The sequence below is a fragment of the Lineus longissimus genome, chromosome 3, assembly GCF_910592395.1.
Source record: "Lineus longissimus chromosome 3, tnLinLong1.2, whole genome shotgun sequence".
NCBI lineage: Eukaryota > Metazoa > Nemertea > Pilidiophora > Heteronemertea > Lineidae > Lineus > Lineus longissimus.
In genome coordinates, this window is record NC_088310.1 from 24,233,613 (window position 1) to 25,243,742 (window position 1,010,130).

At 39.9% G+C, this 1,010,130-nt stretch overlaps 56 protein-coding genes, 1 long non-coding RNA gene and 2 other non-coding genes across 86 annotated transcripts; 34 read left to right on the plus strand and 25 right to left on the minus strand.

The window, feature by feature from the left end:
• Positions 1-1,189: 1,189 nt before the first annotated feature.
• LOC135484310 (glutaminyl-peptide cyclotransferase-like) lies at positions 1,190-45,339 on the plus strand. The gene is made up of 7 exons (XM_064765657.1): positions 1,190-1,323; positions 6,877-7,023; positions 31,840-32,112; positions 33,242-33,406; positions 42,548-42,647; positions 42,832-42,963; positions 43,285-45,339. The coding sequence occupies exons 1-7, from the start codon at positions 1,240-1,242 to the stop codon at positions 43,434-43,436; spliced, it is 1,053 nt and encodes a 350-aa protein (XP_064621727.1). The 5' UTR covers positions 1,190-1,239; the 3' UTR covers positions 43,437-45,339.
• Positions 45,340-59,716: 14,377 nt separating this feature from the next.
• LOC135484321 (neuropeptide prohormone-4-like) lies at positions 59,717-183,466 on the plus strand. Of its 4 annotated transcripts, none has more exons than XM_064765672.1 (6): positions 59,717-59,963; positions 146,688-146,835; positions 166,634-166,669; positions 179,796-179,933; positions 181,485-181,598; positions 181,758-183,466. In XM_064765672.1, the coding sequence occupies exons 2-6, from the start codon at positions 146,697-146,699 to the stop codon at positions 181,946-181,948; spliced, it is 618 nt and encodes a 205-aa protein (XP_064621742.1). In that variant the 5' UTR covers positions 59,717-59,963; positions 146,688-146,696; the 3' UTR covers positions 181,949-183,466. The 4 variants fall into 4 exon arrangements, with proteins under 4 accessions (XP_064621742.1, XP_064621744.1, XP_064621741.1 ...); XM_064765674.1 differs by lacking the exon at positions 59,717-59,963 and adding an exon at positions 145,025-145,143; XM_064765671.1 differs by lacking the exon at positions 59,717-59,963 and adding an exon at positions 145,238-145,493.
• Positions 106,810-107,262, minus strand: LOC135484867 (uncharacterized). The gene has a single exon (XM_064766562.1). The coding sequence runs from the start codon at positions 107,260-107,262 to the stop codon at positions 106,810-106,812; it is 453 nt and encodes a 150-aa protein (XP_064622632.1).
• On the plus strand, positions 109,042-111,108 carry LOC135484869 (uncharacterized). Its single transcript, XM_064766563.1, has 2 exons — positions 109,042-109,690; positions 110,717-111,108. The coding sequence occupies exons 1-2, from the start codon at positions 109,042-109,044 to the stop codon at positions 111,106-111,108; spliced, it is 1,041 nt and encodes a 346-aa protein (XP_064622633.1).
• Positions 116,361-116,789, minus strand: LOC135484870 (uncharacterized). Its single transcript, XM_064766564.1, has one exon. It carries the CDS (start codon positions 116,787-116,789, stop codon positions 116,361-116,363), a length of 429 nt encoding a protein of 142 aa, XP_064622634.1.
• Positions 124,465-124,851, plus strand: LOC135484871 (uncharacterized). The gene has a single exon (XM_064766565.1). The coding sequence runs from the start codon at positions 124,465-124,467 to the stop codon at positions 124,849-124,851; it is 387 nt and encodes a 128-aa protein (XP_064622635.1).
• A 1,757-nt stretch (positions 183,467-185,223) lies between the features above and the next one.
• On the minus strand, positions 185,224-186,924 carry LOC135484322 (NPC intracellular cholesterol transporter 2-like). Its single transcript, XM_064765676.1, has 4 exons — positions 186,793-186,924; positions 186,347-186,454; positions 185,755-185,927; positions 185,224-185,553 (listed from the first exon to the last, which is right to left on the minus strand). The coding sequence occupies exons 1-4, from the start codon at positions 186,860-186,862 to the stop codon at positions 185,464-185,466; spliced, it is 441 nt and encodes a 146-aa protein (XP_064621746.1). The 5' UTR covers positions 186,863-186,924; the 3' UTR covers positions 185,224-185,463.
• A 2,773-nt stretch (positions 186,925-189,697) lies between these two features.
• LOC135484316 (hepatoma-derived growth factor-related protein 2-like) lies at positions 189,698-195,260 on the minus strand. Its single transcript, XM_064765663.1, has 4 exons — positions 194,897-195,260; positions 194,564-194,614; positions 193,249-194,328; positions 189,698-192,960 (listed from the first exon to the last, which is right to left on the minus strand). Exons 1-4 carry the CDS (start codon positions 195,167-195,169, stop codon positions 192,889-192,891), a joined length of 1,476 nt encoding a protein of 491 aa, XP_064621733.1. The 5' UTR covers positions 195,170-195,260; the 3' UTR covers positions 189,698-192,888.
• A 174-nt stretch (positions 195,261-195,434) lies between these two features.
• Positions 195,435-201,258, plus strand: LOC135484319 (tRNA pseudouridine synthase Pus10-like). The gene is made up of 13 exons (XM_064765665.1): positions 195,435-195,472; positions 196,121-196,255; positions 196,557-196,763; positions 197,001-197,035; positions 197,350-197,461; positions 197,700-197,761; positions 197,924-197,969; positions 198,540-198,613; positions 198,805-198,890; positions 199,165-199,601; positions 200,008-200,150; positions 200,440-200,539; positions 200,760-201,258. The coding sequence occupies exons 1-13, from the start codon at positions 195,440-195,442 to the stop codon at positions 200,796-200,798; spliced, it is 1,509 nt and encodes a 502-aa protein (XP_064621735.1). The 5' UTR covers positions 195,435-195,439; the 3' UTR covers positions 200,799-201,258.
• A 376-nt stretch (positions 201,259-201,634) lies between these two features.
• On the minus strand, positions 201,635-205,128 carry LOC135484318 (ice-structuring glycoprotein-like; the record flags this gene model as incomplete). Its single annotated transcript, XM_064765664.1, has 1 exon — positions 201,635-205,128. A coding segment is annotated over one exon (2,739 nt), but the record flags the coding sequence as incomplete, so codon positions are not given.
• A 10,722-nt stretch (positions 205,129-215,850) lies between these two features.
• On the plus strand, positions 215,851-588,290 carry LOC135484320 (neurexin-1a-like). Of its 4 annotated transcripts, XM_064765666.1 has the most exons (20): positions 215,851-216,648; positions 336,021-336,167; positions 344,832-344,995; positions 347,656-347,682; positions 361,099-361,254; positions 375,025-375,814; positions 481,751-481,968; positions 486,694-486,802; positions 490,506-490,589; positions 512,444-513,250; positions 550,496-550,615; positions 555,189-555,364; positions 555,666-555,837; positions 568,791-568,829; positions 572,952-573,086; positions 575,306-575,423; positions 576,504-576,597; positions 579,879-579,929; positions 580,742-580,905; positions 581,117-588,290. In XM_064765666.1, the coding sequence occupies exons 1-20, from the start codon at positions 215,919-215,921 to the stop codon at positions 581,763-581,765; spliced, it is 4,950 nt and encodes a 1,649-aa protein (XP_064621736.1). In that variant the 5' UTR covers positions 215,851-215,918; the 3' UTR covers positions 581,766-588,290. The 4 variants fall into 4 exon arrangements, with proteins under 4 accessions (XP_064621736.1, XP_064621739.1, XP_064621737.1 ...); XM_064765669.1 differs by lacking the exon at positions 579,879-579,929; XM_064765667.1 differs by lacking the exon at positions 568,791-568,829.
• LOC135484315 (uncharacterized) lies at positions 467,004-474,589 on the minus strand. Its single transcript, XM_064765662.1, has 3 exons — positions 474,291-474,589; positions 467,293-474,185; positions 467,004-467,187 (listed from the first exon to the last, which is right to left on the minus strand). The coding sequence occupies exon 2, from the start codon at positions 473,803-473,805 to the stop codon at positions 467,827-467,829; it is 5,979 nt and encodes a 1,992-aa protein (XP_064621732.1). The 5' UTR covers positions 473,806-474,185; positions 474,291-474,589; the 3' UTR covers positions 467,004-467,187; positions 467,293-467,826.
• Positions 588,291-597,346: 9,056 nt separating the features above from the next.
• LOC135484323 (uncharacterized) lies at positions 597,347-635,759 on the minus strand. Of its 3 annotated transcripts, none has more exons than XM_064765678.1 (11): positions 635,597-635,759; positions 616,846-616,925; positions 609,453-612,326; positions 607,154-607,298; positions 606,693-606,805; positions 606,173-606,320; positions 605,308-605,588; positions 604,859-604,973; positions 604,291-604,566; positions 603,353-603,433; positions 597,347-603,114 (listed from the first exon to the last, which is right to left on the minus strand). In XM_064765678.1, the coding sequence occupies exons 3-11, from the start codon at positions 612,282-612,284 to the stop codon at positions 602,915-602,917; spliced, it is 4,191 nt and encodes a 1,396-aa protein (XP_064621748.1). In that variant the 5' UTR covers positions 612,285-612,326; positions 616,846-616,925; positions 635,597-635,759; the 3' UTR covers positions 597,347-602,914. The 3 variants fall into 3 exon arrangements, with proteins under 3 accessions (XP_064621748.1, XP_064621747.1, XP_064621749.1); XM_064765677.1 differs by lacking the exon at positions 635,597-635,759 and adding an exon at positions 632,560-632,645; XM_064765679.1 differs by lacking the exon at positions 635,597-635,759 and adding an exon at positions 621,167-621,219.
• Positions 635,760-639,702: 3,943 nt separating this feature from the next.
• Positions 639,703-648,690, minus strand: LOC135485166 (isoleucine--tRNA ligase, mitochondrial-like). The gene is made up of 21 exons (XM_064766948.1): positions 648,392-648,690; positions 647,815-647,934; positions 647,334-647,499; positions 646,883-647,034; positions 646,698-646,747; positions 646,342-646,389; positions 645,904-646,056; positions 645,422-645,707; positions 644,929-645,019; positions 644,530-644,675; positions 643,967-644,127; positions 643,660-643,762; positions 643,167-643,369; positions 642,874-642,976; positions 642,468-642,593; positions 642,108-642,239; positions 641,718-641,821; positions 641,309-641,460; positions 640,833-641,032; positions 640,423-640,570; positions 639,703-640,155 (listed from the first exon to the last, which is right to left on the minus strand). The coding sequence occupies exons 1-21, from the start codon at positions 648,581-648,583 to the stop codon at positions 640,016-640,018; spliced, it is 2,976 nt and encodes a 991-aa protein (XP_064623018.1). The 5' UTR covers positions 648,584-648,690; the 3' UTR covers positions 639,703-640,015.
• A 150-nt stretch (positions 648,691-648,840) lies between these two features.
• On the plus strand, positions 648,841-653,670 carry LOC135484325 (G protein-coupled receptor 137Ba-like). 2 transcript variants are annotated; one of them, XM_064765680.1, is made up of 7 exons: positions 648,841-649,326; positions 649,815-649,858; positions 650,223-650,457; positions 650,793-650,945; positions 651,448-651,573; positions 651,828-651,943; positions 652,212-653,670. In XM_064765680.1, exons 1-7 carry the CDS (start codon positions 648,913-648,915, stop codon positions 652,438-652,440), a joined length of 1,317 nt encoding a protein of 438 aa, XP_064621750.1. In that variant the 5' UTR covers positions 648,841-648,912; the 3' UTR covers positions 652,441-653,670. The 2 variants fall into 2 exon arrangements, with proteins under 2 accessions (XP_064621750.1, XP_064621751.1); XM_064765681.1 differs by having other exon boundaries at positions 651,828-651,892.
• A 4,736-nt stretch (positions 653,671-658,406) lies between these two features.
• LOC135484327 (uncharacterized) lies at positions 658,407-661,465 on the minus strand. Its single transcript, XM_064765685.1, has 2 exons — positions 661,283-661,465; positions 658,407-660,869 (listed from the first exon to the last, which is right to left on the minus strand). The coding sequence occupies exon 2, from the start codon at positions 660,843-660,845 to the stop codon at positions 659,241-659,243; it is 1,605 nt and encodes a 534-aa protein (XP_064621755.1). The 5' UTR covers positions 660,846-660,869; positions 661,283-661,465; the 3' UTR covers positions 658,407-659,240.
• Positions 661,466-661,562: 97 nt separating this feature from the next.
• On the plus strand, positions 661,563-670,255 carry LOC135484326 (zinc finger FYVE domain-containing protein 1-like). 2 transcript variants are annotated; one of them, XM_064765683.1, is made up of 11 exons: positions 661,563-663,101; positions 663,533-664,049; positions 664,547-664,761; positions 665,056-665,153; positions 665,395-665,509; positions 666,000-666,100; positions 666,238-666,355; positions 666,725-666,895; positions 667,051-667,228; positions 667,580-667,684; positions 668,039-670,255. In XM_064765683.1, the coding sequence occupies exons 1-11, from the start codon at positions 661,755-661,757 to the stop codon at positions 668,269-668,271; spliced, it is 3,198 nt and encodes a 1,065-aa protein (XP_064621753.1). In that variant the 5' UTR covers positions 661,563-661,754; the 3' UTR covers positions 668,272-670,255. The 2 variants fall into 2 exon arrangements, with proteins under 2 accessions (XP_064621753.1, XP_064621754.1); XM_064765684.1 differs by having other exon boundaries at positions 661,567-663,101; positions 667,592-667,684.
• A 1,697-nt stretch (positions 670,256-671,952) lies between these two features.
• LOC135485167 (DDB1- and CUL4-associated factor 4-like protein 2) lies at positions 671,953-675,210 on the minus strand. The gene is made up of 4 exons (XM_064766950.1): positions 674,315-675,210; positions 673,704-673,871; positions 673,314-673,428; positions 671,953-673,121 (listed from the first exon to the last, which is right to left on the minus strand). Exons 1-4 carry the CDS (start codon positions 675,080-675,082, stop codon positions 672,934-672,936), a joined length of 1,239 nt encoding a protein of 412 aa, XP_064623020.1. The 5' UTR covers positions 675,083-675,210; the 3' UTR covers positions 671,953-672,933.
• A 1,054-nt stretch (positions 675,211-676,264) lies between these two features.
• Positions 676,265-678,144, plus strand: LOC135485168 (RRP15-like protein). 2 transcript variants are annotated; one of them, XM_064766951.1, is made up of 5 exons: positions 676,265-676,370; positions 676,585-676,826; positions 677,002-677,087; positions 677,244-677,439; positions 677,805-678,144. In XM_064766951.1, the coding sequence occupies exons 1-5, from the start codon at positions 676,271-676,273 to the stop codon at positions 677,955-677,957; spliced, it is 777 nt and encodes a 258-aa protein (XP_064623021.1). In that variant the 5' UTR covers positions 676,265-676,270; the 3' UTR covers positions 677,958-678,144. The 2 variants fall into 2 exon arrangements, with proteins under 2 accessions (XP_064623021.1, XP_064623022.1); XM_064766952.1 differs by having other exon boundaries at positions 676,588-676,826.
• Positions 678,145-679,547: 1,403 nt separating this feature from the next.
• On the minus strand, positions 679,548-686,951 carry LOC135484328 (stress-induced-phosphoprotein 1-like). Of its 2 annotated transcripts, none has more exons than XM_064765686.1 (13): positions 686,931-686,951; positions 685,751-685,960; positions 685,224-685,365; positions 684,562-684,712; positions 684,188-684,413; positions 683,464-683,590; positions 683,094-683,196; positions 682,681-682,801; positions 682,187-682,283; positions 681,608-681,769; positions 681,271-681,377; positions 680,935-681,104; positions 679,548-680,526 (listed from the first exon to the last, which is right to left on the minus strand). In XM_064765686.1, the coding sequence occupies exons 1-13, from the start codon at positions 686,949-686,951 to the stop codon at positions 680,448-680,450; spliced, it is 1,716 nt and encodes a 571-aa protein (XP_064621756.1). In that variant the 3' UTR covers positions 679,548-680,447. The 2 variants fall into 2 exon arrangements, with proteins under 2 accessions (XP_064621756.1, XP_064621757.1); XM_064765687.1 differs by having other exon boundaries at positions 680,488-680,624.
• Positions 686,952-692,602: 5,651 nt separating this feature from the next.
• LOC135485170 (phospholipase A2-like) lies at positions 692,603-696,655 on the minus strand. The gene is made up of 5 exons (XM_064766960.1): positions 696,476-696,655; positions 694,635-694,747; positions 693,725-693,893; positions 693,437-693,568; positions 692,603-692,879 (listed from the first exon to the last, which is right to left on the minus strand). The coding sequence occupies exons 1-5, from the start codon at positions 696,616-696,618 to the stop codon at positions 692,846-692,848; spliced, it is 591 nt and encodes a 196-aa protein (XP_064623030.1). The 5' UTR covers positions 696,619-696,655; the 3' UTR covers positions 692,603-692,845.
• Positions 696,656-697,194: 539 nt separating this feature from the next.
• On the minus strand, positions 697,195-700,228 carry LOC135485171 (F-box only protein 28-like). The gene is made up of 4 exons (XM_064766961.1): positions 700,115-700,228; positions 699,390-699,638; positions 698,893-699,097; positions 697,195-698,564 (listed from the first exon to the last, which is right to left on the minus strand). Exons 1-4 carry the CDS (start codon positions 700,220-700,222, stop codon positions 698,023-698,025), a joined length of 1,104 nt encoding a protein of 367 aa, XP_064623031.1. The 5' UTR covers positions 700,223-700,228; the 3' UTR covers positions 697,195-698,022.
• A 198-nt stretch (positions 700,229-700,426) lies between these two features.
• LOC135485172 (large ribosomal subunit protein uL11m-like) lies at positions 700,427-702,276 on the plus strand. The gene is made up of 4 exons (XM_064766962.1): positions 700,427-700,567; positions 701,001-701,096; positions 701,415-701,508; positions 701,772-702,276. The coding sequence occupies exons 1-4, from the start codon at positions 700,427-700,429 to the stop codon at positions 702,035-702,037; spliced, it is 597 nt and encodes a 198-aa protein (XP_064623032.1). The 3' UTR covers positions 702,038-702,276.
• A 500-nt stretch (positions 702,277-702,776) lies between these two features.
• On the minus strand, positions 702,777-707,393 carry LOC135485173 (ribosomal RNA processing protein 36 homolog). Its single transcript, XM_064766964.1, has 10 exons — positions 707,111-707,393; positions 705,986-706,817; positions 705,622-705,637; positions 705,372-705,432; positions 705,048-705,125; positions 704,863-704,929; positions 704,443-704,547; positions 704,136-704,210; positions 703,713-703,830; positions 702,777-703,227 (listed from the first exon to the last, which is right to left on the minus strand). Exons 2-10 carry the CDS (start codon positions 706,700-706,702, stop codon positions 703,088-703,090), a joined length of 1,377 nt encoding a protein of 458 aa, XP_064623034.1. The 5' UTR covers positions 706,703-706,817; positions 707,111-707,393; the 3' UTR covers positions 702,777-703,087.
• A 797-nt stretch (positions 707,394-708,190) lies between these two features.
• Positions 708,191-708,262, plus strand: Trnaw-cca (transfer RNA tryptophan (anticodon CCA)). Its single transcript has one exon. It is a non-coding gene; the product is annotated as a tRNA-Trp (tRNA).
• Positions 708,263-709,885: 1,623 nt separating this feature from the next.
• Positions 709,886-729,201, minus strand: LOC135484330 (uncharacterized). 4 transcript variants are annotated; one of them, XM_064765689.1, is made up of 9 exons: positions 729,088-729,201; positions 725,074-725,246; positions 720,776-721,126; positions 719,352-719,778; positions 718,211-718,267; positions 717,362-717,399; positions 716,320-716,429; positions 714,254-714,347; positions 709,886-713,415 (listed from the first exon to the last, which is right to left on the minus strand). In XM_064765689.1, the coding sequence occupies exons 2-9, from the start codon at positions 725,188-725,190 to the stop codon at positions 713,356-713,358; spliced, it is 1,254 nt and encodes a 417-aa protein (XP_064621759.1). In that variant the 5' UTR covers positions 725,191-725,246; positions 729,088-729,201; the 3' UTR covers positions 709,886-713,355. The 4 variants fall into 4 exon arrangements, with proteins under 4 accessions (XP_064621759.1, XP_064621760.1, XP_064621762.1 ...); XM_064765690.1 differs by lacking the exon at positions 729,088-729,201 and adding an exon at positions 726,312-726,689; XM_064765692.1 differs by lacking the exon at positions 718,211-718,267.
• A 2,012-nt stretch (positions 729,202-731,213) lies between these two features.
• On the plus strand, positions 731,214-744,375 carry LOC135484332 (uncharacterized). Its single transcript, XM_064765693.1, has 10 exons — positions 731,214-731,329; positions 733,859-734,006; positions 734,245-734,335; positions 734,503-734,582; positions 734,804-734,880; positions 735,146-735,332; positions 735,566-735,862; positions 736,158-736,329; positions 736,535-736,711; positions 737,424-744,375. The coding sequence occupies exons 2-10, from the start codon at positions 733,899-733,901 to the stop codon at positions 739,988-739,990; spliced, it is 3,756 nt and encodes a 1,251-aa protein (XP_064621763.1). The 5' UTR covers positions 731,214-731,329; positions 733,859-733,898; the 3' UTR covers positions 739,991-744,375.
• Positions 744,376-745,379: 1,004 nt separating this feature from the next.
• LOC135484334 (CAAX prenyl protease 2-like) lies at positions 745,380-748,782 on the minus strand. The gene is made up of 9 exons (XM_064765696.1): positions 748,628-748,782; positions 748,122-748,227; positions 747,842-747,922; positions 747,522-747,582; positions 747,129-747,187; positions 746,769-746,877; positions 746,527-746,595; positions 746,205-746,267; positions 745,380-745,967 (listed from the first exon to the last, which is right to left on the minus strand). Exons 1-9 carry the CDS (start codon positions 748,732-748,734, stop codon positions 745,759-745,761), a joined length of 864 nt encoding a protein of 287 aa, XP_064621766.1. The 5' UTR covers positions 748,735-748,782; the 3' UTR covers positions 745,380-745,758.
• Positions 748,783-748,850: 68 nt separating this feature from the next.
• On the plus strand, positions 748,851-758,101 carry LOC135484333 (C-1-tetrahydrofolate synthase, cytoplasmic-like). The gene is made up of 20 exons (XM_064765694.1): positions 748,851-748,941; positions 749,415-749,616; positions 749,893-749,952; positions 750,186-750,262; positions 750,523-750,760; positions 750,955-751,066; positions 751,235-751,404; positions 752,723-752,778; positions 752,913-753,223; positions 753,496-753,725; positions 754,010-754,112; positions 754,443-754,660; positions 754,923-754,991; positions 755,182-755,293; positions 755,482-755,663; positions 755,896-755,996; positions 756,392-756,569; positions 756,734-756,841; positions 757,136-757,288; positions 757,566-758,101. Exons 1-20 carry the CDS (start codon positions 748,907-748,909, stop codon positions 757,653-757,655), a joined length of 2,805 nt encoding a protein of 934 aa, XP_064621764.1. The 5' UTR covers positions 748,851-748,906; the 3' UTR covers positions 757,656-758,101.
• Positions 758,102-764,138: 6,037 nt separating this feature from the next.
• Positions 764,139-771,332, plus strand: LOC135484872 (fibropellin-1-like). The gene is made up of 7 exons (XM_064766567.1): positions 764,139-764,222; positions 765,826-765,971; positions 766,167-766,300; positions 766,846-766,898; positions 767,150-767,306; positions 767,694-770,616; positions 770,987-771,332. The coding sequence occupies exons 1-7, from the start codon at positions 764,139-764,141 to the stop codon at positions 771,330-771,332; spliced, it is 3,843 nt and encodes a 1,280-aa protein (XP_064622637.1).
• Positions 771,333-774,192: 2,860 nt separating this feature from the next.
• Positions 774,193-777,152, plus strand: LOC135484338 (uncharacterized). 2 transcript variants are annotated; one of them, XM_064765700.1, is made up of 3 exons: positions 774,193-774,403; positions 775,301-775,503; positions 776,478-777,152. In XM_064765700.1, exons 2-3 carry the CDS (start codon positions 775,339-775,341, stop codon positions 776,811-776,813), a joined length of 501 nt encoding a protein of 166 aa, XP_064621770.1. In that variant the 5' UTR covers positions 774,193-774,403; positions 775,301-775,338; the 3' UTR covers positions 776,814-777,152. The 2 variants fall into 2 exon arrangements, with proteins under 2 accessions (XP_064621770.1, XP_064621771.1); XM_064765701.1 differs by lacking the exon at positions 774,193-774,403 and adding an exon at positions 774,417-774,712.
• A 1,214-nt stretch (positions 777,153-778,366) lies between these two features.
• Positions 778,367-796,136, plus strand: LOC135484337 (rho-related protein rac1B-like). The gene is made up of 3 exons (XM_064765699.1): positions 778,367-778,977; positions 782,598-782,656; positions 793,356-796,136. Exons 1-3 carry the CDS (start codon positions 778,740-778,742, stop codon positions 793,869-793,871), a joined length of 813 nt encoding a protein of 270 aa, XP_064621769.1. The 5' UTR covers positions 778,367-778,739; the 3' UTR covers positions 793,872-796,136.
• A 33,878-nt stretch (positions 796,137-830,014) lies between these two features.
• Positions 830,015-839,294, plus strand: LOC135484873 (fibropellin-1-like). Its single transcript, XM_064766568.1, has 8 exons — positions 830,015-830,168; positions 830,497-830,666; positions 830,927-831,057; positions 831,452-831,582; positions 833,588-833,755; positions 837,825-837,972; positions 838,355-838,790; positions 839,262-839,294. Exons 1-8 carry the CDS (start codon positions 830,015-830,017, stop codon positions 839,292-839,294), a joined length of 1,371 nt encoding a protein of 456 aa, XP_064622638.1.
• Positions 835,773-837,545, minus strand: LOC135484336 (amiloride-sensitive sodium channel subunit gamma-like). Its single transcript, XM_064765698.1, has 2 exons — positions 836,145-837,545; positions 835,773-835,921 (listed from the first exon to the last, which is right to left on the minus strand). Exons 1-2 carry the CDS (start codon positions 837,436-837,438, stop codon positions 835,854-835,856), a joined length of 1,362 nt encoding a protein of 453 aa, XP_064621768.1. The 5' UTR covers positions 837,439-837,545; the 3' UTR covers positions 835,773-835,853.
• Positions 839,295-839,526: 232 nt separating the features above from the next.
• LOC135484335 (fibropellin-1-like) lies at positions 839,527-846,557 on the plus strand. The gene is made up of 14 exons (XM_064765697.1): positions 839,527-839,703; positions 839,871-840,109; positions 840,211-840,438; positions 840,614-840,864; positions 841,071-841,828; positions 842,039-842,289; positions 842,519-842,623; positions 842,880-843,020; positions 843,109-843,227; positions 843,498-843,728; positions 843,973-844,113; positions 844,331-844,454; positions 844,717-844,933; positions 845,168-846,557. The coding sequence occupies exons 1-14, from the start codon at positions 839,606-839,608 to the stop codon at positions 845,493-845,495; spliced, it is 3,231 nt and encodes a 1,076-aa protein (XP_064621767.1). The 5' UTR covers positions 839,527-839,605; the 3' UTR covers positions 845,496-846,557.
• Positions 846,558-855,655: 9,098 nt separating this feature from the next.
• On the plus strand, positions 855,656-864,037 carry LOC135484339 (collagen alpha-6(VI) chain-like). 2 transcript variants are annotated; one of them, XM_064765702.1, is made up of 11 exons: positions 855,656-855,776; positions 858,234-858,252; positions 858,568-858,743; positions 859,146-859,320; positions 859,954-860,181; positions 860,459-860,787; positions 861,006-861,312; positions 861,610-861,913; positions 862,314-862,573; positions 862,920-862,972; positions 863,878-864,037. In XM_064765702.1, exons 1-10 carry the CDS (start codon positions 855,735-855,737, stop codon positions 862,955-862,957), a joined length of 1,878 nt encoding a protein of 625 aa, XP_064621772.1. In that variant the 5' UTR covers positions 855,656-855,734; the 3' UTR covers positions 862,958-862,972; positions 863,878-864,037. The 2 variants fall into 2 exon arrangements, with proteins under 2 accessions (XP_064621772.1, XP_064621773.1); XM_064765703.1 differs by lacking the exon at positions 862,920-862,972.
• Trnak-cuu (transfer RNA lysine (anticodon CUU)) lies at positions 859,747-859,819 on the plus strand. The gene has a single exon. It is a non-coding gene; the product is annotated as a tRNA-Lys (tRNA).
• A 2,153-nt stretch (positions 864,038-866,190) lies between the features above and the next one.
• Positions 866,191-871,593, minus strand: LOC135484343 (zinc transporter ZIP9-A-like). The gene is made up of 7 exons (XM_064765709.1): positions 871,383-871,593; positions 870,109-870,214; positions 869,447-869,656; positions 869,111-869,185; positions 868,685-868,770; positions 868,283-868,417; positions 866,191-867,974 (listed from the first exon to the last, which is right to left on the minus strand). The coding sequence occupies exons 1-7, from the start codon at positions 871,476-871,478 to the stop codon at positions 867,729-867,731; spliced, it is 954 nt and encodes a 317-aa protein (XP_064621779.1). The 5' UTR covers positions 871,479-871,593; the 3' UTR covers positions 866,191-867,728.
• A 47-nt stretch (positions 871,594-871,640) lies between these two features.
• On the plus strand, positions 871,641-873,879 carry LOC135484346 (enhancer of rudimentary homolog). The gene is made up of 4 exons (XM_064765712.1): positions 871,641-871,743; positions 872,090-872,192; positions 872,521-872,641; positions 872,961-873,879. The coding sequence occupies exons 1-4, from the start codon at positions 871,741-871,743 to the stop codon at positions 873,094-873,096; spliced, it is 363 nt and encodes a 120-aa protein (XP_064621782.1). The 5' UTR covers positions 871,641-871,740; the 3' UTR covers positions 873,097-873,879.
• Positions 873,880-874,737: 858 nt separating this feature from the next.
• LOC135484347 (enhancer of rudimentary homolog) lies at positions 874,738-878,200 on the minus strand. 2 transcript variants are annotated; one of them, XM_064765714.1, is made up of 4 exons: positions 878,084-878,200; positions 876,370-876,460; positions 876,115-876,235; positions 874,738-875,532 (listed from the first exon to the last, which is right to left on the minus strand). In XM_064765714.1, exons 1-4 carry the CDS (start codon positions 878,084-878,086, stop codon positions 875,439-875,441), a joined length of 309 nt encoding a protein of 102 aa, XP_064621784.1. In that variant the 5' UTR covers positions 878,087-878,200; the 3' UTR covers positions 874,738-875,438. The 2 variants fall into 2 exon arrangements, with proteins under 2 accessions (XP_064621784.1, XP_064621783.1); XM_064765713.1 differs by lacking the exon at positions 878,084-878,200 and adding an exon at positions 876,748-877,187.
• Positions 878,201-878,351: 151 nt separating this feature from the next.
• Positions 878,352-884,359, plus strand: LOC135484342 (nucleolar complex protein 2 homolog). Of its 3 annotated transcripts, none has more exons than XM_064765706.1 (12): positions 878,352-878,504; positions 879,060-879,927; positions 880,261-880,485; positions 880,772-880,960; positions 881,176-881,315; positions 881,476-881,587; positions 881,984-882,199; positions 882,507-882,650; positions 882,919-883,032; positions 883,299-883,429; positions 883,657-883,734; positions 883,940-884,359. In XM_064765706.1, exons 1-12 carry the CDS (start codon positions 878,488-878,490, stop codon positions 884,142-884,144), a joined length of 2,439 nt encoding a protein of 812 aa, XP_064621776.1. In that variant the 5' UTR covers positions 878,352-878,487; the 3' UTR covers positions 884,145-884,359. The 3 variants fall into 3 exon arrangements, with proteins under 3 accessions (XP_064621776.1, XP_064621775.1, XP_064621778.1); XM_064765705.1 differs by lacking the exon at positions 878,352-878,504 and adding an exon at positions 878,526-878,762; XM_064765708.1 differs by lacking the exon at positions 878,352-878,504 and adding an exon at positions 878,572-878,611.
• Positions 884,360-885,751: 1,392 nt separating this feature from the next.
• LOC135484345 (uncharacterized) lies at positions 885,752-888,209 on the minus strand. The gene is made up of 4 exons (XM_064765711.1): positions 888,089-888,209; positions 887,632-887,793; positions 887,299-887,412; positions 885,752-887,175 (listed from the first exon to the last, which is right to left on the minus strand). The coding sequence occupies exons 1-4, from the start codon at positions 888,139-888,141 to the stop codon at positions 886,983-886,985; spliced, it is 522 nt and encodes a 173-aa protein (XP_064621781.1). The 5' UTR covers positions 888,142-888,209; the 3' UTR covers positions 885,752-886,982.
• A 113-nt stretch (positions 888,210-888,322) lies between these two features.
• Positions 888,323-890,829, plus strand: LOC135484344 (E2F-associated phosphoprotein-like). Its single transcript, XM_064765710.1, has 5 exons — positions 888,323-888,494; positions 888,699-888,889; positions 889,110-889,226; positions 889,516-889,723; positions 890,124-890,829. Exons 1-5 carry the CDS (start codon positions 888,424-888,426, stop codon positions 890,404-890,406), a joined length of 870 nt encoding a protein of 289 aa, XP_064621780.1. The 5' UTR covers positions 888,323-888,423; the 3' UTR covers positions 890,407-890,829.
• A 1,765-nt stretch (positions 890,830-892,594) lies between these two features.
• Positions 892,595-917,387, minus strand: LOC135484348 (cilia- and flagella-associated protein 61-like). 4 transcript variants are annotated; one of them, XM_064765717.1, is made up of 29 exons: positions 917,246-917,387; positions 916,827-916,997; positions 916,327-916,622; positions 916,101-916,227; positions 915,720-915,852; positions 915,167-915,202; positions 913,838-913,997; positions 913,438-913,614; positions 913,030-913,187; positions 912,736-912,875; positions 912,458-912,566; positions 912,217-912,287; positions 911,775-911,979; positions 911,452-911,589; positions 911,190-911,258; positions 910,611-910,867; positions 910,256-910,354; positions 909,729-910,072; positions 909,284-909,399; positions 908,487-908,660; positions 908,238-908,286; positions 907,944-908,113; positions 902,440-902,563; positions 899,560-899,636; positions 896,428-896,532; positions 895,742-895,845; positions 895,410-895,500; positions 894,939-894,998; positions 892,595-893,591 (listed from the first exon to the last, which is right to left on the minus strand). In XM_064765717.1, exons 2-29 carry the CDS (start codon positions 916,967-916,969, stop codon positions 893,451-893,453), a joined length of 3,873 nt encoding a protein of 1,290 aa, XP_064621787.1. In that variant the 5' UTR covers positions 916,970-916,997; positions 917,246-917,387; the 3' UTR covers positions 892,595-893,450. The 4 variants fall into 4 exon arrangements, with proteins under 4 accessions (XP_064621787.1, XP_064621786.1, XP_064621789.1 ...); XM_064765716.1 differs by having other exon boundaries at positions 908,487-908,672; XM_064765719.1 differs by lacking the exon at positions 915,167-915,202.
• LOC135484349 (adenosine receptor A1-like) lies at positions 900,986-907,642 on the plus strand. Of its 2 annotated transcripts, none has more exons than XM_064765720.1 (2): positions 900,986-901,201; positions 905,247-907,642. In XM_064765720.1, the coding sequence occupies exon 2, from the start codon at positions 906,106-906,108 to the stop codon at positions 907,120-907,122; it is 1,017 nt and encodes a 338-aa protein (XP_064621790.1). In that variant the 5' UTR covers positions 900,986-901,201; positions 905,247-906,105; the 3' UTR covers positions 907,123-907,642. The 2 variants fall into 2 exon arrangements, with proteins under 2 accessions (XP_064621790.1, XP_064621791.1); XM_064765721.1 differs by lacking the exon at positions 900,986-901,201 and adding an exon at positions 905,078-905,122.
• Positions 917,388-917,583: 196 nt separating the features above from the next.
• Positions 917,584-923,388, plus strand: LOC135485175 (crooked neck-like protein 1). Its single transcript, XM_064766971.1, has 12 exons — positions 917,584-917,686; positions 918,075-918,227; positions 918,557-918,851; positions 919,317-919,618; positions 919,845-920,006; positions 920,301-920,429; positions 920,574-920,786; positions 920,947-921,093; positions 921,328-921,522; positions 921,815-921,970; positions 922,206-922,298; positions 922,493-923,388. The coding sequence occupies exons 1-12, from the start codon at positions 917,630-917,632 to the stop codon at positions 922,703-922,705; spliced, it is 2,115 nt and encodes a 704-aa protein (XP_064623041.1). The 5' UTR covers positions 917,584-917,629; the 3' UTR covers positions 922,706-923,388.
• Positions 923,389-926,239: 2,851 nt separating this feature from the next.
• LOC135485176 (uncharacterized) lies at positions 926,240-930,158 on the plus strand. The gene is made up of 5 exons (XM_064766972.1): positions 926,240-926,341; positions 926,855-926,991; positions 927,288-928,401; positions 928,650-928,834; positions 929,068-930,158. The coding sequence occupies exons 1-5, from the start codon at positions 926,290-926,292 to the stop codon at positions 929,143-929,145; spliced, it is 1,566 nt and encodes a 521-aa protein (XP_064623042.1). The 5' UTR covers positions 926,240-926,289; the 3' UTR covers positions 929,146-930,158.
• A 1,086-nt stretch (positions 930,159-931,244) lies between these two features.
• Positions 931,245-934,443, plus strand: LOC135484351 (uncharacterized). The gene is made up of 4 exons (XR_010446445.1): positions 931,245-931,336; positions 932,548-932,636; positions 933,297-933,582; positions 933,789-934,443. It is a non-coding gene; the product is annotated as an uncharacterized LOC135484351 (long non-coding RNA).
• A 10,523-nt stretch (positions 934,444-944,966) lies between these two features.
• On the minus strand, positions 944,967-947,398 carry LOC135485730 (carbohydrate sulfotransferase 15-like). The gene is made up of 6 exons (XM_064768119.1): positions 947,367-947,398; positions 946,909-946,998; positions 946,493-946,667; positions 945,965-946,151; positions 945,583-945,730; positions 944,967-945,180 (listed from the first exon to the last, which is right to left on the minus strand). The coding sequence occupies exons 1-6, from the start codon at positions 947,395-947,397 to the stop codon at positions 944,981-944,983; spliced, it is 831 nt and encodes a 276-aa protein (XP_064624189.1). The 5' UTR covers position 947,398; the 3' UTR covers positions 944,967-944,980.
• Positions 947,399-949,566: 2,168 nt separating this feature from the next.
• On the plus strand, positions 949,567-952,874 carry LOC135484874 (carbohydrate sulfotransferase 15-like). The gene is made up of 6 exons (XM_064766569.1): positions 949,567-949,631; positions 949,957-950,158; positions 950,668-950,751; positions 951,046-951,217; positions 951,422-951,765; positions 952,291-952,874. The coding sequence occupies exons 1-6, from the start codon at positions 949,590-949,592 to the stop codon at positions 952,551-952,553; spliced, it is 1,107 nt and encodes a 368-aa protein (XP_064622639.1). The 5' UTR covers positions 949,567-949,589; the 3' UTR covers positions 952,554-952,874.
• Positions 952,875-953,403: 529 nt separating this feature from the next.
• LOC135484352 (maltase 2-like) lies at positions 953,404-958,926 on the minus strand. The gene is made up of 8 exons (XM_064765723.1): positions 958,352-958,926; positions 957,637-957,816; positions 956,759-956,907; positions 956,304-956,549; positions 955,938-956,059; positions 955,534-955,729; positions 954,783-955,103; positions 953,404-954,467 (listed from the first exon to the last, which is right to left on the minus strand). The coding sequence occupies exons 1-8, from the start codon at positions 958,821-958,823 to the stop codon at positions 954,099-954,101; spliced, it is 2,055 nt and encodes a 684-aa protein (XP_064621793.1). The 5' UTR covers positions 958,824-958,926; the 3' UTR covers positions 953,404-954,098.
• Positions 958,927-960,067: 1,141 nt separating this feature from the next.
• On the plus strand, positions 960,068-962,521 carry LOC135485178 (complex I intermediate-associated protein 30, mitochondrial-like). Of its 4 annotated transcripts, none has more exons than XM_064766975.1 (4): positions 960,068-960,344; positions 960,677-961,228; positions 961,466-961,654; positions 961,938-962,521. In XM_064766975.1, the coding sequence occupies exons 2-4, from the start codon at positions 960,746-960,748 to the stop codon at positions 962,160-962,162; spliced, it is 897 nt and encodes a 298-aa protein (XP_064623045.1). In that variant the 5' UTR covers positions 960,068-960,344; positions 960,677-960,745; the 3' UTR covers positions 962,163-962,521. The 4 variants fall into 4 exon arrangements, with proteins under 4 accessions (XP_064623045.1, XP_064623046.1, XP_064623044.1 ...); XM_064766976.1 differs by having other exon boundaries at positions 960,068-960,257; XM_064766974.1 differs by having other exon boundaries at positions 960,071-960,318.
• Positions 962,522-963,495: 974 nt separating this feature from the next.
• LOC135484354 (microtubule-associated protein 10-like) lies at positions 963,496-968,489 on the minus strand. The gene is made up of 2 exons (XM_064765724.1): positions 968,395-968,489; positions 963,496-967,874 (listed from the first exon to the last, which is right to left on the minus strand). The coding sequence occupies exon 2, from the start codon at positions 967,838-967,840 to the stop codon at positions 964,730-964,732; it is 3,111 nt and encodes a 1,036-aa protein (XP_064621794.1). The 5' UTR covers positions 967,841-967,874; positions 968,395-968,489; the 3' UTR covers positions 963,496-964,729.
• A 6,509-nt stretch (positions 968,490-974,998) lies between these two features.
• On the plus strand, positions 974,999-978,184 carry LOC135485180 (uncharacterized). Its single transcript, XM_064766980.1, has 5 exons — positions 974,999-975,097; positions 975,413-975,973; positions 976,279-976,443; positions 976,718-976,933; positions 977,187-978,184. The coding sequence occupies exons 2-5, from the start codon at positions 975,428-975,430 to the stop codon at positions 977,808-977,810; spliced, it is 1,551 nt and encodes a 516-aa protein (XP_064623050.1). The 5' UTR covers positions 974,999-975,097; positions 975,413-975,427; the 3' UTR covers positions 977,811-978,184.
• A 383-nt stretch (positions 978,185-978,567) lies between these two features.
• Positions 978,568-983,650, plus strand: LOC135485181 (betaine--homocysteine S-methyltransferase 1-like). Its single transcript, XM_064766981.1, has 8 exons — positions 978,568-978,728; positions 979,553-979,683; positions 980,223-980,329; positions 980,650-980,841; positions 981,307-981,643; positions 982,033-982,163; positions 982,479-982,588; positions 983,383-983,650. Exons 1-8 carry the CDS (start codon positions 978,712-978,714, stop codon positions 983,507-983,509), a joined length of 1,152 nt encoding a protein of 383 aa, XP_064623051.1. The 5' UTR covers positions 978,568-978,711; the 3' UTR covers positions 983,510-983,650.
• Positions 983,651-985,100: 1,450 nt separating this feature from the next.
• On the plus strand, positions 985,101-986,870 carry LOC135485183 (large ribosomal subunit protein mL66-like). Its single transcript, XM_064766983.1, has 5 exons — positions 985,101-985,272; positions 985,687-985,718; positions 985,986-986,102; positions 986,299-986,422; positions 986,698-986,870. Exons 1-5 carry the CDS (start codon positions 985,101-985,103, stop codon positions 986,826-986,828), a joined length of 576 nt encoding a protein of 191 aa, XP_064623053.1. The 3' UTR covers positions 986,829-986,870.
• A 1,177-nt stretch (positions 986,871-988,047) lies between these two features.
• Positions 988,048-990,764, minus strand: LOC135485184 (radial spoke head protein 9 homolog). Its single transcript, XM_064766984.1, has 5 exons — positions 990,442-990,764; positions 990,095-990,263; positions 989,543-989,672; positions 989,106-989,252; positions 988,048-988,899 (listed from the first exon to the last, which is right to left on the minus strand). Exons 1-5 carry the CDS (start codon positions 990,666-990,668, stop codon positions 988,739-988,741), a joined length of 834 nt encoding a protein of 277 aa, XP_064623054.1. The 5' UTR covers positions 990,669-990,764; the 3' UTR covers positions 988,048-988,738.
• Positions 990,765-990,865: 101 nt separating this feature from the next.
• Positions 990,866-993,156, plus strand: LOC135485185 (uridine diphosphate glucose pyrophosphatase NUDT22-like). Its single transcript, XM_064766986.1, has 3 exons — positions 990,866-991,447; positions 991,823-992,028; positions 992,509-993,156. Exons 1-3 carry the CDS (start codon positions 990,977-990,979, stop codon positions 992,696-992,698), a joined length of 867 nt encoding a protein of 288 aa, XP_064623056.1. The 5' UTR covers positions 990,866-990,976; the 3' UTR covers positions 992,699-993,156.
• Positions 993,157-994,107: 951 nt separating this feature from the next.
• Positions 994,108-1,006,241, plus strand: LOC135484356 (bromodomain adjacent to zinc finger domain protein 1A-like). The gene is made up of 24 exons (XM_064765726.1): positions 994,108-994,435; positions 994,601-994,876; positions 995,213-995,407; positions 995,519-995,710; positions 996,124-996,211; positions 996,428-996,641; positions 996,929-997,116; positions 997,336-997,431; positions 997,686-997,824; positions 997,994-998,146; positions 998,356-998,679; positions 998,913-999,078; positions 999,259-999,390; positions 999,581-1,000,604; positions 1,000,861-1,000,967; positions 1,001,298-1,001,419; positions 1,001,587-1,001,679; positions 1,002,016-1,002,263; positions 1,002,458-1,002,639; positions 1,002,824-1,002,984; positions 1,003,192-1,003,308; positions 1,003,534-1,003,695; positions 1,003,917-1,004,050; positions 1,004,432-1,006,241. Exons 1-24 carry the CDS (start codon positions 994,323-994,325, stop codon positions 1,004,741-1,004,743), a joined length of 4,938 nt encoding a protein of 1,645 aa, XP_064621796.1. The 5' UTR covers positions 994,108-994,322; the 3' UTR covers positions 1,004,744-1,006,241.
• The last annotated feature ends 3,889 nt before the right edge of the window (positions 1,006,242-1,010,130 follow it).

Below are 1,010,130 nucleotides of genomic sequence, written 5' to 3' on the forward strand. Positions count from 1 at the left end.
GCCTCGAAAATGAAGAGACTAGAAAGTGAAACTGAGGGCTACACCCAAAGAACATCTGATAATAGTGACACGGCTTTGCAGGAAGATGGAAACCGTGTGTCGACAGAATACTTGAAATCGTTGAAGGGGCGCGTAACGGATACTACCTGGACTGAAGAGATGGAACCAACAACAAACAGTAATACCACAACTACCCGTAAGAACTTGGAGGACGCATTTGCACCACCTGGATCGTTTAAAGTATTGGACATTGGGCCCGGCATTAGGCCTCCAACTATTCAAGTTACTGATCATTACAAAATACTCCACGATGTTGCGAATTCGGGAAAGATCCATCCAAACTCTCGTGGTGCCCAGGAAACATCTGAAGACGTGTTGATGACTCCTGGTGAAGCGGTGATGAAGCTTCACGGCAATCTCTAAATGGCAGTGTATCGTGTCAGTTGTACACATTGACGACATTATAAATGGAGGAACATTGGGAGTGCATTTGTAAATCTGAAGTACATTTTGATTACGCGTGCTGACATGTGGAGGGGTGGGGGAGGGGTGAAAAAAGATTGTTAATTGGAACATTTTTTTATTCTCCTTAACGTCGTTATCCAAAAAGTATGAAAAGATGTGACGTTCAGGTTATGATAATACAAGTTGGTTGATTTCGAACATTAATAAACTAAGCTTGTACAAAAGCAAGTTTCATTGGTTTTTTTGCACCATTAGGCTTCAACTTTATACTGTATTATACACCAGTATCGACTGACAATCTTTTTGCGTTCGTACACAGGTAGTGGCCCGTACTCTGGCGTCGTGGAGGGAGCTGAAATGTTTGGAAAAGAAAGCATTTTCAAAACGTAAACGTAAAACGTAAAAATGCGAAACCTTACTAATAAAATTGTAACCAGAAGGGAATTCCAGGGATTCCCAACGCTATTCATCATCATCGTCATCGGGGACTCACTTTCGACACCGCTACCTATCTTTTTCCTGCAACATGCTATTTCATTAAGTAGAACATGTTTATACAGTAATCATCGTTCTTAAAAGTATTGGAACAGTAAATATATTACGCACTATATAACGCAAGGGTAATCCTCGGATACCCCCTAGTCTAAATATAGACTATCACAGATAGAGCAATTTGATTGGATCGCATGTGAGAAATCTAGAAATCACTCCGCTGAGCTACGCGGAAGTCGTGGGTGCTCTTCGGTCGTACACAAATTTGAGCAGAAAGGGAAGATGTCTTGGATAAATACCTTCCTAATTTTCCCATCTCTGCTGACCCTGGTCTTCAGCGGTAAAGTTCACTGGAAGGACGAGCATGTAAGTCCACATAACTCATCAATTATCCGTATGTCTTGCTGAATTTCACTGATGATTCCGACGAAACTACATTGTCTTCTCTACCAACCATTCAATCCATTCCATGTACTATCTACTAAGTATTGTAGTAGGCATTTGTGTACTCCCAACACTGTGGCGACTGTCACTTGTCTACTTACTGCACACTACTAGTACTACTGCCCAGCATAAGTCGTGACAGTCATTTGTCCTCTTCTGTCACGTGTCCACCGACCATCCTTGTCCAAACTCTTTCTGACAGGTCATCATAGGCCTATGTGACGTCTGTCTCTCCGACAATGGAATGGTCAAGGGCTGCAAGAGGTCCCAGCCCTGGTTCAATCCCAATTGTATTGGCGTGCGATCGTGGGCATGTCTCTGATGTCTCTTTTAGTTTATAGGCCTTTTCGAAGAAGACGAATCGGCCCCAAAACAAATCAAATGCGCACACTCTGTCAGAACACTTCAAAGGCCTGAGCCAACTTCGGACAATGCCTAGAGACACAACGACTCTTTGTTCAAGGTGAAATGCATGACTGGTCAGCACCATAACAAACTTCATCAAATTTGTCTATTGATTGATTACATTGAGAGTGTGACTTAAGGAAAGTCGTGTGTCTGATTGGTAAGCTTCTGTTATGAAGGAATAGTTTGTCAAGCTACATGACCACCTATGACTGAGTCAAGTTTCTTCTCTCATGGAGTCATTTTAACAGACAAGTCTAACCTGATAAAATGATAACATATCATCGGAGCATTACTGGTCAAATACAGCGGCGCATTAAAGTTGTGTGCCAGACTGGTACAATGCCTTTGGTGTTGAATAGGAGATCTCAACATGTACTTGTACCTCATTTCACATTGCTTTTGTCAAGTGATGAATTGGAATGGTCATTGAATGGAAAGTCTACATTCAGATTGGTGATTTGCTATGCAGTTGTACATTTTTGTAAGTGAGCAGTATTTAATCTTCAACAGTGTGCACACTGATTCTATTTTTTTTAGTTTTAAAAAAAAATAAATTATGAAATATGAATTGCTTTATTGTACACACTTCAATAAAAGAAAAATGTTGAATTTCCGCTTTCTTCTAGATTTACATCAAGTTATGCCCCCAATTGTTTTTAAAGAGCTCATGTGGCACCACATACTGTAGTTCGTCTCAATTTCATTTCACCAGCTGAACTTCATCGGCAACAGTTTGCAATGTATGTCTAAACTAGAGAAAAGAACTGTTCCTGCTGGTTGCCAGACATTTCTGTCCATTCATTAAAAGTATTGTAACACTGTTACAGCCTATGTCTCTAATTAGTTCTACACTGTGACTGTTTTTCCTATTCTCTAGAGATTCTATTGCGTTGTGTATTTAATTGAATTAAAAATTTAACAAGCCATAATTTCATGAAGAACAACTGTGGAGTAAAAGACAATGGTAGATGTAGATCAATGTTGCTGAATGACTTTTCACAGTGCTGAAAACTGGTCTAAAACCCATTCCAATGCAAGCGCTGAATAATAACCTATATCTACAACTTTTCACTAATATTACGTGTACGTCCTTGCACCATGTGCGCATCAAATGAGTTTTATCGTAAGACAATACTCCACATTGTTACCATCAAAATTATATTAGGCACAACCAAATAGCGCTTCCCAAGTTGATCTAAATAGACAGTCTCGACTCCTTGTGTTACGTTCAGGGAACCTAAGACCCCAATTGTCAATTTACCCGAGCATTACATCCCCTTGTGAATCGTTATCTGAAGACTTAAGTTAACACTTTTGATTGTCCACATTGATGTGATTTGATATTCAGGCTTGTCACGAGAACGTCAGCCGAGTGGCTAGCTTGTAACTGTCTTCTAAGCTAGCACCTTCTATTAACTTTCATTTGCCTCAGCCAACATGGCCAACTCATAGCTTTCCTTCGCCAGCTCCTTGGATTAACTTTCATTTGCCTCTGACAGCCTACATGGCTATATAGCCCATAGCCGTCTTCAGCTACCACCATTGGTCAGCCTATCCATTTGCTTCTGCCAACACAAGCACTCATCAAACTCAAAATTGGTTTTGCATAATTTTCTATAAACATGATCCTCTTAAGGGAAGCCTGACTTCCCATCATCAACCCGTTAAGGACTCATTAGCTATCAACTGGACATCTGCCAAAGAGATTGATTGTGGCTGTGGTGTCTGTGAGTGTGAGGAAACACGCAGCTCATTCCATGTTTACTGCAGCTTCATGACTTGAATGAATTCAAAATCAAATGAACATGTTTCAGACCACATAGGACATGTACTTACAGCTGGGCTGGAAACAGTTGACAATTTTATGAAGTCATCATTGAACAAGGATCCTTGCAGGGATGCGCAGATGCATTTTTGTGCAAACCTATTTTTAAGATGATTCAGGTTACCCTTTTAAAATCTTGTTTCGTCGAATGAGTGGGTGTGAATTCACAGGTTAGTATAGCTTGTTCAGGCTATGTCGCCTTTCGGGGATCTTTGCCTGACTGATCAAGAGATGCTGTGAAATGACTGACCAAATGTCTGGCCTAACTTTGTTGCCAGGACGCCCTTTAGAATCTATTATTAGCTTGGTGATCATTGCGTCCACAGGCATTAATGGAGGATCCGATCGTTGTTGATTGATACGGAACGGCAAAATATCAATTGATTTGAATGCTTGGTAATTGATTGGGTATTTTCCCATGATTGGCTATCAGATGTATGATTATGGTGTATTTATATTTAATATCTTGTCAAGATATTACTGGGAGTCCATCAGTTGTTATACTTATGCCATGTAATGTATGCCGTGATCATTGCAAACCGTTACTCCTCTCTCTCAGGGATTGACAACAGATCATCGTCCAATAGTTTAGAAGTCTCACACTCACATGTCTCGCAACAAGAAATAACATATTTCATCAGTTATTTGGTCTATAGTGAGATGAATTTGGTTTCTCGCTTGGAGCTAGTTGCCTCATTGTGACAAAATAAATTTATTACTTCATCCCGCTGATCGCGTTGCGGACAGTCTTTTGTTGCAGTGCTATTACCAAGGAATACTTCATCAGTTGACATCTAACGGCATAAACGTCTCACCTTTGATATTTGGTTTGATATTTCGCATGAAAAAGGTCATGATGACATAACCCTAAGTCAGGCAAAGGCAATGAAAGGTGACGTAAAGAAGGCAAGTGATATTTTGAAAAATGCAATATTGTGGCTGGAAGACATCTTCGTACCTTTTGCATTAAAACTAGATGTAATTAAAGAGCATAAAGTACATAGATTTAAAAAATAATCTACCCATTAATCATCTTTATTCATGATCAAATAAAAATAATCTGGCTTTCATTCAGCATGTTCAACTGCAATTTTACTGCAGCCCTTATTCGATGATTCTGGATTATTCAGGTAATGAGCTTCTTTTATTACTGAAATGAGGTTGATTATCTTGGCTGGCAGCTTCCTATTAAATCGGTCTCAAAAATATCAACGCACAGAGAAAGAAAAGAAAAATTGCCAATAGACTGTCGACTGCATGATCTCTGAAACATTTTGCCAAGTGTTTCATTTGTGGTGGTCTACCTGAAACCATAACATTTGTATGTGTATACTTTGTGGGAACTACTGGAGCTGCTACTTTTTTGTGATGAAATTTTTACCTCACTTGTTTCATTACTGTCAGTTGTGCTAACACACTCAAACATTATGACATCTTTCATGAGTCATGTGTTTGCTGTTTCTGCAAATATTATCACAGGGCGGTAACTCATTTTGTCCACAAGGGTGGCTTCAGCTTCTACATAGAAAGGTCACTGCTTTTAACATTCGGGGATCAACATTTAGGGATTCGTGTTGCTGTCCTACTGGCCTGTATACTCATCCAGCGGTGGCGGACCCAGGAATTTGGGAAAGGGGATGCATGCAGCCCCACCCAGAGAGGAAAGGAGACCTGTGTGATCTCAAAAAAGGAGGGGGCAATTTGTGAGTCAAATATGCGTTTTCCATGCATCTGAAGGCTGTGATAAGAAAAAGTTCTTTGCTTCCTGAGGAGAGACACCCTGAGAAATCATTACTCTTCACTGGTGCACGGCCACTTTCTGCAGCTGCCAGAAATGCTAGTTGACAATGCTATTCAAAATTTTCGAAGGGTTTGAAAGTAAGATGAAAGTAAGAAGGAAATGGAGTGTTTGTTTTCTGCATGGTTGAAGCATTACCAGATCCATCAATTACCTCAGATGCGTAACTGCACTAATAGCCAAGTTTTCCGGCCTACGGGTCTCTAAATCTTCCTAAGGAAAAGGAATGAAATACAATGTAGTCTGATAAAATATGTAATCACAGTGGCATGCAGAAGGTCACGAATGTCGTCCTTAACCCTAAGTAATGGGTTCTTATCTTGTTCTTTGTTGATGCTTGCAGTGCCCTCCAGAACATGGTACGTGAATTTTTTTGTCGTAAAAGAATACCCAGGTTTTTGTTGGAATCACGGCACGGAAAAAATGGCTGTGGGTCAATATCATGATATTATTCGCAAAATCATTCATCCTGCAGGATGGAAGATGAAAAGATGAGTTAGATGTGTTTGGGTGTTCAACATCATGTACATCTCTACCGACTTCAGTCTCTCTGCCTGGGATCTGTGTTAATGCTCCATCATGCCTCCCCAACTCATGCACCAACCAGATAAACGCAGAGTAGAATTTGATAACTGCCGATCAAAGTCAAGTCAGTGTCAGTCGACTGATGAAATGGATTCTGTTGTAATTGGGTTTCCTCTTTGCTGACTGGTGATTGAGTTATTCTTTGATTACATTTGTTAGTTGGCTTGTGACTTGGAACGTGAATAGAGTTCATTGTTAGTTTCGGATCACATGTGGGTGAAAGCGTTCATTGTCCTACTGCATCCGAGAATCACCCGCTGTAATACTGCTCAATTTTAAAAAGTTAAAATCTTTTTTACATTACCTTTAGTAGGCCCTACCACTCTTGCACTTTTTCCCTCTAATCCTCCTTGAGGCAATGAGAAGGTATGATGAACCCAGCTACCGGAGTAGCTGTATAGGATATCATTATCACTGTTGATTGCAAAATCACTGAGATAGTAGCTTTAGAGACTATCTTTATTGTATCGTAAATTGCTTTCAGCTTATGTACAGATTCTGCTATTTCTATATATGTAGCCAGATTCATAGTGCAGGTATTCCTCCAGCACAAACCATTGACATTGTGCATGCACTTCTTTAAAACTTATTAAAGAATGAAATATCCAACAAAATTATTGCATCTGGCTTGATCCATTAGCATTTATACTTGGTTGGTATGAGCTGATAACCGGTAATGCACATTATTGTTAGAATATCATCGATTAGACATTATTTTGTTTTACTCTGTGCTTCTGAAAGTGGAAGCAAAAAGCTACTGAATGTACTGAGCTACACATCTACCATCCCCTAAAAATGCTTTTTTGTTCATATCTAGATCAGCATAGAGTAAACCAATGTATAATTCTTCTCATTTTAGGAATTTCATAAGTTCAAGGCTATAAGTTCTAAAGGCCGACTGAACACCTTGTCAGCCCTCTCAGGTCAAGATAAATTTAAAGCCGAGTTGAACCCTATGCTTATTGAGCGTGTGCCAGATACCCCAGGACACGATTCTGTAAAAAAGGTAAGACAACATTTTACTAAATTAGGAAAAAAACACCATGTCTCCTTCCTAGCTGAATTAGATGATGCAAATTGTACCATTCAAGATGGCGATGAGAATAGTTGGAAGAAGTCATATGTACAGTCACACTCAGCATCAGGGGTTTATTTAGCGACATCATGTTAGGGCTGTGACTTCACCCTAAAACCTCAAAGCATTTTCAGGAAACTTAAGTATAGACTCTTTATATAAAAAAGAGTTTTTATTGTCATTGTGTATGTTGTATGTATTGGCCAGCACATTCAGATGCATACTATTTGATGATGAGTCTTTCAAATTTTTTAGTAACCATACCGGTAGAGGCAGTGCATTGGTAGAAATTATGTGGAGTTTCGATTTGACAGGCAGGCCTATGAAATATTCAGTACTTGAATATTGTACTGGTTACTCGACTATTGGTGAAGACCTTATGAATATTCTATGGACCCTTCGCGTGAAAAAATTGATATTACTGGGTAGTCATCATTGTTTGCACCTACATCAACCTTCAGTCTGGAAAAGTCGAGTCACATTCTGAACACTGGTGTTGTTAGGTTGTTCAAGTTGGTAGTATGATGGGTAAGAAATCTATGTACTGTATGTAGGTGAAGTTATGAAAATAAAAAGCAGAAATAGTTTGGAAAAAGAATAAATAGAGCTGTTAAAGTTTTGGATTTTTTTGAAATATCAGTCTCTAAGGGTGTTTGCCTCGGCTGCATTTATTTTTTGCAAAATGTTACAAATTATATCTATCATTCCACTTTCACATCCAATTGACAAGTGACAGAACTTGTCACCTTTCTGACATTTGAATTGTCTTTAAGTAGCCAAATTGCATTACATGATTTATGACTTTCCAGCCCTTTAAACGAAACAATATGAGAAGATGAGAAATGGTGTTTTATTTCACCCTTAAATTGCCTCCATCACAGATGTCAATTGTTCGTATGGAAAGATGCATTGTGCAGCTGGTGACCAAGGAAGAAGATGACATAGGATAAGATAATGAAGACATATGACCCAAAAGAAATTTGCTCGTCCAACATAACAGGCCATCGAGGCTTTCAAATTGCGTTGGAAGGCAACTCTGGTTTTTAGCTCACCTCTTAGCAGAGGTGAGCTTATCCCATACCGTGGCGTCCGTCGTCCGTCGTCGTCGTCGTCGTCGTCGTCGTCGTCGTCGTCGTCGTCGTCGTCGTCGTCGTCGTCGTCGTCGTCGTCGTCGTCGTCGTCCGTCGTCCGTTAGCAGGGCACGTTTCGTAACTGTTAGAGCTATTGAGTTGAAACTTGGTACACATGTACCCTTATGTAATGACACCTTGGAGACCAAGTTTCGGTCCGATTCGTTTCATGGTTTGGCCACCAGGGGGCCAAACGTTTAAAGTGAAAATATGCAATATCTCCCTTAATAGTAGTCGGGAAATTTTGAAAAAAATATGGTAGGTACTTCTAGCAAAGGTGCATCATATATCCTCCGGGTTTTTGATTTGCCCTCCTTTTCAAGGTCACAGAGGTCAAATAGTGTAAATTGGCCGTTAGGATGTAACGATGGCACGTTTCTAAACTGCAATGACTATTGATCCCAAATTTGGTACACATTTACCCCTTAGTCGGGTAATCTCAGGGACCGAAGTTTGGTCCATTATGATTCACCACTTGACCACCAGGGGGCAAAATCCAAAAACCTTAAAAATTTGATTATTCCTTAACTTCTTGCCCGATTGCCACCAATTTGATATCATGGGTACATCTAACCGCCATACAATATATGTCACACAGGTTTTTAATTTGACCTTCTTGTCAAGGTCACAGAGGTCAAATGGCGTAAATTGGCCGTCAGGCCGTAACTATGGCACGTTTCTTAACTGCAATGACTATTGATCACAAATTAAGTACACATGTACCCCTTGGTCAGGTGGTCTCAGGTACCGAAGTTTGGTGCGATCTGATTTGCCGCTTGGCCTCCAGGGAGGGGGCCAAATCGTAAATTCTTCAAAATGCCATTATTCCTAGTATTACTTGCCTGATTGGCACCAATTTTATATCATAGGTACATCTAATTCTAACAACCATTCAATGTGTCACCCGGGTCTTCTTTGATTTGACCTACTTTTCAAGGTCACAGAGGTCGAATGTACTGTAAATTGGCTATTTTGGGGAAATTGTAATTGCTTGGACCTACATCAAACCTAACACTACATGACACAATACCATGCTCTTTATCCATCTTTCCTCCACATGAGGTGAGCACAATGGCCCTGGCCATTTCATTCTCCTTCAAAAAATGTTCTGTTTCTGGTAGAATATCATAAAATGCTGATTTCTGCTTGTTGGAAATGCTAGACTCTTGCTACCACCAGTGGAAATTACTGTTCGATTCAAGTGGCAAAAGTTTGAAATTATTTCTTTTTCAGGTAATTATCATAAAAGCTTTAAAACTGAATCTACCAGTTGTATCCTGGCTGAGGGAAACTGAGGGTTTAGAATTCGGCCACTGATTTGGTTAAAATTGCAATCACTTACTGTGGCTCCTTTGCAGCGACCAAAATAGCTCCTTTGCACACCGCTTAAGTGATGATAGTTGATGAATCTGGGTAGCTGATCCCCTAGGACCATCCTGAGCAGATGACCTGGTGTCACCTGCTGTATCATTATATCTATTGTTGATTGCCTTGGGCACCTGTTTGACCATCAAGTGCGAGATCCAATTGTTTTTATCCTTGTAGGGTCGATGGTTACTAATAACCTATATGATATTGGCTTGGTCCAGTGGCTGACCAACTGGCTTATCATGATTTAATGGCTGGAACTTCAGGAAACCTAATAAAGGAAGGAAAATATTGGTACAATTACATGGTGGAAATTATATGGTGGATCAGCTAGAAGGCATTGCCTTGGCAATGTGGAGATGACCCCTTCAGGTTTCACCCACAGCACCACAAAGCAATTGATGTGGTTGCTCTAGGCAGGTCCCGAGGATGAAATATCAGAACTTCTGCGGTAGACAAGAGGTGACTGCACTGCGCCTTATGTTTGATTTCCATGGGGTTTCATTGGAAATGTGGGTTACTCGATCTGTCCGTCAATATTGGATTCTATCAGGTTCCTCTAGGAAAATATTGCGCTGAACACTAGCAACTGCTTTAGAGGTAAGGGAGGAAGGCAATGTCCCAGAGGAAATCTGTGCTGTTTGCCACTTCATCCCAAATGTACCACATGTATATCTGATTCTGGCCTTGGAATCCAAATAGTTATCTCTTTACACTCCATGGTGGTAGATTGCCAATAGTGTCTCTATCACTCTTTGGTGGCGGATGTGCTATGTTGTTACAAGTTGTTCACTCCAGGGTGGCAGATATAATTTATTCAACCCTTCTTCTCCTGGGTCTAATGGTCTCCTGGGTCTAATGTACCCCTATAGTGTTCTCCTTCACAGTCACTGCATGACGATCCTCGATGGTGGTAGAAAAGGCTCTAATGTAACTACAATTCCAGCACATTTGGTGGCAAAGGAGGTTTAAGCATTGACCACTTTCTTATGGCTGGGCAGGCCAAAGTTGAGTATTGTTATTTCTCCACTCATGGCTGGCATCACTCCCTCTAGCTTTTAGCCTATCACTTCTTTTCCAGCATTCAGCCCTCTATTAACCTCTCTGAGCTACCATGTTGTTTTACTTTCCTGTTGCAGTTGGCTCTATGTTCACCTCTGCCAAGGACACTGTGTGATACGTTTCCCCGATAGTCTAAAAAAAGTTCTATGGTAAATTTCTAGTTGATGGAAGCATTGAAGAGTGACACCTTCTGTAATGATTTTCCGATAAACTCGTTTAAAATTTCTGACTGTCCTAGCTTATTGCCTCATTGAGATCTAATTGCATGTCTTCTTGACAAATCACCATCAAAAGCCATTAATTTTCCAATAAACTCCCTAAAACCATCCTTTTACTATGTCATTTAGTAATGCTTTTGGCATTAATTTCAGTTTAACAAGTTGTCAAGCGGAAAGTTTCGACAACACTGGAAGTTGATGGATATCGTAAACTTGGTCAATGAACTAATTGTTTTTTCTAGTTTGTTCTTTTTGAGATTTCCAATATCAGCAAAATGCTTTATATTCCACTTCATCTAATGAAAATGATTTATAACAGCTGGCAGGCTCGAGATTTAGGGCTTCAATTTAGGTGCATGGTTGATGGTAAAGAACTTCACTAAACAGATTAAGTTTACAACTCCTTAAACTCCTTGTCTCGCCTCTTCAAAATTTATCGCCAACTTGAACATAGCTTTCTTTTCACAAAATAAGTGTCACACAATTGCAGAAATCTCAGCAATCCTGCTAATGAAGTCTCTCTGATTAATTTGAGATACTATGCCTCCAAAATAAAGAAGTCACCAACAAGATGCTCTTAGAGATGAAGTGTTGCTCAGTTGATTGGGTGATGGTGGATCGGATTCCTTTGCTCAGATTGCATCTGCTGCTTGGTAATTAACTCGAAAGGTTTTATATCACAAATTGGTCCATTCTTTATCAGTGTTCCGTGTCTTATTGGCGATGAGATATGTTGCTGTGTGTGATGTTGTATTAAGGAGTGCAGAAGTTATGATGAAGAGAATGGCATAGTTTCATCGTTATAAGGCAGGAAAAGTCAGATTGTACAGCATTTTTCTGATGATTTCCTGGGCTGCTGAGGAAATTTAAAAATATAGCCTCTTCGGGAAAATAATAAGCCCATTCAGTTTCGCTTCTCATTTGAGAGAGCAGAGAATGAAGATGTTATCACCTTTTCATTACTTGTGCAACCAGGATCTACCTCCAACAACAAATTTGCCAAAAACAACCTAACTCGCCCGGAAAACGGATGAAGGTGACCGTTGTTGTAAATGTAAACTAACAACATCACAGCTGATATTTCTCTTTACTCTTGTTGCTGAATGCCTTGGTCATCTCTCACGACCTATACACCTAGTGTCAGCTGTAGTGTCAACCTCATTGCAATCCCACTATTGACTTTTCCTCATGCAACTAATCGCAAATCAGAAATTCACATCACACACCAATGACCCATAAAACTTAGCGCCAATATCTAGAAGGACAATTTATAGCTTTGTCTTAACAGTTGGAAGCCCTCGCTGGCCGCCTTAATAGACTCGAGGCAATTACGTTAAACACCCCAGTGGCTTTGGAACCAATCTTCAGTCGGTGGACGGGTATCTCAGCCAGAAAATTGACAGGTTCCGAATGTTTTTACACTCCTTCATGGCAGAGTGGAGTGATTTATTCATCAATGAATCTCCATACTTAAACAGGAATGAGCTTGTTTGCTGTGGACTGCTTCCTTACCCACGATCAGACTCGATGTGAAGATGGCTTAGGGAGGTTGGCCGCTCAATTATGGAGTTGCTTCTACCGAGGTTGGTGACAAGAGAAAAGGTTATTTGTCTCTGGATGATCAATGAAAATGGCTGTCTCCAATTTTTGAGGGGATAATTTGCCTGTTATTGGGTGGGTCATGATTAAAAGTGTGCTGTTACTGTCAGACAAAGGAAAGTGGCACAAAAACTACCCTTCACGACGGATTGAAAATGGTGCTGAAAGGTGCTGTTGCTGCCAATCAAAAGGAAAAGGCAAAAAATGGCACCTCATGCAATGGTGCTGAGAAAGGTGCTGTTACTGCCATACAAAGGAAAGTGGCACGAAAACTACCCAACACAATGGATTGAAAATGGTGCTGAAAGGTGCTGTTGATGCCACACAAAAGGAAATGGCACAAAAACTATCACCTCACACAATGGATTGACGTTGGTGCTGTTGCTGCTACACAAAGGGAAATGGCACAAAACTAGAACTACACACAATGGATTGACAGTGGTGATGTTGCTGCTGAACAAAGGAAAAAGGCACAATACCAGAACAACACACAATGGATTTTAAAAATATGTTAGTCGTCATTAAAGAGCCTTTGTAGAACGGATCGAGCCAGGTCACTGATCCTTAGTCTAATCAACATCCTGAGGTAGATTGCCATTATGGTAATACCAGAGCGGGATACGGAATGATGGAAAAAACAACGAGAACTGGTGAATTAGGTCTTTCAGTCCTCGCTGGTCTTGGGCGGAAACGATTTATTTTCAGAGATGAGTCAGGAAAGCCTGCGGCTACAGTTTGGAATAAGAATTGACAAATGCGCTCAAGCCATTAGAAAACAATTGAACAATTTGGTCAATACGGTAGCTGTACCAGCAGCCATAGGCATTTATTTTTAATAAATCTTTAATCTTTTTATTGAAACTCTTATCAATATCCATCATATGTTGTATAACAGCAGGTGGTGTCTTGCTGCTGGCTCATGAGGCCATTTAATGTTTAAATAATTTCAGTTGATGAAAGTTTGACAGTATATGTCGCAAAAGTCTTGAAAAGTGACTTTTTGCTTTTTATCGTCCCCATCCTGCTGATTATTTCTATTATTTTATATCATTGGCCATTGGGGGTCCGCCTAGAGCAACATGAGCCTTGAGATAACATCAGCCTGTCAGTGTTTGTTGCGGTAACCTATACCAGTCAGTATGATTGGCATATAAATGATGAATGACCATTCAGTTGACTTGTACTCTGAATGGATAGAGGGTATCATAACTTCCAAATTCTGTTATTGGATAGGTTTGATAAAACCTCAGTTATTAGCTGCGCTTACACCACGAAATATTGGTGGACCAATTGCACTTACACCACCACATTGCCGCGACAAATTGGTTCGGCAATCCATTGCCGATACAAATTGCCGAGCGAATTTGTCCCACCAAGCTTGATGGTCCAAATTCACCCGGCTTGTTAAAAGCTCGGCTTTGTCGTGGTGTACGCGCAAATGGATCGGCAATTAGCTAGTTAGATGGTTCGGCTCCAGGCGGCGCTTTCGAAATGGCGCTTTCTGCGCATGCAATTTATTGTTTGCGCGCCATCTGTAGCCGGATTTTATAACTAGCTGCAGCGCTGGTGTAAGCGCTTGGTGGATTTTCGATGGTGCGGCATTGGTTCCCGAACCAAGATTGGTGGTCCATTTTCAGGTGGTGTAAGTGCGGCTATTGTTGCCAGTGGTCAAAAGAGGGGTATCTCAGGCAGGGCAGCATGCCCCTTTCCTTTAAATGTCGGCCTCAAAGCTGTACCATTGGTGGTGAAAGTTTCCATTGATGTGAAATTAAAGCCATATCTATCATCTACTACATATATAAAAATAGTTTTGCCTGAATGATTTCATCTTGCTCTTCATGTTCACTGAGTACCAAGTCAGACATGAAATTGGGAGAGATTTCCCTGCAGAAAATGTGAAAGTCAATAGCTGGCTATATTGGCTAAATTTAATCCATCAAATGTGTCATCGTGTTTCTGACGAGAATTGGAAAATAGAATCTCATTCCAAAATTCAACAGTACAAGCTAAACCATATTTCTACAGCTTTATTGAGGAGGATTGATTATATTATTTTTTCACTTCGTTTTAGGTGAATGAGAGGGGTAGTGGGCATATCTCCTTGTGATGAATGCAAGAAATGTGAATTCTTCAGAATCCACTATTTCTCTTTTCAATAACTTCAATTTTATTATCTTAAAGATAGCTGTAGAACAGCGGTAATTTCAAGAAGATTGAGTGTACATAGCCTCAAGCGGTGGTTAGATCGAAGGGTGTGGCAGGGTCTCTTTAGTACTGATAAATGAAATATATGTCCAGGGAAGAAGCCTTCAGGCAAATGTTTAACCCAAGCTGCTTCATCCTATGGTTTCCAATAGCTCAAGCTTGATTCATAGAAGCGTTCTCCTGTATCGTGACTTTGGGCTATTCTGAGAATTCTTAAATATTTCAATAGCTTAGTATAGGAACAGCTCTGTGTACCCAAGTGTTCATTGTTCTGTAGGCAAATAGTTGGCTCCTAATTGCCGGAGGTTTGTTGTAATTCGGATCTTTGAAACTGTCTGTCTTGGATGATTATTGGGGTTGATGCTGTGTATTTCCTGGTTATTTTTAGGCTGTTCCTAGGGAGCAGAGTTACCGAGTTGACCTCAATAGGCAATGTCAAACATGTTTATAATATTTCCATTGGAAACTGAAACATTTACATTAAAGAAGCCTCATTTCTTCCCTTATTGAAAGTTTGACAGTCAGTCATGAGCTTCGTCTAGCCAATCACTGACTAACTAATTAACTAGTCATGAATCTGTCCAGTTAACCAATCAAGAAGCTTATTCACAATGCAACGGCTATTGGAATCAGGCTCATCAATGTCGACTTGTCAACTGGTCAATTGACCTGGGACCCCCCCCCCCCCGGCCCCGGTGACTTTTAAATCTCATTAACTGCATCTTTATAGGAGTGGTTTACTCTGGTCTCGCTAACTCACTCTCATGGTCACAGTCTGATAGTTGTTAGAACCACTTTGCCGGTTGTTGAACAGGAGAGAGCTCAAGTAATTCTGGCGTGTGTGCCATAAAAAGCAAATTCTATATTGCTGCTTTGTACTTTTGCGAACCAAGTTGCGAGTATTAATTGCTTTGGTCCATTTAATATTGAATGCCATTTTGTAAAACTTTACCAGAAGCATTTTAATGGATTTCTTTTAGAATTAGCTGTACTTATCCATTGGCAATCAATCAATTAGTACACCAATCAATGGTGATTAGATTAAATCAATTAATCATGTGATCAGCTAACCACCTATCAATCATTTTATTGATCAATTAATGCTGACAAGTAACTCAGTTTATCGATCTATCACTTAAAAGTGAGCCAAGGCATTGAAGATTTTGTTCGGTATATGAACTGTCAACATCTCAGTTTTGAGGAAAGATGTTGATATTATTGGTATGAGATTTTGCCAGAGATGTGGCATCCATAATACAATCCCTGGTTCTTTGAGAATTGTCACAATATTAGCGTAACATGTTGTTTTCCAATTTCTTGAGACAGGATATCTCAATGACATAGGAACACAGACACACAAGATTATGAATCATGCCATAAATTAAAAAGATCCATAACAAAATGATTTGAAGGGCAGTTACGGGCCACAGGGGAAGTTGTTTGATTTGGTTTTGAAGCTGCAGCTGCACATGGATCTGAGCAAATCAGAATTTGACAGTTCAATCCCAAGATATATGACAGAGTAAGAACAGTATCAGAGAAAACGGGTCTGATTAGATCAGGTCTAAAGGTCGGTGGTCTCATTGGTTTCAATCAGATCTGGATGGAATTGTCTGGACAGGGTTGATGGAATGTACCCATACTTCATACTTTTGTGTCTTCTGGACATGGCAATTTATGTGCTTTATCTTAGTTTTGCAGGGGTAACATCACTATGGTACCAAAGGGATAGCATATATAGTATACATTTCTAAAGGGATTATGCAGTAACGTCCTTCTATTTCTACTGTTAGCACAACATTTTTTACTCTTTGCTGGGTTGAATTCATGTATTCATGCAAGTCCTAAGATACCCAAGATCTGGGATATAAGGTTACTTAAAATTCCTCATATGTCACTAAGTTGATTTTTCTACCCTATTTATGCAAAAATACTGCAACGTGAAAAGACATTCAGATCGCCACCAAGGGATTTTTCATGCTTGTGTTGAATACAGAGAAGTATTGATTGTTACTTGAACTCTTCTTGAGTTGTGCTTTGGGGTTTAGTTGCAAGCAACTAATATTTCAATGGGGCACTACCAAATCCTTCGTGGAATGAAGTTTCAGTACAACAAGGTTGGAAAACTTTTCACTTTATAGACAGAGCAGAAATGTCTTACATGTTACCAAGCTATAAAATTCTGCAGGAAAGTCAATGAATTTTTTTAAACAAATTTTTGAATGAGTCTGGCATGCTTTTTTAACTTCAGATAATAGTTTCTGCCGCCTCATTCTTGTCAAGGTGATTCTCAAAAGGTGTGTGCAGTGATGTGATCCTGTAGAGGTATACTGTGCTTTCTGTAGCAGCCAAGTATCTTCAGGCAATCGCTGACCTTTTGAAATGATTTGATCGTAGGCGTTGATCTGAATTTCAAGGAAAAGCAACAATGTAACGCACAATACCAACTATGTTTATATCAAACTTCTTCCAAGAAATGAACAATGCAGCTACAAACCACAAATATACCAGCAAATTAGCAGATCTTGAGACACAATAGAAAATTGTGAAAAAAATCAAAACTTTGGAAACTTAGGAGGACTTGCAGGAATCCTGTTGGCTATTAAGCTATTATAAGCATGCCATAGAAGCCATCACCTGTTGGTAAAAAAACATTCAATGTGTTCTCTGTAACTTTATTGGATAGCAGCTATTGGACAAAATCTCATAGCTTCCCTGTTCATCATCACACCATTGTTGCATTAACATCATGTTACAACAGGTACTTATTGAAAAAATGAATTATCCTAAGTTTATGCTAGATAGTCTTGGAATAGCAAACTTTGGTTGGTATGGAAAGATACTCAATATGGTCCCAGGAGACATGTTGCATTACAGTCAGCAGTTCAGTATTCTAGAGGTGATAAAGTCATGATGCTTCCCAGGATCTTTGGCCAAGGATCAGATACATTTTTTTAACTATGTAAGCTGTCATTTGTTAAGATTGGAGAAATGTCCAGATCAGGGCTAGAACTAAAACACCAAAGCTGTGCTCAGTGTATTAATACATGGCAGGGCTTCTTGTGACAATCAGAGCTAATCTTGGGCAAATTTTCAGAATCTTTGTCTTCAGTGTGATTCTCACGTTACATGGCTTAAGAGGTCTAGTTGTTGAGGAAGTCTCCTCTTGGTTCCTATACTGCTTTGTTGGGACAAACAATTCCTTTGATGAGTTTTTTACAACATTCTTACAAAGTGCTAACATACATGTGACTCTACATAGCTTGCTAATGATATTGACTTGCAAGTGCCATGGCTATCCATCGGGGTGGATGAAAGAGATTACTAGTGTATGAAATGAAGGTTTTTCCTATATTGTGATTGTGTTGTTGACAATAGCTGGCAGGCAGCCAATGTTGCAAGTGCCTCACAATATCTCACTATATTTCAGGTGTCACAAGTGGGTACCTTTTTACACGGGTTTTGAAAGACAATGTCACATCTCTTACTTATTTTTTCGTCTTAGTGATGAGATAAAAGCCATTTTGAATTATAAAACATTCTTTTGTGCATGTACAAAAAACTGTATAAGCTTTGCCTCTTTATTTCTATAATTTCAAAAAGAAATTCTTAAAAACCCCAACAGTTTATCTAAAATGCTTGTGTCAGATCAAGACAGATTTACTGGATGTTTTAATATTCGCTTTAACTTGAAGTAAGGGGTTCTTTTGCCTGGCTTTGTGTATCTAGGTATAGTCTGAATCCCGGGGCTATATTTCAAAGTCTAAGAAACTTTACATGCTTTCACATGAGCTTCATTCATTTCTTCATCATTTCTTCATCATTGTTCCTGCCCTCACCAATTTGTACTCAAGAACAGGGGATTTTGCTTGGTGAGACAGTCATTTTCTATTGTAAAACCAACAATAGTAGCCTTAAAAGATAATGTTCTTGCTTTTGAAAAAATATTGTAAATTTGTGGCTCAGTAATGATCTTGGAGAGATGATTCAAAAGGAATATCGGTATCGTAGTCGACAACTTCATTTCATATGCGTTATTTTGAAAACTTTTTCTATTGGCGTGGACCCAAGTACCAATCGACATAGAGGAAAAACTCGACATTTGTTATTGGGATATGAAGAGTTTCTAATCAGTCTGTAAGCCACTTGAATTCTGGTGCAGCACTTGTATCTGCACTTCTCCAGACGTAAGAACTGAAATCTTATCCCTCTCTTTCATCAAGCAGGCAACCATGCAAATTTTGTAATTATTTGTGATGACTGGTATAGTATATTTCATCACTTAAGCAAAAGATTTGCCATGGTTGAAACTGATACCGATTCATATAAAAATGTGAAGTAGTTGAACTAGATTTTACCCTTGGCATCAAATATCTGCAGTGAGGATGGAAGAAATATTGAAGTGCTTCATTGGAGAAGGAAACACTGTGCAACAGTTATTACAAAATCTTAACCCTTCTGCTCCCCTTGATCCACAGAGCAGAACATAAAATGACAGCAAACGACAGCAAACAAAAAGTCAAGAAAAATCATTCCTCTGTTAGGAAGAAGCCATGCTCCAAAGCACCAGATGCAGTTGATCTTATAAAAGGTTATGTAACTAAAGAACAAGAATTCTGTGAGACAACCAATGCATGACAAATATAACTCTGACTTCTGTATGAACCTAATAGCACAAGTAGTGATGATGATGGAGTTATGAAAGGAAGAAAGGCTAAGTCTCAACATGCTCAAAAGGGATTTGTTAATGTTCTTAGAAGGTCTACAGGTTTCCTTCATGACTAATGCATAGCTGATGGCGATGCTTGATAAGAAGAGGGTTGTGGTGATAGAGACTTGTGTTGACACCCTTGTCCTTACCCTGGGGCCATTGATAAGGCTGATGAAATTTGATTGCTTGGTTCTCGTCAGCCATTGTCAAGAAATGGGATGGATTCTTCATCTTTCATCCTCAGTAAAACTATAAGTTTCGTGGTGAAAAACACAAATTCATTGAAACCAATTCATCAGCAAATCGTGGGTGTGGTGAAAACATGAAGCTTCTCCATCTGTAAAACTAATGGGTCATCAGATATAAGGATGATCTCTTGCTTAGACGGACTATTTATAAAAATAGCTTTCTGTGAAAATCATGTAGGCGACGCAATGGAATTGTAATGGTTTTCCTGTGCTCCAGTTGCAATGGTGCCGGATTGAGGATCTTGTGTTGGCATTTTCATGTCAGTTATTGATTCGAAGGGCCTTTCATATTTGGTTTCGAGTTTGACACTATCAAGAGCTTTTTTTCTTATTTCTCCCCTCTACCAGAAACCAAAACATTCCTACACTCGACATGTCTTTCTGGTAGATCTTAAGACTTAACTGTGATAAAATTCTTTACAAACTGGTATTTAATAACTGATATTTCAAATCTATAACTCTATTTCCAAGTAGCATTAGTTGGTCTTACAAAAACTCATGTCATAAAAGAGGGGATCCGATATGTTCTACATGTTCTATACTGAAGCTTGCCAGCCTTGCCAACAAAACGTAAGCTAGGCTGGCTTAAATGGTATTTCTTCAAATGAAGATGAATTAGATTTTGAGGAAATTTTAAGCTTGGAATTTACTTTGAAACGCATTGGAAATATTTGGACATTTTGGCCATAAATCATGATAGCTTGACCAATTAGCTTCAAATTTTTCGAAACGGGGACCATGATATCCTTTTCGAACCTGTAAGGACTCTTTCTTCCTCCTTAATGCCCACGTCAACAGAGTCAGTCTAAAAACTGATCAACTTCATCCCAACGATAAATTGACCACTCTATCTTGTATCTCCAATCACGGAAAAAAGCACTACCCTGGATACCTTTCTTGTGGAAGGAAATCTCTGAAGATCCCCAGGCTTCGATTGGCATATACATGGAGGACCTCCATGGCATATACAAGATAACTCCAAGACTGATGGCACATCTATCAGATATTTATGAGGTCGATCCCAATCAAATTGTCGACAAAGCATCCCCCACTATAGATATTGGCGTGAGAATTGGCATCCATTTCTTCATTGGAATCCCAACTGACTCCTTTCTCAGTCCAATAAATGAAAAATCAATGTTGTTAAAGTGGGCCACAAAAGGCAAGCCAACGACTCTGTTGGTTTTCTTAATCCTATGTGGAAGTGGTAGCTTGTGGGGTTTTCTGTTCTCAATGTAAGAAGTACGGGTTGGAATATGCAACTTTACATGTGGCCTTGATAATCTACAGGGTGACCCAGTTTGGGTGTCTGATGATGCCTAAAAAATGTATGGGGAACTTAGGTGTCTAGTTTGGTAATGTTGGGTTATTACCAACAACTGCCTTCCCTCGCAATGTGTCACCAAGAACAGATTCACAACAACTGCCCTTGCAATGTGTCACCAAGAATAGAATCACTAATCAAAATGACAGATGATTCATAGAAGTCAGATTCTGGGATTTTTCAGCAGAGACTTGTTTAAAATTTGCATGCGCTCTGGAACACCCTGTGTTTCTTCGTAGTAACTTTGTATGGTCATTCAGCCCCAAGTAATGTTTGTATGCCTTTTCTCTTTACAGGTGAGTTTGAAAGATATGATGCACCATCAACTTGGTGAGTAGATCATGCCATAGAAGAAAATGTCTTATCCATTTGAATCTGCCTCTTAACTTCGAGACCTAACACAATTATTTGGATAAAACTGTTCCCCACAGTGGTGAAGGCAATGGTAAGGATTCAAGTTACATGTAGGATTCAATTTTAATGGCTGCCGACCAAAAGTAAGCGCCAGCCAATTCTCCAGACGTTGCTGTGCTTTGGCAAGCCTGAAAGTTAAAAAGTTTTTGTATTAATCTTATTTTGCTTTGGAAACAAGAAGCCATTGGGCTGCTATAAATGATATAACATTTCTGATACATCCCGTCTGATGTATCACTTGTGGGTATATGAGTTACAATGAGAGTAACTTTTATGCAAAGGACATGAAGGGTTAACAGAAATAATCCTACCATTCCTGTATGTGGGAGTTTAGGTCTGATGCCAAAACCAGAAATTGTTCTGCCACAAATCCAATATCCGAAAAATAGTCAAGGATCAACGGCAGTTTAAAACTGATTGATCTTGACATCTGTGTTTAGTCCAAATTGAGTTTATATAATGAGAAATGATATCCAGACATGCTTGAATCGTCACACAAACTGGTCAATAGGGCCTTTCAGAAATGATGTCAATGGCTTGCCTGAACAAACTGGTAGAGGCTGTCAGATATGATGCTGATGGATGATTGAATAGCCACACAAGCCATGACTGACTGTTCAAAAATGCTGCCAAGGCCTGCATTAGAAGTATTGATTGAATAAATTTTGCTTTAAATTTTGTCATCATGCTGTTTACATAGACAATAGAGGCATAAAGACGATACATTGTACAGCGAGACGAAATACAATCAGAATGATTCCAACAGCTGAGTTCATTGATCCCTGAGGCTTATGTTACTTTCAGGATGCTAAGGAAGATGAAGTGACCGAAATTACATGTACTATATCTGCACTCCTCCTTGAGAGGCTCCAGTTTTCGATCATGATGTGGGACTAATTACCATTTGAGGACTGGATTGTCAGTAATACACTGCTAAATTCGCTTCAAGTGAGCTTGAACCCAAATCGCACATACCAGACAAGAGAAGAACATAGATGTCCATGATGAATAATGCATAATTTAGTTATCTCCGTAGATATGGGATTCGGAACAATTCCGCTCACAGGCTTTTGGTCTAAAAAGATCCATTCGGGAGCATTATTCTGTATCTGCTTTGTAAACAAATGCTGGTTAGATTGATGGCCTGTATTAAATTTGGCATGGTGCAGTGGTTAAGAAATACCCACCATCTTTGTTAAATCCCCTCCAAGGTTATACTTTGCAGGGCTTCAGCATAACATCTGCTTGACTAATAGGTTACTCTCCTACCTTAGTTACTTTGACTTTCCTTTCATATCAACAGAGCTCCTCACAAAGGTTTAGCTAGTTACTTTATAGGGTGCAGTTACTTTATAGGGTGAGGTCTGATTCCAGTACAGCAGGAGACCGTTTTACGAGTTTGCCGATTTCACAGACCTTTGGTCAGTCACTTTTGCCTAGCTGATAAATTTACTGCTAAATTAATTTGTAGTGAGTGGGAACTGGCCTTGAGTTTGCCCATTTGCAGTGATTGAAGAAAATGACCACAGTTCTGCAAATTAATTAACAGCATTTCATCTTCGAAGGACCATCATAAGTGATTTTGCGCCAACAACTACTGTTGGGAAATAGCTATAAGCTAGTATTCTTGATGATCTGTTTATCCTGTCATACACTCCATTATCCCCCTGAGGCTGACCAGATTGCTTCCTTAGATACGCTAGTATTAATCCAAGCAACACCCGTCATATCCATCACTGGGACAGGGGACCTTTTTCATGGTAATTATTATCTACTAACGATGGAGTGGTGGAGCGTATGTTTGCAGAAAATAATGGGGTTCTTGCTTCACATCTCTGCCAACAAGTTCCGTCATGGTGTTGCTGTTTATGGTCTGATGTTGGTGGTTGTGGTTGTGATATCTTGTTTCAGTAGTCAACCAGGCAACATTCTCCCCCTTGTAAAAAAATGGCAGGAGGAGGGACTGGGGCAGTCCGTTATTAGCCTTACCTGATTCCAACTGTTTAACCTGAATCCAACTAAAATAAGGGTGACTAGCCCGAATTCTGACAGCAAATACCCGCCAAATCTGCAGTACCAAAGAAGGCCATCTCTCCCTCTCCACTCACGACCGTGTGCACAATCAGATACGTCCTATAGACTCTACTCCTTTTGATCGAAGTTCAAAAGCTTTAGGAGTCAAAGCCCTTCAGCCAACTCTGTCAAAGCAACCAAGTTACTAGCATGCAAGAGCCAAGAACAAAACAGTATCTTAAAGGGAACTGGAACCGCCGAGCGATTTATTCAACTTTTCGACTTTCACCGCCCGAGAAAGTCAAACTTCCAACTTCCTATTCGAGTTCAGATTTGTAGCTCCGCCCCCAGTGCCCGAGCATGCGCAGTTCAATTTGTTATTATTGAGAATCATGTGAGAATCACGTCAGTCATGCGATCTTTCATTCATGAGTTTTCGTAGTAAATTCCATAGTAGTGACGTCACTCAATGATTGACAGCTAGGCGCCATGTTTCATTCATGCCTCGTTCTGATCACCCGATACGCGGGAAATGAAAACGAGGTCATACGAACTGGCTTGGCGGTTTCAGTTCCCTTTAAGCCTGCTTACAGGTTTATGTTCTGTGCTCACGCGCCATCAGAGAATAAACATAAACTAGCACGACACATCTTTGCTCAGATTGCATGATAATTTGCTGCTTTGCTTTGGTTATCAATATTACATGGAGCTTTATCTCATCAATTCTTTTCTTAGCTGTTATCTTTTCATGGACAAGAATGCTATTACGTTTAACCCTCTTCTGCTTGTCAATTGTTAGAAGGCAGTTTTAGAAGGATTCACATCCGACACTTTTCTTGGTCAGAGCCTGTTGCTTTGATCACTATGCCACTTGTGAAAATGTACTAATATCGTAATACATTATAGTCAGGCCACGGTCTGATAAATCACATATGTTGTACGTCATGCAATCCAAGCGAGCTGTATAATTGAGGTATTTGAGGTTGGTCCGCCAGAACGACTGACTTGTGGTGCGGCAAGATTTCGAAAGTCTCTGAGGGCGTCAATCGTACGATGCTAGGAAACCTCATTAATGACCCAAGAACTGCAGCTGTGCGTGCTAATGACTGGGCCGCCCACGGTGCTTGGGGAGTACGTATTGTAATTCAAATCAATGATTTACTTAGGCTAGGTCCGAACTCTGTGGCGTTGACATTTATAGGGTTGGGTTACAATGAGAGGAGGGGTTTTCATCGGGCAGTTTTCTGAATTTTGGTACTGTCATTCATTGATTTGACGGCTTCTAAAGTTCTAGATTCGTCATGATTTTAGGATCACTTGGTGTCACACACCTATCGTCAATCCCGATTGAACATGGTGAATGATATCGAATGACCTTGTGCATAGTATCTTTTGCAGCTTGCCCTTCGTCTTCCTTATGCTAGCTTGGTCTGAAAATTCAGGACCAGTCTTAGATCCATCAAACTAGAGCATGTTGCCTTATGCATTCATTTATCTATCAAGTGTCAAGATACATTCGTATCTCTTGCATCTTACATGTCTTATGACATTATTTGTCTGACATGTAGCATTAATTATCACTCTGGGGATCATGATATTCTTTTAGATGTATCGAAGACAAATTAGTTACATCAAGTATAAGAATGCAAGTTATGATGATCGAAAAAAATGGACTTGGGGCATGTCTGCTCTCTTTATCTATTTCAGTACAAGTTGGTATTAAGAAATAAGTTTTAAAATCCCTGCCTTCTGAGTACCCAATCTCGACTGGGTGGAGAGAAGTAAGTTGGGTTAAGAGCCTCACTCAAGGACACAAAGATGAAACATATGACCTTTCTGCACTCTTGCTATGCCACTGTTCCCCTTTTGTTTTCCTCATTTAGCAACCATGTCTTCAAATCAAGCCCTCTTTGATTTACCACAGAATTCCCTACTCTAATCACTCCGTGTGAAACACCAGATGGAATTTAATTACCGATGACAGTTTATCAATTGGTTCATGCCGTTGCAAACCTTATCTCGTGTTCAACACCCGAGCGATTGATCACTCGAACACTGTCAAAATTAGTGAAATTAAAGCATGCTTAGAATTCGTTCAAGTCTACAACTCGAGAATTACGTCAAAGTCATTAAAATGATAGTTTTACCCGTGGGATGTTGATTAGCCCATTTCGATGTTGTAATCACCTGGGACACTAGCGACAAAGTGGAATCGCCTCATCCAATTTAAATTTTGATTGGTAGTGAATCTCAAATGATTTGTGTTCGTTGACTTGGTTCATGAGAATCTACAGTTTTGTGCCATAATACCAGTTGAGTTCATCGGCCTTATGACACTTCAGCCAGGAAGCTGGCATGGTGTGTAGGTGTTTATCGAATTTACTTTACTTGGCCTTTTTTCACTGTCTGAAATGGCTAATATGACAGTGTCAACAATCTGCTGTTCCACAGGAGATCATCTCATTTTCAATCTTCAGGAGAGGAAATGATGTCGTTAGTGTGAGATGAGGCAACGTGATTGACTGGATTGGATGGCAGTTGACATCCAAACTAGCCTTATCATTTGCTAGGAGAAGCAATCATAGACAAGTCTGTCAAATCATCTGTTCGCAGTGCAATATGATGGTCTTGGTTGAAATATCAATCTTATCACTTATCTCTCTTGGGTCATTTTATCATTTGGCCTGTAGCCACAAGGAATCCAGTTACTGGAAGCCACCAGGAAAAGGACAAGACAACGATGGACTCTTGATGAAGGAGAGGCTGTACCTTCTGTTCCCCTTCTTGCCCATGGGCTACCCTGCGTCAAAATAGCTGAGGAGAATCCTGATACTTCTACTCTACACTACTCTAAAGCTGAACTAGGCTAAGCCAGGCAGCCTCCTCTCGAATCTAAGAGAGCTTCAGAATTAGGAAAGTGCCAAAATACATATCATCTGACAGTTGATTTATCTGGAGAAAATCAAACACCGTGCTCAAAATATACGGCTCGGAAATTGCATTCTCAATCATAGAGCTCTCCTTCATCGTATCTGGGATATTATTACCTCTGATGCGGAGCAATCCAATAAAATGCGCAAGACTCTTTGATGAGTTGTTGTTCAGAGTTCTTGAAAAGGCATCGATCAAGTTCAAAAGAAATCTGATATTATTGCTGTGGTTGAGTTGGGAAAAAATTGGTTCAGGTGGAATAGTTTGCTGGGATAACCACTTGACGGAAACTGAAAATTGCTGTGTTAAATCTCATAACTTGTTTGGAAATGAGCCGATCTATATGTAAATGTTAACCCGGGATGGTTCAAGATGATGAAATAATGAGTTCATAACATTGAGATTGGATTACTTGCATTCAAAATGATATTGGATTTAGACATTCCCTATTAAGTATATGTGTCAGAAAGAGCTAACGTACACATGCAGGTTTATACTGCACAGGTCTATCAGCAGACCATTGTGATGTTGTTGGCCTGTTATATAGGAAGAACTTCTGAGAATTTTGTTCAACTAATATTAACATTATTCGTCAAGGCTTAATGGAGTCGGCATCAGTCTCTCTGTACATGTCGATTCAACCGAGGGCCTTCCTTTCTGCGGCTGATATTCCTCCTGCAATATCGTAGCCTTTGTTTACATTCCTTAAGCTAATCACAGACAAGAGAAGATATCGTGTTCCACCTCCAACATTGTTCAAACATGGTAAACTAATTGTATTTACCTAACCGCATATTATGCGCTGAAGTCGCTGACTGTACGATGCCATGCGGATGGAAAGTAACGAAAACCAATGAAACCCTTTGTTTTATGAACGAAATATGTTGTGCTTAAAAGTGTGCAAATGGTCACGAGCTGAAGTGAAAGCATTATCTCAGTTTGGGTGTCTAAAGCAACCCGCAAACAAACAATATTTGTCATGGAGTCCTGCAATCATGATAAGGTGCGACATCTCGTGTTTGCGGTGGTCATCACAGTTGCCTGCGGCATTGTGACCTACATTCAATGTCAAACCTAACAAGAACCACTTACACCGGCAGACAAAAGATATTTTTATTGCACATCGCAGTGATAATCGTTGCAGGTCACAGCAACCATAATTGCTTATTTGCTTTGGCGCTTACAATCTATGATCGTGATTCTGAGACCTACGTATACAACCACTCTATTTTACAGCAAGCAATATTATTTTCCACTTCCCTCTTTGAGAGTTGGTCTCATATCAGGTGGTAATCACACCACAACAAACACGACAAACCACTGCCTCCCTAGCAAATATTGACCAATCAATAGCTTCTGATGAGGGTGTGATGTCATCGATTGTTGCCTTAGTCCGAACACATGTTTGACGTCTCTCATGTCGGCCGTCGTGTCATGTGAGATGGTTTTGAATAGTGCTATCTGATATGTCGGCCTCCTGATAAAAAACGGTTTTTGAGGAGGCCAACATATCAGATAGACATAGTGGTCACTGTCACAGGGCTTCTGCCGCCTGGTATTTACTTAGAAGAGGATTCTTTCTAGCTGTTGGATATTCTATTACATTGCGGTGTATGTAATATCACACCGGGCAAATCAATGTTCGGGCGCTGTGCGGGAGGTTGAGGTGTTAGTTAGACATACTGTAATTTGCTGAAATGTATGTAAATGTACTAGAGATTTCGGCAACATTGTATGAAACGATCGTTTTCTTGTTTCTTTGTTCATTACTGCAGAATAATGACTGTATTACATCATAAATACCCAGATAAATGCCTTAGATAATGTTGATCTATTCGTTCTTCTTACAAAACCAGATAATTACATTCATTACCAGACACAATTACTTCTCTCGTTATCTCAGCTGTAACTTTATTCCTTCTTTGATGAACTTGTAATTGTATAAGAAAATCATTAAAGTTGCTTACAAAAGAATTAACCCATTTCATTGTTGTTTTAAAGAAGATTGGGGTATTGTCGATTCATCTTCTTCATTGTTGTATCTTCAAATTCTGTTTTTGTGAAGATGAGAATAGATTATACCCGTTCCCCCAGCTGCTTTTGAACTATACACTGTCAACAAATCCTTCCAAACTTTCTACTCTAACATTTCCCTCATAATCATCTCGCTCCTGCCCAATCCACTCATCCTGTTGCCTCCAACCCCCTGAGATGCCATTGCTACACTTCAGGAATGGCAGCCATTATCACAAACTAAATGCCTACCTTCAGGAGCGAGCTGAAAGCCATTAGAGTAATTGTCTTGGGCTCCTTACCACTTTCTTCTTGACGTTTCTTACTTGTAATCTGCATTCGTGAAGTGGTTACGGTGAAGTGTAACAATTATTAACTCCCCAGTGAGGATATCGATAGCTTTGGTGTTTGCAAATGAAATTGTCATTATCGAATTGTACAAAGCAAGCTATCGAGTGTGAGTTTTTTTGTTAATAGCAGATTTGACTACCTGCTAACAAAATACTCCCAATGACAATGACAATGGCAATGACACCCATAATTTTATTTGCCATCCAAAAGTCGAAACTTCCTGGAGGTTGCTACCGTGTACCAATAATGCTCAAAATATTTACCGTGGTAAGAAATTACAGGAATAGTTGATATCTTGCTAAAAAAAATCAAATCGCTCTTCCTCTGATCTAACGGGGTCCCCGAAACTAGGCCGGCAAATCGACAGATGCAGGACCAATGCCTCACCAGAGCTTCCGTTCATAATGTCCCTTTCCCTAATCCTTTCTTTGATAGCCTATTCGAATAACTGATCCTACTTAAGCGCTGCTAGTAGAGCTGCTAATGTGCCATCTGGACCCGATCTCAGATATTACCGCCAAATTGCCCCCAATAAAGTGCCATTTATCATGATTTAGTTGATGGCCATCCGATGCCACACCATCCTGGAAATCTTTGGGCGCTTTTTCCTTTGACACTTTGTCAGTCATTGCTGATGATTTGCAATAAGTCCTTGGAGATCGACGACTCCAGTTGACCATGACCAGTGAATTTCACCATTTCCTGTCAGCATGCCATAGATTGTTGAGATTAGGAGGAAAATTTTATTTGTCTGAGAATGTATATTAGGTAAATCCTGATTTATCTGGGTCAAGGGGCAATGTTAATAGGGTAGATTTGGTCTCGCGTTCGATTTTCTTTCAAAGAGAAAGTAAAGAGAATTCAAGATAGAATTGATATTCAATGTTGACCATGATTACCAGGGTAATTGAAATAAATGGGGAATGACAGTGTTTCTTCAATCCCATAAAAAGACCCACGGAAAGTGCCACCATTTATAGCCAAGATTTCTTCATCGACTTCTTCCTCGATTGTGGTAAATGTCATCACTGGATGAAACGCTGCTGTAAAAACATCCGATCATGAATAAATCTATCGTCAATTCATTTACCGCGCGCGTGGTATAAAAATAGACATCGTCCTGCCTGAGATAGATATATGCGGGGGCAGTGCAGATTAAGTTTGGGATTGGCCCGACGTCATTTGTCAAATTATATTGCTGGATTTTTCGGTATTGTTATTTTGAGCCTTTTATAAGAAACTAACAGGCTATTGTACATTGATTTTTCTTGACATTTTCCCCGTCTGGCCAATTCTATTTTATTTTGTTTCCAAAGCTGCAAGCCACAGTTGAATCATTCATTGGCTTACATTTTGCCATTTAGGCAAATATGTGACCCGCTCTACCAAAACTAGGCGCTTGTCGCATCTGAACTTGACAGGTTTATACGGACTTGTTGTTCATTTCCCTATTGTAGACCTTTTGTGAAATGTGACCAAATCAGTTTGTAATAGATTTCACAAAAGGTCTACAATAGGGAAATGAACAACAAGTCCGTATCAACCTGTCAAGTTCAGATACGACAAGCGCCTAGTTAGCTCACCTCTTAGCAGAGATGAGCTTATCCCATACCGTGGCGTCCGTCGTCGTCGTCGTCCGTCGTCCGTTAGCAGGGCACGTTTCGTAACTGTTAGAGCTATTGAGTTGAAACTTGGTACACATGTACCCTTATGTAATGACACCTTGGAGACCAAGTTTCGGTCCGATTCGTTTCATGGTTTGGCCACCAGGGGGCCAAACGTTAAAAGTGAAAATATGCAATATCTCCCTTAATAGTAGTCGGGAAATTTTGAAAAAAATATGGTAGGTACTTCTAGCAAAGGTGCATCATATATCCTCCGGGTTTTTGATTTGACCTCCTTTTCAAGGTCACAGAGGTCAAATGGTGTAAATTGGCCGTCAGGCCGTAACTATGGCACGTTTCTTAACTGCAATGACTATTGATACCAAATTTGGTACACATTTACCCCTTAGTCAGGTGATCTCAGGGACCGAAGTTTGGTCCAATATGATTCACCACTTGACCACCAGGGGGCAAAATCCAAAAACCTTAAAAATGTGATTATTCCTTAACTTCTTGCCTGATTGCCACCAATTTGATATCATGGGTACATCTAACCACCATACAGTATATGTCACACAGGTTTTTGATTTGACCTTCTTGTCAAGGTCACAGAGGTCAAATGGCGTAAATTGGCCGTCAGGCCGTAACTAGGGCACGTTTCTTAACTGCAATGACTATTGATCACAAAGTAAGTACACATGTACCCCTTGGTCAGGTTATCTCAGGTACTGAAGTTTGGTGCGATCTGATTTGCCGTTTGGCCTCCAGGGAGGGGGTCAAATCCTAAATTCTTCAAAATGCCATTATTCCTAGTAATTACTTGCCCGATTGGCACCAATTTTATATCATAAGTACATCTAATTCTAACAACCATTCAATGTGTCACCCGGATCTTTTTTGATTTGACCTACTTTTCAAGGTCACAGAGGTCGAATGTACTGTAAATTGGCCATTTTGGGGAAATTGTAATTGCTTGGACCTACATCAAACCTAACACTACATGACACAATACCATGCTCTTAATCCATCTTTCCTCCACATGAGGTGAGCACAATGGCCCTGGCCATTTCATTTTGGTAGAGCGAGTCACATATGTTTAAAAAATAGGGCTGAATCCCAAAGGCAATAAATTTGACAAGTTAGTTATGAAGGCTTTGATACCTTCACACAACAATCATGACAGTTGCAATTTGCCTGAAGTGAGACAAAAATCCAGATGTCTAGAATTCGTATCATCTGTTGTATAACTCTCTTTTGACTTTAAATCAGCAGTTGATAGAAAAGTTCAAACATTTTTTTTTTAATTGGCAGATTTTGCATCCGGTTACGCATGCGCATGAATAAGTATCCATTGGTTACGGCTTGGTTACCTTGGTTACTTATCAATGATTCTAAAACATTGTCATTTAAATACCAGGGTTTCCTGTATTATACTGTAGACCATCTCTATTTGAAGGACACCATTGGGGCTGCCTTGATAACAAAAGATAGAAGAGAAACATCATTACTTTGAAGCAGCAGTACCCTAAAATGGTTGATTTCTCTTGTCTTTTCAGTATATAAGAGAACGGATGGAAAACGTCAACTGGGACATCCAGGAGGATCATTTTGAGGAAAGTACGCCTCTCGGGGTGAAGCCGTTCACCAATATCATTGCCACTCAGAATCCCCAATCCCTCCGTAGACTGGTCCTGGCCTGCCATTATGATTCCAAGTATTTTCCCGGCTTCGAATTCCTTGGAGCAACAGACTCAGCAGTACCCTGTGCCATGATGCTGGACCTTGCTCGATCGATGGACAGATACTTCAAGAAGAAAGATATGGAAGGAGTAGGTTTATTGTCATAGGTTCTGTTCTGCTAACATGGCTAATCAAGTGCTGGTATTGTTGACTAGAAATTAATATCAGTCAAAGCTATCAGCACTCCCCGGAGCTGTTTTGGCTGACTTAAATGTTGTATTGCTTTCGCATATAACTCTCTTCTGGCATTTATTGTCACCATGTTAGCATCCTGACAGTTCATGATATCGATATTATTGATATAAGTAATAATCTTTCTTTGCTGCCTGTGACTAACTTACGTCTACCCACCATCCATATTGATATATAAGGAGTCCCTGAGGGAAAAGACTTGTTAGATATGCGTCAGCAAGTGTGAGCGTCATTGCTCCATTCAAGACTTGATGCTGCCATGTCGTGTCAACAATCACCTCGTAAGGGATGATCGGATGAAGGAGGGGAATGGTCTTTTTTGGGAAACAAAAGAGGGTCTTGATTCGAGTACCTATGCATCTCAAGGTCTCAAACACTGAACTTTAAAGCTATTTTTCAACCTTATTTTCGAACTTGCTTGTCTTAGAATTCCCATAACCTTCAACTTTGACAAGCCCCTGACAACGTTTGTTACAGTTCTTAGCTATTTATTCCAAGCTTGATAGATATTGCTTGGCCAGATTTATCTCCCCAGGGATCTCCATTAGGCTAAAAGGGTACAGGTGTTCTCTTCCTCTTCCTGAGACAGGGCATGTCTTCTTAGGAGACCAAAATGACATGTCCCTTTCAAGTTTGAAGGCATTGTCAGCCTCAAAGCCATGTTATTAAAAACCAATGATAGGGTAAAGTTTCATGGTGAAAACTTTGAAGCAACCACATTTTATCTTGAGGGGCAAAGGGTTGTCATTGGTCAAGTGCATGTTCCAGCTTAACGGAAACCAATCCGGTGATGCGAATACAAATTTGGTGTTGTGAACAGCCTGAGCACAATTCTTAAGTAGTTTTAAAGTTTTTCACAGATAGATATTGGCTGCTAATAGTATCTAACAGTTTGTGTTGAAGCTGACATGCCGACAATTGTGGAATTGCAAAATGAGTCACCTCCAACGTAACGATATTTACTACAATCAGCTAGTCCAAATAAGGAGTGTGAACTGGGATCACTTTCATAATTCATTGTTTTAGGTACCAGAGGTGTCGCTACAATTCATATTCTTTGACGGGGAGGAAGCGTTCGTGAAATGGACGAATACAGATTCACTCTATGGAGCACGCCACCTTGCAAAGAAATTCGCCAACACGACGTACCCAGATAATAATTCAGATAATACAACTTTATTACACCGCATAGTAAGTACATTATCACCTCAGGGGATAGGAATGAAACTAGGAAGTCTTAATCTAGGTATTGTTTTTATGGAATTTAAACACCCCACTGGCACGTCTCTGTGCTGAATTGAGGAAGGTGGTGCCGATATGTAGACCTAAACCTTACGTGGCTTTGTCCAAAGGTTTGGAGCAGAATTTGAACTCCACCTGACAGTTTTTCCCATCAAATCTTTGTCTTTAATTGGTACAGCCCAAGAAGCCTTACACTTTTTTCATAGCAATGAAACAGTGTTTTGTGTAACCCAAAGTAGTCCCCAGATACCAATCCTGTAAAACACAATTCTTTTTCTCATCGCCAAGATGACAAACACTGGGCTCTTTCATGAATATCTTGCCTTGAAATTACCACTTTGGGAATAATTAGTGCCAAGAGCCTGAAATGTCAGCCGGGTTGCTTGATAGGTTGGTTTTCAGTGAACCATGAAAGAGATGAAATTAGTGTGCAGTATTTGCAGTTCCTGTGATATGTTGGTTCTTGTATATCAAGCCACCTGGTGTCAGCAGAAGGAACGCCAACGAAAGTTTGAGTTTATAGTAACTTCATGCAAGAGTTACTGGAAAAATGTCGAACACTTTCAGAAAAATTGTTTACTGATGTAATGAAACAGAAGAAGAATGAACATTTTGCAGGGAAAATCTGCCCTCTCCTTTTACTTAAATCGAGCAAACAATGACATCCCTAGCAGAAATGATTTTGCGTCATACAAGAAGATTGGCAATCCTCTGAGAGATATGTTACAAATGACATGTTTGACCGATGCGATTTCATTTCATGGTTCTTGTCAGCCACTTTTAGGAATTAGGTGCAGGTTTTCCTTCAACTTTCATATTTCATCATCAGTAAAAGCATGATTTTCCTTCCGTAAAAACTTCGTTGTTTAGTAAACTATAATACATTGAAAATTTTTCATCACCAGGGGTGACAAGAACCATGGCATTTACTTTCAGTGGCCTAATATCACTTCAGTATCTCTAGTTTCAAGAAATATAGATTCCATTCTCTGTTCCGTCCCTACAGAACTATGAACAGTACTTGGATTATTTGACTTGGGATTATTCCGTAAGAGTTCCCTTGGGCAAAATATCCGAAATGTGATCACGTTTGCCTCAGCCAGACTAGCGTTATCTGTGACAAATGGGGCTTTTATCTGCGAAATGACAACGACGACATGGGTGAGCTACGTAATCGAGACTGCGTTGAGAATCTCGGAATTGATGAGAAATATATGCTTTATAAAGGCTTCTGTGATGTTGGTTGCTATCCTTTCAACAGAATACAGGTCTCTGATAAAAGCCTTATTTGGGATGTACCGTACTCTAAACATGTTTAACACGTTGACTGCCGACTACGAGTTATCTCGTAGAAGTAGGTCAGTCGTTTTCGTCGACGACGAGTTATCTCGTAGAGAGCCTACAGATTTCAGTGTGATATAAATTAGCCTGGAAATGGTGAATGCATGCTATAATCATTGCCGGCAGCACAGTACGACTCAATATGCATAAAACATACATTACCAGGGCTCACTCTTCTCTACTGGAGGTAATAATGCTCTATCAAATCCAGCTCGTAGCTGGCACCAGGATGAAGCATTTCTTTGGATTGGCCAACTACGAGTATACTCGTAGTAAGTCATATTTTCACCTTAATTGCCTTGCAGTCAACGCGTGCATGTGGTATAATTTATACCAACCTGATATGCCTAAATATTCATAAAATAACCCAAATCATAATACTATCATGGCTCCGTCATATTGCATAAATTAGATATTTGTAGTCACTCGTAGTTGGCAAAATGTAAGGAGGCATTGTTCACTGGTGCCGCACTACCGACTCGTAGTTGGCAAACCCCATGAGGTGCTCTATCCTGGTACCAACTACGAGTGTTTTAAAAGTGATTTAATTACCTCCGGAGGTGGAGAGTAAGCCCTAGTATACGTTTTTTGTACTGCTTATACATTGCCCAATTACTGTACAGAGCTCGTAGGTTGGCATATGGGATGGGCCAACAATTTTGGGTCAGCAGTCAACGTGTTAATGCTGAAAAATTTATTCTCACTTCAACAAAGCTGCAGGAGTTCTTAGTATATAAGGCGGCAATTCAGAGCTGATGCATAGAAGCCAGTAGTGTACCTATAGCCTACATGACTGACTATGACAATAAATTCTATCTGTGCAGGTGGTCCTTGAAATATCCTGTTTATCCGAGCGGTAATGAGCCCCTGCCTTGATCATGTTGATGGAGTTGTGTTGTTGAACTCCTTCATCATCATATCACAAAAACAAATTTTGCTTTGACATCCCACTCACTCACTTAACTAGGTGATGCAAAAAGGATTATATACTTTTGCGTTTGAATAACTCCCAAGATATCAACCATAAGCAACTGGGGTTTAGTATCATAAAGATGAAATAACAGTGATCCTTCAAGAGTCAAACTCTCGACCTCCTGATATGAACCAGCGCTCTATGCCACTGAGATCTCCGATGATCTTGCCCATTTTGTGTCATTCAAACTTGCCTATGGAACACTTTTGCATGTTACTCCATTTGGGCTCAAACACAAGAGTATCCCTTTAATTTTCTAAAGGGAGAACTGAGTTAACAGCTCGGCCGCCAGGCGGCGCCCTGACCGATCCCGCGAGATCGCGCCGATCTCATGCCGCCATATTCAGTCTTTACTCTTGTGCTTCTACGAAGCACATCGTTTTTTCAAAGCTGCCGTGAATTCGATTTAAAACCAAATTCAACCAGCCAAGTCTAGACGATTTTTGGGTTCATTCACCTACGGAGTAGACCGCCAAACTAATCTTGGCATTAGTATTGTCCAGTCTATTTAATTATAGACATTTTCTTAGCTAGCTTAGTCGACCCGGCTCCATTATTTTGATCTTGGTAGGGTAGAGTTAAGTAGGCTATTCTCCGCTCTATTGTAATGAACAAGACTCAGATCCATTGCAATAGTGTTTAATTCAAGTAGGCATGTTTTCCTTTCCATTAATTATTGCGTCCTTTCTGGCCTACTTGGGGTTCCCAGTGTTTTTATTGTCATTGGTACCATTTTTTATATGGCGTACCCCTCCGACGGCATCCTTTGTCTCACCACAAAGGAATGCGTCTGGTGGCGGGAAACGGGCCGCGAAGACGCCTAAACCCTCTTCCGGTTCCGTTTCCGGGCATATAACCCGGAGGTCTAGCAAACCTCCCGCCACCAGCCCTTCCGTCAGCCGAGTTCCGGTTCCGGCCGCGGCTGCGAAGGATGCGGGATCTGACATTATTAATGTCTGTGGTCCCAAGGGAGACTTACATCCAATAAGTCTCCAAGGGTTTAATATACCCCGGACCTCAGGGAACCTTCCGGTTCCCCTGTCGTCCGCTCCCCCGAGTACAAGCCCTTTGTACCCGCGGGAGCACCCTGCTTCCGGTCCGCCGATTGCAGTTCCGGTTACTGACGCGGGTTCCCGTTTTTCAGTAACCGAAGACTCTACTGGGGGTTTTTCTCAGTCTTTACTGCGAAATAACCCCAGTCCTCACGGACACAGTAGAGTAGGGCCGGACCTTATAACGCCACCTCCGAAACGCCATGCGTCTTCGGTAACAGCGTTTCCGCCCTCCGTACCTCCTTCTAAAAGGGCTTCCGGTAGCTCCATACCGGCGAAGGAGTTACGGGCATTTCCGGTTTCGGACTTCGTCCTACCGGAAATGCAGGCACCTTCCTACGTTGGCCAACCTCTTGGGTGGAACCAACCGGAAGTGCCACCCCCTCCTCGTAGCAGAGGCGTCGTTCCCATGGAACGAGCTACGCAGAGAGGACATCTGAACTCTAGTTCAGAATATGGGCAACTTCCGCTTCCGGAAGACCCATTCGCCCGCACATACGGCTTCCAGGGTTCGCTTATGCGCTCACCCTCGCCTCAACCGCCCGTCGTTGAGAGAAGCCGCACGTCGGGTCCGGAACCCGAGTCGGGACAGCAACTGTCCCAGCTCATCCAGATGGTAGCAGGTCTTTCTGATAGACTCAGCCATCTGGAGCAGGGTTCCGGTTCCTCTGGTGCGCCTGGTCCCATCGGATACCCACCATCCGACTCCTCTATTTTAGAGGAATTTTCTGAGAACGAGAGTTCTCAGCCAGGCTACCGCTCCCCCAATCAGGAGGAGCTGTCACCAGAGGAGGCCAGTATCCTGTCGGATATGAGGACACTCAGATCCTTGATCAGAGCGTACCTCCCGCAGGATCTGTGCCCTACCCCGCCGGAACTGCCAGCCTTGTCAACACCGACCTTTTCACTCTGGGGACAGGAAGTGGATCCCAATCCACAGGTTTCTCAAGGCTCCACTCGGGCACTTGAATTCCTTCCTCCCTCCCCGTCGGTGTTAGCAGTCTCTGAACTTTTGGAGCGTACAATCAGAGACTCACAAGGCGCCCACCAACGTACTTCCATCCCTGTCCTTCCGGCAGTCGGACCGGAAGCTTGGTGTAAACCGGGGAAGTTGTTCACGGCACAACTTCCTCCCGTTAGGCAGTACCGCGCTGACTATTATCGAGTCAGCTCGGCCGGCTGTCCAGCTGCAGCATCGACTTCCATATTAAAGGACGATGTACAGCTGGACCAACTCGTGCCTAGGGTGACCTCCTCCTCGGCTTACCGAGACCATAGAGCACAAGAGGGTCTGGCCAAAAACACGTTAGCGGTGCTCTCCTACGCAGAGCACACTAACCTGGCCCTAGCCAGATCCCTAAAAGATAATGAGTCACTATCTGATGACACAAAATCGCTTGTGACATCCTTGTCACATTCGATTAGGCACGCTATTGCGCTGTCCGCCAAGACCGCAGCAAATAGCGTCCTACTCCGTAGAGACGCCGCACTGGGCTCTCTCAATGTCATCAGATCCCTCCAGCTGGAAGGGGCCTTAAGAACCGCTCCTATGGACGGTTCTTTCCTGTTCGCAGATTCTGTACAAGAGGCGGCTCAAGCACAGAAAGATTGGGACAAATTATATGCCCCCACTGCGACACAGAGGGCCAAGACCTCTCTACCTAACGCTAGAAAGATAGAGAGGCCCCAGCAGGCATCGGGTTCAATCCCGTACGCCAGGCAGGTCCTGCCTAGGCCTACCCCGCCTAGTCAGCCTGCTCCTGCTGGATCCTTCCGAGGGGAAGCGGAGGGTCGCCGGACTGGAAAGAGGAAAAATACTTCCTCTAACCAGGGTGGATCCGGTCCGACTAAGCACTCCTTTCGCCCAAGGGGTGCTGGCCGGAAGAGGTGACTCCCCCCTCCTTTCTCCTCCCGGACGCAAAAAGGAGCCGACTCCGGTAGTCGGGGGCCGTCTGCAAAAATTTGCAGACATTTGGGACGATTGGTGCCCAAAGGGGTCCCCAGTCCCAAACATGTTGAGGTACGGAGTGAAACTAGATTTCAACCGTACCCCCCCGACTACCATATATCCAACCCCAGTTCAGCCACCGAAGGACCCAGTCAAGGCCTCTGCCCTCCAAGCAGAGGTCGCGACATTACTGGAGAAGCAAGCTATCCAGGTCCTTCAAGATCCATGCTCCCCCGGCTTTTACAGCCACGTTTTCTTGGTTCCCAAGAAAGCAGGGACATGGAGGCTGATCATAGACCTTTCCAGGTTAAACACCTTCTTGAATGTTCCTCATTTCAAGATGGAAACCACCAGGTCTATAGCAACGGCGATACAGCCCAACGATTGGGCGGTATCAATGGATTTAATGGATGCGTACTTACATGTACCGATCCATCCAGACTATCAACACTTCCTTCGATTCCATTACGAAGGAAAGACGTATCAATTCAGGGCCCTGCCGTTCGGTCTGGCATCGGCACCCCTAATTTTTACGATGATAGTCACAGCCTTCGTCGCTCCCTTTCACGTGATGGGGTTCAAGCTCCATCACTACCTAGACGATTGGCTACTCCGTTGCAAATCGCGGGAACTACTACTGCAACAACTTCAGGTTCTAAAGCAAAAAGTAGTTTCCGCAGGTTGGATTATCAACGAAACAAAGTCAGAATTCATACCATCCCAAGACTTCGTTTACGTTGGAGTTCGGTTCCTTACGGCCATAGGGAAAATGCTGCCCCCCCTAGACAGGATAAAGAAAATTCTTCATCTCGTCGCAGAATTCAGAGGAAGGACTCAAGCTCCCGCAAGGCGATGCTTGAGCCTTTTGGGACTTCTGAATTCGGCAGCAGACCAAATCCCCCTTGGCCGTCTATATATGCGTCCCATCCAGATGTTTCTAATGTCTCTATGGAAACCCCACAGGGACCCATTAGACAAGTTGGTATTGATACCTCAATACCTACTCAAGAACGTCTGGAACTTCTGGGAGTCGGAGACTCGTCTCCAAAGCAGTGTAGATCTTGCTCCACCGCCCCCAGAAGTGTCCCTGTTCACAGATGCTTCCCTACTAGGGTGGGGAGCACATCTGAACAACGGGGACATGTCCATAAGAGGTCTATGGACAAGGGAGGAGACCATTCTTCCAATAAATATATTGGAAATGAAGGCTGTCCTTCTTGCCGTGAGGGCTCTTTCCCTTCGCCTGAAGAATCGGAGAGTAACCCTGTTCTCCGACAATTCTACAGTAGTAGCATATGTCAGGAGACAGGGAGGCACAAAGTCCGGCATTCTTTGCCAGCTAACTTGGGAGCTTTACCATCTTTGTGCCGACCTTGGAGTATCGATATGTGCCAGACACATACCGGGCAATCGCAACATCCTTGCCGACGCCCTGTCCCGTCAGAACAAGCTAGTTCAGACAGAGTGGACACTCCATCAGGAGATTGTAGACGACCTTTGTCGCCTTTGGCAATCTCCGAAGGTAGATCTGTTCGCCACCAGGCTGAACAATCGCCTTCCCATCTATTACTCTCCACTTCCGGACGAAGAGGCCCTGGAAGTCGACAGCCTTACAGCCTCTTGGGTCGGGCTGAACGCATATGCGTTTCCACCCCTCCCTCTCATCCAACCAGTCCTGAACAAGATCTTGACCAGCCATCCGGTGAGAATAACTCTCATCGCACCTTGCTGGCCAAATCAGGCCTGGTTCCCAGCCTTGCTGGAGCTCCTGATAGATCACCCCAGGAGTCTTCCTACTTGGAAGCACCTCCTGTGGCACCCCCTGGGGAGATGCTACCACCAGAACCCTGGATTTTTCAAGTTTCACGCCTGGAACTTATCCAGTTGCATCTCCACCAGAGAGGCTTTTCGGACATCGCTGTCAAGCGCATGTCCGCACCTCAAAGGGGGTCTACCCTTGATGTGTATCAAGGAAAGTGGTCTACCTTCACTTCCTGGTGCAGGGAGAACGGAGTTAATCCGATCTCTCCCTCTATATACAGATTAGTTGATTTCCTTATTGAATTATTCACGGAAAGACAACTATCTGTCACGGCTATAAAAGGGTACAAGTCCGCCATCGCTTCTACCCTCCGTGTTTTAAGCACCTGGGATCTTCGTTGGGAGGACCAAATAACCCCTCTTTTCAGAGGAATGTTATTAGAGCGTCCTAGACCGGTTCACAACACCCCTAAATGGGACCTTTCTGTTGTCCTTAAGGTGCTCATGAGGCATCCTTTTGAACCCATGTCTATTTCATCCATGAAATATCTGACACTCAAAACGGTCTTTCTAGTAGCCCTGGCTACCGCCCAACGGAGATCAGAGCTCCATGCACTTTCTTTTAAGAAGCTGGGTTTTAGAGAGGGAGGGGAGGTTATCCTGGCTTTTATACCAGGATTTCTGGCGAAGAACCAGGGACCGGCCGCCTCTCGGCCCCCGGTTACTATTCCCTCTCTGTCAGGAACGATCTCTTATGATCTTCCTGACAGAACTTTATGTCCCGTCAGGGCCCTAAAGTTCTACATAAATAGGACAAAACCTCCCGGTATCCGCCAGGGGAGAGAGCGTTTGTTTTTGTCCTACAAGGAGGGAAATAAACGAGAGATAGCGGCCGCCACTATTTTAAGGTGGATTGTGGAGACTATTCGTCTTTCCTACAACACCTTGAAGACTTCCTCTGATCTTCGTGCGCTAGCTAACATCTCAGCGCACGAAGTTAGAGCACTAGCCACCTCCTGGGCTAACTACCGAGGAGTTGCTCTTCAAGAAGTCGTTTCCGCTGCATGTTGGAGTAATCACTCCACATTCTCTCGTTTCTACCTACGAGACGTTTCTTCCCTCGTAGATGGCATGCACACAATCGGCCCGATTGTGTCTGCGGGGCATGTTGTTTGATCCTGGCTAGATCAAAAAAGGGGGGGAAGCCCGATTGAAGAGTCAAACGCGCATCTTGCGCCATTTTTGATATGCCCTATCTTCAACATCCAGGCAACCCCTAGTAGACTAGAAAGGACGCAATTTCTTATTGTTGTTTAGCAATAATTCATTCTACACCCTTCAACATGCCTTACTTGCTCTAAGCTCTGTTGCCGGAAAGAAGATGGTTTTATTACGCAATTCTAGCGCTTTCCGGAGAATGGGTCTATTACTCTCTATAATATGATTGTAATTCCGAGATCAAAATACCGGTCCTCCGGTTCTCCCCATTTCTTTCCCCTGGCGGTCCTCCTTAGCTAATATGCCGGTGGTGCCTCCTGGATGGAACAACAGCTCAGCCTTAGGTAAGTCCTCGTTTCCCACCTCCAATAGGTTGCTGGGATTCGATGCAAAAGTGTTCCATAGGTAAGTTTGAATGACACAAAATGCCCATTTCCTTACAAGAAATGGCCATTTTGTTAGTTCATACTTACCTATGGAACACGGCCCTCCCGCCGTCCCCACAAACGGGACATACTCTTTATTAACGCTCAAGAGTAAAGACTAAATATGGCGGCATGAGATCGGCGCGATCTCGCGGGATCGGTCAGGGCGCCGCCTGGCGGCCGAGCTGTTAACTCAGTTCTCCCTTTAGAAAATTAAAGGGATACTCTTGTGTTTGAGCCCAAATGGAGTAACATGCAAAAGTGTTCCATAGGTAAGTATGAACTAACAAAATGGCCATTTCTTGTAAGGAAATGGGCATTTTATGTTATAAATCACATTTATCATATTTCATGTCTTTATTCTACTTTCAGGATGTTATGGTATTATTAGATCTCATTGGAGCACCATATCCAAAATTCTGGAGTTTTTTCAAAAACACTCAAAATATATTTGAAAGGTTTATTAAAATAGGTAGGTTTAAAGGCAAACGCTGTTTTTTAAATGCCATGTCTCTAGGGTATTGATATTGTTCACATATAAGTAAGATTAAGAATCACCAGCAGATTAAAAGGGTGAATTAATGTAATCAGTTTGGGTTCAGAGTCCATACATTTTGTATTGCAATCCTGTTTATTTTGACATTGTCAAATTTCAGAAAACAAATTGATTGACAAAAAACAAATACATTTAACTCCTGAAACAAAGAATAAGTACTTCTCCGATGACAAAGTTTATCAAAGTCAGAGTGGAATGATAGAAGATGATCATATTCCATTTTTAGAAAGAGGTAAGTAAAGAAAGTTCAAAATTCCCCTGAAATTGGTTTGCGGTATACAGGCGGTCTTAAAGGCCGTTTTCTACTCGAGCACCACAATGAGAGGTTATCATACTACACATGCCATGCATCATGGTACTCCATACTCTAGAAGCTACATTGTTCATCACTCATGCAAAGTGTTTAAAAAGCCACAATGAATGTTGTTAAAAATGGGTTGTTAGTTTTATAAGATGGTACACTTCAACATCGCAATGTTTTTGGGCAACGTTTTGGTTCTCTTCTTCAATAATCTTATAATTTTTCAAATGTTTCTGTCTTCTTCTTTTTCAGAGGTGCCCATCGTCCATTTGATAGCTTATCCGTTCCCAGACCAGTGGCATAGACCACAGGACACAAAAGATTTCCTCAATTTTAACACCATAAATGATCTGAATAAAATACTCCGGACATTTGTCGCAGAATATCTGCATCTTGATGTATAAACAACTGACCCTTTAAAACTCTGAGATATATTTTTGTTGATTAAAGCTGCAGGGTCTGGTTGTTCAAATAATGTTGTATCACTAACTTGGTATTAACTTCAATTTAGCGTTTTCTACTTCAGTTTCACATTTGAAGAAATAAGCTAGGGCTTGTATATGATTGAATTCTTCCTGAAGGTGCCTCTTGTTTTCAACTAGTGACTCCATCTCTTCTAAAGATTGCAAACTTATATAACAGGAGGAGCTCCCTGCTTCTAATTCCCTATTTCTCCTTATCCATAGGGTATAAATATGAAATATATCCATAGCCAATTGATTTAAACTCGAAAAGAAACAAGCCTCCCTGGTGGTGGAGAGGCAAACATCATTAAAAATCGATCATGACCACTTTGTTTTCTGTGTTTTATTTGGGAGCTTATGCATGTATCAATATAAACTTGTATTTTATTTCTATACAGCTTACTACGTACTATAAGAAGGCCTCCAAGTATATTCATTACTGTTTTCGATATGGTGCATTGATTAATCCTACCTGATTTTTTCGGAAAAATTATTTTCAGTGAAATCAGTTATGCGTTAGAAAGGGGGCTTTGCTTTATAGAATCAAGTATTTTTAACAATGCAATGTCTCATATCATAGTTTCAGACGTGTTGTACAGATGGCGACAATGAAAATGTGCAGTTCTGTAATTGCTTTATCTACCTGCATTCGCAAAGAACCAAACCAAAATCAATAAAATCATTCCCTATGCAATTTACTGTGTAAATTTTGATTATTTTGTCTGTGAACCATTCTTTCACATACACAATGAATTCATCGCCGACATTGAATAGCAGTGATATTCTATATATTTTCGAAGGCATTTAACTCTTTCAGTGCCAAGGACGTACATGTACGTCCTAAATATTAAGGTATTTTAGTTCCTCCAGACGACACCAGATGTCCCCAGCTACTCAAATGTGGTTCATATGGTTTCTCTGGCCTGGGGCGTCCAAATTGAATAATTTTTTCGACTGAGAGGGTGGGGTGGGGTTTGCCACCCCTCATTTTAGGTGAAAAATGGTGAAAATCGGCCAAAAATACCACTCCCTCAAACAAATTTAGAACATAATCCTAGTATGCCCCTACTTATTACTGCTGTTTTATTGAAACAGGAGGTAAAGACAAAGGTTTTGAAGAATTTTGATGAGTGTATCTCAATTATTTTTGTGAGATTTTGGGTAGTGACAATGCCCAAAAATGCCCAAATCCTTGGCACTGAAAGAGTTAATAGTCAGAGTTTTGAAATTGATATCCCACCTGCATCTGTACGACTTTTGATATTTTATAGTCAGTAATGTACAAATGTACATTGTTTTAAGATGTAGTTGTTTATTTACATTAGAATAGATTTTTTTCACATGAAGCTCTAAGTTTAGAAATACAGTCAAACCTCTCTACTGAGGACATCCTCGGGACTGATAAGCACCGTTTTAATAGAGAGATGTCCTGATAAATGAGATCAAATTTAATGAAAACAAAACCAATTTTGGTGCATAAACTACACTGGACAGCAATGCTTTCTTTGCTTTACTTGAGCCACAAGAATATACGATGAATACAAATGGCCTAGGCCTACGTACTGGTTACGCCATGTATGATTACAGTTTTCATCCTTTCATTCTGGTAATGGGAAAAAAATATCTTGGACATTCAGGAAGGGAATTAGTTTTGTTAGTTGTTATGGATAACCGAAAAAGACATAAAAACACTCTGTCATACTTATTTGCATACATGTAAGGGCAAGTTGGGTATTAAACTTGAGCATGTGGTGTGAAAAAATTCCATGATAATGTTAATGATGTATATTATGTAGCATGTAAAGAAGTGATATTGAATGAATTTGCATTGAAAATCAAAAAATTCTTGAGTTCGTTTTCTTGTTTAAGGCAAGTCCTCGTTGCGTCAAATGTATGTCCTACGAGTTCAAATTTTATTTGGTCTGATTGTGTTCTTTTGTCTCTCATTGTGTTGGCAAGACGGCAATTTCCCTTTCAGTCTGGTTGCTACTCTTTCACCTCATTGACAGTTTTGGCACGACAGAGTTACAGCCAGGCCTGATTTGGTCTGGTGTTCACAGTGTCTCATCTCTCATCTTCTTGAGAAGTCTGGGACGCAGCAAGAAGTGAATGGTCTAGTCATGGCTGTATGGGAGCGTCCATTAAGTACGTACGCACGAAAATGCCAATTTTAAGACCCCCCTCCCCTGTATGCACCTTGTACGCATTGCCTCATACCCCCCCCCCCTCCCCCTGTGCGTACGCCTATAGAACATTGAATTCCCTAGCAGACGAACAGACATAGTACCTGATTTTGCTACATTGTGGCGCCACAATCGGATTGGCGTCGTAATGGCAAGTCGACTGCGCAATTTTTCTCCGACGGCGACATGCATTACCGGGAATTAAACGGCGCTGGAAATTGCTAAAACATTTTAGTCGGGTAACATCCGAACCCAGAAGCGTATGAGTTCACACATCTTGTGAAGAAGAAATTTGATTATCCAAATAAAAATAAGAAAGAGAAGATTATTATGATAATATTTATTTTTTATTTGTTCAAAAAATGGTTCTTGGGTTGCGTACGTTCGCAAGACCATTAACCCCCCCCCCCCCCTGTACGCATAGTGTACGGATTTCATAGACCCCCTCCCCCTTAGTGCGTACGTACTTAATGGATGCTCCCTATCATCTCTCTCACAGTTCTGGTGATTCGGTAGGGCAGCCAGGGCCAATTTGGTCAGGATGTGACTGTCTCTTTTCGTTTGCCTCTTGGCAGGATGATGGGGTAGCCAGGTCTGATTCGGTCTGGTTGTACCTGTCCCATCACTCTCACCTTGTTGGCAAGATGAAGGGCGAGTAATGAAATTTTTTTGTCTGGTTGTGACTGTCTCAACGTGTTAGCAGGACAAAGAGGCACCAATGTCCAATTCGGTCTGGTTGTGACGTTCCATCACTCACCGTTTTGGAAAGACAGAAAGCAGCTAGGTGTTAATTGGTCTGATTGTGATGTTGCACCGCTCATCATGTGTTGGGAAGATGGAGGAGCAGCCAGGCCCGATTAGCTCTGGTTGGGCATTTCTCATCTCTATTACCATGTTGGCAGGATGGAGGGGAAGCCAGTTCGATTCAGTGTGGTTTTGACTGTCGCATATTTTTCCCGTGTTCGCTACATAGAGCTGCCAAGCCCGATTTGGCTGAGACTGTCTCATCTTTCTCACAGTGTTTGTAGGAAGGAGGCGTATCCAGGTCCAATTCGATCCGGTTGTGTCTCTCGGCGTGTTGGAAAGACGAAGGGCATGCCAGGTCCACTTTGGTCTGGTTGTGACCGATTTATATTTTTCACCGTGTTGGCGAAATGGTGGATCGAGCAGCCAGGCCCATTTCGGCCAGATGAGACTCTCATCTTTCCACGTTGGCAGGTCAGAGAGGTAGCTAGGTCAGATTCGATCTTGATGAGACTACTGCATCACTCTCACCGTAAAGGCAAAGTGGAGGAGCGACTAGGTCCGATTTGGTCTGGATGCTACTGCCTCATCTCTGTGGCCGTGTTGGCAGGACGGAGGGGTAGCCAGGTCCGATTGGATCTGGTTGTGACTGCTCAAAACCGTGGTGGCAACTGTTCCGTATCTTTCTCGAGTCCAATACGAAAGAGAAACCAGGCACATTAAAGTCCGATTGTGACTCCCAGTTATGACATAGACTGTCTCATCTATTTCGCTGCGTTCAGGAGACCGGAGGGCAACCTTGTCCAATTTGGCCTAGTTGTGTTTGTCTCCTCTTCTTATCATGTGGGTGAGGCGACAGGTTAGCAGCCATGGCCGAATCAGTGTGGTTTAAATTGCCCCATATCTTAACAATTCTGGGGTACCAACGGTGGTTTTACCCATATTTCAGCATTCCGTACACTAGACAGCTCGGGAGACCTCGACTCTTCAACCTGTACCAATCTATCATTCTGTGTTCCGAAACAACAAGGAGGAACACTCAAAAACAAATACCCGAGACAAAAATGGTAAGCTGTCGAAAACGATGATGGTTGGGGCAGCCATTGTCTGCTCAGTTTGGTGGGGACTGTCTTGTTTCTTGCCCGGTCGCCAAGACGGTCTGTCATGCGCCATGCCCGGTTAGGTTTGGTTGTGTTTGCCCATTCCTCTCACCGTGTCTGCGATACGGCGTTGCAACCAGGCCCGATTCGATCTGGCAGTAAATTGTCTAATCTCTTCCAACGTAAACACACTGACTGTCTCATCTCCGTCACTGATTCTGGCGAGGAAGATGGAACACCACAAGTAGACCGAATTGGACTGAATCAGCTAAGATTTGACCGAAACAATTCTAATCTGATAGTTTCCCGGTCTTCTCAACAAGGCTAGAGCGAGGAGACACAGCAAAAACCTCAACGAAATCGGACCTCGCTACTGCGATGTTCATTCCGCTAACACGATGGGAAAGATGAGACAGTCACAGCAAACCCAAATCGGACCTGGCTGCACTACGTCCTGCAAGCACGAAAAGAGATGAGTGACAATCACAACCAGATCTAATCGGAAGTTCTGGTTGTGACTGTCTCATCTCTTCACCGTGTTAGCAGGACAGAGGGGTGGCCAGGTCCGATTCTATCTGGTTGCGACGAGGCCCGAGTTGGTGTAGTTGTGACTGTCTCGTTTACATCTCCTATGTAACATCGGTGTTTGTTATTCCATATTATAGACAGCTCGAGAGACTACGAATGTGGCAACAGGATGAACACAGAAAATGGTGCGAATCTACTCTCAGTGTAATACCAAACAAAATGCTATCAAAAACAGACACACTTAAAACAAACAGTAAACCGTCGAAATGGTGACCGGTGGGGCAGCCAGGATCCGCTCAGTTGCCGTGGCTGTCTTCTGTCTCGCTCTTCAAAGCGATGAAGCATGTGCCAGACCAGATTAGGTTTAGTCCCATCTCTCCCACCGTGTCTGCGACACAGGGGAACAGAAAGTCCCGATTCGATCTTGTAGTGACCGTCAAATCCCTCTCGCCGTAAGTACACTGACTTTCTCATCTCCGTCTCTGTGTCGACGACTCGATAGACACCCCAGGTCCGATAAGTCTCTGGTTGTGATTGTCACATATCTTTTGTCGTGTTTGCAGGACGGTGGACAGCTAAGTCTGATTCGGTCTGACTGTGATGTTCCATTTCTCCACCGTGTTGAATATCTCTTCACTACCGTGATATGCAGCCGTGTTCAATATGGTCTGATCGTGACTGTATCTCTCTCGCTATGCTGAAACGGTAGAATAGCCATTCTAATTTGGCCTGGTCATGATTATCTCATCTTCTTTATTCGTGTTGACAAGACAGGCAGGAGCAGCCATTGTCAAACCAGACTGATTCAAATTCTCCTCTCTTCAACAGTTCCCATACAATGAGGAAACATTCATAATACGGACAACACACAACAACGTTAAACCGACGAGATGCTGGGGCAGCCACAATCCGCTCAGTTTGGTTGTGGTTCTCTTGTCTCTCGTACGATGCTTGCAAGACGGTGCGATAAGGCGGGACATGCGCAATGCCCGGTTATGTCCGATTGTGACTATCCCATTTATTTCTCTGTGCTGGCAGGACCGAGACGTCTTGTCCGATTCGGACCGGTTGTGACTGTTCCATCTCTCTAGTACCTGTGCTGGCAGGACGAAAGCGTAGCTAGGTCAGATTCACTCTGGTCGCGACTGTTCCATCTTGCTCACCATATTTGCGCGCATAACACGGTGGTGCTGACAGCCCGATTTGGTCTGGCTGTGACCATTTCATCTCTTTCACCGTGTCGGCAGGACGGAGAGCCAGCCAGCTCCATTTTGGTCTTCTTGTTACTGTTTCATCTTATTCACCGTGTTGGTGACACAGTGGCGCTGCCAGTCCGATTCGTTGTGACCGTCTCATCTCTTTCACCGTATCAATGGATGTCCAATCTATCTCGGCAGATGGAGGAGCAGCAAGACCCGATTGGTAGGGCGGAGGCCAAGACAGTTCCATTTTGGTTTGGTTGTGACCGTATCATCTTTTTCAGTGTTAGCAGAACGGAGGGCCATCCAGCCAGCTTCATTTTGATCTGCTGGTGACTGTCTCGCCTTTCTTACCGTGTTGGCGACGTGGCGGAGCTGTCAACCCGCTTTGGTCTGGTTGTGGCCGTCTCATCTTTTTCAGTGTTAGCAGAATGGAGGGCCATCCAGCCAGCTTCATTTTGAACTGCTTGTGACTGTTTCGCCTTTCTTACCGTGTTGGCGACGTGGCGGAGCTGTCAACCCGCTTTGGTCTGGTTGTGACCGTCTCATCTTTTTCACAGTGTTAGCAGAACGGAGGGCCATCCAGCCAGCTTCATTTTGAACTGCTTGTGACTGTCTCGCCTTTCTTACCGTGTTGGCGACGTGGTGGAGTTGTCAACCCGCTTTGGTCTGGTTGTGGCCGTCTCATCTTTTTCACAGTGTTAGCAGAATGGAGGGCCATCCAGCCAGCTTCATTTTGATCTGCTGGTGACTGTCTCGCCTTTCTTACCGTGTTGGCGACGTGGCGGAGCTGTCAACCCGCTTTGGTCTGGTTGTGACCGTCTCATCTTTTTCACAGTGTTAGCAGAATGGAGGGCCATCCAGCCAGCTTCATTTTGAACTGCTTGTGACTGTCTCGCCTTTCTCACCGTGTTGGCGACGTGGTGGAGCTGTCAACCCGCTTTGGTCTGGTTGTGACCGTGTCATCTCTTTCACCGTGTTGGCAGGACGGAGAAATAGTTACAATCACGTTACATCTTGTTTTGCAGATGAAGGAGTTGCCATGCCCATTTCTTTCACCGCGTTGGCAGGACGGAGGGTAGGTAAGGTCCGATTCGATTCGATCTGGTTGCGACGGTTCCATCTTGCTAAGCGTATAGGCAAGACAAAGGAGCAGCCAATCCCGATCAGGCTTGGCTGTGACTGTCTAATCTCTTTCACCGTGTTTGGCAGGATAAAGAGGCAGCCAGTTCCGATTCGGCCTAGTGGTGATATTCCATCTCTTTCATCGTGTGACGGGCAGTTATATCCGATTCGGCCTGGTGGTGATGTTCCATCTCTCACATCGTGTGTAGAAGACAAGGGGACAGCCTGGTCAATTTTGGTCTGATCGTCACTGGCTTATCTCTTTTGCTGCGTTGACATGACGGTAGGGTGACCATGTCCAATTTGGCATGGTTGTGATTATCTCGTCTTCTTATCGTGTTGGCAAGACGACAGTGCACCAGCCATGGTTGGAACGGTCTGGTCTCATCACTTTAACATCTCTTTTACAATAAACAGCAAGAGAGACCTCGACTTTTCAACCGGCGGGGGAAGCAAGACGCAAAACGGTGGAGCATGTGAGATGCCAAGTAGGGTTGGTTGTGACTGTCCCAACACACCAGCCGTGTCTGCAATAAGATGAAGCAGCTCGATTCGATCTGGTAGTGGCCGTTTTATCTCTCTCACCGTACACACAGTGACTGTCTCACCTCCATCGGTAACGTGTCAGCGACACGTAACGATGGAAACCCCAGTTCGGATTAGACCCGAGTGTGATAGTCATTTATCTCTAATCGTGTTTTGATTCAGTCTGGCTGTGACTGTCACATCTTTCTGCAATGTCTCACTCGGTCTGGCTGTGACTGTCTCATCTTACGGTGTTCGTAAGGCGGTGTTGCCGTCATATCCGATTCCAGCTGACTGTGACATTCACATTTATTTATATTGTTAAATGAAGAGCCAATGTAATACTTGTAAGCTGCAGCATATCATGTCGATTAAATAGTGTTCCGGCGAAAATCGCATCAATAGCTTCAAACAATTGATCTGAATCGATTTCGCAAAAGCCACCAAGAGTTATGTAATCTACCCGAGTTCTAAACTCGAACTATGTAACTGATTATTACTAGTGGCCGGCCCTATTGTATTCTGACCAATTACGGTCATGGTTCTATAGGGGCCATGGCCGTCAATAGCTCAGATATTAAATCGCATAATGAAATTCTTTGTTCCCTGGACATTCTATCCTTGAGGACTTTTCAAGCCTCTACACCGGGATCGGGACAGCCAAGCTGTCGAAGGGATTATGACTTAACATCATTGACAGTGAAATTAACCATATCAATTCATGTCAGTTGCATGCTGTCGTTATGGCGCACTATTCATATCTTGTCCACAACAGGGCCCACAGCTAACTTCATACCAAGTTAATTTGCGTAGGCATGGGCGTCGGGGGTGCGAAAAATGCAACACTTGTTTTTTTATATGGCGGCACTAAGACATAAATACTTTGTACCTAGATAATACATGAGACATACTTTGGCTTTGAATTAAGTACAGTCATATGCATCTCACCTTTATTTGGTACATATAGCATTACTGAGTAATAATCGCTGTATCGGGCGGGCAATATGCGAGTGTTGCATTTTTATAGATACACCCAGTAGATGTTTTGGAGACACTGAACTGTCTCCGTTGTTCATTTAATCAATCAGATCAGGATGAAACCGCTAATGACGAGCGCAGCTTTATCAATAATCAGAAGTTTCTGCATCACTTGGTGATCAATCTAACAAGATTGCTGGCGTGAGAAGACATGTGACGTTTGGTCTTTTTCACAGGTGAGCGAATGGAATCAAAAGGCGTTGGGATAAAAACATCTCTTTAAAGTATTCCGGTATCACTCGGTCTTGCCGTGAAGGTGATGGAATGCCACGTGCTTACTGAAGTACATGTACTTCAAACCGCTAAATATTCGCGCCTTTTGTTGCGATTCGCGAAGATTGAAACAATATTTCATTAATACAAAAATGTTTTCTTCTTCAAATTAAAAATACATTCAAACTGTTGAAATTGCTTGGAACAAGCCAATGTGTTTGTTTAGCTCTATAGGATTGCCGCTGGTCCCATGAAGAGGTAACCCTTCTACTCCAGGGGATCGAAATTAGGTGAAAGGTGCGACCCCTGTGCTTGGATACTAACTGTACATGCATGATAAGAAATATCGAATGCCTGCGAGAGTGAACTGATCACCGGCGAAGACAAGGTTCGACACGACTATCCATCTCCCAATAAATTACCTTAATCTTGGCCATTTATGTAGATTATCTATACCAGCTAAGAGATAATATGAAGTAGAAGTGCCTTCCCTAAAGTTAGGCTAAATTGCGGCAAGCCCATCGCCATACTTAGACCATTAGCCAGATCTTGAGGAAATTGGTGCTCGAAGGTAACCAGAAAGATGTTATTGTGTTGCTGATTAAATGCTGTTGCACCGTCAGCAGACATCGCCATAGTATGAGCCGAATCCGTAAAGATGACATTGGTGTGTCAGCAATTTACGCTTCTGTGGTTCGGTTTTGAATCCATAGTCATAGCATTACTATAGTATATCCCTAACCTCTCCCCTTTTTTCATTTACCAGGCTGAATTATGAGCACGAATCTTCCCAATAACTCCCTGGTACCAACGGCACCAAATCAAGCGTATCGCTGACAGCATTTTTGAGTTATAATTTTTTGAGGCCACTTCAAATCGAACGCATGTGTTGCCTTTTGCACGCCACTAATTAAGGCGTTCTATACGATCGATCCGAATTTACCAGACAGGCAGGGATCCCCGTATTGCGAGTTGTTGCCAATTTGGTGAGTTGTCGCCAACTTAAACCCCTCGAAATTCCACGATTCGACATGAAGTTACCACGCTCGTGATCTAATTATACAGCCTATCTATCATGAAAACAGTATTTTTCTCAATTTCTTTGTTTATGTTCGATAGGCACGGCATCCTTCCCGCCGGATCTTTAGCCCACTCCTAGATGTAGCTGCGGCGGACATGACTTGGATATTAGTGGCGCAGCAGCCCGGCGAAAAGTTGCGACGATGTATAGCCGGATCGAGTCAGAAGAAGCGACAACTTGCAAAACGGGGATCGTTGCCTAACTGTTCACTGTCAGTCTCTCCTGAAAGGGAGGAATGACAATACTGATGGAAGGCCCCTCAAAGGAAGGTCTTGACTCAAAAGAAAGAAGATACCAAATGTCGATAGGCGATAGACGCTGATGTATCGATCCTTGCTAATTGGTGGGTTTCTCATGAATGCAGCACTGTCGACAGATATTATGTTGTTTACGAGTTCGACAAAGAATGTGATGCGAAGAACAGTATTAATATCATCGATATTAGTCAAGCCGTTTGAAACGCATGTGACATGTCTTGATATCGAGCTTCTTTCAATTTCCACGTCGTCTTCTTATTTTACAGCTTTTATATTGTTGGGCGTTTTTAAAAGTTAAACATTCCGTGGATATACTGACTTTAATCACGATAACCAATGCTTGGAGCAGCTATGTTAGTTCATTATTTCACTCCTAGGTGGCCGAACCCACTTCCTTCAGTCCTGCCATCTAGGAGGCAACTCACCAACGAAAAACTATTTAATCAGTTAAGAGCAGTTGAAATGATTGTCTGGTTTATACTCATGTCAAAATATTTGGTTTAGGAAAAGCCTTTTTGCGGACACCTTTGATTTATGTGATGTGTGAGTACCTTACCTATCACGATAAAAGCAATTTAATCTGCCCCTTAACTGTTGTCACTATTAGCCAATTTTTTGATTTGGATCACGGCCTATGAGGCATGCTGTCGTACTTCAAGCACCGCGTTACATACTTTTCTAGAATGCGCACAGACTTTTCTAAAGAGTTTTAAAAGGGTATTACTAATAAGAAACAAAGAGTGCTATTTATCAAGTCTTGTCAATTTCTGTAGTAATGATGTATATACCTTTAGATTATCATGATCAGCAGGGACGACTGGTCATGCATCACTGTGATCAAGCAAGTGTGAGCGGAATGTAATCAGAGCTCTTCCTCTTCCATGGCCTGGGCGCATGTTACTTGAGAAAAGTAATGCCAATTATCAGACGGGCGTCTGGCCAAGGAACAAATCGTTGCTGTTCATTTTGTAGAAGTGTGGTAGTAATCAAACAAACTGAAAAAGGAGCTGTAAACCATCTAATCTACTTTAAGTTGTGTTACGAGAGTGATACATTGGATTATACATAAGATATACATGTACATGTATGAGAGTCAGGGTATTCTTCACTTGACACGGTTTATTTTACTTGTAATTGCCTCATCTATCGTGTCTTCGCCAGCTTTAGAGTTAGAAAAGGATGGTGATCCGTATCGAATGCATGCTGCACTTCCTTGGGGCAAAGACAAATTTCATCGCAGTGGTTTTAGAATTTAAGCTTTGAAAGAGTTTCCTATACCTTAAAAGAAGCTTATGTCCATACCAAAGTCTCTTAACAGTCGTTGCGTTGCGTGTGCACTGATGCAATGGTATTCCTGTATTAATAGCATGCATATAGATTAATATAAATAACTGTCAGGCCTACAAGAATACGAATGGTAACAAAATACAACCACGGAACTGAAAACCACACTCGCCCCTTACCGTAACCTGAAGCTGCAGAGAAGGCGGCGTCCTTCAAGCAGCTAAGTGACCTATGTTTTCGTCGCCGAGTCAGGAAGCAATTTCGCTTGACCGGGGAAGTATGGATACGTTCCCAGCTGTGTTAACTAGATGAATTTTTTTTTCGACGTGGAAGCATTGGGAAAACCTGTCTTTTTGCTGTAGGTTTGCCTCAGCTGTTATTTCGTTTCGAAATGGAGTCAGCGATTCATATAAATACATATAATTTGAATACTAAAAACCGAAAATTTATTTTTTCTGAAATTTTCGCGAGTCGCAAAAATAACGAGGCGCAAAAGTAACCATTTACAGTAAATTTTACAGATATTCTTTTATTTATGAGTCAACTTCTACGTTCCAGAAGGTGAACTTTGACTGTTGAAAGCGTTGTATTGAAATTGGAAGAGTGGAGTATCTTCAGTACTGCTGTTTCTTCCACCTTCTGATGGTCATCGATCTGCTTCAGATTGGGGGACTGATTCAACGTTTAATGAAATTGACCAGAGACCGTGCAAAATGGACCATTGTTCCTGATTGTATCTCTTTTCGTTGGTGATTTGGTGGTCAATAATGAGTACCAATTTAAGCTGCATGGGGCAACTCCAGACGTGACCACTTTCTGATGGTCATCGATTTGTTTCAGATGGGTGACAGATTTAACGATTAATGAAATTGACCAGAGACCGTGCAAAATGGACCATTGTTCCTGATTGAATCTCTTTTCGTTGGTGTTTGCACCAAATCACCAAGTCAATAACGGGTACCAATTTAAGCTGGGGCAACTCCTGATGTGGATCGCTGATTGCTCAGTTCGCATATTCCGACCCATGGTCGTATTGGCAGAACATTTTCAGGAATAGTGTTCAAGGAAGTTTGGTACTGTAAAGTGATATATCCATCGTATATCCGACCAATCGATCGAACGCTCCATGTTATTGAGGTCGGATTAGTAAAAAAAGTCAGGCATTTTCAAAAGAGAAATTGCCCATTCCTGGTCAGTCTTTGCCTCATTGCAACATCTCTTACACCTATTCCAGAAAAAGTCTGGCGAAGAATATATCTGTAACAAAAAATCTATTTCTAGGAGACTTTATTGGGCTTTGACAAAACCTTCGGGAAAAAAGGACCTATTATTAGTGAGTTTCCGCAATGCTCACGAACTACGATTACGCTTTACGAATTCTTTGTATTAATTTACATGCGCTAATGCAAATAATTCGTCTTCGTAAATCGTAACTCGTGAGTGATGCGGAAACTCACTAATTTCTGGCTGCAAAGGTATGGATCTTACACTGTTTGACTGCCCATTGTATTGTCATATCTATCAATACCGGGTCCATCTTCCGTAAGAACGACTGAACCGTGAGGTTGGGTCGAAGCCCGCCCGGTCAGTTCCTCCATAATATAAAGTCGCTGTTGGTGATATCTGGATAGATGCAATGAATTGTCAGCATGTAGGCAATGGTTATTTTATTTGTCAGGCCGGCGGGAACGTTTCAGAATATTTTGATGATGCAGTTATAAATGAATGTAGCCTGAGAGAGTTTGCCACATAGTGTACATGGTAGAAATCAGTTGATGCCCCCAACGCCGCACCTTTATAATTTTGGAGTATGCAACTGTAATTCTAAAAGTGTGCATTGCGGTGCATTTCATCCGGTGAAGGTTTCTTGTAGGCAATGTTTTAATATTTAATCCGGCGAACTATGAAATGATGTCAGAACTATTCATCATGTCCATTGTTCAAAGCAAATATAGCATTAGGGAAATGGCATTACACCTTATAAGTGCTCAGCAAATACTACAGAAATCCACAACTATTTCGCTAACCAAAAACCAACAAAGATAAATATTCCGGGCCTACTATAGAATTGATGAATTTCCGAGAACCATCTTGTTGAAATTGAAATTTGAGGGTCGTGTCAGAATAAGACGTACTACATGTACATGTATATACATGCAACCTGAAGTTTAAGAACAAATCATTTTTCTGGATACGTTTATACACTTTTTACCCAGGCTTTTTGATTTGGGGTTACAAAAGTTAGTCTACTCTCTGCATGATAATCGCTAGTAGAATGTCCTTGCTAGCGGCAGTATGAGGTTAATTTCCTTTCTTAATATCTCGAGTGGCACACGAGAAACCCAACAGGAGACTCGCGCGTGGATGGAGAAGCGACATGCAACAAGATTTAATACATGTTATATATTACTGCCGTCATTATAAAGAAGCCCGAATTCGAACACGTCAAGCTCATTTTGATGAATCACTGGTTTCTATACTGCTACACTCCGAAATCCCGGAGCCTATCTGAAATGAATTTAACTCACAAATATATTACGTACATACATGAACAAAAAATAGGATCATGGAAACAATGCCAGAGACTTATTGTTTTGATATTATGGTTTTAGGCTATTGTAAATAATGAACAAAAACAATTACAGCATGCACAAGCGGCGGGGGTATCGAAGTACTTTCAGCATAGCAAATGGTTTTAGAGCAGAAGCTCTGCGATCCCCTGCATGGCCCCTAATTAGTTTGAACGAATAAAGTTTCTCCCCAGACAGCACGTACGATTTTTCATTTTCAATACTAGGAGTTCAATGTTGATTTTTTCTGCCCTTCCCGCAATAATAAATTTACATGTGGGACACCATTTCTTTAAATGTTAAAGCATTCAGCTGACAACTCGGTACGGAGAAGCCCGGGAGCTATCCGTTCTGAAAAAGCAAACTTCCTCTGTATCGAAGTATAAATGGGCGAGATGTGGCAGCGATCCATTTTTCATGTATTTCGACCACGTTTTAGTATCGTCTTCGTCTTCTGAGGAATAGCTACATATGTATTGTCACTGGCAAATCGTCAGTGGAGACGGTAACTTTCCCACAATCTCGTGTTTTTGAACAACTGGAAATGGTTTCAGACACCACTGACAGTCTTATCTCAGTAAGTAAGCCAGTAATAAGTGGAAGTTTGATAATCTATCCGGGTCGGTAGTGACATACGGATACACGACGTGTTATCATTAGCAGGGATCATTAGTGGCAGTCGTTTCATTCGCGGGTGTCTTTCCGGCAAGTTGCGCCGACCACTTTGCGCCATCTGACACGTCGAAGGGAAGAGTTTCTTCTAGGCTATCAACGTTATTCTCATTTTAATGACCTAGCTCCGACAGCGGTTATGAATATATGATTTGAGAAGCGCGCCAAGTCTAGACTGACTGACCAATCCGCCCAGCCAAAAGTAACTTAAGTTAGTTATGAGATTTATTGATGAACTCAAAACGAGATCAGTGTGAATATGGACCAGGTAGGTATCGAAATTAGAATTTATGTCCCGGAAGTAAATTATGATATTTATGGAGGAACTATATGTACCTTATCCGCATTCGCATTTATTTTTTATGCTGAACCAAAGCCAAGTAAAATGCATATTACAGTAGAACCTCTCTATCACGGACACCCACGGGACTGACAAATGCTCTCCTTAATAGAGAGGTGTCCTAATTAGAGAGGTCAAATTGAATGGAAATAATCAATCTGGGACCAAAACTAGTGTCCTTAATAGAGAGGTGTCCGCTAAGGGAGGTTCAACTGTACATTATTTACCTTATTGCGTTACACTCGCTAGAGCTCGAGAAAGATACTGGTTACTAGATATATGTAGGCAACATAACGTATTCCACTCTTGGCAGTTATCACCGATGGTAATTCAGATAGTGGATAAGACAGTAATGACTTTACGGCCAGACTCCGACATTCTATTGGTCAGATACGGCCCATAACTACTAAGCCCCCGCCGACAAATTGTAATAGAGTTGGCGAGCATGACAACAGCAGTCCCCTGGGTTACACGGGGTATAGGGGTCATGCCTGTTGCCCGCGCCATTTATTGTCGTAACGGCAAATGATAAAGGAAATACCGTGATTAGAATCGGAGAGGTACATGTAGGATTACGATAGTCTGTTGTGACAGTCTTAGTGCTGGACCTATAGTGTGCCCCTTTATAGAAATTCTGAGAATACAAACATATCCTTACTCATCTTACCACATATGTTACTAATCATAAAAAGCCTACTGTTTTGGACTGGACATGGAGCTGGCGCGACCTGCAAGAACTGTCAAGTGTCTTGTAATGGGAAATATCATTACAGAAGTAATTTTTAGATATCAACATTCTACCTGACTTATTTAAGATAGAGACGCACATATTTGCAGAAGCGCTTTGCTAGTGGTTTCTACCATCCTCTTTCAAATAGTTCCGAAGCAGTACAGGGAGTAAGAGCCGCAATTAAGATCAAGATTCCGGCAAAGTTTGCATCAAAAATATCAGAAATACATCCCACCTCAAGATTGCCTGGTATGCCATCTGGTTAAAATTTGAATAAAGAATCTATTCAGGTTTCATCAGATGAACATTTATATTAAAATATTCATGCCAGATAAAATGGTACAGGCAGTTTTCTTTAATCAGACAATTCGAAGGCATTGGGCGTCCTTGTTTGCAACATAAGTAAAAATGAAACATCAGCAGTATTCGGAGTGCTACCTTTAATCCACAGTGCGAATCAAAACTTCAAACAGACAAACAATTTATCCGAAAGATACAAGCTGTATATAGAATTCTATATAATTGTTTCAATGGTATTCATTTGACGCCTCGCGCTGACTCGGAGAGACTCGTTGCTTAGGAGATTAGCGCAGTACGCCCGAATCCAAGGGATTTCTCGTGAGCGGTATTGGTAATCGCGCAACCCGGATCAGACGTAAGCGCCTGACGTCAGCTCCGGTGTCCCATCCAAATATTGCTGTAGGCTCCGCCAGAGACCGCCGCGCTTCTTCGTGGGTAATTTATAACCTGGTTTCCAGTTGAACTTTCCCACTTTGAAGCATATTAACTCGGAAGGAACGCCAAAGAGACTGACGTGTCGTTAAACAGTCGGAAATAATATCATTATATCGCACGGATCAACTAAAAGACAAGGGCGGGTGAGTTTTTATTTCTTATGGCACTTTCATGCCTATACTTTTTGGCTTTTAATTTGTAACTTCAACGCTTTTACCTGAACCTCTTCCCCTTGTCCAAGACTTGAATTATTCGAAGGTTTTCCGTATTCAACCGATGACTTTTTCATCAAAACGTATGAATTATATTCATAAAGAGATAAGACGTCGCCATTTTTTAATCAAGGTATTCCAACTAGGAGTCGCATTAAGAAAATTAGAAGACCGCAAATGGTACGAACCTGAGATTATAGATGTTAACTGAATCTTTTGTGAAAATTTTTTTATTCAGATACTTTCGCTCTCGACAATCTTTGTTAGTCTTCAACCTGAATTTTGACACGTTATTGTCTGCGATTCATCGAGGGCCGGGTTCAACAAAACCTGGTCGTATCGCGGTTTAAGTCATAACTGTGATATCCCATCCTATAATGTTTCGCCCGAAGATCTCATCGGCCTCGAAACAGTCAGTGATAGAAATAACTAAAGCTGAACTGCACGTTCAAAACCAGAGCACCCCATACGGCAATATTAAGAAATTCAAACGACCGAAAGGCCCTTCTGAGTACGGCCTGAAACATGATAGACCTCCAATGCTTCGATGCGCTTGATTTCACAAACAAGCAAGCCGTAGGACGATGCAGACCTTCGCAGAGAATTCTGGAAGGAAAAAAATAAAAAGTTCCTCTTATCGGGACTCGAACTCGAGACCTCTAGTTTTATTTGCCAACACTCTTATCCTCAAGGCCACTGGGCTGCTTGAAATGCCTGTCGTTTTATACGCCTTTATGGAATGTGCAAAAATTTGTGTGTAATCTTTGTTCAACATCTTTGAGCGGCTTCCAGTGGGCAACTGCAACAAGAAAGTCATTTTTTCTTTGCTGTGCGTGATTATGTATGCGGAGTCAACGTTTTCTCTTAGCAATGTTCACCTTTGTCTTGGTATCTTCTTCTATTACACGTACCTGAGAAAATTTCTGGTTCATCTCTCAAAAATAAAGCATAATCGCCATTCATATAAGACATATTTGCTGGCAGCAGTTCATAAGAAAGCCCCCCTAGCTCAGACGGTTAGAGCGTTTGTATTCTGAGCCCGAGTTCCCGGGTTCGAATCCCTGGAGAAGATTTTGATTTTTTTTCTCTTCCATGATTCTCCGAGACTGTCCGCATCGTCCTGTGGCTTGCTGGTTTGTGAAATCAAGCGCATCGAAGCATTGGAGGTCTATCATGTTTCAGACCGTATTCAGAAGGACCTTTCGATCGGTTGAATTTCTTACTTTTACCGCATGGGACGCTCTGGTTTTGTGCATGCAGTTCAGCTTTAAAAACATTTTAGGAACAACATTATGTAGTATGTTATTCGGACAGACTGATAACCGGTGGTTTCAAGATACTTTTTTTCAGCAGAATATAAGCAGTTCCAAATGAGGATATCACCCGTATTTTAAGAACCAAAAAGTTTTTTCAAACATACAACAATACAATAACTTTATCCAAAAGAAGCCCCATTCGATTTGGACAGAAAGATGTAACAGTGATTTTCCAAATCCTTGGCGATGCTATTAAGTGATATTCGATGCTGTGTTTACCTTATAAATGCATTCCTTTTTTGTCTGTTTGAAGTTCAAAATTGTACTACATCCACCAATAATGTAGAGCGCGAATACTACACATGTGTGCACATGAGTTATTTTGGAGAGAATTTTCACTTAATTGCAGTTTCAACTAACTTTAATCATATTTAATGTAAAATTTATCATCCGATTGCGTGCAGGGAGCAGTAAAAGTTCAACCAAATCCATCGCATTAGTCTACCCGCGCGCGTGCATTTGAACGCTGTGTGCTGCATGTGTATACTAGTTTTACATCCTGTCCCTTTGGAGTATTCATAAATTGATTATCTTTATTAACCACGTGAATGCCAAAATGATCATAAAGCGTGAACTTTTTGTTTTGAAAATACCAAGAAAAATGAAACGGCCAGGGGCCATTGTGCTCACCGTATACATCTTTTATTAGGCAGGATCATGCTTAGTTTAGAGGTGAATATGGTGAACACAATCAGGCATAAAGACTTTTTTTAGATGTGTATTGATGTCAAGTAATAAGACAGGGCAGTATATATAAGTTTATGATCCAACCAATAATTGTCTATGACATCAACAAGATCAATATCGTGTGATTGCTAAGAGTCCCTGCAATAAAAAATTCATCGAAAAAAAGTCATTAATAAGCGAGATATTGCACGTCCTACTTTTTCAGTTTTGACCCCCTGGTGGCCAAATCAAGAATCAGATCAGGCCAAAATTCGGTGTCAGAGATTATCTGATGTAGGGGGTTACATGTACCAACTTTCAAGTTCATAGCTTTAGCAGTTAAGAAACGTGCCATAGTTACACTCGAACGGTCAATTTACGCCATTTGACCTCTGTGACCTAGAAAAGGAGGTCAAATCCAAAAATCATAGGAAATGTGATGTATCCTTGCTAGGAGTCCCTGCCATAAAATTTTATCGAAAACAATTCACTCAAATAGGCAAGATATTGCACTTCTTCCTTTTTCCGTTATGGCCCCCTGGTGGCCGAATAAAGAATCAGATCAGGCCAAAATTCGACATCAGACGTTATCTGATGTAGGGGGTTATATGCACCAAGTTTCAAGTTCATAGCTTTACTGGTTAAGAAACGTGCCATAGTTTACACTCTAACAGCCAATTTACGCCATATGACTTCTGTGACCTTGAAAAGTAGGTCAAATTGAAAACCCGTAAAATATGTGATGTATTCTTCCAAACAGTACCTACCATAAGAATTTTATCGAAAACAAGTCACTTATAAGCGAGATATCACACTTTTTAGATTTCCACTTTTGGCCCCCTGGTGGCAAAGTTAGGAATCAGATCGAACCAAAATTCAGCGCCAGAGGCTATGTGATATAGGGGGTTATATGTACCAAGTTTCAAGTTCATAGCTTTAGTGGTTAAGAAACGTGCCATAGTTTACACTCTAATGGCCAATTTACGCCATATGACCTCTGTGACCTTGAAAAGTAGGTCAAATTGAAAACCCGTATAATATAAAATGTATATTTGCTATGAGTACCTACAACAAAAGTTTTATCGAAAACAAGTCACTTATAAGCGAGATATCACACTTTTTAGATTTCCACTTTTGGCCCCCTGGTGGCAAAGTTAGGAATCAGATCGAACCAAAATTCAGCACCAGAGGCTATGTGATATAGAGGGTTATATGTACCAAGTTTCAAGTTCATGGCTTTAGTGGTTAAGAAACGTGCCATAGTTTACACTCTAATGGCCAATTTACGCCATATGACCTCTGCGACCTTGAAAACAAGGTCAAATTAAAAACCCGTATAATATAAAATGTATATTTGCTATGAGTACCTACAACAAAAGTTTTATCGAAAACAAGTCACTAATAAGCGAGATATCACACTTTTTAGATATCGACATTTGGCCCCCTGGTGGCCAAACAGAGAATCAGATCGGACCGAAAATCAGTGTCAGAGGTCAGCTGACCTAGGGCATTTTGTGTACAAAGTTTCAAGTTCATAGCCCTAGCAGTTAAGAAACGTGCCACTGTTAGGATACGACGACGACGACGACGACGACGACGACGACGACGACGACGACGACGACGAAGGACACAGCGCTATCGTATAGACTCCCCTTACGGTGAGCCAACAAGAACACGAAGATGTATTTATTGTGTTTGAAGGTCTACGACGTCCTGTTCAAAAGTTAAATTATGAAAGTTCGAGATTGTTCAGTCATGTACTTTTAGTACAAGTAGAAGGCATCAGATATAAACAGTTCCAACGTTGTTGCTGGTCACCATTATAGATAGTTAAAATATGAAAGTTCGAGATTGTTCAGTCAAGTACTTTTAGTACAAGTAGAAGGCATCAGATATAAACAGTTCCAACATTGTTGCTGGTCACCATTATAGATAGTTAAAATATGAAAGTTCGAGATTGTTCAGTCAAGTACTTTTAGTACAAGTAGAAGGCATCAGATATAAACAGTTCCAACGTTGTTGCTGGTCACCATTATAGATAGTTAAAATATGAAAGTTCGAGATTGTTCAGTCATGTACTTTTAGTACAAGTAGAACGCATCAGATATAAACAGTTCCAACGTTGTTGCTGGTCACCATTATAGATATTATCTACCGGTCAGTTTTCATCAGTTGACGCGTCTGGTGCCGAATCTGTATGCCAAGGATAAATCAAAATCATTTTACGCGTTCACTGTTACCCTGCCGAATTACCAGTCTATATACCTCAGCATACATGTAGCCTAGTCTTCGGACATCTGCGTATTCTGGTCACACTATCTCCCCTTCATTTTACGGCTGTGTTTATTGCAAGCTAATGACAGGTTCACATGATAGGAAGTCATCGCAGGTGAAATAATTCGAGAAGTCGCCGCCGGATTGTATTGTCTTCAGAGAACTTGCGGTTTCTTCGGCGGCTTCTTCAGTACTGGTCTGTTTTCAACTTAAGCGAACTTTATCTTTCCAATAGAATTTCATCTAGTAGGCCCTATGTTTACTGGAAATTAAATGGACGTAATTGTTTAGGAGGACATTCTGCATAATGGATCATTTGATTAAGTTTCGTATAGAGAGGTCAGCTTTTAATCACCAATAAGTACCTGGTCGGACGAGACCCATGTTGATCAAAACACGCAGCGTCAAAAAAGAAAAATGCCAAATTTCATGAAAAACAAGATATACCCAGTCATATTTTGACCGTTTCCGCAGGTCTATATCTCATCTTGGTCGCAAAAGCAAAATAACATGAAAAGAGTAAATATAAAACATCTCCTATTACATACGACGACAGCGTTGAAAAAGGCTTTAGTGACAGAAGTACTGATGGTAGAGGTTGGCTTATTTTGCCTTTCAGTGCCTTTCGTTTAACATCCGCTTCATTTTATCTGTATCACCAACAAATTAAATGTCAAAGAAAACTTATAAAATTCCTATTGCTCAGTTTAAGTTTTGTTGATATCATTAGCTACAACCATCGAGTTTTCAATGTTGCTCAAAGGTATATTGAACACGTGTGCCGGAAACCCCAGCTCTTACGCTCGTTCGTGTTTAAGTTTAGATGCCGCCTCCAATTGACATCACGTACACTTTTATTGGAATTAAGTGCTTTCCTACAATAATCATGACGTGTCATGTTGGGCTGGTCGATCAAAATAGGCTTTACATTTTTTGAACGGATTTATTATAGATTTAGTAATAATATCAGTTCTCAAATAGAATTCTGGTCGATTTCCAAATATAGCAGCCGAAGGAATTCTGTGATTCCCTACGTCACAAGCAAAGAGAACTTCATGCCGTGTTGTCAGATCAGATGCTCCCAGTTCGGAAGGAATGAATGTTAACGCCTTATATAAGTCCATTATATGGGCCGACATAGCATCCTTTCTGGAGTTGTGCCTTTTTTTTCGAGGAAATATATACCTATATGTGTGTGTCTTTCAATTTTATGACCACCATTCCTCCCCCTACTTTTTGATAGGCATGCTTGTATCAGATAAACCCAAGCGAGAGGTCCGTTAGCGTGGGACGGCAAAGACACCATCCACTGGTGTTGGGTTGTGAATCTGGCTCCACACAAACGTTAAAGAAATCCCAAAGGCACTGAATGTACATTTCATCTATATTCTCAACTACAGAATACCATTAGGCATGTGAGAGTGCACTAAATTATGCATTATTAGATTTTATCTTTGTCTATATAAATGAGTCTATAACATGAAATTGGGCATAATTCCATCACCAGTGAAATAAGATGGGATATCATTATTAGGTGAATCATGGCACGCCTCCATTTGATACAGAACAGCCATGTTCAGAGAGTGCTTACTTAATTAATCATGCACGTACATTCAAAGGAAAAATACACACAGGATCCTATCATTGGATTCTTGTTCTTTGCAACCAGTGGCGTAATGCCAAACAGCTTTATACAAAATAGATACAGTTTCCTCGAAAGTTTTCATTAGTGGGCGGAGGACCCCGAAAGGTCAAAGGCACTGAATTCCCTTTCCAACAGCATCATTTCAGGCTGAATAAAAAAAGCCTTTGCAAATAAACCATTCCTATGGTGATATAATAAACATAAGAGGAAAAATCGTATCGCGTATTGTCGGCATTACAAATTTATGAATCAAACACGCGTCGTCATTCAATTTGACAATCGTACATGTGTCTTACTCATACATCCTGCCAATCTCTTTTTTCACTACTAACTTTTAGAAGACCTGAAAAAAAATCCACCCACCTGTTGAACTCACTACGGCCACCTATTTCACCACTTTCATTACAAAGACACTGTTAACATTATCTTCGAAAGATATTTATGATCAACTAAGATTACTTCGATAGTATTCATGAATGCCCCTGCTGTTGGCGTGACACACTTGGAGGAGGATGGTATCACTTATAAGAGGTGGAGGATGCCCTTGAAGTCACTACTAAGACATTGCCAATATCTTATCAATATCTTGCTATGTTTAGAAAACGATGACATTCAAACTGTCTTGCTGCACATCTCCACAAAGCTATAATATTGGTCAGTTTCGTCTAGGTTATGTAAAGAGCGCTCTCTAATTCCCGCCGAGTGCTTTTGGTATTCCATTCGTTGTATGCTTCGCCAGGGACATAACACTATAGAATAAAACATGAGCCAACCCACTTAATAACTTCCCGTATCTTAATGTGATGTTCCTCATCTCCCAATGTGTTTGATCTTACAGTCGGATGTAGCATTCAACACCCCCCAGGAACCTCACTATGCATGGTGGTTATTTTCTAAATTTATTAGCTGGTTGTTCCCTACTATAACATGTTGTCTTCTTCGGTACTTTGAAACCCCCTCTACAACTGAAACGTTTGGCCAAATGATAACTGCTCTGAGAGACATCTGTTTTGTCATCAGATCATTGAGACTATCCCGGGGACGAAAATAAACGCAACGAAAGACGAAGTAGTGTGCTGAAAAGTATAGCTTTGTGATGAGCTTTCTATTCAGAGTGCGAAGTTGAAAACTAGCTACAATGATACCAGTGGTCCATCAAATTTTACCACTCGTTTCATTGATCGTAATGTTCCAGCACAACTCGAGATCCAGGCTCGAGATACTCTTACGCGTTAAATGGTCAGCGGATTCGGGAATTTACAGCCAATATCTACTTGGCTACCATCAAGCTGTATTATTAACATGCTTTTGGAAGCCCTTGTAATACCCGTATACGTATTATAATTGTCGAGAATGAGAACAGGTGACGGGGTTCCCACGTTTTAGATGACAAACATCATGCCCACCACTGAATATCATATCCACTGACCACGTGGAGTCGATCCAAGACGAAAAAAGCAAATAAAAAGATAACTTTACGGCTTACACTCAACTGATCAGTCATCTAACTTTCATTCCAACCCTCCTATGTATTTTTTTATTTATTTGGGTCCCAATATCGGCAGTGTTTCCCAGGAATGCTCCCCTAACATTTTGGTAGACTGGTTATTTTGGCTGCCCCTGGAATATCAGTCTCATTCCTTAACGTACCTCACACTTAGTAACCAATATCATTGTCATTCAAGATCATACCTAACATTTAGCCGACCCGATGGTTCCACCAAGGCCCAGAATTCGGGCCGTTTGATTACTGCCCAACTGGTGAATAATGTAACGCGACCACCTCTTTCATCGCCAATGGCCATGCATGTCCGACACGTACAGGGCATACCCCCATCGTAAAGAGAACCTGTTTAAGCAAAATCCTTTAAGGCAATATTTTTTTTGTACTACCACTCACGGGGTGTTAAAAAGGTCGGATACCTCATTAGTATTTACAAGTTATCATTATCACGCTAGCCTTTCTAAGTTCTTCGAACCGTTTTCGGAGGTTAAGAGGCTTTTTTACACTAGCAAACAAGATCACGCCTACTGCATGCCATATTATGTTATGTGTTTGAGTACATTCCTTTTGACCAGCCGACTAGTTGGAGGTCAAGGGCTGCCATGTAATGTTTCATCATTGTGTTCTTGTTTTTTCTTTGTACTGTTTGTCAAATAGGGATAGTTTTTATCACTCTTTTTGTTTCAGAACCTTGAACATATTGAAAAAGGGACCAAAATGTCCAGTGACAATTACAGGTACACTCTAAACTTCGCGATTCCTCCCATCAGCCTTGACGTGTCAACCAAATAATATCGTGATTCGAATCAATACTGTATGTATCATTTTGCCAGGATACACAATGTTTACCACCACATACCAATTCAAATCCACACCTCTCTCGCCTCTTACGTATCTCGCTGGCAATGGTTGCCTACACTTGAGACGCACTTGCCTTCCGTCAAGCCGCTCAGTGATCTATATTTCGGTTGTTGAGTCAGGAAGGAATCTAGCTATCAAAAGTGAAGATGCTACTTTCCAGGCGTCACTGGTTGTTAGAGACTCTAAAGGCAAACGGCCCTGGTTTGCATATTCTAATCCTACTAAGCAATTAAGAATAAGGCTAATACATGTAGTAGTAGTACATGTAACATCACAGTGAAGTACATTTGATATTTAGCGGAATTTGGTATGTAACTGTCGAAACATTATTTCCTTGATTGTTGTGCAACACAATTTAGCGATATGGAGGTTTTCTCTCAAGAAAGGCACCATTAGGCCAATGTTATTCATATTCGGAGGTTTTTGTCTTATGAAGAGACTAAATGTTTAGCATATTGGGCGATATTTTTCCATGTATTACATTTTTTGACATCACGTGTTTCTCAGCATAATTTCTGAATACTTTCTTTCCCGGTATACCATCATCACCATAAATATGGAAACAACCATTAGTTTCTTTGAATGTTAAGTTGCATGGTTTTCTTCTAGCTGTGAAGACCCACATGAGAGCGATTAAACGGAATACCAAAGTGAAATACAAATTACTTGGCCGCTCTGCATCCATACCAAAGTGAACGAACTGTTGTTATCCATAGGGTGTTTATATCGGGTCTGCCCAAAACCCAGACTATCAATCCCGAGTCTGTGTAAAATGTGACAACTGATCACTGGGCACAGTCGGGAGATAAATCTTTGGAATCCCGCCCCGGGTATAGAGAGGGCAGTCATTACCAGCAATACACAAAAGTCATCAGATGCGACTTTAAAGTCAGCCCACGTCTAACTCCATACAAGAACTGCAGTGTTAGTTAATAAAACCGTGTCAGGGTGGCTTCGTTACTGCGGAGAATAATGAGATAAAAGAGATTCATCCTCATCACTTGTTCAATATCAGCCACATTATAGCCCCGAACTGGAGTCTGAGCTGTCGCGACTTATCATTGTTTGCATGCGTTAAAGTCCAACTCCCGCGGTGAAAATTAGTAGCGCTCAGGTTCTACTCTCATCATGCTATGCTAGATGAAGTACGCAATGTTTCTGTCAAGCAATACGCATAATGGCAGCCGTTCTGTAGAAGCAGTATTCAACTTGCTACCCCATAGGCCTACATCCTTCCGATCACAGGCCAGCAGAGATTTACCTTGTTCTCTCAAGGTTCCATGATTATAAAACTCCATTCCATTTATGAAATAGGCGGTGCTTAACTATGTATTAAAATTATTATTATCAAAAACATTTTTATAGCGCTTGACGTTGTTAAAACTTCTAAGCACTTTACAATTTATAATAAAACAATAAAACATTAATACATGATAGAATAAAAGTCATTACTAAAGAAAACGTGCAAGTGGGATTTAAAAAAAAAAACAACAAAAAACAACAACAAAAACCGCAGTGCTTGGTGCACCGAAATATGGACACTGCCTCTTACAAACTGATGATATTGATAGGTGGTGAATACTTTCTGCCAAATTACATGCATGTTTAAAGGCTGAGAACTTGGTTTCCGCGGGATACTTACGCAAAGAAGGTCTGTCATAGAGTACTAAGAATGCCGATGTGAAAGACCGATGGAAGTCCCCCGTCTTATAGTTCTAGCCTATTTTGAGATTTGCAACTAGGGATTCATTAAACTTGGATTTAATATTGCATATTCTAAAACAGCTGGGTTCAGAATGAACCGAACATACAGTGTGAATGCACTACGTGCCAATGAAGCCTCGTTTTGAATTCAGCGATTATCATTAGGTAACCTTAACCACTTGTGTTGGTGAAAAATTTGGAAGCATTTAAAACCACATTATTCGATATTTCATTTCAGATTTTTTTGAATAGAAATTGATACCTCACTGTCGGTATTGATTGTCTCACCAAAAGCTCCTCGGTTTTGGTCTACATTTTAGCTCCACCCTCGCGGTTTGGGTGAGACAACCTGAAGCCGAATTTGTACATTCAGATATGGGTATGTGATGCATGCCTTCGGCCCATCAGTATACCTTAGCTGTCAGGAAATGAGGTCAGTGAGCGTAATAGTACTTTACGTTAGAAACAGAATAGTGCGGGTTTGATTGAGAGGATTTCTGCATGTTCATAAAATGCCTATTAATTAAACACATAAAATATTAGATCGTGATATTCGATATGTTAACGCCATGAATTCATGGCACAAAGAAAATGCACTCCGGATCGGATTCCACACTTTAAACTCTGAATAAATAATAGACTACCTGTTACTAACAGTTACCAGGTTTTTATTGTTATTAAGTACTTGCTAAAGTGATGATTGGAGTGATCAGCGTATTTGCTTGGTACCAATGGTTTCGGCATGTTTTAGCAACAAAAATGCGTATTGCTTTATTTCATTGTTTTGATTCATGTCAGATCGCAACAAATCGAGATTGCTGATGTCAAATTAATTTTTATTTACCACAGTAAATAACTGGTTGTTCGTGATGAGGTAGAGCATATAGCCCATAAAGCAACTTCTCTCGGTATCAGCGATCGATAAACAAAGAAATGCTTTTGGCGAAAAAATTTATTCACTGAAATGGCAACGTGCTGATACTTTTGATAGTTTGCTACAGCTTCTATGTTTATAGGACTGCATGTGAAGCATTTCTTTAGAAGCTGCACATGTGAAACAAAGTGTTCGGCCAAGACCATGAGCGTTTCGCCTTATTTCCCTTCCAAAAAGTGTATAATCAACGTTGCTATTTCCTGATGTTTGGTATAAATTTGTTTCTTTAGTAAGCGAAAAATATTTATTTAGTAACCGCCGAAGTAAATTCTCAATTCTACACCATGAAAACACTGAATGCTGCTTATATTCACTCAACGTTCCACCACAGCTCATGCCTGAATGTTGTCTGTTTCAATACACGATATATCGTGTTCCCTATGGAGTTTTACCACTATGTATCACCTGGTCCCCCTCCTTGCAATTACAAAGCCTGTACGAAAAAAATCCCAAATCGAAAATAAACTCATAGTGGTTACACATTTCCTGGATAAAACCGTCCCCTTTGTATATTGCGCTTGGGAAATGGTGATTGCGTGCCGCTGTCAGTTAAGGCTCTCGGCTCTCATTTCTGTCCGTTATTTGGACCAATGTTATAAACATTAAGTTTGTTTCTGCCACTCTGCAGGCTGGATCTTAAAAACAAGGAAAGTATCTTAATCGATACGTCACATTTCTACATTGGATGTTTGTTTTTTTTAAATCAAATGAGGACTCGGATACCGCACGAAAGCCACAAAAAGGTGTTTTTAAATTATGTCACTGTCATATTTTTTCCCATCATATTTATACATGGAATCGAAGCCACTCGTCTTCTCACCTTACTACCATCAGGCAAACCACTGACTAACGACCAATAAGTTACTTTGAGTCCCCCTCACAACAACACGTTGTTTTGTTTTTGGGGGATTACTCCTTTGGGAGAAGAGAACGGCTTGTTCGCGACATGCTGTCGCCACCCCAAGATCCCGGAATCATTTGTACCGTCCTCTTGTGAATGGTAGCACCAGGCACTAATTGAACTAGAAATGTACTGCATTTTCAGGCGTTTGATGGAATCTCTTCGAAAATTGACAGTAACATTGAACTCAATGACAGGATATGCCTAGGTTATTGTACACGTCCTTTTATAGCCAACGACGGCAAGTGCGAACTATTAGCACTTGGTCGGTTTCGTATTTCACGTGACTATAAAGTCTACGTGTACACATAAGCAAAGAAAGCGCATCGGGATTTGGAATTCGAAAAATTTCGCCGTTTTCGAATAATCATCTTCACAATTTGTAGTTGTGGTGTAAATTATCGACTCAAGGTTGGGTGAAAATACCCTATAGCGTTGTCGCCATGATATATGTTCTGCTTGGTTTTGAAATGCCTTTTATTTCGGTGTTATTCCCAAAATATGATATGCATCACGTTCAAAAGTCCAATGCATTGAAATTAACAAGTGCAATAACTGATTCAGAGAGGTACTCTAAATCTATGCTCTCGTGCTTAGGTCGACTCTCAAAGTGTTCACCGAACGATATTATTGGACTTTTCGCATCATTGCATAAAAGTATACGAGTTTCTCTATGCGATAATTCATAGCAATAATTGAGATAGTACTTCCATATCTTAACTTGCGTTTCACGTCATATCTTGAATATCCGTTGGGATGACCTACGCCGTAAATATATTTCGACTCGAGGTCTAACTCTTATTATGATATAGGTTGATTATGCAGAACTTTGTCCTATGAGAGACTTGGCTTGAAGATAAGAAGTTGCCTTCTTCAGAATATTGAGCTGAAAACTATACTATTTCACAAGAACGATGTTCGTTTACTAAATGTGCTTTAATAAGAAATGGAAGTAACTTCAATATAGTTGCATTTCATTTCCTGTGATAATACTTATGACGTTAAATAAATCCAAATATTTTTTTCACTCGTTTTTTTTCTGCTCAAAATGAAGCAACATCATCGTCCCAAAACCTTTTTGGCTTCGAAACATTTTCAGAATTTTGAACTGACTCTGAAAGATGAAAATTTTTCTAATAAGTCCAAATTATTTTTTCACTTGTTTCTTTCTGCTCAAACTAGTAAGAATTATGGATTAGCTGAAAATGTGAATTTTTTTTCTTTAAGCAAGCCTGCCGCACCCAAAATCGCCGGATGTGGGTAAAAACGGGCCGCACATGTAAAACTCTTAGCACCACTAATATTTAAGTCAATACTTTGGTTCATACATACAGGTATGTATACATTTAACATCAGTGCTATGTACAATTTTCAATTGTGAGTCCTCTTGACCACTCAAAATAACCAGAGCTACCACTACACTCTTTCTCTTACTGTTGCAGCGATCCAATATATAAGGCAAAAATTAGTAAACCTGAGCACAGCATGTTATTCTCTCGCCAAGGATAATCCCTTGACTAATGGCCAATGACTCCAGCTGACGGTTATATGGAGGCGACGATGTCAAAGAGTGTGCACACATTTATCACACAGGTGATAGTTGGACACAGCCAGGGCAGCAGACTCAATGCTTGAAGTATGTTGTTGTCCGGACGATCCATCCGAGGGATGATCTGTTTTATCCCCCCTATGGATAAGGTTAGTCTGCTAAAATGACGGCAGACCCTTCACCATAGCAGTCTGTTGATCGATCAACGGACCGAGTTGTAGCTATGTCCTGCAGGGTACATTTGATTAGTGGGGAAGGCCACCATCCCAACATATCATGTTGCAGAAGGAGTTGGTAGTTTAACAGTACCATCTAGATTTTGGTAACAGTAACATATTGGTTTGTTTATGGAGTATACGTTGCATGTTGAAGTAGATTGAACTCGAAATGTCGGTTTGTTTTACAGCTGCCCAAGCTAACTAAGCTTCGCCGTGATCTGCTACGAAACTTAAGACGTGTTAAAAAATAAACGTTTCACATACATTTTTGAAATGTAGCATTTTCAATACATCCAAACAAGCATATCACATAAATACTAATGCTCATTTCACTGAAGTAAGCTAAACACATGCATCTCCGCTAAAGAAAACGAGAACAATGTTTACCAGGTATCTAGGGCTCTTTCAAAGGATCAATAGTCGCCTATCAAATGATCAACACGATCATTCTTGCCCAGATGCAATTATCAGTCTGTGTCATTTTGTGCTGCGCAACAAGTGGATCCGTTTTTTGCCAAAGTAGGTATTATCAGATAAACTACCTGCTGGTGTATTCTATTATTGAGGTGCCGAAGGGTGTTTTTCTCATTTGCTCTACATCCGTGGTTGTATTAAGTAAATTAGTTGATATGTTCTCCATCAACTTGCAAAATACTTGGTCGTTCAAATTGGTCAAAGAGATATGTAGGCTTCACAATGCCTAAGGTGGCAGGTGATAAATGTTAGAATATCAGGAACATGAAACCATCCATTCCCTACTTCTCTGATATGAACCAGAATTTTCATCTGTTTCATGATTCATGTTATGTTGTCAGATTCAAACGTGCATGCACTAAATGAATGCTTAATACATGACAAGATATACATTTGTAATAATCTCATAGAGATGTACAAACACAAGGTTTTATATGATATCTTTCATGTTCTTGTCCAGACAAACATCCTCTATCGCAACGCTAATGGAAGCTAGTAGTGTTACAAAATGGATGGGATATTTATGAAGGTTGACTGACTTTTGGGACCAATGCTTCCCCAAACCTGATTTCCTTGTTTGTAATGTCGAGTAATGCTGTTATTATTTCATGGGAGCCAAACATAACGTTAACGCTTGAGGGGCGGAATAATAAGCAGGTTTCGCATCCCCAACGAACAGTCGGAGTAAAAGTGCATCTAAATGTACATAATTGACGACTATTTTTGAAAACTTTCGTTATCCCTCGTACAACTTATACAGAAAATGATATCAAGCGTCAATTTACCACGACCCTACATAAAAGACAAGGTGATCATTGGACTCCATCGTCTTTCCTTTAATATGACACGCACGAGGCCACGGGGAGCACGAAATCGAAATGCGGAAAGTTAACTTGCCGTCCGCCAAGATAAAAGTCGTGAAACCTTTTTTCCTTAATTGTTTCGCAAATTGCATGTATGAAAGACGCAAAAAATGGCGGCTGACAGTTAACGTGAATTCATTTTAGTTTGTACCATGTCTCCGTTCCATTGAGAAACAGAATTAGGAGGTTTTGGATTAAGAAAAAGAAAACTCTATCATTTGTCGAGCTCGAACTGTGGATGTCATTCCAACGCGTCAAGGCTTTGAATAAACCCGCTAGTGTACAGGCTACCCGTCAATTTATGAATCGAGAAGGTCATAATTGCATGACGATATGAGTGCTGGGCAGGCAAACACTTTGCTGTTCCTTCGGGAAATAAGCCAAGTGCTTCGTCTGGATTATTCAAGAGCATACCCAGCTCGTATATCAAGGGACCCGATACCGGTTCTGCTACGGACCTATCTGCTTTCGGATTTGACACAATTCGACCAATTCAACAGAGTCTACATTCCATCGCATATTATAAAAATATGGTACATATGGTATGTCTCAGTTGCATGGTGCTCCATCCGCAACAGCATCCAAATAACCAACATACATGTACATGTAGTTTGTGGAAAGCAGTGTCAGGTAGAGAAAATGCGCCGCATATTCTTATAAGAGTCAAAGACAGTCACAGTGTCAATTCTGATCCAGGGGATGAATAAATGGGTCAAACACTGTATACTGCAGAAAACCCAAAGTTAATGAGAAATTGATTATGACAGATAAGGGATGACTCCAGTCGAGTCGCTTGCACAAGCGACTTTGCAATTATACACTCTGCATGAAGTGGGGTTAAGTTATTAGAGAATTTTTATCTAATTATATTTCACATTCTATTGCTGTAGGCTGGGCGCGCGCAATGGGAGATCTGTGCTGTTAGAAATGGTTAAATATGTATAGCTTTGGAGCTGTGTGGAATCTGTTGGTCGATACCAAATACTGCGTGCACATGATATGACGAAAGAAAGGCCACGAGACAGCATAATCTTCCTTTGTAACCTAAGTGCCATAGGCACTCAGCAGAGAATCAGTTTATGTTATATTGATCTTCAAGGCTTAAAACCAACACTAGACTTCTAAACATACTTGCAACTCAGGACAAGCTCCAATAATTTGAGCATTCATAAATCTTTGAAACTGCCATATAATGATCGACTGATCGTTATGAATCTTCTGAATCAGAGAAACAACGCGTTACGAAAGACACATGTTCCTCCGTTAAAATTCGTTTGCCTCCTTCTAACATTGTACAAATAGCTCTATCCACCATTTCAAGGGGCAAGAGACAGATCCGCGTCCAACTGCCGTTTCACCTTTGATGCATGTTAGAGTAGTTTTTCATTAGTTGGTCAGTGCTGAGAGAAGTGCCTGCCCGCTGCTGCAGTGTATCATATTCAACTGAATTATTCAGTTGTTGTGCGTGTCAGAAATACCATGCAGCCAGAGTAGGTTTTTGTACCACGCCATCTGCTTCAGGTTGGCATACTGAACACCGACCCAACGATGTGGTATTTCACCAGTTTAACCCTAGCCTTCACCACCGTTTACTTTAGACTTTGGAAGAGATGTTGGCAAGACTAAACAATGTCGAGAGTGTAAAATCGACCTTAAATGAAACGGAATAGCATTATGGACCGTTTTACATCATATCATGTGTTGATAAGGTGGATATTCTTCATTCTTTTCAATTGCTTTGACCCCTTGAATTCACCTGAGATGTAAACTGTACTAGGAAGTACATGTACATCATCTACGTCAGTCTAAACCTGACAAATTCCCTTATACCTAACACAAAATAATAAGTTGTATACACTCCGCTGGTATTCGAGCACACGCATTTTAGCAATGACTGTCATCAAGGTTCCACCAACAGTCAGCAACTGATAAATTATTCAAGCATTTATCATATCCCGTTGGCGAGTTAGGGAACCGGTGCTATAACCTGAACGCCTGGAAGTGCCCGTGGTCTCAACGGCGTGCAGCTGTGATCTTGCGAAGCCATCGAACATTTCAGTATATTGCTGTCTGTAGAAAAAAGGACAAAGTACATTCGGTGACGTCAGAGTACCGGTACATTGTCACTGGGTATACAAGGACACTTCTACATCAGTGACGTAATACCCCGCACTACAGTGTATTTCGAATGGTCAAGATTTTAATCTGCGCAATTTGAAAGTGACATACATGTACGTTTAAAGTAAATTGATCATCTTTTTTGAATATTTTAACTTTAATGCTGATTTCATATTAATAACCCCAACCGTTGCATCAATGAGACGCCGGTCTTCATCACCTTGATGTGGGGGATTCTGTCGTAATACTTAAATAATGAAAAATATAAAATTGAGAAGAAGGCATCCGCTTTAGTAACATAACTCGCTGGCGAAAGGTTAAGGGCTACCGCATGAAAATCACAACGAAGATCTATGACATCCAATTCCGTTGTAATTAAAACAACTGAGAAACAGTTCATTAACATCATAATCAAAAAAACTCGTCAACGGATTAAACTAATCAATCTGCGCACTACAGTTTCTGACGGCATGATTAAGCTTTAATATCCTCATTATCGGACATGGATTACGAGAATAGGCGATGCGTCCAGCAGTGTTCAATTCCTGTCAATCCTCAGGAGGAACAAAAGAAGTTAAAAACTATCGCCGAAGAGTTAATAAAATGGAAATTTGCCAATGCCCTGTTGCGATATTTTTAACAGGACGGACAACTTTAAAAAGGGAAGTAGCCGATATGATGGAAAGACGATGGAATTGCCTGCGGGCTAGTCAATTCATGTTAACATTAGTTCCCTCGGATGTGGATGGCTTTTCCTCCTCAGGACAGAGACGGGAACCTGCAACTATCACCAAACCATGAGGTCAGCCGACAACGATGACCTCAGTCATATTGAAGTGTAAGAAAGAAACATTTTCCCCAGGTTTATTCAAATGCTTAATAACAAACTTTAACCAAATTATCCATACCAAACTGATGAGTCGTTTTGGGTCCACATGGTAAAAACGATACACGAAAACTCTGACAATGTCTATTATTCCACTGTACTTCTCGTTGCATATCGCGGTCCCCTGCCGATCAACTCAAACTCGGGTAGTTTCCCTCTCCCCGGAGCAGAGCAAATTCAAATGATATGGCGTGCTATTCCGAGAACTGTTCAACCCCCGCCCCCGGGATATCCAGCATCTATCTGCTATGAAATTGACGAGTCAGGACTAGATAGTCCACGTTCTTCCTTTTAGTTTTTCTTCTGGATGATGGGTAATCGCCAGAAGAGCCGCTCCAACTCTCCAGTGCGATTTCAAAGCTTTTCTAATTTAAGTTTTCATGACAGGACTGGGAACATCTTGTGCATACTGCCACTGGGAGTAGCCTCAGTTACTTTGAAATACTTGATATTCTACTAGATCAAGGTGACTTCTTTATTGAAGAAACGAATGTCATGGGGCTATTTCTTTGAATTAACATCACTCGAATGGGTCGTCCCATAACTTCTAACAACAGCTCAAGGTTCTTTGGCCCATGTTCCGTACCATGTTTCCTGAACGTCTACACGATTTCAAACCTTAGACCACATCCACACCGACTATCTTAGGCCGGTCTTTTTTTTCATGAGTCCCAAATTGACAAGCAGACTGAAAAAGCTTGTTCACACCTTTCGAATTCTATGTTTTTAAGCAATCAGCTTCATGTAATACCAAAAAGAAAATTAGAAAATAATCGGAAATGTTATAGCGGTCCCCCAGAATTCTTCAACAGTGATATATGGATCAAGTAAGCAAGACGAATTACTCGAAGTGACATCATTTAGAATGAAGATAAGAATATGACGTCATAGCTGTAGTTCTGACCACGACGAGGCTGCGCCTGCCCGGTGTAAGATACTGATTGTACATGTAGCTTATCCATTTGGTGGGTGCAAATAGGACTGGCAACTATCTTTAAGATTACATGTAATAATCTTTGTATCTTGTAAGCAGCAAGGCAATAAAAGTCCATGCGGCCTGGTCATGGCACACGGACATGCTTTGTTTGCGGGGATTACTGCCGAGTTACGCGGACAAAAAGATGCAATCTCATCACATCACCAGTCAATAGCAATCCACACAATGGGACCCGAGAAGCTGAACTGAGAAAAGAATGCCACCGCAAAACAGCCGAACAATACGAAACGTTCAGAAAATGAAACGATCTGCCGGATGTCATATGAAACCTCCTCGCAAAACCATTAGAACGATTGAATTGGATAACATAGTTTTTTTGTTCGTAGTGTTTCAAAAAGGGCTGGGACTGCTTTTTCGTTGCGATGCTGCGTTGAGTCAGACGATATGAATTCCCGCAAAGAACTTGGCAAGGATCGAATGTCGTGAATCACATCATTCTGTTTCATGATAGATGACTGCAAAAAGCAAGATATTCATCAAGTAGCAGAGTTTCGACAAGAGATGAGTTAGATTCAATACTAATTTAAAACTACTAGTTCCCGTTTCATTGTTTCTTACACGACTGTTCGTTCACCTTCAGCAATCCTTTAGTTGCTTTAGTCTGAGAAGTTATGGCCAGCTTATTTCCCTACAGCAGTGCTCCGCCGCTGCTTTGCTTTGGTTTCAGTTGCAATTATGATATAATCCAACGCGAGAATTGAACTACGGTAGGCCTATGCACATATGACACCACAGACCTGTGCTTCGTACTTTCTGCTCGTTTTCGTATTCCGATCGCACAACCGATAAATTCAAATTTAAATCAAAATTAAAATTAAAAAATGTCACTTGTGATACATGTACATGACTGTATCTGCTGAAAATGTGTTGTGAAAATGAACAGGATAAAACAGGATATTGTCGTCCAAGATGTTTATGATATTAGTCCATTTCGATCCGTCACTTTTTTCATTCTACTTGTAAAGTAGCCATATTTTTTTTCTAGACAGGATGATTTATATTCATCACGGGATTATGAGCAAAAATAGCAACGCTGACGTCAGGGATTAACTGGCTTAATATAGACACAGTAGATTCGTGATAATCCTGCACTGACCCGAGCCTTTAGGCGTCCATAGCACGTCTCTTTTATTGCGCGATAAATCGCTGATCGGAGCGCTTCAATTTAGCATACGTTGTCCATACTGATGTCAAATGTACGTATCTTAACATGACTTACCATCCGGCACAACTGCTGTGTACTGAGACTACACATCGATGTAAAGAGTGTATCTTTGTTTCGACGCGAACTATACGATCATATCGAGTTCATTTGTAGAAGTAACGTCCTTCGTGTAATGACAGAAAACAATTTCACCCTATGAAATACATTTGCTGACTTGGCTATGTAGCAACTTGACCAGGCAGTATCCTTTTAAGTCTGACAATGTCACCATCCTGAATGTGTCTATCAATCAAATATGGAGTCAACGATCAAATACGACAATGAGAAACTCAACCAACAGTTCAAAATAGTTTTATATCGTATGATTATAAGGGTATTGTCGAAAAATACTTTTTACATGTTTTTATAAGGTTGATTATCGGCATCTGTAGCTTCTACCAATTCGCAATGACCCCCTGTTGATGTAACGGCCTGTCCGTGGCATCACATATTCTACGAGTGCCGTCCGCGAACGAGTTAGAAAGTGCGCTTAAATCTGTCATTGGTGAAATATATTTGTCTTATATTAGTCTGTAATCTGTTGAACGCATCTCAGGGGTTACATCTTGTAAGGCGCTAAGTAGTAAGTGTCGATATAACACATGGTGTTATAGGGAAGATGACGGGAACATGAGGTGTATAAATCAATGCGATTATTCGACTTCAATTACGACTAGACATGACACATCAGGAAAACGTCCCCATCAAGTGTAATTTAAATACTGTTATCATTTTGAGAGAAAAATATATGAATAACAAAGTTGCGTTTTTCCCGCTGATTGCAACGGTATGAAACAGAGGTGGGTAGATAATTATCTCAAGGTGAGACTTCGTATCTAATATTGAGACTTCTCGGATCTAAATATCATGAAGTAAGGGATCTCACCGGCGAAGCAGTGATACCATCAATCTATCAGAGTTGGTTTCACCGACACATTTCTAGAGATCACTTAAAGTTGGGAAGATTACTTTTAGCTGCAAGGCTGCATCTTAGCCCTGGGGCCACACGTTAAAATACTAAACGAACAAATATTTGGTGCATGGAACTACCTACCCTAAATTGTTCTGAGTAAGTCTGCCGGAATGTGGGATATCTACGTGTAATACATTACAATAATTATTCGAACTTTGCCATTATCTTTTTAACTAAATGCACCAGCACAACCTGAATTTGTTTTGTATACGATTCAATTATCAGTAGAACTGATATACTAAAATGCTATGTTTACCTAAAATTATAACCTATCGCGCCTGGGCTATCTCTTGAATTATTAAACAAAGCTGCAGGAAAATAGAGAATATGCGTCGCATCCTTTTTTTATAGTTATTTTAGAACGGCAGTGTCAACACAGATTCGAATATGGCTCGAGAGAATATTCGCCATTAGAACGAATCGGTGGGAAGAGGCGCTATGCTACATGTACATCACACGAAATATACTATCACATAGAATATACTTTCACACGAAATATACTATCTCGAGCAGTCATGTGATGGTAACGACGATACCCAGATTTTGAAGAATCGTCTGCTTGGATAAAGCTGCATTGTATATGTATAATATACTACAATTGATGACTTTTTATTTTCGTTCTGTGTGTTTTGCTGCGACAAACTCAATTATTCAAAATAAATCGATATAAATTCATAACACACTTAAAATTCGTATCTCTCATTCATTTTTTGATTCGGTTCAATTTTACTCGGTGAAAATGAACCCTTGATTCCCAGGATTTGATGTAGCAGAATGTGCTGACACAAAATTGATTTCAAAATAAAAATTATTATTGGTATCATTGTTCATTTTGGAGGAATTTTACGAGAAATATTTTGATCACAAAGTCATAGCTGACCCAGCTCCTTAACTGTGAATATTAATGACCTTCCGAGTCGTCCTTTATTATATATAAGCTCCTGCCTACTGTATACTTTTAACAGAACACCAACAGTTATCGTTCTAGTACCCAAGAGACACAGACGCTCTTGATCAGGTTTTGCTTAGGATTGGGATTTGGGCTAGGCTCGATGAGCAAGCCACGCGGCATATTCCCATGATGGACTTACATTGGTAATCCCATTGACAGTGGACAAAGCAAGGGCCAGACAAGTAGACCAACAATGGAGCGGTCAATGTCATAAGCATTCTTCAGTGACGAGATCGAACACATTTTGATATTTCAGGCCCATTACCCAAATGAAAATCGACTTTTCATATAACACATTCATAAAAGCCCCGATTCAAACCATCCTACGGAATGGCCCACCTCGAACGCCTGGAATCGGTGTGGACTTCAGTTTGTACGGTTCGGGTTCAGGGATCACGTCCTTCAATCTCGTCTCCGAGTAGACCCTCTAACGCTTAGATTGTCTTACCTATGCACTTATTTTACCCTAGGAACGATGAAATTCTAGTAAGAGTTTCGGCCTCTGAACCAGGGATAGGCCCGGCCCGGTCATGGCTTGACATTTGAAGAATAAAAACATACATATTTCGGAATCATTCTCCAAAACACAACTAATCTCGAGTTGATATATTATTCGCATTGGTCGCCTCTTCTCATTGCAAGCGCCGCCATCTTATCCAATTTTCGCCTATTTTCTCCCATTGTTCACGGGATGATTGCATATTTGTATGGCTATGCCGGCAAATGAAAAGATGGGTTATAACTCTTCATCTTCACCATTATTGTTACATCTTGATCATGACAATCTACATTCTCATGGGAGACGTATGTCAAGACGCACTAATGGAGTCTGGTGTTGCTCTATAAGCTCTCAAATGTGTATTCAACCATAACCCCTACATGGAATGCATTGTTATTTGTTCTAGCTTTATTAGTTGATGGGATGTGGTTCATTTTTATAGCTATGCCGCAAAACGCTTTTGTGTGGATTTCGAAACATTAGCCTACAGGGTGTTGTTTTAAGCTGCCTTTAGTCAAAGGACGCCATGCCGTGGAAGCAGGGCGTTGTTCATTTCCGCAAGCGTTGATACAGGAAATTATGAAAATTTGCTGCCTGTATGGCATCTATGACACTACAATACATATATAATTTGTATTGGAATGTCATTGCTGATATAATATTCTATGGTCCGGGATGACTCCTTCAACGTATACGTACTACGACTAACAAAGAAGAACCCGAGTATGTCGTGTCGACTATCTGTCATCATCTGTAACGCAATTACGTTATCCGGCGATGAGGTCAGATGATTGGTTGCCGGAACGAACCTTGAAACCCAGCCAAATGAACGTTTATCTACAAGGATAAACACGTATATTATGTACTACATGATACGGGATACCTACTACATGGACATGCACAGACAATGACAAAGATAGAAGAAACCGCGAATGCTATTACACACATGCTTCATCGCTCAGCAACGTACATGCACATGTACATGTACTCTGATATTCTGCCATGAGGTCAGGCGATTGTTCAATCAAGACGGCAACCTTAAAAACCAGCACAATGAGAAAGAAAAAAACGATGTTCATCTTAGGAATACTGGCTAAAGGACACCACCTGGACCACGGAGCTCTTGGGCTCTGCGGTGAAACTCCCCAGGACCGACAACGGACTGACTGTCTTGCGTGTATGCGTCTCAAAAATTCCGAAAGCAGAAGAAGAAGCTTCCAAACCGCCATGACTGTTGTTTCTGTACGGGATACCACATACTCAATATCAATGACAAGCAGAGAAGAAACGTTGAACATCTTGTCAACAATCAATCATTATCAGTACCATGATTACGTTACCCTGCGATGAGGTCAGGTGATTGGTCACAGGAAGCAGACCTACTATAAGCCGATTACCTCCCCATCTTGTTGACTAATCCCTCTAAGATGCATTGTGCTACAAGATGCCATTTGGCCGGATATTACAAGAATCAAGGAGTGGATTGACATTTGAGTGTAGGTGACATTCGATGTTTTAAAATTTTGTTAAAAACATAACGATTTGCTTGGTTGCGTGAATTGAAGCCGTCATTTCCTGATTTGATACCCGGGATTTGATGTCTTTCGAACAATGGTTTAAATTTGAAACCATAACATTTTGTTCTCATTTATTTTAAAGGGGCTTGAGTAAAGGGGCGAAATTGGTAGTCTTCAGATAATAAGTATGCAGAGTAAGAGGGTCCCATGTTGCATTTGATTCAACGGCGGTTACATTCATCATAGTACACGCGTGAACAGTTTGGATTTAATGTGAAGTCGGAGAGAACCCCGTCACCTACTTCGTGTACCTGGTTTGTGAAGTCACCATTCTGAGTAAAAAATCGAGTACACAAACTGAAAATTTATTAGCGTTGCAGTGATAGCGGCTGCAGATAGAAGATGTCGGTGTCTGTAACTGTGAATCTGTATAATGAAGAATTGTGCCAACAGAACCCTGGCTTAAGTCAGTCTCTTAAGTCAGTCTCTTTTGAATTAAAGATGAACTATAATGGGTCGGGTGTAATTCTCAATTGATTAGGTGCCTTGCAAGACAAGGCTGAGACGGTGCCTTTACCTGACGTTACGACGCAACTTATATACTGCTGAATGATTCCTGAATGTTTCAAAGTTTCAAACCCTGTGCACACGATTCCTCAGAACTGCTGATCCCATCACTTCCTGAAAACAAGATGACTAAACCTGATGACCTGTTCCTCAGTCGATAAGCAGTTAGCTTCCATTACACCCGTTAGTCATGTCGACTGTTAAATCATAATTAAAATGACACTCTAGGTACATGGCCTTATTGCTCAGCGGGGACCGGGATGATGACTTTACGACAGGTTGGTCCCTCGGTATGTCATCAGTATTCGCCCCGCTTGCTGTTCGATCATGGTGCTAATATGTTACGACTTCTCATATCCAAGTCCGTAGCAAACACCGGAGTCTAGATGACACATCTATATCATGGGTGCAGTAACTAGTCTCGCCGCTGATCCTTCGTTTTTTTTACATGTCATACCGGAAGAACGAAGGAATTTAGATAGAACTTTGAATTTCAGTCTAAAGATCTGTCGCGGAAGACCAAATGTATAGCGATATCAAGGTATTTCAATACACAAGATGCATGGCGGCTCTTCCCCAACGATTTAGTATGCAAACCATGTGTTTGCGACCTATCCTGCCAAATGTCATCGAATTAATAAAAATCGCGTTTGTTTTTTTTTATTTCCTGTATCGGAAAACGAACATAATTCATTGTGCTGCGCAGTATCTTTAAATAGATCGATGTATCGGGAACATGATGATTCATTCACAGTATTCCAACAATTGCTTTCAAAAATGATTATTATTGCTGTAGAATATAATGGAGTTTCAACTGTTTTGTCAACAAATATAAAAAGGTTAGTTGTATTTCAGTGAAAATGCATTTCAAAGCAAAATTCTAATATTATGTTGGCTGTGTTTGGGAAGTTTGCAACAAGTGGAATGTACATATAAACTCGAGCAAATGTATATTCATGAAAATGCACATAGAAATATTTTCAACAACTCAGGTATATGCTAATGAACGTTGATAATGATGCATTATTGCGAGACAAATGTATTGTCTATCGGGATTCAATTTGATACAAAATAGAAAAAAAGTTTGTTTCACTTCATAGCCACGGGGTAAGAAATCGTATTAGCAGCATAGAACCTATATTTATGAATCATAAAAAAAATTGTAGAACACCCGAATCTAACCTCAATTAAAACTTTCAGGTCAAAGAAGGAAGCTGATGCCATGAACGATAGTTGTAGAGTCCTAAACTAGGGCAGGTCTGGGACACATCAAAAAGTGTAGGCCTTTAATACATTCTACTAAAGCAACTCTATTATGAACAGACTGTGTACTTTCAGACGTCCTCCACACGTCCCTTACCGCATTGGCTATCAAGGCCAATGCTCCTACATGTTGACACATTTTCCTATATGGTTCGAGCAAAGGTTCGAGCCACAATGTTCTCCTCTTTTAACCTATGGTAATCTAAAGCACTTTGAACACCTACAAATTAATAACAATGTCTGAAAGATGATAGGAATAATGGTAAAGATCACCATCACCATATCAGTGTCATTACACATCGATTCCTCCTCCCACCTTGATACCTATCATTATGGAATAATAAAACTAGAATTAGTCTTTCCATGCTGAGTCAATACTTGATTTACTTAAGTTTTATTACATGCTTGATAAAAATAAGCAACGTGTGGTCGTGCGGTTTAAAATCAGTGTCTACATAATTAAACATCTTTATTCCCAGAGGCAAATTTTAACATTCTGACTTAACAAGACCTAACCAACCAGCGATAACTGCTTCTAAAGGAATAGTGAATTGACAATGAAGGGATAGGTCAAGATTTTCTATGCTTTGAAAAGGAATCCATGTACATGTACATGTTCTGATGTACATCCCATCTTCCGTTTGATCTATGTAACACCCGTGTCTACTACCTAACGACGTCGGCCATCATTACCCTCACTCTACCAGGTTATCATTTTAAATAGGATCTTATGTAGTTAGGCATATTACAGTTATTGTCAGAGTACATGTATCTCCATTAGCCTCTTCTGCGCATGGAGCTGCTGATACAAATTGGTGGTCAATTCCGCATCAATTGACCAATAGATTTGTTCTCCTAGAGAATTGTGTCCGCTCTTTCGTACAAAGTAGTGTGCTAAGGAGGGAACCAGATGTCGGGGTTCCCAAGAAAAGTTTAGAGTGCACACTTTCTCGGTCGATGCATCGATCAGCCCAACATTTTATCATGCGTCATGTCGGGCAAGAAATTCCGTAACGAGATTTGCTGAAAAAATGAAGTTCATATTTTCATGTTTTTGCTCCACATGTAGTTCCACTGATTCTTTAACTCCTGAACGGATTGATAAAACGTTGCGCCATCGATTTCTTCCAGAATATTTTGTTGTCTTTTTTTTATAAAAAGATAACAGTCTAGTTCTAAGTATAAACATTAAAAATTGCAATATTTTTTATTTAATTGGTTTGATGTGAAACTACCGTCATGTCATGATACCGCTATTGAGGGAGATTTCATGGAAAAGTGAACGGCGTCACATTTTATTTAGTGTATCGTAAAGTTATACATATTAGACAGCATTAGACGAAAGAAAATCGTTTGTTTATGCGAGGTGCGATGATTGCCTTGAGTAAAACACGGAAGCCTTTGATATTTAATCTAGACAACACCCTGCAGTCATCGGGACATTTTAAACATGTAGGACCAGGGAGTCGGATGAAGCATGCTGGTATTATTTCTTTGATAAAGACGACTGCTTTAAGGCAAATCTCTCTGCATAACTACATGTAGTTTGATATATGCTCGTTTTCATCTAATTTGGATGATACTGGGACATAATCGCCAACAAGTTTGTACAATCAGAGAGAATCCATTAAGTTTATTTTAGCCTACCGGCCACCTTGAAATGTGTTACGTGGGGTCAGTGTCATCGAGATATGCCCGGATGACCCTTTGATAAGAATGTAAAACAATGGGAATTCAGGCCAGGTGTGACCGGGGCCCGCCTGGATTCTTTTACTGCAAGGTAAGGGACAACATAATGTAATGTGAGAGTCTCCGTGGGTGTTCAATATGTAACAAAACTGTTTCCACAGGAGGCAGTAGAGTATCATTAACATCTTATCCTCTTACCCGACCCAGATACAATATAAAAAAAAATGTATATCATTCCATTGCTCTATTTCCACCCTCATCCGCTTTAATTTTGGAATACACTGCTAATACCTACTTTTCTAGAATACCAATAGACATTCAAAGGAAATTCGAAATGAGTTTCAATTAAACTTCTTCTCTTACCATGTCATAAGACCATAACCATACCGTCGTCCCAACTTCATACTTTTTCGAATGTTACTGCGAGACAGCTCCGATGGCTAAGGTGATTTATCGATAGCATTAGTGGTTTTAAGCAGATGGGTCAATTAGTCACCGAAGTCATCTACATTAATGCTTTTAATTCTCGTTTGTCCATCAGAGGCAGTTAATCAATGGATGCCGTGAATGTAAAGTGTCTGTGCCCGATGAAGCGCACGTCTTTGTCTTTACTTACTGGCGATTGCGAGGAACCTCGTGAAACATTTCAATAGCATTAATGATCAGTAGTGACATAATAATTTTACTTGCGGATCAGTAACCAGTTTAAGCGATGGGGACGCAGAAAACAATCCTTAAAACCGCTGAAAGAGGGTCTAGTATTACACAGCCAGGAACCATGGGTTCCTTTGTGATCTTCAGGTGACTATCATTCGTCATGATATATTTGAAGTATTCCGTTTGGAAAATAAACTGCTGCAAGATATTGACTGTATTTGCTCCGCGGGCCGGACTTGCTGTTGAATCAAAAAGAAAATGGAGTCACACTTCAAATTTGGTTTTGATGCAGTCGGTGTCATTTTACTTATATAATTGCCCAAGTTAACTCAAGTGTTAGTGTCAAAATATCGACAAATTATTACGCTGAGAAAATGTCCTGAATTAGAGCATACAATGGCCTCATTGACTTGTATGTTGCGTGCATTATGAGGGTATGGGACCCTTTGGAGAACGAACTCACAGTAAACTTGTTGAAAAACCAGTTAATCAAAAAAATTAGCATTTAGTAAACCACACTGGAGGAAGGAATCACATTAAAACCACTTGATGGAAAATATAGCCTTGGTGGACCACACTTAAAAGTGTAATGACTCCCCCAACGATTTCTATGAATCAATACATACATGATGTGTATTTTAACCAAGTTACATACTTAAAGTTGATGTACAAAGTCAGTGTCATGTATCAGTTGAGATGATTCTGCACTCGCTGTGAACTATGGAATCAATTATTGGGGAGAAAAGTTTGACAGACAGATGCAGCCAACGTTATTTCCTAAAGCAATGCAGGCCTACTCGAAAGCACCTTGCATCTAGGACTAAGGGTAGGTCTCTCAAGGAGCCTTTGTTCGTTTCTGTCCTTTCTTGAAAATTTAATTCGTCTCCTTCGCAGTCGTGAAGACATTTGAAGTACCGTAAGTTAGTTTTCCATGAAACCTTGTACAAAGAGGTTTTTATTGATTTGGTGAAATATCTAAGCCAGGTCACAGTGAATTTATCATCTTCCTAAACCCCTGTTGAATAAAGTTAAAATGTGATTAGATCATCACCCTTTGGGGGTTAAATCCAATAATTGAGACGACAGTCTTCCATGATAACATAGCACACTCAAAGCAAATCTTTGGATTGATTTGAATATGCGTATGTCTCCTGGCTATCAAATGTCTACCGAGTCCTCGAACACTGTGCAAACCAACCGCGGGCAAATGCGGACTTTCCTCGCAAGGCGGTATTCTGTACGCCGGAACCTTTACTGACCATAAGAAAACCTAATTAGCACAACCATACAATTCATTTACGGAGACTTGGTAGATATCAAGTTCCAAATGGATGGCTAATGAATTGGTTCCTTGCCTAGATTTGGCATTAGCTCGTGTTTTACAGGTTCTCGTTGAGCCGCAACTCACCATATTATGTTTGCAGAAAGCATATCGGACGAGGAGACATGTGTACTCGATCCATTTCTGGAATAAGTGGGTATTACCTTACCTGCTATCGAGGTACAACAGCATTTATCGGCACATATACTAACTGACAGATTTTTTCCGTTACGAAGAGACGATCCACTGCTGTTTTTGAAGTGCCATCCAATGTTTTTGTTTTTTAGAACGGGACTACATCGATACATAATCCTCACCGAACGTTATACATTGATACCTAGTTGAAAATTCTAATGGAAGGAACTGTATTGTCAGTATCTTTCCTATTTTGAAGCAATGGTATAACCGGGTTGAAGCAATGATATTGGTATAACCGACAGTCAGACCTTGACTCAAATATGTTCCTGCAGTGGAGCGCATTTAGACACATCGTCGAATTATAATAATTCTCAATGTTTGCAATGAAGAAAAAGATTTCACAAAAAATCATTTTTTACTTAATACAATACAGATGCTCTTGGTATAAACACTGCAGGCAACACTGGATCAATTAACACTGATGATACATCGCGCTAATGAGGATCCCGTGCGAGCAATTCCTTGCACTTTCTACGTCACCCTGGTCTTCTTAAGTGCGCTCTCATCACGATCGTCTCAAAGGTTCCTTTGACTCTACCGAATAAAGTCAATATGCCTAAAGAAATCGCGTTCTGTCTCTCGAGCTCGCTGGTCTTTACCCCTGAGACATAGAGATTCTGAGAAGATACACAGAAAGTTTGTATTTAAACCATGTTTTGATGGTTTCTATGGCACAATTATTTCCCCTGCCCGGAGAATACAGAATCGTAATCACAAATACACGAAGTATATGGAAGTAACATTTCCGCTAGAGTAAGGCTCTGGCGAGGTAGAAGTCAAAAGATGCCACCTTCGTAACTTAATTAACGATGGTCTAATGCAGAGAGTAAAATATAGATTTACTATTAAAAAGTATACAAAATGGCTGCATCAAAATTATTTAGTGGTGTTGATAAGTCGTACAAGTGAATAGTTGTTTAAAATCACTTCACAGTGCGACAAAAGGTATTCATGACAACGCACCAAATGACTTCATGTACATGTAGTAATAAAAAATGTATGATTCTAACATCATTATGAGAGTCTAATTTTGTCATAAAAATCATTTTTGAAACACTCGCACTGAGGTCATATCATGGTTTATGCACAAGAATATCATAACACGGTTTCTTTTTCTGAAAAAAATATTGACAGCACCTTCAACATGATATGTGGTTATCCACAGGGAGATCAAGTACGCCAACATCTTGTCTTAGTTTTTTACAAGTTTGAATTCGCCAGTGACTCGATAGGCTTACATTGAAAATACTGATCCGTCAACATCACTAATTCATCCATCTATTTGATGTGACAGATCCGGCTGATTCTTTTTTAAATATCTTATGAAAGCTTCAAGATCGACTCATTCTTTTATGCAAGTGATTCGTGAATATTTGATTAGAGTAATACCCACAGAAAGAAACTTCCGAGGGACTCACGGTAAGAACCTAATCAATGCGACTAGAGCCAGTTTCATCATCTTGGTCAAAGTTTAAAAAAGCCGAGAATCCACCTGCATAAATCAAACCTGGACAAAATCGTAGCCTCTGCTATGAGTGAGATGCGAAGTGACGGAAAAACAAGTCCACCGGCAGGCACTTCCAAATATATAAATCAACTATTTTAACTGCATTCCCCCCAGCGGTATGCTGCCGCCATTGCAATATGAACTGTGTTGTATCAAAGCGCTTTCCATTCTTTCCCCAACCTGATCAATAGACAATAGTCTTATGCAGAGATACACCAGTCTAGCAAATATCTATGAAATGAATATGATCCTGTTCACAAAATAATCTACCACAATGGTTATTCTGCTAACACAGATGGTTGTAGCCTCCAGTGTAGGCAACGTTTCAACCTTAATCAAAGTGTGGAGAAACAGATCGAAGGAAATGACTTCATAAGCGCGACCTGTTTATGGAATAGTTACCAATAGCCACTACCAGCGTCTTTCGAATGACGTACTTGAAACCACTGGTAGTTGTAATACATGTGCATCCTTCCATTCTCCCTCTAATATAGTTTGAATCCATTGATATTCCATGGGGCAGGACTGACAAATCGCCTGAAACAAATCAAATTGCTTTCTTGGGCAGGCTAATCTCTATAGCCTGATCAAAATGAGGCACGTGTAATGATATGATATCGCAACAGGAAGCTAGACAAATAGCTTTACACTTGGTGGTCGCCTAGCGTAGACCGACACAAGGCTGACATTAACGGAATGGTGTGAAAGAGACTATTTATCCATACAGACAAAGTCCGGGTATTAAAAATTCCATTAGGTCGAAATTGTATGGAGGCCATTGCCATGCAGTTAAATTGATCTCCAAAGATAAATTACTAAGGACTGATTTCCAAAGGAATACCTGATATCCGGTCACTCTTTTCATCTGATCACGAGTAAAAGTGCTTGGATTATTTTTTCCTTTCAAGTTTCCTCTCTTTCTTGTCCAGTCCAATAATAAAAAAAACGAGATTCTGAGAAATAGCTTTCACATCGATCACAATAAAACTACAAATATGTTTTATTGGCCAATTTCCTGGAGCGGATGGGATGCAAGGGGAAGTGCCACATGGTATCATAAGTTAAGAGTGGCAGAACAGACATTTTTGAAACCTTCCTAAGGCTTGCGGAAAAAATATGTTATCCGGTAAATACTAGTATCATTTGCGGGTGTGATAGAACTGTGAAGCATTGCATGGTTATTCGTGCGGGCGCTAAATTTTGCATCTTTGATCAAGAGTGCGATTCGTAGTGCAGACAGTAAATTGTGATGACTAATTTCTTGAGTACTTAACACCAGGATCTTTTCGTACATCCCTTGTACATGCACCCACATACGAATGTGCAGACCTCAGATGCAGCCATTCCTTCACATAGCCATTGGTTTATCTAAATAGCTCGGCAAAATCGCGTTCCATCAGCCAATACGATCCTCCTGAGGATCACCATATTGGATATATGGGGATGTAATCTTGTAACCACTTTAACGCTAGGAAGTGTCAGGGGTTTATATGGACGAGACGGGACTTTCAGAAAGTGGTACTGCAATATGGAAGAACAAATGAATCGTACGTTGCATAGCTTGTATTGGTATATCTGGATATTGATGTCTGATGTCGAGTAACGCGTCATTTAGATAAGTGAAGTTTACAGTGAATTTTACAAGGCCCCTTTGATTGCAAACAAAAAGGGAGTTTGAACTAGAAGAGCTCCCCACTATCAACCAAATTCATACCGTGATCGAGTCATGCACTTCATTAGAATACTGTACTTAAGTTCAGTTATCGATAATCGGATGAACATAGTATCATGAAGTACGAGACTTCAATCTTAAATGGTAAAAAAATCTTTGATTCCGGCTTAATATGTGCCCAAGCAACCAAAACACGCGACTTTTGCCGTACTTTAGATCTAAAGCGAGGTACAAAGTCGCATTTAATCATGTAGATGTACTGTACTACATTATAAGTATGTTTCGATTGTGCCGATAAAGATCACAGATATTTAGATTGTAGACTCATTATAGGTAACTCCCACATCATTTATTTCAAGTGAGACTAGAATTAGCGCGGTACTCTTTCCAATGCCAGAAGACCATACGACTTTTTTTTCACGGCCATACCAAATGTAACAGTTTACTTAAAGCAAAATCATTTGCAAATGACTGGACTTAAATTTCAAGAGGTTTGGCGATAAATAAATTCAAATGCCTCAAATGTAAAAAGTCAACTTATCAAAATCGTCACTTAATAGAACTGCCGGAAGGGAATATTGTTTGTGGATATCTTATTTCCCAAGTTAATACGTTCTTTTCTCTAAGTATCAAATTGTCATCAGGGAAGGGCCAGCATATAAAAAGTAAATAACTGAGGGCTAGCGCCATGTAGGTGTATCTAGATGAGTCAGATATGATCAGCCAAAATTGATATTCAAACTAAATGAAAAAAACCTGGATAATCGATGCTCTGAAAGTATCATAAAGTTGAACATGTATGAATCGACTTTCCCTAAAGCTACACACAAATCAATATACATTGCCGTGCTTACACATCAAACAAACGATACTTTTTCATTCACAGATTCTCATAGAGTGATGCTGGGGGCTCATCGTCAACATGATAGAAATATTAACCTTCGGGGAAATTTTTCGGGAATAACCTTTGTGTATACTGGTCGAAACCATATATGAAGACATACCATAGGCAGACATACCAAAGGTTGTTTTTTTAGGTTTGTTAGGTTACGTTACAAATCAGCAGGACATTTATCTAGGATTCGAAGTTGGTATAAATAACACGTCGACACTGCTCGCGGTATGATCGACTTTACGTCATACACTATTCCGGTTCCAGTCAAATATTTCAATCAGTTGTCAAGAAGATACTTTGGGTCCTAACTACACTTCCGTTCCCAACGGCATATCATATGCACTCCTTCCTATTGGTATGGAAAACATAACATCGCTACCTGTGGAGAACTGGATGCCCGATACAATTCACAATTGACAGAATTACCCTCACAGACCCCTTCACATGAGTGAGCGACGGATATTTTGCTGAAACTCCTCAGTCAAGGACATCGTTTCATAAACCGTCCATTTAAAAACATTTCGATTCGTACAATATGTTGTCAATCGTTGTCATGCCGCATCCCAATCGCATCAATTCAGTCATGGTATGTTATTTGTCAATGTGATTCCTTACGCCAAGACACCCATCGTCATATTCCGGTCGGGTTAAAGTGTCGGAACCTGCTGGAATAGGCGAAGGAAATCGTTACCATCTGAATGAACCTCAATACCAACTAGATGTCGGTGGCAGTGTCATCACCATATTGTCGATAATTGTGAACTGAGTGAACTGATCGGGAGGGATCCGAGGCTAGAGACTTGTCTGCGCTGACAACGTACAACCACAGTTTTGTAGATCAGATTCAGTAACACTAGTACAAAAAAGGTTTAAGAGGTAAACCAACGCACTCTGAAGGAAAATTCGAGTCTTTTACAGCGGATTGTCCTCTTGATACCCAACCCTACAACAAAATCAATTCCTCCCACCAAAGTTGCCGCAGCACACTCTTTCTCCGTCTAATGTATACCCTGAATATTTAAAACCAAGAATGCAAAACATGCAGCAAATTTTTAACTTAAAATTTCGGGTATTGCACTTTTACGTCAATGTTTATGTACATGTATGCCTGCATTATACGAAGTAGAGAAGACGATTAAAAACACTGACAGCTGAAACAGTTATTAAAAGTCTATGAATGCATAGCGAAATGTCACTACATGGCTTTGTGCCTTGCTTCAGCTTTCATGACAACTGGTTTAGCACAATCATTTAGAGTTCCTATAAAATATAGATATGCTACAACTACCCAAGAACTCCATTCCACGTGGTTTCACTGGTCAATTGCACTTGGTCGATTTTCGATTCACCTCATTAATGGAATGCATTTAGTAATATGATTTATAATAAAGAGAGTTTATGAACGTGATAAAGTGGATTGGATGTTATGGTATTGAGTGCAATGTATTTAACTTTGGTCATGAACTCAGTTGGTGGTCTCTACACAGAGCTGGTATGGCAGAATTTATAGTTTGAAATAGTGACGTTAAAAAACTAAAAAAAGAATCTTCTAAGTTCTTAAGTAATGGTCATGATCTTTTCTCAATAGAGATGTTCGCTGAACAAGTTCTTTATGGTGTTCTTGGGGCCAGAAATTAAGATAAATAATTTTAACAAGAGGCCCAAGGGCCTGGCGCTCAGCTGAGTTAATATTATTAATATCTTCCCGGTGTTTAGTTCATTATGCATGAAAATGGCATGCTCCATGGTATTTGATATCCTTTTGCGTTCACTACGGTACCAATGTTTTTGGTTGACATAATTATGCCACTGTTCATTCCTCAATCCTGACCATAATTCGGGTGAAATCATCGTATGAAAATATTTACCGAAACATGAAGTTTATGCTATGAATGAGGATACTCATTGTCATAGCCTCGTTTACAAGTACGAAGTATTTTCCCGCGAATATTCAAAACTGCTTGGCTCCTTGCCAGTTAAATAACATGTGACTATACACAAAATAGAAAACTTTGATGGAAATTGTAAATCATTTTTTTATCTATCAGGGGAAACAAGCTGATGATGATCAAATAAATCATTCATGAGAAATCGTTTTGTTGCTGAAGCTTGCATGACAAAGTTAATGCTAAACCTTTTCTTGTGCTCTACTGCGCCACCGTAGTTTTCTATTTAGACCAGCGATGACGTCATTTCTGGTGATTCCCTACGTTGTCCAATGAGCGCTTTTTAAAATGTGCCATTTGGTATTGTACAGTATGCAATTGCAATGTATTTTTTCATCGCTGCCAGTTGCCGAACAGAATGCCGTAGTTCCCTCAATTTCCAATCAATTTTTATGGGAGTGACATTATTGTATTGCTGAGAATGTCTACTTTTTACTCATGAAAGAATCGTAGAACTAAAACTTAATAGGCGAACAGAATCATGCCGATTCACTGCACATACTGTGGGAATTCTCCACTTCAAAATACATCGGCGATGTCATCGCGAACAGAGCATGCACTTCCGATATCGTTTTCACAGAAATGTGGCCAAATTTTCAAGAACTAATTTCTGAAAGTAGTCCCTAAAGACCTTATGACTACCACTGAAACAAACTGGTGATAATATCGCCTACCAGACTACTTTTTATGCAGAAAATTGGGTACTTGAGTGTCATTGAGCTCCAAGATTATTGCACATGACGTAAACAACATGCCGCCATTTTGTCTCCGCTTCGGTATTTCGTACGCCGCTTATAATGCACCTTCTCAATTAAAACCAACATAATAAGGCCTTACATCGTTGATTGAATAGGAACACCACACAAAACACAATAAAGTGGGGGTACAATCGATTACGAAGCTGAAGTGAACAGCAATTTATTCCTGGAGCTACTGCTTTTGTTGTGTTGCTGCCATGTTTTGAGAACTGGCAAATAGGAGACTTCATTGATGGCTGACGTCATCGGGCGGGAATTTGAATCGGCAGAAATAATTAAAAGGCAGGTAGCGCCCTCTCCTGTTAAAATTTTGAACTTTTTCTCAATAAAATAGATTTTAAAGAATTTTATCTTAATATTAGAGCATATTTCGACTCATTCTGCTGCTCCTAGGCCGATATAGGCCAGTTTCCTTCATGCACTCTCGCTCGCAGGAAGTAGGTCGAATGGCGACAAATTTTGTTTTGAAAGTAGAGTTTGACCAGAAGTATCCAGAAATGCAAAATTGAAGTCTCTAGGTCTTACAGTTACAAAATGTGCACCATGGGTTTAACGGACGGATGGATGGATGGATGGATGGACAGACGGACGCCACTGAACAACTTATTTGACAAGCTCGGCTGACTTAGTCAGCTGAGCTAAAAAACATGCATCAGTACACTGTGCATAAATTTATGAAAGTGTCGGGGACACAAATAAACTCCAATACCTCAAAATTTCTCAACAGATTCAAACCAGTTTCGGTGAAACATGGAAGGAATTTGCTGGCATGTTCGTAGGAAAAAGTTGAACAGCTTGCTGAACTATACCCGAACTGGCTATGCAGTAACTAGCTGATACCCCATTGGATCGAATATGAAAGTATCAAAAATATGTCTCCGTGCCGTTGTCATTTTCAGATTGCTTTGCAAGAGCTGTTCATTGTTTCTATTCTTGGCATGTTCGGAAAAAAAGGTTTATGATGTCACTTTAAGTGATTTCAGGTTTTTGTCATTACTATATCATGGTGCTCGAAAGATCTTAATTATATCTGGCCAGTGGTGCGGTTTTCTATTGTGAACAATCGCCCATCCTTGAACGTTCCTCTCCCTCTTGTTATTGACCATCCTGTCCAGAGCCAGCCTCTGGGTTGGCCGGTCCATGGAATACGGCCCCAAGTGATACGGACGTGATTAACAGATTAAACGTCAACAATTGGTTAACAGCTAACCAAACAATGGTCTGACATCAGATCTCCATTAGTCATCTCATTTGTCATCCGATTAATTAGTCCCGGGTTAATATAGAGCGGCCACATTGCTTTGGTCATTATTACAGTATTCATGGGTAAATATTAGATCCGCGTTGCTTCATTACATGGGTCCCATTGTTGCATTTTTTATAAAGTTTCAATTCGCATCACGACAGCACATCCAACTTCATCTGTTTAACCATTGACTCTATAGATCTATATTAGCGTGGTTTAACAGACAACAGGAAATTTGGTGGGTTCTACATTATCAAGATGGTCAAAAATGGAGGAAAACAGGCTTTTAAAACAACTGGACTTTTCAAATCACCATTTACTCCACGTGGTGAAGTTGTATGTGCGTGACTACATAACAAACATGACAAATGTTTTGCCGACAAAAATCAACCATATTTAGAAAGACACTGACTAAGGTCTACCCGATTCCAATGGCACAAACATGAAAAATGTTTTGCCGACAGAAATCTACCTTTTCGAGAAAGTTCCAGACTAAGAAGACCAACCCGATTCAAACAGTGTAAACTTCAAATCCAAGGAGAATATTTATTATTTGTTGATTTGAAGCCCATTAATATATCTTCCCGACATAATATCTTTGTTCAGCACACAAAAAGGGATGGTAATTTATTTTATCATTCATAAAATGTTTTAATAAGAAATAGTATATATTCGCGAGGTCACTTTCGCCTGAAGTACAATTCAATTCGTCTTTTTCCGTTTTCAATTAACCCGAACAACCTTTCTCGTCAATACTCGCGAAAAGATGGATGCACTTCCTCAAGTCCACGCCATTGAGTGATTGGCACAGGAAGCAAATGAAGTGCTCCATGTGATGCAGCTCATCAAACGGCTGGTCATTTGGAGATTTTACACCAAGCACACGCACAATATTAACAGAAGGACATGTTTATTCACTGGCTGCACTCATGTCCAGAGATGGATTTGTATCCTCAAAGTACACTCTCTGCCAAACGTAAAAGCAGTACGATTTGTCCTGGCGTCGCAGGATTGCATCACTGGAGCTGAAAGTTTAATGTTTTTCACATCATGTTGTCCCTAATAATGAGCTATCCAAGCGAGAAAAAGCGTTCAAATAAAATTATCACGAAGTTTTGTTTTTTTTCAAAAGAACAGATTCTGGACAAGCATTTTGTGATGATGAAAGTTCGATATCAGCTTGCTTTCCCACCTCCATTTTTGTATGAGTGTTGGGGAATTAAGACTTCTGTCAAGATCAACGCATACGTTTTAGAGTGGCAAATACACGCAATGAACTACGTGTACGATGTACGAAAGCCGTGTGTGGTGTCATCGAGTCCTGGGTTGCGAAACCAGCCTTTTACCCAGTCCAAAACTTGCGGGTCTAGATGGCTTTACTGCTACACATTTACTTTTGACTTAGAGTGTACATCCAACAGTTCTATAACCCAATCATGTATCATGGCAACAGTCATTTACTTGTTGATGGTTGCGTGTAACCAACAGTTAACGAGAGGCAGACGAGGCAGAGCCAAGTAAAACTTCTGACACTTTAAGCAGCGACAACACGAACAAGGAAATTACCAAATGGCGTCCAGAGAATATACTGGTTAGTAGAGAAGAACATGATGTCAGTGAAACCGCTTGAGAGGTGGAATTATTAGTTGGAACCTGGCCGGTAATGGGAAGGTACCCGCTACCCTGGTTATAATCCCTGGGAGAACGTTTCTGGCGGAACAGGCAATGTATTGGCCGCCAACATCGAACTTGTCTACCTATTTATTTGAAAATGTTGAACCAGCTGTTTCATTTTAGCCATCTGTGTCTTTTTTGTTGCTATTTAAGAGGTGAAAGGGTTAGATCTATATCAAAGACGTTTTATTTCTGATAAAATTCGTGGCAATCTCCAGGATATCATCTTAAGTATCTAATCGGTAAGTATTAGGATACTAGAAGTGGTGAAGTAGAAATGTGATTCTATTCGATATAAAGGTGTATTAGCTGTTAAAACACATTAACGTTTATCACAAAATACACTTTACGAATCATACTTCAAAATACATGCATGTTTCATTTATTTCTCTTTTCATGTGATGGCTTCCTACATCTGCCGATTAAAGGTATGTAAAGTTTCTTCTTTAATGTCGACTTCTTTGTATTAGGGCAACTATTTACTTAACCATTACATGTATATATGATGAAGAATCTGGAAGATAGTTCTTAACGAAATCACGGCAAAAGTTTTCCGGTTTGCAAAGTTTCCCACCCAAACGATAAAAGATAGATGCACGGATGGTACTATGATCTTCAATAAAAAGCGTACATGTCATCTCACCTCATCACTTGTTTTGGTGAAATTCAGTTAAAAACAAAGGAATCACAAACGCCATTTTGGCCACGGCAGTACATGCACCTTTGAGAATTGAGGAGTAGTTTGCTCTTCGTCAAAATGATCGCCGCTAAAATATAGCAAGGATCCCCTACTGGTCCCGTCCCATCGTACATGCAAAGTGAAAAGCATTCGCATCGTGAATTATGCATATTTATGAGAAAAATCGAGTTGAGGTATAACGGGTCCGGCACACGGGCATACCAATCGAATTAAACGCAGAAGGTCAGGGGAGAGGATTAGGTTAGTGAGTGAGCAGAGGCACCACTATCCTGATAGGGTTGGAAGGACCGGCCACGTCATCCAAAGTGTGGCGATTAACTTCGCCTTACCACGAAACAAAAGTGGTAATTAGTTACATTATGTTGGATGACCATCGCAAAACCAAGGCTATAAGCGGGAACGTCCAGAAAACCATGTTAAATTAGCTCAACGTCTTCAGTCGAGAACATTTTACATGTTTTGGCAAGTAGGAAAATAAAAGTGAAATGATTAATCAACAGCAGTTCCCTTTTTCGGGCCTCGCTTCAGGGATTGATGTGTAAGTCTCAGTTTAAACAGCGATTACTTGGATTAACCTTCCTTTAATATTGCAGAAGAGGCTTATTGGATCTGATCTTATTGTGACATTTATTCAAAAACCTAATCTCCAGTAACCTTTATAGAGCATCTAAGACATTATCAATACGAAAGCGAAAAAGCTGAAGTTCAATTTCTAATTCACTAAATCTATTGTTGGAGTGCGTCGGGAAAGTAGTTGCCTTGTTCTTGTGAAGGTGCCGTGTCTTAATACATTAATAAACCAATGGATATTTCCAATTTTCGATTAATTACCAGACAAATTGCATCAGGTCTCCTGGTAATAGTTTAGTTTCCTTCCATCTCCTTAAGACAGGTGTGGCATCCATCACAGAAATTCAGCGCAGATGCTTCCCGGATGGCTTGAGCAAAAACCACAATGCGTTGAGCTCATTTGAGCACAGTCGCCTGAAGTCGTCTACGCTGGACTCGAACCTAATGGTTTCAAATGATCGCAGCATATTATGCTTGAATCGCAAACACAATGTGTTTACTACATCTTGTGTTGAACGGATGTCCTTTTACCCTGATCTAGTTACGATGAAATGTTCGTCAGCAGTTGCTTGCCGTCAACATCGACAAGCAGGTGTTATTTGGCTGACATCACAAAAATTGTTTCGCAAAGAAAACAGGGAAAAAAGGAGCAGAGGCAAAAAAACAGGAAATGTTCGCAAGGTGAAATAATGATGCTGTATCACTAGATTAAAAACACAGGCAGCTGGTTCCAGCAAATCAGAACGATTGCCTGTACTGTATTTGTAGCATATCTGAGCAAGCTTCTTTCATGCCACATGCCAAAAAGGACTCCTTTGGTTTTTCATTCCAAAAATGAATCCATTAATGAATTGCTAAATGAATTGCACCTGCACTTTGTGTCGTGTTACCACCAATAACACCACCACAGTTCAGATAACTCGAACTCGTAATTGCTATTACTAACTTGAGACGTTTGGATTTCTCTTGCCACATGGAAACGGAGACGCCCTTTCCATGAGGTTCACGGGGGGAGGGGGGTAGTGCATAGATACAATTTCCTACGCTTTATTTTTTGTTTTAGGGCGAGGGTATTTGGCGATGTTTTCCAACCCACTGTCTTTAAGCTGGTATTTATGAACACGGTTTCTGGGTTTTTTAGCTTTTGAAAACTTTAAGCGTTTTCGGCCAACACATGCAGCCTGCGGGTGTATTTCAGCGAAATGAACCTTGTGTTTTTTCAGAATCTCATGAGGGTGTTTCATGTCACAAAAAAACTTTACGAGGATCTCATTTGTGTTGGCCGAAGGTATTTAAAAAGCTCAAAAACCTTTCTATCTAAGAGAGTTTGTCTTTTTATCCAGGTACTCTTTTGGCTCTTACATGTATTTCAAATACAGTTATGATAGACAGAGAGAGAGACTGCCAAAGACCTAATTCATATTCTGAATTTGCAATGGTGGCAGATCTTGACACCCAGCTACATAAATCCAGTGTCAAGTTATACAAAACGACAAAGAGCTTCACTGAGAAAGAAATTGATTAGATTGCATCTACTCTAGATTATTGTTTAGCACTACATGTATACTCAGACTCAATAAATTCGAGCATAATCTCTACTTAGTGGAATGGTATGAACAAAAGACACATAGATGCTCATAGCCAACCTATATAGGGATATCGACCGAATTACTTTTCTTTATCATACTTCTTTAATAGCTTCTTGATGTATAATTCACGAGATAAGCGTTCATTTCTCCCAGAGGAACAAGTCGAAAATTAAAGAATGCTCTTTGCAGTAGTAGGTTGACGAGCAGAAGACGCTAAATATGATGGCAGTAACAAATATATTATTCAATGTACTGATGGACGATATGCCCGGACCGGGATGATATGGACATGGTGGAAACGTGTGTCTTTTTCTGCATACCGTAACCGACATGCAGAGCTGAAGGGACGAAGACGGCTCGAGCGACGGCTTAAACGCGCCTGAATTGTTATAATCGATGAACTGACAACCAGAGTTTTCACAAAGTAACAAATAGTTTGAAGATGATGTAAACAACATTAACGGTGACGATTATTTCTGTGATGTTTTTATTGTTTCGTAGTTTATCTTTATCTATGACAATGATGATGATGATGGTTTAAATCTGTATCGACGTCCCCCTGAGTAGACGGTACATAGACAAGTAGCATTATATCTAAGCATTATTACAAAGATTCAGGGACAAATAAGTTAAACATGAGAGAAAAATGGCGTGAGCGTTGTTACCAGCTCCGCCTTAGCCGGAGGTGCACAAGCAAACTGTCTTGGCCTATAAGTGGAAACTGGACACGACAGATACTGCTTTGGTTTTGGATACTGTAGTGGACACACGACACCTTCCGTCCTCGCACTCAAAAGAAAACTGACGACTGACTCGTACGCATCTCCACACGTTATCTATGACAATGATGATGATGATGGTTTAAATCTGCATCGACGTCCCCCTGAGTAGACGGTACATAAACAAGTAACATTATATCTAGGCATTATTACAACGATTCAGGGACAAATAAGTTTTATATGAGAGAAAAATGGCGTGAGTGTTGTTACCAGCTCCGTCTTAGCCGGAGGTGCACAAGTAAACTGTCTTCGGCCTGTAAGTGGAAACTTGACACGACAGATACCGCTTTGGTTTTGGATACTGCTTTGGTTTTGGACTCCGCTATGATACCGTTATCGTTTTCGATCCCGTTATCGTTTTCGATCCCGTTATCGTTTTGGATTCTGTTTTCGTCTTGGATCCCGAATTCGTTTTGGATCTTGTTTTCGTTTTGGATCCCGTTTTCGTTTTGGATCCGTTTTCGTTTGATCCCGTATTCGTTTTGGATCTTGTTTTTCGTTTTGGATCCCGTTGTCGTTTTGGATCCCGATTCGTTTTGGATCTTTTTTTGTTTTGGATCCCGTTTTCGTTTGATCCCGTATTCGTTTTGGATCTTGTTTTTGTTTTTGATCCCGTATTCGTTTTGGATCCCGTTCTCGTTTTGGATCCCGTTTTCGTTTTTGATCCTGTATTCGTTTTTGATCCTGTGTTCGTTTTGAGGAGTTCAACCAACAAGTTGAAGAGAACCTGGGAGAAGCAGCCATGAAAGTCCTAGGCAAAAGGCGACCACGGAAACAGAAGAGCTGGATAACCGACACCATCCTGCAGAAATCTGATGAGAGACGGCAGCTGAAGCAATCCAGGTTCAACTCACCCCAGGACGGCGACGCTTACTGTAACTACCGGACCATCAGCCTGATAAGCCACCCAGGTAAGATCTTGCTGAAAGTGATCCTCAAGCGCCTGCAACCGCAAGCCAAGGCAATCCTATCTGTTTAACATGAGAGAAAAATGGCGTGAGCACAGGATACGGACGACGACGGACGACGACGACGGACACAAGGCTATCGTATAGACTCCCCTGACGGTGAGCCAAAAATCCAGGTTCAACTCATCCCAGGACAGCGACGCTTACCGTACCGTCAACAAGGAAGTCAAGAAAGAAGTCAGCAAGGCCAAGGGGAGCTGGATCCAAAGCAAGTGTGACCACATAGAGTCCAGCCTACGTGCAAACAACGCCAAGGTGGCCTATGACACAGTTAAAGAGCTCACCCAGCAGAAACAGCGCCGACTGACGTGCATTGACGATGCCGATGGCAACCTTCTTGCAGAGAAACCTGACATCACAAAGAGATGGCATGAGTACTGCTCTGAGTTGTACAATTACCAAATTACAGCCGAGCAGGAGGTTCTCCAAGAGCTCAAGGACAAGACGACAGAACAGGTTGATCCAGACCCCGAAATCCTGGAGAGCGAAGTCGAAGCAGCTCTGAAGAGTCTGAAGCTTGGCAAGTCACCGGGAATCGATAACATCCCTACAGAGCTCCTTGCAAGCGGTGGAGAAACGGTGATCAAGGCATATACTAGGATAAGCAACCAAGTGTTTAGGACCGGGAATTGGCCTAAGGACTGGACAACAACCATCGTCATTCCTATACCAAAGAAAGGAAATCTACGTAAATGCAACAACTACCGGACCATCAGCCTGATAAGCCACCCAGATAAGATCTTGCTGAAGGTGATCCTCAAGCACCTGCAACCGCAAGCCAAGGCAATCCTATCTGTTTAACATGAGAGAAAAATGGCGTGAGCGTTATTACCAGCTCCGTCCAAGCAATTACAATTGCCCCAAAATGGCCAATTTACAGTACATTCGACCCCTGTGACCTTGAAAAGTAGGTCAAATCAAAAAAGATCCGGGTGACACATTATATGGTTGTTAGAATTAGATGTACCTATGATATAAAATTGGTGCCAATCGGGCAAGTGATTACTAGGAATAATGGCATTTTGAAGAATTTAGGATTTGGCCCCCTCCCTGGAGGCCAAACGGCAAATCAGATCGCACCAAACTTCGGTACCTGAGATCACCTGACGAAGGCGTACATGTGTACTTAATTTGTGATCAATAGTCATTGCAGTTAAGAAACGTGCCATAGTTACGGCCTGACGGCCAATTTACGCCATTTGACCTCTGTAACCTTGACAAGAAGGTCAAATTAAAAACCTGTGTGACATATACTGTATGGTGGTTAGATGTACCCATGATATCAAAATTGGTGGCAATCGGGCAAGAAGTTAAGGAATAATCACATTTTTAAGGTTTTTGGATTTTGCCCCCTGGTGGTCAAGTGGTGAATCATATTGGACCAAACTTCAGTCCCTGAGATCACCTGACTAAGGGGTAAATGTGTACCAAATTTTGGATCAATAGTCATTGCAGTTAAGAAACCTGCCATAGTTACGGCCTGACGGCCAATTTACACCATTTGACCTCTGTGACCTTCAAAAGTAGGTCAAATCAAAAACCCCTATGATATGTGATGTATCCTTACTAGGAGTACCTACCATAATTTTTTTATTGAAAACGAATCATTAATAAGAGACGTATCACACTTTTTATGTTTAAAGTTTTGGCCCCCTGGTGGCCAAGTCATGAACCAGACCGGACTGAAATTCAGTGTCAGAGTACCTCTGACCTAGGGGGTCATGTGTACAAAGTTTCAAGTTCATAGCACAAGCGGTTAAGAAACGTGCCACACAGGATACGGACGACGACGGACGACGACGACGACGACGACGACGACGACGACGACGACGACGACGACGACGGACACAGGGCTATCGTATAGACTCCCCTAACGGTGAGCCAAAAATCCAGGTTCAACTCATCCCAATACGGCGACGCTTACCGTACCGTCAACAAGGAAGTCAAGAAAGAAGTCAGCAAGGCCAAGGGGAGCTGGATCCAAAGCAATTGTGACCACATAGAGTCCAGCCTACGTGCAAACAACGCCAAGGTGGCCTATGACACAGTTAAAGAGCTCACCCAGCAGAAACAGCGCCGACTGACGTGCATTGACGATGCCGATGGCAACCTTCTGGCAGAGAAACCTGACATCACAAAGAGATGGCATGAGTACTGCTCTGAGATGTACAATTACCAAATTACAGCCGAGCAGGAGGTTCTCCAAGAGCTCAAGGACAAGACGACAGAACAGGTTGATCCAGACCCCGAAATCCTGGAGAGCGAAGTCGAAGCAGCTATGAAGAGTCTGAAGCTTGGCAAGTCACCGGGAATTGATAACATCCCTACAGAGCTCCTTGCAAGCGGTGGAGAAACGGTGATCAAGGCATATACTAGGATAAGCAACCAAGTGTTTACGACCGGGAATTGGCTTAAGGACTGAACAACATCCATCGTCATTCCTATACCAAAGAAAGGAAATCTACGTAAATGCAACAACTACCGGACCATCAGCCTGATAAGCCACCCGAGTAAGACCTTGCTGAAGGTGATCCTCAAGCGCCTGCTACCGCAAGCCAAGGCAATCCTATCTGTTAAACATGAGAGAAAAATGGCGTGAGCGTTGTAACCAGCTCCGTCTTAGCCGGAGGTGCACAAGTAAACTGTCTTCGGCCTATAAGTGGAAACTGGACACGACAGATACCGCTTTCGTTTTGGATACCGCTTTGGTTTTGGTTACCACTTTAGCTTAGGACTCCACTTTGGTTTTGGACTCCGCTATGATCCCATTTCGTTTCGGATCTCGTTTTTTGTTTTGGATCCCGTTTTCGTTTTGGATCCCGAATTCGTTTTGGATCCCGAATTCGTATTGGATCTTGTTTTCGTTTTTGATCCCGTATTCGTTTTGAATCCCGTATTCGTTTTGGATCTTGTTTTCGTTTTTGATCCCGTATTCGTTTTGAATCCCGTTTTCGTTTTGGATCCCGTTTTCGTTTCTGATCCTGTATTCGTTTTGGATCCCGTTTTCGTTTTGGATCCTGTTTTCGTTTTGGATTCCATATTCCTTTTGGATCACGTTTTCCTTTTGAATACCGTTTTGCTTTTGAATACCGCTTTGGTTTTGGATACTGTCGTGGTCCCACGACACCATCCGTCCTCGCACTCAAAAGAAAAACTAACGACTGATTCGTACGCATCTCTAAACTTTATATATGACAATGATGATGATGATGGTTTAAATCTGTATCGACGTCCCCCTGAGTAGACGGTACATAGACAAGTAGCATTATATCTAGGCATTATCACAAAGATTCAGGGACAAATAAGTTTAACATGAGAGAAAAATGGCGTGAGCGTTCTTACCAGCTCCGTCTTAGCCGGAGGTGCACAAGTAAACTGTCTTCGGCCTATAAGTGGAAACTTGACACGACAGATACCGCTTTGGTTTTGGACTCCGCTTTGGTTTTGGACTCCGCTATGATACCGTTATCGTTTTGGATCCCGTTATCGTTTTGGATCCCGTTATCGTTTTGGATCCCGTTATCGTTTTGGATCCCGTTATCGTTTTGGATCCCGTTATCATTTTGGATCCCGTTATCGTTTTGGATCCCGTTATCGTTTTGGATCCCGTTATCGTTTTGGATCTTGTTTTCGTTTTAGATCCCGTTATCGTTTTGGATCCCGTTATCGTTTTGGATCCCGTTTTCGTTTTGGATCCCGTTTTCGTTTTGGATCCCGAATTCGTTTTGGATCTTGTTTTCGTTTTGGATCCCGTTTTCGTTTTGGATCCGTTTTCGTTTTGGATCCCGTTTTCGTTTTTAATCCTGTATTCGTTTTTGATCCTGTGTTCGTTTTGAGGAGTTCAACCAACAAGTTGAAGAGAACCTGGGAGAAGCAGCCAGGTTTTGGACTCCGCTATAATACCGTTATCGTTTTGGATCCCGTTATCGTTTTGGATCCCGTTATCGTTTTGGATCCCGTTATCGTTTTGGATCCCGTTATCGTTTTGGATCCCGTTATCGTTTTGGATCCCGTTATCGTTTTGGATCCCGTTATCGTTTTGGATCCCGTTATCGTTTTGGATCCCGTTATCGTTTTGGATCCCGTTATCGTTTTGGATCCCGTTATCGTTTTGGATCCCGTTATCGTTTTGGATCCCGTTATCGTTTTGGATCCCGTTTTCGTTTTTAATCCCGTATTCGTTTTTGATCCCGTGTTCGTTTTGAGGAGTTCAACCAACAAGTTGAAGAGAACCTGGGAGAAGCAGCCAGGTTTTGGACTCCGCTATGATACCGTTATCGTTTTGGATCCCGTTATCGTTTTGGATCCCGTTATCGTTTTGGATCCCGTTATCGTTTTGGATCCCGTTATCGTTTTGGATCCCGTTATCGTTTTGGATCCCGTTATCGTTTTGGATCCCGTTATCGTTTTGGATCCCGTTATCGTTTTGGATCCCGTTATCGTTTTGGATCCCGTTATCGTTTTGGATCCCGTTATCGTTTTGGATCCCGTTATCGTTTTGGATCCCGTTATCGTTTTGGATCCCGTTATCGTTTTGGATCCCGTTATCGTTTTGGATCGCGTTATCGTTTTGGATCCCGTTTTCGTTTTGGATCCCGAATTCGTTTTGGATCTTGTTATCGTTTTGGATCTCGTTTTCGTTTTGGATCCGTTTTCGTTTTGGATCCCGTTTCCGTTTTGGATCCCGTTTTCGTTTTGGATGCCGAATTCGTTTTGTATCTTGTTTTCGTTTTGGATCTTGTTTTTTTTTTCGATCCCGTTTTCGTTTTGGATCCGTTTTCGTTTGATCCCGTATTCGTTTTGGATCTTGTTTTTGTTTTTGATCCCGTATTCGTTTTGGATCCCGTTTTCGTTTTGGATCCCGTTTTCGTTTTTGATCCGGTATTCGTTTTTGATCCTGTGTTCCTTTTTAGGAGTTCAACCAACAAGTTGAAGAGAACCTGGGAGAAGCAGCCATGAAAGTCCTAGGCAAAAGGCGACCACGGAAACAGAAGAGCTGGATAACCGACACCATCCTGCAGAAATCTGATGAGAAACGGCAGCTGAAGCAATCCAGGTTCAACCCACCCCAGGACGGCAACGCTTACTGTACCGTCAACAAGGAAGTCAAGAAAGAAGTCAGCAAGGCCAAGAAGAGCTGGATCCAAAGCAAGTGTGACCACATAGAGTCCAGCCTACGTGCAAACAACACCAAGGTGGCCTATGACACAGTTAAAGAGCTCACCCAGCAGAAACAGCGCCGACTGACGTGCATTGACGATGCCGATGGCAACCTTCTTGCAGAGAAACCTGACATCACAAAGAGATGTCATGAGTACTGCTCTGAGTTGTACAGTTACCAAATTACAGCCGAGCAGGAGGTTCTCCAAGAGCTCAAGGACAAGACGACAGAACAGGTTGATCCAGACCCCGAAATCCTGGAGAGCGAGGTCGAAGCAGCTCTGAAGAGTCTGAAGCTTGGCAAGTCATCGGGAGTTGATAACATCCCTACAGAGCTCCTTGCAAGCGGTGGAGAAACGGTGATCAAGGCATATACTAGGATAAGCAACCAAGTGTTTAGGACCGGGAATTGGCCTAAGGACTGGACAACAACCATCGACATTCGTACTTAATTTGTGATCAATAGTCATTGCAGTTAAGAAACGTGCCATAGTTACGGCCTACGGCCAATTTACACCATTTGACCTCTGTGACCTTGACAAGAAGGTCAAATTAAAAACCTGTGTGACATATACTGTATGGTGGTTAGATGTACCCATGATATCAAATTGGTGGCAATCGGGCAAGAAGTTAAGGAATAATCACATTTTTAAGGTTTTTGGATTTTGCCCCCTGGTGGTCAAGTGGTGAATCATATTGGACCAAACTTCAGTCCCTGAGATCACCTGACTGAGGGGTAAATGTGTACCAAATTTTGGATCAATAGTCATTGCAGTTAAGAAACCTGCCATAGTTACGGCCTGACGGCCAATTTACACCATTTGACCTCGGTGACCTTGAAAAAAAGGTCAAATCAAAAACCCCTGTGATATGTGATGTATCCTTACTAGGAGTACCTACCATAAATTTTTTATTGAAAACGAATCATTAATAAGAGATGTATCACACTTTTTATGTTTTAAGTTTTGGCCCCCTGGTGGCCAAGTCATGAACCAGACCGGACCGAAATTCAGTGTCAGAGTACCGCTGACCTAGGGGGTCATGTGTACAAAGTTTCAAGTTCATAGCACAAGCGGTTAAGAAACGTGCCACACAGGATACGGACGACGACGGACGACGACGACGACGGACACAGGGCTATCGTATAGACTCCCCTAACGGTGAGCCAAAAATCCAGGTTCAACTCATCCCAGGACGGCGACGCTTACCGTGCCGTCAACAAGGAAGTCAAGAAAGAAGTCAGCAAGGCCAAGGGGAGCTGAATCCAAAGCAAGTGTGACCACATAGAGTCCAGCCTACGTGCAAACAACGCCAAGGTGGCCTATGACACAGTTAAAGAGCTCACCCAATAGAAACAGCGCCGACTGACGTGCATTGACGATGCCGATGGCAACCTTCTGGCAGAGAAACCTGACATCACAAAGAGATGGCATGAGTACTGCTCTGAGTTGTACAATTACCAAATTACAGCCGAGCAGGAGGTTCTCCAAGAGCTCAAGAACAAGACGACAGAACAGGTTGATCCAGACCCCGAAATCCTGGAGAGCGAAGTCAAAGCAGTTCTGAAGAGTCTGAAGCTTTGCAAGTCACCGGGAATTGATAACATCCCTACAGAGCTCCTTGCAAGCGGTGGAGAAACGGTGATCAAGGCATATACTAGGATAAGCAACCAAGTGTTAAGGACCGGGAATTGGCCTGAGGACAGAACAACATCCATCGTCATTCCTATACCAAAGAAAGGAAATCTACGTAAATGCAACAACTACCGGACCATCAGCCTGATAAGCCACCCGAGTAAGATCTTGCTGAAGGTGATCCTCAAGCGCCTGCAACCGCAAGCCAAGGCAATCCTATCTGTTTAACATGAGAGAAAAATGGCGTGACCACAGGATACGGACGACGACGGACGACGATGACGACGACGACGACGGACAAAGGGCTATCGTATCGACTCCCCTTACGGTGAGCCAAAAATCCAGGTTCAACTCATCCCAGGACGGCGACGCTTACCGTACCGTCAACAAGGAAGTCAAGAAGGAAGTCAGCAAGGCCAAGGGGAGCTGGATCCAAAGCAAGTGTGACCACATAGAGTCCAGCCTACGAGCAAACAACACCAAGGTGGCCTATGACACAGTTAAAGAGCTCACCCAGCAGAAACAGCGCCGACTGACGTGCATGGACGATGCCGATGGCAACCTTCTGGCAGAGAAACCTGACATCACAAAGAGATGGCATGGGTACTGCTCTGAGTTGTACAATTACCAAATTACAGCCGAGCAGGAGGTTCTCCAAGAGCTCAAGGACAAGACGACAGAACAGGTTGATCCAGACCCCGAAATCCTGGAGAGCGAAGTCGAAGCAGCTCTGAAGAGTCTGAAGCTTAGCAAGTCACCGGGAATTGATAACATCCCTACAGAGCTCCTTGCAAGCGGTGGAGAAACGGTGATCAAGGCATATACTAGGATAAGCAACCAAGTGTTTAGGACCGGGAATTGGCCTAAGGACTGAACAACATCCATCGTCATTCCTATACCAAAGAAAGGAAACCTACGTAAATGCAACAACAACCGGACCATCAGCCTGATAAGCCACCCGAGTAAGATCTTGCTGAAGGTGATCCTCAAGCGCCTGCAACCGCAAGCCAAGGCAATCCTATCTGTTTAACATGAGGGAAAAAATGGCGTGAGCGTTGCAACCAGCTCCGTCTTAGCCGGAGGTGCACAAGTAAACTGTCTTCGGCCTATAAGTGGAAACTGGACACGACAGATACCGCTTTCGTTTTGGATACCGCTTTGGTTTTGGATACCACTTTAGCTTCGGACTCCACTTTGGTTTTGGACTCCACTTTGGTTTTGGACTCCGCTATGATCCCGTTTTCGTTTTGGATCTCGTTTTTTGTTTTGGATCCCGTTTTGGATCCCGAATTCGTTTTGATCCCGAATTCGTTTTTGATCTTGTTTTCGTTTTTGATCCCGATTTCGTTTTGGATCCGTTTTCGTTTGATCCCGTATTCGTTTTGGATCTTGTTTTCGTTTTTGATCCCGTATTCGTTTTGAATCCCGTTTTCGTTTTGGATCCCGTTTTCGTTTTTGATCCTGTATTCGTTTTGGATCCCGTTTTCGTTTTGGATCCTGTTTTCGTTTTGGATTCCATATTCCTCTTGGATCACGTTTTCCTTTTGAATACCGTTTTGCTTTTGAATACCGCTTTGGTTTTGGATACTGTCGTGGTCCCACGACACCATCCGTCCTCGCACTCAAAAGAAAAACTAACGACTGATTCGTACGCATCTATAAACTTTATATATGACAATGATGATGATGATGGTTTAAATCTGTATCGACGTCCCCCTGAGTAGACGGTACATAGACAAGTAGCATTATATCTAGGCATTATCACAAATATTCAGGGACAAATAAGTTTAACATGAGAGAAAAATGGCGTGAGCGTTCTTACCAGCTCCGTCTTAGCCGGAGGTGCACAAGTAAACTGTCTTCGGCCTATAAGTGGAAACTTGACACGACAGATACCGCTTTTGTTTTGGACTCCGCTTTGGTTTTGGACTCCGCTATGATACCGTTATCGTTTTGGATCCCGTTATCGTTTTGGATCCCGTTATCGTTTTGGATCCCGTTATCGTTTTGGATCCCGTTATCGTTTTGGATCCCGTTTTCGTTTTGGATCCCGAATTCGTTTTGGATCTTGTTTTCGTTTTGGATCCCGTTTTCGTTTTGGATCCGTTTTCGTTTTGGATCCCGTTTTCGTTTTTGATCCTGTATTCGTTTTTGATCCTGTGTTCGTTTTGAGGAGTTCAACCAACAAGTTGAAGAGAACCTGGGAGAAGCAGCCAGGTTTTGGACTCCGCTATGACACCGTTATCGTTTTGGATCCCGTTATCGTTTTGGATCCCGTTATCGTTTTGGATCCCGTTATCGTTTTATATCCCGTTATCGTTTTGGATCCCGTTATCGTTTTGGATCCCGTTATCGTTTTGATCCCGTTATCGTTTTGGATCCCGTTATCGTTTTGGATCCCGTTATCGTTTTGTATCCCGTTATCGTTTTGGATCCCGTTATCGTTTTGGATCCCGTTATCGTTTTGGATCCCGTTATCGTTTTGGATCCCGTTATCGTTTTGGATCCCGTTATCGTTTTGGATCCCGTTATCGTTTTGGATCCCGTTATCGTTTTGGATCCCGTTTTCGTTTTGGATCCCGAATTCGTTTTGGATCTTGTTTTCGTTTTGGATCTCGTTTTCGTTTTGGATCCGTTATCGTTTTGGATCCCGCTTTCGTTTCGGATCCCGTTTTCGTTTTGGATCCCGAATTCGTTTTGGATCTTGTTTTCGTCTTGGATCTTTCTTTTTTTTGGATCCCGTTTTCGTTTTGGATCCGTTTTCGTTTGATCCCGTATTCGTTTTGGATCTTGTTTTTGTTTTTTGATCCCGTATTCGTTTTGGATCCCGTTTTCGTTTTTGATCCTGTATTCGTTTTTGATCCTGTGTTCGTTTTGAGGAGTTCAACCAACGAGTTGAAGAGAACCTGGGAGAAGCAGCCATGAAATTCCCAGGCAAAAGGCGACCACGGAAACAGAAGAGCTGGATAACCGACACCATCCTGCAGAAATGTGATGAGTAACGGCAGCTGAAGCAATCCAGGTTCAACCCACCCCAGGACGGCAACGCTTACTGTACCGTCAACAAGGAAGTCAAGAAAGAAGTCAGCAAGGCCAAGGGGAGCTGGATCCAAAGCAAGTGTGACCACATAGAGTCCAGCCTACGTGCAAACAACGCCAAGGTGGCCTATGACACAGTTAAAGAGCTCACCCAGCAGAAACAGCGCCGACTGACGTGCATTGACGATGCCGATGGCAACCTTCTGGCAGAGAAACCTGACATCACAAAGAGATGGCATGAGTACTGCTATGAGTTGTACAATTACCAAATTACAGCCGAGCAGGAGGTTCTCCAAGAGCTCAAGGACAAGACGACAGAAAAGGTTGATCCAGACCCCGAAATCCTGGAGAGCGAAGTCGAAGCAGTTCTGAAGAGTCTGAAGCTTGGCAAGTCACCGGGAATTGATAACATCCCTACAGAGCTCCTTGCAAGCGGTGGAGAAACAGTGATCAAGGCATATACTAGGACAAGCAACCAAGTGTTAAGGACCGGGAATTGGCCTAAGGACTGAACAACATCCATCGTCATTCCTATACCAAAGAAAGGAAATCTACGTAAATGCAACAACTACCGGACCATCAGCCTGATAAGCCACCCGAGTAAGATCTTGCTGAAGGTGATCCTCAAGCGCCTGCAACCGCAAGCCAAGGCAATCCTATCTGTTTAACATGAGAGAAAAATGGCGTGAGCACAGGATACGGACGACGACGGACGACGACGACGACGACGACGACGGACACAGGGCTATCGTATAGACTCCCCTAACGGTGAGCAAAAAATCCAGGTTCAACTCATCCCAGGACGGCGACGCTTACCGTACCGTCAACAAGGAAGTCAAGAAAGAAGTCAGCAAGGCCAAGAGGAGCTGGATTCAAAGCAAGTGTGACCACATAGAGTCCAGCCTACGAGCAAACAACACCAAGGTGGCCTATGACACAGTTAAAGAGCTCACCCAGCAGAAACAGCGCCGACTGACGTGCATTGACGATGCCGATGGCAACCTTCTGGCAGAGAAACCTGACATCACAAAGAGATGGCATGAGTACTGCTCTGAGTTGTACAATTACCAAATTACAGCCGAGCAGGAGGTTCTCCAAGAGCTCAAGGACAAGACGACAGAACAGGTTGATCCAGACCCCGAAATCCTGGAGAGCGAAGTCGAAGCAGTTCTGAAGAGTCTGAAGCTTGGCAAGTCACTGGGAATTGATAACATCCCTACAGAGCTCCTTGCAAGCGGTGGAGAAACGGTGATCAAGGCATATACTAGGATAAGCAACCAAGTGTTAAGGACCGGGAATTGGCCTAAGGACTGAACAACATCCATCGTCATTCCTATACCAAAGAAAGGAAATCTACGTAAATGCAACAACTACCGGACCATCAGCCTGATAAGCCACCCGAGTAAGATCTTGCTGAAGGTGATCCTCAAGCGCCTGCAACCGCAAGCCAAGGCAATCCTATCTGTTTAACATGAGAGAAAAATGGCGTGAGCACAGGATACGGACGACGACGACGACGACGACGACGGACACAGGGCTATCGTATAGACTCCCCTAACGGTGAGCAAAAAATCCAGGTTCAACTCATCCCAGGACGGCGACGCTTACCGTACCGTCAACAAGGAAGTCAAGAAAGAAGTCAGCAAGGCCAAGGGGAGCTGGATCCAAAGCAAGTGTGACCACATAGAGTCCAGCCTACGAGCAAACAACACCAAGGTGGCCTATGACACAGTTAAAGAGCTCATCCAGCAGAAACAGCGCCGACTGACGTGCATGGACGATGCCGATGGCACCTTCTTGCAGAAAAACCTGACATCACAAAGAGATGGCATGGGTACTGCTCTGAGTTGTACAATTACCAAATTACAGCCGAGCAGGAGGTTCTCCAAGAGCTCAAGGACAAGACGACAGAACAGGTTGATCCAGACCCCGAAATCCTGGAGAGCAAAGTCGAAGCAGCTCTGAAGAGTCTGAAGCTTGGCAAGTCACCGGGAATTGATAACATCCCTACAGAGCTCCTTGCAAGCGGTGGAGAAACGGTGATCAAGGCATATACTAGGATAAGCAACCAAGTGTTTTAGGACCGGGAATTGGCCTAAGGAATGAACAACATCCATCGTCATTCCTATACCAAAGAAAGGAAACCTACGTAAATGCAACAACTACCGAACCATCAGCCTGATAAGCCACCCGAGTAAGATCTTGCTGAAGGTGATCCTCAAGCACCTGCAACCGCAAGCCAAGGCAATCCTATCTGTTTAACATGAGAGAAAAATGGCGTGAGCGTTGTTACCAGCTCCGTCTTAGCCGGAGGTGCACAAGTAAACTGTCTTCGGCCTATAAGTGGAAACTGGACACGACAGATACCGCTTTCGTTTTGGATACCGCTTTGGTTTTGGATACCACTTTAGCTTCGGACTCCACTTTGGTTTTGGACTCCGCTATGATCCCGTTTTCGTTTTGGATCTCGTTTTTTGTTTTGGATCCCGTTTTCGATCCCGAATTCGTTTTGGATCCCGAATTCGTTTTGGATCTTGTTTTCGTTTTTGATCCCGATTTCGTTTTGGATCCGTTTTCGTTTGATCCCGTATTCGTTTTGGATGTTGTTTTCGTTTTTGATCCCGTATTCGTTTTGAATCCCGTTTTCGTTTTGGATCCCGTTTTCGTTTTTGATCCTGTATTCGTTTTGGATCCCGTTTTCGTTTTGGATCCTGTTTTCGTTTTGGATTCCATATTCCCTTTGGATCACGTTTTCCTTTTGAATACCGTTTTGCTTTTGAATACCGCTTTGGTTTTGGATACTGTCGTGGTCCCACGACACCATCCGTCCTCGCACTCAAAAGAAAAACTAACGACTGATTCGTACGCATCTCTAAACTTTATATATGACAATGATGATGATGATGGTTTAAATCTGTATCGACGTCCCCCTGAGTAGACGGTACATAGACAAGTAGCATTATATCTAGGCATTATCACAAACATTCAGGGACAAATAAGTTTAACATGAGAGAAAAATGGCGTGAGCGTTGTTACCAGCTCCGTCTTAGCCGGAGGTGCACAAGTAAACTGTCTTCGGCCTATAAGTGGAAACTTGACACGACAGATACCGCTTTCGTTTTGGACTCCGCTTTGGTTTTGGACTCCGCTATGATACCGTTATCGTTTTGGATCCCGTTATCGTTTTGGATCCCGTTATCGTTTTGGATCCCGTTATCGTTTTGGATCCCGTTATCGTTTTGGATCCCGTTTTCGTTTTGGATCCCGAATTCGTTTTGGATCTTGTTTTCGTTTTGGATCCCGTTTTCGTTTTGGATCCGTTTTCGTTTTGGATCCCGTTTTCGTTTTTGATCCTGTATTCGTTTTTGATCCTGTGTTCGTTTTGAGGAGTTCAACCAACAAGTTGAAGAGAACCTGGGAGAAGCAGCCAGGTTTTGGACTCCGCTATGATACCGTTATCGTTTTAGATCCCGTTATCGTTTTGGATCCCGTTATCGTTTTGGATCCCGTTATCGTTTTGGATCCCGTTATCGTTTTGGATCCCGTTATCGTTTTGGATCCCGTTATCGTTTTGGATCCCGTTTTCGTTTTGGATCCCGAATTCGTTTTGGATCTTGTTTTCGTTTTGGATCCCGTTTTCGTTTGGGATCCGTTTTCGTTTTGGATCCCGATTTCGTTTTTGATCCTGTGTTCGTTTTGAGGAGTTCAACCAACAAGTTGAAGAGAACCTGGAAGAAGCAGCCAGGTTTTGGACTCCACTATGATACCGTTATCGTTTTGGATCCTGTTATCATTTTGGATCCCATTATCGTTTTGGATCCCGTTATCGTTTTGAATCCCGTTATCGTTTTGGATCCCATTATCGTTTTGGATCCCGTTTTCGTTTTGGATCCCGAATTCGTTTTGGATCTTGTTTTCGTTTTGGATCTTTTTTTTTTTTGGATCCCGTTTTCGTTTTGGATCCGTTTTCGTTTGATCCCGTATTCGTTTTGGATCTTGTTTTTGTTTTTGATCCCGTATTCGTTTTGGATCCCGTTATCGTTTTGGATCCCGTTTTCGTTTTTGATCCTGTATTCGTTTTTGATCCTGTGTTCGTTTTGAGGTGTTCAACCAACAGGTTGAAGAGAACCTGGGAGAAGCAGCCATGAAAGTCCTAGGCAAAAGGTGACCACGGAAACAGAAGAGCTGGATAACCGACACCATCCTGCAGAAATGTGATGAGAGACGGCAGCTGAAGCAATCCAAGTTCAACCCAACCCACGACGGCAACGCTTACTGTACCGTCAACAAGGAAGTCAAGAAATAAGTCAGCAAGGCCAAGGGGAGCTGGATCCAAAGCAAGTGTGACCACATAGAGTCCAGCCTACATGCAAACAACATCAAGGTGGCCTATGACACAGTTAAAGAGCTCACCCAGCAGAAACAGCGCAGACTGACGTGCATTGACGATGCCGATGGCAACCTTCTTGCAGAGAAACCTGACATCACAAAGAGATGGCATGAGTACTGCTCTGAGTTGTACAATTACCAAATTACAGCCGAGCAAGAAGTTCTCCAAGAGCTCAAGGACAAGACGACAGAACAGGTTGATCCAGACCCCGAAATCCTGGAGAGCGAAGTCGAAGCAGCTCTGAAGAGTCTGAAGCTTGGCAAGTCATCGGGAATCGATAACATCCCTACAGAGCTCCTTGCAAGCGGTGGAGAAACGGTGATCAAGGCATATACTAGGATAAGCAACCAAGTGTTTAGGACCGGGAATTGGCCTAAGGACTGGACAACAACCATCGACATTCGCACTTAATTTGTGATCAATAGTCATTGCAGTTAAGAAACGTGCCATAGTTACGGCCTGACGGCCAATTTATGCCATTTGACCTCTGTGACCTTGACAAGAAGGTCAAATTAAAAACCTGTGTGACATATACTGTATGGTGGTTAGATGTACCCATGATATCAAATTGGTGGCAATCGGGCAAGAAGTTAAGGAATAATCACATTTTTAAGGTTTTTGGATTTTGCCCCCTGGTGGTCAAGTGGTGAATCATATTGGACCAAACTTCAGTCCCTAAGATCACCTGACTGAGGGGTAAATGTGTACCAAATTTTGGATCAATAGTCATTGCAGTTAAGAAACCTGCCATAGTTACGGCCTGACGGCCAATTTACACCATTTGACCTCTGTGACCTTGAAAAGTAGGTCAAATCAAAAACCCCTATGATATGTGATGTATCCTTACTAGGAGTACCTACCATAAATTTTTAATTGAAAACGGATCATTAATAAGAGATATATCACACTTTTTATGTTTTAAGTGTTGGCCCCCTGGTGGCCAAGTCATGAACCAGACCGGACCGAAATTCAGTGTCAGAGTACCTCTGACCTAGGGGGTCATGTGTACAAAGTTTCAAGTTCATAGCACATGCGGTTAAGAAACGTGCCACACAGGATACGGACGACGACGGACGACGACGACGACGACGACGACGACGACGACGACGACGACGACGACGACGACGACGGACACAGGGCTATCGTATAGACTCCCCTAACGGTGAGCCAAAAATCCAGGTTCAACTCATCCCAGGACGGCGACGCTTACCGTACCGTCAACAAGGAAGTCAAAAAAGCAGTCAGCAAGGCCAAGGGGAGCTGAATCCAAAGCAAGTGTGACCACATAGAGTCCAGCCTTCGTGCAAACAACGCCAAGGTGGCCTATGATTGACACAGTTAAAGAGCTCACCCAGCAGAAACAGCGCCGACTGACGTGCATTGACGATGCCGATGGCAACCTTCTGGCAGAGAAACCTGACATCACAAAGAGATGGCATGAGTACTGCTCTGAGTTGTACAATTACCAAATTACAGCCGAGCAGGAGGTTCTCCAAGAGCTCAAGGACAAGACGACAGAACAGGTTGATCCAGACCCCGAAATCCTGGAGAGCGAAGTCGAAGCAGCTCTGAAGAGTCTGAAGCTTGGCAAGTCACCGGGAATTGATAACATCCCTACAGAGCTCCTTGCAAGCGGTGGAGAAACGGTGATCAAGGCATATACTAGGATAAGCAACCAAGTGTTAAGGACCGGGAATTGGCCTAAGGACTGAACAACATCCATCGTCATTCCTATACCAAAGAAAGGAAATCTACGTAAATGCAACAACTACCGGACCATCAGCCTGATAAGCCACCCGAGTAAGATCTTGCTGAAGGTGATCCTCAAGCGCCTGCAACCGCAAGCCAAGGCAATCCTATCTGTTTAACATGAGAGAAAAATGGCGTGAGCACAGGATACGGACGACGACGGACGACGACGACGACGGACACAGGGCTATCGTATAGACTCCCCTAACGGTGAGCAAAAAATCCAGGTTCAACTCATCCCAGGACGGCGACGCTTACCGTACCGTCAACAAGGAAGTCAAGAAAGAAGTCAGCAAGGCCAAGGGGAGCTGGATCCAAAGCAAGTGTGACCACATAGAGTCCAGCCTACGAGCAAACAACACCAAGGTGGCCTATGACACAGTTAAAGAGCTCACCCAGCAGAAACAGCGCCGACTGACGTGCATGGACGATGCCGATGGCACCTTCTTGCAGAAAAACCTGACATCACAAAGAGATGGCATGGGTACTGCTCTGAGTTGTACAATTACCAAATTACAGCCGAGCAGGAGGTTCTCCAAGAGCTCAAGGACAAGACGACAGAACAGGTTGATCCAGACCCCGAAATCCTGGAGAGCAAAGTCGAAGCAGCTCTGAAGAGTCTGAAGCTTGGCAAGTCACCGGGAATTGATAACATCCCTACAGAGCTCCTTGCAAGCGGTGGAGAAACGGTGATCAAGGCATATACTAGGATAAGCAACCAAGTGTTTAGGACCGGGAATTGGCCTAAGGAATGAACAACATCCATCGTCATTCCTATACCAAAGAAAGGAAACCTACGTAAATGCAACAACTACCGAACCATCAGCCTGATAAGCCACCCGAGTAAGATCTTGCTGAAGGTGATCCTCAAGCACCTGCAACCGCAAGCCAAGGCAATCCTATCTGTTTAACATGAGAGAAAAATGGCGTGAGCGTTGTTACCAGCTCCGTCTTAGCCGGAGGTGCACAAGTAAACTGTCTTCGGCCTATAAGTGGAAACTGGACACGACAGATACCGCTTTCGTTTTGGATACCGCTTTGGTTTTGGATACCACTTTAGCTTCGGACTCCACTTTGGTTTTGGACTCCGCTATGATCCCGTTTTCGTTTTGGATCTCGTTTTTTGTTTTGGATCCCGTTTTCGATCCCGAATTCGTTTTGGATCCCGAATTCGTTTTGGATCTTGTTTTCGTTTTTGATCCCGATTTCGTTTTGGATCCGTTTTCGTTTGATCCCGTATTCGTTTTGGATGTTGTTTTCGTTTTTGATCCCGTATTCGTTTTGAATCCCGTTTTCGTTTTGGATCCCGTTTTCGTTTTTGATCCTGTATTCGTTTTGGATCCCGTTTTCGTTTTGGATCCTGTTTTCGTTTTGGATTCCATATTCCCTTTGGATCACGTTTTCCTTTTGAATACCGTTTTGCTTTTGAATACCGCTTTGGTTTTGGATACTGTCGTGGTCCCACGACACCATCCGTCCTCGCACTCAAAAGAAAAACTAACGACTGATTCGTACGCATCTCTAAACTTTATATATGACAATGATGATGATGATGGTTTAAATCTGTATCGACGTCCCCCTGAGTAGACGGTACATAGACAAGTAGCATTATATCTAGGCATTATCACAAACATTCAGGGACAAATAAGTTTAACATGAGAGAAAAATGGCGTGAGCGTTGTTACCAGCTCCGTCTTAGCCGGAGGTGCACAAGTAAACTGTCTTCGGCCTATAAGTGGAAACTTGACACGACAGATACCGCTTTCGTTTTGGACTCCGCTTTGGTTTTGGACTCCGCTATGATACCGTTATCGTTTTGGATCCCGTTATCGTTTTGGATCCCGTTATCGTTTTGGATCCCGTTATCGTTTTGGATCCCGTTATCGTTTTGGATCCCGTTTTCGTTTTGGATCCCGAATTCGTTTTGGATCTTGTTTTCGTTTTGGATCCCGTTTTCGTTTTGGATCCGTTTTCGTTTTGGATCCCGTTTTCGTTTTTGATCCTGTATTCGTTTTTGATCCTGTGTTCGTTTTGAGGAGTTCAACCAACAAGTTGAAGAGAACCTGGGAGAAGCAGCCAGGTTTTGGACTCCGCTATGATACCGTTATCGTTTTAGATCCCGTTATCGTTTTGGATCCCGTTATCGTTTTGGATCCCGTTATCGTTTTGGATCCCGTTAACGTTTTGGATCCCGTTATCGTTTTGGATCCCGTTATCGTTTTGGATCCCGTTTTCGTTTTGGATCCCGAATTCGTTTTGGATCTTGTTTTCGTTTTGGATCCCGTTTTCGTTTGGGATCCGTTTTCGTTTTGGATCCCGATTTCGTTTTTGATCCTGTATTCGTTTTTGATCCTGTGTTCGTTTTGAGGAGTTCAACCAACAAGTTGAAGAGAACCTGGAAGAAGCAGCCAGGTTTTGGACTCCACTATGATACCGTTATCGTTTTGGATCCTGTTATCATTTTGGATCCCATTATCGTTTTGGATCCCGTTATCGTTTTGAATCCCGTTATCGTTTTGGATCCCGTTATCGTTTTGGATCCCGTTTTCGTTTTGGATCCCGAATTCGTTTTGGATCTTGTTTTCGTTTTGGATCTTGTTTTTTTTTTGATCCCGTTTTCGTTTTGGATCCGTTTTCGTTTGATCCCGTATTCGTTTTGGATCTTGTTTTTGTTTTTGATCCCGTATTCGTTTTGGATCCCGTTATCGTTTTGGATCCCGTTTTCGTTTTTGATCCTGTATTCGTTTTTGATCCTGTGTTCGTTTTGAGGTGTTCAACCAACAGGTTGAAGAGAACCTGGGAGAAGCAGCCATGAAAGTCCTAGGCAAAAGGTGACCACGGAAACAGAAGAGCTGGAGAACCGACACCATCCTGCAGAAATGTGATGAGAGACGGCAGCTGAAGCAATCCAAGTTCAACCCAACCCACGACGGCAACGCTTACTGTACCGTCAACAAGGAAGTCAAGAAAGAAGTCAGCAAGGCCAAGGCGAGCTGGATCCAAAGCAAGTGTGACCACATAGAGTCCAGCCTACATGCAAACAACATCAAGGTGGCCTATGACACAGTTAAAGAGCTCACCCAGCAGAAACAGCGCCGACTGACGTGCATTGACGATGCCGATGGCAACCTTCTTGCAGAGAAACCTGACATCACAAAGAGATGGCATGAGTACTGCTCTGAGGTGTACAATTACCAAATTACAGCCGAGCAAGAAGTTCTCCAAGAGCTCAAGGACAAGACGACAGAACAGGTTGATCCAGACCCCGAAATCCTGGAGAGCGAAGTCGAAGCAGCTCTGAAGTGTCTGAAGCTTGGCAAGTCATCGGGAATCGATAACATCCCTACAGAGCTCCTTGCAAGCGGTGGAGAAACGGTGATCAAGGCATATACTAGGATAAGCAACCAAGTGTTTAGGACCGGGAATTGGCCTAAGGACTGGACAACAACCATCGACATTCGTACTTAATTTGTGATCAATAGTCATTGCAGTTAAGAAACGTGCCATAGTTACGGCCTGACGGCCAATTTATGCCATTTGACCTCTGTGACCTTGACAAGAAGGTCATATTAAAAACCTGTGTGACATATACTGTATGGTGGTTAGATGTACCCATGATATCAAATTGGTGGCAATCGGGCAAGAAGTTAAGGAATAATCACATTTTTAAGGTTTTTGGATTTTGCCCCCTGGTGGTCAAGTGGTGAATCATATTGGACCAAACTTCAGTCCCTAAGATCACCTGACTGAGGGGTAAATGTGTACCAAATTTTGGATCAATAGTCATTGCAGTTAAGAAACCTGCCATAGTTACGGCCTGACGGCCAATTTACACCATTTGACCTCTGTGACCTTGAAAAGTAGGTCAAATCAAAAACCCCTATGATATGTGATGTATCCTTACTAGGACTACCTACCATAAATTTTTTATTGAAAACGGATCATTAATAAGAGACATATCACACTTTTTATGTTTTAAGTGTTGGCCCCCTGGTGGCCAAGTCATGAACCAGACCGGACCGAAATTCAGTGTCAGAGTACCTCTGACCTAGGGGGTCATGTGTACAAAGTTTCAAGTTCATAGCACAAGCGGTTAAGAAACGTGCCACACAGGATACGGACGACGACGGACGACGACGACGACGACGACGACGACGACGACGACGACGACGACGACGACGACGACGACGACGACGACGACGACGACGACGGACACAGGGCTATCGTATAGACTCCCCTAACGGTGAGCCAAAAATCCAGGTTCAACTCATCCCAGGACGGCGACGCTTACCGTACCGTCAACAAGGAAGTCAAAAAAGCAGTCAGCAAGGCCAAGGGGAGCTGAATCCAAAGCAAGTGTGACCACATAGAGTCCAGCCTACGTGCAAACAACGCCAAGGTGGCCTATGATTGACACAGTTAAAGAGCTCACCCAGCAGAAACAGCGCCGACTGACGTGCATTGACGATGCCGATGGCAACCTTCTGGCAGAGAAACCTGACATCACAAAGAGATGGCATGAGTACTGCTCTGAGTTGTACAATTACCAAATTACAGCCGAGCAGGAGGTTCTCCAAGAGCTCAAGGACAAGACGACAGAACAGGTTGATCCAGACCCCGAAATCCTGGAGAGCGAAGTCGAAGCAGCTCTGAAGAGTCTGAAGCTTGGCAAGTCACCGGGAATTGATAACATCCCTACAGAGCTCCTTGCAAGCGGTGGAGAAACGGTGATCAAGGCATATACTAGGATAAGCAACCAAGTGTTTAGGACCGGGAATTGGCCTAAGGACTGAACAACATCCATCGTCATTCCTATACCAAAGAAAGGAAATCTACGTAAATGCAACAACTACCGGACCATCAGCCTGATAAGCCACCCGAGTAAGATCTTGCTGAAGGTGATCCTCAAGCGTCTGCAACCGCAAGCCAAGGCAATCCTATCTGTTTAACATGAGAGAAAAATGGCGTGAGCGTTGTTACCAGCTCCGTCTTAGCCGGAGGTGCACAAGTAAACTGTCTTCGGCCTATAAGTGGAAACTGGACACGACAGATACCGCTTTCGTTTTGGATACCGCTTTCGTTTTGGATACCACTTTAGCATAGGACTCCACTTTGGTTTTGGACTCCGCTATGATCCCGTTTTCGTTTTGGATCTCGTTTTTCGTTTTGGATCCCGTTTTCGTTTTGGATCCCGAATTCGTTTTGGATCTTGTTTTCGTTTTGGATCCCGTTTTCGATTTGGATCCGTTTTCGTTTGATCCCGTATTCATTTTGGATCTTGTTTTCGTTTTTGATCCCGTATTCGTTTTGGATCCCGTTTTCGTTTTTGATCCTGTATTCGTTTTGGATCCCGTTTTCGTTTTGGATCATGTTTTCGTTTTGGATATCATATTCCCTTTGGATCACGTTTTCCTTTTGGATACCGTTTTGCTTTTGAATACCGCTTTGGTTTTGGATACTGTCGTGGTCCCACGACACCATCCGTCCTCGCACTCAAAAGAAAAACTAACGACTGATTCGTACGCATCTCTAAACTTTATATATGACAATGATGATGATGATGGTTTAAATCTGTATCGACGTCCCCCTGAGTAGACGGTACATAGACAAGTAGCATTATATCTAGGCATTATTACAAAGATTCAGGGACAAATAAGTTTAACATGAGAGAAAAATGGCGTGAGCGTTGTTACCAGCTCCGTCTTAGCCAGAGGTGCACAAGTAAACTGTCTTCGGCCTATAAGTGGAAACTTGACACGACAGATACCGCTTTCGTTTTGGACTCCGCTTTGGTTTTGGACTCCGCTTTGGTTTTGGACTCCGCTATGATACCGTTATCGTTTTGGATCCCGTTATCGTTTTGGATCCCGTTTTCGTTTTGGATCTCGTTTATTCAAATGAATATATATGTTCGGGCCACAGACTTTTATCCCTTCAATTTTTCGACCATAGATTTTCACCAGTCCGTTAATGCCTGTGACCAGCGTATTCTGTGTTAGAATCACAACCCTTGTTGCCCTTTCAGCATGTTTTTTTTTTTATTGATAGATCAAAGAACCAGTTGGTTAAAGAAAAACATTGATGCAGATCAAGATTTAAGTTGTTACCTACAATAAATATTGTCCTAAAAATTAGAAGTGTGAAAAATCATGATGTAAAGGTGATCGAAAAAATGAAACGCTGCCACAGTGTTTGTCAAGGATGGCGATTATCAGCAATGACGGCAGAAGTGCATGAAGCAAAACGAAAGCAATATAATTGTTCATGTATGTATTGGCGTTAACAGCTTATTGAACAAATGAACCGTTTTTGCAACAGATAATCTGAAACATCAAGCTTCAAAAAAACTGAATCTTACCAAAAATACTCACGCTGGGCAATTTCACTACAAATACATAGAGCAAAATTGCGGCTTTGACACTATTGATTGCGGTAATTTCTTTATTCTTTCGAACTTACTGATGTATTTGCCATGGTATTGCACACGACTTATTGCCAATAAATCTCAAACTACTGGAAAAGGCTGATTAACTCAGAAGGCACTCCTAAAACGTTCCTCTAACTCATTCCCTTTCGACCGACGGCGAGAAATCGTTTTCTCTTTAGGTGTTAACAAATGAGCCAAACCCAATTACCTTGTGCCTTAATCATCATGAATCCCAACAGGATTGGAACAATCTAGTCTTCAGTTCGAAAGGAAGCAGACTGTTCGTTTAAATGAGAAAAATAATTCCGCTATATCATTTACTGTTTATTTTAGGAAAAACATTTAATCGAGTTGATGTACCAATCTCTCTATTGCTACTGTTATTGCTTCTGGTTCTACTGATGCATCTGGTGCACTGAGACCATACCTTTCCAATAGAGAGAAAGAGAGAAAATGTGTCAATCTGTCTTTCAGTGTTTCGAAACAATGAAGGGAAACACTCCAAAACGATACCATGGCGCCATGGCAAGGTACCGGACTGCTTATCGAGAGGTTGTGGGTGCGAATCCCTTCCGGGCCACATTGTTTGCAGGTTAAAGTGATACGCTTACATTAATGATAATAATAATCACGAGACTTACATAGCGCTAAATCCAACTGGTTTCAGTCGCTCAAAGCGCTTCACATTATTTGCTCACTTACATCATGGCCCAGTCACTGAAAGCTCCAAAAGACTTTGATTTTAACTTTGCAAAAAATCCTGGTGATAATGTATCAGCGGGAATGTCGAAAATCGTAAAGCCTTCAGCTACATTTTTCGTTGCGTACTTCGAAAGTCGTCATGTGATTTTTCAGTATTTGCTCAAATTAAATTTGTAGAGTGCACTCGACGCCTACTTGACTTCGTGATTGTAAAATGATCCTATGGTAATTTCTTACCCTAAGAATGAAGATTTGTTCATCATTTTCAGAAAAATAGAGACTTGGCTAATAACTACTCTGTAGTTGCTATCGACGGAGACCATGCCTTATATTTTATAATTGAAATTGCCTCCTGCGCACATCTTCAACCGCAAACAAGACACTATTGGAGTAGAATAATGGGACGATCTAATCAGAGCTAATTAAGCAGAGACTTAGTGAATTAATCATTCGTCCTATATGTCATGATTGTTTGTTGTGCCTGTGCCTGTATTCCATGACAAGGAGCCATGACAACGGCAACAGTTTGCATTGTTGCACATTGTTTACCATGTCCCAATGACGGAGACACCAGTTTGAAAGTTTTTTCAATATCCTGGATTCAGGATGTTGAACCTATGGTCGAGTTACTCTAGCTGATGTTAAGCTGTTGGACTTTTTTGATGTGAGTTTGTAAAGATCATCAGCTTCAATTAATTTAGGCTTTGTAATTTTTGTACCTCACGGGTCTACCATTCCAAAAATTGTTAAGCAATGCCCCTTTCACGTTTTAGTTACTCTTTATTTTAACCTTCACATTCATTATGGACCGACTTCGGTTCGATGAAGCGAAATTTCAATCCAACACTTTCTTTAGCTTTGAAATTTTGAGATTACTCCAGGGAATGTGAACTATGTTCGGTCTTTATTATTTGGAGGTTTCAGCGTCATTGTGACGCCACACATGATAATTCCTATACTTGAAAGCAGCGACTTTCTAATTGGTACACTGTCGACATTCATTTCGACATTGTCTGGTGTATGACTGCTTCGGGGAATTTCAATTCTGAAATTTGTTTGAAATTTAGATGGAAGTAAAGGCAAGTCAGCTAGCAAAGGCAGTTATATCAGACAATCTTCTGATTGGTCATGATCGGATAGTGTGTTGAATAGAAACAACCAATCGAGAAAAGCCTTATACGTGTAGGCATACATCTTACATGTTATCCACTGAATAATCCCGGTATCATGTGTGCAGTGCTGCATACATTCCTATCTTGTTCGATAATTCAATTTTTTTTCTCAATGCAAATTGTCTAGAAGGGAAATGAATCACCAACTTCTCAGATTTCTTGCCCAAAGCGATCGTTCCTTTAGTCCAAAGAGCCAATGGGTGCATTAATATTAGCAATCTCGAATTTATCATGTTATAGATTCAATGTGTCTAATTTGCATGCATAATTCATCTAATCCCTGTTTTAGCGAAGATGGCAGTTTTCCTAATTCAGCTTGGCATGTAGGGACTTTTCCATTATTGACCCGCTGCGGCAAATTGGTGAAACTAATTTCAATTGAGTAGAAAGAAGTAAGGCAGTATTGAAAGAAAACACATCTTCAGTTAACGTAACGGATAGTATAAAAATCTTCAACACACGAACGCATGAATGCACACAGGATTACAGAAATCATCTCTGTTTTGTTGTCGGGCATCTTCAATTCGTTCTCATGAGATATCTTGATAGGTCATGTAACCATAGCCCGATCCTTCATCATGTGTGTTCTGGTGCAGACACTCTTCCCCTCCGTGACTGCACATGCGACTTCAATAATTCAGAGGACCAGTACCCAACCAACAAGAAAAACAAGCCAGATTCATAAAGTTATATGTGATATATACCGTACATTAAGACGATATTATACATTTTATGACGTAGTGTACGGCTGAGCAATACCTCATTCTAATGCATAGTCACGCTTGCTCATAACAGTAATCCTATGAGAGGTTTAGGGCGTCCAGATTGGTGATCCTTAGTACGACAGCATCAGTATCCGCTGGCTGTTTGTCATGATTAACCATTGCATTCATTCCTTTTTATATGAGTAAGACTGATTGAATTGGGCATAGTGGTATGGTTACAGTGCAAAGCAGCAGCGGTCGTACACTATGAGTGTGTAGTGTTAATGTGCAATGTACACTAATTGGTCGTGTATTAAACCAAATACGAAGCAATGTTCACAAAATTCAGTTTGCAGTAAAATAGGAACCTGTGCTTTATCTTCGAATATGATAATGAATCCTAATTTTACACAATGTATCTTCGACTAAAAAATGTATTTGTACATATTCATAATTATTTGTTTTCTAAAATTCGTGATACAATACAATATCCTTGAATGAAAGAAGCAAAAACACAAAGTGTACATAAAACGTGTCGTTACACACTTTACAAACACAATTACGACATGTAATTTTAGAGTAGGCCTCAGTTCCGTATAGCCGTGAACGGGAAACTATCCTTTCTCTTACTCTTACATCTAAATTACAACAGCAACCAAAATTGATCGTAGTTTATGACTCAAATCGTGATTGGTCCAATCTTATAGTTTGTTCTACCGTGCGTGTCTTCCGCTGAATTGCCCATCAATTTATTTTCTCATTTTCCCAGGAAAAATACTATTCTGAATATTGATAAGCTTATTAAGTCCGTCTGCTTATTATCATGATATAGATTGAATCCCAAAGAAAATAGAGAAAATTATGAATTGTGAATATAACTGTGGACGTATATACTACAATCCGCCTTTGTAGCGTAGCTTTCACAGTTATTCTGTTGGATTTGGGATGTACTTTTTGGGGACAACCCATATTTGTGCAGAAATGCACGTAAGAGGTGTGGGTAGATGTAATGAATCATTGTGCACTTGTGCCTTCGCATTGGATTATCAACAAAAACAGTGAAACCAAAAAATCGTTCATTGGTTCTTTGTCACCACGATTGCCTGGGAAATCGGCACTTGTCGCCAATAGAATAGTTGACGTTCTAAGGAAAGCGATATTCCTATTGAACCAATTTGAGCAAAGAAAAAAACAAGAAGCCACATACAGACATCACTTCCGCATAATAGGCAGCTGAAGATTGGGGTTGGGAAATACCAGATGGGGGCTTGTACATTTCACGAGCTACTTCGCTTTGAAATTCTTAAGTATGGTTCAATCGATGGTTTGGATTTGAGCTGAAAGACAGCTTCTCGATAAAAGCTTTGCGCCGTGACGGGACTCATTCGCGCAGTCACTTTGCCGCGTTATAAGCTCGAGGAAAAAGGTCTAGCGGGTATCCGTGCCGTAGCCTGAACACAGGAATGTCAATCGTGTCTTTAACTTTGCAACTTTTGACAGCTTAAGAAATGGTGATCAATAAAAAGATTAAAACCGCCTCTCAATCTGTGTTTGAGTCTCAGTCTACATTTGAGAATCAATCAAAGCTTATATAGGTAAATGGGATTGGTTTGGTTTTATATCTAGCATGAAATAGGTGAAATAAGCTTTTACTGACACAGAACTCTTTCTATGTTGACTACCTTTGGATAGATTATTCTTGAATAAATGCTCATGCACTCACTCAAGTGCAGTTTTGAAATGTGTAATCATATGTTTTTTGCCATTTGTCTTTGATTGGATAAAGGGTCATCATTGGCGTCCATGGCGTCATATGAGGAATAATGCCAGTTATTTCTCTCTCTTGCATCAAAAAAATACATCTCTGAAAAAAAAGTGTCACACGGAAATCCCTCTTGCAGCGTGAGAAACACTCGGAAGCACATACATAGTGCGTTTTACATGTATGTGGTCTATGCTAGTATCATGACAGGGAAACTACGAATACCCCGCACGGCTTGTATACGTACCCGCAGTGCACTCGCATTGCAATGCACATACATACGCCTAATAAACTCAGTTCATAAAACAAGCAACTGACAATCAAAAAAAACATCATTGCAACCATTAGGCAGTTTGTAACTTGATATCAAAACGTGTTCTAATTGTATTTTTGTGTCGATTACGGCGATAACTTAATTTATAAGTTACAATAAAATGCAAATGAAATTTAGCATCAGCGTAAAACGTGATAGTGCGTAAAATTCGATAAAGTCGTAACGATGAAGTCAGAGACTAAAAACGACTTTGCCATTCAGGACGTTGTAATTGAATGAAACGACCAGGGGCCATTGTGCTCACAGGTATTTAGGTAACGACTTAATTGACAATGAATGTTTCTTGAGATATGACCGAGGAAGACTCTGAGGTACTACTAGTATCTTTATCCTAATCATAGGGCACTTCATATGTCACTGCAGTTAAGAAACATGCCATAGTTAGGCCGCCAAACAGCAAATTCACGGCATTTGACCTCTTTGACCTTGAAAAGTAGGTCAAATCAAAAACCTGTATAATATGTAATGCATCCTTGCTGGGAGTACCAACCATAACAACTTGATCGAATACGAATCACTTATGAGCGAGATATCACATTTCTAGGTTTTCACTTTTTGCCCCCTGGTGTCCAAGTCGAGAAGCAGATCAGACCAAAATTCAGTGTCAGAGGTAACCTGACCTAGGGGCCTTGTGTACAAAGTTTCAAGTCCATAGCCCTAGCAGTTACGAAACGCGTCACAGTTGCGCTCAAACTGCCAATTTACGCCATTTGACCTCTATGACCTTGAAAAATAGGTCAAATCGAAAACCTCTACGATATGTGATGTATCCTGGCTAGGATTACCAACCATAAAAATTCCACCAAAAACAAATCACTAATAAGTGAAATAACACACTTTTTGTGTTTTCAGTTTTGGCCCCCTGGTGGCAAAGTCAAGAATCAGATCAGACCAAATCTGGCTGTCAGAGGTCAGCAGACCTAGGGGGGTCATGCATAAAAACTTCCAAGCTCATAGCCCTACCAGTTAAGAAACGTGCCACAGTTACACTCAAACGGCAAATTTATGCCTTTTGACCTATGTGAGCTTGAAAAGTAGGTCAAATCAAAAACACGTATGATATGTGATATATCCTTGCTAGGAGTACCTACCATAAAAATTTCATCAAAAACAAATCACTAATAAGTGAAATATTACACTATTTATGTTTTCAGTTTTGGCCCCCTGGTGGTCAAGTCAAGAATCAGACCGGACCGAAATTCTTTGTTAAAGGTAATCTGACCTAGGGGGTCATGCATACAAAGTTTTGAGTCCATAGCCTTAGCGGTTAAGAAACGTGCTACTGTTTTTGCAATGGGATACGACGGACGACGACGACCACCACGGACGACGGACACTGCGCTGTCATATAGATTCACCGTACCGATGAGCCAAAAGCCTACATTTACAGTCAATTATTTCATTTAAATTTAAGATAGAGGCCTCCTATTAACGTTTGCTTATTGCTGCTGAATCACTTACCTGAGCTGCTGAATCACTTACCTGGGCTGCTGAATCACTCACCTAGGAATTGGGGAGATAGCGGCCATAACGGAAATTACCAATCTATTGGGCTAGTTTGACCTTTCTGTTCATAGTCAGGCAGGCCTGCGTGACATCAACTCGAAAATTTCACCAAAAAGGACGATAACCTGAAAACAAAAGTCCAGTTGTTTTGATTCAGATACCGTGTCCACAATCACTTTATCAGAATGCTTTTCGTATTCCTCGCATATTTGTAAAGGAGATGATAGACTATTGGTGAAAGATTTATGTCATGCCGGAGCTCTATCGGGAGGCCCGGAGGGGGCAAAGAAGTTGCACATTCCCCCATCAATCAACCACCACAAAGATAGGCTTTTTAGGATACTCCCGCTGGGAGGACACTTCTGAGAGGATCGTGATCGGCTGGTCAATTAACTGGAAACTTAATCTTGGCACATTAATTCAGTATTGTTATTCGAGTCCATCCAATAGCGGATGGGGCACCCTCGGGGTTGGGCCTGAAAGGCATCCTTCGGTACCAATTCTGCAGCCTCCTCATATTTCTCACGTAATGGCGGTTGCATGAGCGTTTGTGTGCTTTTTAAACTCTATGTCAAACGAAACGAAAAAAGGCACTGAAGTGAATTGACTATTAACTACATTTCCAAACTCGCTGTTCGAATACTAAACCTTTTTCTTTTTTATTCCTATTCATTTTTGATGCGTCGAGGTATTTCCTATACGTCCACTCGCGACCTTACTCCCTCAAGGGAAATGGGACAAGGCGAATCAATGTGAAAATTTGAGGGTGAAGGCGTGTTTTGCCCCATATAGTGCCTAAATGTATACTTTCTCATCGCAACAAATGTCTTTAATTTGAACAACCAGGCAGTTGTTCCGAGTATACAAAGGGTAAGCTTGATTATTAGTTTCGCAACACTCTGGTTAAAGAAGTGTCCATAACATTATCCTAGACGAGGAACGGCCATGTTCATCAGTTCAAGGAAAAGTTGAAAAAAATGAATTCGATATCTTCCGATTATGTAAAAATGCACTACGCTGGCGTGTATAACCAGTGCCTACAATGCGGCCACTTTCGTGTACAAAATTGCTAGTGGGACACAATGTACACTTTTTACACAAACGGGCCGCCTTACGCATTCAATTCCCAACTTGCTAGTAGCTAATACTGTCGTTGCTTCTGGGGCGAGTAAATCAATTCAGGGCAAATTTCAAGGTCAACGTGACACCCCGACTACTAAGTACTTTATGTAGGTAAGAAACAGTTGTGTGCAAATCACCAGGGATTCGCCATTAATAAGTCTTGACGCCTAATAGGACCTTTATTAATCATAGGAGATATCGTTGCTGTTGGAAAATTGAGATACTGACAAGTTGCAGTTAACTGAATGGAGGATATAAACCAACGCATTGTGTCAAGCTCTTCAAGGGTTTTGATCCATGTCAACAACTGTAGGGATGTTCTATACAAAAGATGAGTAACCATTAGTGCTAACTATGCTTCGAGGACATCTTATCGCGATTCTGCAATGCCATACTGCGAAAGTCTTGCAGTGATGGTTTAGATATTTCTAAAAATAACTGTTTTCACTTTCGCAGCGACATTTGAATTGAGATAGAAGCAAAGAGTAGATTCCATGGGGGATTGTATGATAATATGTAAAAAGGAAAAAGGAACGACTTAATCCAAAGCCTGATGAAAATGTAAAGACATTTCAGAGAGGCATTTTGTTATTCAAGTTTTTTTACCATGTTCTGACATTTAGCGAGAGATTTTCAGCAAAACAAAATCCCCGGCCTTAGACCTTACCCTCTTCCTACTTCAACGACCTTTATGATTGCACAACGACCGATCGATGGAGCAAAATAGGGATTACGGCGAAAATATTTGAGGGACGGGAAGGGGTAACACTTGCCCTGTCGACTTGCCCAAGGCTAAACATTTAAACATGTATAGACTTGATTAGGATGTTTTATAGGCCGTTGAGACACATTACAATGAAGTGAAAGACTGAAAAAACATATTTTCCATCACATCAGTTGTACTAGTATACCTTTTAGCGCCTCATTTTGAAAAGACGTTTTCCAATACCAAGCATCATGTATCCGATCACTTATTGTTGATTGATTAAATGATTGATTAATCCTTAAATTCAATGAGTTAGATTGTTCAGTTGGGCAGCAACTAACGACTAATAACATGCAACTCATTATAGAATTTCCCAAGTGTGTCACTCAATTTCAATTTTATTTCCTGCGGGAATCGGCTGTCAATCGAATAAGTCAAAGCTGAAATGCATCTTCAAAATGAACCAACGCCATGTTTGAAAAAAGATAGCCGCGCCGCCGCACGGCTTTCATTGTAAACACAATTTTAAAGCGACTGTCTACCCCCCCCCCCCCAACCCCTTCGTTATATACATTGCATAGTATATAATAGACTACTCCAATGGGCGGTTGCGCTGTCATTAATTTTTCTGGAGCAAAAGTGACAACTTCTCGCGATGCATTTCAGTGTCAATCTATATTTTAATATAAATGAGGGTTCAAGTATGTATCGAAAGCTGGGAACAAAAATATTAGATAGTATCGGAGAAAAATTACACAGAAAGTAAATAGAGTGGGCCTGTACATGGCTACAACTAGCTATAAATTCTAGCTATGAATATGCGCAGCGTAGGCCTGAGCTCAATAGCGCCACACAGAGAAACCCTTCACTAAAACTGCAGGTTGACATGAAATTCACCGACCACACGGATCATGAAGAGCCAGTGTTGTAGGCGTACACTTACAAGTAGACCTATGCAGCTGAGTAGCTATCATGTACCGCTGTATTATTTGATCATTACTTCTGACGATAAAAGTATCTTACCGAAAGCAGATTGAAATGGTCTTACCTTATAAGAATCTATGAAACATGTGTCCTCTGCGCTGCACGAAATACGTTTCATTGCACGCAAAGTAGGTCATGTTGTGAGATGACGGTACAGTGCATTTCATGACACGCCCCGTTCCTCGAATGTCTATACGCTGTTCCAAAATACGTTTCGCTACAGACTATTACCCAGACACCGGTTCACATTGAGTAGGGTTATCTCGTTTGGGCCAACATGATCCTGTGCAGCAAACTAATCACCAGTTAGTCGCATGAATTTCACAGGATAAGATTTTTTATTGCAGCTACATGCAGTTTTATGAATCGCACTGTATATACTTCATTGATATACTATCTACATGTACATAATGTACACATACATGTATACTCTACTCATTTCTTGATGCGAAGTTAAAGAACTGGACTCTTTATGATGTCCTGAATGCAACCATCGAATGGTGCATTACATCTTTTGACTGCCTTCGTCACGACCGGTCAATCCGTTTCGCCTAAACGGATTATGCTACCGCATTTCTTCCTCAATTCAAAGAAGCAACTCAAACAGACCACAATCTCTTTTACCTTTTTTGAAGTTGCAGGCTACGAGGTCTGAATCAAAAATATATATGGCTTGAAACGAAGTGACATGATCATCAAGCGAATTTCTTGACAGATAGGCCATACTACCAAAGACTTCCCGAGTTGTGAAATGTAATTTTTGTTTGAAGTCCGGAGGAGTTTTTATGAAGGCCTTGTTGTGACCATAACATCTTGGGCTACCGTTTTTATACGATTATAATCACTCACCCACTATTATTTTCTAATTGGATTTCCAAGTTTGCAAATACTGTAGATGAATTCAGCCGGCCCTCCATGGTAAACACTCTTGGAGTCAAGTTGCTGTGCTCAGTCGGTTTTCGAGATACTTGTCATTTAGCTTTCTTTCATCACTCTTCATTACCCCAGCCCTGACAATGGTTACAATAGCTTTGGCTGTGGTTTATCCATGCCCTGTGTAGCACTCTCGGTTCGGTCAATTCATTATCTGGTAATTCGACACGCTAATCTAATATTTTAGCAATCTCATTTCGACTTAGTTGTCTGTGAGGCTAAGGGTTAGACAGTCGCATCTTACAAGATCTTAAATATTCAAGGAGCATGGAGGAAATCGTGGATAAACAGTTTACCATTCTGGTCAGCTCGATTCAACTTTACCTTCGTTACTCGTTACTTTCGTAAATCAAAGGAGTAGGCATTTTTCTACAGGCAATTTAACTGGCATATCAATTTTTACCAGTGTGGAAAACCTAGACTGTAGCAGCCACTTATAGAAACCTTCAGGCACCGACCCCCTTTTGTGCCAAATCGGAATGGATGGTTAGAATTAATTTGTTTCTTCCATCTTCGGTTTTCATGTGGACGTTCCTTAAAAAGGATTTACACCGCCAAAGTTCCAACACATTCCTCTACGGTAACAGTTGCGAATTAGAGTGTCCGCACTGTGTAGCAATAAGAACACCTCAATTTCATTCTATGGTTAGCAGAGCACTGGTCGGGAAAAATAAGTTTTCAAATCACAATTTCGAAAACATGTGATTTCCAGTTATATGACGCGAGTTTTTCCTTTTATTCCTGTTCATAAGTCGAGCAGTTCTTAGGCTGAGGTTATCAGGGTCCAAATGAGCCCTATGGCTGACTTGCTAACATGCATGGTACAGATTTATCAACTCATAATGAGATAGCGCACTGGACCTTACATGGTACCTTGCGGACCAGAAGGAACAAACTGATTGTAACGAGGGAAATAAGAACATATCTTGGCGGCAGTCATGTAAAAAGAACACCTGGTTCCTTCATTCGGCGGAAGATTGTCAAGACCAAGAGCAATCTTGCCAACGGAATAAAGTATACAGCTAGAACAACAACTGGCTGTAACAATGATGACGTGTTGGGCGTGACTGAGTAGGACAACCATAAAGAATGTAAAATTCGACCTGCGATTTCCTCAGGCATTGTACTTCACGTTTGTATCTGCTTTCCTTCTGAATGCGAAGAGTGAAATTGCACACACGTCAACTGCGAACTAGTGAAGGGTCTATTCCATCCAACTTAGAAACTCTGACGATTTAAATTTCAAAAGATCCTTCTCTGTGAATAATAATTTCTGGTAAAGGTGATAGCATATCATTGAATTAATTTGGTGGTTTGCCACACAATCTCGTAGACAGTTTCCTAAGCGTAGTATGCAGCTAACTACATGTACTGTAAAAATGGTTGTTGGTCATGTAGAAATTTCCATAAACCAGTCTAGAAATCTTCTACGAGTTGTTTGCAGAGCGAGGTGCTTTGAGATGACGCGGCAATGATATTCGCTCTTACCATTCGCCTCACGGAGTTCATTCTGATTGCCATCCAGCATAATAGTCTTTGAAATTTCTATCTAAATATCGTGAACACCTCAAAGTGAATTGTCTCCATACAGACGTAGCCTGGTATCATTCCTACTGGGATTAAAGACAACCTGTGGAATATAGATTGGAATATAGATCAACGCTTTTTCTACCTCGCCGACAAAGTTAGTTGCCTCACCCGAAATGGAGACATTTCACGACAGAGGAGACTACATGATTCCTTTTGATAATCAGGAATTGGTTGTTGGGCTTCTTGGGAATAAACCCATGTTAAGGCCAATGTTTTCTAGATGATGACAGGTTGTATCTGACCATTCTCCTGTTTTCTACAGCTATATGCTCATCATGAATAAGATTTGTGGGACCTGTTATCCATGAGGACGATATATCTTGCTACACCGGTCGTGAAATGGAACCTATGACATGAGTGACTAACGATGACAACCGTTGTACGGTTTTCAAAACAGGTCAAATTAACCTTGTCCATTTCACCACTCTTTTTAATGAAATCTCAACGGGATATCAATATCCGGAGAAAAAGAGAAACATGCAAATGGCTCCTCCACTTCGACGCAACCCACCCGTTCAATGACTCATCTATAAATAACGAATAAAGATTGAATTAGATGCTCTGCTGTTAAATAATGCACGTGCTACTCTCGTTCTTCATTGCCCGCTACTTATGGCGGATTTCATTTGAAATGCACCAATGTGCGTTTCTCTTGGCCGAGGCGTGCTTAATTGGTGTAGGTGTTCCCCCTACGGCGTCCCCAAGTTTTTGCAACATTTTACTTTCGAAATGAAACATTGATGTGATGAAATTAGTTTCAAAATCAGAAAGGCACGTGGAAATAACCACATTTCAAGATGGATTCCATGAACGAAATTCATCTTGATCGTCAAGATGTTGTTATATCGCTACATCTCGCTGCATCTCTGGACAACGCTGACCCAACTCAACATTATGTGTATAACAAAACGGGTCTCGCAACCTACATGTATGAAGTTTCATCGCTGACTGTCTGAAAAATATACTAGAAAACAACTGTGCTACGTATGTCAAACGCATGAGGATCCGTATGCTTCTCACGTTACGACCATCATTTTGCCATTCCTCCATTACCCAGCCTACACCACTGTGGCATTACTATATTACTATCCGGAGAGCCCAGTGTGTTATTCCAATACAATATGATGCATTGCCTCTTCTAGAGCTTTCATTTCGTAATTGAATTGCAATGATAGCATCGTTGGAGGATTGGGTCACCAATCGAAGTCCCGTCACCCAGTCTCTGGACGAAAGTTGATTATGAAGAACACTACAGCGACTTCTTGTCTCTTTTGTGCCCGGCTTGATCCATGGCGTGACGGGGAGGTGTGGCTATGGATCAATGCTTCGAAGGTACGGCTAATGAGCTTTTTAAAAATAAGACATGATGCTCTATAGAACGTAGCAATGCTTGACTAGCATCGATACATCAGCCATAGAGAGAGTAGCTGGCTAACATTGTGTGGAAATGACCAATTGGATTTTTGAATATTGTACTCGGGACTCTCTGTCTTGGGACTGTTACACCGGCTTGTAGAATTGGGTGATTGAGTGGCGATATGAACAGGGTCAATTTTCAAGAGAAAGTTATCAAGGGAAATAATTAGCAATTATTACTATCGCAAAAATAGCGACACATCATCGAATACAAGGGTGCAAATGATCCGCAGTGATTAATGTATTTAATCAATTAATCAATTAACTCTGTTGGCATTTTCGATGATGTTTTATACACACACACATCAAGGTTTGAATTTGATCGATAAATCTAATAGATTTGTCTGGTTCCGTTTAACAAGATTCCAATTAAGAATATTGAGAAATGTTGAGTTAAGATATGTGTCAGCTGGGAGGTTGCCCCATGTACAGTTGTGCAGTTGTTTTGCAATGTAGAAGGATGTCTGAGTTTAACCGCTTTGACTCCTCTTTTATCCGATTCGTATCAACAAAATTGCAAGTGTTCGATCAAAGCCACCCTTGAATTTAACTGCCTTCAAATGGTGAATACAACTTTTCGAGATGAGGCCGATTGCGACCTCGGTATCTTCCCCCAGTGTTCACTTATAGCCAGTCTTTGTGTTAACTTCGTCTTTTTACTAACATATCATATTCGCAGCTAAGCAAATGCTCAAGTATTCATCGAGCGCTTTTCGATTGCTGATCCTTCAATGTCTATTCAGGAATAATTCATTCTTTCTTTACATAGAACTTGTTTAGTTGTCCCAATGTTGTCATCAAATGGCTATGAATCGTTGATGGATGGTAGTGGAGGTGAAGTAGAAGGGCATGGTGGTGAACTTGTTTCAGAATTAGGTGACAGTTCTACACTCAATAGCGTATTTAAGTGGGAGTAATGTATCGTCACCGTAATAAAATAATTGCCCAAGTCTTATTTTCTACTTTTGAGAAAAATGGAAAAAACTCATTAATTTCCTAACTCTTTCAAAATTATTTTGCAGCAAACTTAGAATAAGATGTTCAAACATGACAATGAACATGCAAATGATGATATGTCTTACTGGTGTTACATAACGGGTCAAGATGACTTGAAACACAATAGTTTCAATAACATTAACATTTTCATGAATCTGTACATGCACTGTCACATACAACAGAAAGCATGAAAACGCGATGAATGGGGAATTCAGTAAAAATAAAAAATAAAAATTGTTAACGGATTGTGGTGGATAGTTAACGTCACACTTTGTTAAAAAATCAGCCGAAATGCTAGCCCGATTAGTCACTATTATCGCGGAGGAGTATGCATCATTCTATTCCTGAAGAAATAGTAATAGCTAATGGTAAAAGCAGTTTAGGTACCTGAAGGTGGTACCTTTCTACCCCACCATCGCCCACGGAAAATGATAAGTGGAACGATATGATAAAAAGTGGTGATTTCTATTACTTATGAATACAATTTGCCACACGAAGTGCTGGTCATACCCAGAGGACGACTATGCTAATCAAATCCATCTAGAGGGGGATACGACTCATCCTTATAGTTAACAATGGTCTTCAGGCGTTTGGGAGATTGCCGCAATGTGTCATCTCCCAAAGCCAGATTTCACAACCTATGATTTGATTTCTGCTGACTGTTCCAATGCTAGGGCTAGAGAAAACTGGGATTGATGGTGCAAGTCGCTCTTAGATACAGACCTCAACAGTGAAAAGCGTTACATGAAATTTGTCATTATTCATCATGATAATCATGGAAAATGTAATAGATTGTAAAAAAACCTTCTCAGCCAGTGAGGATGCAACTGGGAAGGATTGTATGCCCTTCAAATGTCAAACGTGACACTTCTTGCTGACACATGCCAGGTCATTGTTTGTTCGTGTTTTGTTGACAGGACATGTAGTGGGTGCTCAAGAGCAATGCAGGTGAATCGTCCCAGTTTTTCAAATCCCTCATTTCGAACGCACAACGACGCTTATTTTGACCATTCTACTCAGTCATTCGAATGAGCCAGACAAGGCGTTTGGTCGTACATCTACTTCCACACACTTTTGAAACGAGTGAGAGGCGGGAGTATGTGGGAGGACGGGGAGGGTAGTGTTTATCATGCCATACAAAATTCACGGGAAGCATCCATAGTATTTTCAATCCAGAGAGCTGTCTGGGTCCAAACATATGATCATTTTTGGCTATGTATCTGAAAGGGCAGATCGACAGAAGAGTTTGCGCTGTAAGAGTACATGTAGCTTACTTGCTTCAACTTCAAAATGGCTTCAATATGGCTAGCTATGTCTGATGAAATTAACCATTGACGCAAGTGCCCATGCTAACTACATGTCTATCACGGTTGATGGTTCAACGGTCAAATAAACGTTAATGAACGAGTATGGAAGCCATTAATCATCTTGGCGTTGGGGATCTGTATACGAAATCATATTTGCTTTAGTTCACTTAATTTGCTTTTATTGCATTGCAGGACAACGTAGTGTTTGGGGTCGTCTCAAAACCAGACAGTGGATAAAAGTTGCTATTTCTATGGAATTGACTCTTGTAACGCATTAAATTATAACTACCTGCATGACATAAATTGACAGTTTGATCACTTCAAACCTACTTTTCAAATGGTATGGTATACTTACGTTCAATTCATTCTATACTTTACAACCAACTTGACTTTCACCAATTATACTACAACAGTCTAATTCTAGCCCAAACACCACTTTTCATCTGGAATCGATTAAAACTGGAGGGCATGTCACAAATAGTGATATCCTGTCCGAAGCAGCAAACCTATTCTATCGTCGCACAGAAGAGAACTTTAAACGCGAACAAATTCGCAAAGAACCTAAAATACATGACATGCCTACCCTATGTTGTATCACCTGTCACACAAGCGGTATACCATAAAATCTCACTTGTCCTTCAACATAATACACCATATCTATCTGAGAGCACTCAACATGCCCAATATATCATTAAGATTCGCCAGGAGATCATCTGACCAAAATATACACAAAATTGGGAAATTCGTGTAAATGCATACCGTCCTGCAGAAATCATTGGAACAACCACACAAACGTGTGTTCACTCTCAATGCTCAAGCCAGGAACCGACATTGAATACATGCATTGCGCGAGGGCTTATCGCGCGCATTACGTCATCAACAAGAGTGGATTACCACGGTGGGGAGGTTTCCATTCAACGCGATTGTGTTCGAGTCACAAAGGGCTTGCGTAATCGCAGACGACATGTATTTTGGCGTATGAGTGTGCACTGGGGCGCGAGCGTAAAATAAGTGACCCTTCTATTAGCATGTTTAGTACGTATGCAACATGATTATGGCTATTGGAGTTGGGGGGGGGGGGGGGAGTGATTTCATTTTGTACCTCTGAATTTAGTATACATGTATAGCATCTACATAAACACTGATAGTTCAAGGCGCATGTTTATCTTAAAAACGTTATATTGACGGACGTTAACCACCTTTTTCGGACATAGCTATAAGTTTCACGGTCAGCGATTTCTGAATAAATTATGGAAACAAGCCATTTCATAAAAACATCTACAACATGACTCTAACGGTTGGCAACCTTACGAGTTCAAGAAAATAGTTAGTCAGTTATGAAATTGCTCTCGACATGTCCCCTTACTTTAACGAGACGATCCCAAAATTAATGTTGTGACTCTTGTTTATATACACAGTCACTAGGCTGTCCATTACTCATCGACTTTTCCAACAAGCAGCATTATTTCGATAAATAATTTAAATCAGTTTGTACTAGTGAGTAGAGTTTGAATGAGAAATGCTGTTCTACATGTAGATCATAATTTATCAGGGGACCATGATCATCCCATCGAAAGTTTAGGCCGAATTCGGCCTACTTTGTCGTGTTTGCTGAACATAATCGACTTCATCCACTGACACTCGTGAGGGAAGTATGCTTATTGTCCCGTTTTAGGACCACCCTGTATGGTAACATGATGGTCATTTTGGTCGTGCTTTCCGTATCAAGCTATCCAAAATCGCTTTGTTCACGCAATGTATAATTTATCAATTTTAAAAATGTGTTTCGTAAGACTTCCTTCTGCTTAAAGTAAACGAGATCAAAGTGGCGAAAATTGTTCCAAAGACAGATTTATTGACAGGAAATTCATCAATATTTATACACAAAAATCTTTCACGCGATCCATTACACGACATGATTTCTGTAGTTTATTTACGATGTGTTTGCAAATACAACACACACAAATGTGCGGCCTTCGTCAATCTATGGGCGATCGCCTTGAGAACATTTTTGGCAGTCGGTAGTTTCATTGCCATTACGTGGCAGAAGCCGCACTACTAGCACTAGCCTGGGGAAGCCGCACTATAGCGCTGGCACGTTGGGGAACATAAAAAGTAATTTGAAAGAACTGAAATAAAATCGTGACCTGAAATATTCATGCGTCAAGGCATGTGCATTTTCGAGGGACATGTCGTTCAGAATTAATTCTTGTCCGTGGGTAAAAAAGGCTGTTTACAAATGCGATATTGGCACAGTTTGAAAGTTCGACGCAGAAAGCTGTGGATTCTCACGACTGATGCAATCTTCAAGTGTCACAGAACGAACAACGCTGTGCTGTCAGCTGCTGGTATTTGTTTATATTTGTTTCGTTAGTGGAGAAGTGGTCCAATGTCCCAGACTATAGGAACATAGCAAGGCATTTTCAAGCAAATAAAACAAACAATGAATAATGACTAATCGTCCATTCTACAATTTGACGTGATATATCAAATTTCGCTGCTTAAGGTTTCCAGCTAAATTACATTACTAGTGAGTGTCCACTACAAATATGAGTGTATAAGGGTATCCCAAACAGAAGTTTAAAAAAATTCAGATATCATATATGTAATAACAGCTTCGTATTCATTAGGCGTACATGTACTGCTTGTTTGAAGCTTGGCTACAATATGTTGATGTAATTAAGGTATAACAACGACCTCTCGAAAAAAAGAGTACAGTGGGTGTATTTTCATCCTATTGGTGCAGGCAAATGAATAAAGTTTCCGTCTGATAAATCTAGACGTGGGTGATCACAATAAACGAAGTCTCCTGTAAGTGCTAAACGGCTAAATTTCCTTACATTCCTCATAAAACTCCGCATTGACGCAGTGTCGTGGCTAACTCATTGGCCCAGTGGCTAGCCAGCTTCCTAATGTCTGTCAGTCTTCAGATGTATCAATAAAGCGCGTGTGTTGCAAGATGATTTCCCCTGATGGCCACTGTTAATATCTGGTCCAAAATGTGTTTAACACAAGTGGCTATGATATCTCCTCGCATTGACATGATTTCATTATGCAAGACTGAAGAAGAGTCTCTAGACTTGTGGCAATGAATATTGTCTTTGATCGTTATTATTGAAGAAAAAGACGAAAGATGACACACAGTATCGCCTCAATATTTCTTCAATATTGCCTGAAAACACTGTTTAAACTAATTGCGTCAACGCGCCCGTTCCTGATTGGCATGGAAGCGGGATTAGCCATGTTAGCCAGGCGGGGGAATCTATCACGATCACTCGCGAGTTGCTGGAGGGGGGGGGGGAGAAAAAGTCAACCCACACGTTTCAGATCAGCGTATTTATTCAAATCATCGCCGAGAAATTAGCCCTTACAGTTCAGGAGTGTACTCAGTTGATAGGTGAGGAGCGAAAGTATTCTGTTAAAGGTAAGGAATAAGAAACTGAGTTGGGCGTCGCGAATCTGCGTTCTCGGGGCAGCCGCGGATCCTGCGATTAATCTAATGCAATTGTTGCTGATCGTAGCCAATCGGTTCTTGAGTTCGCGCGAGTATCGACCCGTGAGCTTCAATAATTGAACAGACGGCAGCGGTTTGTGGAGGCAGCGCAACCGATAATTTCAGGCCGGGCAGTAACCATTCCATCATTTTTAGCACGTAGTCAGTTGTGCGCCTATCCTGTGAGATCACATCGGCATACATTGTGAAGCACTTTTAGTAGTTCAAGTTATATCTGGATTTTAAACTTTCTGGAAGAGGCGGGAAACATAATTGATAACGTGAGTAGTTAGTCTAGTTGATTTGTATGATGATTGTCGCGTGTGAGTTAATGATGAATATCTTATTTGACAATGAAAGTCACCAGTGAGTTACATGTAATTGTCATTGAAATATTCTTCTAACAGTCGCAAATAGCCATCGGGCTGTTTCTCGAATCTCGAATTTTTTTGCGCGTCCATAGTTTCAAACTAATAACTTAAAAATGTACACAAAGTTGATAGTGCGTCTGACCACAGAACAATTTATTATCGAAAACTCGGCCAGTGTCTATCCAAATTGGTCTTTTTGAATTGGTTGGAATGAGCAAGTGGATACTTTTGTCTGTTTCGTGAATCCTCGGTCTTCGATCAATGAAAAAAACTTATGTCATTTTTGGAAATAATGCTATTTCGTGTGAAATAAGCTGTGACCCACAACAGAAAATAATGTCATTTCAATTTTACAGTTCTATTTTAATTTTGAAACAATATAGATGTAAAACAACCAATTTGTAGGGATACCTGTATATCTTTTTTTAGTGATATTTTATAGGAGCAAGGCGACCTTTGCATGTTATGATTGATACAATATGTAGTTAGAACTGTGTGCAATCCAACATCGAATAACGGTTTTATCGTGATGACCTCTCGTTAAGTTCAAGAGGTTATCTCACAGTAACCACATTTGTACTACCGTTCTAAACGATTCAAGAATAGTTTTAGAATACTAGATGGAACCTCGTGATTGTCCAGATGCCGGTCCATCATCAATGTCATGTAGGTGACGGCAGTCTGTCCGGTAAAATGTTTTTGAATGTTTTCGTTTTAAATTTCCCCCTCATTGGAAACGTTGAAAGATAGCTTAACATGCTTTTGTATCAAACAGACGTACAGCAATTAAAGAACGGCCTGGTCAGGCCCAGCTTCTTGATATAGTAGTAGTACACTATTATTTTCTATCAATTTGAAACCCACTGACGAATACCTTTTGAGATCACAAGTAGGAAATGATCAAAAGGAATTTTGCAATTTCGGAAAAAACTCGCAAAGTATTCATGAAAATAGGGCGTATTTTGTATTTCAGGTTGCGTAGAATTGAGAGAGACAGGAAATGGGCAGTTGAATATTTTAGAAATTGTACAGATTAGTGTAATTTTTTATTCCATTTAATTTGATTGAAAAAAACTTAGAACCTATGCCTTCCTCTAATTGCAGGTCAGAGCTATGAAGGTGTGGGAACAAGGCGTTCTCCTGGTGGTGGTGGTTGTGGCAAGTGCAGCCGCGATGAAAATAGACCTAGCCAAATTAATAGACCAGCGCCATCACAAGCAACAGGCGGCGAAAAGACTAGGTCCAAATGGAGGTAGGTCGATATCTACCCAGATATTGCTGTTTTTTGCTCATTTCCTTTGTATCATCATTCAAAACTTACTGAAAAGGGTCGCTTAAATAGTTGCGGCAATATTAACTTCTGTTTACTGGCATTTCAATGCGTATAGCTTACCATTTGCCTCAAAAAGGACAACGGATACCCTCCTTATCATACCAACACTGACACGAAAGTGTTCTCTCAACTGCTTTACGCATACATTCTTATACGGAACGTAGATAACATGGCCAGTAAGTGCCCGAAACCAAGTCCTTAATGAGATGATTGGTTCCTTTAAACTTTTAGCTTCTTTCAAAATGGTGGATAGATGTTCTCCAGAAGAACGTTTAAATTTATTCTCCTCGGGCAGAAATTTATTTCACGTCGAACTGATATTGTGTGAGATTCAGGTTGTGTGTTTTCTTGTGTTCCCCTCCCTATGGTGATGTCGTTCATTCGTGTATAAAATAGTGACGTACAAACATGCATGTTGTCAGTTTAGAATGCATTGCGAAAGATGCTGACGAATTGAGTGTTCATAAGGATGGATGGGAATTCACGCTTAACTCAGTTAACTTTCATACCGATTTATGCGCTTTTTGCTTCAGTCCCAAAGTCATCTTAGAGGAGGAGACTTTATGACTAACGAACCACGCCAATAAATCGGCATAAGAACTTCATGGATTGCAAAGTATTGATTTATTTAGTCGGTCATGTAATCCTAAATACCTTCTTGAATAACTAGGGATACTGTCAACCATCGAGCAACCCTTTTGGGAAAAAATCGTGTAGTGCCAAACGTCCTAAACCTGTTAACATTAAGATTTCTGTTTACCAATTCCAGATAGTCATGATTTTGTATTATTTTCCCTTAAGCCTGATATAGGCTGACAGGTTCAATTAAATTTACCGGGATTCGGTAGCTTTTCAGTCTCCATTTCTCCAAACCGCAAAAACGATAGATCAAGACAGCTTGTTTTGTATCCGTTTCATGTGTCTAACGACTTCCGGCCATACCGGTAATGCACAAATGGCAGTTTGATTCAAAAAATGAGATTGTCGCAACTTGTGGTTTATTGCATCCTAAGCCCAAGCCGTGCCCGGGTGGGTGGATGGACCCATTGAGAGTTCTTTTCACAGCCAGGACGAAGCGCATGAACTCCCCATTTCTAAGTGAAGCTTAGTAATGTCAGAGGCATTGATTGGGTCTCCGTGTCCTCACCGATATGTAGAAAGACAACTTTAGTCAATATCAATCTGACGTCCAATATAACGCATATACAAGTTGTTAACGTCCGAAATGCATTTTCAATTTTCCTATGGGACATGGGGGCGGGTGGTTGCCCACGCGTAATCACTGTAAGTTCGCCCACGCGTAGGCATTTCCTCGAAAGAACGGACACGGGATCAGAATATATAAAAAGCACTACGAATCTTTTGAAGCCATTGTTTTTTACTCGTGGATAATGGCTGTCAAAGTTTATCAACTTTCTAAAATTGAATCACGATCCGGATATTCTAAAGAAGTTCCCCGGCGCCTGGCATTAACCGGTAGTTTTTCAGTTTTTCTAACCGGCCGACCACACATTCCAACAATGCTGCAGTAAGCTCCTGGCTCCAATAAAGCAGGGGTCTAATTACTAATAACTAACTTTTTGTCTGAGTTCGTGAGTTGTATTTTTTTCGGGGACAACGTCTTCCAGAAATAAGCAAAATGGACTTGTATATTTACTTAGCATATTGAAAACGGTAACGATATATCACCCGTTTGAATAATTTATTGAACTGATATTTTTAGCTCTTTGGTTCATGCAGAACAGCGAAATTTTATAATTTCCGTATTTTGAAAAATTTAAAGTGAAATAGATACTGAATAGATAAAACACCAATTAAATTCACTTTTAATGTATTTTGTGTCTCAAATTTCATGACACTTCTGAAACTTAATATTCTCAACCTTGTTGCTTGAGCATGTTTATAAAAATATCTTTAAAATATTCAAATCATACCTATACATGTACATTAAATCAGTTGCATAAATTATAATCCGTCAAACGTTGCTTTTTGCTTTTGATTTGGTACTAACTATCGATCAATCTTAATCAGTTAAATGGTCAACTGGGAAATTAGTCGCATAATTACCAAACTCGTGGCAGATTAATCATATTTTACTCTGGCGTATCAGATCAGATGACTACTCAACGCAGAAAAATGTGACAAATAAGGACATCGGTTACTACCATCATCAAAGAATCTGTGTTAGGTGACCGAAAAGTGATTGATATGACGACGGTTCATTCATTTTTATTCATATTAGCGGAAAGCTAGGTATCGATTTCATTTCCGGAGATCGGATTTTTTAAAACAGACGAAGCAAATGGTGAGGAGTTTTTGACAGAAAACACAACTATTGAGTGAGGGAAAAAAACGGAGAATTCGGAGAAACATGTAATTTTTACAGCACGTCAAGTCAGAAGGCAATGCTATTTTTCAAAACCATTTTTAACTTTATATTACACGCCATCGCGATATAATCATCGCTTCGAAGGATTATTAGCTTTAGCTTATTACCAGCCATCGCGGGATAAGTTAGCGGGATTACGCAAGCTACGTTCGCCTGCATCTCTCAAAGGGCTTGAGAGAACACTCACACGAGATGTTACTTCCCTATCATCAATCCTAAAACTAATAAAGTCGTCAGCGTGACCTGTAATTCATTTCCTGTTTTAATGGCTTCGAAGCCATAAATAATTTTTGATCACCTGATTTTGAAATAACGTGCACTTTACGTCACGCTTGTGACTACAAACATTAAATAAACGGCTTTGAAATTTCGACTTACGCACCGAAACGGAGATTTAATTTCATCGTTCCGGTGTTCAATCCTTCCGATCCAATTACCCAAATTGGTGGTCAAGTTGTTGATATCCCTAGTGATTTGATCACCACGTAAACCCGACCAAAAACTGCGTTAACGTCCATGGTGCGACTGGTTATTCCAAAAAGCAATTATCATTGATAGGCTGTATATCAAAATAGACGAGTTATTATGTTTACAAATTCACAGCATAATTTGTAAATAGTCATTGTGGAGTATTTCGACAGAGCTATCACGCGTGGTCAAATATATCAGTTAAAAAAGAAAATGTCGGTAAATAGGCTGTCACAGGTACAGATTTGAACATTCTATCTAATCAACATTGGAAATTATAAATGACGCTGGTATCAAGAGACTGTTGACAGAAATAACCTTTGAGGGGTTGCTCTTATCCTATTTAAGAAGCAACGTGCACGCACTGTTGATACCGTGTGTATGTCATCACTCATACGAGGCAGCTAGAACCCCCCTCAAAGTATTTTTATGTATTCACCACTTAAAAAGGTAGCCTGTCGATAGCAAAAATGAACTGAGGAGTTCAAGAACACATTGTTTAGGTACATTTTCAACACGATTTTACATCGAATTGTAAAAGCTTTATCGAATCTCGAAGAAGGGTGTGTTTGATTATCCACAAGACGATTCAATCGTTGGAAATTATAGCATCAACTACGCCAGAGTTGATGTCGATCTCCTCTCACGACCAAATAGCTCGCCTAAAAGCGGATGCTTATAAATTGACATTGACTAGAAGTGCGCGTCCTGATAACTACAAGATATACATTAGTCTCGTTGATAGTGACACTACTTGATCTTCCTACTTCTGTTCTGTCACTTGGAACCCCATCGCCGACATCACGTGATGCTGTGCTTCCGTTTGCCGTTCCCAGAGGGGAAGTAGAGGACACTACAGGAAAAGTGATGTTGTCTTCAAGTATGTACAACTTGTCGGTTGACAGTCGTGTGTACCCCCACGCAATACGCAGGAGTTCACACCAGTCCTTCTTAAGCAGGATGATGGTACACGGACATATACCGTTTATATCGCCAAAATGTTAGAAATATATTATAGGCATAGCCATACAAATCAAGTAAACTCTGATTTGGCGTAACATGGAATTCTAGACGGAAAAAACATACCAGAAAGCGCATGTAAAAACGCAGATTGATGGTCCTTCTCATCACCCTTCTATGCAAATGGTCAGCAGATCATTTCTCGAGGCATGTCCAGCTCTTTCACATAGAATACACGTGAATATCTGCAAAGAAAACCAATCTTGGTCACAATACGAATCAACGCTGCGTGGCAGATATGCGCATGGGCAGCAGATGGATTTTTCTTTAGAAATCCCAGTTACATCAAAGCTCAGTTATTAAATAATTTACAATTTCCTGCGCAAAAGATGTGTCCGGCGGTAGGATCTGAGAAATGGCACACCACGTGGTCAATATACATCGCCGATAAAGTCGCATAAAAAGCAACACTATGCAACATATGAGGTAGTCCTGAGGCAATCGAGATTGTCTTGGTGAACCCAAAGAAAACTTTATGAAGAACTTTGTGTTACCGGTACCGCTTTCTTCTATTGGATCTGACTTTTTGACTCATATTACTAGTATCAGGTGATGATACGAAATGTATACGTCGACATTCTGCTTTAAAGATACTCGTCTTCCCGTCTTTAGATAGTTGAATAGAACTAGAGTTAAAATTGTGCAATTGATTCTTGCCACAATAACCAAAGGCAAGCTTTGTAGATTGCCATGAACTGTGGCCATCAACGCTTTCTAAGCAATCCACCATAACCTTGCTTTCAACACCCCAATATCTACTTCGCCGCGGCCAATGCTTGATCTTAGCGCGGACTTCTACAGAGGTCCGTGATCTTAGCTGTTAGACATTTTACCTCAGTCTGATACTTTGCCGACCACTTTAGCCAATGTTTACTTAGGCAGGTGGCCAATGTGTCTAACGTATAGCCTGGTCGTTGTCCTTCGCCTCGGCAAACATGACCACATGGTGATTTCAGGGTCAGTTTGGTTTGCGCTGAAAACATAGGATGATTAACAGCCATCGCCTACATTGCATTAAAGGTAGGTCAAGTCGACCTAGTTTATCATTGTGTAATTAAGGCCAGGCGACTAAATCTGTCTCCAGCGCGCGGTCGAAAGTTGTACAACGTGCAAACTTTAAGTATCATATCTTTGAAGCAGTGTATAAAGTCTTTGACTGATCACAATATTCACGAGTTTTTTTCGCGACACTTACTTTATACACGTTAGACGTCTGACCAAGTGTCATCCATTGGATACTTGGCTGTCATGAAACTGCGCTAAACAAAGAATAGATTCTAAACTAAGGCGTCGAATCCGATAAAAAAACAGAAAACATAATCATTGACGCCACAGCTTACAATAGTTCCTCCCGTGACAACTTTAACTCTGTCGTTCTAATAACACCAAAAGAAGGAAATTGATTTGAAATAAGTTTATTTTCCGCAATGAAAACATTTACTCTGTGAAAGGTGAAAGGCAAAGTTCGCTATAGCTAGCCGCCCTTTTGATTGCAACAAGAAGTATCCAATTTAGAACTTTTATGCCCGATTTCACCCATCATGTCTTTGGAGTTTTATGCATGCAATGGGATCGATTCAATGCAATTAGTCAATGAAACGAATTTGATGGATTATTCTAGAACAGTATAGTTTCAAAGAAATGTTGTCGCTTCGACTAGCCTACCACACATAATTTTGCAATGCATTGGCTGCTACTTGTTTTCGCTTCGGCTCAAAAGAATGAATGACAGTGCCACCGTACGTGGTAGTCTATCGGGATGGCCTTGAAACATGGCGGACGGTCGTTTAAAAAATGGCGGCCGGGTGTTGAATTGCAATGTCTGAAAGTCCAAGTATAACGCAGATATTCCAAGATGATTAAAGGACTCACACCAAATCTCCAGTGTCATGTCAGTGGCTATAAAATCGTTTTTGTAGAGAATGGATTGGCGCTAATAGGCCGCTTCTATATCGGTTCAATGTCTCGGATGGCGTTTTATGGTCGGCATTCTGGAGTATGGTTTAACATAATGAAAATGGACCAATCCTATATTGACCCATCAATGGACTCCAAATAGTTTCACGTCAGAGGAGGGGATAGGTAGATCTGGTCGATGTATATAGAAAGCGTTGTTTTAATGGTGGGGGGGGGGGGGGTTCTTTGTAATAAACCAGATGTAGAGAAATGCTATTTGCTTGGGCAAAATGATAACGCCAAGTGTTCGCCGTTTTTGTTGAAACATGACAATCAGAACAGACATGACACGTCTGTGTTCTGTGGCCACATTCTTCTAGTTTTTACCTTGGTAATAAAGTGCGCCAAACAGTCATTTACTGGACGCCATGTGGTAAAAGATACGCATCCCGGTCTCATTAGCTCGATGCGAGGTTGTAACAAGGTAAATAGTCGCTTCTTCCTCTCGACCAAATAGCAAGGCAGATGGGACGTAAAAAGCTATGTAAATAGCGAATACTTTAGCGCAGCCGCTGTTGAAAAAATACGATTTTTTGTCCAGATTGCCTAAACACTACGCTAGGGAATAGGGCTCGGTAAACAGTCGATTGGCACAGCATGTTTAGGTATAGAAGCCGTTTTCTTTAATTTTGTCTTCTTAATGAAAATGGCGCGTTGAATTTATAACAGCTGACCGTTCGCGAATTATGCATTACTAGCAAATTGATCCTTCTGTATTCAAAATACAAATGTATATCACTGTTCCAGAAAAAAGCAGGAAGTACAGTCTGCAGATGCTGCATGTGACATCCAATACACACATCGAACAAATTTAAAACTTGAAATGTGATCATTGGTTTTATAGTTAAAGGTCAGTTAGCTCAGTTACCCAGTACATTTCAAGTAACCAGTTATACCTGATACACCAATATCCTCCTCCAAGATATATCTTGCCTAATCAATCTCATGTTCAGTCTAATTATCTTCGGTTAATTAGATTCTATATAAGGCATTATATTTTCGAAGCCAAGATACTGATGGCTATCCTATAGCACCAATAAAAGTTAATTGCGTAAGCGGGGGAGAAACAGAGACGACACGATCATTTGAATATTGATGAGGTTGGAGGGAACCAGCTCTCAGTTAGGAGAAGCATTTTTTGCTGTGGATATTTTATTTGGACTTGTATTGAACACATACTTGGAGTAGATCTTGGAATCAATCCGAACAATCTTTTGAAAATAAGTCGTGTTGGCACTTCCAGCTGGTAGCAAATGTGCTGAACTTTGTAACATTGAAACTAGCAGAAATTTTCTGAAATCCTCGATTCTCACATTTAGGAAAGCCTACGATGCCAGAGAGAGTCGCACTCTCTACTATCAGATGAAGATGTTAGTTTCAAAGTTTCATCACCGACCAGCAAAGGTTTTTTTTATGATACATTGATGCTTCAACGTGTCGAATAATCACATACATGTATACTAAAAACGTTGCTTAATATTTTCTTTAACGAAATGATCGAATGTGCAGACTCATTGGAAAGTTACAGCTTGATCATCTGTCCTAGCTTAAATCAACCAAAATATTCATTGTGTAATACACTAAACGATGGTGTAATAACGCTACATCTATAATAGCATTATTTTTCTCTATCAGTCTTATCAAAATGTCCAAACTGAATTATAGCTTATGTTATATTCCATAAGCGTGATAACGTAGACGTGATTTCCAGATAAAAAAACAACTCTATCTTGCAGGTTTAGAAGGCTCCGACTTCTAATGATAATTACATGCACTTTATCGCGATAAATAGCAACTAATAAGGGCATTGTGGAAGTAAATTACACGTTCATTGCAATCTTAATAGATGGCTTCTTTAGGGAACGATTTTGCGACCATAACCACTGTCATGTTTGCTTTCATGGGTTGCTACATGGAGCGGGTGGATGTCTTGGAGTGGTACTCGCAGTAGAAAACAGTATCAGGTTTACCTTTGGTTTGCCTCTGGTAGAAGTGACGAAAAACCTGCCACAAACATCAAATATGATAAGGGATGGGCTGACCCTCACTGGTGTCCTAAATTTGATGCCGTCTCTTGTTAGGTGATATAGCAACAGTGAGGTTTGCTTTGCCTTATCAAAACCAGTGAACAGAGGACCGTACATCCCCACGGGTATCACTGAGAAGGAGAAGCATTGCCGGCGTCCTTTCTTGACATACCTTCTCTGATACAAAATCTTTGTTTAGAAGGAGGTTCATGTGTTAAAGCAAAAGAGTGCATCAAGGCCCAGTGGAACTAAAATGCAATTTTGACTCATCAGCACGACATTTTCAAGAAGACTGGCTTCAGAGTAATTGTTTTTCACGATACCCAAACGGCAGCCTATGTAAAGTAGCCATTTTTTTCCTTACCAATACTTTTTGTCACTATCGTACACGGATGCGACATCCAGGCGACATTTCAGTCAAGACGGCATTGCCGCCGTGTCCGCAGGGATCGTCTTCGCTGCATTAAGCGGAAACATACCGACGTCTGAATGATGACATCAACTTCTTCAGAAAAGAACTGATTACTAGAGACATGATATAAACTTAACCGGTACCCTAAATAAACTGCTGGCACACAATGGCAGCTGTCGCCCGAGGGAATACTAGTAGCGTGTTTGATTACCAGCGCGGCGCTTGCGCGAGTAAGCGCCAGTGCGTTCTTTTTGGTACTGGCGCCTCATCTCGCGCCAGACCGAAGTGCCGCCGCACGTGACTTTTGAGAAAAGATGGCAGACGATCTTGTAAATGCCGGCTTTGCGATATATACAAATGTGTTTATTGCATGATACTGCAGTTTTTTGGCAAAAAAAGAATAGCTGATGGAAGAAATTGCCGATATCAGAATGTGAAAAATTGGTCAATAAGGTTAGTGAGTATTTTTGTAGTTTACGCACACCCTGTCGTCGTATGTCCGGTCATTCTTTTTAACGCTACTTCACCCTAAAGTTACTCGGGCCTGGCGCGAGAGCGTTCGGGCTCAATACATACTGGGTATGCGCTTCAAGGCGCGAGATCCACTGCTTACCGAAGTGCTGAGCTAGAAATCGAACACGCTGTCGTAGGCGCTTCTTACTAGTTCCCAGGTTGGTAGCGAACCGCGTTTCAGGATAAAAATTATCGGCATCAGGCCGATTGGGTATCCTTCTTTTTACACTTTTGTTAAATTGCATTAGAATGTTAGGGACAACTTCTTTCTTGTCTTTGGCTAATAGTGTTAAAATAAACTTGTGAATCGTCAGCTATGGGACCCATAATAGAGCTCGTGCACTTCTCTCTGTTCTCTGCTTATGATGAGTTTTGAATTTATTCAGTTCGTGTTCTGAAGCGATAAATCAACATCTTATGCGTTGGGAACGAAATGGTTTTGAGTGGTAAGTGCACCGCTACATCTGTTTAGCTCCCCACTTCATGCGAAGAAAAGATAGAAAAAGCTTGCAAAATAGCTATGTTTGGTTTCTAGTATAATTATGATCAAATAAACGATATTTCTATACTAACAATAATCTTATTAAGGGGAATGAGTTTACGTGATTGCAAACGTGAGCAGCGCTGGCAATTACCCGAGTTTTTCTGTGCAGTTGTTAGATATAAAGTATATGGGTTTTCTTGGCTGATCGATGCCGGATTACCACCATGAGCGACTCGCACCAAGTGGGCATTTCTAGACTGACGTGAGGTAGCGTGAACTCTATCAGTAACAATGGAGACAAAAATATTTACCACGATAACTCCGACTGAAAAAGAGACAAATCAACCTTCAGTAAGAAGGAAAATATAGCTTTCAACAAACCAACACTTCGCTGTAATATTCGGCCATCAACAGCAGGTAATTTCCTTTTACATGTGATGAAATATCGATGATTTATCGTCAATCAGTTACGGATTGGTTTGCCAAGATAATGGACGTGTACACTGTGACAGTTATCACCTGAGTCAAACACATTGGTTCTAGTTTATCATGTTTATTCCTTCCTGGGAAACCTGGCATATGATAGTCATTGAGCGCGCTATCTCCTCGGGCCATTATGGTACGCGACACCTTGAAGTAACCTTTACCAAGGTTGAGAAAGGGATCTCTTGATTGTAAATAGATACTGTAAACTTTAAAAGTGGTCGATCCTTTAGCTCGGATTAAGAAAGTATCTTCGTCCTATGGCTTTGCACGTGGGTCGCACTCCCACCCCGCCACTTATAGTTAGAGAGACAGATGAGGAATAAAAATGCCAATGCTCTCGGCTGAAACTTAACAAAACGATATGGAAAGAATAGTCAGACATTTTTGTTGAAAAAAGAGTACTTCCCTCAAGTCATACATGTTTCGGTTGTTGTCATCATATTCAAGCCAAGGAAAAGTTCAGACTCTTGATGATACCTACATTTTTGGCTGAAATTAGTTTTCAATACTAAAAGAAATTTGCCCGATACAATGGTTGACGTTAATGCTACGTACGAGTTTCGTGCTAGCGATGGACAGACGCCATTATACTATATAAGCATGCAATATTTGATGAAACATATCAACAGGAACCCGATCTATATCAGGCTGAATCAGACACCACGAGTGCATACCAAATTGAGTGGAATGAAACCCATTAACAAACCATGTTTGAAACTGCCTGGTGTATCAAAAGCAAACTAAAAGCAATTAATATTGTCAACTTAGAGCCGCTATATGTTTACTTTTGTAGCATAACCTGGAAACGGGTTGTGCTGTCATCACGCAGCGTATCGAGTTAATGACCCGTGTTCTCGGCTCAGGACATTACATACAATATCGTAATTGTGTTTATTAGTTTGATAATACTTCTCACGTTTCCTGAAAATTTATTATTTTATAATCCATTAAATTAAATTAAAATGCTAAGGACCCAAGTTATACATCATCCTTCCGCTGCAATCTTTCATTCCTAGAGCCACTTTTGGACTTGCATGTATTTCCCGCATACTGATTTAAATGCTGATATGTATTCAGTGCGGTATACTGTACCGTAAGGTCACCGCTCACTTGTTGGACTGCTGGTCGTATACATGTTGTCGTATTTGTACATTCCATCGGGTTTCACGTATGGCTTATCGACTTCAAACCCACGCTAAAACGTCCATTATTTCCAGCCTCCCACTGGCCACACTTTGGACCACGGGCCGTTCAATCCAACCTAAGTCTGCCACGTACGAATCAGATTATTGTGAAAAGTACAAACCCAACGTCACGCAATCCAATTCAAACAATATTCATCACCTTTTTGTTCTAATACAAAAAGCACCATCAGATTCTAAATCCATTTCACAGTTGGCTATTTCCTAATTGCAAACCAGTAAATCAACATGGTGCGCTAATGCGTATTTACTTTGTTAATAGTTTCAGGTGCGACATTGACAAAGTAGTAGATGTGCCAGTTCAGCCCAGTTTCGTTTTGTGCTATTAACATATTTCAAATGACACGTGACATCTGATATGACGGAGTGCAAGGTCACACCGGGTGCTCATTTTTTGGATCAAAAGGATTTTATAAGTGCCACAAGTGTTTATCCTGTGCATTTTACTTCATACATAAAAATGCTGCAGTTATGTCAATCTAGAAGTTGCCTCCACAAGGTTAAAAGTTTCAGTTCACTCTTAGTTTGTTGTCCCTAATTCTAAAACACTTTAGTAGCAGTACTTCACTTTATATCATTTAAATCATTTAATAATTTATTGATTATGCCTAAAAAATATATCAATTAAGCAGGGTTAAGAATAGAAACTGATGCCTTGCTGTCGGTTATCAATTATTCTCCCAAGTGGCCTGAGGAAATTAAACATATTTGTACACTATGAAAGACTCAATTCTGCACGGATCAGCTCGGGAGGCAACCCACTTGAAACTGCTGACTGCTGAAGCCGTTCAGTATCTTGACGTCTAGAACAAAACCACTTTGGTTAAGTCATTCTATTCTCCGATCGATCGATCAAACAACAATAGATTTAATCTAATATTCCAACAATAAACGTGACAGAAGGTGCTAAATCTAACTTGCCTCAGCAAAGGAATGAGTTTTCTATTAATTGTGCTACTCGGAGGTTGAGTCTGTGCATTAACTGCAGCTTTCTCACCGACTTTCAGTTCCTTTTGACTGCCGTTTGAAAATTAAATTTTTTTTATCTTGTCCCCAAAGGTTGAAGTTTTTGGGGAAAGCTTACTTTGCTAAATTATGAAAATTTGCCACTCAATTGTGTACCAGTAAAGTTATTGGAAAATCAGGTGATGCACACATTCATAGCTCAATTCATAAATGTTTTGTGCCCATCGTTTTGGCTCTGGAGCACGATCTACATTTTGTACTTGTTAAGATCTGAGCTTCGCAACCAAAGAGGATAAAGAACGTTAACAACGTTCCACGATGAAATACAATTGAATCATGGGTAGGGACCCATTTTTACCACGAGCTGTGCAGTGTACGTGCTATTTGAACTATGCTCCATGAGATTGAAACGAAAAGTAACCAGAACGCAATATGTCGGATGTTTGTCTAAGTTGTTACAGATTGAAGAAGCTTTCACTTACATGTTAGTTAACACATAACCTTCAATCTCCAAGTTTATTCGAATTGGGTTGTTACTATCATGTAACCCTCTTCAACTGATTGGATATTGATACTTGAAGGGAATTCATATCGACATATTATATTATCAGTACTAACCCTGTCAGAAAAACGAACTCATTTGGATTAGCTATAGTTAGAAGAAAGCTCATTAATTAAGATTTCCATTATATTCTGGCATGGTAAACCCTAGCCATAGCATTTATTCATGGACAATATCGCTCATGAAACCATTGTAAAGCTTTCTAAGTAATGTAAGGTCGTTTCTGTTGAAGCTAAAATAAAATCTCCAAACACCACTTTGTTGCCACGTGCTGGTGCATTCATACTGATGATTGTACTGAGAATTTATTAAACCTTCCGACATACTGGCGGTCTTGTCCCATTCCGGCTTAATTGGCCAGGTTTCTTTAACTGCAACATAGCAACCATGCTGCATGCGAAGAATAATAACTTAGTTGTATTAAAGTAGCCATTATGTGACGTTTACGTGCGTGGTTCCATTAGGGAAGGACAACTAATACGACTAAAAGGCGAAGGACAGTGAAAAGTAAACCACTTTCTCATCCGCCACTACTGAACAGGTTGCACGGTAAACGGAAATGGTAATTTCATAAAAAACAGTTATTGTAATTTGATTGCAATACCATGCCATGTTTTCATACAAGCTGTCTAGGTGGGCCGTCCTACCTTACCATTGGCTGACCAAGACATTGGACGTCCAGTTGTTCAGTTCATGGATGTAAGTCTGAAGATTACAATTTACTGTTGAAGTAACAGTTGAAGAACATATTTTGTAATTTGTGCATCGACATAGATTCATCCTGACTTTGACCGGGTTCGTTTCCGTGACTGGCTGCATTACATTATGTTGATGATCCCTCAGCTTGCGTCCTTATTCTGGCCTTGGTTCCTTTCAGGTAAGTTTAGCATGCCTTTTGAAGGCAAGACTAGTTCGCTCAAAATTTGAATTTGAGATTATTTCTCACATATTCATTGAATGCAAATTTCAAAAACCATGCTTTGCACACACTACATAAAAAAGAAAACTGCACGTGCCCCTGTTCATCTACAATGAACAGGGGCCGGCTAACAATTGACCAGTCTAGAGAACGAATTTGACCTTTATCTGCAGTACCGTTGGTATAACGTAACATCATCTGAAAAAGACGTGACCTTGAGAAGGAGGCACTACACTTATACATGTTGCAGTTTGTTCCTTGGCCTAGGATTTGTCATTATTAACTGCATTCTTTGCCATAAATCAAAGGAAATAGCAAAGACGTTTGACTGTACTGGCATCAGCTAATTATGATAAAGTGTTCCATTATTTTCTATTCAGCTAACTGCATAGCTAAGCGATATTGCTTACTTCTATGAATCAGTTTCTGACATTTTACGTTACACAGCATCTAGTAAAAACAACTGGCCATTGGTTGTAAAACGTTTTACCCATTGATAGTGGAAGGATATTTGGACAGTTCCGCAGGTTTTATTCTTACTTCTTTGACATCTTTGATAACTTTTTTCTTCTGCATGTGACCACTAAATATCAAGCATGATTGCTAAAAGAATCAGCTCTTGTGTCAGTACAGACAGATCCCCTGAAATTCAGGTGAAGATCGACAAATAAACAAGAAATTAGGGTTGCCACAATTAACACAAATGTAGCCATAGAGTAAAATGAGAATGTACGTAGTACGGTGGGGAGGATTTTGCTCCATCAGCAACGATTTTTGTTTTCGTGGAATCTTGCCACTGTACAGTGATTAGATTGGAGATATATAGTCTGCTCTGAAGGTAATGTCCAGGAGACAGGCTGTGGGTGATTGATGTACAGTAATATACCACTTGCCATAAGCTTGAGGCAATAAACTCAATCTAATTCACTCCCCCTTCGAGATAGACGCAGTAGTGTCTGAACAACAATGCCAGATCTTATAAATAATCTGGAGGGAGGCAATAATTGATTACTTGTATTCGAGATTAAGTTATTCTGTGATAGCCTGTGGTACGATGCTGCTAGCCATGGGGTGTATGGCAGAAGGTCGCTTGGCATTGTACCCCCGGTGGCCCAAGGCCGCTGGCGAGCATCCTCAAACAAAGTCGCGAAGAATTTATTTGTACATAACAGGGTGTCCTTTGCAATGACCGAATTCTGCCTCTACAACTACAACTTCGTGTTTTCTTGTGAGTGGGTCAGCTAACTGCCTCTCTGTTATTAAGTCTATATAACACTGATGCCGCCAGGAATAATTTTTCCGAATTCCTTGAAGAAACAGCACTATGTGTACAACCCTCCCCACTGCTTAAACGCCATATGCAGATGAACTTTTATTACAACCACATATTAGAGTGGTGGAAGAAAAATCCTGGTGGACATCTTCTTGCACTTAATGCAATTAGGTGAGCTTGCCATTGGAATATATTTTTTCAGTCGGCTCGTTTCTCGGTGAGTCGTCAGCCACCTCCAAGAAATAATGATGAGAAATGACTTGGAGGTTCAGTGACATATTTCTGAAGCAAAGCTAGTTTACTAAATCTGACTTTCATAAAATAGTAAATTGTGTTACTTTTACCAAGAATCGATAAACATGAATAACAACACAAAGACTATATCTTGATAATAGAATGATTTTAAGTTCTTTTAAGTCACTTGAAGAAAGAAGATCCGGCTACTTTTTCATGACTTTACAACTGACCTCATTATCGTGATGTGGGCAGCTACATTGCTGATGCGGGTAAGACTCATAGTATCTTCTTGTCAGCCACAGGATTGCAATCACTAGACAACGGCCCTCATTTTGATTGCTACATCCCTATTCTGAGTTCAATCACGCCGTATCATTTTTAATCATCCGCGTCAGTTGCCTCGAACAGCCGTGTCATTATCTTTAATTAAATCTCGATATAAAGAAAGAAGTTGACTTATCTGGCAGTTTATGCCATAAACAATGCGAGAGGAAGCCCCTTGTTGGAGTATCTGTGATTGAACAATGTGTCAAGAATATGTGAAGAGTATTAAGACGATAAGACATGTTTAATACACCATCTTATGGATGTAGATTTCGTTCATGTATGCAGCAAGTGAGGGATTTAGAATTATTGAAGAGAATTGGGACCACATTCGAAGTTTTGGTATGTCCTTGTGATAAATCGTAAGACATCAATTATAAAAACTTATAACTCATTTTGAGCAGTAAGGGCATCATATAAAACAAGTCACCAATGGCAATTGATCTCCTGTAAGCTTATTCGTAACAAGTGGACTTTGTGTGGTACATTTTTACTTTCGGTTACGACTATCTTTCTGCTAGGCTATCTCTGTAAGATGAAGCGCTTTATTGAATCCGACAGCAAGTTTTTTTGTCTTTAATATGTTTTCTTTATCTCTGAAATTAGACCCAAATGTTATGAGGAAATAAACAGACAACAAAAGATTTGAAAACCCAGTGTTTGAAAGGACCTTATAATCGAGGAAAATCATGACTAGCTGGCGTCATAAAGTCACGACGAGTGATTGAAGTATTTGACTTTGGAAATGAGACTCAACACACACCAGAGTGTACTGTCAACGCAGGGAAGAACCTCATCATTCAAAGCATCGGCAGTTAAATCATGATGCAACCTATTGCATGGTGGAATTAACATTGGCAGCTCAATCAGTCTGACCTGACATCTCCTTCTACGCTATAGTTTGTCTGTCGGTGGTTAACACCAACATCTTTTAATTTTGAGAGATGTTGACATTGTGTCATATCGTGAAACCTCTGCATGTTAACTATAAACAACCTTCATATGGGTATCAGGAGGAGAGCAAGCAAATACACTTTTACTTTAGATTAGGTACGAAATATTGATGTGCATCAGTCGAAAAGTTGAGGTCTGCAACATCACGATAGCGTAAATGACGAGTATAGAATGCATGTAAAATAAGCTACAAGAGCACATGATTTCGTTCCGTATAATCAGAAATTGGGGAATATTCTAGCCACCCAGATAAGTGGTAACTCTCAGAAAGTGTCGATCTACGATATTAATTCAAGATACAATTATTTCCCAACGAAATATTTATGGGTATTTCTGTATTGTTGTTGACGTTTTCCCAAGATACATCTAAATCTTCCTGGTTGATTACATGGTTTTTTTAGTATGATATCGCATTCACCAAACAGTTGGATAAGATAAGCCCTGGGCATGACTCTTCTCATAGAGTTTCACATGCGCCCGCTACTCCTGGGAAATCCAAACTTAGATATGTCAGCCGATGCCTTGTCTCTCCCAAGTAATTACTCTCATCATAGCGCAGCGGGTCCAACCGCTTATTTCCCAACCATGCATTATTTAGGCGATGAAGAACGCCTTTGCTTGCTCAGTCTCATCACAGTTGTCGTCTACGCAGAGGGTATTATCAGACTTTAATATCAAGTGATCTGTCTGGCATATGGGCAGATATGAATGAAGTCTAGCAAATGCTTTTACTTCAATTTTGTATACAAAGACCAAGAGTAAATGTGCATGGAGATTTAGATAGAAGCATTTGCTAGTCTTTATTCATATCACCCATGGTCTTTGGGAGCATCTTGATCGATTTTTCATCGATCAGAAGTATTTTTCTTACATTGTAAAATTAATTGAATACTTACACTCTTGTCAGACTTGGCGTTTGCAGGATTAATGGCCCTGATGGCTTCAGAGTTTAAGCAGATAAAAAGCTTTTGCTTGAAATGCTGTCAACAATGTTAATCTCCACGCCATCGCTGTTACTTTGCTGCCTACAAATGACCCACAACCAACCAAATTATTCATTTCTCTTTTTATTGTCTTTCGACTTAATAAATTGGTTGGATGAGTATCAGGCTAAGTGTTGATAATACTTTCACAAATCGCGGGCTGCAGTGGATGAGACCAATGCATTGCAAACTTGTGCATGGCGTGTGTATTGCTAAAGATTACGTGATTAAAAAAAAAGAGAATTGATAGTTAATAAGAGGTGCTTTTCACCGTATATTCAAGTAAAATAATACCGAATTATAAGATAGGAACTTCACTTTCCTGCATCTGAACAAAATAAGTTCGATTATATCTCCTCAGATTGTCCTCGGTTATCTAACGGAAACTTGTCTTCTTGATTATTAATCTACATGTAACAATTTACTCAACCTAACTCGCCTTACCGCAGGAAAAAAATGACAGTAAAAAATCTGACAACTGAATATGATAACTCCGTGTAGATTCGCTTAGATTCTCGACATATAGTCAACGAACCAGCCTCACAGATGTGGGTGTAGGACGTGTTCCGAATACACCGATATCAGGGGACCCCCGTAACTGTCCCTTAGGGGGCCATTCGAACATTCGTTGAATATAAGAAGACACTCCTGGCAATTTTGCCCATTGTCGTTAAAGCACTTCGCAATGCAAATCTGTTCCCAGTTTATTTCGCGATGTCCTGTGAATACCAATTGGTCCGTATCTTGTCTGCTTAGCTCTTCGCTTTCAGAGTGTATCGTAGCAGGCGTTTAAGATAACACCGGTAATTAGTTATTACAGACAGAATACTAATTGATGGAGTATAAATGTCCGGTTATCATTCTCCTTCATTTGACTGGTTACGTGCCTGCACTGCCGTGTAGACGATGTACACAGTTCATTACAGAAAATGATCACAGAGGTGGCGATGGTAACATCCGCTTGGAAATTATAAAAGCCTGTTGCCCGGATGAAAAGAGAGACGTACACATCGATGTACACAATGATGCTTTTTCCACTCGGCAACGAACCTGGCAACCATCTTCTACTAAAACGAACTGCCCTCAACTGTCTATTTTACAGAAAAGTAATGGAGAACCTTACGTACAATATAGAATGTAAAAAGAGTGTATATACATATATTTGACAAAGATTATTTGCATTGTTTTCAATCGGGAATGCTCTTGTTTGTAATTTATTATATATTAAGTGGAATTTGTTGTTTGTAATTTTCTACATATTAACTTCTTGTTACCTTATTTTTTCTTTTTGCCAAATAAAAGTGGAAGGTAACACTGTGGTTTACAATTATGATATATAGGCTTGGTGTTACCTAAGTTAGAGGCATGTTTGGAAATTTATTGAGTTTGAAGTGTGAGCAAGTTAACAATGCACTCACCAGTGGATTTCAGTTTATGCACAATATTTCTTTTTTTCAGCAGGATAGAGAATGCCAAAAGGATCAGAACACGTTATGATATCACACATAGATTATAATTTCATTTATATTCGTGTTTTGCACTATTAATAATTCTGTTCACTTTTTCTTTCCTTTTCACAAATTTACAGCAAAAGGTAAAAAAAAGCTTATACGTGTAATATGAAAGAAAGAGAGTAACTCTCTCTTTCAAAATTGGTGTGACTGTGTAGGTAGTCAGTTGTGCTATTGTGTAGGTGGTCGAGTCCTCAAGCAATAGATAACATCAAATTGGTCGTAATCGTTAGACATGTATCATCTACATTGTTCCATCAATATTAAGGCAACATAATTTGAAACATCTCCCACGAATCTTCAATGAATGTGAATTTGATGTTATTTCATTGCTTCCAAAATATTATCAGATTCCAAAGTAATGTCCAACACTTAGGAAATCCACTTCCCTGCTGAGTTTTTGCCAGTCAATTTAGATGTATGAGAAAGTCAATGTTCATGATAGAACGTGGGGAACACCAAAATACAAGAAATGCATACATTCTTATTGGTCAAATTATGCACTAGAGGTAACAGAAAAGTATGCAGCAGTGTTTACCAGGTACGCTGCTAAGGGGCAGCCATCCGAGAGGTTTATCTCTCGATATCTTTCCTTACTTTGGAATTGATTACTTCTACTATGTGGTCGATATTCTCGAACCATAGCGGAATTATAGAAGCTGTTAGTGCAATGTACGTGAAACGTGTCAGTCACCGTGTAGTATGACCAAGAGGGCAAAGAGTTTTGGCACAAATGCGAAAAGTTAATGAAGTATCTTAAATGGACTAAATCTGTAACATATGAGTTTATGGGATGGATTCTGGTTTGTGAATCCAACGTAATCTTTGCCGTGTTTACAAATCCGAATGTCCAATACATACTTCGAACAGAAGTGGATGTTCAGAACAAAAATCTCCAAGTTGGATATTTTCGCATTTGGATCTTGACTCCTTGCCTCAATCCTGAACCCTCGCTCATGTAGCTTTCCCTCTTTTCCTACTTGACCTTGCCTCTGTTCTCATTTTCTTCTTTGTTTACCACTTTGTTTTAGTTATATGGGGAACTGTACATATGAGTCTATATAAACGTGAGTATAGGAATGGTGTCAATGGATGCTTCACTTGTGGTTGTCTATAATTTTTTATTGCCAAATGTGGGAGCGATGAACATGCCTTTAAATGTAACAAGTGGCAAATAGGGGACATTCATTTTCAAATTACGCTATATTCAGAGCTCGATATTTTTCTTAGTTTCAGCTGTAATAATGACATTAAAATATAATATCAGTGAAGTACATGTAGCACATGTTTATACTTCTCAAATAAATGTCTCGGTTTGGTTGAACCTTTAATGCCTACTCCGTTCGTCAATAAAGTTAAGAATTCAACTCAAATTAGAAAAAAATAAGATTTGATTAAACAATAGAAGACAAATATGAAAAGAAAATTGCATGAGCGGCTGATCCGAGCCTCCAGATAGCACGAGGTGATTTTCTCTGAGTCTGAAAGCTCGAGACCACAGGAACACGATACGGCGAACCGGTATAAATTAGAATGCTGAAAAAAAGAAAAAATATTCGAAGAAAAATATAGAGAGAAAGATAAATTTTCCCTATGAGCCACGGAATGTTTAAGCACATAAACCTGCATTATTCTTGAGGTCTATAATTGTGGATTTTTTCGCATTACCTTTTTAGTATCATTTTCAACCCATTTATTTTCATAACCTCATGATTAATATAATGTAAGAATTATTAGGGATAAGCTGCGTGATACTTCAAAACAAAATGTAAGTGAGTACTGCTATCATTCTGTTCTTCATTCTACAACAATTGACAGCTTCAATTAGAAGTACACTGAGTCTATTCTAAAAACACAATTTCCAGAAGAAGTTGCAAATTAGCTTACGCAAATGAGCTCTCATTCTAAAATTCAATTATGTTCAAAAATCCTGGAAAGTTGATTAGGCCCCTATCAATTGGCAATTCGATAATTTGTCCTTTCCGACTGATTGCAAAACAGGGAAAATGATAAAACACATGATTAGTGGCAATCGTTTTTTTAAACTCCGTCACTCACAAAAAACTGACATTGTCACAAAACGAGCAGAACTTCTTTATGAACCAAGGCAGTTGCAATCAAGTATACACAGACTAATCATACTCTCCAGTCACAAGAGCAGACCTGTAGTCAAGGTAAATACCTCGCGAAAGGAAGGACGGAGGTTCAAGGCCCACAGTACAAAACCTATTTCGTCTCGAAGGATTCTATTTTAATTTCAAAATGACCAAATTAGATTAATAACCTCACACTGTTTGTTTAATGCCAAATTTTGTGCCAAAAACATATCCATATTTCTCCCACTGTTTTGACAAATTCTCCGTTTCAGGAATGTCGAAGATAATGCTTTCTTTATTTCAGCGATTATGTTAAGTAGCCAAAGTACATCTATAATCATTCGCACTATCCTACAAATTCGGTGTAACAATTGGTATTTGAAATTTTACGTGGGCATAAAATATATTCAGCTTGTACGTATTTCCAACTTTTGGGCCAGAGGTTTCCTCGTAAGATTATCATCTGTCACTAAAACCCATCCTACCTGTCCTTGGGTGTGTACACCAATGTTTTAGCAGCTGTGTGTATAGTAGTGAAGCTGGTAATAGCATCTGCATTTTACTTATTGGGGGTAAAAAGCAAGAGTTATGTGGTAAACTGGGTAACACGTGTGCTATGAGTGTGTCGCCCTTGCTACTCAAGCATTGTAGCTCCCGACTCATATGTCTGATATACGAAATCATGTTGGTATTGATTTTGTGTGCCGATTCATTTTCTTGTTTCATTACTGTCCAAAATCGACATTGTTATATCAAATTCAGCAAAAGAAACGCCGGCTACCGCAAATAGATCTGAATGTGCAGCTCTTTGAATACTGCCCTCAAAAGTTAATAATTTAATGTAGCTATTTTCAAGAATGAACACACATTTTTTTTCCTCAGCTTTCCTTCTCCCTGAATGGATGTTACCTCCGCATACAATATTCATTGTTGTTGTCGCTGGTCCTACACGCCTGAGTCAGCTTCAGCCGCTTCTTCTCTTCACCACCAAACTGATTGTGAACTATGCGCGTCACTTTGCACTAGCCACTTTGCTTAATGTGAGGGTACGGTTTGTAAAGTAGTGTCATCCTTTGTGCAACTGTCTTTCCATTGCAGCTTATCAATGAAGACCAATTCATTATTCGAGCCTAATCAGCCGAAATAAGGAAGATACTTTTTTTATAGGCTGTGAAAAATTTAAACGGTTAAAACACGATGCAAAATTGGAAGCTTTTTAATAATTACTCTTGGACAAATGCTGCCAAAGATGGAGCTCGAGCCGATTTATTTTTCATTCCGTTACCGTTATTCTCACTTTAGTGTTTTGCAACAGATTAGTGAGAAAAAAATATATCTATAACTAGAAAACGAGACGAGTGACTACATGTATAAACACGACACCCATAACAATATTTTGATTGTGATCCAGCAATGGGATGTGATTTCTGATATTTAAAATTACTCAGTACATGTATAATTAGTTGTTGATGCATTATGTCATTCGCAAAGGTAAGTATGTTTCTCATGTTTACTAAAAGTTGTTCAAATATCAAGCCTGTGACAAAGCTTTAATGAGGTCAAGACAAAAATCAATCTGATCACAACAATATACGTCAACAACCAACCATATGTACAAATCATATAACAGAGTTGTGGTCGAACGCAGTTAATGTAACATTAACATCGAGTCACTCCGAAGGTGAAAAGATGGAATCGCTCTAAAGTCTCACTAAGCTGTGGAAGCCGTATTAAAGTCGTAATATCATTCACGCCAATTTACTTTCTCGAAGTACGGACAACTTGCAACCTGTCTGAGACTTCCTCAGGGAGTAAACATATTCTTGGATTGAGATTACCCTTGGGTTGAGAATGAGACTAATGCTCCTGCTTGCTGAATTCACCTAATGAAATAACCAGACGCGCCCAACCTTTGCCTGGAAAAACTAACATCATATGTCACAACGTTCCACCTAATAAATGATGCTTCAATGCCTTTTCAAAACATATTTATTAATCAACAACGCCGCAATAACTGCAATGTCGATGCAGTTTGCTAACTAGGTGTGTCAAATTTAGTTGTGCGGTTATATGAAGTGAATTAATGGTCAAGGGCGGGGTTCACCGATCAATATTTTTCGTGTGCATGGTGCATTGAGGTGATTTTATAGCGCAAAACTGGCTGTTATTTAATTAGTTTATCAGCGACATAGAGTAGGATGATGGTAGCATGATTTACATCAATTGGTTCAATTGATGAGAATCCTTAGGTGATAGCATGCGTACCCCGGCCCCTCCACGATTTTTCCTTCCAATTTTCATCCTTGACACAAATTTTGGATGAGTTAAAAAATATCTAGAAAAAGGCTAGGTTTATTTGACTTAACAATAGGCGTTGGCAAGAAACTTGCGTTACTCCTCTAAATCTCGTGGGAGTACGGCATCTATTTTTGTCGCTTGATAATTATGTTTTGATAAAAATGAGTGGTCGTAATCAGAATATGCCTTAAACATGCGATTTTGAGTGGTCAGTAGCTGAGTGCATTTTAATTATTAAACCAATGATATTAAACAGGCGCTAGTCACGAACTTCAGATAGGAATAGTTTCCATGGAAAGACACTTCTGATTCATTATTAACCACTGAAGGTTTGACGAGAGTATTCAATACCAGTCTTGCGCATGTACGTTTTACCTACTTCATTATGATGGCTTATAGTGTAAACATAATGTAATATTTTGCTGTCAAGACTAGCATGTCCTACCTAATCAAAAATGCCAGGTATCAGCACAAATTGAAAAATTAATTGTGTAGGTTTGCCGTGTTTCAGCTGACTCAATCGATAACACACAACGTCCTGATAAATTGAATACAAAAAATGGTTGAAAAGAACCTCTTCCATCAAATCAAAACAGACCAACTCATATTGATACGTCAGAATTGATTTTGGCTATATCTTGTGATCAGCGTATTTTATCATGCTTAAAGAAAAGTCTCCAGCAATCAAATTCATTTTGAGAAGTGAAAAATTGATTTGCGAATTTGCCTACTCTTTTTTGTCGTGTTTACAGCTTTACACACCGATTAGGTTATGTATCAATCTCCTAGCCTAGCCATTGGTAACGGTTGCTAAGTGATACTTGCACCGTGTGCTGATACATTTTGCCTCTTCCGGGTGGGCCGAGGCAAATGAAGCGGAGTCCTCTCATTGGGAGATTGGTTAATTATGTAAAGTTTGGCCATTTCTCGTTGGGATGTACATGGCTTACCTTGTTTATTCATCCATGATTGATTCAAGAGAACATTCATTGAACTAACTTAAACTTTTTAACAAGATATTTCCATCCCGAACAACACCGTGATGGTGCGAGTGGTTTCTTACGCAGGCGACCGATGCATGTATCTGCAGTGTGATTTACTCATAAAACACAGTGGGCGTCAATAAACAGGAACGGTCAAACGAAATCCTGCATTGATTCAATTTTGCATAAGCTGATCCCTTTTGCGAAAATGAGTTGGTCAAACGAAATATTGAAGGGATAATGGTATTACTTAGGCTTACTGGGCATCTGTGACTGCGCTAAGTTGGTTAGAGCCGCCCAAGATACTCCACTGAAGGTGTAATGCGTAGAAGGTAACTAAAAACCACCAAGGCGTCTTCAATTTGCACTTCTTTGTGATGTGATGCTCGCAGCCAAAAAAGTTCAGCAGGGTTTGTCATGTGGGAACACCAGTAAAAGCAATCCTATCCTTTTGCAAAAACTGACGTGGGTATGAATTATTCTAAGATCGAGACTGGTAAACGCTTTAACTGTCATTGTCGGAGGGACTACGTTTCTTTTAAAGAAATATCAATGCTGTGCTATTCTTGGGCTACAATCAACTTTTTTATCAATGATGGTAGGTTTTTTTTCGATTCTCCACACAGGCCAAAGGTTGATCCAAAGCGTCAGCAACTTAACAATGTGATAATAATGCTCAGTGTGGATAGAATTCTAGCGACAGCGGGGTACATAACACTTGCGAAAGTGGCATATAAGGCAAAGAAATTCACCTCCTTCGAAAAAAAGTACGATGGCGAATGATAGAGTTGAAGACAATCATGCTGAATAGCATTCTGTGAAAAACACTTCAAACATCAAAACATTCGACACTCATCGTGCGCCTACGTTTTCTCATAAGCAAACATTGCCTTCGTCATTATGATGATGTCAAAACACCTATAAAAGCCGCCGATTTTAACTCTGCCGTCGTCGCACTCGACTCATTGTCAGATTTGCTCAATATACCTATTTTATCGCCGCAGTAATGGGTGGTCCGACCGGTAGCAATATCCTGTCGAACGGCATCTCCCTCTTAAGTTTGTCTCATCAGTTTACTGTTCATATTGGTGTTGTTCAAATAGCTCTTGATCAATATTAGCAAACTTGTGTAAAGATCATCGGATAATACATAAGGGAAAACACGGAGAAGTTTCTTTTTCATCTTAAAAAGTCCTTATTGTACTGCAATTTTGATCAGAATGGCATTTACAATGTAACGACTTTTACATCTGTACTCTTCATGTTTGTGACACCGCCAAATATCCCGCTGCGTCACGTCATGCCGAGTGATTTATATACACGTGCGCAACAGTTAAGAAATGCGTAACCATAGTCACTGCAAGTCAGTGGGCGTTGCATCTTGACACCGATTTGACACTTCGACTCTAAACGACAGCAGATATGGCAGTAAGTATCATCTTAACAGGAGTATTGTAGATGCAGTCGGGGCCAACACGAAAAAAGTTTATTTCCCTTGTCAGGCTTCATCATGTTCGCCATGATTGTGTAAATTCGCACAAAAACATGATTTGCTGAGACTCACGTAAAAGCAGGATCAATAGTACAATCACAGTCCTGCATGTATTTTCATCAGCCACCAGAGGGTACACTTCCAGTGAGAGCATCTGGCGATTAATGGCTTTAATATTACAGGGCTTTCATTCATAATATGGTAGTGCAAAAAATGAATTGACTAAACTATTGGTGTCTTTAAAATTAAGCAACGCCAAAATATCACTCAAATTTCTTCGGTTTATTATCAGGTTCGTCTGAAAATACTTTCTTGAATTTCTCAAAATGCATTCTAATTTGAGATATTGAATTTGAGATTTCTGTCTGATTGATGATGAAATATCAAATTTGAATGAATAATTTACAGCAGCAAATTTGGCAAACCAAATATATTAGAATATATTTCAAGACCACCTTGATGATAAACCAAAGAAATTAGAGTGATATGTTGGTGCAGATTTTTTTTAAAGCTACAAATGGTTAGATCAATTTTATCTTTCCACTACCATTTTTTAAATGAAAGCCTATTGATACAGTAGTAAGGCAACTGGACACTTTGAGTGTGGACCTTACCATCCGCACCTTTGACAAACTGATAACTTTCCTCGGAGTGTAGCTTACTCCATGTTGTCTGTGGAGAATGTCGTGCTAACCAATCATTCTCAATAGCATTCCGCGAAGATGACGTCACTGCAGATGCTGCCCTCTATTTCCCCATCGCTGAATTACAGGCAATGTCGGACAAACATGCGGTTTCGTAATGGATTCAGGCTTTCTAACTAGGGCAATTGGATTCAATCTGGCACATGTCCGAGTGTTGGAAATACTACATAATTGTTCTGAATATTTCTCTCTCTATGGTATCATTCATGCTAAAAACAATGCAGGGTCAAAGATAATTGACTTCGAAATAAGCTCAAATGCGTAGAAATAAGTGTCGATGTCCGACTGTCACGTGACTAAAACGTCATCAATATCTTATTCAAATGACCTTGTGAGCTATAAATAGTAACATCGCGGAATGCTATAGAGTACGTAGTGATCAAATGCACAGATTCCAGAGCGATGGTAACACAGACACATGGCAAATTAGGAGAACAAAACATTCTCTCCGTACTTTTTCCCTAACCCCTAATTACGTACGACTTTCATTAGTACATCGTCAACAACATTGAAGAAAAAATGATATTGCAGCTTCTTCGAGTATGCTGAGTACGCGTCACTCATAAAGAAATATAGGTGGCCATTCACTATCTCAGAGGCGATCCTCATGTGAGTGAGACCTCAATGTGCACGAGTTTGCTTTAGGCATTAGGTATATCCTCGCCTTCACCCTTGGATCGGACCATCAGGGATTTTTTTCTTGCTTCAGCAATCGGATCATCTCTACTCGGCTCCGGTCGCTTTACCAAGGGAGTTGATAAGTTGTGTTATCGATATAAATTACATTTGTGTCGGGATGACGGATGGTAGCCACCAACAGGTACTAAATCGTTGAATAATCTGAGTAGAACACGAGGTTGATACCGTGTATTATTGATAGGGCGGCATAGTAAAGTGCACTAGTCGTCAGAACGACGCAGGCTCTCCAGAAGAAGATCTTTACTGCTTCCCGCAGATACCACTTTCCACCATATTTAATCTGGCCATTATTACCACCATTCGTTACCATCCGCGGACAGAATGCCGAATCAGAAAATTGCGTCACCAATCCAAGGTCGAAAGTCCAGATACAATTTAAAAAAATTTAAGTTATGATCTAATATTCAGTTTGTGTACATGGACATGTTCATGTACATTCGTTAACAGATTCTTTGTAAGGATCTCAACTAAGAATCTAACAAGATCTTGTTACGTATGTGAATGTTCATGCACACGTAACTGAATAGTAAGATCCTAGCTAAAAATCATATCCCATTCTGTATTTTCGACCTGGGATACCATCGCAGACGTTTCCACCAATCATTCTAGCGTTGTACTTAGTTAATTCATGAAGTTCAGAAACGTGTTTCCGGCAGCCTAATAATGTTATCTATGTTGCAGCAGCACGATTAGTTAGTTATTAAGAGTATTTGGAGAACAAGCGGGAGAGAAAGACGGGTTTAATTGAGTAATCAGGTTCATTCGTGAGCGCACGCTTCTTTATCTACTTCAGAACTGATTTGTCGTGATGATGCACATAATGAGCCTTGCACTATGAAAAGTCATGTAGACGTCCCGTCAGCCCCGTCAGTTTGACAGCGATCGCGAGTTTTCAGTTGTTTGGTACCCAATGTCGACAAAGTATGAGGGGGAGACAACTCTTGAAATCAAATTTCCAACTTTCAACTGAGACTCAGACGGAAACGAGAGAGACGGCGACTGGCCTTTTTCGCTCTTTTGTGATACAAGACTTATATCCTTAGAATGGTTTGACATCACTCATCTTTTGCGAAGAAGCCTTTGCTATGAAAACAATTCGAATAAGAGTGCGCTGTCGATGTTGATAAAGAATGTGACGTAGCCACACTGCTGGGGGTCAAGAGACAGCGATAGAGCCGTCACGAATAACCCTCATCGGTGATAGGCTTGAGGAATGTGGTCGTGTCTCCCAAGATACTGTCATGTCAGATTCCAAGACCATCTGCTATCAATTATTCAGTAAGAACGTCCAAAGATACTCGTGAGGATTCAACCTTCCACGACATAGCGCACGAAATAACCCGACAAGAGCCTATTATTACAACAGATTACCTCTCAAATACCCAGGAGGGTTCCCTGGGTTGCAGTGACAAAGCTGTCATATATTCGATCGTGGAGAGCATATATATCTTCCCAGAACCTACTGAGAAGTCTTTTCCTTCTTACAGTCTCGACAGACACTCCGCCACTAACGTGATGAGTCCATGTATATCTAAGTTTTGGTCGCGCTTCTCGGGATCGAAATGACCGATCACAGCGCCGGTAATTCGGCATGATTTCCTGATAAAGCATGTCGCAGAGATACCAAAGTAGGAATCTAGAAAGTATGACACAAGCCACAAAACATAATTTTGTCATTGGGACCGCCAAATCTAGTGGTCGTGGTCTGGGTACCGGGGTGGTCGTGTTACCGGGGGCCTTGTAATGGTAATTAGAGAGGAAACCATTCGGGACCAGCGATTCTTGGTCGTCATAGCGGTGTGGTCGCGTTACCGGGGTGGTCGCCAACCCGGGGTTCCACTGTACTACATGATGTGATTTCCCAAATGTGGATTTTAATTGACTCTTCAAAATGACTTATTAGCACCGTGGTTACCTCGAGAGGTTCAAGTTCCAGGTTGAAGTTGCATCTTAACATGCTAGACTGAGACTGCAAAGCCCTTGGTGTCAGGGCCATCGGTACGCTTCCCAAGAAAGGTGAGATTTTGGACTTAGTAAAGTGCGATGATGATGTCAAATGGTGCCAAGTTTGGGCTTAAATTGTTTTTCCATCCAGCTCATTTCTTTCGGGATAGGTTTACCTTCCCAACAACGGGTCAAGCAACGTATGTTCGAGTCTACCATGTTGAATATTCACAGGAATTAGAACTACATGATGAGTACAGAAACCAGAGTGTGTCCAAACCAGTATTCAATGTCTTAACCTCCCACGGTCTCGAGTTTGGGACCCGAATGTTCTGGCTGTCATATTTTAGACAGTCTGGCCGTGTACATATGACATAAATCTCGCGGTTCCATAGCCAATATCGCTATGCGATCTATAACCAAGTAGTTGGTACATCAGTGTAAGATGACAAATGAGCGTCTAAATTGGTGTCCAATCGACAAAAGTCATAACCCGACACTTCCAACCGACACATGCGCCTCAAGTGCATGATTAAAGGCCAATCTTTCTTTCTAATCAGATTTTGAAGAAACCCAGACGAATCAGCAGTCGAAAGATGTGCTGGGTGATTTAGGTAAAATTCTAGGCAGCTCAAAATAAATCGGCCTTTGAATACACATTCTCATTTCTTTGCCATTTTATCAGCTTTCGGGTTTGGTGGAAAAATTACTCCCATCTCTAGAAAGAAGGGAAAGCAACTGGGCATAAGGTCCAACAGTTTTAAATATCCCTATCCACCTGTGAGAATAACACTCACACAGGCTTTTGGATAAAACACAAAAGCTCATTTTCAGAAGAAGCACCAAAAATAATTATATCTGAGAAGCACAGAGCTGAATTTATATTGCAACTGATTTATTTCATGCGACCGATGTCATCTTTGTCAGCAACAACCCCAGCACTCTCTCGCTGTCTCCCCATCCCGGTGTCTTAAAGTATCATTTCCCTCTCTAATCAAACGGAACAAGATCTCCTGCCCCCGGCTACACAAGATTGGTACCCGCCACCAATGTTGTGATCTCAATCAATTCCATATTACAAGTTTAAGTAGACGTTATTGTCTACTATTTATCATGATTTGAGCTCAAGTACTCGTCCGCGGTCGCTTCCGCCGAGTGGCCCGAAGATACAGACTAACGATATAATGGTCACTAGAAATGCACTTACGGAAATGTTGGCTGACAATGGCGAACTTCAGGGCGTTGTTATGCGAGCTAACCAGCAAGTTAGTTTTGTTTTATTGGCTGTCTACATTCATTTCCAGCTCCCTCCGAAAGCGGTAGTAACCGCCACTCATGATATTTCAGTCTGGCCAACTTCGAATTAAGGGATCGTCATATATTTCGCAGGAGCTTGTCAGTGTCTGCCAAGTGCAGAGACGCAACACATAACAAACAAGTAAAAAAGAAAGGTTGTGGTCAAGATACTGGGTTGAAAAAAGAGGAGGTTTTGGTCGGGATATTACCAGGGTTGATAAAATAAAGTACATTGAATAGCAGAAAAGAAGGTTGGTCAAGATGAGTTGTGATATTTTAGTACAATGAAGACCAAAAAAGATAGTGCCTATTGACTTTTCTAGACATGATAAAAGTGAACTCTCAAGTGAACATTCTCCAAATTGTATATTTCATACAATAACATAGAACGAATTCGCTGGTAATTTCATGGCTTACGTATACTGTGGTTATACATTACATATGTCTTGCGATATCAAGAATTTGTGAAAAAGAGCCTTAAAAGACGAATGAATTTCAATGGAACAGTTCCCCCAGTTCGTCTTCCTTGTCATTTGCATCAAGATTAATGCTGACAAGAAACCAGTGTCAAACTGTTGAAATTATTGTGTTGCTTAATTATTAATTTGAGTTCAGAAAATTGGATTTATTTCGTTCAGAGTATAAAAGGTGTTTTTAGAATTCATCGGGGCGCCAGTACAGAAATCTGCAGCTGGAGACGGTGAGTGACGAAATTGAATATTGCTAGGGAATTGATCCTAATTTCATTTTTAAAACCTAATTATAAAATATTATTATTGTAAGAACAGTGTTACATAAACACTGTCAGTTCAATTCATCGCCCACGTGATTGAACAGATACTGACGATATGTTGTAAGGTTTCGATGGAGATTATCAATCAGCTATCGCAAACTTGAAGATAAACTTAGAGTCTCTATGGAGGTATTCAAAATAGACAACTTCTTTAGAAAACAATTCAGCAAATTGACGAAATTGACGAAATTTTACAATTCTGATCATTGTGACAAATGGACACTTGCCAATAGGTTCGAGTATTGGGTTAAAATTTACAGTCCCCGATCGGAAATGACGTAGTTTGATCGCATTCAACTATAAATCCATTGAACAGTGGTGCTTCGTTAGTCAACCGATGACCTTTTTTGGGGTGTGATCGGGGATTGTAAACTCGTTCCGAGTATTGTAAAATGTCGTAACGAGGTTCTCATGTCGTAACGAGGCTCTCATCCAAATACAAAACAACCAAGTAAACAACGAACGCGTCACACAAGATAACCGAATGAAGTGACACAAGTGTCGCCCAATCTAATAAAAGCGTTACCCAATGCGTTAAAGTGCCAAATGTGTTCAGAACAGAGTGAAAGCGCCGAGAGATTCCGACTGCTCGTCACCCCAGGCAACCAATATGGCTTACCGCTCGTCATTCCAACGCGACTCATCCATAAACTATATTAATTATAAAACAGATTGCAATTTGTAAATGAGGGTACTCATTTTAAGGCTGCATATCAAATGGTTTGTGGGTGATTAGAGCCGTCTCGTGGGCCCAGTTCTGATGGGAGCAATAACGAAAGTGCTTTCCAAATAAATTTGGACCAGAAACTGTGCACATTCAGTGTTGTTGATGCGCTTGTGGCGAGGGTCTAGTTATAGTGCATTGCACTATACTAACAATGTGTACCTTACCACCAATAAATGCAATTATCAGTGGTAAACTTCCGGGAGGACTGCGCATGTTCATTCCCGCCACGTCTTTTTGCAGACGAATTTCGGCCATTTCAAAATGGCCGAAATTTATTTTCGCAAACTATCTTTTTGGACATGACAAAATAGTGATGGTGTCAAATTGACACAGAAACTTCTATATTTGACATAACTGACACTTTTTTTACACTGAAATGACATACACCGGCTTTCTTTGTGCCCCACTCTATCTCCGGCCTAAATCTTTCAGGGCAACTAAAAATCAATTTATACGAAAGTTGCACTTACCTTTTCACGATCATCACAAAAATGTACGGACTAACAAATCCAATACCGAACTGTTTAAACGCATCACGTTAGGTACATATTATTTGGTCCATGCACACTTCTATATTCCGGAAATGTCGCAACGAGTGAAATACGAGTCGCGCTGACCCTTCTCTCGTACAATATGAAACGCCCTTCATTGATAGGCCGGTCTCAAAGTGCTGAGCCTCCGTTACGCTGTTCAAAATGTGTTTAATGCGATAATATTAACCTGATTATTGTATAATCATCACGATTTTGTAAACTGAAATTATTATGACATGTTTGTTTCTGATGTCGTCTGAGTTATATTCACCTTCTAAGATATTGACAACTTCCAATCGTTTGCGATTGAAGACATTCTACACGCAGCTGCATTAATCGATAGTAATAATCGCTTTCGAAGAGGACATATTTCAACAATGCGAATGCCTTCAAGAGAGAGACCACGCCGGCTATTGAATAAATTCATGGAAATGCGAAATACGAAATTTTATTACACTCTAACCGTACAGAATATAGTTACAATTTTTAAATTGCTATAAATGTAGTATATCATGCATATGAACATAAGATTCCATTTATACATGTATGTGATTGATTTATTGTTGATAAAAATATAGAAAACGACAAAACTGACTCCTCATAGCGACCTCTTCTTGTTTCTTTGCAGATTATAACCCCTGTGACCTACTGGAGAAGCCGTTCCCCTGTAAAGATGCAACCCAATGTATCCCCATGAAGTTCGTCTGTGATGACAACTACGACTGTGACGACGGCAGTGATGAGGCGCGTGGTCTGTGCACAGCCAGTAAGTTTCACCAATACCTTAGTTTTTTAGTTTTTTCTTGGCACTGATATGTCTTCAAGATAGGCTGTTCCCCTAGTACTACATGTGTATCACACAGGGCTGGCTGCCTCCAGCTAGGTTGTTCCCCAGTACGCCTACCATCAACATCGAGGAAAGATTATAAAGCTGAGGTTGTCCGCAAGTAGGCCTAGAATTCTCCTATCCAGGAAAACTTGAGACGTGATTTGCTTTGAGTAAAGACAGAATTCAGTGCAGCTGTCTCAAGCCCATTGAAATAGGCTTCGATCCGCTACGCTGTACACTGGTAGTGGGAAGGGCCAGCCCGTTACTGTCTCAGTGGCAAAGGCCATTTATGAAGAACATGGTCCTCCCCAGAAGATAAACAATATAGGGCCACGGTAATCCGTATCACAATTGTCACATCTTTACGAGCCCGTCACTGTCAAGTGCTGCTATTTGAGCTACGACATTGGAACTATAGGCTTTGCCTAAAATTTAAAAAATCACGACCGTTTTTAGGGCGGGCGACGATTTATAGCAGGAACCCCAAACTTGCCTAGTTGATCCGTTATCCATAAGGCATCTAGTGCAAGTATGAACAGAGACCGAGCCCGTTCGACCCTTCACACGTTTTTTACCCGACCCGGACTCGACCCGGGTCGATTCCGCCGATTTTGGATAGTGGAAAAGGGGCTTATGAGACATGGCCACTCAGCACAGGCAACCTACGACTCATTATAGTTGATAATGAAATACATAGTGCGTTTCTGTGTTGTCAGCGTTGCGATGAGACGTGCAGAGGCTTGCCCCTAGAATATGAAAATTTAAAAAAATCCTGTTTTTGAATGTTACGATCAAAACCGTAAATTTCCCTCTTGATGAACTCTCCCATAAAGATTGATAACCAAGTATATTTCTCACAATACATGATGACTTCCTTATGAGTCGGAAACTTTCAGAATTGTTCTTGAATCGGTTTTTTACATGGATCGTGTAAACTTATCACTTGAGACAGTTCCATATTGTTGTCCTTAATGACTTTAGAACTTTATTTGACTTCGAGAACATTTATTGGTCACCAGAAGTGGGTTTAAGAGCTGTTGCTGAGAACCGTTAGAACATTTTTATTGATCTCGAGAAATGACAATGGTACAGGTTTGTAATATTTGACTCTATCACAACAATGCTCTTTAATAGAACACTCTTAGAAATATATAGTTTTTCCAGGGGGTTTCCCTGGCAACTTTATATGAAACCTTTCTGTGTTTCCTATAGAATAGCCAAAAGCTGATGGAGACGGAATACCTCTTAAGGTTTTTCTAGAAAACTGGTTTTAACCCTTTCCAGTTTTCCAAGAGCTCATAAACTGTGAGACGAGGTATGTTCTACTCTGTGGAATAGAATGGTTACTTTTACATTTACATTTGCCTTTGAAAAAAAACTTCGAAAAACCTTGTTTCTAGGAGTGCACGGGTCGCAACTGTTCCATTGATTTAAAGGGATACAAATATACAAAGTACACCCTTAATCTCCTATATCATCTTTTTTCAGTCCGACGTCCCCCAGCAGACGACATGAAAAAATTCATTACCAAAGAAAGAGCCTGGATCCTGCCCCATCTCCTCGGCAATCAAAACGTGGAAAAAATTGTGCATTACCTGGCAGGTATGTCTTCCTTGAGGTGAAGTAACCATCTATCAGACTGGCGTCCTTTTAGAGACCAGTGATTAGGGCCTAGCTAGTTACCTGGAGTGGCTTGAAGCATCACACACTTCATTTACGGAACTAGTTTGTATTATGATCCTTTGTTCATTTTGATTTCAGTCAGCCCATCGATAGATGTTTTCAGAAGGCGCGTTGGACTTAACAGGGAGCAGTACAAAAACCTGCAACTTGCTTTGAAGGCAATTCAAAACGGCGACGAAGAAGCACTGCAGAAGATGGGAATGCCTGATAACGCCTGGGAAGAAACCAAGTTCATGTTCGGCCGCTTGCTGAAGAGTGGTTTCTACTGAGGAGGACGACCGGAACCAACAGTACAATAGGTGTACAGATTCGACATTACCCACCATGTAGAGAGGTCACAACAAAGTGTAATTTACTGTAGGATTATTTTCAGACTTAAACTTCTAACTTTTATTATACCCCATTGCCGGAGTACATTATACGACACGATTTGCCCGATACATTGTGGTAGCATCAGTGGTGGATAAAGGTGAAAATATTCCTAGCTCTTATAAGTAGCCTTTAAATACCAGTGTATGGAGAAGAGTGCACTAATGTTAATGATGTTATGAGTCCGATATGTACTGTCATTTCGTGTGATTACGGTCAGCCATTGCCCTGAGAGGGTCTGGACGCATGAGAGATTCTTGGGGGTATCTTGATCGGTTCACCTCAGTCATTCCAAAAATTTTCCAACGGATACGGGGAACATATCGTAACATTTAACAAAATGAGAATAAAAGTCTATTTTATTACCCAAATCTGTCAGATATTTTATTAAACGCCGTATGTAAATTTGCTTTGCCTTGTGACGATACACAGCTAATTACGTCAACATCAAGGATTCACCGAACTTTTTGAGGTTAAACCATACGAGTGATCCTCCTTAATTAAAATGTGTGACATGGAACTCACCCCTGGCGATAAAAAGATAAAATGATTCGCGTGGATAGAGATCAAATTATCGCTTCGTTTTATTACGAGTAAAACGGGTCTCAACATAATGAGATCGAACAGCTTCATGCATATCACATTTCCCCGAACACGTAAAATCCATGCTGAATTTTCTAACTCCTTTTACCGCCAGTGGTGCTGATTTGATTCCAAAATGGCCAGATTTGCCCGCCCTGTGCCATTTTGGAAACAGAATGACTAGCCTGTTCCATAAATCAAGTTTTCCGTTTCGCCTGTTCCCTCTGATGTGCCATCATGCCGCTAGGGTATCCATGGACCCGTATCCATTGCTTTTGCGCCCAGCAGAAACAAACTGGCTTCATCTGAGGCTTGAGTGCCCAGTGTTGCGTGGTGGCGACTTTGGGAACTAGCGAACGTTTTCCATTTGGCCCTTCAGCTGACTGTGATTACTTTGAGCCGGACGACGTGCTTGACCGAAATACCTGTGTGTATATAGACATGCTTATATTTATAAATTGTATAGATATTAATTCAGTTTCGTGTGCTAAAAATAATCCCAACGTGCACTTTACTCTTCTTGAATTAATTATATCACTCACGGAGATGAAACATGGAAAAGGGAGTTGAGTGAGATCCTGCGAGGCGGCTGAACAGCGCCACCTATAACAAATGATAGGCCGTAGGATTCTGAGTGGTTCGGATCAGTTTGGATGACATCACTGCCGTAATTTATGCACAGAGAGAATTAATTCTTGCAAATTATCTGGACAGAGCTAAACGGTCATAAATTTAACACATGTATTCGCACAATGTTCCACTACTCTCTGTAACACATAAATAAGAATAAAAATCGACGTGTTGGTTATTTTGGAATAAAGATGTTATTCTAGGGATGAAGAGTGCGACCTTCCTGCATTGTGATTATGTAGACTATAAACTTCCATTAGCAAGACTAGAAAGATCAAAATATAAGTTGTCTTTTTCTTTCCACCCTGATGACGATTGCAAACGTTTCCGGTCAACTCACGCCTAGCAGCGGTTTTATTCGTTAGAATTACTCAGAATTCCGAAGATTTGGTCACACAGGTTCAGTTTCTAGACCATTGAGTTTGACGCTGGTTGGCATCAAAAGAGCGCATTACGCCTTTGAGACGACTATGGTGACCACGAACTGCAACTGCAAAATACCACCGGGCTCCCCAGATTGATGATCAATATTGACCCCGCCGCATACATATTTAACCAAATGTTCTCCTAAACTCGAATACAAAGTAATATAAACATTAATGGTTATCTCTTTGTGGTATATTTTATATCAATTGGTGATTTAGGAGCCGGCGAACCATGCATATTGCCGTTGCTCAACCGGTAGCTTGGCGGGGCGCGAAATTTTTTTCTGCAGGATACTTCTGCCATAGTGTACATCTGACAGCCAATCAGAATTCAAGGCAAGCACGTGTCTTTGTTGACATCATCTTTCCACATGGCGCAATAATGTCAACAATGCCACGTGTTCTGATAATCTTGGAAAGAACAAGTTAGCAAATGGTTAGAGGAGTATATTAGCTAAAATATATTTATTTGCAGTATCTTAACATGTATTTTCATTGTCGAGTGGACTGTATTTATTGGACTTGTCTGTTAAAGGCGCACTGTGCTCGGCAAAATAGCCGAGGTTGAATGTTTATCTGTCAACCGTGTAACTAGTTCTGCTGTATATGCATAGGTGGCGCCACCATTCAATTTATTTTGTTTGCTTGTCAAAATGTGTTTTATACAATTCAACAATGTTCAAACTACCAAAATAGGCCTGATACCTTCAACAGCAGACATCGGATACACTGTCCCTTTAATAATTATCAACATTGGCAACACTGTCAGTGTCACTGCCCCTTAAAATTTCACAAATCGCGAGACATCGGATACACTGTCCCTTTAATAATTATCAACATTGGCAACACTGTCAGTGTCACTGCCCCTTAAAATTTCACAAATCAATGCATGCACTGCAATGTAGCGATCAGATCAGCTGATGCCTCTTTTGTACGCATAATATCATCAATTTTACAATGAATCTGTGCAATTCATTCCTAAACACTACGACACAAACCTTGAGTTGAGCATAATTGGGGTCAGACAATGAACTATTGTCACATTCACAGTTGAAGTGGCACTCGGCATGCGACTCGGTATCGTCCATTGTATTTGCATTATCATGCATAAATAAACAGTGTGACGTCAAAGATCGCGCCAATTGTGATTGGCTGTCAGATGTACACTGTGGCAGAAGTATCCTGCAGAAAAAAATTTCGCTGGCGGGGCAGTGACAACCGGAAGTCAGTTAATCAGTCACCCGCGGAAAGGTATTGAAATGGGAACCGATCCTGGACCGTCAGTATAAAGCAAAGGACTGGCTGAGTGTCGACAGAATGCTCTTCGAAAGAAACTGAGGGATATCGTTGGTGTCGGGTGTGAACAGAAAGTGGTCATCGATGATGTAGCTCATTTCAGTAAAGTTTTGAGGCCAGCACGATAACGAACCAGATAGATGAATAGCAAAGATTTTATCAACGAAAACATTCTTGAAACACGTACAGTATAGTTAAAATCAAGGTTGAACGCTAAAGAATGGACTAAGACAAAGACAAGATTGATAAAAACATTGTTAGTTTTAATTTCACGTTTTAGCCGAGAGTCTTAATTATGTGTATTGAATTAGAGAAAACAATTTCAAAAAAATTTATATCTACGACTAGGTAGATAACATCAGAATTATTATAATTATGATAATTATTGCTTTCACCATCTATCGATGTGCAATACATATAACACTACTATGTACTGTACAGTGTCAAAGCTCTGGGTACACCGAAATGATTCTGCTCTCCGTCTATGCGCTCTTGATCTCAGCAGGCACGACAAAACAGAACAGGTCGTTGCCCTTGTCATCAGCGAGTTCCCATTTTACAACCACAGATACCTGAAAGATGTTAAAATCTCGGGTTAGAACAAACTTTGCGAAAACTCCTTCGTCACTTCCATAAAAAGCCGTAAACAATGGAGCCAATAGACAACGCCACTATACTACCATGCGTCGAACTGCCGTTCAGAAGCGATGCATGTGTAGCGACATGCACCGTGGTGACTGAGTAACATTTTCCTCTATTGAATAGCTTCTTACCTGAGGGTACAGTTTTGAGACGTAAATTTGATTCTTGTAAGTCTGTTCCGTTCCTGAGACTGTGGGGCAGGTGACGCCAGTTTTGCAGCCGTCAGTTTGCGGGATAGGGAATGCAATAGGTACCCTTGCAATGATACCATGGACTGAAGCCGTTGCCGAGGTAGACACGACAGCTGAAATCGCAAGGAAAGTCATTGCAATAATATATCGTCGATTCGTATATATATATAGCCTACGTACGGTGTCTATAAGCACCGGAAACGGGCAACAGAACAGACGGATGACAAAAGGGCTAGCTTCGCCGCATCATTGGCCACAAAGGATTCTACATCAGAATGTTTTCAAAAGGTTCCGATTTGGAGAAAAGTGTGTGATTTAGAGTATTTGCCTCCATAGCCAGCTTGATGGAGAACGATAGTTGAATGACTGAACAAATTCTTTCATCAAAGCCGGAATGACTGTATCTAACAAAAAGAAATCTGCATAAAGGCGACCAAACTCATCAATGATTGCAAGTCTACCGATCAAAGATAAATATATTGTGCTGTTCCAGAATCGAATAAAAACGGTCAGACACTTTAATTCAACTTACATGGAGTAAAAACAACAGCGACGGTTACATTTGTTCCTTTTACCAATGGGCAAGGGAAGGCAGGACAGTTGCTAACGTCAACCGATGTAATATTGCCGGTCTTGGAACCTAAATGAGAAAACAAAACACGTCAATGTCACCCTATACATATTTTAAGAGCCGTCCGTTGCGAATTCTCTTTGCAAGCTCCTAAAGCGGTGGTGCATTTTCGATTTTCCGCCGTCGGCGAAAACGACGGGCGCGGTGTAGGAAATGAGCCTTTGGTGTGATTATTTGCTAACTGCCCGGCGATGGCCAACGTCTGCTGGATGGAGACCAGGATGATTCTCGATCCATCAATGGAGAAGAAATAATAATTCACAAGAAATAATTCACAGTAAAGGGCAAAATATGTCGGGAATTTACACCCAACTAGACACATCAACTGGCCAAGGTATTTGACTTACCACAATCCTTGAATGGGACTTTGTCCGCCAAAGCGCATGCGATGATGGCTGCCAAGATGAAGAACTTCATGATGTCTCTTTAAAGTACCAAGGTAATGCGGTTTCGCGAAGAACACGGTGATAATTTGTAGGTGATTGATAAGCACCATCAACAGCCGATTTCCTTATCTCATTTTCAACCAATGGGAAGGGGCCGGAAGAGATGCTGATTTCTCTGGTGACGAGACCGGGTGCGATACCCATCTGTAAGGTTCCCTTGATAACAGAAGGGTATCCATGGTTTGGGAGATAAGTCATGTCGAACTCTGCGTTCCCAATCTATCATACATTTGTACGAGTTGGTATGCTTAGCACCCCAGTTTTGCGCTAAATTGGACAGATGCTTCCGCATTCGACGTGCTAGACTGATTTGCCCATATTTGCAACTACTTCAAGGTTTCGAAATAGACCGAGTTGCTGAATAATAATGGACTGCGAACTATAATGCTTCATCCACGGAGTAGCAGCAGTTACACCTGACCTGACACTTTATTTGAAAGACTCTGCTTGGACCAAGGCGACCAGGCTACCGTATAAGGCGCTTAATGTATAACTTCCATTATCACTCCTATAGGCAGCTTGACCTGCCCTGGACATGCTGGATCATCCTGGCTGGCACCAGCTGTTTTCTGAATATACTCCGCCTCTCGATATATCAAGAAGTACATGTATATGTATGTATATGAGGTAGGAGTCTCAAAAACCTGAATCTAAAAATGTGCTGGATGAGCTCGAGCCCATATTAAGTTAGTTCAGTTGTCAGTCAGCTGTAGATAGGATGTACCGCTTCTGGTTGATTCTCACAAACTAGGCGACCGAAATGATGAAATTTTAGATAATATCAGACGGCAAGATAAGGCGCGATATCATACTAGTGAGATAACATCTTAATCTATTTACCTCCCTGTGTTTTTCATATTCAGAGTTTGCCAAAGTTCCGTTGGGAAATATAAAGTAAAGACATGCATTCCCACAACATCAATGGTATTATGTCACCACCTCACACTAAACCAAGAGCTCCTGGATCTCGTTTTTTCCCCCATGGTCATTTTAAAACGAACAAATAGGGTGAATAAGTGTGGATTCGGGCTGAGTCTGGGACTGAAAATCCTAGTTGTTCATTAATTGTAGCGACAGCGCGATCAGTGTTGCATCTACATGTACATTCAAAACCCAGGACATGGTTTGTTTTCTTTAAACTGCTTGTATACTTGTGCGTGTTTCTGGTTGAAGCTGGCACTCCAAAGCCTCACTGTACAGGCTTGAAGGTATGGAATCGTTAGAACCAAGCCGATAATTAAGGAATGCATGATGCATGGCCTTATGTCGTATATAGTGTTGCGCTTAGGATTCAGAAAAGTCACTGGGGTAGGAACATGAAGACAATAGTAGGGCCTATACGACAGCAAACTGAAATGTGGGGGAACTTCGTTAATTAAGCTTACCAAACAGACTTATAGGAGTGTCTTCAATCAGTCTTACAAATACACTGAAAAACACTCCAATAGTCAGGCTGATACGTCTTAGAAATGCCTTGTCGGCGATGGTTTATTTAATTCACTTGTCGTATACACAATTCAACTTTTATGTTTTTAAATCCTTTTTTATAATGAAATTAATGATAGGTGCCAAAGTGAGAGACAATATTAATTAATTAAAAGAAATTTGTCATTAGACAGAAACGAAGTAAGTGCCGATACTTTTAATGTCACAATCGTTAAACTATTTGCGACAGCAACACAACAGAAATTCTAGCCGAGACAGCAATATCACCATGACAATTTGAAGTCTCTCCTTGTCCCGGGATCCTTGCTAAATCACGACAGTGCCACTGGCATCTTGGAAGGCGTTCTACAACTGGTATGGAAAAGACTACGCATGACTTTGCGACCGAACTTTGGCATCAATACGTAGACGAGTTACCCGGGAAAAAGCTATATGTTCCCTAGCAGGCGAGATGGTCGACTCTTGGTAAAATAAGTATCCCGGGTGACGACTTTGTTTCGTGTCCAAAGCCAAAGGTCACGCGGCAACGATTAGGCCGGATGGAAATGTTGGATGTGGTGGGTTGAGTTGTATTTTCCACACCCCAGGTGACCTCCACGTTTAGGCGAGGATCGCGACGGTACAGCTATATTGTTACGATGCAGAAACGGCATCACAGTAGAAATCAACGTTTCTTCGCACGAGACGAGACGGAGAACTAACATGGACACAATAAAAAAAGCAATTATTCATTCACTGAATTTGATGAGTGCATGTAGAACTTGATACCATTTCATTGATATAAACAACTCCTGAAATTATAAAGTCTTTGCTGGGCGTGGCAGCTCGGACAGATACCGTGGTTTCTTGTTCCATCTATGAGTCATGAGTATCTAATCATAGACGCGCAATAAGCATCGTCCATCATTTTGTTTCCGCAGATGATATTACATTGTTCAATTGATCATATATATTAGCATTGGAAGAAGTCACACGCAACCTCCAAAATCTTATAAACGAACAATTGCTATCATTATAAAAGTCGCTGCATTGCAGACACACGAATGCCGGTAATCCTGGTATCAAATTATTCTGATACAAGTATCAGTTTTTCGGACCATCAAACTTTTATCAAATGACCCATTTCGTAAATGTAGGTCATTCTCAACGACAATGTGGCATTTTTGGCATTGTCCATTACTTAAGCGCCTTACAACTTGAGACCTGGGGAAAAAACACAAATATCCTGTAGTTGACGAAATTGATGTGGATGGAATTCGATCTTATGAACAAAAGAATGTCGATCACCAGATAAAGAAGGCATTCTGATGGCGAACATTAATGATTGAACAACCTTCTCAGAAAAAACACAACACTGCCATCCACTTTAAAATACTGTTTTATTATATCATCACACTAATAACATAAGTTCCTAACTCACTTTTTGGCCAAATTGAGATTTTTTTACAGAAATAGCTCCCCATAGCAAGCCGCACTATCTGGACTATATGTGCCTCAGTCAAACAACCAATCACGTCACAGATTACATATTAGAAAAAGCATTTTCGCCTGACTCAAGCATTTGACATCGGCATTTTCTCTCTGACATATATTCTGTGACATAAGCATTTTTCCACAGTTTAAAAAATACTTTTGTAAGGTTGATTGAATCGTAATTGAAAATAAACACAAGTTTTTGAAAATTTGAATAGGTTTTCTTTGATTTTCTCAAAAGTACAGAAAACGAGCTAGGCACTTTATGTCATTGAGGATAATCACTGATTGACTTGATAGAGAACAATGGATCACTGCACAAATTAACACTCTACACTTAAGTAATATTACTTCACGACTGTACTGTTGTCATAAAACTTTGACACCCCAATCAGTGTGCCCGAGCAGCTAGCACACTCTCTATTAGACACTTGTTATGGTATCAAATTCATTATTATCATTCAGTCACAGCACTATAATAAAATGGGCTTAACATTTTCAAATGCTCATCCCCTTTCTGTCTACTTATTATATGAACCACCCCTGACTACTGCTCCTTTGTGATTCATCTGTTAATCGATATAAATAAACTTAGGTTTCCTCACACTTCAATATTGGCACAACCATATTGGACAAAAGACCATAATAATGTTCAAAGAAAAGAAATGAGATTTAGCTCCATTTAATACTTCAAAAACAATTCAACTGGCGTAAAACAATTAATATTTAACCATGATGAAATAGAAAACATGCAAAACTTATTACAATAAACTTGGAAACAAGTTTTGACAGTAATTGATATGGGTATGCACTTATGTAATGGACTGTAAATCATCCGCTGGCAATGAGTATTTCCAAAAACTTGTTCCTCCAAAACATCAGTATTAAAACTGTAATTTGAGAGCAGTGTAGTAGGAAAAAGTATGGGATTGGCAAGGTAATAAAGTAAAGCCTAATGCCCTATTGGCTTCGCAGAAAATTTTTCTTTTTCCAAAAAACGAACTTCTCTCGGTTAAAACAGCGACAACATTGGCTTTTTGACAAGATATGCTTACAGTTACAAGTCCATTCATAAGTGCATGATGAAATTCAATAATTCAATAAAACTCTAAATAAATACGTAGTAACATTAGATTAACTCTTCATATTTGAGACCAACTTATCCACAGACAAAAATAATTACAATTACCAAATTTCAAATGACTATACAATCAAAAGCGTACATTCATGTACGATGCTACAGGAATGCCACAATAGAACAAAAGGTGCATAACATAAAACGGTCGTCAATTAACAACTGAAGGTGTCAACTAAATCAGAAATGTTGACAAAATATGCAGAAAAGGTGATTAGTAATGATAAACATAGAGTACATGACTAGTTTTAGATTTTGATATAACACAAACCAGCTGGGTGCATCAAAAAGCTAATTGTTCAAATACAGGCTCACCCTCCTGGGATGACACTCTATCAATTTTTATACAGTACAAACTGAAATACTAAAAACGGGCAAATCTGTTGTTTCTACCATACAGATGCTCTCTGATCAATTGATAAATATTTCTATTGATATATGAGCAGATACTACCAGTGTACAGTTCATTCTATTAGGACAATGGCTGCAGAATACTTGAAAGGAGCTTAGGAAGAACAGTCATATACTATACATTCACTATTCACCAAACAGGTCACATGAGCTGTACATTACCGGTACTTACATTAGTCAAACTACAGGGTGAAGCAGAATAATTTAGGTTACAATATAGAACATATAGAACAGCACATTTAGACAGTATTGAGTTTGTGTAAGGTTTATACTTAATAGCATTAAAAGCACACAAAGTTAATCCAACCTGAAGTGCCATACATTTATATATAAAGCTATTTTCAGTGCTACATGTACATGGTGCCAGCAAAGACAGAAGACCAACAATATGCTTGTCTACATTCCATGCAGTTATACATCTATATTTAGTATTATAAAAGATAAATGCTTATAAATGCATTAGGCTTCTTCCATGAAGGCACAATCATCAACCATTCACTTTTCAAGGACAGACATAAACCAATAGGCCCTCACCTGACACCACATTTTATTTTCAGAAAACAGGTCAGTAACAATACCTAATCAACATCACTCCTTGAAGCAGTGAATGATTACCTATATCCTTAAAAAACCTTTGCCAGCTCTCGGAGTGGTGAAATGTAAGCATCGGTGTCTGTCACCTCTGAGGTCTTGATCCTGGTATATTCACATGTATGTGATAGGTGTCCTCCGAGTTCCCGGTTAACTGTTACAGTACAACTCACCCTAATATTGTCCATCATCCTGACATAACCAGTGTTTTTAAATATTCTCCACCTCTCGATATTTCAAACAAGGTACATGTAGGGGTATCAAAACCTGATCTCCGGATGATTTTCCATGTGCTCATGACTCAATATTTTCAAAGAAAGAACACGGCTTTGTTTACGTCCAATTCTTAACTGCCCAATGCAGTTTATGCTTTACACCAAGACAAAATTTATATTTTCTGGTTACTTAAGTTATACAAGCTCTGCTGCACTTTTGGGGAAAAAGTCCAGTATTTGAGTGAAGGTTTGGATAGAACCATGATTCTTATTATCCTTATTAAGACAATTGAGTAGCAAACTATATGTAGACCATGTTTAAGTGATAATCTTTCCTTTGAAAACTGTAGGCCAGGTTGAGTATAAAGTAAATCTAACTGGTCTTCAAATAGTTTTAAAATCTTTGGCAAGATTCAGAACCACAACCCCATCATAAATGCATACAAAATCCTTTCTAATTTCATAAAACAGGCTAAGAGACCTGTCATGGATGCGCCTAAGTTCAAATGCACCTGATTATACAAAGGTGCATTTTCAATCAAATTACAAACTTTGAAGCCATTTTTCTCAAAATGGTTATACACATATATATGGTATAATTTTGCAAATTTTGCATGATTAACCTGCTGACGCAACACATTTCGCTATTTCAATCTTTCAATATTATGCTGCTAGGACCCCCACTCTCTGGAAGATGTACTGGTGCCAGACAGCAGCGATCCCAATCTACCAATTATCAAGGAAGTCAAATCCGGTCAGTGTCTTCGACTTATCACTACCAGTTGAAGTTGTATCATCCTGGAAAGACAATCAACGTATTAAGGAAAACTATTCAAGAATAAATATAAGGGGTAATAAATAAACTGAAATGGTTTTACAGCAGAATTAGCTCAAATTTTATTCTGGCTGCAATCGTTCATGAAACAGTGGTAACTCCAGAAATATTGGAAAGGGGGGCTGCAGCCCCAGCCTTGGGAAAGTCAAAGGTGCGATCTTGGGGGTACCTCTCTAATTTCACTCATGTCACTATAATACTGTAATATTTACTGTACAACATATGGTTGAAAATACACCAATTTTACTTACTGGTGCCTTTTTGTTATCAATGGTGCCATGTGGCTCATATTCATCATAGAAAGGTGTGGGCTGGGTAGTAACAACAGTACTCGTGGCCTTCTTAAATGGGGATTCGTCTGGAAGAAGAGCTGTTGATGACGAGTTGCTACTTGAACTATCGTGTTTCTTGCGAACAGGTTTGGCAGCTTTTGCTGGTGGTTTGGAATCAGTGCTACCAGAAGAATGTAGCAAGGCAGTGGTCTCATCCTTCTTAATGCTTCGAATTGGAGAATTTTCAACACTGCTGTCATTCGAAGCCACAAAGTTATTGTTCCTGTTCACTTCAACAAATTCATACGAGTCGTCACACTCAGGTTCGTATTTTGGTTTGGGTTTGGTAGCAAGTGGTATCGGAGGTGGCCTCTTGTTTCCGGAAGGAGCAGCATTTGATGACTTAGTTGGAGTATTCACCATTTGCCTACTGGGGGCATTTGCGACTGGTTTCTGTGGAGTTTTTACCATGGGTTTGGGAGCAACCTTTACCAAAGGCTTTGTTTCTCTTGAAAATACAGGGCTACCAACAGGACTGTAGTTAGGGGAAGATTCCTCAGACTTCTTAATGGATTCACTGTCACCAAAGGGTTCAGGTGGGCTATTAGCTTTTTTCTTTGAATCGTCATCATCGTTGGAGCCAAAGGAGATGTGGAATTTCTGGAATAGATCATCAGCCTCTTCATAGTCTTGAGACTTATCAGGTGAAGCCATGATTTGGTCAACAGGAGAAACATCATTCATACCACTGTCAGGAGAAGCTTCGCCACATTCCTCATAATTAGCAGATTCTTCACCACACTCTTCATAATTAGCCGAGTCAGCAAGATCTTGCTCCATTTCTTCAGGAGTCTTGCCCAAATCGTTCATATCCAGTGGATATCCAGAATCTCTGCCTCTATCAGCAGCGAGGAATGGAGAATCCCAAATACTTTTACCCTGTTTTGCAGGATTGAAATTGATTTTCTTCAAGTCAGGTGATCTTGGTCGTCTCTTTCGAGCCTTTGCAGCTTTCTCTTTGTCTTCCTCTGTCTCAAACAATGGCATGTCCAGTTGACTCTGTAAAATAGGATGTTTTAGAAAGTACATGTATAAGACCATGTATTATCAATGATGTACATTGCAAACATGTTTCATTTTGTGTCATTTCAGTTATTAGCATTAGCAACATCCTATGATGGATGGGATATCAGAAAACTAACTATGTCCCTGGCATTTGGTTATTCCAAAGAGGAATATTCTCTCAATACAGCAAACTCGGACTGTGAATGAACAGAAGTAGGTCTTTACTTGCCTTGGTCTCCCAACAAAATGGTCCTGAATGTTCATCTTGCCATGTCCGAAACTGGAAAGAAAACCAAGAGATCACAAAACAAGATTTGTACATCGTGCAAGCAAGAAAGTGCATGAAGTGGGGGCTGGAAAATAAACCTTTCATTCAAAGAGGTGTACGGTATACGGTATGGTAGGCCTCTGGGAATCTGCCGATATGAGAATTTTAGGTTGATGTAACAGAGTTCTAAATAAGGCTGGTGCCAAAGGCAAGCACTACGCATGATGCGCACACACATGTATGCAAAAGTCACTGTGTCTAGGGCTTAGGCCGACACAGCTTGATCGAACTTACGTCATCATCGACAATAATTTTCTCTCCACTTCCTAATTTCAGTTTAGGAAAGTATTCTGGTGGATCCTCCCAACGGGAATAGGTTTTGTAGTGCTCAAGGATCTCAGCCTTGATGACATATTCATCAACAACAGCATCCCTTTGTTCAAAACTCATCTGCTCCCATTCAGCCCCATACATGGACCGGACAAGCTCCTGATCCTGCATCACCTTCCTGGCAAGAGGTCCCAGGGATGAAAAGTATTCAAAGACTAATTGGTCTGTTTCAGTCATTTTGCTGTTTTGGCTGAAGATATCAAGCAAAAAACCAAAATCTATTGATTTTTCGTCAATTTTCACAAACTTCCTGCTTCTTGTCCACCATTTTGTTTTCGCAGTAAATTTTTCGATATTTTATCATAAATTACACTAATTAGAATAGTGACACAATAGTTATTCCAGTCATCAATTTTAAAAAATCTTTTAGTCGTTATATGTGTAAGAATATTATTTAAATTGCAAGAAATCCGCAATAGTGGACTTCTTAGGTGCGAAACTTTCAAGATGTCAGCGCCCAGGGCTTCATTTTCCGATGGGGTTCGTTTCAAATTTATCTTTTTACTCCTCAGTTCCTTTCAAAAAATAGTATTTGTGAACTTCCGAATGAAGATTAATTGTGTCTCCTTCAGATAAAACCATCTGTAGTGGTGTAGCTTGCGTAAATTAGTAGATATATCCAAAACAATTTTGTGTCCCATTCGCATGTGTGGTCGAGCATGCAACACATGCAACACACATGTATGTCGGCTATGTAGTAATGACTGATGTACCGTACATACTGCTGTGCATGGGCGTCCTTTCAGTTGTATATTGATCAGGTTGATAGCGAGTTCATTTCACACTACCCATTAATTTCATTTCAGCAGTAAGAACTAAAATTTCCCTCATCCTCAGTCGAGTCGGAGTGGTGTGGCAATAAATAGGCCCTCTGCCAGATATGTAGGTACCACCTGACCTCGGCTCGGGTCGGGAAAACAAGCTATCCTGTCAACTGTGCAGCCTGCCTGAAGAATTCAGAATTTTGGTGGTGGATTGTACAATTTGCACATAATTGCTATGCGCAAACCGTACCATCATCATATCTGCATAATCTGGGACCAAACTTCTGACGTGTCATACACACAGATTTCACCATAACTATATGTAACCATATTTTATTTGATTTTGCATTTTTCTTTTGCACAGTTGCAGCTGCTTGTGGGAGAAAATGAAAGCATTGGTCAGATCTACAAGTCACTTCGTGAGTGGGGCTGCTGCCCTATGTGTTCATTGAAGTATCTTGGAGAAAAGCAACAAGAAAAGTTCACATTTTCACAGAAGGTAGGTTTTGTTCAGTTCTTTACAGAAATACTTGTGCTTCATGTGGCCTTAACTACGTCATCCATGTACCAGCCTAACTAACGAAAACATTGGAAGGTAATAGATTAGAATATCTTGATCCGAATAACCTTGCCATTTCCTAATCATATTAAGACAAAGCCTGGTTCTTGGTGTGCAGTCCAATCCTTACCTATGTAGACCAATTGATTATGATAAATACCAGCATCCACTTTGCAAAAGATTAACAGAAATCTCTGATCTAAATATTAATTTCTGTTTTATCATTGCATTTCACTTTCAGGAGATCCATGCATATTTTTCAAGTCTATGTCCAGCCCCAGTGCCAGCATTTGTTGAGGACACTTGCTGCACTTGTCTTGGCATATTGCAAAAACTCACCACAAAAGAGTTTTTGATGGAGATTGACAAAAAGGTTAAAGAGGGAAATAATGTATACACAGATTTCAGAATTGCGATCAGCCTTCCTGTTGCTGCTATTGTACGAGAGGTGCGTATGAAAAAACCCAGAAAGGAGTATGCTGAATGTGGCATACTGCCGTAACTTTTTATCAGCTTACTTCAGTTACCCACAGTGCAGCAATTCTGTTTCATTGCGTTGCAACTTAACCCTACCTTTATGGAATCTTACATGTTTGTACTTGTTAAATTCATTTTAAACAACAAAATGTCCATGTATCATTTACTGCAATGTAAGAATAACAGTTTTTTTAACTTGTCATTTCAGCATGCAATTTTGGTACTCTTGATTGAAAACTTTCCGTAAGTGTTAGTTTCGCAGAGAAGTTGTTAGTATTCTTGTGTGCACAAAATTGAACAATGGCTACGTTTTCCAGTGACACTCAGTTCATTAAAGATTAACATTCCACTATAATTATGATGAAAAAAGAAACTACATTACAGGTCAGTTTTAAAGTGTTGACAATTTCAAACTTTCACAAAAACAAATATTCACTCTTAAGTTTGTAATTAACTAAGTGCATGTTCTCCAAGAAAGCAACAAGTAAAAAATATTGAATATTTTTAGCAAGCCGGGTCATCTCTTTTATGATAACTAATGATAGCTTTTTATCCAGGCTCACCTACAAGGTGCAGAAGGAAGATGACTTTGTGGCGATAAAGGATGCTTGGAGATGGGTTTGTCTCGATCAGCTGAGTGCAATACTGAAGATTCCATGTGATGCAAAGGTACCCACTACTAGGGAGGTTCCATTGGGATGGTAAAATGTATACATGTAGAAGTAATAATATTTTTGACTCCACACAATCTGCTGAAGAAGTCAGCAAACCAAAGTTTTCTCTGCCTCAGTGCCTAGAGTGCTGTTGATATGGGATAGAAGAAGAAGATAGATGCAGTCCAAGCCAATCCTGAATGTTTTGGTGGTAGATTTTCTGAGATGCATTATGTGCCTTTTACTTTTTTCAGAGTCCCTTTGACATCACACTGAACTTTGAACATGAGGGTACCAAGAAGGAGTGCGATTTCCTGTAAGTATTCTTCTGATCTTGTAATATTTGATTTGTAATAAAAGTAACCTAACCTAATGATGAGGATACTGATTTAAAGGCAAGAAGAACTTGTATTGTACCAAAGGATCTGAAACAAGTCATTTGAATCCATGCCTTTATCAACCTGTTTCTCTTTTCCAGCAAGTTTATGTGTCCACATATATTCCAGGAAAGAAAGAACAACCGCGTAAGTTTTGATCACACATATACACAACATGAGTAGTTTGTGTTCTTTAATACACCACCAATCCATTTCTAGGTTGATGGTTTTTAACTAGCAGTGAACCCTAACACCATTGGCAATTGAATCCTCATAGTAACTATCTAAAAGGTGGCTGAACACAAATTCCCTCTCTTTCAGTCCTTGAGCACCGCAGATGAAGGTTCTCATAGTGCATCAGCCAATGCATATGGTACTATGCATTAGAAAACTACCTGGATGAGTCATAGTGTTGTCAACCAGCAGCAAGCAACTCCTTTTCTTGAAGAAGTGCTGAATATTTAAAACTTTACTAACCTCAATTTCAACTGTGGTAGAGATTTTGTCTCAAAGCTTTATGAGCATTATATTTATAGGTATGTCTTCCCAGGTGTCTTGCCAGTCAAGGAGTTTAGTTCCAGATACACAGACTTAAGATCTACAGTCACCGGGATGACAGCCTGTGCCAGAGAACCAAATGAAGGAGAAACTCCCAAAGTAGATTTCCTTTGCAGTAGCTAAAAAACCACTCAATTTTTTTGACATCAACATTTTCAGTTTGGATGGGAAATGTTCACCAGGATGAACGTCCGCAGAGCTGTAGCCACAGTCAAATATGCGTCGTTCAAACAGTAAGTGGATGTACATTTTCCATCTTCCAAACTCAATGCATTCATCATAAGAATGCAAATATTCTATATAAAAGAGCATTTGACCTGCTCTGGCAAAAGTAGGCACTTGTCACATTATAGAGAAGTAGAGAAATAAAAGGATTTGTTCTTTTTTAATAGGAGATTGAAAAAACCATTATCTCTTTTGCTAGTTACTCCCAGTGCCCACCAAAAAAGCTCCAAGGCCCAGCTACATGCGTCGAGATCGTTTGTTCACATGAACCTATTTATATTTGTGGTAAGTGCTTCAATTGAACATCTCCATCAAAGGCACCCTGACAACTGACAAATGCTGTCCTTGATAGCGAGGGGTCCTGCTTGTAGAAGTCAAATCAAGTATAGAAATTACCAATTTGGGACCAAAATCATTGTCCCTAATACAGAGGGTGCCCTGTACAAACCAGATCTCCCCCAGTATGAAGTAAAAATTTATCTGATTTTGATTTTAATTTGGAGCACTATCAAATTCCTGTCTAAAACAAGCATACTATACAAACTGTATTTTCTTTCAGGCCGGTATAACAAATACAGTCGTGAGTTGAGCCAGACTCCTTGGATCATTGACGGAGTCAGAAAAACAGAGTTTTCAGTTCAAGAAAGGATCTGCGGGGCATTGGAGGAAGCAATACAATGCAGTGACCACCGATTCTCATCAGCGGGCCGGGAAGATGTTGATGTCAGAATGCTTGGTACTGGGCGTCCTTTCATGGTGGAGTTCATTAAACCGAAAATAGTCACATTCTCTCAAGCTGAAATCACCAAACTTCAGAACCAGATTAATGCGAATGCAAAGGACGTCAGAGTGACTGATTTGCAGATGTGCACAAAGGAAGACTCCGGCACTTGGATAAAGTCTGGCGAAATGACCACTTGTAAATCATATACTGCACTTTGTTGGATGAAGGAAGTCGTGAAGCAATCTGATCTTGACAAACTGAAGGAAATCAAGGTATGTTGATGGAGTCTTTGCAGGAAGAACTACAGCACCAAACAATAAGACTTTACTGCAGGAAATGTTTAGATTGAGCACAATGTTACCGAGGTCAGCATATTCTTACTAAGATGATCATCACTTCACCCTGAAGCCCATGGTAATGCAGTATGGAGAATCTCGCTTTATGGACACCATTGCCTGGCAGACACCGCAACCTTACAGATATGACCGTTCAGTCCCGACTTTTAGCTCACCAGTGGGGAGCATCTGTCGGTCTTCGTTCGTTAGCGAAGCACGTTTTGGGGGAAGATTGCTAAAACTTAACATTATGGAAATTTTTGGCAGTATGCCCAAACATTATGTTTGGTGTATTAACCCTTTTACCTGTGAAATATGTTTACAGGTATGCTCTTATTTGCAGGATCTCACACTTGACCAGAAAACACCAATCCGAGTTCTCCACAGACGTCCCCTGGCTGTGAGAGAGAAAATGATTCACGGCATCTCTGCTACACGCGTGGATGACCATCTCTTCACAATGCTGATCAGGACGGGAGCTGGAACGTATCCTTTGGGTTGAAAGTTGACCTTTGGTTTATGATTTCAATGTTTACCTTATGAATAGATTTGATACTTTCCTTTTCTTTAACTATCGCGATATTTTATTCATACAGTATTCTCATTCTATGCCGTAAGCAAATGTTGCCAATAGCTTATATAAAGTCCAGTTAGCTCCTGAAAAACAATGCTACAAATACAATGACTCCGAGGTAAAGGTTATTGATTGAGTCTTGGTGTGCTCATTGTATAAATTGTCCAAAAAGTGATTAAAATACCTTGACCCTTCCTTAAGATACATCAAAGAGTTTGTCCATGGAGACTTTGCCAGAACTAAACCAAGTCTGAGAACGATTCTCGACTCTGAATGTGACATACTTGAACTTGATGTTGTGGTAAGTTGTCCCAATCTTCTTCAGGGCTTTTCTGGATCAGGTATTTCCATCGGTTAATTGGTAGTGTTGCTAATTATGAAAACTGCAACTGATATTCATTTCACACCATACCAACTATAAGACCATTTCTGTTGCTTGTATTACCAAGAACAAGGACCTCTGACAAGCAGTAGTTTTTATATTGTGTTCAGGACTAATCATGTCTTTATCATTATTGCAGGAGATTGAGCTTGACTGGCCACCAAAAATTGATGCTTAAAGGAGGACACTGTCAATATCAAGGAACAAGACATTCTTTTCCTACACTTCATGAAGTTCCTTTGAAGATTGCCCCATTGGAAACACTATTCATCGACTGGAGCAGGCTATCTCCAAATGTCAGGGAGGATGTGTACACAAAAGCAGAATAAACTATCACTCTACCCTAACGTACATGTACTGCAAGGCCCTGGGCCTAATCAATGTCAATGGTTTCAATTGACACTATAGTATTTGGCGTAATAGATGTCTTTGCAGTTGGCATCAACACGAAATTCAGGTTTATTCATATGGAAGTAAAAAAAACGTTGTCAATCAGATACATACATGTATCTAGCTGCTTTACTGCTACATAGTGTCTGGTTTAAAATAAGAGTTTAGTTGTCTTAATGTATTACTGCATCCGACATGTCAGAACCGACAGCAATGTACATCTCTTGAACAGTAAATGAGTAAAATCACATCCTTTTCGATTTCTTTCAATGCAATAACAATCCACTGAGGACTGTTCTCATTTATACCAGACAGTGTGAGGTCACTAAACCCCTGATAAAAAATGTGTCTTTCAACTGGCTCTGAGTGACATGCACAGATGCTGCCTGGAGGCCTCAAACAAAAGTGCAGAGGGGGAGATAATTCCGACCAAACCCAAAAACTTCTGGAGACTTTGAGACAGCAAGACCATATCCATAGTAGTTTGGGATACTTTCACAACCTATCCTGGATGGAGACATTGGAACAACCAGAGTACATGCAGTTGGAGACACTTCCACCACTCCTGCCATTGCCAATTATTAGTCAAACAAGACAAGGCAATTATTCAAACAAGACAAAATATCCATTTTTACTTCAAGCAATGAGTGTATTTCCGATATCAGTTTGAAAATATACATATTGGGTAGGTTAAAGATTGCTAACATAATCAGTAATATATTTCACATGTATCAGTGAGAATATTGACAAGAATGATAGCTTAAGGCTTTAGCAATACCGGTATCATGATACCAAAGGTAATCAAGAAATAGGTGTAGGCCTACAAGTTAAATGTTACGGTCTCGGTTGGTATTAGTGTCTAGGATAATGCATGTATGTACATGTACATTGCGCTATCAGTAAGTTTTCAGACACAAGTGGCCCGTATTCACAACTGTTAATTCATATATAACAAATAGCTGAAAATTATTACTTATACATATACTGGCGGCTGAATAGAAAGTACTGAGAAATATACTTCACACTAGCTGTATCCCGGTGTTCGTCACTGTCACGGTGAACAACTAGGCTACTTAAATGTTTACTAAATAAAGGTCACAAGTTCTCAATAATAGAGAGTGCTGAGTCAGGTTAATTATTGAGAAACTAGTCAGTTAGATTATTTCATTCAATTTCATTTATTCATTTTCAAAAACGTATGAATTTTTGTGAAATATGTATTTTGAACAATGAAACGGCTTTTTAACGTCCATCACTTCGCCTATTCGAAAGTTGTATTATTCAAAGGAGATACTCTTAAATCATAAAAATTACAATACTATACTGCCAACACACCATGCACTGCTATAATCAAGGGTCACAAAAAGGAACTTCAATATTTAACAGCATCCTTTACTGACCAGCCTTGCCACAGCTTGCACCGGACGACTTGCAGCAGCAGCAGCAGCAGGTACACTTCTCACAGGTACATTCACCACCCTTGGCACAGGCTTCACAGCACTTGCAGCCACCGGCACAGCAGCTGGACTTGGCCTTGGACTTGCAGCAGCAGCAGCAGGTACACTTCTCACAGGTGCATTCACCACCCTTGGCACAGGCTTCACAGCACTTGCAGCCACCGGCACAGCAGCAGGACTTTGCCTTGGACTGGCAGCAGCAGCAGCAGGTACACTTCTCACAGGTACATTCACCACCCTTGGCACAGGCTTCACAGCACTTGCAGCCACCGGCACAGCAGCAGGACTTTGCCTTGGACTGGCAGCAGCAGCAGCAGGTACACTTCTCACAGGTACATTCACCACCCTTGGCACAGGCGTCACAGCACTTGCAGCCTCCGGCACAGCAGCAGGACTTTGCCTTGGACTTGCAGCAGCAGCAGCAGGTACACTTCTCACAGGTGCATTCACCACCCTTGGCACAGGCGTCGCAGCACTTGCAGCCATCGGCACAGCAGCAGGACTTTGCCTTGGACTTGCAGCAGCAGCAGCAGGTACACTTCTCACAGGTGCATTCACCACCCTTGGCACAGGCTTCACAGCACTTGCAGCCACCGGCACAGCAGCAGGACTTGGCCTTGGACTTGCAGCAGCAGCAGCAGGTACACTTCTCACAGGTACATTCACCACCCTTGGCACAGGCGTCACAGCACTTGCAGCCACCGGCACAGCAGCAGGACTTGGCCTTGGACTTGCAGCAGCAGCAGCAGGTACACTTCTCACAGGTGCATTCACCACCCTTGGCACAGGCGTCACAGCACTTGCAGCCATCGGCACAGCAGCAGGACTTTGCCTTGGACTTGCAGCAGCAGCAGCAGGCACACTTCTCACAGGTGCATTCACCACCCTTGGCACAGGCGTCACAGCATTTGCAGCCGTCAGCACAGCAGCAGGACTTCGCCTTGGACTGGCAGCAGCAGCAGCAGGTACACTTCTCACAGGTACATTCACCACCCTTGGCACAGGCGTCACAGCACTTGCAGCCACCGGCACAGCAGCAGGACTTGGCCTTGGACTTGCAGCAGCAGCAGCAGGTACACTTCTCACAGGTGCATTCACCACCCTTGGCACAGGCGTCACAGCACTTGCAGCCATCGGCACAGCAGCAGGACTTTGCCTTGGACTTGCAGCAGCAACAGCAGGCACACTTCTCACAGGTGCATTCACCACCCTTGGCACAGGCGTCACAGCATTTGCAGCCGTCAGCACAGCAGCAGGACTTCGCCTTGGACTGGCAGCAGCAGCAGCAGGTACACTTCTCACAGGTACATTCACCACCCTTGGCACAGGCGTCACAGCACTTGCAGCCTCCGGCACAGCAGCAGGACTTGGCCTTTGACTTGCAGCAGCAGCAGCAGGTACACTTCTCACAGGTGCATTCACCACCCTTGGCACAGGCGTCACAGCATTTGCAGCCGTCAGCACAGCAGCAGGACTTTGCCTTGGACTGGCAGCAGCAGCAGCAGGTACACTTCTCACAGGTGCATTCACCACCCTTGGCACAGGCGTCGCAGCACTTGCAGCCACCAGCACAGCAGCAGGACTTTGCCTTGGACTTGCAGCAGCAGCAGCAGGTACACTTCTCACAGGTGCATTCACCACCCTTGGCACAGGCGTCACAGCACTTGCAGCCTCCGGCACAGCAGCAGGACTTGGCCTTTGACTTGCAGCAGCAGCAGCAGGTACACTTCTCACAGGTGCATTCACCACCCTTGGCACAGGCGTCGCAGCACTTGCAGCCACCGGCACAGCAGCTCGACTTGGCCTTTGACTTGCAGCAGCAGCAGCAGGTACACTTCTCACAGGTACATTCACCACCCTTGGCACAGGCTTCACAGCACTTGCAGCCGTCAGCACAGCAGCAGGACTTTGCCTTGGACTTGCAGCAGCAGCAGCAGGTACACTTCTCACAGGTGCATTCACCACCCTTGGCACAGGCGTCACAGCACTTGCAGCCGTCAGCACAGCAGCAGGACTTTGCCTTGGACTGGCAGCAGCAGCAGCAGGTACACTTCTCACAGGTGCATTCACCACCCTTGGCACAGGCGTCACAGCACTTGCAGCCTCCGGCACAGCAGCAGGACTTGGCCTTGGACTGGCAGCAGCAGCAGCAGGTACACTTCTCACAGGTGCATTCACCACCCTTGGCACAGGCGTCGCAGCACTTGCAGCCACCAGCACAGCAGCAGGACTTGGCCTTGGACTTGCAGCAGCAGCAGCAGGTACACTTCTCACAGGTGCATTCACCACCCTTGGCACAGGCGTCGCAGCACTTGCAGCCACCGGCACAGCAGCAGGACTTGGCCTTGGACTTGCAGCAGCAGCAGCAGGTACACTTCTCACAGGTACATTCACCACCCTTGGCACAGGCTTCACAGCACTTGCAGCCACCGGCACAGCAGCGGGACTTGGCCTTGGACTGGCAGCAGCAGCAGCAGGTACACTTCTCACAGGTACATTCACCACCCTTGGCACAGGCGTCACAGCACTTGCAGCCTCCGGCACAGCAGCAGGACTTGGCCTTGGACTGGCAGCAGCAGCAGCAGGTACACTTCTCACAGGTGCATTCACCACCCTTGGCACAGGCGTCACAGCACTTGCAGCCGTCAGCACAGCAACGACTCACACAGCAACTTTCTGGAAAGATAAAGTGAGGACATATTGTTAAATTTGTATCAGTATTTTCAACGGGGTTATAATTCAGTGAAGTGGTATCATGCACTGGCCGGTATCATGGAGTTTGAAATATCCTAGGATAGGATGTCCTGGGAGCAAAGGATTCTTTTATGCGCTGTCATAGCCTCAGTAGAACCACTTTACCATAATCCATCAGAAAACAATGGGGCCAGACACTTTTTCCAGGGGGATATCATTTTCTACTTCTACACACCGGGTCCTAAATGCATGTCAAATGCTTGTGAGGCTACATTCATTATTATAGGCTACAATATGCAGTGACACTCTAAACATTTGTTGGCTAAAACCATGTAACTTTGGTTTTAGTTACTCTGCCAAGGCCTACATTTGTACAGGATGAGCATGAAGTCTCCCCCTAAGAAAATATTGATCAGGCAACCACAAGAAAAAGAGAGGGACAATCCAATATCATGGCCCAAGGCTGGTTGATGTGGCATATAGCGGCAGTTGGGCAATACAAGACAATTAAAATATCTTACAAATTATAATAATGTTTTGTGGTAGTATCAATGATATTGGTCCCGCGAGCCCCATTAGGCATTGACTTTTCCAGGGTGTGAAGACATGCTAGTAAAAGAATGACCTTTACAGGCCTACAGATTGGTGCTACACCCCAGGCCACTACACTTCCAAATTCACAAAACATACCCCTGGCCACTCGCGAGATTATATCTTTATTGAGATATTTGAGAAAAAGGAATTATACGCCAAAAGCTGAGTGATGTAGCCAACACAAAGTAAAGTGTTCAAGGATACAGTTAACTGGTTAATGCTTAAGAGTAAGAGTAACCAGTCTAATGGTGGTTACCCTAAGGTTATTGCAAGCATAAAGTACTTACTTGTCTCGGTATCCGATGCTCCCTTTGATGCCATCGCTAGTTGTTCTCTGTAATGTTTTTCGTCAGAAGTCAGCTTCCAAATCTTGAAGTGTATTTCAGAAAGTTTCCTCGACCTCTCCAGCAAATTTGGTTTCACAATGTAATTTAAGAGAACGCCTTCCCCTTATATCTGTCTGATATGTGAAACTGTGAAACGAGTGCAGAAAACTGGGGAAAACCGTTCAAGGCAATCTATTAATTGAAAGGGGTATATGGTAGAGAGACCCCGATAAGTTTTAGTTAGATTTTACTTAATCAATCGTGAAGTTCAATATAACTCAATACTCAATCGTTCCTAAGACTGTGGTCGAGTATACCGAATCGTGATTTGGTAAATGCAGGTTCATTTGAGCAAAATTCCCCAATTTCCATAAACCTAACACATCTGTGTGAAATGGAACTCACCCAATATGGGAATCACGGTGTTATGTGAAACTGCAATGTGAAGCATTGACGTCAGCAAGGTCGAAACGTGAAATAGGGCCGGGTGCAAAGCTTAAATGAGCGCAACACAGACGACTCCATTGTGCGTAACAGGTATCAATGAAGTTCACAAACTTGTGTTGTCGAAGATAATGTCAAGATCTTGTACTTGGGCAGTGATGAATCATGTTATTTCTGTGAAAAATGAAGACATTTTTTCGAAAAGCTGACTTGAAATTGTATTACTCGCATTTCGATCGAAACTTTTTATTTCACGATTCAACCTTACACACCTTGTCAAAATGGATCCATCGGATGACAGGAATACCTCCGGTTCGTGAATCTGCAATGGGAATACAAATGTAAAGATCAATAAAACGTGAAACAGTGTGCTGAGTGCAAAAACTGTGACCTGAATGACTGTTGGCACTTGATCAGGTGATTGTGATTTATTTTCGTCCAATTGAGATGACATTTACATACTTTCTGGAATGTTCTCAATTTGGATATCACCGCATATGGAGACCAATGGTTGAAATGTTAAGAATCTATTGGGGAAAATGAAACGACACTTTTGAAAATATCCGAAGTCTCCTCTTGAACAAAACAATGAGCCATTGTCTTTCTTTCTTTGGGGGTGTTCCCCCCCCCCCCCCCCGACATGTCACATCTCGACAGTAAATGAAAGAAGATAAAACAAAACTGCCATTTGAGATTCTTGTTAATACTTTTTTGTATCAAAAGCAGACTATACAAATATGTAGGCAAGCGCAAAGTGGACCAGATTAAGTAGACATGGTACCCAATATAGGCCTACAGCATATCTGGAATAAGCCACTTCCCTGACTGTCTATAAGTCACGTTGAGACGACTAATTTGACCCCAAATACCCGGGCCGACCCCTGCCTACATAAATATATTTATTTTAGTTTTATACTATAATGTAAGTTCAAGTTCTAGTGAGCACACACAACTGTTTGACAGTCCTGGCTGCTCCACCATTGTTGTCCTAAGGTTGTTGCTTTTAAATGAATGTCAGCCTGACGTTTAGCATCGAAAAAAGCCAAAAATGATGAGTTATCGCATCCTCATCAAGTATATAATGGTTCAATGTTCGCTTCTCCGGCTCGCACATAAATATGGCTGGAGAAGCGAACATTGAAGGATGCATGGAGTAGATCCATCCCGCCACGTGTAGCCGCAATGGGATGACGACGACATGTATACTTGAATAGTGTGGTCAGTCAGCCCTGTCGTCTTCGAAGAAGTATTTTATCAAAACTTGTCTGTCAAACACATTGTACCCGCAGTTCGATCCAACGTCACTATAAGCAGGAATCCAGTTTGAGGTCATAATGTGAAAGCTGTCGCTCGCTGGCCGTGTGCAAATTCAATGGTGTGTACTTGTATGTTCAAGTTATCAGCTGCATAAATAATTTTATCGATTTCTTATCAAAATGATTTAGAAAGAGAAAACAAATAGTGATTAATCAACTGTGTGGATAAAGGTCGCCTCGACCAGCCTTTTGCAGGGTCGGGGGGGGGGGGCTCTTGTCTTCCGTCAACCTGCCTCCCCCGTTCTATCTACGCCCCTGCTGCTTATCCAGTGATCAGAGTTCGACCCAAGGCATGTGTTGTGGTCAAGCGACAGAAAACCAAATTACGATATGAGAGTAAAGGAACACTCAATGATCGAGGCTTTGGTTGGAATGTTCCTTTAACAATACATAGCCAGGGAAGTTTAGAAAGGGCCAGTTAGAGACTGAAAGGTCAGGAAGAAACACACAACGAGGGAGAGGTTGGAATAGCCCTTTAGCATAAGAGAGATGTTTAAAAGGGCCAGTAAGAGATTGAGAGGTCAGAAAGGACCGCAGAACGAGGGACAGGTTGGAATAGTCCCTGTAGGACTATCCCTTGGAACTTGGAGATGGGCTATGGTTATTGTCCTTTCTGTAGGTATGTTGCAGGCAGCATAACTCAAATATCTAAAATCTAAATACCAAGGGAAAGAAACGCATTATAAAAATAAAATATAAAGAAAAAAAGAAAAAGAAAAATGTTGTACACAACCGGATTCGAACTCGCGACCTTTGGATCGAACATCGTATTCTGCCATTTCTGACGAGCGTTCTAACCAAGTGCTCTAAAGTTCGAAGACTTCTGACGTCATGTATTTGTCGAAATCTGATTGGCTGAAAGTCCCTGTACAAATGTGCACTAAGGTGCTCCAAAGGGTCAGGAAAAAAATTCGCGCGCGGGGCGGGGGCTCTATCTTCTGACGTCATTGCAGGACGACGTTTTTAACGAACAACACTGGAAGGAGTTAAAACATTGAAAATGGTTCACAGCTATTATTTATTCCTAGTGTAAGCGCTCATGAAAGTCATTGACGCGATTTATTATAATACCAATATACCTACAATAAATGATATCAGCAAATGTCTTTAGTTGGCTATTCAATACCTTCTGTATCTAAACAAGGCCTAGCAGGTCAGCGGATCAGCAATGGAGGTGGAGGTGAGGTTTATTCCTGCGTGCATACAGGATTCAACAGAATACAAAGTCAAGTAAATACATGTACATGTAAGGAAGCCCCTCCACATCTACCGGGTAGACTCCCGGGGCAGCCCATTGCGTCACTCTAATTGGATTTCCTTATGGGTGAGGGTGAGGGACGAGGTCGGTCCACTGCGTCCGGAGTGTACTACCATGCAGGCGGCTATGGGCCAACAACTCGTATCGTCGCTACACAGAGTTACAGAAACTCGAGTTATATACCCTATTGATATTGATCAGCATCATTGGAAGGCTAATCTCAAAATATTATTACCACAACATCTATATTTGATAAGGAAAATCCTTGGCGCAAGCATGCCAATGGTCGATTGGGAAGAAATGTTATTGTATGTTGTTGTATGCATATCAATCACTCTTGCACGAATTTCACCCAGGCAAAGGACTGATTCAGGTAACAGAACCGAAGTGCAATTCATTTGGAGTAATTCACACTGCTATTAAGGTGACGTAATTATTTGTTATCTATCAATTATAAAACCCGCATAAATCAATTAAATGAGGGGCGGCCCGAGGAGGCTTCATGTAGCTTATCCAGCGTACAAATAATAGATGTACTGGGGTACAGCATGCGCACGGGAAGTTCTACGAATTCGCTTTCGTCCCATTAATCAGTTGCAATCAAAATATATTTAATTCTGCTACATGTAAAACCGTAAGACAAAATACAGTGTTTAAGACGATTTCAGACCAAATTTTGCTATCGTGAAGTCGAAAAAAATTAGACACGTTTAATTCTGGTAGGTTCCATCCGATTTCTTGAATGAACGGCGCTCACCATCTTGACCTCGTCGTCGGAGAATTCGGCTGGTACTTTTCGCGCCTTTTTCCTGATAGAGTGGTAAGCGTTAGTAGTGGTGTGTTGATAACTCCTCTTCTCGGCATCATTTGATGACATTATATTCTCGTTATGGGGTGGCAGCACTTTCGTCTTCCCATCATCGACAGAACGCGTGCAATTTATGGTTGTCAGTGTGTCGGTCGCATCTGAGGAATCTATAGGACTTCGCACATGTGAAGTTGCGTTTGAACCGTGTGATATCAAGACCATTGCATTTCCCGAAAAAATACCCAGTTGAAAAAAGTGATAGCTTTGGATATTTGTGGTGTGTATTCTGGCAGATTTATTGGAGGAACAATCTCGATATAGATGCGATTTGAGTGTCCACGTTTTCCCGCACTGGACGAAGATGAAATATTTGGATACACTTTGCTTTGTCGGTGACGCTCCCAAAGGAGGCCGGTACGTGCTTTAGAAAATTATTTTTGGGAATATCAACTACTGCTCTTTAGTTCAGCTCATTGGAAGCCATTCTTGCGGACTGTGTTGATGAATGTTCTATAGGAATCCGTGATTAATCCAACTGCATGTCTAGTCCATAATTTTTGATAGGTTTTTACCAGTTTATGCAGTTGTTTGGAAGCATAAGTGGTGTTTGGAAGTTCTTGGCATAATTTCAGTGGATATTTCGCAGAATTTGCTTTTAGGTGTTAAGGATATTGAATATAGTTTTTGATCTTGTGGATGATAGTGTATACTGTGAGGTAAGAACTTTTAGCAGAAAACATTTAGGGACAGTAAAAAAATATTCAGTTGTCATAGGCTTTGAACATTTAAAATATTTTGGTCACGATTTTGGTTTACTGTCAACACCTTTGTTTTTACACCTAATGGGCTATTTTGCAAGTTTCATGGAATAGGGTAACTGATTTATCATTATAGGAGTTGGTGTCTCAGGCAACATCGGCCCGATCTCAAGAAACATCTGCCCTCTTCAATTCAATGACACAAAAGTTGGTGAAATGGGCCATATTTCCCATCCTGGCCAACGTACCTAGGGTACAGCATATTTTGTCTTTCTACGGACTTCTAAGATGCAATGAGTATGGAGATGCCATCTGATGATTAGCCAATGTGTAGCATAAGCCATAAATTTTCAAATGGAAGCAATGTTTTATCAAAAATAGGGCTCAAATATGAGGGATGGGGTGGTATATGAAAGTACTGTTGAAGATGAAATAATTCTATGCTCAGTTGAAAGTATGAATAAACAAATATTTTTTGGGGGGAGGAGCGAGTTGGTGATTTACTTGACATTCACATGTTCCATTCAGTGTAACAAACATGACAGGAAGACCGGTGGTTTCGTATTTATTACTGGTACCATTCTACTGTTGTTCCGACATAGTCTGACCTTTTCTTTCATATTTGGCACATTAATTGATTCGAAAACTGATATTCCAAAATTTGACAGATTTCACGAATAACTGCGACTTGTTGGTAATGAGCCCAAAAAGTCTTGAATTTTAATTAGTTGCTAATTCCAAACATAAACACTACAGGTGTAAAAGTGTCTTGTACTTGTTGCAAGAATTGAGAGCAGGAACCCTGAATCATTGCTCAAGATTCTTGGTAGTTTTGAAAATGACCTATAGGGGAAGTGGAAGCTCTTGCTGACACGAACTGTCAGCCTGACTGGCATGGGCCAGGGAATTGAAAAAAGTATGGATGTAGATTTGATTATTCTCTCAAATTTGTTATGTGGTGATGGGAAAATATGGTTTGGTTTGGGAATAAATTTGACATGTACCTTGACAGTTGAATATCATATATAAACTTTAAAATTTGTGGTGAATTGAATTGCATTTTTTACTTGGTTTATTACATGGTGGGTCATGAGAGTCTCTTAGGAAAACTTTCCGGTCTGCTAAACTGACTCTCAAGGACTGGTTCCAAAGAGTTGAAAGTTGAAGTTGGGGCTTATAGTCTTATATCATTAAAGTTCAATGTAAAATGTAATGTAATATTCGTGTAAGTTGTGTTTGCTTTCTCTGTTACATGAAAAATGACTCAATTAAGAATCCACTTTCAAAAAACCGATTTGAAGCATTGGACTTAACCGTTATTAAACTGGCAGATATAAATGGCTGTGACAGGATGTAATGGTGTAGATACAAATATAATAGCAATAGATTTGTGAAATATTACATGTTTTATGACATGAAGTTGAAATGGGATTTTGTGAAAATGTATCTGCAATAATGTATACTGAGTGTAATGCATTTTATGCAATTTGTGATAGGATTATTGATAAAAAAACTAAAGACGGATGAAAACTAAGTTAACCCAGGCTATTTAAAATGACTCATCTGGTTATGGTTTGAGGTAATCATAACATGCTCTAACATGTCCAATATGTTATTCTCTGCACTTTTCAAAGTCCTGTTTATTTTCAGCATCATTTCGTTGGGTTTTGAATCTAATTCAAGGTCTACCAGAAACATTGAAAGGGTTTATTAAAGATTTTGATGAAATTCTTAAAAAGACAATGCTTTTTGACATCTTGGTGGTTGCATGACACCATGACCTTTGTAGTAAAGGGTGTCCAACATGTCAAACTTCGTATTCCTCAACACCCGGGGCAATGCATTATGCTCTGCTAATATGCAGTCGCACTTTACGATGACTCAAAAGTAATACGGTTGACTCATTAAACAGTTGGTTGAATATCCGAAGTAACCCCACAGCACATTAAACCATTATAACTCACATATCACATGCATCTTATCTTAAATAAAATTAAGTGTTTTCATCAAGGGAATAATAAAATTAAGGAAATTACATTAGATGAACAATTTCATTTACGCACCTTTCTTTCACTAATTACTTTTAGAGAAGTTATAAAAATGTAAGTGGCGCCTTCGGAACGAGAAAGATGTTGGTGAAATAGCGATTCAGTTATTTGTTGTACAGCATTTCAGATGTGAAAAAGGAATGTGATGTAATTCGTATGGCAATTGAAAAAGATATACATGTACATCTTATCAGTTTTAAGGTTTTAAAGTTTGAATTTTTCGGAAATTTAGATGAAGTAGGCATATTTTGAAATAAAGCATCCTGAGATAAATTCAGGCCTGTCAATTTCCTATCTCATATGCAGTACATACAGTAGGCTAGTGATGTGGGAGGAAAATTACTGTTACTCTTTCATATGCGCATCAAATGATATAATGTGACAGTGGGCTACCATTAATGAAGTGTGAATGCGATGTGTACATGTTCTGGTTTAGTATGCAGTATTAGTAATACAAAAACTTTTCATTAGTGTGGGAAATTATATTCAGAGCATGCAATAATGTGGTCCAGTGGGGTTCAATATATTGCTGGTCCTAATGTTCCCTTAAACTGCAAATGAACATTACACCTAATTAACCCTTTGTGATGTTGGATTAACTAACCCAGGTAATATCCGGAATTGGGTATCAAGATTTTGATTGATGTTTCTGTTATTTTATTTTACTTCATTCGTAACAGAAGCATACAAAGGTCGGTTTTCCGAAATAGAGTCGAGCAGTAAAGCAATCAGAGGAAAAGCAAGTGAATTTCAACTGTGCTGGATCTTCATCATGCCTGATCATGCCTATCACCAGTATCATCAACACAGACCTTTGGATATTACTATCAATAAATAAGAATGGTTGTTAGAGATATCCGTGTTTGTGGGTACACAATTAGGCTTTTAGCAATTTCATCATGATATAAAAAGTTCATAACAAAAAATATTTTTAGATAAGGGTGGATAAATGGAACATTCTCCATGAGTCTGTCCGGTTTGTACCCATGGGTCCAGTGGTCATGATTCATCATAGTTAATGTTGAGAGAATCTACATTTAATGATGAATAAAACATGATATCATGCAGATCCCAGGAAAAACTTGATATTACTTGTGTAGGCATGTGGACATGTTTGAATATGTATTTTGAGGTAACCCAGGGATGGATAAGGTTTTCCTTGTTGGTGCACTAAATCTGAAAATAGTCTGAAAACAGAAGAAAATTTAATTTCTTTATGCATTGTTCTAGCCATCAAATGTTCGGTTACAGGTTAAAAAAATTATTGCTGGCGTTTAGTTCATGTTGCTTTCCTGGTTGAGCTATTGCTGCTCCATATGCTCAAACATGTTGATCGCAGTTGGGGACCAGCTTAATCACTCTGTACAGATGTGTACTGCGACTTTTGCATTGCGTTTAGGATTATGCCAGTGCATATCATGGGAAAATTACTCAAAAGATCAATAGACTATGTTTTTTACTCGATAAATTAGAAGGAAAAGAAAAATATGAACCGAAAAATATGAACGGAATCTACAATGTGTCTCTTTGGAAAATATCTACCTTAAATTTCTGAAAAAATGGAAAAAGATTTTTTAAAGCACTCCAATTTTTTTATGTTTAGTATTGATTTTCTAACATGGAGGGTACCAAATGATTTTTCCAAAATGAAAGTGGCACTAATGTTTTGAAATTTCTTTTTTGGTTGCAATTGATTAACAATATTCACACTCAGAAAACAAGTGCTAACAAGAGGTAGGCTTTCAGAGACGATATCTGCGAATCATACTCAGTTCGAGTGCTTCAGTGATTGGCTTTGATTAAAACTGTGGTATTGTTTTCTGGATTTGAGAGCTGTATTAATACTTATTTTACAGGACTTCAATTTTTTAGCTTCAGGTGTAGGTGCTGAGTTGAAACTCCATATTTACCCAAAAATACAAAATAATTTTATATTTCATACTGTATAAACTGAAATTGTTATTTTTCAAATACCAAAAAGGCTCTATTGATTACGAGTCTGATTACGAGTCTTTGTCATGTTTGTATAGAGTTTTTGATGAACATTTTGGGACCTGGGTGTTGAAAAGGACATCATTTCGCTCTATTGCAAAATGATACTTTTTAATTTCACACATAATACAGAGAGTGGTGAATGGAACTGCTCCATATAGCATATCTATCGACCAATAGTTTGTGATGCCAATTTCAGCAAGTCAAGAGAATGGGTCAAGTTTTAAACTACTCCCAAGTGCACTTGTGGATGCTGATCTAAACCATTTCAGGCATTGATCTTTGCGCTAGCTTGACAAAAGAGAATTTATGACTGGCCAGTGGCAATTTAAACGTATTTCATTTAGTGATGCAGCTTGTGATAGTACTTAGCTTTTGATGAACTGGTGGTATAAATTTGAGGTTAACTGCGCCTAGTTCGAAGAATACTTTTATTTTGAGCTCGTTATCAGTGCTTCCTCTAAATCCTGGATCCACCCCTGCAGAGTTGTCTGTGGCTCTGTCATGAATAAATGAATAAATGAATGAATGAACAGGAATTGTGTTTGCCGACTACACAGTCATGACAGCATCAAGTTAGGGTGTTGGGTGTCTATTTCAGACTTGTTGTCATACTTGAACAAGATATGACTAATACTTACTGACATTTTCAAAATATCATCAGCTAATTTGTTGAAGCTGTAGGAAATGCAGTGTAATTGTTATTGTGCCGAGTCCAAAACTTCCGCAGTGTCGGGTGGTTGATATCACTTACAAAGCCTGCATGATTACCCAACAGACAAAAACACGATGTGTTTGGATCAGTTTGAAAGACAAGGTTGATTGGCGCTGTATGGTTTAAAAGTAACATCCTCATTTACAATCGTATAATTTTCAATGTCTTTGAAACAAAAGAAAGAGTTACATACACTGTAGACAAGTTGTTTTTGGATCGCTATGATATCTTATGCTGCAATGAGCAATAACAAGATCACCAGTCTGCAAGAAAAATTGCTCATTGATGAGTGTGCAGGGTCTTGTTGCTTCAAGATATTGTGTATTATTTGTTAACTTTGTGTAATATCATCTCTTTTTCTTATCATTACAGAATTCAGTGTGAGGATATATCAAAATTAGAATATCATTGTTGAAAAGTATGGCAAAAGGATATAATAACATTCGTTCCTGTTAAATTGTGGCCTTTGAACAAACAAATAATACTAAGGTAGGCAACATGGCCTTCAGAGTGTTTCAAAGTGCCTTTTATTTCGTCTGTGGATTAATTCTGTGTGTCAACGGATTCGAATTGGAAGGCTCGCAAAACTCGTTTGCAAAATTTCAAAAATGGAACCCATGTCGAAACAGTACAATCAGTTTAGAATTCAAAACTGACGAACCAAATGGGTTGATTCTTTACTTTGATGATGGTGGTCACTATGACTTTTTTGAGATTAAACTTGTAGGCGGTGTGGTGCGGTTTCGGCTAAATCTCGGCCATGGTGCAATCATACTTGCTGCTGGACAGAACTTGAACAACAACAATTGGCACAAGATTGAAATCACGTTGAACGGTGGCAAGATGACATTGCAGGTTGATTCATTGACCCATTCCAAACCGACAACAGGATTTGACCAGAACTTTGGTAACATCACCAACAACAGTGATGTCTTCATTGGGGGTCTTCCAGAAGCGTATGATAACAAACTTGGCCAGTTAGCGCTACCGTCTGTGGTATTTGAACCCCACTTACGAGGTTCGATCAGGAATCTACTCTATTCGAATTGTTCTGAAGCTCAGATTAGGCCCGAAATGACTGGGTTCAAAGGATTGCGCTTCAATACTGAGGTGGATGCATGTCGGGAGAGTAATCCTTGCTTAAACAGTGGAATATGTATAAGCACTGATAACGGAGCGCTGTGCGATTGTTCACAAACGGAATATGTCGGCGAGAATTGCGAAAAAGGTAAGGGAACTTGATTTTCTTTTACATTAGAAAACATCGTTGCTGTATTCTAAAGTTTATTTGGCCTGTATGTTTCTTGCACAGTCTAATCAATTTTGAGTGCAATTTACTTTCCTCTAATGAGCTGAAACCTACTTGGCTGTGTTGTGAGATCTTCGACAATGAATAGACTGCCGTAAAGACATTTTCGCCTGTCTTCCTGGGGATGAAATGTGTTTATGGCCTAACATTAGGTTTTAACGACCAAATATTCTCTTGCAACAGTGTATAAGAAGATGATGTACATTTATGTCAAGGCAACCTCGCAGCTGCTTTGTGGTGATATTCTGAACAACCAACAATTCTCTGATTGCGCTTCAGGTAAATCAAATCAAACAAGTAAAAATGGATTATGTTCAATACAGTTTACTTCATCCCCTGCTTCAAAGTTTTTGTTTTATCCCCTTCAAGCACAAAGCAATCCATGAAACAGGCACTTGTAATGATGCTGTGATTTCGATTTTTCATCATTTGTGTAGATGAAACCTTCTAGATACTGCAGTCGTTCTATTGAACATATTGATTCTGGATATTTCCCGCCAAGAGATCAACGCTGCAGCCACTTTCCCGCCAGCTGACATGTTCATTGTATTCTCAGACAGGCTGTTGCCGCTGGTATTTGCATTGGCCTTCGATGTACTACATACTTAGGCTGATAGATCAGGGTAGGCGATCGATCAAACAGTAAATACACCTGTAGGTCTAGTGATAAATTTCACTTTTAGTGATGAAATGAGTCCATTATTTTGAATTATGGTGAGATACATGTATACACTGACATGTAGGGTCTTTTATATAAAGGCAGAACACGGAAAAAATGATTTTTAGGAAACGCTTGGTGCTTTTCTAATTCTGTCAGGCACATTTGTCTGGTGTCGATTGCATTCTTTCCAGTTTATAAAGACATTATCACTAATATAGTTGACATAGTTGATAATTAAGCTTATGTGAACATAAAGGTATGCTATATAAGGGGTTAAATAAGGTGTCAAAGAATACTTTGATGTTGTCAGGAATTTATCACAGGCTTTGACTCATTACTGCAATACTGGTTTCCACATATCGATTTCCCAGCAAACCAAAATTTCTCACTGAAAGGTCGATACTCTCCAGAATGTTCCAGATCTTCTTATGTCTCATTGTATTATTTATCTTTCCAAATATTCAGTTCGCCCAGCTATAAAAATTGTTGTTTGCTTCCAATGAACCTTTCCCACCTTCTTGCAAATTCTTTGTTTGTTCAGATCAAGTATTCTGATATTTTTCTTCAGTGTGTTAATAGATTTCAATGTCGATCTTTTTCAAGTGAAGAAGGGTAAATATATTGTTGGTAACTTCAAAGGAGTCTGTGATGGTTCAAATGGGATCTGGTATTTTCAGTGCTAATTGGATCCAATAGTACAATTGCTACAAGGCTTAAATTTTGGGATATAAGATAATTTTCAATCTTATGAGTTGATATTACTATGTTAATACTTGTGTGAATATCCTTACTAAATTCGAGAAAAGTTTGTGTGTTTGTTTGTTTGTGCGCTCATATCTCCCAGACCAAATGGCTGAGCGACCCCAGATTTTGCATGTATCATTTAACGGGTCCCGAAAATGTCCTTACGAAGCTCGATTTTTGAATTTCCAACTAACATCCGATATAACGCCGTTTATTGGTTTTATCTAACGTTATTCAGCTTGCCCGGGCGGCGATTTTACCTTCGCGTCATGCGCGTCACGGGCAACGTCACTCCCGACACAGCCTGATCGCGTCACGGCTCCGACGTCAGGATGGGTCTGCTGACGTCATGACGTCACAATGCGACGTCTCGAGCCCTTTCACTTCAGACAAAAGCTTTTGCGCATTCACACACAGCTTGGTGATCGATTTCAAATCAAAATACAGATACCTTCAAATAAACTTGAGTTTTTGTTATTTCTGTTCGTTTATCAATACATCACTTACAGTACACTGAAACTCTGATGATGGTGGCCACGGGTACAGTGGACTAGTTTCACAAATTCTCCATCATGATAGCGATGTCTACAATCATGATCGTATGCAACGAAAATCGCTTGTTTTCTGTTGCGACAAGAATCTGTGATCACAGCAACCTGTGACCAATATCAACCCATCAATTAATTCAATTAATATAAGTCTATTGACAAGGAAAACCTAAAAGAATGTCATGTATTTCAACTCTAAGTCATTCTCCGTTTTTCACGGGTTGCCTTATGAAATACTCTTTTCCCAGCATAATCACCCGTTTGAATAAAATATGAATTCATTGTAATAGACTGGAACAGTTTATCAAAAACTTATGGAAATGTGGCTGTTTGCTGAAAAAACTATACCAGCTTTTCATATTTTATTCAATCTGTGGCCAGATTGTGGGTTTTATTAATTGTTAGTATTGAAATCTCGGCATGTAAACTCGCGCATCAACCATTAAAATGTTGCTGGTTATTTATATCTTTAGAATAAATGACAGAAGTTGTTTGTTTATATTGTTTGTATTCATGTAGTTTATTTATGAAATAATATTTTTATAGATGTAAATGTTTGTGCCTTTGTGAGATTGATATGTTACAGTTTAGAAGGAAGCATTTATGTGGAATACTAATGGTGCCACTGTTCAAATTGAAAGTAGCTTTATATGGTGTTATTTCTACTTTCCATACACTCTTCGAAATGAATGTTATTGAACTTTCGAAAAGCCAAGTTATGGTTTTTTAGCAAGCACAATCGCCAACCGTCAGTTTTCAGCTCGGTTAAAACCCCATCGATGTTTTTCAAAACTCCCATTAGGGTTTTTCTTTTCACCGAAAAACTCCTAAGTGGTCCATATTTGTGTTGGCAGGACATCTCAGCTCAGGAACTGTTCCAATTGTACCTTCAATAACAGTTTTAGAGGATAGATTCCACAATCAGCATATTTTAGTTTTTCCTCAGCCGTTGCTGCCGCACTAAAATTCTGTTTCAATTCCTTAAACATTATGGAAAATGACTGATGTACCTTCTGCATAATATGGCAAGCAACCGGAAAAATATTGATTGATAAATGGATTAAAAAAGTATTCGATTTTTTTCTCAATGTCTCTCAATGTTTTTGGTATACAATTTTTCTAAAATGACATCCATAAACATTGTGTTTTACCATAAGTGCTTTTAAAAGTACTCTGACATTTAATCATTACTGTGAAAACCTCTATAATTATGACCAGTATCTATCCCTTTTAAAATGGCAATACAGCCAAGGGCTATTTAGCCAATATCAATGAAAAGACAGCTTCTCTGATCTGATGCTATTGTTGTGGCTCACGAAATTTCAATATAATCAGCTAGTGTTCTTAACAACCATGTAGGCTACTGTAAATGTCATCATGCAAATCTCAAATTCCACTAACTGTCAAGTTGCAGTATCTTCCATCCAAGCTCCCTATGCTCAAGATGAATATCTTCTGAAGAGGAATAAAACATTTAAAGAACAAAATATATGCACAACTTGGGCATTAAGAATGATTCCTTTCATTCATCTTCCTTTTGTGTTTAAACTACGGAGACTAATTTTGTGTTAGACAAGTTTTTACCATCCATTCTTCGCAAAAAAATCATATCACTCGTTTTGGTAACACAGAAATGTCTCTCTTTACTGAAGACAGTCATCACACGAAACCGAAACCAACAGCATGTAGTTGATTGGCAGCTGCCATTGGATGTAAGCCATCAATTTGCTCAAGGGCACATTGATTACTTGTCAGGTGTCTTTTAGCAAAAACGACATCAGTGATCAGACCTTCAAACGCGTCTTTGATAATCACATGATGGTTCACCAGGGATCAAAGAACCACATGATTACATACAGCAGCAACACACATTGATTGTTACAAGACAATGTCAGGGCCGCGCTTTGTCTATTTCTGGTGTCACTTTGTGTAATTTATTCTTTTTTACCAAGTTAACAAGTAGGTTTATGTAACTTATCATTACAAATGGTGAGATTTAATTTGATGGGTCTTCAGGTGATGGTCGATATGATGGAAAGCATGATTAATGCTGGCTCGACTTCTTCTTCTTAGTGTTCCATTTTCTTTTAAATGGTCTTTAAAAAACAAGTGTATGGAATCATATTACACTGGACTATTCATTCCAAGATAAAAAATGTTGATGAAATTTAATGTACCTCTTTTAATGTATATATACATGTAAAAGAGTATGGCTTGCAGTTAAGAAATTTCTGGTTGTGATAAACTTTTATGCACGACATGGTGTAATCTTTAACAACCAGCGCATGATCTCTTTAAATGTCGCATCATCATCTCTTTCCTTGTTCATAAATGTCAATGAAAGCATCACATTACTAACAACACTCGCATCTATGGCGGTGTCCTCTGTATGGAAATCCACTTACCGCCATTATATACAAAGAAAAAACATACTGACAAGATAGTATATTTCCATTAGTTTGAACAGCAGTTTCAATTAAACATGTTAAACCCCAGGGATTATATAGTCCCAAATGCCCCAATTACTCCAGTGTCAGACATTGTTAGATTACACTGCTAAACACATGAAATGCCAGTATACACAGTGTTTTATGATGATGAATGATGATATTTTCGCTCTTAAATCAATTTTTTGTCACCATGATTTGAGAAATGGTGATGTGAGATGCAAAGTTCAGCATAGCTTGCTGTTTTCCTGTGCATCTTCGAGGCTGGAGTCAACTTGTATGAGAGATACAATACAGTGTGATAGTTAATGGCTATGTTTTTGTTATTGATGCTGTAAAACTATGAATTTATTATCAGAGGCCTACTTGGTTTGTTAGAAAAATTGGACACCAGCTGTTGTGTAGCCAGGTTACGAATAATATGTATGCCAAGTTTCAGCGAATTCACATGCATAATAACTGTACTACGGCACTGCGTATCTGATTTTCATCAACAACCAATAAATGAAATGAACACGAATGGTAATCCTAAAAGGTTCAAAGAAAAACAGTTTTGGGACTGATGATGTTGGTGATTTCAAATTCAGATGTTTGAATTGAAAGGCTGAATTGAACAATTGAATGAAAATTCAATTTTCCACTTAATCCTCTTGGTCCCGAATAATTTCCCAAATCACACTTTTTTCAACCTGATTTTTGCCTACTTTAACACAAATGGGCATATTATTCCCAAATCGGAAGCAGGATGTGCCACGTGCGTCGTCACTTGGAGCTGACTAAATTCACCACAATTCTGCCATCTTGGACTGTTTATCATACATGATATTACTCTTTATCATCTGGCTTTATGTTATTCACTCTGAAACCAAAGTCTCCTTTTCTCCCCTCTCATCATGACTTGGCTGATCAATCTGGACAAGATTTCCTCAAATTCGTCCATAATTTCATGGCTACCTTGAAAGCTTTCTTAATGATGGTTAGACGTATTTTGGGCAAAGATTACTGGTTTTTACTTAAAAGGGTATTGGGCATACCAGAGTTGTGATTGATGCCATCAGCATTGCATCATCAGGCATGTTCTCAGATAATCTGAGAGGCTTTTTGTTGGGAAAATCTATTAGCCGACGAAGCCGGAGATTAGATATTGCAAATTGTTTTTGATTGAGAATTCTTAAAAAACTCCTGCTGATGTGAGCCAATGTTATCTTTTAGTCAAGCGATAAGTTGAGATTGCTGAATCTCATTGTGAGAAATCTTTAGGCAAGTCAAACTCCATGAGTTTTGTTTTAAACTGGCCCTTAGAATTATGAATAATTAATTTTTAAAGCTTTAGAAGTGCTGAAATTAATAGATATAAGTCAAAATATGATACCTGTTTTAAAAAATATTTTTGTTGCTATTCAAGTAGAATACATTTCTTTTTGCTTACAGAATTCATTTGTTTTTCTGAATGATCATGACTCAATATGAATTTTTCGGTTGGGATACATGTTTTCTTTTCAATTTTCTTGGAAATGCAGGACATTTTTGACCAAGACCAAATCTTCTTTTAAACGCATCATTTTTGCTGTTGTTCAAAGAAGTGTATCAATTTCTGGTGTTATGTGCATGATCCCATAACGCTCGGGAGGCCAGGGAGATTTGATACTAAATTTCTTCTTTGTTTTACAATATTCAAAAATTGGTTGTTCTTATATTACGCCAGTATGATGACGCGTTCCCCATGCTTGCGAGAACAACCAAATATTCTTTTTATTTTGAACTATCCCCAAGACACATGCATGCAGTGTGGATATTATATTACACAAGCAGAGTGATTCTTTTTGACAATTTCTTATGATGTACTTTCTCTTCAAGGAGTTGACAACATAGAAGGAGACTCAAAAACAATGCTGCAACTTGAACAAGGTTCTATTTTTGAAGAACTTTCCATAAACGCATCAAATGATATGAAATCAACACCTCAGTAAATCTTCTGGGAAAATCATGTTCAACTTCACATATCGGATGTATATGTTTACAAGCTTACTACAATACATGTAACTTCTTAATCAGTCTTCTCTGGACAGGTCCCAACGGTCCACTCGGTGGCCGATTAATGACTTCGCCAATAATTACCAATTAACAGTTGCTAGATGTTGCATGGTAAACAGATTAGTCAATGGCAAGACTTCCATACCACCAGTTAACTATTCTAAGAAATTGTTTCGACCAAAGAACATGATGGCTCCCCATCCCATTCATAAATAAGTAATTTGGTCATTTAAAGTGATTGGATGACAGCTCCATTGGGAGCTTATACCTAAGGACAGTTTGTCTTGACTTCGTCGACCTGGGAAATTGGTATACCTTTAGGAACCAATAGCATTATAAATGGCATTATTACCAAGCTGTCAGATTTCCAGTCACCTTCCATTCTACAGTAGCAGTTCCCATCATCAGTTAATCCATAAAATTAAAAAATTCAGAAGCTGACTGAATTCTGTGGCTTTTAACCTTTTCACCGTATGAATTCCGGCAAGCTGCATTTCTGGTATCAACCTTGCTGCAATGCAGCTGAAATCAAAATCTAACACCTATAACTGACTGGTGACTAGCTTCTACCATCCGTGCAAGAGATACAGCACGGAATGTCACAAACTCCCCGGCCAATGCCTACCATGGTTTATTCATGCAAGAACAGCAGCAATAAATAATTGGACTGTTCATCTACCACACTCCTTGTTGGTGTTGGAAGTAATAATTGATGTCTTAGGGTGTTATGGTTATAAATAATCCAATAGATTTCTGGCAGGAACCAATTATTGATCTATTGTTTGTGAATACCATTGATTATCGCAAAAGGACATCCCACACTGAAAATTTGCCGGACTTGTTTTATACTTGTTGTAAGAGATTGAAAGTCCTCATTATGCTGAAGTTGGGGAAAATCACCTTTGTTTTATGCATTGTCTTGCGGTGTGATGAAAATCATGAATGTGATTGCGATTTGCTTTTTATGATTTTCAGACAATGCATAAAGCGAAAAAAATTTTCAATATAGAATGGAATAGTGGTTCTGCAGCTCAGCTGGTGGAAAAATTTCAAAGGTTAACATAGCTTTGTTTTCCTTGTAGCAATTATTCAAAATTAAATTATTTTGTGAATGTTCATTTTAAAACTTTAAAAAAGATCTTCTATAGTGTTTCTAAATAAATTATGATGTAGCTTTAATCGTTTGATTTCTAGGGTGCTAGTGTGTATAGTCAATTGTTTCATTTGACAAGGCCAATCTGTCAATTGAAGATATGATGATACCAGCCTCTGGGTTGCTGGCTGATGCAATCCCCTATTTGCTTATGCAACACAACTTGAAAAAGCCCACAAAGCCAGTTGTTTATAAAAATTGCTTTTAAGGAAGGTATGATCAAGGTACTTGTGGATCAATGACCGTGATTGTTGTTCTGGAAATATTGAATCTGTGTCATTGACAGAAAATTGGCACTAAACCTGATATGTCGGATCATGAATCACTAGCTTATGAGTTTATGTCAACGCAGGTTGATCCCTCGTTTGGGAGAAGAAAAGATATGTAATTATGAGGTTGCAAACTGGCACTTCAGGCAGAAGCTTCAAGTATGTTAACCAACATGTATAAATAAGTTGTTTAGTAAACCATCTAAATATAAGACCTTTAAGATCATTTTGTCATGTTTGTCAGATGTCACAATCGCATGATTATGAATAGAAAAGCATGTCACACTAAAAGTTTATTCTCCACGATTTAGAAAAAGTCAATATCATCAAAATGCTTGGGGCTTTTATGCCAGCATTTTAAAAAGTGAGCGGTTGATACTACCACAGAAACCAGTAAATTTGCTCATGGCACCAAGTTATTTTGCCCCGAGCAGTCATATTTGAGGAAGCCATGGTTGCAGAAATACATTTTCAAACGACATAAAGAACTTTTTTTTTAATAACAAACTTTTAATGCTATTGGCTGTGACAAGTTAATTTACCTTTAGGGTGTCATTACAAAAGACAAAATCTGAAGGAAGCGAGGTATTCGAATTCAATTAAAATGTACCATACATTATAATAGTGTTGCATTATTGATGAAACGCACCACAGACTCTTGCGTGCAGGATGAATACCTTCGTGGTAGGTGAACAAATAAAAATTTCTTATGAATATATTCAAATGAACGCCACAAAGTTTTATTGATATATAATGGAATGTTTGTAATCTGAATCATAGATTCATACATTCAGTTCATAAATGAACATGCCGATTCCTTTTGTAATGTTACAGTGACTTTATTCAAACAAAAAGCCTTTATAATAACTGATGAATAGATGCTACGAATAATGGAATGCTCTGATAAGAATTATACTTTAATTTTTTCAGATTTTCTGCTCGTTCATGCACTAAATAGATATTTTTGCATCATTTCAGAATCAGACTAGTTTTGGTCACCATGCAATGCTTAGCTGTAGAACATGTACCGGTAGGGGTGGCATCTGTCTTAAAGATGTGTTTCCAGTCTTCTGACCTATATTTTGTGAAAAGTCATATCGTTTTGAATGAAGAAACATAAGTAACCGTGGGAACTGAGCAAAATATATATTTTTGTAATTACACAACGGAAGGATTGCTCAGAAGAAATAGAAATTGAACATTTTCCCAGCAGAAAAGCCCAAAATGATATCTTTGTTTTTGATTGCCTTGGTGTGAATTTGATTTGTGGGAATGCCTCTGGCTATTGCGGGATGATTTAACAGTGAGGAAACACCCTTTCATAGACATCAAAGGAAGTTGCTGTCTCGCTCTGTGAGAAAAAAATACAAGTTGATAAGATGAAATTAATCTGAGCCATGTCTCCCGTGGCAGTGACAGATTTAGGTTCAATTGTAAATGGCTGCGCTGAAAATGTATTTTTCTAGGAATTTTATATTTTAGCGGTAAATGTGAGCACTTTTTGTTGCACAAAGTAGTGATTGTAATCGCCGGTTGCAGTGATTTCAATCACTTGTTTGCATGATGCTTCAGGCACAATAGACAATTATCTGAGCAAACCAAACTCGGTGGAAAATCCATTAGTCATTACTACAGCTCCATGAATAATAAATGATGAGAAAGAGGTACCGAATGTTACTTTCCCCATTCCCAACTGGTTATGATTTTTCTCATTTTGAGACACAATCCAATGGTTATTTAAAAATATTCTTCGCAGGGTTAGAAACTGCCATTTTTTAGTTGCCGGGGAGAAAATGTACTGAAAAATAAGTACCAATATTCCATGATGATAAAAAATACTGTGACGGAAGTGTTGGATTATCTACATTTTTTCATTTTTTAATGCATCAAATGCAAATGCAGGAATTTCGAGAAAAGGGGCGACCAAGTGAAAAATAAGAGTTGCCATGCAGATCATATTAGATTTTTTTCTCAAAGAAGCTGGGGTGTGTGTCAAGTACAGCATCTGGAACGAAACTGCATGATGTTTAGAGTGAAACACACAGACATCCAATCTCAGCTCATGCTCACATGCAAAGAAGCAAGGTTCGCAATAAAAATTAAAAAAGACAAACAATAATTGTTTTCCTAAATATATATGGTGTTATTTTGTAATTGTTGTATTGTTCATTTTAAATTTTGCATTTCTAACAATAAAAGATAAACAATGTCGAATGGATTGAAAAATCTTCCAATATTTTATAAACAGAAAGTATTCAGGTTTCTTTTATGTTCAGTACTTATATTTGATTGGTTGGGTAATCCAGGGTTACATCTGTAGCTTGGAAAATATCGGGAAAGGTTTGAAAGATAATATGCATAAATTTGATATTTAAGCTGTAAAGGGCACCCCAGAGAGAGATAATTATGATTTTGTCACAGATATACTCATAACCCTGGAAGCAATTTTGAATATATAAAAAGGTCCATGTTTAGTAAGGTATAGTTATGCAAATACAATGTTTATTTCATTGTTTCATGTTTCCAGCCAATAAGGTTTAGACACAGGTGTGGCTGTTTATGTATCACAAGTGGATAGGATCGGCAATAATTTGCATAAAGGCATATTCGTACTTTGAATTAGAAATATCACAGGTCATGCCAATAACTTCATATCAAATGCACATAACATATTTTGAAGTATCATGTGGCATTTTATGTGAAATATTAACCAAACAGAGTGCAGACATTGATTTGTCTATCCGAGATATCAAGGAGGTGCCAGTAATGAAAGTCTTTACAAGTGCGATTTCCCACCATGGGATTTAAATTAGTTTGATCCAGAACTTTGAGAAAGGGGTTGCACACTGGTATTTTTTTATGGTCATTATCCCCGATTCATGGTCCAGGTCAATTTGGAAGACTTTCCGCAAGTAAAGGAATGAGGTGCCTGCCCCACTGATTGTCACACCCTTCTCATGACTGGTGCTAAAACTTTTTCTTTAAAAAGAACTTGCAAAAGTGATAAGTACTGCATTGATGGGTAAAATATTGTATAAATAATGAGTGGATTAATTGACTGCTTCTTCTTGCGGGTTTGAATCAAGAACTTTATGAGGATAAAATCCATCCATCCCAATGTAAGGACATGATGTGCACCTGAAATAAAATGTACAAAAAATCTGTGCAGATAACAAATGAGAAATTGACTTAAATTTAAAAAAGTTATTAACAGGTTTTTATTATACATGTGTGGGGTAGGTTTTTTTCTTGATGAAAAATTCCCTTCTACAGTATCTCCAGCATTTACACCTGACAGCAGTTAGACTATTTGGTTGAAACCAGACCATATTTTTGTGTTTGTAAGAAACATACACTTGCATGTTCAAAGACGATGGAAGCATTTTGTTTCTGCAAAATTAAGTTACATATAACATGTATAAACACTGTTGACTTTTGTGTTGAAACCACACCTCAGGACCATTTTCCATCGCCAGAGGGGGATGCACGGTTCACATGAATCATCAAACATATGCGGTATTGGACCGGGAAGACAAGTGAGCAAATTGGCTATGTCCCATGGTGCCAAGATAAATGGCAAAGGTAGATGGATCGCTGGTTTTGGAGAAAGGTTTCATTATGATGTCTGACAGAGTTCTGATGAGATGCTATAAGCACTTATTATCGGTAATCATGGTATAGTTTACGATATCTCTTTGGAATGACACAATTTTGGAAGCATCTATCTTGATATATAGGTCCAAAATTGGATGACTTTTACTCTGAGCCATTCAGAGTAAAGTACACTGCACCTCTGTCAAACCTTTATCAGCACTTGTGTGGTGAAAGATTTGTTAAGGTCAGAACAAAAACTGACATTATGTTCGATTGCTTGTCTTGTAAAAATTACTTATAATGACTGCAATTGCATGTTAGCACTAATCTGATAGAACATGTATATAATGAGACTATGTACTTTTGTTTCTGTTTTCTAAGGGAAACCGATATGTGGTTTCAAAAAAGACAAAACCTTGCAACCCGTTGCACTTCTGTCATGTCTAACATGTCTAAAGAACATTCTTCATACTGTAGCTTGCGGCAGACTGCAGAACAATCCAAGAGTTCTCTCCAACTTCCCCACTCATGGATGCTTTTTTCTTGTCGCCAGCGGATGGACAAATGTTTTGTGTGATGTTCTTAACATCAAAAATACCAATTCCTGCATTAATTAATGGCATTCGAGTGGGAATTATAATTTTTTACACATGAAAACTTTGCTGAAAACTTGCTCGTGGCTGCAGGAGTAAACATTTGAAGTGTTTGTGTTCTGGTTGAAATAAATGTCATGTTGAAAGATATGACAAACATGTACATGTTCATGTAGTTGTCAAAACATATTATGGTTTTATCCAGCAAAAAGCAGTTTAGCTCACTAATGGACACCTGTAAATGGGCTATTTTTGTGGTTGTGACCTACCAATTCACCTATTTTTACCTTCTCTATTATCATATTATCTGAATATTGTGACCTTCATACTGACAGAATAGCATATCGCTCACAAAATGTTAAAAAACTGAATACAACAATGAGCAATACATTAATCAGGTATAATCACTGTAGCTGCCTATAACTGATTGGCCGAGCAATCACATCGTGATAACTTCGCTAACCTAATCAAGTGTCATCCATCTGGTCATTGCTTATTCATAACATACTAATATGGTTGTAATTACTGCATTTGTCAGTTGCATTGATTTGTACCAGGTTATTTGGACAGCGGTGGTCTCATCGTTAACTCTTTAACAATATTAGCATCGCCATGTGGACGCAGTCAGTCTGGTCAGTTTATTGACCATGATATTTTTAATTGTGCTTTCTCTGCTTGTGGTAAGATTCAAGTCTAATAACTACTATTCGAATTCAACTTTTGGTTCAATCTGCAAGTCACACAGTGCAATGTGCGCGGGGTGATATATTGCCGTGTAACCAATCATGGTCCATCGTTGCCCTTGGGGTCACAGGGACTCACAAGCATCTGCACCACGGCAACATCAAAATCCACCACAACAAAGTGAGTAGCTTCCTCCAATTCCATCTAAAGGGTCACTTGGTACATGTACTTCCAGATAAAATTACTGATAAAAAATACGGCTAATAAGTAGAAAGTGTTATTCTCCATCCATCTATCACTTTTAAAGCTGCTTATATGTTTTTCAAATACGCGGATACAAAGTTAGACATGACAAGGTACCATTAATCATGCTCATTTGTAAGTATGCTTCTTGCTAATGTGAACATCAAGCATTAAGCTTTTTTGCTTGACAGATTAAAGTAATGATACAGCAGCCTATGTTTCATAAATTGTACTCGTATCAGGTTAAGTACAGATCATTATTCAGTTCCATGAGTTTCATGACTTTAATCTGCACCAATTAAGTGTACAGGGTAATAATTTTTATAGTTACAAATTTTTAAGAGGGCCTCGTATTTCGATTGAGAATGTCAATATAAGTTAATGTGAAAATTAATAAAAATTATCAAAGTCAAATTTTTTGGGGGCTGATGATGTTTCTTCATTTTGAGTAGAACAAAAAAATGAGTGAAAAAAATATTTGGACTTAGAAATTTGGTACCGACGATTCTTGCTTGGTCGTCATAGTGAGGTGGTCGTCAACCGGGGTTCCACTGTATATCAAAACCTTTCAAAAATGCAACATTTCTTGGGGTAAGTAATGCCATCCTATCATGTATTATATCTGTTACATGTTTCTGTAAGATAAAAAATTGATGCAATATGAGAGACAAGCTTTTTAGAGCTGTGTTCTCTGTTCCTGACATGACTAACATTATTGCTGAATAATATTAAACACGTATCTTCTCTGTCAATGTTTGTAGAAGGTGAAGAAAAAAATTGTTTTCCGTAAAACAAGTGTGGCAAAGCAACTTGTCACAGGGCGTCGATGTTCGACTCTGGTGGTGTTATGTAAAGGAGATATTGTGTCATTTTGTGAATTTTTGCCTAATTTGTCACTTTGCAAAGTGGGTCCTGCAAAATTGAAATGATGAATCAAAAATTTGTAATGGGAGGTCCATTTCTTGGCATTTCCTGATCTATATGCAAGTTAATGTCATGAACTTCTTGAAGGGGCTTTGCAAATGACTGTGGTTTCTATTGCAGAGGCGTTGCCATGACAACATGACATCTGTCGCAATTAAAACAATTGCAGCGGCAGCTGCTGTCGGGTTGTCATGTTGTCATAGCTACAGGTCGCAGCAATTAATCTCTCATTTGCGAAGCGCTTAAATGTGCTTCATCATTCCAGTGATGATCCGAGCTGTCATCATCATTTGAATTATCCCATTCTGGCCACAGATGATGACAAACTCCTCATATGCAATTATCCCCTTGGCTTTATTGACTATTGCATGATTAGTTGTAATCAGTATTTATTGATGAGTATTGCAGCGATAGATGCAAGGTTAGGTTGTGTTGTCTACCCCAGCATGGGGGTCCAGCGTGATTCACATTGCATTTGAAATTTATTGAAATGCAAGTATTGTTACCAACACTATTGCACATCTTCAAGTAAAACCTCAAGGTTTTGATGAGCTCAGTAATGTTATGCAATTCTGGAGGCCTTACACGTAATTGTGATCTCTTATCATCCAAATTTGTCACCATGAAAAACACAACATTGTACTTCAAGGTATGCTGCTCACAAAAAAATGAGCCAATGGGCAAAGATACCTTGCATACCACTACTGTTCTTTTTCGAATGCCGATGGGATGGATATCGCCATCGGAAGATTAACTCTGCTTTTTCGTTTTCGCCTTCTTTTACTTGTTCCTTATTCATGTGACTGGTTGTGTGAGAAAAAATGTTTACCATTAGTGGATGGAAGGGCAATTCATTGTGCAAAGGATAACCTAATTTTGAAGCAGGGGAAAATGCCATCTGGGTATAGGTCAGATGAAAAAATGTTGGTATAAATTCACAAAGTTGCCGAGTTTCTAGTACAGTGTGCAATTTTACACATGCAGGAATGTGTCTTGCACATATGAGCATCGTGTAAACTCTTCCCTCTTTTTTAATACACGAAAATGAAGAAAAAAAAAGTCACCTGCACCATCCCGTTTATTCCTCTTTTTGAAAGGTTTTAGCAATTCTGTGAAACCCCTAAACCAATTAGTCACCATAATTTATGATCATCAGCTCTTTGTTGGTTTAATGTTTCATTCTGCGTCTTTACATTGCAGTAACAGAAAAAATTAAAAAGATTAGAAGCCAAAGTGTAAACCTTTTTGTAGCCAACAAAGAAATCTGATGTCAAAGAAAGCCATCAACCTGAGTACTGAACTTGAAAGTATCATAAGATGGCACAGGAAGATCCCGACTTAAAGGTTTTTATAGCCAGTGATCTTTGGTCTCAAGTGCTACGAAGTTCGTGCATCGCTGGCAAGGTTTAATCTCTTTGCTTCTTTAAAAACAAGTTGAAGTGTGATCAGGTGAGGGAAGATTTAAGGTTTTCAGTGTTCTTGCAGATCTTTCAGTCCAAATTCAAAATTTCGAAAATCGAATATTTTCTTCAAACACATTTTACCCTGCCAGTCAGTTTTATTCCTGTTTTCTAACCATTGAATTTCGAATGCAATGATAGGTCGTAACCCTTGGTACGATTTACAAATTCTGAAAGTTGTTTAACTCAGTTTAAAATGTCTTATGGTAGAAGGAAAATACAGAATGTCAAGGATAAAAGATTTGCTTTGGGGTTGCCAGTAGTCTACCCTTTCTGACATTATATCACGGTTGTTGAAGGAGCAGGTAGTAAAAAATTAAGGTTGCAAGATCACACTGCCTCATAAATCTGATCAGGATCTTCCAAGTGGCGCCCAAGTTAGTTTCAACCAAGCATGCTGGAATTTTCTGTACATTTCTATATGAATCTATATGTAGTCCATACCAAACAGAACCTAAAACGCACACCATCAATGTTCCCAGCATTTCATCTATGGGCAGATTTAATTTGACACATTAATGGATTGAAATGGATACCTTACTTTTTGTTTCTTTGACAGCAGTAAATGGACATTTGTTTGCCATCTATTCTGGCTGTGATGGCTGCCATGACAGTTACAACCAGGCGAGTCTATAGCACCGTCAATGGATGTAGTTACCCCAAATCTATGGACACATTCCGGAAATTAGTATCGTAAAAATTCTGAACAGATTCTGACTAACAAGATTCAAGTACCTCTGCAGAGATGGTTATAACATATTCCACTGCGTTGATCATAATATGGCAATTTCATATCGTATAGTGATATTTTTAGGAATTTTTTATGCATATCAAACAGTACGATCTCAAAACATGTCAATTTATTTCAGCCCTTTTAGAAGAAGAGGCAATTTGAGTAAAAAACAAGATGAATGGAGTTACATGTAATTGGTGATGCATGCACTGGGCACTCAAAAAGGTGTGGGACGTACCTCTAGGTGGGGACACCATCAGTAATTCAAGTACGTGCTGTCTGTATTCTCGGTTTGTGTAAAAATTAAGAATGAAGTGGTCATACGCTGAACAGTGCCTCTACCTTTGCCAGCCGAGATTTTTGGGTTGATTCTGCTCTCTCAGCGCAGGACCTGGCATGATGCCAATGTGTAGGCCACAAGCCTTGATGCAAGCGGATGTTGCAGCAGTCATTTGACATCAATTTGAAATTGTAAAAACGGAACCTGTGTTACAATGCCATAGATTTTAAGGTCCATTTCTGCGAGAAAAAATTGTTATGTGTAAGTCATTACACCAAAATATCTTAGTTGCTCGGTTGCCGATAATGTTAAAATTAATACTTAGTGTGGGTTTAAATAAACAAATGCAACGACTCCAGTCTATTCAATTTCTATTTAATACTTAGTGAAAGTTACACACAAAAGCTTCTGCTAAAACTATTGAATTTAAAGCCTGAGGCAAAGCAAAACTGTGTTCATTTCTACAGATAACATATTACAGTAAATGCCAAAGAAATTTGCAAAGGTTTCCATCATTAACTTTACCCTCGGGTTTCTTTGGTCAAAATAATGTACACTCTTACAAATAATACCACATTGCTAGATGTTGATACTTCGTTGATAATATATGAGGCTTTTCATGAGATAGCTTCCATTTGGATGGGTGTTAAAATTAGGGACGTTGCTATTAGATCTGGCCCTCCAGCGGTCAGAGGATGACAAGGCTCGATCCAACCAAGTCTGAATTACTCACACGAAGCAGAAGAATGCCCAAGGCCATTTCTTGCATTAGCTGTTGTGGCTGTGGGTGGCATGCTGCAAGAAAGAGTGTCATTTTACTCAATTTCCCATTGTTACTGTGATGGAAAAATTGTCATCAAGTTAAAAACATCACTCTCTTGTTTTGTCAGGATGCTTTACTGTTGAGTGCCTTGGTATAATCATGCTTCAGTTTGTCATCAGAGACTTAGCTTCTTTGAGTGAGTCGTTGATATGTTGTTGGCCACTCTAAAGCCTGCAGCACACTAGCCGCCAACTTTGGCGACAAGAAGCGTTCAGCTGACGCCTCTCGACGCCCAAGTTGGCGGCCAGTGGATCTCGGTCAGAGCACACCTGCCCAGAATCAGCGTCCAGTAGCGTCTTTTCCGCCACTTTAGGCTGCCATTTTGAAATCATGTGACATCGAGACGCAAGCTGATAGGCCATAGCCTCGCCGCCGACGCCAAGTCAGGCGGCCATCCGTAGCACACCTGGCTTCTTCTTGCGTTCAAACGCGGCAACGCGCGTCAAAAATCAAACATGTTAGATATTTGGCATTTAGTTGCGGCAAGTGGCGGCAAGTCGCGTCCGCCGACGCCGTTCGTAGCAGACTAGGGATTTTTCAGGCGTTCAGGACTCTTGCGGCAAAAAACGCCAGTGAACGCCGAAGTTGGTGGCTAGTGTGCTGCGGGCTGAAGAATCTGGCTGGGTGTTGCTCTTTAGAATTCCCAGTTCCCAATTCCAATTTAATTCATATGAAAGAAATCGCAAAGTTTTGTTAAATGTCGCCTACATAGTGACAATTCATTATGGACAATGGATATGTGATCTTCCTCTTCCATCATAAAGGTTACCAAACTTGGTTTTCCAAAGAACTTCAGCCATATTTCCTTCTTTTGTGGTTTCTGTGGCATAAAAAACCTGCCTTTGGTTCCCTAAGCAATTCTAGCGCTCCTCAAATGAGTGAATTCTTGGGCATGTCCATCTTCACTGTACAAAAAAAATGTATCTCAAACCACCAAATCAAGCTGGTCCACCCATTAAACATGTAGAGATGATAATACAACAAAAACAGGTGAAACAAGTTCAAGTCCATTAAACATTTTTAAAGAAGCTAACCGCTCCCAGTTTTGCTTTCCTCTTGCTAAAGATGTTCAGCAGTGATGGTAGTAAATTTTATCATGATTTACTTGGAAAGCTTTTTTTCAAATTGAATAAAATGGGTTTCGGGAGACATTTAAATGTCAGGGTTATCATTGCTTGTGGCAGACAAGAGGAAATCTCATTTATTGTCTGTCAGGATAGATTCTAATTGATTCAATGATATTCTCTGCATGCAACTTTGGTATAACTGGATAACTGCATATTGATTGTTTCCCTTGTTTTGTTAGTCCATGATCACTGAAGAAGATACCAGCTCCTTACTGACTCGTATGTGACTTTAGGCCATCACGGGAGCCAAGGGCACATTATTAAGCAGTTAGCTTTAGCCATGAGCCTTCTGGCCTTGCAACTTTTTAACATGTTCAAGAGAAGTGTAATACATGTAACTGCTATTGTCTTAAAATACTCAAGGCCACGGAACTCAAGTATAAATTGTGTCTGTGACGATTGACATTGGTTGCCTTTTCTATGTGTCAATGCACTTTGTAGAAAGTGCTACTATCAGGACAGAGACGTTTTAAAGCATTGTCACAATATGAGCCATTTATCTTATAATTGACTCGCACAATGATTCGACCCCCAATACTACTGGTTTTTGCCATACAATATATCACCAAGCAATATTCTTACACAGTCTTGAGACCAAACTGCTGCCAGCACTTTTCATTAGCATGAACCTGAGGGAGTTGATATCATCTGAGGTTGCGTGAATTAATATTTGATGAAATCAGAACTCTGTCGAATTATTTGCACTGCGATTGCCATTTTGCTGCATGCATTTGCAGTGATTTATTTTAGTCTGCCAGGGAAATTAATTATATCAACACTTACTGCATTTGATCATTTCATTATTGTGCCATAAAATATGCTTTGTGTTGATGTCTTATGTCGTTTTGCTTGTCGAGATGCAAGTTTGATAGTGAGACAGGGTAAATAGCTCTTTTGGTGAGAAATGCTAGATTTTGTAGAATAATCTTTTGATGTTAAAGTCATTTATTTATCATATTTGTAGCTGATATGATTGTGCTTTATAGCTTAATTGAATCATCAAATCATGAAACTGGTAAAAGACCAGAAACATGTATTTCGAAGACAATCACATTATAGTGTGGAGTCAGTGGGATAGCAGAAAATCTTCCCTTATGAGCTTACATGTTTTTTATGACACTCAGAGTGCGACAGAAAGTTGCACCATTTATTGGCAATTTTCAAAAGTGCTCTCCTCCCCACATCCTATTGGATGATTGACTTCTTCCGGCATTTAGAGTTTCACAAAAATTTCCTTGCTGTTCATTTTTCATAATCGAGCAAAAACTAGTCGCCTGATAAATCAAGTGACTCATTAATAGTTGCGGAAGTTCCTGCCATAACAAAGACGATTATTACCACGTACAATGTTCAACTCCTACCTTTTACGAAGTATTAAGTCTAGAAATCTCTTGCTGCACAAAAGCCGCTTTAATTTTAGTTTCCATAGAAACCTGTCATTAAATATAATCCCATCAGAACTTTTATAACGTAAAGAGAAAACCACATTGTGGGCTAAGATGGCATTTTTTATTCAAGTACAGGTGAAATTCAATTGAGCTATGTATGATTGATCATTACGGCTCTTTGTCATGAAATAGAGCAAATAGTATGACTTAGAAAAGAGTATGGGATTTCAGAAAGATGATTATCAATGTCCGAAAAGCACTTTTGAGAAATATTTGGCAAATTTGAACCGACTCATTTTTGCACTATCAGTTTCAGCTTATTGGTTTCATCCAGTTTGAGACTTGCAATTTTAGAGATCTGCCTCATCCCCTTGAAAGAAAATGAATTTGTATTTCATGAGTTTTATAATAGAGGAATAGCAAGATGAGGGTATTAGCATCCTAATGGTCTTGGTTAACATCCTATGGAAATTGATATTGAAAAGATATGTCCACAAATTGTCACAAATCATTGCCAGCATCATACATCCCTTTCTAATTTTTCACTCGCTGAGATAGATGGAATTGATTTGAATGCTACATGTGACAGTAATATCAATGTTTTCAATCAGAACTGAAATCTTTTATATGTATTTGATGATAAAGATTGCTTGAACATTGTTGAATTACTTTAGTTTTATCAGGCAATCTGGGGGCCACCAATACGGTATATTTCAACTTCAACTTTAAACTTTTGAATGAACGAACCTCACTTTTAAAAAGCCTTTTAATAATTCAAATGTCCACTTACATTTCCCCTGCAACAAAGCTCAGAAAGTTCAAATTTTTTTATTCATATCTCCGGTGGAACTTAAATATTGACTAACAGTCAAGACTCCGACAGACATAAAGTACCATGGAGTAGGTCCTTATGACCAGTCTACCCTCCTTCTCAATTCATCTGTTGACATGATGCATCGATATTTTACCCCACTTGACAAAGTTACCAGATATCTGCCTAAAAAATTTAAGTCGAAAATGATGCTGTGGCCATTTTTGCCAATTGGACTTATTTCGTCAGTATGTTGTAGTGCTAGAAGTTGTCAGCTGCAAGGAGTTTAGGGGATTTCATATATGAAGATTGTCACTTTCCAATTTGTGTGAGTCAAGAAATTCGAATGAAGACAATGGTAAAAATTCACCAGGAAATCCACCTCACTGAAGCTGTTCAGATAAAAGTGATATGCACAGGCTGGGGCTGGCCAAAAACGGCTTCAACAACAAAAGGGTTGAAGAAAACTTTTTTATTTTGTTGCTGCTGAAACACATCCTGTTCTTTTCTTATTAGACCTAATGTTGCATCTCAGTTTGCAAGATGATCCTAAGTACCCATCCCCTTTGGTATTATCAGCAGCTAAGTAGGCTATTTTCTAACATGTCTTAATGTCAAAGACCAAATCACTAGAAAGTTGTGAAGAAACGCTGATTCGAATAGATCTAGATTAAATTGACAAACATCAAGGAAATGACAATTTCAAGAATTTTTAAGTGCTTTTTAAGAGCAATGTTCAGCTGTGATGTACCATAATCAGAGAAAAACAAGAGGGCAACTTTGTGACACCATGGAAGATAGAAAGCGAGCAGAAAGTATTTGGGCCTAGAAACAAGGTATTTAGATTATTGGAAGCTGTGATTTAAATCACATGCGACAATAATTGCTCATTTGCGGTGGTCATCAAAGGTCAGTATGCATGTAGCTACGATTAAAACAAGCGCGATGCTTCTGAAGGCACTGTATTCTAAACTTTCTAAGATAGTTTTATTTTTTGAAAATAAACGTCCTTGGAGACGTGTCTCCACTTTAAAAGTATATTAATGTATTTCCCCTATTCTTCTGTTCTAAACTTCACCTTACTAAAGATAGCTCTGATACATATTACTCCTCAAGGCATTCCTAAGCATGTTCAGCAGAAAAAACCCTGATCTTTGTAATATGTGTGGCTTTCTTTTATTGCTCCACGCAAAGTTTCTCAATAGAGGCAACATGAAAGAAAGTTTGATTGCCGTGAGATATATTTTTTATGTGTTTCTTATGCTCTGGTTTCATTTGACATGTTTGATGTGGCAAGAAAAACGAATATTGGTGAAGCCTTTTAATCTTGTGGCTGCGTTGGTTTCACTATTGTCAGTTTTTTATCGATAGCCAGTTTCCTTTGGTTACTTTTGATATCTAAAGGAGCTTTTTTAATAATATTACTCATACCTTTTTATTGTTTTGAATATCCGTTTAAACTCATGTTCTTTGCATTTGATGTTTTCAGGTAAGATATCAAGAAAAACAACAACTTTGAAGGTAAACCTTTATTATTATATATACTTTGTACAACTTCTTAACAAAGTAATGGGTTTTTGAGTTACTGCCCCCAAAAAACTAATCACTTTCAATCACAATCTATGATACTGTTCGGTGACGTCGTCAGTCCAGCAATTGCTGTCTTGTTAAATCACTTACGAGGTGGCAGCCAGTCCTTTAAACATGATCAAGCTATTTATCAGTCATACCTTTGAACACAATACTCAATGTTTCATATCGAACGCAGGAGATTAGAGTCGTTGCGTGCAATCAAGTAGCTGCGGGATGAATGTTCCGTGTGATTGGTAATGACAGTTTCCTGTGTGCTTTAGTTTGCACTGGGTAGGGTTTTGCACGCAACTTCTTTCCTGCTTATCGTTGCCGTTCGATGTATTGCATGCTGTTTGTTTCATTGGGCATCTTGCTTTAACTCAATTTGCTTGATTAAGAAGCTCTTGATGGCAAATTAGTTTTAAATGCTGTATACAATATTGATCAACAGATTGAGAGCCAATTTCATCTAATAACAGAAGAGGTGATCCAGTTTTGTGACCATCATCCAAATCCTCAAGAACGTGTGCACGGTTCCTTTCCTGCCTGTGGTAAACCTTGTTCACATATCCATTGGACAATACTAGATTTTGGACCTGGTAAAGGCAAGGTCCCTTTCTTCTCTAAAGGCTTTTTTGAATCCTGCAAAAAATAAGGAATGTATCAGAAATGTGCATTGTGTAGTGTGCTCATTTTGTAACAGTGCGACATGGTCCCCTGGGCAAGATTATCCCTGCACTGAAGTGATTACCTGTTGGTCAGCTTACAATAGAAATCTCACTGTCCTTCAGAATATGTCCTCAGGGAAAAATTGATACCAAATACTGTGCTGACAGAAAAATGTCTGCTGTAATCAAACAAATGTCTTTGGGGCTCACATTGCTGCACTCATCGGCCATTTCATAGTACTATAAAACCCTGGGGAAGCTTGCTGATGGCCTTCAAGACGTATGATCCATATCTGCCAGTAATGGACAAATGCCACCATTGCTGTCAGTTACTGAATTGAGGAAAGGCAATTGATTCATGTTGCGATCGGCTCTCTTTTGCTGGTCTATATCGATAAGAATTTTTGCCGTGTCCTATTTGGAGATAGTCTGATAACTTATTTGTAGTAACACAAAATAAAACATATTCTTTAAAATTGTTCCATAAAATGTTCCCTGCTGCAGTTATCTAATCATCCGTTATGATGGTATTCACACCATACCAGAACATTCATCACCATTAGAGTCTATCAAAGTCAAATCTGTCACGGAATCATGCATAATTCCATTAATTATTTCTATCTCTGTCATTTTCTTTTTTTCTTCAAAAGCATCTGCCAATGCCATTAACATTTTTTCATGATTACAAAAATGGATAAGACTGTTGACGAACATCATTTATGGGTGTTTGAAACAGTGGCAGATTAACACTATTTTTGATATTTCGAAATGATGTGGCACTTCTTGGCCCACCGTTCGGGGAGTCTATACAATAGCACTGTGTCCGTCGTCCGTCGTCGTCGTCTGTCGTCGTCCGTCGTCGTATCCTGTGGCACGTTTCTTAACCTCTAGGGCTAGATGGCTAAAACTTGCTGTGATGGTAGCTATGGGCAATATGCCCAGACCTATTTTTCTTTTTCGCGATACGACGTACTTTCTGGCCTCCAGGCGGCCATCTTGGAAATTGGTTTTTTGCCTTTTTGAAGCTAATGGTTGTACGTAGAGTGACACAATTTTTATGGTGTGTGTATCTAATAAGGTTAAATGACATATCACCCGGGTTTTTGATTTGACCTACTTTTCAAAGTCACAGAGGTCAAAGTTCACTAAACAATCGATTGGTGGCACGTTTCGTTTCTATTTGAGCTAGAAGGTTCTAAACTTGTGAGGACATATATCTAGGGACCCTCTATTCTACCCCAAAAAGTTTTCCAGCTCGGACTTCTTTTTATGGCCGCCAGGTGGCCATCTTGAAATTAAACAAAGTCCGATTGAAACCAAATTTCATGTGATTATAAGAAATATTTTAGTTTTTGATGCACCAGTCCAGTTATAAGATTCGGACATTTGATATCTCTCAACTTACTTTTCTTTGCATTTTTCCTGTTCCTATAAAAAGGTATTTTCATTATACATGTCCGTGAGAAACCACCAGAAGAATACAGGAAGATATGCATCAGGAAAAAAAGTAGTCTCAGTTGAGTACAAAATGTCCGATTCAGTCCAAGAATGTAATGAACTTGCATCGTGAGTGTTCAACGATTGTCCTCTACCGAACCGGCAACAATTCAAAGTAATTTATATTCCTGATGTGTCTGAAGAAGGAATGAAGAGACATGTTGATAGGTTTTTCTCATATTCCTCTTCCTTTTTGATAAGATGTCCTGAATGTCAATGAATGATGCAGTGGTCAATTGCCGTGACCAGAATAGGGCATGAATTGATGAATGACCACTACTGCTTTGTGACTCAACCCATTGCCTCTGGTGTTGCACTTATAAACTATCAAATTTCCTTCTCAGATTGCTTTTTCCCATTTCTTGGAGTGGATGGTTTGATTTGATGTCTTGGCCGGAATGAAATGTGATGCCATGCAATTTTGATCGACAATGTCTTGAATTTCCTGAGAGATTGACCCATAATGTACTGACCTTTTTTTTTGGAAATAGTTCTTCTCTGAATTCTGTATGCCTTCTGGCTGTGACACCTAAGTTGCAGTGAGTGTTTGAAGTTGGGTCTTTATTGTGTCAGTTACATCCAGGATCCAACATCCAAAAGTAGATGAATTCAAACTACCAAGCTGCTGATAGCAAACAGGTCAGCATACAAATAGGGGCCTAACGTGATATCTGCTGATTTATGGTGCAATCCAGTGATATGTTTTAACCTGTTTCAATGAACTATGAAACAGTAATTGGAAGATTTTAAACATTTAGAAACATTAGAAAAAGAGTGGTGGCGGGACCCTACTTTCCAACTGGTTTTACTGAAACCCTGTGTAAATTTATGAAACAGTAGTAAAGAGCAGTTCAAATTAATAGCAAAAACATTATTGGAAATATTTTGCCCACTACACTGTTGTGTCTGAAGACAATGTTTTACCCTTCATATGCTAACCGATCGTACCTTAGAAAAGTACGCTTCTCTGTGTTTAGCATGCGATCATTTAAATATGCCTTTCACCCATTGCTTCCCTGAGATTAGAGCAAATGATGGGATGTAACATTTACAAAGGAAATCCATTATGGCAATCTGTTAATCGAGAAGGGATCGGGTAGGCCAGAGGTGAACTAAAGGATGCAGTTGGTGACAGGTTTACTTGAGAAAGAATTAGTTCTCAAATTGAAATGATGGTAAAAGTGGTGCACTTTTTCACTACCATACTTGAAAATCATCCTGTTGAATAGTGTACTGTGTATCATTTGTGAAAGCTTATACTAGATAATAAAATCTGCTGATTCTGCTTAAACTAAGCTTGGCTTGTACTTGTGTGATCATTTCTGTCATCATTTTACTCTCATGGACTTATACACCCTTTAACATAGAATTCTAACAGATAGCACCAATTACAGCTTTGACTGGCACTGAAGGTTCAGTGCTGAAGGTTAACAGCATCATTTTAAGCTTTGATTTACACCGATGCTTTGTGTACTGAGGGTTAACAGCATCATTTTAAGCTTTGATTGGCACTGATTCCTGCTTAGCATGATTAAGTCCCTTGCTTGTGTGATCTTCAATTATCCATCAACATGCTCAAGCTTATCCAGAAAGGAAATATGACTTGATCGTTTATGAGTGGGCTTTTAGCGTTACATAAATGACACTATGTCGACCTGGAGAGTACTTATGGTTGCTTCAAAGATGCTACATGCCCGCTAAGGTGAGCCTGATTGGTTGGTCACATGATCCACAGCTCCCAGAGTACAAAAGGGAGGCTGTGAACTACATTTGATAAAAACGATCCCACTTAAAGTCTTTTATGAAAAACTATGCCACTCATAGTCTTTTATGAGTAAGAGGTTTGAGCAGTGTGGTATCAAATGTGTCTGGTTTGAATGTAGCTTTATACAGTCATATAATGAGATTGAGTGGTTCTCAACCTTAGATCAGTTCAACTAGGCAAAGGTTTCATTCAATGTGATGTAGTTACTTAGCTGTTGGCTTCTGTGAAAAAACCTGAAAAGTGTCTCGTTGAAGGATAGATTTCTTTCGATACAGATCATGAAACTCACATGGAGTGCCTTATATAAGTACAGTGGAACCCCGGTAACACGACCATTCATGGGACTGAGGTTGAATGGTCGCGTTACCGGGGTGGTGAAGTTGAAAAATCCGGGGACTAATTGCATGACTAAGTTTTCCCCAAACATTATTGAACTTATTCAAAATTCTGAAGTTTTTCAAAGTCAAAAAAGTGGGACTGATAAAACTGTGTAACAATAGGTTTTGAATGACAAGATCCTCTGATTTAATGTTAATTGAACAGCACATGATCTTATTAATTTTGCTTGAACTGATAAAGACATCAGTACTCCATCCAGTGAGCTGCACACACAAAAAACTAAAATGTTGTCCTCTAAATGAAAAAAAACAAAACCATGTCTGCATGCAGAGTCTTGTATTTCCTATGCTGTTTGTTTAGTGTATGTTTTTAAAAGTGCAAAATTGATTAATGTGGTTTCCATCTTTCTCCTAATTGAACTGGGTGTAACCCAATAGCCGGCGAAGCGTGGCAGATTTTACCATCTCTCAATACCGACTGGTGCACGGATTGATTACTGATTCAAGCAGCTAGTAATATCCTCAGTTAGACGCGGCCAATCTGACGTGTCAATAAGTGGTGGCGAGTTCTGCTCATGTCACGCAATTATTTGAATTTCAGAAGGTCAGTGTGGTCGATTGATCTGAACTGCCTAACCCTTGCATAATCTTTGGCAGTTGGTAGTTGGCAAAGCAGCCTGCAGTTTACCACCATTCTTTACCACCATCTCATCATGCCATATTGTCCCATATGCCAACCCTTCTGGGTGCCCCCCTGCAGCGCCAAATTAATTTTACACGGAACAGCCCCACACATTGTACGTCACAGGTGTCATGACCATTCCCATGGTAAACATGGTGGTATATAACTCTGTGTACCAGCCAACTTTCAAGGTTCACAGTGTTTTGTGGGAACTGACTTGAAAACTTTGGTTTCTGGAATGTGGAAAAGAGTAATCCCTTAGCTAGAGACATCCAAAGAAAGGATGGGGTATCGGCAAGAACCTGGTTCTTCGTAATTTTTATCTTTTTGGGCATTTTCTGGCTTTACCCATAAGTTAATCTTTTAGATAGGGTATTAACTGGACCATGAAATCAGAACCATACCAAAAAAGTTTCTTACGCCTTTGCCTTGCCTCTGCCAGTTTTGTCAACCGTTGATATTGACATTGGTTGTCATATTGACATTATGCCAGTGGGCAGAAAGTATCATGTTTTGCTTATTAGCTGATGTGCCTTCTGAAAAAAGCAACGCTATCCTACAGTCATTCGGCTTGAATGATTGTCAGGAACCCATTCATCAACAAATTTACGAATAACCGGTATAAATGGCAGCAGATCTTCTCCCAGACTGCTCCGAAATCTAGCGTCAAGCTGGACTCCCAAGAAATAAAAATGGATCCAAAAATTGTGTCATGTTGCTCTCTGAATGTAATCTTTACATTGATCAACACAAGAGGATCAATATGCAGTAGCTCCCAGAATTGGGATGGTGTAGTGTGGAAATGTGGCTGCTGGGCATTGGTGTCGATCATTGCCTTTTGTCACTAGTATTTAAAATATTTAGTATTTTCCGCTCCTGCTTTTGCTGGTGGATACCTCTGCATGAAGCACACTGATGATGTGTACCCGAAAGGTGACCTCTCATGACACCTTGGTTTCAAGGGTTTGGTCATATTCAGTTTCGAATGTCTCCATGAAACCATGAGTCGATCAATGTGCTTTCTGTCAGCTTAATCCCCACAGGAACCCTCACTCAGAGCAAACCTGACCCACTGCAATCATCTCTGGTCATCTCTCCACACATCCAAGATACTATAATGCCTAAAAATGATGTGGTCAGATTTGTTTCAGTGCCACCAGCTATGATCTGCTGATGGCCATTGCATCACTGCAATCAGTACTGGTCATTTCTCCCACATGTCCAAGATACTAATGCACAAAAATGATGTGATGAGATCAATTTCCTTGCCACGAGCCATGATCTGATGTCCATGACTATTTTTTCTGCTTGTCTTGCCAAGGGTTGGCAGTAGTATAGTTGTTCTGAGATCTTAGTGTGTAATGGTCTGAGCTGCTTTGCCTGTTTCTCAGTGTTATGTTAATTCCCAAATGGCAATCTTTGGCCATGGGGGGTCAGTTAGACAGAATCTTGATACTTTTAGTAGCTAATGTTGAACTGCAACTGCAACTATCTTCAGAGAATGATGTCATCTATGAAATTGCAGAATATATTTAGCTCAGAACCACAATATACCCCCACAGTCTAGACAAAAATCAATTTCCACGCATCGTAGTTAGTATTAGTTGTCTTTTACCTGGAGCTGAAGCAACATTGCAGAAGCTTTCAGAATGTGACTTTTTCGGTGAGCCCAGCTATATTTCACAATGATTTCTTGCCCTTTGGTAATGTCATGTACTCTGTTCCTATTGATTAGCAATACATGGCTCAATGGGAACTTTTTTCTTGCTTTCGTTTTCTAATTATGGGGTTCTGCTGATTCCCACTTGACCCTATCAATTTGTCATGCCTACTATGGAGTTAACCAAGTTCATTGATGTCATTGTGATGGAAAAAATAGTTTGTCATCCCATGTGACCTCAAACAGGAGTAAAGAATATTCTCTCTGAATAATCGCTATACAAGATACAAAAACTTGTGACATTTTTTCCTGGGAGGGGAAAGGGTTCTTTGTTGCTCAGGATATTTTGTTTTTGTAAAGAATGGATTCTGGCACACACAATCACTTCCACTATACAATTTGTGAGTTTTTTTGTTAGACAACCAGGATCAATTCCTTTTGATAGAGTTGGTCCTCCCAAAGTAACCTGGAGCTAGGAATTAGGTACACAACACACTCAAATGACCCATTACTTCTCTGAAATTAATGACTGTTTGATATCGACCTAGACTGTTTGATATTGTGAATGGTGCTGTTTTTAAAGTGATGGTTTTTAGTTTGAACGAGTTTGAGCTGAGTTTGTGCAAACTATCAAATTTACTCTAACATGAAGTTGATGCAACTCGAAACCATTTTTGCTGCTGTACCCAATGACTCAGACAACGTCCATGAAGGTGACTAAGTTCAAATTGAAAATTAGTGATCGTTCAAAGCAGTGATTACCGGCCATGCACAACTGTGTGAAATCGCACGCTGTCCTCGGCCTGAAGACCGGAAAAATATTACTGGCAGGATATTGAGACATCATTCCATGCCTATTTGGTTGCACAATTGATGAGAGTCGAGCGGAGAAGGAAGCAAAAAGTGGGTGATCGGCGATGCAAATGTAATAGGTTCTATTACTTCTGGAGGAGTGGGTGCTCTTTTTGATTGATCTCGAGATTTGTAACTATTGGGTTATTCTTTATGCAAGAAGCAAGGTGAACACTGCTAAGCTGTTTGTAAGTGCCAAAACTTTGAAAATCAATAGGGAATTGACAAAGTTCTGCTGTAGCAAAGCTCGACGGTGGTTTTTTTGCACAAAAGCTTTGTTCTTGTATTTTTCCTAGAGTGGTAAGTTGACTTAGAAATGTCACATTTCAGGAGTGAGAGTGAGCAAGTAGGAGACACAAGGGTTCTACATCTTGCAGGATATGTTCAAACTACATGTACCATTCTGTAATTTCTTCCTTGAATGTCATAGCAAAATTGATCTAAAATGTAACAACAACCAACATGAGTGTCAGTATACAAAAAGTTGCCCTACATTGTGTGAATACATAAAGTTCGTGCTATGGCGCAAGATATGAAGTGGCCAAGTTATGTTTTTTCTCTCCAGGACTTATGTGATCCTGTCTTGTCCTTCAGCCCTTGAGATGTACCAGTGATTTGAAACATGATCCACAATAACAGCTAGCACAGCATGAACTAAGGGCAAACAATAAAAAATGAATGGCCATTGCTTTTTTATGCCTTTGTTATGTTCCTGATATGTGCTTAAATATATCAATATTCTTCCGTGCAAAAGGCGCTGTATTGTATTGTATTATTTCCCCAGTCCACATATCATATTATGGGTGTTTCTTCATGTTCACGTAAGATAGCAACTTTCTATTCATAGTCACCATTGATTGATGAGATTTATACGTGGAACGGAAAAAATGTCTGATAGCACAAAGTGATATTTTTTCCTGCTGGTCAATGGACAAAAAGGAAGGTAAATACAGTGGATTATAGTTGCAGGCTATATAGCACGATGCTGGAGGGAGCGAAGTTCTTGAACTCGATAAGCTTTATTTGTTCACTTTCTGCCAATTCCCATGTGCTCACTGGTTGACGAGACATTGGGCTATAGTGAACATGCTTGGTAATACCATGTAGATCTTAAAACTTTTCTATCAACTTAGTATTTTGTTGTCAACTGTACACGTGACATACTTGTAGACTATTTTTTACCGTACTCAACTGATAACGTGACATAGACTATTTTGTATTCAACCATGTTAACCGTATACGTGATAGTGGCTCTTTTGTACTCAACTGTGCATGCAACACAGACTCTTATGTTACTCTACTAAACACATGACATGTCAATAAGAGTGCCAATCCACCTAGAAAAAGCAACCCAATAAGCAGATTGCAATTTCACCTCATCAGTTCTGGAGGTTAGATTCTTTCCTTTACCAATACAGAATTGATTTTTTCAGATTCAGGTAATTTCGCAAGTGATACATGCCTCACTGGATAGGAATATTAAAAATAACACCTAGTAAGAGAAAGAAATTTTTCTGTCTGGATTATCTAACAGATAGTATTCATCATTCATTCGAGCCTAAATGAGTTTCTTTTTCCAAGGTGTAAATGTTAGAAAACATTCTCTTCCGGAAATGGACATCTGTGAAACATGGAAAGGGCTTTGACTGTTGAAGTATATTTTCAGAGATTTTGCCAATATCTTAGATGCACAAGAACAAATTTTTTGAAAGAATACCTTTTTGTGGTAAAACCGAAGCTCATCTGTGCAAGGGTTAGTGCCTCTGAACTAGTGTCATTGTTTTATCATTTTCGTGTCCCTTTCAGCAGTTCTAACTTTGAGAAGCACCCGGAAAGGTCAAGGCATCGCCAGACAGTTACCGACTGATTTCTCGGGGGATAACCCTGATAATTAAGCCACACATTTTACAGGCTAAGCTTTAACAAGTTTCAGCCATTTATCCACGGCAGTGGCAGCAGTATTGTTAAGGTTTGAGTTATGTGAATGCAAGTTTCGCTTTAATTCAATAAATCTCCTGGAATGGTGGTCCATTACTTACTCATTTTGTTGAAAAAGACAAATTGTCTGAGAGAGGAATTAGTAGTGTTGAGGAAAATAAGAGACCTACTTGGTTGATGAAATTTTACTTCGAAGTAGAAGAACAAAATAACCTAACGTGTGCTTTCAGTTGTCTGAGAAATATAGCCAGTATCATTTTGCACTTTCAAGCTGATGCAATGAATGCTGAATGTTATTGAATACTCATTTGCGTGACATCCCCCTTTTGGTCCAGGCAGCTGAAAGTAAGTTCCGTACTCTCCAACCACACTTAAAAAGGCCCCATTACATGATTATGTGAGCAATGTATCTCAGCACCCGACTTCCATACCCCTTTCTCCATCCAAGCATTGGTTAAAGTAATTGGATTAAGTACACTGGGAACAAAACCCTGCTTTTGTCGTTTCATCAAGGTATACCTAATGTTCATGTGAGGATTTTTCTTATTTTCCTGGTGCCTGTGTGACCGACTTGTACACCTACCCAAATGTAAAAGACTCCATCGTATATGTGAGCCATGTACCTCCATACCCGACTTCCGTTCTCTTTCACCATATAAGTATTAGTAGAAGTAATTGGATGGCTTTTAAGGAAATTGGATTTCATGGCTAAAAAGTGAGTTCAGCTGTAAAATCAATTGACGAGAGCAGAATGCTTAGACGAATGACCAACGCAGAAAGCAAGCTTGACAGCCTCTTTTATTAGGTCCCGGCTAATTTAGAGTCTTTGTGGGTTATTGGCTCGTGCAATTATTTGATCTTAATTGCTACATAGCTTTAAATGCCAGGTTGCTGTGGCAGCTTTGTGACATTTAAGAAGTCAGAGTTATTTCTGGATGTTAACGGTCAAATTCTTTCTCTTTATTGGTCAAATCTGATAATTTTGTGTCATTAATTGATGAAATTCACAAATTCTGTCAAAACAAGAGCTTTTATGTCCTCTGCAACACTTCCTTGATTGTTTACTCTATTCGCCTACCAGAGAACAGAGTGGGCCTGTCCCCCCAATGGCTGAGGTGCCTGCAGGACATGATGTTGATGATGACAATTAATGCCTTGAAAATCGCCAATTTCTCCAACAAAAGATTAAAAATTGTCAAAACTGCGTCACACCATTCTACTTGCTTTTTGGCCAATTTTTGGCCTCAAACCAAGGCATGGCCCTGAGGCTTTCCTTGCATCAGCAAGCATCTGGCAGTCATCTGGCAGGCTTATCCATAGATTGCCTACCTCCGATGCTATTCTGTAGAGCGGAAATTGCAGCGCTGCATGAAATCAGGCATTCCTTGTAGCTTTTTACAAGGGAATGTTGCTTTTGCTGATGGCTAATCATAGGCAATGCCTTTCTTTATTGGTGATGGTGTTTCTTGCTGCCTCAATAATGCATGGATTTGTCCTTGCAAGATATCGGTGCTGCGCTAATGTAACTTGATTAAGATAACCCAACAGTAAATAATTACGGCACCAGAAGAAAGGCAGATAGCGGATGTAATAGCATTGAAGATAATTGCCTCTGTATATCTTTCAACTATTTCCATTGTCTTTGTTGCCAGACAATCATCTTTCAAAGGTGATATCAGCTTACATTCCCTGTGTGTGCTATATACAATCGAATACATCACCCTTACCCACATCTGTGACTTTCACAGTCACAGGTTTTCAATTAAATTCATTGCTTTTAATGCATTTCCCTCCAAGCTCTGGCTTACTAAGTTTAGCACGAGATACCTTGTGGCAATTTCTCTTGGACAGAAATAGAAAAGTGATTTTAATCAGGCGGTGTTGTTCCTTGCAGGTCTGTTTGATTGTTGGGCTTATGTCATATCTTTGCCAGTGGCGTTTACCATGAGCAGATCAAAATGAGTACAGCAATAAAATAATCGTGATTTACTGGCAACTTGACGTAAGATCTTCTTGAAAGTTCTGCCTAATAATGAAAGAAGTGCATGGACATAGTCATTTAGGGCTGCTTTCTCAAAAGGACCTACCGCAGGCTGTGACATAAGTACATTGGCCATTTTAGGACAACTAACACACCAAATTTGCCCTGAATCATCCCTTTGGCATTTCTTGTCGTCTTCTTGAAGTTGAAAAGACAATTCAGAGATATCCATTACACGAAGTGTTGTACAGTGAACTGATTTAGAGGGAGTCTGCGATGTGGTTGACTATACCACTCAAGTTTACAATTGGTTTTACTGTTTGGTTCAATTATTCATGGTAAGCTCAAGTGGATATCACTGCACTTTCAGTCAGAGTTACTTAATTGGCTATGAATTAGTAATGCTTGATGCTTGAACAGGCAGTTTGGGATTTCGCAAAAAGTTGTACAAATTCTGCTTTGGAAATTATAACGAGGTTGTCCATGAATAGGTAATGTGCACGTAGTGCTTGAATGGCAGTGTGGCAATTTTCAATTATGAAATTTTGCATGGAAGTTACAGAACAGCTTGTAACTTTGATCATTAAATCATCGCCATCATCTTTCGATAAGGCACCTCACTAACAACAATTTCAGTAGCAGAGGGATGCAATAAATATCGCACAAGGCAGTTTACGGTATGACATCATTTTGACCCAGCAGCTTTGCTTTTGACATTAGACATTCCGCCCAGATATTCATGAGCAATTCTACAGTACGACAGCAATACTACACTATTTCTAGATGTAGCTCAGTATTGGATTATTGATGTCAAAAGGTATCAATAATTCAGTTTAGAGGACAGATTTATAACAGTGAGCTAGACTTACAATTGATATATGTTTTGAAAAAAGGCCTCATTAGTACAGATCATTTGACATTTTTATCCCGCCCAGCAAGTTTGCCGCTGTTGCCTATTAGACTAGAGCTATATTTCAATGATACCATCTTAAATTTTCAAGCGTTCCAATTCACGCAATTCTGTGGTGTGCTCATTACCAAATGGAAATGAGCAGATCAATTTGTGAATGTTAACTTTTATTGGGTCAAAGCATGGCTGCCATTGGTCATACAGTAACAACATACAACCTTTCTATGATTGCAAGTTTGTTGCTAACATGTTTTATTGTGCTCGCGTCAGCTGCAAAAGATGCTATACATGCTTTCCAATGCTTCTAAATCCTCCTGTTGCTGATGGGAAAAATAGCAACGGTTACTCGTGTGATGGATTATCATGCATGATCTTTAGGGATGTTCCATCAGATGGTATCACCCGGGATAGAGTAGTTTGAAATTGCAATTTCAACCCATTTTGTGGCGGAGTTTGATGGCGTTATCGATCTATGTGAAGTAATGGTAAAACTTGGTGTTATGGGATTTACGGATGAAATATAGCATTATGAGTTACCAATGTTTGGTGGTAATTGGGCTGACATTTGCAGGCCATCACGGATCAATGTACTTCTGCATGAGTCAGTTTCATTTAGCAAATACCCAGACACTAATTTGGCAATATACCCTATTCAAGGAGAGTTCAGTTTTGCATTCATGAATTCCGGCTTTCTTTTACCGAGTTGGGTGTCATCATTTGAATTCAGTATAGGAAGTTAGTCGTATGAATATTGAAAGGTAGAGTTACCCATGAACTCATGTTTGTCATGGGATTGTTGAAAAATGCTGAAGTTTATAAATGCCAAGTTGACCTCTTAAGTCAAGGCCAGAGTTTATGAATGCTAAGCTGACCTCTTAAATCAAGGCCAGAGTTTATAAATGCCAAGTTGACCTCTTAAGTCAAGGCCAGAGTTTATAAATGCCAAGTTGACCTCTTTAAGTCAGTGGATAGAGTATGAGGATTCGATTGGTACATGTAGTTGAGTTAGCAGCTTGAAAAATTGAAACATATCAATTCAATACTAAATCTAGTATTACCAGTTTTGGTCATTACGCCTGCTGGATTATCTTGCTTGAATCTATGTCATTTGCAAATTAGGTTTGAATTTCTAACACGTTCGGCGAGGTTTTATCTGGATTTAAAACATGATGCTGGCTGATTGGAAGATCAGTTTTGTTATCGTACAGCACATCTTGTTGCCATGTCTTGACTTAACTTCATGGAAGCAATATTTTAGAGGAGGAAAATCACATCTTGGATCATGGAACTATAACTGAGGGAGGGGATGCGCAGCTGCAACCAACCTAATTCCCTGGACCTTCGACCCAATTAATCGGTCAGGGCTTTGTCATTATTTACCAATCCTGACCTTAGCCAAGCGACATCAACGTAAAACAGGCTCTGGTTCCAAATATTTTTTCACTTGTTTTTTTTCTACTCAAACTGGTAAGAACTGTGGATTAATTGAAAATGTGAAAAATATTTTTTTTTTGGCTTTTACAAGCCTGCCGCACCGAAAATCCGAAAAAGTACCTGACCTTCTTTACCAGTAACCATGAACAGGTTTTTGTGCCTGATGCCATGCCATTTGCACCAACAATGATATTTAAATATGTTAATCAAGAAAAAGGTTCCTGTAGTGAAGCACCAGAAGTTCTGCACCTTGTTATGTGGTACCGTTTCGCAATAGGTTGCTCTTGGCCATGAAATCTGGCTCGTGTGACCTTCGAGCAGCTACCCTTAATAAGCAAGGACAAATTATGCTCGGCAGATCCTATATCAAGTAATGATGTGATTTTGGATTATTTGCTCGGGGCGGGTAACAGCATCTCAAGCCACTCATCATTCCTCCTTCACAGTAATGATACCTCTTTGATATGTCACCACTCTCCAAAATATATGTCTCCCATCAACTCTCAAATTTCTGCCTCGGTGATCAAAGGGAATTGGACGAATGCTTGTAATGGCTTTCTCCGAAGTCTGAGGAGATCTGGTTGGGTAAAGGAATTTGCTGAAAATTTGAAGTCAACTTTTAGGATCACACTAGGGCAAGGCAATAGCTATTATAGAAGTGTGACTTGGAGGCCCCTGCCTGTATCATAGCTCCAGTTATGGTCTAGAGTTCCCACAAAATGACCACAAATGTGAGTAATGATAGAAATAATAGTGATGAGGGCATCAGGTTACATAAATCACACACTATTACCGTGAAAGGTGAGAATCATTCGATAGAATATGGCCCCCACTAATCGGTAACCTGATCCGAATGAGGGTAAATGGTGGCGAGCAATGAGAAATGGTTATCTTCCAATCCACTACTTCCTTATTTTCTCCTAGGCTGCTTCACTATGGCCGATTCATTTGCTGCTGAATGGTGTTTACTGACTGTGAACCTTTCTTGAACCTAAAGTATTGGTGGGGAGTTATTGTGAGATATGGCTTCCGCAGAAAGGGGACCTGGCTGAGGATTTAGTTGACTATAGTTGCTGCCAAGGGCACCAACCAAGTCACAAAAATGGCAAAGCTACAGATTCTCATGACTTACGGTGAAACCAGTAAATGGTACATGATGGGTCAACTGATGTGGTCACCATGAATAAGACTGTTCAATTAGTTTAAAAGATGTCTAAAATTAAGAGCAGGGTAATTTCATAGTAATTGACAATTTTATGTCCCAGGCAATTTTTTTAAACAAAAAAAAATGCTTTATCATAATTCTTTATTAGTATAAGATATACCAGCCTGTTTGATTAAGTCATTTTGGGTGCAGAATTTGATTTTTGAAACATTTTGTTCCTTAACTAGGTTAAAAATCACTGTCCCTTAGCCAAGGTTGTGATATCGCATGGGTAAATGTTCATAAAAGTTAATAATTCTTAAATATATTTTCTGATTCCTCTAAGATATTTTGCCTAATACTTCTATGAAACAGTGAGAGAAGCAACTACTATAAAGTTGTTCTTCGTTGATAAAAGCACCGTCCAAGAAGAAACCAAGAGGTTGCAGCCGATAGAGAAACATTTGAGTGCTTGCCAGGTAAGCATGAAGAAAGCAAGGCGAAGTATCTAGCTGTCACCATTGTACGGTAGGTACACAGTAAGAGATAATACAACCTTGGTTAGGCCACACATTTCTTTCAGAATTTGCACATTTACTTCACAATGTGCTTCACAATTTCATAACTTGGTTCACAATTTGCACATTTTCTTAACAATTTGCACATTTCTTTCACAATTTGCACATTTTCTTCACAATTTGCCCCGTTACTTCACAATTTGCTTCACGAAACACTTTGCTTCTGTGTAGTTTGTGACGTTGCTGCAGACACTGATGTAGGCAACTCGGTGTACACTCAACCATGACAGTTTTTCCGTGTCAGTTTTGTCCTCAACTTTATCCATAAAACATTCAATGTCATATGTATAGCTCTGTATGGATAACATTGGTCTTTCAGTGCTAGTACTGCTATAGCACGTCTTTCCATCTTGGCAAACACACTGCTTGGTGGTTTGAATACTCCAGCAAATCAGCAGGGCGCACTTAACTGTCCTGAGTGTACACCATGGTGAATAATAAAAAATAAATAAGATATATGGGACTGTTGTTAATTCATTAAAAGGTCTGGCTGTAGGGACGATTGCCTCATTTCATAAATGGATGCCGCAGAAACAACATCGTTGCCCTCATGTGTAAGGGCCAGTCTGTGAATGGGGGTAATGCATGATTCTACCAGCAAACATTCCAAACAATGGATGGAAGCATTATCGAGTACGTCAGGTGCGAAGAGACAGCTTCAGCATCACCATGTTGGAGGTTACTCCCGATGTTTGGTTCCTGCTACAGACATGCAGAAGTCGATTCTTCGAAGCAGCCGATGAGACAACCTGGTACCTGCTACACAAAGATCGTCTGCCAAAGTTCCTGTGAAGGACTACCCTTCCATAAAAGAAGAAAAAAAGGTCCTTCTAAGGACCAAAAAAGGCCTTTCTAGAGGCCACCCGAAATATTTAAAAAGAGATCAAGCGTACCGATGCAAGCTTGTAGTAGTATGGGCTGTTGTCAAACAGGTCAAGTCTGACTGCCGTTGCATCCAAAGTTGTTGTAATATTTTCTGATTGTAATTCTGCTTTTTATTTTGAAAGCCTGTGCAGCAGGGCAAACTTTACACAAGGCTGTGGCCAGCTATTTGAGTGACATTGTGCAATAAAGTATTTTTTTAGAAAAATGCTAGTTTATTTCTTTGTAATCAGGCGCCCTGTTTGATAAGGGACCATTTTCACATTCTCTTCCCTGGCAAACTTTCAGGTCATAATTCAATCTTTGGTTATCTGTCCGATAACAGGACTGACAGGAGTGCTGCAGTGTCTGTCAAACAACACCACTAAAAAAAATCTTAAATGAAAAAATGTACCGCTGGGTAATAAAAGAACTTTTACATGTACATAGCCTTACAACGATATCATTCCTGAAATAATTAAAGAACTTTAAATCACTTTTGTTGGCCAAAGCGAATATTGTCAATTACTGTGAAATTACCCAGCAAAGATTCAGACTGCCCATGGTATTTCATTGTTCAATCTACTCTAGTTTCACAAATCTGTGATATTAATAGGCAGGCATAGCCACCCGAGGCTAAAGACATGACATCATAAGCATCGAATGGTGTTGTCATTCCAATGTCAATCCCAATTGAATGTGCATATCATCTTGTAGGCTTTATCTTGGATATTCAGAAATTGTCCTCATTCCTTGAAACTGGAGTAGAAGACTTCCCAGTGTACATCAGAGTTATTAAAACTTGCTCATGCTCTGATCAAAGCAATGATAAGCTGTAAAAATCTTGGAAAAATGACTATGAAAAAATGCTCAGACTGGTAATTTTAAAAATCATTTCCTGCACCTGACATTATTTAAAACTTTCTTTGCCCATCCAATGCTGCTGAGATTTTGGATCCAAACTGTAAACGTTTTCTTTTGCTCGGCAACCTCATGGAAAGATAATAAAAGCATCCACTGATTTGTTGTATTTTAGATTCCAGACACATGAAAGAGGTTGTATTTTAGTTATTTCTAAATATACATCTTTGATCGTGTTGGTAGTTTTGTGTATGGGTGATATTACATTGATGATAAATATGTCTGATTATTGGTTAGAATCGTCAAATCGGGTGTGAACTCATCTTCTACCATTTTGTCTTTGAGATGGTTATCTTCTTGTGAAAATGTCTAGACGACTGTCTAGTCTACAAAATCAAAACAGAGCTAAGTTGGAACATAATGCCTTGACTTCGAACACCCTTTTGTGGCGAACCCATTACATTGTCTGTCCAGATTAAAGCATGAATAGCATTAAACGACCTTATATGCATATTTTGAAAATACATGTGTATATATTCAGAAATGTTCCAAGATCAATAAAATAAGAGTATGTGATTATTTGGTTATGCCACCGCTTCGTTGGTCTTATTACCCTGTAACCTTCCAAGTGTGTGGAAAGTGATATGCTTTTGTCATCTGACTTCTGTAGGCAGGGCCAGAACTCCCCATATCATATTCCCATTGGCAATCATTACTAGGGCTTGCTGTGTCATGTTGCCATTAGTAAAAAAATATGGTCACTTTTATGACTTCGATCGCCTCCGTCTTTTGTAATTGAAAAGGAGAATATTTTGTAGTTGTTTGTCATTGAGACTGTTTTCAACCTCTTCCCAATGGTAGCTTGCTTGATAGCAAAGCAGTTGTTTGCCCACAAAGATTGGCCTATGTGATGATGTGGCGTCCGTCCTCATCATCATAGTTCACTGGTGCCACGTTTTGTAACCGCTTAAGGTCTGGACTTAAAACGTGGTACACATGTACCCTTTGGCCCTGGGGCGATTCACACAAAATTTCATTCCACAATTATTCTTAGTTTAGCCACCAGGGGGCAAAAAGAAGAAACGAAAAACATGAACTGACTGAGCTGAACTGACTCTGAAAGATGGAAACATTTCTGAGTCCAAATTTTTTTTTCACTTGTTTTTCTTCTGCTGAAAATCAAGCAACATCATCAGTCCCAAAACTTTTTTTTCTTTGAAAATTTTTAAGAATTTTGAACTGACTGAAAGATGAAAAAATGTCTAAGTCCAAATTTCATTATGGCTACTGTTGCAGTGTGCCTGGCGAGGAGGAAATTGATACCCTTTGGTGTCTTACCAACCAGCCACATCAGAATGATTGAACTACCCTCAGACTCTCGAACATTTAACTTTACATTAACGAGGCTGCAGCCTGAACCACTGGGCCATTAGGATCAAAAGTAAGATATGGCTCCAGTAGAAATGTTTTATTGACCTGAAATTCAGAATTCTGATGTAATTGCCAACAATTCAATTTTTCCCTAAAAATCAAATTCCCTTATGCATATATTTCTATGAAACTACAGAATTTAAAGTCAAATGTGTCACCTTTCATTGATTCATATCTTTCTATTCATAATGTCAAATCCTCTTATTGGTAAATTTAAATAAAAGATATTAGAGCCTGGGAACAAAGCGATTTATATTGTCAGTTTAAATTGGAGTATAGTGAAATCTAATGTAGCATCCCAATCGTGTTACTGATTGCATTTACCCATTGCTTCTGATGCTATTGGTAGTGTTGTTGATTTGGTCTACAGGGTAGGGTGTAGCAAAGAAGATGTCTGTACTATATGAAAAAAAATGACACCTGTTCCACACAGAACTTAGGGTTGAAAATGATTTGTTGAATGACTGAAAGTTGGAGTGCAGTGGCATACATGTACTGCAAAGGTGTCCAACATGCTCAGTCCAGAGGTCGTGGATGTGAACCATGTGTCTAGGCCACGTTCAAAAAGTGTAGGTCATTGAGCAAAATATTGGCCTTTTTGCAATATCTTTTCAGTGACTCATGATCACAAGTTTCAAATTACTTTTGCTGTGTTCAGTTTTGTAATATAAAAGGCTTACCAATAAATGCTTCACTTATTGCTCTTCAACATTGTTCAGTTACAAAGAAACTTCTAATATCACAGATCAAATGCTGGGAGATGTTCTGTTCTCTCGACATCAACTTGAACATAAGCGTTTAGATCTGTCAACCAATAACAAGTATTAAGAATATTGCATGCAGTCAGATAGAAAGTTCCGCTTTATCCCGGCATATTGTAAGCTTCCTAAGTCGCAACTATCATAGTTTTGTTGCTATACTTATGTAATACAATGATATTTTAAAGAAAAATGAACAAAAATGCACTTCATTTTTTGTTTCTTATTTGTGTTGTGGTATGTATATGCGCACATGTCCACGATGCAGGAACTACACTTAACACTCTTCTTTGGGTATCACAATTATTGTGGAGATTTCCTGAACATCACTGTCAGTTGTGAAGGCACTGTCAAGCTTCAATATTGTAACTTTATAAGGAATTGAATTTTTGTTGGGGATATTCTCATTGTGCTGTAACCCCATGAACAAGTAAAAAAAATAAAAAGATTTTTCCAAGCAATTGGTTATTGTCAAAGTACTATAATTCTGCACTGCATTACCGGCCATAAAGAAACTTTGCATCGATAGACATAGCTAATGATTTCACTTCATTTTAAATTGAATCCACTCATCTTTCAAGTGCTTTTTCAATACAACTCCTAAGTAACTTCTTTACCAGAGGTACTTTTTCTCAAGAGCATTGTTATTGCCTCTACTTCAATAAAGTAGCTGGGTTCAGCAGTCAATACCAATTTAAGGTTTTAACTCTGACATTTTGCATGCAAGAAACCATGGCAAGAAAGAGAAGATTAAAAGTGGCATGATCCAAAACATGCTTTGGGAATGAAACAAGTCTACTTCTACCCAATATTTTGGTTGTGGCCGTTAGCTCAACCTTTTTGTTTCTTATTTGTGACCTGCAGACCTTCAGAGGGATGCATTCGATACAAAAATCTCTAGGCTCTGCTTTTCTACTTATACATGCCCTTGTGTTCTTGCACCCACATTTGGAGTACTCGAGTTGTATATCCATGCTGGTTACCAATTATCGTCATTCATGTTTTGCTATTGCTGTTTGGCCGATGATGCCATAGTACGTGTCGTGCTTTAATCAGACAGGATCTCAAGGAAAGCATTAAAGATATTAATGGTTGGCTTGGGATAGAGGCCAGGGATTTTAGGCATGACACCACGACATCTTGTGATGGTGTCATCGATCACTCTGTTCTTTGTGGTGACATTTGCAAAATAGTTGAGTTTTTCACTCATTTGGAGATGGGATCTTTGTTGATAATCCACGTTGGTCCTTTCCATGTCCTGTAAACTATCATTTTGGCGGATTTTGCGAATGATAATGACTGGCAGAAATAAGAATCACAAAATTTATTTTCTGATGGGTGTGTGTGATATTGATAGGTTTTGCAAAACATCAATAGCAGAAGTTTTGGCATTTCATAAAAAGCTGTTCCAACTTTTTCACCGTTTACCATGAAAACATGTCATTCCAAATCCTGTCAGCAGTCTGGTGAGCTATCTAGAAGTAACCAGGCTACTGGGTACCAGTGTATATCAATATCGACTCTGACAGCTTATCGTTACAAATCTTTTGAATCATTCATTGGTTCATCAAAGGAATCGAGTCATATCGCTAATGAATTGAAAGGCAATTGAGACCTTATCTGGGGCATAACAATCATATTATCGCACTTCATTTCATATCTGTTGCTGTTAAATTGATTGGAGTGACAATTTCCTTTATTGCAGAAGGGGGCGAAAGATGAAAGAATCTGAGGCACAATCATATAAAATTATCAAAGGAGGAATTCCCAGTCATAGATTATTTGATGATAGCTAGTTGAAGCAATTAGTTAGCAGGAAAAAACGCCCCTCATAACATTTTTGACAAATTTCATCATCTTAAATGAATTGGCCCTTTTATAGAGATGTTAGATTCGAACACATGGCTTTTCTTCTACATTTTCACTGCCCTTCACTTCCACCATTCCCTGAAACTTGTTGATCAGTCCATTTGGTCACTTCACTCAATCCAGAAGATCTTGCTCGTTAATCAGTCTCAATCGGCGAGAGGAATGCCAGCCCATTTGACACAAGTATTGACTGCTATCCTTGAAGTTGACTCAAGCATCTTGAAGGTTGGGAGAGTAGGGAAAATCAGTGGTATTGGTGACAGGTTATTTGCTCACACAATTGGTGGGCTTTTGGGGAAGATTGGTCAATCCAGCGTATGCTTCTTGTCCCATGGGCAAACGAAAAACCCTTAGAGGTTGTCAGCAAAGTGAAAAACCCAAAGAGGATTTTTACCTCGAGCTTTTCATTTCATCGAAAACCTCTAACTGTTGCTGATAAATCTTCATTGGCCAAAAAGCTCAAAAAGCTTTACTTCTAAGATATGGTACAACCCTCCATAACCAACTGTTTATGAAAAAGGGTGTCTTGATAACAATAACTTCCCTCTGGTGAGCGTAAATTTGGAGCACATTTGCCCACGGCTCTCTTCCATCCAGAGTATCTTCATTCTGACTCAGCTAGCCCTGTGAATGATCTTGCCAAGCAGCTAAGGTTAATCACCATGGGCGCCAGAGACGAAATCAAATCAAGTTTAAATCAGCTTCCTTTTTAGCCAGGTTGCCATCCAATCTAATTATTACTGATCAAGCTTGATCAACTTGATTAAAGGCGAAGAGATTGAGAATCGTCTTGAGATGACAACATTACCCAATTGTCATGCTGATCAGGTTTGCAAACAAATTGCGGCTTTTTTCCTGCTACGTTCCTGTGAAATTAAATGTGGAATGTGTTGACGGCGTGTGAAATCTTTAAAGGTTTTTGTCCGGATTTTGTTGTTGATTAATCATTAGTAAGTTGAGGAAGATAGAGCACAGAGAAGACAGTGTGTGGGCTGTGTCCCTGTAGCTTGGAAAATAGGTACTCTGAACTTCCGAATTTTTGTAAATGTGATATCCAGTCTCCTGCCAATCAAAACTCTGGCCTTTAACCTAGCCCCAACCATACTTCACCATCTCAGGTGTTGGATTTCAAAGTGCAGGACAGGATCTCTATTTTGAAAGATACGGTGAGAGGTAATGACAGTATGTATAGCTTCCATTGTAAGTTAAGGTAATACTGCCTTGATATCAGACGTAGACACAGTAATCCAGTCTATATAATGGCCTCTCACCCCATATCAGAAAAGCTTTCTTGACGAAATAAAATTAAGCAATCGCGCAACACATGATTTTGTAAAAGCACTGCTAACCACTGCAGGATGGTTTTATGCCTGAAAATCTCCAGATCCTACATAAGTAGGTAAACACTATTTTTCTTGTCTGTACAAAAGTGCTAAAGACTCTGATCAGTCACAACAAAAGTACAAAAGACTCTGATCGGCCACAGATATTGACTTATTTTGAAGCATAAATATGAAATGATAAATGACTGCCAACATCTAAATAGCGTTCCTAACCTTCCTTGATGTGCGCTACGGTTCTTCTCAAGCAAAATTGCGGATATGGTCAGATATGATTACTGGCTTGTAGTGGCGGAACCTCGTCCATTGATCGGGCAATCATCAAAGACTTACTGCGTATTGACTTATGGAAAAAGGAGGATGTGTACATGTACATGTGCTGACATTGACTATGGACCAATATCATGGCGCGGCTTGTCTTACAGCTGTAGGAAGTGCCATTTGTTGTATGGCAAGTTGTTGAATCTTCTTGGCATATGAAGCTCTGTGATCATAATGCCCTCTTACAATCTCAATCAGAGGTACTGCCAGTAAGGTGAGAATTTGCCGGGCAGGTTGTTAGGCATCTCCATCTCCAAGTTGCATTTTAGTGTTTGGTGAGTGAGGCTCAAAATAATTTATTGTTATGCACAGACCTTTTGCCTTGTTTTCTATTGACTGATAGATAAAGAATACCTTGCCTACCATTTGTCGATAATATCAGGTCGTATAATGTTCTTATGTACATTTAGGCACTCTCATAGAGATTATCGGTTGGGTGGGCGACTTGGAAAAATCCAAGAGGATTGTATGCGGACATTGACCAATAAAAATGAATTCCATGTCGCCCATTTGTCGGTAATGCGATGTGGTTTGTGTTTTCTCTTTTTCCAAGCCTAGTCATCGATGAGTGGCTGAGGTTGGTCACTTGTGTAAAAAACAGTCAGTTGTTGTTTAGCAATGTTTCTTATTGATTGTGAGAAAAGTAGAATATCATGTTTAGTTGTGGGCAACAGGGCAAGGTCATCCTTGAATACACCTCCCTGGGAAATTATGCCAGGTAGTTGTCCAAGAACCAGCATGTTGTGAATGGAATAATAGTGAAAAAATTTTTTTGATCATAAGCCGTGTTTGAAAATGTACCTCCCAACGTTGTGGTACATTATAAGCCAGTGGTGGAAAAGGGGGAGGCGTGTGCCCCCTAAATCAACCAGTTATGAGATGATGAGACCTCGTCAGTGAATGACTCTTATATATCAATGTTGGTCAGGCAATCAGAGGCATGTGAAGAATGAATTCAGCAGCAGCCAGTAAGAGAGAACGACCTCTTAATTTTGAACAAACTTGCCTGGCACAAATAAATATTCTTGGCCATGGCTGAAGCAAACCCTATCCGAGCACTTTCCTGTCTTGCCGTGTATTCTTTATTAATCATCGCGGCATTTCAATCCACAACTGTTCATTTCCCAGATTACAACAGATCCATTCCTCTTTGATCTTGCACCCGCTGCTCAATTCTTAGAATGGAATTGTCTTATTTCTCCTGGATTTGAAAATGCATCAATCCGCCATGTAAAGAAATACTGTGGTTTTTAGGTGAGCTTTGATTTGCTTCATCTGTACAGTCTGATTTCAAAATATTTCAAAGTGTACCACGACAATACTCTTCCATATACATGAATTGCACTATAGCCTTGATTTTGCGTGACACTAACTCAGAAAGCTTATTGTATTAGGCAGCTGGTATGTCCTTTCTGAGGCTGACTGTCTGGAGCTGAAAGAGTGTTACTTTTTGCCACCCCTCAGAAAATAGGGTAAAGAGTCTAGAGTGATACGTGCCAGCTCGGCTGAAGAAGGTTAAGTGGTGCATCATATCTTTCCTCTGGATGCTGAGATGTCTTACTTACATTGATGTTGTTACAGCAAAAAAACACAATGGAGAACTGTACAGAAAAAAATTCTGATGCCCATAACCCTTCAGCTTTTTGGTCACACAAGTAATGGACAAGGCTCCTTGGACATGCTGGACATGCTGGAAATCTTTAGTCACCGGAGGATGTCATCCGTCTGTGATCAGTGGAGAATTGATAAAGTAATGAACATATTGAATGATAATTTGTAGGGATCTGATACAAGCTGTGAAAGTTTCCTTGTATTGAAAGTCCAGTTTATGTGTCAGTCAATTTAGTGCCCTCTTGATTGAGTCAGCTTTTCTTAAATATAAAAAACGCTGAGACCGTATCCTTATTCTGTGTTTGAGTCAGCTTTTCTTAAATGTAATATTCTGTATCCGTATTCTGCACTCTTTGCAATTTATAATCTAGCATTTCCTTGTGTAGACCTAAAACTTATACCTTTCCAACGCATTCGTAATTCCGTGTGGATGAGTGACAGCTGCCTTGGAGCAACTGACTCATCTAATAGAGGGTAATCTAGTATTTATAGGAAGAAAGTATTATCGCAACAGCTTCAATAGGATACATACATTCACTGAAGAAGCTTTATCGATGACTCTCTCCTAACCTGCTCTGATGCTCCTTTGGTGTATGTGGACAAACAATTTTGAAAGCTACCATAGGGTATCACAGTAGCGATACTATTGTATGAGTGTTGTTTACCACATTGACTGAAGTCATCACGACACCTGAATAAGTACTTCTATATTGCTGCTTTGATCCACATCTCTCCTCTGGTTCTATAAGCGTCTTCAGGGGATTCCTCTTGCTTAAGCAAATTTTCTTGTTAGTATATAGATTTTTGCATGAAATTTTTCTTGAATGATTCTGAGATGATGTCAGCTAGAGCCATGTGTGTTTTCAAAAATTTTGTTGGCCAGTGACTGTACATGTTGTCATGAACGAACCATTCACCCAAGTGTTACAGGGGACTGAAAGACCAACCATGTACATCATGTCTACAGCATCAAAGAGTTAATGGATCACAGACCTCTGTTGTAAAGTAACCTCAGAATATTTTCGCAATACTACATCTGACATGATGGACCTGCTTAATTGTCTGTTATACTGTGTAATACTGCTGTGTAAAAGGTTCCCTAATGTAAGCAACCAGGGCAGTCTAGCCAAATTATCGGTCAGTGAACAGCTTGTTGTGGGACAGTTGTTTATTCTGATGAATGTATTGCCTTAACCAATTATTACTATATGGATAGGATGTGTGGAATATGATAAGTGAGAAACACGAGTAGCTTTCGTGGACCTCTGGTTGAAAATAGAGTCACTATATACACCAATAGGGTCTCAGTGTTTTTATATTTAAGAAAAGCTGTCTCCAAAAGAGGGCACTAAATTGACCATATTTCCCCTGTCCCATCACGTAACAGACAGTGGCTGTAAAGGTCACTTCACGATAGATTCCTGCAAGAATCTGACAGAAAAGAAGACCTCAAGGACCATAATTCAAACCATTGTCACTCCAGATAACTTTTCTGGATGCACTTACTGTCTCTTTTGCCACTTGTATTTGATGAAGGTTCTTTGCAAGATTCTCTTGCGTAAGATTGGGCTTTAGTGTCCTCTCTTACTGCCTCTTCAGAGATAGTCAATGGATGCCAATAGTCATGCCCCAGCGTTATAACTTCTTAAACAGCAATAGGGTCGACAGACTTCAGCTGTATTTATCAATTCTATCCATTTATGAGTATTTCCATGAATCATGATTCCTTGAATTTTAGTTAGTACATGTACAACATTAATGATGTCCACTGTTACTCTATCACTATGACTGTTTCTTTTTTGGTTCCGTTGCACATTTCCAGTTAAACCCATCCACAGATTCTGATCTTACATTTATGGTCAAAGTAGAGATCCAAATATCCAGTACAATAGGCCTACACAGCTTTTAGGCAAACACAGCTGACACTGTTGTATATCGAATTGATGAATTCTTCTTTAATCGTTAGCTGCAATGTGGTTTTCAATGTTTTTGTCATCTTGTGGTGTTGAATGCCGTAGGCCATTTGGGTCGTTTTACAGTCTTTTTGGCGGGGTTTCGATACCTCCTGTATTGCTCATTCAGCCAGACTTGTCTATGGATTTCCTGTCAAATACCTCGAGTGCCTAAAGTAATCAATCCTGGTCTTCTGGTTGTGGTTTTGTCCTCATATGACATTTTAAGAAATAAAAAAAAAATAACAACAAAACATATGACATCTTTAGAAATTAAAAAAAAGAACAACAAAACTTATGACATTTTTAGAAATTAAAAAAAAGAACAACAAAACATGTGACATTTTTAGAAATTAAAAAAAAGAACAACAAAACATCCTCAAAGACAATAAAACAATTTTAAAAATATTTGCATGGCAGGAACCACTTCAGGAAAACCCTTGAATATTTGTTGTTGGTTTGATGGACAACTGTCCTTAGCTGGCTTAAGTAGACAACTTATCCTGCCCCAGGTTCAATTAAGGATGCTTGACTAAAATCAATGCTTTACTGGGATGGAATTGGCCACCAAGAGAAGCAATTGCCAGAGCATCCTGATCGACCATCTCACTTAGGCTGTCATGTCAAAGGCAGGCAACTATTGCTTTTCTTAGTATTACTTTGTGGTGACCTTAGCCGCAGGCAGGTGGATGATTTCTCAAGAGGTAGACAAAGGATAGGTTCTCATTGATCAACTTTATCTTGATGAGTGTCAAAGATATTCAAGCCTGAATTTGATTACATACATGCATTACAATCGGCAAGCTATACGAGCAAGCCATAATCTAAAATAGAAATTTTGAAAAATATCAAAGAGTGGACCTTTTGCTGGTAAGTACTGTAACTTTTCAGCGCTAATCAATCTTTTCGTTTGCCACGTATCAGACATCTCATCGGACATCAGACTTCTCATATTTTGCACCTCATGACTAAAAGGGTGTCTACAATGTTGAACACTTTGTCGCATGTGACCCCCCTTTGGTAATCATTTTCAAGTAAGATGGAATCTGCAATGTTCGAAGAACGGGCAAAGATTCAATCACCGCCGACACAGATCTTGTGAGAAAGATTATCGATCACTGCATCCTATATGTTTGTCTATCATATATGAATTTGACCATTACTCGTCATGATTTACTATGTGTATAGTATTGCCTGTTTTAGATTGATCATGGGATTAGGTTGGCACGGGCGGGGCGAGTGACATAAATCAATTGTTTCTGTCTGGATAGATGCCTTTTGTGGTATTGACTGCTTTCTGATGCTGTAAATATGGTGATTTGTCAATGTGGTGGTGGACCTTCCGTTAGGGCTGCTCCAAGATAACATAGTGCATTGCTGTAAAATTGTTTTGTTCATGAGGTAGGCTGGTAGATACTAGGTGTGTAAGCATACAAGTCTATCAAGAAAGCCTGGTAATCTGTGACAACTGATAAAATGAAAATGGTATAGAGTGGTACTAGAGGAACGAACTCGCTAACAAAGAACTAGCAATATTCTACACAATAAACTTTATCCAATAACAATCCGACTTACCACTCTTTCAAAGGAAGAGGCACAAGGGACACTTTGCTGAGGGACACTTTGGTGGCAACAGCTCCAGTTAAGTGACGACAATGCTGCTGATTAGTTGTGGGCATCAAACCAATTTGTAATTCCTCCGAGTCCATTCTGGGTAATTTCTTTCTATCTCAATTCACTTTTTCATCAAGCACGACTGTCAACCGAACCCCATAAGAAACGACCAATCTTGTCTGATTGGCCTAACCTGATGATTGTATCTAGCAATTTGGCTGCTCAATCGCCACCATTGGTGCTGGATGAATTAGTGAATGTGTCGGTGTTGCCCCTGGCTTATGTGGCGAGCAGAGGAATGAAATTATACCCCAAAGGTGATATCAGATAGTACATTACAACAGCACTAAATCTGGTTATTTCCTTCTTAGCCATTGGCTATTTTTGCCAAATTCGATATTTATTGCTGCTGATATGCCGTATGTGGAGCAATGCAATATGTGTGTAATAAAGACCACCCACTTATTACGGTCCACCAGCAAGGAAAAAAAAAGTGAAACAATTATTTGGACTTAGAAATTTTTTCTCATCTTTCAGAGTCAGTTCATAATTCGGAAAAATTTTCTTGTTTTTCCATAAACAGCATTGTTTACTATGTTAAAAGGATCCATCTTAGGTAACTTTCAAAAGAAAAAATGATATTGATTTTATCATCGTATTAACTTAGTTCCAGAAAGGAATGAAAGCTTTCTCCCGCTCTAAATAGGTTTATAGGTAACGAAGGTTTAAAATCATACCAATTATATCAGTGACATTTGAAAAGTTTTGGGACTGATGATGTTGCTTCATTTTCAGCAGAAAAAAAAAGTGAAAAAAATATTTGGACTTATAATTTTTTCATTTGTCAGAATCAGTTCAAAATTCTGAGAGTGTCACATGCTTATTTCACTTGCTCTTGCTTTTGAGGTGTGATCAATGTGGATTAGATAAGACATTTTTCACCTAATATAGGAACATCAGGGCAGTCATAGTAGACTATCCTGGGGTTTCTTTGCTAGAAAAACCAAATCAAATGATTTATTTTTCCTCATCAACTGCTTTAAATATAATAATAGGTATTTAGAAGACAGTTATTCAGCTTTGGCAGTCTCTATTTGATAACAAGCTTTTACATGGAGCCAGAAATGTATCGCTTACATATCACTTTTAGTCCACAATAAACCCAACAAACAGATTGATTTTGACAAAAGTGATGACCATGTCGAAGTTTGTTTGATTATTGTTCATTTGGCTTGGAATATGCTGTCAGGAGGAATCACTGGGTGGCGATGGTATTTGCGCTGATCGATGCTATTGTATTGGCAGCCTCATGAATAATTCATTAGAGCGATCACTTGGAAATTGTACAGATGTATAGATATGAGGTGTGGCTCTAAAAGTACATGTTATCAGTATGGGTTTTTCCTGGGTACCCCTGGATATTTTGCTGGATGGTTATGCATAGGTTGATAAAGAGAAATTGGTGTTTGTCTTATATTCTAGTAATCATTACACAGCTGTTTGCAAACATAATTGTTTTCTGACAAATGTGACCTTGTAGAACTACGCTGCATCTTCTTGTCGTTTTGGCGATTTTCGAGAGCAGATAGGTGGGGTTACTGGACTCTAGATTCAGTCAGCATCCTCGACGTGCTCATCAGAAATTAGAAGGCTCTTTTGTGGGGCTAGTTCCCATCAATTTGAATATTGGTAAATGGTGCAAATGTAGCGTACATTAATGTAGTTCAAATGAAATGTGATAGAATTCCACATTAATGATTTTATGACAAAATCAATCACTTCAGGCTACAGTAAGGGCAGGGCGTCAGGCAACTTTCCATGAATCATTGTGCGAACCAAATGATTTTTAATGAACAGAGAGATGCAAAGACCACTCTAATTTTGTCTTCCCCGAGGTCTGCCTTAGAAGTGTTCACTTGGTTAAGCTTTGAGATTGCGGTATCATTCTGATTCAATTACCAGACCCCATTTGGGTTTCCGCTGATTATATTCCACCTTCCATCAAATAATGAGAGCTGTTCTTTGAACTGTGACAGAGTCTAGGTTACGTTAAACTTTCATCGTGGATTGAGTGGAGTACACATTTATTTCATAGTGTAGCACAAATTAATGATATCTGCTCTGATTAGCTGAGCAAATAAAGGAGGGGGGGTCGGTACTTGAAGGATTTGCTATGAGACTTCTGCTTGTGATAATAGACATTTGTCTTCCTCAATCTTACATGTGGATGTAGAAGATTCGAGATGGTCCCTCACCCAACTCAGTCAGAAAGGAAGTCTTGCCACGAAAGGGTGCCCATGACTTGCCCAGAGTGCTTTTCGAGGTTCCAACCGAATGTTTTCCTTGCATGACAATGTTTACATCTTTGCTATTGGTTGTGTCATCTGCTTGGGGGAAACGGCTGAGCTGATGCATTAAACATGTTTTTCTGGCTTTGATGAGGTGACCCTTGAGTAATAATTGCTCAAATATTTGATCTACGGGTAGTGTTTAGTCTTTGTTGTTTGCTCTGTTATTGGTTCTCCTCTCAGACATGTCAGGAGGATCGAGATTCTGCAAACGGAATGATGTGGAGAATGATTTTGTCCATTATTGGGGTTAAAGAATTAATGCAGTCCCTGTAGTAGAATCGAGACCATGAGGGTGGAGCTGATATGTAGGCCCAAACCTGAGGTGATTTATTTCTTCCAAGTCCTGTATGAGGTTTGTGGAGACAATCTAAACTACTTTAGTTCTGTATTAAGATTCCAAAGGAAATCTAACATGTGGATTATAATATCTGTGTACGCAAGTGTCAAAAGACCAAAGAGGATGACAAACCTTTCTTGCTGTCAGCTTTATTTTTAACAGCACAACAACACAAATGTTCACTTGTTCTAGAGAAGCTTAACACAAATTTGAATTGTAGCATTATAAAAAAATGGCATACCTTTATTGCATCCCAGTCTGATGAGTTCATTCTGAAATCAGCACTCAAGAGACATGAAATCAGAACTAATGAAGAAATTATGAGCAAATGTCAATGAGCCATTTTGCAGCTTTTGCAAAATACTTCAGAGAGTTTTTGCCTAATGAAGCAATTCATCTTTGAGATTTCACATTATTTGTTAACAATTTTAAGAACATCTCATTAACTTGCTACCAGCTTCTAATGAACAAGATGAAAAGAAGTTCAAGTTCACCAATAATGCTGGCAGTGAGTGAAATGATCTCAGTTCTGCGCCGTGTACATCTCAAGTTTGCATGCCTGTTAGAGAACGGTAATGCACCACTTTTGAAGTTGAGATTTCAAGTCAAGACTGAAGTTCCATGACACTCCTGATCAGTTACTAAAATGAAAACAAAGGAGTTTGTCGTCTCTTATTACACCAATGTTTCAGTTAATGTGTGAAACACAGCATTGTCGTACTCATCCTGTGGCAGCATCAAAAACCCTGTGGATCAAATTCTTGGTTGTTATCTACCTCGAATGATGATGCGAAACTCAATATGTCCTGATGAGTAGTTGTTTATCTCTTGTTATAGCACACAGTGCAATGTTTAGTGCTTTTCTTTTAATGATGCAAAGACTCAAATAACAGCATATAATGGTGCAGAGACTCTAATAACAGAAACCTTTGCTCCTAAAGAAATTGAGAGAATTGTGCAACATTGTGGGTTTTTTTCAAGCCTACAAATATACAGAATATCAGAACACCTACCTTACTGAATATTACCTAGCATACAAAATCTTGTAGGAAGGCAAGGGTTCATGATACCTTCTACATATGATCATGGTAAGACATAATTAACATTCACTCATATAGGATTTTTGCACTAGCGCGGTAAATTATTCACTTGACAATGAACGTCAGGAACATTGTGTCATCCAGAGACTGATAGAACAGCAAGCGGGAGTATCTTCACCTGTCTTCCTCCAGTGCCAGTTCAATGGCAATGTTGTGTGAGAACTCGTCCTTTCGACTGCTTGAGCTCATCTGGTGTCAAACTGACCATCTCACGTTTTCTGCAGTGCAAGAAAGATAAATGTGACACTAGAATCTCCAAAAGGGGTTCTTTTTCATGTGGTTCTAACAAATGCCAATTAAGTTTGACAACCTGACACACATCATTTCCGATGCCATAGCTTTAGTTGACTTGGTCTGAACCCAGTCATTTCTCTGAGCAGTGACATAAGATATCCAGTGTTATATCGGCCTTGAGTGTGTCGTCAAGATGTCCAGCATGGGCTAGTAGTCTACCACAGAGTGACAGCTGATTATTAATCCCCTGAATTTTTCATCAGATATGATGGCAAAATGATAGGTAATGTCTATTGTTCTTGATGGCATCCGGGCGCTGGAATTACTGATATAGGAAGGCTGCTAGAATTTTACACTGTTGGCTGAGGGATGTTGACGTTTTACTGTCTGGTATGATAAACTGAGCCCTGTTAAAACCTTTTTTCTTAGAATAACTGGCCCAATGAACAGATCAAAGATATCTTTGACTGAGCTTAATACAGTTTGTGGGATGCAAATATGAAAGGCCAGCACTGATGTGTTAACCAATAGTTTCATCCATTTCATCAAATGATTGACAACTTACACTTTATTACAAATTTCCAGTTATATATAAAATGCACAGGCACCAACAAAGACCAATTAAGCAAAACGTCCAGTTTGAAATTACACTTTATAATGATAGAGCACTTGTGTTTATTAGTTGATCGCATGTTGATGTAATGGATGCAAACACGAAACCCACCCAGGTAACGTCACATGCATCGCACATACTCCACCCTTCCGGCTTATTCGTGTGAATCGACTCAAAGCAATCTCAAAATATCATGTTCTCTTTTGAACTAATGGAATTGACACCCATCACACAACCTCAAATTTACATTGCAAAATTGATCGGTAGTTTTTTTTGTCTGATGTGTCATGCTTTGAAATATATATTTGTTGATTTATTGTTTTTACTCTGTTTCAATAAAAGTGATGTAGACCTAAAGGATATTTCTGAACCACGGCAGCTGCATTGCGACCATTGTCTACATGTTGGTTTGTTTGCAGATCATAGTGACCAAAATTACTCATTTGTTCTGCGTTTTACTGACTGTTGTTAGTGGTCTGGCAATACAACTATATACACTTAAGATCCAAACTTTGATCTGTCAGCCTAATCAAAGCATTGGGAAACCGTGCCTTCAGCCATGTGAGCAGGTGGGTGGGGAAGAATTTCCATATCTGTCCGGTGGAGAGTTTAGTGTTGAATTATGGATGATCATCAATGGAATTGAAGAAGATGGATGAAATATCAGACATTCTAATCCTGAATGAAGTTCAGAACATAAGGCGATCGAATTCACCTGCTAGCCATTAATCTAGTGGTGTCCTATATCAAATGAATGATTTTGACAATGTTGTGTGCTTGCTAATTTCAAGGTCTTACCAAATCCTTTAGTCGATCTTATACATGTTCTAGAATAAGTACAATCATGTTGTGAATATAGAATAAGCAAAGTACATGTAGTATACATGTAATTTATAGAATAAATACATCTAGTATTGATAAACCGGTACTTTTCAAACTGTTCAGTCCGTAGCACTGCACCACATTATTTGTAGAGCGCAAGCAAAAATAGAAATTTCTTTGCACAGAAAATGCGATCCACACACCAAGTTTTAAGTTTCTTGGTCAAGTGGTAAGAAATGTACCAGGATAGTTGACAATGACCGATGATGCAGTTTTGTTGATGACACAAGCTTGGCAACTTCTCCAGTGTGGCAGTGTCAGATGGTCATGATAGAAGGAGCATCATGAATATGACTAATGACGTCTGCTGCCAGGTCAATGAAATATCGCAGAAGATGTTCTCTAGCATTACAGCGGAAAGATATTTTTCTTTGGTTGTCCAGCATCAAGAGCATTAAATGTGACCTGAGCTGCCTAATCAATGTCACCATTTCGAGAGATAATTGATGCTGTCCAGAATCCTATGAACCTTTTCCAATGTTGTCACCAACAAAGACAAGGAAATTAGCATGGAATGTGACCATTGACATCAATAGTCCAAATCAGCGTCATAACAGAAAACATCATGGATGATGCTGTCCAAATATTTTTTTCTGCGGTTGTCATCAGCAGTGGATGGGCTAGTAGTGAACTATTGAGAAAAAATTGAGGTGGCTTCAATTACCTGACAACTGTCACACCACAGAAAATTGTCCTTCACAAATGCTGACAACCAAAAATTTCACCAGATAATGTTCGTGAACCAGAATCACCATTTCTGAGGTTGTCAGCAGTGAAGACAAGGGACATGGAATGTGACATCATTTGAGGCAGTGCTGAAAGTGCATTCCTTGCCGTGACAACTTATTGCGCTTCACGTTGTTCTAGTAGCCGTAGGGTAGCTGCGGGATGGTTTGGATATTGGCTGTGTTTAATTCACCCACACAGCCATGATTGTAATAAGGTTTGGTAACCATGGGTAGTGGTTGTGATCGGACTGAGTGACCTGAATTGTGGAAGAGAACAGATCAAAAGTACACTTTTGTTTAACACTTTCTCTCGGGATTGTTGGATGGGATGAAAGATGTCATATTTTTAGCCAAGAAATCGATCTGAAGTTATGTCCTATACTAAACGATTGTATATAACATGTGCGTCAGTTATTGGACCTAGCATGGCTTCTTCTTCACCCTAGGACGCCTTGGCTGCATCGGCAGTACGCATTTATCATGGGGATAGATTGACCATAGTTGCCATTATCGAAAAAATAGAAGTATTGATTCTGGTTAGTTATGTTATTCCTGCTGTCCAAATGCATTATCCTGAAGTCATCCAACCAGCACTAGAGTTTTGCCAGGATGTTGCTGAAGCACCCTGCTAACATGGAATCCAAATGGCGGCAACCTGCAATCAGGATTGCAGGTGACAGTCATCACTTGTTTGCCATTGTCATTGCAGGTGCCTGTGATAAGAATCAGTATTCAGTGATTTGAGTTGCCCCTCTTTTCGTTCCACCTGCTTATCTGCGACACAAAGGTGACATGACCCATCCCTAATGCACACGAGTTTGTTAAACCAACCACATATGCATCACATATTGACCAGTGAGACATCACTTCCCCAACGAAAGAGGGATCAATACTGGCCCAGAAAGGGTCCTGTGAAGATGAACACATGGCCCTTGAAGCTTGTCCAATTTGTCACGTGCTTACCAAAACCATGGCCGTGGTTCATCATGAGTTCTGATGACTATAAAGGACTATAGCCTGTGCTGAAATCAGAGCTGACTGCTGGCTGTCACTGTCAGTGAATACCTTCTATCAAAAATGAAGCTCTAAGTGATACAACTGACAATAGCGGTGACTGTCATCCATTTGAAGCTATTACACAAGGTGAATACAAGACAACAGCTTCTCTGGTACAGTGCTGGCGTAATGCATTATAATGGCTACTTAACGATCTTGTCATGTCGCGGGAACATTTTTATCGAAAATATGAGACAGCTACATGACACATTGACATCAAGGTGATGCGAATGTCAGTTGAGAAGATATCGCCGTTGGTACAGTTGTGCGTAGTATCACTTTAAACCTTTTATAAAGCCCTGGCTAGAAAGCTATGCGTTTGTGAGGGAAGGTTGGGATCATAAGGAAACGAAAGTTGGTTGAATATACAAGCTGCAATGTCATGAATTGTTTTATGGAAACAGCAGCCAACACTTCATTTACATGTAGTCACTTTCATTTGTGTGTTTAGATAATTGCATTGATATTCCTGACTGACTTCATTTGCAAAACATATGGAACAAGAGTTTTCTGAATTAATGAACGCCTTGACTGTGGCTTGATTAATGATGGCTGAGCTGTAGTCATCGTCACAAGTAAACATCCATAATTTTGGGCTCTTTGTCTGAAAACTGCTGGCAAGGGTTTTTTTGGATCCAATTTCTACAAAGCCGTGCACATGCATAACAGTACATTCCAACAAGTTGGTACATGTGCTAAATTAGTCCTGAATACGTGTTCAGTGAAATGCAGTTTTTAGATTGGACTACCACGACTAATAAGGATCATTGAAATGCTGTAACCCAACTTGACAGTCTTGAGAGGAAAATAATGAAAATATTGAGCGATGTGAAAATGTTTGTGTTGGAATAATTGTGGTTATATCTCATAACTTATACTCTTGATGCATGCTTAGATCGTTTCATATTTCCTTTCTCGTATGAGGAGACAGCATTTATTTTTATCTGGTATTGCACTAAATATGGATGTCTTTGAAGATATATTTGCATTGGCATCATTCGCAAAAGTACATTTTGTGACTATGTTGTGTGGTGATACAAGCCAGCCATTCGCCTAATGGCGTTTAAAAATGGATCTCCATTCTCCTGATCACAAGAGAAAAGTTTTTGAACCATAATATCAGATATCAATTTTATGGATATCTGATAACAAGAATCTTGTTGATGATGTTCCTTCTCATTTATGTTGTCAGAAACTGTTGATGTTAGGGACTACATAGTAACATTGCCAAAACTTAGATCACCATCAACTGAATTATTGGCAGTGCATTACAGGTTGATATCAAATAGTCATTCCAATGCAGCTGTAAGTTGTGGTCAATACTACTGACCTCCTTTGACATAAAACCATGGCACCACACTTGCACGTACAGTTGCAACTCACTTTGAAGGCAGCTAGAGGAAGTTGATATTGTTGAAAGACCAACACCAGTTGCTTTAAGCAGTTTATAAGGAGTTTTGCCTTTGATTGTCTTGCTCGTGTGATGTAACCAGTAAACCAATCAACCCATCCTACATCCCACTCAGTTGCTGATTGCAGATGAAATCATATTGATATTGTCTTACCAAACGGGATTGCGTCGAAATTACATGCTTGTTTTAACGCGTAATGACGAGAAGTTTCTCAGTCAGTCACTCGATAGTTTGAATCAATAACGCTTGCCCTAGGAGTTGCAATCAGTTGGAGTAAATAACAAAAAGGAACAATAGCCTCTTTCTTTCGATTTAGTAATTTTGCTTGAGAAGCTAGATTTGAAATAAATAGTCGGATTGTGATCGCATCCAGTAAAAACAAGCACTCTTTTTACGAGGGTTGTAGCTGACATGTGGAAGTGGAAATGAAATGTACAGAAATTTGAATTGTTGTATTTTCAATGTTTCATGATGTGCTGACTTCTGTTAGATTGGGTGCCTCAATGTTAGTAGCTTATCCAGCTCACGACCGCCTGATAAAAAGCTGACACCAGAACTAATAGGTCACACAACTTAGTCTGATCAACTACAGTATTTGTCAAATAATATGTTTGATGGCAATTAGAGCAAACGCAGAGATGTGCCACCGTACATGGTGACACGACTTGTTCGTTACACGCAAGGTTGCAGACCAGTTTCTGATCATGCCTCAGGCAGATGATTTGGCTGTGTCATGCAGTCATGTCCTCTGACAGGTGAAGAGATTATTCACCCCATTACATCCCTAGCTTTAACACGAATTGGGGCCATGAGTTTCTTATCCAGTGACCTCAGCAGTTGTCACAGGGGATGCAAAATACTTTGGCATCATCATCAGGATGAATTTTGTATGTCTTGTTGACTGTATTACAAGCCACTCGAGCTGCCGCACTGATCGATGGTAATGATTTTAAAGTCACAGTTACATGTAGCTGCAGGTAACACTGCAACCAGACTGAATCCTGACTGACATCACACTACTTGTTGGTGAGGGTGTAGTTGGACCTTAATTCTTACTATTATAGAAGAGTATGCCAAGAGGTGACTGAATCGGTTATATAACAGTCAAATGTCTCTCTTGTGTGTGCAAGGAGGATTGATCTTAAACTTTGCTTCTTTTTTACAGGCCATTTTTTTAATCAACAATTGCTCATTACCTACGATATTTTTACACTAGGTCATAAGTTAAGCTTACCTTCTTTAAAACAACCATGCTTTCCCTAAAGGGGAGCATTTCTGTTGTGTGTGAATCCCCATCAATGCTGAGGAACCTGACACCATTCAATATGGTCCTTAAGGTATGTGTCTTCATCATATTTGCTTTGTCCTTTTAAAGATGAAGCCAAGGAACTGCTACCAAAGCATAATTATGCTCCGCTCCAATTTCCCTGATATAAGTATTTAAACTCCGGGGCTTCACCTGATACATGTACTTAACATGTATTTGGTATTCAGCACAGGAGCATGGCTATTTTCCTGCAGAATAGCTGGTGATTGGTTGTGTTTGCTAATGAGAGTGACAAAAGTAATCGAGGTGGTTGGTTTGCTTCAACAAATCTTATTGGCAGCGGTTGGGTGGGATTTCATTTCGCTGATGGAATCATGTCATTGTGTTGAGACAAGGGATCATTTGAATTTGTCTGTTTGTCTCTTGAGAATTAGATGTGTGATATTTGAATAGACACATATTCCTGTCTCACTGGTGGTACTAGCCGAAATTTACACCAAGAGGCTTAACAGGAAACTGGGAAGGCACTGGGAATCGAAAAGGCATTTGTAATAAAAGTGCTTAAAGAAAGACTGGAAAACACACTTGTTTCCATTTATCCCATCTGTAAAAAGCTGTGTCTGTTGTAGCCATTCTTTCTTGATGAGATTTCTTAGATTGTCTTATCAAGTGTGTGCTTTTTAGCTTACCTTGTTCAGCTCATGTCATCACGTCTTGTCCATCGTCCATCCGTCTGTCCGTCGTCCGTCAACAATGGTGGCATGTTTGCTCACTGTTGAGTCTAGTAAGTTGAATCTTGGTGTGTGGATGTCTTATGATTTGACACACATTTAATCATCGCCATTTTTGACTTGCTTTCTGGGCTCCAGAATCTGTCATTATAATATTTCATTTCAACTTTGAAAGTGTGAAATATTATTGAAAAATCTTCAGCCAGAAATGCAATGTCATCATCTGCGCTCTGCCATTTGCAGTTTCATCAGTCTCAAATTGTGTTTACCATTTGCATTGCTTTGAAGGGCTTCAGTCAATATTGGTTAGCAACTTGAATTGGGAGTTGCGTGTATTGCCTGCACAGAGCTGTAAAGTCAACAAGAAAATGCTGTTCTATTTGTTTGACTTTTCTGATTTGACTGTGTTCAGAGTTCAATAACATCAGCGGCACTCTATGTGGTTGTTTTCTTCCCTGGGGGTTATTCTTTTGACAAGTGGTGCGGCTTTTCAGACCTGCTGATCTAGATGGTTTGAAATGTTTACATATCTTTAAAGCAACTCTGCTATATTGTAATACTTCATTGAGCATTTCATTCCCCTAAAAACTGTATTGAATCATCCTATATTGACATCAACTCTCACCGATTTGGGCTTGAAAACGTTAAGGTGACTTTGTGAATCATATGTAGCATGCTCTTTGGAAATGAATTGTGCCTTTTCAGCTCACCTTTGGGGAGCGTCCGTCAAATCTTGGTTCAGTACTCAGACTGCCATTGCCTTCCATGTCATCAGGAAAATTTTCAAAAATATTAATAACTTGAGAACATGATCAAGTTGTCATTTCGTGATATTTGGAAGAATAATCGGTTAATCAGCACTGATATCGATATTTCGCTTTAGAATCAAGTCCTAGTACTCCTAAACTGTTGAACAGATGTCAACCAATTTCCATGTGACATGTGCACTCTTCAATAATCCTGAAATTCAGTCAACTTTATAACCAAAATGCTGTACTTAGATGGTACCGGTAATTTTCTTTTGGGTCATTGAGCCGAGAAGAATATTATTATTCAATGGAATCAAAACTGGTGAAACTAGCTAGAAACTGTTCTCCCCATATCCACTACAAATGACATGCATTACATTACCCAATGTGAGCACATGGTCCCTGGACCATTTCATTAAAGTGACAAATTACAAGTGACAGCGTGAACTCCTGGTATGTGGCATGTATGTGATGGTTGGCCAACTGTCAATCCAAGACACTCTGAACTCGGGTGATATTGGGAGCTTATATTGAACAACTCGTGAGACAAAAGAAACCCATTGGGAGAGCCTGACCAAGGAATAATGACTGATAAGGACATGTCCTCGGAGAAAACTGAGCCAAGCGGCAAGCTCTGGGGTATTCTACATAGTTCTCTATTTCCCGATCATGATGGTCGTTGGAACTGCTGATCTTGCCAGGTCAAGAGGAGTTGGAGAAGCTATATCAAATAGACATACAGTATATCGGTTCGGAGGAAATCAATTAATATGGAAATCAAGTCATTGTCTCGGTAGCTTTGCTGGGATCGCCTTGATATGAATCAAGGAACCATATACATCTGTCTGAACTATTGATGCTTTCAGGAGATGATATGTCTGTCAGTTCCTTCTGGAGGCTTTGTTATCTCTTGATCATCTTGTCCTTCAACAAGATGTAGGCTGAACATTGGATGATGAATTCTTGTACATCAGATAGATTCCTTGCTTTGTTGTGTTGTAAATTGTGATGTTCCTCAGCCTGTTTCATTTGACAAGTAGATTATACCTTGGAAGAACAAGTCATTCCTTCTCACTGACGATGGCTTGTATCTAATTTCCAACCTGCTGAGACTTAATATAAAGAATCTTAGTCTCTTCTGTGCTGTCTGGTGGATCGACAGCTTGAAGGAAATGATGACGGAACAGTTACTGCCTGAGATATCGTTGCAAAGTCTGACATCAGGTTAGAGATATATGATCATGTCCTCAGAGAATAAAGGGTTGCCACCATGCTAAAGATAGCTTTCCTTTTATGCTGCTCATACTTATCCACCTCTTAGTAGAGCTACCGATAGCAGATCGGTGTTTGATTTCCGGCATCTTCCATCTCTGGCATCTCGCATGTTTCTTAACCATTTGTGAGCTGCTGATAAAAATAAGCGCTTGTTGCATTGGAAGAAAAAGACCAGGTTTCAAGTTTCTCCAGGGTGATAACAATGACCTGGCAATTTATAGCTCACCTGGGTGAGTTAATGTCGTCACGTCCTGTCTGTTGTCCGTCGTCTGTCATCCGTCGCCTGTCATATGTTGTCTGTCGTCCGTCAACAATGGTGGCACATTGCTCACTGTTGAGTCTAGAAAGTTGAAACTTGGTGTGTGGATATCTTATGACAACATGACTTGACACACAAAACATCATTGCCATTTGCCCTACACTTACTTTCTGGGCTCCAGATGGTCATCTTTGTAAACCTTATTTTATCAATATCTCGTGTTGATAGCTAGAACCATGATTTTTTTTCTTGTCAGTTCTCTTAAATGTGTCATTGATAGTGCCACATTTTGTCTTTTTAAAAAGTAAATTTAACCTCCATGTCTCATTTCATCTACCACTTGATGATTCCCAGGTGAGCACAATGTCCCCAGGACATTTCATTCTTGGTCATTATCAAGGTTTACAGGCAGTGATTTGGATTATAGGAGACCAGGGTAATAATAATATGGTATCCCAAAAGCACTTTGAGCAGGGAAACCTGGAAAAGAGCTATATAAGAACTCAATATTATTATCAGTATTTATCCAATTGTCAGGATGTCTCATTGGAATTGCCTGCATTTGATGGCCAACCTCCGCTGGGCCAGTGACTTGTGTTGTGTCAAGGGACCAGATAATACAACAAGCATTATATTCCGATAACTTGTCCCAGAGGGCAGTGGCAGAGGAATAGTGTCTAAAACTATATTACTGTGGCATGACCAGGGAATTAAGACACACAAGTCCTCAAAGCAAGAGGCAGCTTCATGATTTGCTTTGTCATAGTCTTGAGTTCAGACCTTGAGTAGAAAATGAATGTTGACAGGCAATTTGATACTAAGATACAAAGAAGACAGGATGGAAAATATGGAAATACAGCTGCTTGTATGTTCTCATTGTGTATTGGTCTCACTTGGATTACAAAAACTTGTACTGGTGCAGTGTGTTTTTACTTGCAAGATAAGATCTTTACACCTAGATGGGCTATTCCTGTGTCAGGTGGCTTATATCTAATAGTGTTTGAATCCTGCTCTCAGACATGTTGTCAGATTTTGCAAAGAGACACATCAATAGACCAAGATAGTGTTCCTTGAGAATTGAGGAGTAATATGAAAATTGTCTTGCCATTGTCTCTGTCATCTCCTTGAGACTGTCTGTATACTATAAGCTGGCAAACCTTGTGTGACTTAGCGGGATGTTTTGTGCTGTTCCTGTTGGTATCAGGGGTGAAGAGGAAATGACAAGCAGTTTATAGATATCCCAAAGGGAGAGCTTGACTAATCAATAAATTCCTGACGGATTTTCAGACAGAACGATAATATGAAGGCTTACTCCCACATACAGTTGTTGATAAGATTTATACTGAAAGCCGACAAATTATTTGCATATTGCACGGCCAGTCTTAAATTAATACAGCTGCTGGACTGAATGTTACAAAATTGGATGAACAATCTCGAGTATACTCACCAAGCGAAAAGACAGCTCATTTGAATCTCCTTGCTATTCTTTGTTTATATCCAGGGAGATTATTCATGAGGGGATGGTATGTACATATTCCGTTGTATAATAGACCCTAATATACAATTCATCCGTCCTTTCAGATGCAATTTGCATCAAAGCTGGCTACTGAGGTATAGCTCGGTTGTACAGGTCATGACCGCTTTGTCTGTCTCAGGGTTTCAAGAGACTGGTTGCTTTTACCTTCCTGGAGGCAATATGCCATTATGATACATGTACATGTAGTTACTTGATTGTTTTCTCTCTGCCCAGGTTGTTGTTTCAAGTTTCCCAATGACAAACCTGCATCCTGATTCCTTGCATGAAGCTTATGGGCTCCTATTCTCGAAAAGTACACCATCAATATTGATAAGTACACTATTAACAGATGAAATATATACGAATGATTTGATGAGTTCACTCTATTTCCTTCTCTAAATAGCTAAGTATTACCAAAGCGTGAGGTTCATATCCATTTCGAATTTCCCAAGTCAAAATGGTGATGGATGGTTTTAGGGGTCTATTGGATACTTTCACAGCCATTTATCACTTCGCTAGTGATACATATGCTCCACTAATAGGTGGCTCACATACATAGTGGTACCTATACTATCAAATGTTGTGTTCATTTCTGGTTGTAGGTTTTCATTTCGGTTACTTAGTGCATAAGGCAAGCATTAACTCTTTGCAAGTGATTGATGTCCTTGATAGAGAAAAGCAAGCAACCAATTTGGGACCAAATTTAGTGCCCTTCAAGAGAGAGTGTCCTTGATAGAGAGGTGTCTGCTAAGGGAGGTTCTCACTGTAACAGGGCATCTTCTGCAACTGACATTTTCTGTATCACCTTGAGTATTCATGTAAGTTACTTGATTTAAACAGAGCATAGAGTGTACTTGTTCACCATGAATGATTAAACCTGTAATATCGGAATGGCAATCTCCTCAAGCAGAAGTCTCAATTGTCTTGATGAGGCCATCCTATATGTCATATGCCATGCTATCAAATGAGGCTTGCAGCACTGGCCTAGCGCCCATCCAGTGGTAATTAACAACAGACCCCCTTATTCCAAGTCACTGATCTAACACAAGTAGAACTGATGAACACTGCAGTCAGAAATGACATGGCCTTGAAATTGTCCTTCCCAATGGCCAATGGTTTCCCACTGTGCGAGCACATTAGCTTAGCAGTCAGGAAGTAGCCATTAGCTAGGTTCTAGTCAGGTTCCAGTCTTGCGGTTTCACTCAGCTAAGTAGGGCATGCAGAGGTTATAAATGTTCACCTAACTTGCCAATTTAGGGCTAAAGTGTGTATAGTTCAGGATTCAGAATTATCTTTTGATATCATTGTAGGGAAAAGGACCGGACCAGAGTCCCGTTAGTTTTGTTCGAACATTGCTTAGGCTACTAGAGCTCATGTGTAGCCAAGTTTTGGGTTCACATTTGAATTGCCAGATTTGCATAAGACTTGTTCTGCCCTGCTTTATGGACCAGTCTTACAATTCGCACATGGCCTCGGACATAATTGGGAGGGTGCTAACCTGTGGAAGGATGCTCATTTTTAAAATCATTTGATTGTATGATTGAGTTATAAAGACAGGCTACATGTATCATCAGCCAGTATCCTGTTTCACTCTACAGCTGCGGGTAGTGATTGCCGTGTGTGACATTGCTAACCATTGATCACCAATCAGATTTCTGGTACGGATTAACGTCTGATCAGAGTTAGAGAGTGCTTGGCAAACAACTTAATGGTAATATAATAAGAATACTGTCCAAGTGTCTGATCCGATTCACCGGATCGTACGAGTTGATTAACGAGTGCGATCTGGTGACAAGTCAGACACAAGGGAAGTATTGTATTTATCATAAACCACACAGTCATACTCCCAGAAATACCATGAAAATGTTGTTTAAAAGGCAAGATTTGTAATTTTTTGGCCAAAAATCTCTAAGTATTCTTGTCGCGTACATTTGTATAAATTATAAATGCAGCACACGTGCAATGGAAGCCAATACTGGCAAAGATAATATGCTTGAATATTATCGCCGCTTTGGAGAAGGTCTTGAAGCATCAATAGGGATCAAAAGGAAATTACAATAACGATCAGGGGATCATTTACAATATACTCTCATTCAAAGTCGTGCCATCTCAGTATTCCATAAGAATATGATGACTTTATATATGTTTGTGTATGATAACTTGTACAATTCAGTTGTCTGGCTTTGTGTATGGACTATAAACTGTCAAACAATCCTTTTTGGCTCACAATAGGGGAGTCTATACAACACCGCAGTGTCCGTCGTCGTCCGTTGTCGTCGTCGTAGTCGTCCGTCTTAACCTATTTTTAAAACAGTGGCACGTTTCTTAACCGCTAGGGCTATGGACTCAAAACTTTGTTTGCATGACCCCCTAAGTCAGATGACCTTTGACACTGAATTTCGATCTGGTCTGATTCTTTACTTGGCCACTAGGGGGCCAAAACTAAAAACATAAATTGTGTGATATCTCACTTATTACTGATTAGTTTTTGGTAAAAATTTTGTGGTAGATACTCTTAGCAAGGATACATTACATATGATACGGGTTTTTGATTTGACGTACTTGTCAAGGTCACAGAGGTCAAATGGCGTAAATTGGCCATTTGAGCCTAACTGTGGCACGTTTCTTTACCAATAAAGCTATGAACTTGAAATTTGGTACACATGACCCCCCTACATCATATAACCTCTGACACCGAATTTCGGTCTGATCTGATTCTTAACTTGGCCACCAGGGGGCCAAAACTAAAAAAAGTAAAAAGTGCAATATCTCGCTTAATAGTGTCGTGTTTTCAATTTTATTTTTATGGTAGGTACTCAGAGCAAGGATACATCACATATCCTACAGGTTTTTGATTTGACCTTATTTTAAAGGTCACAGAGGTCAAATGGTGTGAATTGGCCATTTGAGCATTACTGTGGCACGTTTGTTATCCCCTAAGGCTATGAACTTGAGACTTTGTACAAAGGACCCCCTAGGTCAGCTGGCCTCTGACCCTGAATTTCAGTCCGGTCTGATTCTCAACTTGGCCACCAGGGGGCCAAAAGTGAAAACATAGAAAGTGTGATATCTCGCTTATTAGTGATTCGTTTTCAATAACATTTTTATGGTAGGTTCTCCTAGCAAGGATACATCACATATCATATAAGTTTTTGATTTGACCTGCTTTTCAAGGTCACAGAGGTCAAATGGCGTAAATTGGTCGTTTGAGTGTAACTATTGCAAGTTTCTTAACCACCAAAGCTATGAACTTGAAATTTGGTACACATGACTCTCTACGTCATTGACTTCCTACATCATGTAACCTCGGACACCGAATTTCGATCTGATCTGGTACTCAACTTGGCCACCAGGAGGCCAAAACTAAAATAGGTAAAAAGTGCAATATCTCGTTTATTAGTGACTTGTTTTTGATGATATTTTTATGGTAGATACTCCAAGCAACGATACATCACATGTCGTACCGACTTTGGTTTGACCTACATACTATACATGTAGCATGTTTCTTAACCAGGATGAATTCCTAGCCACCAAATATCTATACGGTGAGCACAGTGGCCCTTGGCCGTTTCATTTTGGAGTGGTTCCAAGAAAACTATAAAGGTTGGTTCAATGAATTGCCCAACAGCACTGCCGTCCATCTTCATGCTTGCCGCTCCTTGTGAGAAAATGTTACATCTCTGACATATTGTCTGAAAGGAAAAATCATATGCTGCATGGCTTTGTAGATGTTATGCTTGGTAGTTTGAAACTTGTGACGTAGCAAATGCAGCATGATTCCTTTGCTTCTTCTGTGATATACCCCAAGTGGTTCTAGCTAAACGTCTAAAGTACTGTCTCAATATTGTATATTCCTGAGGTGCGACAGAACATGTTGATTTTGCCATTGTGTGCTTTTGTTAAGCTTGAATGTTACAATACACCGCCAATGGTAATCTTAGTCAATTCTAATTGTGCTGAATTGCTGAATTTTTTTTCTGCACAGCATGTTGGCATTTCATTATGTTACCGTGGTTTTATACAGACAGTAAAAGTTATCTTTGTCACTTTTAAGGCTTGATGTTGTTTGCCATCTTCCCATTCCTTGGGGATGTTTATAAGAACATTTCTTTCTGTATAGTTTCCCTCATTTTTGGCTCACCATTGGGGGCGACGTCTATACAATACCTCAGTGTCTGTCGTCCATCGTCGTCTGTACTGTTCCAAAAACAGTGGCACGTTTCTTAACTGCTTGGGTTATGAACTTGAAACTTCCCAAGTCCCAATGCAGTTATGCTAATGTTAAAATGTTTGCCAGACAGTTAACTACTTCAAGAAGTGATTGACCATTGACATCAAATTCTCAGCTAATTCAGAGAATGATGCGATTGAGATTGCTCTTTTCACTATGATGCTAATGCACATGCCACTTGATACATTTCCATGCATGTCTCATACACCAGTAAATGCAGATAAATCTAGGTGATTTAGTTTGGCTCATATAATTCACAATATAATACATGGGAGGTCACATCTAGGTACAGAGTGTTGTCCAGTTGTTGGAAGCTAGATAACACAGAGAGGGATGAGGTTGAAATATCCATCATAATATGTCATGACTTGGCTTCTCCGACCCATCTACCCCATCGTCTGCCCTAAGCACCCAAAGTTCAGTGGATCTTCTCAACATCTTCTTGGTGAAACCGATCCTTGTTCTCTCTATAGGATGTGGTGTCTTTAAGTATCATGGTGTCATGGCCTTTGTAAACATGTCTTTCCTCACAGGCAACATACTGATCATGTGACGGGTTGAGTTGCTTCGTCTCACGTAGCATGACTGCACGACTCCCATCTTGTGTTTGTCAGATATGTGCTAGAAATTAAGTGGGAAATTTGTGTTGTCTAGTTTCTCAATATTCTGTTGGGATGTGATCACTCTTGGTGGTATGGCTGGTCACAGGAAACATGTGAATTTATTCATTAAATACTAATTTTGTTTTGGCAAGAATGTTGAAAAGTATATGTACCTTCGCCAGACAGAACATTAAACATAAAATGCAAAATGGCAATGGTCAGATTGTAAATTAAGTGAATTAGAAGTAGGCAATCGACATTAGGTGAATTGATGAAAGGCAAATTGACATGAAAGAGGAGAAACCACAAGACACCTCCGAGAATCCATCTGCAAATGTAGGAGCCCAAGCTTACATCGATGTATCTCTGTTACTGTTTACCATTATTTGCATGTCAGCAAAAACACCAATCCTTAGCTGATGGAGAGCAACAAAATGTAATAAAGATTCAACTGTACCTTGTGAACTTCTTATGAACTGCTGACACTAATGGTAATTGACTGATTATAAGACCTTATATTACCATGTTTTATTGATCTATACTTTAATCTTAGTGTCTATGTCCATTCATAATTCAAAGCAATGACAGCTATTTTTGTTTGGATAGAAGGATTCTAAATGATTTGTGACAGTCATTGCAAACCGGACTGAAGATTTACATTATAAAATCAATGCATTCTTTTGTTTCATTTGTTCACAATAATCACATGTGTGTAGACATTTGATGAGGTAGATCGCCAGCCTTTAGCTCTCACCGGGCAGGATTCACATTTAACTTGATGAGTCTTCTATTTCTCTGTCATTTCCATCAGTGTGGTATTACAAGATTCAATAAGCTTCATCAGAACTGCTTTAGATCTACGTGGGGCATGCATCTTGCAGGTCTCAAATCATGCACTTCGTCACATTAATCATGACGACGACAATGACGATGTTCAAATTTCTGAAAAATTTTCAAAGTCAAAAAAGTTTTGGGACTGATGGATGATATTGGTTCATTTTGAACAGAAAAAAAAGTGAAAAAAATATTTGGACTTAGAAATTTTTTCCTCTTTCAGAGTCAGGTCAGGCCCGCATCTTATCAATCAGGTATAAGACCATCCACTTATTACTGTCCACCAGCAAGAGGTCTTGTGGGCTGTAGGGCTTGACTGAAAGCCTTTTATGACCATTCTCTCTAAAGCTGTCGATGTCCTTGAACAGTTCCTGATACAAATATTGTTTATCCGATGAGCGATATCGTGCCGTGTTAAATTACACTTTCTGTAGATTGTCCGAGTTTTTAAGGTGTTATCCTTGAAAAGACATCAGGGTTGCTCGCGAAGCAAATATTGGCCTCCTTAATCTCATCTCTCTTATCCTTGGTTAGTCACAGAGTGCAGATGTGAGCAAATAATCAAATGGTCATTGCAAACTTGTAACTGAGAAATTGAGGGAAGACTGCAATCTCTGATTTGTTGACAACAAGTTCTTTACATATATTTTCGTTTTGAGCACTGCTAGTAAGCAGCCAGTCCCAGTGATTGTAGTTTTTTGCTAAAATTGGTAGTTATTTGAAAATTTGTGGACGCAACTTCATACTTTAGAGCCTGGTGTGAACGACAACGACGACGACGACGATGTATTCTTAGCAACCGAGGAGATCAATGAGATATTAGACTATTTATGTACATCTTAGGTGACTTCCTCGGTTGATGGGATTCTACCGCTGGAGTGCCTCATGTACAACTAAATTATATGTCCTCATTTTGTATCGATATTTTGTCAAACTTGTTACAGCACTGTATATATTTCAACACCATGCACTTCTGATTGTACCTAGTACGAAAAATAAACATATATTTATTTATTTGCTGGTTTAGTACTTTTTCCTTGTATCATCTTGATGAAACCACTCTCCATGAAGACAAAATGCTTTTAAATCACTGGTCTCTCTTCTGGCATAGAGACACATAAGTGAAGTCAGGCGGCTACTGCATCATACCCAGACACCAACCAGATTTAACTCCTTGTGATTTGACACACAATCAATACTTCTGGGGCCATGGGGTCCAATTTATTTGGCAGTCCTGACACAATTCATAACAATGTCAGCCATAACTCTGTACTTGTCCAGTTGTATGCGGCACATGCCTCGGCTGAATCCTCTGGGAGATAAAGTGATGAGATAGATCCTATTCTATGGCCAGAGAAAGGAATTATTAGCCAGACCTCCATCAACCGGTACTATTCAGTAGTAGTGATATACCAATGTCAATTTCCCTTTCATATGATATGGCTGCCAGCGATACCGTGGCGAATCTTTGATGATTTGTCATGCTATAGATCTAGCATAATCTGATCAAGCAAAATTAACTTGTGCTGATTGGTGATGGTGATCTGTAGTTCATGTCATTTCACAATTATCTGCTGACCTGAGCATGCAAGAAGATGGCACAGTTTAAGTATTTGCAAAGTTACCTTTCTGAGACAAGTGACCACATCATATACAACTGGTATTAATCAGTGTATCCAAGTATCTCTTTTACACACAACATCCGTAAAACTGAGAGATTTTTCCCTACGATTGTTTTGCCTCTATGCACAGCAATGTTGGAAAAGTATGCCAATGTTGCTGCCCAGGTTATCAACAGTGGCCATTAAGCCCCAGATCTGTCTCATTAGATGACGTGCCCTGTCATGTTCAGGCATAAGATTAGCTGATTCTTTCTGGCTATGTACAATACACAAGGATGTCCATTGTTTCATTCAGCTGTTTCTTGGCTTTATCGATGATGTTGTAGAGGAGCAAAAGTATCTGGTCAACATTTGCCTGTCACTGCTCATGGAACTTACTGCAGAATCTTATACCAGGGTCTAGAACCCTTTGATGTGTGGTGGATATTAAAGCAGCTTCAGTTTCTGTCTGTGAAAACCATTTTAGATGCTTCCTATTTCTACATTATCCTTGGCAATCGACCACTGATCCTATCAGACACATCTGGAAAGAAACAAGTGGAGAATCCAACACCACAAGACAAGGTTATTACAGCTGGTGTTCATCTAGCTGGACCTCTACACCTGATGTCACTCCTCGGCAAATTGGTTTCTGGCCAGCAACAATTGGTGAGAACCCCCCAGTAACCAGTGTCCTTGTGCGTCTGACTGACACCTGATGAGTTTTGATTGATTCTGCCTTTGAAATAAGATTCTGCCGTTTGCCCTAAAGAGTGTTTGGTCATGTTAGTTCACTCTCGAAGTTTGAAAAGAAAATTTAACTTTTGACTGGACTGATTTATGTCATGTCATACTGCTTGTACTCCAGCATGAAGCTGTAATCCTGAAATTGTCCAACATTGTTTGATTAAGTGCAATCACAGTCATAAAATTTCTAGTACCTGAGCAATTAAAAGAAGAGTAATACTACCATATCCTTCCAAATCATTGATAGAAGCAGCTGGTTCAAACATCACACACTCAGTCACTTATGTAGTCTCAATGGTTAGTTGCTCTAGGAGGCTGCCTTGTCAAAGCAAGCTGAAGAGATAAAAATCAGGAATTCCTTATTCTCCTAATCACAGTGCACCATGTATGTATTTTCTGATCACCTGGTGAATTTGCCGGATCTCAGTATCAGAAGGAGTCAAGCACCTAAATTATGTTTTACTTTGTCTTGGAGAAAATGAAACTAACACAGAAAAAAAGCCGACTCTGTAATTAGGATTTGATACATTTTTCCCTGAGGGCAACATGTACCCTAGCAAAGAAAAGAAATATTGTACAATTTTATGAGAGGGAATGGGTGTTAAATGGGATGTTATGTAGAAAAAGCTGTGGGCTAATGAGGTGTATATAACAGGCTTCAGGGAATATATTATCAGTATTTTTTTATAATCGTAGACATTTTGTGTTTATCTTCACCATTGCTTCACAAAGTACAGGTTCATTATGGCTGCTAATAAAAGATCCAATGTTCAACGGATGAGCACAATGGCCCCTTGCCATTTCCATGTTCCTTACAATGCATTTGACTTACTTGAATTTGCAGAGCTTGTTGTATCAAGAAATGTAAATGGTCTCTTTGAACAAAATGGCTGGTTACAATGTATCGCCAGGAGCTTTTAGTGACCACACCCTGACATCTCAGTTGTAAGTCTGTTGATATTTATGAATACTTTCATGAAACAACTGAGAAGACCAATATTTCATAGTCATAGGATCTTTCAACACCAATAACATCCCACAGCTTCATGGAGATGTTTTCCTCCTTTTGGAGATGTTTTCCTCCATTTGCACATGATTTCCTCCTTTTGATGTAATTGATTTTCTTCTCTGTTAAAAAGTGAGGTTGTGTGTATCTGAGTTTTTGTTTCAAAGCTCATTCCTTCGTAAGTTAGAGCAGTGTGTTTACCAGTTATTGCTCAGATCGAATATCAATGTATATTTTCAAGTACCGGTCTAAACGTTACATGCTCCACACTATCATTTCAAAGTAATATTGCTAAACAGTCATTTTCATGATATTCATATGCCATCATGGTGATAGTTTTTTACTGAGTTAGCTAATAATACTCAGATTGATCTAGCCAATCAGAGAAAAGCAACTTTCACCAAAAGGGCACAATGTCTTTAGATTACTGACGGAGCGATGATCTGTGGGCCAAATCTGAAAATGACTTGGTCAAAGTAAACTAAAAAACTCTGATCTTGATAAAAAGTTGTTCACTTCACATATAGAACAAAATTTCACGCAAAATAGTTCATCCTGTGTTCCAACAAGACACCATCATTAGCTTGACGTATATTCTGCATCCTCTGCTTTGAACAAGCACCTTGTGATAATGGCACTCTACTCATATATTGACAAACGGTGAGAGTCCAAACCAAATGAAATTTTCCATCTTGGACTATTTACTCCATCACACCTGAGTAAAGAGAGATCACAAAACCATGGCATACCACAGAGTTAAGGTTTTGATGAAGTAATCAAGAAGCTGTCAGAAACAAACACTGTAAGATTGGACTGTCGTCAGGCATGTTAGCCTGTAATATGGGATTCCAATGTGGTATACATATGGTTGCTTCATACTGAAATTGGGATGTCCTCGGGCTTGTTAGCTCATGTTTGTGACATGAGAACATGTCTCAGGGAATATGGTGTTGGTCTGTTGTGACATTCAATTGGTGTATCATCCTAGCTAAAAGATGAGAAACTGGTTAAAGCTCAAGGGTAAAATATATATTCCAGAGTAAGGCAGAAGCCGAGCTCACAAGAATGTTCAGTTCGTATTCAATCCGTCCATCATTTAAAAGGCTTGATGACCTGAGACCTGTTGTGGATTTTCATTTTGCAAGGGAGCTGTCATATCCTATCACCTCTACTCTCTCTCATGCCAACTGAGTCTTTGTACAGTATGTAGGGTCTGTATTCCTTGTGACCATTTCTTGAAAGAGAAGACAATGAGCAAGAGAGAAACTGGAGAAAATATCCAGAGGTACAATTGGCTGTACCCTGGGGAGGATTGGCCATTACATTCGGCTAACGATCCAGAGAAATTGCTGATCATTCTGAAATGTTTTTATTATTCCAGGTTTGCTAATGCCAGAACGAATATTTTTTTGGCGGTCAGCGCAGTACAGGTTCTTTGATGTGAGAAGAAGATGCTAGACGGTTAAATATCTATAAACCAATGTCTGGGTCTGAACACATTATATCAGACAAAGAAAAACAAAAAGTGTGGGTAGATTGATGGCCCAAAAGAAGTTGGCCCTGATATGTAACTAGTTTGGTGCTGCTTCCAGAAATGTTCAGAACCATATAATCATGTGGTGATGGGTCATTTGGGATGGCTGACTGTTTTTGTGGATTTCGGGACTGGTAGGGTCTATCTGAAAGCAAGAAAACCAGTATATGGGTCTAGTTTTATACCTGCTGGAGGGTAGATTGGACATGTTTTGTCACAGCAGCATTACAACATATTTATACAACAGTGATCATTATAGATGCATTCCTTAGATAATGGGAACTGATACTCCTTGCTTTATTCGCCTAGTCGCACCGCCTAGTCAGTACTTTATGCATTCGGTTGTCCACAGTCATATACATGCAGGATGTTGATTAGGATATGTGGACATTTCCTTGACCAAACGACTGTTTTATTCAGTGATGAGATGTTAACTATAGGAAGGACAGCCACTGACTGGATACATCTATAGATAAAGAATGCTGAAATGGTGACTTTTCCCCAATTGATATGCAGATGTCTACTGAAGCGCTTCATTATTGCTTTTTGGCCAGTCAGTATGATTAACTATCATCACTTGGAGGTTAAATCCTTTTACTGCTGGTTTTTCTGATATATCCAGAGGAATTGCAAGAAATGTGTGGACACAAAATGTGAACTGAGTAGTTACTGTAAACCATAAAGTGTTTGGAAGCCGAACTTTGGCAAATTTCCTCATTTTCCTTGCTTGCCTCCAAATTTGCAAAAAAGGAATGGTTGTCAACATTGCCTGATCTTAAAGTATTCTCAACTCAAAATCAATCTCTTAATGGTGGATTCTGTGGCCATCCACAAAGTTCTGTCCTTCACCAGTGTTCAGCAGCATCTCTCGTGAGGCATGAAAAAAATTTCCTTAAAATCTCCCGACAAGGAAGTATAAAAAGTGCAAATATTACCACATGAGTGGTCAGGGGTTATATGATTTCCTGTCTCCAGTCAGCCAGACATCCCGAGTATGGATCACTGGCCTTTGCCTTGTTTGCTTGACAGGTCTTGCTTGAGTCTGGTTTCTTTTGCTTGTTTGGCTTTCTTTGAAGTTGGTGACTCGGCAAAGTTGCAGATGACAGGTTTTATTGCCTCTTTAATGTATTTATCATCGATTTGTTTTGAGGTTGTGTGTTCTGTGGAATGACCATGAACAGGTGATGTAATTATGAAGAAAAACCCTCTTGATATTGCAGTAGATGTGTCATGCGCTCTTTTGGAGAGAGATCAAGAGAAAAAAATCACAGAAATGTGCAAAAGGATGAGTGAAAGCGAATCTGTTGTGTCGTTGACCAAATGGGGGAAAAAGGATTGTGATATGAAGTGTGAAAAAATGTTTTATCTAGACATAATTGTTATGGTCAGTCAGTGTTTGGTACACTTTACATATTGTTGATCTCTTGTGGTTACTCTATCATTGCCTATCATGTCTATTGATAGGTTGGAATGACTTCAGATTGCGCACATGAGATTGTTCTCTTGTGGTGGGGATATAATGCTCTATTATAGAAAGGGTGGAATAACTTCGATGCACACACAAGCTTGTCTTGTGATCTTGCCGTGATAGATATATTTGAGCTGATCAAAAGGTCTTTGTTCTAGACTTTTGTGCTGTTACTGCTACAAATCGACAGAAATTTAATCTTAAAAGAGTTTGAGTTCAAGGAAGTCATCAGCTATTGCAACAGGACAAATCAATGTCTATCCTTTGTTCCTTCATCTGACATTCCCATTGACACAAACTATTTATATATTGTTTGAATGATGTTCAATAAACAATCTGCTTTATTTTGCCCTGAACTGGTGTGGTTGCAGGCAAGTGAATGATTGATTTATTGATTGATTCCAATTCTCAGCTTCGTTTGTTGTTAAGAAATATCACAAGTGTTTGACCTCTGATTTCTCAATCAATGGTCATGGGATTCATTCCTTGAAGTTCTGACTTTGTTCCAGACAATTCGATTAAGAACTCTTTCAAATGTTTTAATTGATTTAAACTTGCCTGAAGGGGGATGTCGATTGAGTTGAGTAATTGGCGAAAAACATTGTTATCAAATCGACTTTGTCTTCATTTAAAGGCCTGTTTGTGTTCGTTGTTGTAGTCGGTCTCAAAGCATTTGACAAGTAAAACTTTGCCATGAACCAGTACCAGGAACCAAACACACCAACGTGATGAAAATTGCCATGGAGTGTGTATATATTGGTGTACACTTTAGTCATCTTACAATGTATATTCAATGTGTATTGTCATGGTAAAAAACATGTTTAATTCAGTTTCAAATTTGGCACGAAAGATCTGGGCGATTAAAAGCATTTCTATACTTGCGGTCCCTTTCAAAAAAGAGTGATGGTTCAAAATTTAGTTCCATCTTCACAATCCTTTTTCGTATCATGTCACTTTGAATTGCTGGAAATCACAAGGTTATTTTGCTCAGGCTAATTGAGTAAAATTTGAAATGTAAAAGTGGTAAATTAAGCTAGTTAATGCATTATCAAGTATCATCAAGGTATTAGTGGTGGCACAAGTCCACCCTGGGGGACTGCTTGAGCCTAATTAGGGGACCGGCTTGATATCTTCGAGTTGAGCTCCCCGAGCTAATCCCGACATGCTAGATGTTACCACGGTAACTTGAAGTTCAAATGTCAGCTAATTGCCTGTGAGTAGCACATGAACGGTGTCATCGCTGTTAAAAATATGGAAGTGTCTGACTGTGCATGGTTTAACTGTTGGAGCCAAGATAGTGATATCTGATTGTTCAGGTGACATACTGTATAACAGTTTAAATTTGGATGGATCATTAATTCTTAAAAGATGAGTGGCAGGGTCATGTATATGCAAGATACTTTTATACCTTCCTTTCGCGGCAAGTTTGAAGGTTTGTTTTACAACTTCTGATATTAGAAATCTCAAATCGTAATTAATTCTTTCTTATTCTTCCTAATATGGCATTGATCCCATCACTCGTTTCAGGTAAGAATGTGTGAAGAGTTGGTTTGTATTTAAAAATATCAAATTGTTAGAAAACGAGATTGTGTGATGATTTTTTTAACTGAAAGTTGCCGTCAAGATAACATTTTTTAACGATAAACTGCACATATCGACCCCATTATGGTTTTGTGTGAAGACGAGACTTCTTGTGACGTTTATGACAACAAGATGAACCACAACACTTAGTCATCTGTTCCTTTGGAAAAAAAACACGTCCCAACTTGCCATAAATCATTTCAGGTTTTCTTTGAGATTGTGTTGAACTGATTTTACGATAAGCATCCACATCTATCCTACTATGGTTCCCCGAAGATGAGACTACTCGAGACATTGATGCAGACGAGACAAGCTCCCTATATCAATAGATACCTGGGCAAAGCAATAACTGATTGGCTGTATTGTATTCGAGAAGACGTATAAATTCACGTAAGTGACGGTATTCAGGTTGGAATGTGTATATGAGAGTCAGTCTCGAGTTGTGAGATCTGCAGATGACTTCTTGAGTTCATCTTTTGGTTTTTGATTTCTATAGATTTAGAATGAATCCACGTAAGAAATGCCCTTGAGTACTGGTACGCTTGGTTTCACATTGGCTAACCATCAATCAGTAAAGATTCAGTTCAATAAGAACTCAAAGAAACAAAATGGGATCCCCATCTCTGCGTAAATATGGCACACCCGCGGGTATAATGCGACATTGATTCAGTGGGGTGAGTTTATTCACTTTTTCCTTTTGATTACATTGTTGGATATATTGATTAAAAAGCAATTTTCGAATAAATCTATTATCAAGCTATCCTCAGACAAATTGCTGTGATTTTTCTTTGAATGCATGCCATAAAGAAGTTACTATTAAACATGCTATTATCACATATCAATATTCATGAATCTATACCCTCTGATAATTGTGACAAAACAAACAAACATTTGGATGTTCAATACCAGTGCTGGAACGTAAAAAACTGTATTATCACAGGATTAATTAGCTGCATTGTATTGATTAACCTTTGTATTTTCTTTGAAAATCAGGATATCGAGGAAACAAGAGTTATGTGTCGTTGCCACAGGGCATTATTGAACCAGATTATCGAATCTTGTCATTATCTGCTTTGTCGGTGGAGAAGTCAAGCTGTGCTGCTAATACCTGGTCAATTTAATTTATAAGCACGAATCAAGAAAAATTGCATTGATGAAAGCTAACTTTTATTCATTGACCAGATATTTAGCTATCTCATCCGATATTGTCAGCATTTCTTTCTTGGCAATGAGGTTAGGCTGTACTGTAGAAGTGCTGGTGACCTCAGGGCGATTTTGTTTCGAAGTATAGTTCAAGCAAAAGTGATAGGCCTATTGAGGGAACCACAATTGACATACAACTTATATTCACTGCATTGACTCCATGTTTTGCGCTCATTCCATGTCCCAGTCTTCACAGACTTCTGCTGAGGAGACCAAGGCAATCCTCTGGATCAAGTTCAGACTACCGGAGACACAAAGCAAGGAAACCCAGGTTGATGTTCATTGATACAACTGTGCCACTCATTTTACACATGACTTCGTAGATGTTGTTTTCCACTTTCGTTTGACATCTGAGCGAAAATGGCCACCTTTCTAGCAAAATGCATAGTGGGAAGCATGATCATAGAACAAAGCCTTGCTAATGTTTCCATTACCCTTTCTGTTAGAGCTTTGAATCAGTACTTGGACTCAATGCCATTGAGTGTGCCTCTCAGTTAACATAGATTTAGCAGATGTTACTGGTATTTGCCTCTTTACTTTGTCATCTGACTCAAAATTGACATCCGTGGGCAGACAATAGGATAAGTGGGAATCTATGATCATAAAACAAAGCCTTGGTGATTCGTCGCTCCGTAACCTTCAACCATTAAGGCTTTGGTTCACCTCTTGAGCTTGATATCTCTTGGCATCATCACCCTGTTATGCTACCAGCTAATGTCGTTTTCCAATAGTTGATATCAAGTATTAAATAAGTGCCATCTGAGAGCTACTTACTCTAGGTTAGAGTTACTGACCAAAATTCAGGAAGTTGGTGAGCTTATAAATAACAATAATAAAATACCCTGGAATCAATAACAAGAGTAATGATGATACTAACCACCTTTGTTCTTTTCTTTTTTGAGGTCTCTTCTATCAAAAGACCAACATTAGAATAAGATTAGAATATAAGTACAACTCGCTCTATTTTTGCTGTGACATATAAGGGTACGCCCACACTGGCTGACATTATGGCATTGTTTCATTCTTAACTATTATGTATCTCATTCAAAAATGTACGACCCCAAAACCTAACTGTTCATGAGGTGGCAGCAGTGTCTATGAGATTCATAGGCTAATTCGGGAAGATTTATTCCATAGAGTATAAACAATCGATCAAGAGTAATAAATTGCCAATATAAGTTGGGAAATATGCTCTGATTTACCAAATCCTGATCACTTTCTATCAAACCGTCACTTTGGCGTTACAGAGGAACGATCTATATGTAGGAGTCCCTGAGTGGCAATTCCCTTTCCTGCGGTCTTAACATCATTACGCGTTGAGCCTATGAAGAGGTTTCTAGTGGTCTGGGCCGAAATTGCAGCTTGTCACTTGAGAAGTGGTCTCAGCCTCTAATGTGTGTGGTCAAGAATCTCTATTGGTTATCGTTGTATCAAATCAGAAGCTTCACAGCAGCTGTCGTATGCTTCTATTTGCAATAAACCTGGTGCGGGAGACCAAAATCGTATTGCAGCTCATTAGTTTTGTATCTGGTGTCTATTTTAGCTCAGTTATATCTTATGGTCATGAGTATCACATTACACAACAAGTAAACCCATCTTTTGTAATATGTAGTTAGAAATTATGGAACATACCCAGTTTGCCAACATTTTTCATTGTTGGAGAGTATTGGTCAATCACTTGAATTCATATTTTCTATTAACCTCGTTTACAACTGCTTTTGCCCCGGATGAAGACGCCACCTTAATCTCTCAATTCTGAACATCTCGTATGTCACTTTTGAATAATGATTGCCATTACAACAGATATCGGATTGGGGCAGACATTATTTTGTGTAACTGTGCATGTCATGGGTATTCGTCGGATTAGATATGGTGCCAGTGTCAAAAGTTGTATAAATTAGTCTGAATTCCACAATGAAGAAAAAAACTTATGCTGTGAAGAGCAATTTCTTGGCAGTGTGCATGATGTTGGCTTGATTTCCCCTATCATTATTATTCTTGTGTATTGCTTTTTTCTTGAGTGGATACAAGACCATTTCAAGCCTACATTATATTCTGAAAGATGAACAAATCGTAAATATTCTTGAATCTATCAGGTGTGTTGTTTTTTTCTGATTGATGAAATAAGGTGACAAGTAGATCTTCTGTCTCATGTGCCGTCCTCAACAATCGCAGCCCCCTCTGATATTTGTCGCAATCAGTCTTCTGAATGCTGCACTAACACGTAGCAGGATTGTAGCTAGTTATCTCGCCGACCATAAATCCCTGGCCAATTGAAGTAAGCTGTTGTTTGGTTCGTTGTATTCCTTCATGTCCTTGCTGGAGGCAGTATTGGGGCTGGCCATGTTTTGCCGAGGACAGTGTGGATAGAAGGTCCATGTCCTGTGAAAGTGATAAGTTTATATTTACACTACACAAAGTCGAAAATATCATCATCATATTGAAACCCAATTTTATGTAGTTTTACATTTGCGCTGGTGAAACTTGCATATTCTAAATTGGGTTAAATTTGATTTTACTCTATATAGAATTATGATGCCAACATTTTCTCAAAAAAAGCTCTCATCTTCCGGGAACTTGCCTTTTGCCTGATGTCTTTCTCTACACTGATTCAACATGGCTATGCCATCTGTAAGACCTGTGTCCCATTTATCATTGTCATCAACCAGATTATCCAGTGTCACTTTCAAGCTATCTCTGGCTAACACTCCCCAAGCTGCTCCACGTTCCATCTCTGATGAAAGGATGGTTAATTTTTTTTTGTGCCTCCAATACGTCCACATGTACTCCTGGTTCTTTACAATCAGATATTTATGGCAACATATTGAGAGAGAAAAAATGAGTAATTCTCAAGCGTCGATACTGTGGTGTAGGCTATCTCTGACTGAAAAGATTGCTTGGCATAACGTTTACACCTACCTTGTTGATATAGTATGGTGTCATAAAGCCTATATAATGAGATATGTGAGCCGTTGTGTAAAAATTGTCTAGGATGTACATAGCCAAGGCGGTTTCCCTTTGAGCCAAAGTGTGATTTGGGGAAAAATGAATTGTACGTGAATTTTCAGATTGGGGCATGGGTTTGTAGGTCAACGAATTATTTCTCAGCTCATAGCATGACACTCATGTTTAAGATCCATGGGATAGGGAAAATAGCATCTATACATTCGTATGACTTGCACTCAAACATGATCCTGGGCTCACCTCCATCTGATCCTGTACTGTCAGTGTGGCAGGTCGTTGACACGAAACACTATACATTTCTTATACCACTGCCACAACCCCTAATTTGATCGTCTAGATGATTGTCATGACTCGGTGGTGTTTTATCATCAGTATGCTACAAGATTGTCTTCAGGCGGGTTTCCGGTGCTACCTCTTTGCTGGATGCTTGCGGGCTGCAAGTATGAATTGGTGAGGCACGATATGAAGATGAATCAAAAGCAATGCTGACATGGTCCTAATTTGACTTATTAGGTTACAGCTGCATCATCACTATAATGCAGGTGCTGTTTGATTCAATAGCATAGCAGATCTTTCCGGTAGAGTACATGTAGAAAGGTTCTTGGATTAGGTTATTTCATAGCACAATGCCCTTTGGAGAATCAAAGTAGTGCACCTAACACATTCTCGTGTTTTGAATCAAGACAATGGGCTAAGGCATAGGTCCTTCTATAGTCATGATAGTCATGATAGTCATTCCTCCCATACCCCAAACCCCTGTTGGGGTATAATGGCTCAATAACAATTCCGTAGATGACCCGACTGTGCAACATATTGCTTGAGTCTGCGTGGATAAGCCAGGATTACCAATATGTGGGGATGACAGCCCTCCGGGTCTCTGGGTCCCAATGATATCTCACAAAATATCAACTAATATTCCAATGTAATTATATGGAAATGGTTCTCTTCACCATTGTGAGATGGATAATATAAGCAGTCCTTTGTCCAAGTCTGACTGTGCATTATAGTTGGATTCTGCCATTGATTTACTGTAGTTTCACTGATTTTAGACTTTTTCTGAAAACTCTCCTTGCAAGGCCCTATAAGAGCATGAATGAAGATCATGACCTTCAGATAACAATGTCGTCACACCCCCCCCCCCCCCCCCCCCACTGTCCATTTCAGTGGAATATGCTGCAAAGCATTGAAAAAGCGTGTGCGTAAATCAAAAATAACGTTGAATCGAATTTTCCGAAACGGTCTAAGATTGGTGAAAGTAGAGTATATTAGAGTCCATTATTGTTTGGTATGGGTTACTTTCAGCAGGTTTTGAATAGGATGGGAGTCCTTTGAGGCTTATTGTGTGATTAGGCTTATTGGTTTGTTGGTACAGACTAGTATGGTATCCAAAGATTAAAGAATTTTGCCATTTCTAAACATATACATGTAGCTGATGGTGTGGCTAAATAGTTTCGAAACTTCTTTATTCATTTATAAGATCCACATACATGTAAACAAGGCAAGATAAGGGGAAATAGGACTATAGGTGAGCGTTGAAAGTTACTCCAAGGCCACTTGGCTGCTGTTCTTCCGATAAAACTTTGAAGGTCTTAGCCTGTGTCTCCTACAATTCTATGGTGGATGAATGTCAGAGAGAAAGACTGGCTAGGCGTGAAAGTGGCGGCTAGGAAGCCCAATTTTCCCTCTGATTGTGTGTATTGATGACTTAAACAATGTGGAAGGGGCATGGAATTATGAATCCAAGTGCAAATGCTCTACATGATATTGAAAAATTAGAAAAAAAGTTTGACCTTTCATTGTTTGAAACATCAGTTTGACATACATTGTAACATGAACTCAATCTAAAGGAACTTGAAACATGTTCCAAATTAGCATTTGGGATGACACGATACCTCAATTACTTCAGTATACATGTAAATTGGACACTTCTTTCACACCCAAAAATGAATTGCTATGATATCAAATATATTGTTGGGAAAAAATATATCAAGTGATACAACAGTAAAAAAGAGAAGCTGATGCAATCTCCTATGTTGTTTTCATGTCGAAATACCAACATTCTGGAATCAATCTAAATATATTTATATCAAAGACCAATGGATGATTGAATGGAAAAATGGGTTGAAATAAACGATGTTTATAAAAATGTTTCCAGGCTCTGTTGTGAATTTCTATAGGCGAGAGAGATTTCATCAGGATCATGGGTTGTGACCCAAGGCTACTGGGTGGTACTGGAATGGGATGAGATATATGAGCATTTTGACGCTTGCAACTCACTTTCTAATGGCATGCTAGTTTTAGCCTAGTTGGATTGATTAGCCAAGGCATTGAACAGATACAATTCCTTCTGGTAGATAGAAACCAAAACCTAATATAATGTTCTTCAGGTCGAGAAAAGTAGATGTTTAAATACTTTTTTCGACCTGATAAAAAAAATCACAAACCAAAAAAAATGTGGAATAAATTTGCTTGGCACTCTCAGGCTATCGACCCAGGCCATCTTGCGTGTTAATCTCAATTTCTGTCACTAGGCCACTGAGGACCACATGAACAATGGGCTTCTTATACACTTTATAATGTTATGACTTGGGGCACACTTGACTTTGTGAGGCTGTTGACAATCAATGATTACAATTATTGGAGATGTTGCTGCTTAAAGGCAGTCAACTGTAGCGTTTGTGGAAATTGAATTGGCATATTTGATTAAAACATATTTGAAATTCAATTTCACTTTCTCCTGCTTGCCAGAATGCCTTTGGGGCCTATGGCATTGAGTGGCAATGGTGCCCCAAGATTTGATTGTGGTGGACCTTTAGTCAGCCAAGTTAATCGTAGTTATGACATGACACCATGACCAATGAAAGCGACTTGACCAGTCAGCGGCCAATTTCAAATCACAATCATCATGTTGCGATGTTATAAGCTACTTCACGGGTCAGAGAACCAAAAATGGCTCAATTCTTGAGTGCTTATCAGGCAATTTCAGTGCCAGTCATCGATGAGATTGATTTACATCATATAATATCTATATTTGCATTAACATGATTACCTTTCATTCTATTCACATTCACCTTACATGTATATTGATATGTTGATTTTGTTGAATATGGTTGATTGCCAAAAACTCATTTTCTAACGGCATATGCCAGTTTAGCCTGGTTGGATTGATAAGCCAATTACGCATTGAGCCACACAATACCTTCTTGTGATATTCTTGCAGATTTCTACAAAATAAACTATATCCTGTAGAAAATGATTATATACTTCTTTCGACCTGAAAAAAAAAATGCTACGTCAAAAAAAGGTTAAAAATGTTACCCGAACCTCTCTGGGTTTGAACCCTGAACTTCATGCGAGGAAATCCTATTTTCTACCTCTGGGCCACAGAGGACCACATGAAGAAGGTTCTTCTTATAATGTAATGTCTATATGTATAATGTGTTTGATGTGTAGAGTCTTTTTATGATCAATGCAAATTTAAAAATTAACCAAATGCCTTAGTCGTGAATACTGCCAAAGATTGATTGCAGTAGGTGTTCGAACTAGCCCAATGCAATGTTATAATGGCATGCTAATTGAGCATGTGTGATATCACAAAGTTATTAACAATGATATGCTAACATCTGGTTGTTGACGACCTTGGGCATCGTTAATAATGGCAACTTCTAGTGATTCATTCAGTAGATAATGAGTCAAGGACATTCTGAGTATAGATTTAACTACAATGTAATTTATAAGCAACATATTTTCTTGACACTTAATAGCCAGGAACAATTTGCTCTGTATCACAATAAATAATACTAGCTGAGAGACAGGTTTAATTTGTTGTGAGATGTAGGAAATAGAGATCAGCTTAAGTATGTTTTAAGACCTTGGGCTAGTAGCTTTACTGTAATTCCAATACCCTGATGTACCATTGGTACCATGGCGGAGATGATGAATACACTCTGATGTTGACTGCTTCCCGGGTCTCACATCACTCAGTGCATCATCACAGAACATTGGTCCTTTAAGTCACCATGCTAATACCTGACATAATGAAGGTTCTTCCCATTGGGCAGGCTTGTCATTGTTGTCATCTATTTGGAGGTTAAGCGGGTGATATTAGTAATTAGTGCGGATTATACAGTATGATGAGTGGTGCTAATGGTCGGACACAGGAAATCAGTCACGTCTTTTGCTGGTGGTATTCGCTCTCATTTGCATCTATGATGACACATTCCTGTCAGTGGTTTGTCATTATTGTCATAACATTTATATCTCTGACATATTTGATGTTAAAATGACATGGCCTTCTTGGCCTCTGTCTTAGAAGAGCAGACTAATTCTCTATCTGGGTACTAAAACTGAATCATCTTCCCGTGTAAATCAGGACCATGTTTCTAGGCTGACCGTCCAAATCAAAATCATTTTTTTTTAGGAGAATATGTGTCCTTAAAGGAAAACTATAGCTGAAGAAGAAGGAGCTACTCTGGACGTCCCATGTTTTGACTACGGATTAATTGTTCAAATTGGTTTGTTGTCTTTAGACATGGGTTTGATGACTTTAGCATTATGGTGTGACTTGAGATTATCTGTAATAGTATTATCTTGTTGAGATCCTCCAACCACAAAAATGCTAAAATAATATCAGTTATTGAGATAAATTGAAAAATAACAAGTGTATTATGAGCATCATGGATTGGATTATGTTTTGTACTCTATGACACTGTTAAAGAAGATGGCTGGATTAGGAGCCATGACATGCATGACAGTTTGAACAATAGATATGCATTATGAATATCGATCAAGCTCAATGAGAGAATGAGAGAATGATGCATGGTGAACACACAGCTTCTGTTTTCTTTCCACTTGTTCTGTGTAAACACGGTAAACCAGGATTGTGTCCAGTACCCAAGACTTCAACAGAGATGGCCGATTTGGAACAACAGCAGTAAATGAACCAAGGGAGACAAATATTGTAAATCAAGGGAAATGAGAGAATATTGTGCGGCAATCAACTGTAGTTTTCTCTCGACCTGAAACTGTAACCTTGGTCATGTCCAGTAGGCTCTACGAAACTTCGCAGCAAGATTGCTAGTTTATTAGACGTGATGGTTTGAACAACACCAGTAAATCGAAAAAAGTTACACAATAATTGCAAAGTGAATTAAGCTATAGTAGAGAATACTGCATGGCAATCAACTGCATTTTTCTCTCCACTTCAGCTAATATCGGACATGAGACAACGATTGCTTATTATCATGCATGTCCCTGTTTGATCCTGATTCAACGTGATTGCTCGCATTGTCAATGGATAATCCATCAGAGTAGGGATCATACTCTCATATTGATCGTCCCAATCCAAATGGTTCTCTTCATCTTCCCGCGGCTGATTCATCCTGGTCATTATATCAATCCCGGTTTGATGACCTATATCGCCATGGATATATCCTTGGGCAGTTCCGACAGAGCAATTTGGTAAAGCTGGGTGTAATGACGAGCTCTGGTCTGGGATACTTCTGTGATAAGGTCGATCATGGGCCAACCAGAATGGCAATAACTGAGTCAGCTTTCAGAGAGAGGTGCTGTCTTTGGCCATTCAACAGCAGGCGAGATCACACTTTCCCTTTATCAACATGATCAACCAAGAAATGTTATTGTACATGTATCTTGCAATCAACTGCTAACACATACAATGTTTTCTAAATTGACATGATTGGCAGTAACATGATTGTATAAAGCAAGTCCAATTATGAATGCTCTGTGCTTCAAACTGTCTTGTCACAACTTTGCCTGCCTAAAGAGCTGCACACATTTTGACATTTTGAAATGTTACTCATTGATTATCCGGTTTCAATCCAATCATTTTACCTCTGGTCGGATAAGAACAATAATTAAATGAACGTGTGTGCACTTGTCTGGTTACTTTACCAATAACTCAAATTGATCCACACTTTATGTCGAACATTTTCAAACTGTAGTGGCACCAGTCTGAAACAAGATGGAGGTTGGTTTATGTAGTTGGTTTTGATATGCGTGGTGTATGTGGAAACATGCTGAAAAACAGATTATTGAATTCTTCAAATTAGTTTGATTATAATTTGATTGTAATTCAATTGTAACGGATTATTGGATTTCTCAAATTAGTTTGGTAATGATTCAATTGTAGATGCTCCAACTCTAGTACAGTGTGATACTTTACTTTTTTCCCTAACAATTCCAAGCGAGCGTCTCTAGTATTGGAATAAGTTATATTGAATTATATTATCAACAGTGTAGAATTGCAGTCATAAAAAAGTTCAAAGTTTTCAGTTCAGAGTTAAAATACTTTATAAACTTTATACATTGTATGTATGACTGTGGGGGGTAGTAATTCGTTCCTTTGAAAACTGCAACTTGAACTCTGTTTACAAAATTTACTGATATCCTGGAATACAGACCTCGTGTTTGACCAAGGAAAAAGGGTATCGATGTAATTGATGATAGCTTCTTTTCTAGTCTTCCACTCAGAAGGGATAGTCTCAGCCTGAGGTTAACAATCATACTACTGGGCATTGTTCTTATGTTTGATCAGCAAATCATTTCATGCCAACATATTCTCATCACACTGTGTCACAATCTAAACATATCTACCGAAGAATTCATTCTCCACACATTTGCACAACACTCCAAGAATAACCCACTAAACGTGTCATGTTGCTCTCGCCTCTAATACCCTGATGAGATTACCCAGTGATTGATGTACATGTACAAACAAATTTCCATCCTTGGACGATAGGCCACATGGATTACTTTTGATTTTATGTGTTGGCTCGCGGGGAATTATTGAAATCAGCTGCCCCATTCTCGGATAGTTTGCAGTCATTCGATTTTGAAAATTTGATCATGGTCTGAGTCATATATACTCGATACCATGAGGGTCATGCTGTGGGTCTTGATCTTCAGCTGTCGATGAGATGCCAGTTAGTTCAATGAGCGTGGAAATTGATTGTTTTGACATTGTTTCCCCTTTTCACAGGGTCCTGAGTTTCTTGATCTTGGAAATCAGTGATGTTTTGACAAAGTTGCTAATCAGCTTCCAATTCTATTAACCACTTCAACAAAACATTGACAAAGAATTTGTTTTATCGTATTTATATAGATGAGGGTGTCAATCAGAAGACAGCTCTATGCCTCAAAAAAATGTGCCAAAAAGTGCACCATCGTTGTGAATATATACTGGTATCTCCTTGTCTTGGTATTCTGCATATGTGTAGCATAAAAATTGACACTCAAAATTGAAAAGTCTTGACTGGTGAATATTTTTGAAAGTCTGCAAATATCTTTTTAATCTTCCATTATATGAGGGTGTAATCCATTTTTCTACCCGCTTTGGCAGACAGTTCTTGTATATGAAGGCTGCATCACTGATTGTCAATCAAGTCGCTTATACATGAACAACCAATTAAGATGTCTGGCTGTCATATCTTAACATGTTTTGCTAATTTTCTAGGTGGACCAATTGAACTGCGAATATATTTGCCATATTCGCCAGTAAGTACATACAAACACACTCAAAATCACACACCACACATGACAACCTTTTCCTCCAAGAATATCCATGCGCTTGGGAAAACCACACCCATCCCAGCTCAAATCCACTCCCCCGTTAAATTCCTTTCGTAAGCAAGACACTCCTTCCTTTATTGACTGTTAGGGAAGATGAGATGCTATGAAGAGGCTTTGGATTTTTCAAGATGCATGATGGTGTGTGGGTGTAGCTGATGGATAAAGATAGATCCCTTAGAAACTTAAACCGACAGGACATAATCCATCATAGATAGTGAAGGTTTTCTGTTGAGGTGGTATGATAATATTTTGAAAAAACTGGCGGGGTGATAATTGACTTTGAACATTTTTCAGAATTTTGAACGGACTTTCGTTGTCCAGCTGGAAGCCGTCTTTGTTTGAAAACCAACATATCTCATGCCCAAGTTGTCCCTTTAGGACAATTGGTGTAACATTTGAGGTCATTGCCATCATTTTATTGCACATTTTCATTTGAAATAAGATTACGTCAGATAACTAACGAGGGCCTCCTACAATGTATGGCAAAAATGAGAGTTCTGGCGTTTGAAACTGAAATACTGAAGACAAGGTGTCATCAAAGTCTTTATGTCACCATTGATTCTTTCATTCCAAACAATCTCATCATCTTGTTCTTGATAAAAGTGGATACCAGCAGCTTCCCACCCCAAGGCATACATTGATCAAGACGATTATGTCTGCCTCAGCGAGTCGTAAACTCAAAGCTAAATGCCAGAGTTGGGGAGTCAGGATCACCAGTCAATCTAACCTTATTTCAATCAAAGTCTCTAAATATTCTGCCAGAGGCAGTGTCTATGGCTTCTTCAGGTGTTTGTCTGCTCGACGCCTTTTTTTCCCCCAAAATAGCTGTTCTTGAACTTGAACTGAAAAGAAAATGAGATGATACATAGTAGATAACATTTTAACTTGAATTAAATTTAGGAGTCAGGATTACAAGAGAGCCTTATTTTTCGACAATAAAACCATAAGTATTACTGAAGAGATGACTTTTTCAAACTGGATAACATGATATGTTTGTAAATAACAAATATCCTTGATCACCACTGATGCCTATCACTCTCAAGGTTCTAGGTTTTCACTGGCTCCAAGATGAAGCCACACCCGATCTCCTCTGGCTTTGATGTTGTGCGTCATCCCTGTAAAGCGTTTGTGGCCCATTCCGCTTACACTTAACTTTTATGCTTAGGTCAGTCACTCAGCAAGGATATCAATAGACACTGTTATAAGGACGGCCTCGCTAAATGTCTCTTTCATCCTTTTTTTTAACGTTTTTTTGCTTCCACATTTCCTCAACAGTTTGTAATTTTTTTACCATTTTGTTACAAGAGAAATATATGAGCAATGGAAAACGACATTTTTGTCACATAATATCCATCACAGGTTGCTAGAAGAAAAATGTATCGTTTGTGGGGCAGTTTTTGGGGCAGATATTTCATTGACCTTAAATCTGTAATGATGAAAAGTGAAAATATTTTAAGCAATCCCAATTCAATATATGTCCCCATATCCTATGCATCATGTAAATGGATATTCATGACATCCGCCCCGGTGGACTCCATTTAAAAAATCTAGTCCCAAATTCAATATTTTTCGTTCTTCCACTTGAGTTACTGATCCATTGGAAAACCATTTGAGATTACATATTACGCTACCACCAACCAACGCCAAGAAATGAAAACGCAATTTTTGCGGATTATTTTCAGTTTCATCATGCATACCACGAGAGCGACGGAAATGAATATTGGATCTTTCCCTCGTGATTTGGTGTCTGCGTTCTTTTCGCACTCTGAAGATGACATGCATCCCAGTTGACACGACTAGAAAAAAATACTGACTTGAATTTGGTGTGTCATTACTTTGAAATAAATAGTATGAAAGTTCTACTTTAGTGTTATTATTAAGGTTCCATGATGCCAGTAAATATCATAAGGTTCTTGATCTGGTGATTCTTTGCAGCTGAGACATCATGCATTCTGGTTATAGTTTGAAGAAAACGATGATGGGATTTCAGGATGTCACCACAATAACTGTTGCCTCTGTTACAGAGAAATTATTGTGGGTCAGGTTAAATTGCATGAAGTCGCCAATGTGTGTCTCTACTATCTCTCAGTACATCTGCACTGTATTAAAGATGTATTCTAGAATACTTCTATGCAATCAAACGAGACTCAGTTTATTAGCTGTGCATGTATTGGTCCTTGAAAACCACCAGTTGGAACCCCTGGCCCCTGTCCATAGTCCTCTTTATGTGGGTATACCAAACTTAGTTCGTCAGACTCAGAATGGTAATGATGCCTTCATCCCCTACTACTGATATCAATCTCCCTATTGTATTGTGACTTCAGCATCTTTACCATGGCACAAACCACTTGATACGGCCATAGTTCATTCCTCCAGTCAGTTGCTGTGATATACAATCCCCTGACCAGACATTCGGTCTGATATTACAGCAGCTACTCTGTATTCCACATTGAGTGGTTTGGACAGTCTTAACAATGGAAGCCATGATTGGATCTTTTTTCGAGGTCGACTACTTATTTGACGATACCATCTACCATCGCATGGAGATCGTTGATGGAAATGGATGCGGATCGAATTTTTGCGAGTTTCGTTGATTGGGTTGCTTTAAATGAATGTGTTGCCACCAAGATTTGGAGTTTGTTGTGGCTTGCGTGCACTAGTTTTATCAATAGTCTTCTTGTAGCAACATCTAATGATTTCATTGGCTTACTATAGCATCTCTATGGTAGAGTGGGTCAAGATATGAAGGCTTCAGTTCCATGTCAAGAAAGGCCGAAGAGTCCCTCTTGGGTATTTTTAGAAAGATGACACTTTGAAACTCCATTAGAAGTGAGAAAACATGTCATTATCTACATAACCTTGGCCTGAATAGCTCTAACAATCTGTACCCTGATGATACGTGGACACTGAGGGTTAATATCACCTTGAAATCAAAATCTTCTCAAATACAGATACAGAAGTATCTTCAAAAAGGCATGTCATAGTCATACAAAACAGGCCAATGTCACATTATTCACTATGCCTACTCATCTGATAACAGATAGTCATTGAATGACATGATGTCTACCAAAGTGTTGTCTCTGCCACCATGTTGTCCCCTTGAGCAAGATAAGTTAATGTAATTCTAGTCACTAATTGTTCCACCTGCGGTGGTGAAATTCACAATGACCTATCAAGGCACTAATGTCGTTAATTACAGTGATGACTTCATTGTCAAGCCTCAATGAACGAATTATCACACTTAAATCCTCCAGCTAATTAGGTGAAATCATAACTGAGCTTGTGTTGGGTGAATCTTGATTAACCCCTGCTCTGATGAAGCACACATTTTACTAGATTCAGCAAATCGACTGAGATCGAATGCATTTGATGTAGAATGGTACCATACTTTTGCTGAAACAAATGCAGATTTTTAAACACTGTGGTTGCTGGTTAAGATATGTAATCCATACCAATTGTCCTTGACCATCCCTTGAACAGTAACAACCCAATGTTTTTCAAACTCTCTGCCACAGTACACAATGTACAACCCTTCATTGGAGACCCAAATTTGCATAAAATGATAAGTCAAGAACAATAAGTCCACGAATTTAATAAATTTTATGATACTCTGAAAGTTATCATGGATTCAATTATGTAACCATGGATACTGTCGTGGGGGTTTGAAAACTCCATCAGCTATGTTATTATTCAGCCTCTTGTTTGTCCCCTTGGGACCATACACCACATAAATGTATATTTTGTCCTGGTCTATTACCATAATATTGAACTAATGGCCTGGCTAATGTGACTGGTGTCTTATTTGTATATGGAATTAGTGAATGAAGAATGAGATCCCATAATCAGGTGCAATAAATCAAGGTTAGAGATCTTCATTATCAGTTTATTCCAGTTTCCGGTGTTCAGTTAAATAGCTGTTAAACAAATGTTGAAATGTTGCCAGCAATTTTGTCATTATCTCAATTCTGTTGTTGTACGTGTATAGGTATCATGTCAACCTTTAGACCCGCAACCCAAGTATAGCTTTATATGAAAACAAGGACTGTTCCTGACGAAGTATTACGTTTCAATATTGCTTCATATAAGCAAGTACACTGTATGTATAAAGACCATACTTGATGTAAGCCATTGTTCTGCAATTAAATGCGGAGCATTAAATGCTAAAAAGACTTCTGATAAACAAGCGCAACTCCTATCTCTTGCTGCCTTTTACCACAAAGATAGTTTCCAAATTGAACCATTTTTAATCTTGGTGAAAAAGTGAATATTTCCCCATCAAGGCAACATTAGGCATCGTTGAATGAGATTTATCCTGAGTAAATTCATTCTTGCATAATGTTTCTTTAGAATTCTTTGAGTAAAGAAATTTACAGCATTTAGATAGGACATTATTGTGTCTCTCTCCGAGATGCTGACAGGCTGATGCAGCAGAAAGGAAATAAGATGAAAAATTTGTCCATCACCAGGAAAGAGCTGCATAATGGTATTAAGAGAAAGGGATTATAAAAGTTGAAAAAGTTAAAAAAATAAATATTTGATATCACTTTGATGAACACTGTACCTGCATGTGCAATCCTTAACTAAAGTTGTGAGGAGTCCTGATTTCAGATGAAAATGTAATTACCAGTTTACTAGGTATTAGGATCTGAAGATCTAAAAAGGTTGGACATTTGGCGAATCTGCTGATGAAATCAGTCTGTGACTGTGATAAAATGAGTTACTTTGCATAGAAAAAATGAATCCACACATTGGAGCTTGACTAATTCAGTCATTTCTGTTTTGCTGATGTGTTCCCATTGCCTGTCTGTATCACTGCCCTAATGTCCAATGGCAATATTTGCTTCCACAGGAGCCGTTTTGCTGGTCATTTCCTGCAGCTATCATTTGTGCATGCTTACGACATCCTCACACAGGAAAGGTTTAGCTTGATGACAACAGTTAGGATGTTGTAGTGGTGTATCAGGAAGGCTCAATTTGTTCTTTATTCTTGCCCTAATTGCTCCAGGAGGAAATGCTTCTCACTGTGACAATGGAAAGAGGTCTTTGTGCTGTGACGTGTATGATAAAAAGAGGATGATAAAAACCTGGGAGATTTCATCTGTGAGAGGTTAGAGCAGTCCCAGTGAGGCAATGATATTATGAGTGGAATCAGCCCCTGGCAGAGTATAAGCCCTACTTTTACACAATATCAAGCTAATACTGTATGAGTCATAATACCTTGCTTGGATCCTTTGGCTTTGTATGGTTTTTTGGTATGAGGAGCATTGCATGGAAAGGTGATAGAACCATGAACAAATTGTATCTATATTCAACAAGCTGTTATTCATTACCTGAGAAGAAGGAGAATAATGAGTAAAATGAAACATCAAAGGAAATATCGAATGGCATTGCTTGGAAATCAGAACAGAGTCAATAGTGTATGCGAATTTGATACTTTGCCAATACTGTAGTCAGTAACCTCCAGACCATATACCGGACACACTGATTTCGGGTATTTCCAGAGATTTCCCCAATGGTGCAATGAACTGATTGATTGGCATGAGATGTGGGTTACCAGGTTGTCTAGTTATGGTGTTCCTGCTTGCCAATATCTTACACCCAGACAACATTGGCTGCAGAATTCTTTGCATATTAGACCAGCTTGCTCGCTCTTGCATATCTCTTGTCATTTGTCAGCAAAGTTCAATTAATTTAAGGTGTGAATTTTAACTTTAAGAACCATATGCCTTCAAAGGTAGTTTGCACCTTTACCAGAAAACTTATTTGAAACTTATCATGTTACTTTGAACAGTAAATCCTTCCAATGGGGACACCTTCAGGTCTTTTTCGTATTTGTCCTTGTGAACTTTAGCTTGTAGAGTTAAAACAACTATCTCATTGCCCAACCTACAAATTTATTTCTGTATTTTATTATCCAAAGGATTATGACATGTATTTTTACAGTTGTTTAGCAGTAGGATTATAGTAAAAACTGTGACATTTGAAATAATGAGGAGGATTACCTGGTGCTTTTCATTTCAACCAAACACTTTTTTGTAATGGATCACGTATAAGATATCAAGCAAAAAAGAAGGACACTTTTCTGTTGACTTTGAACTCTGACATGGTGTAAAGAGAGGATTATTGAGACTTTTCTATGTAACATCTTTGTTCAATTGGTTATCTGTCAAGCTGTCTAGGAAAAACGTAATCCTGATATGGGAGGAAAATGAAACAAACCTTTTTCTTGGTACACTCCCATGTCAGACTGAATGAACTTAGAAAAATGTTAAAACAAATAGTGAGTTTTAGGATCAGTGTCTGGTGTTCTATATAAAATGTTGTACTTCAAATAAACAAGTATTAGTGTGTTCATCAAAGGTCACAAGTCTTTCTCATAACCAGGGGAGCTATTTATTTCAAACATGAAGCAGTTGACTGATGAAACCCTTCTTCTAGAGTCACTGGCTTAATCCGTACATGTAACTTTAGAGGCACTGATAAGTCAGGAAGCAACGTCACATTTTATGGCTTCATCTTTTACAGACTGTAATACACCCAAGGCAACAGACATAGTAGACATTTGACTCTTTGATTTCTTCATCAATGCCACGACATCCGTGACACCATCTGTTGACATGAAAGTATCCAAAGTATTGATCATGTAAAACTGTCAATCTAAAACATTCTGCCTGACTGAGCCACATCTACCAAACGCGTGACGACAACCAGCAAGATATCACCACTTCCACACTTAGGGCCTATCATGTCTTCATGGTCCAGAAATGTATGAAACAGTCACGAAGGGCAACCTGGAAATAACATGATACATGTAAGGGCAAGGGATATTTAACACATTTGGTTACAAAATATAGTGATCTATGCTTCCGGCAATCCTCTTTTAATCAGAAAGCTGTTGTTTGTGTTGGTGAGGAAAGATAAGTCTATAAAGAAAGTTATCAGAAGAAAAGGCAAATACACGTCACTATTTGGATATGCAAGTAAACAGACAGAAGTGCTGAGAATGATGAAAGAGACATAATTTTATAATTTTTTGATGGGGATAGGGATGGTTAGAGGCAGTGTAGAAATTTCCACTCTGTGTTCTCTTTCCGCCATGGCTGGATGTAGACACTGTTAAGAGCTGTCAGAATGACAATGAGGCAAATATTACCCTAGTGCTAGTCCAAATAGCTGCCTACTCCACAGACTATGACTTCCATGAATATATGATCAAAACAAATCAAACTTGTGTTTAGTCAGACCACTGCCAATATTATGATTGACATCTTGGCTCGTAACTAGTTTACCCTTGTATGCAAATGATATATAACAATGCATAAGGTTTGCAGTAACACAATTTTGGGCCAGATATTGACAAGATAACAAATTGTGTCTTACCAGATTCTCAGTTAGGGACAAAATGATATATCACAATTTATCAAGAGCCTGAAGTACTTTGTGTATACTCACAGACTACACTTTTCAGTCGATCACATGTTTCCATGACCAGTATTGATTTTCTCACCATCTCAAACCAAGTGATGACTATCATTGAAATCGTAAACATGGGGTAATCTAGTCTATATATCGTCTTGGCTTTACTGATTTTGCAAGTCCCATTACTGCGTATTCAAGAAATATTTTTGTGGCATTTGCTGAATTACATGTACATTTTTTTACCTGCCTTATTTAATGAAGTTTGTGTGCTCAAAGGACCCCCAACGATAAATTCAGAAAAACCTCATCCTAACCTAATTTTGTTTTATACCATCTTATTGTAAAAAAACCTCTTGCCATAGCATAATGCATTTTTCAAAGCATTTGTGAACTGAATGATAACAGAACACCTGCAATTCTTCCTCAAATCAGATAATTACTTGCAGTACTCCTCATTTTCTTGTTCTTGTTTATTTCATCAAAATGAGTCATCCAACAATTTAAGAGTTTCTCCTTTGATGTTCTTGGTGGTTGGTATAGTTAGTCAGGTTGTTTTGATCATTCATCTTGTGGTCGTGTGGTTCCAGTTCCTTTTTTCTGGGCTCTCCTACCTCTGCCAACTGTAACCTAAACATGCTAAAATAGTTCATTTTCTATATGAGAAAGAAACTGTCCCTCTACCAGGGCTGGAATGAGTTTCGCCTACTTTTTGGCTCACCGTAGGGGAGTCTATACAACACCGCAGTGTCCGTCGTCCGTCGTCGTCCGTCGTCGTCCGTCGTCGTCGTATCCTGTTTCAAAAACAGTGGCACGTTTCTTAACCGCTAAGCCTATGAACTTGTAACTTTGTACACAGGACTCCCTTGGTCAGATGACCTGTGACACTAAATTTCGGTCCGATCTGATTCTTAATTTGGCCACCAGGGGGCCGAATGTAGATATCTAAAAAGTGTGATATCTCGCTTATTAATAACTTGTTTGGAATGAAATTTTTGTGGTAGGTACTCATAGCAAGGGTACATCATATATCATACGGGTTTTTAATTTGACCTACTTTTCAAGGTCACAGAGGTCAAATGGCGTAAATTGGCTGTTTCAGTGTAACTATGGCACGTTTTTCAACCTCCACAGCTATGAACTTGAAACTTAGTACATATAACCCCCTATACCAGATAACCTCTGGTGCTGAATTTCGGTCTGATCTGATTCTCAACTTGGCCACCAGGGGGCCGAATGTGGATACCTAAAAAGTGTGATAATTCGCTTATCAATAACTTGTTTTCAATAAAACTTTCGTGGTGGGTACTAATAGCAAGGATACATCATATATCGTACGGGTTTTTAATTTGACCTACTTTTCAAGGTTGCAGAGGTCAAATGGCATAAATTGGCTGTTTCAGTGTAACTATGGCACGTTTCTCAACCGCCACAGCTATGAACTTGAAACTTGGTACATATAACCCCCTATATCAGATAACGTCTTGTGCTGAATATCGGTCCGATCTGATTCTCAATTTGGCCACCAGGGGGTCGAATGTGGATATCTAAAAAGTGTGATATCTCGCTTGATGACTTGTTTTCGATAAAACTTTTGTGGTAGGTACTCATAGCAAGGATACATCATATATCATATGGGTTTTTAATTTGACCTACTTGTCAAGGTCACAGAGGTCACAACGCAGACACAGATATGGCCGAAATTGCATGTTTCGTGTTTTTCGTGTTGTGGCAATCCAAAGGTCGTGAGTTCAAACCCCGGTCAAGGACGGCCAAAAATATTTTTTTTATTTTATTATTTTTTTTATCTTTTCACTTTTGTCTTTTCTGACTTGTACCTTACATTTTCTTGATTTTTGGCTCACCGTAGGGGAGTCTTTACAATACCGCAGTGTCCGTCGTCCGTCGTCGTCTGTCGTCGTCCGTCGTCGTCGTCGTATCCTGTTTCAAAAACAGTGGCACGTTTCTTAACCGCTAAGCCTATGAACTTGTAACTTTGTACACAAGACTCCCTTGGTCAGATGACCTGTGACACTAAATTTCGATCCGATCTGATTCTTAATTTGGCCACCAGGGGGCCGAATGTAGATATCTAAAAAGTGTGATATCTCGCTTATTAATGACTTGTTTGGAATGAAATTTTTGTGGTAGGTACTCATAGCAAGGATACATCATATATCATACGGGTTTTTAATTTGACCTACTTTTCAAGGTCACAGAGGTCAAATGGCGTAAATTGGCTGTTTCAGTGTAACTATGGCACGTTTCTCAACCGCAACAGCTATGAACTTGAAACTTGGTACATATAACCCCCTATATCAGATAACCTCTTGTGCTGAATATCGGTCCGATCTGATTCTCAATTTGGCCACCAGGGGGTCGAATGTGGATATCTAAAAAGTGTGATATCTCGCTTACTGATGACTTGTTTTCGATAAAACTTTTGTGGTAGGTACTCATAGCAAGGATACATCATATATCATATGGGTTTTTAATTTGACCTACTTGTCGAGGTCACAGAGGTCACAACGCAGACACAGATATGGCCGAAATTGCATGTTTTGTGTTTTTCGTGTTGTGGCAATCCAAAGGTCGTGAGTTCAAACCCCGGTCAGGGACGGCCAAAAATATTTGTTTATTTTATTATTTTTTATCTTTTCCCTTTTGTCTTTTCTGACTTGTATCCTACATTTTCTTGATTTTTGGCTCACCGTAGGGGAGTCTTATGTAATACCGCAGTGTCCGTCGTCCGTCGTCCGTCGTCGTATCCTATTTAAAAAACAGTGGCACGTTTCTTAACCGCTAGGGCTATGAACTTAAAACTTTGTACACAGCACCCCCTAGGTCAGGTGACCTCTGACACTAAATTTCGGTCCGATCTGATTCTCAACTTGGCCACCAGGGGGCCAAATGTCGATATCTAAAAAGTGTGATATCTCGCTTATTAGTGACTTGTTTTCGATGAAACTTGCGTTGTAGGTACTCATAGCAAATATACATCTTATATCATACGGGTTTTTAATTTGACCTACTTTTCAAGTTCACAGAGGTCATATGGCGTAAATTGGCCGTTAGAGTGTAAACTATAGCACGTTTCTTAACCACTAAAGCTATGAACTTGAAACTTGGTACATATAACCCCCTATATCACATAGCCTCTGGTGCTGAATTTCAGTTTGATCTGATTCTCAACTTTGCCACCAGGGGGCCAAAAGTGGATATCTAAAAAGTGTGATATATCGCTTATAAGTGACTTGTTTTCGATAAAATTTTTATGGTAGGTACTCTTAGGAAGAATACATCACATGTCTTACGGGTTTTCAATTTGACCTACTTTTCAAGGTCACAGAGGTCATATGGCGTAAATTGGCCGTTGGAGTGTAAACTATGGCACGTTTCTTAACCAGTAAAGCTATGAACTTGAAACTTGGTGCATATAACCCCCTACATCAGATAACCTTTGATGCCGAATTTTGGCCTGATCTGATTCTTTATTCGGCCACCAGGGGGCCATAATGGAAAAAGGAAGAAGTGCAATATCTTGCTTATTTGAGTGAATTGTTTTCGATAAAATTTTTATGGCAGGGACTTCTAGCAAGGATACACCACATGTCCTACGATTTTTGGATTTGACCTCCTTTTCTAGGTCACAGAGGTCAAATGGCGTAAATTGGCCATTAGAGTGTAACTATGGCACGTTTCTTAACTGCTGAAGCTATGAACTTGAAAGTTGGTACATGTAACCCCCTACATCAGATAATCTCTGACACCGAATTTTGGCCTCATCTGATTCTTGATTTGGCCACCAGGGGGTCAAAACTGAAAAAGTAGGACATGCAATATCTTGCTTATTAATGACTTTTTTTCGATGAATTTTTTATTGCAGGGACTCTTAGCAATCACACGATATTGATCTTGTTGATGTCATAGACAATTATTGGTTGGATCATAAACTTATATATACTGCCCTGTCTTATTACTTGACATCAATACACATCTAAAAAAAGTCTTCATGCCTGATTGTGTTCACCATATTCACCTCTAAACTAAGCATGATCCTGCCTACTAAAAGATGTATACGGTGAGCACAATGGCCCCTGGCCGTTTCATTTTGGACGATTCAGTTTTTTTAATGCATCTGAATTTCCTTTAAAACACTGTCACATTTTCCAAGCCATCTTTTTGTGTTCTTGCCTGTTGTGTGAACCACTCATGAAATGAACTACGTCATGGGGATCTTGCCATGACATTGATCTCGCAGATGGCATGCCCGTTCAGCGTTAGCCTTCATTTTGATATTCTGTACAGCTAAATTTGTTTCCAAGACGTGCGTCACACACTATACTGAGGCATTAATCTTATCCAAATAAAGTGAGCTGATACCACTCCTTTCCCTGCTTCTCGTTGTGCCTTAAAGATAAAACCTGTTATTTTTTTGCGGAATGATTATTTCCGCTCGGTACCATTGTCAATTATTATTGCAGCTGAACTCGAATGGCTGGTGTGTAATGATAACCTGCAGTGCTTTGTCTTTGATGTTCAGTATCCAACAATCATGCCAATCATTTTGATCTGCGTTCACAGGAAAGAGTGGCTATCATTTGATCAGTTTGAGGATCCTGCTTTTGAATGGCAAGAAATAGAAATAGTACCAGCTGAGCAAGCATTGTATGACGTAGACGGTGCTGTGAAGGAGCATGTGTATTTGTTTCCCCCACAATTGGAAATACTCTGGTTTCATCAATCTAAGACCGATTGATTAATTACTACGAAATCAAAACAAAGGCCAAGTTAGAACTTGACAGAATGACCATTAGATGCATGCACATTGCTTATACACACTGAACATGTTGAATGGCATCAAACGAGCGTGCATAATATCTAGCTTGGGATTGAATGTTCTGAATTTGTCTTAGATTGGTGAAAGTTCAGTCTATTCATTTCTCCCAAAGCACAAGAAGCAGAGGTGCTGTATCAAGATTAAAATTATTGATTTTTGGAAATTTGTCTCATAGGTAACCCCCAAAGAGAAAACCTAGCTCCTTTAGCCAGAGTGGCAGGTCACATCTTCATTGTGCATTTGGGTGTTTATTTAAGTGTTATCGTATTGTGCATGTTACAAAAACAATACTTTTCCATATTTAAAATCTGTTAAAATTACCTCGTAGAGGCATTAGCCTTACTTCCTTCATTAATGAGGAACCAAAAAGTCATGAACGCAGCTATTTCATTGCGCTGAAGCTAAATCCATTCATCTGTGTTGTCCTGACCATGCAGAATAAGTCCCTTCGGTTTAATATCTGCCTATCATACGTTGCTTTAATCATAGCATGAGTAACGAAAATGGGAGGGATCCTTAACTAATAGCACTTTTGGGAGATGACCAACCAGACCACTCTTAATCAAAGATGTTTCTTTTTCTGAAACCTGTGTCACTTTTTTCAAGGTGTATCAGTTTGATAAAGCTTGTTTCTTTTATTGTTGAGAAGAAACCTAGTAAATGCATGGCTTTTGACTTATTGTTCCTAATAAGAACTGCTCTTTTTATGGCTGGTCATTTCAGTTTATATGCATTCAAAGGTGAGTCATGCATTCCTTTTATGTGGCTTTCCTGCCCATTCATCATGTTCATTGCATTACACAAATTGGTTGGTACTTGATGGTTAGGAGGCAAATAGAGTAGAGCCTTGATATTGTGCAAGTGTGAGTTTCCAGTTGAGAGGTAATGTGCATGTGTAAGGTAGTTTGGTTCATTTCAAAAAATGAAATTATCATCACATGACAGATCTCAGAGCCTAGTATGTCAGGAGGCATCAACATCCAAACTTGATATATCACCAGATGAGAATATTTCTCATGCTTTTGATTAGTTACTGGTGCTCGGTATGCAAAATTGACAGAATAACCTGTAGGGGTCAAAATGTCTGCATCCAAATTCTCATCTTCTGCGCAAAGGTCACGTGTGCCACCTTGATCATTACCAATATCTTTTGATGGGCAATCTGTCTTGATACAGACCACAATTGATATGCATGGTCTGTTACAGAGCATGATTAGTATACCCAAGATAACTTGAGGTGTTTACCTGAGTCTCACTTGGTTGCTCCATCTTGGCTCTTGAGCAATGACCCGCCCAATATCCTTTGTCGAAACATCAGTCCAGGTGGATTTGACACACCGTAACCAGTCCCTGTCTGCATATAAATGAGTGAAGAAACCTTTAGGTTGATAATGAAATTCTGATTGCAAAAACCTGTGGACATTGTTTGATTCTTAGGGATGGCCTTTCAAATGTCTATTGGCGATTCATTTTCAAGAAAAAATTTCTAAGTCCAAATATTTTCTTCACTTTTTTTTCCTGCTCAAAATGAACTAACATCACCAACATCATCAGTCCCAAAACTAGTTTTTTCTTTGAAATATTTTTGAGAATTTTGAACTTATGAATAAGTAACGGTAACGTGACCATTTAACCTCGGTCCCATGAGTGGACGTGTTACTTTAGTTCCACTGTAGGTCACAGCGAATAAGTAACGGTAACGTGACCATTCAACCTCGGTCCCATGAGTGGTCGTGTTACTTTAGTTCCACTGTAGGTCACAGCAAATGAACATACTCATTTGCAGAGCACTTTATAGAGTTCTCCCTTTCCTTCAATAATTAGGTTTATTCACAAGTCTCTTGAAAGCTTGGTGCTTTTCAGGACATGCTGTTGACTGGTTTGGCATAAAGTCCTTTTAACCTGTTGCTCTGTTTACCCTTCATGTATGTCATTCTGCCTTGAACTATATGGCACACCGGGGATCAGTGAAGTGGATGTAACTCAACGTCAAGTACAAATCCGTAGCCTAGTCCCAGAGGAGTCTGATCTTATGAGGAGATTGTCCTCTTGCTTGATCACCTGATGTTGGCAAACGTTGTAAACAGAGTGTACCCTGAGGGCTTGCGTGGAGCCATGTGCAGGCAAGCAGTGTAAAAAGCGGGTAACCTGGGGGTGTGCACGTAGCCTTTCAGGCAAATAATGTAAACAGAGTGTGCCCTCAGAGCATGAGTGATGCCAGTGTACGCAGAGGGCCTGTATGTACCCTTAAAGGTGGTGCAAGTTGGAAAGCCTTGACAAGTTGGGCCAGTGATTCTCTAAGGTGATGGGGAGATGCTGTCAATAGTCTCCCTTGAACAGTCAACGTTTTTTTGAGGCACTTATATGTGTTTTAATAGCCTATCAGTTTAAAACAAAAATAAGTAAACAAAACAGAACTGGTAGAGGCTCAAAATATCACCCAGGGGTTTCCTAAATTGGAATCAAACAAGTTTGTTTGATTTGTTTGATTCCAATTTAGGAAACCCCTGGGTGATATTTTGAGCCTCTTCCAGGAACAACAAACATACCCAGTTCTGTTTTGTTTACTTATATTTGAATGTACTCAGGGTACACTCCAGTGATTTGATATGGGGACTTCTATAATGTTCCTGAATATTCTAGAAGTCCCCATATCAAATCACTGGTTGTCTACTATGCAAAAACTTTGAGTGAGATACAACAACACGCACAGCGGATGCAAGAATCTATAAACATGTACGAGGAAATGCTGATACCCGGGTGGATGTATTGTCTTATTTATTTGAAATCATTGGAGTAAATGATAGCGCTAATGATCATATAGATTTTTTGACCTTATTCGATTTCTTCCCGAGTAACCTGTGCAGCTGGACTTGAAGAATTGCTCCCATAGTGGACCTTGTATCGATTATAGCCAAACTGAGTTGAGAACCAAACAGGATTCGACATGCCATGTATGGAGATTTCTTACAATGATCAATGAATTGTGTTGCTGATGAAGTGGTAGCTCTTATGAACGTTGTTTTGGTGAAACTAAATGAAGTCCACGTAATCTTTAGCTTTTTGACAGATTTGTTTTTTTGTAGCTATCAAAGTTGGTTTAATAATTTGCCAGCACCATTGAGTTAACAATTGCTGTAGCCCACCGCCACTTACAAACACACACCAACACCATCTACACCACTCTTGTCATTGGATACATTTCAGTCCTTGTTCTTTGCTGGCTGTCATCAAAGACTGAGAAATCATTTTCTCAGATAAAAGTTCTGATCCACAGGATATGATCTTGCAACAAATATCTTCTCGTTCCCGCGGCAATTGATTTTATATGAAAACATAACTCCATGACATCTTTCTTTACGCCTTGATCTCGCAATTTACATCATACTTTGTACTGAAGTAACCCCCTACAGCCACTGAATACTACATTGAATTTCATTCTTTTGCCTCACTTCGTTTGCACGAAACCTGAGCACCATTAGTACCGGGTGCAATTAACCATGCACACCTTAATGAATTACATCTTGGTCTAGAATACTTGGTGTTAATTGAATGCATCTTCATTATTTTAAGCTCCTGTTTCTGTTACATTTTATCAAACAATTGATGGAGGATCAATTTTCTTCGAACGAGATGACAATTTGTCTGCACGTGTTGACTTCTTCCATGTGACTTGTTTATATTGATTATCTCCCGGAGGGTTTAACCTCTGGGAGGAAAGTTTATGTCATCGACTTCAATTTTTCCCAAGTTATACTGTAAACTGCAAAAATTTTGCACCAGATTATTTTCCTATTCTCAGAATTTTCCCAAAAAATCTCCAATTTGAAATTCTCAATTTTTCTTTTGACAAATTACCATACGGAGTATTTCTAACTCAAAAATATTTTTCACAATTTTTTGTTAAATCAGGGTTATTTGCAAAATCTGCTAAATAACCCTCAAAATTTTGCACTATATAATAATCAATTGGCAAACATGAGGGCACTATCCTGATCAAAATTGATTGATTGATTTCCATACACCCTATAGTTTCCTTTCACTTGCTTATCTGCACAATGCTTCTTTGAAAAGTTACGGATGCCGTTTCCGAGTTTGCATGTCTTGTGGTGCATGACATTGAAAATAAAGAGAAGAAAACGGTAATGAGGTAACAATGAAAGGAATGCCACAATGTCCGAGACACTTCAGCTGTAGTTGGAAGGATCAGATGACAGAAATTTGCGTGCAGTAGTATTCTTTAATGAAATGGTAAGTGAGGGAATACTCCTCATGCTATTTCTCTTAGCGTGTGTTTTTCTATCAGACTATAGATGCATTCATATCAAGTTTCTTCCAATTATTTGCGGAACAGCAAGCCAACAATGATGTCAGTTGTTGGCGATTTTATCAATAAAATGTGTCAATATGCATTACGCCAGTGGATGACAATCAATGTCAATATAGATGCGAATATGTGTCTTATTCGAAATGGAGATTTCTTCTATCAGCCTAGATTGATGGTCATATTTCAATCGAAATTGATCAAATCATCAAGACAATTATCCGCAAGTTTCAATAAAGCTTCTGTTTCTCAGTGGAAAGCATGTCTTGTGGAAGGAAAGAATACATAGGTAAAACTATTTTGGATTTTGAACTCAATGCACAGTGACCTATCAATAAAAGGATTGACTTTCTTCATCCTCGAAGTTCACTACCGGTATGTTAAATCATTGAATATCCATTTCACCTTTTCACATTCTGTAACAATCTTTACAAATCAATATTGGTTGCTCAGCACATATCTTGTACATGACCTCTACAGGATCTTGCCTGACTCTTGATCCCTGCATAACATCTCCCAGTTACATGCATTTCTTATTCATGCAATCTAGGATTCAGTGTCACCCATTCACTTACACATTTGATACCATGCAGACTCGCTGCTGAGACCATTTCTTTCAGGACTGGTGTAGGCTGATCTCTTGACAGGGCAGATATAAATTCATGATTGAGTTATTGTCAGTCAATTTCTGCAAGATGGCAAGAAGATGTCTTAGCAATTTTGCTTTCTTTTCATTATATCAAGTCAAATCTCAACTGAATAACTGAAATTTAGCTGAAATACATCTACATTTTAAAACAGTCCGAGTTATTCTCAAGAAACCAATTTCAATTTCCTTTGCCTTATCAATGGTTTGTTGAGAAGAGCATGAAGAAATGAAATGATCGTCACGGGAGTTGAATAGTACACCTGCTTTTATCAGTGGTATCCCAGGGATTCTTTGAAAGCCTTTCCATTCAATCCAATCATCATGATTTCATGCCAGACTTTGGCAAATGAATCATATTGCACGCCGTTGTGAGCTGCAGGGAAGTCTCAAGACGCTCTCTTCAAGACAATGGATATCAAGTGCAACTAGAGTCACTCATTCAGTCTGATGTTGCTGATCTCCCCAGGCCCCTTCTTCCAGCTGACGTTTCTTGCAATGCAGACGGTTTCTCCTTTGGTGTTAGTATTTCCTTCCATACTGTTAAAAGAAGAAAACCAGATCCCTGCTGATGAAAGCAAAACTGCAAGAGGAAAGTTTCTGTCTCTTGTGCATATCACAGTGTATTCCCATTCTCCGCCAACCTTTATGAGATTTATCGCAGTAGAAATGGTGACAAATCGGGGATGTGCTTCGGCTGTCGTTCTTTATTGCTTCCAACCAGAGTTCGGAACCCCTTAGGTCCCATTTTAATGTTTGCACATCTACATACTACATAAAGCATTATGAGTAATTGCAATATTTCTTAGCAGACAGAAAACATATATTTTTGTTTCATTACATAATGTGTTTTGACAGAGAATTATTGATGACGGCCATCTACTCACTGGAGCCAAGAGGTACTAATCCAATATTCAGCTTCAAGTAGTAACAAGGGCAGAATGAGGTAGGTTTGTACATTGAGAAGGTTTGGTTGCAAAATTATTCATATACTATGATCCCATTTTACTGTCGTCATCCCATCCCATCCCAATGTCAGTCCATCATTATCTTGAGATGCTCTTCCAAACAAAATCGGCAAGCTAATTTCAGTTGCATGGATACGAAATTCAGGATGTGATTTATTGAATTGCAAGTTAACATGATGGAGTTGCATGACTTTCCCATGACTCTTGCAGACATATGTTGCATACATCCCTTGGTAAGCTCCAAGGCACCAGAAAACTGGTCATAGCTGTTGTAGCATGAATAAATGATACAGTAATTGGTTCCTTCCTGGTAATAGAGGATATACAAGGCATGATAAACGCTATTCTAATACCATTGAAATTCCACGTCATCCTCATATCAAAAGTCAGTCAATCATGCCCTGTGGTCCACTTGGACATTCATTCTTATAGATGAACAGTATGTCAGACATGTCAAATAGGGTATACTGATATCATTTATTAACCTTGAATATTGGGAATTTGACAGGTAGATGGTTCCATGATGGAGAGAGTGGGATTTGAGACTGATCCTTCTTGAGCCAAGGGATTTATGGTATAATTGTAAAAGGGGAACTACATGTATAGTAATTTTAACTTCTCGAAATTACTTATGGATGTGGCTGATTTATGACATACTGTTGGCCATCCCTGAATGCAGTCTTTATAATCCAGCCATTATGTTACTAATGCTCTGACTCTCCCATTTATCTGATCACTGCCCTGATGGTTCTTCCTCTTATATCCAGAGCTCTAAATCGGTACCATTATCCAAATTCTTGTTCAGGCTTTTAACCTTGATAGCATCTTATAGGGAGAAGAATAGGAAAACTACCATCATGCATGGCCGTCTAATGATACCTCCATTGGCTTTGCTTGATCATTTTAGGACCTCCATACGAGCATTCACCACGATTCTTAAGCATTTGGCAATTGCCTACTTGACAGTGCTTTGTATGCGACAGCATTCTCTCAACACAGCAAATTCCGATTGATATTGTTTTGTGGGCGATTTAGAATATTTATGATGACTTCCCGCACTGAATAGTCACAATACTGGACACTGTCAGATTGTGATGAATAGGTCATTTCTTTGTCTTTCATCAGCAGTTCTTTTCTACTTTAATTTGCCGCTGATGAAATTGATGGAAGGGTTATTATCCTAAGGTTATCCAGGGCATTACGTGAGATTTTGCCAATCAGAAAAAAAGGTTCCCACAGGCTGATATGACGCACCTCAAGTTTTCGCCACGTAAACTGAGTTATGTTGATACCATCAGAAAAATAATATGGCACCATCGTACCAATTTATGGTTTGTCTTCACTGGTTGTGTATAGTACTGCCGGTAGCCTCCAGCCCCTTTGACATGATAGCAGGTGATGGCTTGACAGAGTGATTATTATTGATAACCATGGAAATTGTGCGCCGTTCTTATAAGATGGTGTGGTGGAGTAATGCTGACAGTCACTGACCTTATCTTGGACATCAGAAGGATGCGTTCACCCTTTGTCTTGGTCGAGTTTGTGCTGTTCTTGTGTGATATACTACTATCTTTCCTAAAGACAAACAAATATATTCACTTTTTGATCCGAAAATATGGACAATTTAGCAATTAATGTATCCTGACCTGTCCTGCCATTTTCAAAACTGTGTTTCTCCCCAGCCGTATTTCTTGTTGTTAGCAGCCCATTACACCCTTCAAATGTGATATACCTCATCTTCACTCAGTTATTTCTGATTCAGAGTAAATTTCCTTATTTCAACTGATGGTATTTTGCCTCGGGCGGGTGCCCAAGATGATATTACTGATCATCATTCACTTGTGACTTTCTGACCTCCTGTCTTATCAAAAAGTCGATTTTTATTGGGGAAATTTGTGTAACTCATCTAATTTCTGTTCTAGCCCCAGGCAGTTTGCTGAAAGAGTTGTACCCTATCTTGAAATGTCAATTATTCTCTCCCTTGCTTTTTGTTGCATCAGACTTTAACACTTTTTGTCAGCTTCGAGTGTGTCTGGTTGGTTGGTTGGCAGTCTAATCCAAAGAAGTCACAACATGCTCATTTCATACCAATCACTTCAGCTTGTTTGTAATATTAGGAAACAACAGTTTAGAAGTCCATCTATCCTCTTTGAAGACTGTGGTCAGTACTGATTGCCAATCGGAGTTGTTGCCTAACAAGCCATTTGACGAGAATTGGGCAATTTTCGTTGGGTGTGTGTGTCAGTCCGTCTCGTTGTCTAAGACGGTAAACGCCTTTGATCTATCACTGTCACAGGTAATATTTCATTATCCTCATCGTCCAAGTAATTGGTTGCCATCAAAGTTATTGGCCCAGCAAAGCAAGATTTATGTATCATGGCCACAATGGTGATGGCCGAGGCTAAAAGCTCGCCGATTTACCTGTGTTTGTTATGGGTTTATCTCTATTCCTTCACTCTTTCAGAGTTACAGCCACGAGGGGTTACTTTTGCCATTTTCTTTCCTGACTTGGCATTAATTTTGTGGTTTGGTCTGACTTTGCTGTGTTATGAGTTGGAGGATGAGTCTTATTAGTATTTTATGGTCTTGTAAACATGGGGTTTACTCGTGAAAAGGTCTGCCAAACATGATCAGGAATATTGTTGGAAGCATTTAAGAATGATGAAGCTTATTGATGAAGCTATACCATATCAGACCCTTGTATGTCAGGATGGTTTTTATCAGATTAAACAGAAATTTCTTTTGCTGTTTACTCCAGTTTGAGAATTGTCCCTAATCAAATTTCCAGTGCAATTTTGTTCTCATTCTGCTGCACCCCGATGCCACATATTGAGCCCAATAATCATGTTTGACTTGTGTATGTGAAGCCTTCCCATGGGTGAGATGAAGACTAAAATCAATGATGACCCTGCGCACCGTTCTGGTATATCCCAGTGGGGAAAACAAGCTTGCTGCTATTTGTAGCTTTCATTTGGTTGGGGTGACAGGGATGCCAATATCGTTGTTGCTTCTTCAATAAAGTGCACCTGTGCTTTCCAGAGCGATGCTGTCTTTTTACTGATCAGGGCTGGTTTCCTTTGGGACAGTTGCTCTTGTATTTGGAATGTATTCGATTTATGATTTACTTGATATTTATAGTTTTGTTTTTTTAAACAGGCTAAATGAATCTTTATGTATTCTGCAAACGAATCTGTCAAGTGCCTCACTGCTTTACATATACAGTACATGCATGTATATATTGGAATCCATTAGAATTTTAACTGGGTTTTGAATTACATTGCAAGTCATTTGCGTGGGCAATACATTTTATGTGGTTGAGAAGTTAAGGAAATATATTGGTAATTTACTGATCAACATTGGCAGTAACCTCATCCCGAGAGGCGGTCCTGACTTATTGCCCTTCACCAGTCTATTGGCCAGCAACAATAGTAACTTGAGGTCATAATTAAGTGGTGTGTCAGACTAGCAGCATTGGGCTCATTAGATTTTTGTTGTAGGGCAGGGCGATTTATCACCCTAACAATGTCGTGCAGTTGATGGTGGCACTGGTAGAATAAAGGGCAGGGTGGTAGCAATCAACAGAGTTGGCAATTAATTGTAACAGGACATTGATGATGAATTGTCCACTTCTGGTTGGTTAATCTCCAAAATGGGGTTTTCGATAGGGCCCTATTCCTTTCCCAGCAACGCAGAGTGACATTTGACCTTGTTTGATTCTCATTCACTGAAGGATAGTTTCAAAGATTTGAAGATCTCAATTGCTGACATGGTAATATGGTAACAGTAATGATAGTGAACAAGTGAGTGTTGAGAATCTAGTCTACCTGTACATTCTTGCCTGAAGGCACGTTGTTATGTAAATGATGGTCTCAATTGGCGGATATTGCTGTACACAGCCTGAATTTAGATTATAAACCTTGGCCACTCCAGGTGATATCTTGTCATTTACTGGAGTGCAATGATAATGGTAGATATATCAGGTCAGACATCAACTGTTTTGTTTCTGATGTTGGTTTAAGTGATAGGTATTAGTGATTTGAAGATGGCTTGGATTCTAATCACGTAAAAATGTCCATCCATGGTCTTTGACTACGGACTACGGACATCTGAAGAACTGAGAGTTGTTACGTTTGGCCTGATTTGTGTTGTTTTCTAATACAAGGTGACCAGTTTGTTTCCTGGGTTTGTTTCCCAGCCTGATCCTGATAATAGACTATTATCCTTGTTCTCGACGATGTAACCGAAGTGTTCTTTGAAATCTTGAAAAAAGTTTGGGAATTGTCAGCGAGTCCGTATTACTGTTGATGGGTTCTCCCACATCCTGAGTCTAAACCATGATGAAGTTCTCGCTTATGATAAAAAAGTTGATGCTCTCTAGGCTAACTGTATCATGTTGATCTTGCTTTTCATTAGTGCTTGAGCTTAGACGTTATCCCTGATTCTGTTTTTGTTGTAAGCTTCCGTCACTTACAGGAAGTAAGCGCGAACATGAGCCAGGCGTAGGAAGTCTTAACCAAATAGAGACAAGAGAAAGGCGCATTATCTGAATGTGTAGTAAAGTAATAAGTGTTCTTATTGACATAATTCCCTGCATAGGGTAGAAGGTAAAAATAATTGTTTCATGACAACAGATAGGCAGACCCTTTTTTTGCTGGACCATGTATACTGCAAACCTCTTTATTTTTGTGATCGGCATAATGAAAATGTTTTGTGAAAACTAACTGTAAGTTGTATAAATAGGACCAAGTACATATAGCGACTAACCTATCTGTTTCCAAGTTGCATCAAACAAATCTTTAGAAAGTTTGATGAATGTTTTGATTTCAGTTAATGTTGTTTTGATTTATACATCAGAATAATCAAGGCACCCGATTTACAATCTGTGTAGAAGAAATTGCCTCATTAGCTGACTTCTTCACATTACATCACCACTTTATCAAGATGTGGAAAAAAATGTGCACTTTGAAGTCGGTCTCAAAAATCAACCAGGCTAATTTACTTAACATGTCATCTGAGATAACACAAGTTAGGGCTGGAAGTCATCTTAATGAAAGCTGATAAATAGAAAATTCATGTTGGTTCGTTGCTATATTCAGAGCCATAAACATTTCGAAGGTTGTGCTGGTAACATCTTGGGTTGACTCAATGTGTCATGTAGGGTGATTTCTTTCTGAATACAGTATTCATTAGAAAGGTGCTGTGAAATAAAATGTTGTTACGATATAAAACAAATGAAAATGTCGTTCTTTGATGACCATTTTTTAGATGCTCACAGAATTTGAATACTGTGGTTCCTTTATTTGCTTTCGATGCCTGATCTCCTGCAAAGTTGTTGTTGATCTGCCTCTGTCATGACAATGTATGAAATAGTATCAACAACAATCTGGTCGTTCTCATGTCATCAAAGAAGATGGCTCAGCCTTCGAGATACTAATTGTCTGTCAGAAGAACTGTTGCTTTGATCTCCCTGTAGTCTGCTCTTCCTGACCGTAGGAGTAAGGTATCACAAAGCCTGAGTTTAGCAATCTATTCAGTGTAAAGGATGAGCATGGTACAAAGCAGTGTTTTTTATAAACTTCGTGGTGGTCAAATGTATAGTTTATGGGAATTTTTCAGATACTCCGAGCTGATTTTCAAGTAATGGTGAGAAATCTGCCTGGAATCTGATATGCTAATGTCTTTCCATGAATGTCCTTGACTGCTGTCTGACCAATCCAACATGCCTTGTTGGATTCCCAGTTGAATTAGTGATATGACATCTCGCAGTTGCTGGCATTACAATGGCTACGGTGTATGGTTAATTGGACTTAATCATGTTCATTCGAGAAAGATGTGCCTGCTAATGCTAAGGAATGAATTGTTAGTGTTTCATAGCTTAACGAGAACAAGAAAGAGGACAAATTTAATTTTCAGCAAAAATACATTCATGCCATGATATTGATCTTTGCTTAAAACCTGAACTTCCTTTTGTGTCTACACCATATTATAAAAACTACAGTGTTATTCTACCACCGGATTGTGTACAAATGAAGGAAAGTCATCTGATCATCTGCTCTCATACTTCAAAGGTATGTGTGCACAAAGGTTTCTGATATGATATTTTAAAGTGGCATGCCGAGTGTATGAAAGTGGCAGCACATCTGAAGTCAGTGAAGTTGAAAATGTTGAGACTTTTGAAGTATTGCTTGTCCTTTGACTTTTTGAAACCAAGTCAAAAAGCAACTTTACTGTCAAGACGAGTCAGCAGTTTCTTGTGGGGAATCAGTCCTCTGTGTTCTTATAGTTAACTTCCCTGTGACTGACATCATTTTGACAATGTTGTATATGTCTTTCAGGGCTGTATTGTAAATGTCGAAACATCCTTCTCATTTTCTCCCAATGATGAATGATAAAAGCTACCCTTGCAATCCTCTAGTTCTGCTTGTATTAAACTTTTGTTACTATTAGCATCATTAGTCTGAGATTCACCCTGTACCAACAGAGGAAGTGGGTAGAACATGCAGCTTTCTTGTGTGAAACATTGGAGAAAAAAAAACATGCTCCAAGGATGGAAATCCATTGGTTCTCAATGTACTTATTGTCAGCTGCTGATAAAAAGGGATGTAAAGATAGCCAGGTGGTCATCGGTAAGCATTCACATCATCAAGTACAATGACAGTTCTCTAACGGTTGCCGTTTACAAGTAAATGGCAAAGAATATCCTTATTGAACTGGTGGAAAGCCAATAAGTACCCACGACTAGAATGGTTGAACTAATAGCAGCTTACAGCAGTCTACACAGTGTGAAATAAGGATTTGGAGTAATTTGCCAAATCTAAAAGTTTGTTGTGTGATTTTTAACCCTTCAGATCTACATCTCAGCCACTTTAGAATGACATGATGTTTTCCGAGTATCAAATATTTCATCTGTCTAGACGAGTCGACAAAAGTTTTTCTCTTCTTAAGCAACAACTGCTTCTTCATGATTACCGCAAACCATGCCATGATAGCACTAATGAAGATAACCTCGGGGAAATATCCCTTCACCACCTCTTTTGTCCTGTTCGAAAAAACACCACCACTTTAATTTTGTATTGCTACTTTTTTTAATCCCCTTGATAGTGCTGGGTCACTTTATGGTCCTTGTTTGGTGCTTTTTAGTGAGTCTACATCAGTGTTACACTTGGGACTAAATTCTATGTCTTGTTTGGTGTACTGTGATGGGTGACCCCTTTACATTAGATGGCTAACACTCTGATGGGAGATCTGGGAATGGTGCACCCCTTAATTGAGAACATTATTTGATATAAACAATGTATTTGGGTAAATAGTCATGAAAGTAAGGAAAGTATGTTGTGTAAGAAATGGGCTGCTACAATTTGTCCTTGAGCAGACGCAATAACTGTCAGCTCGTGATTCACTGTGACTTGGATGTGAGGATCAAGCTTTGGGCTCAGGGAATACCATCCCTTGGTGATTTTCAATCAATGAATAGAGGTCAGATGATGTGACATTTTGGCTGGACACAATATCACCAATAAATTGATTATCCCCCCAGTCTGTAGCGCCTCCCACTCGTGATGGAACTTCCAACCGAACAGCTCCAAGCAACTCTTGATGAGAATAGGACTGAGAATGAGTTTGAATGGTTGAAAGCCACAGAGCTTGTTCAGTAAGCCTCTCTAAGAAGTTGGAATTCAGGCATAGACCTAGAAATTGAAGGAAGAAGAAACAGGCCATGATGGATCCCTGGGCTGGGTTGTTCAAAGCAAGTTTGGTCACTAAGCTGGCGTTAACTTAACTAGGCATTAAGGGGTTAACTAAAGGAGATGACGTCAAGTTAAAAGTAGCGTTAGTGACAATTTTCTTTGAACAAGCAGGCCCTGGCCAGACCATGGAGAAAGAAAAGACGAACGAGATGGTTGTGCAGATGGTCTTGGCAAACAGAGCCCCTACCAAACCATTTATTCCTTCAAAATACATCATTCAGATGGGCACCCAATGCTTCTATGCCTGTTATTGGCCAATTGAAGGCCAACATTTAGAGAGCTTTGTAGTAACATTGGTGATGGCTGGTGTAACAGTGAAAGTAGTCCACCACAGAGCTTCGTATGGCCAAATTTGTTTGCAATGTTGGTGCCACCTGTGGGTGTTGACACAACCATCACAACTACCGGGACATGTAAGTCCCAACCTGTCCTATTGGTATTTCCCTTATCGATTTACTCATACACCAATGACCACATCTCAATGTGTGTGGTCTATTGGGTGTCGATTGGTCCCCACACACTTGACTGATCAGTTAAAGTATTTGATTGAATATAGTAACAGCTGTCAGTTTCAGTGACGATGATAGATACTTTAACCAAGATAGGAAATTGGAAATATTTGATTCCCAGATTGATCATTTCCTATGGACCATGTGCTCACTAGCTCAGAAAGTTTTGATAGGAATACATATTGATAGGATATGGGTTGAATCGGGTGGGTCGTTCTAGCTGTATTTTACTGTAGGTAGTGGGTATTCAGATCCGCATGTGATTAGATTGAAAACTCAGTGGCTACTGACTGAATCGGGAGGCCTGGATGTCCAGTGTACCCTTTCGTCCTCCATAATGAGATGTATCAGATCCTCATTCTAAAAGTGTGAAAGTATTGCTCTGGCTGACATCTCTATTCAGATTCTAGGCAAGAAACTGATAGATCTGTCTTTGAAAATTCTTAATTTACACCAGTGACAAAGGACAATGGGTACTGTTCTGCACTGTACCGAATGCTTTTATTTTCCTCATGTGCATATCTTGTACATGTCAAGGTACCTGGGAATATTTTTAGCCAACATAACACACTGGCTGCAAAGTCAAATGCTTTTTATTAAATGGCACTTGTAAAAGTTTTAAGGCACCCATGAACCTAAGAAGGTTGTTTTTCTTGCCGAAATTCACATTTTTTTTAGCATGCTTTCCAGAGAAAGCAACAACAATGAACACAACCGCCGTAGCGATTCCTGACAACGGCAGTCATTTTCTTCCCCAAATCATCATCAATCTGTATTAGATATACAACGGCTAAGCTCAGAAAAACACCAATGATTGTTTGGCGAGCCATGTCTAGAGACTCTGCTCCAGGGAAAGAAGTAGAATTTAATTGGCCCGCAGACATCTATTCATTAATCTTTTAAGAGATGCTGCCGGGTAGTGTTCTTTAGTAGTATTGGCAGAATCTAGAATTTGTCTGCATGAATCTTGAACAAAAGGATAAGTTGCACCATCTGATTCTTTAGATTTGTAAAATGTCCCTGAAGATATCCCTGTATTTACTGGGAAAACGTGAGATGATGACACTATTTTTTTTTTGCTGACAGTTAGAAATACAGCAAACATGTTGGAAAAGAAAGCATCAACTAATTTCTTGATGTGAATGTTCCAGTTGATAGCCTAGACTGGTTGCCCACCAAGCCTAGAATGATCAGGCCACTCTACCACAAGTTGGTTGAATATAGATGCCATAGTTTAAATACATACAGAAGTTTTCCAAGTTGTCCAGGTTGTAAATGAACTCTCTACAATGAGGAATGTCTTGCCATCATTATTTTCCTCAATTCCATAATTTTTCTCTGAATCCTTCAGAACGGAAAGCATTCATTGGCCATTTATTCTTTCAACGTGTTCAACATGAAAAAGTTGTTTCTACCTGGTCTTCGCAGCTGTTTTCTGTATTTTTGGACCATGCTGCATATTTGATAATTCAAAGAACTGGCTTCATCAGCTAATTACCTCAATTAAAAAGGGTAGCTTGTTTCCATATTTTAGCAAAAGCTCTGCTGATTAACAAAAAAAGCTGTCCATGATTAATATTTTATCATTCGTGGTAGCATAGGTTTTTCTATCATGGCTGCTATTAATCATCTGCAAGATCTGGAAAAGGAAAATTTTGCATTTCAGAACTGTTTTATTATCTAGTTGCTTGGTCATCTTCACAAAAAAAAGCTCACGAGTTGCAAAACCATGCAAGGAACAGGAAGGAATAACACAGCAAACCTCATTATGTTCATTCCCTTACTCTTTTCTATAAAGCTTTATGTAAAACAAGCGCTCTTAGTCACTGCATCCTGAGGCGTAGCCATGGCAAAATAGCCGTAGTGGTTAGAATGCAACCACTGATGAGTAAATCACAATCACTCTGATCATCATCGTGTCATTGCTTTGACAGAAGTTCTAAACGTAATTGACAGGCTCAAAAATTAACTTTTTACTGTTGTCACAGTGGGAAAAAAAACACCATGCTGGGGATTGAACCTGGGAACCTTGCGTATAAGACCATCACTCTACTGAGTGAGCTAAAGCATTTTTCTCTCTAGCCTATGCTAGTAGGAATGATGCCACCACTACACTGTACTTAAGCAAAGTCCATGAGTATGTGTGAGCAGCATCCTGTTCTCTCTCACATTCTGGGTAAAAGACTTTCTTTGATCAACATGATCCAGGGGTTATTTACATAATGTTAACTCCTAGCATTTTTGTTCAAAGCACCTCTCGTGAAAATAGCTGGCATATGCTTTCCAATCAGAATCATCATTTGTCACAGGGAGGCATTAATAGCAAGTTGTACGAAGAATAAATCGCTTGTTTTCAAAATGCTCAACTCTGAATCAAGGAAATCAAGACAAGTCTGTATCATGACATAGATTTCTTAAACCAATAATCTCAACTTCTCCTTCGTGAAAATCACAAATCGATACCCAAATTTGATCAAGTATCAGCTGGTTTACAATTCAGCGCTCTGGAATATCGATACATGTATTTTGTAGCCATTGATCAAGCAAGTCTAGGACGCGGGGTCGATATTCGTGGCCTTCATCAGACTGTACTGTCGTGTATATTTTAATAAAATTTCCATCTGATACAAGTAATTTGTTGACAGGGTAATATAAGAGTGCCTTTGCCACAGTGTTCTTGGCAAGCATATATGCCTGACTGGTGGAGCTTCTAGAAACAGAGATTTGCCTGCCTGGAGAGCAAGGATGCAACAACAATTAAGAATACCATACCGCTCTTCTTTATAACTGATTGTCTTCTTTTCATGTCATTGCAGAGCGGAAGCCCTCCATAGCCACATTCTATGGTACTCACTACTTAAGCTACGACCTGTCCTCGAAAGGTGACCCGATCCTCAGTAACAGGGACACCATCATCATAGAGTTCAAGACAAGACAATCAAGTGGCCTTCTATTCTACACAGGTAAGACGATTCTTCACCATCATTGTCATGACCTTTTCTTGTGTTTCACCATCAGGGTGTCTTGGATGTGGAGGTCAACATTGTTTGCTTTCAATAGTTAGCTTGCTTTGGTGACCAGGTTAGCAAGGGTTTCATTGCTAGCATGCAGTATCATGTAGTGTAGACCAACCCTTTGTCTATTTCAGTTGAACATGTTGGATGGCAGCAAACTCTAACTATATCTCATTTGAACTAAACATACAGGCCCGGTCTTAGGTCAGGGTGCCAGGAGTATCTTCCAGCTAATATCACAATGGCGTACAAACCTCTGTACATTTCAAATCAATCTCTAATGCCATTATCAATCGGATTGCAATTAATCAAGCAGCGTGTGACAAAGCGGACTTATATTTCTAATCGCTGGCTTAATTCCATTCAGAGCTCTTTGTCGGCTTGATACCAGTGATTATAATTCCTTTGAATAAATGTAATTCGCATTTCATATATAGGGATAGAGTTACATGGAGATGATTCTGGTTCATTATGTAATCAGTCTTTTCAAAAGATTAATGAGTAAATTACAAATTCAGTTTGGTTATAGTTCTGAAGTTATAAGATGCACTACAGAATTAAGCGGCCATGAATTCTCAAGTATTCTTTGACTAACTTAGTTCATTATGAGGTCAGTCTTTTCAATAGGTGGACGAGTTAATTACAAGTTCAGTTTCATTACATTTCTGAATTTCTAGGATATGTCACAGATTAATAAATGGCCATGAAATCTAAAGTATTCTTTGCCTGAAATGGTAAATTTTCCAACATGTAATGAAAAAAGGGATGATTTGACTAAACTGTCTGTCATTGTCATGCCTGTCAGACAAATAATTACTTTTCCCTATAGGAATACATAGAAGCAAAGCTACTAATTTGTCTGTAGAAATCTATAGCACTCTCAGTTATGAAGACAAAATTCAAACTTCTGTCTAGAGGGACTGGGTTCACTATCATGACTGACGTACTACAGCCAAGCCAGAGCATGACATCTACCCAAATTGAGCATGTTGGATGACATTGAACCACCTTGTATAAAATCAAGCTTGGATCAAATAGTTAGATCGGGTCTCAGATCGGTGAAACTAGTATTTCTTACGAATCCTATTGATAGGTACATTGATAATTAAAATGGTAGAGGAAATCAATATTTTATTTCACAGTGTATACTCGGGAGAAATTAAAGCCATTCTTATCAGTGGTCTCAAATTAATTGCATGGGCAGTCAACAGCATAGCAGTTGATCTCCCAAAGGCAAGGTTACCATCAAATTCGATAGTGGTATCAACGTTGTGCTTTGGCTTATGAAAAACCCCGACTTTGTATCAGCTCCAATAACAATTAAACCTAGAGATTTAATATGCAGTGGAACCCCAGTAATATGACCACTTATGGGACCGAGGTTGAATGGTCGCCTTACCGGGGTGGTCTCATTACTTAAGTTGACAATCCGGGGACAAAATGCGTGATTAGGTATTCTTGCCAAAATTGTTGAACTTATTCATAAGTTCAAAATTACTACTGATGATGTTGGTTCATTTTGCACCATTCGGTCGTGTTATCGGGATGGTCACCGACCGGGGTTCCACTGTAGTTAGGGTACTGTTCAGAAGCACTGGTATAGCAGAAAGTATGTAGGGTACTCTGGTAAAATAACCTCTTCATTTCAATCAACTTCAAGAAAAGTCCAAGTTTTTTAGGTCACCAGCAAGCTATACTGTTACTGCTGGAGATAGCTTTTGAGAAAAATATCATGGAGTCCTAAAGGTAAGGTGAACTCGATTGATTTTTGGCAGTCTAGACAATATTGACACCAATAGAGACTCCCTTTCCTGTTCTTGACATACAAGTTGTTAGCACCTGTTTCAGCTTGCACTACGAAGGCTGAGTTCATAATGATTTATGGAGTGTTTTTTTTTCAGAACTTCATACATGCGCCTAAGTGGCTGCTTGGCTTGCTTTTGCACTTGACTTGGGAACATTGGAAAAGTGGAGCATCTTTTATTAGATTGAGGTGCTAACTTATTTGAGCATCTAGCTCAGATTAAGAACCACACAATTATGATGAGGATGGCTATAGACTAGGAACATCAACCTGACTTAGATTGAGCCGAATTCTGGATGGAAGTCATCAAGGATTAATTAAACATCCAAATCGAACATAAACTATTTCGAATTTGAGCAAACTGTCAAAATGTTATTCAGAGAAATGTCCAGTGAAGCACACAGCCGGGATAGTAATTTGATGAGCATGAAGGCATGTCATCAATCAGTATTGATTGGGGAATTGGTTTGAAATTGATGGATCAGGCTGATCTTGTAGACTTGCAGTGTCAATAATCCCCAGAGTAAACACTTACATGGTCTGCTGCGTGTATGTTGATGTGGTGTGACACTCGTGATGCTCTATCTTGACCCGTTCAGGTCCTGCTCTACCCAATCTGGTCCAGCAGCACTTCAGGATGTTGAAGTATTTGACAGTATTCCTCTGCTTAAAATACTTTGCTAAAAACCTATTTATCATGCTTATTAGTTTGGTGGCAGTTTGTCCATGCTCGTGATTCTGACCATGTTGCCTTGAGGGGGGAAATGGGAAAGTTGTTCAGCTGGCCCAAAAAGGTTTTGCCTGGTTATCTCTGAGAAGGTTCTATTTGATGCAATCAACTTGATCAAGAAGATTGCACTAATTGTGCTAATTGACTAAGATGCAGCTTACCTCTTGGGAAAAGTATCTTGTCATATCTGGTTTGGGTAATCTTGCCTTGATATGATTGCTTCTTCTTCTGTCAGTTCGCACTTTATGAGGTATCAGACACATGGTAAGGAACAGTCGGGAGGGAGATGCTGGTAGTAATTTGTCAGCCCTTAAGCGTGTTGAGTTTTGAACGTGGTCAGATGCTTTGAGTGTTCATGCATTCAATCATAGAGGATGATCAAAAGTCATGGTTTTGTGGGTAGCATATCTAATGTGTGTCTCCAGTCTTTAAAAATTCTCTTTAGTAGCTTTATTTAGATGAGATCTAAGGTTTCTTTATCATTGTAATAGGGGCCTTCTGTATCGAATTCTTGATTTTCAAACACATTTTCCTGCTGCCATTTTCGGTCAAGTTTCATTTAGAAATGGATTTCGTTTTGAATGTGGACATAGTTGTCATCTGCCGCTAATATCTACACCGTCTATGGCAAATACCAAATTGGCACTGTGAAATTCTAGCCCTGATGCTTATCGCCAAAAAGGATAAACCTTGAACATGAAACTTCCCAGGAAACCTTACTAGGAAACCTTTTCCTGACATATGAGTTGTGTGAAAACGAAACACAACATTGACTGTCTTCGGCTTTGCTACTGACATTGAGTCAATGTGTTTGAAGTTTGCCACATGTTTGCTGAGATCCTCTTAGATGTTTTATATTCAACTGAAAGACACACATAAAACAACTCTAGTTAAATCATGATTAACTGGACCTTTCATGGAACCCTTCATTAGCCATGAGAATAAACAGCGTAAATTAAAGTGGCAAACTGTTAAGTTGGTAGCGTGACTTAAATTTCGATACTCGAAAAAAGTGTGATGGTTTCCGTCATCCATTATCTCGAGAAGCACTTGATTTCATTTCGATAAAATCTAATTGAGTTTTCGCTTATGTTATGACAATAACAAATTTGCACGGCTGTTCTAAAACTGCCTCTCCATCATCCTTTTGTCATGTCAAATTTAAACTGTGCACTCAAATTTTCCACTTGATTGGACAATGTTAGCATGATTACACTTCCTGTGTATGCTAACTCAGTCTCTTACTCATCAATCTCGGACGGGCTAACGAGCGCCCTAATTAGCATGCAGAAACCTGTCACGTTAAGCTTCCGTATATTGATCAGTTTTCATGGTAGCTTGGCAATAATTACTGGTGATCCATGGCAGATTATAGTATCCTTGGCACTCGGTCGTCACTTCAATGTTTTCAATCACATTCTTGTAATTAGTGTGCAAGCTACATTGTATTCTTTATAACCGTATTGATCACCCAAGACCTTCACTGTGTCATGATTGAAAGTTATGGAAAGGGGTCCAACGAAACCCTTTCCCTGCCAAAGGAGGGATTTTGGAGTCCTCTGCCAAATTACGTTATTAAATGTCATGCCTGAAATCCAAATGGAAATACCTTGACAGAACTTGTTTGGTGATGATCTTTGGACTGTAACTGCACAAACACCATCTTTAGTTATAAGCAAATACTGCTAATACTTCTAGATGTCAGCAAACATAAATGCCTTGGGGAAAATAATATCCGGAAGGTCATTTGCAAATCATATTAGACAGATTTCTGCCTCTCCACAGCTCTCCAACTCTATTCAATCCACAAACTGATCCTTCCTACTTGCTATCAAGAGAGAGGCAAATCCTCAATGGCAATGCTGGGGGATGGCATCTACGTTGTTTCCCATCACGACCCAAGACCTCATCCCTGATTTTATCCTACATGATTGACATGGATCAATACATGATCTTTACCCTATCGTGCGTAGCCAGTCAAAGGTGGTCTCCTTGACACACCACGCACACATTGTACACGTCATGGATGAGAATCTTCACGATTTCTGTGGATTTCCAATTTCTTTCAATGAGAATTTGTCTAAAAACTGCCAAAAAATATTTTGTCAAAATTTAAAGAATTTTAGGCTGGCCACCCATCTTTGACATGTGTATTCCTGTCAGAAAGGCTGAAAGAACTGCAAATCATGACACAGGTCCCATTTCCTCTTTGTCAGCACTGCTTGCTCTTTATAATGCTACTTTTCTTAATCACTCCATGATTCCTTCTAAGATAATGGCTGCCCGGAGGTTGCCTGCTCATGATGTTACTGTCATCTTGTAAGGAGAGAGATTCTGTATCAAACACTTTGATTGATTGACACAAAGTTCATGGGCTTTATGAGATTACGATGGCGATAGACACAAATATGGTTGTAATGGATAGCTTACCATAGTTTGTCTCAGAGGAATTGGTCGGTCAGATGGTGAAATGAAGTGTTCAGGAGCAAAAGCCACTAAATCCGATTCAGGTCTTTTCGAGTAAACACAACTACCATATATTTAAAATGGAGCCACCTGAGATATTTAGTGAAACCTTTTGACCATGTTGAGCAGAGTTAATCTTATATTTCATCTAAAATAATTAGACCAATTTCTTTAGATCTTCTTTTCAAATGACTCTCTCCTTGTTGGACATTCTACTGATGATATGAACAAAGCCTTCACTGTCTTCTTAGCTCATTTAATCTCCTCCGCCATGTTCTGGATTGCCATGAAGAAGCTTGTTGGTCTCTGAAGGCCAACTCATCACGATTGCTTGAAGTCCGCCTTTGTATTACACTGTCTACTGATTCTTCTGCGACTCTGTAGTGCCCTAATAATGACAGGGGTTGTCTGGTCAGTGGTGCTGTTGGTCCAACAGCTGCCCTCAATCAGCTATTTGTGTCCCTTGATCATCTTTGTTGGTGATTTACATTTCTGTATGGTGAGGATAAAGGGACACTTGGCTCTGAGGGAAGGGCAACAAATCTTTTGTGGTACTTCAACCCAAAAATGTTTGCAGGCCTATATTTTTTTCATTTTGCACGTTTAGGCTACACTAGATAAGTGCAAAAATATATGGCCACAAAAAGTTAATTCTAAATGAAACTACAGCTGCAGGGTTGTCAAAAATCTAAATTCATAGTACACCAAAGTCACACCAATTTGAAATCAGTAAGTCGGCCTCTTGTCTTATAGATATTCAAAGAAGAGTCCTTCATGGCTCCAGTCTCCAGTAATCATACATGAAGTGACTTTCAGTCTAAATGAAGTTGCTTCACTTTAATACTCCTCACATTCATCATGTTCATAACGCGATTAATATCACCTTTATTCAATACAAATTGCTTGTTCAATCTACTGGTGATGTCTTGGCCATTAATCTTGTCTCCATAGCAAATCATTGATTCATTCTGGAACCTTAGCCATGGCTCTTGCTGCTGCTGCATGGATTCATGTAGTGAAAGCACATTTTGATAAAATTTGCCTTGAACATGTTGAAAATGTCTGTAAAACCAGAGACGTTCCTGGGCATTGACACGAGAAGATTTCTATTCAACCACTATTGACTTTGAAGAAATTACCAGTGTGCCCAAGGCATCTGATTATATTAAAACAGGTGTTAATTAGATGACGAGGAATTATTTTCAGTTATGGAGAAGTGGAAATGTTAACTCTATTATGTCTCTTGATATGAAGTCGGTGGACGTTTGACGTTCAGTGATAAAAGCACAATGTTTTGAGATACATGTACATGTAACTCATTTATTCTTTATAATCTTTGATTTTACAATACTTCGCATAACAATAAATGTGAAATTTGTAAGCTCTCGCCACTTTGCCAAACATCAATGAATTTTAGAAGAAGAATTAATAAACCATACTCTGAATAGAGTCTAGTATAGTATTGATTATTAAGGTGGGAAAGTTAAAACGAATTGACAAGTTAATATCAGCAAAATGTGCTGTACTTGTTATCTGTATACCACCATGTTATTTTCATCACCAATCCTCAAATTGCGATAAGATGCAACTTCACAATCACAATAACAATTGTGAGAAAATAATAATAATCAATGAGAAAATATATTGTGATATTATGTGATAATGATAGGTTCGGATGTTGATACAGTGTGATTTCTTGCTGATGCAATACTTGGCGTCTAATGTCAAAGAGCTGCTTACTGCATAATGAATAGTTGTGATGATTGCTTTGATGGTAGATAGTGTGACCCTGAATTGCTGTGTGCTATTTTGAAAGTATTGCTGTCAAATGGTATTGGTTTTTGTGACATTTGCAAGTTCGTGACAAGTCAGACAATTTTTGCTGCAGGAGCTGCTGTGGCCTTATGGCTCTTATACTCCCAGCGAGTTCTGTAGGCCTGCTTCTTTATCATGGTCATTCATTTGCATCAAAATTTGCTGCTGTTTGTTCCTGTAAACATGTTAAACCCACATGAGATACACTCAGATCAGTTGGTTTGTACTTTCGTTGTATTTCAATTGAATTTCAAAATTTATGCTATTTTTTTGAAACCTTTAGCTGTCATGTATGTTATCTGAGAAACCCCAAGGTTCGTGTGTTCATCTAGTCACCAGATTTACCCTAATTAGTGTTCCGAATACCCTTCTATGGTTTCAGTTGAAATCTGAAATTTGACTCGCTTAACTGCTGGTAACTGCTGTAAGAGGGCTTATCCAACTTTGGTTTCAATTAGTTTAGTTTATCGTATTAAATTACCAGTACTAAAATCTTCTTTTTATGCTTTAATGATGTGACATAGCCGTCATTTTATGGAAATGTGAGATGCCAATGATCGAAAAGATGACGAACTCAATTTATTTGTGCCCTTCATGGTCTGTTGTGAATCTTGATAACAATTTTTAGCCCAGTCCAGTGTCCTGAAAAAGACACCCCTCCCAAATAAGATAGTGTCATCAGACTGTGGATCTGCACTGAATACACAATGGGGTTTTTAGAGTCATGGGAACCTGGGATCAAAGCCTGTTGACATTCATTGGTTATGAGCACAGATCACTTGGTCATATTCCAGTCTCTTTGTAGTATTCTAGAGTATCCTCAGTGCAGCCCTTGACCAACTTTCCAACCATGCTACTGGCATTGTGTTGATAGAAGCTGATGCCCTTCTTCGGTAGAATTAAGATGTTTTGTCTGGGTTCATCATCCTGATCATGACTGCAAAAGGAAACCAATTGAAAGCTACTCTATTTTCACCTGGCAACTTGGTGTTGCCAACTCATTGTCTTTGACATTAAACATGTTGGATGTTAGTAAACGACCGTGTGCTTGGTATCTAGCTTGAAACAAATGTTCAGAACCGGTCTTAGATCAGTGAATCATTTCATGTTCTGTATTGAGCTGTTTTTATCAAATTTCAGATGTTAAGTACACGTCAGCTGAATAAGTATGGTGGATCATGAATCTAGACTGATCTCGAAGGGATTTTTCTGTTCATTCTATTTGTTATGTTTTCCAACACCTATATATCAGGTTCCACATTTTTTGCTAGTACTTGTTTGATAATTTCTACCTCCAAAAGAAGAAATTCAAAGTAATGGAAATCGTGAGATTTCATTATCACAAGTTAACACAAGTTATGAAGTTGACATCATATCATCTCGTTTGTTTTGTAATACCATTCCCATAAAGGTGCTTATACTTATGCCATTCAGATTTGAAATCCAATGTAAAGTCTTGTTCAACACACTGGTTTGTATCATCGATTTGTACTTGTTATTTGAGTATTGCCAATTTCAGCAGAGTTACTCAATAAAATGTCAATCTTTAGGTGTAAATTTTTCAGAGAGGAAATTGCATACAATTTCCTGCACTCTACTAACATCTTAAAGAATTTAATCACTATTATAATCTCATTTGGTATAAAAAGATCTTCACACAGACAATGTTATCCATGGCATCAAATTGATAAAATGGTGTTAATTGTGCCTAGTAGTACCAGTACCAGTACCGTCAGGAGAAACTGGCCTTTATTCTTCTCAACAAATATTTTCATATCTGCAGCTTTTGTCATTGCAGGAGATGGTGGTGATTACATCAACATAGCTCTAAAAGAAGGTGGTGTGCTGCTGACAACCAACCTGGGCTCCGGGCCATTCACTACCTCAGTCATGCCGGACAGATTGAAGCGCTTTGACGACAACAAATGGCATAAACTCATCGTGAAGCGAGAATCGAGAGAGGTGGGTATACCAACATTTGAAGAAAAGTATAATTGGGGTGAGGCCCAGCTGAAGGTCAATGGTTCTCGATAATAGTAAAGATATAGTAGTCAAAAGTTGTAATGCATTATAATTTCAAAAAATTATTTTGTCTTGATTTCAGACTACAGAATAATTTTAAGTATTCAGTATTAATGAAAGTAAATGGCATTTCTGTGGGTGGTGAGATTTATATTTCTTTAACATTTGAAATCTCACAACAGTTTGTTTATTCAATGTTTATTGTAACAGAATAGTTTGTAATAAAAGATAGGGCTTTCTATTTGTAACTTTAGAGGGGTTGTTATGTACAATATCATACTGTGGTAACATTGGTAAAGTCAATATAAGCCAATGGCTTAGATATGAAACCTTAGCAATCAATGCCCATGGAAACTTCCAAAGCAACAGGGTATCTTTCAAGCCTTTGGCATACCGGCAAATTCAACCTGTTAAAAACAGAAATAATAGAAACATGTAGAGTTAAACATTGGTGTATGAACTTTAAAAATAAAGCAAATACATCCGCATGTTGTTATTAACAAGCAGGATAAAGAAATATTCTTACCGTAACTGTTTTGATGCTGCTATTACTTAGCCGGCATTGTTGACGCGTGCCACTCAATTGCTTTGCAGGCTCATTTACTGACAATGATAGCAGAGTTCACTGGCCTGATGCACTTTCTTGGTGATCAAAGTCACTATCAAACAATCCGTTGCAATTTCCATGGAAACAAAGAACACAAAACCAGTCATTTACATGTTGTCTTGAAAGCCTGTTATTCAAAAGTCATGAAGATGTCCTTCTTTAACATGCTTTGATATCATACAATGTATTGTTGTTTGATTATAATCTGTTTTGTGAAAATTTAGTATTGACTATCAATAGATGTTGAATCGTATTGATCTCCTTCAGTTTCTCATCACGTAATCCATTGATTAGCTGTGGGACCCTGCTTCAACAGATCATATTAGGTCAGTTTGACCATCTACATGTACAATGATACAAAAGCTTCAAATGAGTTCAAAAATGTAACAAGTACATCAAAGAATCAGTAGTCTGACAGACCAAATTCACTATTGGTTAGAGGCATTGCTTTATTAGAAAAGATAAGAAGATATTAAAATGCGAGCCATGTTTTCAATCTTCTCTAATCCATTCATCAAATACAGCCAAGAGGGGTAATGTGTACGATGGTCGCTGGGTTGTAATCTGTAGTACGAATTTCTTTCAAAGCATTCGATGATTCAAATGCCTAACATGATTTCAATCACAGTTCTTATCTATTTAACATCAAATTTGATATTGGAAAAGCTCAGTCAGAAACCAAAAGAAGTGGCAAGGAGAATTAAAACAAGGAGTGGGAAGAAATTTGCCTTACAGTCTGAAGGAATCGGCCACCAGTTGGGGGGCTTTTTAGAAGGCAACTGCAAATATATAGCAAGTGCGGTGTCACATAGTGGAGCGAGTGTTTGTCTTAGTGAGAGGCAATTTACTGGTGTTTAGCTTCAATGGATTATAGTGGTGATTGAAAGCATGCTTGGCATTGGAATGGAGACAACCTCGATCGCAAGGGGTACTTAAGGCTGATATGTGTAGTTATTCCTTTGTGAGAATGCTGTTCAGGCTCTTGGAATGAGGTTATTGGATGGGTGTTATAGTGGTTGTGTCTTGCTTTGATATGACATTGCGTTAAGTTCTAAGTAATATGATTAATGGAAGGTATAAGGATATGATGGCCTTGAAAGCTACCCTTTACAGGCCAGTTCAAAGCATGTAGTGGTTCGGCGAAGTACAAGTTGTCCTCACACCAGACATTATTGGTTTGAACCATGTTTTACAGCCTCTGCTGTTCCTTCATAATTTCTTTCTATTACACAACAAGGTTTAAAAAATATATATCTCAGGGTCACCTCTTGACAGCAAAGGTGATTTACTTCACCATTTTTCCTGTAATAAAACTACCAAACTAAATTTAATTTCTAATGAACTTTAGATTTAATTGGGTGTAGTTTTTCATGAATTTGATATTTCGCCTGACAGTGTATGACTCAGAGTAATTCATGTTGCATGCAATCAGAAACCTTCTAAAAATTTGTGTTTCTCCTTGCAGGGATTACACTGACTTTGATAAGAAATCCATCGGATTACCTGAGGAAATGAAGATTAATAAAAAATGTCTACATTGAAGAGTGTTAAACTTATCCCCAACTAAAACCCCAAAATAACCAAGAATTAGCTGAGATGACACTTAAGTTTTCACAATTTAAACTTAAATCAAACTGAACCATCTGCACGATATTTTTTTCAGTTTTAACTCTCTGTGTGATATTCCTTAAAGCAATTTTTTTCAGTTTACTTAGTTAGTCATAGATTGTATGGCTTATGAAATGAGCCATCATGCATCTGCAGTTCACTTTTCACATTTCATGATATCCTTTCTTTTTTGGCCAAAGTGTGTTGTAAGCAAAGTACCAAATTTTGAACGATATGTGGTATTCCAGGAAAGGAATGTTAAACATTAAAAGCAAATGTTGTTCAGTTATTCTAGCAAAGGCATGTTATGAGCACAGTATATAGTCCTTTCTCACCATATTCTGCTTTGATTTCCTAACTTATTTCGAGATTATCATTATTATAGCTGACACGGCAACACGGTTTCCTGGATGTAAGTAACAAAGCTGCACTTGGTATAAAGACATGTGTACCCCACCATTGCTTTTAGTCTTTTCAGAAGATGTATACCGCACTAAGTTCATCACATTTGTGACTTTGTTGACCATTTAGCAGAAAAATATCATAATGCGACAATTGCCCTTTGCTCCAACCATAATGATAGAATTTTGCTATTTCATTTGGCAATGACCAAATCAAGGTCATGGGTCCCTTCAGGATTTATTATGTGTTCTGTTGCCCATGACCAGATTCACCACTTGGATCTTAGTAATTGGTATCTTAAGTTGACATGCTGTCCATACAGACCAATACTTTTCATTTGGCTGATGGTGACCAATCACATTATTGTACAAATGGGATGATTTAGAAAACTGAACATTTCTAGGAGGGTGAAATGATATTGGATTGTTTCTTCCAAAATTATCTGCCAGTGACTGGTTAAGGAAGAATACATTGAGTATCTTCTGAGTTCAAAGTACCTGCACAAATTCATATTGTAAAATCTCAAGAATATTATTCTGCTGAATGTTGAAAAAACATCCAAAATATATATTTTGTATCGTGTGATTTTGCCCTGCATATAGTATAACCCACCTGGTGACGCAAGCTTTTTGTTTTGACTTTAAGCATGTTTAACACACATTTTCATTTGCATGGTGTAAATTAGATAGACATGTTCTTATGTCATTTATGCTGTATTCCAGGTATACTAACTGTAGATTTCCTCTTGTTTTAAAATATATACTAATGATGTTTTGTGTTTTGTGATAGGTATAGGTCTTGGTGTTGGCGTTTCAGAGTACAAGTCGTTGTTGTGATATGTGACCCATCCCACTAAATTGGTAGTCAGTCACCAGGTCTAGTATTGAGCTATCAACGTAAAACATAAAAAATGACAACATAAGAAAATGGTGTCAGACTTTCAGATTTTGACAAAATAAGCCTCCTAAACAATATCAAAGTATTCTGCCAGTCAATTTGTTTGTGAAGTGTTCTCAAAGAATGGAAATAGCCTATGACTGTCATAAAACTCTAATTTTCTCCAGATGGCACCCAGTTGAAAATATAGCTGCGCTTACACCACGAAATATTGGTGGACCAATTGCACTTACACCACCACATTGCCGCGACAAATTGGTTCGGCAATCCATTGCCGATACAAATTGCCGAGCGAATTTGTCCCACCAAGCTTGATGGTCCAAATTCGCCCGGCTTGTTAAAAGCTCGGCTTTGTCGTGGTGTAAGCGCAAATGGATCGGCAATTAGCTAGTTAGATGGTTCGGCTCCAGGCGGCGCTTTCGAAATGGCGCTTTCTGCCAAGGCTTTCCGCGTTCTGCTTATTGTTTGCGCGCCATCTGTAGCCGGATTTTATAACTAGCTGCAGCCCTGGTGTAAGCGCTTGGTGGATTTTCGATGGTGCGGCATTGGTTCCCGAACCAAGATTGGTGGTCCATTTTCAGGTGGTGTAAGTGCGGCTATTGTTGCTTTCTCAAACATAAATATCTTACAAAAAATACAACAAAGATGGGAGTGATATCAAAATATAGCTCATACTACCAAAGCTATGTGATGGTGTAATGGGTTACATATGTTGTCATATATTTGATATTTTTGTACTGGTGATGTAGTTGTACTTGTTGTAGATTGTATGCTTTATGTTGTCCATTTTCAGCAGACTTGTTCGTATTAGACATCTATGTCTAATGGGTGGATATTTATGTTTTTCAGTAGCTCAAAAAACTTTATTTTATGGGTGTATTGAACCTATCTAAGGAACTTAACTTAACTCGGCATGCAACCATTTCAACCATCTAATACTATCTACTACATGAACCTAAGTTCGAATCCACATAATAAATATATCATCACCATATATGAGCAGTTTGCCTTTGAAGTTTATTCCCTTGTGATTACATGCTAGATTTAATATGTATCTTTGATGTCTCCTTTGTGATTCCTTGGTGTTCCCATTAAAGTATCCTAATAGCGTTTTCTGATCATATATGTTTATCCCTCATGATTTCCCCATTTAGGTGTTGTATGTCTTCAAGAGTGACTTCGAATGAGTGTCATTTCGTGGATTGGAATATATGACTGCAAGGGCTATGAGATTATTTTGCACATTTGCGGAAGTTGTCAAATTTGATTAATTTCTAATACGGACATTTTGAGAATACACTCTGACAAGAAACAATTTTTCATCTTTAATTGGATGATGACAGTTCTAGACCTATACATGCATATGCCACTATATAGCAACAGTAGTGATATGAATGTTGGGAGATAGATCACAGATCACACCAGCCCTGAAGTGTGTGTCAGCAGCTTCTTTTGCCAGAGTTCAGCCATTACAAATTGAGTCGGTTGATCACAGGCCACTCTAATCTTTGCCCGCGGTGGTTTTGACCTACTCGGGACCTAACGTTACTCGAGGCTGTGTTTTCCAGCTATGATCATAGTATGGATACATCAATCAATGATAATGGACATCCGATAAAGTGACAAGGGATCTCTCTTCATTTGAATTTCTTGAAAGTGTACTTAGTTGACCTTTGCCTTAAGACAAACTGTTTCGGTGTTATGATGAAGCTTCACTATTTAACTAGTTTGCTTCTCAAGGTTTTTCCACTGAAGCCATACCATGTCCCCAAAATTTTGATTATATGTACAACAGAAGCACATCAGCACAGAGGGGTGGCTGTGGACTAGTGGATCAGACTCCCAGCTCGCAGTCAAGTGGTCCCTGGTTCAGACCCAACTGTTGGCTTGACACTGTGGGCAAAAAAAGCTGGCTTTGTCTACTTTGCCTTGCTCCACCCAGGGATATCAACATGGCAATCTTACCAGTCAGAAATGAATAGCAAAGCTGGTAATCTCAGTAAACCTCTGTGGCATGATGGCTACCATAACCAACCTAAAGCAGTTCTGTCTGACATGCAACCATATGGTAAATTCCCATCGTCTGTCCTTTTGGGGCACAATCAGAAAAAATATGATTTGCAAATGTTTGATCTCGAAGGTTGTGGATGAAGTGCTCTCAGACTGGTTTCTTTCACTTGGTATACTGTCACCTGTTGAGGTCCAAGGCAATGCGGGCAATCATTGCATCTTTCTCGATAGAAGTCTGCTATTCGGATATGGGGAGCAATAGTGGTGGCTGAAATCCTAGAAGCAGTTAACCAAACCACAAGCAGTTTTGTCTGACCACTGCCAATTTCCTTCATCTGCCCTTGTGGAGCATTTAGGAAAGTACGATCTGCCAATGTTTCATCTTGCAAGTCTTAAGGTTGTCTCTGTCTGATATTCTAGCAGATTTTTATTGGAAAACCCACCACAGCACGCTATCTAATGTGATGCCAATCTATACTTTCATAAGTTCCTCAATGCTATATGTGGCAGTTTTCTTTATCGATTAACATTCGAATAGATTATTTTCTCGGCGGGGTGATAGAGTGTAGGTGTATCAGGGGCATGAGTTCTAAATAAGAGGCACGATTGTGGTTATGTATAACATAGATTGGAATTGAAATAAATGTGCCACCCAATTACCTAAAAAGGTACCAAGAGAAAGCATAAATATAACTCCTGCACTGTTGGTTAAAATAAATGCTTTTCATAAAGTTCCAAATAAATTATGTAATAGATTATGCGTTAAACATTACAGGCGTGGAATTGCCAAATCCTTATAAATTTTGAAAAAAATTCAATTTCATTAACTTCCCATTTTAACGTCTGCTTATCATTTCGGACAGAAAATAGCTGCTGTTTATTACCACATTTTCAGTGATGAGCATCACTTTAATATTGCCCCAGAGATAAGTTAGTCTACTGCTGATGGAAATATATTTATGAGAGCACTTTTAGTGAGACCTGTGAGTAGAATTAAGTTTTCACTATGGACTAATTCCGGGTTACTAACTGCTGGCGTTTTGGAGGATTATCTTGCGATAAATAATTACTGACAACATTTTCCCAGAAGACAATTGATTAATCGATAATGTGTTTTCTGCAACATGTTAGCGATACCAACATGCAATTTTTTGTCACGTCTGGCTGCAGAAGTTGGGCTGATCTTTCTGCTGTTATTTTGATTACACTGCTGCTCTCTGGTCAGTTTTGTGAGAACTAGTGTCTCTGAATCGGGGAACCTGCTTGAATTCTTGGCATACATTTATTAACATGGAATATTCCTTTCATCATGTTCGTGATAAGAAAAACATAATGCTTGTGACACGTCAAATTCTCATAATCAACTTTGTGTTTCACGAAAAAGGTTGCCCAGGAATGAGTATTATCTTTCCTGCTAACTTCCAATCAGAAATATTGCCTCTATCATGTTGATCATGTTTGGATTGCTTCTCTGTTTGTAATGAAATGCCAATCACATTTTGATGGCTTCAAAACTGATTCCGGAAAAATTGGCCGGCTCTTATAAGTATGCTTTGGTATACAGGTTTCTTAATGTGTCTAATGAACATCGTTCGAGACAGCGGGATATGTAATATGTAAGATTCGCTGGACATGAATTCTAAGTCGGTGGCTTTCTTCACTAATTTGAACATGATGGTTGAGAAGGATTCAGGGAATCATTTTGATATTTTGTCTTAAACCTGGTCAGATAGTTCTAGCTCCTGTGTGAAAGAGCTTCTTATATGCATGGTGCTTCTTTCTATCACATTAGTTTAGTTAATGTAGATTTCAAAGGAGAATAAATTCAGACTAACCCATTAGACGTGATTAGCAGATCATCTTTTACTTCGAAATTCTTGAATGCACAGCTTTGTGATATGCCATGTTTCTGTTGAACTTGATAAGCTACCTGATGGTAGATTTATCCAATAAAAACCTAGCGACAGTAACTTCATTTGCTATTGAAGGTGTCTGTTGAAAGAAATCCAACTTTAGAGCAAAAAAAACCCAAAGCTTTTACTTGCAGAACCAAGTTTATATTGGCAGGCGGATTTCCTTCTCCTGTCACCATCTCTTAGCTTTTTTGTTTATACCACACTCAGACAGCCAAACATCACCTTTAAAAACCCATTCCAAACTTCCTTCCTCCTCAGTGTTGTCTCGGTAAAAGCAATTCAATGGCCATTTGTTCCTTCCCATTGCTCAAAACACAAATATGTCTTCCTACGACTAATATTCTTGAAAGTATTCCTAATTGCTCTGAGGAAGAACCATACCTGTTTCATCTCCCTCGAGATTGCTTTCTGAACCAAGAACACACTTAAGGAACGACAAAAGGTATCAGCTATGTACATTAGATAATAACTTGTGCATTGCTTCTGGTCCTTCATAATAAGGTCAGAGATAATGTTTGCTCATATTCAATGTCAGAATGTCTTAGCAGTCTGATAGATGGTGTTTACTTTTTTTTGAGTGGCTTGCTCTTTCGTGTCTATAACATAAGGTCCATACCGAAGGAATGGACATAGTTAGGTAAGGGGAACCATGGATACAAGTATGGGTCATACTGTATTCTGTCTTATGCATGAATGAGAGGATAAAAGGAGACTTGTGATTGAAAATTGGTGACAGAAAATGATTTTATTACAAGTCCTTCAGTGTTAAGTGAAGGCCTGTAGGACAGGCTATTATGTCTCTTCTTTTTAATGTCAAACTGGAATTTGCTTCAAGGGAATTGATATTCAGGGACCGACCCAGGAGTCCAAGAGAGAGGGTGCCTCTTTGAAAAAGGACAGGGGCCTCAAGGTGCTTTTTACCCCAAATACCCAAGCATCTTCAGAGAGTTAGTCAAGCAAGGGGGGGATGCCCAGGGCACCTCCTTCCCTGTATGCTCGATGCCTTGACTTCTTGTTATCATGGACGGACTATGATGTGTCGGTTTGAGCTCCAAGAGCTACTCTAGCAGAAGCGCTGGCTGTCAGAAACATGGCTTGTTCCTCGACATCCAGGAAACAAGTGACAGCCAGGATCTCAAAGATAGCGGCTTAGATAAGGTGGCTTACAATACAATGCGGAACATGTCTAGTTCCTCACACTTGATGTCCCAATATCTTGAGGAAGGATGTCTTAAACAGACATTTCCAGGAAGTTAGAAAACCTCTCTTGATATGAAATCAGTGCCCTCGGAAATTGATGCACTGAATTTCTTTCTTAGAGGTCCTTGTTTCTTCATGCTTTTGTTGTTGGATGCCACATTTCAAAAAGTGTTTGATATATATCTGAGTTATGTAATGAAAATATTCTGATATCTTAAGAATGAGTAATTCTGTTTTACTCATATTCAGGAGGTCCTACACGTTTCAACCAATACGTTGGAGTAATTCCTGAATATATGAGTGTTTTTGTTTTACTCATATTCATATTGTTGGTATTGGTAGCATGTGTGACTTGAAGATGTTGTTCCAGATTCTGGGGAAGTTGCAGCAGCCTCTGTCACAGTTAAGGTCGGAGTTTCTACTTAATTATACATCAACGTATTCATGCTGCTCTCAATAATCACCATTGGCATAGACATTCCTGAAAAATAAATCCCACTTTTTAACAGTTGATAATCGTCATCTTTGCATTTGGGTGAAAATCAACTGTCATGATTTCCTCTGTGGGTTTTACATCACGTACCAATTATATGAATCCGATCAAAATATCTCCGCTGGCAATTTTATGTGGAAAAGTGTTGATTCAAACTCTGCTTACGAGAGTGCAAAATCACATTACCCGACATCGCTGTGATGTTTTACGATGGCTAAGACATGATGTGACCTCTTATTCATTAAAAAAACATGTGATAGAAGAGTTCTTCGTCGTAGTAATAAGGTCAATGCATCATGATGGACGTTCCTTTGAACTCTTTCTTGGCGAATGATGTCAGTAAATGGGCTGATCAGGCATAAACTGGTGCGACCTGCCGCATTTCTGAGCAGAAACTCAGAAATTCAATTAAATTCTTTATCCCTTAACTGCTGAATGGCTGACCAGAATAATTTGTCATCACTGGCTTCCCTGCTCTGAATCACAGCATTTTGCATTTAATGTGAAACCTCCTTTGGACAAATTGCCACGAGATTCTGTTTTTATCCCAAGAATGCTGCACAAACCTTCATCACTGGCCATTACTACTTTTTCCGTTTCCATTGTCCAATATGGGCTGATCAAATTCCCTATCGACTATGGTTGGTGGTATTCCATTTTGGCATGTGTGAGGCCATTGGAGTGCAACATATTGGAAAACAGACACAGGGTTCCCAGGATTAGGCTTGGCTGGCAAGAGATGTGATCGATGTCTGGATGACACTCTTGTGGGCTAGTGATTAGGCACTTTATGATATGGCCAGTCGGAATGTGAAATGTATTACCCTATCTAATTGTTGTCTATCCTGGTTCAGACCACTTCTCCACTTTATGTATATGGGAATACATGGTTGGGCGGAGTAACTAACACAACAAAGAAAACTGGGATCATGTCTTAAATACCCTTGAGCATGTTGAGCTGTTCTTTTTAACAGATTCATATAATTTTGGGGCAACAAAAAATTCACACTGATTCATTGATCATAAACATGCATTTATGATACCCAGTGATAAATTTCGATGAGTGGTATTAAGCTGTCATTATCCCTTTAAAACATCCCTCTACCCCTTGACAAAATCTTCCTGATAACGTGGTAATCACCAGTGCACATTGGATCTGCATATAGAAAGACGCATGACTGCCTGTATAATAAAGACCAAAAATTGGTTAAAAAATTGATGACAGCATTCAACTTTAGGATTGCAAGAAGGTTTTTCTCCATCTCGCAATGATGAATGAATAAATAATCTGGGTGTTGACGAAGATTTTCATTCAGACGGAGCTATAGAAAGGATGAAAATGTCCCTGACGACTCATTGCTTATCGCTCGTGACATGTGAGTGAGCTGGGGCTCTCAGGAGATTAGGCAAACATGGTGAAAGGTTGAAGAGATTTATCATCACAGAATCACAAAAAAGATATTCTGCTTCGAAATTTTCCGTTTTAGAAAATCGTTTTGTGCTATAATGTTAGGGATTCTGTAAAATGCATGGAAAGGATTAGGGAATTTCCAATGTTAACCTCAACAGAAGACAGTCAAGTCAAATACTTGACTTACTTGAGAGCACTTGCAGTGCCAAAACATTTTCGGGGCCAGTTAACTTCTGATCATGGTACAAATTAAGTGTTGTTTGACGTCATGTGTGACCTCAGACACATTGTACCTTGATTTGGATGTGTCTGACATAAACCATGATGTCGTCATGCAACACTCAATTTTTCAGGTGATCAGACCTTTATTGCATGGTCCTCAAAATGCAAGAACCGTTGTTGGGCCTGGAACAAAGTGGCTCGTCCTGTTATCTACAAGCAGTCATCTTCAAAATTGAGTTTCATGCCAGATCCCCAAGACTGAGTATTAGTACTGGTACAATCAAGAATAAGTGATGACCGGTCTTCATTTTTGGCTCACCGTAGGGGAGTCTTTACAATACCGCAGTGTCCGTCGTCCGTCGTCGTCTGTCGTCGTCCGTCGTCGTCGTATCCTGTTTCAAAAACAGTGGCACGTTTCTTAACCGCTAAGCCTATGAACTTGTAACTTTGTACACAGGACTCCCTTGGTCAGATGACCTGTGACACTAAATTTCGATCCGATCTGATTCTTAATTTGGCCACCAGGGGGCCGAATGTAGATATCTAAAAAGTGTGATATCTCGCTTATTAATGACTTGTTTGGAATGAAATTTTTGTGGTAGGTACTCATAGCAAGGATACATCATATATCATACGGGTTTTTAATTTGACCTACTTTTCAAGGTCACAGAGGTCAAATGGCGTAAATTGGCTGTTTCAGTGTAACTATGGCACGTTTCTCAACCGCAACAGCTATGAACTTGAAACTTGGTACATATAACCCCCTATATCAGATAACCTCTTGTGCTGAATATCGGTCCGATCTGATTCTCAATTTGGCCACCAGGGGGTCGAATGTGGATATCTAAAAAGTGTGATATCTCGCTTACTGATGACTTGTTTTCGATAAAACTTTTGTGGTAGGTACTCATAGCAAGGATACATCATATATCATATGGGTTTTTAATTTGACCTACTTGTCGAGGTCACAGAGGTCACAACGCAGACACAGATATGGCCGAAATTGCATGTTTTGTGTTTTTCGTGTTGTGGCAATCCAAAGGTCGTGAGTTCAAACCCCGGTCAGGGACGGCCAAAAATATTTTTTTATTTTATTATTTTTTATCTTTTCCCTTTTGTCTTTTCTGACTTGTATCTTACATTTTCTTGATTTTTGGCTCACCGTAGGGGAGTCTTATGTAATACCGCAGTGTCCGTCGTCCGTCGTCCGTCGTCGTATCCTATTTAAAAAACAGTGGCACGTTTCTTAACCGCTAGGGCTATGAACTTAAAACTTTGTACACAGCACCCCCTAGGTCAGGTGACCTCTGACACTAAATTTCGGTCCGATCTGATTCTCAACTTGGCCACCAGGGGGCCAAATGTCGATATCTAAAAAGTGTGATATCTCGCTTATTAGTGACTTGTTTTCGATGAAACTTGCGTTGTAGGTACTCATAGCAAATATACATCTTATATCATACGGGTTTTTAATTTGACCTACTTTTCAAGTTCACAGAGGTCATATGGCGTAAATTGGCCGTTAGAGTGTAAACTATAGCACGTTTCTTAACCACTAAAGCTATGAACTTGAAACTTGGTACATATAACCCCCTATATCACATAGCCTCTGGTGCTGAATTTCAGTTTGATCTGATTCTCAACTTTGCCACCAGGGGGCCAAAAGTGGATATCTAAAAAGTGTGATATATCGCTTATAAGTGACTTGTTTTCGATAAAATTTTTATGGTAGGTACTCTTAGGAAGAATACATCACATGTCTTACGGGTTTTCAATTTGACCTACTTTTCAAGGTCACAGAGGTCATATGGCGTAAATTGGCCGTTGGAGTGTAAACTATGGCACGTTTCTTAACCAGTAAAGCTATGAACTTGAAACTTGGTGCATATAACCCCCTACATCAGATAACCTTTGATGCCGAATTTTGGCCTGATCTGATTCTTTATTCGGCCACCAGGGGGCCATAATGGAAAAAGGAAGAAGTGCAATATCTTGCTTATTTGAGTGAATTGTTTTCGATAAAATTTTTATGGCAGGGACTTCTAGCAAGGATACACCACATGTCCTACGATTTTTGGATTTGACCTCCTTTTCTAGGTCACAGAGGTCAAATGGCGTAAATTGGCCATTAGAGTGTAACTATGGCACGTTTCTTAACTGCTGAAGCTATGAACTTGAAAGTTGGTACATGTAACCCCCTACATCAGATAATCTCTGACACCGAATTTTGGCCTCATCTGATTCTTGATTTGGCCACCAGGGGGTCAAAACTGAAAAAGTAGGACATGCAATATCTTGCTTATTAATGACTTTTTTTCGATGAATTTTTTATTGCAGGGACTCTTAGCAATCACACGATATTGATCTTGTTGATGTCATAGACAATTATTGGTTGGATCATAAACTTATATATACTGCCCTGTCTTATTACTTGACATCAATACACATCTAAAAAAAGTCTTCATGCCTGATTGTGTTCACCATATTCACCTCTTAATTAAGCATGATCCTGCCTACTAAAAGATGTATACGGTGAGCACAATGGCCCCTGGCCGTTTCATTTGTACAGTGTATCAACTTAGACATAAAGTGTATACTCTGACAGGGTCATCACAGTTATTCAGGGAATCATGAAAGATGAGTTTACAGCCCAGTTTCCTTTCTAACTTGATGCGTAATTCCATATGCAAATGGACATTCAGCAATCGTAGTGGTGTTAAAACTAAGGTGTAATTAGACAATAACATTAATCACCTCTTTATCAGTTATTATACTCTGGTACCCCTGGAGATAACGAGCAGGCGGACATGAGTGGCAAGTTTATCACCAGTGCCGTGACCATGAATGGATGCATTATGGCCAATGAGTCAGAGGTGTCGGAAGGATGTTCAGATTCTGGGGATAAAATTATCTCTAGTGTCTGGGCATGACACCGTCATTGCCAATCCAGTCTCCTAGAAATCGGATCCCCTGGCCCCAGAGTTTCTAATTTGAAATCAAACTCTGTCAGATTTGATTTCAGTGAAATTTTATCACTGAAATTCATTTAGTTTTCGTTTGTGTGCAAATTCTGTCTGGCACAGGCCTTCAATGTAGTCCTTGCTTTGGGTGGTTCTTGGATCTTGAAGCTATAGGGTTGATTCTCGTGCAGTTTTATCAAACTGGTCATCAAATTTGTCTTATCATTAAATATATTTTCTAGCGTAGTTAGTAAGTCAGAATTCTCAAATGTTATTTCTGATAAGAGCATCAGCAGCAAGAACTATGTCACATGCATGGCCTTTATGGTAGAAATCAAATTCCAATTGATCCAAATGCCCGATCGTACCTTTGAGGAAAGCACTGCCATCTCAAAACACTGGACTTCACTAGTTCAGTTCTTCACGTTATTGCAGCATGTAAGGAAGCAACAGCGCCAGTGTTATCATCACACGTTGAATGATACTACGTGTAGCGTACATTCATTGATGTAGATGCCATTACAAAAAGTCTGACGAATCAGTCAGGCGCAGCATAAATCTTTGATTCATTGATGACAACTTGACAAATGGTTATATTGCTTTGCCAATGTCTTTTATGTTTGATTGCGGGGCTAAATTGCCTCTGAAGCGCTCTTGAGGATTTTGGATTAAACCGCTCTCGGTCTCAAGGGTGCTACATTCAACTCGCAACTGAAATTAAAATGTTTGTGTCGCCGAAGTTGAAAGCGATGAATTATCATTCTCTTCGCAGTTGTCGTTATGGATGACATAGAGGCTTTTTGAAGATTATCTGAGTATTTAGCGGTGCTCCATTGCACTACATGTAGGATATCGATTTCACTTTCTATCCACATGATCCACATGATTCACTATTCAAACCATCTAGATTATGTTTCTCCAGAGATCTGGGCACAATTTTTTTCTCTGGGAAATCTATAGTAGGTAGTAAATCTAGAGTTAGAGCACAGCTTAAAAAAAACATGCTGTTCACAATTTCTGCAGTGTTAAAAGGGTCTCGACATTGATTTCAATAACCCAACTGTATTCATAATACAACGCCAAATGCAAATCAGCATACTATTCTGCTTCAGCCTCGATGAAAGTTTGTGGGAATTTCAATCCTGTCGTCAACAGTACAACTGGTGTCATTAAGTGTAATCGATTTGCTGGTATTGCCGTCTAGTTATGCTGCGGCCAACTATGAGTAAATGGACCGATATTCTTAATCTCTCCAGTTCAGTTGTATGTCAACAGATGGAGACACTTCTATATCGCCATTTGATACATCTTTTCATCACGTTCATGAGAAACGGTTGTCAAGCAGCTGATTCTCAAGATGTTATTAACATTATTTGCTTTTTGTCTCTGTGATGATACCCCCTTACAATTGCATTTGATCCCTGGCCTACCATGTTTGATAAAAAGAATTATGCTTGTTATTCCACTGTTCTGAAGGTTTGTGTTAAAGTCACTGTTTTTTTTATCCCGAAGTTGTGAAGCCCTCCCCTTGTTCATGTTCATGTTATAACTTCCAGTAATCCTCTTCGTCATTAGAATTGATATTTTGTGATGATTTGACAGCAATTATTCAATCATTGCAGCTTCTAGTGATTTCTCTGCTGTGTTATTTAACTGACAGTTTTCTGATTTAACAGTTTAAATTTACATGTGGCAGGTGTTTTTTCTCCAGCTGAGGTTGCTGTTTTGTGTTGTTCATCTATACGTTGTTCCATTATTTTGTATGTTGTCCTACATTTATGCGCGCAATAACTTTACTAAAGGACAATTTCAGATGGTCTTGATCAAAGCACATAATATGAAACTTTTCAGACCTGTCATAAAGTGGTGATGTGTGACAGGTCTGCGTTTGGAATGATAGTCAAATAATCGACAAATTCTTGAAATATACTATAGTAAACTCTGTGTCCTACATACATACATACATTATAAAATTTGTGTGGGGCGCCTTTCCACCGAACAAATCGTGCTCAAGGCGCTGCCCCCTCAAAGTACCTCGCGTACAGCCAGGTCATTAACTGACATTTGAATTTAAGGACATCTGAAGCATCCTGAATATGAGATGGGAGATGTCCTATGCACTGTCTGATTGTAATAGGTTTTTGGGGGGCTAGGTGTAAAAGATTATACTATAATTTAAAAATGATTTAAAAAATTTTTGATTTCCATTAAACATAAATGTGTGCATGTACCTAAAAAGGGAAATGAGTTTACCCAGACCGACTAGCATACAACAACTCAAAACAGATCAAAAATATTTGGTACCTTTTCTTTTCAGATCCGTGTGAGCGTAGATGGTATCGAGAAAACTGGGACAACGTCCGGTGAATACAAGATGCTCTCAAGTAACATTCTCTACGTTGCTGGAAGCCCCGACACTGGTAACCTCCCTGGGTCAAGAATACGAAACAACTTCAAGGGATGCATGAAAAACGTAAGTTTTGATTCAATTAAATCGAAAAGTAGCAAAGTCTAGTCTGTATAGATTCTTAAATAAATTCATATTAGTGATTTTAACTCATTTTGTCGTCTTAAGTCCTTTATGAAATAGAAAGCCATATCCCAGCTGGTTTGGTTGAATCCAGCCACAGCCACTTTTGGTCCTGGATCCATCGAAAACTAGGTTGGATATCCCTGCTGCGATTTTCAGCCTATCCCAACTTCTGAAAAAGGCCACGTCGACAAAATGCCTGTAAAGTTGTTATTACAGGTTCATTGATGTGATGTTGGTTGTAAATGTAAGCGATTTTAGAGTTGCCAATATCGTAGATGAGAGATTGAATTCGACGTTGTAAGAATAGATGGAGACACTATTGGAAGTGAACGCTCGGTGATCAAGAAGAAGCAGTTTAATGGAATTTCCATAGGTGGCATTCAAGAATGATGTCGTACAAATGCTGTTGTTACGTATCAAGAAATCTCTGTGGGGGAGGGGGATAACAGGGTGGCTTTATCTCATGGCTTCACACCGTGATGATAAACATGGTAAAGTGCCAAATACTGACGCATAGCAACCTCAAAACAATGTATCATTGGTTCGGAATTGTTTTCCTTAAAAATAGGACAAACATAGGAAGCAATCCAAAGGGGAGCTAGCAGACAGGCATAAAAAGGTTAACATTCAATTGATTATTCCTAACTCACAAAACTATCGGAGCCTGCCATTATTGCAGTGAAGAGTTTCCAAAGCACCATTATTATCTCTTGCCCCAGTCACACTAAGCTACAGCAACACAAATTGATTTCCTCCTAAAACTGCTCTAACATGTAACTAAAAACTTGGCGTCGCAAAGACGTAGCCAATAAACCATCGAGATATCTTTCGTTGTCATGTAGTAACAATGTGAGGCTACTTGGACTGAATACGTGGTCACATGTTGACCGGACAAGTCCCGAAATTGATTTTGATCGAAAACTTCTCCCAGGCTAAAAACATGCAAAGACGTTTCCAATAAACCATTGGAATGTCTTATGGTGGCATGTCTGACCATTCCAGACGTCGTCCTGTATGTCATTGGATACTCAGATCTGATCCGATTTGACCAAATAAATCAATAGGCGTCCTTTGTCTTAGCATTAGTCATGTTGGTCTCAGACATGGACAAAGGGGTTATTTGCTTTGTGGAGAGATTGCTGCTAAACTCAGTAGGGAAAGATGCTGGCCCTGGTTCTAGTGAAAGAGCTGCAAAGCCATCTTCATTTACTTAGATATAGGTTGGACTACTGTAGTTGTTTTGTTGTACGATAGTGTTGGCTGTTTGTTGATTTGGCCATCAAATGTTTTTGTATATGTTAGGTCTTATACTTTGGTTGTCTGTTAAGTTGGTTAAAGAAATCCTACATGTACGACTTCATAAAGATTGCAGGCAAACTTTTTCCATCACCGATATTATCATTATTCTAGGTTTAAATGGTTTCTGCTGATGAAATGGTTGGAAGGAATGACAAATTGCCATTGACATTTCCGACTGAAACCCTGAAAATGTTAATCCCTTGGGGTGACTAAGAGGGTGATGACCCTGTCAGTACGATATTGAAAATGTCACAATCGATTATGTTATTGTGACCACCTGGTGGGGACCGTGGTGGATATTGGTTCAGGTCTTTTAATAACTTTCAAGATGAAAAGTTGTGAGAGGCAAAAGTTTACCACAGAACTACAGAAAGCATGCAAGAGTACTGGTTATTCCCTAGCAAACTTGTCATTGAGGCTAACTTGATAACGATCTCCTTCTTCTGCACTGGGTCTTGGTGGTGCTTACCTCATAAGGTCTTTACTTGCAGAATTTCTTTTAGATAAGAGGGAATTCCAGTCTTCACTATACATTCCACTCCAGTGGTGAAAGCTATTCTATTTGGAATTCCTTTAAGTAAAGCTTTCACTACAGGATGAAAGTAACTTGCGATAACCTTTTCCCAAGGCAAGAACAGAATCGTTGGTTTTACGCTTTGTTTGAAAAAAATTACAAGCTGTTCTGTATCTTCTGCGTGACATAATCACGAGGAGGGGAAACCTCTTCAATGTTCTACACAGTTATACATTGCTATGCAGTAGTAGTGAATCTTAAGTAAAAAAGAAGAAACGGAAACCAATGTTTTAAACGTTAGTGAATGAGATTGCTTCAGCTCTGCCTTTGAAGTGAAATTCAGTCAAAAGGCTTGAAATCTGTAAGATAATTGTAGTTGCTTTGGGGCTCATGACTGGTTTTATTGCTTGAATGGATACGTTAGGAAGGAAGTTTGGTATTGGTGGTTTTCCTAAGGTGCTGGTTAGAAAAGATACTACAATTTGAGTTTAACCTGTGATATGGTTACTGGCAAAGCACTTAAAAGTGGGGTGAAAAGCCAAGATGTAATTAAAAACTAATGATCTGGTATGCTTTGAGCAGTGCCATTTTGAATAAGAGAAATGCCCTGCTTTAGTTTATGGAGTACTCGGCATGTAAATTGGTTTAAAACTATTTTTGTTGGTATCAATGGTCTCAGGGCATTTGTGGATGAAGCTGTTGGTTTACTTTCAAATCAAGTTGATCAGGTCTGCAGGAAAGGGATTTGTAGTCATTGGTGCAGTTTTGGCAGCAAACTGCAAAATGTGACAGCCACCAAAGGCAGTTTAGTTAACTGATGGGATTTACCATGTTTTCCATCCATTCTGTTCAAAGCAACATTCCCCACCTCCAGCACAGTCCATATCATCTAGGACATGAAATCCTAAACAGAATTATGCCCAAAAAAATGGGTGGAGATCTTGAAAATCATCTTTTTTCAAAGGATTTTTGGTCCCGTCCTTGCAACTTGAAAAAAGCCCATTTACCCCTTTAATATGTTTAAGGATGGATCTCATATAAGGAAACAGATGCTGCATTTATGCTGCACACAATTATAACATGTCACCTTTAAACACAACTATATTGTTCGAACAATGTCGAAGAAGAAAGTATTTGATGCCATTTAGCTTTAAGGGATGTGTCACAGAATTACAGATGTTTTTGTTGGTGATGTTAGGGATTGAGGATGTCAGTAAAATGCATGAAGTATTTCTTTGTCTGGCATTGCCCTAGGTGATACTTATTATGTGAACATGGTTTCCGGGCTGCAGAAAAGAGATATGTTGTGTTTTAAGAACTGTATAGTTTTTCTTTCCTTTGAGAAGATTTTCGTAAAGCTGGTTGCAGCTCACAGTGTCAAATAGCAGATCATCCCTTTTTAACGCTTGGCTGTGGCATTTTGAAAACAGGTTTTCTGTTTTATCTTCATGAGTTGGCAATTTAATATAAATCTTCAGGGTGACAATGTCATGCCAGCAGTTTGGTTGTGACTTTTTCCTTAAAGTCCAATTTAGGATGGATGCATTAAAGTTATTATTAGTGTTCTCAAACATGGTTATAGTGTATGTAATACTTACACTGTGCATGGTTTTTGCTGCAGCAGTTTTAAGTATTGCAACCATAAGCATTGTGTTGGTACAAAATGTGGAAGCGGTCAAAAAGTACTTGAAATCACACCAAGTAGAGACACCTATTAGCAACATTGAAAAATTTAATCTGGCCCACCTAGCTGGCTCTTTCCCGTAGTCTGGGTTAGGACCTTTAGCGTTCTCTAATGTTGGTTCAACATTCCAAACCATCTTACCCAAAGTCCACACTCTCCCACTGTTGTTGACCATTACTATTCTAGATGTGTTGGCTGCTCCGTAGGGTCACTCAAAACGATACACCAGGGGCATTGTCAAATTGACTAGCAATCAAACGCTGGTAGATCATTGATGATAAATTGTCTAGTTTCCTAGTTAGTGATGCCAATCATGGCAATATCAGTTGCCATTATGGGTAAGAAATCACCACGATGTGGAGGCTTGTCTTATATCACATCAGGGTGTGGGTTTGGGCTCCCTTGACTACTGGTCTATGTATCTTGGCAACTGTGCTAATGGAACATGGTTACAAAGCAAAAAATGATTTTCACGTTCTTGTACTTGACGTTGTGTAGTTGTGGCACACCCTGCAACTGTGTGAAATTCCATCCCCGATGTCAGAGGGTAGAGTGCAGTAATGAAAAAACTATTAGCTAAACTCAAAAGGTATACTTCTCAATGAGGTAAATTTGGAAGTTAAGTTTCTGCAAGACATACTACAGTGGAACCCCAGTAACACGACTACTCATGGAACTCGACTACATCTTGCAAAACCTGAATCACAGAATTGCATAACTGATTAGAATCAACATTTTGGGATGAATAAATGAAAACGTACTGTTGACATTGCAGATCGAAATCAGTATAATCTATTTATAACAGTAACCCATTCATCCCTCTTAATATTCAATCTATTATCTCACCATATTGTTTGAATCAAAACATTTTAAAACTTTGTATAGATGTCATTGATTATAGCTACTGTATTCTGTTTACCGATATCTTTTACACATATCTTTTACATACTCAGGAGTCTCCAAAATCTATCAAGATGTTTTTTTATTATCTTTAATATTATGGATTATCGGTAAATAAAGTTTGTTAAAGCGATTTGATCATAAATCCAATTGGATGAAACAAAGGTTCGCTCATTTCTTCACCTAAAACATATCGGGGATGAGATTAATAATGAAGTGGGTTTTAATGCATTTCAACAAATATCTCCCTTGTTTTAATTGGAAAGTTCACGAAGGTAAACTTCAAGATAAATTGAAAAATATTTTCTTTTTGCAAGAATCAATGTCTTTACATGATATCACCGATAGTGTGTGTTGGGCATTAGCGCTTCGGGTTTCGTATACACCGCCAAATAGTCCATTTCACAAAACAGCACCACACTTGGAAAGTTGTTCTGTATTTTGCTTCAAACGACCAGTTCTTGTTAAACCAAAAGCGGAACTCGGGAGGCTTTTCCATTTGTACTCAGTGTTTCAGTTTAGAAAGGAATACCAGCATCAATTATGAAATAATCATCATCACATTGTTTTGGTTGCCTTAATTCGAATTTGAGTCAGGTACTGACATTCTGTTTATTAATTCAGCATGTTTTGTTTTCAAAATTTGGCTAATGGCTCTGCTCAAAGTATTCTAAGAACAGGTTGGCAGAATTTCATTAATTATTCAAATTTCTATTCAGTCTTTCCCCCCAAATATTGGATTTTCAGAGTTGGATGTGATATTTTAATACCGATAAAGTTTTGTAGACTATGATGTCACTGTTGTGAATAATGTGGAATACATTAAATTTCATTGATTAGTTTTCATTTTCAACTTTTTATGCAATTTCACCTCAAGATGTCCAATATTGCACTCTTGAAAAAAAAACTTACCTGATTCTTTCGTTGAAACAGGTATGCTAGCCATCAACAAAAAGAGCCACTGCCTTGGGGATTATCCATTAAGTATCTCTCGGAAGCAGAGGGAAGAGTGGTGGAATGGCCTCTCCACAAAACAAATATACGTCCATTAGGGATATGCCCTGTAACCTTAATGCTCCCACTGGCAAATAACAAGAGGTTGCCAGGCCAGAAAAAAATATGCATTACATCTCAGACAACATTCAGGTGAATTTGAGCCCATGTCAATAAATAAATGGCATTACATTGGGTGCTATCAGGACATTGCCATTAGAGCATTTTGAAATGTTCTTCTGCTTGTATTTGCCTTAACTCTTTGATGCTGTAGACCGGGTGTACTCGGCTGGCCTTTCAGTCTCCTGTGACATAGGCCGGGTACACTTTGTTAAACAGTACCCTTTAAACATATTATCTTAAAACCCCCTTTAAATATGGTTTGCTGATAAATTCTCATCACTCCAGGACTCACATTTGCATAGGAAGATGTTGCAGACAAAGAATAATTACACTAGTATTGATATGACCACATCCTGCATCCAACCTGACTAGAAACCAATACAAAATCCCAGGCAGAGGTCTGTCATCAACTTCACCCTCCTGCTGTCGACATTTCATGAAATGTCGTCATAACTGTGACTGATTGGCAATGCATGTCTTTGGTTGAATTATGCCCAGGGGTGCTACTTTATTGCCCTTGGCATCATTCACACATTCTAATTTTTTAAGGGAGGAAATTAATGCCGTTGCTTTTGGTACACGTATGTTACCTTGACCCTCCCATCAGGAGTATGAAACTTCAGCCTTTGGCATTGTTTGGACTGGGACTATGAACCTGGCAATTCCTTCCTCTCGGGAGGAGCAATCAAAACAACAGTTCTATTGGAACGTTAGCTTTTGGTGACAGGTTTGTTAACTTGAACGTGCAATTATCTGCCACCCTGAAGAAGTATTAGAAGAGAACTCTCATCATGGAATTGAGTTGATAAATTGGACTGAAAGGTGTATGGTACAGGTATTAACCAACCTTGATGATATTCCCCATAATAATGGGATATTGTTATACAGTATTGGCTAAAAGTGTTTCCCTGAGTGGCTGGAAGAACAATCAATAAGCTGAGATAAAACCAAGGCATTCGTCAGTGATGTGACAGAAGTTGCTACCTTCTTCTTCTTTTTCTTCCTCTTCAGCATTTGCTCTCCATCTGGTGCATTCCTCATCCACAGCCAGGGGTAGAGTCCGCACAAGCTACACATGTTTCTCACTCGGTTGGGTGTTTTCCTTGCCCTGGCAGAGAAAACCGACTCAAGGAACCTCGGTTTTACATCTCAGACGGATGGTGAAAAGCCAGGAATTTTAGTTCCCTGAAAGCCTCACTGCGTCATCCAAACATACAACCCCAGGGTCTCCCCATCAAACCTGGACCCTTTTGCATGCGTGCTAGCAAGCACTGTTAACCAGTGGGCTATAGGTCTCCTCAGACTAACACAATCCAAGGTCTTCCTGGAACCCATGGGTTCGTTTGGTACCATAACCCTTTCACCACCCCCAATAAAAAACCCTGATGACTGAATCACTCAGAAGGGCAGCTTTTATTTCATTTGAAAGCTGACAAAACGTTTCATATGAGCGATTCTATGTTGGCAAATTAGGGATGTATTGGTGATGATTGTGGCAATATTGGTGATATTCAGCTGTAAATTGCCATGGCGTTCTGGGGGATTAGGATGGTGTGATGACCACGGAATAGAATGAGGCAGGATCAATCTGGTGGCCTCTCAACACAATTAGATCCCATTCTCATCTTTTGCTGGCCGGGATGATCGCCAGCAAGAAATACCCTGACCATAATGGTAATTTGACATGAATTTTGATTGCTCAAATGTTGCTTTATCAGACTTAAGTATTTGTCTTAGTTTTCTAGTTGGGTCTTAGTTTTCTGGTTGGGTCTTAGTTTTCTAGTCCTGTGGGTCTTAGTTTTATAGTTGGGTCTTAGTTGTATAGAGTCTTAGGTCTTAGGTTTACAGACAACCTCTGTAAGCATCTATCAAAGCTTTGAAAGGCAGTCAACTATCTCGAAAATAGTTTAATGATGAATGATGTGATGCGTCGTTTGTTGATTGAGATTAATAGTGAAATCTGATAGATTATTCTTTCAGCTTGAAGAGTTATGGGTTGGCTGGAAGAAGAAGTCACTCTGTCGACTGTAGCCAACATTCAGTCACACTCCACCTTAAAGTTTGCTTTCAGTTGCTCTCAGACAGTTTTCAGTTTTCAGAACAGATTCTTTCATACGAATACCTTCAACACCTTCAATCAAACATCGGCCAAACAGCTTTGATACTGTTGATATTGTCATGGCCTTGAGCTCCCTACCATTCACTTCTATCTATGTTGAACTGGAACATGCATACATTTAGAACATAACTGCACTCAATACACATGTCTCAACCTTCGATTTCAGCTGAACTGGTCTTTCCATTGGTCGCTTAATATCCCAAGGCTCTGAAATAATTGACATCATTGATATCTGAACTGGCTCCTTTCCATACTCAGAGTATCGGAAGCAGAGAGTTATGAGACAACTAATTAAAGAACGAATTTGTAACTTGACAGTCTGAAAACTTTTTGCTTCTTTGCCCTTGAGAGATGAACTTGTCTCAATTTATATTTTGGGGGAAAAAAAGGTATGAACCTTAGCTTTGTTTCATACCATACCAGGCTATTGTTGACGGTTCATGCAGTTTCATGGGCATAACCAGTGGACGGGAAGCTGGTGATATTGACCTTTACACCTACAAAACTCTTGCTGGACATGAATGGTCGTTGAAAAATCTGATCAGAAAGAGTATTCTATATAACATGTATAAGGCAGAGTACCAATTAGCTGGACAGGGTGCTACATGCAAAGCTTGATATGGTATAGCAGACCATACCTCGGGGCAATAATTCATTTCAGTAGACAAGAGCAGCTTCAATTGGTGACTCAATTAATGAAAGCTGTCTTAATTTTCATGATACTTTTTTCTTCAATTGGTTGGCAGGATCCGTTTTTCACAGCTTTGAAATTTGAATTGGCAGGAGTGAAATAAATTGTCTTGCAGCATGCAGTCCATACATGTTTTTAGATTAGTTAATTATCTTAGTTGACGCTCATATATCATAGGATTAGGTTTTTCACCATCTATCATGCGGCTACTATTGTGAGTGGTGTACATGTCCAAGTTGATGTAGAAAAGATTACGTTGTAACCAATTGTTCCATTCACTAGGCTGGGGAGACGGAATAGTAGTAAGTCACAATGTTCAACCATTCTGTAACCAGTAATGCTGAAAATATGGTGCAGATACTTATTTTGGATATGAACCAGAGATCTTCAGATTGCTTGTCAGCATCCTACCAATTGAGTTGTTAATGGGAAATGTCAAAATAAAGCACCCTTAAGCTATCAGGTTTTAGAATTGGATTACATTAACTGTCTGATGTTTACTTTGAGTGCAACTATTGTTATCTCTGACTTTTTGCCCACTGCCAAGTTGAATCACCTCTTCCACTCGAAACTGCCAATGCTTCTTGTCCCTTGCGTTGCCGACAGTGATTGCGGATGATGAACAGTTAATCAGGAAACCTCATAATACTGAAGCCCCCTATGTGCTGGCTGATGAATAGGCTGTTCCAGCTATTGCAGATGAGCCCAAGCAAGGCATGAACGACTAATGGACAGATAGAGTGTTATCTGGAAAAGTTGCATCTTTTCTTATAATTTCGAAATGCTTGCTGCCATCGCCTAGACATTCAAACTGCTTAAACCATCTGTAATCTTGAGAAATGCAATTCAAGTCATTCATCCAGTCTACATGCTAACATTTTGTACTTCTGAATAAAAATTGTTTAAGAACAGTTTTGTCAATTCACCGTCTCTTTGACTTCTGTTTAGAGTACATTCATCAGAAGGTATGAGTACAGATGCCAACCATATCTATCATTGTCATGCCAACGGCTAAAACTTAGCAAAACAGTTGATTAACCCAATCCTTAACTACACATAGGGGTACACCTGCATCCTAAGCCTTCTTAGTCAACCAGTGTAGAAGAGAAAAACTCAAATATCAAACTAGGTTGTTCGGGCTTATCAGCCGGGCTATTGGAGACAGAAACCTGACCGAAGAGGGTGTCCATTGGCTATAACAGGGTGCACTCAAACAACCACCCATACATCTATAAGTCATAGTCAAAATATCGGCGAAGTAATTTCAGCAGGAAAAATCCATTGGATATTAGAGATCATCATCTTCACCACCATCACCTAAACCACAACCTTAAGAAATCATGCAAGTTAATGCCAAGGCAAGAGTCGCATTAGACTAATCAATTAAACCAATGATTAATTTAGCTTTGTAATTAACAGGGCATAGGCTGCTAATTGAATGAGGCATTTGTGCAGATTCCAGATTTTCAAGATTGAAATTGTCTCTTAAAGCTCAAGATTGATGACTCAGATAACTAACAGAAAAGTAATGCTCATCAGTTTAGTTTCCAGATTAGTTACTTTCAGTTGAAATTTACAAAGGATTTTATGGAAAGATAATTGAGTCATCAGGTTTTGAAAGTGAACCATCAAAGACTTGCAAATACAATCAGAAAAATTAAACAGATTGTGAGCTCATGATTTTGAAATCTTGTCCACAAGTTGCCTTTGGCGAGATCTTTTAAAAATGTTAGATAGAGTTTTAGCATATCACATTAGCATGGGTTTTATGAGATGGTATACAATTTTAAGGATGTCAAAGCTAAAAGCTATGGATTTATCCTGTCATCTGTGGTAACTTTTAGCTCACCTGGGGAGATTTTACAATACTGTGGCGTATGGTGTGATCCATTTGTCGTCTGTGAGCGGAGCACGTTTTTTAGCCGCTGGGGCTAGATTGACAGCATTTGGCATGGTGTGAGCTTTTGGCAATATACCCAGTCGTGTATATTTCGTTTTCACAATTTGACCTAGTTTTTGGTATCCAGACAACCATCTTGAAAATATGTTTTTGGCCATTTCGGGGCCAGTTGTGGATTGTCAAGCTTTTTATATAATAAGACTTAAAAAGTGATCTCTATCAATTCCAGTGCAGTTTTTTGAGGAAAACAGTTGAATTGTTTTGAACACATCAAATCAAAACTTCCCCATCTTAATACGGCATCCCAAGTGTGCTTCCTTATCGTTTACTTCAGTGGGATGCGACTGATTTCAGTCATTTGTCAACAACTCATTGATTCAAATCTGTACTCCAGTGTGCTCTATCAGTTCTTAGTGGGAGTCAAAATCTATCATTGAAGTCTTGAATATTGGCAAGGATTAATCACTGGTTTCAAGCAATAGAATTGTCTGTCATGATTCTTCAGAGTTAATGACTTGCAAAATTAATTTCCACCAGCGTGTGGTCTGTTTGCTGTGTGAGAAATGGAATGGTAAAATATTTGATGGGCTATCAGATTTCTAATTCATGTGGAAGATTTGAGTACAGTTTTGGGTGATGAGTGGTCTCCTCAAGCATGTCAAGGACTTTTAGCGTTATTCAAAGATTTGCGTAAACACTTGAAACAGGGATTTATGCATTTGAACCTTTATGGTTATTTCAAGAATCTCAATTATGAAAGATGATCCTTTAAGTCAAGGCTCTATTTCAGTATAGTTCTTGCTAACTTTGTTTTTGCTGCTCAGTGAAGAGTTTTCCTTTTGAAAAACGGACTGTTGTCTGATATCAAGATCTAACCACACAAGATTATTAAAGTGCCACTGAATAGCATGCTGCAATATGTGGTTACCCAATAAGAAATATTAACTGCATTGAACTGAAAATGGAGAATTCGGAAGTGAAATTGCTTGGTTATTACTTGGTATTAGAAAATGCACCCAACATGAACATACTTGGTATCAACGTCACATGGGCATACTCATGCAGTTTAAACACCACATGGGCAAATAAGTTATCAACCCCACATGGAAATTCTCAGTAACAACCCCTCTTGGCCATACTCAGTATCAACATCACATGGGCATCCTCGGTATCAACACCACAAGGACATACTTGGTATCAACGTCACATGGGCATACTCATGCAGTTTAAACCCCACATGGGCAAATAAGTTATCAACCCCACATGGAAATTCTCAGTAACAACCCCTCTTGGCCATACTCAGTATCAACATCACATGGGCATCCTCGGTATCAACACCACAAGGACATACTTGGTATCGACCTCACAAGGACATACGCATGCAGTTTAAACCCCACATGGGCAAATAAGTTATCAACCCCACATGGAAATTCTCAGTAACAACCCCTCTTGGCCATACTCAGTATCAACATCACATGGGCATCCTCGGTATCAACACCACAAGGACATACTTGGTATCGACCTCACAAGGACATACTCATGCAGTTTAAACCCCACATGGGCAAATAAGTTATCAACCCCACATGGAAATTCTCAGTAACAACCCCTCTTGGCCATACTCAGTATCAACATCACATGGGCATCCTCGGTATCAACACCACAAGGACATACTTGGTATCGACCTCACAAGGACATACTCATGCAGTTTAAACCCCACATGGGCAAATAAGTTATCAACCCCACATGGAAATTCTCAGTAACAACCCCTCTTGGCCATACTCAGTATCAACATCACATGGGCATCCTCGGTATCAACACCACAAGGACATACTTGGTATCGACCTCACAAGGACATACTCATGCAGTTTAAACCCCACATGGGCAAATAAGTTATCAACCCCACATGGAAATTCTCAGTAACAACCCCTCTTGGCCATACTCAGTATCAACATCACATGGGCATCCTCGGTATCAACACCACAAGGACATACTTGGTATCGACCTCACAAGGACATACGCATGCAGTTTAAACCCCACATGGGCAAATAAGTTATCAACCCCACATGGAAATTCTCAGTAACAACCCCTCTTGGCCATACTCAGTATCAACATCACATGGGCATCCTCGGTATCAACACCACAAGGACATACTTGGTATCGACCTCACAAGGACATACGCATGCAGTTTAAACCCCACATGGGCAAATAAGTTATCAACCCCACATGGAAATTCTCAGTAACAACCCCTCTTGGCCATACTCAGTATCAACATCACATGGGCATCCTCGGTATCAACACCACAAGGACATACTTGGTATCGACCTCACAAGGACATACTCATGCAGTTTAAACCCCACATGGGCAAATAAGTTATCAACCCCACATGGAAATTCTCAGTAACAACCCCTCTTGGCCATACTCAGTATCAACATCACATGGGCATCCTCGGTATCAACACCACAAGGACATACTTGGTATCGACCTCACAAGGACATACGCATGCAGTTTAAACCCCACATGGGCAAATAAGTTATCAACCCCACATGGAAATTCTCAGTAACAACCCCTCATGGCCATACTCAGTATCAACCCCAGGAGATAGGGAACATTGTTATGCTGGTCAACAACCGAGTTAATGTCCAACCTCAAGATGCATTGCCAATACAACTCGTATGAGAAATCTGACATCTGTATTTTTTATGTCTTCGGATATTGGAAACTTTTTGCATAACTTGAAATATCGCATGACATTCTATAAGCTCCTAGTAATTGCAAGTGAAATGTTATCCTGGAAAAGGGGTCATGAAAAAGAGTGCAATAGAAGTGTGATAGTGGGCAGTAAAAGCTTGTCAATGTTTTCATATTCCTATATAAAAACATCTCAAATACATTTCTCAGAGCACATAATTGGTATAAGATATTGAAATGCATAATGTGGTTCTTAAACTAGCTCTTCTAAGTTTTGTAACATTTTCTCAACTCATTCATAATGCAACCTTTATTCATTAGATATACAGTTACATGTATATAATATTGGTCTGTCTATGTTTATTGTAGAGATAGGTTAAGAAGGTATAATATACATTATTGATTTTGGATCAAATGGCAAACTTGATTTTTATGTATGGTTCAATAGATACTTATTCCTCAGGCTAATTATGAAGAATTGAACATACATTTTTTTTCATATCCACATGAGAATGTGGATTATCAATTGCGCAGACTAGTAAGCATATTTTTTTACAAATCTTAAGTAAATACTGGTATGTAAAATCTTTTGAAATATTAAACTGATCACAATTTCTCTCACTATTCCTTTGATTTTCAGATTCGTTTACATTATCATCATCATTTAGGCAACTTCACCCAGACTTTGGACTTCAAACAAAAAATAATTTTAACAGAAAATAAGAAAGAAGAAAAACAGAGAAAAGTGTCTTTAGACACGTATGATATCGTAATATCTTGCTCTGGTTTATACTTGCAGGTGATGTACATTGCTGACAGTATACGTCTTGACATAACCAATCTTGCTGTTCTTGAGCACGAACTCATATCAATCTATGGTGATGTAAAATTTGGGATCTGCGAAGACTTCATCGTATCCCAGCCCATAACTTTCCTAACCCCGAATTCATACATACGAATCCCTCCTTGGCAAGCACCACAAGAAGGCAGCATTGCTTTTGAATTTCAAACCTCCGAACCAGATGGTCTGATCATGTACAACAGTGGAGCAGAAAGCCTTTCAGATTTCTTTGCTGTGGAACTTCTCCAGGGACGAATTTTTGTCATTCTTGACCTTGGTTCAGGCTTCGTCAAGGTCAAGGGTTCAGATAAATTACTGAATGATAGCATTGCACATAAGGTTGTAATAAAACATAACGGGAAAGATGGGACTGTTGCTGTTGATGATGAAACTCAGACCTACAAAACACGAGGTAAAAACGAACAGTTAGACTTAGGTGGGTCTCTGTTTGTTGGCGGTATGAATCATCGTAGTGAGGCCTATATGACGCCATACTCCGTCTGGACGGCTATGTTGAAGGTCGGATTTGTTGGCTGCATCCATGACCTAGAGGTGAATTCGGACAAGGTCGACTTGGCCTTGCACGCTCGTGAGCAGGAGATCGCAGACATCGGAGAGTACTGCCTAGCCATGGATAAGCAGTGCTCCAGCCGTCCCTGTATGAATCAAGGTCACTGCACTGAGGGCTGGAACCGCTACATCTGCGACTGTGTTGGCACAGGCTACAACGGCATTGCCTGCAATGAAGGTAGGGCTAAATTTTCTGAACCATAAATCTCAGATGAAGTGGTTAAACTTTCTGAAGGATAGTGAAAGGAAGTCATTTAGCTGCAGCATTATAAAACTATTGTTCACCAAACAGCTAGGTGGATCCAGGGGGAGGTGCTTGTGCCCACTCTTATTTCAACAAATCCTTAAAATTGACAAAGAAATGAAGCACACGAGCAATCCCTCTTACCCTGAATCCTGGATCCGCGCCTGACAATAGTGAACGGATGCCTGGCATGGTCTGGGGTATTTCTGATACACTGCACAAGTTACAACCATTGACATTTATTGTCATTTTTTTGTACTTCCTCGGTGCTTGGTCCTCAGACACATTGACCAACATGACACCTCGATCAAAGGTACAGTATTATGTGTGTAGGCCACTTCTTTTATTTTTCCATCTTTGAAGTCATGGTGTATTTGTCTCGTAGGACACAATCCTTGTTGACATCAGATATGAACAAGATAATTGGCTTTCTCACTTATACTCTAGTTTCACCGATATAATACCTCTTCTGAATAATCCAGTCAGGTTTCGAAATGCACACATGGTCCCTCGATGCCATCCAACATGTTTGATTTTGATAGACAATCGGTTGACAACACCAGTTTGTCCGATGGTAATGATATCAGGTTTCGGCAGAGCTCTTGTGTCGATTTCCTAAGAACTAATCAAGTTGCCTTAGATTGGTATATTCTAGAGTATATTCTGGCAATAGAAATGACCTTTCCAATACCTCAGTTTGTTTACATTTCATATGGCCCTCCTTGCCTTGAGCGTGGAATCATTCTTGGTCAGTCTGTCTGAAGGTGACAAGTGTAACAAGTTTTCTATTAGTGTGATAAGTTGCTTTTTGTGAGAGAACCAAATCTTGTGCTTCATGACATTTGAACATCGTTCTTAGCATCATATTTTCCAGATTTTCAGCACTTGAGCAAGCAATATCATGATTAGAAAGCAACCATCAGATGAAACTTCGACAGTGTGTTCTGCTCTTTTTTGTGCCATTATCATTCTCAGGTATCTATCCAATTTTCTGATCAAGACATCAGTAAGTCAATACTTTTGTCTGATGAAACATTATTTGAAATAGCCAGTCCAATCTTCATATTAGAAATTGGGCAATGTAATGTTAGAATTGGTTTCTTCATAATGATGCCTTTGGTATCATAAACCTGTTTAGACCCTCTGAAACTTTATAAGAAATAAACAATTGGTAGAATTGTGTCGGCATGTGCGTTAACAGCTTGACCGTATTGACTTTCACCATTTTGGATCGGCATAGAATTGAAAAATTTGTGCTTGGCCACTTTATTTATGATATTAGGAGATGTGCATGTCTGCAGCCAAGAGTAGATGTTTGATGGTAAAAAGTGAAACCATATTATAAAAATGGTTTTAAATGAGAGCCTGAGAGCACTGAAGGCCAGCATTTTTCTATCACCATGGCAGCAGATCACACTGATGTGTTGTCCGTTGTTTTTAACATTTTTATTTATTTCCCGTATAGTTCGTTGTCTGTTTATACCAGCCAATATTTCCAACAGGATAAAGTGATTTACCGACATGTACATGAGATGCCCTATGTACGTATACTAAGAGATGTCCTATCGACCAGGTGCTGCCCTATGTACCCGGAGATGTCCTCTGGTTGGAAAGGAATTATTGGGAACCTTGGTGTTACCACCGTAGCTGCCTTTCAATCTTCAGATAGTTCGCAGGTCTCTTCACTATTTCCATTCATCTTCACAGTCTTCAATAAAAATTGGAAAGAATAACAAAGATATCTTTAACCAATATTGTCTTCTTCTCTTCATTTCTTTGTTCTGATCAAAGATTGCATAGCCAATTGTGGCTGATATCACTATGAACCCTTTTTGTCTGGTACATGTGGAATCAAAATGCATGCTAAAATGATGGCTATTTTCCAAGCAAGATATGATCGTAACTTGTTCTAAGTAATATCTTTGCAATGATTGATGTAAAAAGTTACAGAATTGACAACTCATATAGTCATGTGCATGTTATCAGAAGCTGGTTGTATTCAAATGCTTTCAAATGTCTTTGAATGGATATAAAACCACTGGAGCACACTTACAAATATGAAATATTGGAACTCATGGTGTATAGCACCCGCTTCAAAGGACAGATAGGAAATCTGTCCTGCTGATGACTTGCCGCCTAGTGTGTCTCTCTTCTTTCCGCTTTTCTGTCAATTTCAATGACCTCACTTGCAATTTACCAATGATATTTCCTGTGTGATGAAATGGTTAGTCATCAGAGAAACCATGGAAAGCGATATATCGTATGCCCTGCTTTAATGTGAAAAGAACAACTCAATAAATTGGTTGACCCTCAGAGAGCCATTTCCCTTCACACTCATGGTTAGAGTTTGCATATCATGATGCCATTATACATGTTGTATCCTGGTGGATTTAAAGATTTTTATTGTTCCTTTGTGAGGTTTATCAATATCTTGCATAATTAATGTTTACAGGTAAAACTGTCGTTTTCTCCCCGGTTTCTCTTTCAGAATAGCTTAATTGTTGTCATTAAACAGAACTTCTTGTCAATGCCGGCCTTTTTTTCTTTAACATAATGAATGCCAATATTATAGACCTTATCTTTTCAGGCTTTTCAATCTCTGTTCCTTGGAGTATGATTACAGATGGATAAACATAAACATAAACATTTTATATTTTATATTTTGTAACACAATACTCTCCAGAAATGTTTTTTCATCATGAGACCAAGTATTGTGTGTCATTACCAGGTCTCAGTCGACCAAATTAAAGTCAGGTGACGATGTTTTGATCAAGATATCTTCAATTACAGCCAATGCATTGGCAATTGTGAAAGCTTTTTGAACATTTCTCCTGACCAAATTAAAGTCAAGTGACGATGTTTTGATCAAGATATCTTCAATTACAGCCAATACATGGGCAATTGTGAAGGTTTTTTGAACATTTCTCCTGACGTATTATAACAAGCACATTAGGCTGGTGACATTGATACTTAATGCGATGTTTTGTCAATTGATGGGTTAATAGTAGAACCACTGGTCATACGAAGAGATGAAAAGCAATTTTTTTCAGAATTCTTTTCTCGCATTTCACCTATCTCCTCTTCAATTAGTGATATGTTGTGATGGTATAAAAACGTCTCTTTTGCATATGAAGAATCTGAATTCTTGACTCCATTCTAATCGGGCAATCTGCATGTAGTGAATTGGCAACAATATTGCCATCGATTATAATACTGACGAGGTCTTGCTCCAGTGTCATGTATCCAATTGAAATTTCCTCATAATTTCCTCAAAAGGTTGTAGATTGTCCTATAATGTAAAAAAAAGACAGTTTCAATATGAATCAAGATTCATGAAATATATCATACTAAATTCATTCATACATATTTCATGGTTCAATTACAGGGACTATCTGTCATAGCACTTCTTTAATCATGTCTCCCGTTTTGAAGCCATTGAAATAAAATAAATGATAGAATTTCTCGAGACCTAACCAGGATCCTTTAGAATATAGCATTAGGTTTCTCTGGTTGGCCTAGCAAGCCTTAGTTGAGGTAGAGGTTATCACTCTGATTCAGACTCTCATTCATCATAATCAATCACATTTTTATCCGCCTATAGCTATTTGATAACACCGTATATGAACAAGATTAATGCTGTGCGTTGTCCTGCATTGACACTATCTAGATGAAATATTTTTATGAAATAGGTCTAAAATATTGAGAAAATTCTTCATTATTTCAAACATTGTGCCCAACGCAACTGTTGTTTCTGTGTTGCCATAGTATAATGTAGCTCTTTTTACCATTTTTAGTCCAATTTCATTGAATATATTGAATATGAAACAAAATATCTTCTTTCACATGAGACATCGAAGTAAAATACATTGTATCTAGAAAAAAAACTGACTTTCTTTGTGTTCAGCACAAACATGCATACTTGTAGTAAAATGTGATCAGGTGTTGTTTAAGAAAGGATGCAAGAAAAGAATGATAATACACCGTCATCGCAGGAAACCGGGACCGACTTGAGGCCTACTTCTGTTCCTCTGGCCATATTGCCTTCTTTTTTTTCGTAATACTCATTATGCCAAGGTAGCCCATGCCCCATGGCCGTAACTGTGATTGTCTTACGATGAATATATCGTTTGTCTTTTTTCTTAAACACAAGGTAAACAAATAAGAGCTGAAAAGTAAAATATGTTGCTTTTTTTGTGTGTACCAATCAGTGGGCTTCATACTTACCATGTTGTCACTCTTAGTTGATTCTGGCCTAGAGTTTCCTGTATAACTTTGTGGAAGTCCCTTTGTCTATTGTCATTGTTTCTGGTTGTCATATGGCAGAAAGTCTCCACAACCTCAATAGACAATAGAAAACTTGTGAAAAACCATTGCTTATGACCAAACACTAAACAGTGAAAGCGGGAAGCGGATAAGCAGAATCAAAAAAGAGATGTTGATTACAGCTATCCCCGTTCTTCCCCAGGTGATACAAGATGGATTCAAGTTCGCGGCCTTGTCCTAAACCAAGCTGACCCAGAACATATCATTTTTACTACCACACATAACGGAGACATCTCCTGTAAATCTTTCATCCCAGAGGAGCCAAATGTATTGGAATTCCATGATTCATATTCCAAGTCGAGCTCGACCAGAAATTGGTATAAGGAAACAAGATTCTGGGAAAAAATCCAATTTTGGGTTAGAAGTGTGGATTCTTTGATGTGGTGCATTGGAAAATGAATGGATTACTTTCTCATCATGGTTGATTATGTTGACAATGTTAATGATACTTTAAGATCCGGGCCCATTTGTTCAACAAACAAGTTTTGTCACTAATGCTAGCATTCACTGAACTTGGCATTAAGTCTATGTTTTGCTTAATGACCATGTCCAAGACGTTTGATATCGTTCAGATGAACTTTAGCTATGGAGATACACAAGCATGTCTCTGACATTGTTTCACCAATCCTCGAAATCCCATACTTAAGGAAATGTGTCCCGTGGGTGTTGTTATCTAAGAGAGGATTGCCCACAAGACAACGTTTCATCTTACTCCATAACCAACTTTTTCCGCCATGCATTTTGTTGCATTTTTGCCATAAGCATAACATCATTATTGTCATTATGGTTGTGAGCATGCCCACATGCCTCCTTCCTGACAGCTAACTCCACTTCCTGCATCTGGCTCCTTTGATCTAAGATATTCACGTCATATCTTGCCGCTCTTGGCAGGATTTGACCTCAGCCCATTCATCTCCCTGCTCGAAAGCCTGGTGATCAACTGGGGATGAAAGTGTGCATATTGATTACAGTCATGTCTTGAGGTGTATTTACTTCAAGTTACTTATACTGTCATGAAGTAAGCGAGTGGAGTATATTATGATGTCGAGTGAGAAAAAATGAAAATGCATCACTTTCTGTAATTCAGAGAAGTATTTGGCCATTGATTTGAGATTTGAGTTTTAAGTTATGGTACAGATGATAGAATCCTCATGAACAGTTTATTGATGATTCAGTCATGAAAATATTATAAGTAATATTACAAAGGTATGGGTAAAGCATCCCTTTAACCTTATGCTATCATCACATACTTTTCTTCCCATTTATATTGGACAAATTGCAAAATCTGATATTACCTCCTGAGGTCTTTCTCTTTTGAAAATAAACCAGGGTTCTTCCTAACTTATACAGTATTCAGTCGTATCCGTATTCAATTGTTAACCTCACAAACATTAGTATTCCCCTAGTATTTTGGTGATCTTCCTCTTGCGATGTCTTCACAAGTCGCAGCCTTGCGCGTAATGTAGGTTTACCCTCGGCTGTGTTAAAGCTAAATCATCCATGTATATTATTCAAAAATCGTCCATAGGTTCCCTTGTTGGTTAGCTGATGGATTTCAGGTCACTTGTGGTGTTAGCGATTTTTGGGACCATTACATCTGAAACGAGATAGACACGCTCGGATTAGCCAATGACTTTTTACCACTTGATGTCTTCCTTATCTAATGGTGGACACAAATTTACATTTACACAAATATCATTGCTACTAATTGTGTGACTGTTTCTAGTATTGTTCTCATATATTTTAAGACTTGAGCTGATGCAAGAGCTGATGTGCAACAATGCATGTGCATTATAAGACAACCATTTTTTTCTGCATTACCAATATTGACCTAAAATTTGCTTCCAACTTCATTGCAATGTGTAAATATTGATCATGATCTTTTGCTTTGTGCTTTATTGCACTGAAGATAAAAAAAATTGACAGCCGGCAAGTTCAAACACAAGATGAGTTTGAATTTATCAAAATACATGATGCAACTATGCTTATTGACATATATGAGCCACGTTTGAAGAGAGATATGCACCCCACACTCAAGACATGATATCCGTTTTTCTGCACTCTCGTGGATTTGTTGCACCTCATACCTTGCCATCTTATGAACTGTCTGACATGAGCAGTGTCAGAGTCCTCATGGCCAAAATTATGTAAATAAGTTCCGATACAGAACCCTTATCACATGCATCAGAGACTATATCTTTGGTCACCAAACCCAAAATGTGGCTAGTCCTTGTCGGCAGTCTTGAGTGTGTGCTTCTTTACATAGAAATTAAACCAAGGTACACAGAATTGATTGAGGCGGTGTTGTTTCAAAGGAGTATTGATGACTGGCCTGATTACGCTGGTTTGTCTGAATAGCAATTGACCAGCAACTTGGGGACTGCGTCAATATTTATCTGATTAGCAAGATTGATTATATGGTGTTGTAATACAACCGCAGGAATTAGGAAATAGTAGATTCCTCGGCGATATCTCTTACCCAGTATTAGATGAGCGATATGCCTAATTGGTCAAATCCCTAGTCAGAATTGCAGCTCCATGTACCTCACAACCGCTATATATCTCAATCGATCTATATCATTCTGTATATCCGCTTAAAGTTCCTTAGAAACCAGATGTAAATCTTGAACATGAGACCGAGCAATCATACCTTAGCTTAACTTAAGTCAGCTGACTAAATATGCTATTGTCACCCTTAATATCATCATTATGGGTATGATCCTTCTTTGGAAATACTTTCTAGGGCATTAAGTTTCAGCCTTGGGAATTGATGATGCATCTGGTATTGAGATGACATTCGGAAAAGATTGTGATTTTAAGTTAATTGGGCATAGATGCTTCCGGAATTGCTGACAAAGGTCACTTATAACAGCAGTATTTGAGAGAATAAACATCAAACATGCTCACCCTGGAGAATCAATTCCCCAGATGCCAAGATTCAGGCAGCTTTACCAGCTTCCCATTGAATATTCAGTTGGTCACAGCTTCCTGCATATTATGACATTCTACAGTTAGTTACAAGTAATGCAGACCTTGGTAGTGTCAATTCGTATCCAACACGCCAGCCTATTATCTTTAGGATTGGGAAAAATCTATATGATTTATTCTGCTGCTGATGCTAAATGCTGATGGTCATTATTAAAGGTCATCCTGATGAGAGATCCTTTTGTCATTGTTTTTGGCACATAGCAGTGACTATAATTGCAAGACGTCACAGCGACAAGAATGGCTCATACATGTACATGTAGCAGCTGTCAAGTATTGGAAAACTCAGCTTAATACTCAAAGAGTAAAAAAAAGATTTTAGTTTTCCCTGTTGATAAATAACAGCGTCTCATGTGTGCTGTATCAAACTGCCCACTTTAGGGGAACTCTTTGACAAAACATTTACTCATTCTGGCGTGTATCCAATGTCCAACCGAACAAATCGACCACAGATCAAAAAAGACATTATGCTGTCCAACTGATGGTCCACTAAGCTTACTCTCATGTTCAATTCATTACTGTCATATCTGGCTGATCATATCACATCAGCCCTCCTCCCATTGGGAATCAAAAATTTCTTCCGAAAGTCGTTCTTGTTTATCATACCAGTCATGTGTTCGGTGCGGTAGGGGTTGCGCTGATCGGTGAATAATGACGCCATGGTTTAAATATTGATGAGAGCCACTGTGAAGAATATTGTCAAGATCGCTTCAGCCCTGTTGATAACGATCATAGTTTGGTAGGAGCTCAGCTTGTGGCAAGTTTTCCGACTGATGATGTTGGTTGATTTAGGGCAGAAAAAAAAAGTGAAAAAATTTTTGGACTTAGACATTTTTTTAGGGTTAGGGGTTGGGTAAGCAGAAAAAAGATTCTGTAAAATTTACAAAGAAAATAAAGTTTTGGGACTGATGATGTTGGTTCATTTGGAGCCGGAAAAAAAAAAGTGAAAACATATTTGGACTTAAAAATGTTTTTCATCCTTCTGAGTTGAATTTGAACAGGGTCAGGTAGCTTGCGGTGTGCCTACCATTAAGGCTAGTTTCACATACAGAAGCTGCTGTTGAATCATAAAGGCATGACCTTGACATGCATAAATGCAGCCTCCAGACAAAGCTGTCTCAGTTCAACCACTAAGGGATTCTGACAACCTGATGATTACCATCCCCCTCCACAGTATTTCTCTCCATGCTGCCACCATGCTGAATATAATGATGTTCTCAATGGTGCTCAAGGCAGTAACTAAATCAGGCACTTGTCACAAGGTCTTAGGATAAATATATGACATGACTGTGAATGGGTTTTATTCATGGTATTGAGAGTATCAAAATGGATTTGAGCAGGGAACATGGTGACACACTAGAAGAATATCCGATGTTCTTTTGTAAGAGGCCTGGCCAGTGCCACTCTGTATACATAGCGACCAGTGCTCGAAAATATTTGTGTACTTACAGATTTCAAGACAAGTCAAATTGTTTGAGGCACTACTACCAAACCTTTTACTGGGATGAACATCTAAAGCGCAATCTTTCCTTTGGGCCATGCCAATTGATTCCTCGATATATTCAGTGCCTTCAGCTAAACACAGTGTCATGTTGAATTATTGCTCTTGATTGCCAAAGGTGTTTTGAAAAGTTCTGTTTCTTTGAGTGCAGGTACACCATGCGGTCTTTGAAACATGACTTGGTTCATTTGAATATCAAGAAGATGATATTCCTTGAAATTTTTGTTGACTGCTATTTGAATTATTGATGGACCGTTATCATCAACTAGGTGTGGTTGTAAGAGCTCTCAGATTTCTCAATCAACTGCATTGGACATGTTTAATTTCTTTGAAGATCAATCTGTTTGGTTGTGTGAATATAAAACTATATGAAACAAACAGTGAGTATAACATTACAATAAATTTGAAAATGCATACTTGTATGTCTGCCTTTTGACAGATTCAGTCCTTTTCACATCCTGCAAGTAAAGTTAAAAACAAATGACTCGATAAGAATTCGATTCTGACAAGACAAGTGCTTGATGTCAAAACTTCGGATTGGAAACTACCAATTGGATTTTTTTTGCATTAGCTGATCAATCAATCTCACAGAAGAATGATGGTGATCTGGCTGCGGTACATGGATTAGGTTTGACAGTAATGTAATAATTGTACCTCAAGTGGGATTGTATTCGGGCATTGCTCACGTATAGCGGCTTGCTACCGAGTGGCATCTAAATTCAATTTGATTTTGGTTCCAGTCAAATTAAAAATATTTGACATTGACGTCATAAAATGAGTTTTTTTATGTCCATGTTGAGCTGTTTTGTGTGGCATGTCTGGAGGTGTTCGTCGTCTTAGTAGTGCTAGGTATTTCAACTTTTCACATGATTGTTAGGCATAGTTTCCTGAGCAAGGAAGTCTGTAAGGAAGCCGCCTTGCAGCTCTTGGCTTGAACCGTTTTTATTCTGCCTGACTACAAGAGGACGTAGCTCTATATAAATTTCTCAAGGCAGGGTTTTTCCATTGAGGATTTGATTTGATTTCGACTTTTCTGGTTGTGGTTGCTTGGCCAGTGCCACTCTGTATTCCCAACTGGCTGGAAATGGCCAGGTGTCCGTATCATGACAATTGGATGAAAGACTGGTTGTGACAACTGTTAGTACACAGTCGTGGCAAGAAAAGCTTTGTCATTGCTACAGCCTTATAAAGTGGATTTCAATCGGCTTTGTTATAGAATCTCAAAAAGGCTCTTCATTAAAAAGCCTTTATAAAACCCAGCATCCCTGTCCGCACCTCATTAGTGATCATGCCTAATCACTCTCTCCCTCGTTTGTTCAAGACAGTTCTTTCATCATTACCACCAGAGTCTGATGTGCCTCAAGCCAGCTTTATTTGGGATTGCTGTAACTGGCGTTCATTCTCCTCAGGATATTCAAGTTTGCCTACAAGTAATTACTGTTGCAGCTGATTCAAAGTTTGAGTTACATGTTTGAGTATGAACAACTCTACAGTGTGGCAGTGAACAACATGTCAAAGAAATCCACTGCATTGTATAGAGTGTCATTTGAAAAGCAACATTCCTTATACCAAACCATTCCCAGGGTAGGTCATTTGGTTAGTTTGAAAGCCTGGCTTGGACACACATGATTCACAGCAAGTTGAGAATCGATTTGGGATGAAGATGCCTTTCAGTGATTTTGCACATCGAAATTGCCTGCCGTGCTGTAGAATCAAATTAGCAAATGAAGCATTATAAGCCCCCTATCATTGTAGTCAGACCTTTGGCCAAACCAGTAATCTTCTCATCAGAAACCTTGTCGCTTTCATGTTTTGATTAGTGACAACGGGGATGAAGGTGATTGCCATTGATTAGAGCCAAAGTCCTGATTGTGTTGATGATATGAGCATGCCCTCACCCAGTGGCTCACTTGATTATGGCAAGGTATCTCCCCTTCTTTGTTTGGATAATGGACTCTTCAAAGATGGTTTTGTACTTTAGTGTGGATGTACCAGCTATATTTGAAGGCTCCTTTCAAGCCATGGCTTTAATTTATCACTTGTGGCCTGCTGTAATTTAATTGGGCTCACTCGCTCCCCACCAAATGTGACTGAACTATTCACGTCTCTCATCACCCTACTACCAAGATGGGCCACTTCCAATTGAAGTGAACTACTTGGTCATGTTTTGAATGTATCCCTGGCTTAAAATTCAATGAATTTATTGCCAGGCTAGAACATTTCTTGCGAATGACGTAGTCATTTTGATGCAAAAAGCCCCCCTCCCAAACACCTCTGGCACTAAATGTGTTTAGGTTCTATACTGTATGACATACAGTAAGTATAGAACCTTGACGAATTTGGTATCAAGACTTCCAGTCTTTATTTTTTTAAAGTGCAAGGACCATGGTGCAAGTCCTAAAGGGTAAATGTCAGAAGTACTACTGTAAGTTATTGTCTTCGGATATAGACATCTTGATATCTTACCCCTATCCTGAACACGATCACTCATCAATAAAATCCATTCAATATATAATCGACCTTTCACTAATCGATGGAACAGGATCTGACATGTATTATAGGGGATATCAGGCATTGATACATAGATGGTTAAGTAATGTAGTAAATGTAGAAGATTGCAGTGATCTTCTCCCGTGTATTGTTACAAGACCATTGCATCACTTTGTCTAACCTCAGAAAATCAATCTGAAGTGTAGCCAATTTTAACAGACATTAACTGGTGTCGTATAGATAGCTCCAAATTCAATATAAAGCCTTTGATGATTTTAATGTCTTTATATTTCCACTGAATAATCCAATTTATGTTGTTTCAATTGCAGTTTTTCGTGAGCAAATTGTTCATAGTTCGGGAACATGTGCCTGAAATTGAATGATTCATTTTAATCGAAATTTAATGCATTTTAAGCGCACGTGTGCATCGATTTATTGAGGTTGTTCAGGAGCATGCAATTTGAGGTTAAAGGTTTTGCAGCTATTACAGCTGTTCCTGGTGCATCCATTATGCATGAATGGGCCGGTTACTTTCTGTTCCACAGCATTGCAATCATGGTAATTATGACTGTGAACCAAATGGCTTTAAATCATGCCACAGACAAATGGTGCCCATGATTCAGAACGCAAGAAATCAGTCGTGAAGGCTGTTTAAATATAATGGCTAGCAAAAAGGGGCACAGAACGAAGTAGTCACAATGTGGATTTGAGCAGAGTTATTAAAAATGAAATGCCACCTAGAACAGTTGACATCCTCTTCAGGCTGAATGTTTGACAAGATTACAACCAGGCAAGCCAGGCATGAAAGTGGTTATCGCAATGTCAAGAATCGCATTCTTGTCAATTTCAATTGAGATAATGCTTATCGTTCCTTGGCTTTAAAGGAGTAGGATATCTGGAAGTATCAAGATTGGAATGTCCTATGGCAAAAGCCCAGCTTTTATAAATAAAGCTGAGCAAAACTGCTCCAAGTGGTATCTTGTCGGTGCATGTTTTTTACCAGTTAGTGGATTTTGAGAGGATTGTTAAAGAAATGCAAATACCCCAAAGCCATTCTTAGAGATCAGCTTTTAAAAGGTCTGCATCAGACATGCCTGACAGTTAAGGCTATAATCTCTGTTCACTAGGTTACGATATTGCCAAAAGCTGCACGATTGAGGTGGAAGATATTATGTTATATAATATAATGCTTCAGGACAGATAGCCATGCAAACACAAAGGTCTTATTCCATTGCAGCAGGAAACCAATATTCCACAGGCTTTGCTGTCATTTGCAATTGCCAAGCAAAAAACTTATATCAAAATTCATCCAGCCAATGCCTGTGAAGACCATGTACCGTCCTTTGAATATCAATTGTGCAAATAAAGCTCCAAGTGTCATCTTCTGCGTGGTTTTTACCGAGAAGAGGATTTCAACAGAAAATTGTAAAGAAACGCAAATGCCTTGGAAGCCTATTCTTAGAAGGTTGCCTTAATTAGATCTGCATTAGACTTCGAAGATGAAAAAGTTATAATCCCTGCATCAGGAGTTGCGTGCCTATCTTATAAAGTAGCTAACAGTTTTTTCAGCTTCTCTGCAGATGGATCTCTTCCCGTTGATGTGGTAGATGACCTTAGACCTCGTCTAATCTGAATTGAGACTCTCGCTGACTGCTTTTACATTGACTGTTGGATTATTGTACACTCTTTAATAACTGTAAAGTCATCATCTGGAGCTACGCTGGTGTAGTTGTCCCACGGTTCCCATTTCCATCCCCACTGACATGCCTTCCCTACTCTGGTTGAAAATGCTCAGATTGTAGTGCTGATTGAGCAGCTCTTCTGACTTCTACTGAAGGGCTTCAGGGTAGGCCGGGGTGTAAGTGTTAAGTCAGATTATAACCTAACGTTGTTGATATCGGAGTGTAAACATTAAAAACTTCAACTTTTAATCTGGTTCTGGGTCCCAGCTGCCGATTGCAATTTTGAAGTTTCAAACTCTTGAGACTATTTCTGTGTACTCTACTTTTAGCAATATGTGTCAGACTTCAAATGGTAGAATTAATAGCTCTCATACCTTCACTGAATAATTGAACAGCTTTAATAAGAGTATAGAAATAAATATTTGATATCGATAATATGATAAAGTGGTTGCTATGTCTCAGAAGATGAAAGAAATTGTGTGACATGACAAGCATATACTGGAATCCGTAAGGTTCTTTTTGATAATAGAATCAATCTTTCAACAAAAATATGTCTCGTAGTGTAAGGGTAAGGGAAGGGGTAAGCAGAAAAAGAATTTTGAAAAGTTTTCAAAGAAAAAAGGTTTTGGGACTGGTGCTGTTGCTTCATTTTGAGCAGAAAAAAAACTAGTGAAAAAAATATTTGGACTTCGAAATTTGTTCAGGATGAGGGGTGGGGTTAGCAGAAAAAAATTTTGAAAATTTTTCAAAGAAAAAAAAGTTTTGGGACTGATGATATTGTTTCATTTTGAGCGGAAAAAAAATAAAGTGAAAAAAATATTTTATCCAGTATACCTTGGGAACACTTTGGTCTACCCTTTCTACAGTATTGTGCAGAAATGTCAAATCAATGATGTGAGTGGAGCAAAAGTTAGTTGCTGGAAGCAAAAGTTAATGAATATTTGATGGGGTTGATAGACTTGCCAAAGACATTAGTGAAAATATTATGCCTAAATGCAACTGCCGTAATGCAACAAGTTTTGGTCATTATCGATTGTCACCCTTCAGACAAAAGTTGATTGGAGCCTTTGAAAGTAAGCAAGCTCTCAAGATACAAGTGCCCTCTCTATGAACACCCTTGAACCTGACTGGCTCTGTCCTTAATATCAAGAGGTGTCCTGATTACATAGGTCTATTTGAATTGAAATGACTGGTTGGTGATCAAAACCACTGTCCTTAGTATAGAGGTGTTTGCTAAGAGAAGTTCAATTGTAGTTAGCCAAAGTGACTGTATGGATAGAGAATGCATTGGGCTGCAATTATTGATTGACCGCGTTGACTCGCTGTCTGGCCCGACTGTTGGAATCTCAATATTGCTGAGCTATCCTGGAACAAGTTCTTCTTTGGCTACCAAGTATGGTGGAGTAGCAATTAGTACATGGAGTGGCAACTTCTACCAAAGCAATGGCAACTTCTTTCGTAAGAACGACAACTACTACCATAGGAATTGCAACTTCTACTGTATAGGAATTGCAACTTCTATCATATGAATGGCAACATCTACCATTGGAATGACAGCTTCTTCTCCAGGAAGTATCAATCATATTTCCTCCAGAGGGGACCTGAATTAACATACGTCTGACTGTGATGATGATTTATGAATCTGGACTTCCCTTGCGTTTGAGGTCACACATATTCGTCAACCAGCAACAACTGTATTTGAATATGGGATGGCTGTATTATGGCAATTATCTTCAAAATAACGACTGAATTATGAAGCCATTCTGAACTGTGGTAGTTTTAATATAGATGTATGTATGAAATTTCCTGTTCTTCTTGAGTTAATATAATCTGATAGATATCTAAATTCTAATTTACTCCTGTGATTTTACTTTCAAATTAGATTGTAGTTAAGTTACCATGACAAAAATTTACTTGCCAATACTACATATTTTTAAGGTCAGTTCTTCTGGAATGCTGTCTCTGATGAAAAATATGGCATCTGTTGACAAATGTAATATCAATACGGATATCTCTAATCCTGGTCAGATAATACATGCAGGTTTCTCAACAGGCTCAGCTTACTTTTGTAACAGGGGTGTTATTTTTCATTAACTGCAGTGAAAAATTTCAAGAAGATTAGAACTGACCTTTTAGTTTAAGGGCGAGCAAAGTATGATCTACCCAATAACCGTTGTAACTATCATGTCCAGATTTTGACCTCTCATGTTTGCAAATTTTGTTTGTTGTTTGCAAAATCCGTGAAAATAAAACATCAGCGAAAAATTACATTAAGATTGCTGCATTACGGTATCACTGTCAGCGTTTATGAGGACTATTCGATTGCCTTCACTTGATATTGATTCTTTGTCAATCAGACTTATGAAATGTTAATATGCCCTATCGCCACCACTTACTGGCTGTGCATGGCAAATGTTATTAAAACTAGTGATGTGTGTTTAAAGTTGCTGTTAGTGGTGATGATGATGAGTTAGCGCTGTGGCTACTGGAGATGCTCAAGATGAACGTTCTGGTCAGTTTTCATGGTTCATTGATGCCCAGGATTGGCACCATGGTCAGTTTGTGTTGAGAGGTGATTAACGAAATTCTCACTTGTTCAGTGTCCGTAAGAGTATCACATCGGATAAATACGGTCTCGCTGGTCATCCGTGGTTACAAAGGATTTTTCCAATAGTTCTGGAACTGACTTGCTCAGATTGATCCAGTATCGGCTGAAGGTTCTGATGCCGCATCAACAACTCATGTGACTGGCCTTGCTGAAACTCTATCCAGTTTACCCAATAATATGTGATGGTGCTACCACAGAATTTTATGATTGAGGAGGTTTTAATATTCCCTGGGTATTGCTTATGTTGCTATTTGATCTGCATTGAAGTGGAGGATTCTGATATATAATATGTCCGTTTCGGAAGAAGATTACCGGTGGTAGGGGCTAATAGTAGATTAGGCTTCTAGGGTCAGGGTGTGGTATTGTATATTCATCAATACACTAGTATTGCGGATTTGGATTCCTGCTTCGTGATTAGTGTGTTATTGCATTTTTTCGCTCTGGAAAACGAGCAAGTGTCAGGGGATAGGCGTGTGAAATATCGATGGCCAAGGCTTCTTGTGCTTGGGAATATGTGATTGAAATAAATTGTTTCCTGGTGCAGCTTCCCATGGACATTCCAACTTGTGATTTGCTTGATTGCTTGTTCAGGAAATAGTATTAGTGATGGTGATAGCTGGTTGGATAGTCCATTGTTATATGAAAGACCTGTTGACAACATCATGTGTCATTTGAAAGTCTTAGGTTGTTTCCTTTGAATTACCATCATATTTTCATGCCATCTATTTTGAGCATCCTTAAGATGTAAAACCTGAACTTGTCATAAAATAATTCCTGTGTGTATTTAAAGGCCCATATTGCTTCAAAAACTCATTAAGGCAATTTCATGGAACCGAATGGAAGTTTAATTCAACAATTGACGACTTCTTATTGCCTTTGTTCAAAGAAACATATAAAACTAATATGAAAAAAAACTTCTTGTAATCTTCCCATGCATCAAAAATAAACCCAGATGCAATTGCAAGAAACCATTATTCTCACCTTCCAAATCGATCGGCTGCCATTTCAGCCATAAATGCTATTTAGCTCTCCTTTCTCTGAATACCATGACATCACAATACATCAACCATATCTGACTCAATCGCTTCCTGTTTGTACTATTCACGAGAATATGGTAGAAATGTTGCATTTGTTTGGCTTCCTCTTGGTTAGGAGGGTCGATATTCATATGGTAAATTTCCAATGTAGATGCAGATTTTTTGTTGTGTACCTTGCATGTGTTGGCTTAGTTGGTCAAACATAAACAGGCTTTCAGATTCATGGTAACTGGTCATCAATAAACTCCAGTCGCTGGTCAACAAATTCCTGAATAGGCTGTTATTTAGAACTTAATGGTTGTATTGCTGAAGTCATGATATGTGATAACCTTTGTCAATGTAAATAGCGTAAAAGACCTCATGAATAAGCCATAAGTTAATGATAACATTGAAGTTAGGAGATCTCTTTTGTTATCAATGTTAGAAATATTTTTCTATCAGCTTTTGACCATCGTTTAGCTTGGCCATGATCAATGTTGGTTTTGTGATAAGTTCCAATGCAAACAAAAAGGTCTGATTTACAGATTGATCTCTCAGCATTTGCTCCGAGTTGCAGCATGTATACAAAGCAAAATGGATTATGCTGATTTCGGTATGGGCTATTGAATTAGTTTGCAGTAGATTCCTCGGCAGAAAGAATATTGCGTGCCATTCATATCATTATCGCTTTCACAATTAATTAAACTAATTGATATAACATTTCTTCTTAGTGATAGTTCTTGGGCTAAAGGAGGTAATTGTAAATGATGATGACAATTGTGCCGCCACACACTTGGCCTTCAACTTGTGTACATCATCAGCGATGGGCTAGCGTTTCCATCATACCTGTCATCACTAATGTACTGGTCAATCTAGCAACATGGATTGAGTCTTGGCTAAATCACCTTATTGATTATCTCATCAGTGGAGCACTACCGGTATTTGTTGGCTTAGTTTTAGCGGGTCTACGTTAATGAGCCGATATCTCAACATCTTGTGACCAATGTTCGCCTGTGTATAGCCAGGCTCAGGCCATGCATGTTATATTTGATTGGTACGAGTTGTAGTTTCTCAGTGTTGAAATTTGAGTGGGCGTGGTATCAACCCCAATATCTATAGAAAGGCGTGTGTCAGCTTGTTTCTATCGGCTGCTTCATGGAGTGATGTAGACATACAAACTAAAAAAGTATGGTTCCATTTGACATTATTTGAGTGACAACATGGGACAGTTAACTTCATCTTTAGTAAGGTGTGGATCCTGTCTCCCTCACCACGCTGGTCTGTTTGGAGTGGAAAAATTCTTGCAGTGTCCTACAAACTATGATTTGAAATGTGGGGGTCTCTATATTTCATAACCTCATTACAAGAAGAAGAAAGAAATCCAGGTAAATAACAGGAATCATGCAACCCAATAGTTTTGCTCTTGTTTGCAGTCATGAGTCTCCCTCCACTATTATTTATCACCCAGAGCAAACTGCTCTCAAACCGTACCATGGATAGCACAAAAAGTGGTGTAATTTAACTATTCACCGAGCCAGAAGTTAAACATCCCATGCCCCAAGATACAGTATCTATTGTTCACTGCATAATGGTCATTAATGGGCCATTGTCTTCACTCTAAACAATGTAAATTGCTGTATTGAACTTCCAACAACAGATTCAAGTGGTAATATCGATACCATGATTAATCGTGCTGAGATTGGAGCTTACATATCATCGCTCAATCTCTCCAGGGCATAGTTTCTCAATAATCACAATCATACCTAAGGGGAGTAGATTGAGTGGGGCTTGGATGATGAATCAGAGTCATGATGGTGGTTGTGTTTGACTACTTGCTCTGAAGGTGCCGAAAGTTCATGCCATCGGACAAAATGGTCCAGTTCTTCTTCATTTCAACTTTTGGAATTGCGTGCAAGATATTTCCTGTTTTCAGTAGGGTCAGCTGTCCTGAATAAGTCTGTCGTGAACCCCAGAGTTCTCTGGTCATATAGAGTGTCGGCCTTTGGCCAGTATTCTCCTCAATTCTTCATCAAATGACCTGTTGACAATTGCGGGCTTGCTCTTTCTCATCCATACTTGCCTCATCAAAACTGCTGAATGTGTGATATACTTGGTAGGGGTGTTCCATTTTTGACTCGCAGTGCTGTGACCTATTCTACTATATAATATTGCTGCCTTAACCGAACTAGCTTTCGATCACCAGCACTAAAAACTAAAGCCTTTCTCGAGGATTTTAGAAAACAATAAAGATTATGATACTGCATATATGTAGCATGGGCTGGTTTTGGAAACGTATCCTTACAGAATAAAAGAAACACTTGGTACATTTGTATTAAGCGTCTCCCTTGGCTAATGATATCTTTTGAAGAATTGAAACCTATTTGTGGCTGATATTGGAGCGTCTAGTCATTATTTAACTGAACCTTCTCACATTTAGTCATAACACCTGCGCTTGAAAAAACAGTACTTGTTTTTTTCTGCAGAAATGGAGACTAGTGTCAGGGGAATATGTAGTTGTTCCGCAACACTGTCAGGATAGGCATCTTTCAGAAAGTAAAGGTGAACATTCCCAAGGCTTCAGCACAGTATTACATTTCACTACCTTGTCGACATCTGACGTTCAAATACACGATAAAAGAAATAACAAGGTGATTATTGCTGCATCTCAGCTATATGTTTGGGTTGCTCAGATGCTCAGTAAGCAAACAGACTGAATCATGTCTATTTTCATGCTCATCAACTGAGTACGTTACCTTCACAATAGCACTTTTCTGATTACTGAAAGGCAAAGCAGGTGAAACCACTGCAGTTTGAACTTCATTGAAATCGTCTCCCACAGGTGTTAAACTGCAGTTCAGGCCAGAGTCTTAAATATGTACTTGTACCTGATGATACCCACTAGAACCTCAGAGGAAACAAAATTCCAATTCCGCTAAGCTGTGCACTAGTTGATCTTCTTATCATGTCGATTTCCTATCAGGATTTTCTTGATGGATCTCGATCTCATCGAATTCACACTGTTTGGAAATATTGTGTTTGCTTAGAGGAATTCAACACATCACGTATTCAGGTTAGGTGTAGGAGTTGTGGCACACATTGCTGTTATTTTTATCTTTCTGGTGTTTGCATCATTATCTATTCTGCGGAGTTCATCACCACATAATGATGGTTCGAACATCATACTCTTCTTGATCCAATCTTACCAGCTTACCCCTAAGAATCCAAATCTGTCATCTATGGCAGGACTTCAGGATATTTCAAGCTTTGTACCTTGTCTGTCCGAATGATCCATACACTAATTTGTCTAACTTGCAGCTATATGCCTCTTTCAATCGGTATAAAAATGTTTTCTTCATATTTCAAGATTTTTATGCTTTCCCGCACTGATATCAAACCTCTAAAGTAAATTTGTCAGGGTAGTTCATAGCCCTGGTATCACAGATCATGATGTGAAATTGACTTTATTTATCTCACCTTTAAAAGTTTAAAATATTCATTAGAAACCAGTTGCTACAATCCATCTATTTTCACTCCATCCTCGTGTTCAGAAATTAATTGATAAATGATATCATGTTGTATTATCCAATAATTGCTAAAAGTGCTAAATTATCAAAAAAATTGGTAATGACACTTGCAAGGCTTTTTAAAAGCACTGGATACTTTTCTCTAAGCCATTAAACTATCATTGAGTAGGGAGTGAGTGCGAATAATGTTACAAAGAATATGATAAATGGAAATGATTGCATGATTGATTGCCCTATGTATAATAATGGCATAACGGTGAACAAGTATAAAGTAACCTATTGGCAAAAGTGTTAAATTCAACACTTCACCTTTGCCTGGTAAAATGAATTTGAATACAGATAATGGCGTATGGGTGTGTTTTATTGGCAATCTAATCCTTTGAAGCCAGTCACCTCAGTGTTAACCTTTTCTGTGATTGCATTGTGTTTTTCATGAAATGTTATTTTTGTGTGATATTTGATACAACCATACTTTTGGTCCTGATTGGAGACCATTTGATATCGTGGCAATAAATGTCGAACTCATAATACCATTTATTCAAAATAATCAATTTGATGCGCTCGGAAAAATAAAATAAAATGAAACACCATCATAATTGTTTTGGTTTAATGATTTTATTGTAAATCCAAAGATGTTATTGAGCCTGGAATCCTGCATTAGGGGGAGATTTTCTTTTACCACAGGCAGTAAGGTTGTAAGATTGTAGTGTACACTCGAAAACTACAAGTGAGAAAACCTTACTCCCTGTGGTAAGAAAAAATCTTCCCTAATGCTTTTATTGTACTTTAACCAAAATAAGGCTTGATGGGTGGGTACACGAATTTTATACATGTACAGTAAGGTGGTATAGCCCCAGGACCGACAATTCTTGGTCGTCATAGCGGGGTGGGCGCGTTACGGGGGTGGTCGCCGACCAGGGTTGCACTGTTCCTTGATGTGTACCAACAGCTCTTTTCAACACTACAGGGGCTATTATTGTACCATTTACATATTCTATTGTTTAAGGTCTGCTGGGATATTTTAGTACATGCATATCTGGGCAGTTGCAACAGCAAAATTGAAGGGGAGGGGTTAACAAATATTGAAAAATGGAACATACAAGTACGCCTTTGACATTCATTATAATATTTCGAAACACTAAAAGTTCAATAGAGTTGATACAGTGCCTCGCTGATATTTTTATCGAAGAATAAACACAAGCAATGCAAATGAACATTATGGCAATTTAAATAAATGTGATGCTCAAAGACTAATGAATGCAAAAATCAAACAAAACAAGAACTTTAGTCTGATATTTTGAGCGGATACTTTTCATTACCATGCATGATTATTCAATCACAAATACAGATTATTGGAAATCAAAAGGACGTTTTTTGAAAATTATTGTTGATTTTCATTATATCGAAAAAATCAATTATTTAAGATATTTTTCAAAATATTGTACTTTGTTACTATTGAGGATTTGGTTGTGTAAATACCATGTTTATAAGGCATTTATTCTGGTAACAAAACAGAATATTTGCTGTCAAAAAAGCTTTATGTGCAGTGAGATTATTTTGCTGAAAAACAAAACATTTGATCTGAAGGCCTAACTGCATTGTACTGTACATCTCAATTCACTGACATGTTACTTGTTCTAAATCTAGTTCTAGTTCTGCTTTATGTTTGTTACATGTGGAGTATTGATGAATACTGCTACATGTACCGTAAACCACCCAATTATCTTAGTTTTATGGATTTTTAAGAATTTATACCTTGATTCAAGAAAATAACAGATTTTTTGATTGGGGGAAAAAATTATGGTATATTCCAATATAAAAATCATAAAAGTTAAGACGTTTCATTAACTGCTTAAGTGCCACTGAAATTCACAGGTTTATGATATTGAACAACTCATAAATGTTATTTTCCTTGGAATTTCTAAAACTATTTTAGAAAAGAAAGTGTCACGGCAGTTGACAGTGAACTTCACTGCATACCCCATACAAGTGCTGCCATCTTCAGTACCAGTCAATCTATTAAACCACTGTACCAATCAATGCATCATACAGAGATCATGAATATGGACCTGAGGTCTCTTTTTAAAGAAAAAGTAAAAACAAACTATTGTGAGAAAAGTTTATCATGAATTCTTCTTTTGAAAATTGAATACAGCACTTTTTCCGTGCAAGCAAATCTCAAGCCTTCTTTGATCAGCTGTAAGACTCTAAAAAGTTGTCTGAAATAATTACCCAATTGTGAAAAACATGAGCAAGATTGATTCTTTTGACTTCATAAAGACAGGTTATTATTTTGTGAAAAGCCGTTTTAAAACGTTGACTTGAAAAGCGGTTGTCATTAGAGGCCTTGGGCTTCTTTCTAATTTACATCTTCATTAAGCCAGGAGTTCTACAAAAATCCGAATGAGAAAAAAATTGATTTACTAACATGACGCCTTGGGGTAAGCCAGGAAGACAAACTTTTAAAAATATTTTGCAAAAAAAGTAAAAGATAGTGCTTAGATAAAGTTGGCTATTGATATTCGTTACAGTAAGCTCATGCTGTAATAGCCATTGTTTTATAAATGGCCGTTTAAAAGCAGAAACTAAAAAAATCATTAACGATGCCTTTTTTTTAGTCAGCAGGATATTCCTTTTAGTTTTTGAAATACTGGTTGTGACCAAAATTCTTTCCATTTCCTTAGATAAGTCTCGATTCAGGTGCAAAGGGTTGGGTGTGAGATGGATGTACTATAGCCTATAATTCCGTAGAATAAAACAATTGTTTGTAGAACGTGCATCTTCAGATTCCCCCTAGATTTATATAAGAGTACAGATGTGCCAGCATGGATAGCGAGTCCTGTGGGGTTTCATTAAGATCAATTTCCATGTCTGACCTTCATAAATCACTCTGAGCATACCCAGGACCCAAATGACCATCAGAAAATAATCCCACATCATCAATTTTCAGATTAATTAATTCGAGTTGAACTTAAATGGACCTTTTAATGTCCATTCAAAACATCCCTTGACATGTCTAATCCATGAAATATTAACGTTCAATCATGCCTCATCTCGAAACAAAATCATTTTGAATTTTAGGAACTATTCTCAAGTCTGCGTTGGTTCACATGCTCTGGTTAAAATTTTCAACCCATTTAAAATTTCATATCAATCAGCCACAGGATATTCACAGGTTCTGAGCTCACTCACACGCTCCTGATTACTCTAAGCCCGCAGCTATCGCCGTTCCTCGCTCTCATGCCAGTCCAATCAGAAGTGAACAAAGCAGTACAGCGTGTGTTTGTATTGATGGCAGATCGGCAGATCTTCATCCGTGTATTGACAGCATTCACTGCCACCCTCGTCGACGAAGGTAACGACAAAGGTTGCAGGCTTGCAACAGTGATGAACTTTTGTCCGACTCATAAAGATCACGGAGGTGTGCTGATGGTCAAATCAAAAGGACTTACGCTTAAATGACCTGTTACGGGCATGGCGAGGCTGGGCTATTTTCAATTTTCTTTGAAGATGTCCACATGGAGAGATTAGGCTGCGATATTAGGATTCTGGTGTAATTCATCATTGCTTGGGTTGGGTTGGATGCATGTATAAAAGACTGATTAAAAAGTGGTTTTATCCATGATCTTATGTTATTAGTCAAGGATGTGTCAGGATAGTCATATTTTCTTCTCATATTGAGGATATTGTGACAAGGATTAGCTTTGTATCAAATAGGATTCTGAATACATATTGTGTTACTGGTATACGAGACATGAACTGTTCTTGATCATTAATCGCGATATCATCTCTTCAAGTCACCAGGATTAGGATTGTGGTTGCTTTCACTTGTGATGCTTGTGATGCATCTCATGAGGTTTGAAAGGAAATTTCAAAGTAGGTTAAATATCTTCTGGTCAGTACATTTTTGATCGCCAAACATTTAACCCGCTGGCGTTTATGCTTTTAGCTGTCAGATTTGATTTTGATGTTCGTCCCATGGTTTGTTTGGTAAAGCCACTTAGCAAATGTAAAAACACATAATATTAGCATTATCCATTATATATCCGTTGTGTGAGGTCAAAATGGATTTTCCATCTCGTGCATATACATTAGTCAAATACAATAGCTAGTGCTTCTTAAGGTATTTAGTCATATGAGAACAACATAATAAATTCAGTTAGGAGCTAATTATTTGGATAATTCATTGATACTTTATGCTCGGCTAGGCTAAGGAAGTGAAGCGGAACAAGGAATAAGCTTGGAGTTGCATGGAGGATTAACTGTTCATACTACTCTGATATAAATCGTGTGCGAAATCTGCCTTGGGGAAATCCACCCATGAGCCATATGAAAAGTAACTTTACAAACAAGGAAATATGTGTCAAAAGATTTCCTAAAGTGAATGTTATTTACAAAACTTGGATAATTGTGGTTAATAATCAATGTTTACACACCTTGAAAGTTGATTTTCTGCGTTCCAGAAGTTTTCAGATACTGCAGCTGGTCATCTAGGGCTTCGTATAATCTTACTGCCGTTGAGCCAGAATACCGTCAATAACCCGTGTTTGACTTGTGACTACTCTCTGGCATTTCTGTACTTTGTCATTTTGAGATTTCTCAGCCGCAACTGGAAGCATCAGCCAATCATAAGCAGTTGGGCCCATCTCTCTGATATCGAATCTGAACCTTGCTGTGAAGGTCTCTGGAAGTAAAATGCTCAGAGGGGAACTCTTAGGTGTTGATTTCTCTCCAATTCTGTTACTTTGGAGTAACGCCAGGCTTATCACGATGGTTTGGATGCCATTATTGTATCAGTGTATGTTTTTACTATTACACAATGGAGTTATGGCTGAACCAGAGCTTCCAATTAAAGATCGCTTGACGGAGCAGAGGATGGCAAAACATGGTATGTATGTTTCTGTACTTTTAGATATATCTATGTTTGCTTTGCTCTAGATATCATCATCCGTGTACACAACCTGAGTTTGTTACCTCATAGTCCTTTATAGCATTTTTTCACACTGCGTACTAGAATCAAACAAGATCATTTACCCAATTAGCTAATCGTAGCATTTCGTTATAATTACACATCATTAAGGTCTCGTTATTGTGAAAATCATATAATGAACAATACCAAGAATTGGCACATAATGATAGATTAGCTTACAATATTTGCATCATCATCATTGTCACCATCATGGTCCTAGACAGAGAGGTCGAGATATTTGCTGTGAAAGAAAATAACTCTAGTCTAAGGACAAGACAACATCATTTACTCTAGTCTGAGTACAAGCCAACATCTTTTACTCTAGTCTGAGTACAAGGCAACATCTTTTACTCTAGTCTGAGTACAAGGCAACATCTTTTACTCTAGTCTGAGTACAAGGCAACAGCTTTTACTTTAGTCTGAGTACGAGGGCACAACTGTTTTTCTAGTCTAAGGACAAGGCAATAGCCTTAACATCAGTATGCCTAGTTTAAAGACAAGGCAACAGTCTTGCTACATTTAGAAACTGAACACGAATGCAGTGTTGAAAGCCGGGTTTGATTCTAGTAATTGCAAAAAACAACCAAAAAATGTAGTCCATTTTTATACTTGATTTGATTGGAAAAACAGAAAAAATGCTGTCAACAACTAAGTTTTGCTATTTTTGATTGAGTTTGAATGTGCTGCTTTGCAATGCAAAATTTGAAAATGAATGATTCAAGAGAAACTTTATGGGATTGCTGAATTGCATGCTAATTTAAAGAAATAAAAATTGGTTCTCTCTGAAGTAATGCATGCTTAGCTTAGAGTGAGAATCTGTCAAAATATAGACTGGATACTCTGGTCGATTTTTGATCTGCTATGAATGAACAGTTCTCATCTTTCAAAAAAAAAGGAACATGGGAAATGCATGCTTCCCTGCCAAGTGAATTTCCCAATCGTGCATGAAAAACTATTGAATATCATAATGACAGACTTTCCTTTTTGAGTTTAAATGAAATTGACTAGTTTCATCTACAGTTTGGAACTCGATAAGGCAGTTTTGGTAAAGCTGTTTGTTAATAGAATTGTGTGTTATCAAGTGCCAATGCATGCTCTACCTTGGTGCTAACTATTTGGATAAAACATAGAAGCAGGGAAGTTTAGATGAGAAGCTTCGAACACATATCAATCACATCAAGAAGTCCCAAAGCACAGATCCTGAGCTGCAATGGCAACAAGCTTTGGCCAGTTTGTTGTGTTTTCACTTGCTGTTGCTTTACTTGTAATGGAGTGGCTTTTCGTGTGCCATTTGGTTAAAAATACAGAACTCCATCCTTTTGTCCATCCTTTTTACATGTTAAAGGATGTTGTCTTGACTTGCAACAGCAAAGACGCAAGTAGCACTGTTCTGATGTATCACACTGCAGGCACTATTGAGTCATTGAGACATAAACAACTCTCAGAGACCTTGCTATTGATTGATAAATTCTCTGTTTGTATCGTCAGTAAGTGCAGAGCCTAGATTCTACTCTTGTGTCAAAGTTTTTGCCAATGACTGCTCATCTCAACTTCCCATCGATTGCTGCATGGAGATAGTGGACCACTCTTCCCATATAACCTTTAGAGGCCATGCAAGTGACGTCATCCTTGAAAAAGATACCATTTTGCCTTCAAATTTAACACATTTATTCAGGCCTGTGCAATTTTTCATCGTTGGAACATTAGTCAAGATGTTCTCCAGAACCTTTGGCTGCATTGACAATGTCAGCAGGTTCAAAGACTACTGGTTAATGTTCAAAATGAATGCCAAAATAATGTCACTTCATGACCTCTGTACACCAACCAAGCTAACATCTCACTGGATTGACTAACAGTTCTGATTCACCATGTGACACCTCTGATCCTGTCCTCCTCTTGTTGTGTTGTAGGCTTCTTCAGATATAATCAAAATGCAGATCACATTTTCCTTAAAACACATCCATGTCATGTGGAAATGCTCAAGCAAACATATCTCACTAAATTTCCTATTAATAGGAGCTCTGGTATTGTGGTGCCATGTAGGATTTCTAAATAAACAATTAACTCATGTCGATTGGAAGGATTCATCAAGGAAGTCAAAGAACATTAGAGAAGTTCATCCCTGAACAAATTTGTTCATGTTGTTCCTAAGGGGGATCATGGATGTTAGAGAAGTTGACCATGCCACAGAAATACATTACAACACATGGCTACCGGTGAAATATGTGTACTAGTGTCTCCAATCAAGATATAGTTGACTTTTATCAGATGGTTAGAATACATGCATACTATTAAGCTGTTCAGTGTTCTGCATGAGACAATGTGTGGACATGGAGAAAATTTCTATCCCAACATAACCAGAGCTAACAGTAACACATTAACACACCACTTTTGCTTGATCCTCACTGATCTCATTATTTCCATTCTATAAGTGTTGTGTCTTTGAAACTCTGATACTCTGGCTATATTTTATATTGTACATTGTACATCACAGATACTTTCATTTTAGGAACCTGTGACTAACTACCTTCCATACTTGTTGAAACACAATAGATGCAGAAATACTAATTTTTCTGTATTTCTAACATACATGTAATGTTCACTTTCACTACTAATAAGGTGACTCGATAGATGCAATTAAACTTATATTATTATAGTATGGACGTTTTACTTTCTGTTTCTGAATAGCCCAGACAAAGCAAAAGGTCGAAGTTCAAGTGATATGTTTAGTTGGAGGAGCCCCAAGGAGCAAATGGTGGTGTCACTTCACCCTCAGCCTCTCTGCTTTCTCAATCCAACATGTCCAAGTGTTGAATGTATGGAAATCTAATTGACATGAGATACTTCTTCAGACTTGTACTCTATATTTCTCTTCTGGATGATTTTCTTCAAAAGTGATCACACCCATATTAGTTAGAAAGTCAACTAACCTTGATTTGATTTGATTTCTTCAGTCAATTGGTGCATTGATGTTCTAACATCATAAGCTAATCATGTTTAAGCAAAGATATCATTATTACATGTTTCATTCCCGTCCCCCACCTTCTGATCGATAAGCTCTTAGTGAGATATACAAATCCTTTAAGTATGTGGGATTTCGCACTGTAGTTATTCATCTCAGGGTCATCAGATACTGTAATTATCCAGCATTGTTATTATGTTGGAGTTCAATATGATAGAACTAACGATATGAGTGAAAGACTATCATAATTGTATAACGATAATTGACCGTTGGCTCATGTCATAGATTTTTGTAAATGAACGATTTTCACTGTGTCTCAACTTTGATACAGGTTAGCATCGCAGGTAAAAATGTTGACTCATGCTGGTGCCGTGGCTTGCCCTTTTGCCAAATGCTATTTCACAAATGGCTATGCTATGTAAATGTATGAGAATCTTTCTCCAAAGGACATTTTAAAAAATTTCAAAATTCAAAAGATTTTTTGGACTGATGATATTGCTTCATTTTGAGCAGAAAAAAAACCGAGTGAAAAAATTGTTTGGACTTTGAAATTTTTTTCAGGGTTAGGGGTAGGGTTAGCAGAAAAAAAATTATGAAAAATTTTGAGCTGAAAAAAAAAGTGATCTGCATTGATTTGATACCTTGGCAGGAACAGCCAATACCTTTGCATATCATGAAGAATTGAATGACGAAATGTAATACATTTTTGAATAACCTTCGATATTCACCGTACCAATTGATTTAAATTCACCTTACAAGATTTCTGTCTGTTAAATCAAGTTTTTAGATACAAATTTTGAGCCCTTGTAACATAACAGTCTTGGCATGAATAAGTTGTCTTTGATCTTGTATAACATTGTAAACTTTACATATGAGCTGATGCCCAAAGCAAAAACTATTGATTTTTTGTAGGTTATTTTTTAAATCCTATTAGGAATGAAATTTCACTGGAAACAAAGTCTGTAGTGACAGGAAATGGGGCTGGCTAGGGGAAATTGCCTCCCAATGTGAGAAGGATGATTGACATCAAAGCATCAGAAAGGTCATCTTGTTCGAGGAGTATCATTCTTGTCCATGACCTAGATTCTGTCTCAAAAACCTGTTCTTTTGAAAGCTTTTTTCAAAGAAATGCATTCCGGCATTCATTATTATTTGTGATTTTTCCCCCCTTCAAAAAGCTTGTGTTAAAGCATTAATTGGCTGTAACGATGATGGGGTTGTACTTTGAAAATTCCCCACAAACATTTTGATAATTTTGTACCGATTTTTTTCGCAATGTTAGCTTAGAAGAACCTCGAAGTACAACACTCGATGAACTAAAGCGTGGGTTGTTGTCTATAAGGTCAGTCATACACATTGCTTTCTGTTTCTTGAGTACGCCCACGTCTTTCAGGTAACACCATTCAGGGAAACCTGTGATTCAAAAAGCAGAGAAAATATTTCAACATCAAAGTCACTCCTAAGATTTTCTTATGTCATCTTCCTCTTTGTTTATGGATAAGGGAAGCCTGTCTCATAGGATGGTAATAATCCTTCTCATGATACCTTATGGATTCTAATTCTAGCAACATATGTTTTTTGCTTCGCCCGTTTGTTTTTTTGCAATAATTATAGTGCTATCATAACCGAATTTGGCACAGAATAATCATTACTTCTGGTGATGGGGTAATGGTTAATTTTGCGTGGTGTATTTGCAGTGAAGATTTTGAGGAAACCTTTCAGTATAGCAGTCTCACATGTCCCCTAGAAAAAGAGCCAATCCCTAGTGTGTGGTGACAGATAAGATATCGTATGTATAGATACTCATAATCTTCAATATCTTAGAGTTTAAATGTACATTGCATAATTCTTTGTTCTAGGACATTATCTCATTCAAAACTATTACATTGTTAACATGGATAGTTTTTTCCAACCGTGTTTGCATGCAGGAATAACTTTTTAAGTGCAGAATTGTCGGTGAGTTTGCCTCAGCTTTGATGCTCTCAAAGGAGTCCTGTGCTTTGCCCGGTGCTTTGTCATCGTTTCATGTTTAAGTAAATCCCCCAAAAATTGAGAAAAATTATGTGAAGATATATTAAAAGTTGTTTAGGAGCTAGCATACAACATAAAAATCAGTATTTCTAACTTGTCTTCCAACATCAACTTTTCTGCATGACATTTTCCATGCCTAATTTATACAACCGTAGAAAAATCTCCTACGTGGATGATAGGAATGAAGAGATTTCCATTTCAAATCTTACCATGTCAAGGCCCCAAGCTAAACTTTAGCTCTTCCACAAAAAGAACAATATAAGCTCTACTAGATCATAAAAAGTAATAAAAAAATAACTAATCATGTGGATCGTTTTTTTATCATTATTCCATGCTACTGAGAAAGGATGCAAAATGAATTAGCCAGCCCTGAGGCTATCACAAGCTACGCTGATTCTGTTACAGGTTTATTGGAATTCATGCTAATATAGTCGATATCATAATGTTCAATACTACACGCCGTTGACCGTGTAATGAGAATTTATTCAGTGAAAACTCAAGAGATGCTAAACTGGTTGGTCTGATGTTAACCCAGTTACCATGCTAAGCTACTATGGGAAATCTAGCCAATAAATATTATGATAATGAGAAAGATGAGGCTTGTTTTTTGGGCGAAATAGTTTACCAACATAGATGCTGAATAAACACAAAGCGTTTTTTGGATGATAGTGTTATTTCCTAAATGTTGGAAATAATGCCCAACAGTGTTATTAGTATTCTTTTGAGAAGTATGAAATGATAATAGCGAGGTTGTGGTACTTAACAGAGAGCTTTAGAGATTTCACTAAATGAGAAAAACCATTAGATTAGGATTCTTCAAGGCATAGAGTGCGTGTTTTGACCGAATACTCAGTCATGCTACATATAACTTGTTAAAATAATGGGATCTGCAGGAGAGAAAAAATAAGTTGAATCAGCCGTGCCTGCAGCAGAGTTTGATCAATCAGAAGAAGAGATTTGCAGGTCGTGAAAAGTATGCCACATTTTGTAATAACAGCAAAGTTATAAATTTCAATTACAACTAGATTCCCTGTGGAAATTGTGTTAGTTACATTAAGATGTACAGTATCTCTCACATGAGCAATTAAGATTAGCAACAGATTGAAGAGTGTAGTCGTTTGTTGCTGTAAATTTGAGTGTGTTATGAAGTCATCGGAGGATTTTAATTCTCACTGGTTTTTTTTAGTAAATGTCTACAGTTGTTAGGTTTGGTGCTGAGGCGGCAGGTATAGTGGTGCTACAATAGAAATTGTTAAAACATTTGGCATGATGTTTGTTAGGTTCACATTACATACAAATGAATACCAATAAGGACCTGCATGAATAGCACCTTGTGGCACGTGGTAGATACAAAACAAAAAGGTTAACAAGAATCCGACAAATGATATGGCTGTGTTGGTGATGAAGTTGGAAAACCAAGTTATATACTGTTAAAATGTTATCACTACATTTTCACTGGATAGGTTGTTACATCATGAGGTGGTTGTTAATATGGGTCATGTGGCAAAATTAACCCATTTTCAATGAGAAATCTGTGTATGATTTGAACTTGCATCCATTTACAAACTGTGAATAAATGGACGGTGTATACACCTAAACAAGTGTACTCTCACAACTCCCAGAGATTAAATAAAGTAATATCTAATCAGTCTGCCTCTGCACCTTCACCTGAGGTGTGCACAAACAGAAAAATGTCATTAAACCAGCAATATATCAATATAAAATCAAATCAAATAGTCGACCTTATCTCCATCAATTGGCAGAAAAGTACAGTCATCAAGTAACGCAAAAGATTTATTTGCAATATCTCCATCTTCCAGGCAACTGATCAAGGAGTCGGCCTGCCCTCACCTCAGTGATACCACGCTCAGACATCACGTCGCATTGCTGCGTGATTGATGGTGTCTAATATGGAGCAATATCGTCATCTTCTCCACCATATCACAGATTGAAAGGGGTTTAGTTGAAGTGGTTGGTGCCCATTTGAACTGCTGAATCAAGTCATTTGAAACTTAATAATTGAAAAAATAAAATTGTAGGCACTGTAGTTGTATTGGTTGTGACATACTTCAGCATCTGTCTTGAGTTGAATTCGTATGGAAGTTGTGATGTTTAGCACTTTCTTCTCAAGTTTGGGCTTCTTTCTCCAGACATGGTGAATAGGGTACTTTGGTACAATGCTGATATCAATTTGATCGGATTATGCGTACAACGATAAATGCTTGACGTTGCCGTTATATGTATATATTGTTATTACTTTACATGTAATTGGTAGCAGATCAGAGTGATCACCTCTGCAAACTGCTGATCACCTGCATAAGGAATAGAATTGATGAGGAAATCTCATGAATTTCATGTAAATAATGGATAAATTATACTTCGTTGTTCCGTTCCATGCGGTGTTAATTGGTGAAATATCTCATCTTGTCCTACCTAATGGATTGCGAAGGAAATCAATCATACATATAGGAAGTACTCAGTGGGTCAATTTCCTCTGTCATTCTGAAATATTCACGTTATGAGCTATAATGACATATCAGAAAATGACTTTGGATGATGGATGTTTATAATGTAACAGTGTGACCCTCTCCCTCCAAAAAGATTACAGTATCAAATGTTGATTTCTGCATGTACTTCAACACTCCCACTCATGTATTAGATAGTATAGACTGCAACTCTCCTTAAACTCCTGTGATAATGTTCGAAATGTTTAACCGCCCTTGAACGACTGCAAGTTTGTGTTTGGATATTTCTTCTGAATTTGCCATTAACATTTCTTTTGCATCGTTGAATTCTTCAGTCTGGTAGATTAACCTTTCCATTCAAGTAGAGAGTTTAAAGCCTTGAGCTATTTGAAATTGGGTTTTCACTCTATCAGCCATTCCACTGTTGGTGGATTAGATAATGTAGTGCTGTGTTATCTATGGGAATAGCGCTTCATACGATTGTGTCAGGAAAATTTGGAAAATAAAATATCTTTATAACTCTTAGTTCAAGTATGTTTCTCCTGAATATTTAACAAAAAGCAATTCATATCCAGCACTTCTACACCCATCTCGATGAGTAATTGATAGACTTTTGTGTTTAGTTTGCTCACATTGAATATCTCAATCATGTTAAATAACTTTTCAGAATGAGGAAGTGTCTTTCCAAGCAATAAGTTGCATTTAGAAATCTCAATATCACCAGCAAATATTAGTTTTCTTTGAAATGAGACGTGAGTGCTTTGAATGAATGAGTGTCATTGTTATCGTTCACTCATCTTCAAATTTTGAACAAGTCGCATATAACTTCTTTAACATTTCGATGAGCGATGTATAAGGTTTAATGAAACTTGTTGGTCACTGAATATCCTACAAACTTAACGACTTTTCATTGGTTTATGTACGATTTCATCATCCCAAGTGCCATAATCAAAATAAAGAATTTCATAATTCTTTTACTTGATAGACATTTCAAGCACCCAATCGATCATCAATTTTTTTCCAATTTACGCCTGAAATTTCTCATTTGAGAAAAAACTCTTTGATCCCATCTAATCAATCAGGTGTCATGATAATTGAAAAGCTGCTGCTGCATGCAACTCGTAGATGGAGTCTGGATTATGGTGTTAACCCATTTATGGCTAACGTGTGCATTCATTCTGTAGAAAAGTATTGCAAGAGACTGATAACTGAGATTAGGTTGGTCGTGAATAACCGTGGTAAATAATTCTGAGGAAGTGACTCGGCCAATGCAGAGTTTAGAATTTGTATTCAAATCCTCTTTAATCGTTCTGCTGTGAAAGTTTCACCATTGAAACATGAATGAGTTGAACTCGGTTAATAAGATGAATTATAGCTGCCATGTCGCCCACATCCGACCTAAGTGACATCTCACCATAATCCATGTTAATGAGCTCCGTGGAGACTAGCGATAATCCCTGTCCTTCTGATCACAATAGCTGTAGATAAACCATGATGATATCAAAGATATTATATGAAATGGTTTTCAGTTGACTTCTGAACACAGCTTCACCTAACAATATGCAGTAGATGTACAAGAATAGTATTGTATCAAGTTAATTGACATTCATTCATCATTTTGGTGATATTTTATGAAGTTGATGACTGTTTTTTTTCCTTTGGAAAACATTGTGGAAATCCCTTGCACATTCACTTATGAGATATCAAGAGAATGAAGCAGAACTCTGGTTGCTTTGGTGTTATAAGTTGGCTTTGGAATCCGGCATATAGACATTGTCATTTCCTTGCATTGCACTTGTAGCAATGTTCAGTAGATTTTACAAGTGTAACGGTTTGCTGTATAATGCCTGAATAAGACACCGCAATGTCATTTAGGGTCCCTTTATAAAGAGGTACAGGACTGCTGTATATTGTGCATTGTCATAGCTGCACCAGTCGTTTTATAATCACCACTCTTGTCATGTTAGCATTTAGTCATAAATCTTACGTAAATTGTGGCTATACTGCTGCAACATGGTGATTTAGTGAATAATCATACGACCATAGTGATCCATCAAAAGATAATTTGACAATCCATATTCTATGTAATCGATATGTATTTGTCAATTAAGACATAATTGGAAAATGAAAAAAATGTTGGAATAACCGACAAAATGCTATGGCTAAATTAAGATACGAAAGCCTGTGCATGTTTCAGGTTAGCAAATATCTATTGCACCAGCTTGAAATAGACAGGCTATTTCAATCGCTGATGTTGAAAAAATGCTTGTCGTTTTGTCAATGTTATTACACGTCACTGAGCGCTTCGCAGAATAAAAACTGGGGATAGGATGAAATGGAGTTGTGATGTCTGACAGATCTGATATTGTGCACTGGCATATTTCTTTCAATATTTCTGTACGTAATATTGGATAAATAGGAGTTTTTTTGCACTTTGTGTAAAACCGCATAGCCAACTGGAATAAAAAGTGTAATAATACCTCTTGAATTTTGGAAGTTGAACTGGTAACTGAATCGTACTTCTACAGACTTATTGGTCCTTACCAGGAGGAGGTTGTTGAGACAGGTACACTGCTATCTATTGATTCCAACTTGACATGAATTCTGTGCACGTACATCCTACTTTCATGAACCTCTGCACTTTTTATAATACGGAGAGTAGGAAGCACTGACCATACAAACCACAAAGGAAAGAAGCTTGAATTATTCATCTCTAATTACCTAGGAGAAGAAAAGTGTTGTGGCACTTTTGTTCTTGAAAATGTTTTCAGTTGTAGGAGAGGCCTCTTGGGGAATGCTATGGTTTTCCTCTGGTGTGTTAGCCTGATATTTACGTAGATATGATTGTACCTATGTTCTAGATGCTGTGATAGCCTGAGCAATACACGTAAACATGTTTGTGTTGCTCATTCACTATTGGGCATATCAGTTACAAAGGTGGTTTGTTGGTTAAATGTGAAAAAAAGAAGAAGTCAGATATCTTGTTTACGTTAAAAAATGGCAAGTTTTAAATCAATGCCAGAGTAAGGTAGACCATTGTTTGTTACATGTTTAACTTGAAACATTTTGGTTAAATGTGAAAAAAAGAAGAAGTCAGATATCTTGTTTACGTTAAAAAATGGCAAGTTTTAAATCAATGCCAGAATAAGGTAGACCATTGTTTGTTACATGTTTAACTTGAAACAATTTATAAAAAGTGTTTCTAGTATTCCCAGTGTTCAAAATCTGTTCAAAATAGTTAGATGCAACTTTTGTTCCAAGAACGCAGCCTGTTAGCAGTTGTTATCTATGCCACTTTCATGTTTTGGGATGGTGTTTTGTTTGCCAAAATTAAATGAAGCCGGTAAATTTATTTGGAAGACTTCATGTCAGTCATAATAAGGCATGGGAATGAAATATTCATGATTTGCGTTTTCCATAACGCAATTCCTCGTCCGTGATGAGTTTCACTATTAGATTGTTATTTTCATGATTGGTTTGTTGGCATCCATTTCCAAGCTCAACCAACAATCTATCCTTGGACACAATCGTTCATTTCTGTGTGACTCCAGATACAGTGTTGATGTTCCTATCGACGTGATTCAATGCCTTTCTTGGTGATAGACTTGCATCTGTATGCAGAGCAGTGTAATTTCAGGCAATGGAACTCATTCCAGTGGGTCCAATAGTAATTGGCAAAGAACCGATTTGCTTGCAAAAAAACTACTTGGCATCGATTGTACCAAAATATCCTTCGATGAGAGAATGGCTGCATGTATCAATGCATGGGTTGTCCTCCTCTCTCCTCAAGCTATAAGGACATAAGACACTGCAAATATATCAAAGCTTTTTGTCAGACACTTGATGAAATCTTGTTCCAGTCTAACAGGATGGTTTTGAATATATTGTGATAAGATAGCCACAAGTCAGACAGCTCTGGGCATAAGCGCGTTGTACCCTTGGAGAGGAGTACAAGACACTCATTGATAGTTGCATAAAATGGCCCTGCAAGAACTTACAATGAGTTAGCTTGTTACTACATACATTACATGTCATATCATAGCCATAAAGAAGCTTGAAAAGCAATCTAAAACGTTTGCACAAGATCCTGCCACTGTCAATATGTCTTAAAATTACGCCAAAAATATTGACAACTCTGTATATATCTGAGATAATGTATTGATTTTCGGCCTCTTTGTATGTGAGGAGAGGTTTTTACCCAGTAACTCGGGGCAGTGACAAGATATCCTGAAGACTTGTTGGCTTAAATCAATGTTGGTAAAAGTTTTTGCTGTCACAAGTGGGCGAAGTGGAATTGCTCTTGGAAGTCTCTACATTTTGTCCAGGCGATATTTTCAACTCTTTGAGGATTTAGTCAACATCAGGTGTTCTTTAAAGTCTTCAGTCATGTAAATGAGGTTTTCAAGGACGTTAAACCACATTACTTGATGCTATTAGTAGTCATCATTGCTGTTTTCATGCACAGTTCCTACTAGTTCTTACTGATCCTCTTGAACGTGTTATTAAGTGACATGGCCCTGACGAAGATTCCAGATTCTAGGAAACTTCTATTCTCAGCCAAATAACTCTAAAAAGCTTAAGCACTTGTAATAAATAATAATGATAATGTTCAGCATTTGTATACCGCTTGTACATGTCCTCGATTCACATTTGATCCAACACAAAAGCACTTTGCCATATCATTACCCAAGGTTGTGGCTTGTACAGCTGCCTTTCAGTGAGAGGACTCAACATTTATGGCCATTTCTGCCATCTATTTCTAGTACCGATTTACTCCTGGGCGGAGAGAAGGAAGTAGTGTTTACAAAGGTTACTGGAATACCGTACCAATCTTGTTGTGACAGATTCGAATTTGTCATAGTCATTGGGGGAAAACTTAATTTCAAGGGTGTCTGTCTTTTTCATGTCCTCTCTGAACATTCTAAAAAATTGATGGTGGCATATATGTGGTCTAATCAGTGATAAAGAAATAATTCCAGCAAGTATGATTTGCCATTCAGTGTGATTTCACTGGTCGTCAACCTTGGTATATGCAGCAGACCCTGCAGGAAATGAGGAAAAACTAACCCTATTCTTATTCCTTTTATCTCTGTGTTACTGCAGTTTCTGGACTTTTTCCACTTCCCCAACACAGGATGCAAGGAATAGATGTCACAATGTAATGTTTAGATATGTCAGATCTCTGATAAGTTGTATTGTAAAGCAGTACAGTAAACAGTAATTCCATGTTGATGGAAGAAACACAATACCATTCCTGTTGGTCAGTTATCCCCTATATTTCATCAACTTCCTTCCGAAGTCTTTTTCTCATAAGTGTTTCTGTTTGATATATTCTTAAATCATGAAGAAGGTAAGTGTCAGAAAGCCGCCTTTATATGACTGTAGGCCTATTTGCACACAAAAATATTTGCTCAGTCATGTCAATACAGATAGGATTTTTTTAAAGAATGATAAAAAATCTATGTGATTATATAGGGAAATATTCTAATATCTTAGAAAAATTGGTTGACAGTTCCTGGCCATTTCACATTTGGAATTAAACCTTGACAATTAACCATTAAATATGTTAATAGAACTAGAACAATCTTTCTGCACATCAAGTACATGTGTGCTGGCATATTCTTTTTGGTACTGCATGGGCACCAATATACATTACAGTGGAACCCTGGTCGCGAAATATTTTTTTCACTTTTTTCTACTCAAAATGAAGCAACATCATCAGTCCCAAAACTTTTTTTCTTTTGTAAATTTTTTAGAATTTTTTTCTGCTAACCCTACCCCTAACCTCGAAAATATTTCTAAGTCCAAATATTTTTTTCACTTGTTTTTTTTCTGCTCAAAATGATCCCATGAGTGGTCATTTTACCGGGGTTCCACTGTACATTATTTTGCATGCTGTGGATTGCAACAGGCATCAAATGCTGCAAGAAACATGTCCATCAGCTGCCCCCCTTAGCTCATCATTTTTACCCCTTATTACTTTATTGACATATATTTATTACGTTTATATTTCACTTAATGTTGGTGTGCATCAGAGTCACCCATCCATCTCCCTAACATGCTAAGTTATTACTGCATGTCCCACTTGTGCAATTGGTCACGGGAATGCATCCATCAGTTCAGAATTCAATCTCAGCGTCATTAAGAAAAACATCTTCATTCCTGAATGGGATCAGCACTTAGCGCATCCCAGGGAAGCCCAAGGTAATCCCAGTGCACCAGTGCCGTGTCATGTGTAATTGCTGGCTTACGATTCCATGTAGCATTTAGCCGTTATCCATAAACCCTAGCCATTATCATTATTTTCCGTCATGTAAATTCAATTTGGCAAATGTAATGTGTGATTCAAGCTCCTTGACTCTTTTATCATCAATCTTGTGCTAACTTTGTCACAAAAGATGACATAAACTGCGTGTCAAGTTTTTCCTGATCACTGTTAAGGAGGGGTGATAATTTATGGCAAAATTCTCTTTTGGTTCAATATTGGTCATTTCCATTGAATTTGACAACTGTAATCAGAACATCTCTCAGTTAAGGACAGCATTTGTCATTCACCAGAGAGGTTCTACTAGTTCATGCCCATGCACCACAACAGCAGGTGAAGGTGTAAGTGCAGGATCCTGATATAATTGTGCCAGGACTTTACCTTGCAGTGTTTACCTAAAATGAATCGGCATAAATCTTTCATTCGAATTAATTGACACAATCCTCGCTTCTGATGGAATAGTGAAGATCGATTCCACAATGAAAACGTCATGATGACATGAAAGAATATTGTTTGAATCCGATCGAAATTTTTAGAATGCTAAATCACATTAAAGTGGTCTAAAATGTCATCCCAATAATTGTCAATTTGTTTAAGCTTTTACCTCAACTAAGCATAAATCGTTTTTCTGTGTCTGTTTTGAACATTCAGTCAAAGCTGTCAATTTCAGCTCAGCTATGCCTAGACACCTCTCACATTTTCCAATACGTAGTTACAATTTATCTACAGCTTTATGTTTCCATTTTTTCCACTGATCCTCTTGTGAATGTCAAAGGCTCCGTTAAATGGAATTTACTCAGTTTCAAAAAAGACTTGTAAACTAGGAAAGTGGCATTTCCTCGCTTCATTCAATTAGTATTTGTACCAAATTCTGTGTTGTAACAGATAATTTTCAAATGTTTTTTTTTCATCAGTTCTGCTCTTTAATCTTGCTTCAAAACCAGGCACAAACTCTGAAAACCCTTAATGGAAATATGAGTACCTGACAATAAGCACATTATCAGTATAACATGCATAATGCTTTGTTGATGCTATTTCAAAACTGTTTAATATGAGACATTTGCGATTAACAAGAATCTGGGGATTAATCCTTTAGCTGCGAAGTGATAATGGCATCCCCTGTGTCTTGAGGAAAAAGAACAACTTTCAAAAAGGGTTTTTTTCAGTAAAGAGCTGGCTTTGTATGCCAAAGCGGTGGCCTTTCGCACTGCAGCAGACAAAACGGTCAAGTGGACGTTGCTTTTAAAGACGGCAGAATTGAAAAACTGCTAGGAAACCTTATATATAAACGGAAAGTGCTGTCTCATCAAGAGGACAAGATGTCTGATGGTCTGTTTGGTTCAAAACTTGATTTTTGGATTCTCGTGTCCTTTCTTTTGGGGAAGACGAGGCTTTTATTGCTTTTGTTAGATAGGAAGCTACATGCCTACCCCCATTAACCAGCAGGAGCCAGTTGCTCAATGTTAAGAGTTATGTACATACATATACAGTGAGCTTGACGAGAGATCATGGCTGGCTCCTAAAGGAGTATGTTTAGCCAGAGTCTTTCTTTGTATAGAAAGACTCTGGTTTAGCCGAGTAAAAAGCACATAGAAACTGATTGAACAGATTCTTAACAGATAGTATTCTCTCTTTACTTGTCATAGAGCGAGAATGTAAAGAAAAATTAAACGATCATCCTATATGAAACATCATACATGTAGGAGAAAAAAATGTAAAAAGATAATTTTCATAGTAGGACCCTGGTGATGATGCTAACACCTACACACAGCAGAAATCAGCAATGATCAATAACGAACATTAGTAAGTATTTTCTCGTTTATTGTTTCTGATGTAGGTGTGTGATTTCATAAGGAAACTATGATTCTATGATATGGTCACACTCATCTTTCTCAAACTCAGTTCTCCAATCTGAAGATCTAGGTTAACATTATTGGGTGGGCATTCAAGGACTTTCTGCTTGGAAAGTACAACTTAGTCTGGCCGATTTTGCCATTTCAACATGACTAAATTAGTACCTTATTGTTTACTGGGACTTTGTCGTATAATCAATGTACGATATTTGAATAGTGTTGGCTAAGTTCTAATATTGAAAAAACTTTTTTTTCATGTTTCTGAGGTCCTTGAGTCTCTAGTAGCTAGACAGCCACAGCAGATCAATATGAGGCAGGAGGAGACCACAAACACTGTATATATATTTAATCAATCAATCTCCGGGCATTTCACAAAGAAATTCAATATTGTTTTAGTGTTGGAATAAAATAACTTCAAGATTGGCCAATCTTGTTTTTTTTATCTGCATGTAAAATAATAGCTTTCTCTCCTCCTGCAGAGTGTTTGGTATCTATTCCTAAGATTTAGATGTATGGCCGATAGTTGATGGCAATTTGTGCTATTTTTTCTGAATCAGTTCTCTTGCATTCAAGGCAACTTTTACGTTACTCATTGGTCTAAGACCGCTTCATTTATTGCTAAATTGACAACTAAGATGGAACATGATGTTTTTACCGTCAGAAACTAGAGTACGTATATTCAAGGTGAAACAACTCCATTTTAATCAAAATTATTTTAGATGTATAATCAATGGTTGAAGTTCACTGTTCTGAATATAAAAAATATCCACTATCCCAGATTAAAGATATCTGAAGTAACTTACATGTAAAGGTTTGTTTGAACATTACACATACCAGTACAAGACTTTGATATCTGCAACAGAGAACCTGATTTTCTTTATGTACACATGGTATCTCTGGAGATTGAGCTAAACTTTCATAGGATAAATTAGGCAATGTTACATAGTATGTCACTTGGCAGTATTTGTGATTTAATTTTCAAAGGTTTCAGGTAAATTTTGAAAAGCTTTTCTATTCATTTGATAAAACAACCATAGGCACTGCAAGTCAAGTTGTGTGGGGGAACTATGCCAGTGACATTTCCAAGTCAAGGCTATCCCCTCTCCTAAAGGTGATTGATGGTGTTTTAATGTGTCTGAGAATGTATCAGATATCTGTCTTAAAATGGAAAATAAGGCGGCTTTGGAATCGGAAACTTTAAGTAGTGGGAAGAAAAGACCTTAGCGATTATTGTTATACTTAGATTCAAGTTTCATGAAAAAGTATCCAGTAGTTTGTAACAATATTTGAAGAGTCGGTTTTGCCCATATTGGTTTATATGAAAATGTAGTTTGTAAAAGAAAAAATAAAGAGTCTGTGGTTCCCCTCTGTGGTGATATCTGATGGAACAATTAGGATGACATAGGTCTTTTTTTTCTGCTGTTTGGCCTGAATTTCTTTTCTGTCACATTAAGAATAAGAAAAGGTGGCCTTTGACACGAAGTGTTAAAGGTATCATTGCCCTCTCTAAAGAACCTGGATTTACTTTGTCTAAGTGATCAGTATTCTTTAAACCTGAACTGCTCAGATCCCCAAGTTACTGGTAAAGTTGTCAGTTCAGGGCCCATAGGGTTTCTTATTCGCATCACCATCAAAATCAGCTGCATATCAAACAGTTGAACTCATCCCCGGTGTCTTTTGCCCATGTTAAGCGGGAAGTTTGGAACTCCACACTGCTTTCTTGTCTATTGGGAGGGTGACTTTAGATGGGTTTAATTATGCTGGAGGTTGGGTAGGGTTTGAAAAAATGTTGGAGTTACAATGATAAAGGGTCAACTAAGCTCAGCCTTCCATTGTGTTCTGCATGGTCAGTAAAGTCCATTGCAAAAAGTAATGAGTTGGTCGTTCTTGGTGCTGCCAAAATGAGTGTCCATCTTGATTCAATGCGTACCTTCCTCAAGAAGTTGCACTGCACTTGCTTTTACTGATAGGCTACTTGGCTGCTACTTGATGATGAAGTGCACTCCAAGGAACCCTAGAGAAGGAATCAGAGATTTTCACGCAGTAGCCGCTGGCTCTTTAATGTGCCTCATGAACTTTTATAACATGAAAACCACTTTCAAATTTATCGTGAACCTACCTGTGTATACTTAAAGTTCATTGACGACACCAAAGGTGTTTTAAGGTAATCAGAGTTGCCTACTTTTATCGCTTAATCATTTCAAAGAAGATAGCCTGAAGGCTCTCATGATTACTCTGTTCATTTTATCGTTAGATCTGTGGTAATCAAGGAGTGGTGATTTGAGTCTTAGCTGAGGTGCCTACGTATTGCTTTCTGATTGGACAGTGACTTTTCTAACATAACCGACGGTTTTAAAGGAGAGAAATCAGAATATTTTAATCCGGGAAAGTTTGTAAGTTACAATGGCAATGGCGTTCTTCACACCATATAAATATCATATCAGCACGTGACTATTGAGCAATTTAGGAGAGTATAACAGGGTGAAAGTCAAGTCCATATTCTGAGAGAAAAAGGTTATAACATCTGCTCTTCTTTTGTTGTCAACGAAATACTGTTGAGCAGAAATTCTGATTTCTGAGTTGAGTTGTTTGTTTCACTAAGAGCAACTGATCACATGAGGTGGTAGTGTCTATGTCATCTCACCTGTCCCAGCATATTAGTTGAGAAATCTAGACCCAATATCATATTAGCCAAACCAATACCTGATAATACCAGATAATGAAAACCTAATTGGGTGATTATTGGCTAACTGGCCTCGCAGCATTCACAGGATTGAATAGACCAATAGATTACGATAGCCCTTCAGAGTGTCCATGCTTTGAGATGATCAATGGTATTCTGTTGAAAGTAATGCCATCAGGATATAAGTGTTGTTCAGACTGTTGGAAACACCTCCGGTTCCCTGTTTGAGATACAATATACGATTGCAGATTGAATAGCTAGATGACTTGGGACACATAGGTTGTGTGGTTCTGGCCAGTAGTTACTAAATATTGCATAGTTAGAAAGATGACTTATGACAAACTGAAGGATGAAAACTTGTGGTCGTCCATTCATTGGAACGGTTGATGATTAGAGACAGTTTATGTTGCCCGTTAGACATCTGTTACTAGATTGAGGAGCAGGAGCAATGTTTGAGATAATGTGATTGGAGATTGAATTGCTGATGAATTGGGACTTGCAAGCTGAATTACTGATATCTTGGGACACATAATTACATAGGATGAGACTGTATACCAAGTTACTCATGGACATCTTGGGGAAAATATTGTCCATGTAAGGTGAGCCCCGATTGTTGGAAGAGTCAATAATGTAATGGATCTGTTTGGGATGTGAATGTAGAGTGAGAGTTTAAAGAAATTCTCATACTGAAAGATTCTAAAAGATTTCTATATCTAGCTAGTACAAAGTTAGATTCACCAAGATAGAGCTCATTTAAGGTGAATTTGTAAGGCCATTAATGGTTCCAGTACATAAAGCATTTTTCCAACTGTTTACAGTTACCTTGATATTGTGTCAAATTGAGTCTTCCTCATGTCAGTTTATTGAATGCATTATATCTTATAACACTCAGCAATGTGTGTACAAACGACAAGTAAACAACTAAATTGTAACATGCTTTTAGATCAAGAATTTTACATTATCGTGCATTACGGTGCGAAATTGAAGAATGGGCAATGTTTGGATCATCACTTGACAGTTTCAACAAGGGGAGAGTACCAAAACTAACTACAAAGGCAATATCAATTTCTGTTTAATCAGTGTTGATAAAATGCTTGGGAAGCCCTTGTGATTGTGCTGGGAAGTGACACCGAAGCTAGAAGGGCTCAGGGGACGTGTACTAAGTGATCTAACAATGTTTTCGTCCCATTTTTGCTCAAAGTTTAGGGTGATGGAGACCAAAAGAGGCTTTTGCTCCCCTCCCCCTCCATCCTTGATGACTTTCATTTGAATTCAGTTTTGGCCTCCAGGTTGAAAAGATCAATGACTTCAAAGGATTCCAACTTGTTTTTCTGTAACCATCGTTAATTTGAGATAATCATTTCGTCACGAGCATAAAAAGTCAACAAATGTGAAATGAGATCACTTATAGTCCTTTCTATTATTAACTTCATTATTGAGCACTTAAACACTGCCTTGTTGCACTAAGCTGTCATCGTGCATGCGCTTCACTTGGCGTCACTTACTTAAAGGACCGATCCTCCTTATTGATGCTTCAGAGAGGATCTCGTCTGAATGAAAACCATTGATCACAAATCCTCTCAAATCGTATACATTTCGTGACAACTTTACCAATTTATTCTGTAGAGTAAGTAATGGAATATACAAACTAGTGTACATTAAATTCTATCTTAAGAACTGGATCAAGGTATAGATTGTTTGAGAAAATAAGACTCTGGTCAATGGTACTTTCTTCTTAAGCTCCAAGTGAATTCAGCTCCTTTCGAGAGGGCACACAGGGGTAATTGGTTACTCGGTGACGTGTGCAGAGATTTATCTATTTTCAAACCAAACACTCTGATAAGATATTTTCAGTTTTACGCTGTGAATGAATTGCTGGTTTTTTTTCAATGTGGTATCAATGAAGTTAAGAAAAGTGATGCGTTGCAAGGTATTTGAAGTTTTGGGTCATGGGTTTATCACCAGCTTCAAGCTTCAAAGATTTCATATCATGTACAGAACCCGGACATTTTTGCTGGTTGATAGCCATCTGATTGAACACATCATTTCATCCATGCCATGGGATTCTGAAGTATTCAAAACAACTGCTTGCCCAAAGCATAATATTCTTCCTCTGAGAATTCTAACTTTTTAATCAGTCGTGCAATAACTATTGACTTTTCCCTGGACTCATTTGTCAGATGTAATCATATTGCTTAAGAGGAAATATCATTAAGAGTTTTATATGTCGTTTTGCAGTGATGTTTATGTCCATGGGGAAGTTTTTGAAAATGAACAGACCCTCTGTAAATGTCAGCTTGGTCACAATTTGTCTGATTGCCATTCCTTTCATGTTAGTTATTGAAGATGTTGATAAAAAATGCCTTAATGTCATTTGTGGCAAGAGTCCATGCCATCTCATCTAATGGTATATATGCATGACAGAACAATCCCATGATCCCAAGATTTCGTGATTTCTCAATTCTTAACAAAGACAGATTTGTTTTCTTGCCTGTATTGGTGATACGTGTCAGATTTTTTTTCTGAGGGCTTCGAGAAAGCACTGCTATTGCAAACTTCTTCAACATATTTAAGAAGTACATGATATCTAAGTTAAACGCCCTCCGTTAATTCTCGCACAATTTTTTTTTTATCTTGTATAAATTATTGTCAATAACATTATTATATTTGTACGAACACAGTGTGATTAGAGCCATTATTGACAATGAATTAGGGTTAGTATTACAATCACGTCAACCAATACATGAAAGTCAAATCATATATTCATCCGATACACAATTTCTCTTGAATTCAAAGCCATTCCAGAGTTATTCCGATAATGTGAGCCCTGCCGGGACATGTATACCACTGATTAAAACCCACCATTTAAGCTTGATCGTATCTCGAACGTACATGATTAGTTGCGGAAATCCGCTATGGTCATTCAGTTCATCGGATGGCGTCGGCTGGGGGAACCAAGCTATGCATAATACATAGCAAATTACTACCTTTCACTAACTGTCAAGGATTGATAAAGTTCGAACACAAACATACCCTCATCATAGCATTGATTAATTGATGGCCTTGAGTTTGCTGTCGGTTTGTGTCAAGAATTGATTTGAGGATGTATTGAAGTGCAAGATTTGAGCCTTACAGGTGAACGAGAGGTACAGACCCATATTCATATCATATATATCATAGTGATGATAGAAGGAACTGTTGTGTTCTATGCATTTGTACTTTAATCCTTACTTTCCTAATATCCCCATGCCTTAAAGGCACATAAAAGCTTTACCACCAGCCTCCACTTTGTATTTCTGGATGTTAAAAAACAGGGCAACAGCCTATATAAACCCTGATGGAAGATAGAAGGCTTTATTTGTTTGTTTTCTTGCTTTGTGGTTCGAAAGGTGTAGCAACATCAATGGCAAAATCCCAGGCAGGTGATCCCAGGGGTTATGAGTTCTCTTCCATTGCTTGGAATGGAAAAAGGGTAGAGCAGCAAAAGCCGAACAGAAGATGTCAGTGGACACTAAAGGTTGCTTGTACTCCTACTACAAGTTGACTGCCAGAAACAACGTGCCTTCAACACGGACAGATCAATACTGTGAGGTTTTTGCCCAACGCTGTAATTCAAAATTGCCACGAGTGATGTCGAACTGATTCCCCCCACTGGAATAGCTGATCACGGTTAGCCTCATCATCTGATTAGATTTAGAGTAGACATAGATTGCATGACCAACACCAGTTGATTATCATGACATGTATTAGATCCTGCAACTCTAATAGATTGTCTTATGCTAAAGCACGCTTAGATTGGTGCCGTGATTCTGAGGAAGTGAAATATTACTTGCAAGTGGTGTTATTGTTTGAGCTAATGGGAAATTAATGTAGTTATTGCCTGTGGTATAAGGCTGTGCATTTCCGTTTTTTTAAAGTGAGCTGTAGAGTGAAGGGACAGCTACCACTTGATCCCCAGCTGAAATGCATCCCACCTCTAAGTGATTGTGTATTGTTTTCAAAAACTGAGGCTAGACAAAATTTAAAAGCTGAATCATCAAATATGGCTATATCTACTTGCAATATTTTTTAATAGGCCTATTTCTTTCAGTACCATATTGAGTTTTTTGATTTAAAGGGCTCTATGTAGGTCCCTGTGCCTTAGAGTGAAAAGGTAATTTCTTCTCAGTGATGCATTGCTGTTGATGCATCTTACATGTTGTGGTGTGTGTGCTTCTGTTCTGCGGGTTTGAAAGCATTGTGTTGTCTGCTTCTGTGTAAAATGATGCTGTCTTTTCCTTCTGAAAATATCAGAGATCGATCGCATCATCAATATATAAGCAATATATTTTTGCCCTCAACCAGCATTCAGTGTTTGTAAAGTCTTGTGAACATGTCATATGGTTTGCCAATGCGAATGTTCTTGTTTCCAAATCTAAGAAACCGTTATCGATTTGTTTTCAAGTGTAATTGCTTTGTGTGTAAGAATAAGCTCTGCCACTAGCATGTCAAATTATTGATAACAAAAAAACACCATTTTCTTCCACTCTGGAATTGTTCTTTCCGCTTTGGGTATTTTCTACTTACTGCTCTGATATTCTTTGTGAGTATGACGTGCCTTGTTCTTGAACTTTCTACTGTCATTCTGTCAGTTGGTATTTCATTAGTATTCACTACTCAGTAGTCTATATTAGTCTTAATACAAGTAATAACACAAACTTGATAAAGATGATGGTGTCAACTCATAATGCAGCTTGACATTTATTGCCCTTAAAACTAAAAAGATTATGATTTTAAGAAGAAATTAGGCCCCTAAGGCAATTGAGTCATAAGTTTTTAAAAATTTATGACGTAAGGTATTAGTAATATAAATTGAGATATGAGATACATACTTTAAAGATCAGAGGAATTAGCAATTACCTGTTATGATATGTGACCTTTGATATAATATGTTGTAGTAAGGTGACGCTATGTTGCACACCTTTTCCGCTATAATGATTCCATTGACATTTTATGCCCTTTTACAGGTAGAACGCCTTCTGTTGCCAGCCTTCAATGGTCTATGAACACAATGGGTGAGTTCTTCTGCAACGTTTGACCTATTTTGAGCAAGTGGGTTATTTTACCATTCAACCAATAGTGATGTTTGCAAGTTTGTAGCAGCGATATGTTTGCAAGATAGTGGCAGCAGAAAAAGATATGATTCCTTGACGAATGTCTGCAGGATTGTCATCATCATTCCTACGGGATGCTTGCTCTTGCCCATTGACATAACGAATGTTTGCAAGTTCGTAACATCATTTCATTCCTTATTGAGGTGATTGTCGCATAATTTCAAACCTTCAAATGATTTGTAGAATTACTTCAAATCCTGTTTGCAGGTTAGCAAGATTCAAATCATTCATAGAGTGCTGCAAACATCAGTTCCAAAATTTTGTTTGAAGAGATGTTTCAACTTGTATTGAAAGAAACTGTCCCCTCTATCGACCTCCTTTCTGAAAAGGTGTTGAACAAGTCCACCATAGATAACATCTAGTTTGATGATGAGTATAGCTATTGCACCTTATATAGATACTAACACCCAAATATCACCACTTAGGATTACAATATTCTTGAGATTGACTGAAATACTTTTTCACAGATCACTGAAATCCCACAGGATTTTGTCTGAATCTAACTCCTAGACTTCATGATCTATGACTAGGTCAGTGAACAAGTTTAGGGTGTGGTCTGCTGCAACTTGAATAGACCACCTTGGCCTTTAGTAACCTCATCAACTGTTACACACATGTACACACACACCTATGCAACATCCCGTTACTATTGTTCAACTCTTTCCCTTTCAACTTCAACATTAGATGTTACTGTTTTATAATGTTCTCTAGATGTAGCCTCCAAGTACATAAGTCAAGTACATATCATATCCCATCTGTTGTAGTACTGTATTACATTGTATATTGATGGCAAAGATGGCTACCAGGCAGCCATTTTAGATTATTGCAATTAACATGTTTCAGGGTGTGCCCTGTGTGTTTTTGTAGTAAAGTTTATTTGTGTGTGTTTTGTCACCTCTTTCATATTTTCAGAATATTTCTGACTTCAAGTCTACATTAGATTTGAAAAAAGTTAGTGTATTGCATTAGATTTTGTTGCCGGTCAGTATGAATAATGAAACAAAAGGAATGAGTACCAATATTCACATTGGTTTTTGGAGCCTTCCCTTACCGACAACATCCTTTTTTATGTAGAGCATACTTCAAACAATAAGTATTTGTGCTTTCCTGAATAATTTACTTTGGAGTCTTGTTTCTTAATCATATGGGAGATGTAAATTACATGAAGGATACATATTTACGTATTTATATTGCCTGTTTGTTTTAAACCTAAAATAAATCAATGAAACCTCATCTGTTTACATGAATATTTGATATGTATCTGGCTCAGTGGCAATTTAAATAAAATTGAATAACATTCTGCCTCAAATAATAACTTAATATGTGCCTGGTAATAAAATGATGAGCCTGATTACTTCTCTCAACTTAATTAACGTAATTGATGAGATGGGAACAAAACATTTAGTTATAGTTATCATTGCTTACAATGTAGTTGTTGAATGAAATGATCTCATGATTCGATGGCTTATTCATTGAAATTTGTTTTAGTCTAATTCACCGAGGTGGCTTGCCCTTTCATTATGGGTGTGACTATAATAAACAAACTTTACTAGACCAGGAGGAGACTAAAATGGGAACACTTCCAATAAATATGTACCATGAATTACTGATTATATTTGGCTCGATGAAGTTTCTCATGTTTCTTATGTTGTTTGTCTTATGTTGTCTGTAATGTCCACTAAGCCTTACCAACGACACACCTTAGTCAGCAAAAGTCTTTCACATCAGGCTCTTTAAACATCCAAAGAACATGCTAAAATTCCAAGGGAACAAGGCAAATATCAGACAAAACAAGGTTCTAAGCTGTTCTGTCTATCGTAGTTCAACTAAGTTGAGGAAAGCAGTGTTTATCCCTTGGTGATCTGAGTATATGTCAGTGTTCCAGGTTGCTTTTTTATGCCAGGGGATAAAATGGGGTGAACAAGCTATCGGAGAAACCTGTGATAATGAATTTCCAATATCTTCTGCAATGTCGTCAAGCAACAGAGCTAAATAAATGTAAAGCACTATAAGAATATTGTACATTATTATTAAAGCACTATGCAGGAACTTTTTTTGAAAGCACTCTTATCCTGGATAATTTGAAATCCTGAAAAATAGAACCAAAAAAACATGATGCGGAGAGCTCACTTCTCTGTTGTCAGCAGCTTTTGGGTCCATTTGGCTTAAAGCAGCCATAAAGTAGGCTGATTGATAGCACCAGAATTTCATATCCTCACATTATTTTTTATGATACCTATGATGGCTCCTAAAGGTCATGGAGACACTTTCCATAGACATCAATCCTTGTTCTTGGCTTCCATTGACCTTGGGCTATTTTCATCGGAAACCTCAATATCACTGATTTTTCCACCAAAGTAAGGCATGTCTATCTTCTCTCCGCTTTATATGTATTCCACGTGGTGGCCCATCATTATTCGATTGACGCACATGATGGATGAGTGGTTGACAAAGCGCCAAAGGCAGCTCTCTAAGCCTCTTTATTATTTGGCTCTTAATGCACGAGAAACGCTCGCTGGTTATGAAATGCTTTAGAGGTTTTGGGACGGGCAGCTATCTTGGTGCTAATTTTGCAGTCATATGAGGAATATTGCATTGTTTTTGTCTCTTGCATTGTTTTGTGGGCTAATGATTCAGCACACTGGATGAAATACACAGAAAAATAAAAGTTAGCCCCATTTATAAAAAACAACTAATGTTTACCAAAAACTGCTTGCATTCAGTATGGTTTTGATTTTGGGTTTTTTTTCGATAAACAAATGTTTGATTTTAGGTTTTATTTGAACACTTGAAAGTTATATTGACGATTTGTTCCAGTCAAAACCATCTGCTGATCAATATTTGCCTGAGGAATTCTGCCATGAGTCACTTAGTAATGTTGGCCACCTTGCGACAGAAGTGACCTTCTTTTTCTAAGTTGCATCATTAATACTTTTTAATTTCTTTGTTGCATCAAGTTAGTGAAGCAAGATTTCTGAATAAAGACGGAGAAAATTTTCAGATTTTTTTGAAATGATAGGACCTCTAGTCCTTCACCTGGTCCTTAGAAATAACCAATAAGAAATTTGCTAGAGCCAAGTGCTACTTGAAGTTACTCAAATCTATTTCCTGAGTGTTCTGGTGCAGATTTGTAGGCTTCCCTGAAGTAGAATGGAATACTTCAACAATGGGCGCATATGTTTATGATACGGCTACAGTTAGGGTGTAATGGTTGACTTTCTCCAGTAATCACCCCCACCTGCTTTCTTAATGGAAATTCCTTGTTTTTGCCAATTTTGGGTCTAATCACGTAATCATGTTGTGTTGAATGGCTTCGGGTGGGTGTGTTACATTTAAATTAGATGAGCTGAGGACAGCTCTTCCTGCTCCTTACATGTATCTTCCAGTAAGCCGTTCTATTTTTAGCATGTTTAGATTCTCCCCTTCAGGCATGGCCAGAAATAACGAGTATTGGAAATTTGACCAGAATTTAAGAATTTAAGTGCTAGGCATTAACTGTGTCCGATATTTGCATGTGTCATTCCTTTCCTGATGGCCACTGCTTCTTGGCCTCGGCCACCTTGGTCATGTTGGTGTCTGTTCCTCCTCTACAAGCACTGAGGGTCAAGCAATTAGTCTATGACAATATATCACCTGCTGTCTTCTTGGTCCATTGAGGTTCCTTCCCTATCAGAATCTACCATGGGCTCATGACTTGTTTTATTGTAAGCTGATTTGAGAGCAGGTGCATGGCCAGATGGAATTCTGTCAGGGTTATCGTGGCTGTGTCTCCAAAAGCTGATAGAATGGATTGTGAAATTGAATGTGTTGATAATGAATATTGTAAGTGATTCATTCCTCAAGACCACAGAAACGGTTGTTAGCAATGCTTTCAGAAATATTAGGTTGCTAAAACAGGCCAAGAACAATTCGTTGAGGGAATAATACCTTTGTTTCTTTAAATCATTGCCCTGGCAGTCATCAAGCTATTATGTTATTCTCCTGCCATGATATAATTGCCTCCCTGTGGCAAATCGGAAGAAAGAAAACATGTGACAACAAAAAGCTTACAACTGGCGTGGAAGCAATTTCTCAGTTGATATAGTCTTGGGGCAGTTTTATTGGACAATCCACTTGAATATAAATATTCTTGCCTTGCACATTGAGTAAGGTGATTCTTTTGCCCCAAAGCAGTAGATTGGCTGTTAGTATCGCTGCTGAAAACATCAGATTCTTTCAGAAAGTCTCAAACTAAACTTTGGTACCACACATGTTAATAATTCATGCTGTGCACTCGTATTGAAACAACCTGTCTAGTTCTAAATACACTCCTTTCAGTTCCTCAGATACAGTCAGCTCGTCAGATTAGATTGATGTGACAGAAGTTCCGTTGGGTGACAGGTGTTTTGGTGACAGTGTCGATATTTGCAGATTCCTGTTGCATGATCACATTGCAGCATGTTTTTGGCAGGCAGTGCTTTGTGACATGCATCATAGATTACTTTTATTTGTAGTTTTATTTCTGCATCATGAGAACCTGATGATGTTTAAGACACCTTGTGTCTTTTTAGTGGGTGACTTCTTTAATACTTGTCAAGCTACTTTGAAGCTTTGACATATAGGTTTCACCTTTAAACCATTGAAAGAGATCACATCAGGTTGTGGCACATGCCAAGATGTGATTGATGCAAGGGTCATCTTATATTTCAAAGGCTACTATCTTTCCCAACTTCAAAGTGGCTCTTTTTGCTGCACTCCACCAAACCTTGTTCAGATCCAGAAATTGTATAAGGGTTAGGTAGGTTACCATTGATTAAATTGCTGCTGTAGGGTAGCAGCCCCAAACAGATGTGTGATCTTGGAAACTAAGGAGGTCCTGGAGACTCTCCCTCAGAAAAAAAATGAAATATAAAATGTGCAATATCTGGGCATCTGAGGGCTTTAGACCGGAAGTGCGGGTAGTTACGTAGTTCTTTGTATACTTTGATTAGTGCTTACTTTGCTTAGTCTTGTATGAAACAGAATGTCCTTTGTTTTGATTAGTATAGGGATTGATTTTCATGTAGTGTTTCACATTTTTGATATGACTAAATGATAAAGCCCTGAGACCAATTGAGTATACCTGTCATGACCCAGACATCATTGTCACTACTATTTGCAAGAGACAATAGCGTTATGAGCAGGCTTTTGACTTTTTACCCTGTGTTACTCTACCCCCGATCAATAGCTTGTTAATATGTTTCATGATGACATGCGATGCCTTTCATCTCCTTGTGAGCAGCATAGCCTGAAATGAGAGGAAATAGTGACATGCAAATTCTGGATCACTGATTTGAACATTTTCAATAGGTTATTATCAGGGGGGTTTTCAAGCAGAAAAAAGCTTTTAATATCCTTTGTGGTGTACTTAATGCGGCTCAGAGATCTAAAGGTTCTGATATATGGCTGGTTCTTGCGATGAGGCATGCTGATTTGAGGGGTAAAAGATAATGGCTTTTGATTTCAATGGGATGACATGATTTTCTGATGTAAATCTGGTGCAATGAGTTAGAAGTCCTTGAAACTTATATCTATTGGATCCCCTTTTACCTGACTGTTGTTTTTGTCAAGTGCAAAAACCAAAAAATGGCAACTACAAAGGTGTGGCTCTGTAGTTCCCCTTTGAGAATGACATCTTATCATACATTTCAAGCACAATAGTTGGAGTTGCCCAAGACATCTGTCCATATAATGGTCTGGGCTCCACTAAACCATACCTCGTTATTGACTTCAAATAGGCGAATGGATCGAAAGATAGTGTCCAACAATGTGATATAATGTTGTTTGATATGGTACACCCAGATAATTGCTAACTATTGAGACATCATCATAACAAATGAGCATCTGCTTTTTTAAATAGATGACACTATCTCAGTTGAAAAAGTGTTTGCATCTCTCAGGAAGATATTCTCTTCAAAGAAGGTTCCTGATTAAGGGATTTTCTGTAAAGCCAAATTAAGGTTTTGTCACCATTGCCATACCAAGCCACGATCTGTGGAATAATTATACATGGGTTCCTCAACAACTTACGGTATCTTTTTGACCTGGGATAACTTGTTGCGTGCGTATGTGAAAATCAGTATTGTGGTCAATATCAGAATACCGATTAAGGTTCATTTACAGATTTCCTGTTTGGCCAAATGAATGCTTCGATTGCCTAGTGGTGATCAAGTGAATTATTTCTTGGGACAGTTTCTTAATTAAGGCTCAAGAAAGGTGCCCTCGTGACTTCAGACTAAAGCATTGCGTGTGTACTCAAGAACACATGAAGTGGTCAATATTGCAGTGGTAAGCCTTGGTGCCACTTTAACGGACTGCCAAGTTATTAATGAGCAAATACCCAGCAGAAAGCAGATATCGATGTGACACTTGTAAAACTAATGAAAGGTGTTAATGTAATTCCGATAGATAAAGAAACCCCCCTAAGGCTATTTGCGTTAATTGATTGAATAATCTATACTGCTAATGACAGTTTGAATATGAGTTATTTAGGACTCCGCTTATTGAGTCTTGTGACCCTTCAAAAAGATGTTTTTTAGCAGAAAATTATCCCCTTGAACGTTTTCATGATGGTTGAACCAAAACCTGCTTACTTTCTGAAGAATTGTACAGCAATTTTCACTGAGGCATTAGCCAGATTCCGTGGACCATAATTATTCTTCAGGTCTAATGCTCAAGCTGGAGAAGTCATTTCAGTGAGAGGATTTCTTTCAAATTGATGTCTGTATTATTTTGATCACCACCACTATACATTGACTCTGCAATTTTACCGAATAGTTTCTACCCAAGGTAACATGGACTAAAAGCACCGTTCCGATTGTGAATAGGAACACTCCAAGTTGCATGCTGTGTGGAACGTTTAGCAGTGACACACAGAAGTCGGAAATTAATATAACTATAACATAGAATCAACTTCTGCTGCAGCATATTACTTCACTTCCTGGTGTGAGAGCTGCATACACATATACCCTAATGATGCAGCAAGTCAACTGTAAAAACTTAATGCATTTCCACAGATATTGGCTTGGCAGTTTTTCACCAGTGCCGTCATCAAGTGCTGAGGACAAGTAATTGGGTTGCCCTAATCCGGTTGAAGTGGATGATGAAGTTGCGTGTTTCTGAATTCAGTTTAATAAGACATTACGAGAATAAATTTGGATAAATGTTGAAGGAAATGGACTTAGGATGCACTATGTCAAACCTTGAATAAACGTGATGGTTGGCAGTATAAATAGAGAGGCTTCATTTGTGTAAATGTAATGGTTACAAGTACTCATCATAATTGATGTAGGAAAACCCTCGTCTGTCTCTTGTAGCTTGCTTTCTTCTTACACGCAAGGGAGAGAATGGAAGTACATGTCAGTAATGATGGAGTATGCATGCCTAGTTTTTCAGTAAGTCTAGCATGTAAGCTGAATTGTGGACAATATTCTGAGCAGTGGTTATGTTCTTACAATCATTCTTTTCTTGGCAATGTTTTTCTTATCATGTGGCAAATGTTTCCACCTTCTTCTTTCATGTAACATCAAAAGAGTCACCTGCAACTTCAGATCTATGCACTTTCTGTGGTACCACTCCCACTGAAAGTGTCAATAGCATCTGTTTCATGACTTTATAGCGAGCTTCTTAAAAGTTGTGCAGATATATATCACATGCCTCGATGCTCTATGTCAAAAGGGTACCTTTGAATTTGCTGCCCACATGTGGTTTGTGTTACAAGGAAGATGATAGATTGTAATATTTGAATGGCTGTCAGCAATTCCTTTGATAGTTGTGACAAGTTGTAAGGTTTTCCTCTTATCTCCTTCTGAGGGTTGACCACTTAAGGTTGGGTGAAAACAATTTATGTGTTGATAAGTCAGGTGACCTTTATAGCCTAACTCATTACTCCAAATATGGGAGCTAACTTAATGTTGAGGCATCCCATCAACGTTCACACTGAAGTTTGACCCATTCCCAAAATATGGATGACCCATACTTGTTAGCCTTTTATGAATTGCCTTGAAAAGGTCAGTTGCCCTCCTCAGTGGTCACTTTTTTGTTTCGAATGCTGCTTTGTTTGACATTTGGTCGTAGCACAGTTCTTGGGTTAAAAATTGATTATCAGTGGGCGATGACATGTATGGCATTTCTGTGAGGCCCCACAGGGAATCAATATGACCAGATCAGATCTATCCATGCGTGATCACAAGTTACTGTTTAGATATTGCATGTGTTTTTGACTCTGACCTTTCTATCACGATATCAAGCTGCCTAAAGCCATAATTTGGCAGACTGTTAATTGCTTCCCAAAGATCACACCATGTAAAAAGTGTATGTTGATTTCACCTCATGGTGACATGTTAAAGTAACCATGGTCTTCTTTGACTTAAACAGATATATATCCAAAGCCAATGTTGATGGGAAAATAATCCTTGCTGCAGGAAAAGATATCATTCTGTTCAAGCTAGATGTATTTCCCTAAGTAGTAGGATGTTGTGCAGTCAATACCCTTTTAGAGAACAGTCCTCATGCACCGAGATCCCTATCAATGGCTTTCAAAGTTATTCTCTTCTGAAACGTAGGCCAAAATAGGGATTGACATTACACTCCAGACGACCATCTTCATCTGGAATATGGCTGGTATTGAAGATCATTGCACTAAGATTAAGAATGACCAGAGATTGTCATCAAGCTGCTTAGATCAAGTGCGTACAGCTCAACTGTACCTTGGATTAGTAAAGGTAAATACTTGTTATTGATTGCCATTATTTCCATGATCTTGAGGCCATTCATGTGGCTAAGATATTGTGGAATCATGCATTATAGTATCGAGTGTGTCCTTAGTCACAGGTCAAATGGGTACATTCTTACTCTGATGTTAGAAGTACCATTTACACACCCTCCCAAAGCAGGCATTTGGATAGTTTTTTCTAAGATTCACAGATTCTCACAAATCCCTGCTGAAATTGAATCTTGCACAGTGGCTCATGATTATCAAAAAGTTTGTCTTATCAAGATTCTGTCATTTTGATGTTCACCATCTCCCAGATTGGTAGATTTTAGGCATGTTGGACCAGAAGGTGTTTAAAGAATATTCATTTTTCAGACTTCCACTTTCGCAATTGAAATTCATCAGACATGTTAAATGTATCAGAAATCTTTGATTATTGCTTTTTGAATCAATGATGGTACCCCTTACTACACCAGAAACAGCAATCGGTACCTGGGTATGAATCCCTTCAATTGATTATTTAATTGAGTCAACGAGACATGAAGACTGGTAGCACTTTATTTCACCAAAACCTGACTCAAATCGATACTGATCATGTTCGATGTTTGATGGCTCTCGTGTAGTAATGTCAGATCTCCTGTGTCTATGTGTACCACTGCGATGTATACGACAGGAAGGCCAGGTCTCTTGTGTCGGATATGTGTCATTGGGCGATATGAATAAAGACAAGTAAATGCTTTTACTACAATTTTGTACAGAAAGGCCTAGTGTTAATGTACATGGAGTTTTAGATAAAAGCATTTGCTGGTCTTTATTCATATCACCCATTGTCTAGCATAAAGCAGTAAGGCCAGGTATCTAGCGTCAGAGATGTGTCCTTACCTGGTATGGTAGAGTATCTTGTGCCTGATGGGTGGCATTGCCTGGTATAGTATAGTAATGTCATGTCTCTTGCGTCTCTGGTGTGTTATTGTCTAGTATAGTAGAGCAACATGGTTGTCCTCCAGGTAGTGACATAAATGCATTTGGCAGTTGGGCGACAGTTGGCTGAATGTCTTATTCTTTATTCCTCTTGCCTACGCATTGCTAAATCAAGTGATAGGTATGTTGGAAGTTTTGTTCAAGTCGCTGATTGCTTGAAGGAATAATATCCCAATACCTGTTCTCTCTCTGTGTCTCAGGTACTTTATGTGGCTGTTCTCTACTTATACCAACTGATTAATTGATGCTCCTTATTAATATGAGTAAAAGAATTTCATGTCCAGTTTGGGTACATGCTGAATAATGTGCTTCTATCTTCTAACCTTTCTCGACGGAAACACACTGTCGGTGTGCTTTTAGATATCCCTGTCTGATAAAGGTCACTACTTTCTTGAACGAATCCGATATATTTTTAAACCCACAGTATATCATACTTGACATCGCATTTTACTTCCCCCTTGTCTCCGTCTATCAAAAAAATCACCAAGCCTTTGAACTCATCAGTTTTATTTGCAAGACCATCTCGTCTATAACGAGTTTGGTTCCCAAGATTACCCCTCCTCTTAAGAACAAGTCCCCTTGGCCATAAGTAATTATCTTAGGCATCCACCATGGACTCTTGAGCTAATGTCCCATTTTACTTGGCACTGGACCATTAGACATACAAGATCTTGTGCCTTTGGCTGTCAGAGGGGTAAATCAATGCTTTCATGTACATGTACAGCTTCTCCAGTATATCACAAATCGATTATTCGTATATTGTTGTACTTGGGCTCCGTTGATTTCTATAGATCTCCCAAACATGCTGGCTGAAAATTGATGTGTCAATCACTGGGCGATTGACCCTATGACGAAAAGATCTCAGTGGCCTTTTCCTATTTGTGGTTGTCAACAATGGATTTGTGTATCTTCGAAATTATTTGATACAGAGCACCAAATTATTGACGTTTGTGGATAATATTCAGTCAATAGGCTGCGGGTCTCCCAAGTAGATTTAGTACTGAAAAACACAGCACATTGGTTGTGCCTCTTGTGCTGTGAAAATCCATCTGGCAACCGAAGAACCTCTTCTTTGATATAGCCTGAGCAAAAAAGGGTTTGTTACCTGCCATGACTAATGGGAACACTTCCCAGACACCTTACCTCAGAGTTCTGCTAATGGATGAAGTAATTTCATTAGCCTTTGAACATTATGTTCTCGTTCTCCCATTTGGTTGGTCTGATTAGTAAAATGTCATTAATCAATGTGGGTCAAGTGTTAATTGACCAGTCTCCGCTGGTACTTTTCTCCTCAGGCGGATTTTGATGAACTGTATTACTCTGACGTCATGACGTTGCAGGCTCCTTGGAAGCTTTGAACATAGGGGATCAAGGCAACAAGTAATTGCTCAGTGTCTGGCTCTGCGTGTCTTAGATCCTTACAATGGCTAAGCTGCTCTATTTCAGCATTTTCCTGCATTGCATTGCAGAGCTTATAATAAAATCTGTTGGAAACAAAAATTCATATCAAAATGCTAAAAATTTCTTTGTCTGAAATCCAAATGCTATAATATGTCGTTTGAGAATGTACGCTGAGAAAGACTATAGCAGATGACTTGTAAAGCTTATTCAGTATAAATTTTCTTTTTGAGTTGATGGACATTCGAACTAAAATGATCTGTCCTCCTCCCTTTGATTGCAAGTGTAGAATGAGAAATAAGCCAATCGCTGGTTGCACTATTCACCTAAACAGCACAAGGTTCCACAATTTTTATCAAATTAGATCAAAGGATAGTGTCAATACTGAGACGTGGCAAAGTAACATTATTTATCAGATTCTGAGGGGATGGAGTAAAAAGAGTTTAGTCTTGAAAGGCTCATTTATATTGCATTGGAGGAGGCAGTATCTTAGGGTAAGAGCTAGCAGAGTCACTCAACCGTGTTAGATCGCTAGTGATTGGTGATTGATTTTATAAAGAGATTGGGAAATGGTAGTGTGAATGCGTCATGGACTTGATTTGTATTCGACCTATCGCCTTATCTATAGGGGTAGCCATTAACCTTCTCTATTCTGATCGTATCTCAAGTCCAGATGTGGATCATGAGTGAATTTATATTTTGCAGGCCTGATGAAGAATTGTCAAAATACTAGTAGCAAAACCTGACTCTTTGGTTTTTGATGTGTTGTCAATTGAATTTTAAAGGTTTTCCAGGCTAGACTAATTTTAAAGCTTTTGACAGGCTAGACAACCTAGAAACGCATAGTTGAAAGCAAGCTGTTGAAGACTGAATGTCTTTGCACCTTAACTGGTCAAGGTGGTATCATGACAACCAAAAAGATTTGGTATGCATCATCGATATTTGGCTGGAATGTGAGAACACTTAGTAACTTATCCTCATACTAAATCTGATCGAAATACCGTATTCTCTAACACGTTCCTACTTCCTGCTACTTAAATTGTCATTATCATCCAAAAGAATTTGATATATTGCGATACACTCTCGTTCTGAGTGATGACATACCACACTCAGTTTCATCAAAGTATCCCCTTTGGAATCTCATTACCAACAGAGTTGGTTATTCACCAATCGAATCTAAGGAATTGGTGATAACACTCGAGAGTTAAGCAGGTGAGACCTGTGAGATGCAAGGTTCTTCTATCTAGTCTGGGGTATAATTATGGACATTGTTCCCATGGATGCAGGGTCCAGACAGTTATTAGTGAACTGTATATAAGTCCTGTACTTGTGCCTTAATCAAAGCTGTCTACATGTATCTCTGTTCTCAAATCCATATTGTCTCAATATCAGCTACTTTGATTCCTGTAGGTTCTCGCTGAGTGTTTTATTTCATCCAGCAATAATATGCCAACATTTGCTCCCATATTAAGAGTGGATTTGTTTTGGTTTATGGGTCCATAGCAAGTCCAGGGTTCTACTAAGGAACAATAGTTTTCAAAATCGGCTGCCACCAATCATGTTAATGATGAAGACCACTTGATAGTCTTTACAGCCAAATATTAAGTCCAGGGTATGACCATGGTATTACTTGGTGGTTGTTCCAGATTATCTATTGTGCTTCTTCAGATGACAACAAGAAAAAATCTCGTAGACATGGTAGATGGAAGCAATGATGAAAAGAAATTGTACAGCAGTTTCAAACCTGTATTTCTGTTTCATTGAAATTTTTCAAAAATACAAAATCATTCTTGTTGCTGCCGCATTGTTATATTCCCCATTCTTCAATCGCTCTGTATTCAGAAGAGTTTTCTTCTATAAATATTTAAGAGCTTTGAGATTGTGTTTTATATGTTGGATTTCAAATTAATATATATGTATAATGAAATATACAGTGATGTTGTGAGTTATTGTTGCTTTTGCCAAAGGCGCCCGGTACACTACAATGCCACATCAAAACCTGGGGGCCTCTGTTGGTGCAACACTTATTTCATATTCATCGGAATGATCAATAGATTTTTAAAGTTTTGTGCCACGAGTTATATAATCCCACTCTGGAGTTTAATGGAAGAAAGTTTGATGCCTGAATACCTGTGCTGTAGTGTGTATCGGTTGATATGCAGAGTTGATTTTTTGCCAACCGTATATTTTGTTCGCTGTTGTGAATTAGTATTTGCACTGATGTAAATGATAAACGCTGGCATTAAATCTTAAAGATTTGTCAACAAAAATGTTTCTATTAATATCAAGTTGTCAACATGAAATCCTTTGATTTGCTTCTGGATGTGAAACTTGTCAGTCTCTTGAGTCACCAGAAAAGTTCTTAAAATCAATTGGTTTTCGTCATAAAAAGATAATATTAAGTAATTTGAGTTGGAATCCTGCCTTTTGACTATTTCATTCCATCCTGTCAGCATTACATATTATACATACTGAGCTATATGTACAATCTAAGTGGAATGAATGTCTTCCAAACTGATAGTGAGAAGCACTCCTATGTGAAGTGGTTGACCATAAATTGGAGGAGAGCCACTGAAGAATACTGGCTTCTTATGGGAAAATTAACAAGCGCTATCACATGGTGAGAATAGCTATCTGTTAGGCAGGCAATATATTCCACTTATAAGCATTGTCGGTGATCTGGTAATTGGTGGTTGACTTACAATAGAAGTAAGGAGTCATTGGTATAATTACCCCTTTCGTGTTGACATCTTAATACACTTGCCTGTAGGAACAACTATATTTCATGTCAGTGAAGTTTGCCAAGTCAATTTGCTTTGAAAAACCTGGCAAGAGCAATCCTAAAACACTCCCTAAAACAATATGGCACAAACACTCATGGCTTATGTGTCATCATCAAGAAAAACACAGCTCTAGTACTGTATAGCGTGGCATATAGATACTACATCATCTTGTATCCTTGGCAATTGTCATGATTAATGAGGGTAATCTGCCGGAAGAAGATAGGGGATATTGTTTTTGTTCTCAGACAAATGCTAATAATGTCTTATCGTGTAAGAATTGTAATTTTGAAGACAAATATCTATAGACAGCATATATTTCTTTGGGAATTTCTCTTGATAAGTCTCAGATAAGATGGCTTCACCCACATAATGTTGAAAGTCTGCCACTCTATGTGGTGATTTTGGCAGACTCAGGATAGCCAGTCGTTTTCTGATCTGTTTGATCTTTTTATGGGTCATTTGTTTCGCTGAAGTTTTTAACGAAACGAAGAGCTGTATTGATCAAAATATCACAATATGACAACTTTAGATGACCTCTTATGACAACTTTAGATAGTTGATGCCAAACCTATTCCGTGAAATGACATCGGAAAGAAAGAACGCATTAGATGACCAATCTCTTCGTTACAGATAATTCCTTCTTCTTGGGTAGAGGTATTCTTTCGTCTAAAATGTCGCTTCAACTTTTCTTCTCAAGCAATGTTTTAAATTTTTAGTCCGCCAATCATCACTGTCAAGAATTATCTCATATTTGTTCAGTCCCAGTGGACCAAACAGCAACAACACTGTCTCAACTGAGCATGTTGAGATATAGTTCATAATATCAATGTCAATGGAATATGAGTAGCTGTAGTCGTTAAAATGGCCATGACAAAGCTGCAACAAGGTTGTAAACTGATATGTCAGATAAAAGGAAATAGCAATAGAAAATAAACAAGGAGAAACTCTGATTGCAGTAGGAACCTTAACATCAATAGTATCGTCCTTTTCTGTATCCAATGCAGTGCCTGTCAGTGTTTGGAATACGAGGTTGCACATCCTAGAGGAGGCGCACAATGGTTGGTGACAATATTTGAGGTAGAGGGTTGCTGTTCATTTATAGACATCTATTTGTATCATAAAAATGCGCACTACATGTTTGCTGGAAAAAAAGCCGAACAAATCATCTTTTCATTTGCCAATTCTTTGAACATATCGAAGCTAATTTTGTGTGCAATGACAAACTAATTAGATGACGTCATAACAAAAATGATTTGACAAAATTCAATAACTAACCTTTATTTATTTGTTGATGATACAAATTATAGTTCCAGAATCTGATATACTTCAATATTAATCCGTTGAATATCCGCTGAAATAGCTCAGGTGATGACAAAGTTTGTATCACAGGATGCTGACTGAATGAGCTAGGAGGGGTAATTTGGAGAAATAGTGTAATTTGAAGTTATCAATTTTGTAGTTCATTTTGAGAGTGACAATGCGGGCAGGTTAATTCTTGTATTGAGCTGATAAAGTGCCAGTTTGCCAAAACAGAATTCGGTCTATAAGCTAACAGTATTGCTTTAATGAAGTGGTTGCAGCATATCACAGTTTACAGTGTCTGAAGCACTCTGCCTTGTTTTCATGGCAGCGGTTAAGGTTAGGCTACCAGAACCAAAAAAAAAACTATAACCAATGAAGGTATGAAACAGGGTCTGTCCGGTGTTCAGTTGTGCTCTGATAACATTGCCAAAGATCTGTTGGGAAGTGAGTTGCCAAAAAAGGCCTGGGAGCAGATTTGATGCTATTTCACAAGAAGCAATACAACCTACTATGGTGGTGTGAAGTATTAGCAAGATAATTTCGATTCGAATTTTGTGTGATTTGATACTGTGACCAACCCTTCCATCAATCAATTCAGTGTGCCACAACACTCCCTTAAATGATGATCAATGAACGTGAAAGAAGTTTCATGCCACAATGCTGATTTGTAAAATCAGTGAACAAGCTAGCATCACACCATCATGACTGTAGACCGTCTTTCTTCCTTCCACCAAACAACACCCAATTAACGCTAATGAATAAACCAATGGGAAAATTAGCGTGGAGATCACTCACCGAGAAAAGGGCCATTTTTCAACTGGGAGTGTTGTGTGCTAATGACCAGTAGACAGGAAGGCTTGCTCCTGTTTTACAAGCTACTGTTCGCAAGTTGGATATTGTTGATCTCGGTCGACAGGAGGCTTTGTTAATGCCTAGTGGGACATAGGCCACCAACAAAGCACCACCATCTCTGCCTGTTTTTGTCAGCTTCTCTGCTTCCTAGTGCCTCGCTGCAACGTTTTGATGTTCACCCCAAAAAATCATCAGATTTATAGTAGAGTGTGAAGGTCACCATGTCAACTATGAAAGTGTTATGAGACCCATGGTAACGTTTGAATGGTCCGGTTTGAAAATGTCAACTACTGCTCTGCAATCTGCATCAAATGGCTCATCAGCTCGCCTCTTAATTAATTAAATGAGATGGAATCTCATTCATGGGAAATGAATAATTGGTGGAGTAATCCATGGACAATTTCACCCAGATTGAATCAATTAGTAATGACCTGTTGATGGATGGATTGAAATTACTTTGCATGGATTTATCATTTATCTCTTTTGGTCTTTTCGTGTGGCATTTTGATTGGTCATGCGAAGCCGGAGGTCGTTGTCAATAAAAAATGTCAATGAAAAAGCTCTATCAAATGCAATCTTATAGAGTTTTAAGTCAAAAACCATACATTTTGGTATAAAATGCAGTACACTTCTCAGCATACTTCCTCAGTGAAGAATTTATCAAATGAAGTATGCAAAGATACAATTTGCTAAGGGCTTCATCGATTTCAGACCATCAAAATGTACAAATGTATCTAAAGGCTAAACCACATGATTTGAACCGTTTATGATTATTCAATAGTTACGTTCAAAATACTTTTAAAAGAATCAAATTGCTGTTGGGGTATTTTCAAAGTTTGGTTTTTTTTAAATTACATATGAAATTGAATAGGGTGATGCTTAGTTCATGTTAGATTGCTTTTGTATTTCTGTTTCTACCCTAATTTTATCATGGGTGTGTCTGTTTGTATAAGGATAATTTTATGTAATTGTCTGTAATGTCTACTTCTGAATCCTGCTATAAGTCAAAAGTAATTATATGAGGAATTCGCTGGAATTTGAAGCCATTCGAAAGAAATACTCTATCTTTTCTGCACACAAGAACCTGTCTAGTTAAGTTCATCCTAGGGGTTTAGGTTAGGTAATAGCTGTTCTTTAATAGTGGTGTCCTGTATCCTGCACTTTGCATTGATGTGCACTATGTACTATGTTCTTCCGTATTTATCCTGGCATTTTAAGGTTGAACATTTCTTGCTCATGCGCAAGGAGTCTGAGCCAAGGGACAGAGACCATTGCATCTGGCTTCTTAGCAAGACAGTTGTCTGGAAGCTTACTTGTTTTCTTCTTGTTATTGAGCAGCTTTACTTTTCCCTTGGCTCCATAAGAAAAACCTCCATTGTGCTGAGCAGATATTTGCTTGCCATTGTGGTAAATTTGCCAAAAATATTTCTGTCAAAGAGCATCTAAAAATAACATGTGAACACCATGAAAACAGATTTTGTCACCAACAAATAGGAAATGTCAAAGTCATCCACAATATTTATTTGTGGTTCACCTCTGAGAAAGATAATTGGCAAATCACAATGAAAAGTGGAACTTCCCAAGCTAAAGATGCCTCAGAGACCTGACATTTGATGCTGAAAAAAGTTGAGTTAGCACGGAAGGATGTGACATTATACCCCAACTTGTGTAAATCTCTCCCTGATCTGTCAGAGGAAACTTGGCTTACGGTATATTGTGCCATATAAGTGCACATGGCTTTTCGCACCACATCGATTATTTTCCCTTTCCTTGAAAGTGTTCTTGCTTGTACTATTTCAATTAAAGGGCTCATTTTGTATGCAGGAAAGATCTTGACCCTGCAGTCTTCTTAGTGTGGATGGTATCCCTTTACTGGAAAAGAAGATGATAATCCACCCTTATCGTAGCTACTGTTTTTATGCCAGCAAGAAAAATATCCCTAACAGGGGCAGCGGTAGCGCAGTGGAAGAGAGTCGGCCTCATGATCAGGAGTTCGTGGGTTCGACTCCCGGCCGAGTCACTGCTTAGTTCCCCTACTGGTCGAGTTCAAGTGAGCGCCTTGTGGTTGCTCTTTGAAACCCCTGATTGATTTCTGTGGAGACCGGGGTAATAATATGATATCCCAAAGCGCTTTGAGCGAGAACTATAGTGTCACAGAATTGCGCTATATAAAAGACTCATTATTAACATTAGATCAGCAAAAGTTTTCAATTCTGGAAAATCTTTGATCACATTTTACCAGTGGCCCGGATGAAACATCCATGAAAGTTTTTGAGACTTTCCAGACTCTTTCATGAAACATAAGTAGCTCCATTTCACCTGATTGCAACATCTCTCCTTTAACACCTTGACCTTCAGACGTTTTGTGGCTCTGGTAATGTTGTGAGTAGGTTACATTAGCTATCCTACCAAGGCAATATCATAAAGTGACAAATTGGGTGCCAGTCACAACCAAATTGTATAAAAGTAGTTTTCCTTTGATCTTAATAGTATGGTACTTGCCTCGTGCTGGTTGGTGCTTTGGGAATCGCCTGATATCAAAAAGAGATCTGGCTCACCTATGGACTGCTAATACCTGGTGCGGTGTTTGTGAAATGTGTTTGAAGTTCTTGATGGTTTCTTGCCCTTTACCAAAAGTCTAGGTAGTTGGCATTTTCATTTAATTTGAAAGTGTCCGTCTTCTTTCTTCAGTGCAAAAAGTAAAGAATCTCTAAAAGGAATGTAGAAGCATAAACTTGATGTTTTAGGCCCAGTCAGTGATGAAAATAATGGCCGTTAAAGTTTTCTTTCTGTCGTCTTATTGGTCAAAGTTGAGCAGACATGTTGTGCTCTATCTCTGTGAGATGCGGTTGTGTAAAGCCCGTTACACACGAGGGACTTCTCACCAACTCAGTTGGAATTTTAAGTCATAAAAAAACAGGTATCCAGACCAGGTAACTGATACTTTGCCCGATTGGTTGGAGTTGCTGGCTGCACTACCGACTTGTTCTATTTCTCGACGACATCTTTTGTTTATATAAGGATTTTTTTGTTTATATAAGGAGTGTGGGGGAGAAATTTCCCCGTGTGATTCAGTCAACAACATAGTTGGGCAATATTTTGACTCTTTTGGCCTAAATAGTGCAGGACCTAAATATTGCTGGGATTATGTCTTTCGTGTGAGTGGGTGAACGACTCTCAACTTCCAGTCACCTGTGCACCTGTTCTTAATTTTAAAACCAACTAAGTTGGTGAGAGGTCCCTCGTGTGTAACGGGCTTAAGACATTGGGAGTCTGGACAGTCTTCTGTTTCTATTGCGGTAAACAATTCTGTTTCATGTTCCTGTCGACAAAAAATGAACATGGGAGTGTTTCATTTGAGTAATCCCTGCATTAACATTTATCAATTGCCGTCTCCTTCACGACGTGACAAGTGGTGTTGATTACGAGCCAGGCTAATATTGCTTACTTTCTCAATGTCATTTAGGAAACCAACTATGGTGTAACTAATGGCCATTTGTACTTTTTGATATGTCAGCTTTATGAGAGTTTGAAAACTTGTTATGGAAATTGCTCAGAAAAATGACACTAAACATAAATGATACATTTTGTTGTTCTTTTTGAATTGTCTAAGGAGTGCTGCAGGTTGACACCTTTTTATTTTTGCAATTTGCTAACACTTTTTGGAGAAAAAAATTCAATTTGAATTTTAAATTGGACAATTACAAACTTTCTTTCGGTTTTTCCAATCAGATCTTTTTCATACCAGTATGATATCTTGCAATGGCATAATTTCATGCATTCATAACAAAAAAACCTCGTTCATCTGGTCTACCAGACTTTCAGTCTTATCCTTTTATCATGCTTATTGAATGCATCTGCAAGAAAAATCATCACACTCCCTAACAGTATTTTCACTTAATAAAAAGTTGAACCCTCAAGTCGGCCGTATCTCTATGGAATATTGTCACAAAATGGATTTTTCACTCTGGTTAATATCACTTGATACAGAACGCTACCTGAGAGTGTAGGTTTTATATGAGCTGGCCGATTGTGTGGTTCTCATGCGAATACCCCCAGCTCAACTGGTAATAGAAAAACACTTATCAAGTTCGGCTTCTGGGCTGGGAGAACTAAATCTATACAGAGTTGATCAAGGCACCGTGACAAATCTCATTTGGCCCTCACGCATGATTGGTTGAGAATAGAAAGCGCAGGCTATGAAGCATGCCGGCAGCAAATTGCTCAGGACCCGCCATAGGCCAGATATCACCAGCGGTATGGTATAGCTATAGATACATGTAAAACGGTAGCTGGCCTCATCGACTTCTGCACATTAATGAAAAGCAGTGCTGTGAGACGAGCTGCGTCATGATATGAAACATTTTATACCAAAAAGCAAGATAAGACATTTCTTTTAATTTTCCAAAAGAATATCTAATTGTGTGTAGCGTTCTTTGCAGAACATGTATATACAAATAATTAAAAGCAATCACATGTAGAGCATTTTTGTCTAAGATGCTCTTGACATGCTTATTGGCTACATTCTTAATTGGAATAAGCAGAAAGTTGAAGACAATAGCAGAATGCAGATCAGAAACACTGTAATGTCCTTTGGAATAAACTACAAAGAAGACAAAAGAGAAGAACATCAATTAATGATGAGTCGTACTCGCGAAAGAAAGTTTATTTTAATAGTCTACGATAAAAGAAATATAAAAATTAATATCAACATGTCTTAAACGTCACCTTATGCTTACTCCACCAAAAATGCCATATATCTCGTAATCATTTTAACAGTAAAGTTGACTACCTTTGATCTTGATAAATGGATATGCTGAAGATGCTCCATTGCTCATTAGACATGTCAGATAGACTTGACAGGTAGAATAGAAAGTCATTTAGATGTACAAACAGACAGAGGTATCGACCATAAATGTATTGATCCTCTTGGCAGCCATTCAGCAGAGGAATAAATAAATTGCCTCCTAGTGCACCTGCTCCCTAGGAATACATCTTTTTGTGTTAACATGTTAGGATTGGTCATGTACATGATTGCATGCCTTAGACATATCGAAAACATTCTGTGAAGTATAAGAAGGACAATTTATAGAGTCCTAATTCTTCTACTTCATCTTAATCTCCGTAGGCTTTTTGGGTGAAGTTCATATCACTGCAGGTCTTTATATGAACCCACAAATGTGGCAAATGCTCAGACCAAAGACCCTTTGCCCAAATGAAAATATGTTAAAGTTGGAAGTAAACTTGAATAAGCATGAGATTTTGCATTTAATCACTTTAATGAAAATTACTGCTTGTCGGCTCATGACTGACACTGAAAGCCCTTTGTCAGATCCAGGGACAGTCTTAAATACAGATGATACCAAGCGGCTATTAAAAGGCATGCAATATAATTTGCTATGATATTCCCTAGGCTTGGAGAAAGAACATATACTTGGTCCATGTTCCAACACGGTATCCCTTAAAGTGTTTCATTGCGAACTGTTTTTACAATCCAATACACGTTTAAGTACAAGCACCTTGCTTAGCAGAACTAGCTATCGTTAGAATTTCTGTCTGACATGTCTGAAGTATGTTTGGACAGAAATACCAATATGATATGCTGTGTGTTGGAAGTACATTAACCTTAACATTAATCAATTTTATTCGGCTCACTCCTTTAAAACCAGAAACACCTGTTGTCCCTGGTATCCAGACAAAGTGACATGAAGTATGGTCAACCTTTTCTGGCACCTCACAATCAGTATAGCCATGCAGAGACCTTGTCATCATCAAGAGTATCAATTCACAATACAAACCACAGACCGGTGATGAACTCACCAGACTCTACCTCTCTAAGCCAAGTCATACGCATAGGCTATTTATGAAAGCAAGAAATGATATTTCGATGCGTGGATGTCAGTGTTGGAGGAAGATGCCCCTAACATCCAAACGATCATTGTCAACACCTTTTCCACCTGACATTCATGTGACCCTTTTATCTTTCCCAATAAAGCCTTGATGACCTAAAGATATATTCAACAATCAGCAGTATCAAAAGACTGGTGAAATCTCTACATTATCTCCTCATTTCTGTTGGTGGGTTATGGATTACCATGTATTTACTTGACACGACTTGCATTCATCATGTGGCCGATATTTCTTCTTGAATGTTACCACGGACAATGAGGGGATCTATATACCTCAAAAGCAGGGATCTTGAGTGAGAAACTGTCTTCGGTGTCCAACTGGGCGCATTGGAATTATTTTGTGGTCATCCTTTGCATTCATTGAGACTTTCCGTGGAACAATTAGTAAATAAAGGACGAAGAACTACCAAATATGCTAAGTTTATAGTGCTTAGCTGCATTCTGTATAAAACTGAATATCTTGCTCACCACAGCGTTCTTCTCAAAAAATTTACAAGAGCAGTCAAAGTGGGGCTAAAAAAACCTGGATCAATAGCAGGCCAACAATGTTCCTTGTTTCAGTATTGAGAGTAGAAAAAAAACATTGGCAAATATTGGATAAGAAACTAACACAGCCCTGAAAATCAGCTTGGACATGTTGGAGCGGTGAAACGGATGGATTTTTTCATCAAAATAGATAAGAATTGGGTTTTTTTTCTCAAAAGAATGTATAAGAAGGACCACATTCTTTATGACATCATGGTGTTTTGGATACCGATACATTAACAAACAATGAGCCAGCACTTTCTCAGTTGCCTTTAACATCTTAATTGTCGATTAATTATCGTGGAAGTCTTTCGTTCACTCTTGCTTCTTGCTTTATCTACCTTTGAGAAATTGTGAAGAAATGCATGAAAATTAACTCCCACTTCAACTCTTGACAATTTGAACGACCCAGCTGAGTTGTTGCAATGAAAGCCATCATTGACACAGTATTACTTCGCAATGACAGTTGTGGAAAACCTATGGCATGGATAATATTATATGTGGATTTATCTTTGAAAGAGTGTCACGTATATTGATGGTATATTTGTAAAATATGAAGTACATGAAATTACTAGAAAGTAAACTTCTGAGACTTGAGGGGAGCACCTGAGATAAAAATGGGGCACACAAGTGTAACAATTTTGTCACATCAGTTTCTATAACAGCAGGGTCTATTTCAAATAATTATATCGTATCAGTGTTGCATCTATCCAGGCCTGATACCAATCTGTGTGTGTCTTTAATACATATACAGCAGAGACAACTGGACCTGTGTGATTATGCCCTATGGCCCTGATGATGTACCTGTAAATTGATTGATTCCTCATCAACCCCAGCTGCTCATCCTCTTTGATAATGACTGTAATAACAATATATCAACGATTCACCTGTCTGTGTAGTCTATATGCTCTTGTCATTGATATCCTAATGGCATGGGGGAGATACTTTGATGAGGGGGTAATGATGTTCTGGCAGTGTGAAATATGTGACAAAAGCAAACTCAGGTGAAACAGAATGATATGAGTGAGGATCAGCTGTGATATCCAGTGGTTCACTTGATCATGTTTATGACGAGTTACACACGTCAAGTAATACTTAGACTCCATTGATGTCATGTGAAGAGTATCTTGACAATTACAGACGTTGACTTTAATCTTTTGAAAGCTACAGGGCTCGAGCTGACTTTATGGTTATATTGCTCAGTGATACACTTTTGCATTTGACACTGACATAAATCGAAATTTGATTGAAAACCCAAGTAATGTACAGCATTTTTTGCTATGGAGACTAGAGAAATTGTGTCATTATTGCACTGTGAGGTTACACAGAACACTTGGTGGTTTAAATGAGACATAACGTCTCATTAAGTAAAACCTTAAATGCCTTACAAAGGTAGAACAGTCCATCATCCAGCAGTTATTTTGTCCCTCACCAATAGTTGCAATTAACTCCAACCATTGTCATGTTGATTTCTTCATTAGGTATATGAGCCACTATTGCGAGAAGAAGCTTTTGCTAATGAACCAATTACAGTAGCAGGTATTGGTATTTCCTTTACCTTTGTAAGTAATACCCCACCTGGTACCACAGACAGGTCACCATCCTTAATGACATCCATAGATTGTCCAGAAACATCAGGGACCTTGGATGTTTGTGTGACATGCATCCCCCGAAGCCTCATTCTATGTCCAATGTCTAAGATACCTTCACTTGTGTTGTGGGCAAATAAGTCATGTCAGATCTTTCCATATGTATTCTAGCTAATGGAAAATAAATTAGTCTTGGCAGTTCCTGTGAGTCCTATCTTCCCAACTATTTGCTTTTCTAATGGTTAGATGTCTCAGAAGGGAAAAGTGTGAACCTCCTCTTTTGTCAGGTTCTATTCCTTAAGGTCTCTTTGCTCTAGTTCTACTAGTCTGATGGTTCCTTTAAACATGTAGCAGAAACCTCAGTGGAAGGTGTTTTTTGAAAGATGAAAAACTGAGCGCATTACGAAATGACTTAACAAATGCTTAAGGCAAACACAGTAGAGCTACCGAGAACAAATGCCAGGGACTAGGTCTGGATATTTTTGCAGCATCTAGTATCTGTAATCCAAGTTGTTGCAAGGAACTCACACATGACCTGTTTAGTTTGGCGATTTCTGTGTCCTTTTGGTTTTATAGGTGGTTTCAGATTTAGTTTGGTTTTCAATAGTTTCAGACAAATTGTTGTTTTTGAATAGGATGGCAGAAATACAAAACCAGGCTTTCAGCTTTTCTGTTGCTGTTGGAATCATTGCCCTCTTCCCAGTATTCATCTCCATATTTGCTATATAACTTTATTTCCTGGCTTTTACTTTTTACTTCATCATGGAGTCAAAAACGCACATTTGTTAAACGCCTTTTTACTTTGCACTGTATCTCCTGAATGTGCGTAGCACACCCTGAGTTGTCATCTGATTTTGTTATCATCAACATATTGTAACGGTTTTGTTGAAAAATATGGAATCAAATATCGCGTTTAAAAAACATCGTACTGTTCAAGTAACAGAGGCAGCATAATCTTGACGCCTACACCTACACTTCTTGTAGCATGTGTTGTCTCATTTGTTTCTAAGTCAAGACAAGCATTAAAAACTCATAAGGGAACCATTCCATGAAATTGCTGTGTCTCCTTCTGGGTCTCAGGTGTGACTATTAGGTTGTTTACGGCAAATTTAGCTCTCATTTACTTCTCGCTAAAGTTACTTGTTGAATTAGGTGATCTTTGAATTCATGTGTAGGAGTTGCATGCCTTGACGTCGAGATGATTCGAATGACACAGACCTAGGAGTTTCGTCAATGATGAAAAGCTGATAAAGACATTGTAGGAAATGAATGATATGCCTGCAAAGTTTCTGTCTTCATTTACTTTTACATTAACTGTTAGACCTGTCAAGGTAAATCTGGTGTAGACGTAACTTTTGACAAAGGAATCTAGTGCTTGAATGTGAGCTTCTGGTTTGCTCAAAAAGTACACATAGATACTTGGCAATTGTGGAATGGGTCTGTCTTTGTAACTTCAACATGAAGAAGAAAAACAGTGGACATGCAAACCAATGACTACTGTTATTTTTCAAATTCTTGCTGTTCATAGTCCAGACCACCCTACTCTGCCAATCAGAGATCCCGCACTCTATATGTCACGGCATCTTAGTTTCGTGAGCCGCAGATCAGCTTATGGCTTTCCTTACCGCGATACCATCACGTCGTGACAACTCCTTGATGAAAGCCCGGAAGCCAATGCCAGTAATGGTCATCATCTTGCAGAGAAGATAGTCATTTGTTATTGGTGGTAGCCACAGCAGTGATCTTGGATAGCTGGCTGATGGCTGACCTGAGATATCAAAGCTATTGTTGGCATAGTCATTATAGGAAACAAGATTGCAACGGAATGCCATTGATTTAGCACTTAGTACTTATGTCACTTTGTCTCATCAGAAGTTAGAGGGCACCAAGAATAGTGAGCATATCAACTAAAAAGAAAACATGATATTGTGTTTCCACCTCTCTTTTGTTGTCTCAAAAATGACTATGAAATATAGGAATTGATAACTCATTTTACTCAGAAGTTGAAATAGTTGATCCAAAAAACATCTAACCAATTTGGTCCAAAAAACATCTGACAGTGAGAGTACTCTTACAGTATATTTAAAGTTTCATTGTTACAGTCTGGTTGATAATTACCCTGGAGATGGACCCTACTGCTTTCAGCCTAGTCGTTCTTGAGAATGGTCAAATTCTTTTGCTTGGACTGCGCTCATTCTCGCTTCACCCTAAAAAGTGAGTTGTCCTGAAACGGAGAGATATTTTTGTCTTCACAGCATGAAAGCTGTACCTGCACCTGCAGCCATCTTGGCTTCTTAGTTTTTTAAGGAACCAAGACCTCTGTGAATCTCTTTGTTTCTTGCAGGACATTGTAATAGAGAAGACTGCAAATATTAAATAAGTTGTTATGTTGTGTTTGTTTTATCTTATTGTTCATCTTTATGAGAAAAAATCTGTTGCATTCTCTCCATGTGGATATCAGAACAAACACCATTGTTCGGCAGCAAAGGATTAACCAATTGGAAAAGTTTGCTCTTTTGTCTTTGTTCGAGTCATATCCCAAGACAGTGGAAGCATGTCTTCCCCTATGGCCATCACAGTCTTGTTGAACAATAAATGTCTATCCAGCCAGGCTAAGACGATCAGAAGGTATGCTGTGTACAAGTCAGGATTGCCTGAACAGGCAAACATGATCCATATTTACGTTTAGTTGCTGAGTGGGACTTCCTCTGAAGGTTATTCTACATGCCCTTCCCGCTGTCAAAGTGGTCTTTCCTCAGGATGGAGTAAAAGAGTTTGTACTTGATGTTCTGTAGTAAAAGCTTTGAGCAGATTCGTATATCAATACCTTTGTCTTGAATAAAGAAGTGATTTTTCCCTTGTTTGATGGAAGTTTTAACACACTTCATATTTTCAGTATCTAATCTTTGTTTGTAATGCATGTGAAGGATCTGAGAACCTTGCTTTTCTCCCTTTAACATCGCTTGAAGACTACAGCAGCTGTTTGGGAAAATTCCTAACATGCCTAGGAGAACATTTTTCTTTGTTCATGTCCATGTTAGAAGTCTACCATATTCCTGTCTGGAGATGTTATAATTGAATTCAAGCAGACATCCTGCTGACTTTTGTTATTTAGCAAATTAAATTGCATTTTGTGAACTGGGATCGAAAATGAGATATCATCATATAGAACATCGCTTAGAACATTTTTATGGTAATGTGCAAGATATTCTAAGCGTGTGTGCTCTCCTAGGGGTTAGGTTTTGTTATAGTTCATTTTCCAAGAGACAACAACACTGTGAAGTAAGAGGCTTTCTTGTTATTTTGACAGCACTGACCATCAAAAACAACTTGAATAATGATTCTGTCCGTATTTCCAGTTTCAGATCACTGAAAAAGACAATAAAGGCAATAATTTTAACTATTTTGACTCTTACAGAGAAAAAACAACCTTGAATGAGGAACTGGTGAACGAAAGAGAGATTTCAATTCAACATTAAAGCTTTTTGATGGATAGATGAGATTCATCCAACATGCCCAAGGAGAGTGTTATGCAAAATATAACATGCTCATAATAAAAAATACAATGTTCTTAATGTTCTTCTCCTAATGTTTTGTTCTTGTTTATCTTTTTCATGTTAAATTTTGGATGGTGATTGGCATTCTTCAACATGATACTTTCACAAAATAGGTGAGAAAATATATCTGTTGTGTCATATCTTAATGATATTTCGTTTGGAACATCCTAGAATGCGCAATAGGATAGATAACTTAATGGGATGTTTGCAAAAGACGGCAACATATGAATATGAATTTTTTTCAGTTTTTCAAATTAAAAATATTTTTATTCATAATATCCATGAAAAAAATACACCTGTGGGCTAAATCTTCGCAAATGCCAGAGTTTGTGTAAGATCTGACACTTTTCAGATACTATTATCCTTTGTGTTAAACATGTCTGAAGTTACATGCCTTTATTAAACATTACAACACGTAAATGTGATCGGATGATCGGATTAAAGTGTGTCCAGTTGTGTATTCATGATACTTTAAACCGTCAAATTTCTGCAGCTGTTTTATCTTTGCTGATTCAAGAAAAAAGAAAGATAGATATGAAACGAACTGTTGGTGTAGTTCACCTTCCAAATGCTAGGCTCTCTTCATTGCCTTAGGTTTTGTTGTCATCATGTATACACTCAAATTACAACATTTGTCATCTAAAAGAAAGTATCGGAAATGTATTGTGCTTCTTTTTCTCGCTGTCATTTCACCGGAAAATCCAATATATCTTTGTATGATTATGTAACAATGTGGTTGATTCCTACGGAATTGTATTCATATGCCTGACAGAATGAAATAGTTCTCATATTGTGCTGTTTGAATTCACTCCCAAATGATGTTACATGATGGGACCTCTATTTTCTTGTAATTCTTTAATCGAGTTTTTATTATTGATATCTGGATGTAGAAATTTTAACACAAAGGAGTGTAAAAAATATTGAAATAAGATATATTTGATTGCATCTATTGAATTTGCCTTAACCAGATCTATTTGCTACTCCGAGATTTAAAACTCTTTTTTGTCACTGGGTCATTTGTTGTCTGTAAAAAGTTCAAATCAGTCTGATGAAAAATATTCACAGAGCTGTAATTTTTGAAACTATACCTTTCCTGTTGTCATGGATTGTTGAACAAAATTAGCATTTTACCGTTATTTCCTTCCTTCAGCCTAAAAGTTCCTGCTTACTCTCTTTGCTGCAATTAGCCAAATAGCATTGGAAGTAATGATGACTGTTCTAGGTCATATTACTCATGCCCCTTATCCCTAATTCAACCAAAGTTCTATAAGAAATAGCTTGACTTTGGCAATTTTGTACCAACAACCTTTGTCGTGATGAGTTTAAGGTGTGAGTCAGGCAAAATAATTGGCAGCCCCAGGCCATCTCCATCTTAATTTGCAAATTGCAAAGTCTTGATCCAGTTCCTCCAACTTGCTCTTTTCATTCAATACTTTCTTTGATGGAAGCTGTTCATAACATAATAGTTGCCTTATTCATTGCATCAATTTGTGTGTGGAGTTATTGTTCATAAATAGGAACCTGAAGCTGTCTGCATCCCAGATTTTACAAGTTTGCGAAGTCCCGAGGCATTTTCAATCCAGCAGAAAATACTCTGGTTCACTGGTTTTATTAAACCCTTGGGTTTTTCATTGGTCGAGGCCATGATTTTACGCATCACAAGATTTTACGCCACTTTCTTTGCCAGGAGGAGTGCGTGATCAATGACAGGGTGCAAACGATCGTACTGACCTTTTGATGCTTTGAGGCTTTCTGAGTCAGAAAACTTTAAGGTAATCTATATTGGTGCAGTTTATGATGATATTGTCCCACAGTTGTTTTCCATTCATGTGTATTAACTATTTGGACTTTTCAGTGTCTGGTCGGTTAGGTTATCATTATTTTTGTACTGTTTGTTGATAACCTTGCTCATTCCCATGACCCAGTTCAGAAATGAGGAAACTGCGTAACTTCCAGTTTGTTCCAAAATCGATATGGCAAACGGTCCTCTATCTCGGAGTGTTGCTGACTAGAACGGTATTGGCGTTCCCTTTGACATTTGTACTGATCACTCGTGGATCGATCTCCAGTGGCCATTCAGTGGCATAGTTGACTCTATTATCGATGTCATCAATCATTTCCATTGATAAGTTATGGCAATGTTGACCTCCCAAAGTCAGGCTAAAAGATTCCTGCTAATGAACCTTATTATCAGTAGCAAGGTTTTTCCATCCAATTCACCTTGATGTCAAAAGTGGTGAATTCCTTTCTAACCTTGTTAACAGACATCAATGAATTCCTGCACATTAGAGAGCCTGTTCAGCGATGGCAGTAAATGCACAATGATTGACCTTTGTCTTGTCAGTTTCTTCTCTTAGCTCAATTAGGGCTTTTAGGTGCTAATTCACTTGACCGTTGACTATTAATTCCTTGCCTCGGGAATGCTTCCTCTCATTGTACCATGGTGGCAAAGAGGTTTTTGAAGGGATTAGCGTGCAAAGAATGGCACTATCTTCTTTTATCCTGCCATCAATTTAACCTTGTTGGTTGAGGCTGTGGGTTTCCTTTCACTCTGCCAATCTTTTGGTCGAGCAAAGTTGAACATTTTGCAAACTTTCTGAGATTGTAGTTGACCATGCCAACGTTTCAAGATTTAAGCAAAAGATTACCCTTCTACATGTTTTAGGTTCATTTGAAAGCATTGTGGTAGCTACTTTCTCTAAATGTTAGGCTAGTGGCAAGTGATTGTTTGCTCAGAGGGCGAGTGCATGTCTTCCATTTGCAAGACAGTGGGGATTGATTTTTGGTTAAATTCACAGTCAATATGCATGCCTTTTCTCTTCTTCTAAATTCATGATGAAAGTACCACCACCTGCAGGTCTTAATGGCAATACAATGATATGCTAGTTTGCTGGGAATGGTTTTCAATAAAGGTTTCGTGACATCAGAAACCAAGCTTTTATAGTTTCACCCCTTGTCCATTATTAGAATGTGACAAGATCTAAATTTGGTCTTGATAAAGTTTAACTCGGCTTGGAGGCCTTATTTTCTGTCATTGGCCATCAGAGTCTGTAAGAGGTTGGGCTGACATTATCAGCCTCCGCAAATAACCAAAGTGAACCAAACTATTCAGACTATCACGATCAAAGACCAAAAGAAAGGGCTTTGTTAATACAAGGCATCGGGAGTATTTAATATTGGTGTGAGCAGTAATGTATCTCAGGCAGTTTGGTTGTTGTGTATTGCTACAGAAACCCATTTAGGTTGTGTAACCTTTTAACATTTTTAACGCTGAAAGAAAACTTTTAGCATAAAAAATGTTCTGACTTGACAATTGCCCCAACTTCTAATATTTGTATGATGAGACGTGAGACATGTTGTTGACGAAGAAAATGTGGAAAAATTCTTAAGTGAGATCATCTTTCGTGTGATTTAAGCAGGAGATGTCCTTGCGATGAGTTTATTCAACTTTTGTTACCCTTTGTCTTCCAGTCCCACTTCACTATTCCCTCTGCAAGTGTACCTGTTACCTTTGGTCTTCTTGTTCCACTTCCATATTCATGCTGCCCTTGTTACTTGTCTCCTCGTTCCACATCCATATTCTTGCCCCACAGCAGATTTACACCTTTAGTGCTAATTCCCATAAAATGAAGACCATGTCGGCTGCAATGAGTGTCGGTGTGATAATCAGTGGTCAATCCCTTGGTCATCATGTCTGGTGCGTCCGTACCCTCTGGGCGTTCGTGTGATCAGTGGCAACATTGCTGAGATATCTATTGATGACCATCTCGAGGAGATGTAACTGACATCCCTGTGGCATACCCATTTTCTAGTTATCATAGGAGCCTATCCAGCAAAAGTAACTATAGCTGCGCTTACACCACGAAATATTGGTGGACCAATTGCACTTACACCACCACATTGCCGCGACAAATTGGTTCGGCAATCCATTGCCGATACAAATTGCCGAGCGAATTTGTCCCACCAAGCTTGATGGTCCAAATTCGCCCGGCTTGTTAAAAGCTCGGCTTTGTCGTGGTGTACGCGCAAATGGTTCGGCAATTAGCTAGTTAGATGGTTCGGCTCCAGGCGGCGCTTTCGAAATGGCGCTTTCTGCGCATGCAATTTATTGTTTGCGCGCCATCTGTAGCCGGATTTTATAACTAGCTGCAGCGCTGGTGTAAGCGCTAGGTGGATTTTCGATGGTGCGGCATTGGTTCCCGAACCAAGATTGGTGGTCCATTTTCAGGTGGTGTAAGTGCGGCTTGTATTGGATAGACCTTTGGGTATCAGCAAGGGTATTATTTGCTCTAAAACAGACCCATGCGATGACTCCTGATGAAGGCAAAAGAAATTCAAAGGCTGCAAAAAAGCTCGTAGGAAGAGTTGCCCTATTTACCATGAGAAAAATGTATCTCTTCATGCACTAATCAAACCCAGATTCTCGAAGGCGCAATGTAACCAGCTCTGATTGTAAACAGATTTCTTGCTAAGGTGGGATAAAATGTTACTTGATTTCTTTGTGACTTAGAGGGTCCAATGACATGCAACAGTCCAACACGTATTGCTTTGATCTGATCATATGGCGAACACAGGTCACCTTTCAAAAAAAAAACTGCTTCACACCATGGGAGAGAGTTCTGATAAGTTGAGATATCGCAGGAAAATGGGCAAATAGTTGATGAAACTTTTTATCCATTGTGAGTTGAGTTGCTTGGAGGTTGGCTACTGATAGGATTTCGAAATTGGAGATGTTTGAACTTGCAAAAGCTAGCTTTTGGAGTTGGTTTCTTTCTGGAGAATCTATCGTTGCTTCGCCTGAGAAATCAGGACACTCATGCCTGATCTACGTATTTCATCTAGCCATGTAGGGGATTGGGTATCAATCTACTGGTAGCGTGCAGCTCGACTGGTTCCTGTCCTAATGCTTCCCACTGAACTGTTACACACTATGAGACATTAACACGTGTAATGACTAAAGGGAATATTAAGGGTGTCACAGCTGCCCAGACACCCTCCACTCTACTTTGTAGTTCCCATCATCAATTTGCACATGAAATTGAAAAATTCAGAATTTGACATCACTGCTATTTGTAGACTCTTTTTGATATGAAATGTCATTTTCACAAGCCTTAGAGCTTAAAATGAGTTATGGTACCATGATGGCAGTCTAAAAATGGTGGTGTGAGCGCCTTGTTGATTAAAGAAAGGTGACGTGAATGCCTTGCATGCTGATCAAAAGATAGAAGTTCTGTCTCAGACAGGATAGAAAGAAACCTTGGTTGATAAAGTATTGAGCTTATAACTGGCGGGATATTCTCGCTTATGGTTGCTGGTGGAAACTGCTGTCTGAGTTTTAGTTCAAATATGTAGCGATTAAGTATGTCATCCTCACTTGCAGCTTGACTGTTCATTTGATTGATGTGAACATGATGGCCCTGGTATCGACCTTAGCTGCTTTGTTGCGAAAAGAAAGAAGAAGAAGAAAAGTTGTGCTTTCTTGACCTAGAACTTATTTCTCAAGGAACCAAATGTCTCCCCAGTGTTTTCCAGTCATGATTACACATCCAAGGCACATACTCCTAGGTTGCATTTATCATCGCTGACTTTGGTATATCGTTTTTATGACACGATCCTGTGTCAAGAGACTTGGTCCAGGGCATCAAGAATACCAAGCATGTTATCCACCACTGAGGGAACCATCTAATAGGAATTGCCAGGTGTTGAAAATGTGACTCGTTTCTTTCTTTTCCCCCAGAGTGATGTTTAGCGGTGTTAATATTCTCTTACATGCTAGCAAGTGAATTTCAAAGCAATTTTTTTCAGCTCTCATGAAGCGGTGTTTTTAGTTTGCAATTATGGTGGATTGCTTTTCTTCTAATGGCCATTTCACCTTTGAATAGGTTTTTCAATACATAGTCTTTGAAAGTGGATGTGTTGAAATCTGAAAGATATTACTTTTTATATCATAGTCCCTTTGATTCTGATTTTGCCTATAAATCTTTGCCAATCTATTATATGAAATATTTATCGGTATCAGCTAGGCTATAGGAGGCAGCCTAAAGCTGTATTCTAAATCTATCAAGTCCATTGACTAATCACGAAAGCCAACCAACATCAACCTTTGGTATTTTTTGCAGTTCTTTTTTTGTTTGCCTCTCAAACAGAAGAAAATTTAAAATGAATGAAATCACTAAATTGCATGTCAAAAACCTTCACCTCTAGCTCATAAAAGTTATATCTAAGACACCACTACATACATGTAATGGGGTGTCAAAAAAGTCAAAGTGAATAATGGATCCTTTGATAAATCAAACTTATGAAAAAAGTGTGTAAATTATTCATACGATTTCTAGACAATTTCAAAGAATTGACTGACTCACTTTCAGTTCTCAAGTCAAAAATAGGGCCTTGTGGAGGCAATTAAGATTTGGCCAATTCATTTCAATTGGAAGTCTGACGTGCCCTGGTTGCAGGATATCGGTTTTCTTTAGTTGTGTTAAGGCTCTAGTTTCACCAATAATGCAATATATGGAGAATGCAGTTACTGCAGATATTTAGTTCGATCATAACTCCTCTGAACTCAACAATATTAACTGAACTACATACTGATTCCAGGCATTTGAGGTGGGCCACTCCATAAGAAGGTTTAAATCGGAGCAGTGAGATTGAGGCCAGCTATGGCATCATGTACTGTTATCCCCTTAACCCTTTAAATTAAACACTATGGGCTATTCTGCAGTTGTTTGAAACTTGGTCTGCGTTCTGGAATTTCAGTCAGGCACCAAATGTGCCAACAGAAAAACATGCTTTTTGGACCGTACAAAGTGTGTAATGAATGATTCCCACAAATATTACTAAAATTTTGATGACACTTGAAATGACAGTTAGTCACAACTCGATCACTTTAAGAGAGGGTTATTGATAAGCCAATTGTCCAAAGGACTGCTGTACCCCTAATCGTAGCGTGGTATTATAATCTATATTTTGGGTATTCGAGACTGCCAATGTGTCACTCGTGATGTGAGGAAATGAATACTGTAGGCTGTTGAGGCACTGCGAACAAAACAATAAGGATGAATTATTCATTTCCCTTTGGGACATGGCAAATATATACCAGAGCGTATTGGTTTGAGGCTTACATGCAAATTGAATAACCATTGCTTCGTCGCAGGTCACAGCAAAAAGGATACCAAATATTTTACATTTAATTTAAAGCTATCCCTGACAGCACAAACAAGTTTAGTGATATTATCGTTACTCGTGTGGGTTTTTTCATGAATTCTTTGAAAAATTATTAAAAAGTTCCTTTCTTGGCAAGAATCTTGGTGATGAAAACAAAAGCCATGCTGGCAGGCAAGGAGTTAGTGAGACTCTGTTTGTTGAGTCTTTTCATCACATCTTTATGGTGAACTTCAAGAAGGCGACACTACAATGTCTCAAAATTATAGTTTACCATGTTTAATTAAATTTGAAGAAACATGTGAAAGGAGCCTTGATCACGTTTTAATAAACCAATTAGTGCCAATTTTAAACATCGAAAATCATGCCTTACAGTTAGTTTCCTGACTGAATAGCTTGAGGGACTGCGGTTGAGTCAGATTTGCACGCCATTTCTCAAATGGCCTTCATACAGAGAGTCTTGGCGCCAGGCTAAAATCATTCTCGGCTATCAAGTATTGGCAAGTATTGGCAATTATATGCTGCTAAGATTGATATACATGAGTTTTTTTACATTTGCTGGCCAACGGCAGCGGTTGCAACACAGCACGACGCTTGGATCAATTATGATGTCAACACTTCAAGCATGCGTCTTCTCTGGTTTGACATGAAGGATGATTAGCATTTTCGCAACACATTGCCAGTAACTTTGGGATCAAAATTCTGCAAGATAGACATGACTGAACTGGCTGAAAATATCATGCAGAGAAGAATTCAGGCAACTTGATCCATATTGTATGTATATTTCAACTTGTATTTAAACCTATGAAGAAATTCACAATGTGTCCTAGGTAGACTTTAGAATTAAAGAAGACACCAATGTTGTCATGATCGGCTTGTGACCCATTTGAAAAGCAACAATGGATGCAGTATTAAAGTGATCAGGTAACAGTAGCAGGTGCACAAAGGGTTACCGTCACTGCAACTTGCAACCTATCATAACGGGATGATTCAGCATTCCAATCAAAATCGCAGGTTACAGCAACAGAAATTACTTGTTTTCAGAGCGCCAAGTGAAGGTACTTTGACACCAATCAGTCTCTTTGAGAGCACCACCCAGTCCTATAATCTTACTGTGGTAAAACAGGTTTCATGTTCAAGCATACCTTGTTTGACTCAAATTACCTCAACAAATTCAAGCGAATTGATTTTAGAATTACATCTTACATCTCAGTTTAGCTCTGCAACAAAAACATACTCTGTTTCATCAAACATGAGAAAGTGTACAGTATAATATGTGTAGTGTATTGGTCCTGTTTAAGCTGGAGCCACTTCTGAGAGTTTATTTGTGTAAAAAGGACAAGGTTGCTGTAAGAAAAAAGCAACCAGCTCACTATTTTTCTTTCTGCGAGAGCAATTGGATGTGAGTTTAAGCAGATATGAAAGTTTGCTGTCATCGAATGCGAAGTCGAGGCGGATTGCAATCATTGAAGATTGGCTATAATGAACCACATCCACCTCAAATACACGCTTTGCAATTGAGTTTTGCCCGCTGAAAATTAAGTTTGGGGATTGACGGAAATGAGCTACGTCAAGAGCAGCTTCTTGGCTGGCGGTAAGTAGTGGAAGACACACATGGTGGGTATGATATATCATTTGAGGACGCACACTATACACTACGTATAGTTCTAGTGATACCAATTGGTTAAATGATGACATTTGGCTGGAGCAGGAGTGACTGTCTACTAGATTATCTGCATATTAACCCTTTGTTGTGTTGGTGACTGATCTGATGATATGAGAGCAGAATTATCCATAGTCAGGCCTCTCAATTACATGATTCCTACACCGTATAACGGTGTAGGCCGTACATGATGTCCCCAAATTAGGTCTATTTGTTGTTTTTTGTTGTTGTTTTTTGTTGTTTTTTTTTTAATAGTATGACACCCTGAAGCGTTTTTTGACCTCTAACATAACCAAATCTCATCCAAATGGCCTAATTATATAGTTTTATCCTAAAATTATGATTTTTCAGTATGTGGTGATATCAGTCACTAACTTAGATTTATGACGTCGCTGTTCAGGCAAATTGGCGCGATGAAATGTCCCCAAATTAAGCTAAAAAGCAAAAAAACATGTCCCCCAAAATAGGCTAAATAAATACAGGGTGTAGAGGTCTCCACGTAATTGAAAGGCCTGATAGCTGCGTACGTGAATCTTTTAAACAAAATTCGAATGAATGTCCTAAGGAGCCGTTTCGACAATAGAATGATAGGTGATGGAAAAGATTACTGAAGACAATGTAACACTAAACCAATACTGTAGCCTTGCGTTATGGCTAACACTTGTTGTGTCGTAGAAATGATTGGGTAACTCGATAATAAATGTAGTGTATGTGTCATATTATTGATCACATGGTGCCTCCTCGTGACCTTATCATACCCTTGGCATAGGATGTGCAGCCTTTACTTGATCGACCAAGTCAATCAGCCGCAGGTTCAGGTGCTAATTCAATTGATCAACACTGATGGGATGGATAATGTATGACAATTGCCCTGCCCGCAAATTTCGTCGGGCAACTATGGTCTTCAATATGTATAAGTCTGTCTGGTACCTGGAGGAGAGGAATGATGGCTTGGTGGCATGGTGGCCTGGTCTAGTGTCTAGAGTGGTAATTGCTGTATTTATTTAAGAGATGTCCTTAATGGAGGGGTGGCCTTGATAGAGAGCTGTCCACCAAGGGAGGTTCCAGTACAGTGCTAGGCGAGCTGAGATGATAATTACAGAGCTCCTCTTGAGAGGAAATTTTTCATCCTTCAGATTTGAATTTTTTCATCAGTTCAAAATTCTGAAAAGTTTTCAAAGTCAAATAAGTTTTGGGGCTGATGATGTTGGTTCATTTTGGGCAGAAAAAAATAAGGTGAAAGATATATTTGGACTAAGATATTTTTTTCTGCGTTAGGGGTAGGGTTAGCAGAAATTTTTTTCAAAATTCTGAACAATTTTCAAAGAAAAAAAGTTTTGGGAATGATGATGTTGGTTCATTTTTAGCAGAAAAAAAAAGTGAAAAAAATATTTGGACTTAAATTTTTTTTTCATCATTGACAGAGTCAGTTCAAAATTCTGAAAATGTTTCCTACCCCTAACCCTGAAACAATTTCTAAGTCCAAATATTTTGTTTGTTTTTTTTCTGCTCAAAATGAACCAACATCATCAGTACCAAAACATTTTTGTCTAACACTGACATTGATATTGGCAACAAGAAACAAATTTCCTCAGACTTCATTGATTGAGATGTCCAAAACCCAATTATTGGAGGATTAAAAGATCTGACTGTCCCTGACTTGGAGTTAGGAGTTCAACTTTCAGATCCTGTGATTGATCACCTGACAATGAATTGCTACATTCCTTCATTGATTTTTGTTCACTTTCTACTCTTAGTCTTGTTAAACATTGTTAAATTGCTGGGTTCTGACACATCTATGACAATTATGGTATTGGATTCCATTGCCACAACTAGTATGGATTATCTATTATGTGAAACTTTAAAACTTGCACAATCCATGGATTTGCAAGAATTGCTCAATATGAGGAGTTAAATGTTTATTGATTTCATATAAAATGATTATGTTGTGCAATAAAAAGTGGTTTCTGAACTTGTGGATAGTACATCAGCTAGATCTATACAGTTTCTGTTTTCATCTTTACCCTTGTTGTACCCATATTCGGATAGAAGTTTCGAACTATAACATATCTAAACTTGTCTGGAAATGCCAGCACTTCCTTGGAGTATTTAGCAATTTCTCTTGAGTGTGTCACTTATAACTGTTCTGGCCCTATGCTTATTTCCTATTGATACATCTGAACCACTCAACCATACACGAAACGCATTCTGTCGTGTTCGCTTCCCTTCCCTTAATTCACAGCCATGAGTTTTCTATACCGGAACTGAGTCGAACGGTGTTCAACACCATCTTAAAGCACTCACTGATACCTTTACAGAGGATGTGCTCCTCAACTGTTCCAACCTGTTAATATTGACAGGTTCTGTTTGTCACTGTTGTGTGTTATCGTCAGGATAGCGACCTGCCATTGTTCTGCTGACTGGTAAGGTTGGTTAGTCTGACATTTATTTCCGGTTGGCGGCTTGGCCTCTAATAAAACTGTCAGTTTGCCACCAGATATTGTCCCCACATTCTACTGCAAGTGACAATCCAACCGATAGCAGAAGGCCAAATGCATTGGATGAGGTTTGTTTTGCCAAAACTGATACTGGCCTTCCCTAAGCAAATGTATCATTCCAGCAATATTGAGAGAAAGCAGCATGTGTTTCATGGCTTGATTGGAAAGTAATGGAACATTAAAAAACTATTGTGATAGAATATGTATGATATGAAAGGTGTTTTTCATGTAAACATGGTAATGGATATACAGTAGGGAATATTGCTTTAGTAATGACCTTGAACCTGTCAACATGTTATCAAATGCTATTCATTGTTAAGTCCATCCCTTTGATTACCATGCGCAGAGTGGCACTAGTATTATCACCTTCTAGAATACTGATATGTGTGGAATAAAGACTCATCGAGTCCCCAACATCAAAGCCACCGGATCTTATCTCTTGATAGAGTAGCAAATGATTTCTAAAAATGACGTGGTGGCACCTGATAAGAACGGGTGATTTTGGTCTCAGTGTATCTCGCAAGACTTTCATTAGCAAATAATCCTCCTGCTATGGTTGCTATTTTCCCTCACAATGACGGGACCAAGCCAAAAGGTATCTTCTGATCCTCACCGACTAAGATTATGATTACGTTCTTTGTACTCTCTGCTGAATGGACAGCTCCTTGCATATTGATTCTTTATGATTGGAAAATAGTTTCCTGAAAAGAATATTGTGTTAAAGTTAGATGTGGCAAATGTCAGTGCAACAGCATAGTTGATAGAAAGTGTTCATAAGTTGCTTTGTGTTCAAGTCAGTATTTTGTTTATTTGGTGTTTTGCTGATATGATGTGAGGAAAGGCAAGTTATTGGTGACAATAACTGCCTTGCCTGGAAAACGCAACCCATGGAATATGGATGTAACACACGCATCAGTATACATATTACAAGGACTGTTATTGTCCACTGGGATATGTTTTTATGTATGACCAACTTCGAGAAATGTAGCACTATCTTGATGTGATGATGTCCTTTCACTTATTCATTGTGATGCTGTGAGGTTCATTGGTAGTATTTGAACAAAGTGATTTGTTGTGCTGAAGCTGTATGCGGTTGAAGCACTTACCATATCTTGGAATGTCTGCCATTTTCACAAGGTGTCTCTCCTAGCTTATGAAAGTAGCCCAGACACGCAGTAAGGCTTTACTTTTTTATGATAGGAAAAAAGCATTATCTTCGTAGTTGCCCTTTATTGCAGAATGTATAAGTTTCCATTAACAGAAATATGAAGAAAAAAAGAAAGCGCCAAATACATTAACTGTCATTTGATTCTTTTTTCTTTTTCTTTCTGATGTAAATCTGATGGCTTAGATTGTCTGTCAGAGCTCTAAGCCATCAGATTTACATCAGAAAGAAGAAGATGATTATAATCCTAATACCAGTAATGTTTCATATTATGATACATTACTGGTATTGGGATTGTCTGTCAGAGCTTCTGTTATACGATACTGGTGTTTGGGATAGTCTGTCAGAGCTTCTGTTACACATTACTCATGTTTCTGGTGTTCAGGATAAGTCTGTTAGAGCTTCTGTCATCTTATTGCCCAGTGTTAGACTAAATATGGATTTCCTTCTCCAAACCAACTCCGGGTGAAAAATGAAAGGAAATTCAGTTCTCTTTCATCAAACTTTCCTGTCGTGCATTCATCAGGAGTCTCTTTGTGCAAATTTAACATTTAATCAAATATGGCAGAAACTCGAGCAGAATTTTCGAGTGAGACTCGAGCAAATTTTCTCTGTGTACAGTCTCGAAACACAATCCTGCAATTTTGCCGTTTGCACGTAACTTACAAGATTTCCCTGGAGATGTTGTTTACTCTGTGGAACATTAACTTAACTCTTTCAATGGTGAAAGGAAAATGGGATCATATGGAACTACGGATGCCTCTTTAGTCAACATCATGTTGTCTTGATCTGCTCCACCGTGTTGTGTTTTCCATATGTGTCGAACTCCTGGTCAGATTTGAAGTATCGAAGTGACAACTTCAACATCGATTTGATCCGATTCTTGCATTTCAGCAAGAATATGTTTTGATTCAAATTACACAGGCAGACACAAGCAGGAGTAATGATAACACGGTAACAAACATGACAAATCGAGAGAAAGAAACCCAGTCCCGTTTGCCTCCACTTTGCCATCATTCTCCACCAACCAGTATCTCTGATTCAGAATGACGCCTCTTTCCTATTAATTCTGTAATTGGCCTACCATGGTCATTGACATGGAAAAAAAGATGGGTTGAAATTTTTTCCTGAAAAAATCCTTAATAAATTGCGGTCAGTCATGCAACAAAATGTGCACTCGGGATAAGGTGAGTCAGAAATGATACTGATATTTGAAACATTTCTGCCTCTCGGCCTCCCATTCTATTTGTAAGGCAGTCTCGACTCGTTTCGGCTGTTTAGGTGGATTATGTAGATTTGGCTCTAAGTCCTATTCCTGGGCAACTCAGAGGATGCCTAATACCAGAGATTTTATAGCAATCTAGTACGTTTCATGAGGTGACTTGAGGATATGCATTCTAAATGAAGTCGGGCCGACGTAAGGTGAACCATTTTGTAACAATTTGGTGCCCTCAAAGGTCATTACTTGTGTTAGTCTCTGACAAAGAGAGAGGCATGTGTGCCTCATGCACCCCTAAATCCGCCACAATTGTGAATATGGTCAAGGGTTTTGTACTGGTATGGCCATGTAATTCTTGGTATAACTTTGTTTCTTTCCCCATCTTCTTCATTATGTATAAACAGTGAAGTCCACCTGAAAACCTTTTATCTAAACAAAATACCTTTTCTTGTCTGCCAGTTGATGTCATTAGGAATTGTAAAAAACCAGAGAATTATATATAATTGATCCAATTTAGTTTGTGCTATGTGAACATTTGGTGACTGTTGTGTCTTTCGTTTGATTCAGACTGCATGCTACAGTCCCAGCCTACACACATCACAGTATTGACCTAAATGATGAAATATCTTCATAAAGAGAACAAGTCATCTATACCCAAGGGAGTAACCCATGCCTTTTATTATAAACCAGCTATCTATTTGGTCAAACAAAACTGTCCTCTTCAAACATTTCTAGATTGATTAATGTTGGATGTGCTAAAAGTCGGGACAATTTGTGGTTTGATATATCGGGAGATACATGTGCCATGGGGTGATACCATGGGATGAGTCATTAAATGATAGCTCTGTATTTTATCAAGTGATTGTGGTCAGAATCATTACTTGAATTTGACATGGGTACTTACTTGCCTGGCATATATATTAGGTCATGTTTGAGGGGGGATTTCAACAGTCTTTTTGGTATGCCCAAATATTTAGGACAGTCACATTTTTCTTTAGTGAGATTCAGGACAAGCAGAGGATTGTTTGGGGCTTGACCAAAATTGCTTATCAGGGAATGGGGGCATTTTTATACACCAAATCAATTAACTTATTTTTGTAATGTTTCCTTGAAACAGCATGTGAGCTATCTTAGCTCATTATTAGCTATTTTCCAATATTTGGGTGATTTAACTGTACTGTGTTTGGCAACCCAGAGGAAACCTGCGCTGTCTAACAGACCGACCAGGAGAACACCCAGGATGGCCTCAGAGATCAGAGATGACATACACTGTAGTTTCGAATGAGATGTACCAAATATCCTTAAGAATAACTTGAACGAAGTTGTGTCCCGTAAAAAAGAAACACGCCTTTTATTTGCCCCTTTTGATCTTTCACTTTACATAACATGACTTTGGAGATTCTAACGATGATTATGATGTCTTCATCTATATAGTGATGGCGGCGGTGGCGGCGGCGGTTCAATCTGTAAAATTAATCATTCAAATAAGCCTAATGCTAGTGATACTACCTAAAAGATATTAACCTGAGAAATATATTGATATAAATCGGGAACCGGAATCAAACTTACAAAGCTGGGGACTCTTAAGTTTCTCTGGAATTTAACTTGAAAGTAATACATATAAGTAGCCTTTAAATGTTCATCTTGCTTCCTTGACGGTGTACATCTCACTGACTCCAGATGACCCAAAAATCTTCAATGACTTCAACATGAACTTTGTGACAGTATTAATTAACTTTTACGGCTTGACACTCTGGGAACTGCTAAGATAAGGCTAAAGTTCAGATAGGCCTACATAAATCAATAGAAAGAGAAACAGTTAGCCAGCATGAAGGATAAGAAATATGTAATATATATATATATTGATTTTGTCTGTAACATTCCGGCCCCATAAATGCGTCCTAGCCTAGCATTTACCTAATATTCAAATCTACAAGAGACAAAATCCCTAAATCTACAAACAACCAGCCGCACATGGGCCTACATGCATACCGTAATACATATCATGGATGAGCAGTCAAAGGTTGTATGTGACAAGGTCACGCGCATCGTGTGTCATAAACATTGCCCCCCAAAAGAAACATGCTGGTCAGATGAAACTCATTAGATATCAACAGACGACTCAAGTAAACATAGCTTCGTGACAGGTCGTGTCAGCTCATTGTGATGTGTTTTGATCTTGGCTGACCTTACCAGGTTGTCCTTACCAGGATACGTCTCAATTACTCGTCCCAACAACCAGGAATTCCTGTGAGCATTGTCATCTACAATCAGAACCAGGTCATCTGGCTTCAGGTTTTGACTTGCGTGACACCACTTCTGGCGCTCTTGCAGTGCAGTCAGATACTCCTTGGTCCACCTACGCCAAAACAAATCAGCAAGATACTGTACTTGCTTCCATTTCCTTCTGTACAGATCGGCCTCATCAAACAGTCCAGGAGGTTGACAGGTTCCGGGGCGCAGGAGCAGCAAATGGTTTGGTGTGATGGGTTGTAAGTCATCTGGGTCATCTGACAGCTTCGTCAGGGGTCTTCCATTTATTATGGCTTCGACTAGACACATCATTGTGTGAAGAGTATCGTCTGTCAGGTTCTGCTGCTTTATTATGCCATCTAGCACTTTCCTTACAGACCTGATTTGCCTCTCCCATACACCACCCATATGGGATGCTGCAGGGGGATTGAAAACCCATGTGATTTCTCGTTGGCGCATGTACTCCTCAATACGGCTGAGATTCCATTCCCGTATTGCTTTCTTTAACTCTTTCTGAGCACCCACAAAGTTTGTGCCATTATCGGATCGGATCCTGATCGGCATCCCTCGCCTACTAACGAATCTCTGCAGGGCATTGATGAACGAATCAGTTGTAAGATTCTCTGCCACCTCAATGTGTATGGCCCGGGTCGTGAGGCAGGTAAATATGCAGCCATACCGCTTCACCATGCTGCGGCCTCGTTTAACTTGAAATGGGCCGAAGTAGTCCAATCCAACATGACAAAAGGCGGCTCTAGGGGAAGCAACACGGTCACTTGGCAAGTCTGCCATTTGTTGAATCATTGGTTTCACATTTCTTTTGCGACAGTGCAGACATTTTGTGTTGTTCCTTCTTACGGCCAGCCTTCCCTTGATTATCCAAAATTTCTGACGGACTTCCGTCAGTATCCTTTCCGATCCCGAGTGGCCCGTCAAATTATGAGAGTAACGAACTATCAAGTCCACCACATGGTGTTTCTTCGGCAATATGATCTGGTGCTTGGTTTCATCAGGAAGGTTGGAGTTTTCCAATCGACCACCCACACGCAGGATCCCATCGCTGTCCAGCACTGGGTTCAGCTTCTTTAGCTTGCAGGTCTTGAAGTTTGCCTGAATGTCACCAAATGCCTTCTTCTGCACGAATTTCAGCACCTCCTGCTCAGCTTCCAAAAGTTCATCTACAGTGAGGCCACGTCTTGGAGGGGTCATGGCAACTTGTCCGGGAATGTCCTTATTCTTGACCTTCTGGTGTAGCACCTTCTTCAGTCGCAGCATCCATGCAATCCCTTTCTTGAGCCTATACCAACAGGAATAGTGATTTATCATCGTGCTGATTGCCTGTTGTCCTCCATCCTGAGTCGGGTTCGTTGCATAAACCTTCACCTCCGGTTTGACCTCAATCATTCCTTCAGTCTCAATAACAATGGGCTCTTTAGGCCATTGCGTCTCCTGCTGTTTCAAGAATTCTGGTCCGTTTCTCCACCGATCATTTCCGCTTCCAATCAATTCATCGGCTGTCATACCCCGTGATACATCATCTGCCGGATTCTGATCTGTGGGTACATGCCTCCACTGAGTAGGCACTGTGCTCTCGTGGATTTTAGCCACCCTGTTTGCCACGAAGGTCTGGTATCTCTTTGTCTTATTCCTTATGTAATAAAGTACAATCATGCTGTCTGTCCAAAAGACAGACTCGCAGAGAGGGATCTCGAGCTCGCTACGCAGAAGTTTGTCTAGTTTCACTGCTTCGACAGCAGCCGTAAGTTCCAGCCTTGGGATGGTGGTGGTCTTTAATGGGGTTAACTTTGCCTTGGTCATTACTAGTGCGCAATGGACACGTCCATATATGTCCTCTTGTCTGAGGTAGCTTGTCGCGCCAAACCCTCCTTCAGATGCATCTGAAAAATGGTGCAGCTGGTTATGTACTACAGTGTCCTGATCTTCTGAACGCAGACATCGTGGCACAGAGAAATTTTCAAGCTTTGGTAAATCTTCAAGCCACCTGTTCCACTGCTGCTGTTGATGTTGGGACATTCCATCATCCCACCCTAACTTTTCTCTGCACAGATCCTGGAATATAGTCCTCGCTTTCAACACGAATGGACTAACCAATCCTAGAGGGTCATAAACAGAACTCAGGATGCTAAGCACTCCTCGTCTTGTCATGGGGCGATCTTGTGTGGTAATACACGGTCTGAAGGTATCCTGTTCTACATCCCAAACCATTCCCAAAGCTCGTTCAGTGGGTAGACCATCGCTGTCTAAATCTAGGTCCTTCATCCCCATGGCCAAGTCAGAATTTGGAATGGCTTTCAAGAGAACCCGGCTGTTACTGGCCCATTTGATGACATCCATTCCTCCTCTCTTGAGCATTTCTCGAAGACTGGTTGCCAGTACAATAGCCTCAGGGTCATTTACCTTACTTCCAAGGACATCATCTACATACATTGACCTATTTACGGTTTCAGCTGTCTCAGGAGGGAAGTCTGAAGCATTGTCAGCTGCAGTCTTCTTCAATGCATAGTTTGCAGCACTGGGGCTCCAAACCCCACCAAAGATATGTGTTCGCATTCTATAAATCCTTGGAGCCTTCGTTATATCACCCTCGTCGAAATACAGGAAGCGGAGCACATCCCTATGATCCTTTTCAACCCTGACCTGATTAAACATTGCCCGCACATCTGACGTGAACCCTACCTTCTCCTGGCGGAACCGCAACAGTACTCCAATCAACTTATTGGTCAAGTCAGGACCTTGGAGCACATTTTCATTCAGTGAGGTTCCTCTGTGTTTCGCAGCACAGTCAAACACAATTCTGGTTTTCTCTGGCTTCTTTGGGTTCAGTACGGGATGGTGAGGGAGGTACCAGACCATTCCGTCCTTTCTGCTTATTTCTTCATCAGGCACCAATTCTGCATAACCTTCTTCCAGCAGGGTCTTGAACTCAGTGTTGTACCTCTCATGTAGGGTAGCATCTTTCTGAAACCTTCTTCCTAGGCTTTCCAACCTTTTCTTCGCCATACTGTAATTGTCCGGTAAATTTGGAGGCCTTTGTTTGAATGGTATGGGCAAAGTATAATGTCCATCCTGTAACACGGCTGTCCTATCCCAAAGGTCAACCACCTTTCTATCATCCATGGATAGACCAGTTCCATCACCTAGATTGTCGAGCTTCCAAAATCGCTCGACCTGCTGCTGTAGACTTGTGTCATTGTTGATAAAGTGACAGCTGTGCCGCTCATCAGTCCTTCCATTCTCTCCAAATGGTCCATTTAGGGTCCATCCCAGGGCTGTCCTTACAGCGTACGGTACTCTTCGGGGATCGTCATCGTGACTCTTGACCTCCAGCGGGACCAAAGCCTCCGGCACGTCCTGTCCTATAAGTAGGTCTACCTTGTCAGTGTCTACCGTCAGAATATCAAGTCCTTGTAAATGAGGCAAGTCATTTAAGTCGGACGGTTTTATGTCATTAGGCCTAACGTTGAGATTAGACTTGGAGAAAACATGAGGAAGAGTAATAACCTCCTTACCATCGAGGTCAGCCACTTCCAATCCATAAATCGTGGTCTCAAATCGACTGTCTTTCCTCTCTATTGTTGTCAATTCTGTAATTGCCGTTTTTCCCTTTAGTCCAAGTTTGGTCGCCAGACTTTCCGTGCATAGTGTTGCCGTAGAACAGTTGTCCAACATCGCATAGGTTATGACTTCTTCATTCCCTCCGATACCCTTGACCTTTACCGGAATGATTGGCGAGGCAATACGGTTGATACCGGCCCCAGTGGACAAAACTGTGGCATTGGACCTTGCAGGTTGCGGCTTGACATCGGCCTTCTTCTCTTGAACATCGTGCCCGTCTGCACGAGACTTGGGTGCAGGAGCGCCATCCAAATGAAGGAGCGTGTTGTGTTTGTTCCCACAGCCAGAAACTTTACATGCAGGAGGATTACGACAATTTGATGCAAAATGCGGTCCTTTCAAACAATTCTTGCAGACCTTGTTGTCTCTCACAGTTACCCATCTCTCATTTTGCGTCATCTTCTTGAATATTTCACAGGCCGTCACATGATGCGCCTCTTTGCATACCAGGCATTTGGGTACCCTGGGCTTATCACCACTTGAACCTTGGTAACCTGTATCCGTCTGGATACTGAACGCTGACCCATGACCAGGTCTTTGCTTGTTGTTCGACTTGTGGTTGGATTCTGTCTTGGATTCCTTAGCACCACACTTACCAAACACAGGATCATTTTCTTCCTCTGCGGCTTCAGAAATAAGCTGCAGAAGGTCCTTAATGCCTGGGTTTCCTTGACTAGGCCTATCATCCTTGGTTTTCCGTATCTTCTGGACCACTCTTTTCCATCTATTCTGAAGATACTGTGGCAACCTCTCAACGATCTGCACCAAGTACGAATCGTTTAAGCGATCCAGCTGTTTCATTGCAGTCAAAGTTTCAACACAGTTTTTCAGGTCATCAGCTAGATCTCTTATCGCTTCTGGACCCTTGGCTTGCTTTCTGTTGACAATCCGGTTAACCCAGGCCTGACTCACCACAAAATCACTGCCAAACCGGTCCTTTAAAAGTTTCCTGGCAAGCTTGTAACCCTCTGTAGGGTCCTTAACTGCACAACACTCAATTACCTGCCTTGCCTTTCCAGTACAGTAACGGAGAAGCCTACTTAGCTTGACACTATCATCAATGAGGTCACGGTCAACAGAGTTCTCAAACGCTCTTATAAACAACCAATACCTGAGAGGATCCCCATCGAAGGTCATCAGGTCAACCTTAGGCAACTGCAGTGTATTCAATAACAACCTTTGCTGCTGCTGCCCTTGATGCAAAACCTCCATAAGTGCATCCGGAAGTGCACTCACGTGACTTACTGGTACCTCCGTTGCCTGGATACATGTACTTACTTCATTGTTTCCTTGAAATGGAGTAGGTCTAAGGAAATTGGTGGTGACACTTTCTGGAGCCATCGGGGTCGGGGTCGACTGGTAATTGGAGATGTTGCCATGAACTTGGCCGGGATGAAACGCAGGTTGCCTGGGATTCAATCTAGGGTCGGGAATTAGGCCTACTTGTCCGGGGTCACGCTTTGGCTTGTCCTGTGACTCATTCCCGGAAACGCCCACCTTCTCATTAGTAGGTGACGTTCTACTTGAGTGAACCATGGAACATGCCCTTTCCTTGGCCCGAGCATGCGCCAATTTTGCCTTCAGCTCAAGCTCTTCCCGCTGTTGTACCATCTCGAGCTCCTTCTTGGCAAGAGCTTGTCTCTCAGCCAGTAGTGACGCCTCTACTTCATAAACGGCACAATTGGCTGCTGCCCGCATCTGGGCCATGGAAACATTGGACCTGTGGCTGCCGCTACGGGTGCTGCTACGACTTTTGACAGACCTGTGCTCAGAAGCCATGGTTGAAATTGAATCATCTGGGCTGACACTAGTATCAAATGAGCTTACATCTGAACCGACACTACTGACCCCCCCTTCTGAGATCCTGTCTTTTAAAGCCTCAGACCAAGAAGATATCTCTTCTAAGCGTTGACCCATGAAACGCGCAACCCTATCGACATACAACCTCGACTCAGCAATATCTTCTGGACTGTAAAGAAGACTATGATATGCATTATGGCATGCAAGAAAATTTGTGAACAGCCTACCTAGTTCTTCGCCTAAATCATTTATCCTTGATAACTGTCCATAAGAATCAACACAGTCCAATAATGTCTGAATTTCGTTGCCTTTTCTAGTCAATAGTCCCTTTGCGGTCGACCGTTTCTTCTTTAACACCTTTAGATCCCTTTGGGGCACCATGGAAAACGCCATTTTCACAATCTGTGTCGGACAGCCTTGGGCTTGATCAGCTTCAAATCACTAACATATCGAACCTTACGTCGTGAGGTACGTGACCCATATGGTCGGCCTCTATCCTTGGATAAGGAGTGAGTTCCTTCGAAAGTCGAAAGACCAAAAAAGGTAATTCCATCCAGAATTCCTTTATTGAACAGAAAATGTAGTTTCGAATGAGATGTACCAAATATCCTTAAGAATAACTTGAACGAAGTTGTGTCCCGTAAAAAAGAAACACGCCTTTTATTTGCCCCTTTTGATCTTTCACTTTACATAACATGACTTTGGAGATTCTAACGATGATTATGATGTCTTCATCTATATAGTGATGGCGGCGGTGGCGGCGGCGGTTCAATCTGTAAAATTAATCATTCAAATAAGCCTAATGCTAGTGATACTACCTAAAAGATATTAACCTGAGAAATATATTGATATAAATCGGGAACCGGAATCAAACTTACAAAGCTGGGGACTCTTAAGTTTCTCTGGAATTTAACTTGAAAGTAATACATATAAGTAGCCTTTAAATGTTCATCTTGCTTCCTTGACGGTGTACATCTCACTGACTCCAGATGACCCAAAAATCTTCAATGACTTCAACATGAACTTTGTGACAGTATTAATTAACTTTTACGGCTTGACACTCTGGGAACTGCTAAGATAAGGCTAAAGTTCAGATAGGCCTACATAAATCAATAGAAAGAGAAACAGTTAGCCAGCATGAAGGATAAGAAATATGTAATATATATATATATTGATTTTGTCTGTAACATACACCGATGTATCCACTGTGTCACTAATCAACTTTAAAGGCTAGTTCACCTCTATACGATTGCGTGCTGCTCTGACTGCACTTTTATGGAAAATCGTAAAAAACTTCGTGCACTGATTAGTTTGCAATCGCTGCACAAAGAGGGAGCATTTCACTCCTGGCAATGGACCCACTGCGCAAGACAACTGGTCTAATTGAAAAATCTCTTGCCAGATGAAAGTTATCATGCAATATCAATTACTGTGATGGTTGTACGCTGTGCACTGTGGCAGCAAATGATTTGCATGAGAAATTGATTAACCTGCTAACAATGCAAAGCACTCTAGCCATATTTTTCAACTCAATTGTCAATGTATAGTAAAAAAAAAAATCGGGTGTGCATCACATAAAATATCACCTTGCATGAAAGAGTTGAAGTCTTGAATTTTCTTAAGGAATAACAAAATATCAGCCTTCAATTAGTATACATGAAGTGATTTGGCAAGTCCCGTTCCAGGGACTTTCTGTCTAATAATATGGTTAACAGCTTACTCCCATAAAATGACAATATTTCATCTGCTAGTGTTGTGTAAATCAGAAACAAAAGTCGAATCTGATATTTTCTTTATTGTATATGATGTAACTGAACTGGGTTGATGTTGCCCTCGTCAGACATTTGTGTCACTGAAAATGATATTTGCAGTCCACAACATATTTTATGTTCTGCACCATCTGAATGTGGCTGTCATAAACTCTTTATCACATATGTTATCAATATCTTAAAGGAATTAAAAATGGATTTGAGTATTTTATGTCAGACAAAGTCAGACATTTTACTGAATAAATGTTTTTTTAGCAATTTGATGAGAGTTTGTGGATGAGATTAGATATAACCTAATAACAGTTAAAGCTGCATGACATGCCCCTTGGCAAATTCGGTAATTAGAGTATGAGAACAAAAGGAACAAATTATTCAGCATAAAACATGTTGAAGACAATCATAAAACATTGTCAATTATTCATACGTTTATAACCTTTCATGTGGAGATAATTTAATCCATTTAGACTCATCAAAATGGTCCAATTTTGCTCAAATCGATATATTGCTGCAGGGGATATCAATTTGATATCTATGTGAAGGTGCATTATGTTCCAGGCATTGTGCCTTGCCAGAGGCAGTTTATTGACTTGTGCGAGTTTTAATCATATGAACGATGAAGTGCTCCTAGCAGTATTATATTCCCTGTAGCAAAGTAATAAATTCAGTAAAACTACATGTACCATAAACAAAACCAAAAAAAATAGGAGCGATTTATTTTCCCTGATCTCACTAAAAAAATTGAGTTTCGCATTAAAATGGTTTAGTATTCAGATCCGAGAGGCTGTCAGCTTCATTTTACCATAATATCTTTTTATGGCTTTTATCAGCTCTTACATGTGACCTCTTGCTTTACTTAAATCGAAATTTCCCATTTAAGAAAATCTTTAAAAAAGTTTAACCCCTCTTCTCTCCTCAGTAGCTGCACAAAATGTACCAGTTGTGGGTGTACCTCCAACACAACATGTCCAAAATGAGTTAATTATTTAGACAGATACAGAAGGGCCACACCCTGACTTAAAGCATTATCATACCATGCTATTATCAAGTTTAGACTTTACGATTAATGATAAGCTATTACAGTTTTTAATTAACAGTTTTAAAACCAAAGGAAATGCAGAATGCAAAAACAATCGATCTTACTCTATTGAAATCTGATGTTTTCTGGGCACTGCCCATCTGATTAAAGTTTTTACCTGGTCAATCATGATATATCTTTTTTCCAATCATGATATGGGAGTAAAAGTAACTTATACTTAGAGTTTAAAAACATTGTTGTTTGAGGGATAGGTCTTTGATTTGGTATATTTGACCTTGAAACACCATGTGGATCCTATTTTGTTTTCCATCAACCTGAAAAAGTGGTCTTAGATTGGTGACGACTGAAGTATATGTCAAATATCAGTACACCTGTGATCCCTATCCTGATGTAATTATCAATACTCACCAGTGGCATGTGTGACATATCTGCCCACGAAACCTTAACAGTTGTTGCTGATTTCCCCTGCTGCGGAACAACCCACAAGAAATCATTGATTGATTTTGTCACCTGTCATCTCTGCAGACATGTTTCTTGTTTGAAGATAACGACTCACCTGGTATGTCCACCAAATTTGTCTCTGGTGACAATACATATTGTCATTATACATTCTACCTTCACGTCATGTCTCCTAGACAAGACAGGATGTGTAGCCGGCATTTCCTCATTAATTTTTTCAACTTGCTGGATTGCAGATTTCATCGTAAAGAAAAAAATCACATAACTGGGATATAATCATATAGCGTAGCCACCAGCTGTCTGAAAGGTGGCCAAGAAAAGATGTTTTGTGACTTATTCTGTGCTGGCTGAACAATTTGCAATGAATGAAAAGAGGAATTTCGAAATAGGGTTTGGTCTAAAACAATGTTTTTATTTGTCCCACGATGTGGTCCTGAGATCCGCAGGCATCATCAGTTGGGTTGATCTTATTGATGGACTTAAAGGACATTTTCTTGTATATCCTAGCCAACCTAGAGGAAATCTTATCATTTTCAGAAATGCTACCACAACATTAACTTGAGGATGTTTCAATGTACTTCAGAACAACGGTCGTATAGCCTGCCAGAAATGCCCTCAGCATAATCTGCTGTGTTCATATCTTGGGAAAGTCATCGATTTTTCCGATCTACAATCAAATATGTCGGAAATTATATTTTAAAAAACTTCAGTGAGAGAATCTCCACAATATAGAACCTTAGCCATTAATATCCTCTGGAAATGAATGGGAATATTTCCAATATTCCTACCATTCATCACACCAGAATCATCATCCAATATCGTGTTGTCACTTCGAGACTCAGAGAAACGTCGACCATCATCAAACAAGGTGATTTTCCTCCAACAGTGCGTAATAATCATCTCCCCTCCACAGGAGGCGCTCTGTGAATAAAGGACTAAGATGTCATGGAATCTGGTACAGTTATGACATAGGTATCAATCAACAAGTCTGGTGAATGCAATGGTCATGAGAACTAAATCGTCATATGGATTATCAATTTTAAAGAAGTGCGATGATCTGTTTGACCAGATAGGCTGTTAATACTTTTTCAGTTTGTGTGTTAAAGCACTTGTATATGTACAGGGCTGCTGTTATGTATGTAACAGTACTTTTCTCTGACCTGCCTCAAGGTGCTTTAAGATGACTGTCATAACTAAAGAGTCCTTTGAATGAGACTTAAAACCCTGATTGCCTATAAGACAGGCTAAGGATCCAACATGGGGTAAATGTACGTGTTCCCGATGTGGCCAAAATCCTATCGCGATGAATCCAAAAAGGACAATGTAGCCTAAAATGATTATAATGGACTGTGAGCATAGCATAAGGACAGCCGAGTGGTGATGAAACTGTGGTTGGGACCAAGACACCTTAACCAGTTCACCAATGCACATGGCAAGGTGCAATGTTCAATCTGGCGTAAAGGTTTCACTGCCACTCCAAAAGTGCCACTTATTCTTTCTTGGTGGACCAAGTCTACAGCATTGTTATTTTTCCATTACCACACGTTCATGCTGATGGATTTTTCTCTGTTATCGATCTGGCTTTATCAGATGATCATCTCTTGAATTGAAATAGTTTGGTATCGCTTGGACAGACATTAGAAGATCTATGATGAACTTATCCAAGATATAAGGAGGGGATTTTTAGATTACAACGTCATCTGAGATCGCCATCAGTGCAGTAGGGGAAGGGTTTAAGTCAAGAGTATTGAGCTCTGAGATCAGGTTAATGGTCCCCATAATTTCCAAGTTCAAGCATTGTTTTCTAAGGTTGTGGGAATATGCTGCGACTCTGCTGTGCTTTATATGGTAAATTGTCACTGTAGCCCTAGAGACTTAATGCATATTGTGGTTTTAAAGGAAGTTGGTTTCACCGACCCCTGTCTCAGTCAGAGGGGGGATATGCGAGACATTTGATGAAAGGATGTCAGTGACCTGCAACCTGCGACGAGATTGCTGCAGCCGTCGATTAATATCAGACCCAGCAATTCCAGTAGGCTGAGTTTTAATTCAGATAAGAGGTCTTTTTTTACACATCCCAGCAGTAACTATTGCAAGTCTCAGTGATAAAAATCTCTCATTTGGGTGGCACTTTATGTAAGGTTTCTTGGTTGATGGAAATATTCATGAACTCTACTACTAAATGCTCTGGCACAACATATAGATAAAAGCAGTCCCTCTAAGCCCGGTATCTGTAAATAAAGGTTTGGTCGGAGATCGAAACCATTAGTGCGTCTCTGTCAAAAAAGGTCCTTGGTGACTGTGTTGCCCATGCCTTGGAGACAAATATCTTTCTTTTTCTTGTGACCTTGCATGGCTATACAAGTCAGTTTTTTTTCAGAATCAGTCAGCAATCTGTCTTTTATATCTCTGGTAAAGAATATGGTTGGAAACGGCTTTGATGAAGGTTACCCATGCCTTGAAGCTGGCTGGTCGTGTGACCAAACACATGTGCTTGGTCACGACAGATTATTGGTAAGGTGTCTTGCTATGGGTTTCAGTCTAGCGATATAGAGGTTTTAGTGCTTCTATTTTCTGATGCAGTGCACAGTCATCTGGTATCAGTGATTCCCAGTTATCTAAAAGGAAGACTTTATGTAGGAGCTAGAGAAGTTTAGATTAAGTCACTTAAAGTTGCTGATAGACGTTTCTCCTTTACATGGAAACTGCAAAATAACTTTGGTGCTTCTGGTGATTTATTACTTCAATATAAATCCTTTACTGCCTTGGTCAAGTTATGATGTCAACTCATGCTGATGATACAGCGTTTAAAAATCAATTATGATATTGCCATCCACTTCGAATGGCAATGCCAATAAAAAATGAAAAAGAAAATGACGAGAGATTTGACCTTGAACCCTGAGTGGCAAACCTCAGCTGCATGAATCAGGCATTTTTCACCAATTGATGGATTGATGGAAGAAATATTGGCTCTTTTATTTTTTAATAGAATGTTATTTAAGGCATGGAAATGGCGCTTGCAGAGTTGTCTCAGTTGGCAATCTCAGGTCGTTCTCAACTCTTTCCGGCTCAATCTAGGCATCATTGCTCTTGGTAAACATGCAAACAGTAGATGTTAGCAGCACTGTTGAAGTGTTGACGTTTTTTGATTGGCAATTTAGACATAAAAAGGAGTGTACTGTGGAACCTCGGTAACACAACCACTCATGGGACTGAGGTTGAATAGTCGCATTACCGGGGTGGTCGCTTCAGTGAAGTTGAAAATCCCGCGACAAAATACACGATTAGGTTTTCCCACCAAAATTGTTGAACTTATTCATCAGTTCAAAATTCTGAAAAATTTTCAAAGTCAAAATTTTTGGGGCTGATGATGTTTCTTCATTTTGAGCAGAACAAAATATTTGGACTTAAATTTTTTTTTCAAGGTTAGGGGTAGGGTTAGCAGAAAAAAAATCTCAATAAAATTTTCAAAGAAAAAAAGTTTTGGGACTGATGATGTTGCTTCATTTTGAGAAAAAAAAAATGTTTTTCATTCTTCAGATTTGAAGTTTTTCACAAAAAAAATCGGTCGCGATGGATTACGGCAATTGGGCCCTTCGGCCGGGTTAGAGGGATGAATTTGGGACCGCCAAATCAAGTGATCGTGGTCTGGGTACCAGGCTGGTCGTGTTACCAGCTAGGAGCCTTGTAATGGTAATTAGATAGGAAACCATTCAGGACCGGCGATTCTTTGTCGTCATAGCGGGGTGATCGCGTTACCGGGGTGGTCGCCGACCCGGGTTCCACTGTAATATGGATCTCCAGTCTATGTCTATATCTTGATAGGCCATGCATATTTTAGCCATAGTTATCTGTTCTACTTGTTCTAGTGGTTTGGTCTGTGGCTTCCTGATACCATAGTCATCCTGTTGAGATTGTTATTAAATTGAAAAATGCGCAGGACATTTTCATCAATTAGTGCTACATACCCAAAGGATGTCAACCTGCCATATTCTGTAATGGATTAGTGTTAATTACGGGAGAAATCGACTTGGGACAAAACCGTGACAGAGCCTAGGGTTGGGGCAATTACCATGATGAGTTGATGAATATGATTCAACCTGGCTGGGTATGAAACTGACTGATGAAATATTTGCGTAGGCTGTTGTGTGGTTCTCCTTTGGGCATTGTGGTACATTATACGATTTGATCAAGCTGGTGAGAAAAAAATTCAAATGGAAATGGGGTCTGCCTCCCTGTGAAACATGATGAATAGAGATGTAGCGGTTAGCCTTTACCTTTGAGTTGATCAGGGAGGGGAATACAGACTGTGCATCGAGGAAGACTTTTTATGACATTTGATTGACAATATGATATTCAGAATACAAACTATGTATGGAATGATCGTATGCCACAAAAACGTGAATAGCTGTCTAAAAGTTTATGACACAAAAGCGCTTGAAAAGCAATGTCTGCTGGCAAATGGCCTTAATAGAGACACAGAGTAGAATATGAGATGAAAGGGTATAAAAATCTTTAAATGGATACTACAGAGAGAATGTGTTATTGACACCTCTTTTGAAGAAACTACTCCACAATATCACATTTATTGGTAATAATGTTTCTTGGTGAAAGGAATTACTGTATGTCCTTGTAAGTATGACAGCACTGATCTTTTTCGCCAATGTGTCAGAAACATCTGATATCCCACCTTTGTCTTATGGAGGTGTCATTCTTTTGATGTTTTGGATGCAGTAAACAAGGTTGAACTACTTTCTCATCCTACCTATGGAAAAGAATGGTACTGTGTTTTCAAAGCCATGGTCATCATCACTGCACAGTCTTTTGAAATAAGAGGATTCGGCCATATTATATTAGGTGGTCCTTGTCTGCATCAGCTTTTTAGCTAATAAATTCTGAACGTCTTTCACTTGCAGTGCAGGTAGATGTCTATCACACTTTCAGCTACAGTGCAGGTAGATCTCTTGTCCATCATTCTCAAGTCCTTCTACGTTCATGGATCTGGGTGTTTCTTTTCGGTTTAGCAGCCTTCACATCTTAATTCTAAATATGTTCAATGTTTTTCTCCTTTCAGTTGCCTCCACCCTCAGCTTCGATGGCACACAGTATGTCCTCATATCGGTGCCTGACGAGTCCCAGACAGAGGCTGAAGACATTTCCATCCGCTTTAAGACAAAACGTCCTACGGGTCTGATTTTTGCGACGAGTACTGATCAGACGTTGGATCGAATGGAGCTTTCAATAGCCGACGGTCGCCTGAGTCTTGAAGTCAACTTAGGGAGTGGGGCAAAGGTAAGAATTATTAAAGGAATACTAGTATATCTTTAAGTTGAATCCAGACCTGGCAACATTGTTATTTCCATGTGCTTATACCAACTGCCTCATAACAACAGTGTCAGTGTTTGCTAAAGAGCCAGAATATACCCATGTCTTTTCTTTGCCTTACTTTTAACCATGAGAACCAAAAGTGATGCCGATGGTGGTCCACCTCAGTTGATCTTAACGTCCGCTGTAATACTGATCACTTCTGTAGTTAATCACTAATTAACCAATGGAGTGTCAATTACTGGGTCTGTGACAGCGAAGTGATGATAAGTGATAGAGTCTCGAGAGTCTCACGTTCTGCAACTAGAAAATTGGCTGAAGGTTGTCCTACAGTTGGCCGTAGTGATGAAAATGAAATTAAAGCTATAATTTGAACTGACAGCCAATTATTTATGGGGAGTTACTCACCATTGGAGCAAGGTAGTTAGCTTGAAATGAAGCCAAGTGGAGAAGTTCATGAAAATGTGCAGTTTTCAAGCTTTCCAAATTGATCTTTATAAATGTGACTGAATGTTTAAAGTACAATATGTAGTCAATTCTTGCTAATACATGTAATACGTGTATATAGCAGCTAGCAAAAGCAATCAGATCTTCATTAAATATTTGAAGATTACTCCTGTAGCACTAAACATGTCACAATTCCGGAGGTATGTGGGAAATTGAGGGACAAGACTTCCTTGAATTATTCATTGATTTATAAAGGAGGCTGACACAGAGGATTGAACAAAATATGGCTTCTATCACCTCCTTCTGATGGTTAAGAGTTTGGTATTGGACATATTTCTGTTATTACTACTATGATAGACATGTATGGTTATCTGAGAGGTATTTACTCACACTTCATGGCCAGTGCATGACATGGAGTTTCTAGAATGGGACAAGTTTTCGGATATAGGTTTCTCTCTTTTTTGAGGTACTCACTCTCACCAGCAGTGTGTGACCGGTCATACTCTGCTGCCCTCACTGAATGAGCAGTTTATGCTATGGAGTATCTGGCCTGCAGCAGATGTTCTGTTGTCCATTATATTTCTCACCCAAACCAATGTCTCGTCAGAGAATCTCCAGATACCACTCATGAAATATCTTAAGAGGTAAACGAACAGAAATAAATCTTTCTCGGCCATACCTCATGAAAGGAATGTGTACTCATCTTTCATTTGAAGCCTCAGACATTGAAAGTAATTAAATCAGTGTCTCCCTATAGACTAGTGTCATTACCAACACCCAATGGCCATATTCTTAGTGGCCACTCTGAGCCATCTTTGACATCTGCCCAGCTGGTGCCATCCTCCTTCTGTATAGGCAAGAACATAAATAAGTCATATCCAATTATGCCATGCTGGCTTAGACTGTGGACATAATGTCAGAGAGGTAGATGTGATAATTTGGGTTCGAGTGTGAAAGGATGAGTCATAAGACAAGGAATTCAAGTTAGCTCACCTGAATCCTTTATCTGATATTTGTCTGGAGTGGCTGTGCCCCCCCCCCCCGGCAATTTTTTTTTAAATCTTTAAAATTGACCATGAATCTCATTTTGAAAGCTTCCTTTGACATTCTTCCAGTAGCAGAATCTTAAAATGGGAGGCGTAACGTGTTGCCAGTATTGAATGAATGTAAATTTTATTTACAAAATGATTCCATGGTCCTCAAGGGGGCAGCACTGGTACTCAAGGCCATGAGCCGTGCTATGTATATCTGCGCCAAGGGACGGATGATTGCCATGTATTTTGTATTCACCTAATCACCATGCAAGTTCCAAATTGCAGGTTGGCACCTCGAGAGCTGTAACTGGCCATGCGGGATTGCCTTCATTTATAATTTAGCCACTGTGGGTTTCGAGTCGTAACTTTATGCATGGGATTCCTATTAGTTGATCTCATTCATGTAACTTTGTTACCAATAAATCATCTGCCTTTTATAGCTAAATAACTGGCTGTAGCTCAGTTAAGAAAAAATATATCCAGAAATAGTATTGCCTTGACCATTATAAGACAATAGTGTTTCGAGAGAGACCTCACTGCTGTATAGCTCAAAGTGACCTTGCCCCGTGAAGTCATTAACATTATTAACTGTTTGCGTGGTCATTAGGGCATTCACCTGGGCCTTGTAAAGGTGCATGACTCCTATCTGCAGTGATCTATCACAAAACTCCACTTCCTCATTATTGGCTACTTGAACTCAATTCTGCCAAATGCAAACTCCGATGTCCAATTGATCTGTGTCCATACTCCATGACCAGTTTGATCACATCACAGCCATCAACTTGGATCATTACCCTGTGTCAGCTTACCCTCTTATCCCTCATAGGAGCAATCCATGTTCGCCATTAGCGTTGGTGAAGCATACAGGTAATGATAGTTCTGGTGGCTTGAGGGCATCATTAGACCATCACCGCATCCTGACAGCACCAAATTACCTCCGATAATCACACAAAAAAACAAGCGGAAGCTATTGGAGAATCGCTACTAAACACGAAAAAAAACATAATGTCATGACACTGATTTGATCTTTGGCGAGAATAAGTTGTTTACCTTTTATGGTGCTGTTGTCTTGCATTAGTGACTTGGTCCTCTATTTGAACTTTCATGAATAGTGTTAAGGTCTATTTCATTACAGCGGAGAATGCTTTTTTGCCACTATTAGGTCCATCCACCCAACTACTCCGACAGGCCTGGGCCTCTACAAGGCGAATAACCCAAACTGGTTCCTGATATCCCCAAAATTACACAAATGTAATTATTGCAGGTTTAGCAGTGCCATCTCTACAAAATTGACAAAACTATTAACTGATTATCATCTCCATAAATTTCCTCCGGTTGTTGTCGGAACATTGGCAAGGTTGAATCCTCCATGAAATAAAGATGTAGCTCGAAATGACACTTTATTACTTGCTGTATTAACGTTGAACAGGGGTGATACAGTTATTTTAAGCGCAATAAGGTTGCGACGATGATGCCGTCAGAATAGTCAAATATGCGAGGCACAACTAAAAATGTTCTGCTGGCCCCCTAATAATTCCGTTGCCATGGCTACTGAATAGTATGCCCTACAGTGTCACCATATAAGAGGAATGTCACTGTAGCCCATGAGTGTCATTAAATTTCTAATGATCAGCATTTTCCGATTCTTTTTATATCGAGCTGAGTTTCTAAGATTTTACCACTTAGACATGCCTTACGGAATTAGATAGGGTCCTCTGGGTGCTAGAAACTGGTGGTGATCAATATACCCCGCAGATATATGATCCACTTGATCACCGAATTCAATGTGTGTTGAATTTCGAACGAGTGACTTTATTTGGCTTGCTCTTCGAGGAGGCTGAGGCTGACGAAATTGTAATCATTCGTTCAGGAGGTGGCATTGCCTTCCTGTTAGGGGCACAGTTATTGGTGTGACTCCGAATCAATACTTGTGTAGCTTGTGAATGATGGAGTAGTAATTATGATGATCAGAGATCATTGGAGGCTGTTGGCTAGAATTTAAGAAGATATGTTATAATGCAATATGTTGAGAATGATAAAAAGCAGTACTGCATTTGAATTTAAAGGCTCTTTGACCAACTCCACTACATGTTGTTTATGAAAGGCCTTCCAATTGTCATTCAAGATTTAAGAAATGCCGAAAATATATGCAATTTACACTGTTGTACCATACCATCAGCAAGGGGAAAACACTGCACATGTATGAGTGGGTTAATGCAGCCTTAAACTGCAATATTCATTGAATGTTCTGTGTATTTCATGTAAGAAATTCTACATTATAAATTGCCTTGTGTAAGAAATATCACATCATAAAAACATGATAAACTCACAACTAAATAACATTCTAATAAGAAGGTTACTCAAAACATGCAAACACTATATCTCTTTATTGTCAAAATGTATTCAATAATCGAATCAAAATCCAATAGTATAACATTTAGTCCTTTGTTCATTTGACATTTTTTTCGAAAAAGATGCATCATTTTGCCAAAAGTTTGCCATATCCATAACCATAACAAAGCAAACAATATGATTATTCAGCATATTTATTGATAATCATTCAAAGAGTTATGACGGTTTCTTGCACTGATGAAGCTCAATTCTTTTTGCTTGTATTGGAGGAATACCGCTATGCTGCAAGCAGCAATTAAGGTTTGTTAGGTTGAATAGACCATAATGGGCTAGATTCGTGAAAGACACACTGTCATTTAATTCCTTCCCCCTCAATCCATTTGCCACAGTAGGGCCAAGCATCTGCAAGGGCCCAGCAAGTTGCTTGTGGCCTGTAATCAGTATCTATCTGATAAAAATCAGTGTGAGAAAGTTGCTCTCTGTTCCAATTTTGTAGTTTTAGTAATGCCATCTTCGAACAGATGATGAAACTAGGAAGTGCCTTGCTCATGACAAACATTTGCTGATGCATGTCCAGTGAATGTGTCGATATTTTAACAAACTCGGACAAGAGAGCCAACCAAAGTGTTTAAGTATTTCTGCCTAAAATTAGGGCAGTCATGGGATGACCTCAAAAGGCTTATGGGCTGTCCTTTGTATGTACTGTGCATTTTTTTTTGCAATTTTCAATATGAGGGGGCTGGGAGGTAGCGGCTTTGACTTTCGACTGAGTCAGTACTTAGCTTATTGGTGAAGTTCAAAAACCCGAGAGTGCAAAATTTGTTCTGAGTAAAAATATTTGCTTGAATATGTATTTCAGACTCTTGCAGTTGGCAACAACGTGAATGACAACAAATGGCACACGGCTGAAATCACGCGTCGGGCGAGGAATATCAAGCTGCAACTCGACAAACAACTCATCCGAAGAGGTAAAGTTCCTTTTTACTTGACTCCTGTATGTTGTTGTCTGTTGGAAAGAATCACATCAAAGAATACATTAGCTAATTTGAATTTCTATCAGAATCATTTTTTCAATCATTTTGGTCTTAGTTCTACCATCCCAGTTAATATTTGTTGTTTCAGGTCAAAGTCAAGTTAGGCCTATATTGTTTCCAAAATGTTTTTTTCAATGTTTACTTGTTTGTTGATATGAAAAGTTCCTTTAACCAAGCATTCGCAAACCTAAATCTTTTATTTTAGCATTTAGCAATAGTTCTCTTGCGATCCCTGCAGTCAAACCCTGAAAATGGCTGTGTTAGTTTCTAAGCTGCTTTGAAGATGGCATAGCAGAGTAAAATAATTGACATTCAGAATTGTCTAGCTATTCAAAAAGATGACTCTCTTTGCCACTTGAAATGTTGCTTTTTCAATGATGAAGAGCTACCACAGAATTTATTCCATGAAATGTTGGTGTCATTTGACAAAAAAGTCTTTACTATTTTTAGTTAGCATTTATTGTTCTCGCAGTTCTATCGCTTGCCAGCTAAACTTGTGATATGATTGCTTGGTGGCAGCACTTTATTCTGCAGTATCGGTATTGATATTGAGGAGAAACCCCTGAATGCAAGAGAAACCAAATAAAGTAGGGGTCATTGTGTTCAATGATAACCTAGTTATTTGTTGGATCAGTTTGGAGATATTTGTATATTCCCATTAGCAAACGGGAAATGTATGAATGTTTAATAAATCTCATTCTGACTCCGCAAATCATAGTATCTGAGATCAATCTTGATAAAAGGTTATATTTTCCTTGCTACTTGACTGGGCAATTCAACATGTTCAAATTAGTGACACCTCACAATATGTACCCAATAACACCCATCAACAAATCTTGATTTCTATAAATGACTTTCATGGATCGTAATATCACTAACATACAAACAACTCTTCTTTGACATAAGATGCATTCATTGAAATCGACAAAATCCATTTTGCACCCAGCCGTCTTATTTCCTCATTCTTACGTTGGAGGTGAGGCTCTGTGCCAATATATGGACCTAATAGCAAATAGATCAATATGATACAAGAGCTTTAACAGATGCCTTTGATTGTCTAACTGATTAGTTTTGAGCGAATGTGCAATAATATTGACATAGCCTGTGTAAAGAAATCAACTTTAGACCAATTACGATCATTTGGTGTGTAGTACAGGATGTATCAGAATGGTCATAACCATTAAAATGTACACTTGAAGGCTATTCTGTTCACCAGTTTCAGATATACTTCAAAAAGTTTTTGAAGTTTCACCATTGTCCAAAATAGCTTCTCGTTAAAGACAGGTGTTGTTCATGTCTGATTCATGCTTTTGTGGACTATGTTGCAACTATTGCCCATTTCCCAATAAATCTGAATCAAGTGCTTTAAGTCCACCTGGGTGATTGAAAGTGAACACCAGTACAATTTCAAATGTACCCTAAGAAATAATGGATGGTTTTTAAAATTTCTCACATTTGGTTTGATCAACCATGGTCCCAATAATCATGATAATAGCTGACAACATTATCTTTCTATAAATTTACAAGCAAAATAGGTAAATTTTATAAGGCTGTACCCACCACCACCACCACCACCACCACCACGACCAAATAAAACTACCCAACAAATTGACGATCCATGTATCAATCAATGATACCAGAAAGTTTGGAAATATAATGTATTGAACAACCCCACTTGCTTCTTTAGGTAGTAGGAAGAATAAAAAAACTTCATTAATTCTTGATGATCATCTGTCTGACATGTCTGAGTGATGTTTCTGTGATCTTAAAGCACTGTTCGCGATAATGTAAGGCCTAATCAGCAAATTATGAAGTATTTATTCGACATTTTAAACCATCTATTCAAAAGATTGAATACCATCGAAGGAAACATCGGATAAGTACTTGTATTTGTGTACAAGTAGGTATTGATTCTTTATTTATTCTGAATCAATACTAGCCAGACAGAAAATGTTGCAAATTTTTAAAATGATAAAAAATCAATACTTGTTGCTTGTTCAAACACTAGATGTCGGCAGTTGTCCCCTCCATCCCTTTAAACAAGTTACATCATGCCATACATTTCAGTCGTCAAACTAATGGCATTATTCTTGTATTCATATGCCCCCCCCTTATTCTTATGTCTTTGTGATGTTAGTTATTTAAATATTTCTGTCCATCGTGATTGTATGTTGGTATCATTTCATAAATGTTTGATCATTTCATGAATGTATAATCATTTCTAAGTTTATGGATAGCCTGTCTAGAATAATCATTTCTCCAATATGACCGCCCAGTGTTGAAAGAGCAACATGGGGTGGGTTAATATTGGGCGGCCTACAATTATTTTTTTCTCCACATATGAGATATTCTGTATATAGGACATTGTTCTCTCTCTCAAACCCAATGGAGACACATATTGGGTCCAGATATGAGATTGGTAGTCCAGTTGTCCTGTAGGACCTAAGTTGACAGTTGGTTTTTGTCCTTCAGTCCACCCAACTGGGTTCTAGTGCATCCAGTTTTGGCAAATTGGTTAAACTACACTCCCAATGGCAGTGGTGTTGCTCAAATGCATGCATTTTAAACATAGTAACTATCAGCCAACTATTTCATCACTGGATAGGTGTGTAGCAGTTGACTAAGCCAGTTGAAGTCCAGTGGGTAATCCAGGAAAGATTCCAGTGGATCCTACCTGTAATTGGAGTCGAGTTGGTTTTCAAGATGGAGACTGAGTGAACTTCAAGTGGGTTATTGTTGGGAACCCAATGTGTTTCTAATGGGTTATTGGGAGATTCATTAAGGGTGCCTTACTTCTTTTGTTTGTCAGTGATCAGAATCTTCAAAGAGTATTTTATGCAAGTTATGTTAGTCATGATTTATAAATTGCAAATGCTCTGTCGGAAATTATGAATGTTTGATCCTTAGGTGTAATTTATTGTATTGATAACAGAATATTCCACAGTGGCTCACAACTTATCATCGAGGATTCACTGAATCCATCTAACTGTCATATCCCGCACCCCAAAGATGAAATTTCTATTTATTTCTCCAATTCTGCAAATAAATTGTGCCTAAATTCATCAGCAAATATTTTATGCAAAACCAATCTCTAGGAGGAATATGAGTATAACAAACTCTTTCTGACATGAAGATTAAGAGATGGTTGTTAAAAATGTCATCACTACATCAAGTAAATTTTAGGCATGCATATCATTCTAAACCAATATGGATTTCTATAATAGATCTTTACAGATAAAGTTTACAATTATTTTGGTTTGTCCGGTTGCCACCCTTACATAAGCATCCAAATTTTATATCATTCCACACATTCATAACACTCAATCAACATGCAAACACATTCAAAACATAAATCACAATAACAAAGGAAAACTAATTTATAATATGCATGTTTCCCTGCCTCTATTAAACTGAGGTCCCTTGTATACTAACTCCCCGTAAATTTCACCTATCACAACTTCCCTTGAATGCCCACATATACCCTTTCACCCTGGGCTCCCAGAACCACAGGATATACTCCCACCAGATACCCCCTTAAACCAGGGTGACAAGGGCACACTTTAAATAACATCACATTCTCCCTTATGCACCTCATCTCCCAGGTACTAACATTCTAACTCTGTCATTTCTATTGTAGCCAAACTACCAAAAGGGAAAGGCATAATACTCCGCGTGGCTGTCATACATGTGGGCTCATATGTTAATGTCAAAAAGCCCCGTGGTAAATCCCTAAGTCTCGTTTTCTTGTCACTTACAGCATGTTGAACCAGCCAGGCATGCATTGGCTCTCTCTCAGTCTTGCCCCACTCTCTCCAACTATAGTTTCCAATTCTCTACATAGAGCTTACACTTTCAATTGATTTAGGTGTGCACAAGGTTTATTGCTAGGTTTATTGATCCAACTGCGGATCCATCATGGCTACATCTGTCGCTAGTGCTAGCATCACGCTAGCGGTGTGGTGACGCTATCTCTAATCTGCATTCCTGCTCCATAGCCACAGAATAACTCAACTATAAATTGAAGCGTTTTTGTGTTAAGCATACTTTTCTGCAGTTACGTTGCTCTCTTTGAGGAATTCTTTTGTTGAACTGTGAAACGCGAAGATTAGAGGTAGCAGTGGTGGGTGAAAGAACTAGTTGGATTATTCTGCGGGTGTCAAAGCTCTGTTCAGCATCAAACTTTATCAGAAAGAATGCACCCCACTGATGTTTTGTGGAGTGACTTCATATCAACGTATTGTATCAACATCTTGGGGAAAATATTGATAACAAACGCAAATGTGTTACTAAAGATCGTTCTCAGAGTGTTCATCTGTTGTAGTTTGTCAAAGCATTCTAGATATATTAAACAATTAAACGAAATTCTAACCTTTTGTAAAAAACTTTGTAATTAACTAACAATAAACCTTGTGAACCTTAATTAGCGTTGAACACCCCTCTGACAGTGCTGCCCTGGGTTTGCCTGTCATGAAGCATAGATATTAGCTTCCCAGTCCTGGACAGGATGGGCATCATTTGGCCATGGGGGTGATTTCAATGCCTTACACCAATTCACACTTCAGGAGATGGGCGTCACGACCAGTTTTAATATCATACACTGTCAAGTCTACAATTAACAGTTCTCTTTAATTGACATTAGCTTCCTGAATGAGACATTAACTTGTGCATGATATAAGAAAGTAGACAAAATTAAGCAACTGAAACCTTTCTGATTGATGCCTTGAGTAAGTGCCATCACATAAACCACAAAATTAAACTAACTTTGTCTTCCCAATTGAGATATTGGCTGAACAACTATCACATAAACCACAATTTTAATAACCATGGCCTTTGCGACATTGGCACACCTGACATCACGTCCTGGTGGTTGCTGCTGGCATCAACTGATAGTGGCAGTTACCACTTGATCTGCCTTGTACTCCCACTTAAGAGCTCGGTAGAATCTCCCGCTTCACTCAATTTTCTACTGCTGTTTTAACATTACTATGTTTCTACAAGTAAGGTATGTTTTAAAATGATCAAAAGTATTTGTTTAAGTTTTGTTTTCAAAGTAATTTCAAGCCAGGTATGTCTATTTACTCATTCATATTCTAAATTGTCTGTATCAACATCACCACTCATAATAAAAGAAGTTTGTGATAGAGAAGTGATGACCTGAAAGCGTTCAACACTGTTGCCAATTCTTTCAACATTTAAACTGTATTTCTATTATTGAGTGCCTGTCTGCTTAGCTGCAAAGTATTCTATTTGTCATAATAATGCTTCGAGACAAGCGTGTTATCGGAAACCAATGTTGGCACACCGAACAGAAATGGGATTTATGATTGCTGCGTACAAACTCATTATATGATGGTATCTTCTCAAAGGTTCATAAAGCCATCGCACATGAGGTTCACAATGACAATGACTCATTCTGACATGCCATCAAATTATCATTACCCGCTATTAGATTCACGCTTGTTGGCAACTGCCATCGGTGCTGTTCATTAAGCGATGTCTTGTTAAAATAACATTCAAGAACCTGGTAACTGCCAAGAGAGCTGGACGTTGGTATGCCAATCGTAATGTAATGGGTAATATAAATTAATTTGATATAATCTAAAGCCCCCTGACTAATCTGTGTTTAAAATTATTTCATGGACGGGCAGGGTGTTGAAATATTTTGTCATTAAAAGTGCTGATAATCGTTGCAAAAATTTATATGAGCAAATTGATAGAAATGAAAATTCAATGTTGTAAAGTCATTCTACTAACATTAGCAACCAGGTTTCCTCCAGCTCTCCAATGAAGTCTCATCCAATTTTACAAGTTCTTCTTTTCTATCGATTACTCTATTAATTGTTGGTTCTTTTTAGCAGATATCACTGATAGAATGTAGAACAAAGACAATTTCTTTGTTTTTTAACACCCTATATAAGAATAATATGATTTATTAATGTCAAATGAAACACGACTGATATTCTAGACTAAAGTGACTCAAATTGTGTTGTATTCTGTGGAGGTGGTAACTTATAATACCAGTTACATGATACAGAAATAACAGATAATTAAGGGACTCGCTGACTTCAGGGTTATGCTGCGATACACTCTATGTCGTATACTACAACACATTTTCAAAGCTAACATTGCTATCATTTCTGGCAAAAAGGAGACAAAAAAGAATTGAATTTACGTGTACTGGAAAACGTGCATGTGGTGGTTGCCCCCCGTGAGAGGGAAAAAAAGTATTTGGAATTTGGAATTAAACCATCATCACGTATATCTTACTTATAGCAACTCTAATGATTTCAGAAGTCAACTGGTCTGAGCCCATCTCCTCTCTCTATTCCATCTATATTGAATACCTACTAAATAGTGCCCAATACCTAAAATACCACACCGTACCTCCTCTGCACCACTCTCAAACTGAAATAGACTAGCGTCAAAAGCACGAGAACCCTCTGAGCCTAGTGTAGTCAATTCGTGGTCTGCGGAGTCAACGCTGCCAATAGCTCTTTCCACCTACAGTTGTTGTCGTGCATGGTGTTCCTAGGCTTTTCAATGTGTGTGCACGGGTCTTTCTGCACGTGTACTGGTATCTTTGCACGTGTGCTGGTATTCTGCATGTGTGCTGGCCAATCTGCACGTATGAGGCATGTGGTATTTTCAAACTCTTGGTGTTTGTTTGGTATGCTGCATGTCGTTTCTCACGTCTTTACTCAGGAACGTTCCATGCGGACGTTTTTGCATGCGTGAACACCGCACTCTTCCACTTTCATGTTGTGAGGATATCTTACTTTTCTTTCTGCATGATGCATCACTTTCGGCATGTTCCTTCATCGCATGTTCCTTTCTCGCATGTTTTCTATCACTATATCATTGCATCGGGTCATCTTAAGCATGGTCTATCAACTTATTTACTTGAATGCATCACTTTTCTTGCATGAAGCATGAGCCTATCAACTTATTGCATGATATCTTCCTATTCATCCCGAGACACAGATTTTTCATTTCTTCTGGGATGCTACTTCTGACAACGAATGATATGAATGCATCCATTTTTATTTGCCAGAAGCATGATGTCACTCTAGGATTTCAGCAACTGGTTTTACCTTGTGTACTTATGATGTTCTTTTGATCTTGCAACCATGTAATATTAAAGCCTGACCAGCAATTTACACCTCAAACTTGAAAATTTAGAAGCTGCTGATATTAGAGAGAGTAAGAACATTAAGAATGCCTATCTTTTACTGAAATAAAAGCAGTTGATGTGAATATTGAAGATACTTGCATCAAAAGAACATCACCACTTATACAAGTGATTGAACCTGTTCACTGGCATAGAATTCCGCTTCCTCCTAAAATGTGCATGGCATGATGCAAATTCATCCTTCTTTGACCACCATTCAGACCTGATACGTAATTATTTGCAAAAACTGGCTGCATACTAGGACTCTGCACTAAAGCTTTAAAAGTACAAGCACTCCCTCCTATTCTTGCATGCAACACACTCCCACCCCCAAGGCTTTAATTTCTGGCAGCGAAATTGCATGAGGTTTTGATGACAGGCATGCAAATAGCTGCTTAAGGCTGGCTGAAACTGCACGTTAGCTGCTCCTACCCAGGTCTGTAATGTTCATGTCCACGTGCCAGCACTCAGTGGCAGACAACCCTTAGCCACTCAGAACTTATCACTTACTAACCAACTAACAGAAATAGATACATGACGCCTTGCATACTAGACACACATTGTATTTTAGAAATCAAAGATGTTAAGATAGCCCAAGTGTTAGAAATCCAAATTACTGGATGGCTGGGAAATGATGGATCTAGAGGAACCTAGCTCCCTCAGTTAACATCCAGACGATTCAGGATACATAGGGGGCCGCATGGAGAAAGGGAGTACCCTTTAACGTCATCCTATGGCAGGGTACACTGTGCTGAAATTAGTGAAGATGACTCAAGAATTGGAGACAAAATATTTTTATTACCCTTGACGACATAGAGGGGACGGTTGTCAGTCTAAACCAAGTGTGGCATTTCTGGGGAAAGTTGAAAGTGTATTGGCCTATATCATCAGCATTCACATACCTAAAAACCATACATTTGATCATTGTTTTCCCGGTTAGGACAGATATTAGTCGTCTCATATACCGTTTGCTGCATACAAGACTTTTGATAACAGTATCAGATAGGAAGTATATATCCTGACGAATATTGTTTGCCAGCGTCTCTCCTTACAAGAACGTGTTTTGCACTCCATCTAGCTTTCATGTTAGGATCCATCATGGACAAGATAAAGGCGCACTACTCCATGTTATTGCACTGTATCATAGATTAGCCAGCACAACAGGGCACGCCTCTTGTTCGAATCTCTCTAAGATACATCCTCCTGTAGCAGGCCTTTAATTGGATCATTTCTAAAAACAACTCAGACAAAGCCCTGCTGAAATTGGACCTCATACATGAGCATGGGTGCAGTCAAAAGGTCATTGCCCAATCAGAGTAGTCACTCTGATGTACACCTCAACCTAAGATGATATCAGTTACACATATATACTGCTTTCTGGGGTGGAAATATGCTGGTAATGAAATCGGAAGAGTTTTTGCTAGGATAGCTCTGTTCAAACTGCATGTTTTGGTGACAATGTAGGATTGGAAAGTGAGGTGATGTACATCGATCGATGTAATAGCAAGATATCTTGCCCAATCAGGCCAATTTCAGCGGGCTTTGATTGAGTGTATTTTAGGAAGGATACGAATGTTGGAGGATACTAAGTTAAGAACCATGGCTTCTTCATCTTTTACTATTTGATCGAAGTGCTTTTCTGTGGCATTTCTGGTGTGTCTGCTGAGTCACTTGCCATGGAAACTGAAATAGAAAATGTGACAGAGAGATTTAGACAATTTTAGGTGACTCGCATCAGCAACTGTGACCATAGCGCATATTTTATTATGTTTCCATATCAACAATGGGCATTTTGCAATAACTAGTTTCGCTCTTTAAAGCTATAGATTTCAACGGGGTAAAAAAGCATTACTGTATTGTCAGACATACATCACTTTCTGTGGGCAAACTGCTGTTGAGACAAAAATGTGATGGAAGCAGGAAGCTAAACATCTTTAAAGATCTCTGTTACGTTTTACATTCAGTCCTACGTAGATCCCTGCACATGCATAGGCTTGTGACTGGTCTTCATTTATGGTATTGATAAGCAGTGATCAAAGCGGGAACTTGTGATTTCCTTAAATCTCTAGTCCCTTTTGGTGTACTGGTATAATAGTGTTTCAGAATGTGCCCTTCAACTAAATCATCCCTTGTCATGCCTGTAATGAGTGTAGATGCATTTATCACCATTTCATATTTGATCCACTTCCACATCATCCATCAACATCCGATTCATTACCCGCATGCTGAATCTATTTTATTAGTTTCAAACATTGCATGAATGTATTTCATAATTCACAGATTTACAGCTGGGATCTAACAGCTAGTCGATTATATTTCCTATTTTCAAACCGAAAATTTCATCACTCGATTTCTGACACTATCTTGATTATTTTTCCAATCTTCCAATCAGAACCTGTTTTTATCAAAATTGGTCCCACTTTGTTTGCTAGATGTTAAATTTTCATTTTCCTCTTGAATACGACCTCTTCAACATCAACTAACTCCAATGTTTTACTGTAAAACCGCCAAATTTTCGAGCCTGTTTGTTTTTGTGATTCGAAAACACTTCTCAAAAAGTTGATATTCTAATAATTTCTACCTTGGGGAACGATGACATTTTTCCAATCAAAAACAATTTCTAAATTTTGTTTTGCGAATCATGAAATTCAAAAAAATAAAACCCTCCCAAAAATTTGGCAGTTTAATTTGATTGTTACAGGTTTATCGTGTTCTCATGATATATTCAGACAGTCATTTGTTTGGGTCATTTCTTTTGTTATCATACTCATTATAAGATGCTAGAGATTTCCTTAGACAATGTAGAAGAAACGAATGAGACACACACCATCACTGATGATGTCTCAAAGATCTGCACTACATGAAAGCAAGTAGGTTAATCATGGAGCAATCACAAGACTGGCATGAGAAAACTGTCTAATGCTGCTAATAGATTAGCCTGATTATACCTCTGTAAGATAGAAACCATGGTTCTTTTGTTCTTTTGCTTGTGGCGGTATCTTAACGACTCCATGGGTATCCAGGTGACCTTTGTTGGTGTCTCCATTGCGCTAAAGCCCTGGCCTCGGCAAGAGTAAGCCCTTACCCAAAACCCATCCAGGGAGTGATCTCTTGTTTGTTCTTAACAAGATTAGAAATGTTCTTATTCAGACCCTCCAGTTGCCTGCTGTGGTTGAGTTTAAAAATCTGCCTTAAGGCAAATATATATCGCCGTGTTCTTCCCATTTTATGATCCCGGCCTTCTCAGATGTATTCCTGCAGTGTGACGGCCCCAATGATAATTTGACAAAGTAGTCTTTTTTTCCCTTTTTATTGTCCAAACTAACCACAGAAACATAGAAATGATAGAACTACAAAATTTACAAGAATGATATTCTTGTGCACGGTCTGTAAACACCTCATGAATGAAATTGACAACTTGTCGCTGTTAGATACACACTATGGTAGTCATTGTTTGTGGTGTGGTTCATACCCGTTACTGTATACTCTCTGTGCTAACTTGGCAAATAGAAAAACCTGACATGTTTTCATGATTTGTGAGGTACAGTGCTTCTGGTCTGGTTGTGGGAATTGATTCAGAAACATGAATATCTGACAGTGTCAGGAGTATATTGTATTTTCCCGTTCATATTTCATGGCAAATCACGATTGGAAAATTAGCATCATCTCAAAGTAAATTCTCAGCACCTAGCTGACCTAGCTTCATGTACAGTTAATAAGTCGGGTGGAGTCAATAACTTGTTTGGCATATTTTCTGAATTGATATTGATATTTTCATAGATATACTCAAACTCAACATTTCGGCACGTTCCAGCTCCTTAATTTAACTCCAATAAACCAATGATTCCAAGGATGCTGAACATGTATTGCCAAGGGTGTACAGCTTATGTGGCTCAACTTCACCAAACAGGCCAGAAGGGGCACTCCATATTTGCCTCCTTGTTGGACATGTTTGTTAGTAAAATTTGTGGAGCAATTTTGTTACTTGCAGAAAATGGTATGAAACAAATCTCTGTTTCCCCTCAACCGCAGTGTTGACTTTTTAGCCTGGGTGGAGTGGGGAAGGCGGGTGAACACCATTTTTCATCTCATGTGCAAGAAAAGCACATATTTCGAGATGTCTGCCCCCCTAAAAGTGATCGGCCAAACAATAAGTGATCAGGTTAACCAAATTCCTTTAAGTTCACATAGTTTTCAGAAGTGGGCTACCAAATTCATTAAGCACGCCATTACAGAAATCTTCAACATCGCCAGCGGAGCAATCCCATGTCATCATCGAGTAGCTCCAATTTGAGTCTGTTCAAGTTCTATAATGCTTCCGTGGGCTCTAATGGACCAATTTATTTGAATCCTGTCTACTCCACGATATCTGGCAAACTTCCTGGAGCATTCAATCTGTGTGGATCTGGCATCAGTGAACCAGTATCTGTATTGGTTAGTTCGTCTTTCAACCGAGTAACCTCATTGAAATTTACAAATTAAAGGCAAATGGCAAAATCCAATTTAGAAGTTTACATCTTCTAATACTGCATCCAAATATTTCAATGATCATTTCATCAAACGCTCCAGTGTGGCTTTAAATGTTTGTCTTTCAGTCTGCTTGAAGCTTCCCTTTATAATGGCATTGAAATTGAGTGATGATCTTTGATCTAGTGAAGTGCAGTTTCACTGAGTCAGATCAAAAGGAGCATTGCTTGTTGTGTTATCACTAAGCATGACTGGTGATTTGTGGAAAGCTTCATTCATCCATAAAATGACATGCTCAGTATAAGAGTAGCTGCAAACTTTTACCACTTCAAAGCAGTGTCGCTTAACATGATATTGTTTGCAAAGTTTTGGATATTGTTGATCCTGTTTCAGGTTTTTACTGATTAAAAAATACCTTTGAACTAGTTTATCATTTTCAGAATTGGCCTCTAGAAAAGCACTGGCATACTGGCATACTGGCATACTGGCATGCAATAGCACTGAGTGATAATTGGAACGTAGCACACAAATTTGTGCAACATATGGCAATAACACCAATCAGCCACAATAGGGAGCTGCATGCAGACAAGCATCATTTTTGTTACTGCATGTGTTGCTGCAAAAGATATCTTTTTGTTTCCAGGGCACTTTGGTAACACAAAGAACTGTGATCCTCTTAGGGTTAAAAATTGTGTAATCACCAGCCCGCCTCAATGAAAGCATCAAAGACATGCCCGTCTAATCTATTGGACCAGATAAATCTACTCAACGTCAGACTTGATGTGACATTACCCTATCTTAGCCGTTGACTCTAGTCAAACACAGCTCGCTCAATGTTTGTCCGCCAGTTGATGAAAGTCATTGATTCAAAGCTTTCTGGCCTGTGCATGGTTTCATTATTGGTTTCAGTTTTCTCTTGGTTGGGCGTCTTATTGAGTACCAATGCACATGTAGATTCAATTTCATATTTCATGGTGTTTGCATGTCCATCAGGGTTGTAATATCAACAGAGTTTGGCAAAAAGCCTTGTTTATTGCTTAAAATGAATGGGAGTGATAACTTGTTACCTTTGTTTGGCTGGCTCGCTTGAAAATGTAGAAGAATGAAACATTAAGTCATGATGATGATATATTTTTGTCAAAAACAAAACCTCAAAGTGTGTAGACATACATGCATTCCCTCAGGTCGATTTTGTCCGCATCATTTGGGGCTCTGGAGCACAAACTGGTCAAATTACTTTAGAGGTTTTTATCCTTAAAGTTATACATCACCCTGAATATAAATTTATAGAAGACAAACTTGTAGTTCAGCTAGTACTGTAACGTTCTATTATTACATTCTCAGATTAACAATTTATTTTAAATCAATAAAAAGGTGATTGCAAAATGTTCAATGTGAACTCAATTATGGAATGGATCAATTAAAGCACTGGTAGGTTCACAACATTGATTGCATCTTAGAATCCAGCTCATAATGTGGTACAGATTTGTGGCTATCGATAAACTCATTGAGATATTTTTGGACGATAAAAGACGTGATTTTGATTTTTGCAGCAGATTCGATCTATGAAAAGAGGAAGCATCACCTGAATCTGTTCTGTCTTAATAGAGTTATATCTTAACTTCCAATTATAGCCTCTATCTAATGGATCCTCCTGCACCCCTAAAAATATGATTGCTAGTAATGGTTTTTTTGCCATGAAGATGAAAGAAAAACAGTGGTTTGTTGCAAATCTCTTATCTGGAAATTGACCATCTTTCGCAAATGATAGCCATTTATTGCTAGTCAAAGTACCAATTGTGTTTAGATGCAATTAAGAAGCAGGCTGGAAAGTATGTGTAGAGTTCAGTCATGGCTCTACTGGGAACTGAACCTGTGATAAGCTAAAAAGTCCATATATCCAATTTTGGCGAAAATGAGTTAAGTACATCATTGCCTGCCAGGAAGAACTAAGTGCAGCCCCTAAAAACAGCCTAGACAGGTCACCATGTCCTGTGCATCTTGGATGCCTAGGGCTTGTTACAGAATATTTGAAGGTCACCTTTCTCAAAACTACCATTTTGGAGAGTCTGCCCATGATATGAGCCAAGGGTCATACCTCAGGTTCATGGTAATAACTACTGTTCATGTGATCATTGTCTTGAAGGTCATAATATCTTCTGAAGCCAAAACCTGACCCTATGTACTGGAATCAGATCAGCAGCCCTGTATCATCTATCACCTCTGGCAGTAACGTATTCATGGCCTGTTATGAATATGGTGTTACTTGATAACGCATTTGAAATGCAGCACGTCAGCAAGCCGTGGTCAAAGATTAGATTGTCAGATCGTGAGAGTTAGGGCACCCAAGACTATGGAAGGTAATTGGTGGCCATTTCTGTGGTTAGGAAATGGGCCATGAGCACGCATAGATCATAGAAGTTAATTTCTGAATCGCAAACATGGAGTAAGCTCGTCTACCACATTCGAACTTGAAGCCATTTATCATTCCACATAACTTTCTGACAACGTGTCTTTGGAAGGTTTGCCCAAGTTAGCAACATATCGTTTTATATTTTTACGATAGATGGCCGATTCTGAGAAGATTTTTTAGCTTCTTTGGCTGAAGCTTTAGGTTCAAAGCTTTTTGACTTTTATTGTTACACACTGACAGAAAATAAACATTCAATGACAGAACACTTATTTTCGTATAAGTTGCTATCAAAGGCAAAAGTGTCATTGCGAATAAAAAGGTGGAATTCTGTTTTTGAGTGGGTTCATTCAACTCATTAAAGTTACCATTAATAACTTTAAGAAATATTTGCACCCATTGGAGAGTCAACAAGATATATAAAAAAACTTGTTTACGGTCTTATGAGTTAGTTCGACTTTTATTTATCATTACATTTTGCTCACGATCATTTTACATTGCTTCATGTAACTGCACATACTGTCCAGTTGCTCACCAAATGCACAATACATGAAAGAGGCTGCTGCATAAGTGTACACTATCTTGTGAATGTTATATGTGCATTGTGAGGAAAGGAATAAGAGATTGTGGCAACCATGGCTTTGCCATCCATTTACTTTTGTAGGCGAGATGAAGCATAAGTGCTACATTTAATAGTATTGTCTGCAATGGTTAGCTCATTTTTATTGGCTGATACCATAGCATACACAATCCCTTTGCAGAGGAGATCGGGTGCCCCAATAAAAACAGAATCCCCACCATCAAAATCTAAGTTGGCTATAGCCACGCAGCTACGAGTCATGTAGGTCAACATCAACTGGTGAGGCAGCTTTAGGAGAGAAAAAAACCTTCCTTTTCAGTCCTCTACAACCAGGTTGTGTTGGTAAAAAACATGCACTGATGTGATATTTGATTCATCTCTCTATGACATGATAAAGATAAATATAATAACTGTGATAAAAGCACCAGTACATGTAATTCTTAATTAATGCCAAAACCCCTGACTTGTTAACTTATGATACTGATGCTGATTTTGGCCTGGGCAATATGTCTGAAAAAACCTGACATTCAAATTGTGTGCAATGAACAAAAGTACAATGATGACAAAAGTATTAGGCTGTTAGAATTGTTGTCTTGTTCAAATAAATCAAGCTGTAATGTAAGCTTACCTGCAAGGATGATGAATATATCAAAAGAATGTTCAATCCCACCTTACAAATATCTAACATGTCTAAGTAACTTTCTGATAGTTCCTTCCAAAGACACTTTCATTCAGACTTCCACAGCCTTTGTCTTGCCAAGTAGAATAGCTCTTTCAGAAGATGCCCACAGCAACTGTCTTGAATAATTATACTATGTGATATTATCAATTGCAGACAAAGATATTCCATGAAACAGGTATTTGAGTGATCATCACGGTAATCTCTGGGACAACTTACTTTAAGAAACAAACTTGTCATCTTAACTTGATACCATTCCTAGTTGGCCATGATTACCTGTTATTTGTGGATATAATGTACAGAGAAACCCTACGTGTTGACATGGAATGGATTCTATACATAATGGCAAGCTAATCCGTCCATTTCTTCTTCTCTCTTTATTGTTCTCTTGGCCCGATTGTCTTCTTGCACAACATCTTTGTCCTCGATCACCTCAGAGGCAACACGTAGCATACAGATAATAACTAATCGATAGATTAGGTTGTTAACCCTTTAGGGAGGCTGTTGGGGACCTTACAGGTTGTGTCAAAATGCAACAACCTGGAGTGATCATTTTCATTATCTTTGTCCTTAATGTTGGAGAGCCGCATTTTGTATTAGAATCTTGACTACCTATTCTTAAAAGTCCCCCGCCCCCGTCGACAAGATTGATACTTGATACAGTACTGTACTGGTTCCCCTTTCTAAGGGTGAGTGAGAGAAGTTCCTCTTGGCCCGGTTCTGATTTCATCAAGGAGAGGTGAAGGTCGTTCTATAGTCCGATGCATTCATCTTGCTTTCTCACAACCCAGCATACTAAGGTTTCTTCCTTCTTCACATTGCACGGGTGGGGAATTCCTTAACATTATTGCATTTTCTTCCGGTCAGTCACTTTCCATAGTGATCTCATTACTTATTTAGTCCCAGCTGGGAGATTGCTAATGACTGACCAGCCTAGGTGGGTGGACCCTTGTTGGGCTTGTGCACTTATAAGACTTCTCACGAACTGTGGCCAGTTTTGTGTGGCTGGAATTGTGATTCTCATCTTGAGTCATGGCTTGTATTCTTATTGTCCCCTAGTTGGTGATATCAGCTCACAGTAGAATATAAAGCAAGGATATAAACTTTGTATTTGTTCCAAGCCAATTGGAAGTGCTATATATGCATTTTCCTTTACATCAGCAGGAAGTGTAAATCTGAGAGTTTTTTTAGTTACCGTACATGAAACATGTGTTAGCTATACAATTCTGCTCTCATATTACGTGTTCTCACTTTCTCAAAGATGTTTGTCCAGCTTTGTTGCAAAAGCGTGATTTTACCAAGACAACTCTTTAAGGAAATTATCAATTTCCTAGTTGCTGTGGTAATCAATTTTGGTTGCTAGGGTCACCCCCATCGGTGAGAGTTTGCACGCCATTCTGCCTGATTGAATAATAATGTTGGACATGCACGACATTATACTCCACTTAGATCCAACTCCCGAATGACATTCGGTCAGGCAATGCAAGAGATGTTTGTCACTTCTTTCCTTGGAAATGTGTGCTGCACGCAATTTTTAATAAACTACTAACACTACTTTTGTAGTCAAAGTTCTTTGTACCTGTTGACATGTAGTTGAATTTTCTGTCCAATTGACTTCTTGTAGTGGAAATGGATTTTTAAAATTTTATGGGGAAATGTTTGAAAAACTTTAGCCAAAAATGCTCATGGCTAAATTGACTTATGGTCAAGGGATTGCTTTTTGACGAAGAGGTACAAAAATATCCTGTTAAAGTTATCACCATCCTGAGCTTCAGGGCCTTTCACTCACCATTACCGAGCTAATGCCGTGAGTAAACTCAAATTGCCAGCTGTTCTCTAACATCACAGCACCCCTGCCGCTTGGAGATGAACGATACCAAATTTTGTCTCGAAGACCATTTTGAATAAATACCAACCTCTTTCGTGTTTCTATATTTGTTTCGATTTGTTCATTCCTTGCGTCCACAGCCTTAAATGTTTAATTCTAGGTTGTGTGAAGGGAGGTGCGTACATGATCTTGGTCATCCGTGGATGAGTTGTCACCTGCCTTTCAACCACTGGAGCTGGTGTTCTTTCCATGCAAGAAGAAGTGTAGATCAATATCTTAACTAGAGTATAAGTCTTTACCTCTTAGAGATAAAGGAAGGAATCTGACTTAATGCACCATCCCAGGAAACCCCTTTGTAACTCAATAACCCCTCACTCTTTCACTCCCTTTCCATTTCCCGGCTTTGAAGTTATCATGGCTGCATAATGGACATCCTGTCACCTTATACTTTTAAAGGCTAATGGTTTAGTTGGAGAGAAGCTCCACTTTGCCTCAGGTGAAGTCTGACACTTGAGTCAACTCAGTGTCAAAAGCTGAGCTTTGCTGTGTCGTTAAATCTGACGTGTTTAAAAGTAAAGAAGGCTGTTTGACAAAAACGTTGGGATAATATTTGGCTCATCGTACGTCAGTGGCCATTTAAGAGGCTGTTTTAGTTGTGATGCTTGACAAGAACTTTGGGGATAGTGTCAGCACTATGTAAGAAGTCCCACAGAAATCCTGGTACTTTAGTTACATGTATCACATAAAGATGTGGTTGCCATTCAACTCGTAGGGCTGATGGTGTGTTTTGCCATGCCAAGCAAATATTCTCTAATACATCATAGCCATCCTGTCAATCTGCCGATCTGCCAGTGTGCTCTTGCAATCCTGATTGCAGAAAAAGCAGGGCAAGACAAAACTCGCTTTCACTCGACAGACACCCCGAGTGTGAAAATGCCTCCCTCATGTAATGCAAAAGGAAGATATTGACTGTATGAGGGTGGCAATATCTTTGATTGACTTGACCTCATAAAAATGAATGTATTCACTTTCTTAGCCACAGTTTCCAGCCGAACGTCTCCAAAGACCTCTCAAGCGATCACCAGCATGAGAAGGGTTTTAAATGGCGTCCAATGGAAATCTATTTATGTCTGATATGTGAATGTTGCTTAACTGGATTAGAGGAAACCATCTCCCGAGGCAGTGTCTAGGATCAGAGCTGCCTACTATGGTTGTTTGATAACGTTATGTACGAAACTGGTACAGTCTGGACGGAATTTCCTTGGACTTGGTTGCAGGTTTTTGGTCAGGTTAGATTCATTGGTGTTTGGGACCGAGTTCTGTGTTCCAAGTGAGTTATCATGTAGCAACCGAGTCATGCCAATTTGGGAAATCGTACATTTCATCAGATAAATGGTGCTTCTTTTTCGACTAGCACAATCGCCCCTGAGTAGAACCCGCCGTACCCAAAATGTTCCAAATCATAGCTGTTCTGTCACGTTTTCATAGAGATTCTTATCAGATCATTTTCATAAAAATCGGCTTGGCAAGTATTACAGATAACATTGGCTCAGAAAAATAAATGAGGTTGTCATGTTTGTCATCTTCGTCAAATGGATGTGGCTTGACTGCGGCTGGACAAAGTTTTTTTTGCTGTGAAATATGGTGTCTGACATCCACTGTTGTGGTCACATTTTGAATTAGCGATTATTGACCATACAGGCACAGTTGATCATGTTGGTTATGTGTTAACTGTGCTTCCAGGGGGGATATTTGTCAGCACATCCAATTTGTGGATATGATTGCACTGGGAGATGCAACAAATAATGTGCAACGGAAGTGTGATGAAAAAGTGCTCCGCAACCAAGAGATTTTTTTGTCACCTTGACATTCAGAAGTTTTTATTTCTAGTACCATCAATAATATTGCTTGTCTGTCGTCTATATGTGAAGCTAGTTGTTGTTGAGTTTGATAGTCATCGTCGGTTGCATGGTGCAGGAAACTGCGATGACCACTGCAAATGAGGAACTTGTTGCTGGTGACAACAAATGTTTTGTTTGCGGTGTGCTTCACTATGCCTTGAGCAGTGTGTTTTTCTGTTTTCTCACTCTGGTACATTTGGCCCAACAACTTTAGTTTTGTGATGCTGTACTTTTGTGATGTCTAGACAGGAATTGGTATTGTCCCAAAGGTTTCCATCTAAAGATGTTGCCTTACAAAGGAAAACCTACAGGTGCGTAGTCTCATCCAAAAAGTATTGACAAAATATTATCCAATAAAGATCTGCATATGACAGAGTTACAGGATGTATTATACACTTTATGAGGGATTGAGTCAGTTCAAGCTAGACGTGGTTAAAAGCAACCATGCTGAACATTTTAATCCCACAATGAAATTTTACTCAATCAATTAAATTGATTGAAGATGCTAAAAAATGACTGTCACGTCATCGAGATCCACAGCGATGCTGAGTCATCTTGGCACTTTACACTGCGGAGGGTATCAATCCACATTTTTTTGAAAAACCTGAGTGTTGGAAGCTGCCATATCGCACATGAGGCAGAAGTGACAACTTCTTTGACAATTAAAAATAAGGTCTTCTTTCTCTTTTCAGCAGTTTTTGATTGGGCACTTAGTGTGTTACTGATATTCCTAGTTGCTGCCAGTTATGGCCAAAATAATCCATTCTGGCATTAAGTCATGAACGTTTTTCATCGCCCCCTTGACCCAAGCCACGTCACCACTGTGGCCTTAGGTGTCGTCGTCAGTCGATATCAAGATATGTCAGAACCAATGAAACACTGCCAATGTAGTTGTTGATGTCGTACAGATTCTGCATGCAAAAATCAGCTCAAAATTCCAACCGCTTCATGGATTTCAAATATTTGGTAAATTTTGCAAAATTCTGCCATCAAACTCAAAAAGCTTATATGATACCGTGGCATTCTTCGTCCTTCGGTGTCCATCGTCATCGTCCGTAAGCTGAGCACGAATCAAAACTGGTGAAACGAGCCAGAAACTGTTCTCCCCATAATCCACTGCAAATGACATGAGGTGAGCATATGGTCCCTGGACCATTTCATGTTTTCTGGCATCAACCATTATTTTAATCAACATGGACCATTTCCCACCCTTGACCTTTGCAAGAAAACACCCACTTGACCAAGTCTTCCACATTGACGCTTCGAAGCAAAGAATTGGAAAAAATGTCGATTCTCAGACCAATCGATATCCATTCAGAAAGTAATTAGTAGAGAATGGATGGCAAGGCGGACATGATTTAGATGCATTTAGCCTAATATTGATTGGAGACAAGAAGTAATATATGAAGTGTACCAAGTGTAATACGACGCATCGTTACTTTCATCTAATAACACCCTGATTTGTTGGATCTTCCCCTAATGTTGACGCCTTGGTGAGCACTGGCATGGTTCCCATCCCGGGCGAGTTCGTCCAAGATCAAATTCCCCTCACATTGTGGTATTGATCTTGCAGTCGCCATCCAATTTCTCCCCAATGTCTATGCACCGCTGTATTAAGCCAGGCATGGAATTTGCGTCTTAGTGGATGCTGGGGCTGGATAAGCTGAAATATGCTGCTAAAAGTCGAGACCTCAATAACCACGGAGCTAAGAAAGTAGTTGTTATTTTTCTGATGCAGCTCAGATATCATATTTTGTGTTATGTTATCCGTTCTTGAGGTCAGAGTCATTTGGGACAAGATTTAAACCCCACTGCATCAGCCCTTAATCGCCCTTCAAGCTGGGTTCTCGTAATTTCTGTTGCAGAGCAGAAGCTTAGTGTATTAGAGCCTGCATCGTAAGTGGCATCAAAAACTAAGCCAGAAAATGTAAATTTAGCCCTATTGGATTTATCTATCTGGAGAAGTGGAGCTCTGTTACCCCACGAACCTTGTGAAGTTTACAGTCTATCGTGATCACAGCTCCATTACTCATAAATTGCGGCTTTCTTCAGATTGCTTGGCAACTCATAATCGTACATCCAATGTAACTATTGCTTGAAGGAATCATTTCTAGAAGTATTAGAAATGCTTTGTAAGTGCACAGTTTTGTGACTATCTCTCATAATCTGTGTCTACAGGTGACAACAGTGAATATGAAGTTAATGGTATATCACTCTGACATTTGTCTAATGGACTCGTGTTTCTTACAAATTTTTCTATGGCTCGACCTGAGTTCTATGCAATGCATCCTCTCTGTGGGTTCTTGACTCATTCGATGTGTCTTAGCAAAAAAAGGAGAAGACACAGCCTATTCATATCCGATGTGCCAATTACTCTGAGATATTGGCATTTCTTTTGCTTGGTTATTGGCAGGCATAATAATTGCATTGCTTTGCTGCCTTGGTATGTTATTCTTTGTCGTGGTCAGAGAAGCTGCTGTCCAGATAATGATATGTGACCATCTGCTCTCTTAGTGTTATTGCTCTTGCAGGAGTTATTGTGAAAAGTGACTAATTCTGATATCAACATTGGTAATGCTGTTGATAGTCATTCCATGACACATGGCCACGTTTGTATCACATATGTCTTCCACCTGATGATAGAAAGCAACATCAAATTGAAATTAAACTCTTTATTCAGTTCACCAGAACAATATCACTAATGAATCCTATTAAGATTTAAATGCTTTTGAAGTAATGGTCATTCCTGCATGAACATTGATGAAAGCGATATTTTCGCTGTGTGGTACAAAAACAAGTGTGTGTTATCCTGTGTCTGTCTTGCGATTCTCTAGTTTCACGCAATAAATTGGTGATAATGCAGGATCTACTTCAGGTATTGATCCCAATAGCCAAGCACCACATGTGCCGCTTCCTATTCACTTGACTGTAACTCCTCATAGGTTCTCACAACAAGCAGGACAGAATATCAAGAAAAAAACTTGAGTTTGAAAGAAGAGCACTTTCGCTGAAAGCGTTACCAAGGACATGACAATTTAAAGAAGCTAGAGAGGAAATTGAACTGCTTCCACACTTCTTTTGATGCAGAACTGGTATTGGCAAAACAATTACATGCTGATGATTTTGTTCCTGGGGTATGAATGTGAAAATATATTGAGAAGGTCGCTTATACCAATACTACAGATGGGGGTTGTAGTCTGACTTCAATTTCTCTTTGTCAGTTCGTGACCTTATACTCTTCAATAACCTATTGAACTGTGAGTCATATTAAAACAAATACCAGTGGGAATCTGGAAAGGGCATTCAGTTCTTTGTCAATGATATTAGCTTATTTGGTATTGTCGGAAAACTTTGATAGGATAAGAAAAACAGACCGAGAGATCACAGCAATATTGACTTATCATTGAAAATTCTTTTGGCACTCAATGATAGACTCCTTTCTAACTGTCGTTTAATACCTCTGCCAAATCTCATTGCTTTCAACAAATCCATATCAGAGAACACAAAACTAATGATGTTTACTGTTATTCACTTTGAGACAGCCCCTTCACTATAGTATATTGACAGGCGATCGATCGCGCTACAGTGATTAGGCTTGTGTTTTATTGGCATCTATACACTCGATAGTTGGCCATGAAGAATGACAAGAGTGACAAGATATGTCGCGTAAAGAAAAATACTCCATGGTCTCATGGGAAGTGCTTAGATTGGTGACATTTCTGGATTCGAGGTGTAATGTTTATATGACTTGGTAAGATATTACGGAACTCGTATAGGAAATCAATTATTTGATGTCAGAACATCTCTGTGGTTGTAAAAGAAGGTCATGGCAGAAGTTTTAAAAGTTTTTCTGAGCTAATTCTAGTTATCGCTTAAGACTTACACTGGTATTCATGATATTTACTTAGACATGTTGGAAATATGTAGATTTGAATCTGATAACTTCCTTATTTTGGTTCTTCAATATTCAAGAAGCGAACTGTAACATTGGCATCCTTTTCTGCTTTGTCAGTTTCTGTTGCCAGTAGCATCCATGAGAACCTTGAGGGGTTGCCAATACAATCTGACAAAGACATAATACTTCATTGAGCAGCTGTTTGCGAGGGATATTGTAAAATGTTTACCTGCCTTCAGCAATAGCAACTAGTCTGCTGAGGAATTGTGACAGCTAGGTGTGGCTGGCATTGGCAATGTGTCTAAAACATGAGGAATGTTACAGCAACAGCCAATGTTGTATAAACGGTCAAGATCTTAGAAGGCTTGGCTCATTCTCTTAGTTTCCTTTATTTAATTAGGAACAATGCTCCGTTGTCAGGGAGCTGTACTTAATAGTGCAAGCGGTGGAGACATGAACCCCAAGGAAAGTGGCCTTAACTCAAGCAATGTATAAATCGTTGTTTTTTTTTATGGCTTCTTGGCAGAGAAATTCAGAAAAAATGTTGCGAACTTATTTGGTTTAGACTTGTCAATTTATCTGCCTCAAGGCTCATTTCACCACTAAACAATAGAAGTGTAAATCCATCTTAAGAGGGGACATGGTATTTCCCTTTCTCCTCAATTGACAATCGGCTGCATTGCCGGTTTGAAGAATGATACTCCGCGTAACGCAAACAAGCTCCAAATGGCCTCATTTCTGGTCTTATTTGCTCTTTTGGTTGTACTCTACACTTTTATTTGCCAATTGATCCTGTTTAAACATTAGTAGGCTCGGATAGGATTTAATGATCATGGCATATGGGATCTATCCTCAGAATAATTGTCATTTCATCACCGATAACAGCTATAGATATTCTCCAGTTCAAATGAATTTTATAAGAGGCAAAAAAATACCGGGTCGCTGGAGACATATTGCAACTTCACCATACAAGCCTCTTTAGCTTCAAGGGCATTCATAAACAAACCGTGTCCCGCTTCATTTTTTTTCCAGCTCCCATCTCACACCCGCCACCGAATTTCCTCATAACCAAGGATGACCAAATTACCTAACTTCCATTTTCAGCAAAGCTTGTCAAATTGTTTGGTCTCGTTCCAGTTGGCAGTTAATTAGGATAAATGCACTGTTGTCAGCTATAGATGATGCACAATGCTATTCATTATAGTCGAACTCCTTAAAATCAGTCTGTGTATGCATGATAGCATTTATTCATTATATTTGCCTGTTGGGCTGTGAGCCAAATCCAAAAAGCACTCACATCATTTCGGGGGTTAAGTATAAAAATGAATTTGGTGATAATATCCCATTTTAGTTCATCATTTCACTCCTAGGTGGTCAAACCTGTTTCTTCAGTTCTGCCACCTAGGACCTCATCAACTTCAATTATTTCTTCCTTTGAAATAGTTTTCTGGTCAAAAGTATCAATATATAGTGGAACCCCGGTAACATGACCACTCATGCTCAGGCTACATTGTGGGTCACAGTGAAATACGGGTATCCTTTGTTTTTGTTGAGCACTTTATTTACCAATTCGTCTGATTCATGTATCTGATTGCATACCATTTGACTCTTTCTCAAGAACTTACTTGAGAACTACTTTGATGGTGTCATTAATTTCATTGACCTCTCACATTTCTGTGAAAAAGAATGTCTCATTGGCTCATCTTATTTACAACACTTCTATGATTTAAACACCTCGTATCGACTACAAGCTTGACACATCATTTTCAGACTGCAAGAATGGTTCAATATACTGTAGATATACCAATCCATTAACACATAGCAATCAATGTGGGAATCATATCATATGCATTTTATTTTTGCAAGTGAAACGCTCACCAAATTTCACAGATTACAGCAATCAAGAATGATTTGTCAAGACATTTACTTGTTAGTCACAAAGTGTGAGGTGTTTTGTCAAATTCCAACACCTGTTATAAGGGCCTTCTAGACATGCTTGAGTAGAAAGATACCAGCTCCTTTCTTCCATTCTCTTCCAAACTTCTCACCACCACTCATCAAAATCTTCATCATCTTCTAGGATCACATTGCACTCTCTTCCTTCCAAGGGTGTTTCATTTCCTTCACTATAAATGACACAATCTCTTGTAAATTGTACTCGTTCTTTTGTAAATTGGTGCTGTAAGTGTCACTATCAACACACATGCTGCGTTTTAGTGAGTGTTCTCGTATATCATGTATTGGTCCTTGCAGCCTCTCACTGTTCTGTAGTGGAAAAGTCTGTGAAGCAGGTTGTTAACTTCTAACCTTGAAATGCTTACTTCTTGGTACAGGTCAAAATATACTTATGAAAAAATTAACAACATGTAGTTTAAGCTAACCGCCTGTCCTGTGAGTTCTGCAATAATCTAAGTTTTATATTCTCAAAAGCAATGTGTCTTTTGTCTGATCAGATCTTTCAACTTTAAATCGACACAATATGGGCTAACGTTAACAGTTCCTTTTGTTAATCTATCAATGTAGCAATATCTATTGAAAACATAATATGTCAATAAAATTTCAAATAAAGACAACCCTGCTATAAAAACTCTTCCGAGTTCGTCGTACCAATTGTATCTGTACCTCAGCTCTTTCATTGCTTTTTCAGATGACATGACTGGTGAAGCCCGGCTCTTGGAGTTCAAGGATATAAAGGTTGGAAAGGTCAACATCAAGGAGACAGACAAAGCCGCAGCTGATGAGGGGAAGGAAGAACCTGTCAAAAAAGCAAAATACTCGCCATTCCTTGGCTACATGCAACAGTTTATATTCAATGGTAACCATTTCTTTGAAATGGCCAAAGAAGGAATATACAAAAACATTGAGATTACGGCAAAATTTGGAGAGACAGGAAAACTTGTACAGATGCCTGTGACTTTTAAATCGGGTGACTCTTACGCTTTATTGAGCCCTCTAAACATCTATGCAACCTTCTCAATCTACTTCCAATTTAAAACAACTGATGAGAACGGCCTAATGTTTTACAGTGCAGGTAAAGGGTATGATTTTATCGCCATAGAAATGGTGGACAGTAAAGTAAATTATATCTTTAACACCGGGAGCGGAACGCGCCTCATGGTGTCCAACACTAAAAAACCTCTTAATGACAACATGTGGCACGATGTTGCAATCCTTAGACCAAATTTACAGAAACAAGTACTAAAGGTTGATGGAAGTGCGGCGAAATTGACCACTCAAGATGATAGTAACGCTGTCCATTTTGATTTGGAGGGACCTCTGAATGTCGGAGGAGTTGAGAAGTCTTTATATAATTCTTTACCAAATCTTGTGGTCTCAAAGCGTGGATATCAGGGATGTCTGGGCTCATTGGATTTTAGTGGAGTTACGCCAAATATCATGGAGGATGCCCAGATACCCAAAGAATTCAGGGCTGAAGTGATTGAGGGATGTAATGGTAGGTGGAATTTCTAATGCTCTTGATGTCAGAGATATTTGCAGAACACAAAAAGTAACTGAATATTTAGAACAATTCTGTGACCTTTCTGATTAGGATCTCGTTCCCTTATGTCAAATTTGAATGTCTAGATACCAGAGTCAATATTTCGCAAGTCATGAATATTCCACCAGTTTCAGTACTTGAAAAAGGCTGATGCTGAACAAGACTGCCAATATCTTTGAATTTGTCATGAATGTTGTTGGTGTTGTGTGGATTTATATTGTGTTTCATAAAGAGGAGTCATTGATTTGCATTAAGTAAATGCAGACAAAAGTTTCAGTCTGGATGTTAGGATACCAAAACCAGTTTTATCCATGACTCAACCATCTAACATTTGTCTTATCGTATTCATGCTTTCCGAAAATCTCCAATAAGTCAGCCATTCAGTCTTGACCTTTGTATGAAGAACAAACCATATCAGAATGATCCAAAAGGATGCTGTGCCACCCACTGAAACATGAGATAGATAACTCTATTTTATAGCTTTGAGCCACCGACTCTAAACGTGTTCCATCTCAAGTTCAAAAAAATCTTACCGAGGATTTGTTGACTAACCAAGCCAAAATGCACTTTTGGTATTGGTCAACCTTGGTGGATTGACCTCACGTGAAGAAATAGACTTGTATCTCTGGCATATATATCAGATTTACAAAAGACAGTCGGTATGATTGTTGGTTGCAGGTAGAATAATAGTTTGAAGCTGCTACCATGGTCTTTAAAGAAAATCATGACAAGAATACATGCCTGCTAATTAACCTTTTTCTATTGGGAATTAGTAGTGTTGCAAATGAGAATTGTGCATGCATGCCTTTATGTCCTCAGATGGCTCCAGTACCATTCTTGTACCTCTCAGCCTTGGGGATACACTATAATCAGCAACGTACATATCCCTAATTAGGGGTCCACTCATGGTGATAATTATAACTTGCTGGAGGATGTTGCATACACTCTCCCTGGATTACAGCAGCTTCCAGGAGGAGCACCACAGCAGCCTGGATGCTCTCTTTCTTCTGTCTTGGAAAAACTTTATATTCAACCAGTGCTGAACAGACTATTCCACAAACGTTGCCAGGACCCAGCCCTTTTCCACATTGCTTAGGCAAGTCCTTATGCTAACAATATCAGGTATGACTCATTTGCCATGGAGACAAATTTGACAGAATACTTCTTCTCCGGGATACCTCTGCATGGGAAGAAGTTGCCACACATGATCCTCTACTATTGCTACAATATCAAACATTTGCCAAATCAGTAACCTGATCTTCCGGAAAGAGCCATTGATTTGATGGCTTGGCAAAGTAATGCCCTTAGCCATCGAATTCCCATCATAATTGTCAATAATGACAACACAGGGGATGTTTATTCCTCGGTCATGAATATTTACCCAACTTGGTTGTCTATGGACATGGTGGATAAAGGGATAGCCTATCTGGAGGTTCTCCTAAACGTTAGAGACAAATGATTTAGAGGTGTAAGTTATGTTTTTAGCGCACCAGTATCATGGCTTATAGTATCATAGCTTTGTATGCTAGGAAACCATGATCCCAAAAAATTGCAGTCTGTCCACTGCACATCGTGCTGTACCTTTAATCTTTTATCAAAGAGAAAGGTGATGCGTTTTCCAATAGGCTTATTTGCTATCATATCGCAATCGATATACAAAGTCGCACGAGGCTGGCATAAATTTATGTCTGCAGACTTGAATAGGCCTACGCAGTACATCTGATGAAAAGCATGTTCCCAATTTTCCCTGACTCATTTTTGGCATGTCTATGAACTAATAGGTTGGATGAATTTATCAAAGAGGAACCAACTTGTTTACATGATCCCCACTTACTCACTGTAATACAGTGAAGCAGGTTTAGATCTTGCCTGCTTGTCTCAGTTTATTCCTCAGTACCCAGTATCAGATCCATTGAGGCATCCCCTATATCCAATGTTGAAACATGAAGGTTTATCCTTGGGGTTTAAATACATCTGGGATGGATATTTCGTTATAGCTCATTGTCATAAAAATTTATGAAGTTTCACTCGCAAGACAGTGTCAAGGTATCATTGTCAATACTTAAAATTTGAAAATCGGTTTATCTTCTTGAAATAAATAACTAAACTCGTAAGTTGGCTTAAAATTTAAAAAGTCTAAAACGACTATCATGTAAACATTGTATAAGTAACACAAATACCTAAAACAGATATCATCCTAGTTAAGCTCCTCTTGTTCTCTAATCTTACGAGAGCCCTTGGGATTGTCTAGCAGACCTCAAAGCTTTTCACCCACACACTCCAGGGGCACCGTTTCTGCAGCCATACTTGACACTTGATGCTCGAAACCCTAAACTTATGTAACAAATGTCATATGTCAGTCTTTAGATAATCTTCAGAAAGCTTGAACTCTTTGCCAGTGTACAGATGGTTTAGCCTTAGTGAGACTTGTTATCAATTCTCACATTGTCAAAAAAAGTTTTTGGTGCAAACACTTTTTTCCACAAATGTTAGGTGTACAGTTTCAGCAGATTGGGCTTGATAATTGTACAATAGAGAACATTATGTCTGTTCTTGCATCCGAGTTGAGTATTTTGGAACCTTCCATGCCGTTTCTTGACATGTGATGGTAATGTATTGGAGGCTTGTACATTACCATAGCTGGTATCTGATGATGTTAGGGAGAATATGGAAAACCAATGAGACAACCATCTGCCATGTTCTTTCCATGGTCCACTCCAGGTTATCTTGACATGAACCAACACAGCTCAGCAAGGCATATTGTGTATGAAATGTGCATCTTAAGATGGTTTATTGATCTGGGATGGGGTCATTGTACCAATATAGAAACCACCAAATCGAGCTTGATAAAGAATATGATGTTGTTGTTGCATCTTTTTGGGTGGTTTTGCTTTATTGCCAAATCTTGCCAAAGCTTTTTATAGCTTCAGACTAATTTGCTGTAAATCATTTCTCTAGTATCCAAAAGCTTCGAATGATCATGTTCTGTCAAAGCATTTATTTCTTCCGATATCTGTTTTGATCATTTCTTTTATCACCTGTCAATGTATGTGTACATAGCTGAATCATAACCACTGTTTCTACCTTCTGGCAAGTACAAGTCCAATACCATGATAAAAAAGTATCAGATATGTCGATATGTTTTGCTGAGGATATTGATTGTCCAATAATACATCATTCACTATGGGCTGCCCAATGGTAAACAGAATGGGAAAAAAGCTTCTATGACAAAAAGGGTAGAAGATGATCCCGATTAGAATAACAAAATAGACAGGGGAGTAGCATGCCATCTTGCCCTTAATGACCCTGCTTTCTCATACAAGCAAAATGACATGAATATCTTTAATGTGACCTTGCTACATTTATTGACCACAATTAGATTGGATTATCCAATATCAAGGATAATAATGTCCATTCTTGTTTACGGGGGTGTCATCTTCTGAATGACAATATGAGGAGCTTCGTGCTCTGATGTCTTGGATGGAATACTCAGGCATTCCGCAAATGAGCTACTGCTTCCCACACATTATGGTGATTGAGATTGGAAAGCGGCCGCTGATTAAATGAATGACAATTTCACTGGTCGCAGGGAAGAAATCACTCATTAGCAGAATGCTTTAGGTAGTTTTCAAAAGTTAGTTGATGTGGTAACCAGCCTAAACATGCTAAAGGCCTTTAGGCTGGTGACTCTAAGTTCACATAGACAAACGTGACCAAAATGGCATGATATCCTGAAAGTAATCGAATGTCTGCTTGATGAAGATAGTCTCAATTATGCAGTAAGCTATTCCCCATGAAGCCAAGCCATTGACTTCAATCTTTTCTCAGGGTCTTCTGAAGGGCATCAAGATTCAGATGATGTGATTCTCTCTTTAAATATCAGTAGCAATCTTCCTTAATCCCAAGTCATTGAGTGGAGTCCTTTCTTCAGGAATTCTGATGTAACTTGACAGGTATCAAATATCAGCGTGTCTCCCTCATCAGAAGCAACTTTTCCCTAATCCCAAATCATTGACAGGAGTCCTTTCTTGAATGCCAAAGCATTGCTGCCAATCTTAAGAAATCTAAAGAATGTGCACATAGCTGCAGGTCATGAAGCCCCTGAGGGAGACGACCATGAGTAATAATCCAGCGATCTCTTACTCATCCCGCCTGATTGCCCACCCCCAAGATACCTAACTGCCCCTTGATAAACCATCTCGCTCTCACTTAATGGTGTTCCGAGGAGCATTCAGATCTTTATCTCGGTGACCAATATGTAGTCCATGGTATCTGAAGCAATAAAATTGCAATAAGCAAGATTTTGGCATTATCAGAATTCGGCAGATGGTATTTGAGGGTCAGCTGTCTTGGTACATGAAACCTACCTTTTTGGGTCCACTTTACTGGCTAGAAGTAACTTTTTGTGCAGTGTGATGTAACTATTGGCAAGGCCTGTAGATTTAGCATTGACCATGGGAAGCTTACTTGTTGTCAAATAAGAAGGAGATATACTGTATAGTCACCGATATATAAGACTGCTTCATTTATTACAAAGTAATACAAAGTTAACCATGTTGACACAGAGGTCAAGGGTGATGAATCTGACTTCATGACCATCAGAAAACTTGGTGTCATCAACCCATTTTCTATCCAAACGGAACTCTTTGAACAACTTTGTGCACAATATTTGTAGCTTCTCAAGTATTCAAAAACAGATAGATTGGTGAAACTGAATGCCACTGCCTCGGGCCATCTTTGGAAAGAGATTGGACCTATTGTTGTATTTGCCTCGAGCTATCTTATACATTGTCCAAAAAGGTGAGTAAAAAAACAGCCTTTATAAGTAAATAACTTGTCCTTGAGAACCATGTGGGAGGTGAATGATCTTATTACATGTATAAGATCCTTGTAGCGAATACGGACACTGATCATGTTGATTGTTTCTTATGTGTGATGCCACGAGCGAATATTGTCATATTTCTCTCCGGCTGGAAGCTGGAGGTAAACCTGATAGTCCAGAATGATCTCTTGACTTATGTAGCTGAAGTGCTGACAGATGAAAAAGATGAAATGAACTGGTAGGAAAATTTGAATGTTTTGGGGGGGGGGAGGGGCCCATATAGGATAGGGCTGGAACAAAAAAGCAAGTTTTTTGTTTACTAGGCCTTATATTTTCTCAACTAATACAATAGTATCGGGAACAAAGTCATTAATAAATTAGCAAAAGGACTGAAGGATATTTTCGTGTAACAATGTGAAAGAGTTATCATTGATTATAACACAAAAGGGCATGTTTGATGTCATGTTTTTTTTTCAAGTCAATACTGTCGAAATTATTAAAAAATATAGAACTTCATATTGGAAGAATGCATACACTTTGATGAAATCTCTTTGGTGTATATATTGTATGCTTGGTGCCAAAACTTCATATTTTCTGGTCAGTTTGTTGCGAGTACATGTAGAGTAGGGTAGTGCCAACACTGAAAAGGTGTTGATTCATACTCTTCTCTAATTTCCTGTAGTGCTCTACAAACTAGCGATTTCTAATGCTGCCACCTGCGACTTAGCCATAAGAACATGATGATTGAGATTGGAATGGGTCACAGATTCCTTAAATTGCAATCGCAGCAATCGAATTCACTTTTTTGTGTAGCACCTATTAAGAAGACAAGGTAACATATTGACATGTATGTTCATCATGTACATGTACCTGAAAGTTTTACTTTAATTCCTATGTTGTATTTCTTCTATCATTTCAAACAGCTAATGGAGCCTGAAATACATCAATCCCAATTATAATCCTCAGGCCAATTCTGTTATTTCCATGCAAGGGTTACACGTATTCTATTGATGAATGAGTAACATATCCCAAGGCTTCTTTATTGAAAGTTTGAAATTTCATCCTATTCAAATTCCTGAACAGAAAAACACTCCAGCTCCATGCTGATAAAATAACTGTCAATACACTCCTACTGCATAAATAATAAACTTTGTTGCATCAGTTTTTTACCTGAAATTTCCTGGTTCATTTTAAAAATGTGGGTTCATTTTGATAATTCTGTCTGAAAATGCCATTTTCTGCCACACTCAAGTCAAGCATGGCAATCAATTTCGAGATAGGTTCATTGTCTACTTGACAAAGTATTTACCCATTTTTTCAAATGGTGTCGTCAGGTCTGATTGCGATAAGTACCAGCACTGGATATGAAAGTTCTGGATCACCGGAAACAGCTACTGATATTTGTGCATCCACTTCTCTGATTGTCCTCCCACCAATAGTATCAAGATAAAAGGAAGTTAAGCCAACGACAAGATGCAAGATGTAAAAAATTAGCGAGCATTGCATGATAATGCAATGATGAGATGAAAGGAGGGAAAAATATTGCTGTGTGGTGATTGCGTGTGGTCACAAAGGAGCATAATGAAGGCACAGCATCAGTATGCAGTGGCTTGCCTTGTTTGAAGAGTGTTAGTGCTAACATTCGTCTAACAGAAAGGATCACCAGGAATTTCATGGCGATGTTACTTCTTGTAGCAAGATTGTTTTCATATTTCAGAGTCAGTTCAAAATTCTGAAAAATTTTCAAAGAAAGAAAAGTTTTGGGACTGATGATGTTGCTTCATTTTGAGCAGAAAAAAAACAAGGGAAAAAAATATTTGGACTTAGAAATGTTTTCGTCTTTCAGAGTCGGTTCAAAATTCCCGGGGGCCTTGTAATGGTAATGAAAGAGGAAACCATTTGGGAACGACAATTCTTGGTCGTCATAGTGAGTGGTTGTCGACCGGGGTTCCACTGTATTTTCAATTCTAAAATGCCTATGATGCCTAAGGAAACATATAATCGCCCAGAAATAATATGGGAAATAGAATTTCAGCTTCATACTTAAAGAACTGAATAAGTCCAAAGTACTTTCTTTTTTTCTCCAATATTGGATAAACAACTTATAAATATCACATCGGAAAAGCAATATAGCTACTTCATCAAGGCTAGTGTTAAACCATTCAATGACCAACCCCAATGATCTCAGCTATTTATTTAGTCCTGTCCCCTCGAGCGAGATGTGTATTGTCAACAAAACATCTCGTGGCCATCTCTTTCCTAACATTTATTGCTACTATTAATACCTATGGTTACCAAGACTTATTGATACCGAAATTACTACCGACCAATTGCCATCTCTACCGAGTTATAAGCCGCAATGTACAAGTGGAATATTTAGAGTATATGTTATAGGTATGATGTATATATCATTATTGATCGCTGCCATTTTGGAGGATGACTAGATGACATCCAATTACCTGATGTATGGTTAAGGTGAAGCCAGGCAGGCTGGAGGGAAATGACTTGGTTTCCCAAAGGTCTTCAATAAACCAATGTGTCCCGCTGCGTTCATCATATTTCTATCCAAACAGTTCCGCCATTTGCTTGACTGTATACTCCAGTAATTACAATCTAGGTCCAGTAGTTATACTGAGGGTTTCCCTGAAAGGAGTCTGTGATGGACGTTTCATTGACCTTGTGGCCTTCTTCCTGTTCCGTGGGTTGAACATTGTAAACATTGTCTCGGGCTGTTTTGCTGAATAGATGCAGAGCTATATTGAGGGATGAATACAGAACTATATTGAGGGATAAACATAATTTGAAACCAATTCAATTCATTTCAAGAATATATTATCTGCTCAACTTTGACATTTTCCTGAGGGTTAAGAGCACTATAGTGTGTGCCATGAATGCTTTGAGAGGATTTGAAATGATGGAAATGTTTGTCTGTTGAAAAAGGTAAGTTGGACATCAAGAAACCTTCCCGAAGTGAGACTCACACAGCGACTAGCTGGTCAAATCTGGGGACCTCGGGACTACAGACTGCAAAATTCCAAGCCACTCGATGACCATCTCAAGTTGTGACAAACTTTCACGAAATCTGAAAAGATCGGGTGGTAGAATGAGAAGCTGGCAAAAGGATGTGGTGAAATGCAAGCGTTTTGCCTTTCTGTAATGAAAGTGACTTACATCTGACTGACCTAACTGAGAAAGGCCAAGGAGCTTTGTGTTATTCTTGTTTTCTATTGACAAAGCATTCTCTGTCTCTATTTGAAATAACGTTCCCAGTCACTATTTCATTAGCCTTTTGAAAAACCTCATCTTACGCTTCAATTAATTACTGTCATCCGGTGAGAAAGAAAGCAGTAACCCGTGTGAATTAAGCTTGACGAAAAATAATGAGCAATCGTTGAAGATGACAGGTTTTTCTGTTAGACGATTGAAGTGTTGAGTGTGAAGTTTGCCCCACCTTATGAAATTTTACAATGCATCTCATGCAGAATATTCAAACACTCATCATGTATCGTCACAACTGTCGTTTAAATTTTGGGGCAACATGGTAAAAAATATGTTCTTTTGAAAGATTATTTTCTTCCTCGAGCATCACTCACTTCTTGTATGCTTCCCTTTGTCATGTTTGGAGACATATACCTTGCCTCTTATACCAGAGTAACCTTGAAATGGTTTTGGTAGCATGGTTGACTTACAGTGGTATTTTCTGAAAGATTGTCTTCCTTCTCTGGCATCACTCACTTCGTGTGTGCTGCAGCATCACTCATTTTAAAAATATTGTATGCTCCAGCATCACACACTTCTTTATATGTGCTCTGGCATTACTTACCTCTTGTATGCTGGGCATTACCCACCTCTTAATGTGTGCTCCGGCATCACTCACTTCTTTTGTGCTCTGGCATCACTCGCCTCCAGCTACACTTTGCTCTCTTCCTCGGTGCCCCCCCCCTCCTTTGCAGACGCGTATCTTCAACACAAATCTTACCATTCGTCATCTTTCACTCTTAGAGCCTGTGGGAGTTTCAGAATGAACCCCGCTGTCAATGCTGATGGTGATCGGTGCCATAAATCACATGATTGATTGGCCATTCACTCATAAAATGTGCAGATCTTTGAACACTTTTTGCGGGGAGAAATCACATCCCTATGGAGTAGAGTTTATGTCATGGATGTGCTGACAGGCACCGGTGCATTGCTGGGCCAACTGCAGTGAAATTCCATATATTGCATCATTTGCATAAAATGCCAGTAATGCCATTCCACAGTTGAATTTTTTTTAAATTGTATACTGCAGTTTGGGAAAGGCTCTGGTGTAAACTATGAGCATAACAAAATATAAAACATTTTGTGTTGCTTGCTCATTTTGTCAAAACAGCACCCTGGATGACCTCTTTCTCCAGTTTGCCTGATTCACAGCCATGGCAATTGCATGACTGCAGCTTTACATCACTTTGCTAAAGATAGATATATAATAAATGATATTCATTGCAACTGATCTGAGTTTGTTACTTAATAACTTTAAACTACCATGATTCATTCCAGTTATAAATGGCATTTGTTCTATATTGCTCATCTAAGATGATGTTATTCTTTACTGACAACGTCCCTCGGGGGAGATCATCAATGATAAAGCATTTCCCTGGTGGGCTGTTATTCTCAAGCAATTTTGTTTATAATGCATTGCTTGGCTTGTATCTATACAGTTGCAGTCGTATTGTAGCTGTTGGTTGGAAACAAAGTTAATAAACCAATGAAAATGTTCTTATTCTTTTGCTGGGTTGCAAGTGGAATGAGGACAAAGTGTTTTTCTAGAGCAAGTTTGTTTCTAATGTAATACGTGGCTTGTAGCTGGCTATACAGTTGCAGTCAAATGGTAGCTGTTGGTTGGAATCGAAGTCTACACTTAAACCAAGTGACATTCTGTTGCTTGGGTAAAGCTGTCATTTGCTTAAAAAAACTGGGCAAGGCATCTTGGCTGTGGCCTAAATTTTGACTTCACACTTACCGCAACAGTTTGGTGAGACTACCATTGCCTCCATTTTGGTATCAATTACTTAAACATCGGTTTCATTTTTTTCACTTTCGATTGTGGGCAATACCTGTGTACAAGTTGACCAAACTCAATACAGACGATCAAGCAAAGTGGAATAAGATCTGTTAAACCAGTTTAGCCACAGGCCATTTTCCTCAGTCTATAATTTCAGTAAATCTAGAAGCTTCCTATGTTTATCTGATAGGAAAGATTAAAAGTGAAATGAAACTTTTTATAGTACTGAGACAACTCCCTTTCCCTTTGATAGCGCATATCTGATTTCATGTGATCCGTATTAAAAAATATTTCATCCGCTAATAATACTTCATTGAAGCCATGTGAATGGGAAGAGCCGTTATATCAAATATATGATTTTGTTGCAGGGCAAAAAGTAATTATTGTGCAAATATTAACTTAGATGTTTGGATTCATACAGTGAACATTTCCGTGTCTGTATCTGCATGATGTATAGAGAGTGGTCGAGTTTCAAAAAGCGAAATTGAAATTTCATACAAACTTAAAATGTTCCCTGAATACAAATTTATACAATGTAGCTGAAAAATCAGGTTTAACTGACATCATGGAAAAGCGTGTCTGGTACAGTTATTGTAGAAAACTTCTACACTATGTAATATAACTGATATCGTTATTGGAACCCAACAGAACCAGAAACAGAAAGTTGTTTTTGTGTCGGCCCAGGGGATCGATTTTGCTGTAAACATTTATGTAGTCAGAAAATTTAGTGGTGCACAGGAATTGATATTACCAATAGTCCTACTAGCATCAGTAAAAACTAGTGTTTGTTTATTCTTGGTGATAAAGCTTGAATGTATTCTGAAACAGATACCTTAAGTCGTTATGAATACCGTTATCTAGTGAATATCCTGAGGGTTTAAACGATATAAATGATCTATGAGTTGAAATGTTAGCTTGAGTTAACTTTTGAAACTTTTTTTATTTGGTGTGCTGTACATGTACTTAGATTTTGGTATCTGTTGACCGTTTTTGATTTGTTTGAAATTAATACATTATTTTATGGATATGTTTTTTGAAAGGACACCCAGTATTTTATCAAAAATACATGATCTTTTATCTATCTGACACTGTATCTTATAGATACATATGTAACTGAAAACTACCAAATTCTCGCCGTTGTTCTGTTTTCACAGATAATACGAATATCCTCAAGGTTTGCAGTACGGTTAAAATTACTGCAAAATTCCCTCTTAGAGGTCAATGATCAATGATCCCTCACAAATGCTTCAAGGAGTGGTTTTGGTTAGGGTTAGCAATTTGACCTTCAGGCAGTGACGACCTATTTTGGAATTTGTCAGGGATTCTACAATTGAGCCGAAAGTAAATTCCGTCCTCTGAAACTCTAATGTTATAGGACATGCTACATGTAAAGAGGTAAAAAAGCACATGACTGAGGTATGCTTTTAGCTCAACACACCCGTGTGTCACATGAATGTAATGTCCTCAGATCTCCCTGAAGTTGCAATATGCCAAGTTAATATCCGCACCGATGTCAGATCAAGTATCTGAAGAGTGGTGAGAGTCCATTAACATGTCTAACAGGATGCTTTTGATGTATTATGAGCTTATATGCTGTACAAGGAACCGATAATTCTGTGTTACTGTTCTCTGCTCTTTGAAAGGTTTTTGAGGTTATGGAAAACCAACAGGTTTAAAGTTTTTTCCGCCGACACAAATAAGCACTTCTTAGAGGTAGTAGCAAAATAACCAGTCACCAGTCATCACTCCACCCAGTCTCTTCCCAACTTCTTCAAGATCAGATCAATCTAAAAGAAGTGATCAAGTCGGACTCCCATGCTAATACTGCCAGTCTCTCTCATTCCAAACGCTACGATTCAATATCTGCACTCAATGTCCAATCAAGTAGCGTAAGAACCAGGACTTTTTTCGCCGCTCGCCAATGGCAGGATTCAATCAGGTGAAGCACACGCCATCTCGTCCTGTTTTCCTTCGGATCAATATGTTGTCATGGGAAGATCACTAAAAAACACATTAGATGAGCACAGATATCTTCTGAATCAGAAATAGACTAAAAAGAACATCATTATAAATCCAGTTTCCTGCTGACCTTTGAGGATGTCCATTACAGACTTTGCTAATGGAATTGGACTGAGAAGAGTTCTCTCAAAATCAACAGTTTCAATAATTCTTTCCTATAATAGACTAAAATTGTTTTAGGTTTGTGGATCGTCAAGTTCATGCTGTTTGACCTTGGAAATGGACTATAAAAAATTGCAAGTTTGCTTGGTGGTTTATCTTCAATGTCAAACCTATAACCATATAGCAACATTACCTGCTTGCTGATCACATCTTCACTGACAAATCTAAGGAACATTGCTTGCTAGCTTGGTGGTTCATCTTCACTGCCAAATCTAAGCATAAAGCAAAATTGGCTTATCTTCACTGACAAATCTTAGCACACTGAGCCACCAACATTTCTCTATTTGTAGCAAAGAAAACCCACTATCCGAGTGTTCTTCAAACATGTGTAATGACTATTCAGTGATTCCATTCCATGACCTAATCAAAAATGTTGTCGCTGGATCTACCTTTCCAAGCAAATTTAATCAGTATTGATCTTCATGTTATATTTTCATGTGATATTAATTGAATGTTTGAGTCCTTCGTACTTTGATCTCTCATTGCTTTGGAGATATTTCTTTATCTTAGTTCTGCTCCAATACTGCGGCTGGCATGCAAGTGATGCAGTTCATTTGATCATTTGGTAGTTAAAGGGGGGGGGGTTGAGACAGCTTATAATCTCAGTGTTGTTATGTGGGTAGTGTTATGTGAGGGGAATGTCTTGTTCAAGATTCAGATGAGCTGTGGATTGCATTGAGATTCGGCCCAAATTGCTCATCAGGAATGTGGAGCTGCCCTTTTATAATGGGGGTTGGGGCATGTACCTCCTTTCCCTTTTAAAATCTGCAGTCGCGCTTATAGAGAATATAAGCTCTTTCAAGATTTTTCCTGGAATATCTTATTAAAGGGGATGCTACCAGTATGAAAGAGTAGACTTGGAATAAGAAATCAAACTGATCAAATGATACACCTAACTTTAGAACATTGCCTTTACATCTCATATTATATATTTGAGTAGAATTCCATTTCCATCCAATAACCAATAACAACAATACACCATCGCACCCCCACCCGGAGCTGAATTATTTTTGAAACTCAACGATGATGACTTTTTAAAAAGGATTCAGTTCTTTGATCATCGATGTGTCTACTCATCCTTAATGAGCTATTGAATTTCTATCAACGTTTTCTTGGAGTACTAAGGTGCATGTGCCTACCCGAGACGGATAATTACTTTATATCCCCATCCAATATTTTTGTTTGGAAAGTTGATTTTCTTGATTTCTTGTTTTATGGTTGATGTTGACGAGTAGACTTTGTTGGTTTTTAATCGAAATGGTTCACAAGAGAGCTTTCACTCTGCTACCTGGACATGACAACCTTAAGAGGAATCAATAAAAGCCAGACTCGAGCATCTAACAAATAAAAAAAAACTGGTTTGCTTTGACACAAAATCTCCAAAACAAACAGGAGTGTGTAATCCGTCTGTTTGCCTAGAGTTACGTATCAATGTGTGACATTTTCAGTTTTCCTATCATGCCTGTAAAAAATACAGAAACGGGATGATCGACCCAAATATAAATTGAAACAAACACAACAATCAAAAATGTGTAAATGACTGTGTTTGTTATGACTGTGTTTATTGTGCAGTGTTATACATCAATGGCTATGTGACATTTTCAATTTGCTGCTGTAAATTTGAAGTTTGAACTGAGACATGTAGAGATTGGATATTGGGCATGAAATATCAGCGTGTTAATAGTTTCAGCTGTTTTGGCAGTTTTGTGTTCTTTGAGGAAGTTTTGCTTGAGGTTGTGAAACTGTGGAGCATGTTCTGGGATTTGGAGCCATATTTGTCAACCTGCCATTATATACATGCCTGCCAACACAGGCTGCCATTTCTGATATGCTACTCCATAATCTGTGATAATAAAACACCTGCACAGAATTTGGTGGTTTACAGCATACCCGATAGAAGACGAGAATAAGCATATTCAAGATATTCCAATAAACAGCCAGTATTGGGAGCTCCAACTGCCAGAGAAATGTCTCCTGTCACTTCGTGCACCAGGGCACTGCTGGATCTAGATAAGGAATGCCATGAGCCTTATCTCCCCTGGGCATCGCTTTTCCCAATGATGCTCAAAATGGATGGATATATTGTACGCCCGTGTCAAATATGTGACATATTCTACCATATATTGAAGATACTATGAGTCTGCTCATGCACATGTACACGTTGTGCTACATCTGATGTTCTCTGTTAATGTAATCAAGTAATCCACTTCACTATACTCAATGAATTGATTACAAGCCATATGAGGTGATCGAAATACTGACAATTTTTCTCAGTCATTTTAGGCTTTTTTACACGCACCACATTTTTTTGGTGATGCGGACTCTTACATGTTTAAGTGTACCAATTATCATGAATATTTCATCCATTTCTCCTCACCACAGCTGCAGCTAGTCTCGATGGAGTTCCCATTGTTCTCTAGAGTGGCTAACATATGGTTACAAGATTAACCTCTGCCTTATAACCAAATATTATGTATCACAGGCAACGATTTTTGAATCCATTGAAGAAGTCCCAAGTGGGTGCTGTTATCATAGATGTTGGTGATGCATTGGTGATCACAGTTGGTTGGACGAGCTGATGAACAAATATTTTTTTAACAAATTTTTTTAGCAAGATTGTTTTCATATTTCAGAGTCAGTTCAAAATTCTGAAAGATTTTCAAAGAAAAAAAGTTTTGGGACTGATTATGTTGTTTCATTTTGAGGAGAAAAAACAGAAGTGAAAAAAATATTTGGACTTAGAAATTTTTTCAGTGTTAGGGTTAGGGTTAGCAGAAAAAAAATTCAAAATTCTGAAAAATTTGCAAAGCCAAAATTTTTTGGGGCTGATGATGTTTCTTCACTTTGAGCAGAAAAAAACAAGTGAAAAAAATATTTGGACTTTGAAAAAATATTTCGTCTTTAGTATGACAAATTAATTGCCGCAATCAATTTTTAGAAACAGAAATCATGGCAGCATTCATCTTTTCAGTTCTCATCATTCCACAATTTAGAATGCTCAATGTGTTCGGTGATAAACGTTGCCTGACTTAATGCTTGAATGCGTGATTGCTTGAATTTTTTCAAAAGTTTTCAATTTCAATTGTTTAAATCAACGGAATGATCACGGTTTACTGTGTATTCAGAAAAATGAACCATATGTTTAAAGTGAGGTACACTCTCTCTTTAGCATGTTTAGCATTGATTATGATGTCAGGGATCATATTGTTGTATCATATGAAACTACTACATCAGGATTTTAAAATCAACTCTATGTTGAAAGTTGTTTTGTCTGCACTCGTGCTTATGGCAGAACATGTTCTAATATCATTTAAAAATATTATATAGAACATGTCTTGCCATGGGCATTGAAAGTGATACATCTAACAACTTGACGGCTGCTTTTGAAAGTGAAGATGGAATCAGTTGCTTCAGTTTGGGTTGTGTGATGTGGTATACTTGTATTTTGTACATGTTTTCCGACATTGTTAGTTAGAGCATCGTTGTGTTATGAGCTAATTTTTACTGATTCGATGATTTGGCTCGAGGCAACATTTTTCTTCTTTATGTATTGCTTATCAGCAAATGGGGGGAAACTGGAATGAAGCTATTGACTAACCATAGGCCTGGGCAATCGAGCACTATATAGAGGAGCGCACCTGAGTAAATTGTTGAACAATCGGGCTGCTTTGCACCTGCATGCCCATTGGATGCATTGTTTTTACCAAGTACCAAGGATCATTTGCACTGTGGGAAAATGTCTTGATGGGTGTTTGTAAACTTCCGACCGCCAGCTGAACTAATTTATATTACACTATTGTTTGAAGGATAATGTACTATGTAGTATGATTCTGATATTTGCTGGCCTGAGTGTGTAAATTGGCAGAAGAACACCAGTTTTGTTAAAGTCCTCAATTTTCATTCTTTACAAATTCGTTTTGGCTGGTCTAACATTTGCCAATTTCTGAAACTTTGTAATTGATGCAAGAATTAATGAGCAACAGTTTCTCGAATGTGGCAAGCTTAAAGTATTGTTTGTTTATTGATACAACATGAATCTTTAATTCTTGAATTGTTTCTGAGGAAGTTTTTTTCTCCCCTGGCATTTTTGCCAAGAATGCTTTAGGGAGTTTTTAGTGTTTTATCATGTACATAACAGTGAATAATATAATACCTTTAAACAATTGATGATATCTATCACTGCATCCTATTGTTTAGATTTGCATAGCAATGTCACCCTTGGGGCATATGGAAGTGTAGCATTCAAATTCATCAAATCTTCGCTCATGATGATGGTGATAAAACTATTTTTATGTTTACTGCATGAAAGTAACAATGTCATGAGCCGAACATCATCAGAGGAGTATTGGCACTGGCTTATCTTCCAACCCTTCGTGCCAGTGAGTCTTGCTGCTGCCATCATATTGTGCTTGCCAACTGGAACTGCTGACCCGTGCCAGATTTGCGAAGTAAACTCCAGAACTGGAAAGTTCCCCTACTCTGCAAAACATGTCAAGCAGTACTGGGACCAGAGAAGGCAAAGTCAAGAGCATCATAATATGAAATCCAAGAACTAATATTGCACTAAAGTGACCATACATATCATTTGAGTAGCACCATCCAGTCCAGAGAAGGATCACTCATTCAAAACCAAGAGCTCCCAACTTGGTGGTATTGGTGCAATATCGAATGGTCTGAATCCGATATGTTTAAATAACCCATAAATCAAGAGATAATGGCTTGTGGTGGCAGGTATGAAGTGCAACTACTAGTACCAGATTGGCGCTGAGAAAATGGGATCAGAAAATGGAGGCAAAATTGGCTGACATGGAAATGTAATCTTGTTGATATGAATAACTTGGTCAACCAGAGTTGATCAAGTTTATTTATTGTTGTGTTCAAATAATCTTATTTGGCCTTGACAATGCTCGATAGTTTCTAATTCTGTCTTGTTTGGTGGTTCACTGGTTTCTTTCTTTGATACACTCAGCTTGATGCGGTCACTTGCATAAAACAACCAACCTCCACAGGATATTCCCAACAAAGATATCACCTTGCAGTTGATATTATAGACATATCATTCTTTCATTCCATTGTTGTTGTTGTCTTCAAAGTCATGTGAACAAAATATTGTGGATGCGAGTTTTTCCACACCAATCTCAGATTTCCAAGGCACTCTTGTCATACACAGCAGTATCCATGCAGCTTAGCCTTTCTCCACAGACAGTAGGACGCTAGGTTTGTTTTTCATAAAGATCTTATCTCTGGTGAACATGGTGAATATGGCAGGCAAAATTATTTGCCTTTGGTTCATTTGATCAAAACAGATGAGGCCCAAACAGATCATATTGAACCTCACAAAAAATATCTTCCCACTTCTTTGCTGGTTCCCAATGATATACTCCAGTTTCAGCGATGTAAGACCACTTCAATGGCTACAACGAACTGGACTCAAAGGTTAACAATGTGATAACATGACCATCAAACAACTGCGAACCACCCATTCATCTCTTACCCATTTGAATTTGCTGACTCGCATCGAACAAAGTTGTGCATAATATCAGGTCAGGCTTCGCTTGGATATTCAGAATCAGACTTAGATTGATGAAACTAGAGTATCTCTGCAGCTTCTTCTCTTCTATTACTTTGTCTTTTGCAAGAGTGTGTATCACTGCAGTTGTCAGTATGTGGCCTGGCAATATCTACTGCTTGATTGAGTGATTTCTGTAGTCATTATATTGCATGTATCCCACATATATCTTATAACCTCAAATGATCAACAAGCATCGCAGACTTTGCCTTGTTGATCCTTATGGATTGATTTATAGTGAGCTTTAAACTAGATTGCATGTTGCATACTCATTTCACTTCTGAATTATTACTGAGTGTAGGATGTTCAATCAAATTGAAATTGATTCTCAGGAAGCCAGCAGTCACATTAGTTATGTCAGTCAGGTGGTAATCAGGATGCTGATATTAATATAAATGCCAATCACATTTTATAAATGAGATCCTACATCCGATCTTCCGCTGATTATCCTTCTCTTGGGAACTATTTGACAGAGCAATGTACATTCGACGGTGCCACTATTAAGTACATTGGACCGTTGAATGAGGAGTTGTAAACACTTTAGCGTGTTGACGATGATCAACTTATTGACAACTTGAGAATTTGCCAGGATGTTGAGAACAAGGTTGCCTCACCGTTTCTTTCTTTAAATTTCTGTGGCCAAGCTCTTTGTGTGGTAGCAGGGATTAACCATGTTACGGTATATGTTTCACTGCGTTACATGGTTGCTTAGGCTTTCTCCAACGTCATTCACAGCAGTGACATGAACTGGATAAAGTGGGATCAGACAGATCAGTGTTCCCCAAAATATCTGTTGTCTCTAAGTAACAAGCTGATGGATAGAGGCCACACCTTTCTGATCCTATTACCCTTATTATATCAAAACACTACAGGAACTGAGGAAATCACACATCGGTAAATTGGCTGTCAATCATCCTGTCCTATTAGAAGACCAATCAATGCCATTTACACAGCCCATCGACAGCATCCTTGACTACTGTACCAACTATTGTTAAAATACATTCTGATGATCCACTTGTACATTAACCACACTGAATATAACACTAGCAGTGCGCGACCACATCAGCTATATTGATTGCCGCAGAATCAGGAACCGACTATATCATACGGCCGTTTCTCATTGGGCTGTTCTCGTGTCTCCGAGTGACTAGTGCGTACATTGTCTTGATAGTCTGCTCCCTGCCGCACCAAACGACACACCGGCTACATCACGGCAATCACATTTCGTTAGCTACCAGCTAACATCGTAGGATCAGATTCTGATATTCTAGACAAGAGGAAACTTATTAGTTATTGTGTCATATTTTGGACTACAGGGATTCAATTGTGGTGGTTTTATTACGCTGTTCATGGCCTGGCACCATGACGGATAAAATTGACATCGTGCAGTATATACTTTTCACGCTTATTCTCTGCCACACCATTAGTGAGTATAAATTAGATTTTCAGGTCACTTGTTATTCTCTACGACTAGTTTAAGCGACTTTTTATAGGTAATGACTTAATAAGGAAATAAATATAAGCAATAAGGTTAAAGTCCGGTAATTTCATGAGAGTATCAAAAATTTCCATTGACGTTGGCACTAATCTTTTTACGCCTTCTATTCCAAATCAATGTTAATTCATGAAAATATAACCAGTATCCGGAGATGGGCAGTCAACCATTGTTGTTTTTCCCCTGGATTTAGTTTAAATTCACCGAATTATAACCAGGCTATTTTCTTTCCACGCGCTGTTGCGTTATGATACTGTATGATAATGGCTTCCTTTTTGACTAAACATGGTTTATCGCTCCTGGCTTAAAACCCAGTCATGCATCCCTATTAGCAAATTTGATGTGGTGTGACTTTCAAAGCTGTAAGAAATTTTGTCATGATGTTTTGAATGCCACAATGGCTGTTCTCTTTCTTGATAATTCCCTCGTGGTAATGATTTATGATCAACATTTGGACAACCAAGATAACAGAACCGATGTGATATCACAAAAATGAGAATTCGTTTCACACCCCAAATCTCTCATTTTCAAGAGCTCCGGTAACGTAAACCATAAAATGTCTTCTTCTATTCAATTTTTCAATTCACAGCAAAGAGCAGCCATGGAAAGACGTAACAATTGTTCTTATCATTGCTCTTTGGCACAGAAAGAGATTCTGTCGTGCTTATACTTTCAGTTTGTCCCAAATTGGTCTTTTGAGGACAAAGTCACAACCAGAATGCACGGATAAGATCAGTTAAAGTGTAATGTTTTATCACGACAGTAAATCTTCCGGTCGTGGTCTGGTATTATGGAACTTTCTTCAAAGCAAATGCATTAGTAGATGTATCCTCTGGTTCTTTGAATACAATATAGCTTTGTCCCTTATAAGAAACTCAGGAAGTTGTCTCCTTTATATTCATGTCCTCAAGACCAGGACCAGCCATGACAGGAAGGAAACAGGAAGCGATATATACCTAAAAGGTCAACTGGCACTTTATATAGTTTTACTAAGTTGATACATATACAGTAAGGTCAGATTCCACTGCAGCAGTTTACCGTAATGGTTCTACGGCTTCGACAGGCTTTGTGGTGAGTTACCATTGTGAAGCCAACAATCTGCATTGAAAATAATCCAACGCCTGTGAAAGCCACATGGTTTCTTGCTTTCCTTGCTGTAGTGAAAACTGGCAATTATGAATTAATTTCACATCTAACCAATCTATGTGATGTTCTGATAACTACATTATCACTATCGAGATGATTCTTAAACATTTCATCGTATAGTTGTCAAAAGAGCACAGATATATCCACTCCCACAAAATGTTCACTTTAGTGGTTAGATATGCCCAAACAACCACCTGTCCATGTTGGTCAGTCATTAGGAAACATGGGTAAAGCCTGTGTTCGGGCAAACTGTTGTTTTCAGATTGGTCCAATAAGACTTTTATTGCCTCGGAAGCTGATAATAGCTGCGCTTACACCACGAAATATTGGTGGACCAATTGCACTTACACCACCACATTGCCGCGACAAATTGGTTCGGCAATCCATTGCCGATACAAATTGCCGAGCGAATTTGTCCCACCAAGCTTGATGGTCCAAATTCGCCCGGCTTGTTAAAAGCTCGGCTTTGTCGTGGTGTAAGCGCAAATGGATCGGCAATTAGCTAGTTAGATGGTTCGGCTCCAGGCGGCGCTTTCGAAATGGCGCTTTCTTCCTTGGCTTTCTGCGTTCTGCTTATTGTTTGCGCGCCATCTGTAGCCGGATTTTATAACTAGCTACAGCGCTGGTGTAAGCGCTTGGTGGATTTTCGATGGTGCGGCATTGGTTCCCGAACCAAGATTGGTGGTCCATTTTCAGGTGGTGTAAGTGCGGCTCATGGCAGTGGGAATATGTCTGAATATCTCTGTGTGTAAAGTGATAGGGCATCTGATGGCCAAGGAAAGCTATACCTGGGAATGGAACGTGACACACGTTTGGGTGTGGGTTGTACTGTCAATGTGTGTTTTTTCCAGTCAAGGAACTTGACATATGGGTAGGTGTGGGCTGTGTCAATGGGCTTGACAAAGCAGAATATTTTTTGTACTGTCAATGTGTGCATCACACAGCAGATAGGAGAGTTGTCACTGTGATTGGCATTGTATGTGTGGTCACCAAGGAATGAAACCTAGGAATGCCAACTTGACAGACATGTGGGTGTGGTTTGTGTCATGATGCAGCATCTTTGGTGCTGTCAGTATATCCATTTTCCTACACAGTAGAAATAGGTAATGGGATTGCAGTAGTAAATAAAAATGTAGGTGTATCTAGATAATGCTAAGGAGTGTTATTGGCTCTGACATCATTTTGCACAAGTGATATCATCTCTCTTGTACATGTAATGGAAAGGGACAGGTTCTTTACCTTTGTCCATTGTCATGTTTAGTTTTTCCATAATTCATGTAACATTTGTATCATCTTAGACAGAATAAGTCACTTAAAGGTCAACGCATGAAAAGATAGGCATAAAGATTTGTAGCCTGTTGTATCTTTTGCGGGGAACCACTATGATAGTGGCATAATTCAAAGTTTATTTCTGTAATGAGGTGTGATTCAGTGTGCTAACATATGGCCTTTAAGACACATTCATAAGTATGACAAGTCTGCTATTTTAATCTACTGCATGCATGCAATGACTTAAGAAGATCAAGGTTATGGGTTTACCAGTGAGATGCGTGGGTTTTCTGGTGAAAGATTTGTGGGTTTCGTGAAAAATGGTCCATTGTTGGGATTTTGCCATTAAGATTACAGTCACAAGCAAACATAATCACTACCTTGATTATTTGGGGCCAAGACGTGTTATAGAGCAGTATAAGGTGTTTTCTCGTGTATGTGTCTCTGGTTGCTTTTTCCCTGGTTTCCTCTTGGCCTTGGCCGCTTCCGATTACCAGCCGATCTCCTTGATCTCTCAAGCTAATAATGTCCTGACACTTGATTGCTTTCCTCCATGTGTGATTAACCGGAAGAGCTGGATTTGTTGGCTTAGATAAGATGATGGTCATTATAAGATATCTATTCAACCCTAACTAGAACTGTCACTGCTGTGCACTCTCCAGTGTAAAGTGTATATGTTTCTTAGTTTAATTTTCATGAAACAGACTAAGATGATGGTGACTTCTTTTTCTTCCACCTTCAGCCTGCCTGTACTGTATCTGCAGTCCTGTGGCAGAGATGACTTTTATGTGACCAATTCACATTTAACTTGTTTATTGTGGTCTATATGAAGACTAAAGAGCTTAAAAGAGTTGTCTTTGAGACGCCCTGTATAAGCACAATTGTTGCATCTATGTACTTCCTGGATTCATAAGTGTATATTATTGTTTTCCAAGATCTCAAGCAAACTTGACTTGGGAAGTTTAATAAAACTTGAGATTACTGAAAATCTGAGTGCAAACACTTGTTCCCATGCAAAATAGAATTCTGAAGTATCGAGTTTGATAAGACATAATGGATGTGCCACTCGAAGACTTGTTAGAGTGACATTTCAAGAGCTATCTTTATGTTGCATGATACTGAAATTTACCCAGGAGATGAATACACAAGTGTGCAGGAAGCCATTTCGAGCTATTCAACATGTTTGATGCTCAAGCAAGGAGTGGAGGGAATACTGTTGTTGTTCTAGATTGTAGACTGTAATTTCAGCATTACCATTCACATTATTCTTGTTTTAATGCGTTGCTAAGTCGATGGGCTTTGATATCTCATCCATGAAGTCTTTAAAAATGCAGACTGGTAGCATCAAGTTTCTTCGAAATGGAGCCTCTGGTAGCTGTGCCCCTCTTTTCATAATCATCATTTCAACAGAAAAAGACATTTTGACGAGATGTGTCTTTTTCACAAGAATGCCAAATATTGCTAAAAGGGAAAATTAATCAACCATTTTGAAGATAAGGTGTGAATCATATTCCTGTGCCAATGTTGCTGGAAGCAGTGAGGAGATACAGTTGTCAATAATACTGTCATTATAATGGCATAATATCATGGTGGCATCCTTTTATCACGTACATTGTTCAAAAGAAAAAGGAACAGAATCTCTGTCTCACATTGCTGACAAGATAGGTGCTGGGGGACTAAATTGATGGACTTCTATACTTGACAAAGCGAGTGTTTCGTGATGTTATGGGTAACTTCAGAAACTTCACAAGCCAATTAAGACATATGTCTGACTTGAAAAACATGATTTTTCGCATTAATAAATAGCCTAAATAGTCGACAGTTGTGAGAAATAACTGGCTGCAGCAGGAAACGGAAACAAAAATTAATAGCTGTAATAACCATTGCTGTCAAGAAAACCGAAATTAGTTATACATTTATTCATTGAGTCTTATTGCTTCATACTCCTAATGGGATTACTGTGGATAATCTTAATGTGTTGTTGTTCCTGTCTTTCAGGATACTTTTGTCAGTAACACAGTAATGCGTTTTCTCTTGTTGGATATAACGTCGGTAAAAGAAAAGTATGCCATTGGTGGCATTGCCGAGGGGATATCCATTTCAACTTTTTACCTCGATGGAGGATTATCATTAGCTTTTAATAAATACATTTTGCCTTTGAAAGTTGCTGTAATTGATGATGATAATAAAAATTCTCTTAGCACATTTCCCAAGTGAGTCACTGTTGCGCCTACCACAATCTCGTGACCAAAACGTTAAATACGTCCCTGCTCACCCACTTCTTTTCTTGTGGCCTAGAGTGATTCCTTAAAGCTTTCACTGGATCTGTTTCAGGTGGGCTCACAGGATTGGTAGGTACGAATTCACAGAGTGCATTTTATGAAAAGCTGATGCATGTTTCCAAGGCATTAGCACTTTCTGGGTAGGGTTTGTCCACAATGAATGTGTGCCAGTTTAAATCTAGTTTGGATAAATTTGAAATTCAATATTTTCTCTTTAGAAATTGCATCCACTTCCTTCCCAAACCCCATCTTAAATTCTGAATGCTTTTCTAGTCTTGGTCAAGTTGCCATTCTTCCAGTTTCCAACCAATTATTACTTCCCCATTTTGAAATCTTTAGAAGTAAACATATGGAAATCGAATTTCTCTCATATCCAATTTTATAGTCCTTAATTATAGTCCGGGATTATAGGAACAGCAGCAAGTTCTGTTGTTAACAAAATTCCCCATCTCTTTCATGCCCATTTTCATTTCATCATTTATCCCTCAAATACAGGCCAACTGGGTATGCGAGAGCGATCCATATGCTGCACAATTGCCTCAGTTTTTAAGACTTGTAACCTTGGGTGTTTTCCAGCTTATTTACTGATACTTTCTTCACGTTCGGGGCTAATTTGTCTCTACCGTGTTTTAAAGAACGTGCAGGCAGTTTTCAAGATCCTATAATTTTTTTTATGGATATGTAGAAGCATGCGATAGAGATTTTTTGTTGACACCGAGATACGGTATGTGTAATAAGTTTAATCAGTTCACCCAACTATCATCTCTAATCTTTTCGCATGCGGTGTCTAGTGGTGTAGAAGGCACTTAACTTATGAAAGCCTTGAAAAAGATTTCAGTAGAATCATGATATTGAGATCAGCAATTCATGAGGAACGTTCGTACTTTCTTGGCTTCCACATGACTCAACAAGTGTTCAAAAAGTTTTTGGGGTTTTCTAGTCTGATATCAACTATGGTAGAGATTGTTATCTGACTTCGCACTCTAACCCTTACCTGATCTAATCTGACCCAATTGCTTGTTTTGGCCTTGGCTGTATTTCATGGCTTTGGGCTGCTTTCAGCATTTCATGCATGTCAAAGCTTATCTCTGCATTTCATTTTGTTCATGAGATGATTTGTCTCCTAGGTACTCAGGCAAAGGGCATAGTTGCTCAGTCAACGTAAGCAGTAACATTGGCGTTAGTCATAACGAAACTATTGTAAAAGAAATTTACTGAAGGAGATAAAGCTTATTTGAGCTAATGCTTACATGTTTATATCTAACGTCAATTGAGCCCAGGGCGCAGCAGCTTAAAGAAATTTGCTTTTTCATCAGATTCTAAAATATTGATCCCATCACCAGACAGCACATAGCATTCTCATCAACTGTTGACAAAGCAGTGATGTTCTACAGTAAATGTTACTTTAAAATCATTGAAATTGAAATACTCAATGAAAATCTTCATAGCTAACTCAATGAAAAAATCTCTATTTCATATACCCTTCAAATTATATCCATCTGTGTCTCTACTACATGTACTAGACAAAGTCGTGATTCCACGCCTGAGCAGTTTAGAGAGCACTTCTGTCCTATATACCATTAGACTGATTTCCCTGGTTGACCATCTTCCCTGTCTCTTTAGTATATTCGATCTAATGGCGTTATTAGTATTCATGTACTTCATTACTGAATTTCACGACTTAAGCATTGTCGAGTATTGGCATCCGGATCGGGTCTTCTCTGTTTAGATTTCATCTGTTTCTAGTAAGTGTTAGGGGACGTCACTGTTGTGACTGATAACTAGGAAAGTCACTGTCTGGATTAAGTCTGCTCTTGATACATATTAGCACGGTATCATTAGCGTACATCGCCTGGCTGATCACAACCAATTCTCTAACCCTTTATGACTGTCCCACTTGACAGATTGCAGATAGTCATCAGTTGCGAAGTATGCAAACCCGTACCAATATTTTGTTGTGAGATTGAAGATGTGTCAGAATTGTCAGCATTTCCATAAATTTTTTATGATGTATTTGGAAATCTAGAACCCTATTGGGTCCTCTTGGGGTCGATGGTTTTCATTGCTATCCCATCCACCTCTCCATTAGATGAAATATGCATAAACGACTTCATGACATCCGCACGCACTTCAGTAAAATACACAAACTTGTCATGAAATATGTATTGAGAACAGTTCATGATCGAGAGCTTTGCAACTGCCTGTAGCCAAACACAGAATGTACGTTATTCCAAGTTTAGTTTTGCCCCATCCTATGTCCTTTGTTAAAAGAAACGATACCTAATACCTAATAAATTACCGACATGCCATACTTTTGCTTACAAGTAAGCCTTTCTTAGTATCTGAAACAGGGTAATTTATTGTTTCTCCATATGATGGCAACTTGGATAATCCTCAAGCAGATAAGCCACCTTCTTACAGCAGACAATCCCAAAGCGCCATGTCTAAGGCCAGCCAGCTCAGAATTATCCGTCAATTATGGGGTTAACAATAATGAATCTCCTGACATTATCGTGATGGCTATCCTATCCGCTTGGGCACCTTCCATCCCGAGTAGGAGTGAGTAGCCAAGCTATCAATCTATGAAGCTGTAAATAGATTTGCATCGCAGATTGCTACAAGTAGCGGCTACTTTGCTAATGACATGATTTGATAAGTGAAACACTCGAGGACCACGTATACACGACATCAGCTGGTGACTTTTGTGACCTATATTGTATTTGAGACCAATAGGGGCTAATTTTAGTTTTAGAATTGAGAATACAAATTGAAAAGTTCGACACCACTGTATTTGAAGAGCAGAAACATCTTATTTCATGAATAAAGTTCGAGAAGAAAAATAAGCTAGACTCTTTGGGGATTGGAAAAGGTCAGCTGTCTGTCACTTTTCTTTGAGCTGACAAGATAATATACAAATGGCTTTTCGAAACTGCTAAAAACCAATTCAGTGAGTTGGTGGTGTCGTCTGGGCATTTCACAATTGTGGTACAGGCAGTTAACAACACAAATGATCAGGTACCTAGAACATTATTCTATAAAACATTGATTGCAGCTTAGTATTGCTACATTGCACCTCCTTCCACAGTGGTTTTGGTGTCGCAATTGTAACTGCTTGGGTTGATGGAAAATATGGAAACAGTCAAAAAGCAGTCAGAATCACCTTTCAGTGCATAGCTCAAGGTGTTCTAGAATAGAATTTGATACCTCAGTATTGGCCATCTCACCAAACACTGCCTTGGTGTAGCTGTCATTTCTCAATAACCTGTGTGACCTGAAGCAATGTGCCATAACAATGTACCTCAGTTTTCTTCTCTGTTTTCTTGATTTTCGTCTTGGTTTTCTCCACCATACTAAGTAACTAGAATAGTTTATGCTCACCAACGCACACAGACTGACATGCCGTTGCTTCAGCTATATCAATAGAAGGACTGTCACGTTTTCATTCAGTCTGTTCTTTTCTCTCGACATGCGGCATATAGATTGAGTGAAAAATACATGAGAATTAAATTCACTTTCACCGTTAGATCGATAAATATTCTAAGACTTGCGTGGACTTTTTCTGAACACTGCATGCCCTTGACTCATTTTACATTATTTCATCAGGAATTTTGATTAAATAGAGAACACTGGCACAGAGTGTCACAGAACCCCAACGGTTTTACTCCGACATTCAAGTCATTATTGACTATTGGTATGTGGGATGATTTTTTTGAATGGCTAGATGATTAAATTTGTCGATTTCCACCAAGCTTGGAGGAAGCTTTGCCATGCAGTATGAAGAGAAATTGGCTATTCATTTGAATTTCTCCAATAGTGGGCCCTAAGTAAAGCATCTTGGTTGGTCTTTCACTGCTTTCATGAGTATGCTTTCCAACTACACCAGAAACTGGAAAAACAAGCCAGTCACCATCATCTCCTCATTCAGATAATGACCTTTTCAACCCAATAAATCGCCCTCCTAAATCCCGCTCAATTGAGAAACTTGCAAACATCAATTGCTTTTGATTAGATTCGTATCCTGCGGACGTTTTACGGTTGATTTCAACCGATGTCAATTTAACTTTGGGTGAAGGGAAATTGCTTAATCGTGCTCTTGAGATTTTAAAAATAATCTTTGGTAAGAACCATACTGCTCGGGAGTTCACCTAGATCAGCCTTTGTCATCTTAGTTGCTTAAGAAACATCAGAAACCCGGTTTGCACTGCAGTTCTTTACATAGATCGTGATTATTGCTCCAGTGGTCCTAGACTGATTGTGTGACTTTTTTGCAAACAGTTTATTGTTTTGGGGTTCTTGCCAGATTTGTGGTAAAGATATGTTTTGCATGGGTGATGAAGTAGTTGTGATATGAGGAAAACAAGTTGGCCGACCAGGGCTTTCATGTAGTGTTGAACAACAGAACATGAATGAGTATTTTTACACAGGAAATTCCAGCAGTTGAAGCAGTCTTCCCAGCAATTTCGTATCTTCGACCAGTTAATCGTGCTTTTTTGCTACCACAGTTCCGCTGGTGCTGGCACTGGTGTTCTGGTGCTAAATCGCATTAGTATCTGTTTCAGGCAAGACATTTGAAGTAGAGGAATTGCCACCTATTTGTAATTCATATTCAGCCTGCAACGGGAAATATTTGATCAAAGAAATAATTCATCTGTCTAAGCTGCAGATGTCATATAAGGTTCTTTTGATGATGTTGAGAAATATATTATTACCACTCAAAGCCTGACTGAAGATGCTTCCTATTTGCATTGGACAAGACTAGCATACCAAGCATTGGCAAGCCATTAGCTAATGAAACACACTGCCAGCAATCAGAAAGTAAATGCGAATTAGCTCATCTCTGTTTCTTTATATTCCTTTGCTTTGTGGTGGCTTGCGATGAGGCTTGGGGAGATGTACATAGCGAGCTGGATAGATACTGATTGGTGATTGTCGCTTTTAACCCCGAGCTAGACACAATATGGGAAGCTTGAGACAATGAAAACCTGTTTCTGGACTTGAACATGTTGAAAGGAGATAAGCCAGGAACCATGGTTACCATGATGATGATGATGCTAAGCCAATTTTGTTTCTGAAAACCAGGATTATTTTCATGCATTTCAATTTCATGTTTTTCATGCCAAGTGTAATTTACAAAAAAAAATGGTGCTCTTTCATTAAATCCTAAGCCATTGCTGGTGGTTTTGCTGTCTGTTTACATTTAGTTACCTCTGAACTAACCAGATTTCCATTGTCTATCCTCCATGGGTGTTCCATTGCTATCAATATCTGATCAGTTGTCATGGAAACAATCAAATATTTCAATACATAAATGATGAGGCTGGAGGCTGGCTGAGGGTGAGCCAAGGGTCGAGCTCACGTTCGCCCCCAGTGGCACTATCGTCTCATTATTTAACTTGATCGCAAAATGATTACATCAATTTGACATTTGTCCTTGAGGGTATTGATAATGTCTTAAGACCAAAATCCCTTTCAACAAGCTATCTATTGAGCATTCCATCATGTATAACCAGGTGCACAGTTTGCAGGCTGGTAAGGTTGGATCCAAGGCATCCAGTCTCACCAAGGCCAAATTTCCTGCCTGCACTGGTATTGGTAACAATGGGTTTACACCTTAATTCTTGTAGCATTATTAACTCGTAAGAGCGCTTGGCTCATAATCAGGGGTTGTGGGTTCTACTCTCGGTACGATTACTGCTGCTACATCTTTATGTCATTAAACAAGACACCTAACGCTAAATTGCTTGATTGAGACATCACTGAGGCTCCTTGTACCTGGCGTCTTTTGCCAGGGCAACCAGAATACCCCACTAAACAAGTGAGAAATATGAGTAGCTTGCAAGGCCATTAAGTGGGATTCTCCCCATAAACAACACCTCCATGTGCGGGATGATGATGCATCATCATACACTTCTGCCTGTTTTTCTGAGCACAGACTCCCTCTTGAAGGGTGAAAAACAGGTATCGAATCAAATCTTGTGAATTCCACTTGGTTGGATCCATTTGAAATTTTGTCAATATCCTTTGTATGTGGCCATTTCCTTGTTCATGACTTATCTCAATGTTAATGATTTTCTATAGATTTCCCCTCAATCTCGATACATTGATCTGAACTTGACTGACCTTTCTTTATTTCATCTCTTACTAGCCTATACTGTTTCAATGATCCTACGGCGACTATTCTTACTAATTAGCCCAACTGTAAACCTTAACATTTTCATGGGCATTATATTATCACGTGTAATCTCGATTTGCAAAAATACAAATCACAAGAGATTTTGTTTGAGTGGAAAACACCTAAAGAAATTTCACAATCTGCCAAATGAAAATCATCAAGAAATTTATCCGAAATGGGAGAATTGCAAATATTTGATGATTTACAGAACTCAGTTTCTTCTTTTGAACTTATCTGGTTTTAGTTTCACCTAAGATTATTCTGTCCAAGTGATTTTATATTTTGGATCGATTCGTCAAAATTCTAATCATCTAGTTTAGTCCAAATTCTGTTCAATCAGTTGGATAAAGTGGAAAATATGACAAGACTGATAGGCAAATGCCAATCTATTTTGTGAATATCATTTTTACTTGCCTAATCCCCTGGATATCCAATTTTCGATTGATATTTAAGACCAGTTGGAAAAGAGTATAAAGTGGAAACCCGCTGACACGACCACTCATGGGACCGAGGTTGAATGGTCGCGTTACTGGGGTGGTCGCGTTATAGTGAAGTTGAAAATCCGGGGACAAAATGCATGATTAGGTTTTTCTGCCAAATTGTTGAACTTATTCATAAGTTCAAAATTCTGAAAAATATTCAAAATCAAAAAAATTTTGAGACTGATAATGTTTCTTCATTTTCAGCAGAAAAAAAAGTGAACAAAATATTTGGACTTAAAAATGTTTTCATCCTTCAGAGTTCAATTTCAACAATAAGTTCAAAATTCTGAAAAATTTTCAAAGTCAAACAATTTTGGGGCTGATGATGTTTCTTCATTTTTGAGCAGAAAAAAAACAAGTGAACAAAATATTTGGACTTCGAACATGAACATGAAACAGAACATTTTTGAGAAAAAAAATTGAATTATTGCGATTTTCTAATTTTTGTCCTCAAGATTTAATGCTCAAATTTAAAATGTCTCAAATAAGATTGAAATTCAATGATGGATTATTCAACACGCTTATGTCCTGTTGAGACAAGACGTCAACACTGGCCTTCATATGTCGTAAAATTGGATTTTCCAAATCCCTTGAGCATGTTTAACATATGAAAACTTAGTGTTTCTCTCCTTTCCAATGTATATCATTAGTGTATCTTAGTGTATCCTGTCAAAATGGATTACCGGTACTTGATTGGTCACAGAATGTGCACCGTTCCATGTTGTAAGCCTTGCAATTTCATGATTACTCATGGCTTCTCGCACAGGCAACAGTACAAGCTTAGCCACTTTGAAGAAAAAGCCGATCGGGCAGTATTTGAATAACTGACTGGTTTTTACTCCGATTATTGGAAAGCAATCAGAATAATATGGTAATGGATGAGAAAAGCTTTGCAGCTGAACCCAATTTTTGTGTCGATAGAACAATTTAACTGCTACACTGCTTGTAGCTGAGAGCTGATCTTGCTTATGGTTCATAGCAAAGTGGTTAGAAGTTTTTTGTGAACAGAACTGATGAAAGGCTTTGGAAACCCTCTGTAAGAAAATGTGACTAAACAGTTTCCGTGTTATCACTGACTGCTCCTTGAGGCCACCAGATTTGTAATCAGAGCATGCCAATGATTACTATGCAATGATTATCAAAGAATATTTAACTTTAATAGTAACATGAAAGAATATTTAACTTTAATAGTAATCGAATATGCTTTAGAAAACAGATTTATCCTACTGTCACATAGAATTTGAAATCTGATATGATGAAAAGTTGTGAATTAAAGATATATTATCACTTCATCATGGGGGACATTCCAGCAGCTGAGTTTGGAGAAAAAACAGTTGGTTTTCGATGTATATAGAAATAAGTAGTGATTAGAGGCATTGTGTATTTCTGTTTTCCTGATCCACCAGTCAATACAATGAACAAGTATACTTCTGTATCAACAAAATGCATTTTTTGTTGAATTCTTTTCCAATCCGCACAGTAGTAGCCTCCTCATCATTTAGGTCATTGTCTCCTTCATGTTTACTCCCACTAACAACACCTCACATCTCACCTTTTAGTGCTAACAAACAGCCACAGTCACCTAATACAGTTAGCTGAGCTGCCATAAAGATGCATGTGGCAAGCCAGATAAGTCGTTTCACAGCTACAGCTTCTGGCCATGCATCCATTGGACAGAAATGTCGATACTATTGACCAGTGGGTGGATCATCAGTCAATCCGCTTGGGGCCGAAGAAAAACGGTCGGTAGTGGATCGAAAAATTAACGCTGCCGGCAAATCGTGATAAATAATATTATGTGTTGGATTAGGGACCTTTACCTTTAAACAGTATGATTGATGGAAATGACTTTCTATATGATTGAAAAAATATCAGCCACACCCATGCTATTGTAAATGTCTTAAGATGTGCAAGATTTCAAGATGAATCACATCGAGCATTTTTTTGTGGTGTCCTACACCATGGTTGCAATTGGCAGAAATTGAAACAAATTTTCAGATTTTGGACCCGACTATGCAAGCAGATTGATTAATAACTGAGCTACAAAACAAGCCATATCAAGGAATCCACTACTCACCGGATGCAAACCCTGGAAATTTTGTTCGAACTTCTGCCGATTGTGGTGCTGATTCAAACTCCTCAAAGGTTTATTACAAGGCGATATATTATGGGCATTCTTCTACTAATTCAATTTATTGCTTTATGTTTTTTCACTGTTAATTAACTGTACTTTGCCAGCTGTGTCTTGCCAGTGTCTTCTTGCCTGATGGAAAGTGATGCGGAGTCTTGATAATGAACACTGTCTGCTCATCCAATATACTCTTAACATCCTGCAGTGCTACAAGAATGTTTCAGTGACAATTCTCCACAAGCAATATTGATCGTCCCCAGTGTTGTATATAAAAGCAATGAGAGACCATTTACAAGATGGCCGAGAGAGCGTTCATAATTCCAGCACGGTCAGCCGTCTATAACAATTTATGAGTCGCATTCAATTGGGGGGCATTATTTCACATCGGGGCATAGCTCATTAATAACTGACAAATATAGTATCGCAAATTCCTTCGCACACCCCAAATAGGAAGTTGAAATGACAGTTTTGTAGCCTTCATTAAGGGAGAGTTCTGTTACCATGGTAACCCGTTCTACTTAAGGATGGTGTCCATGTTCTCAAGTGGTGTTTAGCAGACTGTTTCGAGACTGGAGTTGATGTTTTTGCGGGTCGAGAAATGATATTGCCACGATTCTTGGCAACATTTGCCGGCTTTACGGAGCAATAATTGCCACTTGATGTCCGATCAGACGTGATACTCAGTGATAAATGTTTAACCCCTAATGGGTTGATCTGGGATTTAGGAGAAATCCTTCAAAGCACTTGTGCTGCTGAATTGCTGACTTGAAGCCCCAAATATTTTGATTTTCCAAAATCCAAGTTGTTAAACTGCTTTGGGTGCTTGGTACATTAGGCTTTCATCTTCCATCATCCCCAAACAATGCTTCAAGATGGTTATCTATTTCTGTGACAATCCAATAAAATTGAAAGGAAATAAAATCCGTTTTTGAGCGAGGAAGTTCGTGGCAGATGGATAAGAAGTTTGTTAGAGCAATTCCACCTAATCTCCCTCGGATGCTCTACCATTTTCATTTCCTGAGTTGCTGGAGTGGTGAAGGTTTGCAATGAAAACACCCTTGAACGTGGCTGTTCTGCTGACAACCTTTAGACAAACTTGATTGAAAAATGTGTTGCTTGTCTTCTGTATCTGCAGGTATAAAGGCCGAAAACCTTTGTTTTCATCGTATTTTTTTGTGCCATATGAGTTAGTAGAAATAAGTGTTGCTGTACAGTATTAACAGGTAACTTCATTGTGGTAATAATCAACCTATAGAGTACAACTACAGTAATCTTTTTACACAACAGCAATGTTGAAATTGATATTCAGTGCTCATCATAGTTTCCAAGACAGATAACTTCCTTGAGAGTGTCCACTTCCATGGTTCAGAGAGTTCCTGTCACTGAGCAGCGTAATTGTTAGTATCATCATCCATGTCCCTGTGACCAAACCAGGTGCCGCTGATTGGACCACTCAGAGCCTGTATGTCCAGGCGTAATTCTCATTACACTACACTGATTGAGAGACTGATGCTGGTGCTTTCATCTTGCTAGCAATCCTCTCCAGTTTGGCTGCTCTTTGCTCTAGAATAAATGGCCTTGTGATTGGTCTTTACTCTAGAATAAATTAATGGCCTGGTGTATTGGTCTTTCAGCCTCTATGAGATTGGTGTGATTATCCTTTTATTTGCCATGATGAGTTAGGGGATGTGCTGATCCCATGTTGACCATTTCTCCTTCCGTCTCTTTGCTTTTGTTAATTTCAGCAAGTCTTTGAGTGTCAGCTAGCACTGGTTCACTTGTTCATCATGTCTCTAAGGTCTGCTAGTCTTTGGTCTGACAAAATCACCTCTTTATCATTAGGGGTTTTCAACCTGTTATTATTGGTCAGTCTGGAGTTTGATTACAGTCATTGTAGAGTGAAAGATGGCCAGGAAGTTCTTTCATCCTTCCAAGTAAACATGATAGTGCAATTCTAATTAATCAATTTAGCAACTGAGAGTTATGTGGAACAGTACCAGGAAATATTGCTGGCCGTCAGTTACTCATACAGAGGAATGGTTTCATATGACATGTATGAGAAGATGCATCAGCAATGTACACAAAAATTCTTCTTTACCCTGATTTGTGGTAAGGAGAAATTAGCGGTTTTCTATTATCGATGACTCAGCAGTGATTACGAAACAAGATGTCCCAAAGTTAATTTACTAATTAAAATGCTGCTGCCAATTGGTGCATGAACAGACGGTGATGAGACAATAATCAGATTTGTGGTATTCTTCTTCAAATTGGGTTATTGATTGAAGATGAAATTCGATTTATGACGGGGTGTATTCATCTTTTGTGTCAAGCCGTGGGCTGTTAGCAACTTTTTAAGAAGTCTGAATGATAAATATTGGACAGATATCTGCTTCTATCTTATGGGCAGTTCTGTTATTCGCTTTTCTCTTACCATTCTAAAAGTTTCTTATTAGAGAAAAAAGTTTTTTTCTGAAAGAGTTCCTACTGCTTCCGTTCAGTGTCGTTTATGATATTCCAGTTATGCCTGTAGGATATTTCAGTAAAATGGTAGCCTTGAATGAATAAGCCAGTTACATTATTATTGTACAGAGGATTTATTCCAAACTATTCAGGCTCCAGTTAATACACAATAGAAATAAGAAGTTGTTCATGAATACAGCATGCAAATGAAAATTTGAATACTCTTGAACCTCAAGCTATTCATATGTGGTTTATAGTCCTTTTGATTTTCTGAAAAACTCTCTGAAAGGTGTTCCATTATCCTTGCCATCCCTTTGTTGGATCCCTTCAATGTTTCACAACAGATTTTAACGGAGAAACTGCTTCAGTTCCTACATGTACCGCCACTTCAGATGTTGTGTTGTTTTGACATTGAAACCTTTCATTTGCTGGGAAAGAGGTATTTTGGCAATGTAATGAATATAAGTCGGACTTGGTGATGAAAGTGTGACTATCCCATTCTCCTTAGTTCGGCTAAGTCACCTTGTATTCTTTGACTAGTTTGTCCCAAATGCCTTGTGTTCCTCTCTTGGGTATTCTCCTTTCTATCAAGTGCCTCCATATGTTTCCCTTTTCCAGCCCCAGCTTGACACTCATTACCAGTCGCATCTTTCTCCCATTCAAATCATTCTATCAGCTTGGATGAACCGAATTTAGTCCTCTGAACAAGCCAGACAATATCGTATTGATCAGAGAGGTTGAGAAATAATTAGTTCTTTATCCATCTTATAGTACTTCTCTCTTTGCCTTACCATATATATAGATATCAGTCGACAATGAATGGGTTTATATCTAAACCCGGCCCTGCAGGAGAACCTTGATATTTACCTGATCTGGCTTGAGCTAAGTTTCACTGGGGATTTTCGTCAAAATAACATCAAAACTTAATTGACTCGCAATTCTCCAGTGACATTCAGCGCCATTTGTGGCCATTAGTTTTGCTGTTAGCCTTTTGCCATAAAGGATCAGTGGTATAGTGGTTAGAGCAACAGGCTCAGGAGGTTATGGGTTCCACTTTTGAATGGATCTTCTGTTTTATCTCTGTGTCTTTGGTCAACCTGTACTTGTTTCTTGCCACCCAGGAGCCATGAAATGGATTTAAAGTCTTAAATAGTCTACAGTGTACTTGTTTTCACAACTTCTTAAACATTTTCAACAACTTGTTTCAGCCAAATGTGCCAAATGAGGAAAAACTCCTCTACAATTAGTCATGTTGACATGCTTCCTCAACAGCAGGTACACAGTTCTCATCTGCTAAATCCACTTTTAATACTTTGGAATGAATTGGAAAGTTGATGAGGCATTTAGTTTGATTTAAATTGGCCTGAAAGCCGCGTGATCGATGGGTGGTTCCAAAGAACAGGAAATGAAATATGCATGTGATGATTTTTTTAACCTCGGTGTAAGTGGTTTCTTAAGCTTTCAAGAAGTCATTACGAACATGACTAATGGTGTCGTGGACCACTGCATTTCTCAGTTTTGAAGAAAAAACTTGGCACTCTGGTTGAAAGCAATATTACAATAGAGGTCCTGACACGTTTGTTCAAGGCATGCCGACTGCACTAGCAATGCCGAAAAATCATGTTTTCTGGACAAGTTATCTTCCAATCCGGTGTCAAATTGAGTGTTCTGTGACATCAGACACATCATTACTTTGATTACAACATGTCTGACGTAACTAATGACATCACCCATAATGTCACACAACACTTGATTTGCCGAGTGATTAGAAGTTGATTGGACAAAAACATATGCTTTTTTGGCACTATGGAGTGTCATCAAACTGGGCACTGTCATCAGGCTCTAAATGAAAGTGACAAGCCATACTAAAGTTGACATTGTCGTTGCATCCAGACTTGTCCTTCGTCTGTCAGCCATGTATACGCAATCTCAGAACTGATTAGTTTATAACAGTTCTCAGCTATTCTCATGATTGATGCAGCCATCGCATGATGATATCTAAATTTCATTAAGAAGAATTTTCTTAAACAGATTTCTCGAGTGCACTCTTTGTCTTAGCATTTCTTGACAAAGTCCCCACTGCTGATACTTACTGACCACAAACAAATCCAATCAGCTCTTTAATCCTTTTCTCCTTTGATATCTTTCAGGTCCAACAACACAATGTAGTCCGGGTGCATGTGAAAATGGCGGCAATTGTGTGCAGCAATGGAATAGCTTTATCTGTGACTGTGATATGACGTCTTATTCAGGGGCAAGATGCAATGAACGTAAGTAGTACTGTTATTTCTCACTTCTCAAAAATATCTCTTTGGTGGAGGGCTCAGTGAAGCGTGCTTGGCAGACCGAAACAATGGTGGCTTAGCAACAGCCACGTGGAGAAGCCAGTGAGGCTGCCACCTTGATGCAAAGGTTGTTGGTTCCCTTCAACAGAAATGCACATTAAGGGAGGTTGTTTTTGCAAAAGCAACCACCCTATTGAAATATGGTACTTTCAAGAAATGGACATCACGTACACAATTGTGGGTAGATTATGCCCGATGGTCTTGCACGCTACCTTCATTGCAACCCTACCATTAGTGGTCACAATGTGTTTATAGGCAGCTGCCATTTAGATTTCCAAGAAAATGTCATCGTCATACCCAAAATGGCACCTCTGTGACAAGATGTAATGAGTGTGACTGTGCTCAATTAATTGGAAGTGCCGCCATACATGTATGTCCCAGTTGACTGGATATGAAGTGATACTCTAGCAGAAGATCAGAAAGCAATTTGATAGATTAAGATACTAAGCATTCATGGCAATGTCTTGCAACAGGAGCCATTGACAATAGTTAGAAAACAAAACTTCCATCTCATCGTCAGATATCTTCAGGTATATCTTCTGAAGATATATCTGAAGATATCTTCAGATATATCTGAAGATGAAGATATATCTTCAGATATATCAGAAGATATCTTCAGTTGTATCTTTTGAAGATATATCTCAAGATATCTTCAGATATATCTGCAGATAACTGAAGATATCTTCAGAAGATATCTTAAGAAGATATCTTCAGAAGATGTATCTTCAGATATATCTGAAGATATATCTGGATTTATACATATATCTTCAGATATGTTCCACGCGTGAATTTGACTCAGGAGTCAAATTCACGTGGAACATGTCGTCAGTGTTCGTCAGCAATTAAATTTTTTGAAAACTTACCACTGTGACAAGACATCAAATGAATGAACAGATATGAGAGAGAGGTAATAAAAATGGAAGTTTACGAGTGTAGTTTTCAAACTGAGTTACCGAAACCTCATAATTAAGTGACCAAATTGTTTTTGCCACTTTGGCAAAGTTAACATCTTCAGTGTGCCTGATGTACAAATCTTGGCCACAATTTCCACAGCAAATGAGATGAGAAATGTGAATAAAACAAAAATTTGAGTGAGCAATATGACATAATTTTTCAAATTAAATCTGTAATGAGGCAATTGGATCAGGTGCAGCATGTTAATTGGTTTGAAAAGTAAAGAAATGGGGGTAACATTGGGACGTGATCACTGCAGGGGTGAGTGCTTAAATCACGTAGAAAGATGAAAATTGCAAAGTGATGTGAAAGAAAGGAATTTAATTGCCTGTGTGGTCTAAAAATTTTGGTAAATTTTTTTGCCTTTTCTGGGATTTTGTTGCTTCTTGTGTTTTAAGACAGCTTATATCTTTGTTGGTGTCTCATTTTTGACAATCATGTGAATTCAAGAAAAACAGGTTTTCTTTGCACTTAATGGATTGCACACGGTAAAAAATATTGGCACCAATGACGTCAATGATGAGATTTTGCTACTGGCCTTTATTCAACATTTCATTGAAAAATTATTTTGACACTAAGTTTTTTTGCAAAGGTGATATTGATGGGGAAATCACTGCTGTGCACAGAAATCCATTTTAGCACTATCAAGAACAAGAATATGTAATTATTGCTCAGCGCATAGAATCCATCTATAAAATGAAAACTATATCTATCTTTGCTTAATGATAGCTAGAAAAAAAATTATTTGATGGGAATTTGTGATATTCAACTGCACTGTTTTCCATCCGGGAATTGCGACGATTCAATCACGGTCCCATGAGTGGTCGTGATACTGGGGTTCCACTGTATATCATTTCATGGTGATCCCATGCCGCTTGGGCTTGGCTGAAACCTGAAACCTGAAACCTTATGAAAGTATTTTATGTGTCACTTTGTCAGGTATAATAGAAGCTAATGAAACAGAATGGATGGCTCCCTATATGAGCCTCTAGGCTCAAACGAGGACCACCTGACATGCAATGTATAAAGTATCACCTCATAATGGAAATGATACTGTAAACATGATTTGGTAAATGACTGTTTGATATGTCTTTTCCCATGTGGCGACAAAGGATTTGCAAATTGCTACTCTAATCCACCTAATTTATCTTTGCAATTCCTGAAAATGTCAGAAAATTTTAACTTTTTACAATTTTTATCGTGGCAGAGTGCCAGGTACTAAAGATTTTCCCAATTAAAAAGCTCCTTTTGGGATTTTCATTTTTACGAAACCAATGTGATTTGCAGATCTGCACAAAGTGGGTCTAAAAGCCAGGCAGAAAAAGTCAAAATGTTTCCTTTAGCAACTCACATGGAGGCCAGATCCCATTATGTTCTCGCGCTGTCTAAAAAACATCCCAACTACGAACTGGTATACAATCTTTATAAACTAAAATGGATTACCCCGTACTACGATAACTGCGCGATGGAATATCGTCTCCTATACTTGCGCTAATGGCCCATTTAGACAGCGCTGTTATAAACAAATCACTGAAGAGGACTGAAAATGAATAGGCTGGTTTATTCATGAGGGTTGATGCATCATTCCCAGTTAATAGTTATCAGTGATGAGTTATGATGGCGCGTTATTTGCATTTTAATTTTGATATTGGAACTTGTTGAGTGAAATGGAATGTTTCTCGTACTGTAAGCCTCATTTTCATTGTTTGAGAAAATGATCTCAAGATTTAGACGATTTTTGTGAGCTGATTTAAATGGCCAGGTTTGTTCAAGGGAGAGCAAATGCGATGTGTTGATCAGTTCAGATTAGACATTGTTTGTTCAATTTATTGTAGGTTCCCTTCGTATTGTCCTAGTGTTTATGGCAAAAAGTAGGCTAAGTGCAGTCGGGTTGTTTTTTTTAAAAAAAAATAAAACTTTAACATGTTGTTTGCAGTAACTTCACTACAGAAGCACTTATTTGTTGCACAATTTTTATAAATCACAAATTTCTCACTATTCCACACTCACCGGGGGTTAAAACGATTTGCCTTGGGTTAAAAAATAACCCTGGTAATAACTAAACTTAAACCTGATATAGATAAAAGAAATTCCACCGTAACAAATACAAAAAAAAAACTAAACTGAGATAACATGATCCTTCCATTTGAAAATGCTATTTAATCCAAGCCAAGTTTAACATAACCAGCAATCTATTGATTTCTTCTGGGTGGTTTGTTGTACATTTCATCAAGTTTATCATAAAAATCTTGTTCAGTTTCATGTACATGTACTTGTGCATTCATTTCTAGATTCTTGTAAGATTCTTAGCTAATCTTACATGAATCTTGTAACGAATACATATGCACATGTACACGTATATCATCGTATAACTGAATAAAATCTTATTACTAAGTATCTTATCTGGATTTTGACCTAGGAAGATTTTGACAAAGCAAAAAAGACATTGACTTAGTAAAAACAAATCCATGACAAAAGCTGATATCATGAGGCACTCATATATGACAGATTTCTAGTTCCCTCCTAAGGTCATGCTATAGGTTTTGATAACTCTAACAAATGAGGTCAATTCGGCAACCGACATTTGGCATCTGAAGCACCAGCCACTGTTTGAAGCTCTGTCGCTTACATGGTGTAAAGGTCCAAAATAGCCAATGGCAAAGTATTCCTACCACAATCAGTAACCACAAACAGTAATAGAGGAGCACATTTTTTCACAAAGCTGAAGAACTTTGTTATTTTGCTCATGTCTTCGACAATCGAAGAGCCATAAATGTGAAGGTCATTATTCATGTTATTGGCAGAATATGCTGTGTGGGCTGGAGGGGGTGATTAAGTTTCCATAATTTTGTCCATTTTCTGTATTTTTAAGCATGTCATGGAGGTTTTAGTGTGAGCTCAATGTAATCATCTTATCGCAGAAGTGCCATAAAATTGTTTTAGCTCAGTTCATAAATTCTTTTAGTGAAATAAGTATTGTATTTGAAACAATAAGCCGTATTGTATAACTATATTGAATGAAAACATAACATTTTCCGATATGCTAAAAAAATAGTCGAACGCTGGAACCATGCTCAATAACAAGTAAATTATTCATGTCCTAGTATTTCTAACAAAGAATTTTTTTGTCAAAATTCTAGTCCATTTTTTGCTACAACATGGTTTTCACCTATTGTATCTATTTGAAGTAATGTGTTTTTGATGGTTATTTGCGAGCTAATAGTAAGATATGGTAAAGTAGTGCAATTACAGTCCCAGTACAATTATTGCCCCACAAGAAAACAGTTGGCAGTTCACATTGATGCACACATAGCCTATAATTGTACTGGGGCTATAAATTGCACCACAATGCCTTATGTCTATCAAAATAATTTTTGACTAGGGACTTCATTGAAACAGGCAGATAAGAACATAATTCAGTTTGTCAGATTGTCCCATGATTGTGTATCACTGCAGCTATTACCAGTACTTGGCTTTCTTTTTAAAGCAACCTGAGCAATTTCTTTCCACTCCTCCTTTTCATTGCATTGTCTTCTCTTTGCAGCAAGTATAGCTTACCGATTCGAAGAAGGTGGCTTAATAGAGTTTTCCTTTCCATATGGGATGCAGCCAGATACCAAACGGGATCAGTTGGCACTTGGGATTGTGACCACAGACACGAATGCTGTCCTTGTACGAATAGACAGCGGTTCATCTGACGACTACATTGAAATGGAATTGGTAAGTTGGTTTGTCAGTGTGCGTCTTGTGCATCCCCTCTCCAAGGGTATGACCCTCTTACAACAGGATGTCTCAAACTTACTTGGTAAATCTACCATGTACGTCTAATGATAACAGTTAAAAGGATCAACAACTTATCACCTCGAGCTTTAGGAGGGACGTGGTTACATTTCATTTTAACACAAAAAATTGTTACCGTGATCTTTCTACTAAATGTGTCCTCTCGTTCCTTATCATCGGACACTTCTAAGTGGTTTTCAAAAGGATGCTGTTTGTCAAGTTGATCTTTTCTTGTTTGAAGGTGAACGGCAACATCCTAGTTGTGTACAATATGGGAACAACTGACCACCCAATCGGAGAGCTCTTCCACAAGGTCAACGATGGAAAATATCATGTGATACGATTTACCCGGGAAGGGCCTAACGCCACGATTCAGGTGGACAACCTCCCGGTGCGACGAAAAAACCCGACAGGTCAGTTAAACGTTTTCTTTTTCCTCTGCACAAATTGGAAAACATTTAGAATACGATCAAGAAGTTATTAATACTGAGCATGTGTTCTTGGGGAATTCTCTACAGTATTTCATTTTGTAATCTTAGAGATTGGGATTTTAATATAAGGTTCATTGAGTCAAATTTCACGGTCTAAGACGTTTGATGTTTTCTTGTATTGTATCACTTTTTCCAGACATCATATTCCCTTATTGATCTTGTTGATTAATATGCATGCTGGTTCACATTTATAAAGTGTATGATAGGTTTCGAATAAAAGATGTATGTAGCGTTTAGACATGATGAAACGTTGCATTTTGTACATCAACATGTTTTCATAAATAATTGTTTATTTTTCCAAACTTCTTAAAAGTTCAATTTCGGCCATTTTGTTATGATGACAGTTTCTCTGTATATAAGATATTTGTACTGTGAAGAGTATTCACGAATGGTTTCTAGAGTGGTAGGGCGTTCATTTCGTGAAGACCGTTCATTTCACATGCTTATACTAATTATTTTCTTTTTGCTTTTAAAAACAAAACCAATGCTTGCATTGTATATGGAGACAAATAACACAACAAGAGTGTGAGAACGAGTTGTATAATTGAATGGTTTTAAAAGCATTTGTTTGAAATGAACTTTATCAATGGACAAATTTCATTGGTTACAATCGGCTCAATGCCATTGGTCGGTTTGAAAATTTATTGAAATATGATCGAGTGTCTTTTGACGCAAAGTCTGGTGAAGTGACCATTTTTGTGTCACTAGGGTTCATGAGGCATGGAAACTGCTGTAAATGCTGAAAATTACCAGTGTTGCTAGAATAGGTGTGTTTTACCAAATTGGAGAAGAAATCCATGAAAATTTTAAGAATTTTACTTTGACAGGATCATTATTGCTTGTCAATCTTTGTACTTTTTTTGCTGAAAGAAATCTGAAAGTTTTTGCCTTTCGACCCAAGTATGAAGTGACCTTCAGCCATTTGGAATTTTCAGCATGTAGATAAAAAAATTGTGTCAGTTTGCAAAAGCCCGAGTCACACACCAAAGGAGCATCAAACTACCAGCATTTGTGGGCACACTCAAGTGCCATAAAACAAACAAGCAATATTTATCACAGTGGCCTGCAATGATTATTGATATGCTTAGCAATAAAAAATGTCTATAAAAATTCTTCAATCAGCAGATTGTGGCTTCTGCAAATTGTTCAATACATGTTCTCATATGTAACCATATCATTGTTTCCATTTGAAATGTTCTGGGTATCCGAGGTAATTAACTTCCAATTATTACGATTGTTTTTTAACACACATGCATACAGTGGAACCATGGTAACACAACCACTCATGGGACCGAGGTTGAATGGTCGTGTTACCCAGGTGGTCGCGTTAGTGAAGTTGAAAATCTGGGGACAAAATGCATGAGTAGGTTTTCCTGCTAAAATTGTTAAACGTTTTCATAAGTTCAAAATTCTGAAAAATGTTCAAAGCCAAAAATTTGGGGGGGGGGCTGATGATGTTTCTTCATTTTGAGCAGAAAAAAATAAGTGAAAAAAATATTCGAAAGTAGTAAAATATGAATTCCGAAAGTAAGTGGTGGTAATGGCATTTTACAGTCATGATCAACGTGGTATTCCAAACCACAGCCCCATTTTATAACCAACATTGTAAGATGAATTCAGCATTACCAGAACATTTCAATACGTTTTAATGCTTTATTGCTGGAATGCAGCACCAGAGTCTGTTACTGCAGCCAGTAACCCTGTCTGTACATACTCTACATTCACCAATCTAAGAGTTCCTCTGAGCATTCAATTTAAGTTCAATATCATCCACATGGATGTTCAACATGGTTGTTTCAGTTGATGACACCAAGTTTTCTGATGGTGCATTATGACATGTTCTAGCTTGGCCTTTGTTTCGATATCCTAGCAATTGGTCTTAGATCAGTGAAAGTAGAGTATTATACATGTATATGCAATTTTTTCCCCTCTTTCTCCTTCAGCGCTCATCATTGTAAAATTGATGCATCTTGTTTGTATATGACAATGAATAATGATAATTTCTTTCTTTTATCATCATCATCATCATCATTAACATTATCTTATTTATGAACGTTCCTCATTATCAGCCGGCCACTAAAACTCAAGTTTAAGTGATAAGTCTGGCAGACCTTGGAAGGGTGGTGCTTGCTGGCGGGGGGGGGGGGGGGGTTCCAACACTCATATTTCCTCTCAAACATTGCCTGCATAGGATTATAAACCAGGTTTAAAATGGAAATTAAATTTAAAACAATGAGAATCCCCAGATGTGACCATTAAAAATGACTCATTTGCCCATTGATCACACTTTGATCTTCATATTTGGAACTTGGGTTCATTTCACATTAAATATTGATTCAATTTGGTTCTCTTCATGTTGACCAAGAGATTATTCATGCGTATCATGAATGATCGATTCAGTAGCCCTCGGGCTAGCGTTTTCATACATGAGGATGACCGGTCAATTTCTTAATCTCGAATCTCACAATTTCTTAAATTCATTGAACCCATCTTTGTCTTCTTATCATGAATCATTTGGCAAACCTTTACAGTTTTCTTGAACTGGTTAGGCTGGTGATCTTAATCTGGTTCCACGTGGTTGGTTCATATTGCCTGCAGGGTTTTAGCCGCCCTTATCACAGCTTCATCGATTGGTGGAGAATGTGGCAATGGACCTTGGGCAAAAATATGATAACTGAGGACAAAGCCTCTAATCTCTCTTACCCATGGTTTAACACAACAGCTGCATAACAATTTTTTGTTGATTTCCTGTTACTGTATATGTAAATTACGATGAAGGTCATTGTGTGATTGAAAAATTCATCTATGCATCTGAAATTACAGGTTTTGAATTAAGGTCTGTTTATTTTGAATCGATTTTCAGAAACATCTATTGATGTGTTAAACTCTCTCTGCTGCATAGTATAATCAAATATAATACACAGGTATCAAACTGGGATCATATTGATTGAAGCTTGTTGAAGGTTAAAAATCACTTTTGGATCAAATATCAATGAGGAGAAATGATACGTTGTTGACTTTCAAAGTTATCCTTGTCAAATTTTGTTTAAAGAATCATGAATGTGTAAACTTATGCCACAGAATACCATCCCCTGTGGTATGTGCAGCCATCCAGACATGTCGCACCAATCCCTAAAAGGCTTCCTCAAATTCTCATGGTTGTCAACTGATTTCACCCTCTTGGGATCAAGATGGCTAATAATATCTTATGTGCGATGTGCCACCAGTTACTAAGATCATCTGCCTTTTGTTATTTCTGTCTCATCAGTTTTGGATCAGGTGCACAAACAACTCGACAGCCTTCCTGTCCTGGAGGAATTTTGATAATAACATCTAATGAGTAATATTGCTACCTTTGCTATTTCATCCTTACAATCTTGAAATGTCACAGGTTCAGGTCACGTCACCCCTTATGGTGTGTTCACACTGGATGCGAATTGAAACCGAATTCCGTAGAGCGCTCTCCGGAATAGAATTGGTTAATCCAGTTTCAGAACGGTCGCGTCACACTGGCCCCAATACGCATTCAAATTGGTTTAAAACGCGCCACACTCAATGCATACTAACGGCGCGCCATCTATAAATACATCAGTTAACTAGTTCGGAGCACTAGTTCCCACGGTCAAAGGTCACTTTCCATGCGCCGGGTGCATGCGCAGTGCGATCGAAATTCTTAATTCGTATCAAGCGTGTCACACTTGAAATCTCAATACGGTTTCGTTGATTCGGATTAGCTGATTCGCATTCAATTCGGTTTAAGAACCGTGTTGGTTAAAGCGGATTGAGATCGGTATGAACCGAATTGAGTGTGACGCCCCAATACGTATCAACGTTTTAATTCGAATTCAATTCGTGTTAAAACCCCAGTGTGACCACGGCATTAGACTAAGCTTCCTGAAAGGGAGTAGTCAAAAAGCAAGGTAGGCAACCCTTAAGCCTTGATCAGTCACTGTCCTCTTGTCCCTTATGGACCACTAAGACTTCTTGGTCTGCATGTCACACCTGTCTTGCTCAGATTTGCACTAGGTGCTCCACTCAATCCCAGCCAGTTAATGGTCATATCAAAAATTGATGGTATCACTCCCATCTGCCTCAGTTCAGATACCAAAGGGCATTGGTAGTCTTTCTCAATCCTGTTGATGCAACTGTCAATGTGTATGTAGTAACCCCACCCACAGAGGCTTGACAACGTTATGACTTGTTTCCCCAGTCTTGAGGTTGAACTACGCTGTCCCATCACTCCAGATAGAAGAGGAGTCAGCTTATCTTTGCGATCACTTCAGGAAAGCATTTCCAAGTGAGAGATGAATAACCCACAAGCTCTAGACATCCTGTATATCCTTGAGGAGGAGGGAGGGATACAAGATGCAAATTGATCGTTGCACAACAGCAGACACATTTCTCACTCCGTTTCCCACTTAATGTGCCAGCCTTGAGTGCACAGCGTAATTCCCAAAATTAACCAGCCATCAATCAGCCACGCTCTGATCAAACTGCAAATTGCATTGCTTGGTTTAGTCAAACCTGCTTATGAAGGCATGGTAAGAAGGGAATTGGCTGCTCTTAAACATGTTAAAACACTGATGTCAGGAAGGGCTTCTGTCCATGTCTTGAAGGATGTCGCTTCTTAGGTCCCCTCTTCTCTCTTGCCAAATGTCCTGTTAGAAGAAGGACTCATCCCGATTCCCCATTTCCAAGTCTGGCTTATTCCGAATGCAATTCTCTAAACCATCCCAAACCCTGTGAGAATAAGACTGTATATCACCCTTTGGGGGTCTTTACAGAGGCTGCAGTAAAGTTGTCTTGAGTTCCTGCCTGCAGATATACATACTTTTCTTGCACAAATTGCCCGAGCCTACGACACAATTTCATATACCAGTAAACCTGCTGATCAAGTTTGACTGAGCGGGTATCTTAATTGGTGTTGCGAGCCTGATGGCTCCCTAATTGGCCTCTTCAGGGATGCCTTATTAGTTATAGGGAGGCGCTGATGCATGGCTTGATTAGCTCAGCCAATTCACTGGAACAGGGGAAATCCTGGTCATCCCTGTGGAAATGTTGCTTCGTGGAAGAACTATTCGATGCAGAATGCCTCGCTTTGCTAAGATTGTTCTGTTCTGTTATGGCTGTTTTTAACGAGTTGGTACCAGAATATGTGACAAGCATTTTCAAGGAACTGGTACCAATTCGTTGATGTGAGTTTGAGAGATTGCGTTCCTTGGGTTGAACTTGGCCGATTTTAGGAAAAGGATCTCGCAGTTGATGGCTCTTCAGTGTCTGATCTAATGCCATTTTATCAGCCTCAATCTGAAGTTGATAACTATAAAAGGATTATGGTTTCTTAAACATTTTAGGTCATCTTTTACACAAAGTCCCTTTCACTTTGATGGCCAAACCATTTCCACAGCCTGTTCTCATACACTTTGTATACAATGAATATCGACGATTCAGAAAACCTGCTACGCTTGGCTAAGGAGGACGAAACTAGAAAAAACACATTCTTACGAGCCAGCTAGTCCAATTAGGCTGGCACCATTTGAAGGATTTCTGCAAGTGGCTGAGAGCTTATGGGATAGAGCTTCTCATTAGTTTACTTCCCATAGATTGAGAAGCAGTGCGTGGAATATGGCCAGGTCAATGAACAGTTCCTATTTCCTTCTGATGCTGGCAACGTGATCAAGTGTTGGCTGGATGCAATCGGGTGAAAATTCCGCAAATAGATATGGTCAGCAATGGTTACCTTTGATTCCTGCTGTAGATTACAACATTTCCAGTGTTGGCTTGGGCAGTTGAATTCTTGCTTTCAACCTGAACCACAGGGGTAGGAAGTCAGAGTATGGAATATGGTCAGGTTCAGGCCAGAGGTTCCTGCTGAAGCTGGTGATGTGTCACAAGTGTTGGCAGACCTAATCAGGGTGGGAAGTAAGTGCCTGGAATACTGTCAGGGTCAATGAAAAAGGTTCATGTTTCCTGCTCCAGCTAGTGATGTGACCAAGTGTTGCTTTTACAACTGAGTCGATGGGATGGATGGTGGTCGGAGATTCCTGGTTCCTTTTCAATTTAATAAGAGGCAGTTCCTGGTTTGAGCCCAGACACTCCAGGGTAATATGACACTTGGCTGGACTTGCGGACATTTAAATACTTACATCAGAATAAAAGGTTTTGTCATTGATAACATATATCATCAAAGACTGGACTGCCAGGTCATTTACTCAATCCTGGGTTCAATACTCGAGATGAAACAAAGGCCATTGAATTGATCTTCAATACATACCTTTGGAATCTCGTGCTAATGTTAGGGAATGATAGATCTAATAGATCTGGTGAATCTGATCTGGAAACAGACTTCAATATCAATAGAAGAAACTGGGAAGGTTGTGGGCAAATATGGGCAGGTCTGATTGATAATTTTTTCCAATATTGACATCCTTTGCCTATTGCTCAGACTTCAAAGGATATTTTTGTTTGGAAGGCTGTGATTCATATTGTGTTTGGTAGATCATGTTATATAGAGAAACCCACTCACTGTTTGGGTGCATGTCATTGCCAAAGTCACATGTCAGGTGTATTTGCGCTCGACAGTGTATATACGTCTCACAGGGCTGCAGCAAGTCCCCCGCAGATAAGAGAGTTTTATTGCTACGACCTGCGACACAGCCATGACTACATAGCGATTGTGATTGGAAAGTGGCCACCTATTGATTAAATCAAAGAGTGATTGAAATCTGCCTTCCATGCTTTTCGATACAGACATGGCTCTGACACATAAATTGTGAAGCTGAAAGTAATGGATTCTGTCTTCAATGTTGAAAATTTAAAAGTGATTCCACACTCTATGTTTGAGCAATATGATAAAAGTAATGCTGTCACTATTTCATACAAGCATTTGTCAGTTAATGCTGTCTGTATTTTAACCTTCACAGTGAATATAGGCGAGGACAGTTATTTGTTAACCAGTGAGTACATTGGGAAAGGCTCAGTATTTGTTTCTGTAGTTTGCTAAAAGCAAAACTTCTGTACATGAACTGTACCCTGGGACCGTTTTCTTTAAATTCTTCTAATGCAGTTCGCTTGAAAAAGGTATGGCATAGAAATGCTACATCATCAGAGCATCTATCCAACTCGCGTCTTCCATTGTCAGAAGTTATCCTTCATTTTTAAACCAGAGGATGATGCATTAGAATTAAAAGAAATTGCTCATGTGGAGCTTGTGTCATACAGTGAGAGATGTACTGAAGGCTTTATCAGATGAACATCATAAATACATGTTACTGGCCTTCAAACATTTTTAAAAGATGAGAAGAGATTGATTTCATCTGACATGATCAGTGCTGAAGCTGTTTGTTGCCGAGATATCTGTCTTGTCAATTTCCATTTTCTCGTCATCGTACTATACTTATCTAGCTATTCAAACACCAGCTGGTGAATGGATGGATTACCACAGATGAAATCCGAGCACATCACCGCTACTATTGCCAGACATTTGTCCCTGATTACTTTCCAGTCTGAATTACAGACGATTCCCAGGTACCGAGTATCCGGTAACTTGAAAGAATGCTCAGAAACTCATCCCTGATTAAACCAACTTTTCTTTATCTTTGGTTACTTTGGTGACAAATGCCAGGAAGAAATTTCCAATGATCTTAGAAGTTTGACGCCCATTGGTAAATAGCGACTTCAAAGTTAACAGTTTTTCATTGCGGGAGTTTCAATACACTGGTAGAGATTAAAATTATGCTTTATGTTTATCAATCGCAATAAATGTAGGTAGTTTAATCCTTGCAAACTTTTCATTCGACCTCTGGACACCCAGTCTGATGGCACTGAGTATATTGTACTTGTTCAACCCACAGTAGTCAGTACAATGCGTCTTTCTTTGACATGTTTTTGTCTTTGGCATTTCAAAAAGTCGATGCAAAAATCAAGCAAAACTGTCGTAATAGCTTTCAGCATTCAAAGGTACCGGTAAGACCATGCCGCATCTGGTTTGTAGCAGGAAGGGAAAGTCCTTTTTGCTTGCAAGCATCATTTTTTAGTCATGGTTAACCAAGGTGCAGCTCGATAGTAAATGGAAGATGTCACTCCCATGCTGTTTAACTGTCATCTCGACTTCTTTATTCATTCCCTCTGGTAACAAGAACGTGGTGCTGGCACCCATTTGGCTTTTTAGAGGTGATTGGGATGTATGACATGATCATGATGTCAAAAGGATTCCTCTCCTAGCTCTCTGGAATTTTCTGGTGAATGTTGGCCTCAACTGACTAACCCGTTTTTGGTTCGCTCCTCACTGAAATGAAAAGAGGATGATTGTGTGAACTGGCAGAGAACGGGTGGCGGATGATATTATTCCATCACCAATGTCATGATAATCATATGGCAGCGATATCTACACCCGCCGGGTAAATTCTAGCTTCCACTTCTCAAAGTAGGCATAGAAATCATGTCTAAAGATGATGGTTCACTGGTACTGGACAGTTCTCCATTGTCTTTTGTGGCATTTCTGGAAGATCGGTTTACTACACTTGTTGTATTGAAGTGGTTTTAATTGCCTCTTTGGTGTGCTGGAGCGAATTCTGACTGAATTTTAGCTTGTATGTGCATGCACATGAAACACTTGCCACCACAGAACACTTCCATCCATATGATAAAAGTACATGTTGTCGACATCCCTGACTTTCCTAATATAACTGTAGATCAATGGTGTGACATGGTGTGACCCATGGGTTGGGCTAAATCAAACAAAACCTTTGTGATGTACTAATTAATAAGTTAGCAGGAGCGCTTTGTTTCCACTGTGTCAGTGATTGGTTATTGGGCTGCAGATTATGAAGATGGGATATAAGAAAACCACATGAGTGTGTTTTTATTGATTGGAGATATCATACCAGTGGTTGTCTTGGCATTGACGACTTGACATTACAACAGGGGCAAAGTCTTTACTCTTAATTTGGTCAACCCTTGTGATCCAAATGATACCAGCAACCACTGACAATACACTGAAACATACTCAACAAGAATCCCTTGGGCTTCTATCGGAAACATCTTAGAGAGGGATAATAGAAGCTGCAATGATGAAGTTGTTTTTCACTAAATGTGGGTGTTAGCTTATTGGTGATGGCACCGAGAATAGACAATTAACCTAAAACAATGCAAGTCTAAAAACTTGCAAATACACCTACAGCAATACTGATGGGCTGTTTCAATAAGGTTTCACGTCCACATCGATTATAGATTTGGTGTAGGCATCCCAACTATCAGATGTTTTTAATACCAACACCAATAACATGCAGAATTTTTTCCCTCGTGTGAAAATACATTCAACCTCATCCCTCCCATGATCTCTTGGCATATGCAGATGCTTCATTTTAATGTTGGTCAATGTATATTGAACAGAAATTTTAGCAGGCTCCTAATTTCAGTGTTGTAGAGGTAGAGGTGGTTCTCTCTCATTCCAACTCATCTCAAATGATACTGTTAAACCACATTTCACAAAAAAAGACCTGATAAGTTATTCCTAGCTGCAGATACAGTGCACATATTGACTTTCGGCTTAGATATGCTCCTTTCAAAAAGGATAGCTGTATCAATTGACTCTTCACCAAAAAAATTTGTCATCATCATAGCATGTCATCATAATCTAATCATTTTCTTTTTCTTTTTAACCCTTTTAAATTTGCAGCTCATCTTGTTCGATTTCGATCATCACGTTGTAGATTTGAAAATTTCACCAACTCATTTGTATCACTTTGACTGATACAGATAGTAAAATTAACATTGTATCCATTTAGTTTAAATTTACAGCTTGGCAGTAACTCGGGTTATCTTTTTTCAAACATATACATAGAATTGATAAAGACTAGTCATAATTATTTCTTGATACAAACAAGCTTACTTGACTGCACACATATTTTATACAAATCAACAAAGATTTCTGTTGTTGCTTTGCCAACTGCTCAACCTTTTGACATTCTTAGCTAAATTCATGACGAATGTATGATATAATCAGATCTAGCCGTGCACAAATAGTCTTTTTCCACTGGTGTGGTCTTTTGATATTGAGGGTTTGTTCGCTTGTTCAACAGATATATACAGTGGAACCCCGGTAACACGACCACTCATGGGACTGAGGTTGAATGGTTGCGTTGCCGAGGTGGTCGCTTTAGTGAAGTTGACAATCCCGCGACAAAATGCATGATTAGGTTTTCCCACCAAAATTGTTAAACGTAGTCATAAGTTCTAAATTCTGAAAAATTTTCAAAGCCAAAAGCTTTTTGGGACTGATAATGTTTCTTTATTTTGAGCCGAAAAAAAACAAGTGAAAAAAATATTTGGGCTTGAAAAAAATCATTTTGGTAAAACATACACATTAATGGTAAACTTGTTATGCATAAAAAACAGTCGATGCAATAAATCTTCCTTCTACAACATGACATGAATATTGTTTAAGTTCAAATACATTAAATATCTTTTCTCTATACTCGTAAAGGTGTCCATTTTAAGGGTGCCTTTGACACATTTGTTGATTTGACAAAGAATAATTCTATGAAATCAGTTGGAGAAAAATTGATTCCATCTTTTTGAAGTGCGTCTGCACTCAATTGTTGAAACAGCTTGTCATTTCTGTTTCATGTAGATTGTATATTCCTTTTGAACTCAGATGACATTCACATACCGGTAATATATAGTTCTAGTTCTGAAAAGTTATGTGGAAATTATGGGTTTTATTAGAAGAATGTAAGCCATCAGAGTTGAGCAATGTTTCTTGGATCCTTTTCAAGACCTCTGCCACATGATCTTGTATATATTATTTTTTGTAACGACTCTACTCGTAATTTCAAAAGCTTCATAGGTTTTGGAATTTTTTCAGATATTTTCTGAAACACAACGAAATGAATTATTTGTTAGTATGATTATTGAAAATCTTTAAAAATGCCTTTTTTAGAAAAAAAGGACAGTTTGTTTTTCAACACGACCTATATGGTATATGAATAAAAAGTGCTGAAGTTTTCAGCAAAGAACAATTGACACTTTATAAACTGGTATCTGCTACATGATACAATCATTTCGTTTTTTTATGCGCTTTGATGCCAATTGCCAGAATCAGGACTTGCGGCACTGTTAGCGAAGCAGAATATCCCAGTGTTGTCATCATTCGGATCAAAGCCCAACACTTGTTTCTTACAAGGGAACATCTTATTCACCATGCATCTTTTATTATCTCATGCAATGAAAGCCAATAATAGCACACAATAATTTTTTTTTTCTGATATTCGCAAAAGCGGATGCTTTTTCATTGGCATTATTTATATCTTTGATCTTCCCTTGTCGTATGACCAATATCAATGTCAGATATCTTGCAATTTTTTTTGGTGAGACAAAGTTTTGGTATCCACAGAAACGAACATCTGACATCTAAAGAATGACAATGTGTAAGATGGAAATTTTATTCAATCTTTTCATCATATTTGTCTGCTTGTGTGTGTTCTGAGAATTGAACAATACTTTAAGGAGTGTATTAAAAGAAGTTTATTAATACTGTATTTGAAGCAGGTAGTTTAGCATATGAACCATCTTCTTTGTCATGGTATCTGATATGTGCTCTGAAACAAGAAACATTGCTTGGCTCAATGGCAAATTCATACCCTGTATTTTCATTCCAATGTATGTAACTGTATAAAATTGCTTCGAATGGATGCATCTTTCTACACGACTGGTACCCGGTTATTTCCGGGAATGTACCAGATACCTATTGTGAAATGACATTGAAAAGAGTAGCTGCTATTTCTGTAGGTGGCTCAGTGGATGTTGCTACGGGCAGAAATGGCTCCTACTACAAAAGTTCCTGAACAAATAATGATACTGTGAAGATGTATAAGGTTCTGCTTTAATTGAAATGTGGGCTGTTAGAGAATCTTATGCAAAAGACAAACATTGAATTTTCTTTTAGAATGGTAAAAAGTGGTAAAATGCAGGCACTAAAAGGGATAAAAAGTAAACCCCTGGGCACCCAAGCTGTTAATAAAAAACTAATTCCTTGAGAGAGAAAAATATGAGCACTGCTTCATTGCATAACTTCTAGTAAATTCTATGGTTACTGTCTTCCAGCTTACATACCCAGTGCCGTAAAAATGCAAATGCTAACCGGCTGCAGCTAAGTCGGGCAGAAAATGAAATACCCTTGTCAGCAGAATGACCCTTGGGTAGTTTACTGCCTGGGGCTCACTTCCTTAATCATATTGATATGATCAAAAGTGCAGCCTTCGTCATCAGCATGTTTGGTATCTTGTCAGAATGATGCAGTCATTGAAATTGGGCTTCATTTTGAAACGATGTGCATGTTGTTCATGTAAGTCCAATCTCAACATTTTGAATAAACAACCAATGACTGTTTTTCAATCAAAACATATTTCTCAATCTTTTGATCCGATCCGGTACACCGTGCTGCTTCCTCGAAAATGAGACTATTTCTGGCCTGTTTTTATTCATGTTACTGTCAATTCAAAATGTTGATTGGGTACTTAGGAGTGTTTTGAAATGAAACTCGGGAAACTTTTCCAATTGTTTGTAAATTATCCAAAATCTGCAAAGTTAAGAAGCTGCTTTTTGCTGCTTGCCACTTCCACCTAGCAAGTATTTTGTAACCACTAACCAATGAAAAAGTTCCTTTGGGTCATTTTTGGGTGAAAAGAGCAATCGTGTTTTCAGTGGGCACAGAGTTTGGCATAGCGTAACTTTTTTACTTTGCATATTTTGGTCCTCGGCAGTTTTATTGAAGCTTTCTTTTTCCCCACCAAACACAAGCTATCCTGATAACTGAGGACTGATACATGTTCTGGCTATTTGTACATGTATATATAGATTGTTCTGTTTTCCAGTGTTTTCCTGGCTTCTGGACGATGAAGTCCAGCTCACAGGTAAAATACCAGTGGACCTAATCTCACCATTTTATCACCATGCAATCACATTATTTTATGTACAACTACTATGGTGGAATTGGTGTAGTTTTCATTTCATAGAAGTTTGACTGCATCACCTGCTCATTTTGTATATAAGATGTACAGATGATTCAGACAAGCAAATGAAATTACTTGCATTGGGACTTGAAACAAAAATGGATTTTAAGCTTTGTAAAAGAATTGGTACAGCACACTCTGAATGATATTGTTGCCTTTCAAACACAATTTACCATTTCTTCAATTCACTGTTGACAGATTTAGAAGCTAAATCTGATGATTAAATCAATTGGAGACGTAATTTTCCTCAAATGGATCAAATTGTTTTCACTCATTTGCTTTGGATTAGATTTGTATTTGTACAAGTGCAGAATCTTAATTGATCAGTATGCATGCGGATGTCCCAATCATAATGGCACAAGCTTTCAGCTGTAGCTGAAGACCACGCTGACTTTTTGGCTCAATAATAATAATACATTCAGAACATCTCATGGATGCAAGTATGAGATACTTCTTGTTACGGCTATACTGTCTTAAGTAATGAATCATTACAGAAGGAAATAATCACGAAGTATTTGCCACTCCTTTCTATTGTGGTCAGCCGTTGGTCACAGTCTTTGTCTTGATTAAGAAACGTTGACCGTGGGCATGATAATTTGCAAGACGTGTCGTCACGTACCGCCGAGTTAAGCTGCCAGGTCAATAGGAATAGTGTGACGGAGTACAAGGTTGATTGTCAAGTCAGATATCAGGTGGATGTGAGCTAAGCCTCATATTTACTGGACTGTTTTTCCTAGATGCTGAGTTAGAGAGTGAATGATACAAAAACCTTTTTTTCACTGTGCTTAGTTGCGAGTATCAGGTATTGTCATATCAGAATTGAAATTTAAGAATAGGATGTCACTTCCTACATCTGACCTTGCAAAATGTCGCTATAGGAGGCTGCTCATTGCTGAGTGCAAACTAGTCTCATTTCTATGTGTCCCCGGGTGGTGTTGGAAAGACTATTCATTATGCTGCAGTTCCCACTTCACATATTGGATAACAATATTTCACAATTTATAACATTCTGCAGTTTCTCGTGAAGAATATTTGAAAAAACTATTGACTGGATGTGGCAAAAATTGGTGCTATTTGCTGCAAAGAAGAGAATAAACCAAAATGGATATTGACTTGAAATGTTTCAGGTTTTCCGTACATTGTCTCCAATAATGCAAAAAGATGGAGAAGCACGTTGAAAATGCCATTGCGCCAGCCAGTAGAATGAAAACAAATTGATATTGACTCGGTTCATGAATAAGAAAGTAACAGTTAAGTGACAAGAAGTAGATTCGTACATGGTTCAGACACTTCATCTATCTCTAGGCGACATTCTATAGAATACAAAATAATTCCTTAGAGTTGGTATACAGTCATAGAATAGGGTTGGTTGTGGTCTGTGGCATGAGAAAACTAAACAGTATTTCAAACCAGTGGTATATACATGTCAAACATGTTAAAGGAAGCATCTTCTTTGCCTAGATGGATACAAATAGTGTCACTATTTCATGTCTTTGTGACCTTCTAATCAAACAAGTTTCAACTCTCCTGGATTATTTTTGCATCCTATGTGGCAAAGACTTCTTATTCTTTGAGGGGAAAGGCTTTGACTTTCAACAGAGCTGTGTGCGTTTGGAGAATTCTAAGTCTACCGTTTCAGTAAACATTTGCTGTATATGGCTTTTATTTAGGAATCTGAGCAATTATTGGGCAAGTTGCTCTGAAGCGTATAGCAACACAGCTTCTTCTGTCGCTGTAATGTGGCCATGACAACATGAAGATAGTGATGTGAAAGTGGCCACTGATGGTGCAATCAGTTGTCATGTGCTTGTGGCTATGTTGCAGGTGGTGATGTCAGAACCCTTGTTAGCAAAGTGCTTTACATTTGAAATAGAACAGTAGAAATGGTCAACAATATCATCAGAGTTAGGACACTTTACCTAAAAAGTGCCTTACTTAAACCTCTCGGTAATTTCATACTCCTCGCTGATTCAACCATAGTAGTGTTTCTATGATATTGCATTCTGCCATGAAGTTATTTGCATGGAATAGGCAGCGTCGGCTGTTCATTTAAGGGCATGACGAGATATCTCTGTGCACCGGCAACATTCCCTTGCCTTTGGCTTGTTAGACTGGTGATCGTAGAAGAGCAAGACATTACCAAGATAGCTTACATGTCCATGGTACCAGTAGCGCCAGCAACAGATGAGAAAAGAACTACAACCCGAAGAAGACAATCAGAAATCCAGCCAATCTCGTCTCTGCGATGTGACTAAGTTTAATTTAAATCCTCACTCTTTAAGATATGACAGAATCTAAATTCACAAGTTCACTATTTGTTCCTTTTCTGTTCTTACACACCTGTCTTGTGTTTTTCTACGCACTACCTTCTTTTGTTTAGACCGTGTTTGTCCATTATACCCTTCCTTCTCCTTGGCCCTTAAATAAGAAAGAGTATGATTCGACACCCAAGAAAGTCTAACGATATCACACTTCTATCATTGAAAAGATTAAACCTCTTTAAGGAAACTACTTACAAAAAGCTTTTGTCAATATAGCCTACATTAAAAAACTTTACTGGTTATCTGTTATTGTCAAAAATATTGTCAGCTTTTCCAATGGCTTGAATGTAGCTGCTCTCCTGAAAGCATGACATTTGCATGCATATCGATAATGACATCATAACTGTGAAGATACCAGTTGGTGGAATCCTGTTGCAACGATTTTCTTCTAAAAACTGATACATTGTCTGAGGAGAGATCGTGAGAGATGCGTTTTTGCCAGTATGCAAAAACTGTCCCTGTTTCATTCCCTTTATGCCTATCATCGAACAAAGTCCACTGCAACAGTTGTCAGTTCACCCTGGCTGATCAGCGTCTCCTTTCACCACTGACACTCCTGTTGTCCATGCAGATGATTATCTCATTAGCGCAGGAAATTAACAATGGTTGCCTGTTTTGTGCAATAAGGCAAGAGATATCTTTATCAACCAATTGATGCCGAAACTTTTGCGGTGACCAGGGTTGAAATATACATCTATGGAAAAAGCAATCTGCAAGCTTTCTGTGCTGGGAGCAACTTGCTTGCATTGATGCTACTAGCAAAATACCTATAGCTATAGTTTAGAGGTTATTTCTTGCATGGTATCTTGCATTACACTGCCAAATAGAAGACTATTTGAGGAATTGTTCAAATATATAGATTGCATGTAAGAGAAGTGTTCTGTGGGATGTTTTAGAACCGGCAGCAATGTTTTGATTGGAATGTTAGGGTAGCTACATGACGTCATCAAAATGGAAATATAGTCATGTATGGTAAAACAAATTTGTGATATTTTACGGTATTTATCATTCATGCACAAAAACACATACATGATCTGGCATGCCATCAGCAATTTACAATTATGGATGCTCAAGCACCTTTTCAACTTTTAATCATTTTCTCTTCAATAAAGAATTTCTTTCTCAATTTTAAAGAAACTCCTCACTCTAAACATAAAATCTGAAGTTATTTATTGTGACTTTGATTTCATATAGGACCGACCTCGATGATGACTAACTAGTTATAAAGCTTTATTTTAAGATTTAAGCTCATATTTATGTATGCATTGATGTTGCACTGCTGAGCGAACTTAACCATTTAGATGCATCTACATGTAGATGCACATTAACATTGAAACTGTTGAAAATTCACGTAAAAAACAACTAATGCATTAAAGAATAACATACTATTTATTAATCTGGCACTCAATATTGGTAGAACAACAAAAATATCATATTCACCAAAATAAAAACATCAATTTCAAATTTCCCCAGACAACTGAAGAAATAAATGATTGCCAATGCTGGGTGTGCCAACTGGCTGACAGCCGCCGGCCTATTCAAACCCATTGATCATGTTGATTTCGTTTATTCATACTCTTCCTCTTACTTTAACCCTACATCAACTCCTTCCTCCCTCCGTCGTGTCGAGTGGTCGTTTTGTGTTCTTTCTGCACGTTATTTCAGGATTCGAGGCCCTAACAGTTTTTGCCGTTTGTTCCAGGTCGGCAGTTGAACATATTTAACAACCAACACAAGGTTTACATTGGCGGTAAACCTGCCAGAGATAGAATGGGACGGCGCAAGAAACGACTGGCAAGTCCACGGGTTACGCAGCCATTTTCTGGAACTATAGCAGGTTTGTAGAACTTGAGGACCATATCACAGCACTCCTCAAGGCCTTGGTCCAGGCATTTTGTATTGATGTAAGAACACTGGAACACCCCTACAAAAAGGTGAATGATTTCAACATGTTCAAGAAAACCATACAGCACTGCTCCGGACCTAGAAAGTATCCACTTCACCTATTTGCACCATAGCCAGTCAATTGAACCATCAGATTCCCATCCTTTTGCATAGTCAGTACAAAATTGTCATATATTTGTCCAAATACTGTCTAATCTTGTGACAGTCCTGTTCCTCGAGGTCCAGCTCATTATCAGCAACACAACCATACTCATTAGTTTAGCTACTATCATATTTCAAAGACTAGGAGTTGCTGATTTTGCTTCGTGACATGTCCGATCATATTAGTTATTATGACCTTCAGTTCACCTATGTGAGATTTCGAGAATGAGTAATTATTTAGTAGCAATCCTTTTGGTAATCAGGCTTACAGAAAGGTTCATTGTTGCTTCTTTCAACCAACATGACAGAAATGACAGATGTGGCCTTGCCTTGGCTCAGCAGCCTTGAATTATTTTTACATATGAACATGAATATGATATATACATGTGGTTTAGAGCACAACCATTATATCCACCTTGGTATCAGTTCCTTGAAAGAAGCAGAACAAAAGAGTTGTTAGGAAAAAAATTGTTAAAAAAGTATATAACCTACCTGGTTGGCTCAGGGCAAACACAAGAGAATACAACTTGTTTTGCAAAAAATTGTTGATACAAACATTATACTATCTCATGTTCTGTCTTGGTTGATTTGAATTAATGTGATAGTGGAATTAGGCCTTTATTGCTATGAGAGTGTCATAATGGAGGAATTTTGATAAAGAGATTGATTCTTGGTCAAATTTTAGAGTGATTGCTATAAAATTCACCTTTTGCAAAAAGATACCACAAACAGTCCAAGAAAGGATTGATGTTTTTTCCTATAAGACAAATTTGCAAACAGGAACGGTACTATAAGCTGTGGTGATCAAAGATATAAAAAGTACCAGCAGAAAAACCATTCTCGTCTGTTTGTCCATCTAACAGTATCCTTTGGCCTGAGGATTATCGGAAAAAAATCCCAAGAGTTGGTTCATCCAGACAAATCTAATTTGGGGCGGAGTGGCTCCTCGTGGCATACACGATATCCCAGCATACCTGTTATGAATTCCAAACCACAACAAGTGTGATGGAGATCGAGTAAACCTACTCACAGAAATCGCGTGATTGGTATATACAGTGGAACCCCGGTAACACGGCCACTCATGGGACCGAGGTTAAATGGTCGCGTTACCAGGGTGGTCGCGTTAGTGCAGTTGAAAATCCGGGGACAAAATGTATGATTAGATTTCCACCAAAATTGTTGACACGCTTTGTTAGCAACATCACGGCAAAGGGCAGGGGTTGACATCCAAAATGGCTGTCCAATAACGGCACTGCTCTGCCTCTTTAGACAAGAGGTAGAGAGTTCTGCTGGTGGTATAGAAGTGACTGATATAAACAGTTAGGGAACTGGGCTTGGTTTGGCATCATGACATGTCTCATACAAGTCTGAATACTACCAATGTACAGTGAGATAGTTGAGACACCTGACAGCAAACTTGTGTAACTTGTGACAGTCACCTGGCACCTCCCAATAGTCTCCCTTATGATTTTTGTGTGTTTTTCCACAGCAACTAATCCAGTCAAAGTACATTTTTATAAAACAAAAAAGCTTCATGTATACATCTGATCTTCTTGTAACATGTGTAATACACTTGATATCCAGTTTTCCCACCATGACTCAGAACATTGTCAAATGTCAGTGACGTTTTCCCCATGGCATCACTAAAAAAATTTAAACTTTCCACCCTAGGCTAAGAGTCAAATGTCAAAGTGACATTGTCTGCGCTGACGAGTCTTTCCTGTTTTTAATGTCACTTCCGCTGTTTTTACTTAAAAGGCCACAAGTTATTTGTGACGAGATTATTGCCCTTCTTCATCTAATTAATAGTCTTACATACACCAGACTGAATTCTGTTTGAAGGTATTTGTTGAAGTGAAAGAGTTTAAATTTTCTTGTAATTGGATATCAAGTCTTATAACAAACTCCATGTATGAGATTACCGTGGAACTTCATTGGTTGACACCTCTGTCACCAAGACACCCTCTCCGTTAAGGACACTCAAATTTTCTTACATTTGTCTTGTTTCAGGTCTTGTCTTGAATGGTCGGCATATATTAGAGGTGGCCTCAATGTCCCCTAAAGACAACCGGATAGCTATATCACCAGAGAATGTCTACCTACAAGTAGCTGGACAGTGGTCAACAAAGTAAGTTTGACATGCTGTTGGTTTTACTCCATTTACAGAAATGTTTTGTGACAAGATCTACATTCTTCAACTTTGTGCTGAATAACGTCTCCTCTTCTTCATGCACATTTATCGAACATTGCCTCTCATTGCCTCTCACATACAGAAGGGAGTCCTAGATATTCCAATCACATTCTATAGAATTCTAATCTCAAGCCCATCAAGCGGCCTGCTGTTTTCATGCTTTTGATCCAGCCATTAGTGAAAGGCTCTCCCCCGTCACTTCAGCATCCCAAATGGGCTGCAGCAATTTATGCCCCGAGTGTTCTTGTCATGTTAGTCATTACAAATAATGAGCTACGTCTTTTTCAAACATTGTTCTTCCCATGAACAACCAATTTAGCTTTTTGAGGATATCCACTTGGAGAGATTTCTTCAAATGGATGCCTTGGTGCTTGAGTAAGCATTAGCACCAGTTATAGCAAGGCCGACACTGAGAAGTTCAGGGTTCACATAGGGTGCTGCAGATAATACATCTGCATGCTAAAAGGGTAGAATGGTTGTGCATATTTTTGGATGCATCTCAGAGCAGGTGGTTTTGTGATTGCACATTGGGCATTGTACATTTAGTGTTGGCTAGTGGTAACTTGATGCACAGATTACATTAACAAATATACTCAATATTCTGGTTAAATGTTTGTACACGTACTTCTCTTGCTGCTCCTCAAGATGGGTCGCTCTACTCCTCCGTGAAGAGTAGGGTCTGATCTCTACTCCTCCTTTAAGATGGGTCTCTCCACTCCTCCTTTAAAGATGTGTCTCCTTTGTGTCCTGTACTTGATCAATATGCAGTGATGGAATGAGAGACTATGGCACTACAAAAAACATCTCATCGTCTCACAGCTATTCAATAATGTTGTCTTCATTTCATAGCTTTTTGCAGACCTACACTCCATGGCAACATCATGGAAGAGGTATTCGAGTTCAGTATTCTGCTGTCTCTTGACGGGATCTAACCCTGAGGATGATGAACTTTGAATATTGGTAGTATACAGTTTTAATTGGTGTCATAAATTTCATGTTCTATTGTTTCTCTTTCAGTGTAACGCCATTGACACCTACGAAGCCAGTGATTGGCACGCCTGTACCAGGACAAACGGCCACCACTGGCATGCAGTCAACAATGGGAATAAAGGTAAAATCCACTCATACAGTAAATCTTGGTTGTAATGTATCCCGACTGCCTTTCCTTGATTAATGATTTGTGCTGGTTTATACTATTTACTAAAATCAATTTTTTTTTACTTACGTACATATAACTAACAGCTTTTTATAGACTTTTATTAAAAATCATCCATTTTGAAGCTTGAGAATACTACTGTCCTCAAAGCCTGCATCACTGTCGTAACATTTCATTTCATTCATATTTTATGACTTTGTGCCAATATTAATGTAGCTTTGTCCACCTTGAAATGATAGCAGTGGCTAGCTGCATGGCATGACTTTGTCTTGTTGGCTCACCGTAGGGGAGTCTTTACAATACCGCAGTGTCCGTCGTCCGTCGTCGTCTGTCGTCGTCCGTCGTCGTCGTATCCTGTTTCAAAAACAGTGGCACGTTTCTTAACCGCTAAGCCTATGAACTTGTAACTTTGTACACAGGACTCCCTTGGTCAGATGACCTGTGACACTAAATTTCGATCCGATCTGATTCTTAATTTGGCCACCAGGGGGCCGAATGTAGATATCTAAAAAGTGTGATATCTCGCTTATTAATGACTTGTTTGGAATGAAATTTTTGTGGTAGGTACTCATAGCAAGGATACATCATATATCATACGGGTTTTTAATTTGACCTACTTTTCAAGGTCACAGAGGTCAAATGGCGTAAATTGGCTGTTTCAGTGTAACTATGGCACGTTTCTCAACCGCCACAGCTATGAACTTGAAACTTGGTACATATAACCCCCTATATCAGATAACCTCTTGTGCTGAATATCGGTCCGATCTGATTCTCAATTTGGCCACCAGGGGGTCGAATGTGGATATCTAAAAAGTGTGATATCTCGCTTATTGATGACTTGTTTTCGATAAAACTTTTGTGGTAGGTACTCATAGCAAGGATACATCATATATCATATGGGTTTTTAATTTGACGTACTTGTCGAGGTCACAGAGGTCACAACGCAGACACAGATATGGCCGAAATTGCATGTTTTGTGTTTTTCGTGTTGTGGCAATCCAAAGGTCGTGAGTTCAAACCCCGGTCAGGACGGCCAAAAATATTTTTTTATTTTATTATTTTTTATCTTTTCCCTTTTGTCTTTTCTGACTTGTATCTTACATTTTCTTGATTTTTGGCTCACCGTAGGGGAGTCTTATGTAATACCGCAGTGTCCGTCGTCGTATCCTATTTAAAAAACAGTGGCACGTTTCTTAACCGCTAGGGCTATGAACTTAAAACTTTGTACACAGCACCCCCTAGGTCAGGTGACCTCTGACACTAAATTTCGGTCTGATCTGATTCTCAACTTGGCCACCAGGGGGCCAAATGTCGATATCTAAAAAGTGTGATATCTCGCTTATTAGTGACTTGTTTTCGATGAAACTTGTGTTGTAGGTACTCATAGCAAATATACATCTTATATCATACGGGTTTTTAATTTGACCTACTTTTCAAGTTCACAGAGGTCATATGGCGTAAATTGGCCGTTAGAGTGTAAACTATAGCACGTTTCTTAACCACTAAAGCTATGAACTTGAAACTTGGTACATATAACCCCCTATATCACATAGCCTCTGGTGCTGAATTTCAGTTTGATCTGATTCTCAACTTTGCCACCAGGGGGCCAAAAGTGGATATCTAAAAAGTGTGATATATCGCTTATAAGTGACTTGTTTTCGATAAAATTTTTATGGTAGGTACTCTTAGGAAGAATACATCACATGTCTTACGGGTTTTCAATTTGACCTACTTTTCAAGGTCACAGAGGTCATATGGCGTAAATTGGCCGTTGGAGTGTAAACTATGGCACGTTTCTTAACCAGTAAAGCTATGAACTTGAAACTTGGTGCATATAACCCCCTACATCAGATAACCTTTGATGCCGAATTTTGGCCTGATCTGATTCTTTATTCGGCCACCAGGGGGCCATAATGGAAAAAGGAAGAAGTGCAATATCTTGCTTATTTGAGTGAATTGTTTTCGATAAAATTTTTATGGCAGGGACTTCTAGCAAGGATACACCACGTCCTACGATTTTTGGATTTGACCTCCTTTTCTAGGTCACAGAGGTCAAATGGCGTAAATTGGCCATTAGAGTGTAACTATGGCACGTTTCTTAACTGCTGAAGCTATGAACTTGAAAGTTGGTACATGTAACCCCCTACATCAGATAATCTCTGACACCAAATTTTGGCCTCATCTGATTCTTGATTTGGCCACCAGGGGGTCAAAACTGAAAAAGTAGGACATGCAATATCTTGCTTATTAATGACTTTTTTTCGATGAATTTTTTATTGCAGGGACTCTTAGCAATCACACGATATTGATCTTGTTGATGTCATAGACAATTATTGGTTGGATCATAAACTTATATATACTGCCCTGTCTTATTACTTGACATCAATACACATCTAAAAAAAGTCTTCATGCCTGATTGTGTTCACCATATTCACCTCTAAACTAAGCATGATCCTGCCTACTAAAAGATGTATACGGTGAGCACAATGGCCCCTGGCCGTTTCATTTATGATCCTTCTACTTTGGTTGCATTTCAAATAAAATTGTGTCCCTCGGTAGTAAGATACAATGAAGTGGTCGAAGGAGATGGAACTGCTCAATGAACTAAGGCTTTAATTAGTTACTACAGAGGCTAGATTGTATCACTTTTGTCATTCTTGACAAACAAAGCTTGGAAATTACAATGCCCTCCATACTCAGAAGTATTACATGTTAACATGGTTGAGGTGAAAAATCCATGATTCTTGCAAATGGGGTCTTATTGGATTACACTTTGTCAGAGTCGGTTGTCTCTATCTGCCTAAAGCATTTCGTAAGTCTCAACTTTCAATTTGTGCCTCTAAGGGGCTGGCAGGCCTGGCAGACTTCCTGACGGATGGGTTCCCCTTTCGCCAACGCTAATTGCCTTGATTACATTAGCATCAGATTTGAATCTGTCAAGCTGATGTTCTTATGCCTCATCAGGGATGTTGCGTGTTAAGTTGGAAGTGGGAACGCTGGTTTTGTTTAAGGCTACAGAATCAGGCAGAGATCTTTGAGATTATTCCAGCTGATAGGCCAATTTAGAAACCTACTGCTGTTGCATACAAAAGTATGCCACTGCAACGTTTGCAGCTGAATGTATCAAGTTAGGCAAAGCAACAAACACTTTTATTTGTATCAGTCGGGTAAATGTAGGAATGGTTCTATAAAACAAGTTTCTTTACGAGCTCATGTTCGATTTAAATTTCTTAAAGGAGGTTCCACCACCGAGCTCAACTGAAATTGAGACACCAAGTCTAGCGCAGGTAACCACCTTCTGGCCACACATACCTCTTATTACTAACTGTTACACTTCACTGGATGTAGCTCCAACTATTTGGTCTCTATGCTTGGTGGTATGAAAGACTATTTGCTTTAAAACCTCCATATTCTGCAAGCTTTATCTTTCTTGCTTTTTCTGTTGCTCCTGTATGTACCAAATAGTATACTATTGTCTTCACGTGATTTTAAACATTGCCCAACAGTTTCAAATCTAATTCAAGGTTTCCCATCACATCACACTTCACCCTGTAAACAACTTCAAAGACAGTTGTTTTGCACATTGTGTCCTGTTACAAAAAAAAACTTGATTCAAGACCTTTCTTTGTTGAACACTCCTTGGCCAGTATTCAAGGGAATTTCAAACATGAATTTATCAAAAAGTTTGATGATGCCCTAATGCTCGATGGAGCAGACATTAGAAGTGTACAATGGGATTCAAGTGGTGTGGTCCGTTTTGAAAGTCGATTCATATTGATTCAAGCTTGTGGTCTGCTGGGGTCGTCTGCTACTAGATGCACGCAAGCTGAATAAATTGCACCTCTTGTTCTAGGTTCAGCGTGCTGCCATCTAACCATTTTTTGTTGCACGAGAGGGGTTGTTAAGGTCTGGGTTGAACAAGCACTATGCTAAGGCTTGCCTGGTAATCTCTTCGAGTAGGTCAGTGAGATTTCAAGCAACAACCAAGTGCATGAGTTGACCTTTGGCTGACCCTTTGGTCATACCTTTATCCTTGAATAGATTCAATACCAATGAAATATTTCCTCAAGCCTAAACCTCATTTGTGTATTTCCTTCAGACAACCCCGAGACAAGATGGTGCGACAGACGACATCATATTTTCTGGTAACGGTTCCGGATGTCGAAGTGATGATGAAGATGACTGTCCTATGGGTTCCTCTGGTGACAACATCATCACACCGGTTATAAAGATACATACCACTCCAGCGCCACCTACAACAACGTAAGTCACCATTTTTTGGTCATAGACCACCAGTTTTTGTTTGGGAAAGTTGACGTGTACAACCATATAGAACACTTTGTTTTATAAGTCAGTTTTTGACTGGCTAGTTCCCTGGAGATGGAAGAGTACATGTAGGAATGACACCAGGAACTTGAGAAAATGACTAATCTATAATTGTGGTTGACTATTATTGTCGCATGTTTCACTTCAGGGTACCTACAACAACGTCAACAACAACGCTTCCAACAACGACTCCCGGTAAGATTGAAGGAGGATCGGGTATGGCACCATGTGACGATGACGATACGGAATGTGACGGATCGGGTGACGGAGAAGTTATCGTGGACGCAACACCAAAATCAAATAATGAGGATATTTACATTCATGGGAAGAGTACGCAGTCGCCCTCTATGGAGAGAGGAACACAAGACAGTTTAGTTATAACTGTTAATATGACTGAGACTCCGCCCAGGAGGAATTTTGACGATTCTTCTAAAAGACCTGGTCAAGAATCGCATGATTCTAGGGGTGGTAACGTAACACCGATTAACGTTGTAACGCCCTCTGTAGGTGCAAATTTAAATCAAGAAAGTAGCGGATTCAATATTGCGTCTTTCTTTACATTACCAGTTATCATAGGTATAGCCGTCGGCGGACTACTTCTTTTACTAATTATCATATATATAATATATAAGTGTAAAGGTAGGGACGAAGGTTCGTACAAAATAGACGAAAGTAAAAATTATCGAATAGAAAGTAAACCACTAAAAAGTGACCCGCATATTAATGGTGGACTAAAAGCTGGAGTAGCACCGGCGAAACCACATAAGAAGAAAGATGTTAAAGAATGGTATGTGTGATGTGTTCATGTGTGTACTTTGGTGCTCAAATTCTACCTGAAGTGAACCAAGATATTCTAGAATTGGAATTTCCAGGATTGGCCGATACAGAAATATTGGAAGGACTTGGATGTGTTATGGAAATTCATGAGTTCTTTAAAAAGTGGATGTGTTGTCTTAAGGCCACGAAACGGTTTCGTTCTTGAGCGAAGTGATCACCAATTACGTTCATTGAATTCTAATATCTGAGTTTGTGAGTGTATGGCGATAATGTGTTCTTCATATCCTCTTAAGTCGAACGGTATGGGATCCGGTTGACCGACATCCGGCGGTGCCAAACTGCATGGTACTTGTAACCACCTGAAGGAGATTATTAGGAATAAGACTGGGAAGTTTAAGCTGCTGCTGAGGTGTGCTAGGTTTGAGCAGAAAAGAGGCCAGGTCTTTCCATGACCCAAGGTGTGGCGCCAACTCTAAAAGCACTGAGGGCAGGCTGGGTAGATTACTGCACCACCTGGTGATCTTCCTCAAGTTACCTAAATATTGAATTGGAGACAATGAACATGTCCAAAAAATCTAACAGTTGTTTATGTATGATGATCAATTCCAGATAATTGCGTTGTAGCATTTTTTCGCTCTCAGTGCTGTATAGAGTTGCCTAGTACATGAAGTGCTACGTTCCAAGCCATTGGCGGGTGACACTGGGTCATGGGATACTGCATCATGTCACACTGCATCGGAGGACGCTGCGCCATGATTCTGGCCAACGGAATACAGAATCAAAACTTCATCAAATCAAACGAAAATGCTCAGGATAATGATCGTCACTGTTGTAGCAGATTTTGACCAGTCCATTGTTGATTCATCAGGATTATCATTCCCAAAACTACACAGAGGTGGCGTTAAAGAATTAGCTTGTGATATCGCCACGAATAGTACTCACTGTTGTTGTGGTGTATGTGAGAAACGTCTTCTGGTGTTTGTTGCTAATGCGCTTATAAGCTTTGTTACTATTGATTCGCTTGCACTCGTACCAGTAGGTCCCCCTATTGGTGGTTTCAAGTTGCAGAATATGATCTTACTATTTTAACGCTAAAAGGACAGCATGGTGCACAACAAAAAATCTACAAGTTTAACTGCTAAATTGGACATGGGAATACACTTGCCGGAAATCTCAATTAAATGGATATTGCATTATTTCATATCTTTGCAGGACATCTCAATAATGAACCCAAATGTATATTGCATTACATGTATTGCTTAATTGCAAGACATCTCAATCATGAACTGAATGGATATTACAAGTAAAAAGTTGTCTAAGGGCAACACAAGTCAAAAGACTTCGAAACTTAATTCTTCAAACGCTAACACTACAGTGCATGAATCTACTACACAGGGTTTTGAAATATGGTCTATCACCTGTTGTATTTTAAATGTTTCAGAAGTTTGTGATGCAAGAATCTTTTTCTTAAATGTGTTGCAAGAAGAATATGGAGAGATGTCTTGTATTTCATCCTTGATATTACGTCTACCTTGACACTATTTTCAGTTGGATTTCCCTTCATGTTCAGAACAAAGCACCTTTTGCGAAAAAATCTCATTTTCCTAAGTTAAGCCATATGGATTCTAACTTAAATGGATATTATGTGAAAGGCTGTTAAAATACCAATGAACTTTTTGTGCACTCCTCATCTTGGAGTTGCTTCTCCGAATCATCATTTGTGCTTCTTGAATGAACGCTCCATGCCGTCATCCTGTTTACAACAGGTTTAAAACTATGGCAGGGTGATATGAAGTAGTGGTTCTCATCTATGTCCTAATGACAGACGTGTTTTACTTACTTACAGTATATTTTAAGGTTTACATGGCGAATATTTGAAAGTATGCTGGCTTCTGGCACTGGACTGACTGGGCCTATGTTATTACTTCCTCAAAAGCATTAATTTTAACTTGAAAGATACGTATTTACTTTAAATCGATGGTAATAAAAAATGCTTTAGTCAAACCAGATGACACGATATGCCCAATTCCTGAGGACTGGCCCTGACTGTTGCCTACTTTTAGTCAAATTTAACTCAAGCATTCAACCATCACAAAATCGGCCAAAGGTTGGGATTTAGATTTGAATTTGTTATTGTAGTGTTTGTAAACCTTGCCCAATGTAACCTGGTGTGGCTTGGAAAATGGACCAAATAACACTTGAACTCATTCTGCTGCTATTTTTCCCTTTTGCCTTCAATGCCTCATTTAGCTTGACATAGGTGACAGAAAAATTATTCGATTTTGATAATCGTAAGACTTTGACAAAGTGTTCTTATTCTTCCAATTTGAAAATATCAAGCAACACAACTTCCAAATGGTTCGCATTAACATCTTTATATCTAGGACTGTCCCTGCCAAAAGCCACTCTAACCACTGCTATACCACAATCATCCTCGGTGGAGAATCTGCTCCCCAGCTGGCCGAGAATTAGATGGGCCTTCCAACTTTTTAAGCTGCCCTGTCCTCAGAGAGGGGAAAGTTGGAATGATTGAAACACCTTGTTGGTTGCTGTTCTTCCCAGGCCTCTATTAGGCACTACCCAGGGCTGGCTGATGGTAAGTTGGAAGGCCCGCCTGCCTTGAGTACACAGTGAGTTTCGGTCAGTTGCAGGGGAGCTGATTCTCCACGGTGTCAATGTGAGCCATTTTACTGGAACATATGACTGACAGCCCTTTCTACTTTCTTGTCATACATGTAATAGGACTTTAACATTGAAGTTACAATTGTGGTTATGTGATGCCACATCATGCCGTCTGTGCACATACCATGTGTTGTACACTTTTGTGCTTTGTGATGCTAGGTGCTAATGTGACATGTCATGCCAACAACCTGAAGCAAAGCACTGTCATTCTTAAATGTTTAACCCTTTGGTTAAAAAACATGTTGGCCTAAAAGGGGGAATACAGACACATTACATTCAATGAATCCTCGCGCATGAACGCAACGAAAGATATGTCGACACAGACACAAGCCAATGAAAATCACAAGTGACAGGTTTAGGATTGATGGTACCTTAAGGCTCATTTCAGGTTTTAATTGGTAACGTGCAACTTTTCACATGTCATTTCTGAAGAGTGGGCTACATAGGAGTTCATGTGTCTCTTTTCACCCTCATGTGTTCTCCTGTTTTCAAGACTGAGTCAATGACTGAACATGTATAGTGACACTTGACACGTGACTTTTAACATTGTAAATCCTATGTAATTGCAGCCTAGTGGACACCACACCCTGTCTTAAGTCTTCCTGTCACGCTTAATCAGGCCCTGAAGTGCCTTGGCTGTATTCCCCCATTTGTATGCCCACCATTCATCTGAAAAAACACATTCACCTCTGTTCTCAAGTATTGTTTTCAGAGTCAGTTTACTGATTCTCTGCCAGATGATGACTTTTTACTAAGCTCACGTTGCTGCTAAAACTACGATTCTTGCTTGTACGGGGGGCATAATCCAGTTATTTAAAGACAACTTTTGCTGCCATGTTTCAGTCACACACGAGTGTCGTCACAAACTTAGGCTGCTCTGCCTTGAGTGATTTTGTTAAAAGAAAAACGAAAGGTCCTACCAGTGTTTTGAGCCCTTTAATACAGAGCTAAATAATCCAGCTGATTATCAGCAACTTTACCTGCATGGTGCCAAGTTGCACGCATGCAATACTGTTATCATTCGAGGTCCGGCAACAGCCAGTGGCTGGTATAGTGCGGCATTTTCAGCTCTAATAAACTTCCCATTACTAAAAAACTCGAGTATCGTGTGTCATCATGGGTTATGTCAACCACATCATGATCAAGGTACGATGCGTCTGAAGTCACTCGTGACATCACGCAACACTCGATTTGTCACGTGGTCGGAGTTTTATTGGTCCTAAAAACACAATTTTTGACATTCAATTTTTGTAATTAGGCCTTGAACAAGCTGCAAGTTCCGTACCCTGAGAATGAACTCCATACAATCACCATAAGGGCTTCTGTAGACCAAGGGGTGTTTTTATAGATATAGGCCAAAACAATGTGAATTATGAAAAACACCACTGCAATTCTGTCTGCCATGAGAATACGATCAATTAATGCTTATATGTGCACGATACTTGGTAATGTTGTATGGTGCCAGTAATCCACTCCTCTTCTGTATGCTCTAGCTGGCTAAAATGGAGGCATGTTTAATAGATCATTCGGTTGGAGTTATATCAGATGAGGCTCTAGTAACTTTGCTGTTGTGTATGTTTTCTATGCGGTTTTCAGAAGAATCAATAAATTTATACGGTTGACTCAAGTGTTAACTCAAAAAAAATGATCTGACAAGCCAGAGTGCTACTATGTCATATTTGTCGAATGGTTTGAAATTGTCGCGTGTGTGAGTTATAGACTTGTCTCAACCACCGTAAAACAAGCTAAAGTTGCCAAAACTATAGGCCACCAAATTTCCAATTTAGCAGCGTATCATGTCAGTTTTCGTTGTCCATTGTTGGACTTAACTTTGCATACAGGTACGCTTTATTATCCTCGACTGATGCTAGAGTCACTAGTCATTTACACAGATAGGCTTCAATATTCTCGACTGAAATTTTAGTCACTAGTCATTTACACCGGTATACTTTAATATTCTTGACTAAAATTTTATGCTACTAGTCATTTACACTGTTTTCTTGTCTCTTCTGTTACTCAGTGCATGCTACTTCGAAGTATATCATAGTTATTTCACTTGAGACTCTGATTTTTTCTAGTCTGACCAAGTGCGATATGAATTTGGTATTAATGTACCTCAGTCAGTGCATAAATACAGTCAATTGCAAATATTTGCAAAAATAAATTGGCCTGAATATTTAACAATAGGTTTTTGACAGTAGGAGTCAAGTTAGTCAATGAGTGCCAATTGTTTCATTTGTTCTTCCAATTTATTCCCACCATAAAATGTAACTGCCACTATAATTAACATATAGAAATACATCAAACACTGTACAGTGCAAAGCCTGTTGTCCATGCCTTCATTTTTGCCTCATGCAAGTGAACCTATTTGGATTACCTATTCCATAATGTACTATCATAGATATTCATAAATTATTGTAAATTTTTATACTCATGATTCTGCTGTGTGGATGATGAACATGTAAATATAAATTGAATGCTTTTAGATGTGAGGTATCATATGTCATACATATAATGAAGATATTGATGTATTGGACGACCAGCATTGACTGGTAAATTACAAGAACAAATTTCTTACATTTTTAAGTGTGCAGTTGTGTGGAGATCAGAACATTGCAGCAATCTGATTGGAAATGCTTTTTTCAGGAAGTTTCTCAACTGTAGTTCCGCAGTTCTCAAGCCTGTTATAAACAATGACAATGCATCCAACTGGTCTCTTTTGAATCATTGGGGCCAATTGTGGACATGCAGATACCAAACGTTTTGTGGAAAGGGGGTCTATTTTGAGTTGAATCTGCAACTTAATTGGTACAGAAACCTCATGAGAAGTGCTTACAAATAGGGACTTAAAGTGGTATGATTCCTGAATGTCAGGGTGTGGTTAATCGCTTGGGGATGTGAATGTAGGACAATTTTTCTCCTCAGAACACGGTCTGTTGTGGTCGTCACCAGTTGAACTATAACTTTATAATATTGATGTTACTGCTGGTATGTAGAATGGCTCTTACTGATAAAGTGCCAAAATCTGCCGTTTTAGTTAGATATTTATAAGGGTCGCATAACCTTTTTGACTAATCAGGCGTGTGCGTTTTTCTACGTTGTACATAAGCATTTGGTAATGCACAAAGAAACTTAGGCAGGTCTCGGCTACACCATCATCGAATGGAAGTTGGCGCACTGCAATGTACAGTAGGGATTATTTGTCAACACTATTTACATGCAGAATAAGCTTGCCAGGGTTGAATGGAAACAATCTATTATCCCCTTCATCCAGTATGTGAAGTCTCCGTTTTTAGAGGCATTTTCCTATTCCTCTTGCACAAAGTGTAAATTGACAGCAGTGTATGCCTACATGTAAGCTCTCTGTACTCCGAATTTTCAAATCAGACCAAAACTATTTAGCACTCACTGTGCAAGTTAATGCACTCCCAAGGATAACAATTTGCCGTAAAAGAATTGTTCAAATGTTTTCTCTGAGCGAACCCTGCTTTGGACCTCTTGGAAAACTTGAGAATATGCATAATATCATTTATAACAAGAAAATATAATCATATTCCACACTTTACAACAAATGGTCAGGATAATGGTTTCTAAATTGTTTGACTTCATGAGACCGGATACGAAATGGTGTTGAATGAAATTTACCCTTGCGACTTAACAAGCCGGTTATAAATGTGGCCCACTACTTAAAACAGATTGTTTCCAATAATCCCTGGCAATTCACCTCACTCAAATTTCAAGACACGACGATCCATATTGTAAAATAGCTTCTCATTGTAAAAATTCACCAAAATTTATCGTCAGAAAAGGTATAGACTACATTGTACACGTGATTGATGTAGAACTTTTGTAAATTTGTGTCACCTATATCGCTTGACGTCAAAACAATGTGTTCATCGCTTGAAGTTGAGATTTTTATTCAGAGTTTATGTTGATATTAAACTATAAACTCGCATGTATACTTCAACTTTTGTATCGTCGAAGAGGGTTTGATTTGAAATTTTCTATTATGATGTTTCATAAGATCTTATTCATGTACTTCATTCTTCTTCCTGGCATACCTGCATCGTTCATGAATCTATTGTACAGAGTTCGTTTCTTGTCATAAATGGATATTGTGCAGAGGTGAAATTAAACTCGCGTGTGAAAATCGATATTGTGCAGGGGTAAAATTAAACTCTCTGCTAAAATAGAAGTCGTACGGAGGTAAAATTAAACTCTGTGCTGATTGTGGTAGAAAAGTTCATCATGAATATTGACAAGGGTTAAAATCTTCATCTGCCAACTTCATGAGTTTGGGTGTATGCCATCGGTGTTTTAACCCATGTAACTCCAGCTCTTGGTCAATGGGGGTTCTAACTCTTTAAAGGACTGGGCCAATTCTGAGAATAAAAAAGAGCTAAATGCATACTGTTGGTCTTTTATAAGGACTAAAGGGTAATTCCAAATTATGTATCTTTCTTTTGATGATGTTTAGTGGGGTATCTTTCAAATCAAATGTGTGACCAATAAGTAGATTATAACTGAATTGCTAGTCCTTGAGAAGTTTATAGGAAACAGAATTATTTCTCTTCAAAACTTGTTTTATTTACATTCCATGGTACATGTACATGTACATATAATGAACATTCCTTAAAACATGTACAATTAATAAAGGTATAAACTGTTTATGTGAGCACATGACTGAAAACCTCGGCAATGCCGTCTGAAAAGAATGCTTTCTGCTTCCACTCACACTCTAATTGGGTCACTCAGTAAATTCAAACATTCCCTGTTCAAATGTGATTTCATTCCAACCAGCACGTAATTACCGATATAAGCTGTCATAAATTTGGAGAGCGTGCATATGAAGAGAGATAATTTTGCTTCCATCTGATGACATATTATGTATCTTGATAATTTGTTGACAATCACATTTTTAGAGAGATAGTACAACCACTGTATTAGTTGGATATACAAGGCCTGTACCTCTCAAACTCATGATCTAAGACTGTCTTTGATTGATCAGCTGAGGTATAATGGCCTTTGATTGGTCGGTTGTAAACATACATAGCGATGGTTATTTGTGTAGTTCCTGTTGTTCATAGACGCTTGGTTTGCCATCCGCCCTTAGTTGACTGTGGTAGAGACTTGTAGTCAGTTTGATGTAACTGCTAGCTTAATTTTGTACAAAAGTCAAAGGTGATTAGAAATTTCAACAAAAATTTCATCAAAGCACTGAATCCATCAAAAGAATTTATGACCATATCATTTGGAGTTTATAAATTTCAACAGCTTTCGTGTAAACTAATATGAAACACTATACATGGACATGCAAAGTTTCATGGTTATTGCACAGTTACAGTCCTGTCTATTTACAGTCCCAGTCAGAATTGAGATCTCTTCTGCCTGGGAAAGCTAAATGCAACTACGATGTGTGTTTGTGTGAGTTGCAGGTCATGCAGATCATAACTGGCGTGCAAGTGTCCTGTAACATACACACCTTATTCAGGGATGTCAATTGTGATTGGGACTTACCAGTGTGAACGTGTATCAATGATCTATATAATCATAAATTTATCAATAAACGACTGAATTATCACAAGTCCTCTCTGGCGATTAACATGTCATGATGTATTTACTGTTTGAAAATGTCATTGGAACCAGCCAGTCATATGTTAGGAGAATTATGAACAGATTTTTAAGTGTGTACAGAAGACATCATCACAATTTGTAAGAACACTATTCAAGCATTATACTGGCATCCAGTCCACTCAGTGTTCGGTGACCGAGTTAAGGGCTAAACCAGTCTCCTGAAACTCTTGAAAATCTAAGAAACGGCCGAAATATTTAGAAGTGGTATGACCAGGAGGGACTCTCCCTCTCATGTTCTTCCCATTTGCACACCTGTAACTTCTTTCAAAGATGTATGCTGCTAATTGCATTCATGACGTTCCAGTTTGCACACTCTAATATGATTGGAATTAGACAGTGCTGTGTTAATACCAGGTCTCTGCACATTCTCACAGGGCACCTGAATCTCCTGGCAAAGAATACTAAATTTCTTCTTTCTAATAATCACAATGATTGCTTGAAAACCATTGTGAAATACATTTATTTGAGTGCCTATTATTTTCACAAATTTACATCAATTGGGGATAATTACTGAGTGTTATGTCATCGGATTACACATGTATATCCTTTTTGTGCTTGACAAGATAATGTGAAACACATGTACAGTAATCTAACCCTTTATAGTAGTCAAAGAGTCAAAGGCTTAAGGGTTTTTGCACTCTACTTGTAAATTGTGCATGAAGTCATCAGTACCAGAGTATGTACAGGGACTCTAGTCCAAAGAGTCCTGTAAGCGCTAGTAAATGAACTTTTTGATGTGCAATTTTGTTTATGATATTTTTCATAATTGTCTGCATGGTCTTAAATTTCCATTATGATGTAGTATGTATATGCAGATTATTAAATTTATGAGCAATAAATGACATTTTATACAAAATCATGTAGAAATTACCTCGTTGGTCTTCTTACTTACAGGGATCGATGTTGATGCAAACATTTCACCCCCTCTTCCAGAATTGATGTCAATGCACACCCTGAACTCAACCAATTGTCAATTGCCTAAACTTGGGGGTTAGCACTGAGTGCTGGAGAGTTCTGGTTGTCTTTACTGTCCCAGAGTGAAACTTCGTATTGTCTTTGTCCCTAATGACTTACTTACTCGACCTTAACACTGTTACTCCAAGTGGAGCATAGGTCGCCAACAAGATTTTTCCATCTCCTGTCCTGGGCAGTTCTCTCAACATCGGTCCAGGTCTCGCAACTTGGGTCCCTGATGAGATCTTGTGAAATGTTGAGATAGGGCAATAGCCGTCTCCAATAGGTGTCCTGGTTATGAACTTGGTGGTACCAGGTGCTACTTCATACTGTCCTTGTCCTCCTTATCAGAGCTGACACTTGCATGACAGATCGAGCAGCTGTCTCAAGTAGTTCTGGTAGCCTCCCCAACCAGCTTCACAACCAAAAAACCCGAGTACTACAGGTTGTGACATGTCTCATGGCATAGTGCGGATATTGCAGAGACAGATCAGGTTGTGGCATTGCCAGATGGCCACCCTGCATGAATTGTCCAGGTGATACAGATCGGTTTGAAGGAAGACGATTCAGGTTGTGGGGCTGTGAGATGGTCTCGCTGGTCCTGTCATTCATGAGACCGGTGTGCTGATAAGGGGAGACAAATCAGGTTGTGTCATTGTGGGCTGGTCTCGCTGAATGTGTCATTCTGGTGACCAGTGTGACCAGTGACCAGTGTGCTGGTAAGGAGAAAAAAATCAGGATGTGCCATTGTCTCTGAATGTCTCGTCCTGGCGAGTGCCCAGTGTACTAATAAAGGGCGACAGCGCAGGTTGTGCGATTGTGGCCTGGTCTCTCAGAATATGTCAGCCCAGTGAGATGGACACATTCAGTGAGACCAGCCCACAATTGCACATCCTAATCTGTCTCCCTTTATTAACAACGCAGTCTCTCTAGGATGCTTGACACATTCAGAGAGACCAGCCCACAGTCCCACAACCTGATATGTCTCCCTTAAGGATGATCTCTGAATATGTCTTCCTGGTGATAGTGTCTGGTGAGTTACTAAAGGAAGGACCGGGATCAGGATGTGCTATTGTGGGATGGTCTCTGATAGGATCATCCTGATGATAGAACTGATGTGTCGATGAAGGCAGATGGATCAGGTTGTGCTATTGTGAGATGGTCTCTCCGAATGTGACTGGAAAGTGAGTGGTATGTGTATATAAGGACACGAATCAGGTTGTGCCATCGTTGGATAGGCTCTCTGAATGTGTCATCCGAGTGAGGCTGCTCTGTCAATAAAGGCAGCCAAGGGGATCAGGTTGTGCCATTGTTGTATGGTCTCCACGAATGTCTCATCTTGGTTTAATGTGTCATACATGTGATTGTGGCTGGAGTGCTGATAAAGGTAGACAGATCTTGTGTCTAGTGTTTTGATAAGGAGAGACAGGCGGATCAGGTCGTGGCACTGTGAGATATTCTCGCTGGTTGTGTGATTCATGTGGCTGGTGTGCTTATAAGGAAGACAGAATAGGTTGAGCGATTGTACGGTGATCTCTGATTCTGTCACCCAGTTGGGTGACCGCTGTGCTATTAAAAAAGAGAGACAGATCAGGATTTGCCATTATGGGCTGGTCTCACTGAATGTGTCAGCCCATTGAGACTGCTGTGTTAATAAAGGAGGACAGTTTAGGTTGTGCCATTATGGTGTGGTCTCTCTGAATGTGTCATCCCGGTAAATGGCCAGTATGCCAAAGGGAGACATATCTGGTTGTGGGATTGTTGGGTGATCTCGCTGAATGTGTCTTCCTGGTGTGTGACTGGTGTAAGGGTGCGATTGTGGCCTGGTCTCTCTGAATATGTCAGCCAAGTGAGATGGACACATTCAGTGAGACCAGCCCACAATTGCACATCCTAATCTGCCTCCCTTTATTAACACCGCAGTCTCTCTAGGATGCTTGACACATTCAGAGAGACCAGCCCACAGTCCCACAACCTGATATGTCTCCCTTTAGGATGATCTCTGAATATGTCTTCCTGGTGATAGTGTCTGGTGAGTTACTAAAGGAAGGACCGGGATCAGGATGTGCTATTGTGGGATGGTCTCTGATAGGGTCATCCTGATGATAGAACTGCTGTGGCGATGAATGCAGATGGATCAGGTTGTGCCATTGTGAGATGGTATCTCCGAATGTGACTGGAAAGTGAGTGGTGTGTATATATAAGGACACGAATCAGGTTGTGCCATCGTTGGATAGGCTTTCTGAATGTGTCATCCGAGTGAGGCTGCTCTGTCAATAAAGGCAGCCAAGGGGATCAGGTTGTGCCATTGTTGTATGGTCTCCACGAATGTCTCATCTTGGTTTAATGTGTCATACATGTGATTGTGGCTGAAGTGCTGATAAAGGTAGACAGATCTTGTGTCTAGTGTTTTGATAAGGGGAGACAGGCGGATCAGGTTGTGGCACTGTGAGTTATTCTCGCTGGTTGTGTGATTCATGTGGCTGGTGTGCTTATAAGGAAGACAGAATAGGTTGAGCGATTGTAGGGTGATCTCTGATTCTGTCACCCAGTTGGGTGACCGCTGTGCTATTACAAAAGGGAGACAGATCAGGATTTGCCATTATGGGCTGGTCTCACTGAATGTGTCAGCCCATTGAGACAGCTGTGTTAATAAAGGAGGACAGTTCAGGTTGTGCCATTATGGTGTGGTCTCTCTGAATGTGTCATCCCGGTAAATGGCCAGTATGCCAAAGGGAGACATATCTGGTTGTGGGATTGTTGGGTGATCTCGCTGAATGTGTCTTCCTGGTGTGTGACCGGTGTAAGTTTGCGAATGTGGACTGGTCTCTCTGAATATGTCTGTCATCCCAGTGAGATTGATGTTTAAATGAAGGCAGACAGATCAGGTTGTCCCATTGCGGGACTGGTCTCTCTCAATGTGTCATCTTTGTGAGCAACTGGTGTGGTAGTAAAGGAAGGATTACGATCAGGTTGTGCTATTGTGAGATGGGCTCTGATTGGGTAATCCAGGTGATACTGACTGTTGTAATGGGGACGGATCAGATTGTTCCAGTGTAGGATGGTCTCCCTGATTGTGTCCTTCTGGGTGACTTGTGTGTTAGTATAGGGAAGCGATCAGGTTGTGCTATTGAGGGGTAGTCTCTGATTTAGTCATCCAGGCGATACTGATTGTTGTAAAGGGGACGGATCAGGTTGTACTATAGTTGGATCATATCTGAATGTGGCATCCTAGTCCTAGCGACTGCTGTGTCAATGAAGGGAGGGGGTCAGGTCGTGGCATTGTGAGATCATGAAGATGGTCTTTGAATGCGACATTCTCGTTTGACTAGTGTGTCGATAAAGGAAGGCTGATAGTTGTGTGACTGCAAGATGGTCTCTCTGATTGTCTCACCCGGGTGATTGTGTCTGGTTAGACGGGAGACAGGTAATGTTAAGTCATATTGGGATGGTCTCTCTGGTATCATACTGTTGATAGTGACTGGTGTGTTGATGAAGGGAGACGGATCAGTTTGTGTCATTGTGAGATGGTCTCTGCTTGGGTATTCCAGATGACATTGACTGGTGTAACGAGAGACGGATGTTCAGATTGTTCCAGTGCGGGTTGGTCTCCCTGATTCACTTATCCTTGTGAGTGACTGGTGTGTGAGTATGGGGAGGCGGATCAGGCTGTGCTATTTAGGGATAGTCTCCGATTCAGCCATCCAGGTGCTACTGACTGTTGGATGGGGACGGATAAGGTTGCGCTAGCGTAGGATGATCTCTCAATGTGACGTCCTGGTGATCGTGACTGCTCTGTCAATGAAGGGAGAGGGTCAGATTGTGGCATTGTGAGATGGTCTCTCCGAATGTGTCATCCTGGTAAGTGAGTGGTGTGTTAATATATGGACACAAATCAGGTTGTGCCATCGTTGGATTGGCTCTCTGAATGTGTCATCTGAGTGAGACTGCGCTGTCAACGAAGGCAGCCACATGGATCAGGTAGTGCCATTGTTGGATGGTCTCCTTGGTTAGTGACGTCACTGGTGTGTAGATGAGGGGAGGCGGTTAGTGATGGTCTGGTGTGGTAATAAAGGAAGGATCAGCATCAGGTTGTGCTATCGTGCTATTGTGGGACGGTCTCTGATTGGGTTATACAGGTGATACTGACTGTTGCAACGAGAGACAGGTCAGGTTGTGTTAGTGCGGGATGATCTCTGAATGTGACAACCTGGTGCTAGCGACTACTGATGCCATACTGGTGATAGTAACTGATTTGTTGATTGAGTGAGACGGATCAGGTTTCGTTGTTGTGGAATGGTCGTTTATGTGACATCCTTGCGATTGGGACTGCTTTAACAAGGGCCAGGTCATGGTGTTAGGGGCATTTTGGGATGGCCTCTCTGAATGTGTCATCCTGGTGACAGTGACTGCTTTGTTGATGAATGATCTCTGCTTGGGAAATCCAGTTGACATTGACTGGTGTAACAGGAGACGGATGATCTCCCTGAATGTGTCCTTCTGGTGAGTGACTGGTGTGTTAGTATAGTAGAGGGATCAGGTTGTGCTGTTGTGCGACAGTCTCTGATTTGGCTAGCCAGGTGATACTGACTGTTGTAACGGGACGCATCAGATTGTGGCATTGCGTGAGACAGTGGGACAGATTAGGTTGTGCTAATGTATTGTGATCTTCTGGATGGGTCAGCCTGGTCAGTTGTGAAGTAAGACGAATCAGGTTGCGGTATTGTGGGGTGATTTCTCTGATTGTGCCGTCCTAATGATCTTGACTGCTGTTTTGATAAGGGAGACGGGTCTGGTTGTGCCATTGTGATACGTTCTCGCTGAATGTGCCATCCAGGTGAGTGGCAGATGTGTGAATGAGATAAGGCGAATCAAGTTGTGCTGCTTCGTAATGGTCTCTCAGAATGTGTCTTCCTGGTGATAGTGGCTGCTGTGTTGATAAGGGAAGACGGATCAGGTTGTTCCACTGTTAGGTTATCTTTGAATGTGTCATCTTGGTGAGTTGTCGGGATGGTATCATTGAATTCAGCAGTCAGTGTGATAGTGACTGGTGTAATGGAAAACGGGTCAGGTTGTGCCGTTGTGGGGATGCTCGTTTTGAATGTGACATACTGTGATAGCAGCTGCTTTGTCAATGAGGGGAGACGGGTTAGGTTGTGGGATTGTGAGATGGTCTCTCTGAATGTGTCATCCTGGTGAGTGACCAGGGCGACGAAGCAGGTTGTGCTATGGTGGGATGATCTCGTTGAATGTGACATCCTGTAATAGTGGCTGCTTTTTGGTGAAGGGAGAAGGAGCAGGTTGTGGCAATGTGAGATATTCTCTCTTAATGTGTCATCCTGGTGATACTAGAGTGGTAATCAACGGAGACAGCTGGTCAGGTTGTGCCCTTGTTGGTTGGTCTCTCAATGTGCCATGCATGCTATGGGGACTGCATTGTTGATAACAGGGACTGATCAGGCTGTGCCATTGTGCAATTCTCGTGAGATGGTGGAATGGTATATTTGAATTGGTCATCCAGGTTATACCGACTGTTACGATGGAGACGGATCAGGGTGTGGCCATGAAAGATGGTGTCTCTTTCTGAATGTGTTATCCTGGCGATAGTGACCAGTGTAAAATATGGGGTGATCTCTGAATTATGGCGTGATCGCTGAATTTGCCCCCTGGCGAGATGCTAGTAGGGTATCTTTAAATTTGACATTGAGAGTGATACTGACTGGTGGACAAGGATCAGGTTGGGCTATTGTGTAATGCACTTTGTCTTATACTGTGGATAATGATTGTCGTGTTGATAGTGGGACAAGGATCAGGTAGGGCTATTGTGTAATGCTCTTTTGTGTTATACTGGGGATAATGATTGCTGTGTTGATAATGGGACAAAGGATCAGGTTGGGCTATTGTGTGATTGTGTCTACAAAAGTGTTTTACTGGTATGTTAATAAAGGAACATGGATGAGATTGTGCTATTGTGGGACGCTATTGTGTTACACTGGTGATGTTGACTGGTGTGTTATTAAAAGGCTGTGGATCGGTTTGGGCTATTGTGGGCTGGTGTCTTCGAATGTGTTATACTGGTGATAGTGACTGGTGTGTTAATAAAGGGAGATGGATTGCTATATGCTCTAAATGAGCCATCCTGGTGATAGTGACCAGTGTAAAGGTATCAGGTTGAATGTGTCATAGTGTACTAGTGATAATGATTGTTGTGGTGATAAAGGGAGATGCATCAGGCTGTGCCATCATGAAGAGGTCCAATTCCACCTCAGAACACAAAGTGCCTGACAAGGAAATTCCCCCTTCACAAATAAAATAAACTCAAAAGTGCGATTGTGATTACAATAATTTACTGCCTTTCGCCACAACTGACAAATAACAAACGTAAAAAATTAGGTTCATGTACATGTACCTCATCAAAAGTCTCTATATACAAATACAATATTAAGCTCAACAATTCTTTGATGACCTAGTGAAAGTTACTCGGAATCAACATTCTGTCGGTTTCTTTGTTTAACAACCTTAAAATTCTGAGGTGAATAATTTTTACCCTGTAAAATCACCGGAATCTCTGATATGGTATCTTGACTATCAACAACGATCGACTCAGCAAAAGAGTTATGCTCAGCTTATAACTAACTCAAGTCAACCCAGCAAAGCAGGCATCAAGTTTTTGTAACAGATTGAAACTAAAATAAATTTGGAAGAAGCATAGATTGAAGACATCACCCATCAAGAAGCAAAAATCTTCAAACAGCACAGCAGAGGAAGAAAAGATTATCCAATAAATGAGTCCCACCAACATCAAACCAGAGGGTGGGACTTAAAATATGACAGTTTTCACAGGCAATAGATATAATTTATAGTTTAGGAGATGCTTCCTTTAGCATTGTTTAGAATGAAAGGTTCAACAGCCTATGAAAACCAGCTGACTTTCACTCGCATAAGGCTGTTGATATAAAACACTCAAAACATTGACTGAAGGCAATGACAATTCCTAATGTACATTTTACATGTACCAGTATCACCAAAACATGTTATAGACATCAGTAGCTTATAGAGGCAGCATTCATCTCCTTATACCTGCAGCTTCGAGCAGCACCGTCGACATGATCATGACATTCTGTCAACATTTTCCCTCCCAAATGACATGTTAGACAAGTAATTTGCAGCCGACTGCCAAATGATGTTTTTAAATATTATGCCTGAAGACCAATAGAAAATACTGTGAAAACATGGAAAAGCCTAGTTGAATGGTCAACTTTGAGCTGTAATTGCACGAACACCATTCAGAACGCCACATTGTTTTAAGCCACATGCTCCAGCCAGCTCTTGAGTCCTCCGGCAACATGAAATCATGCTGGAAACCCACATTTTTAGCTGATTGGGGCAAGAGACTCTTGGTATTGAACTTTAATACTGCCTCTGATAAACTACTGTCAACACCAACTAACAAAGCAGAAATAGTAGTAGAACAAGTTTTGATAGCAAAATACAAAATTTAAAATTGTTTAGAAAGAGGTTAGAGATTGACGTGTGCTAAAATACTGTGTAAACGAGAGGGCTTCAAGTTATTGCAGAAAGGAGGTCTACCACACGACTCAGCAGTTTTCAGCCTACATGTATTTGAGCAGAATTTACATGTAACACTGGGGTCATTCCATTTACATACTAAACTACAATTGATGCATAAATGAGTATCTATTTCAATTAGTTCAAATTGTAAATCCGACTTCAAGGGTTAAAAACAAATGCGAAAATCTACTACCGTCCAATGCAATACCAAAACAATACATGTAACTCTCTGAAAAAAATCCTATCGGGCCACAGCAACAGAAATACACAGCTAAAAGTGCAGGGGCAAGGTTTAACCCTTGACGACAAGTGTCCAATTTTTTGGTATCGTCAATTTTCAGTTTTCTGGCCAATGAGCTATGAGTGTTTTTTACGCCAGGAAAATCATGGCTCAACTGATGATGAAAGATGAAAGATGAAGGAAAAAACCTCACCCATTTCCTGAATGTGGCCAACGAAGACCATGAATCAAATTTTAATGCAAACATAAACAGACTGCACATGATTAGCACAGTTTCATTATCACTAACATTACAAAGGTCAAATTGATGAAATTGGTGAAATTGCACGCAGACGAAATACCTAGCAACCTAGCAAATCTTCAGAACTCTAACAATTAATAAGCCTTATCCAAAGTTAGCAAACCCATATTATTTACACTCTAGAACATTATTGGATACACTAACATTTGGCCGCTCAACAGTAACAAATGATCCCCACTGGACAGCAACGAATTTCACTCCTACATGTATTCTACTAAGACAGCAAAAAAGTGGAGTATCCAGGAAATTCATTGATATATAAAAGTTAACATCATTTATTAACAAGAAAGCAATATAGATCAAGATTACAATGGCCATTAGAATTGTATATGAAATATCCTGTGAACAACACAAATATAAATATCTCTAATATTTACACATAGAAGGGAAAGTCCCTCTATCATCGGATAAAATTTAAACAAAAAAAAGTAAAGCATCTAATTACACCAGACTCGTCTAAAGCTTTAGTACCACCGTCACCAGTTATCAAGTTAGAATCACTGACAATGAAAAGATTGCATGATAGTCACTGTATATAGATGCTACAGTTATAGGTTGTCAAGCCCTGGAACCCGCAATGTAAACCTCAGATTACACAAGGCCAGGGGTTCCAACGGCTGATGTAACTTAACCCATAGAAGGATACGGTGTAAAAGCGTGTGTGAAGAGTGGTATGTCTTTGTGAAGTCGCCACTGCACATGGGTTCCAGGAAGTTGCTGACCTGATGAAATATGCCCATTCCCCCACCTTAAAAATAGACAGTATATTCCTCATTGAAGAGACTTTACAATCTCACAGCCTCATGTGTCAAGATGATATTTGTACAGTATTATCACAAATCTTCTAATCTTTTTTTCATTATTGTACATGTACATTACCCTTGTATTTTTTCACATGGGATACTATACAAAGAAGGCACATCGGAATGACAACAGCAATCTATGTACAGCAGGCCAATGCCAAGAAGAAAACTGTGAATTGTTCGGTACATCTTTGATATCGACGATGTCCCACTTTACAAAATCTTCAGTGCTAGAATGTAAAATTACTAATCCTCTAAAGGCCCAATGAAAGTATGGTTGGTGAACAAGCCAAAGTCCACCAACAATCTGCCTCTACACAGCGCACATGGCCATACGAATCTGGAAGGACACTCTGGGCAACAAACAGTTTTCCTTGGTTCTTTTTGAGGCAACATTCAAATTAGGCAATGGCAAATTTGAGGTGCTGAAACTGTCACTCCAGATTTGATCAACCATGTGAATTAGGGCCCGAAATTTCATTACTGTGATATCTAGCAAGGTATATTTAACCTACATAACAATGAAATTATATTTTAGAAAGACATAAATCTGAATAATCCAGACATCACAATTTTGATTAATCATGCACCGGTTTGTAACAATCCAAGACCATCACAAAACAACAAGAAATATATTCATAACTTCAGCAGCAGAGGATGAACACCATTGCTGTCATTCTATCAGGCTTCCTTTCCCACCCGTGAGGAAATATTTGTATCTTTTCCGAAGCACATTTTAAAATTAACCGGTAGCGTGCAATACAAATTTCAGTTAAAGGAGAAGCCTAATAATTAGACTTGTGACAGCCATCATATCCACACAGTGTTCCTGTGAAAGTGAACAGTTGGTAAAATGATGATCAAAAGACATGTCTACAGTGGAACCCCTCTTATAGCGGACACCTCTCTATTAAGGACAACCTCTCTATTAGGAACACCAGTTTCAGTCCCAAATTGGTTGTTTCCATTTAACTGGACCTCTCTAATCAGGACACTTCTCTATTAAGGACAACACTTTTCAGTCCCGAGGGTATCCTTAATAGAGAGGTTCTACTGTATTTCCCTGCTCTAAATAGGCTCCAGCAGTGTCCCTTTATAGTTAAGAGTCTCTTTAGGGCAAATGCAATACAATGTGAAGCAACCCTGGCATTCTAGCTGTTACAAATATATTTTGTAGCTGCCATTTTGCAAGTTTATCAGGCTTATGTTGTAATAAATTATAAGCATAGCCAAAATGTGGCCTCATGATGATATCAGGCTAAGTACCAGAAGGCATAGAAAGAGCGTATCAGGTATCAGTCCAAGTTGGCAATGGAATCTCTAAGGCACAGAAAGCAATCTTTTAAAATTATTTAAGGAGAATCAATAATTACACTGGGGTGCAAGGCACCAGTGGCATTGTATGCATATCACCACCATACAAATACTAAGCAGAAACCCATTGGTTATATGATGAAGGCAAAGGGAATGCCATGCCGGCACACACCCTGGAAAACATAAAGCATGGATGATATATCAAAATTGTTGTCAAGGAACGAAATGACAGAATACTTTGCTGCAACCATTATCATAACTGTGCATTACATTTACAATACCCTGTTAAAGCCCTTGATTATGTAGCACATGTCTGGTTCTCTCAAAATATACAAATTTGACATTATCACAGCTTTAAGTACACTCGAAAAGATGCTTTTAGCATTTCTTCTTTGTGCGAAAGAAATGCCCAAATTTGTTTGAAGGTGCTTATATACACTGTCCAGGACCAAACGTTACACTTTTCCCCAACTTATTATACACTGTTTTTATGATGCTTTTTTCACTTCCACGAGCTAACTTTAACTCTTTCAGTGCCAAGGACGTACATGTACGTCCTAAATATTAAGGTATTTTAGTTCCTCCAGACGACACCAGATGTCCCCAGCTACTCAAATGTGGTTCATTTGGTTTCTCTGGCCTGGGGCGTCCAAATTGAATAATTTTTTCGACTGAGAGGGTGGGGTGGGGTTTGCCACCCCTCATTTTAGGTGAAAAATGGTGAAAATCGGCCAAAAATACCACTCCCTCAAAAAAATTTAGAACATAATCCTAGTATGCCCCTACTTATTACTGCTGTTTTATTGAAACAGGAGGTAAAGACAAAGGTTTTGAAGAATTTTGATGAGTGTATCTCAATTATTTTTGTGAGATTTTGGGTAGTGACAATGCCCAAAAATGCCCAAATCCTGGGCACTGAAAGAGTTAATAACAAGCTCCAATGTATACATGTATAGTTTTATGCTTTAATACAACTGGTTTGCAACAAGTGAGGTAACATTTCTTGTGTTTATCAGAAGTCATGAAAATCAGATGGATAAAATTAGAGCATGTTTTATGACAGCACATTTCGAAGCACATTGTCATGTCATTTACGGTACAAATTCATGAATACTGCTAAAGAATGCTAAAGGCGGTTCATTCTCCATTGGCATCTGACACAGGTTCAAAATCTCTCTGTTGATGCAAAGAACTATAATGATTACAACAGTGCTGATGCCTGATCATGTGTCGGTGTGTGAATTACTCGGCTGAACACTGATTGTCAAGCAACTTGAATCTCTCAAAATGGAATACTTGAAAACATAAACAGAGTTCAGAAGACAGAAAATTTTGCATAACACCCCATAGCAACAATCTCGAGGATGGAATTTTAGTGCGACCAAATTTTCTTATTATTCTTGTAGTGATATTTCTTATGTAAAACAAAAGAAAATTCAAAGTAACCCTTGGAACTTCCATACATGTAAATGGACAGAGTGGACTCTAAAGTACGATAATGCACTTGCAATTTTACAGTTTTTAATAAACCTGAGGTAGGTTTCCTTACTCTTAAGTTTCCGACCAAGTATAGACGTCTTTCTGAATGCACCACATTCGATAACAACTACGGGAAAATACTTTCATAACCAACTGTACGATATCAATTTTCTATGTCATCCAGCGTTATCATAAAGCATCCTCCTCCTTGTTTAAGGTCTCCTCGACGTCATTCAAAAACATCTCCGTGAACAGCTGTGGGAACGGTAACTCAGGCATTTTGTCTTTCAAATTGATGACAATCTGCTGATGGTTGATGCCGGCCAAGCGCAACTCCGGCAACCGCAGAAGCAAGAAACCGAAACGGTTACTTTCTGGGCCATCTTTTTCTGTGAAAGAAAGGATGATGATACAAATAGAAATCTCAAGAAAGACAGCCCAACAAAAATGTTCAGTTTTGGTGTCTTTTTTGGACAAGCACTTTCTTTGGCAAGGCATTTGAATCAATGCCACGATCGGCAGAGGCAACCATTTCAATCTCCAATAGATAGAGCTTGGTCAGGGGTCCTAGATTCTACGTTAACTTATTGTGAAAATAAAGCATTTTCTGAGAAACCTGATACTTACTTTCAATATAACGCTGCAGCGTCAGTGATATGTTTTCTTGCATTTCATCTATCAGCGCTGTGCTCTTCAACTCGCCCTCATCTGAAAACATGTTTAAATTTCACATTACAAAATTCAACTCATTATTCAAAATCTTGGGTTGGAATACCTAAACTGATCTGTTCATGCTTCCTATCTTAACCACTTCACTCTAGCTGTAAAACTGATTGAAATGACCATGTCACACAAAATTCCATTGATGCCATTTGTTGATTAAAGCAGGTCAAGAAATGTCAGGCGAGAAGGACAGCCAATCCTTTGAACCTTACCCACAACTACGTGCACCAGATTATCAGAGTCTATAGACGGGTTAACAATTTAAAAACACTGATAAACATGTTTCGGTTCATCCAGATGCATTTATTGGAGACAGGAAATAATCCTTTTGTTCCTATGTTACTTTTTCACCTACATGTAGATAAATTCAGTTGATATGTTCAACGTGAGCTGGTATGCCTAATTCAAGAGAAACAACCAGTAAGTAGGCCAAACATTCCTTGAACAGATATGACTACAACATTTCAGGTTTTAAGAAAAGATCAACTTTGTTACAACCATGATATATCACCACAGGCGTGTACACTTATGAATAAAGAAGCTTTCCGATATAATCTCGAATAAGATTAAGTGCCAAGACAAGCAACCAGGTCTTACCATTTTGGGATCCAGAAAAACAGTAAGAAAACATTTTATCCCAAAAACAGAGGCATACTCTCAACTCCTTTATTTTCATGAGCCTAATATTTTGTGATTTTGCGAGAAGGGGTACAATACTGAACTTTCGGGATGTGAACATGGTATCTCAGGAAATCGCACCCATCTGTCAAAGGAGGCCAACAATGCTGTAGTCAAAATCACTTGAACGTCAATCTCAAACATTCAGTTCCCCATCTACTCACCAGATGACATCAGCTGTATTGCGGACAGGAATCCATACTCCATGTCATCCAATCCTAATTCCTGAAGTGTCTCACCAAAATACATAAACTGGTCTGTGAACACGGTGAAGTTTGGAAACGTTTTCACGATCATCGCCAGTTCATCCTGTGAGAAGTTGAAGTAGTTGACTTGTTTCCTCACAGGATCGTATTGGACCACGTGCATGAAGATACACAGCTGATAAACACTAGTCTGAACCAATGTGATCTGGTCAGAAATCGGCAACTTTCGGAAACCTGGAGAATTTTGAAATATGAGGATTAATTCATTTGCTCCTACTATAGTTATCAGGCAAGTATCATCTGTGGCAATACCCTACAGGCATTCAAAGAGTAAAAATTTAATTCTTGCAACTCCTCAAGCTAATCCTCTAACATTATGTCAACTATGTAAACCAGGCCTTAAGGAAAGTCTCAAATGGGTCATATAAAATCACCTCTGCAATCAGGACACCTCTCTATAAAGTAACAACCCCACAAAGTCACAACCCAGGTGTTGCATCCTAAGAGAGATTCTCAATCTCCTTACCTGGAAGTTTCTTTGCAAACCTCAGGGCACAGAGGGCATCATGATTAAACTGGTCCATCATCAGGTTCCACATAGCAAGTGGTTTAAAGTCGGTCATCTTAGGCACCTTGGCAGCCTACAAGAGTGATACATATATGTTTAGAGGTGCATAACATTGATAGATTTGCTCTTGGCTCTCTCTTTCTCTCTCCATAACATGTGGCTTTTTATAGCATAAAGGCTTTGACTATTTTGTCCCATCTATCATGTGCAAATTTGCAACGTTTTCTTACAGGTTCCTTTGGACTTTTCAGATCAACCAATACACATCCAAAATTGAGGGTGCCAGTAAAATGACCCAGGGTTTAACAGCTAATGAGCTGGCTTTTGGTCCTAAGTGAAGGAAACAGAAATCACACATCTGGACTTCCCCAAGAGAGCAATGAATAAGGGACAAGAACCACACTCACTTTATCTCTTATTCCAATCAAATCCTTGACAGCATTTCGAACACCAACTTCATAAATGTCCATGTCCTCCTCCGTCAAAACTCCTGGTTCTTTCTTCACTCTTGTCGGTGCTGGGATAGGTGTTGGGGGATTTGTCGGGGTTGAAGGTATGGGTGTCGAGGGGCAGGAGTTCGTACAGAGCTCTGGTGTTGAGGGCACCGGTTGTCCTGTGCTGTGAATATGTTTCAGTTCAATCATTGTGGCACGTTTGACTGAGTTTGGCTGCCGACCAATTCTACTGCCTGCAGAGGAAAAAGAAAAAGTGACCTTTCACACAAGAAACCAAGTACACGTACTCAATACTTGAGCATCTTATTTTCACAATGCTTAAGTCAAGTCTGACACTATGTAAAGGTCATTCCTTAAATAGCAATTTTTTTCAAATTAACATCATAAGATACAGCACCACTAAAGGAATACAATACTGGTAAAATTAGCTCCTATCAATCTTTTATTTGCAGATTCCCGACAACCAGTTTTCTGTAATCCTACATCAGTTTAATCTTCAAGGCACCAGATTCTGTACCTTTAATACACTGGTTGGTGATCAGCAGTAGCAGCACTGAAGACTTTGTTTGAAGACCATTGAAGTTGATGATCCAGTTTAAACAGACTGATATCCTTTACAACAGCAACAGGAAAACAACTTAGTGATACCCAAATGTTTACAGTTGTTTGGTGATGAGACCGAGCAAGTTAACCATAAAGTCTGTGAAGGAAATTCCCGCATCAAATGGTTGGTTGAACAACACTTGTACTGCAGAGTATCAAGACAGTGATCTGGAGTAATTTATCATAGGTTGGAATAGTTTGTCCTACCACCTACCCTCTGGGGTCATCCCTGCCTCAACACAGTTTTTAAAGCGGCAGAATTTACAGGCATTTCGAGTTGCCAGGGTAATTGAGCAATTGCCAGCCTTAGAACAGCTATATCGGTATGAATCTCTTTCTTTGATTGTCCGTCGGAAAAAACCCTGGAAATAAACAGCGTTTAAATCTTTAGCTTCTGTAGACATAATGTTGCCTTTACCAACCGCCAGGAAAACCACTTTATACCATAATTTTTTAAAAGTTAATGTTAAAGTTTGTTTTCTTATATAGCACTGATCCATGAACACTTTGCCATCCCAGAGCATCCCGGGAATGTTAATGAGCAGCTAATCGCCACTCACTTAGTCTGACCTTCAAAGTCTTTTGGGAAAGAACAAAGTGCCTCAAAGAGGTTCAAACCAAGGATCTGTGTGCCGATATACTGAGGCTAAAGTGGCTAATGGAGTCCAGAGAGGGATGAATTAATTTCTGCTTTTGTGACTTCAAGGTATTTTGAGAAGGACCCTTAGACGTACCTTACAGCCTTCACATGTGATGGCACCAAAATGGAACCCTGATGATGGAGCACCACAGACTTTACATGGAATGTGCGAGATGTCTGCATCAGCAGACAACAGTGGATCAGTACCTACAAATAAACATAGGGCGCAGCATCAGCAAACACACAAAATCAACTCAATTTCTCTTGGAATGTTTTCAATCAATCTTTTTGTAACAAAAAATATGATCTTTACCAAGAGATTTTTGCAAAATCTGTGATGTCCTCTTGGAAATAATCTCCCTAAATCTTTTGTGACAAAAAATATTGCCATGAATATGAGGCATTTTGCCAAAACATTTTCTTAAGTTGGAAATCAGAACAAAAAAACACGTTAACAAGCACATGCGAAAAGCATCAATGGCATGGAGATCAATTTATAATCATTTCTCTTAAAAATAAGATTTTGTCCTTGATAATCTTTGTTAGTATACTAACCTGGTTTTAGCATGCCTATAAAAAGACACCTCTGGTAGCGGCAGTGTTGACATTGCGTGCGAGACTCCTTCGTGATAAGGCACGATTGACTTTTCGAACACACATATTTCATAGCACCGTTCTTAGTACTCCGAATGAAGAATTTCTGAAAAGAGAAATAAAAATGAAAACACATGAACATTTTTGGGAGAAATTATCAATGGCTTGTTGTCAATGATGATAATGACTGAACTTCATACTTAATTTTGAATGGCATTCTTTCATGTAAAAAAGCTCACTTTGGAATCTTTAATGACCTGTGAAAGCCAGGTTTTGGTGAGGTGGTCTCGAGTCTAAGTTCCCTTTATAATAATTGACCCAGATCACAAATTGTGCAAGTTTTTCAAAACTTTCTGAACAAGTTATGATTACAATACTTTCCATTTGGAAGACTTAATGATGATGTGAAATTTGGTCCTTTATACAAAACACACTCAACAAATCGTCATTAAATTTTTGTGAACTTTTAAACTGAAAGATCAAGGATGCCATTGACGCACACACTTGAATCAGCTAAAAAAATATCATCGAGCATGTGCCAACAACCAGTGTAAGGCCATGGGAATTATTAATCCTGTTTACCGTCCACCTCCCGCATGGGTTCTGAAGGAACATGAAATATTTTCATTATTTTAAAAAAAATCTATTTATTTTATTGTTGCCATCATTTTTTTATTTAAATAATCTTTCGAGTGGTTCATCTTTACCTTAAATGATTGAAAAACACAATAAAAACTTGGCAGGGTAGGCTCTTCATCATAATAATGACATTTTTTCAATGCCTCATGTTGATGACCGACCTGATTTCCATTTACTGGAACTTGCTGAATCGCGTGTTTTGACCAGTAAATCAGACTGTAAACCGATAATGAATACCGTAATGAAAAATGAAAAAAAGTCTCATCATCTTTTTAAATCTCTCGGACGGTAAACAGGATTAATCATTCCCATGGCCTAATAAGGTAGACATCATTATTCCTCTTCTTTACAATAGGCTGTCCTTAGTGCAGATTCAAAGGTTCCATTTTTAAGATTTAACAGCTTATAACAGGTGATATTGATTTCTCTATTGAACTTCATCCAAGCTGTAATTTACTTTCAATGACCCAAGTTGAAGCATACTGTACTGAGCAGACATGATGTCTGTCTCCACAGTCACATTCACCAACCAACCTGTCCGTGAGAGGTGCAAAATCAATAACTTATGTCAAATATGAGAGCCTGATTACCATTATTTTACACCATTCAGCAAATTGGGCAAATTGAAACATTCTAACGCCCACACTCAAGGCTATAGGAAAGTGAAGTAGTGGAGGGCAACCGTTGTGCTATTGCCACTGTGAGACCTAAAAACATCCATATCAGGTGCACAGTTGCCTGCAGCGTTATCACCAAGAAGGATCGCTTGAATCAGACAGGCCTTCCAAAAATAACTTTAACTACCAAAAATAAAAATCGCGAAAAATATTTCTTTCATTGGAAAAAGATTAAGAAATTCCGTAACCCACCAACATAAAAATTGTGAAAATCTGTATTTTTTTCAGAAAATTCTGCAAATCAGAAAAATTAACTGGCATGACCATAAGGCAGTTTACAGCAGCTGTTGGACGGACAAGCAGACCATTAACTTTTATCATCACATGTAACAGTCCTGTATAAATAATGGGTAATCAATCACGAGGTCATGATGTCCTATTGACACATAAACTTGTAGATAAGACATTTTAAATAGCATGCACTACATGTATCAAGGACATGGGAGTGGCACCGCATCAGGTAACAAATTTAAATGTCAAGGTGTCAAGAGGTGTTCCTTAAAGTGAGTCATATGATCTCATCTCTGGGTTGTATTGCCTTTTCCAAGCCAAATGTTGAACTGACAGAATCAGAATCAAATCAGAATAATGCCATGTTCTAAATCCTGTAAATTACAGTGACCATCAAATCAGCCAATCAGAACCTTGCGCAACTTATTTGATGCATGCATATAGCCTATTCGTCAAGAGAAAATCAACCACACTGATGTCACTGTTCAGAATTACAAAAAAAACTATCAGAGAGCTGTTTATTCATTGACAAAGTGTAGTTCATCGTGGATGGAAGTTAAAATTTGTGTTGCCCTCAATCTCTGTCATAAGAATAAATATATCAAAACCATTGTTTCATTATAAAGGTTGATGTAAGTTGTCTACCATGTTGGGCACAAAGGATGCATCTGTCGACATTTACCAATTAAAAGATTCCTCTCCTTTCTGCTTACCTTACATGCTTCACAAACGTAGGCGCCGCAATGGAATCCCGAAGCAACATCACTGCAAACCTGACAGGACACTTTCTCGATCTCCTTCTGGTACTTGGTACGCTTCGCTTTCGTATTCGACGGCGAGTCAATGTTCAAATCGAGTGACGTGCGTTTCCCTTGCAGCACACGGACACTGGAATCACACGAATCTAAACTCCTGTCACTGTCCAAGAGAGGAGAATTTTGATGAAACCCTGAAACCTGACCATGTGACTGACTACATTCCTGGTTATCTTTTTTTTCCTGTTTAATATTCCGTAATATGTCCTCATTGACACAATGGAACTGTTCCGTGGGCACATCATGAGGTAACTGTTGTGCATTTTGAGGCATTTGATTCTGAAAATGTCCATTACTGTGGGGTCTACTTATCAAAGAGTTGACCTGAGACGACGGTGTCCCCATTGAAGGCAACGCTGGGTGAATGAAGCGTGGAATGGCAGGATTAGATGGGTATTCACCAAAGTTATTCCCAAACGGACTGAATTGCCCGTCAAAGTATCCCGGCGCATCGTTCATGGAGCGATTTGGATCGTAACCCCATGGCTCCAAACTTGGTGCAATAAAAGTTGGACTGCACATTATGTAGTCTGTTTGATATTGATCCCGCTTTTGGGTGCTGGGAATCGAAACTGGATCCCTCAAATGTCTTGGGAACTTAAGCCCTCCAGTCAAATGGGGACGAGGACTTGGTTCCCGACTCATCGGTATAGACAACATCTCATTTTCAAAACTTCCAGGATTCATTGGTTGATTTTGATTTGAATGCGCGATGATATCCTTTGATTGTTTATTCAAATTGGACGCCGTACCAAAATCTATTGGTCTGAATGGAGTTACATCTTGCGGTTGTGATGAATATGGGCAAGGGTCAGGTGGTTCCCGCACCCGTTGTCTTGAATGCTCCTCTGATTGTCGGATAGTTTCAGCTATCGTTTCTTTCACCGGCAAACATGGACGATGATCCTCTGAAGTGTTACGATTGTCTGAATTTGACCTTGAGGTAAATGCCTGATATGAACAAACATTTTCAAACTGCCGCATGTCTCTCACCGATTTTGGGGACTCGGCGAATGATTTATACACATCTTTCCCTCCATTTCCATCACAGTCACCTTCAGATAAATACAAGTTCCTATGATCACTCTTTTCATCTTCATGTGGTCGTACTGAAGAACGACTCAAATTTGGCGACTGCAATTTCCCCCACATATCAACATGTTTCTGGTGGTTTCTTTCCTGCAACTGTTCTTCAGAAACCGCATATGGGGACACTGTATCTGCATGCTCAACAGAGCAACCCTGATAGTATCCCACTTTTGAGTTATCCTCTTTAACAGGTTCTCCAATAGAATGCCGTCTGCCCGAGTCTCTCCCTGAACTATCACAACTTTCCCTATGATTCCATGCATTGGATTGAGCAGGCATTTCCTTTAACATCTCTTGATCACCCTGACCTTTCACACAACCATGTCCATCATCAAACCCCTGCATATTATTTTTATTTGACAAATCAATCGTACTTTTACCATCAGTCTTGGCATTAGCCAGAAATGCCTCTCTTGAAATTAAAGCCGTGTTACTATTAGACAAAAGATAGTCACTGAAATCAGTCTTACTAGAATAGCCAGAATCCAACTCAGCTTCATCGATATGGACAACCTGCGCCCCAGGTTGAACACTATATGGGGTGTTTGGTTCGACATATGGTGTCCTAGGTTCAGAGCATGGGGTTTTAGGTTCATTACTGTCAACCGACTTTGGCAACCTCAAATCGATGATAGGTTGACTACCATCAACATTACGTTGTATCTCTGGCCAATAGGGTCTCTTTGACCCATCCTGATCATTCCATTGGGAGCCTCCACTCCCAGGAGACTCCAAACTTTGAGGCGTATGCAGTTCAATACTCTGTGCCATGGGAGAATTTATGACACTGAGTGGTGTCTGGGCACCACTACTTGGAGTCCATGGAGCACTATAAGGCGGTTTTGGTTCATTGTTAGTTTCACTGTAGGGAGTACTTGGATCACTGTAGGGCGTTCCAACATCACTGTACGTTGTTTGAGGATCACTGTACGGTGTTCGGGGATCACTGTATGGTGTTTGAGGGTCACTGTACGGTGTTTGAGGGTCACTATAAAGAGTTTGTGGTGCAACGCTTAAAGGTGTTCCAGGTTCGCTGAAGGATTCAATACTAACCGGTGTACGGGGATCAAAATGTGATGGATGGGACCTGCCATTATGTAGAATGCGCTGATCATGTATACTTCTTCTCTTTTCATTTGACTTTGGATTGACACACGGACGGTCACGAATTTTCTCTAAATGTTTTGATAGTTTCTGACTGCTAACGCTGTCTTCATCTTGGGTATCTGAGTCACCCAATTTTGGAATCTTCTCCCGCCTCTGATGGCGGAATTTTTTATGAGCATGTCTTCCCGAATGATCCACACCACTCCCAGATGACAACACCTCTTTCGGTAGCGCAATATCCAAGGGTATACTCCATAATGTCTGTGACCCCTTATCTTCAGTATTATTACCTGAACAGTCAGACGAATATTCCTTTTCCTGTTTGTCTGAACCTGATGGAATATTTCTCTCCATAAGGTCATGCACATATCCACTCATGAGGCGAGCCTTTTTTGGTATATCATTCCCATAGTCATCCTGTCCCTTGCATGCAGGCAAAGGTGGAGAGAGCTGTGACTGGATAGACTGGGTAGGGGAAGCAACAAGGAGAATCTTTGAAGACGGTGGGCTGAACATTTGATGTGAATTCTGCATTGCACTTCAAAAGGGGATTCCTTTTGTTCATCATCAAGAGACCTGGAAAGACAGCAAGGAAAACACTTATAACATTCATTAGGGAAAGGTGCATCCAGGAAAACAGCTGTGGAAGGAAACAGAAATAACAGAAATCGGCACTTTGACGTCATCCCGATAAGTGACACGTATTCCCGTTGAGGAAGGATCGAAAATTATTAAAGAATTTGGCTATTTTGAGACATATTCTGTGATCAAAAGTTTAACCAACTCTGAATTGATAAATGAAGATGAATACTTAGGCTATAAATGGAGAGGAAGAAGTACAAAAAATTACATACAGAAAAAGTCCATATATTTTGAATACTATAGTATCCCCAGTGTGGGAGGCCACAACATGTATTCTACCACATGGCGTGACGTCTGAGTTTTTTAAGAATCAAATACGAAATCCAATAACACCCACCACAATATAAACACTCTTGTCACCAATGCATGTGACACGTGACAAGTGACAATTAAGTACTCAAATATACCATGACATAATATTGACTCAGAAGCAGACAAATGTTCCACGAGCTAGAGATGACAAAAGATTTTTTTAATCGACCCAGATACTCTCATTTTTAATATTCCTGACAAAAAATTATCAATACTTTTCTTATTTTTTCTCTCCTTTTACCTGGATTCAGATCTCAATCCATGCCAAGGTGGCCATGATAAGCTATGATTTTATACAGTCATATGCGCAAATTCTTCATTCCAACCAAGATATAGACACACATTACAAGTGAAAGAGATTTCTAGGTCAAGATATTTTGTTAATTCTTTAGACAGTGTTCTCAAGACAGTGTACAGAACTGTGACATTAATTCGAGAAGATGATCAACCAGTAATAAGAGCTGTCCTGCAAGTGGGTTTGCCACAGCATTTTCTGAATTTAGTGCACAGATCTATGCTATAATTTCAGGGTGTATATTGCATGCGGTCATGCCCGCATATCGGTTATCTCACTTTGAAATTTCACTCAGTCCGCCCTTTTTGCGGTTATAGTCTGGAATATGGCAATCCAAAATGTCCCCCTGGCGGCCATATTGAATCTCAATGTTCACCCAAATGTGATGGAAAATGTTACAGGGCACCCGACAGGATGTCATATACCACTGTAACTATTCTGGTGAGTGTAAAATGAAATTGTAGGCTATGGTAAAAGTCGTGAAGTCGTTTGATAAAATATTTCTATTGTTTTTGAAGCAAATGAGGCAAAACCAAAGAAACCATGCACATTAACATTCCCACGAAGACGGAACAATATATTATGGGAATCAATTGATGTAAAACCTTTATTCCTCCAATAAGATAGGCACAAGTGTCCAGACTTATAGAACTCTTCTTCTTATATGGATGGACAAGTGCCATCAAAGCAAACCAACATGATCACAAAGACTTAAAGGAGTACGCTGTGCGTGATTAAGTGCAGGAAAATAACTCCGATGTGCAGTTATTATGCATACGAAGTTGCTGACATTTGGTATTTAAAGTATTTAAAGTATTCGTATATTTGTCTCCACAATAACAATGCTGAAAATTACATTTGGTATGTATTCAAGCAATTTGGAAATTTTCAAATTCAATTACTAATTTTTAACAAACGGTGTAGGCCTTTAAAAACCAAGCACCAGCATTGGATGAACACGGATCAATTTAGTGATACTATACCTTGGGAGCTGAAGATTGATTACTCAGCTGTACTAGGTAGTAGATAACCAATAATCGTGGCTCCTTCTGAGGCCACATGCAGAATAATATCACATTAATATATCCCCCCCCCTATTTTACGACAGGTGACTATATCTGAGGGTAGATTTCCCCCCTCCAACCAACTCCATGATCCAATCCATTATCACACGAACCCAATACTACATTTCACCAGTTTTTGAGACATAGTCTGCAAGAAAAAGTAACAAGCAGATTGAATGGGACATGAAATCAGCCAATTTGTCTGGTTCACTCAAAAATGAAGAAAGGAGTGTCTTTCTCATGTTGCAAGGAAGACTTACAACACAGCAGTTTTTTGCACCGTTGTATAGATAGAAGTCTCAAATAATTTGACTATTACTGCGCTTACACCACGAAATATTGGTGGACCAATTGCACGTACACCACCACATTGCCGCGACAAATTGGTTCGGCAAGCCATTGCCGATACAAATTGCCGGGCAAATTTGTCCCACCAAGCTTGATGGTCCAAATTCGCCCGGCTTGTTAAAAGCTTGGCTTTGTCGCGGTGTACGCGCAAATGGATCGGCAATTAGCTAGTTAGATGGTTCGGCTCCAGGCAGCGCTTTCGAAATGGCGCTTTCTGCTTATTGTTTGCGCGCCATCTGTTGCCGGATTTTATAACTAGCTGCAGCACTGGTGTAGGCGCTAGGTGGATTTTCAATGGTGCGGCATTGGTTCGCGAACCAAGATTGGTGGTCCATTTTCAGGTGGTGTACGTGCGGCTTATATGACCTCAACCAGGCATATATTTTCAATATCTTGTATGCACCAGTACTCTTCTAATCTTCCTGCTTATACTGAGTTATGCAAGTGATTTATCATCTCATTCAGAACTATCTGCAATAATGACTGAAATGTCTCATAAACCATCTAGATAATGGAGGTACATGTAACATGGTATCATTTGTTACATTGCAGTGATTGAAAAAACAAATGAATCTGTCAATTGTTATCTTAACAGTTGTTCATCATCCAATTAGGATTGGAGGGGACGACCCTCTCATAAATTGGTTAAATGGAAATGATGATGAAAGGAGATGATGAGAAAGGTCTCTATGTTCATTAATCAATGATTGGTGTGATCCCTACATCCAAATCAGTTAAGAGTTTTGCAAACATTAGCAACTTATGTGGTCTGTACGTAGCTATGACAACACGACAATTGATTTAACCAATCACATCCACTTACAATCATCATGCTGTCATGGCTGCCTGGCAGGTTACAGCAACATTTGCAGAGCGAGATACCTGCTGGATCCTTTAAGGTTGACAAAACACCGCAAGTTTGGAACCAGGCCAGCAAGACCAAAGTCTCAAACTAATTGCTTGTTTTCGCCTGCTATAGATACAAGATCTGCTGAGCAATGGCACTGGAATTGATCTTGGTACGACGTGCCTCTGAGCAGGCAAAATTGGCCAAAAAAGGAAATATGGACCTTTCACGACAACTTTCTGGCAGCTAGGCGGGATATTAATATTTGATCACCTGAAGAACACAATACACTATCCAATTTGCAGAACATGACAAACATGGATTGAGACAGTAACAGAGCATTAAGGAACCATTACAAATCATAAATCCAATCCAATCCAATGAATATAAATGTTTTGATGTTTCATCCAAATCACATCTTATCAACTAATAAAACACATGGCAAATGAGTATAAACAAATCATCAGACCTTATATAAGCAACGGGGTGAGTTAATTTGGAGAAGTTGGAAAGCCCTGTATTCCATTGAATTCCCCCTCTACCTGGCGTGTCAGTATAGCTTCTCTCCAATATGGAAATCAATTTGGAGACTTGAATTGTCAATGGAAGATACAGTGGTACTTCATGACAAACAATATGCTTCATGTCTACACAATTTGTAGAAAATTGCATGATTTTATCAGCCGCTGTTTTCTCCTCCTGTGACCTAGATTGCTTTGAACATTGATTGGACAGCATCTCCTGTGAAGTCAACGGTGTGCACATCACACTGGTCTAACTGCCTCGGGGTATGTGGGCCGAATGGGTATTCACTGACAAGAGAAGGTTATTACACAAACATCTTCTGGACATGAACAAGTGTCACATAAAAACTTCGATTGATATTCTAAACAAAGCCTCTGCAGGTGCACTATTTTAGACACTCATCAAGGAACAGCTGATGTGAGGAGACTCACGAACGTGGGTGTTCAACAAAGACAACTACTATAACACCAGATAAGGGATCAATGACAAGTTTACTAAGGCTGGGTCAACACTGATGTTCAGCTGATAAAATTTTTAAAGACACAGGGACATATAAAACTAGACGTAAGGGGGAGCTCGTTCCCAGCGTATGCCCCCCCCCCCACCGCTGTGCGGGCATGGTTCCGTCAGTTAGTCGATGAGCTTGTGTTTTCAGGTAACAAATGTGACAATTCTCAGACTCCAATCAATTCACTCCAGCAGGTATTTGCGAATTCCAATAATTCGCTTAAACAATCAAATAAAATGGGTGCCACCTGTGATTATAATTGTTGCTATGTGCGTCAAACGAACTCCTGCCTGTCAGTAAAACCCGGTAACTGATGGGTTTGATATTGAATGCAGATTACTGCCATTACAGATATCAGATTCTTGTCCTCACAACGACCAGCGGATGTTTCTAGCATGCAGCCATGATCTCAGTGATATAAAAACTGCTTGTTAGCAGTGCAATTTACTCATTAGCCAGCTCTAGAGAAACATGTATAGAAATGCTACTTAGATATTTCAGAACAGCCACTCTTTTCAAGACATGGTTCCGACTCATCTTAGAACAGTTCTTACCTTTATCAGTCTCCAAGCAACGCATTTCTGCAGTAGCCACATCCCAGTCCAGTTCGCAACCAAGAGTACAAGTACTTCATCTGTAATGATAAAATGTTATATCTGATAAGGAAACATTGGCAAAGGATGCTCAAAAACCTGATCAAACTGTTCAAAGATCAGTTCAGATTGTTCAAAGGACAGTGTCGGGGAACAAGAAAGAAATCTGGGTGGTGATTGTGAAGATATCTTAAAAATCAGGTATATTATGACCAACAATCAGGATTTTATCTGACGAGGAGAAAAATGATAGAAATTTTCTTTGGAAAGTCTAACTCAGATTGTCACAAATACATCATGTTGGAATGGGGATTTTGGACCTATTTGATATGATCAGGAATTCAAAGTGGCAATCACCCACTTTCTCCGCCTTCATTTTCGAGATGGTCCCTAACATGCTCATAACTGTGGGCGAACTCGAAGTTTTGGCGACACCACCCGACAGCGAAATGTCACATATATTGTCAAGGGAAATCATTCCATAAGTCGACCAAATGAACTTGTGAAAGTAATCAGACGATCACATTTTGATGAGAAATGGAACAATGATTGAACCAAGCCATGGAGACTTTTCATATGATTAACCAAGAGTCAATTCGAGAGTCAGTCTCTGATGGCATAATTTGCATTCAAATTGAAAAATAATAGTCACCGAAGTGCCTCCATTTAGAGAACAATGTTTTTCACGTTTGAGGTGAATGCCTTCGTTTCATATTAGAGATGAAGAAGTTGCGAGTTTTATTCTCATGTGATCAACCAGCAGTACCTTCTGTGGTTTGTTTTCAAAAATACTGTAGAACCTCTCAGAAGGAGGGTGGACCCCTGCCAACGGGGAACAAACCTCAAGCAGACTACCTGCATGCTATCTTGATTCCTGGATGGCACTGATGGAAGAATCTTGTTGAACTTGACATGATATACTCCAAAATGAACACCTGTTATGTATACCTGTATACAAGGGCAATGCCATCACCCAAGTCAAGGTGTTGGTTGCAGGTGGGAATCAGCTGGCACTTACATGACCTACTCTGACTGAAGCCCAACCTTGGGGTCTTTCAGAAGTTAGGTCAGGTTTTCCAAGCAGAATTTGGACTTGGCTGGCTCTGACCTACTAATCCAAGCCCATTTTGATGCCCAAGGCTTTGAAATCTCTACGCTCTTTCACTATTTGTACTGGTTGGCCTAAAGCATGAGGTACTGCAAAGACTAGGAGGATGCAAAAAACATGTACACTTCAACAACGAGAAAGATGAATGCCATCAATACATCATGTTGATAAACAGCCACCTATAAAAGCAATGCTGTAAGAATTCGTTCAGCAAAGGAATTCCATTTCAAGGTTAATTTTCATTCATTCCTTCTGGATCTATGTGAGTCTTATATTTCTTTGGTAATACCTTCCCAATGCATCTTTGTACCCCAAGGTGATCTAAAAGTTAAACTCAATCAAAAATAACATTGAAAGTAAATGTAAGAAGGAGACAGGTAGAATATAGGTAGATAGTATAGAATCAGGTTTAGCTCATATCTGTTTTCTGGTGGTAGAGTTCAGACTGATGAAGCTAGAAGTTTGTATCCCACACACATTCTATAATTTCCCAGTATCAGAAGAGTACTTCTATTACACTACAGATTGATTAAGAATTCTTAAACACCTTTGTTACAATGTTTCATTTTCATAACTGGATTATTATTTATTCGCCTCGTTTTAACTTAGAGGTTGTGGACAGAAACCACAACCAGAACCTCGTTTTTATGTGTCAAAAGTAAGTTTTCAGTGGATTATGCCTGAAGTATATAGAGGCGTTTTAGAATAGAAATTGATACCGTATTATCTGTATTGGTTGTCTCATCAAATACTGTTTGGGTGGAGCTGTCATTTTCCTCCACAACCTTGGCTGCTACCAAGGTTATGGCCTACATTTAAGCTCCATACTCAAGGCGAGTTGAGGTTATAGGAAACTACATTAAATATTCTACGTTTAATGTTAAGATCTTCAACAAAAGCAGAGAAATACATGCATAAATAACAGAGTCTAAGCATCTTTCCTAAAATTTGATTAGATGCCGTGTCTCTAAATCCACCTCAATAAATCAATACATTTTCTCAAACCAAGAGGAAACCATTATTGTGTGGCAACCAGTGTGATGCAAGCAATCATGGTGCTCCATCATTAAAATAACTACTCCCCATGGTCTTTTATAGTGCATGGCGCTCATTCAGAGGATGCACATTGAAACTTGAATGATGAGCTGCCCATCATTTCATGCATTTCTTTCAACTGGAGGCTACTTATAATACTCACATCGATCAGAAACATTACCAAAGTAAGGGATCTTGTAGAAGCCATCGCCAATGATTTGATATCATCTGACCTTGAATATTCTAAAATGAATACCAAGGATCTGATATCTACTGGGACAATCGCTTGTCTCAGACACTGAACTAAGTGAGGGTCAAGCAAAATTGCCAAAACATGGCCCAATGTATTTTACATACAAAATACTCCACATAACCAAGGTGTTTTAAAATACTAAACCCATATCAATCAACCCTGCTAAGTTCCTCCTATTCTTTGCATGGAAGGATCATACACATGCTCCTCTACCTGGCTTTCTACATGATCACTTCATAGCCTCCTTGATTTTAAAGATTAGTTTATTTAAACAGAGGCCTGCACTGAATGTTGGAATGCATGTGTACACACCTGTTCGTATAGTTTGTCTGACAAAATAATGATCCCAGGTTCGGTGCTTGAGTGGGCATGCAAATAGCGATAGAATTACTATCTATTGACTGCCCAGTGGTTCAGAGCGATGGAGGATAAAAGAGGTGTTTGCTCCCCACACCCAGCTACAGGCCTGGTGACAGTGATGAATTACTTTCCCCGGACTGCTGGCAAGTTTGAAAAGAAGAAATAGGTTGTGCCGTATGCCAAACAAGGGGGAGATCATTAGGAAAAGAGAGCGTATATTTCAAAGACCAGTTGCAGTCTTTAGGCTGACAGCTTGACCCAAACTTTTGTGGGATATTTGGATTTTAGATGAAAAAGAGTTGGAAGCCGTGAGCCACATCTAAACTGAGAACAACAAGGTTATAATACATAATTGTACGCAATACACATGTCGATTTTGTAATTTTGTTATTGGTCATACACCTGTTGATACAGCAGACATATTTCATCAATGAAATTTCATCAACTTACTGATGCTATAAGGAGAAAAGGAAGTCACAGCACCCAAATCAAAATCACTAGAATCACCAAATAAAAAACAGATAAAACCAGAAAGTTCCTCACAAGAGTTATCACCATTTTGACGAGGTATACTCAGACGCGCCAGTAACATTTCTGCCATTATATTCTGCTGCTTTCGTCTACCCAAGATGGCTAATGGAGATGGAAAGCGATCGGTGATCAGGTGTCATTTCCATTTCTGGGTATGTGCCGCACTTCCACATTACAAATGAAAATAGATCTGGCAAATCTGGTTCTTCGAGTGATAAATGAATGATGATTCTTTATCATGCAATATGTAGGGGGATGGAGAAGGTCAGAAGAAAAGGAAAAGGTTAATTGGAAGACTGTAAAGCAACGTCTCAGCCATTAGAGCTTCCACTTGCAGGAAACACTGCGGAAAAAATGCAGGAAAATACACTGAGTGATAATTGATTAACCAGGGTGTTTTTGTTGTTATTCAGCCAATTTTGTTTTCAAAATGTTGTCAGTTGTCAACGTTAGTACAATATGCCAATTACATTACATTACATTTTGACTCTGTGGCCAATCAGACTGTGATAAAAAGTCATGTGATTTTTACTCCATATCCAAAATGGCAAAATGGCTAAAAGTGACAAGTCAAATGCATATGAGCACACCAGCACACAAAGCTATACAGAATGGGTATTCTACAATATATGCTTTTATCTTACAGGGTGAACCAAAAACAAGTTTTGGTTGAGACAGATCACTTTTTTGTCGATATATTTCCCACCATCCACGAGAAATCTGGGGAAGAATCACAGTCCTGGGCCTACTTGCTCAATCAGACAAATGCCACCGGGTGCCATCAGAGACAAACGTCCTGTTAGCTCAACAAAGTGGAAGGCCTATCTCCTTCAGCAGTTTCATAAACAATAGTCATGATTGATACAGAGTAGCGTTAGGACTTAATGCAAACGTTACTGCTCATGCTGATTGAGTGACTTGGCCCTGTTCAATGATACAGCTATGTACATCTTCTCTCTGTGACTGCACCTGACCTACTATTTGTTTAAACTGACCTGTCTCCTCCATATCCTCATTGACAACTATATCCTCACCAACAATGACAATTAGAGGATTCAGAATAAAACGGTGAGCCTAAATACTGTTCTTGTTTGAAGAGAATGACAAATAGCCAGTCAACTAGACCAGTTTCTTCTTCAGCCATGCTTGCTGACCTCATGCAACCACCAGTATTCAACAACTATTAATTGTACACACTATTGCACTAAGATACTATATCTTCGATAATCAAGGCCTATCATGTAAGCCCTGGTGACTTGTTTGTTTAGGCTCAACATTATCACTGACCTGGTCCGATAAACTCAATGACAATGAAAAATGAACATCCTTTGCATTTTCTCCATTCTTGAGAACAATTAAGACAGGTAGGTATTATGCGGAATCACAAAGGATCCAAAATTCACTAGAACTGCACATTGTTCCAGCTGCTGAAACATGATCTGTAAGACATGTTCAGCCTAACCAATGTAAACATCAATTTGTTGCATCTCCTGCTTGATCGATTTTATCCAAAGCGGTCTTGTGCAGGCAATCCACACGTGGAGAAAACCAAATGGAAATCCAATGCAAAGTTCACCTCAAATCTGTCGCTGTGTTGCAGTTAACCATGCACATTGGGAGAGCATAACGACCCCTCATAAACACAATTATTCATGAATATCTAAAAAGGTACCAAACAATCAAAATCCAATGTAAACTTCACCTCCAAGCTATGTGCACTTAAGCTGTATAACCACAGGAAGAACCTGAAGATGGCTTTGAAACAAGTGGAGGCCCATCTAGGTATCACATGTAAAAAAGGTCTTTTGTACAGGTGCCCCTCAAAAGCTAACCAGTCTTGACACATTTATATACATAGTTATGAATGAGTATTGAAAAAAGTAGGCCAAGATGTATCAAGAATAAAAATCCATGTAAACTTCACCTAAAATGAAAGCCACTGACATGTACATGTTAATGAACCAATCAATGATGGATGTTTATGCATAATTCATCGGTGAACATTGGTGAACATTGGTGAACATCTCCAAGTATATTGACAAGTTCAAGTTCAATGGGAAGAAAACAGTTAAAGGGGATATGGAGTCATACAACTTCCTGCTCTTGAACGGGACGTTTATGAATTAGAGGGATGGGAAGAAAACAGTTAAAGGGGATATGGAGTCATAGAATTAGAGGGCCCTAAGGGTGTCACTCTAATTGGACCCTGTTGCATCAACTGGTCCTTTTGTCAAAATATCCATATTCAATAAAGGTATGGTGGAAAAATTTATGGTAGACCAGCTGCTTCAGAGATCTGATGAAGAAAGATCAATATAATAACTGCAGGCCATCGGGACTTGGACAACTGTAGACCACTCTATGGAACATGAAAGATGTACTTCCAACCATCCAACCCAGACAGTTTGGTTTGACATGTTTGAATACAGTGGTTCCCCATTTGAAAACTGCTGTTTCCTTCAGCACAAAACCTGGCGAGTACTTCCTTTTATTCAATATTGATAGAAACGGCGACAGGTGCATGGGCAGATAATTTTTGAGACATCCAGCTCAAATGACTTGTTTGGAATGGTGGCAGGAAAACAATATGGCAGTAGTGTTCACACTCGGCCACAATCGAAGTTTGAAGGGTGAGGCAGAGGATCGAAAATGGTATAACTATTGTTAAATCCACCACGCCGCCACTACCAAGCTTGCAGTGTTTCTTGTACTTTCATCTAGCAAAAACCAGAGTCAAAGCCAGCATTATCAATCAACTGACATTACCTTTTAAATTTTCAATATCTTTTATATAGATGTATATTGTGGCCTATACTAAAGGCGAAGCAATTGACTACACTAATGGATTCAAACCAGTCTGTGGTAATGATTTTAAAATGATTTCGTTAACACTAATTGTACCGACAGACCCAGGGAATGAAATATAACTGCACCAATGGATGATTTGATTATACTTTACTTGCCCGATATTCATAAACTAAGTGAAAAAGAAATCAGCACTTGCAATCAAGATCGAGAAGTTGAATGCTGAGAGAGTGATACATCAAGACACAAGTCATTAAAAGATTTCTGGTACCAAGAAATATTTTCAACTATTATCGAACCTTCCTGTCACCACTTCAATTTTTTATTTCAAACTTAATGACCAGTCAAGCTAAAACTACCCTAGCTATAAGCTGCGCTTACACCACGAAATATTGGTGGACCAATTGCACTTACACCACCACATTGCCGCGACAAATTGGTTCGGCAATCCATTGCCGATACAAATTGCCGAGCGAATTTGTCCCACCAAGCTTGATGGTCCAAATTCGCCCGGCTTGTTAAAAGTTCGGCTTTGTCGTGGTGTAAGCGCAAATGGATCGGCAATTAGCTAGTTAGATGGTTCGGCTCCAGGCGGCGCTTTCGAAATGGCGCTTTCTGCCAAGGCTTTCCGCGTTCTGCTTATTGTTTGCGCGCCATCTGTAGCCGGATTTTATAACTAGCTGCAGCGCTGGTGTAAGCGCTTGGTGGATTTTCGATGGTGCGGCATTGGTTCCCGAACCAAGATTGGTGGTCCATTTTCAGGTGGTGTAAGTGCGGCTAATCTGTTACTTTGAGTCAACAGACAACCGTTTAATTGGTAGGTAAATGTATAGGCCTACCCCCTCTTTATTTTTGCAATACACAAATTTCGGAATAAATTTCTTTGGTTATTCACAAAATCTGCAAAACTTAGCGGTTAACAGTAGGCCTGGAGAGACAATATGAACACTTGATGCTGAATAATATTAAATGCACCACAACCATGTCTATATATTTAACACTTGAAGGAACAAATCGATGATTTCCAGTGGATTCAGTCAATAATTGTAGGCTGTCTGTTTTGTAGAATGGCACCAAAGTGTTCAGAGTAAATGATGAGATCAGCAATGACTGCAGAAGTGATCAAGATGGCACCTAAAGCTGTTCCAATTGTTGCCGCAACTACACTTGACAACAGAAGTGATTTGGCACCTAATACTGTTCAAATTCATGTGTTGCCCAAACTCAACTTGACAATGTTAGGCAAACATTTTGCTTAGAAAAGTTCTATGTACAAAAAAAATTGTGGTTTCAGGTGACAAATTTAAATAATGAAAGCACAAGTTAACAAGTTTAATCCTGGTTTCCGAAAGCAGAAGAAGGGGCCTAGCAGACACCAAAACGTTCTCACCTCAATTTTGAAGTCTTTTGTTCAACTATCCACATTATTCACAGCTCTGAAATCTTTGTAGAAACCATCAACTCCTAAGGGAACAAACATAACTGCGGTTGTATGCTGGAGCAAGTCATCAACAGCCAAAGAAACACAACTGCGCAATCATTATATGATTCATGATTTTACCCAATGCCAGCGACTAATGTGAGCTCACAGAATAACCTTCATAGGATACTGGGGTTTTTTCGCAACCATCATAATACAAATTTCTATTCGAGTGGGATAAGAACAAACAATGTCAATGACACTCAATACCAATGCAAATAAAATATCACCTAATATCACCATCAAGCTGGGTGATTTCCCGATTCCTAAAACGATCCCGATCCCTCAAAGGAGTGATCAACAATGGTCAGATATTGATTTTTATGCCACCAGATAAAGCCAACACATATCACATAATGGTGATCTATCCTCATCAGAATTCAGCCACAATGGCCTAAATTATGATATTTTTCAGTGAAAGAGAAATCAGAATTGATTTCTTGCCCAGGTTTCTAATACAACTTTCATACGTACAACGACAACAGCCGCTGCAAAGAACATTGATCATATCATGCTGTGTTGATGCTAGTTTCCCACAGGTCACTTACATGTAAGGCAGGCCTTATTTCCAGGCGCCCCTCGATCCGGTACTGTTGACACAGTATCATACATGTATACAATGAAAATAATGAATCTAAATTTATTTAATAGGGATGACTGGCATGGCAAGAAAAATGAATAATCAGCCTCGTTACTATATTCAACTATTTTTGTTCCTTGGACAGTTCGAACATCTGTGCGTTTGTTAAGATTGAGATCTGTAGCCGTCTCATCACCTCATTATACTTTTACTTACACAGCTCCAAAGGTATTTTTGAAGTCTTGAACTAATGGACTTTTTCTATATGCAGTGGCTCAATCTATCACATCTCCCAGGACTAGATACGACATGAATTTTCATGTTTTGATGTCATCACAATTATACATTATCATGTACATCATCTGGGTCAATAAAAACATGGCTAATCTGGACCCTGTTTTCCCTGTTGCCCCTGATCAACACACAGAACCAACTGCACGTAAACGACAATCACGAATGCATGATCGATGTGTTCTATCGAGTGCTGGACATTGCCACTGTGCAAACAAAATGGTCAAATCAATAAGAAAATGTCTGGAAAAGAAATGGGTATACCAGGACTGAATGATCAGACTAATGGCATATTAGTACAAGCATTCAACGGTTTACCTTGCAATTCTCTATAGTGTGTTAGAGCATGTGTGCAAACTTACTCAACCTATAAGCCTTCTTTTTCCTCAAAGTGATATTTACCCAGTTGCAGCTGAAGAGGGACAGCCTCGGTCTCAGACACTGAATGCGACAGTATCTCAAAGATTGACCCTCATGTCAACACAGAACCAATCACCTTTTTTTGACAATCAATTGCATGATAGGAAATTGACATGTCCACCCTATTCTCTAAAACGGGATAAATCAACAAGATAAGGTCATTAACCAACCAGCTCTGCAATTGGAGGACACAGCTGGAATAAAACTGGAAGAGTTTGGATTTTTCAAACTTGCCTTAGAATAGAAATCTAAGAACCAGAATCTTCATCCGGACTCGAGCATTTCATAACTCAATACATACTGGCTTAGAGCGTAGAGATGTAAAACCTTTGGAGCCATGATGTTGGGTACATGAGAAACCTGCGGTGGAAGGATTAAAGGAAGACTAATAGACGTCTCTCAGACATCTATCTTACACAAAAAACACCAGATTTTCCTACGTACATGTACAGTGCTCCTAAGGGCAACATTGCCATCAATAACAAAAAATTCAAATAACGATCTCATCAAATGATTTGACCCAGGATTAAATTAGATTACTGATCAGAACAGACGTGCTGTTGCCTAACAGGACTGTTGAAAGGAAATTATACAAATATTATAACATTTCCAGAGGCAAGGTAAATATTTGCAGAGTCAACACAGACTAGATCTTGGTGCAAAATACAATGGTCGCATTGAGCGGCTTGATTGTGCTAAATATTTGTGGTGGATGGTTTGTGCCTGTTATGGTTGCATCAAGGTAACACAATTCCACAAATTGACAACCATCAATAGCATTTGAATGATACCCTCGGTTAACAGTCAGGAGATTAAACACAATATCGTTGGCTTCAGCTTAAACATCCTAAGTAACATAGTGCTGGAGGGCCAGTAAGATCCATAGTACAGTGGAGTTGTGACATGCAATGGGTGACCTTATTCAGGTTGAAGCCGATGTCGATCAATGAAACTTTGAAATTCATAATAGAATTTGAATATTCCTGCCTCTAAACCTAAACCTAGTTAGGGTGTTCGCATAGGGTAACAGCAAACTGATGATGCTTATCAACCAGGACGATGTTTTAATTGGCTCCCGACAGGAAGATCTACCCTTTGCATTTTCATTTGATTTTTTCACAGAAATTTGAGATTGGGCTACTGCCATTGGCGAGGGATGAAGGTTATTGTTGTAACCATGACGACTGCATTCTGAAAGTAGCGATACTTCATAACAGGAAATGATTTTGACGGAGGAAAAGATAAGCTTTTATCCTCTTCTTTCAAGACGAACTCCATTAGGATAAAGGTATCAAGTGGGTTTCTGCGTAAATGCCATGACGATAAACTGCCCCCTCCAGAAGATTTATTAAAGTGTGTTTTCAGCAGTACCTGAAGCAACATGTAACATGTTCTATTACAAGCGAGTACTTGTGCGACTATGTGACATAGCATTCTTTTTACACTTAAGGGCTCTCTCGGCATATCAGCTGAATATCTTTTCCTTAAGAAGCCCTATCAGTATGGTCAACTAGCAGTTTGATCTTGGCAATATAAGCCCTCTGGCAATTGGTTCCAGAGCTTGGCGGTAAAAACAATAATGCAGTTGGGTTTCTGACTGCATGGGTTTTACTACTTGCTGAGCAAGTGGTGCTAATGTTATTGCCAGAAGAAACAGAATATAATACAAGTAATATCAGACGTGCAAACATATGTAAGAACTCCAAATGTAGAAGTGTCTCCTCTTCATATGGTAGCACCCATGAGCAAAACACATGAATCGGCACAGCAGGGAACAATGTTTACACAGGAGAATCGATCAATACCTAGTGACCAAAATTGGGTTAGGTCTGAAGTCACGTGGTAGACTGCTGCCTGGTTACTGACTCTCTTGGCAAATATACTAATGCAATTGACGGAATTACTGCAATGTCAGGCTTTGGAAATCAACCGTCATTATTGACAGCTGGCAATCCTCCAAAGATATAAATCAAATGAACTGAATCAATCCCATGTCTGTCGAAAGAACATTCGCAACCATGTAAAAACCCAATTTGAACATGTTGAAGTAACAAGGTGTATGGTACAATAAAAGCCCCTTACAGCCTCTGTGTCCATCTGAATTGTCAGCTCTTTTCTACCATTATTTAGGTTATATGTCCTGGGGCTGCAAATGTATAGCAGTGCCACTTTTCCCCTCTCATTATAACACATGCTTAAACATCCATGAATCCTTTGTTGCAACAGAATTTCCCAGCCAAGCAAAAAGACCTGAGTGGCACTATCCACCGCCTCCGTACCAAAACCGGGGACCACCAAGCGACCATAAATGTCAAGCGGATATCTTAGGAAGCAGACATATAACTGCTTGATGTGATTTGTCGATAGAAACATCAACATCTTACAATGGCGTATTGATCTGATTTCTCCAGCCATACAAATGCTGTCCCGATAATTTGAAAGAATTGGATAATACGAAATAATCGGATAATACGGGGAAATTGCTCACTAGGCAGTTGATAACCCAATCTGCTAACAACACCCGGTGCATAAACGATTTGGAAGGAAGTCATATGAAATAAAAGGGTATTGACAATTCGGAAGGATAAGGAGAAAACATAATTGTGCAATTTTCTACTAGGGTGAAAAAGAGGAAATCTTCTTTTGGTGAAGTCATTTTCAATGGGTTGCAAATTGATAGAGAGAAATGTTTGACATCTTCGATTCAGGATGAAGCAAGCCTTGTTTGAACTACTTTTCTGACTGTTTGTCAATAACAAAATTAGGGACGATAAATGCAACCAACCCTAAAATAACTGATGTATTGTCAATACCAATACAAGCAACATGTACATGTAATGTCACCAAGGGTTATCTTTCAACTGCGTCAGGACTTCAATAACCCATGTCCATGTCTATTCATGCCCTCAAGAACGGCCTGTTATCGTTGAGGCCTCATTTTGCTCCCCGCACTCAAAATCAGTGTCAGCTTTAAGATTTCTTGAACAAAACAATGTGCTCTTATTCAAGTGACCTTTAAAGTACCAAGCAAACCTTTTTAAAGACAAGCGGGACATCTTTTTCACATATCATCCTATTTTGAAGATTTTCCAAAATCAGTTTTCCCCAAAAGGAATGCTCCTAATACCATTTGATAATAAATTATACTTTTGATACAAAAGGTGCATGTCCGGACATGCACCTCTTGGACGTCCAAGTCTCATGTTGTAAGTGAAAAAAATTTATTGTGTACCGCAGAATTTTCAAACCTCAACATAAAATTTCCTATTATTATGAGAGATGATATAAATATTTACGAGGATATGCAACCCCTTTTTTATACAAAATTTCTGATCAATACAAACCGAGTCAGTTCGAGTGCGCCACACGGCATCATTTGGGGTCATCATAGTACAGGCAACTCAATATGTTAGTAGACTACTAGATGAAACAAAAAAGACCACTTACTTTTGATTTTGAATAACTCCAAAAATATTTTTTTCCCAAATATTTGCCAAATTTCAGCTGTTGAGAATACCTATTCTCAAACATGAAAATCCACTAATGGTTATTCCGATGGTGGTGAATGGCAGTTTCCTATCTTTTTGTCTGATTAGCCAAAACGGCCATAATTCAACACCCACAGAACTTCAAAACAATGATGCAACTGATGACGGTGCAACCATAGATAAACTACACAAGGATTAGAAATTTGAACTATATTTCCAGATTTTGGCTCTGGTACGCGTGCTCACGTTTAAACAGGCCCTATCCTGGGGTACTATACAGACAATGTCCCCACTCCCCAGCTTTAACAAACTCACAGTACTATTGAAATTCGATCCCCTTGCCGGACAGGTGCAACTGCAAGGCAGCTTATCCCACAGTATTGAATCATTCATTGTTGCATTGTGTTGGGAGAGAAAGAGACATGGGGAAGAACAATTTATTGATTATTGAACGCATTCTTCCAACTTGTTGTATGTTACCATCACCATATAAGACAGCAGTCACATCAAATTCGGTATCCTCCAATTGTGCACCTGGTTTATTGATCCCTCAAGAAAAACACCTGAACATGACTCCGACCCAGCAGCAGAAAAAAAATCTGATATCACATCCTGAGAGTATAACCTAGAGACGAATATCAAATGGCACTGGTAGCAATTAACTACCCTATATACCCAAGCCATAATTATTCTTAGTCATCTGTGTTTTGTTGAAGTGGTGAACAGACTTTTATCACTTGACTGGAATCTATACACATAAATGTCTTGAATTCACCGACGTTTTCTCAAAGAGGCGAATTTTTATGGTTTACCACTTTGAAAAATACACATCGATAATTTCAGAGAGTTTGATTAGAAGTAAATATTTAAACTTCATGGAAGTTAGAATGATTATTACAATTACAATCTTAGCACGTCTCAACTTTTATGGGATTTTTTTCCTTTATTGATGTTGTCGGTTAATGATCATTGTAACCACCATGACAACTTCCCCAAATAATGGCATCAACTCTCTCAAAATAAAAATTCATTATCATCTCTTGACTTGGATAAAAAAGCAAATTGAATGCTGATGGATGTTGTGTGGTTGTAAAACAATTTTGATCGAGAGAGACAACATTCTCCCGAGATATGAATTCTAATATGTTACATTGCCGAGACCTGTTTGCCAATAATCTGGTTGTCACTTGCTGTTACAATAATCCACCAACTGACAGACAATGCTTTAGGCGTAAAGGTCTCATTTCATGAGCTTGCGTGCGTTGATGGCCATACTGAATGTGTTGGGATACCAGGAATCGATGGTAGGTATGTGTCAAAATCTCACCCAATAATACATTTCCTGTGATAAAAAGGTCGTAACATTGGGATAAGAAGCCTGATATCCTGTTGAAACAAGTTCAATATTTTGGATCTTTTTATCTCACAACAAAAAGTTCATGTCTACCTTCAGAGAGTTCCTTTTATTGCATATCTTCTTGTTTTTAGGCCAGTTATCTTTGCTAGAAGGATACATGTAGGTTTTCCAGCAAAGTGCCTCATCATTTTGACAACCAGTCAATCTCATCAAAAGCAGCCAAATCCAAAAGAACTAAGAGCAGACAATGATAATGACAAACTTTTCTTGGATTCTTTATCTCAGGCAAGATAAGTTCATGTCTACAGAAAAAACTAATGATAAAACATGTACACGTACAAACATACCTTGTGGCGCCAAGGTTAGGGCTATGCAAAACCATGTGTCAGCAAAGAAGTATGTTCAAACTAGAGCCACCATCGGAGGAAGGTTATTATGACTCTACGGCATGAACTAGGTATATTCAATTTCTACCACTTTTAAAACTATCAACATTCCTGATTGAGTTTCAATTGAAATTCAAACACTCATTCTATTTTCTTAGATGAGTCAACTCATTCCAAAATCAATCAATATTTTCCCCATCAGCCTTCAGTAGGAAAGAGGGTCCAGCCACTGCCAGAAAGCCACACTCAAACAATATCGAAGAAGCCTACTCATTCTGGAATTAATCTTCTCAAGTACACTAACCCTAAACAGCCCTTGGGTCAAAGCAAACAGGGTCTTGGAGCCATTAATACAAAGCCATACTCAGACAATAACTATTCCAAGAGTAGATTGAAGGTATCAGTCTTGACCAATGACCCAGGCAGGTAGACTGAGATAGACAAATAGGGATTTGCAGAGAATGATTGGAGAGGTTAACATTTTGATTTGAGATCCAGAACGAAGTGATGTATCTTGGTATCAGATGTACAATGAAACAGTGCGACTTCAATGTCTGGTATGCTTAGAATCAATATTGACTTGATTAAATCAACCAGAGAAAAAAATCACCTCATTCTCCAATCAAAATCTTCTTGAATCAAAATCTAAACCTCTCTGGTAAAAACTGCTATGCAGTAGAGTACAACCGTTTGCATCACTGACCTGACGTCTCTTGGTCATGATTGTATCTGGGCCCTGGACTCACAGCATCATAACTTGTCCTCAATGTGTTGATTTTCTCAAGTAGATGCTTTTTTAACCAAAACCATGGTTGGAAGATTGAATATGTCATATAAACATTAGACTTTTTGGGCCAAGAAATCAATGCCTATTGAAAACGTTGAAACACAATCAGGAAACCGTCCTGATATTAAAAAAAAGGCATGTATTGTAAGCTAATGTCAATCATAAACTATAAGGCGCTGTTCCAAATACATCATGCCTGTACCTTTAGAAACTGACCTGATTTTGCAAATAACAGACATCACTTTCAAAATATATATTGTCTGATCAAACAGTATAGGAACAGGTCATGGTTCATAAATTTGCTTGCTCTACATAATTTAGAATTCTTACTTCACAAGAATATCGCATTACAAGAAATAGCATTTTGCAGAGCATTGAAAAGGTCAAGATTGGTTGGCACATACTCTTGTTTCAACACTTCATTACTTACTACAAATAGACACAGATGACACCAAAACCATCAGACAACTAGGCCAACCATTTGTTTACAGTGGTAGTATAAGTGAGTGAGCTCTTATTACTACTATTCTATATTAGGTATATGACTTCCCAAAACATTTATCTTTTTTATCATAAAAATTAACGAGAATCGCAACATTTTAATTCAAAGTACTTCTGCTCAGTAAAACAAGGTGATAGAAAGTGTGATTATACGATTCTGTCACCAAAGGTTTTACAGCTGCTTTCAAAAATAGCAAACTCCAACATCATTTTATAAAGGAACAAACCACATCATCATTGTGTTAAGTAAGAATAGCATCATAAACATCAAATCAACTTTAAAAAGAGCTCACCTCAGCCTATTACATGGAGTATACTATCCCTGAGCTATGATATCCACCATCAATACGATTACGCACGTTAATAGTGCAACTACGACAGACCTCGACCGCAACTAGAGTGAGCTCTGATACAAGCGACACCACTTGGTCACAGAAAACAGCATCGATCCACATCATAGATGGCAGAGTTTGTTTGACGTACATGTATAACATGGCTCTGAATACAGCATGTACATATTTAAATGACATTGAAGGCGTTGATCATACATTCACTGCTCTCCAAGTTTACAGACACTCTGCATAATGAAGATTGATTTTAGAAGTGGGTCAAGTCCATGCCATGCCATGTTATTCCACATGGATTGACAGCAGAATTGGACCAACTCATCATAGTGAACGCCAGGTTATGCGTCGGTTTAACCTTGAACGGCATACTTAACCTTGAACGGCACTATGCGTTGGAAGCTCTTATACGAAAGGGGAGTCACGTGGATCCATACATAAAAAAGAAAGGGATAAGCTTTCATTGATAAATCTAAGGAGTTTCGAGGGAATGGAGGTTGTGCAAGGACAAGAATAATTTTTTAGAATTTTGTCTGACCTGACAAGGTTAGTCGGGTAGGTGGGTTGTGTGCCCTCACTCTTTCACATTGATTTGCCAAAATGGCAGTATTTTGTGAAATGCAAAACTTATGCAAACACCACACATTACTGCATCTGACTTGTATTAAAAACAAATCACAGAAAAAGTCTTATCGATCTAAATTCTGCATAACCAGCAAGAGTGCTCAATGGGTTGCAATTTCGTGGAACTCGTCAAGGAGTTTACCAATAAAGCGAATTGGTGAATGAGAGCAATCCTGTCTAGTGATATATGGTGCCGAACGACCTTCATACATTTATAACGGAATTCTATACGTTGTCAACTTATTTTTGGCAATAGCATATTATTATTTCCAGCAGTTGGTAATGAAATAGAATCAGTTGGCATGCAATGTGGGTGCACAATATTCTCAGTCAAGAGCAACAAACATGGTCTGCCATGAAGTAAAATCTATTTTTTTGAGAGGTTGAATGCTGATATTAATAAAGTAAGGTTAGTAAGTGACTGGGGAAAATTTAACTCTTCATTATCAGGTTTTTTTTCGTGTTTGTCTTTTTCATGATAACATTACTTACAAATAACCCACTTTCATAGTGAATCATTCAAAGTTATTAGTTGCAGCTCCTGCCATTTAGTGATTTCATGGTAAAATTTTTTGGAATTTAAGAGAAAGTTTCACCAATGGGGCTCATTCAGGGCGTCTGCCCGAGGAACTATTTTATTCAATACCCTCAAAGAAGTAATGAGGGTACATTACCTTCCTCCTAAATTGAGCAAAAAATTCATCTTTTTGACATGTTAGATGCAGAAATTTGTTTACCGGCCGGATGTTATCTTCACATAAATTCTAGTTGCTAACATTCGTGATGAAATTCTGCTGGAAAATGCATATACATGTATGTCTGAAATAAAAAGGTTTTTTTAGAAAAAGGTTAATTTAGAAAAAATTTTGCCCCTCCCCAAAAACATGCCCTCAAAATGAGTCCTGACAGAAATCCTGATTATCACCAATAGCTGTTAATTTTCCAATCACAGTTGTCATGTTGTCATGGATACGTCACAGGTTGCATAAAATAAATTGCTTGCTTGCAGAGCCCTTTAAGTGGTGAGATTCAGTGGGATCAGCAACGATTGTCCCAGCGTGTGTACAGAAGAAATTGTGGTGTTCTTATATGGACTGGCATCCTTGACAACGAAGTCATGGGAGTGTTAGTCAATAACTGCCACCAACAACCAACTTTCCAAATCCCAGATAATCCTCATCATACACATTGAGGATTATGGCATATGTCAGAAAAACAGGGTACTGCTGTAGTAGGATTTCATAGGATTTCACTCGGTCAGTTACAGATTCAGATCATTATGTCGATGTCATTGATATTCAGAAAATAATGGCCAGATATGAAATAAAGACTGTCATATTGAGAGTGAAGCAATAACTGACAGGAGATATGATGGAGAAGGATCTTAATGTGCCTTGACCTAACAAGATAATATTCACAAAGACAAGAGCTTCTGAGAATGAATAGATGCAGTCTGAAATGAGGCCCAAATTATTTGCTGGAAACATGTCTGGTTGTTGCGTGTATCCTACCTAAAAAGACCTAATACAAGAACGATAATGTTACTTACAACTTTTCAGTTAACAAATCAAAGACAAGCCAATACTTTCCAGGTTGACAGTAAGCTTTTTATGCCTACAGTAAGGTTACAACATGTATGATATAAATTAAGCTTATAATATAAGCTTACAGTGGACTGGAAATATTGGTTTCTTTAACATGTTTAAGGTAAGGTTTGTGTAGCATTTCTCATAGATATAGCAGCAATGGCAAGCAAACATTACCATCAACGCATATTTGGGTAAGCTACCTCAGCTTAGGCCTTTCATCAAAGAAAACAGCCAGGTAAAGTAGAACCTCTCTGTTTAGGACACCCCTGGGACAGACATGTCTGCCTATTAGAAAGGTGTCCCAAGTTCAAAGGTCACATTCACTGGAGATGCTCAGTTCCTGAACAAAATTAATTTCCTTAAATGGAGAAGGTGTCCTGCTATTAAGGGAGGTATCATCTAAGGAAGGTTCCACTGTATAATATATTCTTGACAAAAATTGTTCTAGCCAAAATGGTGGTAGCCAAATCTTAATAGAGAGGTGTCCCGATTAGAGAGGTCAAATCGAATGAAACAATCAATTTGGGACCAAAACTAGTGTCCTAACTAAAGAGGGTGTCTTAATGGAGACGTGTCCGCAAAGGGAGGTTCTACTTTGGCCACATTTCCCACAAAGAGTGGTTTGTTGCAGTTGCACCCCCTAGTAGGATCCACTTGTAACAGTGAGTATAATCAAGCCACACACACACACACACACACAGTATATACTATATATTAATACAAGCCGTAGCCATAGGCATAGACTAGAGCGCTGATTAAGAGAAAATGCTTACCTGATCTGATGATAGGCCTACACTTGGCTATCGAAGGAAGGTCGTCTTTCTGAAGCTATTATTAATCCAAGACAACTTAATGAAGACATATCATGAAATAATAGAATGTATAATCCAGAAGAAACGGCAAGCAGCCCAGCCAACAGGGGTGAGCTATCAGCTAGTTCTGTACTAAGTCAGCGTAAGTGGGTATGGTATTAGTCGTGTGGTATTTATCATTGTGAAGTGTTATTCATTGAGTTCATGCGGGGGTTCCAGTCCAGGCTGCCTGTGGATTGTATCTATACAGTGGAACCTTCCTTAGCGGACACCTCTCTATAAAGGACAACCTCTCTATTAAGGACACAAGTTTTGGTCCCAAATTAGTTATTACCATTCAATTTGACCTCTCTACGTCAGTCCCGAGGGTGTCCTTAATAAAGAGGTTCTACTGTATAATACCAGAGGAGTCTAGCGATGTAAAAGACTTTGTGTAGCTGAAAAATGTTCAGATGGCAGTCACATTCTTATAGCGCAGTGCCAGAGACAGTTTTTTTGGCCTCTTGAGCCACAGATAGAATGAAATATGATATACCTCAGCGAGAGCGATATTATGTCTTAATATCAATGGCCTGTTTTCTCACTTTTCAACATTTTGAGCATGATTGTGTTCGGGCCATAAAAACATCTCTATGGGTGGGACAAGATTGAAGGATGATTATTCAAGTAGAATATTAATATTAATATTACTAACTTATATTTTTGATAATACATAAGATTGGTATGTTGGCTGCAGAAGACAGCGGCAGTCCATATTGCGACAGCCGCAGATAAGAGGAGACCTACAGTAAAATCAGTTATGAGACGTCGTGAATTTGTTAATAAAGGAGACATCTTGAATTCGTTGATGTCAGATAAACTATTTGCTGACTGCATGTGCGTCTTGTCGAAGTGCAGGTTCGTTTGTAAAACTGATATAATTGTTTGTCAGTGACTACCGGTTGACTATCTTGCTTTATTGGTATATATTATATATCAGTATACCACGGAGCGTTCATACCATATCGCCGCTAAAGAGTAGATGAAAGAGGATTTGTCAAGATCAGGAATCCATCAGCCTTCGGGCAACCAATGGAATGATATATATCCAATTTCTTTATAAGGCAACCAACATCTGATATATCCGAGTGAATATGTCTGGCATATTTAATGTTCTCGTTGGTTTATTGCAAATGTCGCCTGATGTCAATACACCACCACCACCACCACCACCACCACCACCACCACCACCACCACCACCACAGTAGTGTCCTTGTACTGTGAGACAGTAAGAGCAACCTTGGCTACTGCATGTAGTCTCCCTTTAACTTGGAGATATAGTCTAATGTTTCACCATGTTGAGGTCAAAAGGTGCACGGCTCCCATGACAAGGCTCTTAAGCGCACTGGGCCACTCTGTGACACACTCCACCAAGTCTGCATCTTCACCAGCTGCATTGTGGGCTCGTCAAGGAGACTTTAATAACAGGTGCGTGTTTTGTGAAAACGATGGTTGAAATAAATCCATGATCATTATATTTTTCAAAATTTCATGGCAAAATCAAAGGTGTCATCTGGTCCTAGACTCCCGGGGCAGTCAAATGAGTTATCCTTATTGGATCTCCTTATGTGAGGGACGAGGCCGATCCACTGTGTCGGGAGTGTACCTGTTTAAAGGTGAATTAAACATGACCCATTGTCCTTACTGTGTATATCATATGATGGCCAATTTAACCCCCCTACTGCCTATTGTCCCCCTGGTAGCGGGTGAACATCAATGCTGCTGGCAGGCTTAGAATAGATAGGAAATAACAGAGTCTTTCAAATGAACGGATCTAAAAAAACAGCTTGTGGCAGTCGTTGGCGTGAAACTGCCGCACCTGCCTGTCACATTTGATAACGTCAAGTAGGTCTGAATGATTCGGTGCCAATACTTATCAATAGCAATACAGGTGGTTTCCTTCTACTTTCTATGATATAGAGAATGTTTGGTAGCGGAACCACAGGCACATGAAGATCAAAACCCATCAGCTCATCAAATATTATGTGATCAGTGCTGTTAGTTGGGCAGGAGTGCCTGTGGCGGAACTATCAAACCAGACATCCTGAGAGTCAGAGTTTTTTCACTTGTTTGTCACGTAACAAAATATCAAGTTTGAAATATCAAGAGGCAGAGTATGTTGAAAATATATATTGGTGTGGTGGTGAGGACGAGGATGATATGCTAATTTTGCAAAGGACCAGTCGCAGTGGTAAATCAGTTTTATTCTGCACCCCTTTATTAAAAATACAACAATCAAGTCACAGTAGAATTGTAACTACATATTACAAAATCAAGTATGCCCACCAGTCTGTTTAGCTTAGCTATAAGCTTCTGTATGATGTGGACAGTTTCTCTAAATGACTCAAAATTCCAGCCAAGAATTAAGCTTTCAAAACCATTGAGTAGCCTTCACCACGTTTACACATAATACTACAAAACTAACTTGCCTAAAAAGCTATGCCGCCAAATAAATAATAGAAGATATCGACCACTGACCATGGAAAAGCAGATGTGTGGCACCAATTCTGAAACTCATCGACCTCCATCTCAAAGTCGGTATAATGAGAACAAAACAGGTGCAGAGGAGTTGAGTACCGAGGAAACTGCAAACATGAGGGGGAAATTGATTTGGCCAATGTTTGTTCCAAAATCATGGGGCACTGTGTTATTTTCTATAGTCAAATGTGTTCTCAGTCTATTTTGCTGCTGACAGTGATTCGGTTTGCTCATCGGCCAGTTATTAAATTCATCCTTTAAGATGTTCTCCATTCGTGTACAATGTTCATAGTCTGTGCCACAAGTAAATAGAAATAAACATTGGCACTGTAATCAGACATATCAATGTGATGAAAACTGACATATAGAGCATATCAATGTGAATTTATTTTCAGCCTATAATACATAATTGAAAAACCTCGAATTCAGTTTCAAATTTCAAATTATGAACGAATGATGGAGGCCTTTAATCTGATGCAACAACTTACTGTTCAAAAACGTGGTTACATAAAACATTTGAGATGCTATGGAAGAGACTATGTAAATAATATAACAATTTGCCTCGGGTTTTCAATAACCTTTATTCAAATAACTAGAAGTTAAGGTTTAGATTTCAATTACACTCCACTCTTGTGTTACACAAGAGTGGAGAGCATCAGCAGATATGTCTGTCCACATAAGATAACATTACCGTTACTGTAACAGTCTGAAAGTGTTAAATGACAACGCAAATCATCATGACTGACATTGTGTATCCTTGTTTTATAAAAACTTGAAACTCACAGGAATAAGTACATTTGAAGGACATTTAAATTAGAGGTATCTGAGAATAACATCATACACCTCAAACTCAAAGGGTCATACTTTACCTCTGTAAGGTCTTTCACATTGAAAATTAGCATTGTTTTATTCAAAAGTTCAACATAATTTGTCTCTTTTTGTGCGTGGGTTTCTCTGGCCCTATCAGGTCGCGAAAAAGACTTTGATGCACAAGGCAAGACCCATTCAGTGATAACAGAAATTCCGGAATCTGGTCTCTTGAAACGGAAACAGAAATCTCAGACGTTCTCTAAATTATTATGTCTTCCATTACATTCCGAGTCGGGAGCAATTTGTAGATTAAAATGCAATATTTAAACTTCTCTTCTGACAAAGAAAGCCAGCGAGTAATTTCATCTGAAGCAATCGCGTTGAAACATTTACTTACTTCAGGGATACCATGGAAACACAGAGATTAGAGATGGAGCCAACAAGAAACTAAGGGAATCGTATGACAGAGACAAATCAGGCACGCTGATATTTGATAACTGCTTCAAGAAAAGTGTGGAATAACGATTAAAGGCCGGAGGTGGATTTTGACAATAATTAACACAGGCAACCCGAGTATTTCCCTTACGAAAAAGATCTCAGATTCACTACGCTCACCATGGTAAATGCAGAGTTTATCATGCTTACCATGGTGAATGTAGAATTTACCGCGCTCACCACGCAAAAAAGAGGAAAGAAGACATCTTGATGTTTACTCAAAATTTATTATATCTATTCTTTATTATTAGCATGAACATTTCTTATCGGTCACATTTTCAATAGTATCAACATCCCCAACCCCAACCCCAAAAGGTTTCACACATACACATTGTACTTCAAATATCATATATATGATAAAAGAGATGATGATGGCATTGATATCATTAAAGTAACTGTTTGCCTTTTAAAGGGAGACAGAGGCAGGAACCAGGTGGCCAAGATGAAGTTTCAACAAGCACCCATAGGTGTCTCTACTACTTCTTGTTTCAGCCAACATTCGAAGATGAGCACCAGTTGACTTCCCATGTCATTTTTGAAAAAGGACAATCATGAATCCTATCCCATTTCTAAAACGTCCATACATCTTTGGCAAGGTTGTCCCGGCTTCGTAGCAAGAGTACGCCGACAGCGCTCACAACGGTAATTAGGGGACGGAATAATCGTCAAAGTAAATGCCTCAGTGGTTGTGTCCTTTTCTGAAACGATTGATAAAATGTCCCACTAAGATATGTATTCAAAGACGTTTTTTTATATCGGCTACATGTATACACTTTAAGGCATTGAAATATGCACTTGCCCACCCTAGATGACAAAGGATGATTCTTCTGGGCTGCACAGTGAACTTGCACTGGTTTATTGAGCTGATAATGTTCTAGTTGACAGTCGGCACAGTTTTTTAATCCTTTTAATCTGACCATTCAGGGAATAAGGGCGTACATGTAAAGACTAGGAATAGCACTTACCTTCAGTGGCGATTTCTATTTCTCCATGAGCAACTCTCGCTTTTTCTAATATCACAGATTGAGGAGGGCCATCAAGAATGGTCACTTGAGAACACTGGAGTAGTTCCGTCAGTGGAGAATTACCAGAGATACGATCGGGTTGGAGAGTCTGAAAGGGGACATTAAAGTTGAACAGAGATCCACGATTAAATGAAGCAACTTCAGTAAAGGACCACTGATCCTTGTTTACCTTATGAGGTTGATTACGATGCCGAGGTCAATTATGTCTCTATTTGTGGCTACGTCAAAGAGACGTATGCACAAGCCAACAAGCCGACCTTACTTTGCCTTCCAGGTCAAAGACATTTACAGAATGAGCATTGTGCATTCTTATATCCAACCCAAAACCTAGAATATACAAATGTACCAACCTTGAGCAACTGAGAAAGTCGACCAGAAGATGAAATGGCCACATCAAACATCACAACTTCACTAGACATGATCTTTTTGTAGAACAAGTCACGAATCTTCAACAAGGATTTGAATGTGTCATCTATATCCGGGTTAAACCAATCCGGGTCTGGTTCGGACCAAGCTTCCTTAAAGATACTGTTTTCACCTAATGCATCATCTGAAGCATAGAAAAGTTACAAATTCAACCACAAACACTTTAAGATTAAAGGAGGATAGGCTACAAGTTGCCAACTGAATAGGACCAGTGGGTTCAAGTTAATGCTTAGACCATCAGAAATCAGATATTCATCAACATCTACTCTGAGTTTTTAGCAGAATTGCAACTTTGGGTTGAAATTGAAGACAAAACACATACATGTACTTCTACCCCGAACACAAAAAACTTCCTGGGGTAAATTTGCAATCTCTAATATGCTTAAGAGCTAAAACTGACCATCAGACATATCTCCACATCTATGAAGGTGAATCTCCTCTGCAAGATGGGGCAGTATTGGTGCACATGTCTTTGTCAGTATGTCTAAAAGATGATGAAGGACCATCTGCCCAGATCTTCTAGTAAGACTGTCTGCACAATCACAGTAAAGCCTGGCAAAAGAAAACATATGGTCAACCCCTCATTTCCATTCAAATTACTACATCATTTCCACTGGATTTTATTGCAACTTCTAGTGCTAAAGTTTGTCTAATCGGCCATGTCGCCTGATGAAGTGCTCAGAGGGTGGGTGCATGTCTTGTGGGAGGAGATAGCTCAAACCTTGAACATACAACACTGCCCTGAAGAGCACCAATTATTCATTTGAACCAAAAGGTTTATGTGAGTTCCAATGAGTAAAGAGACCTACCTATCTTTTGCTATCACAATGTAAGCAGCAACCTCCATATTGACAAATTTCTCCAACATGACTAAAACTCTGTGATAATCAAACTCATCATAACTATCAGTGACCTGCAAGAGATATAAATTGTCATTTAGATTACCTCAGCCAAACAAAGTTATCCTTATCATTGCTGTGCAAAGAAAGAGGTTCTGCGGTGCTCAATATTATAATTTCCACCTTTCCTAAACTGGTCTTTCGAGAATCAAGTCAGAAGTAGAATGCAGGGATACGTTCCCTGTTGATGGGCTCACAAATCATTCGTGCTTACAGCTTAATTTAGATAAAAACGGCACCTCCAATAGCAGCCCGCTAAGAGTAAATTGACTATACATGTATAGTGGAGAATGTACTAACCTTTGTAACAAAGCCATGTAACTGGTGCAGCATGTACTGATCTTGAGGGAGGAGGTCTCCCATGCCAACTTCATGTTCATCCAAGTTGAAGTCATTCAGATTGCCAAGGAGGAACCGTAACACCTTCCTCAACTGAAAAGGGGGCAATAAAGACTTTGAAGACTGTTAGAGACTTGCACTGCAAACTCGTTCTCATGATCATTTCAGTTCTACAACCTGATTGGAACTGAACCCACATGATAAAACTTAATACACATGGCTTGGAATGGTAACATTGGGTCGCTGAAAACTTGGTGCAATGTTAGACCTTTTGAGAATAGTCATATCCCCCCAACCAGTGCCTGAGAGAACATTACTTACTTTGTAAATAGTTTCATTGCTCTGTTCCAGAACTGTTGGTCCGATTTCAATGCTGTTCTCCGTATGGTATCTTGCAGCCCACCACCTCAGAACATCAGCACCATAAGAAGGATCCTTCTTCTTGTCCTAGGAAGGTGATCAAATGGATTCATTACTCTTACCTTACCCTAACCTTACATTTTTTACAACACAAAAAAACCAATGGGTCCTTTACGCATAAAGCAAAATCTTGTTAACTCTTCTGCTGACTTGATATTGAATGGATTCAATATGACCTGGAGTTCAAAATGTGATCTTTGCGACATAACACAGGCTGAGCGCTTGTGCACTCCCGGTTTGAGACTAATATCCTTGAAACCATCCTTTCAGAGCAAACAAAATGGAGCAATCATACAATTCCACTGACCTTGCCTCCGTCGATGACTACTTGAGGATCAACCACATTTCCTATAGACTTCGACATCTTCTTTCCTTCCTCATCTACAGCAAAACCGTGGACCAACAAATTTCTGAAGAGAAAAAGTTCGAGAACTTGAAGATTTACATGGCGTGAGGCAATAAATGTTGTTGAGGACAAGTTCAGCCTCAGTTCAAAGGAAATATTACGGTTTACTTCATAGATTTTTACTCATTCAGATTTCAGAAAGCAAATGGAGCTGGGGTAACTCGCAAGAGACACAACACACAGAGGTTACTTACTTGTATGGTGCTTGTCCATGAAGAGCTACATTGAGTAGCAATGATGACTGAAACCACCCCCGAAACTGGTCAGTACCTTCAAGGTAGAGGTCAGCAACAGGAGGTTTTTCTGGAAAAGCGCACATCCACGATGAGCCGCTATCAAACCAGATGTCAAATATATCGCCACCTTTTACGTAGGAGCCATTTATGTCCAAGCCACTCTGGAAAAAATGCAACAAAACATCTTATTTTGAAATGATGACTTAGGAAGCAACGACGCAGAAAGTAAGTACCCGTAACTAAAGAATTCTGATCTAAAATGTGACTCTACATTTACAGTAGAACCTCCCGATTGAGGACACCCTCGGGACTGACAAGTGCTGTCCTTGATAGAGAGGTGTCCTGCTTGGAGAGGTCAAATGAATGAAAACAACCGATTTGGGTTCAAACCTAGTGTCCTTAATAGAGAGGTGTCTGCTAAGGGAGGTTCCACTGTACTTTGATATCTTACCTTTTGTAGCACTTCAGTTGGTAGGAGCTCTTCCATGGGCAGATCCCACCAACAATCGGTCCCATGTTGTTTGACGAGTTCAACAAGATGACCAACTGTGTGACTGGAATAAAATAACAAAATACATATAGCTGAATACAAGAATACAAGATTGCCAGTTTAAAGATACAAAAGAGTGTGGTAACATTATAACCTAGCCACCATTGACACCTGATAATGTTTTTTTCTTCTCCTCTGTGGACAGAACAGACACTCGATCAGATTATTTTGGTAACATATCTGACTTAGAATGAAAGACAAAATGCACCTGTTTAATATTGTCTTCCCAGTATCCTGTTGGCAGAAGACTGGGATTGGCACTCCCCATACCCGCTGCCGTGAGATACACCAGTACGGCCGAGAGTTGAGCAAGGACACCATACCCTGTCCCATGGACTTTGGATAGACATTGACAGCATCAAAACACTCCTGGAAAGAATCAAAAAATTATTAAGCCATTATGCATAATGTGAATAATCTAGGGCACTATTTAACTTCCACTCACTCATTCTCTGAATGAGATTGAAACAGAGATACCTTGCATCTGGTGCCTATAAAAGGCCAAATCAAAGTGGAAGGTAGCTCTCAGTGGACTCCCCCCATGAAACTCAAGGCAGGCCTCATTGGGTGGTATGAATAAAGACTAGCAAATGCTTTTACTTCAATTTTGTACAGAAAGGCCTAGTGTAAATGTACATGGAGTTTTAGATAAAAGCATTTGCTAGTCTTTATTCATATCACCCACTGTATGATCTGCCATACCCTACCCAGGTGTATGAAGGGTCAACTTTCAAATGCAAAGCCAGATAAACAAGAGCTGGTCATATATACCAATGCCTTTTCTTTTATCCTCTCAGTGTTGATAAACCATTGTCTGCTTGCTCTGATGATGACAGGTTTCTTACTCCTCCAGTCAATTGGGTAACGATGTGTGAAGTCTTCAATATGACAGATATGCTGTCGCAGCAGTTCAATAGCTGTAACAGAATGCAAAACGGTCATGGAGAAAGTGACTTGAGACATCAACTACAACTTGCTGGGTCTATCAATGATATGTAGGAGGAAACCACAAAGCCGAGAGGAAACTTGCACTGTCAGTGAAAGTCAAAGCAATGAGATCAAGGGCGACAGGCGCTGATGATGATGTCGAACAATGATCGCCTTCACCATTCTGGCCACCTTTATTTTGTATATGAATAACTTTTTAGGGGTACCCTGTATACTACTTACCATGAGAATTTCCATCACCAAGGACTTCTTTTCCACTGAATTCAGGTCCAGCTGATTCATTGAAAACACCGTCCTCATTCACTGTGCAATCCTACCAAACAGATAACTCAGATTTAATTGAATGCCAAAACTGTTGTCAAGAGACATGTGAAAATACGAACTTGTTCGAAATCTGTGCGTTGATGCCACAAGGGTCATGCTAACTGTTTACAATTTAATGAAGCTCAAGGTTTCCAGTGAAATTACCTGTTCCAGCCCTAGCCTAACTGTGGTGCTATAGTTGTCTTGAACTAGAGTGCCAAAACATATAATTACTGATATTATAAGTAACTGTACAATGCAGAGCAAAATAATGTATCAACAATCTGATAAAGACCAATTCTCTTTATTCATTCTTCACTCTTCTATTTGATTCAGGGAGGGAAATTTCCAGATCGAGCGCACTTGAAGAGCTGCAAATAAAAACAATCAGTAGTCGCTCAGAAATACATACCAGAGACAATCCATTTTGTAAAGCAATTTTGAAATCGTCATGGCCGTGCGCGGGTGCAGTGTGAACAAGGCCAGTTCCCTTGGTGGTTGTAACATGGTGACCAGGCAGGAAGGGCAACTCTCTCTCCGGTGATAGGGGGTGGGTGTATTTGCTGCCTTGGAGTGCATCACTAGGAACTTCACTGATTATTTCAAGACGTTTTCCTAGAGTTTGTGATATATTCTGATGACAATCTGCAGCAAAGAGGAACAGCTCCCCAGATTCTAAACACTTCCCCACACAGTATCTGAAAGTGGCAACATGTGCACAGTGAAACCAACTATTTTGTACTAGCAATATTTCACACTTTCTTTTGGCTAACTCTGTACAAGGCTTTCAACTAAAAAAAGACTGGGACCTGTTTTGTTGTCTGATATCTTTGAAGCAGTAAAACGCATCGAGCATAGCTTTAACATTTCTGAAAGATACTGATTATCCCTCACCGAATACTGTTGTTATAACATATTGCCTGATTTGCAGGAATAGTCCATGGCGTGGTAGTCCAGACCAAGGCATATATCCCTTTAGCGGGAATCATATTCGTCTGAAGTGCAGGTGGAAGACGACTGATTGGAAACTTGAGGTATATGGCTTTGCTGAAAACAAATAACTGGAATTATGATACAAGTGGTTTCAGCAGAATCACTGTGATAGATATACAGCATGGTCAACGGATTCGGTGATCCCCTGGTTAAAGGGAGACCATAGACAGAAGCTAAGGGTTCAAATTGGAGGTCTTTTGGTGACCAATATTCACAATTAAGGGCTTCAGTGCGTTGGATAAAACATTAACTGTATTCCGCATAATGAGCGTCAATAGTTTCGATGTAATGAGAAGTAGGATGAGATAGCTACCATGATGTTGTTGCACTTCCACTCACCTGATGTAATCTGGATTATACTCCAGTTCTGCTTCAGCCAAAGCTGTTCTGAAAAGAAATGTTAGAAAAACGTTTGAACTGCTTCTCATTTCAACAAATGTGAAAACAAAATTGAAATCGAAAGTGTACTCAATGATGAGGTGACGAATCAAAAATTACAAATTGTGCATCACTGGTGTATCCAACATAACAAGCTGATCAGAAAGCTCCATTGTGGGCTCAGTATATTTCAAAGTCTGCTTTTTTAAATCGGTGAATTGGAAACTTTACTACTTGTTCAAAGGTTAATGGGTCAGTCAGAAAGGCTTTTTATCCCCTCATGGCATAGGCATGATATTTTCCTAATGATTGCTTACCTTGTTGACGGAGACCAATAAACTGGCATATAATCTTGGTAAACATAACCCTGAAAGAAACAAATGCGACTTCTAATTAGAATCCAACCAGCCTACTGTTTCAATTCCCTGTTTTTTTTCAAGTGTAATATCTACAAAGAATGAAAGCTACAACCAAACGGAATCATGTGAAAACAAAGACATACCTTTTTAAATAATGCATAAAAAAGCTGCAGCTGTTTTGCCTCATATTCCTTGTCATACGTAAAATAGCACGTGTTAGCCCAGTCAGCCATGACACCCCATCTTTTAAAGGCATTTGATTGGATCAGGATTGCATCTTTTGCAAACTGCCTAGCTGTAAGGGTAGGAAAAATGTCTACATTAATAATTGATTATGATACTTATCTGAAAATTTATAAGATTATTTGTTGACAAAATGAATAACAGACTTAGATTCATCATCTTCTTCGAAAATAGGGCAAGAGGATCATAAGACTTTTACACATTATGCAGAAAGAGACAAATCTGAAATCACCAAATATACATCGGCCTGTAGTTGACGGAGTCAAAGCAAACCACATGTTGGCAAGATGGCTATCCGCTAAATTACCTAAATGTATTTCAAAAGGAAAAATTAGCTCTTGGTCTGTTTACCTTTTTTTCTGATTTCTTGTGGTGCTGAGCTTCCACTGTTCACACTGGCTTTGTATTTTTCCATTGCTTTCAGTTCTATAGGCAAGCCATGACAATCCCAGCCTGGAACATAATGCACTTTATAACCTTTCAATACCTTGTATCGGTTGGTGATATCTTTTAATATCTGAAATTTGAGAAACAAAAGAAATTAATTGGTGATGAGACACCCACCTTTTCTAATTCTGGGACTTGGTCTTCTGTTTTCAACTTACATAAATTGAAAGATTATATTGGCTATGCAGTCATGTGAATGTCAAACAATTCTCCATGTGAAAAGGTGTCCAAAGTTGTTCACTTATGAAGCAAGGAACTGGAGATGAAATAATAAAGCAGTCACAACAGACACAACCAGAATCAAATACTTAACCGAAGCAGGGTGGTAAGAGGTGGGACATCCATGGAGACAGTTGAACTAAAACAATATAACAAAATGACATACCTTGTTGATAGCATGTCCAACATGAGGGTTTCCATTGGCATATGGAGGTCCATCATGCAAAATGTATTCTTCTCTCTTTTGTTTTCTTTGCCAGGCATACAACTCCGAAAATCCACAAACCTAGATCAACAGCAACAAGAATAGCATTGGTCTAACATGTCCTCTTCTCAATATTCAATTGCCGGGCCAATAATCATCACCTTAATCCAGTCTCCGAACAGTACATTGTGACTGTTCATGCTAAACATGCCTGGGTTCTAATTTTTTTATAGGCAGCCTCCAGCGAGTACAACAATTGATCTTAAACCCACTCCAACAGGACCTACTATGGATGACTGGTTCATGTATATCTTTTGAAGTATTCCTGTGTCTGACTGACACATGGGAGACTTTCGACGACTAGTGTGATGTCATTATTGTCAACTATGGCAAGGTCCTTGAGCTCTATACTACAGTATCGGTACACCATTAACCATTAACCATTGGTCCTGGGGCTGGGAGTGGGAGTGACGCCCCCCCCCCCCATCCCCACCCCAACCCACGGTATGCTGACCGACAGAAGTTGTTAAATACATACCTGCTGGAGTTCTAGCTCTCTTACAGCAGCCACACCGTTTTTCATGGTAAGAGGGAAAGTTGTTTTGGGTAAATTCAATGTGTCACTGTACTTTGAACTTGACTTTTTTCTCAACTTGCAAAATGCACGCCGGAAATAGGCATGACATGACCACGAAACTTTTTCAGCTATCAAGTATTGTCTAAACAACATTTTGAACAGCTGTAGCCGGAATCGGCCGAGTAAATCGTCCTAAATCGTGTGTAATATCCAGGGAAATTTTTTTTTTCAGCCGAATTTAATTTTAATGGGCGCAGCCATCTTGCTTTTCTCAAGCAAATTACAAAGTCATCACTGTACAAATATACAGGAGCAATTCTCTACATAGATATATTCCTTGCACACGACTTGCCCTACTTAAAAAATCAACGAATCAGACGGTCCAATTGCCTTCACTGCGAACCCCGACGTCACGAGCCTGTGCAAATTCTCAAATTTCTGTTCATGTCTTTATGCATTTTCATGATTGAATTTGGTCCAGAATGCCTGATTTCTTGAAAAATAGTTGGAGATCGACAACGCAAGATGTTGTGGACATGCCAGCGTACAAGATCTCCACGTCAATTGTCTCGCCAACTGTACAACCTGCGCTCTCGCCGAGTGTTCACCTGGGCTTGACTTGGACCTATGTCATTCTGTACAGTTTATTATTTCTGATTGTTTACGTTCAGCTGTGGATGATTCTATACTACAAACACAAACGATTCAGCTACCAGACTGTGTTCTTGTTCCTTTGTTTGATATGGGCAGGATTGAGAATGACATTGTTTTCATTTTACTTCTTTAACTGCATCTTGGCGAACAATTTGTCAATGTTTCCGGACTGGCTTCTTTACTGTCTACCAGTTTGTCTGCAGTTCATTACGTTGACATTGCTTGTCTTGTACTTTTCGCAGGTATGCATACAATCTTGAAGTCATGTCGTTCATATTCAATATCCCGAACCAGAAGCAAGATATATTTGTGGTGATACTGATAGATAAGGAGCTGGAGCAGTTTGACACTCTGACACCTGAGTTTGACACATGTGACGTGGAGATGCAGAGCTGATTTTGTTTGAATATCAATCGATTACAAACTTACTGTACACTTTCACTCAGTAACAAATTGACAATTTTCAATGATTGATAGCGATGAGAGCAAACGGGGACATAGGCATCTTCATTAACAAATGTTGAGTAGGCCCTATACCGTTTGATATCGGGTATAACGGAACTAGCCTACCAGTGATCCAAATATCTTAAACTTGAAAGTATTCACACCTATTTTGACTGTACTCTGATTATTTCCTTGCATCGATATTGGCCTCATATTGATCAGCGTTTGTGTAGTATGTAATTTAATTTAGATCTGGGAATTGACACCATTGTCTTTGTTTTTTCAGGTAGTATTTAAAACGAAGGCAAAATTTGAACCACATAAATACAAGTAAGTAAGACATCCACAACCACACATGCCAGGAAGTTTTTCTTCTTAAAACCGAGGAAGGCTAAGCCGAACTATGATTGGCGTTGTTTTTTACTGCTGGCATTGCAGGATTGCCGCTGATACACCTCTTGTTGCTTATAGGTCATGATTTTAATTCATCTTCCTCGTTGACATCAGTAAAATCAAAGTGCAGTCAGGACTCATCACTTGACACCCTTGTCTTTCAGCTCTTGACCTCACATATGATAGGTCGGTTCATTGTACCAAATACAGATTTAAAATTTGACAGTGTGGTTCACATGGATAATTATTGTTTTATATGACTTCATATCATGTTAACAGAACCAATCTTTCCTTTTTTCAGGCGACCCGTATGGGTCACAGTGGGGATATCGATAGTGATATTTGTGGCTACGAACATAACATGTGCAGTGCTAACCTTCCAGCATCGAAGAGACTATGACACAACATCATTACTGCTGATACAGATCAGAGTTATTGTCAATGATTCGCTCTTTGTGATATTCGGAATATTTCTGTCTTGCTGTATTTACAAAATTGCCAAAATTTCTTCTGCTGATCTAGTCTTGGAGGCAAAGGTTTGTTTGAAAAAGTATTTTCAGTTTACTTCTTTGTAAATAGCTCATTTATGTTAGATTTACAGAGACTGACTGTAAGGCCTAATTGCCAAGCTAAAAATCTTTGCTGAACATGAACTTTGAGCCCTGTGGAGGAAGAAGAACTTGACCTTATTTTTCTGATTGCTTGGTGAATATTTTCTTAAGTGTTTGTTTTGTATCTTAAAATTTCCTGCTCTGGTAGTGGGGCAAACTGATAATGTACAAAACATATTCCTGGTTGTTTGTGTCAGTTTAAGTGCAGTGTATTTAACATTGAAATAATACTTCATACTTCATTTTATTCTGTTTTTCAGGGTACAACCAGATGTCAATCTTTGTCTGCCTGTGTTATCATTGTTTTACTGTACACATCTCGTGCTGTGTACAACATTGTGGCAATCAACTGCAGAAATGACAAGTGTCACATTCCAGGCTTTGGCTTTAACTGGATTAATGTCTCTGATCAGGTATTCATTTTAAAGTAGTTGCTGTTCAGGTCCCCACACATCATCAGAGGCCCTTGGTGTGCCTGGGAGGCCTTTCGAATCGAGGGCCCCAATGAGGAACTTTATTACTGACAGGCAGCAGTAGTTAGTGGTCCAATTCAAAATAGATTTTCAGTCTATGTCAATTTCATCCAAAAAGATTCTGTATTGTTTTGGACTGGTAATATCACTGCCACCTTTTGGCAACAAAGTCCCTCACTGGCACTTGTGTACTTGAAAATATCTGAGACAGAAAAGAGATACAACATTTTCTAGCAAAGGGATTGAAAGTGGCAGGTTTTCAGCAACACGCTCTGTTCCAAGTTCTTGGAAAATGCATTAACTGGACGACAACCCAGTATGGGCGTGGTTCAAAAGACAAATTAGGAATCTTCACAAAAGTCGGCCAAGAATACGTTGCAAGTTGAAAAACAGTGCCAATTTCTCTTGAATATAATGTACAACATTGCTCTCCCTGTTTCAGGCCGATCAGGATCTTGATAAAGGCTATTCATTCCTGACATTTGGCGTTGTCCTCTTCATTTGGGAGTTTCTTCCTACATTCATTGTTGTGATATTCTTCCGGGTTAAAAGACCAACATCGACCCTGGTGAGTACAGTCATAATCTATAATACTGATTTTGTTATCTTAAGACACCCACCATTCCTGTTCATTGTATTTTCTTGTGGTTCTGGAAAATAAAATAATTGTGTGTGCATGGCTCTGGTCCCTTTCTCTGAAAGGACTAGTTGGACCAAAGCTAACCTCATGGACTGGGCCGGAGAATTTTCTGGGGGTGCATTGCACAAGGACAGGACAGCATATGGGGACCGTAGCTTTTCTATCTGTATTCTATTTTTCAGACAGTAAGTGATATGTCATCCCACAGTCACGGTTCACGGGCATACTTCTTTGATAACCCAAGAAGGTATGACAGTGATGAGGATCTCTCTCGGAGTGTGGTGTCACCGAGGGGAAGGTAGGTGGTGGTGCAACTGAAAGAAAGGTTTTCCCTACATTTATTGCAGGACATGTCAACATGCACTGCTTGTGATGGCATTCAGTAAGAGAGCCCTCATTCACTCTCATCTGTAGATTCTCTCAAGAGTAGATCGATTGGCTCAGTAATATCTTTCTTGAAAAATGAAAAAGGTTCAGCATTTTAGAAAAGAATGCTTCAAATTTAATTCACAGATTAACATGCATTCCTTATGGAAGTGACTAGGTTTTTGTGTTGATTTTTTCAGTTTATACGACATCAGCTCTAGTCCATACGCCATAAATGCTGGTACTCCAAGACAAAATTCATTCACGCCAAGGATGTCAACTCCAAGAGCTGGTGGGATGAATTATGGTGCTACACGGACTAACAGTAGGCCTAGTAGTTATTCGGGGCAGTACGCAGCAGCACATAACAATCCTCCAGTATTATTTGCTCAAGGGTCTCAACAGCAGCCATTCTATGACGGAACGTGATAAACTTGTGCTTTGACACTTTTTATTACAGTTGAGTTGTATTCAGGCATCACATTTTGTATTCCGTCAAACCCAGTTTGTTTGCATCATCATGATTAGCAATGTTTGCTTTAAAAGCATACTCAGTTAGTTTACAAATTTAAAATTTGAACTTAAAAAATTTCTAATTCTGTAAATATGTACATAAGACTGAATATAAATTTTAACAATGCAGTCATGTAGACTGATGAACAAATGCCAAGTTTCCACCCATTTTCATGTGTAATAACTGCAATACGGCAATGTTTATTCCTATTTACCTGAGCCACAAGAAAATGTAATAAACGTGCATGGCGTAGGCCAGGAGTCTTGTTTACTGAATGTTGTCTTGTGTTTACCACAGCTTTTGTGATAAAGAGTATAAAATAGCAAGCCTTATATCTTTTTTGTCAGTATTCATAATATTGAAACAGAAACTGGGTTTGATCCCCCAGAGTTGTGACCATGCCAGATTTGACAGTCGTCATATTTGTGCCTCTTCCATCAATCATTCCAATTAGTCTGTATATCTTGTCATTAGTTTTGGTGACATGGTCACATCACCAGAGCTTTGTATATTCAAATGAGTTTAGGAACATGGGCAATTGTGTGTTAGCCGGAAGGTTGCAAGGTGAATGTGTGATCAGTTTTCATTGTGCCAAATTATTCAAGTTGTCCAGTTAAGTTATTTAGATTTTTTTTGTATAGATGGTATGAATTCTAGGTAATTTTTGAACAGTGATCAAATACAAGTGAAAGTAAGCATATTTCGGTCGCACTAGCCAAAGAAGTATCTTGGGACGACATCCGTGCTTGATTGATATATGAATTTTGCCTTCTGCCTTCAGCTTTAATGAAAAGGTTGTGGTCATTGAAAGTTTTTACCGGAGATATAATTTACATGTTGATACTCCCATGAAAATGTAGCTGTTTAAAGTGATGTACGGCTTTGCCTGTCCATTCAAAAACTCTTTCAACTAGTAATTAGTCCAGCTCTGATGATACCAGATAATTGATGTGGATAATATTTCACTCTATAGTTTTCTGCACTTCACTGGTTAGAAGTGCAGTGTTCATGCCATTAATCAATATCTATACTGATGTATTCTTGTATGTCTAAAAGACTTTATTATTTCAAAAGTGCAATCCTTGTAAAAGTTAGTCAAATAGAATTCTGTGAATGCTGTGATAAAATAAATTAGATACATTATCTAAGAAAGTCTTGTTTTATTCGCCTAATTCGGGAGATGCATTCAGTATGAACATTTAAAAGAGGAAGATTTGCCATCATGGATGTTTCTCTTTAAGTATGAATGTCCACAGGAGGCACAACGCAATCCCTGTAAGCTTGCATGAGCCTTGACTCCATTGGAGAGCTTATGGCAAAGATACCAACTACACAGGATGATTTATGTCCACACAAGGCATTTGGGAGGATAAATGTGACTCGCTCTACCAAAACTAGGCGCTTGTCGCATCTGAACTCGACAGGTTGATACGGACTTGTTGTTCATTTCCCTATTGTAGACCTTTTGTGAAATCTATTACAAACTGATTTGGTCATATTTCACAAAAGGTCTACAATAGGGAAATGAACAACAAGTCCGTATCAACCTGTCAAGTTCAGATGCGACAAGCGCCTAGTTTTGGTAGAGCGGGTCACAAATGGTCTTCAGAGGCATTAAACCATAGGAAGACAATGTCCAAGAAACATACGTCCATAGGAGGATGAAAGTCCATAGAGGGACAAACGGAGGATGAATGACCAACAGAGGCACAACTTGATAGGAGAATAATGTCCTTGAGAGACATACCTCCATCTGCGGAGGAAAGCTTAAAAGGTGTACAATTCAAAAGAGTCTTCCCACTTACTGGATAACGAATGTCCACCAGGGGCACAACTGAAGACGAACTAATGTTGATCAGAGGTATACTGTATCCCCTAAGGAGACAAATAGTCCGGAGAGGTACATGCTTATCGCAGCTTGTCACAACTCCACAGGGCTGATGCTTGGACGAATAGCAATCAGACCCCTAACCTCACTACCCCACCCCGTCCCATAGGAAAATGAATGTCCCACAGTGTGGACCAGTGGTGATCAAAGAAACAGCTCTGACACATGCACTTCCATACAACACAAACTCATGAAACTAATGGCATCAGTAAGCCCAACTCGATAGGAAAGAAAGAACTTATGGTTAGCCACCGAGTGCCGTTGGATCCCGGGTGCTGGATACGGCCAAGGCGCGTGAAAGATGAATAAGGGGAAGAGAACTTGTATGGAAAAGGAGCACATGGTTCGACGCTAGGTATTCTCAGCTTTATATCAATTGCGACCCTTGTACGCAACTGTAACTCTACAGGACGTTAATGGTTAATGGTCATTGATTCCGTTATTTCATTATTCACCAGTTGACGTCATATGAATATAAAAATAGAATGCTGTCATTACTACTTAGTTAGGCCTATGCATAGGCATTTTATTGCACATAATGACACTCTTGGAACTCAATTAACCCTTTTGCTGCCAACTTCGCATTTCTGCACAATGACTTTTGTTCCTTTTGCTGCCAACTTCGCATTTTGGCGAAATTTTCCTATGTGGTGAAAATACATTGATTTTTCGTCTGCTAGCGTCGTTTATAGTATATACCTATAGATGGCGTGGTAGAGGAGTTACCACGCTACGTTTCTACTGTACATGTTATATATCGATTTGCTGAGATTTCGGGTGAAAATCACTTCCAAAAGTTCACAAAATGGCGAATCGGATGTCATTATCACAGGTACTCGATGAATTGGGTATCATGCATGATTCAAAGAACTGTTTCGAAAGGTACCAAGCAGTTGTCAATTATTAGAATAGAGTTATCTGACTGCTACATACATTCTATGACAGGACATTTGGCTGAGAAACTTTGAACTTTCATGTTTAGTTGAGGAAACCCTGAATTTTAGCTGTTTTATACCAGGCCCCCTCCATAGGGACCCCTGACCCCCCTATCTACTATTAGTTCTCTGGTAGCACTAAAAAGGAGCTCTAGGGAGTGAAGGTATGTAATTTAGTCCCAACATATCACCATAGGTAGTAATTTTTGGTCTACAAAGTAAATGGCTGATCATTGAATTTTGAAGAATTTTGCTCGATTTCTGTAAATAACGCATTGGTATTTCTTGGCAATTTTGTTACAAAGCAATACAAATTCAGGGTTTACAAGGTTATGGACTTAGAAAGGAAAGAGTAAAGAAACATGCAGATGCATAAAAATAGTTTTATTAGTTGTATTATTACATTTATTCCAAATTACAGTGGTTTATTCTACAAAATCTTCAATTCTCATTAGTTATTCAAGATGGCGGCATGCAAATTAGGGCGTGACCTACTTTTAAAAATTTTTAATTTGAAGTCCAGGTCATACTGAACAACTTCCATGTGCATTGTTTTGACATATCTCCAATAGTTTTCTCAGGAAAAATATTTAAATTGATCATATCAATTTTTTTCAATTTAACCTAAAATTGCTTGGCACTGAGGACTCAAAAAAAAAAAATTTGCTTGGCAGCAAAAGGGTTAATAAGGCAGAGGAAACAACCAGCAGTTGGGAGGCTCCTGGTGAGGATCAGGTCCTGGTCAAGCTACCGCATTGAGGTAAGTGTCACCTCAGAATATGTCACAATCAGTCTGCGAATCCAGTCTGCGAAGCCCAATTATGGTGTGTATGGTTCTATAGAGGCTATGACCGTCAATAGTTTTGTTCCCCGGAAATCTTTTCCAATGACATTTCAAACTTCTACACCGGCATGTCAGTATTTCTTTCTAATCCTCAGGATCAGGCGACCACGATGATAAACTCGAAGCGTAATAAATAGGAAGTATGTCTGAGAATAGGATTAGATGACGAATGGACTGTCTCGGGAGTCTAGTTCGCGACGACCATAGCTGAATGTCCCCATGGAAAGGGTCCTTCTCTACAAAGGATGTCATATAATCCAGAGCCGACTCGTGGGCTCAGAATAAAATAGAATCCTGGACGCACTTCGGACGAAGCCTTAATACAGTGAATGTCGTTACAACTGACTTATTGTCCACACTTTTCATAATATTCCGACAGGTTTCCTTTGACAAAACCCAGTGATAGGCCTAACTATCGGACATCGGATGAATATGGAACGGAAAAATAAGGTCAAAGGGGTGATCTACCTAATGCATGTCGAGTATGACTACATCATAGCTGACGACATCAAAATCCCCATTGATTCAAGTTTCTTGGGATTTAAGAACATTCCTGGTGGCGCACACAAATTGGAAAATAACGGAGTTGTCATGAAATTTACTGCCAAACCAAATGAATGCTTATGTTTTAAACTCATTCCGGAGGCCAAGGTGAGATAGGGCTCTTTTGCTCGAAAAATAATGCCCCATCTTTGAAGATTTGCCGACAGGGACATTTCACACAACTGTTAGTTCCAAAATGCCTCTTGTGATCAGGTAGTCAGTCAGTCACGAGCAGGTACACGAATAAACACAGGATTTACTTGATTATGATGGCATCATTCCAGTTCCTGAACAGCTAGCATCATTACATCAGATATCAAATGTAGAACTGTAAAAAAAATAAGTAATTCTTTCTTGATTTCCAGGTTTTCGTTCGAATAACGAAGGAAGAGAGTAGTATGCATGACTTCAGAAATTACCAAGTGATCGAGCGCGCCATGTCAGGAGATTTTCGCCCATCAAATGTTATATTGTTAAATTGGCCGAAGTCATGACGAAATATAGGTGATAATTTTCGTATGAAACCGACGAAGTTATTTGCAAATTTATAGTAAAAAACCGTTGTGACAAATCCTGGCAAACCCCTTATTTTAAAAACTCTTTGAAAGTGACTTTACCAGCGGTGACTATGCCTTTGGTGAATTCAAATCCGGGATTCAAATATCCTAAAAACGATCTTCCCGGGCGCCTTCTCAGACTCCTGGATGCAATCTGTGAAAAACCAGCGGGATGAGACCTCTAAGAGGACAACTCCGTCTTCTCTGCTCCATTTTGATAGACCTCGACTTCTCGGCAAAATCTGACCGAACTGCGACGACTTCCAACCGATTTTACAGTAATGCACGAAGTAATAAATTCTCGCCGTCCGCACTTCTTTTGGTCCCAAAATGCTTTGCACCTTGATAAAGAAACACCTCGCACGCTTAAGACATGATAGAAATAAAGAAATCAATGACATTTCGATTGACTGGTTTTTGAGTTTACTGTCACAATGAAATGGCCAGGGGCCATTTGCTCACCTGTTGTCAATGAAACTGATGGATATATATGCTGGGGGAATATGGTTACCATACCGTTATGGTTTCGCAGAGTTTGACCTCTGTGACTGTGGAAATAAGGTCTTGATCATTTAAATAATGACACACATTAGAAGATCACGCAGTGAATGTGGGAAATCAAGCTATAGTCTTTAGATAGAGTCAGAAATGCATTGAGACCCAAGCGACATGCCAACGAAAATGATGGTATCAGCTCTCTCCAAAAATATTGGGCACATACAAGTTACAACTATGATTAGTAGTAAGATAGACGGTGTCCGAGAAAGAAAGTCTCTGTGAGCTCAGCAGGCAACTTAGATGCAATTCATACCAATAGATTTTGTAAGACGACCAGCCCAGATGTTTGCAAGCCACTTGGGGGGGATAGGCTGTGGCAACTTACAGATATGACTCCCAAGAGACAACCAGCTTAGGGACAGGAAACAAAGCTCCATCAGTGTACTAGCTATCTTTGTAGATACCAAATGACTGTGGAGCCAATCTGTCCAGAGAAAACGGGAGAGCGTTGTACACCTGGGATTTGTCTTAGCAAACTTACTGGAAGACAGTAAGCCCTGAGACGCTTCAGGGCATAGCGACCACCTAGGAATAAAAAGTTCAGCAAGTACAGAAATACATTTTACAAAGTCTTTATTAATGATGATTACATGTATCCCAAATTACATTGATCTCTTGAACATAATGCAAGGTCATTCTTACGCATCTAAAGATATTGCCAATAACAAAATATTTACAGCAGCCACCTGGGCTTAAGGAATTGATAAGGAACTGAAGATACTGGTTTTCTCGACAGGCACTGCAATGGTTAAGTTAAAACGGAGGTGGTAGCCAAAGTTCTGGGTGAAAAGACAGCTCTACAAAGAGTTGTTTTTTGAGACAACCAGTAAAGACAGACAGAGAGGTATCAATTTCTATTCTAAAACACCTCATTATACATATCATATTATGGGTATTATCAACCCAGATTATGCTGTTTATTTACAGATTTTATATCAACCCAAGAGGCTATGGTCATCTGACCAAAACCTCCAACTGGGGTCAAAATGAGGCTGATACTTTCAAAACTCCTTTAAAAATGACATATTGTAACCAAAGTGTTTTAGAATACTTACTTAATCCAAACTGCTCTTATCTGTGAACATTACAATAATAGCAAATACAGTGGATTTGTCTGCAATGACCGACATATAGCAGACAGTGGTGTTAGCAGGACACCTGCACCTGCTGTTTTACACACAAAAGTACTTAACAATAAAGGAAATATGACCGCTTCAACTGCCTGTCAGTAATTGGAAAATTCTTTGGAAGCTGGAACTTTACAAAATACAAATTCCTAATGGAACCTTATTGGTTAACCCAAGCCCAGACTTTCAGTCCAATTGGGTTAAAATGTTGAAACCTCAAAATAGTCACTGGCATTGGCTACTATGGAGGAGACTGGAGGCTACTATGGAGGAGAATTCAGGATACTATCTCGGAGTGCCTTCAAATGTGCCATTACCTTCTTGTCAGCTTTTTTTGAATCATGACCAATTAAACGCGAACGATGGAACGTCATGATGGTTTTCCATGTTGCAATATCATTACTCACAATATCGAGGGTGGTGGAATTAGAGGCAAGGGGAGGAAGACTTTTGACAGACGACTTATCGATCTGCACTGTGTGGATGAACATTTCTATGGTCAATTCTTGTCGACTTCTTCGTTTAAGAATCTTTAAAATGTGGGCTTTCATCAAACAGTAGTTTTTTATAGCTATTTTCTTATCTAAACTGTTCGAAAAAAGCAGAAGACTGTTGTTTTTACCCGTGTTAACATTTTCAAATGGAAAGTGACCCCTCCTTTGTTCATGCCGGTTTAAATGGTTCAGTGAGTCAAACCTTTCATTACAAACTAGACACTTAGTTATGTTCAGTGCAGTGTATTCAGCTACCTTAATTCCTGATACTGGGGCAAGGGCATATTTCTCCATCACATCCGTCTGACAATGCTTAACCCTGTAATGCAAACCACACTGGAAAACATTACAAAATATTTTTCCACATTCGGGACATCTCACAATATGGCTTTTAAGCAGAGCAGAACGTTCGAGAACATACAATTTTTTCTTGACGTCAAGCAACTCAACATTGTTGCCCGTCTTCTTTACTCCATAAACACTAGCTGAATAATGCCTTGAGCTCTTTAAATGACTTTGCATGTTCAGCTTGTTGGACACATTTTCATCATGTTCACAGTAGTCACATTTAAGAATGTTAGTGATTTGCACATTTTTAACAGATTCAGGTCCTTCCTTTTTGAAGTCATTTTCTGGTGGTTTTTTTATCGTAGAAGTAGTGCCAGACACTGGCCTTGCGCTTTCAGCACTGGCAGAGCTGGAGCTATCAGAGGCAGACGATCCCAAGCTGGAAACTTTATTGACAATAGAAATTGCAGATGCAATGGATTTATCCACAAATCTTGAGGAGGAGTTAACAGTTGTAATATTGAGCACCGATTTTCCAGGTTCAATCACTTTCATTGGACTAATTGCTCGTTTCCTAACTTCCGTCTCCTCCTGTTTCAGGGGACTAACAACAATAAGATTACCAGCTGTAGCTTTTCCACTCATTCCAATTGATTCCGGACAAGGTCGTTTTTCTTCTCCCACGACTATCAAATTATCAGATTTCCGCTTCGCAACACTACCTGAACTAGATGCATTCAACTGATGAGGTGTTCCTGATGCATAGGTTGGTATCTGGCTTTGATTTAGACCAAACTGTTCGAAACTACGGTCAGATTTCCAACTGTATGAGGGGGGACCAATAGTGACTCCTTGATCACGCTGAAGTAGAAACATAACACGATTTGTATCGATTTTGTCTGGTATTCCTAGCTTTTCTTTCAGTTTGAAGGTGCCCTTCCTCTCTGACCACTCACAAACACCCTTGATAAGAGCTGCCCTTGCCTGAACCAACTCATGTTTAGGATAAGGATCTGTGTACTCCTCGATAAACTTTCTTGGAACATACTCTGTTGTTGTAAGCCGCTCGTCATCTTCAGACGCCATGACTGTGTCAGAAATTCCTTGCCTCTGAAAAAGTTAAAACAAAATCATATGATAATGGAGTGTAAGGAAATGACAATAAAATGACAAAGTTGAAAGTCAATGATGATGATACTATTACTAGATCACCCAAGACCTACACAAACGTCACAACACCAAGAATCTCAATCTTGACACTAGAGGCGCTTTTTGGAAATTTTTCAATTTCATCACTGTGCGAGCTTGCAAGAATCTATTTCCTAAACTAATATTGGACAGATTTCAATGGGAATGTGCACCCACACTCCAGGGCCAATCTTGACATAATCAATCTAATAAGATATCGACAGTTTAGGTACAATGGACATGCCCACTAGCTTTCACTATTCCCTAATGGTCTAGTACTAGTAAATAAAGACTAAAAAGAGGGATTTTCAACTTTTAATCGACAAAAAACTCACAATTTTTGCTTTTTGTTCTTTTGTTCGAGGGGATTTCCACCATTTTCAAAGATTATCACGTGAGTTTTCGCCATCGCTAAAAACTGCTGCATGGTTTTTCACTGATTTCGGGAGAACTAATTCTATTGTCTCGAAACTACTCCTCAGAGCACTTAACATGATGAAAATAATTCATAAATAGAGTACAATGATTACTTTGATAGTTGAAAAGTCTTGAAAATTAGCTCTGTATCCATTTCAAACCGCACGAAGTCTCTCGTTCCGCTTACCAGATTCTCATTTTTAGTCAAACCCATCGAGATCCCTCGTTCCGCTTACCAGATTCTCATTTTTAGTCAAACCCATCGAGATTTCCTCACTTCCGTGTTTACCATTTTCATGATTCAGCCCGAATAACATGAAATAGATAAGGACGTTATCTTCGCTTTTCCAGTGCAATAGGGCAATATTCACTATTGTTGGCTAGATTGGCATGTCGGCTGGAAGTAGAAGACATCAGAAAAGCAGATCTTCGAAACGATTCTGCGAAGAAAAGTTTGCATGCGACGGCGTTCGCACTGAAGCCACTTTCACTTGTGATGAGTGTGGGACTGGACAATGTGCTGCATGTGAGGCCAAACTGCATGACATTTCCAAGTTTAGATACCACGATCGAAAAAAAATAGAAGTGCCACCAGATCACCTGTTGTGTCAGAATTTCTCTTGCTCAGAAAGGAACTATGCAGACCTAAGCTGTGAGGAGTGCAAGCTAAATTTTTGCTTCTTTTGTGATTCAAAGTTGCATGCTGTTGGTCGGAAGAAGAATCACAAACGGTCACCATACCGACCACCTGTGCCAGTGAATAATCAGGCAAAAGACATTCTCTTGGTGGATGTAAAGCCTGTTGAAAATCAGATTCGTCAGAGAAGAAACAACAGTGGTCGTGGTAGAGGTTTGTCTTCTGGTTTTTCAATCAAACCAAATATCATTGCTGATTGTGCTAGTCCTAGCAGTCCGACCTCGGATGATGATGGTGATTTTTTTACGCTGGGACATGTCAGTGATGACCATTTCTCTTCTAGTCCTCCAAAACATCTAGCAAATTTTAAACATTTAAGATCTTTGAAGTCCAACCAACCTGTTGGTCTGAATGCTGCTGTCTTAGACCTTGATGTGCCAAAGGAGAACACGATTCCAGGACATATTGGAATCACAGGAAATATACCACATAAACATCCAGGATTTGCTGAACCTGTTGCATCAACTGCAACCAAAAGATGCGATAATAAAAGCACAAAGAAAGACATTGTGATCACAGAGAAACCAGATATAGGCCTTTCAGCAAATATTCAGGAACTTGGGGTAGATACAACTGTTCTGCAAGAAGACAGGTTTGACAGTCTATTCATAGCAAAATCAGACGAATTTAAATCTTTCCATAACTCCGAGGAATTTAAAGGAGTTGAACCTCTAGAGGATTACTTTGCCTCCCTTTCAAAGACACCTGAAGAAAACATACCTATTTTCAATACAGCCAACCATTTACCAGTTGATCTGATAGAGGAGACTGAGAGTGAGACACGCACAATCTATCCTGACATTGAAGAAGAGCTTGGCAATTGCACTGAAATTGAAGACATAAAGGAGGAGTCCATCCCCAATAAGGAATACCATATTCAGAAACAAAGTGGTCATAGTAGCATGTCAAGTATACCAGATATTGCTCAGACTACCCTTGAGAGTTCCTTGAGATCATTGGGGATGTCTAGTGATGACATGTGGAAGATTTATGAAGGATACAAGAGCTTCCCCATTGTTAATGAGCAAGAGGAACTTCAGGTGGGTATCATGTAGCATAATGGAATCCTGGTACATAGACATAGCTGGAATGTTCCAAACTTTCTATCTGGTTAAGACCCCTCTTTCTGTAAACTGCGACCATCTTGGGATGTAACAAGAACTTGTCAAATAGTCTTAACCACTTTGAGCTCATTTTTTCCCATTCATTAAAATAGAAACTGAAAGAAACATGACAGCTACACAAAGACATCTAAATTATTGTGACATAGAAAGAATTATATTTGCAGTGTCAGTCAAGTAATCAAAAATGTCTTTGTTATGCATGGTGTCCTTCTTTCGTTTTTCAATGGAATTTGCTTTGTACTATAAATATAACTTGTGTCTGCTAACATAATAAACGAAAGGATAAAGACTTGGCTTTGCAAAATATGCTCAGCTTAACTCAGTTTTGTCCTCTATTGCCTTTTCAGGTGGAAAGCGAGAAAGATTTCTTCCTAAGGTTAGGGATATCAAATGAAACTGATGTGAAAGTTGTCTCTATATTTGGGAACACAGGCGATGGGAAGTCTTACACTCTAAACCATACCTTTTTTGGCGGCCAAGAGGTCTTCACGACATGTCCTAGTCAGTCATCCTGTACAATAGGCGTCTGGTGTGCCTATAGTAAGGAGAACAAGGCCATCATAGTTGACACAGAAGGAATGCTGGGTTCAACCTCCAATGCCAATCAACGGACAAGGCTCTTACTAAAGGTTCTTGCAATATCAGATGTTGTAATCTACAGGACTAACGCGGAGCGGCTGCATGCGGATATGTTTAAATTTCTTGGTGATGCGTCAAATTCATACTTGAAGCATTTCTCAAAGGAACTCAGTGCTGCCATGAAGAGGTTTGATCTTGGTGATGGTCAACTTTCTCGACTTGGTCCATCTGTTATCATTTTTCATGAGACAAAACACACAGATATACTGGGAGCAGGCATGCATGGTGAGTATTGTGTACTTAGTTAAAATCTGATGCTCGGAAAGTATTAAGTTAAAAAGATTTCCTTAGAATATGCTTGTCAATAAATCTGGGGCAGTCTTTTGATATTGCCATTTATTTTGTTAAAACATAAGCATGACGTTTGTGTATTAGTACAGACATGCATGTAGGTTAGGTTGTATAGTTTCATGTCTAGTGTCTTGCATGAGGTAAATAACCTCTCCTACAATTTAACTGTTACCAGTACATGTACGTCACAGTATAGTGAACATTGTATGATGAACCAGATTTAAAGTGTTCGACCTTAAAATTTACATCCAAAGTCTTTGGTGAATCATACCGTTGTGCTATTGTGATCAATAATTGTGTGATAATAATCATGTGAATCAAGCACTTAATGCGTAAGAAATGACAGATGGATTTTCCAAATCACAAAACATAAAAGTGATGTCATTTAAATATTTTTTTATTATAAATCATGTAAATGTATATATCTCCAGGTCAAGAATACAAAAATACTGTCCACAAAAAGTTGACCAGCCACTTTAAAACATCAAATTGCAAAACAGATGCCTTTTGTGCCCTGAACTATGTTGGGACAAAAACAGAAAAAAACACAAACTTCAATGAGTTGCATCGTGAAGTCAGACAACAGTTGGAGAATACGTCAGTCAGGGCTCCCAGGAGTGTAAGGGTCATCTATGGAGCACTGAAGGTCAGTATATATTCTGTTTTCTTATTTGATCCAGATCATATGACTCGTCTTGTCCAGTAACCAAAGACAGAGCAGAGGAGCTATGGCCAGTGCAATCTAAAGCTACAACTTGCAAGCAAGGGTTTTAGGTTAAGAATAGAGTCCAAAAGTAAGAAAAGCCGTTTGATTTAGAAGTCATTACTTGGCCTCTGCTGACCTGTCAAATGCCTGCAACCATCCAACTCATGGCAACTCACAACCTTAGAAAAATGTATTGGTTTTTTTGTTGATGATTTCTCTATTCATTCTTTGTAGGCTCTCAATGAGAAGTTCAATGGTGATATTGGCATGCACTTGCCCAGTACATTTCCTGATGAGTATTTTACGTGCCAAGCTGTATGCTTATCCTGTGGGTAAGTGTTGTGGCAATAAAATCATTTGAATCCCTTTTAAGTATCATCCTCTCTAGGTATCCTTCAGCCTAGGGGCCAAGGGGCAATGGCAAGGAGCATCAGCTACTCTTCTTGCCTAAGGGGGACTATAGGCATAAGTAGGGGGGTTAAATTGGCCATCTTAGGGTAGTTGGAAGCTATTTATTGTGTGTGGAAGTGCAGTCTTCTCCACTGCGTCATTGACCTGACCATTGTATTTCAGCGCCCGATGTACCAAGTCCATGAACCATGCAAAGGAGGATGCAGACCATGATGCTGGGCCAGAGAAAAATTGTGTGTTTACCACCAAGTACAACAACACAGTCTTCACTTGCAAGGTAGCGTTCAATTCAGATTCTTTCAGGGCAACACGCTCCATATACTACGTGGCTGTTCTAAAAGTATACATAGCTATTTTGACTCTATTACAGGAGCTTAAATGATTGAAGGACACTTTTTCTCTTGCTCACTTTGCACACAATGCCTATGATTCATAATATAACAGCTAATTGACCTTTGGTGGCTTTCTATGACCAATTGCTGTAGTTAAAGGTAATTGTTTTGTTTTTGCGATCTTTTCTGATAGATAATATCTATATCAAGTAAACACGATATTTTAGATGTTTATAGGCCTATGTATATTACTTTTATGTGTTTTGACCTAATAAAATCTATGGCAAAACAGTTCATAATTCTTGTGCATGTTACTACAATGTAGCTTGTGCTTGTACTGGTGCCAATAAGTCAGTTGATCATTTAAACAAGTGGCTGATCTTCCTTGTGTCCATTCTCCCTAACAAAATAAACAAGCGGCCTCTTCTTTTTCAGATCTGCCACATGGCTGGGAAAGGTAATAAGATTGTCATACCAAAGACTGCATCATCTTCAGATGGGGCATGGGTAGGACTAGCAAAGTTTGCATGGTCAGGGTAAGTGTATGCTCCGAGTTTCTCCTGCTTTGCCTTGCTCTTTGGAGAAGATTTCTGAAATTATAAGACTAAGAGACATCTATTTGATTATTTTGAGTTGTATGCAGATCTTTGAAACTTGTACCTTTCTGTTGCAGTTATATCTTGGAGTGCCCACAACATGGCATCATCTACCAGAGTCGTAAATACTGGTATGGTAATGAAGAACCAGAAAAGGAAGCAGTCAGGACTGAGATCAGACATGTTTGGCCAGGGGTAAGTTTCTGGTGGTCTTCCGCATCAAGAGGCTACTCTTCTCGAGATGAAAATTTAATTTCCTAGTGTTTGTAACCATAAAACTACTAGGAAGGCACTGTGACCATAGTCAGGGGGAGAAAATGTGGACCTAGGAAAGCATGGATGAACCAACCTCGGCATGGTTGAGCCCATCAGTTAGGCAGCTGAAGCCAGGACTGGGCACTCGTCACTGTTGCTGGTTGGAATTATGTCTCTTAGACGACACTGAGCAACATAAGCATAACTTCCCCTAGTACAAACTTTGTGTGAATAGTTCTGGCCCAACATCAACTCCGACTTCTTCTCCTTAATATTGCATGTGAGAATTAGTTGTTTTTTTCTCTGTAGGGCAACACAGTGCTCCAAAGTTCTCATAATGCTGGAAGAAAGCTGCTGGATGGGATGTCCTACTTGTCTGATACTGTGAGTGGAGTGAGTGCTAAACCAACCAAGATGCTCTCAGCCTGGATGGCAGATCAGATCGCTCCTGCTTACTGGATACCCAATTCGGAGATAATTGTAAGTATCCCCCCCCCCCCTAATCACACACAATAACTCAAAGACAATATTTGGCAATCCATGAAAAAAATATATTACTTTGTCGTGACCTTACTGACCCTGCTAAAACAGCCCCTGCTTGAAAGCTTTAATTGGTAAAAAAATATATTTTTCAGAAATGTCATGCTTGTGAGGCTGAATTTGGCCACAGTGAAACGAAACATCACTGTCGGGCGTGTGGACATGGATTCTGTGATGCGTGTTCATCACAGAAGAAGCCAGTGCCAGAACGAGGCTGGGGAGAGACCCCAGTCCGGGTTTGTAACGGTTGTTACAATGGTGCTGGAAATCCAGGTAAGGTTGATTCCTATTTTCTCAAAAAATTCATGTTCATGATAGACTAGAAAATTTCACTTATTTCCTGAAGGTGTTTTGAGCATGCAAGAGCATGGGTCAGTGCCAAAGCCATCCTAGGACCTCATGTGGAGTAACTAAGTCATAAAGACTAAACCACTACATGTACATGCAACTGTATTATACCTTGTAGGTCAAGATGTGCTGAAACAACACAGTTTCTACATTTGAGTCAGCAGCATAAAATTTGTTTGGTTAGTGGAGAACACTGCAGATATTTCTTCATCGTGTTTTTATTTTACAAAATATTCACTGCATGTTTTTCTATTTTTCGTTTACCCATATATATAGTTGAAATTCCAGATGGGGAGGACCCACAGGTTACGGCTAGGAAGGTCGGAGAAACCATCGCTAACACTGTCGGCTTTGTTGCATCTGTCATAGAGTACCCCAAGGGTGAGTACCAAGAGTCAATCAACCTCATTCTTTTCAGGCATTGTGCAAGAGGGAAATGCAAACCAAGGTGTCTTCCTAAATCAATGAAAATTTTGCATTGCATGTTTTCTTGTTCAGATAGCTTACTCAGTGAAAGTAAATCATGAAAGTGCTGAGAATGCAAGATAGTTGGGATACATACAGTGAAGTAGAGGCAGGAGGTCCGATACTTTGATGACAGTTGAAGTGACGTTGTTGTATTCTTATCGGGGTGACATGGAGTCCAACCTTAGGTGCACTGGGCAAGCCCAGAGTTATTTTGAATATTTGAAATTTTGAATCCATGCCTTAAAGCGTCGTGTCACATCCTTTCAGATTTCATCAAGGATTCAGCACGGCCAGACTACTGGGAGCCAGACAGTGAGATCACCCATTGTAATGTTTGCAACAAGGAGTTCGACAGCAAGCTCAGCAAACACCACTGTCGGAGTTGTGGGAAGGGCGTGTGTCGTGTGTGTTCTCAGTTTAGGAGGAAGGTCCCATCAAGAGGTTGGGACGAGCCCGTCAGAGTGTGTAAACAGTGCAACAAAAAGAAGGGGGATCTTTAGTTGCTGATTTTGTGTGTTGTGACTATAACTCTTCCCCTATAGTCAATAACGTCCGTGATATGTGTTTTGGTATCAAGCACATACCATCGAGTCTGAAACAATGCAACAATGTTGTGCCAAAACCCTGGCCTTCGGTGTCTGATTCCATGAGAGCATTTTCCTGCAGCAGTGCTACTACCAGCCTGGCCGTTATTTGGTGGTGGTATTAAAAATAGCCTATTATCACTGTTGATGGTAATAGAAGAATCATCAAAAGATGCCAAGTGCACCAGTGGGTAATTTTGATTTCCAAACAACTGCTGGGTCCAAACGTAGTTTTGCCGAAGCCAGAAAGTGCTCTCGTTAAATCAAGCCTTTATAATCATTGGTCCCTGCAGCTTGGACTGGAAATATGAGACCCCTCTACCCTGTATACTATACCAATGCTATGTAAGTGGTTCTTTAAAATATAGTTTGCTAAAATACTGTAACCTCCTTTAACTGATGAAGTTATCCTTAGAGGAAAAAAGTTCAACATTATATATCAGATGTCATTGGCCTCAATGAGCAACACATTCACCAAATGTCATTTTCGGGGTACTTCAGTCAAAAACAAAAATGGAATGAATAGCTTTTTGAATACGTTTCATTGTGATATAGAAGATAACTTCATTGTTTATATTGAATTGCTGTACATTGTATATTTGATGTAAATACTTTAAAATAGTGTCATAGTCAGAGTAGGATTTATCATCTCAATTGTTGGTTATAAAGGGTATATTTTTTGCCGATATAGCATAGGAATAGATGAAAAACAAAAGACCCTTGCAATATTGACAAATTAGTAGTTACTCTTCTTGTATTCTCTAAAATAGTACTCTCTGCATGACCTTTGCATGTATGAATAGCATTGACGTCTTAGATCAGTCATAGAAAGGCTGTTTGAAATAGAAATAGACGCTTACAACACTGTAGTAACTGCGTAGTGCAACAATGGTCATAATTGTTGACCATGTAGTAGGCTAAAGCATTTGCCAGTGGTTCGTTCCAAATCAAATTTCTTGTTTTTTCTGCTGATACAGTGTCCGATTTTGTCAATGCAAGTATTTTAGATACTTAAGATTTTGAATTTCATCTCAGAGGAGAAAATGTATTTAACTGGTGCGGCATTTGTGTAAAATCACCACAAATCTGAGTGCCATTTTCTGATGAAATGGACAATTGGTCTACTGGAGGAATACTGATATGTTTTTTGTAGATAACAAACTTACTTTCAAAATATACTTAGCCTGATTATGCTGCTTGTAATGTATAACAAATGTTCTGCAGAAAGTCAACATAGTTATATCAATAACTCCAATAAATCAATTTAAGCTACATGTACACCTGCGTCAAAGGCTGTGGCGATGTCCATCCAAGGTTGTTATCAAAGTTAAGTCAATCACAGCCTTGAGGTAACTGAGATGTAGACACGCACACATGCTGTATCATTATAATTTACACTATCATCTGTGTACAGCAAATGTCAACACTTGGCTGTATATGTGCTTTTCTTCGTCTGTGATGGTAACCTTCTGATTTTGTGTTGCTTGGTGCATGTTTTATTAGCAACTCACTTGCGTAGTGTGTAAAGAGTACGGATTTTAACTTCAAACAAAACTATGAACTTCTTTGAAGGCCTACTCTATTCGTTAAGAAATTGAAGGTTTATGAAACTCCTTTGTGTGGGGAATGTTCTGAATATGAATTTCAACATAGCTGTTGCGTAGACTGATATACTAATACTGTATAACAGCTAAGTTTATGCAAATGGGTTTGCATAAAACTGCACTTTTTTTCCACCATTATAAGTCATTATTATTGTTAAAGAATGATTTAAGTATATGTACAGGTTTTCACAATTGTGTGCAGATTCTGGCTTTTTCTTTTGTTTGTATACTCAATCAATGGTTGTAAATGTACTGATGTATTATATAGTGGAGGAAAAATAAAGCTGAAAATAGTTACAAAATGAGTGATTTGTTTGTTTTAATACCTTTAGCTGATTGAAGGTAAATCTGATTTTATATCAAATATCAAAATCACTTGAAGTATCATGGGCGTTGGAAGATATATATGAATTCTAGTAGATTGTTTGGGTGAGCTTGTCAGATATGTCATCCTGTTGCCTGTGGCATTACAGGAAATGTCCTATGTGATATGAGAAATTTCTAAGGACGCCTAATAGACTTCAGATGAAAGCAAAATAGATTTGTACCTGTTGCAATAACCTGCTCATCAATGCCTCAGGATTCTTTGTCTCCAAAGATTTATCTGAGAGCTGGCTGAGACTAAATTCCCAGCTGGCAGATATGCTTCTCAACATCTCCGGATTGTTTGTCCCCAAAGATTTATCTGGGAGTTGGATGAGGCTATGTGAATTACATTCTCTCAAATGGCTCTGGAGTGCTTGTCCCCAAATCAGTATATGAGCTGGCAGAGATGCTTAACTGTAGCCAACTGATGCTCCTCAGTCCTAGTACACAGCAGCCGCTGATGGAGCTTGTTTCCTGTTCCGAAGCTGGTTGTCTCTTGGGAGTCATATCTGAAGAATAATCTTTTCCTCGTTTTTATTTCTGCTGTTATTGACACAAGCTTGCAATTAATATCTAGATCATTGATCAGCGAGCGATTTACAAAACTGTCTAAATTTACATCAAGCAACTCTTTGATTTGGGAAGGCATATGTCTTGTATGTCTCCCTGTAGAGACCATGTCACAACAAATCTGATGACAGTAGCTGCTACAATGTCCAAGATCTAAATAGTACAAAAATGTAGTTACCAGCTGGCTTCACTCGTCCTAGACTCTGTCACAACCAAGCTGATGACAGTAGCTAGTGTTACAATTCTGATTCCACTATCTTTTTCGTTAGGCCCTTGTGCCTGTGCCTATAGAAGAGACGGCCAAGTACATTGTACCTGTCTTCACAAGCATGGTGAGATGATAGCTCCGCCTAAAGGAGTAGGCCCTGGTGTGCATGTCATCTGGAGCACAGTGACATGTTAGGTCAATCCAAGACAGCAGGCCCAGATGACTACTATGGGAGAGACAAGACTGTGAATATCTTCCAGAAAATTGTGAGATGCCAGCTTAGACCAAGTCAGATCATAATGCATGTGGGCTACTGGAATAACGACCAGCTTATGCATGTCAGAGAGAAGTTAGCTCTATCCAAGGAAAAGGGTCAGGGCCTTTGGCAAAAGTCATTTCTAAAGAACACACAGTCATCCCTAGCAGCTTTACAACATAGGGCCATGATATATGAATCCGTAGGACATTTGAGTTTGGGAATGGTCCATGTATATGATCATTTTTTTCGAGGCACACATTTTTGTTCCAGCTATGGTATGAGCTGTGGTAGTGTCATTGATAATGAACCATGTCTTTGAGGATAGGTTTTAGGACATAGTCAACTGAGACAGTAAGTACCTCAGAGCCCAGGTAAACGAGATTTTTATCCTGTACTAAATGGATCAAACAACCTTAGTAATACTTTGGTCTCCGTGGGGCGTGTTGACATCCCCTATTTCTCCTCTCTATGCTTTATTGGGCTTCGTGTTCATTCCAGATGCCCTTTCATCTTGTCAACGGGCAATGGTGTCTTTGTAAGATGACGACAGACGTTACAGGACTGATTTTTTTTTGAAAAACAAGGTTTATTTTCAATCACAATATGACAATAGTGTTTGACTATCAAGCAGCAATACATGGAAGTACAAAGTGGCAAGGTCACAATTTTGCACCAGTGTCTTCAAGCAAGTTTCACTTGAAGATTCAAAACTTTTCCAAAAATCTTTAAAAAATAGCATTATTTGATGAGATCTAAATGCAACATGGTTAAGACTGTCAACTGTTGATTGTTGATCTTAAATCAAAGACTATGATTCTAAAGCAAAACTTACAGACACCAGAGATAGTTTTATAAACATTATTAAAAGACTCTGATCATGATGCAACCACAACAATATTGATGATAGGTGACTTTTGATAAAACTATTAGATGGAATCCATAAGTTTATTGCCAGGGCAGTAAGACTGTGTCCGCTTTTGAAAATGCGAGATGATGCTCTAGCAGCAAGGCCAGTCAGCAGGACCTGTCACCAGTGTGCATGTATGGGAATGCAGTTTTAGCTCTGTTGGCAATACATGCTCACTCAATGTGTTACTGCAGCTGGCACACTGTTATTACAAAGCTTTATCAACAACTTACATCATACATGGATAACTTATTGCCTCTACAGTTTCCAAGACGGTCAGTTTTGTGCACAATGACAAGTAAATGTTCACAACCCATCATAACATATACCGGTAGCACATAATGTACACTCTGTTACACAGCACAAGCAATGATCAAAACTTACAAAGGCTATTTATATTTCATCATCCTGCAAACAGGGTCCACAACATGACTCCATCCTTACACATGTATTCTTATTCTTATTTCCACTAAGTACAACCTTTAACAACCACTAATAACACAATCAAGCAAAAAATATTTGATACCATATATCATACAACATATTCCTTGCTCCAGTATTCTGAAAAATATTTGGACCCGTCCTCCATCTTGCCTGTATTCTCTTCCTTTCAATAAGCACCCTTCATGATATTCAACAAAATGCAGAAGTCAAACAATTGTTTTTACAATGAGTAGAACCGAATTTCATCCTTGATTCCCATGAGTAGACCAGGGATATTTCTGCCAGTCCATCGACCAGAGTAGCTAAGAACTGGAATGATCTCCCTCGACGCCGGGTAGGGTGGTGGGATCGTGTGGAGAAGCGAGCCATCTTGTAAGCTCCAGATTCGTGTGAAGCAATCCTGACCAGCTGAAAGACAGGATTAGAATCTTGTTTAAAGGGACATTATCACCTTATAGGCATTGACAAACCATGTCATAGATGGACGAGTTTATGTTATTGTTAGCCTTTGAAAATACCTGATGTCACCACTTACAGCAAACCAAACCTTGCAATGGTGTTTTAGATCACTCTTATAGGAATCTCTTCTGATAAACTTACCACTGTATATGATCGTCTCAGTTTCATCAACACCAAATGGAATGCGGCTGTAATCATTTTTGTGACCAGGGTATTCCATCACCACTTTAGCCTTACGGATATCCCACATGTTGATCTGAAATACAGTAGGTTAACGATAAATAGAAATGCTGAGAGCACCCAGAACATAACTGGCTCCAATTTTAAAAAGAAATTGTTGTTGACAAGAGGAATGAAAATTGGGGCACAGAATTGAACAAGGCCCTCTCTGCCACAGCAGTTGGTGCCCTCCAATATTTCGTGTCCTCTCAACTCTTCATTCACGCTTCCAATACCCAAGGCCAAAATGGTTATAAAATGGGTGACCAAATACATTTTGAATTTTAGACCTGGAAATAGTTTCAACTTCACCTTTCCGCTGAAATCACTTGCAAGAAGATAGTTCTCATCTCGTAGCAGATGGAGATGACAAACACTTGATTTATGGCTGAAGGAGGAGACATAATGTGTGGAGGAACTGCGGAGGTCATGTTGGCAGATCAGGCCACGTCTTGTCCCACTGTACAAGGAAGAGCCAGTCTGAAATACCGAGGAACAATGTTACACATGTATTCAACTGACAACAGAAATTTTCTACCAGGGCTGTCTTTTAGACTGATGTTGACTAATGCTGCTGTAGGGGCCCTAAATAAACATGCCAAAAAGCTCAAATTCAGTGAAAAAGAGGACTTCTGGAAGAACTTTCATGTCTCTGTATGATGGTGAAGAGATGGTGTCCTTTTCTACATCAGTGGAGGACACAATTACTGTCTTCTTTAACTCACTTACTTTTTACAAGTTACAGGATAAAATGAAACTACAAATGTACATTGTAATTGCAAATGCCAGGGGGAAATCAAATTATTTCCTATTGCAAATGCTTAACTTACCACAACTGCAGGTAGTTTTGAACTAGGAAGAAATAGAGATACACTGCAAACAAAGGTACATGACAAAATAAATGTACTCTTGACATGACCCACCTGGTGAGTAAAGGTTTGTGACAACACATCCCCTTTGCCTGTTTTCAGTTCCCATAAACGCCTTGTCTTCAGATCAACAAGGAAAGCCTTCCGTTCAGACCCGATGCTAAACTTTTGGGAAAATTTATTCCAAGCACAAGTCCAGGCGGCATTTTTACCAAGATTGAACTCAGTTGACACCAACTGTTCCACAGAATTAGAATCTAGTTTTCGAAAGAGGGCCAAACTTGGGTGGTTTCCTAGGATGCACATTGTCGTATATAGAACACAACTGCTAGAGTCCTCTGCAGAACTCATTGGGGCCCAGCAGAGGTGAGTCACTTTACTCAATGATTTCATGATGACAGCACCAAAGGGGTTCACATCAATGCCTGGTTTACAGGTAGCACCAACAGTTTCATCATCACAGATACTATCTGCAGTCATGGCTGGCTTTAAGTTCAAGAGCTGAATTCTTTGCATCACAGTACCAGAAAGGGACCAGAGACCGAGAAGACGATCATAAGTTGGACTCGTCTGCATTGCACGCATGTGTTCTATAGACTGGTACATGTCTGACGGTTCAGGAAACACTTTTCGAACAGAACACGTCCTCAAGCACGGCATTCGAAACCGCATCACATCACTTATCCATTTCAAACTCTTCCCAGCACCTGTCCTCAGGCTTCGGCGATACTCTACATCCACCATATTTGAGGAGCGGTGACTCCGTCTCGGTGTACAGGAAAGTTGTCTGATGCGGACAGCACCAAATTGTTGTCTGAGCATCTTCTGTCTTTTTTCTTCTGCTTCTATCTTTTGTATCTTTTCTTGCGTAATGGCGTGTGGGACACTGCTAGTCCCTGGCTGTATACGAAAATGTCGCTTCTTTTCACGGTCATAATAGAAACCTGGCAGATGTTTAAAGTGTTAAGGTCGATAACTTGATACAGGTCAAAGAAAACAAATTATACATTTTATGATCAGTAAAACTTGTAACTTCTAAAATATGATTACACATATGTAAGAAACTTTCGCTTTGATCACAGCGAAAGTGTGGGGAAAGCGATTCATTTTCTAAAGGATTTCTTACATTATTTCAGTTCATACTGAATCACTAGCTTCAACAAAAAGGATATCTTCATCTTCAGTGCTGCATGTGCTGCTGAGTCTGCTACTGCGATTACTCTCAATTGATGAACGACTTCCCGTGCTCCTATATCTGCCGCGGGAAAAGGCTGCCACACTTGTTGATGGTCTTTCTTGGTCTGCCCCATTGGCTTGGTGAGAGGCAGTGTTATGCTCCTTTTCTTTCCTTTTCTTGGATTTAGGTTTTGTTCCCTCAGAGTCTGAGCCATCATCTCGGGATTGACCTTTCCAATTCGGACTGGATGCTGTTTTTCCCCGTTTTCGATTCATTGCAGAAGTTGCATACTTGATGCCCGAATTTTGGAAGAGAAGAGAAAGCAACACTTACAATTCATGTATCTACAAAGTGCAGCATGGTGGGGGGGGGGCAATTCTGTCATGACAGGTAGGTGGTCCAAGTGGTGTCAGTGGTGACATCTCATAGGCAGGGCAAAATTAGCCACACAAGTCAAAATTACCCTAACTAAACAAGGCTGCCCGCCTGGGAACCACCTATAATGTCACTCGGATGTGACGCAGCCACTAGATTGTGTAGTAGTAGAAATTTTCTCTCTGATTCAAGTCAAGTGAACAGGCTTCAACAGGCATGCTGAATAAGTAGTTTTTTCAACAAATGTCCAAAACTACTCAATCTATTGCACTACAAATTAGTTTTTTGACTTATTTAATACAGTGTTTAGCTAGGTTAATTAACTACTTCTGTACTCTGCAGCCAAGTAAACAGACTTTTAAACTTGTGAAAATAAGAAAATTTACCCTTTGCAAAGACCGGATGTACTTTAGCATATTTACGCCCTCTTGTCGACTAAAGATTAACTAAAATCCAAGATGTCTGCGCCCATGGTGGAGGTTGCCTACGAAAATTCGTCTTCAAACGCCAGTTCAGACGAATCAGAAGGTGAAATTGAACATGAACATGAATCCTTAGGTAAGACAGATAGATAAGGATCAATTGTCTTCTGGATCTTGGTCTCTGTTTTCCCATAATAGTTATTTTTTGTATGCACGTGTGATGCTGTACTCTTTTATACAGGGTTAAGGAACCCTATTTTCGACAGTACCCGAACTCCCAATGTTTTCATTGACTTTGTATGGGAATGTGCATTGACCAGGTCTTCTTTTTTCCATAATACTTGCACCAGCAGAGAGCATGGAAGATGTAGCCAACCCTGAAGCAATATCCGAAGCTACAGATGAGAAAGCTGGTTTAGCCGATGTGCTGGCCAAGATTCTGACAAAGAAAACAGCTCAAAGTAATGTCATCCTATCAAAAGGAAAGTCTGACCGTCTCATACAGAAGGACAGGTCCAAGAAAAAATCTGAGGAGGAAGGTGCGGACCAAAACGAATCCAGCTTTCAGATTAAAACAGCCAAACAAATGAAAGTAAGTAGGTCATCTGAATGATACCCCAGTGTACTGCTGTCGAGACCTACATGTATCACAGTGATTAATGTTGAGATAGAACTGTTAATAACACAATAAAAACCACCATCATTTTAAGATAATTTGTCTTCTGTTTAACCCTTTCTTTAAAAAATCACAAAATATCTTGTTTCAGAAGCAATTATGGGAAGAGATGGGGCGAGTGAAACCTGACATTACAAAGAAGGAACATGAGAGAAATCTACAAAGAATAGCTACAAGGTAAATTGTTGGGGAATCATAGTAACTAGATGAAAGACAAAAAATGTCAATTCTGAAGTTGGATCAATTTAAACCAAAGATTCTATGACTATGAGATATGACAAGTGCCCAAACCGTTGTTCCACTGTTGTGAACATGGTATCATTTCATTTTCAGAGGAGTTGTTCAGTTATTCAATGCAGTCAAGAAGCAACAGAAACTCATTGAAGATCGGTTAAAAGAGGCTGGATCTACAACAAAGAAATCTAAAGTACTTTCTTCTATGACAAAAGGAGCTTTCCTGGATGTCCTAAAGAACACCCACACAGCAGAGGATAAAAAATCTGAAAAGCCTGGTCAGACATTTTCAAAGGTTTGTATCGTCCTTCGTCTTTGAAACAAGTTGTTACTGTGTAGAGGGAAATAAACTCCAGTTCTGGAAGACCATTTCACAAGGAAAATCACTGCGAATGAAAGAAATTTGTTGTCCCCAAAGTATACAATGTTGGATATTCTCAGGAGTATTGAGTATTTTGGGGGTGCTGTCACATCTTCAGAATACACAAGGTTAGGCAATGAAATCTGCCTGACTGATTTGCTACCTGCAAACATAACATATTTGTTTCTCTTTCATTTGTTGATGAAAGTTTTCATAGCGTCTTTACAGTATGATGATCTGCAGTACTATGCTTTATTTTGTTTCAATGTTTTTGGTCAATTCATTCAATCCTTTTTCAGGTAAATCTGAATTCTGGTGATGAAAAACCAACGTGGAGTGTACTGAGGGACGATTTTATGATGAGTGCCAAAATGAAGGACTGGGACAAGAATTCGGAGAGTGATGCTGCGGATGAGAGAGACGCCAGTGATATTTCTATGAGTGATGGCTGAAGTTAGGGATGGGATTATACAAACTTTGATTATCTTGAATGAAACATTGTCTGTTTGGGTCTGTGACATGCCTTCATCATTGCTGCATGTGTGAAGGATGCAGGATGTGATACCGTGGGGTTCAAATTCTCCTTGATCTTGAAACTATAACCTAAACATGTATTGAATAAAAAACATTTTTGCACAATGAATTGTTGGTGTGTTTGTTCTTCTTCAGCAGTCACTCTGCACTTAGAGGTGTTATTCCCCTGGGAGAATTCCTCCCCAACAGCAGGATGAGCGCTTTTTACGTGTAGCTATAGTTGGGTTCAATCTGCCCGATCTGTGATCTGATCATCCTGATAATGTTGATGTGATTGTGATGTGACTGGGCACTGCCACCTCGTCATTCTGAAGACTGGCACTCATCATTCTCGCTTTCACGCCTCATGGGCCGAGGGGTCAGTCACCTCTGAAATCATGAGACAGATCAAGTTAATGGTCAAATTCAGGAACACATGTGAAGATCAAGATTTCCTTCCAATAAATTTTCAGCAAGACTTGCCTTTCACTTGGACAGTCGCAATGTGAATTAAGACTATAGAGACCTGCCAATTTAGTTTTCCTGGCAATATGGTTCAACAGAATAGCAGGCACAAATGCAAACACTTCCAAGTGAACCCCCTACAAGAGAAGAGTGGCTCTTCTTCTCTCCGACTTGACACCCTACTACGAACATATCAATAGATCAGCCAGCGGTCCTTGGTGTCGCCGCGTGGGTTACGTCCAGTGAAATTGTTTGCAAAGGTCAGGGAACCACGATCTGACATCCATAACCAGCGTATCCCCTGCAAATACAGCTAAAGGGCCCCACCCTGTGTCTTATTTCATTGGCAATACCAACAAATCTATTTTTCCAAAAGGCCTAAAAACATGCTCAATTTCATAGGAAAGTGACTTCGGCGACAGTAGTGCAATCTAGCGGTAAAAAGTGGAACTGACAGTTTTGGACGAAGATTTCAGTTCCATTTTCTGCCGCGAGATAACGTTACTGTCGCCTAAGTCAATCTCATACTGCGGGTCCTGTAACTGATTGGTTCTCATGCCTTTGGAAGTATCAAACTAAAGGAATTTGAAAGAGATAATGACTTGCTTTAGTTGTCAAAACAGGTTCAGCACAGCCACAACCCATCTTCCCTCACAAACAACAGTAGATATTATTCTCTGATGGGATCAACGATGGTGGACGAGAGTTTCACCAGTGGCAGGCTCAGGGGTTTGTTCAGTGTACCCCTCTATTAACCTTGTCAGTTGCTTAGTAGAGGAGGCCTTCCTTGAACCCTCGGATTAAATATCGGTGCAGTCACTGATCTTCAAACCTTTAGATTTAACAACCTCAGTGTTTTCAATCAACTTAAGCCTACATTCAATTTAAACTTCAAATTTTCGGAGGCCCAGTTTCTTTTGCAAATGTAGGAAGAAATTTAAAGAAACAATTACTTAACATGGGGTAGGTTATTACAGTCCTAATCAAAATTGGCATCCATTGCTCGGCATCCAGGTCTCCACTGACTTTGTCAGCTGAGCTAAAAAGAATTTCAAAACTTATCTTGTATACAACTGATTTATTGGCAAGCTCATTCAGATGCAGCCCATGTACTTGTACAATTCCTTTGACAATAGTACCAGTATATAATACAGAATATCGGACAGATAAATTTAAGATTAGGAGGGCCAAACTATTGCAGTTGAAAGAAATGAGAGTGCCGAGAGACTGAAAGTATGAAACCCTTTTTCAAGCCTGAAATAATGCATTGGACAATGGCACTGCCAAGTTCATGTAAAGTATTCAGTTGGCCACAAACCTGAGTGTATTATATAGTATAGATCAGTGTGCTCAGAGGTATCCAAATACACAAAACAAGTTCATATTACTTGCTAAGTGACAGTATTACATTTATTTATTAAAGCATTTCAAGCACATCCATTCTACTTGAGCCTCTGGAACCTGAACATCTTGACCACAAATTCTGCAGACCCCAGGGCTCTCTGGAGACCCATGCGCTATGATCAGATGCAAGTATTCATTTACATAATTTTGAGGATTGTGAATAATAAAACATACAACTACAACTTCTCTTGGATAGTGATGAAGCTAAAAATTGGAAGCAAGCTGTAGTCTGTGAATACAAGTCGTCAATTTCGTCCCATTGGTTTTTACTCCTTCGGAGAGAATTCAAATACATCCTTTAGAACACAACCTGCCAATAATTATGAATCACATTAGTTTATACTGTTCCGAACCTTTGTGAACTCATTCAGTTCCCTGACAATCAAGTGACCAGTAGGCCTAGAATTCGGTAATCCTTGCTTTGAATAAATCTGACAGTTTCTTTTTGGAGACAGGCACCTCTTTATACAGCACATTTGATGCAGAATGTTTCGTGAATGGAAATATTCAGAAGTTACAGATCCAGAGGATACCATAGTCCAAATGAATTCGAGAGCTTCTCATTTGTGACGTATATCCACAAAACCAGCATCAACGAGCTTTTGGAACTTGGCACTGATATCTGGATTTTTCAAGTGGCTGAAAGATGAAATGGACATACTTTTTATCGTACATCAACAAAACCAGCATCAACAAGCTTTTGGAACTTGGCGCTGATATCCGGATTTTTCAAGTGGCTGAAAGATGAAATGGAGATGTTTTTCATTGAAAATAACTACATGACGGTCACTTTTAAGATAGATATAGAATAGTTCCTTAAACAAGAGTGTATCTTCTACTGTGTAGTTGGAGAAGTTTTTCTCCAGAGAGTATTTCCTCTAAGGCAAATGACTGTTTGGCATGCCATATGTAATTGGCCTTGCTACGTTGAATTTCAATTGCAATTGACCACATTTTCCATCAAGAGCACTAACCCACAAAGTAAGATGACATGTGTTAGATGAAGGATAAGATCTGACTGTCAACTATCATAGAATCTATACTTACTCCCGAACAGACATAGGGTTTTGCTGCATCTGTTGAAGGATGAACTGCATGCCAGGATCGCTGAGGATTTCCTGGATCTCTGGATCATTTAAGCCTTGTTCTGACACTTTTTGGTCTCTTGGTTGACTCCGATGGAGTTCTCTGCATTTACTAATGCCAGCGAAGGCTTCCTAGACAAAGCAATAAGAAATATGAAATGTAAGAAGCTGTTAAAAATGATGGGAGGTGAGTTTTAATTGTATGGCATCAGAAATTTATAAGCTGCAGATGATACCATTCCATCTATAAACTGAGCCTACAGTTTTTCCTCAAATCGTGGTGTGAGCATCAACATACCTCTGAAACATTTGGGTCTAACTTCTTTGCCTCCTCAAAAGCAGATATAGCTTTTATGTATTGCCCCATTCCTTGTAAACTTGTTCCTTTTCTCAGATAACCTTTTACTGTAAGTTAAAGAAAGGACAACATTAAGACTTAAACATTACGACATCTTGCAAAATCAACAGACATATCAGTAAATTAAAAAGAATTAGAATATGAAGTTGTTCAAGTCAACACCTTTATAAATTACTAAGTGGTCAAAATGTGATACTGAGAGGTCAGCGCTTGTCTAATCACTTTACAACACCAGACCTAATTCCTAAAAATACTTTCCAATAAGACATTGACTTACCAAAAGTAGGGTCTAATTGAATGCATTTCTCACTATCCTCAAGAGCTCTCCTGAAATCGAGCAGTTTTGTCAAACATGCCGCCCGATTGCTGTACAATTTATGGTCGTTTGGGTTCCTCTTGATAGCCTCATCATAGTGCTTCATTGATTCTGGGTAATTGCCTAGTCAATAAAACAAAACAATCTGTTAAAACAGGTGAACAGCCAGCCAACAGCCACATTATTATATCCACATAACCTTCTATAAGTATAAACAAATAGTAATGCTTGAATGATGACCATCCTCGAGGGCCTAAATTCTTGGCAAGTGCCAACAACAAGAAATACTGGAAGTAAATTGTGAAATACCTTCACATTCTGGAGCAGACAGCATTATGATTATGGGTCATTAAAGAGAGCTTCACTTGACCTGAGATGATCTATGGAGCTTTTGCAGTCCAGTACTTCTCTTACGCTGATGATACGCCATGCATTCTGTCATGCATTGCCTCATAGATGGTAAATGCGATGTTGTACTGTAAAAATGATGCTATAATGTTCAGTACTAAAGTAATAACTCCTTGCAACACAATCACACACCTTGCTTGAAGAAATCGTTGCCCTTCTGCTTTGCTTCCTCTGCTTTTTCTGGATCGAGATAGGCCACTCGCTCCTGTTCTTTCACAATCTTCTTGATCTGCAATGAGTACACAAGTAAATAAAATGGAATTGGCAGAAATGATACTCTAAAAGCCAAATGCAAGATCCTTTTTTTACTAACTCATAACTTTTCTAAGGGTTGTAACATGTAAAAAAATTTGCAAAATATGAATGCTTGGTTTAAATGCATTGGATGCAACATAATCAGAGTTTTGCATCACCAACCTGTTACTGATGGTGTGATTAGATTTTCTCTCTTATTGTACAAGAAAAGAGCTTTGAATTGACAGTCAGGCACACTGGCAGACATTTGCTCTTCTTACTTCTCACGATCATCTTGGAACTTAATAGTTAATCAGTTATAATACTTTTCGTATAACAATGATAACTAAGTGCCAATATCACAGATACATGAGAACACTTCAATAACAAACCTCAGTCACTTTTTTATTGATATCCGGATCTCGGTATTCTGATAAAGATTTGTTAAAATACTTCAGTGCCTCCTGATAATTCTTCTGCTTGTTGTATGCATTTCCCATTCTTGCAAATGCCCTGAAATAGTGGAGACAATTGTTAAAGTATGACAATGAACCAGGACTACATTTCATAATTAGTAACCAATTTCTCAGCAAGACAACAGGGAAGTTCGGGTCATCATGGACATCATTCCTATAGATTTTTATACTAGATTTTACACCCTGATTATTTTTTCTCAAAGTTTTCGAGGAATGAGCTTATCTGAAACCATACCATGAAAAAATGCCATGAGCAGGTGTACATGTACAGTACAGATAAGATCTTGTTGCACACTTAAGAACAAAATAATATCCAACATGCAACTTACTTAGCTATCACTTTGTAGTCGGCCCTATTTTCCCTGCCGACCTCAATTGCCTTTTCACACACTTTGACACACTCGTCATATTCATGCTTCTCAAAATACACAGCTGGAAAGATAACAGAACAAATTTTCGAACTGCAGAACGAGTTGAGAAGTCGAAGGACTATTTCCTGTTTGAGCCGTTTAACATGGTGCAAAAGACAAATGCCTCCCTTTCGCTTATGCACTGGGGGTAATGCCTTTATGCAGAAAATGCATATCACAAACATTCCAAAGTGTTGGGCTTCTGCCCTACCCAGGGAAAGTATATCTGACCCATCAGCTTTTAAAACATTTTCATAACTGAAGTACACTTTTTGCCAGATGTTCTCACCTGCTTTATTAGTATAGAATGCTACATTGGTAGGATCCAGCTCAATAGCTTTCCCATAGTGATCAAGAGCTTGGTCAAACTCCTTGGCCCTGTAGGCAGCATTACCCTTTTCTTTCTCTTCAAGTGCCTGTGGTAAAAAGATGTAGAACTAGATCCTAAGTTTGTAAAGAAGATGTCAATAAAAGATCTGAAATAGTGATCTAATAAAGAGTTCATCTATCTGACTGGTCTGAAATAAAAACACAAGATGGGTCACTTATCAGCAAAACTGTAAGGAACCATATTGAATAATCAGGGTCAAAACTTATTTAAACCCAAGATTGGTCAAAACAGGAGAAAAGAAAACTGCTGATACCCTGACATCAGTCACTGAAAAGAAATTATCTGTAGCAAAATATGAGGCCAGTGGCTGAAAACTGCAATATTCAATAATACATGCCACATAAAAACATGAAACATAAATAGTACTTCAGTAAAAAGTAAAAAGCATGCCACAAAGAATGCGAATTTTGTCACTTCTTCTCCTAACTTACAAGGTCAATTCCAAATACTCACATTTGATGCCCCCTAACCATGCCAACCCAATCACAACCAGCACTCCTGACAATATTGAAAACATGCACAAAACAACACACAAGTAGCAGGAAATGCATATAAGCATATAAGTTATTCATAGAAACTGTGAAAATGGGCTAGAGAAATTCTTTGCTGAAAATGCCATCACCTGTGCATTTTCAGCCGCTGGGGCCTTCGGCTTTGGTGAACTTTCGGCAGTTCCTTCAGTAGGTTTTGTGGGGCCATCCTTTTTCACTTGCGATGCCTTGGAGGCGGTCTTCTTTGTTTGACTTGACGCAGTTCCATTGGACAAACCACTGTCATCTCCATTTTCCGAAACTTCAAATCCCAGAAGAGCGCCCAGGGTTTCCAGAATCCTAGGATCACCAAGTTTTCTGAAATGTAGACGTCAGAATCAATAGTCTCAAACCACTAGTGTAAAAAATCCATTCACAGGAGCAAAAACTAAAATTATATTGGTTTTGCCGCAAATCCTATAAAAGTTGGTACATGTACATGTATCTATTTCAAAATCAAACCTACCCTGTATCTGTAGGATTTGCCTTGAGGGCTTCTATCAGTGAGCGATAGTCAGGTTCTTTCATCCATTCTGAAGTTTTTGGGTGGTTCTCCAGCTTTTCAATCAATTGTGGATCTTTAAATGGGTTGTCAAACTCTGAACTGCCAGCTGGACCTGGTGAAAAAATAAAGAATGTACTGTCGCGAATTGAAAGGGAGCAAGACTGGGTCTGCTTTTCTGCATGTGATTCTTTGGTCCACATTTGTTGGGGGGGGGGGGGAATACTTACAGCAGTCAGTCCAACTAGGCACATTCTGAAATCAGTCAAAAATGCATGGATCACTGGAGCAATCCACAACTCCCCATTCTCATTTCTGCCTCACGCACTATCAACTGCACTACATCTACATGTACTAGCAAAGCATCCTTATGCACACCATCAACAGCGAAGCAAGACAGATATAATCCCAGGGAAAACTCAGTACTAGTCCGCTTCAAGATATTTCATGTCAATGCTCATGTCAAATGCTATGGACACTCAATCAACTGCCAGTGTGCAACCCAATTAGATTTTGGATAGCTAGTGGAATTCGGTTTGATTTCATGAGTGAATGACTGGGAACTGATATCTCCCTGGACAGACAAAAGCTCTATCACACTACAATATTACGTTAAAAACACTCACCAGTCAATTTAGACTCAGACTCCTTCACTCCGTCCATCATCTGTTTATTTCCTGGATCAAGTTTTAGACCCTCATCGTACACCAACTTGGCTTCTTCATACCTTTTCAAGTATTGCAGAGCAGTGCCTTGACGGGAATAACCCTAAAAGGAAGAAAAGTGAGCCATGAATTGACAGCACCATTTGAGAACAAGCAGGGAACAACTGTACTTCATATTCAAAAATGATTTATGATTTAAATGCCACGAGAGGTACAAGTGTATAATGAGAACACGACATTACAGCTATAAAAAAACCTTCACATTTTATGAGAGTACAATATCTGCCTTTGAAAAATTGTGCTATCATATGCAGGGTTTTGTTTTCTTTCTTGTTGTGACTGATGTCCTGTTGTCAACTGCTACCTAATACAGTCAATGCTAGCTTGTGATCTTAAAAATGTGCAGGTTGATAAAGAAAACAGCTTTTTGATAAGCCTGAACAGTCTTTTGGGACAAGACTTTGAAATCTAGAAGAAAGACAACTCACCTTTGGCCAATCTGGCTTCAAACTGACAACTTTCTCTGCATCTTTGAGGGCATCCACATACTTTCCTACATTACAGTAGGCTGCAGACCTGTTACTGTACAAGATATGATTGGACTCATCCAATTTTATACCTTGGCTATAACATTCTATAGCGTCAGAATAGTTCTCTGCCTTCAGAAAAGCATTTCCCTTATCCTTCAGTACAACCGCCTACAAATAAGAAGTTAGTCGGATACAAGGGTCATGGCAATTATGTTTCAACTATAATTACGGTAGATCTTCACCTTTGCATACTGAAGCAATTAAGCATTGTTAACCAAATAAGACAGTACTTGTGTGAATTTAAAAACATTCATTCACACTTTCAAAACCACAATACAAACATACATGTCAGACAAAAGGGAACATTTATTTCACTTCAGACCAGATTGACACTTTGAAATAGTTTGGCTTTAGGCCAATCTGACCAATTGTGTGCAAGCAAAGTCTGCCTCATCCCGTCCGAGCAAAAACTGTTTGCCAAACCAGAGTGAGTGTCATTTTCAATTCATCTCACATGTATCAATCATGCATAGATTCAGAATCAGATTGGTCTGTCACATGTGATGCTTGATCTTGCACACTCAACACCCATCAATGGACATCCTCCATCCATCCACGTCACCCATACCATGGCATAGCAAAAGCATAGAATTTAGGAATGATAATCAGCACGACCATTCTTCTTTGAACAGCAAGGTGCCGACCAAAAATTGAGAGAATTTAGTTCCTCCATCAACCAATAGGTGTACAGTACTGTTAGTGTTTGATCACGAATAAAATGTAGGCTAGTTTCACTTTGTCTGCAGACAGTTTCGCCTTCACTACACCAAAAACCGGTACTTGTTGTGAAGCAAAATACATCATGTATAGTCGAAAAAAGGCAGTAGCACTCATATAAACGTGGGGGACACGTGGGAAGAAGTGACAAAATTCGCCATGCATGCGTCATGCGATTTCTCTCGCACGGCATATCCGGCCGCCGACAACATGCAATCTTATACAGAAGATGAGAACAAAACACATACAGAATAAGTTAAATTTTATGCCTAGATATTACTTTACTAGAATAAACCACATAGAAAGCAAAATATCGTCCAACGAGATGTTTACAGGCAAATGTCTATGACAAAGTTCATACCCTCTGCTTGTTGTCCGCCATGCTGGAATTTTCTAGAGTTCCTGAAGACGCGAATGCCATCTATCGAGAATCTTTGGTATGTCGGGATGTCTCCTAGCTGAGTTTACAGTACATGCAGTAAGCTATGAGACGAAAAACGTCTTCAGAAGTAAATGACCTGTACAAGTCCTAATTGACCTAATTAGTTATTAGTGAGGGTTTGACCATCCTGAACTTCAGACAAACATTTGGCACTAATTTAGTGCTCGCTAAGGAGCACACAACAGACTCTGGTGTTCCAGCTTGGATGGAGGTTTGACGCCCAACTATGACGGGACCGAGTCTGTCGCCGGGGATCGGTCGCTCACCTACATAAAAGTCAGCAGGGATTCCGATTCTAGTGCTGGACAAGAAGGGACGCTGAGTCACAAATGTATTGATATTTGTGTACTTTAATCGCACTTTTAAAGAAAAAAGGACATTGGTTTTCACTTATTCGCATATAATCACGTCGTCTCGACATGTCAAGGACGCCGGACGTCCTTCAATCTCCTCACAAAGTCGGCAACGGCGCGAAAAATGGCCTCGGACGAATGTTGAACCAATTTGCGCTCTCCAGATCCGCGTTATGCTGTTCAGTTTCTTTGGTTGTCACTTTTTGTCGAGGTTTCTTTCCGAAAGAATCTTTCACCAGTTTCACATTGGCATTTTTTAATGGTTCAAGAAGTTTCTTCTGCAGCAAAGAGTTGGTCGGCAATGTGGTTCCAAAAGAGTCAGTTTTCTTCACTGTCTTCCCATTCTTCTGCGCTCTTAACTCTGAATGTACCAACGTGGCCATGTTAGAGGTCTGCAGAACGGAGAGAGCGTCAACGGGTGCTCTGGATTCAAACCATTTCTGTTTGAATATCAGCAAGCTTTGTTCCTTACTCTTCTTTTCTTTGTTATTCAGTGAATCAATGCTTAGTGGCGTGCTGTCAGGAACACCCAAAACGCCCAGGTCTTCTGTCTTCCCTGAATCAGCAGGCAAACCTAATCTTTTTTCCTCTTCCACATTCACTGTGATACATCTTTCGACACCATCATGATCAACATTGTCAACTGTTGAGACAACCGTTACTGCCTCGGCCGATTGCCTATCTCCAGATTTGGACTCAATGGCATTGTCCAGACTCGTAGATCTACTTTCAAGAGCGTTATTTTTGGATTGCAGGTTAATTTGGGATACCACTGCACCATTTGAAGTCATACCAACAACATGTTCTGCTTCTGATCTTGAAGCATCGTCAACCGATGACCGGTCAGGACCATCGACTTTGACCCTGAATGATTTATGAGGACCGCTGACCTTGACATTTTGCGATTCTTCAAAACTGTTGACCTTGAAATCGTTGAAATTCTCATCCAGTATCTTCTCGATCTCTACCTCAGTTTGTTGCCATTCTAAATCTTCTTTATCAATGTTGCTGATTCTCTTTTCTTTTGCAGGGTTGCCATTGCCCGAGAAATCACTGGAGACTGTCTGCTTTGATTCTGAAAACGCGCCGTTCACCATGACATCCGAGGTAAACATGTTTTGACCCAAACTGCTCACGCTCTCTGCAGCCTCTTGTCTTGGTTTCATACGTGCCTTTACATTATCATTGACTCGCATTGTGCCACACCCTTGGTCCGTATGAGCATAAGACTCCTGGTTCAAATCTGAATCAGACATCCCATCAGAAGAGTAATCCTTCTCCAAAGAGCCATGGTTGTTATTTTCAGTTATCCCCTGAAGCACACCTGTGGGACTAGGCGTTATGCTTTTCCTTCTTTCTCCATTCCTGATTTGATGATGTTTCATATTTACCTTATCGCCGTACGCAGGACGACTTGGTAGCTCCACAACTTCAGTTCGGTCGCTTTTACTTTGAGAACCACTGGACGTGTAGTCTGAGTATCTTGCTTCACTTCCACTCTTCATGCCATACCTCTCCAAATCGTTAGACAGACTGTCAACCATCCGATTGCTTGTGCAAGCCGCAACTTCTATTGGTGGATTGACTGACTCTCTGTTCATGCCTTTCCCACCAGAGGTTACTTGGTCAAAAAATTCATATTTGTGGTCGTCTCCATTTTTAACACTACGCTCGTCCGTCTCACACCCTGTCTGCCTTTGCCTGCGAGGCACAATGAAAGGCTTTGGCTCTCTCCCTGTATGATTTTTGTTATCAAAACTCTCTTCCTCAGTACTAGTGACATGTTCTTGGTGGTCTGGCATTGCCTCATTTTCTGAGTCACTATCCCAGTCGCTGGTGGACGCCGAAGCTTCCACTAGCCCATCTGCTTCGTCTGGTGATCCTTTGGTCACCATTGCTGATGGCTGCGTTTCTTCTTCAGTGTGTTCATTGCTTGTGATTAGATCACCAGATTCGTCATTGTCAGTTGTCGTATGATTCTGTTTCACTGTCAAAGTTACATTTTCTGTAACCCCTTTTAAACTTTTGATCTTCTTTTTTCCACGACGAGGAGAAAACTTCCTGAAAAATGTTGCTATTGCGGAGCGCTCCGCGTCGTTCCTCCTTTCATTGGGTGGCTCATGTTCGTCTCCATTTACTTCTTCATGCACTTCTTGGTGATTTTTTTGTCTGAATCTTTGGAAAGGGCTGATGGTTCTAATGCTACCGCGAGGAGGCGGCTTTGGAATGATACGATTACCCTTGGGTGTCTTCTGACTGTTCTGCATCTGCCTAACTATTGCTGTCACTTGACCGACATTCTTATCTGGGGGATTTCTGTCAACCCCAATCGTTGTCTTTGTTTCCGAATTCAAACTGCTCGCATATCCAAAGACGCGTGGTCTGTACTCGTAGCTTTCATTGTTCTCCATGTTGCATGTGCCACCGCTGTCTGCTTCACCCTGCATCATGATCAAGTTTTCATCAACCTTAGGCGGACGTTCCAGGGATCTTCCAAAGTTCGCCGTGAAGGCGTTTTCCTTACCATTCATTGGCTTTTTTAATGGACTCAATTTCCTGAAGGCTTTCTTAATTGCGTTACGGCCAAGAGGTCGACTCTTTCGCTCGTTGATTTTATGCGAGCTTACTTGTTTTGGATGTGGATGCGGCAATGGCGATTTGCCACTCGAGATTATTGCATCGTCAGACGATACTTGCACGCGTTCTTCCGCTTTTTCTGGACGCTTCATTTCTTCTGCCCTCTTTCTTCGACGTTTGGTCCTACACGCACCATTGTTTGGTTTTGGTGTTTCGTTATGCTGAACTGGGAGAGGACTTGACGGGCTCACCACTGAGCCAACCACGGAAGGTTTCTCATTGTTATATGTATGAGAAAAAGTGTCTGAATCATCGAATTCGATTTCATGGTCATGTTCTAATGATTCGGATTCCATTCTTGTCATTTTAGTTCTGATGTTTGTCTCATGTGAACGAACAGGGAGCCTGTCATCTCTACTGTCTTTGCTACTGGTTGGAGATGAAGAGACCCGCGAACGAGTCATGGCGCTGTTCGGTGTTTTTCTTCTTTTCGCAGCCACTGGACGCTCCGCTTGCTCTTGCTTTTCGGTACCAGTGATATGCGTGCGCTGACCGTCTCTTCTGTCTCTACCTGCCGATGTTCCAGTATGTGTCTCAGGATACTCCGAAAACCGGCCCACTCCGCCTTCTCCAGCAGCTTGGCGTTTAGTGTGTTTGTCTTTGACCATTTCACAATTGGCCCTGGTAACCAGTTCTATCACTCCCAACGGCAAGTCCAATTCCCCATCCGCGAAAATGTCTTCTTCGTCTCCCTTAATAGTCTCAGATCGCACTAAGGAAGCTTTTTTCACAACAATGTGCTTGTGACAACCTTGCGATCCCTTTCTCGGGGTTGTTTTGGGTTTATATCCCTTCTTTCTAGATTTACTCACTTTTGCCTCACGATCAGTGCTCTTTCGATACATATTATCGTCTCCATCGGAAGACTGAGCTTGATTGGTGGTGTCAACGCGCCTGCAATCCTCTGATGTTTGGCGTCTTCCTTGTTTGGTTATTGCCTTACTTTCCCTAGAAGAACATTCATATTCTCTTCCCTTAAATTGATTTCTAGCTTCTTCACCGAAAGACAGGGTTCGTCTGATGTTGTCAAAGTGACTGTGGTGTTTACCTGGTGTTTTGGGTTTCTGCGCTTTATCGTGTTCATCGAACGAGAGAGCTCTTTTGATGGTGTGAAAGTGACTGTGATCCTCTGGTTCTCGTCGTACTCCAATAATGAGTTTGTTCGTTTCACACCTTTCCCTTGTACGCCCATCATTTTCTTTTTCCTTTTCAAAAGGTGTACCACAGTTTTCAATTCTCTTGCAATTGTTATTTCTTGCATCCTTGTCTTTTTCTGGATAGTTTTTTGATTCCACCCTACCTTGTGCCTTGACAGTCTCTGTCTTACGCTTATCAACAATCCGATCCTTTCTTCCTCGTGAGTCTCTTGAACGAACACGTATTTCATTGTCCGAGGCTTTACCCTTTTGAAAGCCAGACCATGTAGGACGTTGTTCCTTTTCCCAATGCACATTCTTATCTTCAAACTCAACAGCCTCACAGTAATTTCGCCTCAAGCTGTCACTGCCAGCTGTTGTCCTCATGCACCCAAAATATCTATGCGTCCTCTTAATTCCGTCCAAGTAATAGCTTTCCAACTTATTCTCCCCATTGGTCTTAAAGTATTTATACGTCCTCTCGATATCGAGGAGAAAATACTTCTCCAGTAGGCAGATTGTGTTAGGGTAGTCATCTCCTCCATCAGGAGGACAGGACGTACCCCCTTTTCCTGTATTATAAGATATCAGTTCACTTTTATCATCCTCTGGGCTCGATTCGCAGCAGTCATATTTCTAATCGAGAAAGGAAGATAATACAATGTATATCTTATTAATACACAACTTCAAACAAGTTCTTATGAACATTAATGGCGAGAAGTAACATAGGACGCATAAAGTTTGTAAACTTGCTGGCACGGTGAACTTGTTTCTTCTGACTGGCGCAACAAGAATCAGTGTCCCGTACATTATGGTGACCATCAACTACGTTCAAAGCTCCCAGAGCTATTCTCCCGAAGCAACCTCCCTCCCCCCTCCCGCACACACAGACGAAACTTGAAGGCAAGGATCAATTAGCGTATGCGAATCTTACCACATCCGTTCCAACTGAGCTGTCATCTGAAGAAGACAAGACAACACTGCGTCTTGACCTTGACCAGGAACGCGCTTTTCTTGATGTCATTCCCACTCCATCCTATTCGACATGCAACTTGCTGTGAACGTTGGTAACCTAACTCCGTTATCTTGGTGACGTTGCTACGGTCGCGCTATCCGATCACCGTACTCAACGTTGATGACGTCATACTCGTTGACGTCGCTCTCAATCTTCCATCCGATCGAGCCCATAATAGGACATGCTATCACCCACAAGCATACCCTGTATTGGTCGCTAAATCCCCGCCTCTTCCTCAAGGAAGGAGTTAAGAAGTTGGTTTAATTTGGTGAACACTGGAACGACCTAGGGCCACAGACTCGATGGGCGAAGGTGGACATGTGAACGCCCCGCCAGAATGTTTTGGCCAAAATAACTATGCCCTGGTGACTCTCCATTGGCGGAATTAGACACGAGCTAAGACCTGAGCGGATATGCCAGGGAATACGAAAACTAAAGATGAAAAAGAAATGTGATACAGTGTTTTATTGCTATACTAGATATAAACAGGAAGTACTAAGCATCTGTCTCTATACTCATGTCATGGTTGGTATTGCACACCCTGCCTGATCAAAAGGGTATCTCGCCATCCTGGCGCACACCGAAATGTTGACTCCTCTCCCATCAAACGGCCAATCGCTATGACTAACCGGCTATTGTAAAAAAGTTCTACTGTTCACAATATTTTTTAACTTGTCCAAAAGGCCAGTGTTTTTATCTATAGGATGCCGTCGATGAAAAAGTGTACCTGAAAAATAAGATAATCACCTGTTTATATCATCTTGACCACGAATTTCTTTTTGAGGTCGCGAAGTCACTCACCCTGAAAATGTTTGTGGAGCCTGATAGTAGTTACGCAAACGCATGAGAGGCAGGATCAGTTTGAGAATGGGTTTATTTAGAAAAAGGAATTCAGCGAAGAAATAACAGACGCCGAACAGAACGGCTTATAAGAACAAGAATATGGGAATTAACAATGCGACGATATAAGATGGAGTCCAGTGTTCACAGGCTATTATAAATATGGATATTCATCACTGGATGTGCTAAGGTGTAACACTTTTGTAGTCGAGACAACTACTGTAAATTCGGGTCTGTCCATTTTGTCCAGATGGAACTCAGCCGCTGAGAGTGCCTATAACGACACATCATTCCCGTGATACCAGTGATTATGGTGCTATGATGAGGTCTACTTCTTCTTCGGAGAAAACAAGAGAACTTAATTAGTAATAAGAAAAAACACCTTTGGATGGGACAGCACCAAATTTACAGTAGCTTGATTAGAACATCCGTTCGGTGGCTTACCCGCCTTTCCCGTCGCCTTTAAAGCATTGTATTTGGAATACATTAAAGAAGAGATTACCCACTCCATTGGAAGCTTCGGTGTTTGCCATTTTCAGGCATCTGTATAAGATTGCATCACACTTGCAGCTAGATCTGAAAAGAATTATTCAAGAAGAGTTCAACGGTATATCAACTGTAAACTCGGCTCTAAGGCATGCCTAATTGGTATATACACACTCTCACGAACGTCTATACCTCAGAGGTGTTTTAACCGAATCTATGTAAATAGATACATATAAAATTACTCACGCTGTATAGGGACTTGTATTTGCTAGCTTGTATTTATTATTCGCAGAGCTGCTTCCCGCTATGAAATCTTTGCAGTGGTCGTGTGTTCGACAGCATTTGTCGGTTTCGCGCTCCGTGCCGAGATCGTTGAAATCTTTGGCATTATTTCCAGGACCACACCATTTAGTACCTGAAGAACCAATTTCCTGGAGGATACATTTTGGTCCGACAAGATAAGAACTTAGAAGCCACGTAGGTGTAAGATTGTCCTGGGTACAAATGATTCTATTGTGCATGCGTTTTTAATCTCTGTGAAATGGTCTCTGTGACACTTTATCGGGGGGGGAGGGGGGGAGCCGGGCGCTGGCAGACGCGATGAGTACTTGCGGATGAAAGTCAGTTTTGTTGGAAAAAGAGACGACACCATGCACCATCTCATGAATTGGAAGAGTCATAATCCGTGTTGATTCATCATAGAAAACAACCTCCGGGACTTTCACACAACATAGCAGAACATGGTCGCTGAGAGACGATCTGATGAATATTTCATCTTCTACAAGTTGTCAATAATATGTGATATAAACTTCGCCCGTCACGAACTGTGATGAATATATGCTGTTTCAGACAGTGTCGTGTCGCAGGAAATCTTGGACCCGCCGGTCTCGGGTTTTATATCGAGAGTGTGGGTCAACACCGAGGTCAAACAAAACCATAGGCCTACTGACTGGCCGAAGATGCGAAAAATTAATCGTAAAATCGATAGTGATACGTTAATAAATGGTGCAAATTTTCATTCTCGATCCCCCACCGACAATTGCATTCGAGCCCCCATTAGAGCCAGGATAGCATTGAGCAATATCCTGAGATCTCCTACCTCGTATCGAGAAGGCGAGCATATTGAAAATAACTTTTGCCAGGCTGCGTAACTCACCTGGGTACATCAAGGAACTTGACCTTCTTTCTCTGTGGAGGGTTCGACGGCATCGGCTTAGATGCGTGTCGTAGACATAACGGCGTGCCTTGGTGAACGGTGGCCCCGCGACTCTGCGAAACAAAATTAATGTTGCGAATTTTTACAAAGGTAGACTGACCTGCAAAACTTTAGCACTTTACAGTCAAGGCATTTATGCAATTTGTCGCACGATTTAAGCAGACATTGGGCCATAAAACCAATTGCTAGATGTACAATACGAACAACTTGTGACTAGCGCGGCAAAGCGCTAAAGTGGAAAGGGACCTCTGGATTGATCAGATAATACAAAACTTGAGTGGGATAGCTTTCAATGTCCCGGGTCGCGCGCCCCTATACATTTTGACTACCAGAGAACTGGATTTGGATCGACTTAGAGGAAGATATTCATATTGGGTTCTATATGGATTTTAATAAATTTAATTTGATTTGAATAAATTGAATTGAATTGATTTGTAATGTCACGGGCACTAGATTAATATAGTGTCCGTGGTAACAGCAGTCGTCGCAAGAGAGTACAGCAATAACTTATTACTCGATATTCCCAGCTGTTTAATAGCCTACGTACATGCATTACAAGGCGCCGAGTTGATATGAAATATACATGTACATGTATGTACATTCCTTCAGTAATGTACCTAAATGATTATACACCTCCCCTCTGAAAGATACAGCCTTCGGGGATCATCGCACCATATGGATTTTCAAATTAAGTAACGGACAGTTTAGACGAAAGTAAAACGTAACACAATGAACCGTCACATCCTTGGGATATATATATGTGTCTGCATGGCTTTTCATGAGATGGATGACTCCCAGTATGGAGGTTTATTCAAATCTCGTGATTCCAATTATAGCAAATCGATAATGCAGAGAGGTTCTGTATCTCTGCGTTGTTCCTTTATCGCAACACTTTGATAATAGAGAGGACGAGATACATAAATGATATTACCAGTTATGGTGTCTCTCTCTAAAGCGTTATCCCTCTCTGGGCTTAGATGAGGAATGTTAATATATTCACATGTAGTTCTTGATTGAATAAGTCACCGGCATAAAGAAAGCATGTCCCGTAGAGAAAATGTCTGGGGAACAAAGTGGTTGTTACTTCGCCCCCAAAAGAATGATTTTTGTCATATACTGTTACTATACTGAATCTCAGGATGGTTATTTCCAAGCAAAATCAGCTAACATCGCATATCATTTTTTCCAGGGGGAATCTTATTCTACTCCTATACCGTTTCAGCCGCAAACGAGAGATCATTTTGTCGCACGTAGCAGCGATTATAATCGCAGGTAGCTGCGAGTTAAATCGCTCTTTCGCGCGATGTCTGATTACTATAGTAAAATAAGATGCTGGGGGCGTTATGACCTTTACCCTTTACCAGCGACAGAGCTAAGCGCCAATGCTCTAGCTGCTAGCGTGTGCTCTATACAGGCTAACATGCAAGCCGCTATTTCATTGATCTGCAATAAATAGCGACAAACGACAAGATGACTAAGAGGATCTCTTGTGACTACTGCTAATGCAGCACTGTTTCTGCGGATGTCTAAAGACGCACTGCATTAATTTTGTTGGTGAGGCAGGTTTTTATTTAGCTCAACAATCTTTCAATGTCCAGAAACCAAAATCAACCATCACATATTACGCGGATTAAGTTCAAACGTTTTAATTCCAAGTGAATGGGTTTAATTGATGAGGAGTAAAGCCATATTTCGATTTGTCAACACCCGTATAAATTCCGGGGGTCGCGGGTTCGACCTGTCATGTGTCACAACATATATATCTGGAAGAAATAACTTACGTCCGTTTTACTGCTTCACGATGACAGTCTATATCCCTTTTCACCCTATCCAAGTGAGATTCCACTCCGACCACGAGAGTCAAACAGTAGCAGACGATAGCCACCGACAACCAGCTCACCATTCTCAAATATGTTCTCTTCATGTCGCCACCATTGTTTGGTTTGAAGTTGCCGATGTGCTGTCACACAACCTGCGGTTCGCAGCGTCGCCTACCGTAGATTTCAAATATCAAAATCGAAGATGAAAAATTGCCAAGACATTTTCCCCTTTTCCATTTGCCTATAAGCAACTTAGTGATATTTTTTATCAACCGTCATCCAATCCCCCTTCCGATCTATTTTTGTGTTTTTGTAACCCAGAGGTTGAACTTGTGGAGGCTTTTGTCCACCTCCCTGGTTGGCATTTGGAGACAGGATGTGACAGTGCTGAAAATGTGACAATATAAGACAGTCTTCACAAGATTGTCCATGGTGAGACAGTGTTTGTCCTAGGCAAGACCAGTTGTGACAGTATGCCTATCGTTGTTCCAAGATAGACAGTTTGTGACAGTGTGCCTGAGCATTGTTAATGGTAAGATGGGTTGGGAATGCGTCTGACAAAGTTGTGACAGTACATGATAGCCCGAGATGATTGTGACATGCAAAACAGATGGGTCAGGACAGGACAATAATGGCAAAGACTGATCCAATGAGACCAAAAACAACTCGAAGAAGGAATATAATTGCATCAAACTGACTGCTTTTATTATCAAACATCCATGACAATATTTTGAACATGTACTTGCACTTACACTACAGCAAGGGTTTGCACTGTCCACTGACTGGTAGTAGTAGCACTGCTACAGACTAGTACCGTACATGTACTTCTAACAATTTTGAGGAAAATTCAGATTCTCTAAAATTGAAACTATTTATTCTTTCTTACACAACATGCAGTTAAACAGCAGATCTGATGGCTCAGGCAGTCAGTAAAGGACCCCTCTATCAAGGACACCCTTAGGAATGAAAAATGCTGTCTTTTAACAGGGAGGTGCCCTGATTATAAACAGTGGTAAACAGGGGCCACAATCAGGGTTCCACCAAGGGAGATTCCAATACACTTATACTATTTTGAAGTCAATAAGACTTGCTGATGATGCCCAACTAATTTACAGGGTAACATATTATAAAAACAGATCCAGGACCCACCCACCCACCTTCCATCTCAATATGTATGTATGATAAACTAGATTATGACAAGAGATGCAAATTCGAATTAACCATGATTTACTGTTAACACCTGTTGGCTTCATGAAATTAATTGTTCTGACAAGCCCATCACTGGCTATAAAAATTAACGAACACTTTACCACACATGTGCTATTTGCCCCACATATAAAAAATTATCAACTTAGAACACAACCTACCAGAACTCTTACAATGTACTTGACAAATATGAACCTTACTGCTTAATAGCACTAAATTCTAACAATTTTGATGCATGTACATGTTAAACTGCACAAGGTAGATAAACATTTGTAAAGCAATAGATACAACATGTAAATTCCTCATATTTTTCTTTTAGACCTCGTCGGTGCTCCTTCTGAATGCTCACCAGCGACTTTCCTCTTTCTCCCCTTTCCCTTCACAGGAGCAGCTTCAGGTATATCACTAGCCTTCACCCCCTGAGTAACAATTGCACTTCCTTTAGCATGGGATATTGTGGTAGACACTGAAGGCATTACAGGATCTGTTAGCGACAATTTACGTCCATGAAGGGAGCTTATCTCTGCTAGTATATCAGCAAATTTCTGATCGTATTCTAAGAGTTTCTTGTTCTGTTCATTGATCTTATTATCTTGAGCGTTTAATCGCTTATTCTGTTTTGCAAGAGATTTCTTGAGCTCAGTTAAATTTCGTTCCAGTTTGGTGATTCGACTTGTTTGATCAGTATTTTTATTTTTGCACTCACTCATGTGTTTCTTAACAGATACAAGTGTCACAGCACATACACGAACTTGTTGTTGCATTTTTGCCATGTCCTGCCGTATTGAGGGTAAACGTAACTGTGGAACTGGTAAACTCATGTGCAATGGGTTAAATGATGGACCTGAAAGTACATAGACAAGACAGATTATAAAGGAGTCGACAAATATTTAAACTAATGAATGCAAAGTAAAGAAGACAAATTAAAAAAAACTCAGAGGGCTTTACCTAGATTTTATAACAGTGGTCATGTGGTGGCAACATGATGAAATGGGTAATGAGCAATAGGGCCAAGCTTTTTTTGGATTTTCACTGTTTTGATTTGTAATTCTAATGACTGTACACACAAGTTTGGGCCTCAAAGAATATAATTTCCAGGATCTAAAAGCCTTGAATGTCTTTTTTTAGGAGACATTCATTTTCCACAAAATTATCAGGAAAAAGTAACTTACATTGCAGAGATTCTGACTCACTGTCACCAAATGCATCGACTTTGTTGGGTGTCATCATCCTCTTCAACCTTGGCACAATTTTTTCGTCAAAGTGTTCCATGGCCATTGAAGATATGTCGCGGAGTTCTTGTAGCAGTTCATGGGCACGCGGTGGTTTGTTTTCTGCTCGTAGGAGATGAAGTATTCTGAAGATTTCATCCACAACCTATACAGTGGTTGAGAAAAGAATTGGCACAATGTAAAAAGGTGAAGACAAAGATACAAGCAAATACCTTGTAAATGTGCATAAATACAAATTCTCAATTTCCCTCCTTTCTTCATCTCTTCCATTAATCAAGAGGCACATCATGGTTTTCTCAAAAATATCCAAATGTCAGCTACTGCCTATTGCACTTTGTAGGGAAATAGGCATGATACTTGTAGGCAGCTACATTGTACTTAAACCTGTACTGGGTTGATATGCAGGGAACGGCATCTGATGAATATCTTATTCTTACCTTTCCAGGTATGAAACAACACAATCCCAAGTCAATGTATTTCATATAAGTCATCCCTAGCAGGGACATTCTTGTCTCTGTGGCTGACAGTATGTCTACGTGTCGTGCCAACGGGTGACATCTTCGCTCCGATTCTCTCCTGGGTAGCTGTGCTTTGATCTCTTTCTGACAAAGTGCATGGTATTTGTCTGCTTTGGTGAAACCTTGGTTCAGCAGAACTTGGCATATGTTGTCAAATCTTCTGGATACCTGGAAAAGATACCCATTATCATTAGGGCCTCCAACATTATCAATTGGAGGACAGAACTCGCTGTTTTATAGATCAGCAACTCATCAATAACACTTCTGAAATCTTGGCTGTTACATGTTGAACGTGTGCTAACACGATCGCACTGACAGTTTCCCTTACCGCATGCGACTGTTGAGGATGGGTGGATCGAATGTGGTCTATGAATGAGTATTGGGATTGCAACTTTGCTCACCACACTGGAACCACATAAATTTTCATCATCACATACTATCCCAAAATTCCAAGTGCATCTTGTCCCCGGCCCTGTGATGAGCTCTTGACTTTAGTGAAAAGATAAATGTTTTTTGGTGAATTCTTTTGTGATTCACCCTGTGACAAAAAACACAATAAAAAAATCTGGCACTTCCTATTTTGTAAATTTCTCCGAAATTAAGCAATTTGAAATACTGTAAACCGCTACAAAACTAGAACTTACTATTCTCAATGAACTTATGTTTTCATAACACAAGTAAGATATCACTTTCTCGACTATTTCGTTAGGTAAATCGTCAAATTTGGCAGGTGACAACAAAGTTTCTGCCATTTTGGAGTTTTCATAAGAAGCAGTGCAGACCAAATATCAAATGGGTAAAATGAACAACAAAGGAAGTTTAGATTTTATATCTTGCTTAAAATTGTATAAACATATTTAATGTATGTTTGTAAACAATAGGTATAAGAATTTCTTACCTATTTTATTTTATAACAAATTCAATATTGTCCGCAACCGGGTATTGCCAATTTCAACATGGCTTCCAAGGGCATGAAAAAAGTTGCCAGGGTGGGCAAAAAGTTTGCAGAAAAAATAGAGCACCCCCCGTATATGCGTGTTACTATACCAGCAGGAGGTGCTGTACCTGCCCCACCTTTGGGACCACAGTTGGGACAGGTAAGAGGCATATACCATCCCCTAATACAGAGGAGTGTTGTCAGAAATGGCTTGCAAATGCAAATTTAGTTTCACAACTCGCCACCAGATGGCAAATAAGATTTGTGAAAGCTAAGGCAAACGTACATAATCTAGAAATAGGCTCGAACAATGGGCCCGACAAAAGACCAAGACTGAGCGATATCCATAGCCATAACAAACTTGGTTGTTGCATAGCCGGACGTTAGGGAGGTAGGCTAATAAATGACAATTGTGTAATATGTGACCCGCTCTACCAAAACTAGGCGCTTGTCGCATCTGAACTTGACAGGTTGATACGGACTTGTTGTTCATTTCCCTATTGTGGACCTTTTGTGAAGTGTCCCCATTTTAGATCTGTTGGTGATGATCATCTATCTGCTACTTTTCAGCAATACTGTCTTTCTTTTTCCAGAGATCAGTTCAGATCCAACAGTTCTGTCAAGATTTCAATGAGAAGACAAAAGATATTAAAGATGGAACACCCCTGCCTGTTGATATCAATGTTAATGTAAGTCTTATTCTGACATGACCAAGTAACATTACTCAATAAACACAGAATCCCTGTAAAAAGTGTAGTCGTAACTAGAAATGGGTGTTCTTTACTTGATGTTCGGCTGCTGATAATAGATAAGTTGAAATATATGGGAGAAATCATTGAATGATCATTTCAGTCTTGCTATCTATGTCTGAGTGGCGGCTTCATTCAGAATGACCCCTTAGCTTTAAAAAGCTGAATTATCATACTGTCTACTCAAAGAGTAAGTGGTTTCAGTGTCTTTTCTGTTAGTGTTACTATCATTTGTAATGCCTTGGTTTTGCATTTCAGCCTGACAGATCAGTCATCATGACCATCCACCCACCTCCCGTCTCACATTTTCTCAAGTTGGCAGCAGGAGCTATGAAAGGAGCCATGAAACCAAGTAAGTTGTGCCTACCTTTGATCAGGTCAATAAACGACACACATGTACAACTTTTTTGTCTGTGTGTTAAAGTATAATGCTGAGAAAAGTCTGTTTGTTTTTCAGCAAATTCATCTGAACTCTTCTTAACTTCAAAATGGAAGCTGGCAAAGTTGATGATCATAACTATATCAACACACAGACAGTTTGGTTTATATAAGACTATTCCTTATTTAATCATTCCTTCAATTAACTTTTTCTCACGTCATCTTCTTGTCTTTCAGGTCAGCAGGTTGCTGGTAAAATAAGTCTCAAGCACGTGTATGAAATCGCAGAAATGAAAAAGGTGGACCCTGTCTTTGCAATGACTTCCATGCAAAATATATGCAAACTTATAATTGGACAGGCCCACTGTATGGGGATAGAAATTGTGAAAAATATTCAAACTGAAGAACTTCGAGAATTTTTGGCTGCTAGAAAAGAGGAATTAAAGCAACAAGAGGAGGAATTAGCGGAAATTAGAGCTGCCAAGATGTTGAGAGTTACATAGTCGCCAGTGGGAAAAAGCATCGACAGAGCTGCCAAGATTTTGAAATGATCATACATGTACATGTAGTAGGCATGAACTCTGTGATTTTAGAGCATTGTCTTCTTGTGATGTGACATTCAATCTGATCATAGTTCAAATCATGACAGTATATTTGGAACAACCAAAGCAATGTTCTGTTTGTGTTGGTTGGTTGTGTATAGCTGTACAAATCTTTTTTGTGAAAAAATAATCTGACTCTGAGTACACTGAAGTTGTTCTTGTAGTTTTTTTCTCATTGGCCCTGTGCATGTGCTGCATGTTGGTGGACCAAATTGAACTGCCAGCAAGTAGTTTGTTCATTCTCCAGGCATCTTTTGATTACAAGTCCGCTGCAAAGTCTCCTTGACAAAACCCAGATGTCCTTTGGCACGAAGACCTGTAATGCCTCATTCTTGAATTGAATATGGGAGATTTGTGGAAGGTTCTTATTGTGGTGCTGCATGTAAAGATTGAGCAAATGTCTTGAGTAAAGTCAAAGACAAGTTGCTGTGTCTTCGGGGACAATAAACAGACGTGATAATGCGGGTTCCTTCTTAGGGCAATGAATCATTAAGGAGGGTTGTGTAACCCACACACTGATGATCTTCAATGCTTGTTCAATGTATACGTAGCTGTTGTTAAATAGTTTTTTTCTCCACAGCCAAGAAGTGGCACTCGGTTGTGCTATGAAATGTACCAAGTAGTAGAAGAACACCATGTAAATGATTAAAAGGCTTTTTTATTCTGAACGAATCAATTCGGAATCAAGAATGTTACAACAGTTTAACCTTCATGGCTACATGTACTCTGTTGACTATAGACATTTCTAGCAAGATTCCTGGGGTTAATAAAGTGTTTAGGACTACAGAGTAGGAACACATCATAAGTGTTTGGTAAAATGATTTTTTTAAAATGGTATCTCTCCTTATTTCCCTTCGAAGATGGAATGCACCTAACGATTGCCCAAATCTGCATATACAAGACAGATCATAAATCCCAATTGGTGAACATTTTTTATCAAAAACAAAATGTCTATCTTGAATGCATATTAGGAAGATGTTTTCGGTCTTTGCTGGCTGTCTTCTTTCTTTTCCTGTTGAGATATTTTTCAAGTTTCCCAGATTTCTTCAGCTCCCTGAATTTCTCAGCCAACTCAAACTTCTTCTTTTCAGCTGAAATAATCAGATTTGAGAGGACGTTGTTAATACATGCGTCGTATTATCAGGAATCTTCGTTATGTATACAAGTCGATTCTCTTTGACAAATGATCATTATACTTCTGAGTAGATGCAGTGAGTTGGTCAAGTTAGAAAACTTCACTCAGTAGTGTTCTACCCCAATGGAACATGTCCAAGACAGAATCACATCCAGGAAGATCAAAATATAGACAGAATCACAACCAGAAGGATAGTTGGAGAAGTGCCCCATCCACAAGGACCACATTGGAGACATTGTCCCTATTCTTGAGAGATGAGCACATACCGGACAGCTCAACCAAAATAATCAAAATGGGGTCGGTGTACAAATATGTTGGGTTCAAGGCATCATAATATGAGACAATCCATGCCAGGAGTATATGTCAACTTTAAAATGTTCATTCAGACACTTAATATGAAATCCCCCTGCAATTCTGAATATTGATGAATATTTAACTTACATTTCTTCAGATAAAATGGAGTCTTTCCTTCCTGCACCAAAGCCTTTTCCTTCTTTTTAATCTCTCTTGATTGTTGTGACTTTCTTTCCTTTTCTTTATCAGATTTTTCTTGTTGCGTCTACAACATTAAAATTACTCATAAGAAGTTGATTATATCAAACATCACACCATCTCTACAATTACTTATTATGAGCATTTAGATAGTAAAGACTATCCATCCTGCAATGTGTCCATGTTATTCTTGACTTGTGATAGTTTCCAATACTCCTCTCTCATAAATCAAGTAATACATCTATCAACAATAACATTCTACCGTAAATAATCGTTTCAGCTGATTAAGTTAACAAACACTTAATCAAACATAACTGAATACTCTGTCCAGACATCAGATTTCAAACCAATGAATCAAGTTAGAAATCTTACCATTCTATTGACCAGGTACTTCATATTGACGACTTTATCAGGGTCTTTCTCTTTCTTCAACTTTTTTTGGATTTTCTGAAAGAAAATGACAAGTGACAGAGCTAGGAATTTCAAATGGTCGAGACATCCACATTATTACAAGTTAGCACTGAATTTTACATTTAAGGAATGTCCTCATGAATTCCAAACAGTACTGAAAAACAAATTCTCACGATAAACTACCAAGAGAGATGATCCAACTTGAAAACACACATTCATTCCCGAGATGATAAAGCTATTACTAAGTGGTTCAGAATACTGGACTTACTTCTTTCTCCTTTGCTTTGATATCATCAATGAATCCATAGGACCGCTTAAAGAGGTTCTCATTATACGTCCCGGATAGATCATCAAATCTTGGGTCTCTAGTTACCTGGAATGAATTGGTAAAATATCAAACAAAATAATTATGAGACTTTTGAAAGCGTTATACACGTACCCTTCCCTGATGTCAAGATTCAGACATTCACTTTGAGAAGAAGACCTTCATAAGCAATGTTTAAATCAACACCACATCTGTGAACTTCCATGCTTATAAAGTCTTGGTTAATTCTGAGCAGACTGAAATTGTAGGCACTGTTTTTACACAATCGATTGTACAGAACAGCAATCCCGAGTCTAGAGATGATTGCAATGATGGAAATCAAACAAAAAAGCCTTTTTATTTAAAAAACTTGCTGCACCTCACCTTTGCCTTTTTGGCTTGCATCTGTCTGTACCTTCGCACTGGAGCCTTTGATGACATTTCCATTGGTCTGAAAAAAATATCAATTTGATATCTGAAAGATTCTGCGCACAAAATCTAAACCTATCAAGGGCAGTCAAAAGGACTAATGTCAAGAAAAATCAGGAAATAGGGTGTCAATAACTTGCCTGTTTTTATTTGCTCTCTTGAATATTCTCTTCTTTCCTGTCTCATGGTTGCCTTTACCGAACAACGCTTGGTAATACCTGAAGAAAAAGAACCAATTACACAAATTATCATTTTCTCAAGAAATATCAGTAACATGGACAAAGAGTCAAATTAAATCATATTATCTAAGGATTTAATCCAGATCAGAAACTTTTACCAACATACTCTCGATCCAAAATCTTTATGTGAGAATCACTTCTTTACATTTTCTAGCCTTCCACAGGGGCAAATGGCAATGAGTATTTAGGAAAGTGTTTGATTGTTTTAGATGAAACATTATTTACACTTTAGATCCAACTCTTTCCCTTAACTTCTGAAGCTCATCAAAAGGCATGTTTGCAATTTCTGAAAGAAAGAATGGAAAGCGTATAACATATAATGATGATACATTAGACCTGTAACATGGAAGTCATCTACAGCGAACATTTATGTATACGGCAAATCTCATCAAAATTGATAAGAAACTCATATGATGATGATACATTGTATGTCATCAAGTTGTACTGGTTATACTGAAGGTTTGAAAAAGCTTACCTTTTCTGATGGAATCCTGGAATAAAAGGCAAGATGCTGATAAGGTATTTGCACTGGAATGAACTGAACTGAACTGTCCATGAACTGTTACATTGATAGGTTACAAAAACTGTAGCATTTGCTTTTGAAGGCAATGCACATGCCACAAATGAAGATCTAAGCTCAGGCAAACTTTTCAGGGACACAACAAATGTCACCTTACATGCTCCATCTGTTCTGTATGACAACAGACATTTGTTCTGCAGTTATTTCATCAACCCATAGATTTCTCAAGGTTGCATTGTATGTATTGTAATTGTCATTTCGAATTTGGTAGCAAAATGCACCAATCAGGGGAGGTAGCGATGGACAACCCAGTACTTACATATTCATCATTACCAGTTGTCTCCTCTAGTTCTTCCCTAAGGTTTGAATTGTCAGCCTTATCCTTGTTATAGTTTGATGCATCTCCATCACTCTCATCACTGACACCGTTTTCTGATGACTCATCTTCCGACTCCATTTCCCCGTCAGCAGGCTTAATCTCCTTTTCATTTGAAAGTTTTACTCTTTTTGCTTTTGAAGAAATATCCTGACTCTTCTCATCTTCATTACTGCTATCTTCTGAATCTGAGGCAGATGTGTCACCGCTTGAATCAGATTTAGCTTTCATTGAAAGTTTATTATTTTTACTAGTCTTTGCGGAGATCATTTGACTTGTTTTCATTTCTTCGTCACTACTTTCTGAATCTGAATACTCACTGTTCGATTCACCAGTCAGTTTATCAGGTACCACCTCATCTTGAACACCAATTACACCATTTATCGTACTGTCAGATTCACTTTCTGATGCTTCAGAAGATGAGGTACGGTCGGATACTCTCCTCTGATCTTTATATGTCACCTGTCTTTGTTTTGACACCACCCCAAGTGTAGGTCCCTTCATATTTTTTAATGAATCACCTTTTGTAAAGCCACCTGTATCAAGTTTTTGGACACTCATCTTTGTTTTTGCTTTTAATTTCTCAGCCATGAGCATCCTCTTTCTCTTGGACCCAGTTTGGCGAGTTACTTCATATTTTCCACTTCTCTTGCTCATCATGGTTACACTTCTTATATAGAGTGCCCTTTACAACTTCAGAGAAAACCACAATAGAACAGCAGCACTGTTTCACCTTGAGTCCAATTGCCTGATCAGATCACCAAATAGCAATCATCTGAAGTGAAACAAAGAGAAGTGTAAATTATATGATATCTAAGGTAAAAGGTTGAAATTCTGGAGGATAATCAACCGGGCAAATGGTGTAGTACCAACTGCTTCTATAACAAAACATAATTCATGAAATACAGGAAACAATTTACATACACATTAGGGATCTGGCGAAAAAAAGTTCCTAAAAATGTGCAGGGAGCCCTGCACAAAAATCCCAATGGTGAAAAGGTGATAAGTTTTACACCGATTTTCAAAACCTAGGTAACTATATGTAGTTTTTCTAGTAGCACTTATTACCAACTCATTCCTGAATGCTTGTAGTCAGTTTAGAGGTCGTAAATGTGAATTTTCAACGAAAAAACGGAAGAGACAAGACCACAATTGATTTTTTAAGCCTTTTAGCAGTTAAATTGTCAATGTTTGACCGCGACGCATCAAAGAACGCGTCAAGTAGTGAAACTGAAATTCGGATATGATATACGGGTTAGTCTTGCGAGTAACTGGTGCGATGGAAATTGGTGATTGACCACGGAAATTTTTTTATAATCGACAAATTAGACAGACTTTGATATTTCCACTGTTTTCAGCCAACTGGCAGAAAAAACTCAAAACACGCCCCCTATTACCCAATTAGCAAAATTCGAAATAAATTTTTTCATCAAATAATTTCTTTATATCTGTAGACTTGCCACAGCAAATATTTTTTCAATACCTCTCCAAATATGTACTTGAGAGTAAAAAACATGCACTCGTCTAATTGATAGGCCTCGACCCTCCAACCTATGAATATTCATTAGTGGTCTTGTCTCGGAAGAGACAAGACCACAATTGATTTTTTAAGCCTTTTTGCAGTTAAATTGTCAATGTTTGACCGCGACGCATCAAAGAACGCGTGGTGTTGTGAATCTGAAATTTAGATTATGTTATTCCGGACAGTCGGGCAAGTAAATGGTGAAAAATAAAATGGTGATTGACCACGGAAATTTTTTTTTAATCGACAAATTAGACAGACTTTGATATTTCCACTCTTTTCAGCCAACTGGCAGAAAAAACTCAAAACACGCCCCCTATTACCAAATTAGCAAAATTCGAAATTAATTTTTTCATCAAATAATTTCTTTATATCTGTAGACTTGCCACAACAAATATTTTTTCAATACCTCTCCAAATATGTACTTGAGAGTAAAAAACATGCACTCGTCTAATAGATAGGCCTGGACCCTCCAACCTATGAATATTCATTAGTGGTCTTGTCTCGGAAATTTTCTTAATCATGGGCGCAGCCATGTTTGCCGATTGGGTCAAGGTCAAATCCGTGGGCATTAACATTGCGCACGTGTCAATAAATTGCTATATTCTGCCCACCATCTTCAGCGGGACTCCGTGGCGCAACGGTAGCGCGTCTGACTCCAGATCAGAAGGCTGCGTGTTCGAATCACGTCGGGGTCAAGTTGCATTTTTCCCTTTTTATTTTTTATTTTCATCCTTCTAATATCCGGCCGTTCTCTTTTTATCAACAAGAAATCTTCGTTATATACTTAGAGGTTCAGAAAGTCATTATTGCCCATCATAAGTCAACCTTGGATCATCATATTGACATCTTGACAATATGACATACAATTGCAAGGCTCAGCGGTCCAGTCTCAGGTGTGTTCCTACTACTTCTTCTTCTTCTTCAGCGTTCAACCTGCCTTAGTACTATAACCTCAGTCCTGTGGCGGAGATGAAGGGTTGTAAATGCGTGCGTACCCGGTTCGACGCCAGTATGGCCGGTGCGCTCCGTCTTCGGTCAGGTTTTATATCGGAGTTTCCGTCTCCTAGTCTGGTTGCCATAACTCGGCTGAAGAGCCCAGACTACCCGGTTACTCCTTGGTGACCAGTCACATGTGTGTCTAGTTACCTGGGAGACATAGTTTCCGCTCGAGGACAACACCAATGGAAAGGCCCGAGGACAGCACCAATGGAAAGGACCTACTTTATCTCTTTACATACGCTAGACCCGCGTGCGTCATAGCGTCAAAGTCCTGAATACACAGCGTCATTATTCTGATATAGTTTCCCGGGAGCGCGTCACTGACGCGGCCGTATTTCAGGTAGTGTTTACATAAGTGATATTATCTCCGTTGCTGTTCATAGTACAGGACTAAAATTTTGGGGAGTAACTAAGAATTAAATTCCGCATAAACTCATGTAATTTATTTTGAATTCTAACGAAAAGTAACCGAGAACAAGGCCTGCAAACTTGGAGAGAAAAAAATTTCTACAAATCGCCGTAAACACAAAATGTTTATAATAAAAATCTAAGTCCCAGTCACTATCATCACTTCCTACCGAAACATTGATATCTGAATCTGCAAAACCTTCAAATTCTGATCCGGAGCTCGAATCAAATAAATCTATCATAAATAAACCCAGCTGGTCCCGAACAATGCGGCACGTCAATCAAAAAAAGATTAAAGAAACGTTTAAAAATGGCCGACGAGGTCAACTTCCTGGGGAATCCCGCCAATACATCGTTAATATTCATGCCTCATGAATACTAAATTAGAACGGAGTGACCTGAATAGAAAATAGAAGCTTATCTCTTATTGGCCATTCAAATAGGGTCACCATGGAGCCAGCCAATAAGAAATTACGATACATTAAAGTTGGAGTAGCTTGTAGTCGGCTTGCCGGAGTTTCGCACTGTTTGAATGGAGCCGAGTAATGGCGGCTCCTGGGAGAACAGCGTAAGTTCTTTGCGCCGACCAGCGGCGGCTAGCGCATGTAAAGAGTTATAGACCTAAATTTAGAGATGTGTTACATGTAGTCAGGGAATTCCTGTTTTGGCACTTGTGTTTCCGAGGTGTTATAGCCCAGTCGGTGTCGATGTGGAAATAGAAGATTGCCCAGGTTCTTGGATAGCCAAAATGAAAAGAACTTACTCTGGACTGGCTTCAATGCATACAGAGGGCGAGGCATACTGAAATCTCATTGTAGCCAATATCTAAATTGTACTTAGAGGGAATTCCAACACTTAAGATTTCCTTTGAGAGAGTATCAGACTGAGCTGAATGAACACTCAAACACAAATTTCATGAAGATCACCAGTTTTATTGTGATTTTTACATTGACACAAAAAAGACTATCATGCCTGTATACTACATGTAGTAGCAGAAATACATAAAGCCAGACATACCCTGCACAAAGACAGATTTTCTTGCAAAGTTTCATGTTACTGAAAATGAAAGTTTTTGCAAATCTGATGGGTCGACTCTCATCCCATTATTCTTTTCAATGTATACCATATGGGTGGCATTTCATCAATGATAATGTTTAACCTCTATACTAGCCCTGGCATTATATATCACTGTTTTTACTAACAGTCGTGATAGATGAGATAATCGCCATATTTACACTAACCAACTAAACTTTATATTACGAATATTTGAGACACAAAATTGCATTTCAGAAATGCACCATAAGATCAGTTTTTGAAAGGTGTTTGCTTATGATATTCCAGGTAGACCGAAAACTTTCAACAAAAGAGGTTTTTTTTACAACAAAAAAATAATGGAGGAAGGGCTTGAAGGGAGGGGTACATGTTATGTGAATGCTGAATTGCACACTTGGCATAAGCTTATGACAACCAGGAGTACAATTCCTTTTTTAATTTGATGAAATGTCACCAATGTTGAATAACATTCTCCATTCAATTCGCTAGCAAACATACTAGTATGTCCTTGAACTCTTAAACAATCAGGATTGAAACTCAAAATTACCAATCAGGATTGAAACTCAAAATTACCAAGTACAAATGTATTACAACAGGCATCCGAATAAAACAAAGACATCTTATTCATGAGGGAGTTTAGCATCACAGATAAATGCTTCTGAAGATGACACATAAATCAGTGAATTTGGTGAGACATTTGACAATAATGAGCAGTTGAGTATCAGTCAAAGTCAAAGCGACAGAGAAGAAGTAAGAAGGGACCATTCACCCATTTCCGAAAGCAAAATATATCGTAACTAACTGATGAGCATGCCGGGGATGTAGAATTGGACTCATTTGAATGGATAATAAAATTGGAATATTCCTAACCTTGTTCAACAGTCGTCCATTGCACACCTAAATTGTGCTTTCGGAAATCCCTGAATGTGTAGAAGGAAGACACACATCGTATTTTCTATCATCACAGTATCAGCTGATTTGTCAAGCTTAAATATAAACCCTGTTTTCAACTCAACCTCAGAGATTGAGATCTCGCTATCTACTGGCTATTACCTAAAAGACATACAAAGGAAAAGATAGGATACTATTGGCCAGTTGAAAGTAAAGAGTGACACTGGCCTGGCAATGAACTTACGACATTACGATCACAAGTCGGACCCTCTTCCACGCCCGTGAAACGAAAGACTTTCCAAAACCATCAGTTCAATAATTTTTCTGTCATTATTGTTTGCAACTTGACCCTCAATACACACAATGTGAAAAATATTGTGCTGGCAATGATATAAGGGTTCACAGTATCCTAGAACAATGAAAAAATGTGTATTTTATATGAAAAAAACTCATCATTGTATCAAATCTGGTATACACTGACAAATCAGATTACAATATGATTTTGTCTTCTATGAATCCAAATCATACTAATTGAGCGCACAATATGACACATATTGCTATCTACATCATGACCTCATCTACTGCCAAAACAAGTCTTAACCCACCAACTGTAAAACAGCCACACTCCCTACTAGCACATACAAAAGGATAATAGCCTTACTTTCACATTTCATAAGATATCCAAAGAAAAATAGAATACTAAATGCAAAGTGAGAGAATTAAATTGATACTTCAATAATATTCAAATTTACCAAAAGCAAATTGGTCAGATTTGAGATCAGTTGTATGTACTAGGAACTTCCCTGATCGTATGATAAAAGAGCTTGTTATACATGTATAGTATACAGGGATTTAGCCTACCATTTTATCTATTTCTTCTTCCAAAACTGTCACTCACAAACTGAAATATTGCATCTGATACAAATATATCATATTTCAAAGTTTAAACAGAGATTTCATGCATTACAGCAAAGTATGATAACACTATTCATCAAGATTCTAGAAACTACTGATACACAAACCAAAAGAAAGCTGGATTCAAATTGCATAAGATACAAATGAGTTCATGTTTTCACACCATAACTCCAAGATTGCTGAACATCTTTAGTACAATTGGTACAGCAATCTCAGGTACAGTCAGTGCAAAATGAAAGAATTTCAGATGAGACAAAACAACAACACAATGTTCTAAACAGCTACAATTTTTGCTTACCATACACGTGTTTTAATTTAAAGTGAGCACTATGGTTCATACATGTACAACTACGCATTATAATTTTGCAGGCAATATGAGTTTTATCGTCTTTGATAACACTGGAGATATCTACTAGGATACATGCGCCTGGGGTGTAATGAGTTAATCTACAAAGATTCACAGGTGGCACCCGACCCAACCCAACCAGCATCACTGCTTTCAATACTTAAAGGAGTACGCCGTTCGTAATTACTTGTGGTCCAATTAAATGGAAACCCACTAATACACAATGCTGTAATGCAGTTATTGTGAATTAAAATTTGTTTAAAGTTGGTATTCATAGTATTTGTATAGAGTCTACACAATGGCAATGTTGAAATTCATATTTAGAATGTATTTTTGCAATTGGACATTTTAAAATTCAATTACAAATTCAAAATTTTAACGAACGGCATAGGCCTTTAAAATAAACATAATGTGGTATATTTTTAAGTTGTGCAATACTGCTAAAAAGAATACAATGATTATTCCCCAATAACTACAATTGCAGAACAGGAGGAATCCATCATGAATTCATTGATGCCAACTGAATGAATATATTGAGGGTGGACTTGTACATGATTACAATGTAGCTAAAGCCCACGTTAAGATGTGAAAAAGCATGCACATAAGAGTAAATAAAGTGCTAGTTTGTCGTCCACATGGATATTCAAGTCTGACTGAATATTCAAGAACATACCAGTACAGACCCTACAACAAAAATTCACAAACGTCATCCAGGTCCCTGTGCTTAGTATGACTAATATTCCGTAGAAAGAGATGTGAAATTTTGGGGGGTCAAAATGACTGTACAGGGAGTGATGTTTACGCGGCTGCTAATTTCATTGCACTGAGATGCAGGGAGTTTCCACCTTTTCCAATCTGTAACAACATGATGAACTCATCATCTCTGCAGACGTTTTTTAACCGACAAAAGTACAACACCGTCCCTGGTCGGATTATTGTTTAAAACACCTCCTGAAGTCAATGCTTGCAATGCACAATATCAATGTCTATATCAGCATAACTAGACTTGTTCCTCCAGTACAGTGATGTACAATCCATCTATACTAAAGCACAGGTAAAGTTACATTGACATGCAGTCTTACACTACACAGTTCATAACTAGGGGAACTGTGTATTCCCAGAATATGGAATAGATCTAAGGCACCAGGGAAATCATGATGTTGGCAATGAAATTCTTCATTCGTTCTTTACGGTGATGACATTGGCGTCAGTGCCATCCTCCCTCGTGGCAGAAGGCTGGAAAAACATTGTAAACAACTTTAAGAATTTGCATAATAAAGGGGGACTATAGGCAGAAGCCAGGGACAAAATTGGTGGTCTTCCAACATATTACACTGTGGGCAGTGTTTAATCAGAGTCTTTCTATACAAATATCTTGTATAGAAAGACTCTGGTTTAATTCAGCAATACACATTCTTGCAGTGTCCAAAATTGACCCGCAACACAGTAGGCAAATTTATGATTTTTCTGTCACCCTTGGGTGGACAAAATTCTACGGCATGCCTCAGGATTGCATGACAAAATGAATTTGCAATATAGAGATCATACCCCAACGAATGAGATAATTGTGACTATTAGTCAGGATAGGGATTGTTATAGACTAATTACTAATTGATTTAATAGAATTTTATTCACTGAGACTGGCCAGGGAGGGGTCAGATGTAGGTCACATCCGCGATGGTATAACCCAATTCGAGTGAGGATACGAGTTCTTCTAGAGTGTAGTTCTAGTGGCTTTATGGGATGGTCGTTGGCTAATTTACTACAACTACCGGGATCAATCTTTAAAAAATTGACCTTGCATACTCAGGAAATCCACGAACTAGTGCTTCAATTCCAAGATGTTGTTTAAAAGTGAGCTCTTGTTACCAGATCAGAATAAATCAAGGAAGAATGAAACATAGTCAGGTTTTCCAGAATTGGCTGGCTATATTTTATCATATTACGCATTCAAATGACTAAAACAGACCTGCCAAACCAAAATTTTTCCAAATACACTTTGTTTTAGAAAGGGTATCCTGGGCCTAATCCTTGGGAGTTCTGCGGCATTGGAGCAAACAACCCCCATACGTACCAGGCTTGAGCTGATTTTCCATTCATCATCGACAATGAATTTGTAATAATGCTCTCCCTCTTCCAAGTCACAGGTCGTGCTGAAGACACCATCACTGAAAATATATGATAACTTGCAAAATGTGGAAGTGACAGTGTCTGGATGAAATAGAACTCTTTTAGATAACTGGTGCCAACAAACCGGAACTTAAATACATGTAATCATTATCAATAAGTAAAGAAAACTTTATCAATTCTTGTTGTCAATACACACAGAGCCAACTAAAGCATTCGATCTTGCAAGTTGTAATTGGTTTCCCTGTGGATGTTTCACCTCATTTGTAGGTTTTCTGGTTTGAAAACGGATTTCCTCATGAGCCTTTTAAAGGTATACATGAGTGACTGCACCCCTAGTGGATTCGATTAGCCACTAGCTATTTGTGATGACTGAAATCCCCTTGTGGTACCTCGTTATTGGATACATTACGACTGAAATTCAGCAGGGAATTCTTGAAAACAATGGGGCATAATTTCTGTCATTCAGGGTATAATTTGACCAACAGAAAATTACAGCAATTATTATGAGGAGAATATCGAATTTCACAGAACTAAATCACCTTATTAATTAGAGACTGGTGTATTTGTTCTGCTGTACTTTAGTATACAGCAGTTTTCAAAATGGAGCAAAACTTTTTCACATAAAATTAAAGCACGTGAAGTTTCGTACCCAATGTGTTTAGCATAAACTAGTAAGAATTGAAAAATACACAAGTTTTTAGACACAAACAGGACATAAGAGGGTATAAGAAATGTTTGCATGACTGGCATTGTTGCCATTAGGGCAAAGGTGAGACAAATTAAAGCAGGCAGACACAAGTATACACAAGTATACACTGGTTGAGAGACAGTGTAAACAGGCACACATTACATCGTCACTAAATTCAGCCTACTTTTTCTTCAATTCAATTTTTAATAATTTCCTTGTAAAGTACTGGAATGTAGTGTCTCATTGTTTCAATTGGTGGCACCACTTGTCATAACAAAGAATACCAGAAAAACACCCATGCAGGGCATTTTTTAAAACACCTATTCAAAGTCCGGAGACACCTTTCCTGCTTATTGTCGAGTATTTTGTTTGTGACACACCAATTTGCCCCAGCGGTCAATGTCTAGCTATCGATCCAGACGTGTCTAAGGTTTACCAGTGTCACAGACTACCCAAATATATCATTTCAGCTCCAACACAACAATAAGTTTTGCACTTATTATCAAGTACCCGATACTATCAATGTCACTGATATATACTAATTGAGAACAGACATGACCTTGTAAACTATAATATGGGCAACTTTGTACTAAATTTTAATTGATATGTCTACTGTTTTTAACCCTTAGGTATTTACTCAAATTTCAAAATTACTGTTACTCGTTTTTAACTTATTTCTCCAACAGTCACAGATCTTCATCATCACCCTGAAGAATTTAAGTAAGAAAGTCTGCCTTGAATACCCAAGACCAAGATCAGATTCTTGGCAATCTTAGGAACTGATTCACAATTGCGATCATGTCCTCATCGCAATCATTTGACATCGGTACCGTGATTAAGATTTACATGTATTTCCTGCTGGATGAATACTTTTTATTCGAAAAATGGACTGTACTTCCTCTCACATGTGTCACCAGTGGATCACATGTATCATGTGGCCTGGAATTAGAGCAGTCATGTTTTCTCACCTTCAGACCTCACATCAAGTGACCATTTATCATGGGGGCATATAGTGTAAATAACTGCCAGTGATATGTTTTTAAAAATATTTCACAGTTACTGTACAGACGTTGATTCTGGGATGCATCAGAATATGTACTTAATCATTATACAAAGTGCTTCTGTACAATCTTTCATGTACCTGGTGTGCAGCACCCTAAGCACTGCAAGTTTGTATCCATGTCTGTCGTGCCAACCTTTTCAAATTAGTTTACATTAATACAACTTCAAGGAACCTTGTTCAAAAGCATCTAGAATACCCCTTACAATTTTATCATACATTTCAATTCTAAAACATTCTCTTTAAATGTCAAGTATCTTACCTATTAGTCAGCTCCACATGATCAGTCCAGGTTGTAAAAGTACCCGTTACAAGAACGTTCTTGCCACCGTGTTCCCATTTGAAGTCTACGGACACTTTAGCAGGAGTGGTCTGAAGAAGAAGAGCAAACATGTTATACTAACAATTGAGAAAATTTTGTATGTCTACAGGTATTTTGGCCATCTCGAAGTAGATGAGAAAGGTCATTCTTTTTCTTGCTCCTCCCTACCATTAGTATACTTTAAAGGTGGGATCCAGTTGCAAGGAAAACTACCCACACACATTTTAAAACTGGCAATTAGACACGCCCGAAAACCTAGGGTTGCTAGATTGTCAAGAGGAAATGGCCCATTGAATCCACCAGGAGGAGCTGTTATGCTGATCCCTTTGTATGGCCTGCTATTGGCATCATGATTGTTACATGTTGGTTTGTTGTGGCTGTTACCTAATACACAATGGCCTTTAAAAGTTACCAGGTTTGCACCACCATCTCCAGGGATCTATTACAAGTCTGCTTCCTCATTGGAACATGAGAAAGCTGGATCAATACTAGAATTGCACAAAAAGCTCTCTTTAGAGAAAACCTTTGGGACTTAAAGTTTGTTCAAGTCCTTGAAACAACTGAAGAAAAAGGCTAATTTGCACTTAAACAATCAGCATTGTTATGAGGGAAGATGGGTTATTCATAAATGAAGTTATAATGTACATCTTTTTCAACAGCCAAGTGACAATCACAGGTTAAATGTCCATAACCATGACTGGAAGTCTTTGTACATGCCATGTTTGCCCTCAATAGCTCACGAAATGTGTCATGTTGTGCAACATAACATGATTCTTAGAATAAAATTCTGCTAAACAATAACAATTACATCATGTGCCTGCTGGTCTCTGGGTGCTGGTGCTTTTATCACTTGGTAGTACTTTCGTTATTCTATACATTCTGTCACAGATTACACCAGTTTTAAGATATGATGCCGAATTGATATTTTGACATCCTTGATTCAACCCCCCAATATCCCAATTTTGAAATGGCATATACCCACCTCTTCAACAGGAGTCTCAGTTTGTACTGATGGTGAATCTGAAATATAAAAACAAATGTTAGGTCACAAAGGTGAAGAAATCACCACTGAGTATGGCCACCCCAAATGTTTTGCCCGTGGTTGCCCTACAATCAAACCACTTTCCAGTAATGTTAAGAATAATAGAAGAGTTATAATTATACAACTACAACGATCAAATCATATGATTTTCACTGCAGGTTGTTTGTATTGGGTGTGGTCTGAAGCTCTTATTAACTGATGTTTACAGGGCGTCACAAAAAGCTTAGGCCTAACAGAGTAAATGTCTTGTTTCCTGGTATAGCCTGAAATGGTATATCAGGGGATCATTTTACCAAAAAGAAATACATTTTGGGGGATCAGAGCAAGGAAGTTCGATCCCCTCTGAACAAGGAAGATGATAGAGATATTCCTACGAGCTGGTATTCAATTGACAGTATAATTACCCAGAGCCAATCTTTAACTTTTACACCTCTTAACTGCTCTTGGAGCAAGACTTAGTAAATTAGTAGTGTAGGTGCTAACATGTCAGTCTTCAACATTGCATGTAATCAAATTATTTGAATTAGAATAATTCAGACCACTTTCATTTTTCGCTGAAGCACAGTGCCAAACAGGAAAAAAGCAACAACGATTTGCCTGACAATTTGTAGTGCTTCCCTGTTCGATGATTACAAATTTGGCATGTATAGAATTAGAAATGTGATTTAGTGTTGAGACAACATTTCAACCCACAGTGGGATGGATTTTGTGACACTGCATGTGGGAGACCCACAGGCCTTGGACATTGACGTGATGAGGACACAACAACCAATGAACACATTTGCCTACTTGTCCTCCTGAATGGGTTTGCAGCTCCCCACATTAATGATCGCTTTTTTGTCAGCGCTGAAAAAGGTAGCAAGATAACAGTTCAAGACCTAACTGATTATAGCATTTTTATGGTTATGTCCTCCCATCGAATGACATTGTGACACTAAACGCAAAACACTCCATTGGCCTATAGCGCTCCACAAACTAGTGACTTCTATTGTTGGGACCTACGACTTAGCAATATAACAACATAACTGATTGCGATTTTTAACCATCAGCAGCATGTTTCCAATCTCAATCTCCAAGGCTATGTCGCAGGATGCAGCAAGAGCACACCACCAACAAAATCATGTCAAATCATAATTAGAAGTAATAACAAATACCACAGAATATCATTTCACTAACAAATAGACCAGAAACAACTTCACCATGATATGGCCTAATTAAGTTCTGTTGGAACAATGAAGTAGGAAGTTGATAATGAGAGTAGGAAGTCACACATCATATGGTTCAGCAAACCTTCATGCATATGCAAATTGTAAGACATTTAAGATACAGTCTGCCCTTAGAACAAATTCTAAACTGATAAATTCATGAATTTTTGTGCACTTTTGCATCATTACAATTTCCAAAAATTTCAGAAAAATTTACATTTTGAAAGTCCACAAAGCTCAGTACCACAATTTGAATCTTTGTGACTTCTATGGGTACTCAATTAGCTAACCAGAATGAGCAATAATAACACCACATCTCAGGGTCATAAATATTTGATAAGTTTGATGATTATCATGTTATTCAGCATGTCCCAAAGGGTTAATGTGTCAATATCTCACCATGATAACAACACATTGGCTTATCATATTGATTAAGAAATGCACAGCTTTAACATAGTGCATTTCTTTTAATGTCAATGATGAAACATGATGACCATATGATATGATCGTGTACTGATACGATAAAACCCATTCCAAGTCAAAACAGCTAGCCTTCTCTATATATGTATAAATATATGATGACATCCCAGCTCCGTAATGAACAGTTACCAAAGCTTTTCTGAGTGATTCAACTGCAGAAGTTTGGAAAGTATATTTGAGGCTCTTTGAGCATCGATAGAAGTTCGCTAAAATTAAGCCAAGGAAATATCTGTACATCCCCTCACCTGGTGTTGTCTGCTGTATTTCCTCAGCTTTGGGTTCCTCAATCTCAGCAGCAGTCTCAGTCTGTTCTTGCTGTGGCTCTTCCGTTGGAGCTGCAGGTTCTTCAACCTCTTGCTCAGCCTTGGGTTCCTCAATCTCAGCAGCAGTCTCCGTCTGTTCTTGCTGTGGCTCTTCCGTTGGAGCTGCAGGTTCTTCAACCTCTTGCTCGGCCTTGGGTTCCTCAATCTCAGCAGCAGTCTCCGTCTGTTCTTGCTGTGGCTCTTGCTCAGCCTTGGGCTCCTCAATCTCAGCAGCAATCTCCTTCAGTTCCTGCTGTGGCTCCACCTCTTGCTCAGCCTGTGGCTCCACCTCTTTGGGGGCCTCTGGTTCTGCAGGCGTCTCTTCTTCCTTGGGCTCTTCTGGGGCAGGTTCAGCTGGTGTTTCTGGTTCCTGAAACAACGACTAAAGAAGCTCAAATTGGGACATCAACATGCACTGCACAGGATTTAAGTAGAATGCTCTTCTGAAACAAGCAATACAAACACAGACAATAATGGACAACACATGATTGTATATGCTCACCCAAGTGAGATAAAAACCTGTTCCCTTCCTGAATCAAATATGTTTAGAAGTCAGACTATAAACATGTCATGCCTACAAACAGCAGTGTATGATCGTCACAAAGGATAATAAACCAGGAAGATCCAAATATATATTACCTATGTATATTTTCTTATGGAGACAAGAACAGAATGAAAAACTGGACTAAGGTCTGAATACATGAAATAAATCTTGCATTATTATAGCCATTTTTATTAGGATTTACAACACAAATCCCTACTTCTTGCACTTTAGACTTGCCTGACAGATACCTTTCTTACCTAAATGGGTGAGAAGAGCTATCAATAACTAATTTTTTATGAGGTAACCCTACTTGTCATATCCAAACAACAGCTGTTTTTTTACTTCAGCCTATCGAATTTTGTGTGGGCATGACAGGTAGAACAGCTACCACACTGAACAAAAGCTTTACTGGCATAAAGAAGCTACCTGCAATGCGATACACATCAACAACTAATACTGACAGCAAATTATGGTAAATCATATTTCTGTGGAGGGAACAGCTAGCTGTACACATACATCTCACATGATAGCTGTTTGAGGTGCACAACTTCATCGGCCTAAAAAAGGGAGTCAGCCATGTTAAAAATAAGTAATCTGACATTCACAGCGATCATGATGTCCATCCGTATTACGGATGGACATAAATGATAGATAGGATATCCTCGGGACTATCGAACACTATCCTCGTGGGCCAGATCTGACAAGGCCTAATGAAACGGATGGCAAACACATAATCATAATGGGTGACAATAACACTATAGAAAGGCTGCACTCCTTGCAAAAGGGTCCACGACTTTACAGACAACCCAAGTGTTGTACTTACCTCTTTTGTTTCTTCTGTTGTTTGGACCTCCTCTACGGCAGCAACAGGCGGCGTCTCAACTTGTTGCTCTTGCGTGTCCTCCACTTGTGCCGATTCCTCTTTACTCTCCTCGGCAGCAGTTTCCGTTTCAGCTAAAGTCTCTGTTTTAGATCCTTCCGTTTGAACCTGTTCTGGTTCGGCTTCTTTCACCTCTTCTGATTTTGTATCCTCTTTAGTTTCAGCACCTTCTGTCGTTTTCTCCTCCTGTGTGGCGTCACCATTGTTTAATGGTGTTTCCTCTTTCTTTCCAGAGTCAGCTGCAGCAGCACTTTGCTCTTCAGCATTTGCATCACCGTTGACAGTTGGAACTTCCTAAATAATAGAATAGACGTGCGTTTGTAAAGGCTTTGTTTGAAATTACATTCAGGATAAACTGTATGGTGAAAACACTTTCAAACTGTGACTGGCACTGCGTTCGAGGCAAGGAGACTAATGAAATGGCCAGGGCCATTGTGCTCACCTCATGTGGAGGAAAGATGGATAAAGAGCATGGTATTGTGTCATAGGTTTGATGTAGGTCCAAGCAATTACAATTTCCCCAAAATGGCCAATTTACAGTACATTCGACCTCTGTGACCTTGAAAAGTAGGTCAAATCAAAGAAGACCCGGGTGACACATTGAATGGTTGTTAGAATTAGATGTACCTATGATATAAAATTGGTGCCAATCGGGCAAGTCATTATTAGGAATAATGGCATTTTGAAGAATTTAAGATTTGGCCCCCTCCCTGGAGGCCAAACGGCAAATCAGATCGCACCAAACTTCGGTACCTGAGATCACCTGACCAAGGGGTACATGTGTACTTAATTTGTGATCAATAGTCATTGCAGTTAAGAAACGTGCCATAGTTACGGCCTGACGGCGAAGTTACGCCATTTGACCTCTGTGACCTTGACAAGAAGGTCAAATTAAAAACCTGTGTGACATATACTGTATGGTGGTTAGATGTACCCATGATATCAAATTGGTGGCAATCGGGCAAGAAGTTAAGGAATAATCACATTTTTAAGGTTTTTGGATTTTGCCCCCTGGTGGTCAAGTGGTGAATCATATTGGACCAAACTTCGGTCCCTGAGATCACCTGACTAAGGGGTAAATGTGTATCAAATTTGGTATCGATAGTCATTGCAGTTTAGAAACGTGCCATCGTTACATCCTAACAGCCAATTTACACCATTTGACCTCTGTGACCTTGAAAAGGAGGTCAAATCAAAAACCCGGAGGATATATGATGCACCTTTGCTAGAAGTACCTACCATATTTTTTTCAAAATTTCCCGACTACTATTAAGGGAGATATTGCATATTTTCACTTTTAACGTTTGGCCCCCTGGTGGCCAAACCATGAAACGAATCGGACCGAAACTCAGTCTCCAAGGTGTCATTACATAAGGGTACATGTGTACCAAGTTTCAACTCAATAGCTCTAACAGTTACGAAACGTGCCCTGCTAACGGACGACGGACGACGACGACGACGACGACGACGACGACGACGACGACGACGACGACGACGACGACGACGACGACGACGGACGACGGACGCCACGGTATGGGATAAGCTCACCTCTGCTAAGAGGTGAGCTAAAAAGCTTGTCTATCATGCAATCAACCTGAAGAAAAAAATTATTCAGTTAGCATCTATCACTCAGTCTTGTCCTGCCATTGGCTGTCAGAGTGGAGAAGTTGGAAGACCATACAATCAGTGTCTCCTTATTTGAGCTTTTGCAAATTCACTCATTTTCAATTGGTGATAGCCTAATTACCGCAGTTCACAGTATGTGGTCAATAGGTTTGACTTCAAGTTGGGGCATGTCTTCATTCGACAGAGTGGGTGACAGCAATGTTCCTGAGGTATCCAGTTTCCTCCTACATGGCATACAGATCACAATTTACAATAGCGCTAGCCTAATAATATCATGGACAGGAAATAGGTATGTGGGTCGTATTTGTTCGCACTAATTCTTGGGGAAGGGGACATTGAAGGCAAAAGAATATATTAAATGACCACGTCTCAGTATTTGCAAAAGACATGAAAGAACACATCTCAGCACAGCACAAATTGCAAGAAACCATACAGCAATGAGTATGTTAAAAGGTTATACAATTGGTACAGAATCTTCAGGATGCTTGCCAGAGTAACTAATGAACGTTTTCATAATTCATGAAGAGACAGCCGGAGCAGCTGGTCTTTGTCAAGGCGATGATATAACAATGCCGAGGAAGAATGAGCGATTCCATTGGGACCTCGGGCCACTAACACAAATCAATGCTTGGGTCAATCACAGCAATAGGGAGCATCTCATAGGTTGAACCCTAGAAAGATGAAAACGATTTTTATCTGGAGGGAGGTCATCAGTTTCTAACAGCCACTGCACACTTGTTTTAAGTTTTCACTTTCAGTGCCGCCTCATGTTCAGGGTTGACGGATGTATTTTTTATTGATGTGACAAAGTTTTGAATGGTGTCTTTTTAAGCTGGTGATCTGATTCTGTTTGTCTGGACTGTTACTCTTGCGGTGTGGCTTGCAAACTCTCAGTAAACTTATGGAAATAGAGGAATAAATTAAGAAGTGAAGCAACAGCTTTTTGTTTTTTTAGTTGTTTGAGAGGGGGAGGGGGTTCTGACAAGGAGAGACTAAAAACCTTTGTCTTTTTGAACTCCAACCTATTTTGAGATGCTCCCTTATCCATAACTTCTAACACATATCTCCATAAGCCACACCTTGCACAGGATCGGGACAAAATGGGTTTGTATTGATATCGGTAGCAGTTGGCAAAGTGTGGGCATTAAATATGATATGTCCATCAATATTCATCTCTAGACTATTGAAAGCATAAGAATCTCAGTGTCAATGCTCAAATCAAGTGAGTACTAACTTTGAACATGTTGAATTAAGTCACAACAGACTATGATACACTGACTATGTCAGATCGACCTCTTTCTCACTATGTTCTCACTCCCTCAAGTACTAGATGTTTTTGCAATAGGAGGAGACATGAATTTCCTGCCCCACCCAACACAATACCATTATTCAGTTAGAAAGAACTCAAATATTGACAACATGATGAGGGGATTCACTACATCCATCATACTCACCTTTCTACGGAAACAGAACCAACACCTCCAAGATGATTCCTCCACAACTTCAGAATGTGTTATCATAGTTGTGGGTTTATATTCTTCAACAGTTGAGGCCATGATGAATTATCCCGATTTTGTCAAATCACGCTGAATTCCTTATCATACCTGCTCAAACCCCAACTTCTCACAAGTGAAGAAGTGATGCTAAACTACCACAAACATACCCGTATCATCAAATACATCAGATGCGAATAGTTGGGAAGCGCTAACAAAACCACACCTAGCAACAAAGACTCTGGTTGGTTAGCATAGTAAAGTTTACTTCACATAGCCACCCACACTATATAGTGGTGTAAATAACATGCAGCAACAGCCAATTAACCTCCTTCATCAAAGCTAAATATCATTCAAATTATTCCTGAACTCCCTTAGGGTGCTAAACAATAAGGTTTTTCAGTTGCAGGGGTGGCTAACTGTCCCCTGGAACAAGGTGTTATTTCACTGATAACTGATAGTCAACCTTATCACAAACATTTGAGATACTCGCAGACATTTGTGACCCACTCTGGCCAAAAAACACCTGAAGATTAGTTACTCAAAGAGAAGACCATTAGCAACATTGTATGAACTGCACCAGGTGGTAGAAATGAAATTGATAATTTTTCATTTATTTCAAAATTTCTGAGAATTGAGCATGAATGGGTTAAAGCACCATTTACAGGGGTTTTACTGAAGGAGTATCAACTCTGCATGAATAGGTTAAGGCACCTTTTACAGGGGTTTTACTGAAGGAGTATCATCTCTGCATGAATAGGTTAAGGCACCTTTTACAGGGGTTTTACTGAAGGAGTATCATCTCTGATATTACAAAACAAACCATGCACACAAATCAGATGGTATTGCAATATCAAAGAAACGGAATCAAACCCACTATATCATCTGAAGTTTTAGTTGTCTGATATATTGATGGGTGGGATCAAGATCTAGATCGATTCGAAATGAAAATTGATTTGTTGGCAAACACTTTTTTAACTGACAATTAAGCCGATTTTTGAAAAGCTCTTTTACCTTTTGAAGCCAAACCGCCACTTCCATCAGGACTGCGCAATAGGGCTTTGTGATGTCCTTTAGAAAAATGAGCAGACTTATTTACGTTTTTTAAAGTTGATTACAAACCTTTGCTGGTGCGTCACCGCCCGCTGATACTCCATTCTCTTTCTTTGCCTTATTACTCTTTACTGCCACCTCACTGCCGCCAGAATTGATCGTGGCTTTCCCGGATCTGTTACCCATTTCGATGAGATTTACTTCAAATAGTCTTTACACTGAAACTCAACTCGCTTCTTGAACTGAAAAGAGACAAAATGGAAAATACTGTTATAACAAAAAAAACCACTTGTATTTGCTTAGAATTCTGAGTCACCAGATTGAACATAACCTCAGTTCTGACAAATCATCTGAGGCTCAATTATTAAAACTCAGACAGGAGGAACAATCCTCAGCCTCAGGACAAACTGCCTAGAACAAAGTTCTGGAGGATATGTGTCCAGGACTGAATTGGTGTGGAGGATAAATGTCTGGGATGAAATCATCCAGGAGGATGATTGTCTGGGTCTGAAATGTCTTGGAGGATGATTGCCTGAGCCTGAATTGTCTTGGAGGACAATTGTGCTGGACTTAAGAAGGATAATCGTCTGGGAACAGCCTGTAGGATGATTGTCTTGGACTGACCTGTCTTGGACAATAATTGTCTGGTACTGAATTGTCTTGCAGGATGATCATCTGGGACTGAATTGTCATCGAGGAAACATTGTCTAAAGAATGCCATTTGTCAAAGTACTCTACATATTAAACATGCTAAAGTGCTACTTTATCTTAATCTATATTGACTAGTCTACATTTGGGTGACATGGATTTAAGCTCATAAAGTAGCATTCTGAAGTCATAAGTCATATTAGCAATACAGCATGTTGTGCTATGCTATTAGAACTTGGCTTACATCTTGTGGAACATTGGCCTACAGTAGGCCTGAAGGAAAAGGAATTCTGTGACTTAAACTGTGGAAGTCCTACATGCACCCTCGCTAACGAGTATTCGGATGAGCCGCGTCTAACACCTGAGACAATACATGGCATTTCCTCAAGACGCGTCACAGGCCTATGGAGGAATATGCCAAACATTGGAAATCATGCGATAAACGAGTAATCAAGATATTAACAGGCATTGTATCGAAATTAAAATACTACTTTTCCTGCGCAAATCAGATCGCAGCTTTATGCGACATTCATTCGCCAGGGTGTACATTTATCAAGATATTCGTTATTGCACCCCTCTGTGCACTGAAATCTGGAAGCTTTGAAAAGAAAGTGAAGAAAAGCATGCAAAAATGAAATGTAGACCACGGTAGAGTTTACCTGTCAGAATGCAGAGAATCCAGATAGGATAATGTAGTGTACAGACTGGTGTTGATTTTAGTCTTGACAATAGTCGTGAAGGTGTGCCAGATGTTCCTACTGAGTCTGTAATGACTGGGCAACTGGGCATAACTAGGTTGGACTCATCCACAAACAATATTGTTATCTTCTTCAGTAAACTGCCTTGTTTTTTAAAGGCCAGCAGTGCCCTCCACTTTAAGGTGTTATTCTCCAGCGGGTATTCCTTAACAACGCCACAAACAACTCCACAAGTTCAAAAGTAAACAGTCTATGGCCAGGAAGCAGCCTTGTGGTATCCTTGGCAGCACAAGCCTGAGCAAATTCCAAGCAGAACAGCCCTGTGATAAGCCATAGAATTACTGGTACCAGACCAGTTCTGCGGGACTTACAGGATTACCATCCATCCCTTCAGGGTTAAACAAGCATCAGACATTTATGACTATGAGTCAACCAATTAGACCATCTACATGAATCAGTATACTATACTGATTCCCTTTCTCAGGGTTGCATAATAGAATCCAATCAATTTGGTAAAGTACTGGCTTATTACTCCAAGGTACTGGCAATGCATACATGTGTCATCAACATTTTTGACAGTCATGATGGGTCATCATTGTATGATTTTGAAAATGAAGGTTCAGTAAAACTAATAAAGAAGGTACAGGCCCGCATATCGTAGGATTAGGCCTATAACTTTTAATATGGGCTAGATAATCATGTCAATGTTGACAATCAATTGTCCACTCACATTTTTCGTCTGTTCCTTTGGGAAGTACCAGGTGCAAACTTATCTAATTTCCTCCTCTCAAGGGTAGTTCAAACAGTCCTCCTCTTGTGCAAATAGAAATATCACTATTCAAATACCTTCACTGTATCAGTACTTGTGTGATATTGGCCTAGGGCCTAGGAACATTTGCAGTGGATGCAGTCAAGTGAGAAAGGCCTGCTGAACTTATCCAAAGATAATCCTAAAAATAGGTCCTGATAATGATATTTGTCAGACATTGCAAGAAGATCAGGCACAAAGAAAGGTTTGATGAGATCCAATTCCTATGTGAAGTTATATTAAGCCTTGGGCTTTATTTCAAATTAACTGAATTATAAATTGTTACATTTTTGTGGAAAATATGAAGTTATGGGCACTGACAAGGTCGATTGGTAGTCAAACATTGGGTACAGAGTGAGAACACAGAGATTGGACTTGACCTTCTTCAAATTCTTTCATTGAACTCCAGGTAAACAATTGATTAGAAAATGAGTCAACCTTACCTAGGCTTATCGGAATCAAGCTCTAGTACACTCATACCACTGTCCACCCATAGGTGATTCTATGTTCTAGGATTATGACCAATATGTCCTGTATTTACAAGTAGTATTCAAAACCATGTTGATGTTGAATAATGATTTTTAAAAACTTTTTTTAAAAGCTTGTTCCAAACATTTCAAAAATGCAAAAAGAATAGTGTGCTTGGAATAAATATGCACATAATGAACCCAAAGTTATTTTTTTCAAATCTCGAATACTCCCAACAATGGGCAATTAAGTATAGACTAGCTCAAGGCTTTGAATGAAGATCATTACTGACGAGTCGTTGGATTACTTCTACTCTCCATTGTACTCAATATTTATGCAATGAAAAAGTTTCAAAACCACTACAGAAGTTGAGTTACCATGCAAAACAATTTTCCACTTTCATGAATTTTCTAGTTTGATTTGAACGGCAAGTACATTTGTCACATCCTTAAAAAAACAGTGTGATATGAAACCAAAGACATAGCTGTGCAGAATACAATGAGTATTAAAGTGAGGCACTTGGGCTACACAAGTGGAGTCCAAACTACTGAAATTGACCTCTTCAAGCACTTTTGAGTCATCTAAGTTTGATTTCCCACCGCCGCAGGCTTCACAATGGTCACCTCTTCAAATGTTCTACATTGTCAATGACATTTTTTAGACAGCCTTTTTATCACTTAACCCTTTGGTGTTCATGTACTTTACGTAAAGTTGCTGCTTTACCCCTCCCCCATTAATTAATTTTTAGAGGAGGCAAAAAACAATTAACACTGATTTAGTGAATCCAAACCAGGGTATCAAACTGGTATCTCTACGTAGGCACTGTCTGAAAAATGATTACCAACACCATTCATTCTCGAAAATAATCTTACAGGTCATGATCATGTCAGACACGGATCGAGATACCGTGTAGACGATAGATATTGAGCCGGTTTTGGTGCGTCCGTTTCACATTGGCCTATATGTAGGCCTAGGCCTTTGAACAGGCGCCATTCAAACTGCTAAAAAGCTTCTTCTCAGTGACAGTTAAGTATATCAGACAGAATGTCAACTGTCACCTTCGATCTCTGCCAGAGTAGTCCGGCTCTCCAACAACGATTGAGAAGAATAAACTAAAACCGTCAAAGCAAAGTTGCTTGGCTCATAATGACTGATCCTCCCTTGAACACTTTAGTCCTAGTCTAAGACAAACACTCCTTCCATCTGTCCATACGCAAACTTCACAAAACCGGATTTCAGGTAGCAAGCATACAATACACCGAGAGGAAACAATGTATCCGGTTACACACTCCTCCTGTACATTTTGTACACGATGATTCAGATGAGAAAACCGCACAAAGCAAAGATATCCTGCGCCTGGGAGGCGGTACCCAACTGTTTGAAGTGTGATTTCTCTGCGAAACATGAATGAATCTTTACAAAAATAACATCATTTTATTGATATTTATCATATACACCTACCTAGCGTAATAGAAATCCTTTTTTCTGTATGAAAATAGCAGAAATCCTGAAGAAAACGCACAAGAAAACTGTCAAAGAAGAAACATGCCTCAGACGAGTGCTTGAACTTATGACCTCTGACCTCAGGATTACTCAACAAAAGACTAGTCATTTTTAGAGCGCGTTCGACTTCTAGCGCCGCGCTTCGGTAAGTACCGAAACTAGAGCCTTGAAGCGGGTGCAGGGCCATCTCGACCTACCAACTCGGCCTCGGCCCGGACCAACTCGGCCTGGGTAAAAAAACAACTCGGCCTGGGTTATACATTTTTGTTTTTTTGGTTTAATTTCTTCTTATATGTGAATATCAGTTGCACTCGTTTAGTTGGTATACCATTATATAGTCTACCTTTCCTGTAATTTGAAGATAATTCATTGGGCGATACAGGAGAAAATTAAGGTTTTTCTGCTGATTTCAGAAGGGCCGGGCCGACGAGTTCGCCGGGGAACGACCTCTCCTGTTAAAGGCAGTTCACGACCAAAATATAGACTAGGCATGAGGAGCACTGGAGGTACCTGGAGTGGGCAGGCATAAAAACTTAGCATGCTTAGTGCTGATGTCATCTTAAACTGCCGACATATTTTATCGGCAATTAATAGGAGACATAAAGATACAAGTGACATAAATACTAGTCATTCGTTTAAACTGACCAGAACCTGGTATAACTGTCCTAAATGTCTGGTCCAGAGTAGCCTCTTTATGTTATTAAGGGTGACTTTGATCTCCTGCTCTCCTCAGTCAGATGGACAGCTACACAAAACTAGAATCCTGGAGAAAAGACAACCTGGATCATGTCACATCTAGTCGGGACAAGACAAATAATCAGGTGGCATATGATCAGGGATTCACCATGGTGAATTCAGTGTTCACCATGGTAAATGGGAGTTAACCATGCTCACCATGGTGAAATCTTATCCGTGTGGGGTTTTTCAGCCTGCTCAGTTTTTTCCAGGCGCAGCACTGGCACGGACAAAATGATTTCTCCAAGCTGTACCCCCTGATTCACTGTATCACCTTTTGGGCTAGGCACAGCCCAAGGGTTTATGTAATACCATTTCTATCCCTCGGCATTGATCCCATACATGTTGCTGTGGCACTTGCCTAACTTCTTCATACATGTATATCAAAAAGTGGTTACTCTTAGTAGCTATGAAAGACATGCTACAAACGAGCTGCGAGCGATAATGTTCACGGCGAACATTAACCCCTGATTTTCTCAGGATGGCATGATAATGGATGAAATGACTGCAAACTAATACTGATGCCAGTAACTCAACTATTATGATAAAACATTCGTCAAAGTTGTCGTCACTGTCATGTGCCTTCACCTGAGCTAAGAAATTGGAACTATACTTTGAATAAAATCAAAAATATCGCCCGTTTTTAGGGGGAGGGACGATTTACAGCTGGAACCCCAAACCAGCTACCGCAGATCCGTCATTCATCATGTGTATAAGCAAGTATGAACCTGGTTTAATCATGCGGCTTATCTTACTATATATATATATGCAGTCAAGTTGTTTATATACCACCCAAATTCGGCCCGCATTCCTCCCATGGGTACGTCGTCTGTTCGTTTCTTGTAGTACCGTTGGCCCACGACAGGGGAGCTACAGGGAGGGAATGGACCAGAACCTGGTATACACAACAGGGAGCTGGGGAGGAAGGACTTTCGTTTAAACTGACCAGAACCTGGTATAACTGTTCTAAATGTCTGGTCCAGAGTAGTCTCTTTATGTAATTAAGGGTGACTTTGATCGCCTGCTCTCCTCAGTCAGATGGACAGCTACACAAAACTAGAATCCTGGAGAAAAGACAACCTGGATCATGTCACATCTAGTCGGGACAAGACAAAAAATCAGACCGCATTTCAATGATCAGGGATTCGCCATGGCTAATTCAGCTAATTCAGTGTTCACCATGGTAAATGAGACGTCGTGTCATTGTTGGAGGCAGGTAGGCCTGGCCTCCGCCCCGGCGAGTGAGACCGTAGTATAGATGGCCAACGGCAGGGGTTCCAGGAAAGTTTTTGATAGACCGAAGACCCATGCAAACTAACCCACTGCAGCGCCATCTAGTACATGTAGAAGGAAACTCCGCCATTTGTTGTCATGTAAAAAGTTTTCCTTCTAAAACACCGATTTTTCGCCCAGAATGGGTTGAATTTGAACTTTTGGAGATTACAGACAAAAATAAGAATCAAAGGCAAGGGCTTCATGCTACATATCATTTAAGTTCTCTGTCTGTGTTGTCTTTTATAAGCCTTATAATTGTTGATTGACAATCTCCATTTTCCAAGAAGAAACGAAAACGCATTAGCACCATGCATTGTTGTATGTACACTGTATACATGCATGCAATACGGTGAAACAGTACATGCAGAATGAGAATGAGCATGATGAGAGAGTAAATGAAGTTCGGCCCAATGAGGAAGGGAATTCGGGTAACCCCCCTGGCTTGAGCTTGTAGTCATAGATGGCACAGACCACAGTAAGCACGGACGGTACTGTCGGTCTTGACACTAATGACAGTGACTAGACGGTGTATACCTACCTGTCCCAGGGGCGCCGGGGCCTCACTCTCAGTGGAAAAAGGCTGTACCACGGCACAGGCACAGGAAGTTGTAGCCTAGATTGTATTGTGGCAGTTTGGGGGCTGTAGGTACCAAGGAGGATTGGGGACTGAAGGCTCCTTGCCTTGGCCGGCTTATCACATGTAGGCCTATTGGTTACGAGGCCTGGACATTGTTAATTCAAACAGCATGGAATGGGTGATTTCATGTGTGGGCTTGAAGGATTGAAGGCAGGGAGGGATAAACAACATAATAATCTATCTTAGTATCTCTGTAAACTAAACGTTAAAAAAAGTAAAATTCGGTAATTGAAGGAGTTGTCTTGGTGACTTTGACCTTTAATGTATGGTACATTTATCAATCACTCTCGACAAATAACATTGTTAGCCTTCATGAATCTATTTGTGGTTTTGAGTTTTAATTTCACATCTAGTTTACCCAGATTTACCACACGTGATGTGTAGTGTCATCCATAGGAATTCAGGTCAACTAAGATTGCCAACAAGCTGTTCAACCTGTACCCACAATACTAATGAGTACCAGTACTATTGGTAAGCAGATTCCATTTCTAACTGTAACATAATCTGCCCAGGTCACAAACTGAATTCCAAATATGTGAAGGATCTGCACACTTTTAGAAAATATTGCCTAAGTCCACTTAGGTGACCTGAACGAGCTTGTGAAGAGAAAGTGATGGCTGCTCTCTCATGACAAGTGCTTTGTTATGCTGGTTATTCTTCCCAGCTCTTATTTTTCTTGAAAAATCCTGGTAATTTAAAAGGTCTTAAATCTAATCATTGTGTTTCATGTTGATGGAGGTCAATACGATATTAATGCAGAGGATATGTGATGTGTCGATTGTTTTCAAATATTGATCATTTCTTCTAATTCTGTAAATTACCACCATTTGACTACCTTGATTTGACGGGACAAGAGTCGATTTAGGTCATCTTGGTGCCAGTCACTTAGATCACTTCAGGCACCCAATGTGCACAAATCTATTGATTACACAATGATTATGATACCCGGTAGGTCTCGAACAATGTTTTTGGACAGTGATTTAGGTGAACTGGTAGTTGTAAGGTTAGAAAGTTTATCAGAGAAAAGTGCAATAGCCATTTGAATGACTCTTCTCGACACCTGAGGTAGGTCTCAAAAGATGTTTTTGGACAATGATTTATTTAGGTAACTTGTATGGTAGTGGTAAGGTCAGAAAGTTTATCAGAGAAAAGTGGCAATAGCTCTTCTTGACACCTGAGGTGATATTCACGGGTAAATTATGAGGCACCTCTGTAAACAATGAATTTGTCTGAGGGCTGGTCTGCCCCATTGCACTAGACTGAAGGTTTTTAATTTTGGTCATCATTTAGGGAAATGTAGCAGGGGGAGCTATTCTTAATCCTCTTTGGTCAGAGGGGACCAAATGCATCTCCTTGAAGAACACATTTCTCACTTGCAGTGAAACCCTTTGCCTGAGGGGTCTTTCAATCATCTGGGTTAGCAAACCTGACTTAGTCACAGACCAATATCACTCAGGTCTTGAGTGAAAATGTTTATTTTACTTATTCACTTGTGTATCTGACAAGATTGAAGATGGGTTGGCACCACACAGAAAAGACACATAATTGATTATAACACTTAAATAGTCTGAGTGCCTAACCTAATTGACCCAAATGATTGTCAGAATGGCTGACATGCAATGATTTGGGAATATCCTACATATTTCTCACTAATGTTATGATGGTCCATTCCTCAGTTATTGGACAGGTATTTGCTCAACAATCCCACAAATGTTCTAAAGCTTCTCGACATGTTTGATTTATGTTCATGCAATTAAACAGATGAATCAGAAGGAGTTATGTTGTTGTATAAGGTCAGATGTTCAACATGGTATTAAACATGTATTTATTATCATTGACAGTCATGTCAGTCGTCCTTAAAAAAGTGCAGCAAACTGTTATTCAAATGTTTTCGATCATGTACACATTGTCAGGTGTTCGGTATGAATTACTGTCAACACTAACAAGTTCATAATTCATTGAAACAACGTGTAGCTTACAAATCTTATATGCTGGATTTTTGTGTAGTGTAGTGTAGTGTTGTCTGTCTTGCATTTTCCATTTGTTTACTCCACAAATAATTTGTACAATTCACTCTTTCAGTAATATGTTGCAGTATGTTCTTCCAAAATGAGCCGCCACAATGCACAAGGCACTCAGCACATCAAGACTTTCACTGTCTGGTCCAATCCTCAATAAGAAGGTCACGGTCACTCTCTTGTCTGGAGAAGAACTACAGCTAGTCACTGATGTAAGTACAAAATATTCAATTCACGCGGTCATTACTTTTTACATACATTTCCCCATCTTAAGTGAGTAAATCATTTGAATGTTTGCTTCTTAGGCCTTGAACACAAACCCCTAGGACATATTCCACTCTTTGGCTGAATTACGGTACGATATTTGGGACTTTTATTGTCAACCTCAGTACCAGGACATATATTGTTTTTTGTGAATGGAAATAGCAAAACTCCCTTTCTTTCTTTCAGAGCAAGGCTAAGGTGCAGCATTTATTTGACCAGGTCTGTCAACACTTGAGCCTAAGGGAGACTCAGTACTTTGGACTGGCTGTCAGAAATGGTACGTATACAAGGACATGCATACATCTCTGTGTGTTTGTGCACTGCTCTCTACCTGTCATAGGCTGAATTGATCAGTAGTCTTATATTTAAATCTAACCCTCAGTCGGCCTTGTCAAGGAAGTTTATTGTGTACATTGTAATACATTATCATATAATTGTTTTTAGATGGTGAATTCTGGTTCCTCGACCTGGTCAACAAGATCAGCAAGTATGCACCAAAAGCATGGAAGGGCAAGAGAGGAGATGTAAGTATATTGAACAAGCAAATTATCTCACTGGCATACTAAGTAACATCTTAAGATATATTATGATAAAGCCAGTTATTGTGTTGAGGACTTTTAATGAAGCCTTGGTAATGGCTGAAAAATTCTAAGTGAACCTTCAAAGACATTTGAAGTATTCTAGAACACTTGCTTCGGTCAAAATTGTAGCTGTCCCTGTGATTAATTTTCTTTCTTTGTTTCAGGGGTGTGACGGTGTGGGCAGACCTCTACTTAAACTCTACCTCAGAGTGCAGTACTTCATTTACTTCAGGCTTTTGAGGTATGCTTGAAAAGGTTTTAAAACTCTGAACGAGCATGTAGTGGAGACAATACTCTTCTCCTCAGACAGTGATTTACTTTTGCATGTATCATGTTGATACATAAAGATATTGTGCCAACATTCAAGATCCTGACTTAGCACCAAATTGGTCCTGACCTATATATTTTGTACCCACTATTGTTGAATGCAACACTAAACAGAAATTTTGCCGTTGAACATACAATTACAAACCGATTCACAGCTTGATTTCATGTTCTTGTTCCAGAGAGAAGGTCACCCGCCATCTCTACTATCTGCAACTTGTAGAGAATGTGCTGACATACAACCAGTCGACAACCCTCGAGAAATGTTTCCAGCTGGCGGCCTACGCTCTCCAGGCCAATCTCGGCAGCTACACGCCAGGAAAACACACGGGACATTATTTCCAGGCCAAGAAATATCTACCAGCATGGGTAAGATAGTTATTTGAAAACATTAATGTGAAAGGTTTGAGGAAGAAATATAAATCCCTTCTTTGAATTTTATTTTTTAAAACTTAGGGAGTGCAAACATTTTAAACTTTTTGGTTGTATCATTGGAAAATGCACCCATTCATGGAAATAATTGGTTGAAAAAACTGACGTTTTTGGGAACATCTAGGACCGCAAAAACAAAGGGGTTAACACTATGCATTTCTTCATTTCAGGTCATTGCCGAAAGAGGAGAAAAGTACATCATCCTAAACTTGTCCCTAATGCACAAAGATTTACGTGGCGTCTCAAAGGTCCAGGCGGAGCTGAATTTTATCAAGGAAGCATCTGCACCCCCAATGTCACACAATATGCTGTTATATCGGTTGAAAAAGAAAAAGAGTGAGCGAAAACCATCGCTATGGATTAGTATATGTCCAACTGGATTAGAGATTTATGAGGATGTTCCAAGCAGTTTCAAAAATGAACTGTCAGTATTTGAATGGGGAGCCATTGGAAGACTTCAATATAATGTAAGTATTTGGTAAGGAATATGCCTAGTGTGATTGCATTGTGGTTTTAAAGGTACCCGCCTTTGGAATTAGATTTTTCTTTCACTGCTATTGGTTGTCTCACCAAAGATTGTGATGGTGGAGCTGAAATTTTGACCAAAACCGAGGTGGCAGGCGAAAAGACAGCTCAACCCTAGCAGTGTTTTGTGAGACAACCAATACCGACAGAACTTGATATATCTAAGACAGAATTTAGATCTTTTAACTGATTCTGGATGCATGCTATAGTGTATTAATTCATGCAATTTGTTTCCAGAAAAAGAAGTTTGAGATTCAGATGGAGAATCCCCCTCATGGGCGCAAGTTTACTTACTACACGACTAGTCATGATTACTCCGGCCACTTACTTTGGTTGTGCCAGAAGACACATGCCTTACAAATGGCACTGCAGGCAACCGTCAGTGAGAGCAAAAGACAGGAGGAAGAAGGTAAGATGAGTATCTGATGTGTTCTGGTTGTGTTGTTGACTCTGAAACAGGAGGTCATGTGTTCGAATCCCTGCAGCCAAGTGCAAATTTCCATTTTAGAGTTGATAGTCAGATTGCACTCTTCGTGAATCAGATAGTCCTGGCACTCAACAAACACTCAGTGCAGCAAAAACAGTAGAATTGAATTATTCATCCTTCATTTCAGAGAGGAGACACTATCGTGAGTCTTATATCTACAGCGATGAGATGGACCTGGCTTTGGAGCAGCAGAACGATAAAACGTCCGACCGAGATAAACGAATCTCACTTATCAGCAAAACAAGCTCGGTCACGACTTCTGGCATCGCTAGTGAAAAGATGCAGGCTAGTCTAGACAGTGATAGTAAGTGTTTGATAACAGAAACGTTTACATAAGGTGACTGAATGAGGCTTTGCACTTGTCAATGCTGGAGCATCTGTGAAATGGATTGAAGCAAAAAAGGACAAAACTCTTTCTGTCGCAATGAACATTTGGGTGAGATACCAGATCGGTTTCTGCAGCTTAAACTTGAAACCCTATTTTGGTGATTTGATCGGGTGTTCATACAGCTGTTGTGAGTGCTTTTTATGGATGATAGCAATTCAATGATAGGTGGAGGGGGAGGGGCTCATCACCATATTGCACAATGACACTATCAGTCATGGGATGGCAGGCTGTTTCATTTTCACCAATATTCATATGTTTGTCTTCCCTCTCCTTCTCTTTCACTGCTTAGCAAGGAGATTCTCCTCTTTTATTCTCTCCTGCTGCAGATAAGAGGTTTGAAATAGTTCTCTGTTAGTGTCGATCCCTTTCTCTCATTTTTGCTTGGCTTCATAACATTGTCAATGTTTTGCCTAGACATGCCTGCTTTTATCAATGCTTTTGTTGGATGTGGGGTTTTATTTTCCAACCTTTTCAAGAAAAGTTGTGCTTGTAGTAGGATTGATGACTTGTATGCTGTGCCTTTTTGTGTGTTTTTTACCCGAAAGCCGTTTCCAGAATCTTTTCTATAATAAGCCTAACCATTCATATAACTGATAAGTCAATGTTTTCCTTGTTTACTATCTTGCAGATGGCGATGATGGCCTGAGTATCAAGAATCCGCCTTCAGAGACAGCTGTTGGTTTTTCCGAGAGCAGTGGAACTTCTTCCCTGAGTCGACAACTGGGCTCTGTAAGCCTGGAGAAAAAGTCTTACGCATTATCAGAAAGTGCTTTCAGAGAGCTTCTAAGTAATCGAACGGAGGGAGGAGGGCTTGATGAGTTGCAACCCAGTGGTAAACAGGAGTCGCGTGAACCGTCCAGTGATGATACAGTTACTACTGCACCCGTCCTTGCTCCTTCGGCTATTCCTAAACTGCAGCCTGTCCCGCCGGTGCAAACTGTCCACAAAGAGGCTCACTCTGCCCCAGCATCAATGGATATACTCTCCGCCTCTTCAATGAGATTTGACGACGACTTTGGGGTTCCTAATTCAACTGTGCGTCATGCTACAGCTAAATCTGTAGGTGGTGTACAGGAGGCGCCATCTGTGTTGACGGGGAATTACAATGATGTGGTAGACATGTTTGACATGATTGGGGAAGGAATGAATGTTCCGGTGTCTGAACAGGAAATTGCAAGTTGTGATAAAGTGGTTGAACCAAAAAGTGTTTCATGTGAAGTGATATGGACTAACAGCCGCAGTGCTGCAGTTCATTCAACAAGCTTATCCCATGCCTCGTCAGGGAGCCAAGCTACATCAGTAAAATCTCTTGGGCACCAGCCTAGTTTTGAAAGTTCTACGATTCCACGAAAGTTGTCCCATCAGCATTCTCTACCTCAGCCTGCCAGAAGTTATGACAGTTTGTTGCAGACAACAGTGAATGTACCTCGCTTTGAATCAAACAGCTGTTTATTTCATGGTTCTCAAGGGTTTGTGGACTACAACAACCCAACCCATAATGACAACATGGGATATTTCAATGACAGTTCGAACAACTTGTATTCCTATGTTCCTGTCTGCATGGAAAATGGGATGAACAATGTGGATGAGCATTCTGTGACTCAATTTAATGTCCCGCAGGTTGCCCAAGCAGGGGCATCAATTGTTGGAACACCATTCAGTATTCAATCCGATAGCATCCATTCTTCCCTGGCTGTGTCACAGACTATTGGAGCTAAGCCTCCTTCCCATCCTCATGAATCAAATGAAAGGACGATTCCTCAACTTGTGGGTCAACCGTTTACAATTCAGTCGGAGCCTGTTCATTCTGCTCTTGCCGTGTCACAGTCTACCGGCCACAGAATGCAGGCTGGCCCTGGACAGCCAATGCAGGGGCAAGTTATTGTTGGGCAGCCGATGCAGGCACAGGTGGTTGCTGGGCAGACCATGAAGGCTGTTTCTGGGCAACCTATGCAGGCAGTCCATGGGCAATCACCTCAGATGCAGGGACAACCAATGCAGATGGTGCATAGTCAGCCAATGCAGACTCTACAAAGACAACAGATGCAACCTTTACAAGTGCAACAAAAGCAGGTGCAGACTTTGCAAGGTCAGCACATGCAGACTTTCCAAGCTGACCCAATGGCTCTGCAAGGTGAGCAGATGACATTCCAAGGTCAGCAGATGCCAACTTTTCAAGGTCAGCAGATGAATTTACAGGGTCCGCAGATGCAGACTTATCAGGGACGGCCAATGCAGATCTTTCAAGATCAGCAGATACAGAATTATCAAGGCCAACAGGTGCAAACTTTGCAAGGTCAGCAGGTGCAGATGATATCAGGTCTGCCTGGGCAAAATCTGCCGTCTGTTCATGGACAACAATACATTGTGAACTCTGAAAATCACCACATGCCACAGGATATAAACGTACAGTATCATTACAATGCACAAAACTTTGATGGTGTCGGTGTAACTCATGATCAATTCAATGGACCATATGCATTCCAACAAGACAGCGTCCATGCCCCACAGCCTGTTATGAGGCAGCCCCCACAGCCTGTCATTAGGCCGCGGCCCGATTATCTTCGGCATTACGTTAACGAGGAAATGTTCAAGGACATCAGTGCCCAGAAGAAGAAACGTCTAAGTGCTGGTGATCTTATTAGCGGTGTTCTGCCTAACATTCAGACCAATAACTTCAGTAAAAGTACGGAAGAACTCTCCATTAAGAGTAAGAAACCGTCTGTGACTAAGGCATATTCATTTGGTGACGAGAAACTCCATCCCGATCTGGAGAATCTGCGTAGTGTGTCCTCCGATACGTCATCTTTGCCTCTAATGACAGCATTGTGTAATGATAGGACCTTATTTGACATTAGAACGGATACAGTACGCGAACATCCAAAAGAAATGAAGGAACTTCAACAAGAAGAGGAAGTTGTACTCCGGCAAAAGGTGGATCCAAAAAATCAAGTCCCAGAACAACGTCATTCGTCGTTGTGTTCAGTCGATACTGACTATTCTCAAGATACTATGCTGTCCATGAGTAGCTCCATCCAACAGACGAGTTCCGATGATGTGTCACTCTCGTCTGTTATATCCGGCCCGTTCGCAGTGAAAGATGGTAACCGAGTGTCGTTGTGTTCGGACAAATCTGACCTCCTGCAGCATGTTGGTGTTCAGAGCCAGAATGGGCAGCTGATTACGATATCATAAAGATTCTGCGACAGCACATTATACAAAATTCATTTTGTCAGTTCGGTTTTGACCAAGTATCAAGCGATCAGATGTCTCAAAGTCGCTGGTGCATGTTGTAATTGAGATCTGTTGTCTTAAAAACATGTTTAACACATCATGTTTATCCGGCCAATTTGAAGCTGGCAGTATTTTCAAGTATTCATTTTAAAAGTAAAAACTATGTACTTGTGTGCACGTACACCTGTGAGCCAATAGGTGTTGATGTAGAAAGTGAGCCTGTACATTTTGTATTTTTATGTATGTAATACATGAAAGTATTATGTTGCCTGTGGATTTTCAGAATGCATATTTGGGAAATCGGGTACACTGTTTGCACTGTTTTGTCAATTTGTGTTAGAATAACAACTCAAATCAAAATGCTTGAAGTGAAACAGAAGATGTTCGTCTGACTTTTGTCAGTGGGAACATGTATTGCAAAATTTTAACACTGGAGAAGAGCATGTTTTTCTTCACTTATATATCCGTCCTCCTCATTTATTTTGCTGATTTGACTGTGGCATTTCCAGTTGTGGTTGGCAGGAAATAGAACTAGTACCGATACTAGTCTTTGCAGCCATGTGTTTTATCCTGTTGACTTCAGAAGTGGTGCTGCAGCCAATTGGTATACAGCTGAAAATGAAGATCAGTTACAAAAATGTTTCTTGCACCTGGATCAGTTTGTGAAGCACTCTGAGTAACCCTCTATATCTTTTCTTCTTATTTTTCGTGTATTCATTCTCATGGGGGTAATCTTCTCTTCAGAATATTTCCAGATTTGTGAGAATGTATTATAAGACCAAGAGAGGCCAATACATGTAAGAGATGTGCTTGTTTAAAAGGAACTTTAAGGCAAGGATTTTCCCACCGTAATATTCCATTTCGATATTTTCGTAACTCGATTGTTTCCTTGAAGAATATTTTAGAGGGACAAAAAAGTGTTACAATGATTTATACTGTACAACTGTCTTCATGTCTCTGATCACATTGCTGTAACATATTTGTGGGTGAATTATATCAGTATGTGTAGGTACGTGTGCTGTAAATTACAGATGTAGGGTGGATGCATATGACCATGTTAATACATGAAGTAGAAATCAAAAATTGAGAAAATGTGAATTGTTAGTAGATTTTAAGATTTTAACAGTAATTACCAAAATTATTTTTGAGATTAATCCTGAAATGTAATCTGTTTTTAATCTTTTTTACTACGTTTAGCTGTACTAATGGCATGAAAATGTCACGCTTGCCAAGTTCATAGTCCTGTAAAAGTGTCATGGACATGGTCGTTCAATCCCATTTAAATGTTCAATTTGAATAGACAGTGAGTTGTCAAAACCAAGTTGTCCAGTGGTTTTGAGGTCATGTTCCGGCTTGACCTTTATTTTCATATAGGTACTTCTATGGACAGGCTTGGCCTTCTCATGTATCATTTCACATCATTGTTGTATAATAACTGTCATTTTAGCATGTTTTCTGTGTATATAGAGAGAAATCAAAGCAACAGGTTTGCAATAGGGCAGGATCCAACCATACCAGCTTTTGGTGTGCAAGCATGTTGAAGTAGACTTTAGTATGTGTAGAAGATGAACTCTGTGATATGTTAATGTATATAGCTAATGCAATGCCTGTGGACCTGGTTAGTAGGACAGTTTCTGAGGCAATTTAAGAATATCAGCATCAGTTGGCTCCATTCAAAGATAGCCTTATGATTTTTAGATGAAAAATGCTAAGAATTATGCTGTGGTTTTGAGAAAATGCATGCTAGCACTGATAATGTGCATTTCACTTGACCGTTTTCTATTGATGCTGCAAATCAACCTGGAGAGAGTACCACATATGTTGTTTCTAAAGGGTTTGAATTACTTTTCCCTGAAAACTATGGAACAGACAGACTGTGTTAATTTTTGGGAGAGAAATTGCATTTACAGACTGTTAATAGCAATAATGCTGTGGTTTATCACAAATTAAAATAGGGCCTAGTTGTTAAAGGAGTACGTAGTGTCCCAAGATAATTCTGGGTCGGCACTTCTGATATTCATGAAGTTTCAGGACAGTGGGACTGTTACTTCTTGGGTGAATCAAAAGACACTCCTCCTTTAAAAGTACTTTTATATGTCAATAAATGTATCTTTTAACAACATCTGTTTTGTGTTTGGATCAGTTTTACGTGTATTTTATATCACTTCTCACTACATATTACATTTGATTAGATATTCTAATCATTCTAAGTAAGAAAGCAGTAGTAGATTGAATAGCGCATGTATAGTTTGACATGCAGTGTACATTATTTCTTTGTATATCTGTGCATATTATAAATGCACCTTGCTTTCGACATATTCCAACATATCAAACTAATTACATGTACCATAATATCCACATCATTTTAACTTCTAACTTATCATTAGTAGGGTTACTACTCAAAGTGATCTTGTAGTCTTTCAAATATCTTATCGATTTCTATAAATTTTCTTTGATAAGGATAATCTAGTGTCTGTATTAACAGTTGCTGCAAATCCATCCACTATAAAACTGGTGAAGAAATTTGGTCAGTGTTGGTTACCAGGTTATTGGGAAAAAATGATGAAAAATTTGTTTCCTGAAAATCCTTTAGTGTTGGACATTAAACTAACATGGCTGATGGCACCAATAAGTTCTTTTTTGACAGAAGTCAGAAGGGCATGTGTCACCAGTGGGTTGGGTAGTGGAAATTTCTTGAGTCCTGCACATGGCAAAGGAGTGGCCTGAGTCCCTGAAGAGCAAATTTCAAAATGCTTAGCACACACATGATGTGGGAATGATTTCTCCGTCCTGGTTCCAGCGATATCTTAATCTTCTGATTCTGTCAATCTTACTTTTGCTGAAATTACATGTCCTTTGATTTATAGTGTTAAAAATGCCATGTCTCAAGAGAAAACATTTCATTGAGAAAAAAAATTAACATAACTTGACCGTCATTTTTCTGGTTTCGATTACGGGCTGGTAAGATTATTCTTACCCTGAATATTTAACTGCAAGTCTCATGACAGAAGTCTATGATGCATACCAGGGTATGTAAATAGTGTGAAAATGTAAAATTATGTACTTTGATTCACTCTTCACAATTCTACCTTTTGTGAAATGAAGAAATATTTTGTAAAGTTAAACGCACAAATTCATTTATTGCATAATATTCCTATTGTACATGAAAATTGAAGTAATGCTTGGCATGTGGACTAGTAAATTGATGCCAAAATATTGCTATGTTTTCAACAAAAGTTTGTATCTTTATTTTACAAGGACTTGACACGAATGCATTGTCTGTTAAGACTAAGAGTGCTCTTGCATCAAAAAGTATAGCATCATCCTCCATGATGAGGTTACACTATTAATTCTTGTCAATGAAACCCCTGTCCACTTTATACATGTTATATTCATTTGATCTGACTTGTAATGTATAGTTATGCATATCATATATCTAACATTGTTTAGGCCCCAACATATTGTGTGAAATCTACTACTATACATTATTTAATTTTGAGTAGTTTTAAATCATATATGAAATCTTATTTTACCTTGTTACAGATACTGACATGTTTCCTTCTGACAGGGTAAGAATAGATTATACTGTTTCAATATAATCCCGCCCATTGAGGGGTGTCTGTTACTCATAGACCTACTGTGAACCATGAAATTTTCAAGATACTAAAAGTTGGCGAATTTCCTTGTTTTGAATTGGGGAAAGACTAGATATTCAGTTTGCTGCCGAAAGTTAACTTTTTGCCATTTATGAGTTAGCGCATAGCAGTGCGTTTGCAAAAATCACAAAAATAAACCACTCGTGAAAATTTTTCGGTTTCAAGTATATTATCAGGTTAAGGCATATTTTGTAGTACAGGCACCTCTCAACCAGCGTACATGTATCAACGAAGTATATTCCAACAGGAGGAATCCCCTTCAGAAAGCTCGCAATTCGAAGTTTGAAAGCGAAGGAATTCTGTATACATCACAACAGCTGTCAGTGAAGCTCACCACAAATGAATGATTTTTATCACTGCAACATGCGATATTTAGCACATGCAGCAAATCTTTGTCAAAACACGGTCATCACTGCGATAACACCAAACTTGTTTGATTTTATTGCAGACCACTGTAACCAGAGTATGACTGCAATAAAAGATAATTACTTGTCTGCAGCCTGTTTCTCGGTTTTGGTGGGCAAAGCTTTTCAAATCACCTCCTGTCATTGTGTTAACTATCATTATTCCCGCTTACTATCTGAGCTAATTCACCATATCATTTGTTTTAGGAAATATACATGTTTATATACAGACTTTGTACACCTGTATGTATGTGTATGGAAATAAATTATTTTATGTATTTTGGTATAAAGATGAATCAAGTGTTTCTTTAAATTACTGATTTTGTTGTGTGAAACCGATTTGTGAGGTTGTGAAAGTTGCAGGACTGAATAATATAGTCTTGGCCGATGTTTGGATATGACAGTAAGGGACAATGTCACAATCGAATTCTGATGGTCAGCTGTTGATCAAATGAAGCTAATCATTGTCACAGTCAGATTTCTGCCCTCAGCTGTAGGTCATGTTTGGGTGGATGTCATAATCAGATTCGAAGGAGCTGTACATCTGATGACATTCTTCTTACTGCTGTAGATCCAACCCCCTCCTCAATAACAGGCAGTTTGTTAAAGGGACTTCGTGATCTCGAAGACTTGTGTCTAGATAATGAGTGTGGCCAATGTCTCAGTTGGATTCGATCTGATGAGATGGGACAATTACACAATCCAGGTTATGAACATTGGCTTGGGGAACTGATCGGATATCTACAGACCTGATTTTTACATGTAATGGTTCTCAGATTCATGCCATTGTCTAAATCAAAACTTGTGAGCAGCTTGATCAAAATCTACGACTGGGTCTATCAGGTCTTCAGTATCTAGCTAGAGTAGTAGCTTATTGATATTGTTGTGAAGACTAAGCGTTTGCTCTTGCTAGCCTGCATTGTTATTGGCCTCACCACTCATGCCTTTGGCCAGGGATGTCCATCACCAGCTACTCGTCTTCAACACTTGGATGAGACCTTGTAACACATCTCATTCCAATGATATTGCATGAGATGTAGGCAACGTGCCCAATGTTAAGCGATGTGCAAGTGCAGGCAGCAAAGCCTTGATTATGAGTCCAACACTGAATCAATCAAACAATGACAAACACGATAGTCTTCTTGTCTGAGCAGTGCAGGACACGTTCTAGGTCTGATGGATGCAGGACACGTTCTAGGTCAGATGGTTTGTTTGCCGAGTAAACAAAACAAAACAGAAGCAAAAGGAGACTGCCATTCTACCAGAATAAACTGTTTATTATCCTTTTTTATAAGTACCCTACCAACATATACAAAAACACTTTAAGTGTTCACACTTACTTAACTACATTCTCAATTTTTCTATACAACTAAATATCTCAAATAAATATCACAAGTAAATATCTAAAGACAACAAGTAAGATAAAGGGGTCATTGTAGCCCCCTTTTCCATTCACCAAAGATTCTTAACTTTCTTAACTAACTGAGATATGGGGAGCTGCGACAAGACAAATGCTACTTTTCTTCACTGTTACTTGGGCCTTCATGTTCACACTGGGCATGCGTTTCCAGGCGCGAGATCCGGTCAACGCAGTTGGAGGTTGTTTCTCTCCTTTGAACTGTATTGAGATCTTTTTCAAACAAGTAACTGAAAATGATGCTGACATGTCCTATATATCCAGTGAGTAGATATGATTGCTGTATAAACTGGGTTCTGTAATGCGGCGGACAGAGATAACCCAACCAACAAGTCCTAGAGTAAAGGCAGCCATGAGGAAAAGTCTTGTCTGTAATCTCTTGTACGATAAAACGGCTCCAAAGTTGGGGAATCCCATGTGGTTGCAAAAGGCATGAACAATGACTGGTGCTGCCAAGTGCCCTGAAATCATAAAGAAAGTTAGGCTTATGACTAACACACATTTCAGGTATTTTAGAATAGGGAATGTGTACAATAAAACACACTGTACTATATCACGTCAAATACTTTCAACCAGATTAAGATCACTCTCGCCATTGTTTAGATCAGCAACAGACACAATCCTTGCCCTCTTTGTAGTCATAAATGCTCTGGGGTAAAGACAATTACACAAATAATATCAAAGTCTAAGTGACTCACCTGTTTGAACAAACAGATACCCTGAGTATATTCCAAATAGAGTTGTATATACGAACTGGAACACTGAAGAAATAAACAGAAAGTCAATAGCAGTAACAACACATAAAACATGTACATCCACTGTAAATAGTCTGAACTTGACATTGCTCACATGAATCGTGGTACATCGTAACTAAGCAAGTCAGTGAAGCCAAAAAGTACAAGGAGGACGAGCAGGGGTTTCTCAGGATTAAACCACAACAAAGAGTTCTCTACACTTTCCATGACTTAATTTGAGCCACAAAACCACGATAACTATCGGAAATAGATAAAATATACTTACAGCAAACGAACAAAGCATCTTGGAACTGCGTTCCTTGTTTTACCATTTCATACACATGATGTAAATGAGCTGAAACCACAAGTAAGCAGTGTTAATCATTTAATGCACAGTTACAAAATTGTTGTAGTGGAGAATGGTTTGTTCTGGGAACTACTTTTAGACAACTATAAAAGCCAGTAAATACACCTAATAAACCACATAGTCATGGGTGTACCCCAAGAGACAAAATTATTTTATCTTACCTACTCCAAACAGGAGTGGACACATAAATATAGCTCTCGTGGCACCAAGACTTGGGACTAACAATGGCAGCATGCAGGCACGGAAGATGAATTCCTCTGAGAAGGGGGCCTGAAAAATAGATTGGAAATGGATAATTCAGTCAGAAATAAGCCCCATCTTGACTTTACTTCTTAAAATCTGAAGGAACAAGGTTCACACATGCTGCAACCAGCCTCAATGTGAGTGTGATATTTTTAATTAGCACCTCATGTCAAAAACGAATATCGAATATTAATCATGAGCAGAGGAGGAGCATGCTAATGACCTTAATTGTGTGTACATGGGTTTGAGAAAGACAGTGATTAAAGACTATAACTCACCACAACATGATTTCTTAGCCAGTAGATGTCTCGGAGGCTTGCCCACCAAAACCTTGGATCTGGAAAAAAGAACTGCACTAACAAAGTCGGTCATAATTGCCCGTCATCTTGTAAGAACGACCAGTATTTTTCCTTACATATTTTTACATGTCATCAGTTCAATTTCGAAACAGGTGTAAAAGACAATGCAAAATTCAGCTGCTTTAGAAGAGATAAGAAAGGTAGACAAAAAGATCATGACAAAGCAAAACCATTCCATGTAAGACTAAAGTTATTGGTTTATTTCTGCTTCTCAAAGCCAATGGCATGTATCCAACTAACGAGGAGCGAGCAACAACTTGTACCCTAATTTCCTTTAAACAAATTTTTGATATATTTTTTTCAAAAACTTACCAACGAAAACATATATTATACCCTCCACATACTGAAGAACTACTGGGCCAAGGAACAAGACCTGGAAACAAACAAACATACATACTATTACTAAACACATACACATTTGAATCAATCGATAAAGAACCTTATAATGCAAGCATCAGCATCTTACCGAACATCCATCTTCCAACCAAAAGATGTTGGAGGAGAAACAAGAAGATTTCAAGATTGCAAAACTGTCTTTGAGTCTTAAATTCCATTCGAATCGTCCTACCATTGCATGGCTAATAGAAGCATGAAGATTAGATGAGTACTTCCAATTTCTCACTCATACTTACAAAGGTTAGAACAAATGGAAGAACAGAGGCGGGAATTATCCCAGAAATTCTAATTCCTAACCACTCCCATAATGTGCGTGCCTGTAAAACAAAATTCTGAGTTAGTAAATACAAGATTTTTAAGGTATAGTGAATAAACCTCAACTACGGTACATAACAAATACAAGTACTATAACCTGGGTTACTTATCTATGCACATGGATACAAAATCGGGGAACTTCTGCAGATATGATAGTGGTGTTGATTTAAGTCCTCAAAGGAGTATACTGCTGTCACTTACATCCGGTGCATCGGAGTTTGAGGAAAAAATCCAAAGAAATGGAGGAGCAAGGAGGCAGACAATGGATACACTAAGAAAGCGTCTCTTTATGGTGTCTGGATTATCTCTGAAATGACAAAGAAAGGTTCCAATCCACAAAAATGACATGTTGAAAGCACTATTCATTCTATAGGCTAGTAAGACTACTCCTATGGCTACGCAAGGTATGTTGGCTGCTTTAGTTTGGCGTTGATCGGGAGTCAGATGAACTGGGAGTGCATGGGATAGGGATCTGGAGTTGGGGGTGTAGGGTTGGGGGGGGGGGGGGGTGTTCAGGTGTGTCTGAATATCAGTAGGATTCAATTTGGTTCAAAATCAGAGCCTTTTCGATTTAATGATGATAATAAGGACGGCCATGTATTGTAAAATCAAAATCTGAAAATGGATGCAGTAGTTTCTCATCCGACAATAGGTTTCATACACAATTCCAATGTTTTCAACATCAAAGAGAGTTAAAATGTTAATACCGATCGGCAGACGTCTTCCATATATATAAACTGCCAACATAAACAATGGCTAAAAAGAGTGAAAGAAGGAATGCGGGGGGAAATCCGAGTTGAAATTCGATTGCCATTTTTTAATTTTTCTTCTCCCCACCATCACGTTGTTACGTCGTTTTCCCTTTTCCACCATTGCCGCAAAAAGCTCTGCCGAAGACAAGGCTTTCCCCGAAGTTTATAAATTGAAACGACAACAACTATCCTTCTCCCGGCAATTTTTGCCCCAGACATCAATAAAAACTCGATATGGCGAACGTTTTGAGTGGAAAAGAAGTTGCCCAGTAAGTAATTAAAAATATCTTAGTATTCATGAACTTATTTATGTATCTCGATTTTGCTGTCAAGTCTGTAAATCAATGATATCATTGGCTCATCACCATGATGATCACATCAGACTCCTCAGGCTGGATCAGACACACATGCAATGATGCATGTCCATGTGGCATGTAGGCCATGACACGTGCAGATGAATTAATTTCCATGATGATATACATGTAGCATGTACAATAACGATAAAACATGACTAGCCCAGGCTCGTGTGTATTGTACATCTATCCATCATCATCATGATATCAGACCTTTTGGACTGTCTTAGAGATGAATCGGGGCCCGGGCCTAGTCGGAAGGCCTAGGCCAGGCTAGGGCAGGCGGCAGGCCCTATTGGCTGGGAAGCCAACTTCAGACAATGTCATATTCATCATCACTGTGAGCCTTTGGGAGCGAGATTACAGTGTCTCCCACATTCTGCTTTCAGAGAGATCCGTAACCAGATAAAGGAAGAGGTAGCAGCTATCCAGGTATCAGAATGTCCTTCTTTCAAGCCTGGCCTGTCGATAGTCCAGGTTGGTGATAGAGATGATTCCAATGTTTACATCAGGATGAAACTGAAGGCAGCAGCTGAGTGTGGAGTCAATGCACAACATCTCAAATTACCAAGGACTATTACCGAAAGGGAGGTAAGTCTGCCCTTGTCTTCCAAAAGAGAACCTCTCTTGGCGTAAAAAGAGATGGGCATCTTTGCCAGTCCAAGCCGCATCACAAGGAGTTGGAGCCTCCAAAAAACAAACATCAATCAGGAGCCGAACTTTAGGGATGAAAAAAAATTTGATGTTAATGTAAAATATCATTGCAAAACGCACCTTATAATGTTTTAGTTACTGATAATTTGATCAATAACAGTTATGTAACCCTGAACTTCGATTGATTTACTCAGAACTTATTGTACATTCCAGTTGATGAACCAGGTCGAGGCATTGAACCTTGATCACACAGTGCATGGAATTATTGTTCAGGTGAGTCTTGTTTATACATGTATTTAATTTGAGAAAATCAGTTTGCAATCTCTGACGCAGGTGATAACTTGATCTGATGGCACAGTTTAAGCTTTTGATAGGACTAAGTAAAAAAAGGTGACAGACAGTAGGCCTAATGAGCATTATGAATTGGGCTATTGACTTTAATCAATGATATTTTTCTGTTTTATATGTCCTAGTACTCTACTCTACAGATATTACTTTTATTTCAGCTGCCTCTTGATACAGATAGTCCTATTGATGCTCATAAAGTCACAAATGCCATAGCCCCAGCCAAAGATGTGGATGGGTAAATACTCAAGTATTTCTCTTCAGGCCGTACAAATGACGTCATTGCAAAAAAGACTCCATGTTAAACGTCATAGTTACGTCAATAAACCAAATGGTGTACTCTAAACCCAGAATATTTGTGTACCTTTTGTTTCCGCGTTTACAGAATGTTGCCAAAATATATTTCCATCTTTGGGGTATCATAAAAATTGATTTCTACGTTATCTAATAGGGTATCATCAGAATCTGTAGATTTATCATCGAAATGAACTTTTACAGCCTTGGAGAGGACAATGCAGGCAAGTTATCAAGAGGTGATTTGACTGATTGCATCCCACCATGCACCCCTCGCGGATGCCTAGAACTCATCCGAAGGACTGGCGTCAAGATCGCTGGCTCACAGGCTGTTGTGATTGGCCGCAGTAAGATAGTTGGTGCTCCAATGAGAGATTTGTTGACCTGGGAGCATGCCACAGTCACCTGCTGTCATTCTAAAACACAGGACCTTAAAGCTGAGGTAAGCGATGAAATATCAAATGCTTAGGGTACATCTGTCTTCCTGTCCATCCTTGATCTTGGAATCAGGGCTGCAGTATTCAAGACTTGAACTTTCAAAATGCCTAATGGTTTTGCCTATTCAGAAATACCAAAAGATAAACTCGCTATTTTGCAGTTATAGATAACCTTTAGCTGTGGTCTCTCTGTTTCTAGGTGAGTCGAGCAGATATCCTGGTTGTGGCCGTTGGGCGTCCTCAGATGGTGAAGGGAGACTGGATTAAGCCAGGGGCGGTCATCATCGACTGTGGCATCAACTCCATTCCAGGTATATTAACCAATAACATATGAATAGAATCAAGAATGATAGAGATTACATAGTGACCTGTAAGAGAGATACTTTGAGAGAGGTGTCTTGCAATTAACTCTGTCCCACCTTGATTAAAAAAATGAGACCTTCCAGACTGTTAACAAGTTTTTCTCTTCTTTTACTCAGATGCCACGAAAAAGAGTGGTCAGCGTCTTGTCGGTGATGTTGATTATAATGAATGCAAGGAACATGCTTCGTGGATTACTCCTGTTCCTGGAGGTGTGGGGCCCATGACTGTGGCTATGTTACTCAGGAATACAGTAGATGGTGCAAAGAAATGCCTGACGATTTCAAAGGTGAAGTTTATCTTTATTTATTTACACTGATGTTCTGCTTTAGTGAGGCGTCTGCTTATGTATGTATTTTAATGGTTCATTAGCATCTTAGAATGACTTGTTGTATAGACTAGTAATTAATGTGTACATTAGCTGGAGTTAAGCTTGATCACAACAATTGAACACCTGTGGTGGATTTGTATAACAAAGGCAGTAGGTGTGACATAGCCTGTCCCCAGATGTACATATTCCATTGAACCTCACATGTATGCTAGTCTACATGTGCACTATTTTCTGTTCAATATGAACCTTATCAGACACTGTTCCACCATGTTACCCAGACATGCTGTAATTTGCACCAAGAGATGCCTGGTTTCCTCAGTGGTGAACATTGCTTTTATTTACACTCACTCATTCTTCATCTGTTTTTACCTATTTCATCTTTTATTACTTTTTTTATGTCGACATTTCATTCTGATGTAGTTTAAAACAATAATCTCAAGAGGTATGTGCTTTTACTCAGGACACAGTCCCAGTTAGTTCTAGCCTGTATTTCCCTTGTCTTTGACTGTGTGAGGTGATACCTGTCCCAATATTCCTGTGAGATTTTGTGAATTTCCTGTTCCTGCGTGGAGTTGTCAAGTTTACTTCAGCTTTTGTTGAAAATAATCTGTTCATTTAAATGTATGTGTAATTTCCATTATATTAAAAATATTTTATACACAGTTTTAAAAATAACCAGGGAGATTACCTTTGACCATATTATCTCGATTCATGCAATTTGTGATAATCAGTTCTATTTGGGTCAAATTGACGTATTGATAACCAAATAACTACTGGTTTGGTTATCGCAAATGTGGTCTGTACTGCCGCTATATACTAAGTGTTTGATCTAAAGTACATCTAGGGGTGTGAGGGCTCTATTTGGTTTGGCAGATACATCAGGACACTATGACTTCAGGAACGGTAGGATAGGATGTTTTCAACTGTTCATGTTCATTCCATTTGTGATTGTCATTTTACATGTTGTATTTAGAATTCTAGTTTAGTTACTACCTCCCATCCCATCATGGATCAGCTCCCTATAAGCACCTGCAAACAAGCAATTTATATCTCTGTGACCTGCAATCATTATTGCTGCAATCGGCAACAAAATAATCTCTCCTATCTGATTGATTCAGTACACCAGTCATTAAGAACACCTGAAGGATGCCTCATGAAGTGCTGTGTGTGATTGTTGACATGAGTCATGAATTCATACAAGACATTCCAATCTGTATTCTGTCTCTTAACATTATCAGCTCAAATTCTCCATTGACTCTTCTAACTTTCTTTCCAGGTTGGAAAGTGGGATTTGTCACTGCTGAAGTTGAATCTGCTTCGTCCTGTTCCCAGGTAAGTTAGGTGCGGTTGTTACCTCAGTCTCAAGGACATGGTTATCAAAATAGCTAAAGTCAGTTGCTTCATGTATGGTCTGAAGCATTCTCCAATTTATGAGGTTTTAAGCGAATACACAAATTGCTTTCCAGTGATATTGACATCGCAAAAGCTCAAGTCCCAAAGAACATCGGAGATCTAGCAGATGAGGTTGGCCTCCATTCGGATGAGGTTGACCTCTATGGCAAGAAGAAGGCAAAAGTATCGCTGAGTGTACTGAATCGGCTTCAGGATCAAAAGAATGGAAAGTACGTTGTTGTGACTGGAATTACACCGACACCACTTGGAGAGGGCAAAAGTACTACCACCATTGGTTTATGCCAGGCATTAGGAGCCCATCTGGAGAAAAATGTGTTCGCTTGTGTACGACAGCCATCACAGGGTCCCACCTTTGGAATTAAAGGTAAAATCTTAAGGAACCTGCAGTGCGACTTAGGCTTTTCAGAAGTAAATGTCCACGTCCTTTTGGTCCACTGTGCACAAACTACTGGACCAATTTCTTCTAGGATATATTACATGTACCGGTAGTATGATTTTGCATACTTAGCTTGAAATAAAATCAATATCATGAAATATGTAGGTGCCTAATGAAGTATTCTACCATGTTTATGCCTTTGTGTTCACACCCTTGTCTACTTCCTCATAGTTTGATTATCATTGTTTTATTCTTTTTAGGTGGCGCTGCCGGTGGTGGCTATTCGCAAGTCATTCCCATGGAAGAATTCAACCTCCACTTGACTGGAGATCTCCATGCCATAACTGCTGCCAACAACCTTCTCGCGGCTGCAATTGATGCCAGGATGTTCCATGAGTCAACGCAGACGGATTCTGCCCTATATAGCCGCTTGGTACCAAAAAAGAAGGGCTCAAGGGAATTCTCTAAAATTCAGCTGTCCAGGTTGCAGGTAGGTGCCATTCAGACCTGTTGTTATGGCAACCCTTGGGTCTTACAAAATGCAGTCCTTACAGTGAAGCTTTCCGATTGTGAGGGTTCAATTGTTCTGTTGGCGGAGTTATGACTTTCACAGTATTCTGTCATCTGTGGTGTGGAGAACTTCCAAGATGGCCAGAGCTGTAGCTCAGCAAGGCCTCCTGAAGTTGGAAGCAAAAGGTTGATTGAGAGAAGAATACAAATTTGAATGCCTTTGGCAACATACATGATGTATTATGTGTTTGAAATCATTTTCAGAAATTGGGCATAAAAACAACCAATCCTGATGAATTGACAGAAGATGAGATCCATGAGTTTGCTAGACTTGACATTGACCCTGAAACTATCACATGGCAGAGAGGTAAGTCATGGAGTCGAAGGGCCTATTCACTAGCAGCAACGGCAGTGATATGAATTAACAGCAACACTTAAGAGCAGTGCAGAGGAAAAGTAAGTGATGTATGACACCAATCTAGCCATATCTACCAGTCAAAATGTCACATTTTAAATAATTTTTTGCCCCAAAACCAGTGAGTATCACACCAGCTCCAGCTTCATCAGTACTATTATTTACAAACACATGCCTGGCGCTGTCCAGAAGATCTTGCATCTGGGTATTGATCTAAGGGAGCCACACTCAATCAACCATAATTTCTATGTCACATCTTTACAAACACTTCGTTTTCTGCAGTCATGGACACGAATGACCGATTCCTCCGTAAGATTACAATTGGTCAGTCACCGACAGAGAAGGGTAAAACACGAGAGACCCAGTTTGACATCACGGTAGCCAGTGAAATCATGGCAGTGCTTGCTTTGACAACCGGTTTGCAGGACATGAGGGAGAGGCTGGGGAAGATGGTGGTAGCCAGTGATAAGAAGGGACGCCCAGTCACTGCTGATGATGTGGTGAGTTGATGTATGGGTGTTTTCATAATCTATGATATTAGTGACCTGGACCAGAATGGTAATAGTTAAAGAGTGATCTGATGGAAATGCTTATCAGACTAAGCTTATCCAGGTTCTCGTAGCTTAAAAGAGACAATGAGATGCATCTCTCCTTCTGAAGAAGTACTGGTCAATTATGGGTAATTTTTAGCTCCCAAGCACTTAACCATTCTACATGTACATTTTGTTCAGTTATATTTGATTTGTTGACGTTCCGTTCCAGGGTGTTAGTGGTGCTCTTGCTGTACTAATGAAAGATGCCATTCGACCAAACCTGATGCAAACATTAGAGGTATGATATTTGATTAGTCTTAAAATTGATGTCCTATAACCTCCATCACATGAGATATAAAAATGAGCATCCTTGTACCTGCTGTCTATGTCAGGGAAAACAGATAGCTCCATCCATGTTGACAGCAGCTTCAGCTTGTCTCCAATCCAGTCACCAGGCCACTGAAAATATTTTCTTTACTTCTTTCAAGGGAACACCAGTATTCGTCCATGCTGGTCCTTTTGCCAACATCGCCCATGGCAACTCTTCCATTCTAGCTGATAAGATTGCTCTCAAATTGGTTGGCGAAGACGGCTTTGTTGGTATGTATTTATTTCAAACTTACTGAGTTGGGTATGTGACTCACAGAACGAGAATTCAATGGCCTATCATCTGGACAAACGTGTGACCAAGTCAAGTGATCCAGATTTCCCCTAGCCCGGCGCTGGTAATCATATACACTTAAAATATGTGATTATAATGACTTTCCATATTTCCTTATCTTTTCTAGTTACTGAAGCCGGTTTCGGTTCAGACATCGGTATGGAGAAATTCTTCGACATTAAGTGTCGTTACTCCAGTTTAGTTCCCAATGCTGTTGTGCTGGTCGCCACGATACGAGCCCTGAAGATGCACGGCGGTGGGCCGACGGTCACTGCTGGTGTGCCTTTACCCTCGGAATACACATTAGAGGTACATGTACTTACAAACCCACTACTCAATAGAATTTACTGAAGTATATTTTCAAAATTAAATGAAAATTTCATGGCTGTGCCCCTTAAAGATAAAGATGTTATCACTTGAATATACATAACTTCTTGATATTATAGGTATTCTGTCATTGATTTATAACTTCCTGACAGTTGCTCCGAAACAAATATGAAAACCCTAAACCTTCCATTTCATACAATATTTTTTTCTTCAGAATCTTGACCTTGTGTTGAAGGGGACTGCCAACCTCAAGAAACATATCCAAATAGCTCGAACCTTCGGTATCCCGGTGGTCGTAGCGATCAATGGTTTTAAGTGAGTTTGCTTATGATGATCAATTTGGTTTGTCTATCCAAAACTGATAACTTCCTGTTAGTGTTCTGGTAGACACATTCACGAGGGGCAATATCATCTGTTATGGTCCTATCTCATAGGTCCTTGTTTGAGATTTTATTTTACCAGAAGATCTGCAGATACGGCGGAGTATCCTTGTGAAATGCTGATAGCTTGTTCATGATTCCCTGCGTGGTTCCCCAACTTTCTGCACCAGACAGTAACACAGAGTTGACATTGCTGTTATGGAGCTTCAACTTGAATAGGCATTAGACAGGTTCAATCTACTTTACAAAAGGGTACAAGGATCAGGAGGGTCTACTATTTCAGCATGATTTCTATGCTAATAAACATTCTGTATATTTTCCCTTTTGCAGCACTGACACGCCAGCCGAGCTTGAGCTTGTCCAGAAGGAGGCGAGAGCAGCAGGTGCTTTTGATGCGATCATTTGTCAGCATTGGGCAGATGGTGGCGCCGGTGCCAAGGACTTGGGGGAAGCAGTCGACAGAGCCTGCAAGGAACCAAATGACTTCAAATTCTTGTACGACCTCAGTGTAAGTTCATTTCAGTACTCATACTGAAATTTTGAGTTGGTTTTTTGTGTGAAAGTGACATGAGGGAACCTGAAACTGAAGAGCTATTTACCTTGAATTGTACCAAATATTGCCAGGAATTTGGATAACGTAATATGAGGATTTGTCTGTTCTTAATTTTACAGCTCTCCCTGGAGGAGAAGATAGAAACTATTGCCAAACAAGTTTACGGTGCTGATGGGATCGATATATTGCCAGATGCCAAGAAACAACTTGACACTTACAAAAGACAGGTAGAATTTCCATTTGTTTCTTATTTCAGTTTTCTTGTTATAAGAAGCGGAATGAAGGATATTTTCTTCTGAAGATAGCAATGATAGATTTAACTGCATAGTCACGTATCTGTCATCAGGTGGTTTTTGGTTCAGACTGACAGGATCTTCACGCCATCTGTGTCTGTGTTCTCACTTTGAGATGTTTTAGTTTCTTATTGAGAGCTTGCCGTGAATGTTGAGTATCAAAATGTTCTTCTTTCATGCACTCACAACCTTATCGCTTTGCTAAAATTATTCCATGGACATTTTCAGGGTTTCTCTGGATTGCCCATCTGTATGGCCAAGACTCACTTGTCGCTGTCTCATGATCCTTCCCTGAAGGGAGCCCCGACAGGGTTCACAGTTCCCATCAGAGATGTCCGTGCTAGTGTCGGTGCTGGATTCATCTATCCATTACTCGGAACCGTAAGTATTTATCCTTGAGCCTCCACACTTCTTCATAGTATGCCAGTGGTATCTTTTGCAAAGCGAGAAATATTCAAACTTTTAGAATTCAAGAACCTAGTGAGTGAAGGGCTTGAGTCCTATTGTTGTTGCTGGCAACTAAGATAGTAAAATGTTTTCATCTCCCTGGGAATTTAACCTTTTGGCGTAATAGTCCATGTGAACTAAAGCATGCGTGTTGCTCTTTACTTGTGATCTCAAAATGTGTAATGTAATTTTCTTTGTTCTTCTCTTTCAGATGAGTACAATGCCTGGCCTGCCAACTCGTCCATGCTTCTATGATATTGATATCGACCCAGAGACAGAAGAAGTGCTGGGACTCATGTAAACGACCCACTTGTGCCAGTTGGACTTTAAAATACCATATCAGAATAATTATGCCCCCCGACGTCTGAAGAGAGATGGGGGCATAATGTTTTCACCCTGGCTGTCCATTTGTCTGTCTGTCTGTCTGTCTTGGTATTTATGATGAATTTCATTTCTGATTGTGTCCAGATGATATGTATAGAAGTTCTCTTTACTGTTGCAGATTAATCCTCTCCTCAGTATTAAGTCTCAGAATTCATTCATTACTGTATTATTGTTTACTCATGAAGAAAGTCATAAATTGCATTTAGGCTTATGTTAGTGATGATAGAAATGATAAAGATTTGTCGATTTAAGGTGAACTTCTTGTTATCATGAAGTAAACACTGTAATATGTATTTGATTTCATATCATATCATGAAAAGTTATTTGAAAAAAAATAAATTTCTTGATCTATGATGCAGTACTTTGTTCTTCAATAAACCGTTGGCCATCAGAATTGACTCAGTGAATTGTTCCTGTATAATAGTGATGGGTGATGAATTGTCTCCAGTATTTTCATTTAAGCTTTGTTGACATTATTGAGTGTCTCCTTACCATCAGTGGTAAGGTTGTGCCTTTGTCTTCAATGAAGATAATCTGATTGGTCAGGATAATGAAGATGAATGTTGCTGAATTGGCTGTGACTTGTTCCAAACTGAATAAGGAGTTTGGCTTGGTTTCCAGGGCATCGGTAGGTTGGGTCCACATGTGTCTGTCGGCTTGTCCCTTCATGCCAGTTATTTTTTATAGGACAATACGATGCTGCTACCTACCGCCAGTAATTAAAACTGACTAAAATTAAGGACTACAATGCTGGTCGTTTCGCTTCATGACCATTTCGCCCCCAGTCGTTTCGCTCCAAATCGAAGTTTCGTTCCAAGTCGTAGTTGTTTCGTTCCTTGGGACTTGGGGATAGTTCGGAAGCTAGGCAAGTGGGTTAATGGAGAAATCCCGGGGTACTTTTCAGCCACGACCCGATGGGAATTGACCATCTGCAATGGCATGAAACCGTATGAAATTATTGGCAACAGTAATCATGGTGACTTCCTCATCTCTCTCATCATGTTGTCAACACGGTGGAGCAGCCAGGACTGATTCGGCCTGGCTGTGACTGTCTCATCTCTCTCACCATAATTATTGTCAACACGGTGGAGCAGCCAGAACTGATTCGGCCTGGCTGTGACTGTCTCATCTCTCTCGCCATATTAACAACTAGACAGTGCGGCGAAGATTGATGTGGCCTGGCTGTGACTGTCTCATCACTCGCATCATGTTGTCAGTACGGTAGAGCAGCCAGGATTGATTCGGCCTGGCTGTGACTTCCTCACCTCTCTCATCATGTTGTCAGCACGGTGGAGCAGCCAGGATTGATTCGGCCTGGCTGCGACTTCCTCATCTCTCTCATCATGTTGTCAACACGGTGGAGCAGCCAGGACTGATTCGGCCTGGCTGTGACTTCCTCATCTCTCTCACCATGTTGACAACTTGGCAGAGCAGCCAAGACTAATTTGGCCTGGCTGTGACTGTCTCATCTCTCTCACCATATTAACAACTAGGCAGTGCGGCGAAGACTGATGCCGCCTGGCTGTGACTGTCTCATCTCTCTCACCATATAGACAACTTGGCAGAGCAGCCAAGACTGATTTGGCCTGGCTGTGACTGTCTCTCATCTCTCTCACCATGTAGACAACTTGGCAGAGCAGCCGAGACTGATTTGGCCTGGCTGTGATTGTCTCATCTCTCTCGCCATATTAACAACTAGGCAGTGCGGTGAAGATTGATGCGGCCTGGCTGTGACTGTCTCATCACTCTCATCATGTTGTCAACACGGTGGAGCAGCCAGGACTGATTCGGCCTGGTCACCTATCCACGCACCTGCCGCTGTTCTCGCAAGGTCAGAGGTTTACAGTCATCAGTATCTGTCTGACCGTTTTTATCTTTGTAACAATCCGGGATGTCACACTTGTTAGCTGCAACATTTGGCTATTTTCACATGTTCATCGTCTGTCAGGGAGGTCCTCGAAGTGAAAATTCACGCGGCTTTTGTCATGTCTAGCGTGTGGCATTTAGGCCCTATAGTTGATCACTAGTTCTCATTATCTTTTTTGTCTGATGATTTAATTTGCCTGTGAGACGTTTTGAAACATGATGCTGCATCATTTTGAGCTCTAATGGCATTGACGTGTCGAATAACGGAATTCCCACGAACCTGCCACTGATCACGCTTCCCGCTCACAGCCCGTAGGTTCCCACATCACACATAGGTCATTTGGCTGGACACTAAAAGCACGATGTTGGAGGAGATGGTGGGTCATTGGCGGTTCATCAACAGTTATATAACGGGAACAAAATCAAATACGGCTCTATTTATTTTGCCGAGCCGTTTCACCAGGATCATTTTGCCTGAAGCTCGCAAGCTAGGAAGAACGATTGGGACCGCAGCCAGAATTCAGCCAATTAACAACGAAACGATGAAGTCTCTGTTGCTTTGTTTGATCATCTGCTTGGTTGTGGTGGAGATTTCATCGGCTGTTATTGGACACGACAAGATTATGACCACACGATCAAAACGTGAGAAATCTTAGAAATTCTGTTGGTAGGCTTACTTCTCTTGGTGCATTCCCGAAGTGTACGTTCGGGTTCTGAAGGATTTAAAAGTAGCAGCAACATCAGTAACCATTCTGATTAAAACCTCTTGTAATACTGATTCTTCCTGGTTTATGAACCACCCTGGGGTAGCTTTAAATGAACGCTGATCCACAAAATGCAACTCTGAAATATTTTGTGATTCAATTTTCAGGTTCAAATGTTATCTACAGAATAACGCGACCTGGACGAACACACAAGGGAAAGTAAGTGATTTACATGTACATGATGTAGGCATGCGTTTAACTTCGTTTCCCCACGACTTGACAAGTCAAGGTATCTGCCCCAGGACAATATATTGTCCTAGCACAATGTCTTTCAATAGTCAAAGTAACTGCTCACTGATCCGTGGTCCCGTCCACTTGCTCCTCAGTGACAATAGCTTATGTCCACATAGTCAAAGTAATTGCTCCCTGCTCCATGCATGGTCCCGTCCACTTACTCATCAGTGACAATGTCTGATGCCCTCATAGTTAAAAGGAACTGTCCCTGCTCCACATAATGGTCCCCGCTTGCTCATCATACAGGCACAATTTATTCAAAAGTTCCACGGGCTAATTAACTGTTACCCTGTTCCATATACTAGTACATGTAGCTAGTGGTTCCATACTACTTACTATATAGTAGCTCGCAGTCAAGGTAACTGCTACGCTGCTCCATATACGGCCATCAGCCCTCACAGTCTGAGCTATAAAACGAGTATAATATTGTATTGAGTAGTTCACTGTCAGTGGAGGTAAGGCTTTGGAGAAGACATCATCGCAGATGAAGTTTCTATAGTTGCTACTTTCTGCTGATTTGTTTATTTCTCGTACTTTTCAGTCGTATCTGCCGGAAAGAGGGCCAGACATGCAGCACATGGCCCGGTGGTAACTGCTGTGGTGATCAGAATCTTTACTGCGCATTCATCACATGCAAGAAATGGAAACATGGCTGACGATGAGAAAATACAAATTCAAATTTGTGAGGCATTTTACAAAACTACACATCGTCTTCTTTGGTACTGATTCGACATGTTCGTAGACGAGGAAAAGTTTTGGCGAATACCAAACCTAGTTCAATCTCAAACCTATAGGCAGTGTGTAGTCTCAAAACAGATTAATCAGGTTGTGAAATATAATGTGAATGTCATGTGCTTTTTATTGGGTGTCGTGTTGTTTGAATAAAATATCTTAAAAGTATAGATGTGGGTCGTAAAATTCATTCTGGTGATCTTTGGCATTCAGAACAAACACATCGGAATGCTTGCCTAAATTCAATATCCCATATCTACAACGCAATCCGCGGTTGACTATAGCAAAAACAACGATTCGATGGAAATAGCTTTTATGCTTTGTTTTATGCGAACCGATGAGGAATGATGATCTGAAGTCGTTTAATTTGACGAACGTGTTGTTGTTGAAGCGAAAGGGATAATAGAGGAGTTGATTATATACACATGTACATATATATATTACCGTTAGTTCCCTTACCGTCAACGTCGCCGGAGACGGTTGCCACGATTGTTCACATCAACTATGTTATATTATGCTCAAAATCAGTTAATGAAAATAAAGATTAGGGTAATATTAACCGAACAAGCGCGAAGGAAGTGTAAGTGATTTTGTCTGATTCTGGTTACTAGACTCAAAATGGATTTAAGTGTTTCAGAATGCAAACCATGGGCAGAAAACATCACAGAAACATAATTTCCTAAATCTTTTCACAATTTGGTCGTGGTGGTTTGCCAATGAAGACATCAAGGAAACCAATCTGCTCTGTTGGGCCTTAGCGCCGAACCACGTAGATCTCATGGCCCAAAGCCCCTCTTTGAGCTGGTTATCGGTGTCTCATTGACTTCATGAAAGAACTACGCCATCGCCATTTTCAGGGCAAGGTAGGAACTGAAAAGACCGTGAAAGACCGTTTGGTCCGATAACCAGCTCAAAGAGGGGGGGATTTGGGCCACGTAGATCTACGTGGTTCGGCGCTGAAGGTGTTAATTACTGCAGTTGAGTCGACGCAGGCTGATTACTCTTCAACTCATTCGTCCTTTCGGATAATAAGAAATCATTATTATTGTTATAATGGACTTTGTCCGAGACTTTGACCTCTCGATCGGAATCTTCTAACTATCAATAAACAAACTAATGTCTTGAACTCCGTCTATTTCTAGTTACTATTAATCCCAAGTGTCAAATGCCATAATACTGATATCACTTATTAAAAACTGTTTGTATGGGCAATATCTGGCCGAAGAAGGGACAGTGTGACAAAACATCAGGACGATGGCTCCAAGTATACTCCATCATTTTCAGAAAATAATTTGTTTCTTGTTATTCAAATAGACATCTAAAGCGAAATGTTCTTGACACTCCACCAATGTCCCATGTCTTTAATCCTCAAAATCCACAAATTACCAACGTAATCAACAGCTATAGATTTGTGATTATTGTTAGCTAAGTCTTCGGTATAATGCCGTTATCATTCTTTCGTCATCATTGTGCCGATGTCGGCCGGGCAGGATCAATGTCACAATATCTTCATGACATTAGGATTTTAAGGGGATAAAAGACTGTGAATATAATGATACATGTTGGACAAACTTGTTACCACAGACTTAGACTAAGAGCTTGAAGGAATGGATGGTCAGATTCTTCTTTTAGTCAGCCTGTTGGTGAGTTGAGAATATTTTCTTCTTTTGTTATCTTAATTGTTTTAATGGGTTTTGACAGAAACTTTCAAAACAAGTCAGCTTAGAGTCAACAGGTGTCCATGGTTCCATGCAATGTGAGTAACAACTAAAAGCGTTGAAAGAAGAACGACTTTTTCTTACTACGTAATAAGGCCGGTTTCGCATGCAGCAAAGCAACGTCGCAAGGAATTTGAGTCTAAGGAGGAACTGCAAAATAGGCAGTGGAGCTAAAGCTATCCTGGTTCGAATCGGGATATCTTGGTCTCCTTCTTCTCGAAAGAGTCTTCATACACTGGCATTTGTACGTTGAGTCTGCGGGTGGTGGAGGAATGGTCATTCGTTCTACGTTGTTTATTTCAGGCATGTTTCCACCGAGGGCACGGTATGTAACGAAAACAAAATACCTTTGAAGTAGAGAAGAGCATCAAAACATGCTGGGAAACACCTAAATTCCTTAAACAAGTTGATCAATTGTTTTGTCAGATTTAACTTTTTAGAAGGGAATACCTGAGTCGTGTTAAGAGCACAAGAAACCTGGTAGCTTGGGACCGGACATCGGACCACTTGTTCGGACACTGAAGCCAACTAAGGTGGCTTTAAATCATCCGCCTTGCAACCCCTAACCGTAGTTCCTAGAAAAAAATTGGATTTCCTGCTGCCTATTACATCCATTCACGCAGCACATGGCCAAAATCGCTCTCGCCTGGCCCCGGCTGGTGCCGCGGCCACCTTCACAGACCTTTGCCCTTTGCATTGCCTTGTGATACAATCTGTCTTCAATAAAGGTTGTTCTCCAATACACCAGAGCTAGCACTGACCAGTCTCAAAGATGGGTTGTTTCCCCAACACACCATCGCCCAGAGCTTGCACTGATGCTTTTTTCAAGATAGGATGTCCCCCAATGCACCTGATACTAGCGTAGCACTCTGATCCTGTACCCGTAATAACGATGGCATCCGATGTCCGAGCGCTTGCAAGAATCAACAATGCAAGTATTTGAAATAACGAGCATTAACCATGCACCTTCCTTGTTGATTGTGCAGCACTTACGACTTCAACTCTAACGTGCATGGTGCGCAACCACTCTAATGTCTTCTTCCGAATTCAGGTTGGTGTAATGACACCAGACAAGTCCTTCGTGATATGACAGGGACCATCGCGTGTCCGGAAGATCCCCTCAAACCTGGCTTCTACCTAAATAAGGCGAAATGCAAATGGGGCATCAATGTAAGCAACAATGTTTATGAACCATCAGCTTTCAAATGATGCAAGCAACAACATTACTCTCCCTCGGTTCCCACATCTATTTTCAAGTGCTGGTAAACTGGCGAATTAAACGATTCGAAGGTGCAGGGGAGTTTAGTAAAGGCGTTGCACAATCGTGTCTGCCAGCCAATACCACTTCATCAACAGCGTTGGCAATATGCCGATATAGGTTTACCAAAACTCCGTAAATGTACCTCAGGGAGGCTTATGCTAACACTTCTCATTTATTAGGCATCCAGCATTGGTGGCCCGTACACAATTCGGCTTGAATTTCCCGTGTTTGAACTTGAAGGTGGTAAGACGATATCGATATGTCATGACACCTTGACGATTACAAGTGTTTCGGAGACTGGCGTGGAATCAAGTCCCAGAGAGTAAGCAAAGATCTGGTCAACCACATTTATCCTTGAGTTTTAAAAAAATGTACATCAACGAAGGAAATGTAACCCACTGGCTAGTCGGCGACTCTTGGAGGTGACCTTCCGAAAATAAGAACTTTTCGACCTTCTATAGGCCTACAGTCTGCAACCCCGTATAGTTCACGTCACATTCCAGTCGCGACGGCGCCGGCACTGAAACACTGAATTTACAGCAGCGAATCGGGAAGGAAGTTTTGATGGAACTTGTCGTGAAGGTCCACAGGGGACGATTTTCTTGTTGGAATGAGACGGGGACGTGTCGGGAGGTTGATGGAAAGCCTCTGGATCACCCAGCTGCAATAGACTCGCCAGGGAAAACAAATTATCGTCTGGGTGCTTAGTCAAAACTCACCTGTTGCGATTCTTATTTCAACTACAGATACTGTACCAAGATCAAGCCACCAGATCCTCTTGATTTCAGAGGAGTCAAAGCAGTGCGTCTCAACTTCAAAAGCGACGAATTCGTCAATTTCCAATGTTTTGTTATCAAATACACCATTATTGGTAAGTATACACAGTTTTGTTAAGCTCCATATTGAATTTGTGAGATTGTAGTCACGTTGTTTCAAAATAGACACATTAAATTAGTTTTGTACATCGGATACTGCCATGGCCTTATTCTATAGTAGAAATTGTTCTTACCTTTTTCTTAGCTCCAACGACGACGCCACTGCCAACGACGACCCCAATTTCTACTCCACCTCCGTCGTGTAATGAAACCATAATCATACCATCTACTGGATCGAACTCCTTGACGACTCCCTTCTTTCCGAATCAGTATAAGGCGAATACTCATTGTTTTTGGATACTAAAGTTAAAGGTAACATCTCTCTTGAAAAACTATATATCCAACCAACACGTGTTGTCCATTATATTGGCGTATGCCAAGGACAGACGAAACGTGTTTCATTCACAGTGATTCGATCAACAAAGATGTTGGCATTGATAAAGATCTGATTTTTCCCATTGATGCAAACTCTCGCAAGGCCCACAGGCATGTCTGCCAGCAAGTGTTGCTTGTTCAGTACAGCCACGGAAGATAGAAGTCCTAGATCTAGCTTTAGTGGCACTTTTAGCCGACCACTCCGACATTTTCCCGATCCTGACCTTCTTCTTGTTCTTCTTCTTCTTCTTGCTCATCTCAGGCTGCCGATAACTTGGCAAGAATCGTTCTCACCTTCCTTGAGTTCGACATAGATGCGTCGAATCGACCCGCAATATGTTCAAGGAATGATTTAGTTCGTGTTGGAGAACTTGATGATCTAGGCAATAGAGTCGGACAGCAACAAGTGTATGTATACGGTGACTTATCATTTAATTCCTCATACAGCCAGACTCTTTCCTTTACAAAAATTGCACTCAACCACCTTTCTTACATTAGCATCTGAAATTCTCGTGATCTCAAGGCAGTTAACAATTTTCAATTCAGTAACACATACGACCTCGGATGAAATATTCTTAACCCGGTGTCATTGTCTTCGTCCAGGTTCTGCGACACGGTCACCAGCAGACCATTTGAAGCCGTTACCAGCGGATCCTACAAAAGTCTGATTATTGAATTCATCAGTAACGGTGATAGCTTTGTTGCCACAGGATTCAATGCTTCTTACCAAACTGACTGTAAGTGAAATGGACATTCACCACATTTTTCTCAAGCATAAAATGTTGATTCGTTCTATTATATAGTACTAGGGGATCAGAATCCTTTCTCGTTTCTTCGGTGCACGAAGGTCACAAAAAGTCTGCTTAGAGAAACCATTTAATATCATATTTATGTAGTAAGGTCATCAGAGTAGTTTGAAGTCAGTGTGGCACTAAATTGTAATGCATTTAAGTGTAACTCAACATCAGTGCATACGACCATGCCAGGTCTTAGAACAGGACCCGGTTGTTGGGCGTTAACTTAACCTGGCTTTGCTAAAGAAGATAGCGTCAAGTTACAGTCTGCAGTTATCGCCAAGTAAGTGACTATAACTTGCTTGAAACAATCAACGATAGGAACCTGTGGTTTTGCAACATGATAGCACAGTAGAATACTGCTCCATTTGCTTTCGTTTGGATAAATGTAAATGACTGCATGGATACTGATGTTGCATGGAAGAGGAATTCCCGAATCAACGTAAGTTTGCTTCAAAAGTAAAACTTGTTCTTCTTTTTGCTTTCAGGGAGTTGTAGAAATCTTGATAAATCCAACAAATGTAATAATGGCGTTTGCAAGGTGGGTGTTCTTCTCTCTTGTTTGTTGGTTCTAGCAATTGCTCCTATCTTCAATCAAAAACTTAGCAATTACTGCCACACAGCATCACTAGGTAACAATTGCAGCAGGAACGTATGAACATTTCAAGGAATATCGAACGACCAGACAATTCCATCATAACCAAACCAACACTTGTCGTCAATGCAACCATCTAGAGACATTTTCTGGCGAGGCAAGTTGTTCTTCTGGTCTCACTGGGTCCTTACTTACAGCTTCTCCCTAACCTGCATACCGAGTGCCAATGTGATGCGGAATACTCAGGGGAACTCTGTGATGTAAAACTGCACTGCTTCAGCGGTCCTTGCGCGCACGGAACCTGTCAGGAAGCAACTGGAACGTACATCTGTCTTTGCTATCCTGGGTACTCTGGTAAGATTATCCACCACCATCACTAAGAGAAATCCCGTCCGCAAGTTAGGGTACGAAGGCCGGCAGGGTAGCCAACACAACATGAAGAATGTCCCGCGTCCCGCTCAGCTTTTGCTGACAAAGCATTTTATGTTTGTTTTAATAGGAGATGCTCTCATGGATAGATCTTCCATTGTGAATCCGTCACCTTAGCCAATTGATGCGGTCTGCTACTGAAATAGCAGTAGCCTATAACGTGATGTTGGTATGCATCTTGGCTATTGATCGAGCGCTGTTTACCAATAGCGATACTCTTTGATAAAAATGATCGTCAATGTGGTCAGCTTGGAGTCCCTGACTCATGTACTGCATCGTAAATAAATTCACAAATTCCTCCACTTCTTTCAGGAAATGATTGTGAGAAGGAGACAAACGAGTGTCTTCCAAACCCTTGTCTAAATGGAGGATCATGCACTGACAATAATAGCAGTTATACATGTTCATGTCCGACTGGATTCGATGGCGTGCACTGTGAGACAGATCTTGACGAATGCGTGTCGAACCCTTGTAACAATGCAGGAACCTGTCACGACAGTGTGAATGGTTACAGTTGCTCCTGTTTACCTGGCTTCAACGGAACACATTGCGAGTTGGACATCAATGAATGTGATTCGAACCCTTGTCAGAAAGGAGGAACCTGTCACGACCGTGTGAATGGTTACAGATGCTCCTGTTTACCTGGCTTCAATGGAACACATTGCGAGTTGGACATCAATGAATGTGATTCGAACCCTTGTCAGAATGGAGGAACCTGTCACGACCGTGTGAATGGTTACAGATGCTCCTGTTTACCTGGCTTCAATGGAACACATTGCGAGTTGGACATCAATGAATGTGATTCGAACCCTTGTCAGAATGGAGGAACCTGTCACGACGGTGTGAACAGTCACTCTTGCTCCTGTTTACCTGGCTTCAGTGGGACTACATGTTCTACTGATATTGATGGCTGTGTCTCCTCTCCTTGCGTGAATGGAGGAACATGTCAGGATGGTGTCAATAGCTACACTTGCACCTGTTCACCCGGATTCAGTGGGACTACGTGCTCCACTGATATTGATGACTGTGTCTCCTCTCCTTGCATGAATGGAGGAACATGTCAGGATGGTGTCAACAGCTACACTTGCACCTGTTCACCCGGATTCAGTGGGACGACGTGCTCCACTGATATTGATGACTGTGCCTCCTCCCCTTGCGTGAATGGAGGAACATGTCAGGATGGTGTCAACAGCTACACTTGCACCTGTTCACCCGGATTCAGTGGGACTACGTGCTCCACTGATATTGATGACTGTGCCTCCTCCCCTTGCGTGAATGGAGGAACATGTCAGGATGGTGTCAACAGCTACACTTGCACCTGTTCACCCGGATTCAGTGGGACTACGTGCTCCACTGATATTGATGACTGTGCCTCCTCCCCTTGCGTGAATGGAGGAACATGTCAGGATGGTGTCAACAGCTACACTTGCACCTGTTCACCCGGACTCAGTGGGACTACGTGCTCCACTGATATTGATGACTGTGTCTCTTCTCCTTGCGTGAATGGAGGAACATGTCAGGATGGTGTCAATAGCTACACTTGCACCTGTTCACCCGGGTTCAGTGGGACTACGTGCTCCACTGATATTGATGACTGTGTCTCCTCTCCTTGCCTGAATGGAGGAACATGTCAGGATGGTGTCAACAGCTACACTTGCACCTGTTCACCCGGATTCAGTGGGACTACGTGCTCCACTGATATTGATGACTGTGCCTCCTCCCCTTGCGTGAATGGAGGAACATGTCAGGATGGTGTCAACAGCTACACTTGCACCTGTTCACCCGGACTCAGTGGGACTATGTGCTCCACTGATATTGATGACTGTGTCTCTTCTCCTTGCGTGAATGGAGGAACATGTCAGGATGGTGTCAACAGCTACACTTGCACCTGTTCACCCGGATTCAGTGGGACTACGTGCTCCACTGATATTGATGACTGTGCCTCCTCTCCTTGCGTGAATGGAGGAACATGTCAGGATGGTGTCAACAGCTACACTTGCACCTGTTCACCTGGATTCAGTGGGACTACGTGCTCCACTGATATTGATGACTGTGTTTCCTCTCCTTGCATGAATGGAGGAACATGTCAGGATGGTGTCAACAGCTACACTTGCACCTGTTCACCCGGATTCAGTGGGACGATGTGCTCCACTGATATTGATGACTGTGCCTCCTCCCCTTGCGTGAATGGAGGAACATGTCAGGATGGTGTCAACAGCTACACTTGCACCTGTTCACCTGGATTCAGTGGGACTACGTGCTCCACTGATATTGATGACTGTGTTTCCTCTCCTTGCATGAATGGAGGAACATGTCAGGATGGTGTCAACAGCTACACTTGCACCTGTTCACCCGGATTCAGTGGGACTACGTGCTCCACTGATATTGATGACTGTGCCTCCTCTCCTTGCGTGAATGGAGGAACATGTCAGGATGGTGTCAACAGCTACACTTGCACCTGTTCACCTGGATTCAGTGGGACTACGTGCTCCACTGATATTGATGACTGTGTTTCCTCTCCTTGCATGAATGGAGGAACATGTCAGGATGGTGTCAACAGCTACACTTGCACCTGTTCACCCGGATTCAGTGGGACTACGTGCTCCACTGATATTGATGACTGTGCCTCCTCTCCTTGCGTGAATGGAGGAACATGTCATGACGGTGTGAACAGCTACACTTGCACCTGTTCACCCGGATTCAGTGGGACTACGTGCTCCACTGATATCGATGATTGTGCCTCATCACCTTGCACGATTGGGGGGACTTGTCAGGATGGTGTTAACTCTCATACATGCTTGTGTTTGCCTGGATATAAGGGGGTCGTGTGTGAAACAGATGTGGATGAATGTATTTCTAATCCGTGCAAGAATAGCGGCTCTTGCCAAGATGGCGTCAACACCTTTACATGTGCTTGTCCAGAGGGAGTTTACGGTGTCGATTGCGGAATTATTAAATCTGTCCCGACAACAGCGATCATACCTGAAACAGATCGCCAATCTGTAACGGATCTTTACATCCCGATAGGGGCGTCCACCGCAGGTTTCCTCCTGCTGATTGTGGTGCTGGTTGTTGTTGTCGTGCGCTATCGCCGTTCCCGCCCCGCTCACATTCCATGGGAGAACTTGGGGAGGAACTCGTTCTATGATTCTAAAGGGTTGCAGGAGTCTCGAGGATCGCTAGGATCTAGTGGCTCTAGTGCGAGAGGGAGCCAGCAATATGATACTGGATACAGGCAAGTTGCGTGCGTTCGAATGGTCTGTTTAGAACATCACTGATGTCGTGACAGCATAGGCGATTGATGGTGATGGAGAGATGAATTAGGCCAACACATTTCATACCATTTACAATGGTCACCATTTAGTGCAGAAGTAAATAATTATGCTAATTGGCTAAGGTCTTAGTAAAACGTAAATAATATAGACCTGTTATCACGCCAATGTTCACCCACGCCAGCACCCACGTTCCCCCGAGGCCCAAGTTGTTTCGCCATGAACTTCCAATGTATTTTCCTAAGTTTGGAACATATAAGTATATGAAGCACTGTTCTTTCACCCCGACCACCGCTACCTTTAAGTTATCGTAGCTTTTTCTTTATATTACAGAAACCCATTATACGGCCATCCGCACGACAACTTCCAGACAGTGACTCCGGACCAGCTGATATATGCTGAGGACAACTCGTACGTGTACGACTTCGGAAATTCTCATCTGGCATTCGAGAACCCGCAGTATAACTATCGTCGCGACGCAAATCGGGGTGCTCATCTAAGAGATCCGTATGAAGGCCCGATGCACCAACAAAGGAATATGCCTTTACACCAAGGACGCGAGTCTTCTCGAGAAGCGGACCCACGAGGTGATGTAGAAGTGTACCAACATCGTCCGAGTTCTGGTCATAACGCTGAAAATGACTGGCAAGAGATGTTCAGGCGTGGTCAGGTTTTCTGAAGTCTTGGATAAAACTAAGAAACTTTAAGAGTTTTCGGCGAAAAGGCTGTCATTTACAGTGTATTTTTAATCTGTCGTACAGTGTGACATCATCTGAAAAAAGTCCTTACTTGCAAAGAGGCGCTCAGTAACGGACTCCGCACGGACAATTCGTCTGCGGGGACGATGTCATCGAATTGTTTTTATTCAATAAATGTATAGAAAAAGTGTTCTCTTATTGCATCGCATTGTTTAATTTCAATGAAATGTACACAGAAAACAATATTTTTATATATGATTACAATATTGCATCGCATTACTTTAATAAATGTACATAGAATAACTGTACATGTATATTTCTTATTCCTTTCTGACTTTGATAGTGTTTGAAGTTTTGTGCCAGACGGATACTACTCGGGCGCGACATTCACCCCGGGGGCATAGACCCAAGGCGTGTCGTATTCAGTTAACCATGCAGTCTCGCCATTGCGCTTTGCCGCAATATCTAATTATCAGAATACCCGATGGCAGAATATCAATAAACTTACTTATCCGGTCTAATGACCTCGTTTTCAAATCGAGTTATCAAAATTATCGTCAATTGATCCAATATTCACGGATCGATTATCTGAATAATGTATTATGAACTGATATAGCTCAGTAGTAAGTAGGCTAGACTACGGTGGCCCATTAGGGACATCATGTTTTTTTTTAGATTCAAATACGATTTTTTTTTCTCGAATTTTCTCCACGGAATTAAGTATTTTCTCCGCGGAAATAACATTTATCTCCACGGAAATAAATACTTTTCTCCACGGAATTAAGTATTTTCTCCGCGGAAATAACATTTATCTCCACGGAAATAAATACTTTTCTCCACGGAATTAAGTATTTTCTCCGCGGAAATAACATTTATCTCCACGGAAATAAATACTTTTCTCCACGGAATTAAGTATTTTCTCCGCGGAAATAACATTTATCTCCACGGAAATAACATTTATCTCCACGGAATTAAGTATTTTCTCCGCGGAAATAACATTTATCTCCACGGAAATAAATACTTTTCTCCACGGAAATAACATTTATCTCCACGGAAATAACATTTATCTCCACGGAAATAAATACTTTTCTCCACGGAATTAAGTATTTTCTCCGCGGAAATAACATTTATCTCCACGGAATTAAGTATTTTCTCCGCGGAAATAACATTTATCTCCACGGAAATAAATACTTTTCTCCACGGAATTAAGTATTTTCTCCGCGGAAATAACATTTATCTCCACGGAAATAAATACTTTTCTCCACGGAATTAAGTATTTTCTCCGCGGAAATAACATTTATCTCCACGGAAATAAATACTTTTCTCCACGGAAATAAATACTTTTCTCCACGGAATTAAGTATTTTCTCCGCGGAAATAAATAATTGATTCCGCTGATATGATTGGTCCTGCATTTTAGAGGACGAGGTCAAGGTGAAACTATTAACCCTTAAACCCCAACCTTGCGGTAGGCTCGGGAACCAAGCTGTACAGGCGCTGCCCGCTGGAACACGAGGCCGCTTGTCAATCCCGTTTGACATTGTCAGATCTGACTATACGTGTATAGTGTTGGCATGAAGACTGTGGAAGATGTAAGTAACACGATGATTGTCAGATTTGATACGTTTTGAATCATAAAAATGCAGTTGGTAGCATCTTTGTAGAGTGGCCTAGTATCAGTGAAGAAAACGGTACGTGGAGACCCACTGCCGATGTTATGTATAGCTAGCTATCGCGCGCAGTAGCTAGCTATACATAACATCGGCAGTGGGTCTCCACGTACCGTTTTCTTCACTGATACTAGGCCACTCTACAAAGATGCTACCAACTGCATTTTTATGATTCAAAACGTATCAAATCTGACAATCATCGTGTTACTTACATCTTCCACAGTCTTCATGCCAACACTATACACGTATAGTCAGATCTGACAATGTCAAACGGGATTGACAAGCGGCCTCGTGTTCCAGCGGGCAGCGCCTGTACAGCTTGGTTCCCGAGCCTACCGCAAGGTTGGGGTTTAAGGGTTAATAGTTTCACCTTGACCTCGTCCTCTAAAATGCAGGACCAATCATATCAGCGGAATCAATTATTTATTTCCGCGGAGAAAATACTTAATTCCGTGGAGAAAAGTATTTATTTCCGTGGAGAAAAGTATTTATTTCCGTGGAGATAAATGTTATTTCCGCGGAGAAAATACTTAATTCCGTGGAGAAAAGTATTTATTTCCGTGGAGATAAATGTTATTTCCGTGGAGATAAATGTTATTTCCGTGGAGAAAAGTATTTATTTCCGTGGAGATAAATGTTATTTCCGCGGAGAAAATACTTAATTCCGTGGAGAAAAGTATTTATTTCCGTGGAGATAAATGTTATTTCCGCGGAGAAAATACTTAATTCCGTGGAGAAAAGTATTTATTTCCGTGGAGATAAATGTTATTTCCGCGGAGAAAATACTTAATTCCGTGGAGAAAAGTATTTATTTCCGTGGAGATAAATGTTATTTCCGCGGAGAAAATACTTAATTCCGTGGAGAAAAGTATTTATTTCCGTGGAGATAAATGTTATTTCCGCGGAGAAAATACTTAATTCCGTGGAGAAAAGTATTTATTTCCGTGGAGATAAATGTTATTTCCGCGGAGAAAATACTTAATTCCGTGGAGAAAAGTATTTATTTCCGTGGAGATAAATGTTATTTCCGCGGAGAAAATACTTAATTCCGTGGAGAAAATTCGAGAAAAAAAAATCGTATTTGAATCTAAAAAAAAACATGATGTCCCTAATGGGCCACCGTACTAGACGTATCGTGAGCTAAATATAAACTACATTATCACCAGAAAAGCGGCAGGTTATAGTTTCTCATAACTCACGCTCGGAAGCAAACAAGCCGAGATAAATTACCCAGTTTATCGTGACTTTGTATACCAACGTTCAACAAAACCTTCCTGAGTGAACGTACATGTACATACCAATACCTACCGCTGCTCCATAACCAAGGAAGAGTTGTAGACCGACCGCGGGCAGGAAGGCTCCGGCATTCGCAGGAAAGTTCAGGTACCCATGTTTACTTTCTTGATTTTGATTTACTTAACCTGTTGAAAATGTGCACAGCCATTGTGAGGTTAAACTACAAACGGGACCGGACACACGACACACTGATTGAAAATAACTGGAGCACGACACCAGGGAGGATGATATAGCACAGCATTTTCAAACAACATTTGATACAGTAGAAACGAATCTACTGCATGATGATAATGTACGTCTAATGAGTATCATCATTCTTGTGAAACGCTCTTCGGACTGAGGAGTGTTCTGTTGACTCGAGATCTGCTGTTAGGGGGGGTTATCGCCAAATTACAGGTAAGTAGGCTTACCTTCATCCTGAGATCAGGTTTTTGATACTCCTACCTCGTATACAAATTTGAAATATCGAGAGGTGGAGTAGTCTATATTTAAAACCACTGGCATGGTTATGTTAGGATGGATTACCTTGAGAAATTACTACTGGCTAAAAAGAACGTCCACACGAATTTAAAGTCGCATATCTTTAAGGTGACCAGCAGCACCCAAATTTCAAGACATCACCAGACCGGAAGTTAATAGTGACATCAGTAAACAGCGTGTTTCACATACAGCCAACGGCCCTGGGCCTCCTACGGACTACTGCAGCGTGCAGTTGATTCATCAGTATAGTACGAGTTCCAAATCCTCCTTCGGTTGCACATACCTGGAGAACTAAGCGCCTACAGTCTATACAACGGCTACTGCTTTGCAGAATAAAGTACATGTGTATTTTTTTTATATATATCATAGTACCCATCGCCATCCACTCTTCGAGGTAATTCCAACCGATTTCTTCGGTACATGCAGCAGTTTCACCAGCGGGGCAAAGTGTTTCTTCTTTTTCTCTCGTTGTATTAAACTTGCGTACTTCTTCCATCCAAACAGACTTCGCACAGGTGCTGGTAACAGGTCCCCAGCCCAGAATGTCATCCGGATCGGAGGATAGTGGACCGGTTATAAAAGAGAAACCGCGCCGGAGCTCCTTTCATGAACTGACGACGGGGGACACGGATCGCCCACGGCCCGGGGAATACGAAGGACAACGAAAGACCTCCACGGGCTGTGAAAGAAAAGTCAGCATACGAAGGGTACGTACCACTAACCAAACGCACCCACAACCGGTAATACATGGTTACACTCGGCACGCAGTGGACCGGCGGCATCGTCCTGTCGCCCATTCAGCGAAGAAAAGTGGACTGCATAGGAGTCCAATACATTGTACACGTTTTCAAACTTCTAATGGCGAAAGTCTGTCGCCGAGTTTAACAACCCATTTAGTTGCTAGATGAGAAGAATCCCATCAACTGGTGGTCGAATTCCTAATGCTTTGGCTAAAGCTAGGGGGGGACGAAATACGGACTCGATGGTGATTTATATAACGCAACATTACCTCATGTCTGCACTCCAAGTATATACATGTATATCATGGGCTGAAACTTCAACAACAAAAATGTTGGCCATTGGTGAGAATCTTACACCTGCCCTGACCAGGAGCCTAAATTCAACATTCCTCGCCAACCTTATCATAAAACCGCACTAATAAAACAATGTAATGCACACATCGCTCTAATGGTTTCCAACAGAAATTGCCTTTATTATGGAGAAACAACAATGATTGAGTCCATTAAGTTATCTTATCGCAAATGAGTGCAACAATTACCATATAAGTCACAGTCTGTGTAGGACATCAGCAAAATACATCACATCATGTCAGCTCAGGACGATTTGGGTGCTAAAACTGTGGGCAGTGTTTTGGAGGATACTGCCTCTCTCATAGGGGCGACGGCTATACCTTCCAGTTGGAGGGAGATGGGGGAGACTAAAGATGGAAGGAAAATCCATCGGATTATAAGGGTCAAGAAACATATACCAAAAAAGGTGAGAGGATTGCATCATTGTGTGGTCACTATCATTGGGAGGATGTCTTCCTCAGATTTAATCGACACATGATGTGTCTTACTTAAAGTTGAGAGTTGCTTTGCCTTATCAAGCTCAAGCAACTGTCCGTTTCAGGTATTTACCCACTTCATGTGACAAAGCTGCTTCTATTCGTCTTTTTCAGAGAAAGATCTCCTCGATTGCGGTGGGGGAGAACCCCAAACCTATCCCTGTGATCCAATGGGGCCAACAAGTTGAAGAATACGAACAAATTGTCAAGCGGGTCATGGCTGATCCCTACGTCACCCAGAGTCTCGAGGCACTCAAAGAGCGCCTTCGCCTGCTCCGACTCATGCAAGATGACTGCGCAGACATGATATCGAAACGTTTGGAAATCGAAACACGGAAAAAGAATCGGATAGAAATGAAGAGGACGTTTGTGATTATAACTTATATTCTAGTTGCTCTATCCATATTTGCAGTATCTTTGAAAGTAGTGACTATGTTGATCATTAATTAAGCGAACAGCTGGTTCCGGGTAGTTTGAGTGAGATCGACGCTCTTAATGAAAATGTCGAACGATCCCAGACATGCCAAACCGAGTCAAAAGATTCTAACTCAGGTAAAACCTCTGGAACATTGTTTCTGTAAAAGAGGCATAGTAATTGCTCTCAATGATTATTTCTTACAATAAGGATATCTGAGTAGTTAGATTATAAAAATGCACAGCTCCTAGCAGATGGTGTCGGTTGCAACTATACGACTGCTGGTAGAGCTTGCGATGCAATCCAATTCATGTTTTGGGGAGTGTCAAGCAAATAGTCGAATTTACATATATCGAAACTGATAAAATGGATGAAGGAAAAATTGTTCTCTTCGTTTTTTTACCGAACCGGATTTCAATGGTACCTTACAATCATGACATCTGCGCTGCTAATGGCAATGACAAAATACTTCGTCCTACCGCGACACGCTAAGAGCCACAAGATATTCAGTTCTATCTTTGTCAGATAGTTGGCGATGGCGCTCCAAATGATGTGAAAGGAAAGTCTGTCCCCAGGCAAGATGTCCGTGAAACAAAGTACCAATCGTCTCGTAATTCGCTCTCATTCGCCTGCATGGCCTAGTGGTTTACAGTATCGGGCCAATGCTGCATGCACCGCTCAGTCCGTCAACGATAGGGTGGATTCCTCAGAGAGAAGGCCTAGGTTGCTACGCACGGGAACACTTTTTATTCGCGGTTTCGATACCGCTATCCCAAGTGGGCATGGTGGGTATGACACTGACTATCACGCGAGCCGGGGACATCAGGCTGTCACCATTCATCTGGGCATGGGCAAATATCGATCAGGTGTGATTTCACTCACTAAAACGAAGAACTGCATGGCAGGACGGGCAAAAAGTGCCCTCAAATCCCTGTGACTTTTGGCGTACCTCATTTTCAAGGATGACGCCATCCTGAGATCAGGCCTTTTTACTCCTCCATTGGTTATGTCAGGATTGGATGACACATTGCATATTCTGAAATATGTTACATCCAAAAGATCAATCAGGTACCACGCGGCTTAGGGTTTGCTTAGTACGAGTGGGAACTGTAGGCTACACTTGTCAAAATGCATTCTGAACCATCAGAGTTAATCGGTCCGTTACCTCCCCTCCCGTTGGTGTAACAGAGACCGGGTCGGCGGAGTAGATCCAAGGCTTGAAGGTCAAGATGGTCAAAATGATACATTAAAAGGTCAGGAAGGCATTCAACATCAGCTTTTAGGAAAATGCATAAGGTTTTCTTAAGTGGGACTTGGAGAACCTTATTGATTATGTTCCATCTGGCCTTTTGTCGTTGACTAGACTGTGTAGCGAGGTCTGTTCGTCATACTTGTATATGATTTTCGGGTGGGTCTTCAATGAATCAATTTGAGCACCATTCATAACCTTCGATCAGCTGATTATTGTAAATCATTTCGCGGCACTGGCCAATCAAAATCAATTCCAATTACTCTAAGCCAATAGTATGCGCTGAGCTATAAATGGGTCAATAGGGTTCTTCGCACGTCACTGACTGTGGCATGAGTCCATTGTCAGATAGGTGTGCATGCGTTAAGGTTGTGCGGAGGATATCGCTCTTGATGTTTTAGATAGGTTTTATTTTGAATACAAAAGAAAACGTAGCTGACAGCTCCGAAGTTTTGGATGTATCGAATCACTGTATTGGCGACCATAAGTTCCATTGGAAAGCAAACACGTTGGATTAATATTTAGACAGGAAAACGAATTTTTGTCGAGAGAACGAAAAACTTTCGGTTTGGGTATTGTCCCAATGTATCAGGATTAGCTTTTGCGCGGGAAATTATTCTCTCCGTTTTGCATTCATATTTCATTCACCCTGGAGCGGGATATAGGTTCTCGGCCGGTGAGAGCCGCAAATAGCAACGAACTCAGTATAATCATGCCACCTCAGCTTTTAGAACACTCAAGTACGTTTTTATCAGATGGAGGTCCGAGCACGGACTCCAACGACTCCGCCAGTTCCACTGGTGGGGATTCGTCCACTCACAGGGATAGTAATAAAGTGAAATGTGTGCTAATTGGCGATGGAGCCATTGGAAAAACTAGTTTGATTGTGAGTTATACCACAAACGGATATCCCACGGAATATGTTCCCACAGCTTTTGATAATTATTCAGGTAGGTAAGAATGGTGTTGTGTTGGAGCATGATGTATATGTCTGTGTCCTTTATGAGCTCATTAAATTCTCCATGCATGACAAGCATGATTAACTCTTTAATCGCTTTTTGGATGAAGGGTTTAAACACCTACCCATTCATGGATGAATGCTTTAATGTTCCCTGAAAATAATGACTTTGTTGACTGTTTGTCTCACAAGTTAACATATTTGGGCATTTGGAGGTCGTTTAAGAAGATTAAACATTTTTCACAGTTTCCACCTAGAAACTTTGTATTTTCCAAACACTATTGTCTTGGAGCAAAATGCAATAGTTTGGGTAGTTAAGGTAAACATGAAAACTTCATACCTCGGACTTAAGAAGTTTTTCCTTTATGATTTGAAGAAGGAACTGACAGAAAAGAATAACTGTTGATAGGGTGAATGAATCTGACGGTCTAGATGAAGATTTGGTTGTTTGTGGCACCATTGGTTCTTGACCCAGCAATGGTTAACATTAAGCTTCAAGATGAGACTCCTGACCAGGGATGAGGGGATCAGAGCTCTAGACATTTTATGAGATGGGGTGAGACTGCACAGCATTTTGGTTCTAGTTAAGGCCTATGAGACAAAACATTGTGGAATTTAATAACATTTAGATATATTTTATAACCTTGCTTTGAACCTCCATATGGGTGAATTCCATCACCTGTGCAATGATATTGTTCAGATATGTCAACACAACAGACTGAGGTTAAATGGTCAAATTGTTTGCAGTACATACCTGTTAATATTGACATGCAATATGTATCCATATCTTGTGTTTAGGAATATTTGCGTATATTTCATGCAAACAAACTCAAATAATAATCTGATAAAAAAGCTCTAAGGATATGTTCCAAAGACTAATTAGGTGTCAAATCAGATCTCAAGTCTTTCTGAAACTGGCATTGTTTAGTAGCCTTAATTGTTCCCCAAGTGGTAGAGAATTCATGTTTTGTTCACCAAAGTGACTTGGAAAGCAAGCTAACCGATCTACTCACAGCATTTGACCAACTGGATGGCAAGGAACGGGGTCAGTTTAGACAACTGGCTTAAACCTATACTCACAGTATTAGGGATTTGATGGCAATGACATCCAATCTAATTTGTTGGCTTGCCGCACTTTCCCCTCTGACCTTCAACATCACAATACTGCCCTAGTTATAAATGAAATAGGTGGAGTAGTAATTGAACAATCATTTGATAATGTCATATCTGATATGACTTGTATCATTATCATTATGTTGGGATATTGATTGAAAGTGCAAGTGAAATTATCCGCCTGGCTGTGGCTGTAGTCTGTATATTAACCCTTTGTTGCACTTAGGGAAAGATTGGCAGACAACAAAAGTTTCCTGTTCCATTCGACCTCTCCAAAAAGAGATTGAAATTGGTATCTTACTTGCAAAAAGCATTGCAAAACAAGCCAAAGTTATATGATCACATTAGGGCAAGAAGTGGTTTAAACCAGGCAGTTCAGCTTTAAGTAAAGTTGGTTTAATCAGGCATTTCGGGGCCATTTTGGTACTTTACAAGGAAAACATCATTAGAAAATATTGGCTTTACAGCTTTATGATGTAATCAACCAAATGAGCAAGAACAGGCTGGAAAACAGAATGCTTGTCCCACATTACATGCATATCTAAAAGTGAAATTGACAAGCTGGCCTTTTTGTTGTTGGGCGGGGATCAATAGGAAGTGCTTCAGATGTATGAAGGGTACTTCATATTATGAGAATGGATTTTTAGCTCTCTAAATGTTATATGCAACGGTATACATGTACATCTGTAGCAGGTGCAAGAGACCTGTAGCTTTTCCACCTTGGGCACAGAGAAAAAAGTCTGCTAGATCATGTGCAGAGGTGATTTAAAACAAAACCAGAAAAGGGGTGGGCCTTTGAGATTGCATGACTTCATTACTTGTATTGTTGCATAATATCATGTAAAACATAATTTAGAGATTTTGGATATTACATGCATGCTTTGGTAAATCGTTTGATCTTGTTTGTTTATTTTGATTATTAAAAAGAACAGCGATAATACCTTAATAACATTTGTCAACAAATACAAGCATTATATATTAGGTTCGCATTCTTGTTGCTGACACCTTTGACAAGTTTGGAAAGATTTGAATACTTAAAATCTTTTAATCTTAAAAAGTGTGAAGAAATTCTTATCCGATTGCATTTTACATAACTGTAACCTTCAGGTGACACTAAAAAAAGACAAATATATCTATCCAGGAGTGGTAGTGGTGTTATTACAGGGTAATGAATTAAAAACTTGGAAGTATTTGGCTTTTTCATGCACTTTTAACAATAAGTGTTGGGAGCTATCTGGGATGCGTGCCTAGTCATTACCCAAAAAGGTTTTGACTCCACACTCACAAGCTTAATATCAGTAAAATCACCTTATTTCAATATTTTTATTCCAAATTTTATCGTGTCTAAAGTTGGTAATAACATTGATATAATAATGATCTGCACTTAGATATAGAAATCAATGGTCTATTTGCAATATCAGTGCACTGCTCCCTGCAGTCAAAACTAAAATTAGCAACATGTTAGTCTACAAAACCAATAAAATATCATCATGTCTGGTGACGTCAATAAACTGATCTATCACTTCCATTTTGTGACATATCCACATGACTACCACAGACATGACTTTTTTCCCTAGTTCAAAAAGGCACATAAACATTTCATAGCAGATATCAGAATGAAAATGCTTTTTTGGGGTGCCTGGGTTTTGGCCAGTAAATTATCACACTGAAACAATGCCTATCCCGTTGACTATTTTGCTTGGAGACATTTCATTCTATTGCCCCATTTGTGTACCTTTCAATGGGTATCACGTTGCATCCAGTCAACCTGCATGAATAGGGCCTTTGGATTCTAACTGTAGCATTTTCCCCATTGCATATAGTTGGACGTGAGAAAGGCTGGCTGGATAAAGCACCATTCGGTTTGCTTGCTGAATAGCATCAATAACTTGTTGCGCTGTCACGTATGATGGATAGCAAGTTGGATTTCGGTTCCATGCTGGTACCAAGGGAGAAATAAGAAGTGGATTACAGCAAAACATTGTAAATCATGGAACTCATTTCAATGCACGCTGCAATGATATCTCAAACGAACCCAGAATGGATGATGGGGAGTGTGATATTTGCCCAGAGATGGTGAACTCTTGACAAAATGCGATAGAGATGTTCTCCTTCATCATGGCCAATCCTCAAGCTATGCACACAATCATGATGGTGGTATTACCTAGATTGAGATGGTATTAGCCTAAGCCCGAAGGCTAGCTGTAGCCGACCTTGAAATTAAGGCACAAAATCAGTTATGGGATCAGCTGTGATTATTGATGAACGTAGGATGATATCAAAGACAGATTTTTGCAGAGATGCAGATTTCTCATTCATTGTACAAATGTACTCTGTTGCTATATTTCTTCCAGTCTACACTGGGATCATTAATTCCTTCTATACTTTTAAACCTTCATCCAGGAATCGGAAGATAGAACAGGAGGGTTGTTGCATTCTCACCGCCTTGTTTCAAAAGGTCATCTGCAATAATGTTGTTAAAACTTCTTATTCTTTCAGTGGAAGTCACAGTAGACCACAGACCAGTCCAACTGCAACTTTGTGATACAGCCGGCCAGGTATGTTGATAACTTTCTTCTCAAGAATTTTTAAAGCCTCATCAAGCCGAAACCGCACTAGATGCGGTGATGTAATTCATGCAACTTTTACTATGTTGACAATTCCACCAAGCTGGTTTGAGGATATAGTCACAGCTCCCGTGAAGATCCATGATTGAATCAGCCTTGTTTCGACAAAGATCACTGTTTTTGATGATGATCAGATTTTGGATTGTAATTTCTTCATTGCCCCATCAAGCTAATTTGCAGTAAATAACGGCAAAGGATACTGGTAGACTTTGAGTGATTGGCCATATTCAGACCTCCTTCCTTACTTTAAACGTACACATGACTCCAATTGAATGCCCCTCATGTCACCTTTGACTGTTGTTGCTGTCTGTCTTACCCCATGCTGGAGGCTTCCAGGAAGGAGTCAAAGCCTTCAATAGGAACCTGTTTTCATGACTCTTTTTCAATACAAGTGCAGACAACGTTTGTGTCATGGATCATCTTCTGGCTTGAACTTATTTGAACTCGAAACTGTGATTATATTGTCGAGATTGCCTGCCATTATCATCTGGTTTGAGACTGCGGGTGGAAACATGTTGTACTCATGGTGTAACTATATGGTGTCTGATTGTCGGATTGGAGGTCAGCAAGTTTAGGGTTACTCAACCAAATCGTCGTATTTGAAGTATCGTCTGCCCAGTTTCTGACAGATAATGATGTCATATGAGGTCAATATTACTTTCAGATGATGGCTTATTTGAGAACATTTAACAATACATGGAGACAATGAGTAAAATCCTTTGAACAAAAGTCACCAGGCATGCTTGCCATTGTCTTTCCTATTACAATACTATCCAGCGGTATCACCGAATTATCATTCAGTCGTTTGTTGGCTGGGAAGATTTCACAACTCAATTCAATCAATCCATGCAATGTCATTGTCAATGTCTGTCTGTAAATCACTACTTTGCCCAAAAAAATGTTCAAGAAGGTAATTTACAGATTGCACCTGCTCCTCGAAGAAGACATGTTGAAGAAACGTTTCAATGCTAGATCCTCGAATAAATCACCTGCTGTCATCATTGTAGTCAATGCAGCAAGATTTACTCAGGAGGGGGTGTCAGTAATGGGGCTCCTTTTTAAAAAAGTGAAAAAAGCCTCTTGACTTGTCAATAGAAGAAACTTTCCTGTTCATGTTTCGCTCCAGGGGACTTGTTTTTCCAGACATCCTTGATCCCACTTTTTATTTTCAAGAAGAAAAAAGTTTTTCCTCTCCAAATAAGTTTTCATGCTTTATATTTTCTACTCTAATTAGTTGTCACACTATTTTCATGCAAGAACAACATGGACAAATCTATTACTTCCTCAGTCTTTTCTTCTCAAACCACAAACAGCAATAACATATTTGATAGGCCTACACTTCAACAACACCATACAAAGCTGACCCATTCAGAGAAATTTTATTATTTTTCTTTTGAGAAGGAAGTCCAGAAAGCTACCACAATCATGAATGAGGTCTGTGAAAAGCATATGAATGATAGCCTAGAGGCTTCCCGTCTGCTGTTTTGATATCAAATTCACAAACTCATGTTCATATATTTGCATAGCTTATACATGATCATAGCATTTATTCAACATCTTCAATGGTATTTGATCTTGACGTACAGTTTGTGATGTCTTTTGGGACGTATTTCACCAGTCACTTTTGAAGCCAGAAAATTTTCGGTTTAAGTGTTTGCAATAAGGATAAAGATCACAGGTCAGACTGTGGGAAAAGCACATCAGGTCGTGAATTGGCTATCTTTCAATGTTTTGAACTGCAATCCCTTGTGTCAACTGGTGAAAAAACTGTTCACATTGTCACACTCCTAAACCATTCGAGAATTTTGCTGCTAAAATAGTTAGCATGGTCAGTCATCTTTAAAATCTTGCCATGCAGAATAGGGCTTCAAAGCAGACATTTTCTACATATAAAGCGTGAATGGGCGGCCTGTGATATAAATATCCCCGGACTTTAGCTCAGATTAACGTCCATACACCGAGCCACAGTTGTTCAAAACAACACTTTCTTGACAAACGTGATTGCACATTAGATTTTGGTGCCGAAGGTGCCAAATTAGTACATTAAGGGTGGGTCTTGAGTCAACAAAATGACTTATATTGGTCACTGAGCCTTATTATAGGCCCTTGTATTGCCTATGCTGTGCACAGAAAAGACCCTGAAACATGGCCAACAGTATATCCTATTCAGGGCCGACATGCCTGATAAGTTTTAATTGGTGATCGGCAGAGTTCAGAAATAGACTTTTGAACCATCTCGGCTTTGGGATTTGGTCATTTGTGCTACAAAGTTAAGGCAGTGACATATCCTAGTAATAAGAGCATTAAAATGCAGTTCTAGTACTGTTCACGAACGAGTGGTGATCACTGGAACTGAGGTATTAGTTGTCTCCATATCGAACACAACCAAAAGTAAAGTTAGAGACCGAAATGCTAACGTTCAAAATATCAATCTTCAAAGTAAAAGAATTGATTTAAATCGGCTTGTGCTAAGATAGACTTATCGATTCATTCTAAAATCGATGATATTTGATTTGAGGAATCTTGTTGGGGATTTAATGGCATTTGACGATCAATGTCTGTGATGCTTTCAATTTTTTCACACACTAAGTATTTTGAAAACATCGAGAGGAAACTCTGGAATTATCACGCAAAAATAAACTAATTGATTGATTATTGCATTTGGGTTTAACTAATTTTCTTAAGAACAAATAAAAAACTATGGTGCATCAATTTGTTCTGACATGCCTGAAGGGAAATGTTGAATTTCATCCTACACAAATGCTGTTGTCAGAGCTGAACTCTTAATGAGAAGCTTGGGCTCAATTTATGAACATAGTCAAGTGACATGCCAAAGGCTACACTAACATTTACCTGACATGTACGTGTGTGACCCTTATTGTACTTGATTGGTGCAAAATTATGGCCAATTTGTTTGTCTCATTAGGGACTAAATGACAATAGGGTTAGTTAATTTTTAGGGTACCTGGTTGAACTTGGTGAGAACTGCCTGTTCATGTCAGGGAATAGCTGGACTTGGTGAACCTACTGCTTTTGTGTGAATAAGAAAAGCAAAGCTAAACTTTTATTTAGTGAGAGAAAATTGGTAAGCTTTATCTCATGTTGAAAATAGTGTTATTACTCTGTTTTGTAATCTGTACAAGAACATTCCTGAAAATTCCTCTATAATTTTGGTCTTAGTTTTCCTTTCTTCTGATTACAAATTGTACTTTAGTTTCACAATAGATGTCCAGGGCTGTTTTATTACTGTAATTCACGCAGAAAAGTAGCCTGTTTATAAAAATCTTTGTTGGGGTAATCTTAAGAAAACATGAGGTGGAGATACCCAGCCCTGTCATTATCAGGCATAACAAACCAGGATATGACCAGGAGCTGTGAGGGAGACATGTCTAAAAAGTGCTCCGCACACCAGAGATATCTGTTGCTGTGACCTACACTGCAAGATGCATGCAGTAATTGAAATATCTTTTTGCAGTTTGTTCCCCACCACCACCAACCTCTGTGCTAGAAACTGCTGAGATATTGCCATATTCACCTTTATGATTTAACCCCTCTTTTACTTGTATTTTCAACTGTATCATAGAAAAGGTTTATTCACCACTTCAGGCATAAAACCTTACCTTGAGTCAATATCAAAGTTGGTGTTTGTCTTGGCATCACTGGTTGACTACCTTCGAGTAGAACCAAGAGCCTTCCAACCTTGTTCTTCGGTATAACACTTCCAAGGCCCCTTCTGGGGAAATTTGGCAATCACAAAGGAATGAAATCTTGCTTGGATCAGAATAGCGCCCCTAAAACTGTAGAAGGTTTCCTCAGTTTGTTCTTCACGGGTATGACTGATAGTGATTTCTTTCTCATAAAGGCATCTGCCCAGGGCATACAAGGCATGGGGCATAATATGTCTTCGTCTCCAATATACATGCATAGGGGCAATACTGCTTGGTGAAGGCTTACATGCAGAATATCATATCACATATTGTAGCCAACAAAACAGCCTGAGCTAGCAACACTGCAACATAGCTCAGCGAATATAGCGTGCTGGAGAGGGAATAAATCTGTGGATAGAATGACATTCATAACAATGTGACATAAGATAACGTTATTGGAATGGAAGCAGATATCATAATGCTTGTGTAGAATATCTGCTTTGTCAACATAAGACACTTAGATATCTCATGAGATATTGGATGACACTCTGCTGTTTTTCCAGTAGTGGGAAAGCCGAGGATAAGTGTGCTTAATGTTCTTGTCTAGCACCATCAAATGCTAAGCATATTTGAGTTCGGTCATGAGGCCTCATATCCTTGTTTTACTGGTATCAGATGATGGCCATCTCTCGGAGTCCCATTCAAATCATGCTTGAGTATGTATCAGTATTGGTTTCTTCCAATGCATACGAGATCAAAGAATGAATTAGTATTCCATCAGGTGTCCCTTTGTTTCTTTATATCTGCTTCATTAAGATCACCCATCCTTCAGGGTGTCTGCATGAACAGAATAAAAAGCAGCTGCAGGGTTTCTTTTTTGCCAAACAGATTGCAGAAGCAAAAGTGATGCACTTAAACCTAGTTGTAGCGTACAGACTGCTGTTGATTGCTGTGAACTCTCTAGACTGTTGTTGATTGCTGTTATTATGTTAATTTTGTGTGTCAGCTGGTCCAATAACAAATTATGGACATTGATTTTCAAGCCAATACTAAAATTGAATCAGTACTATAATCTGCAGGATGGAGATTATTGTGGGTTGTGGGAAATTTCCTGGTGGTTGTTGAAAACAATGCATTTACAAGAAATTTCCTTTTTGTGTTAATTTGTTTGAGCACCACAAGTTTTCAGAATCCTTGCCATTGTCTTTTACTTATAGTAACCTTGGTAAATCCTTCGGGAACTAACGGCACCTGCCTTTAAGAGCTTGTTCAGGCTTTACCCAAAAGAAATGTAGGATTACTGTAAGAACACCTTTGATGTTATTGTTCGGAGTTTTTGTTTTAATATTTTGTATTCGTATAAGCCTGTGTCCTGGGCCAACCTCGACCTGTGTCTGTAGTCTATGGTATTAGCCTTTTTATTGTGTGTTGTGCCAACTAACCCATTATTACATGAATTGTTACATTCAAGTTCAAACACAGCTGTCGTAGGCATTATACATACGCGGTGATACTTATTATGTTACTAATTAATCGGAAGAGTAAGCTAATTACTAGAAAAACTATGTCCTATTAGGTTGTGTTGCCAGAAAAATATAGGCCTACTGCGCTGATTTTTTTACACATCAACCAGGATCTTGTTATAAAAGTACCCATCATTGTAAACATTGAATTGTTTATCAAAAATTGCCCGGGTATTGCTCTTTGTGTCCCACTTTACATAAGAATTGAGAAGCCGCATTGTGACGGCATACATTTCTCGGCCTTGCATTGTCTAGGCCTGTAGACAAGCTGTTGCTGACTATGCTTACTCCCATAAATCGTGTACCAGCCGATACTTATATGGGCAATTCACCAAATCGAATAGATTTTTCTGGGCTGATCAGCGGTATCATTGTAGCCGTATCATGTCTGGAACACCTGTTACTAAAATAGTATAGTCATACTGGTCATATGACGTCAATGATAGCTGTCATCCATATGACATCATTCTTTGACGACTTCTTTCTGATTGTCTGATATTTCAGCAAAAACTTCTCAGAAATGCCAATGAGAGAAAAGGGGCTTTGGTGGAACATATGAGTTGCAGATCGGACCGCATTCAAATGCATGAAAAAAACTTTTGCCTATCCTAGTTTAATGAGCAGAGAAGTGGAAATCATTGTAAAAAATGTCTTCTAAGGGATTTGATTATAGCTTTTCCTTGTCTTTCCCTTGAAGATTTCCCATGAAGTAAGACCATTCCATCTCCAGATTGACATGATTTTTGTACACTTTCTCTGCTGAATATGGTCTATCACTGCCAACTGGTGGAACAGCTAGACTTTGGTGTATATTTATATATATTTGGGTCACTTGCTTGTCATTTGGGGCTTGAAGGTTTAGTCTATATATACTTTCGTAGCTGGATCACGCAGTCGTATTATTCAATTTTTTTCTCCTAGAAGGGCTTCACACTGAGAAAGCTTTCACACTGGTTTTAAAACCAAAATAACCACTTTCAAACACCAACGATCATGACATTTGTAAACAAGTTACAAGGAATTAGAGTCAACTTTTGAAAAATATTTCAACTTTTGTTATTCCCGAACAAGTGTAAAAATCCACACTTAAATGTTAAAAAGTGTTTATATTTTCACCAGACTTGCTGACTGCAAATACACTTTACAATGCCTTACAGAAAGTGAAATAGTTAATGACAACAAAAATGTTGTTTGGTTAAAAGTTTGTCAATAATGTAGCTTAGTCTGGCATGGTTTCCAGACTGTTGTTCTCTGTACATTAGTTCTGAGCCACACTGTATGGTTGTACATGCCTTATAAATTGTGTTGAGAAGATAATTACATTATTTATGCCAATTGTGCAAAAATCCCGGGCAAAAATTGGCAGTATCTCATTTTAAAATCACATTCCCAGCAAATTGCACTGATTAATTGACTGACCATGTCTGGCTTGCCACAGAAGGTTGTACTCAGCCTGTGCTCTTGATTCATGTCTCTTGCATCAAACTGCCTGAGAAAGTTGGAGATGAGACAGACACCTTAACAATTTCCTTGCTGTGCTTAAAGGACTAGATGCCACTCTAGACACACACACATCCCCACACACGCACACAGTAAGGCATAGTGGTACAATTATAACTGTGGTAGATACAGCTCCTAAAGTGTTGAAAACAACTGGCAATAGACAATTTGCACACAGAGGCTATGACTTTACCAGGTTTATAACTGTACCATCTAACCTTATAGAAAATGCAGAGCAAGCAATATTGATTTTGCCAGTTTCCCATGTGGGGATCTGTGACTGATGACTAGATGCAGAAACCAGCCTCGTCATGATGGAACCGCTGGGGCCGTTAATGACTGTCAGTGGCTCCTTGCAGCCTCCCTGATTTTGTTACAGGCACCAGAATGAACCATCAGAGATGGCACTTAGATACTGATTCAGTTGGCTAATTCCCTAGTCACCTGATTACACTGTCACTGGGCTCCATCACTGTGGCAATTAATATGGTAGTTAAGTTAGTATCCTGAGGACTTCATTAGTTTTAGAATCTGTTGTATAAGGTTTCACTAATTTGACATAAAACTTTCCTGCTCTCATTAAGAAGTCATTCTATCGTCAATCTTCATTCAAAATTTATTCTATCGCCAATCTTTATGGTCATTTTATGTCCTTTTGGTAGGAAGTTGGCGATATTGTTAAGGATTGTTGCTACTTTTCGAGAATGATTCATGAAACTGCCAACAAAAACCGGAATGAAGGAATTATAAGCTGGTTTTAGTTATATGATTGCATTTTAGAGAGTATAAAACATTTATAAGTATATAGGTTGATAGAGAACTGTTCACAAATTGATCTGAAGTTATTTTGATCTCTTGAAAGTATTGAAAATTTTCATGACCCATCTCATTCGACAATATTTTATTGAAGTGGGTGCATTGTGTCTGGGTAGTTGGCAGTATATAGGCTAATCATAGAATTTGATGATCCGGTCACCAAAAGCACTAAGTATAAGTACACATTTATGAACACATAGGCCTACTCAACTGTTCTCTTTATCATGACCGTCATTCAAATGGAGATGTACATGTACATCACAATATCTTTGTGGCCTTTTGACACCATGAGCTGTGAACTCTCATGTAAACCAGACTTTCGGCTCCAAAGTGACCATAAATGCTGTAAAGAGATAAACTATTCATTGTTTTGAAATTGATTTAAGAATTGTTGAGAGTAATTGTTTCACAACATTTGGTCTCGGATTTGATAATCAACCCCTGGTAATTTGCCATAATATTCTATCTACCATATATCTGGCAGTCACGGCGTGGCTTATTGCTGGTAATCGACACTACCTTCTTGAAATTTTACAACTAAGATATCTTTTAAAATCAACTTTTGACCAGGCATTACCCTTGTGTTGTGCCGTCTATTGGAATATTTACTCCTTAGGCATGTAAGCTTAGGCGCCAGTTCTGCAATATTCTATCATCTTTGTGATTGGTAAAGGACGCTCTAATTGGATTTACCATTATTTGGCGATTGTTAATTGTTCATGTTTTTCAATTACTGGGCTAGACTTTCTGTCTTTCTCTTATCTCACTTTGTGTCACAAGTGATTGTAAAATTCTGTGTTCATGAGTTGATTTGAATTTAAACCTATGTTGACTGGCCGCTTTTAATTTTGGTGTCCTTGCATTAGATTCCAGATCCCATTCACAAATTTAGGGCTTCCAGTCTTTGCAATCCATTGAACCCAGACATAAGTGTTTTATAAGAAGCCCCAAACTTATCATTAAAGTCAAAAGCTTTTTTTAGTTCAGTAATTCTAAACCTCGCTCTGGCACATTTGGGCCCTTCCCAATGAGTTGGTCAGTTTGTGATTATTCGCTTGGTGAGAGCCATTTCATCTGGGGAATTATTGATCGTTTGCCAGCAAAGAAGGGGAAATGAACACCAGAAGGAGCCTGGTGTCGGTCTAATGTTTGGTTTATAAAGTAATCTACTAGTCATCATTTGATTTTTTGAGTAATTTTTGGGAGAGCAAGGTACAGTACAACCTCTCTATTGCGGACACCCATGGGACTGGGCCCAGGTGTCCGCAATAGAGAGGTGTCCGCAATAGAGAGGTTATGCCAAATCGTCCGATAGGTGGATTTGAAGTTCCCGCCTTCTAGGTCTTGGTTTTCTCTGTGTCGACATCTAGCGTAGAAACTTTAAACCTGTTGGCTGATCGGTATTTGCTTGTGATGTTGCGTTGAATGACGTGAGCTACTTTGGAACTCAGAGCGTGAATAATCTCTCTAGTAAAAGGTGCCCCTTTTATTGCAAAATCTCCTCGACATGTGATAATGTGTCAAAAAACACCATAATTTCTGTCCATCAGCCACCTTTGATAAATAATTATTTTTTTCTAATTTCTCTACTAACGCATATTCGCCGCAACACTGACAAAACCGCGTGGATTTATGAGTGTCCGTAGACACAAAAGGCCTATGTGATTAGTTGAAAAGATGAGTAAACAAATGCCACGGCTTAATTAGGATACAAAAACACAATGCCAATGCCGCGGCTTAATTAGGATACAAAAACACAATGCCATGGGGTAATTACGTTGATTAATTGCGCGAATATCACACCTGTCGGGCCTACTTGACTCTCCAAGCGCAAGCGGGAAGCCATTGTTTTTGCCTACTGTCCGTAATTGGGAGGGAATTGGACCAAAAATTGGCTATCGCCCTGTCCGCAATTCGGAATAGAGAGGTGTCCGCCGTACAGAGGTTTTTGTTATTGGAAATGACTTAGAAAAAAATCGGGACTGGCCGGACGTGTCCGTTATGTAGAGGTGTCCGCCTGGCAGAGGTGTCCGCAGAGGGAGGTTCTACTGTATATTGTACCATATCTCACGGGGTGAAATTTTATCGCCCCATTACAGTCTGCAACATTAATGAAGTTTGGACAAATATAGTAAAAAAATCAATGAAGCCCCGTCTCTTTTTAACCACTCTCACTTGAGTCTTACATAAGTCATTGCCACTGTCAATAAAATTTCATTGCACTATTGGGAGAAGTTGATTGCTGACTGGGGAAAGTAGACACTACTATAATTTGGTTGAATATCATGAAAAATATATCCAGACCATTAGTGTTGTGAGTCATGTTGAAGGAGCTGGCAAATCTTTACTGACGTTTGCCATATGGTGCATTTTGAGGAGTTTAGAGACCAAAACAGCAGCTAAACTTGATTGTTTTCTTGACTGAGAACTCTGATGGCTGTAAGCTGTGGTGCAGGCAGTTGGTTCCATCAAGTTGTTGAAGGATTTCTTGCTCTATATATCGTTGCTTGAACTTTGTAACTCTAAAGCATCGGTTTCAAATGTTGACCTGGAATGTTTCACATGATACAAGTAGAAAAAGAGCTGAAACATATCGGAGAAATGTAAAAAAATCTGCTGGCTGGAAACGGGTAGTGCACTCCGTTTCTTTACCAAAGCATCTCCTGATTATAAAGGATTTGGAATTTGATATATTGCATGATGTTTCATGACCTAGGCTTGATTTGGCATGAACGTTTTTATATCATCCAGGCATTGTTTTGCTCTGTTTATCAAGACTTTACTTTTGCCATTTCAGTTGGTTGATATATAGATTTAAATTGTTGTGCATTGTTCTTTAGTAATAACTGTAATGTATACCAATAACTAAACATTTCAGTAGTTTAAAAATCATACCTTCTTTTTTCGGAAGATGATGCCAATATGGCCAATCTGCCAAAGAAGATGGGACTTGATAGAAAATGCAATAAATTTGCTCTTATATTTAAAGGGAGTTTTTCTTTGTTTTAGGAAAGATTTTCTAGGGCTGCCTCGTGCTTTGAAACTTATTCACTGTTACCAAGTATTCTATGAATACTTGCTGTTACTGATATCAATTCTAATTGAGGTTGAAAACTTATCTTTTTCTCTATTGTATCTTTGCAGGATGACTTCGATGCGATACGGCCACTCTGCTACCCCGGCACCGACATATTCCTTCTCTGCTTCAGCGTGGTGTCGCCAGCATCTTTCAATAACACACTCGAAAAGTGGCACCAAGAAGTACGGCACTGTGCGCCAGGGGTGCCGGTGATTCTTGTCGGAACGCAATGTGATCTACGAAGTGACGTTAAAGTTTTGATCGAACTTTCAAAATACGGTGAAGTGCCAGTTCCAGAGGATCAGATTCTTGACACGATGGAAGATATCGGGGCGCTCAAGTATATCGAGTGTTCTGCATTGACGCAAAAAAATCTTAAGGAGGTGTTTGATACGGCCATATTGACTGCTTTAAACTGGAATGGTTATCGGCGGAAGTTAGTAAGCCGAGGTACCGGTAGTAAAAAGTCACAAAAGAAACGAAAGAAGAGTCTCCGCGAGGACCGTGAACTTATTCCGGCGCCAGGTGATCAGTCAAAACCGCGGCGGTCTGGTTGGAAGAAATATCTGTGTGTCACGTGATTGGACGATATCAAAATTTGGTTCTGCTAAAGCAATGGTCAATAAACCCTGTAGACCCCTCCCTTCTCGTTGAAGCCATGAAAGGGTTGAACTCTGCAGATCAAAGTTACTGTGGATCATTTTATTATTTTTTTGTCAGAACATCTCCTAACAGTGACAAACTGAATTGAAAAAATGGTGACCATTGCTTCATTTTCATATCATACAAAACAGCACAAAATGATCCATTGTACCAATAATTTACAACATGTAGATTTGCTCAATTTTTGCCATATTCCATCCTTTGCTATTGATGGCCAGACATATGGCCAAATGAGAAACAGGACACAATTTAGTCATAAACTCTATGTTACATTGCCTTTACTGAAGAAGACAAGAAAAATGATGAGTTACATTGAGTTTGTGATGAAACTAAACTTAACCATAATTTCCAAGTATGGGATATCGTTTCTACTCCTCTGGTTCATACAGTTTTCATTCTCACTTTCCATCCTTGCATACCTTCTTCTAACACCGTTTAAAAGAATTGAATGACTAATTCAGCATTCGTAACCTTAACTTGAGTGGATTTCAAAGCCTTATGAGATCATAGTCCACTTGACATGGTTCATGTTGCCCACGCTTTCAGAGAACTTTATATTGAAACTGATATCATTGAGCATGACAATTTTCCTGTTAAAGTGAATTTCGCACAAGCAATACAATGCCCCTCCATTCCCTGCACCTCTTTCAGTATCAAAGCCATTGTTGCATCAAGTCACTACAATGGAATTCCCATACAGAAAGATATGCTTTAACATATTCATAGTAATAACAGAATACAATTTGAACTAAGTATGAATGTTTCATTTCACAAGAACGATGTGGGTTTTTACAACTAATGTCATGCTCCAGTAGTTTGCTTTTTCGATATCTTTTGCTATGGACTATTAAGGTAAATCATTTGCTTTGAATTTTACGTCATTCTATTGCTGGGAAAGCCAGAGTTGTCTACTCTTGACACTGTTGAAATAAGTTTTAGGAGTTATTTTTAAAGGTTTCGAAAAATGTCATGCTACTTTTTTGGTTTACGCATGATACAGGAACAGAAGTGTACAAAGTTCAAAATTGTTGTTTTTCAGAATTTGATGATTGGACAAATTTTGAGTTTTCTTGTTTTATTTGCTTGTTGATTACATTATGGTCTATTCTGGCTTGAAAGATCAAATGAACTGTACATTGTAAGCGGAGATCCTGTACTTAATGCCCATTGCAATTCAGCAAGCTTGTAATGGAACAGATGAACTTAAATCTACTGCTGCCCTGCTATGTGATTACTAAGGGAAAAAAACCAGTATTTTAATTCTTTTCTTGTTAAAATTATGCTTGTTATCGGTCAAGAATATTGGGTGAAGGGGATATATGATAAAAAATGTTACTCCAAAATTAACTTGACAATGTCTGTTTTTTGTTCGGGTGAGAAGTGTTATTCCAGCGGTTCCAGTGAAGAAGTCCTTGACAGCTAGATTTCGTTTTGATTTTTGTCATATATTTTCTGTTTCGATGACAAAGTTTGATCTATTTCTCCAGCTGATATATCACAGACTTCAGTTAAATCTTCATTTCGACGCAGGCGCCTGAATTTGTCACCCATATCATGCCATTCAGTATATTTTGCTAGGCTATTGCTTGTGAACAAAAAAATGTTTGGATGATTTCAGTCTGGTTGTACCAAAGTTACCGGAATTCAACTGTCAAAGTTAAAGTCAAGTTAAATCTTGCAATTGTGGTACACAAAGACTGATACTGAATTGTATATGAGCTAATGATCAGAATGGCCCAGATGGTCACTTTTTTGACAAACTTGCACATCTACACTATTGAGAAATGTTGAAGAAACCATCATGTTTATAATGATAATTTCTGCTTCCTCAATCAGAGAGCACTTTGATTAGCTTTGCAGGGTTGCCAACATTCATTTTATGTTGTATATGTTTCTAATCAAAATACCTGAGCCCTAGGCTACCTAAACTGATTGTAAATAATTGTTAAAGCTGCAGAATGTGATTTATGAAAACTAATTCATTTAGTTATAGACAACAGAGTGTCTCAAAAGGAACAAACTGAAATATAAAAACTCTCTAAACATGCGAAAGGATGAGAAAAATGTATCATTTATGCCAAAATTGAGACACTATACTTGTAAATTTTCAAAAGAAGAGCCTGCAGCTCGGTGTAATATATGATGTTTATAAGATTTTTAAAAATAAAGTTCTAAACTTGATCATATAAATGACACTTTATTTTATTTTCTTGACATGATTATTGAACCTTGACCTTTTCCATCCCCTCCATCATCCAATCACATGGCAGCCTCTCGCTGATGGAAAGACATTTTGAGCCTTAGTTTTGACCCATTCACCAATAAGCACAAAGTCTGCTCTGCAGTGCTATGAAGAGCTGGGGGTTCAGCATTATCGGGCGAGGCAAGGAGAGCATACTGAGGGTACTGTCGGATGTACAAGCCTTGGGCATACTACTCCTCAAATTAGCTACAGTCGGAGTCGTTTGTCTGCTTCACTGCTTGTGACAGGAGTTGTCTTCTATGAAGCGTTAGGATGATAGCAACAGTGGTTCCCATAGTAAAATCAATAATCTTGGTCTAGGATGATATATGCAGGAAGTCGGGATACATTACCACTTTAACCAGATTCCAGGGATGATTTCATTGACAGAATGAATACTGTGGGAATAGAAGAATGTCATAAGTTGGTTGTATTACAATTAAACGCACAGCATTGTTGGCATTCATCCTCTTTGGAAGAATATGGAATCGAGTTTTTAAAATCTATAGACCAATACGATTGCACCTGAGAGGCCTTGGCACACCAAGCACATGAAAAAAAGACTATTTTCACCTGAGCTGGGCATAAATTAATAGGGGCCTCTGTGCTACTTGAATGAAATATTCTTAGACACTTGAGAATGTATTAACTCATTTCTGGTGGCCTTCACGAATGACCTCAACTTCAACAACAGCCAATACTTGATTCACTGAACGGCTTGTCAAGGACCCGAGCTGTATTTCGTAAAAGAAACTGGGGCATACAAGTTAGGTAACATGACAAAGGCAAACAGTGTGGCCCAAATGATCCATCCTTGGGGACAGTATCGCCCCTTCAAAACCAAACACAAACACAAAAACAAACACTAAATGCCAACATCAACTCAACATGTATGCTATTTCAGAGTCATCTCTTGGTCTCGACTGGCTGAGTGGACCGTGTACTCCCAGTTGGTCCTTGACATTTTTCAATGGCTGGATGTTCGGAATCAGAGTAGTATGTTTCAATGTGAGGAGGTACTTGTACATATTATGTTGGCATTGCCATTTAAACTGACTCGATGACCCACAGGAATGACTGTACCGACCACATCAAGCCGAATTATCGACGATGTGTGTCAATCCTAAAGTCTCCTTCAGGAGGAGGGTTACCGACGCACAACGCCGGTAGATCGGCATGGACTACCCGAGAAATGTGATACACCCGAACCAGACATACTTCACCATGGGCCATGATGCAGGAACACGCGATCACAGCTATGTATCCTCCATACATCGTTTACAAATACCCCGGGTATACGCCCATTTCAACATTCTGGCTACCATCGAATGTGCATGTACGTCTCCATATTTAGGCATTTTACACCTTCCTAAGTCTCTAGAAAGACGCAGTAAACCAAGTAGGCCTGGATGCAATTTCCAGTGACCACCCTGTTGACAGACCAGAACCCGGAAAAGAGGTAGTTGAAAGGCTGGGCTGTTGATGCGGAGGGAGGGAGGGTTCCTGCTCTCTCGAATCGATTCTGCACATAGGGTTGTTTGAGGTAACTCTAGCCGAGTCAAATCACCTATCCGCCATAATGTCTCAGTTTCAAAGCAGTAACATAGGGAGACTGGGACATATCAGCTTCTCGATTGATGTTGGTGAGAAGAGAGGTACGGTTTCTGTTATTGACAGGAGGAGACCCTCTAGGCAACATATCTTAGCGGTTTAGGTGTGTACCAAGGCGACTACTCGTGCGTGTGCCCTCAACAATCATAACAGGCACTTTGTGTACTAGTATCTCTAATTCTGAAGCAGTGATGAAGAGAGCCCGGATAACAGCTTGCCTGATGGCTGTTGGAACGGTAGGAGGGAGGGTTTTCAACCGTTTACAGGAATCGACCCTGCACACCAGACATGAAAAGGTGTTTATATTTTGTCCCGTTTATGACCTTTGTTTCTGCATCGAAGGCATTCGAGAATGAAGTGTACCTTCGAGTTCAAACTAAGCAGAGAAACAGAATCCGGAACACAGCTGTTGCCCGTTGGTTCTTGGAACGGAGGGAGGGAGGGTTCTCATCAGCTGCCTGATCGGTTCCCTTAATTTACATGTCATATCAATTTCTCCATTTCATTACTTCAACTGATGCGGCTTTTCTACCGAACAGGGTAGCGCACACGAATATCGATTTCTGAGAACTCACAATGGTTGCTATTAGAACGGTAGTTGCATTTCTGGTCCGTCAATATTTTGGAACCCATATGGTGTCAGAATTTCATCATCTGGCGGATATTGTCGTTCTAGCTTGTCGTGCTATCAAGCAATGATGATATGAGTTATGTCAGCGTGAGTATGATGAATGAATTGGAGTTACCAAAACCTTTTAGTGCCACAGAATAAAGCGGGACGTGTTTAAACCAAAATCTCCCATCCTCTTTTAATCAGACGAGAGATTATCCACACCCGGCCTCTCACGGACAAAATTGGCTAGTTGTGTCCTATAATCTCTCGAAGCCTTGGCCGCGTCAAGTTGTAGCCTCATTCAGCCTCTCGTCGCCCTCTCTACGACATCTGCTGGGATGAGTGGGTCCTTGGATCTGTCGCCGGGGAAAATGTAATCAGAAGCTGAAAGTGGCATGAGTGATTGGCGATGGTCTGGCGTATTAGTGGTTGGTGGATTGGCGATGGTCTGGCGTATTTGTGGTTGGTGGATAGCAAGATTGTGCAATTAAATAAGAGAACAGCCAGTCTCTCTCGTTTATTCTTCGCGCCCATCATAAATGCCATGCTGACATTTGTTTTTTACTTCATTCATTATTTGCTTTGGATTGGCGCATCGAGTTACGCCATTTCTGAGTAAATTTGGGTCAAGTGTTGCTGATAAGAAGCGGAAATAGATCCTTCAAGACACACTTTTTGAAAAAATAAATACGGAAAACTCCTTGTCTTCTACTCAATTGATTGGAGAGCTCTTACATAATATTGATACTGCATCGGCTTTCCTTTACAGCAGAAAAGGAATGTTTCCAATCCGTCTTTCGGTCGCCAATTGGGTTGCTCTTTTATCCTTTCTAAGAACTTTAGGTGACAAAATCTTCTTAAGTTGATACTTGAACGATATTTAGACCTTAGCGTGTGAATTTGTTGGGTTGCTTGTCCGCGACAATAATAAAATAGTTATAAGTTATGTCCTTTTTTACTGAAGAACTTGATGTTGGTGGAAGCAGAAATAGCTGAAAATGTTTTAACTGTCAAACATGGGATAACCAACTTATTTATTTAACTTATTGGTTGCCAGAATAATAAGAATACAGTTTTCAACGTTAGTCGGGTTGTTCTATTGCATCTAGGTAAATATGATGGTAAATGAGAGACCCTTCATCATTTCCACGCATGATCGCGTGTACCTCAAAAGAAATCACGCAGCAAAAGCGTCAGTCAATGCATAGGAACCCTCACCCCCTCCGCGGGAACAGCCAATTATATTGTTTTGAACTTGCCTGTAACCTGCTAACCGGCCGAAGAGGCGAACTTGAAAAGACACAGCGTTGCATTAAGGGCTAAATCATTGAAGTTTTAAAAGATATTTGGAGTTCAGTGAGTGCACACTTTCATTGATTGACAGATCACAAATGCCGACTAATTTGACGATTTCTAGTGTTTGTCTTTAGGGACTTCGGACAACCAAGTTGACGAATTAACCACCATGGGTTCGGTAGGAATTTGTCATCGGATCATCAACTTTCACTCTCTATCGTGCAAATGACACTTTGTACTTCGATGTTGTCCCCCTGGGTATCATTTCTTAGTTGTATGATGTGTCAAGGGGCTTTCATATTCGTGGGACTTGTAAGTATGGGGTCAGACGTGGTTTAATAGTTTTCTTGAATGAAATATTGACCTGTCCGTGTTAACTCTGTTTTGTTTAGGTATAAAACTATTATAGCAGCATGTGAAGAGAAACGGAAAAGTCCCAACCCAATCATTCTTGGTGAAGTACGGAATTGACGTTTTATTCATGGAGGTATGACATCATGGGGAAGAGATAACCACGCCCAGTCGCTATTAGTATACCCCTATCCCCACATCACTTAATCACTGGTAAGATTATCAAAGTCAGTTACAGAAATCATCGACTCCAGTGACTGGTGGAGAGACGAGGCGAATACTACTGCGTCCTTCGTGAACAGAAATGTGCTGGTTATTAACTTATACCATTGACATCAGCTAAAGAGAATTCCCGTCATCACGAGATCTTATGGGATTCACAAACATCACAAAGATAGCAGTAATTCCCTGGCTGTTTTCCCGATGACATCCTCCCCTATCTTATTTCATGGAGCTTATTCTAACCACTCCCTACCCATAGATGCTTATCACAGCGGCGTTTCTTTGAGGCGACTCCTCGAAATGAAGCCGACTTATCAAACAAATTGTTTGAGCACGCATCCTCTCCGCTTTCCACATTAACGGGAGAAGCTTAAATTCGTTGTGGAGTCTCCGCGACATGAAGCTTACTTATCGAACAAATCTTTAGGGCACGCATCCTCTCCACTTTCCGATGATAACATTAACGGAAAACATAACGTTGGTTTGGCAGAACATTTTGAAACTGATAAATTCTAACATACTGACTGCACGAAATTTTCAGACTTATCAATCCTTTTATCTCCAAACCGCCTTACCAATGGCTACTCCACGATCTCTTGCGGTATCAGGACACACGACATAAGCATTCTCCTCATCAAGACTTATATAGAAGACGCTGGTGGCTGATTGTATCAAGTCATCCTTATATCATGTTGGCGCCAACAATTGATATTTACTGCTCTAACGAAGCACCCATTGCTGGCAATTGACTTCAAGGCTCATCTGACTACTGTATTTGATGTCGTTTTTGGATGAGAAGTTTCAGATTGGACCAGATTTCAGACAAAGAAAGAAAGCATGACTGTCTGTACTCTGGCGCTAGATCATTCTCATTACTTATTGCTTTCAGGACTGTGTTGTCGTTGGCAGTCCTTTTTTATTTTGACAATAGAAGGTTAAACTTGAAAAAAGTATACCACTTCTAAGAAGGCTTTGCCTTGTTCTTGTGGCATGCATGGAGGTAATATGCAGAAGAAATTAGGTATATATCTGCCCCGTGTTGCGATCGACCACGTTTTCGTGGTCGCCTGAGCACGCCCTCAAGTCGACACGAAGGTCAACAGTCCAGGCCAGCAAATATAAGAATATTATTATTGCAATTATTGCCTAACAAAAGTGCTAGTTGAACTTTGATAGCTAGTGTAAATGCGTAACTCTCACAATAATAGCCTTTTTTTCTACCATCAAACATTACCCACAGTTCAAAATTACATTACTTATTTCAAGTCGGCTTTTCAATGCTTAATCAAGCGTATGTTGCACGAATTTACGCCCTTTCCGACACGTGGGAATTGGTAGGGGAACAAATTGCCTTCTTTGATTGTCATTGTAGAACTTTACACTTTCGATCAAGAGACTCGGGCTAAGGCCTCCACTGAAGACCGTTTGACATTTTCGAATACATAAACCTATGTCCATTGAGAATAATTTCGGGACCTTTAACTCCGAGAACCAGAAACAGCGTCTCTCAGAAAACAGAAATAAAAAATTGTAACGGCAACCATTTTGAAAATATTTTTTCTATAATTTTCAAAATGGTTGCCTTTACATGCTTATTGGTTTAAAGGACTTTCCTTATAGCGAGGAAGCTACAATAAAGCTAAATAGGTTTGACCGATTTTGAGATACCATCAACAGGTCATTCTCGACCACCAACTCCGCGGAGGACACTTTTGCGCCAATTTCACGCCGCTTTGATCAGGGAAATATGATCGGCCATTTCGGACCATATCAGACACTCATTATTTGTGATACCTCAAATTGGTGTCGTGGTTTATATTCAATTCCAAATCCATACATATATATGAGTAAATCGATTCATGTCTTCCAATTACCGAATGCAGTGGGCGAGAGGATGGCCATTGTTGTTTACAAATCTCCTATAATCATGTGTCGTCTACTCAACCTCGTTTTCATCTTTCATCTCCTCACTGCGCAGTGCATGTTTAATGTACGGTGACTGCATGCTAAACGTGGGACGGGGTTGTCGTCTGCTTCGTGGCGGGAATTGATTTCGGTGGTTGGTCCGTGTTTTGGGGATTATTACCCAGGCTCCACGGGCCATCAGTAACCAGGAGACGCTACCAGCATCTGTTTTATGTCTTCAGTTGCTTGTAGCCTAGTCAATCGAGTCAAATAAGAATCTGATAACCTGTTGAGACCGTCTGCCCAGCTCACGAATTCGTGACTTGGTAATGGATAAGCGATGCATGTTGCTTTTGGTAATTTCCCCCTTTGGAGATGGGTCTTCCTTTATCGTTAGAGGTACATGTATATCTATAGGCTGACCAGAATACACTATTGCCAACACGGGCGAAGGCATTTGCAGATGGATATCGCAGAATGTTTCTGCTGTTGGCGGGGACGTAGGCTGCTGTCATGTCAGGCAAATATAATCACCATCAAAGCAATATATCAGCGGGAAACCGTCACGGAAAAGGACTGAAAACCACTGCGGTTATTATGAACGAACATGGCTGAGAGCACAGTTGTTGGAGGAATTTAAAAGCTTTACGTATTTTTACGGCGAGGCTTTGCTGTTAAGTAAAATGATCCTCAAACACTTCTTTACACTGATCGCCTTTGTCGATCTAATAACTATACCATGTCGTGAGACTAATGAACGAAATATCCCCTGCGAAAATCCATCAGCTTCTCATCAAATACACCAACGACTGGTGTTGCTGCGCAGGAATACGCCATCACAGTGAAAGCGTAACGCTCATTACCTAAGCAATACTGTACATGATATATTATATTTTGGTTGCAAATGCTATTTGTAATGTAATAAATCTTTAATGGATGAGAGAGTGATTCGGAATAAAACGTAATTTACTTGCATTTTGTTCGGCACTGCACAGAGCTTGTGTTTACGTAATAACCGAAGCACTGAGTTACAATAATGCACATAAAAATCGCCCGGTGAACATCACCGGATAAGGAGGCAGGAATGAAGTACATAAGACGCAGTTCGTCAACTTTCACCATTTCTGTTACAACACCTAAACGATCACTCGCTTTCTATCATTATTTGGTGAACTATCCGAGATCAACATGTCGATAAATCATGTTTCTAATACCATATTTGACCACTAAATTCTCAGACAAAGCATCGACGAAACACCACCCAAAAGTCCAAGTAAGGTCAACGCACTCTGCCTCCACATACCAATAAACCAATAAATCATTTTCACAAGTGAATACAACTTAAATCGATGTGAAATCTTCCATTCGACACTTTATCAGAAAGATTTTCAAGTGAAACAAGGTAAAAGTGTCATCGAAGAGCAGTGATATGATATATGATACTGTTTGTCCAAACCGTATTGACCACAAATGTCTACTTGTTGTTCGGCTGTTTGACTCTCAGGTTTGACCTCAATGGCCTGAATAACCAACATGCATATCAATGACACATGTATCTTTGATAATACATATCTGAGTGCGCACTTGAAATAATATACTAGTATTCCCGCTGGCAAACAATCGATCATGAGTCATTTGATGTCTTGTATATGCCTAATGAGGTGGTTGCTCTTTATTCAGTAGTCAAATAGAGGAGGTTCGAGGGTTACGTAGTTGCCCGAATAGAATGACGATATTGAGAGATGAATCCAGTCGCCCAAAACCTGTTAGTGTTGTGTGTTGATCAGTCCCTTCGGTTACATACCAAAGGATGACATTTAGTAACAACTCGCCCACAACCCACTAACAGAAAAAGCTAGTTGTCGGTCTCTTATGAAATTGTCTATGATGCTGTAGGCTATTTTCCATTGTCATATTATGGTCAAAGCACATAGGAACGAATGAAATCCTCTTGACTGCTTGACCGTTCACAAAGTAAGATGAGACTGAATTGTGTATGTTGTCCGTCTTTGATCATCAATGGGATTCCTTTCTATCAACGGGTGGCTGCACCAAACTTATGAAACACCTTGACTACAGTGTACCACAGTTTACAGTATTTAATGCCGTACTGTGCCTCGTTTCGACGGAGCGGTTATGGTTAAACGTAAAGCAGTAGAAGGCAGTCAACATTTAGATTCAATGTCATTTCGCGAAGAAGACGAAAACCATACATGCTACACAATACAGGATCACTCAGAAAGATAAAAGAAGACTGAAACTACCCTTCAGACTTAGTCTCAATGAGTAGTGGCTACAACAAATTCTTTCTTTGCCCTCATCCATTTCTCAACGATATCACCCATCACAATGCACCTTAATGCGTGCACACGGCTTCGCTTCACTCCTAAAGGGGGCAAGAAGGAATAATCGTCTTTGAGTAGTTCCTTAAAGGTCTTCATTTAGTCAATGTGTTATCTTCGTCACTCGGCCTACTCAGACTTCAGCGAATCATCACTTTCCTATTAATAGACAGGACGTGTCAGGGGAGATCACCATTATACACGTTAAGGGAAGTAAGTCTAATTAACCTAATGCAGCTTGAAAGCAACCAGTGGTTATAGAAGTCTCTTTCTCACTGACTTCCTTACAACATTGCACCCTGACATATCGAGCCATCAACTCGATACATACTTTCGGAAAGATGGTTAAGGATGGAGTCCAGTCACGTTTATGGTTGTAGACTCTGTTTATTGCAAGAGGATGACAACATTGGTTGTTTGGAAAAAATCTGTACACTGAATATGAGGAGAAAGAAGCAAGCTATTCATCTTCTCGGGCAGTTCAAGCATCCTAGTTTACCTTGATGTTAGATGCACGCCAGACATAAGCAAACCTGAGCTGCAATCAACACTTACCTTTTTACCGTGAGCAAAACGGTAACATTTCATTTTACTGACATTCTATTCTTTTTTAATGTCTCGCGTTCGCATAATATGAATTATCATAGGTACACCTTCAAATGCAATGTAGCGAAAAAGGCATCTCATTTGTCAAGGAAAGCTTCAGTGCATTGGTGCTAAAGCACTGAAGAATGGCTGTACTGATGTATTGGAATCAGAAACTTCTCACTGCGACTTATCGGCGGTGTATGTCAAGCCTCAAGTCTGGATACTGACGAAGATCGGCATGGAAGCTTAAAGTAGACAATCTTCTTTTCCCTTTTGTTACATTTTTTTGTTTCAACGAGGTACATGTACATGTAAGCTTACTTTCTTTCCAGACGCTTAATAAGGGTTGGAAATGGGTAGAGGTTAGAATTGCTCATGTTGCAGCGCTGACTGACCAGAAAACTCATCTGCATGATATCTACTGTACAACACATCTCGTCATGTTATACCTCTACTACGATGTTGCGGATGCGTTACACGCATGGAAGAACTGCATGATCACTTTGCCCCCAATGTATCATCTTGATATGCCATGCCAAGTTTCAACCATTGCCAATCAGCACCAGGGATTCGCCCCATGGTTTGCGGTTCTCATTAAACAGACAACCTAATCAATGCCATAGCCGCCACGCTCTCACCATCCGGCCATTGTGATGACTGATCAATATTTCTGATCACGTTTATTGATATTTGGTGCGGATCGATCGTGATTGACCTCCTGCAGGGCTATGGGCAATGATAAGGCACGCATCAATGATACTATGGACCGATGTACTTAAAAATAGTCACATTACTGAGACTAATTCAAGGGTTCGCCGACAACGGTTAGCTGTGATGAGCACATTACCAAGCCAATTTTTATTGTACTCGTTATTCTGTTTACCGCCGAACATGTCTTGCAATGTCATCAAAGACGCTAGTTCCTCTGCACCCGGTCTGAAAGTGTGGTAGCAACGCGAATCGTTGTTCTTTGCCAAATTCTAAGGACATCTGATTGATACCACTGCTAATGATGAGTCCCCCGAGACAGATCTGTGGAAACTGTTCAGTCTCTGATGAAATATGCAGCGGTATGGGTCTGCCGCGACAGATGGGTGCTGAATGATAGATAGGGTGACAGTCTGCCGCTTGCGGATATTAGATTTGTTGGAATGGTTGCGAGAGAAACCTACTAGTTTATCACTAATTGCACTACAAGGAATTCCCTCTGACTGACTGGTTGAATAGGAAGAAGTATTCCGTAGCCAGAGCTTGGGGACACTCTCGAACTCTACACTGGTGGGAGCCCATGTTCCTGCTGGGGTCATCACTGACTACACATAAATCCCGTGCAATTTATTAAGGGTTAAAACCTTTGGTAAAATACACAGTAAACATATATTTATATGGGCATGCAGGTTGACATTGGAAGCGGCCTTGATCTCAAGAATGGCACTGTTATCTCCGGCTGCTTAATTGCTGTGATTATAGGGCATAATTCGTGAACAAGGCAATGTCGGTACTTAATGGCGACAATTTCCATGTTCTTCTCTTCATGGACACTTTGACTTCTCAGTCCGAATAACAAATCAAGTCTCTTATTAATGAGCGGAAAGTCGAAATCTACCAAGGCTATTGACTTAACCGATCTATTGGGGCTTGTCATTAATGCGGACATGCTATATTCAAACATTGGGACAAGGCATACGAGCAAGACTTCGATGTCATATCCTATGCTCGTTATATCCATTTAAAGCGCTTTAGAAGAACTTTTCCCAACCATCAGCCAAATCAATAATCAAATTTCACCAGCATATTCAGCCATCCTAACACACAAGGCTATGTGTACAGATACTTGCACGAGTCGGCAACAAACCACAAACCAAACATCATTGAACTCGTCATATCATCACCCCATACTGTTATCTTGAATTAAAGTCTGATAACCCCAAAACTTTAATTTGTTACATGGGAACTTTCGTTGGGTTAATTCATAATCGGAATTGTATGTTTGCTGTCGGTAGATTGCTTCATTAAGGATCATAAACTTCTTTGGATAAGATCCAGTACAGTATTGCTTCCAACAACTCACGAAGTCAAGGACGTATGAGTACAGCCGTCTTTAGTATTTTCACATCCTGATAACATTATCTTCGAATGTCAGGGTCAGTTATCTGCTCCTCCCCTCGCATACATCACTGAGCTTGGTAAGTGCTGAGTAAAGGGTCCTTAAGCTCAGGATTTGACAACATAACCCAAGCGAAAATATCTGATTCGAGATGCAGAAGAAATGGAGGAAGGAGCTACAAAATATCAAGTTAGGTGGTGGGCAGCATATCATGCCTTAGCCACGAAATGAGAAGAAGAAGAAGAAGAAAATGCGTTACATTCTAATTTGGTGATCTGAGTTAAGACCAGTAAATGGGGTTACTTCAGTTTTGTACAGAAAGGCCTAATGTAAATTTACATATGACGTTTTCAGTAAAAGCATTTAATCTTTATTCACATCACCAATGTAAAGCATTAAAATCTTACTGCCAACTCCCCTGGAGAGAACAAACATCAGTTCTTCGACCGTCTTCTCAACGCTTGCCATATATCTCATGAATAAAACATCAGCTACCCTGGAATCTATCTGAGGTGGTTGGTTGCTAAGTGGTAGCCAGTTGGCAATACGCCCCTGTTGATCTGAGTTACAATGCTTAAGAGGTGTGAGGGAAACCAAAGAAATTTGCCAAGACAAACCATCAAATCATTCTTAACAAAGTTATACTGACCAACGTTATTGTCATGGAGGATGGTTCAGCCCTGAGGTATGTCTGTGCCGGATATCGACGAACGGCACCTGCGACTGTATGGTTACAATAGAGATGATTGTGTTACTGAAGTTGGATTACTTGAAAGAGGATCTGACTGAACTATCATTGTCTCTTCTGGTTTGAACATCTTAACCACTATGGTTTTTGCATCTTATCAAAGGGAGTACAACACCATCGGAGGAACAGCATGGGTCTCAGAGGCACTTTTAGAGTTGTTGAGCATATAAGTGCCGAAGGATTCTTTCAAGACGACTTTACTTCCAAAGCCAGATTTTCAAAACCCTTGTTGTTACAGTGAAATACCTTCCCGTAAGAAGCGCTTAAGGAGAACACCGCAAAACCATTCCCAGCAATTCAATATTTTCTGCTAAAAAAGGAACATTTTACGCGGCTAGGATGTTGCCGTTGGATTCGCCTGTGAGATGTAGCCTGAAAGGTCACCGAAACGAGGATGACCCAGTCATGTTTTGATCAACAGCTACCACCAGCGTAAAGTACACAGACATGACAGAACCCGGAAAAAACCCATCTTGAAATCAAATTCCCGGGGATTACAAAGTAGAGCTGCCATCTCTTTACAACATGCGAAGTCGATACCAACAAAAATCCCAAACCGAGGAGCCGCCCAATTGCCAGGCAAGACACAAATTGATTTCCCTTCAGATCAAAGAAAACTAATGAAATTTCCACATCTCCGCAGAAGCTTGTTACTTCTGGAGGCTTTTGCTTTTAAAACACACAGCGGATTGATGGTTGAACTAAAAGCAGGCGTTGACCTCAAATTTGACCTTGACCTTAGTTCATAGATGTCAGGATGCGCCATCTCCTTTTCAAGTTTAAATCGACAAATGTTCGGCTGCAGAGCCTTCAACCAGCCTTATTTCTGCATCTTAAGTTGCCTACAAACCAGCTTTCTTCTGCTTGCTTGGTCGCCTAAAACCAGCCTTATTTCTGCATCTTAAGTTGCCTACAAACCAGCTTTCTTCTGCTTGCTTGGTCGCCTAAAACCATCTGTCTTTCTACCCAACGAACTGCCTAAAATACACAGTAAGTTGCCTCAGATCAGGGAGCAGGTTTTCTTACGCTTCCCATGCCTCCTCGCATGATCTACACAATCCTTTGCTCCCCATCCTCAGGATGAGACCAGTTGATCTAATTCTATAATCACTGCCCTCGAGCAGAAGCTGCATTGTACCAAAAGACCCGCTGAGGTCGATTAGGAAGGTCCTTGATCTTCTTCAGAGATCGATATGTGGTCCTTGAAGCGAGGGATGGAAGGAAGTTGCAATTATACTGGTTTGATTCATGGTTGGTTGCGTGTTTGAGGTTGACGTTCATATTGTCTGCTGTGTCATGTCTGGAACCGTCAGGACGTATTTTGGGGCACTGTAGCCTTCTTAGCAAGCAGGGGATACTGTTCGTTACTGCGATGGTTGGGTATGTTCTTAGAGGCTGGTTACTCAAATGTATGTTGAACACACGTTCACGCATTTGGTTAGAAAGTGGCTGTTCGTCAAGCGATTGGTTGGCCAGGTTGCACACGGTCACACAGTCGGTTGGAAAGTAGCCTACATGTATCTCGGTGCTTAGAGTAACCAGCTCGGTGTGATGAATATTCTACTTCTTGTTAAATAATTAAGCAAACAAGTGGAAGCTGGTCGCTATTGTCCTTCTATGATCCTTGCCTGTGATCGTGATGACTAGCCAACCCAAAGCGGCGCTATCGATATGTCAGAAGCATCTTCTAAGCTAGCGATAACCTTATGTGGTCATGCGCGCTCCCGTGGACATCCTGTTGTTTCCATGGTGAGGTGAATATGACAGGTATAGGACACCGGAATCAGTCTTAGCAACGCGCATCGCATCTGCAACATAGTGTTCTGGATCCGACGAATGTCCTCTAAATTGGAACATATTCAGGTTCTTGAAATAACTGTTTATCCGCTTAAACTCGGGTCTTTAGACCTGATGTCGCAACTGCAGCCATGGAAACCCTGAAACATTTTAGAATACTAGATGTCAAGATAACTGAGGCTCATGTATGTAGATCCAGAGTTGCCGCAGTAAGCTTTTTGGAACGTATGATATTTCAGATAGCCACCGAATGGCAAGCCGGGAGACAAATCTAATAGATCAATGCGGTTTAATAACACGCTAACGGCAGAGTCTAACTTGAAAAAGAAAGTGATCGATGATTCGGGTGATAATATACGATATGTTGGAGGCGCTAATGTCTCTGTTTCTGAAATCTTCGAGAACGAAAACGATTTGAACTTTATGGCTTTAGAGTGTTCTGGTCCGGGGTTCTGGCTCTCCAACTGCTTCATTAACCACGCAATATTGCTTATTTTGTCAAATTCATCGATTAAAAATGAGCACTGCGGCGAACTAAGTGTGCACACCTGTTGAATTTCTCGAATCTGCGACATCAATTATCGCTTGCAGAGTGCGCGCTTATATGCCATCCATGGTGATTTCACGCCCGGGCTTGCGTGGCTTATATGTAATTCCTTCTCTCAAGGAATAAATGTTTACTAAGATATTGGTGAATAGAGGAAATATCGTATAACTAGCTTAATCCATGCGGGCACACGGCTCATCATTCTCCCGGTTTGTTGACAACATGAGAAAATTAGGTGTAAATTATGAATGAGTTTTATTCCAAAGCGATCTTCCTTGGAGCAACGAAGGGCGGTTCAACATGTGAGGTAACCTCTCAAAGAATATAAGCTTTTGTGTACATGAACCATTGATAGTTTTGAGGTTATTTACTGAATGAGTTTTGTAGGCCAGGCGATTGGTGGCCTTTTTCTATGAGATTTTAAGAACTTTTCTGAATGAGGTCTATGAATGATGTCTAGAGTATCATAGGCCTTTCTAAAAGGTTCAGACTGTCGGCGGTTTGATGCCTCTAGCTTGTAAACCCCATGTTGTGTTCTGTGAAAGGAAGACGTCCTCATGGACATGCAGTCGTTCAGAGAACGGCGCGTTACAGGCAAACAGCTGAGTTAAGATACCGCTTTCGGTCCGCGGAAGTATCACCCGCAGATATGGTACGAATCTGTCGCTGAAAAATAATTCCTTCTTCAAGTGCAGAGAGAATGCTGTGGAAGGAGAAACAGTACCTATATCATCTGACTGGAATGACCAAACGTTACGGCTCTTATCGCCTCACTTGAAATCTTGCTATTTTGCGTTGAACCCCATTTTCACTTTGAAGTTCGTGGTACGCCATTTATTGATCCCCAAGTCACGCACCAACCAACGGTTCGTGCAACTCTTCACGATATGCAAACGATCTCCTCGACCCAGTATGATATGGCTCAAGTAGTTTCCTCCGCAATAAGGACACCGATTTTTAATCACCGCTTCAAATGCATCGATTTTACCTGTTCTGTGCTCTTTGACATTTACTGACCTATCAGTAGTCTGCGGTCTCGGTTTTCATGCAACTGCGTCCAGTGACCATTATAGTTATAGAAATGCTAAAATTCAAAAGATATTCTTCAATTTGCAGTAGGAGTTTATCAGAAAATTGAAAACCGAAATTTCTGCCTGTTTCAGACACGCTGTTTTCTTGTGAAATGTGCCTCCCTCGGCATTCTGAAAAGGCGCTTTCCACCCGCGATATATAGATTCAATTAGAATAGAAAGTCTTCTGGCACTAACGCTTCCAATCTATGCATCTCGATCCTAATCTTTAATTAGACAATATCGATATTCCATATTTTATCGGAGTGAGCGATTGCATTAAAGCTTTTTGTTTTAACTACACGAGCATGATCTTTGAAAATGATATCATAGACGAGTTCAAGGTCGCATATACAGGATCTTGGATCAGTCTTCACAACTTTCCCTATAAACATCAATATTTTGTTTTAATCTGAGTTATCCATTACATAAACCAATGTCTCATAAATTTAACCGGCCTCGTTAGGCTGCGACATCGGAACACTCACCCCTCACTGAAAGCTACTCTGTGATGTAGTTTGGACAATAGAATGTATAGGGCAGGCCGACAAGTTTTTTCTTAGCCTTTAAATGCCTATTGCACAATCATGGGCCGATGGTAAATAGCTGTTTCGCCACACACATGGCCTAGTTTTACCTTCGTTTCGATTGAAAAACCCATTAAGTGCTCATGTGTTTAAAAAAATCAAATCGATGTTTTATTACTCATAATCAAAAATAGTATGTGAGGCATCGCTCAACTTCTGTTATGTACAAATACTTATAAGTTTTGTCATATAAATGTGTGTGTAGGCCTATTTTGTAGATCTTCGTCTAGTTACTGTATTAACCACCTCAACTGCAGTGCTGAGGCGACCAGCTTAGAGATGTTGCTTTATATGGGATGTTGATGTAGACAAGTAATTTCACCTACAAATAAATCTCAACCTGACATTGAATATTTCAAATATCCTGTTTTCTGATCATCTCACTCTGAATGCTTTAAGTACACGTCACTTGCACTAAAGATCCCTATTTGTTTTTGCTTATACCAATGTAAATGCGGATGGATTTTTTCTTGTACAACCCGATGTCAAGGAAGCATTTCTATTGGTCAATTTTAACAGAAAGATGTTTACCGGAGATGTTTATAATTGACAAATCGGAAAATACTAGAATAAGCAAAGTATGCATGATAAATTTAATGTTTTTCGGCTCTACAGAGATATTCAAAAATGTTGACCGGGGATTCGGTTTGAAAAGAATATGTGATTTCTTATGCACCAAAGGAAATATTATGTACCATTGGAAATATTCATTATCATCTTTGTATTGTGTTACAGGAAATTGAGCGTTATAGGCCTGTAGACGGGGTCATGTGTCATCAAGACTTAATGATAGTTTCAGAGCATGGCAAATGAATGGGGCAAAACATAATTTATTTTTGTTCAGGTTCAGTACATATTAAACCGGCTTTCATCTTTTGTTTGAAGATCAAATATCAGATAATGTCGTGATATTGTGATTTCCGGTTCCTTTGTCGCGAAAAATTGTAATATTAAAGTTCATCATGAAGTCACTGCTCTTCAATAGTGTGTGTCAAAACACTTCCGTTTTCGTTCACTCGTCAATAAGTTCTGCCTCACAAACGAAAAGAAAGCCATGTGTTTATGAGTCACCTAACGTTGGTGATGGAAGGCGTTCGAACTTGTTGCAGCCTGCTTGTTGTGGCGGTGTTATCAGAGCCATCGGGGTGCTGATCCCACAGCAGCTGGCCCAGATTTCCCCTAGTGAATCATTCCGATGATCGATACCTTAAGAAAAGTCTGATCAAAGATTGCAGATAATGGATGTGCATGTTCACTGCAAATCGTTTCCCGTTATTTTTTAGGGAAAGCTGTTGAATGCAGGTGCACAGAATATCGAATTCCCATCCCTGGTAAACTTTCTTCCAACAGAATTATTTATTTTCAGTCTTTTTTATATTGCAGCTATTGAATTTCATGATTTTCCATCAAAACCTTGAGGAATTACACCCGCTTCTTTTCACCACAATGAAATGGGTTGGACTCCTTCAGCTCATAACTGGATATCGTTGTTTCTGTTGTCGAATGCTGGACTGTTAATCTGGCACGAAAAGTTACGTCTACCATACATCATTTACCCACTCAATGGTGCAATACAGCGTCCTTGAGCTTATACAGGCTTCACGGCAACTTGAACGCTACTCAGGAAACCCTGAAATGAAGATCAACAACCAAATGAGCCAACTCGGCATGATCTCTGTCGCCTTTTGTTAGCTTTCTAGTAGACTGAGCATTTCCTTCTCGCGACTATTTTCAATTACATCAAATAACGTTGCAAAGCAATCCAATTTGTGATATAGGTGCTCATATTGATTTCCTGAAATTCAAGAGGTAAAAGCTGACCAGACCGGTGCGTGGTACGGCGGATTCATGTTAACAGTACGCTGGGGATTCTAGATTCAACATCAATCAAACACTTTCAGGTCTTGTCAGACTGTTTTTGTTTGACTTTCTATATCGACTGGGTTTTTAGAAATGATTTACGGTTTATGCAAATACACTTGATTTAAGGTTCATGATATAGAATGGTTCAACATATTGTGCGCATCTAGCCGCAAGAAAATGTCACCCCATCCTACTTCGGAGAGAGTGACGAAGAACGAGCCAATTGAGGCGAAATACTGACAACTTTTCCCAGCCATGTTCGGCGTTTCTCGCCAGTTCTCATTGGTAGATCAAGTGTCATAATCCTTCCTATCTACCGTAAAAGGAGATCGCAGGTCGCTCCCGAATGACGTCATACGCCTACAGCGCTCAGAGAGTTACTAACGGAACGTTACCTCCGATTGCTGATTCTCCGGTGACAGATACTCGATTGAGAAGCGGTTTCACCTCCCACTTACTCACCAATTTCCCTATGTTATCATTACAACGGTTTATAGATGCACTTTCAATATTACAATTTTGGTAAGTTTTGGTTGGTGAAAGTGGAACCTCTCTCTGAGGACACATCTTTATTGACGACCAAATTGGTAGTTTCCATTGAATTTGGCCGCTGTAAGACTTTCCGTCTCGGCCGAGCTGGACTACACTCCTCTGCAGTCCATTTCGTCATCCTGGTTGTCTTTCCACGGGTGACAGGACGAGGCCGGTCCACTGCGTCCGGGGTGTAAGATGGACATGCTTTGACAAGAACCATCCTTCTTGGAACGCATTGAGAGGTCAAATGCAGGTCTTATATCTCTGCATCAAGCTATAGACCTTTTGAAATCACAGAATGGTCGAATAAGGCCCCCTGGCAGCCCCTCTCCATGGTGGTGCTGGGGTCATGGCCTTGGTTTCTAAGATCAACATAAAGAGGATAACGATGATTTATCCATACCTAAACTTTCTGTGAAACGTTTAACAATAAGACGTGATATTTCGACAGTCCGAACAAATAGGTATATGTTTCGATATTATCAGAGTGATTTTGACATTGTGATGTTCGACAATATAGAGTGAGATTTGATAAGTTAAGATGTAAAGTTTGATTAATTGCTGGACAGGTCCTAAGTACACCAAGTGAACGTGACATCATCTATGCATGGAACTCGTAAGAACGTGACTGTTTGTATTGCCATTAGACGCACGCTTCAACAAAAACCGAGTGACTTAATCCTGATTGATAGGAAATGTCATTCAATTATGGACAGTATTGCTGATATACACCCTAGGAAAGGCTACTGAGCATGAATCTACCTTTCATCGGATGGGTTTGTCATTGTGTACGGTCGGTCTGTAAGCTCCCAGTGGTTGCCCAATGGCATTAAATTCTTCCCGGCCGAGTTGGCTGCAGCACATCATCCTCACACTACCCATCATATCACTGATTATTACATAATCAGTCATAAATTATACCACTGGTTTGGAGACTCCATTCGGTGTTCTAAAACAAACACATGGCCACGTAATTTCCCATGCCACTGAACAATGCAATGACACTTCTCTCAGTCGGCAGAAAAGCGTTGCTTTCTCATTTCCTCCCCGGTATTATCAATTTCCATTAGATACTTTTTAATGTCATGGCTGTTGCAATTTACTGGCAAGTGAGCCTGAGGATTTGCTCGGGAAACGTCTAGATATTCTGCGGCATTCCTGCTTCGTCATTCTGAAGTTTGGGATGGACTTTTTATAGAATGCTTGTACATTTTTAACAGAAATTCTTCTTGTCTTTGAATGGGAAATAAAATAAAATTCTGGCAATATCTTATTTTCTTGTGAGAATATTACTTAATTTATGATATTCAACTCCGCATATGAAGGGTTTGCGGAAAGGCCTTCTACACCAAACAGTATAGATTCATCAACAAAGGTTGACAACCGGAAATCGGACTGAGTTACGAACATGGAAATTCATCATAAGCTTACAATCGTTCTCAACGATAACTCACCATAAACTGAACAGTGCTTGCCACTGTAACCAATTTCGGCCATATGCGGATACACCCCTGTGAGAAGTGCTCATTAGTCGAACAACCACCTCCAGAAGTAACATCGTGGTCAATGGACGACCGTAATTAGTATAATGATATCAATCCGTGTTCGTTGTCCATGGCCCTTCACAAGGGACTCTCTCATTGTCGAAGTCCATTGTTGACTATCATCAAAATGGTGACACCTGCCAGGCGGAGGAAGCGTGGAGACACCCTTGGGGTTGACTGGGTATTGATAGCTTCGACACGGCAAGCCGGCAGACAGGTGTGCCTGATAGGTAACAAGTGTCCCCCGTGACCCCTCAACCAATGTCCATGTGACTCCGCAATTGTCTAATTGCATGTCTGTCAACCTTCGAAGAAGCAACAACTCATGGGATGGTTTGCTCATGAAGAGATACACCCGATCGGTGTATGGCTGATGTCGGACGCGGTTGCAGTTTGTTACCAATTAGCCATTTTATCTTTCTTTGTGAGTTTCATTATGGGGTGTGGAGGTTACCAGAACACTAAATTCGAGGATTTAAATGTTTCTAATGAAAATTATAATGACTCTGCAGGTTTCTACAAGCCTCAAGCAAGAAGTTTCATTCCAAAACAAATTAGATAGTTCATTAAAGCTCGTTCTCGTAGACAGTAAGGCGCCTAATGATGACAAAATGGCATGTTATTTTCCTGCCTATCCCGGAGCAGCAGCCAGGAATGAGAAGTAACACAGATCATAATCATTTAATTATTGGTTAATATCGGCTGATTATGGGTTTCTGTCAGTTGATTCGTAGGTTGAGCAGCACGGCTATGATGTAACATCACACGGAAACGTGTCATGTCTTCGGGTATAGATTTTCTAAAAAACAAAGGTAAGTATCCGAATGCTTCGTTAGTTTACCACAAAAAAACTATGCTTCAGTCAAGAGCTGTTTCTGATAATTAAGTTTGAGATGAACACGTACTTGAAGTATTTCATATTGCAAATGTGTGTGCATCGTGTGTGCTTCACGCCGCCATTGCACTTGATATCGACATACACTATAATTTACATCAAGTATGTATAAACCCACTCGTTTATATCGATGTTTCTGCAAATAATCGAACCCACAACCTTAGTCTTCTATATCATCATCCTGACAATATCAGGCCATTTTACCCGATACATACTTACTCCCTTATCGGAAACATGCGTATGGAGGAGTCATGTTGTAGGCCCTGTTTGCAAGAGGATGCTATATCATCGACCCAAAGCTTTTCGAACATTCTCATGGCTGTTATAGTCGCCATGACCACATCATTCCACCCATTGGCGATCAATCTCCAGCCACAAATATTGGTCAGGAATAAACAGAATCGACCACAATATTTGTTCCAATTATTTCTCTTTCGCCAAGAGAGATAATCTTCAATGATTCGTACGTTCGGCAAGCAGATTCATGATGCCAACAGCACGTGCATGACTGCATGTGCAGCTTTTGTCTGCCAGCAGTCTTGACCCACCTTCGTTCATAATCTCAATACACTGGGATAATATAATCAAGCTTAATGTCTTGTAGGCTCAAAACGACAGGAATGTCGCCACTTCGCTGATTATGATGTGAAGTATTGAATAAACTATGCTATAAGTTAGGAAATTACCTTTTGTTGAATAATAACTCGAAAAGATAGATAATCTCCGCTTTAATCTCATATTTGGATCAAAATATGGGAGGGCAAGGTGACAAAATGCCTACTTAATGTCGGGGTATAAATATTTATTGAATAAGAAGAGCGATATTTTGCATTCTTTAACCACAGGACGGTGATTAGCCAAGACTTATCAACTTTAATGTAGCTTAGGACAACTTTATGGAGTCGTGTGGCCGACACTTGCCAGTATGAAAGACCCTTGGCCCATACCTTTGATGGAAGACTGCCATCTTTGAACCGTAATAGACCCCAAGGGACACCATGAAGGTAGCCGCACATGGACCGTATCATAACTATAGGACATTGTTGAAAACTTGGCTTTGATGACAACAGAGACAAATAATATGTAACTCCGCACAATTGGATGATGAATTCCTAATTTATTGATAGATGTCTTCACAAATATTTGCTGAGCACTCCAAAACTCTCTTCAATTGTGATCAAGAAAGTGTGTTCTGGCCAGGGCAGTGAGTCACCTTCTGCGTCATCGATGCTTCTACCTTCAAATATGAAGTCCATATAGTACTAGTATATCAAACGCCTTACAAGAATTGTTCCTTCCACATGCTCACAGACCTCGGGGACGATGGCGCTCTCGAGGTAACCTCGCCATCACCTGCGCCGTAGTGACTAGTTCCATCTCTAAATTACATCAAACGTTGACTTATTATATCAATTAAGTGACAGTAAAATAAAACAGGAGGATTTAAACACACAATTGTAAAGGGTGACTCAGCTATACGCAGAGGCCGCTTTTGTCAGTGAACTCGTTAATGGGACTTGATCATCTGCGCACTGTCATCCAGCAGATTTTATATCAACATAAAAACGCAAAAGTAAGGAATAAGAAATCGTGAAGTGCACTCTGTGATTGAGATGATTACTAAAAAACACTTTCCTTAAAGAGTCTCATTTAATCATTATTGTGTAATTGGTTAACGCTGATATTTCTGCAGTGTTTCCTCTTTACGAATGCACGAGATGGCTACGTACAATGACATTTCCTCAAATAGTGAGCAACAAGACGGGTCTCAGACGACATATTGTTGTTCCTGAACCGCTAACATCTTCCTTAAGGACCATTGGTATTATAAAGGGCTATATTACCAAGCTGCCGGCTGTCCAGTCACCTCCTAAGTAGTTTCCATCAACAATTGCCGTAACCTAATCGGATCTTTCCGCCTGTGCCAGGTTATGAACCCGTGGTCATATACATCAGTCTTAAAGTTTCAGTACCGCTGCTGATACATGAATCTAGCACACTTTATACATGACATACATGCAAGTATCGTGAAGGATATTTACCTACATGTATTTAGACATAGCCCCACCCTTGTATTTCAATCTTCTGAATGAAGTCGGTGATGAAGGTTTTTTTAAATAAGTGTGGTTTAAGTATACCTGCTGGTCGAACAAGTATCGCGTTATTACAGCAGAAGTGCGCGATCATCTAAACTAAGTGTATGAAAAAGATTTTTTGCCTTCTCGCCGTATTCTTTCTCAGTATTTCATTACAGCCACTGATACGAGTAGGCCAGCCGATATTGAAACAGGATTGCCATCTATGTTTATATCATGAAAATATGACCTTTCTCTTCTCTGTACCCCGCTGACTTATGTTCTCGACCTCGTAATTGTTGCAATTATTGTTCCATCTTTGGGGGGCTTTCTTTTGAACAATCTCCCGACTCTTGCCAGGCGCCGCTCAACCGTCACGGCAACATGAAGACGATACAACAAAAAGATGACGTCGCCATTTTCTTTCATCTCCATGTGTTTGTTTGACATCAGCGCGATCAGGAAATTCACCAGAAGAATTGGGACGACGATAATAAATACCGTATGGAGGATCTGGGCGACATAAAGTATCTTAGTGTTATAGTCATTTACATTTACCATATTCAGCATCATTAGGAAGGTACTATACAGTGCTGCTGGTGTAGTAGCATATGTTGACGTTGTGCAATCTAATTTCAATATGTCCTGAATTGTTAGGGCAAACCAAGTAAACGTGCTAAAAAAGATCATGAGGAACTGTAAGCACGTCGTCGTCATCCGTTGTAATCCAATCACAAATTTACCGATGCCTGGGAGGAGTTGGGTGAAATACAGCAGTGACCAGACGGTGTTGATCTTTGCCATTCCATAAAATGTAACTGATACCGTCGACATAATCGTAAATCCGGTGATAGTCTGCAGCGCCCCTGTTTGCAAGGCAAATCCGAGGACAAACATCAGCAGGTACCCAGTCGCCATTAAAGCGGTTGATACTCTGTAGAGTGTCATACTAATGACGTAACAACCGTCCCTCGAGAACTTTCGATTCATGCGTCCATTTCTCACGTTTTCTACCTTGGAAATGATGAGTTCAAGCACATCAAATGCAATTATAGGTACAAGGAGACAGGCGAGAAACGACAACCGAGTGATGGAAACAAAAACCGCCCCTTCTGTTTTGGAGGTTAGGAACTTTATAATTCCCTGACAAGCAACGATATCACTGTGCTCCCGAATCCCGCGGGGAGCGACTGCACGAAATGCACTAGATACTTCTGCTGTGGTGCTGTTGGCAGGAATGTATTTCAGGACCTCAACAAAGTAGCTGAAGTGGAAATCAAATGTTCGCAAGGCATAATCAATATAAATGTGAATGTTTCCCAAATTGTTTGCGGATCCGAAATCTACAGATAAAACAACGAAATTTCTTAGGAGTGTCCAGATGATGATCATTCGTTGATGCCCGTTGTAGGTTTGTTCGTACCACGTCTTGAACGGGGGTGTATCCATTAGTCCTGCTGCAGAGATCGCAGGTAGTTCATTCTCTCTAATGCGAAGAAGAGCCACCAGGGGTGAATGGCGATATCTTGCACCATACGGTTGATATTCCGACATGTCGTAATGAATTTTCCGAAGGGGACCTGTCTGTGTCTGGTTTTGTCTGTATACGCCTTGCGTTTCCACCATGGCGTTTAGGAGCCGATACTGACAGAGCCGGGATGCTAGTTCTAACGGCCTCAGACCATCTGCTGTCTCTCCATGAAGAAGACATCGTCTTTGTCCTACGTCCTGGTACCAGGCCATGATTTCCTGGTACAGCCGAACATAATCCTTTTCCTCTTTTATCTCCAGGTAACTCCCGAATACTAACGCGTGAACGATGTTGGCGTTCCCAACATCTCTTGTCTGTAGCACTTCATCCGGAAACGTTCTGCAATAGAACTCAACAATGGCTCCGGCATCAAACATGGCTGCGAGGATGGGCAGATACTGAAAGTAACAATCTTGCAGTAACTCCGGCCGAATATCAAGACTGTCCAGATCCAGCGGCAATGACTCCTTGGTAAGGGCAAGATGGTGGAAGTTGTTTCTTGCATTCTCTGACAAAAGGCTGTAAAGAGTTTCAAAGGTATCAATATCTCCCTCCCAGATTATTTCCATGAGGCGATCCTTTGCTGGTCCACCAATGTCATCGTCGCTCTCGTCAATTAACACATTGTTTATCTCAAACACGATGTTTGTTATTGTGCTCATTGGGTCACTCCCCTGATTTGGAGTATCTTCCGCCATCATCTGGTTGGTTTGGCAAACTCCCGGCACTAGCAGTAATCGTTGGCTTAGTTTCTCCTCTCACCACTACTGAAAACATGAATACCATTACAATACAAGATGCGGCCACCCAATGAAGTAGCTACAATGAGCGAATCAGATCATCAGAGTGGCTCAATTGGCCACTGACTACACCAAACAGCCATTCATATACTATTTAGCATAGCCCCCATGTGGTGCATCGATGAGCGTCGCATCATTGTCATAAACGACCGCGAGGAGAGACTTCGTGAACAAAACGCAGGTCCTTTCTGTATGCGGATTAGTATAGCTCACATTCCTTGGAATTCTTTCTCATAGAGAGTTCGCCAATGGTCCTGAGGAAATTTGAGTAACAAGTACGTGTACACCTACTGTTATTTCGATCGTTCCCTGGAGGATTTTCCCGAGTGTCAAAAGCACATACTCTTCCAGAGGAACACGATCATTTGAATCCAAGCGATATAATAAGGGCCGATATTTTGAGTCTAAATCGTACTCCCATATCACTTCACTTAAGGTAACGTCGCCGCGCCATGAGTCCAGATACGGTATCCAATTGGTATAGTTTGACTCCCTGATGTGTCCAACCGAAACGGGAGGTTCCCAAAGCAACTGTAAATCGAGTCGACGAACCTACATAGCGACTGAAAATACATATTTGCCAGACCACATCCTCCATCATCATTGTCTCTTGTCCAATCATCGCTCTGGAAAATCTATATATATGTATGTTAATGTGATTGAAACTTGTGCATCAGAACTGTTCCATCCATCTAATGGCCAAACATTAAAATCAACGAATTAGGAAATTGATTACCGAAATAGCCATGGGAGATGATCAACCAATGTAAATATCATTAATGCATAATGACAAAACGTCCATTTAAAACTGAAGTCGTGCATATCATTTTAACGTCGCGGGTTAAAACTCCCGGCGTTGTGTCCACAACGACGTTGAAATCTAGACAAACAGGACACGAGCATTTTTTTGAATATGTTTGCCAATCGATAAACCATTTTCCAACCCGTAAAGTGTGTAAGGCGGTTTTATCATAACTACGTAGACACCAACATGACCGGTGGTGTCCACATGTATTACAAAACATACTAAACAGCAATTATTGTGACAGTCAGTGCACCAGGAACAATGCTCAGTGCATTTCTTCTCTGATGCCATGGCTTCATGTAATCTAAGATACCACTCATAACCCTATTTCGCCTATTTTCATATACATGTAACAATGTCCCACAAGGAACGAAGAGCACTCGCGATACTAGTGACCATAGTTTTGTGGATGCTGTCTTTAACTCGCCTGAGAGGAATTCTGTGCAAAATTCTGACAAGATCTTGAAGCATGTTGCTTATTGGACATTATTAGGATCTCAACGTTGAATATACATGTATTAATAAAAATCTGATCAATGTTGTGAAATGTCTTTTTTGCAGTATAGACACATCGGTTGATAACTTCCAAATACTATCAGAGGAAAATCATTGTATAACATTCATTATTGGGAATGGACTATATTTTGCTCAGTATAAATACATTTTGCTTTGCTTTGAAACATAGGAATAGATGTATTCCCGTAATTGCTATATCAAATTCCATTTTCATCATTGTTCTATATCACACATCTCTCTTGCGCCGAATAGCCATAAAATGACAATGATGCGCCGATCAACCGTTCATTTCTAACGAAGCACAGACGAAGTGCTTGTTCGGTACGCATTCGAGACCGAATTGCAACAGCGTGATGGACCAGTACGCATACAACATCACAGCAACACATCCTTTGCTTGCAGAGGACGTGCTGGACAATGACCAATCGGTAGTATTAAATGTGATTGGTAAAATTACAACATACACCAACAAGTATATCATGGGATTCGTCATAATTATCGGCATACTGGGAAACATTTTATCCATTATAGTTTTCGCAAGATGCAAGAAGCGAGATATGGTGACTGTCATGTATCTCACACCTCTTGCCTACGCCGACCTCATCACCTGCCTCGTCGGAATTTACCCGTGGGTTGTCACGGGAGTGTTTGAGGAAACATTCGGCTATTTCTTCATTGAACCTCGCCTCTCTTTAACCCCCGTCGTCCTTTGCAAAGTAGTATACTACGTTTACCGGACTTTTTCATGTTGTTCCTCTTACCTTCTAGTATTGTTTTCTTGCGAACGATGCTTGGGGGTTTGGCGCCCTATAAAAGTCCACCAGTTTGTTACCAAAAGGAGGCGAGTTTGGGCAATTACCCTGACAATCATCCTCCAAGCATTTCTCAACTCCCCTATCTTGATGTATGTTACGATATATCTAATCCCTGGTACAGATTTAGTTAGCTGTTTCTACTATACTCCACATCTATCCTTTATGGAAAGATATTTTCTCGTTAAGTTCATGCATATGGTTCTGCCTCACGGTCTGCCCTGTGTCCTAATTCTGACTTTGAGTATCTTGATAGTGGTCGGCTATCGCCGGGCCCAAAGAGAGACCGCTGCGGTTTCGGGAGAAGTCCGGAGGGACCGGAACAGCTTGGTGAGTTTATTGCTGATTTCTCTGCTATACATCGTGTGCACCATCCCTTTTGTGTCAGCCTGGGGATACTATGACTACGTAGAGGACTTCACGGACCCCGACACACAGCAATTGCTAGTCCTATTCAAGGTTGGGATGCTTACTACGTCCATTTCCATGATGAACTACAGTTTTAACTTTCTGATGTATTCGTTTACTTTGAAGGTATACAAAGAAGAACTAAAATCGTTGCTTTCGTATATCAGTAACTTGTGCTCAAGAAAATGACCAAAAGAAGTCCAATAATCGAGCTGCTAAGCTTTCTATGTGAATTCGACTAGTACACATGCGATGCCAATGACTAGCAATCGAGAACATTATGCTACATCAATCATTAGACCACATTGTCGTGGTAATTTGGAGCAAGCACTTAGTCGTATTAGAAGGGTATCCAGATTCTATCCCGGAAAGTAATCAGATGTTATTAATTCGTTAAACAAGTGACGAAAACGTTATGATTATTGTTTCTATTCTACAAGACCGGGAACCATATTGCGCTTGGTCGTGGTCTGTACAACCCTTGAAAGGCAACCTAACCTCGGGAACCTTTACCCTAGCAACACGGTTGGCATCATCAAATATAGATCTCAGACACCCGAGTAATGGTGAAATTGACATATCAAAGGTTGATATTATCTCTGTTATACTATTTTTCCATCTGATGCTTCTCGACAAGTAACCCGTCTCACCCCTATGTTTATGGACCAAAGCAAGTTACTGGCGTCATTGGCTTCACTTTACATTCCCTGTGTCAAGATGAAAGTGGGTGAGATCAAATGTCTCCTTTAACTCAATTTTATGTGCCCGTGTTAGTGTATCTGATCAGAGTTATAACATGTCCTTTCAGCAGTAAGCAAATTGAAGGGTAACTTCTAAAGATGTGATAACGCTATTCGAGAAAATGTTTTACATGTATAGGCCTATTACATTCGATTTTGGGAATGGTCTTTATTTTGTTTAGTATAGATAAATTTTGCATTGGAACAAACGGATGTATCTATTCCCGGAGTTGCTATTTCGATCCAGCAATATTAATACTATTTTCATCATTGCCCTTTCGCACATCTCTCCTGGAAATCGTTCTGGAGCGCCGAATGACAACAGTACATGAAGTTTGCCCATCACGTAATGACGACTGTTATAACGTTAACATATCAAGTTTTATCTTGAACGACCAACTGTTGAAGTTTTAAGTCTTTCGAAGCACTCCCATATGAATCATCGGTAAGGAATTCTGCTTGACCATTAAGTGATGGTCATGTACGTTTAGCACCGGTACGCATTATAGTGACCAGTTTAAAGCCAAGATGGACCAGCACGCATGCAACATCACAGTGACACATCCTTTGCTTGCAGAGGACGTGCTGAACAATGACCAATCGGTAATATTAAATGTGATTGGTAAAATTACAACATACACCAACAAGTATATCATGGGATTCGTCATAATAATCGGCATACTGGGAAACATTTTATCCATCATAGTTTTCGCAAGGTGCAAGAAACGAGATATGGTGACCGTCATGTATCTCACACCTCTTGCCTACGCCGACCTCATCACCTGCCTCTACGGAATTTACCCGTGGGTTGTCATGGGAGTATTAGAGGAATCGTTGGGCTATTTCTTCATTGAACCCCGCTTCTCTTTAACTCCCGTCGTCCTTTGCAAAGTCGTACACTACGTTTACCGGACTTTTTCATGTTGTTCCTCTTACCTTCTAGTATTGTTTTCTTGCGAACGATGCCTGGGAGTTTGGCGCCCTATGAAAGTCCACCAGTTTGCCACTAAAAGGAGGCGAGTTTGGGCAATTACCCTTACAATCTTCCTCCAAGTATTTCTCAACTCCCCTATTTTGATATATTTTTCGTTGCATCGAATCCCAGGGACAAATGCAACCAACTGTTTCTTCTACACACCTCATTTATCCGATATGGAGAAATATTGTCTCGTTCAGATCATTGATATTGTCCTTCCTCACGGTCTACCCTGTTTCCTTATTGTTACTTTGAGTATCTTTATAGTAGTCGGCTTCCGACGGGCCCAAAGAGAGACCGCTGTGGTTACGGGAGAAGTCCGGAGGGACCGGAACAGCTTGGTGAGTTTATTGCTGATTTCTCTGCTATACATCGTGTGCACCACCCCATATGTGTCAGCTTGGGGGTACTATGACCATGTTAAGGACTTCACCAGCCCCACCCCACAGCAAATACTAGTCCTATTCAAGGTTGGGATGCTTACGACATCCATCTCCATGATGAATTACAGTTTTAACTTTCTGATCTATTCGTTTACTTTGAAGGTATACAAAGAAGAACTAAAATCGTTGGTTTCGTTTATCAGATGTGCTTCTGAACTTGACCCAAACAAGTCCAATAATGGAGCTGCTAAGTTTTATATGTGAATTTGACTATAGGGCACATAGTCATTGGCATTGCATTGGCAATCGAGAACATATGCTGCATCAATCATTAGATCTGACCATGCCCATTAATGTAGTAATTTGGAGCAAGCACTTAGTCGTATTAGAAGGGTATCCAGATTCTATCCAGGAAAGTAGCAGATGTTGTCCATTCATTAAACTTGTGACAAGAACGTTATGGTCTCTAATCTTTAGCAATAGCTCTATAGTTCTTGAAGCCGGTTGCTTATATATCATCGGACATATTGGAATCGCAACGTGAATCTAATGCAGTAGGCAAATTGGAACATAGCTTCCAAAAGCAGAGGAAATGCGTTGCTTTACATGTACATCGGCTATTGGAAATGGTATATACATGTACATGTACTGTGTAGACATTATTTAGCCGGTTTTAATGCGTATGTTTTACAAAAGCCTATACTTTTCTACAGGCACCCTTCAACCGGCAGAGAGCGTATATTGCTCATTATAAACACGAATGTATGGCACTATACATCCGTGGTATAAATACATTTTGCTTTGGAACAAAGGGATGGATCTATTCCCGTAATTGCTATTTTGATCCAGCAATATTAATTCCATTTTCATCATTGGCCTACCACACAGCTCTCATAAAAATCGTTCGGGAGCGCCGAATGACGTACTGACGACTGTTATAACCAAGTATGTATAAATACCATACTTATAACATATCAAGTTTTATATCCAACGACCAACTGTTCAGTTCTTAAGCCTTGAGAACCATTTCTATGTGAATCACCCAGAAGAATTCTGCTTGACGCCATTATGTGATGGTCATCAATGTACTGATTGTGTACGTTTAGCACCGGTACGCAGAAATAACCAGTATTACAACAAGATGGATCAATACGTATACAACATCACAGCAACACATCCTTTGCTTGCAGAGGACGTGCTGGACAATGACCAATCGGTAGTATTAAATGTGATTGGTAAAATTACAACATACACCAACAAGTATATCATGGGATTCGTCATAATAATCGGCATACTGGGAAACATTTTATCCGTTATAGTTTTCGCAAGATGCAAGAAACGAGATATGGTGACCGTCATGTATCTCACACCTCTTGCCTACGCCGACCTCATCACCTGCCTCTACGGAATTTACCCGTGGGTTGTCACGGGAGTGCTAGAGGAATCGTTCGGCTATTTCTTCATTGAGCCCCGCTTCTCTATAACTCCGTTCATCCTTTGCAAAGTTGTACACTACGTTTACCGCACTTTTTCATGTTGTTCCTCTTACCTTCTAGTATTGTTTTCTTGCGAACGATGCCTGGGGGTTTGGCGCCCTATAAAAGTCCACCAGTTTGCTACCAAAAGGAGGCGAGTTTGGGCAATTACCCTGACAATCTTCCTTCAAGCTTTTCTCAACTCCCCTATTTTGATATATTTTTCGTTGCATCGAATCCCAGGGACAAATACCATCAACTGTTTCTACTACGCACCTCATTTATCCGTAATGGAGAAATATTGTCTCGTTCAGATCATGCATATTGTCCTTCCTCACGGTCTACCCTGTTTCCTTATTGTTACCTTGAGTATCTTGATAGTGGTCGGCCATCGCCGGGCTCAAAGAGAGACCGCTGCGGTTACGGGAGAAGTCCGGAGGGACCGGAACAGCTTGGTGAGTTTATTGCTGATTTCTCTGCTATACATCGTGTGCACCACCCCATATGTGTCAGCTTGGGGGTACTATGACCATGTTAAGGACTTCACCAGCCCCACCCCACAGCAACTACTAGTCCTATTCAAGGTTGGGATGTTTACTACATCCATCTCCATGATGAATTACAGTTTTAACTTTCTGATCTATTCGTTTACTTTGAAGGTATACAAAGAAGAACTGAAATCGCTGGTTTTGTCTGTCCGTCAGTTGTGCTCCAGAACTCGTCGAAAACCGGTCCAATAATCGAGCTGCTAAGGTTTCCAGTTGCTAAGGTTTGACTAGGACACATGCGATTCAAATGGCACGTGGAGCACTTGGCATCTGAAGTCTTGAAATGTTCTCACCAATAAGGCTTGCATAATGTCTTTTTGTAAATGTTGGTATTTAGTAACGCGATTACCACACGGTATACAAATGACTTTCTGCAATCATCGTGTTTTTCGTCTTATCATGAAAGTAAAGTACCTTTGCTTAACGAGTGTCTTGAAATAAACTCTTGTAATCCTGGTGACCAAGGGTCAATGATAAGGAAAGGGAAGTCATGTAAGTTGACCATTGTGTTGAAATAGAAGAGGAGTACTGTACCGGTATCAAGGAAATTACAATGGCGTCAGAGAGGAAGAATATGTATATTTTCTAATTTTTCATTTGGAAATATTGAAGGAATGTCTTTGAGGAAGTTTTGGTGTGTTTGTGTGCAGGTCCTTAGCACTTTGGTAAGTCAAGTTACGTTATCCTTACCAACACTAATCAGCCTTTTTTCGCTTTTTTAAATGATGTTAAGTTGAGAGCCGACATTTGTCATCAAACACACAACGAAAGTCGCTATTCATTATACACATGTACTTCTTTTTAATGTAAATTTCAGGTGTTACTACACAAAGTGGAAGGTAAACCATTTTCCTTTTCTTCCTTCCCAAGAACTTCTCCAGCTTGTGACCAAATCCATGTATATGAAAAAACAACCCTTCGCAATGACCAAATTGCTATAATAAATTCACTGAGATATTTGATATATGTAGTTGAAGTTTCTGTCAGGTTATGATTTCGCACGTCTTTGAAATCCTCCAAATATTTCGGCTTACGTTTCTTTACAAGCTTTGTTCTCGGTCGATCACAGAATATCGTTTACTTTCACAGGACAGTGTACGGCGGCTCTAACACTCAGCGACATGTCTGGGGCCATCAAATCACCCGGTTACCCAATTAGTTACTCGAGAGGAAACTTCTGTACTTGGAAAATGAAGGTAATATTGTTGTAATGACCGAATCTTTTTATATCTAATCGTTGGAGAACCAGTGAATATGAGAACAACAAACATTGAGAGAGACTTAAAAACTTACTCCGCCAGACCTTCTTTAGAAAGGGGTTTATTTCATCCTACAGTTAGCTTCAGAGCCTTCACTCGGCACTTCCTTATGCGACTGACTCTGCATATGCGATGACTTTGTCGTAAGTTGTCAATAGCACTCAGCTACATGTGCCAACGATTAGATTAGATGGCAGCGCCGAAAGGAAACTGCCCTTTGCATTGGATTAATATCGATATAAGTTACTGGTCTGAAACTGCAACTATCGTGGTTACCAGTGTGATTACTCAAATATTTGGCCGGGGAAAAGATGGAGATAAATGCATTCTTAAGAATTCTAAAACTTTCCTTTTTTAAGGTACCATGGTCGATGAATTCGCACACACTGCAGTTGACAATAAAGGATTTTGACGTAGAAGCTGGGGATTATATTTCGGGGCTGTGCATTTACGATTACGTCCATATCACTGTTAAGACAAGCACTGATAGTAATAGTGCACTGAACGAAATGTAAGACGTGTGTTTATCTCATACAGCGTACTGGTGAAATGTTAGGACAACGAGTGGCCTGAAATAGTCATATACAGTGGAACCCCGGTAACAATACCACTCATGGGACAGGTTGAATGGTCGCGTTACCGGGGTAGTTGCCGACCGGGGTTCCACAGTAGCTCTCAACATCGCCGCCAGGGATGCCAGAATCTGACAAGTATGATACAGAATGTGGTTGCATGTATACCTGCCAGTTTTGGTGTTGGCAGGCCAGTCAACCTCCCCAAACGTCACGACAAAAGAGTCGGTTCCTTTAAAAATGCTAGATTTAAACATCATATGAGCGCGTTGTCTTATGTTGAAGTTTAGTAAATATCGATGAAGGTTTTCAAACAATGTCTTCTTAGGTTCTGTAACACTGAACTCCCTGCAGACAGCTACACCTTCGATAAAGTCCTGGAGTTCCAAGTCGTATTCTCTAGCGATACATACACCCACAAGAAGGGATTCTGGATATCATATCAAATCATCGGTAAGGACTAAGGTGGCATTCCGTACGACCCATAGCGGCTCGTTTCTTTGAAGAGGAAATCTACTGCAATAGAGAGGCTGAAATGAATTTACTACTCTCTAAGTTAGACCGACCATTCAGACTGATATATAGCCTCTATCTCCATGCGCCGATTCGAACCATCGTAACGGGGCGGCCCGCTTCGAACGCCTGGATTTAGTGTAAACTTCAGTTTGTTTTCTTCGTGTTCAGGCCGGGAGCACGTCATTCAATCTTGTCTCCAAGTACTTGTAGATCCTCTTACCTCTAATCTTTTCAACTATGATATATTGTGTTGATATTTTCCCAGAAATTGTTCCGACCACCTTCCCAGCCACGACTACGGCAGTGAGCGGTCAGACAGGGAGCGGCTCATGCGGTGGCATCAGGACAGTCCAAACAACGGGAATCGACTATCTCATGAGTCCAAACTATCCTGGCCAATACGACAATAACATCTACTGCGCTTGGAATATACAGGTATTTATTAACAGATTGATTTATTGATTTAAGCAATGATAAATTCATAATGACGCCGGTTGATGTCTTACATGTACATGTATTTCTTTATCAGTCAGAAAAATACTGGGGGTTAAAAATGCAAAAAAATGGTCCAGGCTGATTACTCTTTAAAGGAAGAGGCAGGCTTTATACATGTAATTATGCTTAAAATCTCGTGATTGTCATATATTCACATAGCACGTACTGCTATTCCTCTCACACATTTGTCATATTTCAAGGTCAAAGAAAACAACGCCAGGGTCGTCTTGAAATTCGAAGATTTTGACGTTGACACTCGCGGTGCATGTACAGCTAACGACTTCGTGAAAGTCCGCCGCGGAGGAAGTACGGCCCCTGGGGACATACTCACGTAAACGAATAACCAAACTCAGTTTCCTAACCCAAAAAAACCACTTACTGCTCACTGGCCATCAGCCACCAACACCAAGACGTATAACTAAGATGAGGTTTCAAACCAATTCCGCAATTCCTTTTTCAGAAATATACGTGTATATCTAATACTTCAAAAAGGTAATGGCATCCCATTACATGCCATGAACTATCTTACGTGGCATATGTTTGTCTGATACATTTTGGTTATACTGTACAGAATTATACAGGGAAAATTAATGCGACATGCATTCTAGGTTACAAAGAGCCACCTGCATGGTTGTAGATGATGAAACTCATTTTACTCGTACCAGTGATTCCTTTGCAGTAACTCTTTATGGTAGAGTTTCATCCGTGCATACATTCCTCTTCAGTTTTTGCAACGCCATGCTATCCAGACCAAATGGGCTTATAACATCTGGTAGTTACAAGTCCTTGGTTGTCGAATTTTCTACCAACGATTACACCAACGCCAGGGGATTCAAAGCCTCGTACAAGATTGACTGTAAGTTCAGATACTGGTTTACACAGTACAGATCCTCCAAGAACATTTTCAAAAATATCGTAAATAAGAAAAAACCGTTTCCCCGGGAAATCATCCACGTGGTGCTCTCTGTAGAGAAATCCAAACACCATAGTTGGAACGCTCCAACCGGCTGCATGGTCGTTCGTAGTATCAAGAAGTCTATTAAAGGAGGAGATTTGGGCTCGCTGTCGCCGGGAGTGGCGCAGTAGAAACAAAGGCACTGTCAACTCTTAGGTTCCGGATCCAATTCCCGTCTTTGGTTCCCCTATCCTCATGAGATAGAGAGGAATCCCCAATATATATATAGTCAATGGAGCTAAGTACTGATGTCCGAGTTGTCGCTCAATTCTCAGCTCAGAATTTTGAAATTAAATCAAGTGACAATTGTTTATTCTGCATATGTGTATGACTACTTCATATGTAGAACCCTTGTTGTTTTAGGGAGTTGTAGAAGAAGCTCAGATCAAGAAAACATTTGCAACAATGGCGTTTGTGAGGTACGATTTTATAAATTCGGTTGATACAGCCTTCATGACACATTTAATTCGCGATTCTCACGTCCGGTTTGCTATCAGGAGTGCTTTGACAGTTTTGGAGAATTCTACCTAGACGATTAACCTGATCGAAGTAAGTTCAAAATGTTGAGTAAAGTCGGAAATTCTCTTTGTTGTTGACGCTGGCGTGGTTCTTCGTTTGAGCACAGGCCACTGAATCAAGTGTCAGTAAGGGGTCAAAACCTTGTGAAATGGTTCAGGTAGAAGAGGGAGCAAGAAATCCAAGAGGAAGCAAGAAATCCCTTACGGACCGACCTCTGTGGATTCCTTCTCCTTCTTCTGCCTTAACCTTTCATGGACATTTTACCACCTTTTAACCCCTCACTAACCCCTGATGCAATGGCCTCCAGTTTGAGGCAATCATTTGTGTTGGTTTGCAGCTTTTCGCCAATAGCTCCATTGGCTGTTCGTGCAGCTCTGGTATGGGGGGCCAGTACTGTGACCGGACCTTGTACTGCGCGAGTAGTCCTTGCGTGCATGGCCAGTGTCAGGAGGGATTGGGAGCCTATGTCTGTGTTTGCAATCCGGGCTACGCCGGTAAGTATATTGCAGTAGCTTGCGTACATGTACGTATATGATGGTTGATTGTGTTCATTGAAATGCACAATCATTGTCAGATCGGCCTAAAATTTGAATGAAAAACACATTTTCCGGTGACCTTTGGGGGTATTTGCCCCCTGCCCCCTCTTCGGGGCTCCATGGACGGTCCTTTGCCTTTGGTGACGAACTCAGGTCGAGAAAATCAACATCTGCCGAGAGTACTCGAAAGGACCAAAACGAACAGTAGACATTGGGCTGGATGGGTCGATAGCACTTAAGACTACTCTCCACGCAATTTCGGTCAATGATCATATTGTCATGACCTGATATGGTCCCTATAGGAAACTCCTAGAAGTCCAGATTGTCAGCCTCGCATTAATAATCTCAGCTTGACAGTAGCCATTCATCAGTTTTTAGTGATTTCCTCCTCAGACACGAATAAGAATGCAATTAAAAGCGCAAAGCTTGGAGATTAATTAAGAGGGAGTCATAATGGATGGGCAGATTCCTGGCAACTTAATAACAAGTTCACCATAGTTTCTTTGTGAAGGCGACGATTAACTATATTATCAAGAATGAGCTATTTCATGATTGGAAGCTGCATACTCAAGAATATGCCTTATTTATCACCCCGGAGAATTAGTAGCCTCTGTGAAGCAACTTCGCGGACTGGCAAATATATACAGGTTTGAGACTGGTTTATCTTGAGGGCACCAGTAACGAGGCATGTTGAGATGTTTTGCCTTCTAATGCCTTGCAGAGTCAAAATTTTATTGCTTGGTAACTTGTGGCCTCTGACAGAATACTGATTCTCAGGGATAAATACAACCTGGTACCATACGTGAGCAACAGCATGCCGCATAGATTTCACTGTTGTTTCTATATTTCAGGTGTAAATTGTGATCGACAAATCAACGAATGTTCCTCCAACCCTTGTCAACATGGCGGCCTGTGTAAAGATGGCGTCAACGGTTTCCAGTGCACGTGCACATCTGGTTACTTTGGCGACAACTGTGAGAAGGACGTGAATGAGTGTTTGTCCAGCCCATGTGATAACGGTAGGTGGTTTGGAAGAGGTCTGTTCTTCCCGATACTGGTTTCTTTTTGGCGAATATGGAAGAAATAGCATTCCGCGAAGATGACGTCACTGCAGCTGCTGCCCTCTATTTCCCCATCGCTGAATTACAGGCAATGTCGGACAAACATGCGGTTTCGTAGTGGATTCAGGCTTTCTAACTAGGGCAGTTAGATTCAATCTGGCACATGTCCGAATGTTGGAAATACTACATAAGTGTTCTGAATATTTCTCTCTCTGACTCTATGGTATCATTCATGCTAAAAACAATGCAAGGTCAAAGATAATTGACTTTGAAATAAGCTCAAATGCGTAGAAATAAGTGTCGATGTCCGACTGTCACGTGACTAAAACGTCATCAATATCTTATGCAAATGACCTTGTGAGCTATAAATAGTAACTTCGCGGGATGCTATTTTTCTAAGTGGCTCTTATTCTGTCGACTGTTAGTTGTCCAACATGTTACTCTAGTGTGAACGTGTTTCTCAATGTATCATCCTCCAATTGCAGGCATTTCTATGGCTCGCTTGATCTACATGCATATTATTTGATAATGTTCATTCAGCCGAAATAGTGTAGATTTCCCTTGGGATTGCAACTTGCATATCTGCATGTATGTAATATTGTGATATTTTCACCAACACCAAATGGTCGTTAGTGATGGATGAATGCGTTATAAATGCACTGATGCAGCTGTGGGAATTAGTCTACATTGTTTCAGCATTGTTTCACTATTTTCATATATGATAGCAATACATTTATGGCGTCCTATACATACATATTGGTAGAAAAGTAGGCTACTGCAATAGCTGTTCATAACCATTAGTATGTCAGCAAAATTTCTCAAATTTCGAAAGCGTTACTTTTGTGAGGACACCCTTGTATATCATGTACCTCTCTTTCCGATAAATGCATTGCCGTTTCTATCCAGCACCTTGATATATCAACCAAATTTACTACATCCTCTGTGAGTGTTATATAAATTATTCAAGGATAGAATGATTTATTTTCTAATTACATTAAACTGTTCAACTGCATGCATCCGCATGCATCATTTAGTCCTCATAATGGTCGCGAATACTTCATAATCCTCGACTCTTGCACATTACCAACCAAATTAAATCAAACTGCTGGGGATTTTATTCAACAAATGCTAGACAAATTAGGCAGATGGCGGACGAAAACAAAACATTACTTCAATTTAATTTAATTTAATGAAAAAGCCGAGTCCGCCTTATCGAAATGGGACAGGAACTGAATTGATTTCTCTTTATATCAAGGCTCATAACCCGAATCCCATCATGCGAATGAAATGGCTCGGAGCTCGATTGCCCAGATGCCCATTGGGAGCGGGGACTCCGAGTGAGTGCACTAAACTAAACTTTGAACTGAGCTAAATCATGGACTGAGACATCACTCTTCGAAAGGGACTGCTAATAATCAACAAACTAGAGCTAACCTCGAGAACTAGAGCGGGGCTCTAAGGTTTTTGAGCCTAAAGGATTTTTCTTTCCTACACATAATCATCCCATGTATACATGTATAGAGATTTCCAGACCTTTTCAGTTGTTTTCACTTTGCTGGCCATGTGTTTCTGCTGTTTGCAAATAGGGCTATACGTTAAAAAAAACCGCCAAACCTTTGTTTTGGTCGGTCTGTGCGACAAAATTCTGAAGAAATATCATATCAGAAAAAAATTGGTATTCCGTTAATTTTTGCTAAATCCCTTGGAACTTCTAACTCGGATGTATTTTATGCAGTGGTCTTTTCTGTAAGGTTCGTTTCAGTCTCCAGGTCTTCGATGCCATTTTCTTTGGCAGTCCCCGGCGTGTGATGTCGACGAGAGAAAATCATCCCACAAAAGTCATAGAGAAGCTCAACGGCCTCCATTACAGTAATAAGAGTGATCCCCAACCAAAAACTCAATGTTCCTCCGATCTTACTTAACATTTCGCCCGTAGAGGTGTCTGGTCGTTCCTCAATGATCAACACCTCAAATGAATTTCTCACCACATTCACAGAAACGAAGTTCCTCTGAAATGTATCGGTGTCCATGAGAACCTTCTTAGCATCTTCTTTGGCTAGTTCCAAGTCGACTCCACTGATAAAATTACCTTGGTGGTGATCTCTCGAAATTTTGATTTTGTCCCTTACAAGATGAGAAAACATTGCGTCAAAATCAAAGTTTAAAGTGTCGTTGTCTTCATTATTGGTTTGGTTGGAACCATATAACAAGGCAGTACGAATCTGCAAATGGTGGGATTCGTGCGGCCATTTTGATAAACTTGGAATAGTGTTGTATTCATGTCTGCGGCAGGGTAACTTACATTTTGAGCACTCGGAGGGAGGGCGGAGTTCGTAGTCATACTTACAGGCAAGTCGCCATCGCAGGACGTCCAGGCTCGCTTTAAGATTGGCGCAGAATGGTAGATTCTGGTATTCAGGCTTGTTGCTTCCAATCAACCAAGGGTCAAAACATCCACACTTCTTATTAATCCAAGTCTGAATGCACTGATCTAGGCACGTTTGCTGTTCATATTTATACTTCCTACCGTTGTCGCCGATTGTGGTGGCTGTACCTTCGAAACATTCACCATAAGGCGTGGGGAGCAGCTGCTTGATCGTGGTGGACAAGTAGAATTTTGCGGCCATTCCCGGCGGAATATCATACCCTTTCTGGGTGAGGTCTGGGTACGAACCTGGCTCGTGGATGAGAATCTTGACACCGTGCAACTGCGAGTCGACGTCTGTTATATAATTATCCGGGTAAAACAGCTGGATACTGTCATTAAGAAATAGCCTCAGAGACATTTTCATAACAATACCAGACCGGCTAGCAAGCTTAGCGGTGTAACAATTGAAATACTGCGGATGTCTGTGTAAACCTATCTTACAATTCTCCGTGCGCAAATTGTCATCATCCTTTAGCGTGTACGAACAACTTTGAATAAAGTACCCAGGTCCATGCAATCCTATACTATCACGGACCGAATCATTCAGATTCTGATAAAAACCTGCCGTGGTCATCATAATCTCTTCCAAAGTCTCTTCATCAACAATCGGATCATTGTCTTCGTTCATCTTAAAAAATTTCTTACTTTTATTTCCGGCGCGCTTGCGTCGTTTGTAAACCGGGTCCTTCATTTCCTTGAAATGTGGGTCGTCCTCATCCCCGTAAAAATCCTTGTTGTATTCATAATCTTCATGCACGTCCAAATCGTCGCGATCGATATCCTCATATTTCGCATGGTAAGAGCCTTTTTCGTTCAACTTATCCCGAACATTGAAGAAATAATCACTCACCATTCTTTCAACTTTACCATACAACTTCCCATGGTCTGACCGATCCGCTGGGAAAGGTTGCAAACTACACAATGTCACATCCGGAAATCGCGAACTCGTCCGTAAACTTACTCTCTGCTCCTGAGTTTTTTCGAATTGGAGGTAGTTGAAAATGATATCAGTTAATTGCAGAAGCGTCCCGGATAGAAATATTACCACAGTGCCAATCCAAAGGACCCTCAGCAGTCTATTCCTTGCTTTAATTATCCGTGGGACGCCACGAACTGAACTGAGCATACAGAACTTTTTGAGGAGTTCTTTACAATTCCTTGGACGATGAAGTGGGTCGAACGGTCGCCCTCCATTTGTTTCTGGCGTTGACATGTTGATGATTCTAACGACGTCACCTTATCCCCCGTCGGCCAAGCTGGTCACAATATTTTTCGAAATTCTCAACTTCTGTCCTGATTTCGGTCCTATCCACCCAAGTGATCATTTTGAAAGCGTCCGAAAGGCAGACGGCTCTGATGAGAAATGAATTCATCGCGAGGCAAACAGATGATATTATCGGTTGCTATGGCTACGAAGGGAATCTGTGTAATCATTGCATCACGGAAGGAAGCCTGCTTTTTCGACGACGGATGAGTTTATAAACCTCCCTTCGTTTTTTGAGCGATTATTTAGCTATTGCCGTCATTTCAAAGAAAATCTCAAACATTTTCAGTTACCGGCCGAAATTAGTAGGAGAACTTGACCGTTATGTCTTTCAGGTGGTACGTGCATCAACCTCGCGGGTGGTTACCGCTGCCAATGTCCTGCCGGCTATCATGGCGACCGTTGCGGTACCGACACAGACGAGTGCATCTCATCACCGTGTAAAAATGGGGCGAGATGCGTGAATGGAATCAACAAATACACGTCAGTTGCATTACAAGATATGTCACATAGTTTGAACTACTTCATTTTACTCTCACACACAGGATTACTTGCGACTTTAGTTGTTCACTTGATTTCCACACTTCGTGTGACCTCAGCCAATAGTTTTAACTTAAACCTATTACCAAGTCTGTAAACATATGCTCTTGGTTGGACTGATACCAGGCCGGATATTGATATCTTTTCGAAGGCTGAAGAAGGCTGTTTTAACCCTGCTGATTTTTGGACAAGGTAAGGGAAACTAGTTTTTTCTCAGAACTAGCTACGGCAATAGGGCTAAAAAAAGTTGTAGATCTAGTAGCCTATAGATATGGTGCAACTGTTTTGTGAGCAGATATCGATACGTCAGATCGATTCCTTTCAGGTGCTACTGTCCTTCTGGTTTCGCTGGCGTACACTGCGAGACCAACATCAACGACTGCCAAAGCAATCCTTGTAAATACGGCCGCTGCATCGACTTGGTGGACTCATACACTTGCATCTGCAACGCTGGCTATTCGGGCAAGAACTGCAGGACGAACATTGATGACTGTAAAGGAAATCCATGTAAACAGGGCGCACTTTGCCAGGATCTGGTCAACGACTTCGCCTGTTCCTGCCCTCCTGGCTACGATGGAAAGACATGTAACCGGGACGTGAATGAGTGCGCGAGCTCGCCGTGTGCGCACGGATCCTGTACGGACGCTGTGAATGGATTCACGTGTGCTTGTGACCTTGGGTACACAGACACCCTCTGTGACCGTGACATCAACGAATGTGCGAGCTCTCCCTGCCAAGGCGCTGCCACCTGCGTTGATTTGGTTGGTTTTTATCTCTGTAAATGTTCACCAGGGTTCTCCGGTACTAACTGTGAGATTGATGTCGATGAATGCAGCACCAACACGTGTTTCTCTGGAGGCACGTGCGTTGATGGGGTCAACGACTTTACTTGCAAATGCCTCAGTGGTAAGTTGTAGTGTCCAATTCGATCCATGTTTCCTTTTGATTGAACTACAAAACCACACCTTCGAAATGTAACATGACCGTCCAGTATACTGCCAGGGGTGGTGTTCCCTAGGTTTCCATGCAAATCAACTGGTGGCCGGCACAACGATTATCTGGCCTTCTAGCAAACAAGAATTTTCTTCATCTTTAGGCTATATACTGGTGGATGCATGGAGCGGAGTCAGTCCCGTTCTATAGTGCGTCCCTCTGTTTCTCATGAACTTTCTCACAGTGATCCAACACACGGTAGAATATTGAGTTCGTTAGTCTTTGTCTTTGTTTTTCAGGCTATAGCGGACGGCACTGCGAAACAAACATAGATGAGTGTAGTTCCATCCCTTGTCGAAATGGTGGCAGCTGTGTCGATAGGATCGCAGACTACCAGTGTATCTGTCCTCCGGGATTCCAGGGAAGAAACTGCGAAACAGACACTGATGAATGTGGCAGTTCACCTTGCAAGAATGGCGTATGCACAGACCTAGCAAATGGCTTCTTATGCCAGTGCCACAACGGATACGATGGCGTCCTCTGTGAAAGCAACGTAGATGACTGCGCTGGAGGTCCATGTCGTCATTCAGGAACTTGTCTTGATCAGGTAGCCGGTTATAGGTGTCTCTGCCCTACTGGATTTATGGGCAAGAACTGTGAGGTAGACGTGAATGAGTGCCGCATACGACCGTGTCAAAATGGCGCCTCGTGTGTGGACGAAGCAGGAGGTTATAGTTGCAGGTAGGATACCGACATTTCATTTGTGGCATATTGGCATTATGATGATCCACAGAGGGCATTGCTGGCCTACTACCATGGAGAAAGCGTTCCTATATACCAATAGTATTTGCCGTCTGTTTCCCAAATCGATGCAGGAGTAAACGATTTTGTCGTCTGCTTTATTTCAGATGTAAACCAGGCTTCAGTGGCAAGAACTGTGAATACAACGACAACGAGTGCGCAAGCTCCCCATGCCAAAATGGCGGATCTTGTGTCGATGACGTCAATGGATACCACTGTACATGCGTTGAAGGATTCACTGGCAATCTTTGCCATACAGATATTGATGAATGTTTTGGAAATCTTTGTCTGAACAGTGGCACCTGCATTGACAAAATCAATGATTTCGAATGCACATGTCCATCAGGTAAACACAGTTTCAACTTTCTTCCCATTCTTAAATTTGTTTCTCTTTAAAAATATAATGATGTTTGTACTATATCCAACAATATATCCTTTTTCGTGCAGGTTATTTTGGACGAACGTGTTCGAATAACACAGATGAATGCGTGCCAAATCCGTGCCAGAACGGAGCGCCGTGTATAGATCATCTGAACGACTACACGTGTCAGTGTCTGGCGGGTTACCAGGGAAAGAATTGTGAGAGGAACGTGCAAGAATGTCTCAGCAATCCTTGCCAGAACGGAGCAAGCTGCGTGGACCTTGTCAATGCATTTCGATGCACATGTTTAGCAGGTGGGTAGAGGAAGTGTCACCTGAATCATTGCCACTAACAACCTTAATGATTCTTGCTTGATTTTACATGGAGAATTGGGTCATTTCGTAAAAGTTCATCTCGCATTTTACGGAAAGCTTTCAGTTTCGTCATTGCCTTACTGACCAGCCTTTATCCTTTTTTCTCCAATTTAAGGTTTTACGGGGAACCTTTGCGAAAATGAGATAGATGAATGCCTTAGCACACCATGTCTCAATGGCGGATCATGTTCAGACATTCTAGCCGGATATACCTGCGTATGCGTAGATGGTTATGCCGGGAGGCAGTGCGAGTTGGACGTGGATGAATGTCAGAACTCTCCTTGTCGAAATGGCGGAAGCTGCACAGACATATTGAATGGCTATACCTGCGCATGTTTACCAGGCTTTGTCGGCAAGGAATGTCAGGTAGCTATAAGACGATTAGGCTGAAATACGAAAAAATGTTTTAGACACTAGTGACAGCGATCGCCGAAAAAGGACCACAATTCTCTTTTATGTGACTGAGTCTGCTTGCAACTATGATGAAATTGCACCTATTTAAAGCTAGAAACCTTCGACATATATTTTTATTGAAATGTAAAGAAAAACTATCAACCGGTCATTACTTTCAGACCAATGTGAACGAATGCACCAGCAACCCCTGCCAGAATGGAGGACGGTGCATCGACTTCGTCAACAAGTTTGAGTGCGTTTGCCCACCAGGGTATGATGGGACACGTTGTCAAACTGATGTGGATGAATGCAGCACAGACCCTTGCAAGAATGGCGCAACCTGTCTTGACTTGGTCAACGACTTCTCCTGCTTATGTCATGTTGGATACGAAGGGAAAGATTGCTCCGTTGAGATTGACGAGTGCTTATCTTCCCCGTGCAAAAATGGTGCAACTTGTGCTGACCGGGTTGGTGGGTTTGTCTGTGCGTGTCTTCTTGGGTTCAACAGCTCAGACTGCTCTGCCAACATTGACGACTGCGCTGGGACTCCTTGCAAGAACTCCGGGACGTGCATTGATAAAGTTAATGGGTACGAATGCTTCTGTCACAATGGCTACGAAGGGCCAAACTGCGAGATTGACACAGACGATTGCCTTGGCGTCATCTGCCAAAATGGTGGGAGCTGCGTGGATCATGTTGGATACCATACGTGCCACTGTCCAGCAGGTTTCCTAGGATCAGACTGTGGTGCCGACATCAATGAATGTGAATCATATCCTTGTAAAAATGGCGGAGTTTGTACCGATGATGTCAATTCCTTCCAATGCGCATGCGTTGCAGGATGGGCAGGAAGTACCTGCGAGGTTGACATTGATGAGTGCGCAAGTCAGCCTTGTAGAAATAATGGTACATGTGTGGATGAAAAGTCTTCCTTCAGGTTAGTAAGACGGCACTAACTTTAAAACCTGGCAAAGGAATATTCAGATCACCTTGAAAGTTACTTTTCAACAATTCAATGACGGAAAACAGATTATCTCATGACTATTTAGCGGTAAAACACCGATACGTTTTTGCTGTCAAGACCTGCAGTTAGGGAGAATTGGTGTATCTTCTTCTTTATCGTTAATTTTTTTGTAATCTCGATTAGGTGTTTCTGCGACCAAGGCTTCATCGGGAAGAGATGTGAAACAAATGTTAACGACTGCAGGCATCAACCATGTTTAAATGGCGGGCAGTGTTTGGACATGGTGGCCGACTTCCACTGCACGTGCGCGGCTGGTTATGGCGGAAAGACATGCGCAGTTGACATTGACGACTGCACTAATCACAACTGCAAGTACGGGAAGTGCGTTGATGCAGTGAATGGCTACAGCTGTGACTGTCAGAATGGATATAAAGGTCAGCACCGCGCACCAAATATTTGTGAAGATCTCTTTAAGATAACTATGCGTTGCACCATTAAATCTGCATCTGGCGATGTGGATCGAGAGGGAATTTCTATGGAGTGTCAGTGAAATTCCGTGTAGCTTGATGTATTTAAGACAAACAGTTCCGACCCTTTCGGGCTGAGGCCGCGTATCGTAATGATACCTGACATATAATTTGTGCTTTCTTCTTTTCACATCAGGTACCTACTGCAACGAACTAACTGATTACTGTTCGCCGAATCCTTGTCGCTACGACTCCGTTTGTAATGGACAGATCGGTGGATATATGTGCAACTGCACCAAAGGTGTGTAACACTTAACCTTTCTAGGTACATTTCCTCAAACTGTACCTTACCCTTGATAATAACGGGATACAATTGATTAAGTAATGGACAAACACTTCAATATAAGTGGATAGGATATGTTGTTTGGTAAAGTTTCCCGCCCGACGAACTCTCGATTCCAAAGTTCAACTGGCCTTTCGAAATGGCAAACATGAGTTTTATGGTACGGTTTTGGAAATGAAATCTTAAGTTCAAATCTTAGCTTAATTTCTTGCAGGTTACACCGGTTCGAACTGTGAGACTGAGATCCGCGAGTGCCAGTCGCAGCCCTGCCAGAATGAAGGCACCTGCGTTGACCTGGTCGGTGGATACACCTGCAGTTGCTCAGATCTCTACTCGGGACACAACTGCCAGGACGGTGAGTAAAAACTTAACCACACACTGATTCTATGCATCCTTGAGCAAGGACTACAAGTGCGGTTATACGATTTACATTTTTTTTCCAGAAGTGGATAGAGAAGGAGGTTGTGTCGATGATAACAGGAAATTGCGTCAAGATGGAGACTCGTGGAAAGTAGAATGCAACGCGTGTTTCTGTTCTCAGGGCATCATATCGTGTTCAAAGGTACTTTTGTCAGTTTGTTATGTGTGATGTGTAGTGCTCTTTTTGTGCAGCTTTTCATGGATGATATATCTATGTTCGAAGAGAAACGTCACATTTGATACACACCATAAAGTATAATTGCAAAGCAAAGGTTCACTTCACTGCTTTTGAACAATACTTTGTAGCACATATACCATCAGTATGGCAGGCCACGCCGATCTGAATGAAACCTAGCAGTTCTGCCTCTGTCTCACTAACTTATTCGTAAACTCTGTAATCTTTACCCCCAAGATAAATTGCCATCCACTGAAGAAGTGCTGCCCAACTGGCATCTTCTGCAGTCCAGGAATCGCTAGAAAATGTACGGATGGTGCACCCTGCCAAAGTGAGGCCTGCCTGGTCAAGCCATGCGGGAGTCTTGGGTACTGTCCGAATCAGGACAGTGGCTGTCATAATGGAGTCAAAGAGACCAAGGATTGCGCTCATTTGGAGTTGGCCATCGGACGCAGTAGTTTGATAAAGGTTAGGTATACTAACACCGGTAAAGTTTTAGAACACTTTATGTGGTGTTGACATACCCTGCAGTAAGCAATCGCCCCCCGCCCCGTGACTCTCCCAGGCTTCATGAAAGATTTTAGTGTGTATGGTATGACGACCTAAAACTCGATAGGGGCGACTCCCTTCATATTCCTTTCTGAATTTCTTTGAAACAAATAACACTACACTTTGAAGTATACCGAATTGGATGCACTTTTGTTTGTTTCAGGGCAGTTCTGTTGAAGGTGTTTGTGCGGAGATCAGGCAACTCCCCGCGCTTTGGGACTATGCCATGAACAACAATTTGACAGTCACCTGCAAGATGGCCGACCATACGTCAGGAGAAGAAAGTCTTTTGTACATCACGATTGTGAGTATAGCTAGTTCGACTAAACATCCAAGTTTCAATCCTGGGTTAATTCCAAAAGGGAAAGCCTTGCACACGTGAGATATGAAAAAAGTGATCCGGACCTCCTGGCCCAGGACGTCAGTGAGCTATTTCCTGTACCCGTTCACGCCGAGACACCAAAACCTACGCCGTAACAGTGTGTATGGCAATCTTTACGACTAAAACGTTTCCATTTTAGGGTAGTTCTGAAGGTTCCGGTATGGCTCGACAGGCTAAAGAGGAACTAATTATATACCTTGGTAAACACAAGAAGATCAGTGCCATTGGGGCCAGGCCAATCGTTGCTGCATCTCAGGACACCAGTAAGTAATTTCGCTACGGTGGGTATCAATCACGAAGCTGGGTGTGTTAAGAATTCAGGAAGCACATGGTCACTGCAGAACGGGGCGATATAACCATACAAAAATTTGATACATGGACAAGGACAGACGCTTTGCTCATCAGTCCCTGTTCAAACACCAGTGTCCGTACATGAGGGAGGCCCCAGATGTGGCAGAAAAACTGAGCATGTTGTCCAAAGACTAGTGTTCTTTCCTAAGATTCGTAGTGTGCTTTTCATTGTAGAGATAGATCCAGTCGTCCCTAGTGTGGGAGGGGCCCTTGCCGCCCTGCTGATCATTGCCGTAGTGATAGTGGCCATCCTCTACGTGAGGTACACCAGGAAGCGCCCTGATGGATTCTCGTGGCAGGAACTTGAACGCAATTCATTTTACGATGAGTCCAAGAGAGGCAGTGACACTACGTCGCTTTGCCACACTGGTTCGATTAGAGGTGCAAGATCGTAAGTAACCACTGCAATAGGTAAAAATTTCTTCATCAAGTAACGGTCGATAAATCAGTCAAAAATATATTGCTGAAAAAACAGCGTCTTTTACTTTGGAATGGAAAATTGCCTTAACTTAGTTGTTGAACTTACAATTTCAATTTTACCTACATGTATACCAATTAATCAATATCTAATTGTCATACGATTATAATAAGATAAGTTGATTGAGATCTCGAACATTCATTGCAGAAATCCACTTTTCGAGTCACCAGAGGATGTAACAGAGGAGCAGTATATGCACGCTGATGATCAGGTATTCCCGGCCGAAACCACTCAGAATGTCAACACGAACTTCCAGAACCCGCTGTATAACTTCATGCAGAGTAAGGAACTAAAGCCCAATGACTACTGGGAGGGCATGTTCAGGCCGGGGCAGGAGGAGACACCCGTGGAGGTGGCAGAGGTAGCCCCAGTTGCCCGGCAGGTTAACTCAACCGTTTTTAACAACATGGACAATGATCTTACGAAAGAACTCGATATGCTGAATGAGATGGAGGACGAGATGAACTCTTGTTAGTTTCACGGTTTCAATCCTGTGGCCCTCTCCAACTTCCGATAACGATCAGTAGTGGCAAACAATCGTAAATTCGCAACAATTTTGACCTTTCTTGCTCCGCACCCCTCCTTTCGCTCTCCTGTAGGAGGACCTGGACCCGAACTGTGCCTTGCCTTCCTCCTTCGTTGCACCATAGATTTCATATCTTGTCGAAATTTCTTACAGCCAAGAAAATACATATAGAAATTAACACTATGATTCAGCATCCTTGGTACGGACACTAACGTCAGAAACTGAGACTCGGTACTTAAACACCCAGAGTATTTTGGAAGAAGTGATTCCGAATACGTAGCCATAATCTTACTAAGTTAATATTATGATCATCATCTCATCGTCAAGATCCTTTTTAATCTTAGCTGTATTCTCATAATCTAGTACACTCGTCTTTGGTGGCAAAATGAATGGCATTACTATTATCACTCGCTGGTATTATCTCCATGCTTTTAGGTCTGATTCCTTGATCATTTTCTGTGTTCGAAACAATTGTAGCGACCGTGTTTCGGCTACCAGCGTCAACTCCTTGTAGTAGGGCACAAGACTTCTTCTTCGCTGCTGCGATACTGCCACGGGACGTCCACACATCGGAACTATGGTCTCTTTGGTTGCTCTCCCAAGCAGTCCTACCATTTTTAAAGATAGTTTTTAAATCCTGTCGAAATTTTTTACACCCAAGAAAATATAGATAAAAGTTTACACCTGAATTTAACATCCGCGGTATTCTGATGAATTCGTATACGAATTTCCTAATCGTTGCAACCTTTCCGACAACTTCGATCGCCTTGAACACATCCCAGAAGAAATAATCAACAACAACGGGAACAAGTAGAATCAAAAATGTCCAACTTACTAGTAACAGCATTGCTGTAATGTTCCGTTCGGTGTTTCTCTCCCCTTTACTTGTTGCAAGGACCATGGAATCACGCCTTTTCTTGTTTCTCTTGACGATTATGACAATACCCATGTTTGAGATGAATAAAATTATCACAGGCACCGTGTGGCACACACCGTAGTAGAGTATGTTGTTGGCACTGTCGTACCAATCGAATACCCCAGTCAGAGGGCAACGCTTTGTCAAGGTCAAACCCCCTGGGTTATAAGCGCGCCACCAATTGGGAAGAAATATGATATTCAATATGAGAAAGTTGAGGAAAATGCATATTTTCGCTTTCTTGATTGAGCAAACTGCTTTTGCCTTCAGTGGGAAGGAAACGGCAATGAGACGGTCCAAAGCCATGAATGAGAGAGTCCAGTGTGCGATACTCATGTAGACATACGATATGAAGAGGAACTCCCGGCAGAATATCTGAGCCACGAGAGTATCCGTTAGAAACACGTAAGGCCACACCATGTAGATGTAACGCTGCACGTACCGCCCTATTAAGGTAATGTTGTCAAATAGGGCCAAGCAGCGCATATAGCAACAATTTGAAGATTTCTTGTAGCGGGGAAGACTCAATACCAAGTAGGCCATGGTGTTACCAAATAAACCCAAAACGATCACAATTGGCGGCACATACCTGGAACAGTATTCTAAAATGCTGTTCATTACAATTTCATCCTGATCTAGCGTCCGGGATGTTGTTGCCAAAGAAGTATTTACACCGGAAGTGTCGTTTGTGTATGTCGTCTGCTCGGTTGAACCCGATGTTGTAAGCGAATCTGTTGGCGCCGTGGTTTCCAAAGCGACACAGTTCGGTTGGTTCATGAAAGCCATCAAAGAGACGGCGATTCCAACCGATGATTTCATGAGTTCAGAACTGAGCCCTTCGAACTAACCTTATCATTCCGGTTAAATCAACATGTTATCACAAATTCGTTATTCCTTTATAACAACATGTTTGGACTATTACAAATGATATATACTAGCGATTTTTAAAAACAATATTGGCCAGTGGTAACTCTGGTGGAATCCGTAAAAGGGCATCACGCGCGCCAAACAATATGGGTGTCGGAATATCTGTTGGTTTTATCCATAGAAGTGAATCGAGTATTGAAAGCATTAACTCGTCGTCGGAACAAAGAGCAAAGAAAATGATTTCCACAGTTCTATCGGACGTACTTCGTTAGAATCGTTGATGTTCGTATTTCTTGTCGGCCAATAATGGGAATGTCGTATACAGGTCTACCAGGTACTTGATCGCATATGTAGTGCAAAATACATACGCAAAATACATTTTGCAGCTTATTCGCAAATGAAAGAAATTTAAATATGCAATGCACGCTTTGTCTACTGATTGACTGTGACAAATCAGAATTATTTCACCATTCTATTTAGCATTTCAAATTAGTTTATAACACGCAAACGGATAGTTTGTGTCATGGTATCAATAACCTGTCCAACCACTTTTCGTGAGAATACGTGCAGGAAATAAATCAGGAATAAAGCAGGAAAAGAATTAACCTTGAAGTGAACGATCAACCTTGTGAAAGGTTGTTTTTCACATTTCTTTCAAATTAGTTTCGTTGTCTTTCGATTAACGAAGGATGCACAAATTCTTCACTTGTATCGCCGAATATTATCCCAATTCCATACTCGGAGTTTGAACCTTATGTCATCCATGGGGACCAGAATTCCGTAGACTGTGGTCAAAGATTCACCAAGAACCACAATTGGTAAGCTGAAGAAGCACGCATCCCCGACTTGTTGATTTCCTCATGTCTATTAAGCCCTCATGAGCGGAAATTGCCCCGGTGATTCAATCCTGATTATGACGCAGATGTGTGGGGATATTTTCTGGCGCATGATGTCTTCCCGACTATTGGTTCCAGGTTATTTGTTGTCCAAATGTCACACATCCCTCCGTTTGAAAGTTATATCCATGCAGGGTATGCTTTGTTTGCAGCGACCCTGATTTTTTAGTCAAAAACGAAATGTCTCGAGGGAAGAGATGGAAGGATCATTAAGGCAAAGTGGATCACATTATGCACTTCATGGCCAAACACAGAATGAACCGTTAGGAAAATGTCGGAATATGCACTGGTTCGAAGCTGGTGGAGTGTTGTTGCTCAGCTAATACGAAGACGTAACCATCGTTGAAAAAATATCACCTATCCAGCGTAATTATTGTCATGAAATGCAATAGATATCGTTATATATGTTCGTTTTTCGGAGAAAAGCATATGTTATGTCATCGTATACGTTCTTGTGAGATGATTCCATGAACGTAGTTTTAGTTCCAGTTTCCAAATGCTCGGCAGTGACACACATTTCCCTGACATGGATGTGCCCCGTGCGCCTATCGTTAGTACCAAGTATAGATAATGTACATATACTGGTATTCATCAGGTACAATTCTTGCCCAGTATGACAATGACGTGTTTCCATCTGGACTTGGATATTTTCCGATGTTCTCGACCAACCGTGAAGAGCATTAGGCTATCCTTGAGTAAACTTGACATTTTGACACATGAGTACAGAATCGATTAGAAAGTTCTCTGTTGATATTCATATTTCTTCCGTTATGACACCATGCAACTGGCTACATTTGTATTATCAATGCATTATAAACCTCTGCAGCCACATGACCCCCCCCCCCCCCTTCCCACGTCAGGTAATCAAAACATAAATCAATGTTGGTCAACACAATGCTTCCGTCGCAAATCTATTGAGAATGGTGGTCAAATGAATAATTTAATCAAATTTCTCGTCTGAATATTACTAAAATATCCATTGCCTGATGTTTGTCATCCCTTTAGAGCACTTGTGCGTGCATTTGCCGCCATTATGTCAGGAGCCATAACGCTTGGTACTATTTTAGGAATACTGCCCACGGAAATCAGTTTGCACCAGGGGTTTACTTGATCTTGACGTTCGCAGTACAGTATCGATCGCTCTGCTTGCTGAATATTTTTTATCACAAAAGTCCAGATTAAACATTGCTGTTTTACCTCGACACTCAAAGGATTATTATGATATCAATTATTACAAAGGACAATATTGGTGGTTACGAACAAAGTTCTTTTTTGTATGTACGGGATGTTAAGAAATAGTTAGACGTGTATCGGGTTACCATTTAAAAAATCGCAGTAAGTATGACGTCATCCAACAGTACCTCTCTAAAAACAAACGAGTGAATTCTCGCTCTTTAAGAGCGAATTCTCGCTCTTTGAAAGAGCTATATTAGTGATCGCTCTTCACAGAGCGAAATTCGCTATTATGAAAGAGTGAAACTATTCGCTCTTTTAAAGAGCTAAAACCGAGCGAAATTCGCTCGTTGAAAGAGTGAAAGCATTCGCTCTTTTAGGAATGGTCCCGAGTGATAAAAGTTTCCATTCGCTCTTTGAAAGAGTGATCAAAGTTTCCATTCGCTCGTTAAAAGAGCGGTCATGCACTTCAAACGAGTGAAATTATTCGCTCGGGCCCTTCCTCAACGAGCGAATAATTTCACTCGTTGGAAGTGCCATGATCGCTCTTTTAACGAGCCAATTTGCGCTGAAAAGGTTATCAGTCACCCACTTCTTGCAAGTAAGTCCAGGAGAGTTCAGGAGAGTTACTGATGCCGTTCCCATGCTCGAATGAAAGCGGAGACCGGCTATCAGCTCACCTGGTAGCATTACAGCTGCTGCTTGTAGTATAATATTCAACGTTGCAGTTCAAAGCGGTCTCGGGATTGATTCAGTAAACGAAACAAACACAATCGAATGCTTTGAAACGTTATGACTTTTTTATTGAAGTTTTAGAAAACCGTGGTGTGCAACGAGAGAGATATACATGATCGATTCATTTATCGTACATGCTAGAAAAGACGAGAAAATGGACATTCTGAAAATCCAACATGGAGCTGATCCTGATGCCATGAAACCTCATAGTTTTCATTTTTTTCATTTTAACATTAGGTCGAAATGTTTGCCGACTGACGCGCGAAAATCCGCTCGTTGTCCCCCGCTCTTATTCTCCGCTCTTTTGAAAGAATGGATTGGTCACCCAAAGAGCGAGGGGCTAGAATAATCAGATAATTTCACTCTTTTCGAGCGAAAAGCTATTAGCTCTTTTGAAAGAGTGAGAAATTCACTCGTTTGTTTTTAGAGAATATACACGATTCCGGGGTTCTGGCTCATGTTCAAGTTTGGGAAACTGAATTAAACTCTTACATGATATGTAGTCGTCTATTGTTTGTAACTATTTCTCAGTTTTCTTTTGAAGGGAAGCTTCACCGTCATAGCCCGTGAGCGAGTCTGCCATCCCATGCGACGTTTCATTATATCCACATGTGGAAGAATGTTCGCCACCTCGCCAAGGCTGCATTGAATGTGCGAGTCTCTGGTTCCTTCACCAGAATTCCCCGACTGAACCGTTAACCCTGGCGTAGATTCTGTGGCTTGTGAGGGCATTTCCACATAGTTCTTCCCTGAGTTTCCGTGAGAGATGTCAGAGTTCCCGGACACTTCAAGTGCCTCTCCAGCTTGCTGGCTCCCATCGTGTTCTCCGGCGCTCTGATTTCCGCTTTCATCCACATAATTTTTTGCCACCACTGTCGAATTCCTACCGCCATCTTTGACATTCGTATCGCGAGTAGACTTTTCTTTGCTTCCTTCTCCAAGCCCTGTTGTAATGAACTTGTACAACATAGACAACAGCTCCTTGCCTCGGTCCGTTTTGTTCGTCGTTCTCCTGTGCCATGCCTTCACTTGCTTCTCCATTTCAAGGGTACAATTCTCAAGAAGGCGAGGCACTCGCTTGTATTTCTCCTCATATTCAGACAGGATAATGTAGCACAACTCCTCTCCAAGCAAGCGAAGAGACAGCAACTCCTCTGGACTAGCGCCATTCTCATAGAGGTAACTCAAGCCTGCAATCTCGATACAGTGACTCAGGATTTCTTTCAAGTAGTCATCGACGTCCACCTGCCGATGTTCTTGTTGAGAAGTTGATGCTGCTGTAGTTACACCTGGCATTGAGTTGACAGTCACGTCGATTAGGCCTGTCAACACCGCAACTAAAACCTGCAGTTCGTATTTCGGGCGTCTTCCAACGAGTTGAAGGACTTTGGTGACTTTCTGAAAGCCATGAACTGAATGAAGAGTGTTGATGTAACCATAAAGGCGACTTTTTATTGTTCGCTTTAGGTTCGGGAGCTGTGACATGTCGGCGCGAAGCATTAGCGGACCCTTCGGAGCACTGGGAACGTAGCTCGAACAAAATTGGAGGGATGGGTTGGCCTGTGCACCAGAAAGGGTTGTTTCTGTGGGCGTTGGAGAAGGTAAACAAGCAGCAGAGGACAGTGTAACGTTTGTATGATATGAAGTGGGGACGATGTCATGGAATAGAAGACCAGTTGAGTCCTTTTGGCAAGTACATGTTATCCTTGCACATTCATTATTGTGATGTCTGTGCCTTGATGGGTTACTGACAGTTTCCTTCGATGTTTCTAACTTCATTGTTTTGTTGGGTGATCGATTTTCGGTTTTTTCGCTGCATGATTTTGTAGCATTGTCTACGTTTCTCTGAAAATTCGGTTTGGAGCGCTCTCCGGGATTTTTTTTGTCACCAACCCCCTTCTTCCCTCCACTTGCTTTGACTACGGGGTTACCAAGAGGCGTCAACACAACAATAGCGTTTTCCATTCGATTTTGATTTGAAGAGACAAGTTGAGTCGGCCCCCCTGCAGCAGAAGACGCTTTTGATGTACCGATGGTCGGATTTGGAGCGGGTGTGGTACTGGTAGATGTGTAAAATCGGTACCCTTGTCCAAAGTTGGGATTAGAATACGGGTTGACAGTGTACTGTGTCGCAGGCGGGGCGTTTCCAGGCAAGTCCTGGTACGTGCAAGGCTGTCCAATAGTAGGATTTATGAAATGCATTTGTCCACCTGTTGATCGTACAACATTGGCATTGCTTTGCAGGAATATACATGAACTGGTGGACAGCCCGTCATTGCCAGTGGCTCTCGTGGAATTTGTCCTTGGCATTGAATTTGACGCAACTGTTGAGCTGTGCCTTTGCGGCGTTTGCACGGGATATGGCAACTTCACACCGGGCTTTATGACAGAGTGAATGGGCAAATACATCGGATACTGTACAAAATATCCGGTCTGATGTGTCGACACCAAACTCTGTGCATCTGTCGGTGCGGTAACGGCGATAGGCATCGAACTTCGTACTTTTTGAACATTCATACCTGTGTCGCCAGTGACTGGCAGTCCATTAGAGGTAGACGTATGCCTCTGTCGTTTCATGGTGTAAAACTCAGAATGGGAGCTTTAGAAAACGGGTGTTCACCAAATAATCAAGCTGCAACGCACGATTCAGACGCACGATTCTTTGACGCAGGTGTAGTCGAAATGACGGAAGGACATTGTTGCGCTGGAGCGTCGCATTCACGGTTTATTACGTGACGTAGCGGTAGTTGATAAAGCTTGGAATCAGTGAAACCTTGGAACCAGTGATAAACCTTGGAATCAGTCCTAAAAATGCATAAAAACATGAAATAATGCCATTCGAACCTAACGTGGTTACGAATCAACATTTGGAGCTTATTCTTACATGATCAGATCGGAATTTTATCGTAATTTAGAAATCTGTCGCATATCCGATTCAATAGTCTATATTTTAGAACAACCCAGTTGTACCTCGCCTCCAGTGTACAGTACTGATCTCCCAAATATGGGAAGACACGCCCACCACACACCCATAATATGGACCAATAGCGCTCCGCTTATAAATACGCCACCACCACGCGGGGCCTATTTGAACTACGGATCGGTCTGTTCATACAGGGTGATACAGAGAAAATTGGGGGCCTGTCATGCATTATGCATGGATAAGGTTGACGACTATGTCTAGGCCTAATTGTCTATGATTGACTGATATTTTATAACAAACGATGAATAAAAGAAGCCTAGTCATGTATGTTTATTACCGAAGTTTGCGGATGAAAATTTCCTTCGCCGTGAGCGATTTCTTACATCTTCCAGTACGCATCGAGGGATGCAGAGATCTTTGTGACGTCACCGGTTCTAAGCGGTTTTTTTATTCACGTGTGTGTTTGTCCTATGATCTCGTGCATCTAGTACCGAGCATAATACTTTATCGTCTATGGAATACAAAACAATCATAAAAACTAATTTTTGCTTCCATTGAAGAGAAATAAAATATTTTAACGACCACAGCGCATTGCCAATTGATGACGTCATCCTCCACATTAAAAATGTTGGCTTCTGAACTGACTGGCAAATTGCTATCAATAAAGTCAGCTGGGACGAGACTGTCAGTTGGGAGGGTATAAATCGTGGAAGGAACGCACCCGGTTTCCCGCGCTATTTGCACAGTGATTCCATGGTTTACATTGAATATTCCAAGGTTTATCAGTGTTTCCAAGGTTTCACTAATTCCATACTTTATCAACTACCTGACGTAGCGCCCTGCAGCCGTATCCGCGCGTTTGATAAATAAAGTCATGATCACCTCCATTACTTTATTTCTCCCCTTACCTTGCGTTTAAAAGCATTCAGGCCTGGCCTAATACATGGTCTATTGTCTTTATACACAAAGCCCGCTCGCACCTAGTTATACTGTCTTTTCAAATGGTTATCAGGTCACAAATCTTGATAACACTATAGATCGATGCACTTGATTGGGAACAACGTTTACGTAAACGTTGTTCCCAACGTAAACGTTGTTACGTAAACGTTGTTCCCAATAGCATTCCGCGACGTTACTATTTATAGCTCACAAGGTCATTTGAATAAGATATTGATGACGTTTTAGTCACGTGACAGTCGGACATCGACACTTATTTCTACGCATTTGAGCTTATTTCAAAGTCAATTATCTTTGACCCTGCATTGTTTTTAGCATGAATGATACCATAGATTCAGAGAGAGAAATATTCAGAACAATTATGTAGTATTTCCAACACTCGGGCATGTGCCAGATTGAATCTAACTGACCTAGTTAGAAAGCCTGAATCCATTACGAAACCGCATGTTTGCCCGACATTGCCTGTAATTCAGCGATGGGGAAATAGAGGGCAGCAGCTGCAGTCACGTCATTATCGCGGAATGCTATTGTTCCCAATCAAGTGCATCGATCTCAGAAACAGCTTCCATGGGGGTCGACATTTCGAAACCGGCAAGGACAAATAAACGAAATGTCCATTTTCTGTGGATTAGCGAGATGACCCCCTCTGGAAAAGTGGTGCTGATTGTGATGATACTTAACTTTCCAAACTCGAGACAGACAAATGGAGAGTATAGGCGTTCTGGAATGCAGGTTATTTTTTGACCTATATCAGATATTGATGTTTACATTCAGTGCTTGGCAAAAAGGGGAATATCGCCAAATTGCCTGCAAACCCGACATTTTGCTTGTCAAAGTGGACAATAGTCACACTTAAAAGCATACCCCAGTCAGAACACAGATTATAATCATGTATTAGAAGCATTTATGAATTAACGCGATGATTCACAACTGGACAGAATGACATGACATTTTGCTGAATAAGTTTTCTATTCATTCGTAGCCATCGGAAATGGTTCAAAAGTTGCATGCATAAAAACCGGCAGTATGCCGTTTTTTCGATACTCTCTTTTCACTTTTGTAAGGTCAGTTGTCAACGTTCATTTCTTTTCCTATCAGTCTCATTCTCCGTGAGTGAATTCGTCCAAGGATTACCTAGCCTATGAAGCACAAATCAACTAATGCCGGGATGTGCGGATGTGACAATTAGATGCATAGATTTAATAGTCTACTGATGTGGAGCAAGAGCAATGCTGAATAAATCCACTTATTATGTTGATTATGATGATAGTGCATTAATGATATTTGGCCTTCTACAGAAAAAATTCCCCCAAAAAATTGCTTCCGCCAGCTCTTTTTTAACCCGATCTGGAAGGTACATTGTCCTGGTCCCGTATATATACTTGGACAATTATACGTGATTTGAGAAGACAGTACAAATATTTCATTTGATTTGGTTGTTAATCGATGTACTCGAAAGCTATCCAGATGACACTGATTGCATCATGTGTCCTGAAAACCCCTCCTCGGTCTATTTATCTGTTCTCATACTGCGACAGCAAACAAAGCTATAGCGGACTCTCTTGACGTTTCCAGTGAAGTGGGTCAGGAGCCGCTTGTTTCGCAGCAATTACCGAAACGGATCGCATTGGTTGAAATTGCCACGAGGCCAACTGATGATAAAAGGATAATGAGACTGTCGATTTGATCATTTTTGATCGGTCCTACGCAGCTTGAAGACCATGGCGTCCTCTCTAGGCCTTATTCTGGTTGTAGCCGTTTCCGTAAGTACTAGACCATTTTGCTTCGTATACACAGGAATCTATCTCAATATTTCATTTTCTTTCCCTGTGAACAACAAAAAAATCGTTATTTTCAGTGTTTTTTCCTTCACAATTACAAGAGGCTATCTCTTTTGAGTTTTTCTTTTCGATCCATGTGACATAAAAACCAATCCCTCTGACTTTGAGTCGTCTTTCCTAATCCTGAACGCCGAAAGAGATCCATCTCGATTGAGGTTGGTTTTCTTCCCTCGTCTCGACATCTCTATTTACGAATTTTCCGTTCACGTCCCGACTAAAATAGTCAATCCTAATATGAGTCGTCTTCCCTAAATGTCCCATCGAACGAAATTCAGCTCAATGTTAGTCTTTTTGTGTAAAATCGAACGAAATCCAGCTCAATATGAGTATACCTTACCTGTTACGCAAAAAGTCAACCATCTCAGTTGTAGACCATGTTTTCCCTGTCCCGTCGAAAGCAATACATTATTATAAGTCATCTCAGTTTGAGTCTTCTCATCTCCGTTTACGTCGAAAATAGACCTTTCGTTCATCCCAATTTGAGCCTTCCAGACGTCGAAAGTAATCTAATTCTGAGTCTTTATCTGTCACACCGAATGTGAGCCATAATATAATTATAGAGTCAAGTCTTATATAATAACCCATACCCTGTCACGTCGAAAGAAAACTAAAAAGTTAAAATTTCGATCTCAATTTGAGTATTTTCTGTCCCTGTCACGCCAGAAGTAATCTATCTCAATATACATGTATGTATAGACACCGTTAAAGTCTTTTTTCATCCCATTTATTATAATCAAGCTGGGCGAGACATCGTCATTTTACGGTGATGCATAGACTAATTTCAATGTCGACTAATTTCAGAGTTGACAAAAAGGCCAATTTATGTGATCATTACATGAATGATGTTTTCAAGCGTAAAATAGACTCATCATGATTGATATGATAGGGTAAATCCGCAGTAATTTTTAAATTCAATTTGGAATAATCAGCGGAAAACGATTGAACAAATTGCCATAAATTACTAACTGATTAGACGGTGAAATTAATGATCCCGTAAATCTTGTTTCCGGGATAAATGTTTGGATTGGTGTGGGAAATAAAGATTTATTTGGCTGTTATCGTCGGTAAATTCAGATAGCAAAGTAGGATCAGCATTTTTTATTGCGTTTGTCCTCGACCAAGTTTACTTTATCATTGCTTCCAAAATTGGAGGACAATTACAAGCATCTTTGACCTCATTGTGGCATACCGCGACAAATTTTCATGTCAATACATGACATGAGCTAGACCTATTACATGATCTATAGCTCTATTTAATGTCCTGGCATGACAGTGCAACTATAAGTCGAGAATTATCAAATGATGACCAAAGAATAAACCTTAGTGATCAATGAACATATGTACTCCAATTTAGATGTTATTCTCTCTCATTCAAACAGCAGTATAGATATAGACTCATTTACTCCGTGTCGCACATTGCTAATTTACAAGAGACAAGTGGGTTAAATTGTCCGCAGTGGATGACAATCATACCCGAAACCGCCTTCCGCGGCAGATCCACATATACATGTTCCCATCAAGTACCCGTCAATAAAAAGGCGCTCTCATTTTATCTCAAAACGTCGCAACAGGATTCGAACCTCTCCATAATTGATGGGAAAACGGCGGGGAACGGATCAACCGTATAAGCGCAAGATCCGTGATACAGAGTACAGGAAGTCGCCTCTTAAACCAATTTATCGGCACATATTTTTGGTGCAAATTATGAGTATCAGATAAAAATGTGTTTACGGGTGTCATTCGGACATTGAGCATTGATCTATGATATTTACGCCTCTTTATTTATTTGCCATGAGTCATCTAGTACTGGTTGTTATCATCTTGATGAGCAATGGTAATTATCATTACTATCTCTCATTACTGTGGTAGATTTAGCCAATTGAGACTTAACAGAGGTAATTTTGGATAATTAGGCCCCGGCTGGCTTTTTTATGGCGGTTGTTCGTTGTTTTTTTTGCTTTTGAATTGGGATCCACGAGTCATTTTTGAAACAATTTCGTATTTGTTCAGATTTTTTTCCGACTATTACACAGACAGACAGACTGACACTGTCTAAAAACGAAACAAGGTGCAGTAAAGCTGTTTCAGTCACATCGACACAATTTTTATGTGGAGCGATAAAAATCATAGATTGCAATTTATTTATTTTTTTAATGTATCAGTCATTAGATTCACGGTTTCATTTTGGGACCACTTCGCCGCCATTACAATGCTAGTCACATGATGTCACCGATGCGAAATTATCCACCTTAATGTCCAATCTTCAATCAGACAGAAATTACTTGAAAATAACATAGACAATCACGTTTATCTGTAATTTGAAGTTTTACTGAATTATTGATTCCTTTTTGCCAATAATACTAATCTCGCTCGTTTCAGATACATACGGCATGGGCAGGTAATTAGAATTATGATTATATTGAGTTCGTTCTCTTTTAAAATGTCCTTTCTTTTAACATTCCCGCCGGCGTTTTCCGTTGCATTTTTTCCCTTACGTGTACATGTATTTGTAAGTCTTAGATCAATCAACTAAGAAAAGTTTACCAGCACAAGCGTTGTTGTATTATGATAGTCTAATTATTACCGAAGACAAATTTTAAAAGGTTAACACATGGAACACGAGAAAACACCTAAAAAGCAGCAAAGTTTCTGACCAGAATCTGGACAGAAATTTCGTCTCAGGTGTCAGGTTTTTTTAATTAATGTATTGCAGAGCGGGATTGCTACTCAAAGAAGGCGGACATCGTCTTCATCATGGATGAATCGTCCAGCATCTACCCGCAGCCTTTCAATGATCAGAAATTGTTCATCAGTAAACTAATCGACCACTTCGACATCGGACCTGAAGGCACCAGGGTTGGGCTGCTCAGCTTCGCATCGACACCAAGGGTAACAAACTTTCTCTTTGCAGCGTCTATTGTCATGATTTTAAACATCGGAATCGGTCAGGGATTTCCCAAAGCAGAATATAGTGAGATGACCACTCGTATTAACCAATCAGAAATGCCGAATTCTGCATAACCGCTGCTGTTATTAGATATGGGCCAATAAGAACAATCAGAAGGTGTTGTTTTGGGGACGAAACTTCATTTTTGCTTTAAGCCTTTTATTTTTCACTAATTTAACTATGTCACACATCTCCTTTATCTGGAGAGAGGAAAATTAGACTATGTTCTCATCGCTACTGCTGTTTTACTTTATTTCCATGGCGAGTATCGGCGGTGTGCGTCAATCCTAAATTCTCCTCGGTATTTTCTTTCTGGTCAGTCATCGTAATCTTTGCATTTGTAGCCAGTATTTGATCCTAAGACATTTAAAGACAAAGAAAGCATGGAGAAGACCGTCATGGCCATCAGACAAAAAGGAGGCAACACCTACACTTGGGATGTGCTTGACATGGCTAGGCAAAGAAGTTTCACCACGCGGGCTGGAAGTAGGATGGGTGATTCGAGCGTCCCTAAGATAGGTAAGTGACAGAGAGTAACTGCTTTCCCTCGGGCACAGGCATTACATGGTAAGAATGGCAATTTAAAGGGAGACGACAGGCAGGCCCCAGGTGGGTCAGATACACCGAGTTACACGATGTTACTGATACCTCTGACCCTCTGACGATTTCAGATTGCATCGGCACTTTGCTTGAATGAAACATATTTTTATCACTCACTTTGTCACACTGGACACAGTTTTCTAACTGTGCATGGCGACCAGCAATTGAAACCCTACTTCCTGAATTGTCCACCTCTAATATGTCGAACAGTCTCAAGTGAGGCTGCAGAGGTGTGATTTGTCGTAATCGTTAAGCAGACACCCATTTTATTGATGAGTTCCAAATCTGATTTAAAAACAATATTAATATTGAAATTAATGTCAATCCTATTCAATGTTGACGTCTGCCCGGCTAGCTCAGTCGGTAGAGCATGGGACTCTTAATCCCAGGGTCGTGGGTTCGAGCCCCACGTTGGGCGATCATATATTTTATAGTTACAGGAGGGTGCATGTAATTAAAGGGTTAACTAAAGGTACCACCATTTTTGACTGTAACTTATATCAAGCAATTAGAACTCTTTTAGAATATTATTCAATATTAAATCTTTTTCAGCCATTGTTATCACTGATGGCAACTCCCAAGAACCTCTTGAAACCGCGAAAGCAGCACAAGACCTTCGCAATGTCGGTGTCGTCATCTATGCCATTGGAGTGGGCCGCGAAGCAACCATCAGTCAGAGGGAGTTGATCGCCATTTCAGGCAACAAGAATAACGTGTTCAGAGTGGAGAGCTATGATAAGTTGAAGAACATTGAGAATGATATTTTAGATAAGGCCTGCGGTAAGTGTTTAAGATAATTATTCAAAGGGATGGTCCTCCGATGTGTATTCTACAAGGTGACCCACCTGTAATTTATATGTAGATACTTACATACCTGTCGTGCATTCGTATTTTCAAGACCAATGACACTGGATCTCTGTCATTTCTTTTACTTTGAATGTGATTGTTGTCATTTTTGGCTCTTACACATCTATCATAAAATTAAACATCGTAACGAATGTGTTTTAAAACTGAACGTACTGAATGAACGGCCCCTCACCAGTGGTGGTTTCTTCAGTGCCAGAGACACCCGCACCTCCAACGCTTCCACCAGTTACTATCTTTGAGCCCTGCGAGGATAAGAAAGCAGACGTCCTCTTCGTGATGGACACCAGTGAGAATGCCATGGACGAACAGGTCGAAGGGATGAAGGAGTTCCTTGGGGAATTGGTGTACTCGTTAGATATCGGCGCAGACAAGACCAGGGTTGGCCTCATCACCTACAGCGCTACAGCCAATCTTCAGTTCGGTTTTGATACGTACAACAACCACCAAGATATCTATAGCGGGATTAAGGCAGTAAATGCGGACCTTCTTCCTCAAGCGAATCTAATGGAGGCACTGAAGGTAAAACCAACATCGACAGACAAGCGATGGGAAAAATGTCACGACTATCATTTACCAATACTCATAGAGTCCGATTCAGATATGACATGATTATGTACTGGTATGGCGAATGCATCACCATTTTCTTTTTTGGCAAGTGAACCTTAAATAATTCTGGCAGAATTCCCCAATTACTATTGCTGTACTTGTATTTAATAGTCCTTAATGATATTTTCCAGATGGCAAATCAACAGAATTTCAACCCCAGCAGGGGTGGAAGGACAAAGATTGCCAAAGCCCTAGTCCTCATCACACCAGGGAAATCATCTGACAGCGCCGAATCCATCCGGATGGCAAGAAATCTGATGACTGACAGGGGTGTTAAAATCATTGGCATTGCTCTGACCGGGGCCAGTAGAAGAGAACTGAGCTCCGTTGCTGGTGCCAGTGATGTCATTGAGGTTGCTGACGTCAGCGGACTTCCGGCTGTTAAGGACCGGGTGGCTGGAAAGATTTGTAGATCACGACCACCACCGAATGACTTTGGTAAGAAGTATTAAACTTATATCAGATGCGGTGAAAATGTCTCGGAGTCGTCTTATTCTAGTTGACCAGGTACAGTATTCCACCCCGTACTGTAACCAAACCCAAAATGTATATTTGAACGACTTCCACAGAGCCTCCATCAGCAAGTTATAGAACATGCCAACCAATTAATTAATGAGGTTGCACACATCAGAAGAATCGTTGCATAGTATCAAAGCAGGAAAAAAAGGCCTTTTCAATTTTTAATGAATCTTTGTGTATCATTCATTTACCGTATAATACATTTCTCTTTGCCAGCATGTGGAGAGTTTCGTGGCATCGACATCGCCTTCGTCATGGACACGCAGTCTGCCGGTGGTCACGACATGGTCTTTGCATCCGAATTCATGCAGAAAGCATCAGCGAAGTTCGAGATCGGGCCAGACAAGGTACAGGTGTCTGTGGTCCCAGCCGAATGCAAATCTTTGCCAGGATTTGTCCTGGATAAATATGCAACGAAAGAAGAATTGATCAAGGGGATGGTGGTAAAACAGGAATACAGCCTTGGGCCGCTCATGACGCAAGTTACCTCGACAACTTTTGCAGCTAGCAACGGTGCTCGGTAAGTTATGAAGCTTCTTCCATATAACAATGAAAGCGCTCCGTAAAAATTGCCATTTGGAACGTATGTGGAGGAGGTGGCAGAAGAAGAGGGTGGAATGATTTTTATATCAGTTGAGAAGAAGGAATGGGACATGTATAGAGAAGGAGGTTGGGTGGTTTGTATGTCGGTTGAGCAGTAGAAAGGGGACATGTACGGAGAAGGAGGTTGGATGGTCTGCATGTCGGTTGAGCAGTAGAAAGGGGACATGTACGGAGAAGGAGGTTGGGTGGCCTGTATGTCGGTTCAGCAGTAGAAAGGGGACATGTATAAAGAAGGAGGTTGTGTATGTACAACCACAACTACTACTTTACGGAGTAGTTTTAAATCCTCTAAGTACTATCATTCCACTCCATTTTAGACCAAAGGCGGAAGTAGACCGCGCGATCGTGATAGTTACCGACGGCACACCAGACCAGGCGTCGATAAACAAGGCAGCTCAAGCCAAGGCCGATGGAATTGAGGTGTTCGTGGTCGGCGTGGGCAAGAAGGTCAACTCAAGTGTTCTTGCGAGTATGGCGAGTGACCCTGCTGCAACTCATGTTTATGGTGTGCCATCCTATCAGGAACTGGTATCCGATCCTAGAATCGTTGACGGAATCACCGCCACCATATGCCAAAGTAAGTATACGCAAACACGAATGGGTTAACGATTATCGTGGGATCGTGTCTATGATACTGTAATAGTGACTATGAGCCATCTATCCCAGTTCCGGTGAAAGAGTGAGTATGTGTAGACGTCCTTCAAATGAATTTCTTTGATTGCCTCTAAGTTCGTTTGATGCATCATTCATCATTCATTATCATTCATCACGCAACCTAGTACTATTATTAACCTATAGCAGAAGTGTTTATAGAGGCTTCATTAAAGCGGGTCACACAAAGCATTGGTTGTGGTCTTAAAAACTCTACTTGGTATTCAAACCGGAATCAACAATATGTCATCTGCTTCATTTTAAACTTTTAGGAACGAGAATGAGATTTAATATCGATGTTATCTACTGACAGCAAGTTCATCAGGTTTGGGCAAAATCCGTTTTAGAGGGTTCTTTTTTTTCTTTGGTCCAGTGCATGTAGATTTGCTGTGTATAATACGGTAAAGGGATTCTATCTTTGGTTCTTTGGCCTTATTGCCATGGAGTCATGAATATACATATCATCTAAAAATTTGAAATGAGGTGCGGAAGTGCTGGACTCCGTATGATAACAAGCCTATGACATACATGTAAAGGCGTACTCAGAGTCGGGCTAAGGTGGCCCACTGAGTCACGTCAATAATATGGCCGGCAAATTCAGTTGTTTAACAATCTACAATGTATATAAAGCTAATTGCTATATTGACGCGTTTGGCACCTAAATACAGCTTTACATAATTGTGCAGGGCTGATGCCTTTCAAAACTGAAAGAAACACTTACATATACATGACATAATTTGCATAGTTTAATATACATTGCATCAGGAAAATCCCAGCTACTTCAACATCATTGCTCATCCCGTGTGCTTCATGACACTTACGTAGGAGAAACTGGGCGTGCCATTCAAGTCCAGGTTTGGTGAGCAAAGGCACCCAAGTTGAGCCGGCACCTCAGATGTAGCGCATCATATCCACAAGGCATATCACAGACATGAAATACGCTAAGGTTCTTGAGTCTATAAGTGGTTCGAGCGAGGGGTACATCCGTGCCCTACAGACCAGCCTGAACAGAGACGGGGTGTTATACTCGGCTATTCGCTCTGACGGCGTCACTATACTACCGATCAGTGACTGTATTTCAGCTGACAAAGGATCCAGACAGGCTCGGATTTTCACTACTTATGCGGTCATTAAAAGTCTTAAACGACTTTGAGTAACACTGTTGCGTTTCATCAACCTGGCTAGGATGGCTCAGAGTAATTTCCACAGTAATAAGACATCTTTTTTCAGGTTAAATAATGACTGCCATACCCATCATCCCGGACCAAAATCTGAGCAGACGACATGAAGCAAGCATCTATATATGATCGCGGATTTCTCGAAATCAGGTTTTGGTCATGATCATCGTACTTCTGTACAATTCGTGCAATAAAAACTTTCTATTTCAAGACATTTATTGTTACTTTAACTATTAGCAATTACATGTCGGACGTATAATCTGCTAGAGGACGCCTGTCAGCTCATGTCTTCATGTCTCTATATGAGACTCGATGTATATACCAGTCACAATCAGGATAACGCTGTATCCACAAGGAAATAGGGAAATACATGTATTGGCATCAGATCAGAACATCGATTTTCTCCAGGGCCTGCAGGAGAGACAGCCAACACCAAAAGGCACATCCTACAAGGGTGTCCTTTGCCTTTGATGAACAGACGGTGGGACGTTAATCGGTGTCTCCGTCACTGAAACCAAGCTATGTGGTTGCGACAATCTGAGCTTTATCTAATGTGACACACGGACAACTCCATTTGCCCCATCAGACAGATTTTTCTATAAAAAAAGGAGGAGATTGCGTTATTGTCATCTGGTCAGGCTTGGACGCTGGTTCATCTTCATTGCTTTTCCTTTGCTATTATTAGCCTGGGAACGTCCCTCCGGGTTGGGTCCCTCAAGCGCCTTTCCTGGCAGGTCTGTCTTATATCTTCGAGTGAGACCCCGTCAAATTGTACCAGTGTTCACAACGAGTGGACAGTCACGAAAAGGAGAGGAGAACTCTTAATTTGTCTCCACAAGGAGTCTACGCTAATGGTGGTGTCCCCATCGATATTCAGAGCCTGGGATTGTCTGTATAAGGGTTGGGTCCTCTCCAGTGCCTCTCAATTCAGGTCTGTTTTCATGCCTCCCATGCGAGACCCGTAAAATATTTCATCGTCACCACCAGTACACAGTCAAAATTGGGATAGACTCTCCACTTGTTTCCACAAGGAGGGTTCGTCGTTTTTTTGTGACTCGCCATATGAGTCCGAACCGTATTGTAGGACTGACGTGATCTTTGAGTAGAAGTTTTGGATCTTGGTGTGAGAAGAATACGATCCCTAGAGTGCCAAACCTTTGCCTACATCTGAAATGGTGTCCGTAAACAAAAGCCCATGGTCACAACCAGTGGACAGTCGATCACAATTATGGGAACTCGTCACTTGTCTCCACAAGAAGGGTAGGCTAGCCAAGCCATAGCCAAAACAAGAAGACAGTCGCAACCTTAAGACGGTCCAAACCATACATTTGTCTATATACGACTTCCGTATCATAAGTTCAGTCGATAGTGCAGAGTGCTGGCCTGAGCTTCAGGATGCCACAACGTGGACTCGTAAAGATGTGACAAATGTCATACGGATTTATATACCGTGACCCTATGTTGGATATCTGCTGGGAGGACCATGTTCTTCAGAAATGACTTTTGCCAATGAGACAGTACCGGCCTGGCCCTTCCCACTACAAGTGTATAGCTGGCACCACTTGACAGTGACGGGAACGGAGATAGTCCGTTCCGGGAGACAGTAACCAACTGGATATTGTGTCTACGTTTGTGTCATTTCGTTTCAATAGCGTACAAATGTGGTGTCCCTTTCCCTATTTTATCGGCTTGGGAACGTCTCCAAGGGTTGGGCAACGTCCCCTCAAATTCCTCTTCTGGCGGGTCTGTTCTCCGTGAGCGACGCGTAAATATACATATGGTCGCATCAAGTCGACAGTCACAATTGGGACAACTTTTCACGTCTCCACAATGAACAAGGCTAGGTTTTTTCAGTACTTGTCACCATTAGAATGATACTGTCTGTCATGTTCAGAGGAGGCACCACAGAGGTGTTGCGGTTTGTTTGAATGTTTGACATCTCGACACACTCCGGACGCAGTGGCGATGTGATCATTTATTGGGGTCTGTTTAAGACGCAAATGTGCCTGTCGTCACCACCAGTGAAAGACACAATCATGAGAACTCTTCTGTTGTCTCCACATCTAGTCTTGGTTATTCTGTAATAGACACTCCAGAAGACAGTCCCAACATGAAGACGGCCTCAACAACCATCTATACTACATGTACCTTAGTGTTATTTTGTGTCCACTCGGTACAGAAGTGCTTGCTTAGCCTGGAGACAGTCTCAACTGTTTGTCACAACATAGAGAAGACACTATGCATTCCACAATAACTGATCAGAATTTCCATTCGTCCCCAATGGGTCTTACGAGGACAAAGTCACAACCAGATGGCCAGGACCATACCATGAGACAAGAATAACTGAAAAAAAATACTGTTTATCTACAATATCAACTTTTTGGACTTAAATAAAAGTAGTACTTCAGAGTCATAGTACTCACACTCATCCTATCTGCACTGTTTCTTCAGTAAGATATGATCATTTCAATTTCAACCACATACATGTAGCACAGATTACACAAAGTTTTCGGCTAATGTACAAATAAACATGTCATGCATGGGTTCTCAACTCACATAAATATCAATTCTCAGACACCAGCCAATAGCCGTTTCAAATCATCACACTTTAACCCCGTTTTGTACACACAGAGAGATATGATTGATTTGACGGTTACAAGTCGAAACAAATGCAATCTTATACTTAACTGACCAAACCCCTTCTGGAGGATTTCATAATGACGATCGAAGAACCATCAGAACCAACCCATCCCCACCCACCTCAGTGACCATGACCATAACCATGACTAGTGCTTTGAGAGTAATGAACTCTTCTGTTATTCATATTTTTAGGCACTAGTCACTCAATTAAAAGATCACTAATCCACATAAGAATTACAGGTTAGATACGTGTTATGTAAATTGAGAGGAAACATATCACTCAAATACTACAAGAACAATACCCACCACTTGACATGCAACTTTCTAGCTTGTGTTTTAAAGTATGTGAATATCTAGATTTGTACCCCATTGTCACAACAAGAAGGCAGAACAGAGGACAAATGGGATTATTGGTTTTGGTTATGCCTGCCACTGTAGGATAATGTAACATGCATGTTATCATTACTAATTCTCTAGGCCAATCAGCGCTTGCTATTGTGACATGTGACATGCACAATGTGACTTCGACAATCAAGAAGAGGATAAAATTGAATCAGCATAAAGACATTTCCATAATCAAATGGCAGGCATGACCAATTGCCTCATTTGTCATGCTCGCTGCTATCGTGTGCGACGATGAGGTGTCAATCTAGTGACATGATTATCGTCTACATTGCCACATACTCCATGGAATTCATGCCATATAATACTATCTATAACTCAGCAGTCACAACTATTTCAAGTGCCATTATTGCCACAGTGATATCTCTGCAGTCACGCAGATATTTTACAATTACAACGTACCAAAGACATTGAACATGAACCACAGGACAGATTTCAGACACTATGAATGGATCTTTCAGGGCCTTTCAATGCACATTGCTCATTACCTCCCTGAATGCTTACAATGTATGTATTGAGTGGATCAGGCCATGGCCAAAAATGGTGGCCAGAATGAACAATAACAGCCAATTTGAGGTGATTTAAGCTTTTCTATTGTCATATCCACCAGATTTCGCCAATGACTAACATGGGAGTCAGGACTCATCCAATTCAACGTCCGGGGTAACCCTGCATTAAATGTCTCATTCTGATATTCAAACTTTAAATTCTAACAAACAAAGACCGAGCACATTCTAGCTCCTATTATTCGAGCTCCTATTATCCTTTTCACCATGTCCACTTCTCAGACCTTGAATTCTACAAAAAGACTCCTCCCTCTCTGAGTATCTGAGTTCTCTCAATACCTCCAGCTCTGTTCCTTCAGTGATGATGCCCAAGTGATAACAGCACAGGTACTAATGATCCAATCACCAATAAAGTCAACTCTAACCACGTGAATCCCTTATGTTCCCTGATAATGACAGTTCCATTAACTGTGGTAGGTTGACTGCCCATACTAGCTATCTCAGGAAGCACGTGGACTGTGGAGACATAAAGAAAGGTGCCAGCACTAAATAACATAGCGATTCCAGTCGCGTTTATATTAGATAGCGTTTCTTGACTTTGCTGCAAACAGAGAAAAAGAGAAGTTAGGACAGTAAAGTTACAACACATTAATACTCTCATGGCTGGACCAACAATCCACCAAACACCCCCTCTTAAGACCCCAAGGATAGAAATTCTATTGGAGACAGCTGTATGAGGTCTTCAGCTGCAGCTTCTCAGAGACTAGAGCGCCCTGAATCAATAGACAAAATATATGAGTATCCACACTATCTTAATTTATTTCATTTTTGGTTCAAAAATGTCAACAAATTTGCCACTTTCCATCTTGGCAGTACGAAAATGAACATAGCAGAATACGTTATACTCACTTGTCCTAGGCAAAAGAATGTTATCAAAGCTAGCACAGGAGCAGCTAGTGAAAATACCAGCAGATGTCTACGTATCCTGTTTCTTTCAAAATTATCATGAAGTAAAAACGTTACTAATCCAAATGCCGCTGGTGCCTGAAACAACAAGAAATAAATGCATCACAATACGAAAGTGGACTTTTGATAAATACCTAAAGATGGTGCCATCTGAAGACGATCATACGAGATGTTACTGTTATCTCTGGTATGAACTTTCCATGGTGCTTTCTCGTCTCAATTTGATCAGGTAGATTTTTGTATACAAGTGGAGAAGACCAATATATGAGGCCCTACCTTGGATATAAATATACCATTACAGTTCACACAGGTGAATGAATCACAACACAACAAGATATACTGTACCTTATGAAGCATGATCGCAATGAAGACTATCATCGTAACATGAGCCTGTGACATACTTGCAGCAGCTCCCAATGCAACACCATCGGCTGGAAAAAGTTTTTTAAAAGTTCCTTCAAACATTATACTTAACTTGTTTTAAACTAGTTCCATTTATGTTCAATTTTACCAATTATGCAATGATTTGTGACAATGTTGGTTCAAATATGTGATTGTACCATCCATCATCATCACCCACCACAGTATATCACATTCAAAGACTGGCAGAAAAGCATGCATTCCCTAAAGACGGGAGAATGTGATGAAATTGCAAAGAGAGCTTTAGATTAAGCCTTGAACTTCACATTTTCCCTTTATCGTCCACAAGGAGTTGGGGTCATAATTCAGTCCATCCTAAATAACCTAGGCCCATCTGTGACACTTACTTACCTGCTGCATGCACTACTAAACCAATGGTAGCTGTCATTTTACTTCGACTCTGTATTGTTGTACCAGTTTCACTATCTGAAAATACGAACAAAACTGAGTCAATATCAGAAGTGAACATGGAGAAGAAGCAAAAGCAAATATCATCACTCAGCTAAATAAAATCATTGATTTTGAAATGATCTGAGAACTGTAAACGTTCCCTCTATTACTTGTGAGGGTAAATTCATACAGCTGTCCAAATCTTTCAAAGGCAAAAAATCAATCATCATCTAAGTGCATAATGCACAAACATCATTTGAAATTTTTCAGAAACAAATGTTCTATTTTCAACTATACCTGAGACATGATGACTATGTGATCCACCCCCGATCTGATCGACCAGCAACATGAAGACGAAGCCAAGTACAAGAGCCACACCGATCACACTATGAAGGTCTGCATCGTTATGGTCATGGGAATGTGTAAGGCCATGGTCATCTGCCTTGACATCTTTCTTCACAAGAGGGTTGGAAGCAGCAGCAGCAGCCTCATGGAGATGAAATGCCTCTGTAATCAAAGAGAGATGCAAATACAATGTTTTGAAGTACAGTACCAGGAGGACACTCTCTATCAATATCCTCCCACAGCTGGCCTCTGTATCATTCCTAAAAATTAACTCAATCAAAGCCCTGCTGAAATTGGCCAGATTAGGTAAGATAAGCGTGTCTTGGTCATTACATGTACATCGATGTGCATCACTCCACTGTCCACTGCTGTGAGTGTATTTTACTTAAGAGACAATCTAAAGGACAGCTATGGGAGCAGGCCTCTAAAAGGCAAGTACTCTGATTTGGTCCCAAATTGGTAATTTTCATTCAATATGACAGTGGTAAATCAGGACATAATTTGTCAGTCCCCTACTAGAGAAGTTCCAGTGAAGTTGAAATTTCTGAATGACTAAGCCTTGTGTACATGGACATGTTTGGTAATGTCTGCAGTCAAATACTCCTCTGACTTACGTTTCCTAGTTTCATATAAAGTGTGCACCCCTTCTGGTATGATCACAGATAATGCAGTTCCGACAAGCAAGCCAGCTCCAAGCACCGTCACAAGTTTCAACTTTTCCTGGAAAGAGAGAATTAGCCAACCAATATCATCACATTTTTCAAAAATATTGAGAGTGTGAATTTTATTCATTATTCTTGTCATTATTATTCAATATTGTTACTTTTACCAATATTGACTCTGACAGTGACACCGAGTGGAGTCACTGCTTACTGCCGAACTGAGAAAACAAGCACACTCTGACTACACCTACTTATGACACCAACACGAACAGAAGACACCCACACTATTTTCAAGAGCTGCAAATGTGGAATTAAAGCATTGTCACTCATGACAGTGTTGAATGTTCATCCCATCAAGTGTATGTGAATAACACAATTCCTTCACAATTCAACTGAATAACATGAATGAGGAGCCTCAAACATGTCAAAAGAACAGATGGCAATATCCTAATGATCAAATTCATCAATAGGCCCTTTTCCAGATACGCTGATACCACCTAGGGACGGCAAGACAAACTACCTTTACAATAGGTTTTTACAGTCAATGATGCCAGACAATGACTCTCGAGCCATTGGGTGATATGAATAAAGACTAGCAAATGCTTTTATCTAAATCTCCATGTACATTTACACTAGGCCTTCCTGTACAAAACCGGAGTAAAAGCATTTGCTAGTCTTTATTCATATCACCCATTGTCTGGCGTCTTTTACCGTGAAGATCTATTGTAAAGATGGTTTGTTTGGCTGACCCTAGGCTGTACCGGCGTATCTGGCAAAGGCCCTATTTAGTATGTATGCATGCAACACCGGAATACTCCTCTGATGACTTTGAATCTCCTTTGAGGACTTTGAACCAATTATAGTCGAATCTTATGACCACCAGAAAGTGTTCACCGAGGGGCGTTGCTAGCGCCCCCCCCTTCCCCGCTCGAACCCTCCTCAGCTACTGGATACTGGAGTACTGCACTGTCATTATTAGTGTCAACTGATCAGGGGCCGAGGCCGGGGGCATGGCCATGGACACTGGACAGTCCAAATCGAAATCCGCAAGAAATCTAAACACTGACTGCTGAGCTCTGCCATTACGAGCACCAATTAACATGATCATGTGTGCATGGCAACTGTGGCCTACATCCATCCGGCCCCACGCATTGCACATTGTGTACGTGGTGATGTGTACATTTTGTACTGACTACGACTGAAGTCTGAACTGAACAGAAAATTACCTCGGAAAAAGAGACCGCCAATGGAATGGAACCAGCCAAATAACAGCCAATTAACATGGCTATAGACAAGAGAATCACTGTCCAGAAGTCATCCATGATGTTATATAATCAAAATAATCATTCATCGACAATAAATATGAGTTTGACAAACAAATCAGACTAAAAGTGAAAATCACCACCGCCACATCAAACTTTTGATTGGACTGATTAACGATTGATGGCGCTGGAATCGCCAGTAGACGGCGTTGTAAATCAAAAATCCGATAATCGATACTTCATTATTTTATGTGGCATTTTCGCATTTTCTGTGCATTTTTGGCAACAAAAACACACGATTGTTGGGCAATTATCAAGCAGAATGGTATGTTCGCCGTTCATGCATGATGGAGTCGTGTTTTTAAGTATTACAAAAAAACAGTGATGTTCTAAGTCAAGAATGCAATTTAACATAAAAATGTTCAAGTATTTTTATGTTACCTATTTTCAGACACTAACTAGTTTTGTCATCTTGAAGGTGTCTTCAGTTAGGATGCATTGCGGTACAAGCCTCCACTCAGCCCATCTCACTGCCTTGGGCCCCATATCCTGGCTTTTAAGAACATGTGAGACTGATGAGTCTCACTCTCTTAGTAGGATTAGGAGTAGGATGATAGATATCTTCCTTGCAATTGCAGTAATAGAATCCTGATTAACATATTTTTTTGCAGGCTGGAGTAATTGGCATGCGTGATCATACGATACTCCTGTTACAGACTGATGCGAAGACCAAGACATTTTCAGATTATGAGACCTGCAGGGAATCCCTTGACGGTTTGTCATCATTCTCCCGGGGTTTGAAATGAGAATGAAACCAAATCAGCTGGAATGGAATAAACTTGAAAAATCTCATAGCTGAAGACTATAGGTTGTCAGTTTGGGCATGTGGCTGAAGGAGTATCAAGCCTCTTTTCAAATTTATTATCTCAAATCCTCAAGACCTGAAAGCAATCTTGATGACTCAATACAAAGAACAGAAAAGATTCTGCCACGTGATACACTTTTACTTCCATTATTTCAAAGATAAAGAACTTTTACTCCAAACAAAATTGTGTGCTAAATCAGCCTTATGAAACTGATTAGATTGCTATTTATGTTTCAGATATCTGTAAAATATTCGAAGATCATCTCCGTAAGACGTTCCCACATAATCAGTCCATTACATATGACATCAGCCAGTTGTTTGATTTCATTGACAAGTTCGCTGACATGACGTGCTTAATGTAAGTGTGGAATTGTATGAAAAAGATTTAAGGCTTGCCTTTATGTTTTTGGTTGCATGCAGTAGGAAAAATAACTTTTGCTTCTTTATGGCCGCAATGTAACAGTTGTACCTTTTAGATGTGATCAAGTAAAATTAAGTTGACGTAACTTGGGTTTCATCCGCAGAACTTCCAATTGACCCCAAACCCAGTCTACCAAATGCTGAAAGTATGTTTTTTAAAATTGCACAATGTAAACCAACATAAATTCTGTCTTTCCTCCATGTGAGTGGCAGTTGCCTTGGTTGCAGAGGATTTTAATCAACTTCATTCGTTTCAGATATGATCCAGATGACCGAGCATACGTCCCCCACACCAAGGCCTGGATCAAAGAACAGATCTACATTCTCATGAGGAAACAAGCACAGGGTCATGATTCATCAGCGCGTTCTCATCATAATATCACAAACTTTTAAGTACATTTGGAATTGGAGTCATTTACATTGCATCGTTGGAAGTAATTTTGTAATGGGTTGATGACACTGACCAACACTGTAAACCCGGGATTTAGCGACTTGTTCATTTGGCACATATTTTTGTGTTTTTTTTCTAAATTGAAAAACACTATTAGGTTGTCCTTCAGAAATGAATGTCATTAAAACAATTAATTTAACACTGTTTGTTTCAGGGATTGAAAGTATAAGTGAATTTAGAACAGCAGGTCAATACTTTCAGGTTTACAGTGTCTTATGCACACCTTGGAAAACAGATATCCAGCTGTTTGAGTTAAAGTGAATCCTTTTGACACAAGTAGATCAGAAGAAAGTACTCTAATGACTCTTTTAGATGTGACACTTTCTGTGGATTGTGGGTCTAATGTGTGGCACTGCCATCTGCGAGTTGGAATTCAGATAATGTTCCATTTGCATTCTGATTCAAGAGACCAGTGTTAGGCTGTAGGGTTCCTCTGTCTGAGAGTGTGAGAAATATGTAGATTTTTTAAAGGCCATCACAATTATGTTTCAAACATGTTAAGAGATGCTGGTTGAGAGAAATTGTATGCGACAGGCATCTGAAATCCAATCATCAACTAAGCATGGGCCACCTTGTGCAAAAAAAACTTGTAGTAGGAAATATTACTTATCTTACTTTGTGATGTAATCACTTCATGACCTATAGAATATGCCTTTATGAATTTTCTTTGTCTAATTTTCTGTCATACCTGAGTAATAAAAGGTGTGATTGTATGTACAATATAAGTTTACTCTTGTGTTTCTTTTATCATGTCTTCAGTTCCATTTTCCTCAATTTATTGATATCTTCCATAAGTCAGGATAGGCTGTACTCATGAACACAAGTGTTCACACCTTCTCAAGCATTCCATTTTGTCATGCACTGCATTCATACTCAATGATCCAAGATTACAGGGAAACCACGTGCTGGCCACCAAACAAATCCATGTGGCAAAGTCTCCCTGCCCTGATTGGGCCTTGTGAAGACTGGAAAATAAAAGTGGTAAACATGTACATGTGCACCCTCTTTACAGTACTCTATCGTTTGTCTTGTGCACTGTGTAGAGACGGGAGTAAGCTCTATTGGACACTGGGCTGGAGTTCATCTCTCCACTGGAACATTGGGTGGTAGGACTATGTCTCTCCTGGACACTCAGTAGCTGGGGTTCGTCTCTCCTGGACTCTGTCCCTGGGCAGCCCATCGTGTCAATACGTGTATCTTTCCCAGACACTAGATGCCTTGCTTACATGAGTAAACTTTGCATGATTCAGCCTTGTATAAACCACATCTTCGCATATGGCAGGTCTAAGTCCAAGGCAGTTTACAATACATGTACGATGAATAAAACAGATTTCATATAGAACACACAAAAAGTGCTGGTTCATGATCAGTCAAGTCTATGCAAGGTTTATCGTACTCCTCGCATGGGCACTAGGCGACAATAGCGAGTAGGCATCTTTTTTATGTGCACTTCACAACGGGAGCAGACTTTGGCAGTAGTGGATGACAGGAGCAGGTTCTCTTCCTCTTCTGTAAGCATCTTTTCAGGGAGTAAGCACAGCCTTCATTGTATATAACTTGTAATAACTGACAAAAATAAAATGTTTCCACCGAATACTTTTATTTTCTTAAATATTTGGAATACGATACAATATTGAAATGAAATTGATGAAATGAACATGGGACTATGAACTGATATTTGTGACAACCATGTATGGTTTCTTAAAATGTGTAGACTAATCTATGGGGTCAGAGTCTATTGTTTTCTTTACAATTGAAGACGAAAAGAGTGCTGATGGATCCATGATGCACTCAAAAACCACAATTTCAAATTCAGAAACATTTCTGACAACTGACAAAAATGCAATATTTCGACATCAGAATAAAAAGTTGAAAATGATTTTTAAAGATGATTTTGATATCCAAGTCCTGATACTACACCAGACTGACGAAATGGTGTCATCACTGCACAATGGGCATGTGAATATCTACATTGTCAACACACAGGTAATGATGCAAACAAAGCAGACACAGATGTACCGAGCCTGATAGAATAGAGGCATGTACTGCACAATGGCCCAAACAGTGCTCACAAGAAATCACATCCCAAGAAAACTGCCGAAGTAACTGCTCGATAAAATAATATGGCATAGTGCACCTAAAATACGACCAAGGAGAAGAAAAGCGAAATTTACTGCATTTTTTATCACCTTTCTCTTCCAGCCAATATTTCAATACAGGACTTCTGCAATTATCTCAGGATACCGATGAATAAATAGTCTCTGATTCATCCTGTCAATCATATTTACACCGGGGCCTGACTCTTGAGAAGAATGTATATCTTTTCCTTGATCCATTCCTTGTCACGGGGAACATAGACCTTCGTTGACTTTTGATACCTGGAAGTGGAAAGCAACATATAAAATGGTGAAGCAGAATTTGCCGAAGTAAAAACTTAACAACCTACTGTAGTATAATGAGCAAGAGAGGATAGTAATGCAGAAGCAAAATAAAACATCTGTTAACTGATTTTAGAAACAGTTCCATATCCTGTGACCTGAATTTTACTTTTGTGAAACACAAAAATGAATACTCTAACAAACTGAATGCAGTATACCATACATTACAAACAGGTATAATAAAACTTGTCATCTGTGTAATTGCTCTCCAGACTTCTGTACTGTGCAACCAATCGTTGCCAGAAAGTTTTACCTGCCATAATAGGCTGGGTGTCGTACATGTTAACTTCTTGAGATTGCTACTGTAGGTGCACGAAATTCCAATGTTACAAACTACAACAGACTCATGACTTGACATACTTTCTAAAGCTCAACTTGCCTCAAAAATGACCAGAGCAAAATGTTCAGTCATGAGGAGGAAATAGCAGTCGACAGTTGACCCCAAAATAATCTGGAATGATGAAGCACTTAAATTTACCAAGGCAAGAAAAGCAAACTTTTAACTCTCATTCTCTAACTTACACAAGACAGCTGACATCTGCAAGCTGATCCAGGAATTCAAACAGTTGACTGATGTCGTATGTGATGGATGGACTGTTGGGATTCATTCGCTTCAGATGTTCTTCATATATTTTACAGACTCCTGCAATGGAAAAGTCAAAACCTTTATATACTTTTAGATATCTTTGAACTGTATCAATCAATTCCTTGCATTTACCTTCACCAATTATAACATTTTTTGGAAAAAAGAACACCAAAAAAGGACTTAAGGCTTACCTTCCAAGCAGTCATTCACGGCTTCATAATCTGAATAGGTCCTTGACTCCGGCTTGTGCAGTGTCGGCTGGACAAGCAGAATTGTGTGAGACTGAAATATAAAAGAAGTTGCTGTCATCTCAGTGAACATTGTCATTTCCTAATACTGTGATCGATTGAATCTGAAACAAAATCATTCTGTCTTGAGATACACCATTTTCTTCCAATACACACGCCATAGCAGTGAACATTGTAAGAATGTGGTATGATTCCATTCATTTGGTAAAACAGCATTCACACATACATTTATTGCAAACAAGGTGATAACTGCTGTGAGGAGCCCTCAACAATTTCAGGAAAACTTGAATAGCAACAACTGCAAAGTACAAGTCTACATACAAGTTCAAAGATTGGCTCCTTAAGAGTTGATATGTCCTCCATTGTGATTCACAATTAATAATGTCCCGATGTCAAAACAAGTCCTCACCAGCAAAGCACAATCACTAGAATGGTAGTTTGGAGGTCCATATGGTTCAGTTCCAGGGGCCTCTACTAATCCATGCACAGGGAACAAATAGTGATGCTTTATGTTTTACATCAAGTTCCAGCTACTCCAGATGACTTGGTGTTAGCCAAAAAACAATTTCTCACAAGCGTTTTATTTTTGCCAAGTGAACTTGAAAACATTTTTTGTTGGGCTGTTCTTATATCTAACTACTACTTTGTCAGATTCCTCCCCCCATTCTAAAAGCTAGATAAATGGTGATTCATTTTCTGATGCCACACAACCCTTAGATAGAGGTAGAGGTAGATCTTATCTAAAGAGAAAATAGTGACGAAAGTAAGAGAACAAATAAGCCCACAATTTCGAGGAGACTCCAATGACTTGGCATAGTAGCCTGCTCACACCTCATTGAAGAACAACTGATACGACAGATTCCAAAAAATTACTTCTTCTGGCCTGATCACCTAATGAGATTCTCATCACCTGCTGTGCCATGGGCTGCATGCATCAGCAGCACCATAGATTATGCCACAGAGCCCATAGTATCTGTGGTGATAGACCAAACAAAAGAACTGCTTGAATAATTCATGTTTAAATTTTAAACTGGGATCACTGCAGCTTTTGCAGGCAAAATGCTCTGGAGCAGACCTATAGATTAAACATGAATGAAGGCCCTGGGTCAAATTCAAAAAGCTGTTTGTTTTGTCAACATTTCAACGACAAAGTATAAATGCTCACATGATCCAACAGTAACAGTTGCATACTATTCAGCCGGTACCATGCACCTACGGTCGGACCAAAAAAAACCATCTTTACAATAGATCTTAACAATAATGACGCCAGACAATGCTAGGTGGTACACTACCGGCATATCTGGCATGCAACAGCAAAGGGCCTATTGGCTATTCAGCATTGCCATTGATTTGATTAGCTGAAGACCCCTTATCAAAAGTCCTCAGACTTCACATTAGCGGCATCAAACACACATTGACCTGGTCTCCAGTTTACTACTTTCTTTATCTTCTGTTGTTGGCATAACTTAAATTTTTAAAAGTCAAAGAAATGAGTGAATGAAAGTGAAACATCCACTCCACTCTCCACTCCAGTGACCAGTCAATCAGGAGTGTGGCAATTACAACATTTTCAAAGCATCGTTCTTCACCAAAAGACCTCAAAGTCGCGGTCCCATAGCTTATGAGTGTTCTTTGCAACCTCAAGTATTTCACTAACCATTATTAAGTGAGAAATACGGAATTTAATCGGGTTTTTTCAAAAATAAAACAATGTGTTCTGCAATGCACGCAACAATGTACGTAAAATGGTTTCATCGATTGGCGCCAGGTGGGGCATTAGTTGTTGTTGTCGTGTACAGTAAACTCCAAAGACATTTTCTCCTTGAGACTTGGTCTCTGACGATGTCCTGACATGGTTTATTTTGTTTGATTGCTAGCGCCGCGCTTGCGCGAGTAAGCGCCAGTATGTTCTTTTTGGCGCTTCACCACGCGCCAGGCCGAAGTGAGCGACCCTGCGAGTCCGAGTGAGACTTGACAACGATGAGATGTATCATTTCTTTTATGTGTTTTGCTCCATCTAGTGGCAATCATATACACTAGCATATTCTGTACAACTCTAAAATGGAGAGCAAGAAAAGGTGCAAAACACGTGGTCGAAATACTTGCAAATATCTGCTTAATGGATAATTGATTTTCGATGTCATGTTGCTTAGTCTAAAGCATTTGTAACAGGCATCGTTATGAAGTAAAGTTTTGGGTGTTTATTTCCCATCGGAGTCGAAAAACGACTAACGAGTGCTGTTTTCTTCTGTGTCATAAATACCGATTGTCGGATGGGTAGTTTTTTTGCATTTTGACGAAAATATCATGTCCGCAAATAGATCACCAGGGATGATGTAAGTCTCAGATCTGTATAGAGACTGAGTAAGCTGTAGGCCTAATTAGCAATTATAATGAAAGAGATAAGTGTTTGGTTAGCATTCACAATCCCCGATCAGAAATGACATAGAATATAGATTGACAGTATTCAGATTGAATTGATCGCATTCAACTGTAAATCCATTGTCATTGGACAGTGGCACTTATTTGTCAATTGATGACCTTTTTTGGTCCGTGATCAGGGATTGTAAACTTGTTCCAAGCGTTATATAATCCCCAAGAAAGACATAATTTCACAACTTTTCTCTTTTCAGAAAGCGTCTTGCTGACATGAGCATAGATGATTTCATGAACTCGGGTTTGAATGACAGCAGCAGTGAAACAGCAAGCATTGGTGGAACCAGCGATGATAGCCCAAAAAAGCTAAAGAAAGGCAAGATAGCCAATCAGAAAAAAGGAGGGAAAGTTGAACAAGCTGCAAAGAAGATACAAGAAAGTATTCCGAAAGTTCATCAGCACAAAAAGTCCTTACAGAAGTTGAAGGAGACTGATCCTGATTTTTACAGTTTCTTAGAAAGTCAGGATAAAGATCTTTTAGATTTCAATGACAGTGGAAGCGACGATGACGAAGATGATGATGAGGAGGAGGAAGAGGAGGCAAATGAAATGGAAGATGAATCCAGTGATGAAAATGATGAGTTAGTGAGGAAGCTAGAGGCAGATAGCGATGACAATGACAGCGATGATGAACTTTATCACCAACCCCCTGCAGAACTGGAGGTAGCAAGTGAAAGTGATGAAGAAAAGCCAACAGAGAAGTCCACCAAGAGAACAGGTACAGGAAAGAAGACCTTGGTAAACATGAAGATGCTAAAAGAATGGGGAAAGTCACTCAAGAAGACTCACTCTTTGGCTGCCCTTCACAAAGTTGTCCAGGCTTTCAAAGCTGCTGTTCTTCAGACAAAAAGTGAGGAGTCCAAGATGTGCCACTATGTTGTGGAGGACAGTAAAGTTTTCAATGGAGTCATAAGACTGTGTTTGTCATCTGTTCTGCCAACCGTCGAGAACCACTTAGAGCTTACACCATCTAAAGACCCCAAAAATCCAACTCTACCAGATACCAGTCCTCGTTGGAGAAGAGTAAAACCTGACGTCCAGGCATATTTGAAAAATCTTCTCCGGGTAGGTTGTATGTCTTGTCTCAAGATGGAAATGAAATGTTGAACCCAGAAAACTTGTTGGTATCAAGCCATGTCAGCTCCTGTCTTTGGATAGTGACTAGGGACATGTCCTCCTTGGTGGTTGCTTGAAGTGAATAGTTGCACAACTAGGTGTACATGTTGTACACCTTATGGAAACTGAAAATTACTTGTTACTTTTCCGAAATATACACTCTGTCTCCTGAAGCTACATGTTGTGGTACATATTTGTATCGGTATGATTTATATAGATGCCCACTTTCAAATTGGGTTTTCTTCCATGTATTGGTTAGTTACATTGCCTTGTTGATTTTAGATGGTGTCAGGGATGGCGGAGGCGGCGCTTGTGAATGTTCTCCTGAGGCATATCCATCAGCTGTTGCCATATTGTCTCTGCTTTCCAAGGATATTGAAGAACTTGATGAAGATGCTGATCAACACGTGGTGCACTGCTGAAGAGACCACTCGAGTTCTAGCATTTGTCACCTTAATCAAGCTTGTCCACATGAGGCAAGACACACTACTGGAGCCATGTATAAAGGTGAGATCAATACAAGTATTATTTCATTGCTAACTAAATGCGGAGGAGGTCACTCTTGCAGTCATTGTTCGAAACTAGTATAGTGAAAACTGCTGCTCTTTTTTTCATATTAAAAAATGTTGAAATCTGATTCCAGCAAGTGAAGAAATTGAAACATGGAAAATATGCTCAAGCTTGCATTGTTATGGCTGAAAGCAAAGACTATACGTGTACTAGAATAACTGTTGAAGAAATTGATAATCTTTTCACTGACATTTCCTTTGCTTATTTGTTTTACTCTTTCCAGAAAATGTACATGGCATACATCAAGAATTGTAAATTCACATCTCCAACGTCATTGCCACTGATTAACTTCATGCAGCGCTGTCTGGTGGAGTTGTTTGCAATCGATGTCAATCTTGCCTACCAATACACCTTCATTTACATTAGGCAGTTAGCCATTCATTTACGAAATGCATTGACTATTCGGAAAAAGGTAAACAGTTTAGTTACAAAAGTGTTTGCGATTTATGTGCCTGCCAACCTACTTTCTTATATGTCGTCCCGTTGTCATCATTGACTTCAGTTTAACGTCTCTTTCAAAGACGTGACAATTAAGAAAAGTTTCTGGCCCAAGGTCACATAGGAATCCCAAATTTGACACCTCAACCTAGCCATCCTTCTTTTAACAGTTCTTCTGTTATCTTCCAGGAAACGTGTCAATCTGTGTACAACTGGCAATACATCCATTCGTTGACACTGTGGGTCCGTCTGTTATCCACCCTGCATCCAAATGATGTAATGGATCCCCTCATCTACCCTCTTGTACAGACAATCATCGGCACTGTCAAGTAAGTTTCCTAAAATACAATGCGCATTGATTTAGGGCCATTTAGAGTCACCCAAGAAAGAGAGACGCTATATTGAATATTACTTTTGGATATGTGGTTATACAGTTGCCCTGCTACTGAAATTCTGTATTCCCACATTAACATTTTTCTTCTATTTCAGGTTAGCTCCTACAGCTCGATATTATCCACTTCGGTTTCATTGCATCAGGGCATTGAACAAACTCTCAGAATCAACTAGCACATTCATACCAGTGCTACCATTGATTCTAGAGGTGAGTCTCGTACAGTGTTCATCCAAGGGAAGATGAGCATTTTTTGCATTCTGCTACGCTACAGTTAGGCACTAGATGCGTTTTTGCCCCAATGGCTCTGTCTTTGGCCAGAGGACGAGTCTTATCACAAGTACTATGTGTGTTTCTCACTTGGTTGGTCTCTTGCTTGCCCTGGCATAGGCACCAGTGGATAGAAATCTCGGCTTCACGTCTCATTCCAAGGACAAGGAATTTGATATGAAAGACATAATTTTGCTTGTTTCACCCCTTTTCGGATTAATCCTGTGCAAGTTAGGAAGAGCAGAGATATCTGACCCGTAAACTGTAGGCCTCCTGAATGTCGTTTCCAGGTGTAGGTGTAGTATGTTTGCATACAGGTTCACTCTCTGTTTTCAGGTTCTGGAATCAACCGATTTCAACAAGCGCCACAAGTCCTCCAGTTTCAAGCCATTCAATTTTGCTTGCATACTAAAGTTCTCCAAAGCACAGATAGAAGAGAAGGGATTCAAGGATGGTCTGGTTGAACAGTTGTATGATCTATTCATGGAGCATTTCCACATTCATTCGCACACTGTCGGTTTCCCTGAACTGGCCTTGCCTGCTGTGATACAGGTGAGTGGGTACATGTATAATTCTCAAACGCCTAGTTCACGGGATAAAAGCGTTTCTATTGGAAATCATGTTGGCCTCGTTTTGATCACAACGATCCTTGGTGTCACAACAAAGAACTAAGATTTTAATTTGATAGATATTGTTCACTTAAAACCCTTCAGAATAAAATCATTACCTCGATGTTGGTCCTTGGTTAACTAATCAAGATTGATGGGTTTGTCATCGAACGATGTCCAAATTTTGATCCACCCCAGCAGTCTCGAGGACCGCTGGCTTGATTTTTATATCCCAACATTTTCGTTTCCAGATCAAGGATTTTATCAAGAAGTGTAAAGTTGCTAACTTCACAAAGCAACTGAGGCAGATCCTTGAAAAGGTGGAAGAAACATCCAAAACAATAACACAGCGGCGGACGTCATCTGCTCTTGATCTGAAGAATCTGAAGGCTGTTGTGAGTATCAGTGCATGTACATGTATGAGGAGGCTGATAATGTCTGATATGTGCATTACAGGATGGTGCTGCCGATGCAAATAAATAAGATTATTGGAATGCATACTTGTCACCCAGAAACTACCAATAGACATCCTGGCACCTGCCTTCAGTGCCTCATTGTTCATGTGTATTCAATCCTTCAACAATTTCCCCATTGTGTTTGTTGACAGCAAAGGCACAACTACTTTCATAGTATTACATTTCTTACAATGATTATACTTTGTAGGATGCTTGGGAAGTTCGCAGCAAAACTGAGGGAACACCGCTGTCTAAATACTATGCCACTTGGAGGAAACTCAGAGACAGAGAGTTGATGCATGAGATTGCTGGAAAGGAAAGGGTAAGTACATTTTGAGATGCTTTGGTAATTTTTGGATACGGAGGTCTGAACTACATACATGTACTCTCTTCTGTCAAGTGTTGTGAGAGCTGATTTTGTTTGTCGAAGTTGGGGCCTGTTTATGTATGTAGGCTACATAGCTGGTGGAGAGGAATGTCGCCCCCTGATGTATGCAGTGACATGTTTGGATGATTCATATTCATGTGTGGCATGATGGGACAGCCATGTTTGCAGTTAAAACCTACACATAACAATCCTTGTTTCAGATTGTTGGTGATGACCGTCTGCCATCCATAGAGAGGCCTGACAAGATCAGGAAAGCGTCTGAAGATGATAGAAAAGAATTCTCTGAACTTTTTGATACAGAAAGTGACGAAAGCGAGGAGGATGATACTAGGTGAGTACAGTCCTGAACTTTCTGCTACAGAAGGTTGGAAAAAAATCCATTTTGGCAGAGTAGTCTGTTGGTAAAGGTGTTGGACTTGTGATTTGAATATGAGCGGTTTCTAATTGATAACTCCTTCTTAAAGGAGGTCATCAGGTCAAAAACCTGTCGAGGAAGAAAAAAAGAATCCGACCTCGTTTTCCCAGTGGCTTCTGTGTGATATTCCCATTTCTTTGCAGGTTCCTCTTGCGATCTGAAAGACCAAAGAAGAAGAAAACGAAGAAGGAACAAAGTGACAGTGACTCTCAAGAGTACAGGTGTGTATAAACCCTTTGTCCGTTGATAACTTGTCCCTTTGTTTTTTGCATTAGAAGAATTCCACATAAGCGGCCACTGATTCCATGCGGCTGACATCCTCTGCAGTTCGCTTCCCTTACAAGGTTTTCTTATTAAAAAGCTTTGAAAATACAAATGTTCTCTGCCTTTGTCTCACTTATCATTGGCCTCTTTTGCTCATTGCAGTGATTTTGATAGTGATGAATTGGAACAGTTGGCAGGTTCAGCCAGTGGGGGAAGTGATGATGATGATGATGATGATGATGATGAAAATGATGATGTGGAAATGGATGATGACGAAGATGATGCTGGGGATAGTGACGAAAGTGATGAAATTCCAGATAAGGAGGATATTGTGGAAGATTTTGCATTTTCGGACGATGACAATTAAGTTCACATGAACTTTTAGGCTTGAATTGCCCAAATGATGCCAAAGTACCCACATGAGTATATTGTGTTTCATTTAGTCTCCTGATGCATTGTTTAAAATGGCTATATCTCCAAACATCTCTTTCATCAGATGTGATATTTGTTGTATATCGTCTCATGTTACTAAGAGGTTGATTCATCTGGAAAGAGTCAAATAAAAATCACTTAATCACTTAATCTCTCTTTATTTTTGGTTGTTTTCAAATGTTGACTTTGGGATATCCTACTTTTGCCAGGACATGCAAAGGTTTCAACAATTTTAAAGAGATTCTGTCCCAATTAACAAAACGTACATGTAGATCTTCAACTGCCTGTGATGAAGATGACGACAATGAGGAATGGACCAATTACTTTTGAGCTCGAGCATGTCGATTTGCTTGTAATTGACAGTTCCCTCTCCCTGGCTGAAAGTCTGAAGAAAGGCTTCATTACAAGGCAACTGGCCCATGGTCGGAGACCGTGTTGGCAAGCACAAATAAGCTGATGAATGGCTGATTACTGGCCCATGGTCAAAGACCGTGTTGGCAAGCACAAATAAGCTGATGAATGGCTGATTACTGGCCCATAGTCAAAGACCGTGTTGGCAAGCACAAATAAGCTGATGAATGGCTGATTACTGGCCCATGGTCCAAGACCGTGTTGGCAAGCACAAATAAGCTGATGAATGGCTGATTACTGGCCCATGGTCAAAGACTGTTGGCAAGCACAAATAAGCTGATGAATGGCTGATTACTGGCCCATGGTCAAAGACCGTGTTGGCAAGCACAAATAAGCTGATGAATGGCTGATTTATCTGATCGGGAGATTCTTCGATATTCATTTAACCCAATGCATGTCTCCTGCGAGTTGGAGAGGCCAACTGGTTGTGACAGGATGGTTGCCTCTCGAGAGTTTCTTGTATCTGCTAATGACTCTGCTCCTTTGTCCTTGTCCGTGATTTGGTCAGATCAACTGATCGTCTGCTGACAACTTGTTGTGACTACAATAAACTTGTACGTGCTGGGCCCTGCTTTGGGCTGCTAACATCGGTTGATGGGCGTGCGAATCGGTTGTAACTGCATGGAACAACAAGTTGGGCAGATTAGCCAGTATGACCAAACATTATATCTACTTGCCCCAGTGAGTTGGTCAGAACAGCTTTCAGTTGGCAAACTGTTTCTACTCTAGATTGCAAGCTCTCCTGAGAGTTGGTCAGAAAAGTTAATAAGTCTGCCAAGTGGCTGCGACTATATGCTTGGCTCTCATAAGGTCTATTTGGTCTTGGGGGCCTTTCAACTGGTTCTGACATGTGGAGTAGATATTTGGTTGGATCAGGCACTGGTCTTTCAATATCAGCTGATCAGATGATCGGGCGTCTCTCAACTACATTTAGTTGTGAAAACTCAATTGTTCTTATAGTTAGGGCAGGTTCGGTGGCTACATAATTCACAACAAGGTATACATGTATGTCTTTCACTGAGCGAGTTCTTACTTGATGTTGAATTACTAAGTTGGGAAGCTGCAATCCTCAACGGCAGTTTGTCCAGAAATATAACTAAAACACAGTTCTAACAAAAAATAAAAGTGTCATTTATTTATTCTTATGAATCTACTGCCAAAATTTAGTGACTAATTGTACAAAAGTTATATAAACACAAAAATACACGTAACTAAATAGCATGATACCACAACACACAATACAGGCTGGGTTGTTCAAAACCATGTCCGCTTCACTAGGTCCTTAGTCTTAAGATGAAATAAAGGGATTAACTGAAACAGATAACGTCTAAGTTGAACTGAATCTAAATCAAAGTAAATGTTAGATAGAGAGATGGGATACTGTGTATGTTTCCCAAGGCTCATATCATACGTGAATATATAAAGAACGAAACAGGTTTTTAATTATCTAATTACAGTCAATTTTTTGTCCTTATTAAAATGTTATCAAAGCAAACTCCTTGCCACGCTCAAGCACATAATTACATGTACAACCAATTTAATTGCACAAAATACTTATAATTGGTTAATTTTTAAATTGAAATCAATATCTAATAACTGGACAACATTAGGACTTGCCTGTCAGATAATTCTAAATGTTTAGGACAGCAGTAAGGACGAAACAGTAGTACAATGTACTTGTAAATGGCTGAATACCTACAACCAGATCTGACATGGCAATTTGGGGCAAAATGGTACATGTCGTGATGAGTGTTAAATCACTATGGTCCCAAGGAATCTTTTGTTTAGTATAATACATTTTGAAATAGGCATGATTATTTCAGCCAAGCTGCGGAACATTAAACCAATTACATTCATTCAAGACAAGCCTAGGTTTCAATGCTTTGGACACCCCATGTCCCCATGTACACAGCACCAGGACAATCAGCAACAATTCACTACACTAAGCCTCTCTACACAATAAGTTAAACTAAAACAGACTGAGGTCAGTCCAAATATACATACGCTAGATTCACCAAAATATGCAAAATGAGATCTTAGTCCCTACTTCTAACTAAGTTTTACATGTATTTTGACTGCATCTTAATCACCTTAATGTTACTCTCAGTCTCAACTCCACCAAAGCAAACTGCTTCTTGAGTATAACACCAACAGCTGCCTATTGTGATATCCCCGACGCCACCATTCTTGAACTCGGCCTAAGTCAATCCAATACACATATGAAGGTTGAAGACTCCAGTTAAATTCGCTGCTTCAGACCATGAGTTGGAGTTTAAACAGATTAGAGAGGGCACAACAAATATTCTAATGAGACAATTGTCCACTGCGACTCTATAAGATCTGACTGTCATTATGATGTCTGTCATATTACCCTGGAAAGAACAATTCTTGCACTCCGCCGTCTTTGCACTGGTACACCTTCTGGCTCTTCTTTTTGTGTATTACTACTTCTTGTCACCCGTTTGGTATCTGACGGCTGCGGAAGAGATAACCGTCTTCGCCTCACTTTCTTTTGTGGAGTTGCTTCTCTTGGTGGAGTGGGTTCACGGCAATCCCTAGCAATGAATATCAAATGTGATTATCAACATAACAAAGTCATGAGAAAGGTGTGCCATGATGAATATTTACAAAGAGATTACAATTTACCAATCACTGATTCATGATATGATTTCACTTACTTGAGGTGCTCTTCCATCTCCCATTCCCACATTGTCTCATTGCAATCTTTATGCGGGCATTCCCTTACTCCTAAACAACGCTGTGCTTCAATACTGTCATCTGGAATATCTGGTCTGAAACATGCAATACACATAACGATTACCTGATAAGCTTTTTCTGCAGCAAACTATTATCAATAAGAGCAAACATGGGAGAGTGTGGCAGTTTTGGTGGACACAAAAGAAGATAAACACACTTCAGGGTTCAATCTGTGAAATGAAATTTCAATTGTTTGGAGAGCTCGAAGACTCATATTGAAATTTTCATCACCAGTTTTCACTGTGTTAACTTACTTGCAAAATGGGAAGGAGTGAGGTTTTTGACAGGTTGGACATTTCATTAAATCTTCTCGGCAGAATCCATTCTCGTCATACAAGCAGTCAGCGCAAATTCTGTGTTGACAACGGCCATAGACCATTCGGAGTTTTGGATACCAGCAAATTATGCAATTAAATCTGAAAGACACAATGAATTAATAATTGGTTAGCGAACATAGGTGAAGTAAAACTGGACATATGTCAATCTCAAAGACCTACACTAGTATAAACAAACAGGAGGCCTAAGCCTTGAGCTACTGTCAACATGATGGCGATGAGCTTGGGCAGTCAGATCAGTGACAGTGGGGCCAAACATAAAGAGTCACACTCATGCTTTCTTTCTGGGACATCCTGTGATTTGTATTTCCAACTCAACTCAGTTGTGTCTACAAATACATAGGACGGTTTTTCGAAAAATCGCCCAATATCATACCTATTTTCATAATTGTTTTGAACCTCTTTCAATCTCGACACATTAGATGACATGACTGGATCAGAAAAATGAACTCAAGTGATAAAAAATCGGCATTTATTCAGAGATGTCAGAACGTTTTCACAGTCAGTTCCAAAGAAAGTGCTTTCGTCATTCCGCGCCAAAGTGCACGGGCCAATCAAAGACCTTTAAATTCGTTCAGCGCCATCTCGTGCAAAAGAGTGGAACCAAAAATCCAACATGTCTGCGCCCATGGTTTTCTAAACAAAACACATTTTTGTCGATAAAATCAAAAATCTGGAAATAAGTTTGGGAAATCTTTCTGTAGATTAAAGATGAGTGTCTTCTGCGAACAGGGCGATGGTTACAACCTGGATTTTGACAGTGATGAGGGAGTGTCATGCAGGTAAATATTCTGCCCTATGGTTATGTACAGGGCCCTGTATACATTTTGCATGCATTGTAACTGAATGAAGACTTTTATGTGAATACTGAAACCAAACGTTTCAATTACATGGATAACTCAGATAATTCTGCTGTGTGTTTCTTTATGTATAACTCGAATTGTTATTGAATCAATTAAATTTCTTTTATATGTTTAATTCTTCAGCAGTGGATCAGAGGACGATTTGGATGTTATTTTGAAAGGCACACCTGAACAGAAGAGAAAGTTACAGCTGAAATCAGAAGGCAAAAGTTCCACTGAAGATGAAAGTGACTTTGAAAAGGAGATGGATATGGAACTCAATTGCACTGTCCAGGACCTTGAATTGAGGAGGGGCTTCACATCAGTGAAACCTGGTATGATGAATCATTATGCATAGTTTTCTGTTTATTTCAGCAAACTGCCCGTCTTTCTGTAAAAAATGCTGTGCCCTTTCAATCTAAAAATGAAGATAGAGGCTTAATTTTGTGTAATGAAACTGTAGCATAAGATCCTGACCTAAAATCATGATCTCCAGGTGATAACAGTCAGTGTGAAGATAATGTTTTTGACTCCATTGTACTCGCTCTCTTGCAGGATCATCATCATCTGGCAAAGAATCGAATACATCATCAAGTCAACCAAAGCCACCAACGTATTATGAGGAGGATTATTTTGATTCTGATGACAGTGAGGATGAAAATGACTCAAGGGGTAAGATTCCTCTCTACTTTGAAGAGGGAAATTTGCCTTTGTCAATGTCAGGGCTTTCAATTACATGAATTAGGGTACCCTGTATTTCAAAATTTGGGTTGATGATCGGCAAAATGCCATGATGAAGTTGTTTAAGAATTCCTAGAAATGAGCTACAGCATTTATTTGTAATCATCACCTGTCTGTTGAACACGTTGTGAGTTGCTATTCATCGAAAAGTCATAGACATTGAGTGGTACAAATGTAAGTGCTAAAGAATGTAGATGACAATTTGTTTCAATTTTTTCAGCTCCAAAAGAGAAACGCCCAGTTGTTTCAAATGATGACCTTCTATATGATCCTGATCAGGATGATGATAACCAGAGATGGGTGGACCAAATGAGACGGAAACACAGACCAAAGGCGGCCAATAAGAATAAAGTAAAACCTGCTCCTCAAAGTGATGCTGTACTGAACTGTCCTGCATGTATGATCACTCTTTGCATTGACTGTCAGAGGTGGGTAGTCTTCTTTTCTAGATAGATCCTATGCCGTGGACCCAGCGGACAATACTGTCAGCTCGGTCATGTTTGACTATCAGTTCCTTGTCATCTTTCAGTCTAACCTTCTAACCCTTGGCAGCTTAGAATTGGCAGTCTTAGAAAATGCCACAAGTAGAGTTGTCATGGTGTCCAGCGAGATAAATTAATCAAACTTTATTTATGATGAAACTATCAATGTGTTGCAGTCACAAATAAAGGTGGACTTCTGGGCAATCTCCTCTCACATAGCTTAGTTTTCAATTCTGCTCCTTCTGGCCAGGTCTATAGATGGTAGGCTTAGAAGTCAAGGCAATCTTCTATTGTGTGGTCTTGAGTTTGCCTGTCATTCCTATTAAACGAGATATGTTTATTTCAGACACGCTTTGTACAAGAACCAATACCGTGCAATGTTTGTCATGAACTGTAACGTCAACAACACCGAGGTGCTACGATATCCAAAAGGCAACCCCAAGAAAAAGAATAAGAGTAAAAAGAGGAAACATGATGCTGATCTGGAGGAGGAGGCTGCACCAGATTGTGGGTTGAACGAAGGTGAAGCTTATCACCCTGTAAAGTGTGGGGAATGTACGACAGAAGTTGGTGTCATGGACTCTGACGAGGTGTATCATTTCTTCAATGTTTTGGCGAGCTATGCTTGAGGACATTCAAGTTTGGACTTGGCTTTATCTGTGATATCATGACATTGTCTTCAAGGCTGTTGTACCAGTCACTAAGTCTACTTGGGATTTTGATGCGATTCATAAAACAATCGCATTTTACCTGCAACAAATCTAAACTGGTTGCTCTGCTAAGACTGAAGACGTGCAGGCTGTGTGCTAGACTGTTGTACAGTCTTTGATGAGTAGTCTGTACATCTAGACTGTCTATTGCCTCCAATAACTATTGGAAAACCAGCAGTAATGTGACTCTCAGCTACTGCGCAGACAAAAACTCCAGCTCTGTAATGTAATTTTGAGATGTATTGCCCATCAATGGAGCTGTTTTTAGGATAGCTGTTGACATCCTAATGTAGTTGTACATGGAATGCAATAAAGAGCTTACACAAGAGCTTATACAATTAACTTCTGGTTTTGTTTCTCATGAATGACGAGTGCTTTGGCATATGCTTCATTCCATGTCACTTTTGACCACCAAAGCTAATATCGGGACCAATTCATCCCCAGACTGTCTTATATGGATAACAATGAACTGGAGGCGCTGCCTTCCCTCTCCCCACAGCCACTTATTATGGATAGAAGCGTTGAACGGCTTCTCCTGGTCGTTCAATTTGGTACCTAAAGTAGCTCTTCTTGTACCTTGTGTTGTACCTGATGCAGACTAATAACTTGGGACAATATCGGGACCCTTTTCTCTGGTAGAGATTCATCACACTGCACTTCGAGGCAGGCCCAACCTGGAATAAGAATAGCTCATCTCAAGTAAGTGCTTGGACCTTCTGCCACTGGTGGAGCTTCTAGCTCACCGTACTTAAACAACAGGCATGATACCCTACTTGACAACTCAAGTAGCTTACTTGGAGTATAAAATGTACCTCTGAGTAACCTTATGCACCTCGGACAGCATCTGGACCACACAGGCCATTGAGGCAACTTATGTACCTGATACAGCCCATGTACTTACGTGAACTGCATTGGCTGCCCATTGTCAGTCGGGTAAATTTTAAGATACTTCTGCTAGCTTTCAAAGCCATGCGAGGACAGGCCCCCAAGTACCTGTCTGTCTTTTTAGAGATCCGTCAGTCACGGCGAGTACTTCGATCAGCAGATACCATCTCGCTAGTGCTCCTGCGCACAAAGATTAGATTTGGCGAGCGTACATTCCAGTGTGCCGCAGCAGCACTCTGGAATGACCTCCCTAGTAATATTCGAAATGCGGACTCCATCACAACTTTTAAGACACTCCTGAAGACCCACCTTTTTCAACAACATTACGAACATTAGAATTGTTTATTGTTGTCAAAGACTATATACTTCTTATAGAGACTCTGTTTTTGTAAAGCGCCTTTGAACGGCCCAATATAGGACTGATAAGGGCGCTATATAAATGTGATACATAGATAGATAGATAGAGTACCAAGGACAGCATCGGAACCCTTTTGCCTCTAGTACAGCTTCTATCACACTGCACTCTTGACAACAGACCCGAGTATGCTACTTGGCAACTAAGGTAGCCTACTGGGAGTGTATCATGTACCAGAGTAACCTCGTTTACCTGGGACAGCATCCGGACCCTACAGACCCAAACTTATTTAACTCTGGGATTTACCTGATACAGCCCATGTACGGTACCAGGGACCACATCGGGACCCTTCTGCCTCTAGTACAGCTTCTATCACACTGCACTCTTGAAGACAGGCCTGTGCAAGTACCATACTTGGCAACTCAGACTGTGTACAAGAGCATGTTCTTGGTTCCTTCCGTGCAAGTGATGGCATCTGTATTGGTACTGGACATGCCAGTTGTACATGTTACTGGGTATGAAGTTTGGTCCGATGGGCATGGCAGAATGACTGCAATGGGATATAGGTACCGAATGACATCCTGGTAACTAGGAGGGTTCCCCCTGATGGTGAAGTACAGTATGTACACATTTCTGGCCGATGAATTGTGCAGTGTCCTTGATGAAAGACCAATGCAGGGATATGGTAAGAGAGAGAAAAGGGCCAACTGCTCTCACTGTAGTGATGAAGGACTTCATGAACAAACCTTTTCTGCAATTTCCCTTTGAAAAGAGCTTAGAAGTTACAAGATTGAATCCAAGAGCTTTCCAGTTCAGCTATAGTCTAGCTTTTTTTAGTGAAATCAACAACACCAATTTCATATGCAGAACATGTATTTGAAATTCTATATGGTAGTATATAAAGCGTATCACAGTTGAAATATATACAAAATAAATACAATATGTTGGACGGTGAATAACACAGTGCACTTTGAATGTTTCCTTGAAAATTTTCTTACAACTGTCAGGGGCTGGCCTCGAAAAGGATTCTGTTTATCTAAATAAATACTTTCTATATGTAACCAATGTAATCGACATTTATTCTCAGGCGAATGAACCACACTCAATTGGAGTGTCCAGCCAGTCAGAACACAGTTGGCCTAGAAGCAACATTATTCCCTTTTCGTAAAGAGTTTCATCAACTTAACCATGAAACACAAAAGTTTAGGTAATATGCCAAAGCAAGGCACTTCAACCTAGTCTGCAACAGTCGAACTTTCTAACAGAGAGATCTGAATATGACTGATAATGTGACCACTGTGTGCTAATAACAACATCAGCTGAAAACAAAACGTAAACAGTTTTCTTTTAACTTTTCAACTGACCTTCTTTCAAATGTCAAACGTTTCTTTGCTCAAAGTTAAAACAAGTCAAGCTCTGGATTTTTCTTTTAAAGGCCTACGCTGTTCATGTACATTGTTTTTGTCTGTGCAACAAAGAAGTGAAATGAACATGGCCAATGTTCAGTCACCAGATATGTCAATGTGATGAAACTTGACTTGTAGAGTATGTCTATATCAGCACACACAACAGCTATGTTGAAATGTATATTCAATGTCTATTTACATAATTGAAAAATGTCGAAATCAATTTCAAATTCTGAACAAACAGCGTATGCCTTTAAGGATCCAGCTCCACACAAATCAATAGTCTCTTTTACTGGATTCAGACTCCACCTGTACGTTTACACCATGCCTGGCTTGGCATACATGGGCATGTGGTAGTAGTTGTAACTAAGGAAGCTAAGAAGCCGGGTTTCCACTGCACGCTTGGCGCCACTCTCTTTGAAATCGTTCGTCAATCTGCTTCTGTTTGCTTTGCTCAACTGAAAGGAAATAAGAAAATTGTGAATACACAAAAACGTATCGGTAGTAGTCAAAGCCTTCACATTGGGCCGAGGTACTTGGTTAAATTGTTTATCTCTACAACAAATGTGGCTTGCAATGCCACATTCAGAGTCTCCATTTTTAGATCTATAAGGGCATTCAGGAAATAAGTGCTAATGTCGAGTTAGCACTGTTACATGCACCTTGACCTATTGTATATGTAACACTAACAGATAGTTATGAATCAGATGCGCAGTATTAGTAACCTGGCCTACTGACTGAAGGACTGTGCAGTCTGAAACCACCTTTATTTTTGCAATGCAAGTGAAGATATTTGAATATGAATCGTATACATGAAAGATGTAACCATTTCGACTTCCGAATGAAAGGAAGGACTGAAAAAACCTGTTTATTGTTCACTGTTAATATGCTGTTTACTATGACCAACACAACTACTTTTTTTGGAGAGTAAATATTGGACCTAGTGATTACTTTGCTAAAATGTCTAGCAGTCTTCACAAACATGTGCTGCAACTAACTCAATAAGCTGGAGTCCTGGTAAACTACACTGGTTGTTTTCAAATTATTGATTGGTTTGTTGAACAGCAATGACCAAAGGCTGGACCAGAATCAAACCATTTCTGCCATGACAAAGTTCTATGGGGTCAAAGAATTGTGTGGAAGTGATAAAGTGGGCTGACAATGCCGATTATAGATGGCCAACTTTCAAATACAACGGCTGCTAAACGAATCAGAGATTATCAGCTTTCACGCACAACGAATTATACTGTAAACCAGGAAATGTATTTCATATCATATTGGCAGATAATTGCAAAATTGTTTGGCCATGAAGAAGAAACCTAACTGAAATTACTGTTACACTTTTCTGTGTAGTCAAAATGTTACATTAAATGTACGGGTCATTCCGAAGTTGTAAATCGCAATTTCATGAAACCGGCCACAACTATTTCCGACTTTACAGTATACACCAGATATCAGCTGCAGCAAAGTATGAAAGGAATAAACAAGTCTGCACATTACATCAATATTGCATCAATGTCTGACCACATTTGCCTTGATGGATATTGACAGTTGATTGTTGCCAATAATATCTATTCTCTCTTCTGTTATATCACATGTGAGAACCAGTAAAGCTGTTGATATGGTTCACACAGGAACTGACATAAACGTGTCCAGGCCTGAATTATTGAAAATCTTCAGACAATTCAGGACAAAGCAGTCGATTCTGATTGAACAATCAATCAATGTTCCTAAAGATTTTGACTGTCCAATGTTGCTGTCTTCGAAGTTGTTGCAGGCCATCAGGACAATTCGTCTATACTTACCATTAAATCATCCTCAATCAATTCACGAACCTTCTCTTCGAGCGCGGGAACATCCTCAGCCTGCAAATGAAAATGCAGAGTTGGTAGTACCAAAAGCAAAGAATAGGGTATGAAATTCTAGTGCAAGGAAGCTGCAAACTAATTTGTTCTCTGAATTTGTAGAGGTTTGCACTTGCATCGCAATAGCTATGAAAGAACAACTTCGAAGTGTATTCCGTTCTGGACTTAATCTCTGCAGCTTAAAGCGTGGTAGATTATTGACAGAGTTATGCATTTGCCAAACTGGCCCCTCACTTCTCTCTCTGTGTGTTTGACAACAGGCCTGTGCCAAGTCAATGGGCAATGTGATGAATCTTGAATGATTTGCATTCTTGCCATGACCGGTCGGAGAGGCCATGAGCTCCAACCCAGAAGTAGAAGAAGAAGAAGCTAGAAAGGATAAGAAGACATTGGCACAATCTAACAACTTACTGGTCTTGTAAGCAACAGTTCCCGGATCTCTTCTCTGAAGTCAGCGAATCTGTCATGGAAGATTGCAAGGCACCATGTTTCACCGAAGAACCTGAAAATGGAAACAGAAGGATGAAAATTAACCCATTAACCCTTTTGCTGCCAGCACAATTTCACACTCCTTCCATGTGTGCCAGCACAATTATAGACTTTTGACACTTATATCATGTCTCGTAGAAATCTTGGACGTGAAAAATACATCAGATATTCCGTTATGATTGTAGGAAATCAGAAAGCTTTCTTTAGGATTGTGATCAAGCAGCCACAACTATAATTCCAACCTCAATACTTACTCATACAGATCATTGACAAGTCCTTCACCGAATCTTGACATCAAGTTGTTAAGGTATCGCTCGTGGAGACCGTACAGGCACAAAATGTTGCTGGTAGGTAGGGGCTGCAAGAAGCAAGAATCAATAAAAGATAAGTTCAGAATCACATTTTTGAGTACTTGAGTGACTTTCCTGAATTCATTCAAGATGCCTCCCCCGTACAACAACAACATACGCGGCTGCATTCAAACCAGTAAACAATCAGGCTTGCTCAGACTCAAATTACAAGTCAAATTCAAAATCGCTGATCACTTGAGCAACTGTCAACTTCTTCCTAGCTGGTTTACAACAATTAAAACAACCTGCACGTGTAAACATTCCAGCTGAATAAATTGAAGAAATCAATGCCAATGTCTACAGGCCGTTTTCCGACCGAGTTGACGCAAGGCTTATCCAAAGTGCGAGAGAGAATCTTTCAGTTGCCATGGTGACACAGAGACAATGTCTAATACTTTATGAAACAATAGAAATGTCAAACTCGCGCTTTGTCAGTTTTATGGATTAGAGGAATGAAATCGGATATTTTGGAAATGTATAAGATGTCATGATAATAGAGAAGTTTCATGAAGTGGAAATGTCCCTTAAAAACAAAATAGGGTGGTGGCCGAGTCTCTCATTTGTAAAAACATTGCATCCAATGTTCTTACCTTCTTGGAGAGACATGTTATAGTCTCTATTGACTTGTACTGGTTGATATGTAGACGGAAATAATCCTTGTTGCTGTTGGGACTGCCAGTGATGATCTCATCGCCCTGTCAAGAAGAAAATCAATGCAATTCATCATGCAAGCAGGAAACAATCACTTCTGAGCAAATAACGAGGAAAAAATGCAAAAATATCTCAACACCTTGATGTCAGAAGACAATATTATTGCTGGCTCTGTTGCTCAATGCTTTGATTTTTTTCGTAATCAGTGCTACATTTCATCGGGAAAAACGTCATGACGTAAAGCCAATAATACGCACGACATATAATATTATGTCTTCTGACGCCCAGTGTCCTCTAATATTCACAAAGTTGATCGTTAGTCCCTGAACTCAGTTAATCAATTGTTTCTTTATGTCTTTAGCACTATAACACCTTAGGAAATGCACACACACAAAAGCTATTCAAAAAGAGACAATGTGGGAATCAAATTTGTGTGTTCGATCATTGATCTTTGTCTGTCCTTCACTTGCCATTGTTCATGTTTGTGTGTTCTTAATTCATCTGGCCTTTGTTAATCATCTGTAGTGTACAAAAGTCATTGTCTCCCAAACTCAAACAAATTGTCATTTAAATTAACACTCAGCGTCAACAGCACGGCAACATGCAAAAAACTCATTTTTAGAATTGCCATGAAGGACAACTTGTCAGAATACCTGTTGACTCTAATAACTTGTACTTCATTGTCAATATCCTTAATGGATATGATAAGGTTCATTATCATTAGTCGTCATGGTGAATGCCACTGTATCAAACTTCCACGTGACAAGAGGCCATGAGCATGTGAGTAGAACTGAACTATTTGAGCTGATTTGAAGTGTCAAGACTAAGAAATTGTTCCAAAAATAATGAAACGGCCAGGGGCCATTGTGCTCACCGTATACATCTTTTATTAGGCAGGATCATGCTTAGTTTAGAGGTGAATATGGTGAACACAATCAGGCATGAAGACTTTTTTTAGATGTGTATTGATGTCAAGTAATAAGACAGGGCAGTATATATAAGTTTATGATCCAACCAATAATTGTCTATGACATCAACAAGATCAATATCGTGTGATTGCTAAGAGTCCCTGCAATAAAAAATTCATCGAAAAAAAGTCATTAATAAGCGAGATATTGCACGTCCTACTTTTTCAGTTTTGACCCCCTGGTGGCCAAATCAAGAATCAGATCAGGCCAAAATTCGGTGTCAGAGATTATCTGATGTAGGGGGTTACATGTACCAACTTTCAAGTTCATAGCTTTAGCAGTTAAGAAACGTGCCATAGTTACACTCGAACGGTCAATTTACGCCATTTGACCTCTGTGACCTAGAAAAGGAGGTCAAATCCAAAAATCATAGGAAATGTGATGTATCCTTGCTAGGAGTCCCTGCCATAAAATTTTATCGAAAACAATTCACTCAAATAGGCAAGATATTGCACTTCTTCCTTTTTCCGTTATGGCCCCCTGGTGGCCGAATAAAGAATCAGATCAGGCCAAAATTCGACATCAGACGTTATCTGATGTAGGGGGTTATATGCACCAAGTTTCAAGTTCATAGCTTTACTGGTTAAGAAACGTGCCATAGTTTACACTCTAACAGCCAATTTACGCCATATGACTTCTGTGACCTTGAAAAGTAGGTCAAATTGAAAACCCGTAAAATATGTGATGTATTCTTCCAAACAGTACCTACCATAAGAATTTTATCGAAAACAAGTCACTTATAAGCGAGATATCACACTTTTTAGATTTCCACTTTTGGCCCCCTGGTGGCAAAGTTAGGAATCAGATCGAACCAAAATTCAGCGCCAGAGGCTATGTGATATAGGGGGTTATATGTACCATGTTTCAAGTTCATAGCTTTAGTGGTTAAGAAACGTGCCATAGTTTACACTCTAATGGCCAATTTACGCCATATGACCTCTGTGACCTTGAAAAGTAGGTCAAATTGAAAACCCGTACAATATAAAATGTATATTTGCTATGAGTACCTACAACAAAAGTTTTATCGAAAACAAGTCACTTATAAGCGAGATATCACACTTTTTAGATTTCCACTTTTGGCCCCCTGGTGGCAAAGTTAGGAATCAGATCGAACCAAAATTCAGCACCAGAGGCTATGTGATATAGGGGGTTATATGTACCAGGTTTCAAGTTCATAGCTTTAGTGGTTAAGAAACGTGCCATAGTTTACACTCTAATGGCCAATTTACGCCATATGACCTCTGCGACCTTGAAAACAAGGTCAAATTAAAAACCCGTATAATATAAAATGTATATTTGCTATGAGTACCTACAACAAAAGTTTTATCGAAAACAAGTCACTAATAAGCGAGATATCACACTTTTTAGATTTCCACTTTTGGCCCCCTGGTGGCAAAGTTAGGAATCAGATCGAACCAAAATTCAGCACCAGAGGCTATGTGATATAGGGGGTTATATGTACCAAGTTTCAAGTTCATAGCTTTAGTGGTTAAGAAACGTGCCATAGTTTACACTCTAATGGCCAATTTACGCCATATGACCTCTGCGACCTTGAAAACAAGGTCAAATTAAAAACCCGTATAATATAAAATGTATATTTGCTATGAGTACCTACAACAAAAGTTTTATCGAAAACAAGTCACTAATAAGCGAGATATCACACTTTTTAGATATCTACATTTGGCCCCCTGGTGGCCAAACAGAGAATCAGATCGGACCGAAAATCAGTGTCAGAGGTCAGCTGACCTAGGGCATTCTGTGTACAAAGTTTCAAGTTCATAGCCCTAGCAGTTAAGAAACGTGCCACTGTTAGGATACGACGACGACGACGACGACGACGACGACGACGACGACGACGACGACGACGACGACGGACACAGCGCTATCGTATAGACTCCCCTTACGGTGAGCCAAAAAGTTGCAGAAACTACTGACATGACAAATTATTGGAAAGCTTTTCATGAACATTCACTGATGGTGTACCATGCCACTGGAGTCTTGATTGCTCCTATTCTAGTATTAGTTGTCTTTTTGGAAACGTTGAGGAGGGACTTAAATCCCGAGAGTGAAGTTTTACTCATGGACTGTCCATGCTGTACTTACATAATCACTCTGCGCCATCTGAGTATCCAATGGCGTGTTCAGACCTGGTTTGCACACATGGACGTACCAGAAGTCACCTGAAAAATAGGAAGGAAGAAACTGCATGTTAGTGCACTGTAACTGACAGTTACGAAATATCTGATGTACGAAATGTACAAATGTCTTTTTACAAAACAAGAACCCATGATGTTATCTCTGAAATAATGCACCACATCCAATGGATTATGTGCTGAGTCCTTATTTTATATACATGCAATAACAAAAAATAACTGACGACTGATGAAATCAGAGAATCTTGTGTCATCAGAAGAAATGTCAACAACAATGCAATCTACTAAATGGAAGGACAGCTAGTATTGGTCAATATTACTCTTTTCAGATTGCAGCCAATTACAAGTTGACCATTGCCATGACAACTCTCAGAAAAAGACTGATTTTGAAGAAGGGATAAGCCAAACACCTTGACGCAAGTGAAATCTTAGCCTTTCTGCAGTTTTTGTCGTCCTTTGTAAGCCCACTTCAGGGCGTCTATGGTAAAGATATTGTGAAAGGATTACTGTGTCCTTCTTCAGGTTACTCCAAAGGCATCTTATATTATGAACATGATTGTTGGCATCTATACGAGCAGTGGAAACACGCTGCGCAAATGTCACAAGATACAGCAAGAGAGCTGACATTCTTCTGAAGATGAGGTTTTGCGTTGGCCTAATGTCAAGTGGGACTTCAGATTACCAACAAGGAAAGCCTATTGGCTTAACAGGGCAACTGACAACTTTTTTTTTTTAATCATCTTCAAAGGCAAGAAAAATATAAAGCTGGCATGCATGAACAAACCCCCAGTACTAAATTCCACCAACTTGGTGACAGAGTTGCAACTGACCTGGTATATACCACACACAACAACCAGGTTTTAACAACATTTCAAACATCACAAAAGCATCATTTTCACTTGAAAAACCAAAGCAGAGTCTGTACTGGATACCACCCTTGGGAGTCATCAATTCTTTTAATTGAAAACATGCTGTTTGTCCTGTTCCTCGCATTAGCTACAATTGACATATGCCACAAAATCTACAGAGGGATTAATGATCGAGCCACGTAAAAACCCAACAAGATAATGCAAAATGCAATGTATTTCTGGTAGGTTTTTGCCACTCATGATCAAAGAATGTTTGCGGGTTGTCGAGGCTGAAAATCATTCTGATGATTAATGACAAGTTGATCAAACAGAGTAAGGAGCAAGCGAACAGAATTGTCACTTATAGTCAGACTAATTCGGCACTTGTCATGAGGAAAGATCGATAAAGTGGTCAATTACTTCAGATAATTGATGATATTAAGAAATTGCATGGTCTCTGTCCTTTGTATCACACTAGGAAAATAAATGGCACCTCTCCGTGCAACTTTCTATGAAATCACAGCAAATTGGGATTTACACACAAATGACTTCAGTTCCCAATCCCGGCCATAAGTATTGACCAATCACAGAGATAGTATCTGAGGCTCATTTTCATAAATTTCGTTTAAACGACGGAGCACGTACTCCATATCCAATATTGGCATTCCGGAATACAAGAGAGAGGATGATCGCAGTACTGATAACAAATGTCGTAACGTCTTAGGAATTAGTCACCACTGTAGGGTGAGTGATTTTTTTCAAAATGTTGTTAGTTTAGTTTCAAATGTTGTTGATATGTTATTCACAAACTCCATGGCCAAACGGGAGGGAGTCCATGCTTATCAATCTGTTATCTTTAACGGGAAGAAGTACCCAAGATCGGGTGGGTCAAAATGAAGTTTGAAATTCTCAAGATGGGGGAGGGGTTATTTTGGACTATGGGTAAAGACACTGCTCCCCTCTTAAAATTGCTAAGCAGGGGGGGGGGGGGGGGGGGGGGGTTATACATGTATAGTTTTGACTTTAAAGCCAGAGACATGGTTGACTTTGTGATTAATATGTACTTGATCAATGTTTAGACAGCATATTGACAAACCACTTTTTAAACTGTGCTATCAGATTTCTTGACCCGCAGGAATTCAACTACATGTATTTCCATCACGTACGATAGTTTGGTCACATCAAAGGTCTGCAGTTGAACTACAATCTTTTTTTTGAAAACCAGCAATTCCAATTTCCTCATTCCAACTATGATTCCTATATCAGGACAAGTGGGAATTTGATGATTTTTCTCAAATCTCACATATTATCAGTATATTCGCAGCCATTACAATGCATAACTTGGCGTAGGACAGGAAAGCAAATAATCCTTGATAAAATGGAAACTAAGGCAACCTTGGTGATGTCAGTAAAAGCTGGCATTCTAATCCAGAAATGGATTGGCTCCAATGAGGCAGTAACAAACTAATGAGAGATTAACTACCTGATTTCTATTGTTTATAATCCGTAAATCGGACTTCACCGCACGGCACGACGTGATATGAAAACTCCATCACCATTATTTCGAATAATTATTCAAAGCAGAGCATGAAAACATAGTTAAACTGCTGGCTTAGTGTCCTATCAATGACTGAGGTTGAAAGTAATGAAGACTTTCTATTCTATACATGCACCTTCTCTTGTTCAAACGGCAAATTAAAGGTCGTTTGGAATTTATCTCATAAAAGCTAAAAGCTTCCAAATGTAGTTAGCAATCAGCCCAATCATGACTGTTCTAAAATCTTTTGGTATGTATTGGTGTCATAAAACTCTGACTTATTCATTTACAAGAGTTGCATGACATTTTATATTGCAGCTGAGGCTAATATCTTGATTTTGCTAATCAATTTCAAAACCGAGTTTTATGCGGGTGATCAACTGCAAATGGTTTCTAGTCACGTTCCAACCCACTCCGTAATAAAAAAAACAAACTTTAAACTTACCAGGAAGAATACCTGCTTGCATCTTCGGTGCCCTGTACATAGGGATGAGTTTCATCAGCTCCGCTGGTGGTTCTGGTTCTGGCTCCAGTGTTGGGTCAAACAATGTTAACATAGTATTTGCCAGCTGAAATGATAGAAGAGAGATCGGTTGATTGAAAGAACTGAAAACATTACAAAAAGTTCTTTCTTGATGCACATCAGCTAAGACTGCGAACTTCCTGTGGACATGATTCTTAAGTTGACAGGTCACAACGATCGAGCAACAGATATGAGAAAGCCATTGACAAGATATAAGGTGTCTGCAGTACAACTTTTTCTCCCATCGCCTGACTCATGAGACTGATTTCCTGTACCGGTCACTAGGCATGAGCGAGTATCAAAGTGGAGTTGGCTTATCGGACAAAAAAGCGGGAAAAAGTTTTGCCGTCTGAATTAGTCTGATGGAGGTTTAACCTGCCATGTATCAAAGCCATCCCAGCTTCTTTTCAGTATTGGGTACTAGCTCAGGAACCCACAGCTTTGTGACCAGATAATGGAAGTTTTCTGGCAGAAGGTTGTAAAAAGTTACTTTTCCTAACCATTGAAGAGAGTTTGACAAAAGACATCCAAGCTTGTGTTTTTGAGGAGTCATTCTTTACCAGTGGCAGTCAAGTCAGAAACTAGGAGTGATCTTCCAGGATACAGGAAGTGGGTTCTCCATTCTTTTCAAAAAGCAAGCTGGGCAGCAAGCTGGTGTATGTGTGTGTGTGGGGGGGGGGGGTGTCACATTGCCTGGATTAGAACTATCAGTTAAAAGAAATGACTCAGATTCCTTCGACAGGGTGCCATGTTAATTGTAGCCTCTACACAATAGATCAATGATCTTTTACGACCACAGATCTGATCAATAATTAAGGCATTCAGCCCTATTTGTCGGAAGACGTGTGATCGGTACATCAGACCCATTTCACATTGAATACATGATTCGTGTGATAGATTCGCTGAAATCAATTTTGCTGACGCATCTGGCGAGAAACTGAGAGAAGCTTGAGGTCTGTCATATTCCTTTGGGTAAAGTTATGCACAAGTCCTTTGGCAGCTTGACACCGACAGGATTGAAATTGAATTAGGTCAATTGACTTAGGCTCAGAGTTAAAGCAAACTCTTTGCTTTCAAGAAGTCAGATCAAGAAATTCAGACATTCTTCCACGGTACCTTCATGCTTCGAGAGCAACATCATCTGTCAGAGGGTGGGCAGAAAATGAAAATTGAGACTATGGAGAATCACCATATTTTAGCAATGTTTGGAACCAGCGGAGAGCCAGCAATATATTTTGGCAGGCTTCTGCAGGAATTGCTCATTAGGAGTCGAGATGGGACCTTTTTATAATGGGACATTGGACTCCAAACACCCGGCCCCATTCCCCTCCAACATCTCAATTGCTCACAGTTTCCCATGCTGCTTATGAGAGTATGTGAATGTAATGTTGCTTTCAACAAGAGATGTTACTTCTGACCACTCCTTTAACTCCTTTAATTCAGATGCAAACCGACATCTCTGAAAGCAAACTTAGGAATCACGTCACAAAATACAACTTACCACCACCTTGTTATCGGACCTGAGTGGTCACAAACTGTGGCTAACATGACATTTACTCAGCTAATTTGTCGTACAAAATATTGTCCTGAAAATCATTAAGAATAATCAAATTTCCCATTTGCTGATAAATAATTCACGTGGTATGATTCTTTGTCACATTATAGGAAACAGATACGTGACAAGTGGAGACATTTGGTAAACACGGGTTCTTAGAGTGAAGATGAAGGGGATATAGTGTTACCGATGGGGTTGGTCAGATTCTGAGAATAGTGTGAACACTTTCAAAGTCTATGGCGACCACATCTCACCGCAATAAGTCTACCCGGCTTACCAGGCAGTCCTTTACTAGAGAAGGCCATAGGAAGGCCATTGCAATCTTAGAGCCTTCTCTGTCATGTCTGTGTCATATAGCACCCAATTTTATTGATTCACTGCATTTTCTGTTAATGAGATAGCCCTTACCTCAATCAGCTGCCAACAACTGTACCCAATTCTAAATGGGGATCATTAATCGATGTTCATCATGTGGACAAAAAGCATCCAATGGCAAAAATATTTATCCAGGTACAATAGTTTTCAGTTAGACCGACCTCTGTGAAAACTTGATGCCATATTATTGTAATGTATGCTTCAGTTTTTACCACATCAAACAATGCCATGTAATGCACGACTACTCAATTGGTCAAAAAGTATACACAACTCATTCAGCCATCCATTAGTCCTTCTAAATAACAAATCTGTCATGTCAGTTTTACTATTTTCCAGTGAATGTCCGATTGCGATAGAACAAAAAAAATTTACTCATCAATTGCATTAATTCAAAAAAACAGTCCCTTGCTATCCATCAGCTAAATCTGTTGCGGCCCACTATTCATCGCTTTCGCTTTAATCTACATGTACAATGTAGTCCCCATTAATATTTTGTTTGAATTACATTTACACTAATTACAGTGTGGGATAATAAAATATAGCATTTGCTTGATAAAATCCTATTCAACCGTGGTGTCATTATATGTCAGCTAAACTCTAGCAGGAAACAGTCATTCAGCCTCAGCAGTGATAGGATTAAGGATGTTGATTTGGGGTCATTTTATTATTTTCAGGGTGAGGCAGACGTTTGTTATCAAATGCACCCAGTAAACACATCCTGAGAGATAAAAAGTTGTCACCAGAAAGTTGAGCAAACTTCTTAATGATCTGTCTAATCATGTTTTGATTATGTTTTCAGGGTAATCAACAAGATACTGTTACAAATTGGCAGGGACGAGGAAACTATATAATCTGAGGTACCCACAGATAGGATTCATCTCCGGTCAACAAATTATCCCAACACCTAATTACGGCATCGGAAGGATGACGGGCGTGACACCGTCATTATCAACCCCGGTCAGATGTTGCGAGCAAGGAGGGCTTATTAGCAGAAAGTTGACATTAGCGATGAGAAATTCACTGCTGCGAGTGCCATCATAGGTTCACAAAGAAGTGTGACTTTCAAACAGAACAAAAGCATCATCATTAATGCTTCAGTGACAAAATTAAAAGCATAAACACAGTGACGTTACTGGGAATGATTGGATCAAGTGGTAAACCATGACAACATAATTTGATATGACAGGTATATTGATTTAAACGAAGTGTCCCAATCAGCCTGGCTGCCCAAAATCCCACTGGTAAACAAATGCTTGGTAAAAAACCAGCCGCAAATGGAATTCAAGTAGTGACTCATTATGCAACAAAACGATTTCACAGGCAGACAACTTTCAACCAGACACTAGTGGTCAATCATTCAGGACAGATGGAATGGCATCGTTTCTGAGCTCAGTGCTTGATGAGGCATAATATCACCTTTTTCACAAAAAGGATTAACAAGTTGACTTCTCCGGTCTGAAATCCTGATTCTGATTCGTTGTCAAGATGCTACAGGATTGCACTAAAAACAAAGCAATGTGCATGGAAAAACCAAAGCAAAGCCATGTTGGAAAAAAGGACATCAAACCAGGGAGCTGCATGATCAAATAGCGCTGTGGCAGACAACGGAAATTCTTGAACTTCATAATTGACAAGATTACTCCAAGTTTTTAAAAAAAATGAGTGTACATTCAAATGTCAATTTGGGAATAGAGCTGGTTATTGGCATATTCTCAATCTTTGGAAATGTTCTGGTAGTGTTAGCTGTGTGGAAGAACACTCCTCTTAGGACCATTACGAATACCTTCATTGTAAGTCTTGCCGTGGCCGACCTGCTTGTCGGACTTGTGGCTGTACCCTGTGCCGTGGTCACATTCTATGGACACCCTTTGAACGATTTCTACGGCTGCCTAATTCTCAACTGCATCGTTGTGATTCTAACGCAGGGCTCCATTTTCAGTTTGCTTGCAATAGCATTTGAGCGATTTGTGGCTGTCAGACATCCTTTGAGATATCAAGAATGGTTCTCAAATAAGACAGCAGGTATTGCAATTATAGTGTTGTGGTTGGCAGCAGTTCTGATTGGACTCGTACCAACATTCGGCTGGCATGGGACTCGATATATCGAAGGTTCATGCCAATTCACAATAGTCATCGACATGAAATACATGGTGTACTTCAACTTTTTTGGTTTCGTCCTCATTCCTCTCGTTATTCTCTTCTTCATCTATTTTTACATTTTCTACGCAGTGAGAAAACAATCTCAGAAAATTGCCGCACTTGAAATTGTGAATGATTCGCTTTCCCGCAACAATGCCAAGATGAAACGGAACAAAAAAGCTGCGAAATCTTTAGCGGTGATAGTAGTCATATTCGCAATATGCTGGTTGCCCCTGCACATATTGAATACATTGACTGTTGTTTGTCCTCAGACTTGCTCATATCCTTTTGAACTCCTCCTCTCAGCTATATACCTCAGTCACGCCAACTCGGCCATTAACCCTCTCTTGTATGCTCTTGGAAACTCAGGGTTTAGAAGGGCATTCAAGAAACTTCTGTGCTGTTTTGGGAAGGATATCGATGAGGCCAATATTTGGGTCTCAGCGACAATTTATGGCAAAGAAAACATGGCAACAGCAGGTGCTCAAGCACAAGGTACCCCGGCAAATGCTGTCCTAACATCGTCATCAAATTAGGAGTACTGTGTGACCATTCAGGAAGTAGATATAATGATGTCTAAAACCTCTCTAGAATGATATGTACACAAAGTAGAACAATATTAATCATTGTTTGTACGTGGTTGGGAGTAGTTCTAATATCTGTGTCCCATCACACCAAAATGGCTGGTAAGTCACATGACAGGCATATGGAGTAATCCACATGTTCATATAGCTAAGGCACACCACCATATTGTGAATAGTGCGAATATCTCGTAGACAGTGCACATATCAGATAGCATAGGTTTAGAGACAATGGGTGATATGAATAAAGGCTAGCAAATGCTTTTACTTCAATTTTGTACAGAAAGGCCAAGTGTAAATGTACATGGAGTTTTAGATAAAATCATTTACCACTCTTTATTCATATCACCCAATATCTATTTCACATGATTTGATCGCGCACAATTTTCCTCAAAGTCATCAATATTTTGTTATTTCATCACAACGTCCCCACGATACTGTTATATTACATGCAAATAAATGTTTTATTTTTCTAAAGCAAAACAAAGCCGTTTGTTTTTTTTGTTGCAAATGACCAAATGAATGAATATAGGATGAGAGAATCAAGACTCGAGATCCATGCTTTTAATCAGGAACAATGCCATGTCAAAATCCACTGCTGGCCTAGCGATTTAACATTATACTTAGTGAGTCTATGGCTAAGGCAAAAATTATTCCTAATCATGTCCGTGACCCGAAGTAAAGTGTAACAAAAAGAAAAATAGGGAGGTTGTAAGTTCACTGTCCTGACTCCCACTCCCCATGGTCTTATGGTCCAGAAGATTAAATATTCCTACCTGCATTCCTACTTCTTTTGAGTTGAAGTTGGCATGCGTCCACTGATCGGCATGGTATTTTCTCTGGAACTTGGTCAACGTGCCAGCGCCTCTAATGGACACATCATTTGTGTGGAAGTTAGCATCGATGACCAGCTTGCCGTCATACACCAGACAGGCATTGTTGATTGCTGGAATAAAAATATACCATCGGATATAAAATCTACTTGGCATGAACTTTGGAGAGGTTTGTTAGTCAAAAGGATAATAAGATAGACGAGAAAAGATTATAGTGTCACGAAATCAAATACTTACATTTAAATGCTTGAACATCGACAGCCTTTCTGTAGTAGCAGAAAAATGCCTGAAAGAAGAATTGAAAAGGATGAGCGTAATTATAAGCAAATCTTGAATTTTGTTAAAAGCAACAATGATCCCACACTTCCCTGTTTGTAGCAGCAATGGAAACGCGTCCACTAGAGTTGCACAAAACTTCATCAACCAAAGTACGGGAAAAATATTTCAGAGTGTCCTCAGTGCTCAAGATCTTGACAGCATACTTACTGAGCACTCAAATCGAATAGGTTTAGTGCTGGACGTGAATGATGCGGAGTAGACCTCTGGCCCACCATTTCCATCGTTCCATTCGGCTAAAAGGTACCCCTGATGAATTTGGACACCAGCTTCCTTCAAGGCATCGGTGACGGCGGTCTCCACATCCGGGTTGTTGAAACATGTCTGAAAATAAGGCTGAGAATCCAAAGACCATTTAGAAAAGTGCTACCACACCTAAAGCAAGCAACAAACACTGGGCACCCATAACAACCTACGCATGATTTTAAAGCTAAAATATAAGGCAACAGTGCCTAAATCTAAGTTGACTATCTCACTACTTTTTAGCTGAACATCGGGAGAAATTTTCTGCTAAAAAACTTGTAATGTACCGGTACAATTAAAACTATTGTTGTCATTATGGGAACCCTAAGGTGAGTGTGAGGATGAAGTTGGTAGGTTAGTATTGGTGATGGGGATCAATAGACATATGAGACATGATTGTGATATCAGTCTTATGGTAGGACTATAGACAGGAGCTTTGGACATCATATTGGGCAGTATGTTTGAAAGGTGGAAAGGTTAGACATTAATTTGGTTAACCATGGACATAAGGTGAAGTTACATAGATCATAAAACATACAGTTGATTGCAAGCAGTTTCAACTACACTTCTAACACAGTAATATCAGGAGCAAAAGTTAAACATTAAGAACCAATTATCGAAATCTGTCTTCTGTTGTGTATGTCTTGCCAAGTACTAAAATGATTTTTTTACTGTGTATGCTCCAAATAGTCTGTGGTTATTACCTGTTGCTGTAAGGGAGGCTGGACCATGATGATTCTGTTTCCAGACACACCCATGCTGATGAGTGCCTGTATCGAGCAGTATGCATCCAGTGTGTTCCCATAGATAAGAGCCTTGCCTGAAATGGGGAGTGTGTAATCACTCTAACGGTTGCACAAAAACAATGACTGATGAATTGGGTAAAAAGTCAACCAGTTAAAAGTATGCTCTATCCCCAATTCCTGAAGCAAACAACACTTTCCAAGGTACACTTCAATCAATCTCTCTCTAGCCTGTGTGTAGTCTAGCCTTCTAGAATTAGTTTTCCAGAATGTCTCAGCCCGTCTGTGGAGAATCAAAACGGCAAACGGCAAAAGGAAGAAAGTTAGCTAATTTTCAGATATTTGAGCCTTCGAGGAATGGAGTAGACAGTTTACAAAAAGCGATGGCCTTTGTCTTTTCACTCACCAGCCTTATTCAAAAAGTTATTCTCGATCCAGTACAGGATAACAGCTGCATCGTAAGCATCGTTGATGGTGAAAACATTCTTTGGTACTTCTCCCATGAAGCGGCGATCAGGTCCATAAGGTGCTTCATTGCTTGTGACAAGCTTAGAAATATCCGCCTCGTTCGGTGCGGGGATATGGTACTGCATTCCCGTGGCCAGTATCAGATGATCAAAGGGAACGATCGTGCTGTCATTGACGACTACATGTTTCTTGTTCCTGTCAATGGCGGTCATGCTGCCGTAGACCACATTGACCCAGGTTCGCAGTGAGATTTTGGTGTAGTCATCCTGATCGTAGGCAAGGCTGTAAAGAAATCAATAAAGCTTCAGACATGTCATCTAAATCATAGTAAAAAATGGCTAAAACTACACACAAGGTCTTGGCACCAAAAACTTAAGCCACCAGTTCACCCTGTAGTCATGGCCTTGGTATGATGTTAGTGAGCTTAGAGCAAAGCCAAGTCAATAAATGTATCTGTTTTCTTACCTTGACCCAAGCATTGAGTCCCGAAGTTCATCTGGTGGTAACTCCCCTGGCAAACCATGAGGGGAAATCAGGGTCAGGTTATTGAATCGTAAATGTGGACTGAAAAAAAGAAAACCAGCAGTTGAACAGTTTTGCAAGCACTGCAGAATATTTATACTTGAGAAAAGATTGGTAATCAGGTGGCTCGCATTTATAGGGACACTTTATTTCCATGAAAATTTTTTTTTTTCACCACACCAGAACTTTCCTCTATGTAAGAGATTAGGGGGTCCAGTACAAATGTTGTCTTAAACTTTAAATTTACTAGTCCTTCAGTGCAAGAGATGATTCATACGGTATTGATCAATATCCTTACCAAAAAGCAAATGTCTCAAGGAACCCAATACCGACGTCTGATGCTCCAACCACAACAATTCTAGCATTGATGGTCACTTTGGGCTCAAGGGTCAGCTTCCTGTTGATGTGACTGAGAGCATATGGCTCAGGTGACGCCAGTACTCTCTCTGAGGGAGAATTCCCACCAAGGGCATTCTGAGGATATGTAATTTGTCGGCGGGATCGGACAGGGACCATGTCGTTCAGGGCCGACACCAAGGAGTGTTTCTGCAAAACCTACAAAATACGCAAGATAGGAGAATATTGAGAACAGATGACCAAATTACGACTATTGAAAGTAACAAATGAGCAAGTAAAATCATGTTACTGGGAAATATTTACAGCCTTTTTCTTTCGCAGTTTCACAAAATTGCAAATTTGACATTCCTAATATTTAGCATTTTGTCAAGCCTGTAACAGTAATTTCAATAAGATTTTAATTTCGCTGATGCAAAATGGTTATATTCAAAGGAACAAAAACACTTCCAAGTTTGGAGTAGACCATCATACAAGCTAACTTACAATGAATGAATGAGTTTCATGGCATGTGTTTACTGACCTGTTTGTCAACATAGGGGGGATAGACAGGGTAGTAGAGGCAAGTCTTGTGGCCAAGTCTCAGCACCTCCTGAAAGGGACAAAGGGTGATGATGACACAATTGGATGAGTTGCTGAGAAAAAAACAGCCTCTTTCATTTCTGACATCAGCATTGTGTGAATTTTAACTTAAAGCTTTAAGCTGGTCCACATCATTATCATAACATTACTTCATGGAATGTGTCTGACTGTTCAGGTTTAGTTTTGAATACATGTTCACTGACCTTGAGGAAGTATTTCGAGTAGTGGGCAAAGATTGGATTCAAAGCAAAGTGGTGAAGATGGCCATGCTCATCTCTCCTGTGATGGTTGAAGTAGATGAAATCCTCAATGTTGTAATGCGACCTGATGAACTCGATATCCTGAAACGATAATACCATTCTACAGATACTATCTCTTGGCTAACAGTCTACAGCATAAACATCCATGCAGGGATCTGTTTTATGTCATTTCAGAAAAGAATGGGGAGACTGGCAAGAGGTCAGCAATTGCTCCCAGAAGCAATGGACCTTGGTCTGTCCCCAGGTTTCAGAAAACACTGACGTACCTCTTCTCTTCGTATGATCGCAATGCCAACCACTTGGCCAAGACATTCTGCCACAAACGCTTGAATCTCTGTTCCATCGCTGTCTCTTCTCATTTTGTTGAACTGCTTCAGATCGTCAAGGAGATTCTCATGCAATTCAATGGTTTGCACCAACTTCTCAACACCTGCTAAGTCCTTAGTGCAGGCTGGGCGTACATCGAAGTTCCTAAAACACAGAAAGCAACATGATTATTGTGAGTGACAGCCAAAATTTATCCCGTCTGTATCTTGGGGAAATTGTCTATATCATAGATTCAAATGATCAGTGAGCTTTTTAAGATAATGAAAGTAGCAAAGAATGTTAGCCAATGTTAACCAATGTTATCTTGTCCAAGAGCTGGAGTACTGGTTGTATGCTGCTGCAAGCAACCCAACTCTTGCCTCCTTTAATGAAACGACTTACTTGATAAGTCCAGATTTGTTGAAAATGTACAGTTCTTGTGAGAGGACGCTTGGTGTTCTTGGGGTGACACGCTGAAAGGCAAGTTGAAATAGTTCAAAGACTACATCAGAGGGCATTGGTTTATACCAGCACAGCACAGCATTCACTTCACTTTAAATAATTCTTGAGGAATACGGGTAAACACGCAAACTTTAAACACAAGATTTTCATCGATGTACAAGAGAGTAAACAACTAACATACCACAAACTGTTGGAGGAGTGGGAACTCTGGAACAAGGTGTGGAACGGTAATAATGACGAAGTCGAGATTAGGGAACAGTTCGAAGGCTTTGTTCAGGAAATCAGCAGATCTGAAAACAAGCATAACAACAATCAACTCCTTGAAAGGACATGGGTGGTCATTTATTCTAGAAACTCTTTTTACATTAACCCCTTGGCCTTGTGAAAACTCGAAAATCGGTCACTCTGTTTTCAGTAAAAACCTCTGAAGCAAAATATTCTTTGCACGCCAAAACTTACCTCATTTCAAATCGTTCGTCAATACAGAATAACTGTATAGAGAATGCATTTGCTTCGCCGTAGTACTCAGGGACGAATCTCTTTGGTAGTCTAGCATGGGGCGTGATCACTTTAGGAGTTGGCAAAACAGATGCTTGTGACTGAAAACAAGGCGATGTCAAACTGTAGTGTAATCAATCCTTGAAATAAAACATACTATGATTATGAAGAATGTCACCGTATAAGATACCAGCAAAAATACTATGACTGCTGACTTTCACTAGGTTATTCATTCTTGCTTCTAAACTTTCTTACCTCAACTCTCTTCTCAGACTTGGCAGATCCTGGTAAGCTAACAGACTTGTCGCTACCGTCATCCTTGCCATGCTCACTTAGCAGTGAGGCCTGACTTCCCATTGGCTCATCACTCAATCTACGACGGATAACAGTTTCATCATCTGCCTGGAGACTCCCTGAAAAGGCATCAATAGTCTTTGAACTACATGGTGTGCTGGTTATGGGAGACTGTGTGGTAGGTAACAAAAGAAGAAGATGAGGACAATGGACAATGGACAAAACAGATCAAAGTGATTCTAGAGAATGCAAGCACCATCGATCTGATTCAAAGAAGTGTGAACTGGTAACTTATTGATTGAGGTGGTGACATATACATGTTGCTGAATACATTGTCTAGTGAGTGTATCATGTCAAATTTCTTCATACCTTTGGAAGCAGTACTTTTCTCACTCTTTGCGCTGCTTGTCCGAGCAGGCTTTTCTGCTTCGCCTTCAGGAATAGAGCCCTCTCTTACACTTGAAGCAGACTTCTTAGATCCTGCAGACTTGGCCGACCCAGCTGATGAAGGACGAGACCCTTGTCTAGAAGATTGGGCTTCCTCTTCTAGAAAAGAAACGACAGACACTATCATGATGAGGAACAGCTCTCCACACAAGATCGTTCATGATCATGGTCTTTGAAAAGCAATGAATGGGTTTTGGTGATGTCCGAGCCTACGTTGGGTTTGGTTTCCCTAAATTTTCAAGTCACCACAATCGACACTAACTAGACTTGATATCAAGAGTTCTTGGTCATATGCAATAAAACGCCAACAGAGATGACATACCTGGTGGAGGAGAGGGTGATGGCGTCTTTGGCGCAATCACAACATCATCAGGATGCTCCTTCCTCAAACCATGGAATGGACCAAGTTCAAAACACTCATTCAGGAGATTCACGTTGACTTCGGAGCAGATACTCATAAATCCAACAGCTGTACCTTCAACCTGAAAACCGTGTACAATTTTTTTAACTCACAGCTGTTAAGAAATTAAAGGGGAAGAGCTTCAAGTTCATGGATATAAAATACATCAGCTTTATGAGGAAGGGCCATCTGAAAACATTGTCGAACTTCTTCTACTCCGAACTCAGTGTTCTTTCATCATTATTTTTTCATTTTCAAGAGACAAGCATAATATGCTAATCTATTTATATTTTAGTTCTAGAGACAACTCACAAAACTCATCAGCATAAGCAATGGAAAAAGAGACCTTAAATCATTTCTCTGATCAGTTTTTCTTGTGTTAAAGACAACCTTGAACCGCTGTCATGTTAAATTTTGTTTTGATTCATGAAATCCATGCAAAAGCCAAATTATTCACATCTGGTATATTTGAGTTAATATTTCTTCTTTTGCAGTCATGCTCAACCAATAAATAAGTACGGTAACATATTGTTTAAACTGGCACCTTATGAGTTAATAAGTAGATTGTTATTTAAAGACAGACACCAATATAATTGTGATCAGGAGTTATGCATGGTCATAATAATGGTTGTTGTATTGAAGTGAAAATAGAAATGACCAAAACTTGATCAAATGATCTCCGATTGGGTGGCAGGGTTAGACTTTTCCACTTGTCTGCTTGACCTGGACATCCAAATTTTCAGACAGACAGGGGATTTCTGGAGATCAACCTCCATTGGCTAGATCATGGGTTTCTTAATGCAATCTTGTAAACCTCGTCAAAAAACTCAATCAGTTTTTTGACGAAAACTTTGGAAACGTGCACGGTCATTCTGTGAAGTGCAATTCAACATCAACTTCAGTGTTCACCAGGCATATAAATACAGGTAGCCATGCCTAAAGAATGTGTCATACAAAGATGATCCCAGTGGTATTCAGTCTAAACAGCCCTTGTGACTTTGGGCCAATTTGACTGGTAAGCACCCTGTTTACCAAATTTATGAAATTGGAACTTGGAACAACAACACCTATAAGAGTGTCAAAACTACAGAAATTCCTCTTAGATTTTTCATTGGGAATGACTACCATCGTTACATATACATGTGGAGAACACTGAATACTATAACATGGACTGTGACATTTTGAGCTGAACCTTCAGCTCTGTGAGTGTGGACCCATGCATTATACAATTATCTGATATTTCAGCCTTACCACAGTCGTGTGTTCAGTTTCAGTGATTGAAATTTCCTAAAATTAGAGTCATTACAAAGTTATGGAAAACATCAAAAGCAGATCAACACACAAAATGGTTATTCAACACGATTAAACAATTACCGTGCTTGATTTTTTAGTCTGAAGTGCACAAATCAACATCATGAGAGAACAAACGAACGCATGGTGCTAGATGCCTACACAAGATTTAGCCCTGTAATATGTTAAATGACCAGCGGACCTCCAACAAAAATAACTGTCCCTGAAAATGACACTGCTCTTTGCTTGTAATGAAAACATTCAACAAATGGCCCCCTTCAAATCTCAATACCCTTGCCATACCTATCTGGAACACAGTACATGTAAGCCCACTGTCACATTATTTCCTTATACTTATACACTGACAGATCAAAATCTGAGCTAATCTATTTTGGTTAAAGCTACTTTAGAATCATGTTTCTATGTCATTTGAATAAATTTGGGGGAATCAACCCACTGCTGTATGAGATTATCATTTGATCATACAATCATAAAAGGCCTATCGCATACGCACCTCAGCAACTAAACACTGCATATCCTCATCCTGAGCTTCAATCAGTTCAGCGAGAAAGTAGTCTCCATATGTATTTCTCAGCATGTCACTTTGGCGATTGAAAATCGGTGTCAGGTCATCATGGTCTTGAACTCTGCAATCAAAATAATTATCAATCAAAATGCCTGAAATTGGTGTCGACAATAATCTTTCTGCCAACGAAATATTGCACATTGCGCAGATGCACCTCCTCAATTTTCACTGTTTTGCTAATCACATCAGTTTATTCTCATGACATAGTCCCCCCGTATTTCAGACATTCTAACTGATATGAAATTTGGGAAAGTTTCAAAAAATGCCCCCCTGCCCTTGTTGGGGGTTCAAGCAATCAAGTTGACATACCTAGCCTGCCTGATGTGAAGTACTGGAACATGATCATGTCTCTTGCAGACAAAGACAACACAACCATCTGGACCCTTGGAACCACCCAACTTCTCCATTGGCTTGAAGATCTCAGAGACAGCAGAATCTAAAAGAAAATACATTTTGTTTAACTTAGCTTTTATTTCTAGAGATACTAAGTTCAGATCAGTGTTGACTGAGAATTCGGACACTTTTTTCAGCTCACCTGGGAAAACTCCTTGTGGGACGATTAGGTAAATGTAATGAGTGTCAGGAACAGCATTGAAGACAGTCCGAATGATCTCTTTAGCACAGCCATGGGAGTACTCTTGCTTTGCCACAAAGTAATGCAAAAACATTGTGTTGAGTGCAGTTGATTTCTTGCAGTCATAGTGTGAATTTAGCCAGCCTTCCCACTCAGCAGGATCCACACTTGGAAGATTTGGGTAGTCAAATAAAGCAGCATGTCCGAGTAATTCTTCCTTCTCATTGCTCAAAGTAACAGCAAGGACAGCTTTTTCTCTGAAAAAGTAAATTGCACAGAGATAGAGAAGCAACAAGTGGAATTTGCCAGTTACAGACTACTTAGGAACCAACGGAGAGGTTGCTTTTTAAATCATTTAGAAAAATTCTAGACATGAACACTAAAGTAGCTACAAATATGGAAGCACAAAAGTAGAACATAAGATTAGATAGTGTCATGTAATTGTATAATGGTATACTTACATCAGGTTGACAACATTGACCCTGCCAAAAAGAGCCTCCGTACTGGGCTGGACAAGCCCCTGAATACTTGGTGCATCAAGGGATTCTGTCCTTCTAGCATTAATGACCTCAGTGGGGCCATCAGGTGTTTCAATGGTTGTCATCTTGAGATGATTGACCACGACCAGCTAGCTGCAAGTGCAAGGCAAAATTAAGGCTTCATGGGGATGGACAACATCTGTAGGAGGTAATCTTATCAAGTCACAGTGATGGCCATCTGTGGCATTGAGTGGTAGGACCTTCATCAGGTACTTGGCCGGTCGCAGCATGCAGTGAGGTAGCTGGGTGGGAGGTGGAGGATCTTCTTCAAAAATAATGTCAATGTGTGCAAGAGAAAAGAAAACAGCAACATTTGGGAAGTAGGGCGCCACTAAACACACCTAAAGTTTCTGTATACAAACACAATAAGTCTTGTATGTTATTGCGTTACTAAATTTGGGAATCGGTTCAATCAGTTAGATATTTTGAGGTCTTTTTTGGTGATTTTAGTACAAACAGTATCCGAACGCCGCCATCTTTGTTTACAACTCCTAGCAACAAATGTAGCAAAAAAATCAGCTAAAGTGAATATAAAAATATTGAACCATAACTAGCAATAATGTTAAAAACTATCAAATAATGTATTGAAGTAATCATCATCATGTACATTTATTCAACTAGGCCATTTTGACTTTAATATTTTGATTCAAACTTAATTCTTTAGTACATTCGACCAAAACGTGAAATTTTCTTTTTTCAGATTTTGAGTGCACAAAACCATCAAAATGGACATGGATGAGATGGATGAAGGCCGAAAGAACAAAATGCCGAAAGTGGCAAAGGTAAAAAAGGCGTAAAAAACTTCCAAATATCTGCCAACATCTTTATGACGATGATTTAAGTCATGTGTTTTGAGACATAAATTTCTTGTACATTTTGTAGTGTACTGTAGTGTACAGTGTAACTTCAAACGGTTGTATTTATTTTATTGTTATACACTGATACTGGTAGTGATGTTTGAACTGACGAAATATGAAATGATGACACTTCAGCTGCACCGAGATGACGTAACGACAAACGTCGACACATCAACAAAGCCACCCTGCTGCAAAAACCAAGGTCTCATTTAATGTTTCTGTCCAGCAGCCAGTATCGTGGTCACGACGATATTGTGACAAGAGATGTTGATGTCTATTTTCTTTTCACTGATCATGCTTCTTTTTCATATAGGTGAAGAACAAGATGCCTGCCCCTGTGCAAATCACAGCGGAGCAGCTCTTGAGAGAAGCCAAAGAAAGAGAACTAGAGATGGTACCTCCTCCTCCAAAGCAGAAAATATCTGATCCAGATGAACTGGCTGCATATCGTTTAAGGAAACGAAAGGTGTGTTTTGAAAACTATGTAACATTTTGAAGAGTAGGGACCTACGTTTTTAAGTATATTTGCAGAACCATCCGAGTTCACCTGATGACGTGAACACATAGAAAAATGTAGTGGACTAAAAGCTAACTCCGAATAAGTCCATCATACTGTTGCTGTCAAATTCAGTAATTTGTTAGGTATGTTTAGGTAGTGACAATTCACAACAGAGTCAGTGTGGCTTCCTCCCACAATGACTTTCGAAGAGGTTGGGCAAAAGTGAATATTCCCTTCAATACAAATAGTTAGACATTCATTGCAGCATGACATTACAATATGAGTATTTGTTACAGGCTTATGAGGACAGTCTTAGAAAGAATCGGGGTCTGATGACCAACTGGATCAAATATGCTGGTTGGGAGGAAAGTCAAAAGGAAGTCCAGAGGGCAAGATCTGTTTATGAAAGAGCCCTTGATGTGGACCACCGGAACATCACCATCTGGCTCAAGTATGCTGAGATGGAGATGAAGGCTCGGCAGGTGAATCATGCCAGGAACATCTGGGATCGAGCAGTCACTATACTCCCCAGGGCGAACCAGTTCTGGTACAAGTACACATACATGGAAGAAATGCTTGGAAATCTTGCAGGTAAATTAAGACAAGAATTGTCGCAACCATCAGACTAATTGACAGCATGCTGTAGTCTGGTTAGTTAGAATTGTCACAACCTTGAAGACAGACTCGTATCGTCCTGTAAGTAAGGTTAGTGAGAGTTGTGACCACCTTCCAAGTGAGACAGATTATTGGAAATCAGCATTCAGGACAAACTCACTTACTGTGCTGTATTTGGTCCATAACTATCAGTATAGTATGAGAGTTGTCAACATCCTTAAAACATGGTGTCATTTCGACGGAAGTTGTCTCTACCTTCAAAAAGACTGAGAGCATCCTATGGTCGATTCCATTGTGGTTGTCGCAACATTCAAGAAAGCAAATATCATAGTACTACATTCCTTGTACACCTACTCACTCAGTCCTGGTCGCAGCCTAAGTCCTCAAAGACCAATATCATTATCACATCAAAACTGTAGTTTCCTTTTATCCAAATTGCAGGAGGAAGACAGGTCTTTGAACGCTGGATGGAATGGGAACCAGAGGAGCAGGCCTGGCATTCCTATATCAACTTTGAGCTGCGATACAAGGAGCTTGACAGAGCCCGTGATATCTACGAACGGTTTGTCCTTGTTCATCCGGAGGTGAAGAATTGGATCAAATATGCCAAGTTTGAGGAAAAACACAACTACGTCAACAGTGCCAGAATGATTTATGAGAGAGCTGTGGAATTCTTTGGGGAGGACAACATGGATGAGAAACTTCTGATTGCGTTTGCCAGATTTGAAGAAGCACAGAAAGAGGTAACAATCTTGCCCTTCCTCTTCCAATTTTCTTCAGGAACAACTTCTGCTACAGTCTAAGGTGCATCCACTGCAGTTTCTAATGATTCTTATTAATACACCAAGGATCCCTGACTTTCCAATCACAGACATTCCTGTGGGAGTGGTCTTGGTTTGACATGTGGTCTTCATGATTCCAAACTTGGACATTTTAGTATGAATCACAACCAATTTGCTTCTATTTTAGCACGACAGGACGCGGACAATCTACAAGTACGCTCTTGACCACTTGCCCAAGGAGAAGTGTCAAGAGATTTACAAGAGTTATACCATTCATGAGAAGAAGTATGGTGACAGAGCAGGAATTGAGGATGTCATTGTCAGCAAGCGCAAGTTCCAGTATGAAGAGGTAGGTACATGTAGGATAACACCTAGCTTGAGGTTTATTCCTTTTGCAAAGAAGCTAACAAGAGAGAGAAGAGATGAGTAACTCCTTGTACCTGGATACTGCCAGGACAAGTAAAGACCGCAAACTGAGTATGAATTCCTTTCTCTTGACAGTCGCATGTCTTGTGAAGATTAAACTATTAGGCCAGTATCCCAAATTAAAAAGCTGGCCATAGTTGCAAAAAAGCTCACATGTCTTCTTAGCAAATGTTGAACGAAACGCAATAAGCCATGAAACATATATTTTAACTTTCAGGAGGTGAAAGCCAATCCCAACAACTACGATGCCTGGTTTGATTACATCCGCCTGATGGAAAACGATGGCGATCCTGAACAAGTGCGAGAAGTTTATGAGAGGGCTATCGCTAATGTGCCACCAGTCAAGGTAAAGTAATGGGTTGTTGGATAAAGTTTGTGCATTTAGTACGGGTTGAGGGCTGAAATCCCTGGATTTTTAAATTGAACAGCAAAACTGCAATGGTATACTGCTGTCGAGGAATCTGTTCTCATACCTTCTCAATACTTTCAGGAAAAACGACACTGGCGGCGCTACATCTACTTGTGGATCAATTACGCCCTCTATGAAGAGTTAGAGATGGAGGATGAAGAAAGAACACGTCAAGTTTACCAAGCATGCGTAGAACTTATTCCACACAAAAAATTCACGTTCGCCAAAATCTGGTTGCAGTATGCTCACTTTGAAGTGCGACACAAAAATCTTACAAAAGCTCGGAAAATTTTGGTAAGTCGGCAAGTAATGTGGAAAATGGGTAGCTATTTTCCATTATCTTTGTAAGCGTACATAATTATAGCAGCCTGTATTCACTTAATGCAATAAAGGATCATCTGGGATTTTGACCTTGTGCGATGATCGTATGCGATGATTTGTCAATATTTTTCAGGGTGCCTCCATCGGAAAATGTCCTAAGGACAAGCTGTTCAGAGGTTACATTGACATGGAGATTCAGCTCCGAGAGTTTGATCGATGTCGGATCCTCTACGAAAAATTTGTGATTTTTGGACCAGAGAATTGCACCACATGGATGAAGGTAAATATTGTTTTAAAAAAGTTCACTGTTACTCACCAAGTTTTCGTGTTACTGTATCTGTAAATGGAACTTCATGAAGTAGGTCTGTTGACAGTGCTGAGAATATGCTTGCAATGGAGTTTCGAAAGGTTATCTTTGGCCAATTGCAATATGGTAATAACTCATAACCAACTTGTACAAGTAAATTGGTAAGATGGTACCCCGAGATCTGATGTCATTTGCTTTGTTTTTCAGTTTGCAGAGCTTGAGATGATTCTTGGTGATTCCGACCGAGCAAGGAGCATCTATGAACTAGCCATTAACCAGCCCAAGCTAGACATGCCAGAAGTGCTGTGGAAGGCGTTCATCGATTTTGAAGTCGAGTTGGAGGAACATGACAGAACGAGAGCCCTCTACAGAAGATTACTTGACAGGACTCATCATGTCAAGGTGTGTAAATGGAGGAACACTCCCAATTCGTATTAAGTTATGCAAAGTAACTGTCAAAGTATGAATGCAGAAGAAGGTCCTTTTGAATCAACTCACCAAAGCTAATGGACTCCCTCTGCCCGACTATCTATTGAGAGACTCTCTCCCCCTCCCACAGGCACTCTCAGTTGGAGCTCGACTGCATCAGGGTGTATGTTTGTCGGCCAATGGTGCTTTTTCATTTCGAATTTTTTTCTGTCAGCAATTGCCATGAAGAGAAGAGTGTGCATATTTCATCCACTTGAAATTTCAGGTTTGGGTCAGTTTCGGCCAATTTGAACTCTCAACCGGAGCAGAGGATTGCATTGAAAATTCACGCAAAATATACCAGGAGGCGAACAGAACATTAAAAACGCAGGGAGAGAAGGAGGAGAGGCTTATGTTACTCGAGGCATGGAAAGAATTTGAGGTGGGAGTCTTTAATTTGCATGCTAACTGTCAGGCTATTTCACTCATTTACTCGCTACATTACTCCATTTTCTTCATAAACATCCATAAGGGTGGAGTCATGTTCTAGACCATGTTTGTGAGGGGATGCCAATATGTGAAAAGAACAAGGTCAACCAAAAGTATGCGTATATCAACCCTAAAGGCCAGTTGTGGTTTGTACTGTTGTATATTTCTGATATTCGTTTGTGTTTCAGTATGAATATGGCGATGAAGGAAGTAAGGTCAGGGTGGATGGCCTCATGCCAAATAAGGTGAAGAAGAGGAGGAAGATAGAGAAAGATGATGGGGTGAGTCCTAGGGCAATTAATGTCGATAAATATGAACCAAGCATTTTAGATCTATTGAGTATGTGGTCATTTTTAACTTTCATCCAGAAGGTGCAGAAATACTGACTAAGATCAGAGGAAAAAAACTTGAATTGCCATGTGGTGTATTTCTAAAATGGATTTAGTCACTTAACCTCAACCACATTTTGTTTCAGTCTGATGCCGGTTGGGAAGAATACTTCGACTATATCTTTCCTGATGATGAGGCTGCTCAACCGAACCTCAAACTCCTGGCGATGGCCAAGAAATGGAAAAAGCAGCAGGAGGAAAAGGAAGAGCAGGAGGAGGAAGAGGAAGAGGAGGAAGAGGAGGAGGGGACGGATCAGGAGAATACTGTACAAGGAGAGGAGGAAACTGCCAAGTCGTGACCAGATGCGCTGTCCAACTTCAGAAAGGATGATGTATGATTATGAAACTCTTGAGTAAAACATGAACTCTGGCAATCACTCATCCATTGATGCAGTGTGTTCGCCAACTTTCAGGAAGGAGCTGCATTTCAGTGAAAATATTTCTCTGGTCAACTGTGTGAAGTCTCACATCAGAGTCATGATTGGATGGGATGTCTACTTCAGTAGAAAAGATTTTATCATCAGTGCCCTCTCATAGAGTTATTACCAGAAGTGTTGTTTACTTGAAGAATGTTTCACTGACTGTGCTGTTCAAGACCAGTTGTTTTGTCAACATTCAGAAACACCAATCAAAATGAATTTGAGTCGAAATTTCACTTTGGTCAACTGTTTTGCTAAGTTTCACAAGCATTAGTGTTCCGACTTTCAGAAAGAATGAATAAACTTAAATGCTTTTCTAGCCAGCTGTAGTGTTTTGTGTCACAGTTCTTACCAGTAATGATAGAAGATGGCAGAAAGGACCACTGAAACTCAAGTTGAACGAAATTCCTTTGATAATAGTGTTAATTGTCCAGTACTTCCGTCTGAATATCCAGGTAGAGTGCCAGTCCCTGGGACAAAGGCAAAATTTATGATTCACATTCTTAAAAAAATACTGCCATTGTTTCTGTACAAAAAGTCACTTTTATAAATATACATTTTATATCAACAAAAATGTGTTGATTTTTGTTCTTTCCTTTATGAATAATTATCTTTTCAACCCATGTCTTTGAACCAGTCAGTCACATAGAGTTTATAGACATGTGACATCCACGATACCATTTCTAGGGACCTAACAATTGGACATGCAAGTGTATTATCTGATCTAATCTCTCGGGGCCAATTACTATCAGATTAACAAGTGACTTGTAGGAGACCACACTCTAAAGGATCAATCGGAAAAGTTACTTGCCGAAGACCATACCCTTCGGCCTGTGGACCAGTCTGGCAGATAATTGTTCAAAGACAATAATAAGTGACTTGGCAAAAAGGACCTATGATAAAATGCTCAAAAAGCGGGTAGGTGTAAACTGTGGACGAAAGTGTGACTGGACTGATGTGGCCTGGTTGTGGCTGTCTCACTCTCATCTCTCTCATCATGTTGTCAACACGGTGGTGGAGCAGCCAGGACTGTTTGGGCCTGGCTGTGACCGTCTCATATCTCTCAGTCTCACCATGTTGACAACTTGACAAAGCAGCCAAGACTGATGTGGCCTAACTGTCTCATCTCTCTCATCATGCTGTCAACACGGTGATGGAGCTGCCAGGACTGATTCAGCCTGGCTGTGACTGTCTCATCTCTCTCACAGTCACCATGTTGACAACTTGGCAGAGCAGCCAACAAGACTGATGTGGCCTGGCTGTGACTGTCTCATCTCCCTCATCATGTTGCCAACACGGTGGAGCTGCAAAGAGTGATTTGGATTGGCTGTGACCTTCTCATCTCGCTCATCATGTTGAAAACTTGGCAAAGCAGCCAACAAGACTGATATGGCCTGGCTGTGACTGTCTCATCTCTCTCATCGTGTTGCCAACACGGTGGAGCTACAAAGACTGATTTGGACTGGCTGTGACTGTCTCATCTCTCTCACCATATTGTCAACACGGTGGAGCAGCCAGGACTGATTTGGCCTGGCTGTGACTGCCTCATCTCTCACATTATGTTGTCAACACGATGGAGCAGCCAGGACTGATTCGGCCACGAGATTTATGAGCTCCTAATTGATTTAAACTTTTGTTCTTGTCGTAGCACAGGTCACAAGTCTAAAAGCTGTCGTGACCTGCTACTCCTGTTGTAACATGGGTCAGCTTTGTCCCCAGGATATTCTTCATCCCCATGGTTCACCTGGCTAAGTTCCAATTCATCTTTTAGCATCAACATCTCCTATGACCCATCTCGCATGTAAAAAATGCTCCAGCATGATGCCTGGGCAGAAATCCCCCTACAAGCAGCCTAACATCAACTTCGGAGACCAAATTACACCCAAATGTCATATAAAACAAACATGATAAACAATTCAATGCAATGGGAACTCAAGTTAATGTGGTCATCTGAGGGATGTGGATTCTTACCGGCGATGAACCATTCAATGGGAACTAAAGTTAATGTGGTCGTCTGAGGGATGTGGATTCATACTGATGATGAACCATTCAATAGGAACTCAAATTAATGTGGTCATCTGAGGGATGTGGATTCATACTGGTGATGAACCATTCAATGGGAACTAAAGTTAATGTGGTCGTCTGAGGGATGTGGATTCATACTGATTATGAACCATTCAATGGGAACTAAAGTTAATGTGGTTGTCTGAGGGATGTGGATTCATACTGGTGATGAACACTTCAATGGGAACTAATGTGGTCATCTGAGGGATGTGGATTAATACTGGTGATGAACCATTCAATGGGAACCTAAGTTAATGTGGTTGTCTGAGGGATGTGGATTCATACTGATGATGAACCATTCAATGGGAACTAAAGTTAATGTGGTCGTCTGAGAGATGTGGATTCATACTGGTGATAAGTCATTCAATGGGAACTCAAGTTAATGTGGTTGTCTGAGGGATGTGGATTCATACTGATTATGAACCATTCAATGGGAACTAAAGTTAATGTGGTTGTCTGAGGGATGTGGATTCATACTGGTGATGAACCATTCAATGGGAACTAATGTGGTCATCTGAGGGATGTGGATTAATACTGGTGATGAACCATTCAATGGGAACCTAAGTTAATGTGGTTGTCTGAGGGATGTGGATTCATACTGGTGATGAACCATTCAATGGGAACTAAAGTTAATGTGGTCGTCTGAGGGATGTGGATTCATACTGATGATGAACCATTCAATGGGAGCTCAAGTGAATGTGGTCATCTGAGGGATGTGGATTCAGTTGGTGATAAGTCATTCAATGGGAACTCAAGTTATGTGGTCATCTGAGGGATGGATCTATGGATTCAAGCTGGAAATAAACCATTCAATGTGATCGCAAATTATTTCAGTAATCAGAGCAATGATGGATTCATAACTATTTTTGCCTACAACTGAATGATATTGTCATTGTCATTCAAATAAATAAATAGTTTTTGTGAAAGAATATTATTTGGACTAGTTAGAAATATCCCAGTTTCAACAAATTCTTTGATAATTAGTCCACATTTGGACACTAGACCTCGCATTTCCCCATCCACAAAGTCTAAGGCCACTTCGAAAACCTTCAAAAAAGCCCGTCCACTCATTGATCAAAATCACCCATCAAAATAATTTTTTTCTTTTTTTCTTTCGCTGACCCATTAAAAAGATTATAATGCATAATATACTGCAATTTCTTTTAAATATATTGAAAGACAAAGAAATGCCAGCCCACCAAACTTAGAGGGCCGCTGTCCACACTTTCGTCCACACTTTCGTCTATACTTTCGTCTACACTTTCGTCTACAGTTTACACCTACCCCTTGCCCAAGAGCACAATCATAGTCGCTTTTACTGCGCATGCGTATTTCGAGTTAAAGCGCGCAGTTTGGAACTGAACTTTATCGGACAATAAAAATCACGGTTTGTTTGAAGAATGAAGCCAAAAAGGAGAACAAAAACGACACAAAACAGTAGATATAGATATGGTAAATCTTGTTATATGACTTTGTGTGCTATGAAGGGTGCGATTTTGTGTTGATTACACTACATAAACTACACTACGTAGGCCTACAGTGCATGATGATGATGTGTACGGCTATGTTGATGCATCAAATTCAATCAAGTACACGTCCTTCATCATTCACATGATGTTTAGACCGTGTCTGTCCAGTGACCATTGCATTGTTTGTTCTTTAGTTCAGAATGTCAGATGGATGAGCATATGCCACAATAAACCCTCTACCGGTACATCGGAATTCATGACGGACAAATTCGAAGAAGTCTGTTCTGTTCTGAGTCGTGCGTTTCACCGTGTCTCTGGCATTGTCCGAAGTCGGCTTGGGGCTTCTGACGTGTTCTGAGTGTGTGCATTTGATTTGTTTTGGCGTTCTTCAAATTTGTCTATTGCATAGGCATAGGTCTACCATAGTCCATACGATACGATTAATATTTAAGTTCATCAAGGTGTCATTCACTCATTGAATGAAATTTTTTTGTAGGCACAGCCACATCATCGAGTTCTGAAATGTCGGGAGCCGAGGAAGGATCACTTGGAAAAAATGTGGGTAAAGATGAGAAGGACACCGGATTCTCAAAGACAAAGATGGCAATAAACAAGTTATCGCAACAATATCTGGTAAGCTCTCTGGACATGATGCGGGTGATGGTAATGCAGATATGGTAAAACTTAGAAAATCCAGATCTTGTATTAGAAGGCTTTTTAGCTAAAGGAAAGATAAATTGAGTACAATCACGCATCTGAATTGAATGTTCATCAATCAAGGAATTTAATGTGATAATGAATTGGAAATATGCCCGAAAATGAACAACAATAACGATGGCGGAAAACGTGTGCACAAAATATGCAAATTGCGAAAATATTCATTATTGGTGTACCTCATGAATAACCAGTGTTGTATGTTTTCTTGCCAGACAAGAGAATCATCAGGATGTGAAGCTGATACAGAGAACAGCACAGCTGAGAGTGGTCAGTACGACTTCGAAGCAGCAGAGAACAACTTCACGCTTTGCTTGTCGCCAACCAAGAAAAAAAACAAAAAACCCAAAAAGCAGCCAAAGAAGAAAGGGAATGCCAAAGGGAAAAAGCAAAACAAAATGGACACTGAAAATGATCAGAAGCTAAAGCGAAAATTCTCAGCATTGGGTATTTCTGACTCTGAGAACTCAGTGAACATATTATCAGACAAGCCAGTCGAAAGTAAGAAAGCTCGTCCATCAGTTGTTACTTTCTGTCTAAAGGATGTTGAAAACATGGATTTCGATAGTCCATTCCAGAGTAATGCTGGTTCTAACGAGAGCAAAGGAAGCAGCCTGTTCATTTCACCAATTGGCCATGTTGGTGCCATAACTGAGCCAGATACATTCAAAATGATGCGGTTCACTTCAATTAAAGAAACATCTACCCCTGCTGAGAGTAAGCCTGTTGTCGATTCTGCCTCCAGTGATGGTTGCTTTGGGTTCGATTCCATCATGACACCAGAGCCTGAAGTATCCCCAGTTCGAAAAATCTCATCAATGGACTACATGATGACAGGTCGATCAATCTCCCCAACAGATCTCGGTTCACCGGAACTGAAACCTGGTAGAAGATTGCAATCAAGGTGTATGGAGTCAAAGAAACCCGAAAGACCTGTTCTCCGGAGGTCAAAGAGGAGTTCTGTCTTATCATCGCTGATGTCGTCGCCTCCTCTGACCCATGAGACTAGTTGTATTAAAGTTGTTCCAAGGGCTGAAACTCGTGCCATGTCCTCCAGCACAGCACCAAGGAGAGCAAGCAAAAGGCTTGTGAAACCCATCAAATGTGAAGTAAAATGTAACAGATCACCAACTGCAAGTAAACAGTTGAAAAAGAAAAGAAAAACAAAACCTTTGAAAGATACTTCTGCTTCTCTATCCTCAACTCAAATTGACAGGTCATTGGGATCGATGCTGACGTCGATGGACTCAGGAATCGCAATGTCATTTCAAGATTCAAATGTGTCCCAGACAAGTCCCAATAAGGAAGATGACATATTTGCTTTAAGAGGTAATTTTTTGAGAATTTTCAAGCACAAATTGGTCTCAGACTTGGTCTAAGGAATAGGTGTTTTATTTCATTTTTGCAAGTATGCCAGCCTTGTTTTGTTGTTGTTAAGTTTTGTACATAAGTACAATAAATTCTTCGTAAACTCGACTTACTTTGTGTTCAGGTGTGATCCAGATTAATATGGATAATAGCAAGCATGCAGCATAAGTTTACAGCAAACACTTATTTTCTCTTCTGTTTACTTCCAGCCCAAAGTTCCACGGAAGAATCGTGTCCGAGCTTATTTCAATGGGATGAGCCAAAGATATCAACTCACCAAAGCTCTCGCCACACAAACCCAATCCGAAAGCTGAAAAGCAGCCAAGCAAAGAAGTTAATGACAAAGCCTCCTCGTACCTCTAAACAAACAAAGACTGGGAAAGGAGATGACCAGGTATTTTCAGTTTTCTTTAGCTACCTATTAAATTAGCGCCTGTGCTAGAACAAGCAAATAGCCCCATCAAAGCTGGAAACCTGTGGCTAATGGTGGGTTCTTTCTCCCTAGCTGAAGCTCTACATGTACATGTAATCAGTCAGTAAATTTTACTCAAATTGGTGACAATGTTGCCTGTCTGACAGTGCTTTGCACACTGAGAATCTCCTACAGCTTTCTTTTGTTTATTTCAGCATATCAATCAATGGGCATCCAAGATCAACCATGAGTTTAGTGAGATTGAGATGTTCGATCTGGTGATCAGTACATAGTTTCAAATAGCAGATGGTATTGTGGAGGATTTTGAAAGCATTTGACCAGACAGGTCAGAAACTTTAGCTGCAATGGATTGTTTTGAGAAGTGTAATATGTGGCCAAAATAGGTTTTCCACTCAACATGGCCAAGAGTGGACTTGTGACTGAGAACTATTTTTGGTCAGAAAATGCTAACATCAGTCTTATAAAAAGAGAAATAACATGATCTTAATGTGAAAAAATTGTATTTACCTACTACTTTTCCAAAGATTGGGGTAGGAAGGTTTTCATCCAACAGTTTCTCAGGAATTCTTTCTTCTTTGGCAAAGATGGTACGATTATTCAAGTGGGTCCTGAAGCCAATACATGTATGTGACCAATTGAGTGTGGTTACTCATAGAATTTGATGTTATCTGATTTACGATACATGGAAAGTGTAGCATTTTATTGTGTTATACATGTTGTATTATTCTCATTGTACAATTGTGTAATTCTAAATTGGGATGATTTTGATATTAACGGTATATGGTTTATTGTCGTGGTTCCGATACTATAAATTGAGACCAAGAGAATTGAGCTAAAACCTGAGGCACTTTGGCAGAAGATTTGAGTTGGAATCAATTGATCATTAGTTTCTATATAAATAAAGAAGAGTAGTGTACATATCATGATCTCATATTGAAGGGAGACTGTAGGCAGGAGCCACTGAGGCCAGATTGTATTGTAAATGATGAACTTGTAATGCGCTGAGTAATTAGGATAGGGCGATGCATGTACATGCACTTGTGTGTAGTTGTAGTAGGTGCTTTTATCTGTAGAGAAATTTGATGTCTTTAAACAATGAGCTTTTTCCACAAGACACATTCATGAAGCCTACATTTTCCTCGACAGTACCAAGTAACCAGATACAGTTGATATGGTAGCAGCCCAACAATGTTCTGTAATTCTTTTTTTTTCTTGTGTCTGCAAAGTCAGCATTTCTGTTTTATTGGCTTCATTCCTATGAGTTAAAAAAATAGCAGGCTGGAAATGGAATAAACCTTTTAATTTATGTAAAATCTTAGTTTCTCAATTCCCTCCATTGTTATGCTGGTGAGAGTACCTCCTTTCCCATCAAGTAATGTCAACCATATATGATTGTCATGTACATTCTGAGCTAAATATTTTGAAATCCCCCCCCCCTTTCCAAGTGGTGATCTTTCATCAAGCTGATGAGGTGATCCATGTCCATTCATCTCCTAGCTGGGCACACATGATTTGTTACATCCCAATCCCCTCCCTCAGGAAAAATGTGTCTCTTTTTCACCTGTTATCCACAATTCACCATGGTAAACTGACAGGACTTCATCAAGGTGAATTGGGACGGTGAAATATTTCACCATGCTGATGATGGTAAAATTGGGACATCACTTTTACTCAAAAAAACTATTCTCCTACTCCTCATAGTTTCAAGACCATGTTTGCTGTTGATCGCATCCCTAACAGAAGGACAAAGCTATGCTACTGAAGACAATGTCACAATCAGTCCTTTAAGGCCTTTGGTGCCATTATTTTCTTCACACTGCCCAATGCCAATCAAGAGGTGGTCAATTGTTCCCCAATACACCATCGGCCAGAGCTAGCACTGACCTCCCCCCTCCTCGATAAATATTGGTTCTGGTTCTTCGATTTGCCGCTAGGGTTCCGTCGTTGGATGTCAGCTTCGCCTCTGCTTGTCGGCCGGAAGACCGGGAGATTGGCCAGGCCCGAGTAACTTTATATGGTGAAGTAGGGTAAAAAAGAATGACCAGACACACTACCGGATGTGCGTTAACTACAAAAACGACTCACTAACATTATTGAACAATTTTTTCACATCTAGATATCAATTTCTTCTCCAAAAGCTATTCTATTTTGGGCAAAAAAGGGCAGTCTGATGCAATAAACATATTTCGTGTATTTCGCAAAGCCGGCATTTTGGGATCGTTTGCCATCTTTTCTCAATGGCCACGTGAACCCGTTCGCGGGGTCGCTCTCGCACTTCGACCTGGCGCGAGATGAGGCGCCAGTATCAAAAAGAACGCACTGGCGCTTACTCGCGCAGGCGCGGCGCTAGTAATCGAACACGCTAAAAGCACATGGCAAGCACGTGGTTAGATCAAGATCTGTCAAACGTCGCCAACTGTGACGATTTCTTCCCCTTTCATTTCGTCAACATTTATGATTTGTGTATGTTATGTACTCTTAATAATCACTCTTTGTATTCACCGTTTCAATAATGAATATTGATCATCAGATGATGTGATAAATCGTGAATTTACTGAAGTGATCCTGTACAGTTATACTAGACAACAGGCCTACAGGGTGGCCCAAAATTATCGCACGATGGATACACAATAGTCTAATAGAATTCTATTGTGCAAGGGAAAACCTTTCTGGGTCACCCTGTATAATGTAAGGCAATGCTGTGGATGGTTTCATTTTTATCATCAGATCATCATGGGCTCGGTTTGGCGGTCGTCCTCATGTCGTTTTTTGGCAGGAGACTCATAATTGTTGGTCTTTACCACACAGAACTCGGCAGCAAAATATTGGTTATAACATGCAGCATGAACATGTTGGATTTGTAGGCCTATGATTGTAATTCTCGGCATACAATAGACTGATAGACTATAGAGTTTTTGAATATTTCCTACCGAACAGGAAAACTGTCCGGGTGAAATATAACGATGACTGACAGTCATGATGATGAATAGCTAACCACTCCATTTGCAACTGTGATTTTGTCTGAGGTATTGGAATTCTTTAGGCCAAGGGCATTGAAATAGATGCAACTATTACCGGTACTAATACTATTACCATCAGGAAAGACCAAGAATTAGACAAGGACAATGGTGAAAAGTAGTAGGCTAGGTTTAATTTCAATGAATTGACATGGACATATACTTACTGAAACCTTGTTACTAGAATTATGCGGTGTCAGTCAGAATTATGGAATGCCTTCACCCAGAGATTTTAATTCAGAAGGCCTATGCAAGGCATGAATGATTCATTTTAGTTTAACTAACCTATCCTGGACAATGCGTAGCTTTTCAATCCAGTCCAGGTTGTTTTGTTGGATGCTTCTGGAAATTGTGTGCTGTCGAAAATTAGGCGATTTGGCCAAGCATTTTGGTAAACAGGCATGTTTTCAGTTTTTACTGGCGAAGAGTTACTGTTCTTTTTACAGAACCAGATGCAGTAAAAGTTTGAAGTTTTCTCTTGAGTCAAACTCAAAGTAATTTTACATTTTAAAATGGATTGCACTGTTTTCAGATGTCAGAACTCGACTGAAAGTGTTTCTGTTATCTTGTGGCTTGTTGCTTTCCTTTTCTAGAACCTTAAGTATTGTGTTGTCAAAAACAGTGAACTGCTTATGTCTTGTTTCTGTCCACTTTCAGAAATCTTGATGGATGGATGACGCATGAAGTTGGCTCAAGCGGGTGAAGAATGATTGTCAAGAGAAGAGGTTCATTGTTCTCAAGTGAAGGTATGTGTGATAATGCACTCTTTTGTGCTTAGTATAATTATGAAATTGCTAATATTGTATAGAGTGTGTAGTTTTATTGGGTCGGGTTTTATTCTTAAGTTGGAAAAATATACAATCATGTAAGTTCCAAAAATCGAAAACTTTCAGTTCAGCCAGTTGTCTCACGCTAGGCCTTAAAGGGAACTGAAACCGCCAAGCCAGTTCGTATGACCTCGTTTTCATTTCCTGCGTATCGGGTGATCAGAACGAGGCATGAATGAAACATGGCGCCTAGCTGTCAATCATTGAGTGACGTCACTACTATGGAATTTACTACGAAAACTCATGAATGAAAGATCGCATGACTCACATGATTCTCAATAAACAAATTGAACTGCGTATGCTCGGGCACTGGGGGCGGAGCTACAAATCTGAACTCGAATAGGAAGTTGGAAGTTTGACTTTCTCGGGCGGTGAAAGTCGAAAAGTTGAATAAATCGCTCGGCGGTTCCAGTTCCCTTTAACTTGTCTTCGAAAATGTGTTATTTCACACTGCTACTTTAAGAGTTTCTACTGGAAACACAAAAATAGCAAGGCAATCTAGTACAAAATTACCAACACATTAGTGGAGTTCCAATAATAGATAGGTTGAGATAATTACTATAACACTGTACTTTTCAGGCTTTCAAGTACTGGAACTAACTGATTTGTTACAACCTGAATGAACCATCGATTGATGTGGAGACTACCAAAATGAACACATCCCCATCCGAGAAAGATTTGGTTAAGGATGTGAATGCTAAAATCCTTTCCTCCCCGGATGAGAACGACTCGGCCAAGCTTTACTGTTCGGAGTCTATGGGGTCGTCGAATGAGAGTCTTCAGTGTTCAGAGTCCATGTTCAGCTCCGCCTCGGATGACGACTTGGCACGTATCACCCTGCTTCATCAGGAAGCTTCAAATAGAGGTAAATGTCAATGAAAACTATTACATGTTATTCGTCTTCTGCATTCCTCCATTCGTCATTGTAGGCAGTCCATAAAAAAAGGTCCCATCCACTCGCACGTGACCTCATGTTATCTGTAAACGAGATATTGGTTTGACGACTGAATGCAATTTGAACTTCATAGACATTATGTTATTCCAATGCAAATCTTTAAAATTTCACTTCAGGGTTTCCATCCAGTGCCCCAGATTCAACTGGCTACCGACAAAAACTTTCTATGGATGCTGGAGTCCAAGAGAGCAACGGAGAGGCGTTCTTCCAGTCGGCTCTTTGGGAACACCAGTATTCGGATCCATCTAGCTTCAACATGGCTGACAAGTTTGCCGATTTTTCTGGACAGCATTATAAAGCAGGAATTCAAGATATCTATGATCTTTCTGCAATGAGTTCAAGGGGAGGCATGGGCCGTGGGTCTAGCGACTATGGACATGTAACAGTCCAGCCCGTTAGCAGTGCAGGCCTGGTACCATACTGGAACCGGGAAAGTATGGTTCGGCACCATCCAATGTCTTTTGGGTCTCATGGTAGTACCACTGAACTGTTTGCAAATTCCTATGGTAGCTATGAAAATATAAACTTGAGGCAGAAGGGTACTTTTGGGTGCGATCAGAATTCCGAGTTCGGTGCTGTGTCCTATGATTCCAGAGATGGAAATAGAAAAGGTAACAGCTCGCATGTTTACTGTGAAGAGAGCAGCAGGTTTGGGCAGTTTCATTCCTCATCCACTGTTATTGAGTCCCAAAACCAAATACCTGCATTATCCACCTGGTACTGTAAGCCCATAGCTGCATCACCTTCTGTAGATAGACAAACTGATTTGGAGGTTGGCTTTGCTATCCCTCCAGATTTACTGGGCAGTCTCACCACTGGCAGCGCTGATTCTGATTTCAGCATTAGTGACTTTGACCAGTATCAAAAAGCTTCTACTGTTAATGTTGACTCAAAAATGCCTGTTAATCCTGTTAGTGCTATGGCGAGTAACCCTCATCCGTTTCAGATCTCTGGTCAAATGCAAGATGCCCCAACTGTTTATTCGGCCATTGGGAATGATACTGAAATGTCACCTGGTCGTTGGGCTCTACGCAGATATTTGAAGGAAATGGAGGATGTGAATTTAAAAGGTACGGCAGATGTGCCAGGTAGAGCAGGTGGCTTTATGCTTCAGGATTTGATAAAGTTTGTTGGTGAGACTGAAGTCTGGGACTCTCATGTCATTCATGAAATAGTGATAAAAATGTGCCGTACTGAGCCTGGATTTGACCTTGATGACGTGGATGCAATCTCAAAAAAGGAACAAACTTTGAAACTTCTGGTCGAGGAAATTACAAAACTGCAAAAAGATGCATGTCCAAAGGTCGGCAATGATCCTGGAATGACTGCTCAATCTGGTTCAGGAAACAGCTGTGTTAACGCGTTATCATCTCTCAACTCCCCATGTACTAGTCTCTCATGTTCCGATTCAACTACTACAACAAGTTTAACATCGTCACTTGTTAGAAATTCTTCTGGAAACAGTGCGACACTGCCTTGGAATACTAGTACAGCTGCTTTGCCCAATGATAGAAAAGAGTCTTGTTCAGGGTTGAGCCGCCCCTGGGAAAACGCAAAGGGCACTGATGAGAATGGAAATACCCTCGACTTAAAGTCATTGCAGAGTTCGATGAATACCAAAAATGAATCTGCATTGTATTCTGAAACTGCTGATGATGCTGAAGTGAAAACTGAGCCGACTCGTGGAATAACTGTACTTGGGAAGACCTTTGATACTTTATCTGCTCCTAGTCATAACACTGCCAAATCTAATCGAAATGTGTCTGGTCAAACGGATGTAGTTGGTGCATGTGATGGTGCTCCCCTTAGTAAAACTGCCAATACCTTATGGGACAATCCTGCTGATGCCAGATTGCATAAAACTGCTGATATCAAACTAGGTAAAACTGCTGTTGTCGAACTTGGTGAAACTGCTGATTTGCTTTATAACAAACTTGCCAAATCTGAGCCTATTGATGTATTGGATCGAGGCCGGCCTGACATTACTGCTGAAGTTCCAGGTGGTATGAAAACTTTCCAGATTGAAAATCTTGCTGATGTTGTTCCTCAGACCAATCTTGCCTACTTGAACTCTGGATATGGTGCAGCTTGTGGTGCAGATGATAAGAACATTATACACTCTCAACCACCACATGTTGTCCCTGCTGAAACTGCTGACATAATAAACACTGTAGATATTGAGCCATCAGATGTCATCGAAGGTAAAACTTCTGACTTGAAGAGATTCCCTCCCGCTACCTTGCCTGCTCCTGGTGCTAGAACTTCTGACGTGAAACTGCCTGAATCTTCTCTGCTAAAATCTTGTGCAACGGACAACCTGGGAAAAGTGTCTCAGTTTGACTCAGCTGTTGGAAGCAAACTGGTGATGGAGAGTAGACATGGAAAACTTGTTGGGTCTGGAGGGACCTTAGGATCAGATGTACCTTGCAAAGACACAACCTGTCTTGATGAGGCTGATGTTGGAGAGGAACCTTTTAAAGTTGAACCAGACTTTTCTCTGTCTTCTGGTGAAAAAGTCGAACTTGCTGTTTCCACGCCTTCTCATGATAAACTGAATGAAATGGTGACGTCTGCTGGTGCCTGGATGTTCCAATCTTGCCTTGAGGAAGTTGACGGTTTAGGAGGTGTCCGAGTTAAAGGATGCGATGAGCCCAACAACAAGGAAGCTGCAAGAAAAGAGAAAGATTTTGATACTGGTGATGTAGCCTCCAATGAAGATGCATTTCCAAAACTCATCATTGATACATATGAAGACATCTCCTCCAGTTCAGACTCGAAAAGTGATCCTGTGCATCCAGCTAGCAACAATCCAAGGTCAAGTGTTGTGAGACAGTTAAGGTTAGACCCGGGCCCCCCTAAAGCAACTGTAAATACCATACAAAATCTCGAGGACTTTATCTCAAACTTCTCTGTTGATGAAGATGTAGGGTCTGAATTGTACGAAGTTTCTGTTGCTGAGCAATCTTCACATGACTTACCCTTGGCTCCCAAGAATCAAGATCAGATGACGACAGTGCAGTCAATAGACGCCACATATCAAGAAAACAGCTCTGCTGAGAGACAAAGGTTGTTGCTGAGTTGTCGTGAATATAGCTTTGGTGCCAATCTGAAATCACAGTCATTCTGTCAAGGTGATAGTTCTGTTGAGAGTCGTTTGTTACAAAGGTCGCAGTTGTCCTGTCAGGACGATCTGGTGTTGCAGCCATCATGGAGGATTAATAGTTCTGCGAAGAATCAGAAATTACAAGTTCCATGTAATGAGATTGAGAGTGGTTATGCTGAGAGCCAGACAGTACGAAGTTTACCACCTATCTGTCAGGAGAGTAGTTCTGTCGTAGGTGATGAGTCACTGAAGTCCAATCCGGAGATGCCGTCTGCTGAAGATCATGCAATGAAGAAACCTCAGCTTTCCCATCGTAAGAGTAGTTCTCCCCGAGGTGCGAAGTTGAAGAAGTTGCACGCTTCCAATACAAAGAACAGATCAGCTGAGCATCGGCAGTCAAAGGCTTCCCATCGAAAGAGAGGTTCTGCAAACAGACGCAAGTCACAGCCATCCTATTGTGATAACAGTTCTACCAGGAATCTGAAGTCACAGCCCTACTATCCAGAAAGTAATTCTACTGAGAGTCTATCTTGTTTAGGAATGTCATCTGCTTGTATTGTGTTATCAGATGAGTCTGAGCCTCCAGTTGAACAAACATGGAGAACATCGCAAACTGACTCCCAAGAGCTCTCAAACATGTCTGCTAATTTTGGAACCTTAAGTCAGAACCCAGTTTTGAGGAAAAGCGCTCCAGTACGGCCTGTCCCAATTCGTTATTCAGGGTACACGCCATACTCTGGCTTTGAAGCAACCTACAACATGAGTGCTCCCTATCACCCTTGGTGGGGATCATACCAAATGAATTACTTTGCTCAGATTGAGCCTTTGGATTTAAGTCTTCCGAAAAGGCACCCTCGTAGTCTTACTCATAGTGTTGGAAGGGCAGGTCAGAGTAGAAGGAAGTCGTCTGTATCCCATTCTGATAAGGTCAGCCCATGTAAGAGAGGAATTGAGCAGTTTCATTCAGTAGATGGCCTCAATGATGAACAATCTGGTATGACTGTGATTTCCAGCAAATCTATTAAAAAGACTTTTGATGATGAGGAACTGTCTGCTTATTACACAAAGGAAAAGAATAATCACACCTCTCTGAAGCCCCCCAAGAAACGTAGGTATCTTGATGGAGAAAACAGAGACATCACTCCTGTGAAAGAGGTTGAAAGGGCTAAGAATCTTCAGGCTATTGTGGCATCCTCGCCATTCACTTCTGCAGATACTGAATCACCTGCTGCCAGCATTTGGAAGCACCCAAAGAAACGAAAATATGTTGAGAAAGAAGATAACCTGAACATGACCAATACCCCAAGTTTTGAGGTGTGCAAACTGGAGAATAGATTTGAGGGTGAACACAGAAAATCAAGCCTGAGAGATGATGTTGAGAGTACTCATCCTCAGGCAAACGTGAAGTTCAAGGAACCTGCTGTAGACTTGGACTTCAGCTATGAGGAGAAAAGATGGGCAGCAATGGCAAGCAGATTTAGACAAGGTGGGCAAGATGTTCACATGATGTCCGAAGCATCTACTCCAGACCTGAAGGAGAAAAAGTTGCTGCTGTCTTCTGTCGGTTTTGGAGAGGAGTCTCAGAAAATTTCACCTGAAGGATTCCCTTTATCCTCAGGTCAAGGCTACAGACACATGAATTCACCACCGATGAAAGATGTGAAGCAAGTACATGTAGATGGTAAGCGAGAGGGGTCTTCTTTTGGTGGTCAGGACCTGAGCTACGAGGAGAGCAGGTGGTTGGCAATCCTAGGAAGTTCTGGACAAGGGTTGGAAAAGTCAAGATGTGTGGTTGGCGACAAGTTTAGGAGGAAGCAGATTGTTAAGCAGGAACCCAGGGGAGATTCTCTGTGTTCGGGATCAAGCAGGGACATGTTCGCTGTTCATTCTCATATGCGAGGGACAGTTAAATCGGGTATATCCAACTTTATTGTCAGTTCTCAATCGGCTATCAACGTCGGAAAGATGGATAACCCTGTGTTAGCTGATAGTGTTAATAAAGTGAAATATCCATCGTGGTGTAAGGGTATGGTCAGCTGTGACTCATCTGTATTAACTCCTTATGGTGGGGGAGACGGCAGTAGAGATATCGATTATAGCCACGTACCATGGTATAGGAATGAAACTGGGGATGTCATAGATGCGCTTCTGCCTCTTTTGACTTGCGGAATCTGCGCCCAGAAAATGAAGGGCTACTTTCTGATGGCATTGCACATGATGAAAATTCACGAAATCAATTTTGCTCCGCAGCGCTTGGCTGGATTGTGTGACATATGTGGAAACCAGTATCCAGGGGGTGGAGTTTTAGAGAAGCATATCATAACTGGGCACACTGGTCTCAGCGCAGGTGGAGCTCAGGCCAATAAAAAAGGGAACTCCGGCGGGAAAAAGAAATCTGTGCATCATCGTAGGAGGAGGAAAAGATCTGGGAAGAAAGTGAAGGGGTCAACAAAGATCAAAGAAGGTGATGGGAATATCTCCAATATGGAGTGTCGAGACGAATCCCAGGAGTTATGGTATCATATTGAAAATGAAGTGTCTGGTTATGAGATGATTGAACGTTCAGATGGGAAAGATGACGAACTAGAACAGAAAGGACTGAGTCCTGTTCATTATATTGAGAGTGTTGAAGGTCAATGTCATAAACAGGTGAAAAAGGAAGCAAAATCAGAAGATGATGGTAGTCAAGATCGGATGAAGAAGGAAAAACCAAGTCTAAAAGGTCAAATGAAAGTGGTGAAGAAACTAGTTGAAGAAGCTCAGGGTCATGAGTCTACTTGGGAGGTTGTAACAGAACTGGTTGATGTGGTTGGACAGGGAAATGAGGTAAATGTACCGGTGCCTGGGTCTAAGAAAATGACACAAAAGAAAGTCAAAGTCAAGGTCAGGGAAACTGATGAAGATCATGGTTGCTTGGAGAGTCAAGATGGTGCAGAGGTAGAAAATACAATAGAACTTGGAAGTAAGAAAAACCCAAAAAGGGGGAAGGGTGGACCAAGGAAGAAAAACAAATACAGTATGAGAGAAGTTGGTCCATTTGCTTGTGAATGGGAAGGTTGTGATATGATTTTGAAAACTCGGGAGACATTGAAGGTGCACATGCGCCGTCATACGGGTGAGAAGCCATTTGGTTGTCATGTTTGTGAATATAAAGGGCGCCAGATTGCATCATTGCATTGGCATCTAAGCCACTTTCATGGTATAGGCGATAAATACCAGTCATCCATTAGAGTTAAGAACCGGACCAAGGCTTGTACACCTGATGAGAGTAATTCTACTGATGGTCAGAAAACAAAAAGACTCGGAAGACATCTCTCGGATGATGAATTAAAAGAATGTACAAAGGTGTCAAGAAAAAATACTGGTCAGCCTACTGATGATGATAGTAGGCAGACACTTGCTGCTGGTCTGAGTATGAAATGTGATGAACCTGCTGCTGCTGGTGTCAAAGTGAAAAAGAAGGGGAAGAAGTCGAGAAAGGTTGAATTGGATCCAAGACACCCCCTGACTATGAAAATCATTGAAACTGAACGGCCCTCAACATAATCTTGGTGAATCATGATTAAAGTATCCTCAGTTTAGAAAGGTTGCGCTCAACTTGGTTAATCTTTGACCCGCATGCCAGTTCGATACGATTTTGATATAAGTGCTCAATTTATCGTCAGTCTTGCATTTGATACTTAAGTTTCTGTTCAAAAAGAACAACCAAGCAAACCTTCATTCCTGTCTGATTGTTCTCAGGTCATTCCTTTCTTAGCCTTTGCAGTTGAAAAGTTTTGGTATAATGTGTTGTTGAAGGTTGTCAACTGTACATTCAGGGTTCAGTATGTCTGTTATGTAACCTCCTAAGACTAGGAAATGTCTGTGTGTTTAAATGAACAACTGGTTTTGTGTGCTTTTCAAAATTGTTTGCATGCATGTTTTTTATGCATGTAATTCCAGCTGTAGTTCAGTCTTCGTATATCGTTGATGTTCAAAGCATGAGATTCAGTGCCCAGACTAACCAACAGCTTGATAGCCTACCATACAACTGGTCAACCAAAGAAAAGACATGTCCTGGTATGCACTTTGCCTAAAATTCTTTGTATGCTATTTGGTTGAATTCTTGCAGGTGGGTTGAATTCCTAAGGTTTATTCTACTAAAAGCAAAACTCCAAGAACCTGACTTCCAAATTGTTGTAGGAGAATTTGCTCTTTACCTATAGTTCACCTGTTCTGAAATGTAGGAGGCATACTGAATGCTCATGTTTCTCAGTCACACTGGGTCTGATTCCCCAAATTTGTATGCCATTTTTTATGAAGCAATTTTTTAATGTTCTTCAATTGAATCTCATACGATATGTGTAAGGTGAACATTCATGGCCATGTTCAAATGTTTGATTAGATTGAGTCTTGTCAATTGTAAACTGAAAGCATTAGATTATCATAGCATTTTATAGTAATAGTAGTTTCTGCCAGAATGATTTGTAAAATATTTTTTAATGATTTCTATTTTTGTAGTTGTTTACAAACAGATCTAGTTCTTGTAATTTCTGAATCATATTGTGCCGGTGCCTGTCAGTGTTCTAAAACATTTACTTTATTTTTGTGCAATTTATTGTTTTTCTTGTACTTCTTCAGAGAGGCACACTGGTATTCTTGGTTCTATGTTTTGTAGCTGTAAATGTATATATCCAAACAAAATAATGCTCAAAAGTTTAGCAGAATCTTTAGTTAAAATAGATGATCAATAACAAGGCTCAAAATACGTGTGTGTAAGTTCAGAGTTACCAGAAAGGCAAATTAAAACTGCTCAATTGAGTTTGATTGTTGCAGGACAGTTTAGTTCCAAACTTGCTGGCATTGATTTTCAGTCTAAAAAATTCATTAACAGTTTTCAACATATCTCAGTATCTACCTCAATAGCCACATATTTTTTGCCTTGTGTGATACTGATGGAGATTATTCTTAATTATGATTGAATTGATTATAACAGTAATTTTCTGTAATGAGGTGAGTCAATTTAGAGTAGAATAGAAGGAATTTTCTCTCGGATATATCAAGAGTTTTATTTAGCTTTAGTACAGTTGTTGTGTATTGTTTATTTTTAAAGCATCTGAAAATCCAAATCCTAAGGATAGATTGTATTTACCAATATAAGTTGTGTTTTATTGCAATTGCCAATAATGGATTAATCATTATTGCAATTACAAAGGAGCAGAGAACATAAAAATCACATACCTTGACAGCTTATCAACTTCGTAAAGTCAAATTTGTGAAGAGAAAAATCACATGCTTCAGACTGATGTGAAGAAAAAGAAATTTGGTTGTATTAAAGTGCGTCCAATGTGAGATTTGAGAATTTTTGTCGAACCTTTATAATTTGTTTGCTCTTTTTGGTAGTTCCACTTCGTATGAATGTGGCATTTAAGTGTCAGCTGTGGTCATTCAGGTATGATATAAAAAACTTTGCATCTACAACTATTTTATAAGTATAATTGTATGCAGCATTATGAGGGATAAGAGTGTGATTTCCCAGTTACAGCAGAATAAGCACTTTTGCAAAAGAGGTAGATACTGGCCGAGTGACCTCGTAAGTCACTGCTTGAGATTACTGTGCATTTATCAGATACTGTTCAATATTTTTCTAAGTTTTCATTTGATATTTTTATATTGGAATCGTTTCCAACACATATTACTTGTAGCACAAGCATGATTTGTTCAAATCAAATAAAAGTCTATTTGGTGTAAGACATATGTTGTTTTATTTTCTGTTTCATCAGAATACTTTAAGTGTTAAGAAACTATTTGGAAGCACAAAAACCTGTGAAGCTATCAAAGCTTATTTTGGTAAGTTTCACTAGTCCACAGTGTCAGTAGCCGATAACAGTGTGGTAGACCCATTGCAGACGAAAAACGCTTTTGGGAAGCTGTGTCATCTCCACCTTCACCACCTGTTGGTCAGGCACAATCTAGAGACCATTCCAGGATGACAATCTAAAGGTGGTTCCAGGATGAACTGTCTTCGCAACCCTTCACAACCTGTAGGTTGGTCTGTCACATCGAGAGACTCCACAAAAGCCACTGGCAGGGGACAATCTGGAGACCATTCCACCCTTCACAACCTGTAGGTTGGCCTGTCACATCGAGAGACCCCACAAAAGCCACTGGCAGGGGACAATCTGGAGACCATTCCACCCTTCACAACCTGTAGGTTGGCCTGTCACATCGAGAGACCCCACAAAAGCCACTGGCAGGGGACAATCTGGAGACCATTCCACCCTTCACAACCTGTAGGTTGGCCTGTCACATCGAGAGACCCCACAAAAGCCACTGGCAGGGGACAATCTGGAGACCATTCCACCCTTCACAACCTGTAGGTTGGCCTGTCACATCGAGAGACCCCACAAAAGCCACTGGCAGGGGACAATCTGGAGACCATTCCACCCTTCACAACCTGTAGGTTGGCCTGTCACATCGAGAGACCCCACAAAAGCCACTGGCAGGGGACAATCTGGAGACCATTCCACCCTTCACAACCTGTAGGTTGGTCTGTCACATCGAGAGACCCCACAAAAGCCACTGGCAGGGGACAATCTGGAGACCATTCCACCCTTCACAACCTGTAGGTTGGCCTGTCACATCGAGAGACCCCACAAAAGCCACTGGCAGGGGACAATCTGGAGACCATTCCACCCTTCACAACCTGTAGGTTGGTCTGTCACATCGAGAGACCCCACAAAAGCCACTGGCAGGGGACAATCTGGAGACCATTCCACCCTTCACAACCTGTAGGTTGGCCTGTCACATCGAGAGACCCCACAAAAGCCACTGGCAGGGGACAATCTGGAGACCATTCCACCCTTCACAACCTGTAGGTTGGCCTGTCACATCGAGAGACCCCACAAAAGCCACTGGCAGGGGACAATCTGGAGACCATTCCACCCTTCACAACCTGTAGGTTGGCCTGTCACATCGAGAGACCCCACAAAAGCCACTGGCAGGGGACAATCTGGAGACCATTCCACCCTTCACAACCTGTAGGTTGGCCTGTCACATCGAGAGACCCCACAAAAGCCACTGGCAGGGGACAATCTGGAGACCATTCCACCCTTCACAACCTGTAGGTTGGTCTGTCACATCGAGAGACCCCACAAAAGCCACTGGCAGGGGACAATCTGGAGACCATTCCACCCTTCACAACCTGTAGGTTGGTATGTCACATCGAGAGACCCCACAAAAGCCACTGGCAGGGGACAATCTGGAGACCATTCCACCCTTCACAACCTGTAGGTTGGTCTGTCACATCGAGAGACCCCACAAAAGCCACTGGCAGGGGACAATCTGGAGACCATTCCACCCTTCACAACCTGTAGGTTGGTCTGTCACATCGAGAGACCCCACAAAAGCCACTGGCAGGGGACAATCTGGAGACCATTCCACCCTTCACAACCTGTAGGTTGGCCTGTCACATCGAGAGACCCCACAAAAGCCACTGGCAGGGGACAATCTGGAGACCATTCCACCCTTCACAACCTGTAGGTTGGTCTGTCACATCGAGAGACCCCACAAAAGCCACTGGCAGGGGACAATCTGGAGACCATTCCACCCTTCACAACCTGTAGGTTGGCCTGTCACATCGAGAGACCCCACAAAAGCCACTGGCAGGGGACAATCTGGAGACCATTCCACCCTTCACAACCTGTAGGTTGGCCTGTCACATCGAGAGACCCCACAAAAGCCACTGGCAGGGAACAATCTGGAGACAATTCCGTGTTTTTCTGTCTTCTCAACCCCTCACGTCCTGTCAACCAGTCACAATCTGGAGATTATTTCAGAATGAACTATTTTCTCTACCCTTGGTCAGGCACATGCTAAGGACCATTCCAGGTTGTCCTATCTTCTCGACCCTAGAGACCATTCCAGGATGACCTGTCTTTTCGACCTTTCATTATTGTCACAGTTGTGAGTATCTTGCAAGACCCATTCAACTTTTTGAAGTGGGAAAGTCCAGACTTCGGATTTCGTTTTTAATCATATTTGACCACAATAGTACACCAAATTAACCACTCAAAGAAAATAATACATCATGACATCTATTCAATGTCTCTGAATAATCCGATGATGACTGATGAATTGATATAATGACTGTCTCACGGTTGCGACCAAGAACCTATTCACTTATTGTGAGTGTATGATATGAGTCTGACAAAGAAACACTTATTGTTAGAGGTTATCGGTATCACTTCGCCATAGATACTTGACATCATTCAGCAGAGCCGCCAAGGCCTCGTTGAAAGGTTCGTAAAATGCATCCAGCTTTCTTTTCGTTCTTGGCCACATTGGTCCTAAATCCACGCTGTTGTGACCCGGCCAATACGTAGCAATGACATCATTCAGCATTTTTTCAGGATTCTGGCCCATGTCTGTCAAATGAAAGAAATAAGAAGGCGAATCGCATCAAAATTTAAAGTACTATAACAGCATACCCGATGGCGCATCGAGACAAAAACAGAATGACAAGCAGTGTTCAACTTCGTCGCAGTGGCTTCCCCGAAACAGTGTGCAATGTTGGTTACTGAGTGATAGACTGTTCCCCATCCAAGTGAAACATAAATCTATGTCGGACAGGTGGCCAAATCCCCTTTAATATTTTGGATGATTGGTTAGGCTACTTGGCCGTAGCACTATCCTAATGATGTACAAAACAATATTGTTTCCGTAGACACATCCCTTTCATTTGGACAATATCTCCACCAACCAATACAGCATGCTCTGGGCGGCACAACACCAACAGAAAACCGGGTATGAACATATAAAATACCAACCTAAGGCAAGAAATTGGAATATTTCCTTCATAACCCGATTAGGGTTTGCGCCGTATTCTTCCGTAGTTGTGAAGTAGAACTGGTTGCGTGGAAAGACAGTCAGCCAATCCTTGATGTAGACCACGTACAGTCCTACTTGAAGTAGTACCTGGAAGGAAACAGACAATTTACTGCAAAGTTGACTCCGAACCGTTCGTCCCGCATCCGAGTCTCAATAACTTAGACGACCACCTGAAATAATCTTGAGTAAAACGAGGTGGAATATGAATTGCGGATGTTGTTCATACTGAGGAATGTTGCTCTGAATCGTGCTGTATTAACTCCGTTCTGAGTAGCCTTCTTGATGAGAGCCTCGACTTTGCCCGGGACTTTGCTAACTTACCCGAGTGCGTTCGCCGTCCAGTAAGAACGCTGGGTCATAGGCACAATCCCGGATAGACTTTTTTTCAAAGCAGAAGTCCAAAATCGGTTTCATCTGTTTGACGCCTGCGTCAAAGTTTTCCAGCGTCCGGTTTAGATGGCTGTCGACGTTAGTCGACGGACCTCGATAGCGATAATGTGAGAAAAGCCTGAAATGATAAATGGGGTACATGTATGAAGAAGGAGGGAATCGACACACGTATGGAGAAGAAGGAATGGGTCTATATGGATAATAGGGACATGTCTCGGGAAGGAAGACGTATATACATGGAGAATGGGAGCATGTATTGAGATGGAGGAAATTGATTACATTGAGAATGGGGGGCGTGTATGGAGAAGGAGGGAATAGATGAACAGGCAGAGGAGACAGAAACGATACGAACCGGAAAACAAATGTATGCATCGAAAGTATATTATGGCTCAGTCGCAGTCCTAAATGCATCATGGGGGCGGGGAGGTGGGGCAGAATACCTTCTCTCAATCTTCTTACCTCTCGGTTGGGTTCCTCATGATGATGACAAACTTAGCCTTGGGTGTGAATTCCTTTATCAAACTGGCTGGCAAGACTGTGGGTGCTGGGACTAGATGGAAGTACGAGCGAGATGCCCTTAGCTGTGCTTCCATCGTTATCCCTGGGTTCCAAATGGTGTCTGGGCTCCCGTCACCTGAGAAATATATTTTTTAAATCACAGAAAAGCCCGCTCTTTTGTCGCTAACGTTGGAGGCATCTTAAATAAAACAACGTTTAACCACAAGATCATTCGTTGGCGTCCCGGCTACGCCCAGAAAATAGTGAGTTGTGAGCTGGGGAGTCATATACGTGTATATGAATGATGAAAATAGCAGTGAGAGGGACACAGCAAGTGTCGATCCTTTTATCAGAAATGGCCGAGGAAATTCACTTACACATTATCCGGGATTTGTTCCTTGCAGACTTTGCCAGTGTTTCTCCATAATGTTTGGAATAATAATTTCCTAACAAACGCGTACCGCCACCTATCATAAAAATACAAACAGTACATTTAAATGTAGTGACTAGGCCTACAACCTAGATTCCAGCATCCGATGATATCAGGCTTTTTTTACTCCTACGTGTAGGCCTATGTCGTGTATTTGTCTGAAATATCGAGAGGTGGAGAAGGCCTATATTGAAAACTGGTGCCAGGATGAGATTGTGCACTTTGTTGATGTGAATAGGAGGTGACTGGGCAGCCGACAGCTGGGTAATATTGCCCTTAATAATACCAATGGTCCTTTAATGACATGGCAGCAGACTGATGCCATCAGCGTCATATCGCTTCAGCTAATTCTGACTGGAAATTGCATGTTTCCTATATTACTTGCAGGTGAATCAGTTTACATACTTGCATAACGGCCTCTGCCCCACCAATGCATTTCCTTCGTCAGTCCGTCACTCGACCCAATCACAGACGGATGCTTTGTCATTCTCGTCCAGAGATCCGTGGTCGCGGACTTCGTGAAACCTAGGAGGTAACAGTAAGGAAGACATCGCAGGCTGCCGCGCTTTGAAAACCAGCAGGGGTTGCGGTAATCCGCCAAAAAATCGACTGGAGGCTGCAATTATCAAGAAAAATTCTCATCAAATCTTGCAGCCATTCATATCAGTATCAACATATCGAACAATATGTTAGGAAACGTAAGCACTCGGGGAGTATTGGTGTTAGCCCTATTCGTTTGCAGTTTTTGTGTTGTCATGGTCCATACGGTTACATCGTTATATCAAATGTGGATATACAAGTACTTGGTTATACGTTATTTATGGTTTGGGAGGTTTCGCCATACATTTTGGGACATTTATTGCACCTGAGCATATTAACCACATTTGGGGTGGCACCATCCTGAGGAAATCAGGGGTTAATATTCGCTTCTCCGACCCTGTGATTTCCTCAGGATGGAGTGACACAAGAGTGAAGTGTCCAATGGGTTTAAACGTCTAGACGTTTTCAGTTGTCCTCCATGGTCGTTTGAGCATTTTATCACCGGCGGGCAGCCTCATAGAGCCTCCGAGAGCTCGTTCAAGGGATTTTGCGATCTCGGAGACAAGGTGTGATAAAATAAGTTTGAGGAGCCGGGCCCTTACCTTTAAATCAAACCCTTCTTTTTCAATCATATGCTTATGAACACGTTCCTTGTTCGGCCGTTTGTATTTTGACAACTCTTTCAGTATCCTCGAACAATCTCCACGGCAAAGTAATGTGACGTTACCATTACTGTTTCTATGTCCCTGACGTGTCTTCTGACTGGGGCTTTCGTGTCGTTTATGAACTGAGGACGTCACAGCTCGCGACACAAGGACCATATTTCTCAGAGTCTGTGTATTCGAGGGGTGTCTTGTTTGAGTCCAGTCTATCTCGACCACATATAGGAATCCAATGATGGTAAGGGTGATGGTAACAAACGCCGTCGTCTGCCAAGTAATACACCATTTTTTCGGTTGCGTCATATTTATGTTATAATATGCTGGAGCCAGACCTGCAAATCAAGAAACGAGGGGTGTAGTTGTTCGGCCTATACCATTTAAGGTTTAGTTCAGAATTTGACGTTGGTTATCCCATCATTGGATAAAATTCGTTCAATTGTCTTTCACTATGACGGCCAGGGTTAATGGGGGTTGTCCAATGACTTTATATCCTCAGGGGTCTTAGTTCCCTTTTACATCAGTAATAACTCCTCAAGATTACTTTTGACCTATACTGTACTGTGACAGTAACATAAGGACACGTTAACTATTGTTTATAAGTATTGCCTAGCGTTCACTGAAAAGCTTATTTACCTTTATACGTTTAAGCAAGTACCGTAGGATTAGGTCCATACTTGGTTTCTTCGTTCAACCCTTCGAACACACATTAATGAATGGGCTTTAGCTTTACAATAAATGGATATTTTCATAAGGGGATTAAATAGGCCTAAATTATTGCATGGAACGCCATGGTGGAACTACATGTAGTATCAAGGTTATTTCTTTAAAAATATTCATCGAGTCTTTTGAAGCGTCGATATTATAACGAATCCAACCGAGGTAGGTGTCTGAATATTCATGTATAGCTCCATATTATTGTGGGAAGTCTTCTTAGCAATCATGTGGTGACCGTCGGCTATACGCCACGCCAGTTTTCGACATTACGGAAGTCTGTCACGGCGCAAAATTCCTCTGTCCCCGTCCTTCAATGTTACATTTCTTTTCAGCCAGATGTCAGACTAGACTTTTTCTGATTAGTCCAGTCGATGGTGTCAATGTGGTCCTTGACGGCAGGTTATCTTGAAAAGAACAAAGACATACGGCCTGCATCTTCTTAGGAAAACCAAAATAAAAGTTTTTTGAAATAAGTGGATCGAGACAAACCCACAGACACCAAGCTGTGTGAAGTTAAAACATGTTGACCCTCCTGAGAAAGAACTTGAAATTCTCCATGCCTATCCTGGTAATCGGCATCGTGTTTGTGGCATATAGAGGTATACGAATTAGCGAATATAACGACAACACACTCGGGCTCGGTATATCAAAAGTAACTGCGGACGGACTGTTGGAAGAGTTGAGTGAATACGTTGAGCCGAGCAAACTCGAGATGGATCAATACTTGAAGACCTCGCCGGGACTCGACATTCAGGTAAATAGGTTGATTGTGATTTTGTTTAGTTTTGCACTGTCACGTCATTTGGCGACCATTTTTGCAAAGAGCGATAGGAGTTTGTATCGTATAGTATTAGTTTATTTTTTCGCTACATCATTAAGAGAGGAACATTATGTCAGCACTGTTTATGATGTTTCTCTCGTCATATTGTCATGACCCTGTCGCATGTCGCAGCGTCGACTAGAATCGCCCGTTTGCGCAGCGCTTAATAGCCGCAGATTAGAACTATAAGGTCAGTTTTCTGTTAAGAGAAATATGTCACCTACGTTTATAATCTCAACCCATCCGTATGCCTTTCCAGCCGCCCTTAAAGTTTCTACCAGACTACAAAAATCCCTGCTGGTACATGAAGAAGGCTCTTCACTGCCTACCAACTTATTACATCCTCGGTTACCCGAAATGTGCCACCACCGACATCTGGCACAAGATTGCGCAACATCCACAGATTGTCGAGCCAGCCCAAAAGGAAATTCACTGGTGGGCGAGTTACCGTTACAAAGGTGGTAAGTTAAAAAGTGCTTTCTTTGCCTCTATAGAAAGTTTGTGTTGGGAGGTGGTGCGAGCGCAGGCATGGCTGGCCTTAAAGCGCTCTGGGTCTCTTTCTTTCTCTAAATGTTGTAAATTAAAGAGCTTTTTTTCGTTATCATCCTGTTTGCGAAAACCTGACGATTGGCACCCCAAGACTCTAGGGGCGTGGTTACCTGAGCAGGTTCTGCAGAGCATTAGTCGGCCGAAAGCAATGTTTCAGACTCTTGAGTCTCATTATCTGCGCATTGCTGAGGTAACGTTCAAAACAGCTGTAAAGCGTGAAAAGGGAAAAGTGTGATATACACTATGATATAGGGAACACAGAAAATGTGACATAAAACTAGCCCGAAGTTATTCCAGCCGCTCATTTGAACCATCCTCCGAAAAGACACGCCTCCGCGCGCAGGGCTAACATTTCACGACTTTCTCGGCCAACTGAAGACATGCACCTTCACTGAAATATTCTTGTACAACCATTTTACAGGCAAGGAGTCTTCGTTTCGAACGTTTTATTCGAGAAGTTTTGGGAAAGCTGTCTCCGAAGCTGGCAACAAAGAAAGTATTATTGGTGAGTACGTATGTAACAGTCATGAAAATAACGATATGACACGGCCGATCAGAGCTGGGATCAGTATCTCAAGGACCATGTCAGCGCCGTCGTCCCCTTTCATGCGATTTAATTGATATGCAAGTACATGTATATAGAAACCAATGACCGAATCAAAAGAGCGTTGGGATGTTTATGTTACCGTTGAGGGAGCACGTTAGTCAGTATTTGTGTGATGGAGTCAACGAGTTAAAAAAATTCTGTAGCATATTCCTTTATCCCACCTGAATGTCCCCTTATTCTTGCCCCTTGAAGGTGATGCCAGCCCAGATACAACGTGGGAGACGAGACCATCGTACAGACAGATATCTTACGCAACAAGGCTACGCAGTGTCCATGATGCCCCACGCGTTCTCCCTGCCAACGTCATCAAAAGATACACCCCAAAAGCCAAGTTCATATTCATGATGCGGAACCCCACAGACAGGTTGGAAAACAGAGCTATATTTAAGTTTTTGGTCCTGAGGGGAGGAGTAGACCGCTTGGGGAACTGCCCCATGCCACAGTGTTAAACCGACTTGTTCATAGGTAATGTGAAACGCGTATGTTTAGATAGGCCATGGCAAATCATTAAAGAGACTGTGATGACGTAACGTTGGAAGCGAATAATTATTGTACTGTCTCCCTTCAGAGTTTACTCTCACCACCTCTACGAAGGGAAGCCAACCGTGCAAATTGGAAAGACACCAGAAGTCCCAAGGTCGCAGAACATGTTCCACATCAAGGTGACGCAGATCATTGGACAGTTTCAAGACTGCTTCCAGAGGCGATCGGTCAGGGCTTGCGTTTATGACCCGAATCTCCTTCACGAAGCGGGAGAAGCCAAAGTCCTCCTCCAGCCTGGTCTCTATGCGGTCTTCATCAGTGATTGGCTCAAGATATTTCCACGGGAGCAGTTCTTGTTCATAAATACGGATGATTACAGCCACAACCAAGAAAGTGCTCTCAAAACGGCATTTGAGTTTTTAGATGTCGGTAAGTGGTTGGTCCACTTACTGCGCCGCGAATAAATAATTTATTTTCACATCCAAACATAAGACACAGAGAGACTTTTCGATACCGTCACGGCTACCCACCACGAGGTTTTGATGCTTGGTTCATCCTCAATGTGAGGAACCTGTGATGTGTCGGTGAAATTCTAGCCATAAATTTATGAAAGTTGGCACACCCTGCCAGTACACAAACAGCAGATTGTGTCAAATGTCGTTGCCTCCTTCAGCTGCTGTGGGGCTATACATGTAGTTTAACCTTGTGTTCTCAGGGTGTATCCTCTTTATCATGCTAGTCAAGGTTTATCATTTGCTGTACAGTCGAAACCATGGGGAAGGTTGTAAAGAGAAAGCCTCGGTCGAACAACTGCCAAAAAAGTTCGCAGCCGATTGCTACTCGAGTCCTCGCTTGCCTCATTATATCACTACTGCTAGGAGCTAAAAACTGAAATTGTTGTTTAAAGTATCCTCTGTCAGAGCCGTTCCCCAAAGCTAATTTCTCTATTTGCAGATATACCAGCAGACGACACAATAGAGAAGGTAATAAAGGAAGCCGTTAGGCCCAACAGCCGAACGGTCAATGGTGTTGCTATAGGGCCAATGTGGAATGATACCAGAGAGCTCCTGGATGACTTCTATGAACCTTTCAATAGAGCCTTAGCAGAAATACTTGGTGATGATCGCTACCTTTTTCTCAAAGAAGCCCCCGGGGTGGAGTTTGCTCCAAACGTTATCAAGAAAAAAGGGACGAAGAAGACTAAGACAGTGAGTTGACGGGTGGCGAAGGGTCGGAAAGGAAGTGGCCTAGCAGACCTTAGCGAAAACAGACAAATACGTCCAGGATAGCAAATTCATCCAATTGACAGACGATTGCGTACTTACCTTGTCCGAATTGACGCAGCCACTGGGAATGCAATGCTGGGAGTAGATCCTCATTTATAAGGCGCGCTGATAGGTTTTGCGGCCAAGACTATAGAGTTCGACGAATATTTTCCGACTGTGCTTGTCGGTTTACATAAGCATGCAGATATAATATTGTGGTCCATTGTATGCACGTGCCCTGTAAACATGCTTCAAATATTAGTGGTGTATTTGTTACTGATTTCCCGTCCAATATTCCCATTAATAAATTATAGAAACCAAGTTCAATATTTGTTCTTCGATACAACGTGGCTGCTTTGCATGGACACTTATAGCCTACTATTGGCCTTCTCTGGAACAAGGAGCCGCAAATCAAAGAGTCGTGAACTACCCCTACTTTTGAAGTGCATCTTGAAAATGATAGATCGTGAAAATGGGTTTCAGGATAGACGGTTACACGTTCTACTCCTATAATCCTAGGATTGTGGTACATGTACAGGCAAGGGTGCCTCTCATTTTGACCAGCAGAGAAGATGGGGCAGTGCTAGCACACCAATAGATCCCAGGTGGCACATCACGTTTCTCTTGTGACAGAGGTACAATCCAACTTCTTCTCAAGTCCATGTTTCTTGTGTCTTATTTATTTCTAGGGCTGTCCAAACATGACAATGCTTGCAGTCATATAGTCCATGTTTTGGTTGTCATCGGACACTTAGCATCCAAAATAAAACGTCCATCCAAAACACTCAACACAACAATGATGTCATCTTTTGCAGAAGCAGCATTTATTGCAAAACTTTCTCACAGTTTACAAGAGCGGACGGGGACATTGTCGGTGATTGCGCTTCGTCATTTACATATTCCCGGGTTACAGAGGAGCAAACAATGCTGATTCAGCACAGCAGGGCAAAGAGGTGATATCATCTTGGGTAATAGCTGAATGAATAGACAGTTATGACAAGACATAAACATTGGAGTTGACAGTTGTACAGCTAAACATGGACTTGTCTCTATAATGCAAGTTGGTGACAAAAAGGCTACAATAGTAATATAGCATGTTACACTGATATCACACTCTAAACCTGCACAAATATTTTTTCTTTTGCTTTTCTAGAAGACACCAGTTGGTACAAGCAGTTTAATGCTCAGTATTTCTAAAGGGGTACGCCATTCCTATTTGATCGTGGGTCAGGGAAATAGAAATGCAGTTAAACACAATACATTGGTACATTCAAATAGGTTAACCATTGATAAGACAATCTCAAGTAAGCTACGTTCTATTGAAGGAACAATAATAAAGGTGATTGGCAATGCCAATACAGCTGGATAATACACTGGAAATATTCATATTTTCATGAGGAGAAAAATAATCTGCTGACTTTTGGAAGCCATGCTGACCTAAGGAGACTGGATCATTCCAATTGGTGCCTTTTTTATCTACAGAGTACACTAGTGTCTCTATTGTGACCACGGGAACTTAAAGATGACAGCCTCGCCAGGGTTCAATAAGATGTTAGTCAACTTCACGGTCTTGCCAACAGCTAACTCTTCATGGTCAAAATTGTACGAATTGAAGACAACCTCGCCTTCCTCCGGGATGAGGTTCTTAACAGCCTTGGTGTAGTCATCGCTGGAAGGTTGCTTCCCGAAGTTGATGGCAACCAAGTAACTAGGATGACCCTCAGCTTTCCTGACGAAGGCAAAGATATTGTCATTGAGCTCGGCATCGAAGAACTGACCCCACAGCATAGACGGCTCCTTGCGCAGTTTCGTAAGCTCAGCGTAGACTTTGGGGAACTTGTGAGTGCTGCCAACAGCTTCTTCTGCCTGGAATATAAGATGTGGAAAAATATAAATTGCTGTAGGCTTGGCAAGAGATCTAATCTTGAAAAACTTAAATATGCCTGCCACAAGCAGGACACAATGCTTGGCCACAAATGCCAGAACATGGCATGATGACCCAAATACAGATATTTTTCTAAATTGTTCAATTGATTACACTTGGTTTAAATCTATCAACTTTGATCAAATGACGCCGATCTTGCTTTTCACATGAATTCGTAGTGCTGACATAGTTCCCTAAATCATGAACACGTCTCCCTCAAAAATGAAAACCCTTCACAAGATTCACATCTCACTTACCATAACATTGAACTCATTGTAGTTAGTGGTAAGAGGCAACCAGGATGAAGCATTCGTGAAACCGGCACTGGTTTTACTGGTCCACTGCATGGGGGAGCGGGATGGATCTCGAGAAACCAGCTTATAGTCAGTAGCACCAAAGTTCTTGCCCCATTTGTCCTTGGTTTCAGCGAAAGTCAGATCCAAGCTGCTCATGCCAATCTCATCACCAAAGTAGGAGATGGTTGTACCAGGCAAACTCATCATCAGGGTGTTCATGGCATTGACGGACATCACTCCAACTCGAGAAGCAACACGTCCAATGCTGTCATGGTTGCCAGTCTGAAAAGTTAAAAGACAAACAATAGTATTGGTATTTGTAGCAATAAAGGCAACACAAATCACTATTGATGATCTGACCTTGTGAATATTTCCCATAGTCTTTGTTAAATAAAACTGAATTGGTCTTATATTGTCAAAGGCCAGCCAAATGGGCTTAACAGGCAGCGACTATATTTCTCAACCACAATGAATACTGAGTGGTTTGAAATGGTGTCCCATCCATGCGTAGTGTCTAAGTGGCAAAGTTTTGATTTAGCAGATAATGAAGGCAGATATTTCCCACTGGGGAGAGACATTGATAACCAGAATTATTACTATTCCAACCTGGACGTCCCAACATTGACATCTGTTGCCCAAAACGACCACAAGATGAGTAGGATAATTGCACTGATCTCATTTTTAGAGGACTCTAACTGTAAACTTTCCTTACCATCCAGTTGGCCCATTTCTTAGGGGCAAGTGCGGACAGTGCCCTTTTGACCTTCTCAGCAATGCACCTGCTGTTGCAATTGTACTCCACAGAGAACAGTTCATAGTTGAAGACCAGATTTGCACCCTTATTATCTTCTCCTCCCATGTAGGCATTGGTGGCATTGATGTCGCCAAAGGCTTCCACGAGCAAGACTCTAAAATATAAGAGACATGAGATTAGCTTCAATGGTGCTCATAAACAGAAACATGAGAAGAAAGTAGTTGATTCAACTACGAGGCTCTCCCCCTATCCAAAGGTCCGACATCACTGAACAAATGTCCTTTACGGACCAGATCCTGTCTGCCAGCTGATACACAAGCAATCACCCTGTTGTTTTACACACTATGGAAGAGGATGTTTACCTGGTCTGATCCATTCCATCCTTAGAATACCACTTGTCCATGAACGTCCTAAAGCGGTCGGTGATGTTGTAGGATTCTGGCTGATTCATGGTCATGGTATGGTCAAGGTTCTCATAAGGTTGCTGAAATTAAGACATGGTTCATTGGGTCTGTAGGATACACAATGTATGTAAGTGAACTTTTGTATTTTATCATTAAAATAATCATGAAACACGTTTTACCGATAGTTTTACTGTGCCTTCTTATTTAAGCAATTTTTTCAATAAAGAACAATTCACCCTCAATTATAAAGTCAAAAGACTATTCAAATCTCAGTCCAGTAGTTCTCAGAGCAGTTCCTTATATTACTTCAACAATGTTACCCACCCTGCTGCTACCACCATTGGTTTGTTCGTCAGCCAAACTCTCTGCCTCAACCAAGTTAGACACATAGCCCACACGGAATCCATCAACGCCCTTGTTCATCCAGAAAGCCATGATGTCTTCGAGCTCCTTCATCACATCTGGGTTGCGGAGGTTCAGTTCGGGCATCTCCTCAAAGAAGGTGTGGTAGTAGTACTGTCCACGCTTGGCATCTCTGGTCCATGCCGAGTTCTTGCTGAATTTGCTCAACTGGAAAAGAAGACGTAATTTTTTACAAGCTCTCACAACCTACTAAGGAAACCTTTTTTGGCTGGGAAAATCAACCATTCAATACAAATAGACAACAAATACATGCATCTATCTTTCAAATCGTTTTGATCAGCAAAAATGTAAAATCGCTTCCAAACTAGCATGGGCAGGAAGTTCATTCATATCAAGGAAAATTGTCTGACACTTACCCAGTTGTTTGGTGGTCCAGTGCCCTTTCCGTCAGCCCAAACATAGTAATCACGATACTTGTTGGTGGCATTGCCCTGGCTGCTTTCAAGGAACCACTTGTGTTTGTTGCTAGTGTGGTTAGGAATGAAGTCCAGCACGATTTTGATACCTTAAGAATAATCAATACATATTATAAGATAAGAACTAGATGGTGGATATGAAAATCAGATATAACAGCCCAAACACCAGCTTCTCTCTTGAAATTTGAATGGAGAGCCAAGGCCAACTGGCATAATAATTTTTAATCTGAGGCCTGTTACTTAGCGCCAATGCACTATTTCCCAACATAACATGGAGGAGTAATTACCAAAAATGTTTCTTATATTTAGTACCAAATTAACAAAATGTATTGTGTAAACTAGATCATCATCTACATTGTACCGACATTAACCACTTGCCCTTTTGACTCCTGTATAAATGACTACTAATAATAGAACTATGACACATGCAATCAACTACAATGTGACAGGTTTGCCTGATTACCCACAATTTTGCATATTCCAACATGTGTGTGGTAGGTAGACCGTAATATACCACTGAAGAGTACAGAATATCACAGAGCCGTCAGCTGTCAGGAGACCTCCTACTTTAAGAGTGCCTCGCACAGAACAACTTACAGCTGTCTCAACCAACCAAGTGTATGCAACACGAAAAAGTTATCTACAATACATTGTAATTGTATATGTACATGTACCAGTCTCTATACGAGAAGGCCTGGTCCATGCATGCAAGCAAGTTACAACTGCATGTAGGAAACAGAACTCAAAACAAACTACCAGGTATAAAAAGAAAAAATGATAAATGTGACAACTACAATTTGGTTTCCTGTGATACTTACGATTCTTATGCGCCTTCTTCAGCAGAGAATCGAAGTCTGCCATGGTTCCCATCTCTGGGTTGATGGCAACATGGTCTGTGACATCATAACCAAAGTCAACATTTTCAGTCGGGTAGATCGGTCCAATGATCAAGGTGTTGACTCCAAGTTTTGTGAAGTAGGGAAGTTTTGATTCAATACCTGAATGTAAAATAAAGTAAGGTTAAGAAAGCCCAACACTAAAATTGTATTTCATTGACTATTGATGAACCATGTTTATCAGGAATCTGGAATAGACTGGAATAATGAATAATCACTAATCAGGAATCCGGCAATGCATTCATTCAAGGCGTTCATTCAGTGCTCGTCATCAAGTAAGTAACGAAGTGATTCACCGATTGGTAGGCCTAGGCATTATAATGGTATTTAGAGCCAAGTTCTGTTCAACTTGAACTTTGGCTGAGTGATGCATTATGCAATCCAAAACCTATTCATTCTCATTCTGAAGTTAGAACTTCAACTGTCGGAACGAGTTTACAATCCCCGATCACACCCCAAAAAAAGGTCATCGGTTGACTAACGAAGCACCACTGTTCAATGAATTTATATTTGAATGCGATCAAACTACGTCATTTCTGATCGGGGATTCTTAAGTTTAGCCCAACTGTCTTTACTCTTTGGTTTAAGAAAAACATTTGAAAATGAACGAAGAAGTCATAAATACGGGGTAACCTACCTTTGATATCTCCGATTCCATTTCCATCAGTATCGAGGAAAGATCTTGGGTAAACTTGGTAAGCAACACTGGTTTGCCACCAGTCCAGGTCAGGCTTTGGAGGGCATTTTGGGGCCAACACGATGATGACGATGGCAGCGGCCAGCATGCCAAACCATGCCAACCAGAAGGTGATGAACAGCCCCAAACGGATCTTCACCCAGAAGGGCTCTGTGGCATACTTCAGCAACTCTTCTTTGCCGATTCCAGCGAACTCCTGGTCTTCCTTTCCGCTCCCAACAGTGAGGACGGCATCACCTCCATTCGGTGTGCTTCCACCGTTGATAAACTTGACCTTCGAATCGTCAAGTTCGTGATCAGCCGTGAGCGAGGCATCACGATCACCCTTCTCAAGGTCCCCTTCTCCATTAAGATGGGTTTTTTCACTTGGGTAGGCATCAGCTGCCTCCTTGTTCTCTTGATCTTCGGACATGATCCCGATTTTGGGATTCTCAATGTAAAAATCAGGTAGAAATTTGTGGAGATAAAATTCGATGTCCTCTGTCTGAATCCTGTTTCCGTGCAACGTGTACAAGAATATACATTATGTACGTGAAGTACAGAGCAAGCACTTGCAACCTTGAACCCACATATACTCTACGTACAAATAGTGCATACTATTGTATACAGATGTACCTACTGGAGAGCGGTTGATGACGTCAAAGACGCGCCCTCGCCCTGGTATTTGTTGCATTTTGTAGGTATACTATGCTGCAGCTCTAGCATGTCTAGCGGCTGATGCAATCAATAGCATTCCGCGAAGATGACGTCACTGCAGCTGCTGCCCTCTATTTCCCCATCGCTGAATTACAGGCAATGTCGGACAAACATGCGGTTTCGTAATGGGTTCAGGCTTTCTAACTAGTGCAGTTAAATTCAATCTGGCACATGTCCGAGTGTTGGAAATACTACATAATTGTTCTGAATATTTCTCTCTCTGACTCTATGGTATCATTCATGCTAAAAACAATGTAGGGTCAAAGATAATTGACTTTGAAATAAGCTCAAATGCGTAGAAACAAGTGTCGATGTCCGACTGTCACGTGACTAAAACGTCATCAATATCTTATGCAAATGACCTTGTGAGCTATAAATAGTAACTTCGCGGGATGCTGTTAAAGTAGTCCTCGATTGTGCCATGGCCGGCCTTAGAGTAACCAGACCAATCTGATTTCTGGTTACACAGTGCGCAGGACGGCGTCAAGGGCAGCGTCAAATAGTTCCTGCTGAGGCCTAATCATACATCGCAGGCACCATAATCCAGTCATTTCTGGGTTCTTATGAATCCAGAGAAGAAGTTTACAGCATTTTCATTGCATTTAATTCATAAGTTCATCGATAGGTGGCGCCACCTTTGACACCACTGGTAAATAATTGGCCAAGAAATGGCATGATTTGTGCGATCTTCAAACGGGCCTCAATTGGTTCAAAATGAATGATTTGGGAATGCCATTACCACCGGCAGATAACCGAATGCATCTAGTTTCTTTATTTGATTTGAAAACATGGGGAAATCTCGTCAAGACGAGCACAATTGACACTCTCACAACAACGCCAAACCTCGCGTGGCAGATGGAAGGTTGAGGCCAAACTGGGGATTGAGACCCGCTTCAAATGGCACAGATTCTAGCCTCATAAAATCGCTAAAGATCCCTCTGCACAAGGAAACTAAGACCAGGGCGTCAAAGTATATAGTAGTTGGAACAGGTTGGACTCATTCATGAACATGGAAACGGCCTGCGTCTTAAGAAACGGACAAAACGGACCCCGTGCCACCAAAGAGCCCGCAAAACACCGGATACGGAAATAGCGCCATCTTCCCGAGGTCAACAAAATGGTGGCCTGAGTGTGGGTTGACGAAATTTGGGTATATCCTGGCATTTATACACTTTTCTGAAGTCATATTATCGCTGTTATCCGTGTTCAATGTAAGGAAACGACAGTGATGTACCGTGTATGTTTTCAATGTGAAAAAAACTAGTACTGAGTTGGAACAAAACGGCATTGAAACTGAAATTCTTTAAGTTACAGAATACAGCGCCGTGTAGCGGTTGAAATTGAAACCAATGTTACAAGCCTTTTCAGCATAAAAATGCAAGCGGGGAGATCTGGCCTGTCATCCTGTACATCCTAATGAGTATTGAGTACTACCTGGTTCTCCCCAAGTTCCACATAAGTAGAAGCTGGTCGCTGCTGTTGCCTGTGTTTTGTTATTGTCTATATTATGCCGTCATGGTGTGGATGACGGATATGAAATGGCATAAATTTTGTTTTTATCTTTTGCAGCTACTGCTATGAGTATGATTAGCTAGCTACAAGCAGTAGTTTGAGTTAATTGGAACACCAATATCAAGAATGTCGTTCCTTGCAGCTTTGGCAAGGATCCCTCCAAAGGCAAAGGGAATCCAGAAGTTGCTTTGCCCTGGAAAACCAGTCTATGTGCCGTCTGCCTCTTCATTCTGGGAGCCTGACAAGAAGGGTGGATATGAAACTGAGATAAAGCGTCCTGTGAAGAAAATGGTGAAAGACGGACTAGGAGAACTGGCTAAAGAAATAAAATTATTTGGAGTAGAAATGAAAGACAAATTTGAATTGGACCAAATTTACTTTGTGCATCACATGGACTATGCTTACTTTGCTAAATTTGACAATCAGGAGAGAATCAATTCTTGGGTAGTGTCTTGTGATAAAGACCATAATGAAGGCAAAAGTGAAGCTGACTTTGTGTTGAGTAAAGACAACAATGGGTTATTTCATGGAAGAATTAACACTGAAGTACCCAAGGATGGCAAGATCAAGAAAGCTGGCTATGTCAACATGAGATCGCCAAGAAGAATGGTAATTTAATGCTCTGCTCCATCTTATGTATCTCTTTTGTGGCTGGTGTTTGCTGCATACATTTACATGTACATGTACCTGTAGTTTTATGAATTAATCTTGAAAAAGAAAAAGGTCTGACGATTTTGATTATTGTTAAAACTAAAAGTGACCATCTCACTTCGAATTCTCAGCTATGCTAATGAAGCTCGCTAATCATCTTGACAACATTTCAGTACAAAATTTCATTCATTTCAGAAATCCTTCAAAAGGTCAATACCATATGATTACTTTGCGGATTTCACTCATTTAGTGATACGCTGTCGAGGAGATGGGAGACCTTATATGATGAATTTAGCAATGGACATGTACTATGATATCAATTGGAACGATCAGTTCAGTTATCCACTATTTACCAGAGGTGGGCCCTATTGGCAAACGTCAAAGGTGAGCGAATTTCTTTTGTACTCAGATGATGCGTGACCATGTGTGTCATGCACAACTCACCAAATCTTTTTTGGTTTTTGCTGGCCAAAAACCTCGAGAGAAACTCGAGGTACCACAGGACTTGGATATTTAGTCAAATCATATTCCTTGAATACCTTCACAGAAGAACAATGTTTAGCGTCAAACTTATTCCAACACTTGTGAGAAAAAAAGGAAAACCAACATTTAGAATCGGTGGTTGATGCCACATTATAACTGAAAATTTGTTTTTCTATTATTACAGATACCATTTTCAAAGTTTTTTCGAGCCAGCAAAGGACGTATTCAAGATAAACAGGAAAAAGTGATTTTGGAAAAAGTAGCCCACCTTGGTTTTACATGTGCAGACCAGAACTCGGGACCTTTTCTATTAGAAATAGACTATATAATGTTGCTCAGAGATGAAAATCACTCTGAAGATTTTGCTTATGAATCCTATGAAACAACCCCAGGAATTGTGGGATGTTGACAACAATTGAACTCTGTGATTAGATTGAGAGTCTTGAGAACTCTGTAAACCTTTTATTTTCTTGAGCCTGATATTTATGTTAATGTAGGGCTCTCTGAATATATAAAATGGTGCGGAAATTCCTAATCAGATGGTCTTGTAATTGGGAAAACCATTTGCAGTAATCAGTTGAATAGGAATCGTAAAATCCCTAGTCTTTTTCATGGAGACCAGGGACACCAAAACAATGCGGTTTACAGGACTGGTTTACAGCATGACTAGTTTTCTTTAAAAAATGTCTTTCATTGTTTTCTTTTTTGTTTGAAAAGACGCTGGGGCATTTATGTGAATGTGTTCTGATCATGGGTGAAATAAAGCTGGAACATTCACAGAAGATTTTCATTGTTCTTCATTATGATATGATACATGTTATGCTGGGCTCTCACTCTTTGCTCTGCATACCAATCACCAATTGCTCCCAGTTTTTCAGCCACACCATTGTTTTTTTCTGAAATCCTGATTTCAGTGTTGGCCCCCATGAGGCTCTCGGAGAGACGGAGATAAAACATGACATTATGGCTTGGCTTGATAATGGGTACTGTCCCATCCTGGGTTGATATTGGCCTATAATAGCGGTCTCTGGACAGTTTGAAGTGATTACTGTACCCGGTCTGCCAAGAGCCGTCGTTTCAGAGTGACACACTTTGCACCAAGGAACGGAAACCCAACCCTGGACCACATTATTTGGACAGGTTGAAATGATGTGACAAATGATGTTCCTGTCCCTGAATGCGACTCTTTGGGACATCTCCCTTGCAATGAAATACTGGGATGTAACACTGTGATGTCTTTGTCTTTGGCATGTTGAAGTAACCAGATTGTTGGCACATGAAACTTGTCTTCTGAGAGAATTTTGGGAGTTTCGAACCAGGTTGAAATAGTGGACCGGTGGTTGTGATCAAGGACACACCACACCAAAGATCTATCTGGACCCACAATGACTGGTTGTGATACTTTCCCAGGCATTTCTTGTATAGGGTTCGATTTTAGCAGTGGTCCCAGTGCCCACCTTATTTCATAGAGGGCAATTTCTGGAGTATTGAGACTCGGATATTTCAGCTTTTTTCCTCCTAAAACTACTCAGGAGGACTTCTGGTTTGTAGAGAAGGGTGACCTCGACATGGCAGGTTGCCCGATTGGCAACTTGAACTAAAGCCTTAAAATCTACCACTTAATCATCAGAGACAAGGCAGAAGTTGCTCAGAATAACATAGTATTAGTCAAAAAGAAGAAAGTCAAATTAAATATTTATTGATTTATTTTGCTAAAGGAGTAAAAATACTAATATCCATTTCACAAATTCATGCAGGTAAAAGCAAATGTTTCTTGACAAAGGATGTTTTCAAATTTACAATGAATAAATAAATCTATATGAACTATCATGAAAGCTGGAGTGCAAATTCTGGCAATGATCCTGCTTTGGTTGAATCTTCATTTTTCACCAAAAACCATAGTGAGCATAGTTGGCTTTTGACTGATGTAAAATGTCTACATACCGGTACATGTACAATGTGAGCAGGGATTTCACTATTGCAAAATTCTCCACATGTGCAAATTTTGTAACTTTGAGCCATTAATTTGACCAAATATGCTTTTAACAGTACCATTCCATGAAACAACTAAATAATTAACCATCCTAACAAGTTGGCCCATCAGGTTCAAAACTAACCATATTTCAGCAGAGCATAGCGTTTGAATTTTTCAAACTTTCACTACTAAAAAAACTATTGTGGCAACTCTCTTTTGAAACTAAACTACAGTTCCACTTCTATAAACCAATGACAAGGCCATTGCCGGTAATTCACCTATACGTTTTTAGCAAGTTCTATGTCGTAAAAATACCCGAGATGGAAATTTCTACCATCTACTTCAACTAAAGCTAACTTCTACAGTTCAAAATTTAAATGAAGTTTCATATGAAACTGACAAATAGTTAACTTTGCATAAATTAGACTTGTATAAACAAGATACTTGCACATACCAGATGGACCTTCAAAGTCTCAGGTCGTTTACCAGAAAAAGAAAAAAACAGATTTCAAGGGAAAAATGCAGCTCCAGTCAATTCTGATACACATCTGATGAACGCAAGGTTGACTTACTTGTACATCTACAACATTCAATATCTGGGGCCAGCCTCCAACAGATACAAAAAATTGTCACGTGTAAAGTAACTCAAAAAATAATGGTTAAAGTAGAATAAAAACTACATGTATAATCATAAATGAACAATAATAAAATAAGACATTCAAATATAAATTATGATATGGATATGGATATGTATCGTACCAATTTTTAATCAAATTGATGAAAACGAGAACAAATGATGTTAAGAATGATTAGTTGAAGGGGAAGGGCAATGTAACACATTTAAATACTGAAACAGCACCTGTATCAGTTGGGGGAAATTTAAGCTGCGTCACAACCTAATATTCAAGTATCATTTGCTACGCCAGTCTCAAGAGGATAATAAAGGGACCAGTGCGAGTGTTTCCAAGACTCACTTCTACCCAATGTCATACCAGACAGATTTAGTTCCATGTGTACCCGAGTCTACCTGCTCCCTTCGCAACAGTAGCTTCAGACGCTGGTTTATAAACTGGCTGATAGGCCCCTTCGCTGTTGTCGAAATCATCAGAATAGTCATCATCACTGCCATCATAAGTCATGTTCAAATCAAGATCAGACGGTATGTAGGAGCTAACAGACTCTGTATGGATGGATGGCAACATTGGCTTGACAAGGCCTTTTCGTTGTCTTGTAGGAGACTCGACGCTTTCAGCCGAGGGTGAACGTCCTACATTAGCTCTTCTTCGTGGAGTTGGCTTTTCTTGACTCATTTCAAGTGACGATGCAGGATCAGCAGACTTTGAGCCTTTCCGAGGGTAGGGAGGAGGGACCTTCTCCTTCACTGGTTCTTCTTCATCAAACTCAAAAGAAACACTTCGCTGGAGTTTCAGACGTTGTTGAGATCCATCTCCAGGGGGTGTGACAGATTTCCTTGGCACAGGGGTAGGGCTTAAGCTCCCCTTGTCAGTGCTGGAGTCACCTTCAAGAGTTCTAGCAGTAGAATCTGCAGCACGGAATGATGCTGATTTCTTGATGGCAGCCTTTGGTGAATTTAAAGATGCCTTTGGATTTACAATTGGAATACGGATAGTTGTTGATGTTCGGACACCATCATCAGTTGGATCTGATGCTTCTCCCGTCAAGGTGCACGATTCGGAGCCTTCGTCTCCAGATTCTGAAACAGAGTATCTCAACGCCTGAAGCTCTGGCTCATCAGTTGACATCCACTGCTTCGAGTCTTCAAAATCATCAGTGTAATGTAATGTTGACTCTGTCTTTGCAGTAGTTTGTGTATCGTTGAGTTGGAAAGCTGTTGGGAAGCCAGGATACGAGGATCGTACCTGGCCATACTTTGGTGGTCTCTCTTCTGGGTGAACTGGTTTTTCTTTGACTGGTTTGTCATCAACTTTAGACACTACAGAGGGTGGACGACTGTCTCCATCCGTGGAGTAGCCAGCGCTATCATTCATCGAAACAGCTGGGACACGAACCTCAATACTTTTCTGGCTGCTTCCACCACTGTGTTTACTACTCGAACCACTTGGTTCGTAATCATAGGCGGCCTCATGAAGGTCCTCCAATTTCATTACCTTACCAGAAGGGGTATCAGGATGGTCAATTGGCACCTGAGCTTGAGCAAGGCGTGCTTCATATATCAACTCTGTTGGACTAACTTCCTTAAGTGATGCAGTATCATCAATTGAGACCTTGCGGGGCGTAGGAACTGGTTTCATGTGGGAAGGCTTCTGAACAAGCATGGTTCGACTATCAACAGTAACGTCATCCATGCCTCTCGGAGCAGGATTCAGAACGAATGTCTTGGCCATTGCTTTCTGGATATTTGACATATTTTCAAATTGTTCCTGCTGTTTTCTAAGCTTCACCTCTTCTTGTTCCAACTCCAAGCTATGCAACAGTTCTGGATTGACCTGTGCCAGCCTCAGACGCTGTGTGTTAGTCATACCATAGGAAAACTTGGGCTTGGTTTTCCTCTGACCAAAAACAGGTTCCTTTCTCAACCAGCCTTTATTGCTTGGGACAGCACCTTGTTTCTCTGGAAGCTTCCTTTTTGGTGCAGCTAATCTTGTCAAGAAGTGTTCCCGGTTTTCCTTCTCAGCTGGTGGCATCACCTCGAGACGGACATCACGGGGTGTCTGTGGAGTCCGGGGACTTCTATGCTTCTGTTGCGATATTTCAGTTGTTCTTGTTGGAGACCCCTGGCCCCTACCGGCCCCCTGAGACTGGCTTGCAACTTGAGCCTGTGTATTTTGTATGAAAGCCAATTCTGCTGTGAGTGCCCGAAGAAATGGAAACTGACCCACTTGAAAGTTGGGAGACATCAACATTTGTTGAAGATCAGGTTGTTTAGGGGGAGGCGGCAACAAGCTGTGTTGGTAATGAATGAATTTAGTATCAGATGGTTTAATCAATGTCTGATCTAAACCCTGCTCAATTAGATCAAACAACGCATCATCACTACGAACACTTTCAGTGTCAAAATCTTTCACTTCAAGAGGCTTTGCCGGACGGCTGTGATACTCATAAATCTCAAGTTTTGATGGTGGCAGTTTCTCTTCGGCAGTGCTGTTATAGAAGAGAGGGGGAGGGCAGTAGGTGTTTGTCAAATATACATTATCTAACTCATCAGACAAGTCTGATGAAGGAAATTGAACATGTTTAGATTTTCGTGAACGTTCAGTTTGTGTCCCGCTGTTTTCCAACTCTCTTCCTGTTTTTGCAGCCTCAATTGCATCTTTAGCAGACGATATGATAATAGGCTGTCCTTTTTCAGGTGCCTCAAGATCTTCTACAATCAAATCATCATCAGTTTTTCTAGGAGGAGTTTTGATGACAACATGCTTAGGGGTTTTGGCTTTTCTTGGGCTGTCATCGACCTTTCTTGGACTTCCATCTGAAGACTTTCTTGGTGTTCCTGGTTTTGTCTTTCTTGGCGAATCCTCCTTTGCCAAAATGCTGTTTCCTTGGGCATCCACTCCAAACTTAGCAATTGCATGATCTGGAATGTGCTGCATAAGCCCTTCACCAAGACTTAGCAAACGACAGGCAATGTTGACATGACCGACTTCAATCCCCATCAAATTATACAGCTTGTATTGTCCTTTCTCTCCATGCACATGAGGAACGGTGATGCCAAGTTTCTCAATGTCATTCTTTATCTTCTCCATGCACTCATTGAGAGGTATCAAACAGCTAGCAACTAACTTGGGAGTTTCAGGAAACTGATCAATCACCAGCACATAGAGGGGAGTGTTTGAGAGATGGATCTGAAGAGTCTCACTTGAAATTTTGAACAAACATGATTTGCCACGTTTTACAAGAAATGCACCATTTTTGTCTTGCAGTTCTTTCAATTGTCTTGGAAGGTTGGCTTGCATTTCGATGGAGATCTTTTTCTTGATACGATCAGCAAGTTCTGGTTCAACATGTTGCACTAGTAATGTTGGAAAATCGAGCAGACGGAACGCTACGGCGGGGAAACGGCATGTGACACTTGGCAGCACCAATTGATCTACGATGACCTCCAACGAGAATAAGGAATCTCGAACAGCCATCTTTGCTTCGGATGACTCTCTATTTTTGTAGAACCTGAAAGGACAAGAAAGAATATGTTTTGATGTTGAGTAAAAAATGTTTGCATCAACTGGGATTCAGGCTGATCATCTCATCATCATCATGTCACTAAACAGGACTTTATGTTGTACCGATGATGATGATGATGATGATGATAATGATGTCATTGTCCGGTGATCGAACTTGGAATGAAATCGAATGGGACAAAACCGTTTACATCTAGGCTAGAATCTAGGTCCAGGGCCGTGGTAAGTTACGTTCATGTTACACCTGCGCGGTTGTACAGGATAAAAAGATTAATTTGAGGTAGATTTGATGAAAATGCAAAAGAAATTAAGAAAATGAGAGCGATATGCAACATTTCTAAACATACACAAGACCGCCGGATACATTTTTTGGGACATGCCGTATGCATTGAAGTGCAGAACGACAACGCTGGTAACAGTTGAGAGTTGGCGCCTTCATAAACATGATAGCTTACGTCGACAACTTTCATATTTCATGAATTAATCGTCCAAAAATCAAGGCTATATACCTTTCTGCAACACTTTTGGAAGCTTTTGTTGTAACCAGACTGTTTAATTTGAAGCAAATCAACAAATAAATGAGAAATTTCTTGAGATCGTTACAACAGAAGCCATGTTGTATACAGTGGGAATCCCTTTCTCATGTCGAGGCCAGACATTGGGGAATCCCTTTCTCATGACGAGGCCAGGGGAATTCCCGTTTCTGAATGGTCCAGAGAAGACGGTAAAAACGCGGGAAAGTTAAAATTCCCTTATCTTTGCAGATTCGGTATATCGAGCACAGGCACATGGAAATAAAAGCTCAATAGCCCCAATTCGACTGACAAATACATCCCCCCACTGTGGGTGTGTGTTTGTTGAATCGAAATTGGAAAACGTCCAAAACTTTTTTTAGGTTATTGATGCAACAGGCGGAAATAGAGAAAAAATGGAAGCTGGAAAGACTCACCTCCTCAGTGATTCGCAACTGCATGATGACGCATATTATTGTTAGCCAGGTACGCATGTCCACGATGGATGCCTGTAACCATGGTTATTGGTTGAGCACTGCGCCAGGTGTCCACAACGAACAGAATTCAAAATCTGATTCTATCATCAGGATATGATTGATTACACCCCAGACGCAGTGGACCGAAATCGTCCATCCAGGCAATACTTGACTTGCCAAACTCAGCTCGACGCCGAACTGCAGCGCCACTCGCGGACAAAGATAAAACAACTCGACATTTTTTTCACCGGTTTTCTCGCTGCGCATGCGTACCAGCGTCATCTTTTGTTGATTTCCGCTGGTACGCATGCGCAGCGAGAAAACCGGTGAAAAAAATGTCGAGTTGTTCTATCTTTGTCCGCGAGTGGCGCTGCAGTTCGGCGTCGAGCTGAGTTTGGCAAGTCAAGTATTGGGATGGACAGGGAGTCTGACAAATTGATAGGGTAGGGGATGTGAAGCCCATTGACATAGCCTCCGATGTGCTACTTTCCGCTCCGATGGGAACATTGTTGCGGGACGGGCCTGCGCCGGTCTAGGGGATGTCCACACGCCGCGGAGGGAAATGGTATATACAGTAGAACCTCCCCTTGCGGACACCTCTGCCAGGCGGACAACTCCGCATTACGGACATGTTCGTCCAGTCCCGATTTGCTTTAACCGAAACCTCGGGAGGGCGGACACCTCTCTACTCCGAATTGCGGACACGGCCATGGTGACTTTTTGGTCCAATCACCTCACAATTACGGACAGTAAACAAAAACAATGGCTTCCCGTGTTCACTTAGGTAGTCGATTAGACCTAACAGGTGTGAAGTTTGCGTAATTGATGAACATAATTAGATACTAAGTTCAGTTAATTGGAGTGGAGTGAATTTAATGTCCGTTACTCTCCTAATTAAAACAGAATGTATTGTTTAATTATCTTCACTGTGCATCACATTGCCAAGCTACTGTATATTGTAACATTAATTGCAGTCCATTGAGTTGTTTGTCCCCTTGTGCTCTAATAACAAGTATTACTATAATGATGTACGCTGTCTATGTAATATGTAGCGTGCGAACACAACCTACATATCACAATGTTGGCAAATTAATATTACCTCCACTAGAAATGCCAATTTCGCATATAAATAGCATCAAATTATTTGAAGTATAGTTAATATTTATACAACTGAATGGAATATGTAATATGTAAGCTTCACGACCCCCATGTTCATACACATGAATCCATTTTTTTGACAAACTAAATGGAATATGGAATATGCAGGCTTCACGACTCCCGTGTTCATAAACATGACTACACCTTTTGGACAATAATGGCATAACCTCCCTATAAAGGACTCCTCTACATTACGGACACCAACGCCCAGTCCCATGGGTGCCCGCATTGAGAGGTTGTACTGTACTCGTAAACAAAACAGTACCTAGAGCCTACTACTTGAAGTCTCCTATGCAGTCAATTTCGTCATCCTGATCGTCCTTCCTCGATATAATGGCGACAGGACGAGGCCGGTCCACTGCGTCCGGCTTGTAATTACTTGTTTTTCTTTTATGCCTATTACTTGTCTCTCTTTGATCTTGGTCTTGTGACAACAAGGACTCCATTGCTTTTTCTTTGCCGATAAGGGCAGATAGCGGTGAATCTGCGGGCGGCCGTAAGGGTCACATCCAAACAACACAGCTTGTGGATGATATCGCTGTATTCCGTCATCTCGGCGTACCTGCTGGACATCAACGCGATTAGGAAGTTTATGATGAGGACTGTGACTATCATTATGAAGATGAAATGTAGGGTAAAGACGATTCCTTGGACTTGAACATCAAAGGTCCGTAAGTCGACCATATTTAGCATCAACAGAACAGACGAATACAAACTCGTCGCAAAGTCTCTAAATTCTGGCTGCGTACAGTCCTGGCTGAGGATTCCGCCGAAGGTCACTGCGAAAGAGATGAAGATTAAAGCAAAAATAACGATGAAGTGCATCAGGGCCATCACCATTCTCTGGAATCCAATTACAAATATTCCCAATCCTGGAAACATTTGGATGAAGTATAACAGTGACCAGATAGTCAGGATCTTAGATAAGGCAAACGACGTGGATGCAATGACGGCCAGCGTTTTGGCCCTGGCGATATCTGTTCTAACTAGTTGTTCAAATTGAAACCCAATCGCATAGAACGTGATGTAAGAGAGTGTCATAATGAAAAAGGTCATCCTGTAAAAGCGGCTGTTGACTACAAAGTTCCCAGACCCTTGGCCGTAACACGACGTTCCACAATTCAATAACTTCAATCTTTTTACCAACAATACAATCAGTTCAGTGATATCAAACACGAACGAAAATAGACAGAACGTCAATAATGTTATATCTTTCACATGAAATTGAAAATTTTGACTCTTTATAAGCGATTGAAGATAGCACATCATGCTCTCTAAAGAATCATTGAAAGTCGAATTGCCATAACGTTGGTAGATGGAGATATTCACATCCGCCGCAGCAGAGATATTGTTGTCTCTCAAATACCCCACTTCAGACTTGTTGGCGTCGCTCGTAAGTACGATGTAGTTCATGTCCAGGAATAATTTGCCTGACATGGCAGATTGTGTCATTGCAACGGCAACCAGGGTACATCGGAAAGCCACCCAGAACAAAACAACCAAGAGATTCTCACAAACGATGTACCGCATGAAGGACCGAATAAGCGGTTCTTGGAGAAGTCCGCTGTCTCGTAAGGCGGCCAGACTGCCCTCACGGATTTCGACCATATCGTGCAGAGGGGACTTATCCTTCCGAGTTCCAATAGTGTAATATTCCGAAATGTTGTACGTTATGTGTAAATGCGGTCCATATTCCTGGACTCTGACCTTGTACACGTGTTCTGTTTCTAGAATTTCTTTCACCAGTTTGTACTGTTTAAGTTTCGACGCCACCTCCAGCGGTCGTAATCCTTCACTGTTCTCGAAGTACAGAAGAGTCCTCCTTTGTTCACAATCCTTATAGAAAGCGAATATGTTGGTGATTATCTCAATGTAGACTTCTTTTGGTTGTTGTTTCATATAACAACCAAGGACTAATGCATGAATCAGATTCTGGCCGTTTTCCACCATATCCAGCAGCTCAAAAGAAAAATGCTCATAGTAAAACCTGACAATATCTTTGGAACCAAAGAAGGCAGCTAAAGTAGGTCCCAGTTTGAAGCTGGTCTGTATGAGGGACGCCGAAGCGAATTCAGAGTCTTTTGCAGATGGCTTCACGTCTTCGCCTTGCAGAATCAACTTATAAAACGATACCTGGTGTTCGCTGGAGAGGTTTTCGTGTATCCATCTCAACGATTGGAAGTCGTCTTCATACAGAATCTGCAAGAACTTCGATTTGTAGTTACCTGATATTTCTACCTCTGCTCCTGGTGTCTCTTTCTCAATCAAGTCAACAATGCTATCGAAAGACACTTCCGGCTTTGAATATTCTGTTGTGGGTTTCTTGATACATATATTTGGCAAAGTTTCTTCAGAGGTCAAAGTAGCATCGTTGTCCACATTTTCTTTTTTTTCATTGGTTGGGCCGTGGATTGGTTGTGACAGTTCTAATGTTTCGACTGGTGTTTCGAATTCCCGGATTGACCTTTCCTCAAACATTTTGCCCCTTGGGCTGAAATAACGATATGATGTTTCCATGGACGTATCCACTTTGAAGTCCAGTGGTGATATCTCTAGATTTAAGCTGGAATATTGAAGCTATATTTTTCCAGTTCTTTCCACGCCTTGGGCAAAGCTTGCGGCTGACGTTTTCGATCTGCATTTTGGTTTGCTGGTTTGCGCTGTATACATACTCGAGTTATATTTACTTTTGATATTGCTGTAAAATACTGATGTTTAATAACCACTCAAATGCTGTCATATTTCATCTATCACTAGGCGTGGACATTGATCAAGTGACAAAAATGTAGTGTTTGACTTCTGTCTGACATCAGTTAATTTGCGATACCGCAGAGGAAGTTGAAAGTCAAAAATGATACATGTACCTCTGCACAATTATAGGTCCGTAGTTTACACCGGAACAAACCGATCTAGATCCACAATGGTCCGCCGTGTGTGATCTTGTCTGGGTATACATATGTCATTACCAGAGTTACGTCAATCATGACGTAATGAGCGATGGTCAAGGTTTGGTACCGTGTGAAACGCCCATTATGAAAGCACTTTTGATAAACTGGCCATGGGGATAAGTGCGCGGGGGGGGGGGGGGTAATAAGTGACACAATGAAGTGTTGCGTTAATTTCAGTTATTGGATAAAATGTCCCAAAGCTATTAGACAAATTGGGGTATTTTTCATGGAAATGACGAAAGGTAAAATACCGATGACAAATTTTATACTGGGGATGATAAGTTAGCCTGAGCCCACCTGTCAATACTCATTTAGATCACACGAACACTCCTAGAAATATTGGCCATGTTGATATTCGCCCCTGTCTGTAGAATGAACACATAACGAAGAACGGATTTCATCGCTGTCTGAGGTGTGTTGCAGCCTATTAAATAGGCTGACATTAGGCTATCCCCAGATACGCCATCGCGCCGTGTTCACGGTCGTGTGGCGACACTAAGTGCGGTCCAGGTGAAGTGATGCCGTAATAGGGAGTTTTCGCAAATCCCCCGAGCGCGAAACCACGGGGTGGAAACGCCAACGCGAACGCCAATTCTATCATTGTTCAACCACCTGGATCAAGCGATCGCGTTGGCGTTTCTACCCGGGCCGGGGGATTTGCGAAAACTCCCTAATGGAAGTTCATTGAACGTGTGTTAGTCTGATAGAGCGGACATACCGAATCGGGTATATGTCGTCATGTATATTTCATTTATGCGTGCGTGTCCACAATGAGAAATGTCGAATGTATTCGAATATTGAGAATCTATATCATAATACTATAAGGCGGCTCGATAAAGTGCCATTTGGGGCTAGTGTTTCGTCTCGAAATTTTGCACGTTGGCAGGTGATATGTTATCCTGATGCAACGTTATGTTTATTTTTCGGAAATTTCCTTATGCGGAGCAGTAATGAGGGATTTTTAATCGGACACTGTCAATTCTCCTTACCACTCACAGAAGCCAAGTCATTGCTGTTTAGTTATGCAGTTCAAATGTAAACAAAAATGTATTTTTGGTACTTTTGGTGGGTGGACTTGGGTTTTCCCGCAGTAAGGACTTGGGGTCAAATTGGTGGTCTATTGTGTATGGGTGCTGTGTTAGCCAGTGCTAGCACTTGATTATGAAGGGATTTTCAAATGAAGGTTACCATGGTCTGTTTATGTGCTCACCACAGCTTTCAATACTTGATGTATCTGAAGAGGCACTCTGAACTTGGCATGGCCTAATCAAGGACCTGCTCACGGTGCTGAACTTCTAGCTTGCCTGTCGACTAAGTGCCTTGCCCGAGATCATGCTACATGTAGGAGGGGCACGCATTTTAAAGTTATAGTACATGTAGTGATACTGATAGTGCAATTGGTTCGAGCCATTGGAAGCTGACATGAAGGCCTATCTGGGTTCTCCTTCTTCTCCGTATAAAAAGGAGCATATTGCTGACTAAGGAACGAGGCATATTCACATTGCCTCATCATCTCTATCAGACCAATTGATATACTTTTATATGCACGCATACAGCACGCCACAGGGTCCGAGTCTGTGGACGAATGGTTGGTTTAATTTGTCTCTTCGATATAGCTCCTTTGATATTGCATTAGATTTTCATTGCAATTCAATCTATTCAAGGTATAGCCCATTTGAACCTGCCTACGCCACGGGTACAATGCTAGTGTAGAGAATGTAGCCCAAGTATGTCAGCATTGACGTCACATGGCTCACCGCCAATATCTCGTGACGAGGCCATATATCAACCTCGTTTCCACAAATTGATCTGTAAATTTCATATCCAATTTGATAGCAATATGATTCGTACGTTGGATTTGCATTGGAAGGTTGCCTGAAACAAGTCCAGACAGATCTCTGACGTCATTTCTTAGCAGGGGAATCCCGATCAATGAGGGCTTGCCCGAGCGTGTTGTCGTCTGCTATTGATTTGCTGGCGTATATAAACTCAGAGCCGCGGACGTTTCAAGCAGAATCAATTGAATCGTTCAGCTGATCACACATGCGAAGCACACGGCAAACTAACTGAATAACGTTGATAAAATAATCGTCGCTGATTTCTATAGAAACTTGAGAGGTAAATGCTGTGTGGTTTTGTAAAAACGGTAACAACATTGTGTTGGACTGCCTCTTTGCTCTTAATTTATCAAAACTACTCCAGTGGCAGAATAATAAGAAAAGGCCGGGGGGGGGGGGGGAGACGCAAGGAAATGTGCCGAATGAGTTTTTTCAACATCAATCAACCTCGGATAAGATAACGATTGTCAAAGATCCCGCGGTAGTGAAAAAAACCCTATATCATACATACTAGTAATTACTGCATTTGTCTCGGATGAGCAACTTGAGCCCATTTTTTTGCAAATCAGACATGAAGTGTTCTTCTTGTTTTTAGTGACTGAGCTGAATCATGCCTGCTACGAAGAGGAAAGCTTCCACGACCGATGAATTACCAGGTATATCCAAGCGTGTTCGATTCGGGGGCGACGCCCCAACTTCAGCCGCGTTTCCCGCTGGACCCGGTGGACCAATGGAGATCGTCTTCTCATTCGATACAACAGGATCAATGTCAAGCTGCCTTGTTGAAGTCAGAAAGAATCTAACAGATATGATAAATCGTCTGCAAAAGGACATCCCCGGCCTCCGGATGGCGGTATTCGCTCACGGAGACTACTGCGACGAAAGAACAACCTACGTCACAAAATACGTCGACTTCACGAATGACGTCACGAAGCTTGTTGACTTTGTCAATAACGTCCAATCGACTGGTGGTGGGGATGCTGATGAGTGCTATGAGCTGGTTCTGTACGAAGTGCGGACCAAACTCTCCTGGAGCCCTGGGACGCAGAGGTCGCTTGTCATGATTGGAGATGCAAACCCACATGGACCGAAATATACCCAAAACACTCTACACTTGGATTGGAGGAAGGAAGTCAACATGCTTGCCAAAGACCAGGTACGTTAATTCATTAATACATTATCATTTGTTATCATAGTTATTGCTTAGCAATTGTATTGTAATGAGGGCTTGCTGTAGTTTCCAGCCTCCGGCGACACAGCGGGCTCTGGCAACCCTTTTTTGCTATCACAATATTTTTATTAAAATGTAAGAGTATATGACACCAAGACTATAATAATAAGCTTACATAATAGGCCACTCATGGTGTTTTACAGATCCATTGCAAAAATATATGTTTGCCTTTCCCTCCATTTCTAAAAACAACGCCGGCAGAGACTGATGTTGCCATCATTGCTTTTTAGGTTCATATCTATGGTGTCGACTGCGGAAACAGTTCCTGTGAAGATTTCTACATGTCGCTCGCTACGAAGACCGACGGAAAGTACCTCCAATTGAAAGACTGGAACAACATATTTGATATGATGATGGCCATCTGCTATAGGGAACATGGAGCCGAATTCTTCAAGGTAAGGGGCAATTTTACATTCTTCACAGCCGAAGAAAAAGAGAACATAGTCAAGTCCAGAAAGTGTATTGTGGGTACTCAAATTTATTGCATAGGACATGCCCCCCCCCCCCCCACCCGTCCTATGTTTTAACCAAAGTATAGCTTTGAGACGAGAGCCTATGAATAAATCCATTGCAGTCGAGTTGCTATAACAATACCAATGCCATGTATAATGAATGGTTTTTCTACATCACATACAACCGACTCATCTTCTCCGTCGGCGCTCTTTCCAGGCCTATGAACACGAGGTTCGTTCCCGTGGTGCCGCAGTCACGCATGAGATGGATGCCATGTTGAAAACTCTGAGACATTCAGATGCTGATGAGGGTTATGATACTGATGGTTCAAGATCAGCCGCACCTACTGATACATCGGATTCTTATTCGTCTTCAACTGCGACACCCACTACCATCGGTCCTGCTCTGAAGGCGAAACTCACATCTACGAAGGTACGGTCGCTAACTTGACCATGATCAGTCGATGATATCACACACTCAGAATTGATCAATCTTGGTTTGAAGAATGCCACCCATATAAACTCATCTGTGACTGATAACCGTGGCCGCATGAAACAAATGAGCCAACCCTTCTGAATTTCGAAGAAAGCTGTCGCGAAGTGCACGCGATGTAACTGCATTTTTTCGTTTAGCACATACACTCAAGGCTACGAGTTTTCTTCATGATCCGGTTTTGTCTTTACAGCGGTCAAAGGTACCAAAGCCACGTTCTCTTCGGAAGGTAATGTCGCCCACAAAGTTGCCCAGCGTCAAGAAGCCCAGTAAGACTGCTTCTCTAAAGTACAGGGAAAGGTTGGGAAAGCATCCGTTCACCTCATTGGACTGGTCAAGATGGCAACGCCTCATGACCAAGAAGAAACCCACCAACCGCACGGCCAAGAACTGGATTCCCAGAAGGTTTGGAGCTGTTGGATATCGAAGAATTGGACTTTTCAGAGGCGAAACTCGCAAACCAGCATTTTACGAAGTTGGTGTTAAGTTACCTGGATCTCAGAAAGTAAACGCTGTTTACTTTCGATTGACTGATGGATTTCGAAAGGTGTGTCATATCGACTCTTACTTATTCAGACACGTACATTTGCACTCACAAATCGACGATGTCATCGATAGTGGATGTGACCTTTACGTCAGGCGAGCTAATGTTCCAGCCAACGTGAAAATTGAGGGAAACAGGCTTGCGCATGTCGACGAAGTGAGAGACTTTGTGAGAAATAAGTACGAGTATGCTTGGAACAAACGCGTTTACGGGAAAAGGCGCCATAGGGTTGTTGTGAGGAGAGACATAAGAATATCCAGTGACGAATTCTAAAGACATTTGATACAATTATGGTCTTCGAACTCTTAATTGGTGTCCAAACAACATTTTTTTTTAAAACATGTGACATCGAGTATTCGCAAAGCTCCAATATCCTTACCAACAAAAAGAGAGATAATCCATCTTGTTGCCCCGTTAATGAGTTCTCACGAAGTTCATTCTATAACAACAATTAAACTTTTTGTACGGTAAGATGAAACTGGTCGGGCTTTATTTTAGATACTCTGTATAGACGCCAATTAGCCGGTTCAAGGTAGACTCCTAAAGAGTGAAGGGCGCCTGTACAAATGGCCTGTGTTCATAGTGTAAATATGTATAATATAAGCATGTATTATTATATTCATAATAAATTGCTGAACATAAATCAATCTCCGATGGCTATCTGTTGTATATTACGCGTTGATATGTGGACTATACGGGCAATGATCCAACCTTACCCTGCCACGAGAGTAACGACTCATCTGGCAGGTGCCTAACCCCCCCCCCCCCCCCCTCCACCACCGCCACACACACACATATCAAGACACACAGAATTCCTGGGTCTGCCCCTGCGACCCAGCCTGAAACTACTGGCCGGCTGGTTGGCTGACCAATGGCTCAACATTTATAGGCCTATCAATATGTACATAGGCTATCGTTATTACAATTTTCAACTCAATTCAAACATAATGTTAGCCTGTATATAACTTTGCAGTTTTACTTGAACTGTATGTGATGTTCGCGTGCAAAACATAATCATAATACCACTGGCATGATAAAGGTCACGGGTCACTCAAAGGTCACTCACCTTGCAGGTCACTGGCCACTATAATTTCCGATATCAGTCGGAGAGGTGTGAGGAGGAAAAAAACTAGTCTAGGGATTGAACGGGCTCATTTCGGGAACATCAAGAAGAATGGGAACTCAATCAAGGTTGGTATTGTCAAAGTCTTGAAATCCTGAGTACTTCTATATGTCGTATACAAATAGGCCCTTTGCCAGATACGCCGGTACCACCTAGGGATGGCAGAGAGGTGGAGTATACACCTTTCCAGAAATGGGGCGCTGAGTGTCCGAAATAGTAATGTCATAAGGGGAAACTGGGCCTTTTGGTGGAGGGACAAAGGAGATGGTCATGGTTGACCAACACACTTGAATGCCTTTAATGACGGACAAGGGGGAAAAAGTTAGTTCCAATGCAAGCCACCAATTTCGGGAAGCATGTACATGTATATTGAAAAAGCCGGTAAGCCACCAATTTCGGGAAGCATGTACATGTATATTGAAAAAGCCGGTAAGTCGGTCGGTATGTTATCACCGTACGACACATAGGCCTAGTTACATTAGTTCATCCTGATATAACCAGTGATTTTCAATATACTCCGCCTCTCGATATTTCAAACAGTTCGAATGAGCACTTTCAATAAGTGTTGGCTGAAGTGTTCAGAAATAACAGATTTCATGTCACATTGCTGCACCGATGTTGTGTGATCATCATTATCCTCGGCTTTCTCCAATACGAAGCATCGCAGGAACAGTTAGTCGCAGCGACCAGCAAGAGAGCAGCCATGGCAACATGACGGGCGATTGGTTGAAATGTAGTGATGTCATGTTGTCATGGATCCGTCGCAGGTCCTAGCAACTAAAAATCGCTCGTTTGAACGGCGCTTTATACCCTAGTCACCACGTCCACATGTATACTTCAACTGTTTTAATAACACTAACAGTCCCAACATGAACGCCTCAATCGCTTACAGAAACATCCTTGAAGTACTGAAGGAGCGTCCAATCATCAGTGATGGCAGTTACGTGTTTGTTCTTGAGAAGAGAGGGTTCGTTAAGATAGGACCGTGGACACCAGAGGTTGTAATTGAACACCCTGAAGCAGGTAAGTAACACCATACAGTCACGTGCTTCCGTTTTCTCGACTTCCGGTTCAATAAAGAATACGTTGTGGCTATTCACGAAGTTATAGAAGCATGGGCATCTTATACAAACTCTACGAGTTATTTTTGTTCTTCTACTGCCTCCTAGGGTGACCAAACCCTGCTCCATTCAATGCTGCCGCCTACAGAATTAGATACGAACTAAAAATGTTCTTTTTCTGGTTACTCATATCATTATCTGGTTTGGGAGCAACAATTTTTGCGCGAACCTTGTTATATTGTGCCGCCTGACAAATGAAAAGGACATTGGTTTAGAGGAAACAAGTCCGTAACAAGCTGATAACATATGTAAGCATAAAAGAAGACCACGGGTGTTACGGACTTCCAGTTTCCTCCTTGAGATATTGTTGTTAATATTGGTTCATACCAGAATGATTACATCGAACCATGACAGGTTTGATGGATTGGCACAAGTGCCATGCACGACGACGTGCTGCGAGATATTGTTACCCGGAGCCTCATTCTGTTGGCAATATTTCAGTTCTCCAGCTCCATCGGGAGTATCTGAACGCCGGTGCTGACATCATCCAAACGTTCACTTTCTTCGCCAGTGAGAGTCGACTATCGATCGCGGGAAAAGATTATGACGTAGGTATCAACAGAAATTCGTAAGCGCGCCCTATTATACTTGTTGGTACTGCCGACTTCGTTACCGACAGCGGACTGACTGCATGCGTCTCAAAAATTCCGAACGCAGAAGAAGAATAAGTCATCCTGAAACAAGTGTCCGTCCTGTTGTATTCCGATATTAATAGAAACCATGACCGTCAATAGCTTAGAGATTAAAAAGCATACTAGAATACTTTTCCCCAGGACATCTATCCTAGGACAATTCAAACTTCCACACCGGGAAAAAAATTTCAATTTAATTTCTTCCCAGGCAAAAACAAATTCATTTCTTTCTTCAGACAAAACTAATCAATAAGCGTGCCTGCGACCTAGCAGCCGAGATTGCCCGACCAGGCAACGCATTCGTCTGCGGAGGAGTATCACCAACAGGCACTTACACTGATGGAAAGGGGAAGGCGGCAGTTCAGGAAGAGTTTAAACAGCAAGTCAATATTTACGTGGACAATCATTGTGATTTTCTCCTGGCAGAGGTAAGCGAATGTCCGTCCATCCTGAGGTCTGACCTTTTTTTCACTCCTCGTCATACAAAAAATATCGACATGCGGAGTATATTGAAAACCACTGGTCATGCCAGGATGATGTTCGTCATGACCATTTGTTTCTCCAAGATTGGCCTGCAACTTCCGGCCGAGTGCCTATATATGACATAAGCAAGTCATTTCCGAAAACTAAAACCTTTGAATGTATCAGAGTCTCAACTCGTCTGCTTGCCATGGGAGAATGTTCTCTATAGTGACAGATTTATGAACTCCATGATTCAACATATGCAGATAAAGGGCATGCAACTCTCTATAAAGGACACCAGTGGGCAGTCACATGGCTGTCCGCAATATAGAGTGGGAAAACTGCCTTCAGCGAAACAAGAATTCATACAAATGAAGTATAAATGCTCGAAAAGACCTTAGTATTCTCTCATATCACTTATTCTTATCCAGTTCTTTCCATATGTGGAGGAGATAGAATGGGCCATGGAGGTCCTGAAGGCGACCAACAAACCTGTTGCTGTCACTATGAGGATTGGGCCCCTGGGTGACTGGGCTGGTGTGTCCGTGGAAGACTGCGCCATACGGATGGCAAAGGCAGGAGCAGATATTGTCGGAATCAATTGTCAATTTGACCCAGATACCTGTTTAAAGGTGATAGCGAGGATGAAAGATGCTCTGGACAAGGAGGGATTGAAGCCTATCCTGATGGTGCAGCCCCTGGGGCACATGGTACCTGAGGTGGAGAATACATACGAAGGTTATTTTGCATTGCCAGAATTCCCAACAGGTAAGCTAGATTATAGCAGTTTTATCTACCACCATTACGGTACGTTGGTTCCTGGGCCCGGAACCTGAAATTCTGCCAATGAGCACCGTGTGGCAATGCAATGAAAACTGTCAGTTCACGGATATTATGCTGATAGAGTGAGACACTCTTGAATTCATCACGAGACTGGTCCATGAGATACCAACGATACTCAGCCAAATCCCGCTAGAGCCTCCTCCTTCTCCATACAAGTTCCCTTTCGTTTGCCTTTCTGAGGATTATGTGGAGGTTTCGAAAACGAACGTATAATCCGTCCACGTCAGCTTTATCTCTGATCAAATATAAGAGTACTTGTAGTTGTAGAAGTTCCTGCAACCTGAGAATATAAAGTCTAACTATTCTTTCTCTAGCTTTGGAGTCCCGTCTCCTGACACGACATGAGGCAAGGAAGTTCGCAAGAGAAGCGTATGATCTGGGTGTGCGTTATATTGGAGGGTGTTGCGGATTCGAACCTTACCACATCCGGGAAATGTCTGATGAGGTAGGCACGAATGTTAAAGTCAATTGTTGGCACTTTCATGCTGCAAATCGTGAATTATTTCTCGCCAAGATTTCACTTGGTATAAATGAGGACGAGCAATTTGATAGGGATCAGGATATTCCAAATATCCTATACATGTACGTCTCTGAGAAAAATATGCAAGGCATTGTATGATTGATTGATTTGCGGAGAGTTAATAGTTGGTGTTAATCGCGCACTGAACACCTGTCATGATCATAAAAGGCCATCTTTCCCGATTTGATTAAAAGTTACATTGGTCTGGGTCACCTATTATTTCTTTTTGTCACTCTTTAGTTAAAAGTTGAGCGAGGGTTCGAGGCCCCTGGTGCTGAGAAGTGTGCGGCGTTTTGTGTGAACCTAAACGACAGTCCTTCACTGAAAGACATGGACTCCACTAAAAAAAAGTATGTTGGACGTAATTTTCGTTTGATATAACACGATTAGGCAAATGATTATCTTCGTTGCCACAGACAGGCATCTGCACGCTCAAGTTTTCGACTCTGACTTTGTTTTACACCAACTGTATGTGGCGAGAACACGGAAGGAATACCTCAGGGAGTTATTCAGAATGCGAAATACATTTTCATTTGAAGTCCAAGAGAAAACAATGGACATCGAGCAATCATACTAATACATACAAACTAGCAAGAATTATTCAATTTCTTTCCGGTCGACTATCTTTAAATATCTCGGGGTCAAAGGGTGTCTGCTATCATAGATTACATGTAGGAATTCGATCATAGATTACATGTAGGATAAAACATTAGCAGGAACGTAACAGATTTTAGCGACTATAGTTTAGTTTAGTTTAGTTTAGTTTAGTTTATTAATCAAAAGGCCCGGAGGGCAAAGGTACACATGGTACAATAGAAATACAATGATTTTGATTGAAAGTACATAAGACATACAAAGGATACATGACAAAAGTAACAATATAAAGTCTACTACCGGGGTCAAACCTGGAGTAGATACTAGTAGGTGGGAGAGAGGAGGTCCTTATTTTATGCGATCAGAAAAGGCCTATAGGCCTACTCTCGTCTTGTATACCTGGCCAGGAGGATAATTACCCTGCTAGCCACCATTGTAGTATTACACTGTACTGATCTCTAATATTGATTTTGACCATGCAGTGTTACGCGAGCTGAGCTGCCGCAGGATCCTTTGTTTTCAGTTTAAACAAAATTCGTTACTCTTGCAGGGTTGGTCGAGACTATTGGATGAACTTGCGCCCATCATCGGGTCGACCAGAAAACCCCCGATTACAAGAACTGCAAGGAACATTAACTCCAAAACCAGTTGTCCACACAAATCCATTGAATCAGTGAGAACGATGCTGATGTGTCCCTATGCTGAGAAGTTGGCAATAATCAGTGCAAAGGTTTCGTTGAACAATAAATACCAGTGAGAACTGCACCTAAGAATACCATTTCCATCTTTCAGAGTCGAATTTATTCATAAGTTCAAAATTCTGGAAAAAAATTCAAAGTCTAAAAATGATGATGTCTCTTCATTTTGAGCAGAAAAAAATCAAATTAAAAAAATATTTGTTCTTGAAAATTTTTTCTCAACATCGATACTTGGTGGTGGTTTCTATCTCGTAGCTTCTTATCATATTCTCAACAGTCAATAATAAATCATACACGATTGGGGATCTTCGACCTCGACAACTCACGCAATGTCGGTGGCGTTTTATCCGCCAATGACATAGGAGTCATGTGACTAAATACTACACGTGCTTCTTGATTTCCCGCCATAACATCGACTCGGATCGTTGACGATCTAGCCTCTCCTGTCTTTGGTCCGTCTGTCATACACCCGCCTTCTCACGTGGTCCCTCTGCAACGGTTTGACCGTCCAGTGTGTATATTGCGCTGCTTGTAACATGGATTAAAAAGCCTTCTTGTTATATGTAGTTCGAGTGAGCTTGACATTGATGATCACCATTGACGACGCTTGGAGAATGCCGTAGCACTTTCATTCCTTCCGAAGCGGCCGATAAGCTGACATCGAACGGCGGAACCCCAGCGGCAAATCGAAGAACTAGAACCAATGTTGTATATTGTGTTCCTTTAAAGCGTCTCGGAAGGTCTTATTGAGGGGGGGGGGGTTAAAATGCTCCAGCATGATGCCTGCGCAGAAATCCCCCTACAACAGTACAAGCAGCCTAAAAGCAACTTTGGGGACCAGAGTGGGCCAGGAAGAATTTCCTAGCTCAGTGTAAAGAGTCGCAGAACCCAAAGAGCAGCAACCCAAGGAAGCGAAGCTGTTTAGGGAAAATAGGACCCAAATCTCTTCAAGCAGTGAGACACCACTTCGGGGGAACAAGTGTGATGGTCCAAGATAAAGTTATTTCTAAAGCTATTTCCATGACTTGAGTCATTCTAAATGTACTGTCAAGGATGCTGGTCCCAGGAGCAGAACTAGATATGTGCATGTTGATATGATGCCACCCGTTGTTCTCTGTGAACTGTTTGATGACTGACACCTTTCTGATAGGTGAGAGAAGTGTGACCAATCTTTTGATCTTCTTCGATGAGATAAACGGGTCGAATTTGATTGGTTCAAAAGTTTCTAATAGTAAACCTGTGGGGGAAAATTTTTTCCGCCGACCGGCCCTCGTTCCTCAAGGGATAAACTGATAGAGGAAGGACAACCAGGATGACGAAATAGACTGAATAGGAGTCTAATTTCCACTTTCTGACATCGCCACTGACCTTCCGGGGGCCAAAAATGAATACGTTTAATAAAGCCTGTGTTTGTAACTGTATCAAATCAACTGAAAATGGTAGCCATCGAAACCTTAACTGTTTATTCTTAAAATTGCGCAAAACTGATTTTGTCTTCGGCGCAATAACGAGCAACAGCCGGGGTGGTGAATGGATGGAAGCCAGAGTTTACCTTTCACGACAATTCAAAATGGTGGTATCATTGCTGAAATTTACCCGTTTTTCGGGTGCAATAAAAGTCATTGAAAATGTGGCTAAACTACATAATTTTGATGGCAAACTCGGTTTAGTAAAATGTACAAGTTCTAACCTTTCTAATAAGGTCTCCTTTAGCACATCTAATCGCTGCAATTTGAAAGAAAGTGAGTAGGAATGAATGTCTTTTTTATCACTGAGAGACATCACAAATTCACATGGATAGTCATGGGATAAGATGGACACACACTAGCACAGTTACACTTTACAGTATAGTACTGTGGACATGTACATGACAGTACAGTAGATTACACACATGGAACACACTACTTCATATACGTACGTGCACAGTGCCATGGCATGCTGTAGATTTGCCACTGCCAGGCTAGCACTGCCACTGTCACTGACTGTGGTAGTGGTACGTGGTAGTGGTACGTGGTAGTGCATGCTCTTGAGCTTGTCCTGAATGTGAAAAGTTAAAAATAAGTTTAGAAAACAATTAACATTCCTGGTTTCATAACAACTTTTCTTGATCCATTCTAATTGTCCCAACAAGTGAGGTATTTCCATGTTGATTTCAGTTGTAAAGAAAGAACAAAGTGGTGTCACAGTGGTAAGTATTGTTGTGTAACACTAAAAATGGTTCCATGCACATATGATGTAATTGATTATTCCTTAATATAAAGTAGAAGTCATTGCCAATTTCAGTATTTTTTGTTCATTAATTATGTGATTGTTTGTCTTTGCTTTCTTACTTGGCATCCTTCATGGAACTTTCGGTCTTTCTCTGCCTTTGGCTGCCTCATCCCAAGTAAAGCCTATCTCACTCAACTCAGCTAATAATGTGTTTTTTCCATTCACCCATCAATCCATCTCATAGGTTGAAGGAAGATATGTTGGCTCTCCTAGATCTGATTATGTAGCACCACACTTAAAAAGTGAAGAACACCAAGGAGCCTGTCCACTGTGTCGTCTCAACCTCAATGTAGATTACACGGTAAGTCAAGGGAGGTAACTATGTGACAAGTAGCAATGATATACAATTTGACTATTCTTCATGATTGATCTTTTTAGGGTCATTCACTTACAATTTGTGCCTCTACAATTATGGGCGCCAGTTGTGTTTATCGACCTGGTGACTCCATTGACGGCCAGGGAAACGGATCACTAACCTGTCTTGGCTTCTCTTTCAGGATGTTCTTATCCTCAGCCAGTTTTTGGATCCAAGTGGAGAAGTGCTTCCACGGGAGATAACTGGACTGTGTCGCAAGCAACATGGCAAAGTGGAGTTTTTAGTCGAAAGATCAAAAAGAGCTGGTGAGTCTTACTTTATTCTCATAAGCTGTGTTTAACCAAGGGTCTGTTTGTGAATTTGTTTACTGCTGGAAAAGCTGGTGTGCTCCTTACAGGTCAAGGTGCCAGGGTTAATGATATGCACTTCACACTGACCTGTGTAGCCAAGCTGTTTCTTATTACTTCCGGTGTTCCCACGGAGGTAAAACCATAATAATTTAAACTAGTATTAATTCCAATCCCACTGAAGACAACTCAGACTGACTACATGTAATTATCTGGTATATTAACTGTTTCAGGTCTCATGTCAAACTACCCAACACCACCACTTGCCAACCCAAAATGGACACCAAGACCTTACCTTGATAGGAAGTATAAGGTGTTTTACAAGAAAAGAAGACCACAAAGGATTCCAGTCTACCAAGATTGATGTGTATAATGTATATACTGTGATGGAAAAATAAAGTTGTAATGAGAGAAAATTAGTTATGCTTTTGTATTCCAGTTACAATGTATAGAGCCTGTGCCAACACCTGTTTGAGTTGTCTCCTGGTCCAATTTACCACACCTTGCGCCTCTTATATTTGAGTTGTCTTCAAGTCAAATTGTGATGGACCACCCCTGGAGCATCTCATGTTTGAGTTGTCTCATTGTTCAATTGACCAGGCCTGGAGCCTCTCCTATTTGAGTTGTCTCCTGTCCAATTGACCACCCCTGGAGCCTCTCGTATTTGAGTTGTCTCCAGTCCAATTGACCAGCCCTGGAGCCCTTGTATTCGAGTTGTCTCCAGTCCAATTGACCAGCCCTGGAGCCCTTGTATTCGAGTTGTCTCCAGTCCAATTGACCAGCCCTGGAGCCTCTCGTATTTGAGTTGTCTCCAGTCCAATTGACCAGCCCTGGAGCCCTTGTATTCGAGTTGTCTCCAGTCCAATTGACCAGCCCTGGAGCCCTTGTATTCGAGTTGTCTCCAGTCCAATTGACCAGCCCTGGAGCCCTTGTATTCGAGTTGTCTCCAGTCCAATTGACCAGCCCTGGAGCCTCTCGTATTTGAGTTGTCTCCAGTCCAATTGACCAGCCCTGGAGCCCTTGTATTCGAGTTGTCTCCAGTCCAATTGACCAGCCCTGGAGCCTCTCCTATTTGAGTTGTCTCCAGTCCAATTGACCAGCCCTGGAGCCCTTGTATTCGAGTTGTCTCCAGTCCAATTGACCAGCCCTGGAGCCTCTCGTATTTGAGTTGTCTCCAGTCCAATTGACCAGCCCTGGAGCCCTTGTATTCGAGTTGTCTCCAGTCCAATTGACCACCCCTGTAGCCTCTCCTATTTGAGTTGTCTCCAGTCCAATTGACCAGCCCTGGAGCCTCTCGTATTTGAGTTGTCTCCAGTCCAATTGACCAGCCCTGGAGCCTCTCCTATTTGAGTTGTCTCCAGTCCAATTGACCACCCCTGTAGCCTCTCCTATTTGAGTTGTCTCCAGTCCAATTGACCAGCCCTGAAGCCTCTTGTATTTGGGCCTCCAAGTTGTCATTGCCAGATGGTTTGCTGAGGAAACTCTTCTAGAATAACTAAGGAGGACTCTTAATTGGCGAGACACCAGTAAAATGTCCCATCAGGCAACATTCAAATCAGAAATGATGAAATCAAATTAACATATTATTTAGTAGGATTTTATGTACAAAATAATGAAGTTACAGTATAAATAAGTCAATTGCATTCTTTTTTAAAATACCTGTACTTTCCTCTGTCCTCAATGGAGAAGAAAATACAAGTTTATATACACACAATGGATAAAATTAAATATTTCTGCAATCAAAAAAGATTTTCGATTTTCGGTGTCATGAAGAAAACATAATCTGTAAACAATTGGATTCATTTCCCGACAGTTGGATGTTACACAAAGACAGCAGCGTAGTAGAACAAGATCAGCGTTTCACAGCAGATCCCAGCAGACTCAGAACTGCAGTTGAAACGAAATACCCTAGTTTACTGGCCTCTGCAGTAATTTTTGCTAGATTTTGTCAATACTAACTCCTTCCTAAGTTATAAATCTCAGATGGACTGTGTGGATGGTGCACTTGGGCAGCTAACTACAGATGAGTTTTACTGGCACTGCATCATCCAATGCTTACCTTGGATGAGGCATGTAATCCACAAGCAAAACAAAGATATTTCCCTTGCGCTTCTCCTTACTTGGTCTTGTTGATACTTAGAGCAAGAAATAAGAATTTTCACCACAATTTTAATTTAGAGATGATTTCATAAAAAATGTCACTTTTTATTTTGACATCTGCTTTTCAAATATTTCCATACCAATGTCAATTCTTATTGTTTATCAGTCTTTTGTCTATAACATAAACGGCAGATCTTTATTCTTCTCTCCATAGCCTACGTAGATGGAGCCAAATTCTCTGGTTCCTGGCACATGGTAGAAGATGTACCCTTGCCACAACAGACTCCTAAGTGTCACCAGTCCACTGCCTCTCTCAAATTGTAGACTCCACGATCCTGAAAAATGAAATCATGTTATGGTTAGAAATGATTATTGAACTGCAATGGCTATGCACCTACAGATAACCTTTCCCTGCCCAAAGGCTGTTGCAGCAACTTTAACTCGCTCCCCACAATCCATTGACAGTTAAAGTCCACCCTGCCCAAGATGAGTTCAACTACATGTCTTCAGGTGAAACAATTTCAAGATAGCAGATATACACCTTTTGGTACATCCTCCTCTACGGGGTCCATGAAGTCAATGGCTTTGTCAAGGTCAGCTCTCTGCAGCAGTGACTTTTGTGGCAGGTTGATCGGTTCACGGAAATGGAAATAAGAAGAGAACTTTGCAGCATCGGCAACATTTAAACCTGAAAGAGAGTTAAGAATTTTAGATTATGCTTTAAAGTTTGCCACAATTTGGTCTTTAAATGTAACCTGGATTTTGTTGAGTTTCCTGTTCAGAAAGATCATTGTCTTTGTTTTTAGTTTGGTTAGATTCTATGTTGCATTTGGCAACTGCAAACAATAGAGGTCCTTTAACAAAGTAAATTTGGTTTCTTGTAGTCCTACATGACAGCAGGAGTGTCCTTATCATGAGTGCAGTTACTCTCTGAGGTCTTGCAAGTTGCATAATGGTATTCTGGACATTTTATCTTACCTTCAAAACTTCTGTTGTTAAAAATTTCCCCAACTGGAGTTTTGGTGTAAGCTGCTCTGGGCACAATGTATACATCTTCCATAATCTCAGCTATCATGGCAGCTAGTCTGTCTTCTTCTTTCACTGTTATCTAAAAGAGTAACAAACTCAATTTTAGCACTCCAAGATTCTCTGAAGCTATACTGCTGCAGAATGATGCAAAATATATGTTGATACTAACAATGTCAATATGAGTATAGAGGAAGTTGTGTGGCATCGTCGTCCGTATGTGGATGTTCATTAACAATATTAGGCCAGGTAAACATAAAGATGTATTGCCCAACAAGAATCCTGGCTTTGCAATCAGTTCTCATGTCAAGAAACAAATGCTTTTCTCCTTTGCAAGTGCTTTTCCCTTTGTAAATAAATGACTTTAATTGAGTTATTTTACACAATTTTTGTTTGTCAGTCAAAATATCTGAAGAAGGCACTTTGATTCTGAATCTGTCTCCAACCCTGGCACTGGAAACTGGACAATGAGATGCTCCTCATCATTCAGTGGAAACTACCTACCGTTTCCTCCTCCTCCACAATCTCATCACCTTCTCCAGGAATCTTCTTGATCTCTGTGTGTTCATACTCAAATGATGGGTCACCAGTGAATCGACCTTTGACTAATCTTGCTTGCTCCTTCATTGCCTCTGTGGCTGGTGGGAGAAGACCCCAGCGGACACCATCCTTGCTGTTGAATAAAAAGAAACAGAAACATGGGGTCAAACCTAAAACTAAGGTGAGAACATATCAAAAAGGATGAGATCAGAATCCAAAAGTGTATCAACCAAAACACTTTATAATGTAATGTTTCTTTATGATACCCATTCGCTGGAGTTCATTCACTAAAATGTCAATACTATACTAACCTGTAGAAAGTTTTTCTCTCTGCCATTTCATCTTTTCCTACACCTTGGGCAACAAAGTACTCATCTTTGATGCCCAAAATTTTCCCCCAGAAAAAGACTCTCTCAAACTTGTTTTCACTTTTTAGAATCACCAAAGAATTCTGTAAAGCCGCCTTTTGCTCAGGGTTCAGAACAATACCACTTGTGCCAACATAATCTACAGCTAAATGAAGGCTACGGGAATCCATTTTTGCGTGTTTAGAAAGAAATTCGGGATAGGAAAATGAGACTTTTTGAGTGTTTGACTGAACAGCAACAAATGCAATGCTTTCCTGTACAAATTGTTATCATCGTTGTCATGGTCCCCAATGCGTGCGCATAAAAATTACCCACAGTCCATTGTGTTTTCGGGCTTCCTGATACGTCACTTCCTGTTTATTTTTGTAGCAGACCATGTATTTTCACCAGTTTTGGTGTCACTTTTTGCCCATTTATTGCCAATTTATGGTATTGTTCTTCAATCTATTTCTATTTATACGAAACCTAACATTGCATAATGGATCCTGACATTGAAATAATGATCTTCACTCCCCATTCAAAGCCAATTTCACGAAATAATACCTCTGTCGAAACGTCCAAAGAGTTCAACAGGATACTGTTGACATCTGACATGGAAAAAGTAGTGCAAATGTACTGGCAAGAAAGAATCCAAGCCAATCCTAGACTTTTCAATGGGACCAAGTTCAGATTACATAGTGTATTGCATTCAAAAGAGGCAGTTACCTTGAATTTAGGAATCACCTGTTACAAAGACTATCTTGGTACGAACTGGGGACCTAACGCAAAAGTATTGCTGAAACAAGGTGTTGAACTTCACAACAATTCTCAAAGCTTTATGTCGGATGCTTTGGGCGTTGGCTCTCTTGTGGTTACTGCTGACAGTTATGTGATACTGCTACGGAGGAGTCTGGACCTTGCTGAGGCATCTGGTCTTTGGGATGTCCCAGGAGGTCATGCTGAACCTGAGGTATGCTCAGCACCCACTGCATTGACTGAGTTACAACACTGATTTTTTTGACTGACCAAAAATATCTTGTCTATGTCTAAGCAATTCTTTATTCCTCCTTATATCATATAACAGTGGTCCTACATAGCAATTGTTACCTATTTTTATTTAATTCTTGCTTATACCATTTGCCAAAAGCAAACATTTAACTTTTACAGATTTTTTAGCGTTCCCGAATTAAAAGTAACACTCACAGATATCAGTATTAAATTCAGAATCCATACACCTCAATTTCAAAAGTGCAAAGTTTTCTTCTTCTTGGAGATATAAGATGATAGAATTCTTTAACCTACACGTTGTGTAATTTAGATTACAATGGTTGCAGGCCTTTTTCAGATGCTTGTTGGCAAGCGAGCAGCTTGTGATATTGAACCTGAGAGCTTGAATCCCTCTGCTGTGGTGGATGAAATATTCGACTCTGTGCTTAGGGAAATCAGAGATGAAGTCAACATTCCTATTGAGAAACTGTCGGATCCGTCCATCATGGGGATAGCAAGGAACACACAGAGTGCTGGAAGACCAAGCATGGAGTTCATGGTCCGGTAGGTTGGGAACATCTACATCTGCTACAACTAAAGATCACATGATAATGGCTTACTAAGTCTCAAGCCATAATGGCTAGGCTTTTGACCTATTTAGTCTCAAGCTGTATTGTCTTAACTATCAAGTCTCAAGCTATAACAGCTTGACTATTCTTCATGTTGTCAGTTCGTTACATATTATAGCCTTTCTGATTTCCGTCTAGCTTAAAACCCCTCTCCAATTTGGTGTCTTTCATAAAAACATCTCCCTGAAAGTGAAGGATAGTACAGGAAAACACCATGTCAACTCTACTTCCTACTAAGATAGTTTAGGTCAGGAATTAGGCCTACAATTTTAGCCAGATAGAATTAAGTAAGCTTGTTTTTCTAAGTGGAACACTGAATGTGTGCAAATGGAATTCATGAAATTGTAGAGAGGATTTTCCAATGTAACACCTCAACAATTTGACCAAGGTAATCAACAGGTCTGTCTTATTTCAGGTGTAATTTGACTTCATCTGAGATCATCCAACTTTATAGCAAAGGGGATCATAAAGAGGCTGATGAATCTACTTCCATTAAGATGCTGTCACTAGGAGATGTGAAGACACTTCAGGATGCAACTATTTGGAAGGAACTGGCTCCATCTGCTAAGGGATGCATTTACTTGTACCAGAAAGTATTTTCATAGTCGAAGTGAAGACATTCCTGGGTCAAATCATGAAAGATATGTGGCTTGTGTTTGGAAGCAGCCAACACTGAATCATGTACATGTATATGTTTGTAGCTCAGGTTGTTTGTATGGTACATCTTTCTTAAACAGTGTCAAAATAATTGACAAAATAGTGGTGCACCAGTGTAGTCATCTAAGCCGTCATGTCAGACTTCTTGTACTTTATCAATGTCTAGCACTTACTTACATGATGTATTATTGTCAGGGTAAAAAGGGAGAGTTTAGGTTATGATCTGTTCTGTTTTAGTACATTGTATTGAATGGGGACTATTTCTTTCTCTAGGACAAAACTAATTGTCCTTTTGATTTTTATCTTGGGAAGACATTTTTGATAATGAGAGAACAATGTTATTTTCATGTTCAATATAAATGTATCTACCAGTATTGTAAAGGTTTACAGTTGATATATTCATTTCTTTCTATAGCAATAAATCTACATATATTCAATCTGAATCCATGTCTCTCTTTCTCCGTCCATACAATTACATCCCAACACCATCTTTTACGTGTCTGTGTTTATTGTGTTCACTATTTCCATGCATATTGGTGTATCCCCTCCCACTTAAAGTATTTGTATCCTTAACAACAAGCTCCCTGATGAACACCCATGTTGCATACTCTTGTCTGCCATTTGCAGGATGGTCTCTAACTAGGTTGTGACTTTGTCCACTGAAAAGATATGCATTTTGCCTTTGCACTGGAGCTTTTGCCTTTGCACTGGAGCTTTTGCCTGTACTTTTATAGTGAAGCTGGAAGTTTCCTTTGAATATAAATATATTCAAATGTCCCCCAGATGTCAAATCATACCACTTCTATCAGGGAGGAGACACTACACCCTAAAATGAAGGAGGGTAGCTTATTGCCCTGAGACACTCTCAAATAGGAATTGAATTCCGTCAAGGGAGCCCATGCAACCCATTTGAGAACCAATGGAGTTAATAAGCCCATGCAACTACCCATTTGGAGAGTCCTTGCAACCAATTGTAGAACCCATCTAACTAGCCCATGTGCTATAGTCCTTGCATGTCAAGATGCTAGTAAACACTGGTCATTCATGTTCTGGGCTCTAAATTTGCATATTTGCCTTTGACAAATGGCGTCGAACCAATCACAACACGTGTTTCTTAAATGCCGCCTCCACAATCCGTGGAATTTTCAGCTGGGTTTCAAAACGTGTGTTTATTGACTGATAACTTTGGAAAAACAAAAGTGAAATATTTGAAACTTTGGCGCACCTAATATCATTACATAAGACACATTTCACTAAATTTTGGATGCAATCTGAAGCTTCGCTCATAAGTTATGGGCATGTCAACTACCCCATCCTCAAATCGAAAACCTGCTCGTGAACACATTTCGCGCGAGCTCGACGAATCGTGACCTCTTTGTCGGCTGGGTTGCATCGTCCACTGAAAAACGCTTTATTTTCCCCCAAAATTGACCAATCGCCCCAATATTTTGGCGTATTTCGAAACTTAAAGTGTTCTAGAACCTCTTTATCGCCTCACTGACTCGGTAAGGTGTCGTTCGTGTGGTCTTTGGCCACTCAGGAATCCTCCTTGTTTTTCCGCCAAAATTCAAGATGCCTCTTTTACGTCGTCAACTATTTGTGAAAGTGAAACCCCCTCCTGGGTTAAAACCCAGTGACGAAGTCTTCCACTGCAAACTGACGAACGAAATATTCACTGACTATGAGTAAGTTCACTTCCTTTCTGTCCTTGTCGATTTCAACCCTGTCAAAGTAGTCCTATGGTCCCTTCTGTCCTGAGTGAAAAAAAGTCTGTCCAAAACAGGATGTGGATGCAATTCATTTGTTTTGTGAGTTTGCACTGTGAATAATGAATCCATTTATGTTTACAGTCAATTCTTTGAAAGGATCATCCTCTGTAACAGCCTTGTGTGGACATGTGCAGTCACAGGCAGGCCTCAGCTGACCTACCAAGAAGCGCTGGAATCTGAAGAAAAAGCAAGGAAACATCTCTTGACATTTCCAAAGGTGTTCCAACGACCAATGCTTTGTCTGGCCTCTATGACCTATAGAAGTCGCCTTGGTGATCTCAACGATGATATCTTCTTGTTCACGAAGGACCGATACTTTGTGGGGGAGGTGGTTGAGGTTTTCCATAGGAATTCTAGGTAAAAACATATTGTGTATATGGACAGTTCAATGCAATTTACCGGTACATCTTTTCTGGTTGGCCTAATGAGAGGGCAGTTCTGCTGCTGGGATGGATCAGAAAATGTACACAAACGTTCTACCAACTTTAATGTGTAATCAGGTAATGGACACCTGAAGTCATGAAGGGGTTAAATTGAGTGATCATATTGTTAAACCTTCAAATGATATTTCATGAAGATTACCACTATGTCATTGGCTTCATGTGTAGGCCTAAGCAATTGGATTAGAGATAATTTGTTACTTGCTGGTCATTGATATCTCCACTGATTTATTAGTATTACTATTTTCTTCAGAAAACTGGGCACAGTTCTCAATGTTATTCCGCCAAAGGAGAGACCAAAAGTCGCAAAGAAACCACCCACCCCTAAGAAGCCCATTCCTGATGACACTAGTGACAGTGATGTCAAGATAATAGAAAAGCCAGACCTCATTGATCTCACACTCTCTGATAGTGAACTTGATGATGGCAGTAAAGACAAGAAGAAAGTGTAAGTTGACTAAGTCTGTCGTACACTACATGGATTCACTCTGAAATTGCTAAACAAATAACACCCCCATTTACCTCGAACATTGCTGATTTCGAAACACCTTCTTTTCAGTCCTGCCACTCCACCTAGATCCAGTCCAAAGGGCACTCCAAAGTCGACACCTAGGGCTACCCCTTCCAGTTCTTTCTCGTCACCGGAGAGGTTTACAAAGAATAAAACAATTGATCCAGATCGATACAGTTACCTCGTGAAGTTACATGATGATAAGAAAGATGCTATCACAATTAAAGCCTGTCATGTTAGGTATGGAAATGATGGCCCTTTTCCTTAATATTCTCTGCATGTAGGAGGGCGAGCTTTATTTTGAAGACCTAGTATAATGAGCCTTATCCACTTGACAAACAACCTGAGAGACAATTGCTCCAGTAACAACGCCAGCAGATGCAGAAACTCATATAGAATAACCAAATGTTCTTTCTTAGCCAGATTCAATTATGCTGGTGATGGTACAGCCAAAATTGAAAATGTATTGAGATATGATAGGGCCTGTTAATTGTTTCGTCCCTTTTCCAAATCTCAAGGTCCAATCTCGCATTTTTACCCGTCATGATTCTTCTGAAATGTTGAAAGTAGATGCGCTGTTCATATCATGTAGATGAAGTTGACTTCTGATTTTACAAAATGAATTGTAGACATTCTGTTTCATTGATTTTCAGTCGCAAGAAGGGCACGTTTACAAGGGACAAGTGTAAATTGTTCCTAAAACAACATTGCGAGTCCGGGAATGGCATCTGGAGAGTCAAGGTTAGTAAAAATATATTACGATTAAAGATTTTGTTGCAAAATATTCCAAGAGCCTGATTAAATTAGCATGATCTAAGGGCCTACAGTTGCTTTGGTAATTCTGGGCCAAGGTTGTAAAAAATTACAAGAATCTTCTTGGAACTGCATTCTCTGTCTTCGATGGACAGTTCTGTCCTGATGACATGTATAATTGTATTGTATTGCTTGTATTTCCAGCCTAAATATGTGACTACCCTGATGATTAATGATGACGCATGGAATGATATCTTCGCTGGGCCTCGTCCTGCTTTTGGCCGAGCCGAACTCAAGAAGAAGGCTGGAAAGATGACCGGCAGTGCGGAGAAATTTTTCAAGAGTAAGAAAGAAGAAAAGAAACAAAAGGAGAGAGAAAAGAAAGAAAAAGAGGTGAAGAAGAAATTGGAAGAAGAAGGTATGGCTGTGTATTATAATCAATTAACAAATTCAAGATTGGATCAATCAGCTCGTCTTCACTCCAAAGAACATTGTTATGTACCACAGCCAATCGGCACTGATTGTTGTGTACCACAGCTGTTGGGTACCAATTGTAATGTGACACAGCCATTTGGCACCAATTGTGGGCCACAGCAATTGAACACAGACTGTTGTGTGCCACAGGTGTTCAGCACCATTTGCTGTGGGCCACAGTCACGGGAAGAAAAGTATTCTCATTCAAGATCTTTTGTTTCCTCTTTTCAGCCAAAGCAGCAAAGCGCATAGAAAAGTTGGAAAAAGAGCAGGCCAAGCAGAAATTGACCCCTGAAGAAAGGGCTGCGATTGCGGAGAAGATCAAGCAAGAGAAGCTGGAGTTAAAGCTGAGATTGAAGGAAGAAAGGACGAAAATGATGGAAGAAGTGAGAGCAAAGAAGAAAGAGGAGAGGGACAAGGTTATTATTTGAAATGATTGGTATTTTTCAATAAAATGCATTGTCTTGACTTGTCATAGCTGAGGGTGGTGTTTCTTGAGGCGGCACTTGGCAGTCCCCTATTCATAGTTGGTAGATAGTCACCTCTTGCTTCCTGTCACGCTGCTGACTTTGAAGTAAACACAAAGCAGTAATAACTGAAGTGATCCACATAAGCTTATTTTATTTGAATTTTTCCAGGAGAGAGAAAAGCAGAAAGAAGAACGACGGATCCAGGCTGAGTTTTACAAAGAATGGAGTAGGATTCGTGATGATATGGAGTGTGATGACCTCAGGGTATGTTCAGGAGTTCATTGTCCTGCAATGTACTGATACCATACTATGGAAAATCAAATCAATGACCTCAGAATAATCCCCAAATGTAATCAGAAATATTTTCTGGTGTTTTACTTTGACTGTCTGTTGATTGGAAATATGAACATATTTTAGTTGTTTTTAAAGGCACAGGTGCCCTGTGTGCAGTGCCCATCCTGTGACACTCGTTCCCTGTGAACCTGCTTATAAAATAATACGGGCACCTTTTTTTGCAGCCCCTCCCTGAGCCTGTTCCAGTTGGCACCCAGATCCCACAGGAGGTATTTGGAGATGTCATTATGCTTCTTGAATTCCTCCATCACTTCGAGTCGCTGTTTGATATCACAGAAACAATCCAGAAAGGCATCGATCTTGGTAAGAAATGACTAGCGTCTATTTATTGACCTGAAGTGGCTTTGATGGCTTTTTGCAATTATTCTTTTGACCGTAGTGCCCTTTAGGATGTCAGAGTTGAAACTTGTTGAAGCTCCCAGTGAAAAAAATTTAACACATAAGAAATAAGGTGTTCCCTTCTCTCCACCAGAACTGATAGAGAAGGCGTTATTGGACACCGAGACGAATGGCACCTGGTACGACCTGCTGAAGCTCCTCCTGACCACCATCTTCAGTCTTCAGGAGGAAGAGGAAGAAGAGGAGTCTGAGCAAGAGAGGAATAATCACGGTGGCATTCCTGGAGGTGAGAACATAATCATTCATTTCTAGGACTGTGAGTTATCTCTGAATTTTGTTGTACTTACTTGTGACTCTTCATCCCTGGCAGGTTTAAACTGCAGATACAACACAGTCCCTCCACTTCTTTCTTTCACTGTCTTGGCTGCCTTGACCTAATTCTGCCTAATTGCCTAATTCTGCGGATTGAAAATTATGATGTGTTCGTACTTACAGATATACCAGAGGGGATAGATGAAGACATGTCTGATGTCTCAACTCAATATCTAATCCAGTCCGCGACAGCAGCAGCTCAATGGCCGGTACTCTACCAAGGCACACCCCTGTCAAAGCTGTCTATAGACTCCTTCACCCTCACTGAGATCCTACGGTTACACTTCCTTTCCTCGGGTGCCCGGGCGAGTGCCCTCAATGCCAAGTTCCGGTACCAGCAGCGGGGTGGCTACACATCGCTTGACGACGCTGGGTTGGAGTTCAGAAAGGAACAGCCTGCTATCATCAAAGCACTTGGGAATGGAAATGTGTTTGATCTGGGGCCAAGTAAGTTATATCAATAGGCATTTAGTAGACTAAATGTCTTATACAGGCTTGGTTCGAGGTGCGGTTCGGTTCAGATATGGAGATGGGGATAACTTTCTGCCTGTATGCCTGCCCCTGACTTAATCAAGAAAGGTACTCCTGCATCAGCTCAAAATTTTACCTGCAGGCCTTGCTGTTGTTGTATTTCAACAGGTTTGAGTGTATTGGTCACTAAAACCTAACTCTATTCCCAGGAGACAAAATGAAGATCGTACATGCCTTGCTAGGACAGGCGCTAACTTATGCTGTGGCTCGTGATGTTGTTGAAGAAGGTTACGAGAAAGCTAAACAGCTGAGGATTGATCTGCGGTCATTGCAAGCTGGTGAACAGAAGCGGGAGAGAGAAGAGGCAACAGCTAGGTATGTATTGACAGTTTAAAGAGAGCTACCCAACTGATTTTCTTAAGAATGCCTTCATTTTGAATTTGAACTTGTCGAAAAGTGCCAGTTGGAAAGGGAATGCATTCATAAGGGGAAATGTGGGGTTGTGGAAAAATAACCTGTGAACTCCCCCTGAAGATGTTGCTTTCTCCTGTCCAGATGGAAGCGTCGAATGGAGGAGCGAGCTAAGGAGAAAGAACGCGAAGCTGAGCGCAAGGCGCAAAGACAGAAGGAGAAGGAAGAACAGCTTCTGGCTGCAGCACAGCAAAAAGAAGATGGGGCATCAGCAAAGTAAGTAGTGCTTGATTAAACTCGCATCTATCTCATTCCAGCATGATGCGATTTGAGACAGTTTACAAAGTATGTGTCTTGATAAAATGTTCGTCTCTGTGCTCAGAATTTTATCTGCTGAATGTTGTCTTAAAGCATTGAATGATTGCTTTGAAATGTCATTCAATATTTTGTTTTGAACACATTTCAGGTCAGTTGAAAAGCCTCTAAATCCAGAGGATGTTCGGACAAGTGGTCGTCTCAAGCAGAAGAAAATCGGCAAAGAGGAAAAACAAATTGAAGAATTACTTGAAGATTATGACAAATTAAAGGATCTTGACCCGGCCAATTTGACTGAACGTCAAAAACAAATTGTTGAGGCAAAACGGGCCGAGTTTGCAGCAAAACGGAAAGAGGAGATGCTGGAGCGAGAACAAGAGTTCCTTGATGAGATTTATGAGGTTCAGAGTTCCTTTGCTGTGTACCCGATTGGTCGCGATCGTTTGTATCGCCGCTACTGGGTGTTCAAGTCTTTACCTGGTCTATTCATTGAGGATGACGAGGATTTCATAACAAGTGATTGTTTGAAACCTGCTGAACAAAATCAAGTCGTCGTCTCGAATCAAGGTGTTCCGATGAAGACATCGGGGGTCCAAATTTCAGAGAAAGTAGTGAGTACTGGAAGCGACAAGGAAAATGATTCTTTTGAAGGAAAGTTGCCAAATGGTCTCGATAGTGGTAAATCTGTGCTTGGATCAGACGATGGAAACAAACGGACAGATCTACTGAATGTGGCTCAGGCAGAGAAAATGGATGTGGACGTGAAATTGCCGGACATTGAGAATAGGGCAGTTGAGCAGATTGTTAACCGGAGTCACATACACTGGTCTTTCTACAATACTGTGGACGATCTTGACCAGTTATTGAATAGTTTAAACAAACGTGGGGCAAGGGAAAGTGCTCTGCGTCTGGCAATTTTGGAGCAAAAGGACCATATTATCAAAAGCATGCAGCTCTGCCCTGTTGATATCATAACATGCCATGAATCGCATCAGTTTGAGAATCCCAATCCAAAAGAACCACAGCGGACTTTCATGAACATCAAATCACGAAATAAGTTCACTCAGGGAAGTGTGAAAAATAACACAGCTCAGGAATTTATTGAATTGAATCTTCGGGAATCACTGTTAGATTTAGAGGAGAGGATATTCCATGGCAGTCTTGGGGCCATTAAGGTGAGGAACATTAAGAATATAATCTGTACAAGTAATTTGTTAGTTGCTCAGTGCTCCATTCAGATGCACCTGGATACTGCAAGCTCAAGGTGAGTTTGGTCTTTGTACTGTAGAGTCTCTGTCAAGTTGAGATAAGAATTTATCCTACTTTAAGTAAAGAACGTTAAAGTTTGAAAACCGCAGCAAGTTATGGTCATTCACTGTTGTTTGAAAAACAAAATACATTTAAAACTTAATTGGTTTTTTTTCCCTCCAGGTTAAAGACCGCCTAAAGTGGCGTGATGCGATTGAGCAGGGAGGATACGATCGACAACTCGATGATATACAATTAAATGGCAAGGATGAGCAGGTCAAGATGGAAACGTAAGTCAAACTAGGAGCAGTCTTGAGTCGCGGATATTGCTCTAGATCGCTGCCAAAATCGCACGGGTTCAAATCTGGGGGAAACCAAATTTGTTATTCTCGGCGAACCAGCGTGGATTCGGAGGAGTAATATTCGAAGACTTCATATGCAAAGGCTGCTATATGTAAAAAGCCTCTCCGAAAACAAATGAGGTAACTGTGTTGAAATGAAGCTGACCACCTCGAATCTGATACAAAACAGTTTCTTTGCACACCTGCAGGGGATTGAAATTCTTGTTTTAGACGTGACTTTGCAAACGATGATGAGACTTCTCATTTCAATATTTCCAGTGATGATGGAGCTTCTGTGACATCGTCAGATTTTGAAGAAAATCAAGTGGTGAAAGACATGTCCCAGGCATTGCTACAGCTGGCTCGAGGTTTGGAGCCGAAATACCTCGGTCCTCCTCTTGGTAAGTTTTTTCACTCTACATGTTTTTCTGAACAAGTCATTGGTACATTTAGTTTTGCATACTCATATCATCTGGCATGTCAACGGGTTAAGGGCATGTTATGGCCCATGGGTCCGCCACATTCTGGTCAGGAAACCTTCAACTGAAATATTTTCTTGTCCTTGTAGGTGAAGAGGATACAAAGAAGAAAGGCAAAACGAAAGCAGCTCTCAAGGCACTGGCCAAGAGGAAGGAGGAAAAAGAGGAAGCCGAGAAAGATGGTACGCCTGTCTTAGGGTTTTTGTTTGTATGAGATATTTTCAGAAATTTCAGTGATTGTGCAGCAGCTGAATCATGACTGGGACAGATGAAAGGGGTTGTTTAACTCAGTGAGATAAGGCATGCTGTTTTGATCTCTTCGCCACCACCTTCCTGGAATGACTAAACTGAGAAATTAGCAAGAGCCTCATGAGCTTCTAAAGCTCATTTTCTTGCTACAGGAAGTGAAAGGGAGGATATGCTCGTGTAAAACATCATTCATGTTTGCAGATACAACATGTGATTTGACAAAGAATCTTTATTTTTCACAGAGGCAATCATGTTCTTGTACATTTCAGATATATCTGATGACGGCAAGGGTGCTAGGACACCAATGGAGAAATGGGAGGAATCGCTTGCCACCGTGAGCGGTCTTTCACAGATCTTTGTTCATCTGTCCACGTTAGAATCCAGCGTCACATGGTCCAAGTCTGCTCTTCACGCCCAGTGTCGGATTTGTCGGAGAAAGGGAGATGCGGATAAGATGCTCCTGTGTGATATCTGTGATCGTGGTCATCATATGTTCTGTCTCAAGCCGCCAGTCAAGGTAATCGGCAGGGATGGAATGATTTGAATTGATATTCTACCACACCTCAGTTGCAGTGAACATTGCATGTATTCACAGCGCTAGTAGTTGATTTTGAGGTTTTCTACGCAGTATCAAAGCCTCCGTTGTCGTCAGATAAAACCAAGAGAGGAGAGTCTGACGAATATCATCACGTATGCTCATTGCATTTTCAGCACATTCCCACAGGTGATTGGTACTGCACCCAATGTCGACCAAAGAATGTTGCACGTAGTCCACGTAAAGCTCGTAGAACGTTTGTCGATACTGAATCAGAGGAGGAGGTCGATTCATCCGAGGAGGAAGAGGAGGAGGATAGTGATGATGATAAAGACAGTGATGAGGAGGAGGCTGATAGGTAAGTACTCAACCAACTTGGCCTAAAAATGCTTTTTAGCAAATCTTATACTTATCAGTAGATTACCTATCAGTGGAAAACTGATTTTTGTTGGTTGACAACTCATTGGCTGAAAACCTTGTATCTAAATTTTGTAAATATCTTCCGGATTATCTGACTGAGTTGTGATCACTTTTGTTTACAGCTCTGATGAAGAGGCTGACAGTGAAGACAATGATGATGATGATGATGATGATGATGATGATGATGACGAAGATATGGAAGACGACGACGATGATGAAGATGATGACGACAGTGAAGAAGAGGAGGACGTACCACCTACTCCTGCCAAAATCAAACTTAAAGGTGCGTTTCAGAGTTAGGGACCATTGTAGAAGCTCTAAATACGAATCAACTTGCTTTTCTCAGTGTGTCATTGGCAGCTTCCCGTCTCATTCCCTCAAACTGTTGATTTGATAAGCTTTAGCTTACAAGATAAAGGCGTTGCCTGGTATTCGTGCAGATGGTTACTGGCCCAGAGCAGCCGTCAGGTATACTTCTTTACCTTTCCAGGAAGGTTCAATAAAAAAGCCGAGCCCAGGAGAAGTAGTGGTAAGGGAGCACCTACTGCTAGTGCTAGTTCATCAAGAAGGGGAACTCCAACCATGGAGGGAAGGAATTCAAAGAAGAGTAAGTCTTTGAAATATCATGATGCCCTCTCTTAAATATCTGTCAAAGAGCGCACAATGAGGGATTTCATGCCATTGTGGATTAGGTGTCGCCCTGTAAAAATCAATTGAGATTCTTGAGTTACTGGTCCATGATGATTAAGACCAGTATTGTATTCGACTGCTTGTCCAGTCCTGCCACCAGCAGCTAAGAAGTTCCTCAGTACAACTTACTTTCCTTTTCTAGATACTCCTAATGATAGGAAGAGTGGCTCAAGGCTGAGTAAAGGTGGTTCGCAGCCTAATTCTGCCTCCAAGCTTAATAAGAGGAAGTCACAAGATATGAATGGCAGTGTGGATAGTGGACCTACAGCTAAAAAGACCAAGAGGGTCTCCTTAGAAGTAGAAGGTAATAACTCTATTGTCTTGCAAGTTTGTACTGTAAGATCTAGACTACAAGCACTTTGTTTCATGATAACTTTGGTCCGTAGCAAAGAGAAATTTGCCGCCAGTGAGCCGGGATATATTGTTTGCGTCGTAAGTGCTCCTATTCAAAGTATGTTATCATATGTGTCATAATCATGTCCTTCCAAATTCAGAGCATTAACTTTGTTCTTTGTGTCGTTGCAGCCAAACCAAAAGCAAAGAGCAGTTTCCGAAGCAACGAAACATTCCAGCAGATCAACCAATGTGAGGAGCTCGTGATGGAGCTTGTTAAGCATGAGGACTCCTGGCCATTCCTAAAGCCTGTCTCAAAAAGAGATGTAAGTAGTCGGAATATAGATACTGAGATGAGAAAGTAAGGTCCCTTTAGCCTGAGTCTGTAGAACTTAGCAAAGGATTTCTGGCCCTATATAGCCATGACAACGCAGATGGATGATACAAAATAACCAATCCCATGGCTACATCACAGGTTGCATTGACAAATATAGTTCGTTTTCGGAGGTCGTGAAAAGATTCCACACAACCTGATATCCTCATGGAACCTAATGGGCATTGGCCTTGGTCTAAGATGTATTCACTGGGGTGTAGTGGCACATAACCCAGGCCAAAGAAATTAAGAAATCTGTCGGCACCAGTGCTTGGCCAATCGTCACATTCCCATGAATGCCTTGAAAAATTCAACCCTTGCCTTTTGTTTCCAGGCTCCAGACTACTTCGACATTATCAAGAAGCCAATGGACTTCTCCACCATTCGTGCTCAGATGAACAAGTTCATTTACACAGAACCCTCTCAAATCATTGACGACGTCCGTTTAGTGTTCAGTAACTGCGAAAAGTACAACCTGCCCACTGCTAAGGAATTCAAACTCGGGCAGAAATTGTCGAAAGTATTTGAGAAAAAGGTCAAGGATTTGAAATTGGACAAGCCTGCGAGTCAGGGGAAGGGTAAAAGTGGTAAGTCGCCACAAGTGGAGGAGGCTAGCAGTAGCAGCAGGCGAAGTTCACGCCATTAGGGCTTACCCAGAATTCTGGCTAACGAAGGGTCCTAACAGAATTCTGGCTAACATGTGCACGTGATTAGTTGTGTATGCATCATGGGCTTGTGATGCTGAATGAAATAAATGATAAAGATGTAATGGTTCACCTTGACATTTGGGACTCGTAGCATTGGGAATAGTCGACAACTATCTAATATTGATACTTGCTTCAATAGACCTCATGGCATCAAGATCAGGGATACAGGGTAAACTGGTGGTGTTGGGGGGGGGGGGGGGGGGGGGGCACCTGCTGGTTTGGGTAATCATATTGATTATTGATGTATTAATGGCAAATCTGTATGAAAGTATTGTGAAGGTCTTCCAAGTTGCTCTCTGGAAAGTTGCGTCAGGTTTGATCTGGTTCTTATATTCAGATTAATTGTTCTGTAAACTTCAAGCCTTTTGTAATTACCAAGACCTAAAACATTGAAGCCTTGTATGAAGCCAATACTTGTGGCGTTTGAAAAATCACTTGAATCTTTGATGAAGTCGGCCTTGTCTGTATTGTCTCATTCGACATGTTCAAATGTTGAAGGGTCAGCAAGATCTCTTATTCACCTCTAGCAATAGTCAGAATATTCTTGATGTTGAGAACTGATGGTTGTTGGGGCTGTGAAGGTATAATAAATTGTGGACTTTCTATTTTCTAATATTTGTATAATCGACTGGTTTGTATAAAGATGGTCAGTAATGCACTTTGTTGCTTGGGTGGTGGTGTACATAACACGGTTCACAAATGTAAACATCATAATCTGATCTCGTAATCGAATGCAAAGTAATTTTCCCGTTCTCAAAGCAGAGTAAAGAATTTTTTTCTCTGCCAACACAGATGACCATTATACCATGTGGCCACAGGCATGTGAAGGTACTGATATCAACAGATCAATTAGTGCTCACTCAGTCCCAGTGAAACTTGCAGAAACGCTCATAAACCTGAACATGGAAGAGTGATTTTGCTTTTGTAGGTTGGTGTATCAATTTATTAGAGGCTGATCAAACTTTATGATTCTAGTATGTTCAAGTGCTTGTGGTTACTCCAAGTTTCTTGCATTTATTATGATGACCATTGTCTCGTGTTTGATCTGTATATAATTGAATGATGGTCATCCAGTAATCATCGTCTCAGTTTGCTGTTGCACTCCCAGCTAGTTATTTTTAAGGATGCCATCTTTTAAACTAAAGAATTCCAATGATCCAAATACAACGTAGTTTCCAAAGCCACTGCTGTCAAGGCTATCACATTTTTGATGAGGCATTGTTGCCGACGACATGTGCATGTTATCCAAGTTGTCAAAATAGCACTGTTAGTTTGTGTAATTTTGGTAAGATTTTTCAGTTTCCTTTTGGACTTGTACTATGTAAATCAATTCAAATTCAGTATGATATCTTGAGCTATAATGCTTGGTGTGGCGCACTCATTCATATCATTTGTACATGTATCGTGATTGCATTTTGTAGAATCCATGGATTGGAATAAACACAAATTGATATTATTCATCATGTTTTGTCACTTTCTTCAGCCCAGTAACCAGAACTGCTGAAAGCTTTGAGCACAGTCACAATCTGTCTGGCTGTGCAATCGAAGACGGGTCCAACATGACAATTAAGACAACTCCTATATCATTTTTAGCTCACTTTTCAGGTGTAAGTAGGTCAGGTCATAAAACACAATGTCAGTTATATCAAGAAACCTTCACTGTGTGATCCTCAAAGGTGCATCTTTGATCGATATGATCAAGATTGACATGGAGCTCACTTGGGAATCATTTAGTAGCAGATGAAATGACATGGAGGTTAAATTGACATTTAGATGTGACAAAAGGTCAATTTAACCTCCGTCATTTCATCTGCAACTAAATGATTCCCAGGTGAGCACAATGTCCCCAGGACATTTCCTTCTAGGTACTCATCTTTGTCCCAGCTAGGGTATAAGCTGCAGTAGTGTCATTGGTAATAAACCATGTTTGAGGATAGGTAAGGACACGGTCAATTGAGACGATACCTACTGTTGCTGGGTGGTTGAAATATCGTGTACCATCATGTCAATATCTCTCGAACTGACTCGTCCCAAAGATGGGTTGTCCTCCCATTAGACTGATGCCCAGCAGAGCACTCAAACTGATCGGTCTCCAAGATAGATTGTTTCCCAAACACACCATCGCCCAGAGCTAGCACTGAAGCTTGTCTTCAGGATGGATTGTTCCCCCAGTTCACCATCGTCCAGAGCAAGCACTGATCTGTCTTCAAGACATAGGTTTTTCCCCCCAATAAACCAAGAGACCTGATTTGCATTGACTGAGGACAGGAAACGGTGCAGCTGTCTCATTGGACCATTGAAATAGGCTTTGATCCGCTACGCAGTTCACTTTCAGGGGGCCAGGCCGGTACTGTCTCATTGGCAAAAGTCATTTCCGAAAAACGTGTGACGCAGGTAATTTACTTGTCTTCAATTGTCTTCGGGGGTTGATTGTGCCTCTGCGCCGTGGGTGTGTCCCGGCCAGAGTGGAACCTGTTGTGTTCATCACGTGTTGATGAAGAGACAGTTTGTAAAAGTAGAGTGAATAAAACGATAAGAGAAAGTGGTGAGATTATACTGTGCGCCACTGTGTGTCCGGCTAGCTCTTGTCACAATCGATTAAATAACTCCGAGAATGATGTATAATCTCACCACTTTCTCTTGTCGTTTCATTCACTCTACTTTTACAAACTGTCTCTTCAATTTCATCAACACGCGATGAACACAACAGGTTCCACTCTGGCCGGGACACACCCACGGCGCAGAGGCACAATCAACCCCCGAAGCCAATTGAAGACAAGTAAATTACCTGCGTCACAAACGTGTGTCGTCCTCCCCAGCAGCAATACAACACAGGGCCACGGTAATCCGTATCTTTACGAGTCCGAGATCTGATGGCAGTAGCTGTCACAGTGTCCATGGCCTGAATACTGGTAGCCAAAACGATTCAATCTCCTCCTGTTGAGACCTTGTCACAACCAATCTGATGACAGTCGCTGAAACAATGGGCCAGATCTGAATAGTAGTTACCAGCCGGCTTCACTCGTTCAAGGCCTTGTCACAAGCAAGCTGATGAGAGCAGCTGACCAAGCTGATGAGAGCAGCTGTCACAATTCTGATTTCACCAAGATTTTACCGGGGTTAATCCAAGACCGTTTTTGTTAGGGTAGCTAGGTCCTTGTACCTGCGGTATCGCGACGACCAGGTTTTACCTGTCTTCATCACAAGCATCATGAGCATGGTGAGATGATTTTGAGCTTAGTCTAAGGCAGTTGGCCCTGGTGTGCATGTCGTCTAGAACACAGTGAGATGTTAGGTTAGTCCAAGGCAGTTGGTCCAGATAACTTTTGTTGAAGAGACAAGGCTGTGAATGTCTTCCAGAACATTGTGAGATTCTGGCTTAGACCAAGTCTGGTCGTTTTGTGTACCACTGTCCGGCACTGATGACCGAGCTTATATGTAACGTGTGCGAGGGGAGGAGCAGTCAGCTGGTCTCGAGGATAACGTAATTCATGCTTTGAGTAACCAGAGGTCCATGGGATCGCTCGATTAGTTTAGAGGGCTACAGCTTTCAGCGCAAGTATCAGGACAATAAATTAACTTTGAATTAGGACGGCAAATGTGTGTGAGTGTGTGGGGGAGGGGGCACATTTTGTTGCTCTCCCTCTGTTGAGGGAATACAAGCAAGAAAAAGTCATTGACCCGCTAGTTGTCTATTGTATTGTTCGAAAAAAAGAGTTATGAGGAACATCAAATATGTTACACAAGCTCAGGCCCGGCGTCTGGAGAGGGCATAATATGATGGCACATTCCTTATATACTGAAGTATACTGTGTCATTTAAGTCATGATTTCAACCCATTCGTGCAGTGTCATCTCTCTCCCCATGTCAGGAAGACAGTGAAGCTGCCAAGCCCTATTAGGTGTGGTTGTAACCGCGTCTCATCTTCTCACTGTGTTGAAAGGACGTTTGAGCAGCCAGGTCCGATTCGGTATTGTTGTGACTCTCTGACCTGCGGTGGGACCATCTCAATTCGGTCTGGTTTTGACCGTCTCTTCTGCCTCAAGGTGTTGATAAAGGCGGTTGGGCACCAGGCCCTATCTCCTCTTGCTCACCGTATCGGCAATATGATGCCAAGCAGCTAGACCTCGTAGCGTCTGGCTGCGACTGTCTCATCTCCTTACCCAGCAGACAAGCCTTGAGTGCCGCCTGGCCTTATCGAATCTCTCTCACCACTATGGAAGACGGTTTGGCAGCCAGGATCGATTCAGTCGGGTTGTGACTGTCTCATCACGCTCACAATATTGGCAAGACGGTGTGGCAGCCTGGCCTGATTAGCTAGGTTTGGTTATGACAATCACATCTCTCTCTTCGCGTTGGCAAGTCGGTAGAGAAATAAGACACGATTCAGTCTGGTTGTGATTGTCTCATCTCGCTCGCAATATTGGCAAGAGGGTGTGGAAGCCTGGCCTAATTAGGTTTAGTTGAGACAATCTCACTCCTCGCATCGCCTTGGCACGACGGTTTGGAAACAATGCACGATTCGGAGTAGTTTTGGCTGTCTCGCCTTCTTCACCGCGTGAAACGAGGGCGTAGCCGGTTGGTCTGATTCGGTCTAGTTTTGGGAGGCTCAACTTTCTCACTATGTACATGTCGGCAAGACGACGGGGACAGTCAGGCATCTATTAGCCGTATTCGGGCAGTGTCACCTCTTCCACTGTGTGTGCTGGCAAGACAGCGGGGACGTTTGGCCTGATTAGGTCAGTTGGGACTGTCTCATCTCGCTCACCGTGTTGGCAAGCGATTGGGATCAAACCCCATTCGGTCTGATTGTGACTGCCTCACCATTCTCACAAAATTGTCAAGAGAGTGGGCAGCAAGGCCTTACTTTGTGTTGTAGTGACTGCCTCGTCTCTTTCACAGCATTTGGTATGTTGTTACAGTCTCCTCTATCTCTCAGCCTGGCCTGATTCGGTCTGGTTGTGACTGTCTCCCCTCTCTCACCGTTTCGGGAAGACGGTGTGGCAGCCAGGTACCATTTGGTCTCGTTGCGACTGTCCCTATCCCTATCATCCCTATCATCATGTGATTGACGTGACTCTCTCACCGTTTTGATAAAGACAGTTGGGCGCCCAGTCACTCTATTCGGTCTGATGGCGCTAATCGTATTGGCAAGGCGATGGACTGATCTACCAGTTCGGATCGATTCAGTTTGATTGTAACTGTGTCTCAATGTGTTGGGATGACCTTGTGGTCGCCAAGCCCTCTTCAGTCCAGTTGCTACTGTCTTTTCTCATTCGCCGAGTTGACAAGATAGTGAACACAGCCTGGCCTAATAAGATCCGGT

Bases quoted from the DNA above. Each gene is read 5' to 3' on its own strand.
- LOC135484310 (XM_064765657.1), top strand. From the start codon at position 1,240: ATGTCTTGGATAAATACCTTCCTAATTTTCCCATCTCTGCTGACCCTG. The intron at 32,113-33,241 runs GTAGGTTTATTG...TCATTGTTTTAG, and splicing joins AGAAGAAAGATATGGAAGGA to GTACCAGAGGTGTCGCTACA. The intron at 42,648-42,831 runs GTAGGTTTAAAG...GTCAAATTTCAG, and splicing joins TGAAAGGTTTATTAAAATAG to AAAACAAATTGATTGACAAA.
- LOC135484867 (XM_064766562.1), bottom strand. From the start codon at position 107,262: ATGCGTACGAATCAGTCGTTAGTTTTTCTTTTGAGTGCGAGGACGGAT.
- LOC135484869 (XM_064766563.1), top strand. From the start codon at position 109,042: ATGAAAGTCCTAGGCAAAAGGCGACCACGGAAACAGAAGAGCTGGATA. The intron at 109,691-110,716 runs GTACTTAATTTG...ACCAAATTACAG, and splicing joins GACAACAACCATCGACATTC to CCGAGCAGGAGGTTCTCCAA.
- LOC135484870 (XM_064766564.1), bottom strand. From the start codon at position 116,789: ATGCGTACGAATCAGTCGTTAGTTTTTCTTTTGAGTGCGAGGACGGAT.
- LOC135484871 (XM_064766565.1), top strand. From the start codon at position 124,465: ATGATTGACACAGTTAAAGAGCTCACCCAGCAGAAACAGCGCCGACTG.
- LOC135484321 (XM_064765672.1), top strand. From the start codon at position 146,697: ATGAAGGTGTGGGAACAAGGCGTTCTCCTGGTGGTGGTGGTTGTGGCA. The intron at 146,836-166,633 runs GTAGGTCGATAT...ACTTTGTTTTAG, and splicing joins AAGACTAGGTCCAAATGGAG to TTATATGGGGAACTGTACAT. The intron at 181,599-181,757 runs GTATGTCTTCCT...TTTTGATTTCAG, and splicing joins AATTGTGCATTACCTGGCAG to TCAGCCCATCGATAGATGTT.
- LOC135484322 (XM_064765676.1), bottom strand. From the start codon at position 186,862: ATGAAGTTCTTCATCTTGGCAGCCATCATCGCATGCGCTTTGGCGGAC. The intron at 186,455-186,792 runs GTAAGTCAAATA...TTTCTCATTTAG, and splicing joins AGTCCCATTCAAGGATTGTG to GTTCCAAGACCGGCAATATT. The intron at 185,928-186,346 runs GTAAGTTGAATT...TTGCGATTTCAG, and splicing joins CGCTGTTGTTTTTACTCCAT to CTGTCGTGTCTACCTCGGCA.
- LOC135484316 (XM_064765663.1), bottom strand. From the start codon at position 195,169: ATGACTGAAACAGACCAATTAGTCTTTGAATACTTTTCATCCCTGGGA. The intron at 194,329-194,563 runs GCAAGTAAAGAC...CCTATTTTACAG, and splicing joins CATTTTGTTGGGAGACCAAG to AGTCAACTGGACATGCCATT. The intron at 192,961-193,248 runs GTAAGTAAAATT...TTGTCTTTCCAG, and splicing joins TTGATAACAAAAAGGCACCA to GATGATACAACTTCAACTGG.
- LOC135484319 (XM_064765665.1), top strand. From the start codon at position 195,440: ATGTCAGCGCCCAGGGCTTCATTTTCCGATGGG. The intron at 196,764-197,000 runs GTGCGTATGAAA...TTGTCATTTCAG, and splicing joins TTGCTGCTATTGTACGAGAG to CATGCAATTTTGGTACTCTT. The intron at 197,036-197,349 runs GTAAGTGTTAGT...CTTTTTATCCAG, and splicing joins CTCTTGATTGAAAACTTTCC to GCTCACCTACAAGGTGCAGA.
- LOC135484320 (XM_064765666.1), top strand. From the start codon at position 215,919: ATGGCCTTCAGAGTGTTTCAAAGTGCCTTTTATTTCGTCTGTGGATTA. The intron at 555,365-555,665 runs GTAAGTTGGTTT...TCTTGTTTGAAG, and splicing joins ACTACATTGAAATGGAATTG to GTGAACGGCAACATCCTAGT. The intron at 555,838-568,790 runs GTCAGTTAAACG...TCTGTTTTCCAG, and splicing joins GCGACGAAAAAACCCGACAG to TGTTTTCCTGGCTTCTGGAC.
- LOC135484315 (XM_064765662.1), bottom strand. From the start codon at position 473,805: ATGGCGTTTTCCATGGTGCCCCAAAGGGATCTAAAGGTGTTAAAGAAG.
- LOC135484323 (XM_064765678.1), bottom strand. From the start codon at position 612,284: ATGCAGAATTCACATCAAATGTTCAGCCCACCGTCTTCAAAGATTCTC. The intron at 604,974-605,307 runs GTGAGTGTGGTT...TCACTCTTGTAG, and splicing joins TGATTGGAATAAGAGATAAA to GCTGCCAAGGTGCCTAAGAT. The intron at 603,115-603,352 runs GTAAGTATCAGG...TTTCTTTCACAG, and splicing joins GCTGCAGCGTTATATTGAAA to AAAAAGATGGCCCAGAAAGT.
- LOC135485166 (XM_064766948.1), bottom strand. From the start codon at position 648,583: ATGTTGTTTAGACAATACTTGATAGCTGAAAAAGTTTCGTGGTCATGT. The intron at 645,708-645,903 runs GTGAGGGATAAT...TGCCACTTTCAG, and splicing joins TGTTATAACAACAGTATTCG to ATACTGTGTGGGGAAGTGTT. The intron at 641,033-641,308 runs GTCAGTTTTAGC...TCTATGCTTCAG, and splicing joins ATGTGGAGATATGTCTGATG to ATGATGCATTAGGTGAAAAC.
- LOC135484325 (XM_064765680.1), top strand. From the start codon at position 648,913: ATGCCTGATTTCTTGAAAAATAGTTGGAGATCGACAACGCAAGATGTT. The intron at 649,327-649,814 runs GTATGCATACAA...TTGTTTTTTCAG, and splicing joins TTGTCTTGTACTTTTCGCAG to GTAGTATTTAAAACGAAGGC. The intron at 651,944-652,211 runs GTAGGTGGTGGT...TGATTTTTTCAG, and splicing joins GTGGTGTCACCGAGGGGAAG to TTTATACGACATCAGCTCTA.
- LOC135484327 (XM_064765685.1), bottom strand. From the start codon at position 660,845: ATGGCGTCTGAAGATGACGAGCGGCTTACAACAACAGAGTATGTTCCA.
- LOC135484326 (XM_064765683.1), top strand. From the start codon at position 661,755: ATGTCGGCTGGAAGTAGAAGACATCAGAAAAGCAGATCTTCGAAACGA. The intron at 666,101-666,237 runs GTAAGTGTATGC...TTTCTGTTGCAG, and splicing joins GCAAAGTTTGCATGGTCAGG to TTATATCTTGGAGTGCCCAC. The intron at 666,896-667,050 runs GTAAGTATCCCC...TATATTTTTCAG, and splicing joins TACCCAATTCGGAGATAATT to AAATGTCATGCTTGTGAGGC.
- LOC135485167 (XM_064766950.1), bottom strand. From the start codon at position 675,082: ATGCTCAGACAACAATTTGGTGCTGTCCGCATCAGACAACTTTCCTGT. The intron at 673,429-673,703 runs GTGAAGTTGAAA...ACTGTATTTCAG, and splicing joins CAAGTGATTTCAGCGGAAAG to ATCAACATGTGGGATATCCG. The intron at 673,122-673,313 runs GTAAGTTTATCA...CCTGTCTTTCAG, and splicing joins TGAGACGATCATATACAGTG to CTGGTCAGGATTGCTTCACA.
- LOC135485168 (XM_064766951.1), top strand. From the start codon at position 676,271: ATGTCTGCGCCCATGGTGGAGGTTGCCTACGAAAATTCGTCTTCAAAC. The intron at 676,827-677,001 runs GTAAGTAGGTCA...ATCTTGTTTCAG, and splicing joins AAACAGCCAAACAAATGAAA to AAGCAATTATGGGAAGAGAT. The intron at 677,440-677,804 runs GTTTGTATCGTC...ATCCTTTTTCAG, and splicing joins CTGGTCAGACATTTTCAAAG to GTAAATCTGAATTCTGGTGA.
- LOC135484328 (XM_064765686.1), bottom strand. From the start codon at position 686,951: ATGGCGGACAACAAGCAGAGG. The intron at 683,591-684,187 runs GTGATGGCATTT...TTTTTACCACAG, and splicing joins CAGCGGCTGAAAATGCACAG to GCACTTGAAGAGAAAGAAAA. The intron at 682,284-682,680 runs GTTTGTTATTGA...TACTCATTGCAG, and splicing joins TCAATAAAAAAGTGACTGAG to ATCAAGAAGATTGTGAAAGA.
- LOC135485170 (XM_064766960.1), bottom strand. From the start codon at position 696,618: ATGAAGAGAACATATTTGAGAATGGTGAGCTGGTTGTCGGTGGCTATC. The intron at 693,569-693,724 runs GTGAGTAATTTT...AATTCTTTTCAG, and splicing joins AATACAAGTCCCTATACAGC to ATCTAGCTGCAAGTGTGATG. The intron at 692,880-693,436 runs GTAAGCCACCGA...CTTATTTTTCAG, and splicing joins AAAGGCGACGGGAAAGGCGG to GTACACTTTTTCATCGACGG.
- LOC135485171 (XM_064766961.1), bottom strand. From the start codon at position 700,222: ATGGCAGAAACTTTGTTGTCACCTGCCAAATTTGACGATTTACCTAAC. The intron at 699,639-700,114 runs GTAAGTTCTAGT...TATCTTTTCCAG, and splicing joins ACATAAGTTCATTGAGAATA to GTATCCAGAAGATTTGACAA. The intron at 698,565-698,892 runs GTAAGTTACTTT...ATGTACTTTCAG, and splicing joins TGAGTCAGAATCTCTGCAAT to GTCCATCATTTAACCCATTG.
- LOC135485172 (XM_064766962.1), top strand. From the start codon at position 700,427: ATGGCTTCCAAGGGCATGAAAAAAGTTGCCAGGGTGGGCAAAAAGTTT. The intron at 701,097-701,414 runs GTAAGTCTTATT...TTTGCATTTCAG, and splicing joins CTGTTGATATCAATGTTAAT to CCTGACAGATCAGTCATCAT. The intron at 701,509-701,771 runs GTAAGTTGTGCC...CTTGTCTTTCAG, and splicing joins GAAAGGAGCCATGAAACCAA to GTCAGCAGGTTGCTGGTAAA.
- LOC135485173 (XM_064766964.1), bottom strand. From the start codon at position 706,702: ATGATGAGCAAGAGAAGTGGAAAATATGAAGTAACTCGCCAAACTGGG. The intron at 704,930-705,047 runs GCAAGTTATTGA...TATTTTTTTCAG, and splicing joins AAGAGAGCAAATAAAAACAG to ACCAATGGAAATGTCATCAA. The intron at 703,228-703,712 runs GTAAGTTAAATA...TGATTATTTCAG, and splicing joins TCCATTTTATCTGAAGAAAT to CTGAAAAGAAGAAGTTTGAG.
- LOC135484330 (XM_064765689.1), bottom strand. From the start codon at position 725,190: ATGGGTAACAGATCCGGGAAAGCCACGATCAATTCTGGCGGCAGTGAG. The intron at 721,127-725,073 runs GTTTGTAATCAA...TCTATTATTTAG, and splicing joins GCGGTGACGCACCAGCAAAG to GAAGTTCCAACTGTCAACGG. The intron at 717,400-718,210 runs GTAGGCAAATGT...TTTATATTTCAG, and splicing joins AAACCCATTCAGGAGGACAA to ATTCACCATCAGTACAAACT.
- LOC135484332 (XM_064765693.1), top strand. From the start codon at position 733,899: ATGCACAAGGCACTCAGCACATCAAGACTTTCACTGTCTGGTCCAATC. The intron at 734,881-735,145 runs GTATGCTTGAAA...TTCTTGTTCCAG, and splicing joins ATTTACTTCAGGCTTTTGAG to AGAGAAGGTCACCCGCCATC. The intron at 736,712-737,423 runs GTAAGTGTTTGA...ACTATCTTGCAG, and splicing joins GGCTAGTCTAGACAGTGATA to ATGGCGATGATGGCCTGAGT.
- LOC135484334 (XM_064765696.1), bottom strand. From the start codon at position 748,734: ATGGCAATCGAATTTCAACTCGGATTTCCCCCCGCATTCCTTCTTTCA. The intron at 748,228-748,627 runs GTATTAACATTT...TTGTCATTTCAG, and splicing joins TGGAAGACGTCTGCCGATCG to AGATAATCCAGACACCATAA. The intron at 746,878-747,128 runs GTGAGTTATAGT...TCTATTTTTCAG, and splicing joins GGCTAAGAAATCATGTTGTG to GCCCCCTTCTCAGAGGAATT.
- LOC135484333 (XM_064765694.1), top strand. From the start codon at position 748,907: ATGGCGAACGTTTTGAGTGGAAAAGAAGTTGCCCA. The intron at 754,113-754,442 runs GTAAGTCATGGA...CGTTTTCTGCAG, and splicing joins AACTATCACATGGCAGAGAG to TCATGGACACGAATGACCGA. The intron at 756,570-756,733 runs GTAAGTTCATTT...TTAATTTTACAG, and splicing joins AATTCTTGTACGACCTCAGT to CTCTCCCTGGAGGAGAAGAT.
- LOC135484872 (XM_064766567.1), top strand. From the start codon at position 764,139: ATGACAGGGACCATCGCGTGTCCGGAAGATCCCCTCAAACCTGGCTTC. The intron at 767,307-767,693 runs GTAAGATTATCC...CACTTCTTTCAG, and splicing joins TTGCTATCCTGGGTACTCTG to GAAATGATTGTGAGAAGGAG. The intron at 770,617-770,986 runs GCAAGTTGCGTG...TTTATATTACAG, and splicing joins CAATATGATACTGGATACAG to AAACCCATTATACGGCCATC.
- LOC135484338 (XM_064765700.1), top strand. From the start codon at position 775,339: ATGTCATCCGGATCGGAGGATAGTGGACCGGTTATAAAAGAGAAACCG. The intron at 775,504-776,477 runs GTACGTACCACT...CGTCTTTTTCAG, and splicing joins GAAAAGTCAGCATACGAAGG to AGAAAGATCTCCTCGATTGC.
- LOC135484337 (XM_064765699.1), top strand. From the start codon at position 778,740: ATGCCACCTCAGCTTTTAGAACACTCAAGTACGTTTTTATCAGATGGA. The intron at 778,978-782,597 runs GTAGGTAAGAAT...TTATTCTTTCAG, and splicing joins AGCTTTTGATAATTATTCAG to TGGAAGTCACAGTAGACCAC. The intron at 782,657-793,355 runs GTATGTTGATAA...GTATCTTTGCAG, and splicing joins TTTGTGATACAGCCGGCCAG to GATGACTTCGATGCGATACG.
- LOC135484873 (XM_064766568.1), top strand. From the start codon at position 830,015: ATGAAGGTTTTCAAACAATGTCTTCTTAGGTTCTGTAACACTGAACTC. The intron at 833,756-837,824 runs GTAGGTGGTTTG...TATGTCTTTCAG, and splicing joins GTCCAGCCCATGTGATAACG to GTGGTACGTGCATCAACCTC. The intron at 838,791-839,261 runs GTTGGTTTTTAT...TTTGTTTTTCAG, and splicing joins CTGCCACCTGCGTTGATTTG to GCTATAGCGGACGGCACTGC.
- LOC135484336 (XM_064765698.1), bottom strand. From the start codon at position 837,438: ATGTCAACGCCAGAAACAAATGGAGGGCGACCGTTCGACCCACTTCAT. The intron at 835,922-836,144 runs GTAAGTATGACT...TCATCTTGTAAG, and splicing joins CCTGCGATGGCGACTTGCCT to GGACAAAATCAAAATTTCGA.
- LOC135484335 (XM_064765697.1), top strand. From the start codon at position 839,606: ATGGGCAAGAACTGTGAGGTAGACGTGAATGAGTGCCGCATACGACCG. The intron at 841,829-842,038 runs GTTAGTAAGACG...AATCTCGATTAG, and splicing joins GATGAAAAGTCTTCCTTCAG to GTGTTTCTGCGACCAAGGCT. The intron at 843,729-843,972 runs GTTAGGTATACT...TGTTTGTTTCAG, and splicing joins GACGCAGTAGTTTGATAAAG to GGCAGTTCTGTTGAAGGTGT.
- LOC135484339 (XM_064765702.1), top strand. From the start codon at position 855,735: ATGGCGTCCTCTCTAGGCCTTATTCTGGTTGTAGCCGTTTCC. The intron at 859,321-859,953 runs GTAAGTGACAGA...AATCTTTTTCAG, and splicing joins TTCGAGCGTCCCTAAGATAG to CCATTGTTATCACTGATGGC. The intron at 860,182-860,458 runs GTAAGTGTTTAA...TGGTTTCTTCAG, and splicing joins TATTTTAGATAAGGCCTGCG to TGCCAGAGACACCCGCACCT.
- LOC135484343 (XM_064765709.1), bottom strand. From the start codon at position 871,478: ATGGATGACTTCTGGACAGTGATTCTCTTGTCTATAGCCATGTTAATT. The intron at 870,215-871,382 runs GTAATTTTCTGT...CTCTCTTTCCAG, and splicing joins TGGCGGTCTCTTTTTCCGAG to GAAAAGTTGAAACTTGTGAC. The intron at 868,771-869,110 runs GTAAGTAAGTGT...AACTTTTTCCAG, and splicing joins TTTAGTAGTGCATGCAGCAG to CCGATGGTGTTGCATTGGGA.
- LOC135484346 (XM_064765712.1), top strand. The intron at 872,193-872,520 runs GTTTGTCATCAT...TTTATGTTTCAG, and splicing joins CTGCAGGGAATCCCTTGACG to ATATCTGTAAAATATTCGAA. The intron at 872,642-872,960 runs GTAAGTGTGGAA...CATTCGTTTCAG, and splicing joins GCTGACATGACGTGCTTAAT to ATATGATCCAGATGACCGAG.
- LOC135484347 (XM_064765713.1), bottom strand. From the start codon at position 876,789: ATGGAGGACATATCAACTCTTAAGGAGCCAATCTTTGAACTT. The intron at 876,461-876,747 runs GTATGTAGACTT...TTTATATTTCAG, and splicing joins AGGAGCCAATCTTTGAACTT to TCTCACACAATTCTGCTTGT. The intron at 875,533-876,114 runs GTAAGTTAGAGA...TTCCACTTCCAG, and splicing joins GCAGATGTCAGCTGTCTTGT to GTATCAAAAGTCAACGAAGG.
- LOC135484342 (XM_064765705.1), top strand. From the start codon at position 878,734: ATGTCCGCAAATAGATCACCAGGGATGAT. The intron at 879,928-880,260 runs GTAGGTTGTATG...TGTTGATTTTAG, and splicing joins ATTTGAAAAATCTTCTCCGG to ATGGTGTCAGGGATGGCGGA. The intron at 883,735-883,939 runs GTGTGTATAAAC...TGCTCATTGCAG, and splicing joins AGTGACTCTCAAGAGTACAG to TGATTTTGATAGTGATGAAT.
- LOC135484345 (XM_064765711.1), bottom strand. From the start codon at position 888,141: ATGTCATCTAATGTGTCGAGATTGAAAGAGGTTCAAAACAATTATGAA. The intron at 887,413-887,631 runs GTAAGTTAACAC...TGCATGTTTCAG, and splicing joins CACTCCTTCCCATTTTGCAA to ACCAGATATTCCAGATGACA. The intron at 887,176-887,298 runs GTAAGTGAAATC...ATTCATTGCTAG, and splicing joins GAGATGGAAGAGCACCTCAA to GGATTGCCGTGAACCCACTC.
- LOC135484344 (XM_064765710.1), top strand. From the start codon at position 888,424: ATGAGTGTCTTCTGCGAACAGGGCGATGGTTACAACCTGGATTTTGAC. The intron at 888,495-888,698 runs GTAAATATTCTG...TTAATTCTTCAG, and splicing joins GATGAGGGAGTGTCATGCAG to CAGTGGATCAGAGGACGATT. The intron at 888,890-889,109 runs GTATGATGAATC...GCTCTCTTGCAG, and splicing joins CTTCACATCAGTGAAACCTG to GATCATCATCATCTGGCAAA.
- LOC135484349 (XM_064765720.1), top strand. From the start codon at position 906,106: ATGAGTGTACATTCAAATGTCAATTTGGGAATAGAGCTGGTTATTGGC.
- LOC135484348 (XM_064765716.1), bottom strand. From the start codon at position 916,969: ATGACAACCATTGAAACACCTGATGGCCCCACTGAGGTCATTAATGCT. The intron at 912,876-913,029 runs GTAAGAAAGTTT...CCTTGTTTTCAG, and splicing joins AGTCTGAGAAGAGAGTTGAG to TCACAAGCATCTGTTTTGCC. The intron at 894,999-895,409 runs GTAAGTTGTTAG...TTTCATTTGCAG, and splicing joins AACTGTTGCTTACAAGACCA to GCTGAGGATGTTCCCGCGCT.
- LOC135485175 (XM_064766971.1), top strand. From the start codon at position 917,630: ATGGACATGGATGAGATGGATGAAGGCCGAAAGAACAAAATGCCGAAA. The intron at 918,852-919,316 runs GTAAATTAAGAC...TCCAAATTGCAG, and splicing joins AATGCTTGGAAATCTTGCAG to GAGGAAGACAGGTCTTTGAA. The intron at 921,971-922,205 runs GTGGGAGTCTTT...TTTGTGTTTCAG, and splicing joins AGGCATGGAAAGAATTTGAG to TATGAATATGGCGATGAAGG.
- LOC135485176 (XM_064766972.1), top strand. From the start codon at position 926,290: ATGAAGCCAAAAAGGAGAACAAAAACGACACAAAACAGTAGATATAGA. The intron at 926,992-927,287 runs GTAAGCTCTCTG...TTTTCTTGCCAG, and splicing joins AGTTATCGCAACAATATCTG to ACAAGAGAATCATCAGGATG. The intron at 928,402-928,649 runs GTAATTTTTTGA...GTTTACTTCCAG, and splicing joins TGACATATTTGCTTTAAGAG to CCCAAAGTTCCACGGAAGAA.
- LOC135485730 (XM_064768119.1), bottom strand. From the start codon at position 947,397: ATGCATTGGTGGGGCAGAGGCCGTTATGCAA. The intron at 946,668-946,908 runs GTAAGTGAATTT...TATATTTCTCAG, and splicing joins GAACAAATCCCGGATAATGT to GTGACGGGAGCCCAGACACC. The intron at 945,731-945,964 runs GTAAGTTAGCAA...GTTTCCTTCCAG, and splicing joins TGGACGGCGAACGCACTCGG to GTACTACTTCAAGTAGGACT.
- LOC135484874 (XM_064766569.1), top strand. From the start codon at position 949,590: ATGGATCAATACTTGAAGACCTCGCCGGGACTCGACATTCAG. The intron at 949,632-949,956 runs GTAAATAGGTTG...ATGCCTTTCCAG, and splicing joins CGCCGGGACTCGACATTCAG to CCGCCCTTAAAGTTTCTACC. The intron at 950,159-950,667 runs GTAAGTTAAAAA...ACCATTTTACAG, and splicing joins GAGTTACCGTTACAAAGGTG to GCAAGGAGTCTTCGTTTCGA.
- LOC135484352 (XM_064765723.1), bottom strand. From the start codon at position 958,823: ATGTCCGAAGATCAAGAGAACAAGGAGGCAGCTGATGCCTACCCAAGT. The intron at 955,730-955,937 runs GTAAACATCCTC...CTTATATTTTAG, and splicing joins GATGGAATGGATCAGACCAG to AGTCTTGCTCGTGGAAGCCT. The intron at 954,468-954,782 runs GTAAGTGAGATG...CTTATATTCCAG, and splicing joins ACAATGAGTTCAATGTTATG to GCAGAAGAAGCTGTTGGCAG.
- LOC135485178 (XM_064766975.1), top strand. From the start codon at position 960,746: ATGTCGTTCCTTGCAGCTTTGGCAAGGATCCCTCCAAAGGCAAAGGGA. The intron at 961,229-961,465 runs GTAATTTAATGC...CATTCATTTCAG, and splicing joins TGAGATCGCCAAGAAGAATG to AAATCCTTCAAAAGGTCAAT. The intron at 961,655-961,937 runs GTGAGCGAATTT...CTATTATTACAG, and splicing joins CCTATTGGCAAACGTCAAAG to ATACCATTTTCAAAGTTTTT.
- LOC135484354 (XM_064765724.1), bottom strand. From the start codon at position 967,840: ATGGCTGTTCGAGATTCCTTATTCTCGTTGGAGGTCATCGTAGATCAA.
- LOC135485180 (XM_064766980.1), top strand. From the start codon at position 975,428: ATGCCTGCTACGAAGAGGAAAGCTTCCACGACCGATGAATTACCAGGT. The intron at 975,974-976,278 runs GTACGTTAATTC...ATTGCTTTTTAG, and splicing joins ACATGCTTGCCAAAGACCAG to GTTCATATCTATGGTGTCGA. The intron at 976,444-976,717 runs GTAAGGGGCAAT...CGCTCTTTCCAG, and splicing joins ATGGAGCCGAATTCTTCAAG to GCCTATGAACACGAGGTTCG.
- LOC135485181 (XM_064766981.1), top strand. The intron at 980,842-981,306 runs GTAAGCGAATGT...ATTCTTATCCAG, and splicing joins GTGATTTTCTCCTGGCAGAG to TTCTTTCCATATGTGGAGGA. The intron at 982,164-982,478 runs GTAGGCACGAAT...GTCACTCTTTAG, and splicing joins TCCGGGAAATGTCTGATGAG to TTAAAAGTTGAGCGAGGGTT.
- LOC135485183 (XM_064766983.1), top strand. From the start codon at position 985,101: ATGGTGGTATCATTGCTGAAATTTACCCGTTTTTCGGGTGCAATAAAA. The intron at 985,273-985,686 runs GTGAGTAGGAAT...TGTTGATTTCAG, and splicing joins TCGCTGCAATTTGAAAGAAA to TTGTAAAGAAAGAACAAAGT. The intron at 986,103-986,298 runs GTAAGTCAAGGG...CTTCTCTTTCAG, and splicing joins ACCTCAATGTAGATTACACG to GATGTTCTTATCCTCAGCCA.
- LOC135485184 (XM_064766984.1), bottom strand. From the start codon at position 990,668: ATGGATTCCCGTAGCCTTCATTTAGCTGTAGATTATGTTGGCACAAGT. The intron at 990,264-990,441 runs GTTAGTATAGTA...TTTATTCAACAG, and splicing joins GAGAGAAAAACTTTCTACAG to CAAGGATGGTGTCCGCTGGG. The intron at 989,673-990,094 runs GTAGGTAGTTTC...TTACTCTTTTAG, and splicing joins TTGTGGAGGAGGAGGAAACG to ATAACAGTGAAAGAAGAAGA.
- LOC135485185 (XM_064766986.1), top strand. From the start codon at position 990,977: ATGGATCCTGACATTGAAATAATGATCTTCACTCCCCATTCAAAGCCA. The intron at 991,448-991,822 runs GTATGCTCAGCA...GGCCTTTTTCAG, and splicing joins GAGGTCATGCTGAACCTGAG to ATGCTTGTTGGCAAGCGAGC. The intron at 992,029-992,508 runs GTAGGTTGGGAA...GTCTTATTTCAG, and splicing joins AGCATGGAGTTCATGGTCCG to GTGTAATTTGACTTCATCTG.
- LOC135484356 (XM_064765726.1), top strand. From the start codon at position 994,323: ATGCCTCTTTTACGTCGTCAACTATTTGTGAAAGTGAAACCCCCTCCT. The intron at 995,711-996,123 runs GTATGGAAATGA...ATTGATTTTCAG, and splicing joins ATTAAAGCCTGTCATGTTAG to TCGCAAGAAGGGCACGTTTA. The intron at 1,001,420-1,001,586 runs GTAAGTTTTTTC...TTGTCCTTGTAG, and splicing joins ATACCTCGGTCCTCCTCTTG to GTGAAGAGGATACAAAGAAG.